The sequence below is a fragment of the Canis lupus genome, chromosome 32, assembly GCF_011100685.1.
Source record: "Canis lupus familiaris isolate Mischka breed German Shepherd chromosome 32, alternate assembly UU_Cfam_GSD_1.0, whole genome shotgun sequence".
NCBI lineage: Eukaryota > Metazoa > Chordata > Mammalia > Carnivora > Canidae > Canis > Canis lupus.
Window position 1 is genome coordinate 29,139,162 of NC_049253.1, and position 958,449 is coordinate 30,097,610.

At 38.4% G+C, this 958,449-nt stretch overlaps 9 protein-coding genes, 3 long non-coding RNA genes, 2 other non-coding genes and 4 pseudogenes across 30 annotated transcripts; 10 read left to right on the top strand and 8 right to left on the bottom strand.

Annotated features, from left to right (window-relative positions):
- The first annotated feature begins 312 nt into the window (after nucleotides 1–312).
- HSD17B11 (hydroxysteroid 17-beta dehydrogenase 11) lies at nucleotides 313–33,357 on the top strand. The gene is made up of 7 exons (XM_038582188.1): nucleotides 313–806; nucleotides 7,166–7,273; nucleotides 11,065–11,196; nucleotides 12,527–12,633; nucleotides 19,715–19,852; nucleotides 27,952–28,068; nucleotides 32,493–33,357. Exons 1-7 carry the CDS (start codon nucleotides 597–599, stop codon nucleotides 32,581–32,583), a joined length of 903 nt encoding a protein of 300 aa, XP_038438116.1. The 5' UTR covers nucleotides 313–596; the 3' UTR covers nucleotides 32,584–33,357.
- A 7,561-nt stretch (nucleotides 33,358–40,918) lies between these two features.
- Nucleotides 40,919–60,901, top strand: HSD17B13 (hydroxysteroid 17-beta dehydrogenase 13). The gene is made up of 7 exons (XM_038582189.1): nucleotides 40,919–41,324; nucleotides 44,785–44,892; nucleotides 46,072–46,203; nucleotides 47,956–48,062; nucleotides 50,164–50,301; nucleotides 53,086–53,202; nucleotides 59,807–60,901. The coding sequence occupies exons 1-7, from the start codon at nucleotides 41,115–41,117 to the stop codon at nucleotides 59,895–59,897; spliced, it is 903 nt and encodes a 300-aa protein (XP_038438117.1). The 5' UTR covers nucleotides 40,919–41,114; the 3' UTR covers nucleotides 59,898–60,901.
- An 18,952-nt stretch (nucleotides 60,902–79,853) lies between these two features.
- LOC119867234 lies at nucleotides 79,854–80,018 on the top strand. Its single transcript, XR_005382974.1, has one exon. It is a non-coding gene; the product is annotated as a U1 spliceosomal RNA (small nuclear RNA).
- A 44,989-nt stretch (nucleotides 80,019–125,007) lies between these two features.
- On the top strand, nucleotides 125,008–198,120 carry KLHL8 (kelch like family member 8). Of its 2 annotated transcripts, XM_038582191.1 has the most exons (11): nucleotides 125,008–125,093; nucleotides 167,520–167,876; nucleotides 177,772–177,918; nucleotides 178,000–178,320; nucleotides 179,813–179,999; nucleotides 183,089–183,232; nucleotides 184,216–184,327; nucleotides 191,916–192,084; nucleotides 192,332–192,491; nucleotides 194,730–194,931; nucleotides 195,178–198,120. In XM_038582191.1, exons 2-11 carry the CDS (start codon nucleotides 167,667–167,669, stop codon nucleotides 195,299–195,301), a joined length of 1,776 nt encoding a protein of 591 aa, XP_038438119.1. In that variant the 5' UTR covers nucleotides 125,008–125,093; nucleotides 167,520–167,666; the 3' UTR covers nucleotides 195,302–198,120. The 2 variants fall into 2 exon arrangements, with proteins under 2 accessions (XP_038438119.1, XP_038438118.1); XM_038582190.1 differs by having other exon boundaries at nucleotides 177,772–178,320.
- On the top strand, nucleotides 131,373–131,927 carry LOC106558139 (60S ribosomal protein L21-like). The gene has a single exon (XM_038582192.1). The coding sequence runs from the start codon at nucleotides 131,417–131,419 to the stop codon at nucleotides 131,897–131,899; it is 483 nt and encodes a 160-aa protein (XP_038438120.1). The 5' UTR covers nucleotides 131,373–131,416; the 3' UTR covers nucleotides 131,900–131,927.
- On the bottom strand, nucleotides 158,747–159,017 carry LOC100683477 (annotated as a pseudogene).
- Nucleotides 198,121–210,891: 12,771 nt separating the features above from the next.
- On the bottom strand, nucleotides 210,892–222,628 carry LOC119867180. 2 transcript variants are annotated; one of them, XR_005382882.1, is made up of 4 exons: nucleotides 222,495–222,628; nucleotides 221,064–221,169; nucleotides 220,254–220,388; nucleotides 210,892–212,834 (listed from the first exon to the last, which is right to left on the bottom strand). It is a non-coding gene; the product is annotated as an uncharacterized LOC119867180 (long non-coding RNA). The 2 variants fall into 2 exon arrangements; XR_005382881.1 differs by lacking the exon at nucleotides 210,892–212,834 and adding an exon at nucleotides 214,543–216,576.
- A 4,435-nt stretch (nucleotides 222,629–227,063) lies between these two features.
- On the bottom strand, nucleotides 227,064–424,212 carry AFF1 (AF4/FMR2 family member 1). Its single transcript, XM_038582193.1, has 21 exons — nucleotides 424,051–424,212; nucleotides 408,589–408,665; nucleotides 314,759–314,879; nucleotides 313,442–314,362; nucleotides 276,411–276,455; nucleotides 271,127–271,213; nucleotides 270,142–270,178; nucleotides 266,656–266,707; nucleotides 258,028–258,082; nucleotides 257,869–257,906; nucleotides 254,944–255,100; nucleotides 248,704–249,651; nucleotides 239,771–239,874; nucleotides 238,564–238,807; nucleotides 237,791–237,882; nucleotides 237,559–237,619; nucleotides 233,692–233,828; nucleotides 233,031–233,099; nucleotides 232,288–232,425; nucleotides 229,708–229,913; nucleotides 227,064–228,667 (listed from the first exon to the last, which is right to left on the bottom strand). Exons 2-21 carry the CDS (start codon nucleotides 408,627–408,629, stop codon nucleotides 228,546–228,548), a joined length of 3,675 nt encoding a protein of 1,224 aa, XP_038438121.1. The 5' UTR covers nucleotides 408,630–408,665; nucleotides 424,051–424,212; the 3' UTR covers nucleotides 227,064–228,545.
- A 16,061-nt stretch (nucleotides 424,213–440,273) lies between these two features.
- LOC111093656 lies at nucleotides 440,274–460,993 on the bottom strand. Its single transcript, XR_005382883.1, has 6 exons — nucleotides 460,909–460,993; nucleotides 458,657–458,730; nucleotides 454,317–454,593; nucleotides 446,981–448,377; nucleotides 443,103–443,205; nucleotides 440,274–440,331 (listed from the first exon to the last, which is right to left on the bottom strand). It is a non-coding gene; the product is annotated as an uncharacterized LOC111093656 (long non-coding RNA).
- A 1,085-nt stretch (nucleotides 460,994–462,078) lies between these two features.
- C32H4orf36 (chromosome 32 C4orf36 homolog) lies at nucleotides 462,079–492,466 on the top strand. Of its 3 annotated transcripts, none has more exons than XM_038582209.1 (6): nucleotides 462,079–462,209; nucleotides 462,577–462,757; nucleotides 467,749–467,903; nucleotides 468,341–468,532; nucleotides 468,638–468,810; nucleotides 492,307–492,466. In XM_038582209.1, exons 2-4 carry the CDS (start codon nucleotides 462,693–462,695, stop codon nucleotides 468,472–468,474), a joined length of 354 nt encoding a protein of 117 aa, XP_038438137.1. In that variant the 5' UTR covers nucleotides 462,079–462,209; nucleotides 462,577–462,692; the 3' UTR covers nucleotides 468,475–468,532; nucleotides 468,638–468,810; nucleotides 492,307–492,466. The 3 variants fall into 3 exon arrangements, with proteins under 3 accessions (XP_038438137.1, XP_038438138.1, XP_038438136.1); XM_038582210.1 differs by having other exon boundaries at nucleotides 462,085–462,209; nucleotides 462,623–462,757; XM_038582208.1 differs by having other exon boundaries at nucleotides 462,107–462,209; nucleotides 462,432–462,757.
- Nucleotides 463,910–464,017, top strand: LOC119867258. Its single transcript, XR_005382993.1, has one exon. It is a non-coding gene; the product is annotated as a U6 spliceosomal RNA (small nuclear RNA).
- On the bottom strand, nucleotides 468,582–479,052 carry LOC100683254 (annotated as a pseudogene).
- On the top strand, nucleotides 492,347–520,555 carry SLC10A6 (solute carrier family 10 member 6). The gene is made up of 7 exons (XM_038582207.1): nucleotides 492,347–492,486; nucleotides 492,586–493,111; nucleotides 507,339–507,457; nucleotides 509,262–509,350; nucleotides 511,418–511,593; nucleotides 514,396–514,553; nucleotides 518,954–520,555. The coding sequence occupies exons 2-7, from the start codon at nucleotides 492,735–492,737 to the stop codon at nucleotides 519,166–519,168; spliced, it is 1,134 nt and encodes a 377-aa protein (XP_038438135.1). The 5' UTR covers nucleotides 492,347–492,486; nucleotides 492,586–492,734; the 3' UTR covers nucleotides 519,169–520,555.
- A 5,365-nt stretch (nucleotides 520,556–525,920) lies between these two features.
- Nucleotides 525,921–729,161, bottom strand: PTPN13 (protein tyrosine phosphatase non-receptor type 13). 13 transcript variants are annotated; one of them, XM_038582194.1, is made up of 48 exons: nucleotides 729,016–729,160; nucleotides 672,834–672,953; nucleotides 650,394–650,572; nucleotides 640,799–640,864; nucleotides 638,010–638,195; nucleotides 632,568–632,655; nucleotides 622,109–622,672; nucleotides 610,828–610,923; nucleotides 610,345–610,438; nucleotides 603,201–603,423; nucleotides 598,935–599,009; nucleotides 598,629–598,803; nucleotides 596,977–597,130; nucleotides 596,570–596,708; nucleotides 595,265–595,417; nucleotides 593,864–594,046; nucleotides 590,546–590,708; nucleotides 585,763–586,180; nucleotides 585,513–585,625; nucleotides 583,926–583,982; nucleotides 576,374–576,463; nucleotides 575,981–576,088; nucleotides 575,665–575,796; nucleotides 571,721–572,187; nucleotides 570,528–570,674; nucleotides 569,073–569,166; nucleotides 568,367–568,452; nucleotides 567,137–567,299; nucleotides 565,324–565,538; nucleotides 565,107–565,205; nucleotides 562,979–563,343; nucleotides 561,863–562,046; nucleotides 560,416–560,574; nucleotides 559,768–559,939; nucleotides 559,460–559,670; nucleotides 556,383–556,453; nucleotides 552,168–552,229; nucleotides 549,069–549,213; nucleotides 548,002–548,139; nucleotides 547,815–547,903; nucleotides 542,379–542,434; nucleotides 539,923–540,029; nucleotides 537,621–537,769; nucleotides 535,897–535,987; nucleotides 533,750–534,087; nucleotides 531,186–531,401; nucleotides 529,201–529,263; nucleotides 525,921–526,601 (listed from the first exon to the last, which is right to left on the bottom strand). In XM_038582194.1, the coding sequence occupies exons 2-48, from the start codon at nucleotides 672,946–672,948 to the stop codon at nucleotides 526,506–526,508; spliced, it is 7,554 nt and encodes a 2,517-aa protein (XP_038438122.1). In that variant the 5' UTR covers nucleotides 672,949–672,953; nucleotides 729,016–729,160; the 3' UTR covers nucleotides 525,921–526,505. The 13 variants fall into 13 exon arrangements, with proteins under 13 accessions (XP_038438122.1, XP_038438131.1, XP_038438124.1 ...); XM_038582196.1 differs by having other exon boundaries at nucleotides 526,405–526,601; nucleotides 585,528–585,625; XM_038582195.1 differs by having other exon boundaries at nucleotides 526,405–526,601; nucleotides 570,543–570,674.
- A 39,140-nt stretch (nucleotides 729,162–768,301) lies between these two features.
- On the top strand, nucleotides 768,302–770,939 carry LOC111093664. The gene is made up of 4 exons (XR_005382884.1): nucleotides 768,302–768,429; nucleotides 769,055–769,197; nucleotides 769,283–769,502; nucleotides 770,683–770,939. It is a non-coding gene; the product is annotated as an uncharacterized LOC111093664 (long non-coding RNA).
- Nucleotides 770,940–808,585: 37,646 nt separating this feature from the next.
- Nucleotides 808,586–808,993, bottom strand: LOC100687189 (annotated as a pseudogene).
- A 13,578-nt stretch (nucleotides 808,994–822,571) lies between these two features.
- LOC119867226 lies at nucleotides 822,572–832,703 on the top strand (annotated as a pseudogene).
- A 26,020-nt stretch (nucleotides 832,704–858,723) lies between these two features.
- LOC119867150 (cyclin-J-like protein) lies at nucleotides 858,724–861,099 on the bottom strand. Its single transcript, XM_038581743.1, has 2 exons — nucleotides 860,643–861,099; nucleotides 858,724–860,408 (listed from the first exon to the last, which is right to left on the bottom strand). Exons 1-2 carry the CDS (start codon nucleotides 860,917–860,919, stop codon nucleotides 859,513–859,515), a joined length of 1,173 nt encoding a protein of 390 aa, XP_038437671.1. The 5' UTR covers nucleotides 860,920–861,099; the 3' UTR covers nucleotides 858,724–859,512.
- Nucleotides 861,100–958,449: the final 97,350 nt, after the last annotated feature.

Here is a 958,449-nt window from a genome sequence, read left to right on the forward strand (position 1 = left end):
CCTGGATTTTCTCTGCCATCCAGGAATCGAGTTTGGTTCACACTAAAATGTGAGAGCAACATTTCAGGATGGAGTTGGGGGGGAGGGGGCTTGCAGAACAACTGACCCTCACCCGATGTTCCTTTTAAGACATGAAACTGCATTTCCATCCCTTCACTAGTGGTGAGCATCAAGTTCCAAAGAAGCATCTGGATTGCGGACAATGTCAGCTATCTTTGTAACTTGCAGAGGAATGACCAACATTTAGGAAAACAAGCGGCAGCTAAGCCAGGAAGGTCGGCTCGCAGGACCCGGAGGTCGTGGGTCACCGATGAGCGGCCCGGGAAGCCTTGCCCTCCCCTGGATTTTGTCCCTCCCAGATTTCTGAGCTGGCGAGCAGCCGCTCCGCACTGCAGCCCGAACCAATTGTGAAAGACCTAACCAAGCCCAGCCCAGCGGAAGGAACGGTTTCAGAGTTGTTGGTTTCTCTTTGATAAAGAAGCCCTTGCTTGCTCTTGCTTTTTATTCCATCTGGTGTTTGACGGAACAATCCTCCAGAAGCAGTTTAGAGTGACTGGTGAGAGGACACACGCCAAAAGCTCACGGCAAGGAGAAGGATGAAATTCTTTCTGCAGTGCCTCCAGTTTCTGCCCTTACTGATCATCTTCACCTTAGAGTCGCTCCTGAAGCTTTTTATTCCTAAGAAGAGAAAATCAGTGACGGGAGAAATCGTCCTGATTACTGGAGCTGGCCATGGAATTGGGAGACTAACTGCCTATGAATTTGCCAAACTTAAAAGCAAACTGGTTCTGTGGGATATAAATAAGGTAATAGTGCTTCCTATGTTTTCCTTTCTGGCACCTTTAATTGTAGTCATGGATGTATTCTGTGGGCAACAACTGCATACAGCATCTCTATAAACTAGGGAGAAGAAATTACCCTTGGCATTTTATAGATCCATTAATATTTATGATTACAGGATAAATGGACCTAGAGGATATAAAATTCCCAGGGACTACCCATCACTAATTTTGCATTGTAAAGGTATCCTTACTTTTGCCCAGAAAATAATTTGTCATCTCCTCCAGAGCCTGATTTCACTGATCCCTCTATCTTCACTGATCCCTCCATCTTAAACAAATGGAAAGAGTAATGGTTTTAAGTTAGTCTATTAAGAGGCTTGCACCTCTTAAGAAAGAAAAATCCGACTTGCTGTTACTGAGATAAGTGTCTTTAAAAGGTACCCAGCAGCAAGCAACATTACTGTATCATAGCAATTGCCAAAAATAATTTTTAAAATCATCTTTTAGTTAAAAACAGTATAAAAGAAAAAACTCTGTAGGGCACCTGGCTAGCTCAGTCAGTAGGGCATGCAACTCCTGATCTTGGGGTCGTTGAGTTCAAGCCCTATGTTGGGCATTGAGTTTACTTAAAAACATAAAACTAGGCAAAAAAAAAATTAGAATAAAAAGAAAAGAAAAGGGAAAATCTCTTCGATTTACATAATGGTTTACAAGAATAGGTACAGGCTTAAGGAAGAGAGGTGGATTTAGAATGTAACCTTTTATAGGGCCAGCAGTAGATGGACAGAGAGGTTTAGGCAGGGCACCTGAGGGCCTGAAGAGCCATCCCATACACAGTGGTCAACATCCAGCACTGTAGCTGTAAACAAAAATTCAGGGAATATGAAGTTAGGTAAGAGCTCGCCCAGTGAGCAGATGGTTAAGATAGCAATCAGTGAATACTTACTGAGTGTCTGTTGCATGGATATTAAGAACACGGCAGCAAATAGGACGTAAGGTCCCATGCCCCTAATCTTGTAGGGAAAATAGACTTTAAATAATTGTACATGCAATGAAAGATACAAACTAGGCCCAGTCTAATCTGATGTGGACACTGATGGCAAATGCCTGGCATGGTGGTACACTCAAACTCAGCAGAACTCTCCACCTCTTCATGAGCTACCTTCTGACTTCCTAGAGCTTTTGGTTCCTTTCCCGCAAAATAGAGAAAACAACAGTACTTATCTTACCTTAAAGGACTGGGAAGATTATACCAAAAAGCACACACAAAGCATTTAGCAGTGCCTGGCACATGGTAAACACACATTAGTTATTATCCATTCACAAAGTGAAATTTAAGCTAACAGTGGAGGATTTGGAGCTAAGAATTAGGTGACACATCTGTGTTAATGATTCCCACTGCCCTGTGCTCATTTGTACAAAATTTTCTCCACTTCAGAGTGGAGTGCTTTTATTCAATAAATGATTATTGAGTACCTACTATCTGCCAGGCACTTTTCTAATGCAGAGGACACAGCAGTAAAAAAAAAACACAAACTTCATGAACAAGGAACAATAAAATAAAACATGCTGCATCATAAATTATGTAATTGCTGGAAGGTGATAAATATTTTAAAAAGTAAAATATGAAAGGGGATAGGGAATCTCTATGGTGGTGGTGGGGAAGAGGGATGAACATGTTGGTCTTATACAGAACGCCTCATGAGATGAAGATAGTTGAGTCAAGATCAGAAGAGGCAGATGGTGCCTTGAGCCCCTCATATCTCTGCAGAGAGGGATCAGTAAATGCACAGAGTGAGGGAAGGAAGAAAAGTAAAAATCTAGATCTATCCTTTCAAACACAATGGTAGGTACTAGCTACTAGCTACTACGGCCATCGAGCATTTGAAATGTAGCTCCTCTGAATTGAGATGTGCTGTTGTGTAATTACACACAGGATTTCAAAGATGGTATGAAAAAAGGAATGTTGAATTATCTTACAACTTTTACATACATTAAATGTTGAACTATAATATTTCATAATAATAACAAATACTCCAAAATAATATTTTGTATATGTTAAGTTGAATAAAATATATTACTAAATTAAATTTAATTTTTTCGGGCAGTCCAGGTGGCTCAGTGGTTTAGTGCCGCCTTCAGCCCAGGGTGTGATCCTGGAGACCCGGGATCGAGTCCCACATTGAGCTCCCTGCATGGAGCCTGCTTCTCCCTCTGCCTGTGTCTCTACTGCTCTCTCTCTCTCTCTGTCTCTCATGAATAAATAAAATCTTTTTTAAAAAATTTTATTTTTTCAAGTGTGGCTACTAGAAAAAAATTTAAAATTCAGTACCTGGCTCGCATTATATTTTATGAGACAGCACTGGTCTAGAAACTTAAGAAGCAGCAGTTCCAGATCATACAGTTTCCCACAAGCTACTGTTTGTGCTTTGGCTTTTCCCGGAGGAGCCAGTGGAGAGCAGATAGGAGTCTAGCAGTAGTCCAGGCAAGAGATGATGCTGGTTTTGCAGGCCAGGGAAGTTATAGCAGAAGTGATCAGAAAATTCAGGAAAATGTAGCGAGTATGTATTATGTTAAATTCATTCTATTTAAATAAGCCATCTATTATTTTGAGATTATATCCTTTGCACTTTTTTGTGGATAAAATATACATATATATTTAATGAAATTACAATGATAGTAACTGATAGTTTCTATGTTGGTTTTAATTTGGCCAAATAAAAGATTGGCAGTCCTAGTTCAGTGTCTACACTGCAGTCCACTTTTCTTGAAATTTTATGAGTTTTAAAATTATGATAGTCTGAGAGTCACTGAACTTGACTGGAGAGGGAGAGTAGGGTGGAAATTTCAAGCAGTCCAGGCAGCAGAACCTAGAGATATAAAACTTTTGGGCTGGTGGCTATACTGAGAATGAGTCAAAAAGAGAAGAGTTTTTTAGATTGTCTTCAGATCAAACTGGAAGGGCAAAGAGGGGCCAGATAAAATTCTTTCCCTCGAGTGCAAAGACAAATTGTCCCCAGAGACAATTTCTCAGGTTAAGTCAAGCAGCCAGGATAACAATGCCCAAAGATATCCTTCTCAGGATGTTGAGAACAGACATCTTCCTACACATTATGAAGTCTACAGAAAAAGGAGCATGAATTTAGGGAGGAATTAGTGGTGGCTTCAGCTTTGTTATTCTACTAAGATGGATGCCATAATTTTTTTATTGTCCTATGTAGATAATCTCACATTTCTTGACCATTCTCACCCCCATGCCTGTTTACATAAGTTTGTGAAGATAAATGTATAGCAAGTGGTGAGCACCTACTATATACTCAAAGACTGTTTGTCACATGGAAAAGTGAATTAATGAATGGAAAAAAGAAATGGAAGGAATCAAAAACATGTAGATGTTTAGTAGTCTAGGTAATGGGCAAAAAGTTTCAGTTGTGGGATAGAGGGCAAAGAATGATGAGTAAAGACTTTTTTAAAAAGATTTTATTTATTTATTCATGAGAGACACACACAGAGAGAGATAGAGGCAGAGACACAGGCAGAAGGAGAAGCAGGCTCCATGTAGGGAGCCCAACATGGGACTCGATCCCGGGTCTCCAGGATCAGGCCCTGGGCTGAAGGCGGCCCTAAACCGCTGAGCCACCCAGGCTGCCTGAATGATGAGTAAAGACTTAAAGGTGAGCCCAGGATTAAAAATTGAGAACTGAATCCAGCATATTAGGAAAAAGGTTAACAAGGAAAATGTTAAAGAATGACAAGCAGTCCCACTGCGCTGAGAAAAATTTTAAGTCTGCCTACTTTTTATTTCTTACCCAATGAATATGGAGACTGTCTAAAATTTTTCCTGGCAGAATTTAGAACTTAAATTTGTTGCATAGTTCAGGAGGTGTGGCGTGCAGCCCTTGGCCCTAAGCGAGGAAGACCAGGGAGATAGGCAAAAGCGCGATTGCAGATGTAAAAGTAGGACGTGTTTACCAATACGCACTGTGTCTGTTGATGCAGAAACCCAACCAGTACTAAGCAAATCTCCACAAATGGAATAAAGGCAGATAGAGTTTTATTGTAGAATTTGTTCCAAATAAGGACTGAATTTTAGAAATACCCAAAGAATCAGTACCATATACTTCTTAAACTTTAGTGTGATAAAATATATATTACATAAAAATTTCTATTTCAACCATTTTTAAGCATTCAGGTTAGTTGTGTTGAGTGCATTCCCATTATTACAAAATGACCTCTACTATCCATCCCCAGAACTTTTTCATCATCCCAAAAAGAAACTTTGCACCCATTAAACAATTACTCCCCAGCCTGCCTCCCCCAGCCCCTGGCAACCACCATTCCACCTTCCCTCTCCTTGTATCTGACTATACTAGGTAGCTTCTAGAACTAGAATAATGCAATGTTTGTCTTTTTGTATCTGTTCTGTTTCATTAAGCTTAACATCATCAAGGTTCACCCATGCTGTAGAATGTGTCAGAATTTTATTATTTTTGAAGGCTGAATAATACTCCATTGTGTGTATATGCTACATTAATGAAATACACTTTTAAAGGAAGGGACCAAAAGCTGCCTGGAGGTACAGGAGGGCAACATAAGGTTTACTTGAGATGTTCCAATGTCCCTTGGGGAATAAGGGCTCCTCATCAGAGGACAAACAGTTTGTGTGAGAAATTTCAGCAAAAGCAAAAACACCCTATTTCCTTTTCCTGTCACAGTAAGTTTACTGAGCAAACTGCAAATTCTTTCTGTAGCTGTCCAGATTTTGGGTTTTCTGAAAGAGTAATTACAGTTTACCAGCAAATTTGCACACTAGTGTTCTGCCCTGCTATTCTCTCTTGGGTAAATGTATTAAGTTCATCTACTTGTGCATTAGCTGACAATAATTTCTTGGTTTGCAGAGTTCACAGACTAACCCTCAATCCAAGGTATGGTTTCAGACATTTTCTACAATGAAAAAGCTATAAAATTGGTAAAGGCAAACCAATAAACATACAAAAATGGAAACAAAAAAAGAAAAACAAAAACAGAACCCTATGGTCTGATCACAAATTTAAGGTGACAAAATCAACACTCCAGATAGGGCTCGTCATTCCTTTTCTCACATCTCACACCTATGACCTCCATCTGACTTGTTGCAACACCATGCTGCCAATTACTTAAACTTTTTAGTTTTTAGCCCTTTTTAGCAAGGGCTTCAGCTTTGGTTCTTCCTACCTTCCTCGTCCAATCACCAAGTCCTTCTGACTTTACCTCCTAAAGATATGTTTTATGGCTGATTCTCTTCTCTACATTCTTTCTAGTAAGGCCACAGTTCACGCTTGTGTCATCTGATGGCTGAATCATTGTAAACTGCCTACTAATTTTTCTCTCTTCCTATAGTATTGACCCCTAAAGTCTGTCCTCTATACTTTAGCAAGAGTAATCAGTATGATACCCAAATATGACTCTGTGATTTAATCAGTACCCACCCCCTAACTTTTTGGATAAAACTTGGTATGACATGCAATGCCCTTTGATTTGGGCATTGAATCCTATGACTCAACAACACCAATCTGTTAATATTTTCCCACTGGACCTTTCTCCTATCCATCCCTTTGTTTACAGTCTGTCTGCATGCCCTTTCCCCGCTTTTTACCTGGCTGTGCTACTTACTCTTAAGACCCAACTCTGGTACCTTTTCTTCTAGAATTGTATTGAATGCCCCTCCTCTGTATTCCAGTAACTGTCTGTATATTGTTCTGTTATAATACTTACCATAACATATTAGTTTGAAACATATGAAACTGCCAATTTTCAATCCTTTATTCCAACAAAATAACAATTCCACATGTCCTACCTAAATCTTATATTTATTTTATGTTTCTTTCTACTAGACTATGAGTTTGCTGAAGTCAGCACTCTGTCTCATTCATATTTGTGTTTACAAGTTTCCTCTAAGCACCGTGACTATGACCTACATGTTAAAATGTTAAAGGAATGAGTGAATGAATGAATGAGTGAACTGTAATTAACCCCTTATTTATTTATTTTGCAGCTTGAAAATTATGTGAATATATTTTAGTGACACAGAAAGAAAAAATTTAATAATATTTTAAAAATCTTGTTATGAAATACACATTCACAAAGTATGTAAAATTCATGAATACAAAACTAGTATTTTAAGATTTTTATGTTCTTTAAAGAAGTTCAGTTCCAAATAAAAGAAGCTATTCAAAGTACTAAGAGCAAAGTGTACCTATATTCCTGCCAAAAATGTGTCCAGGTAAATTCTTGCTTAATGCTTGGTCAAACGATCTGACTATCCTCAATTATTGTCAGCTGTTGATATAATATGTTCATGTCATTTATTTTGTCCTCTCTATCCTTTTTGTTGCCTTTCCTAGCATGGGATTGAGGACACAGCTGCTGAATGCAGGAGACTGGGTGCGAAGGTTCATGCCTTTGTAGTAGACTGCAGTAACCGAGAAGATATTTATAGCTCTGCAAAGAAGGTGAAATTTTGTGTTTGGTTACGTTTGCATCATGTTAAAGAAGATGTGGTCTATGTGTACAATGGAATATTCCTCAGCCATTAGAAATGACAAATACCCACCATTTGCTTTGACGTGGATGGAACTGGAGGGTATTATGCTGAGTGAAATAAGTCAATTGGAGAAGGACAAACATCATATGGTCTCATTCATTTGGGGAATATAAAAAATAGTGAAAGGGAATAAAGGGGAAAGGAGAAAAAAATGAGTGGGAAATATCAGAAAGGGAGACAGAACATGAGAGACTCCTAACTCTGGGAAACGAACAAGGGGTGGTGGAAAGGGAGGTGGGCGGGGGTGGGGGTGACTGGGTGACGGGCACTGAGGTGGGCACTTGATGGGATGAGCACTGGGGGTTATTCTATATTTTGGCAAATTGAACTCCAATTAAAAAAAGAAAGAAAGAAAGAAAGCCAAAAAAAAAAAAAAAAAGAGGATTGCATCATGTCAGAGCTGAGAGAGATTCTAGAGATCTCAGCATCATGATACAAACAAAATAGCAGAAGTTCTGCCCAAGGTTTTGCAGCCTTGGCAGATCCAGAATTAGAACGTATAATTGAGTTTCCCAGACTTCAGTGTGTTGTAGAATCGTCCACAGAGCTTGTTAAAAACAAACACCCCAGAGATACCTGGGTGGCTCAGTAGGTCAGGCATCTGCCTTTGGCTCAGATCATGACCCCAGGGTCCTGGGATTGAGTTCTGAAACCGGGATCCCTGCTCAGAAGAGAGCTTGCTTCTCCCTCTCCTTCTGTATTTTCTTCCTCTCCCTCTGTGCTCTCTGTCAAATAAATTAAATATTAAAAAAAAAGACACACCAGAGGTTTGCTTTCAGTGGATCAAGGACTAGGCCCAAGAATCAGCATATTTAGTACCCCACATACCCATGCCTCACCCATCTGCTTCTGCTACAAGTAAATTCTTGCATGATACTGCAAATCACTGACAGGGTCTTCAAAGCCCTCATCAAAGAACTGGATTAGGGAATTAGGATAAATTTAACTGTTTATCAGGTTTTGATCATAGATAGATTTATTTCTGTAAACCAGTATTTGTCTCTTCTATATACAACTAAGATGTGCTATGTATATATAATGAAGTTTCACTCCCAAAGCATTCATACATGTGCTTGTTAACTACATACTACAATAGTAAGAAAGTCAGTAGAATTACCTGGGAAAATTCCATGAAATACACATTCCTAGACCTCACCTTTGGATAATCTGAATCAGTATAGTATAAAGATTCTGATTCCACCAGCCTTGAGAACCTCCTTGGTTTAAGGGGATTTTAGATTTGAGGACATTTTTAACTTCTATTTTTGAATTTTAATCTTTTTTTAAGATTTTATTTATTTATTCATGAGAGACACACAGAGAGAGAGGCAGAGACATAGGCAGAGGGAGAAGCAGGCTCCCTGCAGGGAGCCTGATGCAGGACTCGATCCCAGGACCCCAGGATCATGCCCTGAACCAAAGGATCAACAACTGAGCCACCCAGGTGCCCCTGAATTGTAATCTTTTATCTCAAACTGATGCCTCTATTACTGGTGAGGCCTGAGATAAGTCAAATGAATAAGTCGAAATCGGGATGCCTGAGTGGCTCTGTTGGTTAAGACACTGACTTGATTTCAGCTCGAGTCATGATTTCAGGGTCATGAGATCGAGCCCTGCATGGGGCTCTGCACTGGGTGTGGAGCCTGCTTGGGATTCCCTCCCTCCCTCTCTCCCTCTGCCCCTCCCCTAGCCCCCTCACCCTGCCATGTCATGCCCCTACACACACACCCTGCTCTCTCCTTTTCTCTCTAAAAAAAAAAAAAAAAAGACTAAGTAGAAATTATCCAGACTAGTGGTGGGAAATAGCTTTCCTACAAGGGGGTACAGTAGGAGCAAGGCCAGTAGACGAGAAACATCTGCATTTAATAGTAACTATTTTACTTAAATTAACTGTGAGAGATGTACATTCTTTCAGTTACTACTGCCTCTATCACTGCAAGTTAGCTAACGTCTCTGTGCATAAGTTTCCCCAATCATAAAAGGTACAGCAAGTACCTACCTCAGGGTTTTAAGAGGGATTAAATCTATTAATGATGTAAAGTTTTTAGATCAGCACACAATGATCATCTCTAGACTCATCTGGGAATAGGCTGTTCTGGAAAAGGTAATTTCAGTATTTGAACCTATTCTGTGTGTTTTAACCCAAGTATTTTTACTGAAATTGCGTGTGTGATGACAGGTGATTATCAGATATTTTGAAGTTACTGCAATGTGATTATTTTAGTAGCAGGACATTTTTATGTCACCTAACCATTTAAACTCACAGCTTGCTTTCATTACTGAGAAATGTGCAAAGCAGACATTCATACTGTGTAGAGATAAGAGGCAATGATATGGGGAGCTCAAGGATGGAGGAAGGGACAAGTGTGTCTGGGCAAATTATATTTTAAGTCATCCTACTTCAGAGGCATTACAGCAGCTTCATCACTTCAACCACACACACTGTCCAGTTTTTCTCTATATCTTAGGGGCATTATTCCAAATGACAGTTTTAATATGGTGCTAGAGAAATGGATATAGGTACAAATAGTGTTGATGAAGAACCAAATATCTTGGCTTGACTCTTTAATAATTTAAATACAACCTGATGAAATTCAGGTTGTATTTCTGGCTGGAACAAGCTTCCAGCAATTGGCACACCAAGGCCCTAAGGGGTCGCTAATGGGTATTCCACCCCCTGGCTTCCTTTCTGTTTGAGGTTTTGAGGCTTGTCTTAGGCTCTGGGGTGAGAAGATCTGGAAGAGTCTCAGCTCCATGTGACCTTTAATAGCCATGTGATCTGGTGCAAGAAATAGCCATTCTGTTTTTCATGTTCCTCATCTCTAAAATGAGCATACCAAAAGTTGTCAGCTCATGGAATTATTGTGAGAATTAAATGAGATAAATAATGGAATCATACAAAATGCATAGCACAATGAAAGCCTTTAACAGGCTATTTGCCACCTCCCCCTCAGTCCCCAGCACACTGCAGCACTATCTAAATATGATAACTCTTAACAGAAGTTAGCTTTTATTTGGAACACAATGTATAACAGAATTCATTGTAACTCTAGGATCCATCCACCAAGAAGCTTAGTTACTCAAAGAACCATAAAAATATCAGATAAGATATGCTGGTGTTGCCAGCCCTTAGGCCAACTTCCACCTAAGGAAGAGAGCTTGGTGAGCAACAGGAAGGAGTGACTACAAAAATAAATAGAAGATGTGACCAGCTTAATGGTATAATCAGTTTTACATAGTTCCCCATATAGTCCCTGCATTTGCCAATTAATTAAAAAAATTATTTTTTGCTTACCTTTTGGAGTAATATTTAAAAAAATAAATGCTAGGGTGTTTTCATTTGTTTTGTTTTGTTTTTTGTTTTTGTTTGCCCCTGGTTATGGTTTTATTGTTTGTTTGTTTGTTTTGTTTGGCTTGGTTATGTTTTTATTAGCCAAACACCTCTCAGGTATAATCAATAGAGCAAAGTCAAGAGACTAAATTGCAAAAGAAAATTTCTACCTACCAGACTCACAGGTAGTGCTGTTTTGAAATTAAGTAGCTAAGATTAAAAGGTTCTTTTTTCCATGTTGGCACATAGATTACAAAACTACTTTTTTCCCATATCTAATAGAGGAACACATAGCTCTTTAATCATTCTTGAATGCAAACCTTCCTTCATAACTCTTAATGATGCAGGTATTTGTCTTATTTTTAAAGGTGAAGGCAGAAGTTGGAGATGTTAGTATTTTAGTAAATAATGCTGGTGTAGTCTACACATCGGATTTGTTTGCAACACAAGACCCTCAGATTGAAAAGACTTTTGAAGTTAATGTACTTGCACATTTCTGGGTAGGTATGACTTCTTTTATGAAAACATTCCCTTTTGTGAAACCCAAAGACTATGTTTAAAATGGAGATTTCAGCACATGTAAAGATGCATCAAATTAATACTGAAGTTTTATCCAGGTATGAAGGATAACATACAAAGAGATCATTTTTCAGGGTGACTGGCTCACTTAGAAGAGCATGACACTCTTAACCTTGGGGTTGTGAGTTTGAGCCCCATGTTGGGTGTAGAGATTACTAAAAAAATAAGTAGACTTTTAAAAAAACAAAGGCCATTTCTCATGACCAAATCCCAAACAACCATTCTTCCTCCTCCCCTAAAAATATTAATAATAATAATAATAAACTTCAGGTATTATATATGTTTTAATTTTATACTAGATTCTCTCATCTATGTGATCTTGTTCATGAAGGAGGGGATTAGGGGTCATCTGAGCCCTCTTGTGTGGATCTGTTAAGATGATCCCAGTTTCCTTTGCGTGAGTCTCAGGCCTTGAGTGTTTTCTGGCCTTAAACTTGCAAACTTTATTATAAACCTCACATTCAAGGTCTATAGATAGATATTGACAGAAAGAGAGAGAGAGAGTATCTGAAGAGGCTAAGAACTGCCCAAATAGCCAGTTCCTGAAAGGGTCCCTCAAAGCTTTCTTGGATGTAAGTTTGGGATACACAATCTCTAAAGAATATTGCAATTGGAGAAAATGCAGCGTTGTATTATGTCAATATTCCCAAGTTATTGACACCTGTTTTTGTATCTTTATAACTTTGTATCCTTACAACTGAATTTACCTGTCTTTCTATGTTTATTAGTATGTAGGGCATTGTCTTAATGTTTTTGAATCCCCATCACATAGTAGGTGCTCAATATTTATCACATGAATTGTTCTGTGACTACTGGAAGATTGCTGTTCATTTCAGTATTTTGATGCATGACCAAACTATTTTCTAACAATTTAACATTACATACAAATTCTTTTGATAACTCTAGATTATTATATTTATTCAATATATGAAATGATAGAAAACATCAATGACAAAATGAGGGAGAATTAGGGAATAGTAGAAGTTCGCAATTTAAATGAAATGGAGTCTCAAAGTTTTCGGTATACATTGCTTTGCTTAGCTTTTCCAATCTAGGCATCCTATCCAGTTGCCTTATGTTACCACATTTGGCAATTAATCTAGGTTTTTTCCCTTCATTCTAGGAAAAATATTAACAAAATATAGTTTGTTTAGAAATATTCCCAATGGAAAAAAAAAAGAAATATTCCCAATGGGTCTGCAAATCAGAAATAACAATATGTCTTTTCCTCTTAATAAATACTATTTCTAGACTACAAAAGCATTTCTTCCAGTGATGATGAAGAATAATCATGGCCATATTGTCACTGTGGCTTCAGCAGCTGGGCATACTGGGGTCCCCTTCTTACTTGCGTATTGGTAAGTGAGCATGTGTTTCCTTAATTTGTTCCTGTGCTTAACTTGTATGATTTCTTACCCTGTCTAATGAAAACTACTGTTAATAATGATAAACTTGAAGTTGCTGCAATAGTCAGAAAGTTGCACAAAAGTCTCTTGTTCAACAGCATTATCAACCATTAATCCCCTCCAAGGCTGACCATTCTAGAAGTGGCTGCAGGCAAATTATCCAATTAGAAGCTAAATGTCTTGAAGCATTTCTCATCGCTTTTAGCAGCAAGAAATTATAAAACAAGAGTAATATTTTTGTATCATTAATGAAAGTTAATATTAGTAATTTTTAATAAAGTAATTTTGTGGAAATAAAACAGTATAAAGAAAAAAAAACAAAAACAGTATAAAGAGAAAGTATAATCTGAGATTCTAAATATTAAAAGCATCCAAACAATGGCATTGTTTTTAAAAAATATAATAGTAATCCATTTAAAATCCCATGCCATTGTAATAACTGAAGAGCTTACTATATCAAGCAGGGCACAATAATGGTGTGCTCCACTGTATACTGTAAAGAATTGATCAGTGAGGCCACCATACCCCAGGTGACCCTACCGGTTGCACACACCCCAACAGTGCTTGGCCATTTTTATATTTTAGCAAATAATAACTCTTAAAATGTTGAATTACTGTGCAAATAATATATAGTGTGCAAATAAATATACATACAGATTGCTCAAATTTGTTTTCTACTATCCTGCTTTTTTGGAATGAAGTATCTAAATTCTAGAAACAGCAGATATAGTTGTATGCATATAAATATATAAACATAGGCATGGATGGGTATCTTGTTTCTATATAATATATACATACATATATATGTGTGTGTATATAAAAGGTCTATATTTTGCATTTTACAAGTTTGCAAGGGCATATACCAAGCCATTTTCCTCTAACCACATCTGGAGAGTGGTTATTCTTTGGTAATGATAAGTTTATTTTGTTCCTTTTATTCATCTGTATTTTCTCTCTTAATATATATTTGTCTTCTAATAGTTTTTAAAAATCAACATATATTTGGATTGAGGTTTCTTCTAAAAGACGAAATGACTGCTGATGCAGTCACAGAATAGACCTCTGGTCCAGAGCCAGTATAAATTAGATGATTGTCCCCTGGCCATCAGAAGCTGATACAATTTGGCATTCCTTGCCTTGATGAACCATAGCTACAGGTATTGCTGCTCAGCTACTATATGACGTCCTGATCCCCTGCCACATTCTTGGTCTCTGAGCATCGAGATAACCCAAGAGAAGCTAAGTCCAACAGAGCTGTGAACTTCCTCCTCCTCTTTGCCATAGTAAATAACTGTAGCTCTTTTGATTCTACTCCACTGAATGGTCAGCAGTGAAAACCAAGAGAGAACGTGTTTTGTGTGAGAAACAAATTTATTTTGGTTACTCCTGATAGTGCTTTCAGCAGAAGTAAAAGCTCTCACTGAGTATTGTCAAAGCACAAATGACACACACAGTAGTGCAGATTGCAGACAACACAATTCTAGGCAGCACTGTTCATATTTAGGTCCCTTTAAACTTGAAGGATTTTCCAGGAGATGGCAGTAAAGTAGCTTGAGAAGAGGAGTAGGTTTTTCGTCTTCGCACAAAGGCACCCTCTGGGCTGAAACCACACAAATGGTTTGTATACTTCTGGCTTTGGGACAGAACGGCTGCTTGCTTGCCCCTGCAGGACTCGTCTTTGGATCCTCAGCTGCAAATGACGTGAGCTGCTGCAGTCTGTGATCCTTAGTGACCATACCTGTCTTTGATTCAGTTGACTCTGGTTTTTGCTCAGCCTCTGATCAATTATAGAACTTTCACAGAGACTTCTTCAAACACAGAGCAGTGTGTTTATCATCGGTGTTTGTTATTAACAATTGGGTAATACAACAGAGACACTGCCCTTTAAAACATAAACTTTTCTATTGAAGTATGGCATAACTTTATAAAAGTGCAGAAATCATAAATGTACAGCTCAATGAATTACTATAGAGTGAACACATCTATTTAACCACCATGCAAGTAAAAAAAAAATAGAACAAGACCTTAGGAGCAACTTTTTGAACAATTCCCAACCAGTAATCCCTCTTTGCTTCTCAAAGGTAAACTCTGTAATTCACTTGCAACACCACAGAATAATTTTGCCTGATTTTGATCTTTAGATAAATGGAGTCACACTATGTTTGTGAGGTGTATCCTTGTTGTTGGTAGCTACGGCTCCATCATTGTCTTGCAGGCATTGTGTTGCGTGATATGACTAGACAGACAACTATTTATCCGTAATACCATTTACAAACATTTGGGTTGCTTTCAGGAAGAAACCATTATGAATCATATTGTTATGAATCTTGACTCAATAATTAACTTTATGTGACCTTTGACAAGTTCCTCAATTCCTCTATGCTTTATTTTCTTCACCCATAAAAGAGATTAATCATAGCAACTAACTCAATCACCAGGATGCTGTAAAGTTTAAATCATATAATGTAATGCACTTAGTATAGAATCTGGAGTCCTATAAGTATTCAATAACAGGAGGGTACCTGTTAGTGTTACATTCCAATTCTACTTCCCTGTAATCACACAGAATAGCAAGGTACTCCCTCTCATTTTAGTTTCCAGAATGCTTTGCCTCAGTGGAACTAACCCTATATGCTCTGGCTCCTGAAGGTTGAAATGAAATGAGAGGTGATCTGGAATTACCTGGGTTTTTTTCCCTGTAATCCAACTGTTAGCTGTCATTATCCTGAGTTGCTACAGCCATAGCAAAAGAATTTGTTACAGATCTAATCACCTCTATTGGAGAAAAATGTTTCTATTTATTTTGGAGTTACATTTCAACAGTTTTAAATGATTAATATGAAAAGTCCAAGATAAAAAAAACAGGGTTCACCATGAGAGATGTTCACCTTTTAATTTTATTCTAAAATGTTTTTTTGCTGCTTGCTAAGTATTTTGTCCAAAAGTGTCTTGATTTTAAAACGAAAATGTGGGCAGCCCTGGTGGCGCAGCAGTTTAGCACTGCCTCAGCCCGGGGCATGATCCTGGAGACCCCGGGTCGAGTCCCACATCAGACTCTCTGTATGATGCCTGCTTCTCCCTCTGCCTGTGTCTCTGCCTCTCTCTCTGTCTCTATGAATAAATAAATAAAATCTTTAAAAAAAAACACGAAAATGTTTAAAAGTACCACGAAACTCTGGCTAATATCTCTTGTCAACTTAAAGAGCCAATTTATATGTATGAAAGTCACCAGTATGGGAAGACATGGCAAAATCAAGTCCTGATCTTTATTAGCTTATAATGAAATGTTATTTAAAAGGATGATTGGAAAAAGAAATATTAATTCATATTATTAATAATAAGAAATTTGATGTAATGTTACAAAGTGCAGAAAAAATCCACTCACTTTTAGCTTTCATATATATATAAACAACTGCACCCTGAAGTTCAAAAATACGGAGTTCTTTTAATACACTTAATATCATTAACTCTAAGCTTTAATATATTTGTGCACTTTTGGTTCATTTAAGGAAAATCAGAAAATACAGTTTAGTAAAAGAAAACAAATGTACTGATAATCTTACCATGTAGAAATAACCATGGTTAAAAATTATTATCATTTTAGGACATTTTAAATACAGGTAGACAGTCAAGCATTGAAAGAAATCTGCCTACATAATCTTGGCTTTTTAAAATTTTAAATGAACATTTTGCACATTAATATATACATATGTGCAATATCATTTTCATTTTTTGCATGATATCCTGCTGCACATATGTGCCACTGTTTTGCAATTTATCCACTATTTTTGTGCAGTTTATTGCCAGGACTCTTTCAGTTGCAAAGAACACAAAACTTAAATGGCCTTGGACCAAAAGAGGAATTTTTTAGCTCTGTAGTTAAAAGTCTCAGGCAGGCTCTCCTCTATCTGTCGGTAGCAGCTCCAGAGTAATAGCCTCTCAATATCCAGCAGGTGGAGGAAAAGCCATGATTTCCCAGTTAATGTCTTTCAAACACTCTAGTTCCAGAGTTTACTCTAACTAGATGGTCCAACTACTGTATGGGGAGGCAGAGAGGGGTGCTACCTGGCAAAATCAGAGTGATGTCACCAGAATAAGGAAATCAGAATGCCGGTGGGCAAAAACAACAGCTATCCATGCCAGACATTTAAAATTGTTGCCTGGGTGGCTCAGCAGTTGAGCACCTCACGTTGGCCCAGGGCATGATCCTGGAGTCCTGAGATCAAGTCCCATATCGGGTTCTCTCCATGGAGCCTGCTTCTCTCTCTGCCTATGTCTCTGCCTCTGTGTGTGTGTGTCTCTCATGAATTAAATAAGTAAATAAGTAAATAAGTAAATAAGTAAATAAATAAAAAAATAAATAAAATTGTTTCCGACCATTGGCCTTCATGAACTATATATCCCAGAGACTAACTTGAATATAAATCTTTAGAAACAAGATTGGTTATTTCCTTTGGATAAATATTTATAAGAGCAATTACTGGATCTAAAAGCATGGCATATTTTTAATGAATTTGATACCTTTTGCCAAATTGCCTTCCAGATAAGGCTGCCAATTAACTTGTGCTTTGGAAAGGAGAAAGCTATGGAAATTCTTTCTCATCTTTTTTCTTAAGCTTAGCATATATTGAAGGTTTAAAGAAAAGATTCCTAGTTCAATGATATAAAATGAAAATATTCTGTATGTTGATAAACAAATAATTTCCTCAGATTCTCACCATTATTGGTAGGCAAAAACTCCCATCTTGTTTTAGTTTGTATTTATTTTATTCCTGAAATAAAACATTTTTATATGCATAGATCCATTGGTATATTTATATTGTGAATTTTCTGCTAATGTCCTTTAACCATTTATCCATTAGAGGATTGTCTTATTCATTAATAAAAGTTGCCGTATATTAACCCTTACCCATGTCTTATATGTTGCAACTGCTTTACCAGTTTGTCATTTGCCTTTCAACTTGATTGTGAGCTAATGAAGTTTAGACTATATCATATAGAGGCCTGGTTTATTGCGCCAATTTAAAGCCTGATTCTCCCACTTTGTCTCGTGTCTTTGGGCAAGTCCTATAACCCTGTTGGGGGAGGTCCTTCAGAGGACATGACCTGTAAGCTGAACCTAGGCAATCAGAGGCTCCCCCCGCACCTCACCCTGTCCTTGGAACATGGTATCCTATTGCCTTCCCCATTCCCAAAAGCTGCCCCAAGGACACAGCCTTGAGATAGAAAGGTGATGTCAATACTATCTGGATGGTATATATGACTAAACCCAATTAAGGCCTCTTGTAAACTTATAAGATTCTGGCAGGTGGGTGAGGAAATCTACTCCCCTTGCGGCTGTGCTAGAAGAGCCTCCCAGGTTCCCTCGCTTGTTACACCTGCCATCCACCAATCTGTAGTGGCCTTTTCTTTCTTCAGCCTCTCCTTGCTCTCCATGTACAGCAGGGAGCAGTTTCAGATTATACCCAAGAAGCTCCCAAGGGGATTGTAAACCAACAACTCCCTCAGTGCCTCCATTTCCTTTTTGGTAAATGAGGATCATGGTAATACCTATTTCAAAGAGTCGTTGTGAGGATTAAATGCAATAATACATCTGAATAATGGAGGACAGTGTCTGACATATAGTGATCAATTTTACATGTGATTATTTTTGTGTCATTTTTCAAGGTAAGATTTACGTTTTACCTAAGAAAATCTAGAAATCTATCTTTTAAGCCTTCAGGATATGTCTAAGCTTTAAAAAAAAATTTGAGAGAAAACTTTGCACATATTTGTATTTTCCAAAGCACAGGTTAATTGGCACAAATTTACAACTACTTTGTATAATTGCTAATAAATACAGACTTATAGAAAAATAATCCAGTAATTGCCCTGAACTGCACAATTAAAAATGGTAAAAATGGCATATTTTATTATATATATTTTCACACAATTTTCTAAGATGAATAATGTAATACTCCAAAAACCATAGAATTGTACACTTCAAATGGGTGAATTATGATACATGAATTTCTCTATAAAGCTAGGTTTTTTTAAAAAAAAACTAATTAGAAAAGAAATATCTGCTTAGAATATGATTAATTTCCCTTCTCTTGCCAAATGAAGGAGCTATGACAATAAGAATTGCTTTGCCTTTCGATTCTTTGATTTGACAAATGTTTATTGAGCAGCTGTTATACGCCAAGCACTATGCTAGGCCCTGGGGATTTATTGGAAACCAAAATAGTCATGAAACTTATAGTAAAAGTATGAGGGACAGATGTTAAAAAAAGTTCATCCAAATAAATATTTAATCACAAATCCTAAACAGGCTATTTTGAAAAACCGAAGGTTACTATATATTGGGAAAATAATTTAGACTAGGAGTAAGGGAAGGCCTCTTTGAGGAAGTGAAACAGACTTAAAGGAAAAAATAGGACTTGCCCAAGAGAATTTCCCTGGATATATTAAATAATTAACAGGCTATAGTGATATTAAATCTTATGGAAGCAGCATCAACAAAAGCAAACACTTTACCAATTTTCCTGGCAAGACCTTTGAACCTACTCAGTTCTCATTCCAGTAAGTGACGCTGGGATGCAGTAAGCGACCCGTGCCCAGGCTTCCTAGACTTTAAAGACTGAGTTACTGGTTTATCTTTGCGAGAGAGATCAAACGCGCTTGCGCAGAAACAGGGGTGGGAGCAGCAGGGAGCAGACGAGAGAGGAAGTAAGAGAATCCCAATCGGGCTCCCCGCTGAGTGTAGACCCTGAGATCATGATCTGAGCTGAAATCAAGAGAAATCAAGACTCTTAACCCACCGAGACACCCAGGGGCCCTGCTTCCGTAGACTTTAATGTCTATAAATTTATCTAAGTAAATTTACCTATCTGCACATACTGACTCAGTAGGTCTGGGCTAGAACTTGAGACTCAGCTCATGGCAATGAGGCTTGGCACAGGACCACACTTAACTAGGGAAAACAGGCATCTGAATTAAGCAGATACAGCAACTTTCTTGAATTATTTTGTGACCTCTCTCTGTTTATTTTCAGTTCAAGCAAATTTGCTGCTGTTGGATTTCATAAAGCTTTGACTGAAGAACTGGCTGCCTTAGAAAGAACTGGAGTCAAAACAACATGTCTCTGCCCTAATTTCATAAACACTGGCTTCATCAAAAACGCAAGTACTGCGTAAGTTGAGACAGAAACGAGGACAAAAGGATTGGTGATTAGTGTGAATATCAACCATTCTGTGCAGTTTCTTAAATATTTTAATCCTTAGAACACCTGATATTCGATGCCCTTAGCTCATCTCAATTTCAGCTCTTGTAGATTGTGGGAAAACAGGTGGAGAGACAAGTGAGGGAGAGAATGTACATAAATATAAATACGAGTTAACTCAGGTGAACTTGCTAATCCTCCTTTTTTTTTTATTTTCCCAAGCAATGTTTCTCTGACTTAAATATACATACATTTCACCAGGAGTGCTTGGGAACCGTGTAGGGGTCCCATCCCCAGATATGTTGGTTGCTTGGGTTTGTCTGGGATAGGGTAGTGGTGGGGAAAGGGCCTTAAGACTCTAGTTAGCAGGTATCATTGGCAATTCTGATACAGATAACCCAGGACCACAGTGTAAAAAACATTTTTGCTTGGTTATCTAGAGATTATCCTCTAAAATGAGTACCAACCAGTCTTCACTCGGTTAAAAAATAAAACTATAGGGGTGCTTGGGTGGCTCCATCAGTTAAGCATCCAACTCTTGAATTCAGATCAGGTCATGATCTCAGGGTCATGGGATTGAGCCCCACATAAGGCTCTGAGCTGGGTAGGGAGCCTGCTTGGGATTCTCTCTCTCCCTCTCCGTCTGCCCCTCCCATCACCCCCTCTCCCTCTCTAGAACTAAATTAATTAATTAAATAAAACTCTAAAGGATCAATTCTGAGGTTAAATTTTAATGTTTTTCCCCTTTGGGAATAGTTTTAATGTCTTCATAAGCATGATGCATACTTTTTAAAAATTCCAACATACAGAAAAATACAAATAAATAAGAAAGGTTTTTTTTTTAATTTCCTTGAAACCTATGCAGTGCAGATTACTCTTAACATTTTGATGAACATCCTTCTAGACATCTTTCTATGTACTGCTTAAATATCTGAATTTTATGCAACTGGCATATATTACACATGGGATTCTGGAAGCTGTAAGTAAAGTACTTATTTCCCTCAGCATTGTGTCATGGACATCATTTCCTGTCAGTAAATACAGAGTTTTATCATAGGTTGTATTGATTACTTAGTCTGAACAGTTGTGCCTACTAGAGATTTTTACCATAGCACAGCTATAATGAACATCCTAGTGCACACACACTTTCACATTTTGGTACCATCTCCTTCAGGTAGATTTTATTTTACTTTATTTTTTTTAAGATTTTATTTATTTATTTGAGAGAGAGAGCACAAGTGAGGGGAGGGGCAGAGAGAGAAGCAGACTCCCCACTGAGCAAGGAGCCCAATGCCTGGGGCTCAATCCCAGGACCCTGGGATCATGACATGAGCAGAAGGTGGATGCTTAGCTGACTGAGCCACCAGGTGCCCCTCCTTCAGGTGGGTTTTAGAAGAGGGGTTACTGGGTCAAAGTGTATGCAAATTTTAAATATTTGTACATACTACCAAAGTACCCCAGAAGTGTTCTGCCAATCTGCACTCATGGCCACCAGTGTAGGAAGAGCACCTCCACTTCCCCACCAATCTGCCTTCTGCAGATTTTATGCCTTTTGCCTACGTGAAGGATTGTCTTTGTTTTCTGATGACTTAGTAGCTAGACTAAAGTGTTTTCCTAAGTTTTTTGATAGTTTGACTTCTTTTGTGAATTGCCTGTTACATGGCTTCTGCTCACCTTTTCTACTGAGCCATCAAGTTTCAAAGTTGGTACCTATGAGTTCATTGTACATTCAAATACCCTTTCATATGCCATTGATGTTGCATATATATATTGTCCCCAGGTTGCTATTTGCCTTTAAACTTATTTTTACTTATTTTTACATTAAAATTTCTCAGTTTTTTTTCCTTCCTGGCCTTTCGTTTCTCCCAGGTGTTTATAAAGGTCTTTTTCACTCCAAGCATATGAGGATATCCATCTATATTTTTCTAATACTTTTATGGTTGCATTTTCACATCTAGACCTTTGCTCCACCCAAATTTACTTTAAGAAATAAGATCAGGGTGTTGCTTGTTTTTCCCAAATAGTTAATAAGTTATTTTGCATTATTTATTAAATAACACATTATTTCCTTCACTGCTTTGAAATGTCATCTTTACAATAAATCTGGATAGATACGTGGGTCTACTTTTGGATGATCTCTTGCCCTGATAGGATTCAGTCTTTAGTTTTATTCTACGTACTCAAATTTTCTCCCTATTTTCCCCAATTCATCTGCCTTTGGTGAAAATATATTCGAAATTAATGAAGGATATCCAATGTGACACTCTGGGAAAATAGAAGGTTCTATTTAATACACCTTAATCTAGATATGTCTGCCCATAGGTAGATAGAGTAGAAGGTCGACATCAGCTGGAAATTTGGTGACTGTGCAAAGATCTCAAGCTCCCCGAAGAATCTATCAAATTGTCGAAGAGCCTATTTTTTTAAATTTATCTACTTATTTTGGAGAGACAGAGTGCACAGGGAGAAGGAGGCAGAGGGAGAAGGAGAGAGAACCCCAAGCAGACTCTAGGCTGAGTGCAGAGCCTAGCATGGGGCTTGATCCCACAACCCTGAGAGCACAACCCGAGCCAAAACCAAGAGTTGGATGCCCAACTAACTGTACCACCCAGGCACACCATGAGCCTATTTTAAGATACGATTTTGTTAGAAAACAAAAGTGAACATATTTACTTCAGAAGGTTAGTGTTTTGATTAATCTGTATTAGTCGAGAAAACCCTAATTGGGCCCTAAAGAGAGAACACAAAGGATGAATTAATTTGGGGGCCTGAGGAGTAGAAAGATGAAAAAAACCTCAATAACCTGTTAAATACTCTATGATCTCACTTATGTGTGGAATCTAAAAAATCTGGATTCATAGAAACACAGAGTAGAATGGTAGTTACCAGAGGCAGCAGGTGGGAGAATTGAGGAGATAATTGTTTCAGGGCAAAACCTGCAAGTGGTAACTCCTGGAGATCTAATATGCAACAGAGTGATTGTAGACAGCAATACTGTATTATAAACATCAAAGTTGGTAAGAGGCTAGATCTTAATTGTTCCCATCACACACACACACACACACACACACACAATCATGTGATACGATAGAGATGTTAGCCAATTCCACCATGGTAATCATATTGCAATATATAAATGTATCAAATCAACACACCATATATATTAAGCTTACATGTGATATGTGATGAGTCAGTTATATCTCAATAAAAATAATTTTTTTTAAAAAGTCCATTACAATTAAAAGGAAGTGTCAAAGTAAGAGGTGAGTTCCATCTCAAGGATAAGATTTGCCAACTTCCTCCATTATTTTCTTTTTTTGTTTTAAAATTTTTATTTATTTATTCATGAGAGACACACAGAGAGAGGCAGAGACATAGGCAGAGGGAGAAGCAGGCTCCCTGCGGGGAGCCTGATGCAGGACTCAATCCCAAGGCCCTGGGATCACACCCTGAGCCAGAGGCAGATGCTCAAGCACTGAACCACCCAGATGCCCCTCCTCCATTATTTTCAAGAGGAAAACCTTCATTGGACCCTGATATAATATATTTGAATCAATTTTTTCGCCCAGACTGTCTTTAAGCAGTTAAAAACAGACACCGTATTTTTTTTTTAATTATAATTGAATTTTTTAACATTGCCCCCAGGACAAAGCTGCACAAACTAACCTTCCTTGTGGGCAAGAGTGCCCTCTTCTGACAAAGCTCTACTAGTGACAATTAAAAAATAATTGGAAAGCTCATTGTGTGTATATGTGTATGTGCATATGTCTTTGTTCACTTTTCTAGCCATTTTGTTATGGTTTTTTGAAATGGAATTGCTGGATCAAAGAGTAGGAACTTATTTACTTTTGAAAGATTTATTAGACTCCCTCCAGAAGGATTGTCCTAATTTATCCCGCCACCAGCGAGATATTTGCCAGCTTTGAATATTACCCCATGTTTAATCTTTATCAAATGATGAGGGAAAAAAGTACTTCTGTGTTATATTAATACATTTTTGATTATTAGAAAGGCTGATGATCATCTTTTTTATTATTAGAAAGGCTGATGATCATCATATTTAACAAGTCCTGTTATTTTTTTTTACTCCACTGTTTATAGAAACCAAGCTGTATCATGGAAGTGCTTGTGAAATCAGCTTGAGGAAGTTCCCCTGTGTTCCCAGTGTGTTGAGTGCTTTTTTCCCCCCATGAAAGCATGTTGAATTGTGTCAGATACTTTCTCTGTGCCTATTGAGATGATCATATGGGGCTTTTCATATGATATACTATAATGATTGATTTTTATATGATAAACCACCTCACATTCTTGGAGGGTTCTTTTTATTTATCTTATTTTAGAGAAAAAGAGAGCATAGAGCAAGAGGAGGGGCAGAGAGAGAAGGAGAGAATCTCAAGCAGACTCCATACCAAGCTCAGTCTTACAACCCTGAGATCATGACCTGAGCCAAAACTAAGAGTTGGATGCTTTATGAACTGAGCCACCCAGGTGCCCCCTACCTCCACCTTGCATTCTTGCAATAAATCTCACTTGGCCATAGTATATAATCCTTTTACTATGATGCTGCATTTGCTTTGATGCTGGATTTTGTTGAGGATATTTGTATCTATGTTCATAAGAGATATTTTTATTTAGTTTTCTAAGATATCCTAAGATATCTTAGTCTTAGGCTTTATTTGCAGGGTAATTCTGGCCTTGTAGACTGAGCTAGGACAAGTTCCGGGTTTTGTTTTTTTTTTTTTTTTTTTTTTTAACTTTAAGAAGGACTGGTGTTAATTCCTTAAACATTGGATAGAATTTTTCATGAAGCCATCTGGTCCTGGACTTTTCTTTGCTGGGGGTTTTTTGGTTACTGATTCAATCTCTGATTAAAGATCTACTCAGATTTCATATTTTTTTCTTGAATCAGTTTTAGTGCTTTGTGTGTTTCTAGGAATTTCTTCTAGGTCATCTAATGGTTGGCATATGATTGTTGATAGTATTCTCTTATAACTCTTTATATGTCTGTAAGATTAGCAGTAATGTCCTCATTTTCATAATAGTTTTCTTCTTTTTCTCTTGGTCAGTCTAGCTAAAAGTTTGTCAATTTTGTTGATCTTTCAAAAAGCCAACTTTAGGTTTCATTGATTTTTTTTATTATAATTTATTCTCCATGTCATTTATTTCTGCTCTAATCATTATTTCATTTTGCTTGCTTTACATTTAGTTCTTTTTTTAGTTTATTAAAGTGAAAAGTTAGGTTATGGATTTGAGATCTCAGGGTTTTTCTAAAATGTAGACATTTATAACTATAAATTTCCCTCTGAGCACTGCTTCTGCTGCATCCCATAAATCTTTGTATGTTGTGTTTTTCATTCATCTCAAAGTACTTTCTAATTTCCTGTTGATTTCTTCCTTGTACCATTGGCTAATTTCCACATATTTGTGAATTTTCCAGTTTTCCTTCTGCTCTTAATTTCTGATTTTATTCTATTGTTGGAGAACATATTTTGTATGATTTTAGTCTTTTTTTTTAATTTAACGAGACTTGTTTTGTGGTCTCACATATAGTCTGTCCTGGATAATGCTCTTTGTGCTCTTGAGAGGAATATGAATTCTGCTGTTGTTGGGTGGAGTGTTCTATAGATGCTGTTAGATTTAATTGGTTATACTGCCATTCAAGTCATTGGTGAAAGTAAGATTAATGTCTCCAATTCTTATTTTTAAACTGTGTCTTCCTTCAATTCTGTCAATTTTTGCTTCATGTATTTTGGAGCTCTATTGTTAGGCATATGAACAATGTTTAATTAAATATTCTTCCCTCAATAAGTTCTCTCTCGCTTTCCAATTAGTGATAAAAACAATGTAGCATAACCTGAATTTATTAGCTTGTCATTGGCTATCCTGATTAAATTTTTTTGACAGCCAAGAATTATTTTTGTTCAATATCCTTTTAAAAACATCACTCCTACATGAAATATACATAATTTTTTTCAAAAATAAATAAATAAATAAATTTTTTCTTTTTAAAAGCTTAATTTGTGTGTGTGCTACAGAAAGATAATAGTTTTTGTTGGCTAGTACCATAAAAAAAGAAAAATATATAAGAAGGTGACAGGGATCCCTGGGTGGTGCAGCGCGGTTTAGCGCCTGCCTTTGGCCCAGGGCGCGATCCTGGAGACCCTGGGATCGAATCCCACGTCAGGCTCCCAGTGCATGGAGCCTGCTTCTCCTTCTGCCTGTGTCTCTGCCTCTCTCTCTCTCTTTGTGTGACTATCATAAATAAATTTAAAAAATTTAAAAAAAAAGAAGTTGACAAGTAACATTTGTATAGTATGACTGCATCAAGTACTTCCATGCACATTACCAGTGGAGCGCTGAGCTTATACTCATTCAGCAATAATAGCTTGAAACCAGCCATGGTGAGAGTATTTACACCATAGAAATTAAATGCTACAAAACAGAGAATTCTGTGCCCTAGAGAGCCAGTTGTGAAACATTTACTAGCATACCACTGCATTAACCCCATTTTTCAGATTAAATACAAAAACAAAATCCTTTTTTAAAAAACTTTAAATAGTAGAAATATCTTCCCCAAAGTTACTTAACCACTCAAGTGGTAGTTAGATAATCAAACATGGTTCTGCCTGAAAATACTCTTTGTCCCTAAGTATTACTATGCCCCCACATAAATTCTCCCCCACACCAATAGATAGGCCTGAAGTATTTTGGGACAGTTTCTACAGAATCTGTCATGAACATTTATTTAATAGGATTTGCAACTCTTATTAACATTAGACTGTCAGGGGGAAAAATTTTTCCATGTACTGATATTTTAATGATTAAGATTTTATTCTTCCAAGATATTATTTTCTGGAAGCCTGTTCTTTTTGGCCTTTTAAAAATTGTATTCTTGGCCAGCCATTAAATTTAATGAAAATTTCTCTGGCAGAGGCTGAGATTTTGGGTAAAGAGAGGAAGTACACTAAGAAAAGTTTAGTCAATGCAATATTATTTGATTGGTAGGTTCACAAGGCCACAGTGGGAATGTGGAAGTATGCTGTACTGTTTACATAGGTGGTTGTGAGTTTTCATGCAACTTGGGAGTAGTGAAGTCTGATAGCAATATGCTAGAAAGTGAATTTCCTTCTGAACACTTCAAGACACAAGCATCTTTCAGTTTCTAGATTCATCCTCCTTGGTTCTCTGCTTATGCCCTAGGCGAAGGAGGGCTTAGTCTTCTTCAGGTTTCCATTGCCTTTCAATTTTACCTCCTCTGGGCCAAAAGCACTCACCTTTATTATTACATTTCCTTTTCTGTTGCATCTCCAGGTTTTCCTATGTAGTCTTCAGGGTTCCGGGTGAACACAGTATTCTAGTAAATGACTGACCTAGGCTGAGAATGAAAGATCATATCATATATATTTTAATTTTCTCTGATACTTTAGAAATTGTTTGCTAAACAGTCTGAGTAAATAATAAAACTTGTATAATGGTATTTGGCTTTTTCCCCAAGACTTTTAAAGATTTTATTTATTTATTTATTTGTTTGGGGGGGGGAATGCGTGGGAAGGGTGGGGAGGGGCAGAGGGAGAAGGGGAAGCAGACTCCCTGCTGAGTATGGAGCCCCATGTGGGGCTAGATCCCAGGACCCTGGTATTATGACCTGAGCTGAGGGCAGACACTTAACCAACTGAGCCACCCAGGTGCCCCAAAACTTCTAAAGATATAAAAGTGAATTTATCAGTCCTAATTTAGTTCAATTATTTTTGAATCCTGGCTACTTCTATAATTCTCATTTGCAAGACAAAATAGGTACTATTTTTTCCATCACAGATTGTTGGAAAACTTCAGTGAGATGACCTATGTAGAGTGTTTAGCACAGTGCACAGTACATGATAAGCACTAAATAAGTGGTTGTTAATATTCATGCTAAAACAGTAGCTATTTTTGAGCACTTATAATGGGCCAGATGCTACAAGTTTGTTATGTTATGATTCCTATGGTAATTTAACTTATTTGTTTAGCACCTAATTAAAGCAGAAGCTTCAGTGAAATGTTTTGTTGCTGAAGACTGCTTCTGATTTCAGTTTGGGGCCCATCCTGGAACCTGAGGAAGTGGTAGACAAGCTGCTGAATGGGATCCTGACTGAGCAGAAAATGATTTTTATTCCATCTTCTATATGCTTTTTAACAGTGGTGGAAAAGTAAGTGACAGTTACATTTATCAGCATTATAAATAAAGATTTATGTATTAATGCTTTTACTCAGATCTAAAACCAGACATTTGATAAAGCACAATTAAATGGAATTAAGAGACAAAAAGGATAGGCTTCAATAATCCATCAATTTTTAAAACCACATTTGTTAATCCTTGAAGCAGGGTTTGTATAGAAATTGGGCAAACGAGCTGAGTAATTTCCACAAGTGTTTAAATTTTTTTTTTTTAGAAAAAGAAATGTGTATATATCTGGAAGTCTTGTCTCATAGAAGATGACTATAAAGAAGGGTAGTTTTTAAGCATTATTACATAGTGAAGTCATAGAACCATAAGGTTGGAGGAGACCATAAGGTTTTAGATATTCATCTAAAAATACAACAGATAATCACTGAGCTCGTATTTTGTGTAAAAGCATACTGAAGCATAAGAATGCTTAAATAAGCTTTTAGAATTCAATAATTTTAGAGATCCTTGAGCCTTACTACTTCCATGGATCAGCAACATCAGCATCACCTGGGACTTTGTTAGAAATACAGATTCTCTTGATGTCCTGAACCAGACTTTGCATTCTTATAGGACCCAAGGGTGATTTGAATGCATATTCAAATTTAAGAAGCATTTCTTTAGAGCACTAGGTCTCAGCTTTGGTCACATTGGAATTCACTTAGCAGTTTTCAAAATACTAAGGCCTGGAACCTACTCCCCAAGATTGATGTGATTGGTCTGGAGTGTGGGCTGATCTGAGAGATACAACTTTCCCAGTGATTCTGATGTACAGCCAAGATTGGAAACCACTTGGTTTAACTACCTTCCACCTAACACATTGCCTCATTACTCACATGGGAACACTGTGTGACAGTGAGGCTAGTCCAAGTAATGAAGGGAATGTGAAGAGGTAGCTTAGGTTAAAAGAGGGAAGGAAGCAAGCAAGCAAGGAAGCAAGGAAGCAAGGAAGCCAGTCAGCCAGCTTCTTGTTCTCTGTTCCTACAGTCAGGCCTCCAACATGGTGAGGCATCAGGATCGCTTGGGAAGATAATTTTTAAAAATTAATTATTGGATCTCACCTCTAGAGGTTTTTTTGTTTTTAAGATTTTATTTATTTATTCATGAGAGACACAGAGAGAGTGGAAGAGACAGGCAAAATGAGAAGCAGGCTCCCTCAGGGGAGCGCGATGCCAAACTTGATCCCAAGACCCTGGGGTCATGCCCTGAGCCGAAGGCAGACACTCAACCACTGAGCCACCCAGGTCCCTCTAGAGGTTTTAATACAGGATATTTTGGTTGGGACCCAGACAACTGTATTTTGACAGGCAACTGCCTCAGGCAGTTGGTTCAAGATTATACTTTGAGAATTACTGGCCTACAGACTGAAAAAATTTCAAGAAATCAAAAGCATACCTGACACATATCAGGCTTTTTAGCCCCTTCTGCAAGGAACTTTGATTGAACACACCTTAGAAGTTTAGGTAATAAACCTAAACCTTGAGAAAACTCAAGAATCTCCTGGCTGAATGACCAAGTTAAAACCTATGAAGTGTTTACCATTATTCTTGTTACATTTCATAAGTAAGCACTCAGTGATTACAGTCCTTTAGAATGTAAGCCTATGAGGGAAGGAGGTTTGTCTCTTTTCATGACTGTCTGTAACCCCTGTACTTTGAAGAGTTGATGGACACATGGCGGCACCAAAATGTTTGTTGATTTAATAAATTGATTCTAGGGATGTCTGGGTAGCTCAGCAGTTGAATGACTGCCTTGGGCTCAGGGCATGATCCTCGGGTCCTGAGATCGAGTCCAGCAACAGGCTCCTCGTGGGGAGCCTGCTTCTCCCTCAGCCTGTGTCTCTGCCTCAGTCTCTGTCTCTCATGAATAAATAAATAAATAAAATCTAAAAAAAAGGTGGTTCTTTAAAAATAATAATAATAATAAATTAATTCCATTTTCTAGACCTTTAGCATAGAGACTCAAAGTTTGTGCTTTGGAGTTAGATGGAGCTGTGTTTGTGACTTGCTCACCACATGAACACAGGATGACCTGTTTGACTTCTTTGAAACTTAGTGTCTTCATCTGTTACATGGAGACAGTAAGACATTATAGGACTGTGAGAAATGAATAAAATGATGCACTTAAAGTATTCAGGATACTATACTCAATAAATGTTATATACAACTATTATTATTATTATAATTAACACTTTTATTAGCATTGCCCTGATTTTTATCAGACTGTGAATGTTTGTTGCTCAATTGGCAAGCTTTATTTTAATGCCATATGGTCAGATATCCCTATATGCTGTTGACCCTGAACAACATGGCTTTGAACTACAGGGACCCACTTCTATGTAGATTTTTTTGGATACAGTACAGTACTATAGGTGTATTTTCTCTTCCTTATGATTATCATGATAACATTTTCTTATCTCTAGTTTACTTTGTAAGAATATAGTATATAATACATATAACAAAATATGTGTCGACTGTTTAGGTTATCAGTAAGGCTTCTGATCAACAGTAGGCTTTTAGTAGTTAAGTTTTTGGAGAGTCAAAAGATATATGTGTGTTGTGCAAGGGTCAACTATAGTTATACTGACTTACATATTCTGTTTAAAGTCTCTCAGACTCATTGGAAAGTGACGAATTCCATAATATTCTTAAGCACAGGCATATATCATTCTGTCGCCCTTCATTTCATTGTACTCTCAAGATACTGTGTTTTTTACAAATTGGAGTTTTGTGGTAACCCTGTATCAAGCAACTCTATCAGCGTCATTTTTCCAACACCATTTTTGGACTTTATGGCTCTGTCACATTTTGATAATTCTTGCTCTATTTCACAGTTTTTCATGGTTTTATTTGTTATGGTGATCTGTAATTGGTGATTACAACTTTCTGAAAGCTCAGATAATGGATAGGATGTTTTATCAATAAAGTAGTTTTTAATTAAGGTCTATAAATATTTTTAGCCATAATGCTATTGCACACTTAATAGACTACAGTATAGTGTAAACATAATTTTTATATGCACTGGGAAGCCAACAAATTTATTTGACTCACTTTATTGTAATAATTGCTTTATTGCAGTAGTTTGGAACCAAACCTGCAGTATCTCTGAGCTATGCCTATATAGGGTAGGGACAAAAAAATTAGGCCTACTACATGTCCGTCATGTACAAAATAAAATGTATATGAGCTGCTGAAGCAAGCACATGTACAAAATAAAATGTTTAAAGCATTTTATGTTAACACATTGATTCTTCACAAGAACACTGTGGAGTAGGTATTAATTTTTCCATTTTCACATGAGGAGTTTGAACTCAAATAACTTGTTCAGCATTATGCTCAAAACAAAGTTCTTTATCTGCATTTTCATTTAGCTATTCTGTTTCTTCAGTCTCTCAGTGGAACATTTTAATAATATTTTGGATTGTAAAATATAAAATTAGTTCCTATTCTCACTCCCTTTCCAATGTTATGTTTCTTGTTTTCAAAGCCTTTAGCATCTCAGCTCTTTAGTTCTAGACACCTCCTCTCTTAGCTCTCCTGAGAAACACAGGAGTGTATCTATTTCGTAAGCTAAATGTTTCAAGTCACTCTTACCCTAAAGGAGGTTAAGCCTCCTTCCTTTTCCTTTTGAAAACAAAATGGATTTCATTGGAAAGAACTTAGAGTAGTGACTCAGAGTTAAATTTCCTAATCTTAAGACAAATCTTGTTTAAGATGATACATGATAAAGGATATGCCCAAAACACAAGTTATAGATATGTATTATCTCTATTGATTGAGAAATGACTGATGACAAGAAGTTGCTGATAATATGATAATATCTTCCTTCTAATTTTTACATTAGCTGTCACAGCAGCACTTACATCCATTAGAAAAGAGTGCAGAGAAGAGACAAATCATGTCTTCAGTTTTTAGACAAGGCTTATTGCACATATTCATCTGAGGCTCTCCATAGACCATAGAATGGAAAGCTCCATCCCACAGGCATTCCCATAGCCTGCTGTGGATGAGAAAACAGCAATATCATGGGGAGACTTTACAAATACTCATTATTAAATGGGGACTAGGGCAATGAAGCTGAAGTCTGTTTTTTTAAGAAATATCCAAAAAACTTCATTATTCTCAAATGAAAGAAAGATAGGAAGAAAGAAAGCCCAACAAAATAGTTTCCATCTATAATGTGCCTCTTCTATCTTTCTCGCATTGTATCACCAAGCTACGTGATTGTCTTCCAGGACTTGGTTTATATATGACATAGAGCTGCCTGATACATAGAATATAAATTAAAAAGTCCTTTTTCTCATGCAAAAAAAAAATGATGACACATGATAAGTGTATTTTAAAATAAGATATTTTACAAATGCACTTAATATTTATTTCCTAATTATTTTCATGTATCTTTTTTTAGGATCCTTCCTGAGCGTTTCCTGGCACTTTTAAAACGAAAGATCGATATTAGGTTTGATGCAGTTATTGGGTATAAAACTAAAGGAGAATAAGTCCTACATGGACCACATTCTATATTTAGTTAATGTAAATACACATCTTCAAAAATACCTGCTTTCCAAAACATCATTATATTTAAGTGACATAACTTAAATTCTTCTTCACACACTAGCTATAAATAAATAGAACTGATTTACCAGGTTTAAGTCAATTTGATCTAATGTTAATCAGAACTTTAATATTTAGACTTCTGCTTTTCCTAATTATCTTTCTTTCTTCAATATCTTTTTTGGAGGCCCTGACAGTCCTCATTTATTATCACTTGTCCTTTAGCTGAAAGCTAATTTTATATAATACAAAGAGGGGAATACCTTAGGAAAGACCTTATAAATTACATAATTTATAAAATTACAAATAATTTTATAATTTCTAAGATTTTGTGACTTGTGCAATCTCTGGAAAATTTGTACTATAAATGTGTAAGATATATTTTTATTTCTAATTGCACTTAAATTTTATATAATTCCCGTTTCCTTTTCTATTCTCTATAAAAACAAAATCTTCAGGCTCTCTAAATATAATGAAGGACTGTATCTAGTGGCATTTCACAATGAGTTTCTTATGATATAAGAAATGTCACTCAAACATTTCATCACACAAGTTCCCACTGTTTCCTGAAAGATGCCTCACATTCCAAAGCCAAACATTTCAGCTCAAGGAAACTTGAGATCGACATGTGTTGCAGGTACAAAAGCATCATTGGGATTTGAGGCAGAGAATTAGGAGACTGTACCCATAATGGCAACAATAAACAGATCAAACTTAAATTTTGTCTCCATCTTTTCATCTTGAACAGAACTTGGCTCAACTTGGCTCAAATTAAGGGAAAATGGATTATGTAATCAAAGATCTTTTTTTTAATATCCAGAAATTTCTCGGATGTGAGTAATGCTCAGCGAGATAAGAAGATCAGACCTATGAATTGAAAAAAATAAGCAGGCTTGCTGGATTTCTATTGAAGAAAAATATTTCTAACACTGTATTAGACACATATATACTAAGTAAAGAACTTTGGTCCTTGTATCAGAGATTCATACTCAGAAAATATATAAATCAGAATCACTATTGTGAAATATAGTAAATGAGTCACACTAGGTACACAAACTTCATGGTAAAAGATCTTAATTCTGTTTCTAAACAAACATATTTAACATTTAATGTTTATTTATTTACCTCCAGCAATTCTGGGTAGCAGGCTAGGTTGAAGGCATTGTTGAAATTCCCGTAGGGAGCAGGAACCCAGAAGGACCTTAGGGCTGGAGCCCCCAGCTCTGCTGAAAAGTTAATGAACACTGTAGAGGTTCTGGGCTTTTGTTCTCTGCTCTTTAATAAGAAATAAATAAAAGTTGGTTCTGATTCACTAACATCAGGCAATTACTGCTCTGACTCTAGGTCTGAAAACTTTTAACTGTTACTTGAATGAATGAATTGTCTCAACCCACTTCTCCACAATTTAATGGGAAAATTCATCTTAGCCATCAATAGGGCTACTTCTGAGAGTCACACCAAAACCAAAGAGGCTTACATTGTTCTCAAGTAAACAGGAAAGACTTCTCTAGTTGTCAACCTTCATGGTACTCTGTGGTCCTAAACTAGGACCTTGATGACAGATGTCTCTCTCTTTTGTGGGGTAAGCAAAGAACGAGCCCTCCCTGGAGACACCATAAAGTCTTTCTGAGCATTTGCTGTCATCCTGGGGGCCCTGCCATGGGATGGGGAGGTCCCTGAGTCCTACTCATTCCTCCCCTATTCCCTTTGAGAATATTCCCAGGCTTGCCTTCAGAAACACTTTTCATTCTCACTGTTCTTTTTAATGGAAATAAGGATTAGAAAGAGTGAGGAATCAGGCCAAGGAAAAGGGTTAAAATTGACCTTAGTGTGTCGTCAACACCAACTTGGCTAGTGCGTAAATAACTAATAAGGATTTTGCTGTGGGGAAGGGGAGCAATTATTCAGAGCTTCTTCTCCCAGGCTGGGTGATAGAGTTACTACCTTGAAGAATTCTGCGTGGTGGACATCACTATTCCCATTTTATTTATTTATTTATTTTTAATTTATTTTTTATTGGTGTTCAATTTACTAACATACAGAATAACCCCCAGTGCCCGTCACCCATTCACTCCCACCCCCCGCCCTCCTCCCCTTCCAACACCCCTAGTTCGTTTCCCAGAGTTAGCAGTCTTTACGTTCTGTCTCCCTTTCTGATATTTCCCACACATTTCTTCCCCCTTCCCTTCTATTCCCTTTCACTATTATTTATATTCCCCAAATGAATGAGAACATATAATGTTTGTCCTTCTCCGACTGGCTTACTTCACTCAGCATAATACCCTCCAGTTCCATCCACGTTGAAGCAAATGGTGGGTATTTGTCATTTCTAATAGCTGAGTAATATTCCATTGTATACATAAACCACATCTTCTTTATCCATTCATCTTTCGTTGGACAAGATTCCATCAAAATCCTAGAGAAGAACACAGGCAACACCCTTTTTGAACTCGGCCATAGTAACTTCTTGCAAGATACATCCACGAAGGCAAAAGAAACTATTCCCATTTTATAGATGAGGTAGCCCAAAGAGATTCAACAAAATCTGAAATGACACAACTATTCAGAGGTCAAGATGAGGGTTGGAACACACATTTGCTGACCTCACTTGATCCCACAGCCTCACTGGAGCTCTTGGAGAGTTGAACCATCACCTAAACACCTCTACTTCCTTTTACCCAAGCTTTCCTTAGTATTCAAACAATAATCCATAATTAGCCAGTGAAAGACTGTTTGAAGCTTTTCCATCAAGGAATTAGGTTAAGGTGGAATAAGATGCTACATGCAGATGCCCAAGTAGTCTACCTGAAAGAAGTCTAGCCTGGACTGACCCAATATCACAACGGTCTAAAGTTTCCTGAAATTAAAATGCTGAGCCTGAAAATACTGGGATAGTCTTAATTTCCACTAGACATCACATCCTTCCCCAAAACACATAGGAATTCCCACTTGACCTTAGAGCCAATCTGACTCCTAACCGTTTTTTTTTTTTCTTTTCTTCTCTTTTTTTTTTTTTTATAAATTGGTCTAGGGATGACTAGACAATCTTGAGATGAGAGAGATGTGCCTTTTACTTTCACAGTCTTCCCTCATATGGCAAAATTACAATTACAATTACAAGTACAAGTGGCCTCGTATGGCAAAAAGAGCACTGGGCAATCTAATTCAAGCTAGTTGTGCTGGAACCTCCATTTCCTCATCCGTAAAAGGGCTGAACTAGACTGTGTAATCTCCTACATTATCTCCAGTTGCAGTTACATAAATGTCATAATCAATACATGCAAAACCTAGCATCTTCTCTACGCCATCTGGGTTCCCTAACAGAGAATGGCACTTCTAACAAGTGTCCAAGTTAAAAACTTACAATTACACCTACCTCCTTCCTTCTACTCACCCTCATCCCTCAGCTCACCAAAATCCTCTAATCCCTGGCACATATGTTCAATATTAGTCACCATTCCCACATTTATATTTCCAGCCTGAATCTCTCCTCTGAATGGCGTACATATATGCAACCACCTTCTTGGTGTATCTCTGCTGGCATAACCAGCAGGCATCTCAACCTAATATTTATGAAACTGAGCTTTTGATGTTGTCCTGAACCTGTTCAAAACCCTGTTATTCCAGTTGCTAAGGCCAAAAAACTTAGTGTCATCCTTGATTCCTCCCACATTCATTAAAAAGGCAATTCTGTTTGCTCTACCTTGAAAATACATCCAGAATTCTATCACCTCTTATCACCCCCACTGCCACTACCCCGATGCAAGCCACCATCACCTGTTGTTCCCCTCAGCACAGCAGCCAGAGTGAATCCTTTTTTAAAAATTGTCTTTTAAGTAGGCTCTATGCCCAGCATGGAGCCCAATGTGGGCTTGAACTCATGACCCTGAGATTAAGACCTGAGCTGAGATCAGGAGTCAGATACTTAACCGACTGAGCCACTGAGGTGCTCCAGAATAAGTCTTTAAAATATGAGATGATGTCATGCTTCAGTACAAAATCCCCCAATAGCGCCTCACCTAAAACTTAAAGCTAAAGTCCTTACCATGACCTGGAAGGCCATAATGTAATCCAGTCTTCTTACCTTATTACCGATTATTACCTTATTACTTATATTAGAGTGAAATAGAATCAGTAGGAGATTTTCTATACATACATACATACGAGGGTAGATCAATTTCAAGGAATTGAGGAGTTGGCTCATGTTATTGTGGGAGGCTAACAACTCTGAAATCTGTAGGGGAGGCTGACAGGCTGGGACCCCTGGGGCAGAATCCATGATACAGTCTTGAGGCAGCATCGCTGCTGACTCTGGGTGTCTTAGGCAGTTCAGGCTGTCACAGCACAATATCAAAGATCAAGTGGATCTTAAGCAACCAAAATTTATTTTTCCCAGTTTGAGAGGCTGGGAATTCCAAAATCAAGCCACCCAGGACGTAGTAGCGTCTGGCGAAAGCCTGTCTCCCAGTTCACCAACAAACAGCCGGTCTTCTTGCTGTGTCTGCACATGGCAGGAGGGGGAAGGGAGCTCTCTGGGGTCTCCGTTACAAGAACACTAATCCCATTCATGAGGGCTCCATCCTCATGAACTAATCATCTCCCAAAGCCCCCACCTCCGCATACCGTTGCTTTGAGGGTTAGGTTTCAACATACGAACTTTGTGGGCGGGGACACAAATATTCAGTCTATAGTACAGAGAAGCTCAGTTTTGTTTTCAAGGCCTTTCAACTGATTGGATAAGGCCCATCCACATCATTAAGAATAGTTTTGTCTTATTTGGGACGCCTGGGTGGCTTAGTGGTTGAGCATCTGCCTTCGGCTCAGAGTGATTGCGGGGTCCCGGGATCAAGTCCCGCATCAGGATCCCTGTGAGAAGCCTGCTCCTCCCTCTGTCTGTGTCTCTGCCTCTCTCCATGTGTGTCTCTCATGAATAAATAAATAAAATCTTTAAAAATTTTTTGTCTTAAAGACTATTATCAATGTTAACCACAAAATATCTTCACAGCAACATTTAGATTAGTTTCACTGAATAGTTGAAAACTATAGCCTAGCCATTTTGACCTATAAAACTGTTATACTACCCTCATTCTCTTTCAGTTCACTCCAGGCACATCAGTCCTCTTGATGATCCTCAACCCACTAGACATGTTCCTATCTCAAACCTTTGTACATTACTGTTTCCTCTCCAAAATGCTCTTCTGCAGACAGCCACATGGCTAGCTCTATCTCCCCTTTAAGTCTTTTTCCCTAGGTCTTTTCAGAACTTCTTACTCCATATCTAAAATTGCAACCCTGCCTACATAGCCATGCCCTATAAGATTCCATTTCTCCTTCTGTCCTCTATTTTTCACCTTGATACTTACTACTGTGGAGCATAGTACATATTTTACTTATTTATCTTTAGTGTCTACATTGCCCATATAGCATAAGCTTCTGTTAGGAAGCTTTGTTTTTTTTTTTTGTTTTTTTGTTTTTTTTTAAGATTTACTTATTTATTTATTTATGATAGACAGAGAGAGAGAGAGAGAGAGAGAGACAGGGACACAGGCAGAGGGAGAAGCAGGCTCCATGCTGGGAGCCCAACGTGGGACTTGATCCCGGGACTCCAGGACCGTGCCCTAGGCCAAAGGCAGGCGCCAAACCGCTGAGCCACCCAGGGTTCCCAGGAAGCTTTGTTTTTATGTATTTTGTTCAATGCTGTATCCCCAATGCCTGGAACAGTCCCTAAGACGTAAAAAGGGTTTGATATATATTTATTAAAAGAATGCCCATTGATTCTATTATTCCCTCTCTCAAATATCTCTTTGCCACTGTGTTCATTCAGGCCACCACCACCCCTGGCCTGGGTTACTGAACAGCCATCCAAGAATCCTTCTTGCCCTTCTTCCCATGCATTCTCTATCCTAAAGCATTTCTAAATCTTTTTTTTTTTTTTAGCATTTCTAAATCTGATAACAATCCCCTCCTCAAAATCTTTTACTTGATGCTGAGACTCTCTCTGAGTGACTGAGCTTCTTATATGTTCTCTAACTTCTCTCTGACCCACACTCTCTTATCCAAGAGGGACCTTCCTAGCCTTTGAATGTGCTATGATCTCTCACCTCTCAGTGCCTCTACACATGGTTTTCTATATCTGGAACATCCTTATCCCCTTCACCATGTGGCTAACCCCTGCTTGTCTCACCTCCCACCCTCCCCCCATCTTCAGGTCTACTGATGCTCACATAGCTCCTTATATTTGGGACCATCATAGCACTTTGCACCGGTAGAGAGTAAAGGGTCAAGAGATTTCTATGCTCCCAAGGAAATGAGTAGCCAGAAAACAGAGGTAATCACTCTATAATACTTTGACAGTAAGATATGAAAGACAGGATTGCAAATGGGGGGTGGGATGGAAAAAGATTTTGCAGAATATTTTTACAATGGTAGAGAACAGAAAGTAGATGAAAGCAAAAGAGACCTGGTCCCATGGGCAGGAAAATGTTGGAATTAATAGGGAAAGAATAATTGGAGGAACAAGGAAAGAAATATTGAGAAGTACACTACAGAGATCAAGACCTTCTCTTTGCTACTATAAGAAGTAGGATTGAGGGATCCCTGGGTGGTGCAACGGTTTGGTGCCTGCCTTTGGCCCAGGGCGCAATCCTGGAGACCCAGGATCGAATCCCACATCGGGCTCCCGGTGCATGGAGCCTGCTTCTCCCTCTGCCTGTGTCTCTGCCTCTCTCTCTCTCTCTCTGTGACTATCATAAATAAATAAAAATTAAAAAAAAAAAGAAGTAGGATTGATATGTAGAGATGAAGCAAGGGATTTCATAAACCAAAAGTATTCTGAGGCCTCTATAAGGTGTGAACTTCTTGGGGTTTGTTTGCATAGAAACTAGGTTTTGGAGCCTGAAGAAATTTATAAGACATTTAAGACTACATAATACTGCTTTATGAGTTTGGCAGTAAACAGAACCTTTGATGATGTACTAATGGACCCTCCAGAAAGGAGGAGGAAAGTCTTTATTAGAAGAGATTCGGGGCACCTGGGTGGCTCAGTTAGTTAAGCATCTGCCTTTGGCTCAGGTCATAATCCCAGGGTCCTGGGATCAAGCCCTGCATCAGGACCCATGCTTAGTGAGGAGTCTGCTTCTCCCTCTCCCTCTGCTACTCCCCCTGCTTGTTCAATCTCTCTCTCTCTCTCTCTCAAATAAATAAATAAAATCTTTAAAAAAAGAGAAAAGAGATTATATTCCTCAATTTGTCCTTGGCAAATTACTATAGTTAGACTAAACAAACAGTGGGCTATTGCAATACACATAAATCCTATAATTTCTCATTTCTTGGTCTCCAAAGAAATAGTGATATTTCCTAATAACCAACAATCCACTCCCTGTCCCTATGTATTTGACTAATCTAGGTCATGCGCAGGGAGTCCTGTCCTTTTGTGTCTTTCATTTCACCTAATGTTCTTAGGGTCCATGCATGTTGTAGCATGTATCAGAATTGCATTCATTTTTTTTTTTTTTAAGAATACTACGGGCAGCCCCAGTGGCTCAGGGATTTAGTGCCGCCTTCGGCCCAGGGTGTGATCCTGGAGATCTGGGATCGAATCCCACATGGGGCTCCCTGCATGGAGCCTGCTTCTCCCTCTGCCTGTGTCTCTGCCTCTCTCTCTCTCTGCATCTCTCATGAAGAAATAAATTTTTTAAAAAATCTTTAAAAATAATACTATTGCATTGTCTGCATATATTACATTTTGTTTATCCATTCATCCGTTCATGGACACTTGAGTTATTTCTATTTTTGGGGTGTTAGAAGTCGCACCACTTTGGAGAGTGGAGAGTTGGCTCCTGATCTAATGCCCATTCCCATGGTATCAGAGTATTTCCTGATTGCTTTATATAACCTCCAATCTCTCCCAAACTTAAGAGGTTTTCAGGGAAATGACTATCTCATGTAAAATAATTAGTTAACTGAAATATTGATGCTGAGCTTTCATGAATAAATGAATCGCACTAAGGCTGATTGGACCATACTTTATTGAAGTCTCCTGAATGTATTATCTCTGCTCTCTTCTTTTCCTTCAATTAAAAACAATACACTTGTTTACAGAAAGATACCAGGAGACTACCAAAAGACCATTAGCTGATGCACTGTCTCTAGAATTATCTCTAGAAGGTGAAATTTCATTGTGCAACACAGCACAAAACTGCTTCCCAGTAAACAAGTCCAGAGAGCACTTTCTCCATGACTCGTCTGTCCCTGTGCCAAGCTTTTAGTAGCAATTGCATCACTTCCAAACTCAGGTGTTTCCAACCTATTAGAATACGTGGACAAAATCTGAGGCAAATCTAGCTTACTTCTGTCAGCCCCATCAACACTTGGAGCACAGCTCTCCCCTGGGTCTCTGCATAGGGTGCTTCTCTGCTAAGGTTACACAAGGTCTGAGCCAGAAGAGACTCAGAGTACGGAGCAGAGCCGCAGAGCCATGAATATTATCTTGGATCTCCTCCTGCTTCTGCTCACCATCATCTACTCCTACTTGGAGGCATTGGTGAAGGTTTTCTTTCCCCGAAAGAGAAAGTCTGTGGCTGGAGAGATCGTTCTCATTACAGGAGCGGGGCATGGAATAGGCAGGTGGACTGCCTACGAATTTGCAAAACAGAAGAGCAGACTGGTTTTGTGGGATATTAATAAGGTAATGCATTCATTTGCTCATCTTTTAAAATCACAAGTAAGACATATGTTTTAAAAACTATGTGACTTAGCATCTGCTACTTTTGTGTTTTTCTTTATCAATGTTTAATAAGTTCTCCGGTGCCTTCCACATATGCATTGGGATGGTTTGACAAAAGAGACACAAGGAAGAATTAAGCAGTAACTTTTTTTTAATGCCGTGATATACAGGTTGATAACACAGACTTGGAGCCAGGCTACTTTCAAGCTTCCAGTTCTGTTATCTTTGAAATGGAAATAATACCTCATAGGATGGGCAAGAACAGGGCTCAGCAAACTACAGTTAATGGGCCAAACCTGGTCCCTGAGCAAGCTGTATAGCTAGGAATGTTCTTTACACTTTTAAAAGGTTGTCAAAGCAAAAAACAAATAAAGAAACAAAGAGGAATATAAGAGAGAACGTTTTTAGTGCCTCCTTTCCTTTACATCCACACAATCCCACAATTTTTACTCTCTGGCAACTTACAGAAGAAGTTTGTGGACTTCTGGGCAAGAGGATTAAGCAAGTGAGTATTTGAAGGGCTTGGAACAATGTCCAGCAATACTAAACACTATTCATATTAAATAAAACCCACAGGCAGTGGATCAGGCTTTCTCTTGAGTGCTCATATTTTTCTTGTACTGTTGTTTGTAAACACTGTATCAGCTACTCAAAATAAAACTGAAATAACTGAAATTTTGTATCATTTTCCCTAAACTTATGCATCATGATAAAGCCATGAAATTATGCACAGAAAAATGTTACAGGATTTTAAGATTGGAAAAACGGCAGTTTTTTTAAGAATCATTTTCCACAAATCACAGTGAGATCTTAATTGCCATTATATTGCTATTGCTAGTACTCTATTTTCTTTGCTGTCATGTCTGGTTGGCTCCCATTTCTTAAAACCTTCAAAAATGTTGCTTGGCTGATTCAGTCGGTAGAGCGTGTGACTTGATCTCGGGGTTGTGTTGGCGGATCTCGGAGTTGTACGGGGTCGTTCGGCTCAGGTCATGACCCTGAGATCGAGGGGTCCTAGGATTGAATCCCGCATCAGGATCACTGCAAAGAGCCTGCTTCTCCCTCTGCCTGTGTCTCTGCTTCTCTCTCTGTGTGTCTCATGAATAAATAAATAAGATCTTTTTTTAAAAAGGCATTAAATGATTCATTGCAAGGCTACAAATATAAGTCAGATCTCCTTTACCTGTGGAAGGTGCTAACTCCCTTTTTGTTATAGCTGCTTCTTCTGCCTTCCTAATGAATCACGTTAGCAGTTTGCCCTCATTCAATCTAAACTGTTGCTTTAGGCTCTGAAATGTGGAGTAGACAATGCAAACTAGAGTTGAAGCTAAAGCAAGTATTTTGCTTGCAGAGACACGGCATTACATTTTGCAGTTCTGTAGCTCGGTTGTAAGACTGACTTTTTTTTTTTTTTTTAAGATTTTATTTATTTGAGAGAGAGAGAGAGTGCAAGTGAGGGGAGGGGTAAAGAGAGAGGGAGAAGCAGACTCCCCATTGAGCGGGGACCTGGAGGAGGGGCCACTCCCAGGACCCTGAGATGGTGACCCCAGCCAGACTCTTAACCAACGGAGCCACCCAGGTACCCTAAAGACTGACAGATTTTTAACTCTTCAATGCAAGCATCTGACGAAAGCTTTGGTTACTAATGCTCTCTACTGACCTTGAATCTAAACAGAAAAGAAGGCACGGTGGTTCTTGTAATCTGGTAATGAGCAAGCTCCAACTGAAGCCTAAATTGGTGAAAGACCTCCTGTCAAAAAAAAAAAAAAAAAAAAAAAGACCTCCTGTCCTCCCTCTCTACTCCTTTGCAACCCCCAAAAAGCTATATGATAAGGCGACACTGACTCTGTGACTACGTGCCCTAATTTCCATACAGGATTTCAGGCTGCTGCTCCAGAACTTCTCTTGAGGTAGTGGAATAAGAAGGACCCAAGGGAGGCAGCGCTCCCTAAGGGAACCCACCTGCCACTCATTCAGAGACAGCCCCAAGCAACAGCCACACTACCCACATCCCAGTGTGAGAAAAGGGTTTTCCGGTGTCTTGCCTGTTCATCACAGAGAAGAGTCTATAAATCGAGAGAGGAAAAAACACAGTCTAAAATCTTATAATCTCCACAAAACCAGCAGAGGTCAAAACTGGAAAAGAATTCTCAGCTCCCAGAAACCTCAGGACAATTTTATCTTAGGAAAAAGGTCTTTAAAGTTTAAGGTATCCCTGGGTGGCGCAGTGGTTTGGCGCCTGCCTTTGGCCCAGGGCGTGATCCTGGAGACCCAGGATCGAGTCCCACATCAGGCTCCCAGTGCATGGAGCCTGCTTCTCCCTCTGCCTGTGTCTCTGCCTCTCTCTCTCTCTCTCTCTCTCTCTGTGACTATCATAAATAAATAAAAATTAAAAAAAAAAAAAGTTTAAGGTGAAAGTAAGTTTCTCTATCTCCATGTCCTGGAGTTGTTACAAAGTTACTGCAAAGTTATCACATATGCAAACTTGTTACACAGATGAGACTCTACCCAGCAGCCCTCCGGGGTGTTCACTCCACAAGACTTGCACTGAAGATCACGTGGGAAGAGTAGTAGCTCTGTCTCCCCATGAAAGTCTTCCATCGAATAAGGATCCCTCCTTCTCCTTCTCTCCTAGAGGGTTAAATCAGACTCGTGGAGAAAACTATGTCAGGCGGAGGCATCTAGTTTAAAATTACCTCTAGTTTAGAATTGCTACCTGGTGCTTTACTGCCTGTTACATGGTTGGTGTTCAGCCAGTGTGTGTTAAATGAAAAACTGAATTTTCTTTTCTTCTGTGTACTCAGACATCTCCAATCATGACCCCGCAAGGAGCAACATCTTTCAAGCATGTTCCTCGAGCTGTGAGAGTAGCCTGCTTCGAATGAATGAATGAATGAATGAATGAATAAATAAATAAATAAAAACTGCCTCCTAAGGAACCTCTAACCCAAGATAAAAAGCTGGGAAAATAAGGTTTTTTGGGTTTTTTTTTTTTTTTCCTGCTTTGATGCAGAATGGCTGTTGCCAAACAAGGCTGATGGGAGCACTCGCTGGCAGAAAAGCCAGATGTAATCTCTGCAAACTGGTCGAGCGGTGTCTTTCACGAAACTTTCTCATAGAATAAGGAGGGCAGGGCCGCAGGGGGGGCTCAGCGGTTTAGCGCTGCCTTCAGCCCACGGCGTGATCCTGGAGACCCGGGATCGAGTCCTGCATGGAGCCTGGTTCTCTCTCTCGTGTGTGTGTGTGTGTGTGTGTGTGTGTGTGTGTGTGTCATGAATAAATAAGATCTTTTTTTAAAAAGAAGGAGGGCATTTTGGACATGAATTCTAATCTTTCAAGAAATTTCTTCTCCAGTTCTTTCTCCCTGCTCTTGTCCCCTAACTGACCTACATCTTTCTGCATCTGGTCTTTCCAATCACAGCACGGTGTCGAGGAAACGGCAGCCGAATGCAGAAAACTGGGAGCCACTGTGCATACATTTGTGGTGGACTGCGGTAACCGCGAAGACATTTATAACTCTGTAAAGCAGGTGAGACCTCAGGAGACATATTTCTTCAAAGGATTTTGTGTCGTTTACATGGAAAATGTAAAGGTTCTTTATGGCTCCCTGCTTTAGATTCGATTTTGGCCTCTGCTAACTGGGGAACTTGTCTGAAGAAGGAAGAACATCTGTTTTTTTCCATGCATAAAACCCATTCCACTCTGCTGATTCTTATTGTTTCATATTATCAGTCAATTTCTTTCTGATCAGAACTTTTGGGAGTGGTACAGGGTGACAGGGAAGAGATCTATCACCAGGGGAAAGTGTCACTTTCTAGCTTCATTTTTTCTTAAGATTTTATTTATTTATTTATGACAGACACACAGAGAGAGGCAGGGACACAGGCAGAGGAAGTAGCAGGCTCCCCATGGGGAGCTGGACGTGGGACTCGATCCCAGAACCCCAGCATCACAACCTGAGCCAAAGGCAGATGCTCAACCACTGAGCCACTCAGGTGCCCTGGGTTTTATTTTAGTACTATAACTTTTGCAGTAATTCCTTTCTTTAAAAAAGATTTTATTTATTTATTCATGAGACAATAGAGAGAGGCAGAGACACAGGCAGAGGGAGAAGCAGGCTCCATGCAGGGAGCCAGACCTGAGGCTCATCCCGGGTCTCCAGGATCACACCTTGGGCTCAAGGCGGTGCTAAACCGCTGAACCACCCGGGCTGCCCTGTAACAATTTTCAAAAGAGTAGATGTCGAATCCAATGAACCAAGCACTCTGAAAAACGGTATCTTTTAACCTCTATAATGCTATTGACCTCATTTGACAGATAAGCAAACTGGGTTCAGAGGGGTCAGTCCATGGTCCTATGGCTAGTAGGTGGTAGAACCAAGATTACTCAGTACTATAAATATATTTGGTCAGAACTGCAGTATCATTTAATCAACAAAAATATTAATTTCACTTAATAGACAAGTTTTAAAAATCTATGATTTACACAGTATGAAAATTCATATGTTAAAAAAAATTTGTTTCTCCTAGCTTTATGATACTGTTTCCTTTGCATCCACTTTTTGGGCTAAAGTTCTTTCCTGCCTGAACTCTGAGAGATCTCACCAAGTGGAATAAAGAATCTAATCCCTGGATAACATCAGCTGCAAAACTTGGAGTTTCTATAATGCATCCAGTGAATTTTTTTTTTTTTTTTTTCATTTTCAAAGGTGAAGAAAGAAGTGGGAGATGTAACCATCCTGGTGAATAATGCTGGGACAGTATATCCAGCTGACCTTCTTAGTACCAAGGATGAAGAGATTACCAAAACCTTTGAGATCAACATCCTAGGACATTTTTGGGTGAGTGTGAGAAACATTTCTGGTTTGGGCATATCTCACACCTGCTCTTAAGGTACATGAAGTTTGTAATTAAGTTCACACCTTTATATTTGCCTTACATCAAGAATCACCAAATTAATTTGAGTGGAAGAGTCTCTGACAGAAGGGCACAAGATTTGAAGGACACAACTCTTGAGAATGTAGGCTAATGGGTCTGTCTTATCTACCAGAATCTCACACAAAACATTGCATGGATGGACCAAGTGCTTAATATATCTGTGGAGCTTTTCTAAGGGTTGTCAGTACACATCTTTTCAGTGCTTTGGAGGAAATATATACAGTATACATTCACTTGTGACCTCATACCATGGACTTTTAGAACTGAAAGGACAACATAAATCACTACTTGGATGTATATAGGGGTTGTGAACTTCTCTGCATGAGACTCAGACATGAGACAAGCACTAGATCCATGCCAGAACTTAGGTATATAGCTCTACAGACCTCTTTTTTTTTTTTCTACAGACCTCTTATAATTGGTTATCATAAGACTGAAATATGATTTTCTAGAAAGAATTTATATGTATTAATCTTCCAGTGTCTCAATATTAAGTGTAGAACCTAGAGCAAACCTAGATTCTGGAAGAGAAGGAAAAGAGATGTCTCCCCTCATCTGCCTCAACCCCCACACACATGCTAATAAGGATTGATTATTATGCCCACCAAACTACATAAAGACCTCCCAGGCTAGTTATCTATAGCTGCCTAACAAATTACATGAAATTTTAGTGGCCTAAAACAACAATAAATGATTGTTTTCCTCTCAGAGTTTCTATGGGTCAGAAATTTGGAAATGACTTGGTTTGGCAGTTTTGACTCTGTGAATTTGCATAGGGTCCATAGGGCATATTTATAAAATTCTCATAAAATAATTGATATTTCTCACAAAACAATAAAAGCTTTTTGGAGATAAAGGAAGACTTTTTGTTTCAATTATCAATATATAATACACAATGCTACAAATAGGGAAATACTAAATCTAATCATGATGGATAATGATTATGGATCAGGACAATACTCAGCTTTTTCTACTTAACTTGATATAGTTTCACAAGATTTCAATTCTTCTCATTAGAATGATAAAGCCCTCAACCAAAAAAATTTATGTGATACCAGATTACCATAGGGAATCTTTTCAGTTCTAAAGACACTGCATTTTTCCCATGATACTATTATTCAGATGATATATCCATAAGAGAGCTACTTGATTGCTTCTGAAGGCAAGATAGGGGAATTTTTAAGATTGATGATTGATTGATTGAGAGCATGAGTAAGTGCATGCACACATGCAGGAGTGCAAGCAGGGGGAGAGGCAGAGGGAGAGAAAGAATCTCAAGCAGACTCTGCACTGAGTGCAGAATGCAATGTGGAGCTCAATCCCAGGACCCTGAGATCATGACCTGGGCCAAAATCAAGAGTTGGACACTTAATTGACCAAGCTACTCAGATGCCCTGGGAAGAAGGGGAAATATTAAGATGAGTTCTTAGCATGTGATATTTAGTGCACAGCCTTCAATGCTGGCTTAAACAAATACATTTCATTCTTTTTCATTTCTGTCATTTATATAGAAGTAATCATGGAATCTTGACACATATTTCATTTTATTGTAAAAGTTGTTTCAAATACTGTTTTTTTCTTAAAACTATCTAATTTAGAACCCTAACACCTGTGCCATTGCTTTTTTTTTTTTTCTTTCTGCAATGATCTTTAAGATCACAAAAGCACTTCTTCCATCCATGATAAAGAGAAATCATGGCCACATTGTCACAGTGGCTTCAGTGTGTGGCCATGGAGTGATTCCTTATCTTATTCCATATTGGTAAGTATTCTTTTCCAGCATTTATATATAGATAGATGGATAGATAGATATCAATGTTAATTTATAATATCTATGTATAATCTTTTAAGGGTTTATTAAACCTTATATTCCAATCCTTGTAGCAGGGTTATTTACATAGTCTAGAATAAACTTTTAAAAATGACTTCTCCTAAAACAATGAAACTGGTGTAATTGTGTAAAATATGTTTAGATTTCTGAAAACTCCTCTGTAAAGCAATAAAATGTAATGCCAAGTGTGTTTCCTTTGTATCCTGGAATGAGTACATGTTGATAAAAGAAACAGGGAACCGCAGACTAAGAAGTAAAACATACAGAAGTCCAAATGAACATAAATATATGCCATCACCTGCATGCCCAAGATAAGCTAACCAGAGTGAGCCCTAGATCAAAATATTTCCCAGTGTGCTTGTGCCGTGAAAGATTGTATGTGTATGAGAGAGAGACAGACAGACAGACAGACAGAAAGCCTCTACCTGATTGCAAGATGCAGATAGTACACTCCATGATCTACCAAGGACACAGGAGAAGAGGTTGGGAGGCCCTAAGGATACACTATTTGTAAAATATCTTTTCCTTATAAACTCCTTCCATGGCATCTCGTTTCTTACTTTTGCTTCATATCAACCTCAGAAAAATTTAGTTTGCTAACCTTTGGTCCAGTTCTTTTTGTAACAGCCAACACATGAGTATCAGTGGGAGGATGTGGATGTAGGTAATTAATTGATCCATTAGGTACTTCTACATCATTTTCAAGGTTAAACTGAGTCATGGATAAAATTACTTCTGACACAGAATGTAGTCACAAATACAAATTTCAATGTCAGTTATGGAGTCATTGCACAAATATGGTTGTTTCACGCTACCTCTACCATGTTAAAACACAAGAATTTCACAGATTAAACATTTGCTATTTTAATGTTTAGAAATCTGGAAACCCAATGTAATACTTTTCTCCCTTAAGAAAGCAGCTGGCCTTTAATTTTACTGTTCTTATTGTCACCTGGGTCAAAAATAAAGTGAACATTTATATAGATTCTTATAGGTAATGAAGTTATAAGGCATATGCTATACAATTTAATCCTCAAGACAGCCTATATTTTATTACCTGCATTTAAAAATCAGAAAATCAGGGATCCCTGGGTGGCGCAGCGGTTTGGCGCCTGCCTTTGGCCCAGGGGGGATCCTGAAGACCCGGGATCGAGTCCCACGTCAGGCTCCCGGTGCATGGAGCCTGCTTCTCCCTCTGCCTGTGTCTCTGCCTCTCTCTCTCCCTGTGTGACTATCATAAATAAATAAAAAGAAAATTAAAAAAAAAATCAGAAAATCAAAGAAGATAAAGTGATATGCTGAAGACTACACACACAGGCACACACACACACTGCCTGAAGTGTTTTTACTCCAGATTTTCACAATGAAATTAAGAAGCCAGAGCAGGGATCCCTGGGTGGCGCACCGGTTTGGCGCCTGCCTTTGGCCCAGGACGCTGTCCTGGAGACCCTGGATCGAATCCCATGTCAGGCTCCCGGTGCATGGAGCCTGCTTCTCCCTCTGCCTGTGTCTCTGCCTCTTTCTCTCTCTCTCTCTCTCTCTCTTTCTCTCTCTCTCTGTGTGACTATCATAAGTAAATTAAAAAAAAAAAAAAAAAGCCAGAGCAGCCTTCACGATCAAGAGAGAAACTAGGAACTCACCGGGAAAATGTGTAGAGACCCACAGAAGTTTCAGTGTAGATATTAGTTAGTAGTTTTTCTAAATATGTTTTTCCTGATTCATATTTTTCCAAATAAAAATGATTAAAACTGATTAGAAAACAGTTTAAAGATGGAATGGAAAACTTTACCCCGGGGGGTGGGGGGGTGAGCAGTAAGCCAGTTAATACACATTACTAGGCTTTGTTCTATTGCTATCATTGCTAAGTAAGAAATTTGTACATTCAGAATTCTGTAAAATCATGTAAGAAAATGTAAATGAAAATTGATGACCAAGTGGAAGATTTGGGAAGTTGGCTTCTACTTATTCTCAAACCAAATTGACATGGCCTTCTTACAGAAAGCTCATAATGATGGTGGGTATTTTCTTATAGTTCCAGCAAATTTGCTGCTGTTGGCTTCCACAGAGCTCTGACATTAGAACTGCAAACCTTGGGAATAACTGGGATCAAAACCTCGTGTCTCTGCCCAGTTTTTGTGAACACTGGGTTCACCAAAAACCCAAGCACAAGGTGAGGTCAAAGGCAAGTTTGAAAATATGATGTGAGAAATTGATAGGAAATCTGTACAAGAAATTCTTAGGTGGATCAACTGAGAAAATAGGGAAAAAATGAAAAAGGGAAAAAATATTTCTTAATGGTGTACTGCCTTTAAATTTTCACTTTGAAATTAGATGAACAAAGGGGGGAAATGCATTGATGACTAGCAGGAGTGACTGGCTGCCAACAAGTTAAGCAATTGGGTGTTTATTTGTGTCCAGATGAAAGGTTCAACACACTCAGGTGCAGAGAGGGAATGAGGGGGGTGGGACAGGTTGGAGAGGTGTGTTTACAGGGATGGCAAGAGTGCCCTCTCCTAGAAACCCCACCCCAAAAATGAATGTTACATAACATCCCCCTCTTCCATTCAGATACTCCCCTCAGAGTATGGAAAGATACAAGTATATGCCCCTTTTCCATCTTCCATGGTGCTAGCATGAAGTACTCCAACATTTTTCAAACTTGTCCGGTCCTAAAAATCATCCATCACCTGTGCTTCCATAAAAAATAAATGTTCTTTGGGTCTTCCTTAGAGATTCTGATTGAGTAGGCTTGAGATGAGCTTCAAGAATGAGGTGTTTTGTTTTGCTTTTCTTTGCTTTACAAGCATACCTACCAGGTAAGTCTGGAAACAGGTTTGGAAACCATTGATGTATTAAATCACAGCCTTTGATCACTATTACCTCCTTGTCCTCCATAAAAATGCAAATGTTCCTAGGAGCAGCAATAAATTGAGCCCCTAGCCCTTTAGTCAAGATGAATTTTCTGTGAGAACTTTGTCTCTGGTAAGGGAGGATTTGAAACCATAAGAGAGGAGAAATTGGTCCTGAAAGGAGAAGGAAAAAAGCAGAAAGGTGAGGAGATGAGCTCTAAATTAAGGTGTATTCACAAATTTGCCTCAATTCTAGTATATATTCTGTTGCAGGTTAACAAAATACACTAAGCTTGCTTCTCTGAAGCCAATCTGTTACTAAAGGGGAATTAGTCTTAAATGTATTCATTCAAAGGAGCTAACACATTCTCCTTTAAATTTAGCCTCAATTGTAGCTACTGACTCTGAACCCTGGATTAGCTGTGTGATCTCTGGAGCTGCGAGCTGTGGTCATACCCTGGAGGTGGAACTTTTAATAGTGCTAGACAATAGGCACTTAACAAGTACCTAATATTTAAGTAAATACTATGGTATGGTTGAGACTCTGGGCTCAGTTTTCTTAAACAACAAATTGGGTCTAATAAAACCCTCTTGGTAAGTCTTCAGGCTTAGTGTGTGCCAAGAGTACCAGGTCCACGGGTGGGGAAGACATGATAGATGAGAAGAGTAAAGCAAATATGATCCCAGGTCATGCAGATGCCAGGTGGTGACCTTAGGAGCTGACAGACAACGCTGAAGATTGATCCAGATTGCTGGATCCTCCACGGCAAAGGCTAAAATATTCATATACTAGTGTCAGGCTTGGCTCAGACACTGGCTTGATAAAACAACGAAGAAAAACTCAAGGAAGGAAAAGCAGAACCCAATAATTTTAAAAGGTATTGATTTGTATTCCTCTCTGCTGGCTTGCTACTCAACGCCATGGAAACTTGAATCACATAATAATCTGCAGTAAATCACAGAACATGTCGCGGAAGGAAGTTTTAACTTACTTAACTTGTCTACACAATCTGTTTATTAATTGTCCATTCAACCCATGCCCAGACATCTTTTTTTTTAAGATTTTATTTTTTATTTATTCATGAGAGACACAGAAAGAAAGAGAGACAGAGACATAGGCAGTGGGAAAAGCAGGCTCCATGCAAGGAGCCCGATGTGGGACTCGATCCCAGGTCTCCAGGATCACACCCTGGGCTGAAGGCAGGCACTCAACCGCTGAGCCACCCGGGGATCCCCCAGACATCTTAATTTTGATGTAATATTTTCAATCCATTTACATTTTAATTTCTTGTCATCTTGCACCAATGGTCATTCTACACTGAGCCTGTGGTATAAATGCTTCTCAAGAACTCATGCACACAGTCTTCAGTATAAGCAAGGCCATACCTCTAGTTGTACTGCAATACTCCCTGTGCACACCTTGGACTCTCATTAAATTGTAGCATAGGCAACTCAGAGGTGGACCTCAAGAATTAAATGTCTTCAAAACAATCCAGCTTTATGGGATAACTCCAGAAGAAAGAAAATATGCTTGGTAATAGCCTCGTATCCCACAAGCCCTGAAGAAAGATGTCAGATGTTTCCTTTCTGTGCCATGAATAATCCCACCCACTACTTTTCCTTGCCTGTATCCTCTTCACCTGTGTCATCTAATTCCTCTCCACTGTTTTGATATATTTTTAAAGATTTATTTATTGATTGATTTAAGAGAAAGCACAAACACGAGGAAGGGCAGAGGGAGAGGGAGAATCCTCAAGTAGACTCCCATCAAAGGGCTCAATCCTTGGACACTGAGATCATGACCTGAGCCAAAACCAACAGTCAAATGCTTAACCAACTGAACTACCCAGGCACCCCTCCCCCCCCCCGCTTTTATGTTTTGACTGAGTGAGCCATAAAACATGCCTTCTGGATGTCAAAGTTTAAGATTGTGATAACAAAACATCCCCGTGGCATGTGTGGGGTGGTTGGAGCAGGTGGCATTTGTGCAGAGAATCCTGGAACCTTTTAAATCATAATTTGGTGATATGATGTTAGTTTTACTGCCTTTGATAATTAAAACAACAACAACAAAAAGAATCAAAATTTTTTCTTCTTAATCACAGACTGTGGCCTATTTTGGAGACAGATACAGTTGCAAGAAGCTTGATAGATGGAATTCTTACCAATAAGAAGATGATTTTCGTTCCATCATATTACAATATCTATTTAATACTAGACAAGTAAGTACAGCACAAGACATCCAAAATGCTAAAACACCAATAATGCTATCACAATGATGAAGAGTCTTTCAGCTGTGAAAGTTGCTGTGGAAACTCTCCGTGCCTGGGGAGAACAGTTGAATTTTCTGTTATTGCTTTATTCAATCTCTAAAAAAAATAATGATTCGTTTTCTCTACTATATTTAAAATCTCAGTTTAATCTTTGCCAGAGACTATTCCAACTGAAGGAAAGACACTTTATTTTTATTTTTATTTATTTTTTTTTAAATTTTTATTTATTTATGATAGTCACAGAGAGAGAGAGAGGCGCAGAGACACAGGCAGAGGGAGAAGCAGGCTCCATGCACCGGGAGCCCGATGTGGGATTGGATCCCGGGTCTCCAGGATCACGCCCTGGGCCAAAGGCAGGCGCCAAACCTCTGCGCCACCCAGGGATCCCGGAAAGACACTTTAAAGAGAATACAATGTAGCTAAAAATGAAGAGTCTATTTTTTTAAGATTTTATTTATTTATTCATGGGAGACACAGAGAGAGAGAGAGAGAGGCAGAAACATAGGCAGAGGGAGAACAGCCTCCCTACAGGGAGCCAATGCAGAACTCGATCCCAGGACCCTGGGATCACAACCTGAGCCAAAGTCAGATGCTCAACCATTGAGCCACCCAAGCGTCCCTAAAGGGTCTATTTTAAGCCTGCTGGAGTTTTGATAGAAATTGCATTGAGTCTATTCATCAGTTGGTAGAGAATTGACATCACTGTTATTGAGTCTTCCAGTCCAAGAAAACAAAGAGCATGAAATATCTTTCCTTTTTTTCCTCTTAATATCTCTACACAACATTTTATAGTTTTCAGCATAGAAGTCTTCCACATCTTTGATCAGATGTCTCCCAAACTACTTCATGTTTTTTGATGCTATTACAAATGGCATTCAAAAATTTTTTTCTATTTCCCCTAGTATGTGATTGATTTCTGCATTTTGATTTTGTTTTTAGCATCCTTGCTAAACTCATTTCTAGTAGTTTTTTGTAGGTTCTAACAGATTTTTTATACAGTTTATTTCAGAGATCACATTGTCTGCAAATAAAGACATTTTTACTTCTTTTTCAATCTGTATGGCTTTTTTTTTTCTTACCTTATTGCACTGGCTAGAACTTTCCATGCAATGTCAGATAGGATTGGTGACAGCATACATCCAAGTGTTCTTCTTAAGCTTAAGAGAAGAATATTCAGTATTTCACAACTAAGTATAATGTTAGCTGTAGATATTTTTTCATAGATGCTTCTTATCATATTAAGAGTTCCCTTCCACTACTATTTTTTTATAAATTTATTTTTTATTGGTGTTCAATTTGCCAACATATAGAATAACACCCAGTGCTCATCCCGTCAAGTGCTCACATCAGTGCCCGTCACCCAGTAACCCCCACCCTCACCCCGCCCACCTCCCCTTCCACCACCCCTAGTTGGTTTCCCAGAGTTAGGAGTCTCTCATGTTCTGTCTCCCTTTCTGATATTTCCCACTCATTTTCTCCTTTCCCCTTTATTCCCTTTCACTGTTTTTTATATTCCCCAAATGAATGAGACCATAAAATGTTTGTCCTTCTCCGATTGACTTACTTCACTCAGCATAATACCCTCCAGTTCCACCCACGTCGAAGCAAATGGTGGGTATTTGTCGTTTCTAATGGCTGAGTAATATTCCATTGTATACATAAGCCACATCTTCTTTATGCATTCATCTTTCGATGGACATGGACTATTTTGATAAGAGTTTTTAATCGAATGCTTTTAACTATATTAAGAAGATAATATGCTCTTTCCATTTCAGTTTGTTGATATGGTGAATTATACTGATTAATTTTAAAGAATTAACTACCCCTGCATTGTAATGTCTTTGTGTCAGGATAATATCAACCTCATATGAGTTGGAAAGTATCCCCTCCTCTTCTCTTTCCAGGAGAGCTTGTATGGGATTGGCATTATTTTTTCTTTAAACATTTGGTAGAATTCATCAATGAAGCCAGCTGAGCCTGTTGTTTTCTTGATAGGCAAGTTTTAACTACAAATCTAGTATCTTTAAAGGCCTATAGGGCTATTAAGGCTACTTATTTGTTCTTGGTAATGTGGTTCTTCAGGGAATTTGTCCATTTCATCTAAGTTGTCAAATTTATTTGGCATAAATTTATTCGGCATAAATTTATTCATAATCTTCCCTTATTGTATTTTTAATATCTTTAGAATATTTCCTTCCTGATGTTGGTAATTTGTATTTTTTATTTTTTTATTTTCATAAGTCTGTCTATAGGTTTATCAATTTAATGACTTTTCCAAAGAACTAGCATTTGGTTTATGTTCTTTTTTATGATTTTTTTTCGTGTGTTCTACTTCACTAATTTCTTTTCTGATATTTATTATTTCTTTTATTCTGGCTATTTTCCATTTAATGTTTCCTTCTTTTACTAGATTGTTAATGTAGGAACTGAGTTCATTGATTTTTTTTTTCTAGTATAGGCACTTAATGCTATAAAGTTCCCCTGTGTGCTGTTTTCATTTCTCTCCCTCAAATTCTGATGTATTAGGTTTTCATTTATATTCTGTTCAAAATGCTAATTTCTCTTTTGTATCATGGGTTACTTAGAAATGCATTTTTTAGTTTCTAACTTTTTGGAGATCTTCTAAAGATTTTCTGATTTCCAATTTAATTATTTTGTATGACTTGAATATTTTAAATTTATTGAGACATGTTTAAGCCTGGAACATGGTTTATCTTGGTAAGCATCCCATGAACACCCAAAAAGAATGAGTAAAGTATTCTGTATTGTTGAGTGTTCTATAAACATCAATTTAGATCAAATTGGTTGTATTGTTCAGATCCTCTGTTTTTAATGATTTTCTGACTATTTGTTTTATCAATTATTGAAAGGAGTCTCAAAATCTCTAACTATAATTATGGATTTGTCTATTTTCTTTGCTTTTTTTCCATTTTTGCTTCACATATTTTGAAGCCCTGTTATCACGTGCCTAGGATTTTATGCACTTAGGATTAGTATGTCCTTTAGATGTATTAACTATTTTGTCATGTTGGAAATAACCTTGTTTATCCCTGGAAACATACTTTGCTATGAGACCTACTGACACTAATATAGCCACTTCAGCTTCTTTAGATTAATGTAATCTTAATATATCTTGTTCTGTTCTTTTACTCTTAACCTATTTGTTTCCTTATATTTGAAATGTGTTTTTGTAGGCAGCATATAGTTCTTTTTTTTAAGCCCAATTTAGCAATCTATGCCTTTTAATTGGAGATATTTACTCTTTAATGATTATTGACATAGTTAGATTTAAAGCTAGGTTTAAAGTTTGCGATTTGTTTTCTATTTATCCCACTTGTTCTTGTTTCCTTTTTTCTCTTTTTCTGCCTCCTTTTGGTTTGATTGAATATTTTCAAGTTTCCATTTTATTTCCTTTTTTGGCTTACTAGCTGTAATTGTTTGTTTTGTTACTTTAGTTATTGCTTTAAGATTCATAGTATGTGTCTTTAACTTATCACAGTCAACCCTCAAATGACATTATACCATTTCATGCATAATCTAAGAACCTTATAATAATATACTTCTATCTCTCTCCTCTGACTTATGCTCTAATTGTCATACATTTTACATCTACATATGTTTAAAACCCAAGCTACATAGTTTTTCTTTGTTTAAACAGCCAACATCTTTTAAAAGAGATTTAAATTACAAAGTAAATTCTTAATCCATGTAGTTAACATTTCTGGTGCTCTTTATCCATTTGCGTAGATTCAGATTTCCATCTGGTATCATTTTTCTTCTGCCTGAAGGGTATCCTTCAACATTTTCTCAGGGAAGTTCTGCTGGTTGTGAATTTTTTCACTTTGTGTATATTTAACAAACTCTACTTTGCCTTAAGATTTGAAAGATATGTTTATTGAGTATAAAATTCTAGGTTGAGAGTTTCTTTTTCAGTACTTAAATGATATTCTCTACCATCTCTATGATTTCCATATAGCTTCTGCTGGAGGCCGTTTTAACGTTTTAACTGAAGCAAAGATTGTATTTAAAGGAACACAATATAATAAAATGATTAAGAATGAAGGCTTTACCTAAGATTAAAAACCACCTTACCAATTACTAGTTCTTTGACCATGGATGAGTTATTTAACCTCTGAGGCCTCAGATTTTCCATATATAAAATGTGGATGGTGCCTAGTAACTCCTTTCTAAGCATACCATAAGAATAAAACAACATAATGCAAGAAAACCGCTGCCATTACAAAATTTTAAAAAACACAGAAGTCAGATTTTAAGGTTTTTTTTAAAATTTTTTTATTTATTTATGATAGAGAGAGAGAGAGAGAGAGAGAGAGGCAGTGACATAGGCAGAGGGAGAAGCAGGCTCCATGCACCGGGAGCCCGACGTGGGATTTGATCCTGGGTCTCCAGGATCGCGCCCTAGGCCAAAGGCAGGCGCTAAACCACTGCACCACCCAGGGATCCCAGATTTTAAGGTTTAGGAAGCAGAACTTACATGGAATTCTAGGAATAGGGGCAACTAGCTAGGTCAGTCTGTAGAGCATGTAACTCTTGTTCTCAGTGTTGTGAGTTCAAGCCCCCATTGGGTATAGAGATTACTTAATTTAAAAAAAAAAGAAAAGAAAACTTCAAACAATTGCTAAGGAGAGAGAGAATTATTTACCCAGCGGAGATAATCTCTCAGCTTTCTTTTTTTTTAATGTTAAAATTAATATGTTTTTTGTTTTTTTTTATAAATTTATTTTTTATTGGTGTTCAATTTGCCAACATATAGAATAACACCCAGTGCTCATCCCATCAAGTGCCCACCTCAGTGCCCGTACCCAGTCACCCCCAACCCCTGCCCACCTCCCCTTCTACCACCCCTAGTTCGTTTCCCAGAGTTAGGAGCCTTTCATGTTCTGTCTCCCTTTCTGATATTTCCCACTCATTTTTTCTCTTTTCCCCTTTATTCCCTTTCACTATTTTTTATATTCCCCAAATGAATGAGACCATCTAATGTTTGTCCTTCTCTGATTGACTTATTTCACTCAGCATAATACCCTCCAGTTCCATCCACGTCAAAGCAAATGGTGGGTATTTGTCGTTTCTAATGGCTGAATCTCTCAGCTTTCTTCTGAGGAACAGTTCATAATAGATTGAAATTGTGTCAATGAGAAGATAACCATACTAACTTCAGAAGCCCTTGGGTCATTTTGAAACAAATCCATATAAAGTATGCTACCTTGGGATAGAACAATTCAAGAACAGGGACAAACTGCATTGCTGCATTAATTTCAAATTTCCATTTTAGCTTAAATAGTCTAACTTCAGTTAGCATAACCTCAGCCTCATAGCAACATCATCTCAAGAGTTGACTAAATGTCTTGTGCTAAGAAACTATAGGAAAGGAGTTTCATGGGATTCCTCCTCTCTTGGGACTAGAAACAGGTCATATTAATTTTGGAAAAAATCAGAATCCTAGCATATTTGCATCTGAACAAAATAATCAGCATACTTATCCTGTCAGAGTTGAAGAATAGGTATCACTATACAATAAACAAGAGTCTCAAAAGCTTTGGTGTGATTGTGGAGCTGTCCTGATGGTTTGTTGCTCAGCAACAGGGACTTATTGCTAATTTTCTTCTCATACAACTCCTTTTACAGTGATAGACAATTTTGTGAGCAGATGCAATTACTAGCATGGAGGTTTCTTTGCGAGGATAGTTAAAAGACCCCTACAAGTTCTTTTATATTTGTCTTTCTTCCAGCCAGAACCTCCCTGCCCTTGGGCTTATTCATCCATCTTCCACCCTAACTGATCAAAGGATGTAAATCTTGCATTAGTCAATGATACCAAAGTGATTTTTAATATGACTTTCTTTGCAGAAGGTGTTACACTTGCCTTATATTCACACATATACTTTTCCTTTCATCTGCCTATTAAATCTTACCTATCCTCAAACACTTTGGAAGTTTTCCTTCACTATTCCAGCCCACATTAATCCTCCTCATAGGTATAGTCTTTAATTAGAGAAGGCTAGTATTTCTCATTGATTGTTTCAAGAGGGCCTCTCATCTCTTAGCCTCTCAACTCAACAATGAGCTGCTCAGGCCTAGCTGGTTTTTGAGTACTTTGTCTACCTTATCATAAGGTGTGTGATAGATATTCAGTAAATTTTTTAAGGAGAGGTGGAAAAATAGATGGGTTTTGGTGGTGTCCCTCCATGAATGCTTCCTATTAGGATTCATTGACAGTTTCAGCAATAAGTGCAGACCTTCAGTTTCAGATCTTTATCATATAAAATCTCCTACAAGATTTCACTGATATTAGAAGATTTGAAGAGTGGTACATATCAGTGCTTTCTTTACATGTCAAAAGTATTTGAACTATGAGTATTAAAAAACAATATGCATACACAAAGGAGATAGAGGTAGATGTGAAGGAAGAAAGGAAGAACACAGGAAGATTAAATGCAAACCAGATAGCTTCAGAATATTTTAACTGACAATGAAAAAAAGAACTCTCACGTCAAAAATTTTTAATTGAGAATTTTTCTTCTTTTTCATACAGATTTCTTCCTGAACGTGCCTTGGCAGCTATAAATCATTTACAGAACATTCAATTTGAAGCAGTGATTGGCCACAAAACCAGAATGAAATGAATAATTAATGTCCCACCAGAGATGTATGCACCTTAATGATGTAAATCTAAGTTTAGGATCAATGCTTCAAAGCTTTACTTCACATTTTTCAATACTGTTAATACTAAAAAACATTGGTTTAACATTAGCAGCAAATGAACAAGACTAATTACCTTTCTCAAGAATATTAATGTAGTTTTAACAGTCACATCCATTTTTCATTCCATGCCTCTTAAAACTTCTGTGGTTACATAAACATATTCAAAAGGCCACTTTTCTTTAAGACATTTTATTTCTTTTCTTTCTGCTTAGAGGAGAACAAAGCTACCTCCCTGAGAATAAATACAAAAAGAATTTATTCCACAGGGAAGGTCGAAGGCCGAAGGCCTTGTCAACAGGTACATGGTGTGAGCTAACAGTTAGAGATGTTTAAGCAGGCAGCTAGGCTCCAAAGGACAAAGAGGTTACTTCTATGAAATCCAACATTTGGAAGCTTTCTCTAGCTTCTCCCTTTTCATTAGGCCAAAACCATGCAGCAGTATTCCGTAGTTTCTTGATTCTGTCCTTTGTATAGCTCTTATATCCAAAAAAGTGGACCCTCCAGACTTTCTGCCCTTTTTATAACCTCTCAAAATACTATGACATTACAAAAGGTGAACCTCTCTTGAATCTCAGAATATCTGCAATTTTAAACCCATGATAACCTCTTTCTTTGTAGCTTTTGCTTTCACATATCATTGGTACCAGAGATGTTGAGAGAGTTTTGAGTGTCAAAAATGAAAGCTAACACAGAAAAAAGGAATTAGGCTGTCTACCTAATACTAGACAATGGATCTAATAGATGAAAAAGAGTGATCTCTTTTTTTAATAGAAAAAATAATCTGATTCCTGCTACATCAAGACTAATCTTGTTTTTGTGGTTTTCTCCTATATCATAGACTGCTTTCACATCAACTTGCTGCTTGTTTTTATTAAAAATAAATGATTAAAAACAAATCATTAATAAAAATTTCTTAAATGATAAATATGTTGTGCTTTTAAAAAATAACCTCTTGTGTTTATGAAACAGAGCTTGATTTCTAATTGCTGAGCCTCAATGAATCTCCTTCAGGAAGCAAAGATCTGGATGGTAATAAGGGGTACTGAGGTTCTCTCAACTTTGGCTTCTTTGACAGTAGGAGTGTTGGTTTATCAAATGACTTACTAAATCCTTTCCATGTGTGGCACTGAGCACAATACTATTGTCTTGAGATTTTTTTTTCCTAGCTACTTTGGCAATCATTTTTGTTCATGATGACATTTTAATTCCTTGCTTAAAAACCCGGAAATGTATAAGTGAACCTTAAAATGTGTTATCTTAAAAGTGTGATTACAAAACTTCAAAAGAGAAATATGTGAAGTAGAAAATATGAGCCTACCCCCCACAATCCCATTCCCCAGAGGTTGAGCTATTAATGCACAGTCTTCTGATCATTTTCTAATGCATATATAAACATATATATGATAAATATATTGCATTCTTTTATTGTATGTATTACATAATAGGTTGATAACATGCATTATTGTCTGTAACTTGTTTATTTACCTTACCAATGTATCACAAACAGCCTTTTCTTTCAGTAGAGTTTAACTTATCCTTCTACTTGGGCTCACAATACTAAATGATATAATTAACAATTCCTTTGTAACATATTTTAGATGTTTCCAATTTCTTTCAATTCTGTTTACTTATTTATTTACTGAACAAATACTTGTTAGCCTGTGTGGATGTCAGAGTAGAAGGAGCCCAAGCTCACCTTGTCCCAGGACACACCAATATAACAACCATATCAGTGCTTTTAATCTAAGAAAAAGACACACAGTGGACTCCCCACAGTTAACCATAAGAGGAGGCCACATTAAAAAAGGATGATGGGCAGCCCCGGTGGCCCAGCGGTTTAGCGCCACCTTCGGCCCGGGGCGTGATCCTGGAGTCCCCGCCTCAAGTCCCACGTGGAGCTCCCTGCGGGGAGCCTGCTTCTCCCTCTGCCTGTGTCTCTGCCTCAGTCTCTCTCTGTGCCTCTCATGAATAAATAAAAATAAAAATAAATCTTTAAAAAGGATGATGAGAAAGACAGGAACAAAACTCCTGGGAACCAACTACAAATGGAAAGGACATCACAAGCATGGAGAACAGAGAGGAACAGATCTCACATCAGGTATCCCAGACATAGGAGACCTGCACTGGAAACACAAGTCCTCATAATTTTTGGCTTTAAAAGCCAGTGGGACTTAACTTCACAAGTTTTTGTAATCAAGGAGGTTTGACTGCAGGTACTTTAAAAAAATCTGCAGATTCAGGCTCTGGGAGAATAAGAAGGCAATAGGAAACAGTCCCCACCCTTAAAGAGAGAGCATAAGAAACAACCCCTCCAAGATAGGAGCATAGAAGCAGCACTTTGAGGGCAGCCCGGGTGGCTCAGTGGTTTAGCACCACCTTCAGCCCAGAGCCTGATCCTGGAGATCTGGGATTGAGTCCCACATCGGGCTCCCTGCATGGAGCCTGCTCCTCTCTCTGCTGCCCCCTCTCTCTGCCTGTCTCTCATGAATAAATAGAATCTTAAAAAACAAAACAAAACAAACAAAAAAAAAAAAAAAAAAAAAAAAACACAGCACTTTGAGAAGCATATAGGGTATGCAGGAAGAGGATTTTTTTACTAATCTCAGGAGAGGCCGGGGTCTTCAGGATGCTCCTTCAAGAACAAAAGACCTGGCAAGCCATTTCTTTTCCCTGCCTCCCGCCTCTCCCAACCTAGATAGACCAGCACTGCAGGGAACAGTTCAAACACTCTCCATATAGCTTGCTAACATCACTTGCCCTGTCCCTGTGTTCTCTTGTGGACTTACTCCGTCCATCCCAGTACACCCACTCCAGAGTGGCTCCTGTTATATTTCATCTTGTAAGCAGCTCCAATAGTGACCAATGCCACTCCTACTCTGAGGAGAGAGGGAGATAATCACACATACACACCAGTTTGACTGCAGTTCTAGCAGTTGTCTGGGGGCGGACGCCTGATCCGACTACCAGTCCACCCCCACAAAAACCTCACAGGGGGCAGCACAAGGAGAAAGCCCTGTCGTTCAGGGCCACTGCAACCCCAGCAGACAGGCTGGGAGCAGATACATGGTCTAACTTCAGGCACCACCCACCAACAAAAGCCTCTCAGAGGACAACACAGGAAGAGAGCCCTGCAGTTCAGTGCAACTACAGACTGAGGGAACAGGCTGAGGGCAGAGCAGGCATGTGGTCTGACCCAACAAAGAGCCTAAGTTACTGCCAGACTGGCCCCATAACAGCACAGGGACCAAATCCTGCCCACAACAGGCAAAGTGGGCCATTGCAGCCAACTAGACCGAAAGCAAACATGGCTCAACCACAACAGTAGAGCACAAAAACACGCATAGGAGACATCCCTGAAGCACCTGGTTCTGGTGAATAGAGAACATTGTCCTGCAAGACACCACAGCACCTCTTCTTCATGAGGTCACTACTTTCAAGGTCAGCAGGTGTAGCTAACTTTCCTAATACATAGAAACAAACACAGAGAGTTACACAAAACAAAGAGACAGAGGAATATATCCCAAACAATGGAACAGGACAAAATTATAATTTATTATTTATTAATTACAATTATACCAAAAAAGCCAAATGAAATGGAGACAAGCAACATGCCTGATAGAGAATCAAAATTTAAAATACACTAGAGAGAATCAGGGGAACATGGCTGGCTCAGTTGGAGAAGCATGTAACTCTTGATCTTGGGTCATAAGTTCAAGCCCCATGTTGAATGTAGAGATTACTTAAATATTTTTTAAAAAAATACACTATAGGAAATCAACCCCACACAAGAGGAAGCGGAATAATGGATGAGCATCTTCAGGGTGATCCATCTATATGCTGCTTACAAGAGACTCACTTCAGACCTAAGACACGCAGACTGGAAGTGAAGGGGCAGAAAAATATTTATCATGCAAATGGGTGAAAAGGAAGCTGGGGTAGTAATACTCAGACAAAACAGACTTTAAAACAAAGACTAGAGCATGCCTGCATGGCTCAGTCAGTTAAGCATCTGCCTTCGACTCAGGTCATGATTCCAGCGTCCTGGGATCGAGCCCCACATCAGGCTCCCTGCTCAGTGTAGCTCTCCCTGTTAATGCACTCGCTCTCTCTAATAAATAAATAAAATATTTTTTAAAGATTAAAATAAAGACTATAACAAAAGGCAAAGAAATATACTACAAAATGATAAAGGAAACAATCAAACAAGAGGATACAACAATTATAAATATTTATCTACCATGGGAGCACCCAAATACCAACAGCAGTGAATAACATACATAAAAGAAGAAATTGATAATAATACAATAATAGTAGGGGACTTTAACACCCCACTTACATCAATGGAGAGATTATCCAGACAGAAAATAACAAGAGTGGCTCAAATGACACATTGGACCAGATGGATCTAACACTTATATTCAGAACATTACAACCAGGGGATCCCTGGGTGGCTTAGTAGTTTGGCGCCTGCCTTTGGCCCAGGGTGTGGTCCTGGGGTCCTGGGATCAAGTCCTGCGTTGGGCTCCCGTCATGGAGCCTGCTTCTCCCCCCTCCTGTGTCTCTGCCTCTCTCTCTCTCTCTTTCTCTCTCTCTCTGTCTATCATGAATAAATAAATAAAGAAATCTTAAAAAAAAAAAGAAGAAGAACATTACAACCAGAAACAGTGGCATACGCTTCTTCCTGAGTGTACATGGAACATTCCCCAGAATAGATCACACATTAGAACACAAAACAAGTCTCAACAAATTCAAAAAGATTGAAACCATATCATGCATATTTTCTAACCACAACAGTATAAAACTAGAAATCAATCACAAGATAAAATCTGGAAAGAATACATACATATACATGGAGGCTAAGTAACATGGTACCAAACAATGAATGGATCAACCAAGAAATCAAAGAGGAAATCAAAAAATACATGGAGATGGGGCACCAAGTGGCTCATTCAGTTGAGAGTCTGGCTCTTGATTTTGGTTCAGGTCATAATCACGGGGTCATGAGATTGAGCCCCATGTCAGGCTCTGCACTCAGCACAGCATCTGCTTGGGATTCTATCTTCCCCTCTGCCTCTACCCCGTTCCCCCCGCACTCTTGCATTTTCATTCTCTCCTTCTCTCTCTCTCTCTCAAATAAATAAATAAATAAATAAATAAAATCTTTTTAAAAAATACATGGAGATAAATAAAAAGGAAAAAACAATGGTCCAAAATCTTTGGATGCAGCAAAAAATGTTTGAAAAGGGAAGATTACAGTGGTACAGGCCTCCCTCAAGAAGCAAGAAAAATCTCAAACAACCTAACCTTATATCCCAAAAAAGCTAGAAAAAGAAGAAGAAAAAAAGCCAAAATCCCATAGAAGAAAGGAAATAATAAAGATTAGAGCAGAAAGAAATGAAATAGAGACTTTAAAAAAAAACACAGTATGATGGATCAAGGAAACCAAGAGCTAATTTTTTTTAAAGATCAAGAAAACTTATAAACCTTTAGCCAGACTCAGGAAACAGGAAGAGGTAGGGGGGATGGGAATCAAATAAATAAAATTAGAAAGATAAATAACAACCAACACCACAGAAATACAAAGGATTATAAGAGAGTATTATCAAAAAGTATATGCCAATGAATTGAACAACCTAAAAGTAATGGATAAATTTCTAGAAATATGTGACCTTCCAAAACTGAATCAGGAAGAAATAGAAAATTTGAACAAACTGATTACTGGCAATGAAACTGAATCAGTAATCAAACAATTCCCAACAAACAAAAGTCCAGGACCAGATGCACTCACAGATAAATCTACCAAATATTTGAATTATTCCAAAATATAGAAGAGGAAGAAAGGCTTCCAAATTTATTCTATAAGGCCAGAATTGCCCTGATACCAAAGCCAGATAAAGACACAACAAAAAAAGAAAACTGTAGCCCAATATCTCTGATGAACATAGATGCAAAAACCCTAAAAAAATATTAGCAAACTATAAACAACAATGCACTAAAAAATCAGCACAATCAGATAAGGTATATTCTCAGGATGCAAGAGTGGTTCAATACTCACCAATTAATCGATGTGATGCATCACATCAACAAGAGAAAAGATAAAAAACCCATGATCATTTCAATAGATGCAGAAAAAACATTTGACAAGATTCAACATCCATTCAAGATAAAAACTCTCAACAAAATGAGGTTAGAGGGAACATACCTCAACATAATAAAGGTCATATATTTTTTTAAAACACAGCTAACATTATACTCAATTGTGAAAAACTGAGAGCTTTTCTTCTAAGAACAGAAACAAGGCAAGGGTGTCCACTCTCACCATTTTTATTCAACATAGTACTAGAAGTCTGAACTGCAGCAATCAGGCAAAAAAAAAAGAAAGAAGAAAGAAGAAAGAAAGAAAGAAAGAAAGAAAGAAAGAAAGAAAGAAAGAAAGAAGAGAGAGAGAAAGAGAAAGAAAGAAAGAAAGAAAGAAAGAAAGAAAGAAAGAAAGAAAGAAAGAGAAAGAAAAAAGAAAGGTACCCAAATTAGTAAGAAAGAAGTTAAACTGTCACTATTTGCAAGACATGATACTATTTATAGAAAACTTTAAAGACTCCACCAAAAACTACCAGAACTGAAAAAGAATTTAGTAAAGTCACAGGATACAAAATTAATATACAGAAATCTATTGCATTTCTATACACTAAAAATGAAGTAGCAGAAAGAGAAATTAAGACAGTAATCTCATTTACAATTGCACCAAAAAGAATAAAACACCTAGAAAGAACCTTAACCAAGAGGTAAAAGACCTATACTTTGAAAATTATAAAACTTTGCTGAAAAAAATAGAAGACCCAAACAAATGGAAGGATATTCCATGCTCATGGATTGAAAGAGCCAATATTTTTTAAATGTTCATACTACTCAAAGCAATCTTCAGATTTAATGCAATCCCTATCAAAATACCAACAGCATTTTTGCATTTTTCATGAAACAAGGACAAATAAGTCTAAAATTAGTATGGAACCACAAAAGACACAAAGAGCCAAAGCAATCTGGAAAAAGAAGAACAAAGATGGAGCCATCATAATCCCAGATTTCAAGATCTCACAAAGCTATAGTAATAAAAACAGTCTGATATTAGCACAAAAATAGACTCCATAGATCAGTAGAACATGATAGAGTCCAGAAATAAACCCATGCTTATATGGTCAATTAATCTACAACAAAGGAAGCAAGAATATGCAATGAGAAAAGACTGTCTCTTCAACAGAAGTGTTGAGAAAACTGGACAGCTAGCTAATTGCAAAAGAATTAAATTGGGCCAGTTTCTTAGACCACACACAAAAATAAACTCAAACTGGATTAAAGACCTGAAAGCATTAAACTCCTAGAAGAAAACAAAGGCAGTCATTTATTTGACATTGGTCATAGAAACATTTTTCTATGCCTATCCCCTGAGGCAAGGAAAATAAAGGCAAAATTAAATTATTGAGACTACACAAAAATAAAAACTTCTGCATAGTGAAGAAATTCAACAAAACAAAAAGGCAACCTACCAAATGGGAGGAGATATTTGCAAATGATACATCCAATAAGGGGTTAATAACTAAAACATATAAAGAACTTATACAACTTAATAGCAAAAAACCACAAATAATCCAATGAAAAAAAAATGGGCAAAAAACATGAGTAGACATTTTTCCAAAGAAGACATCTAGATGACCAAGAGAAACATGAAAAGATGCTCAACATCACTCATCATCAGGGAAATGCAAATCAAAGCCACAATGAGATCTCACCTTGCACCTGTCAGAATGGGCTAAAATCAAAAAGACAAGAAACATCAGGTGTTGGTGAGGATGAGGAGAAAAGGAACCCTCTTGCACTGTTGGTGAAAATGCAAACTGGTGCAGCACTATGGAAAACAGCATGGAGGTTCCTCAAAAAGTTAAAAATAGAATTACCATATGATCCAGTAATTCCACTACTCTGTAGTTACCCCCCAAACCCAAAAACACTAATTTGAAAAGACATACGCACCCCTATGTTTACTGTAGCATTCTTTACCATAGCCAAGATACAGAGGCAGCCCAAGGGTCCATTGATAAATGGGACCAAGCTGGGATTAAGCCCTGGGTCGGGTTCCCTGCTCACTGAGGAGTCAGTTTGCCTCCCTCTCCCTCTGCCCCTCCCTCCTCTCTCTTAAATAGATGAATAAATCTTTAAAAATATGTAAATTAAAGAAGGGTGCCTGGCTGGCTCCGATCATAGAGCCTGCGACTCCCTGTCTCAGGTCATAAATTCAAGCCCCATGTTGGGAGTAGAGGTTAATACTTAAAAACATTTTTTTGAATATATATTACAAAATTCATAAGTCTATGTGACATACAGTGACTCATTGATGAAGATGTAGAATAATGGGAAGATTTATTTATTTATTGTCCAGTCAGTGCATGTAAAGATTCTTCTTAGTATGGTCCAGGAATCATTTCTTTCTTTTTTTTTTATTATCAAATGAGCTATTTCTTCCTAATTTCATATCTTTGGCCACAAAAAAAAGGGGGGGGTAGCAATGCTGTTATTACTCATTTTGCCATGGCGCTTATAACATATTTATATTGAAAGAATATGAATCTTCTAGCCTCCACGATACCCTACTACCATTTATTTAACGGGAAAGAGGAAGGGGGAGAGAGAGAATTTTTTTTTTAAGATTTTATTTATTTACTTGTCAGAGAGCACAAGCAGGGGAAATGGCTCCTGCTGAGCAAGGAGCCCAACATGGGACTCCATCCCAGTACCCTGGGATTGTGACCTGAGCTGAAGGCAGATGCTTAACCAACTGAGCCAATTGGGCATCCTGAATGCGATCTTTTTCAATATTAACACACATAATTTTGCATATAAACAATGTGTAGTTGTTACTTTATGGGTCTATTTTGAAAGACTTTTTTTTTTAAGATTTTATTTTATTTCTAAGTAACTTCTACAGCCAACATGGAGCTGGAACTCACAACCTGGAGATCAAGAGCCGCATGCTCCACCACCTGAGCCAGCCAGGTGGCCTGAGAGACTTTCTTGGTAACAAGGAAGGAGTCATTTCCTATATAGTGTAAGTATAGGTTCTTTTTATCTGACAGCAATAAATCATATTTAAAATTTTGTTTTTATTTAAAAATTCTAGGAGGATATACACTGAAATATTTCCAGTGGATGATAGAATTTGAGATGATTTTTAATTTTTTTCTATTGCCATCTCTATTTTCAAGGTCTTTCCATCCAGGCTTTTATTTACTTATTTGTTTGTCTGGGCTAGGACTTTTTTTTCCTCTTTTATTTTGACAATTAACATTTAAAACATAAAATTTTCATAAGAGAAAAGCTTTTTCATTTCAGATAAAGAGTGCTGTGTGATTAGCAACTATGTTAAGAAGGGCTATCTGGGTGGCTCAGTCAGTTAAGCATTCAACTCTTGATTTCGGCTCAGATCATAGCTCAGAGTCCTGGGATTGAGCCCTGCACCAGGCTCCCCACTTGGCGGGGAGTCTGCTTATTCCTCTCCCTCTGCCCTTCCTCCCACTCATGCTTTTTCTCAAATAAATAAATAAAACCTTTATTTAAAAAACCCACATAACATTAAATTTTCCTTCTTAATCATTTATAAGTATACAGTTTGGTAGTGTTAAGTATATTCACATTATCATGCAACAGATTTCTAGAACTTTTTCGACTTGCAAAACTGAAACTCTACTTTTTAAAACTATCATCAAATACTAATTTCCTTTCTCCTCCTGCCCTCTCCTTCTGCCTCTTGTTTCTGTGATTCTGACTACCTTGGATATTTCACATGTGTGAAATCATATGGTATTTGTCCTTTTGTGAGTGGTCCATTTCACTTAGCATAATGTGCTCAAGGTTCATCCATGTTGTAGCATATGACAAGATTTCCTTTTTTTTAAGGTTGCATAATATTGTATTGTACATATGTACCACATTTTCTTTGTCTATTTGCCCATCAGTGGACATTTGGATTGCTTCCACCTCTTTCTTCTATTATTTTTTTTAAAGATTTTATTTATTTATTCATGAGAGACACAGGCACAGGCAGAGGAAGAAGCAGGCTCCATGCAGGGAACCCGACGTGGGACTCGATCTCAGGTCTCCAGGTTCACACCCTGGGCTAAAGGCGGCGCTAAACCACTGATCCACCCGGGCTGCCCTACTTCCATTATTTTTAAGCAAATCCTATATATCATATTTTTGGAAATATTCTTTATTTTACAATTAATCCAGTCCAAGTTATGTTATTTCATATTAAGTAAGTCATGCCCCAATACAATTTAGTGTATTCAGTGCACTAAAACTGGGTAATTTATATACAAATTGCCTTAATATGACAACTTCAGATTTTCACCAGTATCAATGTTTGCTCTAAGACTACAAACAACTCAGATGGTAAACACATTTTAGACAAAAATTCTTAAATTAGAAAACTATATGTTACTAAAACTCAGCTCTGACATTTTAATATTTTATTCAAGTATAATTAACATACAGTGTTATATTAGTTTTAGGTGTACACTGTAATGATTCAACAATTCTATACATTACTCAGTGCTCATCACTATAACTGTACTCTTAATCCCCTTCATCTATTTCACCCAGTGCCCCATCTGCCTTTCCTTTGGCATCCACCAAGGTGTTTTCCATGTAGTCTGAACATTTTGTCTTAATTTATTTCATTTTATTTTTTAAGATTTTATTTTTAAGTAATCCTTATACCCAATGTGGGACTAGAACTCACAATCCCAAGAACAAGAGTCACATGTTCCACTGACTGAGCCAGCCAGGCGCCCCTATAGTTTGAACATTTTATTTTTAAAAGATTCTTTTAAAAAAGATTTTATTTATTTATTCATGAGAGACACAGAAAGAGAGGCAGACATTTAGGCAAAGGGAGAAGCAGGCTCCCTGCGGGGGAGCCTAATCTGGAACTCCATCCCAGGACCCCAGGATCACCACCTGAGCCAAAGGCAGATGCTCAACCTCTGAGCCACCCAGGTGCTCCTAGTTTGAACATTTTAAAATTAGTGAGATGACTGGCAAAGTTTGAATACAATTATAATAATGTTAATTTCCCAGCTTTAATACTCATACTACAGTTTATATAAGATATTTACATTTGGAGAAACTGGTTGAAGGTTATACTTATATTATTTTTACCACAATTAGGTAAATCTGAAACTAATTCAAAATGAAAAAGGTTTTGAGCACCAATATGTAATTGACATCTTCTGAGTAAAACTTAAATTTGCTCTTTTAAAATTCTGAGGTTCATGGATTAGAGATTGAGCAATGCACAGTGAGAAGGTAAAGATAAAAGGGTGATGGTCTTGGTCAAATTACATCCAAGGAAGCAGCAGGGAGCTCGCTGAGAGCTTCCTGCCCAGAGACCCAGCTACCTTTCTGATATGTAAAGGAGGGCCAAGTTCCAATAACCAAGCAGAGATACCCACCAAGTTCTTAATCTTTGCTTTTTTATACAACAGAATTTTTTCAAGCACCTGGGTGGCTCAGTCAATTAAGTGTTTGCCTTTGACTCAGGTCATGATCCCAGGATCCTGGGATGGAGCCCTGCATTAGGTTCCCTGCTCAGCAGGGAGTCTGCTTCACCCTCTCCCTCTGTCTCCCAACCCCCATTCGTACCTTCTCTCTCTCTCTTTCAAATAAATAAATAAAGTCTTCTAAAAATACACAAAAACCAGAATTTTTATCTGCAAAAAGACAAACTAAATATGAAACTTAAGAGCCACTCAGAATACAGGAGAAAGGGGACTCTGTCATTTTAATCTATTATTATTAGCATAAAGGAAAATATGCAAGTTAAATGAACTAAATCTGTTTTCTCAATAATGGGGCATAATTACATTTTTATGAATTTCTTCTTTGTGTTTTCTTTCTGTTGTCTACATGAGCATATCACAACGTCTCACTATATTCAATAGCTTTGAGCTAATGCCTGACCCTTTATTGTGCAACTAATACCATCTTTGAGCCTGATATTTAAAACTATGAGTAGTTATTAATTTCGCAGTAGTTATTATCCAGTAAGCAAGTACAAGTCTTATCTTAAAGATAAAGCTCTAGGCAGTATGAAAGAAAACTGAGCTAAATTAATATAGCACAAGGCAAATAGACAATCTAAGAAAAATTCAAAGCAACCATTTTACTTAGATGATGCCAAAGATCCAGTTCCAGTCAACCAGATGGTTTTATCTCATATAGACACTACTTGAATGTCAGTTCCTTTTCTAGCTTTTTAGTCATGCCAATATGTTGAAGACAAGACCAGCTTCATCGAAATGAAATCTGTGCATTTGCACAAGGCCCTGTGCTCAGAGCAGCCCCTCAACTGTTTTCATGCTCTGCTGTCACCATCTTGAAATTCATAATGATTTTGGGACAGGGGATCCCACATTTTCATTTTGTACAGGGCCTTGCAAATTGTGGACCTGCTTCTGGCTAAAGACACCTCCAGTACCAATCAGCCCTCATCCAGGATAAGACTTCCACTATCCTGGCCTTCAGTGCCTAAAGCCCAGCCCCAGCCTCTGTCCCATTAAGCTGAAAAGGAAGATTCCAGCCTTAAGATTGTTGTCATTTGGGCACCTGGGTGGCTCAGTGGTTGAGCATCTGCCATCTGCTCAGGGCGTGATCCTGGGGTCCTGGGATCGAGTCCCACATCTGGAGCTCCTGCATGGAGCCTGCTTCTCCCTCTGCCTGTGTCTCTGCCTCTCTGTGTGTCTCTCATGAATGGATAGATAAAATATTTTAAAAAATTAAAAGACTGTTATCATTTACCTAAAAGGTACTCAGTGAATGTTAATTTCTATCCCTTTCCCACTGTCTTTCACATTTTTCCTCTGCCTTCTCCCTCATCCCACCATATTCTCCTTTTCTCCTTGCATTTCTTCCCCTGATTCACCTACCACCTCACCAATTCTTCCTCCTTCATTCTGCCTCCTCTCTCCCATTTTTGATGCTCCAAATTCCCACACCTCTCTTCCCCTTTTCTTTTTTTTCAAAGATGTTATTTGTTTATTTATGCATGAGAATACACAGAGAAGAGAGAGAGAGGCAGAGACCCAGGCAGAGGGAGAAGCAGGCTCCATGCCAGGAGCCCAACATGGGACTCGATCCCAGGACTCCAGGATCACGCCCTGGGCGGAAGGCAGATGCTCAACTGCCGAGCCACCCAGGCGTCCCCCCTCTTTCCTTTCTAACTAATCCTCTCCCACCCCTGTTATCTGTTCAGAGTGAGACCATCAAGGGCCGGTGCCCCAGGAGCCAGCGTAGCCGGAGACAACCCGGCTTAGTGGTTCAGCTAACATCAGCTCTGAACTCCTAAAAGTGGCCATACTCTCAGGTCCTTTTGACCCTGCAAAAAGGGAGTCAACTACTGTCCCTTGACTTTTCCAACACACATTTAAAATTTTTATCCCGTGCTTTCTAATTTTTCCAGACTGAACACAAGGAACATCCACCTTTCAATCAAAGGATATCTTGGGAAACAAGGTACCTTTGAAATGACCTGAAGGCGAATCTGAGGAAGACGAGATAGACCAGACACCTGAGGGGTTTCCGGAATCTTGGAAATCTGGGTAGGCCAGTCTGACTGCAGTCACTCTTGTCAGCATGGAAACTGTTAATGTGTTTTATTTGCACTTATGTAACCTGTCACCAGATAAGGTTAAGACCAGTCTGTACATGCTTCACAGAAGGAGCTACCCTCTCTTTTTGAAAACCTTGCTAAATATGAGAAAGGTAAACATTATACATTTTAGCTGGCAAAGCTGAAACAAAAACAAACAAATGAAACATATCTGGGGGTGGTGCCAACGCAAATGGCAGAAGTTGCTCTTGATTTGCCAGGGCCCCTGCCAAGTGAAGGCCTGATGATTTTGGTATGCAGGACTTTGTGCAGTTTCATAAAAGAAAATTCATTATTTGAACTGAAATATGATCGGGGTCACACAAAGGAGTATCTTAGTTCAGTCAAGGTAAAAGATGAACTAATCTTGAGTAGGTTCTGGAAAAGAAGTCATAATTCTTAATCTTACTGATGGGGGCAAAGTACAAAGAGCCCCTTCAATATTGCTTGTGTTTTTGTTTATTAAGGGACTGTGGTTTTCTATTTTTTGAAAATATTTTATTTATTTATTTAAGACAGACAGAGCATGAGTGCGGACAGGGGCAGAGGGAGAAGGCCAAGCAGAGACCCAGCTCAGTGGGGAGCCCAATGTGGGGCTTGAACCCAAGACCTCAGGATCATGACCAGAGCCCAAGACAGATGCTTAACCAACCAAGCCAGCCAGGTGCCCCAGGACTGTGGCTTTCTAGAAGCAGAGATATTGTGGTAGTAGAGAGAGGAAAAAAATTACTTTTGTGGTTCAGTGACCGAAAAGTATTTTGTCAAGTAAATAAAGGAGTATAAGTAGTCTATACTATACAAGATATTGTAGCAAATAAACTCCACATTTCCAGTGGCTAATTAATACAATGAAAATATGTTTCTTATCATATACAATACCCACGTAGGTATGCCTAATCAGAGAGCAGTTTCCATGGTTATTCCAGGGTGCAAGTTCCTTCCTTCTTGAAGTTTGTCTGTTTTCCAAAATTTCAGGACTTTCTAAATTGGATGCTGTAAGAGAGAATGGAGAAGCCTCATCCACTTCTAAACATCCTGTAGCCCAGCCAAGTGTCTCTCAACAGATGAACGGATAAACAAAATTTGGGAGGAAGGAATGGGGAGTTATTGTTTAAAACATACAGAGTTTCAACATCACTCATCATCAGGGAAATGCAAATCAGAACCACAATGATATATCATCTTATCTGTCATGTCAGGTATATCATCTTACACCTGTCAAAGTGGCTAAAATAAAAAATACAAGAAACAGCAACAGTTGGCAAGGAAGTGGAGAGAGAGGAACCCTCTTGCATTGCACTGTTGGTAAGAATGCAAACTGGAGCAGCCACTCTGGAAAACAGTATGAAAGTTCCTCAAAAGGTTAAAAATGAAACTATCCTGGGACCCAGGAAATCACACTACTGGGTATTAACCCCCAAAATACAAAAACACTAATTCAAAAGGATATGTACATCCCTATGTTTATTGCAGCATGATTTACAATAGCCAAATTATGGAAGCAGCCTAAATGTCCACCAATAAGTGAATGGATAAAGAAGATGTGGTAGAGAGGCCCTGGGTGGCTCAGTCAATTGAGCGTTGAACTCTTGGTTTTGGCATAGATCATGGTCTCAGAGTTGTGGGATCAAGCCCTCCATCTGGCTCTGCACTCAGCACCAAGTCAGCTTGAGATTCTCTCTCCTCCTTCTACCCCACCCCCACTCAAATGCACGTTGTATCTCTTTTTCTCTTTCTCTAAAATAAAAATAAGTATATCTTTTTTAAAAGGTGGGGGAGTGCTTGGGTGGCTCAGTTGCTTAAGTGTTGGACTCTTGATTTTGGCTCAGGTCATGATTTCATGGTCATGAGCTTGAGCTCCACTTCAGGTTCTGAACTGGGCATGAAGCTTGCTTAAGATTCTCTCTCTCCCTCTACCTCTTTCCCTCACTCATGCTCTCTCTCTCTCTCTCTCCCAAAAAAAAAAAAATACTATGAATATATGTATATATAGCATTTTGTGTGTGTGTGTGTGTGTGTGTGTGTGTGTATGTATACATACAGTGGAATGAAATATTCATCTTGCCATTTGCAATGACTGGATGGAGCTACAGAGTATAATGCTAAATAAAACAAGTCAGTCAGAAAAAGACAAATGCCGTATGATTTCACTCATATGCAGAATTTAAGAAACAAAACAAATGAATGAAGGAAGAAAAAAGAGAGTGAGAGAGACAAACCAAGAAACAAACTATAGAGAACAAAGTGATGGTTACCAGAGGGGAGGTGTGTGGGGAGATGGGTGAAACAGGTGATGGATATTAAATAGTACATTAATCATGATGAGCACTGATAATGTATAGAATTGTTGAATCCCTATATTGTACACCCGAAACTAATACAACACTGTGTGTTAGCTATACTGGAATTAAAATGGAAAACTTAATTTTAAAAAAGCTTAAAAATAATAAATATTATATATATATATATTGAATAGAGCTTTAAGTTTGGGATTATGAAAAAGTTCTAGAGATGGATAGTGGTGATAATTGTACAACAATGTGAATGTACTAACAACACTGGACAATAGCTGAACCATTTAAAAATGGTTAAAACAGTAAATTTTATGTTATATATATTTTACCACAATAATACTAATAATAAAGCCCTCAGCCAAGAACTAATTAAGAGGGACTAGGAGGAGATAGCCCCTGGCTGGATAGCAAGTGAAAACACTACAAGAGGAAGCATGAAGTTTGGGTGAACAACTGGCCTTTTCTGCCATAACCAGGAAGGGAAAGGGGCAAATCACTCAAGTATTCTTTTTATAAATGATCCCTGACTGATCCTCACTCATCCCTATTCAAACAAAATGTCCTTGAATGGAAATTTCACCAAAGAAGACATACACATGGCCAACAAGCACATGAGAAAATGCTCCACATCACTGCCATCAGGGAAATACAAATCAAAACCACAATGAGATACCACCTCACACCAGTGAGAATGGGGCAAATTAACAAGGCAGGAAACCACAAATGTTGGAAAGGATGTGGAGAAAGGGGAACCCTCCTGCACTGTTGGTGGGAATGTGAACTGGTGCAGCCACTCTGGAAAACTGTGTGGAGGTTCCTCAAAGAGTTAAAAATAGACCTGCCCTACGACCCAGCAATTGTAGTGCTGGGGATTTACCCCAAAGATACAGATGCAGTGAAACGCCAGGACACCTGTACCCCAATGTTTATAGCAGCAATGGCCACAATAGCCAAACTGGAAGGAGACTCGTGTCCATCGAAAGATGAATGGATAAAGAAGATGTGGTCTATGTATACAATGGAATATTACTCAGCCATTAGAAATGACGAATACCCACCATTTGCTTCGACGTGGATGGACCTGGAGGGTATTATGCTGAGTGAAGTAAGTCAGTCGGAGAAGAACACTCATCACATGGGTTCACTCATACAGGGAATATAAAAAATACTGAAAGGGATTAAAGGGGAAAGGAGAGAAAATGAGCAGGAAATATCAGAGAGGGTGACAAAACATGAGAGACTCCTAACTGGGAAATGAACAAAGGGTAGTGGAAGGGGAGGTGGGCGGGCGGTTGGGGTGACTGGGTGACAGGCACTGAGGGGGGCACTTGACAGGATGAGCATTGGGTATTATGCTATATGTTGGCAAATTGAACTTCAATTTAAAAAAATGTCTTCTGGGCCATTATTTGCTCTCAATGTGAATAGTTTTTTCTCTCCTTTTAATATACTACCTATGTAGCTAATATTTATCAAGCCCTTACCATGCCCCAGCCAGTGCTACAAATGCCCTGCACATATTAAATTATTTAACCATAGTAAAACTTTTATGACGTAGATACTCTTGTTATCCTTATTTTAAAACATAGGACCTGAGGGGCGCCTGGGTAGCTCAGTCAGTTAAGCATCTGACTCTTGATTACGGCCCTGGGGACCCGGGATCGAGTCCCACATCGGGCTCCGTGCATGGACCCTGCTTCTCCCTCTGCCTGTGTCTCTGCCTCTTTCTATGTCTGTCATGAATAAATAAATAAAATCTTATTTTTAAAAAAATAAAAGTCTAAGCTGTTGGATGGTCCAGGAGAAGAAGCCAGCTTTGCTCTACTGTATGATTAGAGACCCAGACTCTACCTTCTGCTCCACCTTCTCCTAGGATGTATCTCTTGTGCTCCCATACATCTTAGTTCCAAACCAAAGGAAGTGGGAAAGAGGAAGAGAGAGGGAAGCAGGTTCCTTCTAGGTCTATGAGCTGCAAGTCACACATACCGCTTCCGTTCCTATGGCTCAGGCATAACTTAGTCATATTGTCGCACCTAGCTGTAAGGGGAGCTGAGAATTTAGTGTCCAACTAGGCAGTCATTGGAAACTCAAGGGAGACTTTATTATTAGCATTCTCTGCTGTGCATGGCCATCTCATAAAAATCCTGTGCCTGATCATCAGGCCATATGTAGTAACCAGATACCAGAGATGGAGAGTTAGAAGAATTTGTATTGAAAGCAACTTGGAGGGGCATCTGGGTGGCTCAGTCAGTTAGGTATCTGCCTTCGGCTCAGGTCATGATCCTAGAGTCCCAGGATCAAGCCCTGCATGGGGTTCCCTGCTCAGCAAGGAGCCTGCATCTTCCTCTCCCTCTGCTACTTCTTTCTCTCTCATTCACATTCTCTCTCTCTCTCTCTCTCTCTCAAATAAATAAATAAAATATTTTTAAAAAAAGAAAAGAAAGCAACCTGGAGAAATTCTAAGTTATAGAGAATAAGGTGAAAAATTGCCTGTAGAAATAGGTAACTCAGAGTGGTAATGGGATGAATCCTGATTTTGGATTCCAAAAGACTCAGGTTTTAGTCTGCCCCTGCCATTTACTAGTGTGTGAGGATGGGCAACTTAGTTAACTTCTCTCAACTTAGCTTTTCTCATCCCTAAGATGAAATTGACAACAATATCAACTTTCAGAATTATTTTGGTAATTAATAAGATGATGCATATAATGTCTAATAAACATGTTAGGTTTAATATTTCTAAAACCAAGCTCTCAATATTCTTTCTCAACTCTGCTCTTCTTGTTGTCTTTTTGATCACAGTAGATGGCGACCTCATCCTTCCGATTCTGACTAAAATCCTTGGAGTTGTCATTGACTGTCATTTTCCATCTTCATATCTAAACCATCAGCAAGTCCTGTCCACTCTTCCCTCAAAGCATTCAACCCTTCCTCACCATGTGTCCTCTGCTGCCACCGCTGGTCCAAGTCATTGTCCTGCTTTGCCTGGATTATTGCAACAGCTTCCTAAGTGTTCTCCCAGCTTCTTCCTGGGCCTCCTACAGTATTCCCCAGCAGCCAAAGTCATCTTTTTAAATATAAAATTGATTCTGTTCAGGGTTGTTGACCCTGGTTAAAACAGCCAGTTATTTTCCCAGCAGAATGTGTTTATTCAGAAATAGCAAGGGAATTGCCAATCAAGACACACAAGCTATGGCAAACTGGAGATGAAGTCTGGAGATAGGGACAGAAATCTTACTTTATAGAGACAAGGAGGAAGCTGGGAGGGTCTGCTTTAAATTAAAGTCATTTAGGGGATCTCTGGGTGGCTTAGTGGCTTACTGCCGCCTTCGGCTCCCAGAGTGTGATCCTGGAGACCTGGGATCGAGTCCCACATTGGACCTCCCGCATGGAGCCTGCCTCTCCCTCTGCCTGTGTCTCTGCCTCTCTCTCTCTCTGTGTCATTTCATGAATAAATAAATAAAATATTTTTAAAAAATTAAAGTCCTTTGGAGGAAAGCAAGAGATCAGGGTGGTTATGGTTTCTCATTGCCTGAGTTGTGGTATTATTTTTTATTGGCTGAGCTTACTGCTGAGCAAAGAGGCAAGCAAGGTACGTCTCTTTCTGTTGGGTCTGCAATTGATGACCAGTGGTAGGGTGTAAGAGCTTGCCCTTCTGGCCTCCATACTCTATTTTAAATGAGGTTTCCTTTATTCAGTTTCACATTTCCTCCTTTTGATCAAGATGTTTCTCCAAAGCATCACTGGTCAAGAATTTGGTTTTCTGCATTTAGTGGTTTTGTCCTTTGGTGCCAGGAAGGACCTTTGCCAGTTGTTATGTCCCACATAGAGGACAAGTGCATAGCAGTTGGAAACCATTTAAGGCCATATTTGGTAACAAGGAGGTTAGGATCCTAACCTGGCAGGGAAGATACCATGATAATGGAGATTATTTTCCCAGTGTGAGGCTCACCCTTTGCATTCCAGAGGGTGCGACTCCTGCAATTTCCCCAAATATGAGGAAACTCAACTGCATAGTTTGTGGTAGGGGAGGACTGTGTTTGCACTCAACCCTGGGCAAACACACACACACACACACACAAAACAAAACAAGGGAGATTAAGAAAGAGAACACTCAGGCATTTCTTATCCAAAGCCTATATCTCATCAAGGTCATAAACGTCAGAGAGCATATCAGCACCCTCCTGAATATGTCATTTCTACAAAGATTTGACAAGCAACAGATACAAGACTTAAAAATAATTATGCAAAGCAGAATCAAAAGTAATATGACAAATTAGTTTTTATGATGGTTTTATACCAGGAGCCCAAACCTGAATGTAACCAGCTAAATAGGTCAAAAGACCAGGGGTCATTGGGTAAGATTGGTTATAACCAATGGGTTTTTTCCCTGATCTTGTGTAATTGAATTTCTACCTCTCCAGAGGCATTTATCCATGTGCAACAGGTGGATTTGTGATTGTACAAATGCCCCCTTGTTCAGCAATTAGGTAATCAGGGCTGTGGGATTGTCCAAAAGTACTTTAGTCAAATCAGGTGATCCTTGTTGGGCTGCTATTGCTTTAGCTGTAAAATCAGGTAGTTATCCTAATGTTAGGGAGAGATTTCTGCTCATTCATTGGTACTTAACTCTGAGCCAGAGGAGAGAGGCTCTTTTTGAAGGGATATTAGAGAGGAGGTTTTCATTTTAAAAAAATAGTTATTTTCCAAAGAAGCATTTGGAAATATAGCTGAGACATCATTCAAGCCTCAGCCCAAATGTCATATCCCTAGGGTTTCCTTCCATGACCACCCCATCTAAATCAGCCTCCTTAGACTATCCTGCTAGTCTTTATCATATTTCTTTCCTAGCACTTCTTACTGATACCTTTTACCATTTGTTTACTTACTCATTTAAAGGTTGTCTCTGGGGCAGCCCAGGTGGCTCAGCGGTTTAGCGCCGCCTTCAGTCCAGGTCGTAATCCTGGAGACCTGGGAAGACCCGGGATTGAGTCCCATGTCGGGCTTCCTGCCTGAAGCCTGCTTCTCCCTCTGCCTGTGTCTCTGCCTCTCTCTCTCTCTCTCTCTCTCTCTCTCTCTCTCTGTGTCTCTCATGAATAAAGAAATAAAATCTTTAAAAAATAATAATAAATAAACGTTGTCTCCCTTCCAAGAGAATGTAAGCTCCAAGAGACAAAGCACCTTACTAGTCTTATTGACTATCTCAATTACTTGGCACAGTGTCTGCTATTTATTGGGTGTTAAATATTTCTTAAATAAATGAATGTGCAAGGGGCACCTGGCTGGCTCAGTTGGTGAAGCATGCGACTCTTGATCTTGAGGCTGTGAGTTCAAGCCCCATACTGGGTGTAAAGATTAATTAAAATAGGAGTGTCTGGATGGCTTAGTCAGTTAAGCATCTGCCTTTGGCTTAGGTCATTATCCCAAGGTGCAAGGTGCTGGGTTCGAGTCCCGCATTGAGCTCTCTGCTCAGTGGGGAGCCTGCTTCTCCCTCTCCTCCTCAATCATGCTCTCTCTCACTATTTCTCTCTGTGTCTCTCAAACAAACAATATCTTTAAAAAAAGATTACCTAACATAAATAAATAAGCTTGAAAAAATAAAATAATGTTCAAGATAGTTGCATGAAGAGGTGTATCCATTAAGGTAACAGCAACCACTGTAAAAGATAAATCCCCAAATCCCAATGGCTTGTAAAATAGAATTTTATTTCTCATTTACATGAAGTCAATTCAGGAGACCAAACTATTTTTTTTCTGGTTCTGCTCTCCTAGTGGACTTTCATGTCCTCTGCATTCAGTCAGCAGAGGGAATAAGAGGATGGTGAATCACCAGTGAAATTTTTTGTAGGCTAGGAGTGACATATATTACCTCCTCTTGTTTTATTTTGACTGGCACTCATTCATATGACTAGTTCATTCAAAATCTGTAAGTTTGAAGTCTGTTCAAAATTTCTGATTTGAATAAAAAATTTTTTAAATGTGGCAGACAGGGTGCCTGAGTGGCTCAGTCAATTAAATGCCTGCCTTTGGCTCAGGTCCTAAGCTCAGTCCCACGGTCCTAGGATACAGCCCAGTGTAGGGCTCCATGCTCAGCAAGGAACCTGCTTCTCCCTCTCCCACTGTTCCTACCCCCTGCTTGTGTGCTCAAACACACACTCTCTCTCTCTCAAATAAATAAAGTATTTCTTTTAATGTCTGATTTGAGAGGCAACTAGCTGGCTCAGTCAATAATCATGTAACTCTTTCTCTCTAGGTCATGAATTCAAGGTCCATGTTGGGTGAAAAGCTTCCTTTTTTTTTTTTTTTTTTTTAAAGATTTTATTTATTCATGAGAGACACAGAGAGAGAAGGAAGCAGAAATACAAGTAGGCTCCATGCAGGGAGCCCGATGTAGGACTCAATCCCAAGACTCCAGGATCATGTCCTGAGCCAAAGGCAGATACTTAACCGCTAAGCCACCCAGGCATCCCTGAAAAGCTTACTTTAAAAAAGTTTTGTTTTATTTGAAGCTGTCATTGATTAATGAATAAAGCAAGTCAGTCACAGAAGCACTAAAATGTCTGCTCTTGTCCCCATGTTCCCAAAGATAGTAAAAAGGTCTAACATGAAAACCTAAAGATAAATTGTTTATGTAACATGCATTCATTTATAACAGAATTATCATAAATTTAAAGGAAAATATAACTATAAATCATAAAGTTAACTTTTAGTAAATACTTATGGCAATTATAAGTTAAAACATTACATTTTTTTCCAATAAGCTATGGTCAGGATATTTTTCTTGTGTCCTTAATGATGTCATATTGCCTTCCTCTTCTCGATGACCTTCTATAGAACAATCTCTATAAAATCAGTTTCTCCAGGGATCCCTGGGTGGCGCAGTGGCTTGGCGCCTGCCTTTGGCCCAGGGCGCGATCCTGGAGACCCGGGATCGAATCCCACGTCGGGCTCCCGGTGCATGGAGCCTGCTTCTCCCTCTGCCTATGTCTCTGCCTCTCTCTATCATAAATAAATAAAAATAAATTTTTAAAAAATCAGTCTCTCCATCTATAACACATGTGTTTCACCTCAGGCAAACAGTATTATAATTTAATCTTAAATATTGCATCTACAAGATGATTTTTGGGAGAAGAAGCCAAATAATTAATCTCAAAAAAACTAAGAACACCAGAAGAAACCTTTTTGCACTGGATTATAATTGTCTGTTGCTCTCCTGCTTCTCCACCGGATCCAGTTCCTTGAGTGTAGGAACCTTCTTTAGATTCCCATCTTTTCCATGGTGCCTGTACACAGTAAGGCCTCAATGTTTAGGTGAAATTCTATAATAAGACTATTAAAACAATGTTGAGAGAGGAACACGTCCCACATCCTCCTTCAGAATGCTAGCAGACAGATTTATATCCCCCAGGCAAGAGACTGGCAGCTATTTCTTTAAGAAATTGAATCACACAAGAGAAAAGGTCTATAGATTCTGACGTTTGGGGGTCCAAACTAGAAAAATTTAATGGTCCTCCACAAAAACTACAGTGAAGCCCACTTAATGAAACCTACCTACCCATGTCTCCACAATTTCTGTTTGATTTTTTAGAATCTGGGGACCCAGGATTGCCAGGTATTTGAAATATATGCCTCCTGCTTGGCAGATAAAGATCATACACAGTTTTTTAAAGACAAAAAAAATAAAGAGAGAAAAATAAAAACTTTAATTGATATCCTCAGGGAGATATGAAATATATTGCATATAGGAAACAAAGACAATATTATTAAAAGGGGAAAAAAGAGAACAAAACAGAGTTCTTGACAATTACAGATTAGATAGTGGGCATAAAAAAATTCTGTGGAAACTCTGGCTGGTGAAATTGAGGAAATATCTAGAAAGAGGAACAAAAAGAGAATAAAAGGAAAATAAGGGAAAGATTTTCTTTCCTTTTTTTTTTAGTCTATCCAGCATGCCCAATATTTGTCTAATAGGAAGGCCAGAAAAATAAATACATAATTAAAAATGCTAAAGGGAGGAAATTTCAATAAAACCAAAGAAGAAAGGTAACAAGAACTGATAGAAATAATTGTCCAAACTGAAAGGGCAAATTATACGTGTCTAGATTGAAAGATTGCTATTAAGAAGGTCTGGACTAACACAGAAGTCAGTTAGTAATACCTAAAATTAATCAAAAGGTGCTGTATCTACCTTAAAGATTACTATTAATAGTGAATGAGAAAATATTTATTCCAAAGTGCATGATCATGAAATTGCAAACCACTAAGGATAGAGATGGTCCTAAAGCTCATAGAGAGGAAAAAAATTGCATTTAAAAGTTTGAGGAGGTGGAGTTCTCAGATGGCTCAGTCTATTAAGCAGGTGACTTCTGGTTTTCAGCTCAGGTCATGATCTCAGGGTCGTGGGATTGAGCCCCACATTCAGCTTCGTGTCTACTTGTCCCTCTCCCTCTACTCCTCTTCATACTCTCTCTCTCTCAAATAAATAAATAAACTTTTTTTAAAAAGTTTGAGGAGATAGGGGATCCCTGGGTGGCTCGGCGGTTTGGCGCCTGCCTTCGGCCCGGGGTGTGATCCTGGAGTTCCAGGATTGAGTCCCGCGTCGGGCTCCCTGCATGGAGCCTGCTTCTCCCTCTGCCTGTGTCTGCCTCTCTCTCTCTCTCTGTGTCTCTCATGAATAAATAAATAAAATCTTAAAAATAAAAAACTTTGAGGAGATAATGGTATCACACTTCTCAACAGCTACATTGGGGAGCTAAGACTAGGGAGTGATGCCTACAAAATTCTGGGAAGATAGAATTTTAAAACTAGAATTTGATAAGAAAATTATCAAAGACATATGGGGTAGAGGGAGACATTCTCAGAGATGCAAGTTTGCAAATGTAAAAGCAAGCAGAATTGGAAGCTTGTCAACCTGCTATGTGGCCTTTCTCAGGAAGTAACTAGAAGATATACTTCATCAAAATGGTAGGATAAACTAAGATAATACCTATTGCATGAATTAGAAGAAAAACGGAAATGCAAGAGTGATGAAGTTATAGTAGACCAACAGAATGACAAGTCCATATTGGAGCAGGAGACAGGAGTTCCAGGAGGGCCAACTTGTACAGGCTTGCAAGACTGTGTGCTTCTCTTTCCAACTCTGCATTCAGTGACATCACGGCTGGTAGCTTGAAATCTGTCACGTGTAAATCTGTATTTATGCAATGGAAGGGGAAAAGCTAAAATTCAGAGTTCAGTTGCCCCTACCCTCCAAGGACAGCTATCATCCCACTCCTGAATTTAGCACATTTGTGGAATTTTATAGTAAGAGGTATTTTACAAAGCTATTGGAAATGTGAGAAACTTTAGCCATAATTTCAAAACTAAGCAAGTGGGAAAAAATGAGGTAATTATTATATCTAGGAAAAACAAAAAGTACACAATAAAAACACTATCATTATAATGTATTATCTGGCTCAGCTATGAGCAAATTTTAGATAATTATAATAATGAAAGCCCTGAATATGGATTAAATCAAAATTGGAGTATAGTCATATCAGAGAGAAGGAAAAGAGGGGAAAGGGATTTAGCTCTCTGTGAAAGGGAGCAAAAATCTTCACTTGTCATATTGGAAGTAGAAGCAGGCATGAGACTGTCCTGTCTCAATTTCTAACTGCAGGAAACAAACATAGCTATCCAATGGGCCCAGTTGCTGCCCTTTGAAATCAATCACCACATTTATGCGGAGACCATACTTCCCATGGGCTGCTCCCAGCCTGTGACTGAGAGAGAAAAGGATATTAAGCTAAAGTGGTTTCTGGGAGATGGGGGATTTCTCCACTGAGTGACTACGATTCAAGGAGTCCCCAAGGGCCTTGCTGACCTTTCCTTTGAATTGCCCTGTGCTGTAAAGTGATTCCACCCAATCTTCCCTCTTTCCCTTTCTTCTGACTTAGTAAGGCCTGCTGAGCAGTCTGATAGCATTTCAATCTTCCCTTGCTTCCCTCTCCATTTTTTCTTACAGGCATTTCCCTAATAAATTTCCCACTTTTGTATCTGCCTCTTAGAGGGTCTGGACTAACACAGAAGTCAGTTAGTAATACCTAAAATTAATCAAAAGGTGCTGTATCTACCTTATTTCCTTAGAATATGCATGTAAATGTCAAAAGAAACAGCGAAGAGAAGTGATACATTTTTAGAAGTCTTTAGTACTACTTTACTTTTTAATATATGTGTATATATATTAACTATTTTAAGCAAATTGTTTGTAAAATGACAGACCACTGCTGTAGACATTGGTTGCTTTAGATTATTGAGGGAAACCAAGATTCTATCTTGACTTTATAAACTGTACTTCTAGGAGGTGATCAGTCTTCTACAATGACTCCTTTCACTTTCTTTTGGGCATCAGTGGTTTCAGGCTGATTCATTTAACTCCTTGCAGACAGCTCCACCAAGAGGGAGCAAAATAATCTGCCATCTAAGGGCCTATGCTGGAATGAAAATGCTATTGAAAATGTCCTTGCGTTATTGTTTCTAGGTTTAATATATATGAAAGAATAATTTTTAGAGATGTTATTCCCCCCCCCATTTTGAATAGACAAACACTTAGTATTACTTTGCCTTAGAATTTTTACAAGGGTCATCAAAAGTGGGATAAATCCTCCAAAATTTCACTAGAACTTTTTAAAAAAATCCAGGAGAGTGACTTTCCACACTTATAAAAAATGTTTTATATGATATGACAGTTTATTAAAACATTATATTTTATTACCTAAAAATAATAATAACCCTATTCACCATTTCATGATCAAGATTATTTTCCCAAGCTGTGCTCAAGTCTTTAAATAGTTAGCTAATCCTAATTCTTTAAAGTTTTCACTGAAAATGTATGGGAAATTCTAGTTAAATTGACAGATTGAAACATAAACTTACCACCATTCCTTTTCATAATTTCTCTAAAATGGCAATGTTATACTTTAAAAAGTATAAAAGGATAGAATTATATAAAAAAAAAAAAAAAGACTGCAACAGAAAAGAGAATGTAGAAAGCAGATGGATATGTGCTAAGTACTTTAGCAGAAGAGAGGAAGCTGAAACCTAAACCCCCAGAGGGGTAAACCTAAAAGAAGCAAACTAATCTTTGTACCTGACTTTTGAGTAAATTAAAGTAAAACAAGCAAACAAGTGTGATATCCTCAAGTTTTAAGATACTGTATAGGACATAAGATATTCTTAGAACAAGAAAAAATGTGGTATTTTATAAAAAGAACATTTTGAGGGGCACCTGGGTGGCTCAGTTGGTTAAGCGTCAAACTTCAGGTCAGCTTGTGATCTTGGGGTCATGGGATTGAGCCCTGAGTCAGATTCCATGCTCAGTGGGGTCTCCTTATCCCTCCCCACCCCCGCCCCAGCCCTTCCTCCCACTGTGTACTCTCTCTCTCTCAAATAAATGAATAAAATCTTTTTTTTTTTAAAAGGAACATTGTGAAAACAAAAGGGAAAATCTTGGAGGTTAAATATATTATGGACATAAAACACATACACACACGAAAAAGGTTTGGAAGGTATAGTGAAGGAAATTTCCCAGAAATCAAAACAGAGACAAAAGACTTAAAATAAAAGGAAGGACAGATAAGAAAACAAGAGAATCAGAAGACTTTTACATAATAAAAGAAAGAGAAGGAGGAAATTACCAAAAAATTCCCCTTTTCATTTAGTCATGAATTCATTCATTCACTTTTAGTGAGTGCCTACTATGTGCCAGAACCTATGCTAGGTGATGAGAAATCAGCAGTAAACAGGAAAGCAATAAAATTCCTGATCTTGTGGAGCTTCCTCAGAAATGAAGACTAAAACTCTTCAGATAGAAAGAGCCCACTGAATAGAACAGGCAATAAATTAAAAAAATATTGGCAGTAAAGCATATCAACATGAATTCTCAGAACAGCAGGATGATGGAAATCTCCTAAAATCTTTGGGAAAGAGAAAAAGTTTATATACAAAATCTTGTGAGAGAAAAAAATAGGCTCCTCAACATACACACAGGAGCTAGAAGACAATGGAACAATGTCTTCATAATCTCAGAAGAAATTATTTTCTACCAAAAATTAAATTATCAGCCTATTAATCAATGTGAGCATAGAATATAGTCATCTTCAAATATTCCAAGTTTTCAAAACTTTTTTATCATGTAGCTTTTGCTGGGAAGCTACTTCGAAGAAATCTTCCACACAATCGAAAGTTAACTAAAGTTATAGGATCTAGGGGACAGGGAATTCAACACAAGAGAGGCAAAGGAGGTTCCAGGATGATAGTTGTGCATCAGACCTAGACAGCAACCAATCCCAATTAGAACAGAAAGCTAAGGAGCTCCAGGAGGTGGCTGCTTGCAGAAAGAGTGAGAGCAAGAGAGAGAGGGGTTGCAGGGAGCAGATAGCTTACCTGATAGGTAAGTATAATTAAGAGGACATTTACCCTGCTATTTAGCATTATGAATGAATGAATAAAGAATGGGTGAATAAAATAAGAATAAGCTAAAAACAAAAAGACAATTTTTTGGAGGTGTGGAAAGTATGTAAAATAGGGGCACCTCAGTGACTCCATCGGTTGAGTGGCTCAGTTGGTTGGGCATCTGACTCCTGATTTCAGGTCATGATCTCAGGGTCATGAGATCAAGTCCTGTGTCAAGTCCCATGCTAAGCATGGAGCCTGCTTGAGATTCTCTCTCTACATCTTCCTCTACCCCTCCTGCTTGCCCCCCTGCTCATGCGCACATACTCTCTCTCAAAAAAACAAAAACAAAAGAATATGTAAAATTGGAGAAAAAATAGTAGAGTGAACATGTTATTTACCAAGAAATAAAGAGCTGACAGCTAGTTAAAATTAAGTAAATTAGTTTTTTGCTCTTGTTTCTCTTGCCTCAGAAGACCTATCTAGAAAAATATTGCTATGGCCAATGTCAGAGACATTACTGCCTGTGCTCTCTTCCAGGATTTTATGGTTTCAGGTCTCACCTTTAGGTCCTTAATCCATTTTGAGTTTATTTTTGTGTATGGTGTTAGAAAGTGACCCAGTTTCATTCTTTTACCTGTAGCTGTTTAGTTTTCCCAATAACATTCGTTGAAGGGACTATCTTTCTTTTCTTTTTTTTAAAGATTTATTTATTTTCTTTCTTTCTTTTATCTTATCTTTTTTTTAAAGATTTTATTTATTTGGGAAAGAAAGAGATCACAAGCAGGAGAGAGGGGCAGAGGAAGAAGCAGACTCCTCATGGAGCAGGGAACCCAATGTGGGGCTCAATGCCAGCACCTTGGGATCATGACCCAAGCTGAAGGCAGACGCTTAACCACCTGAGCCACTCGGGCACCCCAGGACTGTCTTTTTTCCATTGCATATTCTTGCTTCTTCTGTACTAGGAATATATCAAAATAAAAAGCTTCTGCACAGCAAAGGAAATAGTCAAAAAAACTAAAAGACAACCTACTGAATGGGAGAAGATATTTGCAAAAGACGTATCCGATGAAGGGTTAGTATCCAAAATATTTAAAGAATTTAGACAACTTGACATCAAAATACTCAGATAATCCCATTAAAAATGGGCAGAAGACATGGACAGACATTTTTCCAAAGAAGACATAAAGATAGCCAACAGACATATGAAAAACTAATCAAGGGATCCCTGGATGGCTCAGCGGTTTAGCGCCTGCCTTCTGCCCCGGGCATGGTCCTGGGGTCCCAGGACTGGGTTCCGAGTCCGGCTCCCTACGTGGAACCTGCTTTTCTCTCTGCCTGTGTCTCTGCCTCTCTCTCTCTCTCTCTCTCTGTGTGTCTCATGAATAAATAAATTAAAAAAAAAACTAATCAACATTCAGGGAAATGCAATTTGAAACAACAATGAGATATCACCTCATAGCTCTCAGAATGGCTAAAATCAAAAACACAAGAAGCAACAAGTGTTGGTGAGGATGCAGAGAAAAAGGAACCCTCATGTACTGTTGATGGGAATGCAAACTGATGCAGCCACTCTGGAAAACAGTGTGCAGTTTCCTCAAAAAGTTAAAAATAAAACTAGTCTTAAGATTACTACTCTAAGTAATCACTCTACTGGATATTTACCCCAAAAATACAAAAACACTAATTCAAAGGGATACATGCATCCCTATGTTTATTGCAGCATTATTTACAATAGCCAAACTATGGAAGCAGCCCACGTGTCCATCAATAGATGAATGGATAAAGTAGATGCCGTATAAACATACAATGTAATATTATTCAGCCAGAAAAAAAAAAATGAAATGTTGCCCTTTACAATTACATAGGCGGAGCTAGAGAGTATAATACTAAGTGAACTAAGTCAGTCAGAGAAAGACAAATATCATATGATCTCACTCATATGTGGAATTTAAGAAACAACAAACAAACAAAGAAGGGAGAAAAGAGACAAAATAAAAGACAGACTCTTAAATACAAAGAACAGATGGTTACATGAGGGGAGGGGTGGGAGGATGGGAGAAATACGTGAAGGGGATTAAGAATATACTTATTATTATGAGCTCTGAGTAATGTATATAATTGTTGAATCACTATATTGTATACCTGAAACTAGTATAACACTGTGTGTTAACTGTGCTAGAATTAAAAAACAAACAAAAGAAACAAAAAACAAGACCAAAAATGCCCTCATGGATACACACAGATCAGTGGGGTTGATTGTGGTAATGAGAGCAAGAGAGAAGAGGGATTTGGGGATTATTTTAGTTTTTTAATTAATTCCAACAGTTTATACATCTTGAGGTCAGTTTCTATTAATTTCTATTAATTAATTTATACATCTTGAGGTCAGTTTCTATTAATTAATTAATTCTATTAATTTAATTAATTCAGTTTTTCTTGATTTTGTGTTCACTATTTCCTGCTTCTTGGTATGTCTAGAAAAATTTTAATTTTGTGCAGAACATTGTGAATAATACGATGTTTACAAATTTTTAAAAATAAGTAAATGTTGGGATGCCTGGGTGGCTCAGTGGTTGAGTATCTGTCTGCCTTCAGCTCAGGTCCTGATCCTGGATCGAGTCCCGCATCGGACTCCCTGCATGGAGCCTGCTTCTCCCTCTGCCTGTGTCTCTGCCTCTCTCTGTGTGTCTCTCATGAATAAATAAATAAAATCTTAAAAATATTTTTAAAAATAAGTAAATGTTTCTTCTGGCAAGAAGGATGATGGTGGGGATGAGTGTGGCAGAGGATACTCCTTTTCATTACAAGCCTTGTTAAAAATCTGAGTATATACATTTCTCTGATAAAAATTTAAATTAAATTATAAAAAGGCAGATTGTTAAAAATTGATGCTACTTGGAGCAGTTGTCAAACAGTATATAATAAAATAGAAAAATGATTACTTGATAAATCTATTTTATTTAACAATTTTTTAAAGTGTTTTATTCTGGCTAGTTCAGGTACCCTCTGAATTTGAAGAAAGAGCAAAGGAATAAGTCATTCATGAAAATAAATCTGATCCATGACCCTGGAACAAAGAGAAATCAGGTAACTACACCTATTGTGTGAGCATTGCATAATGTATAGGATTGTTGAATCACTATATTGTGCTCCAGAACCTACTATAACATTGTCTATCAATTATAATTCAATAGTTAAAAAAAAGATCTCATTTTTTAAAAACTTATCTTTATTTATTTATTTATTTATTTATTTATTTATTTATTTATTTTTATTATTTTTAAGTAGGTTCCACACCCAGTGTGGAGCCCAATGCAGGCTTGAACTCACAACCCTATGATCAACACCTGAGCTGAGATTAAGAATAGGATACTTAACTGACTGAGTCACCCAGGTGCTCAATAGTAAAAAAAAAAAAATTTAAATCAGGAAAGGCCTAAGGCAATTTAATCAGTGGGTCAACAGGGGGTCATTAATAGGCACAAGGCTCTGATTTGCCTTCTGCTCACCAAAGCTCATTTGTCATGGAAGTCATGTTTCAGGGAACTCTGAGTCATTTTGCAGCAAGAATAGACACATCTTCTCCTTCCTTCCTAAAAGGGAAGTAGCATAAAATTCTCAGTGTCAGAAGAAGTAAGAGGAAAAAAATGTTAAATATTTGTAAAGTATTTAAAATGGAATAAAACTGGAAAAGAGAGAGAACACAAGTGCACTACAGAAAATTTTATAACTTGGCAATTTTTATTATTATATAAGCCTTGGGCAAATGACTCTGAAGTCTCATCCAAGATGGATTTAATACCAATCCAGGAAAATAACTCTGTAAATTCCCCAAGCATTTAAAATAAAAAAGTAATCTTCAAAGTCCTTCACATAAATATCAGCTAAAAAAGTAAAACACAGAGATCGTCCAAGAAAGAGAACTACTGGAATGAACAAAAGGACAAAACCTCCTATCCTCCCCTCAAAGATTAATGATACAACAATGATGAGGGGGAAATGCATTTCCCTATGATCTATTCTTGGTCACATACCCATTAATAGTTTGTCCTCCCCATCACCTACTAATATCATGCTTAATAATGTATATCAGGGATCCCTGGGTGGCTCAGCGGTTTAGTGCCTGCCTTTGGCCAGGGAGTGATCCTGGAGTCCCGGGATCGAGTCCCACGTCGGGCTCTTGACATGGAGCCTGCTTCTCCTTCCTCCTGTGTCTCTGTCTCTCTCTCTCTCTATCATAAATAAATAAATCTTTAAAAAAATAATGTATATCAAGTACACTGGAGACTGTCTTTACAACACATATGGGAAAACAGCAACAGTGGCCTTCTCCTCCCTCCTTTCTTTTTGTTCTTCCCCTTATTCTTCCTCCATCTTTTCAAACAATGTGTTGAAATAGGGACAAGTAGAGAAGCAGAATAAGGAGAATGATGAGGGATGAGAGCATGAAGTATCTCAGCTTTGCTTTTACAGCAATAAAGAGAAATTCATTAATTACACTAGGAGAGCTTCTGCATCAAATTAGAGTCTTAAGGGAAAGAGATGCGACCAAAAATCATTACCAAATCAACAATATTTGGGTCAAAGGTGAAGTATTTCTCTGTCTGTAGAGCCTGTAAAAATTTTCCCATTGAGGTTATTTGAAGGTATTTGGCAAAACCAACTAAAAAAGATTGACTACAAGAGTAAAGATGAAATATTACTTCCTCCCAAAATATGGCACTAAGTAGTTCCGGCCATAGCATGACCTTTCCAAATCTGTTTTTCTAGTGCATTGAAGTGGAAAAATAGAATTCACCAGAATTCCCTTCAGGGACAATGCTGTATTTGGACAGAAGAGAAGCCTTGTCAAACCTGTGAATGTTGGAAGCTCAGAAATTGAGAGTATTTGAATGTGGGTAGAACACCCTATGTAGGACAAGGGGATGGATTTTGTGGTAGTTTCAGAAAAGGAAGAGAGAGACACAGAGAAGTGGTAGTAGGAGGAAAACAAAAATCCACGATGTGACATCTCTTTAAGACTACCACCACAATTCTTCATGCAGATCTATAGGGAAAAATCATGAAAGGCTTGAGGTTAGTGAGTAGAAAGTGGTAAATGTACAGATTTCATCTACAGGATCTCGTTGGGGCTTATCAAAGATGCATCTGAAGGCAAGAAGAGGAATGCTGAAAGCAGAGGAAAGCATGAGGAATCAGGAAGTCATCAGACCCTCATGGACCATGATATTGGGCTTTTGAACCAAGCTTAGGCTACTCTTTGAGGGGCCGGGTCCCCAAATGAGATACAGGTAACACATTATTTGCTTGTTGGCTGAGTAAAGAGGCAGAGCAGAAAAAGAAAGCGTTTATTTGAGAAAAGAAAGCGTTTATTTGAGGGGCTCAGAATTGTAATCCGGGGAACACAAACATGGGTAGCAACCCAAATTGTGTCCCCTTAGGGAACAAAAATAGAGGATTTTAAAAGACAAAAGAGAATGGTTGTATGGATTGTTTACAAATAATTTTGATTGGTCTTGGCAGCAGAAAACTAACCTTGGCTGAATGTGAGTGATTGCTAAGGCTATCACTAAGCAAAGCAGCAAGTTGCAGGTGTTCCTGCAGGATCTCTGGAATATTTGCAGCTTGGACCAGTTCAGAAGTTTATGGTTGCAGCTGCTGAGGACATGCATAAGGCCCATTTCCTTAATGGCCTCCTGGCTCCATGCTAAAAACCCCTCGACATAAGTGACTCCATTTCATTTTACCTTTCACAGTTTTATTTTGTGCTTTTGCTTTTCAGCTTATCCAGGCTGCTTGGAATGAGGATAAAAAACCCAGTTTGATCTCAGGTGAAATCATTGTTTTAGAACCCAGTATGCCATCTCACAGTTACTACCAAACTAGTCGATTCCTTATGGAGGAATGGGCATGAGCTGTAAGAGCTTTCGGAATTCAACCTGTAGTCGCAGGAGAATTAAGGAGACTGCTGAGGTCGTGATTGCAGACTGGAATAGGGGACTGAGAGTTAAGGGAGGTGCAATTTAAGAGAGAATATTTCAGACAAGAGGCCCAGGCGTACCCAGTGCCATATGAGCTTCCTGGCATGCACAAGTCCTAGAAACTCTTGGTGACCCAGGAGGCTGGGTTTTGATATTCCCCCCAGCCCTTATGCTACTTTACCTACCTGAAAAGGATTTTCAAAAGACTGAATGGCTTCTGTGGAGCTGGTGATCAGGCAGTTATGGGGAACCCTGGTGTAGGTTCCAGTTACTAGAGACAATTTGGAAGAAAACAAGGATAGAACAGAAGGATTTTGAGTTATAAGCAGAATATACCACTGACATAAAGAAAAAATGAGGGATCCCTGGGTGGCACAGCGGTTTGGCGCCTGCCTTTGGCCCAGGGCACGATCCTGGAGACCCGGGATTGAATCGGGCTCCCGGTACATGGAGCCTGCTTCTCTCTCTGCCTCTCTCTCTCTCTCTCTCTCTGTGTGTGTGTGTGTGTGTGACTATCATAAATAAATAAAAAATTTAAAAAAAGAAAAAATAACTATGAATATAAAATGTGCAGAGTTCAGCACCAGGAATTGGCATGGACTCGAAGGCATCAGTGCATTTATATTGGTGACAAAATGCTTGCCAGAGTTCAAGAGAAAATTGCTACAACTCGTATCCCAATTTTGGGGCTGTGCACAAATGGGAATTGGAAAGATCTCTACATATGTGTCAATATTCAAAGGACTTTTGCTCTGAGAGATGGCAGGGAACATAATTTGGAAAACAGAACCAGTTGGAAGACATTGCTCTAATAACCATTTAAGTAAAAAAATTATTGTAAAAATGCAAGTTCCCAGGGTCTCCTTCTCTCTCCCACACAGGGTGAAATAGTATACCACTTCAGATTTAGAAACAATATAAAGATGACTCAATCCTCCTTGTTCACTCTGGTCTCTAATAGCTAATTACACATCCATGCACTATGCCCTCTCTAACTAATAAATGGTGTTCCCATACAAGTCATTCACCTAAGAAACTCCACATCTTTCCAGATTTGATTCTTGGCTCTCTTTACATATTCAGCAAACAGAATATGTCCTTAATCCTGTCTCTCCTCTAGCACCAGGATATTGCTTCCTCTGTACCTTCCTCTGGCAGGCACAGTGGTTATTATCTTCGCTTAGGATTCCACACTCTTACTCCTGGACCCAACATGTAGGGAGAGGGCATCCAGATGAAAATCACTATCTATGGCCTTAGAGACCCAAATAGCAACATTAAGTAAACACAAGCAATACACAAGGCATAATGAGTCTTTCTTCAAGGTTCCAACACCTGAAAAAATTAAAATCCAAGTAATACACCTAAAACAAAAACGCAAGATATAAAACATTCTAGAATAGTCCCAACTTGTACCTGGCAAGCATATAACCTGAATTCCAGCCTCTCTAATTTTTTTTCTGTCCTTTAAACAGTCTCAGGATCATTTCCAAAAAGTCCCCTCTATGGCAGGCCAGATGGAAAGAGAAAAAAAAGAAGAAGGAAGCTGCCTTCATAATGTAGACTACAAAATTGAATTAGCTGAAGAGCAGTGATCTGAAAATGTCTTAACTTGCCTGACAGTTTTATCGTGTAAAGTAAGTGACTAGGGGAATGCTAACTCTGTGGCAAACTCTGACTAACAGGGAGGAATTTGTTGGTGAAGTGGAAATGAAAGACTCTCTGGAGAAATTTATATGTCACTTAGAACTTGAAACATATAGCATGAAGAAGTTGGGACTCATGAGGCACACAATTGCTATCTTCAAGTATTTGAAAAGCATGCAAGTGGAAGAGAGATTATTTTATTTATCCCTAAGAAGTAGAACTATGTCCAGGGTGCCTGGGTGCTCAGTCAGTTGAGCTCCCAAGTCTTGGTTTCAGCTCAGGTCATGAACTCATGGGTCATGGGATCAAGCTCTACATCGGGCTCCAACACTCAGCAGTGAATCTGCTTAAAGATTCTCTCCCTCTGGCTTCCTTCACACTCTTTCTCTCTCTCTAAAATCAATAAATAACTCTTAAAAACAAAAAAGTAGCAGAGATGCCTGGGTGGCTCAGCGGTGGAGCATCTGCCTTCAGCTCAGGTCGTGTTCCCGGGATCCTGGGATCAAGTACTGCATCGGGCCCCCTACGGGGGGTCTGCTTCTCCCTCTGCCTGTGTCTCTGCCTTTCTCTATGTCTCTCATGAATAAATAAGTGAAATCTTAAAAAAAAAAAAAAACGGTAGTAGAACTCGGCCCAATGAATAGAAACTGTAGGGTAATAGAGTTATTATAAAGAAATAACTTTCAAATATACTCAGTGCTATTTAAAGATTTCATAACTATAATTACCAGAGCCACCTTTTGGGGGTTTTGTGTTGTTTTTAGTCTCATATCACACAAAAGTAGAGATTATTATTAAAGGTGGGGAGTTCTCTGTTGCTAGAGGTGGAACAGAGCCATGGCTGGAAAGCATCTTGGTTAGAATTGGTCCTATGAGCATTGGGAAGAATATCAGATAGGTATCACTGCAGAACAAGCCACTCCAAATTTAACGGCTTAAAACAAAGCTATTTAAATCTGGGGGTCAGCATTTTGAGGTCAATTCAGCTGAACAATTCTCCAGATCTTGACAGAGTTCAGTCATGTGTCTATAGTCAACTGCTGAGTCAACTGGGAACTGGGACATTCTCTGCTGGGACACTGATCCTGAAGCCAGCTAGCTTCCCACAGCAGAGAGGAAGGCCCCAACAGAATAAGAAGTGTGCTAAGCACTAGTATCCAATTGGCCAAAGCAAGTCACAAGATCAACCAAGATTCAGGGAGTGGGGACTTCACCTCTTCACAGGAGAAGATAAAAAGTCATATTGAAAAAGGTTAAGGCACAGAGAGGAGTGAAGGATTGTAGTCATTTTTGCTATCCTGTGTAGAAAGTCACTCAAGGATGTTGCAGAGAAATAATGTAATCGAATAATCATGGTAGAATGATCACCCCCACAGTATGTTGAGAGCTATTGCTTTAACATCCCTCAAATTATATCACAGAAAACACACAAGTTATATACAATATACAATCTTCACTTTCCATGGTTGTGATATGCACACAATTGAGTTACCATGGGGTTAAATAGCATCCCCTAACAACACAGTCCCAAACTCTGGTAGTAGGGTATAGTTACTGAATGATTTTATACGGTATCTACTCACTGCTTGTTCTTTAGTTCACCAATCACTATGTAAATAACAGATGCACATCATGATCAGTGACCAATCACATCACTGCTTTCATTTTTTAAAAAGATTTTATTTGTTTATTCATGAGAGACACAGAGAGAAGCAGAGACACAGACAGAGGGAGAAGCAGGCTCCATGCAGGGAGCCTAATGTGGGATGCCAGGACCCTGGGATCATGTCCTGAGCCAAAGGCAGATACTCAACCACTGAGCCACCCAGGTGCCCTCACATCACTGTTTTCAAAGTCTGTAAGGGATTGGTCACTGCACATCTGTAATGTAGTCCACACTCAGCCAGCAAAGCATTTAGTTGTGGAGACTTCTTGTCTCCCAGTGATAAACCCATGTGACATTTTATAAAAACAGATCATTGAAAGAGGGAATTGGCCAGGAAAGATGGAAGTAGAGAAAAGAAACAAAAAGTGAAAAAAAAAAAAGTGGTGATGTTAGATGTGAAATTCAAATTGAACGTAAATGGAGCTATAAAGAAATAGCTGACTGTGGGACTGGTGACATTACATATGCAGCCAGAGGAACTTAGCGGGGCAAACTTGTGGATGAAACAAAGAAAGTAGTTTTGATAAAAAGGATAAAGATGTCCCAGGGGAAATGACAACAGCAAGACACTTTACATTAAGGCAACTCTCAGAGCTATTTTACAACACTGAAAGCACAAAGGATAAAATATTGGAAGCCGATCCAAACTTAGGAAGGAATATGAGAATTAGCCAACATAGAGAAAAGAGGCTCGTTCCACATCATAAATTATATGATGAGAAGAAAGCTAGTGCTATTCAAACTACTTGTGATAAGTATTTTACAAACAAACATTTTAATTCTCAATCTAACATTTAAAATTACGGTGGACTAAATATGTATTAGTTTTACTATTCTTTTTTCCTTTCATTATACATTTATAACCAACAGCAAGGCAGTTTTTATGTTTTGACAAATGATCACAGAACAATTTTAATTCTTCCCAATGATTATTAAGATTGCTTGGCATGGTTTCGGTTTGCAGAGTCTATTTTTATAGTCCCATTGTGGTGTGCAAAGAGAGGACTGCCTATACAAGAAAGTTCCATATCAGTCAGTGAGATTGTTATTTATAGTTACCAAGTTTGGAATTGCTTTGAGTGTAGTAACTGTAATTAATAAATAAGAAAAAAATTAGATGTTAGGAAAACAAATTGAGCTTTTCTTTAAAAAAAAAAAAAAGATTTTATTTATTTATTCATGAGAGACACGGAGAGAGAGGCAGAGACATAGGCAGAGGGAGAAGCAGGCTCCTCGTGGGGAGCCCAATGTGGGACTTGGTCCCAGGACCCTGGGATCATACCCTGACCCAAAGGCAGACTCTCAATCACTGAGCCACCCAGGCATCCCACAAATTAAGTTTTAATAGTAAAAATATTCTTGATTAAAAGTAATGCCATGAGAAAAAGAAGAAGAAGAAGAAGAAGAAGAAGAAGAAGAAGAAGAAGAAGAAGAAGAAGAAGAAGAAGAAGAAGGAGGAGGAGGAGGAAGAGGAGGAGGAGGAGGAGGAGGAGGAGAATGAGGAGGAGGAGGAGGAGAAAAAGAAAAAGAAATAATCCCACGAGGGCTCCTGGGTGGCTCAGTTGGCTAAGCAGCTAACTTGATTTCGGCTCAGATCATGATCTCAAGGTCATGAGATGGAGCCCTGCATCGGGCTCTATGCTCAGTGCTTGTCTCCCTTTCCCTCTCTCCCTCCCTCCACTCACATTCTCTCTCTGTCTCTCTCTGTATAAAAATAAAATAAATAAATCTAAAAAAAAAAAAAACCTAATCCCATGGCTTTAAAAAAAAAAAAAAAAAAAGATTCGGCTTCTTTCAGATCTAGTAAACTACTCCCAGAAGGAAAACTGAGGATATGCTTTTCCCTAAATGTCACTTCAGAGACAATGGTAATGATGCATAATGAGCAACAAGAGATTTCTCAAGAACAAAGCTTTCTTCTTCAAAATAAAAATCTGTTATAGCCTCATCAAAAATTATAGCTTCTAATTCTTTGAAAGCTTCCAGTGATCTGGGGAATGGGGGTTCACTACCAATCTTGGAACCAGCATACTCTCTTTGTATTGGTCTCTCTGATCATCTGAACTATAGGAATAAATAAAAACATCTCAAAACCAATTCTTCCAGTACTTTCCTATGCCCTTATGGTCTGGTCCAAAAATGCCAGTTGTGAAAAAATAGTCAACAGCAAACTGTGTGCCAAACAAACCAAGCTCATGCACCAAAAAAAAATTTTTAAAGGATAAATGGTTAAATCATAGGTCTCCTCCCTCCGCAATTAAATGTATAAAAATGAATACCCCTTTTGAGAAAAAGAAGAGGAAAAGAGGAAACCAAGGAAGTACAAACATGGGCCTTGTGTGTGTTACAGGTATTTCTTCCGAGAGTCTCTTCCTACCCAAGCAAATTAAATATGGATTTGTTTTAAGATAATAAGAAAACTGCTATATTTGTTTATTGAACAAATACCCATATACATTTTACTGTATGCCATACACTGTCCTAAGCACTTGATGACTAATCACCCAGGAAATCATATCAACAACTGTTTCGAGTATTCTTGTTTAACCCACTTTATAGATGTAGGAACTGATCACAGTGAGGTTAAGTAACTTGCCCAATATCACATAACAAGTAAGTAGCAAAGCTGGAATTTGAACCCAGGCAGATTGGCCTCAGAGTCTGTGCTATTTGTCACTGGACTATGACCTGTCAATGCTTTCCACCCAGAAGTTTAGTTTGCTGTGTTTTTATTTTACTTTTCAGATCACTCCCACTGACTTCTGTTTGTTCTGCTGAAACTTGGAAAACATTATCCTCTTTACCCATGTATAAGAACTTGCATCTGATGCCTCATCTGTGATTTTCATTTAGTCTAATGGCCCATGAACTTTCAGTGAGATCACATTCTACACAGGGCAGAAATGTGCCTTTGTTTCTGGAAGAAAGAGAGGCCTATTTTTATGAAGTGACCGTCTTTGAAGAAATTGTTAAAATTGAGGTGCCTAGTTGGTGGAGTTGGTTGAGCTGTGGGCTCTTGGTTTTAGCTCGGGTCTGATGGCAGGGTTCTGGGATGGACCCCTCCCCCCATTGGGCTCCATGCTGAGTAGACTCTGCTTGAGACTCTTTCTCCCTCTGGCTCTGCCCCTCCTTATTGTTCTCTCTCTCTCTCTTTCTCTCTGTGTATTGTGTGTGTGTCTCTCTCTTTCTCTCTAATATTTTCTTTATTTTAGAGAGAGAGAGAAAACACAAGTGGGGGGGTTGCAGAACAGAGGGAGAGGTATAAGCAGACTCCTGCTGAACACAGAGCCTGACCCAGGGCTGGACCCCAGGACCCCAAGATCATCCAAGAGTCAAATGATCAACCAACTGAGCCATCCAGGCATCCAATCAAGAAAATCTTAAAAAAAAAAAAAAAAAAAAAAGTTATGGTTACTCAGCTCTGACATTAATATGTGCCAGGCAGTGTGCTAAGCATATTTATGCACAATTTCTCCTGAGCATCACATAACATAAAAAAAGATTCAGCTGCTTTAAGATCTAGTAGTCTAGGAGGTAAGTACATTATCATGTCCATTTTGTAGATTAGAAAACTAAGGTTAAAGAGGTTAAGTAAGACTCTAGGGCAACAGTGCCAGCTGGGAGGGGCACCCGAGAGTCCCTGATTCCATCTCCCAGGAACTTGAACTTGGAGAGCTGCAGCAGCATTGTGCTGGGTAGTGAGAGGCAGGTCATGGGGACCCCCGTGTCCCCCTGTGGTTCAGGCAGGAGAAAGAGACTGGAGGGAGTTCAGGGACCTGGGTTCAAGGTCAGACTCCGCTACTACCTTGTTTTGCTGTTGCTTGGCCTCAGCTTTCTATTTTAGGAAATGGACACCATCCTCTGTGCCCTTCCTCCCACAGGCAGTGATTATAAAGGCACCAAAGTTCTTCAGAAGTCACAGGCTGCAGGCAGAGCTGCTGGCCTTAATTCTTACCCACAGATGGCTGGGACCAACAGAGGGATTAGGGAGCTCCTGGGTTTAGAATGCAGCCCAGAAGGGCAGATGTGTAATCACTCTGGAGGTAAGGAGGGCCCTGCTCTTCTACCTCCTGGAAGGAATCAAGGACTCTCAGCCCTGAGCCCTGACTACAGAAGCTACATTTGGAAGTGAGGAGTCCTTGGACCTGGGTTCCTACAGCTGCTCACCTTGGCCAATCTTTGGGTGCCAGTGTTTTTGAGCTATGAGGTAAGAGTTTAGAGCTTGAACCCTAAGTATGGTTCTCAGGATTCCTAAAGCCTCCACCATACATCTGAAAGGAGGATCAGCAAATTGACTTTCTGTTCCTTCACCTATTCCCGTTCTAAATGATACAAGTAACATTGTGAGAGTTTGAATAGGTCCTCTTCCTAAAACCAAGGGCTGAGTAGGAACTACCCATTTCCTACCTCAGGGCGTGGTCTGTTTTAGCCCTGACCTAGGAGAATCTTTCTGCTAAGGGATTGAAGAGAGTATTAGGCTGGAGAGTAGACTCTTTAGACTTGGTGGACAAACTATGACCTACAGGCCAAATCTGGCCCACCTGAATGTTTTTTACATTTTTTAATGATTGAGAAAAAATGAAAAGTATAATATTTAGTGACATGTGAAAATGATGTGAAACTGAAATGTCAGTATCCATAAATGAGGTTTTTTGGGGAACACACGCACACAAAGAAGTTAAGTAGCTTGTTCAAAGTGGCACAACCAGTAGCTGTGGAGGCTAGACTCAAGGCTAAATTTATCCAACTCTGAAGATCATTGTTTGTCTACAACCCTATGTCATTCTGGGTCATTTTCCAAAATGAGTAATTTCCTTACAAGAGTATTCAAAGGAAGAGCTTCGAGACAGCAGAAGCCAGATGCTGCTTTACAAATAAAATTCTTCTTCTGAAAAATGGTAAGCCACACAGATACTCAGTGACTAACCTTTTATAATCAACAAGTCAGTGCTAAATAAATACTAACAAAATTTAAACGGAAGTTTTAAAACCAAACTATAATGAAGCATCCCTTCTAAGGCATAATTGCCTTTACTATTTCTTACCTCCTCCAGAACATTTCTCAGAAAAAAATATATTTTACAAACCCCTGAGTCTTCAACACACTCAACAGTGCTGACTTTTCCCAAATAATTTTTTTAGAATCTAGACAGTCTTCACAGTGTTCAACAGCCACCCTGGTCGGTTCAATACTACACTGTTCTCACTGTCTCTGTTTTTCTTTATTTCTCATTATCAGTGAATGAAGAGAACACTTCAAAAAATATGCCATGTACCCTTTCAAGCATCATGTCCTTGAAAAAGAAATAAAAAGAGAAAGCAAAAGGAAACAATGTATGTTAAATGGATTTTAGACACAGTGCCAGATGTTTTTGCAAGGTAGATTAATTTATAATTTGGAGAACATTCTACATACTTATTTAAAACTTGGCTATCTGTAAATAGTTTAAATGACTCTCCATATTTATATCTTTCTTTTCTAAGTTATTTTACTTATTATTATTTTTCTCAGGATCCCAATGTTCCCAAGCAATTATCATGGTCTCGTGGTTGGTGGGGGGTAGGAGGAAAGAGGGGAGGCAGAGATGGGGGAGACTATCACAAGGGTTGCCATTTCATTTTATTCCCTCTTCAGTTAGAAATGAACTCCCTTCCCCTCAGAAACAGTAGTAACTTTTGAAAAGTAAAAGCTCCATTCATTTTGGAAGAATTTGTTTGGCTATGATCTTTTAACACGAACTTTACCTGTCCATCAGGAATTTATCAAAATACACTTAAGAAAATATTTTTAAAAACCCACCCTGATTTAAAATGGGATGTTTTATTATATTGCAAATTAACCATAAGGCATCTATTTACTAATTCATCAATCCTTAATTCTCAAATTTTCCTCAGAAATAACTCCTTTGCGTTTCTCCCCACCCCCACCATGGCCCCATTTAAAAAAAAATTTTGAATATTCAACAAAATACATTTTTAAGTAATAAAGGATTTCTTCCATTTTTAGGTGTTGGACATGTTACCCAAAACTAAATTCACCTCTTGTAGTCGAGCCAAATTCAAAGCAAACTGAAGAATAGCAAAGGGAAGGGTATATTTGCACCAAGTAAAGGAGAACACTGGGGATATTTCCCAAAACAGTGTCTCCTTGATCAATAAAACTGGGTAAATTTTTTTTTTAAAGATTTTAGTCACTTATTCATGAGAGACACAGAGGGGCAGATACATAGGCAGAGGGAGAAGCAGGCTCCTCGCAGGGAGCCCGATGTGTGGGACTTGATCCTAGACCCCGGGATCATGACCTGAGCCAAAGGCAGACACTCAACCACTGAGCCACCCAGGCATCCCCAAAACTACGTAAGTGTTAAGCTAAGGGTGCATACATATTCATGAAGGGGCTTGCGCAAGGGGGAATTCAACATGGAATTGGGGTATCATCAACTCTCTGGCTCTAGCTGGTCCGGTATCTGAGTGCTCAAAGGGAGTTCAGTCCTGCAAAGTTAATGCAAAAATATATGTCAGCTCAATCTTTACTTTTGAACCAGCACTGAAAGCCTTTCTTTCTTTCTTTCTTCTTTCTTTCTTCTTTCTTTCTTTCTTTCTTTCTTTCTTTCTTTCTTTCTTTCTTCTTCTTTCTTTCTTTCTTTCTTTCTTCTTTCTTTCTTTCTTTCTTTCTTTCTTTCTTTCTTTCTTTCTTTCTTTCTAAGATTTTATTTATTTATTTGAGAGAAAGAGTGTGTGTGTGCAGCATGGGTGGGTAGGGGAGACAGAGGGAGAAGCAGAGTCCCCAAAGAGTAAGTAGCCTGACATGGGCCTCCATCCCAGGACCTCGGGATCATGAGCTGAGCCAAAGGCAGATGCTTGACGAACTGAACCACCCAGGCACCCAAAACTAAACTGAGTTTTACCACTGATCTATAGTCCCTGGTGTGATTAGGTTATCTCCTGGATTGATAGTAGCAGTTGGTTCTTACATTTTTTAGTTCTTTTCAAATCATCAACTACTGAGGTCTGTTCTGCAATTTCAACATATCCCAGGAAGTTCTGCAAAAAATGTGCTTTGGGGAAACAGTACCAGTTGAGCATAGATCACAAGACAGCGAGGGGCCGAAAATGACTTTTCTCATGTCAGAAAGCTATGTGTCATCTTTCTTTTTCTGGGAATGCCTGACTCTTTTTGCCTACAGACAGAGGGATGTAAGTGTTAACCATGTGTTTTCCCCTTAAAGTAATGGGTCAAGGCTGCACAGAGGGTAGAGAAAGAAATAAGATTTATATAGAATTTTTAAATGAAGCATTAGGCTGAATTGAACTAGTGTTATTAACTAAAATGAGTATTGTAGGTAGTAGATGAGTTAAGGAAGCATCTCTGCCCTCAAACAATGGTGAGAAGATGAATAGTTAATTCAAGGACAACAGGAAAATCTTCCTAATATTCATTTACATAAATCCACAAAGGTATCCCTTTCTGGTGCATTTCTTTCAGTCTTCACTGGCCCAAGATGTTTAAATCAAGTATTTCTACTTGCATTACCTAAAGCTCAAAGGAAAGGTTGAAGAATTTTTCCACATATCCCTAAAAAGCGCTTACTCCGTGGCATCATTTTTCTAGGAGCTCATTCCTACAGTGAAATACCTATATACATAAAATGAAAGTAGCAGCCCCCTTTCAAACCAGTACCAAAGAAAAAAATGCACTCTGCCCTCCTTACTCCAGCCACTTTCTGTCTTCATGCATCACTCCCTAAAGCTCTAGCAGTACAGGGAGTTACAACTAATGCTAGATTGAAGTGTTTAATGGGTGGAAGAATTAAACGAAAACAAAAACAAAAGAACCATCACAAACTGCAAATTAAGGGATCAGCAAAACCCCTGCTGGTTTAAAAATCCCATTCGACCTTGCCAATACACTAATTAATATAATAAAACACACAAAGATCTTGCTTAAAATTAAGCGAGCAGGCTGCCCACGGCTTGCTGCCCACTCTCTGAGCAAGCATCTGCTTAGAATGTCACCAATTGTCTCCTTGGGAGGTTAAAGGAAGGGAGGGGGAAAATTGCTTTGGCAGAGTCTACCAGCTAACTGTGCCCCTTTTGAAAACAGAATTCTTACCCTGTTTTTAATGCCAAGCACATACGATGTCAAGTAAATTGGTCTCGATACAAAACATGACAGATCGGCAACAAATGCATGAAAGCACTACTATTTACACTAACAAAAATGATAGAAAAAATACATACACAATGCATCTCCAATGTTAACCGGTATTTGGAAATTCTCTTCTTTCCAACTTTTAGCACTCTCTTGTGCCTAGAACAGAGGTTAGTACAGATAAATATGTGTTTAATAACTCTAGTAAAAAAACATAAATCTGCTGATGTTCCACAGACATAGTCAATGTTAGTGATTCAATATTAGTTCTTGATGTCCAAACCCAGAGGCCAAATATCTTGTTTTGCTTTGTTCAATCAATAATCATTTATTATGTCCATCACTGTTTTAGGCACAATAAACAATTTTTTTTTTAAATTAAAGATTCCTTAAGCAGTTTACATTCTGGTCTGCAAGAAACAACACACTGGTAGGAGTAGTTCAATAACAGTACAGAGAAACAAGAACTGAGTGACTCATTAACAAGAGTAAACCGCTGTATTTGTGTTACTCTTTTTTATGCCATTTTTAAGATATCTTCTATGTGCTAGCACTGCAGTAGGCTGTAGACATATGTGATTTCATTTAGCTCTCAGTGCTGTGACTCAGTAGGTTTTAAAATCCTTAGCTTTATAGGAAAGAAAACAGATACTCAGAGAGGTCACTCAAGGTGATGCAGATGGTAAAAGATGGAGTTTAGGATTCCAGATGTCTCACTTCAACGATTATACTCTTTCCAAGACGTCATGCAGTCTCCTGTTTTTAAAACTTATAGAGTGGGGCAGCCTGGGTAGCCCAGTAGTTTAGTGCTGCCTTCAGCCTGGGGTGTGATCCTGGAGACCCTGCATCGAGTCCCGCGTTGGGCTCCCTGCATGGAGCCTGCTTCTCCCTCTGCCTGTATCTCTGCCTCTCTCTCTCTCTCTGTCTGTCATGAATAAATAAATAAAATCTTTTTTAAAAAATAAAAAATAAAAATAAAATAAAACTTATAGAATATGTTTGTGCCCCTTCTCATAGCTACAGAGATATTTGGGAATAGTATAATAAATTGCCAAATACTCATCATCCATCATCAATAATTATTTCCTTGCAGCCAATCTCATTTTATTTATACCTGCACACTCCTCCCTCTACTCATTAGATTATTTTCAAGCAAATCCCACATAACATGTTACTTTGCCTGGATTTCAGTATGTATCTCTAAAGACAAGAGCTATTGTAAAAACAAAAACCAAAAAACCCATAATCACAATACCATTATTACACCTAAAAAATTAACAATAATTCTTAATCCACATATCCAATCCATGCTCAAGCTACTCCTTTTGCTTCATAATTTTTTCTTTTTTTAAATATTTTATTTATTTACTCATGAGATACACAGAGAGAGAGGCAGAGACATAGGCAGAGGGAGAAGCAGGCTCCCTGCAGGGAGCCTGATGCAGGACTTGATCCCAGGACCCCGGGATCACAACCTGAGCCAAAAGCAGAGGCTCAATTACTGAGCCACGTAGGTGCCCTGGCCTCATAATTTTTTTATAGTTGTGCTGTTAAATTCAGAATCATATAGAATTCACACTTCACATGTTGTTCATAGGTCTCTCAAGTTTCTTAAAACTTGTAGTTCTCCCTTCAACGTTTTCTTGGCAGTCTGTTATTGAAGAAACCAAAGGTGGGAGACAGGCTCAGATATGCAAGCATACAAAGGTCATGTGAGAACTCCAGGTTTTAAGTGTAATGGAAGGCACTCGATTTGTTCTAGTCTCAGTCTCCTAGCTACCACATGGACAATGGATTACAGTGGGCAAGAATGGAAACAGGCAGAGTCATTGCCATCTCCAGCATTAAGACGCTGCCCTTAATCTTGTCTCCCTCAGCTATGACTTCACATGAAGATTTTCCTGTTTTCAAGGTTATCAGTGACTACACTGGATGTAGACAGCTCTATTTGGGATAAGAGACAACTTTCCTTTTGGGATTCTCGATAATGAACATAAGTCAACATATAGCAGATGATTAATCTTGGCATGGCGGAGAACAAGCCCTCACTTGCTCTGCAGTGCTCTCTTCTGTGCAAAGACAAAGTGGACGTTGGCCAGCCTCGCCAGTATGAACTGAACCCCACTGTTAACAGCGGCTTGTAGTGCAAGCCTCACTGAGTCTGCTTGAGTTGGCAGCATTAAAAGAAACTCAGCCCTTGTTAATTATCAGGACTAAACACTCCATCCCGTTTTTTTCCCAGCTTCCACTTGGAAATAAAGTGAATATTTCTAATTCTCAAAGATTGAATAAAACACACCTTTCAAAGAGAATTAATATGGAAGCTTCTGGGTTTGCATGCAGCCAATAATATCTGAAATGTAAGTGCCAGGAAAGGGCCTCTCCTAAACGTGGATAATTAATAATAAAGTGTTTTATTCTTATATTTAAAAAGATTAAATTTCCCAGTATCTTATATTTAAAAGATTAAATTTCCCAGTATCCTCTAGAAAGCACAGTAACTTTTGTCACCCTGAATTATTTTTTATAAAGTTATTTCCTGTTTACCAGTTCCTTTGGAACTTTGTGGCATAGTCACATTGACAAGCCAAATAAATGTATTGGCTTGAATGGACTTTCATACTTGGGTTTGAATCCCCTCTCTGTCTCTCTTAGTTGTGTAACCTTAGGCAAGATGCTTAACCTCTCTGAGTTCAGGTTTTCTCTTCTAAAAAGTGGAGTTAGTAAAAGGAATATGTCATAGGTTTGTAATGAGGACAAAATGACTTAATCTCTATAATGGATTTTGAACAACAACAATGGTGGGTGCTATCAAGTATTAGGTATTGTTATTAGCAGCCTCCAAAGTTTTAAAATGTTGTTAAGGCTATAATTCTTTCTTTATTTTTTAAGTACATAATTCAGTAGGTTTTGGTATATTCATAAAGGTGTGCAACCACTATGTACTTCCAGAGCATTTTCATCACTGCACAAAGAGATTCCTACATGTTACTAGTCACTCTCTACCTCTGACGACCACTCATTGACCTTTGGTCTCTATGGATTTGCCTATTATGGATAGTATATGTAAATGGTATCATAGAATACGTGGCTTTTTGTGTCTGATTTCTCTCACCATAGTACTTTCAAGGTCCATCCATGTTGTAGCATGTATCATCAGTACTTCATTTCTTTTTATGGCTGAATGATACTCCATTGTACGGACACATTTTGTTTACCCATTCATCATTTGATGGACATTTACATTGTTTCCACGTTGGAGTATTATGAAGAATGCGGTAATGGATATTCATATATATAAGATTTTATGTGGACATAAGTTTTCACTTCTCTTGGGTAGATACTTAGGAGTGGAATTGCCATGTCATGGGACAACTCTATTTTTAAGTTTTTTGAGGAGCCTCCAAACTGTTTTCCAAGGAGATCACACCATTCTGTATTCCCACCAGCAATATATGAAGGTTCCAGTTTCTCTACGTTCTCATCAATACTCATTATTATTTGTCTTTTTGATTAGAGTCATCCTAGTGGGTGTGAAATGGTATCTCACTGTGGTTTTGATTTGCAATTTTGCTAATGACTAATGGCATCAAGCATCTTTTCAAATGCTATTGGCCATTTATATATCTTTTTTTTAAAAAAAAAGATTTTATTTATTTATTCATGATAGTCACACAGAGAGAGACAGAGACAGAGAGGCAGAGACACAGGCAGAGGGAGAAGCAGGCTCCATGCACTGGGAGCCCGACGTGGGATTCGATCCCGGGTCTCCAGGATCGCGCCCTGGGCCAAAGGCAGGCGCCAAACCACTGCGCCACCCAGGGATCCCCCCATTTATATATCTTAAGAGAAATGTTTATTCAAGTCCTTTGCCCATTCTAAAATTGGGATGCAAATATTCTTTATTCGCTCCAGTTAACGTCCCTAATCAAGTATATAATTTGCATATATTTTTTCTCATTCAATGCACTCTCATTTCAATTTCTTGACAGTGTACTTGGAAGTGCAAAAGTTTTTATTGTTGAGGAAGCCCATCTAAAAATTTTAATTTTGTCTTTTATCACTTGTGCTTTTGGTATCGTACCAATAAACCTTTGCCTAATCCAAAGCCACAGAGATTTATGCCTAGATTTTCTTCTAAGAATTTTATAATTTTAGCTTTTATATTTAGATATGTGATCCATTCTAAGTTAATTTTTGTGGGTGGTATGAGACAGGGATTTGAATTCATTCTTTTACATACTGGATAGTATGTCTATCCTAGATAATATCAGTACTACATTGTCTTGATTACCATAACTTTATAGTAAGTTTGAAGATTGGGAAGTCTGAATCCTCTAACTCTGTTCCACTTTTCAAGATTGTTTTGGCTACTCTGTGTGCCTTGTATTTTCATATGAATTTTGGGATCCGCTTATAAATTTCTGTAAAAAAAAAAAAGCAGTTTGGATTATGTTGAATTTCTGGATCAATTTGGGAAGTTTTGACATCTTAATGATATTGATATTAAATCTTCCAATCTGGGGATCCCTGGGTGGCACAGCGGTTTGGCGCCTGCCTTTGGCCCAGGGCGCGATCCTGGAGACCCGGGATCGAGTCCCATGTCGGGCTCCCGGTGCATGGAGCCTGCTTCTCCCTCTGCCTGTGTCTCTGCCTCTCTCTCTCTCTTTGTGTGACTATCATAAATAAATAAAATTTAATAAATAAATAAATAAATCTTCCAATCTATGAACATGAGATGATTTTCTGTTTATTTAGGTCTTCATTATTCAACAATGTTTTATAGTTTTCAATGTACAAGTCTTCTATTTCTTTTGATGTATCTTATAAACGGAATTGTTTTTTTAATTTCATTTTCAGGTTGATCATTGCTAGCATATAGAAATACAACTAATTTTTGTATATTGATTTTGTACCCTGTAAACATATTGAACTCATTTATTAGATCTAATAGTTTTTTGTTCGTGTGTGGATTTCTCAGGATTTTCTGTGTATAAAATTATGTTATCCATGAATAGAGTGACTTTTACTTCTTGCTTTCCAATGTGAATGCATTTTTATCTCTTTTTTGTGGATAATTACCCTGGGTAAACCTCCAGTACAATGTTGAATAGAAGTGGCAGGAGGGCTCATCCTTGTCTTATTTATGATCTTAGGGGAAAGCTTTTAGTCTTTTTTTTTTTTTAAGTCTATTTTTTTTTAATTTTTTAATTTATTTATGATAGGCACACAGTGAGAGAGACAGGCAGAGACACAGGCAGAGGAAGAAGCAGGCTCCATGCACCGGGAGCCTGACGTGGGATTTGATCCAGGGTCTCCAGGATTGCGCCCTGGGCCAAAGGCAGGCGCTAAACCGCTGCACCACCCAGGGATCCCAGCTTTTAGTCTTTCACTAGTAAGTATGATGTTAGGGGGCGCCTGGATGGCTCAGTCAGTTGAGCATCTCACTCTTGGTTTCTGTTCAGATAGTAATCTCAGGGTCACGGGATCAAGCCCTGCGGTGGGCTCCTGGCTCAGCCGGGAGTCTGCTTGAGATTCTCTCCTTCTCCCTCTGCCCCTCCTTTGCTCTTTCTCTCTCAAATGAATAAATCTTTTTTTTTTTTTTTTTTTTTTTTTTTAAGTATGCTGTTAGCTGTGAGTTTTTCATAGATCCCATTTATCAGGATGAGGAAGTTCTATTTCCATTTCAGGGTGTATTTTTTATTATAAAATGTTGTTGAGTTCTCTCAAGTGTCTTTTTCTGTATCTTTCTTTTCTTTTTTCTTTTTTCTTTTTCTGTATCTATTGAAATGGTCACTTGGGTCTTTTTCCTTTTCAGTCTTTAATATGATATATTAAATTGATTGGTTTTCATATGTTGAACTATACTTGCCTTCCTGAGATAAATCACACTTAGTAATGCTGTACAATCTTTTTTTTTTAAGTTTTATTTATTTATTTTATTTTAGAGAGAGCATGATGTGGGACTTGATCTCATGACCCTGAGACCGTGACCTGAGTCAAACCCAACTGCAATGCTTAACCAGCTGAGCCAACCAGGTACCCTGGTGTACAATCTTTTAAATATGATGCTGGATTCAGTTCTCCAGTATTTTGTTGAGGATTTTTGCATCTGTGTTCATAAGGGATATCAATCTATAGTTTTCTTTTCCTGTGATATCTTTGTTGGTACTGGAGTAATACTAACCTCAGAGAACGAGTTTGGAAATTGGGACAGCTAGAGGAATCTGTTCATTCATGTAGGTTATGTAGACCTATAATTTATATTTAGTTGTTTACAGTATTCCTCTGTAAGCCTTTTTATTTTTGTAAGGTTGGTAGCAATTACTCTGTTTTCACTTGTGATTTTAGTAATTTTAGTCTTCCTTCTTTTTATCTTGGTCCATTTTGCTAAATCTTTGTCATTTTCTACTATTTTTCAAAAAAATCTTTAGGTTTCTTTGATTTTCTTTTGTTTTATATTCTCTAGTTGATATATTTCCACTCACTTACTATTTCCTTTTCTCTACTTGCTTTAGTTAGGTTACTGAATTAAGCTCTTCTTTTTTCCTAATATAGACAATTATAGCTACACATTTTTTTCCTGCCCTAAAAACATGCTTGTTGAGATTTAGCATTCAGGGCTAAATGCATGTAATATAAGATGTAATGCTTAGCATCTGGGGACCTAAAAGGTATTAACAGGACATGGATTTGTGTTTCTGCAAGAGGAGAAGAGCAGAACTCACTATCATTATCAATGGTAAATTTGTATTATTATCTTCCATATACGAACTGAAAGCTATTAAGCCTAACATTATTTTTAGAAGCAGGACATAAATAATAAATATAAACCTTACAACCTATCACTCTGTTATTTCACCTTTTCAATAAGCCAATATTTTTTTTATGTCCATGCTGTTATATCAACCTTAGTCTAATGGTTTGTCTATTTAACCAGTGGTTACATCTCTATGTTGTTTGTTAAGTCTGCCAGTGAAATAAACTAGAACAAGGCTAACTTGCTGTTCTCCTAATTATGTTTTTTTTTTTCAAAAAAAAAATTTTTTGGAAGAGAGTTTCTACTGAGAACAGCTAAATAAACAATTTTAAGAAAGAAAAATGTACTGGCAAGTACCTCATCTCTCAAGTCCCAGTGCAAATTCAACTTTTCTTTGAAGCCTTTCTGATCTTCCAGAAAATTATGTGTTCCCATAACTTTCCAATTCTTTCTTATTTTATAGGATTTACCATGTTTTATTGTTATTATTTGTGTTACAGTGTCTTCCCCAGTAGATTGTAAGACCGAATTCTGGGAGGTTGAGAACCATGCCTTCTTTATCATCAGGGCCTGAAATGTAGTGCCTAGGAGTCAGCACTGTGTTCATCTGAGAACACGGCTACCAGCCAGTTTTGAGATTTTAGCCATGATAATATGTGGCACTTTGGTAGTTCATTTAGCATCTATTGTCTTCTCATTTGCTCTCCCATTATCAAAGTGGTTGGGATTGATATTGTCATCTTCACTTTAAAATTAGAGAGATAGGGGCACCTGGGTGCCTCAGTAAAGTATCTGCCTTCCACTCAGGTCATGATCTCAGGGTCCTGGAATCAAACCCAGAGTTGGGCTCCCTGCTCAGCGTGGAGTCTGCTTCTCCCTCTCCTGCTCCCCCTGCTTGTGCTGTCTCTATCAAATAAATAAAATATTTTTAAAAATATAAAGAAAAATTAAGAGTAGAGAGACATAGTACAGAAACATTAATTGAACTCCCAAAAGTTAAAAAAAAGTCTTATCTTTTATTTACATACTAAATTGTATTTAAATTGATTTAGAATAAATTTTCTGTCATCATCCTGCTAAAAGATGCTATGCCTTTCTCTGAGGCTGCCTCCCATAAGGTATCTATTAACAAGTCAAGTTCATGTTTTTTCCTCGTATAATGCAAATATTCCTAAAGTAGAAGGAAAAGTGACACATTTTACTGAAAACCCTAGAAAAGAGACTGCAGTTGTCTCAAACTTCTGCTTTACCCTATCAAAGCTAACTTTCAGAGAGCCATTGGTTTCCTTTTGTTTCCATTCCTTCCCCCTCAAGGTAGAATGCTTCCTTCACTACTGTTCCTTTACTAATATATTCCAGCAGAGGGAGCTCCAAGTGCTTTACAACTGTTAACTGCGGAGCCTCCCTTCCTCCCACTCCATGGATCCCAAAGACAAATTTTGGCCTAATTCTGGTGCTAAGTCATTGAATGGGTCTGGTTTTTCCCTGGGGTACATTAGGAGCTGGCAGGGTGTGAACAATTTGAAGAGAAAGAGAGACTGTATTATATCATACATCTCCATATCCAATTAAGGTCATATTTAAAATATTCAATATGAAGTATAGAACATAATTTTTAATGCTTGATTTGCTATAGATATTGTGATAGATGATGATTAAATGATTACAGCCAGGCTACTTCCTCACCTCCCCCCCAAAGGTGTAGCTCATCCATCTCAAAGGATGACACATACATGAAATTTTTTTTCCTGGCAAAACAGTACTTTTTAATGACAACATGTTCTATGCTTCACAATCTCATCACTAGGGATAACAACCACTGTTTAGTGTGCCTTATAACCAGCATTCCTATGCATGTTTGTTTTTATAAGGCAGGGATTATAATCTATATTTTTATAGTTCCCTTTCTATTTATTTATTTATTTTTAAATTCTAGTATACATACAGGGTTATATTACTTTTAGGTGTACAATATAGTGATTCAACAATTCCATGCATTACTCACTGCTCATCACAATAAATGTATTCTGAATCTCCTTCACCTATTTCACCCTTCCCCTGCTTCCCTCTCCTCTGGTAACCAGAAATCTGTTCTCTGTATTTAAGAATTTGTTTTTTGGTTTGTCCCTTTTTTTCTTTGTTTGTTTTGTTTCTTAAATTCCACATATGAGTGAAATTATATGGTATTTGTCTTTCTTGTACTGACTTACCTCACTTAGCGTTATATATCCATGTTGTTGCACCTGACAAGATTTCATTCTTTTCTGTGGCCAAATAATATTCCTCTGTGTGTGTATTTGGTATATAAAACATCTTCTTTATCCATTCCTCTATTGAGCCTATTTCTACAAAGAAATATGTGGGAATGATAAATATCACATTCAGAACAGTGTTTATCTATCTGCGAAAGAGATAGAAGGATGTGTTCAAAAAGAAGCCCTCTGAACTAAGTACACTATCTTTTTTCCCTTTATTTAATGGTATAAGCACATATATCATTACCAGATAAATTTAATTATTCTAAAATATTTTTAAAATTGTGTGTTTAAAGCTCTATTAGCTCTGAATTCAAATAAGTCATTCTGGGCAGCCCAGGTGGGTCAGCGGTTTAGCTTCACTTCAGCCTAGGGCCTCATCCTGGAGACCCGGGATTGAGTCCCAGGTCAGGCTCCCTGCATGGAGCCTGCTTCTCCCTCTGCCTGTGTCTCTGCCTCCTTCTCTCTCTCTCTCTCTCTCTCTCTCTCTCTCTCTCTCTCTGTGTGTCTCTCATGCATAAATAAATAAAATCTTAGAAAAAAAAACCCAAATAAGTCATTTGGACAGGATGTGATAGGTTTAACTTAGAGTCATGGTTGTACAGATAATGTGTTGGGAGAAAGAGAGATCTTGTAAACAAAGAAACTGCATAATGATGTGTAGTTGGATTGGGGTACAAAAAAGGGAAAAGATTAAAGAGAAGTTCCCCTACTTCAAATTTTGGAGGCCAAGAGAATTTGAGTGTCACTGAGGAAGTTGGAAATAGTGAGTGATTGAAAGTCAGGACTTAACATGCTGATATTCAATATTGATAGGAGAGCCAATGGAGAGAGATCCAGTAGGTTATAGAAAGACTCATGTGATGGGCACCTGGCTGGCTCAGTGGGTAGAATATGTGACTCATGATCTTGGGGTTGTGGGGTTGAGCCCCACATTGGGCATAGAGCTTACTTAAGGGAGAAAAAAAAAGAGGAGTCATTGGTACAGAGACCAAGGTTAAACTTAAACATGAATTAGATACCCGAGGCAAGATGTCAGAGGCCTCAATTAGATAGGTCTGTTTTTAGAAGAAGAATAATTGAATGACAAAGAACAATATAGAGTGACCCTCAGCTGGTACTATAGCAGCATCTTCCAATAACTGTCCTTATGTGTAGAAATAAGCTAGTTCATAAAAAAAGGAAAAGAATGACCAATGAGAATATTAAAGGTTTGCCCTTATCATTAATCAAATAAATAAAATTAAATATTGGCAAGGACTGTACAAAGAAAATAGAATTGGTAGAGTTGTCAGGAAATCCATAGTCGTCATTGCTGGTAAGAGTATGAACCTTCTTGGGGGCCACTTAGGTTAAGATATCACAAATCCTTTGAATTTATATGTCCTCTGATTTCCCACATTTGGGATATCTTGATGATTTAGTTAAAAGTTATACAACCTAGCAATTTTTTTGAAAACCAAAAAGCTCAAAACAATAAAAAATGAAAGTTCGATTAAAGGGATAGGAATTGGGGTGCCTGGGTGGCTCAGTTGGTTAAGGGTCAGACTCTTGATTTCAGCTCAGGTCATGCTCTCAGAGTTGTGAGACAGACCCCCGGTCTGGGCTCTGCACTTAGCAGGGACTCTGCTTCTCCCCTCTCCGCTGGCCCCTCCCCATGCTTGTGTGTGAGCATAGGTCTGTGCACATGCGTGCACTCTCCCAAGTAGGTAAATCTTTAAAAAACAGAAGCGGGGGGATGGGAGCATAGGGTAACTGAGTGATGGGCAATTAGGAGAGCGCATGATGAGATGAGCACTGGATGTTATACTATATATTGGCAAATTCAACTGAAATAAAATTTAAAAAATAATTAGTTAATTAAAAAAATAAAGGGATACTAATAGTAAATCCATATAGTGAAACAGCCTACAATAATGTTTCAATGTTGTTAAATATACATACTTTTTGACCAGTTATTCAGTATATATTCTCAAGTGGGAAAAAAACAATTTAAAAAAACCCCAATATTAATTCATGTAAAGAAAATGGTTCAAGGATACACAGCAAGACAGTAACAGTTGCTATTTTAGAATAGTGATGTTATTTTTATTTTCAAATTTTCAACAGTAAGTAGATGTTGCTTTTATAATAAGATAAAGTACCACTAATATTTACTTTTAGTTTTAAAAAATGTGTTTGGAATTTTCCTCTGGTGGTTCAAAAATATATGTAGATACCATGAAACCAAATGAAAAGGAAAATATCAGGGTAGAGAAGTTACACCAAGCAAAGCACATCCTTTGTATATTCCTCACAGGTAGGTTGACTACCATTGGTATATCTTATCCTGCTACCCTAGAAGTGAACCTGAATATAAGAATTTAAGTCAGAATTATTTCATTTGGGAGATGATTCCAAAAGTATTGGCAGCACAAAGGAGGAATGAGAAAAAAGAAGAAAGCTATTAAAGGTGCATTATCATGCAGATGACTGCTGTGGGCAACTGGGTTCAATCCCCTGAGGAATTCTGGGAAACCATGTAGAAGGTACCTCAGCGTTGCCTCTCATCCCATAGGTGAGTTTGCTGTGATTTTTAGTCATCAGCTCCCTCAGTCACTGTTTGAGAGCTGCTTGTGAGAGAGAAGGATGACAGCTGACTTCCCAGCACTTCTAGCCTCCCCTGCCTTTGGGTAATCAGGCAGGCAAAAAAAAAAAAAAAAAAACCTCCAGTGAAGAGTCACAGATGTCTACACATAGAAGCCTAAGTTCCACCTGCATGTCCACTGCCCAACTTTAGGAACACCTCTACTGACACACTTGTATAAAAATCCTAACATCTAGAGGTCTTGTGCTTTCCAATACTGACTTTGAATGATTTTTTTTTTCTCCATTGAATGTCCACATAATAATATGAAGGTAAAATATGAAGGAGTAGGTAGGGTGTGATGATAAAAAGAGGGAGAAGATTAATACGATTACAGTTTGTTTTAACTGGTCTATGTTGAACACTGTGTTAGATGCTGTGGAAATAGAAGAGTAAGTCATACATTTTGGTATATATATATATATAAATGTGAAACTTTAAAGTGATAATAAAGGATGTATATAGTTAAGTGTCAGTGCAAGTGATATAGATAAAATGCTGAGGAGAAAGGCATTTCCATATTTCAAAGTAGGTCATACACTGAATCATAGTCTAGACCAGAAGATTCTATTACAATCGAGAATGACAGCATTCTAGGTGATGAGCCCAGCATGAACAAAAATGTAATAGCAGGTGTGCTGACTATCTTCCAGTTGTCTCTATCCTGCTTTGTGCCAGAAAAGTTGACCTTTATGAACAAAATCGACAGACTTCCTTGTCCTCTGGCTTCCAGCAGCTGCCTTTGGCAGGGGCTGTCACTTGAGGTCAAAGAGGAGAGAAAGGTTGGGGCAGTTCCACCCCGACTTCTTTCTCGCAGTCACCACAAGTCAGCTGCTTTCCTTTGTGAAGTCTTTATTATAGTCAGGAGGCCCTCTACACATAGCTTTCTCTCATCTTCAGTTAGTAAGTTTTCTCTTACTAGCTCAGGAATACTGCACTGCTCCTAGGATATTTTTCTAGAATCTGTCCAATACAATACCTTTATTAAATTCTCCTCAAATGTACTGTGAGTTTTCTTTCAGCTGCCTGATTGAAAAGATGAGAAGGGGCTCCATTGAGAGAAGAGTAAAATGTTTGACAGAGCTTGAGGAAAGAGTTCATGTTGCCAAGTAGAGGCCGGTAAGACGGACATTTCTTTTTTAAAATTTTTTCAAAGAAAAATGATACTACAGATTTGAGGACAATATTCTGAGAGCAGTTTAAACATTCTTGACTGACGTGTAAATGGCTGCTTGCCAACGAGAGCATGTAGCAAAGGTCATCTCATATTCTCTATCCTGAGCTCTCTTTGGCCTCATCTGTTTTGTGCTCAACAGTTGTGAGCATAAAGGAAATCTTTTAGTGGGTACCTTCACTAGGTAGGCACATATCCAATTACCCTCTGGTCTTACATGATCCAAGCTTCAGCTGATGATAAAAGTAGCAACTGAAACTTTCCAAATAGGCTGAACAACAGGCTATTCTATTTTAGTAATCCAGTTCACCTCTGAGGATATTGGCTGAAAGTTTTACTTCTGGTTCTGCTTCCTTAAAAAATAAATGAACTTATAACAATTTTTCCTGTTCAATATTGACTTATAAACTCCCAAAGAGAACCAGTTACAAAGAGGATCTGAAATTTGAGCTTTTTGGACCATCTATGTAGGGATTATGGGTGCAGGAGTTCTAGATAATGGCTACAGGACAGCCAGCCCGCAGCTACTTAGGGAAAAGAGTTACATCATTTACCCAAGGTTGCAACAAGATAACCTCAAAGTATAGTCTTAAAGTTTCTGTGAAAAATGGTCAAGGCCTAGCGGAATAAACTCACATACTCTGATTACTCAACCTTGGTTTATCATTTTTAATCAGCAGTTTTCATCTGCTGATCTCTTCTTGGCTCCTGACTATTATATCATCTTTCTCCATTGACCCAGTAAAAGCAGTCCTAAATTGCTAATTAATAGGAAAGAAAGCCTGCAAGCCTGGGCAGGCCACTGTGCCAGTTCCAAAATTTGGGAGCAGCCACATTTGGTTTATCAGATAGGGATATTATTCTTTTTGCAACCGGAAATTCTCACCCCTCAAGGCTTGTAGTGAGACTGTTTTGGTGGTTCAATGGTCATCAGGGACTCAGGCTCTTTCTGTACTTTTTCACCATCCTATACATGACTCAAGTAACCTCTTTGTCAAAGATGGCTGCTAAAACTCAAGCTATTCCAGGAGGAGAGAAGGATGAGAGGATTCCCCCAGCTGAATCAATTCCCTTTAGGCAGCCATCCCCCAAAGTCCATGCAACACTTGTACTTTTATCAAATGAACAGAACTTTGTCAGAGAGGCTGAAAGATAGTTTGTTAGCTAGGTACATAGCCACACCTCAAAAAACCTGGGGTTTTCTTATTCACAAAGAAGGCAAGCAGATACTATTTAAGCACCTAGCAGTATATGCCATGCTGCATTTATTTTGATTTAAATAAACTAATATTTCAAAAAATAAACTTTTCAGAGATAGATTCCATTATGACAATGTGAAGATGTTATCAGAAATCTAATACAGATCTATATCTTAAATGAGATAAAGACCCACCCCCAAACTACCCAAAATATTTATCATTCTAAACAAGAACTATGTAGCTAATGTGTAACTCTATGTTCAAGTAATGTTGTCATCCCAGAGCTGCACCCCCACTCTTTCCACTCATTTTTTTTTTTTTTAACTCAAATTCTGTCTTTTAGAGATATTCTGAAGCCACCAGTGGAAATTAGCTATTGTCCTTTAGGAAGCAGAGTTGCATAGTTGTGACAGGGTCTTAGAATCTGCAAGCCTTAAATATTTGCTATTGGCCCTTTACGGAAAATATTTGCTCAAACCTTCTTTATTGCACAAAGTTGGTATGCATTCATTTATTGCCCAAGTGTTTATTAAACAGCTACCATACATCAAGTACTATGCTCCTACTTTCTATTTAAGAGTCTTTCAGGGGCAGCCTCAGTGGCTCAGCAGTTTAGCACCGCCTTCGGCCCAGGGCATGATCCTGGAGACCCAGGATGGAATCCCATGTCAGCCCCTCCCCCCCTCCATGGAGCCTGCTTCTCCCTCTGCCTGTGTCTCTGCCTTTCAATCTCTCTCTCTCTCCCTCCCTCTCTCTCTCTCCCTCTCTGTCTCTATGAATAAATAAATAAAATCTTAAAAAAAATGCTTTCTGGTAAGTGCTACCTTTGGGGCAAAAATAGGTTGCAATGTGAGCATATCTGTAAGGAACTAACCCAGCATTGAAGAGAGGGGCCTGTAAACAGGGAAGATTTCCTTGTGGAAATAGTATCTAAGTTAATATTGGATGATGAATGGGAATTAGCCAGGCAAAGAGAAAGAAAGCCCAGCAATTACAAAGGCCCAGAGAGAAATTAGGGAAATGCAAACATTTCAGAGAGAAGAATGAAAAAAGGTCAGCAAAAGTTTGGTGATACTTATGTCGGATTATTGGCAAGGGTAATGGATGGTAGAATGGTCAGAAATTCACTGAAATAGAATAAGTTGGGCTGCTGGACACAGGCCAGAAAATGTAGGCATCCGGTGTGTTGTGGGGCAGAAGGCAGGAAGTGATAGTTGTTCAAAGGGAAGCAGAAGCACCACAGTTAAGTTTGGCCGTGGAAGAGGGTGCTAAGATAGGGGTAGAGGAGTGGTAAGAAAGTGCAAGCCAGTGACTCTGACTTAGAGAGGGCGAGGTGGTGTTCAGGCTCTTTAAGGACTTTTTTTTTTTTTTTTTTTTCCCTATAGGCCGGAAGCTCTCTAGGGTACTGCCCTCTGGCTGGAAGCTTTGCCTCCACTGCAAATGGTGATAAAAATTGTCCTCTTTGTTAATCTTTCCAAATCCCTCTGCAGTCCACATCTGAAATTCTTCTGGAAATTAGAAGACCTTTTATTTCAGGATTAGAGATAAAGATGCCTTCTATTTTAGCTTAAAATGCAAATGTCAATTAAGGTTAAAACACTGTGATTTATTCAAACCAAAAAGTACAACAGACAATGAGTCAACAGCTATCAGACTTATTCCAGTTTTAATTTATGGGACTTTGTGGGATTTAGAGAAGGGGTGGAGTCTCTAAAGAAAGATCATCACTTATTAAGGCCAGTGCTGTTTATTCTCAAATGGAGTTAGAGAGGAATCAATAAAAGCTAAGAAAATATTCTTTGTCAGATTTAGGAAACCTATGTTCTTTTCTTTCAGTTGAAGTTAGGGAGGAAAAAAGTTTTCTTTGATCCTCTAGGATCCCTGGCTGGGTCTGAAAATTAAGCTGACAAAGACAGATCAACAGGAGAAAAGCATACACTTTTTTTTTTTTTTTTTAACTTGCATATGGGGGTCTTTACAATCAAGACCAAAGAAATGACCAGAGCAGGAAGCTTTAGACAAAGAAGGAATAAATTTGTGACAAATTGACAAGACAAAGGGATTTGGGCTGGGAGTACTGATTAGTGAAGTAACCAGGAAGATAAGTTTAACAAGGTTTGTTTATACAGCCTTCTTGGCTTTAAGTTCCATTTCTGGTGATTAAACTATCTTTTTTTTCCCCTTTTGGTACAGGTAGGGCACTTTTACTTACATGGCAGTTTTACAAACTATTTTAGGTAAGAAAGGTGAGAGGGTAAGAAAGATGAGAGAGTGGCCTTCGCCCTTCTGGCATTTTTCTCAAATTCTTTCAGCTTTATTCAATATGCCAACATGCCATATGTGGGGGTAGCATGTCCTGAACCCCATCAAAGGTATATCTTGTTTTGTGAGATACATATATTTTTAGATAATTGAGAAAAATTTTGTGGATATATTATGTTTTAGAGATGGACTCTCTCCCCCTACCCCTAGTTTATGGATATTCGGTTTGAAAATTTCATTTCATTTTCAGATTTTGTGTGTATGTGATTTTCTTCTCCCAAAAAAAGCTCTAGATTGGTATACCTTGTATGCTCCCCACTCCCCTTGTCACTCTATGCATACTTTTTTATTTCTCTGTCAGTATTTTTTTCCTGTCTCCTCCACTAAAGTGCTAGGACTGCTTAGTGTTGTTCACGGTGTATTTCCCATTTCCTGGCTCAGTGTCTAGCATTAGTTAGATGCTCAGTAAATAATCTTGAATAAATAAATGATAAGAGTATTGAAATTTTATGTATATTTCTTTGATGTAGTGATTACAAGTAGTCTATTGCTTTGTATATGTCCATTAGAAGAGAAAACAGCATTCTGCTCTATAAGCATTTTTTATTGCATTTTAATTTTTTTATTTTTTTAAGATTTTACTTACTTATTCATGAGAGACACAGAGAGAGGCAGGGACAAAGGCAGAGGGAGAAGGAGGCTCCATGAAAGGAGCCTGATGTGGGACTCGATCCGGGGTCTCCAGGATCACGCCCTGGGCAGAAGGCAGGCGCCAAACCGCTGAACCACCCAGGGATCCCCCATTTTAATTTTTTTAAAGTAAGCTCTAGGCTTAACATGGGGCTTGAACTCATGACCCTGAGATCAAAAGTCGCATGCTCTACCAACTGAGCCAACCAGGCACCCCTATAGGCACCCCATTTTTTTTAGGAGACATAGTACACCTGATTGAAAAGTTCATATTATACAAAAAGTTCTACTAGGACATGGTTTTATTAAATATACATTGTATTGCATCCTGCTTCCAGACAAATTTTATAAGTGTGTGTGTGTGTGTGTGTGTGTGTGTGTGTGTGTGTACTTTAAAACTGGCCTTGTGGGATCCCTGGGTGGCGCAGCAGTTTGGCGCCTGCCTTTGGCCCAGGGCGCGATCCTGGAGACCCGGGATCGAATCCCACGTCGGGCTCCCGGTGCATGGAGCCTGCTTCTCCCTCTCTCTGTGTGTGACTATCATGAATAAATACATAAAATCTTAAAAAAAAAAAAAAAAAACTGGCCTTGCTCTATTTTTCTAAGGGCACTGACATTCATTAAATTCGCAAAATACAATGCTCTGAAGAGAGATATTTTTAAATATTAAGGATTATCTCAATTTCTGTCATGTTAAAAAAAAGGTGATGTTTTTAAGAAATGGAATTTCAAATTCAAGTGGTCATTTTGGGGTCTTTTACATAAATGCCGCTATTTTTTAAAAAGCTCTTTTTCTAGGAAAATCAATACAAACCTATGTATTAACATCCATAAATGTGTTTACATAAACGCCGCTATTTTTTAAAAAGCTGTTTTTCTAGGAAAATCAATACAAACGTACGTATTAACATTCATAAATGTATGTAGGGTCGAATTTATTCTCAAATAGGCTGTAAAAGCTTGACATTGTTCTAACCGAAGACAAATTAGGGGACTATCCTTTTATTTATTTATTTATTTATTTATTTATTTATTTATTTATTTTTTAATAAATGGATTTTAGCTATCCTTTTTTTTAAATTTTTATTTATGATAGTCACAGAGAGAGAGAGACAGAGAGAGAGAGAGAGATAGAGAGGCAGAGGGAGAAGCAGGCTCCATGCACCGGGAGCCCGACGTGGGATTCGATCCAGGGTCTCCAGGATCACGCCCTGGGCCAAAGGCAGGCGCCAAACTGCTGCGCCACCCAGGGATCCCCGGGACCATCCTTTTAAATGTTTTTCTCTGCGCTTTCTTAATCTCCCACCTCTACGTTCCCTTGACTTCATTGAAAAATTGGTTTATTTCAACACCAGTTTTACTTGCAATGTTTTTTTTTTTTTTTTGGGGGGGGGGGGCGGGAGGGCAGTGTCTGCTTAGGTCAATCAACCGCTGCCTTCGGTTTATAAACCGTGGGTATGGGGATCCCTGGGTGGCGCAGCGGTTTGGCGCCTGCCTTTGGCCCAGGGCGCGATCCTGGAGACCCAGGATCAAATCCCACATCGGGCTCCCGCTGCATGGAGCCTGCTTCTCCCTCTGCCTGTGTCTCTGCCTCATTCTCTCTCTCTCTGTGACTATCACAAATAAATAAAAATTAAAAAAAATAAAATAAACCGTGGGTATGTGCTTACGGACTCAGGCTGCAGGGTACTCCCTCCGCGGAGCACAGAGCAACGAGAGCGGACGCCTCGCCGCTGCCCCAGCATCTAGGAAACAGGGATAAAGCCGCCCAACACTCAGGCGCGGGGGAGCTGATGGATAATACTAAGAAACTAAAGTTTGTGTGGCCACCGAGGTGAAGAGACGGGGAAGTTCAGGGATGCGTGTGCGGCGCCCCACCTAGAGCTGCTTGGAGGCGCCCCCTAGCCCTAGCCCTGGTCTGCGCGCCTGCAGCCGCCCAGCGCTACGGCTCCGGCCGCCCACGAGCCGCGGGGGCGGGGGCGGGGACGCGCGCGGGGGCGGCGAGGACGCGCGCGGGGGCGGGGACCAGGAGCCACACCTCCCAGGGTGCAGTGCGCAGGCCCGGGCGCGCGCTCCGCTCGCTCCGAGCCCGGAGGACGCCGGCGCCGGCGGGGACTCCACGGGGCCGCGCGGGAAGGCGCGCGTCCGTCGGGCGCTCGCGCGGGGCTAGTGAGGCGCCGCTAGGAGCTGCGGGCGGCCGCGGGCGTGCGGGAGCCCGGAGCGCCGCTGCCGCCGCCGCCGCCGCCGTGGCGAGGCCGGGCGTAACCGCGCCGAGGGGCCGAGGTAACCGCGCTCGTCCGCGTCGCTCCTCGCCTCTGACCCCCCGCCCGAAATCGCGCCCCCGGCTCGGGGCAGCTGCAGCCCCGCGAGCGGTCACGAAACTCGGCGGCCGAGAGCGTCTGGGGCCGCTCGGGTTGGCGGGAGGAGCGGGGCCGCATCCCGCGGAGGAGAGCCCCGGCCTCGGGCGCTGTCGGCCGCGTCGGCGGCCTCTGGGCGGTCTCCTCGCGGTCCCTCGCGGAAGACAGGGACGGGCAGGTGCTCCTGGCGGGCTGCAGGGAAGCGGCAGCGGCGGGGCGGGGCGGCCGGGGCGGGGGGGGGGGGGTGTCGCCGGCCCGGGCCCGGGCCTCGGCCGCGGGGGCTCGGCGCCCGTCGGGACTTGCCTCTCGGCGGGGCGGCCGTGCTGGAGCGGCGCGCGCCCAGGTGTCGCTTCCGCGGTGCTCGACCCCCGCGAAGGGCGCCTCCTGCTGTGACACCTGCGACTGCAGCCGGGTTCGGATCGCGTAGCCGACTCCGCTTGCCCCAGAGCCAGCTGTCTGTTCCTTCCCCTCCGTTCTGGGCTTACCTAACCCGCAGGCGATGGTTGTGCAGGGAGGGCGATTCGTCTACACAGTGGGGAGTTTTCTAGCTCGGGGCCAGGTCCTTACCCGGATTGGCACATTCGTAGCGTTTGCGCACCTGGCCGTGAAAAGCGTTGTGTCCCCCCTCCCTTCCCCCCCCCCCCCACCTGGTGGTGGTGAATCAGATGTCTTTTCGTAGAAATGGAGCCTTTCTCAGTAGTCCTTTTCATCTCTTTTAATAGCGTGACTCTTTCTGGCCCTTTATTCTATGCTCGTGGTACCGCTTTGGGATGATGCCCTGGGGGAAAGCTTTTCGGAAGACCTAGGTTGGTACAAGCATTTTATTTGTGAGTTGCACTTTTCCCTGTTTTTGCGTTGTTTTTCTTTTGTGAAAGTCGATCGTTGTCTGACTCTCGCCGTTCTTCGTTCGCGCTCTGCAAGGAGACCTTTATCTCCCTTGAATCCTGGCCGTGGCAGAGGGTGGACTTGGGAAAACGGGATCTCGGCTTGGCGGTAGCTCTTTTCATTGGCTGCTGCTTTTCCTCCTCCTTCCTACTGGCGCCCCTTCTAGTTTGTCTGTCTGCACAGTGATCCACTGCAAACTTGCAGTCCCTTGATATAGTATTGCCTTTTAAAATATCGAATAGTACGAACATAAATAGAAAGAGGAATCTTAAGGTAACTATACTCAAGTATGCACTTAGTTTTATATTGACATTTAACTTTTTTTTAAGCTTATTTATGATAGTCACAGAGAGAGGCAGAGACACAGGCAGAGGGAGAAGCAGGCTCCATGCACCGGGAGCCCGACGTGGGATTCGATCCCGGGTCTCCAGGATCGCGCCCTGGGCCAAAGGCAGGCGCCAAACCGCTGCGCCACCCAGGGATCCCTATATTGACATTTAAAACGAATTCTTTTAGCGCTTAATAAGATTACTGTTAATGGTTTCTTGAGTTATAAACATGTGATAGAACAATCCGACGCGCTCTATTCTGGCAGGAAGCTTAAGTCACAGGGCAATTTTTAGAAAACAATGATTTCCTCATTTGTTAAGAAAATGAGGTGAATTTTGACACACCCACCCCATTCCCTTTTGTAAAATAGAGTTCATATTTAGGGCAGTTTTAAGTTCATAGCAAAATTGGATGAAGGATACAGGTTTCACATATACCCTCTGCCTCCCTGTGCCCCCTGCCTTGCTCCACATAGGCACAGCCTCCCCCACTATCAAAATTCCCACGCGGAAATGGTACGTTTATTACAATTGATGAATCTGTATTAACAGATCATTATCACCTAAAGTTTATAGTTTACTATAGGGTGTTGTATATTCTATGGGTTTAGACAAATGACACTTAAAAAAAAAATCAAGAAATCTTAAGATTATAGAGAAGGAAAGGAGTATTGTTATTTTTAAAAGATTGCAAGGAATATTTTGACCATCCTGAAAATTATTTTCAAATGGTTTTTTTGTTTTAAAAAAATTGGATGTTTAAACTTTCAGTTTCTTATATTTAAATTTTCAAGTTGTTATTTTTGTATATTAAGAATTAGAGTTAAATGAGAAGTGCTTTGTAAAATAATAAAATGTCCTTATTTTTAGTTCTAAAACTCATTAGCTTGACCATTTCTTTATTTTTCTGAAAATCATGTTTTATGTTAACCATTGAAACAAGAGGAAATCACACATTTTAAATACACTAATTTTTCTTTACTGATGTCAAGATATATCTCTGATAGAATGTGATCCATCAGGCCTTCCTTTTTAAAAATGTTTTCTCTGAGGGGTTTGTGTGGAAGTATCAGGATATAATAATGTAGTAAGTAAGCTCAGTTCTGGAACTAGACACCCTTGAATTAGAATCCAACTCTCCATTTGTTGGCTGTGTGACCAGGGCACATTATTTTCTGAACCTCCATTTTGTTAGCTGTAAAAGAGAGAAAAATATTGTTATAATAATGTGAAATCATTTTATAAATTCTAATATACTATAATTATTGATATCACTAGTTACATGCTGTATTTTAAAATGCTGCCAGTAGGGGATCCCTGGGTGGCGCAGCGGTTTGGCGCCTGCCTTTGGCCCAGGGTGCGAACCTGGAGACCCGGGATCGAATCCCACGTCAGGCTCCCGGTGCATGGAGCCTGCTTCTCCCTCTGCCTATATCTCTGTCTCTCTCTCTCTCTCTCTGTGACTATCATAAATAAATAAAATGCTGCCAGTATAATTTATTTTCAGGTGAATACTGCTTAAGTAAATACTGTCAAACTTTTATTTTTTTTAAGAGCTAGCTTTACCAGAGAATTCATTGTCTGGTTATGAAGGATTTAGTTGGTTCTTATGAGTCAGAGATAAAATTATGAGAGTCAAAGGTACCTCAGGAAAAATGTGTATTTTATCTCTCTGGCTCTTAACCTGATATGTGGGTGTGCCCATAGTCTTACAAGACTCTGTGAACTCTGTATATCTGTACTTTGTGGGGAGAAGACCCATAGCTTTCAACAGCTGTTCAAAAGGGGTTCATGGATGACCCCCCTACCCCCCCCCACAAAGTTCTAAGAACTATTAGTATCAGTTATGTAGGCAGGCTTCTTTACTAAACATTTTGTAAATTATTATTATTATTTTTGAGTAGGTTCCATGCCCAGTGTGGAGCCCAACTTTAAAGAAACTCAAACTTACAACCCAAGATCAAGACCTGAGCTGAGATCAAGAGTCAGATGTTTGACTGAGCCGCCCAGGCACCCCTTGCAGATTGTTTTTAATATTAGTTTTTTTTTTTTTTTTTTTTTTTGAGAAGGTAATTTCTGAACCACCATGAGTGCCTGTTTTTCTTCCAGAACTGGAAGTTGATATTTATGATATACTATGTTAACATGAATAACAGTGCTGCTTCTTCTATGTGGAGATGACATTACTGATTAATCCATTATTGTTAGGCAGATACTGTTCATTCCTCCCCTTCCCTTTAGTGTTTATGGGCAATAGAATATGTGGCAAGGAATGACACCCTACTATAATCCAGCGTGTTAGAATATTATTTTGAAATGGTAAAAGGTAATTTGATTTCCTTAATCTAAAATTTGAACATTTTTTCTTTTCTCAACAGAACACTTTTCTCAACAGAACACTAAAGAGAATTAAGTATCTTGTCTTCCAAAGTAGATAATGGTATTTACATAGTGTATTTGTTGTCATACAATATTTCTTTCTGAATAGCATAGAGTGTAATGTTTTATTAATTCTTAATTAATGATTATTTTGGCTTTCAGTGTTTCTGGTTTGGAAAGAAAATTGACAATCTGCTTATGTAGGTCAGATTATTATGTAGGTTAGATTATAATTTGTAATTTTATTTTTTTAATTTTTATTTATTTATTTTTAAAGATTATTTATTTATTTATGATAGACATAGAGAGAAAGAGGCAGAGACACAGGCAGAGGAAGAAGCAGGCTCCATGCCGGGAGCCCGACGCGGGACTCGATCCCAGGACTCCAGGATCACGCCCTGGGCCAAAGGCAGGCGTCAAACCGTCGAGCCACCCAGGGATCCCCAATTTGTAATCTTATTTTATTCCTTTTAAAGATTCTATTTATTCATTTGTGAGAGAGAGAAAGAGACCAAGAACGTAACATGCAGGGGGAGAGGCAGAGGGAGAGGGAGAAGCAGACTCCTCACTGAGCTGGGAGCCACCAGACGTGGGGCTGGATCCCAGGACCCTAACATCATGACCCGAGCTGAAGGCAGATACTTAAGCATCTGAGCCACCCAGGTGCCCCTAATTTATAATTTTCTAACATTGAAGATTAATCTTATTTGCATTTGGGGAATTTTAGAGTTAGGTTAGAGTTCTAAATTTGGGTTCATTCATGTAATAAAGTTTAGAAGTAAGCTATATCAGACTGTCCTGTGTTTCTTGTTAGTATTGGGTTGCTGGGCTCTGAGGCTTTAACATTTTTTTTTAATTTTTATTTATTTATGATAGTCATCACACACAGAGAGAGAGAGGCAGAGACACAGGCAGAAGGAGAAGCAGGCTCCATGCACCGGGAGCCCGATGTGGGATTCGATCCCGGGTCTCCAGAATCGCGCCCTAGGCCAAAGGCAGGCGCCAAACCACTGCGCCACCCAGGGATCCCGGCTCTGAGGCTTTACAGTATAAAGCCAACTTCTCTTCTGTATCAGTTACCAGTAGCATTCACAAGGCCTGGAGTATGAGGAGAACTAAGTGATGCAGCACAAACTTAGAAACAAACCTATGCACCAGAGTAATGTTTTTTGGTCTTTTTCCTTGAGGTCTTTTTTTTTCCCCTTTGATATTGGTCAGTATTTTCTTTTTTTTTTTTTAATTTTTATTTATTTATGATAGTCACACACAGAGAGAGAGAGAGAGGCAGAGACATAGGCATAGGGAGAAGCAGGCTCCTGCACCCGGACCCCGATGTGGGATTCGATCCCGGGTCTCCAGGATCGCGCCCTGGGCCAAAGGCAGGCACTAAACCGCTGCGCCACCCAGGGATCCCTGGTCAGTATTTTCATTTGAATTGGAAAGTTTTTCTGAGCCCACGTTCTAAGTCAATACTTGGGAATTTATGGAATAAAGTAACAGAACTCCGTTAGGCTCTCTAGGTTTGCTTTTTATAAGATTAGTCTGAGAGGGCCTATGTAAATCTCAAAGATCAGTTAGAGGTGAATGCCAGCATTTGCATAGTACTTTATGTGTACAGGATAAGTCACTATGCTGCATCTTTAGTTATTTTAATGCCAAGGATTGCTTATTACTTTAAAAATGAAAGTTTGAGTTAAATTAATTAGCTATAATTTAAAAAGAGGAATCATTTCAAGAAAAATTTTACTTATGAGGAAACTATCATTGTAAGAAGATCTGTGATTTTACATGTTTTCTCCTACCCTTGAACTTAAAAAAAAAAAATCAGACATTTCCTGTATGGGGATTTTATAATACCCCTATATTAGTTCTTAAAAGTCATTTGTATGTGCCATACAGAGATACAGTTAAGGTCCTCTTTGGCCTTGTGGTAAGGATTTTGGCTTTGTAGTCAGGCAGTCCTGTGTTGAGTCCTGGGCATTGCCACTTAATTGCTGTGTGACCTTGGGTAGGTTTCCTAGTTTCTCTGACCCTCATTATCCACAACTGTAAATATAGGAGTAATACCTCTTTAGGTTGTTCATTGAAATGAACAAATGTTAAATATCTAAGTAAAATAATAGCAGGTACTTACATAGTTTATATGCCAGACAATTTATTAACTGGCTTAATAATTGTAACAATCCTATAAAGTTGATACTGTTATTTTCCACATTTTTTCAGATGAAGAAATGGAGGCTAATGAAAGGTTGGTTATAGAATTTTACCAGAGTCATACAGCTAGTAAGTAAATAGTAAGCACTCAAAGCTGACTGCTATCATTTAAAAACAAAAATCAAAGCCATAGGAACTTAGGAGTAGTATAGCCAGCCCTTGTCTTTTGCTTTAGTGAAAAATGCATTTGAATATAGATCATTATAAAGCATATTTTATTTGTTTGCTGGAAAGAAATGTTGATTGGAGTATTGTGTTCCTGACCAAAGCTTCAGGATTGTGTAATTTATAAAAGTAATAATGTTCAGTTATTGAATGCTTATTATATACCAGATATAGGGTTAAATACTTTATATATTATTACTTCGCTTAAAGTAAAAAAAAAAAAAGTTTTATTAATTTAAGTACTCCCTTTGCGGCCATCTTCCAGTAATTCGCCAAAATGACCAACACAAAGGGAAAGAGGAGAGGTACCCGCTATATGTTCTCTAGGCCTTTTAGAAAACATGGAGTTGTTCCTTTGGCCACATACATGCGAATCTATAAGAAAGGTGATATTGTGGACATCAAGGGAATGGGCACTGTTCAAAAAGGAATGCCCCACAAATGTTACCATGGCAAAACTGGAAGGGTCTACAATGATACTCAGCATGCTGTTGGCATTGTTGTAAACAAACAAGTTAAGGGCAAGATTCTTGCCAAGAGAATTAATGTCCGCATTGAGCATATTAAACACTCAAAGAGCCGAGATAGCTTCCTGAAACGTGTGAAGGAAAATGATCAGAAAAAGAAGGAAGCCAAAGAGAAAGGTACTTGGGTCCAACTGAAGCGCCAGCCTGCCCCACCCAGAGAAGCACACTTTGTGAGAACCAATGGAAAGGAGCCTGAACTGCTGGAACCCATTCCCTATGAATTCATGGCATGATAACTGTAAAGAAAGTAAAAGACCTCAGGATTGTAAAAAAAAAAGTACTCCCTTTGTCCAACAGGACTCAAAAACTCAAAAATCCCAAGATCAGGAGTTACATGCTCTTCTGACTGAGCCAGACACCCCTATTATCACTTCATTTAAACTTCACAACAACCTTATAAGAAAGCTGAAGCTCAGAGTGATTTTAAGTGAGTGACTTGTCCAAGGCTAATAGCTAATAGAGAATCCCAAAACTGTCTGATCCGAAAATCTGCTATTAATCACTAGTTTATGTGCCTTGTGTTAGGATACGGCTAACAGATTTCTCTAAAAATCAAGGCAACCAGGGTGCCTGGGTGGCTTAGTCAGTTAAGCATCAGACTCTTTGATTTTGGCTAAGAGGCTAATATTATGATCTCAAGGTTGTGGGATGGAGCTCTGCTTGGGGCTCTGTGCTCAGCATGGAGTCTCCTTGAGATTCTCTCCCTTTCTCTCTGCCCCTCCCCACTATATGCATGTATACTTTCTCCCAAATAAATAAGTAAATCCTCAAAAAATACATAAAAATAAAGGGAACAGTGTAGGGAATTTTATTTTTTATTTTATTTTTTTAAGATTTATTTATTTATTCATGAGAGACATAGAGAGAGAGGCAGAGACCTAAGCAGAGCGAGAAACAGGCTCTTCACAGGAGCCCGATGTGGGACTCAATCCCGGATTTCAGGATCACGACCTGAGCCAAAGGCAGCTGCCCAACAGCTGAGCCACCCAGATGTCCCGGGAATTTTAAATAGGGAAAAAAAATTCCTCTCATCGTTTAGAACTAAACAGTGGTTACTTAAAGCTAGGTTTTTATAGGCCAAACTCAGCTTGCTCTCACTTTTCTAAATAAAATTTTGTCAGAACACAGCCACAGTCATTTCTCTATGTATTGTTTCTGGCTACTTTCATACTACTATGGCATAGTTGAGTGATCATGAAAGACACTGTATGGCTCACAGAGCCTAAAATGTTTATTATTTGGCCCATCACAGAAAAAGATTACTGATCCATGACCCATCCAATCCTATTCTTTTATAAATGAACAGACTTGGAGAGATTAGGTAACTTCCCAAAAATGTATCTAGCTAAAATCCAATTATCCTGATACCAAAGTCAATGTTATTTTTGCTAAACCATGCTACCTCTTTTTATTGTTATTTTTAATTTTAAGTTCGACTTATTTATTTTAGAGAAAGCACAGAAGTGGGAGGGGCAGAGGGAGAGGGAGCAAGAATCTGAAGCAGATTCTGCTGAGTGTGGAGCCTGACATGGGGCTCGATATCACAACCCTGAGATCATGACTTAAGCTGAAACAAGAGTTGAACCCTTAACCAACTATGCCACCAAGGCACCCTTATTTTTACTTTTTAAAAGTTTTAATTTATTTATTCATTTAAATAATTACTGCAATGAACAGGGGACTCAAACTCACAACCTCAAGATCGAGTCACATGCTCTTCCAACTGAGCCAGCCAAGTGCCCCATGCTACCTCTTTTTAAGTTCTATAAAATCAATAGCTCTATCTTATGGTCATTATGTAAGGGACTTTAAAGCATTATAAAATGTTTATGACCTATAAGAATATTTAGCCTAGTTATAAAGTAGTGTAGTATAGGTACTATACCTACCACATATACATCTTTAGAAAGTAGAGATCATACAGCTTGCATCCAGTTTTCTTTTTTCCTTACTTTTCCATTATTAATGGAATTTTTTTTACACTATTCATGGAATTTTTTAAGCAATGAAGTGATATCAGATTTGAATTTGGGAATGAAAACTGGCAGCAATCGGAAGGATGCACTCATGAAAGTAGAGGCTGTTGGGAGTTATAATCATAGCTGTGAGTTGTGGCCTGGGACTAACGTGGTATTGCTGGAGAAGCAGGACCAACAATATGAGAGGAATTGAGGAAGTAAAACGTACAGAACTTTGTTATAGTGGGTGAAGTCGAGTGGGAATTTTGAGTACATGGGAGCTTTCACATTCAGTGGGAAGCTTTGATCATCCAGGCTAGTTTGGGCTCTCCTATAACATCCAGTATATCTCTATACTACTGCCTTTACCACATTATTATTATCATCTGTTTTTGTACTATTGGGATAATTCAGGCTCATTAATGGTAGGAATTATGTCATGTCTTATCCATGTAATTTCAGGGGAGATTTATCTTAGATAAACCTTTTAAAGATTAGATTATTTTGTGCATGCATTTTTTTAAAAAATGAAAATAGAAGAGATAGGTTAAGGTGTTCATAAATTTCTTCATATTTAGAGTCTGATTCTTTTGAAGCAGCTTTATCTCTAGAGCCATTTGTTTTTCCACATACCATAATCTCCTGCTGCATCTGGGGGATAGATGATGCAGCATTTAGATGTGCTCTGTCATCATTATTCCAATTTTGTCACCATTCTTCCAATTCTGATGCAGGTGTTTATTTGCTTGGTGTGTGATACACATTCTTTTTGCTTGGATCTTCATAGCAAAATACAACATTCTCTGGTTGCAGATAGCTGCCTTTCTGAGTCTTACGAAGTAATGCTTCTCTCTGTGGTGAAAGACCAGTTTGTGAACCAATATTTTTATAACAGACAACAAAAATTAATTACTAGAAAAATGAAAAAATGGTTGTACAAAATATAAACTTTAATTTTTCATTAGATTCAAAGAGCATAAAATTATTCTGTCAAATACAAATTTCCTGTAAGAGTTTCTAAACACCCCATTTTTGTACTTACCTCATTGCAGACCTGAAACAAAAATTGTGGACCAGACTCACTTTGAATAGCTCTATAAACCACTTGGTTGTTGCTTTTCATATTCATCTTTGAATTGCCATAACCTATAACATGTAATGACTGATTAAATATATCTTGTAAGACAAGTGCTTTTCCCCCTTAACACTGACAATATTTCTATTTTCTATTTTTATTGCAATTTCTTGAAATGTGATTATAAAACCATATGACTTACATACACACACACACACACACACACACATATATATATATATGTGTGTGTGTTGGTTTATGTGCTTCCCTTGTGAAAATAAAACGAAGTTTCCATACTCCTGGTAGAAGACTGAATCTTGTATAGACATGGTGACTGTTAGTCACTCAAACCAGTTTCAAACCTGCTTAACTGAATAAATTACAGTTCCTTTGGGGTGCCTGGGTGGCTTGATTTGTTGAGCATCTGCCTTTGGCTTGAGTCATGGTCCTGGAGTCCTGGGATCCAGCCCAAAATCAGGCTCACTGCTGAGTGAGGAGCTTGCTTCTCCCTCTCCCCTTGCTGTTCCCCCTGCTTGTACATGTACACACACTATTCTCTCTGTCAAATAAAATATTTTTTAAAAGAGGAAAAAAGTTACAGTTCTTTAGAATTGTTTTTAAGTCAGTGTAATTAACCAACAGCAACCTGCCTTAGTGAACAAGATTTTGCAAGCCAGCCATGCTTCAGAGCCTCTGAAAATTCACCAATTCCTGGACTCCACATTTCCTCCTAAACCCTATGTATGACTAGCAATCTTGCCTGACCAGCATAGCTCTCGTAAGGAAGTAATTATTATTTAGTTTTGTGTTTTTTGTTTCATTTCAGATGTTGAATGGGGAATACCTTTCACACTTAGAAAAAAATATTGGTAAATTTATTTTTTAGTAGGCTTTATATTTTGAGTCAAAATATTTTTTTATATTTTGAGTCATTTTTTTATCTTTAAGTGCAACCCTGTGACTTCTATGACATTCTTAAACAAAACTATTAAGTAATAGAGTCCCTACCTAAGAGAGGGTTCATACATTTTATTCACATACTTAGGTAAAATTCAAGTCTTTTTAAACATTTTTTAATTTTTAGGAGTACCTCGGTGGCAGTTGGTTAAGTATCTGATTCTTGGTTTTGGCTTAGGTTGTGATCTCAGGGTTGTGGGATTGAGCCTCAAATGGCGTTCCATGCTCAGCTTGGAGTCTGCTTAAGATTCTTTATTCTTCTTCTTTTTTTTAAAGATTTTATTTATTTATTCATTAGAGACATAGAGAGAGAGAGAGAGAGAGAGAGAGGCAGAGACACAGGCAGAGGGAGAAGCAGGCTCCGTGCAGGGATCCCAACGTGGGACTAGATCCTGGGTCTTCAGGATCCCGCCCTAGGCTGAAGGCAGTGCTAAACCGTTGAGCCCCCAGGGCTGCCCAGATTCTTTCTTCCTCTGTCCCTCTACTCTTCTGAAAATGAATAAATCTTTTAAAATGAAATATTTATATATTTTTTTACAACTTTATACTAGACTTCCCAATTATTATGACTATAAATTATGTGGACTAGTTCAACAAATGAATATAGTAGTGAAATATTAATAGAAAGCCTTCTTATAAAACAGACTCCAAAATTGAAACATCTTACAAAGTATTCAGTGCAGTGAAAATGTTTTTTATAGGCTCTGGAAATGACACTAGTATTTAACAAGCAGACTTTGATAACAATTGTATCTGATACATGGTAATGCTAAGAAAAACTTTTGTTTTTTAAATCACAGAAGTAAATTGCTAGAAGTCATGTATTCCTTGACTAAATAGGAACTATTGTAACTGTAATCCAGTTGGTTAAAGCAGCAACTTCTTCTTTAATAATTATGGACTGCTTGATTTAAAATTTAAAATCTCTGTTCTTTGCTTTTGTAAATAAAAGTGAAATAATGAGTATAGCCTATCAGATACTGTATAAAGTGTAATATTTTGTATCTTCTTAAAATCTTCACCTAACTGAATCATAAGGAGTACAAACTACAGTTATTTTATTTTAAACTACAGTTATTTTAAGGAATGAATGAATCTAGACTTTCTGGAACAGGAGCTTGGGAAGATGATGGAGTAGGAGGATTCTGAGCACTCCTCCCATGGACACATCAGAGTGTAACTACATAAAGTTCAACTCACTTTGAAAATAACCTGAAGACTACCAGAAGAGCTGTTCAACAGCTAAAGACATAAAGAAAAGGTCACATTGAGAAGGGTAGGAGGAGCAGAGATGTGGCTGGGAACCAAACCTCCACTCAGTGGGAGGGATATCACAAGCCTGGAGATCCTCCCTGAGGAGTGAAAGGATTAAGCCCCATGTTGGGTACCCCATACCCTGTAGATCTGTACTGAGAAAATGAGCCTCCTTACCATCTGGCTTTGAAAATCATCAGGGCTTAATTCTAGGAGAGCTGGAGGGCTATAGAAAATTGAGACTCTTCTTTTAAAGGGCTAGTACTCTATATTACTCTCTCTGAGAACAAACACAGAGGCAGTAGTTTGAAAAGTGCCTAGTTTATATGTGAAGGAGATTTTTTGACTAATTTTAGAGAATGTGTTGGAGAGGTTGAGATACGTTGGAATTTTCTCTGGGAATGGAAGTGTAGACAGGCATCATTTTTCTTATCCTCCTTCAGCCTAACTGGCCCAAAGCTGGGGGTGGGGGGCGGGGAGCCAGTTCTGATACTGCCTATCATTCTCTTGCAGATCTACCCAACCCAATCTTCAGGTGTACCTCCAAAGCAGCTGCCACTCTGCCATATCAAGCAGGCATCCTTGGTGTCTCCCCCTCCCCCCAAAGCAACTGCTGCCCTCTCATATGCAACAGGCATGTCCTCCCAAGTGACTCCTGCCCCAGGTTGGAGAGGCTGAGATCTGTCGGAATTTTCTCTGGGAATGGAAGTATAGACAGGCCTACCTGTCCTGCCTACCAGTACTCCCACAACAGTTGAAGCTAGGCCTCTCAGCCAGCTGTACCAGGGTTTAACCTGACCAACCAGCATGTCCATAGTATCGGCCATTCAACTAGCTGGGCTAGGGGCCAGCTCTGCTCATCAGTATGCCCATGGTGTTGAGGTTAGTCAATACAGTCATCCTGGGTGGGGGCCAGCCCCCACCCACTGGTGTACTTGCAGCAGTCATGGCCCAGTTACATCAGGAGGGCACATGTATCCCATAAAGGTGATGCCCCTGGAGCACCTGGTTCTGGTGACCAGGGGTGGTATTGTGCTACTGGGCCACATAGGAAGCCCTCCACATAAGGCGCTCTACTTTCAAGACAAGGAGACATATCTGATCCACTTGACATAGAAGCAGAGTCAGTCAACATGAGGGGAGAGGGGAATATGTTCCAAATAAAAGAACAAGACAAATCTCAGAAAAAGAAATAAATGAAACATATAAGCAATCTCCCCGATACAGAGTTCAAAGTAACGGTCATAAACAGGCTTGCCAGATTTGAGAGAAGAGTGGATGAATTGAGTGAGGATTTCAACAAAGAGAAAATACAAGAAAGAACCAATCAGAGCTGAAGGATATAATAACTGAAATAATGACACTACAGGGAGTCAACAGAGATTAGAAGATGTAGAATGGATCAGTGATCTGGAAGGTGTGGGAGTGGAAATCATCCAAGTTGAACAGCAAAAAAGAAAAAAGCATTAAAAAAAAATGAGGATAGGTTAAGGAACCTCTGGGACAATATCATGCATACTGACATTTGCATTATAGGGGCTCCAGAAAGAGAGAGAAAATGGCAGAGGACTTATTTATAGAGATGATTGATGAAAACTATCCTAACCTGAGGAAAGAAACAAGCATCCAGGTCCAGGAAGTAGAGAGAGCCTTAAACTAGATGAACCCAAAGAGATCCACACCAAGACATATACTAATTAGAATGTCAAAAATTAAAAATAAAGAGAATCTTAAAAGCAGCAAGGGAAAAGCAACTAGTTACATACAATGGAAAACCAAAGGCCATCAGTTGCTTTTACATCAGAAACTCTTTTTTTTTTTTTTTTTTCAGCAGAAACTCTTCAGGCCATAAGGGAGTGGTATGATATATTCAGGGGGCTGAAAGGAAAAAAATCTATAACCAATCCACCCAACAAGATCATTCAGAATTGAAGGAGAGTTAAAGAGTTTCCCAGACAAACAAAAGTTGGAATTCATTACCACTAAATCGACCTTACAGGAACTTTTAAAGGGACTTCTTTAAGTGGAAAAGAAAGGCCAAAACTAAAAGTAAGGAAGTCATGAAAGGAAAAAATTCCACTGGTAAAGGCAAACATATAGTAAAGGTAGTATCACTTATAATGCTAGTATGAAGGTTTAAAAGACGGAAGTATTAAGATTATTTAATACTTAATTATTTACAGTAATTAAGAGATATACAAAATTAAGAGATATAAAATATGACAATATAAGCATAAAACATGGAAGGGGAGAATAAAAATGTAGTGCTTTTAGAATGAGTTCAAACTTGTGATTATCGACTTAAAATAGACTGCTATATGCACAGGATGTTAAATATGAACTTCATTATAACCATAAATCAAAATCCTGTAACAGATACATTAAAGATAAAGGAATCCTGGATGCCTGTGTGGCTCAGCAGTTAAACATCTGCCTTCAGCCCAGGGCATGATCCTGGAGACCTGGGATCGAGTCCTGCCTCGGGCTCCCTGCATGGAGCCTGCTTCTCCCTCTGCCTGTATCTCTGCCTCTCTCTCTTCCTGTGTCTCTCATGAATAAAGAAATATAAAATCTTAAAAAAAAAATAAAGATAAAGGAATTCAGTCATACAACTAAAGAAAATCATCAAATCAGAAGGCAAGAGAGCCAGAGAAGAATGGAACAGCGAAGAATTATAAAAACAACCAGAAAACGACAAAACAGCAATAAGTATGTACCTGTCAGTAGTTACTTTTTTTTTTTTTTTTAAGATTTATTAGAGCATGCATACATGACTGTGGGAAGGGGCAGAGAGGGAGGGAGAGGGACAGGCAGACTCTGCTGAGCACAGAGCCTGACACAGGGCTCAATCTCATAACCCTGAGATCATGACCTGAACTGAAACCACGAGTTGGCTGCTCAACCTTTTGAGCCACCAGGTACCCCTATTAGTAGTTACTTTAAATGTGAATGAACTAAATGCTCATAAAAAGACATAAGGTGACTGAATAATGAATCAGGATCAGTCATTATGCTACAAGACACTCACTTCACATACAGACTGGAAGTGAAGGGATGCAAAAAGAAACTCCATGCAGGAGTGCTGCTCTCTCTCAAATCTTTTTTTTTTTTTGAAGAATTATTTTAGAGAGAGAGTACATAAGCAGGGGGAGAGGGAAAGGAGAGAAGCAGGCTCCCCCCTGAATGTGGAGCCAGACGTGGGGCTCAGTCTCACAATAGAATCATGACCAGGGCTGAACCCAAGACTCAAGTGCCTAACTAGCTGAGCCACCCAGTCACCCCTCAAATAAATTAGATCTTAAAATATAAATATTTCATGTAAATGGGAGTGAAAGAAAAACTGGAGTAGCAATTCTTGTATCAGACAAAATAGACTTTAAAACAAAGACTGTGTAATGAGACACAGAAGGGTATTACATAATGATAAAGAGCACGATCCAACAAGAAGGTATAACAGTTATGAATATCTATGCACCCAACATAGGAGCACCTAGTTGTATAAAGCAAATATTGACGGTATACAATAATAGTAAGGAATTTAAAACCCCATTCATATCAGTGGGCGGATCATATGGGTTTGAACAACACATTAGACTGGATGGTCTTAGCAAATATATACACAACATTCTATCCAAAAAGGGCAGAGTGCACATGGAACATTTTCCAGGATAGATCGTGTTAGGCTACAAAACAAGTCTCGGTACACTTTTTAAAAGATTATTTATTTATTCATGAGAGACACAGAGAGAGAGGAAGAGACATAGGCAGAGGGAGAAGCAGGCTCCTCGTGGGATGCCTGGGTGGCTCAGCGGTTGAGCATCTGCTTTTGGCTCAGTGTGATCCCAGAGTCCCGGCATCGAGTCCCAAATTGGGCTTCCTGCATGGAGCCTGCTTCCCCCTCTGCCTGTGTCTCTGTCTCTGTCTGTGTCTTTCATGAATAAATAAATAAAATCTTAAAAAAATAAAAAGCAGGCTCCTCACAGGGAGCCTGATGCAGGACTGGATTTCAGGACCCCAGATCATGTGACCTGAGCCAAAGGCAGACGCTCAACCACTGAGCCACCCAAGTGTAGTCTCAATACACTTAAGGTTGAAATCATATCAAGCATCTTTTCTCACCGTAACAGTATGAACCTAAAAATTAATTACAAGGGAAGAAAAAACTTGAAAAAGCTGAACAATGTGCTACTAAACAACCAATGGGTCAGTGAAGAAATCAAAGAGGAAATAAATACATGGAGATAAAATGGAAACACAAGGCAGATTCTTTGGTATGTGGAAGGTCTGTCTCAAGAACAAGAAAAATCTCAAATAATTTAACCTTATACCTAAAGGAGTTAGAAAAAGAACAAAGCCCAAAATTAGTAGAAGGAAAAAAATAACAAAGATCAGAGCAGAAATAAATGAAATAGAGACTTTAAGAAGTCGTAAAATGGTTAATGAAACTAAGAACTGGTTCTTTGAAAACATAAAATTGACAAACCTTTAGCTAGACTCATCAAGAAGAAAAAAGGAAGACTCAAGTATATAAAATCAGAAATGGAAAAGAAGTTATAACCAACACCACAGAAATACAAATACTTAGACTACTATGGAAACAAATTGGACAACTTAGAAGAAATGGATACATTTCTAGAAACACAATCTTCCAAGACTGAATTAGAAGAAGTAGAAAATCTGGACCTACTGGTTACTGGTAACAAAATTGAATTGATTATCAAACTCCAAACAAATAAAAGTTTCAGACCAGGTCATTTCCCAGGTGAAGTCTGTCAAACATTTGAAGAAGAATTAGTACCTGTTCTTACAACATTTTTCCAAAAAATGGAAGAGGAAGGAGTACTTCTGAATTTATTTTACCAAGCCAGCATTACTCTGATACCCAAACCAGACAGAGACACCACACAAAAAAAGAGAAAATTATAGGCCGTTGTCTTTGATAAACATACATGCAAAAGTCCTCAACAAAATATTACCAAGCCAAGCTCAGTAATACATTAAAGGGATCATTCACCATAGTTAAGTGAGATTTATTCCAGGGATACAAAAATGGTTAATATTCACAGCTCAATCAATGTGATATATCACATTAACAAGATGAAAGATTAAAATCACATGATCATATCAGTAGATGCATAAAAAGCATTTAACAAAATGCAATATTTGTTCTTGATAAAAACTCAGCAAGGTGGGCTTAGAGGGAACATACCTCAACATAATAAAGGCCATATATGAAACATAAGCAGAAGACCTGGATAGACATTTTTTCCAAAGAAGACAGATGGCCCACAGGCACATAAAAAGATGCTCAATACAATTAACCATAAGAGAAATGCAAATTAAAATGGGAATGTAATATCACCTCATACCTGTCAGGATGGCTGTTATCAAAAAGACAAAAAAATGGGCCTTGTAGGTGGCGCAGTTGGTTAAACATCCGACTCTTAGTTTTGGCTCAGATCATGATCTCAGGATTGTGAGATTGAGCCCCATGTTGGGCTCCGCACTCAGCACAGCGTCTGCTTGGGACTCTCTCTCCTCCCTCTGCCCCTCCCCTTTCATATATATGTGCACACTCTTTCTCTCTCTAAAACAAATCTTTTAAAAAAGATAAATAACAAGTCTTGGCAAGGGTATAAAGGAGAATTCTTATGCACTGTTGGTGTAGCCATTATGGAAAACAGTATGGAGGTTCCTCAAAAAATTAAAAATGGAAATACCTATGCACTCCCATGTTTATTGCAGCATTATTTACAATAGCCAAGACATGGAAGCAGCCCTAGTGGCCATCAATAGTGAGTGGATAAAGATGTGGTATAAATAAAGTGGAATATTATTCAGTCATAAAAAAACCAAAATCTTGCCATTTGTGACAAACATGGATGGACCTAGAGGATATTATGGTAAGTAAAATAATCAGACAAGACAAATACCATATAATTTCATTTATATTTGGAATCTAAAAAACAAATGAACAAACAAAAAAATTAAACTCTTAAATACAGAGACCAAGATAGTGGTTGTCAGAGGTGGGGTGGGTGGGACGATTGGTGAAATAGGTGAAGGGAATCAAGAGTTAAAAAAATTAAAAAAAAAAAAAAAAAAAAAGAGTTAAAAAAATTTTTTTAAAGATTTTATGTATTCATGAGAGACACAGAGAGAGGGGCAGATACATAGGCAGAGGGAGAAGCAAGGTCCGTGCTGGGAGCCTGATGTAGAACTGGATCCCAGGACCTGGAGATCACGACCTGAGCCAAAGGCAGATGCTCAACCACTGAGCCACCCAGGTGCCCCAAGATTTAAAATTTCCAGTTTTAAAATAAATCATAGGAATGAAAATACAGCATAGGGAATATAGTCAATAATATTGTAATAATTTTGTATGATGATATATGGTAACTACACTTAGTGGTAAGCATTGCATAATGTGTAGAACTGTTGAATCACTATGTTGTACCTGAAACTAATATATATGTCAACTATGCTTCAATTAAAACAAATAATAGAAGAATTAATCTAATAGTACTATTGCTGCCTGTAGTAGGTACTGCAGAAGTGCCATTTGGAGTTCCTCTTTCTACTAAGTACTGTTCTGATTAATGTGCAGTATAAAAGTCACTCTTTGCCTACAAAGATTTTAGCTAGGAGAATAATACAGTCTGAGCTAATACAGTGTTCTGCATAATAGTATTATATGTTGATAGTACATACTAATATGTGATATAGAGTGTAAATACAAGGAAATCAGAAAAAGGAGAACAGAGTGACTTAACATAGTATCTTTATGCGTTAGCCGTTAAGTTTTGTTTTCTGAAATTCATTGTAAGTTGTGTTAAAACATAAAAACACTTTAGTTTTATTATATATTCTCTGCACTGAACCAGTAAAACTATCTGCTTCTGCATGAAATACTTTGTTCTTCAGAATTTATTTTGTTGATTGATAATGACTTTACTAGCACTTAGAGGACAACAACAACAACAGGAAAAAATGGTCTCACTTCCTGTCTGCTTCAGTGTCATAACACACTATGGTATGATAGAAACATTACCATGGATCATGTCTTTTTTTTTTTTTCTTTTTTAATCTCTTATTCTATTGGGGAAGCGAGAGTATCTTATTTTTTTCTTCCTACAGGTCAAAATCTTAGATACATTTTTTAAACATTTTGAGTTAGAGTTTAGGTTGAGTCTTACTTTCACTTAATACAGTCTTTGTGGGATCCCTGGGTGGTGCAGCGATTTGGCGCCTGCCTTTGGCCCAGGGCGTGATCCTGGAGACCCGGGATCAAATCCCACGTCGGGCTCCCGGTGCTTGGAGCCTGCTTCTCCCTCTGCCTATGTCTCTGCCTCTCTCTCTCTCTGTGTGACTATCATAAATAATAAATAAAAGGAAAAAAAAAAAGCCCAAATTAAAAAAAAAAAAATACAGTCTTTGTGAGTTACAAAGTCTGTGAAGCTCCTTAGAAGAGTGAAATGTCAGGATAAATATTCTTTTCCTGCTCTTGTCTTCCTATTTTACTTTATATATTTTTAAAAGTTTAGGACAGACATTGCATTCTTTGAATAGACTGTTTTAAAAGAATTTAATATAGAAAATTTTTGAGATGCTATATCATGCCCAAATCTGATATCAATAAAAAATAATTATATAAAATGGATATTAATGCCCCTTTTCATGGAACAATCTTCTAAGGAAATAGTTTTGTGACAACAATGATAAATTAAGCTGTTCGTAAACAGGAGCTAGAGAGGCTTAATATGTGTATGATAGTTCTGAATTCTGTGTCAGTAAACCTAGTAAGGTTTAGAAATAACATATTAGTAATGCTTGCTAGTTAATCCTAACACTCATAGGGCACAAAATATGGTATGATGAAGGTTCTGGATGAAAGAAGACTTACTAGTCTAACCAATAATGAAGAGCTGACCAAGTTCCTTTATATTGGGGGAAAATCATACAGCCCACAAAAATCATGTTGACTCAGTCACTTATGACCTAAGCTTATGTGGGCAAGATACATAGATATTGAGATATTTTTCTCTAAGTTATTTAACATTGTGTTAAGTAGACAAGTCTAAAACACAAAAGAAATAAAGTCACTCCAAAGAAGTACATTTTACCATGTGAGTTCACAGAAGGGTGAACACACCCCATTGGAAGAATTTAGAGAAGGCTTCATGCCATTCAGAAACATTATTTCAGTTGGGCCTAGATGTCATTCCCTCACAAGAAATAGGTTTAGTACTTGCACATATATTTGAGAAAAATGGAATAGTGAAGTCTGATTTAATATAAAAAGAATGGACTTTTAGAGCTGAATTGAAATTCTAGCTCCCATGTTCCACCTGTGTCACTTTGGGCAAGTCAGGGATGTTCAGGCCATTATAATGTACTCGTGATGTTTAAATGAGGAAGTATATGCAAGATTTTTATCAAAATATTTGACACATAGTGGTTTAGTAAGTAACCTTTCCCTCCTTTCCCCTACTTTATGTCAAAAATTGATGGAGGATATGCTGGAAAATTGAATTTAAATAAAAATTTTTTAAAAAATTAATGGAAGAAAAGACTAGAAGGTAATTTGGAATCAGAGCAACGAATGCCAGGTTAAGCAGTTTGAACTACATCATCAAATAGTTTGGAATTGACACTGAGAGCTAGATAAGTCTGGCAGCATTGCCCATAATAGATTTTTAGGGATGATACGGGCATGGTAATTGGTCAATGGGGGCTATTATAATCCAAGCAAGATTTGTACATCTCAGAGTACAGTAGTCCCCCCACCGCTCCCTTACCTATGGCTTCATATTCTGCAGTTTCGGTTTTGTGAGATCAACTGCTGTTCAGAAGCAGATGATTCTCCTGACGTATCATCAAAAGGTCAATAGTAGCCTGATAGTGTATCGTAATGCCTGCCATTCATCTCACTTCATCTTATGTAGGCATTTTGTCATCTCACATCACAAGAAGTGTAGGTATAGTACACCAAGGTATTTTGAGAGAGAGCGCATTCGCATAATTTTTATTACCATATGTTATATTTGTTTTATTATTGTTAATTTCTTACTGTTAATTTCTTATTGTTAATATATTAAACTTTATCAAAAGTATGTATATATATATATAGGAAAAAACATAGTATATACTCTCTGCAGAGAGTTTGGTTTGGTACTCTCTGCAGTTTCAGGATCCACTTGGGAGTGTTGGAACATAAAGGGGCTGCAGATAAAAGGGCTACTATACAATGAAAAAGAGTTGAATTCAGTGAGAGCAGGAAAAATGGAGGAATAGGAGAGAGATTTTTCCAAGGAGATTTCAGGGGAATTGAAACTAATAGGTTATGAAAGTCAGAGGGGCTAGATATGGTTCAGGTTACAAACGAGGGCTGCTGAAAAAATGGCATCCCCACATGCAAAAGTAGGAAAATTAAAATAGCTGGTTTTATTTATTTATTTATTTTTTAAATAGCTGGTTTTAGAAGGAAGAAGAGAGGTACTTTGTTTTTGTTGTTTTTCTAAAATTCTATTTTACTTGCCAAGTGCTTGGGACAGACCTTTGGAGCTGTGCTATATAGGTTTGAACACTAGCTCTACCACTTGGCTCCACTTGGGCTCTACTCCATCTCATTGTGCCTCAATTTCCATATCTGTAAAAGGGGCAAAATAAAAATAGCTGCCTCATAGAGCCATAGAGGGAACAGGATTTAATAGACATAAAGCACTTGAAACAGTGATAGGCAGATAGTATTTTGAATCATGATGGTGACGATGGTAGTAGTATTTTGAATGATGATGATTGTGATGATGTCTACCTTTGTATCTTACTCTGTGGGCTCATTTATCCCATTAGGGAATAGACTGGCTTGTGATTATATTGTCTTTTGTGTGTGTTTTTTTAAAGATTTTATTTATTCATGAGAGACAGAGAGAGGCAGAGACACAGGCAGAGGGAGAAGCAGGCTCCATGCTGGGAACCCGACGTGGCACTCGGCACTCGATCCAGGGATTGCAGGATCACGCCCTGGGCTGAAGGCAGAGCTAAACCGCTAAGCCACCCAGGCTGCCCTGTCTTTTGTGTTCTTATGATTTTATCATAAATATGTTGCAATGTAACTGTCTTTTTTTCTATTTTTTATCATACAGTAAAATTTGATATTTTTGGTGTACAGTTCTGTGAATTTTAACACATGTATAGATTTTTTTGATCACCACCAAAATCAGGATACAAAATAGTTCCATCATGCCCCAAAACTCCTTTGTGCCAGCTCTCTATAGTCACATCCTCTCCCCATCCCAACCCCTGGCAACCACTAATTTGTTTTCTGTCACTTATGGTTTTGCTTTTTGAGAATATCATATAAATTAAATCATGAAATAACCTTTTGAGACTATTTCTTTTGCAGTCATAACTAGTATGATACCCTTGAGATTCATCCAAGTTGTTGCATGTACTGTTTTTATTGCTGAGTAGTATTCCATTGTATGGATGTACCACAGTTTATCTCTTCACTTGTGGACGATTATTTGGGTTGTTTCTGGCATTTGGAAGATAGAAGTGCTATAAATTGTCATGTATGTATTTCTCTGCTAAATTGTCATGTATGTATTTCTCTGCAAACATAAGTTTTCATTTCTCTAGGGCATATACTCAGGAGTGAATTGCTGGACCATAGAGTAAGTGTATGTTAATTGTGTAAGAAACAGGAACTTGGGTGGCTCAGTAGGTTAAGCATTTGACTCTGGATTTCAGCTCAGGTCTTGATCTCAGGGTCGTGAGTTCAAGCTGTGCATTGGGCTCTGTGCTTGGCATGGAGCCTATTTTTTAAAAATTGTATAAGAAATGCCATTTTTTTTAGAGCAGCTACACCATTTTGCATCTCCACAAGCATTGCATGAAAGTTCCAAGTGTTTCACATCCTCACCAGCACTTGGTAGTGTTAATATTTTTTAGTTCAGCTATTCTGATAGGTGTGTAGTAGTATTTCTTTTTTTTTAAAGATTGATTGATTGATTGATTTAGAGAGGCAGAGGCAGAGACACAGGCAGAGGGAGAAGCAGGCTCCATGCAGGGAGCCGATGTGGGACTCGATCCAGGATCACACCCCGGGCTGCAGGCAGCGCTAAACCACTGCGCCACAGGGGCTGCCCGTGTAGTAGTATTTCATCATGGTTTTTATTTTCATTTCTCTAATGGTGATGTTGAGCATCTTTTTGTGCACATGTTTGCCACCAGTATATCCTCATTGTTGAAAAGTCTTAAGTCTTTTGCCTGTATTTTAATTGGGTAGTTGTCCTTTTACTGTTGAATTTTGAAAGCTCTTTATCTATTTGGAATGCAAGTTTTTTGTCAGATATTTTATTTGCAAACATTTTGTCTAAGTCTGGAGTTTGGCTTTTAATTTTTTTTACAGTATCTTTCTCATAGCAAGTATTTTCAATTTTGATGGAGTCCACTTTGCCAGTTTTTTCTTTTATGTATCTAAAAATTCTTTTCTAAAGACTAGTGGTCTAACCTCAGTCTTGAACTTTTTCCCCTAACTTTTCTAAAACTTACATACATATATAGTCTCTGATCCATTTTGAGTCAATTTTTTTCTTTAAAGGTTTTATTTGACAGAGAGTGAGAGAGAGAGAGAGAGAGCAAATGCACAAGCAGAGGAAGCAGCAGGGAGAGGGAGAGGAAGAAGCAGGCTCCCTGCTGAGCAAGGAGCTTGATGTGGGGCTTGATTCCAGGATCCTGGGATCATGACCTGTGCCAAAGGCAGATGCTTAACCAACTGAGCCACCCAAGCACCCCATTTTGAGTTAATTTTTATGTGAGGTGTTTTTATGTGTGAGGCTTAGGCCAAGGTTCATATTCTGTATATGGATGTCCAATTGTTTCAACATCACTTTTTGAAAGACTCTTTTCTCCACCGAATTGCTTTGTACCTTTTCAAATCAATTGGCTAATTGATAGATGAAAAGATAAAGATGTGGTACATATACACAATGGAATAATAGCTATAAAAAATAATGAAATCTTTCCAGTTGTGACAACATAGTTGAGCCTAAATGGTATTATGTGACGTGAAATAAATGAGACAGAGAAAGACAAATACCGTATGATTGCACTTATATGTGGACTCTAAAAAACAAAACAAATGAACAAACAAACAGAAGCAGGCTGATAAATACAGAGAAGAAACTACTGAGTGCCATAGGAGGAAGGTGGGAGGATGGATGAAATAGGTTGTAGGGGATCAAGAGGTACAAACTTCCAGTTATGAAATAAATAGGTCATAGAAATACAAGGTATAGCATAGGGAATACAGTAAATAATATTGTGATAACTGTATGGTGACATGGTAACTCCACTTATTTTGGTAAGCATTGCATAATGTGTAGAATTATTAAATCACCATGTTGTACACCTGAAACTGAAACAACATTGTATTTCAATTATACTATAATTTTAAAAAATCAAGGGGTGCCTGGCTGAAGAGCATGTGCTCATAGGGTCATGAGTTTGGGCCCCCCATTGAGGGTAGAGATCACTTAAAGATTTTAAAAAATCAGTTTGCCATATTGTGTGGTTCTGTTTCTGAACTGTGTTCTGTTGATGTTTATGCCTGTCCATTCACATTATCACATTGTTTGTTTAAGCATTTAAATGTGAAAGATTTAGATTTCCAGTTTTGTAGTTTATGTTTCCAGGAATGCATCTATTTCTTTCAGATTGCCTAATTTGTTGGCATATAGTTGCTTGTAGTATGTTCTTAAAATTGTTTGTATGCCCTTGGTGTTGGTCGTGCCCAGGAATTGCACTATTAGGTATTTACCCCAAAGATAAAAATGTGATCTGAAGGGGCACCTGCTCTTAGAAACAATGTCCACAATAGCCGAACTGTGGAAAGAGCAGAGATGTCTATCAACAGATGAATGGATAAAGAAGATGTGCTATATAACACAATGAAATATTACTCAGCCATCAGAAAGGATGAATACTTTACCATTTGCATCAGTGTAGATGGAACGGGAAAGTATTATGCTGAGTGAAATAAGTCATTCAGAGAAAGACGGTTATCAGGTTTCACTCATGTGAAATATAGGAAACAGCACAAAGGATCATAGGGGAAGGGAGGGAAAAGTGAATGGGAAGAAATCAAAGAGGGAGATAAACCATGAGAGACTCTTAACTATTGTAAATAAACTGAGGGTTGCTGGAGGGGAGGAGGGTGAGGGGATGGAGTAACTGGGTGATGGACGTTAAGGAGGGCACATGATGTGATGAGCACTGGGTGTTCAATGCAACTGATGATAAATTGCTGAACACTATATCTAAGATTAATGGTGTATACTATATATGAGTTTAAATTAAAGTTTTAGATTTCAGAAAAATTGTGAAGATAGTACATATAATTCCTGTATATCCCCCTCATCCACTTTCCTCTGTTATTAACATCTTTCATTAAATTGGCATGCTTGTTATAATTAATGATACATTATTGACTAAAGCCCAATACTTCATTTAGATTTCTTTAGTTCTTTTTTTTTTTTTTTTTTTTTTTTTGAGAGTGCACATACATACACACGCCACACATGTGATAGGGAAGTCCGGGGAGGGGGCAGAAGGAGAGGGGAGAGAATCTTAAGCAGGCTCCAGGCCCAGAGTGGAGCCCAAGGTGGGGCTTAATCTCACGACCTGAGGTGATGACCTGAGCCAAAATCCAGAATCAGAGGCTTAACTGACTGAGCTATCCAGGCACTTCCAGATTTCCTTAGTTTTAACTAACGTCTGATTTCTGTTAGAGGATCCCATTCAGGATACCACATAACAATTAGTTGTCATGTCTCCTTAGTCTTCTCTTGGCTGTCATGGTATCTCAGATTTTTCTTGTTTTCAATGACCTCGAGGAGTATTGGTCAGGTATTTTGTAAAATGTCCCTCAGTTGAAATTTGTCTGGTATTTTTCTCATAATTAGGGATTATGGATTTGGAGTAGGTACATATAACAGAGATAAAATGCCATTTTCATCACATATTAAATCAAGCATATATACTGTCAACATGACTTATCAAAATTGGTGTAAACCCTCATCAACTGACTGAGGTAGTGCTCGTCAAATTTCTTCACTGTAAAGTTACTTTTTTTTCTTTTTGCCCCTTTTCATACTGTGCTCTTTAGAAGTAACTTGCTATATGCAGCCTGCACTTAAAGAGTGGAGAGTTATACTCCACTTCCTTGAGGATGAAGTACCTACATAAATTATTTAGAATTTTTCTGCATAGGAGTTTTGTCTGTTCTCCTCACTTATATATTACTTACATCATTTGTTTTTATCAGTATGGTATGGACTTACAGATATTTCTTCTATACTTTGAGTTGTAGTCCTATTTATATATATATATTTTTTTGGGGGGGGGCTAAAGGCATGTAAGTTATGCTTTTAAATTAGATGTGATTCCTCAAACCTTATTCTCTTTCAAAATTGTTTTATATATTGTTTCTTTGCCTTTCCATGTAAATTTTAGAGTTAGCTTCTCTGTATCTATAAATAAATCTGTTATTTTGATTTTGATTGCTTTAAATCTGTACATCAATTTGCAGAAAATATCAGCTATTTTGAATTTTCTAATCCATAAACATGTTATATTTCTCTATTAGATTTTGATTTTTCTGCATTCATGTTTTGTTAGGTTTATACCTGAGTATTTCATTTTTTTGTGCCACTTAATTTTTTCATTTTTTTTATTAAAGATTTTATTTATTTATTAGAGACACAGAGGGGGCGGGGGCAGAGACACAGGCAGAGGGAGAAGCAGGCTCCGTGCGGTGAGTCTGATGTGGGACTCAATCCTGGGTCCCCAGGATCACGCCCTGGGCTGAAGGCAGTGTTAAGCCACCGGGGCTGCCCTTTTGTGCCACTTTAAATAGAGTGCCTTTTAAAATTTCATTTTTCAATTGTGCATTGCTAAGGTATGGAAATATTGCTTTCGTTTTGTGGTTCACCTTGTATTTTGTGATGTTCCTAAACTTGTTCTAGCAATTTATTGGAAATGTTTTACATAGGTAATGTCCACTAATGGAACAGTTTTATTTCTTCCTAATCTCTGTGCCTTCTGTTTCCTTTTCATGCCTTATGGAACTGGAGAAAACCTAGTGGTTTTTCTTTTTTTAACATGTTGTTATGATGGTTTATTAGGGTGTTAATAGGGTGGATTATATTGATTTTTTGAATATTGAAGCAGCCTTATTACATTTTTAGGATAAACCCCACTTGGTCATTGTTGTTATTCTCTATTTTCCTGGATTATGTTTGCTGATGTTCTGTTGGGGATTTTTGTGTCTTAGTTCATGAAAGATACTGGTTTTTAGTTTTTGTTTTCTTTTTCTGTACTCTGGTTTTGGTGTCAGAGTAATCCTGGTCTCAAAAGATGAATTAGGAATGTTCTCTTTCTGTTTTCTGAAAGATTTTTGTAGAATTGATGCTATTTTATTTTAAATATTTGGTAGAATTTGCTTGTGAAGTCATTTGGACTTTGAGATTGCTTTTCAGGGGGATCCCTGGGTGGTGCAGCGGTTTAGCGCCTGCCTTTGGCCCAGGGCGCAATCCTGGAGACCCGGGATCGAGTCCCACATCAGGCTCCCGGTGCATGGAGCCTGCTTCTCCCTCTGCCTGTGTCTCTGCCTCTCTCTCTCTCTGTGACTATCATAAAAAAAAAAAAAAAAAAAAAAAGAATAGAGATTGCTTTTCAATATGTAGTTATAGAAATATTCATGTTATCTCTTGGGTAGATTTTGGTAGATTGTGGTTTTGAGAAATTCATTTAATCTAAGTTGTCATATTTATGTGTGTAAAATTTACTGTCGTAGTCACCTTACTAACCTTTTAATGCCTATGAGGTTCATAGTGATAGTGTCTGATATTCCAGATATCGGTGACTAGTGTGGTTCCCCCACCTGTTTTGGGGGGCAGTCTTGCTAGATGTGTATCAGTTTTGTTGATCTTCCCCAGAAACAGCTTTTGTCTTTTATTTTATATCTTTTCTGTTTTTAGTTTTATTGGCTTGTGCTGTTTATTATTTCCTCTGGGTATTTTTTCTCCTTTTTTTCTAGTTTATTAAGTTGAAAGTTTAGATTCTTGATTTCACGTCTTTTCTTTCTTTAAAGATTTTATTTATTTGAGAGAGAGAGAACGAACGAGTGGGAGGAGGGGCAGAGGGAGAAGCAGATTCCCCCCATGGAGCAGAGAGCTTGACGTGGCCCTCAATCCCAGGGCCTTGGGATCATGACCTGAGCCAAAGGCAGACATGTAACCAACTGAACCACTCAGGCACCCATTTTTTTGTTTTCTAATATAAGCATTTAGTGCTCTAAATTTCCCCATGCACTGCTTTAGCTGTAACACTAAATTTGTAACATCAAATTTTGATACATTGTATTTTCATTCTTCTTCAGCCTAGAATGTTTTCTAATTTCTTCTGAGACTTCCTCCTTGTTTCATGGATTATTTAAAAGTTAATTTCCAGGCATTTGGAGATTTTTCTGTTAGTTTTGATATCTATTTCTAGTTTAATTCCATTATGGTCTGAGAACATATGTTATATGATATAATTTCCTTTAAATTTATTAAGAGTTGTTTTTTGTCCCAGAGCATGGTTTTTTGGTAATTGTTCCATAGGCACCAGAAAAGAATGCACATTTTGCTGTTTGGAGGATTGTCTTACAAAACGTCATTTCAACACAGTTGATTGATGTTCTGTTCTCTGATATCACTACTGATTCTTGATTAATTATATTACTGAAAGAGCAATGTTGATGTTAATCTTAAATATGATTGTGGAGTTGTCTTTCTTCTTTCAGTTCTATCAATATTTGGTTCATGTGTTTGTTGTTAGGTACATATACATTTAGAATTCTGTCTTCTTGGTGAATTGACCTTTTCATCAGTATGTAGTATCTTTTTTTATTGTGGTAAAAAACACATTAAATTTACTATCTTAGCCATTTTTAAACATATAGTTCAAAAGCATTAATTATTTGCACATTGTTGTGCAACAGAATTATAGAGCTTTTTCATCCTATAAAACAGAAGCGCTATATCCATTGAACAAGAGCTCCTTTATCCCCTCTTCTCAGTTTCTGGCAACCACCATTCTATTTTCTGTTTGTAAAAATTTGACTACTTTAGACACTTCATATAAGTGGATTTGTGCAGTAGTTCTCATTTTGTGACTGCCTTATTTCACTTAGCATAATGTTCTAAAGGTTCATAGCATGTGGCAACTCCTTTTTTAAAGGCTGAATAATACTCTGTGGTATGTGTGTGCCAGATTTTCCTTATCCTATTCATGTGTTGGTGAACGTTGAAGTTCCTTGGACCTCTTGGCTATTGTGAATAATGTTATGTTGAATATAGGTATGCAAATAGACCCTCTAGGTTCTTTTCAGTTCTTTTGGATCTATACCCAGAAGTGGGATTGGTACATGGTATGCTAATGCTAATTTTAATTTTTTGAGGAACTGCCATGCTCTTTCCATAATATCTACACCATTTTTTAAAAAAAAGTAAACTGAAAAAGAAAAAAAAATAAATAAAAAGTAAACTGTACCTCTAACATGGGCCTCAAACTCAGGACCCCAAGATCAAATGTTGCATGCTCTATGGACTGAGCTGGACAGCCAGGTGCCTCATATCTCCACCATGTTTTTAAATATGAGTATATAGTGTTGTATTGACATGCAGTGTTTTATTAGTTTCCAGTGCATATATAATGGATATTGGGAAATCCACACTTTTATACGTTTCAACACTTCTATAGGTTTTTTAGTGCTTATCAAGATAAGTTAATACCCTTTATCTAATTCACCCATCTCCTACCTACCTCCCCTCTAGCAGCCACCAATTTATTCTCTATATTTAAGAGTCTGGTCTTTTTGTCTTTTTTTCTTTCTTTTGTCCATTCTTCATTTGTTTTGTTTCTTAAATTCCACATATGACTGAAATCATACAGTATTTGTCTTTCTCTGACTTTTTTTATTATATCCTCTAGGTTCAGCCATGTTGTTACAAATGGCAGGATCTCATTCTTTGTTTTATGGCTGAGTAACATTCCAGTGTGTGTGTGTGTGTGTGTGTGTGTGTACACACCACATCTTCTTTATCCATTCCTCTATCAATGAGCACCTGAGTTGCTTCCATATATTGACTATTGTAAATAATGCTGTAAGAGCAGATGCATGTGTCTTTTTTTTTAATACATTTTTTTTTGTTTTTTTATTCATAGAGATGCAGAGAGAGAGAGAGAGAGGCAGAGACACAGGCAGAGGGAGAAGCAGGCTCCATGTAGAGAGCCTGATGTGGGACTCGATCCAGGGTCTCCAGATCACGCCCGGGGCTTTAGGCGGCGCTAAACCGCTGCGCCACTGGGGCTGCCCTGCATGTGTCTTTTGAAGTAGTGTTTTCATTTTCTTTGGGTAAATATTTTTTGGGAAACCTCCATACTGTTTTCCACAGTGGCTGCCCCAATTTGCATTCCCAGTAAGGATGCACAGTAGTTCCTTTTTCTCTATATCTTTGTCAATACTTGTTATTTAATGTCTTATTGATTTTGGCCATTGAGACTGGTGTAAAGCGACGTCTCATTTTGGCTTTAATTGTGTCTGTTGGCCATGTGTATACCAATTTCAGGAAAATATCTATTCAGTTCCCCTGCCCATTTTAAAAAATTGGATTATTTGGGGAGTTTTTGGTATTGAATTGCATAAGTTCTTTATGTATTTTGGATATTAACCCCTTATCAGATATATAATTTATAAATATCTTCTCCTTTTTGTTTTGTTGATGATTTCCTTTGCTATACAAAAGGAAACTACCAACTTTTGGTGTAGTCCCAATAGTTTAATTTTGCTTTTGTTACCCTTGCCAGAGGAGACATATTTAGAAAAATATTTCCATGGCCAATATCAAAGACATTTCTGTCTATGTTTTCTAGGAGTCTTATGGTTTCAGGTCTCACATTTAGGTCTTTAATCCATTTTGAGTTTATTTTTTGTGTATGGTATAAGAAAGTGGCCCAATTTCATTCTTTTGCATGTAGCTGTCTAGTTTTCCCAGTATCATATGTTGGAGACTGTCATTTTCTTATTGTATGTTCTTGCTTCCTTTGTTGTAGATCAGTTGACCATAAAAACATGGTTTTATTTCTGGATTCTGTTTCATTGCAAATATCCTCGTGTCTATTTTTGTGCCAGATAATACTATTTTGATTACTACAGCTTTGTAGTAGATCTTGAAATCTGAGATTGTGATACCTCCAGCTTTGTTACTCTTTTTCAAGATTGCATTGGCTATTAGGGGTCTTTTGTGGTTGCATACAAATTTTAGGATTATGTTAGTTTTGTGAAAACTGTTGGTATTTTGATAGGGATTGCATTAAATCTGTAGATTGCTTTGGGTACTCTGAACATTTTATTTTATTTATTTATTTTTTAAGATTTTATTTATTTATTCATGAGAGACAGAGAGAGAAGCAGAGACACAGGCAGAGGGAGAAGCAGGCTCCATGCAGGGAGCCTGACCTGGGACTCGATCCCGGGACTCCAGGATCACACCCTGGGCCGAAGGCAGGCGCCAAACCGCTGAGCCACCCAGGGATCTCCTACTCTGAACATTTTAACAATATCGGCTCTCTCCATGTACCTGGAGTATCTCAGTTTTGTCATCTTTAATTTCTTCCATCAGTTTTGTACAGTTTTCAAAGCACAGTTATTTACTCTCCTTGGTAACTTTATTCCTAGGTATTTTATTCTTTTTGGTATAATTGTAAATGGGATTGTTTTCTTAATTTCTTTTTCTGTTATTTCATTATTTGTGTATAGAAATGCAACAGGTGGGATCCCTGGGTGGCGCAGCGGTTTAGCGCCTGCCTTTGGCCCAGGGCGCGATCCTGGTGACCCGGGATTGAGTCCCATGTCGGGCTCCCGGTGCATGGAGCCTGCTTCTCCCTCTCCCTGTGTCTCTGCCTCTCTCTCTGTGTGACTATCATAAATAAATAAAATTAAAAAAAAAGAAATGCAACAGGTTTCTGTATATTAATTTTGTAACCTGTAACTTTGATGAATTGATTTATTCTGGTAGTTTTTGATTGAGTTTTTAGGGTTTTCTATGTTGAATATCATGTCATCTACAAATAGTGAAGTTTTACTTGTTTCTTACCAATTTAGATGCCTTTTATTTCTTTTTCATGTCTGATTGCTGTGTTAGGACTTATACTCCTACGTTAAGTTCAAGTGATGAAAGTGGACAGTCTTATTCCTGATCATAGGGGGAAAGTTCTCAGTTTTTCACCATTGGGTATGATGTTGGCTGTGGATTTTTCATATATGGCCTTTATTACTTTAATGTATGTTCTCTCTAAGCCTACTTTATTGGGAGTTTTCATCATGAATGGATGTTGTACTTTGTCAGATGCTTTTTCTGCATCTATTGAGATGATTATGTGAGTTTTATCCTTTCTTGTTGATATGATTGAGTTAAAATGTTAAACTATACTTGCATCCTTGGAATACAGCCCATATGACCATAGTGAATGATATTTTTTTATGTATTGTTAGATTGAGTTTCCTAATATTTTGTTGAGGATTTTGGTGTCTGTGTTCATCAGAAATACTGGCTTGTAGTTTTCTTTTTTTTTTTTTTTTTTTTTTTTAGTTTTCTTTTTCTTGTAGTGTCTTTATCTTTTTTTGGTATTAGTACAATGCTGGCCTTTTAGAATGAATTTGAAAGCTTTCCTTTCTCTTCTATTTTTTGGAATAGTTTGAGAAGGGTAGGTATTAACTCTTATTTAAAAGTTTGGTAGAGGGCAGCCCCGGTGGCGCAGTGGTTTAGTGCCGCCTGCGGCTCAGGGTGTGATCCTGGGGACCTGGGGTCGAGTCCCACATCGAGCTCCTTGAAGGGAGCCTGCTTCTCCCTCTGCCTGTGTCTCTGCCTCTCTCTCTCTCTCTCTCTGTGTCTCTCATGAATAAATAAATAAAATCTTAAAAATAAATAAGTAAATAAAAATAAAAGTTTGGTAGAAAACCGCTTTGAAGCCATTTGGTCTATTTGTTTTTGGCAAGCTTTTTGATTACTGACTTAATTTCATTGCCAGTAGTCAGTGTTTGCAATTTTCTTTTACTTCCTCAGTTTGTAAGGTTATGTCTCTAGGAATTTATCCATTTCATATAGGTTGTCCAATTTGTTGCGTATAATTTTTCCTAATATTCTCTTATAATCTTTTGAATTTCTGTGGTGTCAGTTGTTGGTTCCCCTTCATTTCTGATTTTGATTCCTTTATTTTTTTGTTGTTGTTTTGATAAGTCTGGCTAAAGATTTATCAATTTCATTGATCTTTTCTTCAAAGAACCAGCTGCTGGTTTGTTTGTTTATTTAGGTTTATTTCACTTCTACTCTAATCATTATTATTTCCTTCCTTCTACTGGCTTTAGGCTTTCTTTGTTCTTGTTTTTCTAGTTCCTTTAGGTGTAAGGTTAGGTTTTTTATTTGTATCTTTCTTGCAGGTAAGCCTGTATTGCTATAGTCTTCCTTCTTAGAACAGTTTTTGTTGCATCCCAAAGATTTTGGAGCATTGTGTTTTCATTTTCATTTGCCTTTGTTTTTCTAATTTAATAACCAACAACAAAATTGTACCGAGGATGCCTATACAAAACCACACAATAGAGGTTCAGACATCAAGGTGTTTTCTCATGCATAGGCTGAAGGTTTCAGTCTCTGGTATTTGGAATTTAGGCTGCAGTCCTTGTTTTTGGATGGACCACTGGGTATATAACACATACCCAGTCCATGCTTTTAACCAAATAGGAACAGAAGAATGGCCTCTTGGCCCAGGTAGCAGTAGATGAATTGTTTAGTTTCACGTGACACATAACTACTGAGGTTTCTCCCAACAATGCAATGCCAGGTGGTGGTGTACTTCTTGTCAAACTCTGTCTTAATATGGAGTTCCCTATATTTTTTTCTTTCCCTATATTTCTTCAACATCTGAGTAGCGCTTCACTGAGTCTTGTTGCATCTCATCTGACATATTGGCACTTTTGATTACAGATTTTCAGTAGCACATGATTATGGAGGAGCAGGGCCCCTGGGGAAGAGACTGCAGTATTTTCCTAGGGGATAGGCTGGTGACACTCCACCTGGTGGGAGCTACCGTGCTATTGAAGCCATGACATTTAAGGAGCTGTATGCCAGCTGCTGCTGTCTAGTCTGTTTCTATATATTTTGTGATTTCCTCTTTGATTTCTAGGTTAGCCTATTCATTGTTCCACTGTTTTGGGATGGAATGTTCTGAATACTTCTGAATGTTTGGAGATGGAATGTTCTGAATACATGTATTTGATCCAGTGTGTCATTCAAAGCCACTGTTGCTGTGTTGATTTTTTGTCTGAATGATCTATCCATTAATATAAGTGAGGGTGTTAAAGTTCCCTACTATTATTGTATTACTGAAATTCTTTTCTTTATGTCTGTTAATACTTTATGTATTTAAGTGTTTTTATGTTGGGTAAATATTTATAATTTTTAATATCCTCTTGTTGGAATGTGCCCTTTATCATTATGTAATTTTCTTTGTCTCTTGTCACAGTCTTTGTTTTAAAGTTTATTTTGTTCAATATAAAGATTGCTACCCCAGCTTTGTTTTCTTTTTTAAAAATTTTTCTATTTAAATTCAACTTAACTATCATATAGTGTATTATTAGTTTCAGGGGTAGAATTTAGAGATTCCTCAGTTGCGTATAATAAACACCCAGTACTCATTCCATCAGGTGCTCTCCTCAATGCCCATTCCCCCCACACATCTCCCCTCCAGCAACCCTTAGTTTCTTTCCTATAGTTCAGAGTCTCTTCTGGTTTGTCTCCCTCTGTTTTCATCTTATTTTATTTTTCCTTCCCTTCCCCTATGTTCATCAGTTTTGTATCTTAAATTCCACATATAAATTGAATCAAATGGTATTTGTCTTTCTCTGACTTATTTATTTTAACATAGTACCCTCTAGTTCCATCCACTTCATTGCAAATGGCAAGATTTTGTTCTTTTTTTATGGCTTAGTAATATTGCAGAGTGTGTGTGTGTGTGTGTGTGTGTGTGTATGTGTGTATGTATACCACATTTTCTTTATCCATTCATCTGCTGTTGGGCATCTGGACTCTTTCCATATTTTGGCTATTGTGGACATTCCCAGCTCTATTTTCACTTCCATTTGTATGATAAATGTTTTTTAATCCCTTCACTTTCAACCTGCATGTGTTTTTAGATCTGAAGTGAGTGTTTTGTAGGCGATGTATAATTGGATCTTGCTTTTATATCCATTCAGTCACCCTCTGTCTTTTGATTACAGCATTTAGTTCATTTATATTCAAGATAATTATTGGTAGATATGTACTTATTGCCATTCTATTACTTACTTTATGGTTGTTTTTGTAGTTATTCTCTATTCTTCTTTCCTTCCTTGTTGTTTGATGGCTTTCTTTAATGATATGCCTGGGGATTCCTTTTTTTGTGTATTTTTTAATATTGATTATGGGTTTTTGATTTGTGATTACCATTAGGTTCATATATAATATATTATGCACATATTAGTCTATATTAAGCTGATGGTTGCTTACTTTGAGCCCATTCTAAAAGCACTAAATCTTTACTCCCCACACTTTATGTATATAATACTTTACATCCTTTTGTTTTGTGAATCCCTTGGCTGAATTTTATAGAAATAATTGATTTTACTAATTTTGTGCTTTAATATCTGTACTGGTTTTTTTTTTTTTAATCTGTACTGGTTTTATAACCGATTGATCTAGTACTTTTGTTATGTTTGTATTTACCTGTGAATTTTTTTTCCTTTCCTAATTTTCTTACTCTTGATTATAGTTTTTCCTTTCTACTCAAAGAATTCCCTTAACTTTTGTTGGTGTGGGAAACTCTCTCTCTCTCTCCTTCTATTCTGAATGATAGTCTTGCTGGGTAGAGTATTCTTGTTTGCAGGTTTTTTTATTTTCAGCACTTTGACTATATCATGTCACTCCCTTGTGGCCTGCAGTGTTCTGCTGAAAACTCAGCTGATAGCCCTCTGGGGTTTCCTTGTACACAAGTAATTGTTTTCTCTTGCTGTTTTTAAAATTCTCTCTTTTTCACTACTTTTTTGCCACTTTAATTGTTATGTATTATGGTGTAGACCTCCTTGGGGTGATTTTCTTCGGAGTTCCCTGTGCTTCCCAGATGTGGGGTCTCTTTCTTTCCCCAGATTTGGGATGTTTTCAGCTATTCTTTCTTCAAATATGTTTTCCCTTTTCTCTCTTTTCTCTTTCTGGGCTTTTCTCTCTCTTCTCTTTCTGGGATCACTATATGCGAGTGTTATTACACTTGATGATGTCAGTCAGTTCCCATAACCTACTCTGATTTTTTTCTCACTTTTTTTTTTTTTCTGTTCAACTTCGTTGTTTTACTCCCAGTTTGCTTATCCATTCTTCTGCCTTTTCTAGTTTGGTATTGATTCCTTCTAGTGTACACAATTTTAATTTCAGATATTGAGTTCTCCATCTCTGATTGGTTCTTTTTATCTTTTCTATCTCTTTGTGACAGTCTCACTGAGGTCTTTCACTATTTTCTCAAGTTCTATAAGTATCTTTATGACCATTACTTTGAATTCTTTATCAGGTGTATTGCTTATCTCCATTTCATTTAGCTCTTGTCCTATGATTTGTCCTGTTCTTTCTTTTAGAACCTATTCCTCTGTCTCCTCATTTTATTTAACTCTGTGTATTTGTTTCCCTGTATTAGGAAAGTCAGCTAAATCTCCTGTTCTTGAATGTGTGGCTTTATGAAGAAGAGATCCAGTAGTGCGCTATAGTACAGCATCTCTGTTCACCAGAAATAGGCACTTCAGGGGTGTCTTTTATGTTTGTCGCATGCACCCTCCTATGTGTGTTGTAGCTGAGCAGTGTTTGCCTTAAGTTCAGTTGGTTGGAATGACCCAGTTTATCTACTCTTCGCAGGGTTTGGTCCCTGTCCTTTTAAGTGGCTGATCTGGGGCTACTGTGGGCTTGTAGCTGGGTGGTGTTAGCAGTCAGACTAGATGCTGCCTTCAGCTTGTGTGATGCAGCTGTGGTAACACTGAACTGCAGGGTGCTTTCCCTGCAGTGTCCCCCTAGAGGCTTTTGTTGGTTGGTAGGCCTGCAATCAGACCAGGTGCCTGCCCCCAGTAAGTCTTATGAGGCTGCAGTTGCACTGGTGTATGTGGTTAGTTTCCCCTCTCCCTGGTGCAGGAGTCACTTTGGAGTGATGCCATTCTCCAACTGGGCTGCTTGTAGAATGTGTTGCAGCAGGAGCTGCTTTGGAGGGATGCTTGTCAAGCGAGACAGGGTTGGATGGGGCAGATCTGCAGGAGAATGCAGAGTCAGGGCATGTGGTGTTAGCAAGCTAGATGGAGTGTGTTCCCAGAAGTGTCCAGTTCTCTAGGCTTGGGGGTGGAGGAGAAATGGCATCTGCTGGCTCTTTTGTTCTTAAAGAAGTCTCCTAAAGATCTTTGCCTCTTCAGCATATTCTGAGATTATATAACTCTTCTTCCTGCAAACCACAGGTGCTTTTCAAATTGCTGTTTTTATGCTGGGTCTTTCAGGGCAAGGACTTGGTTTCCTATCACCTTCTGGCTCTCCCAGAGCCAGGCCTGCTGATTTTAAGTACTTGGAGTTAAGCCCTACACTGACTGTAAAAACTCATGAAATTAATCTTTACTGGTTTTCAAAGCCAGCTGTTCTAGGGATTTTGTCTCCAGTGCAAATGTTGATGCAGGTTGCTCCTCCTCTCTATTTTCTGTGCTTGTGGTACCCCTTCCATTTGTGGTTAGTTTTGCAAGGAGTTTGTTTGCTGACCATGTCTTTGTTCCTCTTACCCTGTTTTATGTGGCCTCTTCTTCATGAGTAGCTCTGGAAAGTTTGTTCTGCCAGTCTTTGTGTCATTTTCTAAAGTTAATTCATCTGCTTTGGCTTTCTAGGTATGTCTGTGAGACGAGGTGAGCTTAGGATCCTTCTAATCTCCTTTCTTCATCCTGCACCTCACATCTGCACCATTTTAGTATTCCTAGCAACAGTGCATAAAGTTCCAATTTTTCCACATCCTTATGCACTAAATAACACTTGTTATTTTCTAAATTTTTTTTATTGTGGTCATCCTAAAGGTTGTGAGGTCTTGATTTGCTTATTCTGAAATAATCTTTTCATGTGTTTATTGGTCATTTTTTATTTCTTTGGAGAAATATCTATTCAAGTCCTTTGCCTATTTTTAAATTGAATTGTTTGATATTTTTTGTTGTTATTCTTGAGTCAAAGGGTATTAAGGGTTTATTCTGGGTATTAACCTCTTATGTATATATGACTTGCAAATATTTTCTTCCTTTCTGTGGGTTGCCTTTTCACTGTGTTGTTTCCTATGCTGCACAGAAGTTTTAAAATTTGATATAGTCCCATTTGTCTGTTTTTTTTTTTTTTCTTTTGTTGTCTGTGCTTTTGGTGTTATAGCCAAGCAGTCATGGCACATTCAGTGTCATGAAGCATTTCCTCTGTGTTTTTTCTAGGAGTTTTATAGTTTCAGACATCAATGTTCCTAAGATTTATAGGTTTGTAGTTTTCACATACAGGGTAATGCTGGCCTCATAGAATGAATTAAGATGTTTTCTGACCTCTTCAATTTTGGGGGAAAAGTTTGGAAGGAATAATATTAGTTTTTCTTTATATGGTAGAATTCATTAGTGAAGCCATTAAATTTAGTTCTTTAATTTGTTGGGAGATTTTTGATTATTGATTCAGTCTTTTTAATAGTTATAAGTCTATTTAGATTTTCTATTTGTGTATGATTTAGGTTTTGTTTCCTAGGAACTTGTCCATCTCATACACAATTTATGGATGTACAGTTGTTCATAGTATTCTCATGACTTTTTTTTTTATTTTTACAGAGTCAGAAGTAATGTTCCTTACTTTCATTTCTGATTTTATTAATTTGAGCATTCTCTCTTTGTCTTAGTTGATTTAGCTGAAGTGTTGTCAATTGTGTTGATCTCTTCAAAGAACCAACTTTTGGTTTGTTTTCCTCTATCATGTATCTATTTTCTATTTCATTTATCTCTGTTCCAATGTTAATTTCATTTCTTCTGCTAACTTTGGGTTTAGGTAGTTTTCCTTTTCTAGTTAAGTTGTAAAGCTAAATTGTTCATTTGAGATTTCTAAAAATATGTCAATAGCCATAAGTTTCCTCCTTAGCACTGCTTTCACTGTGACGCCTATCAGTTTTGGTATGTTGTGTTTTTGTTTTCATTTGCTAAGTATTTTCTATTATTCCTTGTGATTTCTTCTTTGATTCATTGGTAGTTTTAAAAGTGTGTTAATTTTCCCAGTTCTGCCAATTTTCCATTTTTCTTTTGTCATGATGTCTAAGTTCATCCTGTTGTAGTTAGAGAAGATAGTTGGTATGCAGTTTATCTTTTTATTTAAACCTGTGAGACTTAATTTGTGGCCTACCAGTGATTCATTCTGGAAAGCATCCCATGTGCACTTGAGAAGGATATGTGTTGTGTTGGGTAGAGCGTTGTGGTTTTTTTTTTTGTTTTGTTTTGTTTTGTTTTTATGTCTTCGATCTAATGGGTTTATTGTGTTATGTGTCCTCTGCTTTTTCTGTGGTTATTCTGTCTATTATTGTGAATGGAGTATTGGAGTCTTCAGTTATTATTCTGGAACTATTTATTTGTCACTTCAATTCTATTAGTTTTTACTTAAGTATTTTCATTATTTGTCATTATATGCATAATCATTGTAATTGTCTTTTCTTATTCTATTGATCCTTTATTAATATATTTCTCTTTGTTTCTTATAACATTTTCAGACTCAAGGTCTTTTTTTATCTGGTATTAGTATAGTTATATTTGCCCTCTTTTGGTTCCTGTTTGCATGGAGTATTTTTTTCTATTCTTTCCATATTAACTTGTGTATCTTTACACAATTAGTAATTATTAAATTTTGAATTAAATTTTTTTAATTTCAATTTTTTATTTATTTTAAATTATTCTCAAGTTGTATAGGAAACAAGATTCGGTGTGCAAATGAAAGTTACAGTAAAGCTGCTTTCACATTAATAATTACTTTTTCTTCTATGGATGTATTAGTGTATTAAATCTGTAGAAAATAAAATGTGGTTACAAACCAAAACTAGGGCAGCCCCAGTGGCTCAGCGGTTTAGCGCCGCCTTCAGCCCAGGGCCTGATCCTGGAGACCTGGGATCGAGTCCCACATCGGGCTCCCTGCATGGAGCCTGCTTCTCCCTCTGCCTGTATCTCTGCCCCTCCGCCCGCTGTGTGTGTGTGTCATGAGTAAATAAATAAAATCTTTAAAAAAACAAACAAACCAAAACTACAGTAATACCAGATTTTGTAATTACCCATGTATTTACTTTTTTTTTTTTTCATGTATTTACTTTTATCAAACTCTTATTTTTCCATATGGCTTTGAGTTGCTCTTGGGCATTCTTTTATTTAACCTTATAGGACTCGATTTCTTGCAGGTGGTGTCTAATGGTCATAAACTCTCCCAGTTTTTGCTTATCTGGGAATGCCTTAATTCCTTCCTGACTTTTGAAGGACATTATTGCTAGATACAATATTTCTGATTACAGCTTTTGTCTTTCAGTACCTTGAACATATCTGCCCACCCTTGCTGGTTTCTGAAGTTTCTGGTTAAAAAAATCTGCGAGTATACCCTTATTGAGGAATCCTCTATCTAACAATTCACTTTTCTTTTGTTGTGTTCAAGATTCTTTTTTATCTTTGGCTTTTGGAAGCTTTTTTATAATGTCTTGGTGTGGTTCTTTTAATTCCTCTTTCGTAAAACTTCTTGAATGTTTACATTTATGTTTTTCATCAAATCTTGGAAGTTTTCAGTCATTATTCTTTAAATATTCTCTCTTCCCCTTTATCTCTCACTTACTCTTCTAGGATTCCAATAATGTATATTGGTCTGTTTGATGTTCCACAGGTCTTTTAGGTTCTACTCATGTTTCTTCAATGTTTTCCACTTGAGAGTCGATAATTTCCATTGTCTTGTCTTTGAGGTTGGTAATTCTTTCTTTTTCCTGTTCAAATCTGTCCTGAGTCCCTCTAGTGAATTTTTCATTTCAGTTATTGTACTTCTCCATTTCAGGAACTCTTTTTGGTCTTTAGTTTTTCTGTTTCTTTTTTTGATAGTATTGATTGTGTGCCTGATTCTATATCTTCCTTTAGTTGAGCATCCTTAAAAGAGTTGTTTTAAAGTTTTCATTTAGTATAAATTCCATTAGTTCCTTTTCAAGACAGTTTGTTGTTTGTTTCTTCCCCCAACACACACCTTGAATGTGTTTCATTGTATGCCTTGTGATTTTTGTTGTTGTTGAACACTAGGCATTTGGATCTAATAATGTAGTAATTCTGGAAATCAGTGTCCAGATTTAATCGAATTCTTCTTTAAGTTCTGCTATTTTTTGTTACTTTTTTTCCTCCTCTTTTTGATTGTTTTTAGACCATCTCTGTGCTGAAGACCAGCCTGAGGTATAATTTAAGGTCTTCTCAGGTCTTATTTGAGCATTTCCCTTGGCATGCATTGTCATTTTCTAATTTTCTTTGTTTATACTCTTTATTTTTTGTGTCTTGCTTCTGAAAGGGGGAGGAAAAAACCCCCAAACCAAAAAATGAATGGGAATAAAGGGCACAAGCCTTTTAAATCATCTGGAAGTCACTTCAGCCAAGAGGGAGGGATTTGCAACAGGTAAAGGTGTATTAATAATGGCTATACACCTTTTCCTTTATCTATACCTTGGTGATCAGAAGCAGTAGTCAGCAATCAGCAGAGATCCCTGATATTTGGAGGACTGGGTTCTTTTTGCCCACCCTGAATCCTAAAAATTGTAGCTCCTCCAAGGAACATGCACACAGTTGCTTACTTGCCACCTGACTGAGGATGTGGGGATGGGCAGCTGCTACTGCTTAAATTGACCAAAATTAAACTTCTCAGTCTTTCCCTGGAAGTTGCAAGCCTTCAGCAGGCTCCATAGAATTCCAAAATAGTTACATCAGACAGATTCTGCCAGTGTAATTGTTGCCTATGTGGGGAAGGCAGATTCCTGCTGCTTCTATTCCACCATTTCCCAGAATTTTCAAATTAGATTTTTTTTTTAAAGATTTTGTTTATTCGTGAGAGACACACAGAGAGAGGCAGAGACATAGACAGAGGGGGAGAAGCAAACTCACTGTGGGGAACCTGATATGGAACTCAATCCCAGGACCCTGGGATCATGCCCTGAGCAGAAGGCAGATGCTCAACCACTGAGCCACCCAGATGCCCCTCAAATTAATTTTTAAAGGAGTTCCTTCAGTGGAATAATTAGCTTAGATAACTTATATGACTTTTAGCATAAAGTTACAAAGTAACTTGTTCTTAAGTAATAATTTGTGTGGTCACTTTGCATATGTAGTTTTGGTAAACTATAATTACTAATGATATTTTTTCTTTTGGTGTATTTTTATGTGTTTTACTTATTTTTAAATCTCAGGAAACTGAACAATGGCAATTTGAGTGGATTTTGAAAAATATCTGAAGGTTAGTGGGCAGCATCTCCCTTCTGCCTTCTCCCCACTCTTTACAAAAGAATAAATGGGATGTTTGAGAACAGTGCTGTATTAAAAGAAGAGTGTTGCAAATGGCTTCAGAATCTGTGAATACAAAACAAGCTAGGAATCACTGCACAAAGGGGAAAAGGCAGCACCAGCAAATAAAAAACAGGTCTTCAATTAGTGATGGTGATGGAGAAGACTCCTTTATCTTTGAAGCTAATGAAGCTTGGAAAGATTTTCATGGTTCCCTTCTTCGGTTTTATGAAAATGGAGAACTCTGTGATGTCACACTAAAGGTGAGACTATTTTTCTTTTTCAACTTCTTTATTGCATTATGAAAAATGAAGGTTTCTAGAACCACACAAGACAAATTTTTGGTGCCATACTTACTTGTTACAGTCAAGATGACTGGTCTCAATCCTTTTTTATTGAAGGTGAAAGGACATAAGCAAAGGTGCTTAGAGGTTAGTATAAGCTAAATTTATTGTACTAATTAAATGGTAATATTCATTATTTCTTGGTAATGTAACTTCTGAGAGTTCTGGAACCTTAAAACAGTAAGTAGTCATTATTAGGGAAATTAATAAATTGTTGTTAACTAGTAAGCTTTTAACTTACGAATTTAGAAATAACTTAGAAAGTTAGGAATTCTTGGTGGTTTATTCAGCTGCACTAGTGTTCTAGTATATATTTCTGTTCTGGTAATTTAATCTCTACTTTAAAACAATTATCTCTTAAGTGAGATTTTCTATACCTGATAGTGAAGTAGAATCTATTTAGACTTGGATGAAAAAGCATAGTAAATTTTAAGTCTGTGGTCTATAGAATCCTGTTATTCTGCTGTAAAAGACAGTTTTAGTAAAATTGATAAAGTGATAAAGTAGTGTGGAGGAACCCATGTTCTAATTGTTCCTCATTACTTGTTTAAGATTCCTTTTTACTATTATGTGTCAGTGTGATATTAAAATTTTTTTGATGATTCATATGCATTCATGCAGCATTTTCCACATTTTATGCCATTGTTCTAATTTTCAACCCTAGTGTGAAATTCAGTGACCCACATTAGCTTTGGAAAAAAAAAAAGTAAAATAGATTATTTGAATTCAGTTACCATTCAGCATATCAATGTATGAATGGAAAATAATTAAGTAGAGTATTATTCATTTTATAAATTTTATAATTGAATTTTAGAATAATTTGTACAACATAGTAACTTTCTTAAGTAAAAAATAGGGCAAGTGAGAATTAAACTTGTAACTTTATTGTGTAACTTAAGCAATAGATTGAAATAACTCCCACAGAATCAGAGGTTGAAAACTGAAATACTATGTTTTAAACATGATGGAGATTATTTGGGGATGAGACACACTTCATTAATTTAAGGGACTATCATTTTTATTTTTCAACTGTAAAATTAGAGTGATGATTAGGTTTTTGTGAGGAATAAGTGAATTGATATAACTGGAGTCCTTATAGCGTTTGTTTGGTATATGAAAGATAACAAATATCAGCTATTTGGATCATGTTACTATTGTTGTTGTTCCAAGGGTATCAGATAATTCTGCTATGGTATATTCTCTTCCTATTCATTAGAAAGTATTACAACTGAAGTTTTAAACAAATCTATTATTGGATTTGTTTCTTAATTTGAATTCAACATTTCTTCAACGGTCAGAATTTTTTTTAAGATTTTATTTATTTATTCATGAGACAGAGAGAGGGAGAGGGAGAGAGAGAGAGAGAGAGAGAGAGAGAGAGGCAGAGACACAGGCAGAGGGAGAAGCAGGCTCCATGCAGGGAGCCCGAACGTGGGACTCAATCCCGGGACTCCAGGATCACGCCCTGGGCTGAAGGTGGCGCTAAACCGCTGAGCCACTCGGGCTGCCCAACTGTCAGAATTTAATTGTCATAGAACAACTAAGTCAAATAGGATTATGGATAATTTATAATGTTCTGTTCAACATAAACTTCACTTTTTACATTCATGTAACTTTAAGAATTCTTTAATATAAAGTCATCTACTTTCTTTTATTAGTATGTTTCCTTTGACCATTATTGCTTTTAGGCCACATATTTTATTTTTTATTTTTTAAAAAAGATTTGTTTATTTATTAGAGCATGCATGTGCACTTGCACATAGAGGGAGGGAGAAAGAGAGGCAGAGTCCCCCTGAGCAGGGAGCCTGATGTGGGGCTCAATCCCTGAACCCCAAGATCATGACCTGAGTCAAAGGCAGATGCTTAACTAATGGAGCCACCCAGGCACCCCCAAGGACACACATTTTAGAAAGACCATTGAGCTGGCTCAGTTGGTGGAGTGTTGTGACTCTTCATATTGGGATTGTAAATTTGAGTTCCATGTTGGGTATAGAGATTACTTAAAAATAAAATCTTTAAAAAAAAAAAAAAAACAACCAGCAACTATCCAGATTTATTTTATTGTTTGTATATATGGTCATTAGCCAATTTTTAGATTCCAAAATGAGCACCTGTATTACAAATAACAAGTTTATTTAGCATATATTTACTAAGGTCTTACTCTAGTACATGGAGAGTATAAATAAACTTGAAATTTGAATAATATTCTGTTCTTGCCTTCAAGGTATTTGAAATTTAGTCAGAAATAGGCACATATAAAGTTAAAGACAGTAAAATTTAGCGATTATCATTTTTATGTTATTTTTATGGTAGCATAGGAGAGGATTTAATAAATTATGCCTGAGAGGTGATTCAAAAGGCTTCACATAAGAGATTATTGTCTTTAAGCCATTCCAGGGAGAGGTAAAACTTGTTTATATATTATTTTTTAGTGAAAACATTTTAAACAGTATATCCAGTAGCAGGTCTAAAATTGTGCATGGGGCAAGTTTCTTAGGGGGCAACTATTTGGTTGAATAAAGGTCAGGGGAATTTGTCTTTCAGAGGTATTGCATAGCACTCATAATACTTAAGTTATATGCTATACATCAACAAGAGTAACACTTACAAAGATGAGTAAAAACTCATGCTTTATGTAGTTTGAGGAAATGTAATTATTCTTATTAAAGATCATAGTTAGGGCAGCCCCGGTGGCGCAGCGGTTTAGCGCCGCCTGCAGCCTGGGGTGTGATCCTGGAGACCCGGGATCGAGTCCCACATCGGGCTTCCTGCATGGGGCCTGCTTCTCCCTCTGCCTGTGTCTCTGCCTCTCTCTCACTCTCTCTGAATGAATAAATAAATAAATCTTTAAAAAAAATAAAGATCATAGTTAATTTTACTTGAAGAAGTTAACAGATTATTAGAAGAAGGAAGCTCCCTACACCATCTGTTGATGCTGCCACTGAATATGTTTTATTCATATTATTTGGCTTCTTTTTTTTTTGAAAGTACGTTTCTGTGATTTTTTAAGCAAATATTTATAGGATTCTAATAAATATTTTCAAGATTGTTGTTATTTTTTGGTGTCAAACTTCCAAATGACCAAGTAAGAATAAGTGCTCCAAAAGATTTCAGGGAAATAAAATATATAAACTACATTATAATAGCATACTTCCAAGAGCTAGAAATGATAAAATTATTAGCCTTATAAAGGTAACAGATAACTCCTGACTAGAAGACAGACATAATCTAATAAAAGAGAAACAATAAAGGAGGAGATGATTTTCATATTTAACACTTAAGTATTCTGTGTTAAGCAGTGTAATAAATGATCACTTTTACTTTCTGACATTCAAGTAATAAATTGACATTTTGATTTTTTTCAGGTTTCTCAGAAAAAGAGGTATTTAAATACTTATATTTGTAGATAGTTGTTTATTCAGTCTCTTAAAGTGTTAATCCATTGTTTTCTTTAAGCAGATCTTTTAATAAATGTAGTAAAATTAGCCAAGATTGTAGAACAGTGGGTGTGGTGAGACATTATGATGTGATAATTCACCATAAGCCAAACTATCTTGAGTCTTATATACCTAACCTGTTCTTGATCTTGGCAATAAAATACTATTTTGGTTATTCAAACTGATTAAAATTGGTGGATTATTGAAAAGAGTAGCTAAAGGATTAAAAGGGCAAAATTACAAAGGATTAAAGTTGAGAAATTAGAAAAAAATTGAGAAATTAGAATATAGCTTATTAACATACATAAAAGGAGATTGAGCATGTAGGTTTTTTTTCCTTCTACGCTATTCCTCTTTCACTGTTTGTTTTAGGCACTTTTATTTCAATGTAGTTCTTAAACACTTAGTTTGAGTTACTAAGTGGCATGATTATAAACATTTCAAACTAATATACTTTAGTTTTAATGATTTAAAAAGTTTTTTTAGCATGCATGTTTATAAATGATTTTTAACAAACTGTGTTAATGGGATTATACAGTTAATACTTCGAAGTGAAGTGAAGCTATGTAATAACAGCTCCTTTGCAAAAGAATAGTTACTAGAATAGCCACATTTTAAAAAAAGATATTAAGGGGCACCTGTGTATCTCAGTTGGTTGGGCATCGGGCTCTTGGTTTCAGCTTAGGGCATGATCTCATGGGTCTTGAGATCATGCCCTGCCTTGGGCTCCCCACTCAGCAGAGTCTGCTTGAAGATTCTCTCCCTCTGCCCCTCTTCCACACTCTCTCACACTCTCACTTCACTAAAGTAAATCTCTTGAAAAAATATTAGAAATAACTAAGAAGTGGGGCACCTGGGTGGTTCATTTGGTTAAACATCTAACTCTTGATTTCAGCGCAGGTCATTATCTCAGGGTTGTGGAATGGAGCCCTGCCTCAGCTTTGCACTTAGCTGGAAGTCTGATTGAGATTCTCTTCCTCTCCCTCTCATCCTGCTCCAGATCTCTCTTTCCTCCTCTAAAATAAATAAATCTTTTAAAAAAATAGCTAAGAAGTAAAAATCAAATCAATTAAAAAATTGTTAACTTATCAACATTGAATATTTTAAACATTTATTGCTTTTGAAATTTTGGTGAAGGAGGTATTCTTAAACATTTCTGGTGGATATGTAAATTGACTCATTGTTTTTCGTGTACAGTTTAACAGTATGTGTCGAGCTATAAAAAGCTTATATTTTTTTGTTAATTAATTCTACTTTTCAGATTTCATCTTAATGAAATATTCTGAAATTCTGAAAAAACTTTCTGCTCTGAAATAGTGTATTTTAAAATATGGAGAAGCTATGTAAATGGCTAATATCAGTATGATTAAATAAAGTGTGTTACATCCACTGTATAGGGTAGCAAATAAACATGAAGGTTATAAAAGTTTTCAGAAACTTAGGAGATGATGACAAAGTTCAGGACAATCTTTTTTAAGAAAGTATGCTTGCCAGTGGGGTGCGGGGTGGGAGTAGAGCAGAAGGAGATAGAGAATCTTAAGCAGGCCCCACACTCAGCATAGAGCAGGTTGTGGGGCTTGATCTCATGACCCTGAGATCATGACCTGAGCTGAAATCAAGAGTTGGATGCTTAATTGAGCCACCCAGGTACCCCAAGTTTGGGATGGTCTTAATTATGTTTCATAACACGTAGAAAAAAAAGTTGGAAATGCATCAAGAGGTTGACAGTATTTGTTGAATTGTGAGCAGAATTTTTCCGCTATTTTTTTCCTGTTCTTTGTTGATTTTATACACTGAATTTGTATTTTAGAGGGAAAAAAGAAAATTGAAATGTAAGTCACCTTAAATGTAGGATAATAAGTTCATTTTGTAAGTTAGAATTGAAAGCTATTGAAATTTCAATGTTCATTTTTGGGGGGAATATCAATGTTCTTGGTTAATGTTCTTTTTATGTTACTTTTAGCTTACTCATAATTCAGCAAAAGATCACTTATTATTTTCAGAGTTCTTTTTAGTCTGTCATGTAGTTTTTCTGGGTGGACTTAAATGTCAATCAGCAATAAAAATTGAGGATGCTTGACTTCCCCCGTGCCCCTCTCTCCCTCCCATCCCAGTGTTGAAAAAGTGAAGTGGTTTCTCAGTCTAAAAACCTTTGTTTCATTGTGTGTATTTTGATCCCTACTGACTAATCTATGGAAAATTACTCAAGGTTTTGATTAGTGGTTTGTATTTCAAGTTTTTTTTTAAGAAGACATAATCTTATTAATGTTATTCTACATATTTCACTACTTAAGTTTAAACTTGACATAATTTTTCCCCAGAGCATCTTGAATTATTCATATGTTCATTAGTCTAATAAAAAATGTAAATTATAAAATTCACTACCTTTTCACTAGTATTAAAGGGACTTATTATTGTATTCATATTTATTAGTCACTATTTTATTTTTAATATTAATATTTTATAAATATTGTTATTTTATGGATTTTAATATTAGTATTTTAATTTTAGTATTTTATGTTAAAACCAACATAACATTTATTATTATTTACTAAATACTGTAGTATTTATTTAAAATTGTAATGTCTACTATTTTTGTAATTTGTGTATTTTTCACCAAATTTCAAGCGTGTAGTCCTTATACTCTGCTTTCTTGCATTCCTAACTTTCTGATGAAATGTTTTTAGTAATTGGTAATTATTTTTATGTACCAGAGCACAAGAGTATAGAAATAAGCTGTCAGTAATACAGTGAGACTCAATAATGTCAAAAGAGAATTAATGCATAAAAAGCCAAATATTCTCATGTTGCTATTTCATACACATGGCTCAAAGACTTTTTTAAAATTAAGATGGGTATTTATTCTAAAAGGGCATATGGGGGTATGATTGTGTGTATTAAATAATCAAGTTTTACTTCATTTGCATAAATTAGAGTTTTTGAGGGACAAAAGCCTTATGAACAATATGAAAATAGTTTGTGGTTCATTGATTTATACAGCTTGCATAAGCAGACAGTGTTAAAATAATGTTTAATTGGAAATTGTAGAATTCTATTTTATGTAATGGCAGATTGTTTTACCAGATTTATGTCATGTAAGATTTACATATATTTGCATAGAAACTAAATCTCAGTGGTGGCATGTGGAGATATTCTGAAAAGGTATTTTTAGTTTCTTTTTAAAATGTTTAATATCAGGTTTCAGATCCCATTTTAGGACTGAAGTAAGTTTGAAAACATGCCAATCTCTCTGCTTTAGTCTAGGTTATACCTTTAATCTCAATAGAATCTAAATCTTGCCTTGTGAGTACTTTTTAAAAAATTAAATACAGTATAACCAACAGAAATGATAATCCTGTATTTGTTGAAGGGATATTCATTCTTCCTCCACATTAGTGAAAAAAGGTCAGGGAGGAACATTTATGAACAAAAACATTTATACATTATACTCCTCAGGCCTTTTTCTGTAGAAGTTCTTTTTTTTTTTTTAAAGATTTATTTTTATTTATTTATGGTAGGCAGAGAGAGAGAGAGAGAGGCAGAGACACAGGCAGAGGGAGAAGCAGGCTCCATGCCAGGAGCCCGATGCGGGACTCGATCCGGGACTCGATCCGGGACTCCAGGATCGCGCCCTGGGCCAAAGGCAGGCGCGAAACCACTGAGCCATCCAGGGATCCCCTGGAAGTTCTCATTTTAAAATTCATTCCCAAATAATGAGACCCAACAAAAAGTGTATTATGCAGTCAAAATGCTACATGCAAACAGGAAAATTGGTAAAACACTATCCTGTTACTTGTGCTTAATGGTTATTTAACTTTAAGGCTGGGAAAACTGGATACTCAATACCAAAAACTTGCAGATGGAAATAAAATTATAAGTATAAAACAATAAAACCATAAATAACCACTATAATACCAAAAAAATACTCTAATACCTAAAGTTAATATTTATGGAATATTAGAATGATTCTCATTTTAAAGCAAAGAATCTAAGGCAGAAATCATAAAGACACAGATTGATTTGGTTGTGTAAAAATCTATAGGGGGTGAATAAAAAAGTGCACCATAAAAGAGAAAAGCTTGAAATATATATGAAAAATGGCTCACATTCTAAATGTATGAGGAGTTCTTACAAATACATATGAAAAAAGACATAGAAAAAAGTTCATAGGAGAGATGAGATACAAGTAGCCCAAAATGAATGATTTAATGGTATTGGTAAAAGATAAACTAAAACAATGAGATAATATTTTCATTAATCAAATTGACAAGTATATTTCAATAAATTAACACTTGAAACATCGCACAAATATTGTAGGTAGATCAGAAATAGACAATTTAGCAGTATATATTCAAGCTGTACCTATACTTTGAAATACTATTTCTACTTTTAGGAACTTATCTGTAGGAAATAATGAAGTGTGAACATAGATTCAGTGACAGCAAAATTCATTGTGCCGTTTACAACAGCGAAGTATTGATAGTCTAATTTTTCAACAAATAAGGTGGTTAAGATTTCATTGTTTTTATTTCAAAATAATTTAAGAGGGATCCCTGGGTGGCGCAGCAGTTTGGCGCCTGCCTTTGGCCCAGGGCGCGTTCCTGGAGACCCGGGATCGAATCCCACGTCGGGCTCCCAGTGCATGGAGCCTGCTTCTCCCTCTGCCTATGTCTCTGCCTCTCTCTCTCTCTCTCTCTCTCTCTCTCTCTCTCTCTGTGACTATCATAAATAAATAAAAATTAAAAAAAATAATAATTTAAGAAACGAAAAAACTTTAGTTCATAGTATATACTACAAAATAATGGATTATTTACTCTCTCAGTGTTCTCACTGGTAAATTATGGATCATAATAGTACCTACCCATAGGGGCATTGGGACAATTAAGTGAGTTAATATGTGAAAAGCACTTAGAATAGTGCCTGACATGGTGACTAATTAATAATACTATATTGTATATTTAGAAGTTACTAAGATAAGAGATACTTTTTAAATTTATTTTTTATTTTTTAAAGATTTTATTTATTCATGAGAGACACACACACACAGAGAGAGAGAGAGAGAGAGAGAGAGAGAGAGGCAGAGACACAGGCAGAGGGAGAAGCATGTAGGGAGCCTGACTTGGGACCCGATCCTGGGTCTCCAGGATCTGGCCCTGGGCTGAAGGCGGCGCTAAACCACCGAGCTACCTGGGCTGCCCAAGAGATCTTTTTAAAAAAATATATTTATTTGAGAGAGTGCATGCATCAGCATGGGTGGAGGGGAGGAGCAGAGGGAGAGAATCCCAAGAAAACTCCCCACTGAGTATGGAGCCCAATACAAGGCTCTGTCTCATGACCCATTAGAGATTACTACCTGAGCCAAAACCAAGAGATGGACGCCCAACTGACTGAGCCTGGCAGGTGCCCCTAAGAGATCTTAAAAGCTCTTATCATAGGGAAAGAAAAATTATAATTATGTGAGGTGTTAGATAGTTACTAAACATTGTGATAATCATTTCATGATGTATACATGTATGAAATCACTATGTTATATAACCTAAACTTACCAAATATTATATGTCAGTTATAAAACTGGAAAAAGGTTTTTTAAAGATTTTATTTATTTTTGAGAGAGCGAGCGAGCGAGCATGAGTGGGGGAGGGGCAGAGAGAGCAGCAGACTCCTCACTGATCAGAGAGCCTGATGTGGGACTCAATCCCAGGATGCTGGGCTCATGACTTGAACCAAAGGCAGACGCTTAACTGAGCCATCCAGGTTCTCAGAAAAAAAAATATTTTATTTTTAATTCTTTTTATTTTTGTATTTTTTAAAGATTGTATTTATTCATTCATGAGAGACACAGAAAGAGAGGCAGAGACACAGGCAGGGGGAGGAGAAGCAGGCTCCATGCAAGGAGCCTGATGCGGGACTCCATCCCAGAATCCAGGATCATGCCCTGAGCCATCCCGGGAATCCAGGATCATGCCCTGAGCCAAAGGCAAATGCTCAACCACTGAGCCACCCAGGCATCCCGAGAAAAAAATTTTAAGAAAGGGTCTCACAGACCAAAAACAAGAATAGTGCCCAAGTAGTGGTAGATAATGTGTGTTGCTCTTCTCATTCATTCACAGAATGTTCCTGAAATTTGAGGTAGTCTAGAAAATCATAGTTTACTATATATACATTTTAGATAATATATAGAAGATAAGTGAATACTTTGGAAGAAGAAAATTGCAATTGTCCTTGATTAAAATAAGTAACCAAAGGATTGGATTGTTAAAAACAAATACACTAAATTCGTGCAGGTTTTTGTCCCTGCTACCACACATGCTCAATGCTGATCTAAAACTGATTTTTATATTAAACTAAGTCTCCTTTTGTTTGTTTGTTTTAAACAGGTTGGCTCAAAGCTAATCTCTTGTCACAAACTAGTATTGGCTTGTGTTATCCCTTACTTCAGAGCCATGTTTCTTTCTGAAATGGCTGAAGCCAAGCAAACACTGATTGAGATCAGAGATTTTGACGGTGATGCAATAGAAGACTTGGTAAAGTTTGTCTATTCTTCACGGCTCACTTTGACTGTTGATAATGTCCAACCTCTCTTATATGCAGCCTGTATTCTACAGGTTGAACTGGTGGCTAGAGCTTGTTGTGAATACATGAAGTTACATTTTCATCCCTCCAACTGCCTGGCAGTGAGAGCTTTTGCTGAAAGTCACAACCGAATAGACTTAATGGACATGGCGGATCAGTATGCCTGTGAGCATTTTACTGAAGTAGTGGAGTGTGAAGACTTTGTAAGTGTGTCACCCCAACATCTCCATAAACTTCTGTCCTCCAGTGACTTAAATATTGAGAATGAAAAGCAGGTCTATAGTGCGGCCATCAAGTGGCTTCTTGCCAATCCACAGCATCATTCCAAATGGTTGGATGAAACACTTGCACAGGTAGGGGCTAAAATAAGCTGGTGTATAGAAATGAAGTGATATAGCAGCAAATTAGGTTGTTTCACTGATATGAAATGTGTAGATTATCTAAAGGAATGTAGAAATCTTTGTGTTATACAGTGTGAAAATGGCTTTCTCTTCACTTTCCTATTTATTCACTATACTATTTAAGGAAAGGTCTGAATTTGTTACATTTAATTAGAAATACCATTCTTTGCTTTTTAACCTGAATGTTGAAAATAGCCTTTTGAAATTGTAGTAATGAATATTTTATTTATGCTGATAGAAAATGGTTCTGAGGAAACAGCTCTAAGTAACTATTGTTTATAATGAAGTTTTGAAATTATAGTGGTTACTTTCTTATCTGGAAAGAACCACAAGACATAACATGCCATTTTCTTTCCTCACCATGGTTTCACTTCTGTAACCTCAGAAATATGGCTCTTTTCTTATTTATTTCATTTCTTTTCTTTTCTTTCTTCCTTTCTTTATTTCCAACAGGGTAACCTGGGTAAGGAGATAATAAAATAAGCATTAGAATTACTTTGAAAATAATTTTGTCAACAGAAACAAAAAGTTTCATTATGTTGCAGCTATCTTCTTTCTGTATATGCATAGGTACTTTTAACTCAAAATCATATTACCTGATTTGATCATCCCCTTAATCCACTAGAAAATCAATGCATCTTTAAGGGAAGAAAGGTGAGTGCCTCTACCTAATAGGGGATGCATCCCTCATTCAGTATATAACCTTCCAAGGTGATTAGTTTGGAGAAAACAGCATTAATTTAATATTATGCATGTTTATTTGTTCAAGTAATGAAGAAATCCCATTTATTTGTTCTATCTAAGCTTTAAAAGGCAAAAGAACAAAATATGGCAATTTTGTTTTGATTGTGCCTTTTCTCCAGCAGCAGTGGGGCCTTGTGATTATGACACTGCCATTTTTGGAATTAAGTAACTTGAGTGAAGACAATTGAATTATTTTATTAGTCTACTTAAAACTGTATTTAAAGGGGGGGAGGATGTATTTAACATACAATCTGATTTCATTAGTGCAGAGCATACTAGAAATCACTTTAGAACTTGGCTCATTGAACTTCCTTCACATGTTAGAAAGGCTTTGTGTAATAAATGAGGGTTTTTTTCTAAGATTTTATTTATTCATTTATTTTATTTATTCAAGATTTTATTTATTATTCATTCATTTATTTTATTTTTTCTCTGAGAGACACAGAGAGAGAGACACACACACACAGAGAGGCAGAGACACAGGCAGAGGGAGAAGCAGGCTCCATGCAGGGAGCCGGACATGGGACACGATCCCAGGTCTCCAGGATCACACCCTAGGCCGAAGGCGGCACTAAACTGCTGAGCCACCCAGGCTGCCCAATAAATGAGTTTTTAAAAACAACGTAAACATACTACAAAGTACAGAATGAACTATCTAATTACAGTTTAATCTTATATCTGCTACTGTTCATGATCTTAGGTTCGTTTGCCGCTGCTGCCAGTTGATTTTCTTATGGGTGTTGTGGCAAAAGAACAGATTGTCAAGCAAAATCTAAAATGTAGAGATTTGTTGGATGAAGCAAGAAATTACCATCTTCACTTGAGTAGCAGAGCAGTACCTGACTTTGAATACTCCATTCGGACTACCCCAAGGAAGCATACTGCTGGTAATTAAATTACTCATCTTATTACCTCTACTAGAAGGATCTTTGTTGTATTTGAGGACTAGTTATGTATTCCCAAACTTAATTGTAAGATGGTTAGTATCTGATTGTCTTAAAGTAGTAATTGGCAATAATATGGTTGTATGTGAATTCTTACTGGACATGATTCAGGTAGTTTTACCAATAAACCAATTTTTTAAAAAGTCATAAGCCCTATACACTTTGAAGAGCCTGCTGAAATCTCTCTCTCTTTTTTTTTTTAAGTTTTCTTGATACTTCTAGCAGAGTTAATTCCTCTATCATTTGTACTTTTAGAATGCTTTGTTTGCACTTGTTTTATTAACTGTAGTGCATTGAAATTTATTTATTTGACATGTTTCGATCTCTTTAGAGACAGGTAAATATCTTATTCAGGTGTATCCCTAGTGCCAAGGATGGAGCTTGACACATATTTTGTGTTTAAATATTACTAGTTTTTGTGTTTTATCAAATCGAAAGGAAGGCACTAAGTGGGCCCCCTGGCTGGCTCATTTGGAAGAGCAATGTGACTCTTGATCTTGGGGTTATGAGTTCAGTCCCACATTGGGTGTATAGATTACAAAATAAAATAAAATAAAATAAAATAAAAACTTAAAGGCAGTAACTACGTTACAAATTTGTATAATAGACTATGTTAGACTCCTCAAATCTAAAGGTCTTATACTTAAGGAGGCATGTAATTTTATATTTATTTGCCACAGTTTTCAGACTGTATTTTCCTAATAGTTCATGTTCACTTATGCTACTTTTTATAACTATAAAAAATATATTTGAGGGATGATGGAAAATAAATGAAGGTCTAGGAATTCAAGAAGTGGTACTCTGAGCAAAGAGTTTATCTACATTCGTTGCTACCAAATATAGTTATCATATAAACAGATCTGTGGAATAGCCTAAAAATAACAACAAAGGGCAGTACATGATTATGAATAGTGGGATTTTATATAGGTAACGAAAATTTGAATGTCATAGATGTATTTAGAACTACTTCTTCATAGATACAATTAGCCCTCGAACAACATGGGTTTGAACTGCATGCATAGGTCCACTTGTATGTGGATTTTTTATAGTACTATAAATGTATTTGTTCTCTCTCTCTCTCTCTCTCTCTCTTTAAAGCCCTAGTGAGGGGCTTGAGCTCACAGCCCTGAGATCAAGACCTGAGCTGAAGTCAAGGGTCAGATGTTTAACTGCCTGAGCTACACCCAAGCACTTCTCTTATGATTTTCTTAATAACATTTTCTTTTCGGGGATCGCTGAGTGGCTCAGCGGTTTAGCACCTGCCTTTGGCCCAGGGCGCGATCCTGGAGTCCCGGGATCGAGTCCCACGTCGGGCTCCTGGCATGGAGCCTGCTTCTCCCTCCTCCTGTGTCTCTGCCTCTTTCTCTCTCTCTATGTCTATCATAAATAAATAAATAAATCTTTAAAAAAATAACATTTTCTTTTCTCTAGCTTACTTTATTGTAAGAATATGGCATATGTGTGTGTGTGTGTGTGTGTGTGTGTGTGTGTGTATATATATCATACAAAATATGTGTTAACTGACTATTCATGCTACCAGTAAGACTTCTGGTCAGCAGTAGGCTATTAGGAGTTAAGTTTTGGGGGAATCAAAAATTATATGCAGATTTTCTTTTTCTTTTTTTTTTTTTTTTAAGATTTTATTTTATTTACTCATGAGAGATACAGAGCGCGAGAGAGAGGCAGAGACGCAGGCAGAGGAAGAAGCAGGCTCCATGCAGGGAGCCTGACACGGGACGCGGGACTTGATCCCGGGTCTCCAGGATCATGCCCTGGGCTGCAGGTGGTGCTAAACCGTTGCACCACCGGGGCTGCCCTGCAGATTTTCAACTACAAAGGAAGTTGGTACTCCTAACTCCTGGGTTCTTCAAGTGTCAACTGTAGTTTTCTATGGAAAGGACTGCTTATTCTCCTTTTTTTTAATTGGTTGATGTCAAAAATTAAATTTTTGAAGCATGGGGTTTTTTAAAGTTGTGAATCCTGTTTCTGGAAGTCAAGGTATTTAGTTAAATTCCTCTTTAAATTCAGATTTAAATTTAAACAACACCTTGGTAGCCTGGCTTACATGCATATAGTAGGCATATAATAGACTCTTGTATATGTGATCTCTTAAATGATTGCAGCAACTTAATGAGTAGGTTTTAGTGTAGGATTCAATCCTTACTATGAGATAGATGGCGTTATTCCATTTTATGCATGAAGAGACTAAGAGGGATAAAAGTATGCCTGAAAACAAAAAGACTACTAAAAGTGATAAGAAAGGACAGGATTTTGCAGTATTGGGTAATAGCAGATGAGGACCTGAACTAAAACAATGGCAGTGGAATAGTGAGGGAGAGGAAGGATACCTCAGGGAAGGAAGGGGTTGTTCAGGTAGGTGAGGAGGGGAGATCCTTTCAATATGTTGGGTTTGAAAGGCCTGTGGGACATCAAGTGGAAATATGGCTTAGATATGTAGTTTGGAAGGCATTATGATACAGAATGGAATTTAAAATCAAGGAATGTACTTTTCCTGTGTTAACATAAAGTATGTGAGAAGTCGGTGAAGGATGAAACGTGGGAAACATAGGAAAGAGAAATTATTGGACACAAAAGGAGAGACTTCAGTATTTTGGAAATCAAGAGAATTGAGGAATTTCTCAAAAAACAGGATGATCAACATATCGAGTGTTGTACTTGTGTTCAATAAGAAATTAACTTAAGCATTTATTGGATGTAGTTCTGACCTTAGCCAAGAGCAATTTTACAGAGTGGGTGAAAACTTAAACCTTACTATAATGGGATGTAACATTACATCTCTGTTTAGCAAACAGAGATAATAGCTGATGTATTCTATTCTTTGAGAAGTTCAAATAAGGGGAAGAAAAGAAAGTTAGAATTTTAGTAACATAATGACATTGAAGTTATCCAAATAACTCATTTTTTTTAGCAGTTCATCAAAATTTTGACTTCCTAAGTATTTTTTTCCACACTAATTTAAGAAAAATTAGGGAGCTATAATTTTGATCTCTATTTTCTGGTTTTACCTTTAGGCGTGCTGTTTTGTGTAGGTGGTAGAGGTGGATCTGGTGACCCCTTTCGCAGTATTGAATGCTATTCTATCAACAAAAACAGTTGGTTTTTTGGGCCAGAAATGAATAGTCGAAGGCGACATGTGGGTGTAATCTCTGTGGAAGGTGGGTCCATTATTGTCTTAAGTCATAGCCATGATGGTAACACTCTTTTGAGATATTTAAACTTTGAGAATTTCTTTCTGTAAGAAAATTTCTAAATTATAAAATGTTTCAATCTGTCAATAAAATATGTGTGTGGTGATTATTTGTCTTATGCCCAAAGATGCTCAGTGAGCAATCTCTTGCATGTAGGTGCTTACTGAGAGATGAGTATTAGGGAAAAGAGAGTTAAAGAGTTAAACTTTTCTTAGTTATATTTGCAAAATAATCAACCTAAAGAAGAGTGCTTATTGAACTCAAATAATAAATATATATCAGCTTTTTTCTTATGTTTAATTATTATTGAAATGAGATTCTTTTTTTACTGGTTACTGAAAATGAAATAATTACAGAACCATGGGTAAACTGTTAGAGGACCTTAAAAAAATCACTTTTTTTGGATTATAGAAGTGTAAATTCTTTTTTGGAAAATAAGAGAACATTCTAATAAAAAGTAAAAATCACCTATAACCCAAACACCCAGAAATAGTCACAGTTGACATTATTTCTGTGTAACCTTTACAGTTATTTATTGTATGTGAATTTTTAATAACTTCATTTAGAAAATTTGATCACATTGTACTGAATTTTATATTTTCTTCACATAACATTGAACTTTTTTTATTAAACATTCTTTGAAAGCATGATTAGTGATTTCATCTACTAAGTAATGAGAGTTGGGAAATCAAAGGTAGGGGTAGTGTTTGGACATTTAAATAACTTTATATAGAACAGCATGTTCCAGGCATTTTATTGAGCAGAAGCTTACAGTTATTTTCATATGACTATTTAAGTGACATTATTCATGATGTTGAACAGAAGAATATTTGTTGAAAATTATCATGCTATTCTAATTATATGTGATCTCATATATATTATATATACATAAATAACTATCAGTTTACCCATTTGGAATCAAATGAAAATCAAACTTCTCTATTTGACAGGTAAAGTATACGCAGTAGGTGGACATGATGGAAATGAACATTTAGGTAGCATGGAGATGTTTGATCCTCTGACTAATAAATGGATGATGAAGGCATCAATGAACACAAAGAGGTGAATCAGCATGGAAATTTTTTGATTTGTTGGTGGAAAATAAAGCTTCCAATAATTTAAAGGGCTAATTTTCTACTTTTTACGTTTTTAGAAACTTTAATACTGTCTTAAACACTTTTTGTTAAATTTAGCATCCAATGTGATGCTTTGTTATAACTTTTTATATTTTCTTTCTTCAGAATATATTTTATTTTTTTAATAATAAATTTATTTTTTATTGGTGTTCAATTTGCCAACATACAGAATAACACCCAGTGCTCATCCCGTCAAGTGCCCCCCTCAGTGCCCGTCACCCATTCACCCCCACCCCCTCTTCAGAATATATTTTATATTTTCTTTTTATATTTCAGAATATGGTAATGATTAATATGGTTTCCACCTAAACCTGAGCATTGATTTTTTTTTTAACTCTGAAATAATTATAGATTTAAGGAAAATTGTAAAAATAGTAGAATTCCTGTATGCCAGTGATTCTCAATAAAAGATTATTTTGCTTCCTCTGGAATACTTGGCAATATCTGGAGACATTTTTGGTGGTCACAGATTTCGGGGGGGGGATGTTAGAGGGAGTGGCTGCCAGCATCTAGTTGAGAGAGGCCAACAATGCTGCTAAAAATCCTATAATACATAAGAAAGCCCCCTACAGCAAAGAATTTTCCTCCTCAAATGTCAGTAGTACTGAGAGAGAAATCCTGTGCTATACTCCTAACCCAGCTCCCTTCATGTTGACATTTTATACCATCGTAGTACAATTACTGAAAACAGGAAATGAACATTGATATAATGGTATTAATTAATAGACTTTATTCGACTTTTGCCTGTTTTTCCAATGCTTTGAATGGTTTTTCTTGTCTAATTATTTTGCCTATTAATCTAATACAGGGTGAATAGTAGCAGAGATGGTAGGTGTTTTTGTCTTAATCTTGATCTTAGTGGAAATGTCTCTAGTGTTTCCCTATTAAATGAGATACTGGCTTTAGGACTAAGACATAATTATTTTAACATGTTAAGAAAATATCCCTCAGGGTGCCTGGGTGGCTTCAGTTGGTTAAGCATCTGCCTTTGGCTCAGATCATGATCACAGGGTCCTGGGTTGGAGCCCAGTGTCAGGCTTCCTGACCAGTGGGGAGCCTGCTTCTCCTCTCCCTTTGCCTCTTCCCATTGCTCATGCTCTCTTGCTATCTCTCACTCTCTCTCTCAAATAAATAAATAAATAAATAAATAATATATTTATTAAATCCCTCATTTTTTACTCATTTTATTATGAGCATTAATACTTAAAATTTTAATCTACAGTAAATTGAAATATATGTTGATAAATGGATTAATCTAAAGAAGAGGAAGATTTTCAATAACTTAGTAAGTTTTAAATAGCCTATTCAGAATTTTTTTGATGACTTCAATATTGGATTTTCAGATATCTTAAGGTGGATGACCAAATGAAGATTCAAAAAATATTTCACCAAATGAAGATTCCAAAAGTATAATAGACTAATCACCCTGTAGATCTAGAAACAATACCTAAAAATATTAGAGTTACAGGTAAAAACCTGCTTTAGATATTATGAAAGATGAATTACACCAGTACAACATGGTAGAAAATCAGGTTAGCAATTATGTTTCTTATAGATAAAAGTACTTGAACCAATATGAAGCACAGCTATAAAAAAATGAAGAAAAGGAAAATGAATATAATATAGTTGAGAAGTGTAGCCTTCAGATCAAGGAAGATTGTAGTTATACTGTTCTTCATGCTGATGTCTCCATATCTATGGCTGGGTTCTCAAAGTGGTATATACAACATTAATTGGGGTATGGAAATAAAAATTAAGCTGTATATATTTTTGTATCCTTTTAAATTTATTCTGATTGCAAGTTTTTTAAATGAACATAACCTGTTAATACAAAAATATGTTTATAATTTGAAAATAATTATGGTATATGGAAGGTGCACAAAAATTGTTACAAATCTGAGAGTTATAACCTGGAATGCATATAAGGACTAGTAGTTTAGTAAGAGATCTGAAAACTTTGTCATTAAAAAACTATTGAAGGAAAAAAAATAAAAATAAAAAACTGGTGAAGGGTTTTAATCTGAGGAGAGAGGATTTTTTTATTTTACTTCTGGTGTAGTTAACATACTGTATTACATTAGTTTCAGATGCACAATATAGTGACTTAACAAAGTTCCATATATTACTCAGTGCTCATCAAGATAGATGTACTCTTTCTTTAAATTTCCCAAATGCTTATTTAAAATTTTTTTTCATTCTAGCAATTTATCTTGGAATTGGTGTGGAGTGGGCCTAGATCTCTTTTTTTTTTCCAGTTAATATACAGTGTAATATTAGTTTCAGTAGTACAATTTAGTGATTCATGACATATATACAACACCCAGTGCTCACCAAAGGTGCCCTCTTTAATACCCATCACCCAAGATAAGTGTACTCTTAATTTCCTTCCTCTGTTTCACCTACTCAACCTCCCCTGTGGTATGATATTTGTTCTCTATATTTAAGAGTCTGTTTTTTGGTTTGTCTCTTTTTTCCCCCTTTGTTTTGTTTCTTAAAATCCACATATAAGCAAAATCATATGGTATTTGTCTTTCTCTGACTGGGATATTTCACTTATCATTATACTCTGTAGCTCCATCCATGTTGTTGCAAATGGCAAGATTTCATTCTTTTTGATGGCTGAATAATATTCCAGTGTGTGTGTGTGTGTGTATACATTGAACGTTTTTTTATTAAACATTCTTTGAAAGCATGATTAGTGATTTCATCTACTAAGTAATGAGAGTTGGGAAATCAAAGGTAGGGGTAAGTGTTTGGATATACATATATATATATATATATATATATATATACACACACACACACACACACACACATACACACACGCACATGCACACTACATCTTTATCCATTCATCTATCTAGTGGATACTTGGGCTGCTTCCGTAGTTTGACTATTGTAAATAATGCTGCAATGAACATAGGGGTGCATATATTCTTTTGAATTAGTATTTTCATGTTCTTTGGATAAATACCCAGTAATGGATCTTAGGATAGTTCTATTTTTATTTTTTGAGGAACTTTCCATACTGTTTCCAACAGTGGATGCACAAGTTTGCATTCCTACCAACAGTGCACAAGGGTTCCTTTTTTCCCCCACATCCTTGCCAATAGTGTTATTTCTTGTGTTTTTTATTTTAGCCATTCTGTGACTTGTGAAGTAATATTGTGGCTTTGATTTGCATTTCCCTGATGATAAGTGATGTTGAGCATCTTTCATGTGTCTGTTAGCCATCCGGATGTCTTCTTTGGGAAAATGTCTGTTTGTGCCTTGTGCCCATTTCTTAACTGGATTACTTGTTTTTTCGGTGTTGAGTTTGATAAGTTCTTTATAGATTTTGGATACCAACCATTTATCAGATAAGTCATTTGCAAACATCTTTTCCTGTTCAGTTGGTTGCCTTTTAGTTTTGTTGATTGTTTCCTTTGCTGTGCAGAAGCTCTCGATTTTGATGTAGTCCCAATAGTTTATTTTTCCTTTTGTTTCCCTTGCCTCAGGAGATGTATCTAGAAAGATGTTGCTATGATCAGTGTCAGAAAAAATACTGCCTTTGCTCTCATCTAGGATTTTTATGGTTTCAGGTCTCACACATAAGTCCTTAATCCACCTTGAGTTTATTTTTGTATATGGTGAAAGAAAGTGGTCTAGTTTCTTTTCTTTCTTTTATTTATTTTTTTTGCACGTTGCTGTCCAGTTTTCCCAACACCATTTGTTAAAAAGGCTTTCTTTTTTCCATTGCATATTCTTTCCCCCTTTGTCAAAGATTAATTGACCATATAATTGTGGGTCTATTTCTGGGCTTTCTGTTCAGTTCCATTCTGTTTCTGTGCTAGTACCATACTGTTTTGATTACTACATCTTTGCAATATAACTTGAAGTCTGGAATTGTGACACCTCCAGTTTTCTTTTTCTTTTTCAAATTGCTTTGGCTATTCAGGTTCTTTTTTTGGTTCCATACAAATTTTAGGATTGTTTATTCTAGTGAAAAATGTGAAAAATGCTGTTGATATTTTGATAGGGATTGCATTAAATCTGTAGATTACTTTGAGTAGTAGACATTTTAGCAATTTGTTTTTACTCATGAACATAGGATGTCTTTCCATTTCTTTGTGTTGTCTTGAATTTCTTTCATCAGTGTTTTATAGTTTTTAGAGTACAGGTCTTTCACCTCTTTGGTTAGATTTATTCCTAAGTATTTTATTCTTCTTGGTGCAGTTGTAAATGGGATTGTCTTCTTTATTTCTCTTGTTGCTGCTTCATTATTAGTGTATAGAAATGCAACAAGGGTGACTGGGTGACTCAGTCCATTAAGTGGCTGACTTTTGATTTTGGCTCCTGTCATGATCTTATGGGTTTACTTCTGTAGATCTTACATTCAAGAAGGAAAGATACAAATAAAGACATAATTACAAGAGCAATAATTTTTAAAATTTTATTTATTATTTATTATTTTTAAAAATTAATAATTTTATAATATAAATATATAATTATATAATATTTTATTTTTTAATAATTTTATTTATTTATTTATTTATTTATTTATTTATTTATTTATTTGAAAGAGAGCATGAGTGGGGAGAAGGGCAGAGAGGGTGGGGGGGAAAGCAGACTCCCCATCGTGCAGGGAGCCTGATGTGGAACTTGATCCAAAGACTCTGAGATCATGACCTGAGTCAAAGGCAGACCCTTAACCAACTGAGCCACGCAGGCCCCCCAAGGGCAATAATTCTGGGCTTGAGAGTGGAGAAAATCTTGAAGTTCCATTTAAGATCTGAAGGAATAGAAGAATTTATCCTGGTTAGATATTGGTGGATAGAAGGGTGATGGGTGGAAAGAGATGAAGTCTGAAAATCTGGAGGTCAACAGAGCAGAGAGCATAAAGGAAGTCCAGTGTGACTGAAATATCAAGGTGAATGGTGTGAAAAAATAAGACTGAAACAAAAGGAAAGGATGAGGGCCTTTCAGGCTTGCCAGAAGTTTTTAATTTTATCTGGTGAGCTTTTACACATACACACACACACACACACACACACACACACACACGTTTTAATAGCAGGGAAATGAAATGGAGAAAAGATTTGAGGAGGAGCAGAGTGAAAACAGCTTGGGAGACCAACAGGATCATTGTAATATTTTAGTCAAGAAATAATGGTGGCTTGGACTAAAGTGGAAAAAGTTGGGATAGAGAAGAGAGGAAATATTTGAGAGATAATCAAAAGATTTTATGACACTGAGATGTGGAAGGTTGAAAGAACAAGAAGCAAGGTTGATTCTTCAGTTTTTGGCTTAAGCAATTGGATATGGCTAGTGGTAAAATTTTCTGTATTAGAGAAAACAAGTCAATGAACAGGATAAAATTTTTATTTCCCTTGTGATAGGTGTATGAGTTTTCTATTGCTGTGAAACCATTTACCACACACTTAGCAGCTTAAAACAATGTCTATTTATTAAAGCTCACAGTTCCATAGATCAGAAGTTCAGCAGGTTTGATGGGGTCTTACAGGCCAAGGTCAAGGTGTAGGCTGGGCTAAGGTCTTCTCTGGAGGCTCTGGGGAAGAATCTCCTTCCAAGGTCATTTAGGTTATTGATAAAACTCAGTTCCTTGAGATTGTGGCACTGAGTTTCTCATTTTTACTGGCTGTTGCCAGATGTCACTCCCAATTCCTAGAAGCCATTCAGGTCCTTTCCAGGTGCTCCCTTCTGTCTGCAAACAAGCAGTGGTATGCAGAATCCATCTCATTCTTTGAGTTTTTGAGTTGTCTCCTGCTGGAGAAACTCTAAGCAGGCTTGTGTGATTAGATTAGGGCCGTTCAAGTAATCTTTTTGCCATATAAAGTAGTATAAGCATGGGAATAAGACAAGAGGGTGAATATACTGGGGGGTGGGGGGTACATCTTAAAATTTGCCTATTACAGGGAAGTAGGCCGTGAGTTTCATCTCAGGTTAAAGTTAAGGTTGAAGAGGGGCGCCTGGATGGCTCAGTTGGTTAAGCGTCTGATTCTTGATTTCAGCTCAGGTTATGGTCTCAGGATCATGAGATTGAGCCCTGTGTTGGGGAGCCTGCTTAAGATTCCTTCTCTCTGTCTTCCTCTATTCCACCCCTGCCAACCTCATTCATTGCTCTAAAAGCAAAAAATTAAGGTTCAAGAGCTAGCATGACAGATTTAAGGTAGAAGTTGGGATATGTGTCTGGAAATATATATTTGAGTTATCATAAATCCATGGAAAGTATGAGGTTGCCTCAGGAGAGAGAGAGCATGTAAGTGATAAGAGGCCTTAGTGAACATGGTGATTTAAATGATGGGGTAGGGTAAAAAAGAAGACACCGATTAAAGGAAACAAAATAGCACCAGCTAGAGATTTGGGAGGGAATTCAAATGTGTGATTTCATGAAAATCAAGAGTTTTGAGGAGTAGGAGATAACTAATAATGTCATATACTCTTGTGGTTTGGGATGGTGAGGGGGAGGAATATTTATTAGGCACACATCTGCCATTATATAACACCTGTATGTTCTGGAGTGCACGCACATGTTCACACACCTGCGAATTTTTATAGCCACAGTATTTTATAAGTCATTGCTCTATACTCAAGACAAAAGAGATTAAGAGGATTGAAAATGAGTAACAACCTTACCCTTAAGAATCCTTCCTAGGATTCTCTTGGTAAACTTTGAATTTCTGTTGAACAGCTGCGCTCTCCAGTAATATATTTAATACATAGCATTAAACATAGGCCAATCACTGTTTTAAGTGCTTAGCTATATTATCTCCATATCAATTGTGTCTACTCCTTTCTCAAATGGGTTACAGATGAAGAAGCAAGGTAGTAAGGTCGAGGTTTATAAAGTACACTATCCAAAGTACATACAAAGTCAGTGGCAGTTTATAGTTTTAGAATAATTCAATTTTTTATTGCTGCAGTGTTTAAGAAATTATTTTTTCTGATTACTATTACAGTGAATTAGCTTTTCACAAGGGCTAAGTCTCCCTTCCAAGAAGAAAAATAAATGCCCTTCAGAAGTAAAACAATGTGATATAAAGCTTGTAATATGAAAGTTGATGTTCTTTTGTGTGGTACCATGAAACCCTTTGTCCAAACACGTGCTGTGCAAATACATGAATTTAGAAATGAGATTGATTTCTGACCTCCACAGCAAAATATCTCTTTCAATTTATTTAATCTCTCATTATGCAACTGTGTGTTTTGCTAATTGTGTTTTGGACTCCATTTATATAGTATTTTGTTGGGTTTCACTTTATTTCATTTGAAATTAAAGTAACCTGTGTAGACTATGCATTATAAAACTCCAGAGGGCACTGTTCACATACAGTTGCATAATTTGGCAACCTTATAGCCATCTATTCAGAACGTTTGATAAATCTAAAAATAATGGGGAAAAAAGCCCACACTGATCTTTAACAAAGTAAATGCCTTCCTTAGGATGATATTTTTATTACCTTTTTTCTGGAAACAAAACCGGACACTAAAGTGTGTTTTTATTGTCTTTGCAGGCGAGGAATTGCCTTGGCCTCCTTGGGTGGTCCAATTTATGCAATTGGAGGGTTAGATGACAACACTTGTTTCAATGATGTAGAGAGATATGACATAGAATCTGATCAGTGGAGTACAGTGGCACCAATGAATACTCCCCGTGGAGGGGTTGGCTCTGTGGCTCTTATAGTAAGTTATGTGACAATTTGCTTATGGATTGCATTGTATCACGTCCCTAATAAAGAAAGGTCTGCTATCTTCTTATCTCCAGGATGCAGATAATGATTACACACCATATTATCTCATGAAACATGCTTTCTTGCACATCTGGTCTACCATTACATATACATCAATTAAAAGTCTAATGAAATAAATACATAAATAAATAAATAAATAAATGTCTAATGTTAAGTGTTTTTATTCTTTCTTTATTTAGAACCATGTTTATGCAGTAGGTGGCAATGATGGAGTAGCTTCTTTGTCTAGTGTGGAGAGGTATGATCCACATCTGGATAAGTGGATAGAAGTTAAAGAAATGGGTCAACGAAGAGCAGGCAATGGAGTTAGTGAGCTCCATGGTTGCTTATATGTTGTTGGTGAGTAGTTGGTATTTCTCTAATTTAAGAAAATACAGTACCATAAATTATATAATATTTAGGCTCAAGTGGAATTAGTCTTAAAATTTGCTTTCAAATTACTAAGATCCACATTTGTGCTTTTGTTTATGCCTTCATCTTTCACGTTTAAAATTTCTACCTTCATATTTTTAGTAGGAGTAGTAAATATATCTAAAGTAGAGGATTATATTTAAATAAGATATATATTTTTTAATGTAAGGACACATATGCTTTGCTAAAATCTTTGATTTAAGAATATTTTTTCCATCATCATTTCAAGGGAATTATGTTGATTCCTTAAAGCAAAGCAATGGTTATTTCAACATGCATAATGGCTGTTGACCTACTGAATTGCAGAATTGGAAAGAACCATAGGGCAGTGCTTTCTCAGACTTCAAACATATGAATCTTCTGGAGATACTGTTAAACTGCAAGGAAGGAGCCCAGATTCTGTATTTCTAACAGTTCCCAACTGATAATCAATGCTGCTTCTGGTCTGTTCAGCACACATTAAGTAGCAGGGTGTTGTTGTTGTTATTGTTTTAAGATTTTTATTTATTTATCCATGAGAGACAGAGAGGCAGAGACATAGGCAGAGGGAGAAGCAAGGCTTCCCTACGGGGAGCCTGATGCAGGACTTGATCCCAGGATCCTGGGATCATGACCTAAGCTGAAGACAGACACACAATCACTGAGCCACCCAGGTGTCCCCAGTAGCACGGTTTTAAACTATGAAATAGGAATAATAATGAGAATTATTTTTGAGAGAATTATTCTAAAATTTAAAGATAAGATATAAGAAACATTTCAAACTGCATCTGGTACTTTGTAGTTACCCAGTAAATGGGGAGCAATATTGTGATGAGTAATTCCCTTCTTTACAGAAAAAGAAATTGGTCAGAGAGATTATAACTAGCATATGTCACACTTATGTTGATGTAAACTGTTTGGTATTACATAACTTAACAGTTCTTGATAAGAGAGTGTGGGGTATCATTAGCATTGAAATATCTGCAAACAATAGAAGTAATGCTGAATATTCCAGGGGTTATGTGTACTAAAGAAAAGAGATAACAATTTATCTTTAGATCTTGTTTGATCATCACAGCTCTGTGAGGTAGCAGAGACTCAATGTGAATAATTTACTTCATAGTGATAAAGCTAGAATTTGAACTTGGGTGTATGAGAAACCAGAGTTCTTGCAGTACACAGTTGCTACTTCTCACAGCTCCCTGTTTAGGAGAGCTTTATTATAATGAAAATATGTTTTGTAGCATGGTTGCAGTGGTGAGGATACTATTGTGCACATTTATAATATTTATCAAATTATATACATAAAATTGGTGAATTTTATTTCAGTTAAGTTGATTTAATTAAACACATTAGAGAAATTAACTGTTGATTTTTTTTAACTGACCTTGTTTCTGAATAGACTGATCATAATAGCAACACTTCCTGTCCTCGGGAAAATAGGCTTAGTTGCTGAAGAGAGTGATTACTCATGTAGACAGAGATGGAGTTTAAAAAGAGGCACACTTATTTTTTAAAGGAAAGAACACTGTCAGAATAAGTCACTATATTTAACCATCAGGAATATAATAAGTAACACTGTTAGAATGATGTATAGAGAGAACTGTCCCCATCTAGAGTATGTAGCATGAAGATGTAGTTTTGGCAAAAATTGGTGAAAGTTCAATCATAGCCATCTCTGTAATTGTGATGGCAGTTACAGCATTATGGGAAACAGTTGGAAAACTTTAATGTATCTACATAAGTCAAATGATTCAGTGGTAGTTTTATTCTCTTCTCAGGCCCTCCAACTGTTTAAATATATAATACACAATGTATACACAGAGAAGAATCTCAGTACGTCTTATTTGCCTCTAGTAGGTTAAAGACAAATTATATGAATGTTTGTGGGGGGTTTTCCCTTCTAAGTTATCTGCTTAGATATAGGAACTTCAGTTTTTCCTACTTTCAGATTTTTAATCTTAGTATTGAGGTACAATACTATCTAAGTTATCTCGAATTGTAGAAATGTCTAATAGGAGTTGGTGGTAATGATAGGCATTGGGGTGAATTTTTTCCTTGATTTTTTTTCTATTTCCTAAAATGTTTTTAAAAGATTGGGCTGAGAAGCTATTGGATTGAGATTTAATAGTTAATTTCTATGAAATGTACTATTTTTAAAATCTTTTTTTTTTTTTTAATGTATAGGTGGTTTTGATGATAATTCTCCTCTAAGTTCAGTTGAGCGGTATGATCCTCGAAGCAACAAGTGGGATTATGTAGCAGCACTTACCACTCCAAGGGGTGGAGTGGGGATTGCAACAGTGATGGGCAAAATCTTTGCAGTTGGTGGGCATAATGGCAATGCATACTTAAATACAGTGGAAGCATTTGATCCAGTCCTGAATAGGTAATTTTCATGTTTTCTGTATGCTTCAATGGGATCTTCCAGTAACAGATTACTCCAGAGTGCTAAAACACTGCTAGATGTAGCCATTAATATAGAACATTAGAAATATTTTATTTATATAAGTTCCCTGAGGAAACTTGCTGTCTTTTAAAACCAGTCCCAATAATAGGGAGTTTTTGTCTTTGGTTAGAATTTTGAGTAAAGTAAATCATGCATTAAGATAACCTGTTTTTCCTGTCTTTTCAGGTGGGAGTTGGTTGGATCTGTGTCTCACTGCAGAGCTGGAGCAGGCGTAGCTGTGTGTGCCTGTTTAACTAGCCAAATTCGAGATGTAGGTCATGGATCCAATAATGTGGTTGATTGTATGTGATTTGAGTTCCAGCCACCAACAATTTAGTTATATTTGATATGCGAGAAAGACAACCAGGATTTTGTGTTACCACCTTTGAACAGTTTTCACTACCACTAGAGTCTTATTTTAAATGGAAACTGTTGTATTGTGACTAAATGCAACATTTAGACAGTAGCTGAAGATTTATTAGTAAAAAAAGTAAATTTGATACTTCCCACTTTAGCAAATAACAGTCTAACTTGAAACCATACCTCCTCTGAAAAATGTTTAAAGTAGTATCAAAATCTTGAAATCCCTCTTTAAGGCATTTTGGATAAATCAATATGTAAAATGGAAATGATTTTTACCATTTTACTGAGTTTTACCTTTTCTTTTATCCAGAAGTGTTAACTGTAGGCAGTGGACTTTTCCTTGAGGGGAGATTAGAACCTATTCATCAACACATAAAAGACCTGCTCATTTTGAAGATTATTTCTCTTTGGTGCTGATGAATTTATGCCTTGCTTTTTTTTTTTTAATTTTTTTTCCTATTTTTATTTATGATAGTCACAGAAAGAGAGAGAGGCAGAGACATAGGCAGAGGGAGAAGCAGGCTCCATGCACCGGGAGCCTGATGTGGGATTCGATCCCGGGTCTCCAGGATCGCGCCCTGGGCCAAAGGCAGGCGCCAAACCGCTGCGCCACCCAGGGATCCCGCCTTGCTTTTTTCTAGATGTTGACTTCTCAATTTGTTGGATCTTTATAGAAGTAGAAAAAATGTTTAGTCTTTCTCAGTGCCGTTAGCTGAATATTCAGAAGCTTTATAGGAGTGCTGTAAGGAGTCCTTGATTTCAGTTTGACTTGTTTAGGGCAACAAATACCTACCTGAGCTAATTCCATCTGAATGAATTTATACTGTTATTTTTAAATTTCATGTAAAAAGGATTTGTTTCATATTAGCAAAATTTGAAACAGAAGAAATATTAGAGGAAAAGGCTTTAGAGTTGGTATTATTCTAGTGCCCAGTTGAGAAACCTTCAGATAAAATGATGCCCATTCCATGACTCCTTGAGAGGAATCTGAAAATATTTCTCTCTTTGGTTTAATCATTTGGCTTTGAGCCCAGGATTATTATCTTTCCATTTTGTTCTTTTCCTCATCCTGGTTTTTAAAAAAACTGGAATTTGGATGTATTTATTATCAGAAAATGAATGCATTTTTACAAAAATTCTTTATAGATTATGGTTTACTAATTAGTTCAAGTCCATTATTACCAATAAAATATATTGTTAAAAAGATTGAAACTGTTTTTCTGTTTAATCACCTTCAGTATATTTATTGAACTTCAATTAAAAATATTTCAATGGATTATTTGAAGCCAGGATTGATTAACCTACTGATTTAATAGCTCTTCCTAGTTTTAGCCAGTAATGCAAAGTGGCCTATTCATTATATGTAAATATTTGTAAAACTATTTATGAAGAATATTAAAATATTCTGTTTTGTATTTTCAATGCACTTTGGTACCTCTCTTCCAGGCCTCCCTGAATTTTCCTGTCATCATGCCTCAGAATTTAGTATAGTTCTTTGCTGGTTGACAGGAAAGCTGGGCAATGAGGAACGTTAACCCCATCCATCCAGCTCTGAAATTCATTGCCTAGTAACTCTGATGGCCCTCATTAAAAGGCAGCCTGGGCTTATTAGTATAATAGGGTAGAAAGCCACATTACAAAAGCCAGTGTCTACTGGATTTATTAGACCAGAAAAAGAAAAAATTTGTAAGAGGATCTCAGGCTCACAGATAAAAGTCTTCCATGAGGTAGATTTAAAAGTTCCCCAATTCCGCCATTTTTTGCTGTCAGCCGGTAGGCAAGTTCATAAGTCTTTGCTGGATCTGAATCAGTGTTTTCTTGTATAACTAAAACCATATTTCAGTCAGTCCCCAAAGAATTTAACTCTAGCACTCACTGGACTGGTTATAACCAGCTGGATGTGGAGTATAAATCTCAACACCTGGCTTCAACAGTCTATTTCTTATGTGTAATGGAATTCTTGTGTTATAATGCTTGTCTGGTTATGGTTACTAGTATGTTTGTTATATTTATTTTGTGAGAGAGAGGATCATGATCTCATTGTTCCTAAGATTATTTAAAATGGTTTTTTTCTTTAACATATTTCTGCCTTTGTCATGTGTGCAGAGTTTAGGAGCAAAAGGGTGTTAAATTTCTATTTCTGGTCTTACTATACTGTAGTCATGTAACATACTAAATTGGTACCCTAGCTATCAATAAAATAGGAACTATTCATAAGGGAAGTAAAGAAAACATGTGGCTGTCGGTTATATTATGTGTTGATAGACCATTAGAAGCATAGTCTTGAAGGTCTTGACAATAGTATGAAAAGATAAATAGTGGGATCAATATATACAGTTTATTAAAAACATTCTTTGAGATATAAAATGAGAATCAGGCTGAAGGACTCATGCAAATGAAAGATGATTATATTCATAGGAATAAAGAGATGACAGTATTAAAATAATATGGCTACTTAATTATGAAGCCTTCATTTCTACTCAGATGTTAATAAGAATACCAAAAAAGTGATAGAAAATTGAGATAAAATTTTGAAATGGTAAGCAGAAAAACAGAAAAAGTGAAAATTTGCATATTATTATTTCTTCAAGAAATATTGTAGGTGCTTTTGTGTGAATCTTCCATAAAATCACTAAAGCCACTGCTTTCCTATATTGTACTATCACTTTAAAAACAAATTACTTGATATTGTTTTTGATTAATTTCACTGTACTCTGTATAACTGATTATTTTAAATGTTTGAATAAACTTTGTACTCCCTCAAAAGAGTATGATTTCTTCTCTTATTCCTCACACAAAATTTGTTTAAATGCCTAGATAAGAGATTGTTGAAATTACATAAACTCCTCTTGCAAATTTTCTTTGTTCCTTTTTTCTCCATGTCCTCTATGTTAGAGAATGCATTTAGAATCTGATTTGTATCTTATCAGTAAAGAACATTTTTGTGGTTTTTTTACATCAGACCTCTAAAGAAATTGTTGGGGTGTCATTGGCTCTATTTCTTCCTTATGTGGAGTTAAAAGTTGCAATAAAACTTCTCTATAATATTTTCTTAAAACTGAATATAAATTTGTATAGAAATACTCCAACAAATCAAAATAATTATCATATATACTGCCAAGTACTGAGTTCAGAGTTGGATTCACATCAGTACTATTTATTGGTTCAAAATATACTACATCTATCTATTATGAATAGCAATTTCTATAAAGTCTATGTAACTTTGCTTCTCATTTTTTGAGTGTTTTTACAGAATCCTATCAAAACTATATAATTGTTTATTTTCCATTCCTGAAACTGATTTAATAGGTTGGCTGTAATATGTTTTATCATATAAAGGATGTTTAGGAGCACCTGGGTGGCTCAGTTGGTTAAGAATCCAACTCTTTTTTTTAAAGATTTTTTTTTAAAATTTATTTATTCATAGAGATGCAGAGAGAGAGAGGCAGAGACACAGGCAGAGGGAGAAGCAGGCTCCATGCAGAGAGCCTGACATGGGACTCGATCCAGGGTCTCCAGGATCATAAGCATCCAACTCTTGATCTCAGCTCAGGTCTTGATCTCAGGGTTGTAAGTTCAAGACCCACACTGGGCTCCACGTTGGACGTGGAGTGTACTTAAAAAAAAAAAAAAAAGGATGTAGGCAATTAATGTAAGTAGTTTCACTAATCTTAGTAACTGATTAAAGCAGTTGTCTCTTCAGCAACTGCAGACTTGTATAGAAATGAGATTCTTTATGCATTAGGATGAATGCTGTCCTTCCAAGTAAGTAATCCTGTTTTTTTTTTCAATTATGTTGCCATTGCTAAACATTTTTCTGAAAATGGCCAGAAGACTCCATTTGTAAGGCATCCAAAAGAACTAGTCTTGTCACTCATTTTAGTCATGTTAGTTAAAAAGAATTTTTTTAAGATTTTACTTTTAGTAATCTCTATACTCAGCATAGGTCTTGAACTTACAACTCTGAGATCAAGAGGTACATGCTCTACCACTGTGCCCACCAGGCCTCCCAGTCATATGTTAATTTTGACCAGAATCTTGATTGTGGCCCTGTGTACTTTATTCATCAAACTTGATTAAAATATTTTATAGTTACAACAGGGAAATCTATCCTCAAAAATTAAGGTTTAACTTTGTGGGACAATTTTTTCACAAATAAATAGTTCCAATGGAATATTTCTAAAATCACTGAGTGAAAGTAACTTCAGTATGTAGTTTCTTTGAGGGGAAACCTTATTTGATGCAAAAATTCTGGTGGTTTTGTTGTTTCAGAAAGTTTCAGAAAGTCCTCCATTGTAATAATGGTTGAGGCTAAGTTCAATCTACCTGAAAAAACTCTGTAGAATATAGGGGTTTCTTTTTTTTTTTTTTCTTTTCTTTCCTTTTCTTTTTTTTTTTTTTTAAGATTTACTTATTTTAGGGCAGCCCGAGTGGCTCAGCGGTTTAGCGCCACCTTCAGCCCATGGCCTGATCCTGGAGTCCCGGGATCGAGTCCCACGTCAGGCTGCCTGAATGGAGCCTGCTTCTCCCTCTGCCTGTGTCTCTGCCTCTGTGTGTGTGTGTGTGTGTGTGTGTGTGTCATGAATAAAAAAATTTTAAAAAATCTTTAAAGATTTATTTTAGAATATGCGTTGGAGGTGGGGTGGGTAGAGGGAGAAGGAGAGAAATCCTCAAGCAGGCTCCCGTCTGAGACAGAAACTGATAACTTGGGGTTTGATCCCAAAATCCTGAGCTGAAATCAAGAGTCAGATACTTAACTGACTGAGCCACCCAGGTGCCCCTATAACTGGTTTCTTAAATTTGGTAATAGTTGAGGAGAGAATAACTATTTTTTTAAGTGTGTAGTTTATACCACTTTATAACATTTAATCTTTACAGTAATTCTGTATTTTACAGTTAAAAAATAAATTCAGACATAAAATGACTTGTTCACAAGATCCACAACTAATGAGTGGTTGACCAGTATTCTTTGTGACCAAAAGATCCTACTGTTGCACTTAACCAGCTATACCGTACATCTGCTTTTACAAGGTAGTGTATGTACATTTAAGGAAAGATGATTTCCTTTTTCATAGTGTCTTAGAAATATAAAAGTATTTCTGGTCACTATTTTTTGGTTACTTAATTTTTTATTTTTTTAAAGATTTTATTTATTTATTTATTCATGAGAGACACAGACTGAGAGAGAGAGAGAGAGAGAGGCAGAGACACAGGCAGAGGGAGAAGCAGGCTCCACGCAGGGAGCCCGACGCGGGACTCGATCCCGGTCTCCAGGATCATGCCAAGGGCTGAAGGCGGCGCTAAACCGCTAAGCCACTCAGGCTGCCCAGTTACTTAATTTTTTAAATCGAGATATAGTTGACTAGTTTGTAGTGTATACCATAATGATTCGATGTGTATATTTTGTGAAACAGTCACCACAATAAGTCTAGTTAAGATCTATTTTTTTGTTGAGAAAGTTTAAGATCTCTCGTATTTTTTTCTTATGTTGAGAAAGGTTAAGATCTCTCGTATTAGCAACTTTCAAATATATAACACAGTGTTATTAACTGTAGTCATGGTGCTGTAATTATATCCCTAGGACTTATTTTATAACTGGATGTTTGTACTTTTGACCACTTTCACCCACTTTGTCCACCCACCACACCCAACCTCTGGCAACCACTGGTCACTGTTTTTCTTTATATAATGTTTGATTCATATATAAAAATATATGCAATATGGAAGTAATAATTGTACACCTGCATACCCATTCTGTAATTAAGAACTAGAACATTTCTGATAGTATTGACTGTACCTTCTTGTTCTTCTCATTTCCAGTACCCAGTCTGCCCTCCTCCTCAGAGGTAACTATTGTCCCGAATCAATCATTTCCTCTTTTGCCTTTTGCTGTATATATACACGTCCCACGTAATGTTTACCTTTGTTGGTGGACTTTATACAAAATAGTATTGTACTGTATGTATTCTTGTTTTTTTTCTTTTTTTTAACACAACATTTTATTTATTCATGAGATACACAGAGAGAGGGAGAGACACAGGCAGAGGGAGAAGTATGCTCCTCCCTCTCCACGCAAGGAGCCCGATGTGGGACTCGATCCCAGGACCCCAGGATCATGCCCTGGGCCGAAGGCAGGCACTAAACCACTGAGCCATCCGGGCTGCCCTATTTGTTTTTTTTTTCTATTCAACAGGTTCATTTTTATAATTTATATTGGGAGTAGTTTTCCTTATATTTGTCTTTGGCTTTTACAGATAATTTATATAGTGTCTTGGTACAAATGTGCAAGAATTTCTTCAGAGTATGTAGTACTAGCAGAGTTGGTAGTAAGGTATGTGCTTATTTTCCAAAATGGTTGTGCTAGTGTACAACCTGGTTTATAGTTTGCTTACTGCTCTAAGATGATTCTTGCCAATTTGATAGGTGTAAAATGACATTTTACTGTGGCTTTAATTTGCATTTTCCCAAACAATAAGTTGAACATGTTTTCACGATTAGCTGCTATTGCTGCTATTGTTTCTTCTGTGAAATACTTCTTGGTGTCTTTTGTCCTTTTTTCTTAAAAGTTCTTCATAATAGGATACTAATATTTCTGTAATTTTAACATTTTCAAATGTAGTTATATTTATGTTGCAAGATTTTTTTTTTTTAGGGGTACCTGGGTGGCTCAGTCAGTTCAGCATGCAACTGTTGATTTTGGCTCAGGTCATGATCTCAGGGTCGTGAGATCAAGCCCCATGACAAGTCCTGTGTCAGGCTCTGCACTCAGTGCAGAGTCTGCTTGAAATGCTCCTTCTCCCTATGCCCATCTACCCACCCTTGCATGCACATGCTAAATAAATCTTTTTTAAAAAGTTTTTTTAAGGACCTAAAGTAATCTCTACACCCAACATGGGGTTTGAACCTTCAACCCTGAGATGAAGTGTCCCATGCTACACCAGGCGAGCCAGCCAGGTACCCTATGTTTTAAGATATTTTTATAGTCTCCTTTAGAAGTCAGAAAGTCTCACATTTGTCTTTAGTCCACTTGGAATTGATTTATGTATGTGTGAGAAATAATTTCAGTTTTTTTACTATGCGGATAACCAGTTTTCTTTCTACTGTTTATTGACTAATGCATCCTTTCTTCAGGGACTTTGTCTACATGGCGAATTTCCACGTAAATAAATGTCTATTTTGGGACTTTTTGTGCCATTCCTTTGGTCAGTTTGGCTAGCCAAGAGCTAAGTGGTACAATAATTGCTGCAACTTGATTAAAGGTCTTGATAACTTGTAAAGTAACCCTATCCTCATTTTAAGGAGTGTTCTTGACCTTTTTGTTCTTTCATTAAATATTAGAATCAGTTGTCAGATTCTTTGGGAAGAAAAACAACTGCAGGAGGTTCTTTTTCTTAACTAGAATCATATTTAATCTATAGGATAATTAGAGAGTACTGACAGCCCTACTCTTTGGGGTAATATTGAATTTTACTAGTTTTGCTACTCTTTAACAAGGCAAGGAAGTTTCCTTCTATTTTGTTAAGCTTTAATTTATAGGGGTTGAAATTTATGAAACACTTTTTTTTCCTCTTGAAGTCAATGTATTTATTCTACTTTAATCAGGTAATGTGGTGAATTACACATTTAAAATTTTTTATTTTTTATTTTTTATTTATTTTTTATTTTTTTTAAACATTTTTTTATTTATTTATGATAGTCACAGAGAGATAGAGGCAGAGACATAGGCAGAAGGAGAAGCAGGCTCCATGCACCGAGAGCCCGATGTGGGATTCGATCCCGGGTCTCCAGGATTGCGCCCTGGGGCAAAGGCAGGCGCCAAACCGCTGCGCCACCCAGGGATCCCACATTTAAAATTTTTTAAATGTTGAGCCGTCTTTACCTTCTCGGGCTAAAGCCATCTTGATCATTAATGATCATTTTTTTAAAATACACTGATGAACTTTAATTGCTAATGTTTTGCTTAGAACTTTTACATCTGTGCTTAGGAGTGAGGTTGGTCTGTTACTTTGTTTTCACAGTTTTTAGCTTCATAGAATGAGTTATGGAATGTTCTTTCTGTTCTCTGAATTATTTAACATTGAAATAATCCACTTTTTGAACATCTGATATATAACTTAATTGTAAAACTACCAGGGCCTACAGTTTTCTTTTGTGGAAAAATTAACTACCAGTTCATTATTTTGTTGATTATAGAATATTTTAGCATTTTTAAGTTGGTTTTGGTACGTTTGATTTTTTAAAATGCCATTTTCTGGATCCCACAAGTTTTATTTTCATTTCCTTATTTCATTTCAGTGTTTATTTCTAAATAGTTTTAAAATGTTTACAAGTTTTTCTTTGAACCATGAGTTTAGAAGTGTATTTTTTTTTATAGAAGTGTATTTTTAAATTACTAGTTTTAATTTCATTTGATCAGTGATCATGATCTGTTTGACTCCACTTCATGGAAATACACTGAATTTATGTCCAATTATGTAGTTAAATTTTGTTATGTATTCTCAAGCCTGTTTTGATGCAGTTTCTGTATTTGTGCATTATATCAAAGTAGCAATTTGTGCTGCTCATAATTTACACTTTTTTTTCGGATCAGTATTTTATATTTATTTAACATGTTTTTATTTAAGTTCAATTTGCCAACATATAATACCCAGTGTTCATCCCATTAAGTGCCCTCCTCAGTGCCCACCTCCCCTAAAAGTCTATACATTGGCATTTATTTTCCTTTGGCTATTTGACCTATCAACAGAGGAAGTATGTTGACATTTCATATTATGGTTAGTTATGTGTTGGGGTTTTAGGTGTGTAGGCTGATTTTAAAAAGAGTTGAGCATTTTAAGTTGTCTCTTCTCAGGTGTGTATAGGACTCTGTTTTTAGGGACTTTATCCTGGAAGGGAGCTTTCACTGGCTAGTTTTGAGAGTTCATAGGCCCAAAAATGCCTCAGCCCTTTCAGACCTGTCTCACACCCTTTGCTCTCTCAGTATTGGAGAAGGCAACCTCCCCCCCCGCCCCCCAATTCAGTTTCAGTGGTGTTCTGGAGCTAGTCTCCGAATTTTCCAGTGACTGTGTTTCCACCTTTTGTGGTTTATATACCTGGTTGCTTTTCCCCTGCTCAGTTACTCATTTCTCACAGGTCTTACACCTGCCCAAATTTGGGGTTCCTAGTTTATTTTTTTTAATTTTTTTTAAGTTTGTATTTATTTATGATAGTCACAGAGAGAGAGAGAGAGAGGCAGAGACATAGGCAGAGGGAGAAGCAGGCTCCATGCACCGGGAGCCTGATGTGGGATTCGATCCCGGGTCTCCAGGATCGCGCCCTGGGCCAAAGGCAGGCGCCAAACCGCTGCGCCACCCAGGGATCCCCTGGGGTTCCTAGTTTAATTAGGATGTTGTACGTAGGTTTTTTGTTATCCTACTTGTCCTGTTTTTTGGGGAGTAGGAGACGGGGAGCAGGTTAAAGGGTCAGAAATTTTACCAGCACTTCCATTTCTGTCCAAGATCTTTGCCTTTAAGATTTTTGTGTTTTCCTTCCATCCCTTCCTATTCAATAGTTAACCTTAAATGTGCATTGGACTATTCAACAATCCAAAGTTAATTAGTGTGTTAAATGCCTTCCTGAATACCGAGGGCCTTAGAACACTAAAATTCATCACCTCTCTTCCAAAGTAAAAATACTTTGTTATCCAGTATTTTAGTTGTCTCCCAACCCACATGTAAACATTACTATTTGGGGTCATTTTGATCATTTTTCTTTGTGTATCTCAGGCATTCCGAAGTAATTTGTTTTCAAAGGATGTATTTCTAGGAAGTTACTTTAAGGGAGTTCAAGATAATCACTCAGTCTTTGTTCATCAGAAAATGTCATTTTACTGCCGATTTCATAAAAAAAAAAAGTTTTTTAGCTTTGTTGCAGTTGACAAAATCATATATTTAAAGTATAGAACCTATAGGCACCTGGCTATCTCAGTCAGTAGAGTCGGTCTCTGGGCTGAGTTGGAGCCCCATGGTGGGTGTAGAGATCACATTTTAAAAATGTGTGTGTGTGTGTGTATCTGTAGTGAGAGAGAACATGATTTGACACATATACATCCATCACTTCACAGTTACCTTTATGTGTGTGTTTGGTGAGAACACTTAAGGTCTATTCTCAGCAGATTTCAAATACACAACACTTACTGTTATTCTTGATAGTTTTATGGGTACAGTTCTAATTTTTATCTTTCAACAGTTTGAAGGTATCATTCCACTATTATCTAGTTTCCTTTGTAGTTTAAGTCAACTGCTATCCTCTGTCTCCTATGGGATCTCCTTTTACTTTCTGCTCCTATTAACGTCTTTTCATCATCTGTTCTGAGCTGTAGTTTCTTTAAAATGCATCTAGAGGAGTCTCTGGATTCCTCATTTATCTTTCTGCTAGGAAATTTCAACCACGACCTCTTTGAATATCACTTTTTCTGAGACTTTACACAGAGCTGAAATGAAAGCAATAACAACATAGCTTAATCTGCTGTCACCACCACTGACTAATTTCAACCGCTGTTTTTCATTCCCCAAAGTACTTTCTCTTTTAGGGAGGCTTGGCCTAAAGCGTTCTGATTTTTTCTTCTTTTGGTTTCATTGAGCATTTCATACATAGGTAACTTTATATCCTATGGTATTTGAAGTCGGGGGTCCTAAATGTCTTGTTGCTGAGTTGTTCTTATGGTGCCATTCTACATGTGTGATTTTGTGAATGCTTCCTTGGTTGAACTTGTGGGAATCCAGAGGTTCTAAGATGGACATGTTCTCTCAAAGACGTCTTGCATTTGCTTCTCTAGGCTGGGAGCTGTCCCTGGACATTTTAGCCCTCCTCTTGGTTCCTGGCCTGACTTGGGGTACTCAGACTTGGCTCCTCCCCTTACCATTCATCCAAGGCTTAGCCTCAATCCCAGTGCTGATGAGGGTATATGTGCCCTCAGGACAACCATGCTTTTCTGTTTATTCACCATTCCTGCTTCTATATAGTCCTTGGAGGTTTCTCTGCTTCCCTGAGAATCCAGTAAGGATTTTTAAATTTTCTTATTTTATCCAAGAACTGATAGTTATGGGAGAACCCTTTGGAGGGTGCCTGACTGGCTCAATAGGTAGAACATGGACTCTTGATGTCAAGGTTGTGAGTTCAAGCCCTCCCACATTGGGCCTACCACTTACTTAAAAAATGACAGAGTATATTCTATTAAAACAGTTACTTGTGGGAGATACTAGAGTGTTGCCACTGCGATTCTAGAGCCAAAGGGCATAGTTTTGTCTTAATATTCACTTACCTTTCTCAGATTACTGCTAGATTCCTTTGTAAAATTTGAGTTTCTTAGAAGGCTGTAACAGGGCTTTCTAGCCCCAGACACTTGCCTATATCTTTTAAGACTTTGTTTATTTGAGAGGGTGAGCGAGAGAGTGAGGAGGAGCAGAGGGAGAGGTAGACTACCGGCTGAGCAGGGAGCCTGATGCAGGCGGGGCTCGATCCTCAGACCCCAGGATCATGACCTGAGCCGAAGGCAAATGTTTGAGCCACCTGGCACCCCTTAAGTTTGAGTACATTTAAAAATCAGAAATATATAAAGGATAATTCAGAATATGTAATATTACGTGACATAGATGGATTGATCACTTGTCTCAAGTATCAGTTATTTTATACATACCAGACCCTTAACTTGATGTTATAAATCCCTTCAGAAGGGACTCCAAAGTACTGGTTTTCATTCAGAAAATAATTGCATTCTGCCTGAAACTTTGCAACTTTGCAACTTTTTTTTTAATGTTTCCATTTTGGCCTCCGGCCAGAAGTAATAAAATTTTTACCTGACCGTAAATTCCCTGACTTCCCTCCATTGGTCTGCAAACAATGTTCTTTTTTCCTGCCTGGAAACCAGAGCCCAGGACTGAAATGAATGACACAGTGGCTATTTGTATTATATCCTAACAGCGCTCTAGTTTTCCCTCTACTTGTTTCATTTCTTAGTGCCTATTCTAATGTAATACTAAATCAGTGTGCTTTTTTGGATCCAGCTTTACTGAGGCAAAATTTATATAAAACTCATTCACCATGTTTACAATCCATCACTTAGTAAGTTTACAGCTGTGCCAAAATTACCATAATCCAGATTTAGACATTTTCATCACACCCCCCACCGAATTTTCATGAGCCCTTCTTGCAGTCCATCTCTACTTCTCCCCAGGCAACCAGTGATGTGGTTTCTGTCTATAAAGAATCATATTCTATATGATTTTGCATCTTCTAGTATAAATTTCTTGAGGTTCACCTCAAAAACCAATCTAATTGCTGAATAGTATTTCATCTTATGTATATATCATGTTGCTTATCCATTCACCAGTTGGTCATCTGGACTGTTAACAAATTTTGGCTCTTTATGAACTTTTGACAGCATCTTTACACATAAAAGAAGTAACACCAGTCATCAAAGTAGTAATTAGTAAGTTTATTGTGCATACACTGGGAGTGCTCAAACCACGGAATGAGGCTTAAGGGTTATTATCAAACAGCGTATATAGTGAGAAAGCAGTGGCTGTTTATTCTTCACAGGGTTTGACAGGGAACTGGTTAGTGGTTACCTCATATCCACTTTGGGAAACGTTTCAAGTTTTGCTTATGAATTTTAGAAGCATAAGCAATAAATGACCCAGGTCAAGTGAGTCTTGCAAAATAAACTTAATGTGTGTGACCAAACTGGTTTTGTCGGCCCAGGGAACTGTTAAGGCTGGTCTCTGTTTTTAATAAATGCCTTTTTGGTCATTTCCTCAGGGGGCTGAGAGTACTATTAACCAGTATGGCGGGATTCTCAGTTACTACTGTTGGTGTAGTCGGGATCAAAGAATTGCATGTTCAGTGTTTTCATCCCGCTGAGTTGTCAGATTGCAAGGCATGTAGGCACCATCTTCATCATTTCTGGGGTTACTGTTGAGTTCATCCAGTTGTCTGATCACTGGAATGTGAGTGGCTGCTGCCAGGTATTGAAAACCCTCCAGAGTATGCAGTGCACTGGACAGGTGTATATGATGACTATAGGGAAAACCACACCAACGACTGAAAAACTCCCCAGAGCAGAGATAACCACTTAGAAGAAAAAAAAAAAAATGAAACCCACTTATATACATAGGCACACAGGATGTATTAGCATTCACAGCTTCATTACTTAAAACATCCTTATATTCATCCAATCCTGTTTCAGGTGAGCTTTCACCTAAATTAGGTCTCTATAGAATATGAACAAACCAGTAATGAGATACATTTCTATGGAAACAAAGGAAAAACAAAGATTAATAGTTCCAGCACACTGGAGAGCTGTCAGTTGAGAAAATTTCTAGGGTTGGGTTCAGATGGAGTGAGGGCAGGCAGGGACCGTCTGGCAGATTTTCCAGTTTGCAGTGTGAATGTCTATATATGAGTTATTCTGATGATTTCTCTGAAGTTTGTATCAAGTTGTCCAGCTTTAAGCCATTGGCTTTGGGTAAAGGGTAACTTTAGTTTCATAGTGATTCTATGTCAGAAGAGTGGGAGAAAACTGGATGTGTTAGTTTGGAGTTCTAGACAAATACTGGAGCAAACTAGAATAATTCAGGATCTAGTCTAGTTTACAGGTAGAAAACAAAACCTCAAAGACAACAGCAGTAGAATCCAATATCCACAAAGGTATATTATTGAAATGTAATTTCTCTCATCACTTCCATTACAATCAGAGATAATGACTAATTTGTTTGCAAATTAAATCTAGTTTCAATAAAGTTGGCCTAATTAATTACATAAGTGCAGCAAGAATAGGGATTGACCATACAGACTCTTTTAAATCTGCTTTGCTGGGACTTTTTATAAGGAATCTTAGAATGGACTTTCAAAAGCCTGAGGCTAGGAAGCCAAGCCTAGGACTTACCCAACTGGGTCCTGTTAGAACAGATTATTGAATTTTTTTTTTCCAGAGGGAGCAAGCATGCATGCATGCACATGCGAGTGTGTGTAGGGGGGCGGGGGGGTGGGGTGGGCAGAAGAGAGACAGTCTTAGGCTCCAAGTCCAGTGCAGAACCCTACTTGGGGCTCAGTCTCACAACCCTGAGATCATGACCTGAGCCAAAATCAAGGGTCACTCAACTGACTGAGTCACCCAGGCACCCCTGAACTTAAGTTTTCAAAATCTGGAGAAATCAGGTGGAAAGTGACAAATGCTTCAGCCTTTGTTGCAAATATACACTTTACCAAATTGCTGTAAGTTATAGATAGCTTAAGAGAGGAGAGAAAGTGATCCTTTAAATCTAAAGGACAGGGGTAGGGCCGCCCGGGTGGCTCAGCAGTTTAATGCTGCCTTTAGCCCAGGGCCAGATCCTGAAGACCCAGGATCTAGTCCCACGTCGGGCTCCCTGCATTGGAGCCTGCTTCTCCCTCTACCTGTGTCTGTCTGTCTGTCTGTCTGTCTCTCTCTCTCTGGCTCTCATGAATAAATAAATAAAATCTTTAAAAAAAAAAATAAAATAAAATAAACGACAGGGGTCCCCGGGTGGCTTAGAGGTTTGGCGCCTGCCTTCAGCCCAGGGTGTGATCCCGGAGACCCAGGATCGAGTCCCACGTCGGGCTCCCTGCATGGAGCCTGTTTCTCCCTCTGCCTGTGTCTCTGCCTCTCTCTCTCTCTCTGTGTCTCTCATGAATGAATAAATAAATCTTTAAAAAAAAAATCTGAAAAACATTAAGGAACCAACAGTGTTTTAAATGAAGTCATAAAAATTCTAATCATCTTCATAAGTTCAATTTAGTTGTATGTAATTCTTTTGTTTCATCTTGGGTTAGCGGCTTTATGAATCAGTTTTCCATTAGAGCTTTAGAAATTCTTACCCAGTTCAGTGTTAAGAAGTTGTTTAGAAGCCTGCATCTTTGAGTAATTGTCAAGATCTTTCACATGAATTTCTTTCAAAATGAAGCATTTTTGCAGGAATACTTTTGCAAAACCATCAGAGTAAAACAACTAATGTCTGTCAATGGCAAAAGACTTAAAAAAACAGACACTTTTTAAAAACATCCTATGAGAGTTCCTATATTTACACCACCAAAATGATACAACTGACAAATTTGGTTATTTTTTATGATCTACAATATTTTAAGATCATACTTGGAACTATGATAATACTATACCAACACATGAAATTCTTAAAGATCTTATAATTTGAATTTTAATGACCTATATATCCCAGAAATATGATCTAAGAAGGTTAAGCAATTACAAATTATTTGATGTTTCCCATGCAATTTAATATATCAAATAAGCCTAAATAAATTAATACTTCTCTTAATTCAGAGTTTGATTTGGGGCAGTTTGTTAAAAATGTCAAAAGATTTTTTTTTAAGATTTTAATTCATTTATTCATGAGACACAGAGAGGCAGAGACACAGGCAGAGGGAGAAGCAGGCTCCATGCACCGGGAAGCTCGATGTGGGATTCGATCCCGGGTCTCCAGGATCGCGCCCTGGGCCAAAGGCAGGCGCCAAACCGCTGCGCCACCCAGGGATCCCCCTTACCTACTTTTCATCTACAGTTGGTTTTCTTAGCCCTATTATTTCTAATAGTTTTAATTACATGTATTAGAATTCATAGCTATTAGAATCTTTAATTACTAATTAAAACTAAGAAAAAAGCAATTGTGTTGGCAAATTTATAAATATATCTCATAACTTCTAGAAGTATATTTTTCCTGATAGATTTTTTGATGTGGCACCATGTTAATTAATGGATCCAAATATCTTTTATCTCCCTGTGGATAAAATTAAAAAGCCAAAGATAAACACTAAATGCTAAATGTAAGTTTGGAAATGATTTAGATATTCAATGAATATCCATTATTCAGTTAAAATTAATATAAACTTCAAGTTAGTGCTTTGAACACTGATGCTTGGATTAGGCATTGAACAACTAAATCATCTTGTTTTTTCTTTCTGGCAAACTTTGAAGATATACTTAATTTTATTAAACTAGCAAACTTAAATTAGCTTTTACGTATCTAGGATTATCTCAGATTATATGACCTTGAAAAACATCTGGGTTCATTCCTATATTTCTGAGAGTATACCTGATAAAACACTTCATTTTCTTTAAATGAATTAAATGTCTAAGTAGGGAGGCTCTGTTTTCCAGCAACTGTTTCAAAACACAGGGAGTCACATTCCACCCCACCCCATTCACTTTGGACAGAACAGAATGACTCACCAAGGAGCTCCAACAAGCAAACTGCAGGGGGTGCTATAAAGTTGAAGTGCTCAAAATACACAGCACAGCTGAGGTCCCAAAGAGATTTACCCTCCAATTCCAGGGTTAGTGAGGAAGCAGGGAGTTCAGTGGACTTTGTGGGTACCAGCACCTATTTGCTCACTGGCCTTGGAGACATTCAGGTTCTTCTTTGGATCCCACTTCTGTTGCCATGAGATGTCAAAAGTTCAGAAATAACAGAAGCAAAACCAGTCACCAAAGTACTGATTAGGAAGTTTATTGTACACACACTGGGAACACTCAAACCAAAACATGGGATGAAGCTCAGAGGAATATTTGTTAGCAAGCAGCTACGATAGTGAGAAAGCAGTAGCTGTTTATTCTTCACAGCGTTTGGTTATATTAAAATATTCTTAAATGATAGGGAATTGGTCAGTGTGCTGCCTCCTACGAACTTTGGAATCTGCTCAACTTTGCGTATGACTTTCAGAGGCATAAGCAAGAAGTGACCCAGGTCAAGTTAGTCTTGCAAAATAAGCTTAATTAAGCTTTGTTTGTCTGACTAAATTGGTTTTGTCTGTTCAGAGAATTTTCAAGGCTGGTCTCCATTTGTTCTTTATTTTCACACTGCCATGAATGTTCATGAGCATATCTTAACATAAATGTGTTTTCATTTATCTTCATACAACTGGAATTGTTGGGTTGTATGGTAACAGTTTTTAAGAAACTACCAAACTTATCCACAGTGGCTGTACTCTATTATATTCCCATCCGTACAGTAGGAGGTTTCTGGTTTCTTTCCATCCTCTCCAACACTGTATATTGTATTTTTGGTTACAGCCATTCTACTGGGTGGAAGTGGTACCTTCTTGTGGTTTTAAATCCATGTATTTTTTCCTAAGGGAAATGATTGCTCTCTGGTGGTGCATTCTGCACATTACAGTTGGAATAAGGGCAGTAATGAGAAGCCTAAAGCTAAAACTTGTTAAAATTTACATTCATGTCATGTTGTGCCTGCATTGCTTAGCACACCAAGTGCGATTTGAGGCCCAGGTTCAAAATGTTTTCCTCATTACCACTAATAATAATCCTCAGGAGCTGGCTCTTGGCTGTGGCCTTTACTTAATCCCCAGAGGTACTTTATAGTCCAAACTCTAAGCTCTTGCGCTTCAGATCTTCTCCACTTGATGCCACACAGATCTTCTGGCGTATGGGTTTACACCTGTGGAGTGGCTAATGCCTATGAATAAGGGGAGGAAGAGGCTAGAGACAGTTTTGTTGACTCAAACCTACCACATCCTTTCAAGCTGAAGCAGTAAATAATTCTTACTAGTGGAATGAATGTAAATTCTTTTTAATGAATTGCACACCAATGGAATGTCTGCTGGCTCCTTGGCATTTTCAGGTAACACTCTGTAAATATGCCTATAGAGAGTTGTAAAGTTTTAGGAGAATGGGTCTCAGTTGACCCCAGGCTCCTAGGCTCTGCTGAAAGGAGAGAGCAACTATGGGCATTAAAAATAGCAAAGAAATTGAGCCAAGGAAGGAACCCGGCAAGGGATTTACTTACAGGAATGTATATTTGGTAAGTAATGAAAGATGTAGCTTCAGGAAATTAGGGAAGTAGAACCAAACATTTAATGGTATAATGTAAGAACCTACAACATTTGCTTTAGTACAACAGGATATCTCACCTTTTTTTTTTTTCCCCCAACAAAGTGTCCATATGTGAAATTTCCCTAAGTTCCTGTGTTTGAGGTAAGTGCCTTGTGCTAACAATGCATTTTACTATCCTTATATGTCCATTAAATGATCATGGATATTCATTTGTATGTATATACACATAAATACATAGGCATACACAAATGCCTGAGCACAGCATAGTACAGAATATAATGGATGGGCCTCCCTGTGGTTGAGTCCCTGCTCCAGTCAAAGGGAGGCAAGAAGAAGAGAGGCCAAGCCATCCCTGAGTGACATTTCTGTACACAATAATTATACTTCATAGTAAATATAGTTGAATTCTCTTATGTTCCCAATTGAGGTTGGATATAAGGGTATAACGTTTAGGATAGGAGGAAGTCTACTCAACTTTAGCTTAAACACTAGATAGAAGGGAAAATTAAAAGAATTTTTAAACACGTATTAGAACATCAAAAATGTGGCTGCAGGGCAGCCCGGGTGGCTCAGCGGTTTGGTGCCGGCTTCAGCCCAGGGCCTGATCCTGGAAACTCGGGATCAAGTCCCACATCGGGCTCCCTGCACGGAGCCTGCTTCTCCCTCTGCCTATGTCTCTGCCTCTCTCACAAATAAATAAAATCTTTAAAAAAAAAAAATGTTGCTGCAATGAATATTGCCATATATAAAGAATATGTGGAAATTTTGATTAATCCAGCGATGCTGCCATCATCGCCAAAACAAACATAAGGAGATACTGGAATTATTCAATAGGGACATATTTTTTTTCTGCTGCTTTTTTAAAATTGGTGTTTCAGAGCCAAGTCTAATGGGTAGTATTATTTAGCTCTTCCCAGAAAAACTACCATAAAATAAATATGCTTGTCTGCCCATCTAGTCTTGCAAACAACTTTAAAGTGTTCTGCCTCTGTTTGGAACAATTCTCACATGTGTGTACAACTGCCATCCACCACAAGATTATTTTGAAGGTCTTTTCTTTTTTTAAGATTTTATTTATTTATTCATGAGAAACAGAAAGAGAGAGGCAGAGTCACAGGCAGAGGGAGAAGCAGGCTCCGTGCAGGGAGCCCAATGAGGGACTCAATCCCGGGTCTTCAGGATCACGCCCAGGGCCGAAGGCAGGCACCAAACCACTGAGCCACCCGGAGATCCCCTCTTTAAAAAAAAAAAAAAAAAATTATTTATTTATTCATGAGACACACACAGATAGAGGCAGAGACACAGACAGAGGGAGAGAGAAGCAGGCTCCATGCACGGAGCCCGACGGGGAACTTGATCCCGGGACCCCAGGACTATGCCCTGGGCCTGAAGGCGGTGCTAAACCGCTGAGCCACTGGGGCCGCCCCAAGGACAGTAGTCTTTTTAGTAAATTCTGTGTATCTCTAAATTTTAACCCATCACATTTAACAAATATATTAACATTTTTCACTTCATAGACTTTAGGATGGCCTTTCTGTCACAGGTGAGGAAATAGTACCAGACATTCAGGTGACTTGCACAAGGTAGAGGATGATTATTGTTTTTGGCTTCTGGTTGTTTTTCCTAGACACTGTAACTGTGAACGTGAGAAGCGTCCTGCAGGGCCAAGGCATTCAGTCTTCAAAGTCATACGTTTCTGACCTAAAGGTTTTTTTTGGTTTTTTTTGTTTGTTTGTTTGTTTTTTTGTTTTTTTTCTGAGCTAAAGTTTTATTTGGTTCCACTATTCTCCAACTTGGAGGGCCCGGGGGGGTGCAGTGGGGTCGGGGGTGGGGGAATCATGCTGTTGCCTGTTTCGGTGATTTCATATTTGCTGGGATTTTAACCTTTAAAGCTTACTTTGCATTGTTCATGACTTTAGAACTTTTGTTTTATGCTTGTTTTTTTAAAGGCTTATCACTGAGGTGTACTTTTTAACTATACTTCATTAAACAATCCATGTCCCCATAAAAAGAAAAAAACTTGTCAATTGCAGCAAGCCCTCGAGGTCCACTTGTATCCTGACTAGTAACTAGTAAATGGAGAAAATCTACAAGGCATATGTAAAGTAACATCAGACTTGGAAAATCCCCCACTGTGCTAGTCATTGTTTAGTATCTGCAGATTCTCAGGATTTCCTTCTCAAATTCTGTTTTATAAAACCTCTCTAATTCCTACCCATAATCCTATTTTATGAATTGTCTCTAGTGGTAATCCAAAAGTGGTTAACCGTTAAAACAGAGTGAGGATACTGGTTGTAGATGAAATTAAAACAGCTTATTTTAAAAAACAGCTTATATTAGGGTGTCTGGTGCCTCAGTTGGTTAAGTGCCTGATTCTCGGTTTCACCTCAGGCATGATCTCAGGGTCCTGAGATTGAGCCCCACGTTGGGCTCTGAATTTAGCATTGAGTCTGCCTGTCCTGGTCCTTCCCTCTCCCTCCCACTCTGCATGCATGTGCTCTCTCTCTCTCAAATAAATAATCTTTAAAAAAAAAAAAAAAAACTTATAAAGGTGCATTTCCTCAGTTTACTTTCATAAGCAAAATCCTTTATAATGAAAAGTCAGACAAATCTGTATCATAATCTGGGTTTCACCTTTTATTAGCTGCTTGATCGTAACTCACTCATCTTTAAGTTTTATCATCTATAAAGCATGATAATGACTAATGTGAAAGGTAATTTTAAAAATATAGACTATGGAGACTATACAGAACATGTGGTTTAACACACATTCTTTTCCCCTTCCGCATTTTTCCATTTTCTAGGTCTACTGTGCCGTAGGGATGGGGATGTATCATGGATGTAGTAAATGAAAAGGGGAAAGGCTGAGTAGCTCCATTTTGCTCTGAGGAATTTAGGACAGATATATAGGCACAAGAAGCCTACTAGATAAACTGGCTTATGCCATGCTGTTAAGCCTGAAATAACTCAGTCTGAACAAGGGAGCTAGCCACAGGGTGTTAGTTTTATAATAGCATCTATATTAGGACTGGCTGGAGGCAAGGACAATGGCTGTCAGACTGGGAAAGTGACAGATCTGAAGTTACCTGTCACCTGGATGAAAAGAGACATGCTGTCCAGAAGCTAGGCACCCTGACCTATGCTTTGTATTAAAACACTCAAGTGTGTCACTAGACACAAAACAATCACTCAGACCACTGAATGGACAGAAGTAAACTTCATAGGGATAAGAAATCAGTCTTCCCTTGTTCTTTCACCTTAATTTAAAATAAGCAAATATCAGATTAATAGGACTATAGTCAAGTAAGGCTTGGGACTGAGCTGTGATGCATTTTAGATTTGATCTCTGCAGGCCATAAAGAAACCTATAAAAAAAAAAAAAAAAAAAGAAAGAAACCTATGGTGAAATTCATTCTGTACATCCATTGGGCTTCAAAACTACCAATATTTCACAGCTTTCGATTTATCAAGGATGAATATCATTTGCTTACACAAGTAATAGGTTTTAAAGATTAATGGACCTTCAATTCCTATGTCAATGATGTGCATGTAGTTTACTTACTTAGGGACTGATCACTGCCTCCTACAGCATTGGAAAAAAGGAAATGGGAATTGTAAGCAGCTCATGGATGATGTTTCCTGAGGTGCAAGCTATGGAGCAAACTTGGGAAGAGTCATGCAGTGGGTTAGAGGCAATCAACAGCCTAGTCCAGGTTTCTTAATTTACAAATTAGAAAAAAAGATAACCTCATAGGAAATGTGCTACGCACAGGAATAGGCATTCCATGGAACCAGAAACAAAGGGCCAATAAATCTGACAAAATGGTCAACTTCATTTGTCAGAGAAGTGTGAATTGTATAAGGTTTTTCATACTGTATTCAAAGCTGGCAAGGATGTATGCCCAACCTGATACAGGCCTTACTGAAAAAACCTACAGCTAATATCATACTCAATGGTGAAAAACTGAGAGCCTTTCCCCTAAGGTCAGAGCAGGACAAGGATGTCCACTCTTACCACTTTTATTCAACGTAGTACTGGAAGCATAGCAATCAGATAACAAAAAGAAATAAAAGGCATCCAAATTGGTAAAGATGACTCACTATATGCAGATAACAGGATATTATGTATAGAAAAGCCTGAAGACTCTACCAAAGAACTACTAGAACCAATCAGTGAATTCAGTAAAGTCACAGGATACAAAATCAACATAAAATGCAATCTGTTGCATTCTTATGCACTAATAATGAAGCAGCAGATAGAGAAATTAAGAAAACAATCCTTACTTACAATTGTATCAAAAAGAATACCTAGGAGTAAACTTAAGAAGGTGAAAGACCTATATTCTGCAAACTGATTAAAAAAAGAAAAAAACCCTCTAAAACACTGACTACTGATGAAAGAAACTGAAGATGACACAAAGAAATAGAAAGACATTCCATGCTCATATGTTGGAAGAACAAATACTATTAAAATGTCTATATTACTCAAAGCAATCTACAGATTTACTGCAATCCCTATCAAAACACCAGCAGCATTTTTCACAGAGCTAGAACAAACAATCCTCAAATTTGTATGGAACCACAAAAGACCCTGGATAGCCAAAGCAATCTGGAAAAAGAAAAATATTACAAAGTGGTGGTAATTAAAACAGAATGGTACTAGCATAAAATAGACACACAGATCAATGGAATAGAAGAGAAAACCGAGAAATGAGCCCACAATTATATGGTTCATTAATCTTAATCAATAAAGGAGGAAAGAATATACAATGGAAAAAAGAGTCTCTTCAACAAATGGTGTTCGGAAAACTGGACAGTCACATGCCAAAGAATGAAACTAGACCACTTTCACTATGCACAAAAACAAACTCAAAATGGATTAAAGACCAAAATGTGAAACCTGAAATAAAAATCCTTGAAGAGGGATCCCTGGGTGGCGCAGCAGTTTGGCGCCTGCCTTTGGCCCAGAGCGCGATCCTGGAGACCCGGGATCGAATCCCACATTCGGGCTCCCGGTGCATGGAGCCTGCTTCTCCCTCTGCCTGTGTCTCTGCCTCTCTCTCTCTCTCTGTGACTACCATAAATAGATAAAAAATTTTAAAAAAAATCCTTGAAGAGAGCACAGGCAGTTAATTTCTCTGACATTGGCCATAGCAACATTTTTCTAGCTATGTCTCCTGAGGCAAGGGAGATAAAAACAAAAACTATTGGGACTACATCAAAATAAAAAGCTTCTGCACGGCAAAGGAAACAAAACTAAAAGGCAACCTACTGAATGGGAGAAGATATTTGCAAGTGACTTCTCTGATAAAGGGATACTCCAAAATATATAAAGAACTTACACAACTCGACATCCAAAAAAATGAATAATCCAATTAAAAATGGGCAGAAGATATGAACAGACATTTCTCCAAAGAAGACAGACATATGAAAAGATGCTCAACACCACTCATCATCAAGGAAATGCAAAGCAAAACCACAATGAGGTACTACCTCATTACTCTCAGAATGGCTAAAATCAAAAACACAAGAAATAACAAGTGTTGGCGAGGATGTGGAGAAAAAGGAATCCTTTTGCACTGTTAGTGGGAATGCAAACTGCTATAGCCACTGTGGAAAACAGTATGGAAGTTTCTCAGAAAGTTAGAAATAGGAGTATCCTATGATCCAGCAATCTCACTACTGGGTTATTTACTCCCAAAATACAAAAACACTCATTCAAAGGGATACATGCAGTTCTAGGTTTCGAGCAGCCTGATTTACAATAGCCAAACGATGGAAGCATCCTAAGTATCCACTGATAGATGAATGGATAAAGAAGATGTGTTATATACAACAAGAGAGTATTATTTAGCCATAGAAAAGAATGAAATCTTGCCATTTGCAACACGGCTAGAGCTAGAGAGTATAATGCTAAATGAAATGTCAGAGAAAGACAAATGTCGTATGTATGATCTTACTCATACGTGGAATTTAAGAACTAAAATAAATGAGGGGAAAAAGAGACAAACCAAGAAACAGCCTCTTAACTACAGAGAACAAGCTGATGGTTACCAGAGGGGAGGAGTGGGGGAAAGGATTAAATAATACACTTATCAGGGACGCCTGAGTGACTCAACCTGAGCCTGAGTGGTTGGGCGCCTCCCTTCGGCTCAGGGCGTGATCCTGGAGTCCCAGGATCAAGTCCCACATCAGGCTCCCTGCATGAAGCCTGCTTCTCCCTCTGCCTGTGTCTCTGCCTCTGTTTGTCTCATGAATAAATAATTAAAAAAAAAAGAATACACTTATCATAATAAATAAATACATAAATGGGAAAAAAATGTATGCCCATCCACAGTTGGTATGAGAGCTTTTTGGGAGAAGTGGTTTAACATCAAAAATTTTAAACTTGACTTATCTTTTGACTCATATCCCCCTTACAAAAATTTATCCTGTAAAAATACTTAAAAGAATACAACATGATGTGGTATCAGGATTCCTTTAGAAAAAAAAAAATCCTTAGTATAGCACTGTTTGTAACAGAATAATGGGTGGGGGAGGGTTACAGGGAAGGCCTGTATGCATAATGCGAGAATGTTTACATCAAGGGTGATATATCCTTATTATGCAGTAGTTTGCAGCCAAAATAGGATTACCATAAAGAAGACTGATATAAAGTGAAAAGAGTCAGAATATGGAATATTCCACATTTATGTTTAAAAACAAGGTATAATTGCACAATAAACGTTCTGGAAGGACATGCACCAAACTTTATGGCTGTTAACTCTGGAGGGAAAGGGATGAAGTATGTTTGCCCTTGCGATTTTTATTCTGCATGCTTTTATGTCATTTGATTTTCCTTCAAATAGCAATCAACAGCCTAGTCCAGGTTTGTGAACTGATTTGTGAATCAGTTAAAAACAAGATTTTAACAAAAAATCCCAAATGATTTGCATTAATCAATGTAGGTTCGGGAAGCTCTGCAAGCCACTCTAGCATATCACAGACTTCCTCCTTAAGATACTTGGCAAGTCCTGTTGTAATCCCAGGTGCCAAGTCCTACCTGCAGGAAGAGTTTCTTCAAAAACTGCAGGACAAAGATGGAAAAGCAGGGCGTCAAATAGTTCAACTGAAGACATATTTCCGAAGCCCACGCAGTTGAGTACAACTCATTTTTCATATCCACGAGTGTATATACCTGTAGAAAAATATGTGTGCGTGCTCCTGTTTGTGTGTGTACTGTTGCTTACATGACCGTTTATAGGAATATTTAGCAGTAGAGAGCTACAAACCCATAATTGTTTTCACTGCCTCCCCATGAAGTAAGGTAAATGAGAAGTTAGGACTGGGCCCTAGTAATAGAGAAGGGTGATTTACAGCACTTATCCAGGGCAGGCACATGGTCTTTTGAAGCTAAAATAGAATTGTCTGTTTAGAAAGTATTCCAGGTCCACCCTCTAGTCTGTTCAAAGGCACAGGTCTTTATTATCAGAGCCTTGATGTCTCACTACAGTCTTGCTTTCGGCGTAGTGTGGTCTACAGGGAAACCACAAACCCTGACACAGTCCTGCTCTAAGACAAAACAGACAAGATGGGTACATTTATCCAACCAAGCACAGCCAAAGTAGCAGCAGATAAACCTCGGATTATGTTACGGTAAAGACCCATTGGGCTTCAAAGTCATTGAGAATGGACTGGAGGACTCTAAACACCTAGATGTCCTAAGGAAACGTAGCCTGGGTGTGACAATTTACATTTCCAACCACCTGGCAAATAGTGAACAAATACCTATTTAAGAAATTCAGGCTCCCAAGTGCCCAAATACTTGCCGGTACAAAGACTGAGCAGCACACGTAGGGCGAGGACTGCTTACCTTGGAGCTGCCGCCGGGACGCAGCTGCTCTGCTCCAGGGGGGACGGCACGGGTGCGCTGCAGGGCACCACCGGCAGAAAGTGCACACACACTGGCAGAGGTTGGCCTACATAAAGCAAAAACAAACTTTATTTAAAAGTGCCATAATAAAAACCGAAAAGCAAAAGATAATTTGAGAGAAACCTTTCTAACCTAAGAGATTAATATCTTGAATACAGAAATCAAAAGGAAAAAGATGAATAGCCCGGAAGGGAATCATCTATTCTTTTTTTGCTGCTCAGCATCCTCTCTCTTCCTTAAGAGAACCCTTCCTGCTGGTGAATTCATGACATGATTTAGGTGAAAACCTTCCCCGTGTCTACTGTTTGGGGCATTTGATCTAGGTCTCAGGGTATTGGCCATATAACCCACATGCTGCGAATGGCGCCTTGGTATGTGATGGGGAAAAAAAGAGTGCCACGGGGATAAAATGTGAATGAAAACATCAGAAGACACTGTTTTCCACCTAAAGAATTAGGTGATTTCTTTTTTCCCTTTGCATTCTTTAAACATAATACCCGGGACTGCTAAAGGAATGGCTTGTCGATGCATACTAAAATCACTAAGTGTCAGAAGCTGTTGGGCCATGGAATAGCCCATATTCACCACAGCATTTCAGGGGTCGCATCTTAACTAAACGTTCAAAGTTAGCATCACTAACAATTTCAGGTGCCTCCTGATAGAACACAATGTGAAGCATACTACATCCCCTGTGGGGTCCTGCCAAATATAATCGTCTAAGATCTAACCTAGTTTGCAGGAAATAAAGGAGTTGGAGGAATGAATTGAAGGACACTTTGGGAAACAAGAGGACATCATATTTTTTAAAAGGTTTTTCCTAATATAATGACTAATGTTATGCATGAAACTTAACTGAATCTTGGTTTGCAAAATTGACCCTTCAGGGACAATTACAGAAACTTTGCCATGAACTGAATATTAGACGTTTGTTGAAAATGTTTCTTAGCTGTTAACATGATATTAGTGTTGGAAAATGTCCTGGGAAATGCATGAACCTGCTAGGGCTGAAACCTCTAATTCAGCATAAATATATACATGCACCCATTTACTTAAGGACAATATGGTAAAGTATTAATTGCTGAATCTGTTTCAAATAGTTTGATTCAGGGAGGTTTGTGGAAGCATTCTTTATAATATCCCCTAGTTACAAATAATCTCAATGTCTAACAAGGAGGTTGGTTAAATAAACTGATACAATCATACAAAGGACAACTACAACTGAAAATTAGTAACAGACAAGATAGGACATGGGACAGCTTCTGTGAAAAAGATGAAAACCAGAGATTTTATGACCCATCTGCCCTATAGCTTCTCTGAAGAAGGACTAAAAACACTCCCTGCCCCACACTTGCTTGCCATCGTGTGCTTTACCAGTTCTTGCTGCTGGTCGACTCATCACGAGCTTGCGGAGTGACAGTGGGTGTCTGTTCAGGAGGCCCGATGGTAGGCAGAGGTCAGCCTAACCTAAGGAACAAAAAACGAAAAAGGTGGTGGCAGGTAGTGTGGTCTTTATCAGTGTTCAGCCATAGGCTGGGGGGCAGGTGTTGGGGGGACTGTGGTGCAGTAAGGGCAAGGAGTAAACTGAAGGAGCCATCAGCCAATAAGCATTCACGGCAGGCACCACGCTAAGCACTCTCCGTTACCATCTAGCGCAATCCTGATCATCTTACTAGGTAGGTCGCAAATCAACAAAGTTTATGAGAAAACCCCAGAGAGGTCAAGTAACTTGCCCAAGGCCACAGAGCAAACTCAAGAGCCAGGATTCAAATTCAGGGAGTCCGATTTCAGCACCTAGGTTCTTTCTGATTTACTAACATCATTGAGGCAGAACATTAGTTCTTTCAGAGTTACAAAGGGAGGAGAGACCCGATGGCCTTTAGAATCCCTTTCAATACCAACATTCCACCAATCGGTCCACCCAACAAACATTCAAAATAGGCAAATGATGGTCACCATTGCACCTGGCACTTAATGTGGGAAAGAGAATGATGCCACACTGATGATATTAGGCTAATCTGTGGGTGACTGAAGTTCTTAAAAGTAAGCCAAAGAGAAGGATGACCTACCCTCTACCCACCAGTCTTTCCCCATTTCAACACTTAATACACATTGTGAGTAAGGGCATGTTCTGTTATCCCACCATGTCAGACTCTTCTTGGCTATAAATGGTAATTACATATAGCAATTTTAGGAATCACTTTATTCAGGCAAAATGAAAGCATGGATTCAACCCCAATGATTTCTCTAAATTTTTATTGATTTTTTTTAACAGTTCGATCCTCTTGTGAAAAGGAAAGAATTTGAAGATTAACAAGTCAATTACATTTTTTTTTAAACAGCAATTAATCCTCATTACAGAGAACAACAAACAAAAGATCTGTGGCACGTTATCTTTGGAAAGATCTTTTGCAAATTTTTCTTCTAAAAAAAGAAAACTATAATTTTCACAGATCACATATGTCTCTTTCAAAGGACTATACAAGGCAGCTAAATTTTATTCACAAAAGCCCCAAGTTGCAGTTCCATTGCTGAAGTAGATAAAATACATGGAGTCCCCCCTTACTCGTGTTGCACATCTTCCCATTGAGAGCATCACTGCTTCCCTATCCTACATACAAAATCACTGTGTGGACTAGATAGCTGGCACATTATTCCACAATAACTAAAGACAAATTCATATTTTAGATAGACCAGTGATCATTTATCAACTGGACAATTTATTCCTTTTTAAACAATTTTAATACCAAGATTTGACTTCCTCTATAGTTATAAGAAAGCAACAAATATATAATATAATATAATATATAATGGTAATAAATTAAAAAAAAAAGGCAACCCTGCTCAGGTATCATCCAAAACATGATCACATTCAGAAAAAACAAAAAAGATTTGGGACACATGCCTACAAACACACACACACACACACACACACACACACACACACACACCATGAACAGTGTATACTTGATATCTGAGGGGGATGTGCAGTAATTTTAACAATACATGTGGATGGCCTGAACAAAAGGCAAAGTTAATACTGCCTGTGTGAAGCATCATTTGAACATCTACTTTGAAGCAAAGCACATTATCTTCCTCAGGTGAGCCACCGCCCACTCTCACCAGCGCAGCTTGGCCAGCCTTGCTGCCAGTGGTCTTATTCCCTTGTCTTTCCAGGCCAATATAGTACTATGTAGGCTCACAGGGAGCTGTAGGTTTCCTTCCTGCCCTTGTGGGTAGAGAAATATAGGCACTTTTCTACCCATCACAGTACCTGTTGATATCTGTTGCACAGCGGAACATAGTGTGATTTCCCCCGGACAAGAGGAAATTCACAGCCCCCTTAAGTAGACAGCGCCTTGCCAACTCATCATAAGAACTGAAGAACATGGCCAGTGGTCATCATTCTTAGTCTCCGAGAAGCCAACACAACTGGATTGCATATTGGAGGTTCATGTGGTAGATATCACTTGCACTGTTTGAAGGAAAAATCCCCCAACACCACTCCACCTCCAGCAAACAAAAGCACAAAGATGAAAAGGCACAGGAAAAACCTTACATCCATTAATTCTGAATAGGACGAAAAACAATCAAAATAGGCAACCCACTACAGAAAGGGAACAAAGGAGTAAGTATCGCCATAATCCTGACACCCCTCCATAGCCACAATGTACAACTCACTTTCCAGTGAGCAAAGCTCTGCATTTATGTTTCTAAAAGAAGCCCAAATATTCCTGCAAAATTTAAATACTGGTAATTGATGATAAAGAGCACAGAAGAAGTGGCAAAGTTTTTCAAAGATTTGTGTAGTGTCTGGGAAAATAAATCCTTAAGAAAAAAGTAGAATCTGTGGTGGGAGGTAGGGAATCAAGCCTAATTTGATGATTCATTTACCTTAAGATGAATAATTATGCCTCAAACTTCACGAAGCAGAACAAAAGATACAAGACCCACATTAACAGGTCTTAAAGCCACATCAAAATAAATACAGCATTATCCTCAAATTAGGATTTCAAAATCAGGCTTGGTTAACAAAGACACAATGAATATATCCAATTCAACCAGCCTCCTGTTCTGTGTATGAATGTATGCACATGTACAACACACACACGTCTCCTTTCATATGTCAGATATAAAACCTGTTCATTTTGGAGGATGCAATGGTTCATCTTTTTGCTTCTAAAAATTACTGGACAGGAATCATAAAAGAAATAGTAAGCTCCTGGTTCTATTAACATAAATATTTCAGGTACCAATTAAGGCAAGCTTTCAGCCAGAAAGGGGTGGACAGTTAGCTTCTCAAAAGCCTGAGATCTGAAATTAAAGGATGTAAGTGTGTTTGAATTTGTCTAGGGGCAAAAGCTAAATTTCTTGATCAAAACAGACCTATAAAATAAAGGAAAGTCCTTTTATTAAAAAAAAAAAATCAGATTCATTTAGTATCATTCGTAGAAGTCAGTCCTTCTATTGCAGTTCTCGTCCTGATAATATGCCTGCTGGACCCTCGCTTCTTTACCACAGCGAGTGTGCGGTGAAGGTTTTCACATTCTTAACCCAGTGCAATTTGGTAGATTTCAGTGAAGTGTTTTTCATTCTTTATCAGGGCCCCTAGTCTGGCTAAAATCTCAAGTTTAGTGATTCACATTTTAATTATCTACAGAAAGGACAGAAACATTCAACATTTTAAAAAGTGAAACAGTGTTCTTCCATTTCCTAGTAAACACACACGCACGCATGCACGCACACACAAAATTATAGTGCCAAAGGCAAGATTTTACACTCAATTTTCACTCCTTAAGATGTTCTGTATTTGTCTCATTTTATAATCTAGTCCTTTCAATTATCTACCCCAGTACAAATTCTGCCTTTGGGAATTTAAGCATGCAGTGAAAAACTGCTGTGATTTTTAAAATTCTTTAGATTTCTATACACAACTGAAACAAGAAAAAGATCTTATGAACATTAAGGATTCATCAGCCACTATTTTTCATACTCTATTTAAAAAGTAGCCACTGGGAATCCTCTTTTCGGTATAATGCAGTAAGAACTGGAAATATTCCACGATCAAAATACTACAAATTGATCTCTGCAAATTGATGAGTTTTTCAAGGGACAAATAAAATTTTAATACAAAGGTTGGAGGTGGGGAACACTACACAAGAAGAGTAAGGCCACTGAAAAAGCAACCAATTTAGAAGTGGCTAAGAAATCGCTTAGAAATGTCTTTAAGTCACAGGAATGCTGTCGCTCTCACCAACAGAACACACACACATACACACACACTCCAACACAATCTGCATAGATCAGAACCTGTCCCTAAAAGGACATACCCTTCCAAACTGACAGGTGACTTGTATTAGGGAATGGTAGGGGAAACGGGGCCAGGGGGGCCAAGTGAATAAGGGGGGGAAAAAAAGACTTAAACAATCCCATCAACCTGGTTCTGGTGTCTGGTCTCACACATGTAAGAGATGGACACAATGCCACAACCCACCAGGCAGTTAGTGCTCATTTAACCAAAGGTTCTGTTAAATGGCCTTGCTTTAGAACATCAATGAATGAAACAGGCCCATCAAGATCACACATCCAATTCTTACGCTCAGATACTACTACTGCTGTAACTCTGGCTTTCACCTAAACATGAGGTAACAAACCACTACACTAGCTAGGATAACAAGAGGATAGGCTGGATTAGACACTGAAGGAACAGCTTCACGCAAACAATTCATACATGAAAAATCATCACTCCCATCCTCTACACATCCTTATATTAGTGACCAAATCACCAAGTTCTTGCATTCCTCGTACAGATCTTCGACCTCTTTGTAATAAAGATGGTCCACCTTTCTTCATGAATAGTATGAAAATGACAAACATTCTTGATAGGAGTCAAAACGGAGAGGGGCAGAATGGGACGAAGGGAGAAAAAAAATGAACCAACAGTAGTGATAACACTCACTCCTCAATTTTAATGTGTGTGCAAATTCTACTTCTAAAAGGGATATAAAGAATTGGCTTTTTAAAAACACTGCACTCAAAATAATGCTTCCAATAACCTTCAAAGTTTCAATTAAAAAAAATCTGTGCTTATGGTTATGTGGGAATTTTGATTGTGTTCTTTCATTTTAGGTTATTCCCTATGAACTTGGTTTAACGTCTATAATATGGCAATAACAGTGTATGGGAAGGCCACGGTTCCTCTTCAATCCAATCAAATCTAGTTGATTGAGAACACTTTGGAGTGAAGGCATGTGGTGACAAATTTTTTTTTTTTTAAGTCTAATTAACCACCCAAATCTCCACATCCTCTCAGGGAGTTAATTTTACCCTAGACAATCAAGGGCTCAGAAAATCTACTTTTGCTATAAATATAAAATAATTTGTAGCAGAAAAATATAGCCTCTCTAAGAAGTAGTTTTCATTTTTCTTTGCTGACAAAATTGTGTGTTGGTTAGACAACATGAGTTACCACATAACTGTAGACCACAGATCAGCACCTCAAATCCCAGCTCTACTTAAACAAAAATGAAAAAGCATTTTAGCCATCTGGTCAGGTATAAATGTTGGTTCCCTTCTTCCCCAAGTAGAAAAGTCAGAATATAGTCAATGGTGACTGCCTTTCGCTGAAGCAGGGGATGGAGACGGCAGTGCCACGTCCTCCATGGTGCATGCGATCTCAAGATGGCTTCCCCATGAGCGGCAGCTCCTCCCTCCACTGCTCTGACTCAGGCTGACTGCAGCAGTGACAGAGAAATCCGAACTGGGGTGAACGCGTGGTACTCCAGGCAACAGGGGTGTGGGGGGGAGTTGCCTTCAATTTTCTAAATTGTGACAATACTTGGTATTATCAAAGCCACTGTTCATGTGCAGAAAGTGGGGTACAGTGGAGTCCTTCAAAACTTATGCTTTACAGATGACCATTAGAATTTACTAAACAAACATTCCCCCCCTGAACTTAAAAGGAAAAAAAAAATCATCCACAAAACCCTACACCAAAATTCATTGTTTAAAAATTTTTCTGGGAATAGATTGGGGTGGCTACTGAGAGGACATGAACTTGCTTTCAGAGCTGAAACTGCTTCTCCTCATTTCATCTGCCTTTTGCATCCTGTTGGTTTAAAAAAGTACGGAAATGTTTCTAGACCACTCATACGCCCACTTAGTCTACATTGCACTTCTGTCCTTTAGTTAGGAAAGGCAAGATCATCTCTGAGGCCAGCCTCCTCATTGCTGCTTCTGCACAACCACCATGTCCAACCAACGATCACATAAGTTCTTGAACGTTTAAGTGGACACATGTCCTGGCCATCTCATGGTGCTTCTCTTCTCGAGTCTGGTGTCCTGATGAGACAAACGTCTGAACTGTTTTTGAGGCTTTCAATGTGCAAAAAAGTTCCCAAGCCATCAAATCAACTTGGGCCTCCGTTAAGGTGTTTTGGTTGCTTGTTTTAGCCGCTGAAAACCCTGTCTTGTATAGTGCACCAGATCCATCAAACTGCTGTTGAGGGCCAAGGCACACACACTTGTGCTGAGCTGAGCAAAAAATTCTGCAAACAAAACAAAACCAAAACCAAGTAAACACATTTGCACACACGAAAATAAAAACGGATACCTAAAAAGTCAAAGTTTCAGCAACCGTATCCCCCACATTATTCTATACTTCATCCCAGACAAAAAAAAAAAAAAAGTCACAATCTACTATAATGGCTCACTAGTTCTCCACATTCCTCCACTAGACTAGAAGGATAAGAACTGGGTTAGTTTTAGAGCTGAATCCATAATGCCTGGCAGATGGCTTGTGCCAGAAAATACCCCAATTTATGCGACTGGATCAATGGATGCGTGAACCAAAACAAAAAAAATCCCCAATGTGTTAAAAGCATCCTTAGTTTGCTATGAAAGAAAATTAAATTGTAAGAAGCTATGAGAAAATTAAGTGGCTAGAGCCGGCTGGCCACCGCTTCCCCTACAGCCAGGAAGAACTAAGGAATGACGGTCATGCGGCAGTTACACAGACGCAGTGACTCAGTGGTCGCGGTACGACACGGAGCAGTTCCTCTGATAGCAGAAGCTCTACCACCTCCTACACCTTGAATTTCTCCAAGGGCCTGCTTCTCAGAGAAGTCTCGGGAATATTCACTACGCCATACTTCTTATACTGTTGCAAACCGTCTTTCTTAACATACGCTGAAAGCAGATAACGTCACTTGCTGTTGAGGTTACGCTACTTCACATACCAAACTGGTTGTGCCCAAAGACAGCCAGTGACTTCCCTTCTTCACTTGCCTTGCCCTTTTGCTAGCATTTCAGTTCAAGCTGGAATAAACGATGCCAGAACTTCTGGACGGGCAAGGTGCTACAACCACTTCTAATTTAATTTTGCTGAGATCTAGTCACAGAAATCTGGCTCCAAGCTGCAGAGCTCATGCAGTGTGGCTCAGGCGTGAGGCAGAACGGAGGAGATGTGAGGAGAGCAAATACCTACATACTTCCTTTTCTTCCAAACACTGAACATAAAGCACAAACCAACCACATTACTCCCTCCCGATCCCCCTGCCCCGGTAATTACCACCACAGAGCCATTTACCTTTATTCTTCCTTGTAAGGACCTCAGCCTGTTCCCAGAGATCAAAGGCGGTAAGGACATGGGAAGTAATGGTGACATAAGAAGATGTCATGTTCTGGATGGTGACAGGCATACCACTGCTCCCTATGCTGCCAGCACTGGACTGGGACCCTACGGAGCTGGCAGGAGAAGGAACTGGAGAGAGAGGGGATGGTGTGCCTGTGTTTCTAGAAGGCGAAAGAAAGAAGACAACTGGTTAATCACCTACCCGAGGACTATGGATTTATTGTCTCTGGGACTGCAGTCCAAATTACAAAGTTCCAGTGTGTACTAGCCAAATTGACAATCGCTTCCAAAAGATCAGAGACACCCTTCACCTTCAGTATTTAGGGAATTTATTTCATGAAAGACAACAAAATGGGACCCACCAAGCAGAGGAAGTAAATGGATGGAGGCAACGTGTCCTTCACTGGACACAGAATCAGGTGGACCTATCTATATTCCAAATATGCTTGCTCCATTTACAGTCTACTCCCTTGGCCTGGAATCCCTTCTTCCCCCCATCCCCTCAATTCTAACTTTACCAAGACAATGCTTCACTGTGAAGACGGTTCTGACCTCCTATACATTCATTCTTTCTTTCGCTCAAATACTTACCGAGCACCTACTCTACACTCGGCACTCTTCTAGACACTAGGGATACAGCAAGGCTTCCCTTCAGCCACCACCTAAGCTGGTCTCTTTGCATTTACCTTTTAATTTATCTACTGCATTTATCACATCCCATTTTACTTTTCTGTCTATTCCTTTTCCTTCCTTGAAGGCTGGAACCATTTCTTCCTAATCTTTGCATTTCTAGCACTTAGCACAAAGAGTAGGCTCTTCACATGTAACTATTGAATCCATGACTAAATGAATACAGGACAGCTTCCAAGGAGACTGGGCAAAAGGTATTATGCATCGGGGGCTTCACAGTCTTCCCTTCACTCCCCTTTTGGCCATATACCTGCACATGCAGGTTAATGGGGGCCTTGATGTGCATCAAGTGAGAAATACAAGGAAAACGCTTAGACATAAAAAGTAATGGAGGGTGCCTGGGTGGCTCAGTGGTTGGATGTCTGCCTTCAGCTCAGGTTGTGACCCTGAGATCCTGGGATCAAGTTCCACATCAGAGTCCCCAAAGGGAGTCTGCTTCTTCCTTCCTCTGCCGTGTCTCTGCTTCTTGTGTGAATTAATTCATTTTAATAAATAAATAAAAAGTAATGGAAAGATGGGTCAAACAGGAGCCCCATGATTGGGTACATCTGCCCTCGGGGGCTGCAGGGACCCTAAATGTCTCCTGCAGAATGTATATTGTAAGAACTAGAATGGAAGCTCCATGAGGGCAGAGATTCTTGCCTCCTCTGCTTACTGCTTTATTCCCTGTACCTAAAAACAAGGTTTCGTACAAAGAAGGCTATATAGTGGCTGGACAAATGGTGAAGGAGTTATATAAAATAATGTGACTGACAACTTACTAAGAATTAATATCTCAGAGGTGAGAGTCATGAAAATTTTCAGAAGAAAGAAGTTACTTCTCAATCAGGGCTTTTGCTTTCTTTCTCTTTCTTTCTTTCTGTCTTTTTTAAAAGACAGGCCATAAAAAAAAAAATAAAAAATAAATAAAAAAATAAAGACAGGCCATATGGGAATTTCTTCTCTTGAATGTGCTAGAAATGGGGCAATCTTCTAGGTGATATTCTTAAAATAGCAAAACTTATTAGAACCAGAAACTTTTCAAGGAGTATAACCAAATTAAAAAAAAAAAAAATACTAGGCAAGCACTATAGGGAAGAAAATTCTATCTTCATTTTAACAACCTGCACAAAAATTCTATTTTCCAACATCTTATGGCACAGATGAACAACTTCCTTCACAAAGTGGGGGTAGGGGTGAGGTGGAGGTGAAATTTAGGTAGGAATTTTTTTTTCCGGGTATCCCTGGGTGGCGCAGCAGTTTGGCACCTGCCTTTGGCCCAGGGTGCGATCCTGGAGACCCGGGATCGAATTCCACGTTGGGCTCCTCGTACATGGAGCCTGCTTCTCCCTCTGCCTATGTCTCTGCCCCTCTCTCTCTCTCGTTCACTCTCTCTGTGACTATCAAAAATAAATAAAAATTTAAAAAATCTAAAAAAAAAAAAGAAAATTTTTTTCATTTTTATTATCACTCTCATGGATCCTAGGTAAGGGTATACAGTTCTGGAAAGTTCTTATTACCTGAAATGACAAGACCACATGTCATATAGACAGAGAAAAGACTCTATCTGATTGGCTCTGCCTCTGTTTTGTGTTGTTAGGCCTATCTGAAGATTCTCAAAGCTCTAAAATGTTGACCCTATATTCCTTGTAATTATCTTTTTATGTTACTTAATCAGCAAACACCTGGACTTATAACTATTCCTCAAAAAGGTAGAGATATGCAAATAATTTAAGTTTCAGGGGCAAATCAGCACATAAATATACACAATTTTTGAAAAGCCAGAGTCCTACAGATGGTTGCAAAAAGCAAGAGGTAAAGAAAGCACTCAATTTTGAAAATTACATAAATTAGACTTTTCATTACCTTGCAATGCATGGAGAAGGTGCCTGGGCAACTTTGAAAAAACTGCTGAAGTGTTCGTTAAGAGCACGAGAATACTTTATTGCTATATCTTTTTTACAACGAAACATCGCCATGTTCAAAATGGACTGACAACGCATGCTATGAACATAAACAGAAGTTAAAGTGAAGTATTACTTTATAGACATGAGTACAGAAAGTCATATAACTAGCCTTTTATAGCCTGAGGAACACATTGGGTTTTCCTCATCTACCTGAGGAAGACTATCTTAAGAATCTTACTGTATTGTTCAAACTATCATCAAAAGGAACTATTGGTAGGGGCACCTGGGTGGCTCAGTCAGTTGAGTGTCCGACTCTTAATTTTGGCTCAGGTCATGATCTCAGGGTCCTGACATCAAACCCCAGGTTGGGCTCCATGCTGGGTGTGGGGCCCGCTTAAGGCACTCTCTCTCTCTCTTCATCCCCACCCCTCAGTAAATATTGGCGGAAAAACACAAATACACAAGAATATCATTCAAGTCACGAGACCAAAGCATCTACTGAGTCAACAGTAAAATGGCAATAGATGCCTTTCATACAAAGTATCAGTGGGATTAACCCCTTTGACCACACATCCTACTTTCTGGTATTGTTCTACCTTCCATTATTAATTTCCACTTTAAAAAAACAAACTTCCAAATCTTTTTTATAACAGCAAAAGGTGCAAAAGCAAATACTATTTAGACAAAGTAAAAAGTACACACCATAAAACAGCAAATATTTTCTCTTGTGGAGATGAGGCGTCTGAGAAGGATTTTAATGACATTATAAATCTATAGGAAAATTTAAAAAATACACCAGGTTAAACAAAGGCAGTTAGAAAACCCCAGATGCAAAAACATCTTATTATATTTGTCTTGGTTTTATGCTGATTTTCCTGAAGATGTGTAGACATGAAAACCACAAAGAAAAAAACCCCAGGCTTTAGAGCAGTAATTCAGGCCATTCAGAAAAGCAGGCAAGGACATGTCTCTTCTCTTCTCTGGCCTGTCTACCTGCTTGAAACCACGTACTTGTGTCCTCACTGGGTCCCCTGCCCAAATACAGATGAAGAAGGGAGCTTTCACACTGAGCTGCCAGCGCATCTGATAAGAAAACCAAACTGGAAAAACCAGCCTCTCCCTGAAAGGTCTGGCATTTCACAGCACACTTGGCAAAAGGACGGAGCTGGACTCAGTCCCTCTATTCTAGCACTTCATCCAGGATACAACTTTCGTCTAGGACCCAAGAAAAAGTCTTGGATCAGTCACTTTTTTAAAGCTCTCCTTTATTAAATTGTCTTCCAACTGAGTTCAAATGGATTCAGGCAATAAAGGTGAGGAAAGAGGAGCTCTTAGGAAGATGGCAAAATGACTTGGCACTTACTTAATGAGGTCTACGGTTTCGGAGTACACCGAGTAAGCCGATTTGGAGGCTGGGCTTTCCGACTCCATGGCAATCCCACACTCAATTAAGGACAAGGCGGCCTCCAAGTACTTAAAAGCCTTCCCAACCTTGTCCATCTGTAGAAGAATATGGTCAGTATTAGGCCCAAGACAGACTTTTGTTTAGTTTCTCAAACACAGTCTTTACCTTCCCTCTCCCCTCCACTGTATTAGTTTAATTATGGCCAAGGAAAACTGTGAGAACAAATGAATTCACAGTGACAACCAAAGCCTGTTGGCTCTGACCTACTGAAAAATTTCTTTTAGAGAAAATTTAATAGAAAAGAGAAAACTATATTAAGACTACTCTAAGTCTTAAACTACATATTCAAAAACCAAGGCAGTAAGCACATCCTCTCCTTGTTATTAGGGCGCAATTTCTCATTATATAATTTTCCTGAGAAATAGACTTTTCTACATATCTAGAATGATGCAGACACAAATTTCTTTGTACTTGTGGTGTTTATCTTACGTGCAACAGGAAACATTATGGTTTATAAGCATCTTAAATATTAATTCTAACAATAATTGTTTTATGTATTTTAGAGCCAAACAGATCATCCAATCTCATTTGGAAGTCAGGGCTAAATGTACAAGGCTATCCCTGGGCCAGCCAGCAGGGATAAAATTTCAGAGTCCCTTAAAGGGCAAGTAGAAATATGAATGAAATCAAATACTGGTGCTCACGTAAACCTGAAAGCACACCCTGTCACTGAATGCTCTCCTCGCTGGAACACAGCCACCTCCTCCAAGACTGTGATGAGCACCTCCACCTTTTCTCTACATTTGTCATATGGACCATGTGTTATAAGAGCAATGCATATCCAAGCTCGTAGTTTCTGCTAATGTTTTCAATTTGATATGTTCAAAAAGAATTAATAAAAGCAGCAAAGATGCAAGTGGAGTATAAGAAGATGGTGACAAATCAGCAAGGAAAGATGGTGTGGGGCTACTAATTTTTTTAAAAAATAGCTTGATTCTAAAATATTTTTTCTAGAGAAGACAGGGTCAGAAAATTGGTGACAGTAGGGAGGCTCCTCAAAAAGTTAAAAATAGAACCACCCTACGACCCAGCAATTGCACTACTAGGTATTTACCCAAAGGATACAAAAACACTAATTCCAAGGGGCACGTGCACCCTGATGTTTATAGCAGCAGTGTCTACAATGGCCAAATTATGAAAGAGCTCAAGAGCTCAAGTGTCCACTGACTGATGAATGGATAAACAACTGAACTGCAGGGGATCCCTGGGTGGCGCAGCGGTTTAGCGCCTGCCTTTGGCCCAGGGCGCGATCCTGGAGACCCGGGATGGAATCCCACATCGGGCTCCCGGTGTATGGAGCCTGCTTCTCCCTCTGCCTGTGTCTTTGCCTCTCTCTCTCTCTCTGTGACTTTCATAAATACATACATAAATAAATCTGCACACACAGTGTGCATACACACACACACACACACACACAAAGGAGTATTACTCAGCCATCAAAGAGAACGAAATCTTGCCATTTACAGTGACAAGGATAGAGCTAGGTATTATGTCAACTGAAATAAGTCTGTCCGAGAAAGACAAATATCATGATTTCACTCGTATACGGTATTTAAGAAACCAAACAGATGAACATAGGGGAAGGGAAGGAAAATAAGATGGACAAAGAGAGGGAGACAAACCATAAAACAGACTCGACTGAGAGAACAAACTGAGGGTTGTTGAAGGGAAAGTTGGTGGGGGGGGGGGGGTGGGCAATAAAGAGGGCACTTATGTGATGAGTGCTAGGTGTTATATGTAAGTAATGAATCACTAAATTCTATTCCTGAAACTATCACACTATATTGTAACTAACTAGCATTTAAAAATAAAGAAAAATTAAGAAAAACTTGAAACACTATTTAATAAGTGCTGTCAACTTCTTATACTTGAAAAGTGTATTTTGTGTTTAATAAAAAAAAATCTGTTTTACATTCCAAAAAAAGAAAAAGAAAATTAGTGACAGAAAGAATAAGAATCAAATTGGCAAAGCCCACTCTATCAGCAGTATAGGGCTTTAGTGGTTTGCTTCACTGGATGAGACTATGACTCCTCATATTTACTTACTCAATGCCATCTCTTTCATGGAATTTCCAAGATTTGTACTGGCCTTAGTGTACAAACAAAAGGAACTATAGTAAAACAATTTGCCAATATCTACTTCTCTGAGGGACGTATTCTGCAAGGCTAATAATGAAAATATTTCCGAGACAGCTCCTTCTGCAGCTCCAGAGACAGTGTTCAAGCAGTAGCATCCTCACCTCCCTACTCAACAGTGAGTACAATGCAGAGAGAAAATACATTCCTCTCTATTCAGTGGTGAACTTAACTACCTGGAATGCAAAATGAACTTATATGAGACCTTGCTCAATTAAAGGAGAATATTATAAAGAGATTGCCATTCTGGGTTTTATGCAAACCAGCATAACTTCACGGTGAAATGAGCTTTTATTAGCTATTAAAATGAGATGCAGCAAGGTATAAATCAGGACTGCCCTGTACACACGGGAATATATGGGCAGCTAAGGTAGGGAGTAGAAGAGGTGCATCTGGAATCTGTATAAATTAATAGCAAAACAGAAAGTTCCCTGGACTACTGTTTGAATAATGAAGGAACCTAGTGGCTGAAAAACATTCAACCTCAAGGTAAGTGTTAGATAACTGGCTGACAAAGCACTGAGTATTTACTCTCTTGCAAAATTCTAAAGGTTCTTACGGTTCTGGCACCAACTTTGGAGAGCTGGAAGACAGGCCAGAAAAAACACTGTCCTTTCAGTGCAGACATCTTAATCTGACTCAGGCCATCCTAGTAACAGGGCTGTTTTGGAGACAGGTCTACATAGAGAGGCTTAATTTTGACCCCCTCACAGCATCCCGCATAGTAAGGACTTGATAAACATCTTGACCTGATGAACAGGGACTGATAAAGGGTCTAGTCCAGCCTTCCCTCGCCTGCCTGAGAAGAGATGCCCGCCTACAGCCTGGGGTTGAAGAACACCAGGCCAGGACATTAGTGGCCACCATGCTCTTCTCATGTGGTACAAGGTTCAGTAAGTGGTATTCGTAGGGGTTTGGGTTTGGAGAATACATTAAATAAATAAAAGCGCCCAAGTCTTAGATATTTAAACACAACAAAGGGCAAACATTACCTAATTATACTGCAGCAGAGAAGTAAAAGTACATTTAATTGCATATGCAATTAACCACAAAAGCACCACTTTCCAGAAAGTCCCAACAGCCACTGGATAAAGACAGCTCATTTTTAAAAGTATGTTCACCAACAGTGCAATCATTACCTCCATCTTAAAATCTTACCTAATGGCACTGGTCTACTGTTCTCTCAGGTTATTATCTCAAGGGCTCTAAGACCATTCTGGAGCACAGACTACCTCATCTCCTGAAATGTTTCAGGTTAAACACAAACTGACAGACTTTGAATAGCAGACCTTGTCTTCTACATCCAAAGAACTGATCCACTGATCCAGTGGCATATATTAATTAAATCAAACACTATTGGGTGGATTTAACTTCCATTCATTTACATATAAAACTTGTCACTAGGTACCCTGTACATTTGCCTATGTTCAGATGGAGTCAAAGAAAATAATTTCACTAAGAATCCCTTACCCCTCACTCCTTAAGACCCGCTGATCCCGCTTATTTCGCAGCCCATGTTGGCCCTCCCCACCCCACCCCTGCCGTCCAGTGATAGGGAATTCAATGAGATAACAGATATCTATCTTATCAGAAAACTTTCTACCAAAGGGATGAAAGAGCCAAACTGACCATTAACTCTGCTTTTTGCTTCAACTTTTTGGCCTCCTTCCTGTGAAAATCTGCTTGTTGTCTGAAAGAGAAGCAAACATCAGGGGTGGGTCACAGGAACCTGGAATTATTAAGACTGGGACAAGATGACCTTAAGACTATGAGGGCAGAAAAAGGATGGGAGGAGATGGGGGGGGGGGGGGCGGTTTCAAATGAACGAGGTTGAGGGGGGACAGAACACTCAAGGTCTTACCTGTCAAGCTTCACTGGAGGCTTCCCTGGTTTAGAGTTACCATTTGGCAAAGAAGGCACTAGAAAAGGATATGCACTATCTCCAGAAGATCCCTTTAAAAAAAATCATCATACAGCTCACACTCCAACAGTTAAAACCACTGACCACCCCTCTAAATTAGACCAAAATACCAGTTCAGAACAGAGAAAATCAAGCACTGTACAATTCAGCTTGGTCACCCATTTTCCCAACTAGATTCAACTGAAACTATAGGCTCTGGTTATACTGAGGACTAGAAAGATGTAAGACAAAAATGTCAAAGAGCACAGATAAGCTAAACATAACATTTTCTCTTAGTTGACACACATACACACCCACCCAGCCCAGGTCAGCAGAAGAGAAAGTGGCTACATTTTTCCCATTACAGCCAATAACGACAGTAGGTGACATGCAAACCAAGAACTAACCAGGTAGCATTCTTTACTGCAAGACAACTGATAGAAAATCAAGCACGATAAAATCTATTCTGATCTTTCACCTCTGAACCACTTTAAGAAGAATAAACTGACATCTAAACAACATGGAATAGTAGTCATCTTTTTTATTCTCCTTCTCCCTTTTTTACTCTCCCTCTATAAGTTTAAACACAAATAACTCATTATTGCCTTATTAACAGTGATGAAGAGTTCTGAAAAATCATCATTGGGAACTTCTCTTATTTGGGAATTTAAAGTAAAGATGTAATGATGTGTTGATGCATTCCGTTCCGTTAAGTTCCAGCCTTGCCTGCTTACCTTGTGCTCTGTACTGCTTCCAGATCCCTTCCCCTCTACTTTTCTGTGCTTGGGAGTGGAAGAGTCTTTGTGGTTGCCCTTGCTACTACTGGCACTTTGGGAAGCGTCTTGGCTGGAGGGATCAGCTTCCCGCCTTGGCCTCTTTTGTGCAGGCTTGGATGGCTTCTGGGAGGATGAGGATGAGGATGAGGATGACACAGGTGGGGGGGGAAGCATCTCCTTCTTTGAGGGCTCAGAGGAGGGCCTGGGATGTTCTGGAAGGAAACATCACACAAAACTAAGTTAAGGCAGAACACGAAACACATTAGCTTAGTAGTTTAGTTGTAAAATGGCTGCTGACACCAAAAATTAACAAATCACAGAGCATGAAATCCATTCTTATAGAAAGGCCAAACTTCAGGGACTTCAGGTACCTCTGAGAGATCTAGTCCTATCTATGAATAATGGATTAAGTTGTGTGATTTGTCACTAAACTCATAGAGTCTGCCAGAGATCCTAACTTCCCCAACCAAGTTAATCTCATTAGCTGTGCCCCAACCTGGACCTTTGCTGGACAAGCGGGCAAGCCCAGCTGTCACCTTCTCTCTGCTCCTTCTTCCACCCTCCCTCTCAAATCTGTTGGCTCCCACCCAGTGACACTATGCATTTACTTTCTTTTGCCAGGTCATTTTATGCAGTGATTTCTTGAATAAACCAGGGAGTGAATAATAACTTTTTATATTCACAACTTCCTGGAATTAGCCGCCTGCCCTGTGGCCACCTCTCCCCAAAGCAGGAGACTTAGTGAGTCAGCCTGGATGTTCCCAGGCTCCCGGGGTTCAAGTGGTAGTTCCATCTGTCAAGAATTTTGTGACTATTGGCATCACTTTCTCTCTGTGCCTCTGTCTCCAATTCTGCAAAGTAGGGATTATAAGAGTACCCTTCCTTTTTCATTAAAAATTATTTTAAAAAGAAATTACTTCCGGATGTTCAGGAAATTTTCCATTGTTAAAATGTCTTTGATAAACCTAGGTTTGGGCTCAATGAACTGTTCATTCCCAAAAGGGCCTCGTGGATGAAAGCAACATGAAACGAACTTAGCAAGTCATCAAAATGAGCTAGACAGTGTGTTGATCCACTCCTACTGCAGAAGAAAAATGATTTTGCCCTGTCGAGCCTGGGGAAGACTTGATCACCTTTCAAGGCCGCTGCTAATCTCTATACTCACTTTGTTTTGGAAGATTCTTTGTGGGGGGATGAAGATAATGACTGCAACTTGGTTTCTTTCTCCAGTCTGGCTTTCTTGCTGTCATGGTCTTTCTCAGCTTCAGCCTGTTAGCGTTGCATGACAAAGTACACTGTTAGGAACACAGGTGTACAGATAAAACAGAAAATGCTACACAGCAAATGGAGTAAGAGTAATTAGACTTCTGGTGACACCTCCACACACAGCAAACTTACAAGTACGTACACTGTATTTCGGGGGGTTGAGGGAAGCAATCGAGATTTGATGAGATTTGTACTGAGACAGATTTTCACATAAGGAAGGCATATTCTTCCCACCCAGGGAAGGGAGGATGTCTAAATCATAGCTGACAACAGAAGGGTAAGTAATGGTCCTCAATATCTCACTGATGTTTTTCTAAATATAAAAGAATAAAACATGCATATTCACAGCAAGTAACAACAGATGATTTTTATAAGGACAGCCTCTCTCTTTCAAAAGGACTATCTGCTTATATACTTATACCCACTAATTTCTTTTTAAGAGATTGTCTTTATCTTTATATATATACATATGGACACACGTGTTTCTATTTTTCAAAAAATTTGAAAAAAAATGAAGGGTAAGTATAATTTTAATGAGAGAAGAGTATGAGCAGAAGAGCTATCTAATTCTATGGAGAGTCACATACCTCAAAAACATCTGTTTACACCAACTAAAGTGCAAGATAAACACACGCAATCATTAAGAGAACAAAGAATTCTTCATGGCAAAAGTCTTTTTCACTTGTCAACACACAGACCAAGCTTACAGCAAGTCTCACGTAGACTCAGTGACTTCACAGTGGCCTCCTTCCCACTGGTCTGGGCTCACGTAATGACTCCATGGGAAGAACAACAAGTGACAGTGCAGTGATTGGTGGGAGTCCTTCAATTAATTCTGATGCACATTTAGAACTAAACTCCTCCAACTGTCAGTTGTTCACCAAGAGAGAAATCTGGGACACCACCCAATCTAGGACAATCCCTAAAAAACCTGAAATCCTCTCTTAATGCCTTAAAGGAAAAAAACGTTCTTCAAATTAACTGATAGTGGGAGGCCCCAGTTTTCACCGCTGTCTCTCCCTCATTCCCTGAATTTCTCCAAGAAAAAGCAGTAAGTTAAGATGTGTAGGCTCAAGCTCTGCCCAGACGTTAATAGGCAGCCTGACCCCACTCAAAGGAAGGGTAACAGGAAAAACGTGCCCCTCCTCCACCAGATATTCTGCAAACCAATGTGCCTGAGCATACACGTCCACTCGGCCCTTCACAACTCCACTGGAAAAAGTTTGTCTCCTTTCAAAATGGATCATTCAAGGTACCTAATACCTCCAATCTCCTGATGTGTGTACAAGTGAAAATATTAAGAAGGGAAAATATGGGTAGAGAAGAGAAATGAAATCCAAGGGCAGGCTTTCACTCTCCTAGAGGCCGATTCTGCATGGCCTGTGCACTCCCGACAGCCACCAGACAGTATCTAGATGGAACTCCAACACAGCTAGTCCAAAGGGACCAAGTTCAAAGGCTTAGTGCAAAAAATGGGAAATGTAATGATTTTTATATCGATTAAATGTTCAAGTGGTGCTGTTTTAGATATGCTGGATTAAATAAAAATCTAAAAATTATTTTCACTAGTTTTTTTTTGGTCTTTTTATATTTTTAAATGTAGCTACTAGAAAATTTAAAATTACATATGTAAAAAAAATAAAATAACATATGTGGTTTACATTGTACTGCTATAGTACTGTGCTACGGCAGTGCTGTGCTACAGTTTTCTAGTGCCAATCTGTAAATTGCACTCTGAACTTCCAACTAGTCAATGCAAAGAAGAAACTATGTAATGTACAGGTGAGGGGCCCCTGGGTGGCTCAGTCATTTAAGTGTCTAACGCTGGATACTGGCTCAGGTCATGATCTCGAGGTGGTGGGATGGAACCCCATGCTGGGCTCTGTGATCAGTGGGGAGTCTGCTTGGGATTGATTCTCTTTCTCCCTCCCCCTCTGCTCCTCACTTCCTCTGATAAATAAAATTTAAAAAAAAAATGTATGGGTTAGATAAGATAAAAAAGAGACCAGTTGCCCAGAAATAATAACCATTTATTACAGAAGACCAGAGAAAAAACATCTTGGGAGAGCAGGTAAGGAGATGATGTGATGTACATAAATAGGCACATCTCAAAGGCACAGCTGAACAAGGAGAGGGCAATTCACACAGCTATTTCTCTTGTGGCATGCAGCAGGGGCCGGCCGCAGAATTCTGGAGCACAATTCAGAAGACATGAAAATGAAAGGTACCGGCACATGCCAGGGGAGCCCTCCTAGGTGGGGTTCTGCACAGCACACAGATCCACAATTCAACTCGTCCTGCTAACATTCCAGAGACCATCAATGTTGGCAGAGAAGAGAGTGAATTGGAAATGACTGGGTTAAAACAGAACCCTACTATTCTCCCTGTCAGTTAAAACCCTACTGTGCCTGGGAAGCCCGGGTAGCTCAGAGGTTGAGCATCTGCCTTCAGCCCAGGGCCTAATCTTGGAGACCGGGGATGGAGTCCCACGTCAGGCTTCCTGCATGGAGCCTGCTTCTCCCTCTGCCTGTGTCTCTGCCTCTCTCTCTCTGTGTCTCTCTCATGAGTAAATAAATAAAATCTTAAAAAAAAAAAAAAAAAAAAAGGAGCCTACTGTGCCAAGAGTCTCTGCCACCACTGGGCCCAGTGAGTTCTCAGTTTTAAATTAAGGGCTAGAAAGTTGGCCTAGCAAGCCATGCAAAAAGATGGGAGATTTACCTTTAGGCCAAGTCACAGAATTTGCTAAAATACCCAGACAGATATTAACGTGTACAGGAGGTAGTTGGCAATATATACTTTTTCCAGTGGAAGGTATTTCCAGCCAATTAATGACACAGAGAATAAGTCCCCAAGGGAAAACCAGGCATAAACTGTCCACAAGGTTACTTCCTTAAAAACAAAACAAAACAAAACAAAACAAAAAAACCCCACCAAACCCCAGAGGTGGAGAGTTAGTTTTTGTTTGTATATCTTCATGCTGCTTAGGACATGCCGGTAACCCAAAGTGGTAGACCTTATATACCACACATGAAAATAAGATTCATAGTGAGTCAATCCTCACAAACTGGACATAACCTTGGCTTGTGCCAGTCGGTGACTCAAGAGAACAGCCAAAATAACCCTCAAGAAATCACCAAACACACGAACTTTGACACTAGCATTTAACACCCATGTTGGCAATAATATGCTCATTACACTGATACGCAGAACTTACAGACAGATAGTATTTGGTAAGCTAGGAGAAAGTAAGCCATTAAACTAAATCAAACAACATTCCCCTTCTTGTGATTTTCCTTGCTTGACTGAGTTCAAGCCTGTGGGCTTGAGGTCAGTACTTCCATACACTATGCACTTGAAACCTTGTCATCTTCTGTCTGGAACAGTCACAGAGGCTTCCCCGGAATAAACGTTTGTCAAGTGGCACAAGCTGAGCAGCTGAAGGGTGCAGTGGAGGCCCCTGGGCAAGCTGGGCTGTGCGACAACTCTCAGGGGGTGGATTTAGGAAAGCAAGCAGGGAGTCCAGCAACACTCAGTGGCAGGAGATGCAGTCTTGAATTCCAAGACTGAAAAGCAGGAGGCAAGGACTTCTGAAGGTTTTTCTGGGACAAGAAGCCATTTGAAAATGAGACAAGAGTGGGGTACTCACTCTTCAAGAGAAAAAAGAAGTCTCCTGTGCCCGTGGCTTACTTACAGGTCAACCCTGTATGAGGTCTGGGCTTTGGAAGTTCCCTTTTTCCAGAAGGATAAGCATCTCCACAAGCCTGCATCTACACAACAAAAGAAGGCTGTTGACTTGTTTGCTTTTCTCAACCAGTTGGATCAGGTGGCCCAGATTATCTGCCAAAAACTGCTCCACCTACAGGGTACAGCAGAAGGGCAAGTATGAAGACCATAAAAGGAAGAGATGGGACAGTGCTGAGCCAGGGTGGTTTCTGGGAGAGAGCGGCCTCATGCCTGCCCTGGCATCTGGCTCACCATCTAAGTACCTACAGGTAGCAGAGGGAAAATGAAGACAGCTTTTCTAGGACGGACACTCATTTCAGGCCACAGAGTTTCTAACAGGTAGAAGGTTGGTCTCCCTGATGCTTAGTTAGCTATGATAGAGACGACGAGCTTCTGAAAGGGAAATGGGTGGGGATGAGGGCGCAGGCCCTGGAGTGGCAAGAATGGGGACAATGGAAGGACTGAGCCAGGGATGACACTATCAGAGTCCGTGAACCCATCCTGAACTATGACCTTGTGCTTCTCTCCAATAATCCCCCCAACCAGATACCTGTGTACCAAAACAAAAGCAAACAAACAAACAAAAAACCCATCAGGTGTGAAAGAGAAGAACGAACATCACTGGACTGGGCAGAGTGAGCACACAGGAGTTCCAGAACTACGTTGGCTAAGCAGCCAGGTGATGTGAGAGCTTTCCCAGATCTCACCTAGGAAAGGGAGCAGCTGTACAAGCAACCCACAGGCTCTTAGCACTCAAACTCTAAGGCTGTCATCTCCCTCAGGGAAGCAAATGGGCTTGGTAGCACCTGGGGTTAGGAAAAGTAGAGAAGCAGCCATCTGGGAAATTCGAGGTGTGTCCCTGCAGGAGGTTCAAGAAGACGATGATACAGTGCCAATCAGCACCAAGAACGAGGGTGGGGACTTACTGAGAAGACAGATTAGAGGCACTGGGATAAGTATTACAAAAAACCCATTTTCCCCCCTTCTTGGTGACGAAACACACAGGCATGAGGATGGTTTATTTATTTATTTTAAAGATTTTATTTGTTTGTCAGAGAAAGAGAGCATAAGCAGGGGGAGAAGGAAAGGGAGAAGCAGGCTCCCTGCTTAGCAGGGAGCCTGAAGCAGTGCTCAATCCCAGGACCCTGAGATCATGACCTGAGCCAAAGGCACATGCTTAACGGAATGAGCCCCCCAGGTACCCCCATAAGAACAGTTTAAATCAGTCTTCACTATCATGCTCATATGTTTATGAGGCCCTTCTTGGGGTAACTAACAAAACATGATGAAATTAGACATCAATGGCCTTAGGAAACTATAAGGGATGACGTTTTAAACCCTTGATTTTGAAGAATAACTGGGAATGTTGGTCTGAATAAACAATCCAAATAAAGATGGTCAGATCTTGGATAGAAGGAAGGGACTGAACCAACCATTCACAAGCAATAAAAATGCGCACTCCCATCACATCCCATAATTTCCTTTTCCCGTTCCCCAAAACTGACATAATTGATAGCTCTGAAATGTTATTTCCCAAAATGCCAAAGCATCTTGGTCAGTGAAGCCATTATTTAGAAAAATGAAAGGACAGAGATATTTGTCTACATGATGGTTAGGACAGTCTGGCATTTTATTTGAAAGGCGATCTATACAATGATTGAAATTAAATGAGATATGATCTACAAAAGTGCCTAGAATATGCTAAAGTCATACATGGAGCTCTATGCACGTTAGATGTGTCATTAGAATATGCTCAATTGTGCTGCACTGTTTTCATTATATTGTACTTCCTGACTTCCGTTTGTCTTCCTAGTCTGCAAAGACATCAGCTTGATTTATGAATTAAGTAAGTGAAAATACAAGTAGTATTTTAAATTCTAAATTGTAAGCTAGATGATGAAATTCTGCAGTTTCTGTAGGGAGCATGATGTCAAGTCATGCCTATTTACTCCCACACTTTTCTCCATTTTTCCGTCATGACCTGCCTCCCTGCCTCGTCCTTTTCTCCAGAGGCAACATGTGACAGCTTCATCAGAGCTGCCACAACCCACCATTATGTCTTTAGGATTATCTTCTCATGCTTTTAAGTCTAAAATCGTTACAAGGATTGGTTAACTCTCTGAAAATGTTTGCTAAATTTGGCACCATGAAAGAAACAGAGTTTAAACGAAAAGCTAAAGTTCAGGGGTGCCTGGCTGGTGCAGTCAGGAGAGCATACAACTCAATAGCAGGGTCATGAGTTCAAGACCCATGTTGGGCATGGGGTCTACTACAAAATAAAGAAAGAAAATACAAAAGAAAAATGAAATTTCACTCATGTGAAGAACCAGGCATGTTCTTCAACTGTTCTCATTACTTCCTCACAGATCTTTTTCTAGTGTTCACACTTAAAATGAAGATGAACAAATCGTCACCATCTGAGTTTGTGAAAGAGTGCACAGGCTTAACCTGAGAACAGCCCTGCCTGCCTTGAGGCCCAGGTGCACATGTTGGGGGGAACAGCTGCTCTGTGGGGAAGGCCTGAACAGGTGAATCAGGGTCCGGACAGGATGAAGTCCACCCATATAGGGCAGGATCTCAGGTTCATATGCTCAATATTCCTAATATCGGGCACACAGCAGGAATAAACCCAAAAGACTGTGATTCTCTGATCATGAAAAAAGTATACAGTTGATTATTTTTAAATTGATTTATCTGAAAGCTTCTAACTAGTGATATACTTTGGCAAGGAATTCCTGGTTGCCTAGATCCAAGATGTTCAAATGTAGCACAGTGGAGGAACTTCTTGAACCAAAGAACTAGCTTTGTACAATCTCAGCCCTGTGGTATGGCTCTGCTCCAGCAGTTCCCAGCTCTGCTAGACATTAGGATTTAGAAAACACCAATGGAGGGGGTAAGGTAGGGGGTGCAAATCCTGCCATAGGCAATAAAGGCTTCCCCAGGTGACCATCATGTGTAGCCAGGGTTTGGAACCACTGGTTCAGACCCTGATCCTGTCAGTATCACAGCAGAGAGGTAAACTGTTCCCAGAGGCAGATCTCTCCCTGCCTGCCAAAGCATTCAAGCAAGCATGTATCTGACTCAGATGAGCAGGTCATTATCTCTCCATCCTCCAAACAGAGAGAGATAAATGAGCCGCCCTGGTGGAGCAGGGCCAAGGGCTGGGAATGGCTTTCTAGAGCCTAGAGCGCACAGCTCAAATACTCAACAGGGAGAGCTGACTTTCCTGTTCCGGAGCTGCAAACAATGCTTCTAGACTTGCACTGGGGTATGGACTGGGACTGAGAACTGTCTGCAGAGCCTCCAATTTCTAATATTCCCATCCGGTTAGTATTTTAGAAGCGAATACTTCTCCCCAATCCAGCTAATGCAGAAGGTTCACTTGAGATTAGACAGGACCATGACAGGTGAGAGGTAAGTGATAAAATATTTCCCAGGAGGAAGGGGAGGTAAAGGAGGGTTGTGTTTTATTTATTTATTTATTTATTTATTTATTTATTTATTTATTTATTTATTTATCTATCTATTTATTTATTTATTAAGATTTATTTATTTTACAGAGACAGGGAGTGGGGGGCAGGGCAGAGGGAGAGAGACTTCAAGCAGACTCCATGCAGAGCATGGGGCCCCGCAAGGGGCTTGATCCCAAGACCCATGAGACCATAACCTGAGCTAAAACCAAGATTCATAGGCCTAACTGACTGAGCCACTCAAGGGCCCCAAGGAGTGTATTTCTGAACCTTTCTCAGGGATATGAGATGCAGGCGTTTTTTTCCTAGCCAGATCCATCGCCATTTCATCCATAAAGTTTTATACCTTTAACACACACACATATCATTTGAAAAGTTCCCTGACATGGGAATATGCCCTCCTCTAGCTGGAGCAGCACTACCAATTAGGACTTGAGCTGCCAGCTGCGGTTACAGTGGTAATACACACCCTCACATCTCATTCAACGAGCTTCTGGAGAAAACAGTCACCCTGTGCTATTTGATAAAGTCATGTTATATTTTTAACCTGGTGGAGTAATTGGTGGAATCACACAGACGGGACAACAGGCTTCAGGATCTTTTTGTCCTTTGTTATTCTTAGTTCAACTTCCACGACTGAGTAAGAAGTTTTTGGTGTACTTATAAAAGTGTTAAAATTTTTATCCCTTGTCAGCAGGAAAGAGTTGGCCCTTCCCGTGCCTTTTACTCTGAATCTGGAACAGATTAGGTTGGAATGCCACTAGGGGAAAAATTCACTTATCTTTCACCATGAAGCATCAGCAAAAAGTGTATCGGGGGCTCAGTGATTCAGGATATAGGAAGAAATGAGACTATCCAAAATAGTGGTATGTCCAAGTTAACTCAGGATCTTAAGTAATGTACAAATGTGGTTTTTTTTCATTGTGTTTGTTCCTTAAATGAAATCTCCAAAAATGGTGATAAATGAAACGACAGATTTTCATTACCTCACAATATATCCTTATCAGCCCGGTATTACTCCACAAGATATCCTAACCGCGTGTTTAATAGCTCTATAACTTTTTTTTATAACTTTCTGCTTATTAATAAAAGTCTTTAATAGAGGTCACAAATTCTAAATCTGGTAGTTTCAAATTAATGAGGTGTTAGGCAGCCATCAGTTAAAATACAGATATAGTATCAGTACTAAAAAGGATCCTACCAGAAGAGTAAGATTTAATATACAGCAGTTCTTTCAGTAATTCAGAATACTGATTAAAATTTCAGTTCATGTAACATATTAATTTTAAGGGCAAAACCTAATAATGGGTCAGGTGGCAAATACCAATGTTATCAGAAAAAAAGTGCACCTGAAAATGCTAGATTATCCTAAAACAAGATAGCTTTTTCAAGGACTGCCTCACCTCTTCTCAAACTAGCCAGACTGCTGAAGGGATCCAGCATTTGGTAATGCCTGCCGGCAGAGTGGGAAGCACGCAGGTCCCCAGGGACAGGGTCATTCTGGTATAGGAGCAAAGGCTATAGCAGATCAAAGCAAAGACTTCCCGCCTCTTCTAAGACAATTCGGGTCACAGCCAGCTCCGGGCCAACAGTAGGTACAATCCACCCTGCAGAGCGCGGCCCTGCCCTCTACACTCACCTTTCTTTTTTTGACCAACTTGCTGGAGTTGTCTGCGCCTCTCTTCTCCAAATCGGGCTTCTTCCCTGTGGGGGGCTGCTTGTCCTCTGGCTTCTTCTGCCGGCCCCCTTTCCCAGGAAGCTGGGGTATCCGAGAAAGAAGGTCCAGGGTTATCTTCACCATCAAGATGGGTGGGGGAGGAGGGTCCCTGAGCGGCGACAGCAGCTTGGTGTCTCTGGCAGGCCCCGGGAGCTTGTCCTTCCTGCGGTCCTCCTGGACCACCACTGCGCGCCGGCAGCCACTAGTCCTGCCGCCACCGCCGTGGGGCGGGCCCTGGCTCTGGGTCAGGGGAACCAGGGCAAAGTGCTCGGGGCTCCTGGCCCCCGCATTGTCCTTCGTGGGCTCGGGGCCCGAGAGTGCCTTTGAGGGGGCCAGCGGCCCGCTCTGGTGCTTCTTGCGGTCACCGGGGCTGGGCGCGGCGGGCTTGGGCTCCCTGCTGTCGCCGGCGCGCGGCCTCCCTTTCGTCTTCACCTTGGGCTTGTCTTTGGAAGGCTGGTCTCTGGAGCCGGACGGAGGGGGGCCCGGCTCGCTCTCCACCTGCAGGCCGGCCCGAGGGTCCGCCGGCGTGGAGGCCTTGCCCGGCTTCTTGGGTTGTTTGGTTCCCACAGTCTGCCTCGGCAGGGCCTCCTGTTGGGCCGGGGACTTCGGACAGCTCCTCCTGCCGGGGTGAGGGCCCTCGGAGGAGCCCCGGGGGGCTTTGCCGGAGCTCTTGAGGGGAGGATCTTTGGATTCCGAGAGCTCGTGACCAGTGGTGGGGCCGCTGCTGTCGCCTCCCCCCTTGCCCTTACTGTCTGGGTGCCGAGGCGGGGGCTCTGCGCTCCCCTCCTGGGTGTCTGGTGGGGCTGCCGGTTGGCTGACTTTGGTCAGCCAGTTGTCCAGCTGCCATTTGTTTGTTGTAGGAGGCTCAGGCTAAAAACAATGGAAAAGAGAAAAACGTGAGCTGACCGATGATGATAAAAACTCTTCTTCTGTGTTAGTCAACCAATCGTACACAACCCCTGCCTCCCACCCCCACCCGGGGAGAAATGCAATCATTCCAAACCTAAGAATTCAAGTCCTTTTTATCTTTCTCTAATTACAGGTCAGAGTCTCTTAATAATTAACTCAACACAATCTTCCAGTCCGTTTGTGCTACAGGAATTTTCGCTGTAGCAGATGTTGACTAGTAATAGACCATGAGATACTGACCAACCTAGACAACTGACAATTGCTGAGAAATCTTCGTAATGTGAAGTATTTTGTCCTAATGGTAATTATAATTTAGACAGAATTGACACATTATTTTGGTTTGTAAACTATCAGAAAATAAAGGGAGAAATGAAATAAACAGAATCCTTTTATAAAGAGGAGTTTCAGAAGGCTAGTGAATAGACTAATTCTTAGTGATTACCTATAGGCTTTAACCCCCTTTTTTGGACCTAACTTTTCAACTGAAAATGACTTTCCTGAAGACTTGATTGCATTACTTTTACTTACTTAAAAACATTAAACACTTATACTTGACAAGGTTTGCAGTATATCATGGATAACAGCCTGACTTTCAAATTTTACGCCTTGGTAAAAGAGTAAGTGAAGTCACAGTAACCCACCTAAAGTTAGTCCCACTTGAATTCTTTAAAAATCAAACATTAAGTCTCCTGTTACAATCTTATCTGAAATAACATCTATTTTTCTGAGAAACACAGGGAGACTCCACAGCACACAATTAAAAGCAGTGAGATTATACTGATTATATATACATCTGACGAATGAACAGAAGTTTCTGACTTCTCCTGATACCCTGTTCTTTAAATCTTTGTTGCTATTGATGTATCCCAACTCATCTCTCCAAGTAGATTATTAACAGAAGACCCAATGGCATTTCTATCTCCAAGTTCCACTATTATCTTGCATATAGTGCTATACATGAGATATTAACTTGAGCATTTCTACAGACCTATTAATGTACCTACACTTATGCCATACGGAAACATATTCATGTCTAATACAGTAAGCAATGATCACATCTTTTAAAAGGGCAGTACAGGGCAGCCCGAGTGGCTCGGCAGTTTAGCGCCGCCTTCAGCCCAGGGCGGGATCCTGGAGAACCGGGATCGAGTCCCACTTCGGGCTCTCTGCACGGAGCCTGCTTCTCTCTCTGCCTGTGTCTCTGCCTCTTTATCTCTCTCTGTGTCTCTTATGAATAAATAAATAAAATCTTTAAAAAATAAATAAATAAATGGTGATGGTACATCACCATTATGCTACATGTTTTTAAGATCCATTCATTCTGATAGGTGGCTTGTATGAATGACTAACTCATATACACAAAGCACCAGGAAATTAAATGAAAGATACTCCACATGGGATTTAACAGGATAGATAGATTATGGATAAGGAGATCATTCTAGTAGGGGGATGATATTTTACAGGGAGGACTGCTAACAATTTTCCCAAGAAGAATGTCCCAAATTATTCAACTCTATAAAAACACAACAACCTAATATATCAGGATGTGTGGATATAATGTAAAGAGTTTTCGGCCAGGAAAAAGGTAATAAAATGACCAGGTAGGTAGTTTGGGCTTGGTGTGATTACAACAGAAGAGCAACTTTAAGGAGCCTGGTAGGACCAAACTTTGGCCACAAAGAAGGCTGCAAAACTGTTTTATTTCTGGCTACCTCTTATTGCTGCTTAATATAATAGGTCTCCTTCAGGATCAACTCTACATACCCAGACTCTTATTTGAATTTCAGAGCAGGGAGGAAGCAAGAAGGAAACTACTCCAATGTGCCAGGCATTTATTTTGCCACAGGAAATCTAAAACTATAGTCCATATTCTAACAAGACAGGATGATGGTTAAGGGTGGAGAAAAGATTAGCACCCAATACGTACTTGTCAAACGATATTTCCTGCAAACACTTGAGGGTGTGGTAATCTGGGTGGCTAACCCGGGACAAGACATTAGGATATATCACTTGCCATTCACCTAAGGAACCAAACCCTTCAAACCCTTTCTTGGGAAGGGAATGGATCTCTCACCAGGGCTAAGTTTACAGCCCCAATTGAATCACTGACAGAGTATTTATTCGTGAACCAAAAAGGAAAGTCATTCCTGGTATAAATAACATCTACTCTCCCCCACCCCAAAACAGGGCAGTATAAGATACATTTAGTAGGGATGTCCTACTAAAGGAATGTCCTGATTACAGAAATAAAACACATTTTCTTCCACTGTGGTCCTAAAAATGTCCAGAAGGGGAGGCATATGGCCCAATTGCAGGGTAAAATTGAGTTTATGTGCCCAGGCAAGGAGAATCAGTAGGGCCAATCCTTTCTACAGACCTGCTATAAAGATGGGAAAATGTATAGAATTCTTTTAAGGTCAGATATTTGGGTGTTGAGATGGGGAAAACTTTTTACATAAGGGATTGATTGAAATAGATTCTAAAATGAATTTTAAGTCTAAGTGCTGGATAGGATCAAGGTCTGGACTTTGTTTTCTTGCCCTACCTTGCCCCGTGCCCCACTGACAGCCACCCTGGGCTGGCACAACCCAAACACTGCACATCAGGTGTGGAAAAAAAATACCAGATTGGTTTTCATTTGGCATTTTTTAAATTTTTTTTCCTTTTTTTTTTTTCATTAGGCATTTTAATAAATGTTTGAACTGCATGTCCCTTTACCTGTCCTAACTCCTCAAATTGTCAGAAGTTCATTTTAGGCTGAATTGTGATATTGAATAAAAAGTTATAAACTATGCACAAATGTCTACATTTTTTTAATAAAAACATCATCATTGAGTATGAATCCTAAAATGAAAGAAAAAGAAAATGAAGAGAAGTATGGTATAGTAGGAAAAAAGGCTTCAGGATTAGATGGCTATGCGCCTGAATCTTGGTGTTGCCACCTTTTTTACAGGTGAAAAGACAGCTCCGAACCCCACAGGGTTGATGGAGAGCTAAGTCAAATAATTCATGAAAAAGTACCAAGCATCTAGAAAAATCAACAAAGGTTGTTTATTACAAAAACAAAAAACTGGACAGTGAACAGATTAGAAAACTAAGTAGATCCCTGAATAACTGAGAAGAGAAGCATTTTTTCTGAACCAAAGCAGTAAAAGACGATGTGTCCCACATATTGTGAAAAGCTGAGATTTACGTTTCGTTTCACACTATAAAGCAGAGCTAAAAGCGGCTTTCCCCCCTTGTTCACTGCCAGCCCACTGACAGGCACAGGACATTTTAGATCTTATAAGATCACTGTCAAATGAACTGAAGACAGAGCCATAAAAAGCAAAATTCTCAGCATTAAAAATAGATTTTAAAAAAGGTGAGAAAGTTAAAATTAGTAACTGTGGCTTATTGTGGAATTCATGTTACTCTCACACAGGAGATTTACAATAAAGCGGGTATTCCTTTTAAAAGGAAAGAAGGTAGTTAAATACACTGGGGGAAATGAAAGGTTTAAAATCTAGACCCAGACAAAATATTTCTGGTGAAATCAAGTGTCAGGAAATGACACACAAACTGTACCCAAGTCTAGATAGATTTACTCGTCAACACAAACATACAAATATCAGCCTATTTGTAAGGCGATTAAAAAAAAAAGTGGGATGGGAACATTTATTTTTCAACTAAGAGTCTCTAAATTTATTCCAGTAACCTTTTGAGCAATAAGATATAATGGTTTCATTAATACAAACACCAGATTAAATTCTTTTTTCAAGTTTCAATTATTCAGCCAAATCTGTACGGTTTCCATTTTACTTGAACTGAATTCTATTATTTAATTCAATTATCTTCCTTCTTTTAGTAACCAAACAAGCATGCAGATTTTTCTAATTGAATAAGGTGAGACATAAAGCAAAGATCTTATAAACAAGGAACAAACACACAATTTGTCTGCACAGCATATTCAATATCTTTTTCCCTGAGGCACAGAAAAATTATTTCAACAGTGATTAGTATCACACAAGGAAACAGCCCCCAGATATACACAGAGTAGTTCCTACAATCTAAAAGGCATTTTTAAGTGCAGTTAATGCTGATTCATGTTTATTCACTCCAGAAAATATTTATTGAGCACTTACTCTGTGTCAGACATAAATTCATATCTAACAACAACAAAAAAATGACTTGGGAGTTCTTTCTCCAGTTTCTCTTGCTCTCAGACATGGCTGTTAAGGCTCACTACATGTTCTCCAGATGTATTCAGTTAATGGTCTAGTGGAACTGCCCTGATTGCTAAATAGCAGAGACAAATACTGGGAACTTTAATGCTTTCTTAATCAGAAAAGCTCATTTCCCAGGATTCCCGTCTAAAATATGCAGAGTTATTTTCTCTATACAAACTGGACTAGCTCACCAAAAATGTCTTTCTTCCCTTTCCACGAGGTAGTCTTCCCCAGCATAATTTTTACATCACTATTTCAAGTTTTGAGGGCATCTGACAACCCTGATTGTTACTAGACTTCTTGCATTAAACAATCCAGTAAAAAAATAGTATAAATCCTCCAGATATACTTAGTGCTTGCGATTTTGCCATCTCATCTGTTTATCTTACAATATCTCCCAAGGGTAGGGGTGACAGGCAAACACAATTATCCCTGTTTTACATGGAGCAAAGGGACCAAGAAACACAGCCCTGGTAAAATCACTTTGCCATCAATTTAATGCATGGCTTTTAGTGATTCAAAAATAGAACCTCTGACGACTTATTTCTAGTTCACGTTCTTGTCCTTTGCTAAATTGGGCTGTCTCCTTTTGATTTCCTTAATTCATGCATTCCTGAAATTTCAAAAAGAATTCTCATTAGTATTATAACAGCAGCCTACTAAAAAACAAGTTTGGTTTTTTTTTTTTGTGGGTGTTTTTTTTTTTTTTTTTTTTTTTTTGCGCAACAGAAGGGAAAAGAAAATGGTGTGCAAACATTTCTTAATGACTTACTCTTCCAAACAACACTAGCAATGACAGAGAAGAACATATTATTTTAAATAGGAGAGAAAGGCCTCTCTCCCAAACCTCTGTTGCCACATGTCTGTAAGAAGTAAATAGAAATAGCTGGCTCGGCTCTACACAGCACAAGAGTAGGAAAGAGGTGCCCGTGGGACAGAACCACTCAGTCCAGGGTCAGTGCTGGCCCACAGTGGACGCTAGCCCCAAAGGACAGAACGCTGCCGTCTTAGACTGCCTCTCTGCCTCCTGGAGGGGACACGGTACCTCAGGAGTCGGAGCTGCTAGGGGCTCATTCTCTTCGCTGTCACTTGAGCTGCTCTCGCTCTCGGAGTCCGAGGAGCTGTCTGAGTCACTGGTGCTCTCTGACTCGGCACTACTGGAATGTGCTGAGGCCGCTGCTTCTGGAAGCGACTGCGGGGCACTGCGAAGCAAGCAACCCGGAGAGAGACTCTGAAGACACCTCAAAGGTGGATTTCTCTTCCCCCCTCTCTACTCATTTCCAACCTCTTGATCATTTTTCTGCTACTCAAAAGCAAGGGCCTCCATATTACTAAATCACCATTATCATCCAGTTGAGGGAAAAGCCCATGGTGGCTCAAAACCCAGTGAAAAATCCTTAAAATAGCTCACCAAATAACTACATAAAAGAAAAGCCTGTGGGAATTTTGCTCCTGAAGAACATTTTGAGCTATACAAAATTTACATTCGATGGTAATGCTTTGTATCAGAAGTTGGTAAACCCCAACATGGACAGGCTGCCTGTTTTTCTAAATAAAGTTTCACTGGAACATGTCCACACTCATTATTTTATATATTGTCTGTGTCTGCTTTTATACTACAGAAGTAGAACTGAATAGTTTTAAGACAGGGTATGTAGCCCACGAAGCCTAAAATATTTACTTTCTGACGCTTTAAAAGTTTACTTTAATTGGGTACATTTTAGCCCAAAGAAGTTAATTTATAAAAGAACGGCCAATACATAAAATTTCCCTCTATTTTCTATATGAAAACTAACAAATGATAGCCAGAGAATTACTGAATATATTGAATATAAATGGTGTTCCTCTGGTAGGTGACCTCAAAGGTAATCCAGTCACACTCTTAGGCAGCAATGTAAAAGAGGCCTTTCTTTAATGAGTGGCTTAGGATAACCCTCAAACACCAGCCGAAGTAGAAATTAACTACTCCAAGTTTTAAGAATAGGGCAATAACTCTAGGTCAGTGAGAAAACACGTGCTAATCGCACTGCTGGACACACATAGAATTTCATAGCTTGTCATGCCCCAGATGGAATCGGCCAGAGCAGTAAATCAATAACTATAATCTTGAAAGCCTCCACATCTTCCTAAAATACTGACCTAATAAAATTGTTTAATAAGTAGAAAAAAAATTAAAGTCACTAGTTGAAGTAATTTTAAAACACACACACTATGCTATAATTTCCTCATATAAAAATGCTACATCAAGCTTGTGGTCCTTTTCCCACTGGTAACTTAAGTCAGTGATGACTGGAATGAGATGCACTTTCAATGCTATTCCTGCTTCTAATTTATGCCCACCTTTCCTCTTTTTCCTCAACTTTTAAGTTAGGCTCGTCATAATTTTTGGGTTATTACAAGCCATGAAAAATTACTGAACAGAATAGAATATAAATAAATGAGTAGAGCTTATGAATACATGATCTTCCTTCACATGAACTCTAACATCACCTGCTTGACAGGACGGTTTTATTGCTGAGCTTCAGAACGGATGACCCCATCTCAAGAAGTACAACAGCGATAGCATAGTTTAACTCTGTCTATGGAAGACAGGTACTGGTATATTCATTAATGTACCAGTATATACGGGGAATCCCTGGGTGGCTCAGCGGTTTGGCAACTGCCTTTGGCCCAGGGCATGATCTTGGGGTCCTGGGATTGAGTCCCACATCGGGCTTCCTCCATGGAGCCTGCTTCTCCCTCTATGTCTCTGCCTCTCTCTCTCTCTGTGTCTCTCATGAATAAATTAAAAAAAAAAATATATATATATATATATATACACACACCAGTATATACTGGCATATACTGGTAAATTCAGTACCAGAGGAAAATATTATAAAGGCAGTTCCAGTAACTCCCATTTCCAAAACTTAAAGCATCGTATTTTCTGAAATATGGCTACTGTTTACAAAGTAAAAATACTGCCATTTTCCATCACACTAAAATGTATTTTAGGTCATTTTTAAAAGCAGCTGAGGGGCGCCTGACTGGGCTCAGTTGGGAGAGTACGCAACTCCTGTTCTTAGGGTTGTGGATTCAAGCCCCATGCTGGGAATAGAGATTACTTAAAAATCTATTTATTGGGGATCCCTGGGTGGTTCAGCAGTTTAGCGCCTGCCTTCGGCCCATGGCACGATCCTGGAGTTCCGGGATCGAGGCCCACGTCAGGCTGCCTGCATGGAGCCTGCTTCTCCCTCTGCCTGTGTCTCTGCCTCTCTCTCTCTCTCATGAATAAATAAAAATCTCTTTAAAAAAATCTATTTGTGAAATCAAATTGAATAAAATGAAATGAAAGCAACTGAAACAATTAGAAATTCATGACTGGGAAAACAGGTACTATGGAAAACAATTTCTAGAAAGGATTCAGTTTTACAACTTCTGAAAAGCGCAAATAAATCTCCATAAAAATTTTCATACAAACATTGGGCTCTTCAGCATAACTTTGAAAATACTGGTTATATAATACTGAAAAAAGTGATTTGAGCTTATTTTTAAACTCTCAAAAATTTTATATATTTTTAAAGATTTTATTCATTTATCTGAGAGAGTGAGAAAGAGAGGAAAGCAAGGAGCGAGGGGGAGGGACAGAGGGAGAGAAGAAGCAGTCTCCCGGCTCCATCCCAAGGCCCTGAGATCACAACCTGGACCCCAAGATATAGCCTGTGCCAAAGGCAGATACTCAACTGACTGAGCCACCCATAAAGTCTCAAAAATTTTAAACTGATGATTTAGGTGGGTACAGGGACTTTCTCTTTTATAGAGTTAACAACCTCTCTAGGCTTATTTAAGCTTCCAAAAAATTAAACAGGTACTTTCTTCTGTGATCCTTCATGTCTTTCCCTAGGAAACAGCTATGAAAGCACTAAATAAAGCTGTATTTTCCCCATTTGGTAGAAAAATGCAAAAATTTGCTCACACATGCACACAATACCTGGGAGGTGCAGACGCAGGAGGAGGCTTCTCTGGGCTCTAGGGATTCACAATAAGGGGAAGAAGGACCAGGAAAAGAACAAAAAACAGATTAGGATAAGCAGCTCAGAAATACTAGATTTAAAAGGATCCCTGGTATTATGGGGTGTACAAAACTTACTTGTTCGTTGTCACTGTCCTCACTGTCACTGAGCTGAAGGTCATCTTCAAGCATGCTGAAATGGGCAGGGACAAAGACATTGGAGGATTTAAAATAATTTCTAATAATTTCTTTTAGCATATAAATAGAAAATATGCTTAATAACTAAAAAAAGAGAGATGGGATACGGTCTAATTTTTATTTATTCATCAAATGTCTCATTTTCCTGGAAGTTTAAGTTTTACCTTTATAACACAGTCCAGGCTCCTTACCATCTCAAGACTCACTCTTTCACACGTTCTGAGCATTAAAAAGCAGAAATACCATGAGACAGGGCCTTGTGGCCAGCCTCGGGACTCCTGTACCCAGGCCCACACAAACAAGACAAACAGTGACAACCACAAAGAGAAAAAATACACCAAATACACTCTATTTTATTCTATACTCTATAGAATAAATGATTAATCATTAGCTAACCCTGGAGAAGTGAATATCTGTCAAGTGCTGAAAACGGTGCCAAGGGACTCAAGAAAAAGTGCTCTATGTCAGCTCAGTACCTAGTAAGGCAGATGAAGCTACAGAGGCCACTGTCACCAAACAGTGCAGGCTTCTTAAATAGCTTCGTCCAAAGGACATTATTAATACCGAACTTTATTTTTCACTGCCCCCCCCCATACAAATTCTCAAACACAGTCTGCTTAAACATTAACGAGCTGAAAGCTGAAAGAATATACAAATATTATTATTGTCTGGAAAATATGCTTAACTTTACAGGTGTCATTCTAGTGAAAATATAAAAGCTCAGTTCGCTTCCTCAAAGTTATTGTAATACTTCTCTAGGCATTCTGGTTAATGATCAACCTGAATATTAAAAGCAAACATTATATTTTGATTTTTTAAAAAGCCATTTTCAATCTGCATGTGTTTCCTGAAATCTTAGCCCTTCCCTATCTCCTCCCTCTTTTACCATCTTCCATGGGGGATGCCTAAATATCAAAAGAATCAATCCTTCATTAAACTGCTTGCTCCCGTTTCCCCCAAAATTTATGAGCATGACTACTGGAGGAAATGTGCAAATGAAAAACAAAACAAAACAAAACAAAAAAACAACCAATCTCCTTAAGTATCATTAATGCTCCAAAAGGCAAAATTGTATTAGAAGTTATAATCCTTTAGTATTTCTAAAAATACTTCTTCAAATAAATAAATTAATTAAAATAAAATACTTCTTCAATAATCTGATTTTTACTGCAAACCCACTAATCTGCCACTGAAGTAAGTAAGCATGATTATTTTGGGAATCCTTGGTAAAATCATTATATTTTCTAATGAAAATAAATGATAAAACTTGGCTCTTTCATAATGACCACCTACATGCAATGTTATAATTCTGCCAAGGAAATATTTTCACCAACAAATGTACTAAAACTATCCTGCAATAAGTTTCTAAAAAATATGAAAACTGTTAGCTACTTGTAAATGTAGATGCTGCTCAATATTTATCTAATGAGAGCTAACTTCTTATTTTAGCAAGGCTAGAAAACGCAGCCTTCAGATGCAGGATTTGGTAGTAGATATCATAATAGTATATAAGAAAAAGTCACTCAATGGTGTTACTGCCAAGTCCTGGTTTGGCTGGGGCATACCCAAGCAAAAGATAAAAAGATGTACCTTTGAATAAATGTAGGGTACAACACAACCATGGAAAAACAAAAACTAAACCTGACAGTGTACCCAATATTGACCACTACCAACAAAACCACAATAAGTGGAGCTCTTTGTTTCTTACTCATTGGGTTTTATACTAAACTAGCGTGCTTTAATTTCCTGAAACATCAATAATCAGGTAACCAATCACACTTCTTCTTGTAAGCAGAAGGCTAAATATGCTGTAAGCTGTCTGCCTGGCTTCCACAAATATGTTCTCCTAAAATCAGAAAGTATATGTTCTGACTTTTAGCTCTACTTGCTCTTAGGGAATAAAAGGGAATGTAAAAATGCTGTCCCAGATTCTGAGAATTTCCCCTTCAGAGCCTTACGTAGACAATGACAAAATAACCCTGCAGGTATGACACCTAAAGAGATGAGGGACAGTGACCTCTGAAGGAAGAATGCTCCAGATTATCTCCAAAGAAACATTCACTCAAAAAGCAATAATAACCCCACAGGGTCAAACAAATCTACCCCTTATGTGGGATATACTGGTTATTTACACATGGTATTTCATCTCATCAAAATTCACGGTACAATTTATTTGATGCAAAAAATCAGTTTTTTTTTTTTTTTAAGAGTAAGCTCTAATAGGCCCAATGTGGGGCTTGAACTCATGACCCCAAGATCAAGAGTCACATGCTCTAACAACTGAGCCAGCCAGGCACCCCAGTGCAAAAATTGACGAAGTGTATTATCAGTGTCTACCAACCCTGCCAAGAGAAACCACAGCTTCTTCCAGAAACCACAGTTTATTATATCACCAGATGGGCAGCTTAACATAAACCAGCAAGATTAACTTCTAAAGTATTTTATAACAAACATGTACTGAATCTGTAATAAAAAGTAAGTACAAAGAAAAGTTACTTAAAAACCATATCTAAGTTTTACTAATACAGAAAATTAATCATGAATGCTATTGTGATTTAATTAAAAGAATCTATGTAGTTGGGGGAAATCTAACCTAGTAACAGGTAATGGTTTTATTTTTAGAGATAAGGAAAAAAATGTAAAGGAAGCAGCTGCTAAAATCCCCTACTTGTCTCACAAACAGGCCTGAGGCCAAGCACAATACTCTACCACACTTCACATAGTCTATGTAGGAGAACTGGTCCTTCATGTGAAAAACAGCAAAACTAATCACAGCACATCTGGGTGACCACCTCTGCACCCACCAGAAGGGAATCAAATTTCTCAGACCTCACTCATACCAGTAAGATCTAGGTCAAGAGAGCATAAGGCCCAAAAGACATACTCAACTGCTCAATTGTAAACTTTTCTGAGGCAGGACCAAGTCATTTTCACCTTCATATCATCTATATGCAGAACTTGGCAGGTACCCTACAAGGCCAGTTGAATGAACAGCAACCCTTTTGCTGAATAACAGTAACACATAGCTGTGCCCACTGAGTGATCAGAACTCTACCGACACTGCCTTTACGCACAACCCTGAAGGCTGCCTCTCCTCTGATCATCCCCTCGCAGTCTGAGGGAGAGGAAACGGGCTCAGAACAGCCACTGAGCCTGCCTAGATCATGAAGCTGGTACATGCTGGATCTGGAATCCAACAGCCATTCCACCTTCTACGATCGCCTTGCTCCAGCCAATAGAGGGCACAATGGCTAGAGAAAACCTGATAGGGAGGAGTATCTAAGCTCCAGGATCCCTGAAAGACTTTGATTTAAAAGAAAACAATAATTATCCTGTTGGAATAAAATGAATACACTATTTTTCTCTTATGAAAATAAATGAACTATAAGCCTTACATACTTTAAAAGTTGGTTAAATGACTAATTTCACTTCCAAACACCAAGACAAAGCAGTTATTTCAAAGCATATGTCACCATACAGCCTACCTTGGCACTGTTCAAAAGAAGCCAAATACTCAGGTACGGCAACTCTTTGAACTAACACGTAGGTGTGACCACATTTTACATTACTGGTGAGGTAGAGTTTTTACTTAAAGGTTAGAAACAATCCTCAAACCTACACAAATGCATTCTTTGTACAAATGCATTCTTCAGGCAGCTGCTCTGCAAAGCTTAAAGAGCCACGTACAGGTTCCGGCACAGAGGCTTCAGTGAGTCAGAGCCCAAATGTTACTGTGTGAAGACACACAAGACAAGCCTTTATTCCTTTCCCATTCCCCAGTCCTGGGCTTGCCAAAGACTTCACTGCCAATATTCTGTAACATCTCAATTCAAACCCAAAAACTACTTAAATACGTTAATTTTTTTGGCTCAATGTTTCCTAAGATCAGGCCATACATTTTATTTGGGAAAGAGCAAGTGAAGGCAAGCTCGCAGTAATTAATAAGTCACAACCCTGGTATTAGGTGTGGTTAAGATGGCAAGTAATACTTTTCAGAAACCGCTAATGAACACGTGAGAGTGTGTGAACTTCAACAATCTCACAAACTTCAAACTGACATGGGGAATAGAATAGGCGACAGAGTGGGGAGAAAAAGGTTCAGCTCCAGAGCAGATATACCTAATTCCCCAAATCTAAAATTCAATCAGGCTGTGATTCCCTTTTTTGATCAAGGGCGGAAATAAGGACTACAAATGCTTTGCAGGAGATGACAGAAGGCTACAAAGTATGAAGAAGTCTCCACATATAATAAATGAAAAGCTGAAAAGGCAAATCTCCAGCGGCTGTGACACTATATCCAAGGGGAACTCTCTCCAAATGGTGGCAGTGGTTGGCATTATTCAAATTTATGGAGACACTGTCTATGGGAGGTTATGGGTACACAAGACAGAGAGGAAAGTGACAGGAGATCTAGTATTCAAGATTATGGTTGACAAAGTAAAACTTGTCATTAGTGTAAAGGACTATTTAAAATCCATGGATGAAGTGAAGATTATCCGAGGTCACCTGAGGACATGAGAAAAATTATAAGAGTATATAAATGAGGAGAAATTTGAAGTGAGTAAGATTAAATCCGTAAGTATGACAGGAGTGTGTGGCTGGCTCAGTGGGTAGAGCGTGGGACTCTTGATCTTGGGAGTCACTCTTGATTGTGAGTCTGAGCCCCATGGTAGGTGGAAAGATTACTTAAAAAAACAAGTATGACAAATAAGATGCTAATGCAAGAATGACATACTGGACAAACAGGAAAAACCTAGAAAAATCACTGCTGAAAAAAGTTTACCTTTCCAATGGGTAAAAAGCCTATGGAGGGGAATAAAAGAGTGAAGATGGGTACAGGTTGTTTTTCTACGTGGGGTAGTCAGGGAAGTTTGCACTGATAAGGGGATGGCATCCACTGCGGGAATACGGGGTAGTGATTAGGGCATAGAAAACAGCAAGGAAGGGGCGTCTGGGTGGCTCAATCGGTTAAGTTTACCTGCTTTCGGTTCAGGTCATGATCTCAGGCTTGGGGGATCAAGCCACATTAAGCTCCTTGCTCAGCAGGGAGCCTGCTTCTCCTTCTCCCTCTGCCCCTGCCCCCCCTGCCCCTTCCCCTACTTGTGTTCTGTTTCTACCTCAAATAAATAAAATCTAGAAAGAAAAAGAAAGACGACAGCCAGTAAGGAGGCCAACGTGGCCACAATGGAAAGTATGCCAGAGTATGGGGAGAAAAGGACAGCAAAGGAGGTTAGACAGGTAAGTTGCTGGTGGGCTTTGGAGGCCCTTGTAGGGTGAGACAGAATACACATTCTTAGGGAAGTAGACCACATCTTGTTGATGTAATAGTCTAGCACCCTACAGTGGGCGGAATACACAAATTGCCTGGGGGCTAACAGATTCTTAGTGAATTAAAACATGTTCAATCTTTCAGTCCCTGTTTAAATTAGCCTATGGTCACTTACTGCAGGAAATTAGCAATTATGATCACCTTTTTTTTTTAAGCTTTTATTTATTTATTCGAGAGAGAGAGAGAGAGAGAGAGAGAGAGAGGTGCAGAGTCACAGACAGAAGGAGAACCAGGCTCCATGCAGGGAGCCCGACGTGGGACTCGATCCTGGGACCCCAGGATCACGCCCTGGGCTGAAGGTGGCGCTAAACCGCTGAGCCACCCGGGCTGCCCAGCAGTTATGATCAAATATGAGACTAAAATGGACCTCCAAGGGCTCCCCCAAAACCATGTTTTGCATACGCAAAGAACTACTTACTTCAAAGTTGTCACTCCAGTTAAGAATTACTATTCCCCCAATGTTTTCAAATGGCTTCAGGGCCTGCTGCAAAATCTATCAGGCCCCTTTAGCCTTCGCAGAAATTCTCTGCCTCCCTCTTATCATTCAGGCATCAGATCAAATGTCACCTCATCTAAGAGATCTTTCATGACCTCCCTCCCAAAATTATCACCACCACCCAAAAGAATTGCTCCTGAAGCCTGTCACCACACATCACCTAGTTTGCATGACATGTCACCAGCATTAAGTTACAAGACATAGAATGTAAGAATTTTCTTAGTGGCCACTGTTTCCAAGTACCTCAAGCAGCACCAGACACACAGCATGTTCACTAGTTATGCTCTGAATGGATGAATGGAAGCAATTTTTGGAAATCTCTCCAAGTCACCTGGAGCTCAGTCCAGAAAACAATAGATCTAAGGATTCCCAAGTACTAGCAACTGAAAGATAAAAGCATAAAGACCTAGATTGATTTTTAAAACCATAGTACACATGACCCTGAAATGAACATTTTTTTTCTCTGACATACAAAGTGCATTAGACCACCTCTCTGGCACTCTGCCTCTCAAATAGTTTAACTGAATGTCAAAGAACTTAATGTTGACTCTAGATTAAATTAACCTGTGAGCACTAACAGATGTGACATACTAAATATGATACAACGATTGCACTTTACAAATTAATTAGAACACTAAAGTGATTTCTTTTTCCCAGAGTTGCGTTTGGCACTTATCAATACCAGCAGCCCCAGCCCCGGATAAACACAACCACACCACTTTCATCATCTACTGAGCCCTGGTACTACTTTCTCTCCTCCGTCATGCTTCCCTTCCTCTTCACTTCCATGAGGCCTTGCTTTCCTCTCCTCCTTCAATCTATTAGGATCATAATAAATATTATTTTCTAGGTAACTATACTTTTATATATGGCAAATGAATAGTTTTGTACAGGAAGCACTACGTATGTCAGAAGATACAAGTATACCTGTCACACACTTTCAGGCACCTTTGATTTCTGTGGTTTAACTCAGCCGGAGAACTGCTTATCTCTCTGAGGAGCAAAACTGTCATAGAAAATAGTCTAAGTCCGTGGTACCTGGGTGGCTCAGTGGTTGCCTTTGGCTCAGATTGTGATCCCGGGATCCTGAGATTGAGTCCCACATCAGGCTCCCCGCAGGGAACCTGCTTCTCCCCTCTGCCTATGTCTCTGCCTCTGTCTCTCATGAATAAACGAATAAAATCTTTAGTAAAAAAAAGAAAATGGTCTAACTACTCGAGCCTGAAAGCTGATGAAAATGGGTGTAAGAGGGTGTAACTTTGCCCTGGCTCACATCCAGCTGCCTTTCTTCCTCTACCCACAGGCCTAAGGACACAGCGGGTTCCTTCTCTTCGTGTTGCTGCCTCCACACACTGCTCTGTGGGGACCTCCTCCCCTCTACTCTTATTGCCAAGGGGGATGCAAGCTGCCCCCAAAGACACTGACAAGGACCTTTCATGGTCTAAAGGACTTTACTACAAATCATTACAAAGATCACAAGGTGTAAAGCTTTGGGGGAAGTTAGAGCCTCCACAGAATCATTAGAATTGTGGTCCCTCAAGCTACAGTTTCTATTCTCTACCAGCCATTAGTTTAACAAACCTCCTCCTTATTGACCTCCAGAATTCAGCAGCCAGTAAAATTTAAAAAGGAAGGAAGAAAAAAAAAAAGAGGGGAAAAAAGGGAAGAAAAGGCACATAGCTTTTAAAAAAAATTTTCTTTTTCTGGTAAAGGAAAATAAAAACAAGCAAAAATCTCACCATCTGCCAGTACCACAAATGAAATAATTTTTATTACATGTACAAAAAAAGTCCATCCTTCAAACTACAATAAATTACTGTTTTAAAAAATCTTGTTATATTGTTCTTTTTCTCTTATTTTGAGATGGAGAATTGAACAGGACATTGAGGGGCTGGCACTTGGCAGTGATTTAACTCAGGTCCCACACTCAGTCATGGTGAAAAGATAATATAACCTCTTTGCCTCGACTACACAGCTTTTCAAAAATATTCAACCCATAGCAATGACCCCTTACAAGATACATGGAACAAACACTGCCCAGAACCAAGCTGGAGCATACACCTGAAATCCTGGGAGGCTGGCAGCTCCCAGTGACTGGGAGTACTGGAGTATCAGTGACTTGTCACTGATTAGATACTGGAGTATCACCTTGTTCCTAAAAACCCTTTGCAGCTGTATGAAAAGAAAAGAAGTATCACTTTGATGCCATCAAGAAATGACAAATCGGGTCCAAATGCTGATTTGGACCCAAATTTTTATTATGCACTTTAAAGTGTTGCAAAACCCCTCAAATGTATCTGGACTTAACTTGCCCTTAATCAAGAACAGCTGGGCAACAGGATTTGTTTTTTATTAGTTAAAATCAGGCCAAAAAAGTGGCAAAAAAAATCATAAATTGTACACATCCTCCAAAATGTGTTTTCCAACACAAAAGCTATTTAAGACTGAAATTTACAAAGCTAAAATTTCTTTTTCCACAGTTAATATGTAAAGAATGGCTCAAATGCCTTTCTTTTGAGAAAGCCCCTTAGCAAACTCTCTTGTAGTACCTGAACCTTCAACAGAAGGCCTTAATCCAAGTATAAATGTAGGGCATTACTTCCTTTTACAATCCAGTGGTAGTTTATGCAAGTCATTACTTGAAAGCAGTAGGGAAAAAAAAAATTTAAGCAATGGATTTACATGGATGGGTAATTACAATGTTACATTATAAACTTTTAATAAACAAAAGCATTTTACTTACGATGTTCCCTGCTGAGAATTAGTGTGGGTTTTTGAAGATGTATCATATTGTTCTGTGGGGAAAGGAAAATGATCAGAGCAGCACAATGAGATATACCCATGAGTTTGCTAGTTGTAAGTGTCCCCCCCTTTTTTTTGCTGTCCCCCTCACCCGTCTTCACCTAAACACTTAGTATAAACTCCGTCAACCATACTGCTTGCTATACACACTGCACTTGGTACAATCTCACCATTACATAACAACATATTACCTCTAGAAAGAGGACTTGCTCAGAATTGAAATATCCTGAACAGAGCAAAAACCACAGAAGAGCACCGCTTGCAGCATACCCCACACCACCTGGCTGATAAGTTCCCTACATGCTGGGGAACTGACTTTCCTTGACATCCAGTTGTGGTGGACTCACATGCAAGCGCAATGACAGGGCTGCTCTCACGCCTACCCGGTCTGCCCTTACCTACGAATCAGTGATTGCTAGCAGTCCCTTTATATGTTTCTGCCCTTGGTCGAGTATGCTCTTCCTCTCAACTGCCGCACCCCCCACCCCGCCCATCATTTAACACCTGTCCCCAATCATTTCTTCACACTACCGTACAGATACAAGATGTTCAAGGCACTGAACCCTACCCTCAATGAGCTTACAATTGCCTGAGGGACAGGTGACAGGCACACAGCTATCTACAACGTACACAAATCAATCAAATAAATTAACAGTCTAATCTAAAGAACAGTCTCTCTATTGGGAGTGACTAAGAGGACAAGTTAGACAAAGAGCAAAATGAATTGTGCCACAAAGGATGGATGAGATTTTGACAGAATGACTGCTGGCCCAAGGGAGGCGGGGGAGGGGGAGGTGGAAGGCAGAAGAGACAGTGTGAGCATAGGCACAGAAGAGGGAAGGATTTAAAACAGCACAGATTTGGAAAGGGGAAGGATGGGGTACAAAATGTGTGGACACCGTGGTAAGATGAGTAAAGGTCAGACTTCAAAGGGTGCTGAATGCCAGGATGCTAAGTTATAACTCTGTTAGGCAATGAGACACCACCAAAGGGGGTGTGACAGGAGATTACTCAGAAAGATTAATCTAGTGGTACCACCCGGTAGAACCTAGAAAGGAATGGGGAAATATTAAATGTGGAGGCAACAAACCATGTGGGTAGTTGCTTTAGGCATGAGATAGTAGGGACCTGAAACAGAACTTGAAATGGCATGGAAATACGGGTGCCTTTTAAACAGCACTGAATGAGATTTCCCCAAAATGTCATGTGGAGACCTTGCAATGAATCACTTCATCCTCATGGTGGCAGCAGCTCTTATGCGATATTTGTAAATGCTTCCCTTTGGGGCTAGAAAGCTAGAGGTAGGATTACAAACTGGAGGGGCTAAAGTCACTCTTCTAAGCATTCACAGGGACTCTTCACTGTGTTTTAAGTGCCACAAAGCTCCAGTTATCTTCAGGCATACTTCATTCTCTACAGACTCCAAAGCCTTAAGATAGCTCCCTCTTCATCTGACGTAAAACTAGAACTCTCTAGCATAAAACGAGGCCCCAACTCTCACAAAAGTAAACAAGGTTCCCCGGAACACTAACAGAGTGGCAAGCAGCATGAAAATCCCTAGGGTAAGTATCTATGGAGCCAAGGCCTACTGGAGACCTGCCAGGGTCTGAAAACATCTCGTGGCAAAGAGATATCAGCCCACACTACTCCACTGGCTGAGAGTGCCATCCATCCTCAGCCAAGAAAGCGCTTACCTACTAGCTCATCTTGAACCATATTTTGCTAAAAGAGGAAATCAAACAATTTAAAGGATTAAAGGGTCTTTCTAAACCAGGAGTGAGCAATCACCAAACCTGTGAGCAACCCAGTTGAAGAGATGTGATCTGCCTGACGGGCAGCCCTACCTAGCAAATGGGGAGCAGGGAGAGCAAGAGGTAAAGGAGCATACAGCAATCCTGTCCACAGCTGAGTTGGTGATCCATCCGAGACTTGTGCCACTTCACTGCTTATCTGTCTCTGGATAGGCTGCCAAGATGTTGAGAAAAAAAAAAAAAGATTTCCCAATCTCCCTAAGAAACTATCAAAAAGATTTCCCAATCTCCCCCCAAGGAGCCATTAATTTATGTTCATTTTACCTTGCTACTTATAAAATACTGTGGCAGGATGATTGGGTTTATTTCTTTGCATTTGGGGGAAATTCAGTTGAGTTCTTTGCAAGATCTTATTCAGTATCGAGAGGAGAGGATGGCAAACTTTCTCTACAAAGGTCAGATAGTAAATATTTCAGTCTTTGCATGCTGTACCTTGTAGCATAATAATAAATGAATGGGCATGGCTGTGTCCTAATAAAACCTTTACAAAAACTAGCTGCAGGGATCCCTAGGTGGCGCAGCGGTTTAGCGCCTGCCTTTGGCCCAGGGCGCGATCCTGGAGATCCGGGATCGAATCCCACGTCAGGCTCCCGGTGCATGGAGCCTGCTTCTCCCTCTGCCTGTGTCTCTGCCTCTCTCTCTCTCACTGTGTGCCTATCATTAAAAAAAAAAAAAACAAAAAAAAAAACTAGCTGCAGAACAGATGGGACTCTCAGGCTAAAGTGGGTCCACCCCGGCTCTAAAGGAAAGTGTATCTGTTTCTTGATTTCCTCATCTTTCCTACTCTCCTCACATACTGTAATTTATTAACTGTGGAAAAATAAAGGGGAAAAAATATGAATGAGGAAAAGGAATGGGGTGGGGAGAGGTGAGGAAGAGTCACCTCCAAGGAGTATCTATGTGCAACCTTCTCCCAACATACAGACAAACCCTACTTCGGTTGTCCTATTTTTTTTGAAGACTAATACTTCATAACTTGGACACCTCACCATATATTCATAAACTAAATGACTGCAAATACCCTAGTCATTTTTATAAGGTTTGAAATGCCTTGTACGTAGCCAGAACACAAAAAATTTATTGAACCAAGGGGTTATCAATGAAGAGAAAAGCTGGATCCAGTTAGCTTACTTCTGTTTCCCTCTGAATTCTCAACTACTTACAATCCATAAAGAGGGACCAAACAAGAACTGCAGGACAAACACACTGAGAAAAACTAAAGAACCTATGTACTCTATTCCTCACACAAATTTCTTACTTTTGAGAGGGAAACACACACACACACATGAACCACACAAAATATCCCAATCTGTTTTATATACTATTCCTGGGTTACAATGCTTTGAGAGTCACATTCGAGATATGTACATATGTCAGGGAATTATATTTGTTACAATTATGACACATTTTATTTGCCAAGTATTTTACTAGGACATCTTCATTAGCTCTTCCTAACAATCTGAAACTTCACTTAAAGAAGTTTTATGTTTGCACTCCATTCCTACTCTTTCAACATAGGAAGCATCTCATCTTGTGCTGGGCTATTTTTCACTGTTTTTTCATATTACAATAAAAACCATGCTTTATTCTCCAATGCAATAATCAGTTCCACTTACTTTGATTTTGGGTCACAGAACTAATGTGCTGAGAATCCTAGAAAGAAAAAAATCTCTAGTTATTAAAATATTAAGGGTTATAAATCTAAGGCTACATCACTGCTAAGTCTAATGAATACTGATAAATCTAATTTTTACATATGTAAAATGGGTTTTTACTTCTTCTACTTATTTCCTCTTCTATTCTATCCTAGAATTTATTTTTCCTGTGGCATTAAGCAAAGACTGACTGATTCAAAGTCTAATGTTTTACCTTAAAACCAGTAATAACGAACATTTAAAACAAACAAACAAACAAACATCCTATCATGAGAAAATATGTAACCAAATGCTGGTTTGAGTATGAAAATAATACCATGGAAAGGAATAGCTATATTAACAATCTGCCTGCATACCAAGCTGAACAGAATACAGATCTGAAGGTGCTATTTCTATACTCTGAAGGTTATACAAAAGTACAAATGAGAAAAGGAAAATGGCAGTGTTTAAAATGCATTGTTCACAAATACTTCAGTGGAAACATCCAAGTTAGCAACTGATTCGCCTGTTATTAAAACCAGCACTAATACAAATGATCACATCAAACTTTATAAAAATTAGTAGGCATGAGAAGTATAAGATTTATGTGTTACGCATATATCTAAATTCCAAATGAGGAATCAGACCTCTACCTCTCCTACTTTTCCTGTACTTCTGTTTTCCCATGTCTAAGTAAAAAATCTCACATGAGAGAATTTACTGAAAAGTGCTGAATGCTTTCATAAGCTATAGAACCTCATACAAATATAAGACATTCTTACTGACATAGTTTGGAGAGTGAAGTGTTTGAAAACATTATGAAGCACTTCAGAAGCTAAATTAGTTGCAATTTTAACCTAATCTGCAGAGATTTCATCAGCGAGTGCTAGATCCATCTAGCTCCCAGGAATACTTCAGACTTTGCACTGGTGTGGATACAATGCCTGCTGGACTTGTAAGGAATTACCTTTGTGGGAAAAGGAAATTTGGAGGGCTCAGCAGTACTAGGCGTGTGTATTGCTGTCAAAGGAGGTGGCCATGAATGGGTCATTTCCTGGAAAGAGATTTGGAAAGGGAAGAAAAAGTAAATTATAAATAGAACATTTACAGCTAAGTAAGTTAATATTTTACACTAAACATAGAGTGGATTGGTAGTAAATAAAAAGAGAAATCATAAAAGTTATTTTATTAAAAAAAAAAAAAAAGACTCCTACTTAAAGGACTATGTTCCAGCGCTGACAATCTCCAACTCACAAAACAGAGATCAGTTCAAAGAAGAAAAAAACGAGAATACAGAACATGAACAGTCTTAACACTGAATATTATAAAGCATATAAAGAGTAATAGGTATTAACAGAGCTTATGTAACTGTGACCACGGAGTCTCTACTCAATGCTTTCTTTTTCCCCTCAGCTTCTTTATTGAATTTCCTGGAATTATTTAAGTTCAAAGGAAGAAGAACTTTCCTGTTTGACTTAAGCAAACAAGTAATTCAGGTCACTTGTTCCACTTGGGAGAGTTTTAATGGATTTGACCCTCCCCTGATAAACACTATTAGGACATACGAACTTTTTTTTTTTTTTTTTTTTTTTTTTGAGGACAGGACCTTAAGAAATTACCTTCCCTTTCCAGTAACAAGTTTTACTTCTATTCACTATTTTCATGGAGGCAAGATTTCTCTGTCTTACAAATTAATACACTTATCTTGACATGAATTCTTTTCTAAGCACATTTATGACCTATAGTCTGCTTTGCTAAAAAAAAAACTGGCAGAAAACAATGTCAGATTAAACATGTCTAATCACAAATATGTGTGCGCGCGCGCACACACACACACACACACTTATGCACGCACCCACTTTGGTAAAGAGCTAAAATGTAACTGGAGATCATTAATATCAATCCCTTCGTTTTTCCCGAGGAGAAAACTGAGGTCCAAAATGGGTGGATCAGGCTGATGGCTGACAACGCACAGTGTGGGCCTCTTGGCTCATCTAATCTAAGAGCAAGAAATCCATTCCCATATGTGTCCAACTTGCCTGGGAAACTGGCTTAAAGAATGACAGACAACTCCAGCAAGCTGGTGGCCGGAGACTGTGCTGAATTACTTCAGGTGTACAACACTGTGTATTATAACGCTGCATTCTTTTCAAAGTGCAGACCAACCAGCCCATTACCACAGAAACGACGTCTGATCCTTGAGCAACCAGAGAGGGATCTCCAGCAAGTATTTCCATTGCCAGCCACTGTACCTTTTCTCCTTGCCTTTCCCCACGGCCACTATCTGGGTGGCTATCACCCCAGGACAGACAAATGATCTGGCACAGTAGCAAGCCAAGTAAGTGATGCTGGCTTTCTTAACTAATTTCTGCTAAAGGTAAAGACATGCCCCTGTCTACTGACTAACCTTCTGCTTTGTTTAGCACAAAGGAAGAATTCTGTCCTGAAACGGAATGGAAAGAGTAGCTTACATTGGAGCCAGAGGCCCAGACTGGAATCTGAACTGTGATCCTTACCAGCCCTGGCAGTCTCACATGCCTGGGCCCTCTGAACAGCTGTGCTCAGGGAGAAGCGAACCAAGACCACTTATTTTCCTAAGTGGAATGAGGGCAATTTAAGTAAAGAGTTTAGATACATGGTCATAGAAAGTACTCCATAAATGAAAAGCATCACAACTTTTAATTAAGTCTAATTTTTAAAGAATTTCAATACTGCACCAAAGAGAGTTCCCTGCTGTTTCATGTATTTGACTATCCTTTAAGGAATGGATCATACCGCTACAATATGAAAATGTAATTAATGCAGGTGTTTGAAAGTATTCTTCCCCTCTTCTGTTTTCCAAGAATTTCTTTAGAATCCCAATGGTATCTATGACTTTTTAGTCACCAATTATTCCCAGAAAACGTCCATTGTACTCTCAATGCCTAAGGCTGCCCCAAGCTATTAAATTAGGCAGTTGGAAAGTGCATAAACTCTTTCAGGCCCTAAGTGGTTTGCCAAAGGTCTGAAAGAATTTATATACTTCCCTAAATGCCTAGCTTACTAGGAGTTAGGCCTTGGGAGAATTGGGGTCATCAGTCAAGGAGGCTGGCCAGAGCTACATACAAGGTCATGAATTCACTACCCACCCTAACAGTGACTTCTCACACCTGCCTCAGGCTCCACTTCTAGGTGCCATGGCTGCTCTTGCTCCTTCCTCCCTCTCCACCTGGGTCATTGTGCTCTAGGCACACACATGGTCTGGCTCTTGGTGCTTTTCTAATACACCAATCTGTTCCCACCTCAAGGCTTTTTGCAATCTTTCCTCTGTCTAGTCCTCTTCATTTGTCTGCTATAGGACTCACAGCAGACATTTTTATTATATAATTATCTTCTCCCTTTTGAGCGAGAACTCTTAGTCATATGGAATCCCCAGTGCCTAGAAAAGTATCTGAGGCTGAGTGGCTATCTGTTGCATGAATGAATGAATGAATGAATGAGTGCTGCCACTCATTGTACCAACATCACTGCAATGCTACACTGAGGTCATGCCCACGAGTGCTGCACTGACTTCCCCAGGAGGCTGTCCAGGCCAGGCCACTTTAAGTAGAAAATGTGAGCTGCTTCCAAATGCCCATGAGGACATGAGGACATGAGGGCACAGTGCCCTGTCTGGATCCTGTGTGTGACCATTTCCTAGTTTCTAGTAGTGTCTATCTGCTGTCTTCTTACCCCACATCAACTGCAGGAATTACAGGCCACCGCCTCCCCTTCATTAAAACACTTCCACTCTTAATATTTCCACCACAGAACCAAACAATATCCCCTATGATTGATTTTTTTTCTGTTAGGTAACTATTTACTGCTTCTATTGCCCATCAGAAAGATTTGTGTTAGGACCTCTGGCAATCATCATACATTGTTGTTATAAGAGAAGAACAGGAACCATGAGGAGGAGGAAAGTATCTGGATCAGCACCAAAGAGTGGGAGTTAGATTAGACCCTAGAGATCATCTATTAGCCCAGGGCCTTCATTTTACCAACAAGGAAACTGAGGCCCCAGCAGTACACATGATGTAGCTGGAGCTCCAAAGAGAGGAGAAAAGAAGGGGGACAAACTCTAAGTCTCTACTATGTCAAGACCTGTGCCCCTTCCTCAGTCCAGGACAACCTTCTGTTTGCTTTCTGTATGATTTCCAAATGAAAATACTCATCTGTTTGCTTGCATTAACCATTCATTTTCATGTATTTCCATGTAAGGAAAGTGATGTGAAAGTGATGTTGGCTGAGAAGGGAGGGAGAGTGAAAGGGTTCATTAAATTAAAATCACTTATCTGGTACTCTACTGCCATCATCCTAAATAAGATATTTCACAAGTAGTATACTAACACACCACAAAACCTAAGAGTAGCATTTGACATATATAGAAGACAAACTAACTATATTATTGCATTTGCTTTTGAAATAACTATAAAACAAATCACATATACTCTTAGAGAAAATGCTAAGGCCGTATTTTCGAAGTCATTTGTTGTTTTTATGACTCATCATACCAAAGGATTTCAGAAATACCAGGAGAAGATAAAACAAAAGCTTAATCAAGATAACCTGTTTATTATTAATCTTCCTTGCTGGTTCACAAAAATTGCTCAATTCTAGCAGTATAAAGTGTGTTTCCTTAGAGATATTTCTTTCTCAGAAGATCCTAACTGCAAAAGTAGGGGATAAAGAAAACAAAAATGATGAGACTACTTTCCAAACAACCTTTGTCAAAAATGTTGCAAGTGAGAAGGTAACCTATATAATTACTGGTTTCAGGGGCACCTAGGTGATGCAATTGGCTAAGCATCTGAGACTATTGGTTTCAGCTCAGGTAGTGATCTCAGGGTTGTGAGATTGAGCCCCACGTTGGGCTCCCTACAGTTTGTTTAAGGCTCTCTCTCCCTCTACCCATCTCCCGATTTCAATCACTTTTTCTCTTTCTCTCTCTCTCCCTTTTCTCTAAAATAAATAAACAGGGATGCCTGCAAGGCTCAGCTGGTTAAGTATCTACCTTAGGCCCAGATCATGATCCCAGAGTCCTGGGACAGAGCACCACATCAGGCTCCCTGCCCTTTGAGGAGTCTGCTTCTCCCTCTCCTTTTGCCCCTCCCCCTGTTTGTGATCTGTCTCTATCAAATAAATAAAATCTTTAAAATAAATAAATCTTTTTTAAAAATGTTGGTTTCAGTGCCGCCTTACTTTACAATGAAAAATTAAAGGGAAAAATTAAAGGGAAAATTTGGGTAAGTATAGTTTGAGGAAAAGTGCACAGTGAAGATACACATGAATAGGTACCTGTGACATATATATTCTACTTCAAAAAAAAAATCAGAAAATAAAGTAAAAGATAAAAGCAAGGTTATCATTAAAACCCACACGGAAGTTAGAAGCCAAAAAAGAGGAATGAGAAATAAAACCCTCAGTTATTACAATTGCAGTACTTGAACATTAAATTTAGCTCTAGATTTCCTGGAAATTAAAGCCAAAATGGGAAACAACAGTTTAATATAATTCTTCTCTGATAAAGCATGCCCCCCCTCCACCCCCAAAAAAGCATGCTAGTTCACAAGGAGAATTTATTTTTTCCTGGAGCTTAATTCTAGGAGGCATTTGTTGTGCTTGTGCAAAAAAACCTTGAACCCATAGATAATGGGGGTTCAATGATGTATCTGTAGCTGAATAAATGATCATGGCACCATCTCAAGAAACAAGAGTGAAAAATAACCCTTTAAGGTAGGTTTATAGATGTCCATTTACTATGTTATTTTTTTAATTCCCTTAAAAATTCATGGCCCCCCTGAAGATGAGGCATACATATCAGGTATCACCTTACAAAACACCAAGAGGTATAAATCAAGCACTGTTTCACCCCTCAGATACAGAGGACTTTCCTTTCTAAGAAGTGAGCAACTCTTGTGGGTCTTTATGAACAAGCAGGAAAACCTGAGAGAGGTCTTAAAACACTGGTCCAAATAATGCCTTGCAGCTTGTAGACTTCATTTTAATAAACAATCTGTCAGAGAGCTCAGTAAGGCTCTTAGGGATCCCTCTGTTATTTCTCTGGTTTATTTTGTATTGGGAGGTGTGAGGAGGGGAACCGTTGAAAGGGGTTTGGAATGGCAACTGCTCATTAAAGTCAAAGTGGATATATGTCTACCTCCCTCAATAACTCTTCAAATGGAGAGTGAAGATGAACTCTTCAAATGGAGATTGAAGGTAAATGAACTCACCTTCAAAATCTCTTCAACACAATGAACTTCATTGGAGTAGGTCTGCTGAAAGTGAAAAACAAGGAAAAGGTTAGCACAAATGAACAAAACCCAATTCCAATGACGGTTATTAGTAGATGCTGGTATTATTACAGCAATACTCTTGCAGGGGTTGAATCACCCCAGGCGCCATCTTTGAGTGGTTAAGTATTGGAACTTCACATTCTCGATGAAAACAGGACTGGAGACTAACCTGACCTCATCAGTTGGGAAAGGGTTCTGCTGGGAGACTGTGGCAGACTAATATGGACTCTCAGGTCAAAGTTTCCAGAGGAAAATGCAGATCTTAAAGAAAATTAATAAATTAGTAAATCTAGGGGAATAACAGATACTAACAAAAATGGAGGCAGAAAGAAAGAAAACTGGGGTCACAGTTTGCTGCTTCACAGCAACATCTGTCCAGCCAGCCAAGGAAAATGAACACAAAGATGGAAATCATCTGAACACCTCTGTGAGCCCACGGTAAAGAGGCTAACATCGAATCAAGGATAGGTTAGAGTTGTGGTTTTTTGTTTTTGTAGTATTCTAGCTGGCCAAAAATTGGCTTTAAAGTAATGACATTCACTTTAATGTCTCTCCCTCGACTTCAAGTCAGTATTTTCATTGTATATATGTACATATATATATATATATATATATATATGCACATGTATACACAAACACCCACACAGTAAATATTTCCCCAGAGAAAGACCCCAGGAAGAGAGATTTCCTAGTGTCTTGGATGAAAGATCTATTTATACTTCTTCCTTCTCCACACCTAAACAAATGACAGCTGCTGCCACTAGTATTGTCACCATAGTGTCTAGGAAATGTCCTATTACAGTCTTTATAACTTTAAGTGCAAAGAAAATGGAAAAGTTAAAAAACAAAACAAAACACTTTTCCTTCACTAGAGACATGAAACAAATCCCATGACCTCATGCTTTTCCCTGGAAAAGCAACTTCTGGCTCTGTGTCAATTGAGAGCCAAGTGCTCTGGGCAAGTTCTATACAACAACCTCCCTCCCCCCCTTCCCTCAGTTACTGCCACTGCTATGTGCATAAAGCACTGGTCTTCCTAGTCTGTCTGGTCCAATACCTGCCTCCAGCTGGAGAGGACATGAAAGGGTTCTTTTCCAGGCTCTCATTTCTAATCCGAGTGTAATTTAATACAGCATTGGTTGCTAATTCCTGATCTAGGATTCATTAACGCACCATTTCAGTTTAAGGATGAAGGAAAAGGAAAGAAAAGAGCACACAACATTCACACTGTTGTGGAATCAAATCGAATGGAAATGTCAATGTTCACATGTAATTTAACCCACCTGGGTCTGGTTTTAAAACATGTAAATTTCACGGAAACAATTTTGTTGAAATGTCTGCAGTTTGGTATTTTTGAGGAAGGAGGTATAACCGAAGAATTCAGGGTAATTCCTTTTATCTGAGTGTCCTATCAGATCTGCCTGTAAGCATTATGCATATCACAAACTACATTTGCTTACCTGCTTTTTGTTATTCAAACCTTGAAGGTGAATCAATACAACAGAGCATATAGCATATTACTACTGACTCTGATCAAACAATTCCCTTATCTCATCTGTTCCTGGAATGGGAATGGGAATCTGATTAACATGCTTGGGAATCAATGAAATAGTAGTGAAGCATGTCGGAAAGAGAGAGAGAAAGATTTGCCTACCACTTCCAACAGAATGAGATGAGAATGCTAAAAGACCTTTGGATCTTTGTAATTATTCAAGGAGTCAACACTTAGCCAAGGTGCTTCACATCACTGAAAGATTCTTTTTTTTTCTAAAGTCTTATTACATCAGATGAAGCAGAGCTAAGGAAATTTTTCTATAGCTCATTATTTATTAGTATCTGGATAAGATAAATATTGCTAGGTAGTCACCATTTAACCCATTTAAAATTGTAAAATAAGGTCTTAAGGTTCAAGTATTAATTCGGTTAATTTACTGTGAATTTTCCTATTAAGTCCATTATGAGAGTGGGAGTATTTCAATGGAGTGTAGAGATTCCATTCCAAATACATGAGGGTATTATCATATTTAAGGACCTCCAAGTGGCACTGTTTATAATTGCAAATACCTGTTAATAATCAAATGCCCAACAGTTTAGCTCTAGACCTTCACAGTACATCCATACAACAGTATGATACAGAAAAATAAAATAATGTGAATGCATGGGCTTGCATGGGAAGATGCTCAAGATATTTTCAACTTTTTCTTTAGAAATAATTTTATAGATACAGCAGAATTATAAAAATAGTAAAAGGAATTCCCACAAACTCTTCACCCAGAGTCCCCAAATGTCAGCATTCTACCACATTTGTTTTTTATTTTTCTCCCCGACCCATCTATGTGGAACTGTTCTACGAATATCTTAGAGTTAATGCCCCTAAATACCTCTATGAGTACCAAGACATATTTTTATATTAACAGAGGGGAGGTTACAAGATAGTCTATATAACATGAACCCATTTTATGTTCCATCTGAGATTCAAATCGCTACTCTTCTTCTGACCCAAATTAGAGACTCTTAAGCTAGAGTATAAGTACTTCAAATGTGTCTGCAGAGAAAGATCTGTAAGGACAGGCTCCTTTGTTTAATAAAATACAGTCTGGCACCTCCAAGTCTGCCACTGGAAGGAGACCTTCCAAAAAGGGAGGGGAAGTTCAACAAGCCATCATGGCCTAATCCCTTCCTTAAAATCCACTTTGGCCACCCGGTCTCCAGCTGAGGACTGCTACTCCTGCTCAGAGAAGCCAGGCTCCCGGGAACACACACTGCAGCCAAAGAGTAAACAATCAGCCTCTCTAAACACGGTCTAGTTAAGGCTAAAGATCCTCCGGTAAGACCTCCACAAACAGTAAGAGGTGACAAAAAGCAACAACAACAAAAATCTATGCTAGTTGCATCAATAAGGAAGTTCTAGTTTGCAGGTCCTTCCTTGTCCAGTTCTGCTTCCAAGGTGCAGACGGGCCTTTAGCACTTACAATCACAAATCCCACTTCTGTCTCTCACATGCAACATCTAGGTGCCTACGGGAGTGCAGCTCTGCCCTCCTGCCTGCTTTGTGGCTGCCTCACAAATCTGGTGTCTTGTGTGTAGACTGACCTCGCCTCCCCACTAGGGAATGGCCTTAACACAAGAACCAGAATTCTGATCAATTAAAAATAAAATGAGAGCAGATACTTACTGAATACATATTGTACCTGACACTGCATTAACCTTTTTACACGCCATTGTTTCCTCTGATTGATACCATCTGTTATAAGATGCAAAATCATTAGCTTGTAGGGCAGGGGTAGGGTGGGGGTGACTGTACTAAATGTACCCATCAATTGTAGATACAGCCCTCATTACAGAACCTTAAAAACGAAATACTGGAGCTTACATTCAACTGTGAGAAGCTGAAAGCTTTTCCTCTAAGACGAGGAAGATGTGGATGCCCACTCTTGCCACTTTTATTCAACACAGCACTGGAAGTCCTAGCCACAGCAATCAGACAAGAAATAAAAGGCTGGAAAAGAAGTAAAACTCTCCCTATTTGCAGATCACATGATACTATATATATAAAACTCTAAAGACTTCACCAGAAAACTATTAGAATAAATGAATTTAGTAAAGATGCAGGACACATGGGCAGCCTGGGTGGCTCAGCGGTTTAGCACCGCCTATAGCCCAGGGTATGATCCTGGAGACCCGGGATCGAGTCCCACATCGGGCTTCCCTGTGTGGAGTCTGTTTCTCCCTCTGCCTGTGTCTCTGCCTCTTTCTCTCTGTGTGTCTCTCATGAATAAATAAAATCTTAAAAAAAAAAAAAAAAGATGCAGGACACAGAATTAACATATATAAATCTATTACACTTCTATATACTAATAACTATCAGAAAGAGAAATTAAGAAAACAATCCCATTTGGGGTGCCTGGGTGGCTCAGTTGGTTAAATGTCTACTTTTGGCTCAGGTCATGATCTCAGGGTCCTAGCTAGGATAGAGCCCCGCATCAGGCTCCTTGCTCAGTGGGGAGCCTGCTTCTCCTTCTCCCTCGACCCTTCTTCCCTTGCTCATGCGCACATACGCACTCTCTCTCAAATAAGAAACAAAATCTTAAAATAAATAAATAAATAAAAGGACAAAGCTGAAGGTATCACACTCCCTGATCTCAAACTATACTACAAAGCTATAGTAAGCAAAACAATATGGGACCAGCACAAAAGTAGGCACAGAAATCAAGGGACCGGAATAGAATCCAGAAATATAAACCCATGCTTGTACAGTCAATTAATCTTCAACAAAGGAAGAATATACAATGGGGAAAAGACAGTCTCTTAAATAAATGGTGCTGGGAAAAACCGGACAGCTACATGCAAAAGAATGTAACTGCATCACCTTCTTACATCATACACAAAAATAACCTCCAAATGGATTAGAGATTTAAACCTAAGACCGGAAACCATAAAACTCCTGGAAAAAAAAAAAAAAAAAAAACACAGGCAGTAATCTCTTGGACATCAATGTAAGCAGTATTTTTTTGGATCTTGCTTAGGCAAGAACAGAAGCAAAAATAAATAAATGGGACTGAATCTAACTAAAAAGCTTCTGCATGGTGAAGAAACTATCGACAAAACAAAAAGGCAACCTACTGAATGGGAGAGAGTATTTGAGAATGATATAACCAATAAGGGGTTAGTATCCAAAATACATAAAAAACTCACAACCACTATTCAGAGAACAATCCAATAAAAGAATGGGCAGAGAACCTGAACAGGCATTTTTCCAAAGACGACATACAGATGGCTGACACATGAAAAGATGCTCAACACCACTAATGATCAGGGAAACACACAATGAGATACCACCTCACATCTATCAGAATGGCTAGTATCAAAAAAGACAAGAAATAACAAGTGTTGGCGAGGATGTGGAAAAACGGGAACCTTCATGCATTGTTGATGGGGATGCAAAATGGTGTGACTACTATGAAAACAGTATGGAGGTTCCACAAAAAAATCAGAAATATCATACAATGCAGCAATTCCACTTCTGGGAACTTACCCAAAGAAAACAAAACACTAACTGGAAAAGATAATAAGTACCCCTATGTTTACCACAGCATTATTAACAATAGCCAAGATATGGTAGCAGCCTAAGTGTCCATCGATAGATGAGTAAAGAGGCAATGTAGCTGTACAATGGATTATTAGCCACAGAAAAACGTAAACTTGCCACATGCCACAACATGGATGGACCTAGAGGATATTATGCAAAGTGGAAGAAGTCAGAGGAAGACAAATACTGTATGATTCTACCTACCAAAACAAAACAGAAATAGACTCATAAATACAGACAGCAATTTGGTCACCAGAAGGGAGGAGAGGAGGGAGGATGGCTGAAATAAGGGAAAAGATTAAGAGATACAAACTTCCAGTTATAAAATAAATTTGACACAGGGTGCAATATACAGCACAGGGAATATAGTTCGTAACAGGTAACAACTTTGCAGTGACAGATGTCAGCTAGATTTATTGTGGTGATCACTCCATAATGGAAAGGTTGAATCATTATGTTGTACACCTGAAACTAATATAATATTGTATGTCAATTATACTTCGGCAACGACAACAAAAATCTCTGAGGGAATTCTGTATGATGCTCCAATTCTCCTATCAACCTCGGTGGTAGCTATTATCCCATTTTCTAAAAACGAGACTGAATTCTAGAGAAATTTAGTTACATCTCCAAAGTCACACAATGCTCTGAAGTGACTGAGCTTGGGTTTGTAATACTGTTAACACTACCTTTCCAAAAATCTCAACCTTCAGGCAAGAGACAAATACATTAGCATCTTTTTAAAAAAAATTATTTATTCATGAGACAGAGACAGAGACAGAGACAGAGAGAGAGAGAGGCAGAGACACAGGCAGGGGGAGAAGCAGGCTCCATGAAGGGAGCCCGATGCAGGACTCCATCCTGGGACTCCAGGATCATGCCCTGGGCCCAAGGCAGGCTCTAAACCACTGAGCCACTCAGGGATCCCAAATATATTAGCATCTTAAGGAGGGGATGTGACTCCAGTTGTCCTATGCATGACCAAAAACATTTTTTTTTAAAGAACAATGGTTTGCCTCTGTTTGTGAAAAGCAGCAGTTTGGTGTTCAGATCTAACCGCCTCTCTGTACTACAGGTGAGTCAGACCAGAAAAGGCAGCAATGCTGGCCTCAGTCTGATTTCTCACACCTCATGGAATGACGCTATAATCCTAAGGAAATGCATTGATACCAAAATAAAATGTTAGTAAATGTCAGTTTGTTTTAGTAAGCTAAAAAGAGCTGAACCAAAGAACCATACCTCACCACTGAGACCAGGGGGCCCTCACAACACTGTGTTTTAAGTATCTCAAGTTTCAACAGAGCAGCGCTTTTGTGACAATGCTATCCTCAAAAAGGCTTAGTGGCACTAACTGGGGAACCCAGGGGGCTCAGAGGCAGCATGCTGATGAAGGAAGCCAAAAGACCTTGGATTCTAGTTCTGGCCTGCTGAGGGCTGGCTCTCCAATTACGCATGAGAGTCAACTTCTTGACTATTTCCTCATGGTGATTCTAAAGGGACAGTATTACCCATCCTAACCCTCTCCACAGGATTGGTAAGAAGGTCACATGTGAAACCTGAAAGGCCATCATAGGCACAGATATGTGAAATAATGCACGGTGCCAGCATTACTGGGGCATTCTTGAATGGTGTGGATGGACGGAAACCCCAAGAGGATTCTCTATCGTTTAATTTTTAAAAGATTAAAGCTCATGCTATTTTTCTTCAAATACATGTCACCTTTTGGATTATGGATCAACCAGCAGTATCTACTTGCTGCACACTGATCTCCATCTAGGTAGATGAATCATACTTTTCTTGTCCCTATCTCAGACTCTCTTCCTTCTCTCACTGGTGACCACGTAACTTCCACCCAGACTTCTAGTAGCAGATTAAAAAACATCTTTTGGAAAACATTCCCCGAGCCTGTCGCTCCTGAAACTGCGCGCACTCCCACACCTGGCTATACGATCCCTGACAAAGCACCTCCTGCAGCAGCATCTCTGCTGCTTCTTGATTTCAAGTTCCAGGAGAGTAGGGGCCAGTTCTACCTTGGTAAATCACCAATCAGACACTGCTGCCATACGGAGGCAACCAATAAATGTTTGTTGGTATGCCTTCAGGCTCAGAACTCAGAACATGAAAATAAATTTTCAGATTTTAGCTTAGAGCCTTATTAAACACGGTTGTTTGTCTGAATTGTAACTCAAAGTCTTAAGTAACAAACTACTGGAAATAAACATACTAGGGACAAAAGGGAAATTGTTTCCTCCTTTAAAACATTAGGATTAAATAAAAATAAAAATAAAAATAAAAATAAAAATAAATAAATAAAACATTAGGATTACTCTTAGAAACTCTTTTCTCACATATTTGGCAAAACAAAAAAATGACGATACTATGTCTGTAAGACAGACATGAGGAAACAAGCACTCTGATACCCTGGTTGGGGGAGGGTAAAGGGTCAAAACCTCTGAAGACATCAATTAGGCAACAGCCCCCAAATTCTAATTTCCCATACTCTGAAACAGCAATATGACTTCTAGCACCAACTTCTATATGTACACAAAGACACATGTACAGTTATTCATTTCAGCCTAGTGGAAACAGTCTAAATGCCCATCCAGCGGTAACGAAGAAAACTGTGGTACATGCCCTTTACGCAGAAATACCATACAGCTATGACACAGAATGAGGACCCTCTCCACGTATTGATTTGAGGGTAATCTCCAAGATACACTGTTAAAAGCAGGAGGAAAAAACATAGGTGCAGTATACGCCAGGATCTAAATAAATGAAAAGGTGACAGAAGAGAACATCTATGTGGAGTAACTGATTACGAATGAAACATCCCTGGGTATACAGATGAGGAGAAGCCTCTAACATCAATAATGACTTCTAGAAAGGGGAATTCGGTGGCTGGGGGTGGGGTGGGGTATAGCAGTGGGAAGATGTTTAATGTAAAAACATTAACCTTTAACCTATCCTTTAAATCCTGAATCATGCAATATATTATCTATTCGTAAATAAAAACATCATTAGATTTTTTAAGTGATAAAAATGTTTACTCAAAGTACAGTCAAATGTCTTCTACCACATTTATCTTTACTTTCATCTTCCTCTAAATGACTTTCCTGGGGATCCCTGGGTGGCGCAGCGGTTTGGCGCCTGCCTTTGGCCCAGGTGCGTGATCCTGGAGACCTGGGATCGAATCCCACATCGGGCTCCCGGTGTATGGAGCCTGCTTCTCCCTCTGTCTGTGTCTCTGCCCCTCTCTCTCTCTCACTGTGTGCTTATCATAAATAAAATAAAATTTAAAAAAAAGTTTAAAAAAAAAAAAAATAAATAAATGACTTTCCTTCTCTCGAACACACACCTACGTGAATCTATTCCCAGCTTCTTCCTCAGGGTTCTGGGCTTGCCCCACCAAGCACTCAGCACACCGAGCTGTTCACAGATCACGGTCAGTCCTCCATGAGACTGTGAGCTGTTCCTGTGGAAACTGGGGACTGCTGTGCAGGCCTGGTCCAGTGTTTGCTAGCTAATTCACTCTTTCTTCCCAAACTAACTTACAAAGTCCTTGAAAGAGGTGTATTGTTTGGATTTGCTTTTTAAAAATCAGTCATACTTTAAAAAAAAAAAAAAAAATCAGTCATACTTAAATACTGAGCAGGCACATATGAAATACACAAAACCTCACAGGATTGTTGTGAGGAAGAAATAAGACAGTACATGTTGAAGCCAATGCCAAACAGATAAATGCAGGCATTTATCAAGAAGATGCTACAATCAGCACTTCCAAGAGACAGATTAGAGGAGGAAACCAAAAGGCCTGTCTGAGCAAGGTTTTGACACAAAATTAATTTTATTCTGTGAATACACCATAAATTACCTACATAGCGAGGCCTATTACAAGGACCTGCTCATTCTGCCTGGGTGTGCCTACTTAGGCTGGGAAAGGTATAAAGTTGCTAGGAATAATACTTCTTCAGAAGCATCATGCCCTTTGGGCAACTATCTAAACGTCTACTTCCATACCCAGTATTTTAGAAGAATTTTTAAGATCCCTAGACAGATTTAAGGCACACTTAATAGTACACATATTTTTAAAAAGAAAGCTATAGACTGTTAATATGAAAGGAGGGAAAGTGAGGTAGGAGACAGAAAAGGCACTCTTAACAGTATTATGTAACTGTAAACCAACTTTAACTGTTAAATTCTAAAACAATTACCCTCCCATCTCTTCCCAAATATGTTCAAATAATGGAAAGGTTTGGAATAGCTTTTAAAATGTGATATGCTCTAATATGCAGCAAAGAATCACTCATGTTTCCTTGGAACCCTTTTTTAATGCCAAACTGTCTGCTGCTACACACGAAGGCTACCACAATTAATGTCATGCTAACTGCAGAAATCTCTATGGCTCCTCTCCAAATTAATTTTTCAAGGAAAGAAGGAAAGAGATTGATAAAGCACAAGATTATATTTTAAATGATGAGGGATCTACAGATCACCACCAGTTATCATCCAACAAAAATTTACTGCGGAAAGACCATGCTTTCTACTCTTATCAGGGGATCTAGGAAGAGTGGTAGATGCAAACAGGGGCGTCACAAACACTGGCAGACCTTTCCTGGAAGTCTTCTTGTTCATTGACACTCTACCCACCTTCAATTCTGAAACAGCCCTTGGTGCTTCCATTTGTTCTCCTAGGCTCATTTCCTATTTGGTAGGATCTGGGGGCTTATCCAGCTCTGTGTCTCCCAGGACCCTGGCATAATTCTGAACTAACACAGATGTGTAAGTAGTAGTATTTGTGAAATGAATTTGATTTTGTCATTTCATGGCATCGCTGACAAAATTCAGAAACAAGAGCACCAAAAGTTACGCAGTATTTTATGGTGAATTCTTTTTCCTACATACTGGAAAAGCAATACGTTTGTTCACATTTGTAATATTCCAGACATCCTCACAAAACAATGATTTAAGATACAGATATCCTCCGTGAAAAAAAAAAAAAAACTATTATAACAAAATTCCATCACCACCCCATCAGATGTTCTTCACCCAAGGAGTAGTTTCCTAAGCTCAATTTAGGGATGTGAATTTCTCCGAGCAAAGTTTCAGATCTGAGAGTTACAGGAGATCATGACAGGTGGGAGAGGGGATATCAGGTATGCGTGGGTTGGGGTAAGGGAAGGCATGTGTCTTCTTGAGACAGGACATTAAGAAATACTCTAAGGATAAACACAGTAGAAGAATGCTGAATGCTTGGAGGATGTGGTGCCACCCCAATTCATTTATTAAACATGAGCTAATATCCCTGGTTTTTAAAAGTTCACCCTTAGGTAAACTGCTTTTTTATAGGCAAATTATTATTTCCTTGTCTTTCACAAACTAAAACTAAAAATGAAAAGAAGCCTAAACATCATTAAGGAAACTTATAAAAGCTCACAAGAAGTATTTTGAACTTTTAAAGATCAATATGATAGTTTGTTTCTTTCCAGTCACATGGATTTTACTACAGTTACATGCTTTAGTGTCACTAATATATTTTTCTAAAATGTGTAAAATTTATGAAAGCTCTTAATTTGTGTTAACTGCTACTTAAAATATTCTGGAAATTCTATTTTGATCTCTGTTAAAGTATCTTTTCATTATAGAACCTAGGATCTAGTTCTTAAGATCTGGTTTAAGTAAAAATAAGAGAAGTGAGCAGCTGTTCTCCACATATAGAACCGTAAAACCTTACTTCATCTAAGTGTACAAATGACTATGAGGGGAGTACTAAAAGGATTGGTTTCACTTATTTGATTACTATTATTTTCCTAAGATCCCTGAATGTGTACATTTTAATGTATTTCCAAGGTTTCTGTAGAGCTACATGAAACAGTTGCTATTTTTTTAAAAATACCATTTTTGTTTATGCATTATATACAGAAATATCTTCAGTAGATATTATTTATAACTATATGTCAACTAGTTTCTTGGTGTAAAAGTTAAGGGGGCAAGGGGGTACACCTGAAATAGGTTTAAACTGACTTAAAAACAAAGTTATCATTGTTTGATAGTACTTACGTTTAATCTCGGTTATTCACCTACTTTCTAACTTTTGACTGTGAACCACTACCATTCACCATGTAATAAGGTATCAGAAATCCCCAGTGCTCTTAAGACTTGAAAACACTGTGCCTTTGATGAAAGATCACTTGAGACCCCATGAAGCCCATTGTGGGCATAGCAACCGTGAATGATTTAAGTAAGCCTGGCTACAAAGGCACTGCTATTAAAAAAAGAAAAAGAGAAAAGAAAAACAGAAAGAAAGAAGGAAAAAAAGGAAAGAAAGCAAAAAAAAGGTGGGGGGGGGGGGGGAGTATCTCAAAGAACAAGTCTAGACACTGGTTCCATGCTAGTGATAATAAACTGGCAAGTTCTTTCAAATGGACCAAACTATGTGATCCATTCCTTCCACAACCAATTCTGTTCACTAAAACCATCTTCAGTATTTTTTTCTGAGAGATCTAATTTTTATTTTTGAGTGGGTACATTAACATGAAGTCTTTCATTAAAATATGTCCCTGTAGGGGAGGGTGTTACACTGCAGTGTGATGTTCTGTGATCATGCTTACTCCAATCCCCATCCCACCCTTCTCTCATGCATGCTCCCTCTCCCCTCTCGCTTACACACACACACACACACACACACACACAAGTGCTCTCCCACAAATCACATGAACCAATGGTTTTGAGTCAAACCACACTACTAAATTACTTTGTCAACCATGACCGGATTTATAGATACATAAACTTGTATTACTGTTCCTCCTTTGAGTGTATGTGTCTATCAAAGTTAAGTGGCAAACAGTGTTCAGGAACCATATCTAATTCTATGTTACATAGGGTGCCTGGACTTTTTTTTTTTTTTTTTCATAGCTGAGCATAAACTAAGACTAGAGAGGCACCAGGAAAAAGAAAAAAAAAAAACTTTCCATCAGTTTCTGGATTAGGTTGAAAGAACCTGAAGTCATATGAATAAGATAAGCCATTTAATCTATGCTTTGTCTGAAAGAACATAAAGATTTTATCTTGGGTTTATTCCAGCAGTAATCTCAACAGTCCCCTCTGGGCTAGGTGTTGGTTGCCTGTCTCCTGGCATGATGACTTTTAAAAACAAAAAGCAGAACCTAGTGAAAGAAAAAAGGAAAGAAAATTATTGAAGCAGGCGTATATGCTCTGAGGAAGCAACCTGAGCTTCAAACCACCTTGGGGATTACTGATACTATAATAAACAGAGGAGAGAAGGAAAATAAAGATGGCCTTGCCCTTTACATCCAATTCCAAACAAGTAAATTCTCCCCTTTCTTGGGGCTTTAATATTAGGTAACAAACCACCAGGTTACTTGCCAGGGTCTACAAAACTGACCAAAGATCATTCTTGGAAAGTACAATTCATCTAATACTGCAATATTATGAATGGTTACAAATCACTTCTTTAATCCTATCATCAAAGAACATCTAAATTTAAGAGACTGTTCTGCTTTTCTATAATGTATTAAGAACGAGATTCGGTCACTCTCTTTAGGAAAAAAAAAAGTTTGCTAATTCCACTGACATTCTGGTAGACTAATAATCTTTCCCTTTTCCTGCATTATCTTTGTATGTAAATTTGGTCTGAAAGTTTAGATAAATTGCCTCAAGATTCCAATAAAGCTCATCTTATAAAGTAATTTACTATATTGCCCAAGATGAAAAAGTTTAATAACAGTGTTTGGAAAAAATATTTAGTCACTCAACAATTGCTAATATTTATTTATATTATATTATTTAATAATTTTAATAATATTTATATTATTTTATTTATGTTATAAATAAAATAATCCAAAGCATGGAACCTGCCTGGGATTCTCTCTCTTCCTCTGCCCCTCCCCCAACTCATGCTCTCGCTCTCCCCAAAAAATAAATTTTATTCTTGCATATGTCTTAAGTAGGTATTTTATATGTGCCAAGGAAAAACATTCTTTGCTTGTAAAATAAATGTACTCTAATACCCGCTAAATTTTTTAAGGTTTTATTTATTTATTTACATATGAAAGAGAGAGAGAACGCGGGCGCACACACGAGACTGGCAGGAGGAGCAGAGGAGAGGAACCAGCAGACTGTGCTGAGTGAGGAGCCCGACAAAGGGCTCAATCTCACGACCCTGAGATCATAACCTGAGCTGAAATCAAGAGCTAGATGCCCAACCGACTCGCCACCCGGGTACTCCCTAATAGCTGCTGAATTTAAAGCATCTAAGCATTCACACTATGCATGATCACAATTCTAAGAGTTGCAACAGCAAACAGTTTATATCCATTCTGAACACATGAAACAGTGACTCTACTCACTTTCCCCATCTCAGTCTCCTTGCTCTTCTCATCCCCTCACACGTGCAGTGAAATTTTAAAAGTACTTTCTGACTTTTAACGCAGAGCCCGTGACCCAAGACTCCAGCTTTTTGGATGATTTAAGGCACAGGGTAGGTCAACCCCATGTGTCCTAACTACTAATATTCTTGCATTTACTGCCATTCCTGTTTTCCTAGAATATAGAATCTAGGTGCCAGAGAAGAGATACTATGAAAAACAGTTAACCATTCTCACAGCTGCAACAAAACCAATTCCTCTTGAAAACTGCCTTTGAGAGAGGGGGAGGGGGAGTGCAAATAGCTGGGGGAGGCAGGGGCGGAGATGATGCTCTTGGAGGCCAGGGCACTTTTTCACTGACATTAGCATAATCACAATGCTGGTTTGGGGGATGCCGATGGGAAGGGACACATGCTATTTAAAAAGTCCTTTCAATTTAAAGTTCTTTAATTGGTAGACAGACGAATCCTCTGTAAAAATATGCAGTACTGGGACGCCTGAGTGGCTCAGTGGTTAAGCGTCCGCCTTCAGCCCAGGGCATGATCCTGGAGACCTGGGATCAAGTCCCACATCAGGCTTCCTGCCTGGAGCCTGCTTCTCTCTCTGCCTCTCTGTGTGTCTTTCATGAATAAATAAATAAAATCTTTTAAAAAAATAATAAATAAGCAGTATTATTTATACAGCCACAATGCTGCCTACCAAGTAACATTAAATGAACCTGAAGGGTTTTAGACCAGCTCCGGAGCAGGTGAGTCTCATCTGTTTTATTATATATTTTAGTAAAAAATGTTTAAAGAGGCATCTCAATGTCAAATGTTTCCTTAATAAAACTCAAAAACTTTTTGTAGGACAAAGTAAGCCAGTTTCTTCTGGGCTTAATTACAACAAGTTCTTTGAAAAACAAACATACTTGTGCCCAGTTTCTCTGCTCTCTCCTCATTGACGAAGATTCACTGCTGCTTAACTGTAAACAAATTCTATCTTCCGAGGGGGAAAAATGGAAACACTGTCACCTTCTCTAGCCTTTCATCACATAAATTTATATCCCACAAAGATACAGACTATGTGACCATGAACTGTTCTGAATCAATTAATAAAAACCAAGTAACTATAAGAACATTAAAATTTGTGTCCTGCCTGCCTCACCAAAGTAAAATTACTTCAAAATACTCTTTCATCACTGAAAATCAAGTATTACTACTTATCAGTTAGAATTTGGGTAGGAGTCCCACAATCATTTGAATTTGACTCAAATTCCATCTGTCTGCTAAAAAACAAAAGCAAAGCAATAAAAGCCAAGGGGAAAAAGAGATAGGGAGAAGGAGGGAGAGGCAAGGGAGAGAAAGTGGAGGGGGAGCATACACATGTACACACACACACACACACACACACACGTAAGCTTTTAAGCTGTCAGTTATCTTCCATTTGTACCTTTACAAAGACGAAAGAGATCATCAGTATTTGTCAAGAGATCTAGAGGTTCAAGACCGGAGTTTGAAAGATGGACCAAAGAAAGATCTAAGTGGTAAGGAACTGCTAATTTTTTAATTTCTTTAAAATGCATTGCCAAAAATAGGCTATGATTTCATGCAAATACGAAACGATAATGTACTTTCTCTACTTTTACACCATTATTTCATTAAAAGAGACAGTGACAGAGAGAGGAAAACCCATAATCCAAACCAACAACCATGAAAATCTCAAGGGGTATTCGAAGTCTCTAGTGGCAGCCAAAAGGGGAGAAAAAAAAAAAAAAAAAACGAACGAACCCATACCACCTGTAGGCTACCTATCAAGTGTATACCAAGGGAGGGGCCATGGGAGGGGCCGAATACCTGTGGCTGGTGAGCTTATTTACCTTGTTTAGAAGGTCACACACTGCAGCACTCAACTATAGAGGTTACTCGGATCCTTCTCTTTGATGTTAGCCCCTAACAGAGGAAGCAAAAGAGAAGGAGAGAAGAGAGAAAGGAAGGAAATGAGGGAAGGGCAGGATGGAGAGAGTAAAGGAGAGGGAGAGAGATTTTTCTTTTGAGGCATCACTTTCTCACCTCTTTCCCCACCTGAAACCTCAGGCGTACACTTACTCGTACTTACTGTGGGGCAGCTGTTCACTGGGGGGCACTTACCTCTGTGAACATGGCTTACTGCCTTCCTACATGGCAAAAAAGCTTTTCTGTTTTCATACATCCCTTTGCCAGCCCTAACTGGTGCCCCTAGGTCACTGTCTTTTGTGCTGGCGGTTGCAATGGCGGCCCTGACAGGAAACAACTTTTCATCTCTTCCCTTGTACTGAGCCATAAGAAGCAGCAAATGCTCCCAGGCACAACTCCCCTGGCTCTGCTCCTAAAAATGCTCTCTCAAGTACACCGTTGCTTAGCAATATTGGCCTTCCCCCTGTACATCTGAAATTGGCAACATCTGTCCCTTTAGCAGTGTTTTGACTTGTGCAAAGCACCATGCTCATAGTTTAAAAACATACGGCTTTATGAAATGGGCAATCCTCCACTCTTCCCATCAAAACCAGGGATGTGAAGACCCCCAAGATGGTTTAAATCTTTACTTTGCTTTCAAAGGTCGATATAAAAATCTTCGTGATTTAAAATTGACAATAGCACAAAAGCAAAATATTCAAGCCACCACTGGGAGTTCCTATTAAACCCCACCTAATAAGTGCCTACACAATGACACCTGAGGACGTGTCTGAAGTAAATCCCATTCTGCTCAAAATTTTCTATATAACTAATGCTATCACCAGGTATTATATGCAAATACGTACTTGATAAGACATAACGCTTATTAGTAAATACGTATAAGATATAAAGGCAATGAAGTAGATAACCCAACTTCATAATCGAAAGTAAACACCAACACAGACAGACAGACACACACACACACACACACACACACACAGATCAATGGCAAAGGAAGCTAAAGAACCTAAAGTCTTGAGAAAGAAAATTCATTTAATTCCAACATTATGTATTTCAAAACAAATGATCTTAAGTTTCCTAAGTTTTTTTTATCCCTCAACAGTCTTCTTAGTATTCTGCTAAAGTTACTCATTAACACGAAAGTAGTTCATAATGCTGTAATGTTACACATAAGAAAAAACCTAACATAAAAATTAGTGTTTTTATGGGTAGTATGTATGTTCTGCAAATAACTTTACTCATCTAACACACTGATGGGAAATAAAAATCAGAGTAATAAAAAGCAAAAAGAGTCAACGAAGAAATGAACCATGCTCTGTACACTGAAACTTTGGTGTGTGGTTATTTTTGTTTCTTTAAACAAGTCAGGCTACAATTTTCTTTTTGGCCAACCAATTTTGACAGATTAAAAACACATGTTTTCAAAGACATTCTATAGGAACAGCTTCAGCTATAAAGGGCAGGGTGACCTACTGGTCTCATCAAGTCTCTACCTGGCACTCATATGAAGCAGAAAAGACTGGGTGATGCTTATGGCCACTAAAAATATACCCTAAAACGTCCTTGATTCTGCAAATTTAACCCCTAAAATCCCATTAACATGCATGGATTTATAATCCTGCTTAGCCAACAAACATGAATTCAATACTCTAGAATCCATTTCCCACTGTAGCTCAACATTCACTACTTGCCCAGATGCACACAGTAATTCTTGTGAAGTTAGGCTTTTTACTGCAGTTTACTTTTTTTATTTTTATTTTTTTAAGTTATTTATTGCAGTTTATTAAAGAAACTTGAGCAGACTTTACAATTGGGGATTCTCAGAAGTCTCAGATGTTCCTCCAAGTCATCCCCAGTGATTCTGGCCTTGCAGGATTGTGCTTATGAGCAAGGGCCTGAGTTGGACATAACTGGCTTTCAGATAAGGCTGCCAGGGACCAACTACAAGCCCCCTGCATGGAGAGGTCTTAAACACCGTGCCTGGTACCCAATGCATCCCCAATAAAATATATCATTTTTACTCTTATACTCTTACCATGACACAAAAGCCTGACTCTCTTAATTTGTTCCTTTTTTTCTGTTCTACTAAACTTTCCCACTTCTCCACCCCATCACCCAAACACAACCTTTATTAAGGTAATCAATGTGTATGAAAACTTCCTCTGGAAGGGAGAAGGGAATTCTGAAGGAATGAATGACAACAAATTTTATATCTTTTAATAACTATATAGTACTATATAGTACAAACCTTGCTTGCATCTTCCTCTGATTTATCATTAAACAGCCAAAGTCTCTTCAGCTTTGGAGCAGTCATCGCCTATGGACGCTTTTGTCTACTTACATTTCTAATAAATTCTGAATGAATTAATGTGGGCAAAAACATTTGTAGAGGCTGGATCCAGGGCCCTGGGCCTTTGGGACGGGGGACTGGGAGGATGAAGGGAGCCAGGGCAGGGGCTGTGGTGCTGTCCACTAGCAAGTGCTGATAAGCCTTGAGGGTTCAGTTGAGCCTGCCTCCAGGATACCCCTCATGTCAAGCCATTTATTGGACAAGGAGAAAGTGCAAAAAAGCTTTCCCTGATAAGAGTTTCAGGGCCAGCAGGGGAAAACAGGACTGGCCATGTCAGCACTGCCCTTCTCCATGACTGCCCTTTTACAGAGTCTACTAAATGGACAATCAATGAGAGGCCACTAGAAAGCTAAACCCTGGGTTTACTTAACCAGCCAGAGCATTATTGAGAATTTCTCCATTCTGATGCTTCTGGCATGAGACTTGTTCTTCAGGATGAATGCCATCACCTATCCCACAGTGCCAATCAACAAATAATTATTAAGTCTTCAAGCAAGGGAAATAAAACACAGGGTGTAATACTCATCAAAATCAGTTGTATCTTCATTACCATGTAGTGATCCTCTACCCTATTCTGATATGCTTAAAAAAATAATCTATGGAGGATCCCTGGTGGCTCAGCGGTTTAGCGCCTGCCTTTGGCCCAGGGCGCGATCCTGGAGTCCCGGGATTGAGTCCCACGTCAGGCTCCCAGCATAGAGCCTGCTTCTCCCTCTGCCTGTCTCTGTCTCTCTGTCTTTCTCTCTGTCTGTCTCTCTGTCTCTGTGTGTGTCTATCATGAATAAATAAATAAATAAATCTTTAAAAAAAATAATCTATGGCTCTTGTACTACCTTCCACCTCTCAAATAGAGCTAAGCCCCAACCTCCTTTAAATCCTACATACCTAATAACTTTGCAGGACAACTGGATGGCATAGTCAGAAATAAATTTCAAACAATACTATCATAAAAGTCTTCTAAAAAATATTTCTCACTCAAGAAAAATGTTAATAGTATGATATTAGTAGGAGCAGTAGCTGCTGTCAGTAGTAGAAACATTTTTAAGCACCAGTTGAATAGAGGAGATGGAAGAAGGGGGAAAGAAAATAGTGGACAAAATTTAGTTCTGATTCGAGGGAAGAAGCTCTTCATGTATGAAGAGGTCCTTCACTGGAGAAGACAAAGAAATGTTTTATTTTTTATTTTTTTAATTTTTATTTATTTGTGATTGTCACAGAGAGAGAGAGAGAGGCAGAGACACAGGCAGAGGGAGAGGCAGGCTCCATGCAGGGAGCCCGACGTGGGATTCGATCCCGGGTCTCCAGGATCGCACCCTGGGCCAAAGGCAGGCGCCAAACCACTGCGCCAGCCACCCAGGGATCCCCAAAGAAATGTTTTAAGTCACCACCAGGCCTCAAGCTTATTTTCCTTCTTTGACACTGGCCCATCTCTAACCAAACTTTATAAAAATCTTTCCTTCATGACTCAAAGTACAGTCTATACCACTTTTACCCAAACTTTAGTCATTCCCACACTATCTTGACAAGGATACCATATTGTATTGCAGTACCACCTGTACTATTTTCTTTAACTTATGATCAATTCAGTTTCTCACTTGCCTCACCGTAAGTTACAATATTTATGAAATCCTGAATTTGATGAGCTGGTACATATATTTTTTCTAATTTGCATTACGATACATAAAATAAATATTGGTGTCCCCATACTCTTAGAAGTTCAGATACTAATCAATATTATTAGAACCAAAGACTGAATGGATATCCAGACATTTCACTGATGTTTCTCAGTAAAGCTGTGGTGACTTCCCTACTTCGTAAAGTCACCCTATTTTATTAATTTATTAAGATGCCCATCCTCTGTATCAGACTCAGGAAGCCTTCACAAATTACATGAATATGCCTACTCATGCCTATCCTTACTGGATTTGTGACCCAGACCACAAAATTAATACTATATGATCTGCAGTTCAGCACTGTAATTCCCTGCCCCTTCCCCCCAATCCATATGTTTCATGATGCCCAAAAACAACTAAAAGCTCTTCACAAGGCTGGAATTACCCCCCATGGAATTCTTATGACAACTAGTACAATTCTAAATCCTGAAAATACAAAGGAAGGAAGGAAGGAAGGAAGGGAGGGAGGGAGGGAGGGAGGGAGGGAGGGAGGAAGGAAGGAAGGAAGGAAGGAAGGAAGGAAGGAAGGAAGGAAGGAAGGAAGGAGAAAAAGAAAAAGAATAAATCAATCAATCCTGAAAATACACCAGGTACTCAATACTTTACTAGTGGTACAAAATATTCATTCAAATCTCTTATTTTAAAAAGCCTATTTTAAAATTTGAATAAAATTAAATGCATGACATAGAATTTCATCACTTCACCAAAACACCCGAGAAACACAATCAAACCAACCCAAAACATTAGGACACTTATTAGGATTCCAATGACTTCCAACCATAGTTATAGTCAATAAAGACAACTGGAAGACGGGTAATATCTACAGAACCATTTCCTACAATGTGAATTTGCTTTTACTGTCACTGCAGGTCAACAGAAGTGGGACATCATGCAGCCTACTATATGCTAGGCAAATGTATATCCTGTTTCATTCTCACACCAGACCTGTAGTTCAAGTAGAAATGTCTCATTTAAAGATACAGGAAAATGAACGTAAGTATTCTGACTCCATAGTGCCATCCATCATTAGATTACCTCCCACTTGTATTTCTTTAAACCCTTAAAATTCAAAACTATTGGGGTGCCTGGGTGGCTCAGTTGGTTGACCCTGGATTTTGGCTCTGGTCCTGATCTTAGGGTCGTGAGACTGAGCCCCACATCGTGCTCTGTGCTTTGCATGGAGTTTAAGATTCTCTCTCTCTTGGGGATCCCTGGGTGGTGCAGCGGTTTGGCACCTGCCTTTGGCCCAGGGCGCGATCCTGGAGACCCAGGATCCTGGAGACCCAGGATTGGGCTCCCGGTGCATGGAGCCTGCTTCTCCCTCTGCCTGTGTCTCTGCCTCTCTCTCTGTCTCTGTGTGTGTGACTGTCGAAAGAAAGAAAGAAAGAAAGAAAAGAAAGAAAAGAAAAGAAAGAAAGAAAAGAAAGAAAGAAAGAAAGAAAGAAAGAAAGAAAGAAAGAAAGAAGAAAGAAAGAAAGAAAGAAAAGAAAAGAAAAGAAAAGAAAAGAAAAGAAAGGTTCTCTCTCTCTCACTCCCTCTGCCCCTTTCCCTCCCTCCCACATGCATACAATATCACTCTAGAAAGAAACAAACCTAAAACTATTAAAACTACCCAAATTTCAGATTCTAAGCTGAAGCAAAGAGGTGGATCTGTTACATTTACTCATACATTTAGACAATGTCAGAATAACTATGATAATGACATAGACACAGCAGCTATTAAATATTTACTACATGCCAGTCACTGATCTAATATTTTCTTATTTAAGCCTGGTAACTACCTTATGAGAAAAATTCCATTATTATTTCTGTTGTACCAATTAAGAAATGAAGCATGAACAGTAATTTTTAGTATTTAAGTAATTTATCTGTGGTCTAATAGCTAGTTTGAGATAAAGACTCAAACCCAAGTCTTCCTTAATCCAAAAACTCATGCTCTTAATCACTACCTATAATACCTTAAAGTCCCATCTAATTAGCCAAAAAACAAAAACCCCAAGATTACAAAAAGAAATTAAAGTATATCTTCATTCCCTTCAACAACTCCAAAGTTTTTGGTGGCCCATGGATTATATGTTCTATTATAGATTTATTATTTATTCCTAGTTATTAAGTATTAACACATCAAAATTCTCAGCAATTATATCAATGGGGGTTGGGGGGGTATATCCAACAAGAAAGAATAGTTTAGAAAATCTCCAGAACACTCACACCTCAGTTCTTGAATAGTAGTACTAATTAGGTACACTTGCATATCTGTACAAATATAGAAACCTGTACCCTAAGAAACTTCAACATTAGTTGTCCATATAACTACAGGACCAATATTGTTAAGATCAGCCATTTTGGGGGTGATGGGGGCTTCTGCAGGTACCTAGGACCCAGAGCTGTTGTATCTCTTCCTCTTTTCCACTTCCTGTTTCTATCAATAAAGGCTGTTCATACCATAAAAAACAAAAACATGTATACATGTTGCTAAGATCAAAGGAAGAAAAGCAGCTCTTGTTTGCTGAATGGGTGTTGAAAGCCCATTTCCGATCATTCGCTCTAAAAACAAGAAAAACAAGAAAGCCCATTTCGAATAAAAGGGATTGAAAAATATGCTACTGGGCTCAATATAGGAAATAGCATCAGCATCCAACTGCTAGGAATTCAAATTCCTTTTCTAAAAAGAATCATGATATTTTAGAACTGAGAAGAGCATGAATGACTACTTACCTCCTCATTTAGAAAAACTATGTAAGTATACTTCTAACTGGTGACAAGGAAAATAAGAACCCATGTTCATGGTTTTGGGTAGTAGCAAACAACTTAAAAAAAAAAAAAAAGAAAGAAAGAAAAGAAAGTAGGGCCGCTTGGGTGGCTCAGCAGTTGAGCTTCTGCCTTTAGCTCAAGGTGTGATCCTGGAGTCCCAGGATCCAGTCCCCCCCCCATCAGGCTCCCTGCATGGAGCCTGCTTATCCCTCTGCCTATGTCTCTGCCTCTCTCTGTGTGTCTCTCATGAATAAATAAATAAAATCTTAAAAAAAAAAAAAAAGTTGTTAAGTAGGCTATCCTTGTGGGGTTTTCTTTAAAATATGACTAAGTGCCTGAATCATACACCTAAAGGCTTATTGGAAAAATCTCCACATTTGGAAACAAGAGCAAAAGATAAAGCAGCAAAGCAGGACCAACTTTGCATAATTTTTTGTAAAAATGTGAAATCTGCAATCAGGGGCACTTGGCTGGCTCAGCTGGTAGAGCAGGCAACTCTTGAGCTCAGGGCTGTAAGTTCAAGTCCCTCATTGGGCATAGAGTTGTTTTTTTTTTTTTTTTAAAGAAGTTTGAAAATCATTCATTTTTTTACTTGAACTAGATTACATTAAACACACCTCATTATAAATCCTCCTGGAAAAATACACTTTTTGCATGACTGGGTTTTCATCCATTGGATCTGCCCAAAAGGGAGGAACAATCAAGAGGATATAAAAATACTTGAATTCACTGAGAACACTGACACTCCCAGGGCTCAAGCAAGGACAAGGGCAAGCCAAAGTGTGTGCCTTGAAGGACCAGCCAATTGCTGCTTTGCAGGAATGCAAAACCTGTGTTTTCAGTGCTTAAGGAGAAAAAAGATAAAATAAAAATCCAGACTTCAGTGTTAAGTGTATTAATTTTCAGATGCTGGCAACTCAATCAGTACAACCATACAAGACCCTGCCCCTCTGAGAGTGAGCACTCTCTAAAGCCAGCTTTAATGCTTCCTTCTCTCACAAATAGGGGAATGGGGAAACACGATATTAAGAGCCTGCTCATTTTGAAGACATGAGTCTCTTTTTATACTAAGCATGGCCCCACACACATTATGAACATCTTCGGTTCCCTTGGGGAGATTGTGAAAAGGCCTTCTGTCTGGGGGACCCAGTGTGCGGCGGCCTCCCGGCTGCGCTGTGCGATGGTCTCCTGTTTGCCGCACGAGCGCCTGCCAAAGCCTGCTTCAGCAGATTGGCATATGCAGCCTGACAGATCACCAGAAACATGAACCAAGTAAGCAAAACAAACCACAGTGTAGTTATTTTACATGACTTGCACGGAATAAATCTGTGAACTATAGGTGAGTCATAACATAATAAAGGACTCAATTAGGTTCAGAACAACACACCAGTGTTTTCCCTCATCGTAGCAACTAGCTCACTGGAATCTTGAGAAAATATGAGGGATATAAAGAACCCTGGTGTCTCTGTTTTACCCTTTCCTGCAAGATAATTAATCTTACTAGAAAATTAAACCCAGGTTGCCAGTTGGGCATTTTCAGGGTCAATGATTCTTAAGTTACTAGGATACCAATTAATGATACCCAAGTGGCCTAGAAGAGTTAATGCCCCTACCCAAAATGATTGGCTCATTCCCAAAAAAGTGATTCATTCAATGGCAAAATATTTAAAATTGAGAATCCTTGGAGATTAACAGCAATTTTATTGTATATAAGCACTTATATAAAAAGAAACCCAAAATACACAAAAGGATATTTGGTGCCTTATTTAATAGAGAGGAAAGCACCTACATACATGACAGATATAGAAAAAATCATGACTTTCCAAATTTTATAGTACATAAAACCACCTGATTAATCTCTGAACTCAATACTGAAAGTACAGCAATTAGGAGGCTAGAGCTTTACTAGGAACACCTAATGATCGGATTAGGCTGCTTATTTTCAAATCCACACATAAGAATGCCTAACATGACCTGGGAATACTTAGTCTGAAAATGGTTAAGTCAAACAATTTCTTTAAAAAATTGTTGAACTTATTAGTGCCTGCTTCCCATCCCAGTGTCCTAAATAGTAAATACAGTCCCAAATCAAATTGTTCACCACCCTCCACACACACACACACACACACACACACACACACACACTTATCAGAGATTATCTTTCAGACTCTGGATTTAAGTGAATCAAGTAAGAACTTGAGCTTAGCACAGAACAAGAAAATCCCTGTTTTTGCCCCTGTCCTCACTTGTGCTAAACACAAAGGACCAAGAAACAAAGGAGACAAATGATCCTGCCCTCAAAATGTTTACCATCTGGAAAAAAACACAGACCATAGCACTAAGAAGTGCTGAGACCAGAAGTCTGGGTACCAGGAGCATAGTGGAGGAAGTCCTCTCATTCAGGGTCTGGGTGGCTGCAGAAGGGAAAGGAAAGCATCAAGCAGGGGGGCCATAACCCATGCCTGGAGATACAGGTAAGAATCCCATCAAGAAAGCAACTTGGGGAGGCAGGGTAGGGAGGGGAGAAGGGAACTGGAAATAATCTGGACTTTTTTTTTACCCTGAGCAATGAAGAGGAACTGAAGGATTTTTAAACTAGGATGACTTGATGCTATTTTCATATAATAAAATCACTATTGTGCAGCAGTATCACAGGTACTTTGAAGAGAAGAACGGGGCAGGAAGATACATTAGAAAGAAATTGTAACAGTTCAAAGTAAGCATAAAAATCTGAACTAAAGATTGAGGACTGTGAGGAAGAGAGAGGAGAGGCTTTCAACAATGTTTAGAAGGCAATATCCATTACGACTGGGTTGCCAAGTGGATAATGCAGTCTCCACTCCAGAAAGGAATGGGGACTAATGACCAGGAAGGAGGAGAATGTTCTGTGTGTATGAAGAGGTACAGGAGACGGAACGAAACCTGTTACAGATACTGACTTTGAGATGTCTGTGCAACATCAAGAAGAGCTGCATAAAACAAGCTAGAGCTGAAAAACCTTTCTGCAATTTTAAGCTAGGAAAATCAATTTGGTGATCATGAGGGTGCGGGCAGTTGAATCTCCTTATGTGCAAATGAGATCACCAGAGAAAGGCTGCAGAATGAGAAAAGATGGTTGAAGGCAGAGCTTGGGGAAAGAGGTGGGAAAGAGAGCCTCCAAAGGGGATCATTAAAGCATGTGTGGGGAGGCCAGAGGAAAAACCAGACAAACCAGGGCAGTATTTCAGGGGATGGTGGTCAATAGTGTAAAAGGCCATGGAGAGGCCAAGCAGGCTATGCCCACCTCAACAATACTCCTTGACTCTGTCCATCGGGAGTCCACTGGAGGCAGCACAGTGGATTGGTAGGGGTACACGTCAACTTGCAGTGGGTTCAGAGATTATCTGGGAGGAGAAGAAGCAGGCAAGAAATGTTTACCTACTTCTCTCTCCAGAGCTCTGGCTAGGAAGGAAACAAGAAAGAGGTAATTAAGAGTAAGGGGTGAAAAAAGGTTTCTTAAGGTAACCAAAAAGGGTGCGCAGGTGGAAGGGCAAGAAAAGGATCAGCTCCTTCTACAAGACCAAAGGGAAAGAGGTAAATGGTGAATATAAGTATAGATTGGTGGGGGGAATAATGTAGATGGAGAAAACCCAGAGATCTCATAACTGGTGGCCTCCTTTTTTAAAGGATGGAAACCTCAGAGGAAGCCACAAGGCCATCACGACTAAAACTGAGTTTTAATCACCCTCTCATCTGAATCATCTGTACCACCCAATATTTGCATGTATCAGACACTGACATGAAAGTAAGGCCATGGAGAAAGGTCAGAGCTCTTAATGTTTCAAACAGAGTGTTAAACAAATGATCATTACTTCACAGAAACCATGTTTTGTGATAGAAAGAATACTAGAGGGGTGCCTGGGTGGTTCAGTCAGTTGAGCATCTGCTTTCAGCTCACTCAGGTCATGATCCCGGGGATCCTGGGATCAGGCCTGGTATAGGGCTCCCTGCTCAGCAGGGAGTCTGCTTCTCCCTCTGCCCCTCCCTGCCTTGTGCTCACATGTGTGAGCCCCTTCTCTCTCATATAAATAGAATCGTGGGCAGCCCCGGTGGCGCAGCGGTTTAGCGCCGCCTGCAGCCCAGGGCGTGATCTGGAGACCCTGGATGGAGTCCCACGTCAGGCTCTCTGCATGGAGCCTGCTTCTCCCTCTGCCTGTGTCTCTGCCTCTCTCTCTCTCTCTCTCTCTCTGCATCTCTATGAATAAATAAAATCTAAATAAATAAATAAATAAATAAATAAATAAATAAATAAATAAATAAATAAATAAAATCTTAAAAAAAAAAAAAGTACTGAAACTAGAAGCTAAGGGTCCTGGTTTCATGCCCCCAGCTCTGCCACTCAGGAGCTTAATTAAACCATTAAACTTCTTAAGACACTCCGTTCCATGGCTTGTAAGATAGTGATTTGTGCCAATGGCCCAAACTCACAAGGTTGCTGTGACAACTGAGAGAAACAAATAAGCAAGGGCTTTGGAATTAAAACGGGGTGCGGTGGGGTGGCAGTAAAATATTCTCAAGGGCCTAAGTTTTTATAAAGGGAAACACTGATACCAGGAATTGCCAAGCTATGGGAATCTGCCTTACAGGAGTTGAGTGCCCCCTATTCTCTCAGGCAGGATTGGACAGTGGTACCCTCACCTCACAAACCAGTTAAAATGTTCTTGATAACCCCACCCCTAATCATATGTTGTTTTTCGCTAGGCTCTTCATTGGTTTATTTTTAATACCTGTACATCAAATTTTTAGGGCTTTCTTCACCTAGCACCTACCTGGGAATTCCTGATCCCTTTGATCTGATTCCACCTCCATTTTTTTTTAAAGGTTTTATTTATTTATTCATGAGAGACAGAAAGAGAGAGGCAGAGACACAGGCAGAGGGAGAGGCAGGCCTCCAGTGGGGAACCCAATGCAGGACTCGATCCAGGGACTCAGGATCATGCCCTGAGCCAAACGCAGACGCTCAACCACTAAGCCACCCAGGTGTCCCGATCCCACCCACATTTCTAAAGCCTATGCCAATAAACAAGACTGTGTTCAGAGTCTTTCTACCTTCCCAACAACACCAACTCCTCATTCTGATATCCCTCTGTCTAAATTCTAACTTTTTCCAGTTCAAATTTTAACTCTAATTGCTCCTACTACCACCCATTGAGCTCTTATGTACCAAGTGCTGCTCCAAGCATTTCTTGTGGACTACCCTCTCTCAATCTAGTAGCCCCACTGTACAGGTAAATAAACTAACAACATGGCAAGGTCAAGTTCCTTGACCAAGGTCTCAGAATTGTAACCCTGTGCTGTCTGCCTTCAAGCCAAAGTAATTTCTCCTTTTTATTAAGCATTGGTTCTTGGATAAATTACTCAATAAGGAACTAAAGAATTTCACAAACTGTCCCCATTCTCACCATGAGGGCTCATCCCCCACCCCACCCCGCCCCGCTCCCCCCACCATTGCTCTGCCCTGCCTCTATCCAACCTCTCTTGATAGGCTCTTCACTGTGTCTTCCCTCAGTGTTTTCTTCTCTCCCAAATACTTTGGCTTAGAATGCACTTTTGCCAATACCCAAAACCCAAAGTGCTACAAAAGTCAACCGCTCAAAGAATGTACGGTTTTCAGGAAATCTGAACAGCATGGAATGCTTTCTTTAATTCACACAGCTCAATTCAAAGCTTCAAATTCTGGCCTAATATATGTTTTCAGAGTCCTATTTGTACACTGGAACAACAACAAAAAAACCAACCCTAAGGTGATTTTCCTAAGGGACAGGGCTAGAAATAGGACCTCTAATTACTTAAATGCTGAGGCCCTTAGATTAAAACATTAAATCTCAAAACCCTTCAGCCAAAGGATTAAGGAGATTAGAGTGGGCTTGACAAATTACCACAGGGTTAGGGGGAAAAAATGCAGACAGAAAGTAGGCCAAGCTTAAAGAGGGAATGAAATGAAGTTCAAGAGAAAACTAATGGTGTGTGTGGACTCTGTACCTCTGGGGGGAGGGGAGGCTGTCAACCTAGTGATTTCAACAATTAAAGAAAACAATATCAATATAAAAATAGCGACTTATAAACTTCTCAGAAAATGTGAACATGGAGCAAAGTTAACCTCAGAAAATAACAATTTTCAAATAGATCTTGGCAACTGAAGAGGAGAAATACAAGGCCAAAAAATAAACTTGTTATGATAACAGGAACCAGGATTCTCTCTTAAAAGGAATTCTGCTTAAATAACTCATTAGTATTGGTCACTCCCATCAAAACAACCAAAATCAAAACTACTAACTCGGTCATCAACAGATTCCCCCTTGGAATATTTGGTTTTCTGTCCCTGAAGATTATCAGTTGGCTCAAAATAAATCACAATTAATCTAGACAAGAGCTAAAATGACTCTAGTGGCTATGTGAGAGCCTGGGAGAGCGTGCGACCTGGAAAGATTCTAAAGAGTTGAATGTCTACATTTTGGCAAAGGCACAACATGAGGGACCCAGGGGGGATCCAATAACTCTCCACAAACATCTCAAGTGTGAAAACAACAAGGAGGAACAGGAATTTCTTATCCTGGTACCAAATGTACTTCTGGCATTTTGAGAAGAAACAGAACATAAAACGTACAAGGAAAACAAGTCCAATTAATACCACCCAAAAATATTTTCAAGGTTCAATTGTAGGATTTCTTCTTGGGCTACTTTATGTAATTCCATTATTCATACCAACTCATTTCTAGCGATTTTAGAGGGGATTCAGTAATATCTTGCCTCTATCACTTAGAATGTTGCCTTCGGAATTTAAAGTGTTTCTTCGGACTCAAAAAATTACCAGGATCAGGAAATTAAAGGAGCAGTTTCTACTCAGCTGCAGTTCGTGAAACTGAAATCTGATTTTTCACCAGAATTCTCCAGTTTGTAAATATCGGCTCAAAGGAAACAAAAACAACCAAAACATACACAAATACATACACACTTGAACGCAGGCACATTAGACAGGCAAAACAAAATAGCCCACAGGCCCCGTCTAGCACTCAGGCTGCCAGTTTGTAAGATTCTGCTCTAAAATTTCTATCACTTGCTACTATTTTTCACTTTTATATTTAGGTATTTCAGGGCTCTAAAATTCAGCCAGCCTCTAAGCAGATACAAGTTAGTTACTATACAATATTTCTCCCAGATTCGGAGTATTCCACTCTAGACACCCAGCATCATTAGGGAGTTGTGTACACAGATAACCTTTCTGCTCTGTTACCATTTTCTTAATATTTAAGTAGAGCAGGTCTGCCAAGTTAACTGAGTGCTAGCTCCCAGAATCTAATTTAATTTGCTCAAAAAGTTACTGTAATAAAAATGCTTTTAGAAAACTGAAGCAAGCTAGATAAGATTGTATCAAAATCTTACTCCCTACCACCACCACCCCCAAAAAAAGAGAAAAGAATTTTACTTCCCCCACAAGCCTGAAAATGTTGGGGACACAAGAAAGGAAACAGGAGCAGTGGGACAAGAAAGGAGTGTCTGTAGTCTTTGGAATCTTACTCCCTTGTTTCTTCCCTGAGGCTACTCTCATTTCCTTCTCAGGACAGAAAGTCCCATCAATTCCCAGTGATCCTTTTGCCTGAGGCTCACTTGGGAGATATTGGGACCAGTTAGGAGGAAAACAGTCCTTTAACTCCGTGGGGTCTATTTTTGGCTCCTGTGGGGCAGTTTTCATTGCCAGGCTCTAGAACAAACCTCATGAAAAATCACAGATATAGATGTATGAGCCTACCTGTGTACCTGCTGAATCAATCTCCCAGGCTGGGGACCAGGAATTTTAATTTTTTACAACTTGTATCTTTAGCAGGCTTCCCCAGGTGATTCTGATGTGCTGCCAAGTTTCAGAAATGCAAAACTCCCCTTTGATCTACACTACCGAGCTCATAACCCAAGAGTACTTGTAACAGTCTCTGTACATCACTGGGCATTAGCCAGAGGCATATGCTGTTCCCTCTTCCTGAAATATTTATGCTGCCTAACTCCTAGCACATCTGCTACAGTCTCAATGTTTATGTAACCCTCAAATTCATGCTGAAATCCTAAATTCATGTTGAAACCCCAAAACTGATGACAGTTAGAGAAGGGGCCTTTGGGAGATGCTTAAGGGCAGAGCCCTCACAAATGGGATTAGTGCCTTATAAAAGAAGTTTCAGAGAGATTCCTGCCCCCTCTCACCAAGTGAGGATACAGTAAGAAGACACCAACTAAAACTAGAAAGAAGGTCCTCTCAAGAATGTGATCCTACTAGCGCCTCGATCTTGGACTTCCAGACTCCAGAGCTGTGAGAAATAAATTTCTGTTGTTCATAAGCCACCCAGTCTGTGGTATTTTGTTCATAGCAGCCCAAACAGATTAAGACAACCCCTCACTTCCATCACTTTTACTCTATTCAGGTCTTGCTTGAATTCTCTGAGCTCCTTCATTCTCTAAGCCACAGTTCCCCTTCATCCGTCTTGTAATGGTTTGTGGGTTCCTTCCTTTACAGCACTTGCCAAAGTTCTTACAAGTGTTCTGAGTGGTTATTTAAAGATTTTATTTTTTTTTAATTCTTATTTATTTATGATAGTCACAGAGAGAGAGAGAGAGAGAGAGGCAGAGACATAGGCAGAGGGAGAAGCAGGCTCCATGCACCGGGAGCCCGACGTGGGATTCGATCCCGGGTCTCCAGGATCGCGCCCTGGGCCAAAGGCAGGGGCCAAACCGCTGCGCCACCCAGGGATCCCTGAGTGGTTATTTAAATGCCAGTTCCTAACTAGATAGTCAAGGTCCAAGAGGATCGAAATGACCTGTTTTGCCAACCTTTTTTTTTTTTTAAGATTTTATTTATTTATTCATGAGAGGCAGAGACACAGGCAGAGGGAGAAGCAGGTTCCATGCAGGGAGCCCAAGGTGGGACTCGATCCCAGGGTCTCCAGGATCACACCCCAGGTTGAAGGCGGCGCTAAACCATTAAGCCACCAGGGCTGCCCATGTTTTGCCAACCATTGTAACCCCGTCCCCAGCATAAGGCCTGGCACAACGTAGGTGCTCTAGATATTTTAGTTACAAGTCACAAAATTGATGGTGTATATGGAAGAGAGTGAGATTAACTCCACTGAGTTCTGCATTAGCAAGATACATACCACCAACATACCAGAAGTGAACGGCCTAAAGGGTGAGATCATTTCATAATAAGCAAGTTGTTCTTTTCAAGGTTTAAAATAAGAGAACTAAATTGGAAGTAGGAAAGACCATTTGTGGGGCACCTGGGTGGCTCAGTTGGTTGAGCATCTGCCTTTGGCTCAGGTTGTGATCCCAGAGTCCTGGATGGAGGACTTCTCCTGTGTCTCTGCCTCGCTCTCTGGGTCTCTCATGAACAAATAAATAAAATCTTCAAATAAACAAATAAGGAAAGACCATTCGCACATATGAATGCAAAGTGAATCACTATTACACACAGTTTTCCACTGTGGATTAATTCACACGGTTAGGCTGGCAGTTTAGTGAAAATGGAAAGTTCAATTTAAGACTTGCCATGTGTCAAGGTGGTCCAACAATGAACTTGCAGCTTCAGGTGACACCCAAGTTTTGGAAATTAGGTGACAGAAATCATTCCTCACTAGTGCCATAAGAGGCCACAAGGAAATCAGAGACCATCAGGACTCAAAATCAGATTCATCTGGAGGGGTGTGGCATGGGACCACATAAGGACATCGAAGCAGTAGCAAATTTAAACCACTCGTAAATTCTGCTAGATGCCAGGAGTTATTTTGAGTGAATTAAGATAACTGTACCATTTACATGTATACTTCAAACTCTAAAAAATGGAAACCTATCATTTCTACTACTTTATAAGCAGATTCTCAAGTTCCCAGGATGGTCTTCCACTTTTTTATTTATTTTATTTTTTGGTCTTCCACTTTTATTTCTGAAGATCCAGCTCATCCTCATTTTTCCCACCTGCTGCCCCTTGCCACAGGTTAAGCTGAGCCAGGAAGGGCTTGATTCAGGCACTTTTCAGGCAGACTAGTCCCAAAAGCTTTAAATGCCGACTATATGCAAACACAGTCCAAACTTATCATTACTAGTCTTAACATTTCTCTGAGCTGCTCTGCTACTTATGACTGCCAATTTGTCGCACTGACCTGGACAACCAAATCCCTACCAGTTTTTTGCCAAAAACATCAGGAATTTGTCCAGTCCGCACCAGTCCACTTCTATTATCCTATTCCAAGCCATCAATCATTTATCAACCCCTAACTGGTCTCCCTGCTTCCACCCTTGCCTCTCAAGCCATTTTCCACCCAGAAGCTAAAATGATTTTTATTTTCCAAAAAAGAGAAAGATCTATCACTACTCAAGATCTTCCAGCAGTCTCCAATTGTACTTAACAAGCAGAAGCAGAAAGATCATAGAACTGAGAGTTCGAGCTCTGGTTTTGCTACTAACTATAAATCTTAGCAAAATTATGTGACTTCACCCTCCTAGGCCATACTTGCAAAATGAACGGGCTGTTTAGCTTTAAAAGTCTAATATTCTAAATCCAGTATGCAATTTTATTTTATTTTTTAAAAGATTTATTTATTCATGAGAGACAGAGAGAGAGACAGAGAGAGAGAGAGGCAAAGACACAGGCAGAGGGAGAAGCAGGCTCCACACAGGGAGCCTGATGTGGGACTTGATCCCGGGACTCCAGGATCACGCCCTGGGCCGAAGGCAGGCACTAAACCGCTGAGCCACCCAGGGATCCCCAGTATGCAATTTTAAATGCCCATCTTGGCTTATTCTATTTCTCTGTTTCAATAAAACATCTATTTCATAAATCCTATACCCATCCTGAGGTCTATGCTCAGCAACACAACATAGAGATGCCCTGGTTTTTCTCTCACTTTCATTTGATATCTTCAGGCAGACAAGAGGGATAGGAGCAACTGGGTGGCTCAGTTGGTTGAGTGTCTGACTCTTGATCTCAGCTCAGGTGGTCTTGATCCCTGGGTCATGAGCTCAAGCCCCATGTTGGGACCCACGATGGACATGGAGGCTACTTTAAAGAAAGAAAAGAGGAGCGTCTGGGTGGCTGAGTCAGTTAAGCATCTGCCTTTGGCTTAGGTCATGATCCCAGGGTCCTGGGACTGAGCCTGGAATCAGCTTCTTGCTAGGCAGGGAGTCTGCTTCTCCTTCTCCCTCTGCCCCGCCCCCACCATCACTTGGGCTCTGTCTCAAATAAATGAAACTTTTTTTTTTTTAAAGAGGGATAGAGAGGAATCTCAGCCTTCCACTTGGGCAAGTCCATCTGATGTGGCAACTCTACAGCTGGAAGGTATCCACATAAGATCACCAAGTCCTGGCTGTACCCCTCAGATGGGTCATTTCAAGCTGCTAGACATCTTCCAGTTGACACAAAACTAAAACTGACATGCCCACAGAAAAACCAAGTGCAGATTTTTGTGAGACAGGCCTCTATGTGGTCAGAATATTGACCTCTTGATGATTTTTTTCCCTGTAGGATTTTAGCAAAGACTAAGTTTTAACTGTGAGAATGACTTATTCCAGAAAAGAATATCATTTTTTATGGAGAACCAACTAAAATATACAAACCACGTTCCACAAAATGAAAGGACAGTGTGGTGTAAGGAATTCACATGTACGTGGCTTGAAAATGAAGGAGGCAGGCAGACAAGAGGATTTTCCCAGTTTGGTTCGTTTTTTAAAATACTATTTCATGGAAGCCATGGGGAAGGGGTTGGCGGTGAAGAAACAAGCCACAAAACCCTCACACTCAGAAAACCAGGAAAAAAACCTCCTCTTACTTGCCTTAGGGCAAATTAAGCAAATAAAGGAAAACCACTTAGTTACTCCCACTCCCCTTCTCTCAGGGCTACCAAGAGCCAACTTCCTCTATCGCCATGCTCTATCCTTCTGTCTCAATGTCACAAACAGCCCAAGATATTGCTAATATTCTGGTTCGATATTTAGTTTACCTGCTTTGGGATTAATACCTGCTTTTTCCAACCCCCACTCTAGGCTTTCCTTTGATTCATCAGAATACTAAAATTTGAGATTTTAATCCAACCTACAGTTTAAACAAACAAACAAAAATATTTAATGCCCATTTTCTCAGGTGTGTGAACAGAAAATGAATGTTAAAATCTGTGAAATGTGAGATTAGTTAAAAGAGTTAAACAGATCCAAAACCCAGCCAGAGAGCACCAATATCCCTGCTTCCCAGATTCATTCCCCCTTTACCCCAAGACCTTAGCTCTGAATTCCCTCTTCACAGTGGTTGTTGCCCGGCACCCTCCATCTGCCCAGGGACTCCAAGGCAGTTGGCACCACAGCTGCCACTAGCGTGAGAATCCTGAAGAGAAACTAGACAGAGCTATCCTATTAAAATGAATGCTCACTGCAAACACAGGCCAAAGACAAAATACTTACATCTACTCAAACTGTTGATAGCAGATGACCCTGTGCCAGAAAACCCCATTCTTCAATCACCAAACCTATGGAGGATTTTGTGCATTTCAAATATCCACTCAGAAAATATTCAAGAACCATCACATGGTCCTATGTTTGAAATACACATTAAATCTGAGGAGCTCTTAGGCCTTAGAGAAATCTCAGCTTGGCTTATCTCTTTTTTTCCACCAAGAAAGCAGTAAGTTAGCCAGGACCCTCTCCCCTGGACGGTCAACTGGAAATCCCATTGGTTGAATGTACCTAGGTCCCCAGCTTTAAGACTGCTGGCCGGCAGTTTGAAACTTTCTCTAGGCACCAAGTAGTAGATAGTCTGGACTCAATTGTTCTCTAATTGTTTCCTGTGTGGAGGCTGACCTATATACTAGACTGTCATCTCGCCTAGGGCAAGGACCAATACTTGCTTGGCATCCTGCCCTGCGCTTAAGCATATGGTCATGCATTTGGTATACAATGCAAATATCTGATTTGTCTTAAAATTTGTTTAAAAGCAATTTTTAGTTGCTTTTTAATTTTTTTAATTAAGAAAATATGTTTGGGACGCCTGAGTGGCTCAGCAGTTAAGCAACTGCCTTCGGCTCAGGGCGTAATCCTGGAGTCCCAAAACAGTCTGCTTCGGGCTCCCTGCAGGGAGCCTGCTTCTCCCTCTTACCTGTGTCTCTCTCTCTCTCCGTGTCTCTCATGAATAAATAAATAAAATCTTAGAAAAGAAAGAAAGAAAATGTTTAAATTTCTCCCTTATGTTTTTTAAACTCGGAAAACTGAACATACCTCATTTGATAAACAAAGCAAAGAAAATCCCACTAAGTTCTTCACTGTACAAATTATAAGGCAGGCTGATGACTGGCCATTATGAAAGGGGATCTCATTTCATTCCATTGGGCTCTAATTTGCTGCCTACCATTCCTCCCAGCACAGCACAGAAAATGTTTAATAAGTATTTCATTACAGTGAAATCTTCATAACTTAAGAGGTTAAAGGCAGAATTCTGCTATCTTGGTCATTTCTACCACTTGTTTTCCTCTCTCTTTCCCATTTTTCCTCAGCCTCTAATCAAGTCACATTCTGAAGACATTCAGACTCACTACAGCTCAAGAGCTGACTGTGGACAGAGCTATAACCTCTTCTAAACCAAAAACTGACACCTCGGAGGAATAGATTTTCCTCCTTCAAGATAAGGGTTATCTTTAAGCTAAGCATCCAGGAGTCTCCCTTGGTTTTGTTTTTAAGCCTTAAGGAATTTTACCTTCTAGCACTATGTAAGAGGACTGATATCTGGGTACACACAAAAGCCTCCGGGTGATGGATATGCAAATTAGAATGTTTATACAATAGATGTAACTAAACCAAGGACATTACCTTAGCAGATAGGCTTTCAGACAAATTCACTTCAAACATTTCACTTTGCACTACTAATCTGAATTTTGGTGTAACTGTTGCTAATTTAGAATTTCAGTGATAAGATGTGTGCTCTGATTCTCTTCATTCAAACACAATGCTGCCATTTACCAAAGGAGAAGAAAAAGGAATTTTTTTTGTTGTTTAAAAAGATCAAGTATTTTGGTTACTTGAAAAAGCCATGAATAACATTCTGTATTGTATATTTGACTCACTCTCCAATAAGACATCATCACACCCCCAGTCTTCATTCTTAGGTGATAAAGAAAGAAAAAAATACTAGAACAGAACTTTAGCTTCAGATTTTCTTGTAATTTACTGGGAACAAACCATTGGAAATGCTTTGCCTTCAATATTTTAACTTTTTTTTTTTTTTTTTTTTTTTTTTTACGGTTTGGATCTCAGAAAAACTGAGGCTGAGGAAGTATTAACCACCACCACTCCTTTCTTTTTTTTCCTCTAGAATGTTAAAATAAGTCAGTACTCCCCCAAACATACAAGTAAAAGCAAACAAACAAAAGCAATGACAGCTCAAAACCTTCCTGAAACTTTCTCATGATAAATATGACTGGGTTGTGGGTTATACAGGTGTATACATTTTTCAAAACACAGCAAAATGTACTCATGATCTCTGTATTTCACAGTATATAAATTATGGCTCAATGTTTTTTAAAAATACCTTCCTGAAAATCATATTTCACTGTCATCAATAATTCATCTCAGACCTGAGTTCTTTGTGGGTCAACAAAATCCTAAAGCCAAAAAGGAGTCTCATAACCCAAAAGCCATTGATACCCATGCCCCCAAGTCACCAGAAACTTCCATCTTGAATTCCCCTTCACACTGAAATTGCCCCAGATATGAAATTCCACTCACCTCACCCGACTGAGATGGCATCTTCAGTTTGGTGAGCTTGGCTTTGGCAGGCACTTTTAAGTCTGTTTTTTCAAAGGTCTGTTGCCGGTAGTCCTCCGGCAGTGGTTTCAGTTCAGGTGACTCACTAGGAGCCTGATCTTGACCGTCCATGGGCCGGACGTAAGCCGTGGGCTTCTGCTGCATCGCAACAGTTTTTGAGGGGAGGGAAGGTGGGGGGAAAGTCTGAGAAGGTGGCTGGGGAGGGGCCACCCCAAGGCCGGCAACTGCCACTAAATTGTCTTGAGGGGTCTCTTTATCATGGACCTTTGCTACTAGGTCTTTGGGAGATTTGGCTGGGCAATAGCCTTTACTATTACTGTTACTGCTGTGAATCTTGCTGCTTCCTTGTGTCCGGGGAAGAGCTTGCTGGTTGGAATGTACAGATGACAGGGGGGGCACTGGGGAAGGCAAGGAGAGTAAGGGAGAAAGCTCCCTCTCAGGAGCAGAGTCTGTCACCAAAGCACAGCGGTCTCCATCAGCTCTGCGGTCACCTTTTTTGTGATGACCAGAGCCGCACACCTCCTGACCAAGGCGATCTTGGGTTGGGTGCTGGCTGTCTGGTGGGCCATAGCTTTTGACATGAGGATTTGACATTGGTTCCATTCTTGGCTGTGCCATCTTTGGGTTCTGGCTTACGTTACCAACAGGAAGTGGTCCGGAGGCAGGAGTATTAACAGGCTGGTGGTGGGCACTCGTGTGGAAGGAGTGGGATGGAATGCTGCTCCCCTTTTCAGGAAATAAAGGATATCTTGGCTTTCCCAACCTATTTTCAGAGGCATCCAAGCGATGAGGGTGGGACTTGCTGCTAAAGAACTCCTTCACTTCTTCATAGTTTCCCAACATGTTCTGTATTCGACTGGATAGCTCATCACCTTTTTCTGTCTGGAAAAGAAAAATATAGCAGAGTTAGATACTGGAAAAAAAAAATCTAAGGAAAATCATCATTTAATAAATGTTGTTACATAATACTATTTAAAGAAAAAAAAATCCACTTCTATTTAATGTATAACATAAAATGTAACATGCAGTTTAAACTCAATTATCCTGTTGAGAAGCCCACCCTGGACAAATATTACTAAAGACAGGAGACTAACATTACAAAGGAAGACCACAAACTGGTAATTTGAATGGCAAAGTACAGAGAATTTTCACTCTTTTTTCAAAGACAATCTAAGATAAGTGGTCTTATTTTCATATTTGTGACCCCTGTTCAAACTCACTTTCTATTACAGAGTGAAATATGGTGATAAATCAGGCTTTCTAGTATTCACTGAATACCTTGTAGGGCTCTCCAAAAAGGGGGATCTTTTCAGAAAATGCCTCTTTCTCTTGGTGAGCTTCCTGGTTGCGTCTTTCCTTCTCTCTAATTCGAAGCAGGTTCCGGTCTTCATTGTACAAGCTGTTTCAGATGCCACAAAGGAACAAAAACAATAAAATTTATCAGCGTCCAAGTTTCGTTTTGCATGTGTACATGTGTGAGGGAGGCCAGGAGAGGTCAACAAGAAGTGATAACAAAGGAAATGTTTCAAAGAAAGCGTAAGTCCCCCAAACCACTCCTGGATTGAGGCTGTGACCCTCTGGCCTTAAGTCCTGGCTCCAGAAACCTAAGCAGTCACTCTGGAATACTGCCCTTCGTGGCTCAGGACTGACTCCAAACTGAACAGTCTTTTATAGGCAGTCGTGGAAGAGCGACAAGATTAGCGTTATTTTTACTTTCAGCTTGCAAAATATGGGGTAGAGATAGAAGCTTTTCATCTGAAGGAGTCAGCAGGATGTGAACTTTAATAAGGCTGTTTTCCTGGATCACTATTATACATTTTGGAAGATTAAAATCAAAAGGTTTATTTCATAATTAAAAGATTACCAAGCACCCAAAACAGCATTTACTTCATTCTCTGCCTATTCTACCGGGAGTGTCTTGGCATGTTAAACCCCAAAAGATAATTTTAATTCTCATTTCAAATGTAAAGGATGGGAAAATCCATTTTTTTTTTTTTTAAATATTCATGAGAGACACAGAGCAAGAGAGAGGCAGAGACACAGGCAGAAGGAGAAGCAGGCTCCATGCAGGGAGCCCGATGTGGGACTCAATCCTAGGACTCCAGGATCACGCCCTGGGCCGAAGGCAGGTGCTAAACCACTGAGCCACCCAGGGATCCCCAGGAAAATCCAATTTTAGATGTCAGCTTTACCTACCGAGAAGTCTGATAATCTGATTGCCCTACTTAAACCACATAAAAATATATCCTAAATCATCAGCCCTGGCACTAAAAGGGTTAAAAATGCATTCACTGACAGACAAATGGCAGAAGGAAACCAACAAGAGTGCAGTTTTAGCTAGCATGTAATCCCAAAGTAGGCTGGCCACAGGTCAGCAACACAGGCCACACTCTCCCGACACTCATATGTGATATATAAGAATAATGATAGTAAGAACTATAAACTGACTTTTGTCCTCATACATGTATTTCTAGGGGAGCTACTGAATCCTTTCCCCCATCATTATGTGAATAAATAAGTAGGAAAAAATTAAACTGTCTTGCCAAGGTCACATGCACACCTTCACAAATTATAGTGCTGATCTCAGACACCCCTTTTCCTGGCCTCTCTGCTCTCATGACTTGTCTTATTTTCTCCAACAAGAGCCTACTTACTGTTCTCCCTGCTTCCCCAACATCTTGTCTCTCTAAACTAGCCTTCTCATAGAAAGAAATCCAACCTAAAGCTCTGGTTCCCATGCCACTACCCACATTTTAAAATAACAAGCATTTGATAGCTCTTTGCTGCTGCAGAATTAACTCTAAATCCTTGCTATGGCATTAAAATTCTCCCAATAATCTAGTACAAATCTACTCTAGATATCACCCTACTGTTTCCCTGTAGACCTGCCTCATGCATTCTCCTTGACAGTCATGTCTACTTCCCAAACATAACCTTTAAAAGCAGCCTCTTGCTCTAATCTCATCTCTAGAACTCTGAATGATAATCAATTCTCCCAGGACCATTTCACACATGGAATATGATTCACCCACAAACCACCTGTATATTCTGGGCATTCCAGACTATTCCTTGCTCCTCACTGGTATCCTGGACCTTGATGCTTTCATTCTAATCAAACAAATTTCCTCTGCTTCTCTCTCAACCTCACACCCTTATCCCCGATTTTCAGCTACCAGCAAATCTCTAGGGTGGTTCCAATGTTACCCAATCTAAAGGCTTCCTTAAATTCACCAAGCATGTGCTAATATAACACAATGAGTGCTTCTCTCTCCTCCTCCCCTTTCCCCCTAGAATGTGAGCTCCATCAAAATAAAACCTCTCACTTCTCTCTCTCTTGATGCTAATGCACGGTACTTTACATAGAAACTAACCATTACTTTGTTTTGTTTTGTTTTTAAGATTTTATTTATTTATTCATGAGAGACACAGAGAGAGGCAGAGACACAGGCAGAGGGAGAAGCAGGCTCCATGCAGGGAGCCTGACATGGGACTCTTTCCCTGGACTCCAGGATCATGCCCTGGGCTGAAGGTAGGCACTAAACTGCTGAGCCACCCAGGGATCCCTAACCATTAGTTTTAAATTAAAAAACAGCCACTATGTTTATAATGTATTTTTAAAGACTTACATATAAATTTTTAAAGATTAACTCCGGAAGACATATGCAAAAACAATTTTTTAAAAATAGCCATCTATAAAGTTATTTTCTGCTTTTACCATAGCCTTAAGGTGGTGAGGAGGCTAAGCTACCTGGCTAAATTTACCTGGATGTGGCCAAAGAATTACCTGTTTAAGCTTACCATAACAAAAACTTTTCCTAAAGAATGGATAGCTTGATGTCATACTTTACAAGAGAACTACAAAGTGAACAATTTATGTTAGTCAACATACTGAAAAAAGTTGGAAAAAAAAAGACTAAACCAGAAACTAGCTATGGAATCTTCTTCAACAGAGTCTGAATCTCACATGTTTTGGACAGTTAGAGTTATTTCTGGTTGAAAGCAGCACAGTGAACCTGATGACCACTCAGGAATTCCTTTCAGTTATTTTATAACTTTGGTAATTCTTCATTGGCTCAAAAAAAAAAAAAAAAAATCATGAGGGGCAGCTGGGTGACTCAGTGGTTGAGCCTCTGGCTCAGGGTGTGATGATTCCAGGAACTGGGGATTGAGTCCCACCTTAGGGTTCCCATGGGGAGCCTGCGCCTGCTTCTTCCTCTGCCTATGTCTCTGCCTCTCTCTCCATGTCTCCCATGAATAAATTAAATCTTAAAAAAAAATCATGTAACGTTAACATACATCCATGAGAGCCAATTAAGAGGGTTGATCAGGAAATCAACTTTTTTCCTTCCAACTTGCTTTTACAGCCACTTGCAGAGCAGGTAGGGCATGCAACTGTCTTGTAAGCAACCCGAAATGCCAAGCTTCTCTTTTCCACAGCTACTTGGTACATGTACCACACACAGGTAAGAAGCAGCTTCCCAAGGGCACCTGCTTTACCATCCTCATCACGAAGGGAGTTCTCCCTTTCTGATTCTGCAGGTTACACCACCACAGTCCCTACAGCTTTATTTGCTTATGAGTGTTCACAGCCTTTGGTTCCACTTCAATAACAGACTTCTGCCCACTTCTGATTTTTACCTTGGTCTCCGAGAAGGTAACCCAAATGCAAAGTTCTCAGTTCCAGATGGAAAGTGAGGGTGTGAGCAGTGGCACCCCAACTATAGGCAGCTTGGGGTCCTCACTTAATTTTTCTATCAACTCCACACATATTTTTAAGAAAAGCTACCCTGGCTTAAAAGTACTCAGGTATTTCTAAATTGATCAGCACAGCCTTATCTCCGTTATCATGGGAGTTTTACCACACTTCAATGTTTTATTTCTTAAGTAACAAAAATTGCTATGGAAATAATAAGAACCCAATTTTACAATGTTTCCAACACCGGCTTATGGCTGCTATGTGACTCAAAAATCCAGGTACCTCCCACAGGGGAAAAAATCCTATTAAATTAGGGACTCGGCTTAATTAGAGGTTTTACTTCATTAGTTTAAAAGTTAAAACCCACACCAAGATTTTATTGGCAGACAAATGTAATACTATACCAATTTTGAAACAACCTTTGAGTGTATTTCTTTTTTAATTAACCATTCATTACCCTTCAACTGAAAAACCTAGTGAGATGAGGAAAGACCTCATGAGTGTTACTGGTAGGATGAGTTTTATGAGTTCTAGACTTTGTGAGAGAAACTCACTCTCCCCCAACTGTCCCTTGGGTCTCACTCCCCAAGGCTCCTGGGCAGGGCAGAGGTAGGCCGAAGAGACAGTAAGTGACCAGTTCACAATTCCCAGGACTACAGAGGACAGGCTGTGAGCCCTCATTCTTCTGGACTGTCTACCTTCTCCTTGCAACTGTCAGGGTTTTACCAGTCACACTGGGGAGCTTTCTGGTTTACTTGGCTTTTACTTACTCTAAGTTTGCAATGGTTTAACGAATGGTTTGCTAAAGTTCATAGGCAAATTTTTTCATGAATATTTTTCTTTATTCTATTTTGACATCAGGGGAAATATTTTTTTTTTTAAATATCAAAACAATTAGTAGTCATGAGTAAGTAAATCACTGTTCAGCCTTACACATCATCTTTAATTCAAGGTGCAAAGACGGGGTCGACAGAAGAATCTCAAACGAGGGGATTTGAAGTACATGTCCTACATGATTCACAGACTTCATTACCTTTGAATAATTACAAGGTGACTATCACTTCATTTAATTAAATTAAAGGTGGCATTTCTCCTCTGGTGTGGAGGAGAAAACATTCTCCCTTAGGGGATAACCCCATCCCAACATCATCCTTTCACTGGACTTTCTCATTGTTCCACACAAAGCTACAAGTTCTCCTTCCCTGCTTTCTATGCAGCATTTTGGATTAGGTGAGAGGTTCCCAAATCAATGAACACTAGAATCAACCTGGAGGACCTGTTAAATCATGGAATGCAGAGACCTATCCCCCAGTTTCTGAGTCTGTAATCTGATGTGGGACGTGAGATCTTACACGTAACAAGTTTCTAGGTGTGCACACTCTACTTGGCTCTATGGATCACTCTAATAAAGCTTACCAAAAATGGGAGCAAGGATGACAGTACCAGCAGGTTGCCAAGAACTGCCACCACTTAGCAGCTGTTGTTCAGTCAGCACTGATTTAGGCACACCACATCGGTCTCCTATTTAATTTTCACAACTCTGTGAGAGGGAGATTATTAACCCCATCTTCCAGACGAGGAAAAAAAAATGAAGCTCAGATTAATTTGCTATTAAATGATAACCTTAAAATTCGAATGCAGGTCTGTTTGGCAAAAAAGCAGGTATTCTTAATCACAGTTCTGCTAGCAAGTTCTGCACAGCAAGGCTATATTAAATAGGGCAACAACAATATTAAATAGGGCAACAACAAAGAAGGTGTGCTGTGTGTTCATTTACTATCACTCGTAATTCCTTGGTCTCAAAAAGGTACACATCGATGATTCAGGTTTTATCCCTGCCAGCAGAGCAATCTCAGAGCCACAAAATGTGTTTGGTTCAATGTATCCACGAGGGTCTGTCCTTGCCTCAGGACCGGACAGAGAGCCCTTTGAGAGAGGAATGGCCAGCAGCATGAAGTTACTCCTCAGGTTATAAAAACCACACCACAATTCTTATTTTAGAGCCTTTAAAAAAAAAAAAAAAAATTAGAGCCCTTTTTAATTTACAGATTTGAGGTTACTGGCTCCATAACAACCTCTAAATTCACAAGTCCTCTCCAAAGTGCTAAGGGGCTCTTCACATTAATTTCTTTCAAGGACAGGCTGTAAATAAACTTGCACCAAAGCAGCCATTACATGCCTGATATCAGGCTCCACTCCCAGGAACTTCTGGCCACTAACCCAGGCAAGTTCCTAGAGCCTTGGTGCCACTTGCTTGGCCAGCCCAGGAGCCCCCTCCCCTGACCTGGGTAGAGAGAGACAGAGACAGACAGAGAGAGACAGAGAGACCACCAAGTCACACGATGATTTGAAGCAACCTAGGGCATTCAAAAATAAGGCCACATGTTGAAGTGCCCCTGGGGGGAGGGTGCCAAGTCTGACCACCCAGCAGATGGTCAGGAGTTTCCGCAGAAGTCTGCCTAAATAAAATAGGGAGTTACTTCCAGCGGCCATTCAGTCACCACTCTGTTGCTTTTGGATCACATACTACTGTCCCCCGTCTGCAAAGGTTCAGTACCGATGGATCAAAAAGATCTCTGCAACAAACCACTGCCCTCCACTTTTCCCCCCCTCGTAAGCGAACTAGAAAGACCAAAGGGGAAACCACAGGCTCCAGCTTCCTGTGCCTGGTGGGCCCTGCAGAACACGAGTGCACCAGCCATTACTCGGGCGGAGCGGCCGCAGGTTTGCAGTCACAGAATCCTACGGCTGTAATCCACGCGGGAGCCCCGGTGAAGCCTGGAAGTCTAACACACACCAGGCTGCTCTCGCTTTCGGAGAGGTGCTGAACTCCTGAGGAATTCAGAGCTGCCCATTCAGCCCCTGAACGCAGTCACTCAGTCGAGCCCATGCTGGGGCCTGTCAGGGCCCATTTACTCTGACTTCTCAAATGTCCCTCCTTGCCATTATGGGTAGATGCGTTACAACACTGTGATAGAATGAAGAAATCACAGTTCTGGTATGGATTAATGAGAGAGATCCTCTTTCTCAATTTCCCTTGCACTAAAAAAGAAAGGAAAAGAACATAGGTGGAAGGAGGAAAAGACACTATAAGTAACAGGAAGGGCCAACTTGAGCGTGAGCGATGGGGCCATCATCTGGCTGTGAGCACCTACGTCCAGGCTGGAGCCCACGGGCCCTGCTGCTAATCTAGGTTAGTCATGCAGGATCACCAAATGCCATTGGGTGCTTCCATGGCAACCCTGGGCCCCCAGGGCAGGCTATGCACAGCTGACTACCCATTTATCACCCTTGACTGACCACTCCACACAGACCTGCCTCTAATAGATGTGACCATTCTCTCTAGAACTCACATTTAAAAGCTGAATTCTTCCTTGGGGGATAGAGTGTAATTTCTCCAGTGTATTTATCTCCCTAGGCATGGAAGAGACATTTGGCAGGAAGGAAAGGAAAAAATCCTAAAATCTAAAACATAGACTAATTTTTGAAAAGAATGAGTCTTTTTACTGTTTTAGGAGGACTATGCCATTCTGATTTGAATGGACAAAAGAGAAAACAAAACGAAAAACTCTCAGTCTATTCACAAAAGTTGGAAAGGGTGGTTTAAAGATTGGTGATATGGGACGCCTGGGTGGCTCGGCGTTTGAGCATCTGCCTTTGGCTCAGGGCGTGATCCTGGAGTCCTGGGATCGAGTCCCACAGCGGGCTCCCTGCATGGAGCCTGCTTCTCCCTCTGCCTGTGTCTCTGCCTCTGTGTGTTTGTCATGAATAAATAAATAAAATCTTTAAAAAAAAGAGAGAGAGACTGGTGATATGATATGTCACAAAGTGACAGAGACAAAAGGATAGCAGCTTTGGGTTCTTACTCTCATGCAAGCGACTTACTTTTAAAGTCCATCTTCAGGCCCTTTGCCACCATGTTTCTCTAGTCCTACAATCTAACATTCAGGGAACATTTTTCACATACTGGCTTTACAGGACAATGTCAACATACTTCAAAGCACAAAGTTCATTTTGCCATTAAATCTGTATTACTCATCAATACACTTTAAACATGAGAAATCAGAGTGGCTCCATGTTTGAAAGAAGAAATGCTGCTTCAAAGAATGGAGAATTTTTTCCCTCTTTTGCTTTGTACATGTGAAAGAATTTGCAACAGGTTTTCTTGTAATAAAAATCACTCAGCTAAATCTTCCAAAGATTTTCACCTTTATTACTTCCCCCATCACCTAACACACACAATAAATGCAAAGAAAAAACAAAGATTTAACCCTTAATTTCAAAGACCAAATCTGATTTAATATAAAAGAAAAATCAGCCAAGTGAAATGACAAAATAGAATTATGTCACTCTTTTTTCCCTGGAGGAGCTCCAAGGGGATTATCTCAAAGTACAGCTCTGCTACTCACTTTTGCTTGCCACAGAAGACTCAGCCTCATTAGAATACTGAAGGAGTTGTATATCACTCCATTTTGCAAAATTAAATCAACCTTTAAGATATTTTTATATATCTTATAGACATACTATGAGTTTTGAATTGAGAGAGCCTCAACTTGGGCAAACTTGAGTAAAAGGTCAGGCACTTCCATCCTAATGAGAGACACGTTAATTTACCTTTCAAAATGAACCTGCCAGGTATTTTTCTACATACGTTAGTATGTAGCAAAGGTCTAAAAGGATTCATTTTACAAATATCTATCAGGAAGAAGCACCAGATTAGGGTAGAGGAGGTAAGCAGTAGTATAGTGGTTTAAGGAATATTTTAACTTTTTTTTTTTTTTTTTTAATGAGAAGGTATCCATTCATTATTTGTGCAGTTAAAAATTTTGATTAAGAACAAAAGAAACTGCCTCATGTAACAACATCAAGATCAGGGCTAAAGAAAAATTGAGGTGTTGAACATTTTGCCACTAACTCTCACTGGAACCTATGAACACTGATTTTGGACCCTGGACTCAGTCTTCAATCATTACTAAAAATTACAGACCCATCTGCATAAAGCAGTGCCTTAGAGACTATGTTCCAAAGTTCAAACACCAGCAGCTGATTTTTTTTTTTAGAAAACCTGTCTCACTATAGCCCATTTTGGTTACCTTAATAGATCATAAATATATTTGGAGAGGCATTTGTATCCTATTGATGGAAAAGCACAAGAATTTGTCTTCTTCAATAGTCTTAAAAGGGCAGTGAGGGAAGCTGTGTGGGTGGGGATACAGAGCTCCAACAAGAGGACGATGAGGGGAGAGGAGACAGATGAGCTACTGTGTTCCTATGCATAAGACATAGTACTTTACCTTCTAAACACATTTAAAACACAAGCACACACATTTTAAACATTTTTTAAAAATCAAAAAACTAGTACTGACTGAGGAAGGCCATCATGCAAACGGCACAATTACACAAACCACAACACTGAAAAGAAATCACTCCCGACCTTGAAGATTTGACAATCTATGTGCTAGGGGTTAGTAAAATTTGCTTTTAATGCTATTTGAAATGAGAACATATTAATGTAACTAAGAAATTCCAGAAAAAGGCAGTCTCTCAGAGGGGATCCCTAAAATTCCGACACTTCCTACTTACAGTTAACTGAAAGCAAGTACAGAAATGACCCTCCCCCTCCCACAGTGGCAACAGGCTCACTAGAGATAAATCTGCCACTTGACTATTTCTGTTCCCTCATTTAGTTATAAAGGTCCCTGGTGTTCGGAACTACCTCAGACCGCCTGCCTTATTGGCAACTGTACATTTGGCACCAGTCAGAAACATGGGCAGAAGCTGTTGGCTCTCCCCTGCAGATCTCGTCTGTACTAGGATCAACCAGAGCACTGGCCTCATTACCATGCCATTCTTCTTTCACACTCAACTGACCATGAAGGACCACATCACACACCTATAAAATAATGAGGCTGGTGAAAGTCTGTATTATAATAGCCACAAAATAAAAGAATGCGGTGATCATAAACTAAGAAAGAATGGAGACTATCTAGCTCAAAGTTCTAGACTTTTATGCTTGTCTCATTTAATTCATGCTCAACCAAAAAAAAAAAAAAAAGTTTGGGATATTAAATCTATTAAACATCCAAAATTTAAATGAAGTGTTGTGTGGACTTCCTTACTTCTGACTTGGGAGCACAGCCCCACAAGGCTTCTTGTCCTCAGCCACTTAGCTCCACACAGCTGCCTCACAGAAAATGCCTTTATAAAAATCATGAATCTGATCTTATTACTCACCTATTTACAGCTTTTCTGAGCCCAAAGCTGCCTACAGGATTAAAACTACAGTGGTTAAGCCAAGCAACACCCTTCAGTACCTGGCTTCAACTTACCTCCAACCTTCAAGGGGTAAGACCTCTTTCTGCTCATTTCTCAAACAAAAATGGGGAAGACCCCATTCCTGCGCCCCTTCCCAATACTATGAACACAAAGAACTGGGGGATGTAGGAAAAAAGCACAGCCCTTATCTCTGCCAGTTCTCTTGAGAACTCTCCCCCTTTCGAAGCCTTCCCAAATATCCCTGCCTCTCCATCAGGGTCCCTAGCCCCAAACTCCATTCTCACCTCCAATCTCTGATGTGAATGATTCCTTTCTCTGGAATACATCTATTCCTGCAAGTCTTTCCATGTTTACATTTACAGAAATGAGACAGACTGTACACGTGCCTACAGATTTTCTTTATCAGACTGTGAGCTTCTTAATGGCAAGGACTCTTCCTGAGAGCACAGGGCTTAGAACTAGAAAGTGATGCTTAATCTACTATCCTTGACTTAGTGATTACATTCAAGCATTACTCAATTCCAAACAGTCGAGAATTCTCCTGAAGCCTGCCAGTCTTACTCATTATTTGATGACAAAATACGATTCATTGTCTCATACCTAAAACTGATTTTACCAGACTGTTGTACCCATCAAATGACTCAAACCGAGAAGGAAGCTGACATCTCTCTTTCCTAGGTCAGCCATGAAAGCTGCCTCAGCTAACACCATATGTCTCAGTTAATATTAGGGTTTTTATTCTTCAGTTTGCCATATTATTAGTCATGAAAGTCCAAGTATACTACACCAAAAAAAAAAAAAAAGGCTAAATAACATTTATAGCAAATACACATTCATTTTAAATCAAATAAGATTCAGAATAATATTAATAAGCTGTCCCTAGGACTAAAACTTCAACAAAAATCCCACAATGAAAAAAAAATCTCTCCATGCTGTTTTAAATGCATTGTGGGGAAAACAAAACAAAACAAAAAATACAACATCTAGAAAGTTTTAAAATGCAAATGAGATTACATGGCTCCTTCCACTGCTGTAAGATCAGCATAGGCTTCCCTTAGAATTCAAGATTAAAACCCAGAAGGTTGATCTATAAGGCTCTATCTCCAGCACACTATCTCCAGATATAAGCCCCTCCCCCCTGCCCTTCTCAAGTACTAGCCACACTGGCATTTCCATGCCTAGAACCGGTAGAGTTGTGCATTGCTGATCCCCTACTTGGATGCTCCCTCAGGAGAGTGGAGGACAATGTTGCCAGCAACACCTTCGGGTTAAATGAGCTCCTCAGTGAGGTCCCAGATTTAAATGAGCACTTGGCCTCACCAGCAGGAGTTCTGTAGCACTTCACCCTGCTCCATCTCTTTTTATCACTATCTAAAAATTATCTCGTCTATTCATTTATCTGTTCAATTATGTCTGGCTCTCAGGCAGCTCAGGTGGCTCAGCGGTTTAGCGCCTGCCTTCGGCCCAGGGCATAGTCCTGGAGATCTGGGATCGAGTCCCACATTGGGCTCCCTGCATGGAGCCTGCTTCTCCCTCTGCCTGTGACTCTGCCCTCTCTCTCTCTCTCTCTGTGTGTCTCTCATGAATAAATAAATAAAATCTTTAAAAGAAAATTATGTCTGGCTCTCCACACTCACTTCCTCCAAGAACATATGCTACAGAACGTCAGTCACCTTTTCTCTCTTGCTCCACACTGTGGAGCAAGCACTAACCCATTAGGCTAAGGAGTACTGACTGAATGGATGGAAATCTGCATACAGATGCAGAACCTCAAGTAGTGTCTTTTTTTTTTTTCTTTAATGAACAACAAATTATACAATCTGGAGCTAACAGAAACATTTTCAAAAGACAGTATTTTTTTTTTTAAAACTTGGCAGTTATGGACAGCATCCCACAAATAAGATTTACACATCAATCAAATTTTCAAGTACCACACAGAAAGCAAGAGAAAAACAAATAATTCCTAAATTCATCTTGTATCTCATGAGACTGCTAAAATGCCTCTAAGGGATTTAAAAAAACAAGAAAAGCAACTACTCTCAAGAAATTATTCAGGAACAAGTTTATTTTTTTGTTTGTTAAGACGAGTCATAAGAGATCAAATATACTAAGGGGATTTTTTTTGTCACTTAACATCTTGAGCAGCATATAATTCCCCACATACATCAAACTGAATGAATTACATTCTACAGAACAGCTAAGACAACTACAGGATTTACCATTCCAAAAGGAAAAGTCCCTCCCAATGACCGAACTTCCAACACACACACATTCCAGAGAACCAATTGCAGCACATACGATAAGAAGAACTGTTTGAAACTGGGCCAATGTACCAAGTGCTGCTTCAGCCAGAATAAATGCTCAGCATTCAGACTCACTAACCAACAGCAAAAAGCAACAGGAAAAGGCTTACTTTTGGAAAATGAAAGGAAAAACAATGTCTATGTATTGATAAGAACAGTCAGGAACAATGGGATAATAAGGAAACTGGCAAGAGGTGATTTATTTTTCTAAAAAAGAAAATGTTAAGAAACATTTATTCTTTAAATGAATATGTAGAGACCCATTAGCACATTTCAGTTACTGAACAAACAAAATAATGTAGGGCTCCTCCTCTGCCCATTTAATGAAACTCATTCCATTATGGGAGTATATTGAAGACTAAACTTAAGGATGGATTTTCCATCCCCTGGTCAACACATAACCTCCAGTGGAAGCCACTGCCAATTATACTTTAAACCTAGTTAAACAAGCTGCTGTGGACATGTATATATGAAGAGATAAACTTTCTACAACTAAAAAAAAAAAAGGCGGGGGAGGGTGGTTAGGCTCTAACACACATGGATGTAAAACACAAAGATAATCCTAACTCACTTGCATATCACACAAAACAGACAATAATGTAAGAATCAAGTGTTGGTATGTTTTTACAGAATCATCAGGTTTTTTTCTTTACCTCCTGACTTACAGTTATCTTCTTTTAGTTAACTGCCCATGTCACATTTGTTTTCACAGAAAGAAAGCTTAATGTCATAAAAGCTAGAGGCATTCATTATCTCTTCCATTTTATCCTACAGACATTTCAAGAAGGAAGAACAGGGAGATTATTATAGGAGAAGAAAGCTGGAAACGTGTATTGGTATTTTATATGGCAACAAGCAACAATTACATGTTTCTAAATATTCTCATTTTCATCATAACCCCAGCTCACCTCCTACCACCGGCTATAATTGGCATCTCCTGAAAGCTAAACAGTAAGTCATTGTTTTTCTGGAGAAGTCTCCCTTCATTTTGACCTCTGCTAAGCAGTGTTATGAGCCTTACAAAGCTTGTCAGGATTCCTTGGGCTGGATTTTGGCCCAGCCATGGACATTTATATGCAGAATATATCATCTTTTCCCCATCACTGCCAACAGGCAGTTCACTTGCTTAAAACAAAGGGTATTTATCAAACTTAATACAGCACCCTCTACCTTCTTCAACACCAGTAAACTAGAAGCTTGAGAGTTCACTTAATTTTTTTAAATACACTTCAAGAGCTTCAGAGTTTATAATGCTTTAAAATTTTAAATTTGCTTTAAAATTTAACTCTGTCTTTGAAAAGCAGAAGCAAATAGTCCTATTGTAAGGAAACAATAAGCAAACATTTAAAATAACCAAATGCACTGATGCTTTATATTAACAGTGTCTGATTGTAAAATGGTTTCTTCCAACATCATCGCATTTTAAATTTTATTGCACCTAAGGTTATTTAAGAGCACAAATGCACTTCTATGGTTTTCCATAGTCCAACTAAGACCTTCAGCCTCACAGAATAAAAACAGAAAATCTATTTGTTTCCAGTCAATATTGACTCCCTTCCTATGTGCTAGACCTAAGGACAAAAGAGTAAGGATTCTACAATCTAGCGGGAGAAATACAAAAGGGGGTAGGGGCAGACTGCTAAGATTGATTGCAGAGGCTGGTTACAAGTGCCACAAGCACTAAAGAATCAGAGGAGAAAAACATCAACTCTAAAGGAAGGAGTCTGGGATGATTTAATTAGGAGCAGTGACATCTGAGCTTGAAGAACAAACAGGGGTTTGGAAGAGGGGAAGGGGTCCCTATGCCCCTGCTGAGAAAGCATGTAAGTCCTGGAGGGGTGATCATTCACCATGGGATGTTTGCACCATCTTATTTACATCATTCCCCAACTACAACTCCAAATTTCTCCTAAAAAGGGTCCAAAGAACCACTGATAATTCAAGGGGATGACAGCCTTTTTGCAGCCACCCAATCCACCTGGTTGGCCCAGAGCCTCAGTGATATTTTAGGGCAGCAAGCCCCTAAGAATTGCCTGTGGACTTTTCTCCTCCTGAAACAATGACCTCAAATTATTTGTTCATGAAAAACCATCAATTTTAGGTAATGAACAGAGTGGGGATGTCAAAGTTCAGAATGCAAATGGACTTAGCTGTGGCCCCAGATGATCACAAAAACAAAACTGACCACTCCTCCCAGCCCTCCATCCTCCTCATTGCCCCAAAGAACACAGTCCTGGTGCCCAATGGATACAGAGCCTTGCTGTGCAAAGTCTGGCCTGACTTCCTAATTCAAATGGTTTCACACTATTTTCAAGACTTCCTTGTATCCTTGCGTGTTTGTTGAACCAGCAGCCACAATTCCACGATTTAAAAAATTCAGTAATAAATGTAAAAGGAACATTTAGTTGAACATCCCCATGTGATTGTTCCTTGATTTCCTAACATGCTTAGCTCAGAAATTTCAGGCTTTTAAGTAAAATCAATTTAAAAAGAATAAGGCTACCAGCAGCAAAGAGGGAAAAAATTTGTTTGAACATTCCAATTTGAATGATCATTGAGCAATGCTTAAATTTCAACCTAAAAATGTACAGTAAACAAAGTTAGCAGAAACAAAAAGATGGACTAGACCAGAGGTTAGCAAACTGGCTTGTGAGCCAAATCTGGCCCAGCTGCTTGTTTTTATAAATAAAGATTTATTGGAACATAACCCTGCCCATTTGTTTACACACTGTCTATGGTTGCTTTGGTCCTGGAACAGCAGAGCTGACTAGTTGCAACAAAGACTGTGTGGATAGGCAAAGCCTGAGATATTTACCATCTGGTCCTTTACAGAAAAGGTTTGTCAGCCCTTGGACTAGATCCTAAATTATTAAGAAAGACAGAGGGTGAATTTTTAAGTTTATTTTGAAGTGTTTCATTTTAAAGGAGTAAAGTACAGACTATTTCTGAAATGTCTTCTGAAACATGTCAGTCTTTCAGGAACACCAAATTTCTCTCTTATCAGCTTTCCTAACTTGAGGGCGAAAGATGAGAAATCTCTACTCTTATCTCTAATTTTAATGCCTTACTTTTTTATTCCAAAAGACTGGTATAATGTAGTGTGTGATGCACAGTGTGCCAAGCTGGCTGCCTCCAGGGTTTGGCACCATTCACTGTACGATGTTATCTATTACCTCCAGGACTCAGCTCTAATACCCTGCCTGGCCTAATGGTCAACAGCCTCAAAAGGGTTGTAGAAATAGTGTGCTGGTGGAAGCCTGGGAAACGAGGAGGCATAAAAACCAACCCAGTCACTGGTTCCAGCTGCATCTTCAATGCAGTAATAGACTTCATGCTACAGCTGTATATGATTTAGGGTGAAATGAATGGGAAAGGACAGAATATGAGGGAGACAGCAGAGCAAAGGAAAACATCAGGAGAGGCTCTGGGATTCAAAATCCCAAGGCACAGCAAGTCCATCCAACTTCCCTGAGCTATCTACTCCAGCAGGCGGGTGTGGTTTGTGGAAAATATGAAGAATTAAGCCAGTGGCTGCTATTAAAGGTCAGAACTTACTGTTCCTCAAATGTCCTGGTTCTTTAGAAGTCTGGTGGGAGACTACACCACTAGATTTGAATACCTTCATTTAAATAAAAGGACATTTGTCAGGTTGACAGTGTAAGGAAACAGGCTGACAGCCTTGATAAAATTAAACCAAGATCTTCAAAATGAATGTGGACTGAACCTCTTACACACTTTAATCTTATTCCTTGGATTTAAACCTTCTAGGGGATCTCTCACTAATTAAGGCTGCTATCTTCCCTCTGCCCCAGGGAATGCTGCTTCCACTACAACTCTGGCCCAATCACAGATTCAACTAACTATTCCCTTACTATAAAATAGCTAGGAAGTGGCTGAAATATTTACATAAGACTTTACCAAAACCTGGAGAAGAACAGAATAGAAATAAACAGGTAACATTCAATCAGATAATTTGATTGACAAATTACAACTTGCCCCACTTCAGCTTGGGGCCCCTGGTTGTCTACAGACCCACCACCAGGTTACTTGGGAAAGCATTCCTGTATTCCCAGATTCTCTCATTCATCCTGGTAGAAGACGGAGGCTCTGAGAACCCTGAGCCCACCCATGCAGGATGAGTGACACTGAGTCCACCACTTTCAGGAAAGACCCCATTCTCCCTACCAGTGACTTCCATAGCATGATCCTGGAAGAACACAACCCAAACACCCTGGCGCCCCTCTACTACATGCACTCTTTAAGCATCAGGCTTTAATTGCACTCTGTCACATGCATCCCACTGTTACCCAGAAATAGGGAGGTCTTAAAGAATGGACAGGGGGCTCTACTCCCATGAAGCATCTTGACTGGGCAAAGAGCTAATCCAAAAAAAAAATTCAATGATTTTGGACTTAAGCCGTCAAAGCACTCTGTAAAGAAGGCTTTGCTTGTTTCAAAGAAAGCAGTCCCCATGTTGCCCAGTCACAGACTGAAGAAATTGTAGTCTGTGAGTCAGGGAGAAGTCATTTTAAAAGCAATACTCAAGGGGCACCTGGGTGGCTCAGTCGGTTAAGCATCTGACTCTTGATTTTGGCGCAGGTCATGACCTCAGGGTCCTGGGGTGCAGCCCCACAGCTGGCTCCACGATGGGGGTGGGGAGTAAGGATTCCATCCCTCCCCCTGCTTGAGGTACTATATCTCTCAAAATACATCCATCTTTAAAAAATGAGAAATACACAGAAACTAAACCTTGAAAGGAGGACAAATAAAACAGAGTGAGTCCATTTACACATCTTCTAATCATCTTCCCACATGCACACCAAATATAATGACCCTAAAATTAGTCCTACATTTTTGGAGGGATTTGGGTTACGCAGACATATACTGCTGTCAAATGCACCAGTACACTTAAAGTTTGTGCGTTTCGTGGCATGTGACTTTTGTGGTAAAAGGGGGAAAACCCTGTAAATAAATACTTTAATGACATACAAGCGAAGTATTCTGGGATCTGGAACTTACACAAGAGGCATAAGAGATTAATGGATAGACATAGCAATGAAGAGATGAGTACATATGTGAGAAAACAAATATAATAATAAAGTTAATAGTATAATCTGGGAATAAGGCTTTTTACTGTTCAATTCTTCCAACTTTCTGAATGTTTGAAAAATTTCCCAATACAGTGTTAGGGAAATTAGCCACAAGAGTAAATTCATAGGGACGCCTGGGTGGCTCAGCAGTTGAGCGTCTGCCTTCGGCCCAGGGTGTGATCCTGGAGTTCCAGGATCAAGACCCACATCAGGCTCCCTGCATGGAGCCTGCTTCTTTCTCTGCCTGTGTCTCCGCCTCTGTGTGTCTCATGAATAAATAAACTTTTTTTTTTTTTTTAAGATTTTATTTATTTAGTCATAGACACAGAGAGAGAGAGGCAGAGACACAGGCAGAGGGAGAAGCAGGCTCCACACAGGGAGCCCGATGTGGGACTCGATCCCGGGTCTCCAGGATCACACCCCAGGCTGCAGGCGGCGCCAAACCGCTGCGCCACCGGGGCTGCCCCTCTCATGAATAAATAAATAAAATCTTAAAAATAAAAATGAAAAATAAATTTTTAAAAAAGAATAAATGCATAAATATGGTAGGATCTAAGAGGCTGCCAAACACGAAGAGATCCCACATGGTTCCATCACCCATATCTACAGATAAAACTTCAGACTTAGGGCAGCCCGGGTCGCTCAGCGGTTTAGTGTCTTCAGCCCAGGGCGTGATCCTGGAGAACTGGGATCGAGTCCCACGTCAGGCTCCCTGCATGGAGCCTGCTTCTCCCTCTGCCTGTCTCTGCCTCTCTCTCTCTGTGTCTCTCATGTTTAATAAATAAAATCTTAAAAAAAAAAAAAAAAAAAAGACACTTCAGATTTAACCAGAAGTCTCCATCAGAAAGGGGGTAAGGTGGTGGGTACATGTGGATGGCTCAGTCAAGTGTCTGACTCAGTTTCAGCTCAGGTCGTGATCTCAGGATCATGCGCTTGAACCCCCACATTGGGTTCCCTGCTCCACACAGAGTCTGCTGAAGATTATCTCTCCCTCTGCCCCTCCTCCCCACTTGGGCATTGGCACGCTTCTAAATAAATAAATCTTTGGGGGGGAAGAGGAAAGTGGAAAGCACAAATTCATCTATTAACCAGTACAGTGGCTCCCTGAAAGGAAAGAACTGAAGAATGGTCCTGAACTCTGTGAGACACATCATGACAGCTACTGTTGGCAGAACTGAAGCAGCTTGAACATACATACGCCTGCACACTGCAAGAGTTTATCCATGTGTGTACACGGAGCCAAACCTTTCCTTGCTCTTTCAGAATCTTCCACTTTTGCTCTAATGAGACGAAACAAGGGATCCAGCAGAGATACATACATGCATTTGAAGAAAGACATTTCAGACTCCCATTTGGGAAGCTTTCAAGGCAATCTCCTTAGCAGCCATTGTAGAGGCTTAATTCACCTTTCCCTCCTCCCTCCTCCAATCTTCACCTGTGTAAAAAAAAAAAATCACTGTTTTCCCCTATTTGAGAACCAGGTTGGTTGTGAGGTTTCAGAAAATTAATCTTCTCCAATTCTTGTCCTGCTTCTTCATGTACAGATTTAATGCCTATAGAGGAACCACTGGAATCACATTTCCTTCTTCATATTTCAAAGTGTTTTCCCTGCAAGTCCTTCCCTACAAAATTACCAAGCAAGAAAGCCCTGGTCTTTAAGAAGGGCTTGATTCTATGGTTTCCCTAGTTTAAGTCACATCTGATATCTAAGATACAAAAGGCCAAGATTTTAGACATGCATTTTACACAAGTAAATTTGTAATACAATAGGTGGTTACCTTATACCTACCAATCTCCCTTTCTGCCTATTTTCTCCCTTGAGTTAGTTCAAAACGCTTCTGCAAATCAACCTCTTCCCTGCTAGGTATGTTAAGGCCCCATGTCACTGAGAAGTCTTTCCTTGCTGCCTTAAAAGGCCTGACTTAGTTCTCTGCTAATGGGCTCCCTCACCTCTGACCCCTGTATGTCACCTCCTGCTGCGGAGCAACCGAAAGGCCACTCAAGGTCCCCAGATGGAGACTGCTGTGTGTCAGTCTCCTACAGCAGCTTTGCTGAATTCGGGGAAGGCAGGGAGGAGGATGAGCAATATGCAGCAGGATGCAACACTCTGGCTACCAGCACAGTAAACTGATGAAGAGCATAGTGTCTGGAATTAGGGATAGGTTTGAACTTGGGCTCCACGACTTTCTAGCAGTGTCCTCTAAGCAAGTCATTTAACCTGAATGTCAGCCAGTTTAAAAAGATCATGGTAACAATGGTAAATTAATGTGAGGTTTAAGTGAGCTAATGTCTGATAGTACAAAGTAAACTGAGAGCACTCAGGTGAGTGAGAAAGGAGAAATCTGAAAATGTCCCTGGATGCACTTCCAGAAGTGCTCTTTATCCCACTCGGGGTTTACACTCTCCAAATTTGCAGCCTGTATATATCCAAGCCTTTGCCCTTCCCCTTGTCCCCTCTGCTTCAACAAATCCTTTCCCCTCCACCACACTCAGACGTGTTTCTTCCATTTCTTCCTTTCCTACAGGGCTGTGTAACCCACATGGTGCCCAGCAGCGTCCTGCGTGCGCGCGCGCGCGCGCGCACACACACACACACACACACACACACACACTGTGTCCTAAACAAACAGGCTAAATAACCAACACGTGGGGCCGGCCATGGCTGAGCTGGATGGAGTCTGATTACAATATGCTGATGTTCTCTGCAGCACTAATATACCCATACCTATGAGCTAGGGGGAAGCAGCAGAGCAGGGCTTCTGAACTCAGGCACTACTGACATTTTGGACCAAATAATCCTTTGTGCCCGAGAACGCTGTTCCATGCATCGTACGATGTTTAGCAGGATCCCTGGCTCGCATCTTAGGTGATGGCAGCACAGCATCTTCCCAGCTGTGACAATCAAATATGTTTCTAGGCTTTGACAAATATCCCTGTGGGGGGTGGGGGTTAAATAACCTCCTCCTCTTTTCCCTGCCTCCCCCGTGTTGAGAGGCACTGCTGCACAGAAGAGAAATATTCCCCAAGTCATAGTGTTGGTGCTCGACTGAAACCGCAACCGCCACAGTGCAGCACACTGCAAAGTGACCCGGGAGATCTTTCCTAACAGCTACGTTTGTGAAAGGCACCTTCGAGAGTCTGTCACTACAAGCTTAGGCCAACAGGGTAGGTCACAAACTCCAAGTTCTAATTGTACCAAAGGTTTAGAACTGTTGTAAGAATGAAGTGAACGAGTGTACATATACATACTTTATGGGACTTTAGTCCCATGCCTAGCAAATAGTTAAGTCTTCAATCCCTGTGCACCATTATTAAGGATCTACAGCTGGGGTCCCAGCGCTGGGCAAAGCAGCACAGGCCTTGGCTCTCCCCTCATCCATTTTTCATATGTTCCTCCCATCCATCTCCCCAAGGAGAAACTAAGATAATACTAAACACAGTACACCGGTCCCTAGAGCTGACAGCATATGAAGCAGGGTAAGAGACCAGAAGAAAAAAAAAGGAGAATCCAAGAGTGGCATGAAAAGTGTGGTGTCCTGCAGCAGAGGCAAAGGGGTGCACACATTTCATACTAAACAGGAAGAAGCAGAAGGAGGTCAGTTTCACTCCAAAATGAGTTTCTTATAAGCAAGCAGCATTCTGAAAGAGGATGAAGGGTACAAGGGATTTCACATCTTTTATCCAGGGAAGTTCCAGCAACATAAATCTCCCTTTCCAAATAATACAGAGTTCCCTGAGTTACAAATACCTCACAACTTCAAACAGTTGCACTGTTTGTTTCCTTAATTCCCCATGTGGCAACGCAGTTGTGGGGAAAAGGCACTTCCCAGTGCGGGGCATTAGGAAATACCAATCTCCCATTTCTTCTGTACCTTTCTTCACCCTGAGACGAATTTTACACATACCATGTTTCTCTACTCTCATCTCATTCCCTCTTCCTGTTTCATACACTTTAATTAAAAGACACAACGCACAGAATCATGCTCCATTTTCTCCATCCTCCCTTTGCTCCATTAGTAAAACCAAGGACCACTGACCATACAGATTAATGTATACAGGACAAAGATGACATTAATGTGAAAGTCTAGAGTAGATTAGTGGAGGCTGTGTGCCAAGTGTCACCTTCTGGCTCTGTGACTGTGATCAGTCATTTAACCTCCATGAGCCTCAGTTTCTTCATCTGTACAATGGGAGTGAAAACCGATACCTTAGAGAGTCAGTGATAATTACCATATACCAAAATTATACATGTCTGTTCCTTCAAAGTACCCAAAGTTCACCAAGAGAAATACTACCAGGAGAATTCTTTATTTCCACATTTTCTTCCTATTAAACCTAAAGGTCTCTTACCTCCCTCCAAAAGAACCCACTTAAGCAGAAGACAAACTATCTTATTCAAGTATGGTTCATCAGCCTTGTTTAATCAATTGCACTGTTTTCCATTTCTGTACCACATGTTTGACATTTTGGCACCGTTAGTGAAGAAACATTCTGGGTTCAGCCTGGGGCCTAACCTTCATCACATGATTTTCATTGCTGCTTCTGCAAAACATTTTCTGTGCTCCAAACCTATTTCTGGAAAAAAGCAGTTTGTAAATAGGAAACCATGCATGCTTTCTTTTTAAATTCCCAACATCTATTGAAGTAACACCCACTCTTACCAGCAATTCAACTATGAAAACAGTGAAAGAAATGATTTTTTGAGTTAAATCAGAAATGTTTCTCTTTAAAAAAAAATAATAATAATTACAGTGGCTCTTACTGTCCTACAGTTTGGGCACAATTTTTAAAGGAATTCTATAAAAAATATAAGATCTGAATTTTCTGTTCTTGGTAATTTAAACAATTAGATTAAAATTTACAGTTAAAAAAAAAAAATAAAAAAAAAATAAAATTTACAGTTAAAGACAATTGGTAAAAACCTGTTATTTCCTTAACATTTATAAAATGAGATCGCAAAAACAAGAAACGCAATTTTTCATTGGCTAATTTTTAAAAAATATTTAAAAGCACAACGAGAAATAACCTGATTTCAATCTGCATTAGGATTCCGACTTCTAGGGGCACCTGGGTGGCTCTGTGGTTGAGCGTCTGCCTTTTGGCTCAGGTCATGCTTCCAGGGTCCTGGGATGGAGTCCCGCATGGGGCTCCCTGCGGGAAGCCTACTTCTCCCTCTGCCTATGTCCCTGCTTCTCTCTGTGTATCTCTCATGAATAAATAAAATCTTAAAAAAAATAAAATAACACCTTGCTTTATTCAAGGGGAGGCTTTTGGCTTTTAAAAATGTATTCCTAGCATGGCATTTCTAAGCATAAAAGACCTTACGTTCCTCTTCAAATTTAAGACAAAATGACAATCTAAAAAATCACAACCGCCTAAAGTAATCTCTAACTCATCTTTCCCCCTCAATATTGAATAAATCACCTATCAAACATATATCAAGAATGATTCAAAATGTGGTAACATTTAATGTGTAAAGAAAAAATGGAAAAGGATCAAAAGGAAAATGTTTGGTCAAGTTGTTGAAAATTATGGAAGATGTTTCTCTTTCATTTTAATCACAATTAACTTTAATATATTGTTGCTTTTGTTTTACCAAACTACAGAATATTTTAGAGCAGAAATTGTATTATGGTCAAGGAAAAGTGAATGGAAAAAAATCTGCTAGGAAGTAAGATTCTCTCAAAGCATGTGGCTGGCTCAGTCAGTGGAGCATGCAACTAACTCTTCATCTCAGGTTTTGAGTCTGAGCTCCACACTGGGTTTGGAGATTACTTAAAAATAAAATCTTAGAGTTCAAGAAAAAAGAAAAGAAAAAGAAAGATCTTCTCTACAGCAAATAGAGACTACAAAATCCTCCTCTGCCTAAAGTCCAATGTAAGTCACCTAACAGAAATAGGATTCCACTCTAGAGAGTTAGACTAACAATGCATTCATTTGGGACAAGAGCAAATGTACATTTTCATTTCCTCCTGGAGAAACTGAGGCAAACAACATTTCCCAAATGTCCCCAAGATAAATAAGGGGTGTCTGGCTAGTGATTCAGGAGTCCCTGGCACTCAAACCTACTCTTTTCCATTCCATGAAAATCTGCAAAGAACACAGTAATCCTGTCTAAAACTTTAATACTTCTCAAAAACAGGATGAGGTTTTTATAGGAAGTTATCCCATTAAAAGGCCACCAGCTTTTTTATTTTTTTTAAACAAAATACTCAAGTTGTCTTGAAAAATATCCACGAAAATTCCAAAAGCACGGTCAAAGAAGGGAGGTTGGCTCTAGGCATATTAATACACCTTAAAAGGGCACAGTGATTGAGTTTGACAATAGCTCTTGAATAGTGAGAACAGAATGGCTACTTTTGAGGGAGATAAAGAGAGGGCTCCAGAACCCTCACTCCTCAAACCAAAATAAAATCCACATGGATAAAAGATACAAAGATATAGCTTTAAAAAAAATACATCAACAATACTCAAAGAAACCTTCTGGAAGTAGACCTAAGAAACTAATACCTTGAAGGGCGGGCGGACAATTTAAAATGAAGACATAACAATTATGAGTATTTATGCAACAAAAGCATTGTAACAATATTCATAAAGCAAAAACTTCAGAAGATTAATAGGAGAAATCGAAGCTCATTAATGTACGAGACTTAGTTTATCTCTCAGTCCACAGAATGGACAAAAATATGAATATAGAAATTATGTAAAACAGGTCTAATGTACAAACCCACATTTAACTATGGACCCTGAAAATAAATACATTTTTTATATGTTCACAATACATTCATAAAATTATCATATGCCACAAAAGGTCCACAACTAAATATTTATTTAAAAAGAAGTATGAAACAGAGGTACAAGAGATGACGTGACAGTGAATGCAGGATCCCTGAGGTAACTTTATATAATCAGAAATAGCTGTGATGCATGCAGAGGTAAGAACTTTCAGTTCCTATAGTAGTTTGTTGTGATCACATTTTTTTCAAGAAGCCACAGAATCCCTGGAGAAAAAGGTACCCTAAGCTATCTGCTACTGCCTAAAATATCCAACGTAGAAGAGTATCCCTTTCCTATTTCTAAATAGACTAAAAGAACTCCACCTTCCACTGTGTTTTCAATTTAATTATCTTCAATGAGAAGTTTGTTCCTTTCCTTAAACCCTTAACATATATAATTTATTAATCCAAGATCTGTTTTTGGCAGAGGTGGAGGCCATCTTTCACCACACTTCGTATGGCAGTCTTTCACACGCATGAAAGGTTGCTTTGTAAATTAGCCTTTGTATTTAATAGCCAGGCTAAATATCCTCCTTACTGTCTAAACCTTCACTTCCTTATGACCGGACTCACTAAGCTGGGACTTCCCTAATTTTATCACAATCTTTATTTGATGGCTTTCCAAACTAAGAAAAACGTACTCTCAAATTTCTTTCCCACATGTTTAACTTGTTTATATTTATGCACCAATTAAGGCAAAGTCTTAGAAAATATAATCCCTATTTTAAAAATACAATTTGCTATGGAACTCATTTTGCCTTCATTAAAAAAAAAAAAAAAAAAACCCAGAGCTGACTTTTGATAAAAATTATTTTTGTGGATTAATTCTATTTCAAGAAACTGCCACATGGGGATGCCTGGGTGGCTCAGCGGTTGGGCGCCTGCCTTCAGCTCAGGGTGTGATCCCACGGTCCTGGGATCAAGTCCCACATCGGGCTCCCTGCATTGAGCCTGCTTCTCTCCCTGCCTGTGTCTCTGGCCTCTCTATGTGTCTCTCATGAACAAATGAATAAAATCTGGGCAGCCCGGGGCGCTCAGCAGTTTAGCGCCTGCCTTCAGCCCAGGGTGTGATCCTGCAGACCCAGGATCCAGTCCCACATTGGGCTCCCTGCATGGAGCCTGCTTCTCCCTCTGCCTGTGTCTCTGCCTCTCTCTCTCCCTCTCATGAATAAATAAATCTTAAAAAAAAAAAAAAATGAATAAAATCTTTACCAAAGAAAAAAGAAAGAAAAGAAACGAAACTGCCTCAGGACAGTATTTCCTAAAACCATATTTGCCCTGTTTGTTTGTTTGTTTATTTATTTTATTTATTTATTTTTTAATGATAGAGATTGAGAGGGAGAGAGAGAGGCAGAGACACAGGCAGAGGGAGAAGCAGGCTCCATGCTCCGGGAGCCCGACGTGGGACCCTATCCCGGGTCTCCAGGATCGCGCCCTGGGCCAAAGGCAGGCGCCAAACCGCTGCGCCACCCAGGGATCCCTGCCCTGTTTATTTATTTATTTATTTATTTTTAAATTTTTATTTATTTATGATAGTCACACAGAGAGAGGAGAGAGGCTGAGACACAGGCAGAGGGAGAAGCAGGCTCCATGCACCGGGAGCCCGACGTGGGATTCGATCCCGGGTCTCCAGGATCGCGCCCTGGGCCAAAGGCAGGCGCCAAACCGCTGCGCCACCCAGGGATCCCTGCCCTGTTTAAAAATGCCATCCTTTCCAGTACTACCATCACTTATTTCTATGTATATTCTGAAAGAGCAGTTAGTTCTAACATATATCATGACCTGCTTTTTCTCCACTTCAGGTCAATTTTGTCAGAGGTTCTTGTGGCTGCCAGGAGACCAAGTTCCACACTCCATTATTCTGTCACAACACCAGACACCCTGTCTTTTGTCACAGTGCTTTAAAAGTTTGCAATTGTTTCATTGGCCAGGCTGTTTGCTTATTTTCCCTCCTCCACCCCCTACTTCCTATCAACTATGAGCTCCTCTTCATGTGGGGAGGCAGATATATCTGTCTGAACCAGCTTAGAGCCCTGTACACACTGTGGCTGGCTCTCAGTAAGCAATGAGGTGTTCATCGATACATGATATGAAAAATATTAAAAGTGCTGCTTGTGTATGTGAATTGGCCACAGTCATAAAGCTATTAATGCTGATATAATCTTTAAGAAGGTAAATTAATACCGAGAAGCAGTGAATGCCAATAACATGCCATAACGTTCTAAGGCTCCAAAGCTGAAGGCATACTGGGCAGACTCATTAAAGGTATCCATGCAGGAGATAGCTAACCAGGGCCTCAGAGCTCTCTAACAGAATAGCAGCAGGAGTGCTGAAAAGATGATTCACTTTAACTACCATCACACATACATCTAAAGACAATTTCAGAGCACTTCATGAGTATTTTTGTTCATAAAATAGATGTATCTTTTCCTGAAGTTTGGAACACACCACCGATTGAGGGCATATGGTCACCACCTTCTCCCAGCAGGACTCAAATTTTAAAGATAATTTCCAGAAGCTCCACTTAGATAACGTATCTTTGCATTCAAGACTGCAGTGAATGGGAACAGCTAATTTTTGCCTGAACACTTTCATTAAAACAAAACACAACACATTTAAATGACAATTTCCAGGGCTATTTTACACTTCTGAAATAAAGGATATATATAATATATTTATATTTATATTTATTGCTATTTGCAGGGTTTACGAGTTATGTATTGGAAGATTCACTTCCTACTTTGGCAAAACATACATGGATACTTTAAAAGGTTTTTTTTTTTTTTTTTTTTTTTTTTTTAAGATTTATTTATTTGAGAGAGAGGGAGAGAGCACAACAGGAAGGAGGGTCAGAGGGAGAAGCTGTCTCCCCAGTGAGCAGGGAGCCAGACGCAGGGCTCCATCCCATGGAGGACTTGAGCCCAGGCCTCCAGGATCACGACCTGAGCCAAAGGCAGACACTTAACTGACTGAGCCACCCAGGTGCTCCTTAGATGTTAATTTGGTTTTCTTTAAATATTCCTTAATATAAATTTGTCAAAAAGCCCAATTTTAGAAATACTATAAAGTACTTTCTACAGAAAAACAGTTGTGTTTTTAAGCCATATGTATTTAAAACATCACTTTTAATAATCAAATGCAAAATTGACCAGATCTCAAAACCACCAGTTCCACAGCCCAACTGACTCTAAAGATAGCAAAATAACTTGCAAAACATTGACTGAATTAGATCAGTTTAAACATAGGCTAGGGTGGACATACAGTCTGAAAATAGTTTAGTGGTTTCTCAAAAAGTAAGGCATCATCAAACTACCCTAGGACCCAGCAATCTCATCCTTAGGTCTCCAACCTAGCAAAAGGAAAATGTATATCTAAATAAAGACTTACATGCAAATGTTCATAGAAACATTATTCATAATAATAGACACCCCTACCCATGAACATGAACACACACACACAAAACCGGTTTATCACATTCAGACAGCAGAATACAAGGCAAAACTAACACATGCTATGCCATAGATGTACGTCAAAAAAATTATGCAAGTGAAAAAAAGCCAGATGCAAGAAATCAAAAGATTCCATGTATGTGAAATATCCATCCACAAAAAGCCAAAATTACACACATGGAGCTAGGAACAGGCATTACCTATAAATGGACTAAGGGATCTTACTGGAGAGATAAGATGCCCTAAAAATGATCTAGTATTGGTTGTATGACTCAGTAAAATAAAAATAATTGAAGTTGTACACCTGAAATGGGTAACTCTTATGATATGTAAAATATACCTCAAAGTTATAAAGAAAAAACTTGAGCTAAAAAAAAAATCATAAAATGAGAAGTAACAAGAGATAAAAGATGGGAGTGATAGTGAATGTATACTGATTAAAGCAAGCTATTCCCACCCCTCCTGCCAAAAAAAAAAAAAAAAAAAAAGGTCATTTACCACACTACCAAAAGACCACATAGGAGTAAAATTTCTACTTTACTCTTTAACATAATAGATAATAACCAACTCCTGGAGGTACCCCCAGAATATGAGTGACCTCGAGAAGAAGCCAAGTTTTATTCCAGGCTTATCATGAGCACTGTCATGATCTTTTCAAAGCCTACAAATTAAAGTCCGCATTAAGTAAATCTAATGATTTTCACTTTATCCTTAGAAAAACATGCCTGTTAAAATAAAAATATGAAGCTGTTTGTAAGAATAAGGCACCTGTCGTGAGGTTTAAAACAAAAACCCCACACTATTAGCAAAATGATAAAAATTATCAAACTCAATCTTTTTTTAACTCCCAATCATCTAGGGCTTTTTGTTTCTGGGCACAGTTCCCACTTAAAAACAAAAAACTATGGTTAATCAGTTATTCCGAATTTTACTAAAACCAAGAGACCTGACAAGGAGACAACATTCATCTCTTTATCCTTCCCACGTTTTCAGCTAAAAACTGATTTTGCAAACAAATATAACCCACTGGATTCCACTGTATCTTTTTACTGTGCTAATGTCAGTAAATGTGGCTGCCTAATTTCTTTCCTGTGGTACAAAGTTTATATTTACATAGCTTTTTAAAATGGAGAGTTAGGGCAAGTATGGTTTAACTCTAAAAGGGAAGTGAGTGGGGAAGGAAGATACACAGACTATAAAATTACAGAAAAACAGAATACAGATCAACGTTACTTGAAAAAGTTAGCTATGTGTTACTGTCCAGAATTTTGTACCAATAAATATCCCTTTTAACAACTTTTTAAAGTATTTAAAATTCAGCATATTAACTTAAGAGGTTCTGTTTTCCTTTAAAACATGCACACACACATCCTAATATCATGGGCTCACAGCAGCTCAAGCTACCAACTTACTAGATAGGCCATCTTAGAAATGTCTACTGTAAAATATTAATCAAGAGACAAAAATATGGAATTTCTGCCAAAACTAGGAAAACAGGTTTCATTCTTTTACACAAAAACAATGGGAACTGGTTAATTTTATACCACTTTCCACAAATTCATATCCAGAGTAAATCAGGTACACCTGCATTTTTAAGGCGACAAGAGTAAGGGAATCATTTAACAAGTTGTCCAGATGCACACTGTCCAGGATGAAAGTCACGTGATAGTCTCGGCTCTAGCATGACCACAAAAACATATGCACCAAATCAAAATTTAATTACACTGCAGGACACCACTTGTGAATTGTGCTACATATTTTATCAACTGCTCTGCTTTTGACAGGACAGTTTCCTGAAGGAAAGTTCCAAGAACTGAAGAGTTACAACACCCACATACCAGAAAGTGTTTCCTGAATTTGTTACAGGAACTGACATCTGCTATAATTTGAACATTTACTTCCCAGTAGGAGGCCCATTTAAAATTTTTGTTGAACACTATTTGTTCAACAACAGTAGACATAGACAATGTTTTGTTTAAAAAAAAAAAAAAATCACCACCACCACCACCTTTCAGTTTCAGAGTTTGGATATAACTGACCAATTCACAGTTCTAACTTTTCCCCTGGGAACAAAAACATCTGCCACCTGATAAACTGGGGGATGCCTGGTAGAGTGTGAGTTTGTTGTTTTGGGAGGGAGCCCAGAGTGGACAGGAAAGGGTAAATTAAATATCCAGGTCCTTGAGAAGAAACAATTCGTAGGAAAGTGCTGCATGATCAAACTTGGGACACTACTTCTTGGTACCTTCTGTTTATTTTTTAAATTTAAGTGCATATGGACACTTCAATTACAGTCTGTAACCGATACATGAATTTATAGAGATGGAGATTACTTCTTCTAACAACCTCTTGTCTATTTCAATGGGGGAAGGAGGACATGTGTATATATGAGTATATTAAGTCAAAATGTAACTGCATTGCATGATATACTTTATGTATCTCTCACACACAGACTCCATTACACAAAGAGTAGTAGGATGGGCCTCTGACCTCAGAGCCAGCAGGGCTCCACCCAAGCTCCACCCGGTGGGGGTGCAGGGGGGGGGGGTCGGGCAGAGTAGAACCAGCACCTTGGCAAGCACTTCTAGTGTCTAGTCAAGTTTGAGAACCTTGAACTTAATAGGACTACATTGCACCTAAAATATTATTTGTCTGACAATCCAGCAGTAAGCAATACTGAAAATAAAGGCAAGATCATTTGGGGTAAAATACAGGCAAGTCAGTAACTAAAAAGTTACATCCTTAACTCTCTCCAGCCCACCCAAGCCAAGGATCATGTGGCCCACAAGTCTCTAAGTATTCATCATCATATGAGCCATTATGGAGAAACAATAATTCTTGGTACTTTTAGAGTGTGGTCAAACTGTGGGTGCCCTTTAGAGATATAATACCTAAATCCATGGTAAAGGCCACTTAGGTATCAATCGAAATACAATATATATTCCACTTCAGTTGACTTCAGTTATTTTTTGACAAGATGTTGCTCCTGGGATTCCCCTTAAGATATTAAACCTGACATCAAATTACTGCTTGAGTAACAGCCTTAAGAATCTGATAGTTCAATCTGGTTAAATTAAAAACAAAGCCAATAAACCATAACAAGAAAACAAACGTTCACCACCAGAAAACAAGACTTCCAGGATATTAAGTCTGCTAGCTTTGTGGCCATCAGGTTAAGCTTTAACTCACTGTGGATAGGTAGGGGAAAGTTTGCACAGGGGAAAGATTCTCAACACTGATCACTGCCAAGACACAAAAAAGTCAGAACTTGGGATGGTTCTGAATTTAATTTTTACTTAGGGACTCTGGGCATTAACACTAAAAGCTGTCTTATTTCTCCCCTTGAGGCCTAAAGCTAAGCTCCACCTGACACATTTATATTTGAACAAAACATTACTGTGCATTCTATCTGCTGTATTATTCTGAGCAAATGAATACATGTATATTTATAATAAACAACCTGAAGCAGAGCTAAAAATACTAGTTTTAGCTCTCCCCTCAATTTTTTTCACTTACGTAAAATAAGAATCATTTAAGCTGCTGTAAAAGTTATGCACACACCCTATACCAATAAAATGTAACTGAACCACAACAGAGATTATGATATCCAAGCATGTTATGTTTGTACTTCTGAGCCAAGAAACTTTGTCCTAAAGATGTAGGCTGAATCTCCAACTAGTACTGAGGGAAAATCAAAATACACCATCACTGTAGTTCTTACTACAACTCACATACAGGACTTTCCTTTTTAAAAGACAGATTTTTGGAATTAGGTTTATTTGCCAATCTTGGAAAACAAAATAGAGAAAATTCCTAATAGAAAACTAAGTTTATATATTTATTTTTGTAAAAGAATTTATTTATTCATTAGAGACAGAGAGAGACAGAGAGAGGCCAAGACACAGGCAGGGGGAGAAGCAGGCTCCATGTGGGGAGCCTGACGTGGGACTCCATCCGGGACTCCAGGATCAGGCCTCAGGCTGAAGGTGGCGCTAAACTGCTGAGCCTCCCGCACTGCTCGGAAGTCTATATATTTAGAAGCAATCAAATTGTGTGTTATATCTCAAAGCAGTGATGAAGATAATTGGCTTCTTACTTCCTCCACTTCACAGATATTAGGTAATATATAAATTTGAATGCTCAACACAAACGACAGTACCAAAATGAGATTTCCCTCTTATCCCTGATTAAGATAACATTTTTCTTTACGGAGAATATGTGAAATTTAAATTGCTTAAATGCAGTGTTCACTAAATTCCATTTTTAAAAGAATACAGAAGCAGCAATTGAATACCTTTTCATGCTCTCGTACAGAATCCCCTAAATCTTTTGAGAGATCACTTGAGTTAAAGTTGCCAAAGAACATCCCCATCAACCAGCTGACTGAAAAAAAATGACTCAATTCTCCTTCTTTATCTTGGAAGAAGCTGTAGTCTGAGTCAGGAAGCTCAGCTGGCTCTCAGGATGAACTAGAAGGAAATCACTTAAGAGACCTGTCTGTTTCTCTTCTGTCAAGGACACTGTTTACAGTGGCGTCATAAGGGAAAAAATGAAGATATTCACTAGGTCAAAATACTGCATAAATTATTTCCCTCTTGAAATTACTTCCTTGAACCGCACTTTCCAAAATACCATAGCATTCTTCTTTGATATCTGCTCACATTTAACCAGAGTTTCTCTGCTTTCATGAATTTTCTTCCAAGGTAATCAGTAGCTCACAAATCAGGAGGGAAGAGGACAGAGCAAAACTGGTTCTATACCAGTTTAAGAGCAATGCTTTTCGCAATGGAAAAATTTCCCTCACCAAAGAGATCCACCAAAAACCGGCTTCATAATTATCTTGGGAACAATCTGACTTTGCTTTATTATTATTTTTTAAACGTCATTAACATTAACTTCAGTCAAATTCAAACAAAAACGCTGTGGCAGAACTAACTAAACCTAATTTCCTTTTGCAATTTGTCTGAAAGTGCTTTCTTCTGAGATGTGTTCAGCCACCAGATGCTACTCTCCAACAGAATTTTAACTCCCCCACTCCCCCCTTCCTCCTGGGGGTGGGGGGTGGAGGAGGGGCAGGGCTTCTCCAAGAGCACAAGGTGCATTTTAAAACTGGTTAATCCCTGGCAGTAGTTGAAGGTATGTATACCTTTCTAGAATTCAAGGATTGCTTCAACTGGGGGCGTAGGGGGAGAAGCAGAGATGAACCAGACAAAGCCCTCCTTTCTGTTTTATCCATGAACACACTCTTCAATATAAAGCAAGCTAATCCTCACAGAAAAGTATAAATCTACAAACTATTATTAAGATTCTATACCCATTCCTACCCATTCAAAGGCTTGCCACCTTCAAAAGAGGGCATGCCAGATTGTATATTTTTATAAGGTATTCTGTGCCTTAGACGAGAATTTGGAAACTAAAGCCACAATCTGTTAACTATTTCACATTAAAGAAAGTTAAGTGTGTTAAAACTCCCATCAAAAAGTCGTCAATGAAAAAAAAAAAGTCATCAATGTTATCTGTTGTGCTTATAGGTTCCAAAGAAAGCACACACTAATCTGAGAGCTGAGGCATAGTATAGGTATGTCCTGCTTTAACGGATACTGCATTTCTAAGTGACTGCCTTTCTCCACAACTCGAAAACTCAAACCAGGGGATCCTGGGTGGCTCAGCGGTTTAGTGGCTGCCTTCGGTCCAGGGTGTGATCCTGGAGTCCTGGGATCAAGTCCTGCATCGGGCTCCCTGCATGGAGCCTGCTTCTCCCTCTGCCTGTGTCTCTGCCTCTCTCTCTCAGTCTGTGTCTCTCATGTATAAATAAATATTAAAAAAAAAAAAAACATATTAAAAAAAACATATTAAAAAAAAGAAAACTCAAACCAAATACTAAGTGCTTTCAAAATAATGACCCAAAACATAGTTTTTAAAACATAGGCAACTTGTGTGCCCGGGTGGCTCAGTCGGTTAAGCGTCTGCCTTTGGCTCAGGTCTCGGTCCTGGAGTCCTGGGATGGAGCCGCATGTTGGGTTCCCTGCTCAGCGGGAGACTGGTTCTCCCTCCTTCCCTCCCTCCCTCCCTCCTTCTGTCAAATAAATAAAATCTTATCTAAAAATTAAAAAATAATAATAAATAAGTAAAACATAGGCAGATGTCTACCACTTCTGGGAAGGGGGAAAAAAAACCCAACCGCAAAATAATCAACTTCCTACTTTTAGGTTTTAAAATGTGGGAGAGAACTGGTCAGCTTCAATTTATAAAGGTTCACAAGCTAAGAAATACTTAGGTAGAACCTCTCATTCAAAATACTTCCAGCCTATGCAGGAGATGCTAAAAATGTGAGATAACATCTTGTCTTAAGGAGCTGACTGTAGAAAAGGAACACACCGCCTAGTCTCTTCACATGAAAAATTAGTCATGGGACGCCTGGGTGGCTCCGTGGTTGAGAATCTGCCTTGGGCTCAGGGCGTGACCCCAGGGTCCTGGGATGAGTCCTGCATCAGGCTCCCCAACATGGAACCTGCTTCTCCCTCTGCCTGTGTCTCTCTGCCTCTCTGTCTCTCTCATGAATAAATAAAATCTTGAAAAGAAAAGAAAAAGAAAAATTAGTCATATCCCAACCATAAGTTTCAAATGAAGAATATTCCCTTACAGCAATGTCAAATAATGAGAGAAAAGTGCCATGGCCATCTCATGTATTCACTATCAGTGCCACAAATTTCATTCTAAGTTCTCATCTACCTCTTCCACCAAAAAAAAAAAAAAAAAGTCAAATTATTTTAGGTAGTGCACAATGAAACAACTGTGGTTAGAACAAATCGAGCTATGAATTGAGGGTCAATGAGTCTACCAATTCAGACTAATTGTTCCAAGAGAAAATAGATACTGCAGTGGCACATGGGCAAGATTTTACTACCCTAGATTATAAATCAGAAGTGATGGTTCTGTTTCTCTTAGCACTACTCTGAACAATCTGACCCAGCTTGAGGTTTCCTTGAAATCCAAAAATATATGAATTCTTCTTAGATCTCAAAGATTACCTACTGTCCCACAAAATACAATGTCTAAATGAGTACAGACCACAGACCAGATGAGATGTAACTGGAGAAAGTGAATATTTACAACTTGTGAGATCTACTCCCATTATGCAAGCTAGGAAAACAACAGACATCATGGCTTTGTTCCTAGTTCAAGGGCATGTCTGAAGGCCAGGTTAGAAGAGCAGAATATACACAGACCTATTTCAATTACTAGCAAGTTGCACTACCACACAGGTAATTCAAATTTTTCCATTTTATAGCAAAGCACTTTTAGCAGAAATTGCTTTTTGTACACTTATAGTGAGGCTCTGCAGTTCCCTTTTCACATCTCACCTCAAGATTAAAGAGGAAGTCTGGAAGTAAGGAAATGCTGCAGAGCAGCTCAGGAGTCAGGCATTGCTCTACTATGTGACCTCAGGCAAGAAACAGACTGGCTGGGCCTCAGTTTCTTTAACTAAACATGAAAAGTAATAGTACTTACCTATTTAAGTGACTGAGAAGAATCAAAGAGATAATCCAATTAAAGTAGCTGTGCCTGGCACACTGCATGCAGTGACCAATTAGCTATTATCTCATCTTATTCTTAATTAGTTTAAGAGCCGAGGCATTGAAATCACTTGCACCTGAGTTCAAATCCCAGCTCCATATTATTGAGTTCTGTTGGGTATTTAATTTCTTAGACCAAGGTATCTTAATCTAAGGCTTTATTCCACAGACACCGCACCCCCCCCACCCTTGGCAGTTAAGTTTCATTAGAGGTTAGCCAAAAAAGATGCAACTTTTGCTTCTCATCCATCCAAGTTTTCCTACTATGTGGTTTCAAGTTAAGAACCCCCTTCCCCCCCCCCTTTTTTTTTTAGAACAACCAAGAACATGGGGCAGGAGATAAACCACTGAGTTCAGAGGATTAAATATATAAAGCAGACAGCACACAAGAGGCAGAACTATTTCTACATGAAATAGTTCTCTTCCTAGAAAATCCTCTTAGGAAAAAAATCTTGAATTTTATATAGCCCACACTTCAGTATTTGAGCATCTATTTCTTTCAGGGGTACACCTGGGTTTTCAGACCTGAAACGTTCTTAGCCTTCTAAGACACCCCCAAATCCCTAAACTACATCAACTATCAACCCCAAGGGCCCTCCTACTTTAAATATTTGACACCAAACTGCTTTTTTAGTGAAAGTTAAGAAAGAACTCTTAAATGTAACTCTAAGTTGCCCTCAGCACCAACCTGCTGCCACAACTAAAATGAACTCACACTCAACAGTCTGGGTCGTGTAAGGATCACTGATGCCTTGTCATCGGTCCTTAACCCTCGTTACAAGAAAAGGAACCGACCGTGGAAAGTCAGGGCCCGAGGTCCTTACAACAGCGTTCCTCTGACAGCAACTGCACTTCATTACCCCCCCCCCCCCCCCCCGGTACATTCCCGGTCTTTGCCTACTCAGCAGATTCTCGCACGCTGCGCCGTTTTAGGTGGAATCCTACATGTTAGCCGTTAAAATTCTCGATCACTCACCAGCCGAAATTCTCAACCACCTTCTCCAAGGCGAGCTGCTTTTACATCAACTGCTTTCTAAAATTCCGATCAAAACAGTAGCCGCCAACCACCCCCCACCCCCACCCCCCACCCCCATCCCCCAGACAACTCAGGAGAACCCACGGGAGGTGCACAAAGAAACAAAATGCAAATTCCGGGCAAAGGCAGACAAGTCAAAAACAACTCAATTTCCACGAAAACAACCAATTATTCTGGAAGACGGGAGACATTTAACTTCGAACTCCCCGTCTCTCCTCCACGCTGCAGGAATTGTCCAGTGTGCTCTCTCCCAACTGGTTTTTTTTTTTTTCTTTTTTTTTTTTAATCTGACGGTAAGTACCGAACCGCGGCACCCGCAACGATGAGGGCAATGACAAAGCTGCTTCCTGCCGGTCTCCCTCGCGGCACCCAACCTCCCCCCCCGCCCCCCTGCCCGCAACCTTCAACTCCCCCAGCCACCAGCTTAAGAAGTTCCCGTCGGCGCCGGCTCACCTGGACTGGGCTGCCATCGTTCAGTCCGCAGAGCTCAGGGACCTGCGTCCATCGGAGCCCCCGACCCGCGGCCCTGCGGCCAGCGCCGCGCTCACCATCGGCCGGCGCCGGGCGGGGGCCGCCTCCGCAGCACGACTCGCCGCGCTCCGGGACTACCTGCTCGGGCAGCCTCGGGCTCCGGCCGGCCGGGCTCGCACCAGCCCGGGGGACATCCGGGCACTGGGGCCTCTGCGGGCCCGCTGCACTTCGGACCGGCTCGGGGAACGGCGCGTCCGGACTCGGAGCAAGCCAGAGCCCCCCGCGCGGCCCCGCAGGAGCCCGGAAACCCAAGCCGCCCGCGCCCCCGGCCCCGCGGCGCTCGGCAACCCCTGAGCCGCACGGGGACCCGCGCCGCGGCTCGCGGAGACCCGAGACGGTCTCCTGGCTCGCTGGAAGTTGTCCGAGTTCGTCGGAGTACCCCCTGCCAGGAAAGTTCTGGTGGTACGGTCCGCCTCCTTAAATGGGCACGGCGCTCCGCGGGCCCGAGCCGGAGGCTGCGCCGGGCGGGGGCACCTCGCCGAGCGCCGACGCAGCCCCGTCCGCCCGCCCGTCCGCCCGCCCGTCCGTCCGCCCGTCCGCCCGTCCGTCCGCCCAGCCCCGCCCGCAGGCCCCCGGCGAGCGCGCTCCTGCCAGGTTTTAACAATGTACAAACACCCCGCGGGAACACCCAGTCCCCGGGCGCTCGGAACTCAGCCCCGATCGGAATCTGGGTGGAATAACCGGGCCCTAGAGGCTGCCGCGAGCAAGGAGCGGAAACCACAGCAGCACGCCGCGGCCGCTCCTTTGGGCCGTTCCGATGCGTGCGGCCAGGAAACGTGCGGCCAACGCGCTCTTTCTCGTTTTACTCCGTTCACTTTCAGTTTTGATTTCATGACATTGGAAAAAACAAAAACAAAAACAAACAAACAAAAAAAAAAACGTTTACAAAACGCCCTTCCCTTTTTTGGACGACATACTGATGACAGAGTAAACAGTAACTCATTTTGGGGGCCGGCACTTTAAAACCCAAATCATCGAGGATGCAAACCAGCAACACGGTATACAAACACTGTGCGAGAAGTACAGATGAAAACGGGTCCTACACTAAGAGGACAGAGGACCGGGGAAGGAAGGAAAACCTTAGGTGGGCAGAGATGGAGGGAGGCTGCGCTCCAGTAGCTCCGGGGGGGGGGGGGGGGGGGGGGGGGGGTAGACAGCAGCACACTGTGGGAACTGAAAAACTCTTAAATGAATGCCTGCCCAGTAGACTCATCAATTCTACCTTGAATCGTTACAGCGCTGTCCACCTCACAAAGGCATCCTCCAGACTTATTACTAGCGAGCCATGGAATACAGACATGTGTGACTTCTGGCATGAAAAACAGTGCTGGGAGGAAGGCCCCAATGCATCTCTATGCGCGGTTCTCCAAGTGTGATCAGTAGACTGCAGGAGGCCCCAAGAACTTCTCCGAGGTCAAAACTATTTTTAGGTTGACACAAAGACATTATCTGTCATTTTCAACTGTGCTGACATTTGCACTTCTGGGTGCAAAAGCAATCGTGGGGTGACTGCCTTAGCACTGACGGAGGCAGTGGCAGCAAACGGGAGGGACTAAGCAGTACTGACTTCTGCACCACCACACAGAGCAGTTAAAACAAGTGTCCTTTCCCGATGTCCTTAATGAAGCAAGCAGCAGGAATTACTTTTGTTAAATCTCAACAAGGCCTCGAGTAGAGGTCTTTTGGATGTTCTTTGTGACAAAATGTGCACATGAGCACCCTGCTCCTGCAAAGTACAATAGTCTAGAAGAAAAGCACTTGTGTAATCGAGTTGTGAGCTAAACCAGCTGTTTTTTTCATAGACTGCCATTTTTACACGAAAGCACAATTGAGGAACTGTGATCATTCCAACTTGGGTTTTTGGCAGGCATTTTCTCAAAAATGCACAAAGTGAGTCTGTTTCCTCAGGGAAAACAACTGACAGTTACCTATTGCCAATGATAAAATTTGAGCTTTCAAGCATTTTGGGAAACTTTTACATCTGCCACTGTGAGCTTAATAGCTTCCCGAATCATGAAAAGACTTTTCCAATGAGAATGGAGGAAGACCCATTCATCGCCCAGAATGATTCCATTTTGCCTTCAGATCTGTTCCTCTTAACTACCATTTTTCTCCCTCCAGCTTTATCTGGCAAGAGACCCAGAGGGTAAACCATCCAGGACTGGGAACCAAAACTATCCCCTCAAGCAATAAGGACTGCCCGGACTCCAAGCCCGTGTGGTTGACCCCAAGACAATGATCAACCTGACGTTTTGCTGCTCAGCTGCAAGCACCAAACTTTGTTCCGCATTTTCCCTATATAAACTCAGAAGTATTCTCAGCACCTTGGAGATAGTTCTTTAGGACATTAGCCCACTATCTCCTGGCCTTGGCTTCACTGAACTAAATTCCTTTCTTGTTTCACCACCGCTTGTCTCTCAGCCCTTTAGATTTTGTTAGCGGTGAGTGGCAGAACTTGGTTTGTTTGCCCCCACCACCACCCCTACCCTGGGCCAGGTGTTCCCGCACCCTTGGGCTCCAATAACAAATTTTCTTGTGAGCCAGCCAGGAGCTGTGCTTCCGTTTTGTCCAGCCCTCTTGGGATTCCTGGATGGAGCAGTTGGCTGCAGTGCACCAGGGCTCGCCTGTTCATTTCCCAAATCAGTGACACTGACAGGCTGGAGACAAGCACTAGTGACTAGCTGACCTCAGGCAAGGAGAACAGTCCCTCATAGTGGCCAAAACTTGTTGTGGGCACACTTCCTTCCACTTACCCTGGATAGGAACCGATTGCCTTAACCACATTTGGTGAAGCAGAGAAATGAACTGAGGAATAAGTGGGCCCTGAAAGATGTGGTCCCTGGTAAACTCCTCCACACTGTACACTGGGCCCTGTCCTTCTCAAGTTCCCTGTTGTCTGAGCTCCTTGGAATCATTTTGAGCTTGCATGGCTGGTTCATATGATTTGTAACAAGGAATTTATAAAATTCGTGATTAGAAGTACCATTAGAAGAGGAGAAGGAACATGTGGCAAGTAGGGAAGTCAGGAGAGGTGTTTTCAAGACTCTTGAAATTCGTGTAAGAATGGGAAGTACTGGGGATCCCTGGGTGGCTCAGCGGTTTGGCGCCTGCCATTGGCCCAGGGCGCGATCTTGGAGTCCTGGGACCCAGTCCCACGTCAGGCTCCTTGCATGGAGCCTGCTTCTCCCTCTGCCTGTGTCTCTGTGTCTCTCTCTCTCTGTCTCTCTCATGAATAAATAAATAAAATCTTTTAAAAAAAAAAAAGCTCAATCTGAAATTCCTTGTGAAAAGTTCCAGCAACGCAGATTTAAAAGAACTTATATGGCCAATTACTATTCTTCCTGTGCTTGTGTAAATAGTTAGGCCAAGTTTGTTAAAACTGGACTTGTGGGACACCTGGGTGGCTCAGCAGTTGAGCATCTGCCTTCTGCTCAGGTCATGATCCCGGGTCCAGGGATCAAGTCCCGCATCGGGCTCCCTGCAGGGAGCCTGTTTCTCCCTCTGCCTGTGTCTCTGCCTCTCTCTGTGTGTTTCTGGTGAATAAATAAATAAAATTAAAAAAAGAAAACTGGACTTGTTTTACAAAATAGTCTTAATTTAGCTACCTTTGTTGGAAATGAAGGTGATTCTGGAGAGAAAAGTTATGTTTCAATAACGTACTTTTGTGGATGTTAGATTCTAGTTGTGATTATCTTTAAAGGTCTGTTCACCTAAACTACATAACTTGAGGCAAATTTCAGAGGAATTGCCACAATAACTCAGGTATAGACAATCTTCATGCCTGTTGCTCTGTGGGAATAATAAAAGGACCCATGGGCATAGGACTGAGCAGTTGAACAATGGGAGGTACTTGCTCTTAGGGATGCTTACTACTCCGTTCTCAGTCTACACTGTGTCTGAAGTTGCCCATCGGACTAGCTCTCTCAAATTAATCACCTAGGTCACACAGGCCCTCCCTGGGGGAAGTAAAGGATGGAGCTGAGTATCCGTGGGTATCCTTTGCTCCCGTGGTGGCGAGGTGCAGGTCATTAACATGTGTTTGCCTTAGTAAAAGAACAGATCACCACCACCACCACCACCACCACCACCATGCATGCCCCTCTTGTGGGAAATGCAGTACATGCCAGAACTGAGTAGCTAACTGCTGAGCAAGTCCAGTGGAATAAAGCTGCCCCCTATGTAATAAAAAGTTAAATAGTATTCAGGGATCATCTCAGGCAATGGTATGGACTTCCTTTAGTTATGTAACTCACTATTACACTGACAGATTCTATGTGGCGAGTATGGCAAAAATCACTCCCTGAAAACCAAGTGGACCCCACTCTGTTGGGTTAACTATGGACTTCTGGAAATAATGCATGGCCTTACCTTCCTTATGATTGGATTAGCCCATACATTTGGGGATGAATTATCTCCCACTGATTAAACTGGAGTTAAATCCTAGTGATTTCTCATAATTGGGATATTGTTAAAACTCGACATCATGCAAAGAGGGCTTCTTGATGGTTTTCTCCCTTAGCCGTATTTGTCCCAGGAGCCACCTCCATCAATGTCGGGGGCTTTAGGCAAGCATACAACCAGCCACCTTTAAGCAAACCTAGCATACAGTCACTCTCCTAAAATGATGAAACCACACAAATTCCAGAACTAGCCCTTCAAAACTGGATGGTCCTTGACATTTTGACTGCAGCCCAAAAGAGGAACCTGTGCTCTCATTTAAACAGAATGTTATGTCTCTATTCCAAATTACTCAAAAAATGTAACTAAAGCCATAACAGATTTAAACACACATATAACTGCTATAGATGCCCTAGTTCTAGATCCTTTGGGCAGTTGACTAAATTCGATTGCTTTCAAATGGAAATATGCCCTGCTAAGCATTGCTGTATTTCTTGGTCTTCTCTTTGGTTGTTGTCTGACTTTGTATTTTGTCAAATAAGAGCCCACGCATGTACTAGCTCAGAGATCCCCTTCTGTCCTCCTCAGCAGGAACACAAGAAACAAAATTCTCCTAACCTATCAAAATCTTCTATTCCAAAATTGCTACATTAATTATCCCTGGCCCGCAGGAAGTAGTTACAGCAGAAATGACCGCTGACTTTTCTCCTTCCACTGAAATGGAATGATGACTTGACAGTGAGGATTTGAAGGAGGTCCCAGTCATTGCCCAGATTGACTCCATTTAGCCTTCAACCATTTCCTCTTAATGATTTTGTTTTTCCCTCCAGCTTATCTGTTAACTCAGGCAAAAACCCAGCAGGCAAAACATCCCGTGATGGCAACCAACACTACCCCTCAAGCAATCACTACTCCCCTGATGCCAGCCAGACCCCACGACTGACCCCAAGACAACTGTCAGCCTGACCTTTGCTACTGCTGTGAGTACCTATGGATCTTTTTTCCATGTCTTCTCAATATAAACTTAGAAGTATTCTCAGCACCTTGGAGATATTCTTAGGACATTGGTCTCCTGTCTTCCCAGTGCTGACCTCACTGAAATTCCTTTCTTGTTTCACCACTACTTGTCTCTGGGTCTTTAGAATTTTTTAGTGGCAAGTGGCTGAACCTGATCTGTTTGCTGCCCCCACCCACACCACCACCTTGGGGCTGGGTGTTCTTGCATCCTTGAGCTCCAGTAACAAGATGAGAGAAATAAATGTGATTTTAAGAGATCTGCATAACTTTGTGACCAGTATCTTCTAATTAGTACAAAATCATGCATGGAAAAAGATTCACTGAAAGCGTAAGACAGATGAATGGATTTTAACGTATCAAAGTAAAAACCAAGACAAAAAACACCCTAAGTGATAGGATTTCAGATTCCACACTACAGCTAAGCTTTAAGAAAATAGGACTTGTTTCCTTTGGTATGATTAAAATACTGCCCCCTTTTCTGTGTGCAGCTGGATCTTCTTCATAGATTTCAACCAAAACAACATTACAACAGATTGAATACAGAAGCATATGAGAATCCAGCTGCCTTCTACTGTATTAACCTTCTACTTAACAGTAAAGAGATTTGCATGAATGTAAAATAAGGTCATAACTGTTGCTAATTTATTTTATTTTGGATTTTTTTTCAATTACAAAGTATTTAAATAACAAGTAATGGGTTTATTTAAATAAATAATATTTAACATATTAAATATCTCAATTTTAATTTTTAATATGGTATCAATAGATAAAACCCATATATAAAAAACTTTGGGGTTCTCAATAATTGTGGGGCACAAACTTATTCCATGTCATTTGCTAATACTTTCATGTCCCTCTCACCTCTCCACACTTACCACGGCTTCTCTTGCATTATAGGTTATACTCTTATTAACTATTCCCATGTAACCTCTTAGCATCTAAATCAGCTTTGAGGGATCCCTGGGTGGCGCAGCGGTTTGGCGCCTGCCTTTGGCCCAGGGCGCGATCCTGGAGACCCGGGATCGAATCCCTCATCGGGCATCCCGGTGCATGGAGCCTGCTTATCCCTCTGCCTATGTCTCTGCCTCTCTCTCATAAATAAATGAAAATTGAAAAAAAAAATAATAATAAAAAAAAATAAATCAGCTTTGAGAAAATATGGCCAGATTACCTGGGACTTGTGTTAAAAACACAGTGGAGTCTAGAACTATCGAACCAAAGTCCTTGTGTGGTGGGGTCCCACAGCTAAGCATTTCAGCATATTCTCCAGGTAACACTTGTTTCTGCTTATATGTGAGAACCACTTACCTAGATCATGGATATTTAGAAAATAATGTTAAGAGCTTTTGATTCACTTAACGGTTTAAAATCCCTAAAATCATTTTAGAAGTCATGGTTGAACAGCATTTATCTTCAGAGATCGCTATCAAACAAAATACCATCGCATGCATGTATTCTTATTGCCATCACAGAATGATAAACCTTCAAGGAAAGAAAGTATAAATTCAGAGAAAAAGTCTACTCCTAAGAATTTTCTGCTTTCCATTTCCCTCTCCCCCCGCACTTTTTCTCTTTTTTTTCTCTTTTTCTTCTTAATACCAATTATGATCATCTGTGCTTTAAACAAATTGGTACCAGACATAAGTAAGATGAAACAGTATTTCATAAGAGCATTTACTCACAGAGTCTCCATTTACCACAGGCCAGAAATGTAACAATAGTAATATTAAAATTACGTGTTTCCTCTGTGAACTGTGTTAATTGTTCTGGCACTATTTAAATATGAGGATATGAAAGAATACAGCAAATGGTTACCCAAAAAGAGGGAATCACCAGATTATGATTACACCTGAAACTACTCAGGCTCTAAAAACTGTAAATTAGTGACGGTAATTTGAAACTGAAGCAAGATTATACTTGATTTGTAATAGATCTAAAAATACTAGAGGAAAGTGCAGAGAAATTTTCTGGAACTAGATACTGCCTGTGGCTGCAGTACAGCAATACAAACATGGGTGTTATTACTTCCAAGCATTCTGAAAACACCACTGTGTCCTAACCACAGACTTGACAGACTTATAGAGTAATGAAACTGAACGAAACAGACATTTTTGATCTTTAGGAGGTGGAGGGGCAAAAAAGTCTTTGGTGTTCGGAAAAAATTTGGAGAAAGCCCCATATATAACATTTGTTTACTTTGATGTGTTCATGATCTCCCTGGCACCCACTTAGGGAGCCCATGAGGTTCTGCAGACTTCAGGTGAAGAATCACTGGGCCCTGAAGTATGCTCAAACTGGACCAGCTCATAGACCCAACTTAAGTTTACAAGTTAAGAGGTAAGATCACCTGTCAATCTTCACTGCCCCTTTAAAAACTTAGAGCTATCTTTTTTTAAGATTTTATTTTTTTTTAATTTTTATTTATTTATGATAGTCAGAGAGAGAGAGAGAGAGAGAGAGAGAGAGGCAGAGACACAGGCAGAGGGAGAAGCAGGCTCCATGCACCGGGAGCCCGACGTGGGATTTGATCCCAGGTCTCCAGGATGGCACCCTGGGCCAAAGGCAGGCGCCAAACCGCTGCGCTACCCAGGGATCCCAACTTAGAGCTATCTTAGGAATGCCCAGTGCAGTGAAGAATTGCTAAAGAAAACAGAAAGATCAGAAAGATGTTATAGGACACTAAAACACCATCTATACAACAAAATAACAAGTTTCTCTGTACAGTGAGAATATGCTAATCAGTCTACATTTTCTAAATTAATCCTACAGTGACCAAGTATGCTAAAACCAAAAGTAAGGGGACACAATTTAACAAATAGGGTAGAATTTACAAGATGAGTTAGATTATTTCACAATCTAAACTTTGTTCTTAAATAACAAAAGAGTATTTTTTTATTAGCTCTTTAAATTAATGACCTTTATAAATGACACTTGAACACATGTAGTGGCAACAATATATGGCATATATAACACACCGTAAGTATGATCACAAATATGTACTAGATATTGTAGGGTTTTTTTTAAGATTTTATTTATTTATTCATGAGAGACAGAGAGAGAGAGAGGCAGAGACATAGGCAGAGGGAGAAGCAGTCTCCATGCAGGTAACCTGATGTGGGACTTGATCCCGGGACTCCAGGATCACGCCCTGAGCCCAACCACTGAGCCACCCAGGTGTCCCTGTACTAGATACTGGCATCCAAGAGAGAAGATAGAATCATCTTTCCAATGCTCCACCATCTATTTGACAAAATATACAGACCTATGTTTAGAATTACGTATATATATTTACATTTTTAATTCTTAAAAAACTTTAGAAGGCAAAATCTTTCTAACACACCCTAGTTGAAATTAAAGGAAGAAAAAGAGGGCTACATAGGTTAGCTTAATCCAAACTATAAAATATCTCTTTCAATGTACTACACATTTGGTCCACAATAATCATCCAGTGATTCTACTCTTTAATAGCATTTTTAGGTCTAAAAGTTATATAGGTCAAATCTCCTAAGAATTGCCACTTCATTTCAACGGAATGTTATTTAATGAGGACACTGCAAAAATCACTTCACAAAAAGAGGTCTGCTCAAGGTTGCCACTGGAAGATATCAAATAAAGCAGACACAGGAAAAGGGAGAAGAGGCAGAGGAGGAAACAGATGAGCAGTCCAAGGGGCCAGAACTAGCAGGGAAAACAGTATCATAAGCACCACTGGAAATTAACTACTCTCCTTTCAGTTGTGACCTCCATGCAAAGTAGTTCTCCTCTCACTGGTCTTGAGAAAACCCTCTTCTTCCCCAGGCACTCTTCCAAAGCCTTACCCCACATCTCTCAGGTCCTCTACTATGGTCTTCAAACTGGGGGTACAAGGAAATTCACAAAAGGTATGAGGGCCGAAGTTTTAGGCAAATCTCTTTCCAAGGTCCTTAACTTCCAAATACCCTCTTCAGGCCTTCCTTTCACTTCTCACTTGCCTTTCCCTAGCTGAACAGGAAAAGCAGTCCTCTCATCCCCAATCAACAGTACATTGCTCTCTGGTGTAAACACCTTTGAGGCCCCAAGGAAGAGAGAGAAGAATCCCTGAGCTCAAATCAAACAATAATCATGGGTGATTCCTCATTTAAGACATCCAGGTAGGGGCGCCTGGGTAGTTCAGTCAGTAAAGTGTCTGCCTTCAGCTCAGGTCATGATCCCAGGGTCCTAGGACTGAGCTCCATATTGGGCTCCCTGCTCTGCAAGGAAGCCTGCTTCTCCTTTTTCCCTCTGCCCCTCTCCCTGCTAATGCTCTCTGTCTTTCTCTCTCAAATAAATAAGATTGTTTGGGGGGGGGGGGGCGGGGGGGAAGACATTCAGGTAACCAACCTGTAGCAAGGCACATGCTTTCTCTGTCTAGCTATATAGCAGAATTACAAAATGAGGTGAAGATTTTCTCTGATAGGTCTGAAAATGAAGACTTGCAGTTTCTCAACATTCTACGGGGGTGGAAGCGTCGTACACAAGTAAAAAGATCCAGAACTTCCGCCCAACTTCAGCTTACTCTTCACTGAATGAATGTCTTTTTCTCTACTTCTGGTTTACACTTTTCTGCGTCTCCTTCTATTTGTGCATTGTTAGAGCATCCCTCTTTACTCTCCTCCCCAGGACTCCTGTCCTTCCGTACCAATTACTTATTCTCAGCCTACAAACAAGTTCAAGTTTTCCAAACCCCAACCCAATACACACACACACACACACACACACACACACAGCATCTTTAAAAAAGTGTTAATTTTAGAATAATTTTAGATTTACAGAAAAGTTGCAAAGAATTCCCATATACTTCCCCAGTCAGTTTCCCATTTTCACATATTATAGCATTCTGTCATCTGCTGAAACTGAGAAATCAACACTGGTTTTATTACTCTTAAACTCCAAACTTTGTTGGAATTCAGTTTTTCCATTAATGTCCTCTTTCTGTTCCAAGAACCAATCCAGAGCATCACACACTGCACTCTGTGACAGTATCTCAATTTTACTTGGCTTTTCATGACCTTCACACAGTTTTGAGGAGTTCAGGCCAAGTGTGCTATAGCATGTTCCCCTCCCTTCCTCCACTCATCTGGGTTTATCAGATGTTATCCCTTCAAGGGAGGGAGGGAATTATACTATACTTATTTGGAATTCTTCTGTGGGAAAGATTTGCTTCTCCTCCATCTATTAATTTATATAACCACTTTTTTATATAAGTATGGGCTCATGGTTATTTTATCCTTTGGGCTATAATTCACTGCTACATGATTTATTTTATTCATCAAATTGTTCCACCCCTGGCCATTGGGTGCTCTCAGATTAACTCTCTGTCCCTTTGATTTGCTCCCATTCTTTTGTCTTTTGAGCACTTCCTTACTTTCTGGTACTACAAGATGCTCCAGGCTCATCCATTCTTCTCTACCCCAATTCTAGAACCAGCTATTTCTCCCAGATGTTAGTCTTCTCTTCTTAAAAGCTATCCCCTGGGTTGCCTGGGTGGCTCAGTAGGTTAAGCATCTGACTCTTGGTTTTGGGTCAGGTCATGATCTCAGCTTAATAAGATAGAGCCCCGCATTGGGCCCCACATCAAGCTCCACATGGGGCTCCTGGCTCAGCTGGGAGTCTGCTTTTCTCCCTCCTTCTCCTCCCTCTCCCTCTCTCTCTCTGCCCCTCCCGCTGCTTGAGCTCATGCTTTAAATAAATCTTCAAAAGAAAGAAAAAAAAAAAGCTATCACCCAATCTCTTGCCATCTTGCAAACTTCCTAAATGAAGAGTAGTCAGTCAGCAACCACCTTCCTTCAAAGCTCTCCTCCAAAGTGATTTTAGGATACCACTCTAATTGGGGGGAAATAATTTTATTTTGTTTTATAATCCTTTCTGTTCACACATTCATTGTAAGACATTAGAAAATTTCAATTAACTCTCATTCTGTATGTGGTCTTGGTCAATATCATCAGTGACACTCCCAAAAGTGAGTTTAACTCAGCCCAAACCTCTCTCCATGACTCCACATTCATTCTTTCCAGCTGCCCAAAAACACCATCCAGAGTATCAAAAGGCACTTGGAAGGTTGTCTGAACATTCACTTACTGAAAAGTGTATCACCCTAGATGCCAAAAGACACCTATCACTCAGCCTGAGCTGTTGCTGGAGTCTGCAAAGGGCATTTTCTCTGTAAAGGATACAATGTTTCCGTCTCCAAAGAAGGGATGGTCAAGAACTGAGGGAGGAAGGCTAGAGCTGGTTCCACTCTTGCAAATAAAAGCAGAAGGCAGAATTTATAAAGGGCTTCCAATTAGCAATCAGGAGGGACATGAGTAACAGAAAACTAAAAAAAGTCATTATCTTTATAATGTGTTTAACTGTGATGAACAGCAATAAGCATCTTAAAATAACAGCTGCTTCCTTAAATTTTTGACTAGCAAAAACCAATGAGTGTGCACTGTAACAGGTGGTGTGTGCAGAGTAATGAAACCTTTTAAAAAAGGAAAGGCAAACAAGATGAGGGAAAGAAACAAAATCAGCCCTGAGAAATGGCCACAGACTAGGCAGTGACCCCCAGCAAGTCACGCTCAACAGGGCCAGAATTATTCTGATGCCAGCTCCAACCCAGTCCTCTCCCTCTGGTCCCTTGGCTATCGACCAGTATCCATCACCCAAAATAAAGATCAGTTAAGCACTCCTTTTCCTGGCTCCTTCCTCACATACAGTTACCACCCACTCAAGAGACCCAAAGGTCTCTTGAGATAGGAGAAATGCAGGGATACAGTGGTGGGGAGTTAGTTCTTCATTTAAAATACTTCTCCATTAAAAAAAAAAACAAGAATTCTCCATTATTTTCAATTTAAAGATTCTTATTTTGAGAGAGCTAGAGTGAGCATGAACACAAGTACACAGGGAAAGGGTGGAGGGAGGAGAATCTCAAGCAGACTGCGCTCAGCTTGGAGCCAGACACTTAGACTCAATCCCACAACCCTAAGATCATGACCTGAGCTGAAAGCAAGTGTCAGACGCTTAACTGACTACACCACCCAGGCACCCTTCTATTATTTTCAATTTATACAACTATTCTCTAAGTACTTTTTCTTCCCTTGGGTTGAATACATCTTCACTCTCCTGTTTTACAAAAATATTTCATGACATGGGAAGATACTATAATATGGTGTAAGGGGGATGGCTGGGTGGCTCAGAGGTTGAGTGTCTATCTTTGGCCTAGGGCGTGATCCCAGGGTTCCGGGATCGAGTTCCACACCAGGCTCCCAGCATGGAGCCTGCTTCTCCCCGTGCCTGTGTCTCTGCCTCTCTGTCTTTCATGAATAAATAAATAAAATCTTTAAATAATAATAATAATAATAATAATAATAATAATAATATAGTGTAAGGTCTTTAAGAAAAGCAATTGTGGGGCACCTGGGCGGCTCAGTTGGTGAGGCATCTGCCTTCCATCCAGGTCATCAGCCCAGGGTCCTGAGATGAAGCCCAGCATGGGGCTCCCTGCTCAGCAGAGAGCCTATTTCTTTTTCCCTTTCCCTCTGCTGCTTCTCCTACTTGTGTGTGTGCTCTGTCAAATAAATAAAAATCTTAAAAAAAAAAAAAAAAAAAGCAATTGCAATACAGGTGCATTTGTTAGGAACCCACTTCATCAAAATTTAATTGAATATGTGCATTAAAAAGACTGACTGGGCCTCTGAACCAAAATGCTAGCCATAGATATTTCTGGATGGAAGGATCAAATGGCTTGTCTTATCCTGGGCATTTAAATATTTTCTAAGTGTTATAAAATGAACACATATCTGCATTTCTAGTCATTAAAACAAAACAAAACAAATCACAATTATCATAAAAATAAACTACTCAAATCTTAGCTCCAGAAAGGAGACCAAGGTCATCTAATCCACATCTCTATGCAAGAATGCTTTCTCTACCTAGTTTGTTTGCAAATCTCCAATTTAATCTATTGTAATTAAAAGGCAGCCCCGTCCACCAATAGCCAGGGATGAACACCAGAAAGTTCTGTGCTCCACAAAGCTAAAATTGGCTTCCCTGCAGCCCTCATCCACTGGTTCTACTTTGGCCCTCTTAATGTAGCTATCCAGCTTTCTTATGCTTACTGGGTATTAGAGGGTGTTTCTTCTTCAGTCCTTTTTCCTTATACCTATGTATGCTTTCATATTTAAAATGCATCTAAAATAAAATAAAATGCATCTACTCTAAGGGTATTGTGTTGGGTGAAGCCCAGTCTGCTGGATCTTTGCCTTGTAATTGAAATGTTTAGTCATTTATTTTAATTATTGATATTGTTGGGTTTAAGTTCTACCAACTTGCTATTCATCTTCCAATTTCCCTTGAGATTCCTGTTGCTCCTCTCCTGCATTCTTTTGCAAATTTTCAGGCCCCAGCCAAACCCACATAATCAGAAACTGTTGGGGGGGGGGGGTAAGGGGGCACCATCGGGAATTTCAACTAGCCCTCCAGGTGATTCTGTTTTCTACTAAAGTTTAGAAACCACTGCTCTAGGGCTAATAGAAGGCATCCTTAACATACCAAATTCTATTTAGAGTACCTATTCCCAGCTTACACTTTCATCATCTAATTCCTTTTGGAAATTTAAAATAATCAACGTCTTCTAGAACCCCTACCATTCTCTTAGCTCAGGTTTTTTTCTCATATATCATCGTGCTTTTTCAATAGCTTAAGAATTCTCTCTTGCCAACTTTCTCTCCCCACTTAGCCTTCAACACTACTGCCAGAATGTATCATTCCTAAAATACACATCAGATGTTACTCTCTTGTGGAAAAAAAAGATAAAATGCGCGTTTCCTACAGCCTCCAGGATGATGACCATACTTCTTACAGGGACATCCCACACACATACCGGTTGGGTCAAACTTCAGCAGCCCTGCTCATCTACCAACTGCTTCCTCACCTTATCACCTCTACTGCCAGCCAGCTTTGCACAGAGTGTTTTCTTTGTTGGAATGCTCTCTTCCCCCTCCTCCAGCTGGAGTCCCCACTACCATTTTTCAAATCCCAACCAATGCAGCTCTTTTCCGAGGCCTCCTCTGCTAATCTTAACCTTGATGCTATTCCACGAGCTCCTAGCTCTCCTGTATATCAAGTCAACAGGGTGGGACAGGATCAAGGGGATTGTTTGCTTGTTTGAGCAGAAAGGCGGCTAAAAGATAACTCAGCTACGGAAACAGGACTGTGAAGAACTCTGCTAGTGGCAGCTGCAAGGCTGCTTCCTACACCTGAACCCCAGGGAGAGCTCTGCCCCCAACCAGCACCACCCGAGGAACTCTCTCATTATGTAATCGCTGGACTCTGACCTAGGTCCACAAATGAAGATCAGTGAACTATTTTCAACATTTCAAAAAGGCCAAAGGAAAGCATGTATTTGCCCATGGAAAGTATGTGCAGGACTGTGCTCTGGACCTTTCTGGAGCTTATGCCAACTCCGTGTGGTAACAAGAGGGAGTTCATGCTCACCAGGAAGTCTGACTGACAAGTTTATATGGATTGATTAATTTTAATAGGAAAGCGAAGTTGTTTAAATGTATAGTTTGTTTAGTAGAGAGATGCTTTCAAAATACGCAGTTCCAAGGAGAAGGGAGAAATAATAACAGAAAATAATAATATAAAACACACACAGAGGACATGTTTGAAGACAGGCTACTTCCCCACAGATGTGAATAATGGAAATGATTCAGATCCTTCAGACTGGGGCACTGGCTCACAGCCTTGACTCTACAGGAGAATCACCCGGGGAGATTTAGAAATTCCTGAAACTTGGGCCACACCCCTGGGCCAATTACTCTCTGGAGGCAGGTAAACGTCCTCAGGTGATTTAATGTGCAGCCAAGTTTGAAAATCTCTGCTTCTGAGCCTTACGACCTCAAGTGAGGGCTGCAGAGCAGAAGCGGTACCCCTATGTGGGAAGCTGCTTAGAAATACAAAATCTTAGGGGCTCCTGGGTGGCACAGTGGTTGGGAAGCTGCTTCTGGCTCTGGACGTGATCCCGGGGTCCTGGGATAGAGACCTGAACATCAGGCTCCCTGCATGGAGCCTGCTTCTCCCTCTGCCTCTCTCAGTGTCTCTCACGAATAAATAAAAAAAAAAAAAAAAAAAATACAGAATCTTCGGTTCCATTCCAGACCTACCAAATCACAGTCTGCATTTTAACAAAATTCCCAGGTGATTCATACACCTAATAGAGTCTGAGAGGCACTGCACTGTAAAATACAGAAGATTTAAGAATTCCTTAAACTCTCAAAGACCAGTGACCAATATCATCCCAATATTAAGTCTAAAACAATAATCTCTAAACAATGTTTGAGGGCTTTTCCATTCCTTCAAATTACCCTCAAATTTTCTTGAGTACATATATAAGAAAAAGGGAAGGATTCAGGGCACCTGGGTGGCTCAGTCTGCCTTCACCTCAGGTCAAGATCCTGGAGTCTGGGGATCCAGCCCCCAAGTCAGACTCCCTGCTCAGCAGGGAGCCTACTTCTCTCTCTCCCCCTCCCCTTGCTTGTGCTCTGTCAAATAAATTTTTTTTTATTCTTTAAAGATTTTATCTTTTCATTCATAAGAAACACGGAGAGGCAGAGAGACAGGCAGAGGGAGAAGCAGGCTCCTTGCAGGAGCACGATGGGGGAACTCGATCCCTGTACCCAGGGATCACCCCCGAAACCAGAGCCAAAGGCAGACGCTGAACCACTGAGCCACCCAGATGTGCCAATAAAATCTTTTTTATTTTTTTAAAAGATTTTATTTATTCATGAGAGACACGGGGGGGGGGGGGGGGGGCAGAGACACAGGCAGAGGGAGAAGCAGGCTCCAAGCAGGGAGCCCGACGTGGGACTCGATCCCGGGTCTCCAGGATCACGTCCTGGGCTGAAGGCGGCGGCGCTAAACTGCTGAGCCACCCAGGCTGCCCCCAATAAAGTCTTAAAAAAAAAAAAAAAAAAAAGGACAAAAAAGAGAAGGATGTAAGAATTGAAAGAGAGGAAACATTTCCCCATCTCTGCAGACCATTTTCTCCTTTTGTGAGAAAAAATAAGTTTACACAGACAAATCACAATGATCAGTAAATTGCAGTTCATAAATTACATTAAGATCTCATCTTCCCGAAGCGCCTGGGTGGCTCAGTGGTTGAGCATATGCCTTCAGCTCAGATCTTGATCCTGGGGTCCTGGGATCCAGTCCTGCATCAGGCTCCCCATGGGGAGCCTGCTTCTTCCTCTGCCTAGGTCTCTGCTTCTCATGAATAAAATGTTTAACAACAACAACAAAGAAAGACCTCATCTTCCCGCACATAAAAAGAGGTTATGTCAACTACTGACGTTTGTCTATGATAGCCAGGCTTGTCCTAAATGTGTTTTTATTTCTAGCAAATGTTTGAATTGAAACAATTCAAAACCTAATTTGAGGTCCAAGTTTCACATTCCATTCCATTCTATTCCAAGAGGGCAGAAGCTCTTCTTCAAAAACTCAAGGGGAGGTGGTTCACCAGAGGTCTGGACCTCTGCCCCCTACCTAGGTCACATGCAAAACAGGAAGATTAAAATGAAATGAAAGCAGCATTAAGCATCTAGTATGTCCAAAGCCCTGTATAACCTTACAGGAGAGATTTAAAAGTCCTTGTCTTCTAATCACTAACTCAGGGAAAGGGACATTTTCTAGGTCCTAAATATCTTGAACATACAACAAATCTGACGAACAAAAAGTTGATTCATAACCAACCAATCCATAACCAATTAATTCATAACCAATTCATAACCAACCATAACGAATATAACCAATTCATAACCAATTAACCACCCAGCCTGGGTGGCTCAGAAGGTTTAGTGCCATCTTCAGCCTAGGATGTGATCCTGGGGACCGGGATGGAGTCCCGGGTCAGGCTCCCTGCATGGAGCCTGCTTCTCCCTCTGCCTAGGTCTCTGCCTCTCTCTCTCTCTCTCTCATGAATAAGTAAAATCATAAAAAAAATAGAAACCTCTTCATGATCAAGGATCTCTAAGTTATTGAGTTAATTAATTAGTTTTAACCACCATGTTTAAGAATTCATTTACACCAAAATCACACCAGTTTTAGTTCACCGTGTTGTCTGTAGTCTCAGCAAGGAGGAGACTTTCTGGCTAATCCAATTAGAACTCAGCCAGTTCCAGGGTCCAAGGTGAGAACTCTTAGCTGGGAACTCTACTCCTAGTTGACAGACTAGTTAGTGCCCTTACCACCTCAAAGCCAGCTGGCCTCGCCTCGTGACTTAAAATGATTAACCACTTAATAGTAGTCCCCTACATTTTATCCACTTGGAAATTCAAAGAAAGAGGACTTTTCCCCCAAATACAATATTCCCTCAGTTTGCATCCTTGAAATGGTTAGTTACAACCCTAAATACATGCCAAAGTCTGGGCACAGTGGTAAGAAGGTGCTGGGAATAATTCTGTTAGTGACATTAACTGTGAATGTTTGCTGAGCACCCACAGTATACAGTGCTTTGCCTGTATTAATTCCCACTGCAAGCCATTAAGCCAAGTAACAGTACTGCACTCCCTGCTATATCCATAATGAGGATAAGGCCCATGAAGTTGGGTGATTTCCTCAGTCACAACTGGTAAGTGGTGGGATGGAGCTATAACCCTGGCACCCTAGCTCCAAGAACTCTTGCTCTTAATCACGATGCCAAGTAGACTCTGGAGAAGCTACTGTTACACTGTCAAGCTGTCAATCACAGAACCACTTTTACAGCCTTTCAGTAAATATTTTTTCTGACATCTAGCTATGTTTCATCACAGCACTCCCAAATTTGTCATTACTTTTGAACTCAGCTAGACAGCTTCTACAGAAGGCAAATTAGGGATTTATGATCACAGTTGAAAGACATTCGAGGGGTGCCTGGCTGGCTCAGGCCAAAGAGCTTGTGATTCTTCACCTCAGGGTCATGAGTTCAAGCCCCACATTGGGCATCGAGCCTACTTAAAATAAAAAATAAATAAGATATTTGATATCTGCGACCAGGGCATCTACCATATTTCAATGACTAAAGATAAGGATATAAAAGAAGCACGTTGAGGTAAACATGGAACTCCAGTCCTGGTTTTTACCTGATATTTCAGGTGCTATGAACACTCAAGTTTCCCACCATGAAGATGTGGTTAAGAGATGCCCACCTCGGGGGATCCCTGGGTGGCTCAGGGGTTTAGCACCTGCCTTTGGCCCAGGGCGCAATCCTGGAGTCCCGGGATCGAGTCCTACGTCGGGCTCCCGGCATGGAGCCTGCTTCTCCCTCTGCCTGTGTCTCTGCCTCTGTCTATCATGAATGAATAAATAAAAAATCTTAAAAAAAAAAAAAAAAAAGATGCCCACCTCCATCCTAGCAGAAAGTCTGCAAAGCTGTAAGCTAATGCTACTGAGTCTGAGGTAACAGTAACACAGTTATTAATAGTGGTGTCATCTATGACAATCACTTTATGAAGAGAAAGCGATTTCAGAATAAGAACTTGGCTGAAACAATTTCAACTAATAGCATTTCTCTCTCCTTTAATAAATGCACAGTTGCAGAGAGCTATATATGTAGGTTACATATTTCCAAAAACCTAAATAAGTGGATCACAGCTGATAAAATAGTAAACAGAAAATCATTCTCTATGCAAACAATTTTTCTAATGCTCATACACTTACTTATTCTCAGCGTTGAACCAAGTTCCTGAGAAAAACAGCCTCACAGCCTACATGTAATATCTAAGCCCTAGTTTTTCAATGAACTTTGATGACATCTATAGCATGTTACCCAAAACAACTTTGGCAAGTAGCTCCTTGTGCTCTGCTTACCCACTGTTAGTGGCTAGCAGTGTTGCTCTTGGATGGCATCCTCTTTGTGGGCAGTCTGAAATTGTTCTTGGGAGACCTGGGATTTCAAGTTATACACAACCTCTGCTGTACAGCTTTCTAGAGATGTATCCCATGGCCTAGTGTTTTCTTCATACTTCTTTCATGTCAACTGCTAACCAAGACTCTTTTTGAGTATTACCAAAACTGGAGTGCTGATGGCACCTCCTGGAAGAGGACCAGCTATCTCTACAATTTATGTAGCCTTAAAGAAGTGCTAAATTGTTACTACTCTAGAACAGTTATTGCCTCTGGTTTCTTCCTGGATATTAGTTATCACTTCTTGAGGAATGAAGTCTTCTATAGAGTGGGCTGACTCCCAGCCAAATCTGACTCAGCGCAGCCCATATATTGTTGTCAAGCCCTCAAAGCTCAGAACTGTTGTGGTCAGACCCTGGCTCTGAGAGGGCAAACGGCCAGGAAAAAAAAAAAAGAAATCATAAAGGAGCTTTCTAGGACCTTGGGTCAATCAGACCATTGAGATTGAGCCCTGGAGTTCTTCTACATGAGGTACACTGTTAAATAAAGCCTCATCCACATGCAACACTGCTGCATGCTCAGAACAGCATAAGATTCTGAGGAGGAAAACAAGAGGGAGTGGCTACTGCATAAGGAGCAGAGAAAAAAAAAAGGAATCTAATCCTCTTATTTTACAGGTAAGAAACTCAAGTACCAGGGTTTCCCAGGTTTAAATAGATTTTAATATGATTTTCTTAAAAAATGTGATCACAAGGGAATCCCTGGTTGGCTCAGTGGTCTAGTGCCTGACTGGCCCAGGGCGTGATCCTGGAGTCCCACATCAGGCACCCTGCATGGAGCCTGCTTCTCCCTCGGCCTGTGTCTCCACCTCTCTCTCTCTCTGTCTGTGTCTCTCATGAATAAATAAATAAAATCTTAAAAAAAAAAAAAAAGTGACCACAATAATATTGTCCCACCTAAAATGTTTTCTTTAAATAAAAATAGGGGGATCCCTGGGTGGCGCAGCGGTTTGGCGCCTGCCTTTGGCCCAGGGCACGATCCTGGAGATCCGGGATCAAACCCCACGTTGGGCTCCTGGTGCATGGAGCCTGCTTCTCCCTCTGCCTGTGTCTCTGCCTCTCTCTCTCTCTCTTTCTCTGTGACTATCATAAATAATTAATAAATAAATAAATAAATAAATAAATAAATAAATAAATAAATAAATAAATAAAATAGGGGTACCTGGGTGGCTCAGTCATTTGAGCACCCAAATCTTATTTTCAGCTCAGGTCATGATCTCCCAGTCCTGGGATCACCCAATGTCGGGCTCTGCACTCACTGCAGTCTGCTCCAGATTCTCTGCCCCAGCCCCCCACCTCAGCTCAAGTGCACGCTATCTAAAAAAGTAAACTCTTTTTTAAAAATTAAAAATAGGGCAACCCAAAATAAATAAATAAATAAAAATTAAAAATAATAAAAAATAAAATAGGGCAGCCCCGGGTGGCTCAGCGGTTTAGTGCCGCCTTCAGCCCAGGGCTGATCCTGGAGACCAGGGATCGAGTCTCATGTTGGGTTCCCTGCATGGAGCCTGCTTCTCCCTCTGCCTGTGTCTCTGCCTCTCTCTCTATCATGAATAAATAAATAAAATCTTTTAAAAAAATTAAAATTAAAAATACAATTTTTAATATTAATATTAGTAACATTTTTCTATAATGGCCTCAAATGTCCAGTTAGTCTTCAAATTTAATAGGTATGCTTAGATCAAACAGGATCCTTTCACTACAGGGTATGTCTCTTGGATTTTTATATAATCTACATATTTTTTCATACAGAATTGTTAGAAAAAAGATTATTCCTGTAGTGTTCTCACATTATGGATTTTGCTGAAAGCCAGCAGGAAGTGTCCTTTAACACATTTCTTAGTCCAGTGTACTTCCTATAAACTGGCTTGACCAGATTCCCATCCAAACTTTTGGAAAGACTCTTTCACAGGTGGTTTGCCTACATCCCATTGAATCACATTGCGATGTACAATAGTTACCTCTTTTTTAAAAAAAAATCTAATGTTAAATAATGGATCCAGGCGTTATCAGCCACCCTAAACCATCCCATTGAAAAGCTTCTCACCACTTTTTATTATTTTTTTGAATTTTTATTTATTTATGATAGTCACACAGAGAGAGAGACAGGCAGAAACACAGGCAGAGGGAGAAGCAGGCTCCATGCGCCGGGAGTCCGATGTGGGATTCAATCCTGGGTCTCCAGGATCGTGCCCCAGGCCAAAGGCAGGCGCTAAACCGCTGCACCACCCAGGGATCCCTCTCACCACTTATTAAATTTTTATTTATTTATGATAGTCACACAGAGAGCGAGAGAGAGAGAGGCAGAGACACAGGCAGAGGGAGAAGCAGGCTCCATGCACCGGGAGCCCGACGTGGGATTCGATCCCGGGTCTCCAGGATCGCGCCCTGGGCCAAAGGCAGGTGCCAAACCGCTGCGCCACCCAGGGATCCCTTCTCACCACTTTTTAACCTAATGATATTATCAGCTACTGGTGATCACTGCCTATTCAGTTTGAGAATGCCAATACTGAAATGATAGTATTCCAATGCTATCACTCCTTGTTAATTTTTTCCTGTAAATAACGCTTCCTCATTAACTATTCGATTACCCAGTTCAGGAAGCCATGATAAACACTTGGTACTTTATTTTATTTCTATTTTTTAAAAATTATGAGTTGGTTCCCTACCATTTTCCAAAAGTGAAAATGGATTTTGTTGTTTTAATATCAGTTTAAATCCACAGGTTTAAATGTATTTGAAACCAAATACATTTGGTTAATGTATTTGATTAATACATCAAGTGTAATTGATTAATCCACTCAGTTTTATTTTTTTGTGCACTTATGCTGACATTTGGCCGCTGAGAAACCCTTCAAGTTGTTTCTGGAGTCTTTTTTGCTATCACTCCAATAGCCTTTAATAGTGCTTTCCTTTCTGGTAATGACGAGAAATTATAGGCTCATCTTGTACATTTCTAGACCCAGACCTAAAATCAATCTTCACTCCCTAGAGTCCTGGTTCCTTTCATTGGGAAATTGTATGTATAATCCATACTGTGGGATCTGAAAGAGAGCCCTGCTGCTGGGTTGGCCATTTTTTTAGGGTTGTTGTTGTTTTGTTTTGTTTTGTTTTTGGTCAAGAGACAGGAAGAAAATGGATTTTTTTTAAAAAGATTGCATTTATTTATTTAGAGAGAGCATGCAAGCAGGGGAAGGGGCAGAGGAAGAGAGAGAATCTCAAGCAGGCTTTACAACCAATGCAGAGCCTGAGGGAGTGCTTGATCTCACAACTCCAAGATCAGGACCTGAGCCGAAATCAAGAGCCAGATGCTCAACTGACTGAGCCACCCAGGCGTCCCAAAAATGCAACTTAAAAAGATAATAGACATCATTAGTTTCCACTGATGTTTCAATTAAATTTAAGATTTTAAACAGGTTTTTTTACACTGGTGAATTCTCTCAATGTGATGAAGTAAGAGTTCCTTTAACGTAAGCATTACGTTTCTCTCTCCCCCTCTGCCCCTCCTCCACACTCTCTCAAAATAAAAATAAAAATACTGTGATTTAAAATATTAAACACTTTGAGAATTAAAGGGTTTTATTTCTTTGCTTAAAAAAAACAAAAAAACAAAAAAAAAAACTAAGAGGGCAGCTCGGGTGGCTCAGCAGTTTGGCACTGCCTTTGGCCCAGGGCGTGATCCTAGAGACCCAGGATCGAGTCCCACGTCGGGCTCCCTGCATGGAGCTGCTTCTCCCTCTGCCTGTGTCTCTGCCTCTCTCTCTCTCTGTCTCTCTGTCTCTCATGAATAAATAAATAAAATCTTTAAAAAAAAAAACAAAAAACAAAACGTAGAGTACTCTGAACAGTGTTTGTCTTCTTGTCACATAACTCACGACACAAAGCGGGACATCTATCTCTTCTACACCTTGGCCAATTGTCATATTCCTAAGTATGGATCAACTTCCAACATCTTTATCCTTGGCTCTTTCAATGTGGTGAAACGTCTCAATGTGGTGAACTAAGGATTCCTTTAACGTGTTTCCCCTGGAACATCGCCCTCCTTCTCATCCCAAGCGCTTTCCTTATTTATGTCAGTAAGTACCTCTCCACTGGTCCTCTCTGGCTGCACATCCCCAGTCAGCCACTTCTTCTGTAGCTTCCTTTATGCTCTTTCAGCATTTCTCTCTCAGCACTGTCACGTTCTTTTTCTTTCTGCGCTTTCATATTTGTTGGCGAATTTTCTCTTTCAATTATCCATTTATGTGAAATGTCCCAGGGGTTTATCACTGGGAGACAAGGAGTCAACACACCTACAGCCACTAATCACGGCAGGCTCTAACAGAAGTGCCCTGATTGGTTACTGACCATGCTGTCCTTTGTTATTTATACAGTGATTTGTAGAGTAATGAGGGAGTTTGCACTTTATGAAATTGCTGTGCTAACTGAAATTTGAACCACTGCATTTGAGGATTGACATTACTGAAACCATGATAACGGAAATTTGTGTGCACTGGAACTGTGCAAGGCAAGAACAGACTATAATTCCTATCAGTAAAGGCAAACCACCAACTTGAGAAACTATAGATTCATTTGTTCATTGTTCCTTCCCACTTTTAAGGGCTGGTTTCATCCTTCACAATTTTATTTTATAATTATGTCTAACATTTAGCAATTCCAAGATGAGCCACAAAGCAAGGCATATTTAGGAAAGTGTAGTTTCTATTTTTGTCCTCCCATCAGTTTTTCGGTTAGCTATTACTTATTCTTCTGGTATGAGCAAATACATAGACATTTTCATATTCTTCCCTTACTATATTTTACTAGTTTTTTTAAGACTTACTAATTTATTTGAGAGAGAGAGAGTATGTGCCTGCACACAGGTTGGGGGGGGGGGGAGTGGGGAGCAGAAGAAGAGAAATCTCCAGCAGACTCCCCACTGAGCAGGAGGCCCAAGGCAGGACTTGACCCAGAACCCTGGAATCATGAGCCCCAGGCAGACACTTAACCAACTGAGCTACCCAGGTGTCCCATGCATCTGACTCTTGATTTTGGCTCAGGTCATGATCTCAGGGTCCTGGGCTGGCACCAGGAGTGGGAGTCCTTGCTCAGCAGGGAATCTGCTTCTCCCTCTCCCTCTGCCCCGTCCCCCTGCTCATGCTATCTTGAATAAATAAATTAAATCTTGGGCAGGGGGAGAGTCAGATGCTTAACTGACTGAGCCACCCAGGAGCCATGGCTTCCCTTACTATATTTTTTAAAGTAATCTTTACATCCAACGTGGGGTCAAGAGTCTCATCCTCTACTGACCAAGTCAGCCAGGTGCCTCTTCTCCTACTACTACTTTTTCTTTTTTTAAGATTCTATTTATAGGGATCCCTGGGTGGCGCAGAGGTTTGGCGCCTGCCTTTGGCCCAGGGCGCGATCCTGGAGACCCGGGATCGAGTCCCACATCGGGCTCCCGGTGCATGGAGCCTGCTTCTCCCTCTGCCTGTGTCTCTGCCTCTCTCTCTCTCTCTCTCTCTCTGTGACTATCATAAATAAATAAAAATTAAAAAAAAAAAGATTCTATTTATTTATTCATGAGAGAAAGAGAGAAGCAGAAGGAGAAGCAGGCTCCATGCAGGGAGCCCAATGTGGGACTCAATCCTGGCACTCCGAAATCATGCCCTAGAGCTGAAGGCAGATGATCAACCGCTGAGCCACCCAGGCATCCCTCTTACTACTTTTCCTACTATCTTACAAAAGATAACATAATTAAACATAGTATTCTGCACCTTCATTTTTTTGGACGGGGGTGGCGGGGGTGGAGGCAGAGGGAGAGGAAAGGGGAAAAAAAGAATCTTAAGCAGGCTCCACACCCAGTGCTGGGCCCCAAGCTGGACCTCAATCTCACAACCCTGAGATCATAACCCGAGCTGAAATGAAGAGTTGGATCCTTAACTGACTGAGCCACTCTGACGCCTCCCCCCATTCTGTACCTTACTTTTAAAAAACGATATATCCCTAGAGATCATTACTTACTTTTTTTTTTTTTAAAGATTATTTATTTATTTATTCATGAGAGACAGAGAGAGAGAGATGCAGAGACACAGGCAAAGGGAGAAGCAGGCTCCATGCAGGGAGCCTGATGTGGGACTCGATCCCGGGTCTCCAGGATCACACCCTGGGCTGCAGGCGGTGCTAAACCGCTGAGCCACCCGGGCTGCCCGAGATCACTACTTTCATAATGAATAAAGTTCTCATTTCATTTTATACTTTGATAATGCTCCATGAAGTTGAAGTACCAGCTAAGTTTATTTATGTATATATGTATGTAACCTCTGCACCCAATGTGGGGTTGAACTCAGGACACTGAGATCAAGAGTTCCATGCTCTTCTGCTGAGCCAGCCAGGTGCCCCCCACAGTACCAGATTTTTTTTTTTAACCAACTTCCTAATGATATTTAGGTTATTCCATCTTTTGCTAATACATTTAGCCTGTAATGAATAACCTGTAGATACCTTTTTTTTTTTTTAATTTTTCCCAGTGTATCTTGGGGATAAATTCCAAGAAGTGAGCTGGCTGAACCAAAGAACAAATGCAATGCAATTTTGCTACCTACTGCCAAACTCCCCTCATAGGGTTATACCAGTTTGCATTCCTGCCAGCTATGTATGAAAGTGTTTTGTCCCCTACAGTCTTATCAATAAAACGTCATCAAATTTTTTAATTTTTATCACCCTAATGGACAAAACATGATAGCTTAGTGTAGTTTTCGTTTGCATCTCTTTTATTTTGCATGACGGAGCATCTTTTCTTATTAAAGAGACATTGTAAAATTGTAATGTAACCGTTCTGACAGGGTTGCTATTTTAGAATAAGTATTTTCAAAGAAAATTTTCACAAAGATAAAAAGTACTATTAAACACGCACCTTAAAAATCTAATTAAAAAAAAAAATCTGAGTAATTTAAATACCCGTCCACCCCTACATAGGCTTTATGTGAATCAGTTTATTGAATCAACACATATTTGAGGGTTTTGCTGTACCAGGACTTGCCCTTGGCATACCATCAGAAGTGTGGTTTAAAAAACAAAAAAAAACAAAAAAATTTTTTAAATAAATAAAACAAAGAAGCATGGTAAAAGGGTATGGGAATGCTAAGGATGAAATGTTCAGTGAGGAGCCCACTAGTTTAAAGACCACTGGAGTGGAGAGTTACCTGAGGTATTTTCAATAAGGAGTAGTTCACTAAGCCAAAAGACAAAGGGTTTTCTGAGTTTAGAGATGGTCTGAGCAAGGAATGATAAATGTTTACAACAGAACAAGTCTGCCTTTAGTATTAAAAAAAAAAAAAAAAAAAAAAAAGGCAGTGAGGTAGGCTACAGATGCCAGAGAATTATGGTGAGAAAAGCAGGGACAGGGACACCTTGGGTGGCTCAGCAGTTGAGCATCTGCCTTTGACTCAGGGCATGGTCCTGGAGACCTGGGATCAAGCCCCACATCTGACTCCCTGCATGGGGCCTGCTTCTCCCTCTGCCTCTGTCTCTCGTGAGTAAATAAATAAAATCAAAAAGAAAAGAAAAGAAAAGAAAGAAAAGAAAGAAAGAGGAAAGAGAAAGAAAGAAAAGAAAAAAGAAAAGAAAAGAAAAGAAAAGGAAAAGAAAAGAAAAGAAAAAAAGAAGAGGAGAGGAGAGGAGAGGAGAGGAGAGGAGAGGAGAGGAGAGGAGAGGAGAGGAGAGGCACAGCCAAAAGCTTAAAACTATAGCTGTAATAAAAACCTATAACTAGGTACCTCTAATCAAACAGAAAACGCGATGCTGATTATGGATTAAGTCCAAGAACAAAGAGCCCAGGAAGGTACTTCATCCAAGGACGAGGATATATCCCCCTGTCCCACATGAGTGGGATAATTTCTATTCAGGATTAAAAACTGAGAAATGAGCAGGCTTACTGTGAAACTTTACACTGTGCAGTGTACTAAACAGATTCTGTCAGGACAGAAAACTGAAACATAACAATGAAAAATAAGCTGCCTTCAACAAGACAGCGTCAAAAAAAATAATTCTGAGATTCTCTGATTGAAGCAATCACTTCTAAACAAAAACCCCAATACAACCAAACCATTCTCATTAAACCTATCAGCAACCATTTACCTTTTCCCTTACACCCACCAATTAATAGTGCAAGAGTCAACACAACCCAGGGCAGAGTACACAGTTGATTCATCTTTGTATCCCCCACAGCACCATGTGCAGTAGGCACTCAATAAATACTTGGTGCATTAAAGAATGAAAACACCCTCCCATAGCAACATGCCCAGACTTTTCCATGGGAGGACCTTTCTCCTGAATTATAAGTTAGGGCAACTCCCTAGTAAAGCTTTCAAATAAATTCAACAACCACTTCTTGAGTGCCCGGAATGTGCCAGTGTTAGGCACTGTCCTTGGCAAGGGTATGTAAAGATGAGTAACACATAGTCCCTAACACCCCGGGGGAATTCAGTCTAGTGGGAGAAACACAAACTATAAAACACAATGGGAAAATGCCACCATGGAGATAAAATAATGTGGGAACACAGGTGAAGGAACACATAATTATGCAGGGAACGAAGAGAAAAGGTGAGGTCAGAGAATCCACAAAAATACAATCCCAGTCCCCTCCTCCCCAACACGCAGGCTCATGCTTGCTCTAAAATGATCTTTGAAAAACAGAAGGATCAAGTCATTCCACTGCGAATAATCCTTAAGAGGTCTGCAATAGGTCATAGCTTAGTTCCATGTAACACTAAGTCCACAATCACCACCCCTGCAGTTTAGTGGCACCTGCTGTGCTAGACACCATTCCAAGTACTTTACAGGTAGCTATTTAACCTTACAATAACCTGATGAGGTTGGTGTTATCATCTCAGCTTTACAGATGAGGAAACTGAGGCACAGATTTTTTTTTAAAACCTTGTCCTATATAACAAAATGCCAAAGGCTGAGACCTGAGCCTATTTCTGGCTCCAGAGTCCTCTGCATCTTTCCCCCTTCTTCTCAGCCTCATTTCCTTCCTCTAGGTTCCTCACACTATAAAACTTCAGTACTACCAAAGTACTTTAAACCCTGTGAACACAAGTCGCTTTAAACCTCTGTGCTTTTGCATGGAAAGCCCTGCAGCCACCTCTCACAGATCCTTCCACTGCATGGCAGGAAAAACCTTGTGAGCTTTCATACTACCCAAGAGTCCTTTGTTAGCTCCCTGTATCATTGAGTTTATCACACTCTGTTATAACTATTTGTTTGCATTTACATTTCTACACACAGGTCTCCTATACTTACCCTGTGATAATTAACCTTTGTTATGCTTTACAACAATTACTTGGGCTTTTTAAGATTTTATGAGAGAGAGAGAGAGAGAGAGAGAGAGAGAGAGAGAACACAAGCAGAGGGAGCTGCTGAGGGAGAAAGAGAAGCAGGCTCCCCACCAGGCAGGAAGCTGACTCTAGGCTCCATTCCAGGACCCCAGGACCATAATCTGAGCCAAAGGCAGATGCTTAACCAGTTGAGCCACCCAGGCGCCCCTATAATTACTTGTTTAAATGTCTTTTTTAAAATGTCACCTCCTTGGGGATGGAGCCCCACGTAGGGCTCCCTGCTCAATGGGGAGTCGTCTTCTCCTTTTCCCTGCCACTCCCCCTGCTTGTGGTCTCTTGCTCTGCACACACGCTCTCTCTCAAATAAGTAAATAGAATCTTTTTATTTTTTAAGATTTTATTTATTTATTCATGAGAGACACACAGAGAGAGAGAGAGAGAGAGGCAGAGACACAGGCAGAGGGAGAAGCAGGCTCCATGCAGGGAGCCCGACGTGGGACCCGATCCCAGGTCTCCAGAACCAGGCCTGGACTGAAGGCGGCGCTAAACCGCTGAGCCACCCGGGCTGCCCAATAGAATCTTTTTAAAAAATAAAATAAAATATCACCTCCTTGGAGAAGCTAATCCTGACTCTCCTTTTTTTTAATCTAAAATTGACTTCCCTACCCTCCCAAATTACTTCCTTTCTCAGATCAAAGGGGTTTTTCACTCTCCCAGAACTTCTCACAGATCAGTTTCCAAAATTTGATTTCTTCTCCCCAACCAGAACATATGCTTCATGGGGGGCAGGAAACATAAGGTTTGTTCTGTCATTATATTTCCAACACCTAACCCTAGCACTTAGGAAGATTAATAAATATTTGTGTACCTGCTACCTTATACTATTAACTCCTTGAAAAAAAGATCATCTTAACGAGTTTTTTATCTCCAATATATAACGCGTGCAATAACCTCAATAAATGTTTGCTGAATTGAAACCAAATAAATAAATAATTGTTATGGCAGGATAAACAGGATTTCCCCCCAGGAAAACAAAGTAGTTTTAGAAGATCATTCAAGGCTTGGGATCAATATGGTCAGAAACACAGAGATAAGAAGCAGGTTCTTTTTTTTTTTTTTTTTTCATTTTATTTATGTGAGAGAAAGAGAGACAGAGAGAGGGATAGAGATCATAAGCAGGGAGGAGAGGGAGAAGCAGACTCTCTATTGAGCAGGGAGCCTGATACAGGACTCGAACCCAGGACTCCGGGATCATGACCTGAGCCAAAGCCACCCAGACACCGCGAAGAGGCAGCTCTCAGTGAAAAGGTTCTCTGCGCAGCAGGGAGCCCAGAGGAGAGCTAAGGAAAACACTGGAGAGGTCAGCACACCAGGCTGCAGAGGGACTTGCACTATTTGTCTTTAGGCAGCAATGATGTAGCAGAGTTTTTAAGGCGGTTGTGGTTTTTGAAAGATTGTTCCAAACAGAGGGGACTAGCAGAGGCAGCTGTTAGCTGCAGATACAGGGAACTGGAACCTGTAGCAAAACAAGACTGTCGATATATATGTTCAGAAGATGGAAGGAAAAGAAAGAAGGCCTGGAATCTGAGCCGGGAAAGAACAGCACAATCTCCTACACCACAACCTGCTAGCCTGTTCTTTGTATCATGACCCGCGTATTTAGCTAGTCACCAAAATTCTTTTCTGAATTCAATTTATATGGCCAAGACGTTAGGTCCAGCTTTTTCTCTTAAGTGTGTACTAATGCTTTCCTGTGATTCTACACTGTTAGCCTTTAATATGTTTTATATGAATGCTTTTAGAAGAAATATCATCTTTCAGGAAATCACAAGCTAGCAATTCTTGATGGCACTTCTTAATGCCTTCGTCGACACTCGACACTCAGAATCAGAGGGAAAAAGCAACTCCACAGTTACCAAAATGATTACAGTTAATATAGATCACTGCATTTACACAGAAAGTTTAAGAGGCACTAGACTTAAACACACAAGTTGAACTCTTCCATAGCACCACCTCGAGCAGGAGGAGATGACCGCAAAGAAAGTGAAAATGAGCAGAATAACCACAGTTCTCATCAGGAAGATCTTATGTAGGGCACTTCACTGCTTTCTACTATCTGTAGCATTTTATCGAGACGGCCCTTAGCCGAACATTTATCTATTACACAGTTTCATAATTTATCTGTGGGCCTATCTTGCTGGCTAAACAGACAGGGACTCTTATTTTGATCATCTTTGATATATCAGATTTTAACATTCTCCCTACCATAGTAAATGTTTAATAAGTACCTGCTGAATGAATGAATGAAAACAATCCTCAAAATGGAGGGATTTCCTAATAAAAACTCAGTCCTCATTCTGATTCTAGGAAATAAAGCTCAGCAAATTTGTTATTTGGATACCTCTTTTCTCTTTACCAAACCAACCTGCTTCCAGAAATAATAAGGAAAAAGAGAAGTTACCGTACTAGTCTAAATATCTGCATTAAATCTTTTTGGTCACACCATAATTTGTATGCTTCCTTTTCTCTCTAGGATAAAGTGTGGTAATTTTAGGAAAAAAAAAAAAAAAAAGGATAGGGGATGTCTGAAACAGAAATGGGAAGCCCAGTGTAAAACTGAGCATCAACAAAGCAATTCTGCAGAATATTTCTAGAGGACATCACTCTCTCACCCTGCCCCCTCCAAGAGGCTGCAGCAACCAGTTGTGATGGGCATGGGACCCAACCTAACTGGTCTGCCAACCTCCAGCTCCTGCCAGCTCCACATTTTGCTGCCAAATTAATCTCCCTACAGCACAGCCTATGATCAACAGGCCCAAATGAAATCATCACTGCCCTCCACCCTCCAACGCCTCTGTGCAGCCACGTACTCCTTCAAGTTGATTGCGACATCAGGCCAGAGCCTGGGGGAGGGGGGTGTCACTGACCTCTCCCACACCCACTAGTGTAAATCCGTAGATCCTCCTTTTCTGGTTGTCTTCTGTGTCTCTCCTTGTTGCCTTTCACCCTGCTTCTACTCCCTCTTCCAGTGTTAGTAGGCCTAACCAAGATCAGCCACAGCCAATAAAAACGTAAAGGGAGGGGGGAATCCCTGGGTGGTTCACGGTTTAGAGCCTGCCTTCCACCTAGGGCAGGATCCTGGAGTCCCAGGATGGAGTCCCACGTCAGGCTCCCTGCATGGAGCCTGCTTCTCACTCTGCCTGTGTCTCTGCCTCTCTCTCTGTCCCATGAATAAATAAATAAAATCTTAAGAAAATAAAATAAAGTAATAAAAAAATGTAAAGGAGGCTACAAATGTAATTTTTAATTTGCCAGTAGTCACATTAAAAAGGTAAAGAGAAACCAGGGCAATCAATTTCAATAATGTTTTAGTTAACACCAATATAACCAAAAAGTAATTTCATTGTTTGACTTAACCGATCTAAAGTTAATGATGAGTAGTTTTACTTTCTTCCCCTTGCCTCCAGATCAGCTTTGAAATTTTCCAGGGCATCTCAGTCCGGACCAGCCATGTTTCCAGTGCCACATGTGGCCAGTGGCCACTGTACTGAACCGTAACAGCTCAGGCTCAGATGTAATGATCCCACTGCACCCATTGCCTCTCTTTTTCACCTCCTGAAAATACTTTAATTTGGCTAACCTATACACTTTCCTGAACCCATTTCCTTCCATGGCACTCCTCTGGCTGTCCCTTAAGTACAAAATGTCTTCTGGTCCTCTCCAAACTTCAATACCCAGTTCAAGCACTACCTCATTCATGAAGCCTTTCCCGTAAGCCCCACTCCTAACTCATTTCTACCTCCTTTGTACTTTTAGTTCTCATCTTGCAACTCTAATAACATTAGTGCTTTTGCAGGTTGTAAACTCCTCAAGGGCATGATACTGCTATTTATATTATAGCTCTTAGAGAACACGGCACACTGCTTTGAGTACAGCAGATCATGATAAGCTAGCTACTGATGATATGAAGTCTATAATTTACCAGCCTTATTTTTTTTTAATCCTTTTTTTTTTAATTTTTTATTTATTTATGATAGTCACACAGAGAGAGACAGAGAGAGAGAGGGAAGCAGAGACACAGGCAGAGGGAGAAGCAGGCTCCATGCACCAGGAGCTCGATGTGGGATTCGATCCCGGGTCTCCAGGATCACGCCCTGGGCCAAAGGCAGGAGCTAAACCGCTGCGCCACCCAGAGATCCCAATTTACCAGCCTTATGATAAATAAATGTACCCTTCACATGCACACTCAAGGTACCGATGGTTCCAAAGCAAGCTTAACCACTGCTTAAAACCAGCTGACGAAAACGAGCACTTGATGTGTAGGTGCATCCAAACCCTGCCATGGAAAAAGCAACACTAAGTCATACTCTGACTCAAAATTTTAGCAAACATCCTAAATCAGAAGCATTATCTTCCTATAAGAAGAAGACTGAGGCCAGAACCCCTAGAAATTCCGTAGCATCATGGGCCTACTACTCATAATAATTCATCAGAAATCTAACTATTAAAAATAACATGCTATAATAGAAAATGGAAAGTCCCAGATTAGATACCCTTACCTGTATAACCGAGTGCTGAAATGACAACCAGGAAAACTCCGGGCCTGATCCTAACTCTGTAATGCTTCACATTCCCAAACCAAACTTTTTCCACTTGTGAAGTGAGGGGGAAGGATATTCCCCATCCACTGCAGAGACGGTTTCTTTTGCTCATGCCTACCACAGTGTAAACTCCACAAAGCTTTCCCAAGTGACCCTGTTAAAAGGACACTCAGACAGTGCTACTCCTCTGATCAAAAATAGTTTTCCAGGGATCCCTGGGTGGCTCAGTGGTTTGGCACCTGCCTTTGGCCCGGGACATGATCCTGGAGCCCTGGGATAGGTCCCGCGTCGGGCTCCCTGCATGGGGCCTGCTTCTCCTTCTGCCTGTGTCTCTGCCTCTCCTTCTCTGTCTCCCGTGAATGAATAAATAAAATCTTTTAAAAAAAATAGTTTTCCATCTCATTCCAACAACTTTCCAGTGGCCTACAAGGCCCTGCATTGTCTGGCCTCCTGTTAGCTCTCTCAGACTCCATCCGAACCACCTTCCCCCTGGTCACTGCTCCAGTATCACTGGCTGCTTTGCTGTTTCTCAAACATGCAAAACACACACTGCCCCAAGGCCTCTACACAAGCTCCCTCTGCCTGAAAAGGGCCCCCACCCCCAGCTGTCTGGCTTACACTTCTTCAGATCTTTCCTCAAACATTACCGTATCAGAGAGGCCTTCCCTGATGACTGGATATGAAATAGCACAGCTTTCCTTCACATACCTAACACTGTTTCCCCTGACCAACACCATTTTACAACCCTGAGCTGGTACATGTTTACTCTTAGTATGTCCCTATACTGGACCATAAGCTCCAGAAAAGTGGAATCCTGTGAGGTTTATTTGTTCCTGTATCCTCACTGCATAGAATAATGCCTGGAATGCAAAACAAGCAAATATTTACCAGCTGAATAAGTGAGTAAGCAACACTTTAACCTTCCTTTGGAAGAAGCAGAACAAGAGACCACTGCCTCACTTTTTCAAATAATATTTTAGAAGATGTTTTCAATATTATACATGCACATCAAGAAAAAAATTACCTATAAGTGTACGAATTTAAAAACTGAAAGTCATCTAGTGAGCATCCTAAATAATCTTATTCCCAAGAAAATTATGCACAAAGGTTGGTAAATTTCCTTTCAGATCCGTTTTATGTATGTATGTCTAAACAGATAGAGCTCTACGTTATTTCTATTAAAAAAAAATCTTTTGATTTTATTCTGCAATTCATACACTGTATCCTGCCATGTTCATATACTTAAAATTATCTCATTCTTTTTAATAGCTATTTCTATTCTGTAGGTATATCCTATATCCTAGTTTAGAATTCAAGTCCCTATTGATGGACTGATTCAAGTATCTTTCATTTGAAATGACAAAGAATGTTGGTTTTGTTTTTTTTTTCCAGGCCCAATAATTCGCCCTCTGGCCAAGACATTAGGATCTCACCTATATACATCCTGAACTCGAGCAGAAATTGATGCAGATTAATGAAGGAACAGGAAGAAACTCCAAACAGAGGGTACCATTTAAGACCTGAAACCAATGAACACAATCTTCTGCTCCCTACCAAATGGCCCCTTCAACTCTACTCTCTTCACACTTCAGTGAGCATTTATAAAGCTATAGATAATTCTGAGCCCTCTGTGCCATCTCTGTTTTCTCCTGTTCCTTTTTCCTTCCTTCTGAAAGATGGATTACCTCAGCCCAGCATTAACCCCCACAGACTTAAGAGTACCACCTATCAATTCTCTTTCACCCAAGTGTTCTGCAAAAGATATCCATAAAAGGGCCCCCTGAGACTCCTATAGCAGACTTTATTTCCTGAGCTGCCTTCATGATTTATACAGAAATTTCTCCCCCAATTCTGTCCCCAGCAGTGATCCCAGAGCAGGATGTTGCTCATAAATCTTTTCCCTCGGCTTACCTACCACCCACTGACCAGCTTATTTTTACAAGAGTTGCCATTTCCCATCTTCCCCTAGTGTAAGCCCCCTATGTCACGTAAGTTTTATTCCTGAGGTCTTTGTCTATCACAAGAACCAGGCACAGTCAAAATGTCGTACTTCTGCCATTGGGAGTGCAAAAAATTCTACAAGGCGCTATGAAGGAATGTTGATATATTTAAAAACATACCCTAAAAATCCAGACAAAGAGGCCATAAGCATTTCTTGATGGTAGAGGTGAATTCTCATTTATTTTAAGATTTTATTTATTTGAAAGAAAGCAAGAGTGAGAGACAGAGAACATGCACAAGCAGGGAGGAAGGGCAGAGGGAGAAGCAGGCTGCCCGCTCAGGGTCCTGAAATCATGACCTGAGCCAAAGGCAACCACTTAACTGACTGAGCCACCCAGATGCCCCTCTCATTTCTTTATAAAATATTAACTTACTGAATATCTTCTTAGTCCAGGTACTACGCCAGCCCTTGGAGACACAAAGATGATAGCCCTCCAATCAGCTGTCTGATGACAGAATCTTGTAAGGAAGATAAACATCACAGCAATTTAGGAAATAAATGTCCTAATACAAGGCAGTATCTCTGACAGGCGGAGGACCATTGCTGCCCGAAGGTGGCAGGAAAAGTTGCATGGAAAAGGCGACTGAACCAAGAGTTAAAACAGCATTCCATACTCTGAACCATCCTTGCTATGCTCTCTTTTCTCTCAGTCCCCAAGCTAGCACCCTCTTGTTTTTCCTCCACTTCTTTGCTAATAATCTTCTCAAGCTCCTTAAAATTTCTTATGACTTAGTTTCCTCCTCTTAGGCATTTTCATTTTTTCACTGTCCCAAGAAAATCTCATGGATAACTGTGATTCAGTTTTTACTAAACATATGTATATTTTAGGCCCAGACCTTCAACCAGAGAGCTCCACTCTTAGATAACCAATTGCCCACTTGACATCTCCACTTGCAAGGAGTTTCACTGGCATCTCAAACTTAAACCCTCCCCCAAAGAACCCATAGCACCTCTAGTCTTCCCCACCTTGCCAAGAGCATCTCCCAGTAACAGAGCCAAATAATTAGCAATTGTTCTTGACCCTTCCTCTTTTATATATCCTTCACATCCAACCAGCTATAAATCTTTTCTTGTTATTTCTCCAAAATTATCCAGAACATATGTGGTCCTTTCCAGCTCTCCCATGAACCACTTAATACTCCAACTGGTTTCTCTGCTTCATCTTCCGCCCTACTACACTCCATTCTCCATTTGGTAAGTGACCTTCTAACATCATGTTAAGGATTAGCCTACTTAAAATTCTTTGAGGACTTCCCATTCCCCTAAATATAAAGTCAAGTTTCTTAGCATGGCCCACCAGGTCATTTCCTGGCCTGGTACTCTTATTATTCTCCAGCTATACTGAAGTTTCTTCAGTTCCTCAAAGGAGCCCTATATTTTGTTTGTTTTTTTTAACCCAAACCCTCACAAGTATGTTTCCTTTTACCTGTAATACATTTTTCTTCTCCCTATTCCACCACCCAATTGTTTCAACTGATTAACTCTTAAACATACATTCATTTTCTGCCCAGCCACCCCTTCCTCCAGTAAGTCTCCCCTAATTCTTATACAAATCTGCATTTAGGTGCCCTTTCTATAAATTCCTGCAAAGCCCTGGACTTCCTGGATAGCACTTACAGACAAATGAAGCAAAGATGGGAGAAAGCACAGCATATACCAAAGCATATAATTTAAAGAGAAAAGCCTGCACAAGGAGTTGTGATAACTTCTATACCTCTAAGCACCAGGGTTGGTAGAAAGACTGGAGTGACTAGAGATGAGACTTGAAGAAAAGGTTGAGGCTCAGGGGATGGAGATTTAGGATTCATTAAGGGAATCCAACTATAAACAGTAGATGATAGGGAGCCCTGGAAGTTTTTTAGGTAAGGAAGCAAAATGAACATACAAGAAACCTATTGGCATAATGCAGTTCCTCCTATTGAGGAATAGCAAGGGAGAGGAGGAGCAGTGTAGCTGCGCGGGGAGAGAGAATGACTGACCTTTAGAGCCAGAGGAATCTGGAGAGGGAGATGATGGCAGATGTGAACGCAGTTCTGGCTTAGAAATCTAGACGTGGGAGTCACCTATTGTGGTTAGGACAGCCAGAGAGAGACTGTACACAGAAAATCTGTGGTGTAAGAAGGAAGCAAGTCAGGGACAAAGGTTTGAGGAATGACAATTAAATTTTTATGAATCAGGAAAAAAAGGAAGTTGCGTGTGGAAAAGGGAGGAGCTCAACAGAATGGTGAAGAGCTTATGATCCAGTATGAGTGTCCCAGATAAGGTACTGGGGAGGAGGGGAAGGAAATGTCCCACCACGTGCCCAATTTACTGTGTAGCACTCTGCACACAGTAGGTGCTAAGCATTTGCTGGAGTGTAAAGTAATACACAGAGCACCTCTGTTCAGGTTACATATATTCCAAAGAAACTGTAGATCATCAAGACCCTGTCTTACTACAAAGAGATACTCTGGGAGGTAGTTCAGAAAACCACACTTATTCCCTGATTCAAAGGATGCTGGATGTGAATCCTTTTGAAAAGAAACAACAAAATTTTCTTCATACAAGTAATTATCTTCTAACATTTCAAATTGGGGGTTGTTATGTATCGGATCTTCAAAAAGGAAAGAAATCTTGCTTTAGTGTAAAAAAGTCATCTGAGGGCAGCCCGGGTGGCTCAGTGGTTTAGCACCGCCTTCAGCCCAGGGTGTGATCCTGGAGACCCGGGATCGAGTCCCACATCGGGCTCCCTGCATGGAGCCTGCTTCTCCCTTTGCCTGTGTCTCTGCCTCTCTCTGTCTCTCCCTCTCTCTCTCTCTGTCGCTCATGAATAAATAAATAAAATCTTAAAATCTTAAAAAAAAAAAAAGTCATCTGAGCGGATGGAATAGGGAAGGGGTACAAAGATTTGGACAACGACAGAAAAACACTGATGGAGAAGACTGGGCATGGGCAAAGGGAAGGCAGAGGCAAATACCCATGAGCTGAAATCAGCATATCATAAAGGGTCAATGGCAAACTGACTGAACCAAATGACCTCTTAGGATTCAAAAATGCTTATTAGTCTCCTAATGATATCAAGTATCAATATTTCCCTTCTGAGCCATAATAAAGCACCTATATTCAAAATACAGGCAATATTCCTGCTTTTCTGGCTACACTGCTTTCCTGAACACAGACTTAGAATGCCAAATGGAGGGGAAAAAGATGCTCTCCCCTATGGGCTTTACTCTGCTTTTGCTCATGAGCTCGTGAGAGAAAAGGCTTAGCAAATATGTGCATAGAACCTGAACATTAACCCAAGCCTAACACTCTGGCTCAAACAGATAACACTAGTGTAAGATGATGCTGACAAATTAGCCTAAAAAGTGAAATACACGTGATTTTTAAGCACCACTAGCTATAAGGCTTGCTGTGCTTTAAAGCAATTTGGGTTTTTGTTTTTGTTTTGTTTTTTAGCAATCTGTTTCTAAAAGGTCAATGAAGACAAATAGGTAGCAGTAAATCACTGTTTACACAATTCTGAAGACTTTCGACACAGGTCTTAAAATGTACTTTTCGATAACTAGGTCACCAAGTAATTGCCCCAAGTGACAGGATTTCACAGAAACACAAGTTAGCACACTAGGAATACAGCAAGAACTTTGAGTTGTCTTTTTGATAAAGGGCAAATAAATACCCATTATAACCATCCTCTCTCTATCACAGCCACAACAGCAGCAGCAGCAAACTCAATCATTCATTAATCACAGGTTATTTGCAAAGCACAGAGATAATGCCAAGGGATTAAACAGGCCTCTGCTGTAAAAGTAGTTAACAATTTACACAGATGTGTCAAATAACACTGAGACTAAGGAAAATAAGCATTAGAGGTTGTATTCGTCTGGGTATAATCAGAAAAGAGAAACCATACAATAATGTGAACAGAAATCTAATACAAAAAATAATTCAGGGCAGCTCGGGTGGCTCAGCGGTTTAGCGCTGCCTTCAGCCCAGGGCCTGATCCTGGAGACCTGGGATCGAGTCCCACATCGGGCTCCCTGCATGGAGCCTGCTTCTCCCTCTGCCTGTGTCTCTGCCTCTCTCTCTTTCTCATGAATAAATAAAATCTTTAAAAAAAAAATTCAACTCTGATAGAGGAAAACCATAAAGGCATAAAAAGAACTCTAAAAGGTACCCAAGGAAGAACAAACTTTGAAGAGGAGTCCCTCCCCAAAACTGAAGCTATCGCTGGTGAGAATGTGGTTGCAGCCCACTGGGTGGTAGAGAAGTTGGCTGGAACTGGTCTACACTAACAGAGCAGCAAGGAACAATCTTCCAGAGGGCAGGCAAGGGGCAAGGTAGTTGGCAGGTACACAGTAGGAGCTGGGAACAGACACAAGGCCTGGAGTGTGCAGTGTCTGCACTGAGACAATGAAAGCAAGGTCAGGAGATCCAGGCAAGGGCTGCAAAGTTACCAAGAGACTGCATGCACGGAGGTAGAGCACCAATGGTTAAGTGTGCCCACATCATGAGCATGCTCACAATGACCTTACAGGAAGAGAAAAAGAAGCAACTACAACCAGGCAGAGACTATCCCTAACTCCATAATGTCCCTTCAGTACCCTCTACTGGCCAAGCTTAACTCCAAGTTCACTGGAAAGGAGAAAGGCTTCCAATCTATTTTAACAGAGCAGGTACTGAAGGGTGACTTTGGGAAAGAGGAGCATTAACTAAACTCTGGCACAGAGGAAAGGACAAAGATGAGTGCTCAAAAAGAGTAACAAATTTCTTGGGTGATCAGAGTTATAAAAGAGGTATTATTTCAGTGGAACCTTGAAGAACAAGAAAAATTTTGAAAGACATGGGGGGAGTGGGGGAGGGTGGGAAAGAGAGAACGCATTCCGGGTTAAGGAGACAGTTTTCTTATTAACTCTGGGATGTTGGGCAAACCATTTAACCTCTTTAAGTCTTATCCACCTTATAAAATACCTATGTGGTTAAAATGCAACAGCATTTTATGTGGTTAAAATTAACAGCAGACTGTTAATGCTCTGAAAAAGCTTTAAAGCACCAGGGGCGCCTAGGTGGCTCAGCTGGTTGAGCATCCAACTCTTGGTTTCAGCTCAGGGTCCTGGGATTGAGCCCCGTGTAGGTCTCCACAATCAGCAGAGTCTGCTGGAGATTCCCTCTCTCCCTCTCCCTCTGCTCCTCCCCCTACTCTCTCTAAAAAATAAATGAGTAAAATCTTAAAAAAAGAAAAAAAAAACACAAAAGTTTAAAGCACTAAATGAAAATCACTTGATGGTAATACCTTTACATGATGACTAGAATGCAAGCTCTAATACAAGCTCCTACCAGCTAACCCACTCTCATCCTAGCTCCTTCCCACCCCATCCACTACCCCTAGTTCCTGGTAGGCACTTGTGACATCAAGGAAGGCCCTATAAATCACTGCTGAATGAATGACTGGATCTTAGATTATCAGAAAAACAAAGACTTTTCATTTAAAATCAAACTAACCCAGGGGCACCTGGGTGGCTCAGGTCAGTTGAGCGTCAGTCTTCAGCTCAAGTCACAAACCCAGGGGCCTAGGGTCAAGCCTCACATCAGGCTCCCTGCTCAGCAGAGAGTCTGCTTCTCCCATTTTATCTCCCTCTGCCTCTTCCTCTTGCTAATGCTTGCTCTCACTGTCTCTCAAATAAATCTTAAAAAAAAAAAAAAAAATCAGGGACCCCTGAGTGGCTCAGTGGTTGAGCATCTGCCTTCAACTCAGGGTGTGATCCCGGGGTCCTGGGATCGAGTTCCAAAACCGAGATGCCTGTGGGGAGCCTGCTTCTCCCTCTGCCTATGTCTCTGCTCCCGGTGTCTCTCATGAATAAATAAATAAATCTTAAAAAATAAAATAATAAATCAAACTAACCCAAAGGAAACAAATGATTTATTTCCTTAAAACAAAAGGGTAAAAGAAGTATTATTAAATATTCTCTCTACATAGTTAGGCATACTTATCTTGATGGGTACCCTAAATATAGGACTGCTATTCTGCCTAAATATAGTCTTAATATAACATTTAACAGGAAATATGAAATGAGAATTTTATTAAGAAATGGATGCACAGTGTCATCTAGCACTTTGAATTACCCAAATTCTCAATAATATAAATCCCACAGTAACAAAAATCATTCTCATTCTCACTTGAGCAGCACAGATACTACTAAAAAAAAAAAAAAAAAAAAATCAATCTCAATCACCTGAGCAGGACCATTTGATTAAGCAGTTCACACACTGCCAGACCCCTGTCAATGACCAGGTGTTTCAGAGTTGCATCTCAAGGGCACAGCAGGGCTACTTCACTAAATTCTGCTCAATGGGGCCCAGACTTTTAAACCCTACTAGATGCTTTAAGAACATCACGGAGTTCAAATTCTCCAGGCCCTGAACACTAAAATTATCAAAGGCAGGTCAACAGAAAAGGAAACTAATTAATATTTATTAAATACCAATTCACTGCAGGCACACTGCTGGTTTTTTTTTTTTTTTTTAATTTATTTATTTTTACACTGCTGGGTTTTTAAAAAATTTTTATCTCACAAAATTCTTTTCTTTAGGGCAGCCCGGGTGGCTCAGCGGTTTAGCGCCACCTTCAGCCCAGGGTGTGATCCTGGAGACCAGGGATCGAGTCCCATGTCAGGTTCCCTGCATGGAGCCTGCTTCTCCTGTGCCTGTGTCTCTGCCTCTCTCTTTCTCTGTGTGTCTCTCATGAATAAGTAAATAAAATCTTAAAAGAAAAAAAGAAAGAAATAAAAAAGAACTCGAATCAATGACTTAGCTTAAAAAAAATTTTTTTTTAAATAGTCTCCACACTCAACATGAGGCTTGAACTCAGAACCCTGAGATTAGGAGTTTCATGCTCTCCTGACTGAGCCAGCCAGGCGCCCAACATTATTATTTTTATTTTGCAAATGAGGGAAGTGGAGTTTGAAGAGGTTAAGTAAACCACATTACACAATCTGGTAGGGTTAGAATTCAAGCCCAAGTCTAACTGATTTCAAAGTAAACTTTTTCCCTTGAACTTCAGCTGCCTCCAGGTCAAATTCATCAGCAGAGTTTCAGTGAGTCTGTAAGAACTCCACTCACCTGGGTCCCTACTGTAGGTTGAGGACACGGGGACAGAAGGAAAAGTAACGCTGACATTAAGAACTATTCCAAATATCCTCCCCTCCCATTCCCCTCATTGCCTTTGTTCTCAACTCTTTTGTTTTTTGTACAAGCCAACACCTATTTTTAAATATATTTTTTGGGACACCTGGGTGGCTCAGTGGTTGAGCGTCTGCCTTCAGCTCAGGGTGTGATGGCGGAGTCCTGGGATTGAGTCCCACATCGGGCTCCCCACCTGGAGCCTGCTTCTCCCTCTGCCTGTGTCTCTGCCTCTCCCCTCTGTGTGTCTCTCACAAATAAATAAATAAAATCTTTAAAAAATAATTTATTTTTTGGACAAGATATATTCTCTGCTCTCATCTATTAGATCTTCTGTTGTATTTGAAAATCAACACCTTCATCCTTAAATTAAGGAGTTTCATATCTGGCATCAAAGGCTCACTGGAGGAAGGTCAGTCTCACCAAATGTTGAAAAGATAATCTAAAACAAGAACTGCTACAATTTCTGCTCGTCGAGATGTTGACTTATGAACAGGGGCCACCACCTGACATCTGTGATACTCTACAGACTGCACGGTGCTCTCCAAGAGGACACACGACATCTCACGGCGAGGATGACAACAGCTCTGCTAGAGGCGAGTCAGGGCGATCCTATGTTTTGTTTTGTTTTTTTAAGATTTTATTTATTTATTCATGATAGACACACACACAAAGAGAGAGAGAGAGGCAGAGACACAGGCAGAGGGAGAAGCAGGCTCCATGCAGGGAGCCTGATGAGGGATTTGATCCTGGGACTCCAGGATCACACCCTGGGCCAAAGGCAGGCACTAAAGGGCTGAACCACTCAGGGATCCTGGGGGGCGGGGGGAATGACCCTATCTTATCCTAAGCTGGGCACGGGCACCACCTCTGTCCCTCAATTCATCTTTTCCCTGCCATTGGTTCAACAGTCACCCCACTCTCTTTCCTTCCTTTCCTGTCCCCTCTCCACAATCTACACCTTAAAGAAACCAGCTTTGTCCCTTCCCTAGAAAGGATGCATGTTTCTGTGACCACTGGAGCCAGGCTGAAGCACTGTCCCAGGCAGCAACCTTTTATGTAATACTCCTTCATGGTGGCAGAAAAGAACAGTCCACCACAGAAGGTCTCTCTTGCCCAAGCCTCAGACTTTCAAATCAGAGCTCAGAAAGCGGGTTAAAGACTGAGGGTCTGGTGACAGAAGGAAGGTAGCCTGAATATCAACCACCGGAGAGTCCATTAACCTCTCCTTTCCTTTTTTCTTTAAGATTCTATTCATTTATTCATGAGAGACAGAGAGAGAGACAGACAGACAGACAGACAGACAGAGATACAGGCAGAGGGAGAAGCAGGCTCCATGCAGGGAGCCTGACATGGGGCTGGATCCCCCCAGGTTTCCAGGATCAGGCCCTGGGCTGAAGGCGGCACTAAACAACTGAGCCACCCAGGCTGCCCATCCTTTCTTTTTTTCATCTGTAAAATATAGCCTCGTAGGAAACTGAGACTGAAGTGAAATCATGCCTATCAAATAAATACATACTGGCACAAAGTCTGGTCCCTGTGGTCATTAGATATTAGCTGCTATTGGCATCTGAGCTCACAAAGGCAGTGCTAATTGCAGCGTTGCCCACAGGCTCACCTACCATTCTAGTATCAAAGGAGATTTATATATATATATATATATATATAGAGAGAGAGAGAGAGAGAGAGAGAGAGAGATTGGACGGCCTCTAATACCCTTATCTCTAGCTGAATTGTCTTGGCTAGAAGACTGCTATTCTACCCCCCATCCAGGGACCTGCTTGCTCCCCCCACAGCTGTGACCTCTGCTCCTTTCTCAAGTTTGACCACTTATTTGGAAGATACACTCAGAAGGTGATCACCGAACATCTGGAAAGGCAGTCAGTAAACACATTAGAATTCTTGGGTGCCCAGCACTGTACTAGTATCCACCTGAGTTACAAAGGGCAATCTCTGACCTCTGGGTTAAAATCTCGTTGGGGCTTAGACTGACTGCAACAAAGGAGCCAGGTGAAAACCAAGCAAGAGATAAGCTCGATGGAAGTTGGGTACACAAGGGAGGGAGTTTACTGAAGGTGGACCTTCAACTCTGCAGAGCTGGATTTAGACAGCAGTTCCCAAGTCTTGGCTCCATAAAATGCTACATGATTAGTTGCTTTCGATATAAACACTGAACATATGAACATAAAAGTGTTCAAATCTCATCATTTCGGAGAAAGGCCTCAATCATATGCAAAGCCCTGCACTACACAAACAAAAGGAATCTAACTTTGGGACGTCTGGGTGGCTCAGCGGTTGAAAGTCTGCCTTCGGCTCAAGTCCCACATCGGGCTCCCTGCAAGGAGCCTGCTTCTGCCTCTGCCTGTCTCTGCCTCTCCCTCTCTCTGTCTCTCATGAATAAATAAATAAATAAAATCTTTAAAAAAAAAAAAAAAAGGAATCTAACTTTAAAAGTAAAATTGAGGGGCACCTGGGTGGCTCAATGGTTGAGCACAAGTCATGATCCCGGGGTCCTGGAATTGAGTCCTGCATCAGGCTCCCCGTGAGGAGCCTGCTTCTCCCTCTGCCTAGGTCTCTGCCTCTCTGTGTCTCTTATGAATAAATAAAAATAAAAAATATTTAAAAGTAAAAATATATATCTAAAAGTAAAATTGAAAAAAAAAAACCGCCTTTGGACTCCTTTACAAAGTTCTAAGAATTTACTTAAAAATTGACCTCTTTCTGTACTATGCAGGAGTTAAGGGCATTTTTCTCTTGGTGTTGGGTGGGAAAAGGAGCAGAGGAAGAGTCTAAGCCCTCAACCTCCTCAGAGGTACAGAGCTCAAGAATCCTGCCTTGTTCCCCTTATGGCAACAACCACATAACAGAACCCAGTGCCCTTCAGATCGCCCTCGTGGAGGAACGCCTGTGAAGCTGCCCTGGCCTGGGTGCATTTATGCCATATTTGAGAGTCACAGCAAACCCAGGATAACAGTGGCCACCTCCTCACAGCCTTAATAGAAATCTCCAGCGTGAGTAGTCAAAATTCAAACGAAGAGCAGCCCCACACTCAGCACTAGTAAACCCTGTTTTCTTTTAATTAAAAAAAATTTAGAGGTCACCCCCTCAGCTTTGTTTACAAGTAATGAGTCCAGCAGCCCCCATTTATCACCCCTGGAGATTCTTTTACACTTTGATGTGAAAAGAGTCAGGACCCATTGTGATTTCAACTACTCCAACAGCAGTCCTTTCATTTGCAAACGAAGCTCTGGCCCCAGTAAGAAACAACTGTCAGAAAAAATTCATTGCCTTTCCTTCTAATGATTTATCAGAGATGGGGGAAAGAGAAGCTGGCTCTAAGACAACTTTCCAGAAAGGATTCCCAGCACACCCCTGATGCGTTCCCGACCTTTGCTGGTTCTTTCAGCCCCAAATGCCCCTTTTCCAAATCCCATTGCTCATGAAAGGCGACCTTCTCTCTTGAAACCATCCACTTTGGAAGGGCTTTCTCTCTCTGCTTTAAGCCTTCAAAGTACTCCAAGTGGCCTAACTTTACTGACCGATTTTAGGTGTTCTCTCTCTCATGGCAATGCTCCAGAACATGAAAAATACCTGACTGGTCCATAACTGACACTCGACCATCCTAATAATTAGGTCACAAGGCACCTGTTTTATGCCACTGTTATGCTCTTACATTAAATGGAACTGAGTATTAAGGAAGTTTAAGAGAAGAGGATTTAAGGATTTCTTAACATATCTAAGAATTCAACGTGGTAGTAAAAGATACACAACAGGACTATTAAGACTTTTTCAAGTAAACTTTAATAATTAGAGTATAACACACATTTTAAAAGTATACAGCTCTTGCTGCCATTTGCAACACCATGGATGGAGCTAGAGACTGTAATGCTAAGTGAAGTCAGACAGAGAAAAACAAATATGTGATTTCACTCATATGTGGAATTTAATAAACAAAGCAAATGAACAAAGAAAAGAGAGACCAGAAAAAAACAGACTCTTAAATACAGGGAACTGGTGGTTGCCAGAGGGGAGGCGAATGGGGGGGATGGGTTAAATAGATAAAGGGGACTAAGAGTACAGTTACGGTGATGAGCACAGAGTAATGTACAGAATTACTGAATCATTGTACACCCCCAAATAAAACTGTATATTAATATTTCAATTTTTAAAAAGTGCACAGCTCACACATGCATTTCACAGAGACATACTCTTGTAACCAGCACCCAGATCAAAACACAGAACAATACCAGCACTCTTGAACTATTAAACTATTTTTAGTAAAAAGACTTATCTTGACTCTGAGCTTTAGAGCTAACTTCCATTCTACAGGAAATACCTGGAATAGAACCACAGGGATTCTCAACCTCAGCAATGCTGACATTTGGAGCCAGAAGATTCTTTGTAGTGGGGGCCATCCTGTGCATTGTAAGATATTTAACAGCATTCCTGCCCTCTACCCATTAGATTATGACAACTAAAAATCTCTCCAGACATTGTCAGATGTCAAATGCGGGAGGTAAAATTATTCCTGATTGAGAACCACTGGTATATAAGAACAAGTTAAAAACATTAAGAGTTAATAAACTGTCATACAGACAACTCCATTCTACGACCAGTCAATGCCCCCTACCCCTGCCCCCAAGTAGGGTAGCTGCTCTAGATTAAGACTCAAGAAACAAAACATAGGGGCGCCTGATGCTCTTCATCTTGCACTTGTAAAGTTGTGCCCCACGTTGGGTATAGCAATTACCTAAAATAATTAAAAATTTTAATAACAACAACAAAGAAGCAAAACCAAACACAACATAAGCACTTTGGCTTACGTGGATCAGTATGTAAATAACTTTAATACACTTTTTTTTTTTTAAACATAATCTCTATACCCAATATTCGGTTCAAACTCACAACCCGATCAAGACTTGCATGCTCTACCCACTGAGCCACTCAGGTACCCAGAACTTTAATAGACATTTTTTCTTCTAAGGATTTTTTTAATTTATTCATGAGTGACAGAGACCTAGGCAGAGGGAGAAGCAGGCTCCCCGCTGAGCAAGGAGCACAATAGGGAGCTTAATCCCAGGATTCCAGGATCATGACCTGAGCTACCCAGGCACTCCTAGACACTCTTTTCTTAACCAGAAGTCATGGACGACCTCATGCTTTCTAATAGCTTTAACAAGACATGTTCTCTTGATATCTATGAACATCTTATATAAACCTACACAATCTAGTGTCTACAATTTTAGCAACAAAAATGGTGGCAGTCTGCAGTGCAGTCTATGAAAAACGCATCGTCTGATGGAGGCATTCAAACCTGTTGGTCAAAAGCAGAAATGAAATTGCACCGTGCCTCACATGTTAAATGTTATTCTGTACAGTAATTTAAGAATTTCACAACCAAAACAAACTAGCTGCCCTTAGCATTCCCCATAGTCTGATTCACACATCCAGCTATTAACTTCTCCAGGCCTTTGCTTCCTCCAGTACAAGTAAGCTGATTACCATCTAATCTGACCACTTTACAGGGTTATCATGAGCTTCAGAAAACAAGACTCCAATTCTGAAATGTCCTCCAGGCTTCCAGAAAACCACAGGAACCTGGAACTGAAATTCTCTTCCTCCTAATCCTGTTCCACAGATTCCTAAAAAGGCTAACTGCTACAGCTTAAGAAAAGGATTATTGAAAGAAAGAAAGAAAGAAAGAAAGAAAGAAAGAAAGAAAGAAAGAAAGAAAGAAAGAAAGAAAGAAAGAAAGAAAGAAAGAAAAGAAAGGAAAGGAAAGGAAAGGAAAGGAAAGGAACTGAAAGGACATGCCCTCCTTCACTGCAAGTCAGAACTTACCTTCCGTCACCGTCCTTCCTTCCTGCCTTCACTTCCTCCCCTCCTCCTCCCTCCCTCCCTCCCTCCCTCCCTCCCCCTCCCTCCCCCCTCCCCTCCCCAAGAAAGAAAAAAAGAAAAAGGATTGTTGTCATTGAAGCCCCCCCAAAAGAAAAAAAGGTTCTCCTTCAAATCAGGAAAGCATAAATTTAGGATCCCTACAAAGATAGTCTAATCCTAAATCGTTTAACTCAATGTCCATCTTATCCACCACCAAAGACCAAAGTATCACGTAAAATGATGTCATGCTAACTACCTAGACTAGTAACCATTATACAGAAGGCACTAAATAATATTAATTCATTCTCTTCCATCTCTTAGCATTAGTAGAGTTCAGGGCTGAAGGCAAAGAGAAAAACCATATGCAAATGAATCTGAAACTGACCCACTAGCACAATGAACCAGAATTTAGAATAATCTAAAGACGACTCTAAACACGAATCTACCTTACAAGAAAGCAATTCTACTTCTAATAACTACCCAAAAGAGGGATCCCTGGGTGGTGCAGCGGTTTGGCGCCTGCCTTTGGCCCAGGGCGTGATCCTGGAGACCCAGGATCGAATCCCACATCGGGCTCCCGGTGCATGGAGCGTGCTTCTCCCTCTGCCTATGTCTCTGCCTCTCTCTCTCTCTCTGTGACTATCATAAATAAATAAATAAAAATTAAAAAAATATTAATATCTACCCAAAAGAAAGATATGTACAATATTCATAATAGCTACAAAGTGGATACTATCCAAATGTCCATCCATTGGTGAACAGTAAATAAAGCATGCTATATTCATACAATGGATTATTTGGCAATACAAAAGAATGAAAAATTGACACATGCTGGGACACCTGGGTGGCCAGTAGTTGACCATTTGCCTGTGGCTCAGGTCGTGATTCTGGGATGCAGTCCCTGTATCAGGCTCCCCATGGAGAGCCTGCTTCTCCCTCTGTCTCTGTCTCTGCCTCTGTGTGTGTCTCATGAATAAATAAATAAACAATCTTTAAAAAACAAAAATTGACACATGCTACAACATGGATGAGTCTGGAAAACTTTACGCTAAGTAACCAGTCACAAAGAAACCACATTTTATATGACTGCATTTATATGAAATGTTCAGAATAGGCAAAACTGTTCAGTAGATTAATGGCCACCTGGAGTTGGGGTGGGAAAAAGCTGAATCTACTGTGAGTGCAATTCTGAAAATGGAATGTAGAAATGGTTGCAAAACTCAGTAAGCTTACTAAAAAATCATTAAATTGTATACTTAAAATGGTGTGTAAATGATACCTCCATAAAGTGCTGTTGTTAATGACGATGTTACTTGCAAAAAAGAAAATACTACGCAGTAGCGTGTTTTTTATCCTATGTGTATGATTGAGGACAATCCCATCACCAATATCAAATGTAAAATAGACCACTGTAAAACTTGTAAGTGTATCCACATGCTCTGCAAATAAACACACATTTTGTTTTTAAAGGTCTGTTTCCTCTATCATCCTTCTTTGTATGAATGCTATTCCTGGAGTAGCTTGAAAAACAATCTCTTTTATCCAAAGAGTTGCCTCGAAACAAAGCCTTTCCCCTCAAAATAGAATTAAGGAAGCTTCTGACTCCCCTGAAATACACCATCCTACCATCATCACCAAAGTAGTAGAATTAAAAACTCATGGGAGATTTATGATGTAGGAGGTACTGTGATAAGCACTTTCCACTTATTATTCTTCTTATCCCCATTTTTTTTTCTTATCCTCTCATTTCAATGAGGTTTTAAGAATTGAACGATTTGCCCATGTAACCAACATGTCAGAGATTGAAACATAGCTATCCCACTGCAGAGTCCTACACTTTGGCTTGCTGTAACACGGATGTAATACTAGCTCAACTGGATTTTACTGGTGAAAGTATGCAGTATTCCTACAGTTTAGTCTCCCTTCCCCAAATTTTAACGGTCCCTTTGGGAGATAGATAATTAATTCTGACAAAGATTTCCTCAGGTCTGGGAGAAGTCTGAAACCAAACTCCTAAACCCATCAAACTAAGTGACTCATCCTAAACTACTTATGACAATGTCACATACTTAACAATTAGGAACTGATTTCTAAAGTAAAGGGATACAATGAGTTCTATATAAGAAACATTATTGCACTTGTAAATTAGGCTTTAAACGACTTAAGAAATACAGGAAACTTTCCTATTTCCCCAGTTCACAATCCAGGTGTGGATTATTTACAATGCCCAGGCCAATCACTGCTTCAGGAAAACACAGCCTCCAGCCATTAATTTCTCTAGTAAGCATCTGGAAGTTAGGCCCCTGATTTACTCACACAAAGAAAATCTGTCCATATAATAGGTGTTAATCAGCTTAACACCTTGTAGCTTCCTTACTAATTGAGGACTCTTCTCAATTAGGAGAGCTAAACATTATTTCAGACTCTCCTGGGGAAGGAGATTGTCCAAGAGTACAGTACTATAATATGATTCAGCTCTCACAAAATCCAATCTTTCAAATCTTTCCAAATATTGAAAAGCATATCTCAGCACATCTCCTAAAACACATACAAGAAATACCTACCCTGGATCCCTGGGTGGCTCAGCGGTTTAGCGCCGCCTTCAGCCCAGGGCATGATCCTGGAGTCCTCGGATCAAGTCCCGCGTCATGCTCCCTGCATGGAGCCTGCTTCTCCCTCTGCCTGTGTCTCTGCCTCTCTCTCTCTCTCTCTCCCCTCCCCACCCTGTGTCCTCATGAATAAATAAGATTAAAAAAAAAAAGAAGTATCTACCCTTAAAGGCAGGAAATAACAAAATCACATCCCACAGATCTGGTGATACAGCCTAAAATACAATTTCTTTCATTCTTACATTTTACCTTCGTATATTTTCCACCCATCAAGTAACATTTTCACCGAATGTATCCCCACTTTACTCTCTGGCTTCACTTACCTGGGCCCAATTTCAGAAGAATGAAGTTTAGCACATACTTTGTAAAAATTAATTTTAATTTCTGGATTCCAAAAAGGAAATGAGACATTTCAGTCAAATAGATAAGAATAAGAAGGGGAGGAAGAGGAACAGACTGGTGAAATGGCAAAAAGGTATATTCTCTCAGTAAGAAAAAAGAAAAGTAACTAAAAACTCCAGGAAAAATAAAAACATCAAAGATGAAGCAATTTAAAATGTGGCATGAATTTGAACAATTTGCTCAGCTAAAGAGTTGATTTCTCCTGACCAAAATGAACCTTTCTCCTTCAAGTGGTTATCTGTGATAACTGTGAACCCATATGAAATATAACCCTATGTGAAACATGAAATGAAACTCTAGGGACACCTGTGTGGCTCAGGAGTTGAGCACCTGCCTTCAGCTCAGGGTGTGATCTCTGGTCCTGGGATGGAGTCCCACATTGGACTCCCCCTCAGGGGGCCTGCTTCTCCCTCTGCCTGTCTCTGTCTCTCTATCTCTCATAAATAAAAATCTTAGGAAAAAAAAAGCTCTAAACATTATTTTGCTTCCTGATAAAAGTAATGTAAATAGAAGTTTGAAAAACCTATTATCAATTTAGAGACAAAGCTTTCAAGGATATAATTATAAAATAAAATGTCCTATCTGGACAATTTAAAACTAAAAGCAGGGGCAGCCCAGGTGGCTCAGCAGTTTAGCGCCACCTTCAGCCCAGGGTGTGATCCTGGAGACCAGGGATCGAGTACGTCAGGTTCCCTGCAATGGAGCCTGCTTCTCCTTCTGCCTGTCTCTCTCTCTCTCTCTCTCTCTCTCTTTCATGAATAAATAAATAAAATCTTTAAAAAAAATTAAAAGCAGAGTAATAGTTGGAGGGTAGAAGAGGAAAAAATGGAAGAAAGAGTAAGGATAATTATATCAAACTATGGAAAGTTGATGGAAAGGAAAATAAAAATATTCAGGATGGACTATATAAAATATACCTAACATAGCATTTTTATTTATTTTTTAGCATGATTTTTTTTAAAGATTTATTTATTTATTTATGATAGAGAGAGGAGAGAGGCAGAGACACAGGCAGAGGGAGAAGCAGGCTCCATGCCGGGGGCCCGATGCGGGACTCGATCCCCGGACTCCAGGATCATGCCCTGGGCCAAAGGCAGGCGCCAAACCAGTGAGCCACCCAGGGATCCCCTAACATAGCATCTTAAAAATTTTATTTAAATTCAATCGATTAACATATACTGTATCATTAGTTTCAGAAGTAGTGTTCAGTTATTCATCAGTTGCATATAAAACCCAGGGCTCATTATATCATGTGTCCTCCTTAATGTTCATCACCCAGTTACCCCAACACCTTGCCCATCACCCAATTACCCCCATCTCCCCACCCACCTCTCCTCTAACATAGTATTTTAATATAAAATACATTATTACTGAGACAGTTAAAAGTTCATATTTAAATTTATGAAATAGAATAATAATCACAAACATCAAAATTGAATAGAAAACATTAAAAATCATAGTCTATGGTTAAACGCAAATAAAATTCAAAAGCTAGCAAAACAAATTCATGATGTCAGAAGTCAGAATAGTGGCAGCCTTTGAGGGAGTTAATAGCTGAAAGGGGACAAGAGGAGGCTTCTGGAGAGCCGGTATTGTCACTTGATGGGTTACACAAGAGTGTTCACTTTGTGAAAACGCACTGAACTGTACTAATAATGTCTGCTCTATTCAGTTTGTTATACTCCAGTAACAATTTTTAGAAAGAACAAAAAGAACGGGAGGAAAATGAGGGTAGGGGTAATATAAGTGAGCTGCGATTCACTAGTGTCTAATGCTGATAAATCTGCAAATCAGAGAGTAAGTCTATTATTTATAAGAACTAAAACAAATATTGTCTTTACACATTACATTAATATTTTATCCACGCTTATGACTTTTGATAGCCTTGAGCAAAGTAAGGGCTCACACTCAGACTTCTGTTTGGTTTGAACAATTAGAGTTGCATACTCAATACACATCTGTTTCCTTTCAAGTATGTGCTAGCCCTGGACCAGTTCCACGTGAATTTGATGGGATTTTTTTCTGGACTACTAAAAGACTAACCTGTCATGATTAAACATTTAAACAGTGAGCTTACTGATATATATTAAAAATTGAGTTCCATTCAGGATTTCCTCTAACTTTATCACTTGTATTGGGTATTAAAACTAAAAGGCGCATATCAGGAAGGTTATGAGTTGAAAAAATGTAACAAACAATAAAACCAGTTCTATAACTGCCAGAATGTTACTACAAATGCCATTCACCCATTCTAGTAATTATTAACAATAGCAACATATGTAAGTAATAGAATACAAAATTGTTTCAACCTTAACACTGAAAATACTGTAACTATTATAACTGAATATTCTACTAGAAATTATATGGGAGGCAATGTCAACAACTAGAAATTTTTTTTTTTTTAAAGATTCTATTTATTGGGCAGCCCGGTGGCTCAGCAGTTTAGCGCTGCCTTTGGCCCAGAATGTGATCCTGGAGTCCCGGGATCAAGTCCCACGTCAGGCTCCCTTGCATGGAGCCTACTTCTCCCTCTGCCTGTGTCTCTGCCTCTCTCTCTGTGTCTCTCATAAATAAATAAATAGAATCTTTTTTTTTCTAAAGATTTTATTTATTTATTCATGAGAGACAGAAAGGCAGAGACATTGAGGGAGAAGTAGGCTCCCTGAAGGGAGCCCAATGTGAGACTAGATCCCAGGACCCGGGATCACTGCCTGAGTCAAAGGCAAATGCCCAACCATGGAACCACCCAGGCAGCCAAAAACTAGAAATTCTTGAAAAATCAGACACCCGCAAAAATCTTACAATTTAAATTTAAAATTTCTTCATCCACTTAAAATTTCACCATTCTGATATTTAGATTCCTTTGTAGGGAGACTCAGGTTTAATATGTTATAGAATTAAGCTCTCCCTAATTGATGAAATTCTTTTCTTTTAATTTGTTTATTCATGAGAAACACATAGAGAGGCAGAAACAGGCAGAGGAAGAAGCAGGCTCCCTGTGGGAGCCTGATGCAGGACTCGATTCCAGGACCCCAGGACCATGACCTGAGCCAAAGGCAGATGCTCAACTACTGAGTCACCCAGTTGCCGCCTTAATTGATAAAATTCAAAAAGACCTGAATCAAAATGTCAACATTTTTCTAGAAAATGACTAATGACTTCAGAGGATACATGGAAATGTAATCAGATGTGAATAACTACCAAAATTCTAAAAATGAAAAGTAGTGACAAAGAAGTGCCTGAATATTAAGATCTATGAAAATACAGTGACATAGTATGGCACCATTGCCAGAACAATCAATCAATGGAACAAAAGAGTCCAACCAAATACTCAAGATGGTGATGGAATTTAGATGCAGCACTCAAATCAATGGAGAAAAGAGATGATGTAATAAATTATGTTGAAACAACTGGCTAGCCTTTTGCTTTTAAAAAAAAAAAAGGCGGGATCCCTGGGTTTAGCGCCTGCCTTTGGCCCAGGGCGCGATCCTGGAGACCCGGGATCGAATCTCACATCGGGCTCCCGGTGCATGGAGCCTGCTTCTCCCTCTGCCTGTGTCTCTGCCTCTCTCTCTTTCTCTCTCTGTGACTATCATAAATAAATAAAAATTTTAAAAAAAAAGGCTCCTAAAGTGCCCGGGTGGCTCAGTCAGTTAAGCATCTGACTCTTGATTTCATCTCAGATCATGATCTCAGGGGTCTTGAGATGGAACCTTGCATTGGACTCCCGGCTCAGCAGGTAGTCTGCCTGAGATTCATCCTCTCTCTCTCTCTCTCTGACCCTCCCCTGCTCATGCACTCAAACTCTCTCACGCAAAAAGATCTTTAAAAAAATTAAATTTTAAAAATAAAAACTAGGGACGCCTGGGTGGCTCAGCGGTTGAACATCTGCCTTCAGCTCAGGGCGTGATCCTGGGGCCAGGGATCAAGTCCCGCATCAGGCTCCCTGCAGGGAGCCTGCTTCTCCCTCTGCCTGTGTCTCTGCATCTCTCATGAATCAATAAATACCTTTTTAAATAAAATACTAAAAGGTCCAAGATCTGGGACCTGGCTGGCTCAGTCAGTAGAGCATATGACTGACTCCTGATTTCAGGGTTGTGAGCTCAAGTCCCACATTGGATATAGAACCTACTTTAAAAATTAATTAATTAGGGATGCCTGGGTGGCTCAGTGATGAGCATCTGCTTTCATCTCAGGGTGTGATCCCAGAGTCCTGGGACCGAGTAGCAGAGCAGATTCCCACGGGGATCCTGCTTCTCCCTCTGCCTGTCTCTGCCTCTCTGTGTCTCCCATGAATAAATAAATAAAATTTTTTTTTAATTGAAAAATTCAAAAATTAAACATCCAAAATCTGAAATGGGTCACAAGTTAAGAGGGCTAAGCAGTGAAGTGAATGTGTGATTCCAACTGTGGAAACTAGTGAACTAGAAAGAACCTGTGCTCTTCCGATCTTTTTTTTTTTTTTAATAGCAAGTCTTTCTGGGGCAACCTGACAAAGCAGATGTCTGCAAGAGGAAACAAGGGGGAGTTCTGGAGTTCCGGCTGACCCACAGGCTGGGAGGATGAACATGTTGGCACACCTGAAAAATACTGATGGCATACCATTTGGTAAGTTCTGAATTAGAACTCATCTAACCTCATGCCTTGTTGCAAAGAGCAGTGGCTATTAGATTGTATCTGAGTGCTGCTATACAGCAACGCAAGGCCGAGGTTGTTAAAACTTCAATTTTTTAAGAGAAGATGGAAGTCTAGATTGTTATGTAAAAAAACATTGGCAGATATATATGTATTTTTTTAGAACACTGTGAGGGGCCAAACAAAACCCATCTGTTGACCAGATCTGTCCCATAGGCCACCAGCTCACAAGTTCTGATTTAAATGCAAAAAATGAAACCATTCAAGTGCCAGCAAAGAACACATGACATTATTTTCACAATCTTGAAGTTGGGAAGACCTTTCTAAGCACAATCAAAACCAGAATCCATAAAGGACAAGACATTTAACTGCATAAAAATTTAAAACTTATGTGTAACTGAACATAATGAACAAGCCTAAAGACAGACGACAACAGCTTCCCCTCGTTCTAGCAGAATGTGAATTGCTGCAGCCTGGGTCACATGCCTTCCTCTGTGGGGGAGGAGAGTGCACCAAGTCTAACAACAGTACCACCAGGGCCACCTGGAACAGAGGAAGAGGTTCCTAAATGAACCAGAAAGGGAAGTAGGAAAGCATCCAGGCAGGACCTTCCAGAATTACAGGCACGAGCATCTGTTAATAAATGTTAGCTGAGTAAGTCTGAGTCTCCATCTTTCATTCTTAAATCTGTTTTTGAATATCTAACAGTATAAATAAAAATTGATCAGTGATATCAAATGAGTTACTCTTAATAACTGCTTCAGAATATTAGTATGCTCCCCTCAACCAATCCTGATCATTCAGTATATGCAAGAAGGAAGTTAACTATATGTGCACACTTGGAGGGAGAGATCTGAAAGTAGTAAGATGTAACTGACAGGAAAGCCCGGGTGTCTCAGCGGTTTAGCGCCGCCTTCAGCCCACGGCGTGATCCTGGAGACCTTGGATCGAGTCCGTCGGGTTTCCTGCATGGATCCTGCTTCTCCCTCTGCCTGGGTCTCTGCCCCCCACCCCCTCTCTGTGTCTGTCATGAAAATAAATAAAATATTTACATAAACAAATAAATAAACTGTAACTGTCAGAATTCCGTCCTTCAGAGTTCTCATGATAGGGCAGATTTCACGAACAGGTGCTCCTTTCTCCAAAACAGTGTAATACAGACCAATATCCTGCACACAGAATTGGGATGCTGATCTACTATAACACCTATATGTTAAAGAAATGAGGTATGAGGTTCCGAAAGCACTAGATCTAAAGAAAATATGTAGCCGGTCTAACAGGGTTGTGTAGAGAAAACTAAGATTTTCACACACCTTCCTGTATCATAAAAATGAAAAGGATCAAGCTTATTCTTTGAAAAATACATCATAAACTCAAATATCATTGCATCTTTGAATCCTGGATTTCACCGTTACCTGCTGCTACTGCTGCTCTGGACTCTTTCAGTAAACGCCATTGCTGCCAGTCAGTGGAAAATAATGAGTCTGTTCATCTGAAAGAGAAAGAGCAACCTGTGAATATTAGCCCATAAGTAAACTCATAGGTACACATGACTGGCAAGAAATTCTTACTGGAAACAGAATTCAATGTTTTCATTTGAATTAGAGACAGTGGTTCTTCATCGACTCTCAAACTGCATGAAGAAACTGGTTATCATATATCAAAGGCCAAATGTACTTTTGAGCCTCTACTCAAAGCCATTTCAGCAAGAAGCAATGCATACAAGTTTATTATGAGAAGGAAGAAAGGAAATAACATTTCCCTAGTGTCTATTCTCGCCAAGCATTGTGTCGAGCCCTTTTCAGATGGCATTTCAAGTAAACATTAAAATAAACTCGCAAGGTAGATGCTAATACCCCACATACTAATAACTCATTTTATAACTAGGAAAACTGAAACTCGGTTTTAAGTAATTTGCCTGAGGTAACAGGTTGTATCAGCACTCCGTCTAGAATCAAAAGGAAGAAAGGTAAGAGTATGCACAAGAAAGGAAATCAGCCAGTTGATCTTTACATAAGAATACTTAATAAAAAAGTAGGCCAAGTAAGAGCCAATTGTAAGAATTTACTTCCACTCCTAAAAGGTGCTTAATCCCCAAAGCCATTTTTTGAGCTCTCAAAAGAGTACTGGTCCAAAAAAAAAAAAAAAATTAAGAAAAAAGAAAAAGTTATACAACCTGGGCAGACGGCCTTGGTACTGCCCTGCGTATCTCTAGAAACAACCTCTCTCTATGGTTAACACTATCAACAGCTGTTTCCTTTTCCCTTTCTTGTATGTATGTGTGAACTCACTGCACTTATCCTAACTTGCTTTAAATAGTCTCAATTTTCCCAAACATCCTTAAGGCAAAGGATTTATTACGAATGATCTTAGTACAGATTTAACAAACTGTGATACAAATGAAAACACACTAAATTTGTACCAGTTTTAGCTTGCCTCTTATGTTTAAGAGGCTAACTGTACACTTCCGGCTGAGGCTGAAACTCTGAATATAGTCCAGCTCTACTGTGACACCTGATAAGGTCTTTTATCTCCTCCTCCTCCATGAAATTAAAATTGCTGACCACAATGTTTCCATACCAGTAGATAGCACTGTCTCTCTATCTCCCTCCCCCCAAAAAAGAATGCAACATGGATGCTACAAACATTCTAGTTAAACTCACTGGTAGAGCTCTCAGTTTTTCAGGGTCAAATATGCTTTGGAGTCCCACACTCCTCCAACCAGTATAGTAACCAGGCATACAGGAGCCTAATTAGGCAGGTTTCCTAAATTCTCCAACTCAAACCCCAACCATTCCCGTCCCACCCCACAGCCACTGCTGCTTACTCTCTCTCACTTTCCCTCTATCCAACACAATTTTATTTCCCTTTCCCCTCTTTCTCCATCTTCTTTCCCCCCCCCCCGTCCCTTCCCAGCAATACTGTCCCTTCTCCCCTTTTGCTGCTCTCTTTTCTCTCTCTTGATACTAGGGCTGGCACACAGTGGGTGGTCAATAAAATAGTGTGTCATCTCAGCATTATTCTTCGTAACACTGTAAAGACTTCTGAAGAGTCAGTGATGGCAGTCTCCCACATAATCATCCCAATCAAGATGTCCACTTGCTTTGCAACCCAACAGTACCCACCCTAGGTCTTGGAGAGCAAGAGGGCAGTGAGGGAGGAGGTAGGTTGGGTTGCAGAGGAACACCAACCTTGAAAATGGTCCTGAGGGCAGCCCAGGTGGCTCAGCGGTTTAAGCGACGCCTTCAGCCCAGGGCCTGATCCTGGAGACCCAGGATCAAGTCCCACGTCGGGCTCCCTGCATGGAGCCTGCTTCTCCCTCTGCCGGTGTCTCTGCCTCTCTCTCTCTCTCATGAATAAATAACTAAAAATCTTTAAAAAAAAAAAAAAAAAAAAAAAAAAAAGAAAGAAAGAAAGAAAGAAAATGGTCCTGAAAAAAATAAAAATAAAAAAATAAAAAATAAAATGGTCCTGAGTTCCCCTATTTGTTCATTTAGTCACTAAGCCAGCAAATATTTCCTGAACATCTACAGAGAATAAAAGAAAACAGACTTGACGTCAGCAAGCTTGCAAACTATAGTTTAGCAAAGAAGAAACATAAGAAAAATACATAGATATTAGATATTAAAAGGTGCTATGGAGAAAAACAAAGCAAAAGTGTAGAGTGCCAGCAAGGAACCAAGGTAAGGTGTTGCAATTTTATATAAGGTAGTCAGAGAATGTAACATTTGAGCAAAAATCTAAAGGAAATAAGAAGCCATGCACAACCGCAGTGAAAGATAGTCCTTAAAAAAAAAAAAGAAAGAGGGATCCCTGGGTGGCGCAGTGGTTTGGCGCCTGCCTTTGGCCCAGGGCGCGATCCTGGAGACCCGGGATCGAATCCCACATCGGGCTCCCAGTGCATGGAGCCTGCTTCTCCCTCTGCCTATGCCTCTGCCTCTCTCTCTCTCTCTCTCTCTCTCTCTCTCTGTGACTATCATAAATAAATGAAAAAAAAAAAAAAAGAAAGAAAGATGGACCTAGAATTCTAGGTGATAATTATGTGTCAACGCAAATTCATCATTTTAAACTACTATACCACTGTGCTGGGAGATGTTGATTATGGGGAGGCTGTGCATGGGGGCCGCGTGGTAGTGGTGGGGTGGCAGGGAGGTCTATAGGAAATCTCTATAGCTTCTGTCCAATTTTGCTGGGAACCTAAAACAACTCTTTAGTCTATTTTGGGGGCACCTGGGCAACTCAGTTGATTAAGTGTCCAACTTTTTATTTCAGCTCAGGTCATGATCTCAGAGTCCTGGGATAGAGCCCTGCATCAAGCTCAACGCTCAGTGGGGAGTCAACTTGCGGATTCTCTCTCCCACTGCCCCCCCTGCTTACACAAGCTTCTGCTTACAGTGCGTGCATGCATGTGTGAGCTCTCTCTCCCTCTCTCTGAAAGAAATAAATCTTTAAAACTCTTTTTTCTTTTTTAACATTTTATTTATTCATGAGAGACACAGAGGGAGAGAGGCAGAGACAAAGGCAGAGGGGAGAAGCAGGCTCCCTGCAAAGAGCCTAATGTGGGACTCAATCCTGGACCTCGGGATCACACCCTGAGCTCAACGGCTGAGCCCAGGCATCCCAAAAGTCTGTTTTTTAAAAAAACTGTTGTAGAAATGGACAAGTCCAACACTGAACATAGGCCAAAACTGTGGGTCTCACCACTGGCTTCTTGGATGAGTAGATACAGTAGAAAGTGAAAGAGACATATTCTCTGAGGGATGCAGCCCCAGGGCACAGCCAGGAACTTGTCTGTTCAACTCAAATTCTTTATTCTTTAATTTGCCAGGAGACAGGAGTCTTTCCACAGAGGCAGGTGCAAGGAGGCTGCATCGCTAGATTATTGACTGTTATCTCAATTCTGTCTCACTGAAAAAAACAAATTCAGCCCACGAAATACTGTTTAAGTGCTAACGTATGATTTATGCAGCTGTACGGGTGGCCACGCAACTCACAAGGTTAGGTTGGAATGGAGGCCTACTGTAGTCAGGAAGTTATTAACCTAAACCACTGCTAAGAAAGGAAATCAGTATACGCTTCAGTTAATGTCTCTTTCAAAGAATCTTTCTTAAAAATACAGTCATGGGACACCTGGGTGGCTCAGCGGCTGAGTGTCTGCCTTTGGGTCAGGGCGTGATCCTGGAGACCCGGGATCAAGTCCCACATCGGGGCTCCCTGCATGGAGCCTGCTTCTCCCTCTGCCTGTGTCTCTGCCTCTCTCTCTCTCTCTCATGAATAAATAGAATCTTTAAAACAAAAATACAGTCACATGTATACAAGGAATCATGTGCAATAAAATATTGTTTAGAACAGTAAGAAAACTGGTAACTTAATATATGCCAACACAGAAATGACTCCATTATGATATATCATGAGATGCAACAGAACATCAAAAAGAATATCTGTATCTTGGGATCCCTGGGTGGCGCAGCGGTTTGGCGCCTGCCTTTGGCCCAGGGCACGATCCTGGAGACCTGGGATCGAATCCCACGTCGGGCTCCCGGTGCATGGAGCCTGCTTCTCCCTCTGCCTATGTCTCTGCCTCTCTCTCTCTCTCTCTGTGTGACTATCGTAAAAAAAAAAAAAAAAAAAAAAAAAAAAAAAAGGAATATCTGTATCTAAACAAGATGTGTAACATGTACAATGTGAGCCAATTTGCTTAAGAAAAAAATACTTTTTGTTTATGCACCATACAAACACATGTGTGCATACATATACCAAGCTGTAAATGGTGACTTCTCTGGAAAGAGACCCTCTGTATGCTAGGAATCTTTTATTATTCGTGTAAACATACTTTTCTTTAAATATAAGGACTGGGAAGAAAATTGGCCTATAAATATTAAAATCAGAAGGTCCTCCTTTATGTTTTCATTCTTTTTTTTTTTTTTTGTATTATTTTCCTAGATTATAAAGACAAGATGTGATTAAAGAGGGGGAGAAAGAGGCAGTTTAAAATTCTATTTGGAGATCCCTGGGTGGCTCAGTGGTTTAGCGCCGCCTTGGGCCCAGGGCGTGATCCTGAAGACCTGGATGTGGGAGTCCCACGTCAGGCTCCCTGCATGGAGCCTGCTTCTCCCTCTGCCTGTCTCTCCTCTCTTCTCTCTCTCTCTCTCTGTCTCTGTCTCTCATGAATAAATAACATTTTTTAAAAAGGTTTAAAATAAATAAAATAAAATAAAATCCTATTAAAAAATAAAGCAGGGACAACTGGGTATTCATTTGGTTAAGGGTCTGACTTCAGCTCAGGTCATGATCTCGGGGTCATGGGATTGAGCCCTGTGTCAGACTCCCTGCTTAGCAGAGCCTGCTTTCCTCCATGCCTCTCACTGTGTTCTCTCTTGCTATCTCTCTCTAATAAGTAAAATCTTTAAAAAAATAAAATTAAACAAAAATAAATAAAATTTAAAAAATAAAAACAAAAAGGAAAATACCAACTTGGCAGTATAGCAGAAAGAGAATAGATTCAACTGAGACAGGTGATCACTTTGGGTAAATTAAAACCAACTTGGCAGTATAGCAGAAAGAGAATAGATTCAACTGAGACAGGTGATCACTTTGGGTAAATTAAATCCTACCAACCTCAGTGTTCCCATCTGTAAAATGGAAAATAGCAAATTTTACAGTGTTACTGAAGAGAACAAATTATATAATCTAGATAAAATGGGGGTGCCTGGGTTGCTCAGTTGGTTGAGGGTCTCCCTTTGGTTAAGGTCAGGATCCCTGGGTCCTGAGATCCAGCCAGGTGTTGGGGGGGGGGCGTGTCCCTGCTCAGCAGGGAATCTTCTTCTCCCTCTCCCTTTGCCCCATATGGCCCCACTCCACTCCTGTCTTAATGTATATATTTTTAAATCTAGCTAAAATGCCTAGCACACTGACACATCATAGGCATCTAATACATAGCAGCTCATATAGAGCTAGAGGGTGAGGGAGGAGAATTCATTGCAGCTCTTGTTATTAAGTCAGCAACACCTATGTTACATTTTATATAAGTGAAATGAATACATTTCATTTAGGAACGCACCCTGCCAGGTCTCCTATAGTCCTTCCAAATTTATTCAAAAATAAAAATGTCATGTATATCAAATTGCTTTTCTCACCAAAATAACAGGTAAAACAATTCAAATAAAAAAAATTTTGGGAATCCCTGGGTGGCTCAGCGGTTTAGCGCCTGCCTCTGGCCCAGGGCCTGATTCTGGAGTCCCGGGATCCAGTCCCACATCGGGCTCCTTGCGTGGAGCCTGCTTCTCCCTCTGCCTGTGCCTCTGGCACGCTCTCTCTCTCTCTCTCTCTCTCTCTCTGTGTCTATCATGAATAAATAAATAAAATATTTTTTTAAAAAAATTTTATTTCATTTTTTAAGGGGTTCCAAACCTAGCACATTCTAGGGAACCTTGTCTCAGAAGTCCTTATGACAAGCTAGTTAAAAGGCCTGCTCTGGAACCTACCAGCTATATGATCTCAAAAAAATTACTTTTTCTTTCCTAAGGTCTCAGCTTTCTCATCAGTTATACGGGGCTTCATGGGATTGAGACAGGGCTAAGTAAAATGTTTGTAATATTTTTAGCACAATGCCTGGCCCATGTTAAGCACTCAGTGAAATGTTAGTAGTTGTTGTTCTAGTTATTTTTCTGCCAATCAAAGCACAGGCTTGGAAGAATCCATATATTGCTTTTCAACAACAACAGAGCTAAGCAGGTCTCAAAGTCCCATGACCATGACCCAGTTCCCAAAAGAGAATATGAGGGAAAAAAAACTCCATCCAGATTCAAAGGGTGTGTGGACTGGTCAGTAGTCCCTGTCAAGTTTACTTCCCTTCCTCTTCCCCACACATTCCTCCAGGAGTAACAGGCAATGTGTCAGGGGTGAGTCATGGATCATACACTGTTTTTGTCGGCATTCTCCCGAACTCTGCCCCAAGCAGATCATAATCTCCCAAGGCCCCAAACCGATCTGATCACTCACAGTTCCTTTAGCTCTCCAATGAATACGGTACCCACAGCTTAGAAATCCATAACGGAACACGATTTCCCCAACTGTTTCTTCATTTCAAAATCTTTGTTCAAGGGGCGGCTCTGGTGGTACCCCAAACTCAAGTATACATTTCATATCTTGTTGGCTCCCTCTCATCATTTGGACCTCTGTTCAATGATCATTCTCAAAGAGGCCTTCCCTGGTTACAGTAGCTAATGTAGAACAGTTGGGCCTTCAGCCACATCCTCCAACCAATGCACTCTCAATTCCATTATGCTCTATATGGCTTAGGAATGTGTCTAGCTGCAATAACGGCTTTTTTTTTTTAAGATTTTATTTATTTATTCATGAGAGACACAGAGAGAGAGAGGCAGAGACACAGGCAGAGGGAGAAGCAGGCTCCATGCAGGGAGCCCAATGTGGGACTTGATCCTGGAACTCTAGGATCATGCCCTGGGCCGAAGGCAGGCGCTAAACCGCCGAGCCACCCAGGGGCCCCACAACTGCTTAATTAATATAAGTTTATACTTTCATAGCAAGTTCAGAAGAAGATGGTATAGTTTAAGCTGTTCAATGAGGCCATCAAGAACTCTGGCTCTACTCTGCTGTATTCAGCTTGTTATCTTTTTTTTTTTTTTTAACATTTTATTTATGTATTTGAGAGAGGGATATGAGAAAACACGAGTGAGGAGGGGAGGGAGAGGGAGAAGCAGGCTCCTCACTGCTTTTTTTTTTTTTTTTTTAAAGGAAAATTCCTTTATTGTGAATGTCCAAGTTCTTAGGATTCATCTTTAAAGATACTAGAAGATGAGAAAGACCACATACACCAGACTATGTTTAGTCATTAAACTAGCAAATTGCTTTGTATCAGACATCACAGTACATGAGGAAAATCTGCATTTTATGAAGAGCCACCAGGTAGTTCAAATCCACTTTATCATGAAGTGCAGCCACAGGCCAACCAGATACCTAGATAATATAGTCAGTGCAAAATTCAAATGGGTAAGTCCGGGCTTTGATGAGGCTGGCTACACTGCAAAATAGAAATAGCCTGATACAGGGCTGGATCCCAGACCCTGGGATCATGACCTGAGCTGGCAGATGATTAACCAACTGAGCCACCCAGGTGCCCCTTTAGCATATTGTCTTTATGCCTGTCATCTCGTGGTACAAAAAGGTTACTGCTGTTACCAGCTATCTTACCTACATCTAAGGCAGAAAGATGCCAGCCACATCTTTCTCCTTTTGTCAGCAAAGGAAAATCCTTCCCTAAGACTTTGTCTATCAAAAATCACAGCTAGGTCCCATGGTCTCCTAAAGTTACTGTAGGGGAGGCAGGTAAATTAGGATACAAGTTATCAGCACTGGCTAAGAACAAGCATGATCTATCACCTAAGGCTAGGTACAATGTAGTCCCACACACAATTAAGGTTCTTTTAACAACAACAACAGCAAAAATGGGAATGGGCATTGGGTAGGAAAATAACAGTGCTGACCAAACTTATTTTTCATAGCACTTACCATCTGAAATTACTTCATGTACAATAAATAAATTTTAACTGCTCATATTGTCTCGACAGAATGAAAGCTCCTAGTCTAGCTCCACATATATATACACCCAGAGCCTATATTTTAAAATAATAGTCAAGTTTCTCACAGGTATTATATTTATATACAGACACTGGAATATAGTGAGTTTAGTCCAGGTTATTCTGCAGTGGCAAATTAACCTCAAAATCTCAGTGTCCTGTCAGAACAAAGGTTTATTTCATACTCTTTATATCCACTGTATATTGGTGTGTTAGGGTAGGAAAGAAGGCAACGAGCTTTTCTCCACGTTGAGAAACCCAAACTGTTGGAATCTCCACTATCTCAAAACGGAGCTTCAGGGTCTGCCATAGTAAAAGAGAGCTGGAGGGCCTCACAAGAGCCACTTAAATGCTTTAGCTCAGAAATGCATGTTACTCCCACAGAGAGCCCACTGTACAGAATTAATCACATGACTTTTTGTTGTTGTTACTGTTGTTTAAAGTTTACAGGGGGCTCCTGGGTGGCTTGGTTGGCTAAGGGTCTGCCTTTGGCTCAGGTCATGATCTTGAGGTCCTGGGATCAAGACCCACATCAAGCTCCCTGCTCAGCAAGGAGTCTGCTTCTCTTTTCCCTCTGCTCCTCCCCCCACTTCATGCTACCTCTCTCTCAAATACATAAATAATCTTTAAAAAATTTTTAAAAATAAAAATTTATGTTGTTTGTTTGTTTTTTTTTAAGTAATCTCTACACCTAACGTGGGGCACAAACTCATGACCCTGAAATCAAGAGTTGCATACTCTTCAAGAGTCAGGTGCTCATTGGACTGAGCTGGCCAGGGACCCCCAGAATTAGTCACATGTTCTATATAATCATAATGAGGCAGAGAAACATGAAAGAATACATGAATATTGGTAGTAAAAGTTTCATTCCCCATGGGCTGGTAAAATAATGCATTATCCCATTTTAAAATTTAGACTCATTAAAGAAGTTCCTTGGAACAAACTCAAAGTTAGGGATACTCAATAATTGCTTTATTCATCTTATAAAGTAATACCATTAAACACACACACATTTTCCTTCAGGAGTAATAACAAGAACTATTTATGTAGCATATATTGTTCTGCTCCAAGTACCTGACAAATTTTAGTATCTTTAATCTGCTCAATTACCCAGTAAGGAAGATCTTATTAAGAATGAGGAGGGTCCCAGGGAAGGCCGGGGGGCTCAGCGGTTTAGCACCACCTTCAGTCCAGGGCCTGATCCTGGAGACCTGGAATTGAGTCCCACGTCGGGCTCCCTGCATGGAGCCTGCTTCTCCCTCTGCCTGTGTCTCCTGTGTCTCTGCCTCTCTCTCTCTCTCTCTCTCTCTCTCTCTCTCTCTCTGTATCTCATGAATAAATAAATAATAAAATCTTAAAAAAAAAAAAAAGAATGAGGATCCCTGGGTGGCTGGCTCAGCAGTTTAGCACCTGCATTCGGCCCAGGGTGTGATCCTGGAGTCCTGGGATCAAGTCCCACATCAGGTTCCCTGTATGGATCCTGCCTCTCTGTCTCTCATGAATGAATAAAATAAAAAAAGAGTAAGTCTTTTTTTTTCTTTTTAAAGATTTATTCATGAGAAACACAGAGAGGGAGAGGGAGAGACACAGGAGACACAGGCAGAGGGAGAAGCAGGCTCGATGCAATGCAGGGAGCCCAACATGGGACTCCATCCTGGGTCTCCAGGATCATGCCCTGGGCTGAAGGTGTCGCCCTGGGCTGAAGGCTTCGCTAAACTGCTGAGCCACCCAGGCTGCCCAAGAATAAGTCTTATTAACCCCATGTTGTAAGGGAATGGAAAAGTGATAGAAGCCAGTTCTCCATCGGTCCATGGCATTTCTGCGTATGGTACAAGCAGAGGCACCAACTGCATTTGTTCTAGACAGTCTTCAAAGATGTTCGTATAGAGAACAGCCTTGGAAAATAGAGATTGTGTCTCCTACAGCACAGGGCAACATGTTTACGGTGCAGTATAAACAAAATAATGTCTCCCTCTCTGGAGCAAAGGGCAGGCATACTTACCGCCCATTATAAAAGTTTAGGATTCCATAAGCCCAGGATTCCTTTCCTGTAATGCAACTCATTTTTTTCTCAGGTGTCATGACTCTCTCGACATCTCGCTTTGGAAACTGGGGCTTAAGGAACCAGTGTAAGAAAATGTTGATACTCTGGCAATAGCTATTATTATGAGTAATAAAGTCATTCCCAAGAGCTCATGAAACTGTGGCAGGTTAACTTGTTAGCTTGAAAGTAGGGTAAATCTCAGAGCCTTCAGTTTTTGACAAAAAGTTAAGTAATTTGCGAAGGTGTGATAGCTAGTAGGCGACAAATGCAAGATTTAAGCCCAAGCTGTCTGGCTCGATAACCATGCTTTAAAATTTTTAAAGTCTCTGCTAAATGGCAGTAGTTCTCATAGTGTAGTTCCAGAACTAGCACCATCAACATCACCTGTGAACATGTTATAATTGCAAATTATTGGGCATTACCCCAGACCTACTGAATCAAAAATCTGGGTGTGTGGGCAGGGTAGACGTGTTTTAACAAGTCTTCCATAAGATTCTGACAATAAGTTTGAAAACCACTGCTATACTGCATATATTCACTGAATCTATAAGATTGAAGGAAATGATATGGGTATATTCTGATTCACATAGGAATGTGACTGACCTTTCATAACTTGAACAGATTTCAAACACTAAGGGAGATGGTTCATAAGCCCTTGTATATAATTCTTTTAGAAGGTAAGGATCTTTATATGGTACAAATAAACATCACATGCCCTTTTTGTAGGCCTACATAATATTTTCCTTTGGAGTCACAAATAATATATCCAGAATGCTAAATGAAAATACCTGCTTTTTTATTCCCATAATGATCAGAAAGAATTACTTAGCCAAGGAGAAACACTATTTATATTTTAGAGTCAAGCTGTAATTCTTGAAAAACAGGAAACCACATATCAACAAAGCCAACTCAGTGTACCATAGTGGAAAGGGCACCAGGCTTTGAGTCACAGAGTCAAGTCACTTAACTTCTTCAACTCAATTTCCTGATTTTAAAATGGAAAATGAACTCCAACTTTAGAGCTGCAATTAGGCTTAAATGATACATTATTTGAAAGCTGTTGCTTTCAAATGGCTTTTATGCTACATGAATATTAAGTCCACCTGCATGAGCTCTTTCTTTTTCTTGATCATGGCATTATCACAGTCTCTGCAAAGCTTAAAGTACTGCCTGGCTTACTTTATGCCAGTACTTATGAGGTATAAGGAATGAATATGAGGTATTATATCAGTGATGTAATTGACTCCTCTGGGCTCCACTTATCACAATAATTTCAGCCTTTTAATAAGAAAAAGTCACTCTAACAAGAAATCCTTAGTCATGTTTAAAATGGGCCAGCTAATTTAAGAAAATCAGCTGATTTTCTTCCTCTGGAGAACACTACTGAAGGAGTTCTATCCTAAGGCATAAAACAGAAACTCCTATTAGCAACCCCATAGCCTTAGAACCTCAGAGATTCAAGTCTACAATAATCTGTTGTACATACATCAATAGTCAGGAATAAAGGATGCGTACCTACAAAGAACTACATATTTCACATTTACTTCTGCACTGTGGTAGACTTTTAATAAATGGATTACAGGGTTTATGCAGTCTCTTTTAATGAAATCTGAGATTCAAGTCAGCAAATATTAAATAAACCACTACTGTGTATAAAAAAGAGAAAGACAGCTAGAAAATTTCAGCCAATTAAGTATTGTTTGGGAACAGAATTTATGAGGAAAATATAATTTACAAAACTTTGTGTATTTATGTGAATGCAGTTCCTTAATTTACTCTCTCCAACATACTTTCTCAGTGTCCTGAAAAATTAGTTAATAATCTAAAGTTCTTGAAATCGGGAACTTCACAAGCTTTCAGCTTCAACAGACATATCTAAGTTGGCAAATAAATTCAAGTTGAAGGTCAGCTTTCAGTGCAAGGCTTTAATAGTAAGGACACTATCCCAACTATGTTTCATACTTTCAGAGACACCTGCAAGGTACATTGTTCCCTGCATCTTATAACGATCAAAATATTTATCATAAATTGGCCCTACCTTTTAAAAAGTGAATGCATAAGTCCACCTTAAAATTTGTAACAGCCAATTAACTTCATAAATGACCATGGAAATTTGTTTGATGAAAACACAAATTACAGTTGAGTATGAAACTCCTTTCACTTGCTTCTTAAAAATATTGAGGGGTGCCTGGGTGATGCAGTTGATTAAGTGACCAACTTCAGCTCAGGTTGTGATCTCAGGGTTATGGAATCAAGCATTGCACCCAGCTCCAGACTGAGCACATAATCCACTTGAGATTCTCTCTCCCTCTTCCTCTGCCCCTCCTGCTTGTGCGCACACACACTCTCTAAAATAATTTTTTTTTTAAATTGGAAAGAAAGGAAAGCGATATTGAAAACAAGTTTGCCTTTTCTAAACTTAATTTTTTTACCCATCTAGTAACTCAAGGCACTATAACTCCAACTGAACAATCACATAGCTACAGTGAATTATGGACATTCAAACATGCAACTCATTATGTAACTTAATTGAAGAGTACTCTTCCAAATTTAATCCAACAGTACCTGGGTGGCTCAGCTGGTTGGGCATCTGCCTTCTGCTGGGGTTATGATCCAGCCCAGCATTGGGCTCCCTGCTCAGTGGGGAATCTGCTTCCTTTCTCTCTCCCCTCTTGCAAAAATAAATAATTTTTTTAAAAATGAAAACCAAATTTAATCCAAAATCCAACTGAGAATCTTAGTTAATAAAGCAGTAACTGTTAGCTCAATGCACTCCTTCAAAATTCAAACCAGATAGGAAATAGGAGAGACAGAGACAGCCAGTTTTGATGTAGTCTTAACTACCTCAAAGTAGTTAGTTTTATAACCCCACAGTGAAACAGTGACTTCTGGTGGCAAAAAATGCATGCATACTCCGCATTTTGCAAGAGAAAGCAATGTTTAAAATCACTGGGCTTTTCTGACCATAAATTCACAGTCTCTGATTTTTGTATTCTAATTTAACACACTGTGATTCTTCAAAATTGTATTTTTACAAAGTTGAAGAATTAAGCAAATCACAAATGTCAAAGCCACTACAACGAATGAATAAAACATATTAACTCTGATAAATAACAGTTCATTTTCTTTCCGCAGGTGGAAAGCATAAAGTTCATTCACACTAACAAGTCCTACACCCCCAATCTCATCATCCCTGTATGTTATATTTAGAAAAATTTAAGAAAAAGAGGAGAAGCCCCCAAAATTTAAACTCCTTTTCTTTAAGTAGGCTCCAGAGCCAGCAGGGAGCCCAACGAGGGGCTTGATCTCAGAACCCTGAGATCGAGACCTGAGGTGACATCAAGAGTTGGACACCACTGACTAAGCCACTAAGTGCACCTAAACTCATTTTTTTCAAAGCCTTGTGTCCCACCCTTCAATACCTCTTTGTCTTAAAGATCTCGAGTCCCTTCTGTGGTTCTCTCTCTATTTAGCTAAACTCAAATTGGTTTCTCTAGTTTCACACAACTAGTATTATGAGTTATTCTCTTGCTTTCTCTCCTAGTCTCCATTCTCTTGGGTCATTCTTTAATATTCTACATTCCTTTTCTGCATATTTATCTTCAAAAACAGTATTTTCTGACATTGGCAAGAAAGAGACAACACCTTTAAATTAAAGCACCGGAATCATCCAGAATTTTCAACTCTCCTGCGAATTTATTTCCAGATTATCCACTCAAGGAATACTTTCCACTGAAGATGAAAGGCAAGCTAAGGAAATACATTAGACAGAGGAAGTAAACACTGAAACAGGGCCATGCCTAGGTATTCTCAAGCCTCTGAGCAGAACTGGATTCACAGTCCAAAGGCCTTTTTTTCTTTTCCGTGCCTTCTATCTCCACCCGGAGTCTGACACACGTAGCTCCAGAAATATCCCACCTTTGCCTACCTTCCACGAACTCTGCATGTCTTTGCTCTGAAATAATCTTTCACAAGCAAAATCCCCCACACTGCTCAGGCCTCTCCCTCGCCTGATGTTTCTGTGTCTTAATTTTTGAGCTTTTTTTCCACTTTGCAACCGTCCCAGGGAACACACTAAGTCTTCGCCTTAATCATGGTTTCGCCTTTAAGGTTTTAAATCTGTCGGGTTCCTTGATGATAGGTCACCCCCCACTCACAGCTCTCAGCGTGCACCCACTGGGTTAAAACTGCCCCATCCCACACTTTAAAAAACAGCAAAACATGCTGTGCAAGCGCCTCTCGCACCCCCCGCACCCCCCTCCCCGCCCCCCGCAACAGACTAGCTCCCGGAAGATGCGGACACCTCTCCACCTCCAAAGCCAAAGGCCTTCCAGGGACGATTTGCATGACAATAATGGGGAGTAAGTGAGCGTAGAAACTCCTGGAAGACCAACCTAGTGAGCAACTATCAAGACGCCCGAAGGTCCCTGGCAGATTCATTAATGTAACTACCGTTACGCTGAGGTAGCTACGACTCACACAACTCTCCAGCTCCTTTTTAATTCGATGACCCTGCGCTTGCAACGTCGGAGGGGTCGAAAGCAGCAGTCACAGGAGGACCAGATACCGGCGGAAAAAACTATGAGAAATTCACCAGTTCCACGTTCTGCAGAGGCCGTCCCCCGGCGCCCCAGGGGCAAGTCTCAGGAGGTGCCTCCAACTTTCCCCTCCCTCCCTCGAGGCTGCGGACCACCGCCACGAGCCTCCCTCCCAATCGCAATTAGACTGGGTTGGAACCACCAAATTAGCTCAGCTAGACGCAAGGGGGAGGGGTGACAATGACGAGGACTGGAGGACGCGGGTTGGAAGAGAGAAAAGCCCCTGGTTTACTCCCCGAGAAACTTCTGGGACACTTGTATTACGCAATCCCGACGCCAGGTTCCAAAACCCAACATCCTTCCGCAAAACGCGGGGCGCACCAGCAGATGTCTGATTTGGGGGAGTGGGGAAAGAAAATGGGTCTGGGCTCTTCCTGTGGTTCCCACCGCTCCTCCCCCAGTTTTTCTAGGCTCTATCTGCCTGGGATTTGCAAATAAGGGCGACGCGAGCTCCGCGTCTCTTTCCCCGTTCCCCCCCGAAGGTTCCCACCGGAAAAGTGGGAACGCCAGCTACTTGAGTCAGCGGTGCTGGGAAGCAGGCAGCAAGGCGGGGAGGGCTGGGCGTCCCAGCAGCCGGCGGCTGCGGCGCTCCCAGCGAGGCTGACCCCGGCCCGGGGCGCACGGGGCTCCGCTCACCTTCCTGCCCCTGGCTCCTCCAGTCTCGAGTCGTGCGCCCTCGCCACCTCCGCCTTCCCCGGACCTGTTGCGGTGGGGAAGGGGCGCGGGCGCGGAGAGCGCAGGCGAACGCGTGCTCCCGGGATCCCGAGGCGGCTCGCACCGGCCTGGGCTCGCCGCCCGCGGGGCCCAAAACGCAGCTGCGCCCGCGACGCGCGCAGGCGGCGGCCGAGGGCGCAGGGGACGCGCGCCAGTCCGCTCGCTGGCTCCCAAGCTCCGCGCGCGGGCTGCGCCGGGACGCCCGGGAGGCGAGGCCACGCCCTCCTCTGGAGAGCCCGCCCCGCCCCGTAGGCCCGCCCCGCAGCCCCGCAGCCCCGCCCTGCAGACCCGCCCCGCCGCCCCGCAGCCCCGCCCTGCAGACCCGCCCCGCAGCCCCGCAGCCCCGCCCTGCAGACCCGCCCCGCAGCCCCGCAGACCCGCCCTGCAGACCCGCCCCGCAGCCCCGCAGCCCCGCCCTGCAGACCCGCCCCGCAGCCCCGCAGCCCCGCCCTACAGCCCCGCCCCGCAGCCCCGCAGCCCCGCCCTACAGCCCCGCCCCGCAGCCCCGCAGACCCGCCCTGCAGACCCGCCCCCGCAGCCCCGCAGCCCCGCCCTGCAGACCCGCCCCGCAGCCCCGCAGCCCCGCAGCCCCGCCCTGCAGACCCGCCCCGCAGCCCCGCAGCCCCGCCCTGCAGACCCGCCCCGCCCCGCAGCCCCGCAGCCCCGCCCTGCAGACCCGCCGCGCCCCGCAGCCCCGCAGCCCCGCCCTGCAGACCCGCCCCGCCCCGCAGCCCCGCAGACCCGCCCCGCAGACCCGACCCGCCCCGCAGACCCGCAGCCCCGCCCTGCAGACCCGCCCCGCCCCGCAGCCCCGCAGACCCGCCCCGCAGCCCCGCAGACCCGCCCCGCAGACCCGACCCGCCCCGCAGACCCGCAGCCCCGCCCTGCAGCCCCTCCCCGCAGACCCGCAGACCCGCCCCGCCCCGCAGCCCCGCCCTGCAGCCCTGCCCGGTAGCCCCGCCCCGCCCTGTAGCTCCGCCCCGCAGCCCCCGCCCCGCAGCTCCGCAGCCCCGCCCCGCCCTGCAGCCCCGCCCTGCAGCCCGTGCCCGGCAGCCCCGCAGCCCCGCCCCGCCCTGCAGCCCCGCCCCGCAGCCCCGCCCCGCAGCCCCGCCCGCAGCCCCGCCCCGCAGCCCCGCGGCCCCGCCCCCCTGCAGCCCTGCAGCCCACGCGGATCCGCCCAGCCCACGCCCTCTGGCTGGCACCACCCAAGCAGCTAGGAACCTCGCCGCCCTCCTCGGGAAACCTGTGGGAGGATCGAGGGGGAGCGGCCGCCGCGGACGGATACTGCAGCGACCGCCCGGGCAGCGTGGGTGACCCTGCCCCCGGCTGATGTGGGGGTGCTTGCTTCCGTTTTACAGAGATTCAGCTCAGGGTCAAGTTCTAAGTGTCGAGGAGCCTTCTTTCTGCAATTTCCTATACAACTGAAACAGATTGTGTCCTTCAAAGGAGATAACGACTCACATCTGGAGAGTGTTTTCCAGTTTTTAAAGGGCTTTTCACCCACAGGTCCGACTCTTCACAACCTTATAAAACAGATACATCATTATTGCCGTTCCCCAAATAATGAAACCGACGAGCCAAAAATTAAGCGTGGTGCCCAGGGTCGCAAGCGACAAAGTGGCATGGGAAACATCTCCTGAATCCAGCCTCTGGGTTCTTTGCGTTGCACCAGCTCAACGCCAGAAAGTCCTCGTGGGGCTAGGGGCGCTGCCAAGCAGAACCAAAGGAGAGGCGAAAGCCGAGGTCTAGTCAAGACGCTACCCGACTCCATCTAGGACCACACAGAAAGCATCAAAAGTCGTCGTTGGGCCTTCTCACCTTCCTCACTGAAACAGATGCCGAAAGATGACACTGAGTGGCTCAGCGGGTCTGTGGTATGGTAATGGTTTAAAGTAGGTTAAAGTATTTGGGTGAAGAAGATTGCATTTCAAGTGTAATATAAATTAAGTGTAAATTAATATAATGTATGAAAAGAACCCCCTCATGCCCTCTGTATTTCTCTCCCTCCCCCTCCTCCTCCTCCTTGTTGCTATTGCTTTGTCCCTCTTTACTCCTTCATTGTGTACATGAAGGTGTTGACTGAAAACCTAATCAATAGATATTTGCATTTCCAAATTGAACCTTTGGTTACTTAATTTCCCAGGGATTGTTTTCCAAAATCTAACTCTTCTTTCTACTCCCTGGGCGCCCGTGATGATATCGATGTGGTTTACCTTAACAGCTAAAATGGTGAAAGTGTCCCTGATGGGGATCCCTGGGTGGCGCAGCGGTTTGGCGCCTGCCTTTGGCCCAGGGCGCGATCCTGGAGACCCGGGATCGGATCCCACGTCGGGCTCCCGGTGCATGGAGCCTGCTTCTCCCTCTGCCTGTGTCTCTGCCTCTCTCTCTCTCTCTCTCTCTGTGACTATCATAAATAAATAAAAATAAAAAAAAAATGTTTAAAAAAAAAAGAAAGTGTCCCTGATGAAATTTGGTATGCCTCTAGATGAAAGCTTTGGAGGTCATCTCTGAGCAGGAATCACCTCTGACAGACGGGTGTTTGTGTAGTTCTTAAAAGTTTCTAATAGACATTGGTATCTACTGTAATCATAACAAATATTTTAACCTTTTTGTTATGGAACTTACATTTTATTGTAATATATTGCGCATAACAATATGTTATAATCTAAAGGTCTTTACCACTCTATCTAAAACTTTTTTCCTTTATCATGTTCCTTTTTACCACCCCATACTACTTCCTAATACCTTCAAACTGTGGTTAGCTTAGTAAATAAGGCTGACAGTGAAAGTTTGATAATTTTATTTTTCTGCTTTTGGAGCTGAAAGATGTAATTTTGCAAAGAATTTTTTTGTAAAAGATAATGTAATTTTGCTTCAGAGAGTAGTCCATTCCATTTATGAGTATATTCCTAAGGCAGTGTCCTATCATATCAATAACAAAGGTTCCAGTGCCTAGCAGAAACAAACAAGTAAATAACCAATTCCAATGCATACTTCTATTGATTAATTTCCGGAAAGATGGTAGGTTATTTAAAAACACTTATCTCGGGCAGCCTGGGTGGCTCAACGGTTTAGCGCCGCCTTCGGCCCAGGGCCTGTTCCTGGAGGCACAGCATTGAGTCCCACATCCAGCTCCCTGCGTGGAGCCTGCATCTCCCTCTGCCTGTGTCTCTGCCTCTCTCTCTCTCTCTCTCTCTCATGAATAACTAAATAAAATCTTAAAAAAAAAAAAAAAGAAAGAAAGAAAGTTGCCTTTCTGAGGCACCTGACTGGCTTGGTCAGAAAAGCATGTGACTCTTTCTCTTAAGGTCCTGAGTTCAAGCCCTATATTGGTGTAGAGATTACTACAGGGAGGATGAGGGAGGGGGAGAGAGGGAAAGAGACAGAATTTTTTTTTTTTTAATTTATTCATGAGAGCCAAAGGCATTCCCTGAGCCAAAAGCAGACAGACACTCAACTGCTGAGCCACCCAGGCACCCTGAGAGAGAGACAATCTTAGGCAGGCTCCACCCCCAGCACAGACCCTGACACAGGGCCGGATCTCACAACCTTGAGATCATGACCTGAGCCGAAATCAAGAGTCAGATACTTAACCAACTGAGACACTCAGGTGCCCCTAAGCAGGCTTAAAAAAAAAATAGTATTATACCATATCTAAATTTTTAAGAATTATGACATAAATAGGGCAGGCCAGACGGCTGAGTGATTTAGCGCCGCTTTCAGCCCAGGGTGTGATCCTGGGGACCCGGGATCAGGTCCTGCATCAGGCTCCCTGCATGGAGCCTGCTTCTCCCTCTGCTTGTGTTTCTGCCTCTCTCTCTCTGTGTCTCTCATGAATAAATAAATAAAATCTAAAAAAAGAAAAGAATTATGACATAAACAAAAGAAAAGTAATAGAGATGCAGATATTTAGACTTATTAGCTACACCTTCTTCTGGTTCCTTTTCTTTTTTTTGTGTTTTTTTTTTTTTTTGTTTTCCTGGGACTCTAGGATCATGCCCTGGACCAAAGGCACCACTAAACCGCTGAGCCACCCAGGGATCCCCACCCCCACTCGCCCTTTTCCTTTTTTTTTTTAATTTTTTTTATTTTTTTTTTTCCTTTTCCTTTTTTAAAGGGTATTTTTAAAACAGCCTCTTCATGGAAGGACTCCTGGGATGCTACCTGACAATTTTCAGCCATGATTTTACTTAAAATTTAAAGACAAACAGGTGAACCGCCTGGGACTCAGAAATTCATAGGCTGTATTCTCAGAGCACCTGCATGGTACAAAGGAGCAGGAACATAATGTTAAGATGGGGACTGGTGGGAAATGTGCCTGTATCACAACACAGACGGCTGTTTGCTTGGCCAGCCTGAAATATTTCTAAACTCTGCTGTCAGCAAGACCAGCAGTTTAAATTATACTACTCCAAAATTACTGCATGTATGTTTCAAAGGGATAATTTCTTTAAAGTGTAAATAAATCCCAACCAGACTGAAAGCTGAGTATACACTTGTAAAAGAAAACAAGCAACCTGGAGTTGGGAGGTGTGTAGATGAGGAGGTGATGGTGAGGAGGGAGGTGGAAGATTTAGCATTAACCAGGTAAAGAAAAGTGGCGGAAGAGCCAGTTCCCAAAAAGAACACAAAGAGGGGCATAGTAGGACCTTGGGGCAAAGATCACGAGGGACAGTGATAAGATATAAGACAGGAAAAGTCAATAGGAAACTGTTGGTAAAGTGCCCTACACAGCAACTAGAGTTTTCCTTTCATCCTAAGTGCAGTGGGTAGGATATTTAATCAAGGTGCATTTTGGACAGACTACTGGGACTGTCTTATGAAAATGAATAGGAGACAGTAAGGCTGCAGTCATAGTCCCCGGGGCCACGTAAGAAAGTGTGCTTCGAGCTCAGCAGAGATTGTAGGCAGACACAGAAATTCTGAGCTTTACCTCTCAACCTGGGAGGCAGATATGCAAATATAAACCTGCTGTCTTTTGCTCTAAAAAGAACTAGGTGCAATATTATTAATATTAAAATAATTAAAATAACTATCTTTATCTTATCATGAATATTTAGCAAAATATCATGAAATATTTAGGTCCCAAGTAACCTGACATTATGTTTTTTCACAAGTACAACCTGAGTTTCAATGAGTTTTTACTCATTGCTACTACATACTACTTCCCAATCCCAGTGGGGATTATGAATGTTTTTTAGTCATGTAGTAATATTGGTTTTTTTTAGTCACGTAGTAATATTGTTAAATGGATTTCATATTTATAATAGTAATTTGAAAAATCCCAATGAATCTGGAGCAAAAGAATGTGAGCACAATATCTAGATTTTTTTCTAAAAAAATGCAGGGATTTAACTGGATTTCTACAATTTATCAGACATTTCACACACAAAACTTTAATTCTCTTGAAAACATGTGGATTTATCTAGTCAATGTATAAAGAAGGAATAAGGGCAGCCCAGGTGGGCTCAGCAGTTTAGTGCCACCTTCAGCCCAGGGCGTGATCCTGGAGACCTTGGATCGAGTCTCACGTGGGGCTCCCTGCATGGAGCCTGCTTCTCCCTTTGCCTGTGTCTCTGCCTCTATCTGTGTGTCTCTCATGAATAAATAAATAAAATCTTTTTTTTTTAATTTATGATAGTCAGGAAATTTCCATATGGTTGTACCATAGGCAAAACAAACTCAGTATAGGAAGTATGAAATAACATACTATTTCTATCCACCCATTCTTCCACAACCCAGGCAATCCAATTCTTCCTATTTTTTTTAAAGATTTATTTATTTATTTATTCATGATAGACACAGAGATTGAGAGAGAGGCAGAGACACAGGAGGAGGGAGAAGCAGGCTCCATGCACCGGGAGCCCGACGTGGGATTCGATCCCGGGTCTCCAGGATCGCGCCCTGGGCCAAAGGCAGGCGCTAAACCACTGCGCCACCCAGGGATCCCTGATTTTCAACTTTTTAAAATGATACTATGATAGACCCAGGATTCCGGTTTGAATGTTCATTACCTACCAAGTCATATTTAACTTTGCATTTAAATATCCCCCTCTGAGATCCCTGGGTGGCTCAGCGATTTAGCGCCTCCCTTTGGCCCAGGACGTGATCCTGGAGTCTCGGGATCGAGTCCCACATGGGGCTCCCTGCATGGAGCCTGCTTCTCCCTCTGCCTGTCTCTCTCTCTCTCTCTGTGTTTATCATGAATAAATAAATAAAAATTTTTTTTTTTAATAAATAAAAATTTTTTAAAAAAATAAATAAATATCCCCCTCTGCTACAAGTTCCCTTCCTTTTTTTGTTGTATTCATTCTTTCACTGAATAGCTATTAGAGGTCAGGTACTAATTCTGTTCAATTCTGGGATATAATGACAAATAAGAGACTAGCCTTGTCTTTGACCAGTTCACATCTAGCAAGAGAGTACGGAAGGCAGAAATCTAAACGGCCTCGAAGATTACCAGTCTTGGTGTGTATTTGCTATTTAATTTTTCTCTCCTTGAATGCAGGTGAGTCCAACCTAATCAGGTGAGCTCTTTTTTTAAAAGGGGATCTAGGGGCCTGAGGAGATGGAAGACAAAGATATTTGAAGCTAGAGCAGAAGCTCTCCATGTTGGAGAGCAGGCCATACAACAAGATCCTGAAAGTATCTTTGGGGAACTTCGAGTGGTCTTTGGCCACCAGCTGGCAATAAAATAGGAACCTTAGTCATACAGCTGCAGTAAATGAATTCTGCCAAGGAAACTTGGAAGTGGAACTTTCCTTGATCAAGCCTGTAGACAGGGATACAGCTGGCCAACACCTTGAATCCAGCCTGGTAAGATCCTGTGCAGAGGGCATGTTGCCCTCTTAGTTACAGAAACTATAAAGTAATAAATGTGTGTTGTGGGTTTTTTTTTTTTTTAAGATTTTATTCATTTATGAGAGACACACAGAGGCAGAGACACAGGCAGAGGGAGAATCAGGCTCCCTGCAGGGAGCTGATGCAGCACTAGATCCCAGGCCCCCGGGATCATGATCTGAGCCAAAGGCAGATGCTCAGCCACCGAGCCACCCAGGTGTCCCCAATGTGTGTTGTTTTTTACTGCTAGGTTTGTGGTAATTTGCTATGCAGCAGTAGAAAACTAAAAGAGATAAAATCATTGTCAGACGTCTGCCCCGGTGCTATGAGGGAGATATGCATAGAATGCTATCAGAGCATAGATAGGGGCATCTAACAAACATTGAGGGACTCAGGGAAGACATCCAGCCAGAGGCAGAACTAGGATAATAACAAAGAGAAAGAGGGATTTGGAGAAATGTGAGTCATTGGGAAAGGGCACAATGCTGTGTGGGCAAAGGGAGCTAAATATGCACAAGTCACAAAGTGACAAGAGTTCACAGTGAAGTTTAAAAGCTAGAAATACTTCAATATGTCCAAAATTAAGAGGAAAATTAGAAAAGATGAGGACAGAGGGGTAAGAAAGGGGCGCATCAGTGGCTCAGGGGCTGAGCATCTGCCTTTGGCTCAGGGCATGATCCTGGGGTCCTAGGATAGAGTCCCATATCAGGATCCCCACAGGGAGCCTGCTTCTCCCTCTGCCTGTGTACTGTGCCTCTCTTTGTGTGTCTCTCATGAATAAAAATATAAAATCTAGAAAGAAAGAAAGAAAGAAAGAAAGAAAGAAAGAAAGAAAGAAAGAAAGAAAGAAAGAAAGCCAGCCAAAATAGTCCCTGACCAGGCACTGATTGTGGTGGCCCAGTGTGTAGTCTCAACTGAGCTATTCACAGTAACCCCCCATTATATACCCATGTGTGCTGCTCAGTTGCTTGTTTGCCTCAAATTCAGTCCCTGCTCTTCCTCTATTCAGTAGTGAATCACAAGGGGTTGATTCTTGCAAATCACCTTCCCAGGTTTCTTTGCTGGGAATCTGACTTCTGTCTAGGTTTGGCCAATGGATGTTACTGGGAGGAGACTGGAGGAAAGGAAGAGAGAGAGGAGACTCCAGAATGTTTCTCTTCTCTTTCTGCTTTGGGCATGGCTCTGACCCAGTGGCTGCACCTCCTCCCTACCTCTAGCTCCCACAGGTCCTGATTGACAGCTCTGTCTCCTGGGCTCCGGTAGCACTATCTTCACTTAGTTCCAGGCTTGGAAGAGTCCATTGCTTCCTGCAGTTGCTTAATCCCCTGTCTGGTCTTTCAGCTCTTTTGTCTGTAAGACTGTCTTCCCTTATTAAATTCTATTGAATTACCCGGCATGAGTGTTATTTTCCTAATTGGATCCTCACTGAATCATCATGTTTTACAGACAAAGAGACTGAAATTCAGAAAGACTGAACAACTTGCTTAGGATCCCACAGTTAGGATACTGTGGAGCTGGGATGTAGACCAAGTACAATGACTGTCAAGCTGCATTGTCTCTCTGAGCTTCCATCCCCACACTGAGTTAACTCCTTTGTATTTCACTGTTCCAGTAGCCTCTGAACTGTTCTCCATCCCTCCTCTGTCTTCTCTCTTTAGTGTGTTCTTCACAATGCTGCCAGATGGGTCCTCCTAAAGTGTATCTCTGGTCATGTGACATATCTGGCAATTGCAAAGAGAGTGAAGCACTGACTCCCCATTCTAGACCCCAGACTTCCCTAAAGAGTTCTTAGTCTTTCCAGCTTCACTTTGTTAAATATTTCACTCTCCTGGAAATCTACCCTTAATTTTCGCTTTTATATCTTTGCTTATAAGGTTTCTCTTCTTTTCTTTTAACAAATTTACTTATGCTTTTAAGAAGGCTCTATGCCCAGCAATAGAGCCCAGCGTGAGACTTGAACTCATAACCCTGAGATGAGGACCTGAGCTGAAATCAAGAGTTCGTTGTTTAACAAGCTAAGCCACCCAAGCACTTCTTTGCCTATACTGTCTCCTTTCCCTTTAGCTAGAATGCTCTCTTTTCATCTTTTGTTTTGTTTTGTTTAGATTTTATTTATTTATTCATGAGAGACACAGAGAGAGGCAGAGACATAGGCAGAGGGAGAAGCAAGCTCCCCATGGGGAGCCCGATGTGGGACTCCGTCCCAGGACCCTGGGATCACGCCCTAGGCCAAAGGCAGATGCTCAGCTGCTGAGCCACCCAGGCATCCCTCTTTTCATCTTTTGAGATAATAGCTCTCTCAGTTCTACCTATTGATATTTGTCCTTCAAAGCTTATTTATTCATTCAGTCAATAAATCTGGGCAAGATACATTCTAGGCCCTCAGAATAGAAAGAAGAAAATTTTTCCTATCCTAGAGAGTAGGGATTGGCAAACTTTTTCTGTAAAGGGCCAGATGGCAAATATTTTAAATATTTAAACTTTGTGGGTCGCATGGTCTCTATAGCAACTACTCAAATCTTCCACTGTAGCACAAGAGCAGCCATAAATCATACATAAATGAATGAGTGTAACTATTCCAATAAAACTTTATTTACGAAACCAGGTGACAAGGCCTGGATTTAGCCCATAGACTATGGTTTGCTGATCTTTCTTCTAGAAACTCACATCAAACAAATGGAAAAGGTAGCAGGAAATGATAATGAATAAAACATAGCAAAGAAATATGGAGAATAGAAGTAATAGTGTCAGCATCTTTGTAAGAGGAGTTTCAAAAGACAAAATTTAAAAGAATAAAGAAGAGGAGGATATATTTGAAGAAATAATAAATTCCTCATAACTGGGGATCCCTGGGTGGCACAGCAGTTTGGCGCCTGCCTTTGGCCCAGGGCACGATCCTGGAGACCCGGGATCAAATCCCATGTCGGGCTCCCGGTGCATGGAGCCTGCTTCTCCCTCTGCCTGTGTCTCTGCCTCTCTCTCTCTCTCTCTCTCTCTCTCTCTCTCTCTCTGTGTGTGACTATCAAAAATAAATAAAAAATTAAAAAAAAGAAAAAAAATTCCTCATAACTAATGAAAAATGAATGATTTCAGATCATAAAGTATCCAAGAGAAGACATAAGAAAAAATCAGACCCAGACAAGTTATAGTGAAAGAATACTAGAGATAAAGAAAAGGTCTGAAACTTTCTAGAAAGAGAGAACATACAATCTACAAAGGAATAGGAATCATATTGATGTTAGACTTTTCAACAGCCTACTGGCTATAGGAAGATAAAGGAGTAGTTATGTTATAATGAAAAAAAAATTGAGCCTAGAATCTTTTTTTTTTTTAATTTTATTTATTTATTCATGAGAGACACACAGAGAGAGAGAGGCAGAGACACAGGCAGAGGGAGAATCAGGCTCCACGCAGGGAGCCCAAAGTGGGACTGGGACCGGATCCCAGGCCTCCAGGATCACGCCCTGGGCTGAAGGCGGTGCTAAACCGCTGAGCCACCCAAGCTGCCGGAGCCTAGAATCTTGTATTCAACCAAATTGTCTTTCAAATATAAAGGCATAAGAAAAGTGATATTCAGCCTCAAGTATATAAGTTCTCAGAAAATCTGCCACAGAAAGACTCACATTGAAAACGTTTTTGGGGAAGTACAAAAATGAGAAGAAAAATTAGAAATCCTGATGTGTTTTAAGAGATATCAGAAGTAATTGTATCATATATTTAGGTAGTTTGCTGTAGCCTTAAAAAAGAAGCAAGTAGAACCAAAGAAGAGAGAAAGAAAAAATATATCCATTACAATGCAGAACTAAAATCCCAGTTGTTATTAATATGATGGATGCTTTGGGAGAATATAAAAAGGGCCAGGAGAATGTGCTAATATATAATCATTAAGATAATAATACAGACATGACAAGTTTAAGAAATGAATTGGAGGAAAATAAAGTCATGTTTGTATCAGTCTGGAGACAGAAACCACACCCATAATTTAGCAGGGAATATTTAATGTAACAGTTAAGAACTAATAAAAGGTGGTTAAAGGTAGAGGTAAAAGATAACTCTACAGAATAACCAACATAAGCAACAGTACTACCTCTAAGCTTGAGGGAGAATATTCACCCACCCGCTTGGAACAGACCCTACCCCCAAGGTGAAGTTGAGTCCAGACCTCCTTGGAGAGAATAAGGCTGTAGCCTTCTCCATGACAGACAAGTTCAGTGGAGGCCCACAGCAGCCCACAGCAGCCCAGAGCTAGGGCACAGCCTGCGGGCCAGGGATGGTCAACTGGAAGCCATCCATTTAGGGTGGTGGTGATATCTACCACTGGGTCTTCACAGGAGACATCACAGAAACTGGAAGATATAGGAAGGGAAGCCACCTCTCTGCTCTGTCTTGTAGTGTCCCTCCAGTGCCCTCTGCTGTAAGGCCCAACATTGTACCAGCTGGAAAATAAGAATTGGTTCACAGAGTCCAGCTCTATCTGGCTTTGGAGCTGACAAATAATAAACTGATAATAGTTCTCTCCCTTTTTTTTTTTTTTTTTTGCCCTACTCAGTGTTATTTTGGCCTTATTCATCCATGTTCCTTGTTTATAGTTCTTGAATATACTGCCTTGAGCACACTACCAAATTGCTTTTTTCTTTCATTTTTGGGGAGGGATATTTTACTATTTTATGACTGGTAGAAAACTAGTAATAATGCAGACTTAGCCCAGAGAAATGGAAATTAATTGTGTTAGTGAAATCATCAGTTGCAAATTTTTGTAAATTCATTCTAGCACATCTTACATTCTATATACGTGTGGCTGCTGTTTGGAATCTCCTTTGATCTAGTTGTAACATCTTACTAGTTTCTTCACTAATTAATGAGATAAATTAAACCTCTGACATATTCATTTTATATTTGCATGAGATTTATGATTTTAGCTTTCAAAAAACTTGTATCTTGAATAAGCCAGTCCTAGAGTAGTCAAATTCATAGAAATACAAAATAGAATCCTGCTTGCCAAGGCCTGGTGGGAGAACATGGGGAGTTATTATTTAATGGGTACAGAGTGTCAGTTTGAAAAGATGAAAAAGTTCTGGAGAAAGATAATCATGATGGTTGCACAACAATATATATGTAGTTAATACCACTGGACTGTACAGTTAAAAATAATTAAAATGATAAACTTTGTTATGCATATTTTATCACAGATTAAACAATAATAATTAAAAGTTATACTTTAGGGGCCCCTAGCTGGCTCAGTTGATGGAGCATGTGACTCGATCTTGAGGTTACAAGTTTTAGCCCTGTATTGGATGTAGAGATTACTTAAAAATAAAACATCTTTAAAAAATTATACTTAAGGGCAGCCCGGGTGGCTTGGTGGTTTAACGCCGACTTCAGTCCAGGGCCTGATCCTGGAGACCCAGGATCCAGTCCCACGTCAGGCTCCCTGCATGGAGTCTGCTTCTCCCTCTGCCTGTGTCTCTGCCTCTCTCTTTCTCGTGAATAAATCAATAAAATATTTTTTAAAAATTATACTTAAAAAATTATACTTTAACACAGGCTATATTACTATATTGTTTCTCAAATTCAGTCACAATTTTACTAGATACTCTATTACTTAAAAACTAAATTGTAAAGTGAACCTCCAAAAGCTTATATATGAAATAATAATGAAAGGAAAAAATAGTTAATATTTACAAATAAATGCATATATACAACAAACGAGAAAATATGCAAAACTACTGCAGTCCTTGTTTTTGTAACTGTTCACAGGGCCATAGTTAATATTTATGATCCCTTTTTTCCACTACTTATTTTGTTTTTTGTTTTTTTTAAGATTTTATTTATTCATGAAAGACACAGAGAGAGAGGCAGAGACATAGGCAGAGGGAGAAGCAGGCAGTCCTGGATGTGGGACTCAATCCCAGGTCTGCGGGATCACACCCTGAGCCAAAGGCAGACACTCAACTGCTGAGCCACCCAGGCATCCCTCCACTACTTATTCTGTTTTTCTTTTTCTTTTTTTTTTTTTTTTCTTATTCTGTTTTTCATTTGCTCTCAGCTAGAGGCTCAGTTGGTCAGTTTCTTAGTGGAATGACCTAAATCTTCACTCTTGAAGCATCTTAGGTCTGATATTCTTGCCCCTTTTTGTTTTTATAAAAGTTTTATTTTATTTAAATTCAATTAATTAACAAACAGTGTATTATTACTTTTAGAGGTGAGTTTCTCATGGTTTGTCTCCCATAAATAAATTTCATCTTATTTTATTTTTCCCTCCCTTCTCCTAGGGTCCTCTGTTTTGTTTCTTAATTTCCATATATAAGTGAAATCATATAATTATCTTTCTTATTTATTTCACTTAGCATAATACCTTTTAGTTCCAACAATGTCATTGCAAATGATAAGATTTCATCCCTTTTGATGGCTGAGTAATATTCCATCATATATATATGTGTGTGTGTGTATATATATACACATACGTAGTATATACATACATATGTATATATATGTAGTATATATGGTATATATATGTAGCATATATGTAGTGTGTGTATATATATATGTAGATGGACATCTGGGCTCTTGCCATAGTTTGGCTATTGTAGACATTGCTGCTATAAACATTGGGGTGCAGATGCCCCTTAGGATCACTACATTTCAATCCTTTAGGTAAATACCTAGTAGTGCAATTGTTGGGTTGTAGGGTAGCTCTATTTTTAACTTTTTGAGGAAACTCCATACTGTTTTCCCTGCCCCTTTTTGAATATAGTTTTCTATTAACACTTACTATTGGGCTTGGAAGTACTAAGATATGCCTCAGGAAATGCCCTGGGTTCCAGATATAGTCCTATTTGTACTGATGGGTTAGCAGTAACCTAAGTTCCTCTTGGTAAGCGGGATCCATCACTCCAGCAGTGGAAAGATGCATTTTACTGCCTATTCATTTGTGACATAAGTCCAAGATGGCCAGGTGGCCCCCTCATCTCCCAATTTAGTGCATGTGTTGTTGTGTCCCCTGGTAGAAGCATTTCTCCCTTTGAAACAAAGACCATTAAAAAAGCAAATCTCAGAGTTGCCTGGACTGGAAGCAAAAATTTTGTGAGTAGCTTATGTGATATAATAATGAGAGGAGCCACTCCCACTTATACCCCTTGATTCCTGAATCCACGTATTCTGGCTGTGGAGAAGACAACACCATATAATGACCTCTGATTCAAAGAATATACTACATTTTGGAACACCTGGGTGGCTCAGTGGTTGGGCATCTGCCTTCGGCTCAGGGCGTGATACCGGGATCCAGGATCGAGTCTCACATCGGGCTCCCTGCAAGGAGCCTGCTTCTCCCTCTCTGCTTCTCTCTCTGTGTCTCTCATGAATAAATAAATAAAATCTTTTAAAAAAAACAACAAAATATACTACATTTTATGAGATAGAACTTATAGAATTATAAGCTGCTGCATTTCTGTTGGTATGAAATGAGTTTCTTGATCAGAAGCAGTGCTGTGCAGAATGTGATAATGGTGAATAAGGTATTCTGTGAGTCTATTGATGGAGATCCTAGCAGAATTATGGGGAGGGAAGGCATCTATACCCAGAATATGTGTATATTATAGTGAGGAAGATTTTCTGCGTTTTCAACTATGAGAGACTCCCAATGTTATCAACCTGCTACCAGGTGGCGGGGCAATGGTGCCTTATCAGAGGTCCAGTGTTGGTCTCTGCTGTTGGCAGATAAGGTATTCAGCAATAGCATTAGCCAGGTCAGGTAATGAGAAGTCCATGTAATTGAATCTATGGCTAGCTTCCATCTCTTCTATAATCATTTTGTTCATGGGCCTATTGAATAAGTGCTTGGTGTCTGGGGAAAGAGGTTGTCTGACATCCAGAGGATGCCATTTTGACCACTTGATTATTAAGAGCCTCCTCTGTAGTGAATATGTTTTGGTGGTCCGCTTCCATCCCTAACCATCCAACCAAATTGTTAGCAGCCACACATGAATTAGTGTAGGTGCATAATCTGTCTTTGTGGGGAGGACACTATTCAATTCAGTATAGTAGACAATCCTACTGAGGGTATTTCCCTTTCCAGCTGTCCATTAGGGTGCTTTCTTTTTTTTTAATTTTTTTAAAAATTTATTTATGATAGTCACACACACAGAGAGAGAGAGAGAGAGAGAGAGAGAGGCAGAGACACAGGCAGAGGGAGAATCAGGCTCCATGCACCGGGACCCCGACATGGGATTCGATCCCGGGTTTCCAGGATCGCGCCCTGGGCCAAAGGCAGGTGCTAAACCACTGTGTCACCCAGGGATCCCCCCTTTTTTTTTTCATTAGGGTGCCTTCTGAGTGGAGTTTTCTTTAAGCATATTGCAGTGAAGTTAAAATTTAATTACAAAAGGATACATGCAATTTCACATATTTGAAAATCAAGTTACATATTATTAAATAACCTTTATTTTAAAAAATATTTATGTATGTATTTATTCATGAGAGACACAGAGAGAGAGGCAGAGACACAGGCAGAGGGAGAAGCAGGCTCCTCACAGGGAGCCCAATGTGCAGCTGGATCCCAGGACCCTGGGATCATGACCTGAGCCAAAGGTAGACCCTCAATCACTGAGCCACCCAGGTGTCCCAACCTTTATGTTTGTTTGTTTATTTATTAAATATTTTATCCATTTATTCACGAGAGACAGAGAGAGAGAGAGAGAGAGAGGCAGAGACACAGGCAGAGAGAGAAGCAGGCTCCATGCAGGGAGCCTGACGGGGGACTCGATCTCAGGTCTCCAGGATCAGGCCCTGGGCTGAAGACGGCACTAAACTGCTGAGCCACCCAGGCCGCCCCCAACTTTTATGTTTGAAAGGAAAATGCAAAGTAGATTAGTACTTAGAAATGAATGATAATGAAAATACTACATGTAAACACTTTTAGATCACAGTTAAAGTGGTTCTTAGAGAAGAAATTATAATTTACATGTATTTATTAAGAAACAAGACAGTTGTTTTGTTTAGATTTATTATTTATTTGAGACAGAGAGAGAGAGAGAGAAGCCAGGAGGGGCAGAGGGAGGAGAGAGAATCTCAAGCATAGTCTATCTCACAACCTGAGATCTCACAACCCTGAGATCACCACCTGAGTTGAAACCAAGAGTCAGATGCTTAACCAACTCTGCCATCCAGGTGCCCCAAGAAACAAGGTAGTTTTATTTTTTATTTTTAAAAATATTTTATTTATTCACGAGAGACAGAGAGAGGCAGAGACACAGATGGAGGGAGAAGCAGGCTCCATGCAGGAGCTGGAGGTGGGACCCAATCCCGAACTCTGGGATCACGTCCTGAGCCAAGGCAGATGCTCTACCACTGAGCCAACCAGGCGTCCTGAAACAAGACAGTTTTAAAACAAAGCAGCTACACATCTAATTATGATATTTGAAAAACAGTAATATACAAAGAAACAAGAGGGAAGCAAATAATAAGAATAAATAAGAAAATAAAGAGGGGGATCCCTGGGTGGCTCAGCGGTTTGGCACCTGCCTTTGGCCCAGGGCGCAATCCTGGAGACCCGGGATCAAGTCCCACATCGAGCTCCTTGCATGGAGCCTGCTTCTCCCTCTGCCTGTGTCTCTGCCTCTCTCTCTCTCTGTATCTAATAAAAATAAATAAAATTAAAAATATCTTACAAAAAAAAAAGAAAATAGAAGCAGTAATATATTTTTAAAGATAGAAAACAGTAATGAAATATTAGATGAGATGCAAATCACTGGCAAGACTGACAGAGAGAGACAGACTGCAAATAAATGGCAATATGAAAAGAGGGGGGGATTAACCAAAGTCTCAACAGAAATTAAAACTTAATAAAGTAGTATTATGAATAAGTATATATAAATACCTTTTAAAGACTAAATGAAATGGACAAAACCCAAGAAACACAAAACTGCAAAAATAATGCAAGAAGAAAGAAAGAACTTGAAAAGATCAATAAGGACTAAACAAAACAACAAAATCTCAAGTCCTACAATGGTTATACAAATAATTTCTGCCCACATTTAAAAAATTAGTTATTTATTTTAGTTTATTTAATCTTTACACCCAATGTGGGGCTTAAACTCATGACCCTGAGATCAAGAGTCACATGCTCTCCTAAATGAGCCAGCCAGGCAGTCCAATTTCTACCAAGTTTTAAGTTATAATTAATGTTCAGTATAAACTCAACACTGAATATGAAAACAAATGGAGAAATCTAAAATGTATTCCTTTGAGATCAGGAAAAAGAAAACAGTGTCCAATATTACTGGTGATATTTAGTATATAGACTTAGTTGTCTTGGTGAATGGTATTGAGAAAGAAAAAAAAATCTGAAGGAATATAAGAGAAAAGATAAAACTGATATTTTTCCAGATAATATAATCATCAGTAGAGAATAATCAACAGAATCAAATCATGAACTTAGCAGAATAAAAGAGTGTACATGTTTCTGATACCAGCACAACATACACAAATTAGTTTCATTTCTCCACAACAGTTTACTATTGTAAACTAGAAAATATAATTTAAGAAAAGACACTATTTAACTTAGCAGCAATATATTTATGGAGAAAAATGTTGAACTGCAATAAAGGATGTAGAAGATGATCTGAAGTGAGAAGACATTCTTTTTTTTAAGATTTTATTTATTTATTCATAGAGACACAGAGAGAGAGAGAGAGAGAGAGAGAGAGAGAGAGGCAGAGAGACACAGCAGAGGGAGAAGCAGGCTCCATGCAGAGAGCCTGACGTGGGACTCGATCCAGGGTCTCTAGGATCACACCCTGGGCTGCAGGCAGCGCTAAACCGCTGCACCACCGGGGCTGCCCTTTATTTATTTTTTTTGTTTTTTAAAGATTTTATTTATTTATTCATAGAACACACACACACACACACACACACACAGAGAGGTGAGAAGACATTTGGGTGGGATAACAAAGATATTAACTTTCCTAAATTAATCTATAAATTCATTGTAAATTCAATCAAAATTTTAGTTGAAAATTTTAAGGGACTTGATAAACTCACTCATAGAGAAGAGTAAAAGTATGTAAGTAGCTAAGTCAACCTTGGAAAAGTAGAATAAGAAGTAGGTCTTGTGGGGATCCCTGGGTGTCTCAGTGGTGTAGTGCCTGCCTTCAGCCCAGGGCGTGATCCTGGAGTCCCAGGATCAAGTCCTGCATCGAGTCCCGCATCGGGCTCCCTGCATAGAGTCTGCTTCTCTCTCTGCCTGTGTCTCTCATGAATGTCTCTCATTCATTCTCATGAATGAATGAATAAATAAATAAAATCTTTAAAAAAAACAAAAAAGAAGTAGGTCTTGCTTTATCAGATATTAGGGCATATCACAAAGATAAAGTTATAAATGCTGGATGTTGTTGACACAGAAATAAATAAGAAACAAGGTTGCTATATGGAGATGATAAAACTGGTTCCCTTCCTAATATTACGCACGAAGGTAAACTAAAAATTAAGAGCATAAATATGAAAGATAAAAATATATATTAATAGGAGCACCCGGGTGGCTCAGTGGTTGAGTGTCTGCCTTTGGCTCAGGTAATGATCCCGGGGTCTTGGGATTGTGTCCTGCATCAGGCTACCCATGGGGAGGCTGCTTTTCCCTCTGCCTAGGTCTCTACCTCTCTCTCCGTCTCTCATGAATAAATACAGTCTCTCTCTCTCTCTCTCTCTCTCTCTATATATATATATATATATATATATGAATATATATATTCTATACTTTCTTATATATATATATAAGAAATATATATGTTGTTTTATAGATTTACTTATTTATTCATGAGAAACAGAGAGAGAGAGAGAGGCAGAGATACAGGCAGAGGAAGAAGCAGGTTCCCCGTAGGGAGCCCGATGTGGGAGTGGATCCTGGGACTCCAGGATCATGCCCTGAGCTGAAGGAGATGCCCAACTGCTGAGCCACGCAGGCGTCCCAATGGCACAGTGTTATAAAGGGAATAGAATCTGGTGTCAGAAGACCTGAGTTTAACTCATGGCTCTTTCAATTGATTAAGTGTGACCATGAGCCTTAGTTTTCTCAGCTCCATAAAGTGAATGGTCAAAAAAAGATAAAATTTGTTATGTACTAAATATAGAAGTCAACCTACCAATACTTTGGTTTTCCATTTGGACATCCTCCTTTCTATTACGGTTGATAGTTGGTGTATGTCTGTGTCTGGGAGTATTCTTTTATTCACACATTGTAGACAGCTCAATTCAAACAGGATTAAACAAAATAAAACAAAAAGAGAAGGGGGAATTAATAACTCTTGTTATTTAAAATTCATGAGTGCATCTAACTTCTAGCATGGCTGAATTCAGATGTTCAAAATATGTTTCAAGAAGCTGTCTCACTTCATCTCCTGGCTCTGTTTGTCATAGGTTAGGTGTGCCTTGTGTGTTGTTTCCAGGAATTTCAGGCTTATATTTTCACAGTTCCAAGATGGAGAGAGCTTCTTCTGCTGTAAACTCTCCCCAAAGTTCTGGGATATATGCTGTTCCGGTTAACTTGATTCCCTCTTTCATCCTTGAGCCAAGGATGTAGCCAAGCTGGGGGCACTTATGTTGATCAGCTTAAGCTAATGTTATGTGATCATTCCTAGAATCTGGAGTGAGGTCAGGTGGACCCAAACTATGAGTACTAGAAGTGGGGTGGGGGTAGGAAACACAGGGCTCTACAATAAAAAAGGAGAGGAGGAGGAGGAGATGTGTGGGAAAGAAAAGTATTCTATTTTCTCCCTTTCCTTTGTCTTTATTGCTCATTTTGACAAGAAAACATATATGAAGATGTTGCAGGAACCAGAGACCTGGTGATTAGCCCTTGGGGAAGACCCTGACTTAAATTCAAGGATAGCTGGGTATATGAGAGACAAGGTTGTGTAGGAAGAGTAACTTAGAAATTGATAAAGTCCCTTCCTCACCTCCTCATCATACAGAAAGCTTTAAAAAAAAAAAAACTTTATTCAGATATAGTTCATACCATACAATTCACTCGTTTACAATGCATAATTCAATAATCTTTTGTAATGCAGTATTGTGTGACCTTCTTTACCATCAATTTTAGAACATTTCAGCATCTCCAGGAGAAATTCTGTATTCTTTAGCTATTACTCCCCTTTCTCTTAATTCCTTTGTCTCCATCAGCCTTAGGCAACCATTTTTTGTCCCTATGGATTTTCCTATTCTGGACATTTAATATAAATGGAACAATATGTGACCTTTTGTGACTGGCATCTTTCACTTAGCATAATGTTTTCAAGGTTCATCTATGTTGTTGCATGTATTTGTACTTCATTTCTTTTTTATGGTTGAAATAATATTCCATTGTACAGATATACCATGTTTTGTTTATCCCATTCATTGGTTGATGCATATTTGGGTTGTTTCCATCTTTGGGTATTGTTTTGGGGGTGGAAATACATTTCCATTTCCCTTTGGTATATATTTAAGGATGGAATTGCTGGATCAAATGGAAACACTGTTTAACTTTTTGAGGAACTGCCAGACTGTTTTCCTAAGTGGCTGTATCACTTTATATTCACAACAAGAGTGTAGGTAAGTTCCAGTTTCTCCATATCCTAGCCTGATCTTTTTATTGTCTGTCCTTTAAAAATATTACAGCCATACTAGTAGATGTCAGGTGGTATCTCATAGTTTTGATTTGTATTTCCCTAATGATTAATGATGTCGAGCATCTTTTCATATACTTGTTGGCTATTTGTATATGTTATATATATATATAATTTGCAAATATTTTCCTCCATTCTGTGGGTTGTCTTTCCACTTTCTTGATAGTGTCCTTTGAAGCACAAATTTAAAAATTAGTCCAATTTATCATTTTTTTCCTTTTGTCATTTGATTTTTAAGATGCTGCCCTTATTGATTTTTTGGTAATTATTGTTTTTTGAGTATAGTTGACTTCAAGTGTACAATTTATTTTTAAGTTTTATTTATTTATTTGCCACTCTTGCTGCTTTTAAAACTGACACTTTATACAAAGCTTACCTCTGTTTCTTTTATACATAAGACATCATAAGTACTTTAGATGAGTCCTAAGACTGTTTTTAAAATAATGACTCACAAGCATGGGACATCAGAGCATGAATAAGGTGAGAAGGATCCACTCAGGGGTGGCTGGATGTGAGGGGTCAGAACCCACAAAGCTAGGAGGGCATCCATGCATGGGATGGTTCAGAACTGGGTATTAGAGCCCAAGAAAGGAAGGCATCTACATATGGGAGTAGCCTGATGTGGGGAATCAGAACCTGAATGGGCAATGAAAGGCATTCATGCCAGCGGGGGGGGGGGGGGGGGGGGGGGGGGCGGGGAGGGGTTTGGGAGGGTGAGGTGGAGGGGTTGGGGGACTGGGGGGTTGGGGAGCTCAGTGCACTTGAGAACCCAAATGGTGTGAAAGGACTCTCACACTAAAGGTGGAATAGCCTGGAAGAGAGTATGGGAATTCAAATGAAATGAGGAGGGTGTCTGCATGGGGGAGAGGATGGTGGAGGTGATGGGAGATTGATTATATTCAGGAATATTGACCAAATATTAAGGATAATAAGAGCCAGGTTTCTCACTATTGGAGAAGGGATTAAAAGTATATAATCTTTAGATTCTAAATATATCCAAAAATAAAATCTTTAGAAAGGAAGAAAACTAGAATGAAATTTGTGGTGGATTAAAATTGGAGGTATTGGTATAAACTCATGGCTTTTAATATATATAGATCAATATAGAATTGTAGATGTAAATACATGGACAAGTATTTACATATATGTATTCACACATACATCTCCGTACATGCATAATACATCTGTACACACGTGTTGATTAGATATGTCTTTTTAAAAATATTTTATTTATTCATAAGAGACACAGAGAGCGGCAGAGACATAGGCAGAGGGAGAAGCAGGCTCCCTGCAGGGAGTCTGATGCAAGACTCTATCCCTGGACCCCAGGATCACTACCTGAGCCAAAGACAGAGGCTCAAATGCTTAGCCACCCAGGCATCCCTAGGTATGTCTTCCGAAAGAACTTGGGAGTAGTGGCATCTCAACGGCAATCATCAAAACCAGTCCCCAGATAGTGGTCTTTAAATATCATTTTGAGAGCAGGTGAAGCAGTTTGCATAAGGTTAAAGGCAGGCACTGACTATTGGGAGACTGTTCATTCCAGGAAGGTAGAGTTGTTTACAGTCCTACAGTGGCTTGGAGACCAAGCTTTGGATCCACACTAAGAGTGAGTTGGATCCCAGCTCTGGATTTACCAGCTATATGATATATTGATAACAGGTTAACATTTCTGAGCCTCAGCTCTTCATTTGTAAATAGGACAGTACAAGGATAGAAAAGGAAAAAGTCAGTCAAATGCCTGGCATGTTGTGAGCTCTCAGTATTCTTCTTCTTTTTTTTTTAAGATTTTATTTATTCATAAGAGACACATACAGAGAGAGAGAGAGTCAAGAGACACAGGCAGAGGGAGAAGCAGGCTCCATGCAGGGAGCCCGACGTGGGACTCGATCCTGGGTCTCCAGGATCTGGCCCTGGGCTGAAGGCAGCGCTAAACTGCTGAGCCACCTGGGCTGCCCAAGAAACAGACTCTTAACTAAAGAGAGCTGATGGTACCAGAAGGGAGGTGGGTAGGGGTAAAGGGGATTAAGAGTACACCTATCATGATGAGCACTGAGTAATGTATAGAATTGTTGAATCACTGTATTATATACCTGGGATGAATATAACACTGTATGTTAACTATACTGGAATTAAAATAAAAAACCTAATAAAAAAATTAGGAGTCTATGGACTTTCTACTACAGAAAATTTCACTCTTCTTTCACATACACCCACATTCACACCTTTCCTGTCCACACATCCTGCCAGGTGCCAAAGGTGCTTTGCCTCTTATAGAAGTACTCTCAAAGTTTACCATTATCTTTCTGGGACCTTTCTTCACTTCTCATGATGAAAGGCTTATTTTCTGTACTTACCTGTCTTCCCTTCATGACAGAGGTCTGATCTTGCCTACTGGATTCCATGTCTTCCCCTCATAAGAGAGGTTCTTGTGTACTGGATCCCAAGTCTTTCTCTTTTTGGTTTACTCCCTCATTTTGGAGAAGCACATTCTTTCTAGTTTCCTACAAAGAATTTAGTGCAGGTATTTTTTGGGAGCTTTTGTGTATTAAAACATCCCCATTCTACTTTCTTAGTTAAATGATAATTTGGTGGGTCTGAAAATTCTACCTTGGAAAATCTTTTTCCTTCATAATTTCATCATCTAGCTTTCAGGGTTGCTAAGAAGTCTGACTTTATTCTGACTCCTATTTCTGTGTGTGGAATCTTATCTGCTTGTCTTTCTAGCCTTAATTCCCACCATATTCCCTGTTTTAGTTGGTTTGCCTTCAGCAGCAAGTAAATGAAAATCAACTCAAAGTGGCTTACAAAATAAAATGTATCTCATATAATTAGTCTAAATGTAGGATGGCTCTAAGGATAGTGAATTCACTGATCAGTAAATTATCATTGACCCCAGTCTTTTCATTTTCTAGCTTTTCCCTCTTCTTTCCTTAGATTAGGTCTCCTTATGTTCATAAAATGGCTATAGCAATTCCAGGTGTATCCAATATCCAGATACAAGAAGGTATAAAGAAGGAAAAGGTAATCTCTTCATCCGTATCTTTTCTAGGAAAGAAGAAACGTTTCTCAGAAACATCCAGTTGATTTTACCCCAGGCCTCATTGATAAGAATGTATCACCTGCCCAAGCCTAATGAGAGATAAAGGGAATGGTACTACCTTGATTGGTTTAGATTAATCAGGATTCACCTTGGGATCTTAGGAAGTAGCTGGCATCTATGCAAGCACACAATCAAGTGGAGAAGCACAGATACCTGGACAAAAGCAGAGCTATAATGGTAAGGAAGAGGGGAAATGGTTCTGGAAGGGAATCAACAATGTGTCCTTTACTCCTGGACGTATTTGGTTTCAGTAATCCTGACTTTATTACAGTTTCCCCCATGCTCATATTTTTAGGCCTCTGACTTGGCATTGGCTCCTGCTGTTTTTATCACTATAGGAAGCTGAAAAGTAGGCTTGATTTCTGGAGTCTCCCTAGGAAGACATTTATCTCTGTACACTTGACTAGTATTTGATGAACGTTGTAACCTCTCTAAGTCAAGTCAGAGTGTTGACACCAGGTGCTCCCTCACCCACGGTCCTGGCTGCAGATCTGTACCGAAGCTCTCCTGGTCTGTCACCATCAAGGTAATTGGTTCAAGGAAAAAATATTGAAGCCAAGCTGAACCCATTGGATTCTCTCCCTATTTGGTATTAGGACTGAAGGAAAGTCAGTTTCCATCTGCTTCAAACAATCACTTCAAGAGGGGCAGCTGGAAAAAAAAAAAAAAAGAGGGGCAGCTGTATTCCATCTTGTGCTTTGAGGAACAAAGAAATCTTTACAGGGAGAAGGAGCAAATGCACAGAGAGAAGCAGGAGTGAGATGGAGTGGAGTATTCCTGCCTTCCTACTCTTGATTTCAGCCCCCTGAGGGCTGGATGCATTCCTTCCCCTTGTCTCATGAGATAAGCAAGTATCTTTATTTTAAATCCCCATTTTGGGGGTGCCTGGGTGGCTCAGTCAATTAAGCATCTGCCTTCAGCTGGGGTTGTGATCCCAGGGTCTTGGGATTGAGCCCTGCATGGAGCCCCTCATCAGGCTCCCTGCTGAGCAGGGAGCCTGCTGCTCCCTCTCCCACTCAAACTCTCCCTACTTGTATGCACTCTCTTTGTCAAATAAATACATTTTAAAAATTAAAATAAATTCTCCTTTTGATTTAAACTAGTTCCCCAGAAGTTCTGCTATTTTTTATCTACATCATCTTAATTTAAGGAGTTATGACTGATCTTCCTGGACTAGGGCTGTGAAATCTTTTTTTTTTTTAAAGAAAGGATTTAAAAAAATTTTTTTAAATTTATTTATGATAGTCACACACAGAGAGAGAGAGAGAGAGAGAGAGAGAGAGGCAGAGGGAGAAGCAGGCTCCATGCACCAGGAGCCCAACGTGGGATTCGATCCCGGGTCTCCAGGATTGCATCCTGGGCCAAAGGCAGGTGCCAAACCACTGTGCCACCCAGGGATCCCCTAGGGCTGTGAAATCTGAGGGCCTGTGACTTTATCTTGTGGCTCAAGGTCTCTTTCTCTCTCATCACCAGGTTTTATTTATCGTAAACCTTGTGGGGAATCTGGTATGCTTGGGAAGGGGAGCTGAGGTGGTGTAAGCAAGAGTGGATAGAAGGGTGTGTGTTTGGTTCATGTAGAGACTAGTAAGATGTTTCACTTTTCTTCCATGTAGCATAAAGTAAGCATGAATAAATATTTGAACAAATAAGCAGTCTCTACCTCAAAAATCTGAATCTGATAAAAGTTTAAATCATAAAGTAATTGTTAATAGCTGTGGGGTCACACTGAGCTAAAAACTCAGCGATCATTTGTAATGGCTGCACCTGTGGTCATTGTGTTGGGGCGTCAGACTTATATTTATGAGCTGAACTTCACCTTCATGTTATGCAACCAGTTTGTTGTAGGTGGGGCAATTCTAGTGCTGACATAGGAGACCACATAAGAAAAATCCTGAGGAGTTACCAATAGCTGGGAATCTCATTCAGACCTTGGGATCTGCGCACTTCTGCTCAGAATTTTTGCATTGATTGTGTCATCTGTTATCATGCATCGGCCTCTTAACCAGCTTTCATCACTTCTTGACCCAATTCCTCATACGTGTGGTGTTACTTTGGACAAATTGGAACTAGAGTTCCCAGAGTCCTCTTCCTTGTGTGATTTAGAGTCGGGGAAAAAAAAAGCCCAGCATGAGATTTGGTAGGTAGTAGTGAAAGAGCAGCCACGCTCTGGAAGAAACACACAGAGAACTTTGCATACCTCAGTTGTCTCTACTTTCTACCACATCAGTGGCAGGTTATGTATGTTCTTGCTCTCCCTGGCCCCACCCCCAGTTCTCTCCAGTGCATGCCTTGCTGACCAGCAGTGCCTCCAGGCTGGGCGGTCCCACTCTGACTGACTGCTGAAGTGCCTGGTTTCTCAGATGGATTTGCAAGCCCACCTTGTCAACACTAGAGGAGGGCTGGCCAGTGACTTCTCTGATCCTTCAATTTCTGCTTTTTCCTTGATTCCTCTGTTTCTTCAACAATAGTAGGTTGTAACTGTGCTTTGTTTGCTGTCCCAGAAATCATCACAGCTTCTAGCATATCATGAAATCTCAATAAAGAGTTACTAAATGATCTTTAGTTTACAGAAAGAAGGAAAGAAAGAAAGAGACTACTTGGGGCACCTGAGTGACTCAGTCAGTTAAGTGCCTTCGGCTCAGGTCATGATCTCAGGGTCCTGGGATCGAGCCCCATATTGGGCTCCCTGCTCACTGGGGAGTATGCTTCTCCCTCTCCCTCTGCCTGCCACTCCCTCTGCTTGTGCTCTCTCTCTGTGCCAAATACAGAAATAAAACCTTAAAAAAAAAAAAAAAGAAAGAGAGAAACTACTTATCTCATTGAACTGGCCTCGATGCCAGATAGTGGAGATTCTCTTCACTATTTTGGCTAAGAGGAAAAAGGTGCTTTCCAAACTCTTATTACTTCCTTCTTAAAATAATCCCACAAGGCATATTCTTAAAAAAAAAAAAAAAAAGGCACAGATGAAATAGAGAAATGAAAGTTGCTTACTTCAGATCCTAGGGTAAAAGGGGAAGTAGACCAAAATTAGAACTTGTAGTTATGTTTTTTCTAATTTATATATTCAATTCAACTTAGTGAGTATTTATTGAGCATCTACATATAAGAAAACTTAACAATGGAAGTCAAGTAAGGATGAATAGAGAGCCAATGTGCTATGGTGCTCCTATTTGGAGAAACTTTACTCAAATTCTTTGATGTGGAGCCATTGTTGGTTATTACTCAAGTCCTATTCTCAATACCCTATCTTTTTCTCTTTCCTGAGTTGAGTCTCGGGTTGTGATTTCCACATGAACATAAACCCAAAGTAGCTTAATGAGATTCAGCAGAAATAGGTCCTCCATGCTATGGCTCATCTAAGAGAATATTTTGTTATTTCCTAGGCAGGAGTTCTTAAAATTTACTAGTAAAACTTCACCTGGGAAGCCTATTTATTTATTTATTTATTTAAAGATTTTATTTATTTATTCATGAGAGACACACAGAGAGAGGTAGAGACCTAGGCAGAGGGAGAAGCAGGCTCCTTGCAGGGAGCCTGATGCAGGACTTGATCCCAGGACCCCAGAATCATGACTTGAGCCAAAGGCAGAAGCTAAAGGCAGAAGCTCAATCACTGAGCCACCCCGGTGTCCCTGGAAAGCCTCTTTAAAATGCAGAATCCAGGAGTGTCTTGCTGGCTCAGTTAGAAGAGTATGGGACTCTTGATCTCGGAGTCATGGTTCAAGCCCCAGGTTGGGTGGTGTAAAGATTACTTAAAAATAAAGATATAAACAAGAAAAAAATAAAATGCAGAATCCCAGGCTTCCGTCCTCATACTCCCCCCACCAACTCTGTCCCTGCTGATTAAAATTCAGGTTATCTACAGAATTTCTATTTTTTTTTTTAATCTTTTTTTTTTTTAATCTTTTTTTTTTAATTTTTTTTTGATAGTCACAGAGAGAGAGAGAGAGAGAGAGAGGCAGAGACACAGGCAGAGGGAGAAGCAGGCTCCATGCACCGGGAGCCCGACGTGGGATTCGATCCCGGGTCTCCAGGATCGCGCCCTGGGCCAAAGGCAGGCGCCAAACCGCTGCACCACCCAGGGATCCCCAGAATTTCTATTTTTAACAAGACTGCAGGTGTTCATCTGATGCAATGGTCTCTAGGCTAATTTGGGGGAAATGTCCAAAAACACCTGAAAGAGAATTGCCTGGGCATTTATTTATTTTTTTAAAAGCTGATTCTTGATTCCTCTGAATTACAATTTTGGTGGGAGTACCTGGGAATATGCATTTTAAATTCATCTCCCACTTTATTCTTAGAAATTCTCAGACCTCCCCCCTTTGAGAAGAATTGGTAGACCTCCTATTTTATATTTAAAGCCCAGGCGGGGGGTGGGGGTGAATGGGTGACGGGCACTGAGGGGGGCACCTGACGGGATGAGCACTGGGTGTTATTCTGTATGTTGGTAAATTGAACACCAATAAAAAATAAATTTATTATAAAAATAAATAAATAAAGCCTGGTTTAGACACAAAGTTATCTGGAGAGAGAAATAGAAAAAAGAAAAGCTTTCTTTGCTAATAAATATTGATTTTAGAATCATTCCTTCCTAACTCTTAGAATCCATTTCTAGCTTATTGCTATTCTAAGTGTTACCTGAAAATGTCTGGATTCCCAAGGTCAGGCAGCCTTTACACCATCTGAGGTGGTCAGGACTGCTGATAGGCCCATCTGAGGTAGCCCTGACTTGCAGATAAAACATAAGCAGGCCCATCAAACAGTGATGGGGCACAGAAGCTTTGGGGGTGTTGGAAACTATCTTCCTGAATCATGGGGTCATGGTCTTTCTGGAGCCAATCTCAGGTCACCTGTCTGCTTCCTCACCCCATCCCATACCGACGTTCCCCATTACCAAAGCCATGTCTAACATGCTGTACCCGATGCCACTTCTGTAAAAAACAACAACAACAACAAAAAACCTGTCATTCAGGTCATTTGAAAAGGGCATGATGTGGACATACGGAGTGAAATAAGCATCCTGAGACTGATATGGGTTTGAATCTTGGCCTCCCCTCTTACCAGGCCTGAGTGTGGACCAGCTACTGAGTCTCAAAAGTGAGTGCAGAGTGATTACTGCTAGGGTGCTGTGTGAAGTCAGGAAAGCTGGTGTGTGAGAGCATTGGAGAGGGACAAAAGACATGGCATGCTCTCCTTTATTCCTGACTTCCTACTTCCTTTTATCCTCATTCCTTCCTTCTTATTCCATCTCTCACCCTCCTGGCTCTACACAATTAGACTGGTTTGTAAATTTGAGAAGACTTTCTTCAGCCCCACCCCTCCCCATGTTGTGGTGGACTCTGTCTGGTAAGACACTACTTTTTCTCACTAGCCTCTCATAACCAGAGCCTCTACTTGGTCGTCTTTGCTGTAGTGAAACTTGCTCCAAGGACTGAAAGGGAACATCTGCCGAGCACAGACAAGGGCCAAGTGCCATGGACTGAAAATACTACAGGAAAAGTGCTTAGGGCAATGGCTGGCTTGTTTAGTAAATTATAACTATTACTCACCATCGTTTTGATATTTATTTCTCAAAGAGAGCCTGGAGAGTGCGTCCAACTACTATTCTGGTCCTCTGTAGGTGAAAAAACTGAGCCTCAGAGGAAAGTAAGTAACTTGCTCCTGATCACATAGCTAGGAAGTGCTGGCACTGGAATTCTAACCCAGTCTAGAGACAGCTCCCAAATCCATGCTTTCTCAACTGCCATTATTAAGACTTGAGTCTGAGGTCTTATATTCAAAACAAATATGGGACAACTTCAGAAAAAGTTGCTAGTTCTGGAGATATGCACATTTTCAGTTTTTTTGTGGTATTAAAGTGCCTTGTAAGTGACTTCAAAAAAATATTCAGTATTTATAGGGAAAGTGACAAGATTAAACAAGACTGGAAATCTGTTGATAAACTGCTGACATTGGATGATGCATGTATGAAGATTCGGCATGTGACTCTCTGCTTGTTTATATATTTGAAATTTTCTTCATTGAAGAGTTAAAAACCAAATTCTTTCACATCTGTCCAAGATGTGGTATTTATGTGCAGTGTAATATACAGTGGCACATTATCTATGGGCCAGGAATTTGTAGTTGGTAGACTTCACATTTTGTGAGGGTTCTGTGGTTTTTGGCTATTTAGAATATTAATTTTTTGGTTTTTAATTCTGAAAATAATGTAAATTTATATTTATTGTATAATATGGGCAAGGTAACTAATAGCCATGACAATCCTATAGTGAAAGTAGAATTATCTTCATCTTGCAGATAAAAAACTAAAGTATTAGGGTAACTCTCTGGCTGGCTGGTTCTTAGCTGGGTGGAAGGGGATTTTGAACTCAGGTAGAATGTCTCAGGTCCACACACGTTTTGTTGTTCGGTTTAAGGGCACCATGTTCAAGCAAATATTCATCTAAAGTATCACTTAGGAATGATTTTACCAGAAATTAAGAAAACCATACTAATTATAGCTTAAGTGGCTTAAACGAAAAAGAACATTAATGTTCTCACTGAAAAAGGAGAATGGCACAAGGCACTCTAGGCTTGATGCCAGCACTCACGCATGCCTCCATGGCTCTAGGTTCGGTTCTTCTTTCCTTATGCTCAGCCACTCCCACTTGATGTCTTCCCAAGATTACACTTATCTTCTCGTTGTCACAAGACAGTAGCCTCACACAACTTTTCAACAGACTTGTGAGGTAGGAAGAAAGGTCAGGGGCAGTGCTACTGAATTCTTAAGCATGTTTCTCTCCTTCGCAGGAAGCAAAATCTTTCGCAGAGGCTTCAGGTAGACTTCCCTGTATGTCTCATTGGCCAAAGCTTTGTCCACTGCCACTCCTAGTGATAAGAAAAACTGGGAAATTATCTAATAAAGATAGACAAAATCACTGGGGATGACATTGATAAGTGGTTCATGAGACTGAGGACACATTAAATTAAAGAAAGTTGGATTATTACTATTATTTACAAATATATAGATCTTTACTTAAAGTTTTTTAAGAATGTAGGGGAGAGATTTATAACAAATAGCACAGTAAAGTTTCTTTCTTTTTTTTTTTAGTAAAGTTTCTTTTTAAATATTCAGAAGTGGGAATGCTGGATCATATAGTATTTCTATTTTTAATTTTTTGAGGAATCTCTACAATATTTTCCATGGTGGCTATACCAATTTATGTTCCCACTAAAGAGTTTCCTTCTATTTCTTTTCTTTTCTTTTTAAAGATTTTATCCATTTATTCACGAGAGACACAGAGAGAGAGAGAGAGAGAGAGAGAGGCAGAGACACAGGCAGAGGGAGAAGCAGGCTCCAGGCAGGGAGCCCAACGAGGGACTCGATCCCAGGTCTCCAGGATCACGCCCTGGGTTGAAGGTGGCGCTAAACCGCTGAGCCACCTGGGCTGCCCACCTTCTCTCCATTTCCTTGCCAACACTTTTTATCTTTTTTTTTTTTTTTTACTTGTCTTTTTGATACTAGCCATTCTGGCCATTCTGAGGTGATATCTCGAGGTTTTTATTTGTATTTCCCTGATAGTTAGTGATATTTAGTATCTTTGTGCCTGTTGGCCATCTGGATGTCTTCTATGGAAAGATGTCTATTCAGGGTCTCTGTCCATTTAAAAAAAAAGATTTATTTATTTATTTTAGAGAAGTTGAGGGGAGAGGCAGAAGGCGAGAGATTTGATTTTGTTATCTTTGCCTTAGGAAACAGATAAAAAAAAATATTGCTAAATGTGATGTCACAGGGCTTACCTCCTATCTTTTCTTCTAGGAATTTTATGGTTTCAGGTCTTTGACCTGAAGACAAGACATTTAAGTCTTTGATCCATTTTAGATTTATTTTTGTATATGGTGTAAAAAAGTGGTCCAGTTTCATTCTTTTGCACCTAGCTGCAAAAAACTCTAAGAGAGCTTTTCTTACATATGGGGGAGGGGGAGAAGAGGGACAAATTTTAGACTATGGGCACCAATCACAAAGCTTTGCATACAGAAAGTGCTCAACAGATGTGTGTTAAATTGGCTTGAATCTAATTGAATTAAATCTTATGATGAGCTATAAACCATTGAGATGAATAAAATTAAAAAGACTATATGGATATTGTAAGCCTGGGATATAAATCTTCAAAAAAAGAAAGTTAGGACAAATAAACTTTATATATTATATGAACTTTAATGAGTTTTTTTCTATTTACTTATTTTTAAGTAATCTCTATGCCCAACATGGAGTTTGAACTTATGACCCCAAGATCAAGAGTTGCATGCCCTACCTATGTAACTAGCCAGGTACCCTGAACTTTAATGAATTCTTTACATAAATATGTCAAAATACAAAATAGGAAAAGTTATTAAAAGTCATTTGTTAACTTATTAAAAATTTAGTACTGTAAGTGGAGGATTTAGACAGGTTCATGGAATCATAAAAATATTTTGGGATTTCATAAATGACACAAAATGTTAGAAATTTTTCATATTTATAAAGTGTCTTTAGCCCAGTTTTTTTGATTCCTAGTTAGACCTCTTATATAACAGTACACTACCTCTTCATGTGGAAAGGATAAAAGCTCAATTGATATGATTTATTATTTATTTGAAAAGTCAATAAAATATGACTCATTTTAACAAGTATTTAATGAATAACTGGAGATCTCATCTTAATTTTCTAATTGCTCCTACTTTCCTATTTATTTTTTTCCTAGTTATTCTTTTTTTTTTAATTTATTTTTTATTTTATGATAGTCACAGAGAGAGAGAGAGAGGCAGAGACACAGGCAGAGGGAGAAGCAGGCTCCATGCACCGGGAGCCCGATGTGGGGATTCGATCCCGGGTCTCCAGGATCGCGCCCTGGGCCAAAGGCAGGCGTCAAACCGCTGCGCCACCCAGGGATCCCTTTTCCTAGTTATTCTTAAAGTAACTTACTATAAAGTAATTTAGTACTTTACAGGGTGACACTGTAACATGCCAAAGCCCTCATCTATTTTTTTTTTTTATATGGGTAGGCTTTTTGTCCTTTTATTTTTTTGTTTAAGATTTTATTTATTTATTTGTGAGAGATGCAGAGAGAGAGGCAGAGACACAGGCAGAGGGAGAAGCAGGGAAGCTTCCCTGCAGGGAGCCCGATGTGGGACTCGATCTCAGATCATGACCTGAGCCAAAGGCAGATGCTCAACCACTGAGCCACCCAGGCGCCCCTTATACACCCTTTTCTTCTTAACTGTCCTAGGAAAACTATTATCCTCTTCATCACTAAACTGAGAGGTTACAGATGATCGGGGAAGAATGATTGCTGGCACGGAGTAGGTGCCCAACAATATTTTCTGTTAATATATGTCTGATGAGAAATTAACAGAATATTTTAAAAGGGCAGTTGAAAAAAGATTTACAGGTATATACCTTAAAACCTTGCCTTAATTACAATCCTGGGAGAATGTATAGTATGGTACAGAGAAAAATATCAAAATTGCATAGTCTTGGGTCAAGTTCTGTGACCTTGGAAAAGTTATTCATGCTTGAGGTGCCTCAGTTTTTTTTACTTCTCTAATATCCCTAAAATCATACCACTAAATTGATAACAGCATGTATGGTTGTGATAATTAATGAGGCAATGTGTATGAAGTCCCTTGAACAGTGCCCAAAGTGTAAACATCACATTAATGTTGCTTTTTGGTTGTGTTATGATAGTTATGGTGTCTCTTTGCATTCCTGTTTGTACCTGAAGTTCTAACAGTAGGTGGCAGCAATGCTCTCTTAACCAATTTAAAAGAAACCTGCCAACTTTCTGGAGTAATCCGTGAAGGCTTACCCAATTGGATGTGTGTAGGGCACCAGTAAAGCAGAGGGAGAGAGATATCATAGAGAAAAGAAAGAGAGGAGGAGAAAAGGGGGGGGGGGTGGGAGACAGAGAAATGTTCAGAAATGATATAATTCAAAAGAAAATACTAAAATAGTCTTTATGAGGGTGGGGTGAGAGCTAGACTTTTTAAAAAAGATTTTATTTATTCATGAGACACACACACACACACAGAGGCAGAGACACAGGCTGAGGGAGAAGCATGTGGGACTGGATCCTGGGATTCCAGGATCACGCCCTGAGCCAAAGGCAGGTGCTAAACTGCTGAGCTATCCAGGTGACCAGAGAACCAGATCTTTACTGGATATCCTTCCACCTTCTATAGGATTTAAGGTTATTTTTGTTCTTTCTAAAAAAGATTTTATGCATTTATTCATGACAGATGGGGGAGAGAGAGAGAGAGAGGCAGAGACACAGGCAGCGGGAGAAGCAGGCTTTCTGCAGGGAGCCGGATGTGGGACTCGATCCCTGGTCTCCAGGATCAGGCCCTGAGCGGAAGGCAGTGCTAAACCCTGAGCCACCGGGGCTGCCCTGAGGTTATTTTTGTTCTTAAAGACATGTGGGAGACTGGTACTCACCATTTATTTTCTGTGTTGACAGTTTCCAAAAGTTCTTAACTGGTCCTAGATGAGATTTCAGCTGCCCAGAAAGAATCTATAATGTGTTTTACTGTTCATTTTTATCAAATTATTAATCTCAATTATAAACATATGGCTATTTTCCTCTGTGTAAAATATCCCTTCTACAATAAGACACTTAGTGGTATATTAGTTATCTGTTGCTCTATAACAAATACTCTAGGGATCCCTGGGTGGCTCAGCGGTTAAGCGCCTGCCCTTGGCCCAGGGCGTGATCCTGGGGTTCCGGGGATGAAGTCCCAGGTCGGGCTCCCTGCATGGAGCCTCCTTCTCCCTCTGCGTCTCTGCCTCTCTCTCTCTCTCTCTCTGTGTCTCCCATGAATAAATAAATAAAATCTTAAAAAAAAACCACAACCAACCCCCTCCCCCCCCAAATACTCTAAAGGTTGGTGGCTTAAAATGATAAGCATTTGTTACCATATTTTCTGAGGACCAGGAATCCTGGAGTGGCTTAGCGAGGTGGTTCTGACTCAGGGTCTCCCGTGAAGTTTCTGTGAAGACATTAGCTGGGGCTGCACTTCTCTGAAGACTTTATGGAGCCTTGGAGGATCTGCTTCTAAGTTGGCTCATTCACATGGGTGGTAGCAAGAGGCCTCAGCACCTCACTAGCTGTTAGCTAGAGGCTTCTATTCCTTTGCATGTGAATTTAACCATAAGGTGACTTGAGCGTGCCCTAACATGGCATCTGATCTCTTCTAGGGTTAGTGATCCAAGAGAGACCAAAAGAAGGAAGCCACAATACCTTTTGTGGCCTGGTCTCAGAAGTCATACTCTGTAACGTCTACCATATTGGTTCAGAGTGAGTCACATAGGAAATAACTAAACAAAATTCTCAGGAATCATACATAGATATACAGGAAATGAGGTTCAAACATGGAGAAATCACAGGTTGTCTCTAATCTCTCTCAGTGGGGCCCTGGACACATATCCTCTCCCTGGATCTTGATTTCTTCCTCTATAAAAAGAAAAAAGTCACAGCACCATGTGCCCCAACTCTGAAGTGGCCTTATCTCTGTCCTATCTGGGTGTGATTTTAATTAACAACTTGGTCTCTCTTTCTCCTTTCTTATTTTTTAAAATACTTTTATTTATTCATGAGAGACATGGAGAGAGGCAGAGACACAGGCAGAGGGAGAAGCAGGCTCCATGCAGGGAGCCCGATGTGGGACTCGATCCCAGGACCCCAGATCACAACCTGAGCTGAAGGCAGACGCTCAACCACTGAGACACCCAGGTGCTCAGGTCTCTGTTTTTTCATCTGTAAAACGAAATGATCTTAGTGGCTTTCAAATTTTTTAGGCCCATTGTGAGAACTGTCTTTTATATAGAAACTGCATACACACACGCAGGCATGAGAAAGAGTCCATGTGAACAGCAAGAATATGTTTCACAAAACAATACTTTGACGTATCTGCACGATGTACTCTAACTCCCCTACCCTCCACCCATTGTATGTTAATTTATTTGAAAAAAAAATCCAGTTCAAGATCTCCTCCATTGATTTTTACAGTCTATTAATGGATTCAACATTGTGTTAAAACTAATACCTTGAGCCTCTCACTCCTTGAGGCTCCTCTTCCAGCGGTAAAAAGAACAGAAATGTTAAAGAGTGGAGTCCTCACCTTCTAATTTTGGGAAAGCAAAAGGCACCCTCATAGGTGGTCAAGCCTACCAGCCTATCCTAATCAGACAGGAGCTAGTTAGTACCTGAGGTGTCTTGTCAGGGTGGAAAGGGTATCCTGTTTAGCTTCAAAAGTTGGCCCTGAAAATCATGAGCTGTGTCTCCTTGGGGAGTCCTTTGACGTCTCTTAATTCATTGAGGAGGAACGAACTATCATTCCTCCTCTTCATAATTAGAATAACAAGTATCCCTTGTCTATCTCCTAAAGCTGCTAGGCTCAAAGATAGTCACTTACCATGTTGGCAGAATTTACAGACACCATCTTTAATCCCCACAATGACCCTGCAAGATCCAGAGTATCACACTTGTTTTATAGATGGAGAAATTTAGGATTGGAGAATTTACAGAGGCAAGACCTTAAAGTCATCAAGTGGCGGATCTAGGATTCTAAACCAGTTCTGACTCTAGGAACCTCATGCGAGATGGACCAGCAGGTTAATTTTCATTTGACGTCTAAGGGGTGACCCTCTGATGCATTAAAATACAGGTTCATCCTGAATCACTTCAGAAACGGGCCCATCAGGCCACCTTTTCTAATCTGCCTTGTCCCGAGCACGACGACCGCCTAACATACCGCAGGCAGGGCTTGGGGCTTAGCGTTTAGAGCTGCCCGGGCCGCCAGGGCGAGGGCACATCCCGCTCCTCTCCTCGGGGCGCTCACCGGGAAGGTGAACGCGGCTCTAAGGGGGCGCCCCAGGGCCCGCAAGCGAGCCCCAGGTCGCTCCGATACAGACAACTCCCTCACATTTAAAAGTGCCATTTTTGGGATCCCTGGGTGGTGCAGAGGTTTGGCGCCTGCCTTTGGCCCAGGGCGCGATCCTGCAGACCCGGGATCGAATCCCACGTCGGGCTCCCAGTGCATGGAGCCTGCTTCTCCCTCTGCCTGTGTCTCTGCCTCTCTCTCTCTCTCTCTCTCTGTGACTATCATAAAAAAAAAAAAATTAAAAAGAAAAAAAAAGTGCCATTTTCAGGGAAGGGCCTAGCTTACAGCTCTTTTGCTCCTAAGTCTGGTTCCGTCCAGTGTGTGCGGATCTCGGCTGCTTAACCCGGAGGCCCCGCGGCCCCAGGCGGGCAGGGCGGCACCACAAAGCCCTTTATTGAGGCCTCGGCGTGACGACGCGAGGCTCCCGCGGCCTGGGCGCCGCCGCAGCTCGGGCGCGAGCAGGCAGGAGCCGTGTGCCCCGGGGCGGGCCCGCGGGTGCAGCGCCCATGGGCGCCTAGTCGGGGCGCGCTCCGCCCCCGGGGCACGGGGGAGCGCGACCCCCCGAGACCAGCGAGCACCGGGAATCAGCGCCGGCGGCCCTCCCCACCCCGAGGGCCCGGCGGACCGGGCGGGGCGCGCGGAGGGGCGGGGCGCGCGGAGGGGGCGGGGCCGCGCGTCCCTCCACCCCCTCCGCCCCTCCACCCCCTCCGTCCCTCCACCCCTCCGTCCCCTCCACTCCCTCCAGCGCCCCCGCCCCCTCCGGCCCCCTCCGGCCCCCTCCGCCCCTCCGGCCCCCTCCCGCTCCCTCCGCCTCCCTCCGCCTCCCCTCCACCCCCTCCTCCCCTCCACTCCCTCCGCCCCTGCATCCCTCCAGCGCCCCCGCTTCCTCCGGCCCCCTCCGGCCCCCTCCCGCTCCCGTCCGCCTCCCTCCGACCCCCCTCCACCCCCTCCGTCCCTCCACCCCCTCCGTCCCTCCACCCCCCTCCTCCCCTCCCCTCCTCCGTCCCCTCCACTCCCTCCGCCCCTCCATCCCTCCAGCGCCCCCGCTTCCCTCCGGCCCCCTCCGGCCCCTCCCGCTCCCTCCGCCCCCCCTCCCCCCCCTCCGTCCCCTCCACCCCCTCCGCCCCTCCACCCCCTCCTCCCCTCCACCTCCTCCGTCCCCTCCACTCCCTCCGCCCCTCCATCCCTCCAGCGCCCCCGCCTCCTCCGGCCCCCTCCGTCCCCCTCCCGCTCCCTCCGCCTCCCTCCGCCCCCCTCCGCCTCCCCTCTACCCCCTCCATCCCCTCCACCCCCTCCGCCCCTCCGCCCCTCCGCCCCTCCGTTCCTCCGTCCCTCCAGCCCCCCCCCCCCACCCCCCCCGTCCCTCCACCCCCCCACCCCCCCGTCCCTCCGCCCCTCCGCGCCCCCCCGTCCCCCCCGCCCCCCCGCCCCTCCCCTCTCCGCCCCTCCTCCCGGGCTCCGCAGGCGGCCGAGACTCCACCCGCTGCCCCGGGCGCGCACCTGCTGAGGACCTGCGCACCTGGGCGCCGGGAGGCTCGCCCCGCCGAGGCGTGCGTGGGAGGGGCGGTGGGAGTGGGCGCTTCCTGGTGAGCTCAGGTTTTTTTTTTTTTTTGAGTCGGGGAACACCCGGGAGGGTTTGCATTCTTTCCAGGCTCGGGCGGGGCCCGGGCAGCTCCCGGCCGCGCGGAGCCACGGAGGCCGGACCGTGCGGGGGTGGCCGGCGGGGGTGGGGCGTGCGAGCCGGTGGGGCAGGGGGGGCGGCGGGGGCGGCGCGGGAGCCCCGGTCCACCGGCGTTTTCTCCGCACAGGGCAGGAGATGATCAAAGGAGTTCATGGAAAATGCGAGAGAGCACAGTGGTACACGAGGAGTTCAGCTTCAAGGAACATTTATTAGGGACTTCCGACTTTCAGAAATGCTCTTTCCAAGTCTTTTTATTACTTGGTTATTAACAGATAGTGAAGTGAACGCCATGAATTCTGTGAGTTGCAAACATTTCAGGTAAAGCGAACAGTACGGCCGGTCATTACATCAGGCGCCTATGTTAAGAAGTTAGACTGTGATCATTACCATGGCCTATGGCTTGCCAAGGAAGAACGCGGTGAAAACCCTGTTCCGGGGCAGTTGTTATAAAATGTAAGTGTTTGCATCACGGTGAGCGTAGACTAGGGGTGCGGAGTGTCCTTGGGAAAATAAAAGTACTGGAGACCCTATGTTCCTCCATGAGATAGTGGACTAGGTGACGTGTTTTCAGTTATCTGAATAGTGATTTCTTTAAGGGAAATGCTTTTTTTAAAAGATTTTATTTATTTATTTATAGAGATAGAGAGAGGCAGAGACACAGGCAGAGGGAGAAGCAGGCTCCATGCAGGGAGCCCGACATGGGACTCAATCCCAGGCTCCAGGATCACGCCCTGGGCCGAAGGCAGGTGCTAAACCACTGAGCCACCCAAGGATCCCCACTGTCTACCTTTCCAATAATTTCTAACATTACTTAAGCCTTTATAACTCTAGCTTATCTCATCATGGCCTTTAGACATTTGTATTTGCAACATGAGTTATTGCTTGTTGAATTTTACATTGTTTTATTTTTTTTAATTTTTAAATTAATTTATTTATTTATGATAGAGAGAGAGAGAGAGAGAGAGAGAGGCAGAGACACAGGCAGAGGGAGAAGTAGGCTCCATGCACCGGGAGCCCGATGTGGGATTAGATCCAGGGTCTGCAGGATCACGCCCTGGGTTGCAGCCGGTGCTAAACCGCAGCGCCACCGGGGCTGCCCAAGGGAAATGCTTTTAATTAGAATTTATGAATTATCTTGGTCTTTACAACAAAACAACAGAAACTGAGGTTTGGAGAAGTGGGTTGATCAAACTCACACAGTCATGTAAATAAGTGACAGGGATGGAAGTCTGTCTTCTTACTCCAAAGCAACTGTCACCTATGTTAAAATAGCTCTGTAGATAGTGTAAGCCTAACTAAAAATGTCTTGGTGTCAAGTATATATATAGATATTTTTAAAGATTTTATTTATTTATTCATGAGAGACACAGAGAGAGAGAGAGGCAGAGACACAAGCAGGCTCCATGCAGGGAGCCCGATGCGGGACACGATCTGGGTCTCCAGGAATCACACCCTGGGCTGAAGGCAGACGCTCAACCACTGAGCCACCCAGGCGTCCCTGTGTCAAGTATATCTTAACCAAACACCTAACTGGCTGTACAAAGAGTCAGTTTTGCCTCCTGTACACTTTGGACATGTGTTTTGCAATCAGGAAGACCTGGGCTTGTGCTTCCTTGAGCTGCCCATATATTAAAATTGGAATAAAAACAGAGAAGATTAGCATGGGCCCTAGGCAAGGATGATATGCAAATTTGTGAACCATTCCGTATTTTTGTTTATTAAAATAAAAAGATGTATGTATTTACTCATGAGAGACACAGAGAGAGAGAGAGTGGCAGAGACACACACAGGCAGAGGGAAAAGTGGGCTTCCCGCGGGGAGCCCGATGTAGGACTCCATCCCGGAACTCCAGGATCACTACCTGAGCCAAAGGCAGATAGATGCTTAACCGCTGAGCCACCAAGGCATCCCCCATTCCATATTTTTATACTGCAAAGCTAATCTGTATCATGTACTGAACTGATTTAAAATAAATCTACATTTTTTTGGGGGAAAAAAAAGATCTGAGCTCTAAGCCAGGGCCTGCACTTGCTCCCTATGCTACCTTGAGTAAATTATTTAACTTATCTGTATCTTAGCCTCCACATCAGTAAAATGCACATATCAATACTTGTGTGTGTGATGTGGAATACAAATGTAAAGTACTTGCACATTGCTTGACATACAGTGAACCCATAATGAACGTGGGTGGCTGCCACATGGTATTTTTCTCTGTAATGTCCTAGTGCTACATTGGTTTTTTTGTTTGTTTTTAATTTTTGGATTTGTTTTTTAGCTTCTCTGCCATGGTCTATGACATATTTGCCATTATGAGTCAGTTGAATTTCTCTTTATAAACAATATTCTAAGAAGTAAGAGGAGACATCATTTGGGGTTCTAAAACCAGAGCTTTAGGAAAACCAGAGCAAACTCATCAATGCATTTTATTTAGTTTTGCCATTTCAGTATGTCTTCAGACCTTGAACTAAAGGCAAGTACCATGTTAGTCAACATTATTATAAATGTAATTTTTGTATTAAAGATAGTCCTGTGTCTGGAAAATCATTTAAAGCACTGATTCTGCAGTTTGGGTTATGTAGAATGTAAAAAAAAAAAAATTATTTATTTGAGAGAGAGCACATGAACAGGGATGAAGGGCAAAGAGAGCGGGACAAGCAGACTTCCCACTAAGCAGGGAAACTATGTAGAGTTCCATCCCAGGACCCTGAGACCCTGACCTGAGCTGAAGGTAGATAGATGCTTAACCAACTGAGCCACCCAGGCACCTGGTTATGTAGAATTTTATACCATGAATAGTTGCTGCAAAACCAGCACCTTCTCAATCATTCTTTTTTTTTTTTTTTTTTAAGATTTTATTTATTCATGAGGGACAGAGAGAGAGGCAGAGACACAGGCAGAGGGAGGAAGCAGGCTCCATGCAGGGAGCCTGATGTGGGACTCAATCCCAGGATTCCAGGATCACGCCGTGGGCCAAAGGCAGGTGCTAAACCGCTGAGCCACCCAGGGATCCCCCCCTTCTCATCATTCTTATAAGAAAGTGTTTGATATCATGTTTATAAGAACAGCTAAATTAAGAGAAAAAGAATGATAGTGACACTGTTTGGGATTCATTTGCTAAGACAACTCCTTACCTTGATTTTTCCATTATGTGTTTTTAGATTATAAAAAGTGTACACAAAATAGGGATGCCTGGTTGGCTCATTGGTTGGGGTTCTGCCTTTGGCTCAGGGCATGATCCCAGGATCCAGGATTGAGTCCCACATCGGGCTCCCTGCATGGAGCCTGCTTCTCCCTCTGCCTGTGTCTCTGCCTCTCTCTGTGTGTCTCTTATGAATAAATAAATAAATCTTTAAAAAAATACACAAAATATTAAAATAGAAGCATTTGAAAGGAAAATAAAAATGCTTTCATTTCCCCATTCCCATCTCTCCCCTGCCATCCCACTCAGAGGGAAAATGTCTTTTTTTTTTTTTTTTTTTTTATTTATGATAGTCACACACACAGAGAGAGAGAGAGGCGGAGACACAGGCAGAGGGAGAAGCAGGCTCCATGCACCAGGAGCCCGATGTGGGATTCGATCCCGGGTCTCCAGGATCGCGCCCTGGGCCAAAGGCAGGCGCCAAACCGCTGCGCCACCCAGGGATCCCGAGGGAAAATGTCTTATATTTTTCTAGAATTTCTGTCTGCTATACAAGACATACACACATATACACATGTATATGTTTTTACATGTGATTATCTTGAATTTTTCTCCCTCCCTCACCGTGTCTTGTATAGTAATCATTAAGACCTTAGATTCTAAAGTCTGATTTTCTGGATTCAAATCCTAAATCCATGACCAACACACCTGTGATCTTGAGCAAGTTTTTCTACTCTTGTTTCCCAATCCATAAAATGAGCATAATAATAGCACTTGCCTACCTCATAGGGCATCTATGGTAATTAAATGTGTTCATATGTGTCAACTGATTAAAACAGTACCCAGCATATAGTAAATGCTAGATTAAAATTAGCAGCTTATTGCTCATCTTTCCAAATCCACATATAAGGATAAACCTCATTCTTTCATTATATGTATGTACCACAGTTTCTTTAACCAGGCTCTTCTTGGTAGACATTAAGACTATTTTGTGAGATTATTATTATTATTTTTATAAACAGCGCTTCAGTGAACATTCTTATAAATACATCTTTGTGCCCTTGTTAAAATACATTTATAATAATTGTAGACTTCAAGTAGCTCCTTAAAGTTACGTGATAAAGTAGCAAGGAGGAAAACAAGTAGACCTGTGTATGGAATATCCTCATTTCTTCTACTTGTATCCAAAGCAGGTCTTTCTCCTTTCCTAGTGCATATGAGTTCATATTGACTATATGAGATGAGAAGCATGGAGTTGGTATTTTAAATTTCCAAATTAAAATACATAAAGCAATTTGTTTGAAGTTCGTGGTGATTATTTTTAATATTATAGTTTGGGATTTCATCCCCTTCTCCAGTTTTCTGAGGATTCTTTTGGTACTAGTGCTTTTAAATAACAATCCCTAGGCTAAGTACCAGCTCAGTTTCTTAATTCACTTCTGAGTCTCTGTTTTCTTGTCTACCCACATGGTGCATTAAAATAAGATCACACACTCAAAGCCTTAGTGTATGCCAACCACTCCACTCAATGCATGATTATTCCCTCTTTTCCTTCCCTAATATGACCATATTTGTGATCAGCCATAAAAGAATTGGAGCATACAGTTCTTAAACCGTATCCTCTTAAAAGACATGGAAAGATCGGATTGACTATAGGGAGGCTGTTTTTTTTTTTTTTAATTTTTATTTATTTATGATAGTCACAGAGAGAGAGAGGCAGAGACATAGGCAGAAGCAGGCTCCATGCACTGAGAGCCCGACGTGGGACCCTATCCCGGGTCTCCAAGATCACGCCCTGGGCCAGAGGCAGGCGCCAAACCACTGCGCCACCCAGGGATCCCGGGAGGCTGTTTTTGATCAAAAGTTCCTGTCATTATGATTAATGATAATTTTTGAATATATCTCTACATTAGTATATATATATTATGCATTGATATGTTTAATGTAAGACTTCTCCTCTGGCTAAATTTACAACTCTGGAAAATCCTGAATTCCTCTCATAAACAAAATGTCGGGGATCCATGGGTGGCTTAACGGTTTAGTGCCTGCCTTCGGCCCAGGGCGTGATTCTGGAGTCCCAGGATCGAGTCCCACGTGGGGCTCCCTGCATGGAGCCTGCTTCTCCCTCTACCTGTGTCTCTGCCTCTCTCTCTCTCTGTGTCTCTCATGAATAAGTACATAAGATCTTAAAAAAAAAAAAAAAAGTCTAGTGGAAAATGGAACTGAGAATTAAGATGTCTTCTGTATATCCCACAATAGATGCTTAGTGATATTTATTGAATGAATTAGTGAATTTTTGCCCCAGACAGGAACCTTGGGAACTTGCACTGCTTACAAAGACCTGGTACACGAACCTAGCCAACATCAAGTTGCCTTTCTTGGAAGAAATTACATTTGGTAGTCCTGTACACCTCAAAAAAAATAAAACCACTAAGAATGTTCGCCTCCCTTCTGCAGAATGTAAGTTCTATATGACCTGTTTTAGGAAATAGCAATTTTTATCTGTATTATTTTGCTTATTATCAGAGAAAAATTTATTTATTTATTTTTAAAGATTTTATTTATTTGTTCATGAGAGATACACACGGGGAGGGGGGGCACAGACACAGGCAGAGGGAGAAGCAGACTCCATGCAGGGAGCCCCATGTGGGACTCGATTCCGGGTCTCCTAGGATTAGGCCCTAGGCTGAAGGCAGCGCTAAAACGCTGAGCCACCCAGGCTGCCCAAGAGAAATGTTTAAATATGTTCATTCGCATCCATACCCTTCATCTGTGTAGCCCCTCTTATTTAGTATTTAAGAATGTGAGTTTTGCCATGTGGTTAAATGTTTGTTTTTAACAATATTATGCCTGGTGAAAAATGTCAGTTGGATTGCTCCATGTATTTTATTTTCCAGCCATCAAACTTGAAAGGGAGTATGAAATGAAGCGCTTGAATCACTTGAAATGTCAGGAAAATGTAGCCGAGGAAATTCAGTTTTCCCTAAGAGAAAGGCCAGTTGGTTTGAGAAGACCTCTTCCGCCTAAGTGATCATCATCTCATACAGGCAATCTGCACACTGTGCTTTCCACATCCAAAGGCAGTGAAGGTCTCCAGCCTTTCACTTTCACAAGTTGGTTTGGGAAGACCTTTTTGACCTAAGTGATCATCATCTCATAATCAAATCTGTACTCTGTGCTTTTCATATCTAAAGGCAACGAAGGTCTCCAACCTTTCACTCCAGCCTTTTGCTGTGCATATTCTGGTGCAGACATACGAATGCCTACTGGTGGATGAGCTGGCTCCTGTGGGTTGATGAAACAGCTCTGACGGATCTTCTGGGTCCCTGCCACATATTTCTTCCTTTGTATTGCAAGTGATGACACTGTAAGTAGATTAAAAAGTAGCAGGAATTGAGTCATTTATGTGATTGTTCATTATGATTTTTATAAAATGGCACAAAGGGAAGAGGAAATTCTAACCCAGAGATACTATATTGGTTTTTTGTTTGTTTTTTAATATTTTATTTATTTATTTGACAAAGAGAGCTCAGGGGGAATGGCAGGCAGAGGGAGAGGGAGAAGCAGAGTTCCCCACTGAGCAGGGAGCCTAATGCAGGGCTCAGTCCCAGGAGCCTGGGATCATGACCTGAGCTGAAGGCAGATGCTTATCCAACTGAGCCACCTAGGTGCCCCATAGATACTATTTTGCATTTGTATTTTTGAGACACCAAAAGGAGAGAGAAAATTTTTTTTAATTTTAAAAATTATTTATTTATTGAAATATTTTATTTATTTATGAGAGACATAGAGGCAGAGACATAGGCAGAGGGAGAAGCAGCCTCCCCAGGGGGTACTCAATCCCAGGACCCCGGGATCACCACCTTAGCCAAAGGCAGATGCTCAATCACTGAGCCACCAGGGTGACCCCCCCAATTTTTTAAATTTAATTTTTATTTTATTTTTTAAAGATTTTATTTATTCATGAGACACAGACACACACACACACACACACACACACAGAAAGAGAGGGGAGCAGACACAGGCAGAGGGAGAAGCAGGCTCCACGCAGGAGGCCCTGACGTGGGACTCGATCCCAGGTCTCCAGGATCACACCCTGGGCTGAAGGCTTCGCTAAACCGCTGAGCCACCTGGGCTGCCCCCCGATTTTTTTTTTAAGATTTCATTTATTTATTCATGAGAGACACAGGCAGAGACACAGGCAGAGGGAGAAGCAGGCTCCATGCAAGGATCCTGATGCAGGACTCGATCCCAGGACTCCAGGATCACACCCTGAGCTGAAGGGATGCTCAACTGCTGAGCCACCTAGGGCCCCCCCACCCCCATTTTTTTTTTTTAAAGATTTCATTTTTAAGTAATCTTTACATCCAACATGGGGGCTTGAACTCACAGCCCTGAGATAAGGAGTCACATGCTCCACCAACTGAGCCAGCCAGGCACCCCAAGAAAAATTCTTTGAAATATGATAGACTAAAAATTTTGTTTGGTTAAGAAAAATTTTAGATTTCATTTTAGCAACTCCTCAGTTTCCAATGTTCAATGAACCATCATTTACTATTCTCATGCAGTACTTTATTTATTAATAAATAAATAAATAAATAAATAAATAAATAAATAAGCCAGCCCAATGCAGGGCTTGAACTCATGACCCTGAGATCAAGACCTGAGCTGAAATCAAGAGTTGGACGCATAACTGACTGGGCCACCTAGGCACCCCTTTCATGTAGTACTTTAAAGTAAATAGTAGAGGGATGCCTGGGTGGCTCAGTGGTTGGGCACCTGCCTTCGTCTGAGGGCGTGATCCTGGAGTTCCGGGATCGAGTCCCACATCGGGCTCCCTGCATGGAGCCTGCTTCTCCCTCTGCTTATGTCTCTGCCTTTCTCTCTCTCCCTCTCTTCTGTGTCTCTCATGAATAAATAAATAAAATCTTAAAAAAAAAAAAAAAGCAACTAGAACTTACTTTTTGCTTTTGTTTCCCTAAAGAAAAATCATCTTTTCCTTTTGCCTAATTTCATAGTTTCCCTGGAATGCCCTTGGAGCATGTGGAACATAATACATACGTGAAAATGACATGAAAATGCAAGACTTCATTTTAAGGAAATTGCTTATTTTACAGAGAGACTAGAGAATGAGGATTTGATTAGCAGAGAAATGGTAGACTAGCATGCACCAATTTTCTTAGAATTTGAACCCAATACAGCGTACTTGGATATGATAGTTCTATTTAAGTACAATTTACTGTTTGTTAGATGAATCAGTGGGTGTTTAGCATCTTATGTTTTCTTAGCCTTGTTCTGAAAGACCTCATGGCCTAGTGGTTAAGAGTTCATACTTTACATCTGATGGCCTCCTTCAGCTCTCAGCTTGGCTGCTTATAGGGATGTGACCTGGGAGAGTTGTTTTATGTCTCTGAGCTTCAATTTTCTTACATGTAAAACAGAGATGATACTGGTACCTACTTCTAAAGTTGTCTTGAGGATTAAATGGAAACTGGACCACAATGAAAACTACTCTAATAGTTATTCTGGTAATTACTGTGAGCATTACTACCCTTGTACTGCTATAATCTCAGGATCAAAGATGTATTCTATTGACTTGACTCTGTTGATCTTTGTGGAGACCAAAAGTCTTGAATTTTCAAGAATTGGGTTTTTTTCTTGTCAATATATGAATGTATGTATATGTGCCAGACCATATATGACCTGATTTTTTAGTTCAAAATCTGGCCATTGTACCTATGGTATCTCCTGATCACTTCTGTTTAAAAACAATAATTTCTGATAATCAGTTTGTCACATGTCTTTTTCTTAAGCATGGAAAATTTGTGTGCAAAAAGCCATATTGTAATACCTTTCCTGTGCAGTCCAGAAACATAGATACCATTTTATGGTCTGCTCTCAGGAACCGTGGGGGAACCTTAAATATCTTACTCCTCACTTCAGAGCCTTACCACCCTAGTTAGTCACATTAACTGGGGGGGATGAGTTATATGCTTCTATATTTCTTCAGAGCTGTTGTGAAAATGAATGAAATGTATGTCTGCTTGCTAAAAGATTTTCAGAAGAGAACATTTTATTTTTTGTTTTAAAAACTCTTTTAGGGCAGCCCCGGTGGCGCAGCGGTTTGGCGCCGCCTGCAGCCTGGGGTGTGATCCTGGAGACCCGGGATCGAGTCCCACATCGGGCTCCCTGCGTGGAGCCTGCCTCTCCCTCTGTCTGTGTCTCTGCCCCTCTCTCTCTGTGTCTATGAATAAAAAAATAAAATCTTTAAAAAAAAAACTCTTTTAAAAATAATTTATTGGGATGCCTGAGTGGCTCAGAGATTTAGTGCTTGCCTTCGGCCCAGGGTGTGTTCTGGAGTCCTGGGATTGAGTCCCACATTGAGCTCCCTGCATGGAGCCTGCTTCTCCCTCTGCCTGTGTCTCTGCCTCTCTCTCTCTCTGTGTCTCTTATGAATAAATAAATAAAATCCTTTTAAAAAAAGAATTTATTTATTTATTTGAGAGAGAGTGTGTAGGCATGAGTGCAGAGAGGGACAGAGGGAGAAGCAGATTCCCTGTTGAGCAGGGAGCCTGACTCTTGGGGCCCAATCCCAGGAACCCAGGATTATGACCTGAGCTAAAGGCAGAGGCCTAACTAACTGGCTGAGCCAACCAGGTACTCTTGGAATAAAACATTAATATTTCTTGAGAAAATTTGGGATTTGAGAAAACTTTAGTTTCCCCTTATTCTCTAGAAAGAAAAATGCCTGCTTGCAGCTTTAATATTCTTCTAACTACATTATAGGCAGATATTTCTGAGCCCGTTTAAAACTATTGTTTAATGCCATAATAATTGAAATGAAACTATATCAGAAAATAAATTTGAATAATATATGTTTATATCTCTCACCTAAAATGACATGAGAGCAGGAATGGTTTCTTACGTATGTTAGTACTCTAGTGCCTATACTTATGCCTAACTCATGTAGGCACTCAGTGTACATTTATTGATTATTATTATTTTTTTAATTTTTATTTATTTGTGATAGTCACAGAGAGAGAGAGAGAATGAGGCAGAGACACAGGCAGAGGGAGAAGCAGGCTCCATGCACCGGGAGCCCGATGTGGGATTCGATCCCGGGTCTCCAGGATCGCGCCCTGGGCCAAAGGCAGGCGCCAAACCGCTGCGCCACCCAGGGATCCCCATTTATTGATTATTGATTGAAAGTTTACTTATGGTCAAAAGTCCATAATATGAAGTATTTTTTATGTACTGTATCCTTTTTATAGTAGAGTCAACCATGATTTGATCGAATATGGGCTCAAGCAGTTTACAGTAGAGCTAAGGCTGAACTAAAATGTAATTTTACATAAAATATCTTAAAGTTGGGATGCCTCAGTGGCTCAGTCAGTTAAGTGAGTGACTCTTGATTTCAACTCAGGTCATGATCTCAGGGTCATGGGATCGAGCCCTGCTTTGGGTTCTGTGCTCAGCGGGGAATCTGCTTGAGATTCTCTCTGTCCCTCTGCCTCTCCCCTGCTCCCTCTCTCTAAAAAAATAAATCTTTAAAAAAGTCTTAAAGTTATAAAAATCTATTCTAAACTGATAAAAATTTTATTTGCACACTAAAATTTTGTTTCTTTACATCTCTGACTCCATTCACATTGTTATTAATGTCACAAGTTACATATTTTGTTGTTGTATATCTGTTAATGTAAACTTACAGTTATCTCTTACATTTTGTTTCTTAAATCTCATCCCAGAATTAAAAGTACTCCACCATTACAGTATCACAGTATTCTGTATTTATATATTTACCTTTACCGGTGATACCTATACTTTCAGATGCTTTTGTGTTACAGTTTAATGCCATTTTGTTTTAAATTAAAGGACTCCCTTTAGCATTTCTTATAGGGCAGATGTAGTGATAATGAACTGCCTCAGTTTTTGTTTATCTGAAAAAGTCTTACTTTCTCTTTAATTTTTGAAGTTCAATTTTGCCAGATATGGTATTCTTGGTTGGCAGTTTTTTTCCTTTCAGAACTTTGAATATATTATTCTACTCCCTTCCAGCCTGCAAGGTTTCTGCTGAAAAGTCTGTTGGCCACCTATTAGGAATACCTTTATACACACTGAGTTGTTTTTCTCTCACTGCTTTCAAGATTCTTTTGTGATTTTTAAAAATTTGATTATAAAATGACTCAGTGTGAATCTCTAGTTGGAGTTTGTTGAACTTCTTAAAGTTGAATATCCATATTCTTCCTCAGATTTGGGAAGTTTTGGCCATTGTTTCTTCAAATAGGCTCTCTGCTCCTTTTTCTATTCTTCTAAGACTTCCATAATGTGTATATGTGTATCTTCTTGATGGTACCCCCCAAGTCTCTTAGACTCTCTTCACTTAAAAAATTTTTTAAAAAATATTTTATTTATTTATTCATGAGAGACACACAGAGAGAGGCAGAGACACAGGCAGAGGGAGAAGCAGGCTCCATGCAAGGAACCTGATGCAGGACTTAATCCTGGGACTCTGGGATCATGCCCTGAGCCCAAGGCAGACACTTAACCGCTGAGCCACCCAGGCATCCCTCTCTTCACTTTTCATTAGCTCTGGTCTCTTGATGCCATCCTAGAATGGTATCAGAAAAAAATCTTCCAATTCAATATTTTCCTGGGGTAAATCTTCCAATTTTGCAAGAGAAAATGGAGATAAAGAGGAAAAAGAACACAACTGGTTGTTGTGTTTTTCAAATGTAACAAAAGTAGCCCAAACAAGAAAATGAATTTTCATGCTCCATCACTCTATAGCACTTCTGAACTCATGGCCAATTTTATTTCATTTATGCTTACTCACTTTCCACCCCCACCCTCTCAAGTCCCAACCAACAGATTATTTTTTATCATATTTTATTATATTTTTAATAAGTTAGATTGAGGGGCGGGGAGAGAGAGACATAGGAGAGGGGCAGACAGAGAGGGAGAAGCAGACTTCCTGCTAAGCATGGAGCCCAGTGAGGGGCTTGATCCCAGGACCCTGAGACCGTGACCCAGGCCAAAGTCAGATTCCCAACCAACTAAGCCACCCAAGTGCCTCCCACCAGATTATTTTGAAGTAAATTCTAGACATTAGTTCATCTATAATTGTAGAAATAGAAATTTCATAAATGTGAATATTTCCAATATTTGTAAGGGATGGACTGATCAAAGTGTACGTAGGGGCCGTAATCCACCCCTGTGGGCCTACAGTTTGACTTTTTTTTTTTTTAAGATTTTATTTTATTTATTTGAAAGAGAGGGAGAGAGAGAGTGAGAGAGAGAGAGAGTGCCCGGAGGAGAATGAGGGAGAAGCACACTTCCTGCTGAGCAGAGAGCTAGTTGTAGGGCTTGATCCCAGGACTGTGAGATTATGACCTGAGCTGAAGGTGGACACTTAACTGACTGAGCCACCCAGGTGCCCTCACAGTTCTACTTCTTACTGGCCAGTTGTATTAGGTGGTTGTTGTTTCAAAATGTTTAGAAGCTATTGTCTGAATTATCTTCAGATACTTTTTTCTACCTATGATATGGTGGCTCACATGAAGGTGATTTGCTCTTAGGAATTATTATGTCAGTGACTCATTTCATTTAGTGATCCTTAGGCCTGGAAAAAGCTGTCAGGAACATGGTTGGGGGGGGTCTATATATAGTCTTGGTTGGATAACTTTGAGGAGGTGGAACCTCCACATTTCTAGTTCAGATTTGCGTTATAAAATTCAAATTGCTTTACATAAGATGCTTATCTGCCAAGCAGAGCCACTCCCAAAGTTTCTTGGTTGAGTGTCCAGGATTATCTGTTACCCAGTTGTACCACTTCTCTCTACCTTTTTTACACATCTGTCCTCTCCAATTGTTCTTTCTTTCATTTGACTATTTTTCCCCCTCCGTCCATGTTATTATTATGACAGCTGAGTTGCTAACTGCTTAAAATATGGGAAATACCATTTTATAACTACACAACCAAAAACCAGTCTTTAGCAAAAATTCAATGTGTTTCTATTTCTTTAGAAATCAAAACCAATTCACTGTTTTCTTTAAAAAAATTAATCATATCCAGCTGTATCAACATTTGTTTTGGACAGTAATGGGATTAATTATGTGTTTGTTTTTGTAGTTCACATCCCAGTGAGTAGCTCATACTTTCCCTTTTAGGGTCACCTACTTCATCTGGACTGGAGATAATACCTCCAATAATTTTTTTGAAAACTAGAAATATTTTTCAATCTAAAGTCCACAAATCTGTACAATGTATTTAACATTGTTGCTATTAGTAAGTTTTAATTTTTTTTTAAAGATTTTATTTGCTTACTTGAGAGAGAGCGAACACAGAAGGAGAGGGAGAAGCAGACCCCTGCTGAGCAGGTAGCCCTATGTGTGGCTTGACCAGAGCTTGACCCCAGGACCGTGGGATCATGACCCCAGTTGAAGGCAGATACTTAACCCACTGAGCCACCCATGCGCCCCAGTAAGTTTAATTTCATAAAAATCAGATTTATGTAAGACAGTAGTAGGAAGAAAACTCAGGTTTTAGTTAATAGATCTGGGTTCCAATCCCCTCCCCCCTTTCCCTGACTCATTGGGTATCCTTGAGAAAACAACTTCTTCTTCTTCTTCTTCTTCTTCTTCTTCTTCTTCTTCTTCTTCTTCTTCTTCTTCTTCTTCTTTTTTTTTTTTTTTTAAAGATCTTACTTATTTATTCATGAGAGACCAGAGAGAGAGAGAGAGGCAGAGACAAAGGCAGAGGGAGAAGCAGGCTCCGTGCAGGGAGCCAGATGCGGGACTCGATCCTAGGACTCCAGGATCACGCCCTGGACCGAAGGCAGGTGCTAAACTGCTGAGCTACCCATGCGTCCCACTGAGAAAACCTCTTAATTTCAATGGAACTCAGACTGTTTCGCTTTTAAAAAATTATCATTTCTGTATATGTACCCCTATGGTTATAGCCGCATTACTTACAATAGCCAAGGTGGAAGCAGCCCAAATATCCATCAATTGATGAATGGATAAAGAAGTGTTTTTATATATATATATATATATATATATATATATATATATATATATATATGAAGTGTTTTATATATATATAAAACTTATATATGTCTTATATATATATGGCTGGAATATCATTCAGCCATAAGTAAGAATGAAATCTTGTCATTTACAATGACGTGGATGAGTGAGAGAGTATAATGCTATGTGAAAGAAGTCAGAGAAAGACAAATACCATGATTTCACTCATATGTGGAACTTAAGAAACCAAACGAATGAGCAAAGGAAAAAAGGGAGAGACAAATCAAGAAAACAGACTCTTAATTAGAACAAACTGTGGTTATCAGAAGGGAGGATGGGAGGGGGAATGGATTAAATAGGTGATGAGGATTAAGGAGTACACTTGTGATGAGCACGAGGTGTTGTATGGAACTGTTGAATCACTATATTGTACACCTGAAACTAATCTAACACTGTGTTAACTAACTGGAATTAAAATAAAAACTTAAAAAATATTATCAGTTATGAATGTATTTTAAAGAGTAAAATAAAATTTGTTTTTTTATTTTTAGAAACAGTAGCTCTGGGGCATCTGTGTGGCTCAGTGAGTTAAGCCTCTGCCTTCAGTTCAGGTCATGATCTCAGGGTCCTGGGATTGAGCCCTGAGCCGGGCTCCCAGCTCAACGGGGAGCCTGCTACTCCCTGGCTCGTGCTCTCTCTCAAATAAATAAATAAATAAAATCTTTTAAAAAAAAACAAACAAATAGCTCTGTGGATCCTTACCACTCATTTCCACTTCTATGGAGGCAACTAATTTTTTTCTTTTACTTGTTTTATTTACCTTTGTGTCTCTAAATAATACTTTGATTTTGCTACTTCTTGGATTTTTGCTTTTTAGGTATTGACTTCCCAGTATAGAAGATAGCTTTTTTCCCCCCCATTTCTTTCTTCCATCCTCAACACACCAACATACCATTTCTATCTAACTGTAAATATAGATTATAATTTTGGTTAGATCAGTATTAAATGTTAATGTTATTATGATATTATTCTGTGAATATTATTATATGTAAATACTTCACAGCTGAGCTATGTAGTAGACTACTATTATTTTTCCTGCCATTGTGTGTATGTGCAATATTTAGTATTTTAGTAATTAGAGTTAATATTTGCTTAATTTACAATGTATTTTTTTTTAAGATTTTATTTATTTATTCATGATAGTCACACAGAGAGAGACAGAGAGGCAGAGACACAGGCAGAGGGAGAAGCAGGCTCCATGCTGGGAGCCCGATGTGGGATTCGATCCCGGGTCTCCAGGATCGCGCCCCGGGCCAAAGGCAGGCGCCAAACCGCTGCACCACCCAGGGATCCCAATTTACAATGTATTTATTACTAAATCAACTCCAAGCTCTTTGCTAGTTGTCAGTCTTATTCTGTCAGATGGCTTCTATCATTTTGTCTTCCTGAGAAGTCTTCTGAGAAGTCTTATCCTGCTTTACCCTGCACTATTTTCACAATCATAAGTATCTCTTCTATGACTTCTACATTATCATTATGGGAATTCACTTCACACTCTTTGATGTAGGTGCTCCTGTTTCTTCTGTGTCTGACTACCCTCTTTCTTGGTTTATTATTATTAATTTTTTTCGTTGGACTCCTTTACCTTTATTATTATAGACATCTAGGTAATTGGGGGCAGAGAAAATTGTAATGAGTGATGGAAAGCCTGTCATTTGGCTTTTCCTGTACATTCAATACCCAGCATCCTGGGCTTCACAGGCTCTGATTATTGATAACAAAGTATTATTCAGCAAAAATTCACAAGCTGCAGGGTAACTGTAAAAATGAGAGCACCCTTGGACAGTGTTGTGGGTACAGTGCTCCAAAGCCTTTTCATTGCCATAATCCTCTGAAGGATCAGACCAAAGCTGGTCACACAGAGGCCCAAAGCCTGGAGATTCTTTAAACCTGTCTAATTTCTTAATGTATCTAAACTAGTAATTTCAGGTGACATCCCTCCATGTACACACAGAAACTGCTGGTTTAAGAGGGCGGCAGGAGGAAGACAGTCAAATGTCTCCATACATGCATTATACACCTCTTTAGAATATTTAATTCGACATTCCAGTTTGAAGGTGAAATAGTCTATAAGATGCCTTCTTGATTTCATGATTTCCTCAAAGCAGAGATATCGTTTTGGCACGATTAATCTTTAAACTCCATAAAGACAGCACACACTCTATACTGAAATAGCCTCTATCCACATGGTCACCCAGAAAGAGGTAGTGTATGTTACTAGGTGATCCTCCAACTTCAAACAACTTCATCAGGTCAAAGAGTTGTCCATGAATGTCACCAGACACTGTGATTGGAGCCTTTAATTCTATCATGGTCTTCTCTTGTCTCAGGATGGCAGTCCCATCATTGATTATCTTTAAGTCTATTTTCTCTTCCAGTTGCCCTTCCTTCACCAAATGGTTTTTCAAAACATCAATTTCCCATTCTCAAATACTTCCTTCAAAGTAAGCTGTTGGGTTAGAGGAAAGGAAACAGCTTTGATGACATGTTTGGTGGTGGAGAGGTGGAGGTTCCTCCCCGACATGGTCTTGTCAGCTTCCTCCCGCCTCCTGGCGACCTCCAGAGGAGCGCCTCTGCCTTCGTGTCCAGTGGTGTCAGCTCTCCGGGGCCAGTCTGCTCACCACGCTCCGGCCCTGGCTCCTCCCTGGGGCCCAGGTACCAGAAGAAGGTGGCTATGGCAGCCTGGCCTTGAACCCCACTGACAGGATACAGGCTCGCTGGCTGCTCCCTCCTAAGGCAATGAGTCGGGAGCACCGGTGGCTAAGGGAGGCCAGTTTAATATTATTTTTTTAAATTACAGTGGAGCATATCCTCCAGGAGTGACCTGAGGAAGGGTGCATGGGAGGAAATTTTTTTGAGGTCTGTCCGAAGTCTGTATTTTACTCTCAGATTTCATTGATAGATTAGCTGAGTGTGGGATTATAGGTTGTAAAGGATGTTCCTTTAAAATTGTGAAAAATTTGTGTATTTCTTTTTAATTTTTAATATTGTTAGTGAGCATCCCAAAGCCTGGATGTTTTCCTTGAGACCTGCTTTTTTTTCTCTCTGGAAGCTATAGCATCTTCTTCTAGATCCTACTGTTCTGATAGGAATCATGGTATAGGACTAATAATGTAGCACAGTGATTTGGAGCATTGGGTGTAGAGCATGAGCCACCTGGGATTGAATACCAGTTCCACCACTTATTAAGCTGTGTCATCTTGGACAAATTATTTAACTTTCCTGGGCTTTAGTTTCTTCTTCTGTAAAAAAGTGGGTAGTAATAAGGGCACCTGGGTGGCTCAGTTGGTTAAACATCTGACTCTTGATTTCAGCTCAGATCATGATCTCAGGGTCATGAAATCAAGCTCTGTGTTGGGCTCTGCATTAGGCATGGAGCCTGCCTAAGATTTTTTTCCTTCCATCTGCCTCTCCCGCAACTCATGTGCTTTCTCTCTAAACAAAACAAAACAAAACAAAACAAAACAAAACAAAACAAAACAAAAGTGGGTAGTGATAGTTGTGACAAGTAAATGAGTTAAATATGTAAAGCACCTAGAGCAGTGCCTGGCACAGTGTAAGCACTAACACAGGATTAGCTTCTCTTACCATTACCCGTTGTGCTTAGTACTACACAGGCCCTTGCAATCTGGAAATTCATTTCTTTCAGTTCTGAGAAATTACATTAAATTTTTTGGTAGATATTTCCACCTTTTCATCTTCTCTATACATTCTGGAAGTACTATTATTCTTATGCTACGTCTTCTGCACTGGCCTTCTAATTTTTTATCTTTTTTCTCCTGCTTTCTGTGTTTTTGTCTTTTGCTCCAGTTTCTGGAAGAAGCTCTCAGTTTCATTCATTGTTAAGTTTTTTATTTCTGCTATTCATGTTTTCCTCTGAAGGCTTACTCCTCTCATTTTTAAAAACTAGCCTGTTTTATTCATAATCTATTCATAAACTATTTTCCCTTAGCTCTCTGAGTTCATGAAATAGATTCCTTTCCCTGCATTGTATGTGTTTACTCAACACTGTTTTTCTGTTAATTTTTATCTCTGTCTTTCATGTGAAGAGCTCTCCCAGTAATTTAGATGTGACAGCTCATAGCTTAAGGAAGTAAAGGTGGCATGGCTAATACATGTCTGACTTCGGAGTCACAGAAGAAGTAGGAACCACAAGATAGTGTCATGGATTGGATGTGGTTGAGAGAGAAGATGTGGGTGAAGGAAAGGGAGGAATGTAGGATGAACTCCAGGTCATGGGTTTGGGAAAGGAAGAATTGTCTTGGGTGTGTGGAGATACAGTAATTTGAGGTATGTTGGTATTTGAGGTTCTTGGTAGACATGAGTGGAGATCTCTAGTAGCAGTGGACTTTACAGGTATGCTATTCAAGAAGGAGTGAGCTTAGAGAAGAAAGGTGAAACCATAGGTGTCTTTGAGCTCATCCAGCAGGAGTATGCAGAATGACCGAGGGGGTGGTAGTGAACATTCTGAAACTTCGTTTGGCAGTGTAGAAGAGGCAGACCTTTAGGGGAAAATGGCTTAGATAACAAAACCCTAGGTGAATTGCATGCTGTATTTTATTTTTAATGAAAAATATTATGGTATAGAAACTTAATAGTAAATAATTGAAATTTTTGGAGAGGATCTTCATTTTTTTCAGTTGATAAAAATTTCTTCAATGAAAATATTTTCTCAAGGGTCAGAGGAGGAAGAGAGAAGGGAAAAGAGAAAAGAAAAAAACCCCATATAATAAAAACTTAGATGTAGAAGCTCTTTTGGGTGCTCTATTTATACCCTGTAGTCCTCACAACAACCCTACAAAAGAGAAAGCTCAATAATAGAGCAGAGCAGAGTTCTAACATCAGAGGAGGAAGTTTGGGGACAGGGCAGATCTTAAGTCAATGATTGACAGGGCAGCAAGCATGAAGGGGAGAAAAGAACTCTTCCTTTGTTTTCTGTCTTTAAGTACTGTTTACATCCAGTGTAGAACAGATTTAGGACATTCAGTGTAGGGCATGGGCCACCTAGGATTGAACACCAGTTAGACCACTTAATAGCTGTGTCATCTCAGACAAATTACTGGGGTCTTACTATACTTGGCTTCTCTAGCCTTTTTTCATCATGGTCTTCAGAATAATCTTCTTTTTCATTCCAGTAAATGGTGCTGCTTCCATTCCATTTTGTAGACCAAAAACCTAGGGGTCATCTGTGTTATCTTAAAAATTCTTGAAAAAGTGCCACTTTGGGAGAGAGTGATCAGAGGATTTGATTTCTCCTGTTCCTCCCTATATATGCTTTTATGTCTCTTTTTTTTTAAAGTAATTTCTACACCCAATGAAGGGCTCGAACTCACAACCCAGAGGTCGAGTCATATGCTCTTCCAAATTAGCTCCTTCACCTAACCCCTAATTCTTCCAAAACTAAAATAACCTCCCTAAAGTAACCTCCCTAAGGTGACACAGCTTTAAAAGAGGTAGAACTGAGGGCTCCTGGGTGGCTCAGTTGGTTTAAGTGTTTGCCTTTGGCTCTGGTCATGATCGCAAGGTCCTGAGATTGAGCCCTATGTTGGGCCCCCTGCTCAGTGGGGGCGTCTGCTTCTCCCTCTTCCTCTGCCTCTTCCCTGGCTTGTGCTCTCTCTTTCTCTGACTCAAAGAAATAAATGAAATCTTAAAGAAAAAGAGGTGAAACTGAGATGGAATTCTAGATCCATGTGAATTCAAAGTCTAACCTTTTCAGAAGACTATGCTTAGTTCTCCTTTGGCCTGGTTGTCTGTATGGCCTATTAAGCAAATATTGGAGAATATGGCTGGTATGGGGCACGTAGGTCCTTTACTAAAATTTGGAATGAGGGGTGATTTTAGCTCAGTGGTTCTCTATGAAGGGTGATTTTTGCTTCCCCCTTCCCTCAGGACATTTGGCAATTTCTTTAAACCTTTTTGGCTGTCTTAACTACAGGATATCATAAAGACATCTTATGAATAAAGTCCAGGGATGCTGCTAAATATCTCACAATGCATTGGACATACCCCCACAACACATAGGACATACCCCCACAACAAAGAAATTTGCAGCCCCAAGTGTCACTGGTGTCAGACTGAGAAACCCTGATTTAGCTGATTGGTTTAAGCAACTCAGGACACATTGCTGAAACAGAAGTTTGGATCAGACTGCATGGCTGGGGTAGGGTATTTCCCCAAACGAAATGCAGACCGTGACAGGAGGAGGATGAGTGCTGGGCAGCAATTGTCATGAGCTAGATGTCTCCTGTATTCTTTTGGCTACTTATAATCACTCATACTCTTCTTTCTGTATTATAAACCCCCCTCATTTATTTCTCAAAATTGTATCTGGTTATTGCAACTGCTCCAAGTCCAGGATTTCAGTTGTCTCTAGTCTGGATCTTGCAACCAATGGCTAAATAATACACCATTAACCATAACACAGTTGGCATACCATGATGGATAGATACATATCATGAAAAAGTTTGGCCCTTTAGTCTCACAGGTGGTCTTGGGCCACAGACATGGCATTCTTCCTTTGGTATTTGGGGGAAGATGGCCGAGGAGTTGCTGAAACTATTCAGACTTCACTTAGCCATCAATCCACCATTAGGAACCTCAAAGTGAAAATCATTTATAATTTTCTTTCACTTCATTTGGGAGACAAAGGGGGAAGGAACAGACAATAAGGACATTGTTAGGGAAGTTTAGAGATCTTTTCATTGTACTTCAGAACTAATAGAACCTATAAGAAGAACCTAGTGATCGTGGCTTACTTTTTTTTGGAATTATGGACATAACATATTAGTCTTTTTCTTTTTTTTTTTTTTTTTTGTTTATTTATGATAGTCACAGAGAGAGAGAGAGAGAGAGGCAGAGACATAGGCAGAGGGAGAAGCAGGCTCCATGCACCGGGAGCCCGACGTGGGATTCGATCCCGGGTCTCCAGGATCGCGCCCTGGGCCAAAGGCAGGCGCCAAACTGCTGCGCCACCCAGGGATCCCATTAGTCTTAATTGATTCCTAGGGAAGGCAGTGTTGTCAATGTACTGGGAGTCTCAGGCTCTATTTTCCAATTTTCTAGTAGGCTTCTACCTTCCATTCATGTCTCCTTACAGTTTCAGTCCCTCTCCTCTTTGAATTATCCACCTCCACTCTGAGGACTTGTTTTGCTCCTTGTAACTTTCACAGCATTGGAATGTAGGTGTCATCATCTCATGGACTGCAATTGCTGGTGTCATTTTGTCTTACATCGAATTAACTTTCTGTCAAAGCAACTCCTTCCAAGTTCCAGAAGCAGACTTCCTCTCATTGTGTTAGAGATTGCTCACCAGAGGACTATTTACTGTTGGAATTTAGTCTCCTCCTTTCACCACATATGTAGAACAGGTAGGATAAGCACAACATGAACCCAACATACAAACATTTACTGGGCCGTGTTACCTATACCACCTCCTTCCCCAGAAGCGCTGTTTTATCAGAGATCAGGTGTTCCCAGGAGAATGGCCTTTAGAAATCTGGCAGTGTAGTTTAACATATTGAAATTGATTTACATGAATTGTGGAAATAGCTGACATAATTTCCTTCAAGATAAGAGGAGGCTTATTTCCTAATGGCAGTTTTCTTTTATCATGAAATCACATGACAAGTTGTGTGTGTGTATATAGATATAGATATCTATCCTTCTATATATCTTTTACCCCTCGTGGCTCTTTTAGTATTTGAAAGAAATTTTCTAAGCTATGATACAAGGTTTTGAAAAATTAGAAAATTAGAAGCAGGAGCAAAGGAGACTATTTATTTTTGATACTGACATTGTTATTTTTCTGGGTTAGATGCAACAGATGTTATTAATAATAATAACTAACACAATAGCTAATATTTATTGAGCACTTAAAATGTTCCAGGCAGTAGCTAGAAAATGTCAGATCAAAAATCTGGAAGTATATACCAGATGCTTGCAGTTGATCCCCGGTTTTCCTGTAAAATGTAGACGCTTGAGCTCCACAGCACCCTTTATTTTGATTAATTTTGGTCAGAGTTCTAGGTGTGTGTCCTCTGGCTTAGCAGTGGAGGGTGGAGAAAAAACACTTCTGATCCTTTTCAAGCAAAGGCTTTAGGGTTTAACCTCTGTTGAAAATATATAAAAGTAAAGTATATAAAGAACCATTTTCTAGTAGTGAAAGGGAATATAAGGGAAGGGAGAAGAAATGTGTGGGAAATATCAGAAAGGGAGACAGAACGTAAAGACTCCTAACTCTGGGAAACGAACTAGGGGTGGTAGAAGGGGAGGAGGGCGGGGGGTGGGAGTGAATGGGTGACGGGCACTGGGGGTTATTCTGTATGTTAGTAAATTGAACACCAATAAAAAATAAATTAAAAAAAAATAAAAAAAATAAAAAAAAAATTAGACCAAAAAAAAAAAAAAAAGAACCATTTTCAGCATTACTGAAAAGTGTGTGGCTTTCCCTGGTCCTACCCTTTTTTTTGGGGGGCAGTTCAGTTATGTGGTCAAAGATTTGTTTGCTTATATATTCTTTTAGGGAGGCCACTATAAAATAGCTTACAACCTATAGCAAATGCTAGGGATTATTTCTTGAATTTAGGATCATGAGTGTTTGAATTGGGTAGCTACTTCAAAATAAGAGCTATTCAGACATGTAAATTAGGATATTCCCCTCTTCAGCATGGCTATTATTCTTTCACAATGTCCGTCAACACGTTTTCTGTACACCTGTTGCCGCACCTGATAAGGCCTGTGAGTTAGAGGTGTAGGAAAGTGAAGAATAATGACCAGGATGTGACATATAGTTTGAGTGGCAGGAATAATATATTTTTAAAAGACTTTATTTATTTATTCATGAGAGACACACACACACACACAGAGGCAGAGATACAGGCAGAGGGAGAAGCAGACTCCATGCAGGCAGCCCAACGTGGGACTTGATCCCGGGACTCCAGGATCATGCCCTGAGCCAAAGGCAGATGCTCAACCACTGAGCCACCCAGGCGTCCCAGGAATAATATTTTATATAAGTGGAACTCATGAACTTTTATTACTTCATCTATTTTTTATGTATAGTATGAACCCTAGATTTGACTCCTATGATCTTGCTTATTATTTCTTAGCTTAGCTCATGGCAGATTGTTTAACCTCTAAAACTTTCTCTGCTCTCATGGGTAAATGAAGATAATAATAGTACCTGAATGATAGGATTGTTGGGAGGATTAACTGAGACATGTGTAGGGGAGGAAAACATTTTTTTTCCCTCCCCATTTTGGACTCTCCAACTGGGACCCTGTAAATTAGACCAAAAGACAGATTAACAAGGGAAAATGAAGTTTATTAACATGTGCATTGCAAATACACATGGGAACCCTCAGAAATGAGTAACTCAGAGAGGTGTTAGAACTTGGGTTTATATATCATCTTAAAAGAATAGAGAAGTAACAAGATGAAGAGAAAGGACTTTGAGCCTATAGGGCAGGAAAATTGTGGGAAGGCAAATATATAGGGGAACTAATGGTAGGTAAGGGCTAGTTTTAGCACGGTTTGTATGTAGATTCCTCTGATGTAGATTTCTCTGGGCTGGTAAGAGTCTAGAGGTGTATCTTGGGGTTAGCTTCTGTCATTCCTGGTAGAAAGGGAAAGGGAGACACCTTTACCAATTTATGTCTGTCTTTAGGCAGATAGAGGGGGGACAGGGAGCTGTTCTTGTATCTGCTTCTTCTCAGTTGCCTTTTGCTCAAAATAATCCTTATGCCAAAGTGGCATATTTTGGTGTAGCATATTCTACTACCCTTCACATGTAAGAGACCTATCATAAGACCTGGTACATAGGAAAGAATAAGTGGTAGTTGTTTTTAATGTTATTATCACAGAAAATCAGTATCAGTAATTTGCTCTAGTGGTTGACGAATCCAATTAGTCATATTCATTACAAGGTTTTCTTCTCATAATTCTAGGGTTCAGTCTGTGAAAAAATTTTTTTAAATATTTTATTTATTTATTTGAGAGAGAGAGAGAGCATTAGCAGGGGTTGGAGCAGAGGGGGAAGGGAGGGAGAGAAAATCTAAAGCAGACCCTATGCCAAGCACAGCCTGGTGCAGAGGTTGATTCCAGACCCCAAGATCATGACCTGAGCTGAAACTAAGGGTCGATTGGTTAGTTGACTGAGCAACTCAGGTGCCCCAACGTCTATGAAAATTTATGGTTATAATCTATTAAAAAATTTAAAAAAATTTATATCAAAAAATTTTATGGTTCTAATCTTAATAACATCTGATCTAATGAGCTGACATCAGAAAAGGTCATTGGGAAAAGGACCACAAATACTATTATAAATAGCATGCCACCTGTGCAGGTTAACACGTCTTTCCAGTTGATTCTAGGTGCTTCATTTTCCCTTCTGGTTATTTTATTCTGAAGGTGGAGTAGGTACTGTCTCAGGATCAAGAGTTTGTCAGCCCACTTGTATATGTTCTGACTTGGCCCATCAGTCCTTCTCACGCCCTTACATTCCATTTTCTGCAGGTATCTCTTTCTGGAACCTTTGGTATTTGTGAGCCTCCCTTATAAAAACCAAAGAACAAAGACAGTGATTGAGTCATCTCAGCAGTCTGGCTGCTCAGAATCATCAGACTGTTACCAACTTTTTGGAACTGCTTAAAATAACCACAATTTCCTCTATCTCTGCTCCTTTTTCTTCAGCTCCTTTTTCTTAATTACAAAACAGTAATTCACAACTGTTTCTGTATGGAATCCTATATATAGAAGCAATCACTGTGAAAATTTTAGAATTAAATTTGGTGTCTTTATGTTATTATTATTTATTATTTTAAGGATTTATTTATTTGTTCATTCATTCATTCATTCATTCATTCTCTAGATTCAGTGTGGGACTCGAACTCACAACCCTGAGATCAAGAGTTGCATGCTCTGCTGACTGAGCCATCTTATTATTTTAACATGGCTGGAAGCATTCTATTCCTACCTATATCTACCTATCTTTTTTTTTTTTTTTTGCTTTACCTTCTAACATAAACATTTTTCATTTTCAAAATATTTACATTTTAAATAGCTCCATAATATCTCATTGAATCATAATTTACTTAAATTTATTTCACTTTGGGGATTTAAATTGCCAGCTTTCTGCATTTATAAATAGTCATGGTATTGTAGATAAGAATGTATTTATAAATAACAATGCCATTATAAATAGACACATTTCCCCTCCCAAATTAATAAATTTTTTTAGTATTGTAGGTTATTTATCAAGACAGCTTTTTATACTTATAGTGACAAAGGCTATTTGGTACAAAGTGCCAGGCTTTTCCCTGAAAGGTTATATGAATTTTCAATTCTTCCTGCAGTATAAGAATATACTTTCACTTAACTTTTATCAACAAGGGATATTCATCTTAAAATTGTTTTCTTAGTGATAGCACATATTAACTTGTTTTAATGTACTTTAACAATTATTAGTGATATTGATTTCTGTGTATTTTTTTCTCTATGATTGTGAACTTGTGAATTTTCGTTCAAATACTGGGCTGTTTTTTTCTGCAAGATGATGGTATTTTTGAGGTTTGTTTTTCAAAAAGAATATAGAATTAAGTTTGTTTTTAAAAATATTTTATTTATTTATTTGAGAGAGAGAACATGACAGAACCTGAGCAGCGGGCGGGCAGAGGGAGAAACAGACTCCCTGCTGAGCAGGGAGCCTGATCCTAAGACCCCAGGATCATGACCTGAGCCGAAGGCAGACACTCCATGGACTAAGCCACCCAGGCAGCCCCTAGAATTAGTTTTTAAAAAATTTATTTTATTTTATTTTTTTAGAATTAGTTTTTTTTTTTTAAAGGTTTTATTTATTCATGAGAGACACAGATGGGGGGAGAGAGAGAGAGAGAGAGAGAGAGAGAGAGGCAGAAACACAGGCAGAGAGAAAAGCAGGCTCCATGCATGGAGCCTGATGTGGGACTCAATCCTGGGGCTCCAGGATCACACCCTGGGCCAAAGGCAGGCGCTCAACCACTGAGCCACCCAGGCATCCCTAGAATTAGGTTTTTTACCTTGTGTCATGTAACAGTCTATTTTCTTACTGTCAGTTTCCTTTAATTTTGAGTTAGATAAATAACTAATTTGGATTAAATGAATAAATAATTAGTTTGGATTAAATACATAATTTCCTTTTGTTTTGAATCTACCTCATGAGTTTACCTAAACTGTTGGAGCCTATAGGATTTTTTCTTTAATCTTTTTTTTAAATAAGCTCTACTTCCCAACATGGGGCTTGAACTCAAGACCCCAAGATCAAAAGTTACATGCTCTACGAACTGAGCCAGCTAGGTATCCTAGAACCTATAGGATATTTTATGTCCTTCAAGCATCTGGATATTTCCCCTTATACTAATTTTCAGAGTTTGGTTAACAATTCCTTAGCCATGTTTATTTACCTTTCCTTTTGGCACTTTCCCTTCAGCCTTTATTATTCCAGACAGAAGAGGCTGGGCTTTTCAGTTGGTTTTCTTTTCTTTTTTTTTTTTTTTTTTTAAGATTATTTATTTATTCATGAGAGACACAGAGAGAGAGGCAGAGATATAGGTAGAGGGAGAAGCAGGCTCCATGCAGGGAGCCCGACACGGGACTCGATCCCAGGTCTCCAGGATCACGCCCTGGGCTGAAGGCGGTGCTAAACCGCTAAGTCACCCAGGCTTCCCTCAGTTGATTTTCATAAAGAATATCTTTGACCTCTAATTCTATTTGCAGTAAATAGGAATGCATGAAAATGTTTCCTGTGATTTGTACAGCTGGATCTCAAAATTAAGGTGCATACATGTTGCACATATTCAGGTGCATTTTAAGCTTGTGAGCACATGTAATAAATTTAGAGATTGGGGATTAGTTGGTTTATTTCTCCATGTTTATGCCAAATTGTGATGTTTTATCTCTGAGCTATGTTTAACTGAATGTCAGTCTTTTCAGAATGATCCTGCTATCGAATATTTTCATTGCTTCCCATCAGTGTGTTCCAGGGGATGAGGACAGGTGGAGAATTAGACTAGGATTTAAATCCTAATGTTAATTTACTTATCTAATAACCTTGGAAAAATCATATGACCCTAATAGGTCTTTGTTTACTTATCTGTGAAGTGAGAATGATAGTAGTTACCTCTTAGAATGGATGTGCAGATTGAATGGGATCTCCTGAACTATTTCACTACCTTAAGGTATACACTGAGGGGGGCACTTGATGGGATGAGCACTGGGTATTATGCTATATGTTGGCAAATTGAACTCCAATTAAAACAAATATATAAAGCAGAAAAAAAAAGGTATACATTTGGTCATGCTTTTAAAAAATTTCTCATCACTTGAATCCCTACATGCCAATAAATTTAAGATCCCTTATTTAAATCTCCTTTACAATTTTTTAAAAGATTTTATTTATTTATTTACTTCTTAAAAATTTATTTATTTATTCATTCATTCATTCATTCATTCATTCATTCATGAGAGACACAGGGGGAGAGAGAGAGGCAGAGACACAGGCAGAGGGAAAAGCAGGCTCCACGCAGGGAGCCCGACGTGGGACTCGATCCTGGGTCTCCAGGATCACGTCCTGGGCTGAAGGCAGCACTAAACCGCTGAGCCACCTGGGCTGCCCAAGATTTTATTTATTTATTTTAGAGACAGAATGCAAGCAGGGACAGGGGCAGAGGGTGAGGGGGAAAGAGAGAGAGAGACAGAGAGAGAGAGAGAGAGAGAGAATCCCAAGCTGAATCTGTACTGAGTATGGAAGCCAGTGCAGGACTTGATCCCAGGACCCTAAGATCATGACCTGAGCCAAAATCAAGAGTCGGACACTTAACTGACTGAGCCACTTAGCTGCCCCTGAAATCTTTACAAATGACAAGACTCCAGGGGCTTACTTTTTCAAGGGAGTTTTCTTCCCAGATGGGGACAAACTGGGAAAAGCATGGCATCTACTGGTAGGCCCTGGTTTCAGCTGCTGCTGTTTTGTTGGGACCTTTTGAATCCACTGGTTCCATCCAGTCTAACGGACTGTTATCCATTGCTACCTTGCCCCTTCTGGTCCAGATCTTTGCATACAATGTGGTGGTGCCAAAGGTTGGCCTCTCAAGGGTACTTCTTTTCTTTTCTTTTTTTTTTTTAAGATTTTATTTATTTATTCATGAGAGACACACAAAGAGAGGCAGAGACACAGGCAGAGGGAGAAGTAGGCTCCCTGCAGGGAGCCTATTGTGGGACTCTATCCTGGGACCCTGGGATCACACCCTGAGCTAAAGGCAGATGCTCAACCACTGCACCACCCAGGTGCCCCTTGGGTTGTCTTATGACAGGCTCACCAAGCTTGGTATAAACATTGGCTTATTCTTGGGCTTGAATCAAGAGCTGGTGGCAATAGGTCCTCATGTGGACCTCTGATGGCCTCCAGCAAGCAAGATTCTCCTTTCACAGCTGCTTTTAAAGTGTCTCTACCTAAGCAAGTTTATACTTTATTCAAATAGTCAGATTTTAAAAAAAGATTTATTTATTTTAGGGGAGAAAGGGGCAGAGGGAGAAGGAGAAAACCTCAAGTAGACTTCCCACTGAACATGGAGCCTTGGGCTTGATCTCATAACTATGAGATCATGACCTGAGCCAAAAACAAGGGTCAGATGCTCAACTGACTGAGCCTCTCAGGTGCCCCTCAAATAGTCAGATTTTATTTTACATTTGTATTTAATTTGTATTTTTAAAAACGATTTTATTTATTTTTTTGAGAGAGCAAGAGAGAGCACAAGCAGAAGGAGGGGCAGAGGGAGAGGGAGAAGCAGGCTCCCTGCAGAGGGCCTTGATCCCAGGGCCCCAGGATCATGACCTGAACTGAAGGCAGATGCTTAACTGACTGAGACACCCAGGTGCCCCTTAATCTGTAATTTTGCATAGTAAACATGCTCAGAGCATTTTGTCATGGAAAATAATTTGCTAATCCAAAAATAAACAATTCATAGCTAATATCCTTCTTAAAACAGTTAGAGGTGTTTTATAAAGTGTTCCTTGTCACCATCCATTGCCCCATAAGTCAACTTTCTGCTTTCTGTGAGAAAGGGTGTGGCATCTGCTCTTTTGTAGTTTTAGTTTCTTGGAACCATATTTTCCTTGTCTGGTTTTCCAATGAAACGTGCATCTGTGTGGTTAAGACACACAGAGGGGCCCCTGGGCCATTGTGGTCAGAGGCTGACCTCAGACTCTGACTCCAGCCTTCAAGACAAGCTCTGTATTACATTCTCTTGCAGAATTCCCAGACCTCACCACGAGGCCCAGGGGTGTGGCATCTCAAAGCTGACTCTGTTCTCCAAAAGAAAGTGACAGCTTCCTTGTATTATTTTGGGTACAGAAATGAGTTTCTACGTGTTTGATGAAACACATCAGGTGCTTAGTACCATATAATTCTTACAGGTGTTTAATTATTGGCTCTAGACACAGATTCTATTTCGAAAGAAAAAAAAACTGAGCGGTGCCTGGCTGGTTCAGTCGGTAGAGCTTGTGACTCCTGATCTCAGGGTTGTGAGTTCAAGCTCCGGTGTGGAGCCTACTTAAAAAAATTAAAAAAAAAAAAAAAACAAAAAACAAAAAACAAAAAACTGAGACTAATTCTGAGGCATTCCTGAATTATCCTTACTCCCTCCCGACGTTTCCTTAACTGACCCTTTGCTTTAATATTTTCAACAGAAATGTTTTGCTAATGATGTGAGGAGTGGCTTTGGCTTAGTGCCTTTGTTTTTTCCAGTCAGCCTCGCTCTGCACAAAACATTGCCTCCTGGTTCTTTGAGATCCCCATTGAATTTGGAGAAATTATGTCTTGGCATTCAACCTATTTTCCTGGAACACAATGCGATGCTGACGACACAGGCTAGTCACTCCACTTGACAATAAATGTGCTTGTCTCATTTCACTTGGATATTCAGTGGTGAGTAAGAAGTGGAAAGCCTGACTTACCACGGTTTATTATATGTTTCGTGCCCGTGATGATTACTTTTATAATGCCATTCATGAATACATTGATCAGATCAGGATGAGTCACCTGGCTGGCCACTAGCTATTGGAATGATTCTCCACGCATGACTGGGTTGCATTATTACAAAACGTGGAAGAACAGACCTGCCCTGCCATCGCGGCAGATGTTCATTTGTGATGCTGCCTTAAGGAGATGAAGAGATGAGAGCAAACTGTTCGAGCAGCTCAGCCTGCCCTGTTAACAGTTCGGAGGAGGAGCTGCCAGTGGGGCCGGAGGTACAAGGGAACCTGGAGGTTGTTTTCACAGTGGTGTCATCCGTGATGATGGGCCTGCTCATGTTCTCCTTGGGATGCTCTGTGGACTTCCGGAAGCTCTGGGCGCACATCAAGAGACCCTGGGGCATTGCTGTGGGACTGCTCTGCCAGTTTGGCCTCATGCCTCTTACAGCCTACCTCCTGGCCATCAGCTTCTCTCTGAAGCCAGCCCAAGCTATTGCTGTTCTTGTCATGGGGTGCTGCCCAGGGGGAACCATCTCGAACATTTTCACCTTCTGGGTCGATGGAGATATGGATCTCAGGTAAGTTACACTAGGAAAGCCTGGAAGTCTCCCCCTTGATAGCACTGACACTTTCATGTTAAAAACTCTGCCAATCTTTAGGTAGAGATTCCAGTGGGCAGCATTTTATGGAGTTCAGTCCTGGAAGGACATTTCTTTCTGAGCTTAAGATGTGCTTTGCTGCGATCGTCCTCTGTTTTACTGGCAACTGCTTCTCTGAGTAATTGGATTTGGTTCATATGTAATAGTGGAGGCAGATTTCCTCCTCACCTGATGGTCCGACCTAGGTGTGAACTCACTCTTCGCCCACGGTGGCAGCTTTAACAGTCATGGCTTCCTGTGTCCCAGGACATAGGCTGAGAATCCCAGAAGCTGACGATAGGGGTTTGTTCGGTGGGCGTGGTAGTGATGGTGGCAGAACCAGAATGAGATCCTCGTAGCTCTTGATCAGCAAGGGTTGCCTTTGCATCTACTCTATGAAACAAGTACTTGTGGGCACTGGATAAAGGAGGTTTTGGAGTATGTGATGGACATGTCCTGTTTTAAGGGGCGGTGGTGGCCTATTGAGTTGACTTGGGGAACAACGTAAAGACTTTTATGACTAAAAATGTTCTTTCTTGTTGTTTTGCAGACTAAACATTTATCACTGTCATCTCATTCCTTTGGTTTACACCAGGGACCTATCTCCCATTGTGGTGTAAATAAATGTTCCTGGCAGACATTAGGCTTTATCATTTATTTACTCTTTAATGAGGAAGAATTAATCATATATCTTTGGGAGTACATGCTTCGATGCTGAAAAAAGGGCATTTGAAGAAAGAATAGAGAAGGCACAATTGGAAAAATAAAAGTAAAAGACGGTGGTCTTTCTGGTTTCTTTGCTTACTTACGAATAGACTGTTTCACTTCCTGCCCAAGGGAAGAATGACTTATGAATGTAAATCTTTGTTCAATGTGTATGTCATTTAGTTGAGATTTATTATGCGATGCCTGAACCAATCAGAGGTGCTGATGGTGTGGGGAGTTCATTTCAGTGAACCAGCGATAGGTCTGGGTTTCTAGTTCCCTGCATGTGCTCAGTACTTAGCTTACCAATATATTTCACTTGTGAATTTTAATGGGCTCAGTTCAGGGAGATGAATTAATTTTCATATGACAATATGTTTAGTTTATATCAGGGGCTTGAAGAGCACTAATTCAAAAACATGCATTAATATACATTGCTAATTCCAATTAAAGAAAGTCAATTATTAGCACAATAATTGGAAGATGATAAATATTCTTCACATAGTCTACATATCAGTGATAAATTTTGGGACCTAAATATCTTTGTGTGTGTTTTTTTTTTTTTACCTAAATATTTTTGGAAAGAAAAAGGAATTTTACTAATTGAGTATGTTGCTAGGCATGAGGTAGACACTTTCATGTATTCTTTCTCTTCTTTCTTGGTTCTCAGAATAACCTTGTAAGTGACCTTTTATTATCCTGAATGTTACAGCTGAGAAAATTGTGACTCAGGTTGGTTAAGGAGGTTGCCAAATGCTATAGCTGCGTATGGAAGATGGCAGATTTGAATTCACATCTGTTTCTCATCAGTCTGCAATTTAGGCACTTTCTTCCATGCCATTTATTAACACAACTTGGTTTTCTGTTCTGAGTAAGAGTATAAATCTTAAACCAGTGTTCTCAAACACTTATGCTCTGGGAAAGAGAACATTTATTAACTTCATTTTTTATTAGCTGACATTATAATAAAAATACCAATGAATAGGAAGTCTATAAAAGATAAAGCTCATTTTGCTTCCTCTTGCCAACTCTATCCTTGATTAGCTTCACATTAGTCAAATTATTTAACCTATAAACCTCATTCCTCATTTATAAAATGGGTTAAAATTACCTATTCCCCACAAGTCTAGATTTTAAGGAGGAAAAATACATGCAGGATGCCAGGCACTTGGTCGGTATGTAATAAATATTAACTACTTCCCCCTTTTTTTGAATTCTGGTTTTGAATCTCACAAACAAAACAAAAATAAGCAGAAAACCCCCACAAAAAACCCTGTAAGAAATGAAATTTTAAAATGATGACTAGGGATGCCTGGGTGGCTCAGCGGTTGAGCGTCTGCCTTCAGCTAAGGGTGTGATCCTGGAGTCCAGGAATCGAGTCCACATTGGGCTCCCTGCAGGGAGCCTGCTTCTCCCTCTACCTATATCTCTGCCTCTCTCTGTCTAATGAATAAATAAAATCTTTAAAAGAATGATGACTAAATATTAGATTTTTAAAAGCTTATATATATGTGTAATAAAATCTTGATTCTCAGTAAAAATTGCATTGTAGGAGAAAATTCAGTATTATTGAGGGAAACAATGTCCAAGTTCATTATATCTCATCTGACTTGATTAGCAACAAAAATAACTTCTAAGCCAAAAAAAAAAAGTAGATAGTCCTTGATAGGAATTCTGTTTTCATGCTAGATAAAATTCATAAGAATTTAGAAGAACATCTTCATTTCATAAATGAGGAAATTGAGATTTAGCTCTCTGCAGGTCTCCCAAACATACTTCTCATGCCTTAATTCTATGCTTCACCTAATCTACCTGTAGTTCTCCATGTGTTCACCCCAAGCAGGGCTTTTCAGAATCAACATGTATGAGCCAGTTTCTGCATTCTGCATATCTGATGATAACACCTATCACTGTCACCTGGGCTCATCATCTCAGCATTCCCCTGTGGCTCCTTTCGTTCTTCAACTCATTCACTCAATCCAATGTCTAGACCTGTAGCTCATCCACTTGTGGGCCCAGTCACTCACAGCCAGTGCTTCCTGTTTATCTCCACTGCTGGTTCCTTAGGGTGGGCACTAAGGACCTAGCCAATTTCTTTCTTGGCCAATTGCAGTATCTTCACAGTATTCTCTCCACTTTGGGTCTCTCTACCATGGTTTTATAGTAAGTGGGTGAGGCAGACTCTGGGGTCTGACTGTCTATATTTAAATCCTCACTTGGGATCTCTTTCCTGTAACTAAATCGTAACATTTCCCTATGGTATTGTAAAGGTATTATAAATATGCATGTTATGCGTAGCAAGGTTTGTCAACACCTACTAACTTGGGTGGAAACTAAGCCAGGTCTAACCTACTTCTCGGGTTTGTTTCCCAATAAGCACAAAATAGTCTGTAGTCAAAATGGACTACTCACTGTTCTCTGAACACACCCACACTTTCCCGCCTTCCTTTGCCCCTGTTGTTCCCACAGCCTGGAATGCCTATTCTGTCCCTTCTAGTCACCAAGTTATCCTTCATTATAATCATTCTGGAAAGCAACTGATTGGTAAGTATGAAGAGCCTAAAAAATTATTCTGTTCCTGGACTGAGCTCAGCTAATCTTGCCTGGGTTCTTTTACATGTTTGGATACTGGATAAATGTAGACTGGTTTTTGATGGCCTTATCTGGGACAACTGGATTTTTTTTCCACATGGCCTCTCATTCTCCAGCAGGCTGGCCTAGACCTAATCATGCCACAGAGGCAGGGTGCTGACAAAGAGGAAGCATACAAGGTCTCTTGATATCTGGGCTGGAAACCAGTTCATCATCACTTCCACCACATCCCATTGGCCAATGCATTTTGCAAGTCCAGTTCAGATACCAGGAATGATAAAGTGGATTTTTTTTCTTGATGGATAACCTGCAAAGTCACGTTGCAGAGGGCATGGCTAAGAATGGATGACGAATTAGGGACATTTTTGTAGTCTACTGTACTAAACATGGACAGAGTTCTTGCCTTTGAGGGTAGGTCACGAGAACTAAGGTCTGGCATTATACTGTAGTAGCTAAGTGCACTCTGGAGCCAGCAAATGGGACTGTCACTTACTAACTGGGTCAACTTGGCAAATTATATAAATCCTTTAGGCTTCCTGAGTGCCTGGGTGGCTCAATTGGTTAAATGTCCAACTCTTGATTTCAGCTCAGGTCATGATCTTAGGCTTGTGAGATCGAGCCCTTTGTTGGGCTCCTCGCTGGGCATGGAGTCTGCTTAAGATTCTCTTGCCCCACTCCCTGACTTGTGTGCTCTCTCTCTCTTTCAAATTAAAAATAAATTCTTTGTGCTTCAATTTCCTCACTTCTAACATAGGGGGAAGCATAATCTACCTCATGGGTTGTTGTGAGGATTAAGTGAATATATATAAAGTGCTTAGAGTCTCACCTGGCTCAAAATGCTATGAGTCATTATATGTGGCAGGCAAAAGAGCACCTTGTCAGGGTCTGTCTTTTAGTCTTTGTCCAAGATGCTGTGTGACTTTGAGTGACTTACTTCTCTGGACTTCAATTTTCTCTTTGGTAGAATCAATGAGTTAGACTCTCTGAGGTCTTAAAAATGTACGTAACAAAATCTACCATTTTAATCATTTTCAAGTGTACAGTTCGGTGGCATTAGGACACTGACATTGTTGTACAATCACCAGCATCTGTCTCTATATAGTTCTTCTCTGCTCAAACTTAAACTCTGCACTCGTTAAACAATGACTCCCCTGTCCCTTCAGACCCTGTCAACCACCATTCTCCTTTCTGTCTCTATGAATTGGACTGGATATCTCATATAAGTGAAATCATAAAATATTTGTCCTTTTGTATCTGGCTTATTTCACTTAGCATAATGTCTTCAGAGTGCATCCATATTATATCATGTGTCAGAAATCCCTTCCCTTTGAAGGCTGTACATTGTACGTGTATATCCCATGGGTACATGTGCATACATACATCATGAGGTCCCATTCATCTGTTGATGGACACTCCTGTTGTTTCCATCTTTTGGGTATTGTGAATCATGCTGCTATGATTGTGAGTGTGCATGCCTGTTGGAGTCCCAGCTTTCAGTTCTTCTGGGTATAAGCCAGAAGTGGATCTCGGGTCATTTTAAGTTTTAAATATTTTGGACAATAGGAAAAGAAAAGCAAGTTATAAAGTCTGTGTCCCCTTCCCCCACCCCAGTTTTTAATGTTTCTTCGGAAACTGACAGAGTTGCTCCCTACCCCCCATCTCCACAGCACCAAATATGTACTTCTTGTCATCTGTAGGAGGGCATGGCAATAGCTGAACTACTTATCTGCCTGACTCATGAGCTCTGTGATCTCCTGGAGGGCTTGTTCACCTTTGCACTCTTGGTACCAGCCTGGCGGTGGTAGGTGCTCTGCAAATGCCAAGTGAAAGACTGAAGGAAAGCTTCGAACTGCTTGTATGAGATATAAAAACCCTCCTTGAAATGCGATCAGTTTATTGGTGCAACTCAGGACAACTCCCACTATCTTTGAGTTTGACAGCTTTTGATATACAAGGTCCATTCTTCCCCAAGGAGGTAGTTGTGTCCTGAGCTACTGGAATTCTGGTCACCCGTGGTGGAGCCTGAGGGGTTTGGTGGCTGTTTTTTGACCGTTGACCTTTAAAGTAGCTCTTGGTCCTTCAGCAGAGGCTTGTGAAATACAACTAAAGATTCTTCAGGTTACTCTGACATGACCTGGTAGGGACCTGAAAATCATCTTAAGAGACAGAACTTAAATTGAATCCATGCAACTTTCTTTCTTTTTCTTTTTTTAAAGATTTTATTCATTTTTTTTTTTTGAGAGAGAGAGAGAGAGAGAGAGAGAGAGAGAACTAGCAGGTGGAGGGGCAGAGGGAGGGGGAGAGAGGGAAGCAGACTCCTTGCTGAGCAGGAAGCCCCATGTAAGGCTCAATCCCGGGACCCTGGGATCATAACCTGAGCAGAAGGCAGACACTTAACTAACTGAGCCACCCAGGGCTCCTTCCATGCAAGTTTCTATAACTCTCTGTACCTTAGTTTCCTTCCCTATAAAACAAAAATAATACCTATACATATGGTGGGGTGCCTGAGTGGTGCAGCCAGTTAAGTGTCTGACTGGGTTTCATCTCAGGGTTGTAAGATCGAGCCCCACATTGGGCTCCACATGGAATTGGCTTAAGACTGTCTCTCCCTCCCCTCTGTCCTTCCTCCCGTCTAAAATCAATCAATCAATTGATCAATCTTTAAAAAATGTACCTACACATATGGTTATTGTATAGACGAAAAGAGGACATAGGGGTGCCTGGGTGGCTCAGTCAGTTAAGTGTGTGACTTTGGCTCAGGTCATGATCTCAGGGTCCTGGGATCGAGCCCCACATCTGGCTCCCTGCTCAGCAGGGAGTCTGGTTCTCCCTCTTCCCCTCACCCTGCTCATGTTCTCTTGCTCTCACTCTCTCTCAGATAAAATCTTAAAAATAAAAAGAAAACAGAGCATATATCTAAAAGCATGAGGTATAATACTTAGCAGGTAGTGTTCAATAAATGCTGATTATTATTGTTGAGAGGCAGCAGACAGGAGTAACATTTATATTTGGGGATGGAAGACCTGGCCTTGAACTCTTTTCTAGTGCCAAATCTGTTGACCTGATCTGATAGCATATCCCATGTCCCTGTGCCTAGCCAGATGGTTTTTAATTTTTTTCCAGGGGAGAAGCAAGTGTGTACTTTCATAGCTTTGAATGTCAGAGTTCCTGATTTTATTAGTTTGATACTAAAACAACATTTGAATAATTTCAAACCAATTGCAAAATGGTACACTTTAAAATAGACACTGCATTTTAATATAATGCACATATATGTCATTTCCTTGTTTTAAGGGAGGTGCAGGATTTACCGGTTTGTCTAGACTTGCTGAAACTGTCTCATTATTCTCTGTAATAATTGGGGATGGTGATGCCATTCTTCTCAGTGCAAGTGGAATCTTGTTATATGAACTAAGTTTTGCCAACAATTTTCCTATATGTGAACAGCCAAGAGACCTTGTTTAGCCACATCCTCCATTTTTGCTACACTGGGATTTCATGGCAGTAAAACAAAAGGTATGACTTCCACTGTACTCACACATGTTCACTGTGTGCTTTTACAGCTTTGTGGGTATTTCTAACAGTTGTCAGAGCACCGTCTTCAAGCATCACAGGCTTGAACATTTGTGAAGGGTAGAAGCAGAAACCTATGTAATCAAGAATATAGTATCAGTCTGATAGAAGTCTCACATTTGCTTCCCACAGTCATGAATCTTACGTTTCTGCTGTATGTGCCAAAGCAATTCAGTGAGAAAATGCAATGCAGCTTGTCCAGGAGTTCCAGACTAAAGCGATGTAATGTGGAATTTCTTTCAGGATTTAGTAATATGAAGAGCCAAGTAATATAGCATTATCATAGGCTAAGATTTTGGAAAAACTTCCTGTACACCCTCTTCATGGATAGAGGTTTGAGAGCTGGGGCAAACTGCTTTTCTCCCTTTATCTGTTCTCTAGTTAGGAAGAAGTCTTTGCTCCAAGTAAGCATTCTTAATAGGATAAAATAATTTTAAATTTCACATAGAATAAAACATATGTGAGAACTGCTAAGAAAAGTTTGAAGGGAAAAATTGAAGTGGAAGTATTTGCTTTGTCATATGTGAAAACACACTATGAAAACTCTGTAATTAAAAGTCTGATATTTGCTTAGAAAAAACATTTTGAAAAGCAAGAAAAGAAAAAACATTTTGAATACATTTGGACATTTAACATATAATGACTTTGGCACTTCAATTTAGTGGAAAATTATTTATTCAGTGAATAGTATTGACATACTTGCCCCTCAATATAGAAGACAATAGATTAGTCTCAGACCTTCTACCATATAAAATATAAATATCAGATGAGCTAAAAATATAAAAATAAAATTTCAACTTATAAAAAAGTAAGAAGTGGGGGCAATATTCAAATACCCTCAGGATAGGAGGAAATCTTTAACAAGACAAGAAACTCAGAAGCCATTTAAAAAATTGACAGATGTGAGTATCTCAGTGTTAATTATTTATTATGGCCAAAGCCATCAGTGTAGTCAAAAATATACAATAAGTTTGACAAAGCTATTTGTATTGTACATGATAATACATACTCTAATTTTAAAAGAGCTCCTATAAGTAGAGAAGAAAAAGACAAACAAGGCTGTTTGCAGAGGACATCCAAGAGGTCAGTAATATGAAAGAAAGCACAAACTCATAGAGAGTCAGGTATATAACAGAATAACAGATAATTTTTAAATATTTTCATGAGAATTAAAAGGGATTGATCATATCCAGTGTGGGCAAGATTGTGAAATGTAACAATCTTTTTGGAAAATAATTTGGTGGTGTCTATTAAAATAAAAAACAGACCTCTGATACAGCAATTCCACTTTGAGGAATCTGTTCTACAGGAATAAAAGAATTATTTCAAGTAAAATACAAATAGAAATGTTGATCATAACTTTGTTTATAGAGGAAAAGCATTCAAAGCAATTTATTCATCATTAATGAAGTGATTAAAGAAATTAAGGCATATTTAGATTCTGGTGTACTCTGCATTCTTTAAGCAAAAGAGTTTTTGCTGTATGTATTGTCTGGAAGGGATGTCTATGATTAAGTGGAGAAAAATAGCAATCAAGCTGCAGAGTAAGGTGTATTGTGTGATTGCTTAAAAAGAAAAAGATAAGGGATCCCTGGGTGGTGCAGCGGTTTAGCACCTGCCTTTGGTCTAGGGCGTGATCCTGGAGACCCGGGATCAAATCCCACGTCGGGCTCCTGGTGCATGGAGCCTGCTTCTCCCTCTGCCTATGTCTCTGCCTCTCTCTCTCTCTCTGTGTGTGTGACTATCATAAATAAATAAAAATTAAAAAAAAAAAAGAAGAAAAAGATAAAAAGGAAAAACAAAGAAAAAGCCCCTATTCATTGAATAGCAGCTATAAAATAGGACTGTGTAAAAGAAAGGCTTAAATAAAAAACTAAAAAGAAATTAGAAGGACAAATTAAATAAGAGGAGAGAGGAATATGCAGTCACCTGTGAATTATCTAAGTATGGATTTCTTTTTTCATGTTTCATTTTTAAAAAATTTTAAGAGATTTTATTTGAGAGAGAAAACACAAGCAGGAGGGGAAAGGCAGAGGAAGAGGGAGAAGCAGACTCCTGCTGAGCAGGGAGCCTGACTCAGGGCTTCATCCCAGGACTCCAAGATCATGACCTTGAGCCTGAGCGGAATGTAGTTGCTTAACCGACTGAGCTACCCTAGTGCCCTCTAAATCTGGATTTCTGGAAATCAGCTAAGTATTTGCTCCTTAAAATGCTGCTCACGTTTGTACTTGGAAAAGCATGATTTTAGTTATTTAGTAGAAAATCTCTGTTTTTCTGATTACTGTTGAGATGTTTGCCATTACAGTTCAGTGCAAAGGGGTCATTTCACTAAGATTTTCAAGGGTCACTTAACATAGGAAGGAGGCAGAAGAGAACATTGTCCTAGCACCAGTGTATTGACACATTGGTTCATTCTTTGACTCTTAATGTTTATTCAGTAATTATTTAATGAACTCCTCTAATGTGCCATAGCATGAGACTGCCAGGTCCTGGGATGGTGAAGTCAGTAAGATCTTTGCCCTCAAGCAACTCACAGTTGGCCAGTCTGCCACACATCAATAAGTAAACAAGCACTTATGTAGGGTACAGTATATGAGGTAATGCCAGTAAAAATGCCTCAAGGGCAATGCCAGCTGTGCCCCAAGGATAAACCTTCTAAGTGTAGAGAGGTACACAGCAGCCCTGAGGAAGGAAGAGCCCAAGGCCAGCCAAGTTTGGGTAGAAAAATGCTTTCGAAACCTCTGTGCCAGCTTATGCATCATACTATATTTACAGCAAAGCCCCTCAATATAAAATATGATAGAAAAAACCTAAATAGTCAGAATGGTAGAAGTGCTATACAGTCTCCCATACAGATGGACAGATGGAGGGGATACTTACTTATTTATTTTTTATTGTGGGAAATTTCAAATATATATAAAAGTGGAAAGAATAGTGAATTCTTTTGGTCTGATACACCTCAGCAGTTATCGACATATGAATCCATCTCATTTCATTTCTTTTATTTTTTTAAAATATTTTATTTATTTATTCATGAGAGACAGAGAGAGATTGAGAGAGAGAGAGAGAATGAGAGAGAGAGGCAGAGACACAGGCAGAGGGAGAAGCAGGCTCCATGCAGGGAGCCTGATGTGGGACTCGATCCCAGGACCCCAGGATCACGCCCTGGGCTGTAGGCAGGCGCTAAACCACTGGGCCACCCAGGGATCCCCATCTCATTTCATTTCTTTCTTTCTTTTTTTTTTCATTTCATTTCTATTCCCCACTCACCCAATGGAATTTTTTGAGGCAATCTCTAGACATTATTCTGCCCATAAATATTTTAATATTTGTCTTTGATAGATTGCAAAATATGGCCATTCTCACATGCACCTTCCTTTGCAATGTGATAAGGCTGGTTCTCCCAACCAGTTGGGGCACCTGTTCCCCATCCCTTGAATCTGGGCTGGTCTGGTGACTCACTTTGGCCAATAGAATGACACAGAAGTGATGTCCTATGGTTACCAAACTGAGGCTTCAACAGACTTTATAGTTTCTGCTTCTACTCTCCTGGAACTTCTGCCAAAACTGCCAGGTAACAAGATATATTGAATATATGTCTAATAACCTTGAGCACATGTCTTTTCATAGTTTTGACAGTACACCTTTGGAACTCTCATAATCACCTTTGGCATTGTTGGGTTAGAGGGTAATTGCCTGTTTCATTTTGCTATACATTGCCAAACTGTCTCAGGGGGTGTGCTGTTTGGCATTTTCATCAGCAATGAATGACAGTGCAGAGGAGTATTTTTTTAATTTAAATATTTAAATTCAATTTGCCAACATATAGTATAACACTCAGTGCTCATCCCATCAAGTGCCCTCCTTAGTGTCTGTCACCCAGTTACCCCATCCCTCTACCCTCCTCCCCTTCTGCATGCAACCCTTTGTTTCCAAGAGTCAGGAGTCTCTGGAGGAATATTTTTAATATCATTGATCAAAAATGGTTGCTATTTCACCAAGAGTATAAACATTCCCGTAGAAAATGTCAAAATAATCATACATTGTTTTGTAGGCAAAGTAATTAGTTGGAAACATTGGAGATCTGTATTATGAGGAAGGACGACGGTGACTTGCAGGCCTAAGGAAGTACTGGAGGACCCTTGTGATCCCTTCAGAAGGCCTGAGCTCTACAGAGGGTCTCCCTCCTCTCCTCCTTCCTCTTTAGAGGGCCAGGAGGTGTTTTATCTCTGTCTCTTGGCCACTTGTGCCATGGACGCAGATCGGGCATATACAGTGTGCATGGAAGTCTGCTGTGAGAACTCAAGCAATGACTATCCAAAAGTCTCCAGACTCTCTGGACCTGAAGTTGAGGTGGATAAACTCTTGCTCTACTGGGTTGTGCTATGTGATACTCCATTTGCCTCACCTCATCAAGTAGAGCAGCATTGACAATGTCTAGTAGCTGTTTGTACGTGCTTAGACAGATTGTGTGATTTTCCTCTGCAATTGAACGACATTTTCTTGGCCTGAAGAATATCTGATTTCCATTTACTTACTTCCCGTAACTTTACTGATTCACTCTTTCAGTGGTTTCGTCACCCAGGTAGGGACAAAGGACAGCCCATGCTTGGGAGTTGGGCATGGAGGTGAGGGAGGAAAGGATGGTTCTGGTGTAGAGGCACAAGAAACAGGGAAGGCTGGATGGTCCTGAATGGACATCTTGGGTTCTCATCCTCTTTGTTGTTCTGTTGGCATGTAGCCCTCATTTGAGGGCTCTCTTTTCTCAACTTTCATAAAGCATGACCTCCTCGCTCTCCACCTGATCCACTGTTTGCTCTTTCTCTACACGCACTATGGCTCTGCTCCCCACACCCCTGGTCTCTCATTATGTATGCCTTTCCCCCTTGTACTGAAGCGATGCATTTCAACAGGTGACGGAGTCTTGTTCTTCAATTAAGAAATGTCAACACTTAGAAAATAAGGCTTTATATATTTGGAAAAAATAGGAACAACATATAAATTTATGAAGCAATAGCATTCCATAAGATGCAATAGATGTACAGTAATCAAGATAGAGTCTTTACAGATCATGATCTCAGAGTTGTGAGATCGAGCCAGCATGGGCTTCTCACTAGACATGGAGTCTGCTTAGAATTCTCTCTGTCCCTCTCCTTCTGCCCCTCCCCCTTCTCTGAAAAAAAGGAAAAAAAAAAAGAAAAAGATACAGTCTTTAAAGGTTCTAAACCGAAGGATTTTTACTCCTCTATATTATGTTCTTGCAAATCCTCAAGACCCATCATACTATATTTGTTATTCTTTTCACTTGGAGACAATCTCAAACATGACAAAGATAAACAAATGAATTGTCCATCGGAAATTGTTCCAGCTTTGTTCAACAAAGATTAAAACTGTTCTGATTATTCTCATTTGTTTTCCTGGTAAAGCTGTGTGGCTTGGCTCTTGTCAGGCTGTTCGGATTTGGTTCATTGTGCTCCTGCACCTTCATTTCACTTCCCAAGATGGCCAGATTTGTATGTCTAGTGATGACAGCAGCTCTGGTCCTGAGTTTTCCTTTGCCTCCCCAGCATATTTCTGTAGATGTCCTACTATCATCCCTAACTTAACATGTCCCCTCAGATTGATGCTAAGTGGCCAGTTCTTCTGTTAACCACAGCCCTGTTTTGAAGTCCAGAACTCTTACTTTCTATTGTAACCCATCAGTGTACTTCAATTCCTATTTCCAATCACAGGATTATACCATACCAGACATCAAAGAGAACTTTTAATTGAGTCTAGCATCCCACATCAATTCTTTTTTGCTATGGTTCTGTAACTTCTCTCTCTGGCTCGTCTAGCTGGCTCTGAGGATCTGTGCTGTGGGGGTCCCTTCTCTATCTATGGGAAGCTTGCAGTATGTGGTATTTGGATAACCTCTTCTGACATATTTATAACACTCCACACTGGGCAAACGCTTAGCCTTGTGGCAAGTCTGTCCTGTTCCCACCTCCTGGTAGCAAAGTCAGACAAAGACATTATAGGAACAGAAAACTACAGACCAATATTCCTTACGAATATTTATGCAAACTTTTAAAAATGCAAACATTTTTTTTAAATGCAAACAGTTTCTAAAAAAATTATTGTTTCGGAGTTGGGGAAGGGGCAGAGGGAGAGAATATCCAAGCAGACTGCTGCTGAGTGTGGAGCCTGATATGGGGCTTGATCCCAGCTTGTCCTGTGCTGAAACCAAGAGTCAGATACTCAACTGACTGGGCCACCCAGGCACCCCTAATGCAAACATTTGTAACAGAACACCTTCATACACTGATGGCAGGAGTGTAAAATGGTGCAGCTGTTTGGAAATAGTATTTCCTCAAAAAGTTAAGCTATGATCCAGCAATTCCACTCTTGGTGTACACCTGAGAGAATTGAACTCATATGTCTGCACAAAAAATTATGTGCAAATGTTGATAGCCACGTTATTCACAATAGCCAAAAAGTGGAAACACCTCAGATGTCTCTCAGTTAATGGAAGGGCAGCAATAATGCGGTCTATCCACACAGTGGATATGAGTCAATCATAAAAAAGGAATGGTGTACTGATACATGCTCGAATGTGGATGAATTTTGAAAACATTATGCTAAGTGAAAGAAGCCAGACACACAAAAAAGGCCACATATGGTATGATCATATTCATGTGAAATGTCCAGAATGGGAAATCCTATAAAGACAGAAGGTATACTGGTTGCCAGGGGCCAGGGAAAGGAGAGAATGAGGAGTGATAGCAAATGGGGTATGTTTTTTTTCTGGGGTGATGACAAAATGATGGAAATAGATAATGTTGCATAGTCTTGTGAATATGTTAAAAACCACTTTAATTAATTTTATGGTTTATGAGTTATATCTTAATAGAAAAAACTGTCTAAAGGAAAAAAACCTTTATAGTGCCTAGCAGAATATTAAAGGTAAGTAGGTTCTCAAGTAAATATGAGTTAATGGATGAGCACCAAATATTTCTGGAAAACTTTTTCTAGACCACAACTACTGCCATCATTTGTTGAATAACAACACAAGAGTGAGCTTCAAGTAACTTACCCCATGTAATCTCTAAGGCGTGTCCTGGGAGTTGGTTTTGGTCAGGACTTAAATTCATCATTTCAAACTCTTCCTCTTTTTTTTTTTTTAAAGTAGGCTCCAAGCCCAATGTGGGGCTTGAGCTCAAGACCCTGAGATCAAGAGTTGCACACTCCACTGACTGAGCCAGCCAGGGACCCCTCAAACTCTTCCTCATAAGCATCATTTTATTTTCACCTTCAGCATCACCATGACAACCTGTTCCACAGTGGCTGCCCTGGGGATGATGCCGCTCTGCCTCTATCTCTACACCTTCTCCTGGAATCTTGAGCAGAATCTCACCATTCCGTATCAGAACATAGGTCTGTATGGGGCTTGTGAAATGGAATTATAATTATAACAGTGATGGTAATGATATTAGCTGGTTTTTTTTTTTTAAGATTTTATTTATTTGAGAGAGTGAGTGAGAGAGAGAGAATGAGCAAGAGGGGGAAGGGGCAGAAGGAGAGGGAGCAGCAGACTCTGCAGTGAGCAGGGAGCCAGACGTGGGACTCGATCCCAGGACCCCAGGATCACAACCTGAGCCGAAGGCAGATGCGACTAAGCCACCCAGGCATCCCAGCTGTTGTTTATTATGTGTGCCCTCTATGTGGGTATTTTAAAAAAATATTTTATGTATTTATTCATGATAGACACACAGGGAAGAGAGAGAGAGGCAGAGACACAGGCAGAGGGAGAAGCAGGCTCCATGCAGGGAGCCCAACGTGGGACTCGATTCCGGGTCTCTGGGATCATGCCCTGGGCCAAAGGCGGGTGCTAAACTGCTGAGCCACCCAGGCTGCCCTGTTGGTTTTTAAATAAACTAATTCCCTAACACTTCTATAGATTCTATTACTGGTTCCATTTCCTGGATTTATAGGATGATAGAAGTTAGGTAACTTCACCAAGTTTGTGGAGCTGATCAGCGAAGAACTGGAATCCTGACTCTGGGATCTGATGGCAAAGTCCAAACTTTTTTTTTTTTTTTTTAAATCCAACATGAATGCTTCCTTCTGATTATTAGAGCGCATCCACATGTCACAACCATACCCATAATTCTTCCATATCTCCTTTCCTGATTGTCACTTCTCATTAAACTGCCCTTTTTCTAGAGATTTCAGTCAACTTACCAGGCTTGGAAGAAAACCATGGTGAAATGATAAGGTTATTCTCATTTGCTCAGAGTTTTTGGAGAATTGGCAGAAACTGTGATTCTTAAAACTGTCAATCTGGAGTCTCAAGTAATCACTTGAAAGGCCCGTAGTTAAAAAACGTGAATAGAGAGTCACGTTCTGCTAATAACTGAAGCCCATTGAATTTGTAAAACCTGAGGGAAAGCTTAGAAATCAGGATTTTATGTGCAACTTTTTCTGATCAGTCAGTTGTTTACATATTCTGTTTCGATAATATATTCTAAAAGGCACTTGTAAACAATTAAAGCCCAACATGTGATGAGCAACTCCTTTGACTTTGCAGCCAGTATTGCAGGCATCTGGCCAGATTTGGAAATTGACACATGGAAAGTTAGGTGTGTGTGTCCTGTTGGCAAGTGGATCCCTGCTCTCCGCTGAGCTTGCCATCAATGCTTTTATTCACTCGTGCTAATTAAAAGGCATTTTTTTCCCCACCCACCTTTGGGTTACCTGGCTACATTTGCAGAATGAGAAGTTGCTTTGGTATGTGTAACAGATGCTGTTTTTATATCTGCAATAGGAATTCTTTACTTTGTGAAACAAGCCAACCCATTGGCTTCAAATGGGGAAAATAACAGCTGTGGTTGTAGAGGGGTGATCCCATGCAGAGCAACCAAGGGATTTTTACAGACTCCTCCTGTTTTCTAACTTTTACATTTCTGGCTGTCTCTAAAATTCCGTGTCACCGTCAGAGGGATTTTGAGAGAGAAATGACGAAACATGAATAGTGGCATTCAGTAGTAATGTATACCCTTCAAAGACCATCTTCCAAAGATTTTTTCTTTCTTTACATTGGAGGTGGATGCAGATATATAAAATGCAGCCTTTATTAAGCCTTTATCTAAAGCCTTTATCTATTTGAAATAGAAATTGTTGAGCACTGGGCAGTCAAGGTGAGAGGGGATACCATCTGATGGATTTTTCTTCTTCTCAGGAATCACCCTTGTGTGCCTGACCATCCCCGTGGCCTTTGGTATCTATGTGAATTACAGGTGGCCTAAGCAATCCAAAATCATTCTCAAGGTAAGCAGCTCCATTAACATGGTAGTTAATGCATCCTTAGACTCAGAGATCGAAAAGACAGAGGAGGCAATAACTGGAACAGAAAAGCCAGTCGAATACAGCCCCGCACCTAGCAATTTTCCTTAAATGTCCTGCATTTTTGGATCTTACCTTCATAAATCCTCCGCTCTTGTCAGCCATGCTCTGTCTTTCCCACAGACCCATACACTGAGGCTTATGACACACTGGCAAGTGTGGGACTCTTGCTTTAGTGACAGGAAAGTGAAGGCCTGGGTGTGGCCGGAGAAAACCCAGAGCCCATGTATTCACCAGGCTCTGCACAAGTGCTCTCAAAGTGAGAGCTCTTCAGGTGTGCAAGTGGTGGAACCTCAGTGTTGAAGAGTAGGGGTGGTTTCACGAATAAGTAGGGCTGTTTTTCAGAAGCATTCCCGAGGAAGCTTCTGAGGTTGTCTTTTGTACACATGAATAAGTAAGTGCTGCGGACTAAATGAGAAAGTGTCAGAATGAAATCACGAAGCATACACCGAAGAGCCTGGCCATGGATTGATGGTAACTGGAACCTCTGACCTCCTCTTGACTTTCTGGCATTGTCTTCTGTTGCTGGAGGAACAAGCAGATGTCCATGTTTTAAAACATACCTCTAAAAACATCTAAAAATGACTTTTAAAAATATAAAAATAGCTTTAAAAATGTCGAGGCATTCTCAACAAAGAGGGCAATATCCTAGGGTGCTCCAGGTTTTTCTGATTACATATCATTTTAGAAGATGTAATAGCATTTATGCTATTTTATGAAGATTTTGAAAATGCTTCACTCGCATTTTACATTTATAAAGAAATAAGCATTTAGGGCTAATTGGAGGTTCAGCAAATACATCTCAGTTCATTTCGATGTGTGGTCTATGGTTTGGTTCTTGCTGTCTGGCTCCCCCTGACAGGGCGCTGCCACTCCCTGTGCCTGCACAAGTGGATGTTGCTTTTTCACTTTGGCACAAGATAGAACAACTCCCACTATTCTTCCGGTCCAACGAGATTAAGTGGGGAAGGAGGGTGGACAAGCAGACAGATCAGTTGTGCCACAGAGAGCTGGAGGAAGACTTAAGTGTCGTGCATTTGGATTGCATATGACTTGGTGACCATTATTTCAGTAGGAGCATGGCAGTGTATGGTTATAATTTTACAAGAGGACAGAGTGTGTTCATGGGAACCTCTTACTTTTCAAATACTCTTAATTTCTGATAAAGTACTAGCAAGTACTCTGTTTTGTTAGGATAATTTTGGTATTTCCAGATCCTCTATTGGTCCCTTAGTGTCAATGGAGAAATCAGATTAATCTGTATATGACTTTTATTATCTGTAAAGAGCAGATTTAAAACCCCTTTCTTTTGCCTGTGTCATAGCATGCGTGGCAGAGGATATTTAACAATACGCATAAATATTCTAGAGCACGTTAGTAAAAAATTAGGGTAATTTCATCATTTTGATATATTTTCATTCTGTTCTTGGTCCTCTTGTAATGTTAGATCTGATACACATTCTGAACAAATTGCTCTTGGTGAATTTTTAAACTTTGAAATCCTTTTTTTTTTTTTTTTTTTGATAGAAAGACGAAGAGGGATTTTGACAATCAGAGAACTTCTTTGTGTGTTCCAGCAACTTCCCATTAAGCAGGGGCCCAGTCTGTCTTTGTATTTGAGCAGTAAAAATCATCCCATAGCGCATGTAAGGGTGTTCGAGGCTTATTGTCAGATGTCATTTGTTTCATGAATTTGTCCTATCCTTGAAAAACTCCATTACTCAATCCTTCTGGCAAAATCCTCTACTTCAAGCGAAAAAATACTGATCATAAAATAAAGCTTAGATTTGTGTTGAGCCTTACCAATTTCCAGCTTAGCCAGGTCAGTTGATAGGTTTCTTTTCTATAAAATGAGATTGGATTTGGTGGTAAATCCTATCTTTGTTCCAAAACTTCTAGGTTCTCAGCTTTTTAGAAGCAGTGATGGACTGTTCCAAATAGAATGAAAAGACCACAATGTTTACATGTACTTATTTTATTGGTTTGCTTTAGATTGGGGCCATTGTTGGTGGGGTCCTCCTTTTGGTGGTCGCAGTTGCTGGTGTGGTGTTGGCAAAAGGATCTTGGAATTCAGACATCACTCTTCTGACCATCAGTTTCATCTTTCCTTTGATTGGCCATGTCGCGGGCTTTCTGCTGGCACTTCTTACCCACCAATCTTGGCAGAGGTACAGTTTAATTATCCGTACACTTTTTTTGAGGAGGATAAAGTAAACACTTGGCCACTGGCAGGCTTTGCTGCCAGGCTGTGTCAGGAGACATTAAGAGTTTTGACTAACAAGGTGGACGGAACAGGACCACTCATCATAAAGAGGGAGGAAAGATGATGGTATTTCTCATGTAAATGAGAACAAAGGCCAGATTGATGGGAAATTGTAATCTGTGAAATTAGGATTGGGGTGTTAACACCATGTGTTGAAATCTGGACACATTTCTCTTCTTATTCTAGTAACTAGATAGGGGTGAGATGGTTTCCTTAAATATAGAGATCATTCTAGGGCATGAGCAAAATTCAAGAGATTAAGCATTTTTCCATGGTTTGTGCTAAATTCTATAAAAGTGCTAATTATAAAGGGGAAGAGGAGAAAGAACAAACTGGAGATATAAAATAGGAATTTATCTGAAATATGATCATTACAAGTTAGGGCATATAATTTATAAATTTGTGAAATATTAAAAATGATAATACTCTGTTGTTATGTCTGTGGATGAGATGAGTATTGACATACAATGTTGGAGGGAACATAAATTGGCATAAACTCACTGGAAGGCAATTTAGTCATATCAATAGCCTCATAAATATTTATAGCTGTTCACTCAGTGATTTTACTTCTAGAAATCTGTTCTGAAGCTAGGACTACCAGATAAACACACGAATATTGATGTGCAAGGATGTTAATTGCAGTGTTATTTATAAATATAAAAAAGGCAATTTAAATATCTAACAATAGAGAGATATTTAATTCATGATGTGTCTATATGATGGAATATGATGCATCAATTTTAATGATTTTGGAAAATACTTAAAAGATAACTTTAAGAGAAAATAGAAAATGGGATGCATTTTGATTCCCAATTTGTGGAAAAAAGCAAAGGAATTTTATCATGGAAAAATACTGGAAGAAATACACCATATGCTAAGTGTTTAATTTTGAGTAGTAAGATTAAGGCTAATTTTTAGTTTCTAAATATTTTCTTGCTATATTTCCTGAGTTTTTCAATGAGTATGCACCACTTCTAAAGTCAGAAAAGAATTATTGAAGAAAAGCGAACTTGGTAGTTGAACTTCAAAGGTGGAGTTTGAGGAACAAAAAAGCTTAAAAGATAGATTTAAATAAAAGAGAATAGAAAGTAGTATGCATTTTGGTTTTTATTTTGTAGAATAAATCTGTTTCTAGTCTACTTGGGAAACATTTAGGATTATCCCAGGTACTGGGTGAGGCTCTGCCTATTGTATGTCATTTACTTTTTTTTTTTTTTTTAAAGATTTTATTTATTTATTCATGAGAGACACAGAGAGAGAGCGCAGCAGAGACACAGGCAGAGGGAGAAGCAGACTCCATGCCTGGACTCCAGGATCACGCCCTGGGCCAAAGGCAGGCACTAAACCACTGAGCCACCCAGGGATTCCCTGTCATTTACTTTTTTACTACAAGCCTGAGAAGTAGTTACTATTAGTAGCTTCAAATCCTTCATAGACATTAAGTAACTTGACCAAGTTCATGGTGAAGTTACAATTTGAACCAGGATTTATTAGCCAATAATTCAGAACACAGACTATTGAGTGGCTGAAATATAATTGGGTCTTTTTTTTTTTTTTTTATAATTGGGTCTTGAGAGAAAGTATTCCTATGGCAAAATGTAGTTAACAATCTTGTTTTTTTCATACCTGATGGCTTGAGAAAGATTGGGATTGAGATATTGCATTTACTTTGTGAATGGTCTAGGTGTGAGGTCCAGGGGTCTGAAAGGAGTGCGTGGCCTAAAGAAAGCATAGCAAGCAAGAGAGTAAGTAGAAAGAAAATAAGAGCTGCAGAACTTGCGCTGTACCAATTCTTTCATGCCCACATTATATCTCCCCTTGTTACCCCCACATTCCAAACCAGCTTGCATAGAGAGGCTGGTTTATATTTGGAAACACCTCTTTCCTCTCTTCACTTCCATCTATAGAAATCTGAAGACCCTCTCTAGAACTTGGAGACAGATGAGACTGCTTAACCCAGCCCCCAACGCCCTGCTTTTGTCATCCTTTTACTCCCTCCAGATTTTTCTTTTTCAAGTGAGGTTTATCTCTCTTTTTGCAATTAGAAAACCAATAAAAGTACAGAAACATAGAAAATAGAAAAGTTGTGTTCCTAAACTCTTTCACCAAAGAGTTTTAGACATTTGGTTTTAGACATTGATTTTCATTTAGGGTTTTTGTGTTTACCTTCAAGTGTTGTTTCATATCTCTAATTCACCTTTCCATTCTCCTATCCAACTCTCACTCCACGCCGACTGGCTTATGGCATATGCACTGCCTTCTAGTAGACACAGCTCATACCTGTCCCTGGAACTTTAATTGTTGTCAGTGTCCCATGGTATACGCCTCTCCCACCATCACTGTTTCATTCACTTCTGTCTCTGTGAAGCCTTCTCTAGCCATTTATGCCACTTTTCTGAATTTCTATAGCATCTCCTTGACCCTCAATCGTATTTTTTAGTGTGTTGTTACTGGACCTTTCCTGTGTGTATATCATGTCTCTCCATTCAGATTCTTAGGGCAGGGTTCCTAGGGTTCTGTTCTGAAGTGCCCCTCAGCAGGCCACCTACAGAGAATGCAGACTCAGCAAGTAATTATTAAATGAGTGGCCTAAACATTTTTACTGGCTTAAGCTCATAGCTTACATTTTTTGCTATATAGAAGATTAAAATTTAAGAGGAGTCCTTATTGCTAGTATGTAACTCTCGAAAACATTTTTCATTGGTAGGTGCAGGACGATTTCCTTAGAAACTGGAGCTCAGAATATTCAGATGTGTGTCACCATGCTCCAGTTATCTTTCACTGCCAAGCAATTGGTCCAGATGCTTAGCTTCCCATTGGCCTATGGACTCTTCCAGCTGTTGGATGGGTTTCTCATTGTTGCAGGTAAGGAGAGTCCCCACTGGTTAGATTTGATTGCAAATTGTCAACTCAATTTACTACTTTTTCAGTCTGAATATGCGTGTGCTACTCTTGTGATACATTGTTAGCTTGACATTTCTGGGAAAAAGAAAGTGTACAAACAAGTTCCTTTGCTTTCATAGCAAATATTAAGAATATGTGAAAATAAGCTTATAGTTATAAACAAATATGCTTCACAAAAAACAATGCATTATTAGAATGTGGACTCTAGGACTTGATATGTCTCCATGAGCAATAATTTATCTTCAAAATGACATTTGTTATGTTTCACCAAGAGCCATGAGGTCTTCCAAATGCCAAGTTATTTCACAATGCTTCTGTGACTAAGAATTATGCTGAATGGTTGTGAAATATTTTCCAACTATAAAATATAATACATGCAGATATTGAAATATGTATTTGTATACATATATATGGGATATATATTTATCTATACAGCCAAATATTCATCATTTTAGAGTCAGCCATTACGTAGTTTCACAGAAAGTAAATTAAAAAAGATATCGATAGGGTACCTGGGTGGTTCAGTCGGTTAAGTGTCAGACTCTTGGTTTTGGCTCAGGTCATGGTCTCATGGGTTGTGAGACCAAGTCCAATGTTGGGCTCTGCACTCAGTGGTTGAGGGGGTGGTCAGCTTAAAGATTCTCTCCTTCTGCCCATCCCCTCACTCTCTCTCCCTCTGTCAAGTAAATCAATCAATCAACTGTTAAAAAAGAGACATCAATATGTGTATACACATATTTTAATCTTGGGCCATTGTAATTTTCACTGTTATCAGGAAACAGGGTCTGAGTTCTATTCAATGATACTGATACAATTGATTACTCATTTAGCAATCAACATAAGAAGTACTTGGGGTTTAATTTTACCACAAAATAAGAGAAATCTTAGCAGAATAAAACTTTCTAGTCTTAGGTCTAAGTTTTAATTCCTTCTCCTTAGTGAAATTGTGAGGGAAGGAACATGCCTGGCTTGTTCCCAGCTATCTTCCAGCGCTCAGGAGAGCGCCTCATTGCAAGCAGGCACTCCACAGGTGTTGCTGGCTGGCTGACTGAATGAAAAAATAAATGAGCCACCAGTGGCCTGAATGATGTATGAATGGGTGAGCTGTCAGTGACCTCAATCACAAATGATCCATTCCAGAGAGACATAGCCATTTTGATACATTGAGTTATTTTGCTCCATAGTTTCATCTTTTTTTTTTTAAATGAGGTATAATTGACATACATTATATTAGTTTCAGGTGTACAATATAATGATTTGTATTTGTATATATTATGAAATGATCACCACAGTAAGTCCAGTTAACATCTGCCCCATATGTAGAGGTTTTTTTTCTTTGTCATGAGAACTTTACAAATTTACTCTCTTAGCAACTTTCAGCTGTTTAATACAGTATTATCAACTATAGTCACCATGCTGTACGTTGCATCCCCATGACTTACGTATTTTATACCTGGAAGTTTGTACCTTTTGATTCCCTTCATTGACTCCCCATCCTTCCCCCACCAGCACCCACCTCTCTATTCTCTTTCTTCATGAGCTTGGTTTTGGTATATTGTGTTTCCATTTTTGTTTGTCTGAGGTGTTTTATTTCACTTCTGATTTCTTTGTTGACCCATTGGTTGGTCAGTAGCATGTTGTTTAGTCTCCACATAGTTGTGAATTTTCCAGTTTTCCTCTTGTAGTTGATTTCTAGTCTCATACCATTGTGGTCAGAAAAGATGCTAGATATGATTTTAATCTTCTCAAATTTGTTAAGGCTTGTTTTGTGGCCTAACATATGATCTATCCTGGAGACTGTTCCATGAGCTTTTGAGAATATGTCTTCTGTCGCTTTTGGATGGAATATTCTGTATATATTTGTTAAGCCCATGTGGTCTAATGCATCATTCAAGGCCAATATTTCCTTATTGTTTTCTGTCTGGATGTTCTATCCATTGACTTAAGTGGGGTGTCAAAGTCCCTTGTTACTGTATTGCTGATAATTTCTCCCTTTAGGTTTGTTAATATTTGCTTTATATATTTAGGTGTTCCTATGTTGTCCATATATATTTACAAATGTCATATCCTCTTGTTGGATTTACCACTCTTATCATTAGGTAATGCCCTTGTCTTTCTTTACAGTTTTTGTTTTAAAGTCTATTTTGTTTGATATGAGTGTAGCTTACCCCAGCGTTCTTTTGGTTTCTACTTGCATAAAACATCTTTTTCTATCCCTTCACTTTCAGTATGTGTGTGTCCTTACATCTGAAGTGAGTCTCTTGTGGGTAGTATAGAGATGGGTCTTTTTATTTTATTTTATTATTTATTAATTAAAAAAAAGATTTATTTATTCATGAGAGACACAGAGAGAGAGAGAAAGAGAGAGAGAGAGAGAGAGAGAGGCAGAGACATAGGCAGAGGGAGAAGCAGGCTCCACGCAGGGAGCCTGATGTGGGACTCTATCCTGGGACTCCAGGATTACACCCTGGCCAAAGGCAGGTGAAGCGCTTAGCCACCCAGGTGTTCTGAGATGGGTCTTTTTAAATCTATTCAGCCACTCTGTGTCTTTGATTTGGAGAATTTAGTCCATTTACATTTACAGTAATTATTGATAGGTATGTACTTGCTGACATTGACATTCATTGTTTTCTGGCTCTTTCATAGTTCCTCTCTATTCCTTTCTTCTCTTGTTCTCTTTCACTGTGGTTGGATGACTCTCTTTAGTGGTATTCTTAGATTCCTTTCTCCTCTTTTGTGTTCTACTATAGGTTTCTGCTTGGTGGTTACCATGAGGCTTACACATAACAAATTGTATTTTTAACAGTCTATTTTAAGTTGATAGCAACTGAAGTTTGAACACATTCTAAAGCCCTACATTTTTATCCCCCTCCATGTTTTATGTTTTTGAGGTCATATTTTACATCTTTTTATTTTGTGTATTTCTTTTTTTTTTTTTTTTTTTTTTTTTAAATCTTTTTTTTTTTTTTAATTTTTTTTTTTTTTTTATTTATTTATGATAGTCACAGAGAGAGAGAGAGGCAGAGACATAGGCAGAGGGAGAAGCAGGCTCCATGCACCGGGAGCCTGATGTGGGATTCGATCCCGGGTCTCCAGGATCGCGCCCTGGGCCAAAGGCAGGCGCCAAACCGCTGCGCCACCCAGGGATCCCTTATTTTGTGTATTTCTTAACTTATTATGGTGGTTATAACTATTTTTTTACAACTTTTGCCTTTTAACCTTCATACTGGCTTTATAAGTGATTAATTCACTATCTTTCTATATGTTTATCTTTACCAGTGAGATTTATACTTTCATATATTTTCTTGTTACTAGTTAGCACCTTTTCTCTTCAGCTTAAAGAAGTCCCTTTAACATTTCATGTAAGTGTTGATGAATTCCTTTAGCTTTTGCTTGTCTGGAAAACTCTCTATTTCACCTCCACTTCTGAATGATAACTTTGCTAAGTAGTGTTCCGGTTGGAAGTTTTTTCTTATCAGCACTTTGAATATATCATACCATTTCTTCTGGCCTGCAGCTTCTGCCTGAAATTCTGCAAATAGGCTTGTGGGGTCTCCCTGTATGCAACAAATTGTTTTTCCTCTTGCCACTTTTATGATTCTCTCCTTGCCTTTAACTATAATACTTTAGTTATAATGTGTCTTGGTAAGGCTCTCTTTGAGTTTGTCTTATTATGGTTTTTCTTGGACCTGGATGTCTGTTTTTTTTTTTTTTTTTTTTCCCTGCCTTTCAGTTTGATGCTCTAAAATGAAGAAAGAGTCTCTTCTATATAAACTTCTGGGCACTTTTCAAAGGGTGCTCCTGGGCTGAGGCCTGGGGCAGGTGAGTCGGTTTGCAGTTTCTCCATTCAGCACACCTCTGTGCTTCAACTCTACCAGTTGGTCTTATTAGCCAGATGTTTTGGGGGTTCATCTCTCAGATGCCTGTCTAAAAGTTGGGGTGCCTGATCTGGGATATAAGTCCTTTGCTTCTGAGGGTGAAGCTCCATGTTTTGAGTTCCCTCCTGATAGTGGGTGGCCCTGTCTGGGGTGGTACTTATGCTGAGATTTTATCTCAGTCTTTCCTACCCACTTCTGTGTGGTTTCCCTCCCTTTTGTTGATGTGATGGGGTGGTTCTGATAGTTTTTTTTCCCCCCAGAGGAATTTAGTGTTCTGTGGGAGGAGCTAAGTTTAAGATCTACTTATGTTGCCTTCTTGAACCAGAACCCCTAGTTTCCATCTTTTTGCCTTTCTTTTTCCTCTTCATTTTTGTATTTACACATATATGATCTAAAGCATACAAAGCCCCAGAGTACATGATGCCACTACATTACAGTCTTTGCTAAAGTTATCTTTCAATACTTGTGTGTTTCAACACCTAGCATACAAGATGTACAAGAAGAGATTGAAGAATGAACACAGAAAAAGGGACACAGGTTGTGCAGAAGGCTGCCATAAAAAGAAATCCAGTTCTCCTAAAGAGACTGGTGCTTTCTTGGAGCTGAATGAAGAAGTTGCCATAACTCCTGGACCATCAGTTGCAGTGGATCTCCACACAGCTCTTGAACCAAGTAGCCACATCACTTCATGTACCTAGTAAGGTTTGCTGGCCTGGCTGGTCTTCATCTTCCTCAGTGGCCAGTAAAGAGTGCAGAGTTGATGTGTGTATCTCATTGGCAGGGCCTCTGGGAATATTTGAATATTTATATTTTCATGTGGTTTGTGAATTGTTATAGGATCCATTTTTGGGAATCTATTTGGCCTGTTCCTGGGAGCTTTTTTTGGGGGGGAGGGTTGCACAATATATTTATTGGCTGCTGTGTGTGTTCTTGTCTTCCTTTGCAGTGAAGAGTAACACTTGTTGTCATGTGAAGTCTTCCTGGATTAGATATAGCCTCCCACTGCATACAACTTTTATAAAAAAAATGTGGCCATTTTTTAAGGGCTTGGAAATCTTTTTTTGGATTATAGATATAATACAAGTGTAGAGGGAATTAATGACCACTTGAGGTTAAAATGTGAATGCCCCGTATTTTCACTTCCTCATGATAGGCTCATGTATAGCCTTCTAATTTTTGTTTATATCATTTTGAGAAACGTTGAGATCATTCCATATATACTGTCTCATAAGTCACTTAATGACATATTATGGAGAATCTTGACATGTCAGTCTTTGTTGACTACCTCATTCTTTAGAACAATGGCTTCATACATAAAAGTATTCCATTGCATCGAAGGACTATAATTTATTTAACCATTCCTTATTGGTGGGCATTTAGATAGCTTTGAACTTATTGGTATTACAATGCTGCTACAAATACCTGTACTGTTGTGCAAGTGTTTTTGGAGGATCACTTCCTGTGACTTGAATTGCCAGGCCAACCTCATATTAAAATGTTGGACAGGCTGCTGTCCAGTGATGTATAGCAGTGCCTGAGTGGGGTTGGCTTCCCACAGTTGCACCAGTCTAAAGAATGATCAATTCTGATTTGTAAAAATATCTCATTTAAAATTGCACTTAAAAAATGATGAGTGAAGAGTATTTTTCATGATTACTTGCCTATTCATGTCCTTTGCCTGCCTTTCTATTGTACTTTTTCCTTTTTTATTGATACATTGTAACCTATTATGGATATGACCCTCTGTCTTGTTTTGTGAAGATTTTACCTACTTTTAATCTTTTATCCTTTTTCTGTCTTTTGCCATATAGAAGTTTTATATTTTTTACATATTCAGCTTTATTAGTCTTTTAAAAAATGCTTTTTGACCTTCATATCTGTCAAATATTAGAATATTTATATTTCTGTGTGTATTATGAATTGTGATAGCATTTCTTTTTGAGAATATATTTGGTCCCTTTGCGGGAAGTTCTGTTTGGGGGTTTGCATGATGTATTTACTATCTTGCTGTGTGTACTGTCTGGCAGTAGGTAAAACCCATCCCCCTCTATTCTTACATTATTAAAAATATTTCCCATATATTTTTCTATGACTTTTATGGACTAAATATGTAAATGTTTATTCCATTTTGAATTTACGTTTTTGTATAGTGTGTTAAGAATATAATTTTTTTATGGTTAATTAATTGTTCCAACATCATATATTGAATCATTCATCTTTCCTGATTTGAAATGCCACCTTTCTCACACAACTTCTTATCTAATGTTTTTGCTGGGACTGTATTTAGTTTCCTTTTGCTCTGTTTTTCTGATTTGTAAGTTTTGAAATACGTGAGAAGGAGTATTGTCTAAGATTTAGTGTTTTACAATTTTCAATATTTCCAAGAACCTGTGGATTAGTATAGTGAGTATTGGGGCATTTTCATGACAATTAAGAACAGCTCTGTGGTGATACAGAAACAGACCCATTAGGTATCATAAGTATATTTATATGGAAAAGAACTATGCAGGCTGTGACATGTTAGTTCTCAACTGCTGCTTTATTTCTTGAGGATTCCCATTTGTCTACCTGATAAATGTGTGTGTGTCAAGAAGCTGGTGTGCTGTGTGCAGGCACCTGGGACATGTAGCAGTAACAAGGCAGGAAGAGTTCCTGCTGGCATGGTTCGTAGTCTAGTGGGAATAGATCCCTGCATTGAGCAGTCAGTGGAGTTGGGCATTAACAGAAATTCCCCATTCTAAAATGAGTATTATGGGCGGCCCTGGTGGCGCAGCGGTTTAGTGCCGCCTGCAGCCCAGGGCGTGATCTGGAGACCCTGGATCGAGTCCCACATCTGGCTTTCTGCATGGAGCCTGCTTGTGTCTCTGTTTTTCTCTCTTTCTCTCCCTGCATCTCTATGAACAAATAAATAAAAAAATCTTTAAAAAAAATAAATAAAATGAGCATTAATATGAATTTTAAAGAATCCATAAAAAAATGAATTTCTAAATTGTTTTTCTAAATAGGCACCTAACTCAAACTGGTGAAATCCAATGCTCCAATTCTGAAAACACGGAGTATGTGGTTAGTATCTACCACAGTCAGGACAGGTCTGGGGACAAGACCACCAAAAGCCATCCTTTAAGACAGTCACAACACAAATCAACGTGTAAGGGTTTGAAAGTAGTCTGGTCAGAAAACTGCCATCTTCAGAAGTGGTTTGTAAATGTGTCACTGAGAAGTTGAAGCAGTCACGTTGTCCTGGAGGCTACACATTAGCATGAGGAATGTAATGAGGGGGGGCAAAAAACTCCAAATGAATAAAAATTGCATTTTAACTAATTTACATAATCTGGGTTCTGAAAGTTGGTGCGTATATGAAGCCCAGAAGTAGGGCCGGAGAAATAATGTTAAGAAGGACTTCAGCTCCATGTCTGGAAAAGAGCTGCCAGAGAGCTGAGGCCACATAGCACAGTGGGAAGAACACGGGCTCCTTGCTGTATCCCACGTAAAGAGCCAGGGCACCTTGGGAGCTCTGGGTGGAAGTTAGGTGGACTTGGAGTTGAATTCAAGCTTTGCTCTGTGGGCAGCACTGGGCAAGTGCCACAGTTCATCCTAGACTACACCCTGGCCTGACCCAGTTTAATAAGTCATAGTTTAGCCTCTAAGCAGCCTTCTGACCTGCCTTTGTACTTTGCCCACCGCACGGGACCCCACGTGAATGACTACTCATTCCACAGGACAGAGCAAACCTAAAAAGTTGGTAAAATAGCTTATTAGTGAGTGTCCCGAGTTTGCTTAGCGTGACCTCTAGAATACAGTTTGGGGTGAATGGAGAAAATGGATGAAAATAGGTAGTCGTCTTCATGAAGCTGAAGACCACTTATAAACACTTCCTGTCTGTGAATTCTCAACAGTTAAAAATTCAGATGTTTCTGGGGTCAGGAAGATCTTAAAAGATTGACAGTGTTTGCTACTAAGGAATGGCAGAGCTGAAAAGACACACGCTGCTTGCCTGCTTGCTGCTACCCTGTATCTACTGTTTCCAAGATTTTGTTCAGGACAGCAGTGTGACTAGCTGAAAATAGCTTTCCTGAAAGTAGAGATGCCTATGTGACACAGTTCTTGCTAATAAGATAGAAATCTGCTGAGTGATTTCTGGAAAATTTCATTTTCTTGCCCTAGGCACTGATTGATCCTTTCTCCTTGTCAATCCTATTTCCTTCCTGGAATGTGGATTTAGTAGCTGGAGCTGAGGCAGCCATTTTCAGTGAAGGCAAGGCCAGGATAATTCTGTATCTGCTGACAATCTTGAACTATAGACTCAACTCCAGCAACTGCATACTTTTGAACCTGCTTTCTTAGCGAAAGAAATGTCCAATTTGTAGATGGCCATTTGGTTAGTTTTTGGCAACTTGTCAAATGCAATTCCAAATTATTATATTACATTTGCTTTGGCTTTAAAACATTATGCAGGTTAGGACACCTGGGTGGCTCAGGGTTGAGCATCTGCCTTTGGCTCAGGGCGTGATCCTGGAGACCCGGGATCGAGTCCCACGTCTGGCTCCCTGTGTGGAGCCTGCTTCTCTCTCTGCCTGTCTCTGCCTCGCTCTCTCTCTGTGCCTCTCATGAATAAATAAATAAAATCTTAAAAAAATATTATGCAGGTTAATGTATAATTTGTTACATTTATCTCCACCATAACAAAGTCCCTTGAATATTTCTGAATTACATAAAATGGGATCACGTTCTTTCACTGCCAAGGTGTCTATCACCAGAGGATAACTTTGGTGAGCTGTTCTTTTAATTTCTTGGATATATCCACTTAAATTCTAGTTATTTTATTTATTTTTTAAAAAAGATTTTATTTATTTATTCATGAGAGAGAGAGAGAGAGGCAGAGACACAGGCAGAGGGAGAAGCAGGCTCCATGCAGGGAGCCCGACGTGGGACTCGATCCTGGGTCTCCAGGACCAGGCCCTGGACCGAAGGCAGGTGCTAAACCGCTGAGCCACCCAGGGATCCCCAAAATCTACTTATATAAAAGAGATCTAGCATGCTATCTGAAACCACAGATGTGAACACTTGATTTTTTTTCTCAACTATTTTTCTCCTTTAAACATGATAATTCAGAAATATTCTTATTTTTTTAAAAAGATTTTATTTATTTATTCATGAGAGACACACACAGAGAGAGAAAGGTAGAGACACAGGCAGAAGGAGAAGCAGGCTTCCTGCAAGGAGCCTAATATGGGACTCGATCCTGGATCCTGGGATCATGCCCTGAGCTGAAGGCAGATGCTCAACCGGGCGTCCCTAGAAATATTTTTATTAATGGCATTTACCAAAAGTTTTGATTTGGGGACAAATGCTGTTTCTAGATTTGCAATACTTAGGACTATACTTAAGAAACTTTTTTTTTTTTGTTGTTGTTGTTGTTGTTACAACACACTTCGGTTTCTGTAGCACAGTTGTCATGGGGAAAGAGCTGTTCTGGCCACCTTGTTTCCCAGCTTCTTTGCACTCGGGGGCACCTTATGGCCAGTTCTTGCTGATGGAGGGAGTGGCAACGATGTCCTTTGCTTTTAGGCCTGCCCACCTCAGAAAATCCCCCATGGGTGGTCCTCTATGCTCCTTCCCCTTTCTGGCTAGGGGAATGGAGACAATTCCCAGGATGACCTTGGAAGTTGTGTGTTGATTATAGAAACTCCATCAGCCTGGGTTCCTGAAAACTGGAGAGAGAGCCATCTTGCCGAGCTGTTCCCCTACTTAGAACTGTTAGATACATGAGAAATAAGCTCCTATTAGGTTTGAGCCATTACATGCTCTGGTGTATATTTTATAGTACTTGGCTATCTAATGTGTTAAGAGCCACATTATATTTATCCATTCATTTGCTATTTGAGTGCCTCCATGTGCCACTCTGGCTCTGTGGCCTTGCCATGCGAACGCCAAGTGCTTTATGACCAGAGTAGTCCTAGCAAATGTCTCATCCCATTCCATGGTAGTGGAGCCAGGTCCCAGATGAGGGCGGTAACATGTTTGCTATAATGAAGTTTCCATTCAGGGGTTGTAAACTGAAACCACATTTTCTTGCCACAGTTTCCATTTCCTAGCTACATTCTTTCCAGAAAAAGGATCCTTCAGTTTTCCCCTCTCCCATCTCTGTTGACTGCAGATGATAGCTAATCACCTCCAGCTGTACTGGCTCCCAGCGCCCTGCTGGCCTGGTTTCCTGTGCTTGTGACAGGAAAACAAGGACTCCGGATTCCAACGCGCTCAGAGCAGAGGTTTCCAAATATCTTTTAAAGCAATAGAAACCTTTTCTTTCTTTTCAAGTGAAATCTTCAGCTACAATGCAATCTATAAAAAACTGATCTGATTGAAGTAGGAACAGTGGTGGTGATGCTTCTCTTGCCAGATCTGGAGCTACTTCAGATCGGGTGGGCAGTCAAATGTATGGCTGTGGGGCTCGGTGCACTTACTGATACATCGTGCCCTCAAACAACCTCTGATACTGAGGATTGGGTTCCAGCAAATCATTGCACTTGGGTTAGATCAGAAATTCAAACTTACTAGTTCCAACTGGTTAGTCCCACGAGCACGAATCAAGCGGTCTCCGGGGTTGCACTGGCATCACTCACGGCCGAGGGGAAGACTGCTGCTCGCGAATTAGGACTGAGGGAAACGTGGTCCGGGTTGCGAATGAGAAGCAGGCTCTCCGAGGCAGATCTCTTTCCCTTCAGGCAGAACCAAATATAACCTCCCAGGAAATGTGATACTGTTTTCTTTTGATTACCCCTTGTCAGCTTAGATATTCTGAGTTTTACCACAATTGGAACTTGAAAGTATCCTGATTTATGCATCAGGTACAGTAAGCTGGCACCATTCTCAGGGAGGCAGAGGGGAGATGGAATGAATGTTCTAGCTCCTGTTGGTCAGTACATGACCCTCATGTCAGACCCTGATGAAGATCTACCAGGGTTTCTTTTTTTTTTTTTTTTCTACCAGGGTTTCTAACCACACTCTTGGTCCCTCTGACTGGCATGACTGGGACCAAGTGGGGAGACAGGAAGTTGGGGTCCAGGAGTTCTTGCTTCCCCTGGGGCCTGGGTGTTGTTGAGAAATAACACAGAGGGGAGGTGGGTGGGGGAATGGGATAACTGGGGGATGGGCATTCAGGAGGGCACGTGATGTAATGAACATATGCCATTGATGAATCAATAAACTCTATCCCTGTAACTAATAATAAACTTTATGTTAACTAATTGAATTTAAATTTAGAAAAAAAAGGAAGGAAATACACTGAAGGGGCACCTGGATGGCTCAGTCCGTTAAGTGTCTGACTCTTGATCTCAGCTCAGTTCTTGATCTCAGGGTGCTGAGTTCAAGCCCCTCCACACTGTGGGTAGAGCTTACTAAAAAAAGAAGAAAAAAAAAAAAAGAAAACACGGAAAATGTTTGCACACACTTTGGCTTGCTCATATTTTTTAAGATGCATTTTTATTTACAAAGTGAGATGATGTATAACAAACATAATGAAGTTACAAATGTATCTGATAACTCCATTTTCATGAAAAAGTATATAAATATATTACAGGAAATTCCATATAGTAAACATCTGCTACTTTTTTCTATGCCAGTATTACTGTCATTTAAAGCTTAAATACTGGTTTCAAGTATCCCCTATAAAATAATTCTATTAAAATACTGGAAAAAAATTTTGCTATAAACAAGATTGGTGCATTAAAAATAGACTTGGTGTGTCCTTGTAACATCAACTATAATCAAATGCTTCCTTGATCATCCCTAACATGTGCACTGTTCAGTTAGTGTTAAAAACTTTTAAATTCTCACAGGTTAAAGTAGCTGTAAAAATACAGCAGTTCGGCATGACTTATTGTTGTGAAGAATGCCCCTCTAAGGTAGAGGAGAATAAGGATAATGATACTGTGTGAACTTGCTGCCTGTGATCTTTATTTTAAGCAGAGAACAGGAACACCTGTTGGAGGTTTGGAGAGAGATGAAGAAGCATCCAGAGGCTGTTCTTTTCACGTTACTTCAAAAGCTGTGGCTGTTCTTTTTGCTCTTCTTCAGTTTGAAGACGTGTCAGTACATAAAGGATGACTTGATAGCAGAAAATATATTGATCCTATGGCCAAAAAAGAGAGAGAGAGAGAGAGAGAGAGAGAGAAAGTAGGATGACTCTAGATGTATAATGTGAAACACACACACACACATACATTGTGTTGGAGTAATTTTGAAAATATGGAAAAATTTTGTTATAATGTTTAATATAAGAAGCAAGATATAGAATTGTATAGTGTCATAAAAATTATAAGAAACAGACAGATTGAGAAAATGAGGAGGGGAAAAGCAGCCGTGGGAGTGAGTGGGTGGGTAGGTGGAAATATCCCAGAGTCCTGACACTTTTTTGTGCTTTGGTAATATTTATGATTTGCTCTTATAATGGAAAAATAAACTTCCTACAAAATTTCCTCTAGATTTATTGGACTCATCTTGATGTTTTGAAATGTCAAGAAATTAATACCCAAGAAGCTACACAAAATAATGTTCTTTAATATCTGGAACCAAAGAATATGGAAATCAAAGTTTTTGGAAAATTAACTTTTTTTTTTTTTGGTGAAATTACTCTGTTAGTTGGTGGTACCAGGATCTGAGTTTTCTTATTACACTCTGCAAGGAATTAATGAGTCTGAAGGTAAATAGAAAAAATTCACAATACACTAAATGGAAAGAAATAAAACAACTACAGTTGAATCTCATTTAAAATAGTTGCCTGTATGTGAGCATTCATGCCTGTGTGCATGTGCTTGGCCTAAAGACTGTAAGAATGTTGCCTAAAACATGAACAATTCTGAAGAGTAGGAATACGAGTCATCCTTTTATTTCCTTTCTGCTCATCTGTATTTTAATTTGTCCACATTTGCACATGATCATCCATGACTTTCTCTCACGCTACAAACAATCCATTAGCAAACCTACTTCACTCAACGTCCTCTTTTCCCTATATCCACACTATTCTGGTCTGGGCCCACTGCCTGCCACCAAACTGACCTCCCTGCTTCTAACCCTGCATCTTCCTCCCCAAATCGGGTCTTATTTTTGCACAGTAAACACAGAGCACCTTGAAAATGTGAATCAAATCATGTCAGTCCACGCTGATAATCCTACAATGCCTCCATTTCACTCAGAGGAAAGCCCAGGCCTTGGTCCCGTCACCTCCCTCTTCTCACCTCAGCCACACCGGCCATGGCCATTCTAAAACACACAAGGCCTGCTCCTGCCTCGGATCTCCACACAGGTGCTTCTTTCTGCCTGAGATGCTCTTACTCTCAAATAGCCTCATGCCCTCACTGCACTTCCTCCAAATCTTTGCTTTAGTGTTAACTTTCTCAGTGTTGCTACCTGACTTAAAATACCTCCCCCAGTCAGCCAAGACTCCTCCTCTTTGCCTAGCTCTATTTTTTTTTTCTTCTTCCTCTAAAGCACTTATTACTTTCAAAGATCCTATATAACTTACTTGGTTAACCGGCTTAATATCTGCCTTCCTCATCACCACCCCATGAGAAGATCTTTGTTATTCTAGCAGGGATCTTCGTTCCATTCACTGATGTTCTCCAAGTACTCACAAGAGTGCCTGGTCCATAGTAGGCAGATAAATAAATTATCTGTTAAATGAGTGAATTTCCTAGGTCTAAGGAACCCAGGAAATATACAGACCGGTATGCTTTCTTTACCTAAAAAATCTGTAAATCAGGGGCAGCCCGGGTGGCTCAGCAGTTTAGCACTGCCTTCAGCCCAGGGCGTGATCCTGGGGACCTGGAATCAAGTCCCACGTCAGGCTCCCTGCATGGAGCCTGCTTCTCCCTCTGCCTGTGTCTCTGCCTCTCGCTCTGTGTCTCTCATGAATAAATAAGTAAAATCTTAAAAAAAAAAAAAAGTGTAAATCAGCTTAATATTTAGATTTAACTTGAATAAAAAATATATGAAGGGAAAGTGGGCAAATTTTAATTTTAAAGATAGTAAACTTCTATATTCTTCAAAAGGTAGAGAAATGTGAATTTATAGATTTGTAAAAATAGCTTCCATGTCCCTCCTCACAATATAAACAATAAGGGGAGGGAGCTCTCAGAACAGGCCGAGACTCTACACGAGCAGTTCCTGTAGGTCAGTGGGTGATAGTAACCCATGGTTTGATTTAGAGAAATGAAAACTCAAAACAGGAGACAGAGCCACCCATTCACTCATCCCCAGGAGTGCCCCCTCCAAGCTAAGCACCGCCAGCCTGTCTGCCTTCTGGACTTGCTGTCAATGCTGCTGAATCCATTCCCTCTCAGGGAATTTCTGTGGCAAGAATGGTACCTTCTATATCCTTTTAAAGTTGGAAATAAAGAACACCTCTAATTATACACTATTTTCTACCACCCCAATGCTCCCCCCCCCCCCCCGCCCATGCTGCCCCGTTCTCTGTATAGCGTTCAGTGCAGATACGGCATTTCTTCATTTCCTGTATTTAAATTAAAGGCAAAATTTAAGTGAGATAGCTTTAAAATATTTTCATTCTTTTTCTGAATTAGTCCTCATGCTTAAAAAAAGGTCCCTTATCACCACAAACCTTTGGTTTTATGTAATAAAGTGGGGACCCTTTAAAAGAGAAATGTTTTAATCAGAGTTTGAAAACATCAGAATCTTCATGAAAATCCTCATTAGGAGACCCCAAGACTCACCTCTGTCTGAACCATTCCATGCCTTTGTAGTCTCATGCAGCGCACTAAGTCAGAGATGTCAAACTGCCAAAGGAAACAAGGTTTGTATGTTAGACAAAAAGGGTTACCGAATTTAAACCCCAAAGATTCCATACCTCGTTCTCCTTCTCCTTCTAGCAGTCTTGGGAAACTGTTCTGTACAAAAGAAGTCAGTGGACTGACTCTGCCATCATTTGATAATTTTATTTATGATATTTTTAAGAATTAGGGGAGGTGATTCTATTTGAAAATCCTGTAACAACAACCAAACAAAAAATCCCCAACAGAAATTCTCTTCCCTTTGGAATCTGACTACTTTCTAATATCACCATTTAAAAGAAACAAGGCAAACTACTTTTCCTACAGTTTGCTTTTCAGAATGACATTCTTGATCTTTTTTTATTTTCACTGATATTAACAATTTGAAACAAGGGAGAAATAAACTGTTTTGTTTTGTTCCACTTAAATTATTATGGTAGATACGATAGTGTGTGAAGAGCAAACTAGAACTGCTTTTAACTGAAATTCTTTAAGAGACAATGATTTTAATTGCTTACGTACAGTAAGATTTCTAACGTTTTAAGTGAGGCTTATACTAATTTAGATTTTAAGTAAAATTAAACTCATCAATTGTGTTTACTTAGTAATATTTTTAAAAACATTTTATTTATTTATTCATGAGAGAGACTGAGAGAGAGAGGCAGAGACACAGGCAGAGGGAGAAGCAGCCTCCCTGTGGGAGCCCAACGTGGGACTCGATCCCGGGACCCCAGGATCATGCCCTGGGCCGGAGATAGATGCTCAACCACCAACCTACCCAGGCATCCCACTTAGTAATTCCTTAAATATACTATCTTCTGTGCTTATATATATATATATTTTTTTTTTAATAAAGATTTTTATTTATTCACTTGAGAGAGAGATAGCACTAGTTGGGGGAGGGGTGAAGGGGCAGAGGGACAAGCAGGCTCCCCGCTGAGTAAGACTGATGTGGGGCCTGATCCCAGGACCCCAAAATAATGACTTAAGCCAAAGGCAGACACACTTTACTGAATGAACCACCCAGGCGCCTTATTTTTTAAGTAAGCTCTACACCCAATGTGAGGCTTGAACTCAAGACCCAAGATCAAGAGTTGCATGCTCTACTGACTAAGCTAGCCAGGCACCCCACTGCTTCAATATTTCTATCCTTAAGTGTGATAGTGACACTGACTTTATCTTATACAAGCCTATACTGTAAAGAGTAAAATGCAATACTGTAAAAGGGACTTTTTGGCAGAGAGAGAAAAAAGAAGCAGGCTCCCTGAAGAGAGCCTGAAGTGGACCAGATTCCAGAACTCCAGGATCACACCCTGAGCCGAAGGCAAGACGCTCAACCGCTGGGCCACCCAGGTGTCCCTGTATAAGGGACTTTTGAGCACATGTTTAAAACTGGTAAAACAAATATGAAATTGAAGTATTATTTCTTTTTGATTATGGTCTGGGCAGTTTTGAACATTACTAAAATACAATTTGATATAGCAAGAGAATGAAGGCATTAATTTTTTTAAAAAGATTTTATTTATTTATTCATGAGAGACATAGAGAGAGAGGCAGAGAGAGATGCAGGCTCCAAGCAGGGAGCTGGATGTGGGACTCGATCCCAGGAATCCAGGATCATGTCCTGGGTCTAAGGCAGGCACCCAACCACTGAGCCACCTAGGCGTCCCCAAATGAAGGCATTCATAAAAGCTACTAAATAGAGGTGCCTGGCTGCCCCGTTGGTGGAGGATGTGACTCTTCATTTTAGAGTTGTGAGTTCGAGCCCCATCTTGCGTATAGAGATTACTTAAAAAAATACTTAATTCCCTCCCCTGCCCCAAACCCCTGCTAAATAAGAAAATTCCAAGATCATAACACGCTATTAAAAATTAGATTCCACTGTTATTTCTGGCTGAATGCTGGTTCAGTCTGTATCTTGTACTCACTTCAAGATCTTGACTGATTAATCCTAAGACCACATCTATGCATATCAGGGTCCCTGAACGTCCAATGCCAGCACTGCAGTGTGTGATGATTGGGCCGGATCTATGAATGTGTCTCATGTAAGAGATAAAAGTAAGCAAGTCATCTGGCTGAGAAGGTGTATCATGGTCTGGCCAGGCAGTGAAATTCAGATGAGAAATATGTCGCATCTCTCCTGTCTGAAATTGTACATCAAAAGAAATAGATAAATATTATATTGTTCACATATATGTTTTAGTTCTTATTAATACACTGTCCTTCAAACTTTGACTTGCCCAACTGATCAAATCAAAAGAAAGGCGCTAGAGACAAAAACAGTACATCAAACAACACATGGAGGGTCTTTATCAAGGAGGTTGCTAAATCCACATTTTAAATACTGGTGAAAACTACTTTTTGAAACCCTAAAAGCAAATTACATTTTAATATGAATAACAACCTTTTCTAAATTGCTGTACTTCATATTCACTCTGGATAAAAGCCAAAGTCATTGCAATGGCTTACAAGCCCTACATAATCTGACCCAGCTACTTCTCAGACCTAACCTGCTCCTTGTGACCACTTTGCTCTACCTACAGGGAACACTCTGTGGTTCTTTTTTTTTTTTTTTTAAGATTATTTATTTATTTATTTATCGAGAGAGAGAGAGAGAGAGAGAGAGAGAGACAGAGAGAGAGAGAGACACCGAGGGAGAAGCAGGCTCCATGCAGGGAGCCTGACACGGGACTCAATTCAGGTCTCCAGGATCATGCTCCAGGCAGAAGGCGTTGCTAAACCACTGAGCCACCCAGGCTGCCCTGCCTGTGGTTCTTTAAAAACACTAGGCACAGTTCAGGTCAGGGTCTTTGCACTTGCTCTTTCTGACTGAAATTCTCCCCCCACCTCTCCACTGCCCCATCCCTGTGGCTCAATCAACTCCTTTAGGATTTTTTCCACAGCAACATCAACACTAATATTTCCTCATTAGCAAGTTAACTCCATGAGGTCAGGGATTTCTTTCTGTCTGTGTTGCTAACTGCTGAATCTCTAGATTTCATAACAGGGCCCGAGCTCTACAAGCCATGTGTTAATTAAACATATCACTTAAGGAATACTGAACAATTGTGTTAGCATAAGTAATCGATAGGCTGGTATAAATGAACAAGAAAGTATAATCTTCAATTCTTTATAAAATCACATCAAAAACTATGAAGGAGGGATCCCTGGGTGGCTCAGCAGTTTAACGCCTGCCCTCGGCCCAGGGCGTGATCCTGGAGACCCGGGATCGAGTCCCACGTTGGGCTCCCTACATGGAGCCTGCTTCTTCCTCTGCCTGTGTCTCTGCCACTCTCTATGTGTGTGTCCCTCATGAATAAATAAATAAAATCTTAAAAAAAAAGACTATGAAGGAAATCATTAGGCTATATTTACATGTGACCAATGGACTCAAGTCAAACCCCAAAAGGAAACCAATTACAGTGGACCCTCGAACAACAAGAGTTTGAATTGTATAGGTCCACTTATACAAGGATTTTTTTTTTTTTGTACAATACAGGAAATATTTTCCTTATGATTTTCTTAACATTTTCCTTTCAGTAGCTTACTTTGTTGTAAGAATCAGTGTATATAATACATATAGTAAACAAAATATGTGTTAATTGACTATGTTATTGGTAAGGCTTCCAGTCAATAGCAGGCTATCAGTTAAATTTTGAGTCAAAAGTTCTACATGGATTTTGGACTGCATGGAAGTCAGTGTCCCTAACCCCTATGTTGTTTTAAGGCGTTAAGCTTGTATTACTGGAGTTGGGGTGGGGGTGGGGAGGAGGGTGAAATTGAGGGGGCATGGAGGAGAGTAAAAGTAGCAGTTTTACTTAAGGTGTATCCACTTATCTAATCCATGCTAAATTGATTCAGTGGTTATGTGGCTGCAGAAGGAATTACCCAATGACAAATATTTATGCTACAATTGCCCATGTATTGCTAAATATGTTGTGTTTATAGGGGAATATTTGCTACCTGGAGATTTTTCAAAAACAGGTTATTTCTTTTTCAAAGATATTTCATTTATTTATTCATGAGAGACACAGGGAGAGAGGCAGAGACATAGGCAGAGGGAGAAGCAGGCTCCATGCAGAGAGCCTGATGCAGGACTCGATCCTAGGACCCCAGGATCACTCCCTGAGCTGAAGGCAGATGCTCAACCACTGAGCCACCCAGGTGTCCCTAAAAAACAGTTTTATTCACTCTTTTTAGAGATGATAGCACATAGCTTCTGAGCCATTCTGTTCTATCAGTGAGCAAAGGATAATGGGTGGTCACTTTAAAGCCTGTATTCTCATTTTCATCCTAATACAGTACATACTGGAGGAAACTGGCAGAGTCTGAAGAAGGTCACAGTTTAGTTTCTATTAGGTCAAAAATAGTGGGTGACATTAGTTCCAGTGAAATAGGAAGGTGGCTCTCACTCAGAAATACATTGACGCTATCATGGAAAGTGTCCAGGCCGACATTCTAACCAGGAGATGGAAAGATTTAACTCACTTACCTGAATCTCTTCTAGGGCCATTGCCCTTACTACAAAGCCCTTCAGCTGCTGCATTCTCACGAGAGCCAGCCGAAGCCTGTCATTGACCATTGTTGTTTGGCCTAGGATGTTAGGCCAATAGCGCTGGCATTTGATTTTTTCTCCTTCTACTTCTTGGGTCATCATGGCGATCACTGTAGATTTTTGTTCCCAAATCATCTGCCAGAAATCTCCAACAGTTGTAGGGAGAGGTCCTTGGCAGGCAATGTAAACGAACTCTTCTTTTCCCACTGGTATCTTAATGAAGCTGGCGTTGATATAGCCACCCTCATCTCCAAGAGGCACTCTTGTAGCATCATCTGTGAATTTCCCACCATAAAACAGAGCCATGTATATCATGCATTTTGTTTAAGGAGCCTTATAAACAGGGGTCAAAGATTAGGAGAAATTCCTCAGAACCATAAATGAAATAACAGACACATTTTAATAAAGGTATATTTCAAATTACAGTAGAATTGTTTTATATTTACTCATTTTACTCTTGTTACAAGTATATTTAAGATGTCAACTCAGCAAGTTTCTGACAATTTGAGGTTATTTATATAGATTTAGTTGAAAATTAAAATTAATAAATAAAAAAATATATCAATCGATACATTCAGAACTTCTTAGTAAGTTCCAAGAGAAACAAACATAACTTTGCTACTTCTTATCCAACCTTATTTTATGATGATAATAATGCTCAATTTAATGAATGACAATGCCAAAAGATTATTTCATAAAATAAAAATTAGTATTATAATGAAACTATCTAAGTACTTACTACAAATTTGCATAATTATTTCTTGTTCATCTAATTAAATTATATTCTTTTAAATCAGCAGCCAAAATAATAAACACAATAAATAAAAAGGCAGCTCACTTTATTCTCTAGGCATATAGGCTTCTATCTTTATCCGATGTAATTTCATAGTCAAAATATAAATTTTTAAACCAGTGAAAACTATATGTAAGCCATTTTATCCAAAATAATTAATTTGTACGTACTTACATATCAGAAGCAATTTCTACTTAGAGCATTTATAAATTTAATGGGTAATTTCTATGATTATCAAATTGACTTCAGTAATAGGCTTCAAAATCCTGCATCAGTTGCTCTTCTATCACTTGACTTCTGTCTCTTAGTCCATGGAAACAAATCCACTCAAGTAGTTTTGGATTTACGGCTTATCCCATTTGAATTTGAGAGACTAGTCTGGCCCTTTTTTTGGTGGTGGTGGTAGAGGCTGAAATAACTCCCACTTACTTTATGCTCAATCATTATTACTTTCATTTTTATTTTATTTTAATTAATTAATTAATGATTTTATTTATTTATTCATGAGAAAAACAGAGAGAGAGGCAGAGACACAGGCAGAGGGAGAAGCAGGCTCCACGCAGGGAGCCTGACGTGGAACTCAATCCAGGGATCATGCCCTGAGCCAAAGGCAGACGCTCAACCACTGAGCCACCCAGGCATCCCATTACTTTCATTTTTAAAATGCTAAGATACACTTTTCACAGAAAGTTTTCCAAAATAAATTTTTTGTCTTCCAACTTGGTTGAAAAAATTCTGTTGTATTATTTATTGCATGATTTATCACTATTGATTCTGTTACAGTTCTTTGATTTTAGGACTTCTTGATAAAGATAGGATCGTTGTATCATGCACAGTGTAATTCAATGTGCTAATATATATATAAATATGGCTTATGATTACTAAGAAGTTGCTAAAAATAAGCAAAGAAGTTGCTAGACATTAATATTTTGGCTATATCCATTTATAATTAAAAAATCACATGTTGATTGGTAAAATGGTAAAATGTGGGTAAGAAGAATTGCTTTTTTGCTCTTCTAGTGTCTGAGACAATTCAAACATTATAGTTGGCTCAACCATTGAGCCACCCAGGTGCTCCTAAGATTCTTCTGATTAATTTTCAGAATACATAGATAATTTAAACAGGAATTCATGTTGTATATCTAAATGTATTTGTTATTGATGTAAGCCTCTGAATATGTGCTTCTGTGTATATATGTACACTTGTGTGAGAGATAAACTAGCATAAAAATTTTAAATCAGTTCAAACTATATTAGACATACATTTGATTTGAAACCAAATTAAACTTACAGGGAAGTATATTTTTATATCGGTTCTTTCTTCTGTTTTCCTTAGTTTGTCCAATTAGACATTGATCCAAAGGTTTTAAATCTTGAAGATTCTGCAAGGAAAAATAGAAATAAAATTAAATTTGATAAGCAGTAATTCAGCCATAATTGCCAATGCTTTAAATATGCAGGGTATAAAATTGGCTACTGATCAAGGCAGATTTGAGTGTTAAGAAATAGCTTATCCTGTAAAGATAAGCTAGTCTAAAATCCCAATACTACTTTGAAATACCAGTTGTTGAAATATGTTGCTGCAAATATCTTTAGCATGTGGTAGTCAACTTTGTGAGGCTGCACTTCGTAACTTTATTTTAAAGTTCAGTTTAAAGAGGTCTATAATTGTATTTTAGGAAAAAAACCCCACAACAACTTATAAAAGCAACTTTGTCTTAAAGTAATGAGCTGCAGCAGAATTTCTTGACAATATTGTCTGTGGGGTCATGGAATAATCCATAGTAGAGTTGTGGTGAGACAGTCCTAGGTTTTAAAGTCAACTCTCACTTTTCATTCACTCAGTAATCCATCCTTTTATCCCTCCATCCATCCAAATATATATTAAAAATACCTACTAGATACAGGACACTGTAATAAGTGCTGGGAATACAGTGGTGAGAAAGAAGGTATGATTCTGGTTCTCCTTGAGCTTACAGCTTATCGGGAGAAAGAAGCAGTAAAGAAATAAATACTGTGATACATGCTTTGGAGCAATTAACAAGCTGTTATTTTAGAGAATAATAAAGATCTACTTTATAAAGGGTTGTGATGGCAGGTCCTTGGAATGGTGACATTTAAACGTAAGCCTTAAAGAAGATATTATTTCTGCAAAATGGAGAGGGAGAATATATGTCAACTATTGGGAGCTTGTTTCCATATCTATTTACATTATTGAGTATTAAATACAAAGCATCTAATACATACATACATACATACATATATACAAAGCATCTAGCATATTCCAGAAGCTCTCAAGAGAAGTTAGCTCCTTTTGCTTCAGTGGCTATGAAAAGTTTAGGAGGTGGGTAAAGTAAGTATATGGTTTGAGGAAGATAAACAAGGTAAACCCGAAAACCAGTGGTGCTCCATTCCTTTTTTGCCTAGTGGTAAATATGGATGTTGCCAATAAGACCACATGAGCAAAAGCTCTGGACCACTGCTGAGTTGCACGGAGGGGCATATTTCTAGAACTGTATTAAATTAAAAACTGTTGCTAATGAACCATATCTACAGTGTATTAATTATGAAGTTTAATGGTTGGAATTGACACTTGACTTAAAGAAAAAAAAAGCTCTCTATCTCTACTATGAGGCAGGGAAGGTAATCATTGGGGAGATTTATCAAGCTCCAAAGTGGCTAAAAAGAGCTCTTTATTTATTTATTTTTTTAAAGATTTATTTATTCATGAGAGACACAGAGAGAGAGGCAGAGACACAGGCAGAGGGAGACGCAGGCTCCATGCAGGAAGCCTGACGCGGAACTCGATCCTGGGACTCCAGGATCAGCCCTGGGCCAAAGACAGATACTCAACCTGCTGAGCCACCCGGGCGTCCCTAAAGAGATCTTTTTAAATTGATAGTTATTAAGAGTGCTGTTAGTTAGAAGTAAAGGTATAAAGTAATGGGCATTATCAAAATTTCTCCCACTTTTGCATAAAGTTTTGGAAAAGAATCTTTGGTAGTAGCCACTTACCTCCAGCTCCTTTGAAGGAATTCCTTGATCTAATAAACCTCGCAATGTTCGAATGACTGATTTCAACTTGCTACCAGTGTATTTACCAGAGGGAAGCACTTTGACAATGGGGAGTGCAGCAAGTTGCTCATCTGTCAGAAAGGGATGATCTAACAAGAAGACAGAAGTTGATTTTTTAAAAAAAAAGATTTTATTTATTTATTTAGAAAGAAAGCACAAGGGTTGGGGAGGGGTAGCAGGCAAGGGAGAAGCAGATTCCCTAACTGAGCAGGGAGCCCAACAAGGGATGTGTGGCTCGATCCCAGGATCCTGAGATCATGACCCAAACTGAAGGCAGACACCTAAACTGACTGAGCCATCCAGGCGCCCCAACAGCAGTTAATCTTTAAAAAAAAATTTCCCCTAAAACTAATTTAGCCAATAAGGGAACTGATTTGAGCCTATTCTCACCTCATCTATTTTTATGAGAGCAAGAGTCTTAGGAATTAATAAGGTAGGAGAACAGGTAGGCAGATACCTACAGTTAACATAAAATCTGGCCATAGCAAGGCCCTTGTACCCAACTTTTAAGAAAACACTTCACTGTTCAGAATTCTTTTTTTTATTTTTAAGATTTTATTAATCTATTCATGAGAGACACAGAGAGAGAGGCAGATACATAGGCAGAGGGAGAAGCAGGCTCCCTGTGGGGAGCCTGATGTGGGACTTGATCCCAGGACCCCAGGATCACTTCCTGAGCCAAAGGCAGTTCAACCACTGAGCCACGTAGGCGTCCTGTATTTAGAAATTCTTAAGGCTCTTGGCTCTCATGTACTTACGGTTTCTAGAAGAGTTTAATTTTTATTTATTCTTTTTGCTTTTCTTGACTCAAATGACATGATTTTTCTTGATGAAAACGTATGTAGTCTTGTTATTGCTTTGCAAAACTTAAATTAGCTTCCAAGCACATAGGGAAAAGATGAAGGGAGATGCTTCAGAAATTCCTTACAATGGGACATTTCGTTTCACTAGTAACACTGGTGTCTCCTCTCTCTACCCCTCCTTGGTACTCAGTGCCAGGAGGCAGTCTGGCATTTGATAGTTTTCTCAATACAAATGAAACTGTGGGGTCTTCAGGAGCTTATCAAACGAGTGACATCAGTGTCTTAGAAAAGATAAGTATCTAATTTAGTACCCGCTCTATGGAAACTGCTTATATCAGAAGGCAACTGATTATCCTGGAAAAAAGGAGAGGGCTCTTGATACGGTAGCTACAAAGCTACACTTGTAAATTAGTTGATTAAAGTATTTTGATGATGCAGCTACCATGTAGGCAACAATAATGCTAGGCTCTGTGGGTATACAAAGCTGTACAAGATACTTCAAGAAGCCAGACATCCGGTAGGGTGAAGGCTAGCTCTAAATACAGAGTTCAGTCATAAAAAAGAACTGTAAACTTTTACAGAACTGAGTGTAAAGGCAACAGGAGCTCAAAGGCTGGAGATGAGCATGGGCTACAGGATTTGACAAGAGCACCATCAGTGACACCAACAATCTACCTAAATTGAAAAAGTGTTAATTCAACTTCTTTAATTTCCTTTAACAACTAAGACTTCAGATGACAAAACCATGTCGTTCATTCCTTCATTGCATTAGTGTAACATGAAACACTGGATAGAGCTTCATTTCTCCACTGGCTCAGTTATAAAATAAAGAGGCAGTAATAGGTCAGAGCAATGGACTCTTGCTTTTAAAAAATGAGGCTGAGATGCTGGAGTAGTAATTTCCTAGTTTTGAGCTATTCTGCCTATTTTATTATAAATAAAATGTGTTCCTCGACTCTCATTCAGAATGGCAAAATTGTGAGTTTGTGTTTCTTTTTTCTTTTTTTTTTTTAAAGATTTTATGTATTTATTCATGAGATGCACACAGAGAGAGGCAGAGATATAGGTAGAGGGAGAAGCAGGCTCCCTGCAGGGGCCCGATGTGGGGACTTATCCCAGGACCCCGGGATCACTACCTGAGCTGAAGGCAGAGCTCAACCACTGAGCCACCCAGGCGCCTGACTTTGTGTTTCTAAGTATTTAACACATTTATTTGTGGGTTTTCCCTCAAGCCACTGAAAATTTCAGCTTATACCTGTGCAAATACCTAGCTATATAATTGAATGTTGGTATTTGTCTATGTGATTTTATTTTACATATAGGGCCAAATAATGTACATTTACAGTTAAATAACACATCCCTATACCCAGAAAACTCATTTTCAAATGCTTATTTTTTATCCATATTTTTCACAAAAAAATTGCTCATAAAATTCTTGCCTTCACTGGAATCTTCATGGTTTGTTGTTTCTATTGGCAATTCATCACTTCCCCATGTTATCTCATCGTCATCTTCAGGCTTCCTTTCTTGTGACTTTTGAATCAAGCTATGATAACAAAACACATTGGTAATATTTTCTTGTTTTGTCCCCAAAATAAATTTAAATATTATGTTCTTGAACCCCTTGTTTCCTCTACAATTATCATGAAATATAAAAATAGATCATCTTATTAAAAAAACCCAAGTCCAGAATTCCTAAAATTCATTGGTAGGTGGAAATTAAACTGAAGTGCAGAATTGTTTAATATAGTTTAAAAAAATGTATCCTCAAACAGATCCTGTCTTTGGACCTTAGAATGAAAGAGTCCTCTTGGGAATAGAGAAAGTGGTGGTTTGTTTCTGCCCTTCAAAATGGATAACCCATTACAATTGTGTTTGTATAGTTCTCTCTCTCTCTCTCTCTCTTAAAGTAGGCTCCATGCCCAGTGTGGAGCCCAGTGTGGGGCTTGACCTCATGATCCTAAGATTAAGACCTGAGCTGAGATCAAGAGCTGGATGCTTAAATGACTGAGCCACTCAGGAGACTCTCTTTTTAACAGTTACCTACTGTTGTACTGTATGGATGTACCTTAATTTATTTATAGAAGTCTCTATTGATGAATATCCATATTTTGCTACAATTGGGGGCTAGAAGGACACTTCTGTATCAGGGTACTCACTTAATGTACTAAAGCACAGTACAAATTCTCATTATTCTATGGGTGCACAGTAGATGCCATCTCCCTGGTAAGGTAGATGGCTAGGGAAGAGAATCTAGGCAGAAGAAATGTTTAGAGATGAGATGAAAAGGATAATATAAAAGGCTGAATACATTTTTACATTTTATGATATTCAGGGGAAACAAAGCAGAATACCTCTGATGCCATGAATAGATACCATTAAAGCAAGACACGTACAATGCTCCTCAACTGTCAATAACAGGGCAGTAATTATGCTGCTTTTATGGTGGATCCTTTCCTCTTCTTCAGCCAATTGTGGGTTATAATTAACATTTTTTTTAAAGATTTTATTTATTTATTCATGAGAGACACAGAGAGAGAGGCAGAGACACAGGCAGAGGGAGAAGCAGGCTCCCCACAAGGAGCCGATGCAGCACTTGATCCCAGCACCCCGGGATCACACCCTGAACCAAAGGCAGGTGCTCAACCGCTGAGCCACCTAGGTGTCCCTATAATTAATATTTAATTTGCAAGCTCTACATCTATAAGGTTGCCTTTGTCATCTAGTAATTCTATTTTGTCTACAAGGGTATAGTTTGGAGATCTTTCCATCAGGCATTCCTCTTATTTCTCATTCTTTTGATTAACTGCTTGTAGTATTTCATAGGTGCTTGTATGAGTATACCTTAATTTATTTTTTGTATATTATGTTTTTCTTTAGAAGTATAAATGATATTGCAATTAAATTTTTGTAGAACTGTCTTTGCACATATATGGTAGTGGGAACAATTCTTAGAAATAAAATTACTAGATTGAAGGTTATGTACTACAATTCTTTGAATCTATGACACCCATAATTGTAAGATAGACTATTATTTTGTTTACATTAAGAAATAATATTTATGATGATAAGACCCTTCATGATTTAAGAGATCTTAAAATTAAAAAGTATATATGAGTTAGTAACATGCAAATAAAACTTATATGTTAATAGTGTGTCTAATTGACACCCAAATAAATTACATACACTAATTTACCCTTCCTCCTTCCTCCTCTTTCCTAACAGAGCAGAGCCTGTATCTTTACAATTATTGGCAGCTGGCCCAGATATTTGCTAATTTTAAAAATTTAAACTGTACACATTTCTACAATAATATGTACTCCTTTTTCTAATTTTACTTGTGAAAAATTCACTGTTAATTTGCTTTTCTAGGAAAAAGCAAGTAGTTCTCTTTGATTGTTATCATCTAATATGGAGCAAAATTTATTCATGTACAATCACTTTGTTGGCCAACAATACATATAACTTTTTAAAATATTAAACAATATATTGGAAAAATCCTATTTTGATTTAGAAACTGTTTTCAAAAAGAAACAATTGTGGGGTTTTAAAATGTTTCTTATCTTCTTTGGTTTTATTTTAATTCTACTAGAAGACAATAATCATCATTTCTGGTACATTCCCTTTTTGACCTTTCTTTCATTTTTTTCCCCATGGTCAAGGATATACTTCTGTTTTTGAGGAATGTTTTAAAAAACACATTGTTACATGTCACTAGACCCTCCCTGTAATAGTAGTTTAAAAATATTATTAATATTCAACCACAGGTCCATAATTTAGTCAAACTTTTTTTATTGGAAAAGGATAAATTAATTTCAAAAGCAACATCTAAATGAAAATCTGAGCACTTCTAAAAAGAAATGAATTATTATACTTTAAAAGATTATTTTCTTACCTTTCAATTTTTACTTTTTCTTCACAATATTCTTCACAGCCATTCATTTTGACAGACTACAATACAGAGAAATAAAACTCACATTAACCCATTAAAAGAAAATCAAATAATCTCATAATGTTCAATTCTTCCCTGTTAGTTATTTCCTATATTTACTGTTATGTCCATCCTCATGTAACAAAGACATACATGACATTCAAATAATGTCAAACTGTGGCTAAGGTATCTTCAGTGACCTACGAGTTTTTGCTGGTTCCACTTATTCACCTTCACATTCATTTTGGCTTTTCATTTCTTATTTAAGGGATATTAATGGTATAGAGGTAAGGAGAAAGCAAGATGAAAAGTTAAAGTATGATTATTTAGATATGCATATTTGGTATATGCTGCTATACTATTTCAATTTTAAGATCTAAAAATGGGCTCTCCAGAAAAATCTTAGTAATATTCAGTGTGTTAAATTATCTTGCCTTTTTATTATTAAAGTGAGGAGTCTCTCCATGAAGAACATAGGTCAATCAGCTCATATTATAATTGAGTATGATGTCTCAGAGACCCAAATACTGTAGGAGCAGTTTGCTACAATTAGGAGATACCAAATTTCATTCTTTTTTAAAAGATTTTATTTATTTATTCATTCATGAGAGACACAGAGAGGCAGAGACATAGGCAGAAGGAGGAGAGGCAGGCTCCATGCAAGGAGCCTGATGTGGGACCCAATCCCGGGACTCCAGGATCATACCCTGAGCCGAAGGCAGACACTCAACCACTGAGCCACCCAGGCACCCTCATGTTTCATTCTTATATGGTTAATAAATAATACATTTCAATCTTTATTAGGACAATTTTTTTTTAAGATTTTATTCATTTATTCATGAGAGACACAGACAGAGAGAGAGAGAGAGCGAGAGAGGCAGAGAGGCAGAGAGGCAGAGACACAGGCAGAGGGAGAAGCAGGCTCTATGCAAGGAGCCTGAAATGGGACTTGATCCCGGGATTCCGGGATCACACCCTGGGCCGAAGTCAGGTGCCAAACCACTGAGCACCCAGGGATCCCCTAGGACAAATTATCTTAACAAATGGGAAATTCCCTTCATTTTAAGACTGAATTATCGGGTCTCTATCTACCTCTACAATCTATCTGGTTTTACTTTCCATTTATCTGTGGCTTCAAACCCATGGGTCTTTCTTTTACTTCTTTGAAAATCGCTCACCTCTTTTCACCACAAAGTTCTTCCTATGGAAGGTACCTTTTTTTATTCAATGTGCCTTTTCCTTCTGAGGATGTTCCCTTACCACCTAGTCCAAAGTAGGTCTCCTTGGTTACTCTCTTTCGTAGCACTTTTTTTCTTTGTAAACCTCATAGATCTTATCACAACTTGTAATTGCATATTTATTTGGGTGTTCACTTAATCATTTTCTTGTCTTCTCCATTAGACTGTAAGCTCCATGGGGTCAGGAATCATATCTGTTTGTTTACCACTGTGTGCCTACACATGCTTATGCCTGAGCCACAGAAGGTTGTCTCACTTGTTTTGAGGAAGAAAAAAGTAGCATGTTTTTATCCACTGACAACTAAAAGGAACCTTCTTGAGACCTTACCTGTTTCTAGAAGTTGATTAATTTTAGGCTGGGTTAGATTTTTAATTCCAAGTGAAGTCATTTGGATTTCTTACTTCTCATCATAATCTTGGTCTAAGAATCTACCATGAGTGCAATATTTTGAAAAGTATAAAGTCTTTTATAAGAATCTAGTGCTATTAACATGAAAATAGTGAGATAAAGTCCAAGTGGAAATAATATATAGTACTACTGTAACAATGATATCAATGATAGTGATAACAATTTCCCATCACTTTTGCAAAATTCACCTGTGTATGAGGGAGAACTGGATTAAGGAGACTGGCCTTCAGTCTCTCTTCTCACTCTGGATTATAGGCTCTTTGGAGGAGGAAGTAGCTATAGTGTTGCCTCAACAAAAAGACTGCTGATCTAGACTTTCAAGTCTTTGCTAAGCAACTCCTCCAGATGGAATGCTCTTTCCCATAGCATCTCCCCTATCAAATACCTTTAAAATGCTAATTCTCTAGGAAGCTTTAATAACCATACCCATCTACTCCTGTATAGTCCCTATTATTCCCCAATTCTTTAAAACACTCTCTGAACTCCATATAAACATTTATTAGCACATCTTTCTACTATAGTTTTATTTTATCTTTAAAAATATATTATTTATTTGAGAGGAAAAAGTGAGAGACAGAACACAGTGGAGGGGGAGGGCAAAGGGAGAGGGAAAAGTAGGCTCCCCACTGAGCAGGGAGCCCTAATGCAGGGCTTGATCCCAGGACCCTGGGATCATGACCTGACCTGAGCCAAAGGCAGGCGCTTAACCGACTGAGCCATCCAGCCACCACTTTACTATGGTTTTTAAAATTATGCTTATTTCCATGTGTACAACTCCCAAATTGACTACTAGACTATGCAAGCAAATTTAGGACAGAAACCCTGACATACCTTCTTACCCTGTTACCCCAGATTAATCAGAGTCAAACTAGTTCAGCAATAGCTAAATGAAGTTTTGAAAGTTTGGATGATAATTTACATTATGTATATGACTGGTATTCATTCCTTCATTCATAAATAAGACTCCGACATTGACCTGAAGTATTTCATTAAGAGGTAGTCAAGTAGTCAAGTGTAGGGATGTCTGAGTGGCTCAGCAGTTGAGCTGAGTGTCTACCTTAGGCTCAGGGGGTGATCCCCTCAGGGATTGAGTCCCCCATCAGGCTTCCTGCAGGGAGCCTCCATCACTGCCTCTCTCTGTCTCTTTCATGAATAAATAAATAAAATCTTTTTTTTTTTAAAGAGGTAATCATGTGTAGAGTGATAAGTGACTGTGCATTATACTATACTCTTTATAATACCATGATTAGTAGCTTAACCTTTGGCCTATAGGGTGAAAACCCTAAAACTTCCAGGATTGTATATACAATCCAGTCATTCCACTCCTGAGTATTTACATAAAGAAAATGAAAACATGAATTTGAAAACAAGTACTCCTATGTTTATTGCAGCATTTTTTTTAAGTAATCTTTACACTCAACATGGGGCTCGAACTCACAACCCTGAGGTCGAGTCACATGCTCCACCACCTGAGCACTATTGCAACATTATTTATAATAGTCAAAATATGGAAGCAACTCAAGCATCCAGCGACAGATGAATAAAAAAGATGTAGTATATATAAAAAATGGAATATTAGCCATAAAAAAAAGAATGAGATCTTGCCATTTGTGACAACATGGATAGACCTAGAGGGTATCATGCTAAGTGAAATAAGGCAGAGAAAGACAAATATCATATGATTTCACTTAGATGTGGAATCTAAAAAATAAATGAACAAATAAACAATAGAAACAGATTCGTAAATACAAGAACAAACTGGTGGTTGCCAGAGGGGATAGGGGTGGAGGGATGGGCAAAATAGGTGAAAGGGATTAAGAGGTACAAACTTTCAGTTATAAAATCAGTAAGTCATGAATACTAAAAGTACAGCACAGGAAGTAGAGTCAATAATGTTGTAATAACTTTGTATGGTGGCACCTAGGTGGTAAATTACATTTAATGTTGTAAGCAATGCATAATGTATAGAAGTGTTAAATTACTATGTTGTATAACTAAAACTAATACAACATTGTATTTCAACTATATTTCAATAATAAAAGTTACAAAGGGCTATAGAATACACTGTTAAGAACCAATTCAGTAAATAATCTATTTGTTTAGAGTGATCCCAAAGAGGTGCAGTTATGAAAAACTGATATTTTCAGAAATTGTAAGAAACTTAAAACTACTCAAATATAGGCAATATTCTAGAAATACAAGATGAAACAGAAAACTTTTTCCATAATCCTGGCTTAGTCTTCCTTTCAGCTATGGAGATTAGTCATATTTGTCTTTTTCGAATTTGTCTGCTTCTAAATATAATTCTATAGTGATTTTAAAACATTTAGAGTCTAATACAAATGGAACTTCATGTTTTTATCTCAGTACCTTGTTTCCTCCTTTCCTGAATGTTATTAACTTTTTTGTTTTGCTTACTATTAGTCAAAATCTCTTCTGAAGTCCCATTCATTCAAGTGTCAATCTATTAATTTTAAGGATGGACTGACCCAAAATGTTTGTTCTTAAACATCTTGAATTCTCAAGATGCAAATTTGTGGGATCTATCTGTGCTATGGGTGGTAGAACAACTTATATGATATGAACCCTAATTTTATTTATTTATTGATTTATAAAAGACTATTTGAGAGAGAATGGGGGAGAAAGCACAAGTGGGGTGCGGAGGAGCAGAGGGAGAGGGAGAAGCAGACTCCTCACTGAGCAGGGAGCCTGATGTAAGGCTTGATCCCAGGACCCCAGGATCATGATCTGAGCTGAAGGCAGAAGGTGACTGAGCCAGCCAGGTGCCCTTGAACCTTAATTTTTAGATTTGTACTGGACAGTTTTACATCTTAATTTCTTCCAAGTGAAATTTAAAATTATTTAACCAAGTTATTCTGCTTCTTATATTAAAAAAAATCAAAATATTTTATGGGACCATATTTAATTTATGGGTAAATCTAGGGAGGATTTAAATTTTAGGTTTTTTCTATCAAAGAATAAGAAACATTTCTCTTTAATATTTCATTGCTTCTTTGTAGAGCTTTAAAGTTTTCACAATACAGGTCTCACACTTTTTGGGTTGAATTTATGCCTATAGCTTTTATTTGTTTTTAGCTATTGTGAATGAAGTTTTACTTAATTGTATTTTATAACTGGTTCAAGCAAAGACTGTTATGGACTGAATTGTGATTCCCCAGAATTCACAGGTTGGAGTACTACCCTCCAATGTGACAATGTTTGGAGACAGGAGGTATTTAAGGCTAAATGAGGTCATAAGGATGGGACTCTAATCCAATAGGACTGGTGTCCTTATAAGAAAAGGAAGTGTACCAGGAGTGCACAAACACAGAGGAATGGCCATGTGAGGACACAGTGAGAAGGTGGCCATCTGCAAGCTAAGGAGAGAGGTCTCATCAGTAACCAACTCTGTCGGCATGTTGATCTTAGACTTCTAGCCTTCAGAATTGTGAGAAAATAAATTTCTGTATTTTAAGCCACCTAGTTGGTGTTATTTTGCTATGGCAGTCCAAGCACACTAGGACAGACTCAAGCAAACTCAAATGCCTATGGGAACCAACCAAATAAATATGAACCTGTGAATGTCAGGGTTAGGGCAGGTGATGAGCAGTGCTGGAAAATCAGAAATGGTAGAGTCAATGGAGGCAGTGGTAAGGCTTCAGCAGAGAAAGCAAGGTTTAAGTAAGGAGATACATAATTCTAACAAGATACAGTAGCCTAGAGTGTTTATCTAGGTATTATCTTAGATTTTACCTCTGTAAAATCTTCAGGTAGAGGTGAGCCATCATAGTCTGTATCTTCTGCTCTCTCTTCAGATAACTTCCTATTGGTTTTCAATGAATCTGGGAGAGAAATAAATCGACCAAAAGGAATTAAAATGCTCCTTGGAGGTCTTTTTATACTCCTTCATTTACCAGCTTATTCATTCTGATTCATCTACCTGGAACACAGGCATCTTCTGCTGCATTATTTTGGTTTAAAAGATTCTGAGCTTCCTCATCCACCACATCCAGCAGAGATTGAATAACTTCAGCTTCTTGGGGGTCATCATAAATATCATCTTCTTGTACATTAGATTCTTGAAAAACAATAAATTACATTCAAATGAAATAAAATAAAGATTTTACTTTAAAAATATTGATATGAGAAGGAAATACTATGGCAAATTGAATATAGCAGGTCTTTCAAATTTTAAGCATCTACTTTGAAAAGTAGCCATGACTGGAAAAGCAGTTTCCACTCATGGAACCTAGCCATTTCTAGTTCTAGTATTACCCTGACTGCCATGGCAAAGGACAACACAAACACAACTTAAAAAGAATAAGCCAAAATCTATGTCTGTGAATAAATCTTTTCATGAGACTCAATAACTTAATGCTTATTTTCCTAAATTAATCCCAAGTTATTAATTCATGAAAGAAATTCAACTAGAGAAGTTCTGTTATAAAGATTAAGGACATATTGGAGTGCCTGGGTGGCTCAATCTGGACTTGATTTTGGCTCAGGTCCAGATCTCAGGGTCCTAAGATCGAGCCCTTGAGTGGCGTTCCTCTCTGGATGTGGAGCCTCTCTCCCTCTGATTCTCTCTCTCCCTCTCCCTCTGTCCATCCCCTCCCCATCACCCCCACATGTACTTTCATGTGTGCTCTCTCTTTAAAAAACAAACACCCCCCCAAAAAAAACCCCAAAACAAAACAAAAAAAGAAATAAAATTTATCCAAGATTAAGGATATAAAAAGGCAGCTCAAACATCCTCAAGAAAAATTTTCTAAAAATTATTAGGTGAGTTGCTGCTTCAAAGAATATAAGAAACACTAACAAAAACAGCTATCTTTTCAATCATTTAAAAATATTTTTAACATTAGAGATGAGAATGAATACAGGACATTTGTACAGTAATGCAGTTAATGAGTAATTTTACATTGTTCTTTTATTTCTTTGAACAATAATCTTTCCTTTTTACACTATAGAAATATGTATGCCCAATACCTAATATTTCTTCATTACCTGAATTATTAGGGCTTTTAGAGTTACTGGATGACTGATTTGGAAAACTACCTTTGGAGAGAATCAAGTTTGCTGATCCCTTCATCTGATAAGTAGAGCATTTTCCTTTGGGGTACAAAACTTCAATTATTTCTTCCCCATTAACCTAAAATATGAAACCAGAGCAAACAATTAGTTTACTACTTTACTAACTTCCCTGGATTAGAGAGGGACTATAGATTGCCCCACCATGTCCTTCTTTTCCCCTTTCTTAGTACAAAATTCATTTTTTATCTCCCCATAATAGATCTGTGTTTCTAGCACACATCAGTACAATGGAATGTACAAAGAGGATGGGACTTTCCATCATCGAAAACCTCTGGAAACAGATTATACAACATCAAATTAGTATTTTTATTCCAAGAACTCTCATAGTGTTTACTACTATAAATTTTGAGTTGCCAAAAAAAACCCTGTATTATGTAGTATTTCCTAAATTTATTTGACTGCAGAGATTTCTTTTTTGAGGCATATTTTATGGAACTTGTCTTTCATAAAACTTTTTAGGAAAGTCTTCTAGGATCACTAAACTTAGAAATTGAGAGAAAGGGAAAAAATATTATAAGTATTTGTGAAGCTATGACTTGGACACAGACTGTAGTTTAGTACCCTGGTCACCTGCAGGATATAAAGATTTTCAAATCTAGTCTAAATCTCATCTCAATTTAAGAAAAATAACAATGAGTTCATAACTATAAATTAATCATCGAATAGAATGTAACTTTCTAATTCAATGGTAAGTTGTGAACACTTCATAGTGCATGGCTTATTGAAAGAAAAATGATTTGAGGGATCCCTGGGTGGCGCAGCGGTTTGGCGCCTGCCTTTGGCCCAGGGCGCGATCCTGGAGACCCGGGATCTAATCCCACGTTGGGCTCCTGGTGCATGGGGCCTGCTTCTCCCTCTGCCTGTGTCTCTGCCTCATTCTCTCTCTCTCTCTGTGACTATCACAAATAAATAAAAATTAAAAAAAAAAAAGAAAAAAGAAAAATGATTTGAGTAAAAATGCAACATGAAATGACTGGAATAAGTTAAAACAGTTATATACAAACAAAAGGTGGTTTGCTCTGAAGATTTTACTCTTTTTTAATCAAGATAAAAAGTAGAGGGGCGCCTGGGTGGCTCAGCAGTTGGGCGTCTGCTTGGCTCAGGGCGTGATCCCGGAGCATGGAATCGAGTCCCACATTGGGCTTCCTGAATGGAGCCTGCTTCTCTCTCTGCCTGTGTCTCTATCTCTCTCTCTGTGTCTCTCATGAGTAAATAAATAAAATCTTAAAAAAAAAAGAGAGAGAAAGTAGATGCAATAGAATTATTTCCTCATAAATAATTATTCTTGTTTCATAATGTCAAGTTTTACTGGACTGTGCAACTCCAGTCTTCATGAGAAATTCATAATACAGACATTGGCATTAAGGACAGAATATTATTTGAAAGACTTCCTGGAAGATTTGAACTCCAACAACAAATATTTGCAACCACGAATAACAAAGGTCCCACTTTCTAAGGATTGTATATTAATCTAAACAGAAAATCTCCCCTGCTCCCTTTCAAAAACATGCTGATATTTAAAAGGAAAATAAACACCATACAGCATGACTAACACTAAATACATAAAATTTCAGGTGTTCCAGCTATGTGTAATTGTAGACCTTATGAATAAACAGGGAATAGTGGGTGTTCTTGTATCTCAATCCATAAACATACCAAGACATTTTTATTTTTGTGTCCCAATCATTTCTGCCTAATAAGTCTTCTGCTACAATACGTTTCCAAGACTTGCTGGACCAGTGAGATGAAAGGCACTGAATTTTGACCTCTGATCACCAAATTTTCCTTCTATGCTAAGTTCAGCTCTGACCCAGAAAGCTTGTTGTGATGACAGAATTTTCAGATTACTAGGAGAGCAATACCTCAGCTCTGGATCTTACATGGAAAGACTTAAATAGTGGGGTTTGGAACAGACTGTATGGAATGTGTGTGGGATTAAACAATTCTGCAAAATGAAGATCCAGCTGGGACCATTTTAGAATGTACATTACATGCCAAAAGAAAATCATAAAAAGAAATGCTAACCAAAGAAATGGGCATACATAAGGCCTTAAAGAGAAAGCTCAAAGTGGAATTCAGCTATATATTAAAGTAGTTTTGTTAGGGGCAGCCCGGGTCATGATCCTGGAGACCTGGGATTGAGTCCCATGTCAGGCTCCCTGCATGGAGCCTGTTTTTCCTCTGCCTGTGAGGAAGAGTCTCTGAATCTCTCATGAATAAATGAATAAAATTTTAAGAAAGAAAGGAAAGAAAGGAAAGAAATGAAAGAAATGAAAGAAAGAAAGAAAGAAAGGAAGGAAGGAAGGAAGGAAGGAAGGAAGGAAGGAAAGAAAGAAAGAAAGAAAGAAAGAAAGAAAGAAAGAAAGAAAGATAGTTTTGTTAAATCACCTCCAGATTTCTCTGAGGTAGTCTTAAATGATTTAAGTTCTTACATTTGATTATGCAGCAAAGCATTTTCCATGTCTTTTAAATAGCAAATAAGCCTGTATCTTTTATCAGTACTGTTTTTCCTTACTAGCAGTATAGACCTGTCATTTGAGAGTCACTGCTGGTCAACATTAACCCAAAAGACCAATTCAACTCTTCATTATGTATGTTCTTCTCTTCTGGGTATCTAAGACACAACCCAAGAATTGTGCAAAAAAAGAAGGAAAAAAAAAGAAAAGAAAAGAAAAGAAAAATCCCAGCACTAAAGCTATCTATTTAAGTAAGCTTATATAAGAACTGAATATGTGCCAAAGATGTAGGACTGCTTGTGTGGGAGCTTTACACTGTGTGATTTCCTTAGCAAGGCCCATGGGTTCACTAAAATATATCCTATTATCATTACATGTATCTAAAAAGGGCAAATATTTAAATGTGAAATCAGTTTGGTTCAAGACACAACCAAGCTGGTTGGTTGGTTGGTTGGTTGGTTATTTATTTATTTGTTTGTTTGTTTGTTTGTATTTTTTCCCAAGCTGGTTATTTAGATAAGGAAGTATAACACGAAGAAGATGGCCTTTTCCTTACCTTGGAGAATGAATTACTAGGAGTGAGGGCAGGCTTGTGGCAAGGCTCCAAAGTGTGATGACCTAAAAGGGACAACACAGAAAGTTAGAACCACAATAGAGACATCAAAATAGTGAAAGAAAACCCACATTTCTGTGCATGTTCTTATTTTTATTAGTACACCAAAAGAGGTCATATTACAAAGCGATTTAAAACCAATTAGATGGGGGACACCTGGGTGGCTTAGTGGTTGGGCATCTGCCTTTGGCTCAGGTTGTGATCCCAAGGTCATGGGATTGAGTCCCACATCAGGCTCCTTGTGGGGAGCCTGCTTCTCCCTCTGCCTATCTCTCTACTTCTCTCTGTGTGTCTCTCATGATAAACAAAAACAAAAAAAAATCTTTAAAACAAAACAAAACAAAACAAAAACCAATTAGATGGAATCAAATATTACAAAAGGGTTTATCCCAAGGAAAAAGCTAATTTCTTAACAAAAAAATACTGTAGTCTGCATGAAAGCTCAGTTTGGGCTGAATAATTCTAGTGTGAGACACTGAATATAAATTATCCCAGCTGAATGGGAGAGATAATCACAGGTGCTGACCTATACTCACTTTACCACTTAAAGGAAGACAGCAAGCCATGTATATCATTTCATAAAGGCTATCGATTTTTTTTTAAACTTTTTATTTTTTTTTTTAATTTTTAATTTATTTATGATAGTCTCACAGAGAGAGAGAGGCAGAGACACAGGCAGAGGGAGAAGCAGGCTCCATGCACCGGGAGCCCGACGTGGGATTCGATCCCGGGTCTCCAGGATCGCGCCCTGGGCCAAAGGCAGGCGCCAAACCGCTGCAAGGCTATCGATTTAACATAGTAAAATAAGTTATGGATACAATTAAGTGGAACTTTTTTTAAAGATTTTATTTATTTATTCATGAGAGACACACAGAGAGAGAGAGAGGCAGAAACACAGGCACAGGGAGAAGCAGGCTCCTCACAGGGAGCCCCATGTGGGACTCAATCCCGGGTCATGCCCTGGGCTGAAGGTGGTGCTAAACTCCTGAGCCACCTGGGCTGCCCAAGTGGAAATTTTAATATATGTCTACACCAAATGTTAATTTTAACTCTTAGCCATCAGTATGAAGATTCAATACATTTATTAAAATGAAATTCTCTCTTATAGTTAAAAAGTCATATTTAAAAATAATCTGATTCATTAAATTTTTAATGAATTTTATTTTTAAGTGATTTTGAAAGAGATAGTAGAATTTCGAAAAGTTAAAAAGGAAAAGAATAGAAAAGAAAAAAAAAATACAGGTATGTGTATTCAAGGACTTCTATTTGAGAAAGACCTAAATATAATTCTACCTAGAGCAGCACCTGGGTAGCTCTGTCATTTACGTGACTTTGGTCAGGTCATAATCTTATAAGTTATGAGAACAAGCCCTGAGTTAAGCCCCCACACTCAGCGGGGACTGTGCTTGAGAGTCTCGCTCTGCCCCTTCCCTGACTTGTTCATGCAAGCACTGCTCGCTCTCTCTCTCTCAAATAGATAGATAGATAGATAGATAGATAGATAGATAAATAAATAAATAAATAAATAAATAAATAAATGTTTAAAAATTTTTTCGCCTAGAAAGATGAAGGTTGACATGAAATTTGCAGGGATGAATTTCTATGATTACGTGGATAATGTTACAAAGACTTAAGAATGCCTTTTAATATCATTTCCAGGAAAAATACTGAAAAAGTATACCAATAATAAACTACTGGTTCGAAGAATCATACTGGAATAGTACAAAACAAAATAGTTTATTATTTATATTCTCTCCCTTCTATTCCCCAGCTGTCCCTCATACCTTGTCTCCAAGCAACCACTAATCTGCTGTCACTATAATTTTGAATAAATGGAATAATATAGTATAAACTCTTCTGTCTGGCTTCTTTCACTCAGTGGTCTTATTTTGAGGTTATTTTGATGATGTTGCTATATGCCCCAACAGACCATTTTTATTAATTACTGATTAATATTCTATAGTTTGGATATATTGGTTTATTCCTGCAATAGTTTTTGGACATTTGAGTGGTTTTTGATTTTGGCTTTTACAAGGGAAGCTGCTAAAACATTCATGTACAGGTTTTTGTGTATGGATATGTTCTTTTTTTTTCCTCTTTTTTTAAAATTTTTTAAATTTTTATTTATTTATGATAGTCACAGAGAGAGAGAGAGAGAGAGAGAGAGAGAGAGGCAGAGACACAGGCAGAGGGAGAAGCAGGCTCCATGCACTGGGAGCCCGACGTGGGATTCGTCCCGGGTTTCCAGAATCGCGCCCTGGGCCAAAGACAGGGGCTAAACCGCTGCGCCACCCAGGGATCCCTTTTTTTTCCTCTTAAGTAAACAAATGGGAGTGGGATGGCTGGATCATATGGGAGGCACATGTTTAAATTTTTAAGAAACTGTTTTATAAAAATGGTTATATCATTTTATATTCCCATCACTATAAAAAAAGTCCCTATTATTGGTAACTATTTGATTATCAGAATTCATGAAATCAGTTCTATGGGAGTCAAGTCAGAGAACCCCAAAAAGACAAATCACTAGGCAATTTCTACAGCAGGGACAGGGCACAGCTTTCTTTAGCTCTGAAAGTTAGGAACAGGTGGTAGAGAGGTTATTAGAAAAATGCTCTCCTGAGTTCTGTGAGATAGTCAGACTCTAATGTGAACTGAACTATTAGAGAGCAACAAGGATTCCTAAGGAATTCAAGATAACAGAGAAGGAGGCAAACAGATGTGCTTTAGTATTTAGCAATAAACTACAACTGCAGTAGTGAGATTCCTTTGGTATTTAGATATCACTACCTGATAACCTAAAACTTTAGTTATGTATGAAGTACTGACTTCACATTTCAATACAGTAATTTCAACCCCATTTCCCTGTGTCTATCATTCTTATTATTATATTAACACTAGTATTTATTTATATATTTATTTAAGATCATATTTATTTACTCATGAGAGACAGAGAGAGAGAGAGAGAGAGAGAGAGAGAGAGAAGCAGAGACACAGGCAGAGGGAGAAGCAGGCTCCACGCAGGGAGCCCGACATGGGACTTGATTCCGGGTCTCCAGGATCAGTCCCTGGACTGAGGATGTTGCTAAACCACTGAGCTACCTGGGGTTGCCCAACACTAGCATTTAAAAGCTACATTTACTGGGGCGCCTGGGTGTCTCAACGGTTGAGCATCTGCCTTTGGCTCTGGGTGTGGTCCTGGGGTCCTGGGATCATGTCTCACATCAGGCTCTCTCTACAGGGAGCCTGCTTCTCCCTCTGCCTAGGTCTCTGCCTCTCTCTCTGGGTCTCTCACGAATAATAAATTTATTTATGAATAAATAAATTTATGAATAAAAATAAGTTTATTTATTTATGAATAATTAAAATTTTAAAATCTTAAAAAAATAAAAAAGCTACATGAACCCAATTATGTAAATGAGAGTGTGGAACCAGACACCGCAGTTCAAATTCTGGCTCAACAATTTATTAACTCTGTGAGCTTGGGTAAATTATAAAACTGCTTTGTCTCAGTTTCCCCTTCTATAAATGGAGAATAATAGTAATACTATTCTTACAGGGTTGTTATGAGGATTAAAGCAATTAGAAGAATGTTTAGTCCAGAATAAGCATTAAATTTATGTTAGTGACTGCCACAACTACTTAATACTACAATTTCTATTATTATGCTAGAATGTAAGACAAGATATTTTGTTTATTCATTGCAATATTCACAATGCCAGACCAATGCCTGGCACAGAGAAGAGATTCAATAACTGAACATATTATGTGACAATCATTTTGACAAGCTTTACACGTGTTATTACTGTATTTATGTTTCATTATAACCTTACAAGATAGATATTACTAATATTCTTATTTTACTGATAGGAAATAGATATGGATCAAGTAACTTGCTAAGGTCACATAGAACTTAATATAGTCAGGTCTACTTGGCTATAAATTCCATGGTCCATGCTGCTCTACTATTTCCTATTACACACTGAATTTTAGAGATGCTTTTACATAAATGTAATTTTTTGCACTTTAGATCCTGAAAAACACTCTGGAAGGGCAATAAAAACATTGTAATGATAGTCTGATAGTCTCCAAACTTGCTTTTGGGAAAAACATATTTATCTCTGCGTAACTATGTGTGCCATAAAATGAATGTATCCTTACCATTGGCTTTTGTTGACTTTGGCGTTGAAACAGCAGACCTCTTAGAACTTGGGACCACTGGATGACCATCTCTGTGTCATTAAAAAAAAAAAAAAAGGAAATGGCAACTCCAAATTAAGATCTTTGTTTATATACCCTCTGAACCACTTGCCACTATTGAGCCTCAGGAATTTTATTTTAGATGGGCTTTGGGAAGGTCTAGGCACCTCTGAAACTGTAGACAAATTTTATCAGTTTTCATCTACATGTTTTCTGGAGGGAGATATTCTTGACTAAAAAAAGATTAAGAATCACTTCTTTACATGATCTTTCTCTGGGTTTCAGTTTAATACACGACCACATTTTCCCTCTTATTTAAAACACTTGCAATATTCATGATCTAATTACTTATTCACTGTCACTCAGGTGATAGTTCAAAGATAACTTAGGAATTAGAGATCACTAAGGTATGTATATCTGAAGACCTTGATGCACGTTTTTTTTTTTTTTTTTGTAATTATTTAAAGTGAAAGAAAACCTCAACAAAATATATATATTCAAAGGATTGTAAGAAGGATAGTGTCACCCAATGTGAAAAGCTGTCAAAAAGTACCTTGGAAGCAGAGGACTAGTATGCAATCTTATGGTGCTAGTACTTGAAAGAAAAGGGAGTCTACCTAAAGTATACAGTGCTAGGAGAAGCAATTTGCCATGGGTTCTAAGCTCTTGTATATCCTTCTGGGTATCCCAGAAGTGCAAGGCCCTGACTGTTTTTTTATCTGCACCAATTCTCATGGCTGTTTGTGGTGAACAAGCTTGAAGTATGAGGTAACAACCGCTCTCTCCAAATAAAAAGCAGATTTTCTTACAAGCTGCCATAGGGGCAGGCTCCTCTTCTCCTCCTGGTATTCCTCTCCTGTAATACAACCCACTGCATGTTCAGGAATCCACTAGGCCCCATGTGTCTTCAGGAGACTTAGAAGATGCGTGGAATCGACACCAGTACCATGCCCATGCTGCTTGTGGTTACTGAAAAAATAGTTTGTCTCTCATCCAGGAATTTCATACTCTTCTATCAGCACCCAAGAAATCGTAACTAGTTGGTTTATTAGCTTGCAAGTAGGTTAAGACCACAGACCCTGTACAGTTCTTGACATATAGATAATTACCACAAATATATACTTCTCCGCTTTGCTACCCTGTGGACTTTAAAGAGGGCAGATATATATAATAGTGGAGAACGCTGGAGGAAGAATGAAGGGAAAAGTAATTGTGACTTGCCACCAATATATCTGTAGTGACTACAGTGATGAGAAAAAGCAGAAAGGCAAAAAAAGTGATTTCAGGGTTAGGGTAAAGGGTACTTTATGGATTTTGAGGCAAAAAAATTTCAGCTAGATCTATGGTCAGCAGAGATGTCAGTTTTCACAAAAATATTTTCCAGGTTGTTTGAACACTTTCCTCCTCTGCCAATTAAGATTTAGCTACTCCTATGAAAATAAACGTTAAGACAATCTAAGTTTTAGAAACATAGGAGGGAAACAGATCAGGGATTACATTCAGAGAAAGACGTACACAATCTGATTTAAAGGTTTAGAAGGAACAAATGTTTATGATCAAATGATTCAATTATGGTTCCTATATTTTGAAAGACATACTATGTAAAACTCACCATGTATCACAGATACCAATGTAACATAAATCTGTAATCTAGAAAGCCTGGCTGTACGTACATTGTGATAGGCAGAATAATGGCCCCATAAAGGTGTCCACATTCCAATCCTCCACATCTATGAGTATGTTACTGGACATGGTAAAAAGGACTTTGCAGATGTGAGTTAAGGATCTAAAGATGGGAAGATTATCTTGTACTATCTGGGTGGGCCCAACGTATGGGCCCTTATAAGTAAAAGAAGAAGGCAGGAAAAGACAGAGTCAGAGAAAGAGATGGGACAATAGAAGTAGAGTGCTGTGACTACCGGCTTTGAAGATGGAAGGGGCCCATAAACCAAGGGATATGGGGAAATCTCCAGGAGGTGGAAAAGGCAAGAAAATGGATTTCCTTCTGGAACCTACAGAAGGAATACAGCCCTGGTAACATCTTGATTTCCAGTGAAACCTACTTTGTATTTCTGACTTTCAAGACTATTAAGAGAATAAACTTGTATCATTTAAGCCATTGTATCCATAGTAATTTGAAGTTAATGCATTCTTTTTTTCCATCTTATTTCTATTATTAAGTGAAAGAAAAGTTGCCATTAGCACTTCTTATAATGTGAAATTGTTATGAGGTATAGTGAAAGTGGTTTCTATGCCTCATTGGTTGTAGATATGAGGTTTCCCAGCTCTGTGAATGGCCCAGGACTGGCCTAGGCCAATCAGTATATTCTTTGTCCCTTTACCTCAATTCAGGGGCTGGTCTTAATTTAGGTCTAAGGCAATCAGCAGACAGTCTTTGCCGTACCATGGTCATTGGTGAGATTTGTCAGAAGACTGTTCTGGAGAGTACAGTATGCAGGTGTGAGGCATGAAATGGAGAGAGCCACTTAACAATTATGAAGGAAATACATACACAGAAAAGAGAATAACTGAAAAGAGCAAAAAATGGAGCCAGACCCCTGATCATACTGTATCTGATGACCACCTTATTATGGGCTTTTAAAATCACAATAACCAGTAAATTCCCTTTATTGCTTAAACCAAGTTGAGTTGTATTTTTCTATTACTTGCAACTGAAAACATCCTGACAAATGTGGTAACCACCCTATTAACAAATGCACACACATATCAAACATTCATTCACTTAAAGTGCTCTTCGAATCTCCCATCAAGAAGTCTATTCTGGGAGTGGGCTGGCTGGTTCAGTTGGAAAAGCATCTGACTCTTGATCTTGGGATTGTGAGTTCAAGCCCCATGTTGAGTATAGAGGTTACTTAAATAAATAAAAAACTTAAAAAAAAAGTTTCCAACTTTATTATTTTCTGCCGGTGTAGTCTGTGAATTACTAATTCAGGAATATCTTTTTAAGATAGCATAAGTATAATCAACAGTCTGAAACTTGTGCAAACACACACAACCCACATGTAATTGCAAAATACCTTGTTGCTTTCAGCACCACTGAAGGAAGTGACATGTCTAATGCTCTCTTAGCTTCTTCCAAGGTCATTCCTTGTGTGCTGACTCCATTCACATAGTGGATGATGTCTAATAGCTGGAGATTACCCTCAAGGGCTGCAACTGACCTTGGATTGATATCACTAATATATACCACTTGATGAAGGCTGTCATGACCTCCAGATAAGGAAAAACCTTTGGGAACAGAAAATGTTGGTTTCCTTAGTCTTAAGAGTACTTTCTTTAATCTAGCCAAGAAAGTCACACTGCACAAAGTTTGAATGTGCATTACCCAACTCCTCCTTGTTGCATGTTAATATAATGTCAGGTAGCAAATGAGGCAGCACTGGCATCCTGGGTAATTCTAGAACTCGTCCTAGAAGTAATCTGACTGTTTTGGGTGCAGCTCGGAGCAGATTCACTGCATCTGTGTGAGTCATGTTTGTAACATCTGTATCATTAACCTACAAAAACGAGAAAGAGGCAAAACAGGATTAGAAGTTGCCATGAAAATACAGCAACTCCCTAGTTGTATATTAGCCAGTAAGAGAGTGGTCTCTAATTTATTGTTAATTCCCTTTACTGTGGAAATCGTAAGTATAATGATCAAGTAATTACATGCAAAGTAATAATGTGTAATACAAATGCCTCGTTATTTTGCTAATACAGGAAATTTATCCTCAGAGTAATTTAAGAAACTTTTTGTCCCTGATAACCAAGATGACTTATTTAATACTTTAACTGAGATTAGAGGGACTTTCTAATTAGAAAGGGAACTAAAAATTTATAAAGGCCTTTATCTTTAAAGAGATGGAGATGGAAAATATAAACCAAACAAACAAATGGAGTGTTAATTAACTCAGCCTTCTTGGTCTTCCTTCTCCAGCCCTGGCTCAGTCTTGGCCTACATTTGCACAAAACCATTCTGGTAAAGTCTCACCTTTATGAGCCGGTCCCCAGGTCTTAGCCTTCCATCACTTTTGGCTGGATCCTGAATGACATCATGAACATAACAACCAATGCTCTGATTGCCTTTGGTTACTGTAAAACCCAGGCTTCCTTTTTCTGATTTAATTAGGGTAATGAGAAGTTCTACTTCCTAAGGGAAGAAAACAGTGACTCTTCAGGTTGTCTATCTTTGTCCATCAATGAACACAAAGGACTATTATTTCTATTGAATAATAGAGGAGGGATCCGAATTTTAAAAGGTTACTGATCTTAACCAAGTGAAGAAGTTAGGTCTATCCAATTCTAAATAGAATGTACCTCCATGTAAAGTTGGGTTTATTTTATGTTTTTAAAAGATTTTATTTATTTATTCATGAGAGACACACAGAGAGAGAGGCAGAGACACAGAGGGAGAAGTAGGCTCTCTGCAAGGAGCCCAATGTGGGATTCGATCCCAGATTCTGGAATCATGCCCTGAGCCACAGGCAGATGCCCAAGCACTGAGCCACCCAGGTGTCCCATAAAGTTGGCTTTTGATACAACACTTATGTGCTTGTTTAAAAACAGCTGAGACAAAATTTACTCATGCTTCACTTTCTGTATTTTCAGAATAAACAAGGACACCTTAGTGGTTATACTCTGATGATCAAAGAATACATTTTGAGCAAAAGGTTCAGAAAAAATCTTCATATATTTCTAAACAGCCTAGACAGATGCCAAGAGCCATTAAAGAAAAGGTTTTCTGGTAAAAACACAAAATCTTTTGGTGACTAAATATTACAACTTCATTTACTTGCATAAAAAAATTTTTTTGGAAGATTTTTGAATGAGATGAAGGTTGCTGACAGCTTATGGGGTGATGACACACTTCTAAAGGAAATCATTCTGGGCAGCCCGGGTGGCTCAGCAGTTTAGCGCCACCTTTGGCGCAAGGCGTGATCCTAGAGACCCGGGATGGAGTCCTGCGTCGGACTCCCAGCATGGAGCCTGCTTCTCCCTCTGCCTATGTCTCTGCCTCTCTCTCTGTGTGTCTCTATGAATAAATAAATAAAATTAAAAAGAAAAAACCAAACTTGATTAAAAATTAAGTAGATAACTCATCAGAATTTGGGAAATAGTAGATATTGTCTTACATGCTCTACACATATTTCCACAGTCCTTATTACAATCCTATGAGGTTACTTATAGCCAGAACTACTAAGGCTCAGAAGAATTAAGTAATTCTATAGGCAACTGCCCGATTACAGCAAATTAGTGGTAGGGTAAGGATATATACCCAGGTCTTTTTGCCTTTCCGCTCTGATTCACAGCAGAGAAATATACCAGATATGTTATCTACTTATTGGACATGGATATGAAGTTACTCTAAAGGGAAATTGTGTATGACTACACCTTACTTGAGGAAATATGCAATTTTCTTTACAGAGGAAATGACTCACCAGCTCAAAGTCTTCAAGGTGGTTTTCCAAGTCATTTTTCAAAGATGTCAAGCTTTCTTGTCTAGTTGGTTCAAAAATGTGACGTATATGATATCTATCCATTGAATTAGTGGAAACAGATTCTGACTGGGGTTGATAGCTCTGCCCAAGAGTCGTGTTTGGTGGTAGAGGGGAAGGGGGATTACTACAAAGACAGAGAAGCAAGATTATTTTCAAATACATTTTAATCCAATATAGTAAGTTTGTGCCATAAAAAGAAAATGCTTATCAAATATTCACATCTGCTTTTGATTGTAATCCTAGTTAATTTTTTCCTGACTCTGGACTATGAATTTATTTCATACCTGTTATAAGCTAACATAACAAATTTTTATTCTCTGTCCAGGTTTTATTTTGAAGCTCTTTAAGCTGCATAAATAAGACAAATTAAATAAACATACTTTTGATTCCTAGTTTTTAACTCAAGGCCAAAGCTAATTTTATCAGAAGCTTAACGTGTGTTCCAACATAAAAAGAAAAAGAAGAAATAAGAATACAAGTCTTATTTCTGTGGTTATTTTGGATGATACAATGGCGGAAAAAAAAAAAAACCAAAACACTGAAGAAACTTGAACAAACCTGGTTGCACCTGGATATACACAAAGATATAAGCAAACAATAAAATGTATGAAAAACTATTAGAAATATAAATGCAGTCTTTTTTTTTTTTGCCTTTATATTTTCATTTTTCCCTGTCTTCTGCAGTTCCATTATCTTACCTGTGTCTCCTTCCTTCCAACCACTTCCCTTTATCTTTGTACTCCCTACTCTCCTGCCCCATCACTATCTATATAGGTCCCTTCTCTTTCTTTTAATATGAATGATGGTGAAATGTAAACAACTTTCCCAACTGCAACTAAATATGCTCAAGAGAGCAGCAAGTCTCAGGTCGAATGGTTAGACAGCTTAGAGAGGTTAGTCACAATAACTAGATATCTAATACAGTCATCATCTGTCTGATTACTGTGAAGTTTGTTCACAAATAGACATATTTCATTCTTAGAGAAATGTAGGTTGCTGCTCCCATTGCTAATAATAACCAGATGCTTTGAGTGCTACACATACTATTGACAATACCTGTCCTCAAGTTCTGGTTTACTGGGTATTTCCTGAGGATAGTAAAACATGGTACAAATGGTATCTTCTTGACTCTTAGGTGCTTCATGTTGACTTTGTGCCTGTGATACCACGTTGCTTAGAGTCTGATGCAAAGATGAACTCCAGCTCATATTTGGTATCTTTGTTAGAGCTTTCACTAAGTCTTCTTCTCCACTCCCACTACTGTCACTATAACTGTTTCTCCTGGATGGGGATGTGCATTGTTTCTTGCTTTTGTCATACATTTCATTTTCATCTGAGCTGGTGCCTTGCTCCACACATGTTGGTTGAGAAGAGTCTTTACTGTTGTTTGGAATTACTTGTGCTGGAGAGTGCAATGGGGTCTGTAATGGACATATTTAAAGAAATCGGAGTGTGACAACTTATTTTAACTTTAGAATATTTAATTGAAAAGCAACTTGTTGAACAACAGCACTTTCTTTTTTCTTTTTTTTTAAGATTTTATTTATTTCTTTGAGAGAGAGAGAGAGATAGCAAGAGAACATGAGTAGGGGCGGGGGAGAGGGAGAAACAGATTCTCCATTGAGCAGGGAGCCCATGTGGGGCTTGATCCCAGGATCCTCAGATGCTTAACTGACTGAGCCATGCAGGTGCACCTTCTATTAAAATATTCAGTTAGGGCAGCCCCAGTGGCCCGGCCATTTAACGCCACCTTCAGCCCGGGGTATGATCCTGGAGACCTGGGACTGAGTCCCACGTCAGGCTCCCTGCATGGAGCCTGCTTCTCCCTCTGCCTGTGTCTCTGCCTCTCTCTCTCTCTCTGTCTGTCATGAATAAATAAATAAAATATTTTAAAAACATTCAATTATTTTTTAATAAAGGTAATTTATGCTCATTAGAAAAACCATATGTAAATATCATATATAAAAATAACTGTTAATATTGTATAATATACTTTATTTTTTTGTAGAACATACTTTAAAGCAGAATTACAGTATATATTGTACTTTGTATCCTACTTTTTTTTTTGAAGATTTTATTTTGAAGTAATCTCTATACCAAATGAGGGGTCAAACTCACAACTCTTGAGATCAAGAGTTGCATGCTCCACTGGCTGAGCCAGCCAGGTTTCTGTCATGAGTATTTTCTGAAGTCCTTAAATACGCTTTGAAAAAAATTTGCATAGAACTGTATAAGGATCCCACAGATGGCTCTACCTTTCCAGAAAGAAGCTTCACCTCAGTTTCTCATTACTTCCTTGTAATTTTCTGTTTAGTAATCAGCATGCAGGATGTTTTAAAAAGCCTTGTTAAATATTTCCAGATTGCTTTCTGGAAAGATTGTATCAATTTACATACTCATTAAGAGAGTTCCACTCAATTCTTCCTATCCAGTGCTCAAAATCAATGCAGTCTCATAAAATGCTGTTTACAATACACCTTCAGAAATGATATTTTCCTATTAATCCTAACACTACCCACCGCATCACTGTGATATAAAGGCCAAAGTTTCTGGGGCTAGATACTCTTGCCTTTCACATCCTGGGGGTCATGTTTATTGTTAATGGAATGCTCTTTTAGGTAGACAGGACAAAAGCTGTCTTTCTTCAATAATAATATTATTATTCATCTATGTATGGATTCCTACCTATTAGTTTGTAATTTGTAAATAACCATCACAATAGACTTTGGAACCTTTAGCTATTCCTTGACATAAGAAAGGGAAATGGACAAATATATTACATACTCTGTGATTTCCATTATTAAAAATAAAGGAAAAAAAATCTTAAATAATTTTCATTTTTATCTAAACTAGCTCACAGTGAGAATTATGCTTCCCAGTCTGGTTCGATGAAGAAACGGACAAAAGTGACCATTATTTTGTATCTTTTCCTATTTATGCTTAGAAAACAAACTCCTAAAATTCTAGAATTCTAGAATTGGAAAGAAGAGAAAGTGAATCAAATTACTCTATATTACAAATGTAGAATGCACTCAGAGGCTAAGGGGCACACACAAGATACTCCTAGCTAAAGAATAAAGTAGGATAAAACCCAGGAGATCAATCAATGATGAAATCAATATAGCTGAATTAATCACTCAATTGCTATTCCATAAAAATATGAATTACTTTTCATAGATCTCACCAAAAGAGCAGGGTCAATTTCTGGTAGCACACCAGGTGAAGGTCTACAGAGAAGCAAGGATACTTCTGGAGATGTTCCCCTGAGAGCAGATATGACTTCCTAGGAGTACCATGAATGACAAATGAAGATACTGTTAAGCCAGCATTATGAAATCATTATGAAAGGCCAACCCATCTCATTATTAAAAGTGTTGCATTCAACACCTAGGGGGGCTCACCTGTTGAGATAGTCCTTTCAAAGAGGCTCCATTCACTTTTAAGATAACATCTCCCACATCAATTTTTCCACTTTCTGCTGCTGGCTGTCCAGGAAAGAGTTTCTTAACCCTTACTATGCTGGCATTCATTTGTTCAGGAATAAGACTATCTTCTCGAGAAAAACTGAATCCTAGGCCTGAGCTATTTTTAAACAATTTTACCTCAAATGTATTCTCTGGAGAAAGAAAAGATATAAAAAATTTAAATATTCTTAGCATGCTATGTACACATATCAACATACAAACACATATACTTTAAGACACATCTTAAAAAAGCCCATTTTCTCAGAATATTTACAGTTTTAGAAGCTCTTATTGTACTTTTATTCTGTATTCAAGGGGTTCTACTTCATACTCTCTGTCATTAAGAAAACTTAATAAACTCAGCTATATGAACTAAGCTACTTGAACAGAGGAGAGGATTTTAATATCACGGTTCTGAAAATAAAATTATGCTTTAATCTCACGTGTTTTAAAAGACTGTGGAATAACATAAAAAAAGAGAGAAAAATCCCAGGAAGGAGAAGAATGAGGGAAATTCAGGTAAACAATGGAGGAAAGATGGGAAGAAGAGCACAACAAATGCTAGAGGAAGTAGGGGAAAGTAAGTTGACATTGTAATGTTTTAGTGAGGTATAATTTACTCCAGTAAATTGCAATGGCATTATTAAAAAATTCTCATCAACAAAAGAAACTGAAAGAATAATAATAATAAAAGAATGAAAAAACACATTTAAAAAAGGAGTGATGGAAAAAATAAAGGATACCAGCCAGTGAGATAAAGTGGGTATGCTAATTTTATTTTCATAATCAGATAAAATAATACAGGCTGGGCTATTTCTTCTGCTTATTTTTGTGACTAATTCAGAAGTACTAACATTAGGTAACTAACATTTGGTAATCAAATAAGGATTTAAAATAAAAGACAAAACAATTGACTATATACCACCACCATCACTTATAAAGGACACTTATGCCCCTTAAAGTGAGATATATGGAATTTCAGAATAAAGGGTACTTTTCTGTATTATGAAAGCTTTTAGCCTTATGAAAAACTTAGCACTACATCATTCTTAATTCTCTTTTTTTACTACCACCATGACAGTGGCATGTTCAAGGGTCTGCAAAGTTTTTAAGAAAGACTACTATTTGGGAACTATAAGGTGAACTTCTGCCAAGGGTTAGCTTGACAAGTCCATAAAATTAAACAAAAATACAGAAAATATAGAAAATGTTAAGAGTCAAGGTTTCATAGGGGTTTGAAGTCATTCTCAGCAATTATTTATATTTATTTTTTTCCCTGGAAAATTTCATTTGAATTTTATAACTATTTAAAGCATTATTATGTGACTATAATTTGTTTTATATATGACTTCATTATTCAAGGTCTTCCAGCCTCTAAGAGGTACAATTATGTGTCTTTTAAAAAAACTGGTATAGTGCTCCATCAGATTATTATTTTAAAATATATTTTATTTATTTATTTATTCATGAGAGACACAGAGAGAGGCAGAGACATAGGCAGAATAGCTATGTCCCTTCTTTCGCAGGGAGCCCAATGTGGGGCTCAATCTCTGGACCGGATCACGCCCTGAACCAAAGGCAGATGCTCAACCAATGAGCCACTTAGGTGTCCCACTCGATCAGATCATTTATAGCCGACAAGAGTAATTAGAGAGACACAGGCATGAATTATGATCCAACATATAAAAATTAAATTTTGACTAAGTCACAAAGAAGTTAAAGGTGAGATGACAGTTGCTCAAGGCCTGACCTTCAGTGACAAAGCTGTAGTCTTTGACATGAATCATTTTCTTCATTTTGTCTGGGTCTTGACCTTGGGAATCTGGATCTGGAAGGATGCTCTGTGAGGTCATGGGAACATGTTCTTTGGATGTTCCTGGAGACTGCCCCTTTTCTAATAACAGATGAACCACCTGGACAAATGGAATAGCATTTCATTAAGAAGAATTATAATAAAACAGATAAATTTTTTTAGGACTTTGTATAGTTGACAGTATAAAATCATTATAGTAACTACCTAGTCCACCAAAATTTAGAGGAAGAAAAAAATAAAAAAACAAAGGATTGAAAATTTCAAAATCAAGGTTTTCTTATTTTTCTGTATAAAAAAATAAATAATTCAAAAGAAAACCATATGAGACTCTTAATCATAGGAAACAAACTGAGGATTGCTGGAGAGGAATGGGGTGAGGTGATGGGGTAACTGGGTAATGGACATTAAGGAGGGCATGTGATGTAATGAGCACTGGGTATTATATTAAGACTGATGAATCACTGACCTCTACCTAACATACCCTAACATACATTATATGTTAATTACCCCTAACATACATTATATGTTAATTAATTTAATTTAAATAAAAAAAATTTCTTGGCATGCCTGTGTGGCTCAATCAGTTAAGAGTCTGACTCTTGATTTCAGCTCAGGTCATGATCTCAGGGTTGTGAGACTGAGTCCCACATTGGGCTTCATGCTGGGTGTGGAGCCTGCTTAAGATTCTCTCTATCCCTCCCCCTACCCCTAAAAAAATTCTCTTCTAGAAATAACATAAACTCGTTATAAGAGATTTGGACACTAGAATAGAATCACCACTATACTACATATATAGACCATTACAAATAATTTGGTAAACTTCAGAAAATAATTTAGCCATTGGGCTGAAAAATGACTAGAAGTGAAAATCACTAGATATTTGTAGATGTTTACAAAAAATTAAAAAGAAATGCAACCTCCACCTTTCCTCCTGTCAGATTTGGCAATATTTGAGCTAAATGTGATATAGAAAGACAAGTTTCCTCAGTGAAAATCCTCTGTCATATTTGCTTCCCAATTTGAAGGAAAAGAAAATACCAGAACATTTATGTGAATCAGGCTTGATTTCTTGACTAGCAAATCTGGAGACCTCAGTGAGATATTATTCACACATTATTATGTTCTTCCAACATATCTTAAAAGCTTGGTATGATGAGCTATTATTACCTGTCCTGTATTTCTCAGTGTTTCCACAGCTTGCTTATGGGTAGCTCCTTCTAGACTAACTCCATTGACGGCAAGAACACGATCACCTATAAATTAGGCAGTAATTTTGAAAAAAGCAAATGATAAGATAAAGATTCTATATGTTTTTAAATATCTTGTGGCATTGTTTTATATTAATTTATTTGAAGAGAGACTCAGACAAATTCTGGAAAAAATCATGTCACAGAGTTTCATTATGTATCTACTTTCTTTCCAAATTTTGTGATTAATCTTAAATACAATTTTGAACAAGATATTCTATGTATTATAAAATCAACTTAAATCATGGGGAAAAAAAGATAAACTGACTGTAAATGTAGAAAGATTGGAGGAAACTAATCTAGTTAATTTTTATTAAAAATGTAGAACTCAGTGTTTTTACAAGGGCACTATTCCTTTCCTATTTTCTGGCAATTTGCTTCCTAGAAAGTACAAAACACAAACTAAAACACTGTAAAGATATTTTCTGATATTAGAGAATAGGCTGGAAAGAAGATTTTTGGGAATGATATCAAGGAGTTTTTCATGCTTTGGTCTTAAAATAATTGCATGTATTCTTATTTTGTATTATGAATATTTTAAGGTCTCTATCAACTTTCCAATTTCTTGTTTATTTGTTGAAGTAATAATCTCATGTATAATTTCTGTAAACACACAAATACTCTACCTTTGTGAATTCTACCATCAGACTCGGCTGCTCCCTTGGGAATAACAGCTTTCACATAAATGCCACCGTGTCTTACACTGGTATTCACACCTCCCTAAGTGGAAAATGACAAATAAAATAACATTTTGTCATATGAAAAATTTCACACCCCATCTTTCAAATCTGAGACCTAGAAAGCATTCATCAGCCAAAGCAGCAGTACCACACTAGCACATGCAATTAATTCAAAACCCAAGAATATCTCTAGCCAACTTTTCCAGATGTAGTTACTTTTTACTAAGAAAACAACATGCCATATGTTGAGTATATGAATTGCTCTCCCTTTGTGAGTCTACATCATGCATTATGAAGAAGCAGAAAGCAAAATTAGTATGAGAGCATGACTGTCAGAAAAAACAGCATATGGAAAAATTTACTTCAATCATATTTGCTAAACTGCAACTTGCAAATCTATGAGTCAAGGAACAGATTTTTCTTTTTCATTTTAAAAGGCTTTGGTAGATAAGTTTTGTTATACTGTAAATGAGATCTGAGTAGATTCTCCATCTCTTGCGGATATACAGCTTTTATTTCCCTTCCCAACAGGAAGATAATAAAATTCTAAAGAAGTTAAGGGCAAGAGGTAAAGATATACAATATTTTTAAAAGTGCTCGAAAATCAGGTTTTGTTTTTGACCTCTATATATTCATAGTGCTATTTTTACCATGTTTTGAAATGGCTTTTCCTAACTAACAATATCCTTCAAATGTTACAAATGTTATAGTTTAGAATTAATAAAAATCTAAAAATTTTCATCAAATAGCCTATACTCATATTTAACCATCTCAAAAGTACAAATGTTCCTTGGGAACCTCTAATTTTAATATACTAATCATGTTTACAATTAAGATATATTATGGTGGGATGCCTGGGTGGCTGAGCGGTTTAGCGCCTGCCTTTTTGGCCCAGGGCATGACCCTGGAGTCCCGGGATTGAGTCTGCGCTGGGCTCCTTGCATGGAGCCTGCTTCTCCCTCTGCCTGTGTCTCTGCCTTTCTTTCTCTCTGTGTCTCTTATGAATAAATAAATAAAATCTTAAAAAAAGATATATTATGGAGAGAATGGACATATAAATACACATTAGAATTTATTTATGATGTAGGTTAAAGTGTATTATTCCATGCTCATGTAGAATTGTCAAATGCATACTTATTAATTTTATATTTTCTAAGTCTTGTATTCAGATTAAGCATTATGAAATCTATGGGGTTTAACTAAGTAGCATTTGTCTAATTTCTTTTAAACCACAGGAAAAAGTCACTAGCCCACAAGTTTTTTAAAAAAAGTTTTAAGATATAATTCAATTTTTAATTTGGCAAATATTTGACAGGTTTCCCTTTTGAAGTAAAATAATTACACTAATAAATATGCATACAATAGGCTGCTGGAAATAGAGAAGAGAAAATATTTGAAAACCTTGTCAAACAGTACCGTGACACTTATCCCCAAGCTGTTATCATTTTTAGCCAGTTCAACCTCAAAGATATCTCCAGGTTTAGGAGGTGATGAAGGAAAAGTTTTAAAATTCATTTTGTTGGATGTATTCACTGAGGAGGAAGATTCCTTAACAAAGAAAAACAAACAAAAGGGTTTTTTGTTAGAGTCAAAATGAATTACTACTGGAAGATGAATGTTTTTTTAAGAAAAATTAAGGAAAAGCAAGATATTAAGGGATAGAGTAAATTCAGAGATCATGAGGGCTGGAAGCCATCTCAGAGATCATCTAATCCAATATCTTTATATTTTATGGTTGAGGAAATTGAGGTCTAGAGATTACAGTGCTTGCTTCAGGTCAAACAGCAAGATAAGGCAGAGGGAAGCCCAGAACCCAGTTCAAACCTGGCTTTTACATAATCTTTGTCCGATGCTTTTTATGTTCCCACATTTACAAAGTATTTCTATTTCCTTTTAAAATCAATATATATCAAGCAGCAGCTTTCAACTGGACCTCTAAGATGAGTAGGCCTCATGTTTACTTTGCTTATATTTACAAATCTAATATAAACATTGGCACAACAGCTAAAGCCCCATTTATAAGGGCATAACCCTCTTATGAGGAATGTTGGTTCCTCGGTGAACAAAGGGCTTAAGATTCTTTTCTGAATCTGCTTGTGAATGTGAGTTTACATTTATATCATTTCTAGGAAATGAGCAATTTTATATGTTGTTGTTCTTATTACTTTCATATGTTCAGAACTTCAGAAAAATTTAGGCTATTGACAGTAAAGTCAACTTCCCATTATACAAACTATGTAGGAACAACTTTTTCAGATCTTAAATTATCTTATTAGTATAAACATTAAGTATGCAAGAGACAACTTATAGATAACTTCATTCCTTTCTGTTATAAGGTTGCAAGTTCCCAGAATAATGGCCATTTTAGAGTTAGTATTCAAAGCTGCTAATTTCTCTGAAAGTTAGCATCAAATGCAGTAGCAGTTAGTAACATAATATATAAACTAAACTATTCCTCCTTTCCAGAATAACATAAGCAGTTTATAGATTATTCAGCTCTGTAATATATTTGTTGTTGTTTGCTTTAGAAAATGAAAAAAACCCCAAAAAGACAAAAACAAAACCACAACCCAGAGATTCAAATTAAACTATGCCTTTTTTGATGTTTGATGATCCTGACTGCTGGAATAAGTAGCTTCATCCATGTCTGAATCTCCACGGTCAGAGTAATCTGTTGCATCAGAAATGCCTGTTTTTTTAGTTTTGCTTCGATTACTGTCAGTAGAATTCCTCTTTTTCTCAATGGTTTTGGATATCACAGAAGGGGAAGGGCTGCCATGCTGTGATTCCTGCCAGGTTCGGTCACCAACAGGGCTGGCAAAGAAACCATTGACCTGGCTCTGCGACAAGCTGGCACTTTCAGTCCTAGAATCCTGAGAACTCAAGCTTCCTTCCCGCAGGCCCCCAGACAGCCCAAAAGAGCTCTCTGAGATGTGTCTTGGGATACCATGTGGCCAGCGGTGATCCTCAGAAGAAGAATCTATAGCATTGCCTTGCATGTAGGAAGGTTTCTTCATGTAGTTTTTCATGCCACTGGCAACGTGCACAGGAGTAGAAGGCACTAGAAGTCAAAATCCATCAAGGAGAATAACAAGTTAGTGACACACATGCCTGTGCTTCCATCCTTACACAGTGTTTCTTAATGATTGTGGGAGGATTTTACACAGGGTAGCATATTTACAACACCCAATCCAGGTCCTGGAGCCAAAATAAGGATCCGACAAATGTAAAAGGTGTGTTCTGCTTCCTTTGCCCCCTCTTTTGGCTATTCCTGTTGCATTTTCTATAAAAATACATACCCCCCTTGCCTGAACTCCCCATCTCCATTCTCCAATACCTACATCAAGTTGAATCTCCTCTGTGAGGATTTTCTTGATTCCCTAACTAGAAATAATTTGAGTTGCCAAAACTCCTTGATCCTTATTAATGGTTATTTATTTACTTGTTTTTAAATTGTATTTCTAGATTGCATTTTTTGGACTCCAAATAGTTATCAAAGCAACTCCAAATTCCTTATATATATATGGTTCTTACCAAAAGCCACTTAAAGCTTTCCTAAGCAAGACGCAAATCATAGATTTGAATTAAAAAATTACAGGTGTAAATTCATAAGAAATGAAAAGTTTTATGTTAGCAAGTGAAGCCAAGGAAAATTTAAAAGAGGAATGAGCAACTGGAGAGAAAATATTTGCAAAAATAACAAAAAATAATCAAAGAGTTAATATCCCTAATTATGCAAAGAGTTTCTAGAAGTAAGAAAGATTTAAAACTCCTATGCAACAATGGTATAATATGTAGACTGGAAATTCAGAGTAAAGTACAAATAATTAACATGTGAAAAGACATTCTCACTGTTGCTCAGGGGTATGCAGTTTAAAAAATTTTCTACTTATGTGGCTGACAAAAATGAGAATGACTGATAATTTCTCCCACCACTGCTCGTGTGAGAAGAGCCCTGTCACATCTACACGGCTGACTAAACATTAATAAAACTTGGGCAAACAGATAGCATTTGTCGAAAATTTAAATGTGCATACTCAATCTACTTCTAGGTATCTAATCTCTAGAAATATGTACATTTCCCAATGGTGTATATACAAGTGTATTTGTTGGAGTAACATTTGTAAAAGAATTATAGCTAACTTGAATATACAACAAAAACATTAAATTTTGATACACCCATGACATGATATATAATGTCATGTGAAAAAGGTGTATATTCATGGATGTTCAGAACATAGAGTGTGCAACTTGCAAACGGATGTTTAAATTATAGACAATCATTATACTTTTAGTTAAAAAATTGTATGTATACAGGAAGTATTTTTTTTTCAAAAATTTATAATATATAGATAATGACATAGACACCAAAGACTTTCCCTAGAAAATAGGGTAAGGGGACTTTTATATTTTACTTCATTGATTTTTAGATAAATTGGATTTATTTTAATAAACTAGTATGTATTCTATAACTTTAAAAACATTCAGAAAAATAAAAACCTTCCTCTTTGATGGTTGATTCTTGAGAGGAATAGCCCAATGTACATACTGGTAATGTTCTAGGTTCTTTGAGTTTTACTTCCAAGTTACACTATAGTATATATAGCTACACATATGGTAAGATTAATCTAGCTGAACAGAACTATACTTTAACATCATGCCTTTAACTTTTATTGAGAGTAAATAGTAAAAAATAAAATAACCACATGAAAGTCTGCTGAAAAGAAAAGTTTATTGATCCCTCCACTGGGTAAAAATTTTCTGCTGAATGGTCTCAGTACTTGGACTTTTTCCTAATATTTATCATAGTTACAATGAAACATTTGTTTAGTTGTTCAGTATATGTTCCCTGAGAAAGTATAAGTCCCATGAGGGCAGAGTTTCTGTGTCTTGCACATCATAGGCATTCAGTAAATATTTGTTCAACAAATGAATGAATTTTCTATAAATATCTATTGAAAAGAATATCAGGATGGGAGTCCCTTAGAGTTTTATTTAGGGGGAAAATTAATTTCTCCTGAATTCACATGCTTCCTTTGCTAAAAAATAGTGAGTAAAAGACCCCCCCATCCCCCACTTTTTTGTCTTGGCTGCTTGAAACTCAGAAGTATGCTACATTTTCATGCAATCCTCTTCCTTTGCCTAAGATGACTAGACTACAATTAGATTATAAGGTTCTTTTGGGCAGTGATGGTGTTTTCTGTTTGTTGTGTTTGTTCAAGTAACAATTACTGAAAAATACTATTTATATATGTACATATTTTGTAAATACTTACACTCTATATAAATATAAAAATATTTAGTGAATAAAAGAAACCACAGTCAAAAACTTATCTGTATAAAATGTAAGAAATTTATGTCACAACATACTGTATGAAATGTTTGTTGTTTCTATTTTATCATAATTGTCTGAAATTATGCCTAAAATTCACTATCTAAACTTGTTTTTCGCTAATATTTATTCTTTTATTTATTCTTTTATAGGTTTTTCAGGATCTATGGGATGAAGGTAACTTGCATATAATTAGCACTCTAATGTTTTTGAAAAATCTTGTTAATAATGACAGCTAAAACTCACATTTGAAGTGCTTAATGGGTACTAGGCAATGTGCTAATTCTTTACATATATTAATTCATTTAATTTTCAAAACCTATAAGATAAGCACTTCTATATTCACCATTTGACACATGAGTATAGTGAAGCTTAGCAAGTTCAAGTGATTTATTCAGGGTATACAGTGTTAAGCAGTGGAGAACAGAATCTGACCATAGACTTTGGAGCCCTTCTCACCACCCAGTGCATTTCAGTGCATGTGCCACATGGGCTTCTTTTGCAAACACTGCCTTACCACTTGAGCCTCAGAACAACAACTCTGCACGCTAGACAAGGCAAAGTCAAGATCACTGTCTCCTCTTTAAAGAAAAACAACTACGGCCCAAACTCAAGTCACCTAATCTTTGTCAAGTGCCTTTTCTCCCACAGTACGCTAATGGCAGGAATTATAAGACAAAATGATATGGTCTTTTAAAATTTCTGTTTTTATCCTTTTACTTTTTATAATCTTGTTCAAGATAGGACTTTATAGATAACTATTACATAATTCTATTAATCAGACAAGGGTAAATAATTTAATTTCTGATTTGCCCTAAGAAGTGATGGAATGCATCAAGTACTCAAAATTCACTTAAGTGACATAAATTTTGCACAACAAATCCATTTTTACTCATATAGTACTAAAAATGAATGAGATAGAAAATCTTGAAAGTGATGAATGAAAAGTTATACTAATCCATAATATTAAAACAAACAGAGATACATTATTAAATTTTGAGAAAGGAAATAAGGAGCTTTAATCCAATTGGAGTTTTTATCCAATCCATGATATTGAAGTTCTTTTGAAAAGTGAAACAGAATACAGAGCTAAGAAACATCCACAACATTGCTTAAATCCAATTTAAGCTTTAATTCAATCCACAATACTGAGGTTCTTGTGAAAGTGAAACAGAACACACAGCTAACTAACATCCACAACATTACCTTTGGGTATCTTCTCTTTTGGCTGAGAGATAACAAGTGTCACATCTTCAGGTGCATTTTGCAAAATTTCAATTGCAGCATGGTGGCTGACCCCTTCTAGACTCACACTATTCACGGATATTAAACGGTCTCCTGTAAAAATAGATAATCCAGTTATTTTCAAAAACACAGAGAACTTCATGCTGTGTTAGAAATGTCACTGCCCAATATTATTTTTCATTATTTTTATTTTGCCCAATTTTGCTTTTGCTATGTGTGCAAATTCACACTTGTCAGTTTAAGTACTTAGGAAAGTACCTAAATGTAAATAATGTACCTGGCTTTAAGCATCCATCCAAGTCAGCTGGTCCTCCAGGGGTAATTGAACTAATAAATACACCTAGATCCAGTCTTCCCATCTTCTCCCCACCAATAATTTGAAATCCTGTGAAACAACACATTTAAAAAACAACTCCATGATACTGGTGCTTTCAATGACTAATGATCAGTTTGTCCGATATACAGAAGTGTAGAGATTCTCATATCGGATATGATAAATAGGTAAAACATGTGCAATAGGACTGCTAAATTTGGAGGAAGTTTTGCTTGTAATCTTTCACATTTCCTGACTGGGTGGGTAACCAGTATCTTGATCAACAATGCCAATGTTATGTTATAGACTTTTTCTTTTTGAGTTCTTATATATCTTTAAGATCTCACAGTGACTTACCTAAACCATACTTGGCATCTTTTTTCAGGTTCACCAAGGTGATCTCCCTTTCTGGTGAAGATACTATGCTCCATCTTTTGTGTAGCACGTCTATTGGAAAAATAGAATATTAAGATAAATGCTTAGACATTGAGACTGCTTGTCCCAATTTAAATGTTAACAAAATTCATTAATAGGTTACTTGGTCACATATTATGCCACCATCTTATATTTTGAGATTTGTAGTTCACAAAAGTACTGATTATCATCACATGGTTCAATATATGATTTTCATGCCACTGATATTATCAAATTTTTTCCTCATAAATGATTCCCTGTGAAATAAGTATATGTCAGTTACAAATGAGTAAATAAATTTCAAGATTTTAAATGGTTTGAGGAGATTTATTCAGCAAGTATAGGCAAGAGCCAAACCTTAAACTTACATTTTCTGACACTGTTTTTCTGTTGCATCACAGCTGACTTCCTGAATTTGACTATGTTAAGAATTTTCCACTTAGAATATTTATGGTAAGTTGTATGGTAAGGCAGCAACAAGACAAAAATGGATTTACATTTTAAAATCCTGTAAGTAACGACTTGGCTAGCACATTTACATTCTCAAAGGACTTTCTTTTACTTCCTATTTGTGGAGCAATCTCATGAGTTAGGTAAAGCGATTTTAAATCAGTTTTGCAGATGAGGAATAATAGTTTATGACTTGTTCAACATTACAGCTAATATCACTCCCAGCAAAATGCCTTTAGTCAAGAGATTGGAATGTTAGCATCAAACTAGAATTTACTTTTCTTATTTCCACTGATGGCTTTTTTTTTTTTTAGTAGGTTTATCATTCACAAATATCTCCTAAATTAAACCAATAAATATGCCACTTAACTGTCATGTTAATAAAATTACTTCATTTACTTAGTAATCTGAGCATGTGAACACAGACACACACACACACTTTCTCTCATCTCTTCCTGTTTTGGGCTGGATTGTGTCCCTTTCTCTCCCCCCCCCCCAAATTTATATATTGAACCTCTAACTCCCAGTACCTCAGAAATTAACTGTATTTGGAGACAGATTAAGAAATAATTAACATGAGGTCTTTAGGACAAGTCCTAATCCAGTAGGACTAGTGTCCTTATAAGAGGAAATTTGAATACAGACAGGTGCATGCATATGCGCACACCAGGGGAAGACCATGTGAAACAGAGGGAGAAGACTGCCACCTACACGGTAAGGAGAGAGGTCTCAGAAGAAATTAATGCTGCCAAAATATTGAACTCAGACTTCTAAATCTCAGACTTGATCTCTGAACTGTGAGAAAATAAATTTCTGTTGTTTAAGTCAGTCTATGGGATCTTGTTTTAGCAGCTCTAGCAGATTATTATACTTACTAATATCAATTATAATTTGATAGCTCAAACTAGTTTGTGTGTGATGGGTGGTAGATGAATGCAATACACTCAGAAAGATATTTTTTGTAAACTAAACTTTCAAATTAATCTCTACATAATTCTTAAGCATATTGAAGCTTTTTGAAAATTACAGATTTGCCAATATATGACTACCCATAGATTTAAAATTTAATGAATGTTATAAAATACGTAGTAATTTTGTTACATAACATGTATTAATGCTTAAATGATGCAAATGTGATACTTCATAATTTAGAAATTAACCACTTTAATATCAGAAAAAAATAACAGCAATCACTTGCTCTCTGGAGTAAACAAAACTTATCTCTTAAACACCAAGCACTAATGCAAGCTGGCTAGCTCTCTGTCCCTATTTCATTTTTTTTTTGACCAAAACTTAGTTATAAATTCAGTTATAATCAATAGGAGTAGTAGTAATTCAGTATTTTCAATTAATTTATAAGATTCCAAAAAGAAAAAATCATCGGATAACATAAGAACGTTATCCATAGAAGGTATATCCATATCCATATCATATGTATGTATACACATACATACACACACATATAAGCATAAAGTCCAAGAATTAGTTAATGCTTAGCTTAATATTATCATCTAAGTATCCAAAACACTTTTATCCTAAAATAGACAAGTATCTCTAACTTTCAGCTGAAGCCAACAAAATACAACAAGACAAACCCATAAATAAAATGAAATGAATAAGAGGGTATGGTTAGGTTAAATATTAAATGTAGACTTTTATTACCACCATGAAGACAAAGTTCATTTGCTTTGTGCAAAGTGTTTTTGCCCTCAATTATAAAACTGATCAATATTCTTAATGTGTCTAAGGAGTATATGTTAGAAGTCAAAGGTATTGATTCAAAGAATAAAAATGCCATTTTATTTTCCAACGTATGTACTAAGAAAATTGGTTATTTATATTACTTATTTGGCTAATAGGTGTGTGTATAAAAAGATATTTCCTATGTAAACATTATTAGAATATGTATATAAAACACACACACAAAATAAATGTGCAATATTTTTATGGATTTATTTATAGAAGCAACAGATTAAGCTCTCTATATTCAAGGATTCGCCAATAGGATTTGAGTAATCATTCATCCTTCAAATGTTGACTGAGCAACTTTTCTGTCTAAGTCCCTCTCTAGGCAATTTGGGAAAGCAAAATGAGATAATATATATAAAAGCTGCTGCATAGGAAATGTGAGCTGAATCAGATCAGGCTACAAGAGCAAAGTCCTAGCCTGGCCGATAAATAGAAATGTTAATACAGTCAATGAAATAGCTGCATTATGATGACATGAGTCAGGCCTGTAAGAGAGGCTTCTTCCTGCCACAAATAAAGACTTAAAGGAAAGAGGGTAGGATTTTAATAAGTAGATTATGAAGATGGTTATACAGTAATATAAGGCATTAGCAAAAGCTGGGATGGAAAGAAGGCAGAAAGGGTCCTGGAGAAATGTCACACATCAGTTTGGCTAGAGTACAAGATTTAAGTAGGATGGAGATAAATATTCCTTTGGAAAGAGAAGCCTTGCGAACCCATTGTTTTTTTAACAGGGATATCCTCCACCTCACCTCCCACTGATATACAGTAACTTACTATTACTAATATGAGCCCAGAAAGAAGGAAGGATGGCGTGCGGCTGCATGTTACTTGACAGTGCTGTGCCCAAGTCCAGTTTTTATTTGTATTCTATATGTATTCTATTCATGTACATGTTCAAAATACTTTTCCTTTGGTTAAAAAAAAAAAGACAGAGGAGGAAGTATCTGAGTTATATAGTACATGACAACTCAAGTAAACTGGAAGGTATGAATAGCATTTATGAATCTGAAAGGCAGCTAAATATTTCAAGTACCAAGACATTTCTGAGCTATTTTTATTATTATAGAAAAACAAGCTTTAATATTGAAGGAATATGTTTCTAAATCCTTAAAAGAATCTCCCCCCCCCCCCATTAATATACTCTATGAACACAGCAAATTTTATCATTATCTTAAAGTGAAAACGAGCTTCAACTTGAAAGGTCCACTTCTTTAAGTAATACAGCTGGTGTCATCCCCATTAATGTTTACTTGAAATATATCTTTAGAATAGCCACTAAATGTAGAATTTAGAAAAACAATGTGTATGCTCTCTGTGTTAGACACATTTATTCCAATGTTGCCTTTCTCATCGACCTTAAGGTTCATGTGGATATATATAGTTCCCAACCAAAATATGCATACTAACGATAGATGTACCTACAATTAAACTTAATTTCCTAATAAGAGTGTATTTCTGATAAGGCCAAAGTCATGTCAACAATTTTTTTTTTGCAAGAAAAACTGATTTTTGTTGATTATAGATATAGACCCTTTCTGAATAGGCAGCTCCCTGCCACTGATTCTATGAGGAACTGAACTGCAGGTGGAGGAGACTCTGGACAAATCCATCACTCACTCTAGGGAAGAAGATCCATTTCAAATCCTGGAGATGATGGGTCAGCAGCACCATATTGGTATAAAAACAAAGATAGGTATTTTTTAATATTTATACTACCTACCCAATGGTAGGGTAAGGGGGATAATAATAAAATCTTCGGGGTTTTATTTCTGTGCCAGTACTAATTAGCTTGTAAAACTGGGGCCACATGACATCTCTGGAACTTATTTAACACATAATATAAAGGCTTGGTTTGAATATACTTTAAAGTTCCTTTCAGTCTCAATTTAGTTAACTCTATTTTTTGCTTCTGGTTAATTCCTGTATTTGTTGAATACAGGACTTCAATTTTTGGACTTCAATTTTTATTTAACTTTCAACTTTGTATGTATCCTACTTAAGACTCAAATGAAAAAAATCTAGTATTAACATTACATTTGTCCTTGACAAATAAAGTGTGTTTTAAAATCTTGTTTATGTACCAATTTATTACTTGTAATTGAGATTGTCTACAAGGACAATAATCAGTCTTAATACTGGGGAAAAAAGCTTATTTCAGTGTCTGTACCAGGTTACTCTCTACTTAACTCACTTTACTGGAGATTTTTTGTATTTTGCATTTGTTTTTAAGAACCCAGTGTTTGACCCCATTTTTGTGGTTTAGATAGGAAGAAAGTTGACAAATTTAGCTAAGAGGTACTTTTCAATTATATAGTAATCCTGACTTGTGGCAAACTACTTTTTTTGCATAATTCTTGTATCAGTTCTATATTTTCAGTTTTGGTTTTTTACTCTCTTGTGAAGAAATATTATAAGCATGAATGTGGTTTTTTTTTAAAAAAGAATATTAAGCATCTTTATTTTTTTTGAAATCACAATTAATCTGAGGTTTGTAATCCTTCTCATATCTCTGTTTCATTAGAAGGTTCATGCCTTTTATTTAATCTTTTTCAAGTTTCACATTCTTTAAGGGTCCCTGAGTGTCACAAAAGGTTAAGATTGAATTCTACTTGTTGGTTCTTTTATTAAATGATAAATAATTCAATATTAACTGATGCTAAATTCTGTCTTCTAATAATCCTTGCCAGCAAGAAAGAACACTGAAATTAGAATAAGAAGTCCTATATTTTATTCATGGTCAAGTAATTCTACTTTTGGATACTCAGTTACCTTATTTGGAAAAATGTGTTTGCCATGCTCTCTTGTATGAAAACTTGGTTCTCAACAGAACGGTAAACATGAGCAGATTCCATGAGAAATTTTGAAGAAAACTGAGTTGTCTGTAAGCCAAATGGGGGTACAGGAAGATGGGTTGGCCATCTTCCTCAGGGACCACACATTCCTCAGCAGGAGGCACTAACCTCAGAAGATGAGGTTTCTGAAGGTTTAAACAGAGCAACTACCCTGCACATGTCATTCATTGGGTGTCCACTGTAAATTCATACTCTTTTCCATCAAACCTAGGTTTAAACACATTTCAGGTTCTCATTTTTTAATAGATTATTATCAAGCTTCTCTCAAAAGTTTAGCTTGGAGAAATAATGCCTACAAATGATTGGGCATTATTATCTAGGACACAGTCTGAAGAGTAGATTAGAGTATGGGCTCTGGAAACAGATCACATGTGTTCATATCATGGCTCCAGCATGTGCCAGCTCCATGACGTTCTGGACAACTCAACTTCTCTGTTTTGGTTTCTCATTTTTGAAAAGGAAATAACACTAGCACCTTCCCCATAGGATTGTTATGGGGATTAAATGAGGGATTACACAAAGTGCTTAGAATAGTGTGTGGCACATATAAGCCACTCAATAACCATTAGTCAAAATTTTTACTATTATAGACATGTTAAATTGAGGCAAAGATTTTAGGCAAACAGGTAATCTAAACTCAGTCTATGTCAGGCATTTGATTATCATAAAGCTATATAACGTGGTCTTAGTAACTTAAGCTCAAGTTTAAGTTCACTAATTTTTTCTTTAATGATATGCCCTCAAATATTTTGAGGATACATTAAAAAAAGAGATTAAAAAACCCTTCATTTGCTATGAGTATATAAGACACTGTGTGCATTTTAACTTTTTGACTTAATTTATTTATCTTCTATGTATTCATTTATTTTAAAGATTTATTTATTTATTCATGAGTGACATAGAAAGGAAGACCAAGACACAGGCAGAGGGAGAAGCAAGCTCCTCGCAAAGTCTGATGCGGGACTTGATTCCGGACCCAGGATCACGCCCTGAGCAAAAGGTAGACGCTCAACCACTGAGCCACCCAGGCGTCCCCTGATTAATTTTACTTCCAAGAAAAATTTTCCTCTCTTGAAGAATTGCTGTGGGTATTACTATTAGAAAATAATAATTACACAAAATAGCACTTGGTACCTGACAGTTTTAACAGTATTTCTATTAGAAAATAATAATTATACAAAATAGCACTTGGTATCTGACAGTTTTATCTGCAGTTAAAAATTGCAATTTCATAGGGCTCAACCCACTCACATACCTTCATTTTTGCCTTGGCTCTCAGGAAAATTAGAACTAAACTTAAGGTAAGACTGAAACATTTTTGGAGGAAAGTTGTACATACACAGCAATTAAATGTTCTTTGTACCATGAAAGTTGTTAGAAAGATTAGATAACAAAAGGTAAAGGTATTTTATAATTTAAACTAAAAAATTTGAATACACTGACTCAAGTCACTACACAAAATTTCTTCCTTTACTTTACTTCTTAAGACTCCTTTTAAACTATAAATACTTAGGTTTTCAAATTCTTTTTTTTTAAAGATTTTACTTATTTGAGAGAGAGAGAGACAGAGATAGCACATGGGCAGGGGAAGGGGCAGAAGGGAGAAGCAGACTCCCCACTGAGCAGAGAACCTAACTTGGGCTCAATCCCAGGATCCTGGGATCATGACCTGAGCTGTAGGCAGACACTTAACTGAGTTACCCAGGCATTTTTTTTTTAAAAGATTTGAGAGAGAGGGTGAGAGCACAAGCACATGCGCGAGTAGGAGGAGGAGCAAAGGGAGAAGAAGAAAATCTCAAGACTTCCTGCTGATTGTGGAGCCCTGTGTGGGCTTGATCCCAGGACTCATGAGATCATGACCTGAGCTGAAACTGAGTTCGATGCTCCACTGACTGAGCCACCCAGGTGTCCCTTCAAATTCTTTGCATAACATTTAGGATAAGATTCAGAGATAGTCCTGTTTAGTTCTCAAGCATCTCTCTGGCCCCATGTGTCTCCATACTGAGACACTTGTTCCCTGAATCTGTTATCCTCTCACTTGTCTCTCTGTCTGATCACACTATGACCTTGGTCTGGAACGCTTATCCACAACATTCTGTCTGAATTTCCTCAAGATCCAGTTCAAGCATCTGCAGTTAAAATAACTGCCTCAGTTAAAACTGTTTAATCAAGATTATTTCCCACTTGAACTACTATCTTAGGTTTCTAGAGGTCCTTATTTATAATTCGTCATTTCTCTAGTATATCATCTAGTTTAAATCACGTGTCTCATCATATCACTATTGTGCTGAAAAAATACAACTCTCCTCTGATTCCAATGTAAGACCTAAAATCCTTAGTATTGAATTGAAGACTCTTTGGTATTATGTCCAAGACTATCTCATAAGGTACAAAAGAAAAGATACGATGGAAATGAGGGGAAAAACATTTTATAAACCTACCATTTTCTTTTAAGGGTACTTGGGATGAAGGATTTCCAGAACTATGCAAAGTCATTCCTGTGGTATAAATTAAATTATTAGACAGTTTATAAAATGGTCAGATATTCTAGTAGTAATTTCTGATAAATTCATAAGAATCAAAACATTAAGGCAGCAACTTTTTAAAAATTTACACTCAGAAAAATGTCTTCCCTCAATGGGCTTATTTACTGTTTTTAATGTCTAAATTAAGCATATCAGCTTGTTTTGCAGAATAAATTTAAACACAAATGTATTGTTTCTGGCAAATGACATCTTGATATGTCAAATATGAAATGATGAAATTGAAATGAATTTTAAAAGCATTTGTTCAAATGTTAAAATAAAATTTAACATCCAGTAAGAATGAATAATCTTAATCAAAAAGCAAATGCAGAAAATAAATGTTCTTTCATGAGTGGGTTTTATTCTATCTGTGGTTTCCAATGAAATATTTACTATTCTACATATGTGGATTTTTATGTAGATAAAAGTATTTCTAATGAAAATAGCTTAAAATCTATAAGAGGTGGGGCTTCCTTAGAAACCTATTTTCTAAAAAATTGAACTAGGCTATTTTTAACACACAGGGTGGTGACCTTTAGGGTGAAATCTTGCCTTTTATCTCCAATTTTTAATTTAATTTTCACCAATTAATTTAAATTGGTGCTAGTATCATCTCTGAAAGCTGTGGAAGCCTACATTAATAAAGTAATGTTACTTTCTATAAATATCAACTGTAGAGTTCTCTTTTGACTTCATTTATTCCACAGATCTTCAATCCAAGTACAGATTAAAAAGTGTTTTTTAACTTTGTGTAATTAGGGTTAAATGTTCAAACTTTGGTGTGAGAGTTAACTTGTATTCCTTGGTAAAACAGCAACAGAAGAGGGTGTCCTTCTTTCTCTTTTGTCTCCCTACGTGCTGACTATTCTGAGTAGTTGTTTACACCTCTGTGCTTAAATATCTACTCCTAGCAAAGATTCTAGTGCATTTCCTTTTTAAGACTCATAAAGAAACAGGAAGCCTGATCTATTTATCTTATAAGACAGTACGTGTTTATAAACTTCTATACCTAAATAATTAATATGCCCCAGCTAGCTGGGAGAATTGGAAGACTTATATCAACTGAGAATTTCCACCTACCAACCATAGCACATTTCATAAAATGATCTGGTTTGAGAGATAATTCTATTCATGCTAAGCTGAAAGTACCCTAAATAAACCTTTCTTTAAAAAAATACAGTATGAAGGGAGCCCAATCCCACAGGTTTGTACGGAAAATCCAAAGGAAGGCTGTCCAAAGCCATGGCACCAGAATGTCTGGGTTCTCTCAGTACGACTGCCATGGTTTTTAATTGTGACCGAGAGAAAGTGAAGTCTGTGCCATGAAATAATCACTTGTTAAATCAGTTTTTGATTTGATTTGGTGCATTTTAAGTAGCCTAAAATTTCGTATTCATAAGCAATTTTGCCAAATAGGACAAAGAAGCAAAAATAGTATCTCAGTAACTAACATTATTTCATTCATTTCACTATGAGCATGAGGTATGGGAGAAAGAAGGTAACCTTGTTTATGCTGACCTATAACATATGCTTGACCAGGGTCTTCAAAGGATGAGGAGTCTGATTCATGTTTCTTCCTTTCAGGACTTCTATTTAAACTTGCAACAGACTTTGAACTAAAGAGGGAAAAGGAAGGTAGGAGGGGGATGTATCAATGTAAAAAAATATGGCGAAAGTAATGAAACGTCAAAACAAAAACAAATGTATGAAATGTTGAATTTACAAATATGTAGTTGGGTAATTATGTTCTTACTTATTAAGTTTTGTGAATCCTGCCCAAGATTCTGTCTCAGATCTTGCCATCTGGTGTAATGGTTTTCCTACCAACTTCGCCATGGTTTGTGGTGGGGATTCCATGTTAACAATGGCATTTTTCCGATGAGGATAAAGAGAGGCCTGACTGAGATCGTGGTATGATTTACTCATCCCTCTAGGCTTTTCCTCCCAGGAAGTTTTGTCACTCTTCTCTTTTGCATTGTTTTGCAATGGCTGGTAAAGCGACAGCTCTGAGCAGGACAGCCTCTTCAGAATCTCAGCGTGAACTGACAGAGGTCGAACGGCAAGTTTGTTCAGGGTGCTGCTGGCCAGACTGCCAGTGCTGATTGCTCGTCCCATATTAAATCCTCTAACGGACTCTGCTTGCAGATTCAGGCTCCTAAACGAGGCTCTCTCTACAAGGAAACAGGATGGCTTTACACGATGGAAACACTGCAGTACCTTTATGAGAAGAGTTATTTCAATAAATAAAACACAGCATGCAGTTTTTAATTGTTTTAATTGCTACCGTAAGTAGTAGCTTTCCAAGTGTGGCAATCCAGGATTTGAAAAAGGAATTTAGAAGGTCCTGGTTTTCAAACCATCTCTCCATCCTTGTAGCTTTCTCACAGCCAGAGCCTGGTAAGCATTTCCTACTTCATCTAATGAACCTTGAGCATTTCATAATGTTTGGGCTTCAGGCTTGCTGACTCCAGATTCCCAATTATGGGATTCAGTTAAAAATGAAAACAACATTTGACATAGAAATTTCAACCCCAGTACTGTCTCTGCTCAAATACCTGCAAGCCAAGGATGAGGAGAGGGAACGATGGAGCCTGGACAGGCCAACATGAAAAAGAAGCTATGCAGAGGAGAGTTTTATCCAGAGATAAAGTTCTTGATCTTTATATTTTTTAAAACCCATGCCAGATTGTGATGGTTGTGCAACTCTGTGAATATACTAAAAAAAACACTGAATTGTATACTTTCAGTGGGTGAATTGTAGAGCATGGAAATTATGTCTCAATAAAACTATAACCAAAAAGAAAAAAAAACTTTTACAGAGAATTATTTTTTTTTGTTATTTCATAACTATGCCAATCTCACCTTCCCACTTGGTTGACTTTTCATGATTTAACTGAGGCACAGGGGCCATGGGAGAATCAAATATTACTTGTCTTCTTTCATTTTTTTGGTTTCTGTTAATAAACGTGATTAAGGAGCTGGAGTTCTCTTTATGCTTAAATTCCTTTCACTCTTAAATACACATCCAAAGTCTTTTAGAGGCTAAATTATAGATACTCTATGACAAGTGCTTGGTTATTCTATTTTGTGAGAGCCAATGTCATGTCAGTATTTGAGCATCTGAGGCTATTAACAAAAGCACTGTATCACAGAATTTTAGCATCAAAATCCTTTCCTGTAAATAAAGTGCCAAGAGTCAATCAATTTCAAATGATTTAGTTCATGCATTAGTAATCCACATTACAAGGTACCCCCAGTTTGGTGCCTTCATGGAAAGTTGCATATTATAGGCAATACAGCTTGATCACTATGTAAAACAGCTCCAAAAACTTCCTTTTAAAAAGAAAATGTCAAATGTTGCTGACTTAGATTTTTATATCCTGCTTCATTTATCTCCTAATTCCTAGGAAGATTAATAATTAATATTTCATCTCAGGCATAAAGAGCTAGGAAAACACTGAAGATTTTTAATATGCATCAGAATGAAGTTTAAATAAACATGTTTCATTGCCAATAGGATAATTCAATGTTCTTTCCCTGAGGTAGAAGTGGACACCAAATTAAAACATGAGAATAAAAATAAGTTATTGGTTTAATCTTCAGCTTAAAATATAGTTTTACTGGTGTAGATAACGTGATTTCTATTTTTTTTGCTTTAAGAGTAGACTGTCATCAAAGATGCAAAACCGAGTCTTACACAGATTCAGCTACCAGGAAATGCCTTTACACCTAACAGCTTTTTCCACCCTTAAGGAAAATGTATACCAAACTTTGGTAGAAAAAGGAAGACTGCTTTGAAAACATATCAAAGATTATGCTAGTCAAATCCATTCACAGCCTAGTCCTGCATATATTCATTAGATGGGAGCAAAAACCATCCATTTATCTGGTCTGTCCTTCATCCCTTTCACCTGGAAGGGACTCCAATATGGACTGCTACAATGGGAAAGGATATTAGAATGAGCCTACATCATAATACTAATGTTTCACATTTGAACTCAAAGTTCTACTAATTCCATATGGAGTCTGCAATCCACAATACTTAATCTCTGCTTGTTATCATTCTGTCCCTTGTACTATATAGTATTTCCTTATATTATCAACTTAACTGTTACGCTCTTTTGAAGAGAGGGACTTCGTTTATTTACTGTTATTCTATAGCACCCAGAATCATATCTTACAGGTAGTAAGTGCTCAATAAATGATTATTAATCTTCATTTCATTCTATGCAAATTAGTTCTTTGAAAACTAATCAAATAGAAATGAAGACATCAGGGTTCCAGCCTCATTTGACCTCTATGAGGTTAGGGGAGTCACTATGCTCTGAACCTGTTTCCTCTCCAGTAAAATTTGAGATTTAAAGGACTCTAGGGTTCTAGCACCAACATTCTATGATGCTAAAGAAGCAATATACATTTGTTAGCCCATCAACCTCCTACAGATACCACCAGTTATTTTCACTTGTCTGGTACAGATAGTTAAGTAGGCAGGTAGTTACTTCTAAGCCATCTTAAATAAAAAATTCCTTTAAAGGCTTAACAGAATCTAGGAAAAGATGTAGATAATACTGTCTTAAAGTGCCTTCACATAGGAGTTCAAGGATACAGAGCTGTTGTGTTCCTTGGTGCAAACCTTGAGATACATAGGACATTCTGACTTCATGGATAAGGAAGATGGGACTCCCAAGAAATCAGTTATCTTCCTAATGGGTCACTATACTACTACTACTTCTATTAGTGGTAGTAGTGGTAAAACAATGATGAAAATGATAACAATAAGGATTTTATTCAATATTTACTCTGTGCAAGGCACCCTTAAGGTGCTTACATGTATGAATTCATTTAATGTTTACAACCTCATGATGTAGGTATTATCATTATGATAATCATTTTACAGATGGGGAATTAAGGAGAGAATTTAAGTGCCTGCCCAAAGTTTCAGGGCTTTTAAATAATAATAGTAATAGTAATAGTAATAGTAATAATAATAATAATAATAATAAAGCAAGGTTTGGACCCCGGCAGTCTGGTTCCATAGTTCATGCTCTTAACTATTAAACTATTTTGTTCTTCAGTATAAGAAATGTTGAGGATGAAAGGCTGGCTTCATAGTTTTGTCTTCTGATTTTTTTCATTATAGCACATTACACCACATCTGTAATGATGTAACCTTCAATTGTTCAATTTTGGTTTGTTATTGAACAGAGTATCAGTCCAAACAGGAATATTGATAGCTCTAATAAGTTTGATATCTCATTGCACTTTTAAAATATGTAAAAGCATATAGTTTTTCAGCAGAGCAAAGTAGGGAAAGAAAAGGAATAATGAAATTACTTTGCAGCAGTAGTAACCATATTTTGGCATGCCTAAAAATCATTTCTGAAGAAAGACTGTTAAAATGCAGAACTCAAAGATGGTGATTCATCAAGTTTCAGGTAGGTTTCTGGAATCTTCATTTTTAGTAAGCATTACACCCCTACCATCTTGACTTTGAAAAGCTGAGAAACATCTACTCACAGGCTGCCATCACCTCAGTGTGATTCTATGGGGAATACATTTTTCGTAAGATTTCAGGATGTGAGAATGTTCAAATACAGTATTCATAGGACTCTGCTATACAAGGTCATCAGTGCTATTCCATTACATTTAAAAATCTAATTCTTCAGAGTATTTCACAGAAGTCTATAAGAATTTATTATGCAGAACCAGATATTGTATAACTTTAATCTCTACATGTGGTCTTATAGAGTAACCTTTAAATATTTCAGTTCTGATGGAGATATTTTGTTCAGAGCTGAATTAGTTTCTTCAGCTGGTTCCTTTTCAAAAGGAACTGAACCTCTCTCCTGACCATTTATAGTGAGTGTAGGGGTTATTCATCTTAGTCTCTGAAGAGGGACACACTTAAATAAAACTAACAGGTGGGAAATCTGCCACTCCCAAACTGTTACAGTATGTGACTTCATTGTCCTGGATGCATACTCCCTCTGCCACCTGCCTTGTGTCTCATGTTTTTTCCCTTACCTAGAAAGCCCTTCCATTTATCTTCAACCTACTTAGTTATTTTTGTCCTTCAAATTCCAGTTCAAGTGCCATCACTGGAGTATTCTAGTTTCTGATCTCCCTCTTTTCTTACGTGTAGATAGTGTAGTTTGTATGATATAATCTGTTACTAAAACCTTGGCCCTCTCATGTGTATTATTGTTTCCTATATGTTGGTCTTACCTCCCCAAATAGTATGTAACATTCTATAGGTAGAGACTATGACCCAAATATCATATTTACATCAGTGAACCTAATGGTTAGCACAAAATAGACCTTTCAACAGGTACTCCTTGACTGATGTGATGTTTTCAAAATGAACACAAAATTAAAATTAAAATTTTGGTTTCATTTGTGGCACCTTTATAAAGTTGACTTAGTCATTTAACATCTATATCTTGTAACTTTCATCCTAAACATGGAAATTCTTTTAAGCTTTGTGGCAAAAATGAAGCTCATACCCTGAACATCTGACACAATTTGTTTCTTCTTACCAATATCTTGGGCATCTTGGTTGCTCTGTCTTGCTCTCATCTGCAGCTGGAACTTATGCTGGGAAGAGCAGAGGTGTAGCAGGTACTGGCACACCTTACTGTTGTCTGTCTGGAAGGCATGTTTTATTCCATCTGATGTATTTTGCAATGTGATTTTCTTTTTCTAAAATATTAATCAGGGGTGATAATAATTAGGATGTTTTCCTACCACTTTATTACAGGACTAAATTCTGCAAACAATAAATAATAAGTACAGATATTATTTTTATTTCACATTAGGCATGAGTATTCCTTGACCTGCACCTAAAGAATATAGAAAAATAGAACCCTGTTATTATTACAGATTCTGCAAATAAATGAAATTAATATCATTTACCACTTTCAGAAATTGTAGCCTAAATCAGATAGTATATCTGTTATCAGCAAGGGAAAAATTTCTTTTAATGAGATTATTGATATCTTGAGTTTACCGCAATGTTTACAAACACCAAAACTGTTCGAAAAAGACATTACAAAAATATGTTCTTCATGGATGAGAAAATGAAATTCAACAAAAATTGATTTATTAATATATAAGAGCTGTGATTCTGCCAAGAAAAATCTTGCTGGCCTGAAGGCTGGGATGGAAATTGTGAAAAGTTCAAAGAATATGTGGGAATAGAGAGGCACCGGATAACATGGCTGCTGGGATGAGAGATAGAACAGTATTTAGAGAAAGAGTGTTTCTTGCATTTAAGTTCAGGGGAAACACCAATTAATATTATCTCTTGTACGTTTCTTGAAAAATAAACATCTCTTACATAAGAGGGCAACCTTTGTAGTGGGGCTTGTAGATGATCTGTAAGTCTGAAAAGACTAGCATTCAGCATGCCAGGGATCTAATGTCTCTAGAGAATTGCTCAAGTCCAATTAGATTTTACTCTAGCTCTTGGCTGCTTCTACTGTGCAAATTATTCCCTGTACTCACAACACTTGTCTTCAAATGCAGAAATAGGCACAGAAAAGTGAAATTTGGTAATGCCCACAAATGACACAGTAACAGAATATTACTCAAACTTCAATCATGCAGCGCCTTCTTAATAACTTCTGGTCTTGTTTATTTATAAATTTTTAAAACTTTGCTTACTTATATAAGTTCACTTAAGCTTTGTATCACAACTATAAATAGAAAACCAGTAGCACTTGCCAAAAATAGAATTCAGCTATTAAAAATAGGTAATCAGGGGCACCTGGTTGGCTCAGTTAAGCATCTGCCTTCAGCTCAGGTCATGATCTCAGGACCCCGGGATCAAGTCTCACATTGGGCTCCTTGTTCAGCAGGGCATCTGCTTCTCTCTCTCTCTTTGCCCCTGCCCCAGCTGCCTGCTTGTGCTCTCTCTTTCTATCTCAAATAAATAAATAAAACCTTTGAAATATATATGTAATCAATTCAATAAAAACAAAATAAGAGTGGCACCTGGGTGGCTCAGTTAAGCATCTGCCTTCGACTCAGGTCATAATACCGGGGTCCTGGGATTGAGCCCTGCATTGGGCTCCCTACTCTAGGTAGAGCCTGCTTCTCTCTTGCCCTCTGCCTACCACTCCCCCTGCTTGTGCTCTCTCTCTCTCTCAAAAATAAAAATATTTTTTAAAAATGAAAAAAACAAAAACAAAATAAGGTTATTAAATTCTAGCTGGATGTGTTACCAGTGAAATCTCTGGGACCCTGTTCTCTCTTTGTCAATAAAAGGAAACCAGCAAGTATTTAAGAGGAGTTAAAGACTCAGTAGCACCAAACTAGGATCTTGATGATCAGTAGTATACATATTACTGATTCAAATAATTGGGGAATTTTTTTTCCTAACAAACATAACCACTGTCAAGTAATGCCCTACGGTACTGTTTTCCAAGTTGTAAAGCTGTACAGGTTTGAAACAAATTATAAGTATAATTGATTCTAAGTGTTTACTGACAGACTGGACAAGACATGTGCCCAAGGGAATTCAACTGTGAGGGATGAGAAAGGCGAAGGAGGGGGACTTTTTCCATTTCTCCAGAGGCTAGTGGGAAAAAAAAAAGGGGGGGTTAAAAAGAGCTCTGTGTAGAAGGAACATCAGGATAAACAAGTTCTGTCAAACACAGGAAGTCTGCGTGGGAATGTGGTCTATTCTTTATTACTGGAGATCTTTAAAACTGAGCTAGTCGCAGCCAGTTCTATATATATGGCAGGGCTGGTGTGATAGCTTGGCAAACAAAAGAGAGCTGAATGTTAGACAATTTATTTGATTTGTTGCCTTTTCTAAACTGGTCCAAATTAGATTTGTATTTAATTTATCTAAGGTTTCCTCCAGATACTTGCCCTGCCAGTATTTCCATTGGGGAAGGTAAATGATACCCAGGTAATTTCCTGGTCTTGACAGTCTTGGGAAGATGAGGCTGTCTGGGCTTTCCCAAGAGAACATGTTATCATCTGGTAATCTTAGTGGTACCTCTGGGTTTCACAGGAAACCAACTAACCATCAAATCTAGAACTGATTTCAAAGGTCTTAGGTTGAAAATTAACCAGAGTAAGTTGGGACCCTGACATTGGTATCCTTATAAACAATGTTTTAGTGAGACCATATTTCAACCCAAATATGAATTAGATATGACAGTAGTCCCTGAATACCATCAGGAAAACAAATAAATATCTTAACACATTTTTTTATTCACCTCTGGGGTTTCCCAATTGCATTTCAATGTTCAGACTACTTTCAAAATCAAAATATGCCTTTACAGCTCACCATCTTTCATAAACATGATATTCTAAAACTTTCTCTCTATATGGGGTACACACTAAAACTTAAAACTGCAGAAAGTTCTGGGACATTAAAAATTTTTTATTTTATAAAACCCAATAAATCTCTGGACTGCTAAAATTCAAATACAGTTGCTGTGAGGGGCCCATTATTGAGCTAGACAAAATTTACTAGGGTTAAAATAATTATTTTAAAAAATATATTAGAGGCGTTTCTCCATGTGAGAAGTTAGTATCCTAGAATAAGTTCTGAATTAATAGAAAGTCAACTTGGTTGTAATTTAACTAAAGTTAATTGAGCATGTAACTGGCTAGGAATGTATACTATTCTTTTAAAAAAATCACTTCCTGAGAAAATTAAAACCAAATAAAAGTCTCAATGATACTTCCTACAACTAAGAAGAGTTAAGTAGTATTAAAATGTACCAGCCTTACTGAATAGAAAGATTTAAAGTTTACTTAAGGAAAATCGATTAATATATTATAATTGAAATTGACAACACATTTTAAAATATAATGAAAAGGGGTTTAAATGGACATACGGAAAAAGAAATCTTCTTGGTTTCCCTCCATGGAAAGCGAAGGACCAGTGTGCGAACTCCATTGTGAACCTCAAACACAAGGACACCTTTAGAATAGACTCCAAGCAATATACCAGTTTGAGACTTTTTCTCAGGGTGCACTCGATGAAAATGAACTCCATACTCCGTCAGTCTTTGGCAGACCTGTTGGAACAATATCACATCACAGCAATGCACCTTGATAAAAGGTAACATAAAGGTAGAGAAGTTGTACCACTGTAGTTTGATATGGAAAGGACAGTCTTTTCAACAAATGGTGCTGAAACAGATGGATATTCACAGGCAAGAAAATGAAATCTTGATCCTTACTTTCTTGTCCGAGTTCACGTAGTCGGTTGAAACAAGAATTCAAATCAAAACTGATTTGAATATATCAAACTATAAAATCCCAAGCAAATTCTTACCACTACATTAATCTGCTTTCTACCTTTATTAATAAAAATATAACTTAATATTTATGTCCTACAAGTATAAAAATGTAATTAAGGGAAAACACAATTACGTAATTGAACATCCTTAAACACTGACTCAACTTAAATAAAACAAACCAGTTTTTTTTTTTTTTTTCAGTTTGGTTTTCTTAGTAAAATCCTAGATTAAAGGTGATGTACGTCGGTGAGTGCAACCCCTTCATAGACACTTGTAGGGCTGAGAAACTTGGCTCCCTTCAATATGGAGCAGCAAATGGAAGGCATACTGTTACGTACTAGGTAGCTGAAGCAGGGGAATATTCTGAAAGTTTCTCTTCTCAACAGAATATACTTGCTATTCTTAATGGAAGTTAACACAATACTATCTTTCTTGCTCATAAATGCACCATTTATCTGAGGTCTCAAAGAAAGCTGGTGGCAGAACTGGAACCATAAAACCATTTTTTTCTGATCCCCTTCCATTATGTGAATTAGTCAGCACTGGTAAAACACCATTTTTAGAGGATGTAATTGAATTTTAAGCCTTAAAAAAAAAAAAAACAAAGCAAAATAATTCTAGAATCCATATGAACTCCCCTCTTACAGCTAGTCAGTCAAAAAATTCAGTTGTTACTTCTTTACAATGGATCTTGATACATTTATAATGTATCTTGAGTATGGAACAGAATAAAGCAGAGAATCCATGGGCATACAGGTATGAGTTCAAATCAGTTTTGCCCCACACACCAGCCACTGATGTTGGGATTATTACATTTCCTCCTTGAGCTTCAGTCCTTTCCTTCACAAAATAATTAAAATACAATGGTTTTAGTCCGGTAATGCACTGTATCAATTATTGGCGCTTGAGCTTTTAGATACATATGTCCTCCAACATTTGTTGCTTACTTTGAAAAAGATACAAACTTTATCATTTGTAATCTTGCATGCTTACCTTTAAAAATTCTAACTCTGTCTCTTTTTCAGAAGCTCCCACATAGGTATTATGCAGTTTTGGTAACTCTTCTTTCACATAGGATAAATCAAGTTTCTCCATCACTCTGGGAGGCAAATAATGCTCCAGTCTAAAATAAGACACACCATGAACCTAGAAAACAGAATGTTTTTTTTTTTTAATTTTTATTTATTTATGATAATCACAGAGAGAGAGAGAGAGAGAGAGAGAGAGAGAGAGAGGCAGAGACATAGGCAGAGGGAGAAGCAGGCTCCATGCACCGAGAGCCCGATGTGGGATTCGATCCCGGGTCTCCAGGATCGCACCCTGGGCCAAAGGCAGGCGCTAAACCGCTGCACCACCCAGGGATCCCAAAACAGAATGTTTTTATAAGCAATACTGTTTGCCCTCTTCCTTCTATTTTAAAAATCCTGCCTCAACCAAGAGGTAGGTAAAACACTTCTATTTAGACCTCTCCCCAAGGAGTGAGTTTTAGAGGAAATGTATCAGTCTTTCTCTTTCATTCAATGAGGTAATGTGACTGAGCTGATTAGCAAGCTTAAAGAGACAGACAACGAGGGCCAAATGTCACTATGGTTAGAGTTAATGTTGTGAAGGTTGCTACTCCAGCGGCACTGACTCTTGCCCTTGCTTCCTCTTAGATTCACTTTTTCCAGGAAAACTGGCCTCAAACATCTGTTCACTGTACAGTGAGCTTTGCTAGGTTCTCAGCCCATCACTGCATGGATCCATGTGGAAGGCAGAAGACCCCTTTGATCCAGATTTGGCTGATAGCCCTTGGCCTAATATCTATTAATTAGGATTGGGAGAAAGAGGGGTAAATGCTAGATATTGTGTAACTATGAAACAGGAAATTTTACACAGAAAAAAAAGAAAAGAAAGCTATACTGTATGATTTTATATACCAATGTACGTGGGGAACCTGGTCACTTTGTGGTACCAAACTAGCCTCAAAAATCTCCAGATCTGGGGCGCCTGGGTCACACAGTTGGTTGAGCATCTGACTCTTTGTTTCACCTTAGGTCATGATGTCAGGGTTGTGGGACCAGAGCCCTGTGTCAGGCTCTGTGCTCAGCACAGAGTCTACTTAAGATTCTCTCTCCCTCCCCCTCTGTCCCTCCTGCTTTGCTCTCTAAAATAAACAAATAAATAAATCTTTAAAAACAACAACAATAACAACTCTAAATCTAAATAGCAAACACATCAACCAGGTTCAGTTTTCACTTATGCTAAGGATAAAAATATCAAGATAAAAGAGTTCCTGGAGAAAAAACTAAATCCTACCTCTGGTTGATAATCTCCATATTCAGCCTGGAGAGCCAAGGATGCCAGTAATAAAGAAGTCTCATCATCACAGTGCATCCTCTCCTCCAAGATATCCTTTCGCAGCTGAAGATAATACTGATGACAGGTCAGGGTATGTCTAGAAAAATAAATGCACATGCTAAACATCTAGGCTTTATCTTGAATCCAGGGTGAGTCTTATTATTGGCATATAAGCTGAGTTCCCAAGATGGTTTATATTAAGCTTTTAAGGCACAAAAATTTAATAAGCTATGTTGAAAGAAATATTTCTTTTATGATAGAGATGACATTTTCATTGATCAGAATTAAATAATTCAGTACCAGTAAACTAAAGGGTCAAAAGACCAGAAGCCAAAAGAGAAAAATAGAAACTCTTTTGTACTCACTGTATTAGACTAACGTCATCCATGAAAAATTTAATTCGGAAAAACAAAGTAAAATTAATGGTGGCTTTGCTCTTTTTCTTTGGTTCTTCCTTCCATCCCTCTGGGGCCACTTTGGTTAATTTTAAATCAGGATCAACAAAGAAATATTCATTATCTAAAACAGAATGAGAAAACATCCAGATAAAATAAAAATACTTCAATGTTTTCTTCTGATTCCTTTTTTTTTTTTTTTTTGTCAGACTTACACAAAATAGTCTCACACAAGAATAAAACAAGATTGTCAAAAAGTATGGAAAGGAACTCTAAGGCAACTGCAGACGGATGGGGGCAATATGATATGGTTGAGTCTTCTATAGGCTGAGGGCTCTAAGGCAGACAGAATTGGATTAACTCTACCACATTATTTACTATCAGTGACACTGAATAAATTCTTTAACTTTTCTAGACATCAATTTTCTTGTCTGTAAAATTAGGGTAGTACTAATTCCTGCCTTACTGTATTATTGTAGGGATCAAATGACCTAATGCATATAAAACATTTGGTAAAGCACATGGCATATGGTAAGCATTCAGTAAATATAGCTATTATTTATTATTATTGAGCTTCCAACTGAAAGCTAGGAGGAACAATACTCATTTTATTTTGTAATTCCATCTAATTATTATTGACTCTTTCCAAATAAAAGATTATTCAATAAAATCTAACTTATCCAGAATGTTCAAGAAATCAGATCTATTATAAATAGAAATTCTAATTATTCATGTGAATGGTACTACCTGATTAGTCTAAAATTTTAAATAGTAAAGTGACAGAACATTAGTAGGCACTAATTGAATGTTTATTGGATGACTTGACAAAGTGAATTATAGTTTTTAAGAAATAAGAATTCAATAAACTAAATTGAAGGAAACATTTCTTTTGTGACAAAGAAGACATTATCCTGATATCGTAGGGTTTCAGGATAATTTGATCCTCAGTTGCAATGTACGATACTCTGTTGTCTAAAGCTAAGTTAAATTTTGAGGTAAACAGGAATTTGAAATATTGAAGAGTAATTTATAAGTATAATAATTTATTATAGTCCATCTCTAAAGCAATAAGAACCTTTGGAAATTCAAATTGTTAAATAGGAGTGATTTCTATAGAAGCTATGTTCTGAGACCACTGGGTACGTAACAACGTTCATGTAAAGCTTAAAAAATACATAAAATGACTTTTTGAAGTCACAAAGTGAAAACATTTAAAAAAAGACTATGCTTTTAGGACAGTAGGCTAAAGAAGTTGATGTAGAGATTCAGAAATAGGATCCTGCTATATATTCAAATTCAGATTAGCGGGATACTATTTTCTAGAGTACATATGTAGGCAATTGATACACATAATGGTCCCCGAAATATAGTAACTAAAATCCACTTTAGTATAGTGACAGATAAAGAAAAATCTTCATAGTCAGGTATAGAAGATACTAAAAGACACAGCTATTAAAACAATGAACCTAATCAGGAGAAGGGGTTCCTAACTCCTACTTCTCAATGCTGACATGTTCATGGAGTTAACATTTCCCAAAACAAGTTGGGCAATAACAGGTATAGAAAAGTCAGCTTGTTGCCAAGTTTCCATATTGCACCCTGAGCTTAAAATATCTTGATACCTTTGAGGGTAGCTAAAGCAAACAAATGATGTTCCACTAAGCCAATGTGGGCCACAACCATATCAAACACATCTTTACAAATAGTTTTGGTATCACAAGTCAGTTCCAGTCTCTGCCCACTCAGAAGCATTATGTTTACTTTTCTTCGGTTATCTTCATTTTTCCCTTTCTTGGCCTACAATTGAAAAAAAAAATGAAGTGACACTTATTAAAGTAAACATATAAGAATTTTAACTGTTTTTTTTTTTTAAAAGTCATTACTGAAATTATTTTCTAAGAATGACACAAATTGGTTTTATTACTTACAAGGATAGACCGTGGCAAATCCAAAGATATAAATGGTTCAATTGTCATCTTCACAAACTCAGGGCCAAAGAAATTCTGCAAATCACAGAAGTAGAATCAATAGTTCTTACCCTTTAATCTAGGTCTTTCCATAAAAGGCAAATAATATAATAATAATAAATTACATGTAAAGCCACAATAGAACTAGGTGATCTGAAACAAATGTAGGAACTCTCAATAAAGAAGTATAGTAGATTTTACAAAGAACAGGAATGGGATATGCCTTGTGCCAAATGTGAACAAAAGTTCTTCCTCAGTTTCATGTTCCACCTAGCGATGTCAAATGTAAAGCTTTGCTTCATACTATTTTACAAATTGAAGTAATACTGAGTTATGAAGCTCATACTAAGGATTTGGTTTAGTACTGCCAAGGCGTGAAGTGATTGAACACTTTGTTTTAGGGAGTGATATTTGTGTCCTAAAATAAATCATAGTTAAAGGACATCTACTTTGTAATTACAAAATATACATATCCATTCATAATCATGTTCTTGGAAACCTGTGACACTGTGTCTTTTTTTTTTTTTTTCTAAATAGTGGCAGCTAGGGATACTATAGATATTAGTCTTTGGTCCCCATTGCTGCCTCAGTGAGAAAATGTTATCTCAGCAGATGAGGGAGATCAGGTGCTGGGGAAAGTGTATCTATGGCTTCTTCTTCTTCATCTTTTTTTTAAAATTAATTTATTTTTTCATGAGAGACAGAGAGAAAGGCAGAGACATAGGCAGAGGGAGAAGCAGGCTCCCTGCGGGGAGCCCGATGCGGAACTGATCCCAGGACCCTGGGATCATGACCTGAGCCAAAGGCAGATGCTCAACCACCGAGCCACCTGGGTGCACCAACAACTGTGGCTTCTTAATCTGCTCTTTCCCTGCACCTTTTGTATATCCAAAAGTTTCTGCCAAGAGTGGAGAACTGGATGAGGAAATAATTTAAAATAAGTTAGACTCCAGGTGGGAGCAGGATTCAGAATAGACTGAAAGATTATGTCCAAATGGGCAAAAAGTAAAATGAAAGGGCTAATCCTGGGACCAAATGCAGGTGGTGTGTATGTATGTGTGCTCAAGTGCACACGTGAGAGCATATGCACTAATGTGCATGCATGTGTTTGCACTCATGGAGGCTACTGGAGTCTTATTTTTGTTGATTTCTTCTTTGGTTGCTTGATGTGGGAATTCTATCCAATTAGCCAAGCATGGAACATGTTTGAGATACCATGTAAGTAAAACTTTAACATTTAGGGCTTGTTAATACTTAACAAACCAGTGGGACACATTTTAAATGAGAACAGAAAGCAGAAGAAATGGTCAGCCATGGGAAATATGGAATCTAATATAAATCAACTAAGGCAACAGTATAAACAAGTCAAAATATGTCCTCACAAAAGTAACATTAAAAAGTTAGACATTTATGTTTTAGCAAAGAACATTAATTAAATGGTATAATTGTTCCTTCAAATACTAGCACTGTTTTTTTTTAGCACCAAAAACATACTTTTCCTGCTCTTTTCAGAAAAAACATGTGGTCCTTTAATGACCACTGGTTCACATTCTGTGGTCACTGATTAGTATGCCTTTGATAAAGAGATGTCTGTTTTTGAAATAGCCAGAACTGCTTAAAAGGGAACACAGGTTGTTAGTGAGACAGCACGTGAGAGTAGCGTACTGTAAAGGTACAGAATACCACTTAGGAATCTCTAATGAGCCACATTCTGCATTAGCGCTTTGAAATTATGATTCAGGAAAAAGGTATATGGATATGTGCTCTTTATGCTTTATGTGTCCCTTTAATTACTGGAAGCCCACACTATTTTGTGTGATATCCTGCCTTTACCTACTATTATATGACTTTACTTAAAGTCATTTAACAGCATTATTAACAATAGAAGTCAAGTCTTTGAATTTGAGGTTCAATGCAATTTTCACTACCCAATACTGTTTCTTCTTAGAAAACTATGAGAGAAATTTGAATTCTATCAAGTCTAGGGCATACAAATATGCTTTTAAGACAGTTCACTGAAACAAGCAACAAAACCCAAAACAGAATGGGGGTATTACACTCAGTGCAGAACTAAAAAGAAAAAAAAATTCATCCTAGATCTTATCACTTTTACTACCATTTATTTCATATTTGAAGAATCACTTGTTTTTTTTAAAAATATTTTTAATTTATTTATTCATGAGAAACACGGAGAGGCAGAGACACAGAGAGAGTGTAAGAGACACAGGCAGAGGGAGAAGCAGGCTCCATGCAGGAAGCCTGATGTGGGACTTGATCCTGGGACTCCAGGATCAGGCCCTGGGCTGAAGGTGGTGCTAAACTGCTGAGCCACCTGGGCTGCCCTGACGAATCATTTGTAAAGGAACAATACAAACAAGATATTGCCTCACCTATCAAATTGGTGATGATAAAAAAAGAATGACAATATCCAGACTAGCTAAGAATATGGTGAAACAGGCATGACACAGGAAGCATAAATTCGCACAAATTTTTGGAAGGGTGGGACGCCTGGGTGGCTCAGCCGTTGAGTGTCTGCCTCTGGCTCAGGGCCTGATCCTGGGTCCTGGGATCGAGTCCCACATCGGGCTCTCCACAGGGAGCCTGCTTCTCCCTCTGCCTATGTCTCTGCCTCTCTCTCTGTGTCTCTCATGAATGAATAAATAAAATTTATTTAAAAAAAATTTTTTTTGGAAGGGCAATTCGACAATATGTATCAAATGTCTTTTTTTTTTTTTTTAAAGACTTTATTTATTTATTCATGAGAGACACAGAGCAAGAGAGAGAGAGGCAGAGACACAGACAGAGGGAGAAGCAGGCTCCATGCAGGGAGCCTGACGCAGGACTCAATCCTGGGTCTCCAGGATCACAACCTCAGCTGAAGGTGGTGCTAAACCACTGAGCCACCCGGGCTGCCCAACAGGATCAAATGTTTTAAAAGGTGCTTGCCTTTGACTTGGCTATTCTACTTTTAGGAAGTTACTTACAAAGAGTTAGCTAAAGGAATGTTCATCAGAGCGTTGCTTGCAATAGCAACAACAACCAATTAGTTGGGGCACTTGGGATGTTATGCTGTATGTTGGCAAATTGAACTCCAATAAAAAAATAATAATAATGTAAAAAAAAAAGAAAGAAAAGCTAGATGAAAAGAATATAATAAAACTATGGAAAATCTTGAAGGGCACACACACACAAAAAAGAAATATTTCCAATATCCAGGGGCACCTGGGTGGCTCAGTCGATTAACCATCTTCTGCCTTTGGCTCAGATCATGATCTTGGGGTCCTGGGATCGAGTCCCACATCAGGCTCCCTGCTCAATGGGGAGTCTGCTTCTCCCACTCCCTCTGTCCTTCCCACTTCCTGCTCATGCTCTTTCTCAAATAAATAAATAGAATCTTTAAAAGAAATAAGTGTTTTCAATGTTCAATAATTGGAAACTGATTGAAGAAATCATGGTACATGATAAATTCACATAATGGAGTACTTTATACAGCCCCTAACAATAATACTATAGAAGTTATAAAATATTCAACATATTTTACATGAGACGGCTGTTCATTTTGAGCTTATGTTTGTAAAAATATATAGGACATATGCTGAAAGAAAAATTAACTAAACACATTTTAAAAACATCTCTGATATAAGATGTAGATTTGTTCCCTTTTGTCTTTCAATATTATAATACAAAGATATGATGCTTGAAGCTCATGTGATCATCTTTTGATTACAAAGTAAATCACTATCAAAATTCTGAGAATGGCAGAGCAGAAAGTTGGAATGTATCTGATAACATTCTTGAGCTTCTGAACCAACCTTGAACTCTCTATTCTTGATCTTCTTGGTTTGTGGGATAATACATTTCTTAATATTAAGATAATCCCCTACAATACTGAATTAATCCAGTTGACTTTAAGGATCATGAATATACTTTAAAATATATAGTTAAGATATTCTAAATCCATCTAATGTTATTTTAAAAATGAAATGATGAAACAACTAAATATTTATTTTAATATCAACCAACATGATATTTAACACCAAGGGAATTAATATGGGATTTTTATTTCATCTACAGGAAACTTTAGGACATCTATAGAATTTGAAAATGTTTTGCATAACATTTTCCTGTGAGTATGTTAACTAACTGGAATTTAAGTAAAAACTTAAAAAAAAAAAAAATTCCCTGTGAGGCCGAATTATAAATGCAGTAATCTAAGAACTGACTTACCCTCAGTTTTCTTTGGGTCATGGCTGTTTCAAGGGCCATTTCTCTTAAGGGATCCCTGCTGATGTCAAGCATAGAGGCTTTGATTGTGTCTCCTGGATACAGGCTCAGCCGAGACTGTCTAAGGGCCATTCTGGCTTGCAGCTGTATCATTTCTTCTTCTTGCCGTTTTAGCATAATCTCTTGATTAATTACATTGCCTTCCAGGGGTGTTTCATATTGTCTACTATATAGAAAAGAGAAGAAAATAATGATTTTAAGTCTAGTCAAGAAAGAAAAACAGGTTAAGTAAGGTATCCAGAATTTAAACAATTTTTATTTTGTCATCTGAGAAGAACCCTTGCAGTAACATTTCAATCCTACTTTTAAGTCAATCAATATAGCATGCCGTCCCATTTTCACTGAATAGATCTATATGCTCCTCCTCTTCTCTGAACATTTTAGCATCCTCTGAAAACTGCTTCCACTGCAGTTCTCTTCAGATAGGGCTGTTTATTCTTATAGTCCTATACCATTGGGCCAGGAGAGGAGATAGAGTTTCCCCTTAATTTTTTTTTTAAAGATTTATGTATTTATTTATTTGAGAGAGAGAGAGAGAAAGAGAGAGAGAGAGAGAGATGAAGAGCAAGCACAAGCAGGAGGGCAGAGGGAGACAGAGAAAGAATCTGAGGCAGACTCTATGTTGAGCATGGAGCCTGACACAGGGCTGGATCTCACAATCCCAAGACCGCAACCCTAGCTAAAACCAAGAGTCGGATGCTCAACTGACTGTGCAACCCAAATGCCCCTAGATTCCCTTTAATTCTTATTTCAGCTTCCAGAACATTGCTGACTGACAATAGCCTCCAGCTTCCCCTGAAGTACATGCTATGAAATTGCTTAATCCACTCCTCTGCTTTTGCTCTAGACATTTACCATCCTGTTGGTCAGGTCTCCTGTATTCATTAAAGATTTAAGTGCTTAACTCAGTCCTTTCTCCATTAGTACTCCATTAGTACTCCTGTCATCATTCAAGATGGTATTACACAGACGGTATTACATTACTCCTCCAGCACTCCACCTCAGCCGGCCAGCTATCTACTCCCATGGTTATACTGCCTATAAACAATAACAGCACTATCCCTAAAATGTCCTATTTCTATCCTCCAATAGCTTCTCCATATAATCTTATTTTTTGAGCTCACTACTTTTAATACCCTTCTTCAAATAATTCACTGACTCCACTGCTTTCTCTATTTCCCCTCTGTTGCCCTTACACTGCTTGAATTCGAAGGCCCATCATTAAAATTATTCCTTTGCAAATAATCTCAACTCTCACGCAACTGTGGAACTACGCTGACCAATCCCAATGGGCTCTCAGCACTGCCTGGCAACTCGTTTTCTTTGAGAACTATTTTATACCTTCTTCTCTTTCTTTTTCAAAGCTCAAATACTCTCCTCCTCTTCTGACAACCTTTCCTCAGTTTTCTTTGTGAACTAAGAAGCAATCAGGAAATAACTTCCTCATCCTTCTACGACCAAACTTTCCAGATCTACATCCATCTGCTTTGCCTTCTCTTCTGTAACAGTGATGGATCTTCTGCACACTTACTTACATAGGCCTGATATCTCTACTGGGCATGGAATTCCATCTCGTCTCCTACTCAGACTTTACTCCTGCAGTAATCCTCTTACATGCATCAATAATATTGTATACTATGTTATTCTCATTAATACCCACATCATGTACTATTTCCTACTCAGAACAACAACAAAAAAGGCCTCCTTTGGTTCTATATCCCCTTTTGGACTCTATCCCATGTTTTCCTGTCTTTTAGAGTAAATCTCTTCAAATTGTCATTTAAGCTTTATCTCCACTTCATCTCTCACTCTCATGGACTCAGACCAATAGTTTTAGTCTCCACTTCTCCATCAAAGCTGTTCACAAAAATGACTGACCTCTTTGTTGTCAGAGCCAAAGGATAATTCTTGATTTTCATTTTATTTGACCTCTAAGCACAAAAAGACATAATTGCTCAGTCTTTCCCATTTTGTTTTGTTTGAGAAAGGAGGAGGGGCAGAGAGAGAGAGGGAGAGAGAGAATCCTAAGCAGGCTGCACACAAGGCATAGCACCTGACATGGGGCTCCATCTCACGACCCTAGATCATGACCTGAGCCAAAATCAAGAGTCAGATGCTTAAACAACTGAGCCACCCAGGTGCCCCGTCCTTTCTAATCTTAAAACATTTCCCATCTGGAAAGCCATGATCATTTTATTTTCCTTCTACTTTACTGGCTTTTCCTTCTTGGTCTCTTTTGTTGATGTGTCCTCCATTTCTAATATCCTAATGTTAGTCTACAATAGTGCTCAGACCTCCAGATTCTCCTTGTCTACATATATATTCCACACCTACATGATCTTATTTGGTTGCATGGCAATTAATTGCCTTATATAGGCCTATACCTTAGTCTCTCCTCTGAATTCTATTTGCCTAGGTGAGTGTTCTTGTTGGATGTTAATATGCATCTTTAGGCTAATATGTCTCAAATCAGATTCTTGATATTTTCCCCCTCGTCCAATGTTTTCTCAATCATTCACCAGTTGTTTACAACACAACTGGGAGTCATTCTTGATTCCTCTATCCTACACATCCCTTATCTAATTGAGCAACAAGTCCTGAAAGCACAACCTTGAAAATATCTATATCTGACTCTTCTTGATCACTAGCAATCTAATCTGTGCTATATCCATCCAAATGGAGTACCATCATTACTTCCTAACTGGGCTTTTACTTTTGTGATGTCTTCTTCAAAGAACAGAACAGAGTAATCCCATTAAATGCAAATTAGACATGTTTTCAAGCTACCCAATGGCTTTCCATCATACATCCAAAGTGTTCACTTAAACTTCTGAGGTATGACATAATATGGGTCCTATTTACTACCCACTCTGCTTTTCTCTCATCCTGCTGCACCCACACTGTCCTGCTGTATTCCTCTGACATGCAACACCTCTCCCATAATTCAAGGCCTCTGCTCTTGTCATTCTGTTTGTCTGGGAGGAACCCTCTGCACCTCCTGATATCTGCATAGTTCACTCTGTCACTTAAAATAGTTTTCTGTTCAAATGTAACCCTTGGGAAAGGCCTCCTCTAATCACCCTACTTGGGTAAAAGGAACTTGGACATCACAACTTTGCACTCTCTATCCCTTCAGTCTGCTTTTTAAAAAATGTCTTTTTTAATTAAAAATTTTTTTATTATTGAAGTATAGTTCATAACAATGGTATATTAGTTTCAGGTGAACCACATGGTGATATGATAATTCTATATTACTCAATGCTTACCATGTTAAGTGTAGTCACCCTACAATGGGCACTTGGGCTGCTTCTAGATCTTGATTACTGTAAATAGTGTTGTGGTAAACATAAAGGTGCATATGTTTTTAAATTGGTGTTTGCATTTCCTTTGGGTAAATATCCAGTAGTGGAATTATGGATCATATGGTATTTCTATTTTTAAATTTTTGAGGAAACTCCATACTGTTTTCCACAGTGGTTGTACCACTTTATGTTCTTACCAACTGAACATGAGGATTTCTTTTTCTCCACATCCTTGCCAACACTTGTTCTTGTCTTTTTTATTTTAGGCATTCTGGCAGGTTGTGAGGTGATATCACATTGTGATTTTGATTTGCATTTCTCTAATGATTAATAATGTTGAGCATCTTTTCTTGTGCCTACTGGCCATCTGTATGTGTTCATTGGAAAAAGGTCTATTCAGGTCCTCTGCCCATTTATAAATTGGATTATTTGGCTTTTTTTGGTGTTGGGTTGTATAATTTCTTTATATATTTTGGATATAATCCCTTATCAGAAATACCACTTACAAATATCTTCTCTCATTCAATAGAGAAATTCAAAATTTCATTTTGTTGATTGTTGTTTGCCTCTATGCGTACTCTCTATCCCCTTAGCCTGCTTTATTTTTCTTTAAAGTACCATTATTGTCTGATGGGCATTACTTACTTGTTTTTAATGGTTTATTGGCTACCTCTCAGCCCTAGAAATTCCCCCGAAGGACCCTTTTTTTTTTGGTCTTGTTCATGACTATCTCTAGTACCTAAAAGTTCCCAGTACATGGTAGGTGCACAGCAATCATTCCTTGAGCAAATGACAGGTTGTAATTTTATGGCTCTCTCAATGGGGGCCAAGGATAATAATAAGAATCTAAATCTATACATTTTAACTTGTACCTGTTATTTTCATCAAATATATTAGCGTTCTTGTTCAAATTTTTTCTACCAGAGTCACAAACAGGTACCAAAAATAACTATCATTTTATTTCTTCCAACACAATATCTGGTAGAGTTCCTATAAAAGCTAAAAAATTTGAGAGACAAAAAACCAAAATAAAACCTAAACAAAAACCAAGAAAATAAATGAACAAAAAAACCAAGAAAATCTGGATCATTTAGGAATGAATAAACAGGTTGTTTTAAGTTGGAAAAACAGGTTATCTCATCAAGTAGAGAGGCAAAGAAGCAGTGGGAACTGTACTATGTATAAATTGTACTTCAAAAGTTAACACAGAAAAAACTTAGAGATGTTCTTTGGAAAACAGCTTTGAACATCCTTTTTGGTCACTGAAAGACACTTTTGATAACTCAGAATCAAAAAATTACTCACTCTGCTGTATCTGACTCATAATTTCCTGTTAATTTCCCCCCACCCCTATGATACAAATCAATTGTACTGCCTGGATCTGGTTTTCCATTTCATTCTAGCTAAAGGGAATGGAAATTTTTATAAAGAAGAATGTAACATGTCTAAATACAGCACTATTTATAGATCTCACAAATATATGACCTAAAGAACAAAACAGGACCTCTTAATTGTGTGCCAGCATGTTAAGGATGTTATCAGAAACCTTTGTTCGTTTGCATTCAGAAAACTGCATTTGAATAAGGAATTTAGAGTATTTTAGTTGATGTGTCTTTCTGTGGGTGGAAAAATGGGTGGGATTGTCTAAAAGAAGTAGAGTTTAGCATCTTACATTAAATATAACATATACACAGACTTATCAATCTACTTCTTGAAAAATTTTTTTAATGTAGGTCTATCTAATAGAGATGCTATGAATGCCACATTAAGTTTCTTTTCTCTCAAAGTGTGAAATAAAAGATAGTTTATCATTAGAACATGATTTGATGAGCTAAAGTGGCTTTAATGTCTGACCTCCACCTCTGAAACTAGTAATACATTATATGTTAATTAATTGAATTTAAATAAAATTAAAAATCCCAACCATTGGAGTAAAAAAAAAAAAAAAAATTTAGTATCTCCTAAAAATAAAACCTAGAAACAGTTGAAACAAAGATTCTCTCATAATTTTTAAAGTAACTTATCAAGAAAATTGAAATAAGACTCACAAAATGATTTAATTTTATTTGAAGGAATGTTTTTAAATAACTAACAAATGAACCATAAAAATCAATTTTTAATACATAAGACCAATAATTCTTCAGTTGTTACTTTACTTATGCTGTTCATCAAGCAAAAGAGTATCATGCTATTTATATAAATTTTCTCTAAATTGAATTTATAAGAATACTTTCAGTTCACCACAGAGCTTAGTGCATTTCAGTATTTGCTTCTTATTGCTGTTAATCCCAAAATGCTTTTGTGTCTTTAAGAAAACTGTATAATATCAAATATAAACCTATCCTCATTCTTTCTTACCTCTTTGTTCAAAATTACCAAATCAGGGTTATCATCACAATGGGATCCTAGTTATACAAAATTCTATTATGTAAATATAATACTGTTTTAGATAAATGAATAGTAGAACTTTCCTCAAAGGAAAGTATCATGTACTATTTTAAAATGCATAAGGGAGAAAAGATAAAAATTTAATAAAAACTGCAATATTAAAAGGAATAACTTTAGTGTACTGTATTCAATTACTTGGGAGTCTAAACCCTAGATAAATTGTCTGTTTTAATTACATGCCTAGGGTTACCTGGTCTATTCATAGTTTACAGGTGTGAAACAGTGTCTGCCAGAATTAATTAGCTACGGGGCAAGTTTTTGTTAATCTCCAAATGATTCTTTTGTATATGGTGACACTTGAACTAAATGAACTACGGTATCAAATTAGAAAGATTTCCATAGTTTAGGAGTAAATTCTGAAGCAACCTCTTGTTCTAACAGCAATTACAAATTTCAAATTAATGTATAACATTAACAATATGCTTTAATTCATGTAAGGGACCTGTGCACACATGAAAAGCCTACACATGAAAATATTCTGTATTGATTTGACACATTTCAGTTTAAACAAAATACATCAAAATATAGCTATAATACCACCATCTTAAGCATAGCACAAGAATAATATCTAAGAGCTTATAAGAAAGCTGAGTATTTCAGTATGAAAATGAATTTGAAACAGTCCAAATAGGGCTTTAAAAAGATACAAGATAACTTCTTTTAGCTAGTAAATACGTAGCGAATAATTAACTTTTTACATAATAGGTTACTTAGTAGTAACCCACTCATTATCCATTCAACAAATAACACACCCTGAAAACCTGCTTGTTGAGCCTGTTCAACCTTCAAAAAAGAAAATATTCTTTTAGAAATCAAGGCTTACTATCTTTTCACATGCTTAATGCCATCCGTTTAGAACTTCCTGTTAATAAGTTATTTTATCTTCATATTGACAATTTTAATTTCAAGCACAAACTATAAATTATCAGAGCCAAATCTTTCTTTTTTAAAAGATTTTATTTATTTATTTGAGAGAAAGAGAGAGAACATGAGTAGGGGGGGAGGACACAGAGCAAGAGGGAGGAGCAAAGCCCAATGTAAGCCCCACATGGGATCATGGCCTGGAGTGAAGGCAGATGCTTAACTGACTAAGCCATCTAGGCAACCCTGGTGCCGATTCTAATTTTAAAAGATTCCAATAAGCTCAAACTCAAACTCAAACTCCTACATGTCTTTCACATAATTAAATGAATTCCGAATAATTTAAAGAGGGCAAAAGAAAGGAAAATTGAGAAAATAGAGAAAAGAGGATAATTCTCCTTGATTCTAATAATAAAAAAAAAAAAAACCACCTGTTGCTGGAAATACATTATTACTATTTTTTTCATATCGCTTACCTTGGTCTCTGTGACTGGTCTTGACTTGTGCTTTCATCTACCCCTGGGAGACCACTGTTGGATTCAAACCTCTTGGAAGCTTCACTTTTTTGTACTAATTAAAGAATGAAAAAAGGAATGGAAAAATAAATAATGGCATAGGTGATAAAAATATGAAGTAACCTTACTTAAAACTCAAACATTTAGCAGATACATTAAGGAGAATTTTATAAATCATATTCATATCACTAAATTAATGACATATCATTAAACTCTTCACCAATAAGTCTGTTATTTTGAAAGATAATGAATTATTTCCTATTATGAAAATGACTACATTGCTGTTTAAGCTCCTATAATACTGTCAAAATGAGTAACCAGCAGCTTTTTATAATTTTCAAATTTTATACAGATTTATTCTTTTGATGCCTTATATCTCAACATTGCTGAAAAAGAACATTCATTGTTTCTTAAAAACAGTTTGGTTATTCAGATGCCTCTCACCTTGTCGGAAATCTGATTCAGAGGAAATAATAGATGGACTTTCACTGGAGGTACTAAAGATATCACTGTGGTAGGTTTTATATCTTCGAATTGGTTCTAAAAGGATTAAAACAAACACATTAGAAAACAAATCCCTTAATTGTTCCACATAAATAAAATAAAATGTTACATTTACTCTTATGAGATTAGAACATTTTATATATTGCTTTAAATTTAGCAATTGCTGGATGGTATTCAAATGATGTGACTCTAGTTTTGAGGCAGTTTGGCATACTGGTTAAGAACCTGGACTCTGACACCAGATTACCTGGGTTTGAATCTCAGCTCACTACTTGCCAGGTGTGTGACACTTTAGGAAGGTAACTGAACCTTCCCGTGACTCATCCTCTTCAGTTGGAAAGGGGGTATAATAATAGTGCACACCTGGTAGGTTTGCTGTGAACATTAGATGAGTTAATATATGAAAAGCTCTTAGAACAGAGCTACGTGGGATCCCTGGGTGGCGCAGCGGTTTGGCGCCTGCCTTTGGCCCAGGGCGTGATCCTGGAGACCCGGGATCGAATCCCACATCGGGCTTCCGGTGCATGGAGCCTGCTTCTCCCTCTGCCTATGTCTCTGCCTCTCTCTTTCTCTCTCTGTGACTATCATAAATAAATAAAAATTAAAAAAAAAAAAAGAACAGAGCTACGTAAGTATCATTATTAAGCAGTTTTTGAATGCACTATGTAAAATTGTTTTACATGCTAAAAGGGATAGAAAATCCAAAGACATAGTCCCAAGCTCAATAATTTAAAATGTATTAAGCACAAAATACTAAATTCAAGACAGTGTTTAGATCCACCAGAATGAGATGAATAAGCATTGGGAGTGGTGGTGGGGGCTGTGTGGGGTTCTGCAATGTGTGCTCTATATGAGGTAGGCAGGACAACATTAAGATAAAAATTCTAAATGTTCCTAATTCATCCTCTCTTCTTCATACTAATGAGCATAGATCACTATTCATCTCATGTCTGGATTATACCATGTGTCCTAGATTCCTCCTTCTGCAGTCTTGCTCATTTCGTATTATAATTCACATTACAGAGTGAACTTTTCAGAAATGAAAATCTGAGCATCTTACTATTATTTCTTAAATTCTTCAAAATACAATTTAAAAACTTGTTAGCTTGGTATTCAAAGCCTTTAATAACCTGGTCTCTGACTACATTTATAACAGTGGCCCTTCGTATTGTGGAGTCACAGATTAATTTGTTAGAATTTGATGAAAACTACAGACCTCTCTCCATCCACTCCCCAAAACATACAAAAACACAAACATTTAAATAGAACTTTAAAAATTCAACATAAAAATATAGATGGAATGAGTTATCTGAATCTTTGTGGCAGAGTGGAATGTCTGGACATGATCTTTGTCAGTAGATAATAAGCCTACAGATTGAGAGAGACTGAAGTTGCAAATGATGGTGGGGACAATTGATGAAAAAATGTGAAGGAAATGGGATGAAAAAAATAACCCAAAACACATGAATGGTCATTTCAGCAAAGAGGAAGAACTTTTTCTTCTTAAGAGAAAGAAATGATGGACAAGGGAAAAAGTGAAAATACAGAAGGAATCCCAAGATACTCATATCAGAAGTTGTCTACTTCTGGTAAGAAAAAGTGTGTCACTTCCTGGGATCCAGTGGCCGGGAGCTTGAGAAGAGTAAGGAAATTCTGCTATGAACAATGTGATAAGATTCAGTAAAAACCACATGAAAGTTTTGAGAGTTTAGATTAGGCTAGAATGCATGAATTTCATTGGAACCAATCAGATTTTTTTTTGGCTTTTTCTTGGCACTAGAGAAAGAAAACCATGGGAAACACATAGAACTGAGTGGGGAGACCTGGGATGTACAATAACATACAATGGATATATGTGAGGGATTCTTTTTTACTAGTTTGCAAACTTGAGAACAGGAACATCACAAAATGAATAATTCCTTGCACTGCAGGGTGTTCAGTAGAGATTGTTAAAAGAAAAAGGGATGAATAAATGAATGAAATAGTCAAATGGCACCATAGGAACCAGGCTTGTAGAACCAGGATGGAAATGATGGCCTGGAAGAATTAGGAGGTCATGCTGAGACAAAGCTTTAAATAAAGAAAAGAGGAGTAAAAGGAAAAATGGCCATGGACTTGACGGAGAGGAAGTTGCCCATAGTTACCTGGAGAAGTAGGCATGATACCCCTACTTGGTTCAGTTTTGTACACACTGAACATGAGTGTGAAATAATGCCGTAATTAGTGGAGTTTTGGGATTGAGAGTCCAAATATTTACTGGTACTTTTTAAAAAACGATTCCATTCTACCACAAGGAAGTCTCATGGTAAATAAGATAATTTCTTAAAAATTCCTCTGGTTTAAGAGAAGTGTGATTTGGGAAGATTTTAGAAGACCTCAAAGAATGTTTTTTTCCTAATTGTATTTAAATTTAATGAACAGTTAAATGGTTACTTAAGACCAGCTGCTATTTTCCAGGAGGCACTGGAAAAGTTTTTTATGTTGTTATAGAACTGCCATATTAAATTTTTGAAGGATTTCCCTAAGGTAACTTGAACGAATTACACACCTGGCATCGAAAGGTATAGAAGAGTAAATAAAACCAACAAGGACTCAAATGTACAGAGGCAATATGGTTTTTACCCTACAAAGAAAAGTACGAAGTTGCAATGATCCTTTTTGGTAGACAGAGAACTTCAGTTACTTGGATGTTAAGCCATGCAATGACAACTTTACACCCCACACTGAATGAATTTACTGTTTCATAACTATTTCTGCCAAGTGGCTGTAAGGCAGTAAATACATTTTAAGTTGAATTTCCATTCTTCGGTGGCGCTTCATAATTGTTCTTATATTATTTCATGTGTCCATGTTCCCTTTCCTTTTTTCTAATTCTTGGGTCCCTTCTGTCAGACAAATTAATGTAATATTGATTATCCCCTCTTAAAAGCAAAATAAATCATTTTCCCTTGATGAACTGTTGGTCTATAAATGTTCTCAGGACCACACCTGGGGGGAGGAAGGGCACTGACTTATGATGCTTTATTGCTTTATAGTAATGGGGCACTGGCACTCCAGAAATGTGGACGGGATGACTAGCTTTGCAGCACTACCAAGGAGAGGAGAAGATTTTGTTTTTTTCTTCAAACACTGTGGAGTCTATGTTAATTAAAGTGTAGGACTCTCTGTTGTAAGCTTCTTATTTTCTGGATTGTATCTTTTAAAATGATGTTAGCCATGTTCCTTTCATGCAATGGCATGGTCAGATTAAAGTTCCCAGGCAATATTTACTACTCAGTCATGTTTACAAAGGCTAGCCTTTTTAAGTATGGGCTTTCCACTTCTGAATAATAAATTTAACCATTTCACGAATTATTATGAAATTCACTACAAACATAAAATTATTACAAATGTGTCCTTTACCAAGAGTGTATCTCACATTGGTATATATGGAGAGCCATATTTTATGCTTATAGATCAAATGATCTGATAGGAACATTGCCTGGCTTTCTAAGATGACCTACTGAAAAGCATCCAGTAGACACTAACTAGTTGCAGAGCAGCTTTTATCCTTCTGTTCTGGTATGCAGAAGAAGGGTAATCTCTAATTATTCATGAGGTGTCTTAACATTATTGACAACTTTTATTTTTGAAGGATCCAGGTACCACAGATGTGTTTTCTGTGCATAATATAAGCACTTTTGATTTGGTCCAGATCTCAGGAATGTGGTATTAACTAAGTGATTAAAAAAGAAAAATTATTATGAAGACTTCTACACAGACACAAAAACAGAGAGAACAATATCCATCTCACATATCCATCTCCTAAATCATTCAAACCTAGTGATTGTTATTTTAATTATAAAATGTCAGACTATTTTTTTAAATAATGAAATGCTCCCAAGTATTTATTGTATACTACAAAGTTTTATGAATGCTGCTGTTCGTGTGAGATATTTGTAGTTTTCTTTTCCCATAATATCTTTGTCTGGTTTTGACATATGGTAATGCTGGCATTGTACTTAACAGGAAGTGTTCCCTCTTTCTCTGTTTCTTTTTTAAAAGATTTATTTTTATTTTTTTTAAGATTGTATTTATTTGGGAAAGAGAGAGAGAGAATATGAGTAGGGGGAGGAGCAAAGGGAAAGGGAGAAGCAGACTCCCTGCTGGGCAGAGAGCCTGATGTGGAGCTTGATTCCAGGACCCTGAGATCATGACCTGAGCTGAAGGCAGACGCTTAACCAATTGAGCTACCCAGGCACCCCCTCTCACACCACTTTAAACATATAAAGTTATAGTATGCGATCATGAACACTATACTTTTAATATTCAGGATATTGTGAAGATTTACACGATATTCTGAGCTTACATAAAGCTATTTCAGAGGAAACGTTCAAATCTACAATCTTCACATTAAAATGAATTTAAGCTAGCACAAACTATAATCTAAAAACATCATTTACAAGTGACCCATATTCAAGCTCAGACAAGTGACATGCAGAAAGTAAGACTCAGACAACTACAACATCAGGAACTAAATAACCATAAAAAGTTTTTAAACTTTGCATTTTTAAGGTTATGGCCCTAATGAAATATTTCAATTTTCAAATAAACCAGAGAAACAAGAATAATATTATGTTTTCATGTATTAAGTATTTTTCTCTGTGCTTTCTTTTGAGGGGATTACTTTTTAGAGATTAAAGATTATACCTTTTATAAGTTCAACAGAGTCCACTATATTCTATGTTATACCATGCTACATGATCCATAAATAGAACATATTCTAAAATCCCTTGAGATCGATAAAATTTTTAATCAGGAGGAACAGAACTTGTTCAAGTATGAATACATGTAATTGAGGAAAGATATGTGCAGAAATGCTCTGTGAACTGTAAATTACTTTACAGACATAAAATTTGTGCAGAGTAGGAATAGCAAAAAAAAAAAAAAAATGAAGTCTCCAGTTCTCTTGATCTACAACAGTTTTGTGTAATGTAGCAGCCACCAATCTAGGCTGTGTCTTGCATCTGGGCTGGCTATGCAACTCTAGAATCCTCCAGGATCCTGCATTATTATGACTTCATTACCCCTTCTAAAGCATTCAAACAGTACAGATCTCTAAAGGAAATTGACCGCATTTGCTGTTGGTTGGTTAGGTTATGACTTCTCTTAGAGTTGGAAAAGGAGGTGGGATTTCTCCTCACTGCACAGAATTCATTAGAAAATACTGTTGAATCACATATCTGAAATAGCACTTACCAAATACTGAATATTAATAGCTACATTGCAATACTCAGTTTAGATTAATACTTATTGAGTATCATGTAGGGTATAGTGGTAGATACTAAGGAAACAGCTATGAATGAGACCATGCCAAATTTCTGATGTTTATAGGAGGAGAAACAAGCTACTTAAAACAAATAATTTCAATGAAAAATGGGCCATCACCCTAAACTGGAAGGTGAGACAAAGCTTCCTGAACATGGCTATGTCTGAAAGCTTTTTTTTTTTTTTTTTTAAAGATTTATTTATTTATTTTAGAGAGAGGGAGAGTGCACTCGAATGAGGTGGGGGGCAGAGGGAGAGGGAGAGGGAGAGAAAGAATCTTAAGCAGGCTCCACGTCCACACAGAGCCAACAAGGGGCTTGATCTTAGGATACTGAGATCATGACCTGAACTGAAATCAAGAATTGGAGGCTTACCTGACTGAGCCACCCAGGCACCCCAGTTTTGGATTTTAAGAGAGAGATAAGTTTTGAAGAAAAATTTCTCTCTCTATATCATCACTAGAAGTATCCTACATGGTGAACTGTAGTATTTATAAACCCATCCCCTTGTTTTTCTGAAATGCAACTCTAAAAATGTAAGAAATCCAACCTTCTCATGAAAATGGAAACATTAAGATGCCTCAATAATAAGAGCAGGCTCACATACTTTAGTGTTTACATATTCTAGTTGCACAACACAAAGTTTAACCTGTATTCTCAAGACAGTCACAGAACAGCAAAACTAGGCTAGACCAGAGGTCACAATATTGTTTTCTTTAAACAATACTTAAGATTGAAGTAGATTGATTTATAATTTCAATATTTAACTGTAGTCACTTTTGAACAATTTAATTATATCTGCTTTTCATATTCCCTTCTTTTTTTTAAAGATTTTATTTATTTATTCATGAAAGACAAAGAGAGAGAGAAAGGCAGAGACACACACAAACACAGAGAGAGGCAGAGACACAGGCAGAGGGAGAAGCAGGCTCCATGCAGGGAGCCCGACGTGGGACTCGATCCCGGGTCTCCAGGATCAGGCCCTGAGCCGAAGGTGGCGCTAAACTGCTGAGCCACCCGGGCTGCCCTTCATATTCCCTTCTAGTATTTATACAGAATGCAGAGGAGTTTTGACTATTGGAAGCAAACTGCTATCCCCACCCAGGGTGTGGAGTACTGTTCAGACTATATTCACAGTACTGGTTCCAAGTCAATCTCTCATAATCAGGAACGTGCTGTCAATCCACATGGCAATGTTAGATAGGGAGTATGTGGTAATTACATACAAGAGAAATGGTGACAGAAACTTCTGTTAGAAAACAGACAATTTGTCAGATTTTGAGATGGGAGTACAGAGTGGAAAAAAGATACTAGGAACAAAGAAGAAAGAGGAAGAGTAGACTAAGACAGTCCTATACGAAGGTGAAAAACGTAAAATGAAAAGAATAAAGCCAAGAAAGAGAGTCCCATCAAAGTTTAAAACTAGTTTTCATGGATAAACCTGTTACTGTTTCTGTCTGCCCCTTCCTTACTGCTTTTTGTATGTAGGGAACTTTCTGAAAGATTAAATATTAATTCAATAATTATATAAATGATCTTATATTGTAAGTTTTAAACTTCAACTTTCTCAGGGTCTTTTCTGTTCCTTTCTTATTTTTTTTTTTTTTTTTTAATTTTTTTTTATTTATTTATGATAGTCACAGAGAGAGAGAGAGAGGCAGAGACATAGGCAGAGGGAGAAGCAGGCTCCATGCACCGGGAGCCTGATGTGGGATTCGATCCTGGGTCTCCAGGATCGCGCCCTGGGCCAAAGGCAGGCGCCAAACCGCTGCGCCACCCAGGGATCCCTTCTGTTCCTTTCTTATTTTGTTCTCAAGGAAATAGGAGCACTCAAAGGCAACCATTCATTGCTTTTTGATAATTTATCTTATTTCATTGGCTACTGGATCATTGCCTTACAAAATCCTAGTATAGGAAAGCCCATTAAAATACTATCTACCACAATAGAGCATGTGACACCACAGTGCTCCATCTTAATCCCTATCCAGTGTGGTTTGCTGCAGAAAGAACCAAAAGTGCCTCATTCAGCCTTTTTTTTTTTTTTTTTAAAGATTTTATTTATTAATTCATGAGAGACAAAAAGAGAGGGGCAGAGACACAGGCAGAGAGAGAAGCAGGCTCCACGCAGGGAGCCTGATGTCCGACTCGATCCCGGGACTCCAGGACCATGCCCTGGGCCGGAGGCAGGCACTAAACGCTGAGCCATCCAGGGATCCCCTCATTTAGCCTTTTTAAAAAAATTATGCTATCTCATTTTACTGTATTAAAAATTATATAATTTTATTAGGAAGAGACTTAAGGGGTTTATTAGGTGGTTAGTTGAATAGCCAACCTTTCAGCCAGTAAAAAAATTTCCAAACAATGTATCTGACATGTATCTGGTTTCTGCTTGAAATCAGAATGGCAGAGTGGAAAAAACCTTACTCTGAATTTCAAGAGATCTGGATTCTAAATACAACTGTTCTGAATTATGAATTATGTATCTCCTTTGGCAAACTAGTCTACTCTTGGCTTTTGAAAACGAAAACTTTGGTTTTAGTATCCAGATTCCTTCCAGTACCAACTCTGGTCTCCCCTCTGCTAGTTGGCTGGTTGATGTTGTTAGCTAAGGAGATGCTATAGAAATGATTTAGGTAAAGGCTCCTTTCAAGAGGATGGATTAAGGAAAGGGTTATACATCTAGCTGAAGAAAACTGTATTTCCTATTAGTTCAATGAGCCTCCTTGCATGCTTAAAAGGACAGACCAAAATTGGAGTTACTTTTCTTCCAATTGCTGTATTAATCCAATGAACAGGAACATACCGTTTTTAAAAATTCGGAAGTTACACACAGTTGGAAATTCTTAAACTGGAGCTCTGAAATCTAGATGGAAGTCCACAGTCTCCCATAATGATGGAAACTCTATCATTAACTAGTTATGCAATCTTGGATAAGTTATTAACTTCACTAACTCAGGGGTATGTACTATAAGACATCTTCTAATTATGTAATTACTGATAGCCAGTAGCAACTACCAGACTTAAAGATCACAAAAATTGTACAGAGAACTATTAATATTTTTAAATGGCTTAAAACAAGAATATTTAAAAAGAAATGTGTACATTAGCAACAGCCGCTGTTCTGCTTGATTTCTCACATATAAAAAGCATCTGTGGAGCCTACTTTTCATGAGAATTAAATGAAATAAATGGGATTTGTATTGTTTTCTATTCTTTTTTCTTCTTTGTATATTAGCTAAAATCTTAATATTAGTAATCTGCAGTTATGTTTGAACAGCTAACAGAAATTATCTCACTTTTAGAAAATGCACAGGATAAAACCAACCAATTACTCAACTAAATAACTAAGAATTATCACTTCTGAATTCCAAACATCAAACATTCTTTTTGAAGAATACTTTTAGTCTAAAGCAAATATAATTTATTACTACTTACGAGTTACTATATAATAATGGAGTTTATTTAAGATGGTGTAAGCATTTCCATAATATACCAACATTTTCAAGGTATCTCTTTAAATTGGTTATAAAATACATTCTGGGAGAAAATGGGTAGGTTCTTTGTGAGAACAAATGCTTTTCAAAATTGTTCAATAGCAAAGAAAGATTTCAGGATAAAAATGGTCCTGTATCAAACAATTCAAAGCGTATTTTATTTTTAAAAAGAAATCTTTTCCCTTTCTTCTTTTCTTGTATCTCTTGTAATGAATATAAAATTTCTAAATTTGGAAGTTAGGTTTTGTAGCAAGTTACTCTTGTTAATAAATAAGGGTCAATAACATTATACATCATCTTTGTAGATATATATGCATATTTGGGAACAAGTTGTAAACAAGTTGGTCTATTTGAGTTTCTTTAACACATGTGCCTGCACACATTCCCTGACAAGATAACTGGCTCATATGTAAACTAGGACATAATTTGGCTTAATACTCATTTTATAGGTAGTCAAAAATCACCTATTTAAACAAAATATGTCAGATTATTGTAGTATAATTTAACACATTAAATATACTTCCATTAGTGTTTGGTTTCTCTACTGTTTAACTCTGAAACCAAGGTTCAAGTGTAAGAAAAACACTTTTCTCAGACTTCACTAATCCAGATTACAATTAATTTACCAGATACTAAGTAAATAATCTTTTAAAACACAAAAGAGCATTAGACATTATGATTTAATTTTTAATATTCATTTGTTAAGAAAATATTCAATTTCCTAAATTTAGAAATAGTCATCTACATCAGTATAAAGCTTCACTATTTATACTCTGAGACTATCATGGTTTTATCTATTTGAATAATTAAGGGTTTGTTTGTTTTGCACAATGGGGAAGAATTCTTCACATAAACATCTCTATGAGGGTATGTCATAAGATGATTAGGCTAAGTTATTATTCATATGTTAGCTGTTGTGCAATATTAGATAATCATGAAGTACAATTTCTGAAAGAGAAGACTAAGCTACAGAAAATATCTTTTCTGCTACAACTCTAAAAGCTTACTGGTCAGAGTTAAACAGTAAAACTATGCATAAAACAATTTTCTAAGTTATTTTCTGCCCTTGAAAATTTATAATCAAGATTATAAACAATTGTCTAATGTTTTCTTTAAATGCACATATATATGCCTGTATAATCAGTTAAGAGTTTGATAATTTCCTTTATAATTTCAAATTCATCACTAATTTGCAATTGGAAAAAAAAGAAGGAAAGCTTCTTTTACTAGAAGTAAAGCACGATGTGTAGAGTATGTTGAATATGTTTAGTCCAGAGCTATGCTTAAGTAACAGAACAAACCTCCAGCAGAACACTTTAAAGGTAATCTTATATAATCAAAAATACTTCACTGGAACAATGGCCTTAAAGATGAATTGATTATCCCTTGATTATGCCACTATACTTTTTGAACTAGAAACACCTTAAAGTTTCCTTTCAGCTATGTCCCAAAGTTTGTCTATGAGGCAAAGGGAGATAACAAAACTTTAAACTTCAAAAATGTAGAGGATTAGGTTGATAACTCTAATTTTGTTATCTTTTCCATTTATTTATGTTAAAAAATAGCCTCTGTCCATATCTAACACATTTTACTCTACTCAATATATTGAAGTTTGTGTGTCAATCAGGAATTTTGAACCAGAGCTCTGCCCTGCAAATAAGAATTTATCATTGATAAAGTTGTTTATCAGTGCACCTCATACTAATATTATAATAATTTGATTGGCCAATCACTTTACATTATTTAACCTATTTTTGTCAAGCATATTTTACAGATGTGATAAATTGCACTTGGAGGGATTAAGCCCAGTTGCTGAACTAAGGATTACTTACTATTGATGCAGTAAATAATTCAAACCTAGGCTGACTATAAATCTATAAATCTAAATACCATAACTTTTAAAATATAGATTTAAACTTCATTCCAGATGAAACAATTTATGGTCACCAAGAGTTGTGTCCCTAAGTTTGTTTTTTGAAGTTGGTGGTTTGGGAACCAATGCATTATCACCAGGCTACTCTGCCTCCCTAGAATTGCTGATTTTGAATAACTGCCTCTTATTTCCAGTCCTTTAGGGAAGCCTCTTACGAGTGTGCAAGATAGACGGTACTGTGGAGAAGTAGAAAACATGGCTCCTGCCCTGAGAAGCTTACAATCTAAGAATATGCAAAATATTGAAGGGTTATAGAAGTGCCTGGACTGGGAGACTTACTAAAGATGACTTTGTGGGAGCATTGGAGTTTGATTAGGGTTTTGGTGGAAAGGAGGACAGAAACTGACAGAGAAGAGACTAACCTGGGTATAAAGGTTTGGCAGTGGAAATAAGACTTGTGGAATGGTTTAATAACCCTTCTTTATTTCAAATCACAATTTCAAATATTTCAATTAAATTCTCTCTCAAACACATACAAAATTACTAACCTTCTACATTCATGGCTTCTCTCAGAACCTGAAGTTTCTTTTGTCTCTCTCGAATTCGGTCCAAAGCACTTGATATTGCTGAGGAAGTTGGCAATTCTCGGGCATGAAACATTGGATCTACTTTCTGAGGGCCAAAGATATCCAAGGCTATGCTTCCATCTGAGTATCTTGCTTCCTTTTTCCTAGGGGTAGTTGAAGTCCGTACTGTTACTGTCTCAGGAAGATACTGTCGGAATCCACCAGTTTCCCCAGAAAAGTCTCTGTCAGCTGTGCAAAGCAAATCCATGGATGAAGCCCAAATCTTCTTCTTAGGAAGCACATCAATGCCAGGGATAGTTCTTTTTTCTGGGCCACTAGTTTTGAACTGGTAAGGGGAAGAGGCATTTTCAGAATCTTCATGTCCAGAATTATTATCTGATGAAATGTCCTTGAAATAATCTTCCTCATCTTGTGTATCTCTGATGGACAGAAATCCCATTGATTTACTAAGCCCTTTGTTAAGAAAGGTCTGATGAGAGAATGGAGACTTGTGTATGTCTAGTACATCAGAAGTAGCGCTTCTTCCTGGAATGATAAGAATCTATCATGTATGCATAGAATTTTTAGAAAATAATTGGAATGTAACCTTACTATTGACAGTGGAAGTGCTGGTAATCTCCTAAATTTTCCTAATGAAGGATCAGAGATGAAAGGGAATGGTAGTGATAGTGAAAGTGAAAAGAAATGCTGTGTTGGTATTTTCTAGTCATTTAAATATTTTTAAAGAAGAAAAAAGAATTCTTGCTATATTACAGATGAAAAAGGATTATAGCATTTGGAATTCATAAGTATCAAACTTTTATTATGATTAGAAACGATTTCAGAAAATTTAATTGTTTGAAATACAGATAATTTGATTGTTTAAATTATGTAAGAAACTTAATTTTTCCATGGCAGACCATCATGTCCTAAAATAGTTTTTTCTCTTGAACATAAAGCATCAATATTTGTCAATTGGAATAAAGTACCAATTATTTTATTCTTTAGTCTTTGATGTTGATACAGTAAAAACAGTAAGTCATTCTAATTTTTTTATGGCACCAGTCTGTAAATGCATCGAGACACAGCAAAAATATCCAACCAGTAATTCATTTTTGGAATCCTAGCATCAGTAACACAAAAAATCATATATCTCCCCTATAAAAAAAGAAATGTAGAAAAATACCTTCGAGTTACTAATGCAAAAGCCCATAAACATTGAAGATTTCCTGTGTGACCTTCTGTGATCCCTCTTTGATAGCTTATTTGCTATGTATACAGTATAAAATAATGACTAAAACTTTCATAGGAATAATAAATTGCTTAGCAATTCATCTGAATAAGTCAATTTCCTCTTCAGGGTGACAGCTATAGGCTTTAATTCTGTGACTCCACATTTCACCTTAATAATCTTAGAAAAGTGAATTCATTTCAGAGTGGTCAACAAATAACTGCTCACCGGAGAATTGGATTCAAACATTTTGCTTTTTTTGCAACTCATCTTTCCCTGAACACGGATCCACTTAAGTGCAAATACGGATAACACCAATATTTGGGGGCATGTCATATAAAGAAGACTGAGAATATATCACACCACATCTAAATATAGATTGTCATAGACTTTAGCCTCTAATGTAAGATAATTTAAAACTGATAAACACATCTATGTTATAGTATTTTAGGAGTAAATTACATTCTTAAACCACATATTGAAACTCATTAATTTAAAATTTTATTTAAAAATAGAGAACAGAGAATACATTAGGTGAAAGATAAGAGCTGAAAGGACCTAAGGATCATACAATCATAGATGAACTCAACAATCTGCCTTCTTTTACTGCTTGACTACCAACAAGTAGCCAAAACTTAAGAGAAAAATTTAAAAACTGAGAATTTTGGCAACATCATAAATTCATAATCAAACACCTTGGACACTCAATGTCAATGTGTTAATAGTAATTTCATTCACTCTGCACAAGGCTTCACTTTTCCTCATTCTTCAAATTTCCCACATTAATTCCCTCTTCTCTTTTCTGATGATCTTGCTTCATATTCCATCAAGAAAACAGAATGTCAGAAGAGTGCTTTTTCATTTTCCCATGGCTAATTCTATACATCTACCTGTGTCTGCCAATCTTTTCCCTTGCTTCAAAAGATGACATTTTCTACCAGTTGAAGGCTGATTCCCAATATATGTTCAATCCCCTTCTTCTTCTAGGTTATCAGAGATTTTACTTTGGTTAACTTCTGCCGTCTATCTTAATTAATCCCCTTTTCTATTGAGTCATTCCCATTAGTATACAAACATGCTTTAATATCTCTTTAATAAAAAGCAAATTAAACAAAACCTCTCCCCTGTTACCACAAATCTCTGTGCTCCTGCTGTCTCCAATTTCTTATTTCCCATTCAGATTCTACTCACATTAGTAAACTTCCAACTCCTCCATACTTTGGCAACTATCATTATGTAAAACTAATGACCTCCATATTGCCAAATCCAATAGATGTTTTACATTCACATCTTACCTCTCAGCAACAACTGATGGTGATGACACTTACTTAATGAAGCACTTTCCTCTCTTTACAAGACTGGTTTTCTCCTACATCTTAGACTGCTCATTCTGAGTCATTGCTTTTTCCTCCTCTATTAGATATCCAAATGTTCGATTTCCTCAGGTATCAGTTTTAGAACCTTTTCACTCTTTTCTTATATAATTTCATCTACTAACAAGGCTTTAAATAATTATCTACATACTCTTAACTCCCAAATTTATATTCTTGGTACCAATGTCTTCTGGGAGCTCCAATCTTCTATGATTGAGACTTTTTTTTAATAAAGATTTTATTTATTTATCCATGAGAGACACAGAGAGAGAGAGAGGGAGAGGCAGAGACACAGGCAGAGGGAAAAACAGGCTCCATGCAGGGAGCCTGACATGGGACTCGATCCTGGGTCTCCAGGATCACGCCCTGGGCTGAAGGCGGTGCTAAACCATTGAGCCACCCGGGCTCCCCAATGATCGAGACTTCTATTAGTATATCTTAGAAGCACCTCAAACTTAACATGCTTAATACTATTTTTTGTTTCCCATATTTAGAGATGTCCATTCAACCCCAATCTTTCTAATTTCAATACATGGCATCACTATCCAAATGATTGCTCAAAACAAATATGGGCACCATCCTGAAATCCTTCATCATCCTTACTGCTAGTATCAAATTCATCAGAAGTGTTGGCTATTTAACTTCTCAAATATATTTTATTCCATGTGATTATTTCTGTTTTCACCGGCATCATCCTATTTCCAGTTAACATTATCAATTGACTAGAAAACTGCAACAGCTTCTGGATAGGCCTCCCTACTTATTTCTTCATCCAACCACTCTCTATAGTCAGCAGCCAGAGTTATCTTCTCAAAAAATAAATTCCATGATGCCACCACCCTTTTCAAAAAGTCTCAAAAGCATACTATTACGCTCAAAATAAAATCAAGACTCCTTTTAGATCTGTCATTTAAATTTTTTAAAGTCTCATCTCCAATTCTTTTATTCTTTTCAGGCCACAGGTTTTCCTGTAAAGCTCTTATATGTGAGGATCTCTGTACATACTGTCTTCTAAGCTTTGAATGGTCTAGACCTTTCTCATGGTTAGTTGTTTCTTATTCTACACTTTTATCTTAAATAGGACTTCTTCTACCCTGACCACTATTGAAGTAATCACTTTCCAAGTGTATGATGAGTCTATCCCATTTCTAACAGATTTATCATTTTCTTGCAGGTCATTAGTATTTACTAACAATGTATTGGTGGGCTATGGCATCCTAAAAGAGCCATATGAATCTTAAAACTTCTTAGCAGCCATGTGAGTTTTAAAACTTCTCACCAGCCATATGAGTCTTAAAACTAATTGCTAATAAGGTGCCTCTTGGATAACTAAATGCTAGGTTTCTGTCTGTATGCAAACGAGTAGATATAAAAATATTTCAGTTTCTAAGTACTAAAAGTCCAGAAAGTTAAAAAAAAAAAAAAAGTACAGAACGTTAACATTTTAAAATTCTGTAAGGTAGTACAAAATTATAATGAAAATAATTCATTTAAAAGTTTGCATTCCCTTTATACTCTGCTTCTACAAAATATGCCAAATTTAACTATGGCTCAATATGCTCTACATGCCTGAAAATCACATTATGATAGCCAACTTAAAGTCTCATGAACATTATTTGTAAAAGATGATTTTGACCATAATAAGGTCTCTTCTGGTAGCCAATAAAACAAAGGAATGGGAAAGTAGGAAGAGGAGTGAAAAAGAAAGACGGGGTGGGGGACGGATTAATACTCCTGAGGAAAATGGGCAACAAATTATGGAGGTGTGAAACAGGTTCAAAGTAATTTGTATATACCTGTTAGAGATGGTCTAAAGTAAAATTGTTAAGAGCTATAAGCCACAAAAGTATTAAAAGGAGAAACTGAGTGTGGATCACCTCTTGAAAGAAGAAAAAGGAAGTGACAGGAAAGATATATTTGGAGCTAAGTGGTTTCTCCAGTGGGTCTCAGAGGCTAGGACTGCTTTTGTTTGCTTTTTGGGTGAAAAAGGAGACATACCTTTATCTAGGTAAAAAAAAAAAAGAGATGGATTTGGGCTGGTACAAACACACCATTTTCAAATCACATATTCCTAACTGGCAGGAGTCTCAATGCATTTTGTCAGGTCAATGATACTCACTTATCTTCAACTATACAACTAGATATGTAATTGCATGATGAATACTTCACAAGTGGATAGAATATATATACAGCGTCACATATCATATTATGGTTGCCTAATATTGCTAAAGCACTAGGGGAAAAATTTCACTAATCTGGGACCTAAAAATGAGAGTTCAAATATAGAATCTGGCCCTTTAAATGAGGAAAGACCCGGAATTTTAGGCTCATGAGATGCACAGTCAGCTAGACCAGTAAAAACCATGTACATTGTTAACAACAGTGCTACTTACTTACTAACTTTGAGACTAGGTAAAATGCAATTTCTTCAACTGCTCTCCAAATCTTTCTAAACATGTGCTTGACTATTATAACGATTTTATTTAACAGGCAATAAACAGAACTGCAATCATAAGTACATTTAATAGGTGTGTTCACTACCCAGTTTGATCATAGGAAGTTAATGTTATTTCTGAAGGCAATGCCATTGGAGCTACTCTTAAAAGATTTCAGGTGGAAACTTCTTTAATATTTCCCTATCCTGGGAGAGTTACTAGCTCTTTCCACTATACTCCTAGAGCACACTGGCCCTCTCTTAGGACATTCTTTCACTATATTAAAATTATCTATTATAGTAGATATCTCTCATCACTCCCACTCATTTCCTCACTCCACCTCCAACTGGAACAATAACACAAGAAACCATGTCTTACCTGTTTTTGTATTTCTATTTCCTGATTAAAGACATTCCAAAACAATGTGTGTAGAATAGATTGATTGCATAACTTTTTGAAACCTTTTTAAAGTCAATGTAGGTAGTTAATCTATCAGAAAGATTACTATCAAAACACACCTGGGTTTTAATTCTAGCTTTATCAAATTCAAACCAAGAGCTTGGGCAAGCCACTTAATTTCCATGTTTCTTATTTCCTTCATCTACAAAACTGGATATAACTTGTTATATGTTCTTCTTAAAGATGGCAAGAGAAATGAACATCCAATGAACTATCATGAGTTCTTCTGAACAAGGGCAACATAAAATTCTAAATTCCGCTCTTCTTTGTTTCTGCTTTATTTCCCTCAGCTTTCAATTATCTAGCAAGGGGGAATTCAAAAGTTCTTTTGAGAGGAAATCATGAAACCAGAAATCAAAAGAGTTACAAAATTCTAAGTTATACAGTTATAAAAGTTCTAGTTTTATAATTTAAAAAATCAAATTATTCAAAACAGGATAAAGGGTAACTATAGGTGGATTTTCCATCTCTTGAAAAGGCTCAGAGTTCAGAGAGAACTTACAAACAGCATTAGATTTTATACAATTATGAGCATTCAAATATAAAATGAAACCATAAACATATTCCTTTTGGAGAATACATAGCTTACAGGCAAAACAAAACAAAACAAAACAAACTAAAAGGGAGAAAAAGAAATAAAAGATTTTATCCATTTTATTCAGGGGAGAGAGAGAGAGAACGAGGCAGAGACACAGGCAGAGGGAGAAGCAGGCTCCAGCAGGGAGCTGGACGTGGGACTCGATCCCAGGTCTCCAGGATCATGCCCTGGGCTGCAGGCGGCGCTAAACCTCTGAGCCACTCAGGGATCCCCAAAATAAAAGATTTTAAGAACATAAAAAGTCTTTATAATAGAAAATATTCCATTTATTTTAGTTAAGTTGAATAAAAAATCTCCCTCCTAAAGTACACTGTTTTAACTATACTTGTTCTATATGATTAACATCATCCTTAGATATCATCATTCACCTTTCCCCCACACAAGACTCAAGAAATTTAAGCATATCTTAGAAGCTAACTTCAAAATGACATTTCAGTATTTAAAAAGGCTCCCTGATTCCCATCCGTCCTCACAAGTGTGTTCAAGTACATAAAAAAGAAATGTGATATTGTCAATATGCCCAAGTTCTAAAGCACTATCATGCTGATCTGATCATGGTGTAGGTTTCCACCTTAAGCTTGGCAGGAAATGTTTGATTTATACACTGGCAGTATAAAATAACAAAATGGGGGCTGACAGCCCACTAGTTTAGGCCTTAGCTTTTGTAACAGATCTGAAAGGTAAGATATGAGGAGAGACTTTTATTTTTTGAGGAGAGACATTTTAATGTAATTTACTCATAGATAAAAAAATGTTATTGTTAAGTTTCAGTTGAACAATCAAATCACTTACAAGGCATTAGCCCTAAAATTGCTTACTTCTTTTAAACTAATTCTGTATCTCACTGCCCATTTAGACGTTTTCTTTATTGAAAACTACAGCCAGGAGCCTAATAAACTAAAACTATCACTACAGAAAGGTTTCACAGGTTGGTCTGCATCAAATAGAATACTTTAGTCCTGATGCAGTAAATCAAGGCTCTTTGTTGCAAGTGACTACTGACAGTTAAGAACTGGAGATGCTCAAAAGTAACACTGGTGTCCTAGAAGAATGTTTTTTCTGCACAAGGTAATTTTTTTAATCTTAAGGTTTTACATTATATTAGTATATGCCATTGACTATTTGCTGCTAATTGCTTGTCTGATGATGGCTATAATCATTACATTACATTGATTCTGTCTTTGAGATGTGGTTTTACATATTTGTCAAAGGTAAATTAAGACAGTCCTTGAGCAGTACTACCATGGAAAGTAATGGCTAAGAACTGAAGAACCCTCTTATATTACATTTAATCTCAAAAAGGCTATTGTTTCATTAAGTATAAGGACCTCTAATCCTACTCAAAATGTAAACATAAACAAAATTTGGTTTATCTTGATTACAGATTATAATTTCTTACAAATTCTCTTGAGTTTAGATATCAAGGAGACTTAATTCTCCAATAAATGGATATGACTATACAATCATAAAATCAATGGACAGTCCATTTAAAGATTTCTGTTAAATTTTTGAAGTCACTACAGTCAGCCCTAGATCATCTGCATTTGGGCAGTCTATTCATCATAAGAATTCTAAAGAGCTATTAAGACAATAGGATTAAATATTTCTTAATATTATAAAAACAAAATCACAAATGAAAAGCATTAATAATTTGGTCTAAAACTTGATATATTTGTTGTTAAAGTAATGAAATAGTCTAATAATATGAGCCAAGATGGTGAATTACAGTTTTTCTTTTTACTTTGCATACAACTTAATGTTTAAAATAGGTTATCTAAAAAAAATAAATCATAGAATCTCATATATTTCTTTATGGAACCATTAAAATTATATTATAAATGTATTATAATACATCCCTCTCCCTAGTATCGATGTCCAGGAAGCTTGACTTTGTATATACTTTTATTAAAAAATATATGTATATATGTAAATGACAAAATAACCTGCTATCTAAAGTACATTAAGGACTAGGTATTGATTCAGTTCAATCGCTAATTGCTACTACTAAAATAGTATGTATATGTAACAATAAGACTTTGAATGGTTGTAAGTAATATAATCTAAACTATGTTAACACTTGAATCTTTATAAAATTTGATAAACTAAATATGGCAGAGCAATCTTCTTTCTTTCTATAGCATTTATGATGAATAGGGATAAAATGGGAGTCTCATATATATAGGAACATTTATTATTTTTAGAAAAAAAAACAAACTACATTTAAAAATTAGTAATAGGGATGCCTGGGTGGCTCAGCAGTTGAGTGCCTGCCTTTGGCTCAGGGCATGATCCCAGAGTCCCAGGATTGAGTCCTGCACTGGGCTTCCTGCATGGAGCCTGCTTCTCCCTCTGCCTATGTCTCTGCCTCTCTCTCTCTCATTCTGGGCTTCTCATGAAAAAAATAATAAAATCTTAAAAAAATAAAAATTAATAATAATATACTATAGTTACTAACCCAATAAATAACAAATAAGCAAATCAACTTCAATTCCACAACATGGCCATTTAATAATAGTAGAAGGTGATAGAAGAGAATTCCAGAAAGAAATGAAAGAACAGGAAAGAGATATAAAGAAGGGAGATAGGAATGGAGAAGGAAAGAGAGCAAGAGAAGGAGAGGGATTATGAACATAAACACTACTGGAAGGGAGAGGGAAAAGCTAGAAAAATGTAAAATAAGAGAAACAGAAACCATTAAAATCTAACATTCACTTATTAAAATGCTCATTATGTCTCCTTGAAAAAGACTCTCTTAGCTTGCTATTGACATTTAACTATAATTTTCTATTATTATTCAATTCTAAAAGAGGAGTCTGAAATTCTGAAGGATTAACAAAATGTTGCTTATCTTGGCACTAAGGTTCACACTATATCATACCTCAAATCCTGCAAGTTTTAAAATAAAGGGAAAGACTTTTACCTACAAGATGGTGTATTTATATATAAATATGGAAGCATAAATATAGTAAGAAATACAAGAAAGGGTTAAACATACTCTTCAAATTGCCATCAAAGCACTGAGAAAACTAAGTGAAAGTCTGTCTTTGGGTTTTTTTTGACCCATGCATAAATTAATAATACATATATTAGAAAAGGAACTTTATATAACCAGAAATAAATTAATTATATCGATGACAATGAAAGGTAAGTACTTTTCCAGAAAAATAGTCGTAATTCACCATAAGTAAAATGGATGTTTCAAACAGACACTTAACTAAACCATTACAGAATCACTCCAACAGAAACAATTTTATTGCTTTTCTTTGACTTCTCAAGATAAGCAGTACACTTGCTTTGGGCACATTTTTCCTCCTCAATACAAGAATTCTGAATTCTGCAAAACATCTGGTCCAGATAATCAAGTGTCTATTTACTTTCCACAATGAGAGTTTCTCATAGGCTTTAAATAAGGTAGCTGTGCCCTGATTGTCTGATTAAATTAAAAAGTTACGCATTTTAGCTTTTTAATCGGAGCATTTTCAGTTAAAACGTTTTATTAGAATATATTTATGCAATGTTTACATTTACTTTGCCCAGCCAAGATTTAAGACAATAAAATACTCACCTATAAAATATTTTTATTAATGTTTAGATTAACCTAATTATCAATATTGCTTGAGAAGTAAAGCGAACAAAGACAATTTTTAAAAAGTACATTTTATAAACAAGCCAAGCTTGAAATTTAACAATGAAAAATCAATTTTCATGTAAAATTTTATTTTTTCTGCTTTCATTTTACCTGTTTGGGATTTCTAATCATTTTCTAAAAAAATTAATTTTATAGGATCCATAATTATCTAATGCTATTAGCCAACAGTAAAACCACTCTTCATCAATTTCTATTGACTAAGTATCTTATAATCTAAGATAGTATTTGATAACTACAAGTCATAAAATCAGCTTAGGGGGTTGTGATTCCCATTTAAAAAATGAACTAGAAAAGAAAAAAGAATGCAGCAAAAATAGCGTTGCTTTCTGAAACTTTGCTTCAGTAGTGTTTATGTTCATAATTTAGGTTTGTTTCACCTTGCTTTAAAATGTATTTTTAATATAAAATTCCATGATAAAGATGATAAAGTAAAAAAATGATACTATTGCTATAATACCAATATTGGATAGGAAATGATTTACTGTGGGAGTTCTTAGTAATGTTTGTTGCATAATTTTAATGGATTTATATATTAATATAGTTAGTGTTCCTATCTGTTTCCTGTCTCCACTTTGCATACTTATGTCCTAATTATGGTCACAATTATCAGAATTCCAAGCCAGATAAAAACAATTTCATAAAAGAAACAATGCAATAAAGTTAGAGCTTAAAATTTTCCTATAAATATACTCTTACCTGTTGGTAATCCTTTTCCTCTTAATCGGTCTCGAATAGCTTGGCTTCGATCAGGCTTTTGTTCACTGTTATGGGAAAGTTGATCCGTCTGTACACATATAAACAAAATCAAGTTTAACAAAACAATCTCCCTTTCATTTTCATGGTAATTATCTACAGAACGACACTAGTCAGACAATTTTTGGAGACTATAGTATTAAGAAAAGACACTCCACATTTGCTATTATTAATTTGTATTCCTTCAACAGGATTTATGTAACTTAGTTCTGGCCAATTCATCTTCAGGAAATGTAAAGCAAGACTGAGTTATAGAAGAGTTATTTGCTAACTAGGGAACAAAGTTAGCCAAACTGAAGTAGTTAAAATGAGTTTCCTCTGAAAACAGCATACCTGAAGAGTTCTTTGTTTCCTGTAACTACGTTAATCTCTTAAGTTACATTATGGTTTTAAAAACACATTAATTCTGGGGTAATAAAGCTTTCTCCTGATTATAACTATGGATGGAAGGTATTGACTTAAAATTATTTTCAAAACTAATTTTCTAGATTTTTTTCTCCCAGAAATTACATTTGAGAAATGTTTTAAACTAAATGGACATATTGAGGAATGACAAATTTAAATAAAAAACAAGAGTCTTAAACTTTAAAAACTTTAACTGATGGTACTCATTTAAAATAAAGCGTATCATTTTTTCCTCCCTAGCTGCTTGAAACTTGGCTGCCATCATGAATGACACAGTAACTATCTGGACCAGGAAGTTCATGACAAACCAACTACTTCAGCTGAAAAAATGATCCTTGATATTCTTCACCCTGGAAAGGCAACAGCACCTAAGGCAGAAATTTGCAGAAACTAGCCAAAGTATATAAAACCATTCCATATGTTATCTTTGTGTTTGGATTCCTACCCAATTTTGGTGGTGGCAAGACAACTGGCTTTGAGATGATTTATGATTCTGTGGATGACGCAAAGAAAAATGAACCCAAACACAAGACTTATAAGACATGGCCCATATGAGAAGAAAAAGATCTCAAGAAAATGGCCCAAAGAACACAAGAACAGAATGAAAAATGTCAGGGAGTCGGCAAAAGCCAATGTTGGTGCTGGCAAAAAGAAATTAAGTATCTAATGGTGAGCTGGAGATTGGACAACAGAAGGAATAAAGATTCTGCAGGGACTTTATCTGTGGTGATAGTGCAGATTTTTCATGAGAGGATAAATAACTTTTAAAAAATTAATAAAATAAAGGATATTAGAGGGGAGGCTAGTAGGGAGATGGTTGAAACCGGTGAAGGGGATTAAGAGTACATTTATCATGATGAGCACTTGAGCACTGAGTAATGATGTACAGAACTGCTGTATCACTATATTATACACCTGAAACTAATCTGACACTGTATGTTAACTATGCTGGAATTAGAGTAAAAAAATTAAAAATATATTAGCCAAAAAAGTATATTACCTTTAAAAAATAAATAAAAGTGTATCAAATTTGATCAAATTCCAAACTATAAGGGGTGAAAAATTAGAACACTGGGTTTATTTAAATGATTGAATAGAAGCTTCAAGAAATAAATGGAGAGATAATAATGAAGACAAATTATTTAAATCTGGCACCAAAAGCATGCATATATATTTGTTTACACACATACATACACACACATTTTAATATTCCTCTATTAGTGAAACTTGTTTGAGTATGGGTTAAAAATTCACTTAAGTTTAAGGTAGGGATGCCTTGGTGGCTCAGTAATTGAGCATCTGCCTCTGGCTTGGGGCATGATCCTGGGGTCCTGGGATTGAGTCCTGCATCAGGTTCCTTGCAGGGAGCCTGCCCCTCCCTTTGCCTATGTCTCTGCTTCTCTCTGTGTGTCTCTCATAAATCAATAAAAAATAAAGTCTTTAAAAAAAAAAGTTTAAGGTAGTATATTCAAGGTATTATTTTTCCTACTTATAAGACTTATAAGTCTTATAAGATGGAAGTATTTCTGAAATGATATTATCCTTTAAATTACATAAATGATCTAGGTAGTGTATTGCACTATATTGTCAGTTACTAAAAAGATAAAGAACATCCTGCATCTTTGGGAATCTGTATCGACACTACTATTAATAATAGCGGCCATTTATTGAGCAATTACTAGAAAGCAGGGACTACTTTAGGTGCTTTACATACTTTACGTTATTTAATACTCAAAACTGCTATGTGGTAGGGTTATTATCCTTGCGTTGCAGATGAAGAGAGAAATAGCGAGGAAACTTCAAAGAACCTTGAAGCAGCTCATCGACATTGAAATAATTATCTGTAAACTGTTCAGTAATATGAGTAGATGATATGTGTTACTACTCCTATTTTACAGATAAGTAAAATTGAGGTCAAAGATGCTTTAACATTAAATCAGTAGAAGAACCAAGATAAGTAAACTGGCCTGTTGACTTTTACTGTATGTTAATTAAGTAGATAAGAATTATGGTTACTTGAAATGAATTTCACACTTAGGACCAAATCATTCTATCAGCTCCTGGAGGCAACAACAGCTTTGAGGAGCAAAATGGCTAACAGCGTGGGCTCTGGAGCCTGAGAGATCCACGTTCCAATTGTGTCTGTCATTTACAAAGTGCATGGTCATGGGCAGGTTATTTCATCTTTCAAAGCTTTGGTACCATTATCTCTAAAATGGGCGTGAAATTATCTTCTGTAACCTGAGATTGTTAAAATGAACAAATGTGGAAAAGCACATAAGCCATTTAGCACAGTGCCTGGCACAAAACACTGAAAAAAAAAAACCCATAGCCGTTGGAATTCCTTCTGTTGGGTGACATCCAGGAGACTAGCAAGAGCAATAGAAAGATGAGGGGAACATTGTTATTTCTTAGTAGAAATTTGCCTCTGGAAAGGCACACTATCTATGTACTAACTCTGATTGACCCTTCTTTTTTTTTTTTTTTTTTTTGATTGACCCTTCTATTCTCTCCTACTAAACATTCCCATAACATATCCCATATCAGACTTACTACTATTCCTCAAACATACTCTGCTCTTTCCTTTTTTTGGCATTTATCCAGACTTACTTTCCTCTGCCTAGATTACTTCCTATCAGACTATTGGATCTAGTTCAAAGTGCTATTTTTCAATGCAGTTATACTTTATATCCTTCCCCTCAAACCTTCATAGCTTTTAAATTTCTTCCTGTGGTTTTCATACCTTCTTCCGCATTTTATATATAATTAATTGTAGAACTTTATGGTTGTAGAACTTTACATAAGAGCTCATAGAAGGTAGCAAATATTTTATTCAAATTTTTATCTTCAAAAAAAAAAATTTTTATCTTCTGTAGTATGTAGACAGGATTCATATGTAGTTGAGCAATATAGTTACTGTCATAAACTGCCTTAGGTACTAATTGTAAAGAGATGGAGATCTTTTATCTAATATGGGCAACTATTAGAAGGATATTAGAATTCCATGGAGGAATATTTCTTCACAGAAAGAAGGAAGAAAAAAATAATTCCAGGATTCTTAGTATAGGAATAAAATCAGCAAGACAAAAGTTTTAGAGGAAATGTGGTATAATAGAAAGATCCCTGGACTAATAGGAAACATATGTCCCACAAGCTGTGTGAGTCTCAATTTCCTTATTTATAAGCTGAAGGAGTTAATTACAGATTAATGTTTCCCAAAGGTTAGTGTCATGAGACAATAAAAAAAAAAAAAAAGACCTAAATAAGTTAGGAAATGTTTTACCTACATGCATATGACATGTAATATAGTCTAGTGTATTAAAGGCTCCGAGAAGTTCTGTAGTGAAAATATACTTTAATTTCTCTTAAACAGGTTTTCTTCAAACATATTTAATCACAAAGGAATTTTAAAAAACAAAACTATATTTGATACTATGTAGGAACTTTGGTCTGGATAGAAGGCTTTCATAGATTTTTAGTAGCTTTACCTTTGTTCAAAAAAAAAATCACATGCAGGAATATAAACAAAAAAATAAATTAAAATGGAGCAGCTCTAGTTAAGGAGGGTATAAAATAACCAGCCGAGAACCCTATACACTCAGCCTCTATTACCTTTATTCCTTTCACTGTATAAATACAAAGGCTGCATAGGGTACAGTTTATAAACCATTTGCCTGGAAGAATCTATGAGCCTGTTTCTTGTCAACTAGCAGGCCGTATGGCGTTTGGATATACCCCAGCCAGCCATACAACATCTTGGTTAAGATGGCAGAACTAAACCCCTAGGGAAGAAGAAGTAAGAAGCCATCAATAACATTGTGTGACAGTGGCACATCTGTAGTCCACACAGAAGAGTAGAACCTCACTCAGGTACCATAACTCTAAGGGTAAGAACAGATAAAGTTTGGATCTAGATCAGATATCAAAAACCAAGGAGTATCCAAGTACTATATATTCATGTCTTTTGGTCCCAGATAAAGTATAACACATAGAGGTGAGACTATAGGTACAGGGTTTGCTATTCTTGGGGTTCTTCACATCTATGACATCTATAACGAGAGAGAGAGAGAGAGAGAAAGAGTCCAGGTCTTGGGGTACTTTAGTAGAGATACAAGCATGTATCACCCCTACACACCAGGTGACAGTATCCACAGAAGGTGGGGAGGATTTCAAGACTACCCAAGGGGTCCAGATAAGTAAGTGGCCAAGAAAGATTTAAGCAACAGAAAGTGCATTTTTTTAAGAAAGTGCATTATTAATGCTAAAATCCATTTTGAATGTCAATGTGTGTTTTTTTTTTTTAAAGGTTTTATTTATTTATTCATAGAGATGCAGAGAGAGAGAGAGGCAGAGACACAGGTAGAGGGAGAAACAGGCTCCATGCAGAGAGCCCGAAGTGGGACTCGATCCCGGTTCTCCAGGATCACACCCCGGGCTGCAGGCGGCGCTAAACCGCTGCGCCACTGGGGCTGCCCAATGTGTTTTTTATAATAGACAGAACCACTAGCTGGAAGCTCCTTACGAAGTAACAAAGGAGGCAAGAGCAGACATTTTCAACTCTAACATGTTCTAAAAAAAAGAGAGATTCTCTTAAATACTAGGACACTAAAGTTATTGCACTGGGCTTCTAAATTTTAAGTACTGTTTTTTAATTTTTTTTTTTAAGATTTTATTTATTTATTCATGAGAGACACACAGGCAGAGGGAGAAGCAGGCTCCACGCAGGAGCCAGACGTGGGACTCAATCCCGGGTCTCCAGGATCACGCCCTGGGCCGAAAGCAGTGCTAAACCACTGAGCCACCCAGGCTGCCCTTAAGTACTGTTTCAATTAAACAATTAACATTAGCACAAGAAATTTAATGTTCTTAGTCTTCATTGAGAAAAATGCTACCTACCTATAGTATCTTTAAATAAAATTTTGCAATATTCTGCTAAATTTTAAAATATGACTACATGTACCAGTTGGAACTATAGCTTACCCCAGAAAGATTTCCCAGAACCAGTTTTACCAACTGCTTCACATAGGAAAATGAAGGTGCACAATTGCTATTCCTAATGTGGGCACTGCAAGCATCCAGGACGGTCCGAACAGAAACTCGAGCATAAATAACATCTTCACACATTCCAAGCAGTATGCTGTTGAGATGATCTCCAAGCTTGATAGGCTGAATATAAAGAAGGGAAAAGCCACTTTGATAAGTGTGGGTAAATCTTATCCAACATGAGACAAGCTATCACAGGAGTCACAGGAACCACCCCAAACACCTTCAAATACTTGGAGGAAAGGAATTCCTTATCATGTACACACACACACACACACATATTTTAAAGATTTTATTTATTTATTCATGAGACACAGAGAGAGAGAGAGAGGCAGAGACACAGGCAGAGGGAGAAGCAGGCTCCATGCAGGGAGCCCAACGTGGGACTGCATCCTGGGACCCAAGGATCACGCCCTGGGGCCGAAGGCAGGTGCTAAACCGCTGAGCCACGCAGGGATCCCTCCTTATCATATATACTTTATATATATTTATATTTTTTATATTTATATATTTTTTACTACATATATAAAATATATATGCATATATATTTTACTACATTTTACCTTTTCATAACCCCCCAAATTAGCAAAAGATGGTTAATATACCTTTCCCCAAATAGGAAGTATTACAGAAAAACTCAGGTTTTTTTATATGATAAAGAAATGAAATTCCTGAGTTATTCAAATATTTTGGTAAGCAGTTACATGTGTGTGTGTGTGCGTGCATATGTGTGTGTACATATTCTGAGTGAATAAATGATTTCCTAACAATCAAAATATGTAATATAGTCAATATATATTAAATATAATTTGACTCTGATGATAACTTAGATTTCAAATACTGCAATGACTTAAGATCATCTAAATATTAGTTCTCATTATGCTGGTGACACAGAGGACCTGGAATGTAAGATTTTTTAATTAGTTGACATGATTTGTAGAATATTCTATCCAAATGTCCAATAAGCATACTAAGAAATACAAATTAAAATCACAAAAAGAAGCCAGTACAACTCAACAGAATGGCTAAAAAGAAAAAGACTGATAATTTGACGTACTGATAAGGAGAAAAGCATTGTTGGTAGGAGTTTAAACCAGTACATCTACTTAGGTTAAAGCATGCTTTTTCTATGACCCTTCCTTTCCACTTCTCATCCGTTTGGGTATTATGTCACCCTTTAGATCTCAGATTAGATGCAATGCCCTTTAATAAACTCATCCTAACCCTCTAGGTCTAGTAAGAGGTTCCAACTCTGGTTTTCCATAACACCCTCCATTTCCCTACCACAGCATTCACACATTGTTATAATTGGTTATTTAATTGCTTGTACCTATGGATGTACTCTACAGGCATGGGCCATTATATTTCTGTATATGTCTACTACAGTGTCTGACACAAGATAGGGGCTTTTGAAATGGCATTAAGTATTTGCATACTGATAGCAAAATACAAATGAAAGTTTCTACTTCTTCAATTTATACATTATATATTGACTTAATTTTCAGTTATCTGAAGAGTATAAAGTGTGAATCATAGGCTGTGATCACATTTTACACGTAAATTAGGTTGTACAATATATGACACCAATATTTCTGGTAATAATTTAACCTTTTCACTTGAATTTATAAAATTGAGGTTGAGAAGAGAGAGTACATACACAGTATTTTTCATGATACAAAATGAGACCAAGTTGAAGATTCTAAGAATTTTAGAATAAAAGCCTAAATCATTTACTTCTTAATTTGATAACAACACTGATACTAGTTATTTTTTGTTTTTGATTTCTAAATGCCTAAAATAAAACCTAATTCTGTATACTATATCTTTGTGTTGATGAAATACAGTTAGTTTTAAAATTTCCATTACAATTAATTATTTTTATATTAGGTCTTCAGGAATCAGTTATTTTAGAAAATAAGGACTAGAAACAGCCCAACATTCATCAGAGCCCAAAATTTTAGGAAGTGTTGCTTTAATGTTGGTGTCCGCTGCCATAGGCTTAGTGAAGCATGATTTTGAAGCCTTAAGAAAAAAAGTAATGAAGTATGAAGTATCCATTGAGACATAATGAAAGCAACTATTCCTACATGTCTGCATCAAAAAAGGTTATCACTTTAGTTCAAGAATGAATCATCAAGGGGCAGCCCCAGTGGCTCAGTGGTTTAGCGCCACCTTCCGCCCAGGGCATAATCCTGGAGACCTGGGATCTAGACCCACGTCGGTTCCTTGCATTGGAGCCTGCTTCTCCCTCTGCCTGTGTCTCTGCCTCTCTTTCTCTCTCTCTCTAATAATAAAATAAATAAATAAATAAAATAAAATAATAAAATAAAATAAAATAAAATATAAAATAAAATAAAATAAAATAAAATAAAATAAATAAAATAAAATAAAATAAAATAAAGAATGAATCATCAACATTTACAATCCCTCTTACCAAACATTACATTAGAAGAAATATAGTAAACTCCCATTTTTCTTGCTATAATTTTTGAAGAAGTCACTACATCCCGGACTAAATGTTGAAATGTAGGTAGTAACTGCTATATTTCTATAAACATTCTGAGAACCATAATGGCTTTAGTATTGCATTATACCATTCTGAGACTATGACAACAAACAGCATAGAAACACTGGTATGCCTAATAACATGCTGTAGAACTTAAATAATATAAGCAAGAACTTTTTAAAAAAGAGTAAAGCTGTACAGATGTGCAGATTAGACTTACTTGGCTCTGAGGCACTTCATGGTCAGCCCCCCAATACAATGTCATTCCAAGAGAATAAATATGGATCTAGGGATAGAATTAAAAAAATCATTTTATGGTGTAAAAAAAAAAAAAAAAAACAACCTTAAAACTTTAGCAAGTACTAAAAAAAAGAAAAATTTAGTGAGTACTGTATATTCATGACTTTTTGTCCCAGATAAAGTATAACATATGATTTGAGAAAAATCATCATTTCATATCTTACATAAATGTTAAGAGCTTAAAATAGAAAAAACTGGAAATTATCAGAACAGACTTTTCCCCTTAACTCCCCAGCCTAACATCTATGAATAATTTTTTTACTTCTTAAAGTTTCTTTATGCAAACTCATGCAAACATATTCTTTCTTCTTTTTAAAATGAAGTAATCTCTATGCCCAATGTGGGGCTCCAACTCATGACCTCAAGATCAAGAGCTGCATGCTCTATTGACTGAGCCAGCCAGGTGCCCCACAAATAAATTTTTTTCATAATGTCAGAAACTTTAAAAATTACTCTGCACTTACATTTTTAATTTAGCAAGAGATATATGTGACGTCATTTTGTACATGTAGGTATTTCTCTTGAATTGATTCTCTGAGATTATGGATTGAAGAGTAACTCATCTACAGTTTTGATACACATTGTTAGATTCCCTTACACAGAAGTTGTATCATTTTGCATTTCTACTAGCAATATATAAGAGATTTTTTTTCACAAGCTTTGTCTATAGAATGTGCTACAAAGATCTAGATTTTTGCTAATGTGAAAAGAAAAAAATCCTATGGAAATTTTTTTTTTCTACACTGAAGTTTTGATTAGCATTTTTCTCACTAAGAATGGATGGGGTAGTGGATGGAGAAAGAAGCTGGTGAAAAGAGTTTTTGCATTGTTTGTATGCTTCTTAAAGATTACAAAAATAACTACCCATTTCTCTGCTGATAGGAGTGATCCAATAGGGAAAACTGGAACTGCAGGAGAGAGCAGAGGTTGTTGGGAGTACACTGCTGAATAAGGAGGTGGAAGTTAAAGGATAAGTAAAGGAGTTGGCTTTACAGAGGCACTCGGACAAGTCATCTGTCGTAAGGAGACCAAGAATGTGGGAATTTATGTGTAATCTGGTAGTGGGATCCTTCTACTTCTTTACTGTGAAACAGGAAGTGAGATGAAAGTGATGACAGTTAATATTATAAGTAATCATTTCCCATTTTTCCACCTGTTGAGAAACCCAAGAGTTAAACTTCTAGCCCATCTCAATTGATACTGTATAATCCTACTCCAGTGCCATCTTATTTTCTCGTCTTACTTTCACTTTGCACTTATTTTCTCACCTTTTTTTTTTTTAAGTTCTCTAAACGGTCTCAAATTCTCTTTCGAAACAGGTGAGGTGTACACAAATAAAATTGAATATCCTTCTTACACTTTCACAACACTTTAACCTACTCCAAATTTGTCTCTTAAATCATTCCAGATTCCAGACTGGAAAAGTTGTTCCTCTTTTTCAAATATTTCAGATCCCAATTTTAAAGAAATCTCAATTTTTCATAATGACAAACAAGGTTCATTCTGACTTGCCTCTACCTCCTTTTCCTAGCCAGATTTATTAAGTTTCCCTATTATTACTCTTTTGCCTATCATAACCTAAATACTTCAGCACTACTAAATAATTCTATTGCCAAAATAAATTCTTCTGTTTAATTTTTCTTAAGTACTTCTTTCTACCAAGAATTCCTTTCTTCATCTGTCAATAAAATTCTTACACATTATTGATGGTCTAGAAATGTATGCAATACATATTATCGCAAACAGGAAAAAGCATTCTCTCTTTCATGTATAGTTATATTTCATTTGCATCTCTAATGAAACAGTCAATTAATATTGCCTATAATATAATTAAGATGGGTCCATGTTTGTATTCCTTAAGGAAGTCTTTTTATACATCTTACTATACCTCTTAGCAGCTAACACAGAACTTGTACATAGTATATATGCAATATATGCCTGCTGAACTTAATTAAACGTACATTAAGTTCAAGAGAGCATAGTCCAGGCTATTTGTATATTTCTTTTTAGGTTTCTTTTCAAAGAACACCTTTTTCAAGAGCCTCATATATGAAACACACTTCTCATGGCTTTAGCATAAAGAACTAATTACATATTCAAATTTATTTCTCTTAACACACTAATATTGATTTGTGATTCTGAGTGCTTTAAGATTATTTTATTTACTTCTCAATATGCTAAATGAATTACTATATATTAATAATTTTTATGCATGACTATATAAATCAGCATAATTCTTAAAATTAGGTTATGAAATCTTATATTTGTTTATCATCTATGTATATAGTGTAATGATTAATTCTGTGTCAACTTGACTGGACCAAGGATGCCTAGATAGTTGGTCAAACATTACTCTGGAATTTTTGTGAGAGTTTTTTGAATGAAATTAACATTTAATTCAGTGGACTGAGTAAAGCAGATTGCTCTCTCTAATGTGGGTGGGTCTTATTCAATCATTTGAAGGCCTGAATAGAACAAAATGGTTTATCCATTCCTGAAGAACAGAAAATATCTTTCTGTGTGACTGCCTCTGAACTAAGACATTAGTTTTCTTGATTTTGGACTTGAACTGAAACATCAGCTCTTCCTGGGTCTCAGGCCTGCTGGCTTTCAGACTGAATCACATCATCTGTTCTCCTGGTTCTCAGGCCTTTGGAATTAGAAATGACAAGTATAACTAAACTTGGGAAGTAGACTTAAGAAATTCAGACAATTAAGTGAATATGTGAAAAAGGAGGAGTCAGAGATAAAGATACAACAAAAATGTGACATGGATAGAAGGGCACTTAAGTGAGCAAGGTAATATAACTCACAGGGAACAGAAATATATATTTTTTTCTTTATAGTTAAAATGGGCTGGAATGTAAACTCCATAAGTGGGAGGACTTTGTCCCATTTACCACTCTATACCAGGACAGCACTTAACATATAATAGAAATATTTAGTGGGTGTTTACACTGTGCTGGGTACTGTTCTAAGTATTTTATAGGTATTATTTAATTTTCTAATAACCTTATGAGGCAAATACTATCATTATCCCTTTATATATAAGTTACCTGAGGCATAGAAAGGTAGGCAAGTTGTATGGGGTCACATATCTTTCAAGTGACAAAGCCAGAAATTTTACTCAGAACCCACACTTGATAAATATTTGTTGAAAAATAAAATGGGATACTAATGAAACAGTCATCACCCAGAAGGCTCATAGAACACCTTCTACTTCTACAGGCATCCTCTAAAGAGGAGACGTTAAGTCTTTGAAGATTTGCTTACTAATCATGAGACACTGGGTAAAGTACTGCAGTCTGATATGCAGATAGCTTGCACTCAGTGATCTCTGTGAAGAAATAAGAGCTGCTTTATGTGTGCTACATAGCTCCTTTTAGCAAAACCCCTTGAGATTGTGTGGCTCTGCATTTAATAGCAACAAAGCATAAATATCTTTGGGTGAAAAAATTCTGAATTGTTTCTACTCACTCAACAAATTTGAGAGACTGTAAGTGGCAGATATGGCATAGAGCAATGTTTCTTTAACTTCACTGCAGATCAGAATCATCTGGTAAAATACAGACAGTGGGTCCTATCTCTAGGGTTTCTGATTTAGTAGATCTGGTGTAGGATCTGAGAACTTGCTTTTCTAACAAGTTCCCATATAATTCTGATGTTGTTGGCTGGAGGACAACACTTTGAGAACCATCAGTACAGAGCAGAGGGGATAATATAACAATGAGTAGGACAGGCAGGGTCCTTTCTATCTCAAATCTTCTGCTATAGTAAACAAGACAAGATAACATCATGTACAAGAGAGTATATGGAAAGTACAAATAGGGAAAAGAAGGCAATGAGGGCATGAGACAAGAGTCAGATGGCACGAAAGAGTACTTGAGGCTGAAGGAAAGGAATGTGCAAGGGTTAAGAAGAAAAAAGCACTCAGTGCATCTAAGACATTACAATAAGTCCAGAATGGCAGAAACATAGAGTTTGAGGAAAGGCTGGTGCAGTACACCCTCAGAGGCCATGGTAAGGAGTCTAGAGCTTCTTCAAGTCCAGAAATGGCAGAAACATAGAGCTCAGAGGAAAGGCTGGTGCAGTACACCCTCAGAGGCCATGGTAAGGAGTCTAGAGCTTCTTCAAGAGAAATGGAGAGTCTGAATAATTTTAAGCAGCAAAAGGACAAGTTCGGATATGGGTTTTCAAAAATGCACTGACCATAATTAAAGAACAGACTGGACAAGGTCAAGACTGAAGGCAGGGAGATGATTAGAAAGTGTTTGTGGCACTGGTCATTCATGATGGACTGGACAAGGTATATTCACATTGTTGTATACCAGATCTCTAGAACTTCTTCATCTTGCAAAACTGAAACTATACCCACTAAGGACAAATTCCTCCTTCCCCCTCTCATCAGCCCTAGGTAATCACATTTTTACTTTCTGTTTCTATGATCTGACTACTGTAGATATGTCACAGGAGTATAACCATACAGTATTTGTCTTTGTATGATTGGTTTTTTTGCTTAGCATAATGTCCAAAGGGTCACCCATGTTGTAGGATGTGACAGGATTTCCTTTTTAAAGCTGCATAATATTCCCCTGGGTGTGTATGGCACATTCTCTTTATCCATTCATCCATCACTGGACATTTGAATTGCTTCCTCAGGGGTATTAAGAATAATGTCACCATGAATATGGGTATAAAAATATCTCTTCAAGATCTCACTTTGGATTCTTTTGGAAATATACCCAGAAGTGAGATTGTTAGATCACACTGTAGTCACACAGGAATGTCCATACTGTTTTCCATAATAGTCACATCATTTTACATTCTTAAAAACGGTACATAAAAGTTCCATTTTCTCTGCATCCTTGATAATACTTGCTATTTTCTATTCTTTTATGATAGCCATCCTAGTGAGTGTGACATAGATATCTCCACAACTCCAGCATTTAAAATGTTCAATTTAACTATGTTACCACCTATTGGACTCTGGCACTAGACAATCTTGGAGTTTCTTTAGTGATTTGCATAGTGCCTATCATATAACAAATATCCTTGTCAAATTTATGGATGAATAAAGAAATGGGAAGGAGGGGAGAAAGGATGCATTAATAAGATTTAATATAGAGTAAGTATAGAATAATGTGGTAAGGGAATTTGGTCTTTTATTTTTAAGTAATCTCTGTACCGAATGTGTGGCTTGAACTTATATCGCTGTGAGATCAAGAGTCACATGCTCCACTGACTGAGCCAGCTAGGTACCCCTGATCTTTTCTTGACAAGTTCAGTTGAGGCTTCTGCTAAGGTTGGAGAAGTGAGTTTCCAGTATTACTGTTATAAAGATGACCCGTGATATTCAAGAAGAACAGAGGTAATAGGAGCCATATTCCTGACATTTAGACTACAAATTAGTGGCAATAAACACTTAAAGTAAGATTTCTTTAGTTTACCAGGGATATAGTAAAAATCCCTGAGCATATCAATATTCTTGAAGACAAATCACAACAAGAATTTGATTCAGGTTCCAATTCCAGCAAACTGGTTTCAAAAGAATTGCCAAATTAAGCACAGCATGTGCTATGCAAGCAGGAAGTGAACAATTATCAAGTAAAACAGAAAAGCCAGAGGATCAAAAAGCTTAGTGTGACCTGTATAAACCTGTGTAGTTTTATAGAGGCATGTTATCTTGAAAAGTAAAATTTTAAGGCAAATAAATGAAAGTGCCTGTTTATAGAGCTGGTAGTGAGGTAAATTTTTTCATACAACTGTATATATACAGTTTACAAAACAAGTTCCGTTGAATAAAGAGAACATTTTTATGCATCAAGATCTTACTAAATACTCATTATTATTCACGATATTGTGCTAGGCATTGAAATTATTTTTAGAAGTTTTATATGCCATCAATGGTAAGCATGTATTGAATACTAGTTAATGACATATCCTTAACTCAGAAGTAATGACATGCAGTTACCATCCTTCTATAGTACACCTCTGTCCCATTAAAATCAGAATACTAGAATAACAAATTTTTAAAAAGATTTTATTTATTTATTTGACAGAGAGAGAGCACAAGTAGAGCAGCAGGCAGAGCAGCAGGTAGAGGGAGAGGGAGAAGCAGGCTCCTCACTGAGCAGGGAGCCCGATGTGAGACTCAATCCCAGGACCTTGGGATCATGACCTGAGCCAAAGGCAGATACTTAACCGACTAAGCCATCCAGAGGCCCCTAGAATAATGATTTTTAATTTTTAACTTCCATACTAACAATATTAAGTCAATCTGTTTCCATAAATTTATTGGCCATTAGTCATCAAATAAATGTATGTTCTTTTGCCCCCCTCCAAAAGAATACTAGAATATATGACTATTCCTCTGACCTTTTCTTTATATTTACATTACAAACAGGAATGGGATTAAAAAACTTGACTTTAATTTTCTTTATATTTAGAATTGCACTGGAGCTTTTGAGGCATGAGGTAAACCAGAAGTTCGAATTAGATTCACTAAGAAATCAGCTTTAACACATTAATGGTAACAACGCCACACACATCCTATCCCAGCACTGGCTCCTAAACACTCAGCCTAGTAATAGGGAGGCATCAAATCATTTTCCCAACCATGTGCTCTAACAGTTATACCTAAACACAGGGCAGTTTACTTGTTTGGGTATCTTGCATCACAGGGCAAAATGGGAAAGCCTTTAGCAAATTAGAAAAGCACTTGTGCACCTGAAATTTCTACTAAGCACTTTTCTCTTTTATTGTGGATTTTAAATGCTTTCAAGAATTCATAAACACCTGTTCAAAACTTTTTATAATTAGAAGAAAACCTACTAAAAATCAGTAGAAGTTCTTAAACTAAGTCTTTCCTGACTTTATTGCAGTGTTTCTTAGTTTTTCTGAGGTCACCAGATCTGCTTGAGAGACTGATAAAGTTATAGGCATTGTTCCTCAAAAGTGCTCAGACATGCAAAACTTAGTTTGCTATTTCATTGGTTTGTAGATATCCTTAAGTTCAATTAAGATCTAGAGATCTCAAGGGTTAAATAATTTGCACAAACACCATATCTATTTCCTATATTCCAATTACCCTCTATCTTTTAAAAGTTTATTATTAGGTGTACCTGCATGGCTCCATTGGTTGTGTCCCACTCTTGATTTTGGCTGGGTCATGATCTCAGGGTCAGGAGGTGGAGCCATGTGTCAGGCTCCATGCTCATCAGGGAGTCTGTTTGAGATTTCTCTCCCTCTCCCACTACCCCCTCCCCTGCTTGTGTGCTTTCTCTCTCAAATGAATAAGTAAATCTTTCTTAAAAAAATTATTAAGTGAACCACAGAGAGTGTACAGAATGAATACATGCTATTTAAATAGTAACAATACATAAATATATATATATGCTATCCAGCTTAATTAGACACCATCAATACATTTGATTACCTTCATGATATATATAACTGACCAACACTGTATACATTCTATAACATATAAAGTCCCTTTCAAATACCTTGTTTGATGTAATAAAAATTTGTTTTGGCTAATGCCTTAATTATTACCTCTATCTCATAGTTATTGTCTCTGTTCACTTGTTCCTTTGCTTGTACCGCCCAAAATCCTTAAGGAGTTCATGGAATATACAAGATAGATAAACCTGGATTCTCTATCAGTGCTAGTCAGTCTTTTTTCAGAAACACAATGGCTCAAATCAAGATGCCCTCTATTAGCTTAACCAACAGACACACGTGCACGCACACACACATACATACATACACACACTTTCTTTCTTACCTTCTCAATCCCTCATCCTATCTGAAAAGAGAAACATTCATTGTCAGTGATAGAAGGATAAATTAGTGCAATTCCTTCACATGGCAATTGGGCAATGTATATCAAAATTTAAAATGCACACATGGGGCACCTGTGTGGGCTCAATTTGTTAAGCTCCCGACTCTTGGCTTCAGCTCAGGTCATGATTAGGGTCCTGAAATTAAGCCCTGTGATGGGGCAAGGAGTCTATTTGAAGATTCCCTTTCTGTGCCCTTCCCCCAGCTCCTACTTTCTCTAGCTCTCACTCCTTCCCTCAAATAAATAAATCTTTAAAATAAAATGCACATACTTTTTCATTTAATAATTTTACTATTAGGAAATTATTAGATTAATCTTTACACTTACATGGAATAATGTATGGGAAATGATTCATACCCAATTCTGAATTCTTCAAAGTTCCATACTTAAATTATCACAGCTGGATACACTATTCATACATACATATAAATTTTTTAATAGCCTTGACAATGAAATTAGATCTGATGTCAATAATATTGCCATCCTCATACTGGATATTCCCATCATAAACTTTTCCTTCTTAATTGTTCCATCAAATGAATTGTCAAACTTTGTCAGCTTCCCTTCCATTGTATCCCCTTCATCCATGCCTTTATATTCTCAAGACATTACATGATTTTCAGTTCTTTCCCCTAGATTATTAAAACTCCTCAGTTAGATTTCTATACAATTCCTATACATTCTGTTATGTGTGTGTGCAGTTTAGATTCTGTATACTGCATAGATTCCTATATAATACAATTCCTATACAATCTTTCATCTTACCTACTTATCCACTTTTGTCAAACCCTCTAAAAAATCACGAATCATATCACATCACTCTTGTAAAAATATGTCTCAGAAGAAAGTCTCAAGGTCTGGTGTTCAAAGTCTTCTTTATTCTGATTAAATAGCCTTCTTCTCTTTATCCACAGCCTTGCAAATAGCTAATGCTCTAGTCTAGCTGGTCTAACCAAACATTCCCCTATCACAAAGGATAATTTCTTACCTCTTATCATTACATATACTAATAACCTTGAGTGGAAAGCTCATTTCTACTTATTTTTACTTTTTAAAATTCTATTCATTCTTCATAGCCTAATACAAATGCTATCTTTTCTGTAATTATTATTCTATGCTAAAAATTAATTGCTCCTCTTCCAGCTTCCTAATATACTCTATCCTTGTATATAGCATTTATTTCAATCCATATATTATGATTGTTCTAACATGTTGATCAGGATCTATTTTTTTTTTTAAATAGGCTTCACACTCAGTGCAGAGCCCAGTGTGGGGCCTGAACTCACAACCTAGACGATCGAGACCTGAGCTGAGATCAAGAGTTGGATGCTTAACTGACTAAGCCACCAGGTGCTCCGATCAGGATCAATTTTTCTAGTTATTTTTGCATCTTCCTCACAAGCACAGTGCTTTACGCACAGCAGGCATTTAATACAGATTTTAAAACATGAATTAATAATGGTTCACATTTAAAAAGTATTTTTTCTTAGATCCATAAATTTTTATAAAACCATTCTGGATTCTTAAAATAAATATGAACTTCTTGAATATATGATCATTTAAAATTCAATGGCTTTTTTTCAGAGGGTTGAGGCAGGGTAGCCCAGCATCTTTTACTTTCCCTACCCCTACTAAAATAAAAAACAAAATCAAGCAAAAAACACTTAAGAGTTACCTTTTCAACATCTGAGAGAGAAGTTAGTGACTGATTTTGAAGAACCTCTGGTGCTGTGAATGCACGAAGATCCTGATTGGAAATATTTTCATCTGTAAATGACACACTACCAGATGGCAGCAACAGCAGAGACCATGGAGAAATGATGAAACCAAGGGCAGCAGGATCAGCTATGCTTACTGGTTTATAACCACACAGAAAAAAGAAAGGGAAAAAGAAAAAGAAACTGCTTACCATTATAAGTATAGATCATTTAAATGACTATCCCAACCTATTCATACATATGTTAACATGTAGTTACATACACCAAATTAACATGTTACAAAGAGAATGCGTTTCATATATCTACTACTGCTAGCATTATTAACAACATCACCTTGATTTGTCTTAACTTTTTAAAGTTTAGTTGGTAAACTTTGGAGAGCAGAAATAGAGAACTTTCATTGTCAGTCATAAAAATTAAATTCGGTTCAAAACCTTTACCACAGTGATATAGATGTGCATAAAGATCAAGTAGTTCTTACACTTTGGGAAGATCGTGGGTTCTTATGTGGATTTGGTGAAAAGTATGGTCTCTTTTTTGAGGAAATAGATAATAAATATAAAGTTTTGTACAAAGAGAATAATGGATCTCCTTATAGCCCATTTATGGGTCTAAGCTCTCCTAATTTAGACTATAATGTTCTGAAACATAGAAAATAATTCCTTTGATAATTCATCAGATTTGGAATTAGTAAAGCTTTCAACTATTAAAAAGTCTCTTGCATCAAAATATATATTTGTCTGAATTCAGATTTTTTGTCTTGTGTACATTTGTTATTTCACTAGAATTTTAGACAGCTTTTGTACTACCAAATGTGATCACAGGGGTCCCTAACATTTTATTTATTTGTTTGTTTATTTATTTATTTAATTTTAATTAATTTTTTTTCTAAGATTTTATTTGCTTGAGAGAGAGAGAGAGAGAGAGAGAGAGAAAGCACAAGCAGGGGGAGCTTCAGGCAGAGGGAGAGGGAGAAATAGGTTCCCCACTGAGCAGGGAGCCTGAAGCAGGCCTCTATCCTAGGACCCTGGGATTATAACCTGAGCTGAAGGTAGATGTTTAACTGACTGAGCAACCAGGTGCCTCTAATTTTTATTTTATTAAAAAAAATTTTTGTTTGTTTGTTTTAATGTTTGCCTGTATGGGTACTTAACAGCACATGTTTATGAGTATTTTTTTTTAATTTCCTTGGATTTTAGCAGGCCTACTCCCAAAAGTAAAGGTATACATTAAACTCAACAAAATAGACTTAATAGAGGGAATATTATTTTGTCCTCCCATTTCAAAAGGAAGTTAATACACATTTTAAAGTAACTGCTACATGAACTAGATTACAGACTCAAGAAACTGTTATAGGAAAGTAACAAAAGGCCTGGGTCTGCCAATGCCACTATTATTCATTCTGAATAGGTTGTACTAATATCTTTCTAAGTCAAATCATAAGGGCAGCCCAGGTGGCTCAGCGGTTTAGCGCCGCCTTCAGTCTGGGCTGTGATCCTGGAGACCCGGGATTGAGTCCCATGTTGGGCTCCCTGCATGGAGCCTGCTTCTTCCTCTGTCTGTGCCTCTGCCCCTCTTTCTCTAGAATAAATAAATAAAATCTTTAAAAAAAAATCATAAGAAACTGACAAAAGTCTATGGTACAATTTGTTAAACATACTATGGTTATCTATACTTTTCTGAAAATAACTTTTATTAGAACGAATCATCCATCCTTTCTGACTTTTTAACCTCTACTTGTGATCAAGAGTCTGATCATCAGAATTTGACTTATGTTAATAAAAAGTAAACAATTAAAATTCATTGCTTTTCTGAAGATTAAAAAGACAATTCTATGTTCTCCTGCATTTTTTATGAACCTGAAACTTGTCTTTAGTTACTGTGTCAAGGAAGAAAAAACATGTTTGAATGTATCCTTTCATCAGTTAGCATATTTTAGGTGGCCCTGAAACTGAGTTACCCACCAGTGGTCCTTATAATCCCACCCAATCCACATCAGGCAATGAAAAATATATCTCATAATTCTTATGGTAAATATGTTTTAATGAATAATCACAGTTCGTAAGCCTAGGGATATTATCTTTCACAAACACTTTACACATTTTCTGTTAAAAGTGCCTTCTTGGGTAGTTCATGCACAAATATTATACAATCCAGCTAACAAGAGCTCAAATAGGGCAGTGCAATATTTTCTTTGCCAAAGGAGGTTATCCACATACTGATTTTTCCCATGTCATAGGTATTACAAAACAGTCTACAATCAATTCACTTCAAATTAGCAATAAAAGGGAACAAACTAGGAGACCAAAAAGAAAGGCAATCCATTAATATCTGGTATGAGATGATGATGGCCTGGAAGCACATAGTAGTAGTAGGGGTGGTGAGTTCCTATTGGAACCCAAATGTATTTCACAGGTAGTGACAACAAAATTTCCTGACAAACTGGATGTGAAGCAAGGGAAAAAATAATCAGGATGACTCCAAGATTTTGGTCTCAGTAATGCAAAGGATGGAGTGTCATCAATGAGGCAGACCATAGGTTGCTGAGGTAGGGGTTGGGAGATGGTGGTAGGAATCAGAACTTTACTTTGGGACCTACTATGTTTAAGATATCTTAGATATTCAAAGGGGGGTATCAAGTAGGCAGCTGGATTTGGAATTTGGGAGAAAGGTTTGAACTGGAGATACATTTTAGGGGGCACTGGCATTATGGACAGTATTTAAAGTCTTCTAATTAGATGAGCTCACCGAAACATGAGTTGATAGAAAAGAAATCAAGGGCAAGGACCATACCCTAGGGTACTCCAACATTAAGGCTGGCTGCTACTTGTCTTTTTTTTTTTTTTTTTCTAAAGATTTCATTTATTTATTTGTTCATGAGAGACAGAGACAGAGAGAGAGAGACAAAGACACAGGCAGAGTGAGAAGCAGGCTCCACACAGGGAGCCTGATGTGGGACTCGATCCCAGGACTCCCAGATCACGTCCGAGGCCGAAGGCAGGCACTTAACGGCTGAGCCACCCAGGGATCCCTTGTTGGTCTTTTTTTCCAGGTGGTTCTCTCTTGGGCATCTGTGCAAGCATGGTGCTGTAATCTCCCTCTCACACTTATTGCACTCATCACTGCCAGTCCCTACCCCACTATTTTAAATAATTGTCTTTATTAGCTTTCCTATGCAGTTTCCCAGTATCTAATCCTAAATCTAAGAGGAGGCTGGGATTCTAACTATCATATCTAATTCTTGTTAGTCTTATTGATGATAGGATTATGATATTTAGTGTAGCTGTTACCTCTTGAATTTATAAATAATTGGAAATCATAGCTAACTCAAGAGGCATAAATACCAATCAGAAATCTAAAGGCTATGTCCTTGCCATATTGGATGCTAGTGTCCACTGAGACCAGAAAAGAGCCAGCTACACTCCTCTTCCTCAATAGAGGCCACAGACTAACTCTACCCCATCCCTGACAGGGTAGCACAGAACAAAAACTGCTGAAGGTGAAAGTAATCTATAATTGCTTAGCACTACAAAATTAAGAGATTTATTTAGCAGCACAACTTAGGTCAGCAAAACTACTGTTACTCTGGCAAGAACTTTATCTTTCAGGGGCACCTGGGTGGCTCAGTGGTTGAGTGTCTGCTTTCTGCTCCGGTCATGATCCCAGCTCCTGGGATCAAGTCCCGCGTCGGGCTCCCTGCATGGAGCCTGCTTCTCCCTCTGCCTGTGTCTCTGCCTCTCTCTGTGTATCTCATGAATAAATAAATAAAACCTTTTTTTTTTTAAAGAACTTTATCTTTCAAATTGTGCTTTATACAAGAGGATTGTTTGTTTTTACTGAATATCTAAAGCATGCCATTATTATAAACACCATTCATATTTAAACATAACCTTCCCAACATGACAAGTCATTTGCTTAGACAACCTACAGTACTACTGGGGAGATAAAATATATTTATAAATAAACACAAGAGAGAAAGCATAAAGTATCTAAGAAAGAAAAAAAGAATACCAAAGGGAGTTCAGAGGATAGCATAATTACTTCAACTACAGTGAAGAGAAAATTAATTTTTTTTTATATGTGGCCCTTTAATATGAGTAAGATTTGACCATGGTTAAGAGGGAGATTCCAAAGAAAAGAAACAGCCAAAGCAAAGACATGTGGTCAGGAAATTATTAAGTTTGTACAAGGAACAGCAAGAACTTTGGGCAGAGAAATGGTAGAGAACAGTAAGAAACAGAATTACCAAGGTGGGTCATATTTTTGCTTGTTAGAAAACACACAAAGAAATGACAGATATTTTCATTGTTTCAAATGTGATTTTTAAATGTTTTGTAATAAAGCTAAAGCAGCTGCAACAACAAACTACATTGCTGTCAAATACCCAAAACACACACATATGACATTTAAGTATTAGATTCTTTTGACAACAGTCAAACCACAAAATATATTTTTCAATAATTGTAAAGGGTTATGCAAACCTCCAAGTGAGGAAATTTAGAGTAGTGGTTCAAATCAGTGTAATTTTCACTGTCCTTGTCTAACCACAAGGAAAGAATTTAAAGCAAATGCATTCAAAATCCTTCACAGAATGCTAACAAAAGAATATTTAAAAATGGAATTCCAGAAGCTTGTAATTTGATGTCCTATAATGTTTTACTTGTGTGATGATTATCCTCAAGAATGCTATTATTATGAAACAGTAAATCAGATATGAACTTATTCCAGTAGGCAAATGATTCTATTTATAGACTTTTACCAACATTCCACAGAAAAGGGGGCTTAAACAGAATTTCAAGTGGTTAGAGGCAAAGTTAGAAATAAGCAAAAATCTGATATGCAAAGAAACGTCTTACTCAGAGCTTCTTTCTGATGTTCCCTTAAATTTAGTCCCATGTTCATGCTTTTTAAAAAGATTTATTTAAAAAAATATTTATTTGAGTGAGCAAGCTAGTACCTATGCAAGTGAGTGTGTGTGAGGGAAGGGGCAGACAGGGAAGAAGAGGAAGAGACTCTCAAGCAGACTCCAAGCTGAGCATGGAACTTGATGTGGGGCTCAATCTCATGACTTTGAGATCATGACCTAGCTAAAACCAAGAGTTGGATGCTTAGCTGACTGAGCCACCCAGGCACCCTACCACAACTTTTTTATTTTTTTCCTGAGGGAGCTTACTTTCTATTGTTCATTTTACTTTTTGGCCTTCCAATTATGATATAAAAATTAGGGAAGTGATCACAACCGGTAACAAACATGACAAGAAAGCTAAACAAAAGTGTCAGATAATCCTCTAAAGACTTAGAACAACAACATCATTTGACCTGAAAAATCTCTGCCTATTTAGGTACATATACAGAAATTGTAGTCCTCCTATTCCATATGTTCTATTAGAGGGCTTATCAAAAATCTATGCAGAGGCCCTGTTCCAAACTCCAAAGAATTTGATGAAGTCAATCTATAATACACAATTCTCCAAAAAATTCAGCTCCTTTGTGCATACAAATATATACAGCACTAAATAAATCATCTGGTATAACAATGCACAAACAGAAAAAAATAACTGGTTCAGATTGTTTGAACATTTTCCTGATTAGTAAAACTTTGTGATAAATTAAGATTCACTGGAAATTACAGTCTATGCTACAGATCAATTCCCAATTAAAAATTTGTTGATTCCTCATAAATTGTTACTACTTATTTATTTTTTAAAAGATTTTATTTATTTATTAATGAGAAACGGGGTGGGGGGGGGAGACAGAGACACAGGCAGAGGGAGAAGCAGGCTCCATGCAGGGAGGCCAATGTGGGACTCGATCCTGGGACTCCAGGATCACACCCTGGGCCGAAGGCAGGTGCTATACTGCTGAACCACCCAGGGATCCCCTGTTACTACTTTTTCAAAACTTCAGTTTCTCCAATATGAATCAGCATAGAATAACAATCCCATTTTGAAAAAAAAAATGTTCAAATAATTGGAATTAAGACATCTATATAATGTACATTGACAATGTTTACATCATGTATATTTTCTTGACATAGTCAATTGTTCAACAGTAGTTAATAGACTCCTACAAGGCTTTGGTCCTCAAGAAATTATATTCTGGTGTAGTAGTCCCAAACCTTGCTAATAATCCAAATCTCTAAACTCAACTAGATTTGGAAAGATATCAGGCACTGTCAGCTTCATTTCATTCCTTTTAATATCTGACTTCATTAATTTAGTATGTAGTCTCATTTAACTAAGAGAGGAAGTATCGGGGGTTCCTGGGTAGCTCATTTGGGTAAGTGTTCAACTCGTGATTTTGACTCAGATCACGATCTCAGTGTTAAGGGATCGGGCCCCATGTCAGCCTCCATTCTCTGCTGAGAGTCTGCTTGAGATTCTCTCTCTCCCTGTGCCCCTCCTCCTGCTCATTCTCTCTCTTTCTCTCTCAAATAAAAAAATCTTTAAAAATTGAAGAGAGAGAGAAAGAGAGAGAGGAAGTATACTATAATGGTTAGGAGTTCAGACTAAAGCCAGAATCCCTGGGTTAATATCCTAGGTTTGATATTTATAGCCTACACTATGATCTGAAATAAGTTACCTAGCCTCTCTTTGCCTCAACTTCCTCATCTGAGTAGGTAAGGTTGTTACGAAGATTCATAAAAAAAAAAAAAAAAAAAAAGCCCTTGAAACTGTTCCTGGCACAAAGTAAATATAATACAAAAGCAGTAGCTATTATGCTCACTTTGGCAGTGCATGTACAAAAGTGGTAGCTATTATTATTTAATAAGTCTTTTCTCTGAAGATAACACATACAGACAGTATATCTAAGAAAAGTCACTTTTAAGTTCATCTTCAATCATCTACTTAGCTTTTCTCTCCCCAGTGGAAGATAAGGAGCCTATCATATATAACAAGTACTATAAATTTCAGGAGAATAGATCAAATTAGATTTTTAGGAATTTTTTGGCATCTCTTATCTAGAAGCCAATAGAAATACAAATGATTTAAGATACAAACTACTCTAAAATATTATTTTTTTTTCTTCAATTCCTTGGGGGAATGTACATTCTATAAGTGTTCTATTTATTATATGGTTTCCTAGTTACCACAGATATCAAATTTTAAAAAACTAGTTAAAATTTTATAATCAATCCAGTTTGTACTTACTCAGTACCTACTCATGTGAAATTGATGTTTTACTGTACCTAGTGATTATCTTTAGGTATGACATGAATTATTAGAAGATGTTTATTTGAATGTATACATATCAACATACAGTTTAAAAATTTTTATTTTTAGGGATCCCTGGGTGGCGCAGCGGTTTGGCGCCTGCCTTTGGCCCAGGGCGCGATCCTGGAGACCCGGGATCGAATCCCACATCGGGCTCCCGCTGCATGGAGCCTGCTTCTCCCTCTGCCTGTGTCTCTGCACCTCTCTCTCTCTCTCTGTGACTATCATAAATAAATAAAAATTAAAAAAAAATTTTATTTTTAATAGAAGTTATAGCATGCTGATAAAATGAAATTAGGCTGACATGCCCTCCAAATTGATGTATTTTATGAGCTTTTCTTCATGATAGTAGGAGAAAAAAGGCATTTTTAGTTCTTCATGATGATATTTACTCACACAAGTATACACATTTTTTTTTCCTTTTTGCTTTTAAACACTAAACACATGCAAGCCAACTATCCAAACCATAACCACTGGAATCTTGGTATGGCATCTGATCAATAGGCTTCCAGTAGTTCTGTTTTGTTATGTACTTACAAGATTCTTGAGGTAATTCCAAACCACGACTCTTGTTAACAAAACACCAATGAGATCTGAGTTTAACAAAAGTAGTATATAGGGAATTTACATAAGTAAAATTAAATTGGGGTTATGATTATTAAAAGCAGCAGGGCTTATATGGCTAGATAATACAGAGAGAAGGAAGCAGGTCTCTAAGAATTTGCTCTCCACTTCAGCAAACTTTTCTGGCCACCTGATCCAAACAGCATGGAAGAAACTGTAGCAGTTCCTTTCCTGTCTTCTTCCATTCTTATATTCTGAGGAAGCTGCCTATTTTATTCTTTTCATATATTAAGTTCCTCCTCTTTCATCTTCCTTTGGTGTTCACTTTTTTCACCAACCTTTTTTACATTTATTAATAAAAACTGTGCACCCCAAAATTATACCAAAATACTGAATAAATGCTTTTTAACTATGTTTTTACACACACGTTTCTTCTTGAATGTAAGTGTTTTAATGATATTAACTATGTATGAATGTCTTAAAGTTCAGGGATAATGAATGCCATTACAATAACATAATTACAATATTTAAAAAAAAAATGAACGTGTAGGCAGCCTGGGTGGCTCAGTGGTTTAGCACCGCCTTCAGCCCAGGGCGTGATCCTGGAGACTTGGGATCGAGTGCCACATCGGGCTCCCTGCATGGAGCCTGCTTCTCCCTCTGCCTGTCTCTGTCTCTCTGTCTCTCATGAATAAATAAATAAAATCTTAAAAAAAAATGAACATGTTTACAATTCCAACTCTGTACCACAACTTCACAATCTTTTAAAGGTGTCCTTTGCCCTGCTCTGCTAGGACATAATTTATCAATTTACTTTTTGCTGGTCACAACAAAAGGTTATTTTGTTGCTTCATTATGAAGAAAAATAAAGTTTTCTTTCAACCTTCGACACCAGAAAATTTAAATTATTCACTGAGAGATGAATGTTTATTTTATTCTACAATCATTATTACTTTCAGTTATTTTTTCCAACTAGGATTCAAAGGAAGTGTCAGCTTTGTTAATTAGAATATTGAAACAAACTTAGAAGTTACAAAGTATCTGCCTCAGGAAGGGTTGGGGTAATTAAGAAAGTACATAAACCTCCTGTCTCCTAAATCAGGATTTTGGTGTGAATTCTGGAGACAGGGAATAGGATTCTACATAGTATTTTCTAAAAATTTCCTGGGTATTCAGATACCCATATCAGTTGAACTGATACACATATAAGAACTACTGCCCTTAACAGGGTCGATACAATGGTACTGTAGCTCAGTTGTTTCTTGACCTTGTACTTGCTCCATTTCTAAGTCAATTAACTGATAGTAAGAACATCATGAGATGTAGAGTATGTTTGACTTTATATTCTCCTGTAACACTTAAAACTTTTTTTTCAGTTTATAAAGCCACAAATAGAGGCTTTTTTTTTTTTTTTTTTTTTTTTAATGATAGTCACAGAGAGAGAGAGAGAGGCAGAGACATAGGCAGAGGGAGAAGCAGGCTCCATGCACCGGGAGCCCTGATGTGGGATTCAATTCTGGGTCTCCAGGATCGCGCCCTGGGCCAAAGGCAGGTGCTAAACCACTGCGCCACCCAGGGATCCCCTAGAGGCTTTTTTTTTTAGAGATATGGCAAACCAGAAAGTGTTACAAGTAACTCTTTTATCCAAATTATAATAAAGTCATTTTGTATTAGAAAGGCAGAATGACTGTAAGAAATAACTTTAGACTAGAAGTGAGACCTAAGTGGTTCTCTATTTATAAGGAAAAAGCTGAATAATTGGAATCAAACTGAAGATCCCACTGCCTGCATTTAGAAATAAATTGCCTTACTCACCTAATAACATTATCTTCATTTGGTTTTTCTTTCTTGTTCCCAAAGTAAAGCAAACTACAAATGAACTTCCTATGCATTTTGTTTCTTCTTTGACTTTTTCTATAAATACAGTGAATATCTATGTTTTATCTCCTCAAGCTTTGCAGTGAGCACCTCTGATCTTCTATCCTGTCTGAAATATGCATGTGTCATTAAGCCTACAACTTGTACTTAGAAAAGATACTGAGACTAACACCAATTTTTATTTCCCGAAGGAGGGTCGAAACTTCAGAGCAAAACTATTTCCTATATATGTACTCTTTTAAGTTGCAGACTTCTAAAAGACAAATTGGCTTGAAAGTGGTTTCTTTCTTAAAATACACCAATCGTATTTTATTTAACCACCCATTCAAGTAGTTGTAAAAATGTTCATCTTGAATGGTTAAGTCTATTTCAAAACTTGATTATATACCTAGCTTAATAATTTTGGAGCCAAGTGCCAAGCTTCTTAAAGCACTGGCACTTCTACTGCCACCCAGCAACTTCCTGACAGCCTCTGTAGATCAGAGTGGCTGCATTATATTTTGCCAGACAAATTAAACTGTAACTAAGATAATTAACAAAAATAAATTTTATATTAAAAGCCATTTATAAAAGAGCAGGTTTTATTTTTTTCTCCCTCCAACACAAAGTTTCTAAAAAACATCTTCTTCCATTCTTGCTATCTGAATAAAACCTGGGGGGGGGGGGGGGTGGAAAGATTACAAATTTTCAAGAATGCACTTAGCAACTTCTCTTTACTTTTGACGACCTGGAATTTACACTATGACTGAAAAACCAAAAATATTAAGGGTGACTGTCATTTATTTCATTTTTCAAGAATTGAATGAAAAGGTCAATAAAGATGAGTTTATATTTTCAGTTTCTAGAAAAAGGAAATACACAGTTTACCAGAGAGAAACTGACTTTAATTATGATGACATGATTCCACATAATCATGATCTGAAGCTATTTTTGAAAAATATTTTTGTGACGACTAATGCCATTCTCTGCTGCTCTTCAGATATCACCTCCATATTTACATTTTCAAGAACTTTTCCTTCTCAGAGAAAGGGGAGAAGGAGCCTTGTTTGAATGGTAAACAATTCCACTGTCCAAAAAGAAATATTAGGATATATTTTGTGTAAAAATGTTAAACATGACTAATACACATCACCAAAGAAGGTAAGAATAGTAACCTGTTGCTAAATGATACTAGGCATAGAGCCCCCTTTTAATTTTTATATTTGATAAAAGAAATAGAGAAGTAATCATAAAATGCTTTCTTTCAAAAGCTTAGTTACATACATAATGTAACTAATATAATGTTACATAATGTAATAATGTACATAATGTAATACATACAGTTACATAATGTAATAATCTCAGAATGTTGAGTAGAAGTCAGATACACAAGAGTTTACATTGCATGATTCTATTTATATGATGTTTAAAATCATATAAATTTATCTATGTAACAGGTTGTAATAATGATTTCTCTTGGTAGTCAAGAATTAACCAGGAAAATAAACTCACATATATATGTATACAACATGGAGGCAAGAATATAACAATGAGGGAAAGATGGTCTCTTCTTTCCCAATGTTGCTGGGAAAACTGGACAGCTACAGGCAAAAGAATGAAAGTGGACTACTTTCTCACACCATACACACAAAAAAAACCTCAAAATGGATCAAAGACCTAAGTGTGAGACCTGAAACCATAAAAAATCCTAGAAGAGAGTGCAGGGAATAATTTCTTTGACATAAAACACAGGGAATAATTTCCCTGACATAAGCTGTAGCAATGTTTTTCTAGGTATGTCTCCTCAGGTATAGGGAATAAAAGCAAAAATAAACTACTGGGACTACATCAAAGTAAAAAGCTTTTGCACAGTGAAGGAAACCATCAACAAATAAAAAGGGAATTTTCTGACTAGGAGAAGATATTTGCAAATGATATAACCAATAACAGGTTAATATCCAAAATATAAAAAGAAGTTATACATCTCAACACCAAAAAAACAATGTGATTTAAAAATGGATAGAGGGCCCAATTTTTTTTTTTTTTTTTTTTACTAAAGACATCCAAATGGCCAATAGACACATGAAAAGATGTTCAACATCACTAATTATCAGGGAAATGCAAATCAAGGCTTAATGGCATGTCACGTCATCTTACACCCATCAGAATGGCTAAAATAAAAGACAAGACATAATAAGTGTTGGTGAGGATGTAGAGAAAAGACAAAACTGTGCATTATCAGTAGGAATATAAATTGGTGCAGCCACTGTGAAAAACAGTATGGAGGTTCCTCAAGAAATTAAAAATAGAGGTACTATGTGATCCAGTAATTCTACTACTGGGTATTTACACACACACACACACACACACACACACACACACACACACACACAAAACGAAAACATTAATTCGAAAAGGATATATGCAGCCCTATGTTTATTGCAGCATTATTTACAATAATCAAGGTATGGAAGTCACCTAAGTATCCACTGGATATTTATCCAAATTGATAAGGAAGATGTGGTGCGTGCATACACACACACACACACACACACACACACATTACAGAGCCACAACAAAGGATGAGATCTTCCATTTGTGATGACATGAATGAACCTAGAGGGTAATATGCTATGTCAAGGCAGAAAAAGAAAGACAGATACCTTATGATTTTACTCATATGCGGAATCTGAAAAACAATCAAAATCAAAATCAGATCTATAAATATAGAGAACCAATGGCTGCCAGAGGGGAGGGAAGTAGAGGGTAGGCAAAGCGAGTGACGTGGGAGGTACAGGCTTCCATGAATAAATCATGAGAATAAAAGGTATAGTATAGGTAATATAGTTAAGATTTTAGGGGCTCCTGGATGGCTCAATTAGTTCAACATGGAACTCTTGGTTTCAGTTCAGGTTATGATCTTAGGGTTGTGAAATCAAGCCCTATGTTGAGGTCTATGCTAGGCATGGAGCCTGCTTGAAATTCTCTCTCTCCTTCTCCCTCTGCACCCCACCTCAACTACTCTTGCTCTCTCTCTCTAAAAAAAAAAAATAATAATATTATAATAATATTATAAGAGCGTTGTATGGCAACAGATGGTAGCTATACTTGTGGTGAGCATAGCATAACATACAGAAGTTGAATCATTATGTCGTATACCTGAAACTATACAACACTGTGTGTCAACTATAACAAAGAAGAGGAGGAGAGGAAGAAGAATTCCTATTCAATTATTATTGAATAGGAAGCAGCAGGAGGGAGACTTCAAGTGTTGGAAAAGCTCTATATCTTGATCTGGGTGATGGTTTATATGGGTATGTACTTTCATAAAATTCATCAGGCTGTACACTTAATAATAATGCTCTTTATTAAGTAGATGAAAGGGATTAAGGGGTACAAACTTCCAGTTATTAAAAAAATAACACTCTTTATATACATTATATCTCAACATTTTAAAAAATCTTTAACTATGAAATTAAAACAATATATATTGTGAGTAAAATTATTTTTATCAGCCTAGGAGGATGTTAGAAAACGCAACCTGTAGCAACTTTTTTAAATGTAACACTTTAAATTATAAAGTGGCTTGTCACATGTGGAGCCAAAAAAATTTCAAATTGAAACAGTGTTTTGACTGTGTATTTATAGGGGATGCAAGGTTTGCTACAAGTGCTTCATACACTTGTTAAGCAACTGACATTATTCATTTTAAGAATGCTAAATATTAATTTCATGTTTTATAGTTTGTTTCCAGGGAGAAACGTGGGGTAATGGTGTCTGGTTCAAATACATTTAACTTGAAGGACCTGTTCACTGTGGCTTTATAAAGGCAGGGCAAGATGTAGCTTGTCAGAGACAACTGATACACCCTGTTAATCAAGAAAATTATGACTGTAGATAATTAGGAATGTAATATAAAGAGACTAGTTAGTCTTTGGTCTTTAAAAAGCTGTGGAGACTACTCAAAAGCTTTTAATCCATAAAAACTTTCTATATTTCCTATAAAGGCTTATCAAGCAAACAAGGAAACCAGTTTGAAGTTCAGTGCTTTGTCTCCCTTCTCAAATATGAATTCATTTATTTATTCTCCTTTGGTTCTACCAGAATGGAAGTTTTATGTTTCTTTTTGTTTTCCATTTATTCTTGCAAATTTTAAGGATATTTGACTATGCAAGCTCTGAAGTTGATAAATGTACCATTCCCATAAGTCAAACCCTCAAACTATTTTAACTCCTAATCATCTACCTTAGTCTAAATGTTATTTATAATTTTAAGTTGTGCATCATTATTATTGATGTTTTACTTTTTTTTTTTTTAAAGATTTTGTTTATTTATTTACTCATGAGAGACACAGAGAGGGAGAGACATAGGCAGAGGGAGAAGTAGGCTCCTTGCGGGGAGCCTGATGCAGGACTCCATCCCTGGACCAGGATCACACTCTGAGCCAAAGGCAGACGCTCAACCGCTAAGCCACCCAGGAGTTCCTATTATTGATGTTTTATTTATTTATTTATTTATTTATTTATTTATTATTTATCTATTTATCTATTTATTTATTTTTTTTTATTTTTTAATTTATTCATTCATTCATTCATTCATTCATGAGAGAGAGGAGAGAGAGAGAGAGAGAGAGGCAGAGACACAGGCAAAGGGAGAAGCAGGCTCCACGCAGGGAGCCCGATGTAGGACTCGATCCCAGGACTCCAGGATCATGTCTTGGGCTAAAGGCAGACGCTCAACCGCTGAGCCACCCAGGGATCCCCAATATTGATGTTTTAATACAGCCATTCCTGTTTTAGATTTATCATCAAGTTTAGTAATTATTCTGCACATCATTCCTTTTTTTTAAAGGATTCATTTATTTCTTTGAGAGAAAGAGCCAGTGAGAGAGAGGGAGAGAGCGCAGGAGTGTGCGCATGAGCAGGGGGAGGGGAGGGGCAGGAGGAGAAGCAGACGACGGACACCACCACCACCACCCCCCACCACCCCCACCACCCCCCCACCCCCTCCCCACCCCCCGCCGCTGAGCAGAGAGCTAGATACCAGGCTGGATCCCAGACCTAGGGATCCTAACCTGAGCGGAAGTCGCTTAACTGACTGAGCCATCCAGGCTCCCCTCATTCCTTTTTGAAGAGTTCCTTCTTCTGGGTTAAAGTTCTTTCTTCCAGAAATACATCTTTTAGTATTTTCCTTAATGTTTTATTGACGGTAAATATTCACTTTTTACATGAAAATGCTTTTGACCCTTTTTCTTAACCACAGTTTAAGAGGACATTAAATTCTATTTGCACATTCTAATACAATATGGCTTTTAAGAACTGGAAATGATTAACTCCTCAGATCTCCTGCACAGTTTACTAATTTTCTCCTTTAAAACAAAAGAGGATCTGTGTAAACTGCTATTAAAGATCTCCTATGAGGTTATAAGCCTAGAATCTATATATTTAATTTCTAGATGTTTTAATGTTTTTTTTCATCCTGCCTGTGTTACTTTGCTAAGGTTACCACTACAAATATCAGAGCCAGAGTAACTTCAACAGAATTTTCACACAATTCTGGATTGTAGAAATCTAAGAGCTTGGTGCCAGTAGGACTGGTTTCTGTTAAGGCCTTTCTTCTTGCTGTCAGTGACCATCTTCTTGTGTCCTCACATAGTCTTTGCTCTGTGTGTGTCTTCTTATTAAAACATCAGTCATAGTGGATTAGAGCCCACTCAACCTCACTGTAACTTATTTAACTCTTTAAAAACCCTACCTCCAAATACAGTCATATCATAAATTATCAGGAGTTAGGATTTAATATATGACTCTTGAGAGAACAAAATACAGCCCAAAACACTGCTTGTTTTAAAAATGTTCAGTGTCTTGAATCCCCCCTTTTTTTCAAATCACTTAGTATATTAAACTTTATATACTAATTTATACATACTTATTAGATGAATCTGTTATAAGAATTAGATGATATTAATTTTTAAAGGTGGGGGATCTACTGCTCTTTGATCAATAGGGAGAAAAATGAATCAAGACAGTCAAGGTCTTCAGGAAATTTGGGGGAAGCTGGATGGCTTAGTCAGTTGAGCATCTGCCTTAGGCTTGAGTCATGATCTCAGGGTCCTGGGATCTGGCCCTGTGTCAGGCTCCCAGCTCAGGGGGGAGTCTGCTTCTCCCTCTCCTTCTTCTGCCCCTCTTTCGACTTGTGCTCTCTTGCTCTCTCTCTTTCTCTCAAAAAAATAAAATCTTTAAAAACAGACCCACAGTTTCAAATTAATAAGAAAAAAGGCTAAGTTCTAAATTTAAGAGTAAGTTTTAGGAAATATTTGATATACTTTTAAAGCCACTTTATTAAAGCATGATACGACATATAATAACTGCATATACTGAAAGAGTACAATTTGATTTTCTGACCTATGAATACACTTGTGAAACTATTATCATAATCAAGATAATCAAGATAATAAACATGTCCATCACCCCCAAAACATTTTCTCATATACTTTGTAACCCCTGTATTCTATCCCTTCTTGAACCTCTCATCTCTAAGCAACCACTGATGTGCTTTATCACTATAGTTTAGTTTTAGTTTGCATATTTTAGTTTTAGATCAGAATCATACAGTATTTTTTTCTGTCCAACTTCCTTCACTCAGCATAATTATTTTGAAATTAATCCACAAAAAAAATTCATCCATATTGCTGTATGTATCGATAGTTTGCTCCTTTTTATTGCTGTGTATTGTTTCATTATATGGACATAAAATTTGCTTATCCATTCACCTGTTGATAGACATTTAGTTTGTTTCCAAGTCTTGCCTACTGCAAATAAAGCTTAGACAAGTATCCACATACAAGACTTTCTATGGACATTGGTTTTAATTTCTTTTAAGTATGTAGGAGTGTGTATGATAAGCGTATATTTAACTTTTTAACTTTTAACTGTTAAAAACAGTTTCAAAATGTGAAACTGGATTACTTTACATTCCCACTAGCAGTATATGAAAGTTCCAGTTCCCTGAAGTTCTTGCTAATTCCTGGAATGGTCAGCCTCTTTAATTTTAAGCACTCTAATAGATGTGTAGTAATATCTCATTGTGGCTTTAATCTTACATCTTTCTGATGACTAATGATATTGAGATTTTTGTAGTTCTCCAAAGTCTAATTATTTCATTATTTGAAACTGGAAATCTGTTTATCTTCTTCGGAAAATTAGCTATTCAATTTTTTTGCCCATTTTTGGGGGTTGTTTGCTCCTTACTAATAAGTTTTGAGAATTCTTTATATATTGTGGATAGAAACCTTTTATCAGTTACATCATTTAAAATATTTTCTCCCAGACTGTGACTTCTCCTGTCATTTTCATAATAGGTTAAGAAGGGGGACACTGAGGTGGCTCAGTTGATTAAGTAGTCAACTCTTGGTTTCGACTCAAGGCATGATCCCATATCCTAAGACTGAACTCCAGTTTGGGCTGCGCTGAGTGTGGAGCCTGCTTAAGATTCTCTCTCTCCCTCTCCTATTGTCCCCCACCCCCACCCCAACCCCAACCTCCGCGGCCTTGTGCACTCTCTCTCAAAAAAATTTCTTTTGGCCTCCATGTTCATAAATTATATTGGTCTATGGTTTTATTTTTCTCTAATGTCTTTGATTTTTTAAAAATTTTTTTACTCATGAGAGACACAGAGAGGCAGAGACATAGGCAGAGGAAGAAGCAGGCTCCCTGTAGGGAGCCTGATGCAGGACTTGATCCCAGGACCCTGGGATCACAATCTGAGCCAAAGGCAGATGCTCAATCACTGAGCCACCTAGGCATCCCCCTTTGTCTGATTTTGATATTAATGTTGACTTCATAGAATTAGTTGAGAAGTATTTGCTTTTCAGTTTTTTTCAAGTGTTTGCTATAGAATTGCTATTATTTCTCCCATACAATTTTAGAATTCTCTAGTGAAGCAATGTGGGCTTAGGGTTTTCTTTATAGAACATTTAAAAATATACATTAATTCACCTTCATAAATATAGGACAATTCAGGTTGCCTACTTGTTCTTATGTGAACTTTGGTAGCTTTTGTCTTTTTAGGTGTGCATTTCAATTTCAACATTGAATTTCAATTTCCATTTCAATTTTTTCAACTTCTTTGGTCCTAAGTTTCCCTTATTATTCTTTTAGTATCTGTAGAATCTGAAGTGATGTCTCTTTTGTTGCCTGATACTGTTTCTCTAAACATTCTGTTGCTATGGTCATAGGAGAGCTATCAATTTTAAAACTTTATTGTCATGTATACATGGAAGTAATTTTATGGCTCTAAATAGGCTCATAATGACTTATTTCAAAATAGTTATACTATTTCTGCCGATATTAATTTTTATAAGCCATTTGAACTAGGCCTTGTTTCCTTATCTCTAAAAATGATTAGGTGAAATGCATGAAGATCTTCCCAGATCAAAGAGTTTGATTCCATAAATAAAAATATTTATGTATGTGTGGTTCTGAGTTTGTATATTTCCTCTATGTTATTTTTCCCTTTCAGTAGCCAGAAAACTTCCCTGAAAGTACTTATTAATGAAAGTGATTGCACAAAATAAAAAAATGAACTTATTATTTCACTTAATTTTAATAATTAAATAATAGACAATTCTTTAGTAAGACATTTTTACAAGGTGTCCACAAATTCTGCTTTCTTCAAGAACTGAGGGAGAGAGAAGTTCATTTGATATTTGTCTCAGATATGTGCAGTAATTTGTTTTCACTTACACATATAATAAGTGTTTACAATGAAATACAGCCAAAGGAGTCTATACACCCTGCTCTCTGCAACCTTATTCAATATGTTTTCCCCAAAGAATAAGAAATATAACATCTTCTTAATTTTCCAAAGATACTTGCTGTTAACTCTTTTTTTTTGTATGCTGTTAACTCTTTGAATGTTTTATTTTGACAGTGAAGTTTGCTTGTTTTTTAGCACTTGATCAAGATGCTTTATTCTATTTTTAACTTATTCAATTTACTAATTTCATTATTATCTTATTTAATAAACAGGGGAGCCAAAAATGACTACATATGAAGGGCTTTATATCCTTGCCTTAGTAAGGAAGATTATCTCTTTACCTCTGATTAGTCATGAAGAAGCAACTTTACCAACAACTAATCATCCACCCTAATATCTTAAAAATCCCTTAGACTCAAAACATCTGTTTTCTGCAAAGAGCAACAGTTCCATAACAAAAAAACAAAACAAACAAACAAAAAAAATCGCTGTTTTGGGGAACTAATATAATTGTAAACTGAATTTTCCAAGGCAGCAATAATTTCAGTTCTAAAGATGATCTAGAGAATGGCATTGTTTTCTTATTATATAGGACCACTCAGTCCTTGCATGAGTTCATCCAGGATTTAAAAGCTAAAATCTTAAATGAATATATTTTCTAACATTGACTATGCCTCCCAATCAATTAATAAAGTGGATTGAGAAGCATACAGTTAGAAAGCTATAATATACAAGGATCCTTAATGAAATTCTTCCAAAACTTTTATTTCATTGCCACATTTAATCTCCTAATTAAAAAAAATAGGCTAAAAAGTAAAATCAGTTGTCTACTGTTTACACGTGATCCCTAAATTACAATACAGATGATTTGAAAATAAAGAAGAAGAAAAGATATACTAGGTAAATTGCAAGAAAAGGAAGCAGAGGTGGTAATATTAAGAAAAGACTGGAAAGAATGTAAGCCAATTTATATTGATAAAATATCCAGTCCATTTAAATTAGTCATTAGCCATTATATGTATTATACAAAATAGCATGAAAACACATGTTGGCAGTATTAAGAAGATAGGCAAAGACATCGTAATAATGGAAGATTTTAACTATCTCTATGAATTTGACAAATTATGTATATAAACTAATGTTACAGAAAAATTTTATTTATTTTATTCATGAGAGACATACAGAGAGAGACAGAGACATAGGAAGAGGGAGAAGCAGGCTTCATGCACAAAGCCCAATGTGGGACTCCATCCCAGGGCCTCCGGGATCACGCCTTGAGCCGAAGGTAGATGCTCAACCACTGAGCCACCCAGGCATCCCACAGAAAAATTTTAAAAGCACTAGCATTAACATGCCTAATTTGTATCGCAGAAATAGAAAATACACATTCAAATTCCTACGCTATGGAATATTTTACAGAATAGATCATATGCAAGTCCGCAACAAAATCTTTAAAAATTCTAAAAAGTAGTCACACAAGTAGTAGTCACATAGTATTGCACAACACAATAAAACAAAAAAAGAACCTGAAATAAAAGGAGAACCAATGATCAGGATCACCATTCTTTAAATGTGTGGAATTATAGTTTTTAAAAAGTTTTATATTATTACTCCTCTGAAAAGAAACTCATTTAAATATGGTGTCTTTCAATAAGGTCATCCTTAGATATCATTATTCTATGAATAATAACCACAATAATTTATTTTTATTTTTTTTAATATTTTGTTTTTAAAAAGGCTAAGAGCCTTAAGTTGCTGGGAGGCTCAAAAAGAGGAAGAAACAACATTTTCTTGATTTGTGTTCAATAATCCCCTAGCGGAAATGCTTATTTCCAGGTCTGCATTCATAGGAATGCATACTGGCACTCATATACTGAAGAGGACACAGGAGCAACGTACAAGTTCAAGAAGATGGGAAAATTGCCATCCATACGAAATGAAACTAAGGTTTATATGATAGATGCAAAAAGATAAAACCAAGAGAAGAAAATGCATTTTAGAAAAACTTTGGGACTCTTGGGTGGCTCAGGGGTGGAGTGTCTGTTTTGGCTCAGGGTGTGAACTCGGAGTCTCGGGATCGAGTCCCACATGGGGCTCCCTGCATGGAGCATGGTTCTCCCTCTGCCTGTGTCTCTGCCTCTCTCTCTTGGTTTCTCATGAATAAAGAAAATCTTAAAAAAAAAAAAAAAAAAAACTTCTTAGAGACCATTGTATTTTACTTGCTTTCCCCTTCCTAACATCCCTACTGTTATTGATAAGGATGTCTACTAGAAAACCAAGACCAACACCATTCATTCACAAACTAAGCAAACTAATAATTGTTTTATTTCAATTTGTTATAATAGTCAGAAGAACTTGTGCCCATAAGACATCAAACCAAGGAATGAAAAATTAGAGATTTCAGATAAAATACATCAAATAAGCATAAATTTCTTCTAAATAAATACAAATTTCCAATCAGCAATTATAATAGTTGGTAATTTCTAGACTGCCAAAGAAGCCAAATTCAATTTCTCTATATTACTGATGTTACCCTGTGAATTGGATTGAAGGTGTTATGGTAACTGCTCCCATTGGATAGTGTTTATTTATTTATTTTTTTTGGATAGTGTTTAAAATCTAAATGCCTCACACTTCATTTTATAACATATCAAGTAAGTCTCTTCATTGTAATGTGTCAATATGCTATGTAGTAATTGTATCTTAATGACAGGTACTTTACATTAAGACATTCAATCTCTATTAACATTATAAAATTTGAAAGAACAAAAAACCCTAGGTATTTGCAGTATGCAAGATGCTTTGTATTGCACGAGTCATGGCTAGGGTAGTGATCCAAATAAAAAGAGGTATTATCTTTCCCTCCTTTGAACATCTGTAGTACTTACTGCCCCCATCACTCATTTGGCACAGTTTTGAAGTAGTAAACTCTTGACATGCATCTTGTCTGATGTGAGTGAATTCTTAAGGGCAACAGTGTAATCCTGTACTTATTGGGATCTTCCACACAAAATCTCACAGGCAACAGTTGTTTCTTAAATATTGAACTATTGTTAATTAACTAAAGAATGCCACCAACATATCCTTCCTTCAACAACATCTTTGGAGCATAGTTACTGTTCTATACTCTGGAGTACCCATACTTCCAAATTTTCTGAAAAATTAATATGAAGCAAGCAAAGTACTTAAAATTGCTACATTTTAGGTAAATGGCATTAGATAAAATGAATACATTTTCTTTAGAGTAATCCTAACTCTAATCAAAGATCTTCAAACACCTAGTTTATAGCAGAATTTGGAGAGCGCTTACACTGTTTCAAATTCCTGTTCCTGGATTAGAAAATAATAGGAACAACAAGAAAGTTTATTACTATCTGTCTCCAAACATTCTTCCTCTCTGCTCTAGACCTTCCTCTACTCAATGAGTGGTCACCCTATCACCTTCCAAAAGGTTCCCATGGCTCATGGTCTTCAGTGTTTCCATTGTATAGTGATTCTCTAACCTGTATCAGAGTATCCTTAAGGACTTTTTAAAGACAAATTGCTGGGCTCTACCCCTACAGTATCAGTAGGGTAGCTCATAGATAGCTTCATCAAGGAACCTTCCTTTTCTTCCTCATGACCAGGTCAAATTCTATTAGGGCTTTTCATAGTCACGGAATTCCTTCCTTTTTAGAACTTGTCGTGGTTGCATTTTTTTCATTTGCTTATATAAGTATTGTGGCTAATAGCAATTTTCTACATCGGATTTCAAGCTCCAGACAGGCAACGTTTTTGGTTTTGATCACCATTATATTTTCAGCACTTACCACAATATTAGGGACAAAGAAGATGTTCAAATGAAGAAGATCTGAGCTTTTTAGCCCAAAGAAAGATAAGAAAAAGTATTCTTTCTATACATTGCCCCCTTATGTTTTTCAGCTACCTGATACTCAAAAAAAAAAAAAAAAGAAAAAAGAAAAAAGGCAGTAAAGAAAAAAAACAAAACAAAACAAAAACACTTACCTTTTCTGAATAATTCTTGGAGACTTTCAGCACTTTGATTTAATACAGCCCATATTTCTTCTTCCTGCAGGGGTCCGCCCCGAACCTCCAGGGCCTCAGCTAGTGACACATGCATATTACCTGAGAAACAAAAAGTAACAGATGGGATACACATCAGCAACTTGTACTGTACTTGTAGTAGTAGAAGTTCTACATCAGTGATAAGAGACTGAGGTTCCTGTCTACCTAATTTCTCAATATGGGCTTCAATCTAGATATAATCCTACAGCTTAAATTCACAGAGAATAAAGGAATTGGGGGGGGGGGGGGAAGCCTTCAAAAGCCTTCACTTGCCCTAACCCCATAGAATCAGCTTCAGAGACTGAATTGGAAAATAGGTGGTGACTACTTCATGGGAGGAGACAGAAACTTCAAGGTACCAGAAGGCAGCAAAGTGCAGATGATTAAATCAAAACAGCCAGAATGAACAGAAGGCCTTCCAGATTATAACTCTAGGCTTGGAGTTCCTCCAGCCATGGTGCATGAAGCTGAAGTAAGATAGAACACATTTCTTCCATTCACTAATTGATTCCTATATCTTCAATATATATAGTAAAACTATAAATTTTATACTGAATGGATTTAACTATGTCTAGACAGCTTTGTTGCCAACTCACCATTTGCCCTTGGGAAAGTCATTTCACCTCTAAACCTCAGTTTTCCATCTGTGACATAGGAATAATAATAATAATAATAATAATAATGCCATTTTGTGGTATCTATAAAGGGCTAAAAGGTTATTCCTATACACATGCTTTGTAATTAACTCTACAGAAGTTGAATTAATAAAAAATGAGAAGGGTGCCTTTGTGGTGACATTTTTACAGGGTCAATTTTTCCAATAGCATTCAATTAAGTCGGTGATATAATGATAAATTTTAAGGTTTTCTATGGGGTACAATAATCTGATTTTCATTGTAAGAGAGGGAAATGAAGCTACTCAATATTATCATAAATAAAGTTTCCTACACTGGCATTCCATGAAAAGAAATTGGTAGGCAGAAGCAGATGGTTTGGAAAAGAAACTAGAGGGAGTAGAAAATGCTAAATCCTTGTTTTCTATAATTATATCCTTCATTAAATTTTAAAATTAACCTATTTTAAAAAAAGCTGTTTTAGACAAAACAGCTTTGTTCACTCAACTAACAGGAGAACTAATATATTTTTTAAATTTACATTTATGGTACTTTAACCCAGACTGAAAAAAAGCAACTCCAGCTACAAATGAGGACAGCCTTGTCCTATTACTTTCCTTTTCAAATGTTTACTAATAATAAAAACAAACAAGTAAACAAACCCACAAATGTTTACTAATAGCATTTTATGCTTAGAATCTACCTTGAGGGGTGTGCACTTAAATGCACAACGTGGTAGTTAAAAGGGAAGATATAAGATATTGCTTAGAAAAAGCCAAAGGCATTTTACTTAGCTTGTACAGAAGTGATTATTTATTTCAGACACTCTCCCAGCCCAAAAAAAAAAAAATTGTGTCTTATGCACTTTTAAATGATAGTACATTTTTTAAAAAAAATGATTAGCTTTCTTCATTGCTAAAGACATCTGAGTTAATATCTTCTACATAAAACACTGTCTGAAATTGGAAGTTTCAACAGACGTGTCAAGGTACCATTAGCAATCAAATGCCAACAGGATTTGTTTTTGTTTTTTTTTTGCTTGTGATTATACCTCATGTATTGTAAAGAAAATGATCTGTATTACACAACGTTTTAAATCTTAAAATACAGGTTTTTACTTATTTTTAAAGAAATAGGTTTTTGGGGATCCCTGGGTGGCTCAGCAGTTTTAGTGCCTGCCTTCAGCCCAGGGCATGATCCTGGAGTCTTGGGATGGAGTCCCACATGGGGCTCCCTGCATGGAGCCTGCTTCTCCCTCTGCCTGTGTCTCTGTCTCTCTCTCTGTGTCTCTCATGAATAAGTAAAATCTTAAAAAAAAAAAAATAGGTTTTTATAATTATTTCCTATAAGAAAATGAAAAAGTAAAAGTAACTTGTAGACATAGCATTTTTTCAGTAGTTTGACTTTTCTATCTATAAAGATTACAAATTATACTTCTGTTGCTTAACTCAATCAGGCTTAAGTATATTTTATTAATTCTGTTAATTTTTATTAAAAATTTTTTTCTATTCAGTGTAGTAAGATCTCTCTATGCATCTCTGGTTGGAACTTGTTAGAACTCCAAAGCATAGAGGGAACATTGTTGTTTCAAGCAATATTATCTAGCTAACAGAACATGATATTTATAATTTTGTTTGTGAGAAAAGAGGCTTAAGATTTTAAAAAACTGTCTTACCCCTCTCATCACTCAATCTCAAAACTTAATGTAATGTTAAAGCAGCTTTCTAAAAATCAAACAATGATGCCATGCCTTGTATTGTCTACTATGACCATGTTTGGCAACTGCTTACCATCATCATGCTTCTTTTCTATTACTTTTATTCATCTTTACTATAGCTTTCCAGATCATTAGTTCTGAAAGGAAAGAGAAGACAAGGGAATGAAAGAAACAGAAGTAGAAGGATGAAAAAGAAGTGGAGAAAAAAAAAAAGCCTGAAGTTAACCAATAGATGAGGGAAACAGTTTGTCACAAAAATTCTTTTTTTAAAAAAAGCTATCTATCTGACAGGGAGAGAGAGAGCACAAGCAAGGGGAGTGGCGGGCAGACAGTGAAGGAGAATATATGGGGCTCAATCCCAGGACCCTGGGCTACCTAAAGCAAATGCTCAACTGACTGAGCCACTCAGGTGACCCTGTCATGAAAATTCTTAAAAGTGTATTACTTCAGTTACGCACAGTTATAGATAACCTGGTGTACAGATGTATGACTGGGAATTATTTTACTATCAAAGAGATTCTGCTTTATAATAAACATAATTGTATTCTTCACTTTTGTTTCCTTCAATGTGGTTGGCTACATAAATAAGTTTAAGGGAAGACTTTCAAACAAGAAAAATTAATTACATTACATAACCAGAATCATTATTGTGTTTTTAGTGAACACAAGAATTAACTGTCATGACCTTAAAACTATGCCCAGTCAAAGCCACAAAAGCATTCTAACAGATGTCATTTTAATCCGGAGGGATTTGTGGCACTCACAAATAGGAAGCATAGAAAAGTGATTCCAAAAAGATTGAAATAGTAAACAGATTAACTGAATCCCATCAAGTCATGTAACAACCTGCCTGGGGGGCAGACTAATGAATTAAGTATGTTTAAGTTGATTCTAAGGAATAGGGCTCCAAGATCATCCTATTTTAAGAACAAAACAACTATAGAATAGAGTTCTGTGTGTGCCATTAGTTTGGGGCAAAGATCCACTCATGACCCTGGCTAAGGACTTCTTTGGTCATTAAGAAACTCTAAGTTGAAAAAAAATAAAAAATAAAAATAAAAAAAAGAAACTCTAAGTTGAGAAAACAACATCCAAAATTATACATACCTTTTAACCTAAAAGGATTCACAATGAAGTTTATAAAGAGAAGCCAACTCATATATTAGTATTTTTTAAATTTAAAGAATTTGTGGGGTGTCTGGGTGGCTCAGTTGGTTAAGCATCCTGAATCTTGCTTTTGCCTAGGTCATGATCATGGGATTGAGCTTTGTGTCAGGGCATCCTATGGGGGGGGGGGGGGGGTCCTGCTGCTTGAGATTCTGTCTCTGCCCCTCCCTCTGCTCATATACACTCTCTTTAAAATAAATAAATAAATCTTTAAAAAGTAAAAAATAAAATGAACGAATTTGTATGTATTTGGTATGTTGTTTCTAATGTTTAAGAGAAATAGTTCAGGTAGAGTGCCAGATACGCTTTGTGATGCCAATTTAAAAAAATGTAATTAAGAAAATGAGTTCAGACTTGTATTTTAGGAACTCCTGGGTGGCTTCACATCAGATCATGACTCAGGTCATGATCTCAGGGTCCTGGGACTGAGCCCCTGCTCAGTAGGAAGTCTGCTTCTCCCTCTGCCCCTCCACCTGCAAGTTTTCTCTCTCTCTTTCTCATATAAATACATAAAATAAAAAGACTTGTATTTTAAACTAAAAATGCCACTGGAACATCTCAGAGAAATTAAATCTTAACATACTTTTAAGTTTTCATTCATTGGATTTTTTTTTTAAGATTGTATTTATTTATTCATGACAGACATAGAGAGAGAGAGAGAGGCAGAGACACAGGCAGAGGGAGAAGCAGGCTCCATGCAGGGAGCATGATGTGGGACTCGATCCCAGGTCTCCAGGATCACACCCCGGGCTCGATCCCAGGTCTCAAGGATCACACCCTGGGCTGAAGGCGGCGCTAAACCACTGGGCCGGCGGGGCTGCCCCAGATTTATTTAAGTACTCAGGAAGGTTTTTTGCTCAGATAACTGAAATACTTTTTTCTAAAGATTTATTTATTTATCTTAAAGAGAGAGAAAGAGAAAGCACAAGTGGGAGGGGCGAAGAGAGAGGAGAGAGAGAATCTCAAGCCAACTCCACAATGATGTGGGGCTTGATCCTACAATCCCAAGATAACCACCTGAGCCAAATGTTTAACTGACTGTTTATTTCAGGCACCCCTGAAACACTTCTAAAACCTGACTTTTAATTGTATGAGTGCGGTTTAAAACATTTAAGAAAATTTAACTAATAAAGTTTGAAAATGTGCTTATATACCCCAAGAACTCCTTAAAAGTAACTACTAAAATCTTCTGCAAGTATAATAAAATAATTAAATTGACCTTAGACGTTTAAGAACTAGGACTTTGAATTTTTAATTTAATAAAAAATTTAAAATAATATTCAATAAGCTTTTCTTCATACAGTAATACTTCAAAGGCCATTTTTTAAAAAGATTTATTTATTTATTTTAGAAGAGAGAGAGTGTGCACACATGAGTGGGAGAGGTGGAGGGAGAAGGAAGGAGAATCTCAAGCAGACTCTGCACTGAGCATGGATCTGATGCATGGCCACTTGGGGCTTGATCTCATGACTCTGATCTCACTACCCTGAGATCATGACCTGAGCCAAAATCAAGAGTCAGATGCTCAATGGACTATACCACACAGGTGCCCCCAGAAACTTTTTTTAAAGTTAGAAAATCAGTTAACCCAGAAAATCACTCTGGGTTATACAAAGCTTTCTTAGATACAATATCATACGGAAAAGGGAACCTTCTTACATGGTTGATGGGAACAAACTCCGCAGCCACTCTGGAAAGCCACTCTGGAAAACATACCTCTGGTATGGAGATGTCTCAAAAAGTTAAAAACACAGCTGCTCTACAATCCAGCAATTATACTACTAGGTATTTATCCAAAGAATACAAACATAGTGATTTGAAGGGGCACATGCACCCTTGTGTTTATAGCAGCAATGTCCACAACAGCCAAAATACTGAAAGAGCCCAGATGTCTATCGACAGATGAATGAATAAAGATGTGGCATATATACATGCAACGGAATATTACTCAGCCATCAAAAAGAATGAAATTTTGCCATTTGCAACAACGTAGATAGAATTAGAGGGTATTATGCTAATCAAAATAAGTCAGTCAGAGTAAGACAAATACATATGATTTCACTCATGTGGAATTTAAGAAATCAAACACATGAACATATGGGAAGGGAAGGAAAAATAAAATAAGATGAAAACAGAGAGGGAGGCAAATCATAAGAGAGTCTTAATTCTAGGAAACAAACTGACAGTTGCTGGAGGGGAGGTGGGTGGGGAGATGGGGTAATTGGGGGGCATTAAGGAGGGCACTTGATGGGATGAGCACTGGGTGCTATGTGCAACTGATGAATCACTAAATTCTATCCCTGAAACTAAAAAAAAAAAAAAAAGATACAATATTCAAATGTGTGATTCGTAAAAGAAAAAATGATAAATTGAAATTTAACAAAATCAAAACCTCTGCCCTTTGAAAAGAACTTTTATTTATTTATTTTTTTTAATTTATTTATGATAGTCACAGAGAGAGAGAGAGAGAGGCAGAGACACAGGCAGAGGGAGAAGCAGGCTCCATGCATCGGGAGCCCGACGTGGGATTCGATCCCGGGTCTCCAGGATCGCGCCCTGGGCCAAAGGCAGGCGCCAAACCGCTGCGCCACCCAGGGATCCCTGAAAAGAACTTTTAAAAGAATTCTTAAAAGCCACAACTTAAAGGAAAGTATTTGCAGATCACATAACTGATAAAAAATTTATATCCAGGATATATATAAAGAATTATCAAAAGTCAAAAATGGGAAAATAATCCATTTTTTTTTAAATGGGCAGGAGATTTGAATAGACACTCAGCAAAGAAAGTATATGATGGCAAATAAACATGAAAAGATGCTCAGCATCATTAATCGTTAGGAAAATGAAAAATAAAACAACAATACAGGGCAGCCCGGGTGGCTTAGAGGTTTAGCGCCACCTTCAGCCCAGGGTGTGATCCTGGAGACCCGGGATCGAGTCCCATGTTGGGCTCCCTGCATGGAGCCTGCTTCTCCTTCTGCCTGTATCTCTGCCTGCCTCTCTCTCTCTCTCCCCCCCCCCCTCTCTCTCATGAATAAATAAAAATCTTAAAAATAAATAAATAAATAAATAAATAAATAAATAAATAATAAATAAATAAAACAAGACACTGTTGCATAGCTATCAGGATGGCTAAAATGAAAAAGACTGTACAAACTGAATATTAACAAGGATGTAGAGAAACTGGAACATTTATATGTTGCTAGTGGGAATGTAAAATGGTTCCCTTTGGAAAAAAAAATTTTTTTAATTTTTATTTATTTATGATAGTCACACAGAGACAAAGAGACAGAGAGAGAGAGAGAGAGAGGCAGAGACACAGGCAGAGGGAGAAGCAGGCTCCATGCACCGGGAGCCGGACGTGGGATTCAATCCCGGGTCTCCAGGATCACGCCCTGGGCCAAAGGCAGGCACCAAACTGCTGCGCCACCCAGGGATCCCGAAAAATTTTCATTAAAAGTTTTTTTTTTTAATTAAGTATAAGCCTACTACATGGTCTAGTCATTCCACTCCAAGGTATTTACTCAACAGAAATTGAATCACACAGCTATAAGAAGACTTACATGCAATGTTCATTGCAGCTTTGTTTGCAACAGCCAAAAACTGGAAACAAGCAAACGTCTACCAACAGGTGAATGGATAAACAGATTTTAGCATATTTCCACAATGGATTATTAATCAGCAATAAAAATGAATGAACCTTTATTGAAACATGCAACATCATGAATCTCAAAATAATGTGCTGAGTAAAGGAAACTAGACAAAAATGTACATGATTTATGATTACATATGTAAAAAATTATAGAAAATGTAAGCTTATTTATAGTTAGAGAAAGCAATTCAGTTGTGGGAGGATGGCTTGCCCTGTGGAGAAGTATGTGGGAGTGATTATAAAGGGACATGAGAAAATGTTTGGGGATGATGGATCTGTTCATTAACTTGTGATTATGGTTTCATAGATGCATACATATTTCATAGTTTATCAAATTGTATAAATATGTATCATTTATTACATATATGTCAATTAAGTCTCAATAACATTGTTTAAAAGAGAAAAAACTAGCTAAACCTGACAAAAGTGAGATAGCATTGCTTATATTTGTCCCATGAAGCTGTCTGAATAATTTTTACTTTCAGAAGAAACTAAGCCCCAACTTCAGGTAACACAGATTAAAAAAAAAAAAAGACTTGGTTTCTACATGTTAACTTCTCCCATTAATAAAAAGTCTGTAAGACTACAAAAAACAAAATCTATGAAGAAAGTCTAAGATCTTCCCTCTTCAAACAGCCAAAGCATATCTAAAATGCCATGTAATTTAGATGTTAGTAAAATTAGAATTTATACATTGATAACACTATCTTTTTAAAAACCCATTATTCAAGATAACCATCCTTTGTTTTCTCTCAACTTCTAATTTTGTAAGCAGTTAAACCCAAAATAATCACAATAATCAGAAGACCTGTTAAGTAATGTGAATTATTCTACCTTTTAACTATTGATCCAAAATGGTCAACACCAAGACAGATATATTCAAAGTAGAAACAATAAAAGCACTTTGAGTCTAGAGGACTCAAAGCTAATCTCTCTAAATAAATAAATACATTACAATTTCTTTCTATTAGGGTGTTGGTACAGATAGATCAGATAGTGGGGAAAAAGCATTATTATCTGATATAGTTAGGAAAGATTAAGAAGAATTGGGATTTTTAAGAGAAAAAGATAAAATTCAGTGAAGTTTGAACTTCATGTTGCCTTAAGATAGAAAACAGCATGTGCTAAACATTTTTATTGAAGTTGGAGCAATGCTTAATATTTGTCAACTTTTCCATTATACTTTTCCAGTGAGAAAAGAGAAACTAAAACACAAGTCTAAATTGCATTTTTGGGCCTCTGGCTCATGTCAACCACTTATCTAAATAGAAATCATATATGCCTGTTCCCTGTTTTCAAAGACAGCTTCAAAAAACAAGAAGAAAAATACTGAAATTCTTAACTCTCTCTGTATCATTTAAACTTTGGAGAAAAGTAAAACGGAAGGGAAAATCCCTAATTTCACATGTTACATTTCTTCTCACCAACTGGGAAGTACCAACAGAAAGTAATGTAATGGTAGAATTTCAGTTTTGAGTATTGTCTTTCTACCCCTCCTACCCACCAACTGACTTTTGCTAAGATCCTTGCCTTAGAGTACTTACTGTTCTTCCTCAAGAAATGTAGACTTCAAGTGTATCGGAGTGAACAGCCACTAAAGGAAACAAATATGCATAAAGCATAAAAGACTAAGAAAAAAATATTTGTCCATTATACCATAATAAACAAATTAGTGTGGTAGGCACAACTTTAAAATTGCCCTCAACATTCCTTTCATGTTGTATACTGCCTATGTTGGGGCACACACCAAAGACCAAGGGGTGGCCTCTAGGAGTGGACAGTGTACTCCAGCCAACAACCAGCAATAAAATGGTCCTGCAATCACTAGAAATTGGAATTTTAACAACCAGGGAGCTTGGCATAGGATTCTGAGCCTCAAATGATACTGCAGTTCCAAATGACAACTTGATTTCAGTCTGGCTTAGATCCTGAAAAGGGGAACCAGCTACTCCATACCCAGACTCTGACCAACAAGAAATGAAAAATCATAAATTTGTGTTGCTTTGAGATGCTAAATTTTAGGCTGATAATTTGTTACATAGCAACAGAAAAGTAATATGGACCTGGGTACCTGAACATGGGATGCTGCATTAGCAATAAAAATGTGAAAGTGGCTTTGGAATTGGATATTGAGTAGAAGATATAAGAATTTTGAGAAGCATGATAGAGAAAGTCTAACTTGCCTAGAATAGATTTTTAATAGACATGTGGATCTTAATCTGGATGCTGCTGGTAAGGACTCAGAAGGAAATGGGGAACAATTTGCAGGCAGACCTTGGAGATATTGCAGGTACAGTTTCAGACCACCACAATAAAATGAGTATTGCAATAAAGCAAGTCAGATGAAATTTTTGGTTTCCCAGGGCAGATAAGTTATGTTTATATTAAACCTATTAAAAGCGTAATAGCATTATGTCTAAAAACAATGTATACACCTTAACTTAAAAACTTTATTGCTAAAAAATGCTAACTGGTATCTGAGCTTTCAGTGAGCTGTCATCATTTTGCTAGTGGAAGGTCCTGCCTTGATGTTGATGGCTGCTGACTGATCAAGGTAGTGGTTGCTAAAGGCTGGGTGGCTGTGGCAATTTCTTAAAATAAGATAACAGTAAAAATACCACATTGATGGACTTTCATAAATGATTCCTTTGTACATGCAATGATAGCATTGCACCCATAGCAGAACTTCTTTAAAAACTGGAGTCGGGATGCCAGGGTGGCTCAGCAGCTGAGTGTCTGCCTTCAGCTCAGGGTGTGATCCTTAGAGTCCTGGGATCAAGTCCCACATCAGGCTCCCTGCATGGAGCTTGCTTCTCTCTCTGCCTGGGTCTCTACCTCTCTCTCTCTCTCTCTCTCATATGAATGAATGAATAATGAATAAAATCTTTAAAAATAAAAAATAAATAAAAAATAAAAACTGAAGTCAAGGGATGCCTGGGTGGCTCAGTCAGTTGAGTGTCTGCCTTCTGCTCAGGTCATGGTCCCAGGGTCCTGGGATCAGGCGAAGTCGGGCTCCCTGCTTAGTGAGGAGTCTGCTTCTTCCTCTGCCTCTTCCCCACACCCTAGCTTGTACTCTCTCTCGTTCACTCTCTCTCTCAAATAAATAAATAAAATCTTAAACACACACACACACACACACAAAAAACAAAAAAAAAAAACAGAGTCAAGCTGGGGCACCTGGGTAGCTTAGTTGGTTAGACATCCGAATCTTGATTTCTGCTCGGTCATGTGTGGGATGGAGCCCTGTGTTGGGCTATGAGTTTAGCAGGGAGTCTGCCTGAAATTCTTTCTCTCCTCACTCTGCCCATCCCCCCTCTCATGCGACCACACTCTCTTTTTCTCAAATAAATAAATCTTTAAAAATAAATAAAATACTGAGGTCAATTCTCTCAAACCTTGCTCTATCAACTAAATTGATGTAATATTCTAAATCCTTTACTGTCATTTTGACAACCTTCACAGCATCTTCACAAGGAGATTTCATCTCAAGAAATCACTATCTTTGCTCATCCATAACAAGCAATTCCTCATCTGTTAAAGTTTTATCATGAGATTGTAGCAATTCAGTCACATCTTTAAGCACCACTTCTGATTCTAGTTCTCCTGCTATTTGCACCACATCTGCAATTACTTCACCACTTGCACTCCTCAAAGTCATCCGTTAGGTTGGAATCAACTTCTTCCAAAAGTCCTATTAACGTTGATATAGTTCCCTCTTCCTCATGAATCACGTTTTTAATGACATCTAGGAAGGTGAATACTTTCCAGAAGGCTTTCAATATATTTTTCAGAGATCCATCAGAGGAATCAGTATCTATGGCAGCTATAATAAGCCTGACAAAATTATTTCTTAAATAATAAGACTTAAAGTCAAAATACTCCTTGATTTACGGGCTGCAGAATGGATGTTGTGTCAGCAGGCATGAAAACAACATTCATCTTGTACATCTCCGTCAGAGCTTTTGGGTGACCAGGTGCATTGAAAATGAGCAGTGATGTTTTGAAAGGTATCTTCTTTTTCTGAGCATGTAGGTCTCAACAGTGGGCTTAAATATCCAGTAAACCATATTATACACAGATTTGTTGTCATCTAGATTTTGTTGTTCCATTGAAAATATAGGCAGGTTAGATTTCACATCATTTTTAAGGACCCTATGATTTTCCAAATGGTCAATGAGCATTGGTTTCAACTTAAAGTCACCAGCTGCATTATCCCTAACAAGAGAGTCAGCCTATTCTTTGAAGCCAGGCATTAACTTTTCCTCTCTAGCTACCATTTCATCTACATTGAAAATCTGTTTCCCAATGCCTTCATTAACCATCTTAGTTAGTTAGATATTCTGGATAACTTGCTGCAGCTTCTACATCAGCACATGCTGCTTCACTTTTACTTTTATGTTATAGAGATGGCTTCTTTCCTTAAATCTCATGAAATAACTTCTGCTAGCTTCCAACTTTTCTTCTGCAGGCTCATCACTCTCAGCCTTCAGAGAACTGAGGAGAATTGGAGCCATGCTCTGGGTTAGGCTTTGGCTTAAGGGAATGTGGTGTGGCTGGTTTGATCTTTTATCCAGGCCACTAAAACTTTCTCTGTAAGAGCAATAAGGCTGTTTCACTTTCTTATCATTCCTGTGTTCATTAGAGTAGCATTTTTAATTTCCTTTAAGAACTTTTCCTTTGCATTTACAACTCGGTGACTGGCACAAGAGACCTAGCTTTTGGCCTATCTTGGCTTTTTCCTTACTAAGCTCAATCATTTCTAGCTTTTGATTTAATGTGAGAGACATAGAACTCTTCCTTTCACTTAAACACTCAAAGATCATTGTAGGGTTATTAATTAGCCTAACTTTAGTATTTTGTGTCTCAGAGAATAGGGAAGTCTGAGGAAAGAGGGAGAGAGATGGGGGAACAGTCAGTTAGTGGAATAGTCAGAGTACAAGCAACGTTTATCGATTATATTCACCATCTTATATTGGCACAATTTGTGACATCCCCAAACAACTACAACAGTAACATCAAAGATTACTGATCGCAGAGCACTATAACAAAATAATTTAAAAATTTGAGGGATCCCTGGGTGGCACAGCGGTTTGGCGCCTGCCTTTGGCCCAGGGCGCGATCCTGGAGACCCAGGATCGAATCCCACGTCGGGCTCCCTGTGCATGGAGCCTGCTTCTCCCTCTGCCTATGTCTCTGCCTCTCTCTCTCTCTCTCTGTGTGACTATCATAAAAAAAAAAAAAAAAAAAAAAAAAAAAATTTGAAATCTACAAGAGCAAATGCTGTTGGAAAAATGGCACTGACAGACCGGCTCAAGGCAGGGTTGCCACAAACCTTTAATCTGTAAAAAAAAAAAAAAAAAAAAAAAAATACAATATCTAAAGACTGCAATAAAATGGGGGTATGCCTGTATTGGAAATTGGAATAAGAGGGATCCCTGTTATGTAGTAGCAGAAAGCTTGGCAACACTGTGTCATGCAGTAACATGGAAAACAGAATTTATCAGTGATATAACTGGATATATAGCTAAGGACATTTCCAAGTGATGTGTTGAAAGTGCTGTCTGGTTCAACTTGTTCTTTATAGTAGAATCCAAGGAGGGAGAAATAAATTGAGGAAATAGCTATTAAAGAGAAAGGAACCAGGCCTAGATGATTCCTAAAATGCCCAGCCTCTCCAGGCATCAAAAGAATGCTAAAAATAAAAAAAAAATCACTGACAAAAACACAATACAGAAAAAAGATGACCTTTAAAAAAAAAAAAGATTTTATTTATTTGAGAGAGAGAAAGAGAACGAGTGTGAGGAGGAAGTGGGAGGAGGAGAGGGATAAGCTGACTCCACACTGAGAATGAAGCCCCATGCAGGGGCTCTATCTTACAACTCTGAGATCATGACCTGAGCCAAAATCAAGAGTTGGAGGTTTAACTGACTGAGCCACCCAGGCACCCCAAAAGAGGACCTTCTCATAAAATTTCAGAAAGGTCAAAGGCTAAGGATTTAGTCACACATAAGACCCTTTCAATATTTTAAGGGCCTCCAGTAAACTTTAGAGTTGTACCTTAGTCATCTCAGCAGGAGGAAAAAACAGAAAAAGGATGAGTTCATTTCTTGAAAAACCTGCCAGTGTAGCTTTTGTCTAATGTAGTGAATTCCTCTGAAATCCACTCCAAGCCCAGAGTTTGAGAAAATTGTTTCAGCATAAACACTATTAGTTTGAACAACAATAACAAAAAAAAAAAACAAAAAAACCAGAAGGAATATAAAATGGAAAGAGGCTGTTAGACTCCTCCCAAATGCCACTGGCAGAAAGAAGTCTGATAAAACTAACTGCAAACATATGCTTCCTTCCTAGAAAAGGAAGAATGTTTCAGAAGGTGGAACCAAGGCTAGAGGGTAGAATTGAGAGCCATGAAGTTCTGTTCCTAGGCTTTGAAGCCTAACCAAAACCCAGCTGGAGTCTGTCAACATGGATTTCAGAACTGTTATGGCCCAGTGACTCCTTTTTTAACTTTCCATTCTGTCCTTGCCTGTTTTGAACCATAATCTCTACAATATTATCCCACACCTGGACCACCATTTTATGTTGGGACACTCTTTAATTTGACAGGTTCACAGATGACACACAAGAGCCTCACTTACATCTAATTTAGATGATTTAAATAAGATTTTGGACTTTGAGCTGATGCTTTAATAGGAAAAGAACCCTGGGAACCATGGGAACAGGTGGATTTTGCTTCTGTGTATGTAAGGGGTGGGGTGGCATGAATACTTCGGGCCCAGAAGGTAGACTGTGGTAGGCAGAATTCTGAGGTGGCACCCAGGATTCTTGCCCCTCTGGTATACCAGAACTGTATAATCCCCTCTCCTTGAGTGTGGGCCAGACCTATCAGTATCAAAGGATAACCAGTTGATTAGGTTATGCTGAAGAAGACTCTATTGGAGTAGATTTCAAAGGGATTCAAAGACAGGGAGATTTCTCCTGCTGGCTCTGATGAAGCAAACAACCAAGTTCTGAACTGCCTGTGGAGGGGACCGAGTGTCAAGGACCTGAGAGTAATAAGACATGTAAGAAGATACGAACTTTAGACTATAGCTATAAAGGAACTGAATCCTGCCAACCACCAGTGACCTTGGAAGAAGACCCCAAGCCTCAGATAAGGCTAGCCCTGGCAAACACCTTGATTTCAGTCTGATGTGATCCTGAGCAAAGGACCCAGTTAACTTGTACCTGGACTCCTGACCCACAGGAACTGTAGAATTATAAATTATGCTGTCTGAAGCTACTAATCTTGTGGTAATTTGTTATACAGCAATAGAAAACTAATACTTCCACGTATAGATTTTGAAAAAAATTTAACACAGTAAGCTCTCTTCCTACACTTCTAAGGTTCTCTGGTTAATATTTTCGGGCCATTAAAAAGGATCTATAAAAAAGGAAATATTCTGAATAAATTCATCACTGTCTTTTTCAAACTTGAAGACCTCAAGCTTCTTACAAACCCATCACTTCATGTTTTAATTGACAAAGCAATTTGCACTGAGGTGCCTTTATAATATTGTTTGGGATGTAATGTTAGATGGTCCAGAAAGGTTGACCAAAGTTCATGCTACTCCAAAGTGAAGTACTAACAGAAGTAAGACAGTGACAGTCTATTAAAGAGATACCTGCTACTTTGCTGATTTTCCACCATTTAGCATTCTTATAATCAAGCAGTATATCCATTTATGATCTAACTGATAAAAAGCTGGCTATTAGAGATGTTAGAAGGCAGAAGGGAACAAAAGCTACCTATTCAGCAAATATTAGAATATTAAATGTGAAAGTGATGTCTAACTTTTCTTGTCCCTTCTTGGAAAAATACTAAATCTAAAAGGTTTGGGTAGGGCAGCCCAGGTGGCTCAGTGGTTTAGCACAGCCTTCAGCTTAGGGCCTGATCCTGGAGACCCAGGATTGAGTCCCACATTGGGCTCCCTGCATGGGGCCTGCTTCTCCCTCTGCTTGTGTCTCTGCGCCTCAATCTCTCTCTCTCTGAACTAATGAATTTAATTTCAAACCATGAGGTTTGGCTTCCTCTCTTATTCTTTGGCAATCCAACTAACTCTTTAAGAATGATTTTCTCAAGGTATAGTTTGTATATCTACTATTTTAATTAATTACATGGTTCTCTTGTAACTGTCATAAATAAGAATGACTAAATATGCAAAACAATGGAAACCTTTTTATATAAGATAAAGGAATTCTGGCTTATAGACAAATGACAAAATCACTTTGGGTAAATTATTCAAATTTACTGTTAATATATTACAGATCAGAACTGGAATCATGTGCTCCACTACAATTCATTTGTCAAAAGTCTGACTTTAATTTCTGATTGCACCACACCATCTTTTCTAACTCTAATCAATGCTGCTCAGTGTGACATATAATCTCCATCCATTCTCATAAAGCTAGTGTTCTCTATATCCAGTTTTTATTGGAGAATGCACCTGCTACCAAGACTTCACCAATCGTATTAGGTCAGATTATTCCTAAATCTAGCTCCAGCCTTGAGATAGCCTTGTTCTAAATACTAGATTATCAATTTTAACTATGTGTTGCCCCATTTTTCCCCTGGATATACACTGTCCTCTGGCGTCAAATTCAATAAACCTAAAGCCTAAAACAATCTTTTTCTCCAAATTAGCCACTCTAACTATTCCAAACAGATTAATAGGATCACTTTTCCTCCAGCTGCCAGGTTTAATGTCCCACTTCTTTTTTTTTTTTTTTTTTAAATAAATTTTTATTTATTTATGATAGTCACACAGAGAGAGAGAGAGAGAGGCAGAGACACAGGCAGAGGGAGAAGCAGGCTCCATGCCGGGAGCCCGACGTGGGATTCGATCCCGGGTCTGCAGGATCACGCCCTGGGCCAAAGGCAGGCACCAAACCGCTGCGCCACCCAGGGATCCCAATGTCCCACTTCTTTATCTTCATTTTTTCTCCCTTTCCCCTTCATCTTGTCACCAAAACTGTTGCTTATTCACTCTAAATTTGTCCCACATTAATTTTTCTTTCAAGTCTCATTTTTCCTACTATTCATTCTTTCCCCTTATTTTGTATGTATACATATGTTTGAATTTTTAAAAAAAATAGTGATTATTCTGTAAATATGCTTCTATGATTTGTTTCTTCACTCTAAAATATTTTGTGAGAGTCTTCCATGTTCATGTGTGTTACTTATTCACTTTTTACTACTGATTAGGATCCCATTGTTGGGATTTGGATCATTTCTAGTTTTTTGCTAACAAAAATAATGTTGCTATGAACATTTTGTATGCATAATAATTGAGTAGATTTTGGGTCATACAGTGTCATCTTTGACACTTTGATGAGCCAAGTTTCTTTTCAAAGTGATTTTACCACCTTATACTCTAACAAGTAGCATAAATGTCAGTACTAGGTATTGACAGGGTTTGTATCAAACTCACAGGTATGAAATAGTATCATGTTATAATTTTAATTTACATTTTTATAATTATTAATTGGGTTGAACATTAAGCTTCTAGTTACTACATAATTTGCTAGGGTAGCCATAACAATACCACCAACAGGGTATATCTTCAACACTAGAAACTTATTTTCTCACAGTTCTGGAGGTCAGAAGTCCAAAATCAAAGTGCTGGCAGAATTAGTTTCTTCTGAGGCCTCTCTCCTTGGCTTGTAGATGGGTGTCCGTCCTCTCCCTATGTTTTCAAATGATCTTTTGTCTGTCTCCTAATTGTCTCTTCTCATAAGGACACCAGTCACATTGATTGAAGGGCCACCTTGAACCCAGTTTTAACTGAATTACATTTTAAAGATCTTATCTCCAAAGCCAGTGACATCCTAAGGTACCACTAGCTCTGTAATTTTTGGCAAATTAGTATCTCTAGGTTCAGTTCTCTTCTCAAAACAAATTATTTACCGTTCCTATCTCATAGAAAGTTAGCAAAAATGAAATAAGATGCATATGGAGTTCTTGGTTCAGGGCCTGATATAGAATATCAAATCAATAATTGTTATTCATCATCATCGTTCTCAAGTAACATAGAGAAGTCATACAATATAAGAGCATGTGGATTTAGTTATCCGGATGTCATAGGTAACTTTATTAAAAGAAGTTTTAGCCATGTAGGAGAGAAGGCAAATTGATGTGGAGCAGAAAGGAAAAAGAATCTTAAGGGTTGACTTCTTTCTAGAAGTTTGGTTGGTAATCAAAGGAATAGAGTTAGGATGACAAATTTCAAAGTGAGGGTTGATCTTTTAATTTTAAATATTTAAGAGACTAAGCTTGGGTGGCTTAGTCAGTTAAGCCTCTACCTTTGGCTTATGTCATGATGCCAGGGTCCTGGGATCCAGCCCCTCACTGGGCTCCCTGCTCAGCAGGGAGTCCACTTTTCCCTCATCCTCTGCCCCTCCCCCCCACTCATATGCTCATTCTTTCTCAAATAAAAAATTAAATCTTAATAAACAAGTAAACATTTAAGGGACTTCATGTTTCTATGCTGAGGGAAAGAGCCAGTAAAGAGGTTGAAGGTACAGGAGGAGGTGGGCAACCAATAGGGAAGGTTATGAAGGTGGAGTGATTACACTTCACATGCTTCATCAGGTCCACTAAAGTCAAGATACAGAAGCACATGTGCAGTTGGTAATAAGCTAGGTGGAGGACTCTTGCCTAAAAGTCTTATGAGCTGAGTGAAGCAGTCCTTGTGATCTGTTTCAAAATACTTATTACATATGTCTATTTGCTTGCATACTGCAAAGACTGACTTTCAGTGTGTATTCAGGAATCTGCAGTTCTGCAGCTAATTCTCATACACAGTAATGTTAAAGAATCACTGCACTAATCGGGATAAAACCAGCACGCAATTCTAATAATGCCTATGATCATTTTGATATTAATTCTAAAAGGGGAGCAATGTCAGATGTTCTTTATTACTCAGAGATCAGCCTGTTGAGTACTTCCTTACCATGCTTATCCTTGATATCTAGCAACTGGAGGCTCTTGAACTAACTCATAAATAAAAGAGCTATTTTAAATGGTACTCTTTCAATGTAGAAAACTAGAAAACTAACCAAAGCACAGGGACTGCTGGAGTTGGATTCTATAGTATATAGCTATAGAATCATATATCAACTTATAATGAGAATACTGGCCCTGGATATTCTCTTGCTTGGCTGCCCCCTAGAACCAGAGTCAGACCTTCAGCTTTTCCTGGGTGCACTTAGCAGCCAATGAATAAGAACAGAGAAGCCAAAAGTTTGCTTGGTGGATATGATAAAAGAACATGAGTTGAGACTTGTAAGGAGTTACTGAAGGGGTGGACCACGGAGTCTAGGCTAGATGAAAAAGATAATAAAGGTAGAAGAGAGTCAAATAGATTAGGAAAAAATGGAATGAGCTATCAACAAGATTATTTAACCATTCATTTATTTAAATATTTATTAAAACTTTATTGTGTGCTAGGCATTGGTAGGTGCTGTGTTTTTAGTCATTCAACCAACAAATATTTATTGAGTACTCACTATAAGCCAAATACTCTTTTAGACACTAAGGATACAATAGTGAGCAAACCAGACGAAAACATTGGGGTCCAAGGAGTTTACATTTATTACAAAAGAGAGATAATAAATAAGGAAATAAAAGATCATATGGTGATTAACGCTATAGAGGAAAATAACTCCAGAAGGAGGGCTAGTGAATAGCAGGGAGGTTAAAAAGTATACATTTAAAATAAAATATTCAAGGAAGTCCTTGCTGAATTTGTCACTTGAGCAAAGATCTGAAAGAGCTAAGAGATTAAGCCATGCAGGTATCTAGGAAAGAATATTCTAAGCAGAAAGTAAAAAAATCCTGAGGCAGAAGAATGTCCCAGGAATACCAAGGAGAAACAGTGAATAAAAGGAAGAAAAATATAAGATAAATTACATAGGGTCTTTCAGGTCAGTGAAAAACAATGCTGGCACACACACTGAAATGGAAACCTCACTGGAAGGTTTTGAGGAAAGACTGATCTGACCTATTTTAAAAGGATCACTCTGGCTGCTGTTCTGAGAATAGACTATAGAAGTGCAAGGGTAGAAACAATTAGGAGGCTGTAGCAATAATCCAGGCAAGAACTACTGGGCTTGGCCCAAATGGTAGCTATGGGACAGGTGAGAAGAAATCAGATTTTGGAACTATCCTGAAGGAAGGCCAAAATGATTTGCCGATATGGATGGCTCTTTGCCCCTGAGACATTGGCAGGATGGAGTTAACATTAACTAAGATGGAAAAGACATGTGAGGAATTGATTTGAAGAAGTTTCAGAGTTCAATTCTGTACCTGTTAACTTTGTGATGTTGATTGGACATTCAGTGAAGATGTCAAGTAAACAGCTTGATATGAGTCTGAAGTTTATGGGAGAAGTCTGGGATAAAGTTATACATTTAGATATTTTCAGCAGATAGATGGCATTTCAAAGCGCTGAGATTCACGAGATCTCTAAGGCAGTACGTTCAGATAGAGGAGATACCCAAGGACAGAAGAATGGTAGGAAAAAGCGACTGAGTACAAATGGTTTACCTGAAGCACACCTCTTCTAGAGATCCCCGGTTATCTCAGAATGGGTTTGGTTTTTCAAACTGTATTTGTTCAAATCAGGATCTAAAGAATCTATACATTGCATATCTCTTTTAATCTGAAATATTAATCCCTTAGTTATATTATGCTATTGATTTGTTGAACAAACTGATTATACTCTTAAAGTCCTCTTTTTTCACTCATTTTAAGCCCTAGACACCCATCATTAGAAACAGATGAATTACATTCACAGCAAATAGGTAAGGTTTTTCTAGCCTTCCTTTGCTTACTTTAAAAAGGATTTTATGTATTTAGTTATTACTCTAAGACTGTCTATAAGCCTGCATTCTGTATTTTTTTTTCAAAACCACAGTTTGTTTTTGAAGAGGTACTTTATTAGCATTAGAAAAAAAAACTAAGCTAAAATAAATGATAAAGAATACTTATAGTTTATGTTCAGACTGGTCTATAGGGTATTATGGAATAGGGCAACTGCCCTAGTTTTCACACTGTACCAGTCTAAAAATAAATTCAACAGGATTATACTATGTTGTATGGTAATTACCCAATGCGCAATCCAGAAGGAAGAAAAAATGACTAAATGACAGGTTTGCAATATTAACTCAACCTTTTGGAGACAAAGCAAAAATTTTAAGAAGGAATAGTGTTTCTTTACACTTCTGTCTGTTATGAATTCCACTGTAAATGATAAACTACAGAACTTATAAGGTCAATTAAAATGTATTGAGGAGGGTGCCAAGCTGGCTAGCGCATAAAGCATGTGACTCCATCTCCCAGTTAAGTTTGAGTCTCACATTGGGTATAGATTGCTTTAAAAAAAAACATCTGAAAAAAATGTATTAAGGACAGAACTATGTCTAATATTGATAGTTGGATTATTAACGACGGACTGTTTATTAGAAAAAGGAGGAAGGAAAGAAGAGGGAGAGGGATGGGGGAGAAAAAGATAAGTGACCAAGGAACAGCATCAAAAGAATGAGAGAAAAAGAAGAAAAAAAAAAAAAAGGGATCCCTGGGTGGCGCAGCGGTTTGGCGCCTGCCTTTGGCCCAGGGCGCGATCCTGGAGACCCAGGATCAAATCCCACGTCAGGCTCCCGGTGCATGGAGCCTGCTTCTCCCTCTGCCTGTGTCTCTGCCTCTCTCTCTCTCTCTCTGTGACTATCATAAATAAATAAAATTAAAAAAAAAAAAAAGATTTAAAAAAAAAAAACTCTAGTTTCACTTTAGTTCTTATGTTTATTTATGTGTATAGGTTCCCAACCATTTATATGAAACTCTGGACCAGCTATATTTTAATGAGAGTTTCTTTGATTTTAGAAAACTAATGACATTCTAATATTGTATGTTATGAAACATTTACAGCAAAGGTCTGGATTAGCATCCAGTAGCTAACATTACATTAATTACAGCTAACATTAATCCAGTAGCTAACATTAATTAATAACATTACATTAACATTAACCTTTCTGTGGCAAACTGACAAATACTCGCACCAAGCAAGATAAATAAAAACTATAAATAGTTTCAAGTCAAGTCAGGTTTTGTCACCAAAAAAGCTCAGGTCAGTTTTACCTTCAAGTAAGTCACAAAAATGTTTTTGCTTTTTCTGGAACTGCAAAAAAGGGGTTGTGAACATAAATTTCATTAAAGAGGCTCACTAACTATAAGAATTTCTATTATCTTAGGGAACACTTTGGCATAATTCTAGGGACTGGAGAGTGGACTTGAACCCAATTAAAATTTACATGGTAAAGTCAAGATTATATTAAGGACTATTTATTTTTACAGGGGGCTTAAAATTTTTTAAAAATTAAATGTTCCATTGCCTATTATGAATGTAAGAGTTTCTGGTCCATTAATTGTTAAAATGATCATACCCCTAACAAAGGACTTTCTATTTACACTCATAGCTAGTAGTGTAAATGCCGCATGTATACCCCAGAGGCCAAGCTTTGTCTGCCTTTTGAATATAAAAAATTCAACAAGCCAGTGTGAGAAACTGGAAATACAAGATGCAGTCAGAGGTAGTGGGTAGGCTACATGAAAGAAGGTAACATTGTAAATCTGGGTTTCACTGATAAATAGGAGAGGCTTCCAGAGACTATAAATATGTAAACAAAAGAGGGAAATCCTCAACAGTAATCAATTAGTTATAAACACTCAGGTAATTAGAGGGAAGAAGCGCTGGGGTTACAAAGTAGTAATAACTATTTGACAATTATTTCTAAACTCACTTCCAAAATAGTGACCTTTATCTGTTTGAGAAGATCTAAGGGTATCTGCAGATGGCTAGGTCTCCAGTAATCTGGGTTGCAGAAACAAGACTTAAACACAGGCATCTGATTAATGAGCATAGTGGTGAGTTAATTATGTTGTGTTTATTACTGAAGGAGAATGTGACTCAGTACATATGAACACTGTAATTCAAAGAATGTGACGCTTAGTATTTTCTGAGTTTTGTTATTTAGATTATAGCACATGTAATACCATGACATCTTAGCCTAAATGGATGGAAACCCTCAAAATTATATGTTGTATTATATAAATAAAATATTCCATAAATCTAAATGGATGAGGTATTTGGGCATGTTCTCAACTTTTAGCTCTTCCTGGAACAGTTCCACTTTCATTTTTAAAGGTATTAGGGCACTACACAAATACCACAAAAGATCATTCCAACACAGGGCTCAAGAGGTATAGTTTTCTTTTTAAAGTTCTTCATTTCCAAAGACCTATTTGAACCTGGACTTTGGTTAAGGAGACTTAATTTTGTGACATGTTCTATCTAGAACAAACTCTGTATTATTGACACTGTTTTAAAATGAAGTATACTTATTCTCTTCAATCCTATTGTAAGAACTTCACAAGTTATAGAATCTATTTCTCTCCCTGAGGTCAAACTGCAAACAAACAAAACCAAACCAAACAAACAAAATGAGAAAGGTTTCACTTTTGAGTTGAGCTAATTGGCAGACTCAGTATATTATCAGGAGAGTAAGCTTTGTAACAGTTCTGTTCAGTAACACAGGAAAGTACTGTATTATCTCAACAATTCCATGAGGTAGGTACTACGATTATTTCATGTTACAAATGAGGAGCTGAGGCACAGAGATTAAATAATTGGCCCAGGATTATACAGCTAGTACACTGGGGAGCTGGGATACGAACTTAATTAAGCACTATGAGTATCTTCATCTCATAATGGGGATTGTTGAATTAGTACATGCAATAGTCTTTGAACATGTGCCTGGCACATAATAATTGCTTAATATATGTTAGCTATCATTATTAAAAATTAGATTACTGAGACTTCAGTCAAGAAATTAAAAAAACAAAAAAAAAAACAAAAAAACCCTCCTGGATTTTTCAATCTTTCTGGTAGCTCACAGCTGGAAATTGGATAAAGAAAGGGGGAATTAGGTTGCAGTTTTACAAGGAAACTAGCCTGAGATACACTTAACTACAGATGAAGAAAGAAAATTCAGTCTTTGATCTTTTAAATATTTAATACAAGGGTAAATCTTAACATAAAGAAGAAAAAAGGCATTGCTGGCTGTTTTAGTAAGCAAACATGCTGAAACTCCATTAAAATACAGATACTGAAGAGACAATTCCGGAAGCCTTCCGTATCCTTGAGGCCCTTCTCTTCCTAGGAGTGGAAAGGGGACAGTGGAGAAGAGACCCAAATACAACTCCTATCACCATATTACATCTCCATATTTCTAAATGTCTTTTCTACATCTCTTGATTATTACATTTGGCTTACAGTGGGGCTTTTTTTTTTTTTTTTTTTAAGATTTTACTTATTTGAGAGAGAGAGTGAATGAGAGACAGAGAGAGAGACCATGAGGAGGGGAATGGGCAGAGGGACAAGCAGACTTCCTGCTAATAAGCAGGGTGCTTGCCACTGGATCCCAGGGTGGCTAAATCCCAGAGCAGCTTGATCCCAGGATTTTAAATCCCAGGACTCTGGGATCATGAACTTAATTAAGCACTATGAGGCAAGAGGCAGACGCTTAACCGACTGAGCCAGCCAGACACCCACCCCTATGGTGGGGCTTTTCTAAGAGTAATACTTATGAGAGAATTTCTGTAGCTAAATTTTAGAAAACTGAATTCCACAATAAGCAAGTTACTGTTTTTAATTATGCTTCAATACTTCTGATTAGGTCATGGAAAAAGTTCCAGTTTAGTGCTTGTTTTACTTGCTAATCTCCCTTTTAGCAAACAGAGACATGTCCTGAGCTTGAAACCTTGCTGCACAGGCAGGCCACCCTATCATAGCTGACATTTCATAACATAATTATGTTTTCACATATCAAAATGGTATTGACTTTTGCACTTACCTTCCACTAATGGGGCATTTTACTGGTTTTCCGTGTAAGAAAATAATATTGATCTAAGATTTCCTTTTTAAACAAATTCAAGCAGGAAAATGAAATATTTTTAAAAATATTAAGTAAATGACATTAGGATGTAGCAAAGATTATAGTATGTGGTATATTATACTTCCCATCAAACAAATAAAGATTGGAAGTACAAGCTAATTCTACTCTTAAGAGAAAATGAAGATGATTCAGTAATGGGCTCATTAACATTTAATGGCTATTTGTCCAGGGAAATAGACCAAAAGCATTCTAGAACTTTTTTCTCCAAATTTCATGACCCATGACTGTACATCAGAATTTCATGTCTACATAGACAACATTGCTGATATAATGAAACATACACTATACCTCAATTAAATTTAATATTCCAATTAGAGGGACGCCTGGGTGGTTCAGTGGTTTAGCGCCTGCCTTCAGCCCAGGGTGTGACCCTGGAGACCTGGGATCGAGTCCCACATCGGCTCCCTGCACGGAGCCTGCTTCTCTCTCTGCCGATGTCTCTGACTCTCTCTCTCTGTCTCTCATGAATAAATAAAATAAAATCGTAAAAAAAAAAAAAAGAAAACATTCCAATTAGGTCACAAGATGTGTTTATATATTTTTTATATTTTCCAATTTAACAAAAGAAATAGTATTTTTTAATGCTTTTCCCTAAATCAATTCATAATTCACTCTCCTTTCAAGTGAGTCTAGTTTCAGGCTAGCCAATTTCAACATTACAGAGAGAACTGGGGGTGAGGGGGCACACAGAGTAAAGCAGATTTAATTATATTGATTTGCCCCATTGTGTAGCTAAAAGGTAATTCTTCCTAATTCCCTCTGTGAGGCAAAGGGTAAGAAATGGGAGAGGAAGAACTTGAAAAAAATTTCCTTCATATTTAGTATTCTAATTCCCCGTAGTCATTTTTTTTTTCTTACGATTTTATTTATTTATTCCTGAGACACACAGAAAGAGAGGCAGACTCAGAAAAGCAGGCTCCCTGCGGAAAGCCCAACGCGGGACTTGATCCCAGGACCCCGGGATCACACCCTGTGCCAAAGGCAGATGCTCAACCACCTAGCCACCCGGGTATTCCCTCCCTGTACTCTTTTCTAATTATGCCACATAAGATATATATCTGGATTTTCTTCCCCATAATTAAAAATATGGATTCATCATACAATGAGTACATGATCAAGGCTTGGGAGTATCTTGAATTATTTTAATGCTTTTCAAAATATAAACAAAAAAATTATATTCCGTATATAGTTTCAACTTTCATTGATTGATGTTAAATATTCCTTAAAATACTAACAATTTTTATTTATCTTTTTGAGATAGTGAGAGAGCAAGCATATGAGCTGGGGGAGGGGTAAAGGGAGAGGAAGAGAGAGAATCTTAAGCAGGCTCCAGCATGGACCCCAATGTGGGAGGGGCTCAATCTTAGCACCCTGAGAGATTATGACCTGAGTCCAAATCAAGAGTCAGACAGCTAACCTACTGGGCCACCCAGGCACCCCCAAATACTAATAATTCATTAGGATTTAAAAAATAAAAACTGAAGCACTAACCTTGATACATATTAAATCTTTCAATTCATATCCTTGTTTCCAGTGACACATCCCACTTATGGTCCCCTTCTGACCTACTGTTTCTGAATCCTAGGCGTCTCCAGGGTTCTGTGGGACAAAATGGGTCACTCTTTTCTATCCCATTCTGTATATTTTCTGCACTTGATTTCTTTTACTTTGATTCCTCAGGTACTTTTGTTCCTTACTATCATTTAAAAATTCTGAAACTGGGCAGCACGGTGGCTCAGCGGTTTAGCGCTGCCTTCAGCCCAGGGCCTGATCCTGGAGACCCGGGATCGAGCCCCTGCATGGTGCCTGCTTCTCCCTCTGCCTGTGTCTCTGCCTCTCTCTGTGTCTCTCATGAATAAATAAATAAAATCTTTTAAAAAAAATTCTGAAACTTCTACAAACAGGTGGTCCCTGTTGGTTCACTTTGTTTTTAAGAAACAATCTGAGCAATTTTATTTGTTAATTAAATGAAAATTTCTGTAGCTTATTGATATATAACTTAATGTCTTCTTTATCCATTCTTTTTTATTCATTCATCAGTTGATAGACACATTGTTTCATTGTGTTGCTGTTATAGATAATGCTGAAATGAATATGGGAGTGCAGATATCTCAAGATTATGTTTTCACTTCCTTTAGATATGTAACTAGAAGTGGGATTGCTAAATAATATAACAGTTTTACTTTTAACTTTTGGAGGAAATTCCACACTGTTTTCCTTAGTGACTGTACCAATTTACAGTCCCACCAACAGTGCACAAGGGTTCCCCTTTCAACACATCTTTGCCAGCCAAAACTTATTGTTTGTCTTTTTTGATGTTTTACTTTTTATTGTGAGTTTGTAGCATTTAAAAAGCAAAGACTTAGGAAATTAAGCTGATAAATGTGCTCAATCCACTTAAATTGGAAGTTTAAATACTTTTCTAATGTAATTTACACACTAAATAATTACATATCCTCATTTATAGGTAAAGTACATAGTATATAGACTTAATTATTGTAGGGTAACTTCTAAACAGAGAAATTGATCATTTGAACTTTTTTAAAAAAGATTTTATTTATTTGAGATAGAGAGAGGGAGTACATATGAGCAGGGGGAGGGGCAGAAGGAGAGGGAGAAGCAGGTCCCCCTGCTGAGCAGGGAGCCCCATGTGGGGCTTAATCTCAGGACCCTAGGATCCTGACCTGTGCAGAAGGCAGCTGCTTAACCGACTGAGCTACCCAGGCACCCCTGAAAATTTTTTTTTTAAATCAGGAAGCTCCATGTTGCCAATTTTTTTTAAAGATTTCATTTATATTCATGAGAGACACAGAGAGAGGCAGAGACATACGCAGAGGAAGAAGCAAGTTCCCTGTAGGGAGCCCAAAGCAGGACTTGATCCCCAGACCCAGAATCACGCCCTGAGCTAAAGGCAGACGCTCAACAGCTGAACCACCCAGATGTCCCCATGTTGCCAAATTTAATGATCTTCATCTTATAATCAATCTGCAACAGACATGTCATTTCTCACATTCAAAACTAAATTCTTGATTTCAACTACTAAACCTCTCCTCCAGTGTTTCTCATCTTGAAATGGAACTGAGCCACAATCTTTAGAATGACTTCTCTTTCCCTCATATCCCATATCTAATCTGTTAGAAAATACTATTGATAGCTCTAATTTTAAAATATGTCTTAAATCTATCTGACAAGTCTCATGACCTCTATTCCTATCCTACAATCTTGGCTACTATATATTGTCCAGAACAGTGCTGTCCAATCAAACTTTCTGTGATGATGGATATATCCTATATTTGTCCTGTTTAGTATGATGAAGTTAGTAGCCACATTTGGTTATGGAGCCCTTGAAATCTGGCTAGTACAAGAGAGGAACTGAATTTTTAATTTTTTAAACCTTTTTTATTTATTTATGAAAGACACAGAGAGAGAGGCAGAGACATAGGCAGAGGGAGAAGCAGGCTCCATGCAGGAAGCCCGATGTGGGACTCGATCTGGGACTCCAGGATCACGCCCTGGGCCAAAGGCAGATGCTCAACCATTGACCCACCCAGGCGTCCCTGAATTTTAAAATTTTACTATATTTTAGGGGTATCTAGGGTGGCTCAGTTGGTTAAGCATCTGATCTTGATTTCAGCTCAGGTCTTGATCTCAGGATCATGAGTTCCAGTCTCAATAAACAGTTATGGAATCACTGAATAAACTTAAATCTTTTAAAAAAAAAAAAAACATTTACTTAATTTTAATTAATTTAAATGATCACATAGAACTTGTGGCACCTGCACTGAACACTAGAAGTCTAGAAGACTGTAACAGTATGGTTATAATGGGTCTCTTTGCTTCCTCCTTTACCCACTTTATTCCAATACAGTAGGTATAGCGATCCTCTTTAAACGTAGTTCTAATCATGTCATTCTTCTGCTTCATGGTTTCCCATCTCACTTAGAATGAAATCTCAGCTTCTACTTAGTTTTATAGCTCCCTACATAATTTTTCTTCAGGCTATGTCTCCACCTCAACTACTCTCTCACTTTCAGTCCTGACATACTCAATTCTAGCCACAGTGACTCAAGTCCTTGCATTTGTCTATAACACTCCTGTCTAATCTATCTACAAGGCTGAGCCTCCTCCCTTTATTCAGTCCTTGACCAATTACCTCACAGAAAGGTGTTCCTTGAGCATCCAATCTAAAATAGCATTACCTCCTAACTCTCTTTCATGTCTTTATCCAATTATATAATACAACATTTATAATACCTAACAATCTATTATAGATTTAATCTTTACTGAATGTCTCTCACAGCAAAATGTAAAACTCATTAGGACAGATATTTTGTCTCTGTTGTTAACTGGTGTATCCCCACGTGCCCATGACAGTGTCTGACACACAGTGGATTCTCAATAAATATTTACGGAATGACTGAATAAACTTAAATCTCATTTACCCTCTCTTAGTCTCACATTTATATAACAAATGTTTGTTCAGTGCTCATTATTTATAAGGCACTGCATCAGACAATGTGGGGAATTTAAATTGACAGCAGCCCAGACCTTGTAAGTTGGATTACCACTGGAAAAATCTTAAAGTTCCTTAAATCCTAAAATGCTGATTCTATGACTTCAACTGGAATTAGTTGGGGCTGTTTCTCATGAGGATAATAATAGGAATATAGAGCATGTCTATCCTCTAATATTAAAACATTTGCCATCTGGAAGGAGTAATCTTTTTGCAGTATTCCTAACAGAATGCAGAAATGTGACTGAGTTAAAATTAGATAGTTTTCAGTTCAATACACAGACTTTCTAACAATACTGAAAAATTCTTGAGGTAGTATCCTGAAATGGTCAAGCAGAGGGAAATAGCCGTATGTAGGGGACGACATATTTTCCTTTATTAGGAGAGTGGAGTGGCCTTCAGTGACTTCTAACATATTTTCCAAGTCCAACATTATATTGACTGTGCAACGCTATAATGAATGCAATTAATATATCAGCCATTTACTGACATGTTGCTTCCTGTTTGTTCCAAGTAATAAGTCCCAAAGCTCACAGACAGCAAGGAATGAAATGAGAGTCAGAGTTAACATACAAATATTCTGTTGAATAAAGAATACTTGTACCTGTATTTTAGAAATATATCCAACTAATAGGTTGAATCATATGAAATTGATCATAGTTGACCATTTTTATGGTTCAACTTAAAAACTTGCCAGATTTGGGCAGCCCAGGTGGCTCAGCGGTTTAGCACCACCTTCGCCCAGGGCATGATCCTGGAGACCCAGGATTAAATCCCATGTTGGGCTCCCTGCATGGAGCCTGCTTCTCCCTCTACCTGTGTCTCTGCCCCTCTCTCTCTCTCTCTTTCTCTCTCTCTGTGTCTGTCATGAATATATGAATAAAATCTTAAAAAAAAAAAAAAAACTTGCCAGATTTGAGTACCACAGTTCCAATGTTATTTCTGCATCAGTGCTATTAGAGTCGGCCATAATTTAAAGATATTTGGTTAAGAAAAACAAAATAATTCGGTAACGTCTTCATCTAAAATTTCACTTAGACCAACAAAATAGAAGTCCTTAGTTCCAATCAGCAGACCATAAGAGAGTTGGTCTTAAAATCTACAACTAATAGGTCAATTAATTCTTAAGATCTTTTTTTTTTTTTTAATTCTTAAGATCTTAAAAAAAAAAAAAAGCTAAAACAAATTGTGTACTAAAATATGTGGTAGTACTAAACATGTAGCGCAGTAGCAGATTCAAACTTATTAGTGAATAATCAGAATCTGGATGACAATCTCTCACTTCCATTTGCAGTTACATTTTAGGCAATCAGTGCAATTATAGTCCTACCAGGTTTTTTCTTCATTCAAAAACCAAGCATAGTTTTTAAGCCTGCTCTTTTATGAAGGGCATTTCAATGTTCTTAAACCTAAATCTATACCTTAGCAGTCTAATGTTAGAGATATTTCCAAAATCAGTAATACTATAATTGGCACCATTCATTCAATACCAAGGTTTTTGGATAAGCAAGTTGTACATTCTCTATTATAAGACTATTTTGTTAAAAAAAAAAAAAGACTATTTTAAATCCATAGCCAAAAAAATAAACAAACAAACAAATAAATAAATAAATCCATAGCCAACACAGAACAATTTTCATATCAGGAAATGAATTCTGATGGGGGTTTTTCATTGTTAAGGCCCAAAGTGATTAAATTTATCTGATAATTCGAACTAATTTTTTACTGGAATTGACTATTTAATTGACCATGACAAAAGTATTCTGGCAAAGGCAAAGGGAATACTTAAAAGTCAAACTAAAAATGACTTCATTGAAAAATAATGAAAATTCTTATGATAAATAAGGTGGTTCTTTTTGAAGAACAGTGTCTCATCATTTTGGAAAAGTAATCACCAATAGTGTAGACAAAAACTCATATGAAAATAAAACTGCACTATAATACAGAAAATTTCATTTAAACTACTGAGTCAAACTAAAGAGCAATTTAGAGTGTGGTTACTTTGTTTTGTTTATAAATGAGAGTACTCTAGAATTGTTTTCCTGTTCAGCTTATTAATAAAGATTTCATCTTAAACAATGTTTACAAATCTGTCATATATTAGATTACAACAAAAACTACTCTGAATAGCTGAAAATTCGCTATGATCATTCATACTAAAAGTAAATGGTCTTGGTACTTAACTTTTCCTTGCCATGAATCTCTTAGTGTCTTAACCTTAAAAATAGTAGAATTGACAACTATGAATTTAAAAAATATTCAGCTTCCTAACACTCTCCCCCAACCACTCTTCTTCCTTGTTGGCAAAATCTGTCTTCCACTGCGGGGAATGGAAATACTAGATAGTTCTCAGCCTCCTGCAGTTAGGAAGGATATAGGCAGCAACCCAATCTAGCTAACTATACTGAAACACCATCTAGTGAAAGGGAAACCAGGAAAAACTTTCATCCCTAATAAAAAGATACATGAAAGAAATGGTCTTTATTCTTTGTCTAGCTATGCAGAAAAAGAGTTAACATAGCAGGCCTACTGGTGAAGTTGGCCTTTGGCTGGGGTCTGGGAACTTAGATGGTGAGAGGGTTCCCACCATTCCCCCAACTTGGAAGAGTGCCTCATTGTGTCTTAACTGTCTGTGCAAACAATGTGGTTTACACTAAATGCGTGCTTTCCTTCTGGGAGTCTGGAATTTTGTACATGCTAGGCAGACAGTACCCACCTGACTAGCCCCCACTAAAAATTTGAGCACCATCTAATGATGGTGAGGGAATTAAGCACATCCTGTGCAACTCCACTGGGAGATGACTCTTCTAAGTATATTCCTGGTTTCCTCTGGCCTTCACCCATTGCCTTTTTCCCTTCGTTGATTTTGTTTAGTACCCTTTTGTTGTGACAAATTTTTTGTGCCGAATCCTGTAAGTTCTCCTAGCAGATCATGGAACTTGGCTTAGTCTTGGGGACCCCCAAAACACTAGCCAGTGGGGTGTCTAAAGGCAGTATCTGGAACTGTAGCAGCTAAATTTACAGCAACTATGAGAGGATTAGCCGTAAGAATTTGAGAGAATATTCGGAAGAAGAGTAGGGAGAAAAAAAAAGTGGGGAGAGGGGAAAGCAAGCAGGAGCAAGCTATGAACCTTATGAAATGAATGACTGAGTTGCTGAATACACCTTTGAAGTTCCTACCTGTAGACATTTATGTTTAACATTTCAAAATTAAGACCTTTTAGCATTTGCAATGGAAATAATCTTTGTAAGTAAATTCCCAAGCTTTCTAAAAAGTGATCATATAAAAGTAAAATAGGGTCATTTAAAAACATTACTCTTTGGATATTTTAAATATTAATTTCTCCAGAAAAGTAAGAAAATAAAAGAAATACAGTTGGAAAAGTTTTCATTTCATGATATCTCTTTAAATAGTAATATCTAAGTTTGGAGAATGACTATATTTCAGTATATTCAGAGCATTATCCATTTCATCTAAGTTATTGAATTAATGGTATAAAATCATTGATAATTTCCCTTTATGATTCTTTTAATAAATGTAGAAGTTGTCATGATGTCACCTCTGTCATTCTTGACACTGGTAATTAGAGTCTTTTCTTCTTCCTGTACAGTCTGGCTAGAAGTTTATACATTTAATAGCTCTTCTCAAACAAGTAATTTCATGTTTCATTAATCATTTTATTTTTTTTCTTGTTTTCTGTTTGTTATCTTCTCTGATCTTTATTCTTCCTTCTACTTACCACTTTGTTCCTTTTTCTAGGCGAAGGCTGGTTTGAGACTTTTTCTACCATTGGCATTTAGTGCTTTAAAATTTCCTCTAAGTCTTGCTTTAGGAGCTTACACCCCACACATTTTGACGTATGTTGATATTTGTATCCAGAACAATATATTTTCTCATTTCCTCTTTGAGCCATGGGTTCTTTAGAAGTGTCATTTAGTTTTCAAATAACTGAGGATTTTCCAGAGATGCTTTGTTTCAACCTGAATACATTTAAATGCATTAAAACTTTTTTTATGGGGGTGCCTGGGTGGCTCCGTAGGTTAAGCATCTGCCTTTAGCTTAGGTCATGATCCTAGAGTCCTGAGATCAAGCTTGTGTAGGGCCCCCTGCTCAGCAGGGAGTCTGCTTCTCCCTCTCCTTCTGCCTCTCCCCCCTTCTGCTCTCAAATAAATGAAATCTTAAAAAAACAAAAACAAAAGGATAAAACTTCTTTTATGGTCCAGGATATGAACTTGGTGAATATACTGTACGCACTGTAAGAGAATGTGTATTCTGCTGTTGTTGTGTGAAGTGTTGTATAAATGTTATAAATGTTGTATAAATGCCATCTTAGTTGATTGTGATATTAAAATATTATACCTTATTGACTTTCTACTTATTCTGTCATTTATTGAGAGAAACATATTGAAATCTCCAACTATGTGGATTTCTCAATTTCTCTCACAGTTCTCTTTCTGCTTTCTGTGTATTCTGAAGTTCTATTAGGTGCATAAATGTTTAGACTTGTTACATCTTCTTGATATATTAAACTCACTGCCATTATAAAACAGTATTTTTTCAACCTGGTAAAATTCTTTGTCCTCAGATCAACTTTGTCCGTTATTAATATAGCCAGTTTTCTTTCAATTAGTTTAGTGAACATGCTACATCTTTTCCTGCATATAGTTAGGCCTTAATTTTTTAATCCAATCTGACAAGTTCTGCTATTTAATTGGAGGTTTTAAATAATTTACATTAAATGTCATTATTGATATAATTGGATTTTATTGGGGTTTTTTTGCCTATCTACCCCTTTTTTTCTGTTTGGATTATTAATATTTTTATGATACCATTTTAAATCTTTTGTTGGCTTTTAGCTGTAATTCTTTGTTGTTATTTTATCATTGATAAAGGATTTGTATCGCACATCTTTAACTTATCCATAGTCTACGTCAAGTAATATATCAAAAATATAAGAATCTACATTTGTATATTTCCATTACTCTCCTCCCAATTTGTGATATTGCCATGCATTTCATTTTTACATATTATAAGCCCATACTACATTGTTATTTTTGTTTAAAGTCAATTATTTTTTTTAAAGTTTATTGCACATAAGAAAATATGAGTACCAAAAATAACAATCTTTACCTATAGGTATTTTTTAAAACCATTCCCATGTGATTTCAATATTGTTGTTATTAGCACAAGCCAGGGTACCCAAATTTAAACTTTTTCTACCATTTAGCTGATCTTGTAAGTAAAGTGATAAATATTATAACTGCTTTTTAAAAATGAAAGAGAAAAATTGTTAAATTATTTAGGTTTGTAGTCCAAATATTTAGTGAGAACTGGTTGAAGCAATTCAAGGGTTGGTTCCCTGATGATAGAGGCTCATCACTTCCCTGGGATAGAAAAATATGTTTTTCCCCCTTCCATAACTCCAGAAAGCATATTCTGAACTATGTAAAGTTAGAAATAGAGACTTAGATTTCTTGGCTCTCACATCTGCATAAATTTTTTATCTAAAAACTATTAGTGTTAAAAGTGCCAACTTGGATGGCCTTGACCATTCAACTGGAAATAATCTGATACGTGTCAGGAATTAATGACATCTGCCAAGCTGTCTGCTAACTCCCCTTTATTCCTACCTCAACTCTTGATCTCTTTGCACTATATTCACCTGTTCTGTAATAGTTCCTCCTTGATAATTATAATTATATATTATAATATATTATAAATATATAATATATTTCCTCCTTCCTTGGAAAGGCACTGCAGAAAAATCACAAAGTACCTAAGCTTTAGTTAAGAGTCTGGCAGAATGAATTTAAGTCTCAGCTCCTCCATTTACAGTTATGTAATCTTAAAAAGTTATTTCACCTTCCTAGAACTTACTTTCTTCATTTATAAAAGAAAAACAATAATGGTATTTAATTATAGGGTTGCTAGATAGATAAAATCAAATGTAATAGGTAAAACTCCTTGGTAAGTGGTCAAAATGTCATCCATTATTTCATCATTGCATTTTGGGATTTTTTTTAAGTGGGCTTATTAATCTACTTGTGTCAGCCTTTCATCAATTACCTTTTAAAGACACTTAAATAGGGCAGCCCCGGTGGTGCAGCGGTTTAGCACCGCCTGCGGCCCAGGATGTGATCCTGGAGACCCAGGATTGAGTCCCACATCGGGCTCCCTACGTGGAGCCTGCTTCTCCCTCTGCCTGTGTCTCTGCATCTCTTTCTCTCTGTATCTCTCATGAATAAATAAAATCTTAAAAAAAAAAATAATGAAGACACTTAAATAAGAAAAATAGGGTATATATCATGAATGTAGTTTGCACTTCCAGTGTTCTTCAGTTGACTGTGTAGATCCATTTGGTATCACTTCTCATTTGTCTAAAGGACTTCATTTCTTATAAAGCAGATCTGTGAGTGATGAATTCTTTCAGCTATTACATCTCTGAAAAAGTCTTTATTTCACCTCATTTTTGAAAGATTTTCATTGGGCAGAGATCCAGGTTGACAGTTTCCGTAAAGATGCTGATGTACTGTATTCTTGCTTGCATTATTTCTGACAAGAAATATACTCTCATCCTTATTTTTTCTTTGGCTAACTTTAAGATTTTCTCCTTACCACAGATTTTGAACAATTTGAATATGATGTGCCTTGGAAAATTTTCATGCTGGTGTTCGTTGAGATTCTGAATCTGTTTACAGCTTTCATAAAATCTGGAAAAGTTTCAGCCATTATTAATTAGATTTTTTTTTCATCAGGTCTTCTTTCTCTTCTCTTTTAGGGATCAAAATTTCATGTATAGTGGGTCACCTGAAGTTATCCCAAATCATAGATGTTCTGTTCATTTTAAAATTCTTTTCTTTATGTGTTTCATTTTGAATCATTTATACTGGTGTGTCTTCAAGTTCACTAATATTTCCTTTTACCAAGCTCAATCTGCCATTAATCCCATCCCCTCTATATTTTTCATCTCAGACATTATAGTCTTCATCTTTAGAAGTTCATCGTGTTCCTACTAAACTTTTGTACATATGGAACTATTACTAAAAAAAACTATTTTAATGCACTTATCTGCTGATTCTAACTTCTGTATCAGTTTAGAGTCAGTTTAAATGATTTATCTTCTCCTTATGGGTCTTATTTTCCTGCTTCTTTGCATGCCTGGAAATTCTTCATTGGATGCTGAATATGTTTATAAATATTCATGAGTTTGCTCAGGAATGAAGTTAAATTACTTGAAAACTTAGAAATTTGATCCTTTTGGGTATAGCTTTTAAGATTTGTTAGGCTGGTCCATAGTAACACTCAGTCTAGGTCTAATTATTCCTCACTACTGGAACATGATTATTTTGTGCACTCCGCCTAGTACCCCATGAATCTTGAGGTTTTCCAGTCTACTTTGTGGGAACAGGGAATATTCCTGACCCTACTGGAATACACAAGTACTCTTTCCTCTAATTATTTTGTGTAGTTCTTCTCCATGCAGGAAGTTTCCTCACATACCTTTCCTTTTAGGTACCCAGCTGAATACTTGAAGGAGACCCTCTGTTGGTCTTTGGGGTTCTCTCTCTGTGCTGCTCTTCCCCCTCCCTTGCTCTGTTAATTCTAGCTGCTCAGTTTTCCTAGTCTTTTCAGCAACAACTCCTGAATCCAAGGAGGTTACCATTCTCTACTGGCTTCCCATATCTTGTACCACAGCCCAGAAACTCTCTCAAGATAGTAAGCTGAGCAATAATAAGGCTCACCTTGTTTCCATCTTTCAGGAATATCACTATTTGATGCCCAACGTCTTAAAAATTGTTTCACAAATTTTGTGCATCTTTTTTTTTGTCGTCAGCAAGAGGGTAAGCCTCATCCATCCCTGTTATTCTTTCTTGGCTAGAAGTCTAAGTTTCACTAGCTTATTATGTTTATTTCTCTGTACTGAACCATTGTAAATGGCATCTCAGTTCAATCATCCCTGATGGATTGGGGTCAAATCTTACATGGTTATGAGGCTGACTCTTTAGATTGTTTCTGTGTGGGTCTTTTCACTAACTGCCTTAAAGGCAGTCATTCTTCTGTTTAAAAGCACATTTCAAAGAAATAGTACTAAGGCTAAGGAATTTTAATGGTATGGGGAAGAATGTCTAGAAGTTTGTGCAGCTAAGTAAGTTACAAAGTGATTTTCATTCTACAGAGTTTCTGTAAGAAGGATTTTTCTTCTTTTATAATGTTTGCAAATGAAAAGAACATTCATGGGAGGAGCAGGGAGATACTCAAAGTGGAGGCAGGAAAAAGGAAGAATTGCAGACCTTGAGAAGGGATTGAAAATAAAACTTTTCTAAGAAAAATCACAGAAACCAAAAATCTCTAATATGTTTGCACATCAGACTTTGTCTTCTATTTATTTTAGAAAATAGTCTTTTTCTTTTCTTTTCTTTCTTCCTACACAAAAATCCAATGTTTACCTAATATGCCAAGATAAAATATTAATCAAAGCAGATAGTTGGAAGCATTATGATTATCCCTTAATAAATGTCAAAACCAAATACGGCAAGTTCATGCAAGTGTAAGGTAGTTAAGCTAATTCCTACAGGGAATTTACACCTGTGGCCTATGGGCTTTATTTGGCCTGCAGGCATGTTGTATACCACCGATGGAGTAATGGCTACACATATTCTACAAAAGTGTTATTTTGTGTTATTTGGTGGCCAATAATTATAAATTGGAAGATTCATGAATCAGAAACATTTCATATAAAAATCTTGGGGAAAAAGATGTGGTAGCACTCAAGATGGGTAGCAGATGTCTCCTTTAGCTAGATTCTGAGCCCTTTAGTTCACTACAGTGTCAGTTTCCATCACCACTGCTTTCCCCTCTCCCTAAACCACCCCTGGACTTTCTTGCCTTTTTAGGTATTTAGGTCATCTAATTGGAGGTATGTATAATAATGTCCAAAATTAACCCACTTTTTTTAACTTAGAAAACAAACATATAAAAGCATTACTATTTTTTTTTTTTGAAAGGGAGATAGGACTCCCAGAAAGATACATTGAAAAGAGTACTTATTTTCTTTTTTTTTTGAGTATTATTTTCTACCAATTGTAGGAAAGCTGCACCTGGGGCACACTTTTAAACCGTAGGTTCCTGGGGGTCTAGGAGGTTTCCCAAAAAGTTTATTTTTAACAAATTCATATTTTTAACAAATTCATTAATTCATATTTTCAACAAATTCATTTTAACAAATTCAGACATAGCTCACATTTGGAAACCACAATCCACCCTACCTTTAGCCTATGTTTCAAAAGGTACACATAAAAGGAAATAAATTAAAAAGAGCTAAAACAATGTTACTGAAAAATTATGCTCTGGTACAATTTCCTCCCAATACACTCTACTTAAGCAGGAAAAAAATGTGAACTTTAGGTACACAATAAAAGCAACTCTGTATTTAGTCTTCAGTATTCATGCCTCCACCAAGAAAACTAGATAAACAAGCATGTTTTTAAAAAAGTGCTATACCTCAAATTTCTATACTCCAAAAATGTCTATATATTGGGGTTTCCTTGTACCTCAGCACTTTTTAAGAGAACTGAAATAGGGGTCTAACTTCCACTTCCAACTGTAGAATGATCCTTCAGCTGTACCCAATATTTATCAACCTCAGTTAAAAGAAAATTTCCAACTTAAACAAAACAACATTACTAGTGATAAGACATTCAAGTTTGCTTTACTATAACAAATTTTTAACTACTAATAAAAAATGAGGATTAACAGGTCAAAAGTATGAGAAATGGTTGATGAAAAAAAAGAAAAGCAGAAAAATGGAGCATACTATTATATAAAAAAGGAAAACTTTATTTGTAAAAATTCTTTTCAAAATCAAATAGATTTTTAGCATATTAAAATGGTACATGTTTCACATTAAGAAAAACTAAAATATCAGTTTGGCACATCATTCATTAATGTTTCCTCCTGGCTTTGGAGGCATTACTGAAAATGAAGGGACAGGGAAGGGACCTGGAGATAGGAATAGAAAGATGACAATATGTATGTTTTAAAAGCAATCTTTACCTGCTATAATGAAATTCAAGTCTGTACAACTCATTTCCTTCACAGGGCAACAAAACTTTACTTAACAAAAGAACTACATGATCACTGAAATTATTTGCATGAGAACAGTATACAACTTTTAAGTGCAAAAAAAAATAGTAAAAAGAAAAATATATATGTGAAAGAAGTTATGGGAAATGGTTAATAAGTGATTTTAACTTTGTCTCAAAAGACTTCTGGATACAAACTCCACTTCTCTAAAAAAGAATGTGTCAGCCAATTATATTGTGAATGATTTAAAACCACATGATAAACTAAAGTTTAGAAACTTTTGGAGCTCTCCTATCAGATACTTTTTACACCACCACAAAGAAAGCATGTAGGCCTACTGAAAGAGCTGATTCAGAGGAGAAGAAAAGAAACTTTGTTAGCAGTCACCAACAGTTTGGGGCTCTGTAAATAACAGCTGTCAACTAAACCAAAAGACAATTTTTAAATGCACTAAGAATGGAATAGAGAGTTGGTCAAAGATTCTTAATCACCATACCTTAATAAGATCATTACTTCTAACCCTGAACTAAAGGTTATAAATAATTCTCACTATTAAAATGTAAACAGGCTTAAGGGACCAGACTGACAAGAGTCATAATGCTGCCTCTCCCATTTAACTGTCTATATTACTTTGGGCAAATCTCTATCTCAGTTTCCTTACTCGTAAAAATGAAGATAATAGTAGTATCTACCTTAAGGCTGCTTTGAGGAATTAAACTTTTACTACATGAAACAGTATACTTTATAAGTGTGTATGTTATTATTATTATCTAAACATCCTTGTAAATCAATAACCTAACCCTCAAGTACATCTTCTAATTGTCTAAAGCATTGGCTAAAAGAATATGATGCATTATAATAAGTAAGCCTTTTCAATATTAAAAAAAATTTCACGTAAAATATAATCTGTTTCTCAACAAAACAATTCTTTATGTCATAGCACTTCAAAATCTGACCTTTCAACTCTTAAAACAGGTTGGTTTTCCCTTACATATCACCATTTAGATATTTTTGGTTCTTTCTGGTCTTTTCTAAAATTAAAGCTTTCATATTTGTATTCTTTTTGTATTTACCCAAAGAATACAAAACTACTAATTCAAAAGGATACATGTACTCTGATGTTTATAGCAGCATTATCTATAACAGCCTAATTATGGAAACAGCCCAAGTGTCCATCGACTGATGAACAGATAAACACACAAATACACACACACAGACACACACTGGAATATAAGCCATAAAAAAAATGAAATCTTGTCATTTGCAACATGGATGGAGCTAGAGTATAATGCTAAATGAGTGAGTCGGAGAAAGACAAAAACCATATGATTTTACTCTTGTGTGGAATTTGAGTAACAACAATAACAACAACAAAGACGAGTCTTCGGAGGGGGAGAAAAAGAGAGAGGCAAACCAAGAACCAGACTCTTAATTATAGAGAACAAACTCATGGTTACCAGAGTGGAAGGGGATGGGGGATGGGCTGAATGGGTGACTGGGATTAAGGAGTGCACTTGTGATGAGCACTCGGTATTGTCTGTGTTGACTCATATTGTACACCTGAAACTAATATAACACTATATATTAACCAACTGGAATTTAAATACTTTAAAACATATATGAAATTAAATAAAATTATATCTCAAAAAAGGTGTTTTATTTTAAATCAGACTATAATTAAAGATTTATGTTAATCAGACTATAATTAAAGATAATGTTAAATACATTTAAAAACAATTTCTACTAATTTTAAATACATAAGACTAGCTTCTCTATTTTCATTTAATGAGCAATGCACATTCTCTAAATTATGTAAGAAAAAAATGAAAGTTTTCATAAAAATAAAGCAAAATAAAAACTATGGTTTTAATCATGCTTTACTATGTTTTATCTTTTTTCTATTTAACATATTTCCATGACCTTTGTTTGTTTGACTGTTTTTTAAAGATTTTATTTATTTATTCATGAGAGACACAGAGAGAGAGGGAGAGAAATAGGCAGAGGGAGAAACCGGCTCCTCACAGGGAGCCCAATGTGTGATTTGATCCTTGGACCTGGGATCATGCCCTGAGCTGAAGGCAGACGCTCAACCACTGAGCTATCCTGGCATCCCAACATATTTCCATGTTATAAACAACCTCTTTTTTAACTGAATTTTTGATGATCACAAAATTCCATTGTAAGAATTCAGAATAATTCATTCCTCCTCTGTAAGCTACTTACGTTGTTTCCAATTTTATACTATAACAAAAATGCTGTGATGAGCATTTAAACATTTTTAAAAGATTTTCAAGGGGCAGCCCAAGTGGCTCAGCAAATTAGTGCCACCTTTGGCCCAGGGTGTGATCCGGGAGACCCAGGATCAAGTCCCACGTCAAGCTCCCTGCATGGAGCCTGCTTCTCCCTCTGCCTGTGTCTGTGTCTCTCTCTGTGTCCCTCATGAATAAATAAATAAAATCTTAAAAAAAAAAAAAAAAAAAAGATTTTCAAAAGGACACTTTATTTTTTTTAAGATTTTATTTTTTTATTTGACAGAGAGAGAACAGCAGGAGGAGAGGCAGAGGGAGAAGCTTCCCAACTAGCAGGGAGCCGGATGCGGGGCTTCATCCCAAGACCCTGAGATTCTGACCTGAGCCACTCAGGTGCCCCAAAAAGACACTTCATTATTTTTACTTTACTCAACAGTTTATAGGAACTTGATTGCTACGAAGACCACAGGTTAGAAGGAGACCCCAGGGAAAGAAAGCTGAAAGGAAAATACACTACCATTCCAGGAATGACTGTTAAAAAGCTCATGAACAATTTCATAAATTTAAATTCCAAAATAGACAATGGAGTTCTCCTACACATTTTCAATGCAAACTGAGGTAATTTCTTGCCCTTCCTTGATATTGTTCATTTTAAAAGATACGACTCACATGAGAAGCTAGGTAAGATCATTAATTCGAGCCAAACAGATTCAAAATCCCCGTTCCACTACCAGCTAGCTAGCAGTGTGACCTAGGACAACTCATTAAGTCTCTCTAAGCCTTAATTTTCTCATCTATAACATAAGAATAATAGCATCCATCTCACAGGATTGTTATAAAAATAAATAATATTCTATGCATCTGATTCTTAAGATAGTTATGCCTAGCATGTAGTAAATACACAAACAGCATTATGTCATTTAAGTGTTTCCAGTTTTCTATGTTTTGGTGGTTTCAAAGACATCATATATATATATGATCTGTGTGTAAATTATTGGCTTAATCTACAGATTATGATGGCACAGATGCATATTTACAAATTGCTATATTATGCAGTTAAGTTTTAAAATACTGTTCAGTCTAAAAAGCTAATTGTCAAAATATAGAGATATGAAAATTTTTGTAAAGTCCCTCATTACGATAGTAAAAGAGGATTTAAATAATTTTTAAAGGTTAAATAATAGTTTTAATGGAATCATAAGAAATGAATTTCACTGTTTATACAACATACCATTAAAATATTTCTCCTTTTAAGGTGCCTAGGTGATTCAATCAGTTAAGCATCTGCTCAGGTCGTGATCTCAGGGTCCTGGCGTCCAGCACCGCATCAGGCTCCCTGCTCAGTGGAGAGTCTGCTTCTCCCTCTCCTTCCACTCATGCTCTCTCTCTCGCTCTCAAATAAATAAATATTTTTTTTAAAAACTTTTTCTTCAGACACAATAAATTCTTTTTCACATGATGAAAGGTCAAATATACTTAAAGGATGCTAAGTGAAGTGGGAGTAATTTATAAGCTAGAGTGACATTAATTTTCCTAGGTTTTTGTTTCCCTTATAGCTATTTGGTAATATAAAAAAGCAGTAGAAAAGGAAAGTGCACCAGCCACCACTATGCACACTTTATTAGTCAAGATAATGACAATCCGTTAGGCCACTTAGCCAGATAAGATACTATTTTTACAGGCCTACATTGACTTTTGTTATTACTTAACAATCAACTAAGTGACTTTAGGCAATCCACCAACTATTTGTAAATAGCCAAGAGATTTAGTATTATGTTTTTCAGAAATTAAAGAATGAAGCCAGTCCTGAGTTGGTAAAATACAAAATATATTTTTAAATTATACTTCTATATCACATTTGATATAGTAGATAAAACATTTATCTGAATTAAAAATGGAAAGAAGGGTTTATTTCAAAACGTTTTAGGAGTTGCTATCTGCCAAGTATAATGCTAACTTCTAAGAAGAGGATTAAAAAATCTTTTGTGGCAAAGGCAATTTGCAGACAACATTCCCAATTAATTTTAAGTTTTGAATCCTACTGATAACTATAATCATAATAATTAAGTATAAAAGCTGACAGGAGGGGATCCCTAAGTGGCTCAGCAGTTTAGCGCCTGCCTTCAGCCCAGGATGTGATCCTGGAGTCACAGGATCGAGTCCCACATCAGATTCCCTGCATGGAGCCTGCTTCTCCCTCTGCCTCTCTCTCTCTCTCTCATGAATAAATAAATAAAATCTTAAAAAAAAAAAAAAAAAAAAAAAGACAGGAAAGTCACACTAGTGGCAAATAACCCAACTACTATAGCAGAACACTAAACAGGATGAGATCTTATTTATTTTTATTTATTTTTTTAAGATTTTATTTATTTATTTGAGAGAGAGAAAGAGAACACGAGGCAAGGGGAAGGGGTAGAGGGAGAAAAAGACTTTCTCACCAAGCAGGGAACCCAATGCGGGACTCAGTCCCAGGACCCCAGGATCATGACCTGAGCCAAAGGCAGGCGCTTAAACAACTGAGCTACTCAGGTGCATGAGACTTTTATTTTAAACACTTTTTCTGAATTTATAGTTTAGATAGCTAATTTTAAACATAATTCCCAGGCAGCCCAGGTGGCTCAGCGGTTTAGCGCCTTTGGCCCGGGGCGTGATCCTAGAGACCTGGTATCGAGTCCCAGGTCGGGTTCCCTGCATGGAACCAGCTTCTCCCTCTGCCTGTGTCTCTCATGAATAAATAAATAAAATCTTAAAAAAAAAATGTTATAAATATAATTCCCAATACCAGATTAAATGAACCAAGCACTAACTAAACTACAAAGCATTTTCAATTGAACATCAAACATACTTTAAAGTCAAGATCTTTTGTCAGCTTGTCTTGTTAAAGTGGTAGATAGCAACAAATGATAAATATATTTCCATCCATAGTTGACTTAGCTCAGTAAGAAATAAGAAAAATTACTTCCCATTTGACACAATCCTCCTCCTAGCTTCAGTGAAGTTTCCTCATTATTCTAGGCTTCATATTCTATTTGACCATGCAATAATCCTTATACTTACTTTCCATTTTCTGTCAATGTGGATTTAGGCAATCACTGTTCAAATTATTCAACTTTAAAAAGACAGGGCCTATAAATCCTTTTTTTTTTAATTTTTTATTTATTTATGATAGTCAGAGAGAGAGAGAGAGAGAGAGAGAGAGGCAGAGACATAGGCAGAGGGAGAAGCAGGCTCCATGCACTGGGAGCCTGATGTGGGATTCGATCCCGGGTCTCCAGGATCGCGCCCTGGGCCAAAGGCAGGCACCAAACCGCTGCGCCACCCAGGGATCCCTAAATCCTTTTTTTAAAAAGATTTTATTTATTTATCCATGAGAGACATAGAGAGAGAGGCAGAGACACAGGCAGGGGGAAAAGCAGGCTCCCTGTGGGGAGCCTGATGCTGGATTCAATCCCAGGACCCCAGGATCATGCCCTGAGCTGAAGGCAGACGTTCAACCACTGAAACACCCAGGTGCCCTGGCCTATAAATATTTTATCAATATCCCATTACTTTCCCAGCAATGATGATTTCTATCTGAACTTTGCCTCTCTCCTCAAACTTCATATTCTTCACCACTACCCAAAAATCATACTTAAAAGCAGGTAATCTTGCCCCTTCTGACAGCACTTTCTTAAGATAATAGCATTAAGTGTGAATTCTCCTACACCACCTTATTTTCGTGTCTATGCATCAACAGGCCTACATCTGTCTTCATAGCTTTGCCTTCAACCTTACAGAAAAGTTGCTCTCCTGTGACTAATGCTAACAATTCTACCTAGGGCTCATTCCTTCCCATCCAGAGCCTCACAAAAGGAAATTACTGTTTCACTTTTTCTGGTATCACTTCCTTTAGAATCTGTCATTTTACCATCATGTCTTAAAAATATTTTTTTTCTGACCTATGAAATCTTCTAGATCATCCAAATATCACCTGTTTTGCCACCAAATGCTATCCTCCATTTCAATTTCCTTCCTATTCCCCTCCTTATCAGTAAAGTGCTGCTTTTGAAGGTAATAACATTCTATTGATCATACCATTCTTTTTCTTCTACTTTTCTTCAGTCATCTTTCTTTGGCTCCCTGTGGCATCTGGCACCTTGGCACCAAAAGGTCGTATATTCCCTGACAGACCTTCCTAAATGCACTTCTTTAGCATTGCACTTCCCCAGCTCTTTTACTCTTTAGATACTTCCTTCCCTGTCCCAATACTTCCCTCACTTTCACAGGCCATCTTCAGTGCTTCTTAAAAAACCTCCTCTTCTGAATCTACTCACTCAAATCTTTTATTCTGTTGATAACACCATGCTCAGTCCCAGACATCTAAGAAGATCTTCAAAATAGTGTCAGGCTCTAGCCCCTATATGAATTCTGATAGAATCAAGCCACACTTTCTTCCTTAACAGTTTTCTTGTACTTATTCACTGTTTTCTAATATATTTAAGGGTTTTCTGTCTGCATTTTAAGCCTAGATTTTAAGTTTTTTTTTTTTTTAAGATTTTATTTATTCATGAGAAACACACAGAGAGAGAGAGAGAGAGAGGCAGAGACACAGGCAGAGGGAAAAGCAGGCTCCATGCAGGGAGCCCGATGTGGGACTCGATCCCGGGTCTCCAGGACTACACCCTGGGCTGAAGGCAGGAGCTAAACCGCTGAGCCACCCAGGGATCCCCTATTTTAAGGTTTTTGATAGGAACTATTTTCCTTTTATTTTTCAATATTTCTCAAAATACAGAAAAAAATTCTGAACACAGAATAGTCAAATACTTTACAGCTGTATAACTTTTTTTTTTTTTTGTAAGATTTTATTTATTTACTTGAGAGAGGGAATGAGCAAGAGAGAAAAAGAGAGAGCACAAGCAGCAGGGGAAGAGCAGAAGGAGAAGCAGACTTCGGCTGAGCAGAAGCCCTATGTGGGTCGGGGATTATACCTGAGCCAAAGGCATTCAACTGACTGAGCTACCCAGTGCCCCTGGGTAGCTGGGTAAATTTACTTATTTAGACAAAAACCAAGACATTCAAAACAAAATAAATTTATATTACTTATAAAACATTTTTAATTGTGGTTATTTTAACTATACTCAATCCTGTAGGTATTTTTTTCTACCAATTTCCATATTTTCCACATATTCAAAGGGATATGGCAGGTTTGCTCACTTTATTTCCTTTAAAATGTCAATCAATTTAGCCTTAACACCACCTATATGTAGCTACTATGTCTATAAAGATCTTACATAGAGGCACCTGGGTGGGGCAATCAGGCACCCAACCCTTGGTTTTGGCTCAGGTCATGTTGGGTTGTGAGATCAAGCTCTGCAACAGGCTCCTCACTTAGCATGGAATCTGCTTGAGATTCTATCTCCCTCACCCTTTCTCTCTCTCTAAAATAAATAAATAAATCTTTAAGAAAAAAACAACAATAAGTAATATAATAAATATCATAAATTTAATAATAAATAATAAAATAAAAACATCTTACATTAAAAAAAAAACAATCTGATAACCAAGGCATAGTCAATAACCTAATCAAGACAATATATACTAGAGAGGCTAAAATTTAGATGATAAATGCTTTGTCTCATACTTTTGTCTCATGATTATTAGTCATATTTCTGGCTGGTATTTCCCCAATACATATACAGCTGAAGCGGGAAGTGAAAAGGTAAAGAATTCTTGTAAGCTGATTCACTGGACACAATCATTTTGTACGTGTAATAACTCAGGAATAAAATTCACAAAACCTTATGAGGTAGGTATTACTATATCCATTTTACAGATCAGACCCAAGATTAAATTTATTTTTTTTCCCCAAGATTAAATTTCTTATCCCAGGGACACCTGGGTGGCTCAGTGGTTGGGTGCCTGCCTTCAGCTCAGGTTGTGATCCTGGGATCTGGGATGGAGTCCCACATCCGGCTTCCTGTGAGGAGCCTGCTTCTCCCTCTGCCTATGTCTCTGCCTCTCTCTCAGCCTGCATCTCTCATGAATAAATAAATAAATAAATCTCTCATGAATAAATAAATAAATCTTAAAAAAAAAATGTCTTATCCCAAATGCCTCTAATTACTAAGAGCTAAATGCAAATCAAAGATTACCTAGATTTAAACTGTGTTCTTTCTACTACACTGCTTCCTAATGTATGTCTGAATGTGAATAAATCATAACACAACCTATAGTTTCCACAAAAGCTAAAAACTTATAAAAAATGAATACATTAACTCTGTTTTGCTAAAGGTCAACCATAACTCAATTTAAAATGTCAATAAGTCAAATACTAATTTTTAAAAAAATTGTGTGAAGACATATTATTACAAGAAATTAAGTATCAAACAATACAAACTATAAAAGTACCAAATAATTTTAATGGCCATGATCCAGCCTGCACAGAGAATAAATCCCGTTTCTTAAATATCTTCCAGGTCAAGACACTTTCATTAACATTATTTATGGTTAAATATCAATTGGCAAGTCAATAAAACCAAGCTCCCTCCCATCCCCCAAAAAACCTAGCATATGATCTATAATTTATCTTTGCATACTACAACGAAATTCCACTAAACTGGAAACAAATGGAGATCAGCTGTTAAGAACTCTGGCAACAATAATTGAATCCTCAATATTTATTCTACTTAATTAGTTTTGGGATAGCCAAGTTATCCAGCAAAAGACTAGAACTCCCTGCTTCCCTTGCAAGTAGGGGTGGCCAGTATAAATAGAAGTCACTAGGTAGGACTTTCAAAAAAAACTTTTTGAAAGTATCTGACTTATCTGAAAGGCACACCTTTTTTTGCCATTTTCCCCATTTCTTCCATATTCTGCCTGCCTGGAAAGACAATACATTTTGAATAGAATGCTGGTAGTCATTTTGTGACCACAGACCATCTTGAGGATGAAGGCCATGCACTAGGATGTGGAGAAGAAAAAAAGATATCTGAGTTCACTGCCATGTCCTGAAACTCCCATACTTGCTCTGGAATATTATGTCAGAGAAAAATAAATCCCTATCTTCTTTAGGCCACTGTACCTTGTACACAGTATTTAGGTCTCTTGTACTAGCAATCCAATGCAATTTCTAATTGTAAAAAGCAGAACAAATAATTCATTGCAGTGGTCTTGGATAGAGCAAACACAAAGAATATCTCAGGCAGCATTTCCCATATCAGCGCTCCTTTTTTTTTTTCTTCAAAGATTTTATTTATTTATTCATGAGAGACACAGAGAGAGGGGCAGAGACATAGGCAGAGGGAGAAGCAGGCTCCCCACAGGGAGCCTGATGCGGGACTCAATCCCTGGATCCCGGGATCATGACCTGAGCCGAAGTCAGACACTCAACCACTGAGCCACCCAGGTGTCCTTCAAATCAGCACTCCTATTATGAGAGATGCCAAGACATCTGTACTTGCTGACAAATAAATGAAATTTAGTTAATTAATAAGGGAGATTAATAAGGCATACTAGCATATTAAAGGTTCTAAAAGTGTTCATAGTATTAGTTGGGAAGTATGCCCATAAATACATTCTAAGCGATTTTAGTCTATGCCCTACAACACTCTCAGGAGCACAGCAACAATTTCTAAAAAATTTACAGTATTAGCTAATAACTGTGTGAGACTGTGAACATGTACATTTAAATATACTAGAATTTATTTTTTAATGTACTAGAATTTATATATCTAAGAGGATTATCTTCAAAATAGATACTTTAGAAAAATACATACCCTTGTCCTCAAATATAATATCAGAAACATTTCCAGGACTCTCTTTTCTAATTACATTTAGAGCCATATTTTAAAAATCACTTCTTTTACTTTATAAGCACTTTTCATTTTAATTCAAATTATATTCCTTAAACATTCCCCTTTCTAAAACAAGAATAAATCTATTATTTAAAGGAATCAAATCTATTCTCAAAGAGGTGTGCCACTAAAATGGAGATTCAAAAAAGCATGCTACGTTAACTCCAAAACAGGAGATGTTCTAAAAATGGGTAGTTTGAAGAGAATGACATTTATTTTTATAAGTTCCACAAAGTGGCCAAAAATCAGGCACACATCACCTACACCAAGAAGCGCAAGTAATGAGTGAAAGAAATATGTAACTCAAGGAAAAAAGTAGTGCTACAAGCTCAGACAAAAAAGCACATTTAAGTTCACATATTACTTTTACCCAGTGTTAAAAAAAACCAATCTGTTAAAAACCACAGTATACCAAAAATAATAACAGCTAATATTTATAAAATACATACTTTGCATTAGGTACTGCTCTGTTTACATGTATTAACTCATTTTGTCCTTAAAATAATCCCATAAAAGAGTCCTGATTAGGGATCCCTGGGTGGCGCAGCGGTTTAGCGCCTGTCTTTGGCCCAGGGCGCGATTCTGGAGACCCGGGATCGAATCCCACGTCGGGCTCCCAGTGCATGGAGCCTGCTTCTCCCTCTGCCTGTGTCTCTGCCTCTCTCTCTCTCTGGGACTATCATAAAAAAAAAAAAAAAAAAAAAAGAGTCCTGATTATTATCCTCATTTTGCAGATGAGGAAATTAAAGTACAATGAGGTTAAGAAACTTGGACAAATTTGGGACACCAACAGTGGTTTTTTTTTTTATCCATTTAGTTGGAAGAACAGTATTACTCATTTTTCATTTAAACCGTGGTATCTCAATACAATCTTAAAATTCCTTTGAAGTTAGAAGTCTTGATGTATTAACATAAACACTGAGAAAGAGTCAGTTGTAATCTTACTTAAAAACATAACTCAGTATGGTGTTCATCAGTTACACCATGAGAATGATATATTATGTGGCCACACTAAGATGCTTCCTTTTATTTAAGGATTAAAGGAAATTCCTATTAAATTTTAATAATGGAGAATACAGTCTAGATTTTTCATTCTAAGAATTGTATCATATGAGTTGTGGAGGGTATGTTGACTTGAATTATAACTGAAGTAATACTATTCCTGCTACTGTGTAATAGCACATTTCCTTTTTGCTAGTAATTTGTATACATCTCAAAGCAGTGTCAGAATTTCAAAGTTCTGATTGAACTGAGCTGAATGATAAATATCGGCAATACAGTTATATCTATCAGACTTGATAATTGATCATTCCTGAATTAAAGTTTCTATTATATTTATATACTTTTTTTTTTTAAGATTTTATTTATTCATGAGAAACACAGAATAAGAGCAGAGACATAGGCAGAGGGAGGAGAAGCAGGTTCCATGCAAGGAACCCGATATGGGACTCGATCCCGGGGAATCCAGGATCAGGCCCTGAGCCAAAGGCAGACTTTCAACCGCTGAGCCACCCAGGTGTCCCTATATTTATATACTTTAATTATCAGGGTTTTGTTTTGTTTTTTGTTTGAACAAAACACCTATTCTAGCTTTCATGAAGTACAGCTATAAGGATCTATTTTAGCTTTGGTAGATTTTCACACAATACTTAGAAAACTGCAATACATTACATTTGAAACACTGTCTGACACTCATACCTTTAAGTATAGATACTAGCATCAGAATAAAATTAAAACAGACTGGGTGAAGAGTGAATTAATACTATGTTCAAATAATTTCATAAAATTACATCTCAGGACAGGTCAAGAATATGAAAGACACTGAGGCGGGAATAAATCAGAACCTTACAATAAGGGAAATTCTTGTACCAAAATACTGATTATTTTTTACTTCAAAACTGAATTACATTATTTTCTCCAGAAGAGATATCTGACCACACTAAGACCTAATGTAATCAATCATTTCTTAATAGTTTAAATGTTTATTTTAAAAATTACACTTTTCTAGAAAAAAACGTGTAATACTTAGCAGTGCTGAGAGAAACTAAATTTCTTAAGAGTTCCCTTATTTTTAAAAAATGCCTAGGCTCTACTTTCTTCCAAAAAAATCCAAAACAAACAAACAAAAACACCAACTTTGAATATTTCTACCACATTCCCAAGTTATATAAATTCTAACTTTAAGTTATTCAACACGTAAGTTTCATTTTTGTTCCACAGGCTACATTAGATCTAAGTGGGAAAGCATCAAAACATGAAAATGATAATGTACACAAAACATTCCATCAGGCATCCTTTCAACAAAATAACTCATTATTCTGGATGCAACTTGTCTGATCTGAGTAGGTAAAAAAAGAAAAGCATGTGTTTATGTTTAAAAAAAAAAAGTACCATCTACCAATAGAAAAAAAATACTTTTAATTTAAAATAATGTGTTTCCGTGTCTACTCAGAACACCCTAAACCAATAAAGAAAACTGGTATTTTAGATGTTAGGGGAGAGGGTATACAAGTCAGAGGGACTATACATATGGTACAGTTTATTCTAAGCTGTGCTACAGTAGTTAACAAATGGTAAACACCAATAAAATTCATGACATCTATTAGCTTCCAACCACCTCAAATTGTTTAGGAACCTCATTTTGTGTTGAAGGGGATGCTTTCCCTAGTGGGAAAAAATAAAGTCTCTCATGTTATGTTTATGTTAGAACTAATATGATCATTTTCTAATGGAAAATTCAATCATATGACAACTAAGAGTCTTCATAATTAAAAGAAAAAAAAACCCCAAAACACCTTCACCAGATAGAAAAACCTTGAAGCGAATTCCAACACTTGCAAGGAAATGATGACTTTCTCTATTTCCTGACTTGAAACTGTTGTAGTACACGAGAAATTAAGCCATTGGTTAGATTCAGGGCATACAGATACAAATAATACACACAAGTACATTGAAGTTCCACGTCTCAGTTAATTTTGAAAAGGAAAAACTTATAACTAGGTATAGCAGATTGGGAAAAGATGTAATATAAGCATCAAATATATGGTATTTCTCTGCATTAGAAAAAACTATCAAAAAGTATATATTTTAAAGTATAAATCTGAAGAAAATGAATATACACACCCATTTCAGATGTTGAGAAAATGGAATATAAATTTCAAAACCTCTAGGTAGTATATCAAGTATACTATAATAAAAAGGTAAAAATTTTTAAAAACTCTTCAGGTAATAACAGAATTTTGTGATTACAGAAATGTTCCATATCTGAGCTGCCCAATATAGCAGCTACTAGCCACAAGTGGCTACTGAGCACTTCAAATATGATTAGTGGGAATGAGAAATTGAATCTTAAATTGCATCTAATGAAATTAACGTAAATTTAGCTACATGTGTCTGGGACTACAGCATTGGACAGTGCAGCACTAAGGAAGTAGAGGGTAAATTTGTACCCTAAATTCTGATTCAAATAGTAAAAGTCTTGTAGATGAGCAGATACATAGATGCTTCTAAGACATAGTGTTTTTTTTTTTTAATTTTTGTGATTTATGAAGAGGAAAGAACTATGACATAACATGAAAACGTTGCTGCATTTATGGGGACAAATTTTCTATACTCATCTTCTAGAGAGGACTAGAATATTGGTTCACAAGTTTGCTCCAAGTTGTAATTTCTGAGGGAGCTCCAAAAATATGGATGCCTGGGTCTCTTCCCCCACCACGCTTCTGGCTTTATTGGTTTGGGTTGAGTCCTGGGCATAAAAACTTTTTAAAGCTACCCTGGTGATTCTAACATGCAGCCAGAGTTCATTATTACTAAACTTGAAAGAAAATGAAAAACTCTTTATTAAGCATAGACACAGTGTGCAACTAAAGACATTTCTTTGCTGGTAAGCAAAGAGGGCCTTGGACCACCCAAATTCAAATCAAAACACCTGAGGGCTATATATGAGCTACACATTCTAAACACTCAGAAATACAATCATAAATTTTTGTTTTCACTGTATGTTATTCAATTATGTAAAAGAGATTAGAAAGGAACGAAATGAACTATTGAGTGTCAACTTGCCTTTGCCAATTTTGTGTATATCATTTAATTTCATCCTCAACATACCTTGGGAGGTAGTTATGATTAATTTATTTACAGATTGAGGAAAGTAAATTTAAAGATATTCTCTAGAATTGGACACCTGCTTATCAGACATCCAGTCCATACTCTACAGCAAAAAGATTCTCTCTAGGGAAATTTGTTACAGCCAATTTTCACACTGGAATCAAACAAAAAAAAAAAAAAAAAGGAAAAGAAAGAACAGGATTCAGTGGTGGAGCACAGGACAAGGCAAACACACTAAAATAGGTGCTTAACCAGCCCTGTTGCCGTATTATCCAGGTAGCTGATAGCAAACCCTGGGAAAAACAGGTTTGTCTAAGGTTCAAATCTATACCAGCCTCTAGACTAGACCATTTAGAAGTATCTGCCTTTTATACTAAGAACTTAAACAATTGGTCTCCTACTGCCTCATAAGCTATTAGATATAGTCACACATTCTTCGGACAGGATAGAACAAGATGCTTCTTCACAGCTGCCTAACACTAAACAGGAATAAGACAGGGGGTTTAAGGATTTTTTTCATTTAACCCCCTTTATTATTGGAATAATAATAATAATATTATTAAACTGCTCCTCACAGAGCAGTTTACAGACCACAGTTTTGATATGACATATTTATACTTAGTGTGGAACTTTTATTTTAACCTAGGTCACTGAAAGTCTTACATTAATTTACCTATTAAAAGCAATCTTTTAAAAACTCAGTTCCTGAGTTGTTCAATCCATCTTAATTTTCAAATTAAAGACGAAAGTTTCTCAGACAGGGAAAAAAAAGGATAAATCCAGAACAACAGACCCCTACACCCTACCTATCTATCAGCGCTAATCCTTCTGAGACTCAGTATCTTTTCTCCTTCACAAGGCCCCTACCAAGTAAAGTGACATTAACACGAGTCACATTTACTTCCATCAGAGGCTAGAAAGGAGAATACCTTCAACTCACTGTTCTAATTAATGGCACAGACTTCTTCCCAGAGCATATTCCAAAATAAGAATATATTGACAAGATTAACTCCTAAATGCACTGGCTTGGTGTATGGTAGTGTTTCTTTTCAATTTCAAATGCTATTAATTACTATTTAATTATACCACAAAAAATTTCTTAATTTCTTTAAAAATCATAAATACTTATTTAAAAAGAGGAAGCAGTAGCAGTAGCTCATCCCCAGTAGTCCTTTCCTTCAGTATGTGTGGAGCTGGGCAATTGGATGAGCTTGGAAAAAATATGTTCAATTGCTATAAGTGAAGCTACAATGCCCCCCGCATCCAATCCTTGGCCTATTAAAAGTGGAATAAGGTAAGAACTTGGCATGCTTTTTCTTAATAATAAAGAATACATAAGCTCCATTCATTAAAGAATGATACCTATGATCTACCCAGAAACAACTGATTAGCCAATTCCCACATTCCCTTCCTTCACTGGGGGGAGGCCTCCAGAAAATTATAATGTTAAGTTCTACAACTTCTGATCCCTATTACAGTGCCAAAATTCATCCCTTAAATTGGCATTGGTTTTTAATAATACGTGTTACTCGTGACATGAAAAGTTATTTATGAATATTTTTGGAAGCTAGTAATCACCCTCCGAAAACTAAGTAGGCCTTACATCCAAGTAAACATTTTGGCGGGGCAAATGTAAATTCAAAAGACAAACCTTAAGTAATGGTAAAAGTCTAGTGCAACTTTACAACTCCCTAATTGTAAAGTCAAAGTCACTACAAATTAATCTTTTCTTAATAACTAACCAGAGATATTTTTCCTAGCTTCAATTCCAGCTTCCATCCTACCTTCTCCCCCACACAAACTCCCACAGAGCCTCTAGAACATCAAAGTTAGAACACAATGTGATTCTGCAAAGGTATAATAAATTTAGGATTGGTCGATAGAGCAGTTAGTTCGCCTCTGAGTTTACTTGAATCAATACAAGCATAAGCTTAACAAAAAATGCTGATGATATTAAAAGGAGAAGCAAGGCTTATCAAAGCACGACCACAAGCAGCCAGTGAGCGTGATGCAAGTTTTTTCACTTTGATCCTGCTAACCCAAGTCACCACGAATTCGAGAAAATACCAACACTTGTTTCATATTAGAGCGGCTTTTCTTTATTTCCCCATCCTCTGGTTAAGTCTATAGATGTAAACGTTTAAGTCTTGCTAACTAGTTACGAGGGCCCTTCAGACCGCAGATCAGGTGTCCTACATTTTGTTCAGGTCCCCGCCTTGAAAACAAACCCGATTGCCCCATTTTCTGAGAGGTAAACTCAGCTCCAGGCAGCTCCCTATGAAGTCACCGCGTTTGTTGTTTCAAAGATGCAATTAAACGACCAGGACACAAGGCTGCGGAAGAGATTAGCTGCAAGTTGCGTGGAGGTGTCAATCATACGGGCAAGGCCAATGAACACCGCATTGCTCCAAATCTAGTTTAGTGGCAATATTTCTCCCCATTCCCTCTTCTCCAGTATATTCGCAACACGGGGCAATTAAACTTTGTAAGAACTTACTCGACCTTAGCAAGCTTTAGCTTTCCGTACTAAGAATCCTGCAAAGAGCAAAGGCGGGGTGGGAGGGGGGTGGCGAGATTTAACAGAGGCAAGGAGAAGAGAAGCAATAAAAGAGCTTGCATCAGGCAGTGTCTCTCCCTCGGCCCGTCTTCCTCCTTTCCCGCCCCCTCCGCTCTGAGCCCTTACACACACACACATTCTTCTGGGCGGCCTCTGACCACAGCATGTCCACAGCCATTTACAGAAATTAGAAACAGACTCCGGGATCCCCTCCCGTGGCCCGCACGGCGCAGAGCCGGAGCAGCACGACGGGGCGAGGTCACCCCCTGCTACCTCCCAATCTCTGGCTCCCCCAGGAATCCGGCCTTCCTCCGCGGAGAAGGCGGATCCACCTAATGCACAATGGAGGTTCATCCCATCCTCCCCCATCCTCCCCCATCCCGGCCACCCCACCACGGAAAGCAAAGCGAAGTTCGTTCTCCCGCAGGGCCACAGAGGAGCCGGCTCGGGGGCCCAGGGCAGAGGCTGAGCGAGCAGGGGGGGGGGGCGGGGAGAAGGCGCAGAGGGAGCGCGGTGCACTTTGCTTTGCGCCTCTGCAGATGCACGCCAGAGCCCCGGGCCGCTCCCGTCCTTACCCCGTCTCCCGGAGACCCGGTCCTGCTACTGCGGCGCGAAGCAAGGGCCGAGGGGACGCGGCGTCGGGGCGGGCCGCCGGCTGCAGCCTCGGGCGCCGAGGGCCACCGCCGCTTCGCGGAGCTGCTGCGGGCGTGCGCCGGGGGAGCCGAAGAAGGAGCCTGGGGACGGGGGGAAGGGGAGCCGCATCTCCTTCTCCTCCTCGCCTCGGAAACGCCCCTCCGCGGCGGCCCCCGCCGCCCGCCGGACCCCGGAGCGCCGAGCACCCTCTCCGCCCTCCCGCGCTCGGCGCGCCTCCCAGAGCCTCTGCAGCCACAGCCTCCGGCGCGGGACGGCGCGGGCCGGCTCAGCTCCTGCAGCGGGCTCCGAGCGCTGCCGACCGGGCCGAGGCGGAGCGGGGGGCGAGCGAGCGCAGCGCGCCAGCGAGACGGGCGCCGGGGGCCGCGAGCATGGCGTGGGACCCTCGCCGCACCACGGCCGCCGCAGCTACTAGCACAGCCCCCGCCGCGCCGCAGGCAGCCGCGCGGCCCCGCCCCCCGCAGCCCCGGCCCCGCCCCCCGCAGCCCCGGCCCCGCGCAGCCCCGGCCCCGCCCCCGCTGCCGTCACTCAAGCCCGCCCCCTCTCGGCGCTCCCCTCCGCTCATTGGCCCTCCCGGCCCCCGGCCCCGCCCCCGCCCCGCGCAGCCCCGGCCCCGCCCCCGCTGCCGTCACTCAAGCCCGCCCCCTCCCGGCGCTCCCCTCCGCCCATTGGCCCTCCCGGCCTCCGGCTCCGCCCCCTCCCGGGGGACGAGGTCGCCGCGGAGACCGGCGCCCCGGTTCCCATGACAACCGGTGCCCGGGGCCTCGCTTTTCGGGTTGTGGCCGAGCAGACGCTCTGGCAGATCGCGGGGCTGCAAAGTACCTGTCCCCTGCAGTGCGGACTCCTAATTTCAGGCCAAGTTGAAAACGCAGCCGGTCGCCCCCACGCCCCCACGTTCCAACTTCAGAAGCGGGACTTTGGGGCCCTAGGGAGTGTGAGGAAGAGGGGAAAGTGTCTAACTGCTTGCTCTTCCCCTGTGAATCTAGATAGCCCCGCCCCGCTCGCCCTCCCTTGCCTCCAGCCTTGTTTCCATATTCTCCCCGGGCGGACTGGGGCTTTGCAGGGGCGAGGAGAAGAGGGAAGGGAGGGCAGCGCTGCGCCCGGTCGGTGCAGCAGTGCAGCAGCGTGCAAACGGCGGGGGGCAGCGCAAGCAGGCTCTGGGCGCATCCGCAGAGCTGTGCGGGCAGCGCTCGTCAGCCCCATATGCCCTCGGGGAAACCCAAATCCTCCTATTTTTTGTAGGGGGGGAAGTATGTAAATTCTTAGGTTAAAAGTCCTCTGAAACTAAGATCATCCTCAAGTTAAAAAAAATTAAGTGAAAGGTTCGACGTAATCGAATAAAATAAAGAATATCCATTTTTCTATAGTATAGGACTACACATTGCCACTTGGCAAAGTTATGTCCTGGTAGCTATTCCCCCCTCCTGCAGACAGAAGGATTTGGGTTTCAACAATGAGCAGGGAAGTCTTCCTGAATTCAGGAGCAAACACTATCTTGTCATCTGAGTCTCAAAAGTTTGGGTTTATTCTCAGAGGTCTAAGGGAACCTGGTCCACTCTGGATAGGGTGGGTACCTGGGGGTACATGGGGTCCTGGGCTGATAGTGTTGTGCCCCAGGTGAATCTAAACCTCATGGCTGCCTCCAAAATGGTGAGATCTGAGGCGAAATTAAAACTGCGATCCTGGGTTCCCTAGCCCCCTGAGGCTGCTGTACATGTATGATGAATGAGGGAATTAATAGTAATGATTTACCTTTGGCGAGCACTTGACTTTTCATTATCTCATTTACTAAATGAATAACTGTGATGGATGTGTTCAGTCAAATATGCCTTGCAAGTATGCACCGAATGTAATTACTCACAGCGCTAAATACAATGGAAAATGCACAGCAAAATTTTAAGATAAGGTCCTTGCCCTCAGGGAGCTAACCACAGAGAGCCTAAGAAAGAAAAGTAGCATTCTTGAAACAATTTGAGATTATGGCTAGAATGTGCAGCCAAAATGTAGCAGACGAGAGAAAGGCTGTGCTGGGTTGAATGGGCTGGATTAGTAAGATTAAGGAGCCAGAGGAATTTAAAATGGCCTTTTAAAGGGTAGGTAGTGGGATGAATGACATGTAAAAAGACAATTGAAGGAAACAACATTAACCAAAGTGCAACAACACAAATAGAGTGGTGAAAGTAAATAACAGTGAGAAGGCCAGCCCAGTTGAACTGGAGACAGAAGTGAGGGATGGGAACCCTTTCCCCAGTCCTTCCCTTATTTTCTGAAATAGGAGTTTTTAAGTGTTCTGATTCGTGTATGACAAGGGTTAAGGTTGAACATCTGCCTCGGCTTGCCACTGAAAGAAAGTTCATGTATTTATTAGAAAGAAAAGCAAATCCATAATACTTGGAATAGCTTGCAAGTTCAAGTGGGAAAGAAAATATAAAAAGTATAGTGTTGGAAATTTTCTCAAAAGTAGACAAACCAGTGTTGTGAGCATTGTTTTTTTGTTGTTGTTAAGTCCATTTCAGGCGGTTGCCCTCAAGGCTTTTTCACTAGTAATCCTTCTGTATGAGGTAAAAGGCTGGTTACACAAAAGAGAAATCTACAAGTTAATCTCCTTTTGGATATAATGTAAAATTAAAATACATAAAATACAAGTAGAGCCCAGAACTATGTTACAAATGCTATGGCAAAATTTAGAGGAATTATGGTATGTAGGAATGATTCAATAATAGATTCAATAGTATATGTATATAAGAATGATTCAATAATAATACATTTGGTTGAGAATATATTAATAAGTCAAGGAAGAAAAAAAATCTGTATGAGTGTTTCAGGTGATAATGAAATGAATTTTGTAAAATCCAGCCATCATTCCTTAAAAACTTTAAAAGAATTTAGAATAATTTAACAAGATATATTTTATGCCCAATCCAGAAACTTGTTTTATAATGAAACACAATTATTCGCATTGAAGTCAGAAACATGGCAAGGGGGCTCATTATCATACCATGAAAGGATATGATAGATATATGGAATAGAAATCCAGTGACATATGGAATAGAAATACAAAATTAAATACTGAACATAAGTTAGGATTGTCATTTGTTTGCTAATTATATGAAAACTCCAAAGATCAATTGAAAAACTCTTAAAAGGTAAAGTGAACACCAATAAAAAATAAATTTATTATAAATAAATAAATAAATAAATGAAAAACTCTTAAAAGCAATAAAAGATGAAGTAAAGTAACCAGTTTTAAAAATTAACATCAAGAGGGCAGCCCAGGTGGCTCAGAGGTTTAGCACCAGCTTTCAGCCTAGGGCCTGATCCTGGAGACCTCGGATTGAATCCCATGTCAGGCTCCCAGCATGGAGCCTGCTTCTCCCTCTGCCTGTGTCTCTGCCTCTCTCTCTCTCTGTCTGTCTCTCATGAATAAATAAATAAAATCTTTAAAAAAAAAATTCAAAATCAAGGGATCCCTGGGTGGCTCAGTAGTTCAGCGCCTGCCTTCGGCCCAGGTCGTGACCCTGGGGTCCCTGGACGGAGTCCCGCATTGGATTCCCTGCATAGAGCCCGCTTCTCCCTCTTTCTTGTATCTCTGCCTTTCTCTGTGTCTCTCATGAATGAATAAATAAAATCTTTTAAAAAAAATTAACATCAAAATGGAGAATTTTCCCATGTACAAACCATAATCAGAACATACAATATAAAAGGAATCCTATTTATAATAACCACAATTAAATAGCTAGAAGTGAATAGTAAAAGAAATTAATAACTTACTTTAAAGATTTATTTATTTATTTATTCATGAGAGACACAGAGAGAGAGAGAGGCAGAGACACAGGCAGAGGGAGAAGCAGGCTCCATGCAGGGAGCCCGACATGGGATTCAATCCGGGGTCTCCAGGATCACGCCCTGGGCTGAAGGCGGTGCTAAACCACTGAGCCACCGGGCTGCCTTAAAACTTACTTTAAATGTGAATTTATGAGACAAAAATATTTGAATAAAGAAGAGATAGGGCGCCTGGGTGGCTCAGTTGGTTGAGCATCTAATTCTGAGCTTAGCTCGGGTCATGATTCAAATCCTGCTTTGGGCTCCAATCTGGAGGAAAAAATTTCCTTTTTTAAGGAAAAAAAAAAAGAAAAAAATCATAAAAAATAAGAGATATACTTCCTCTCAGGGGTGTAGGTGGTACAGTTGGTTAGGCAACTGACTTTGGTTTGGGCCCCAGTATGTTCCCAGGTTCTTCACTTCAGGATCATGATCTAAGGGGCGTGAGATTGAGCCCCAAGTTGGGCTCTGTGCTGGGTGTGGAGTCTGCTTGAGATTCTCCCTCTCCCTCTGTCCTTCCTGCTTGTGCTCTCTCTCTAAAATAAACAAATAAATCTTTAAATAAATATCAACACTCAAACATCATATAATATCTTTTAAAAGTAATCTATATATCCAGTACAATTTTAATCAAATGTCTAACAATACTTTTGGGAATTCGAGAACATAGTTTAAAAATTCATTTGGAATATTAACCTTTTAAAAATAACCAAGAAGATCTTAAAAAAAAATAAATGAGGAGGAAGTACATTAAAAGCTATTAAATTATAAATCACAATGGTTAACAGCAGGCTTGACACCAGATTGCGCACAATATAAGATAAAATGGTTGACTACAGTATATACTAAAGGAGGAACATGCATCATTAAATAAACAGTGTTGAGAAATTTATTTCTTGTTTATCTTTTCAGACCCACACATACACATATTCTTTTTTAAAGTAATGTTAGCTCAAATCCTTATCTAACACATTTTTAAAAATTTTGTAATATCCTTTGATTTCTATTATCAGATCCTCTAGATATGCCTAGCTCTTTTTTTTTTTTTTTTTTATTTATGATAGTCACAGAGAGAGAGAGAGGCAGAGACACAGGCAGAGGGAGAAACAGGCTCCATGCACTGGGAGCCCGACGTGGGATTCGATCCCGGGTCTCCAGGATCGCGCCCTGGGCCAAAGGCAGGCGCTAAACCGCTGTGCCACCCAGGGATCCCTGCCTAGCTCTTTTGAATGGTTGTATAGTATTCTGTTGCTTGCATGTGGCATAGTTGACTTAACTTCTCCCTTTTTAATGAACACATAGGTCATTTCCAAACTTTTGCTATTCCTTTCAATTTGAAATACATTTATTTGTACCTGGTCTTGTCTTATATGTAAAGCAGAACTGGAGGCTTAGCTTCTAGAAGTGTAATTGCTGTATTAAAGAGTAGGCACATTTTACATTTTGATAGGCAAAATCAAGTTGCCCTCGGGACACCTGGGTGGCTCAGCAGTTGAGCGCCTGCCTTCAGCTCAGGGCATGATCCTGGAGTCCCGGGATCCAGTCCCACATCAGGCTCCCCGCAAGGAACCTGCTTCTCCCTCTGCCTGTGTCTCTACCTCTCTCTCTCTCTCTCTCTGTCCTTCGTGAATAAATAAATAAAATCTTTAAAACAATTAAAAAAAAGTTGCTTTCTATAAAAGTGGTACAAACTAGTTACAGTCATCCTAATACAGATGGAAAGTTTGCTGGCACACTTTGTTTCCTCACACCCTCACCACCACAGCATTACCAAACCTTTTTGATCTTTGCTAATCTAATAGGTACAAAATGCTGTCACATTGCAGGCATAGTTTTCTTTCGCTTATTAGTAGTTTTTGTATGCTTACAAGTCATTTTACTTTCTGTTACTGAAAATATTGTTCCGTTTTTTCTTCTAGGTTCTCATGGCTTTGTTTTTCACATTTTATTCTTTGCATAAATAAGGAATTTATTTTAGTGATGGCAGCAGATACCCACTTGTCCCCCAAATCTTGAAAGAATTTATTTTGCTACATAAAATACAAAGCTTCTATATAGCAATAAAAAATGAATATTAAATTTACAAAAGAAATTCAGAAAAGCAATGAATATTTGAAAATAAAGGGGCACTTGGATGCCTCAGTTGGTTAAGTGTTTGCCTTTAGCTCAGGACACAATCTCGAAGTCCTGGGATGAAGCCCGCATCCAGCTCCTTGCTCAGTGGGGCAGCTGTTTCTCCCTCTCTCCCTGCCCCACCCCATCCGCCTCACTTCTCCCCGCTGATCCTGCATCCAAGTGAGCTCTCTATCTTAGATAATAAAATATTTTTAAAAAAGAAAGTAAAACAACTGTATAAAGAAAACATTAAAAATGAGGTGTCTGTAACTATCAAATGGGAAAACATTTATATATATATAATATACATAAATATATAATATATAAATATATTAAGATTTATTTATTCACTTGAAAAAGAGAGAGAAAAGGCACATGCAAGAGCAGGGAAGGTGGTAGTCGGGGATCAGGACAGAGGAGAGAGAGTCTTAAGCAAACTCTGCTGAGCTTGGAGCCTGACACAGGACTTGATCTAAGGACCCGGAGATCATGACCTGAGCTAAAACCAGGAGTCCACCAGGTAACCAACTGTGCTACCCAAGTGCCCAATTTTAAAAATCTTTAAAGACTTATAATCTTCGGTACTGGTGAAAACATGTGGAACAGGTACCATCTCATGATTCTTGGTAGAATTATTGTATTTGGGACTGCAACTGCAATGTCTTTCATAATATATAATGTTTATATCTCTTAGCTTATTCCACTTAGGAAATTTATCATATTGAAATATTTACATATATGACCAGAGATGTGATCAAGAATATTTATTGCAGTATTGTTGGTAGTCATGATTAAAAACAAAATGTCCTTAATAGTAGAATGATTAAATAAACTATGATTGTCCATATGTATTATCCAGTGACAAAATCAAATTGCCATACAAAATAATATGATTTCTGTTCAAAAATACATATATCTAGGGGAGCCTGGGTTGCTCAGTTGGTTAAGTGTCTGACTCTTGATTTCGGTTCAGGTTGTGATCTCAGGGTCCTAGGATCCAACCCCAAATGGGGCACTGCACTTGGCACAAAGTCTACTTGCCCCTCTCCCTCTGCTCCTCCTCCTGCTCTCTCTCTCAAATAAATAAATAAAATCTTTAAAAAAATACATATATCTATTTATATGGCAATATTTATAACAACAATGGTTCATCTGAGGATTAGAATTACAGTAAACATTGCATTTCTGAAATGTTTTTACTTAAAATCTTTATAGCATGTGTGTGCTACTTTTGTTACAAAAGGTCTAGGATATTAAGAAGACAAACTGCCAGCTGTAAAATAAATAAGTCCTGGGGAGGTAAACTACAGCATTGGGACTATAGTTAATAATACTGTATTATATATTTGAGAATTACTGAGAGTAGATCTTAAAAGTTTTAATCACAAGAAAAAAAACTTTTTTGTAAATTAATTAAATAAAAAATTCAGTTGCTCAGTCCCACCAGCAAGTGGCTAGTGGCTCCTGAATGGAATAGATACAGAACATTTCCATCATCACTAGAAGTCCTTTTGGACAATGCTACTTTAGCGTCTAGCATAGCTGATTTCTCTCTTAAAGACTAAATAAAAATTATTTCTCTTTTGCCAGCTTCTGTAAACAAACAAACAAAAAGGTCAACAGATGATCACTATTAACATAAATTAAATAGCTGGCCTTAACACATTTTTCATTGGGGTCCTGGACCTCAGAATATTCATCACTTATAGACTAACCTGTGTCACACTCTAAATCAGGAATATTTTATGTGGGACCCATGGACCACCCCTTAATGGACTCCTTAAGATTATATTTCAAGTACATGTATTTGTGCATTTTTCTAGGGAAAATATCCATACATTTCAACAAATTCAGAAAAGGGTTTATAGCTTTCCAAAATGTTAGGATTGTGTGCTTTAAATGCCAATGATTTAAAAATACCACCTTTACCTCAAAGGTTGAAAAGAATTCTAGGCTAATCTAAATCTGTAAATAGCAATGTTTTCCCAGCTGGCTTCTTGTGTTCATCTCAATATGAAATATTTGTATTCTGGCTTGTACCAACTGTGTTAGTGTTTTTCCTCCTTTAAGCCCAGAAACATAATTATCCTTTTTTGCTTACAGAGTAAGGACTGTGATGGGAACTTTGCCCAGAGGAGAAGCAGAAGCAAGATAAGTAATCTACCAAAACATGAGCAGGTAATTGGAGCACAAAGTCTGACAGTGCTTAAGGAAGACTTTGTGAGACAGTACTGACACTTCCAAGTGAACCAAGAATTAGCTAGGGAAAAATGCATCAATGGAAACCAGATAGGACTACAATTACCCTCAGGTCCACTGAATAAACAGGTTATTTTCTTTTGGTGGTAGCTGAAGTCTCTTTAGAATGTGAGAATTCCCCTAGGATGTAGAGTTACATGACAGCAATGGCACAGATAACTCTAAACATCGGGAGGTAGCCAGGTAGCTGAGTACAATGAAAGAACACAGCATTTGCACTCAAAAGACCTAAGTACAAATCTTGACACGTCACCTCACTTCTTTGAGTGTCATTTTCCTCATTTATAAAGTGAAGGAAATAAAAATAGCTGATATGTCCCACACATAATAGCCTGTAATGTTCTTTCAGAATTCAATAGGATTGAATGAAATATGTGTATGAAAACTGTAAAGTGCTATTACAGAAAATCAAACAACGATAAAAGCAGAAGGTATGCAGATTTTTGAATTAGTGTTCTAGACTTAATTGATTTTTTTTTAAATAGTCTCAGTCATTCTGAAGAGAAACTTTAAAAAATATTTATCAGGTAGTAGGGCTAGCTAGTCCTGTGAAAGGTTAAGTTTGAAAAATTTGTTGTGCTCCTGTAACTTCCACTTTTCTTTACCAACAAGATTCTTAGCTCTTTTCCAATTTCCCCCTGCTGGCCCCACATTGACCAGGCCTTGTTAGTTCTCTGATAGGGCTGGTAATGTGTTAGGCTAAAAACATTCACCTACTCCTGCATTTTCCTGTTGCTTAATGGCTCCCCCGGAGCCACAATAGTTCCTGAATGCCTCAGCTAGAAATTCTCATTTTTAGTTGCTAAAGAGTTAAACTGCAGAAGTGCCAACTTTAGAATGTAGAAGTTAAAATTCACCATACCTTCCAGCTTTCTCTCTCAGCACATTGGTATAATCTGATTTATCAGATTAGGTAGTTGTCACATTAAACCCTGAGGGTGAGAGATACTAGAGAGGTAAATTTTAATTAACAAAGGGAAAGAAGGAACAAGGGAAGCCAGTTTCGGTATGAGTGAAAGAGAAAGAGACAGGGAGAGAAGAATTTGGTGGGGGAGAGGTGTGTGCTGTGATGATGAGCTGCTGGGCTGATGATACCAAGGGAGGGGATCACGAAGTATGTGTAGTACTAAAGGGGTGTGGCACTGAAGTCAAACTGCCTAATTCACTGTTTTTACTAGGGCTGGTCCCGTCTCTGACTCATTTCTACTACTTGCCCTGGCAAGTTATGTAACTGCCTATTCAGTTTGGTGGGAGGGAATAAGGCAAAGAAGCATAACCCTTCTATTTTTTGAAACTAAGCCATGTGCAAACATACACAAAGTAATTTAATGTGAACATGCTGTCATCTAAATCTGACCTATAGGGACTTGCCTTAGGATTCATGACTGCTAATCTTAATTTTCTTAAGTGTTCCCAGAAATGGAGACCAAATCAGAAATTAAGCTTTCTAGTTTAAGCTCCATTTTAAAGAGGGTGATTTCACATTGTCTGATGGTAGTGAGCTGCAATGCAAGAAAGTTGATCATTAAAGGCTTTGTTAGGTGGAGTCAGAGTGTTTAATAAAAAACAAAGTATCACTTCACAAAAAATTTCTTTTTTTTCTTTAAAGATTTTATTTATCCATTTGAGAGAGAGAGAGAGAGTGTGAGAGAGAGAGAGAGCATGAGCAGGGAGGCGGGAAGGGGGAGAAACAGTTGCCCTGCTGAGCAGGGGACTCCATCCGAAAGACCCAAGCCAAAGGCAGATGCTCACCCGACTGAGCCACCCAGGTGCCCCTGTAAAACATTTCTTAAAAGTTGATTTTTACATTTTATCCTATAATGTCTAATAGAAAACATAGGAGGAAAAGTAGTCTTATCTGCAGGCACTGATTATCAATTTAGGGCCAAATTCTGACCTAGCATATTCCTATAAATGAGAGAAATGCTGGATCTGCCACATTTTACAATCACATGAGGAGAGGAAATTTCTTAGAGAGTTGAAGTCTTAGGATGAGTAGTCTTCAGTTCACCTTCAACTTAGAGAACTATTAAAAATTATACATACATATGCAAATTAAGTATTTTATTTTTACCAAACCCCTATCATTATACATTCATTAGTCAACCTTTTGATGTTGAGCCAAGGCTGTTCTGACCATAAATCCGCTGCTGAGAGTTGAAGATTGTCTTTTTGACATTAACCTTGCCTAAATGCAAAATCTACAATTTTCTCATTTGGTTTCTGTTAAAGGAAATGTAGAAGTTGAGGACACTTGTGTAATACAGTCCAGTTTTCTTGCCTCTGGTAATTCATGACAGTAATTTGTCTTTCTACAGCATTCAACTTCATTTTTAAAAAATAGTGGTAAAATATACATAACCTAAAATTCATTACCTTAAGTGTTTTTAAATTTCAACTTATACTCTCATTTTATTTTCATTTTGCACTTGACACTTAATAAAGTATACAAAATTAAATTACCTCATTACATTAGCAAGAATAACTCACATTAATAATTTGGGAAACTGGGCGGCCCAGGTGGCTCAGCGGTTTAGCGCCGCCTTCCGCCTGGGGTGTGATCCTGAAGATTCGGGATCGAGTCCCATGTCAGGCTCCCTGCACGGAGCCTGCTTCTCCCTCTGTCTGTGTCTCTGCCCCTCTCTCTCTCTCTCTCTCTCTCTCTCTGTGTGTGTGTGTCTCTCATGAATAAATAAATAAAATCTTACAAAAAAAGAATTTGGGAAACTAAAACAACTGATTTTTTAAAAAGATTTATTTATTTTATAGAGGGAGAGAGTGTGCACTCATGGGAGCAGTGTTGTGGGGGTGGTGGAGGGGCAGAGGGGGAGAGAGAGAAAGAATCGTCAAGCATATTCCCCCCCTTGATGCTGAGACAATGTAGGGCTTGATCCCAGGACCCTGAGATCATGACCTGAGCCAAAATCAAGATTGGCTGCTTAACTGACAGCCAGTGGAGCCATCCAGGTGCCCCTAAAAAATTGATTTTTATGTAAGTTTCATAAGGTCAAGATTTTAGTCTGTTTTATTTACTGTTTTGTCCCTAACTCCTAGAATACAGCCTGTCACATAGTGACACTCAGATACTATTATACTGGTAGTTATAACTCAGCTGGAGGATGCATAAATGTGCAGGTATGCTCTGATACAGCTTGTTAGTAAACATTCAGCAGCCATGGACATCAGTCTCTGTGTTAATCTTATGGTTTGAATAAATGAGGGTCATTTAATAGAGCTATTTTATTTTGAAAAATCCCTATACAGTGCTTAACACAATACCTTGTATGCAATACATGTTGAGAAAATATTAATCTTTGTTGATTGTTGGTTGATCTTTTTATTCTTGTTACTCTACTGAGGGAAGGAGAAAGAGAAAGGGGTGAGGACAAATAGAACAAATATTAATATTGAGAATATATACATATATATATACTCTCAGAGTGTGTGTGGGGGGGGACTTTTCTACTCTCTCAAGACAGTTCTGGAACTTTGCCATTAATATGAACTCAAAGAATAATGAACTTTCTTCCCTTTGATCAGAGAATATACTCCAATTACTCAGCTTTCAGTAAGCATTCCCTTGACTCATTGTAGTTTGAGTGATCCTCCATTCTCTTGTCCAGTTCTCTTAATGGGAAAGTCTTTTCAATACCATCAATGGCAACTTGAATTAGATGAAGAGTTAAAGCATCTATCAGCCAAAAACCTTTTAGCCAAAAATCACTGTCTTTAAAACTCTCACCAGCCTGAGCTATAGACCGGATGGATTCCAATTATACTATTAACTCAAATTGAGGCCCATCTTCTTCCATATGTAGGACTCCAGACTCCTGAAAATGTGTCATCTACCTCCCATACTTCCAGAATTTTCCAAGTGAAGGTTTACATGTATTCTGTAATGTTTGACTTTGTGCTTGTACTCAAACCTCTTCCTGAAAGTCTAATGCCTGAACATCACTTGCAGTAGGGTGTTTGCCATTTCCACTGCTGCTTGTGCCCTCCATGGGATAATCAGTATTGGTGTTAAGGAGATCATCACTCAGTGCTCCCAAAGCTGTCAACAATGAGCCAGAGCAGAGCTGGGCTCAACTGCAGAAGTAAGGCCATCATTGTGTCATACTTAGTCATGTGATTCCTGAAGCAGCACTGCTTATGTTCATTATATCACAATGTCTCTGATGAAATTAGCTAATTTAAGTAGATAGAGGTGAAGGGACGGAGTCATCATGCCAAGCCTTTCCCTTTGCTGTCATCACCTTACACACATTCACTATTCACACATATACTCTTACCCTGTTCTTCAGCCAAACATAGAAAGTATTTCTGTGCGTGAACTTTCTCAAATAGATGCTCTGAATAGTCCTCGTGTTCAGTTAATAGTCAGACTCTGATAATCAGAATATTGAAGGAGGATGTGGTAGGGAATCAGTACCATTCTTTTTTAGTTAGGAGAGATAGCCTCTGGTTAAAGCATAATCTTTTACTTTGGGCATCTGACCATGTTTTTATCAGTAGAATATAGACTCTTTGAGGACAATGCGTCAGAAAGGCTATTAGCTGTGTAAGTAGTGACTTAAGCAGAAAGGATTCTTTTTCTCATAAGAATCCAGGTTGTAGGCAACTGCTCCTGATGTCCAAGCCTGAGTCATTGCAGTTCAGTTCTTCTTTGCCTTCCTCTTCAATCATAAGACTGTTGAAACTCTATAGATATTCAATCCTCTTTCAAGACCAGAAGAAGGATGGAAACATATGAGGTCAACCTTGGTTATCTATCTATCTATAGAGAGAGATCTATATATAGAGAAATATTATTTATATATAGACATTAAAAAGAAATATAATTATCTATAATTATATATATTTATATTATGTATTATAATTATTACAAAATTGTATTATTATAATTTTAAATTTTTAAATAAAATTATAATTATATTTATACTTATATATAAATTGGCCAAAATTGTATTCTGCTAACTACAAGGAAGCAAAGAAGCAAGTATTTAGCTTTTCTAGCTTCTAGCAAAGGCAGGCATGGGAAACAAGGTTTGAAAAAAAAAAAAAAAAGGAAATGGATATTGGATTATTGAAGCAATCATCAGTATCTGCTACTTTAGTATCCCCAGCATGGGTAAACTCCAGACAGAGTTTGGTTCAGTGAGTAGTGAGAATAGGGTGAATAGGTTATATGGATGTAATAACAATAAGTTTTTCCATGAATCTTTAAGTAAACAAGCAAGAACTTTATGAGCTATTTCAATGTAAAACAAATTTTAAATGAATTTTTAAAAATAATATTTTCATAAAATAATGTATTAAGTTTCTTTATATCACTTCAGCAATTGTATTAATAACATATTCAACTATAACCACAGTAGTAAAATCAAAATATAAATGTAGTTACCAACTAAAATGCAGAGGTCTTACAAAAGAGATTGTATTTTATGTGAAGTATCATTTGTTTCTCAGTTATTATAGAAAGTTTTCTATCAAATTACTAGGCTTTCAAGATCCATTGGTTTAGTTTCCAACTTCTGTTTGGTGGTCATCAGTGTCAGGCCACTGCTTCTTTCTTCCCCCACGGTGTCATGTAAGGATGTTTTCTTTAGATGACACAGATGATTATTTCAGTTTTGCTCTAGTTATAGATTAAGCCAAGTAAAATGTAACAGCTCTAAGGCACAAGAGGCCTGTAATGGAAGAGAAAACAAAAAGCCAAAGTAGTTAATTTAATATAATCACGAATGAACTTAAAGTTTACATAGTTTTGGTAAAACTAGGGTCCTAGGGGATCCCTGGGTGGCGCAGCGGTTTAGCGCCTGCCTTTGGCCCAGGGCGCGATCCTGGAGACCCGGGATCGAATCCCACATCAGGCTCCCGGTGCATGGAGCCTGCTTCTCCCTCTGCCTGTGTCTCTGCCTCTCTCTCTCTCTGTGTGACTATCATAAATAAATAAAAATTTAAAAAAAAACAAAAACAAAACTAGGGTCCTAAGTTAATATTTGTATGATAAGTACAAAAACTCTTGTTTCATTTGTTCTGTTTTATCCTTCTATTGTAATCATTCTCTAAAAAGTATATATTTATATTAGTGATATGGCATTTTTCCCTTGAAAATAATATAATTGTATACTGTACTTCTAACAATGTAAAGAAAAATGTATTCATTATTTTGCCTTGGACTGTTAAATTTCTTTTTCCCAACATGGACTGCTTTTGACTTGGAAAGAACTATAGATTCCTTTTGGCTTATTTTTTCTATTCTTTCATAAATGAATTTCATATTTGTTGTTACTTTCACTTTTATATGTGGTAAGTATTGCTTGTACACTTGAAGACAAAGAAAAAAGCTTATAGATTCATTGTAAGATTCTGAGAATAAAGGCACTTGATTAATAATATTTTAGCAGACAATAAATTCTTATTTAGGCACCTGCAAATCACTTAATTCACTTGTCACCATAGTGTTTGAAGATAGGTATGAATGACTTACCGTGTTTTTATGATTTCTAGAAACTCCTCAATGCCAACTAATAATACCCAGTAACATACAGTTCAACTGTTATATCATGCTTTTATTCCTTTAATATTTTGTGCTCTCTTCACAGCACAGATATTCCTACTAATATTTTTAAAAATTAATAGTATATGCAATGATGCATGGATATAGATTGTACAAAGAATTTCAAGTTCTTACATCTCATTTTCACCAAAAAGCACACATATACAATGACACACAACTCAAAGAAAGATAACTTTGTCATGCAAAACTGAACAAGAGTGAACAGATAAATTTGTTCAGACAGAACATCTGCCAAGGGATCCCTGGTGGCTCAGTGGTTCAGCATCTGCCTTTGGCCCAGGTGGTGATCCTGGGATCCCAGGATCGAGTTCTGAGTCGGACTCCCTACGGGGAAACTGCTTCTCCCTCTGCCTGTGTCTTTGCCTCTCTCTCTCTGTGTCTCTCATGAATAAATGAATAAAATCTTAGAAGAAGAAGAAAAAAAAAGAATATCTGCCAAGAGGATTTGATGTGATTGAAATATCATTGGTGAAGTTTTGATAAGGTACTAATCATTTTTCTTTGCTTTTATTTTCCTGACTGTGAATATATATAATTTTCATGGAAGAATCTTTTTCTTTTTTTCCTAAATATATTTTTAATTTATTCATGAGAGACACAGAGGAGGCAGAGACACAGGCAGAGGGAGAAGTAGGCTCCACACAGGAAGCCCAACGCAGGACTTGATCTTGGATCCCAGGATCACGCCCAACTGCTGAGTCTCCCGGGCTGCCCCTTCATGGAAGAATCTTGACTTAATTTTCCTTTTTTTCTTTTTTAAAGATTGATTGATTGATGATAGACATAGAGAGACAGAGACATAGGACAGAGGAGGCAGAGACATAGGCAGAGGGAGAAGCAGGCTCCATGCACCGGGATCCTGACGTGGGATTCGATCCCGGGTCTCCAGGATCGCGCCCTGGGCCAAAGGCAGGCGCTAAACCGCTGCGCCACCCAGGGCTCCCTAAGAATTTTTAAATAACATTTGTTATATTAAAGTCTAGCCACCTTAGACTCACCATTTAACAAATTAGAAAATTTAAGTCCAGAGAGATGACATCTATATTAAAGATACTGACTACTATAACAATTATATAACAATGATTAAAGTATTTAATTATGAAATAATTATTTAACAATTTTTAAAGTTTTTTAGTTTCAAGGCACTAAAAAAATTGTTTTAAGCAGGTGTATAATATCTATGGTTTTAGGATGTTTATAAAAATTACTTGTTAAGCTAACTTCAAGAAAACTTGTACTGTACTTTAACAACTACTTAAGTTTGGAAACAAATTCATAATGAGACCTAACAATATCCCTTGTATAAAAATAAATCAAGGGTGCCTGGGTGGCTCAGTCAGTTAGGCATCCAACTCCTGGTTTCGGCTCAGGTCATAATCTCAGGTGGTGAGACTGAGACCCGGGTTGGGCTCTGTGCTTAACGGGGAGTCTGCTTGAGATTCTCTCTCGCCCTCTCCCTCTACTTCACCTCCTCCCTCACTCTCATGCTCCCTCTCTCTCTCCCTTCTCTCTCTCAAATAAATAAATAAAATTAGTGGTTGTAATTTGGCTAAATTTCATATCATTTTCTGTACTGTTAAATAGTAATTACTTAAAATTTAAATAACACTACTGTATCAAAGATTTTAATTTCTCATTTTTACAGAAAATATCATTCTTGGTATAGTCAAAGATCATAAAACAAATGCTGAAAGTCTAATTAAGTGGGGAAATCAAATTTTTTTCAACAAGATTTTAATGAGAAGCTATGGGACTTGGAACTGGATAAATAATTAAACCCTTGCATCTTTCTTTCTATCATTTATTTTCCATCCCCCAACCCCATGCAACCTGGGCAGATCAGTTAGAAACATATTTCATAGCATGGAACTCAGGATGGGGACTTGGTAGAGTATAAAAACGAAAAAATGCTGCACATAATGACCCACCAAGTTAACCTAGGAATACTCCTCTTCACAGGGCTTCACAGTATGGTGGATTTGGCTTGAAACTGTGAATTCAAAGGAGAGTTTGTTTTTCTCTGGCCCTTCCATGATTCTTCCCAGGAGCAAAAACTATTATATATTCATGGGAAAATCACTATTATAGAATGTCAATGGTGTTCGAATGAATGGCCTTCTATTCCAATTCAAATAAATATTATCTTTGGTTATATATTAAATTTATAGGCCTTCTTTTATTTCAAGTGGGAAAAGAAATTACTTTAAACATAGGAAGAAACCTAGGAGACAATCAGAAGTCACTGCATCATGTCTATTTGAATTTCTTTAAGCATGTGAACATACTCTTCTCAAATAAAAGACTATGGGAAGAAATGGAAAAATCAGCTGCATGCCTCAAAACAAGGAGAGAAAATATTTCAAGAAATAGAAAATAGGGGATCCCTGAGTGGCTCAGCGTTTAGCGCCTGCCTTTGGCCCAGGGCTGATCCTGGAGTCCCAGGATCGAGTTCCGCGTCAGGCTTCCTGCATGGAGCCTGCTTCTCCTTGTGCCTATGTATCTGCCTCTCTCTCTGTGTGTGTCTCATGAATAAATAAATAAAATATTTTAAAAGAAAGAAATATAAATAATGAGAAAAAATTAACTATCTATTAAATAACTGCCATAACAAAGAAGGTATATGCCCCTTCCAACTTTTTTTTTTTTAATTTTATTTATTAATTCGTGAGAGACACAGAGAGAGAGGCAGAGACACAGGCAGAGGGAGAAGCAGGCTCTGTGCAGGGAGCCTAAGGCGGGACTCCATCGGGGGACTCCAGGATCACACCCCGGGCCAAAGGCAGGGGCTCAACCGCTGGGCCACCCACGCGTCCCAACCCTTCCAACTTTCTAGAGGTTAAAAAATAATGATGTGCTATTAAAAATATGATAAAAACTGTCATAGATTATATTAGCTCTCTAATTAGGAAAATTAAATCATGGGGATCCCTGGGTGGCTCAGCGGTTTAGCGCCTGCCTTTGGCCCAGGGCGCAATCCTGGAGTCCCGGGATCGAGTCCTGCGTTGGGCTCCCTGCATGGAGCCTGCTTCTCCCTCCTCCTGTGTCTCTGCCTCTCTCTCTCTCTCTGTGTGACTATCATAAATAAATGAAAAAAAAATTAAAAAAAAATTCTTATATGAAAGTAAGAAATACAACAGTACATGTGGGAAATACAAGAAAATACGCACATATATATGCATATGCATACTTATCTAGATTTGCTTTAATTTACATAAAGAAATACTGAGAGGACTCATGCCATTAAAAATGCTATTAGAAACAGTTACTGGTAAGGAGCAGGGAAGAATGGGCAGCATTCCTGACTGTGGACAGCAGAGGATGGAGACTTCTTACCGTATACATTTTGATGTCATCTAATGTATGAAACATGTGAAATTACCTAGTCAAAGAACAAGCACAATAAAAGGCATGTATACAGAACCTTACACAGGAGAAGAAATATCTGAGGAAAGAAAATAAAGCTGTGGGGAAGGAAATAAAGATGGGGAAAATTCTTGAAAATGGCTTTTGTTCTCTCTGAGAGTACAGGGATAATCGGCTAATCCAATGTACTGCTCTAGGAGTAACATGAACTTTCTTCCTTTTCTCTGCAGCTCATCCTGTTAAAGATCTGTTGTTACTGTTACAAGATATTGAGGGGGGTGAGTTTCCAAGTTGTATTTGTATTTTCTATATGGATCTTTAAAGGTTGTGTGCTGTATATTTAAAACTAATTATTAAGAATAGCAGTGTCACCCTTATTTAACTTGCTTTCAACATTTAAAAAAAATAACTTCATTGTTCTCTAATATAGATGCTTTTACATACGTAATAATAGAGCTGGTAATCTGTCATTATCTAGTAAAGCTATTTTTTCTTTTTTGGTTATAATAAGGTCTGAAATAGCTTTTCCATTAGGAATCTGGATCATCAGGATTTTCTGTCTGAAATGCATCATTATGTTGCAGGTTGGAACTTGATATGCAAGATGTCAATCAAGACAAAAGTTTTCTTTTTATATATTCTGTCTTCCATGCATTTTTCCCCTTCTTTTTAATTTCAATCAAAATTTACTGAGAGACAACTCTTATACGTGGCATTTTTCTAGACACTTCTAAAATATGGAAAACAACGATGAAGCTGAAAATAGTTTATGATTTGAATGTTCATAATTACTTCAACATTCAAATAATTCAGGTCTTTTACAAAACAGCAAGAAGTAGAAAAAGTAAACAAACTCAAAAACAAACAAACAAACCCCAAATAGTCCACTGGCCCTTATTCCCTCCTCCAGTTATTTCTTTGTAGAGGCAACTGGTTTTAATTTTTCCAACTCTTTCTTCTCATATTTACCTTCATGTTTCTATATAACATCTATGGGCTGCTATTGAAAGGCGGCATACTAGGATAGTATTCAAGAGCTGCTAGACTTCAAATTCCAGCTCCTTAATGACCACTTCCCTTTATCTTGGTCACTGTTTCTTGACAGGCACAACTGACATATCGTGCCAGCTGACTTTTTGTTGTAGGGACCTATTCCGTGCATTTTAGGATGTGTAGCATATCCTGGTCTCTACCCATTGGATTCGAGTAACACTGTCACCCCAGGGGTAACAACTAAGAATGTGTTTAGGTATTGCCAAATGTCCCCAAGAGAAACAAAATCACCCCAGTTGAGAACACTAATCTTGAGGAAGTAAAGTTTTCTGTGACTTTGTTCCTTCATCAGCAATATGAGGATTATACAATTATATATATAATTTTTACAATTACATATCCATTAGACTTCCATTCCTCCCATTTTCCCAATACAATTATCACAATTTCTATTTATGTCAATATTTAGCCTTTATAATGATTATGTATTACTCAAAATTGAGTCACATAGTGGATTAGTATATTAATTTATTTTCAGTATATTTATTTCTTGTATTTTTTTTCCTCCTAGAGTAAATAATTGCAGTTTTTGTTTTTGTTTGCTTAGTTTTCTATGTAGTTAAACATCACCAAGCTGTCTGTTAGAAACATAAATCTACCTGAGAAGATTAGACGTGTTTGGCAAATTAACAGTTTTTCTTTCCCTCTTTTGGAGACATTCTTCCCAGAGCTTTGCATTCTCCTGCTCCAATGTAGACCTGTTGCTCTTTAGGCCTTGCTGCATAGGTAGGATCTGGAATTTCTTTGCACCATTGTCATGGGATTTCTCTTTATTGTGTGTTTGATCCCCTATTTCTGGATCTTATGTTCTTCCTCTAGTTTTCTCCTTTGATTTGGTGAATTACACCCTCCAATAGATCCTTCAAATGTCTAAAAATACATTTATTTTAATATGATTATATTTTGGAAATTGTTTCCCCTCAAAATATTAAAGGTTATGTTGCATTGTCTCTTACAGGGTTGCAGTTGAAAAGTTTGATACCATACCAATTCCTGAATCTTTGTATATATAAATTGTTTCTCCTCAATGGAGTATTTGCAATCATTGTCCATTTTGTCCATTGTGTTCTGAAATTTCATGATAAGGAGCATGATATAGATCTTTTTAATATTATTATGGTGGCTACTGAAAATTCAGGCCTTTTAGTTTAGGGAAATTTTCTTGTAATATAACTTCATTAATAACTCTGTTTGTCCCTTCCACCTGCCCGGTACCTCTGCTCTCTCTTTAATCTTTAGGTATCTTTAATCACATGCTGAACCTTGAATTTTCTGATACTCTATTCTCCCTTAATTTTCTTCTTTTCTCCTCTATTTTCTGGAAATCTTTTTGATGTTCTCTTTCTTCCCTCCTTTCTTCCTTCCTGTCTATCTTCCTACCTACCTTCCTTCCTGTTTTTTTTTTTTTTTTTGGCTTATATTTTAAATTACAGAAGCTCTTTTAAGTTCTTTGAGTGATCCTTTTAAAAATACATAATATTATGTTATCTTTCCTAGAAAGCAATATCTTCCTCTCTCTGAAGGTACCAATGATACTTTTTTTTTAAGATTTTATTTATTTATTATTCATGAAAGACACAAACAGAGAGAGAGAGAGAGAGAGGCAGAGTCACAGGCAGAGGGAGAAGCAGGCTCCATGCAGGGAGCCCGATGTGGGACTTGATCCCAGGTCTCCAGGATCACACCCTGGGCCGAAGGCAGGCGCTAAACTGCTGAGCCACCCAGGGATTCCCACCAATGATACTTTTGAATATTTTCTTTCTCTCTCTTTTTTTTTTACTTTTGAATATTCTCTTTGCTCCTTGTACTGTTTTCCTCCAATTGCCTTTCCTCCCCTGTTTATTGGGTTTGTCTTTTATGTTAGAGGCTTCTCTCAAATATTCTGTGATCCTTGTCTGCCCTTTCATGCTTAAGAAATAAAACTGTCATTATTTTCAGATGGCATGATTGTTACCTCCAAATTCAAGAAATAAAAAAAATACTAAAATTAATAAGTAAATTATTTAGTTGGATCATAGGATACAAAAATCAATTATCTTTCTTTGGAGTGACCAAGTAGAAATTGAAACTTCAAAAGATATCACAACAGCATCAAAACTTGAATATTATGGGATAAGTCTAAGAAAAATATGGAAGATTTATACACTGAAAACTGTAAGACATTGATGAGAGAAATCAAACAGGACCCAATAGCTGGAAGAATACACCTTGTTCATGGATTAAAAGAATTGCTGTTTTTAAAATGTCTGTTATTTCATATTCATCTATAGAATCCATCAATTCAAATAAAAATTGAAGCAACTTTTTGGTAGAAATGGACAGACTTATTCTAAAATTTATTTGGAAATGCAAAGTTATTTTGAAACAGAAACAAAATATATAGTCAAATGATCTTCAACAAAGATGACAGGGTAACTTAATGGTGTAAAAGATAGAATTCAAAAAAATAGTGCTGGAAAAATTGAATATCATGTGCAAAAAATTCTAATATGAAATTTTATATTAAACCTAAAACCTACCTCCAACAGATTAAAAAGAAATTAACTTGAAATGAATCATAGACTAAAAGCTATAAAAATTTCTAGAAGAAAGCTGTAAAATTTTCTAGAAAAAAACATAGAAGAAAATGTTTGTGACCTTTGGCTAGCGAAGATTTCTTAGGCTTGAAAAGAATAAACAATAAAACAAAGAAATTGATACATGTCAATATTAAGACCCTAGGGTTACCTTGATAGCTCTGTCAGTAAACCTTGAGACTCTTGATCTCAGGGTCATTCGTTTAAGCCTCAAGTTAGGGGTAGAGTTTATTTAATAAAATCAAAACAAAACAAAAAAATGTTTTAAAAAGGCAAACAAGAATTAAGGCTTGTGCTCTTCAAAAGACTGTTGCAGGGCAGCCCTGGTGGCGCAGCGGTTTAGCGCCGCCCGCGGCCCGGGGTGTGGTCCTGGAGTCTCAGATCGAGTCCCACATCCGGCTCCCTGCATGGAGCCTGCTTCTCCCTCTGCCTGTGACTCTGCCTCTCTCTCTATGAATAAATAAATAAAACCTTAAAAAAAAAAAAAAAAAAAAGACTGTTGCAAATGAAAAAACAAGCCACAGATTAGGAGAAAATATTTGTTAAAAACACATTTCATTAAGAATTTATATCCAGGGATGCCCAGTGTTTGACGTTTGGCTCAGGGTGTGATCCCAGTTCCGAGATCGAGTCCCACGTCAGGCTCCCTGTGGGGAGCCTGCTTCTCCCTCTGTCTGTGTCTCTGCCTTTCTCTGTGTGTCTCTCATGAATAAATAAAAATAAAATCTCAAAAAGAAAAAAAAAAAGTTATATCCAGGGGCACCTGGGTGGCTTAGTCAGTTAAGCAGCCAACTCTTGATTTTGGTTCAGGCCATGATCTCAGAATCCTGAGATTGAGCCCGACGTCAAGCTCCATGCTTAGTGGGGGGTCTGCCTAAGGTTCTCTCTTGCTTTCTGTCTCTCTCATGTAAATAAATAAATACTTTTAAAAAGAACTTATATCCAAAATATATAAAGAATTCTCAAAACTCAAGAAAACAACCCAGTTTCTAAAATGAGCAGAAGATTTAAGCAGACATTAAAGAAGATAACCAGATGGCAAATAAGCATATAATTATTAATAATTATAAATGAATAATTCATTAATTAGTGAGTAATAAACATAATAATTCATTAGGGAAATGCAAATAAAACTAAAATGAGATAGCATTTTAAAGATTTTATTTATTTATTCATGAGAGACACACACAGAGAGAGGCAGAGACACAGGCAGAGGGAGAAGCAGGCTCCATGCAGGGAGTCCGATGTGGGACTCGAACCCGGGTCACCAGGATCAGGACCTGGGCTGAAGGCAGGCGCCAAACCACTGAGCCACCTGCGCTGCCCAACTTGGCACTTTCTTTTTTTTTTTGAACATTTTTATTTATTTATGACAGTCACAGAGAGAGAGAGAGGCAGGGACACAGGCAGAGGGAGAAGCAGGCTCCATGCACCGAGAGCCCGACGTGGGATTCGATCCCGGGTCTCCAGGATCGCGCCCTGGGCCAAAGGCAGGCGCCAAACCGCTGCGCCACCCAGGGATCCCAACTTGGCACTTTCTTACAGAGTCGACAGCTTCATGGAGATAAGACCTGTGCAACTGAATAAGGCCTCATGCTTAGGAAAGCCCCACACTTGACTTAATGTTCTACCATTGCTATCTTGATATTCTTAATAATTTTGTTTTGTACTTGTGTTTTGAATTTGAACTTGAACTTGTGTTCTGTTTTTCTGAACTTGTATTTTGTAATTAAAGTCTGTTAGAATACTGGAACACATGCAATATGTCTGTCACTACTTGCTGCTCTATTTGCATAGAGTGTTCAAGGTGCCCCATCATTACATGATTCCAGCAGGCCCATGATGCATGAGAGTGTAGTGAGACTCCCAGAAGTTTACCCTGAAACCATTACACAAAACTGATTAAGTGCTTGTCCCCAATGTTTTCATCATTACTTGAATTCTCAAATTATAGCATCTGTCATTGTATTTACCACATTATAGTATAATTATGTTTTATTATTTCAGAGGTCAGCAAAACAGTAAAAATTTAGTTAGTAAATATTTTACACTTTACATCCCAAGAGGCAAAATCAAGGATATCATGTAGGTATTTATATAATAAGAGAGAAAATAATTTTTAAAGATTTTTTATTAACAAAATTAAGACAAAATGATATGTATGATTTTTTGTAATAACTGGTATATTTATTAAAGAATGGAATTCTCTTAGGATACCATTTCTCTTACTTGTGGTTCAGTTAGTGTTTCTATTCATCAAATTGATTGCAAATGGTTATCTGTGAAAATCATTCTCCGCTCATGAGCCTTACAAAAACAGGCAGTGAATTTTCCTGACCTCTGTTCTATTTATTTAATTATTCATCTTTACTATATTTTGGGATCTGGAACCTGTCCTTGGTCTTATTTATCTTTGAGTTCCCAGGCACACTACGTAGAACATTAAAAGTGCTTAATAACTGAAAACGTTTTTTTTTTTCCAAGCAGTGAAGAGATGTGAGACTTGGTGATCTTAGACTTACCTTAATGAGTAATACTTTGACTTTATGTATCACTTTTCCTGTAAGGATTTTCAGATCTGTTATGTCATATCCATTATCTAATATGTAATAAGAAAAGGATAGGTGTTGTTATTCCCATTTAACTGATAGGAAAGGGACACTGTAGTAGACTCAGGACTAGAATTAAAGAATTCTGATTCTTAGCTATAGAGAGTTTCAAAGGAATTTTGCACGCATCCTCAGGTGTGCATATTCTCGTCCATTTCAAGAATTTTAAATTATCAGAAAACTCAGAAGTATAGGCAAACCAGCATGGACTAACATATATAAGGTAATTACTATAACATCTACGGGGAAAAAACACTAAAAATTTGACTATAACGTAAAAAATTTCCTAGAAATTTTCAAATTTTTCAAACGACGAGACACTAGTGTGCAGCATAGGTAATTTAAAATGCAGTGTTAGGGCAGCCCCAGTGGTGCAGCGGTTTGGTGCCGCCTGCAGCCCGGGGTGTGATCCTGGAGATCCGGAATCCAGTGCCACGTCGGGTTCCCTGCATGGAGCCTGCTCCGCCCTCTGCCTCTGTCTCTGCCCCGCCCCCCTTCCCGTGTCTCAATAAATAAGTAAAATCTTTAAGAAAAAAAAAATCTTGGGGTGCCTGGGTGGCTCAGCCAGTTAAGTGTCTGCCTTTAGCTCACGTCATGATCTCAGGGTCCTGGGATCCAGTACCCCTGTTGGACTCCCTGCTCAGTGGGGGGCTCTGCTTCTCCCTCTGCCCCTCCCTAACCCGCTCATGCTCTCTCTCTCTCAAATAAATAAATAAAACCTTAAAAAAATAAAATGCAGTCTTAAAAGATATATACTAAAACGAATGTGGCTACCATAAAGAAATGAGGAAAATGGTGGTTATCAGTGAAAACATGATATAAGTTACTTTTATATCTATCTGGCAAATTTAGGAAAGGAACAGGGTGTTTTGAGTGAGACAAACTTGTATTTTTTGTAGCCAGTAATTTCCTAAGAGATTCCACCCTAGTGTTTGTTTCCTATGGGTCCATTAGCATCACTTCAATATTATTAGCAACAGTATTTATCAGGTACTTTTTAGTTCTGGTTTCTAGGGATAAAAATAGATAGTAGACCTGACCCTTGACCTAGGGAAGAGGAAATAAATTGTTATGCAGTATAACAATGAATGATACAAAATGAAGTAAAGACTGCATGGTTGTTCAGACAATACTTGCCAGATGAGTACAGGAAAGGAAGGGGGTGTTCTATGAGGGTATGAATATCTGCAGTAGGGAGATAGTTGGGAAAAGCTTTCTGGAAGAGATAGCACTTAGACTGTGTCTTCAAGAAAGGTAAAGGAGAAGTGATAAAATCCTTAGGAAGGATTTGATCAAAACCCTGAATCAGGTAGAAAGAACGTGAATGGTATGTTCAGGAAACAATAGGTAGGCCAGTTTATCTTGAGCAGGAGTTCTGTGTATGTAAGGAAGTAGTTGGAGATACATATGAAGTGGTAGAGAGCAATGTGAAGAGAAAGACCAAGTAGAGGAACTTGAAAGTTGGCTGTGGGAAGTGGTGAGCTGTCAAAGAAATTTAAACAGGAAGACGGGGATGGGATAGGCAACAAGCATTGTAAAAATGCTGAATCTTATCTATGCCTGGGCTGAAGCACAGAATACTGGATTGTTTTTGGTACATGAATGTGTGCTACATTAAAAATGCTACATCTATGTACTTGCTTTTTTTTTTTTTTTTTTTTAATTTATGATAGTCACACGGAGAGAGAGAGAGAGAGAGAGGCAGAGACACAGGCAGAGGGAGAAGCAGGCTCCATGCAGGGAGCCCGACGTGGGACTTGATCCCGGGTCTGAAGTGCTAACTTTTAAAGAAAATGTGTGTGTGTTTGAGAGCAGCTTTGTAGTCTACCATAGTGTTAGGAAATATTTATTTTAATGTCTTCTACATTTAAGATTTTTGTATTGTGTCTAACTTTTAATATCACTACAAAGTAATAAAAATGCTGGGAATTAAAACTTATAGTTTATTTTAACATGGATTTATTCTTCTGAATAAAGTAATAAATGAGTATATGTGTGATTTAAAAGTATACTCTAAAAAACCAAAGGAATAAACAAAAATAAATAAAAATATACTTGGATTTCATCAATAAAAATGCACTGCTCTGGGCAGCCTGGGTGGCTCAGCAGTTTAGCGCCGCCTTCAGCCCAGGGCCTGATCCTGGAGACCCAGGATCGAGTCCTGCATCTGGCTCCCTGCATGGAGCCTGCTTCTCCCTCTGCCTGTATCTCTGCCTCTCTCTCTCTCTCTCTTTCTCTCTCTGTGTCTCTCATAAATAAATAAAATCTTAAAAAAAAAAAAAAAAGTACTGCTCTGAGCTATTAAAAAACAAAGTTGTCCATAGAGGAGTTTGATTTGACTAATGTGTTGTTAATGTACAGTAGGAGGCTGACCCATCTTTTCTTCTGTCCCCACCTTCTCATATTCTGAGTGAATTGGGGAGCCATCTGGCTACCACATGTGCAACCAGCTGTATTCTAAGGTGGGAATGGGAAATGTACGAAGACTTCTCACAGAAGCACATTTGTAGGGTTAGACTTCCTCCTACTAGTCTGGATGAGTTCTCAGGATGCCAAACCACTAAGCACACTTTCCAGTGTGGGAGGCCCTTGAACCTCCCCCACCTTTTCTGGCTTGAATAAATGTAGATTGTCCCACAAGCCTAGGCAAATACTCCATTGTGTTATTCTCCAGAGTAGTTTGACCTTGTATACTTGAAGAATTCCTCCCCAAGACTATCTTGCCCTACCAGAAATTTTCCCTTTTCAGAGCTTTGGGGCCTAAATCCAGCCTAAAGAACGTTTGCTTGTTCCGTCCATTTCCTTAAAATGTGGAGGAAGACGGGAAAGGATCTCTCCCATGGTTCCATACCTGAGTAGGGACACAAAGACTTCTCTACATTGCAGAGCGGGGAGTGGGAGAACGAGATTCATTTGGTGGTATCTCAGCATTTCTTCATCCATAGGCAAGTACATGCCTTGCACAATTGTTTCTTATCTTCTTTCTGTGGTCAACTAGAATTCCTTTTGAATCAAGTACTAAATCTTAAGGGAGGAAGGGAAGGGAAACTGTACTGGGGAAACAAGCAAGAGGCCAGCTGTTTGCAGGGAAACGACTCCTGCACTACTTCTGAGAATTACAGTCTTGTTCCTCTGGTCTCCTTGTGTTTCTTTTGCAAAACACCATACATCCAACATTTTTTAGAGGTTAGGAGACAATTGAACTCAAAGGTGCGTGGACCAGAAGGAAGTAGGTTATGTGTATTAAGTAATCATGGGCCTACTTACCATGATGAGACCATAAACATGGAAGACAAAATTAAATAGATATTTCACCAGCACATAAAATCTGGACACTTTACTTGTCTAGGTATAAATAATGCCACTATTTTGAATAAGTTCTCTTTTAGATATTCTGAATTTCCTCTCTCTCCCGGAATTTTCAGAATGATCTTATCCACTGACCTCAATACCTTTTTATGCCTCCTTCACATTTTATAAACGAATGAAATGTTTATGTGAAAAATTAGAAATTTCTTGTAAGGAAACTATAAATCAAGATACAATTATGAATAAAATTTCTCTCTTCAGTATTAAATTTAAGTTCTACTTTTTTTATTTTTACAAAACTTTACCTGACGTTTATCCCTACTATGTATTTGCCATCCTCTCTGCACACTTGCTGGCTCTTCTCACTGTATTCATTCGACACCTCACAAATATTTACTAACTCAATATATATGACACATGCCAAGAGGTATGTGGGGGTTTTTATATGCTTGTAAGGAAGAAAGAAATAAACATAACAATACAAGGTAGTATTTGACTGGTACCATAACAATGATACAGAGAAAGAACTTAGAACATTTAGATGAGACAGACAGGGACAGAGACAGAGACACAGAGTGAGATGTATCAGTTTCGGCTGGGGGAATTCTGGGTAGACTTTATGGAAGAAGCAGCATATGAACATCACCTTAAATGGATAGGATTTCAATAGAGACAACTCTAAACACATGGCACACGGGGTAGAGAAATGGGAAAGTGCATACCAATATAGAGAATGATTTGTCATGTAGTTTAACTTATGTGTGGGAATATTGCAGCAGATCAAGTTGATGGAACAGATTGGCATCTGATATTAGAAGCACTGAGGCTGAGTCTAGACTAAGAAATTAAAATTTTATTCTGAAGGCATTAGTTCTTGAACTTTTGGAACAGAATTATACAATCTTGTATGAATATAATCTGAATGAAAGTTAGAATGAATAGTCAATCCAGGAAGGATCAAGTGGGAGGATTTATCAGAGGCTAAATTATTTTAGCCTCTTTTAGAGGACAGCACTGTAATAATCGAAGCAGGAAGTGGTACATGCCCAAACTGGGGAGATAAAAATTAGAATGTGGTGAGGCGGGGGGTGGGGGCGAGCACCAGGAAGGTTCATCATATTTTGCAAAGGAGGAAATAGTTTCTATTTCTTCTAACTAGATTGTCAGTTTCCTGAGCGCAAGGATTTTGTCAGTGTCTTGTTTCCTTCTTTATTACCTAATTCATCCACTTTTATATTGTGTGCTTTCAAATAATTATGACTTGTGTAGGCTTCTAATTAATATGTATGTATATATGTATGTATGTATGTATGTATGTATCTGTCTATCTATCTATCTATCTATCTATCTATCTATCTATCTATCTCCAGCACAACTAGTTTTTCATAAAAAGCAGAACTTAATATCGGAGCAGTTTTTTATTCACTGTAAGTCAACAAAAGAAGCAACAATGAAGAGTTGATTCTGGAAAAAGAAAGAGGAGGTTTATGAATTGCTCTCAGTGAAAAATGAAAGAGCTTTTGAAACTGAGCTCAAATATGCCTGGAGCACATGAGAGTCTGGTTTATTAAGGCATGACTGAATGATTAGTAGAAATACTACCATTACTACTACTACGCATTATATTATTCACATATCATAAAAAGCCAGGATACACAGCAACTGACAGAGTCATCTAGGAAATTGAACAGGGCTTTTACTACAATGTGAGAAGAATTTAATGTGCTTTGCTCTATTTCTGACATGAATTATAAGAGCAAAAGGCTTTATTCTTTGCACAGGTCATTAAATATATTCCATGATGTCCTAGTACCCAGCAGGAAAGAATCTTCCAACTGTATGAAAATGATTTTAAGGATCTTTGTTTTGAATTGAAAATAATTTACCAAGCTTTCTACCCCAAGATCAGTAAGGATTATTGAACAGTTTGTTTTTTTCCTTTCTGTTTTGCAATGCTGTTTATAGCTTGCTGCATCAGTTAAAAAGAGGAATGCCAATATATTACTACTTAACTACTTCAGATTAGCTGTTAGAGAGATAAGAGTGATGAATGGTGTTTAGCTCCAAATGGTAAAATTGACCTAGTTCTAAGCTACCAGATAGAACAGACAGGTTTATCAACTACTCCCTAAAACAAATATTTGCAAGCATTTGGCAAATAAGCGTAACTGATTCTATCCAAATCTTAGAATAAGAATTCCATTATAAGCTGCAATAAATATTGAAAGAAAATGTGTCCTTATTTTGAAAGCTCTCATTTAAGGAAAATGGAACATATCTCTATTTTAGGAAGAAAAGATTATTTTGTAATGTCCAAGCTAAATGGGCATATACACTCTGCAAGCTATCTGGCACACTATATGAAATTTAGAAAATATTTTAAATATCTAGCAATTGAGATTTACTCAATTGGACCTGAAACTTGGAGTAAATTATTCATTCATAATGAAAATTCTTGCTATTTTCCCTAAATTATATAAATTATATATATATATATACATAAATAATGAACTTTAACTTTACCATGATTTAATTGAGTATAGCAGAATATTTAAACAAATGTTTAATCCTGAAATCATATGACTAGTCATGTGCTAAATCTAAAAAATGGATGGTTTTATATTAAGGAAGGTGGAAGATGAGTGGGCATGAAGGGTACAGTACAGCATAAGATATTTGAATAGTATAGTTTCAAAAGTTTCAAAATTAAAAATGTGTTTTTGCCTTTCCTCTCTTTACCCTTTCTGCAAAGGTAGTCATTGTGTTGTATTTTACACAAATTATCCAAAATAGATCAGGGGAGAGATGAAAGACTTTATTGTGAATAGAGAGACCATTTGCTGGTAGCATGATCAATTTAATGGAACAGTAGGACTTTTTAATTTATTTTTTGAATAGTAAGACATTTTAAGAAAACCAAATGCATAAGCAAACCAAATTTGGAATACATCTAATAATAGAGATATCTCCCAGTGAGAATTCCCATCTCATTATCATTTAAGATAATTTAAATATAGTTTTTAAAATCCTGTGATTTCTATTTACTTTTTAAAAAAATATTGAAGTACAGTTGACATACAATATTAGTTTCAGGTGAACAACATAGTGATTTAACAATTCTATACATTACTCAACGATCACCATCAACAATGTTATTACAATATTATTGACTACATTCCCTATGCTGTACTTTTCATCTCTGTGACTTACTTATTTTATAACTGGAAGTTTGTACCTTTTAATCCCTTTTACCTATTTCACCCATAATTAAAAATCCTGTAATTTTTAATATATATATTTTTTAAAGATGGGCATTATTTCTTAGTAAGAGATGCTAGTCATGTGAGAGATAGAAAAAAGCAAAGCCATTGGATTTGGTTAAGTCAGAAGATAGACTTTTGGGGATGTCTTGACAAAAAAAAAAAGGATAAGTGATAATAACAAGAAGAGTGATAAAAAAAAAAAGCGTCAGTTTTCTTTTCTCATTTTAGTAGCAAGCATTTGCCACTGAATGAAATTGGTATGCAGATTTACTTTCACAGTCAATGTGAGGCCTAGTGCAATAGCAGAGAGACTAGTCGTGACTGGGTTTATTATGCAGTTCTTTGGTTCTCAAGGAGCACAAGCCTGAACAAGCCAACATGAGTCACTGTATGGGACTGTATCATAATAATGTTACCATAAAGATTTTTAGGTGAATGGCCTCTGTGGACTTTAAAATGTCCTTCTAAGACCTGATACTGTATTCTATCTGCTAGAATTTCCTGAAGGTTTATTTATTTATTTATTTATTTTTTTATGATAGTCACACAGAGAGAGAGGCGCAGAGACACAGGCAGAGGGAGAAGCAGGCTCCATGCAGGAAGCCCAATGTGAGATTCGATCCTAGGTCTCCAGGATTGCGCCCTGGGCCAAAGGCAGGCGCTAAACCTCTGCGCCACCCAGGGATCCCTCCTGAAGTTTTTAGATCTAACTTTAAGTCACAGCATTCTCTGATTTCTTCAGAGTACCAAGCTGTACAGTGAGTTGCCAAATGTCAAAAAAAAATTTACTTTGTAGCAAGAGAAAGCAATAAAATAGATCTTCAAAGAGGCAACCTAAATTTTACAGACTGAGAAAGTAATTCAATTTAACTATGTTGCAAAATGAGAAACTTTTTCTGTCCAGGTTGTTAAAACTTTGATGCTGATAAGAAGGAGAAATGAAAAGGCCAATGGCATGGTTATCTGTGAGGCATTTTGTAGCTTATACTAGATGTGTCCCTAATTTAGTCTATGTCACTGGGCAAATCTCATACTAATCTCTCTTTGTCTTCGTTTCCTCAACTATAAAAAGGGGATAATAATACCAACCTGTCTCAGAGGGGTGTGGTAATAATTAATTAAGGCCCATAAAAGGCTTTAAAGGCCAAAGATGAAAGGCACCAAATAGACAAAGCCTCATCATTAGCCCTGAAATTGATGGAATATAAAAACTTGTTTAATGGTGGAGAAATTCTGAAATAAGAATTAAAATAAGAGGGCAGCCCCCATGGCCCAGTGCTTTAGCGCCGCCTTCAGCCCAAGGCCTGATCCTGGAGACCCGGGGTCAAGTCCCAAGTCAGGCTCCCTGCATGGAGCCTGCCTCTCCCTCTGTGTCTCTGCCTCTCTCTCTCTCTCTCTCTCTCTCTGTCTATCATGAAATAAATAAATAAAATCTTAAAAAAAAAAAGAATTAAAATAAGAATACACTTTCCTGGATCTATGGACTTAAATTTATGAATTGGTTCATGAGTATATTTTGTTGAGGTGCTCTATATTTAAATTTTCAATGTAGGCTAATCAAGGAATGAAGACCATACTAGTTTGAAAACAGAAGTGATAGCCAGTTGAAATTAAAATTATATATTCTGTTTACTTTTTGTTTTACCTCTCTATATTATCAATAAACAAATCAGGATTTTTATGTTTAAAGTATGAGGCTGGAAGAGCTTCTTGAGGGTAGGTGAAAGAATAAAACATTAAAGTTGGTGCCACTATTTAGCATCAAGGTTACGATGATTCAACTTAGGATGCAGATGTTATTAAATACTACCTGAGTCAGTACATTTAATCAAGAGAAGTATGTTTCTCTAAATGTCTGAATTTAAGAGCTAATGGAAAAAGTATATGAAAATAACAATTTCATTTTTAGGAATATAACTCCTAATGCATCCTACCCACTGCCTCCATGACATATTCAGTTTCTTGGATGCCAAATAACTAATATGAAAACAAAAAACATTGTGATGAATCTGTCACCTTCTATGTTTTATAATAAGAAAAAAAATGTCACCTACTTTTGGATGAAACTAAAGAGCATTTTGATTTTATTACGTTTCAGGAACTACTGCTGAGTAAATGAACAATTTTGCCCTTTTGTAACATCACTCAATTTATCTGAAGCTTGCAACTAGAGCCAATAAGATTCTTGAGATATTATTTCCTAATTAAATAGCTGCTCAGTTGGATGAAATCTTAGATGATGGAAATAAGCAATAAAACTGTCATGCCTGAGTTCTACCTTTCTTAGGCTTCTAAGAGTGTACTAGTTTTCATTTTTAAAAAAAGATTTTATTTATTTATTTGACAGAGAGAGAGAGAGGGAAATAGACTCCCCAAGAGCAGGGAGCCAAATGCAGGGCTCAATCCCAGGACCCTGGGATCATGACTGGAGCCCAAGGCAGTCACTTAACTGACTGAGCCACCCAGGCACCCCTGTACTAGTTTTTAGTGACAGTCTTTCCTTAGGTTGGTTCATGGGAGCAATTCATTACTGATGTTTATTTTGCTTTGGGTGGGGCTGTAAAACTACTCTACAATAACATAACTTAGGAGGTTGTTATTTTAGAATTTTTCTATCCTATACTGGTTGTGGTCAAGAAAAAGACAAACTGGAAAACAAGAAGTTATAATATCTTTAAAACATTTATTATTGCCATTAAAAAAAGTGATTTGGTTATAGTCCAGTTAGAATTTCATTAATGGAACCCTTCATATTTCTTTTGTTAAAAACTCATTTACCCTTTACCTAAAAATTTGAATGTAAACATTAACTGTCAGCGTTGATAGCTGTGCAATTAACCAGCTTAATTTTGGTTAGAAGATGAATGATTCACTGCTTTCTTGTGTCTGATGAGTAGGCCGGGCACTGTATTTAAAATGGCTCTAACCCAGAGGGCAAGTCCTACTGGTTTCACTGCCCAGCCCACTCAGGAAAAATAAAAGTCCTAGAGGTTACAGCTGAGCACAGACTGAGCATGAAATCTTAAGGGCATCGTTCAACTTGACTATCTTGACAATGCTATAAAAATGGTTTTCATTTTTCACATTGTTAAATTTTAAAAAAATTAAAGATTTTCAGACTTTAGAAGATATTTTCCAACTTTTCTGCTTTATTTATTTGCATCTCAGACGTAAAAGGGCTCCATAATAAATAAACACCATATTTTTGCTTTGCCTGGCATCTAATTCTTTTTGCAATCACAGTTCCATTTTCTTTCTTTCTTTTTTTTTTTAAAGATTTTTATTTATTTATTCATGAGAGGCACAGACAGAGAGAGAGGCAGAGACACAGGCAGAGAAGCAGGCTCCATGCAGGGAGCTCGATGTGGGACTTGATCCCCGGACTCCAGGATCACGCGCTGGGCTGAAGGCAGACACTAAACCGCCGAGCCACCCAAGGATCCCCCCAGTTCCATTTTCTGAAATTAAAATATTTCTCCTTTCTCTAGGGTCTGTTTTATGTACTGTCTCTTTCAGTTGACAGATGTAGATTATCTTCATCTCCAGTGCCCGAGCCAGCAATTTCTTTACAGGTGCCTCTGGTCCAAGATTGTATAAAAGTATATCTTTATCTATTTTTGCTAAATATTGCATGAGAGTTAAAATAAGTTTTTTATTCTTTTTTATGCACATGTATTATATTTTATTATATTGAGACAATAGATGAGTATATTTTATTAGAATATCATCTAGAACTTTGTAAAGAAATAATAAAGCATTTCATTTAAGATAATTCAGTAAAGATATATTCAGAATGTTTTACCCAGAGAAGAGGAGGGATGAATATAAGTTCTTTATTTCTGCGGTGAAAACAGTTCTGAGAAGGAAATTTATAGCAATACAGGCTTTTTTCAACAATAGAAAAATAGAAAAAAAAACAAGAAAAATCTCAAATAGATAATTTAACCTTATACCTACAGGAACTAGAAAAAGAGAAAAAATAAAGCTCGAAGTTAGTAGATGGAAGGAAATAAAGATCAAAGCAGGAATACATGAAATATGAGCACTTGGGAGGCTCAATCAGTTAAGCATCTAACTCTTGATTTTGGCTCAGGTCAGGTTGTGAAATTGAGCCCTGCATTGGGACTCTGTGCTAGGTATGGAACCTGCTTAAGACTCTCTCTCCCCCTTTCCCTCTGCTCCTTTCCTCCCTCTCTTTCCCTCTTTAGAAAAAAACAAAAATCAAGAAATGCATGAAATAGGGGCTGCCTGGGTGGTTCGGTGGTTGAGCATCTGCCTTTGGCTCAGGGTATGATCCTTGGGGATCAAGTCCCACATTGGGCTCCCTGCAAGGAGCCTGCTTCTCCCTCTGCCTATGTCTCTGCCTCCTCTCTATGTGTCTCTCGTGAATAAATAAATAAAAACTAAAAAAAAAAAAAAAAAAAGAAAGAAAAGAAAAGAAATACGTGAAATAGAGACTTAAAATACAATAGAAAAAAAAATCAATGAACCCAGGAGTTGACTCTTTGAAAAGATAAACAAAATTGATAGGCCTTTAGCTAGACTCATCAAGGAAAAGGAGAGAGGACCCAAATAAATAAAATCAGAAATAAAAGGGAAGTAACAGCCAATACCACAGAAATACAAAGTATTATGAGACTACTATGAAAATTTAGATGCCAACATATTAGACAACCCAGAAAAATGGAAAATTTCTTGGAAACATATAATCTTCCAAAACTGAATCAAGAAGAAGTAAAAAATCTGAACTGACCAATTACTAGTAACAAAATTAAATTGGTAATCAAAAAACTCACAACAAAAACACATGTCTAGGACCAGGTGGCTTCACAGCTGAATTCTACTTAAAAAAGAGTTAATACCAATTCTCCTCAAACTATTTCGAAAAATAGAAGAGGAAGGAAAGCTTCCAAATATACTCTATGAGGCCAGCATTATCCTGATACCAGAGCCAGACAAAGATACTACAAAAGAAGGGAACTACAGGCCAATATTCCTGATGGACAAATATGCAAAAATCCTCAACAAAATATTAGCAATCTACATTCAGCAATACGTTAAAAGGATCATTTACCACAATCAAGTGGGATTTATTCTGGGGATGCAAAGATGGTTCAATATTGGCAAATCAATCAATGTAATACACCACATTAACAAAATGAAGGATAAGAATTATATAATCATCTCAATAGATGCAGAAAAAATATTTGAGAAAATTCAACATCTGTTCATGATAAAAACTCTCAAAAAGTGGTTTAGAGTGAACATTATTACCTCAACATAATAAAGGGTATATATGAAAAGCCCACAGTTACTTGAGGGTGAGAAACTACGAGCTTTTCCTCTAAAATCAAGAACAAGACAATTCCTAGCCAGTGATCAAACTGGAAGTCCTAGATACAGCAATCAGATAAGAAAAAGAAATAAAAGGAATCCAAATTGCTAACGAAAAGTTAAATTGTCACTACTTACAGATGACATGATACTATATGTAAAAAAACCCTAAAGACTCCCCTCCAAAACTATTACAAGTAATAAAATACTATATTCATATTGTTGTTCATTTTCATATTATTTCACATAATATAGTTTGATAACTAAATTATATTATTGTGGGACACCTGGGTGGCTCAGTGATTGAGCATCTGCCTTTGGCTCAGGGCATGATCCCTGAGGTCCTGGGATCGAGTCCCATAATGGGCTTCCTGCATGGAGCCTGCCTCTCCCCCTGCCTGTGTCTCTGCTTCTCTCTCTGTGTCTCTCAAGAAAAAATAAAAAAATCTTTAAATAAAATAAAATAAAATAAAATAAATTTTGTATGGAGCCACAATAGCCAAAGAGATCTTGAGAAAGAACAAAGCTGGAGGTATCACAATCCCAGATTTCAAGATATATTATAGAGCTGTAGCAATCAGAACAATATAGTACTGGCTCAAAAATGGTTACATAGATCAATGGACAGAATAAAGTCCAGAAATATGCCCATGCTTATATGATCAATTAATTAGTGTATCTTGGTGAAGGGTATAAAGAAAAAAAAAAAAAAGAAAAAAAGCTCTTTGTTTTCCAGAAACGTGTACTTTCCCAGGGTAGCTGATGTAGAGAACTCAAAGGTCTTCAAATTCCACCAACCTATGGATAGAGATCAAGTTATACTAAATCCAAAAGCACATGTTGCCTCAGCTTTTTCTCATTCCTCTTCATGAACTGTCTCTTGCCCCTCACTTCCCACCTATGTGTTTCTGAGACAGCATAGAAAGCATTTGATCAGTTTGATAAAGTGATCAGATGAAATGCAGTGGACCATGAAATGCTATGGCTCAAAGCAATGAAATCCATACTCTGGACAAAATATAACTTAGTAGGCAGATTAATCTTTTGGTATCTTCGGATTAAGCTTTTTTATTTTAAAAATTGAGTTCCTAGTATTATAAGGCATGATGTGATTGGTAATACATTCATATCTAGTCAAAGAGTCACGTTTTTGATTTTTTATGACCCCAACGGAGACAAAGATAATTTAAAAATGCTCCCCATCCTTAATTTACCTAATAATTTCTGCATTTTCCCTTACAAAACCTTATAAACTTTTAATAATGAACAAAGTATAAACTTTTTTTCTTCCCTTATATGATATTTCATCTTGTTCATTTAAATAACCCAGTGAATGTAGTCAAGGAATAAAAGGTTAAATGATTAAAAGTTATATGATATAGAGCATGGAAGTTTGTTAAATACCAGCATTTGGTTGCTCAAGAATTGATTCCAAGCCAAGGCATTTATTGGATCCTGATTCTTATTTTTTTATTAAAAAATTATTATTATTATTAAAAGATTTTAATTAATTTATTCTTTAATTAATTTATTCATGAGAAGCACAGAGAGAGAGAGGCGGAGACACAGGCAGAGAGAGAAGCAGTCTCCATGCAGGGAGCCTGATGCGGGACTTGATCCCAGGACTCCAGGATCACACCCTGAGCGTGAAGGGAGGCACTCAACTGCTGAGCCACCCAGGCATCCCTATTTAAGAAATTATGAACCAATAAGCATTTATTCAGCCATATTAAGACATTCTGCTTATGCATCCAGGACTCAAAAATGCAAAAATCTTGAGATGATGTTTATTCTTAGAGAAGTCAGTCTAGTGGAAGAGGCAAACATATGGAGAAATAAATTGAATAAAGATGAATAAATGCCGTGGTTGTTGCTAGGAATGTCAGAGATTGCTTGACAATCAGGTGAACTCTGGATAGTCTTGAAGATAGAATGCTATATAAAGAAGAGGGAAAAAGGGCATTTCAGGCAAGGAACAAAATGTGCAAAGGCATAGAGTTTTGAAAAGATATGTGAGAAGTTCATTGTGGTTTGGAGCTTAGGGTTGTGGTGGAGAATGGAAGGAAATGAAATTGGAACAGTGTATTGGGTTTACATCTGGAAGAGCACTGTACTGAGACAAAACAGCCTGGCTTTCACAGGACAGCTAGTGGGAAATCAGGAGACATCATTAAACAAGGGAAGGATGTAATCATATTTCTTTGGTAAGAATATAATTATGGTAAGAGTTTAAAAAGGGATTATAAGAGAGATAGATGGGGCAGAAACCAGGTAGGGCACTATGTCATTAGTCTAGGATAGAAATCTTAAGAGCCTGAATTGAATTAGTGGCAGTAGAAATGGGAAAGAATAGGCATTCTTTTTGGATATTTTTTGGATATATTTTTGGATATATTTCTGAATGAAAATGAATAGTATTTGGCTGTGGATGGTTAGGAAGAGGAGGGACTTTAGGATGAGGTTTTCGGATTCAGTTGGGAGAATTGAAGATATTGATTCCATTAACCATAATGGGGAAGGTGGGAATATTTAAAGAGATATGATTATTTTAGTCTTTTTAATGCAGTAGGTTGAAGTGCCTTTGGGATAGCCAGTTGACAAGTACTTGCAAAAAGCAAGATTGGAACTTAAAGATAGGTTGGAACTAGAGATACACACTTGGGAATTATGAGCATATAAATAGCTTCTAGAATGTAGATGAAAGCATACATCTAAAAGTGTAGAAGAAGGGCAGCCCTGGTGGCTCAGCGGTTTAGCGCTGCCTTCAGCCCAGGGTGTGATCCTGGAGACCCCAGGATAGAGTCCCACGTCGGGCTCCCTGCATGGAGCCTGCTTCTCCCTCTGCCTGTGTCTCTGCCTCTCTCTCTCTCTCTCTCTCTCTCTGTCTCATGAATAAATAGAATCTTAAAAAAAAAAAAAAGTGTAGAAGAAATGGCCACCAAGGATGAAACTGGAAAACATCAACTTGTAAGACAGTGTCCCTCATTCATTTTTAACCCTTGAAAATGCCTCCTCTTGAAAATACAAAAATCTCAGCTTACCTCTAATCATGGTAATTCAGATATTTCCCCTCAAAATCCTATTATAGCATCTAACTTCTTCACTGTCTACCGTCTATTTCTTTTAAGAATGTCTAATTAAAGAAGTGGTCTAGGAGCAAAGAAGCCATTGAAGAAAACTGAGGGGTTCTTAGAGAAGTAAAAGGAAAATCAGGAATGGATAACATCTTAGAAGACAAGGTCATATTAACATTTTCCTACTGCAAGCCCAGACCAAATCATATAAATTGAATCTGAGCAATGCCTTAATCATAGAATGGGGTAGAATGGTCGACTTGGGTGCCTATGTTCAACAGTGCCATAGAGGTTTGATCTTCCATTAAGTTCTCCAGCATACTTGGCAGTGTGCACTTAGTTTTGTTCCCCATAGGGGACAGAAAGACCTCAACTCCACCTCCAATTTTTTTTTTTTCTTGAAAGCAGCTGAGATAGATGGAAGGAGGAATCTGAGGGTGTGTGGCTCCATGCCAGTAAGCAAAGCATGTGCTTGCTTTCCATTTTGATTGACCCGGTGGCTACTCCTGGCTCAACCAAAACTAAGTGCTGATGTTTTCAGATCACCCAAAGCCCTGTAACAGCTTTGGAGATTCCTTGACCTTTTTCTCTTCTCTCTTACAGAAGAGTGAACCACAATTCAAGCACCATTTAGGTAATTTGTTTCAATCCTGCCTCCTGCCACTTAGACTGTAAACATTCAAGAAAAGATGGGACAATGGGAAGCTCCTCCCCCACCTCCCACTAGCCCTTGTCTACTTGTTTGGGTAAGTACTGCACTACTCACTGGGTCCTGAGGAGTCTTATAAGCCTTAACTCAGTTCTTATGATCTCTTATCTTTTCTCTTCCAGAAAGCCATGTCTGTCAGTATCCCATTCTTGTCACCAAAAGTTGTCAAGTTAGCTTGCCATAGTTTTGTATATGCTGGCGAAAGACAAGACTCCTAGGTCAGGAAAAAAAAAAAAGGACTTATTACTCATAGCATATCAGACAAGCATGAGCAGCATGAGCTTCTTGTTCATGTCATTTGTGCCCCTGAAAATTTTACGGAGGTGATGTGCGGTGGCCCAGGTGAGTGCCACACAAGCAGTGGGTTTGCATCACAGTTGAAGGACCCTGAGCTTAGGAAACCCCAATCAATTAAGGGGGCTGCAAGATAAGCTGCCCAACTTTTGCCCTGGAGGGAAACATTATCTTAATTATAACGTGCAGCAAACAAACCTGCCCTCTGCTCTAAAGAGATATACTCCTATCTTCTTCCAAGGTTGTTCTTTGTACAGACATCCTTGGAAAGGTAATCCAGAAAAAAGAAAAAAGCCAGTTCGGCTCGCTGTGCAACCCATGGCGAATTGTATCTCAACTAGTAGGTGCTAAGTATGCTTCTTCTCTTTCTTTCTCTCTTAAAATTTCCCTTTTGTATTTCTTATTTCCTCCTTTTTATTTGTTTATAAATTTCAATTTAACCCACTAAAATTATCTTTTACTGATAGATATACTCAAATTACAAAAGTCAGCAGAAATAAAAATCTGTCTTTAAACCTCTGAAAATACGATTTAGACCCAAACTGTTATGACAGCAAGAAGTTGCAAGAAAATATTTGGGAAAAAGAAAACTCATGCTATTTTTGAAGTATATATTTTGCCATCTTTAATGAAAATTCAAAATTAGGGATGACCTTTTTGACAAAATTTCACTCATTGTTTATAAGATAAACTTAATTACAATTACTTATTGGATAAACGATTCTTAAAAGTATAACAAAATTCTTTTATCTGGTTTTGCCTAGTTAGAAAATTCATAGACAAAAGCAAAACAAAATTAAAAAATTGATATTACTGGGCAGCCCGGGTGGCTCCGCGGTTTAGCGCCGCCTTCAGCCCAGGGCGTGATCCTGGAGACCCAGGATCGAGCCCTCGTCGGGTTCCCCACATGGAGCCTGCTTCTCCCTCTGCCTGTGTCTCTGCCTCTGTGTGTCTCATTAATAAATAAATAAAATCTTTAAAAAAAAATTGACATTACTGCATTTAGCATATATGATGTGGTTATTAAATAGTAGAAAACATAAATTTCTATAATAGTGAAGTAGGTTTATTTGATGGACTAATGCATATACACATACCATTTTTACTGTAAGTACTAGAAGATTGAGGTCAGACTAATTATGTAAACTGCCACAAATCGGGGTGACTATAATGTGCTGTGGATAGCATTATTGCTGTTCACTTAGTTCTTTTTTTCCTCTATTTTAAGGAAACAAGAAGATTGTACTTGTCTGGCTCCTTGAAGTGAGGCATAGCCAAGTGGCTAGTTTTGGCCTATGAAATGTGTGTAGAAGCGATATATGTCACTTTTGGGAGGAAAATTTATTACCAATGTTGTGGAAACATGGGCTGGTAAAAGGTACCATAATACTAAGGCAACGTAGAAAGTAGGCCAACATGCAAAGAAAAGCAAGCTGCTGAGGACTTCATGTGAGCAAGAATTAAACTTTAATTCTGTTAAACTTCGTACATTTGGAAGTTTTCTTTTTTTTTTTTTTTTTAACTGAAGCTCTGCCTTATAGTGACGTTCCTACATCTTTTTAATTTTAATTTCTGATACCTATTGAATGCTATATTGGCCTTGTAGATCTAACACAACAAGACAAAACAAAAAACTGTTGTCACACTTGAATGACATTAGGACTTACTGTGAGTTCCTGACTCAGTGAGTTTGGATAGTAAGTAGTTCTCTACGTGTGTAGTTTGGAGTCCTAAATGTATTCATTCAACTTGGGTAAAAGCTCAGAATGTTTACGAGAACTATGTCCCTTAGGAAATATTTAGATGAAGACGTTTTTTGTCCTTGAAGCATATGGTAAATCTACACTGGTTGTAGATTGCTACAACCAGGCATTTGTAATGACTTGAAAGCTGTTCTTGAAAGGTACTGGTAATAATGCATGATAACTTATAGATCACTTATGAGATGGATTTACTTATTTTCTGCCCTGAGAAGTTCTGAGAGGCCTGACTTTTAGGATATAATATGTCTTATGTCTTTTAAAAAGTATTCTTCTTTGATGGAGGTATAGTTTTTGAGGAAAGTATTTTATTTAAATAAACTTAAATGAACTTAAAATGTCATGTTATGGTGCACTGATGCTTTTTGCATCCCAAATGTTTAAAATAGAATGTTTATAAATGGAAATAATAAGTAGAAATTTATTAATTATTTCAACCAATATTTACCGAGTGCCTATTTTCACCAAATCTCTGCTAAGCACTGGGAGGGGATACAATTGAGAATAACACAGACCTTCTAATTTTCACAGAGTGTAACATAAATAAATAAATAAATAAATAAAATGAATATATAATTATAAATGGAAATTATTTTCTAAGAGAGAGAAATATAATTCTGTGTTGGGGGAGAGAAGGCTTGGCTTTTTATATCTTGAGAAACTCTAATTTATCAGATTTTCAGTTTCCTTTGATTGCAGGCTGTAGGCAGAGTAGGTCTCCCTCAGCAGAGCAGAAGTCCTTTCCACCATTGCTTAGTTCTAGCTCAAGCTTATAAGAATTTGGTGCAGCAACAAAAATCAGTATTCTGATTTTTTTCTAATCATTTCCTTTGCACTATATTCTTTTAAAAAAATTCCTTATTTAAATTCAATTTAGTTAACATATACTGTGTTACTAGTTACTGGGGTAGAATTTAGTGATTCATCAGTGGAATATAACACCCAGCGCTTATTCCATCATGTCCCCTCCTTAATGCCCATCACCCAGTTACTCCATCCTCCCACCTGCCTCCCCTCCAGCAACCCTCAGTTTATTTCCTAGAGGTCAGCCTCTCTTATGGTTTGCCTCTCTCTCTATTTTCATCTTATTTTATTTTTCCAAGTACTACATTCTTAATTAGCATGTGGTCTGCCTGCCGGCTTATCATAGGTAACAGTTTTATTAAATATTAAATTATTAAATTATTAAATTTAATAAATATTTAAATTTATTAAATATTTTGCTAAGACATAAGAAGAGTTGCTACCATTCCAGCTCTTAGGAAAATATTCCAACTACTTTCATTGAGCTGGTGCTATATATTTCAGGATCTGTTTTTGTAGCAGCCTATTTTGTACACAGAATTTTGTATGAGTTAGCATTAAATTTGACTGTGAGTGGCAGAAAATTTCAAATAATAGTGGCCTAAAATAATTTTTCCTGTTTTGTAAATGTCTTGTAATAGTTAACACAAGGCCAGTTTGACATTCCACTGTGTTTAGGATCCAGGTCCTTCTTTCGTTTTCCATTGTCGGTAAACCTCAATTTCCAAGGTTACCTTATAGCTCTAGCTGGCTGTTGTCAAAGACTGAGAAATGAGTTGATGATGGAGAGTTATTTATGTCATGCTCTTTGGCATACTGTATCTATCTTAAAATGAAAATATTTATTAATTGCTCATTAATCTGAATTTCATTATAGTAATTCTAACCTCAGGCTTTTGATACTATAGCATATATTCACTTTTCTCAAGGATAATGTTGAAATTCTCAAAATAAAATTAACTTTTGTGTACATGTGAGGGGTTGGATTACAAAAGTAAATGAACCATAATAATGATGACAAAATTGGTGTTTGATAACCTGCTACTTTCCCATGAAGTGATATTTGTGATCCCTTACATTTTGGTATTTTTGCTCATGCTATCATTATTTTATTGTTTAAAAAAAAATTGGCATCTGAATCATTTGTAAGTTGAGATCAAGATCAATGATCCTAAAATTCACTTTATACAGAAAGATATCTCTATTCCAGACAGGTTAATATATATGTGAATCCTAATAGGCATTCATATATCCGGTTCAAAGATTATCTGTACAAATGGAATATAAAATAATAGTTTTGAAAGTGATACGGTTAACTCTGGGAGTCTTTATTTTTTAAAAAATATTGTATTTATTTATTTGAGAGAGAAAGATCATGAGCAGGGTGGGTAGGGTGAGAGGGTGAAACAGATTCCCTGCTAAGTAGGGAGCCCAATGCAGGAATTGATCTTAAGTTGCTGGGATAATGACCTGAGCCGAAGGCAGACACTTAACTAATGAGCCACCCAGGCACCCCGGAAGTCTTCAGTTTATACATGATAAAATTAAAGAAAATGAAAATGAACTTAAAATACTTCCTTTTAAAATATCAGTAAAATAATAATCAGTCAAAACGTCATAATCCCTGAAAGAAAAAGTTGGTTCCAAAGTTTATCTCAAAGTTATTAAATAATAAATATAATTAATTGAAAATGAAGGGCCAGAGAAAATTATTTGGATTTGCCACATGTATTATTTCTTACCATCTTCCAACTAATATACAGTCAAAATATTTTTTCACAGCATCTGGAAGAAATTGTACAAAATTTTGCTCAAGAATTACATGACATAATGGATGCCTTTGTTTTTATACTTTATTTAATTAAAAATGTATTTTTTAACTTCTGATTTTTCATTGTTCATTCAATTATCTTAACTTGAACATAATGTTTATTACATTTAAAAATACTTTAAGGGGATCCCTGGGTGGCTCAGCGGTTTAGAGCCTGCCTTCAGCCCAGGGTGTGATCCTAGAGTCCTGGGATCGAGTCCCATGTCGGGCTTCCTGCATGGAGCCTACTTCTCCCTCTGCCTGTGTCTCTGCCTCTCTCTCTATGTCTCTCATAAATAAATAAAATCTTTAAAAAAATACTTTTAATCATTTCATCTATGGATAATTTTTATCACAACCACAATAAATGGTTAACACATATATTTTTATAAATTTTCATTTTTATTTGATGTTTTGTAATATATTTATGCACTTTTGTATTTTAAATCTAAGTATTTGGTTTCACTGGTTTTTAAGCTTTAAAATAAAATACTAGTGTTTATACTGGTATTTTAGCATTATGAAATAAATAGTGAATTACTAGTAGCATTTTCACTTTGCTGTAGAACTGAAATCACTAAACTTTAATGGTGAAAGAATCAATTTAATTAGGCCTCAAAGTATTATAAGACTATAAAAGTATTTGAAAAGAACCTATCTGGAATATGTTTTTAGTGATTTCCATATCTAAGAGCTGTATATGATGTTTTTTCTGAATTCTCTTGTTGTTCATAGTGAGCAAGTTATGGTCTAGTGAGATAGTAAAAATACTAGGAGTAGAAGTACCATTGAAGGCATCTAGACCTACTACCACTCATAGAAAAGCAGAGATAAGTCTTCTGACTTCAATAATCAAGCTCTCCCCCTCTCTAACTTTTACAGTAGGAATTTACATCTGGGTTTGTTTTTTTTTTTTTTTTCCCAAATGCATTAATGAACCTATCCAAATTTGCTTTTAATTGTGGGGAAGGGTTGACCTTATGGGTGTATGTCCTATGCAGTGACACAGGCCCCACACTTAGCAATTCCCTTTGTCTGGTTTAATGCTCTCTTGCCCTTTTGAAATTCTTAACAAGTTTTGAGCCTCACATGTTTTTTAAAATTTTTATTTTTAAAGATTTTTAGTTATTTATTTGAGAAAGATAGAAAGAGAGAAAGAGAGAGCATGTGCTCGGCCTTTGGAGAGGGGTTGGGTGGGGGGAGGTGAAGAGGGACAAGCAGACTGTGCTGAACATGGAACCTGAGTTGGACTCATCACTGGGCTCCACTTGGGGCTCCAGGGGGGTCTTGATCTCAGGACCCTGAGATCATGACCAGGGCCAAAATCAAGAGTTGGTAGCTCAATTGACACCCCTTGAGCCCCACATTTTCATTTTATGGTAGACCTTGCAGATTATGTAATCAGTTTTGTTTCAGTGGTTTGCTTTTATTTTCAAAGGAAGAATGATATGGCTACTCCCTGATTTATGTCTAATGTATGATTAAATTTTTTAAAATGTGAAATTCATGATTATTCTATTTGAAATAAGTGCTTATTTAGGACTAAGGCAAACCCGTCCCTGGTCAGAGCGTAAGAGAAACAAATGTTTGAAGTGCTAAACTATATTCCTTCTTCCCATCAACACCTCTCTTCTCTTTTCCATCCATCAGGGCCTTTATGCTTCCCCCTTGGACTTCTTCTCTTCAACCTTCTTCCTCACGTCCTGCCGTGGAAAATGCAACAGTCCTGTATACATTTCATTTACAGACATTCCTATCAAGATAAATTTGCTTTCTCTTCTATTACCATAGAGACCTACATTGTAGGATTGGAAAGCATTTTCAGATGATATTTTCGTAATTCTTCTGAGGTCTTTTCATCATGGCCTTAACCACCATGGAAAAAGTGTTTGTTTCGGAGAAGTTGCTCGCTCTGTGGAAAACACACCTGCCTTTTTTTCTGTCTTATCATACATGCCCTCAACACCAGGGATGGGGGGACAGAAATGAAGGACATGAGGGAGAAAGTGTCTTACTTCTTCATGCACTCAGTGCTGAGAGTCAACCTTTTATTATTTATTTATTTATTAAAAAGATTTTATTTGTTTATTCATAAGAGCCACACAGAGAGAGGTAGAGGCCTAGGCAGAAGGAGAAGCAGACTCCCTGCGGGGACCCCAATGCAGGACTCGATCCTGGGACCCCAGGATCATGACCTGAGCCAAAGGCAGACACTCAACCTCTGAGCCACCCAGGGGTCCTGAGAATCAACCTTTATACCTGATACATCCATTCTCTTCCTTAAAGTGCTTTTAGGTGAACAAATCCTTACACTCATTTCAAAACTCCTTTCTTTCCTTCTCGCCCTCCCTCCTTTCTCCCTTCTTTTCTTCTTTTTAAAACTCTTCCTTAGGAAGCAAGTCAGAAGATCTCGTTTCCTCTTGAAATAGTGAAATAAAAAAAAAAAAAAAAAGAAGAAGAAAATGAACAATTTTCAATGTTGAAAGACAAAACTTGTGGGCTTCTCTCTGTAACCATGAAGTTGCTCTGTCAGCAAAAGCCCTTTTTGTTCACCACAGGAAGCAATCTGGTCATAGCAACTTCCTTTCTAGCCTTTCAATAGAACTATTGTTTCTGAAGCTTGCCAGATAGATGCACCACCAGAAATCCCCATTGTCAACAAAAGAGAATTATCTTTTCTATAATCATGAACTATACTTAAAGAGACCACATTCTGTTTTATTTATATTTTCTCTGTTGAGTGGCTTAAAAAAATAAAGTGGCTTGCTGTGCTCACTAATTTCGGTTGTAGGTTTGAAAGTGGTGAATGTGAGCAGGTGATGCTTTGGTTTGCTAAAGGAAAACGATGATGTTGTGACTTGAAGCAGTTCATAAGAGAGAGAGAGAGAGAGAGAGAGGGAGAGAGAAGGGACCATGTAGATGTTTGCAGCTGTCCATCCTGCTGTATTTTCAGTAAGAACGGTGGGGAGGCAGTTTAACTCTGATGCAGTCTGTGATGTCAGCCTTGCCTGCAGAGTCAGCAGGTTATTTTGGGGGTCGGGGGGGTTGCAGGGGGGTGGTGGTGTTTAAACCATAAGTCAGTTAAGTGCCTTCTTGTTTTTAATTTGAGAGATCTTTATCCTTTCTATGTTGCCTCCAGCTCCCCCACTTCCTATTAGAAAATTATTTTCTACTCAGGGATTGTTCTTGTAAACACCAGAGAGGCAATGCATGACCTCTTAGGTTATTTTAGAATAATGACTTAATCTCTTGTGGAAAAAAGCCCTTCTCTGGCATTCTTTGGGGGAGATAACCTTCTTATTGGAATTCCTCAATTCCTCCCACATTCTCCATTCTCTTCCCTCCCCATTGGCAGCACTGACTTTGGCAAAGGGACAAATCACCTCTCCCTGTTTGCTTTTCTTCAGACAGTTTAATGACCTTTTCTGCCTTTTACTGTACTTCATTTCTCCTCTTTAAAGTTCCTGCTGCTAGTTTTGGGGTTCCTTTTACTAGAATGACTATCTTCTGGTGTTTTCTGTCCTCCTTTGCTTTCTTCACTGACTGACTCACTCCATCTCTTTAGATCTCATCTTGAGACATTCCCGAGCATGTTTTCTTTGGACTGAGCCTGACTCCCACGCAGTCTTATTCCCTCTACACTCCCCTTCATGTACTTGCCAAGACTGCAAGTGTGCTTAATTGTATCTTTTCTGCATTCAAATTTTGGTTCTTCTTTTAGTAGTTTAAAAAATTCAAATTTTTCTTGGAAAAGATTACCCAGTCCATTTCCATTCTATTTTCTTCTTTTAGGTTAGAAATTAAGATAAAGAGAAAGAAGGAAGTAGAGTTTTACCATACAGAATTTAAAGGTCTATATTAGGCCTATATTTTCCTTGGAGCCCCAAAAGTTAGAGGCCTCCTGAGACAGGACAGAGAGTGTCAGGTCATGCATTACTCTGGTGCATGGGGGAGTTTGTCCTGGGCAAGCCAAAGAGGACTTTTAGACATTATTATACATAAAAAGAGGAAGAAAATTCCCCGGGGAAGTTGCAAGACATGGATATATGGGACGAACAATGACCAAAATAATAATAATAATAATAATAATAATAATAATAATAATAATAATAATAAATGAGCCAAGAGATTAGTTTGATGAAGTCCTGGTTAGTTTAGAATAGAAATAAAAGTTGCTAGTATGGTCTTTGTTATTCCTTCAGCTTCATTCCGGCTGTACCCTTCTATGTGTGCCTACTTCATCTGGGCTACATCTAGGTCCTCTCCCCGGAACAGGGCCCCACTAACAGAGGATATGTTATGAAATACTGCACCACACCCTTTTGGACTTCCTTGGCTTTGTGATTTCCTGGGTTGAGGCGGTAGTAGCCAATCTGCCTTTCACTAGATCCCTCTGTAAGCCCTTTCCTGCTGTTGTCTATGGCTCAGATGACCAGCTGCATGATGAGGCAATGTGCTGCAATGTGCTGCAGGTAGGAAGAGAGCTAGCACAATCTGGTAATATGCCGTTTGAGGTTCTTAGGCTGATCTGGGACTGATGTCAGGGTCAAGTGCTGGCTGCACCCTCATTTTCTCACAACAGACAATAGTGGATTGTAAAGTGTCCCTTCTGACAGAAATAGCATGAAAGTAAGATGGAAAACATCAAAGTGATATTGTTAGGGTTCTATCTCAGAAGCACAACAGAGTTCCCTTGAGAATATTCTGAAAGTGAAAACTTTGGCTGGTGCAACTGGGGCATTTTGTCCTGTGGCACATATATCCTAGAAATGTTGAGAACTGGAACCTGAGCTAGGGTCTGGTTGACAGGTCAGTGACCTCTGCGATCTTATAAGGTGTTTAATCCTTCATTTCACAGATGAAGAAACTTGAGGTTCAGGGAGATTGTCAGACTTAATGAAGGCCCCCAGCTTATTAATGACAGAGTTAGAGCTAAAATTCAGGTCTCTAGGCCCTCCCATGAATGCTCTTCCCATTGCACCTCACTGCCCTACAGTTCTTATGCTTGCTGCTGCTGGCTGGCCCAGGATGCCAAAAGACAGAGACCTGTCTTATTAATGTGATTGGGCTTCCTAATGTTATTGTTCTGGACATAATGGATAATACTTCTATCTTTCCATATTACGAATAAAAATACAGTACATACTCATTATAGAGAATAGAAAATTTGGAAATGAAGGTAGAAGAAAATTTGTAATTTTCTTTCTAATTGTATTTGTAATCCTATTACCAGAGCGATCACTATTAACATTTTTAAAAATTTCCTTCTAATCTCTTCCACATGTAGCTGTATGTGTGTGTGCCAGTGTGCTCTTATGCATTTACAAAATTGGGATTATGTATTTCATATCAGCTGGCATTCTTTAGTTGCAAATCACAGAAACTGACCTAGTTTCAAATTTAAGGAAGGAAAGGAATTTCTTGGCAGGCTACAAAGTCAAAGGAACACCCAGGCCTTGAAAAAATAGGACCCAGGAAACCCAGCTGTTTTTATCAGAAGAAGAGAGAATAAATACTGGATAGGTCAAAATAGCATTGTATACATGGATGTCCTAGTTTTGTAGTAAAGAATTTTGAGTAAAAAATAACTTTAAATTTCTCTGTAACTTAAGTCAATTTGTTGCCAGTTCAGACTCCCTCTCAGGATCTCTGCTTTTTACCCCACTTTCCTCCCTCCTTGCCATGCATGGCCTCTGGGAACAGGGGAAGCTCATGCTGCCAGCAGAGGATGGGTATCTGGGCTCCGTCCCTTCTGACTGTGCTCTTGCCTTGTTTGGATTTTGCCTGTGGGTTCCTGGCCCCACTGACCTGCTGCTAATTTAGCACACACCTTATGTTCTGGGCATGGGCAGTGCAGTGCAATTGCTGCTGGAGTTTTGTCATCTTTCCCTGATGTTGCTGAGAGCCGATCTCCCCTGGTTTTAGTATGGGGCCTCCTTCTCATCTACTGTGGTCATCCTCCACTCACACCCACCCACAAGCTGGCTGTCTCATTGTTCTCAGCTCTGCAGGAACCATGGAGATTGTGGGGGTGGGTGGCTCTCACAGGCCCCCTCTGTCTCTACTCCTGACCTGCTGCCATTCACAGTCTTCTGCAGCCACCCTATTTTGTCAGTAGGCATTCCAATAGTGGCTCCTCCCTGATTTCATGAAGGAAGTGAAACAAAAGTACTTTCTTTTCTCAGATTCTGGAGCCTATTTGGAGCACAAATATCCATCTTGAATTTCAACCCAGGAAGCAGGACAGTCCTCTCAGGAACTCTTCTTACATCTGACTTTGTTCTCTTCTTTCCCTCTTTTTCCAGTCTTTTCTCTGCAGCCTAGAAGGGAATTTTTCTGTTTTCTTCCACCAAGTAGAAAATTGGCTTTAGGTTAAATATTGCATTATTTTTATTCTGTGATTAATTTTTATCATCTTTAAATGCAAGTCTTCTAGATTCTGCCTCAATATTACGATCATGTCCTTTACATTAATTCAAAAAACCTAATTCTGACTTATGTATCAATGCTTTGCTTCAGAGTGGTAAGCCCACTATGAGTTAAAAAGGCATTCAAGCAGGCCAGTGGATTTCTGTTCTCCCAAGGCGATGGCTCCAATTGATCCAGTAAGTGGAGAACTACAGGGCAAAAGAAGTAATTTGACAAAGGAAAAAACCTTAGTTAAAAATGTCCAGCACAGATTTACCTTTTATTTATTTATTTATTTATTTATTTATTTATTTATTTATTTTTTATTTTTTTATTTTTTTTTTCAGATTTATCTTTCTACATCAATTTGGCACTCCGTGTTTTACTATCAATGGTGTTTTCTAATACAGGGTTGCATAGTATTTAATCATCTAGTCACTTGTTTAGTGGTCCCGTCACTCATTTAACCTTCCTCCTGTGAAAATTAATAAAGGGAAACCTCACTAAAATGAAGTCAGGAGGTTTGGCAGGGGGAGCTCTCATGTCCTACCATTCATTGTCAATTGCAGACCCAATAGGAAGAAAGGGACCTTGCACATTGATATTACTTTACTATCAGGGCCAGAGGAAGAAAGGCTTACCTCCTCCCCCTGGCAACAGCCCAGATGAGACAGTCACTACTCAGCCCATGACAAGCCACTATACTTCCAACTCCCAGTTTACTCCAAAGGACATTTTGTTTATAATAGCCTTCTCAAATTCCCCCTTTCCTCTATAAAAGAGTGGTCCTCCCCTTTATTCTCCAGACTTGCCTATGTTTTTTTTGCTGTAGCTTGCTTGTCCTGGATTACAATTCTTGGCTTTTTCCAAATAAACTCATTTTTTTGCTGGTAAAATAACTAGCAGTTTTATTTTTAAAGTTAATACTCCTATGACTGAATATTTAGTACATCATTTGGAGATTTTGTAATTGCACTACAATAGTCCTTGGACACGCATTTATTTATGTCTCTTATTTTATTGGACAAGATATTTAGTAGGACAATTTTGGGATCAGAATTTAAAATAAAAAAAAAGACTTTAAAATTAAAAAAATAATTTTAATATATTTTGCAAAATGGTTTCCTGAAAAGTCTGTTTCATTTCTACTCCTACCAACAGTATGGGAGGGCATGCGATTTGTACATTTGCTGATATTGAGGAAGGATTTTCCCAGCCCTCACTAGATTATTTGCTTATGGGAACAGAAGGAGGCCAGATTAAAAACTAAAGAAGTTCAATATTGCTTTTCTGCCTTGCTAGCTGATTTGTGACCGGCTAGTGCTTCTGGAAATTCTCCCTGAGTCCCGTGATCAAGTTTTTCTAAAAGTGCCTATGGCCTCACCTTTTTGTGTTCACACACCAACCTCCTTTTGATTGGCTTTACTTCAGCCTAATAGCAAAGGTTTGGAGCTTCAGAATGTTCTGTGCCAAGTACAGAAGGATGCCTTCTCTTCCAGTGTCACTCTAACAAACAGGCACCAAACTGTGCTGGTATGTTCCAGAGCTTCAAAGATCATGAAATTGCTCTTTTTGATATGTTTTCTTTTCCTTTTTCTTTTTTCTTCCTTTCACTCTTTCTTTCTTTGTTTTTCTTTTTCTGTATGGTCTCTCTCCTTCCTCTGTAGGAGTTCAATGGGGAAGCTGAACTAGAAGACATAACTGAAAGACAGACCAGATTGTACCAATGAAAACTGCTGTTTTACTGGCTGAAACTCATTATTCCTAGTTTCTTCCTTCCAAAGTGTTCTTTCCCAAGAGACTCTTCAGTTTGATTACAGATAGGTTTTTAGCAAGCACCCCCCCAAGATTTCAACCCTGATGAGGGTTGATTTTCACTTAGACTCAAACTGATGTGTCTGTTATAAAGTTTTAAAAAAGAATTTTAACTTGATAGGTGAAATAGCATCTTATGGGTACTTAAATTTGCATTTCTTTACTATTAATTAGGCCAGCCATTTTTCCATACACTTATTCCTAATTTGTGTTTCCTCCTTATCAATTATCTGGTCAAATCCTTTCTCATTATTCCGTGGTATTTTATATGAAATTTAAAACTATTAGTCATATAAACCTTTTTCTTTTTTGAAGATTTTATTTATTTGTTAGAGAGTGTGCCCAAGCACACATGGGGTGGGAGGGGAGAGAGAGGGAGAGGGAGAGGGAAAGAGAGAAGCAGACTCCTTGCTGAGCTGGGAGCCAGACACAGGGCTCGATCCCAGGACCCCAAGATCTTGACCTGAGTTGAAGTCAGGCACTTGACTAAGCTACCCAGGCACCCCTAGTCATATAAACCTTTGAGCTATCATGTTTGTTAGTAATAGTTCCCCCATTTTTTGGGTCTTTTCATTATTATTTTTATATGTACAAAAGTTTAGTGTTTTTATGAAGTACCATGTTTGTGGATAGGAACAATGAATATGGTAAAGGCGTTTCCTCCCAATTTGGTTTATGAGTATAGTGCAATTCCAATCAAAATCTTGAAAAGTTGGATGTAAAATCTTACAATGTTATTCCAGAATTTATATGGAATAGAAAAGGGCTAAAAACATCCAAAATAGACATAAAAGACCAAAACAGGGACATTTGCCTTACCAGATATTAAGATTTATTATAAGGATTAAGACAGTGTGGTGGGGTGCCTGGGTGGCTCAGCTGGTTGAGCGTCTGCTTTCTGCTCAGGTCATGATTCCAGAGTCCTGGGATCTAGCCCCACATCGGGCTCCCTACTCTGCAGAGAGCCTGCTTCTCCCTCTCCCACTGCTGCTGCTCCCTCTGCTCGTGCGTGTGCGCTCTCTCTCTCTCTTTCTGTCAAATAAATAAATAAAATCTTTAAAAAAAAAAAAAAAGACAGTGTGGTGTGATGCCGGGATAGAACACTCAAGTGGGAAAAGGAGTATACTAAATGGTGCTGGAATAATTGGAGGCTCATATGCAAAAAGGAATTGTGTCTCTATATTCCTTCATATATAAACAACAATTCCTTGTGAATTAAAGACCAAATTGTGAAAGGTTAAACTTTTAAACTTTTGGAAGACAATTTAGGACACTATCTTAATGAATGTGGGGTAGGAAAAATTTATAAAACAAAGCCCATGAAACACAAACTATAAAGAAATAAATTGATAAGTTCAACTATAATAAAATGAATAATGGTGGTTTATCAAAAGATAGTGACCAGATAAACCATAAATGAGAAGACATTTTCTAGAAAGGATTAGTTTACAGGATAGATAAAGAATTTTGAAGTCGCAAACAACCTGATAGAACATTAGGCAAAAGATAGGAACTGTAAATATTTCTTAGGGAAGCTTTGAGACTTGAGTCCCAGGATGCTGGCTTCTCTGTCCTTTTGACATGTTACCCATCATTCTTTGGATACTTAATTTTTCTTTCTTTCTTTCTTTCTTTCTTTCTTTCTTTCTTTCTTTCTTTCTTTTCTTTCTTTCTTTTTAAGATTTTATTTATTTATTCATGAGAGACACAGAGAGAAGGTAGAGACATTGGCAGGCTCCTTGCAGGGAGCCTGTTGTGGGACTCAATCCCAGAACTCCGGAATCATGCCCTGGGTCATAGGCAGACGCTCAACCACTGAGCCAACCAGGCAGCCCTGGATACTTTTTTATTAATGCCACAATACAGTGTTCCAAGCTCATTTGCACTTTCTTTTTCCCAGCCCTTGAATGTGCCATTTCTTCATGGATCCCTGATTCTTTTTAGGGTAGAATTGTATTTGGAAACCAAGATCTGGACGCTAGGTGCAATTATTATTGCTGTGGTGTTGCTGCTGCCATTCCCTCTCTGTGGATAGTGGTAGAGAATATTTGTATACACACATGCACACACACCCCTATCTTTATCTCCATAGAAATCTACAATACTGAAAACCATATGTTCACAAAGACACCTCCAATTCTAATCCATCATCATGAATTTCAACCTATATTTTCTCCCTGGATCTCATTATCCTTAAAACATTTAGTTATTTAATCAATTCCTTTATATGCACCAATCTCCTTTTACCACTACTACTACTTACAACAATGACTTCCTTATTGCAGTTAGCCTGCCCGGCTGCTGCTGCAAACTCCACCACATAGACACCTTCTTCCTCTTACCCTGAGTCAGGTCACCTTTATGCATGAGTACCCTCTTCACCTTGCACAGTCTCCAGTACCCCTCTTAGCCCTCCCTCCTCTGCAGATGCTCACCCACTTCACTTAGGGCTACCGTGGCTTTCCCTATCCTGGTGCAAATGCCTCTTCTGCTTGTCTTTTACCTAATGGCTATATGAGTGAGTTGTTCTGGAAAAGAAGGGAAGAAAAAGAGGAAAACGAAGAGCTAACTAACTTTAGATCTTTATGGTTTCATTTTTTATAATTATCTCTTTATGGGAACATGGTATGACTTAGATAGTTATACTTATGGGGCACCTGGGTGGCTCAATCAGTTGAACGTCTGACTGTTGATTTCAGCTCAACCTCAGGGTTGTGAGATGGAGCCCTGCACTAAGTCACACATTAGCCCCACATTGAGCTCTGTGCTCAGTGCAGTCTGTTCGAGAATCTCTCTCCCTCTGCCCTCCTCCCCCCATGTTCTCTCTCTAGCTCTCTCAAAATAGATAAATAAGTCTTTAAAAAATAGTTTTACTTATATCAAATCTTATTTACTAAATAATACTTTATATTTCTATTGAGATACATTTTTGATTAGTATAATATACAATGTTGAAATAAATGAAAAAAAATTTTTTTTGAAGAAAGTGATAGAAAGGCATCCCTAGGAGCAAGAAAGCTAATTGTTTTTGAGATTTCCTCCATAGCCGAAACAACAAAAATAAAGTTGAATTTTAACAAGGCTGAATTTTTCTTTTAGTAGACAGTATATAAAGTCCAACTCAGGAAAGTTTTAAAACTTAACTTTAACTTTAAAGTTAAAATTAGAATAGAGAAACCGGGCAGCCTGGGTGGCTCAGCGGTTTAGCACAGCTTTCAGCCCAGGGCCTGATCCTGGAGACCTGGGGTCAAGTCCCACATCAGGCTCCCTGCATGGAGGCTGCTTCTCCCTCTGCCTGTGTCTCTGCCTCTCTCTCTCTCTCTCTCTGTGTCTCTCATGAATAAATAAATAAAATATTTAAAAAAATAAAGTGAAAGAGAGAAACCTATTCACTAGAAACCTAGTGAAACCTCAGGATGAATAAATATTACAGTGTCTGGGCTTTGTGACTGCCGTACATTAGATGCTCATTGAGGGATTGTTCTCTAGTACACATCTGCTTCCACCTAGAAAAATAAACAAAAAAGCCCTTTCTTAGCCCTGGCCCCACTTCTTTGAAATATGTCAAGTAAAATTAAACATTAAAAACCAAAAACTGTCCAAAGAAAGCACAGATTTATGTAAGCATATTTACTAGTATAAAGTATTATGTAAAAGGATTGCCTGTTGAGTATTTAAGAGATTTTTAGTGTGGGTTATGCTTTTCTATATGTCACTAAATTCTTTAGTAGATGTTGTTATTGTCTCTAACTTGCCTTGAGCCAGACTATCTCCTCATTTTCCTACATCAATTTTCAATTGCCCAGAACCTCATAGTTATCAGTCTCTGGCGACATGAAAAAATAAAATGTTCCCATTGTATTTCTTTCTTATTGCATTGCTATAGACTCATTGTGAATTTCTAGGATACATCCCATAATCTTCTTGAGTCTACTTTATTCTTCAAAAATACAATGGCTGTAGACTTGATAGAAATTTTCTTGCATTATTTGTATTACATTTGATAAAACATTTTAAGATATCCTGTACTGTATTACAACAGACAGCAAATGCTTCAAAATTTCAGCCCTGGGAATCTGATGGATCAAATTCTTTGAGCTTAGCTTATTTTGCATTTTTTCTTTTGAGAGTTGTTTTACTACCATCTTTAGTAGGCTAAAGAATTTATGGAGATATCTTATAGCATAAAGAATACATTTATGTGTATTCTTGGATTAGTTATATATGTTGTTGATAGAAAAGAATATAGTTAACCTAGGCTGTATCTTCACATGATCCTTGTGTTGTCCATTTTGAATAAATTGTTAAATCTGGTTAAATCTAGTAACTAGCTTGGATTATTTTCTAGTTTAAATTTTGGAATTTTGTAAACTTATTCTGGAATTTGCTGGCTTTGGCAGAAGAATCTCAGGTGCTCACTTCTCAGATACAAAGGGGCCATTTCTTTATTGTCACCAACAAAACTCAAAATGAAAACAAGAATGCAAAAAGCCAGTTATGAGAGGATTGAGAAAAAGTATTAGGTTATGTATACAAATGGACACGAGTCCATTGTATTGGGTTTTTAAGTCTCAGGATAGAACAGGGGCCTTTTCCATGAGCAGGATCTGATAAGTTTCCATTTGCCTCTCAAGATGACTGGAGAAAGTATTATATAAATTAGCTTTTTATTTTGGGATAATTTTGGATTCACAGAAAGTTGCAAAGGTAGTACAGAGCTTCTGTATACTCCTCATCAGTTTCCCTTAATGATAATATCTTATAATACCGTCGTGTATTTGTCACAACTAAGAAACCATCATTGGTACATTGCTATTTATTAAACTTCATACTTTATTTGGATTTCACTAGTTTTCCCACTAATGTCCTTTTGCCATTCTAGGATCCACTCCAGGATGCCACATTACATTTAGTCACCACATCTCCTTAATCTCCTTTAGTCTATGACAGTTTCGCAAATCCTTCCTTGTTTATCATGATCTGGATAGTTCTGTGGTATAGTGGTCAGGTATTATGTAGAACATGCTTTAATTTTAGTTTTGGTTTGTGTGATGTTTTTCTCATGATTAGATTGAAATTACAAGATTTTGGAAAAAATATCAAGGGCTGAAGCACCTTCTCATCACATCATATCATAATTACATGCCATCAACATGACTAAGCCTGGTGATGTTAACCACATCAATTGTCAGATTTCTCCATTGGAAAGTTACTATTTTCCATTTCTAAACCCTATTCATTGGAAGTAAGTCACTAAATCTCACACTTGAGAGAAGAGAGGGTGTATGGGGAATTACTTTTTACCTCCAAGAAGCAGGAGTTTCAACATATATTATTTGGAAGTCATTTGCAAGAAAAATTCACCTCATGGGAAAAATTAGAGAGGGAGACAAACCATGAGAGACTCCTAACTCTAGGAAACAAACAAAGGGTTGTGGAAAGGGAGGTGGATGGGGGGATGGGGTAGCTGAGTGACGGGCACTGGGGAGGGCACTTGATGGGATGAGCCCTAGGTGTTATACTATATGTTGGCAAATTGAATTTAAATTTAAAAAATTTAAAATAAAAAAGAAAAATTCACCTCTTCCTCCCCCTCCCCCAACTTATTTATTTATCCACTCCTTCATTGTATCAGTACGGACTCATGTGTATTTGTTTTATACTTTAGATTGTAATCCAGTACCACATTATTTATTTTGTTGCTCAAGTTGTTTCAGCTTTGGCCATTGGGAAGTCTTTCAGGTTGGCTTCTGTGTACCTATAACACACTCCTGTCCTTTTGTATTTTGAGCTTTCTGGCACTACAAATGCTCTGGGTTCATCTTATATTTGTCCTACCCAAGCCCTAGACTCAACATTTCTCTGAGAAGCCCAAGCCCTGTTCCTTCATTGAAGAATGATATTTGGATGAAATTTTATAATGGATTATAGTCTAGGTAGACTTAGACAGGTAGAGCTCAGACAATATTCACCATAATGATCAGTGGCATGATCTAAATTCTAGGGGTTTTTACCAGAAACCACCCTACTGAGGAATTTTATGAAAATTCCACTAAAGACATGTAAGTGATTTACAGGATTGAAGAAGAGTATTCATACTATATTGTCTTGGAAATTCTTATTAGAATGAGCAGGGTTTATCCAACTGACAGTATATTAAATCTCTATGATTCATACCTGAAGAGCATTGCAATGGAATTCAGTGGATTCTGAGTACAGCTTGCATGAACTTTGTTGGAACTTAGGTAAACAGAAGTAAAATATAAAAGTAATAAATAAATACATACTTAAAGAAATTCTCTGACTAATTTAATAACTTTTTAATGGATTGATTATTATGATATGATTCTTGAAAATGTTTGAGTGACATTCTGGTTATATTTTTAAAAAATGTGGCATTCATAAAGGCACTAAGAAAAATAGAAGGACATAGAAGACCCTGTCTCTGCCTTCCAGAGAGGTAAATAATACAAGGAAACATTATCTAGTGGAAAAGACAAGTACTAATGAAGAGCCTTGGGAACTGTAAGGTAAATAAATTTAGTGGCTATGGCAACAGGATCCCTAAGGAGGCTATAGAGGGTGTATCTTTAGAAGCACCCAGGACCCAATTCTAAGCAGAAAGTGGTAGTACATCTGTGAGATGGGAAGGGAAACTGAGACAGTGAAGGAGATTGGTTCTCTCTCTCAAGGGAGAAATGTACTCACCAGTCCGGGTGTAAATGAGATTGGGTCCATGGGATGTGGAAGCCACAGAGGGTGGGAGAATCAAGCAGTAGGACCAGGAGCAGGAAGCAATGCCCTGGTGAAACATATTTGTTCAGTAAACCCTTATGCTTATAAACTGCTTATACACTTTATTTTAAAACTCATTGTTCAGAGTCAGGCCACAAAGTGGTCTAGAAGAAACTGGAGCCCCAAACCGGAAAGAACAAAGGGACATCCAGAGAAAACATTCAGTCTTGTGAAATCTTAGCAGGGGAGGTATTTGGCTAGCTAGTTAAGAATCTTGAAAGAATGAGTGCTGATGGAGATCTCTATTTTGATTTTCTGTCAAACTCTTTGGTGCTGTTCTTCCCCCCCACCCCGGCCCCCCATGTTGTGAATGAGTCACTTAACACATTTATTTATTTTACTGTCATAAAATATACATAACATAAAATTTACCCTTTTAATCATTTTTCAGTGTAATCATTTTCAGTTTAGTTTTGTTAAGTACATTTTCATTATTGTGCAACTATCAACACTATTCATATCTAGAATTTATTCTTCATTCCATACTGAAACTCTGTACCCATTAAACAATTAATCTCCATTCCCTTCTCCTTCCAGCCCTTGATAACCACTATTCTGCTTTCTATGTCTGTGCATCTGACTACTTTAGGTACTTCATCTAAGCAGAATCATAAAATGTCTACCCTTTAGTGTATAACTTCTTTTTCACTTAGCACAATGTCATTCAAGTTTCATTCATGTTGTACTAAAGTAGTCACAGTCAAATTATGCTGAATTTTTGCTTTTTTTTTTGAGTCCGTTTCATAGGCTGAGATATATAGGAAGACACATGAAACACATATTGAAGGACAAAAGTGTGTGGCGTCAATAGTAGAGTCCATGGGTTCTAAGGGGTCTGGGATCAGACCCCCTTAGCTACTAGAGATAGAGTTAGAGAGTGAGGACTAGGCATAGCACCAAGGACATGGGCAATGAAGGCAATGAAATAAGGGGCTGAAACCAATGGTATGAGGCTGGGATGTTGGACTGGGGCAGAAATATCAGGCAAGAAGGACCTGGAATCTGTGAGTCCCAGAGTTGTATTGCATATGGAAATAACCGTAGATTCAGAAAGGTGGAAAGAAAGATTCCAGGAAGTGACTCAAATGTGAGGAAGAATGGGCACTCTGGTTGGTTGATGCAAGAAGGTTTTCATAGAAAAGGCAGTATATAAAGTGGGTAGAATTTGGACAGGAAGGGAGGACTGGAGGGATGATCTACTCAGAATAAACGGCATTTGGAGAGGGAGAGAGATAGAAACTGCAAGATGCTTTTGGAGCTGAATAGACCAACTGGCTGAGTCTATAGAGGGTTTGTGGAATGCAGAAGGAGATAGGATTAGGCTGATGATTCCAGTTTATACCGGGCACTTATTGTTAGATAAATGATTCTGATTATTTTGTGAATAATGGGCCTTATCAGAAAAAGGAACCATCTTTATCCTTTCCTTTGCCTTGACTCCTATAGCCCTAATCTTGACCTTAATTACAACAGTTAGCAGAGTTCACCTTCTGGTAGGTTAGGAAATGTCTGTATCTCCTGTGAGAATATAAACTGCCCGAAGGCAGAGCCATTTTATTCAAGTTCATGTCCCTCAGAGTGTTAATCACAATGCTTTAAACTTCGTAGTTCTTCAATAAGCATTCTTTGAATGGAATGGTGTTAAATTAGGGGTTTTCATGGGAGATTGGGGTAAAATGATCAAGGCTGTAATTTAGGAAGATTAATATAAGAATGTGTAGGGAAAATGGTAGCAGGTTGACCATAGTGTAGTGGTGAGGTAACTGAAGGTATTTCTCCACTAGGCCTCAAGAAGGGAAGGACTTAAAAAGAAATCTGATATCAGTTTACCCATTCTTTATATGCCAGTAGTTTTTTTATTGGTAGCTGAAAACAAAAGCTAGGAAGGAAAAAAGAAAGAAAAACTGAGAAATGAATCATCAGTTACTCTGCCTGCGTATTTTCTCCTGTGGAATCCTGAATGAGTTACATAACACAGGCCAACAAATATAATTCCTTTTTCTCAGAAATCACAGAAGTTGGTGCTTCTATAGAAAACACTGTTTCTATTTATGAGAAAGTAAAAATGTTGTGGTTGTTTTCATTTCTTGTTTGGACTTGTCTGACCAGTTGGTGGTCTTCTGGGTTCTGTATATATGTGTTTCCTACTGTCTGTGAACAATAGAAAACAACATTATATTTGAACAGATTTTTGTTGACACATGGAAGTACAGTTAAGTGTTTCCTAGTTATATAGAAATACATAATCACTGAGAGGTAAACCTATAAAATTTACCCACAAGCAGTAGATTAGCCACCTGAGGAAGTAAACCATGAAAGATTGCCTGTAAGTCTGGGTCTAAAGAGTTTGGACAAATTTAAGGGGATATAAATTTCTCTGCAACATTTTGGCATGAGAAATCACAGTACTTCATTTTCTGAATCAAATGAAATCTGGCTCCAAGCCCCCACTTTTTTTTTTTTTTTTTTGTAAATAGCAAACATTTATTGGTGTCACTTATGGTAGGGATCCCTGGGTGGCGCAGTGGTTTGGTGCCTGCCTTTGGCCCAGGGTGCGATCCTGGAGACCCGGGATCGAATCCCACGTCAGGCTCCCGGTGCATGGAGCCTGCTTCTCCCTCTGCCTGTGTCTCTGCCTCTCTCTCTCTCTGTGACTATCATAAATAAATAAAAATTAAAAAAAAAAAGTTCCTACACCAGATGTGCATGACGCAATTGTTAAATAGAACATTTCCAAGGTGAACACACGCCCTAAAACTAGCTTTTTTACTCACTTTTTAAGATAGCCAATTCTTCCTTTCCCCCCACCCCAAGACATGTGAGCAACTGCTAATGGAAAGCAGTAAACAGCCACTTGGGCTATAGCATTTTCAACTCCACTCCAAGGTGATGATTCCAATTATATTCGAGACTTAAGTTCTCTCAATTTTCTCCTAACGAAAGTTCCTGAGTCCAGTATTTACAATATTACAGCACTAGCAGAGCAATGTCTACAACTCATCTTTGTCTGCTGGTGGGGCTTATGGTGAGATGCCAAATGTCAATCATTACTGAGGGATCTTTCCCTTTCCTGAGGGTTTATCTTTGGTAGTTGCTAGAAACTTGTTATCTGAACCCCTGAGATTTACTTAGAGAATGAGTGGCTCCTCTCTTTCTTGGTAGTTGGTGGAATCTTTTGCTGAGGCTTCTTGGTCTCGTGTCTGGCCTCCTCATGTTACTCAGCTCCAGCCTGGATGCTTTGTGCCCAGGAGACACCATGACTTGCCGTCTCTAACAACTCCATCCTGTCCCCATTCTATGTTAGAGATACTCCCCTCTGTTCCTCTGGCAGCAACTTCTACCATCTTACCTCTATACCACTTCTGCTGGGTGATTAGCTGAATCTCCTCCAGTCTACCTCAATCATAAAAGCTCACTTCTTCTCTTCCGGTGAGGGAGGTGAAGAGCCCAACCTTTAGAAACCAGCGCTTCCTCTTTCTTGAAGTCATGTGGGGGGAAAAGAGATTCCTTATTCTTCTTCAGTGAGTCTGTAGCAGTAATAACAAATATCAATACAATAGTAAAATAACCCATAACAACCACCACCACCTCAAATCAATCCCAAAGTAACAGTTAGGTGTTTCTCTTATTAACCCATCTGATTACACACCACATGCTCTAAATCAAAGGAATTTGAGTGTCTTCTCAGAGTGAGGGGTCTTAAACATGATTGTAATGTAATAGTGTTGCAGGATTTCTTTTCTTTCCATGTCCGATGTTCTTTGTCACACTGCTTTGAAGATTGAAGAGGTATACCAGACAAAGAATGATGGGCCGTAAAGTGAAGTTTATTGAGGGAGGGGACCCGAGAGAGTTGCCACCATAATTTCTGTGTCTAGGAGTTTTTATGGGCTTGTTGGTGGGCTTTTTAAAATCTGATTGACCCTCCATGCACCTGTCACCCAATCAGGTTTTTGTCCACGTGCTCATCTACCTATCAGGCAGCTGTTTACATGGGAAAGGGTGAAGGGCTCCTTCCAGGGTGATATAAAATTCTTTTAAGGGTGGCTTCCTCTTACAGAGGGGGTCCCTTGTCCCTGCCTGCCTTTTTTCTATCTTTTCTTAATGGGCTCAAATAGAATCAATTACTTTATTACTTGCTAAGGCAAAGACTGGTTGATCTTAGAGTTTGATAAACAGAAGGGAATCTGGAGGAAGGGTAGCCAGTGAGGGAGACTTTTTCATAAATCTCTAGCACTCTTTGAATGGTCTGGTCATGTTGGTAGGTATATTGTTATTGTGGGAAAGGATGCGCCAAGTGATCGTTAGCTTGGCAATCGTGGAAATTATCCAACTCCTCACCTTTGTTCTAGTTTCTTCCTTCCCGGTCAGTTCCTGATCCTGCATGGTTGAGATCTCAGCATGGTAGCAAGGCAAGCCTTGAGAAGTCTTACCCAAGTGGCCAGTCAGCCTAAGTACCATTTCTCATCTCATCTAATTTAGTTTTTTCCAAGTTCAAAAAATACTTATTTGGTTTTATTAAGATGACTACAGAAAAAACAGCTACTTTTGGTAGATTCTTGTTTTCCTATCATATGTATTCTAATCATTTATTTTTTTAATTTTTAAAAAGGTTTTTATTTATTTATTTAGAGAGAGAGAGTCTGTGAGCACATGTATGTGTGGGCATGTGTGTGGAGGGGGAGAGAGGAGGAACAGATGAGGAGGGGACAAGCAGACTCCATACTGAGCGTGGAGCCTGTGGCAGGGCTCAATCCCACAAGCCTTAGATCATGACTTGAGTCAACATCAAAATTCTGACTTAACTGAGCTAACCAGGTGCTCCAAAATTTTGATCATTTAGAACTGAAATTATAATGGTGTCTGAACCCTATATGGATGGTGGGAACCAAGTACATTGACGATCCTTTTTTTTTTTTTTTTAAGTTTTATTTTTTATTTATTCATGACAGACACAGAGAGAGAGACAGAGACATAGGCAGAGGGAGGGAGCCCGATGTAGGACTCGACCCCCGGACTCCAGGATCACACCCTGAGCTGAAGGCAGACGCTTAACTGCTGAGCCACCCAGGTGTCCCTACACTGACAATCCTTACAGGATGTCAATAATAATTTTCTTTTTGCCACTTAACTACTGATGAAGGGTAGTTGGAAGACAGCCAAGCAGGGACAAGGGGCCCCTGCCCTAAGAGGAAACCACCCTTAAAAGGATTTTACAGCACTGTGCTAGGAGCCCGCCTCCCTTTTCTATGTGATAGATAGGTGACAAAAACCTAATTGGATGACAGGCACAAGGAGGGCTAATCAGATTAAAACAGTCCATAAAAACCCTAAACTTAAAAATTCCAGTAGCAACCCTCTTGGGTCCCTTTCCTTACAGGAGCTTTCTATTATCACTTTACTGTTGCTCAATAAACTCTGCTTTGCTGCCTATCACTCCGTCTGGTCTACCTCTTCATTCTTCAAAGCAGTGTGACCAAGAACTGTGAGCACTGACGGAGAAAAAAAATTCTGTAACAGTACTGTTAGGGCCCAAACTGAAGACAGAAGGCACAGTACATTCCATATTCTAAGTTTATAAAGTCACCAGTAGTTGGGTCAGCCATCCTCCTGCAGGGCTCTCTAGAAGGCCCATAGTTAGAGAACTAGTTCAACCACTCATCACATCCCCACTTCTCAAGGGAGGTTGGGAAGACAGCCTTTTGGGGAGTGGCTGTACAGTCTATTCTTTCTCTCAAGACACATATGTGAGGGAGGGGAACACAAGTAAGTCTCTTGAAAAGAAAAGTAAACATTTTGTTCCCTGGATGTATGACCTCCTTGAGTAGCAGGTTTGCAAATGTGCCTTGTGTGCTACCGAAATATAGGAAAAGGACTGAATGGAGATGGAGTCAGTAGACTGCACCTAGGTGGAGAGGGGGCCTCTGCCTTCGAAGTAGAGTTGAGGAAGTCCTCACCTGGCTGCAGATTCTGAGAGTTGTCCCTGAAAATAGATGGGATTGGCAGCCCTGATTTTCCCAGGATTAATTCAGTGAAAGGGATGAAGAGGGGCCCAGATGTGGGGGCAGGTCACCAGGGGAGCACCTGCTGGAGGATATAACCAAATCTCTCATCAGAGCACAATCTTGGAGCCACCACTGGTCCTCATGGAGCATACGGGCAGTAGTCCAGGCTAGTAGTTTTAATCAACCCAGGAGAGGATGACAGCTTGCTCAGTCACAGAAGGAGATGTTTGTGTTTCTTTTCTTCTTCCTCCCTGCTTCAATCCTATGGTAGCTCATGCCTGGTAGAAGAAAGGGGTGGAGGTAACAAAGATTCAGAACTCATTTTCCCCACTCCAGCCCCCACATCTGCCAAACTCCCTTAAACTTTTAGTTTTAAACTGAAAGCCTCACCTCTTCTGGATCGTGGGACAAGTAGAGCTTTGATTGAATGCAAATTGGAGTGTTTAAATAGACAGGACTGAGTCTGAAGTTCCTGAATGAGATTGTTCTAATGATTATATTTGGTTGAAAAACACATAATTGGCAAGATGTATTAGAGGAGCTACTGTTTGGCAGGAAAATGGTTTTTGTTTGGGAAACTTATTATAAAAAATAAAACCATTATATATATATACAATGTGTTGATATTCCTTAATAGACAAAGTTAAAATTTTTTTTTGAATAATTATGTGTACACATATTATAGAATTCAAAAGAAAGATAAAGGTAAAAATATAGATGAGTTTTTCCCCCTTTACTCTCTCCCACCATGCAGTTGTTGTATTTCTGGAAATATCACAGAACTGTTTTATATTAAAAGCTTTCAAAAATAGATAATTCTGTATCAATTCTATAGTTCTGGTGAACATATACAAGAAATATATATTGGCCAGGTACATGTCTATACCCTAGAGTTATTTTTTGGAAGCTGTTGCTAGACAGGTTCATCTTGTTCTCATTATTTCTTTCTGACCCAGTGAATCTCAGTGTTTGAAATTTTCCAAAAGCAAATGTTTAGAATTTCCTCTGGTTTTTGCTTTTAAATTTTGAATCTTTGCTACAGCTATTCCTATATTAATTTTGTCCTATGATTTGTTTATTCCTACATCGCTCTTTATATTTTGCTTATTCAAGTAAAATAGCTTTACTCATCAAATATTTTAAGTCCTGTTTGGAGATGAGTTTAGCTTCAGAAAGAACACTGATAATGTTGGACTCCATTCCTGTCTCCTTGAATCATTTAGGATTCTGTTTAAGTTATGCAACATTTATGCTTGCTTTCCTCAGCTGTGGAACTGAATAAAAACAACTTATTTTCTTTTTCTTTATACACCGGGGACAAAGTTTTATTAGCCAGGACTGTCTTTGTCGCAGGCCAAGGGCAGATGTTGAGTTGACTTTTCTCAGTGCCTGAATTTTAGGACTAGGGTGTGGGTAGGGTTAAAAAGGTTTTCATTGGCCTAAAGCCAAATTGAAATCTGGGTCACATGACTATAAGCCTGTGAACCTCCTTTTTTTTTTTTTTAAATTTTTTATTGGTGTTCAATTTACTAACATACAGAATAACCCCCAGTGCCCGTCACCCATTCACTCCCACCCCCCGCTCTCCTCCCCTTCTACCACCCCTAGTTCGTTTCCCAGAGTTAGGAGTCTTTACGTTCAGTCTCCCTTTCTGATATTTCCCACACATTTCTTCTCCCTTCCCTTATATTCCCTTTCACTATTATTTATATTCCCCAAATGAATGAGAACATATAACGTTTGTCTTTCTCCGACTGACTTACTTCTCTCAGCGCCTGTGAACCTCCTTACCCTCAAGTCTAAGTTGAGTTTTACCATTCTACACCTGATTGTGTGGTGCTTTTACGTAAATGATCATCCTTTAGCTATATCTCCTTAAGAACGGAGTTTATAAGTTATTTACTTTGCATACTTCACAACACAAATCAGAGTACTTTGTTCATAGCAGGTGGTGGATAGAGTATTTGTTGAGTGATGTGCTAAGGGGTTTAGTCTTAATTCAGTAACTATCAGGACACTACAACAACAATAATAAAAACCAAAAGCTGAAAGCCAAAAAAGCTAATTCAGTAATAGCAAGGGGAGAGAGTTTAAATAGGAGCATTGCCTGACCAGAAATATGTTTAGAAAGATGAGCATGGTGCAGGATTGCCAGATTTAGCAAACAACAATAAGGGATGCCCTGTATTTTATTTGGCACTCCTAGTATGGTGTTAATATAGCCAGTATATATTGAGAAGGAAGAGAGTGGGAATAGCTGGAAAATTATTGAAATTACTGTGTGAGAGAATGGTTTCTGAAAATGATACACAGGGACTGGATTTGGGGTACACTGTGGACCCCAAATGAGAAGAACCTGCTTGACTGGATGTGGGAGGTGAGGGAGAAGTGAAATCCAAGTGATTTCTGCAAGGTTTTAAATTTAGACTGCTGAGTAGATAACTACAGAAAAAACGATCTCCAGAAAGCTGGGAGGAGACCAGGTTTGTGTAGGAGAGGAAAGGGATCAAGAAAGAAAATAAGTTCAAATTAAACATTGTCAATTTAGAAGTGGGAATGACCTGTAGATATTTAGAGATACGAGTTTAGAACCTGGGAGATGTTTGGTAGGGACAGACACATGGACCTTTTGAGAAGGACCTGGAAGCAGGCAGGGGTTAGAAGGATTTTACTGGAATATATCTGATATGGAATTTGGATTAAGAAAGAGAGGCCAAATATATATAATTGTTCCCTTCAACAGTGGTATATATGTTGTTAGTGTAACTATTTTCAAAATGGTGATGTCTAACAGAGCAATTATGAAGCCAGCAAATTTTCTTGAAGAATTTAACTAGTGTGGAATCTTACCAGAGTCGCTGACAGTTTTGTCCTCGGTTTAAGAAACAAGGAGCAAGGAACAATCCTAATAGGTGGTGCTACTTCTGCTTGAGTCACTTCTGGCTTTCCTGGGTTGTGTATTCTTGGATAAATATATTGAGGATTGAGAGTAGAGGGATGTGTATATGTGTGTGTGTGCGTGTGTCCCACCAATCCATAATCCTTCTGTAATTCTGCAGTGACGATCAATAAACAGTTATTGAAAAAGTAAATAAATCCATTAATTTTGAATAAATAGCTAGACACACAGTTGTATTAATAATACCACCATAAAAGGTAACAGAGCAGATGTTATAGAAATTTAGAAAATCTGTTTTTTCCGATGAATTTTTAGAGGTTTCAAGGAAGAATTCTGTGGATAAGGAATTTATGTTAGAAAAGCATTGAAACTGGAGAACAGTCCAAAATATATATTCCAGCCCTGCCATGTCCTCTTTCCTCAGTGTACAAGTTCCTGGCTGCACATAGTGACAAAGTCCATGTATAGCACGGTTCAAATTTTCCCTCCCATGAGGACAGAATGGGATGTCAGCACCTGCTTACAGTGGGCTTTTCCATTGCGGGGTGGGGAAGGGACAGAGTGGGAATGGCTAGACAAAAATGTTATGGACTAGTGCATGAAAAAGAAGTCCCAGAGGTAGGAAACCTCGGACTGAAGGGTGTAGCATTCCCTATAGGTAATTCCTTCCCCTTTGCAATCAGCAATTGCAGTTTGATTATCTGAGAACTAAATAAAAATGGAAGAGTTTAAATGGAGAAGGGAAAAACCTAGAATTACAGAAATAAAACTATTACCTCTACCATGGCTCCAACAAAACAGGAAAAAAGAAAAAAAGTTGTTTATATGTTTGGAGCTCCATCTTCTGGTTATGAAACAGGATAGAACTGAAATGTGATATTAGTCATAAATGCTAAAATGTATGGACAGGAATTCTGTTACATATATGATCTCAATTTATTTTGTTCTGCCCAATAAAGTAGAAACTCTTGAACTCAGAAATTAAGGCTTTTCACGATCTGGCTTCAGCCTCTTGCTTCATCCCCACCCATTCATCCGTTTTAACAAGCATGTACTTAAGCCTACCAGGTAAACAGTACTTGAGAACTCTGTGGGAAGTGCAAACCCATGAGCTTTGGCACCTGTTTTCAAGGAGCCACTCTTGAATTCACATGCCATCAAAAAACACGTTGGTTATTTTAGCATAACCACACAAATGGTACGTGAATAATGCTTCTCTCCACAAATGAAAACTTGACAGAAATGGCTAATTTTCCTTAGACAGGCACTCCAGTCATAATCCTCTCTTCTTTCTAGAGGTAACCATAGTTGTAGGCTTGTGGACCCTTCTGGATATTATTCAAACTGAGATACACTTACATATACTCACAGAATTTTTTTGGTACTTCTTGTCTGCTTGAGTATGGGTGTATTTATATATGAGTATGTTTTATACAAGTAGTAAAATGTTATACCACTGTATGCAATTGCTTTTTACCCTTAAGAATACATCTTAGGGATTTACATATGATATTATACATGTATCTAGTTTATTTTTTTAATAGTGACATAGTATTCCATAATATTTCTATCTCCTTTTGAGGCTTGCTCAAAGTTACAAACAATGCTGTGATAAACATTCTAATGCACGTGGGTATTTTCTAGGATAGATGTGGAGAAGTGGGATTTTTGGCTTGATAGACTATTGCCCTCTGCAGTAGCAATTGTAATGGAAGGGCTCCTTCTCCACATCTCTTTGTCCACATATCTGCCAACACTTGATATCATCAGACTTTAAAATTTTCTTTTGGTCAAGAAAGAAAGTTTTGCTAAGAACTGGTATTTTGTTATTTTTACTTTTATTTCCCTGGTTGTCCATCTTTTTATGTTTACTGATCATTTCATCTTCTGGGAATTGCCTCTTATTCTTTTCATGTTTATACCCTTGGGTTGTTTTTGTTTATTTTGATGTGTTTATTTTGATGAATTCTTTGGATATTCAGGATAATAGTTTGTTATATATATAGAAAATATATTTTCTGGAGTATTTCTCCTTTTAAAAACATTGGCCAAGGGTGGCATTTATAATATATAGGTTTTAATTTATCAGTCTAATTTATCAATCTTGATAAAGTAGATATATGTTCCTTATATATTGTCATGCATATATATGTATGTTGTAGCATGTGTCACCTCCTCACTCATATCCCCTTGGACCTTATTGCTATGTACAGCTATTTCAGCTATATCTGCAAATATACACATGCATAAATTTTTTTTCTTCTAGTCTGTTGGTATGTTAAAGCTTTGTCTATGTTATCTTTGTCATAGAAAAATTTTTAGTGGGATAGGGGGTTCACAGCATATTTTTCAGCATTTCTTCTGTACCTAGTACAGTACTAGGCACTATGATATAATGGGAGGAGACCATAAAAGAAATTTATGAGGTATTCACATCTTATACAGGAATTCACATTTAAGAGGACAAATGAGAAAAATATATAACTTTTATAAAACAAGTTAGTAGAAGATTTATTTGAAAAATTGTTTATGAAACTACTAAATGCTGTGGAGGAATGAAAAGAATGTGTTGGCTAATCAGGAAAATTTACAGAAATAGGTAAAGATTGAATAAAAATGAAGATATGAGGATGATATTTGGCAAAGAGCAGTAAGCAGAGGACTTCCATTGGTATGAAAAAATAGTACAAGGTCAAGAATTAGCATGTTGTATTCATGTCTTCATGAAGAGTGGATGGGCTTTGGGAAGGCTCTGTAAGGGACATTTAATGGAGGGGGTGGCTGTAGGCAAACTTGGAGGCAGGTGAGTTGAACTTGGGAGCTCTATTGGACTAGTCTTTGGCAACTCTTTGCCTACTTTGGCACTTCCTTCAGACCTATCCCTTCCTCCAGGCAGTCATCATGTGTCTCATTGCCAGCTCTCACTTAGGTACATGCTCATTCAGGTGTAGATGATGATGATTTAAGATTTAGAAAGCAATTGAAGGGTGGAGTTAGAAGAAGAGGAAGAAAGATTTTTCTACATAAAATCTAAATGTGAGCAAGGGCACAGATGTGAAGTTTTATGGATAAGGCAGAGAAAAGACAGTGGTTTCATTTGGCTAGTGTCATAGGGTTCCTAATATTTTTGTGAGGATCTTCTGTCAATATGAAAAAAATCAGTAGGCCCCTACTACTGCAGTAATAGTGACTGCATTATTAGTATCTTTTGGTTGACAAAATATATAATGATAAAATATACTTTAAGTTAATGATTTTTTAATGATTTTTTCTCATTTATTTATTCATGAGAGACATAGAGAGAATAGGCAGAGGAAGAAGCAGATTCCATGCAGGGAGCCCGATGTGGGACTGGATCCTGGGACTCCAGGATCACGTCCTGGGCCAAAGGCATGTGCTTAACCGCTAAGCCACCCAGGCATCCAAGTTAATGTTTTAAAATAAAGTGTGTGTGTGTGTGTGTGTGTATTAGAAATGTTTACAAGACATTCATTGAAATTGTGTGGATTCACAGACCCCTTTACATTACTTCAATACCTCCCAGATCCTTCACCCACAGATTGAGTTCTACTGGGCTAGCATAAGGTTTCTGTAAGGAGGGTCATTTTGTAAGATATTTTCTCATTCATTGAATATATATATATATATATTTTTTTTTTTTTTTTTTTTTGAGAGACACGAAGACAGAGACAGAGACAGAGGAAGAGGGAGAAGCAGGTTTCCTACAGGGAGCCTGATGTGGAACTCCATCCCAAGACCCTGGAATCATGACCTGAGCCAAAGGCAGATGCACAACCACTGAGCCACCCAGGTACCCCCATTGAGCAGATATTTATTGAACTAAGGCCAAGGTGCTCTATTGGACTCTGGGAATATAGCTGTGAAAGAAACAAAACTCTTCCTGCCAGACATTCTTCTAGTGGCAAGAGACAGACAAAAATAATACATACAGAACTATAACATTTCAAATGGTGTTAAGTGTAATGGAGAATAGAGAGGGCCTGGGTAAGCTAAGAAGATTGTTACTCAAATAGAATGGAGAGAGAAACTCTTTAGTGCAGTGACATTTGAATAGACCTTTGAATGCTTTAGAGCCATGCAGCTCTCAGGCAAAGAGCACTCAGGTCAAGGGAACTGCTCTTGCAAAGGCCCTGAAGTGGGATCATGTTCCTTGTACTTGAGTAATAATAAGAAGAGAGATATGGCTAGAGTAGGGTTTAGAGAGTTGGAAGATTATGATAGAGAACAATGTCAGAAAGGTAGTGGGAAGCCAGCCACATCATATAAGGTCTTGCAGGCCATTGTAAGTGCTTTGAATGTTATCCTATGTGAAATAGAAAGAAGCAATTGGAGAGATGTAATTAGAATAGGGACATAATCTGACTTATGTTTTAAAACTATCACTGTGGCTGTTTATGAAATAAATTATCAGGTAAGGGTTGAAGCAGAGAACCAAACTGAAGAAATCCAGGCTAGAGATTGTCAAATGTTTCTGATTGGTTGAATAAAATTAAGACTGAGAACTGACCCTTGGATTTGGCAACGATAAGGTTACTAAAGAGTGTATACACAATTTTGTAGGCAATAAACAGCCTTTGAAGATTTTATAGGGAAGTGATATCATCAGCATTGTGCTTTATGAAAATCTGTCTGTTGGTAGCAGTAGATGAGAAGGATTAGATTAAATCGAAACAAATCTGTACATTTTAGATGCCCATTTTATTAAAAGAGTATGGGGTAGCAAAGGTGGGAATGGAAAAATTGTTTCAGAGTCTGAATTGAGAGAATTAGACAATTGAAGAAATATAGGAAGAGGTAGAGACAAGAGTCAAAACTAAATTTTTAAAAATTCTATGATTAGGAAAATTATAATTCCATTAATAGAAATGTTCAGGAACAGAGGATGATATCTTTAATCTTGTACATCATGGCTTTGAAGTTCTAGACATCTGGGTTGATCCCAATGCTTACCTTTCAATTATTTTTTTTATGATCTTCTATCAGCAGTCCCTCCTTTGAGACTCCAGAGGCACTTGGTGAATCATAATCTTCTGACTGGCAGAAAGTCAATTCACATTTTTGGAGGTCTTGGCAAATGGATCCTGGAGTTCTTCAGAATAAACCTTTGTTACTTTGCTTTGTAGTCTATATTGATGATTCACACAAAGTAACAATCTTGCAAAAAATTCCTTATTTTCCTTTATGTGCTAACTTTGAGGTGTCATGGGAAGTTTTGGTAAAGATGTCTTTCAGAATGGAAATGTAAGTCTAGAATATAGAAGGGTGATGAAAGTTGAAGATTAAAATGTGAGAGCCAGGTGCTATCAAACTGGATAAGAATTGCAAGGGAAAGAATGTAAAAAGAGAAGAATATTAATTGTAGGTGCTGGAAGAATTCTATACAGTAGGAATGTCAATTTCAAAAATTGGTAGGGTTGGGAGAGGAGATGTACATTTGAAAGCTACTGAGATTTTAAATGTTCTTACCGCATGAAAGAACTGTTAATTATGTGATGTGATAGAGGTGTTGGCTAGTGCTATGATAATCACATTGCAATATATAAATTTATAAAATAAACATGTTATATACTTTAAACTTATATAATGTTTTATGTCAATTATATCTCAGTTTTTAAACAAATTGACAAAAAGGAAAGAAAATAAACAAAAGGTATCAAGAAAATTCCTCAAAGTGAAAATTTTTGTTTAGTCAGTCATCTTCATGGACCATATTGCAGTGGACAATAAAACTCAAAGCATGCTAAGAGTGGTCTAGTGGTGATATAAAGACAAATAAACAAGATTTATGAAATTTGAAGTAGTCTGGAGGAAGTTTGAAGTAGTCTGGAGGAAAAAAGAGTAACAGTCCTTTTGTGAAAGTCCAGGACCTGGGAAAAATTGAGAGATGGGGAAAAATAGGAGGGAATGGAGTAGATGTTGGAGTGGAAATGGGACAGGAGCTAGGACTGCAAGACTGCAAGTGAGATGATCAATGGTAAGTTTCTGATTGTGGGTGTGACTTTGGACTTTTAATCACATCTCTTTGATTTTAGGATATCATGGATAATGATATACTGTCCATTTAATAAAAGCTTTTCAGGACAAAATATGGCAAGATATTAAATGTAGGAAATAGAAAAATTCCAAATACATTAAAATGGGAAAAATGCACCTTTGAACAGAAATAATTCTATTTGAAACCTTTGGCTATGCTGTGCTGTGATATACTATACCCTCTTATCTCATGTTGTCACTGAAACTTCAATGAAGATGTATGATCACAGTTATATAGATCTTATTAAATTGCTTTAGGGAAATTAGTGGGAAGTATTCCATGTTGAATCAATACAGAGTAAGGCTAAGGAAACACTCACAAGAGATGACGCTTGAGAATTCAATAGAAGCAAGAAATTTGAAGAAGTGACTCAAAATAATGTAAACATTCTTAGAATGTATGAAGATATTAGGCATGAGGTGGGAGATATTCATTTTCTACCATATGGTAAGATAAGGATTCTTAACATTTTAATTCATATAACATATTTAAAAAATATGTGACAATGGAAAAAGGTGATGACTATTTTGGGGACATTTAGTTCGTAAACATGGGTCATGACACATTTGAGGAAGAACAAAAGGAATGGACATGAGAAAAGGAGTCATCAAAGAAGTAGAAGAAAATAATCTTGGGATGCCTGGATGGCTCAGAGGTTGAGTATCTGCCTTTGGCTCAGGTCCTGATCCTGGGATCCGGGATTGAGTCCCACATCAGGCTCCTTGAGGGGAGCTGCTTCTCTATCTGCCTGTGTCTCTGTCTCTCATGAATAAATAAATAAAATCTTTTAAAAAAAGAAAATAATCTCTGTGATTTTATATCTGGACTGGTTAAGATGTCATTAAATTTGTTGACCTTTAAAAGTCTCTACAGTCCTGTGATGCAATGACCTACTTTTTTTTTTTGGAAAGGGATTAATCATTCCAAAAACTATCTTTACTTTCAACTCAGGAGAATGTTTACTTTATGCTTTGGAGGAACGAAATGGATGCGAGTCTTCTTTACCGTCCCTGTAAACCTGTTCAGATCACAAATTTCCAAATTGATCAAATTGTTAGGGAAGTTGGCAGAAAAGTTCAACAATGTACTTTCTGAGTGAAATACAGTCATCATTTCATTCTCTGACACAATGTAATGATGAACCCTGTTGGTTAGTTTCTTGTAACTGCCATGGAATTTGTTCTTTGCACAGTAATGTGTGTGTGCATGCATGTATATTTGTTTGTGTGTCTGTTGTGTTTTCCCTCTTAAGACTTCATTTTCTTTGAAACTATAGGCCCACAGCTTATAGGTAAGCTATGGAGGGATAGTATGAATTTACCCCAACTAATTGCAAGAGAATTAATTCCTGTCATCATTGAGGACCTCCTATTTCCTAATTTTCTTTCTGCTACACAAGCAAGTGGGCATTAGGATATAGAACTTAAAAAGATATTAAAACCCTTCTTCATACTCTGAAAAAAAAAAAAGAACTTAAAAAGAGCTTGAAGAAGAGCCCAATGTCACACAATAAGATGATATTTTAGTTTTATATGTCAAAACAATATATATATTATAAATAATACCTTGGTTCAGAAATATATAAAATATTAATATGTACTTATTATCATATAAATATAGCTGTATACTTAGTTGAAAATTGTTGAAGATTGTATATAAAATAGCACACACCTCAACATAGTGCACATTTGAACTCAAGAAACATCAATTGAACTAAATTGTCAATTTATTGTTTAAATCTATGAGATTCAGGTTACTATTGCTAGTTTCACTCACAAAGAGTAAATTTTCTTTTTTTCACGGTGTATGGTTTCAAATCACTGCAGATTGAATCTTTATCTTCATATTAAAATATAAAGATTTGGGGTGTTTACTAGAGATATCTTGTTTTTATTATTATACTAATTTTCTAATCAGTTTATATTCTTAAAAGTTTTAAGTAGTTATTACAGAAAAAAGCATATTGCTCTAATAATAAGAAGTTTCCCGTGTTTGCTTTGTAGATGTAATACATAGATTTAAGTTGTTCTGAGATTCTTATTTGACCTAATGTGTATTCATAACTCTTTTAGTTGTAGTAACATAGCTTTCATTTTGCATATCTAATAAGGTCAACTGATGACTCAGATTAATGATATTACTTTATGCTTCTGTAACATCTTTCATCTGCAGATTACTAAATACTTTTTAAACATTAACTAAACATCACTATACACCTTAGAAGAAAGGTATGTATTATTATCTTTTCTGAGGGAAATCGATATAGGGGGCTTAGGTGAGTCAAATATTAGATATATAGAACCGAATTCTATAGGATAAGGTACTAATAATGCTTCTTCTGAGTCCAGAAAGAGAAGCATAGGTGTAATTGCTACAAAATAACCAATGTTAATGGGGGAATGTAAATTTCAAGAGGCCCAGAACCCTTTGTGAAATTAATTTTGGATATTAGGTATTAAACTGCAGCTTCTGGTTATGATAGTGTATATCACCAAGTACCCAAATTTATCTTTTTCCTGATGAAGTGGGAGATCAGGTTAGGATTACTGCTACATGCCTGAACTCAAGAACTCTAATAGAATCATATGACCTGGGTGTTATTGCACAGCCTTGATTTCAAATGAGCTGATGTGCTTCTCCCATTAGTGGATTCAAACTATTCTTGTTGTGTGACCTGATTTTTTGTTTGAGAATTGAATTACCATAACTATTATGGCTAGTTTTAAAGCTTTGTTTCATAAACCAAAATGAAGTGAATATTGAGCAATTATCAGGTAATATGAGTGTTTTGGATAGCTGGCTTATCAGTTGTAAATTTCTTTCAACTGCTAGTAACACAGATAGGAATCCAAAAAGATGGGATTCTATTTTTCTTTCATAAAGGAAGGCTGTAGGGATCCCTGGGTGGCTCAGTGGTTTAGTGCCCGCCTTCAGCCCAGGGCATGATCCTGGAGTCCCAGGATTGAGTGCCACGTCAGGCTTCCTGCATGGGGCCTGCTTCTCACTCTGCCTGTGTCTCTGCCTCTCCCTCTCTGTCTCTCATGAATAAATAAATAAAATCTTAAAAAAAAAAAAGGAAGGCGGAAGAAATATTTCAGGTTTGTATGGGGTGTCCAAAGTAGCATCAAGGACCCAAGATGTTTCTCTTTTTTTTTCTACCATCCATAATATGTGGTTTCTATCCCTGAGGTTGTCTTAGGAACCAAAATTGTTGCTAGGGTTCCAGACATCACGTACACATGTTCCAGGCAAGGAAGCGGGAGGGACAAAAATATTCTAGTTGTCTGTCTTCTCTAAAGGCCCACTTAACATTTATCAGCAGTCCTTATTACAGGGGAGGTTAATAAATGCAGTAATTTAGTTGGACATATCACTATTTGGAATAAAATCAAAGTTTTATTATTAAGGAAGAGACTAAGATGTTGAATAGTTTGGATAATGCTATTGGCTATAGCAAGAAATCAAAATCAATAATTAAAGCAAAACAAACCCTCTTTGGACTATGAATTATATGAGTGGCCTTTTGTCTTGTTAATATTGACTGAACAACGGACACATTTCCACTTCATTTCATGATCTAGAGGCACAGCCAATGGGTGTGTATTTGTGGTCCTGGCAAGAAAATGGCCAAACTAACAAGATCATCAGGAGAATTTTTTGGAATCAGTCTTGCCGCATTTCTCCCCACCCTGAGGCCTATGTTCTTGGTATGCATACAACTCAGCCACTGATGATCACAGGTAGAGCCAGGACAGTGTAAATCTTCTTTTCAGTGTTTGATTACATTAACAGAATACAGATCCACTTTGGTTTTGTGCAACTTTCTGTCTTGTGCTCTCTGAGTATGTCTCTCTGTGTGTTGTTATCCCAAGGTCCACTTACTTCGCTGTTAACTGGATACCGATTGGGAGGAGTTTAAAAGCATAGACGGTAGCTAACATGCTTGAAAGGAATATTTCACTTTACAAAATTCTAATTGCAAAAGGATGTGGACATCTAGTAGTAATTATTTTTTTAAAATTTTTAAAAAAATTGTTTCAAGAATGCTTAATATCTAATCTCTTAGCAAATTTGGTTTACACAATATAGTATTATTGACTATAGTTACCATGCTAGACATTAGATCCTTAGAACTTACTTATTTGTAACTGGAAGTTTGAACCTTTTACCTACTTCTTTCCATTTTCTTCACCCTCCCCCCAGCCCCTGGCAACCAACTGTTCTACTCATTGTTTCTATGAGTTTGACTTTTTAGAAAAAGATTCCACATATAATTGATACCATTCTCTCTGGCTTATTGAACTTTGTCTTTCTCTGTCTGGCTTATTTTACTTAGCATAATACCCTCAAGATCTATCCATGTTGTGGTAAAATGCAGGATTTCCTTTTATTTAAAAGAATGAATAGAATTTCATTGTGTGTGTGTTTGTGTGTGTGTGTGTGTGTGTGTGTACACCACATTTTCTTTCTTTTTAATGATGTTATATATATTTAAAAAATTTTTATTTTTAGTTGAAATATAATTGACAAACAATATTGTATTAGCTTCAGGTGTGCAATATAGTGATTTGACAACTCTATATGTTATACTATGCTCACCACAAGTGTGATTAACATCTATTGCAGTGAAAGTTATTTATGATATTATTGATTCTATTTACTATACTGGACTTTTTGTCCCTGTGACTTATTTATTTTATAACTGTAAATTTGTACTTCCTTTTTTTTTTTTTTAGTTTTATGGTTTTATTAACACAAATATGACATGCACATAAGCTGTCTATTCATTTTCTTTGCTATGCAGCCTGGCATTGGGATTGGTGACTCTGATGGCCAGCTGGGTTGCTCTTTCCATAATGGCTTTGCAGTTTTTGGAAGATACATTGTGAGCAATCTCTGCACATTAAGATTTGTTGCACATCAGCAGCACCTCAAGCTCCTTGATGTTGTGGACCAGGAACTTCTGGAAGCCATTGGGCAGCATGTGGTTTGTTTTCTTGTTGCTCCCATAACCAGTGTTGGGCATCAAGATCTGGCCCTTGAATCTTCTGCCTACCCTATTGTCAATGCCTCTGGGTTTCCGCCAGTTGTGCTTAATTTTGACATATGGGTCTGACTGGTTGCAGATGAACTTCTTGGTCCTCTTTTTAACAATCTTGGGCTTCACCGGAGGTCTGAGGGCAGCCATGATGCCCAGCAATTGATGGCTGCCTAAATTTGTACTTCTTAATCCTTTTCACCTATTTTGCCTATCCTCCTACCACCCTCCCTCTGGCAAACACTAGTTTGTTCTCCATATTTACGAGTCTGTTTCTGTTTTTTCTTTGTTTGTTCATTTATTTATATTTCAGATATAAGTAAAATCAAAATCAAATACAGGGATGCATATATCTTTTTGAATGAGTATTTTCATTTTCTTCGGGTAAATATCCAGAAGTTGAATTTCTATATTGTATGGTATTTCTATTTTTGATTTTTTTGAGGAAACTCCATACTGTTTTCTACAGTTGTACCAATTTACGTTCTCACTGACAGTACACGAGGGTTCCTTCTTCTCCATATCCTCACCAACACTTGCTATTTCTTGTCCTTTTGATACTAGCCATTTTGATTGATGTGAAAGGATACCACAATGATGTGGTTTTGATTTGTATTTCTCTGGTGATTAGTGATGTTGAGCATCTTTTCATGTGTCTGTAGGTTGTATGTCTTTTTTTTTAAAGATTTTATTTATTTATTTATTTATTCATTCATTCATTCATTCATGAGACACACACACACACACACACACACACACACACACACAGAGGCAGAGACACAGGCAGAGGGAGAAGCAGACTCCCTGTAGGGAGCCCACCATGGGACTCGATCCCAGGACCCTGGGATCATGCCCTGAGCCCAAGGCAGATGCTCAATCACTGAGCCACCCTGGTGTCCCTGTATGTATGTCTTTTTGGAGAAATGTCTATTTAGGTCCTCTGCTCATTTTTAAATCAGATTTTTTTTTTTTTATGTTGAGTTGTATGAGTTCTTTATATATTTTGGATATTTACCTCCCATTGAATATATCATTTACAAGTGTCTTCTCCCATTCAGTAAGTTGCCTTTTTATTTTGTTGATGATTTCCTTTGCAATGCAGAAGACTTGTAGTTTGATATATAATTCCACTTGTTTATTTTTGCTTTTGTAACATTTGCTTTGATATCAATTCAAAAAACATCATTGCCAAAACCATGTTGAAGAGTTTAAATTTTCTTTTAGGAGTTTTATAGTTTTAGGTCTCAAATTTCAGTGTTATAATCTATTTTGGATTGATTTTTGTGCATGGTGTAAGGGAGTGGTCCAGGTTTTCTTTGCATATGTCATGCAGTTTTCTCAACACTGTTTATTAAAAAGATTATCCTTCCCCCATGCATGTTTTTGTCTCCTGTGTTATAAATTAATTGACCCATATATGCATGGGTTTATTTCTGAGCTGTTCTTACACTGATCTATTTATCTGTTTTTATGCCGATACCATACTGTTAGGGTTACTATAGCTTTGTAATATAGTTTGAAATCAGTAGGTGTGATACCTTCAGTGTTGTTTTCCTTTCTCAAGATTGCTTTGGCTATTTGGGATCTTCTGTGGTTCCATACAAATTTTAGCATTTTTTTCTGTTTCTGAAAAATGCCATTGGAATTTAGATAGGGATTGCATTAAATCTGTAAACTGGGGACACCTAGTGGCTCAGTGGTTGAGCATCTGCTTTTGGCTCAGGGCATGATCCAGGGGTCCTGGGATCGAGTCCCACATCAGGCTCCCCGTAGGGAGCCTGCTTCTCCCTCTGCCTATGTGTCTGCCTCTCTCTGTGTGTCTCAGGAATAAATAAATAAAATCTTAAAAAAAAAAATCTGGAGATGCCTGGGTGGCTCAGTGGTTGAGCATCTGCCTTTGGCTCAGGGCATGATCCTGCAGTCCCGAGATCGAATTCTGCATGGAGCCCGGTTCTCCCTCTGCCTGTGTCTCTGCCTTTCTCTCTGTGTGTCTTTCATGGGTAAATAAATAAAATCTTTTTTAAAAATCTGTAAATTGCTTTGAGTAGTATGGACATATTAATAATATTCTTCCAATCCGTGACCTCAGAATGCCTTTCTATTTGCTCATGTCACTTTTGATTTCTTTTGCCAACATCTTACAGATTTCAGCATACAGATCTTTCACCTTCTTGGTTAGGTTTATTTCTAAGTATTTTGTTCTTTTTGATACAATTGTAAATAAGATCTTTAAAAAAGTTCTCTTCCTTATAGTTCATTGCTGGTGTAGTGAAATGCAGCTGACTTTTGTATGCTGCAACTTTATTGAATTTATATACTAGTTCCAACAGGATATAGACATCCTAAGAGTTGTGAGGTGATATCTCATTGTGGTTTTGATTTGCATTCCCCTGATGGGTAACAATATTGAGCACCTTTTCATGCACCCATTGGCCATTTTTATGTCTTCTTTGGAAAAATGTTTATTTATTTATTCATGAGAGACAAATAGAGAGAGGCAGAGACATAGGCAGAGTGAGAAGCAGGCTCCCTGCTTGGAGCCTGATGTGGGACTAGATCCCAGGATCCATGGATCATGCCCTGAGCCAAAGGCAGATGCTCAAAACCTGAGCCACCCGGGCATCCTAGGCTGGAATTCTTTGTAATGGGATGTCATCTTCAAAAAGTAAATAATAAATTCCATATTTGATGTAAACATACACTCAGGTGGACTTTGATTTATGGCAAGAAGGTAGTTTATTTATTTATTTTTTTAATAATAAATTTATTTTTTATTGGTGTTCAATTTACCAACATACAGAATAACACCCAGTGCTCATCCCGTCAAATGCCCCCCTCAGTGCCCGTCACCCATTCACCCCCACCCCCCCTCCTCCCCTTCCATCACCCCTAGTTCGTTTCCCAGAGTTAGGAGTCTTTATGTTCTGTCTCCCTTTCTGATATTTCCCACACATTTCTTCTCCCTTCCCTTATATTCCCTTTCACTATTATTTACATTCCCCAAATGAATGAGAACATACAATGTTTGTCCTTCTCCCATTGACTTACTTCACTCAGCATCATACAAGAAGGTAGTTTAGAGACACATTCTGACATAATGCATATTTAAGTGCACCACAAATACCAAGAACTTTGCTATCTTACTCTGAGTGCCGCTTTGGTGTTCAACAGCTGACTCTATTTAGAAACACAGTTAAAGGGCTGAAGAAAGTTTGGAGTTTATTTATAGGGCAAAAAGAGGGGTTAATGTTGGATAAGAATGATATTTGGAGCTCAGAGGGTCCTTCTAATTGTAGCTAGCCTAAATAAGCTCAGGCAACAATAAATAGTATGATGTACCCTACATATATGTGGTGGTGACTTACAACTGAGAAATTCACCCCTATTTTATTATAAACTTTTAACACGGTAGGGTTGTTGATAGGTCAACTCTCATTAAAACTTTATTCTTTGTTTACTTAATGTAGACTTGGAAGCTTAAGGGTCCTCGTTTGAATGAAACTCATCTCCATTGTATCTATGCCCATGGACTTCTACATTCTATTTGTCCAGAAGCCACAACTTTTCATGGCACTCAGTTTGTTGAAGTTTTAAGGGTATCCAAAAATAATTCCTCTGTTGTTACTTCCTTGGAACGTAATTAGAGGTAGAAATAGAGTCAAGTAGATGAAACAAAAATGGGGCTCAGTTTCATGGTAGCAATTATTTTCTTTGGGCTGCACCTGGAAGTAGGCAGCCCTTCTCCTGGAAACCAGGGTGCCTTGCTTGGTAGAGGTAGTCTCTTTTACCCAAGGTGACATAATTTATTGTCCAAACCAAAATACTTTAGAGAGTTAAAGGAGGTGCTGGTAGGGTGAAATGTCAGGACTGTTCAGGGCAAATTATGACATGAGGTCATTGACTTTTATCTCATGACAATAGTCAAAGTAGAAAGCACACCCTCTTCTGACAGGCAGACCTGAGAGGAAGGGGAGGAAGCCTATTGCACAGTTTCTTCTCCTTAACACACTAATCATATAAATAAGTTCTTCACTTTCCCCTCCACACCCTGGGAGAAGTGAGGGATAGCCCTGGAAGCCAGCTGTGCTCATGGAAAATCCATCCTCAAAAAATTCATAGAAGAGTAGAGTTTTCCCATTAGGTCTGCATCTAATATTTACATAGTCAGAGGAAGGACAGAGTAGGGGTGCTCTAAGCACAGGGCTAGAGGAGTGGTGTGCAAGAGCTGATTGTTAGCCTGGCTTCTCAACTCCACATTCATAAATACTTGGTAGATTGAAACTGGCCATGATGGGAGTATATATACCATGGCATGGCATGATATACATTATTTGGCAAAGTACAAATAATGGCCTTATTTTGTCTCCTCTGGCAGAGCTATTTGTTAAAGATTCATCAGCCTACCACTTGGCCCTGGACTAGTTTTGTTTCTTCTGGTTTATGGTTAATACCTCCTCTTACCCTCATCATCTAGTAGAGATGTTCATGATCAGTGATCAAAGGCACACTTTTCATTGCCGTGAAAAAAACCCTCCAGCTTCTGCACATCTGTATGCCTATCAAGGAAGTAAGTACTCCATTGGGCTTGCTCCCCATAAACCTAAACAGCTGCAGCACTGTCTGTGCTGTAATCCTCTGTTCTAGAAGAACCAAGGAACCTGAGGATGGATCTTCCATTTGGTACTAAGACTGGCCATTCGGTGCAGGCCTTCCTAGTTCCTTGCAAAGATTACTGAGATGAAAAGCATAAGCATCACTTTGATGCTTTTAGAGTCTTCCAGGTGTTGACAATGAGAAACAGGCTTGTTCATGGGGACCTAAATTCCTGGCAGTGATATTATCAGTAAAGTTGCAGAGTACCTGAGTTTTAGAAGTTTAGAAGCTCTGGATATGAGTTCTGTTTATGCAAATTACAGCTGTGGAACTTTGCAAAATATATCTTGTTTCTTGGAGTATCCTTAAAGTGGGTACAATAATCTCCAATTATAAAATTTTGGGGATAAATAAAATAGCATGTGAAAATGAGTTGTAAAACATAAAGAGTGATGTTAACATAAAGTGTAAGCATTATCAGGAGAGTATATATTTTGTGGAAAAAGGAGAGATAAGTTATTTCTGATGTTTTAGTTAATTATTTGTAGGACAAGAAACAGCTGGATTATCCACAAGGCTGATGAAGCCTGTGTGTAGCCCTCTAGCAAAGGAATATTCTTATCTTTTAGAGGAAAGAGTTTGCTATCTTTTCTGATTCCCTCAAAAAAAATTAATCATCATTGGAAAAGTAGGAACTTGTTGGATATCTTTGTTTATTTTATAGTTAAATGTTTTAAAATTGTGATTTGGAAAGGAGTTGGGTATTGAATTAAAAAATTACTTAGAATTTCTAAAAAATTGTTCAACCATTGAAATGATTTCTATTTAGATTCTTATACCTTTTTAAAATTTTTAATTTAATTTTTATTTTATTTTTTTAAGTAAAAGAAATAAGCCCTCACTGGAGCCCAGTGAGGTGCTTGAACTCACAAGACCAAGATTAAAACCTGAGCTGAAATCAAGATTACGATGCTTAACAAACTGAGCCACCGAAGTATCCCTAGATTCTTGTACCTTTTAATGTCTTAAAAAGGACTGACGTAAAAGGAAGCCTTCAGAGGCACATTTTGTGTCATGTACTTTGTGTAGAACACACAAGGGCTATGTTTTCCCCCATACTGCAAACAGATCCTACATATAAAATTACTTTAGTGTCATAGGCGCTTGTGAAATGCAAAATAAATTATTTAAAGATTTTAACTGGAATTTTGTCTTTTTCTTTTTTTAAAGAACATAAGGAAAAATTAAATCTTCCAGGTTTGAGACTTTAAGATAGGCGCTTGTGAAATGCAAAATAAATTATTTAAAGATTTTAACTGGAATTTTGTCTTTTTTTTTAAAGAACATAAGGAAAAATTAAATCTTCCAGGTTTGAGACTTTAAGTGTGATTTTTTTCAGATGTATCTTGGCCTCCCTCTAGTGGTTGCTGAGGCAAGCTGAACCAAAATCTAGGGCATAATACTCATTTTCTTTAAATCAAAAATATAATTGTGAACATTTAAGCCTCAGTTTATTTATTTTTTTAAAGGTTTTATTTAGTTATTCATGGGAGACACACACACACACACACACACACACACACACACACACACACACACACAGAGAAAGGCAGAGACACAGGCAGAGGGAGAAGCAGACTCCATGCAGGGAGCCCGATGTGGGACTTGATCCCAGGACTCCAGGATCACAACCTGGGCCAAAGGCAGGCGCTAAACTGCTGGGCCACTCAGGGATCCCCTGTAAGCCTCAGTTTAAATGACTGGAAAGCCTTTAATGAATCTCAAGTTTTTGCACTTCTTTGATACTCGGTTTAATTTCTGTTTGTTGTTCCTATCGTTTGTTGTTAAGATTACTTAATTTTCTTGTGTTTAATTTTGGTAGTAAGGGTGTGTGTGTGTGTGTGTGTGTGTGTATGCGTGTGTGTATTCTTTCTCACAAAAAATAGAGTCCTGTGTCCAGTTATAAATTTTAAGTTTTTTATGCCCTATGCAATATCTTCTGGTACAAAATCTAGGAAAATGATTTTATTAATAAATTTTTGACCAGAACTGAGATTACTGCCAATTTACAAGGAATCCAGAGGACAGAAGATATTAGAATATACTGAAGAGTGGGAGGGGCTTGGGAAGATGGCAGTAGGAGGACTCTGTGCTGACTCTGTCCCTTGTTTTCAATTATACATTATCCACATCCAAGTCAATAAACTGGAGAGCCATCTGAAGTCTGGCTGAGCAAACTTCACAACTTAAATGTACAAGAGAAGTGCATCTGAAAGTTTAGGAACATCAGAAAGGTAGAGGGAGGGTGCCCACAGGAGGAAGGGGGCTGCACATGGGAAGAAGGTAGAGAAACAGGCCTTCACACCAGGGAGCTCACATGAGAAGACTAATACCCATAGCTTTTGGCTTTAAAAACCAGAGGAGCTGAATTCTGTGAATTTGTAAAACCAGTGGGGCTTGAAACCTGAAGCTTTGGCGGTCAGCTGACTCAGCACTGGGCAAGCCTAGACGGTGAGTGATAGCTGGGTGCCACCCTTAAAGAGACAGCAGCCTATGTGGAGAGGCAACATAAAAATGGCAGTTTACACAATGCTGGGGGCAAATGGGGGACAGATGTTTATATTGATTTCTGAGCTTGTTGGGGGACCTTCTCCAAAAATGACAGAACTGGCAGGTACTATTTTCCTCTGTCTCTCCCCATAAGCATAGACATCTGCTGGAGGTGGGGCCACACAGATACTACCTAATCTGCTAGTAGTGCACCACACCCATGAGTTCTCCTGAGGACTCACACACTGCAAATCTGCTAGTCTCAGCCCTGGACTCAGGGCAAATTTTGTTAAGGCTGAGTGGGTGCCCTGCCCAGCCACCAAGTATATAGCTGCCATCAAGTGCTGTGCTCATTTGCCCTGCCACACTTAGCTGTGTTTCCCCAGTCACCCTGTGTGTCTTGCTCTCCTAGTGTGGGGCTACCAGGTGCATAGCTATGGCCATGTCATGCCTTGCCCAGAACCAGACCAAACCACCAGACATGCCCAGGAACATGTCCCCAGCCACCATTAGGTGCTGTGACCAGCCTTATGCCTACTAGCTGCCAATGTGCAGACTCTAGTAACCCCAGCACTTCAGGAGATCCAGCATAGAACTATTGGCCAAGCACACATTTTGCTAACAACACTACCATGCTCTCAAGTTCCCCAGCAAGCACACCTCTCACAGAGCTGTGCTCCCTGGGTCCCACTAGCACCACAGAGAACAAGCACAGCCCACAGCAGGCAAAGAGTCAGTGCAGATGACTGTATGTGAAGGAAAAGTGACTCAGACATAACAGCAGGGCATAAACAACACATATAAGATATTCTCCTGAAGTGCTGGGTTCTGGTGAACAGGGGACACTGTACTTCCTCTTTATAAAGTCATTACTTTCAAGGGCAGAAGACACAGCTGACTTTCTTAACACACAGAAATAGAAGAGAGGCAGACAGAATAAAGAAACAGAGAAATTTATCCCAAATGAAAGAACATGACAAGTCCACAGCCAAAGGTCTATATGAAATAGATATAAGTCACATGCCTAGTAAAGAGTTTAAAGCAATGATCATAATGATACTCACTGGACTCGAGAAGTAGAAGACATGAATAAGACCCTTAACACAGACATAAGGAATAACATAGTAGAGATAAAGGGTACAATAAATGAAAATGGAAACATACTTGATGGAATAAACAGCAGGATGGAAGAAGCAGAGGAATTAGTGACCTAGAAGAGAGAGTAATGAAAAATAATCAAGCTGAACAAAAGAGAGAGAAAAGTATGATGCAAAAAGAGAATAGACTTAGGAAATTTAGTGACTCCATAAAATGTAATAACATTTGTGTTATAGGAATCTCAGAAGAAGACAGAAAAGGGGGCAGAAAATTTATTTGAAGAAATAATAACTGGAACTTCCCTAATCTGTGGAAGGAAACACATACCCATATTCAAGAGGCACAGAGAACCCCCAACAGAATCAACAAAAGCAGACTGGCACCAGGACATATTAAACTGGCAAAATATAGTGGTAAAGAACAAAATTTAAAAGCAGCAAGACAAAAGAAATCATTAATGCATAAGGGAAAACCCATAAGCCTAGCAGATTTGTCAGCAGAAACTTTCCAAGCCAGAAGACAGAGGCCTGATATATTTAAAGTGCTGAATAGGAAAATTCTGCAGCCAAGAATACTCTACTCAGAAAGGCTATCATTCATAATAGAAGGAGAGATAAAGAGTTTTCAAGACAAACTAAATGAGCTTGTGACTAGAAAACCAACCTCAAGATATTAAAGGGGACTCTGAGTGCAAAGAAGAGAGCAAAAGTGACTGCTTAAAGCAGGAAAGACACAAGCAGTAAAAATGAATATTTATATAAAAAAATCAGTCAAAGCTTATAAAATAAAAGGATGTAAAATATAATAAAATACTTAAAATGTTGGAAGGAGATGAGAAAAGAATGGGTTCATACTTGAAGGACCATCAGCTTAATATAGACTGCTATGCAAAGATTTTATATGCAAATCTAATGATAACCACATATCAAAACCTACCAATAAATATGCAAAGAATAAAGAGAAAGAAATCCAAATATATCACTAGAGAAAATAAAAAAAAACATGAAAGACAGGAAAAGATCAGAAAAATCTTCAGAAACAATCACAAACCAGTAATATAATGGCAATAAATACATATCTATCAATAATTACTTTTCATTTAAATGGACTAAATAGTCCAATCAAAAGACATAGGGTGGCAAAGTAGATAAAAAAAGTAAGTCCCATTTATATGCTGCCTTCAAGAGACCCATTTTAGAGGTAAAGACACTTGCAGATGGAAAGAGGATGAAGAAACATTTATCATGAGAATAGATGTCAAAAGAAAGCTGGAGTTGCAATACTTACACTGAACAGAGTACACTTTGAAACAAAGACTGTAGCAAGAGTCAAAGAAGGACATTATGTAATCATAAAGGGGACAATCCAAAAAGACGATATAACAATTTTAAACATTAATGCACCCAATATGGGAGCATCTAAATACATAAAACAGTTAATAACACATAAAGGAAATAATTGATAACACAATAATAGTAGGGACTTTAACACCCCACTTACATTAGTGGACAAATCATCTAAACCGAACTTCAACAAGGAAACAATGGCTTTGAATGACTCACTGAATCAGATGGATTTAACAGATATATTCAGAATATTCCAACCTAAAACAGCAAAATACATGTTTTTTTTTTTCAAGTACACATAGTACAGTCTTTAGAATAGATTATGTGTTAGCTCACAAAACAAGCCACAACAAATTCAAGAGGATCAAAATCATACCAAGCATATTTTCTGACCATAATACTGTGAAACTAGAAAGTCAACCACAACAAAAAAATCTGTGAAGAGCACAAATACTGGGAGGCTAAAAAGCATGCTACTAAATAATGAATGAGTCAGCTAGGAAATAAAAGAAGAAATAAAAAAGCACATGGAAACCAATGAAAATGAAAACACAATGTCCCAACACCTTGGGATGCAGCAAAAGCAGGTGGGTCTATGAGGAAGTTTGTAGCAATACAAGCCTACCTCAAGAAGCAAAAAGAAATCTCAAATGAATAACCCAACTTTGCACATAAAGGAGCTAGAAAAAGAACAACAAACAAAACCCAAAACCAACAGTAGGAAGGAAAGAATAAAAATTAGAGTATAAATAAGTGACACAGAAACTAAAAACAAAACAAGACAAAACAAAACAAAACAATAGAACAGATCAATGAAACCAGGAGCTTATTCTTTGAAAAAATTAATAAAACTGATAAACTTCTAGCCAGATTTAGCAAGAAGAAAAGAGAAAGGACTCAAATAAAATCACAAATGAGAGAGGAGAAATAACAATTAACAGCACAGAAATACAATTAGAATATTATGAAAAACTAAATGCCAACAAATTGGACAACCTGCAAGAAATGGATAAATTCCTAGAAACTCCAAAACTGAAAGAGGAGGAAATAAAAAAATTTGAACAGACCAATAACCAGTAAAGAAATTATGTCAGTAATCAAAAAACTCCTGGGGCACCTCTGTGGCTCAGTAGATTAAGCATCTGACTCCTGATTTTGTCTCAGGTTATGATCTCAGGGTTGTGAGATTGAGCACCAAGCTGGGCTCCTTGCTAGGTAGGGAGTCTGCTTAAGATGCTTTCTCCCCCCTTTGCCATTTCTATATGCCAATAATTAGCAGAAAGAGAAATTAAGGAAACAAACCTATTTACAACTGCATTAAAAATAATATGATACCTAGAAAAAAACCTAACCAAAGAGGTGAAAGTCCTATACTCTGAAAACTATAAAGCATTGATGAAACCAATTAAGGATGACACAAAGAAATAGAGATTCCATGCTTACAGATTGGAAGAACAAATATTGTTAAAATGTCTATACTTCCCAAAGGCAATCTATACTTTTAATGCAATCCTTCTCAAAATACCAATAGCATTTTTCACATAACTAGAACAATCCTAAAATTTGTATCAAACCACAAAAGATCCTGAATAGCCAAAGCAATCCTGAAAAAGAAAATCAAAGCTAGGTGCCATGATTCAGACTTTATTACAAAACTATAGTGATCAAAACAGTATGGTACTGGCACAAAAAATAGACACATAGGTCAATTAAATAGAATAGAAAACCCAGAAATAAACCCACAATTATATGGCCAATTAATCTTTAACAAAGCAGGAAAGAATATCCAAAGGGAAAAAGACAGTCTCTTCAACAAATGGTGCTGGGAAAACTGGACAGCAACATGCAAAAGAATGAAGCTGGACCACTTTCTTACACCATACACAAAAATAAACTCAAAATGTGTTAAAGACCTAAATGTGAGACCTGAAACCATAAAAATCCTAGAGGAGAACACAGGCAATAACTTCTTTGACATTGGCCCTAGCAACATTTTTGTACATATGTATCTCAGACATTTTAACAAATCCTTTTTTTTTTTTTTTAAGATTTATTTATTTATTTGAGAGAGAGAGAGAGAGTAAGAGAAAAGAGAAAGAACATGAAAAGGAGGGGCAGAGCAGAGGGAGAGAGAATTTCAAGCAGACTCTATGATGGCATGGAGCCTGACATGGGGCTTGGTCTCATGACCCCAAGATCATGACCTGAGCCAAAACCAAGAGTCAGATGCTTAACCGACTGCACCACCCAGATGCCACTCTACATATCTCTTGAGGCAAGGGAAACAAAAGCAAAAATAAACTATTGGGACTACATCAAAATAAAAAGTTTCCACATAGGGAAGGAAACAATCAACAGAAGCAAAAGCCTATCTATGGCGGTGCTAAATATTTTCTTCCATTCCATAGCGCTATATATATGTATCTATATGTATATATAGTGGAATATTAGCCATCAAAAAAATGAAATCTTGCCATTTGCAATGATGTGAAAGGAACTAGAGATTATCATGCTAAGCAAAACAAGTCCATCAGAGAAAGACAATTATATGATTTCACTCATATGTGAAATTTAAGAAACAAAATAGAGGATCATAGGGGAAGGGAGGGAAAAATAAAACAAGACGAAACCAGAGGGAGACAAACCATAAGAGACTCTTAATCATAGGAAACAAACTGAGGGTTGCAAGAAGGGAGGGGGGTGGAGGATGGGGTAACTGGGTGATGAGCATTAAGGAAAGCACATGAATGAGCACTGGGTGTTAAATAAGACTGATGAATCATTCACCTCTACCTCAGAAACTAATAATACACTATTTATTGATAAATTGAATTGGAATAAAAAATATTTACCAAAAAAAGAAATTCAGCAAAATTCCTTCGAGATCAGTTCAATTTGTTTTATGTTTCAATAGTTTGTTGAATTTTACTGCTGAGTAGTATTCCTTGATATGAATGTACCACAGTTGTTCACCTGTTGAAGAACATCTGTTTCTCCCCCAGTTTTAGGCTATTACAATTAAAACTTCTATGAACATTTGTGCACACACACAGACAAAAACATGGAAAGAAGAAAAAAAGGAAAAAGTTTAAAAAGTAGGGGGATCCCTGGGTGGCTCAGCAGTTTGGCACCTGCCTTCGGCCCAGGGCGGGATCCTGGAGTCCTGGAATCGAGTCCTGGGATCGAGTCCCATGTCGGGCTCCTTTGCCTGGAGGCCTGCTTCTCCCTCTGCCTGTGTCTCTGCCTCTCTCTTTCTCTCTCTGTGTGTCTCTCATGAATAAATGAATAAAATCCTTTTAAAAAAAAGTAAATTATAAAGTATACATTATTTTTGCTGAACTGTACACTCCTGCCTAATTCATTTATATAGAGAGAGGACAGATGGAGATTGTTTTATGACTCTTAAATTCTCTGCTGTGCTTAACACAGTGTTAGGTGATTGTGAACTATTAACTTGAAATTCTATAATGATACCCAAAGCTTAGTGCTACTAGATTTCATTTCAAACAACAGTCAGACAAAGAAAATAAATCCTACTTGCAGAATACAACGCTGTATTAAGTCAATGTCCTAAATACTACCCTCCTCCTTTCCTTTACTCTTTTCACCCTTCTTTCTAGTTATTGAGAGAAAGAGAGGGTGACAGGGAGGAAAGACAGAGAGGAAGCTCCTGCCATCCTTAAAGACCATGCTTTATTCTAACAATAAGAAACTATTGCCTATTGACTTGCCTCTTCCAATAAGCACTGTTTTGACAAAAGAATTGATCTGAGGGATCTACAAATTACAAAGCATTAAGTCAGTCAACTCTGGGACTAAATCATAGCAGACTTTTTAACTCCTCACCATTAAATCTGCTCATTCTGCCAGAATGTGTTGTTGAGGCACCTGGGTGGCTCAGTCAGTTAAGCATCTGCCTTTGGCTCAGGTCAAGATCCCAGGATCCTGGCATCCAGCCCCACATCAGGCTCCCTGCTCCGTGGAGAACCTGCTTCTCCTTCTCTGCGGCTCCCCTTGCTTGTGCTCCTCTCTCTCTCTCAGAAATAAATTTAAAAATCTTTTTTTTAAAAAAGTATGTGTTGTTGGGGCTCAGGAGAATAAGGCACTCTTGGCTATGTCTGGGATAACAGCCTAATGAAAGATGGAGGTAAGAAAATTAAAATAAAATAAATTACTGTCACCTGAGATTTGAGTTTATTCAATTTCTTGTTCACCTGATACTTTTTCACACTTTTGTGGTGCGCAAAAGACGTTCAGCTTTCCAAAGTGCTAATTCTTGGATTTGGATAACCCAAGAATGAATTCTGGTAGCTGTTACAGCAGGGGGCTAAAATGTGCAAATGCCTGCAGCAATTCACTCTCTGACTAAATTGTCAAACTTTTAAATTGTGTCCCCTTTGATCTTCCCTTCCTCCCCCATCCTCTCCCTACAGAGGCTCCTAGCACTGAATCTTTGTCAAAAGAGAAGATGCAGTCAGATTAGCAAACTATACCTTTCCAAAAGATTGCCACCTTTTTTGTGTTGCCTGTCATGTTTACTTCTTTATGTCATTCTTGTCTAATCCTTCCTGATTCTTTTCAGTTTGATTTAATGGAAATGTTCATATTTTAGGTTCATTAACAACTTAACAAAAGACATCACATTTGGTTAGTGATTGTGCTTTTAAAAAAAATCCAAATAACTACAGACTGTCACTGTCTCTAAATCAGGAGGAAAATAAGCACTTTGCAGAATATATAAGTACTTCAACTGGTAAGTTAGAATGTAGAATAAACTCTAGCGGAGAGACTTCACTAAACATGTTGCTGAAATACTGAAATGTGTACAAGGCAACACAGGGTAACACAAGGAATGCTGGGCCACAAAACATCACCTTAAAATTATAAATAGTTAATAAATATTATTAAAATAGAATATATTATATAATAAACAAATCATGCAAAAGTTATTAAAATGTTAGAAAATATTTATTATTAAGCACCTGCCAAGAACCAGGCTCTATACCTCTGATTATTGTATTTTTTTAAATTTATTTTCATGATAGTCATACATAGAGAGAGAGAAAGGCAGAGACATAGGCAGAGGGAGAAACAGGCTCCATGCACCGGGAGCCCGACGTGGGATTCGATCCCGGGTCTCCAGGATCGCGCCCTGGGCCAAAGGCAGGCGCCAAACCGCTGCGCCACCCAGGGATCCCTGATTATTGTATTTAATCTCTGCACATCTGGCACTCACTGAGTGCTTACACTGTGCTAAGTCTTGGTATACCAAAATGAAAGACACAATCTTTGTCCTTCTGATGGTTCAGTCTAGAGAGGGGAAAATGACTAAACACAGTTGTCAAATGAGGTTCCATGGACCTATGCACACTTACAAAGGAATCTGAGAAAGGATGTACACCCATGATTGGAAGAATTGGAGATATTCACCAAATATCACTTTGTTAAAAAAAATTTTTTTAAGGTATAGGGAACCCTAGCATTAAAGAACAAGAATTATCCTAGCCTCATCAATCAGACAACAAAAATATTGCTGATAGCCTCAGCAGACAACAAAAGGCATTCAAATCGGTAAAGCAGAAGTCAAACTCCCTCTTTGCAGATGACATGATACTATATATCGAAAACCCAAAGACTCCACCCCAAGATGGCTAGAACTCATACAGCAATTCAGCAATGTGGCAGGATACAAAATCAATGCCCAGAAATCAGTGGCATTTCTATACACTAACAATGAAATTGAAGAAAGAGAAATTAAGGATTCCTGGGTGGCTCAGCGGTTTGGGCACCTGCCTTCGGCCCAGGGTGGATCCTGGAGTCCCGGGATTGAGTCCCATATCAGGTTCCCTGCGTGGAGCCTGCTTCTCCTTCTGCCTGTGTCTCTGCCTCTCTCTCTCTGTGTGTGTGTGTGTGTGTCTCTCATGAATAAATTAATAAAAATCTTTAAAAAAAGAAAAGAAAGAGAAATTAAGGAGTCAATTCCATTTACAATTGCACCCAAAAGCATAAGATACCTAGGAATAACCTAACCAAAGAGGTAAAGGATCTATACCCTAAAAACCACAGAACACTAATGAAAGAAATTGAGGAAGACATAAAGAGATGGAAAAACATTCCATACTCATGGATCAGAAGAACAAGTATTGTGAAAATGTCTATGCTACCCAGGGCAGTCTACACGTTCAATGCGATCCCTATCAAAATACCATGGACTTTTTTCACAGAATTGGAACAAATAATCTTAAAATTTGTATGGAATAAGAAAAGACCCCAAATAGCCAGAGGAATGCTGGGGGCATCACAATGCCAGATTTCAAGCTGTATTACAAAGCTGTGATCATCAAGACAGCATGGTACTGGCACAAAAACAGACACATAGATCAATGGAACAGAATAGAGAACCCAGAAGCGGACCCTCAACTCTATGGTCAACTAATATTCGACAAAGCAGGAAAGACTCTCCACTGGAAAAAGGACAGTCTCTTCAATAAAGGGTGCTGGGAAAATTGGACAGCCACGTGCAGAAGAATGAAACTGGACCATTCTCTTACACCATACACAAAGATAAACTCTAAATGGTTGAAAGATCTAAATGTGAGACAAGAATCCATCAAAATCCTAGAGGAGAACACAGGCAACACCCTTTTTGAACTTGGCCACAGCAACTTCTTGCAAGATACATCTATGAAGGCAAGGGAAACAAAAGCAAAAATGAATGATTGGGACTTAAGATAAAAAGCTTCTGCACAGAAAAAAAAAAAACAGTCAACAAAACTAAAAGACAACCTACAGAATGGGAGAAGATATTTGCAAATGACATATCAGCTAAAGGACTAGTATTCAAGAGCTATAAAGAACTTATCAAACTCAACACCCAAGAAACAAAAAATCCAGTCATGAAATGGGCAAAAGACATGAACAGAAATTTCTCCAAAGAAGACCTACACATGGCCAGCAAGCACATGAGAAAATGCTCTGCATTATTTGCATTCAGGGAAATACAAATCAAAACCACAATGAGATCCCACCTCACACCAGTGAGAATGGGGAAAATTAACAAGACAGGAAACAACAAATGTTGGAGAGGATGTGGAGAAAGGGGAACCCTCTTGCACTGTTGGTGGGAATGTGAACTGGTGCAGCCACTCTGGAAAACTGTGTGGAGGTTCCTCAAAGAGTTAAAAATAGACCTGCCCTACGACCGGCCCAGCAATTGCACTACTGGGGTGTTTACTCCAAAGATACTGATGTAGGGGCAGCCTGGGTGGCTCAGTGCTTTAGCGCCACCTTCAGCCCAGGGCCTGATTCTGGAGACCTGGGATCAAGTCCCACGTCAGGCTCTCTTCATGGAGCCTGCTTCTCCCTCTGCCTGTGTCTCTGTCTCTGTCTCTCTGTGTCTTTCATGAATAAATAAATAAAATCTTAAAAAAAAAAGATACTGATGTAGTGAAACATCAGGACACCTGCACCTCAATGTTCATAGCAGCAATGTCTACAATAGCCAAACTGTGGAAAAAGTCTCATCCATTGACAGATGAATGGATAAAGAAGATATGTTCTATACATACAATGGAATATTACTCAGCCATGAGAATAAACAAATACCCACCGTTTGCTTAAAACTGGATGGAACTGGAGGGTATTATGCTGAGTGAAATAAGTCAATCAGAGGACAATCATCATATGGTTTCACTCATACATGGAATATAAGAAATAGTGAAAGGGATTATAAGGGAAAGGAGGGGAACTGAGTGGGAAAAATTAGAAAGGGAGACAAACCATGAGAGATTCCTAACTCTGGGAAACAAAGTGTTGTGGAAGGGGCGGTTGATGGGGAGATGGGGTAACTGGGTGACAGGCAATGAGGAGGGCAATTGATGGGATGAGCATTGGATGTTATACTATATGTTGGCAGATTGAATTTAAATTTTAAAATGAAAAAGAAAGAAAGAAAGAAAGAAAGAAAGAAAGAAAGAAAGAAAGAAAAAGAAAAAAGGAGATAGATAAAGAATTAGCCAGAAGATAAAATGCTTAGATAGGAACAAAAGAAAGAGGGAAGATTTTTCAGGCCAAGGAAGCAGGCGTACAAAGGCAGAGAATTATGAGAGAGCAATGCACATTTGTGGGAACTGAAAATGATTATTATTAAAGCACAGGCTAGAAGATGAGGGAGGAGGCATTAGTGCAAGGTTTGGCGTGCCATACTAAAGAGTGTGGGCTTTTCCCCAGAGGCAGAGGGAGGACAATGGAATTTTTAAGCAGAGTAGCTGAGTAACTGTATTTTTAACCTAGAAATGATGATAATCATAGATATCCTTTATTGAGTGCTCTTGTGTGCCATTCACTTTAAATTATTTATTCTTTTTTTTTTTTTTAAAGACAGCTCCACATCCGATGTAGAGCTTGAAATCATGACCCTGAGATCAAGAGTCACATGCTCTATAGACTGAGCCAGCCAAGTGCCCCTATATTATTGATTCTTATTTAACAACCTTTACCATGTTGTAAGTAGGCATTATATCATCATTTTATAGATAAGTAATGCTCAGAAACTTTAAGAAACTTGCCCAAGTTTATCTGGCAGCTAAGGACCAAGGCTAAATTTTACAATGTTCTCACTTTCCTACCCTAGCTGTCAAAATAACTACTGTCATGTAGTTAGGAACAGGTGTTTTGGAGACCAACTGACTGGGCTTGAAATCCCTGCCACTTTACTTTCTGTGTGACTGTACAGCTTGTGCCTCATTTCATCATTCATAAAATGGGGATAATAAAATTCACCCAAAGTTAAATTAAGATAAATAAGATGGTACATAAAGCAGTTAGCACAAAGTCTAGCCCATAAAGTAATGCTAACCATCAGTAGAGATGGTACTAGACTAGTTGTTGTGCTTGGGCATATTTTATACTTCCATTTAAATCATTACAAGAACCAGACAAGGTGAGCATAATCATTTTATAATTAAAAAAAAAAAAAAGAAATCTAAAACTTAGAGAAATTCAGTCACTTGCAAAAAAGACATATAACTAAATGCCAGAGCTGGTTCTGCTCCAAAGCCTATACTCTTTTTCATACTGCAGAGTATAGTGTACCATTAAAGGTCTCTTGTGCATTGTACAGGATAAATTAAAGAGATAAGATAGGAGGCAGGGGGTAAAATATTTTAGAGGTTTTGCATAAATCTAAGAGAAATATGTCAAGAGTCTAAATTAAGGAAGTGCTTATGTGGAGTAAAATAAGTCAGTTAAGAGATATTGTCACTAGGGTGACAGATTGAATGTTGAGAAGTAAAGGAGAGAGCTCAAGAGGATTTTCTGGTTTTTGGATTAGATCACAGGGTAGATGATAGCCCTGAGATAAGAATGGGAAAACTGGAATTGGAAATGTCTTGGATAATTTTTATTGAATGAATGAACAAATAAATAATTTCAATTTGGAATGTATTAAGTTCACTTATGTTCAACATCTAAAAAAGATAAGTAGTAGTCTAGGAAATATTGGACAGAATTCTGTGCTAAAGAGAAAGGAAATATAAATAGGTAGTCTAAATCATTGCATGTGTAAATGGCATTTCTAGAGAGACTAAAATAAAAATAGAAGAGGATCAATGATAGAACTTTGGAATTAGGGAAGAACCTTTTTTCCACTGGACTCAAGTTAAAATGTGGAGGGATTCCACTAGAATAGTGTTCTTGGCCTATTTCTCCACTTATTATATCCCACGGGGTGAGCTATAGGGAAGGAAGTGAGGATGTAACCTCCTCTTCTCTCTCTCTTTGACTATCAGCCTTTCTTCAAAGCATTCACTTTCCCTACTTCCCAAAGTCTCAAACTGTGACTAAGAGGGGGCGTTCAATTCTACGTCTAAGCATTTGGTGGCCCATTACAAATTTCCATTCAAAGCCACATTTTATGATTAGTTTTATCAGTGATAAAGGTGGGTCTTTATCTATATGTGTTTTGATTTTAAACTTTGGAAATGAAGAAAGAAGTGCTGTTTGTGGACTCTCTAAAACCCACATAGCTGGGAAACCCAAAACTAAAGCAGCCAGAAAAAGAAAAGAACACATGAGGAAGGAGAAGAATGTACAGTATGAAACATAGGAAGAAAACCAGGAGAGAATACTGTTATCAGAATCAAAGGAGGAAGACTCTTAAACAAAAAAGTGGAATGGCCAGTAGTGTCAAGTGCTATGAAGAGGTCAGGGAGTATAAGATCCAAAACTAGTCTACTCAACTTGGTAGTTGAGAAAGGGTTCAAGGGAATGACAGAAACAGAAATATCATAATATAGTGAATATAGTAGATAGGTTACACTGATGGTCCCAATTTTTTATGCATCCTTGTACTCCTGCCCTCTGGTCAGCATCCTACCCAAAATGATAGTTGGCCTGGCCAAGTGACCTGCTTTGCCCATTGCCACATTAGGAAATATGAATTAAGTAGAGGCTTTAAAAAATGCTTTCATGTTTCATCTTTCCCTCTTGAACCCTTCCCACCACTAGAGGAACATTTCCAGGTTAGCTGTCTAGAAAGATGTGAAACACTCATGTAGTCAAGTTGAGTTGTCCCACCCAAGGCCATCCTAGACCAACTAGCCCTCAGGTCAGACCAAAAGCTGACTACCAACACCTGAGCAAGCTCAGTCAAGATCAGCCAAGTCCACAGCCCACAGCCTCATGAGTAATAATAAATGCTTGCCACCTCAAGCTACTACATTTTGCGGTGGTTATCAACAATTACAGTTAACCAGTATAGAATAAGGTACAAAAAAGTAAGCTATATTAGGTTTTTGTAATTATCTTATCTCAGAAACTTAACCAGCACAATTATCTTTCTTTTATTTCTGAGTCTTTTTAATTTCTTATATTTATAATACAATTCCCAAACCAGTCCATCCTCATAGATTTGACAACCATTATAGGCTGCTTTCTAGCTTCTCAAGCCAGCATTTCTTCCCTATATTTCAGACTTTGACTATGTGCAATCCCTTGCCTTTTTCAACTTAGAATTAAAAAGGCATTTACAATCTGGACCTCTATCTCTGCCCCCACCCAAACTCTTCACTAGAGGATTGCATCAGAATATAAAAAACAAAAATCAAAACAAAATGACAGCTTCTCAACAGAGGTAATAGGGAGAAAATAGAAATGAGAGAAGACATAGATATGTTTGGTCCTGAGGGGGAAGGGAGGGAGGGGGCTGAATAGGCAGCATCAAACTTAATAGCATTTGGGATGATTAGTATCTAGCTTCTAGGAAAATTCATTCGTAGGAGGAGATAAGAGAGCAAGTTACCCAAGAAAAATGGGCCACACCTGAAATAGCTTTTGAGTAGCAGCAATAGAAAGAGAATTGCCCAGAAACACAGAAACATCAGTAAGTGAGCTACTGCAACTGGAGATGATGAGTCCACAGTAGAACAATCCACATACAAGTGTGACTTACAGCAATTTTGCCCCACAGGTGGTGAACCAATATCCTGCTGCAATTGGGAAAAGTGAACAATACAGGACTGTTGGCCAAGTAGCTGATGGTATTGGTGCAGATTATTAAAGTGATAGTCCTTAGAGTGTTTGGTTTCCTTGCAGGAATCATCACTCCCCTATTATACCACCTCCCCTTCTCATCGGTTATTCCTCTTCTTCCAGTTAACTCTTAGCCTTCTATTAGATTCTAGCATAAATATTTTACTGGAGATGCCTTCCCTGACCACACCAAATAGGCCAATCCTCTCCTCTTATACTTTCTTATATATGTCCTTTAGAGCACAATTGCATTCTAATCTTACAAGTTTAAGAAACTAAAAATATAATTTTTATTTGGATGATTCTTTTATCAGTGTCAGACTCCCCCAATTGACTATAAGTTTGTGGGACATATCTTTTTTCTGTTTTACTTCTCACCATTATATCTCCTATGTCTAACAAAGGGCCTTAGGCTTAGCAGGTGTTCAATATATAGTTTTTGAATAAGTAAATTGATGAATGATTAGAATGATATGTGAAAAAATTAATAAGAAAATAAACCAATAAACAAGGAAGAAACTGAACCAAAAGGAGTCAGGGAGCTTCAATGAGTTTCAAAAGCAGTTTCAAGAGCTTCATGGGAGATTTGAAGGATAGTAGGTGTTAGGAACTAAATTTTGTTCCTGCCTCCTCCACCCCAAATTCATATGTTGAAGCCCTAACTCTCAATATCCCTTGCAGAAAGGGCCTTTATGGAAGTAATTAAGTTTAAATGAGGTCAAAGGCAAGGCTCTAATCCACCAGGACTTGTATCCTTATAAGCAGAGGAAGAGACACCAGGGGTACATGAGCAAAGAGGAAAGGCCATGTGAAGGGATCCCTGGGTGCTCAGCTGTTTAGCGCCTGCCTTCCGCCCAAGGCGTGATCCTGGAGCCCCAAGATTGAGTCCCACATTGGGCTCCTTGTATGGAACCTGCTTCTCCTTCTGCCTGTGTCTCTGCCTCAACCTCTCTCTGTGTTTCTCATGAATAAATACAATATTTTTTAAAAAAAGAAAGAAAGGCCATGTGAGGACACACAAGTAGGTGGCAATCTACAAGCCAGGAAGATAGGCCTCACCAGAAATCCACCCTATATGCCCTTTGATCTTGGATTTCCAGCCTCCAGAACTGTGAGAAAATGAATTTCTGTTGTTCAAGCTAGTCAGTCTATAGTATTTTGTTATGACAGCCCCAGAAGACTAATAGAGTAGGCTATAGATTTTAGATTCAGGAAGATGGTGTAGAGGAGGGGAAAAAAACTGAAACTTAATAGTTAGAGAAACAAATTAACACGACTGTATTTTAAATGAATAACCATGTCAAGTGTGGAGGGGATATCACACACAAGACAGGGGGTGAAGAACCAATCCAAGGAAACTTTGAGCACAGCATTTTGACTTTATACCCAAAATGTAGGGAACAAAAGAATTGCAAACAAATCTTGAACTCTTTCTGGTAGGTTTGTTTTTTATTGTAAAATTACTGCAGCAATTTTGAATCTATTCTGTGGGTATTATAAGACTGAGAAGATGAATAATGTGATGGTGTCACTGGGAGCCAGGTTCCATCTATGGAAAAGAAAAAGATAAAATTATGGAATAAAGTAACCAAAGAGAACCCTACAATTATCATCATAAAGATTCATTCAGACAAGAATTATGTATAGCTGCAAAAATCCAGGATGGAAAGTTTGATAAGAAGCAGGATATGTACACAAACCCCAAAGTATTTCCCCACAGATTACTTAGTGGTTGAAAGAGGGAAATATTAACTATATAGTGGGAAAACCAGAAAACACTTTGATTAGGTGATCAAATTAACGTCATCAGTAAGGGGAAGGCAGACATTGTATGTGGTACCCTAAGAAAGACATATTGCTGATGTCATATAATCTGAAATCATCAGGAAACACCACACAAACCCAAAGTAATGAACATTCTAAAAAGTAGCTGTCTTGTATTCTTTGAAAATATCAGTATCATCAAAGATAAAGAAAAGCTGAGGGAATCTTTCATATTTGGATACTAAAGAAATAAGGCAACAAATTCCAATATGTGATCCTGAACTGAATCTCATATTAGAAGGGGAAAAAATGCTATAAAAGACATTATGAGGGCAATTGACAAATTGGATTATGGACTATAGACTGGATAAAAATATTCTTTCAATGTTAAATTTCCTGAATTTGACAACTCTACTATGATAATGTAAGAGAATATAATTTTCTTAGGAAATACACAATAAAATACTAAGAAGTCAAAGAAAATGACATTGCAACCTACTCACAAATGGTTTATAAAAATAAAATGACATATATATGGAAAGAATGAGAGACAATATAATAAAGCAAACATGGCAACGTGTTCAAAATTGTTAACTCTGGATAAAGCAAATATGGGAGCCCTCTATTATTATTTCAACCTTTTTGTATGTTTGAAATAATTTCAAAATAAGACAGATGAGAGCCTCAGCAGCTTGGCAGCCCCACGTCCCCTGACCTCACTTATTCCTAGCTACAGCTTCTGAGCCAGCACCATTTCAAGGGACATTGACACAGCAGCCAAGTTCATAGGGGCTGGGGCTGCCACTGTAGGGGTGGCTGGCTCTGGGGCTGGAACTGTGTTTGGGAGCCTCATCATTGGTTATGTCAGGAACCCCTCTGTGAAGCAACAGTTTCTTCTACACCATTCTGGGCTTTGCCCTCACAGAGCCGTGAGGCTCTTTTGCCTGATGGTGGCCTTTCTCATCCTTTTTGCCACGTGAAAGAGCCGTCTCCACCTCCCATAGCTGTTTCTCCCATGTCTCATCGGCCTGTATGCTCCTTTTCCTATACCTACGTAGGCAGCCTGAAGAAAGTAGTTGGCTCAGGGTTTAACAGAGGGAAGACAAATAAATACTGTATTAATAAGGGGGGAGGGATAAGCATAGTAGGCCAGGTTTTCTACCCCTACAAAGAGAATCCTACCATTTTGAAGGGTTAAGTTTAATTAATGAGAGATTATTTAAAAACACACACACACACACAAATATCTTCCTGCTTTGATCTCCAGATCACCTGCAGAAAAGCACTGGCTTTGGGGACAAACAGGGACTAGAAACTAGGCCAGCTTCTTGCATACCAAGCCAGCTCCTTGGCACATTTCTTCTAGCTTTTCTACCCTGAGGCAGTCCCTCTTTACAATAGATCTTCCAGAAGTGGGTATTTTCTGCTAATTCTTATGCCCAAAGGAAGAAGGTGCCTTTTTCTAATTCGAACAATGACAGTTTATGTGCTATCAGCAACCTGCTGATTTTCAGCTGAGTTCTCTATCTCTTAATTGATTCCCAGCTTCAAAAGGAAAGCAATGTGTCACCTATTTAGTTCCTGCAATTCCGACACTACTATGTACCAGAAATTATGAGAGAGGTTGGGGGCAGGGGGAAGACAAGTATGACTTCAAAATGCTGTCTAGCTAAATTCCCCAGGTCCTCAAAACCACTGTTTATTTGGGTTTTGGTTAGTTTGTTTTTGTATTGAGAGAAAGATGTAGACTGGTTGCAAGAAATATCTACATTCTTGGCTCCCCTCTCATTGTCCTGAAGGTTCTTCCAGGCATGGGTGGAATGGTGTGGACCAGGGGCTAGAATAGGGCCCAGTGATCATTAGGATGATGGCACCGTGACCGATGAAAACAGACACAGACACAGGATACAAGTTCCTTAAAAGTAGGTGAACAGTAAAATTTACTTTACATACTGACAGCTACACATGACAGGAAAGACAGTGGCACAACCAAAGTGAAGGGCATATGCCCCTGCGTAACAGGCATCCACGAGGTTGAAGATTTAGCTGAGTATTTATTTGCTCAGGTTAAGATCCTGTTTTGTCCCTCTGAAAGTTCCCTCTTGTCATTGCCATGGAGCTTTGTCATATCCACCAACCCCCATCCACCCCAAACCCACCTCCAAGTCCTAGAGACTCTGCTTATGAATCCGCCTGCCCACCAGGGTTACTACAATAGTGGTTTACTGCACACTGGGAATGAAAAGTCAGTGTCCCCGTATAGTGACTCTCAGCAGCTCCGGCTCAGGACCGCCTAGGTCTACTGCCATCAGTCATGACTCCATATGCGAAGGGATGAGAAGAACTGGGAGATGGGCAGGGTACTAAGGCCAAAAACGGCAGGAAAGCTGAAGGTTATCAAATCCAAAGCAGCCAGAAGCAACTTTCAAAGTGGAGTCGAATCCCAGAATCCAGGACCAGATAAAAAGGAGCCCAAACTACATTCTGGGAACAAAGGAATAAGGAAAGGGAATACCAGAAAGAGGATCCTGAGCAACCACGTGGATTATGTAAAGACTGCAAAGAGAGCTTTTTAAATTTGCTTTTTTTATGCAAATACATTGCTGCAGCATAAGGGCTTAAGATTAAATGGACAAATAATAGCTTACTCTGACATCCCTCATATATAACGCTCCGTTTTACTTTTTTAAAGATTTTATCTATTTATTTGAGAGAGGGTGAGAGCAGTAGAGAGAGAAGCATGAGTAGGGGGCACAGGGAGAGAGAGAAGCAGGCTGTCCACTGAGCAGAGCTCCATCCCAGACCCCGGGATCAGACCTGAGCTGAAGGCAGACACTTAACTGAATGAGCCACCCAGAGACCCAAAACTCCTTTTTAAATTGTGGTTTTCAGGGATCCCTGGGTGGCGCAGTGGTTTGGAGCCTACCTTTGGCCCAGGGCGCAATCCTGGAGACCCGGGATCGAATCCCACATCGGGCTCCCGGTGCATGGAGCCTGCTTCTCCTTCTGCCTGTGTCTCTGCCTCTCTCTCTCTCTCTCTCTCTGTGACTATCATAAAAAAAAAAAAAAAAAAAAATTAAATTGTGGTTTTCAGGTGCCTTCCTCTTAGAAGTAATAGGTATTGTAAATATATTTCCTTAACCAAAAGCAAAACATGAGCCTCCAGTTTGTCCAAAGCTTAAAAATCAAGCCACCTTAGAAAATTGACCCCCAAGAGTAATTTTAGATAGAGAGAGCACATACCACTATTCACCACCTACAATATTCCCAGCACTTTGTTAAAGCACTTTACAATAAGTATCTCATTTAATCACTACACAAAGAAATGTGAAAAAATTATTGTCACTTTCCAAATAAGAAAACTGAGGCCTACTAAAATTAAGTGACTTGTCAAAGTCATGTGCATGGTGGTATCAGAAGCTGAACTCATGAAGTCTAACTCCAAAGCCTGCACACTGAACCTCCACCACGTCACTAGAGCTAAAGGATAGAGGAATATTTTTATTTGGCAAAAGAGAGAAGAAAGAGTGCTCTGCCCACAAAGGATGTCCAGGAATCAGGTGCTAATCTAAGGAAGGAAAGGGAGAGGGGAAAGAGTTGGCCACAGCTCCTGAGATGTTAAAAATGCTACTTTGTAAGTCTACCCTCCCTGTGACTGAACTGCCTGCTGGCGTTATAGGATCCCAATCCTTATGCCTTCTCAAGACCATCCGTCAGGGTAATCTGCATGTCCCTCTCTAACTATTCTAGTAATTGCACCCTGAATCTGCAGACAGTATTCTCACTTCTCTTACCCTCAGAAATAAACTCACATAACCACAACCTTGTGAACCAGTTTTGTCAATTTCATATCTGAATGTCTAAATCAAATTTTGCTATTATTAAGAAAAAACAGAGGTACCTGCCATTAAGAAACAGCTATCTGCGGGCAGCCTGGGTGGCTCAGTGGTTTAGCGTCGCCTTCGGCCCAGGGCGTGATCCTGGAGACCTGGGATCGAGTCCCGCGTCCATGGAGCCTGCTTTTCTCTCTGTGTCTCTCATAAATGAATAAAATCTTAAAAAGAAAGAAAGAAAGAGCTATCTGCAAATAAATAAATAAATAAATAAATAAATAAATAAATAACCTATTCATTGGGACATTATTTTGTTTTCTTTTTGTTGTTAAGAATCCTTGTTGAAAAGGAAAGTGGTTGGAGACCGAAATTAGAAGCTGGAGAGGACATTCACACTTAGTCACAGTCCCCAGCCACACTCTATGTGTAAGGTAAAAAAATAGACCATTTCTCATCCGCTGTTAAGAAAAAATAAAAATACTTGTAGATGCTTGAAAAATATAGAATAAAATTATAAGGATTCAGCATAAACAACAACCTACGAAAAACTTTTTAAAGTCTAAGCATTAAAGTGACACACCTTCCTACCAAGAAATAAAAATAGATTATTAACTGATATGCTACATGCATCTACACGCTTTAGTTCAAGGTCATTCTTGTCAGATAAGAAAGCCTGAGGGAAAGAATCCCTGTATCAAAGCTCTGTTTCTTTTTCTCCTTCACTCTGGCACTGCCCAGAGGCAAGTCCATGGTTAGGAGACACCATTTCCTTATGCCTGTGTCTTCAGGATTAAGTGTCTCTACCTATGAATGGTGCTGAATGGTTTATGAAGATACAGTTGTATGGGCTGCCTTGCTTAGCTGGAAATTTTGAAATTGTTAAAAAGGGAATGTGTAGTTGTGTATCCCTCCTACCTCTCTGCCTCTGATCCCCAAGAGAAGTAAAGTATGGTGTTGAGGTTGTCCTTCCTGAGATAGCCCATCCATCTGCCACCCTGCATGCGTTCTCTGGTGGGCTCTTGCTCTCTTTCTCTCTCCAGGTTCTCTGGCTTCCCTCTCCATGTGGCTTGGTAATGGAAATGCATTCTATACAAGCTCTCTACCGGGTTTTGAGACAAAAGCTCTCTAGTTTCTTCTCCTGCATCTCATGTTCTCTTCAGCCTCTTCTGGGCAGTTATGGAGTAATAGGAATGTGATTCAGATCCCTGCTATCGAGTAGAGGTAAGAACAGGCATTTAACCCCTTTTAGTACTAAACTGCTCAGGCTAACACAGCTTATGCAATCAAGCTCACTGGAATGGTATATTCCAGTGCATTGCATTGTTTTTTCAGGATCATGTAAAGAGGGATTACTAGTGAAAGGCTGGAGCCAGTTATTCCTGGATCCCAGATCTAATAGAATTAAGATGCCACAACCCAGAAGCACAACACTATTTCAAGAAGAGCCAGTATGCAGTTTCATATTCACTCTTTCTTTCCACCACGGTGATTGGCAATGTTTCAGATGGTGGCTATCCCATCATCGGGGATCCCAGAGGAAGGAGACTTGAGCAGCTACTCCAGCCAATCCATGGTAGTCATGTAGTCTAAACCCAGAAATACATCTTGTTGTCATAAGCCACCAAGATTTCACAGTTGTTTGTCACCCAGCATAGTCTAGCTTACCCTAATACAGGGATAGATAGTGGTGGTGGTATTTCAGGAGTTAGTTCAAACCTAAATAGTAACAGTACTGACACCAGCCTACAGGATAAATCAAACTATCCTATATGACTTAGCACATCCCTTTGGATAACAACATTTTGGGAGCTGCAGGAAAACTGCTCTTAGAGAAGAATCTGCTCAAGTCTCTTCTAAGAATGTAAGACTTGCAGCAAATGGTTTCACCACTGAACCCACACTCTAAGGACAGGGCCCCATCTACTGACACATATGATAAACCTGATGCCTTTATGTTTATCTACATGCACCTTACATGTAAATTGAGGGGTTATTATGTGATTGTTAGAAGCATAAGCCAAACGTTCTCTACCCTGAAATTCCTTTTCCTTTCAGATGTTACAGTGCCTTTAACATCCCCAGTTTCATTGCTGAAAGAATGAAATGTTAGTAACTAAATAGGAGCTCTGGCTACCTAAGTTTAAACTTCCATCTGCTGAGAATTTCTCTTCTGCATCCTTGACAAATAGCTCGCCTGCCTCCTTGTAAGAACAACTTGTCTCAAGGTGACTTCTTTCATTTGGCCAGCAAAAGTTGTTAGAAAATTCTTCCTTTATAAGGCTGAAATTTGCCTCCACATTCTTTTCTTTGAATCTAACATTTAAAGCCGTGACCATGGGCAGCCTGGGTGGCTCAGTGGTTTAGCGCCGTCTTCAGTCCAGGGCATGATCCTGGAGACCCAGGATCGAGTCCCACGTTGGGCTCCCTGCATCGAGCCTGCTTCTCCCTCTGCTGCCTGCCTCTCTGCCTCTCTGTGTGTCTCTCATGAATAAATAAATAAAACCTTAAAAAAAGAAAACTTACACAGTTTTTTTGTGAAACTCATTTCTTCTTTTTTGTAAAACTCAATTCAATTAATCTAATGTAACATCCACTGTGGTGGTTTTATCTATTGAAATATGGCCAGTTTTGTCTCCTTCCAAATAGCAATACAATGTTTGTGGTTTCAGTATACTTTAAGGCCACTATTTCTAAGCAAAACGTCTTAGAAAGACTTCAAAGTTTCTGTAGGTCCTAGACAGAACATCTAAAGAAACAGTGTTTCCATTGCCAAATATAAGTGAATCAGAAATGACATTGTTTCCTCTGAAAAATGACAGAGAATATTTTCTCCCTATGTACTTATGTGTATATAATGTTTTACACATTTCTGAATTTTACCTTGTATTCCAGTCTACAACTTTATCTGTTCTCTGTTTATCTGTAGTCTGTAATTTTTTTTTACCTCATTGTTTAAGTAAAATGCCAAACCACTCTTCTCAGATGTTCACAAATGGATAATTCAATAAACTTGTTAAGCCATTGTATTTGAAGATTTCTTAACCAGATCCATAAATACCATTTAGAGTTGTTTTTATTAGATTAAAAACATTGTGGGAAAATAAGATTGTAGAAGACATAATATTAACCTACTGGAAAAAAGTATTTAAATGAACTAAAGTGAACTATTATCAAGATAAGTTTGTATACTTCTCAGAGTTCTATTTTCCGAAAAAGGAAACCTCTTTAACTTGTGATGTTCATCAATTTAAAGATTAAAAACAGTTGAAATTAGAATTTGATACATGATGCACTTCAGCTTCCTGTACTCAATGTTGAGTCTTCCTGAGCTTAATTTGATTTTCGTGTACTCGATTTGATACATACAATAAGTTTATTATGACATTGTTTACTATGACAGTTGGTTTATTTTTGATGAATGTTGCCATGAAATTTTCTCAATAACTACCACAAAATCCCTAAATTCTTGAAAAGCAATTGACTAATTTTATTTAAAGGCAAATTTCTTGAATTACTCTGAGTTCCACATATTTTATTTACATTTTTAGTTTCTACAATTATCCTTCTTGGTTCATATTAGAGAGTTATCCAGAAATCACCTGGGTTCATCTTTGTTAAAAAAAAAAAAGTAAAAATATAGCAGATATGTTGTAGTAATTACATAACAAATTCTGCTGCAGGCAAAAAGCGTCACTGAGGCATTTTAATTGAGCCAGCTGCATTTTAGCATACTAACAAATATACTCCACTTGATCTTCACAAAATTTGTATTATAGCATATATGGTAACAGGAATGATGTGGTAAAATATTTTATATTTTGGGGAAACAAACTTTTTCATATAATCAACTTTGTTTTAAATTATAAATGTATTTGTATAATTTAAAGAATACATAAGAGGCCAATTATTTTGAGAAGAGTTGGCTTTGGGTATAGGTTTTCACTAGATTCAGTTTTCATGATGTAATGTCTTATATTCTATGAATAGATCAATTGGACACTTATGAGATAATTTTTTTCTTAATAATAATTTCTCCATAGGATCAGAGTTTCATTGCATCTGTACTGTAAGTACTAAATATTTTAATTTTTAATTAGTAATAAAATATCACTATTTTGGTAAAAAAAGATCTTATAACATGTTTGTTTTGGTAAATGTAATACTCACTAATCTTAATTGCTAAATTTTGAGTAGCCTGACTTTTGCTTTGGTTTATTTTGGCATTCTTTTATTATTTTTTCACCTCACCTTTTAGCTATCTTCTAGGATAAAAATTTTTAAAAATATTTTATTTATTTATTTGAGAGAGAGAGAGAGCAGGGGGAGGGAAAGGGGGGAGGGACAGGGGCAGAGGCAGAGGCAGAGGGAGAGGGAGAAGCAGGGAGCCTGATGCTGAGCTCTATCCCAGGATCCCGAGATCATGACCTGAGCCAAAGGCAGACAGCAGACTGAGCCACTCAGGCACCCCTCTTCTACAATAAGTTTTTTTTTTTTTTAATCTTCCTTCATCTTTCCTTAAAGGAGGATTTTCTGTAGGCAAAGTAACTTGTTCCACTAACATTTAGTTCTCTCCCTTGGTACCACACAGTTATGGATCCTTTTGGTTGCAAACATAGAATAAAGAAGGAACATGAGACAGATGAGAGAAAAGGAAAGGAGAAAAATGGTATGAAATGCAAACAGGTAAAGAAATTTTATTTAACAAAAGGAGGTATAAGTAAAAACATTAACTTTGGAGAAAACATACAGATTAAAAAGATTGGGATATAGATAAATATTAAAATACAAAGACATCATAGGATAAAGCAAATATCCTATGTTTTTCTTTTTAGTTAAAGCAAACATAATCTCATGAATAAAAAGAAGTTAAATTCTCCTAGAAGATGTTAATGTCAAAATATCTATTCAGACTTGTCGTAAAAGCATAATGTTGCGCCATGAAAATATTCTGATATTTTCTTTGCAAATATAATTCTCTGGGACAGGAAACTCCAAATGATATCAATTTTGTGTTTCAATTACAAACCAAATTAAAATTATTTTAGAATAAAAATAGGATACATCTTCATTTAGAAGCCAGATGTCTTATTAAATATAATTTCCTCTGTTGGCTGCTTTATATTAAGGGTCGATTTAAAACAAGAACAGCTTCTGTGAAATATAATTATACCCCTTGTGTGGCTTTCATGGTCACGGAGGCTGGAATATGAAAGTAATTGACAGAAAAATCTGCAAAACAGTTTTTTTCTTTGTCTAAAAGAGTTGCTTAACTCTTAAATCAGCTATCATTTTCTTTTGCTATTCTAGAACCTTGTATTGTCTAGATTCTGTTGGATTTATTGATACAGTCATTCAGTTTCCTGTTATGACTTTTTCAGAAACAGCTTCTCATTGCCCTATCTATCATTCAGTTATCACCTAATTTGGTGAAGAGTTCACATTTTTTTTTTTTTTTTACAGTTTTCTTAGTCTTATTAAAGCTCTAAAGTGGATAAGTGGATGTAGTACAATTAAAGACAGAAGTATAGCTATATCCAGTGTTTGGGAGTTACAGTTATTTTTGTTTCTTTGTGCCCATTCTGATGAAAGAATGATTTCTTTTGCTTATTGCTTGTTTTGATTTTGCTCCTACTTCTCTTTTAAAAAAATATTCTTAAAGCTTATATCTTCCAATGGAAGGTGTTTGCTACCTTCTTTCTGCTACTTGAATTTAACTGGACTGGAGATTATTGGCAATTGGAAAATCTTGACAATAAGTTATGGCCTGGTTCTTAAAATGAAGTTCACTCAGGTGCCAGAACCATAGATTTAGAAGCTGTCTGGTTACATGGTCCAACAAACCATTCAATACTTGTCTTCAAGATGTTCCTACTGATCATGTATAAACCCTAGCTCTGGTGAGGTGCTTGTGACTTGCAGGGTAGCAGCACATTCCACCTTTGGACAACTCTGTTTGACAGTTCTTTATTAGATTGTGCTAAAGTCTTCCTAAAACTTTTGTTTGCCGATCACACTTCCACTGGTATTTTTTTAAAAAAATCACATTTCTACTTAATGGCAACACATAGGAACTTCCTATTCTATTTTCCACATAAAAAACCTCTGTATATCAGCAGACAGCTGCTCTGCTCTCTGAATCTTTTCTTTCCCAGACTTAACATTCTCAGTTCTTTCACTGATACTTCATATGAGTTCCCAGGCTGGTCAATCAGTACTTCTTAATCCTACATCTGCTCTTGCTGTTTTCACCAAGGCATTTTGAAAAACAATTGTTTCAACTTTTTAATTGACTATTTTTTCTATTTATTTATTTACTTTCTAAATTTTTATTTTTTAAAGATTTTATTTATTTTTTCATGAGAGACAGAGAGAGAGAGAGAGAGAGAGAGAGGCAGAGACACAGGCAGAGGGAGAAGCAGACTCCATGCAGGGAGCCTGACATGGGACTTGATCCCAGGTCTCCAGGATCAGGCCCTGGGCTGAAGGCGGTGTTAAACTGTTGAGCCACCCGGGCTGCCCTATTTATGTTCTATTTAATAAGGGTTTTTCAAAATCTACTTTGTCTCATGAAATATTCAAAATGCAAGAAAAGTGCATGGATCTGGACTGTCAAATAAAAAACAAATCCAAAATTAGTAATGAGAGGCTTCATGTGATTGAATTATTGCAAGATAAGGAAAGGAACTATTGCAATAGAGAGAATGTTTTGACCATAAGATCTGCAGGCATCTTAAGAGTTAGGCGAAAAGGCACTTTGTTTTGTAGAAAGGTGTGGGGATGTGGGATGAAAGACTAACACAACTGGATAGTAGATTAGAGAATATTCTACCCTGGGCTAGTGTGTTCTAAAGAGGGCAAGTGAAGGAAGAGTTGTTTGCATGCCACTGTTCAGGGACCTGAGACCAGGAGAGAGGCTTAACCATGGTTTGATCAACGTGCATTTTGTTCTCACTGTTCAGTTGGGGCAAGCAATTCAGCTAAGCATTTATGAGGCAAAGAATGGGAATTTGGAAGATCTGTATCTGGCCATATCTAAGATAAACAAGGGGATGTCTGTGAGTCATATCTAGTATGCATGGGAACCAGTGGTTCTTTGCAATAATCCATTTTCCCTGAACACAAAAGGATGGGTGGGAAGATTTCTTCAACCATTTTTTACCATATTTATTCCAAAAACAGTTAAAAAAACACATATTACAGATACAATGAACCCTCACAAGTTATCTCATTTCCTTTTCTCCTCAAAATTAACTGCTATGGTTAGGTACCTATATATATCTTTTTTCATGAGGTTGGGTTTATTGTAGTATATTTATAGATCATTTAGTCTTTAATTTTTGTAATATATATTAATATTTTAATATATTTAATTAATATTAATATATTAATTTTTTTTGGCCATTTTCTACTTGGAGTTTTTTTTTTTTCTTACTGATTTGTAGATATTCTTTGTTTTCTGCATACTAATTTTTTGTTGATTATATACATTGAAAACATCCATACCTAATCTTTTGCCTATGGTATCTTTTGCATATATATACATGTATATGTTTCAGTGTTTCAGTCAGGTTAAGTTAAATCATGCTGTGATAACAAAACTCCCAAATCTCAGGATTTACTGCAACAAAATTTTTTTTCTCACTCTTATTCACAGAGTTTGACAGACTTTGTCTCCTCCATATCTTTACTGTAGGGACACAGATGAAGATACGCTCCTATCTTGGACATGCTATTCATATGGCAGAGAGAAAAGAAAGTCTGCAGACCCACAAGAAGTCCCTTAAGCTTCCCTTTGCAAGTGGCAAATATCACTATACTCACATTTCATTGGCCAAAGCAAGTGACATGGGGTGAGGGTATATAATCTCCCACAGTTGAACCTGATAGGGAGGGGCAGCAAATATTTTCACAATGGTGCAATTTACTATTCCAATTTTACCAATCCCTTTCTTTGTGGTTTGTGCCTTTTATGCTATGTCTAAGAAATAATTTCCTAATCAAATTTCATTAAAATATTTCCTAATTTTTTGAAAGACTAAATTTTTATATTTGTGTTTTTTTGATCTATCTCAAATGTATTTTTGGATATGGGGTGAGATAGAGATCTAAGTTTATCTTATTTTTCTTATGGATAATCAAATATGCCTACCAGAATTCATTGGATATTCTATCCCCTTTCTTCTGATATTTTTAATGTGATCTGTGCCATACAGCCAGTTCCCATGTATATGTGGTCTCTTTCTACCATCCCCAATTGGTTCTGTTTGTTTATTTGTGTATGTCTATGACCCAAAATAAATATATATTTTTAAATTCAGACATATATCCTAGTATGGTTCAGCCTTAGGTTTTAATTATTTATTACTCAAATACTTTTTTCTCTAACCTGAGCTCTAGATTAAAAGTATTTGCTCATTTGGCTCTGCTGTTGAGTAGAGGTTTGGGGTTTTTCTTTTTCTTTTTTTCCCTTATGGGTTTCCTATCATGTGGAAAGCTTGTTCCAGGACAAGGTTTTCTGGACCATTTTTCTTAGACCTGCCATCCAGATTCAGGGTATCTGCTGCTTTGCTGACATCTCTGGCTTTGAGTTCCTGCTCCATTTCAGGAACCTGAAATCTACCTTTCTAGTTTATTATTATTTACCCAGCTGTGTAAACTAATTTGAGACTTATATTTTATCTAGCATTTTATTATGTTGGTAAGACGTGAGGAGACTCTGTACACTTCAGTCTGGCCTGTAGCTGAAAACCATAATGGACTCTTTAAAAGTTGAAAACCAAAAACAAACAAACAAACAAACCAAAAGCAAAAACAAAAACAAAAAACAAAAACCCCAAAATACCCCCAAAAACCAAAAACAAAAAAACAACCCCCAAAGGTGAAAACCTAACAATATTCAAATGAGGGAAGATCTAATTAGATTTAGTGGTAACGTGATTAACCCCAAAAAAGATATTTGACATCATAAATCTTCTCAGGGTGTCTCAAGTAATATATTGAAGCAACTAGCTTTCAAAATTCATAAAAAAGCTATTTGCTACCTAAGCTATTCTGATAGGCATATTCATTTTAGAGGAAATCCTCTGACCTTTGTTCTCACTATGGTATGTTGAGTTTAACGTCTCTGCCAATTTTCTCGGATTATTCTCAGTAAGTATCAGAATCAAGCTGAAGGAGTTTTTAGATTTCAGTTATTTTGTGTAGAAGGGAATGAGGAAGTGGGAATTAGGGAAAGGGAAGAGTGAGGGAAATATTTCTTTTGTTCTTGCCCTCTCCCTATGGTTGCTTCCCTGCTTGTAACAATTTCTCTTCCTTGCAAGCTTTGAGCAAAAATGAATATTGTGTGTAGCCCAAGTGTCTGATGCCTGGATGCACCCTAATGGCTTAATAGAAAATCTGATTACCCATCTTCCCCAAACAAGGATCACCTTGCTTTGGTACATTTGTGCTGCATGTTAGTCATTGCTGGTTCTAGCCTTTTCTCTCTTGTTAAGTTCCAACCCACGGTTTTAGTTCTGCCTTGGGCCTCTGCATGCTCTGCTCTAGCACTTGTTTTAATAATACAATGGATAAATATGCAGATTATGGTCTAGTTTCCAATCCTGGCTTGATACTTATTAGCTGTAAGATATTGGACATCTCAATCTTTCTATATTTCAGTCTCCTCATCTGTAAAATGGACATAAAATAGCTGCCTTGTTAGGTTGTGAGGTTATGTACTAAGTGAGTTGTCAATATCTCCAGATTTCTTTTCCATTTTTGTACATGCATGTTCCAGATGAAATGTCACTTCCAAGACAGCACCTGGTGTTTGTGCTGTCAACTTCCTTTGCCTGTCAGAACCTGCATTGTTTGTATTATTCAAGACCCAAAAGTACTTGGTAATTTTTTGTCCCTTGCTCCCCTCTCCCCCGAGCCTTTAACCAATGACTGATACTCATCTTCCTTGCCCTCTAACCATCAGACATACCTGGGTGATATGTAACTAACTCTGAGATATATTTTATACTAGATATATTTTAAACTCTGTGAGGTCCAATGAGGTTAAGCTATTCTCCAACATGGCTTATACCTTTGCTTAGCTTCCTTCAGTTACTGGTCCTACTTCTACTTCTCCTGAAAACTCTTTTATTAAATCACTTTAACACAGTTCTTTGCCCCATGGTCTGGTCTAGAGGAGGCCAATTTAAAGCAGTTTATTTGACTTATGACCTACATATAAAGTGCTTTTCACATAGTATGTCATATAAATGTTGGCTCTTATTATTCATGCTACTACTATGTTGGTCCAAGGCAAGATGGTGTAGTGAAGATCTCCTTTTCCTCACTGCCTCATCCTCGGAATATATATTTCATTCTATTTAATACTTTTCAGTAGTAAGGCTAACATAAGGCTGTTGTATAGCAGCTTTATGGAAGGTTTGGGAATAACAGTGTAGGACAAGAAAACTTAAAGCTGAATGATGAATACAACTCTACAAGTAAACAGAGACTGGCCTTGCTTCCCTCACTTTTGGTCTATGCTTCTCTGTGATCCTGAGCAGGGACAAGCTTTTATAAGCCTTTTGAGGTGTAAATCCCCATCCTCTTTAGAAGACTCTTATCTGTACCGTACAGGAACTCTCTAAAATGTGAGTTTGGATATGGTCTTTTTCTCTGAGTGACTGGGGGTAAATAACACACTAGGATTTACATCCAATGGCATGTCCAACACTAATTTCATAGAGTCTTACAATGTGTGGGAAAAGGAAAAGAAAATAACTTTTAATAGAAAGAATACATTTGAATTCTAGGACTGCAAACATTAAAAGGGTTTGGTCAGCCAAAATATATTTTCTGTAAGCCAACATTTTAATGATCTTTTTGAAAGAGATGGAACAATTTGCCTTAAACAACTGAGACATTGAATGTCAAATATGAACCCATATGCTGGGTTGTAAGTGTTCAAATAGCTATATTGTGTGAAAATCTAGAAAACTAGCTTGCCATGAAAATGTTATTATAGCAGCAATTATAGGTAGGTTATTGTGATTTTTGTCTCTGATCATCAAAAAAGAAAAACACTGGAATTCACATTCCAAGGGTACTTGAAGAGGCAGAAGTAGAGATAAATGAGGCATTTCAGTTACTATAAAATAAGACTCTTGGGTCCTCCCACCCCATTTTTCAGTTCTAATTAAAATAATACTTTTGTTTTTCAGATAGACTCTTGCACTAAGAAAGACTTGCACTCAAATTAGACAAATTCCAAATGCTGATGAATAATATTTAGTTTAGGTTTTGAGCATGTGGTATAAAAGAGTTAAGTCAAAGTTTTGAGCTTTGGAGTATCTGAGGATACTCTGGTATTCCCTATTCACAAAACTATAAATTTAGAGAGAGAATGAATCTATATTATATTGATATTTCATTCAGGACTAACCTCCACCATAGATTTACCAAACTATAAGTGATATTTAACTGTTCATAGTTGTAATGTTCAGGGACAGGATTTGATGTAGTGTATTAGTTTTTTATTGTTGCTGTAACAAATTACTACAAATGTAGAGGCTTAAAACAACATACATTTATTATCTCAGTTTCCATGGATTAGGAGTTCAAGCACAATCTGGCTAGAGGATTTCACAAGATTGCAATCAAAGATCCGGCTGGTTTGCATTTCTTTCTGGAATTCAGGGTCCTCTTTCAAGCTCCTGTGATTTTTGACAGAATTCAGGTCCATAGGGCTGTAGGCCTGAGGTTCCATTTTTTTTTTCTTTGCTGGCTGTTAACCAGGTAACTGTCAGTTCCTAAGGCCTCTCATAGTTCTCAATACTTGGCCCTCTTACAGTATGGCCACATACTGCTTCAGGGTCAACAGGAGTATCTCTTCTTCCAGCCTGAAGGAGAATCTTACATAATGTAACTACACAGGACTGATTATGCCATCACTTTTGCCATATACTGTAACCTAATCAAGGGAGAGATTATTTTACTACCTTTACCATATTCTGTTGACTAAGAAGCAAGCCATAGTTTCCTCTGTGCTGAAGGGATTATGTAAAGTCATGCATGACTCATTGAAGGTCATGTTAGGAAGAGTTCATTGTACTTAGTATACCCAAAATTACATAATTAGATTATATATCATATTAAAACTGCCTAGTTTTTTCATTTCATTTCATAAAATGGTAAATTAAGATATAATTAAACAAACATTAAGGAAAACATGAGTCACTGAAACCACTGGTGATCTTGAATTAAGGTTTCTTTAGCTGGGATGCCTGAGTGGCTCAGCCATTGAGCATCTGCCTTTGGCTCGGGGTGTGGTCCCAGGTCTGGGGATTGAGTCCTACACTGGGCTCCCTGCGAGGAGCCTGCTTCTCCCTCTATGTTTCTGCTTTTCTCTCTGTGTCTTTCATGAATAAATAAATACAATCTTAAAAAAATATTCTTTAGCTTGATTTTTAAACATTTTTTAAAATCTTTAAAATTTTAATTATTTATTTTTAAAATGCAGGTATAATTAACTTATGATGTTATAATAGTGTCAGATGTACAATATAATGATACAATATTTCTGTACATTACTCGGTGTTCATCACAATAAGTGTGCATTTAATCCTCTTCACCAATTTTACCCATAAATCTACTTACATCCTTTGGCAACCATCACTTTGTTCTCTATACTTAAGAATCTTTTTTTATTTGTCTTTTTATTTCTTTGTTTGTTTTGTTTTTTAAATTCCATATGTGAGGGAAAACATATGCTGTTTGTCTTTCTCTCACTGACTTATTTCACTTAGCATTATACTTTCTAGATGCATCCCTATTGTTGCAAATGATATTTCACTTTTTTAATGGCTGAGTAATATTCATATTTTCTTCTTTTTTCATTCATCTATCAATGGACAGGTGGATTGCTTCCATATTTTGGCTATAGTAAACAATTTTGCAATAAACATAGGGATGCTTGTATCTTTTTGAATGTGTTTTTGTTGCCTTTTTTTGGGGGTGGGGGCGGGGGTGGGTAACTACCCAGTAGTGAAATTACTGGATTATATAGAAATTCTATTTTCAATTTTTTGAGGAATCTCCATCCTGCTTTCCACCGTGGTTGTACCAACTTTCATTCCTGACAACAGTGCAAGAGTGTTCCTTTTTCTCCACATCCTTGTCAACACTTTTTTTTAAATTGTTTTGATTTTAGCCATTCTGTTAGGTGTGAAAAGATATCTCACTGTGGTTTTGGCTTGCATTTTCCTGAGATTAGTGATGTTGAGTATCTTTTCTTGTGTCTGTTGGCCATCTGTATGTCTTCTTTGGAGAAAGATCTATTCAAGTGCTCTGCCCATTTTTAGTTGGATTATTATTATTTTTTTATTGAATTGTATAAATTCTTTATATATTTTGGATACTAACCCTTTATCAGATATGCCATTTGTAAATATCTTCTCCCATTTAGTAGGTTGTCTTATGTTTTATCGATGGTTTTCTTTGCTGTGCATAAGTTTTATATTTGGGTGTAGTTGCAGTAGTTTAATTTTGCTTTTGTTTCCCTTGCCTTAGGAGACATGTCTAGAAAAATGTTCTATAGCTGATGTCAAAGAAATATTGACTATATTTTCTTCTAGGAAGTTTTATATCAGGTATTTAATCCATTTTGTGTATGGTGTAGGAAAGTGGTCCAATTTCATTCTTTTGTTTGTAGCTACTCAGTTTTCTCAGCACCATTTATTAAAGAGACTTTTTCTTTTATTTATTTATTTATTTATTTATTTATTTATTTATTTATTTATTTATTTATGATAGGCACACAGTGAGAGAGAGAGAGAGAGAGAGGCAGAGACACAGGCAGAGGGAGAAGCAGGCTCCATGCACCGGGAGCCCGACGTGGGATTCGATCCCGGATCTTCAGGATCGCGCCCTGGGCCAAAGGCAGGCGCCAAACCGCTGCGCCACCCAGGGATCCCAAAGAAACTTTTTCTTATTGTAAATTCTTGCCTTCTTTGTCATAGAAGTGTGGGTTTATTTCTAGGCTGTCTCTTCTGTTCCACTGTCTGTGACTATTTTTGTTCCTTAGCTTGAATTTGTATTCAAAGTCCCTAAAGTGAATAGGAGGCATATGTTTATGTTACCTTCATAACTATAATAACATTTGTATTATCTTTTAGTTAGTACTTATTGGTTAGCTCAGAGCTCCAGAAGATTTTGATGGATTATAGGGATAGAAAATTTTCATAAAGAATTAGATCTGGAGATAAGAAAATGAGCCTCCAAGAACAAGAGACAGACAACAAGCAGTTAGAAAATGTAATAGAAGAAAATCCCCATTATAATAGTGATAAAATATGAAATACCTAGGTATGAAATTAACAAAAATTTGCAAAGTATATGTGAAAAAATTAAAATATCACTAAAGAAAAAGAAGATTTGGACAAATGTTAAGGAATACATGCTTTTGGATAGGAAGATGATATTACAAAGCTGACATTTCTTCCTAAGTTAATCAATTAATTCAGCAAAGTACTAGTAAGATATTTTTGTTTTAAATAGACAAGTTGACTCTAAATTTCATATAGGAAAATGATCAAGGAGCTAGCTTGGAAAATTCTAACAAAAAAGAAGAAAGCTAGAGAGAGAGATTTAGGAAGGATTTGTTGATCACATATTAATATGTATATGCCACAATAAAGCTACATTAATTAAAAGTGTGGCACTACATTTTAAAATATCATTGTAATTGAAACAGTGAAAGTATAGGTACAAAACCTTTTTGTAAGAGGCTGGCTTTTCCAAGTAAACCTTTTTTTTTTCTTTTTTTTAAGAATTGTTTCTCCCTCCAAATGTTTATTTTTTTGAGAAAATATTACCGTGTCTTCATTTTCATTATCAAGATCAATTTGGCCCTTGCTAATATTAAATCATTCAGCTTAAAAAAAAAAGTGTGGCACTAGTATATGAACAGGAGGAATGGAAAATTATGAAATAGAGTTGAATGTATATGGGATTTTAATATAAAAGTGGTATTTCAAATCAATGATGGAAAGACACTTTGTTCAATAAACTGTTAAGGAACAATTTGTTAGTTTCTTCAAAGAAAGCTTAAAAGATGACCCCTATCTCCCTCAAAATAAATCCAGATGGGTTGAAGGCATAAATATTAAAATGTTAAAACATAATAGTATCTGAGGAATAATGGGAGATGGTTTCATAACCTTGGCATTTGGAAGGCCTTTCTGTAAATGACATAAATCCCCTGAAACCCATTAAAATGATTGAATTCAATTTTATGAAAATAAAAAAAAGCATCATAAGTGTAGAAACATGATAAAACTGGAAAAACTTTGAAATATATTATACAAAAGTACTCAATTTTTAAATATGTAAGATATCCCATAAATCAATAAAGAAAAAGACTGTGGGCTAACAGGAAGTGAGGAAACTTCACCAAAAAGGAAAGGAAAATTACTCAAACAGATAAAATCACTTCACTCACGATAAGAGAAGTCAAAAGTAAAACCATAATAATGACACTATTTTCACTATATTAAGTTGGTAAAGAAAAGTTTGATAATACAGGGTTGGTAAGACATAAGGAAACTTACTCTCTTACATGACTGGTCCAGTGTAAATTGATACAAACTATCTGGAGGATAACCTAGCAACATCTAGCAATATAAGAAATTCGTGCAGGGGTGCCTTGGGTGGCTCAGTTAGTTAAGTGCCTGACTTTAGCACAAGTCATGATCTTAGGGTCCTGGGATTGAGCTCAACAGGAAGTTGATTTGTACCTCTCCCTCTGTCTGGCCCTCACCCCCTCATGCTCATTCTCTCTCTTTCTCAAATAAATAAATAAAATCTTTAAAAAAATTCATGCAGCCTTTGGGCTTGCTATACATATTTATATATAATATTTTTTTTTCAGGCAAATGAGTATGTGTATTTAAATATTTATACAAAAATGTCCCTAACATCAGTGGATACGCTTTCCCAAATGTGGTTGCTTCCCTTTTAATATTGTACACTAGGAAATATTTAAGTTCTTGTTAATTATCAAAAATAGATTTCAATGCTCTTTTTTTTTTATTTTTAGCTGTATAACTTGTACTATGTCAACTGTGAATCTTACTAGAATCAGGATATTGTCCAATTTATGGCAAGAGAAATTGATGGGTAAGTATGTTGTTTTAAAAAGTCAAATAGAGCCTTGAACCAGGATCATTTACATCTTTACCTTTTAAATGTTTCTAAACCATCTTAAAGAGTCTTAAAATATATAATTATGTATTTTCTACTTTATTTATTTTTTTAAAGATTTTATTTATTTATTCATGAGAGGCACACAGAGAGAGAGAGAGAGAGAGAGAGAGAGGGGTAGAGACACAGGCAGAGGGAGAAGCAGGCTCCATGCAGGGAGCCCAATGTGGGACTTGATCCTGGGACTCCAGAATCCCGCCCTGGGCTGAAGGCAGGCGCTAAACTGCTGAGCCATCCAGGGATCCCTTTTTTTCTACTTTAAACCAAAAGATAAATGTTTTGAGTATCAAACAGCATATTGTCTACCTTGTAGATAGCATCCCTGTCTAACTCTTGCCACTGTTAGCAACTTGTAAATGACATCAGACTGGAAGCAACACTGCTCCTAAATTGTGTGTGCGTTTTGTTTTGTTTTGTTTTGTTTTGTTTTGTTTTGTGTTGTTTTGTTTTGTTTTTAAATGATAAGTCATGACCAATTTGGCACTAGACTTTATATGGAAATAGCTTTCATATTATGTAGAAATAATTGTAAAATCTTAACCGTGTTAGGTTCAAGAATTCTCCTTGGGAAGCAGTTCTTCAGAACACTTCTTAGAAATACTAACTTAGTCCTTTCTGCCCCTGGACGCCCCCGAGTAAGCATCGTTAAGGTCTCCCCTCCCACCGCCCTCATGTCTAAGTCACAGTCTCCCAAAGAGCCCGAGTAGCTGCGGAAGCTCTTCATCAGAGGTTTGAGCTTCCAAACAACCGATGAAGAGTCTGAGGAGCCATTTTGAGCAATGGGGGACGCTTACGGACTGTGTGGTAATGAGAGACCCCAACACCAAGCGCTCCAGAGGCCTTGGGTTCATCTTGTGGGCCACCGTGGAGGAGGCAGACCCGGCCTCGAACGCTGGGTCGCACGAGGTGGACGGAAGAGTCATGGAACCAAAGAGTCCTTCCAACCAAAGTTTGGAACCAACCAAACGCTGTCTCCCGAGAAGTTTCTCAAAGACCCGGTGCCCACTTAACTGTGAAAAAGATTTTTGTTGGTGGCATTAAAGAAGACCCTGAAGAACATCATCTAAGAGATTATTTTGAACAGTATGGGAAAATTGAAGTGATTGAGATCATGACTGACCCAGTCAGTGGCAAAAAGAGAGGTTTTGCTTTTGTGACCTTTGATGACCATGACCCTGTAGACAAGATTGTCATTCAAAAATACCATCCTGTGAACGGCCACAACTGTGAAGTAAGGAAAGCCCTATCGAAGCAAGAGATGGCTAGTGCTTCCTCCAGCCAAAGAGGCCGAAGTGGTTCTGGAAACTTTGGTGGTGGTCGTGGAGGTGGTGTTGGTGGGAATGACACCTTTGGTCGTGGAGGGAACTTCAGTGGTCGAGGTGGCTTCGGTGGCAGTCGAGGTGGTGGTGGATACGGTGGCAGTGGGGATGGCTATAACGGATTTGGTAATGACAGAAGCAAATTTGGAGGTGGCAGAAGCTATAACGATTTTGGCAATTACAACAATCAATCCTCAAATTTTGGACCCATGAAAGGAGGAAATTTTGGAGGCAGAAGCTCTGACCCCTATGGTGGTGGAAGCCAATACTTTGCCAAACCACGAAAGCAAGGTGGCTATGGTGGTTCCAGCAGCAGCAGCAGCTATGGCAGTGGCAGAAGGTTTTAATTACTGCCAGGAAACAAAGCTTAGCAGGAGAGGAGAGCCAGAGAAGTGACAGGGAAGCTACAGGTCACAACAGATTTGTGAACTCAGCCAAGCACAGTGGTGGCAGGGCCTAGCTGCTACAAAGAAGACATGTTTTATTATTAATTAATTAATTAATTAATTTTAGCATCCCAACACCATTTATTTATTCATGTGTGATATCAAGCACCCTTCTTGCCCCCTGTGTTTCCCTCACCATATCAGAGAACAGCGATAAGTCTCACAAAAACCCGTATTTCTTTGGTGGGAGGGCAGGGGGTGGATAAAATGAGTTAGTACATACAAAAAGGATTGCTCTAGAAACACTTGAAAGAAGACATGTTTTAGACAATACTCATGTGTATGGGCAAAAAACTCGACTGTATTTGTGACTAATTGTATAACAGGTTATTTTAGTTTCTGTTCTGTGGAAAGTGTAAAGCATTCCAACAAAGGGTTTTAATGTAGATTTTTTTTTTTGCACCCATGCTGTTGATTGCTAAATGTAATAGTCTGATCATGACGCTGAATGAATGTGTCTTTAAAAAAAAAAAAGAAATACTAACTTAGTCATGTAACTAAATCATTATAGTCTCTTGACCTGCCTTAATTTAGTGTCATCTGAATTCTGAGAAATGGAATGATATATTACCCAAGGCTGGAAATTATTACAAGTAGGACCAATAGAGGTGACCCTATTTAATTCTGATAGTAACAAATAATAAATATAGCCATTAAAAATAGCCATATTTTCAAGAATTTATTTATATTTATAATAATTTATAATAAATAATTTATAAAACAAATATATAATATTTAATATAATATTTACAATATTTATAATAATTTATAATAAATAATTCATAAAACAAATATATAATATTAATATAATATTTATAATAATTTATATAATAAATAACTTGCAGCAATATGGTGATACTTGTTCTGTTTATAATAATTTATATAATAAACAACTTGTAGCAATATGATGATACTCTCCAAATTTCTCGAGGTTTCTTGTTATGTTACTTTCATTCATGAAAACCTAGTAACTGTGAGTTTACCGAGAAAATGGGATTTGCAAATATTTAGAAATTTTCCATCGTGGCACAAATATGAAGACCTATTCAGCACTGGAGATGTTTGGGGCCTGCTATATATTTTCTATGTATTGACCCTACTTATAAATGAGCATGATGAATATATACAAAGATATTCATGATAGAACTGTTTATAATAGAAACATTTGGAAGTAAGTCAAAAGCTCTTTAATAGTATTGGTTAAATACAGGACGGTTTGTGAGAATACATAGCAAGCTCTTTACATATATAATTTACTTTAACTCTCACAATAAATATATGAGGAAGGAACCATTATTATCCTCTTTTTACAAAATGGAAAACTGAGGCATGGAAAGGAAAACTAACTTACTCCTGGTGAGCAATGAGGCTGGGACTCAAACTTAGGCTTTAGAGTAGACATATCCTTACCAGGCTGCAGGTTCTCCCATACATGTGAAATTCTAGGAAGGTGTGAAAAAGAAATTTGAGGAAGCCACTCCATGTACTGTATCGATGATCTAGATTATCTAGAAATACACATATAAATGTATTTCTAAGATACATATTTTATGTGAAAACTGCAAGGAATAGAGTGATGTAGGATATCGTTTTTGTGAAAAAAATATATTGATAAATGCTTATAAATACATCGTACATCTTCATAGACACACAAGAAAATTAGCACTAGTGTTTGCATCAGGGGAGAGGAATTGAGTGTCTTGGTGAACAGAGGAAGATTTATTTATGTTGTTTTGTGTATTTTAAATTTTGTGCTATAACATATGCTCTTTATTAAAGAAAAAGAAATTAAATAACAATAACAAAAGCAGTAAACATAAGGAAGAGTAATTCAGAGACCTGGTTTATACAGTATGTTTTTGCAAATGTTGTACTTCCATTTGTAAGGAGTTCATGTTATAAAAATTTAACATGCACCATAAATAAATGAGAAGATGTGTTCTAAAAACTGAGATAAGGTATTTATTTATAACATATAGAACCAACAAAGGACTATTACCTATGCATCAGTAAGGAAAAAGACAAACTAACAGAAGAAATTAGCAAAGATATGAACAGGTAAAACATAGAAGAGGGAGGTTAGACTAATGAACACATGAAAAGATGATCAACCACACTAAACTTATGAGAAGGCAAATTAAAATAAGCTATTTCATTTCATACCCCAATATTTAAAAGTTTGATGGTAAAACTATCAATGAGGATGGATAAGAATAGCAGGAACTGGTGGTGGAGTGCAAATTGACATAACCACTTTGGGGAATAATGTGGTAATGTGTAGCAGAGTGGAAGATGCCCCTGAAGACTCTGTGACTCAACAGTTCCAATCCATATATACTAAGGGAGCCATGTACAAGGACGTTCACTGTGGGTTTTTTTTTTTTTTTTTTACTGTGGGGTTTTTTAAAATAAAAATTTGTTGGCTATATCAGATATTATAATTATCAAATATTTTATCTTAGAATTTATTTAAAAAAACTTTATTTATTTAAATGACAGAGAAAGAAAGAGGGTGAACAGGGGGAGGACCAGAGGGAGAGGGAGAAGGAGATAAGCAGAGTTCTTAGGACCTCCTGAAATCATTACCTGAACTGAAGTCAAAAGTAGGACGCTTGACCAACTGAGCCACCCAGATGTCCCTAAATTAGAATTTCTAAGGAACTTGGCAGTTGATACCCATGGCATCTATGAAATTGGCTTTACTTACATTATTTTTACATTTTTAGTGGCTGCCCTAGCATTTTGCAATATACATTTACAACAAATTCAAGTACACTTTCAAATAACACTGTACCATTTCACAAGTAACATAAGCACTTTATTTATTTATTTAAAAGATCTTATTTATTTATTCATGATAGACAGAGAGAGAGACAGACACAGGCAGAAAGAGAACAAGGCTCCATGCAGGGAGCCCGACGTGGGACTCAATCCCGGGACTCAGGATCACGCCCTGGGCCAAAGGCACTAAACTGAGCCACCCGGGTTGCCCGACATAAGCACTTTATATTAACCAAGTATGATGGTGAATTTTATCTATCAATTTGACTGGCCAAAGGGTGCCCAGATTATTATTATTATTACTTTTTTAAAAGACTTTATTTATCCATGAGAGAGAGAGGCAGAGACACAGGCAGAGGGAGAAACAGGCTCCATGCAGGGAGCCCGACGTGGGACTCATTCCTGGGACTCCAGGATCATGCCTGGGCGGAAGGCAGGCACTAAACCGCTGAGCCACCCGGATTGCCCAGGATGCCCATATTAAACATTTTTTTCTGGGTGTGTGTCTGTGAGGGTGTTTCTAAATGAGATTAACATTTGGGTTGGTGGACCCAATAAAGTAATTGCCCTCCCCAATTTGATTAAACATCATCCAATCTGTTGAGGGTCTGAATAGGACAAAAGGTGGAGGAAGGAGGAATTCACCTGTTTTCCCTTCCCTCACTGATTGAGCTAAGGCATTTCATGTCACCTTTTATTGTCCTCAACTGGGATTTACACAATTGGCTCCCCTAGCTCCTAGGCCTTAAGAATTCATACTGAATTACATCATAGCCTTTCCTGGGTCTTCAGCTTACATATGGCAGATACTAGGATTTCATAACCTCCATAATTGTGTGGGTCAATTCCTCATTGTGTGTGTGTGTGTGTGTGTGTGTGTGTGTGTATCCTATTGGTTCTGTTTCTCTAAAGAACTTTAATACACCAAGTATTCCTGATTCCTCCCTCCCATCCCTTGTACCATTACTGTCATCATTTCACTTACACATAAGCAATAATCATTGAATACATTGTTCCTATTATTATTTTGAACAAATTGTTATCTATTAGGTTCACTAAGAATAAGAAAAATAAGTTTTTATTTATGTTCACTTATGCTTTCTCTAGTACTCTTCCTTTCTTTATGTAGATCTCTCTGACCTATACTATTTTCCTTCTCTCTGAAGAACTTTTTACATTTCTTGCAAAGTAGATCTACTAGCAGCATATTCCCTCAATTTTTGTTTTTCTGAGAGTCTTTATTTCTCCTTCACTTTTGAAGAATAATTTCACAGGACACAGAATTCTATTTTGGTAGTTTTTTCCTCTTAACAGTTGAAATATTTCACTCCACTTTCTTCTTGCTTGCATGGTTTCTGAAGATAAGTCACATGTAATTCTTATCTGTGTTCCTCTCTATAGGACAAGTGTTTTAAGTGTTTTATTTATTTATTTATTTTTTTTCCAAGAGCAGGTGATATGTTTATTGCAGGATGCCTTTTTCTGGGTGCTGGGCTGGCTGTGAGGTTCTACGGTGGGGGTCCCCCTCACAAGCCCCAGTCCCAGAATAGACAGACACATTAACTTGGAATCCAAACTAGTCTCACATAAATAGAAGGTTGGCAAAGGAAAAAAAGAGATAAGCAACAAATGAACGTGTGGTTTTTCCACACTCGTGCGACAAAGTGGCAGTAGCACCTCATCCACGTCACCTCTTCTTAATTCTGCTTCCATGTTGAAGCTTTCATTTGCTCTGAAAATCACCTTCGGATCCAATTCAGCAGCCGCCTTCCTGGCAGTCCCCGAGCCAGTCTCCTGGACTGGCAAATCAGCCAAGAAAATCAAGATGGTTCTTCTTCAAACAAACAAAAAAATGCTTCTATGGTTCTTTGCACCTCCCAGTTCTGATGGGTGAACAATGTGTCCCCCTGACCCCGAACCAACCAAAAAAATACAACGAGCACAAGCCACAAGTCAGCATAAAAACATATTGCACATGGATACAAGAGTCTTCCTGAGAGCCCTTTCGCTGCGGGTACCCAAATACTGGCTTTCGATCCAACCAATCACATGCCCCATCAGTGGTTGTGACATGTACCCACGTACATGCCCTGCTCCCCAAATCCAGCTGGCAGAGAGCAAATATTCTACATTTTTAGCCTTCCCTATTAGCCAAACTCAAAGCCAAGGCTAGGTTTAACCTCATGCACCATAAGCACGCTGTGGAGGGAGGGAGGGAGGTGGGGGTCGTTAGTTATAAACCTTTGTCTCCCTTTCAACCACCTTTTCCTCTGGGTGGTTGCTGAAGTTCTAAGGTGAACATGGCATCCAAGACATGTAATCTTCTGGAACTAAGAGCCTGGAAAGTGGCTCTTCCCAATCATATGCTTTTGAGAACAAAACTGTTGTCACAAGCTGGGTTCAAACTTACAGCCCTTGTGTGGGACAGGCAGTGTGGCAATCGACGTTTTTGTTTTTGTTTTTTTTTCTCCTAAGGAATTTTCAAGTATCACAAAATCCCTGATACAGTATGTAAACAAGATATCTTACTGAACAGAAAGCTAGGTCACTTCAGGAAGCAGCAGCATGTGAAATATCTAAAAGGCCAAATAAGGTCTTAGGTTTGACAACAAAGGCAAGACAGCCACCCACCCCACGCCTCGGAGGGCAGACACTCAGGCATACGCACGCACGCAGGCTCCGCTGGAGGGAGCCAGGGAAAGAGCACCCAATACAGCATCTGCTGGGGGTCCTGAGAACACATCAGGCAGTCCCTTCTTTTTTCAGTGTAGCTGCCGCTGGCAAGGAATAAAGATGTCTCTAATGCTAAAAACCAAACACGTGCATGGGCCGGTGGTCTGCATCCAGTTTCCAGTCTCCTGGCATCTGTTTTCCCAGGTCTTTCTCAATCACCGGGCCTCTCCTCCAGAGGATGGTGGCTGAGCCAGTCCTCCTGCACCCCAGCTACACACGTGGAAGACATTTTTCAGAATTCTCTCAGGGGAGGGGTGTCATTGACTTTTGCTCTGGGTCAGCTTTATTTAAAAAGAACATGAACCCTGTGTCCAAGGTCAACGAGGTTCTGTGGGGATGGCCTCCCCACTGCCTCACTCGGCTGAGCTCCCCTCACCTGTGTCCTCTTCCTCTGCCCAGGTGAGTCTCCAAGACCTCCCTGTGTGGCCCGGAGGTGCCCTATCTGTCGAAACAGCCTGTGGGGAACGCGTGGCTTCCGCTGAAGTAGCTGCTTCCGTAGGCGGTGGCAAGGCAGTGCCTGGGCTCCGCCGTGATGGCCATCTGCACGCTGAGGGGCGCGGGGAGGGACATGGGACACACGTCCAGGGGCTGGAGAGTGGGGTACAGGGTGTGGAGGGATAAGCCAGAGCCTCCTGAGAGCAGGCTCCCGGAGCGGTGGGCCTGCAGCGAGTCCCGATAGGCCAAGCAGAGGTCCTGCACGGGGGTCTGGGTCTGGAACTGGGCGAGGGCTGGCGTCGTTGCTGGCTGGCTGAGGGTGGGGTAGGTGGGCGGCTGGAACAGCACCTGGGTGGGCGCAGGGCTTCTGCTGGGCACCATTGTCAGGGACTGACTTTTGACCGCGACGGCGTCCTTGAAGACGTTGTCATAAGCTACCAGCAGGATTTCAATGCACGTGCTGAGATGTTCCAGAGAGTAATTTGAGATCCTCTGTAGGTCTCTGGTCCAGTAGGGAGAAAGCTGAAGGCAGATCCTAGAGGCCCCAACACAGGCTGCAGCAACCACAGAAGGCTGGAATTTGTAGAAAATATGATCTCGCAGGGTGACCTCTAGGAAGTAGTGGGCATACTCCTTGAGGCACTCTTTGGTCTTGCGGGGGCAGGCGGTGGGCCAGCTGTGGCAGTGATGGTCCTTCTGGCTGACGGAGGCCAAGAGGTAGTAATCCAGGAAATGGGCGGGCGTGGGCAGGCAGAGGTTCCAGCCGAACGCCTCCAGGAGCAGCAGCTCCGTGTTAAGCAGCTCCTTCTTGGTGAGGGTGAAGTTCTGGCCGCTCAGGATCCTCGTACTGTTTATCTGCTCCAGCTTGGGTACATGGTCTTCCCTGTCCTCGAACTTACCTCATCATGTGTCCCCCAGCGCTCAGTTCAGAGGTCACTGGATGTCATCAAGGCATTTCTCACGCTCAGACTGCTTAATATCCAACAACTCAGTATTAATGGCTAGCACCTGACCCATAGGTCAATAGATCTCAGGCGGATGACATCAGTTTGTCCCAGCATTAGCGATGCTACGTTTGATCGCTTGGTTAAGGTGGTGACCCCAGATCTCTCCATTTTAAAGGTACCACTTTCTTGCGAGCAGGAGGCAGGAGACCGCCACGGCATACAGCTGCTTGGAGGTGGTGATGTTATAGCGGTCGAGGAAGTGGTCCAGCAGGTAGACGGCCAGGTGCCGGGCCGCGGGGCACAGCTGGCAGTGGCTGCTCAGCAGGGTCAAGATGTCGACAAAGAACCGGCGGCTCTTCAAGAGTAGGGAGTGGGCTCGGAAGGCGGGCAGCTTCAGCTCCTTCTCACGCAGGGTGCAATGGACGTCCGAGGCGACGCGCCCTTCCCACCACGGCTCATCCATCCTCGGGGACGCGGCGCCGCGAGCCGACGCTACCGGGCTCTCGGGGCGCTCCGCATCCCTCTCCGGGCGTGGGGGGCGGGGGCGCGCGGGCCCCGGGAGGGCCGAGCCTGCGGAGCCTGCGGAGCCTGCGGAGCCGGGGAGCCCGCGGAGCCCTCGGAGCCCTCCGGCGCCCGCACGCGTCCGCGCGCGAACCGGGCGCTCCCCGCTCCCCGCTCCCGCCGCCGCCGCCGCCGCCGCGCCCCTGCCCGTGCGCCCGGGTCCCGCCGCGGCTCGCAGCCTCCCGGCCGCCGGGGGCCTCCCTCCCTCGCTGGGGGAATTGGGCTTAAGTGTTTTATCTGCTGGTTTCTTTTAAGATTTTTTATTTTCTAAAAAAATTGAAATATAATTGATGTAAAACAAAGTTTTTCTTTATCTTTGATTTTCTGTGGTTTGGATATGATATACCTAGGTGTGATTTTCGTTTGTTTATTTATTCTTTGGCCCATGTTCTCTGAGCTTCTGGGAGCCATGATTGTGTGTCACACCTTAATTTGGGGAAATTCTCAGTCATTGTTACTTTAAGTATTGCTTTTGTTCTTTTCTGTCTTTGTTCTCCTTCTGGTATTCCCATATACCTATGTTGCACATTCTGTAGTTGTCTCCCAGTTTTTTTTTTTTTTTTTAAGTCTTTTCATTTTTGCTTTTCAGTTTCTGTTGACATATCCTGAAGCTTAGAAATTCTTTCCTCAGCTATGTCTAGTCTATTAATGAGCCTATCAAAGGCATTCTTCATTTCTGTTATAGTGTTTTTGATTTCTAACATTTCTTTTTAGATATGTTCCAAAGCAAAATAACTTTTATTTCAATCTAGGGACGCAAGAAGAGTTTCCTTGTATGTTATTAAAGTATGGAGACAAAAATCAAACAAGTTCAACAAAAATTGTCACCTTCCCTGGGAAATGCTGATGGAAATCAAATCAGACTCTGACTCCTCTAGAACAAATAAAACTAAAGCTTTGTTTTTCCATTTTACCCTTGATCTGTTACACTTAAAGGAGAAGCATTAGTGGCATTTTTCAAATAAAATGACAGCTAGAGTCATTGTGTGATACTTGATACTTTTTAGAATTTCTATCTCTCTGCTTACATTACCCATCTGTTCTTGCATATTGTTAATTTTTTCTGCTATAGCTTTTAGCATATTCATTATAGTTGTTTTAAATTCATAGTCTGACAATTCCAACATTCCTGTCATATCTGAATTTGGTTCTGATGCATGTTTGTTCTCTTCAAACTGTTTTTTGCCTTTTATTATGCCTTGTAATTTTCTGTTCAAAGCTGGACATGATATACTGGTTAAAAGGAACTCCTATAAATGTGCCTTTAGCGATGTGGTGGTAAGGGATGGGGGTAGGGAAGTGTTCTATAGTCCTATGATTAGGTCTCAGTCATTGAGTGAGCCTACACCTTTGCTCTGTCAACTTTACAAGTGCTTCTCAGCTTTCCCTGCTGCCCTAGGTGGGACAGCATGTCTAGAGGGTCTCTCTCTGCCTGTGTCTCTGCCTTTCTCTGTGTGTCTCTCATGAGTAAATAAATAAAATCTTTAAAAGAAAAAAAAAAACAGAATGCTATGGTAATTTCGAAATGGTTACTTTTCTTCTTCCCCTGTCAGAGGCACAAGACGGTTTTCTTCCAATCTTCACTGTGAGAACTTGGTAAAGGTCCTAGCAAAAGCTTACAGAAGTATGGGTCTCCTAACATGGCTTCCTCTGGAGTTTTAACTGTTGAATTTGTCCCCACTGTCTCTCCAGCAGTTCAATTATAGTTCAGGTTTTTCTACCCTGGCACTGGTTCCCATGGAGGTCTCTGCTTGTGAATTTCTGCTCTGGTAAATTGGATTCTATGTACTTGTTTCTCCAAATTTGGGACCAGCAGTTTGCCCTGTGACCTTACTTCTTTGATGGTTCTAAGAAGAGTTATTGATTTTCAGCTTTTTCCTTATAGTTAGACTGGACAGCCAATATTTAACCTTCTTACATGCCTGACTGGAAACTGGATGTCTGTTCAGTGGCATTGCTTTAATATTGAAAAATTTAAAACATCCTAAATATCTGTCATTAGGAGAAGAAATAATTAAATTGTGGTATATTAATGTAATGGAATACTATAAGGCAGTTAAATGAATGTATCGATTAATATGATTTAAAGTGGCAGTATTACAAAAATGTAGAGTAAAAAAAGAAGATGAAGAACAATATACAGAAAATAATCCTACATATTGTTAATGGATATGTATGTGTATATTAAAAGTAAAATAATATAATAGAAAGGTACATGTCATCAAGATAGTGATTCCTTCTGGAGATATAAGGACTAATTGAATCGGTGAGGGATAAAACAGAGACTTCATTTGTGTGGAATATTTTATTTCCAAAAAGCACAAACACTTTTTTTAAAGATTTCATTTATTTATTCATAAGAGATACAAAGAGAACAGCTAAGACATAGGCAGAGGGAGAAAGCAGTCTCCCTGCAGGGAACCTGATGCAGAACTCGATCCCAGGACCCCAGGATCAAGACCTGAGAAAGGCAGATGCTCAACCACTAAGCCACCCAGGAGTCCCAGATTTTTTTTAAAAAGATTTTATTTATTTGTTTGAGAGAGAGAGAGAGAGAGCATAAGCACGAGTGGTGGGGAGAGGCAGAGGGAGAAGCAGACTCTTTGCTGAGCAAGGAGCCCTACTCAGGGCTTAATCCCAGATTCTGGGATCATGACCTGAGCTGAAGGCAGACACTTAACTGAGCCACCCAGACACTCCAGAGCAAAAGATTTAAAGCAAATACAGCAAAGTCTTAACACATGTTAATTATGTGTGCCTTTAGGATAGCTAATTAACCTCCAAGTGCTTTAATTTCTTTGACATAGAGACATAGTAATACTTATCTGGTAGAGATATAGTAATACTTATCTGGTAGTTGTTTTGAGTGTTGAATTAGATTATGTTCCTAATATATTAAAAATGTTTTATAATAGAAATGTAAAGAAAAGTTAATATGAAAAACGATAGAAATATTTTAAAAATTGGAATGAACTTAAAAATGACATTATGTGGGTTATGAGTGTAACAAGTTCTATCATACTCAACTCAAATTAGAACAAATATATCTAGCAATCCTTATTCTAGCTGCTTTTTTGTTTGGAAAATGCCCCCAATGCTGCTTCTGTTAGGGATTAATTGATCAAGGATAAAATGGAAAAACACAGCATTAGTTTTATTTGTTCTAGAGGAGTCAGAGTCTGATTTGGTTTCCATCAGCATTTCCCAGGGAATGTGACTGATTTTTGTTGAGCTTGTTTGATACTTTAATAACTCACAAGGAGATCTCCTTTTTGTGTTCCTAGAAATACAATTTTTTTTTCAAGCTCCTAGTGGAATTTAGTACTGTTTCTATTCATTAAGAAAATACCAGGAAGCTGGAGGAGAGCCTTCAAGGGTACAATAGAGGGAACCTGACTGCTCTTTGAATGCTGCTTTGAAGTTTCCTTTTCTGATTCTTCTTTGTCCTCTAGTGTGGGTGGTGCCTCTGATCTAATTGACATTTTAGTCCATGTTTTCTAAATTACTAGAGTCTTTTTGGTGGATGGGATTGCTGTTACCTTGCTTAAGATTGCTTTGGAAAGTACAGTGCTTTTGAATGACTTGGAAAATACCTTCGGTTTAGGAAAATGCTCATTTTGTGTGCTAGTTGTCAACAGGCTGAGATTGTTAAAAAAGATAAAGAAGATAAAATCCTCTGGGCATCATCTTTCTAGCCTTAAGTGAAAAGGAATCTACATAGCCATATGAGCTAGGAAAGCCACAGTTTGAAGTCTGAATATTCTTCTGTGAAATAGCATGTTTTTGAGACATGTGCTTTGTGGCTAAAAGGTTTCTGTAACTATGTAATGTAAAAGTAGGTCTTTTTGACCCAAAGGGAAGAAACTGTTGAAGCGTGAGTTCTTTTGTGAGCTCAATGCCTGTAGCAAAATAAGAATAAGGATATTATAGCAATTCTAGTGTAGGCTTTAGGATGAATCAGACCACAACCTTATCTAGGTCAGATATCCTCAATGACTAAGTGAAAAAGCCAAGGGAGTCCCAGGTTTACTTTGAAGAACACATAGACAGGCACGTATACGTCCATGGTTGTATACGTGCAAATATGCACACACAAATGTACCCCATCTCCTTTATCTGGCATTGTTGAGGAATAATGTTTCCCTCTACAAATGAAACTTACTCAACTAAATAGAATAGTTTAATATTTAATATGAATCTGCCTTCTTTAATAAGTATACCAAACACATTTTAACTTTTTCTTGATGATTCATCTGTCACTATTAATAATTAAACATGATGTTTTTATTTTTCTGTAATGCTTTGCTTTTATTCCGTCCTCCATCCATTACTAAAGCAGTACTCATTACAGAAAGTCAGAAATACAAAGAGGAAAACACCATTTATTACACTTATCCAGACATAATCAATGCTAACTCTGTGTATTTTCAAATGCACAGTCATATGTGTATACATTCTTATACAAATAAAAACATTCAGTAGTATCTTTTGTGATCTGCCTTTTCTCAGAGTGATTTATCATGAATACTTCTTTTTGTATCAGTAGACTCCTACCATTTTAAAAGACTACATGATGTTCCATTGTATGGACATACTATGTTTTATTTCAACAATATCATACTATTAGATTATGTTCAACATTCCTATATCACAAAAACACTGTGTTTAATATGCATGAATATGTTGGTATGCATATGTACATAAATATGTACCTTTATATGCATCCTTGATTATTTCTAATAATAAATTATTAGATGTGGAATTTGCTTCTCAAGAAACATACAAATTTTTGAAGATTTTTATGTGTTAGGTCAGTCAAGGCTAATACTTGTTCATGTATCTTTGTTTGGCTATACAGCTATTCTAGGCCTAGTGTCCACCCCCATTGTTCAGTGTATGTGCTGCACTGGTAATTGAATATCTTGAGATATTTATTTTTGCAAACCATCAGTAGGAAAGTAATATGAATGTGTATTCTCTCTCTCTCTCTCTCTTTTTTTTTTTTTTTTTTTTTACAATTCGGAGCTTTATTTCCAGTTGTTGATTTGATGTCCCAAATACTTTAGTATTTAATATGAGCAAAGACATTTTCCTACATAATCACAATATAATAATGAAAATTTTCAGACCTCAAGTTCTGCTGATTGTCTCAATAATTTCCCATGGTTGTATTCTCATTTAGATTTACATTTTGGAGAAAGGTGAAATGATCCTCTTTATAGGTTTTGTTTTTATTCTTGTATAAAAATGAACACTTGAAACTCAGAAAAAATATATATATTTCTAAAAAATTTTAAATTAATTTATATTTTTAAAAGATTTTATTTGTTTATTCACGAGAGACACAGAGAGAGAATCAGAGACATAGGAGAGGAAGAAGCAGGCTCCATGTAGGGAGCCCAATGTGGGACTCAATCCCGGGACTCCAGGATCATGCCCTGAGCCAAAGGCAGATGCTCAACTGTTGAGTCACCCAAGCGTCCCAAAAATATATTTTTTAAAGGTTTATTTATTTATTTGACAGAGAGAGAAAGAATACAAGCAGAGGGTACAGCAAAGGGAGAGGCTCTGCAGGGAGCCAGGATGCGGGACTTGATCTCAGGACCGCACTTTGAATGGTGACCTGAGCCAAAGGCAGTGTTGTGCCCAAGATTGTGAATCCGGGAAACCACCAAGGACACCGATGCAAACACACGAGGGTTTATTTACAAGTTCGAGCTTGGGTCCAAGTATACCCCACACAGCTGAGCAGGGACTTGGACCCTCAGGTGGGTTTCAGCTTAGCTTTATGGGCTGATCTAGGGGAGCTCCAGAAGGGGTGAAGGAATTTCTCAAGTTCTGTTTACATTCTGATATGGGGCTTTTAAGGGCATTGAGCTCTGTTCTCATTCTGATATGGGGCTTCCTAGGACGTTAAGCTGTAAACTGTTTTCTTCCTGTAACTGAAGTAATGAAAATTTCAGCTCTTATTCCCAGGGGCCTGGGATGGCTGTACTTGTGCCAACGCTGAACTCAAAGTGGAATGGCCTTAATTTTCTCGGCCTCCACAAGCAGATGCTTAACCAACTGAGCCATCCAGCACCCCAAAACTCAGAAAATATTTGAACATAGAAATTTTGAGGCTAATAACCAGATTTTTTTCATGAATTAAAATATGTAGTACTTAAAAGACCTAGGCACTTCACCAAAATTATATGAATACCAACTGACAACATGGGAAGGTGTCCACAGCATTAGTCATTAGGGAAATATAAATTAAATTAAAAATGGGAGTACTACACACCTTCTGTCATGGATAAAAAAAAAATAACAAAAAAACCCAAGTTCCAAGTGTTGATAAGAATGCAGAACAACTAGAACTGTCACATACTGCTGGTAGGAATGCAAACATGGTAAAAGGAATAAGTTAGGGGCAGTCCAGGTGGCGCAGCGGTTTAGCGCCTCCTTCGGCTCAAGGTGTGATCCTGGAGTCCCGGATCAAGTCCCATGTTAGGCTCCCTGCACGGAGCCTGCTTCTCCCTCTGCCTATGTCTCTGCCTCTCTTTCTCTGTCTCTCATGAATAAATAAATTAAAATCTTAAACAAACAAACAAAAAGGAATAAGTTAAAAGAATAGTTCCTTTAGGGACGCCTGGGTGGCTCAGTGGTTGAGTGTCTCCTTTGGCTCAGGGAATGATCCCAGGGTCCCAGGATTGAATCCCACATAGGGCTCCCCACCAAGAGCTTGCTTCTCCCTCTGCCTATGTCTCTGCCTCTCACTGCGTGTCTCTCATGAGTAAATAAATACAATCTAAAAAAAAAAAAAAAAAAAATAGTTCCTTTAACATTAAACACACACCAGATGACCCAGCAATTTTACTTCTAAGTATTTACGCAGGAAAATGAAAAATTTCTGTCTACCCAAAAACATACACAAATATTTATGGTGTCTTTATCCATAATTGCCAAAAACTTGAAACAACCCAAATATCCTCCACTGATTAATGCATAAAAATGCATAGTACATTTATGCAGTGGAATAGCATTCAGAAATTTAAAAAATGAATACAAATATTGATGCATGTAGGAATATGAGTTAATCTGAAATTCCTTAATACTCAACAGGCTACTGAAATATAATTCCACTCATTTTACAAAAAAGGAAAAATTATAGGGAGAGAAAACAATTCAGTGGTTACCAGGGGCTAGGGCTGGGACAGAGAGACTTTAAGGTCATATCATGAGGGAATTTTTAGGGTGAGGGAACTGATAAATAGTGGTGTAGCTATAGGACTGTATGCATTTATCAATACATATGGAAATGTCCACCAAAAAGAGTTAATTTCACTATTGGGAAATTTAAAAGGTAAATAAAATTTTGTATTTAAATTTTAAATTAAAAAATTTAAAATTCTATTTTTATATGGAAAAGAAAATACCATACTGAAGCATCTGTAGTGGCCAAAAGAATATGGATTGCATACTTCCAACAAATGGGAGAGTGATTGGCAAAGGGCCCAGCTGCTGTGCTTGAAATCCTTTGCTGCAATTTGCCAATGACAGCATGGTAGGGATAACAATGCAAGACCATTCTGAGGGCTCATGGAATTTTCCAGTGGTCTTTTTGAACCTTCCCTAGACTATACTGTAGAGTAGGATACTTCCACCCAACTTTCCTTACCTCCTTCACTCAGGTCAGACCTGCATGGTGGTTATGGCTTTTCCATGCTCACTAGCTTCCTACTCAGTTGCTCTCACTTAGGTGTTTCTCCGAGTAAACTCCTTGCATGTTTAATCTTGTCTTAGCAGCTTTTTCTTGTAGAACTTGAACTAACACAACAAGTTTTGTACTCTATTGTTTGGTCACCACAGGGATAAAATGCACAATCTCATTTAAAAAATACTTATCATTTCTTTCATAAAAACATTTATTGAAAAACATATTTATTGAAGTACAATATACATAAAGGAAAATATACAAAATATAAGTATACAGCTCTATGAATTTTTACAATGTGAAAATATCACCCAGATAAAGAATAAGAACATTTCTAGTCACTCAGAAGCACTTTCTCTTCCAACTTACGCTGTCTGTCAGAAACTAATTCCTTCTCAAAGGTAATCAGTGGCCTGAATTTTAAACACTATAGAGCTGTTTGCCTAATTATGAATTTTATGTAAGTGGCATCACTCAGCAGATACTTTTATTTTGGTGGCATCCTTCAATTACCATTACGTTTGTGAGAATTATTCATGGTATATTTGGCAACAATTTATTGTCCTGGAAGATTTTCTATTGTCCTGGAAGATTCCACTAAATGAGTATACCACAACTTATTTATGCATTCTTCTATCGATAGACATTGTGGTCTTACAAATAAGGCTGTAATAAAATACTTGAACATGTCCTCTGGTATATATATATATATATATATCAGTATATCACTATGATATGGGAGAGCTAGGTTCTTGTCTCATGGAGTCAAAGAATGATTCCCGTGGACAAAGGAGAGTGAGTAAAGGAATGGAAGTTTTATTAAGCAAAGATAGAGAAAGCTCTCAGAAGTGAAAGGGGTTCTGGCAGGGTTGCCACTGGGGGCTTGTAGGGTTGGTCTTTTATTGAAAGGCAAACAAGGAACCTAAATCCTTTTAAAATATGTATTGATATCACCATTGAGTAAGGACTAGTGATAACATCTTTAATGGCTTACTTCTGCTTTGGGGTCTGGTTATTCTTTGTTGGTCACAGATGATTGTCATAAAAAAGACACCCTACCAGCCCACACCTAGAGCAGGGTGGTCTGGTTTATCCCCTTATCTCTGGTTTCCTTATACCTCAGCATTTTTGGGATTTTTATGAGCCTGATTCCGTGGCCCCCTACCTAGCCCTGTGTAGCCCCATTTGTCCCTAACTCAACTAGGAGTAGAATTGCAAGATCATAGATTACATATATGGTTAGAATAAGAAGATATTACCAAACAATTTTTCAAAGTGGTTATGAGTTAGGGATAAAAAGGGAGAGGCAGGGCTAGGTAAGGGGCCATGGAATCAGGCTCACAGAAATCCCAAAATGCTGAGCTGTAAGGAAACCAGAGATAAGGGAGCAAGCCAGACCACCCTGCCCTAGGTGTGGGCAGGGAGGGTGTCTTTTTATGACAATCATCTGTGACCAACAAAGAATAACCAGACCCCAAAGAAGAGGTAAGCCATTAAAGATGTTATCACCAGTCCTAACTCAAACCAAGATGGCACAAGAATCTCAAGGCCACAAGCTTCCCAGTCAGTTCTCAATAAAAGACTTTCACTATGAGACAAGCCCTAAGTGGCAACCCTGTCGGGACCCCTCTCACTCCTGAGTGCTCTCTCTGTATCTTTACTTAATAAACTTCTATCCCTTTTTTCACTCTCTTGTGTCCACAAGATTCATTCTTTGACTCTGTAAGGCAAGAACCAAGCTCTCCCATATCAGTTACACTTCCACTGTCATGTATTAGCGTTCTGTTTTATCTCCATCCTCATTATTATCAATATAAAATTCACAAGGATGTAGTAGTAAAGGAAAATTACAGGCTGGTTTCATAGACAAAGATGCAACAAATTTTGAATACATTTTTAGCAAACTAAATCTAAGAACCTAAAAAAAGATAATATATTACAATTTAATTTGGTTTACTCCAAGAATGTGAGTTTAACATTTGAAATATCAATTTATGTAATTCTCCATAATAATGGAGTAAGAGGAAAAAAATCGTACAGTTATCTAAATAGAAGAAAAATGCATTTGATAAAATTTAACACCCGAGCACGGTAAAAACAAAAACAAAAACCGACTGTCAGCAAACTGAAGAGAAAGGAGCTTCCTTAATTTAATAAAGAATATCAATGGCAAATATAGTTTGGAATGTAGATGAGATTTGGTGGGCCAACAACCAAGAAAGAATTCTTGAGATGTCTTTGGTGCAAAAAGGTGGTTTTATTAAAGCCTGGGGACAGGGCCAGTGGGCAGAAAGAGCTGCTGCACCAGGGTTGTGAGGGGTGACTGATTTTACCTGGGAGTTGGGGGAGATAAGGAAAAGGGAGGTTTCACAAGGATTTTCATATGTTAAAGAAGACTCACAGGATACCAGAGGTCTTGCCTTTGTCAAGTTGAGGTTGTTTTTCCTTCTAGCAAGGCATTAAAATTAAGATAGTTGGGAGGTTCCTGGAGGAATATTACACTCTGCCCATTTCTAGTATCTGTCAATGGGCTGCAGGTTATAAGAACATTTAATTGTATCTACATTTCCTTCTGGAAGCTAGGTTATTGATAAAAATGCTTTGTTCTTATAAATTATTAAGATATTTGTAAACTGAGGGAGACTTATGTCTTGCAGGATTGTGATCTCTATAAATTAACTATTTGTTTTTTCTTTCCTTAGCTTTAGGGCATCCAGGAGTGACTGTGGAATGTCATACATATCATATGGGGAGGGGTGGGGGTTGTGCGGTGTCAGCTTCTGCTTTGGCCTCAGCTAGCCTTCTGCTCCTTCATCAGCAAACATTATTGTAATGATAAAAACATTGAAGGCTTTGCCCTAACATAAGGAAAGATACAGGAGATGTTCTTTATCACCAACTATTTAATTTAATTTTTTTATGTGAGGGTACTAGCCAGGGCCATAAGACAAGAAAAAAAAATGGTATAAATATTAGGAAGGAAGAAATAAAACAATCATTGATGTAGGAAAGACTTTAGAGTTCGAAGCCAATGGCTAAGAAAGAATTCTTGAGACATCTTTGGCACAAAAAAGTGGTTTTATTAAAGCACAAGGACAGGACCCGTTAGTAGAAAGAACTGCACTGGAGTCATGAAGAGTGGTTCATTATATACTTTCAAGTTGGGAGGGAGTTAGGGATAGTGTAAGTCTCTAAGGAATTTTGGAAGCTAGGTTTCCAGGACCTTGAGGGGGCTAGCTGTTGATGGCAAAAGATGATTTATTATTGTCTAATAAAACCTTAGTCGTGAGACCCTTCAGATGTGTATCAGTGGGTCATATGCTTGGGGGATGATTGCCAGCACATATCTTGGAGGTTTAGGGATAAAGGAAATTTCTAAAGGAATTTTTATATGTTAAAATAGACTTACAGGATCCTGGGGGTTGAGGAGGGGGGTGGGGCTAGGATTGCCTTTTGCCTTTAACAAAATATCAGTATGGAAGCAGTTGAGTCCCTAGAGGAATGTCACTGCCTGTTTCAAGGACTTGTCAATGGGCTGTAGGTAGTAAGGAAATTTAATGTTTCTTCTGCCTTTGTTTTTCACATTAATTATTATATACAGATGACATGATTAGATTCAAATGAAACCCAAAGACTACAGGTAAATTTTGGAATTAATGAGTGAATTTACCTAGGTTGTTTGATACAAGGTCAGTATATAAAATAAATTTTGTTTCTACATAACAGCAACATAACTGTTGGAAAATGAAATTTTAAGAAGATACAATTTAAAACAGCATCAGAAAAGGCTACAGTGGTTGTTATATAAAATGACCATAGACTGCTATGCTTTTGGTGTCCTCTAATTGAATCAGGAGAGTGAGGTTCTTGTTCATGGAGTCAAAGAATGAATCTCACAGACAAAGGAGAGTGAGTAAAGTGATAGAGTTTTATTAAGTAAGGATACAGAAAAAGCTCTCAGGAGTGAGGGGAGTCCTGACAAGGACTGGGGTCTTGTACAGTTGGTCTTTTATTGAAAGCCAACCAGGGAACCTAAATCCTTTTAACTTCTCTATTGATATCACCATTGAGTTAGGACTAGTGATAACACCTCCATTGGCTTACTTCCTTTTTAGGGCCCAGTGATTCTTTGGTAGTCACAAGTAACTGTTAAAACAAGACCCAATCTCTGACACCTAGGACAAGGTGGTCTGGTTTATTTCTTTATCTCTGGTTTCCTTTCACCTCCACATTTCTGGGATTTTTATGAGCCTGATCCTATAGCCCCACCTAGTTCTCCCTACCTAGCCCCACCTATTCCTTACTCATTCCTCCTCCTGGAATAGTAACCCTAACTGTCATTAGGGAATGGGACAATGACTGCTCTGGCTGTTTCCTGCTGAGATGGGGCAATGGGACAAGTGGCAGGTAGTATCTATCCAGGGGTTGGTTCAGAGGCCTGCAGGATGATTCACTCCAGGAGGTCATGATGGACAGCAAATGGTACATGCATCAGCACATGCAAAAGGATAAACATAAAACAAATATTAGTATCAAAATTACGATTTCATCCCTCAGATAAGATCCCCAATTATGAATTCCATTAAATAGACCAGTGGATATCTTGATCTTATTTAATTGATCATGAAGGTCATGAATAAGGGATTTCATGTGAGACCAGCAAAAAAACCACCCAGCTGAACCCAGTACAAACTGTTGATCCACAAAATCGTAAGAAAGGGAGTACCTGGGTGGCTCAGTTGGTTAAGTGTCTGCCTTCAGCTCAGGTCATGATCTCAGGGTGCTGGGATGGGGCTCTCTGCTCAGCAGGGAGTCTGCTTCTTCCTCTCCCTCTGTACTTCCCTGCTGCTTGTGCGCACTCTCTGTCTCTCAAAAAAAAAAAAAAATGAAATCTTAAAAAAGAGTCATAAACAGGTAAAATGGGTATGATTTTATTTTATTTTTTATTATATTTTAAATGGGTGTGATTTTACGCCACTGGAATAGTTTATCATATATGGATAGATAAATGCTAAATCTGGCATATTATAAATGGTCAAAAAAATAAGTAAAATCCTTGCCTCTCAAAGGATGGATAAATTTAATCTTAAAGTAAGTTTCCAAGAGAATCCTTTTTAATTATTGGGATTTATTTCTTAGGTGGACAACACCTTAGAAATGTTATTTGGCTTATTCTTCTCACACTGTTTATCTCATTTTTAGATCAGTATACATATTTATCTAAAATGATTTAAAACAAAATTGAGTGTGTTGAAATCTTGTAAAATCAAGAGGAATGGTAGCAATTGTTTAGTTGGGGTCACTTACAAAGGAATAAAAAAGTTGGGTAAATGGGATACAACTTATCATAATTGGTCTTTGGAGATAGGTCTATATTTTACAGTGGAAAAGATCAGGAACTTGAGCACTTTTCATCCCTCTTATGAGAAAATAATGAGACAGATAATTTTTTTTTGAGCCTAATGAGGGATTATGATAGTAAATTTTGCAAGTGTAGATTATTTTTTCATAAAGTTTGTGGAGTAAATATTAGTAATAGCTAACACTGAGCATTTAATGTGTCAGGTATGTTCTAATAATTTTACAATTAATTCTCAATTTCCTTCTCTGAACAAAGGAATAATAACAGTAGGTATGGGTGAAGAAAGCGAGGCACAGTGACTTGATTTGGGTTCTCTAGAAGTAGAACCCAAGGTGGGTTCCTTATGTAAGTGATTTATTGCAGAACTCTAAGAAGAAAGAGGTGAAGGAATCAAAATAGGAGAAGGAAGAAAAGCTAGGCATGAATGTGCTCTCAGCTGAAGTCTGACTTCAACTTAATCCTACAGGGAGTTCTTGAGTATCAATTGCAATGACGATTTGGTACTATCTTGAGGAAAGGAGTCCAGCCTTTTATATCCCTGTATTGGGCAGTTATCAGCTGTAGGTTGGCCCCATTTGTGGTTTCTAGGGTGCTGAATGTCTCTGTTGGGGACGAAGCTCCTATTGCCCAAGGGAAATTATTGAGAGAAAGAGGCAAATGGGAGTCAGTAATAGAAATTACAACAGTTAAGGGATGGAGATAACAATGGAGTACAGAGATCTGTGAGGGGCATCAACAGTGTCTGATTCATTTCTTCCCTGCACTGATAAAATCCACCTGCTTCTTATATTAACCTCTCTGCATCTAAGTGTAGCTTCTCCAGGATTCTGGTTAGACCTTATTCTGGGAAAACCTATAAGAGGAAGATTAATAAGACAAACTACAGTCCCTGTGGTGGCAGTTAATCCTGAGATCCATAACTGATACTCCTTATTTTCTGCTTTTACCTTTCATTCAGTTTTCTCCCCACCCCCCCCACCCCCGCTACCCCCATTTGGCTAGCACTTTTTCAGTGCTAGATGGCTTGTCTACTGTAGTGATCAAAACCCTCAATCATGGGAAGTCTGAGCTCCTGTTTACCATGTCTTTATTAAACTAATATTCTTGAATTTACCCATTTAGAGTTGAAACTGGACAAGGAATACTAAAAGATGTCCTGTGGATCATATCTAAGTATCAATCCACAATTCTACTTGTCCCCACTAGGTAGCTAGTACTTTATCTTCATGATGACCAGGATTAATTATTCTTTTCTGTGTGCTGGTTTACTGGTACACAAAGTGACCAGGCAGCAACTATAGCTTTAAGTTCAGTGGCGCTCTTGTAGAAATAAGTATCCACTGAGGGTCAGGATCTCTAGACCCACAGTGCCTAAAGATTCAGGAATAGGAAGCACAAATTCATCAAGTGGGTTGCTGGAGTAATTGTGAACAGGATAGCTACTTCTACCCCTTTGTTCCCTTCTACCCCTTTGTACCCCTTTGTACCCCTTTGTTCACCTTTTGGATACATGGCACCAAAGAAAAGCTCTTGGTTTTTTGAGTATACTGAATCTTGATGGTTAGTGCTCTGTCTTCACAGGGTGTCGAACTGGCCTTATGCTATATCTTGAAGAAGCAATGTTCTATCTGGCTAGCAGCTTTGGATGGTGGAAGTAGGTGTTAGATTAGTAGATTTTGTTATCACCAGCTAATCATCATTCCTTCTGTCCCATAAAATGGATTCCTTGGCCTGACACAATGTTATGAGGGATCTCAGCCTATAATTGGACTGCTTGTCAATCCTGGTTAGAATAAACCATTGTCCGTTCTAGAAAGGAAGGTACCTGATGTAATCAATTATAATCAATCACATTAATAGACTGTTTGGTGTCCATGAGGGATGGCTCTGAATTGGAGGCTTAGCATTTGTTTCTGTTACTGACATATTGGACAGTCTACAGTGATAGCAGCTAGATCAACCTTGGTTGGATGGGGCTTGTGCTGTTGCAGTCATGAATGCATAGCTTCCATTCTTGCTACTATGGACTCTGTTCATGCACCCCTTGTTTTAGCACTAGGGTGGCCAAACTACAGAAGCTGGTTGACATCCTCATGGCAGAGAGTTATCCTATCCACTTCATTTTTTTAGCACTTACTCTGTGGGCATTAATATGTGGTACAAAGATCTTTGTGACAATTCCCATAAATCCTTCTACATGCCTCTTCCCTGGACATTTTGTCCCCGATTCACTAATCTTGCTCCTTCCAGGCCTCTGACTACCAGCTAAACAACTTGTTTCACAGAGACTGTGTATATTCTTACCTTGGTCACTTCTCTTTCCATGTAAAATGAATGGCCAGGTACTCTGCCCATCGCGATAATTTCCTCTCACTGCTCTCTTTCAGGATCAACCTGAATGGCCCTATAAATCAGCAGTTGTGTATTATCGGCTTGCACTGACATACTGAGCTGCCCATCTGTGAACCAAGTTCAGTTTTTGTTCTTCATCAGCTAGTCATGGGGAACCCTTCTATCCCTGCCCCTATTAGGTCCCAGCATGAGCTGAAGGAAAGGCAACAATGGTGAATGACATAGGAATTTGGGCCACAGGGTTGCACAGCTTTCTTGTAGTTTTCTGACCCTGCTAGTCACACCACTTTAATTTTATAAGTATTTTCAGGGTTGGTTCTCTGGAGCTGACCCTAGGAAAAAGTTTCAGGTACAACATGTTTTTAAGGAATCAACATTTGTGACAGGAAGTAGAAAGAAGAAAGATTAGGCAGAGGAGTAAGTCAAACCTCCATGCAGGTCCACCAAGGCCTCAGCTAATCCGGCTGGGAGCTCTACAGCAAATGGTGTCCATTGGAGTGTCTTGCTACAGGCAACAATAGCCAGGACTTTGCACCCTTATCTCACTTAGTCACCAGCTGTGGGCACTGGAAACAGGGTGACCTTGTATTAAGAGTCTCGTTGTAGCTGAGGCAGACTTGGAAGGAACAGATAACTGAAAGTTGTCTGCACATCCTACTGTTGGCTATTTGAGGGGGCTCTGTATCTATCTTGGCCAGCCTAACCCTATGACAGAATAAGATGAATCTGACAGTGTTATCTGCAGTTACAATTGCATCTTCAATGGTCAGGTGCTCAAGTTTCACCTGGGCCCAGGAATATGCCAGAAGCTGTTTTTAAATGGTACATAACTCTATGCTACAAATGGCATGCCCTTACTCTCAAAGCCTAAGGGTATATGCTGTGATTCCATTTGGGACTTGCCAGAAATTCTACATGGTGTCTTTCTCTACCAAAGTTACCTCTGTTGCCAGGGATTTACTGGTTACTATGGCTCAAGATGTGCTCATATCATAGCCTAGATTTACTTACTTGCTTCATTCATTCATTCATTCATTCATTCCTGCCTGCCTACTTGCCCCAGGACCAAATCAAATCTAGCTATCTTCTTTATCACCCAATAAATGGTTTGGTGTTATATTCCAAATGTAGACTATAGTGCAATAAATCTCAAGATGGTTTACTAAGTGTTGTGCTTCTTTCCTAGTGGTAAGATATGCGAGGTGGGTAACTTGCTCTTTAATTTGAAGAAGATAGTTAAGCATGACCCAGACCACTGGAATCTTAAAAATTTTACTGATGAGTGAGGCCCTTTAATTTTTGTAATGTTTATTTCTCACTCTCTAGACCAAGTATGACATCCAGAATACTTGTCATTTCTTGCTAATCAGGTCTGTTTTTTAAATTTTTAAAAAAATATTTAATTTATTTATTCATGAAAGACACACACACAGAGAAAGAGAGGCAGAGACACCGGCAGAGGGAGAAGCAGGCTCCATGCAGGGAGCCCGACGTGGGACTCGATCCCTGGTCTCCAGGATCAGGCCCTGGACTGAAGGCAGCGCTAAACTGCTGAGCCACTGGGGCTGCCCTCAGTCTGTTTTATATATTATCAGTATAGTGAATTAATGGGAAGCTCTGTAGAATGTCCAATGGTTCAAGTGCCTTTGTTATAAGAGGGAACAGGGGAATTATAGCTGAGGGTCAAGACTCTGAATTAATAATGTTGTTTGTGTCTTGTGAATGCAAACCATGAGACAGACTTGGCCAGGACTCCATTTACTACCTCATCTCCATAATGAAACTCTGTATGGCCAGATAATCAGTGTCAACTCAGACGCTGTGTATAATAGTCCTCAAAAGATCCGGTATTCTCTTTTTCCAGTATATCATTAGCTGAGAGAATTGCTTTAGTCCCTTGTAGGGAAGGTCTGGAGAATTACTATTATATACACTTTCCATGGTATTTTATAATCCTTCCTGATATAGATCCAGCATCTTCAGTGAATGACTTCTGGGTCTGAGAATTGGCTGAGGTCTGGAAATTGAGCAAGGAATCATGATTCTGAGAGAGCTGACTTAAGCCTTCTGCTCATTCATTCATCATCTCCTTTGGTTTTATAAATTAAGGATTTAGTGGCTATTCATTTATCTTTCCTCTAGGAACTCTATTTTTTATTTGCCATCTCCACTGATCCCTGTGAGTCAGACCATTCTGTCCTTGCTGCCCATTATGATAATTATGCCTTTCTTGTATCTAAGGGTTAGGTTCAACCACTTAGCTTTGTTATTTTAGGATCCTGTCATCCCCATTAAACAGTGAGTGCAGTTCTGTAGCAGTACCTCCTATTATCAGGTCTAGCTTTCAGAGGATCATCAATCCCCAATAAGCTTCTGATATTCAAATCTCTAATTTAGAGTCTGTTTTTTGAAGACCTGGCCTGCACTGGGTTAAGCCAAATTAATTAACTAAAATTTCTTTACTGCAGGGTTTTGAAATATCTTTTATGTGAGAGTAAAATAGGAATTTCCATGAAAAGAATATACAATTTTGAGTAGAGATCCTATTTAGCTATATTTTTCAGCTAACATTTACCTACACTCCCAAACTGGCATTCAGTTGAAGCTTCAATGTTGCCAATATTATAGGTGAAAAAGATTGCAAAATATTATTTTAATTTTTAATTCCTTAATTATGAGCATTTTTTTCATATGACACTTGTCTTTCCTTTTCTATAAACTGTTCATCATTTGCTCATTAAAAAAATTGATTCGTTAGTCTTCATTGATGTATAGAAGCTCTATATATATTGTGGGAATTAACTCTTTGCCCAAGATGATAGAAAATACTTTTTCTTGATTGTCATTTGACTTTTGAAATTGTTTAAGAGCTTTCTTTTTTTCTCTTTTACCTCTTCTTTCTTCCCTTTATCCATTTCTCCCTCCCTCCCCCCTTCTCTTACTCCTTTCTTACATTTGTTTCCTACTTTCTTTCCTGGCCTAAACCATTGCAGCAATAATAGTCTTCTAACAATAATAACCTGGCTTTGTTTCCTATCCCTGTTAATTTGTTCCCTATTCAACAGCCAAAATGATTTTTTTGAAAGGACACATGTGAAAAGTACACTATGGCTTCCCGTATCTCACTGGGTTCTTGTTGCTCTGAGGATAAAATACTGAATTGGTTTAAAGGCTTCTCTAATCTGGGCTCTTGCCTACTCCTGTAGCCCATCTCCAGCCACTTCCTTTCCTCTACTGTGTAGCCCCTTCTTCCTCAGATCCTTCACACAGATTGTCACCTGCCCCTCTTCATGCTCCTACAACTTTGCCTGGATAATTTTTTGTTTTTCAGTTCTTGGCTTAAATCTCTCTTCTCTGGAGACAGTTTTTCCACCCCTCAGATTAGGTTTAGTTAACTATCTGTATTTCTTGCTGGAGTCTAATCACTGTGCTGTCAAGAATTTTCTTTTTTTCTCCCTTTCTCTCCTTTTGCATTCTAAGCACTTAAACAAAGGGCCTGACACGTGGTAGATGCTCAATGAATAATTGTTAAAAACTATTGATTGAATAAAGGAAGTGAGGTTTAAAAATAGGCAGTAGAAAAATGACTTTCATGCTATGCTAATGAATTTATATTTCTTACTGTAGAAAATGAAAAGTCTTGAACCATTTAATAACAGAGATCAGTTTTATGTTTTATGCTATTCTTCCCTCTCTTCTTTTTTTTAAGATTTTATTTATTTTTTCACAAGAATACACAGAGAGGAGAGAGAGAGAGGCAGAGACATAGGCAGAGGGAGAAGCAGGCCCCATGCAGGGAGCCCAACATGGGACTCGATCCTGGGTCTCCAGGATCAGGCCCTGGGCTGAAGGCGGCGCTAAACCGCTGAGCCACCCGGGCTGCCCTTCTTCCCTCTCTTCTTACAGAATGTTGGATTTTCTTTCTTTCTTTCTTTCTTTCTTTCTTTCTTTCTTTCTTTCTTTCTTTCTTTCTTTTTTTTTTTTTTTTTTAAAGATTTTATTCACTTATTCATGAAAGACACACACAGAGAGAGAGGCAGAGATATAGGCAGAGGGAGAAGCAGGCTCCCAGAACCCTGGGATCATGACCTGAACCAAAGGTAGATGCTCAACCACTGAGCCACCCAGGTGCCCCCAGAATGTTGGATTTTCAATCAATAACTATTTCTTAAGTATTTTTTTTATATATATAACCAGGAGCCTACATGGTTACGTAGTAGGATATTTGTAATTCCTTAAGTAAAATGCAATGCATTCTTTCTTTGTTAGCTTTGGGAATTGACATTAAATGTAAATCTATTATCTTTATATATCTTAGTTTTATTTTAAGCAAGAAATTCCTAAAAGGAGGAACCTGGGTGGCTTGGTTGGTTGAACATCTGACATTTGGTTTTGGCTCAGGTCATGATCTCAGAGTGTGAGGTGGAACCCTGTGTTGGGCTCCTGCTCAACCTAGAGTCTGCTTGAGATTCCCTTACCCTGTCTCCTCCTCCCGCTCTCCTCTCCCCACTCCTCCTACTCTTTCTCTCTCACACACACACATACACACACACATGCTCTCTAAATAAAGCAATAGAATCTTAAAAAAAAGAAGAAATTCCTAAAAGAGACTTACCATTTCTTTTCAGTACTCTCCTAACCAAAAAACTTTCAGTGGTCTTAGCATATCATGATATATTTTGAAATAAGTTAATATTGTCTCTGGGAGTCAGATTTTAATGGTAGTCATATGCTTAAATTACTTTTGTGAAGGAAGGAAAACACCTCTATGTCAGGTCTTGAAAAGAAAGGTCTGTTTGTTGTCTTAAACTTTTTAATCTAGAAATTATTATATAATAATTTAATAAACAACATGCTAACAACAATAATAACAGAATAATAATAAACAGAAAAGATATCTTTGTACTGCTTTGCAGATGGACCCAATAATTTCTGTTTTAATAATACTAGGACTTATTTTCATTTATGTAATGCTTTTTATGTTTGAATTGCTTATCTAAAATTAATTAATCCTAATACTAAACCCTGAAAGGCAGATAAGAATTATCTTCATTTTACAGATTAAGTCAAATGTACCATATTCTAAATGATTAATGCTTTGAAATCCCCAATATTAAATGGTTTATGTTCTTTTGGAAGCATGTGGAAATACAAATTTACATAGTAATTATGTGTTCAATTGTGCTGAGGAAGCAAGTGGCAGGCCCAGATAATCTTTTAAAAGAAGATACTGATAATGTACAAAATGGAGGAAAGCAGTTTAAAAAAAAATCCTTTTGAATGATAATATTATTATTCATATATATTGATGCCTTCCTCAGAAGTCCTCCAAGCTAAATATAAAAACAAACACCCCCCCCCCCAAAAAAAAAAAAACCTTGGTAAATGTCGTTTAATGTACAGAATAAATCCAATGTTTGGTAAAATTTGCCTCCTGACAAATGGAAAAAGAAGCCACAGTCTGTTCGGAGATAACAATGATGTGCAGCCATTTCCTTATCATTTAGTACATAAATACTAGTATCGGGCTGCATTCTGGTTACTATAAATATACCTTCTGCATGAAGAAAAATTTATGTGAGGACAATTTGTGTTAAAAAAAGAAATAATGAAATATTAAGAAGTAATTCCCTAGCCTTACATTGTAGAAAGACTTGTATTATGCCATTTCTATTTTTGAAACAACAAGCACTTTTTCTCTTTTTTTCATAGCAGAAAAACAAGTCATAATTGGTAAGTGAAAAATGAGAAAAGATAGATCTATCTATCTATCATCATCATCTATCTATCTGTCACTTCCTCAATACTGTGATACACTGTGTTCAGAAGAAAGGCCATCCCATGCAAAAATAGAAAAGGAGGTGTCTGGTTGATGGTATTTTAGTTCACTGAGAACAGTTTCTTCAACACTGCAGGATATTGTGCAGAAGTGCCAGAAATATTACTATTTAGAGATTCAGGGATTTCTATTTCTGATAATATGGCATACCAGATATCTGGAGTAACTCTTCTTGTAAAGAAACTCTAAAGGTCCTGGATAAAACTTAAAAATAAATTAATGCTTAGACGACATATTTGGAAAATAAGGAAGATTGTTAAAATGACAAGAAGGCATGAATCAAAAGGGCAAGAAACAACCAGAATCACTTTAATGAGGTGTAAAAGAGGTATGGGAGACCAATTTTGGGATTTGTACAAAGTGGAAGGTTGAGCCACAAAACTAGATGTTCCACATCTTCAGTGAGTGGACAAGAAAAATCCCTGCCTTCTGAACGGTGATGTAGGCATTCTTGCCTATCTCTGTCTTGGGTCTGTGGGAAGCAGGAGAAAATGTGTCCCTTGAGAAGTCTCCATGAGAAAGGCCCTTATATAGTTTTTTTTTTTTTTTTTTTTTTTTGGCCAAAATCCATACTATTATGGACTAAAAGATCTTTGGCTGAGAACGAAGGTGCTCTCAGGATTTGAGTGTTTCTGGACCCCAAGCAAAATCAAAGGCAAATCTCTGGAGGAATTAATTATAGCCTCAGGTCTCAATGAAATCCTGCAGATTTCAGATATGAGCAGATAATAAAAATTATAAAATATATGCAGAACCATGTACAAGAACCAGTAAAAAAACCAAAATATAAAATCAGACCAGCAAAGACTGTGGATATTGGAATTTATCAGATGTCAAATGTAGTATGAATATTTAATATTTTTAAAGAAGATGCAGAATACTATCAAAAGTATCATAAAAGACAATAGCCTACCAAAAATAAGCAGTTAGATTTAAACAAAGAATAAGAAGGACTCTGGAATGAAATATGTAATAGTTTGTAAGAAACTCAAATAACTATTTACACAGCAGATTTGAGGTAATAAAAAAAGAAATAATGAAGTGTACCAAGACCTGAAAGATAGTGATATACAGTTGGAAACTATGAAAGAGAGATACATGGCATGGAAGATAGAGTAACAGGGCATAGCACATATTTAATTGGAATCCCAGAGAGAGAGAGACTAGAGAAAATAAGGGAAAAACAAATATTTGGGAAAGATAATAGTGAGGATTATTAAAAAATTAAAGGATGAAACTCAAATTCTAGAGGCCTTGTGGATTCCTGAAAGAATCTTTAAAAATAAATCCACATGGAAATATATTTGAGTAAAACTGCAAAACTTCAAAAAAAGGAAGATCTTAACAGCTGCTTGATAATTACTTGCAATTTATTTCTGAATAGCAACAATAGGAAGCAGTGATGTTGTAATAAAACATTGCAGGGATTGAGATAAAAATATGTTTAACCTAGGGTTCTGTGCCATGTAGAACTCTTTTTCAAGAACAGTTGCATGAGAGGTCTCAGTAGGGGAAATTCTAGAAGATTTACTTCAAGAAGAAGGAGAACAGTCTCAGAAGGAAGATCTGGGGATAAGGAAAGGAGAGCAAAGAAAATTATAAACGAGTAAGATAAATAATAATTAAAAAAAACATTGAGTATATTAACCATCAGTAACAATATCTAGTTTGTGAAGTACGAAGATGAAGATGAGAACAGTAGCTTTCAAAGTAAAAGGGTATGGCCTGAATTGAAGTATTCAAAGTCTTTATAATAATTGAGAGGAAGGGAAAAAAGTTATGTTGTCTGATATTAAGTAAGGATACGTTTTTAATTTTAAGGTAGTCACTAAAATAACAGAATTAGAGTATAATATTTACAGCATGTTCGAGAGAGAAATATGATATAAGAGATTTCTTTATGTAAATTAGTTTCAACTTTTCAAGCTGTTGGTATATATTAGAGAACTTTGTGCAATCTGTTCCCCACATCTCAGGTGAAACATCTTAACCCTCTTTCTCTTCTGCCATCTTTTCCTCTCTTCTTTCCTTTTCTTTTTCTTTAGTCATTCTTGGGTACCTGATATGCAATTGGATTTAGGTAAGTGCTGCAGATTAAGAGATAAGACAAAGTTTCTGTTTGTAAGCAGTTCAAAGACCACCTACTCTCTAGCAGTTCTGAAGGAAGGAAAATTCTGATGAGACAAAGAAGGGATAATTTTGATCCATAGGAATATGAATGGAGTTTCAAAGAGGGCAATTATGAGAAACCAGAGAAGATTAGGAGGGTCCTACACATGAGCTATTAACACAGTTCTGAGTTGTGGGGGTGACATAGACAGCTTTCATTGATTTGGAAACTACATTTGATCATATAATGAAGCTTTAATATTTTCCTTGAAAAAAGTGATCAAGCTGAAAAAAATGAAAACTAGGTACCGACTCTCTGCAGATGTTTTTTCTTTTTCCTGTCCTAACATTTGTAGAATATTATGTACTGAGTACTTTACATTCCTTCAACTACTTCAATTCTCTAAAGTGGCATATGAGGTAGGTACTGTTGTTATCTCTTTTTTAAAGATGGGGAAAACCAGGCTGAAATGGGCAAAGTGACCTCAATAAGAACATAGATGGTAAGTGAACAGAAAGGAATCCAAGTTTAAATAAGTTGGAGATACATAAAAGTAAGGAAAGTTCAGCATACAACTTTTCTGATGTAGTTGCAAGATACTTAATGTATTACTAAAAGGAGGCTTCAATATGCAACATTTCTTAAACTTGTGAAATTAGTATGTTTAACCAGCACAACTTGTGGGATGCAAAGCAAACACATCTCTGAAAAATTTTCAGGGAGATGTATTTCCCTACCCCCTAGATGAAAACTTGACAGTGCCAAATTTTCTGGTCACTTGGTAATAAAATCTTTGGATTTACTTTACGTTGGAAACAACATCTTGGGTCAGTAATTAAATATTCTTCTCTCTCCTAGCAGGGGCTAGTTGCAGGATGGGATTTCTCTCTAGTTGGCTGCTCTAACAAGATCCTCCCTCCATAGGAGCAGGAGGAAGAGGGGAGGAAGGGACAGAAAAGGAGGCAGAAAGTTCTTAATTTGCCTTGCAATAGCATACCTTTATGTTTTGGGGGTTTGGCAGATATCTAACCCTGGATCCTTCTCTTCTGGGTATTTTGGAAGCTTCCTTGCATCTTTTCTGACAGAGGCAGTGATGCTCTATTTTTCCTTGCTCTCAGCTTTGGTTTTTTGATTATCTGTTCCATACAGATCCAGTCTGTTGAGCCCTCTCACTTCTCTAAGGTCATCTTCTTGCCGAGTGTAAATGGCTTCTGGCCATTTTATTTTTGGGTGTCCCACCTGGGGAATATATCTACACCTTGGAATACATGTATATATTCTTTGGCCTGGCAAACTGGGGGTGTTGAGACCAAGCCAAGGTGGCCACTGCTCTCCTTTTCCTACCTATTGGAGCCAACTCTGATTTCTTTCTTACTAGCTTTGGTAGGTGGGAGTAAGCCTCCATTTCATGTTGTGTGCTCAACTACAGTGGTCATATATTATCCTCTCTTACTGGAACCATTAAGGTCCCTTTCATAGATTTGAAATGAGGGGTCAAACACCTTTTCATCCTCATTAGCACTCTTTGGTAATGGTGGAGTGGACTTTATAGTACCTTAAAGGGTCCCTTTAAATAAATCCTTACAAAACCTCTCATTCTATTTCATTGAATCTAAGAGATCTTCTATATTAGTTATTTATTGCTGTAAAACAAATTATCCCTCAAATTAGCAGTTTAAAACAACAAACATTTATTATCTCACACTATTTCTGAGGGTCAGGAATTCTGGATCAACACAAGGTCATTTTGGCTAGGGACTTTCATGAGGTGGTAGTCAATGTATAGGCCAGACTATACTCACTTGATGTTTCTGAATTGGGCAAGTCTTCTAGCCCCAACCCATGAAGTTGTTGGCAAGAGGCTTCATTTCCTTCCTGGCTGTTAACAAAAGGATTCAATTCTATCCCATGTGAGCTATCCATAGAATTGTTCTTGACTTCTCCCAAAGCCCAAAGTCAGTGGTGTGAGAGAAAGACCAAGACAAAGCAGCAATATCTTTTGTAACCTCATCTTGAAAATGATGTGCTATGAATTCTGACATATTCTACTGGTTACATAGCCCATTCCTGGTGCACTGTGGGAGAGGACTACAGAGGCTTCGAATGCCAGAAGGTGGGGGTCATTGGGAGCTATCTTGGAAGCTGGCTACCACACAATCTACTGTAAATGCACCATTTATGTTATATACCACTAAGAAAGAAAAAAATGTTGACAATTATGATATGCCATCAAGTGTAAGACATTTAACTTCAAAAATGTTAAAATGTGAAAGAAAGGAGTCTTAAAATTGATGACATACAAACTACCTCCCTTGTGGGTAAGGGTATTTTAAAATCATACATTGATTCTTGATTATTTCTATTGAAAACTACATCTTGGTCAACAATATTGCTTTAGACTTTTTAATCTATTGTATCTTGGGCACTTCAATTAAAACTGCCAGTTTTCCCATTCTCCTCCCCACCCCCAACCCCACCTATTTGCTTGAACCATTCTCATGCACGAATTTTCTGCTGAATGCTTTTTGGGAATGTTGTTCTAGTTTAAATGCTAGTTAGTTTTCTCTGCTTGTTTCTGTGGTTTAAATCCCTTTATTATTAAATATTAACAGAGTGCCAACATTGAGCTGAACATTGTGCAGATTACAGTAGGACACAGATACTCTTTAAGCAGCTTTGTAATCTCATTTTATAGCGAGGATAAGTTACAGCAAACATGATGAAAATATCTACTCTACTGGATAGTAGAGAAAGTTTTTGATTTAAAATAATTTGATAAGCTAGTTCAAATATTTAAATTACATCTTTGAAGGTCTGATGAGCTATACAACTTCTGTGACTTATTTAGAAGTGTTTACTTAAGTAAATTCAGGTTAATAATTGTGGCTGTTTTAGTATTATCCACCAATATAATTTGATACTTTATAACTACACCAATATCCAGATATATTTACATTGGGTATTTATAACTATTTTTCAAATTTTAGAATGATTTGTAGGGAAGAGTGTATGTGTACTAGAAAGCATGGACTCTGAAGTCAGGCAAAGCTAGGTTGAATGTCGTTTTCACTCATTACTAGTAGTGTTACTGAGCCCAATGTTAGCCTCTTCGAGCTGTAGCTTCTTCTTTAAAATAAGCATGATGTTACCTTCTCTACTAAGAAGTAGTAAAGATTAAATAAAACAGTTTATGTAAAGTCCTAGACTATTTATTCCCTGATGTACAGTAGCCCCCCAAAAAAGGTAGTTATTATTATTATTTTCAGAGGTCGTGCAGAATTAGATGTGTTGTTCTGGCTTTATGTCTTTTGAGGCTATAAGAACACTTAGAGAGTGGGAACTTGGGTGTTGGGGCAAAGTTCACACTCTGCTTGTACTTTTATTCTGAAAAGGACTTAAAAGTCTAACGTATAGTAGCAGATTAATTATTTTGAAAATAAATGCTTTGGTAAACATAATAATAAAAATTACATTTATAGACAAGGGAATGTAACTATATTATCTTTAAAAAGGGAAATTCTAGGGATCCCTGGGTGGCACAGCGGTTTGGCGCCTGCCTTTGGCCCAGGGCGCGATCCTGGAGACCCGGGATCGAATCCCACATCGGGCTCCTGGTACATGGAGCCTGCTTCTCCCTCTGCCTATGTCTCTGCCTCTCTCTCTCTCTTTCTCTCTGTGTGACTATCATAAATAAATAAAAATTAAAAAAAATTAAAAAAAGGGAAATTCTAGCATCGTATTTGTATTTCTCTAAATATTACAAATGGCATACTTGACAGTGATATAGTATACAATAGAAATAATGAAAATGTAGGAAATAGTCATAATTAATTTAGTCCTTTAGATTAAACAACGAGAGGCCAAAGTACTGAAAAGGAAAGAAATACAGAGATTTTTTGAAACTGACATTTGAAATGTACCAATCTTTAGTATGGCTTAATTTAGACTGAATCTAGAAAAACAGATCTTACTTTATTTGTGACATATGTTTAAGATACAGCTGTCTGTGAGAGCGGTGGAAGAAATAAGTTCAAGTGTAGAAAGAAACCATAAGTTAAGCAGAGTGCTCAAGTCATTAAAATGGATGGTTTGAAGAAAGATCTTAGAAAAACTGAAATCTCCCACAGACAAAATGGATGTGTTTTTAATAGTCTAATGAAAATACTAAAGTATGAGTTTCTTTTTATTTGGGAAAAAATACTCAAAGTCATTTCATATGTATTATTTGATTATATAATATATATGTTTAAACTTAAAAAAAATATTTACTTGAGGTGAGTAGGAGGAACAGAGAGAGGAGAAAGAGAATCCTCAAGTTGACTCCCTGCTGAGTGTGGAGCCTGATGTCCCACATGATCTCAGGACTCTGAGATCATGACCTGACCCAAAATCAAGAGCCGGACACTTAACCAACTGAGCCACCCAGGTGTCTCTATATTTAAATTTTAAAAAATAAGCTAAACTAATAATACAGCTTCTGGTGGAGACACATTTTAAGATGTGAAATTGTGTTGGAACTAATAATTATTTTGTTTTAAGACTACCACTGTATTATCTACTGTTAAACCAACACGCAATATTTTGGGAAATTAAACATTAGAAAAAAGAGGGCATTCATTTTTTCTTATTCTTGTTGACCTTTTTCCTGGATTCAGTGCCTCTAAGTGTTGATTCTTCCTTTCCTTGGCTTTCATCATCTAAATGCCTTCTTGCCTGTCACTCCTCCATTTCCTTGCTGATACTTCTTTCCCCTGACCCTGAATATGGGCTCAGCTCTTGACAACCTGCTGTTTACTCACAGAAGTCTTTCCTTAGGAAGCTTATTGAGATGCTCCTTAAATCTTCTACCTTGGCTGTGACATTTCCACCTGACATTTATTTCCCCATCTGCCAGTAGACCATATTTCTTATGGTCGATTATGTCTGAGTTATCTAAGTCACCTATAGCTTTTCTCTCTTCTTTGTCTCTACATCAAATTGGCCACGATTCCTTTTTTTTTGATTCACCTTCAGATTCACAAGACTCTAAAACCCTGGACTCAGGCTGGTTTCTTAAATAAGAGGGTAGGATGGGCTGAGGGAGGTGGCCAAGCATAACTTATTAGGTGGATTCCTGAGATGAGGCACAGATTGAGGTCAGGCAGCCACTCCAACCAGGCCTCCTGCGTCAAGGCTCTAGACAGAGCATGAGAATCTAAACTAAGGCAAAATGAAGGAAATAGGACCTAAGACTTGAAGAAATGGATCTGAGGTGGAGGATGGGAAATCTGGTGGAATTTCATGACCTGTCAGGATATCATCATTGGTATTGGTATACAGTGTCTTCAGCCTTATAAAGGGGAAGATCTCACAGAGGCATTTCCTTTATATGAATTTTCCAATAGTCTCTTAATTAGTTTGTTGACCTCTCAAGGTCCACAGGACCTCATTGCTTTGCCTGGCAATGGAAGCCCAGCAAACCTTAACCTACTACTTACTTATATGGGGCCCTCATTCCAGAAAAACCAGGCCACACTACACTGCACTACAGTAAAGCCCCACACCATTCTCACACTATTCCTGAATTATTCCCCTTCACAAAAACTAACATCCATAATTTTTTTTTGTGATGTAAAGTTCCAGTTTTTTCTTTTAGTATAGACAGAAACACTTTTATTATTATTATTATTATTTATTTAAAAAATATTTTACTTATTTATTCATAGGCAGAGGGAGAAGTAGGCTCCTGCAGGGAGCCCGATGTGGGACTCAATCCTGGAACTCCAGGATCACTCCTAAGCCAAAGGCTGAGGCTCAACTACTGAGGCATCTAGGTACCCCGAAACACTTTTATTATTTAATAAGCATTAAACCAGAATGTAATGTGTCTCACAAGCAATATGCTCAGACATTCAAAACAAAGAAAAAAATCTTGCTTCCCCCTGCCTTATAGCCAAGTAAATACAACCCATTACATGTATATTTTCAAGATAAACAATAACTAATCTTCCAGGGGACTTGACAGTGCCATTTGTCACACATAGTTCTTCCTAACTGCATCTGCTATTTGGGATGATTATCTCTTAGCTTGTTGATTTCATCCAGAGGAAAAACAAACTTCTCATATCTTCATGACAAGAGGGAGTTTTGTAAATTGGGAGAAAAGTACCACTGAGGTTATGCTCCTATCCTCCCACAGGAACTGGGAGACAGAGAAAGTATCTCTTTTGATCTTTATATTTCAAAAAGATGGCTCTCAGGTTCTTGAAAAAGATATTCCTGGTTCATAAGCTGAAAAAAAGAAAAGAAAGAAAAAGGCCAGTGTACAAAAGACCTATCTTGTCTTCAAAGGAATAACTTTTCAAGACATGAGAAAGTACTCATAAGTATTCTAAGGTAAATACTCAGAGAAAACAAAAGTAGAGGGATCTCTTTCCTCATTTTTGACAGGAAGAATTAAGCCCCTTATTGTTAGTTTGTATTTGGCATACGTGGAAAAGCAGTGTGACGGTGTTTTCAGAGCACACAGCAACACAGCCTGGAAACACACACATTTCAGGGTGTGTGATACTATACTTTTCAGCATAGCCTGGGGACATCTCAGATATATCCTAGAGACAAAGAGTGATTGGTATGGAGGTTGTCATTATGTCAGATGTGACAGGTGCGAAGCCTCCAGATTTTCTAGGCTATGTTAAAAACTATATCTTCTGTAACCTACCACCGAACTGCCATAACCATTAGCAAGGACATCCACTACTCCTACTAAAGCTGCCACCACTATTTGTTGAGCATTTTATGTGCCAAGTAGTTTACATATATTAGCTGGTTTAATTTCTTAATCTTTGTTTTTAATCACTTACCAATATTTTATTAATAAAAACTATCCTTTTTGAGCTCATTCTAGTTAAACCAAGGACAGCCTGATCCCAGAAATTTTACTCTTTCCTTTCATGCCTTAATTCCTTTCTCATCTAAATCCTCTGGTTGATTTGTTGTTTATTGCATATGCATATATGTTCTGTGTTTAACTTCTGGGTGTTTAGCTTCTCAGATAGAGGCCTTCCCTAAAATTCTTTTATCCTCAGTTTAAATATACTGTATGTGCATAACAGATTCTCAGTCATTATTTACTGCTGTTATGTTGATGTTCTGGATTTCAGGAATGGAAAGGCAATTGAAGGTTGCCTATTTAAATTATTTTTTCCATCTAGATTTTTTTAATAGAAATATTTATATGATAATAATGAGGAAAATTCTTTGGGTTCCACTATCACAGTATGCCTTTTCTTTTCACAATCGCATCTGTAGGTAATATGCATTGTAAACGCTAAGCTATTTTGACTTCACTGGGATGCAGTTGTGTATGTAAGTACTATGAGGGGAATATAACTACCATAATCTTTTTAGTTTTACGTATTTCTGAAATGAGGGTCCAGAAAGAGAGTATTGATATCTGCCAGTGGAAAACAATGAAGCCAATGAGAAAATTAACTTTAGTTTTCAACCTTCACAAAGCACGTTAGCAAACAACAACAAAGGCCGGGGAAAGACTTAAAATTCATTAAAAAAGCTCTTATGCTTTTCTTAATGTGTTTTGCTTCCTGATGTAATTCCTATTTGCTAGGATTTTCCAATTTTCATTATCTTAACAGGCTGCTCTCATTTTGATAACATCCCCAGTTGAGTTTCAGATACCCTCTTGTGTATCATATGCTTTTAAAACTTTTCATCATTTTGTTTATATAATTGTCTGTTTTGAAATTTACTTGAGTGAGAGTTAAAAATATCCTACCTTAAAGTACACTAAAGATAATTATGTCTTTGTTGGCTTACTGAGAATGCTAATGATATTAATATATGTAATGTTTAAAATTGTGTAATTTTCACTTCTTAAAAGAGAAATAAGTTATTCTGATTCTATACTATTCTCATACCAGATATGTAGTCATTTTTTTCTTATTTTAATATTTAGGTCCTTGGTAAGTGTCAATGCTATGAAGAGATATCACTGCCCCAAAGCAAATAAAAAAACTAGCTAATAATATATGTAATGTGCTTGGCATACAGTGGAACTCAACAACTAGTGGCAGTGATAGTTGTAGCTATTGTGGGTGTCCTTGCTGATGGTTATGTCGATTAAGTGGTAGGCAAAATAGAATACATCATCAGGAAAAGATTGAAGTATTTTAGAACAGTCTCTTTCTGACCTATGCCTTCAAATTTAACATTTGAGGATCATTCCCACGTGTTAGACATTGCCCTCTATTTTTATCTTTAAAAATGCATGTATTTTTAGAAATGTAATACATTCAGTATAGTACCTAACACTTAATTCAGTTAAAATTCACTAAACATCTGTATATTTTCTGGTAGAAGCAATGTACCTGTGAAAAAGACAGGTAAGGCTCTTGCTCTTGAGGACTGGAATGTCAGAACCAGATAACCAATAAATACACAAAATAATTAACTGATGAGATGAAGCCATAAGGATTGTAAACACTGTGCTAGGATAGATAATTCAGTGAAGCCGATGAGTGGGGAGGACTAGTTTAGGTATGAAAGTTCCTCTCTGAGGAATTGGGAAATCATCAGAAAGGCCTCAAAGTTGGTCACAGAGGAGAGAGTAAGCCTAGGGTACAGTGATTATGGTGCTGAAACGTATATGATAGGGTGGGAGAGGAGGGCAATCTGACCCTATAGGGCTTTGTATGTCATAGTGTGAAATTTGGGCTTTATTTTAAGAGCAATGGGAAGTCCCTGAAAGGATTTTGTCAGAGGTCTAAACAGTATCTTTTTTTCTTTTTTTCTTTCTTTCTTTCTTTCTTTCTTTTTTTCTTTCTTTCTTTCTTTCTTTTTTTAAGATTTCATTTATTTATTTGAGAGAGAGAGAGAGAGAGAGAGAGAGCATGCAGGGGGAGGGGCAGAGGGAGAAGTAGGCTTCTCACCCAGCAGGGAGCCTGATTTGGGGCTTGATCCTAGGACCCTAAGATCATGACCTGAGCTAAGGCAGATGATTAACTGACTGAGCCACCCAGGCATCCAATATCATTGGTTTTTAAAAGCTTCTCTAACTGTGGTGCTGACAATATTTATAGCTAGTTAGTGGCGCGCTGAGATCTACTGGCAGTCCCTTCTTTCCTAAGCTGTACTCCATTTCCTTTCATTGGTGTTTTTTATCTCCTTCGCCTGAAGCAGGCTCCTTCTACGTGCTTTTTAAGATATAAGCTCAAGCGCAACCTCCTCTGTGAATAGAATGACCATATAATTATCATCCTCATGAGATATTTTGAAGGACATTATTAAAAATAATCCTAGGAAAATATGTGTAAAATAGACTATCCCAACCAAACAGGGGTGTATGGCTATCCATACATCCCCTAGTTTCTTTCACTTATGTCTTTATAATATTCTGTACTATTATTCCGACTCTTGGATGTAGTATACTTAATGGTTAAGGCGATGGGCCCTGAAGTCAGGCCACCAGAATTCAAATCTCAGCTCTGTCTCCTCATTTTGAGCTGTATGATTTTGGTCAAGTAGCACAAACTCTCGGCTTTACTATCCTTATTTGTGAAATGTGAGTAATGATGGTATTTCCTTAATGATTATTTTTTGTGGGTGAAAAAATTAATAATACATGCAAAATACTTAGCACAGAACCTGGCACACACTTAGCATTCATTAAATATTAACCATTATTATTCTTTTCAAATAAGATTACAATTATGTTTATAGGTTTTTCTCTTCTGGAGACTATGAACTCCTTAGGGCAGGGACCATGTATTATTTATTCACCTTCATAGTCTTAGTTTATAGTGAGTGCCTAGTATATAATGAATTTTAAAAAAATGACTAAAAATGCAGAGAAGATGAAAGTCAACTTAGAGATCTAAAAAATTCTTTTCACTTCACTTTTTATAATATGAGAGAAGAAAGTTGAAATGTGTTTCTTGAGTCACAGACAGAAAGAATCAGAATCTAGTTCTCTCCATTGCCTGCCTACTAGGCAAAGGTGTCTAATTTAATAATAGAATAAATGGAAGATATCTATATACTATCAGATAAGTATTGAAGTAATTAGAAGGATCTGTTTCTCAAAATCTGGAGCAAGTGCAGATGTTTATTCAGTTACTACTTAGGAGCACTGATTAATTAATTAATTAATTAATTAATAATATTTTTTTATTTGAGAGAGAAAGAGCAAGAGTGAGGGAGGAGTGGAGGGAGAGGGAGAAACAGACTCACTCCTGAATGGGGACCCCGATGTGGGGCTTAGCCCCATGATCCTGGGGTCATACCTGAGCTGAAGGCAGACAAACAATTGAGCTATCCCTCACTGATATTTTTAGATAAAATTAAATAGCAACTTGTTTTGGCTTAGTTCCATTTTGCTTATAAGCCTACAATTGCAATCAGATACAGAGAAAAGTTAAAATAAAACTTAATATCTCAAGAGTTGTTCAAAACATCATGATGATTTAGGTAAGTCAAGATAAATAAACCAGAAAAAGCTTGTCTTCTTATACATTTCCCTTTAATCTGAGCAATTTAAAATATGTTAAAGAGAATTAGTAATTTATTGCTCTTAAATATAAGAAAAAATATGAATAAAGACACAGTACCCACTAATCCAGAGCAATATGAATCAGGCACTTGGTAATATCAGTCAGTATAGCAAGAAGCAAAAAGGGACAATAGAACTTGGTGAAATGACCTGGAAGATGGGAACTTTTTTGTTTTTTATTCTAAGATGGGAACTTCTGTTGCACATTTGAATTATTCACATGTATATGCACACATGCTTGCATGTACACACTAGATTACTTCATCCAAAACCAGATTTTGTATACTTAAAAACTGGATTTTTTTTAGACAGTTACATTAGTTTAATTTTCCATTGTTCCCTTAAGGCACTATCATTCTCTGGATTTGTGGTTAATACAAAAGCACTTATGATTAATACGAAAGAGTTTTAATAAAGGAGAACTAGTTCCTCAGTAATCTCAAATAAATATTTAGTTTTACATCGAATTCATTTCTGAGTAGCCTCTTGTTTGATATTGTATTCTACTATTCAGAAAAATGGATTGAGAGCTGTCCTTCCAAGTGAAACAGATGACAGCCCAGGGCAGGCGTTTGTTGTTCAAATCTACATGACCCATTGCCTCTCAAGTGAATTGCAGCCTTTTATCAAATATTTATGATATATTCACTGTAGTCACACACTTTATGACCCATATTTCTTGGTAGCCTCTACAGTTTTTAGGAAAAGGACCCAGGACTTATTCTTTGCTTATTCCAGTGGTTGGTGCAGAACTTGGCACATATTTACTGACATTCAGAATACTGGTGATTGAATGAATCAGTGAGTACAATTCTATTGATAACCACAATGATGACTAAGATACAGTTAGAAGTTCGTTTTTGGATCCTTATATCTTTTGTTTTCAAGACCGTCTATAACTGTTCAGTGATAATTTATTATCATGGATATTAGCTGATGCCACTAAATAAGCCAGAGCTCGGGACAGATCTTTTTTTCTTCCTTCCTTCCTTCCTTCCTTCCTTCCTTCCTTCCTTCCTTCCTTCCTTCCTTCCAAAATATTTTATTTATTTATTCATGGGAGACACAGAGAGAGAGGCAGAGAATTAGGCAGAGGGAGAAGTAGGCACCCCACGGGGAACCTGATGTGGGACTCGATTTCAGGACCATGGGATCACAACCTGAGCCAAAGGCAGACACTCAACTACTGAGCTCCCCAGTGCCCTGGCACAGGTGTTTCAAAGCTTTAGGCATTTTTCTGTAATCTCAATGAATATTTTCTTGTGAAATATTATCTCATTTTCATTAAGAAGCCACTCATCAAAATTGATGAATTTGAAATTCAAGTGAAGTATATACAAAAAACAAATACCAAGCGATTATTAAAGCAACTCAGTTTTGTCACTGTTGAATATATTAAATTTTACAGAAATGAATCAACTTAAAATGTGATCTCCTCCAACACTGTTGGTATAGTCCATTCAATTTGATTCCTACCATGTAATTATGTAAGATCATATTGTATGATAAATCGTTATATATATAATTTTTATCTTCATAAGTGTGTGTGTTGTAGAAATCCATTGTTAAAATAAGTATGCACAGTAATATCTTGATATGGTATTTAATTTGCAGAATTGATGTTTCAATTATTTTAACACCCTCAAAGGAAAGAAGGAAAGCAAAACCAGTAAAATTGATTAAAACACGGAGACATGGTAAGGAAATACTTTTTCATTCAGAAAATGACACATTTTTGTCGTCAGGGCTATTTTTCAAAGGCAGCAAAAGATATATTTTCAAATTTTTGAAAGAAAACATCTTAGGTGGGTCCTTGCAAATATTCCGCCATACGTGGTTTTGTGATAAATAGTGTTAAATTGAGAAACCTACTTATCCCTTGAGAGACTGGTCATTGAATGAGAGAGGTCCTAGACTTTAGAAAAGGTTGTTAAAAACAAATGGAGGAGCATTTTGTATTAAAATCTGCGGTTGCTAATTTAAGCCTATAATTGATTAGGTCTTCTTGATGAGTTTTAAGTTACTGCTTTGGTACATTCGACAACAAATGATTTTGCCAAAAATCTAATAATCTATTTTAATTATAATTTCTCTCTAACTGATATCTGAAAATAGAACACTTCCTATGATGTTGGATAAAACTACACAATTTTTTTTATGATGTCAGGTTTGAAGAGAAAACACATTTTAGATGGTAATTTAGAAATGGCAAACACCACACATTGTGAAAATAACTCCCACTTAAAAAAAAATCACTTATTTTCTCTTATACATTCTGAATTTGCTGTTAAATCAAGTTATTCAACAGTTTTTATTGATTACTGTGTGCCTTTAATGGTCATACTATTAATCATAATCTCCAACATTTTAAGTGTATACTGTGTATAGATCACTGTACTAAAGGGAATTAGTAGTTTGAAATGATTAATAGTGTGTTTATTTGCAGTAGAGCCCAGCTCTGCTGTGTTCTGATTGGGGTTTGATGCTTCACTGAGGTAAGGTTTAGAGAAAAAGGTTTGTTCAAGGTCATCTGAAACAAGGGAATAGCTTTGTAATGAAGAAAAGTGTCTATATTTTAGGCCAAATTTTGGGGAAGATATCTTATATATTTTCTCTGTAATTCTTCTCTTCACCTCTTGAGTAGTAGGTACTCTTGAGTACCTATTATATAACATACATATATGTGCAAAGTACTGTATGGGTAAAAGAGTAATAAAACATAGCATCCATATACAAAATATATTTATTACCTATCTTCTGTTGTGACAATTCATACCCTACAGTATGAAGGATAATTTCATTTCCCTAGGAGAGTAAGATCTTTTAGGCTAAGATCCCAAACAAGCCAACTCCTGAAAGGAGAGAAGAGGATTTGAGATAGGTCATATGGAGGTCACTTGGATGGGTCAGTAGGTATGGTCTTAAGCATGTTAGAAATCCAGTATGATCTCTCAAGAGATAAGTAGGTTTCTCAAGAATGACCTCCAGATTAATTTGAACAATCTCAGAAATCATCTATAGTGGATATTAAAGATAGTACCTCAAACCATCCTTGTTCAACTCCATCAAAATTCAGTTTCTGTGGTTAAGTGACTCATGCTGAAATAGCTATACCTTGGGCTGTAGCTTTAAATATGTTATTCAAGCATTATTTTGAATTACAGGCAGGGAAATTGAAGAAGAGGCACACTTGGGAAATGGCCTATGTTTGTGGCAGTTTAAGAATCTAGGTTCTTAAAACTGAGTCAACACATACAAACCACCACAGAGAATCAAAACAACTCTTGGGGGGATAATTAAATTCAAATAAATAAAAACTTCATGTAATTCTTCAGTTGTTCAAATAATCAATATTGAAGGGTTTTATTATTTTTTTCAGGAGAATATGAATTCTATACAAGCTCTAGGATTAAAAAACTCTGCTTTTATTTTATTATTTTTTTTAAGATTTTTTCATATAATTTTTAAAGTAACCTCTACACCCAAAGTGGGGTTCAAATTCACAACCCTGATATCAAGAGTCATACACTCCACTGGCTGAGCCAGCCAAACACCCTAAAAAATGCTATTTTTAAAATAATGTTAAAAATTATGCAAATAGCATGTATTTATTGTACACAATTAATAGATATGTACAAAAGAGAAGAAAACATTTAAAAAGAAGCTTTGATAATTCTATGAATGCTAGGAAACAATAATTAATATTTTGATGTATCTATACACTATTTCTAGGTGCGCATATAGACATGGTAGTTAACACAGTATTTTCCTAAGTTAGAGAGATGAAGAGGAGGGGAGTGGGTGAGCAGTGGAGATAGGGACAGTTTATCCCATATATAATTCACTTATGTGAGCAATACCACAAGGAGGTGGAGAGAAAGGCTCTATTCTTTTTTTAAAAGGTTTTATTTATTTATTTGAGAGAGAGCAAGAGAAAGAGCACAAGCAGGGGAAGGGGCAGAAAGAGAGAGGGAGCAGGAAGCCAGATATAAGGCTCAATCTTGATCTCAGGATCCTGGGATTATAAGGACCTGAGCCAAAGGCAGGTGTCCCAATAGAGAGGCTCTTAATACAGTTGAGGGGGTGGGGGAAATGATTTCATTTCTGGTCCCAACCTTGCATCTTTCCCTTGGGTCCAGGGCTGGAAATTTCTAGCTGTTAGGAATTCATTCCTTGAGAAGAATGTGGCTGATGGTGGATTAATGTAGGGGACTCCCTCTGGACCACAGCTTAGCTGCTACCAGACATATATGTTGTAGGTGTTGGGAAACAAAGAGTTTAATTTGAATCTCTGTCATCTGAACAAGAAAGGTGTATATGGAGGTAGCTTCATGGTGTGGACTAGGTCTTAATTCCCTTAAAAAATGCCCCAACTCAGGCCTATTAAAAAAAACAGGGGCTTAATCTTTTCTGGCTAATTTTCTTAAGGAATTTTGGGACAGATGATGAGGGATGTAGGAAGTATTCCTACCACCCTTTTCCATATAGTCTTTGTTTATGAATTAATAACAATAACAGGAACAAACTTTCATGAACATTTATGAAATGCTTGTTCCAGGATCTATCCTCGTCAACTCATTTGGTTCTTAAATCACTCCATGAGGTTGGTTGTGTTTGTTTTCTAGGGCTGCCTTAATAAAATATCGCAGATTAAGTGACTTAAACAACAGAAATTTATTCTGGAGACTGCAACCAAGATCAAGGTGTTGGCAGGGTTGTTTTCTCCGGAGATCTCTCTCCTTGGTATGGAGATGACTACTTTCTCGCTATGTGTTCATATGATCTTTTTATTGGGTACACATCTTGGGGATCCATTCTTCTTGTGAGGATGCAGAACCTACTGGATTAGAGTCCCACACTTATGACCACGTTTAACCTTATTATTTTTAAAAAATTTTTTAATTTGTTTATTTGAGAGAGAGAGATAGAGTATGAGCATGAACAGGGGGAGGATGCAGAGGGAGAAGGAGAAGCAGGCTCCCCGCTGAGCAGGGAGCCTGACACAGGGTCTGATTCTAAGACTCTGGGATCAAGATCCAAGCCAAAGGCAGACATTTAACTGACTGAGTCACCCAGACACCCCAACACATTAGACCTTATTACTACTTTAAAGGCCTTTCAAATATAGTCACTTTGGAGATTAGTCCTTCAACATATGAATTTTTTGGGGGGAGTGTCACAATTCAGTCCATAATAATGGTGTTTTTAATATCTCCATTTTATAGAAGAGATGATTTGACAGATTTTAATTTACCAGGATCACCTAGGTAATAAACTCCAAATACAGCTTTGTGTGATCTGGAGTGCATATTCTTGACCACTATGCCATACTGCCATGAGATGCAATTTGGGTACATTTTTCTCTGTTTAGCTCCATTCTCCACTATAACTACTATACTTTCTCTAGGATTCTGGCATTAGACAGTCTTTCAGTTTTAGTTTTTGAGGCTGTTGTGAATTTTTATTGCTCTCTTCCTGTGTGTTTTTGTGAGAACACAAAATAAATTATGTTAGTGACTACTAAATGGTTTTGAGCCACTTAGATTAGCTAACTTCTGTTCTCAGCCATATTTCTATATGGATAGAAATAACAGACTATGGAATTATGTAAAATCTATAGCTCTTCTTATCAGATTATAGTAGGTATATTCTACCCCAAATAAAAGGTCTGCTTACTACCTGTAAGTTCTTTATTTAAAAAAAAAAAGGTGTCAGAGATTTCACAGCATCTATCTTTTCCTTGTAGCTATCAAAAGTGGTATTGTGTAATAATGCTGCTTTATAATTTATCATAGCAGAACTCAGTTTGACCTCAACAGAATTAAAATGCTGAAGTCATGAGGTAAAAATGGCACTGAAAGTTAAGCTGATTCTTTTATGCCTACTTTAATTTTCTCCTGTTACTGACAGTCATAGGCCACAGGATTGCCTCATTTATTCTATGTTAAGTATACCAGGCATTTGTCAGGTATACTATGCCTTAATGCCTTGGGTAAGGCATACAAATGTCTTAATGTAAGATCTTAATGTTAAAACTCTTTGCCTCAAGAACAACTTAATACAAACTGAAGCTTTTAGCCAGAGTTCCGGTGTCTTCCTTCATCTAGCATCTTCAATTCTCATTGGCATTTGATTTTCAACTGGAGTCTTGCTGCTTTGGAGAACACCTAAGGGAAGAGTAACAATTATGTAGGCAGAGGGAGACTCATGACATAGTGATAAGGTCATGGTTGTCTTTCACCTTGTATCCTCTCTATCTAGCAATGCCTAATACATACATAGTCCTTACTAAATGTTTATTGAGAGATTGGATGCTGCTAATAAAAGCAACTAGCCAAACTACTCAAGAAATCCACAGTAAGAGTCATACCATCCAAAAGTCTCTTTACAAGGAGGTGAGGACTTTTCTACACATTTTTAAAAAGATTTTGTTTATTTATTCATGAGAGTCACACAGAGAGAGGCAGAGCCACAAGCAGAGGGAGAGGCAGGTTCCCTGCAGGGAGCCCAGTGAGGGACTCAATCCCAGGATCCTGAGCTGAAGGTGGAAGTTCAACCACTGAGTCACCCAGGTGCCCCTCTACACATTTTTTTTCTAGGGAAGTTGCCACCTCTTTTCTCCCCACTAACTCCCTGCCCACGTCTACTCCAAATCAATATAATTTTTTTGAGATTTTATTTATTTATTTGAGAGACACTGAGAGAAAGAAAGAGAGAGAGCAAGCAGTGGGGAGAGGGAGAAGCAGGTGATCCGAGGACCCTGGGATCATGACCTGAGCTGAAGGCAGGTGCTTGACTGACTGAGCCACCCAGGACCCCAAGTCAACTGTAACTAAATAATGAAGGCTACTTAAACAAAACACAGAAAATAACATACTTGTCTTCTAGGTCATTATAATTTTGTTGATGGGCACAAAATGTACACACATGAAGTATTAGGGTTTTTTTTTTTTAAAGATTTACCTATTTATAGCTTACTTAAAAAAATAATAGATAAATAAATAAATAATGCTGGAAAGGAAAAACAAAGAGCAAAACAACAAAGTAAAAATTTCATAGTAAGAGAAGTTTGCTTATTATTTCCAGCCAAATCAGGAAAAAAAAAAAAAGATGCTTAACTGCCTCGTTCAAATTTCCACAGTATTTCTTTTTGCTACTCAAGGCTTTCCTGGACTCTTGGCAATGAGGAAAGAGAAAGAAAAACTCTGTTTTGACTCTCTAACCAGCATGTAACCTGGCAACTGGCTTCTAAATTCCTGTAAGTTTTTTCAGCATGGGATATCTGCTAGATCCTTGCTTTTACACCAAATGAATTCCCTTATCAACCAGCCTTAACTGATAAATGACAGAATAAATAGTTGGACTGGATCTTTAAGAATGATTTACTATGGAGAACTGTTGTTTTATGACCCCAAATTAACAAATATGGACTGACGACTACAATGTCCTTACAGGCACAACAGCAGCTACCTTCTACTGAATGTTGCAGATCACGTGCTACAAAGTGCTTTATACAAAGCCACACAAAAAAATGAACATTGAATACATGCCAGAATCATGCCAAACTTCTGTATAGAATTTTCCTGTTTTATCCACATAAACCATTCTCAAAAGTAAGTAATAACACTATTCTTATTTTCTTATTCAAGGTTATAGAGTTAGGAAGTATATATATGGGGATTTGAACCCAGGTAGCCTATTTCCAGAGCCCTTAATCATTGTACTACTCTTATTGTATGGCTTTGAAGCCATGGCTTTATTTTATTTATTTATTTTTTTAATTTTATTTATTTATTTATGATAGTCACAGAGAGAGAGAGAGAGAGAGAGAGAGAGGCAGAGAGGCAGAGGCACAGGCAGAGGGAGAAGCAGGCTCCAAGCACCGGGAGCCCGATGTGGGACTCGATCCTGGGTCTCCAGGATCGTGCCCTGGGCCAAAGGCAGGCGCTAAACCGCTGCGCCACCCAGGGATCCCCGAAGCCATGGCTTTAAATATCTGATGCATGTGTTGTACCTGCAAGATTCCTTCCAGTGCTGTGTATAGATTTGTCCTTCTCTGCTTGCAGATGATCTTCCTCTGAAATATTTTTGCTGCTTTTCTTTTTAAATGGGGCTTAAAATAACAGGATCAAACTGCTAGGACTCAACTTTAAAATTGAATTTAAAGAGATCACAATAAGAGTTTTAAACAAGTGATAAGACACTTTTTGCATAGTATATAAGAATAAGAAAACATCACACCTAATGGATGATGTAGAAGTGACAGGAAACAGTAGGCATTGGTAAGTGCATTAGTTCCTGCTACTCTTCCTCTGATTCAATATTTATCACTTGACACTATGTTTAACTGCTGCTTTGGCCTTAGTTGTATCATCTGTGCCATAGGATCTAGCTATAGGTGTCAGTCATGAGGATGTGCCTTCCAGCTCTCAAACCACGGGGTATAACTGACCAAGTGCTCTGGACACTCACTTTGAAGTCCACTGTTGCATCTGAGCCCAGGTCCTGTTTGTATGAGTGCCCCTGGTCCATGACCAGCTGGCAGGGATACTAAAGCAGGACAGCTCCTGGGAGACCTGGGCCAACTTTGGATTCCAGGTCTCCCCAGTGGCCTTCCTGAACATTCTAGACTGCACTGCAATCTACTATGCTTTCACTCAACTTTCCCTTTTTTTTTTTCCAACTCAAAAATTGCTGTTAATAAAATCCTTGAACTTTTTATCCCATTTTAGCAACTACTTCTCAGAAAATCAGGATTAACATAATATAGTACAGAGGATTTTCCCTCTCACAATCCCAAACTTTTTGCTCACAGGTTTGGTGACTTATACTTAAAATATTCTGGCTGATGAGTTTGTTAATATTTTCTGTACTGATTGGACATATTTTAAAACAGTATTATAGGATGATCAAATGAGTTCTGCTGCCCTGTGAATTTTGCCTGAATCAAAATTGTGAATTTGAGAGACAATGATGGTAACTCATATGATGCTGGGTTTGTAGGTACAGGTGGCTTTAGACATGGTTGGATCAAAGGACCCAAATTTTGTGATCAGAATACCGTCTTTATCTCTCAATTCTGCTTTCCTTTGCATTCATTTATTTTTCTTCTAAAGTATACTTTCCCCAAAGTGAAAACATGTCCTTTTATCAGCTCTAGACTTAGATAATCTCATTCTGAATAATTTCACTGAAATGAGAATACCAATTTCCCTATGCTCCAGCAAATCTCAGGTATGACTTTCCTTGTTCCAGTTTGGGTCATGTGCTCATATGGAACTAATGACTATGGCCAGGGGCATGGGGTGCTTCTTAGCCAACTCTAGGTTGTGTATTTACCTCTGGAGCTGCTCAGTGAGGGAGGAGGAGGGATAGTATTTCAAAAGAAAGTTTTAAGACCTCCAAAACAATAGCAGATATCCAATAGTGAGGTTATGAACCCAATACAAGTTTCTGTACTGCTCATTTTGGGTGGATAATAAGCTCTAATATTTTAAAAATAATGTGTAAATACTACTATAAATAATCTATTTTGAATTTTACAACATTCTGAGTATTACATTTATTTTATGAATGGGAAAATGAAACTTTAGATTTAAGGGATTTGTTCAGGGCTCTAGGGGTCAGTAATAAAATATATAAATTTATTTATTTATGCTCCACCTTGAAGATATATAATAAAATAGAAAAACTGAAGTGAGTAAAATTTAAAAAGCAAGACAAAGAGAAACATAAGTTAGACTAGAAGGGACAGAGTAGAACATGGAGAATATTGCATTTTAGGTAATGAATTTGGGTCACACATTTAGGTGTAATCTTCTAGGTAGATAAAGTAAAATGAGGAATATAACAAGAAAAAAACATATCAGCTCATAATGGGAGTAAAGTTTTTTTTCTGGCTATAAGATCTAAAAAATATTTATTATATGCACTTTATATAGGATGCCCTAGTGAGTAACAATCTCAACATCTCTCTAGCTATGGCAGTTTTTTTAGCTATCACAATTTTAATGCTATTTCTTATATTGTCTTTCACTGGAAGCCAAGACTCTGAAGCTAATGTGTCAATCAGTAAAAGTTAGTCCTAGTGGAGGACAGGATAATGTATATCTATATACCTATATACCACATTATGTAGTCACATACATAAAAGATACAAAACATATCACAAATTATATTTCTGCTGTAATATATATGGGAAGCTAATGATAAATTCTTTGTTCATGACAGAATTTGGTATTCATTTTTTGACTCAAAATTTAATGCCTTTCTTATGATACCTTGCTTTAAATATATCTTTAATACTGTTAAAGGAATAGAGGCAAATCAGAAGTAAAATTAATAAAATATGTAGTCAGATATAATAAGTCCATTAATTTCTAATTCTGTAATTACAATTTACTGAGAAAATTGGCCTAGTGACCCACATTTGATTTTGCAGTCAATATTTACTGTCCCTGCATATGTAAGCACATAATGAAATCTTACATTTATTGGATCTGATGTAACTCTTTAACAAAATGAAAGAATAATGGTTAATTATAGCTTAGTGTAGGATTATTTTATAAAGTAGGTCTTATAGTTAAGCCTCTGAACTTTTGCCACTAAAATGTCATTGACTTAGAAGTGGTTTCAGAAGAAACTACAAGGGAGCAAATCCCACCATTAAACTCTTCTTTCAGAGAGCAGTATCTGTCACACATTGATAACATCTTATACAATTAGAAAGCTTATTGTAGTGTTTTATTTTCATGAAAAATGTAAATTGACTAAAGTTCATTTATTATAGAAAATGAATTAACTGTTAAAAATACCCTAGTTTGAGTATACTAATATGGGCTTTGGTATTTTCTGTTGTGCTTTCATGTCTTTGTGGTAACTTACCATATTCCTAGTAGGGTGAACCTCTCCACTATTTAGAAAGGCAGGAAGAAAGGAAGAAAGACGAGAGAGAAGGGAAGGAAGGAAGGAAGGAAGGAAGGAAGGAAGGAAGGAAGGAAGGAGAAAATAATTACTATTCTTTGCTTATTTTGCCTATACATACTATAGTAATGTTCTCAGGTCTTGAAAGATATCTGTTCCCTCTTAATATGACAATTGTCTTGAGAAACTGTACTAAACATGGGTGTGGGAAAGAATGCATTAGTAGAAGGGCAAATATAAGTAACACTCAATAAAAAAAAATCAGTAAATAATGTCAGAGAAGAGGTGAGCTTTTGTCAGGAACTTATCTAACCCCAAGGTTAAAATTAAATCATTAAAATTTCCAATATAGTGGCAAAATAATGATAGCTTAGCAGTAACTTTTTACATGATGTGATTGTAAGATATGGGAAATATATTTATTTATTTATTTATTTATTTATTTATTTATTTATGGAAATATATGTCTGTATGAGAATATATTATTCATATATTTTTTTATTAGCAATACATGCTCCAAAGAATTCCTTAGTTGCATCATGTTATTAAGGTTGTAGTTCTCCATGCTCATTTGCATCTCATCTAAATGCATTTTTTTTGGGTAGGAACTGTATAATTATATATATTATAAAAAATTTAAAGTCATTTTCATTCTTTTCTGATACTTATAAGCAGAATTAACTGTTTGTTTTTCTGTGTTTTCATGTTCACACCATGAGGGCAGCATTTGTCACATACTGCAGCTGAGGAGTCACCTCAAACTGTTAAGGATATTATGGTCAGGGGCTGTCTTGCTCACCTTCCACTCCTAGTGCCTAGTAGAGCACCTAATGCATGTTAGCTCAGCGATGGGTTTGTCCAAGAATCAAACGATAAAGTCATAATGGGTGCAGGTTACAACTGTGATTCTTGGGCAGCCTGGGTGGCTCAGCGGTTTAGCGCCGCCTTCAGCCCAGGGCCCGATCCTGGAGACCTCGGATCGAGATCGAGTCCCACATCGGGCCCCCTGCATGGAGCCTGCCTCTCCCTCTGCCTGTGTCTCTGCCTCTCTCTCTCTCTCTCTTTCTGTCTGTCTCTCATGAATAAATAAATAAAATCTTAAAACAAAACAAAAAAACCCACCACAACTGTGATTCTTGCCCTCAAACTACTCATAATACAAATGTAGAGATTGTATGTTACTTATTAATAACAAAGGATGTTAATACTGGAAGAAAAACTATGTGCTGAGTAAGAATCTTTTGACTTCCATATGAATTCAGCCTTAAGAGAGGCAGGATTCTGCAGTGACTGGGCGCATAGATTGTACAGACATGTTTGAGTTCAGTCTCAGCTCTGCTGTTTACTAGCAGCCTGACTGCCAGCAAGTGATTTAAATTTCTGAGCTTGTCTTCTCATCTTAAAGATGTTGATAATAATACTATCTACAAAATAGAGTTGTTATGAATTTAAATTAGTTAGTCCTCTTAGAGTGGTGAAAGCAGAATCTGGCATATAATAAACAGTCATAATTAGCCATAAGATCTTTGAACCTTTTTATAAAAAAAATTCTTAGAAGTTTATGCAATTCCCATTTCCCAGATTAAATTTCAGTGCTTCTTCATTATCTAAAGAACAAAGTGGTTAGTTTGCCTGTCTGGTTAGTGTGTCTGTCTATATCTATCTATCTATCTATCTATCTATCTATCTATCTATCTATCATCTATCTATCATCTATCTATCTATCAATCATCATCATCATCTATCATCTATCTCAGAACTGCATTAAAGACTAGTATTAGGAGTGATGATAATTTGGAATATAGAAGAAAAATACAAAGTAGGTAGTTCTCTATGCCTACTTCTTGAAAAGCACCATGTTCTCTACCTGGGAAAACTGGGAAAACTGGAAATTGTACTTATTTTGACATAGGAGATTCAGTGTTTTCTTAACTATTTGTGAAATCCATTTGGAAAACTGAAGCCACAGACTATTTCCATCCTTTCCCCCACTTATCACTAGCTATCAGAATAAATTTTTTAAATGGATTGTCACTGAATGCAAGTATTAAGGGTCAAATATCTGGTAATTAATAACACACCTCTCTAAAAGAAGAGGATATTGCACAGGGAGGACAACCGGAGGTGCAGCCAATCCACAGGAAAAGAAAGTATCTTGCACCTCGGAGCCCAAGGGAGTGAGGAAAACAAGCACTTTCTGGAAATTCCCAACGTCTTGAGATTGGGGAAAAGTTGCCAAATACCATATATCTCTTCTTCCAGAATATTTGGAAATCGTTAAAAGAGAAGAGTTAATTATCTGTCTTGAGTAATGAAGCCTTGAAAACACAACTGAAGTAGTTGGCTTTCTATACCTTGGCAATTCTACATAAAATACGCAGTTGCAATGTGGCCACATTTTCTTCATCAGAATCTTTTTTTTACAATTGCCAATGAGGCTCTATGCAGTAGAGATTATCTGTTTATCTATCTATCTATCTATCTATCTATCTATCTATCTATCATCTATCTATCTATCATCTATCTGTCATCTATCTCAACACTTAAAGGAGAAATTTATAAAGATGACAACAAAAGATTTCATTTAGAATGACTAAATCATCTTTACAGAGTGAAACCACACATAGTTAAGTTGGTTAGGCCAACTACAATGGGATTATTGATTTATAGTTCCTTCTTACTGAGGAATTAATAGAAATTTTTTTATGTATTTAATAAATATATCTTTTCTGATGTATTCTAGAGCATCTTTTTCCTTTCTATTGTATGCTCATTTCATCTTTTTCTTCTTTCCCACATAATTTTGTTCTAGGCTAGCACCGAACTAGGTTGTTCTAGGCTAGCACTGAACTAGGTTGTTCTAGGTGAGCCACAGAGGTGAACCACATATGGAATTTTAAGTTTTTCTAAAGCCATATTAACTATTTTTTTCATGGAGTGAAATTAATTACCATTATCTGGTGATTTATATTGAACCATTTTCTTCACAATGATTTAGTTGCGTCTTGAATTCTTTTGTTCCTCCTCTTGGCATTTTTGCTATTGATACTTCTTAATTATTGGTCACTACGGGAAAGTATGGTTTTAGAAAACCTTGGTACATGTTAGCTAATAGCATATAATGTGACAGTAATCAACATGGCTTAGCTAAAAACTATAATTGATAAGGAGAAAGCATCTACTTTACAAGATTAAATTTGGCTAATTAATTTTGGTTAATTGTCCAAATATAAAACAGTTGAACTTTTAAATACAGTAGTTATTAACCAATAAGTATGGATTCAGACTTTATTGTATTGAGTGCTTCATTTTAGGTATGATTATAAAACGAAAGCAACAACTCTTGTTTTTGTATTCAAGTCTGAGCTCATAGTACCCTTTGGCTCCGAAATAGCTTGTATAGAATAATATTGCAATAATGTCGTGGATTTTTGCTTACTTATTACTGTGAATGGGTATACTTTAAACCGTTTTCCAAAAAGTGGTGGAAAATTTACATGCCCTCTGATTTTGGAGAGCAGCATTCTCCCACAGATTACATAACAATGGACACAGATGTTTGGAGATATTGATCCCCTCAGTCACTAGAGCAGATGGGTTGTGCCTGAGGGTGGCCCAGAGCCTTTGGCTGTCACCTCAGCTAGGAGCAACCTCATCCATTACCCCAGAGTATCTTGTAAATATCATTTTCTCTGTGAGCCAAGATTTTGTAAATGCTCTGTCATACTCTGTCACAGTAGATTCAAATCTCATTTCATTTTTTGAAATAAATGAGATCCTGCTCAAGTAGGAAATGTGCTAGCATGTCAAACAAATATTATTTCCCCTCAATATCCCTTTCCATAGATAATTATGTCTCCTGAGTTTTCAGGTTTCTAAGTGAAGTTTGATTTATCATTCTTTTCTCCTTAAACCTACTAAATTATGTTCTCAACTTTTAAAAATCATACACTACTGTTAAAAATGTAAAATCTTCTTTAATATTTTTTTGAGATAAAAAGCAAATATTTTGAAACTAAATGAGTCAAAACAAAGGGTAAATACTTATTTTCACAGAATGCATGTTTCCCTGATTTTGGTACATACCTTGAGGTACAGCCTCTTTAAAAAAAAATATTAAAAATGCTTTAGTTTTGAAATTCTGATAAACCAAGTATGAACAAATGACACATTGTTATTGGCTCAAAGAGAAATAATTTCAAATATTAATTCCTATCTCTTATTAGTTATTTGGTATTTTCATTCTTCACTAACATGTTTTAAATGTTATGTTTAATGTTGCAATAATTGAGTGGATCTTAAAAAGAGGCGCTTCACCTTATTTGACTTAGTGAGACATAAAGAAGGAAGAAAGACACTTAAGGTCACATAGAGAGTTACTATAGAAATTGTAGTCTCTATTGTTGTGTATTGTGTCCCTGGTATCATGGGGAGCCTTTGTTTTCATTTTCCATCATTCTGCTTAAAGCCTTTGAGTATGACCAGACCCATGAATTTAATGATAATGTCTCACAGAGCTTAAATACAAGGTGCTCATGTTAGCATCACATCAAAGATTGGTTCTTTTTAAAAAGCTAAAAATATTCCTTGAAATCTTCCCAAAAAACCTGCATCTTAATAGAACAAAAGCTCTCATATAGTATTTAAAGTATTTGGGTGATCAATATTTGCATGGTAGTACTTCTGTTAGAAACCTTAATTTTTATCACGAACATTACTGAGTTATAGGTCATCGTGAATATTTTTTAAGCTTATGAAAAATTATTGGACTGTCAAAGTCAATTTATATAATAATCAAATATCTTGATTCTCTGATGTATATCTTTTTCTTTTTATTTGTAAAGACTAGTAAGGACTTCCTTTATAAAAGGAGTAAAACATTAATTAGTATAAAAGAGGAACCTGTAAGAAATGAACTTAGATGACCAAAAATTTGAGTTGAATTTGCTGAAGTAAATATCCACAGGTGTATTGTATATGCATTTTGAATAATCTTGTTAAATAATCTTAACTTTCCAATCAAGTCCATGCTTGAAGGGGAAAAAAAAGTTCCTTTTATTTCTTTTCTCTTGATGAACGGGCAAGACATGACTATATTTATTTATTTATTTATTTATTTATTTATTTATTTTAGTGTTTTTGTGTTTTTTTTTTTATTTTTTTTTATTGGTGTTCAATTTACCACATACAGAATAACCCCCAGTGCCCGTCACCCAATCACTCCCACCCCCCGCCCTCCTCCCCTTCTACCACCCCTAGTTCGTTTACCAGAGTTAGGAGTCTTTATGTTCTGTCTCCCTTTCTGATATTTCCCACACACTTCTTCTCCCTTCCCTTATATTCCCTTTCACTATTATTTATATTCCCCAAATGAATGACAACATATAATGTTTGTCCTTCTCCGATTGACTTACTTCGCTCAGCATAATACCCTCCAGTTCCATCCACGTTGAAGCAAATGGAGGGTATTTGTCATTTCTAATGGCTCAGTAATATTCCATTGTATATATAGACCACATCTTCTTTATCCCTTCATCTTTCTTTCTTTTTTCTTTAATTTATTTTTTATTGGTGTTCAATTTACTAACATACAGAATAACCCCCAGTGCCCATCACCCATTCACTCCCACCCCCCGCCCTTCTCCCCTTCTACCACCCCTAGTTCGTTTCCCAGAGTTAGCAGTCTTTACGTTCTGTCTCCCTTTCTGATATTTCCCACACATTTCTTCTCCCTTCCCTTCTAGTCCCTTTCACTATTATTTATATTCCCCAAATGAATGAGAACATATAATGTTTGTCCTTCTCCAACTGACTTACTTCACTCAGCATAATACCCTCCAGTTCCATCCACGTTGAAGCAAATGGTGGGTATTTGTCATTTCTAATAGCTGAGTAATATTCCATTGTATACATAAACCACATCTTCTTTATCCATTCATCTTTCGTTGGACACCGAGGCTCCTTCCACAGTTTGGCTATCGTGACCATTGCTGCTATAAACATCGGGGTGCAGATGTCCCGGCGTTTCATTGCATTTGTATCTTTGGGGTAAATCCCCAACAGTGCAATTGCTGGGTCGTAGGGCAGGTCTATTTTTAACTCTTTGAGGAACCTCCACAGTTTTCCAGAGTGGCTGCACCAGTTCACATTCCCACCAACAGTGTAAGAGGGTTCCCTTTTCTCCACATCCTCTCCAACATTTGTGGTTTCCTGCCTTGTTAATTTTCCCCATTCTCATTGGTGTGAGGTGGTATCTCATTGTGGTTTTGATTTGTATTTCCCTGATGGCAAGTGATGCAGAGCATTTTCTCATATGCATGTTGGCCATGTCTATGTCTTCCTTTGTGAGATTTCTGTTCATGTCTTTTGCCCATTTCATGATTGGATTGTTTGTTTCTTTGGTGTTGAGTTTAATAAGTTCTTTATAGATCTTGGAAACTAGCCCTTTATCTGATGCATCATTTGCAAATCTCTTCTCCCATTCTGTAGGTTGTCTTTGAGTTTTGTTGACTGTATCCTTTGCTGTGCAAAAGCTTCTTATCTTGATGAAGTCCCAATAGTTCATTTTTGCTTTTGTTTCTTTTGCCTTCGTGGATGTATCTTGCAAGAAGTTACTGTGGCCAAGATCAAAAAGGGTGTTGCCTGTGTTCTTCTCTAGGATTTTGATGGACTCTTGTCTCACATTTAGATCTTTCATCCATTTTGAGTTTATCTTTGTGTCTGGTGCAAGAGAGTGGTCTAGTTTCATTCTTCTGCATGTGGATGTCCAATTTTCCCAGCACCATTTATTGAAGAGACTGTCTTTCTTCCAATGGATAGTCTTTCCTCCTTTATCGAATATTAGTTGATCCCTTCATCTTTCGATGGACACCGAGGCTCCTTCCACAGTTTGGCTATCGTGGCCATTGCTGCTATAAACATCGGGGTGCAGGTGTCCCGGCGTTTCATTGCATCTGTATCTTTGGGGGTAAATCCCCAACAGTGCAATTGCTGGGTCGTAGGGCAGGTCTATTTTTAACTCTTTGAGGAACCTCCACACAGTTTTCCAGAGTGGCTGCACCAGTTCACATTCCCACCAACAGTGCAAGAGGGTTCCCTTTTCTCCGCATCCTCTCCAACATTTGTTGTTTCCTGCCTTGTTAATTTTCCCCATTCTCACTGGTGTGAGGTGGTATCTCATTGTGGTTTTGATTTGTATTTCCCTGATGGCAAGTGATGCAGAGCATTTTCTCATATGCATGTTGGCCATGTCTATGTCTTCCTCTGTGAGATTTCTGTTCATGTCTTTTGCCCATTTCATGATTGGATTGTTTGTTTCTTTGGTGTTGAGTTTAATAAGTTCTTTATAGATCTTGGAAACTAGCCCTTTATCTGATGCATCATTTGCAAATCTCTTCTCCCATTCTGTAGGTTGTCTTTGAGTTTTGTTGACTGTATCCTTTGCTGTGCAAAAGCTTCTTATCTTGATGAAGTCCCAATAGTTCATTTTTGCTTTTGTTTCTTTTGCCTTCGTGGATGTATCTTGCAAGAAGTTACTGTGGCCGAGTTCAAAAAGGGTGTTGCCTGTGTTCTCCTCTAGGATTTTGATGGACTCTTGTCTCACATTTAGATCTTTCATCCATTTTGAGTTTATCTTTGTGTCTGGTGCAAGAGAGTGGTCTAGTTTCATTCTTCTGCATGTGGATGTCCAATTTTCCCAGCACCATTTATGGAAGAGACTGTCTTTCTTCCAATGGATAGTCTTTCCTCCTTTATCGAATATTAGTTGACCATAAAGTTCAGGGTCCACTTCTGGATTCTCTATTCTGTTCCATAGATCTATGTGTCTGTTTTTGTGCCAGTACCACACTGTCTTGATGACCACAGCTTTGTAGTACAACCTGAAATCTGGCATTGTGATGCCCCCAGATATGGTTTTCTTTTTTAAAATTCCCCTAGCTATTCGGGGTCTTTTCTGATTCCACACAAATCTTAAAATAATTTGTTCTAACTCCCTGAAGAAAGTCCATGGTATTTTGATAGGGATTGCATTAAATGTGTATATTGCCCTGGGTAACATTGACATTTTTACAATATTAATTCTGCCATCCATGAGCATGGAATATTTTTCCATCTCTTTGTGTCTTCCTCAATTTCTTTCAGAAGTGTTCTATAGTTTTGAGGGTATAGATCCTTGACCTCTTTGGTTAGGTTTATTCCTAGGTATCTTATGCTTTTGGGTGCAATTGTAAATGGGATTGACTCCTTAATTTCTCTTTCTTCAGTCTCATTGTTAGTGTATAGAAATGCCACTGACTTCTGGGCATTGATTTTGTATCCTGCCACACTACCGAATTGCTGTATGAGTTCTAGCAATCTTGGTGTGGAGTCTTTTGGGTTTTCTACGTAGAGTATCATGTCATTGGTGAAGAGGGAGAGTTTGTCTTCTTCTTTGCCAATTTGAATGCCTTTAATGTCTTTTTGTTGTCTGATTGCTGAGGCTAGGACTTCCAGTACTATGTTGAATAGCAGTGGTGAGAGTGGACATCCCTGTCGTGTTCCTGATCTTAGGGGAAAGGCTCCCAGTGCTTCCCCGTTGAGAATGATATTTGCTGTGGGCTTTTCGTGGATGGCTTTTAAGATGTTGAGGAATGTTCCCTCTACCCCTACACTCTGAAGAGTTTTGATCAGGAATGGATGCTGTATTTTGTCAAATGCTTTCTCTGCATCTAATGAGAGGATCACATGGTTCTTGGTTTTTCTCTTGCTGATATGATGAATCACATTGATTGTTTTACGGGTGTTGAAACAGCCTTGCGTCCCGGGGATAAATCCTACTTGGTCATGGTGAATAATTTTCTTAATGTACTGTTGGATCCTATTAGCCAGTATCTTGTTGATAATTTTTGCATCCATGTTCATCAGGGATATTGGTCTATAATTCTCCTTTTTCGTGGGGTCTTTGTCTGGTTTTGGAATTAAGGTGATGCTGGCCTCATAGAACGAATTTGGAAGTACTCCATCTCTATCTTTCCAAACAGCTTAGGAGAATAGGTATGGTTTCTTCTTTAAACGTTTGATAAAATTCCCCTGGGAAGCCATCTGGCCCTGGACTCTTGTGTCTTGGGAGGTTTTTGATGACTGCTTCAATTTCCTCCCTGGTTATTGGCCTGTTAAGGTTTTCTATTTCTTCCTGTTCCAGTTTTGGTAGTTTGTGGCTTTCCCAGAATGTGTCCATTTCTTCTAGATTGCCTAATATATTGGCACATAGCTGTTCATAATAAGTTTTTAAAATCGTTTGTATTTCCTTGGTCTTGGTAGTGAAGTCTCCTTTCTCATTCATGATTTTATTAATTTGAGTCTTCTCTCTCTTCTTTTTAATAAGGCTGGCTAATGGTTTATCTATCTTATTAATTCTTTCAAAGAACCAACTCCTAGTTCTGTTGATCTGTTCCACAGTTCTTCTGGTCTTGATTTCATTGAGTTCTGCTCGAATCTTTATTAACTCCCTTCTTCTCTTGGGTGTAGGATCTATTTGCTGTTTTTTCTCTAGCTCCTTTATGTGTAAGGTTAGCTTTTGTATTTGAGTTCTTTCCAGTTTTTGAATGGATGCTTGTATTGCGATGTATTTCCCCCTTAGGACTGCTTTTGCTGCATCCCAAAGATTTTGAATGGTTGTATCTTCATTCTCATTAGTTTCCATGAATCTTTTTAATTCTTCCTTAATTTCCTGGTTGACCCTTTCATCTTTTAGCAGGATGGTCCTTAACCTCCACGTGTTTGAGGTCCTTCCAAACTTCTTGTTGTGATTTAGTTCTAATTTCAAGGCATTATGGTCTGAGAATATGCAGGGGACGATCCCAATCTTTTGGTATCGGTTCAGACCCTATTTGTGACCCAGTATGTGGTCTATTTTGGAGAAAGTTCCATGTGCACTTGAGAAGAACGTGTATTCAGTTGAGTTTGGATGTAAAGTTCTGTAGATATCTGTGAAATCCATCTGGTCCAGTGTATCATTTAAAGCTCTCGTTTCTTTGGAGATGTTGTGCTTAGAAGACCTATCGAGTATAGAAAGAGCTAGATTGAAGTCACCAAGTATAAGTGTAATATTACCTAAGTATTTCTTCACTTTGGTTAATAATTGATTTATATATTTGGCAGCTCCCACATTCGGGGCATATATATTGAGGATTGTTAAGTCCTCTTGTTGGATAGATCCTTTAAGTATGATACAGTGTCCCTCTTCATCTCTCACTACAGTCTTCGGGGTAAATTTCAGTTTATCTGATTATAAGGATGGCTACCCCTGCTTTCTTTTGAGGACCATTCGAATGGTAAATGGTTCTCCAACCTTTTATTTTCAGGCTGTAGGTGTCCTTCTGTCTAAAATGAGTCTCTTGTAGACAGCAAATAGATGGGTCCTGCTTTTTTATCCAGTCTGATACCCTGCGCCTTTTGATGGGGTCAATAAGCCCGTTCACGTTCAGAGTTACTATTGAGAGATATGAGTTTAGTGTCATCATGATATCTATTCAGTCCTTGTTTTTGTGGATTGTTCCACTGAACTTCTTAAAGGGGAATTTTAAGAGTCCCCCTTAAAATTTCTTGCAGAGCTGGTTTGGAGGTCACATATTCTTTCAGTTCCTGCCTGTCTTGGAAACTCTTTATCTCTCCTTCCATTTTGAATGAGAGTCTTGCTGGATAAAGTATTCTTGGTTGCATGTTCTTCTCATTTAGGACCCTGAATATATCCTGCCAGCCCTTTCTGGTCTGCCAGGTCTCTGTGGAAAGGTCTGCTGTTACCCTAATACTCCTCTCCATAAAAGTCAGGGATTTCTTGTCTCTTGCTGCTTTAAGGATCTTCTCTTTATCTTTGGAATTTGCAAGCTTCACTATTAAATGTCGAGGTGTTGAATGGTTTTTATTGATTTTAGGGGGGGATCTCTCTATTTCCTGGATCTGAATGCCTGTTTCCCTTCCCAGATTAGTAAAGTTTTCAGCTAGAATTTGTTCAAATACATATTCTGGTCCTCTGTCCCTTTCGGCGCCCTTGGAAACACCAATTAAACGTAGGTTTTTCTTCCTCAGGCTGTTGTTTATTTCCCTTAATCTATCTTCATGGTCTTTTAATTGTTTGTCTCTTTTTTCCTCAATTTCCCTCTTTGCCATCAACTTGTCTTCTATGTCACTCACTCGTTCTTCCACCTCATTAACCCCCGTCGTTAGGACTTCTAGTTTGGACTGCATCTCATTCAATTGATTTTTAATTTCTGCCTCATTGGATCTAAATTCTGCAGTCATGAAGTCTCTTGAGTCCTTTATGCTTTTTTCTAGAGCCGCCAGTAGCTGTATAATAGTGCTTCTGAATTGGCTTTCTGACATCGACTTGTAATCCAGATTTTGTAACTCTGTGGGAGAGAGGACTGTTTCTGATTTTCTTTTGAGGTGAGGTTTTCCTTCTAGTCATTTTGCTCAGTGCAGAGTGGCCAAAAGCAAGTTGTATTGGGAAAAGGAGAAAAAGAGAGGAGAGAAAGAAGGAAAGAAAAGAGAAAGAGAAAAAAAAAGGAAGAAAAAAAAACGAAAAAAAAGAAAAAGAGAAAGAAAAAGAAAGAAAGGAAAAAAAGGCGGTGGGTGAAGGAAACAAATCAAAAAGCAAAAGAAAACAAAACAAAACAACAAAAAAAAAAAAAAGAAAAGGAAAAAAAGAACCACGGGGGAGTATCTTCTGATTCTGTGTACTTTAAGTCCCTTGGCTTCCCCTGGAAGTTGTCAGTCAGTCTAGCTGGTCTTCTGGGGGAGGGGCCTGTTGTGCTGATTTTCAGGCGTTAGCACTTGGGGGAGCTGCTCTGCCCCCTGCCTGGTGCAGGGCTCAGTGGGGGTTGTTCACCCCGTGAGGCCCCAGGAAACAACCGCAGTGGCGGGGCCCTCTCTGCAGCCCTGGAGTCAGCCCCCGCAGTAGCTCCGGAGCTCTCCGTCTGCAGGGCCTGGAGGCTCCGGGGCGGGGCCGCTGATCTGCTCTGCTCGGGGCAGGAGCGTCCTCGCTGTCCTGGGCCCTCCCGGCCTCTGCCTGTCCCGGGGGAGGCGGGATCCTGGGCTGTGTCCCGGCGCCCTGTGCTCCGGGACCTGCGCTGTTGGATTCTCGCCCCGCAGCCCCCTCCGCGGAGCCGCCCCCGAGCCCCCCGAGCTGCTCCCGCCCCGCAGCCCCCTCCGCGGAGCCGCCCCCGAGCCCCCCGAGCTGCTCCCGCCCCGCAGCCCCCTCCGCGGAGCCGCCCCCCCGCCCCCCCGAGCTGCTCCGGGTCCCGCCGTGCGCGCTGCAGCCCTTAGGGAGCTCGGCGCACTCTCCCGGGGCGCAGGTGTCTGTTAGTGTCCCCGGGAGCCCGAGGGCATCCCCGCCCTCCTGGGTCCTGCTCCACCTCCCCGCGAGCCCCTTTCCACCCGGGAAGGTCGGTGCAGCTCCTGCGTCTCCGGGACGGGGCTCTCCTGTCCTGGGGACACTCGCCCCGGCCTCAGCCCGGCTCCTCGCGGGGCCCCTCCCCCTTGGAGGCCTTTTGTGTCTTTATTTCTTTTTCCCCGTCTTCCTACCTTGATAGAAGCGTGAACTCTTCTCACTGTAGCATTCCAGCTGGTCTCTCTTTAATTCTCAGGCCGAATTCATAGATTTTTCAGGATAATTTGAAGGTTTTCTAGGTAATTTGGTGGAGACAGGTGATTTGGGGACCCTACTCTTCCGCCATCTCGCCCCTCCTGGACATGACTATTTTTAGCAACACATTTGAATTTGATTTTCTACTTAAAGAATTTACATGCATATGTTTAATCCTTATTAAACCTGGCCAGTGTGCTCTGCCTTAATGCCAGCCTTTGCAATAACTCGTGTTCAAAGACATTAAGTCTAACTCCAAATCTTTGAACAGTAGGCTACAGAAGAACAGGTTATATTTCCTTTGTATAAGAGTAGTTTAGCACAGAGTAAAATTTCTGAAAGTTCTCTTTATACTTGTTCCATTTCCTTAAAGTTTCACATTCATAATAATTGCTAGAAACTTCTCCTGTCCTTTTATACAATCTCCTCACCAATACATTGTCACCATCTACCTCTTCCTCACCCCTTCTCCTTTTCTCCTTTTCTGAATCCTTTCAGTTGCCTAAAGCTCCCTTAAGGAGTTTATTCCTTCATTCAGCAAGTATTTTTTGACAATCTACTATGTGTCTGACACCATTGTTAGGACTGGGGATGGAGTGGAGAACTCTTATTCTCATTTTACCTGCTAGTACTTTTTTTTTTTTTTTTCAAAGATCCAACTCAAATTGCTTTATCAAATAGGAAAAAAAAAAAAAGACTAATGGTTTATGCGACTAAACAGACATACTCAAAAGATATCCTTAGATCTACTTTTCTTCTCAGCTCCATTTTCATGCTCTACTAGCTGGCCTTACAGAGTTTCAGGCTCACAGCATAATAATACCCAATCTAGCATAAGAAATACTCCCTTCCTTGATGCTGCAAAGAAAATTTTAGAATTGAGCTTATTGATCCTGATTAGCCAATTTTGTGCCTGGTGCCCACTCCAGAGATCACCCATATGGCCAGGAGATGGAATGTGTTCCTCTGTTAAGCCTATGGCATGCATTGCTCCTGGATCCTTTAGGAAGAGTTTATTTTACATGAAACAGTTTTGTTGAGAATGTGAAAAGGGTAGCTGCCTGGAAGGAAATGTGAGCACATTCTGGGTAGTCAAAAGACAGCAGTCTCTGTGGCTTTCCCCTAAAGGACCTAATCCCCCCTCACCATGTTAAACAATATCATCTATCCTAGTGCATGTGAATTTTTAGCTTCATCCACTCTCATTTCACACTCAATGCAGGAATTTCTTCTCCTATATTCTCAAGAAATTAAAACTTTCATTTGAGGATCACCAGAGATAAGATTTCACTGCCTGGAGAGGTAGACTGACCGCTGGCTTTCTAAGCCATAAAATCAGGCATCTGCTCATTTCCCACTTTATAGTTAGCTTGATGTGGAGTTACAAAAAAATGTTGTGAATTTTTGGAATAGATAGTTTGATTATTCTTCAATTATAAGATACTTTAAAAACTTGCATGTAGACAAAGATTGCAAATGATTAATGATTTAACTACTTAGGCTAATACGACCATAGGGTAAAATTTAAAGTTCTAATGAATTTTCTTCCCATTTGCTTCTATCTTAAAGGATAATTATTCAAGCAGAGTTTTCTATTATGATGAGAATGGTGATCTATGATAATATGTATGGAGTCTTGAATTCTGGTGACATTCAAGTTTGAGAAATTTAAATATAATTTTAAGTACTAAAACTGTGCTTAAGGAAGAAGCTATTAACTATAAAAACAGGCTTGGCTGTAAATTATGCTTCTTTAGTTTCATTTTCCTTGGTTTCATAACTGGTTTGTACGTAGACTTTCGTGTCTGAAAATGAATCCAAATGTGGAGAAAACAATATTCTAAATTTTTAGAAAGTTTGCACTGGCAACACAGATAAAATAAACCTCTCAGCACTTGTGTGGCATAGGCTCTGATTGCCAGTCTCTGAGAGTCAATCCTAGGAAGACACCAAGGATAATACCTTGGAACAGAAGATTAGTAATTTGATTCTCTGGCCCTAAACGTTTTAGAAGGCACTTCCAAATATTAAATTCATTGGGAGGAGTTTTAAGTGCCTTAACACACATATAACACCTGCTATTCATACATGTCAAACTATTCTAACTTGTTAGTACTTTTGGATAACAAATGTAAGATGTTAGAATCACTAATTCAAGATGGAACCAAGAGAGTAGGTGATTTCCCTAGGGTAATGCTGAAGTTCAAGGTAGAGTTAGAGGAATAAGCTCAGGGCTCACTGCAGGAAAGGCTATTTTAATCCTCACCTTCACAATGGAAGACATTTATATAAGAGTGCAGATGAGATTTTGTCTGGTCAGCCATAATTCGACTTCATGAAGAGTAGCTCACAGAAGCTGATTCTTGAAGAGGCAAAGCCTGTAAGAGCTATGCTTAATTTACATATATATATATATATATATATATATATATATATATATATAATTACTTTGCTTTTCTAAATAAGAACCAATTGCATAAATGGGTACACAGAGGGGGTATGTTTTTTTATGTTTTTTTCTTTCCAAACAATGGGCACCACGGTCATGAAGATGCCTTCAGTTTTAAGCACCTGTCTAGGCATTTCATCTAGATGATGAAAGCTAATATTTGTAAACCTGGCCAGGGAAATTTCCATTTCTGAAAATCAATAGCACAGGCTTTAGTAACTCAGATATTTAGCATTTTTTGTTTACATTGGATTATAAAGAAATGTTATAAAAGCATTGTTTTATACTTCTTTTTTAAAAATTGTTTTTTCTCATCAACCTAATCATCACCTTCTATTCTTTGGAAAGTGTTTTAACAAAATTCAAATAAGAAATCAGTTGTATGCTAAGTAAGAGAAAATAATAGGCATTTTGATTTAGCCTTAGACTTCTGGAGGTGGCATTTAGTCACAGTGAATTACACAAACTTGTGTTCTAGGTCAAGATCTTTCCTTTTCCCTTACTTTTCTTAAAAGGTTATATGCTTCCTTTTCCTCCCATCAGGATGTAACAGGTACAATGTTTAAGTTTGTTCTAGGCAACATGAGACAATAGATGAGCGATTCTAAACAAAAGGGGATATGACACACTTCCCCACGAAATGTTTTAGAGGTTTTTTTGGGGGGTCTTCATTGGATGTTAAAATGATTGGGGGTATAACTGGCCTTTAATTGGCTGGGACAAAGGGGGCCAGATATTGTGCAGTGTGTGGGACAGCCCCACACAATGATGAATTGTCCCATGTTCTGTGTGACTTCCCAGTACCTTGCAAGTAATATACCTATATATTTTGTCATGGTTTTCATGAATTTTTTAGGAATGCAATTACTGTGTAAGTAGAGGAAAGATTTTACACAATGTTTTTATGTTTTCAGAATTACTAGGGATTAGTAAAGTGTTCGAAATATGTAACTGAAGGCCATATTACTTGTGGAATTTGAATTGCTAAAATGTATCATTCTGCATTTATTCAATACATGTTGAAAGAACTTCTCTTTCTCTCATCTATCCAACTCTGAATATATTTATTTTTTTATTTTTTTGAATATATTTATTCATCCCTTCTCTTAAAATGACAAATACAGAGCAGAAAGTTTGACAATATTCAATTGAATATTGCATTTTCTTATATCCAATTTAATTCATTACATTTGAGGACAACATCTGACTTCCTTTTCTTTTCTAGTAGAGCCATACCTGAAAATTTAAATAAGGAAATGCATACTATTTTACAGTGTACATAAAATTTTATTTCTCGGGATCCCTGGGTGGCGCAGCGGTTTGGCGCCTGCCTTTGGCCCAGGGCGTGATCCTGGAGACCCGGGATCGAATCCCACGTCGGGCTCCCGGTGCATGGAGCCTGCTTCTCCCTCTGCCTGTGTCTCTGCCTCTCTCTCTCTGTGACTATCATGAATAAATAAATAAAATCTTTAAAAAAAAAAAAATTTTATTTCTCCTTTATTTCAGAGTTGATGCATTGCATTGATTCTCTGAAATTATATATGTATATACATTGTATTATCTCTAAATTTCATTCCATGGTAGTAAAGGAGGGTGATAAAAAGATTTCTTATTGAAAGTTTACATTGGGTTGGATAGGATTGGAAATCACTCAATAGATCTGCCTACCGAATTGAGATGCCAAAACAAATTGCAGAATTTTCAAAGAAAACAAAACTTTGCAGTACTTTTTGATATCTCAGCCATTGAAAGAATTTAAAAATAGTCAGAATGTGGAGGGTGGGGAGAATTTGTAAAGAAAAAAAAAGATGTCTTTGAAAAAAGTTGAGGCTCCATTCACTATTTCTAGCTTAACCTATAGGATCACTAAGGAGGACAACAAGACTCCAGCAGATGTGGTCTATGTGGATTGGATCATGAATGGTATGGTGTCTCAGGGCTAGTGAAAGAGGTGGGAAATTATAAACCAAAAGTAATGAATTTGCCCCTACCAAAGAAGCTCTCTCCATAGAACCCACAACTATACTGAAGAGAAAAAGAGAAAAGAAAAGCCTAAAAGAATGAGCAGACTCAAAGTGTAAGCTGTCAAACCAGGCAGGTAATGTCCTAATTTTTTCATTTCTTGTCCTTCTTCTACTCTAATCTGGGCTTGAGAGTGAGGGAGGAAGTAAGTGGGGATGGAGAATCGAGTAAGCCTATACTCCTTCCCTAAGACAGTGACAATCAACCACAGGCCTCTACTAAGGGAGAAGGAAGAAATTTGTCACCTTGGAGTGAAGACTGAAGTGTTGCTGGATACATTGGATTGGACCTTCTAATTCTGAACTGAGAATTCTTTTTTCTTTCTTTCTTTCTTTCTTTCTTTCTTTCTTTCTTTCTTTCTTTCTTTCTTTCTCTTTCTTTCTTTCTTTCCTCTTTTTTTTTTTTTTTTTTTCTAAAAGTGACTACATGGATTGTTTACTGTATCAGAGTGAGTCAACAAGCCTAATTGAGACATAGATTTCACCTAGTGGGAAAGGAAAAATTTTGCCCACTGAACAAATTTTAAGTGGACTGTTAGGACAAAAATATCTGGTAACTTCTCACAAGTCATATAATAATAGGCAAAAATCCTGCTCTAGGAATAGCCTGCCCCCCATCCCCTGCTCCTTATCCTTATTCTTCTGAAAAGGCTCATACTCACATGTTACCTTTATCTCCTTTCAGATGCCCTTTTATCTGTCTTTTACATTATACCTTGGTGAGATTATATCAGCATATCTGTGATTTCAGTATAACTGTAGAAGAAAAAGTCTGCCTCCTGTTGAAGGATTTTTAGGCTCCACTTCAGGAAGTAAAACAGCTATTTGAAAGTTGATTTATTCTAGCAACATATGAATGATGGTTTAATGATAAAAATTTGTAATCTGTTGTAAAGAACAATACTTCTGTGTATCCCCTCTGCTCTCAGTGCTCTGCTACAACCCTATTTCCTTCTGATACCAGATGTGTGGGTTTTTCACATATCAAGCAGTTCTGGATACAAGCTGAGTGTCCTATAATTTAACTCAATTTTGACACTATCTACCTAGAGATAGCCTCAAATCCCATAGTTGAAGGCCTCAGTCCCACAAGACTGTTTCCCACCCCTCACCCACATACTTCAGACATTGATCCCAAGTACAGGTTGTTACACATGCTTCTGACCCAATGGCTATAAATTGTAGGTTTCTACAACCTCTGTCGGGGGCTCAATTAATTTGGTAGAGTGGCTCATAGAACTTGGGAAAACAGTTCACTTAACAAGATTACTATTTATTATAAAAGGATTTAATTAAGGAACAACTAAGTAGAAGTAAAACTTAGGGCAAGGTACAAGGAATAGGGCGTGAAATGTCCTCCTTGGGCATGTGCCACTCTCTCTGCACATCTGCGTTAACCAACCCTGGAAGCTCTCCAAGTTTTGCCCTTTTTGGTTTTTATGTAGGCTTTATTATGTAGACATGGTTGATTAAGTCATTAGCTATCAGTGACTTAACTGAATCTCTAGCTCCAGAGACAGGGGAGATGGAAAGAGAGTGCTTCAAGTTCCAACCTTCTAATCAAGATTGGTTCTCCTGGCAACCAAACCATCACTCTTGGGTTACTTAGGAACTTTCCAGAAATCACCTCATTAACATAAACTCAGATGTGGTTTAAAGGGGCTTGTTATGGATAATAAAAGAAACCTTTAACCCTCTAATCACTTAGGAAATCTCAAGGGTTTTAGGAGCTTTGGGCCAGGAATGGGAGGAAGACCATATATATACATATATTTTTTTATTATCACATCTATCCTTGATTATTAATTAATTTATATTTCAGATATCACATCTATCTGAATTTCTATCACATCTATCACATCTATTTCTATCACATCTATTTCTATCACATCTATCACATCTATCACATCACATCTATATCACAATATCACATCTATCCTTGATTATTAATTAATTTATATTTCAGATGTTTCAGAGTATTGGAAGGGAGTATCTTTTTTTTAAATAAGGAAATATTTTCTTTTTTTAAGATTTTATTTATTTATTCATGAGAGACAGAGATTGAGAGAGAGAGAGAGAGAGAGAGAGAGGGAGAGAGAGAGAGAGAGGCAGAGACACAGGCAGAGGGAGATGCAGGCTCCACGCAGGGAGCCCGATGTGGGACTTGATCCCAGGTCCCCAGGATCACACCCTGGGCCAAAGGCAGGCGCTAAACCACTGAGCCACCCAGGGATCTCCCTGGAAGGGAGTATCCTTAAGGGATTATTCATAATATGTTTATAATATGTCTGAGCCAATAAAGAAGAGATCTGGCCGTGCAATGACTTTGAACTCCTATATCTGTTGAAGAGGGCACAGCCAAATATATCAAGGTCTAGTATTAATATACTTTCCATTTATAATAGTTAAAAGAATTTCTTCATAATTTAAATTATGATCACCCACTAACTTAAGAAAAATGATGCCAACGGAAGTAAAATGGTAAACTGAGACAAGCTCATATTACCAGGAAGTAAGTTTATTTGGGAATAGCAGAGGCAATTCCAATTCAGGAAATACATGCTGGAGCAAGTTTTGGTAAGTCCATTGACACTTTGGGGTGGGCTATATTTACAGGCAAGGAATGCATAGAAGGGGAAGTGCAACCAGAGTCCACACAGGAAATTCAATGGCTTGAGGATGGGAAGAGATTATTGGCAGATATTTATGTCAGGAGATAGGTCTTGGTCTTCAGTAAATCAGGCATAAATCAGTCTTTCATATAAAGTTCTGTTCCCCTAAGGTACATGCATGAGATTCTCCATTTAATATTCTCCAGTTATGTTTTAGGTTGAAATTCTTTCACAATGAAATTTTTAGTCTTTAAAAACATACAAGTTTCAGTAATGAATCACTTTAGAAACATGTAATATTAAGAGTTAAGCATCTTGTACATGGCAGCTAGTTCCATTAAAAAAAAGAAAGGATGACTTGTTGTTGTTGTTGGTGGTGGTGGTGGTTTTTTTTAAGATTTATTTATTTATTTGAGAAAGAGAGAGTGAGAAAGAGAGTGGGCTGGGGAAGATGGAGAGTCCCAAGCAGACTCTGCACTGAGCATGGAGCCGAACACATGGTTCAATCCCATGACCCTGAGATCATGACCTGAGCTGAAAATAAGAGTCAGACACCCAACTGATTGCACCAGCCAGGTGCCCCAAGGATGATTTTTTTTAAATGTAAATATATTAATATATGATGTTTTTATGAAAAACTTTGAACTTCGGGAGTTTAAATTGTGTTACCGAATGCAAATATATTCCTTCCATACTAGTTACCATATAAACAGTCACATCAGTAGTTTAAATTAAATCATGTTTGGATTTGTGTTGTTTAGGGAATTTGAATGCTCACTATTTATTCCTGAATAATATGTAACGATGCACTGTGTGCCAGGTACACTGTTAGGAATTGTATGTATCATATGGGCAACTCACTTAACACCTCTAGGTCTCTGGGTTCTAAATTATAAAATAAGGAAGTAAGATTCCACAACTTTGGTCTTGGGACACTGTGATACACTGTTACTGTTCTTCATTATTTGCTGCTCTTCTGTACTGCTCCATCCCTTCAGGGCTCCTACTTTGGAATCTGCACTTAACTTCCCTCCAACCCACTTCCTGTTGAGAAGAGTACAGTTCTAGCCTCACTGATGACAGACTTGACCATGTGAATTGCTCTGACTACAGAAATGTGAGCAGAATGTATACAGCCAGATTTTAGAGATGGACTCAGATCCCCCTTCAAAAGGAAGGACTTACTGTTGAGGTAGGAAGTGCAGTTGGCAGACGCAGTTTCCAGCTGTTAGTTTCCTTAAGGTCCACCTTAGCTGGAGAGAGCTGCCTCTCCTGGGATCATGACCTTCCCAGGACAGCCTGTATCTGGTAACTGACTGAGTGAAGACTATAAAGACCAAGCAATTCTGGCCTCATTTGGGATACTTTGCTGGCAGTACTTGCTCCAGAGCTCCCCTCTGGGTTGACAGAACCTTTAATCCTGTCTCACAGTTTGCTTCTTGTTCTGACGAATCTGCTCCTTCCACTTTCTTCACAGGTGTTGACTTCAGATCACACTATGCCCCCCAAATTCCATTCTAGCATTTGCTTCTGAAGATCCCAACTTGTGACTTATGCCATGTCTGATCTGTGGTTTTGAAAGTCATCAGGTGGTTTGTCTATTTCTCTAGTCCCTCTGCCACTAGAATAGCATATCCTGAATAGAGATTGCTCCTTTAGCATGAGTTTCAGAATGAAGGCAACAGGGAGCACAGCCATAGCCAACCTGCCAATAAACTTAAATATGAGCATAATATTAACCATTGTTGTTGAAAGAATTGTCGTCATGGAGTGATTATTACAGTAGAATGACTTAATGAAAGCTGAATAATAATAATATTTAAGTAAATAATAACAAATAATAAAAACATTAACTGACTCCCCTAAATTTAATAGCAATCTACACAAATACAAGATTAGTCATATGGCCAAATGTTCATAAGCCATTCTTAAAATATCACTTCCAGAATTAAAAGCAATGTTCCAGGAAAACATGGCTCAATTAACCTCCATGCTGTGTTGGATTTTAAGGAACTGGTTAAGATTTTGCTTTGTAGAACACCTCAGACTTGGAAAGGGCTAGCTGAAGAAGTGTCTCCATATTCAGGCATAAACACTATTAGGTCTTTACTGTTCTACATGTGATGTCTGGCATGCAATAAAAAAATTATGACGCACACGAAAGCCAATAAATCATAACTCAGTATTAAGAGAAACAGAATCAGACTGAGAGAGAACCGGAGGTTGAAGCTATAAGACAGGAACAAACTCGTCTTGGTAAAGTAAACAATAATTGGTGAAAGAAACTCCTAAAGGTAATAATACCATCATTAGGCATGAGATGACTCAGATGAAAGAAACTCCTAAAGGTAATAATACCATCATTAGGCATGAGATGACTCAGGGTGGTCTTTAAAATTGTCTATTTATATTGGCTGATGTAACAAATAATATAGTCCATGCCTTAGGGAATGAAAATGTTTAAATTCCTTATCATAAGTATTTATGGAAAATTTAAGAGACTTAGGTTTCCTTTTGAATAAGCACAGAGGAATCCATACTGTTGTTCACATTTTATGTTATAATGGATTAATGCATAGGTGACTTGAAAAAATCTATAGCTGTCTTAGTTTGCTAGGACTACCTTATCAAAGTATCACAGACTAGGTACCTTAAATAACAGAAATTTGTTTGCTCACAGTTCTGGAGGCTAGAAGTCTGAGATCAAGGTTTTAGGAGGGTTGGTTTCCTCTGAGGCTTCTCTTTTTCACTTGTAGATGTTAATTTTCTTCTCCCTGTCTTCACCTGGTCTTTGCTGTGTGTATCTGTGTCTTAATCTCTTCTTATAAGGACCTCTTCTTATAAGGACTTCTTCTAAGTCATATTGGATTTAGTTTAGGCCCACCTTAATGACCTCACTTTATCTTAATAACCTCTTTGTTATTTATTTATTTTTAAATATTTTATTTATTTGAGAGAGAGAGAAAGAGTGTGCATACAAGCAGGGGCAGAAGAAGAGGGAGAAGCAGATTTCCCATTGAGCAGGAAGCCTGATGTGGGGCTCGATCCCAGGACCCTGGGATCACGATCTGAGCTGAAGGCATACACTTAACTGACTGAGCCACCCAGGAGCTCTTTAATAACCTCTTTAAAGACCATATCCCAAATGTAGTCACATTCTGAGGTACTGAGGATTAAGACTTCAACATATGAATTTTGAGGTGACTCAATTCTTTCCCTGATAATATTTAAAGATTTTATCTACTTATTTGAGAGAGAGAGAGAGAGAGAGAGAGAGAGAAAGAGAGAGAGTGTGTATGAGCAGGAGTGGTAGGGAGGAGCAGAGAGAGAGAGGGGTAAAGGGAGAGGGAGACTCCCTGCTGAGCAGGGTGCCCCACATGAGGCTCAATCCTGTACTCCAGGTTCATGACCTGAGCCAAAGGCAGACCCTTAACCTACTGAGCCACCCAGGCACTGCGACCCCAATAATATTTAAACTAACAGAAAAGACAACTGACTAAGGTAGACTTAGGGAGTTTTTGGAAGTTGTTTATTTGGGTAAACAAGAAATCTAGGGCCATATTTTGAGAGTGCCTTCCAGGCTTGTCTTGTAATACTTTTAGTTTTTCTTGTTTGTTTCACTGTAGTCCATGTCTGTTAGCCAGAACCTTAAATAATCCGATGCAGCTACTGTTTTAATAGATGATTCAAAGATAAAACAAAAAGAAATCAAGCTGATTCACTCTCAAATTGAAAGTCACATGTCTACAAATAAAACATTATTTTTAAGGTGCATCAATAACAGTGATGAAAATCTGGACAATCCTTGATCTTCTCTTTGGTGACTTGGGTGGAGAGATGAACAAAAGGGAGGTTTAAGAATAATAGCTCCCACACTCCTAGTAAAAGACTAATTGTTTTTTCAGCCATGGTAACAAATAACTACCAGAACTGGTTTTAAATCTATCAAAGACAACTCACTTCAGTGCCTATAATTCTTCAGGCCAACCAACCAGTGACAGCTCCTTACTTCTGAAAGTTAGCCAAACTCAACTTCAGTGAACATGTTTTGAAGATCAAACTATTACCAACAGTCTGACCCATATAGCCATACAGCTAAAATCAACCTACTGCTTCTGTAAATCTTATAGTTCCTGGATTCTCATGCTTCCTGAAACTCCTATGCAATATCCGTAGTCTATTCTGCTCAAGGAGTTTGTGTATAGATGGAAAAACTCTCTCTCTCTAAGCAATAAATTTTGTGGTTTTATTTCAGACTCTCAATAGTGGGATCATCCTTTGTCTCTCATCATCTTACCAGAATCTCATTTGCCACTGAGATACAAATAGGACAGCAGCAATAAACCTGGACTCCAGGCTGATTTCTGCCACAGTCTGGCTGTGTGACTGTGAATAATTTGGCTATGCCCTGATTTTTTCATTTGTACAATTGGAAGAATTAATAACCTCTTTCTCACAGGGTTAAATTAAATATATGAATCACTTAAAAATTATGTAGAACTGATACAAAAGCTGTAAGGTAAATATTTAATAAGCATCTTACAAATATTACCTTAATAATAGTACTATTTCTTGCTTTTATAAATACCTAGCATAAGTTCAGAGTTAAAGGGAAGTAAAGGGCTTCACCCTTCTTTTATAATTCAAGGCTGGGCTTGCATTTTTTAAGATTCATATTTTTAAAGTATAGACTTTATTCTTTTAAAAGTTGGAGGAATTGTGCCTGTGTATGTATGTGTGCATGCTATATATACATACATATATACATGTGTCTCTGACGATTTTGAAACTATTCCCATTGTTTGAGGAACAGCTTGACTACATTCAGAGGAGAGCAAGTATCTATTTAACATAGTACATACTAACAACAATGTAGTAGTATTAATAAATACATGGATATTTATTGCTAAAAGCTAGCATACTGAGTTCTATATTTCAATTTTTGTACGAAGAATGTTACATGCATTATATTTTATTTGTTGATTCATTCATTTGTTCGTTTATTCATTTGACAAAAATTTATTATGCGCCTACTTTATCCTAGGTAGTGTTCTGGGGCTAGAAACAAAATGGTGAGCTATTGTGTTGAATCTATGTTTCATTTTGAAAACAGAAATATCATGGCACAACTTGTATTATTTATTACTGTTTATCTTTATATGTGTTTATATTTATAGTTATGATTTTAACTATATAATCCTATAAGGGGAGGGACAGCAGGAGAGGGAGAAGCAGACTCCCTGCTTAGCAGAGAGCTTGACCTTGGCTCAATCCCAGGACCCTGGAATCATGACCTGAGTTGAAGGCAGGCGCTTAATCTACTGAGTCATCCAGATGCCCCTTGAATTAATTTGTTATACAATAACATTGGAGATGCAAGGAGAGCCAGGCAAGTTTTTCGACATCAACCTCGTAGTCAGGATTTCCAGAGGCAGTAAGTCACAGACACTATGTGCTTTGCTCTTTTAATTAGAATTCTCAGAAGGACCAATAAGTAAAATTCACCTCATACATCATTTGGCTGATAACTGAATTGACTCTGAGATAATCTGCTTGATTCTTCTTGCATTCACTTTTTTTAAAAAAAGATTTTATTTATTTATTCATGAGAGACACAAAGAAAGAGGCAGAGACATAGACAGAGGAGGAAGCAGGCTCCCCGTGGGGAGCCGGATGTGGGACTCAATCTCAGGATCCAAGGATCGAGGATCGAGTCCTGAGCTGAAGGCAGACTCTCAACCACTGAACCACCCAGGTGCCCTGCATTCACTTTTAGATTTGTTGTTTTGGGGTATTAATTAACATCTGTCAGTTATTAATTTTAGGGTTACATGGAAAAGTTAATACTCAAACATTTTTTTATACCCTTACCTATACCCATAGTATATATATATTGACTGAGAGAAATAGTGTAGATGCCATCTAGTAACTGTAACATGTTTTTTATGAACCATGTGTGTATTATATATATATACACACACACACTTTTCTTCTTAACTATTTGAGGTAAATTACAAGTTAAATTATACATTATGACTTTTTAAACTGAATTTTTACATGATTATAGTTATAACTCATAAATTTATGTTAATTATCTACCATTTGCTTAGTAATTTTACTATTTTTAAATTTTTAACTTTTCTGCATATTTTTGTTTGCACATTTAAAATAATTTTTAAAGAGACAACTTTCTCACTATGCTAAGTAACTATCATAAACCATACACTCAAATAGTACATAGGAACTTATATAATAAGAGCCAGCTAGATCCAGTCAAAAACAAACATCTGATATTGTGAGGGAATCTAAAAATAATTTAGAAAAAAACTCACTGGGGCACCTGAGTGGCGCAGTTGGTTAAGCTTCCAACTATTGGTTTGGCTCAGGTCTGTGATCTCAGGATCCTAAGATTGTACCCCACACATGACTCCATCCGTGCTCAGTGAGGAGTCTGCTTAAAAGACTCTCTTTCTCTCTCTCCCTCTGCTCCTCCCTACTCTCTCAAATAAATAAATAAATAAATAAATAAATAAATAAAGTCTTTAAAAAAAACTCACTAATTGAAGAACAGTCAGCTCAGTTTACTCTTTTCATGTCAACACAAACTATGTAGCTGCCTCTTTTTTTTTCTTTTTCCTTTTCTTTTGTCCTATGATAAGAGTGAAAATAAAGCTTCTGAACAAGGGGACCAAGGCTTTCCCTTCACTTGTGTTGAATAATGTGCAGAGATTGAATAGAACAGTATGACTGAGGCAGCGTGAACTGTTCAGAGATAAGTGCTCAGGGACTTACTCCAGTCCAAACCTGAATCTTGAGGACAAATGTCAGGAAACACTTTTTAGAAGCTGAGATTCTGGGTGAATTGCTAAAATTAAATATTGTGTGATTTGGTAAAGCCTATATCTAAATAGTTGTTTTTTTTTAATGAAAGTAAACTCTATGTATTGTTTCTAGTTTAATAAGTGGCTGTTTTAATGATGAGCATATTTTGGTAATAATACCCAAGAGCAGAAAGTCATTGGCAAAATTAAATTGAATCAGGCAGGAAATGATCTTTTTTCATTCAAGTAAAATGCAATTTAATTCTATCCTTAAGCTTGAGAAATATCCTCTCTGCCTCTGACCATTACTGCTGCCCTCCCCCAAACCAGCCAAACAAATACAACTTGACCAAATCCCTCCCCACTCTCCCCCCAACAACCTCCAGTTACGAAATTCATAATAAAGTACAGTGTGGCTACATGCAAATTAGATCAAGGCATTTCTCCAGAATTTGTCTTCTCCATAGACCTTCGTTGTAATCCATTCTCTTCCATATTCTGGCTTTTTATCCTATGGCTTCATGCCTAGATTTTCTCTTTCTGTATATTTTTAAACTGAATAGTCTTTTTAGACAGCCCACTCCACTCCTCTACTGACGTCTTGAAACAAGTGATGTTCCACATGCAACCCAATCTCCAACTAGATCTAGCCCAACCTAGATCTCAGAGCCCCAGATCATTTGAAAAGTGGGCACCCAGTAGTCAAGATTTAAGCCATAAAGTTTCGACTTGTAGTATACTAATCCTTTCTGTTGGCAGGGAAGTTAAATTGCACAATCTTTTGTGATTATCTCTACAGTCAATCAACAAATATTTGCTAAGCAACTACAGTAAGTCAGATATATTTTGTGTAAAGTTTCAATAAAGGTTTTTTTACCTTCCTTTCTAGATTCTGAATAATCTAAGAAAAAAATAGCAAGGTAGATGGAAGCAAAATATCGGCTCTATAACTCAGAGAGGAAGTTTGAGAGCATAAATTCATGATAGAACCACGTAGGCTAATGAACTGAATCTCAGAATTATATATGGTTACTACAGGGCTTGACCAGGGTAGACCTTTCCTGCAGATGGATGACTTAGGTTCTAAGGTGAGGTGAAAATATCTCTTGCAGACAGGCAGCTCCCAAGAGACAGAAAGGTACCACCAATCATGCCCAGTTATTCTTCTCTATTTTTCATTTCTCTTAGAAGGGTGCCTGAAGAGACAGAGATATCAGAAGGATACTTAAGGAAAATTATCTCCGTGTCAGTTAGGAGTAGGGTAATGCTATTCCATTCCAAAACAGTTCACTAAGGATAATGTGGTGCACAGACAAGATCCCTTCAGTCATGAAATTTATAATCCAGTAGGGAAAGGCAGATATTAAACATATAATTACAAATGATGCTATGGGATGTAATTCTTTTATATTGTACTTTCAGGGGGGCAGATTTTGAGTCATGAATTACATGTTTTAAAAATATCTTTTCCTTTACCAGTCCTTTTGTTTCTCTTTACCTGGTTAAGCCTGGATAAATACTGTAATGCTAAGGTAGTCTTTTTTGTGTGCTTTAAACACCAACTTGCTAGTCATAGTTATTCTTTACATTAGACACAATACAATTTATTGTTTTACCTTACCAAGTTATAACTACTTTCAAGCCCAAAATCATGGAGGTTATACCTAAGTAATGTTCATGGAGTGTTGGGTGCTCCAAACTCTTCAGTTTCATTATAGACAATCTCTTGATTTACCCCTCCTAGGAGATAATCATATGCATTGCATGTGGATTTTAAAAATTTTAAATCTGAGATTGTTTTTCCTTATTTCAAAATTCTTGGGAATTCATGGAAGCAAAGAAGATTTTCAGAAATAACTATTCCATATCAGTTCATTTTATCAATTAAATCATATTAAATATGATTAATTTGTAAAGGACCAATGATTAAATAATTAACATTATAAAGAAAAAGAAAGGCACATAGAAAATATCAGCAAAGCAGTGAGAAGAGAGAAATAACACTGCTGAGGCCAAACATAGGGTTTTTTTGTTTTGTTTTGTTTTTATTTTTATTTTTATTTTTGAAATTTCGTGAACTGTGAGGAAATAGCTTTGAAAGCTTGTGCCACTTGTGATACTGAGCTTTGCTTCATTAGATTTTAAAATGGCAGACTAGTAATTATTGTTAAATGGGTAACCATAATCAACAGGGATTGGTAGATTAAAATGGTTGCATAACAAATAGAAATTTACCCATTCTTAGCTAATTAACAACTTGCCAATATTTCTATTTATTAATTATAGAAATATTTTGTTATATTAAAACTTATTTTTTTTCTAACATTGACAAAGATAAGTAGTAAAGGAAAAGTGAATGAAGTTCAAATATGAAAAAGTTGTTTTTCTGTGTTTTTTTCCATATCATTATTTTTATTTATTTATTTATTTATATCTATATTTATTTATTTATTATTTTTTAATTTTTAAATTTTTTTATAATAAATTTATTTTTTATCGGTGTTCAATTTACCAACATACAGAATAACACCCAGTGCTCATCCCGTCAAGTGCCCCCCTCAGTGCACGTCACCCATTCACCCCCACCCCCCGCCCTCCTCCCCTTCCACCACCCCTACTTCGTTTCCCAGAGCTAGGAGTCTTTATGTTCTGTCTCCCTTTCTGATATTTCCCACACATTTCTTCTCCCTTCCCTTATATTCCCTTTCACTATTATTTATATTCCCCAAATGAATGACAACATATAATGTTTGTCCTTCTCCGATTGACTTAGTTCACTCAGCATACTACCCTCCAGTTCCATCCACGTTGAAGCAAATGGTGGGTATCTGTTGTTTCTAATGGCTCAGTAATATTCCATTGTATATATAGACCACATCTGCTTTATCCATTCATCTTTCGATGGACACCGAGGCTCCTTCCACAGTTTGGCTATTGTGGACATTGCTGCTAGAAACATTGGGGTGCAGGTGTCCCGGCGTTTCATTGCATCTGAATCTTTGGGGTAAATCCCCAACAGTGCAATTGCTGGGTCGTAGGGCAGGTCTATTTTTAACTCTTTGAGGAACCTCCACACAGTTTTCCAGAGTGGCTGCACCAGTTCACATTCCCACCAACAGTGTAAGGGGGTTCCCTTTTCTCTGCATCCTCTCCAACATTTGTGGCTTCCTGCCTTGTTAATTTTCCCCATTCTCACTGGTGTGAGGTTGTGGTTTTGATTTGTATTTCCCTCATTGTGGTTTTGATTTGTATTTCCCTGATGGCAAGTGATGCAGAGCATTTTCTCATGTGCATGTTGGCCATGTCTATGTCTTCCTCTGTGAGATTTCTCTTCATGTCTTTTGCCCATTTCCTGTTTGGATTGTTTGTTTCTTTGGTGTTGAGTTTAATAAGTTCTTTATAGATCTTGGAAACTAGCCCTTTATCTGATGCATCATTTGCAAATATCTTCTCCCATTCTGTAGGTTGTCTTTTAGTTCTGTTGACTGTATCCTTTGCTGTGCAAAAGCTTCTTATCTTGATGAAGTCCCAATAGTTCATTTTTGTTTTTGTTTCTTTTGCCTTTGTGGATGTATCTTGCAAGAAGTTACTGTGGCCAAGTTCAAAAAGGTGTTGCCTGTGTTCTCCTCTAGGATTTTGATGGAATCTTGTCTCACATTTAGATCTTTCATCCATTTTGAGTTTATCTTTGTGTCTGGTGCAAGAGAGTGGTCTAGTTTCATTCTTCTGCATGTGGATGTCCAATTTTCCCAGCACCATTTATTGAAGAGACTGTCTTTCTTCCAGTGGATAGTCTTTCCTCCTTTATCGAATATTAGTTGACCATAAAGTTCAGGGTCCACTTCTAGGATTCTCTATTCTGTTCCATTGATCTATGTGTCTGTTTTTGTGCCAGTACCACACTGTCTTGATGACCGCAGCTTTGTAGTACAACCTGAAATCTGGCATTGTGATGCCCCCAGCTCTGGTTTTCTTTTTTAAAATTCCCCTGGCTATTCGGGGTCTTTTCTGATTCCACACAAATCTTAAAATAATTTGTTCTAACTCTCTGAAGAAAGTCCATGGTATTTTGATAGGGATTGCATTAAACGTGTATATTGCCCTGGGTAACATTGACATTTTCACAATATTAATTCTGCCAATCCATGAGCATGGAATATTTTTCCATCTCTTTGTGTCTTCCTCAATTTCTTTCAGAAGTGTACTATAGTTTTGAGGGTATAGATCCTTGACCTCTTTGGTTAGGTTTATTCCTAGGTATCTTATGCTTTAGGGTGCAATTGTAAATGGGATTGACTCCTTAATTTCTCTTTCTTCAGTCTCATTGTTAGTGTATAGAAATGCCACTGATTTCTGGGCATTGATTTTGTATCTTGCCACGCTACCAAATTGCTGTACGAGTTCTAGCAATCTTGGGGTGGAGGCTTTTGGGTTTTCTACGTAGAGTATCATGTCATCGGCGAAGAGGGAGAGTTTGACTTCTTCTTTGCCAATTTGAATGCCTTTAACGTCTTTTTGTTGTCTGATTGCTGAGGCTAGGACTTCCAGTACTATGTTGAATAGCAGTGGTGAGAGTGGACATCCCTGTGTTGTTCCTGATCTTAGGGGAAAGGCTCCCAGTGCTTCCCCGTTGAGAATGATATTTGCTGTGGGCTTTTCATAGATGGCTTTTAAGATGTTGAGGAATGTTCCCTCTATCCCTACACTCTGAAGAGTTTTGATCAGGAATGGATGCTGTATTTTGTCAAATGCTTTCTCTGCATCTAATGAGAGGATCATATGGTTCTTGGTTTTTCTCTTGCTGATATGATGAATCACACTGATTGTTTTAAGCGTGTTGAACCAGCCTTGCATCCCAGGGATAAATCCTACTTGGTCATGGTGAATAATTTTCTTAATGTATTGTTGGATCCTATTGGCTAGTATCTTGTTGATAATTTTTGCATCCATGTTCATCAGGGATATTGGTCTATAATTCTCCTTTTTGGTGGGGTCTTGTCTGGTTTTGGAATTAAGGTGATGCTGGCCTCATAGAACGAATTTGGAAGTACTCCATCTCTTTCTATCTTTCCAAACAGCTTTAGTAGAATAGGTATGGTTTCTTCTTTAAACGTTTGATGGAATTCCCCTGGGAAGCCATCTGGTCCTGGGCTTTTGTGTCTTGGGAGGTTTTTGATGACTGCTTCAATTTCCTCCCTGGTTATTGGCCTGTTAAGGTTTTCTATTTCTTCCTGTTCCAGTTTTGGTAGTTTGTGGCTTTCCTGGAATGCGTCCATTTCTTCTAGATTGCCTAATTTATTGGCGTATAGCTGCTCATGATATGTTTTTAAAATTGTTTGTATTTCCTTGGTGTTGGTAGTGATGCCTCCTTTCTCATTCATGATTTTATTAATTTGAGTCTTCTCTCTCTTCTTTTTAATAAAGCTGGCTAATGGTTTATCTATCTGATTAATTCTTTCAAAGAACCAACTCCTGGTTCTGTTGATCTGTTCCACAGTTCTTCTGGTCTCGATTTCGTTGAGTTCTGCTCGAATCTTTATTAACTCTCTTCTTCTGCTGGGTGTAGGATCTATTTGGTGTTTTTTCTTAGCTCCTTCAGAGTTACTATTGAAAGATATGAGTTTAGTGTCATCATGATATCTATTCAGTCCTTGTTTTTGTGGATTATTCCACTGAACTACTTCTTAAAGGGGAATTTTAAGAGTCCCCCTTAAAATTTCTTGCAGAGCTGGTTTGGAGGTCACATATTCTTTCAGTTCCTGCCTGTCTTGGAAGCTCTTTATCTCTCCTTCCATTTTGAATGAGAGCCTTGCTGGATAAAGTATTCTTGGTTGCATGTTCTTCTCATTTAGGACCCTGAATATATCCTTCCAGCCCTTTCTGGCCTGCCAGGTCTCTGTGGAGAGGTCTGCTGTTACCCTAATACTCCTTCCCAGAAAAGTCAGGGATTTCTTGTCTCTTGCTGCTTTAAGGATCTTCTCTTTATCTTTGGAATTTGCAAGCTTCACTATTAAATGTCGAGGTGTTGAATGGTTTTTATTGATTTTAGGGGGGGATCTCTCTATTTCCTGGATCTGAATGCCTGTTTCCCTTCCCAGATTAGTAAAGTTTTCAGCTATGATTTGTTCAAATACATATTCTGGCCCTCTGGCCCTTTCGGTGCCCTCGGGAACCCCAATTAAACGTAGGTTTTTCTTCCTCAGGCTGTCGTTTATTTCCCTTTATCTTCATGGTCTTTTAATTGTTTGTCTCTTTTTTCCTCAGTTTCCCTCTTTGCCATCAACTTGTCTTCTATGTCACTCACTCGTTCTTCCACCTCGTTAACCCCCGTCGTTAGGACTTCTAGTTTGGATTGCATCTCATTCAATTGATTCTTAATTTCTGCCTGATTAGCTCTAAATTCTGCAGTCATGAAGTCTCTTGAGTCCTTTATGCTTTTTTCTAGAGCCGCCAGTAGCTGTATAATAGTGCTTCTGAATTGGCTTTCTGACATTGACTTGTAATCCAGATTTTGTAACTCTGTGGGAGAGAGGACTGTTTCTGATTCTTTCTTTTGAGGTGAGGTTTTCCTTCTAGTCATTTTGCTCAGTGCAGAGTGGCCAAAAGCAAGTTGTATTGGGAAAAGGAGAAAAAGAGAGGAGAGAAAGAAGGAAAGAAAAGAGAAGAAGAAAAAAGAAAAAAGGAAGAAAAAAGAAAAAAAAGAAGAAAATGAGAAAGAAGAAGAAAGGAAAAAAAAAAGAGTGGGGGAAGCAAACAGAAATCAAAAAGCAAAAAAGCAAACAAAAACAAAAACAAAACAAAACAAACAAACAAAAAATCACGGGGGAGTATCTTCTGATTTTGTATACTTTAAGTCCCTTGGCTTCCCCTGGAAGTTTCAGTCAGTCTAGCTGGTCTTCTGGGGGAGGGGCCTGCTGTGCTGATTTTCAGGTGTTAGCACTTGGGGGAGCTGCTGTGCCCCTGCTTGGTGCAGGGCTCAGTGGGGGTTGTTTACCCCGTGAGGCCCCAGGAGGAACAACCGCAGTGGCGGGGCCAGCTCTGCAGCCCTGGAGTCAGCCCCCGCAGTAGCTCCAGAGCTCTCCATCTGCAGGGCCTGGAGGCTCCGGGGCGGGGCCGCTGATCTGCTCAGCTGGGGCAGGTGCGTCCTTGCGGTCCTGGGCCCTCTCGGCCTCTGCCTGTCCCGGGGGGAGGCCGGATCCTGGGCCCTGTCCCGGCGCCCTGTGCTCCGAGGCCTGCGCTGTTGGATTCGCGCTCCCGCCCCGCAGCCCCCTCCGCGGAGCCGCCCCCGAGCCCCCCCGAGCTGCTCCCGCCCCGCAGCCCCCTCCGCGGAGCCGCCGCCCGAGCCTCCCCGAGCTGTTCCCGCCCCGCTGCCCCCTCCGCGGAGCCGCCCCCGAGCCCCCCCGAGCTGCTCCCGCCCCGCAGCCCCCTCCGCCGAGCCGCCGCCCGAGCCCCCCCAGCTGCTCCGGGTCCCGCCGTGCGCGCTGCAGCCCTTAGGGAGCTCGGCGCACTCTCCCGGGGCGCAGGTGTCTGTTAGTGTCCCCGGGAGCCCGAGGGCATCCCCGCCCTCCTGGGTCCTGCTCCACCTCCCCGTGAGCCCCTTTCCGCCCGGAAGGTTGGTGCAGCTCCTGCGTCTCCGGGACGGGGCTCTCCTGTCCTGGGGACACTCGCCCCGGCCTCAGCCCGGCTCCTCGCGGGGCCCCTCCCCCTTGGAGGCCTTTTGTTTCTTTATTTCTTTTTCCCCGTCTTCCTACCTGGATAGAAGCCGAACTCTTCTCACTGTAGCATTCCAGCTGGTCTCTCTTTAAATCTCAGGCCGAATTCGTAGGTTTTCAGGATGGTTTGAAGGTTATCTAGGTAATTTGGTGGGGACAGGTGACTTGGGGATCCTCCTCTCCCGCCGTCTTGCCCCTCCCTCCGTATCATTATTTTTAATGTCCAATGTTTATAATATGAGGGCCGGGGCTTTCTCCTCAAGTTTATAAATTTTCAATTGGCTTGTGAGGCCACTAGGGATACTTCTTCTTTCTAATTTGGTTTCTGGGAAGACTTCATTCAGGTCCTCAATGGTCATCTGATCGAATGGAATTATGTTCTTCATCTTCTCCAGCTCTTTTTCATGTTCTTCAATCCTGGCCTTTGAGAGGGACAAAAACTCAGCACAGCTTTTCACATCTTCTTTTTCCTCAGCATCCACCTGGACAGTGTATTTATCCTCTGGCACAGGAACCTTCAGGGCATTAAACTTCTTCTCAAAGTCATCCACCAAGCCAGCCTTTGCCACATTGGCCTTGTAGTAAGCCCAGTCCATAGCAGGTAGTTTCTCAGGAAGAGTAGCCAACCTGGAGGTAAGCATCTCATTCCAGGATTTCAGGGAGTTGGCAATGGCCTTCTGGTTTCGGTGTATGATCTCCCCAAAAGCTGCCCAGTCAATGGTTTTTAGAGCAAGTTTTCGCCCAGTCATCTTGAGATCCTTCACCCACCCCAGCGGCCCACAGTCCACCTTCTGTGTTTTTTAAACTCCAAATAAATTTTACCTTGCCAGGGTTATGGCCAAGAGTATTACAGGTATGAGAAAGCACTTTATATGCAATTATTTAGAAATTTGTTTTTTCCTTCTCTTTGGCTTAATTGGAGGTTGCTAAACTTTAGTTTTCTTTTAGTAAAGGCGTGCATGATAATTTGTTACCCTACTAAAACTTTATAGGATAAGTTGTCATAGTTTGTATGAAACATTAATAACTAGAAAATAAGCGCTTACTGATACCCGGTATATCTGGTCCTACAATCAGCAAATCTGTTGTCTCTGCATTAAAAATATATTCTGAGTCCAATCACCTCCCCTCTTATCTGCTCCTACTACCCTCATTCAACTCGTTATTATCTCTTCCGTAATATGTTTCCTTGCCTCTACTTTTTCCATGTAGACTCTGATCTCCAGGTACCTTCTGCTCCCAGAGTGGGTTTTTGGTTGGAATCAGACCCTGTCACATCTGGCATTCAACATTCCATGGTTTGCCATTACACAGAATATATATAATATAATATAATATAATATAATTAATATAATATAATATAATATAATATAATATCATACACTACCACATCTGCTGGCTACCTTCCTGGCCTTATTTCCTACTGTTGGTTCATTTTCCCCCAACCTCCTTGCTCTTTTTTGAGTGTTCCAAGCTCTGTACTTGAAAGTTCTTGGATTTGCTATTCTTTCTTCCTCAAACACACAAATATCTCTGCTTAAATACCTGTTTATTTGTTTCTGCAATTATAATGCAACCTTATGTAGCATGAAATTGTTCTGTTATTTTTCCAGCACTCAACAGAAATTGTTGAATTGTTGAATGAATGAACAGTCTGATGGCAAAATCAAAGCTAATATTCTCTATTGTAGAGATGGCCCAGGTAAATGAAGTAATGGTGAAGGGTGGGGAGACCTTTCATGTTTCTCCAATGCTTGTGATTTTTAAGTGTACTCTACAACTGGTGAGTACTGACTAGTCCATGAAACTTCAGGATATAATGATGACAAAAATGATATGTCTTCTAGGTTGTTGAGAAATGAGAGCAGGAGATGTGAGGATTAAAAATTAATCGAAGATAAACCAGGCCATTTACTTCATTAGAATTATTACACATTTTAGCTACACACATTTGTTCTTTTGCTTTTAAACTACATGTGAGGCACATATGTCATCTCTATTCATGACTAAGCTTTCTTTCTTTTTCTTTAAAATTATTTGTAATCTTGGTAGTTCGCCTAATTCTTTTAAAAGTATTTAACTTTTCTTTTTAAAAGTGAAGTTCCTGAATCTTCTACCTGTATTGAATCTAAGTATCAAGGATAAAATAAAATTGAAGAAGGAAATATTATTTTGTTCTTTATCAGAAAATGCAAAATTTCTAGGTTTTGAAGTCATGTCTAAATGTTTAATTTGATTAATTCTGGTTAATATTTTATCCTGAATCGACATAAAAGTATAAAAACAGTTTTTTTAACTGGTTCATGTTTAAATCATATTCTTCAGTAATTAATGTTTTTCTTCTGACATTAAGATGTTCCATGGGACAATGCAGAAATAAAATCCAGGAACAGAGTTGGATTCATAAATTGTTTTTCTACCTGCCCATCATATGCTGAGTGGAAAAATGAGGGGTCAAAGACTGAATGAGAGAACAGGAGGCTAAGTTCTACCCCTGTTTGGGGAAAGCTTGCTCTGGCAGCAGGGAGATCTTAAGGCTGTTGTTGTCCAGATCACATAGCACAGAGGCATCATTGAAAGGCTGGTGGATTTGCTTCTTGCTGGCTCCTTGGCCTAGAGTAAATACTCAATGCTTTTATAAAGGAACAGTTTATTATAATGAGCCTGGACTCTTCTGGTCATATACCCAAAAGGGAAAGAAAATAAAGGAATAAGCTTTCATGGAAAGGAAGCCTAATGTATGTCTGAGACTGTATTTATCTTATTCAATTCATACCATATGAGTGTCTTCTAAGCACTTTAAAATTCTTAATTCAATTTAATTCTTCTAACAGTTTTATGAGGAATGCAGGATCATTAACCTTACTTTACTGATGAAAAAGTAAAGCGCAGAGTTCAGCAGCTTTCTCAAGGTCATAAAGCAGAAGAAGCAGGGATTTGAACCCAGGCAGTCTGCTTCTGCATCAATGCACTTGATACTACTCTCTGCTGCTTCTCACATTGACTTAAAAGAGTTATTCTCTAACAATGAGCAGAAAGTAAAGTTCACCCTGACAGTGAGTATCACCATGGCAGGAACTGGGTGAGTCATACTCCGATGAAATTCACGCCTGTCTTTTGTCATCCAAGGACTTTGTAAGCTATAGTTTCTGCTTCTTTTTATTTCAGTATCTTGAATAATTTTGTCTGTTTATATATTTACTTATTTTTTGCCTTTTGAAAATTTATTTTTTGTGCTAAAATACACATAACATAAAACTTACCATTTAAGTATTTTAGGAGTCCAGTAGTGTTAAGTGTATTTACATTGCTGATCAGCCAGCCTCCAGAACTTTTTCATCTTGCAAAACTGAAACTCTTGTTAAGAAGAAAATCATCAGGACACCTGGGTGGCTCAGTGGTTGAGGGTCTGCCTTGGGCTCAGGGTGTGATCCGGGATCTCGGGATCGAGTCCCACATCGGGCTCCCTGCAAGAAGCCTGCTTCTCCCTCTGTCTATGTCTCTGCCTCTCTCTGTGTGTCTCTCATGAATAAATAAATAAAATCTTAAAAGAAAAAGAAAAAAAAAAACAAGAAACCATAGGCCCAAAATGGCATCACTCAGGTTAAAGCCCCAAGTCAGTAAACAAAAACTTAATACCTAACCTAATTGCAGTTTCAACTCCCCAGAAATGTAACCTTCAGTCAACCTCCTCCTCCTTTTCCTTCTTCTCTTCTTTCTCCTTCTCCTCCTCCCTGGCCCTCCTTCTCCCTAACCGTCCTCCTCCTCCTTCTATATGTTTTCCTCTTCCTCCTAATTCTCTTCCTTCTTCTTCATCTTCTTCAGTGTTTTCTCTCTTCCTTTAAAAACTTTTGTTTAGCTCAGAGGAGCTCTCCTCTGCTTCCTAGATAGGATGTTGCCTGATCTGTGAATTGTTTAATAGAGCCAATTAGATTTTCACATTTACTCAGTTGAATTTTGTTTTTTAACATGCTATACCCATTAAACAAGTCCCCATTTCCCCCTTCTTCTAGACCTGGGCAACCACCATTGTACTTTCTATCTCTGTGAATTTGATTAATCTAGGTACATCATATAAATGGAATCATATAGTATTTGCACTTTGTAACTGGTTTATTCATTTAGCATAATGTCCTCAAGATTCATTCATGTTGTAGCATGTATCAAAATTTCCTTTCTTTGCAAGACTGAATATTGTTGTATAAAATATATATATATATACATATATATATATATATATACACACACACCATATTTTGTTTACTCATTAATTCACTGATGGATACATGGACTTCTTCCATTTTTTGGCTATTATGAATAATGCTGCTATGAATGTGCATATACAAAGAAGTTTATTTATTTTAAATGTTATTCATTTTATTATTAGGTTAACATGTCCATAACTACTTTTTATTTCACTTTTCTCTATTTCAAGTTTTTCTGTAGTCCAAATTGCATTTGTTATACATAGTTTTGCATTATTTTCAGTGAATATTTTTATTATTATTATGAGTTCACCTATTTTAGCCTATTTCATTAGCTTAACTTAGTTTCATATATAAAATAAGGAACTACTACCAGGTAAGAGATTTCATAATGTATTTCATAAATATGGGGTAAGAGCTGTGTGAATATTTGAGTCAGGTTTTATTTCCTGAGTGTATTTTAAAAAATATTTTATTTATTTATTTATTTGAGAGAAAGAAAGAGAAAGAGAGGGAGAGAGAGAGAGAGCCCAAGCAGGGGGAAGGGGCAGAAGGAGAGGGAGAAGCAGACTCCCCCTTGAGTAGGGAGCCCAACATGGGGCTTAATCTCAGGACCTCAGAATCACGATCTGGACTGAAGGCAGATGCTTGACTGACTGCCACCCAGGCACCCCCATCCCCTGAATGTATTTTAAATATATTTATTTTTAAATATTTTAAAAAGGATTTATTTATTTATTTGAGAGAGAGAGAGAGAGAAGGCACAGTGGGAGGGCCAGGGGGAGAAGGAGAGAGAATCTGAAGCAGATTCCATGCTGAGCTTGGAGTCCAATGTGTGGCTGGATTTCAGAACCCTGAGATCATGACCTGAGCCAAAACCAAGAGTTAGACATCTAACTGAATGTGCCAGCCAGGCACTCCTATTTTAAATATATTTTTTTAAGCAAGAACACTCAAATGTGAACTAAAACAGATTTAACATAACAAAAATCACCAGTACATTAACCTTTGCTGTTAATAGTCGCACATTCATTCATAATTCAGTTATTCATCATATGCTTATTGCACTCCAACTTTATGCCAGCCACTGTGCTAGATGGTAGTGAACTAGCAGCCATGGCCCATATCTTCAAAAGGTTTTCAGTTCACAGGTGAGCCACATATTAAAAATAGACACAAATAAAATACAGAATTGCTAACTGTGATAAGATCTGATGTAACTAATAGGTACAGTTAATTAGAATAGCGAGTAAGAACTTAATTTAACAAGTGGTAGGGCTGGTGAGGAAAGGGCAGTAGGGGCAATGGAAAACTGAGATCTGAAGAATGAGTGGGGTCAATTCCAGGTCAGTGTGGATTAGAAAGTTGTGCTGAATATTTTCCATTTGCCCCTCCAGACCCTCTCTCCACCTTCTTTCATCATTCTCTTTGCTCTGGGAGGCTGATATAAATGGACTAGAATAAGTACCTCAGTGGTCCTCAACTAGGGAATGATTTTGATTTTCAGGGGAGATTTTGACAGTGCTTGGAGACATATTTTGGTTGGCACAGCATCTAATGGGATGCTGCTAAACACCCTAAAATGCACAGGACAGTTCCTTCCATAGACTTACTGGTCCAAAATGGTGTCAGTCGTGCCACACTAGAGAAGCTCTGTGGAGGGAGGAAAGCAATACCAGGGATTTTGCTCCCCTGGTTCCTTCCCTGTAAAATTATCTTCAGTTTGCTGTGTCTGATGCCTGAAATGTGCCTGCCCTTCACAAAATGGACAATTCTACCTGACTCTCTTCTTCTCATGGAATTTAGGAGTACATAGCACTCTCCCCCCATGGTTCCTCTATATTCACATCTTTGTTAATAATCTCTTTGTAAAAAAAATCCTCCTCAAATTATTCTTTCCAAATATGCCATCTGTTTTCTTGTGACTCTGAGCAATGCAGGAGTATTACCAGAAGAATAACCCTTGGGGTTCCTGGGTGGCACAGTCGGTTGATCTAGCAACTCTTGGTTTCAACTCTGGTCGTGATCTCAAGGCTGGATTTCAGGGTTGTGAGATTGGGCCTGCAGTGGACTCCCTGTCCAGCACAGAGTCTGCTTAATTGGACATCCACATGCAGAAGAATGAAACTAGACCACTCTCTTGCACCAGACACAAAGATAAACTCAAAATGAATGAAAGATCTAAATGTGAGACAAGATTCCATCAAAATCCTAGAGGAGAATACAGGCAACACCTTTTTGAACTCAGCCACAGTAACTTCTTGCAAGATACATCCACGAAGGCAAAAGAAACAAAAATGAACTATTGGGACTTCATCAAGATAAGAAGCTTTTGCACAGCAAAGGATACAGTCAACAAAACTAAAAGACAACCTACAGAATGGGAGAAGAGATTTGCAAATGATGCATCAGATAAAGGGCTAGTTTCCAAGATCTATAAAGAACTTATGAAACTCAACACCAAAGAAACAAACAATCCAATCATGAAATGGACAAAAGACATGAAGAGAAATCTCACAGAGGAAGTCATAGACATGGCCAACATGCACATGAGAAAATGCTCCGCATCACTTGCCATCAGGGAAATACAAATCAAAACCACAATGAGATACCACCTCACACCAGTGAGAATGGGGAAAATTAACAAGGCAGGAAGCCACAAATGTTGGAGAGGATGCAGAGAAAAGGGAACCCCCTTACACTGTTGGTGGGAATGTGAACTGGTGCAGCCACTTTGGAAAACTGTGTGGAGGTTCCTCAAAGAGTTAAAAATAGACCTGCCCTACGACCCAGCAATTGCACTGTTGGGGATTTACCCCAAAGATACAGATGCAGTGAAACGCCGGGACACCTGCACCCCGATGTTGATAGCAGCAATGGCCACAATAGCCAAACTGTGGAAGGAGCCTCGGTGTCTGTTGAAAGATGAATGGATAAAGAAGATGTGGTCTATGTATACAATGGAATATTCCTCAGCCATTAGAAACAGCAAATACCCACCATTTGCTTCAATGTGGATGGAACTGGAGGGTAGTATGCTGAGTGAAGTAAGTCAATCGGAGAAGGATAAACATTATATGTTGTCATTCATTTGGGGAATATAAATAATAGTGAAAGGGAATAGAAGGGAAGGGAGAAGAAATGTGTGGGAAATATCAGAAAGGGAGACAGAACATAAGTACTCCTAACTCTGGGAAACGAAGTAGGGGTGGTGGAAGGGCAGGAGGGCAGGAGGTGGGGGTGAATGGGTGATGGGCATTGAGGGGGCACTTGACGGGATGAGCACTGGGTGTTATTCTGTATGTTGGTAAATTGAACGCCAATAAAAAATAAATTTATTTAAAAAAAAAAAAAGACTCTATCTCTCTTGCCTTCTGCTCCTGCCCCCTGCTTTCTTTCTCTCTCTCTCTAAAATAAAGAAAGAAATAAAAAAAAAAAAAAAGAAGAAGAACGAAGAAAAAGAAAAAGAAAAAAAATAGCCTAGATGAGGACTCCAGGAGCTAGAGCCATGGGAGAGAGGTGCTCCTGCCAGAGGCACCACATAAGGCAGAGAGAAAATGACACAAGTACCTTGCTTTCTCCCGTTATTCTGCCTTCCAATCTTCTGTAGTGCCTCCCTTTGAATGAACCCGGGGAAAAGACAGCTAGCAAGGGAGAGGGAGTCAGACACTTAACCTACTGAGCCACCCAGGCACCCCCAGAAATCCTGATTTTTAAATGAAATCTTTCAATCTTTAAAGTGTGACAACTAATCAAAAAAATATACACCATGAACTAAACTGGATGAGTTTACAACTACAACCATCAGTCTAGACTGATGAGTTTACAAACTCCAACCTATGTAAACTAATTGTAAATGAGCTATAGATTAGAAGTTTCTAGCTCTGCTTCGGTTTCCCTCTCTTTTCTTTCTTAAACTCAGGATCTGTGAACCAGATACATTTAAAAAATGTATTTCCCAACAGCAAAAAAGTACAGAATCAGATTTCAGGCTGGTAATGACAGGTCTACAACTGTCACCCATAAGTCAGGGTTGAAAATGTCCAGTTCATCAAAATAGCCACATTATGCTTATTGATCACTTACTATATACGAATGGTGTAAGTTTGAACCTGTGTAATGTGTTTATAATTAATTAAACAGTGCTTCACAGATTTTATACACTGGGCTTTGTATGAGATTTTATTGAAGAAAAGGAGAAAAGATTTCATTAAAAAAATTTGAAAACAAGGAGACCCAATGAATGCACTAATGATTTGTGATTATTTTATTATTTTATTTTTATTTTTTTTTATGATTTGTGTTTAGAAATCTGATAACCAGAAGCCTAAAGCTTAGCACTAAAATGGTTGGAAAAGCCAATTTATCAGTGGCAGTTCTTATCTATAATTGGCCTGTTCTCTTTGTTAAGACTGGGGGGCAAAGGCACAGTTTAGGGCTAAATTACTTTAAGCAAAGTCAACAAATAATTGTGACATGATGTCTCTGGAGATATGTTGATGCCAGTGAAATCAGACTTACATAAAAGAGTAGCAATTATAACGTTGGAAACTTTAAGCCAATATATGATAGATCTTGATCAAAATCACATTTTGATTGAAAATGAAAAGGAACCCATCCCCAACAAATGTATTATTCATGTGCAACATGATTTTTACACTTTGGAAGTGCCTGTAGTAGTAGAGTTGTGATGCATATAGAGATTTAGATTTCATCTCTTTCAGATCTTAAATTAGTAATGTGTCCATTAGGCTCTGTCCTAAGGAAGATTTTTGGTTTCTAAGATAAACTCTAATTCCTTAAATTGGGAAATGAACTGTTTTCTGCTTTTCCGTCAAGCCTCAACTCTTGCCACACAGTCACTGCCACTCTCATGCCACTGTGCTTTTGTGATCCAACCTAACTATTTTTCACTATATGGACCCACAAGACTGTTCCATGCTACCCTGAACATGTTTATGTTGCTTTTTCCTTTTGGAAAGTTCTTTTAAGCCTACACTTACCTGTTATTCCATTAAACCTTTTCTACCTGACAGATGAAACTGACTTTTCCCTTTGTAGTTTTATAGTTCGTACATTGCCTGTAGCAATTCATGAACACATTTAAATTCTGCCCCCAGCTTCTTGAGGACCAGATCCATGAGAGATCTATGTATATCTCTCCTGTGCCCATCCCAGTCCCAGGTACAAAAGAAGTGCCAAATAGATGTTTAGTGACTGAATAATAACTTCTTTCATAGAGTCTTCAAGGATGTCAGAATAAATGTATAAGATTGTTGCCCTTAACCATTTACCAAATATTTATCTAGTGTACCTGCTGCATGTCAGTCAGGCATTGCTTGGGTGTTGAGGATACAACGGTAGGAGCAAAGCCAATTATATCAACCAATTAATAACCAAAGTAACACATAGATAATAAGACATTAATAGTAGGAGACTTCAACACTCCACTCTCAGCAAAGGACAGATATTCTAAGCAGGAAATCAACAAAAAAGAAGGGCTTTGAATGACACACTAGACCAGAAGGACTTCACAAATTCCATCCTAATGCCACAGAATACACATTCTTCTCAACTGTACTTTCTCCAGAATAGACCACATACTGGATCACAATACAGGTCTCAACTGATATCATATTGGGATTATTCCCTGCGTATTTTCAGATTGCAATGCTTTGAAACTAGAACTCAATCACAAGAAGAAATTTGGGAGGAACTCAGACAGTAGGAGGTTAAGAAGCATCCTACTAAGGAATGAATGAGTCAACCAAGAAATTGGAGAAGAATTAAAAAGATTTATGCAAACTCACAAAAATGAAGCACACAACTGTTCAAAATCTTTGAGACACAGCAAAGGTGGTCCTATGACGGAAGCACATTCTTGTGCTTTCTTGAGGGAGCTCAGGAAATTAGAAAAATATTAAACACACAAGCAAACCTTACACCTAAAGGAGTTGGAGAAAGAACAGCAAAGAAAGCCTAAAAACAGGCTGGAGAAGACAAATGATAAAGATTAGAGCAGAACAGAGACCAGAAAGCCAGTAGAACAGATCAACAAAATTGGGATCTGGTTCTTTGAAAGAATTAATAAGATAGAGGATACAATAGTAAATAAAACATTATTCCATCCTCATATATTTTAGAGGGGGAGACAGGAAATAAACACATAAACATTTAATACATCAGGAAGGGGTACTTACTGTAATGAAAAACATAGTCACTGAATAAAGAAAGGATAGGGGTGGTGTGGGGCACTATATTAAGTAGGCTTGTCAAGAAGTCCTCTTTAGTGGACCTTCACACAAATTCTGAATGAATTGAAAAATTATGCACATATTAAAGAAGAGTTACAGACAGAAGGAACAGCAAGTGCAAAAGCCATGAGGTGGAATCATTCTTGACTTTTCTGAGAAGCAGCAAGGTCAGTGTTGGCTGAAGGGGGAAAGGAGTGAAGGAGAAAGTGTAGAGAATGAGGTTAATGAGGAAACCAGGAGTCAGAGCAGGTGGGGGCTGATAGGCCATGTTAAGGAATTTGCACTTTATTCTTAGTGTGTTGGGAGACACTGTGTGTTTTGCGTAGGGAAGAGATAGGATACACTTGATCTCTAAGATTTCTTTGGAAAGAGTAGACTTATAAGTGAGCAAGAAGGGAAGTTGCAGGATTGTACTAGTTTTTCTAGGGTCGCTGGAGCAAAATACCACAAACTAGGCAGCTTAAAGAACAGAAATCTATTGTCTCTCAGTTCTGGAGGTCAGAAATGTGAAATCAAGGTGTTAGCAAGCTTGATTCCTTCTGACAGCTGGGAGGGAAGGAGCTGTTCCTGACCTCTCTCCTTGGCTTGTAGATGGCTGCAAGTTGCCCTGGCCACTTCAAATATCTTTTTTTCTATGCATGTCTGTCTCTGTCCCAATTTCTTTCTTTGTAAGGACACTATGTCCCTAGTGGACTGGGGACCCATCCTGTACTGGATTTGGGGCTCACTCTACTTCAGTGTGACCTTATCTTAACTAATTACATCTGAAAGCCTTCTAGACCATATTTCTGAATAAGGTTACATTCTGAGATGCTGGGGGTTAGGATTTCAACACATCATTTTGAGGGAACACAATTCAATCTATGACAGAAACTTTAAAATATTTGTTCCTTACATTGCTTATACTTGATTGTTTTATTGATTTACTGATTCACTCATTATTCATGTACTCCTTCATTCAACAAAAATGCACTGAGTATTTACCAGGAACTTCCTGGGTATGGTGGATACTTAATAGTATCTGACTATACTCAAAGAGGATTCTTGAGACGATCCAAGGAGGGAAAAAAAAAGGAATAGTTTCATTTATTATGGAATATTTTCCTTTATGTTGAGAGAAGACTGGTGTTTGGATAGATCTCAATTCTTTCTACTAATCAAGTATGAGGGCAGCCCGGTGGCTCAGCAGTTTAGCTCTGCCTTCAGCCCAGGGTGTGATCCTGGAGACCCGGGATCAAGTCCCAGGTCGGGCTCCCTGCATGGAGCCTGCTTCTCCCTCTGCCTGTGTCTCTGCCTCTCTCTCACTCTCTGTCTCCCATGAATAAATAAATAAAATTAAAAAAAATACTAATCAAGTGTGAATTATATTTCATCAGGAGAGTGGGATAATTCCCAGAATAGAATAGTGTGAAAGATCATAGCACAGTGCTTGGCACATAGTAGACCCTCCATTTTGTGTTAAATTGTTTTAGAACTGAGGGAATTAATTTATGTTTATATCCACTGTATTAAAATGATGGCAGGTTCACAGCATTTATTACAGAAAATTGTGTGAGGTTCACACATAAGAGGATTGAGAGAGTGTTTTCTATTGGACTGTTCTATTTCTTGCAAATTGAATCTGTTTTTTATTGAATTTTTGTATGTTTTTTGAGTTGAGCTTAATTTCTGATTTGTCTATCACAAATTTATTATTGGAAGATATTGCAATTTCTTGGTGTTATTTGTGATAGTGAATAATCTGGCCCATGTTTGTACTTTAAATGTTCTTTTTTGTGTTACAGGTCTTTAGTCAGTGGTCTCTTCATTACCCTGTGCTGATTCCTTCTCTACGTTCCTAGAAATTTCCCACAAAATCCGTCGCTGACCATGCTGTATGTATGTATGTGTGTATATGTGTGTGAAAAGGAAAAACTCACTTCTGTTTTTCTCTTTTTAAACTCACAACTCTTCATGAGTCACTGTTATAACTTTGTGTGATTCTGACCAGTATAACACTGATGTCAGTTCTGATGCAAGATGTGTGGATTTTTCCCTCACACAAGCAATTCTTTGATACCAACCTGTAATTCGGTTCAATTCTGGCACTAACTGGAGTTAGGACAGACCCCACAGATTAAGAGCTCAGTCCCATAAGACTGACCCCTCTTCAGATGCCAGTGACGAGTATTATGTTCCCAGATTTCTCAGGATTTCTGTCTAACTTGGCTACAAATCAGAGGTTTCCATGACCCCCTCCTTGGATTCTTTCATTTGCTAGAACAGCTCACAGAACTCAGGGAAAAGCTTATATTTACTTACCAGTAATGGTAAGCTCTCTGGATTCCATATTTTTGGGTTTTTTATGGAGGCTTCATCACATAGGCATGATTGATCATTAACTTAATCTCTAGCCCAGTTTCCCTTCCCAGGTTATGGAAGATGGGGCTGAAAGTTCCAACCTTCTAATAATGGCTTAATCTTTCTGGTGACCAGCCACCATCCTGAAAATGAATATCCAGGAGCTCCCTAAGACACTCTTCATTAGAATAAAAGACACTTTATCCTAAATCCCAGGAAATTCCAAGGGATTTAGGACCTCTGTGCCAGGACTGCATAGGGGGCAAGGAGAGAGGCAGAGACCAGTTTATGTTTTCTATTATTTCACAGTGTGCATTTCTAAGGTTTTCCCCAATCACCCGAGCTAGAAATAATCTTTTACCCAACTTCCATTGCTTTATTCACATTGCTCTACTGAATTAGCAATTTCAAAAACCTTGCTTTATGATTATTCATATTCATGTCTAGTAAAACATTGAGCCCCTTCAATGAGCAGAAGCAATATCTGAACAAGTTTTGTCTTTACCATGTACAGTAGATATTCAATGAGTATTTTCTGACTTGATGAATATATGTTTGTATTTGTGTGTGTGTATACAGGCATTCATAATACCATTACATTTCATTTCTATAGATGATGTCTCCAATAAACTATACAGCTGGGTTTGAAAGACGACTACCAATATCTTTTCTATACTGCCTATAGGAGGTGGATTTTCAGTTTAGGGACTGTAGCTATTTGAAGAGACTGAAAGTTTGTCTTTTAGATTCACAGTAGTCTGAAAATCTTTGCTGAAAAAAGAGCAGTCACATTCTTTATAGAGGAATACCAGGTGTTGTATTAGCTATTGCTGTTTCTCAGCAGTTCAGAGCCATGCCATGTTTTTAAAAAGCTGTGTTACACTACATCTTTGAGTGGCTTCTTCTGCATTCTTATTTTGGGAGTTTCTCTGCTTCTGCTTAAGAGGTTGTATTGCCCTAACTGCCAATTCTCCATATGTGCCACCAAGGCAACAGTAACAATAGGACATGATTAGTGTCGTGATTGAGTGGGAGAAAAGACCTTCCTCCTGGATAATACTACTTTTATAACATAAGCTCACTAGCATTTTTTCCCCTTAACTTTTCAATGTGGAAACTTCAGTAAGATATACATGAATTTATTTTTTTTTATTTTTTTATTTATTTATGATAGTCACAGAGAGAGAGAGAGAGAGAGAGAGAGGCAGAGACACAGGCAGAGGGAGAAGCAGGCTCCATGCCCCGGGAGCCCGATCTGGGATTCGATCCTGGGTCTCCAGGATCACGCCCTAGGCCAAAGGCCGGCGCCAAACCGCTGCGCCACCCAGGGATCCCGATATACATGAATTTAAATCCTAATTTATCTAGTCTTTGGCCATGTGATCCTGGACAAATGGACTTAAACTCTTTTTATGTCATAATTTTCCTGTCCATAAAGTAGTGATAATAATTCTACCTACCTAATAAAAATATGAAAAGAAAAATAATCCTCCCTACCTGATGAGTTAGTAGTGAGGACTGTAGTTATGTTGCATGAGCCCAAGCACGTGATGGATGATCAACAAATGTTAGTAAGATAATGATCAAGAAATGATGTGAGATTAGAGCCTAGTGCCTGGTACAGAGTATGCTTTCAAATGGATAATAGCTGAAATAATAACAAAGATATTTATGATGATATTGGTGATACCAATGATAAAAAGAGTAGCAACTATGACTTTATTATTGCAAGGTAATATATATTAAGTGACTTAGAAAAGCAGAACTGGCTTTATCAATGGCTCCTATTCTTACTGCCTTATATTTTCATTTATAGTGCAAATGTTTGGTTTGCATCTTTTGTTTTGTAAGACAATCTGGCTGAAGATTTTACATTCCTCCCAATACTTTGCTTTTCCCTTCAACTAGAGTGTTATCTCTTTACTCTCATCAAAATATGATGTATTTTTCCTTACTTTTAAGTCTATTCTCCTTAAATCCCAAATGCCCAAATTGTATTCATTGCTCAAGAATCATCTTAAGACACTCTTACAGGGATGCCTGGGTGGCTCAGTAGTTGAGCATCTGCCTTTGGCTCAGGTCATGATCCCCAGGGTCCTGGAATCAAGTGTCACTCTGCCTATGTCTCTGCCTCTGTCTCTGTGTCTCTCATGTATAAATAAGTAAACTCTTAAAAGAAAAAGACTCTCTCTTACATTTTGTTATAGAACTATCATCATCATGTGATGTAGACTCAATATTTTATAGACGAAGAAACTGTAATATAGGGAGCTACTATCTGCCCAACTTCTCTTGAGTAGTTAGTCATTGTGGAATCAAAAGTTAGATCTGCATTTTTATTGGGCTGTGCTGCTTCTCAACTGATACAGGATTTGAGGTCCATGTTCATGTGGAGGTCTTCACTCTCTGAGCTAGAGACTTCATTGTTTTTATCCTACATTTAGGGACTTATTTATAGATTTTTTTTCTTAAGTGGGTCATTCTTAGCTCTACAGTAAGATCATGAGTTTATTTTTAGTAGGTACCATTGCTTATACTTCTTTTCTAAATCTCTGACACAGTGCTTTGTACTTATATGCTACTCAGTGATTTTCTGGTTGAATTGATTTTAATTGAATTATAAGAATATCACACAACTCCAACAGCTGTACTATTTTTTGCTTAGTTTTCTTGATTTTATTCTCTACTTCTTATGAAACAGTATATCTCTGAATATCTGCTGACCAAGTAGTTGAATTTTCTCTGGGAAATTTCCGGTGAGAATTGTTGATGTCTTGAATAGTTTCTCAAGTGTAAGACTGGCAAATATGCTTAAATTCTTTCAAGTTTATTATTAGTTCCACAATGCTGTTTCAACAAAGCTAAGTACCATTTGATCAACTGCATCTCCTCTTGTGTATATACTTTAAGAACATCATCAAGCAACAGAAGATGAATGTTCTAGGGCACTGGATAGTGTTAGAGCTTTCAAAATTATGTTAGGAACCTTAGGTTTAAGTGTGGGTTATATCTTTCTTATTGCAGATAGATTCAGTTGAATGGTCAATATTTATTAAGTGGCTGTCATATGCCAGTGATTGTGCCAGGCAGTCACATACATTACTTAATTTGATTCTCACAAAAATTCTGTGAAATGAATATCATTAAATCTATTATATCAAGGCCTAAATTGGGAAATGGGGAGGCCATGTGATTTGTTCAAGTCACACAGACAGGAAACAGCATAGCTATGACAAAATCTGTTGGTGAATCCAATGCCCTTTTCACAATCTAAACATATTCCAAATAAGCCTTAAAGGTATTTATACATTATTTAAAAATTAAAAATATATTCTATACATATATAAGATATGTACTGAATTTATATGGGCATCACTGCTATATCTTAATGAATTGAGATAATTTTCAAAGTTGGATTCCTATTTCCCTATCTCCATTTTGAATATAATATTCCAGTGAAGGTTAAATGACATGCTTAGGATACTTTAATAATAATATTTTTTTTGTTATAAAAAAAATCCAGCAAGCATAAGCTAGGCATATATATGAGTTTGTGCTGATGACTATTTGGTTTAAAAATAGAGCAAATATACCAAATCCTGTAATGTATTATTAACTCTGATTACTACTCTTGATCATTTGGGTACTATAACCATGTATTACTATTACTTATACTATTGTTCTATTGCCCAGACACAGGATTCACTAACTAATGAATGATTGCAAAAATCTCCTATCATGTTTAAAAATAGGTTCTCTAGTATTCTCTAGTATCTAAAAATAGGTATCTCTAGTATTCTCATTTAGTGGTGATAGAGGAAATATGTTTATTAAAAATATTATTATCCTTTTATTTTAAATTTTATTACAAAAATTTGGGCTTGTATTTTTGTCTCCTGGCCTGCCTCTGTGACCATCTTTTGAGCACTGTGATAGCAAGTCAGAATTAGAAATGAGAATAGCCCTTTAAGGTATGCTACCACTGAGATAGAAAGGATAGATAGACCTTGAGGACATTATGCTAAGTGAGATAAGCCAGAGAAAGAAAGACAAACACTGTAAGGTATCACTTAGAAGTGGAACCTTAAAAAAAAAAAAAAAAAGTTGAATCATAGAAAGTAGGAAAGTATTGGGGGACAGGGGTGGGGGGAGAGTAGGGAAGAGTTGGTAAAAGGGTACATATACACTTTCGGTTATAAGATAAATGAGGTCTGAGGATCTAATGTGTACTATGCTAACTGTTGTTGATAACACCATATTGTATAGTTACAATTTGCTAAGAGAGTAGATCTTGAGTGTTCTTACCCATCCCCCCAAAGGTAAATATGATATGTGAGGTGACGACACAATAATTAACTTGACAAGGGGAATCTTTTCACAGTGTACATGTATACCAAATCATCACATTGTATACCTTAAATGTCTTACAGTTTTGTCTGTTATACTTTAATAAAGCTGAAAAAAATAAAAAGAATAGCCTTTTTAATGAAGATATGAATTGCTGCAAAGTGGAAAGAAGTCGAATTTCTAGACCAAAGTCAAATATAATCCATGATGTCATGACGCTTTGGTCATGTTTCTGAGGCACAGCAGCAAAGCAAGGATAAGGAATTGCTTTGTGCATGGATTGAAGTGTGGATAAACCTGGGGATGTCTAGCAAGAATAACTGTTTCTTTATCTCACAAATCAGCTTCTACTGTAATATTAAAAAAAAGTATTTTTTCTATTAGCATAGTTTTTCAAAAGTCAAATACTCTAATTAGATTTTTTAAGCTCTTGCTACCTGAGGAAACTGAAGCTTCTTTGGTATTATTTATAACTAGAACTCCACATCCCCCCTTTATTACTGTAAACTAAATCCACACTTTCAAAAAAATCTACCCAGGACATTGAAAAGCTGTGTAGAACTACTATTTTCTTTGAAGCAGATATTCTGCATTTAAAAAGTATGTTTTACCACACAAGGACATAATTTGGCTAGTTAGGGTGTTCTTAGTGAAAAAAAAAAAAAAGAATCTTTTTATAAGGTTAATAAAAGTTGGTTCAAAGTACATTTTCTGCCATTGAATTTTAGCAGTTGTCATCTGTCCACTAGGAAAATCTTTCAGCAGACCAATCTTATCTACTTTCTTTTAATGTGAATATAGTTGTTTTCTGAATGTTAAATTGACTTATAAGTGAAAAGATAATTAAAAGTGAATGCAACATGCCATTGTATATTTGTCAAAACTCATAGAACTGTACAATACAAAGAGCAAAATCTAATATAAACGATGGACTTTAATGGATAATAACATGTTATTATTATTTGGTTCATCAATTGTAACAAACTTACTATACTCATAAAACATGTTAATAATAGGGGAAACTGTTTTGAGGGGACAGCAGAGTATATGGGGATTCTTTGTACTTTTCTGCTCAGTTTTTCTGTAAACCTTGAATTGCTCTGAAATATAAAATCTATTAATTAAAAAGAAAAGTGATACAGAGATAGGTCCTTTCATCTTCTGTGACATCAATCACAAAGTTTACTGTCATTAGAAATCATTACTATTCTATTTTTTATT

Bases quoted from the DNA above. Each gene is read 5' to 3' on its own strand.
- HSD17B11 (XM_038582188.1), top strand. From the start codon at position 597: ATGAAATTCTTTCTGCAGTGCCTCCAGTTTCTGCCCTTACTGATCATC. The intron at 7,274-11,064 runs GTGAAATTTTGT...TTATTTTTAAAG, and splicing joins TTTATAGCTCTGCAAAGAAG to GTGAAGGCAGAAGTTGGAGA. The intron at 11,197-12,526 runs GTAGGTATGACT...TACTATTTCTAG, and splicing joins ATGTACTTGCACATTTCTGG to ACTACAAAAGCATTTCTTCC.
- HSD17B13 (XM_038582189.1), top strand. From the start codon at position 41,115: ATGAATATTATCTTGGATCTCCTCCTGCTTCTGCTCACCATCATCTAC. The intron at 44,893-46,071 runs GTGAGACCTCAG...TCATTTTCAAAG, and splicing joins TTTATAACTCTGTAAAGCAG to GTGAAGAAAGAAGTGGGAGA. The intron at 50,302-53,085 runs GTGAGGTCAAAG...TCTTAATCACAG, and splicing joins ACCAAAAACCCAAGCACAAG to ACTGTGGCCTATTTTGGAGA.
- LOC106558139 (XM_038582192.1), top strand. From the start codon at position 131,417: ATGACCAACACAAAGGGAAAGAGGAGAGGTACCCGCTATATGTTCTCT.
- KLHL8 (XM_038582190.1), top strand. From the start codon at position 167,667: ATGGCTTCAGAATCTGTGAATACAAAACAAGCTAGGAATCACTGCACA. The intron at 178,321-179,812 runs GTAGGGGCTAAA...TCATGATCTTAG, and splicing joins TGGATGAAACACTTGCACAG to GTTCGTTTGCCGCTGCTGCC. The intron at 180,000-183,088 runs GTAATTAAATTA...TTTTACCTTTAG, and splicing joins CCCAAGGAAGCATACTGCTG to GCGTGCTGTTTTGTGTAGGT.
- AFF1 (XM_038582193.1), bottom strand. From the start codon at position 408,629: ATGGCGTTTACTGAAAGAGTCCAGAGCAGCAGTAGCAGCAG. The intron at 314,880-408,588 runs GTAACGGTGAAA...CATCTGAAACAG, and splicing joins CAGAGCAGCAGTAGCAGCAG to CTTGTACAATGAAGACCGGA. The intron at 255,101-257,868 runs GTATTGTGTGCA...CTTGCTTCGCAG, and splicing joins CCTGCGTCTGCACCTCCCAG to TGCCCCGCAGTCGCTTCCAG.
- C32H4orf36 (XM_038582209.1), top strand. From the start codon at position 462,693: ATGGCCTATGGCTTGCCAAGGAAGAACGCGGTGAAAACCCTGTTCCGG. The intron at 462,758-467,748 runs GTAAGTGTTTGC...TTTTTGCCCCAG, and splicing joins CGGGGCAGTTGTTATAAAAT to ACAGGAACCTTGGGAACTTG. The intron at 467,904-468,340 runs GTAAGTTCTATA...TTTATTTTCCAG, and splicing joins TCGCCTCCCTTCTGCAGAAT to CCATCAAACTTGAAAGGGAG.
- SLC10A6 (XM_038582207.1), top strand. From the start codon at position 492,735: ATGAGAGCAAACTGTTCGAGCAGCTCAGCCTGCCCTGTTAACAGTTCG. The intron at 507,458-509,261 runs GTCTGTATGGGG...TCTTCTTCTCAG, and splicing joins CATTCCGTATCAGAACATAG to GAATCACCCTTGTGTGCCTG. The intron at 511,594-514,395 runs GTACAGTTTAAT...TTTCATTGGTAG, and splicing joins ACCCACCAATCTTGGCAGAG to GTGCAGGACGATTTCCTTAG.
- PTPN13 (XM_038582194.1), bottom strand. From the start codon at position 672,948: ATGCATGTGTCACTAGCTGAGGCCCTGGAGGTTCGGGGCGGACCCCTG. The intron at 595,418-596,569 runs GTAGGATTTAGT...TCTGTTTTCTAG, and splicing joins ATGGAGATTATCAACCAGAG to GTTCATGGTGTGTCTTATTT. The intron at 572,188-575,664 runs GTAATGTTGTGG...TTTGACTTCTAG, and splicing joins AAAAGAGAAGATACCCAAAG to TGCCTTCTACTCCTGTGCAC.
- LOC119867150 (XM_038581743.1), bottom strand. From the start codon at position 860,919: ATGGATGAGCCGTGGTGGGAAGGGCGCGTCGCCTCGGACGTCCATTGC. The intron at 860,409-860,642 runs GAAAGTGGTACC...ACACATGATGAG, and splicing joins CTCCTGCCTCCTGCTCGCAA to GTAAGTTCGAGGACAGGGAA.